This window comes from Triturus cristatus, chromosome 3_2 (assembly GCF_964204655.1).
Source record: "Triturus cristatus chromosome 3_2, aTriCri1.1, whole genome shotgun sequence".
NCBI classification, from domain to species: Eukaryota; Metazoa; Chordata; class Amphibia; order Caudata; family Salamandridae; genus Triturus; species Triturus cristatus.
Genome location: NC_140584.1, coordinates 1,041,585,618 through 1,042,561,499, shown reverse-complemented (window position 1 = coordinate 1,042,561,499; position 975,882 = coordinate 1,041,585,618). Strand labels below are relative to the sequence as shown.

Sequence of the window (975,882 nt, the reverse complement as noted above, 5' to 3'; positions counted from 1 at the left end):
GCACAACAATCTCAAGTTCTGAAAAACTCTAATCTAAAGCACACTTTGATCTCCTATTCTATTGCAACTTGATCCCAAAATATGGCAGCACTTAGTCTCCGCTTCTAACATGCAAACAAATGTAGAATGCATGGGTACCATGCATCAATCTCTGGCCAGGGCCGGCTTTAGGGCGGTGCGACCGGTGCCACTGCACCGGGTGCTGGCTTCCTGGGGGCGCCGTGTTTGAAAGTTAATTATGCTTTTGAAGCACCTGCTGCAGCGTTTCTTTCCCCCGGCAATTACCAGGCCTCACATAAATGTCAAAATAACTCGTGTGATTAATTATCTTCCTGGAGAGAGATCAGCATTTTTTATAGTTGAGGTTTTGACTTAGGTAAAGTTAGTGCAGAGGGTTAATATGCCTGCTGCAAAGAACGTGTTCTAGGTAGATTACAGTATGATGTAAACAGATCAGCAGGTTACTGCTTTCAGAAGAGACATCCTTTTGTAACTTGCAATTTAGAACTTAATGTCCTAATATAGAATAGTGAGCTATTAACTTTCATCCTAGCACTGCATACACACTGCAAAGTATACATTATTAGAACATTGATTAATGTTGCAAAAAGGGTTAATTTGGCTAGGAATCGTTTCTTATTATTAAAGAAAACTCTCAACTATGCTGTTTCTTTTTCGACTATGAGTGTGTGCTTCTCCACACCAAGCACTCTTAAACTATACTGCCTACCAGTATGGATGACATGTGACTCCTACACTTTCAGTCCTTTGGCTTATGTAACATTTCCTATACACTGATTTACACACGTATGATTGATTGTCTCTGTGTAATGTGTGTGTGATGCAAAGTTCTCGGACACCCTACACTGGCATGAGTGGCGCTATATAACTAATTCAATGCATCTGAGAGAGTGTGGTTATGGTGACTTGGTCACTGTTAAAGGGTGCTAGTGAGAGAATCTGTGGTGGATGTGGTCATTGGGGGAGCGCCAACAAACATTGTCGCACAGGGCGCCACCAGCACTAAAGCCGGCCCTGTCTCTGGCACTCCTTTATTTAAAAGTACACTAATTAAGGTCAGACCCTTCTTGATCTTTAGGTCTGACCCAACCTGATCTTAAGTTATAATCCATCTGATCTCATGGTTTGGCAAACTGGCGTTATGATGCACATCCCTCTCAAAACTGAACATGTCCCAATCTCAAATTATAAAACATCCTGTTAATCTCTTCCACAATGCAGTCTCAGGCAAACTGCACCCTCATATCTCAAAACGAGGAACTTTACATAGCAAGTTAAGAAATTAACTAACCTCAGCGCCTACCTTATTTTGACATAAAATTGACATCCCCTAAACTCGAGATCTGATACACTCTGCAGTCCAGTTTGGGGCCTCCTGATCTCAACTTCTGGTAACCCGAAGATAAAGTGCAACAACCCAGCAGATGTCAAGTTATGATGACACATCTTAATTTAAAATGCTGATACCAAGCGATCTGCAAGTATGGCACCTTCTAAATCTATGACTTCAGGGTCTGGGACCTCTAATCACACACTCTTAAAAAACACACGATGTAATGACACTCCATGCTCTGAAGTACTAAACAGTCTTCTCGGGTGCACTGGAATTTCTTTTTTTTCAGGGCCTTATACTATTAATCAGACCTATACTGATCCTTGTCTAGGACAATGAAAGACCCTACGAATAGCCTCTGCATCCCCGATTTCAATAACAACCCATATTTCCAAGCACTCTGCATTCGGATGACACTCCTCTTCACCCCGTGTTCTTGCAGGACTGCCGTACACTCGCTCACCTTGCGACACTTCTATTTCCTCTATATCTTCTTGTTACGGCCTCCTGGGTCCCTCCCACCGCTCGATAGAACCGTTACTGCGCATTCAGGAACCACCGTCGACGTTCAAATTCTAAACTCCAACCAATCGGTCTTCGAACATAGAAACGTGCATAAAACGGCAACGCCGCCGCGCGATAACAATTGGGCGGGGCTGCATGTCTGACAGGTAGCCCGCTCTCGCGCTGGAGGAAGCATGTAATGAATGCATTGCGTCTCTTCGGTTGTCACTGGGCTGAATGAAGAAGTGCAGCGTAGGGTGTGTTTCGTGCCCTCAGGCGGTTTGGTCCAAACTCGTGGATAGTGGGCAGAGGAAGACCCTTCAACCGTGGGAAACAGGTACGAAGCAGCGTGGGACGTGACCTGCATGCACAGAGGAGAGGTAGAGCGTTTAGACGCGTATTATTTCGCGTCTTGACCTCTTAACGCTCTCTGTGTTCTTGTCCTCCTTTTTGATAGAACCTAACAGTTTAGGTTTAATTAAGTTTACTGATACCTATTGGGTGTTGTGCGCATATGTGGCCTTCATTTGTCAGAAGAAGATCTGGGCCTACTTGGGACTGTAAATGACACCACTAGCGTCCAAAATAAATATCCCACACTGGTGCATGCCAGTATTTTGTAAAACATTGCGTGTTAGTACTTGAAGGCTCATATTGTGATACATTTCGCGTTATAAACATTTGAAGGTGAATAATATTGACAAAGACTAACACAATTTTTAGTCTTTATCCACGGTTGCGAAAGTCCATCGATTGGCATAGTTTTCACTCGCATGCTATTGCCTCTAATTAGTTGGCTTTCTTTGCCCATCTCGTGTTTGCCCCTCCTCTTTCTTGAACATTGACCTATAAGTTTGGATAATGCTTACACATGCTTAGTTTCCCTGGCTGATGAAGAGCTGATCCTTCGCATAAGCACCTTTTTAGGTCTCGCCTGACCCAGCACATGCGTTGGTCTGGCGAGACTTATTGAGAGGGCTCCAAAAAGTGCTACCAGGCCAGCCTAGAGCTACAGTGCATGTGCGTGGGCGCGTGCACCGCGCTTTACCGCGATTATTTTCACTTTAGCTGCCGCTTTGATGTTTGAGCGTGATCGCAATCACTTTCGCGGCCGCAGGGCCGCTTGGCATAGCCAATAGGTCTCGCTTTTGGGACCTTATAAGTATTTAGTTATGCACTTATAAGGTCCCAAAGGCGAGACCTATTGGCTATGCCAATGCTTGTTGAGAATTGCCACCAGAGCACGTAAGACTATGGCTGATCCCTGAGTTTTTACCCGATTGACTATCTCTGTGTAATTGCTAGCTGATATAATGTTTTATTAACAGCAAATTATTTATTCATTACCAATGAAGTTCTTTTTTAATTTGTCATAAAAACTTATCAAATGTTATAGTTATATTATTACAAAAGTTTGATTATTGTGTACTGTCATCCTCCATTTTGCTACTTATTTTTTGTTATGATTTTGTGCTTTTATGGGTATTAAGTTACCCGAATAAAGTTTATGAACTGAACATTGTCTCTTTACCATCCACTTAAATAGATTAATTGTCTTTCCACTGTTCACTTTAGTGAACTACTTTTGTTGGTTTGATTCAGTGCTTTAAATGGAAAAAAATAAGTCCCGGTACTCACCATATTGAGAAGTGGACTATGGGGGTGCATGGGGGCAGGGCTACGGGCAGTACTAAGGGACCCGGCCAGGGGCACACATTTAATTTGATTGAGATGTAATTGGTGTGCTGATGTGCATAATTATACTAAGCATTTCTGGTATATTTTGAGGATTCCTTTCCCCATATATGTACAAAAGGATACATTTAACATTAAATGGACTTCTCATGGTGCAACACCTAAATCACATATGACTTTCACAAGATATTTTCCTTAACATTTTTTGGAAATGTTTGACTATGGTTAACCCTCTTTGTCTCATTGCCACCTAGCAGACATCTCCCAGCCCCTCCTTGATGGCACAGCCTTGCCACAAAACTCCTGACCTGCTGTAAAGTCTGATCCCCTTTCTTGAGGTGGGTGAAAGCTTCCACCAGGATGCCTGGCTCAGTTCCAGGTCCTCTTGCACACTCAAGCCAAAAATGAACGGAACTTTGATGGTGCATCTGCCTGCCAACCAAACTCTAATCTCATGTGAAAAGAATAAAGACAAAATAGTTTCCTTTAGTGTAATACTGGAGAGAAAGAAAGATATAGCCTCCTAGAGGCTGAATTGCACAATGTGAAAACAGAAAATCTGGGATCAATCCCATCTTCCCCAGATGACCAAATTGTGTGATCGTAGATAAATATTTTATCTTACTAACCTCCTTTTTCTTCATTCGCACAAATTATAGCATATTCAAATTCACGAGTTCAGGATGTCTCTTGTACAATCACATCTTGTTATTGATTTAATACACTATAATGCTGCTCCATTCATGAAAAGAAAATTGTAATATATATATATATATATATATATATATATATATATATATATATATATATATATATATGTTCCCACAGCGATTCAAATAACATGCGCTCTCAGTAATCAGAAAACTCCAAATCCAATGTCAACAGGGATGTTTAATTCTCACAACGCGTTTCAGCTCGTTGCAAAGCCTAGAGCTTTGCAACGAGCTGAAACGCGTTGTGAGAATTTCCCTCTCCTTCGGCTTCCTTCAACTATCTTTTCAACTGTTGTTTTTCCCATTCCCTCTGTCTCCCTCTCATTCCACATGCCTCCTCTGTCTCATTTACTCTCCCTCGCTGCTGTCCTAAGTCTATAGAATAGATACAAGAAGAGAGTTTCCCAGGTTTTACCAAAAGGGACCGGGTACGTAAAGTATTCAAGATTAAAAAACTTCCCTTTTGGGTTTATTCAAAAAACTCCTATGATAAAATCATACACAATGTATACTGAACCAAAGATAAGAGGTCTAGAGAATATAGCACTCAAGAACCCCGGTAGACGAGACGCTACGCGTTCCAACAAGGAACTGGTTTCTGCTTGAATGAATAAAGGCAGTAGAATTTCCGGTATCGTGGGAAGTAACTAGAACGAACCGAACGTCTTTACAACAAATGAGAAGGTTAAGCACTAAATAAACACACATTTGTGTTTTTATGGGTCTATGAATTGTGTACCGTTCGTTATGAATGAATATGTACAACATTGATGAGAAATTTTGGAAGAAATAAGTGCAATACGAGGGATGAAGTGAATTGACATCCCATTCTGGTCATTAAAGGATAAGGACCACTAAATTCCATCCTGTTATTGATTGTACTTGATAGTGAGAGCTGTTTTTAAAGTGTTGGTCCTGAAGAAGGTGTTACGTATTACACATCACACCGAAACGCGTCGACAAGAGGACACAATTTTATTTGTAATTTTAATTTTATATTTTATTTTCATTTTTATTCAGTTCTTCTCATTTTCAATGTCTCATTTCATGTTTGATCTGAAGATATGCAATCATTGATAAGAACTGTTAATATGAATTATTGTGAGTAATTATAACGGTTGTGTTTTTATACGAATGCTGTTCATACAGATGTTTATTGCAATGTACAAAAAAGTTTTGGATACAATACTGTAAACAATTTGAGATATAGGTATTTTTAATAAAATAACAATATACCCTACCTTCGTGGTGCTATATTCTCTAAACCTCTTATCTTTGGTACAGTATAGATTGTGTATGATTTTATCTTGAGTTTTTTTAATAAACCCAAAAGGGAAGTTTTTTAATCTTGAATACTAAGTCTATATAATGCCTTTACTCTCCCCTCTCTTGTTCTCCATCTCTGTTTCCCTAATTTTCTCGTTTCATTTATTTATTGCGTTTGCCGCCTACTCTCCGTCTTCCATGTGGGCTCTTTTTTGCCAGCAAGTTAGCTCCCACTTACAGTTGCTGTGAATGAGTGTGGCAATTCCCGAGACCATAAGCTCTTTGCAGCCTGCGCCAGGGGAGAGTAGCACAGCCCCTTCAACGGCCCCCACCTCTGGTGGTCAACTTCACATTAGTACTTCCTATGACGTAATGTTCACATAGCCGTGAGAAGTTAATCATTTGGGGGGGATGGTGGGAGGGTGGATTGGGTTGCAGACTGCTTTGTGGGTGATTTTTTTCTGTATTACTTTCTTTTAATTCGGACATCAAATCTCTTTAAAAGGAATAGTTCTGAATCTTTCATGAGCTTTTTTGGTAATACTATATTTGTGTACCAGTCCCTCAGACCCGGCAGAGTAAGCATTGACTGCTTGCAACCCCTTTGAGGCAAGTGTACAAAGGAAGTAAATTTGTTATTCAAATAGTTCTTAGGCGTTGTGACACACATTTTTAAACAATTGTATCCATCAAGTATACTGCCCAGTAATCTCTAGGGTTGACAGGTTTTTCTTCTTTTACCTTTTTCATTTAAAAATCCGCGGTAAGCAGATGCAATTCTGCCCATTTCCGTTGTTTACACATCCACCTACCCCAGGCATTTGTGACAGTAACTGCAATTTAACAAGTATTGGCAAAGCCAGTTGATCTCACCCATGTGAGATGTATTGGATTCTTGTTCTTAGCCATGTTGCTACATGGCTGAAAGTAAAGAAGAAACGCTGTATGACACAGCTAGCATTGTTTTTACTTCCTGCCATGCTGCACTAAAGTCAGCGCTCCTGTACACTATGGCAAAAAATATATATTGACATAGCCAATAGATCTCACATAGGCTAGACCTATAGGCTTTGCCAATGCTTATTTTCATTGAGGGAGCACATCTACGCCATTGAACAGGCTACCAACACATAAAAGAATGGGATCTTATATATTCAGGCATTTGGTGAGATGTTTGCTGGGTGCTTTACTCAAAATAGTATTAGAGGTTGATCTCTGAATTGTTCTAATAAATCTTTTGAGTGTTACTGATTGTTTACATACTATAGAAAGGACCATATTTAAATGGTACGGATCGATGGGGTGATGCTAACATTCAGAATGCAAAGACATGTTCCACATAGATAAATAAAGGCACATACTTTACATTTTCCAGGAGATGTCTTTTAATCACTTTTAATCACAGCATACTGCTCACAACTCTTCAGGATTCCTTTTGGGGTTACTGCAAGTTTGCAAAACGTGCAATGAAGCGAACGTAGCTTGAACACTAACTGTCAAATTTTCCATACTGCTGTGGGAAAATTTACCTTAATTAGGCGTACAATGTACCAAAAAATCAATACTTTCCAATAGACATGGAGGTAGGTACTTTAGCAACAAGAGGAGAAGGGTAGGTTTAAGGAACAAGAACATCAAGAAAAACAAGCACTCGCCTCGGGAGACCGCTCTTCACATTTGTCTTCGATCTTAAATTTGCCCAGCAATTCCTGATGCCACTACATGCTGCTGTGGTGCAGTGCTCCATACTTTAGTGACAGTCAACAGGTGATTCTCTAAAGACATTCTGAATTTTACATTAGAGCTTGAAGGTCTTTGATCTGGAATGATGGAGACAGTGGCTCCCCGCCTCAGGTTTAGTTGACTGTACCTCAGGCTGGACCCTATCCATAGGTGAGGTGTCCTCAATAGTTGAACAAAGGAATGGTTTCTCTCACAGAGTATTGCATAATAACTGAAGTATGTGTTCCCTTGCTTGAAAAGTGTGGAGTATCCAGTATTCTTTGCTAAACACCTACGGCCCTGATGCACTACCACTTTTTGTATGCAAACTGCAAAGTGTTATGTGCAATGTACAAAGCCAGTTTTGTGTGTTGAAAAACCCTTTCCGACTCGCAAAATGGGCTCCACAATCCATTCTGAATTGCGATTAGGTGGGGGAGTAAACAGGAGGTGCTCCTCATTAGGACAGAGGAGTGTTGCCCCACTGCTAAAAATGCACCCCAGGAAAGCCCCTGAGATTAAAAATAAAATGGTAATCGGCATCCATAATAAATTCCTATGGAATGGTGGGGTGGTTCGGGTGGCACTACATACTTGTGCACAATCAGCATACTGCGGCGGCATCGCAGCTGCGGATGTATATGCATATTATGTGGCTTCCCACCTATTAATCATAAACGAATGGTGGTACAGTTCACTAACGGACCCGGCGTTCACACTTGAACACGCGGCAGTGGAAGGTGTCCCACTTCTTCAGCTTTTATACAGTGCACAAAGCCTGGACTTCCTACCCCATGCCAGTAAAACAGTGGTCCTGCTTTGGAGGTACAAGGTTAGACAAATGGGATAGCGTGGCCGCCTGTCCTAGGCGACTCCCTTGTGGCACGATACCCATCTGCGCCCGGGGGCGGCTCTAATGAGATTCCGCAAATGAGACCGAGTGGGCATATCCACCCATGGGGATGTCATGCAGGGCACTACTCTAATGTCCTTCCACCAGTTACAAGAGGAATTCTAACTACATAAGACGCAATTTTACAAATATCTCCAGCTGCGCCATGCACTCGACCCCACGATTCTCTCCTTGGACACCTTGCCGGAGTTCCATCCCCTTGAGGGCCGGCCTTCTAATAGGAGACCTGGGTGCGCACAAAATCCGTCAGATCAATCAGACTTTAACGACACACACCAGAACAACATTGCATAAGACTAGAAGGGTGTGGCAAGATGACATACCAGATCACCAGATCTAACCGATGATGACTGGGCTGAAGCCTTAGCAAGCCCCCAGGGTGCGGCAGTGTCCTCACGCTATCACCTCATCCAATATAAATACATACACTGAAGATACTATACGCGATCCCGTCTCTCGAAGTTGGGGATTATCCAATCCCCCCTATATCTGAGCTGCGAAAGGGAAGAGGGAACATTTATGCATACAGTCTGAAGCTTTACAGCACTACAACCCTTTTGGCGCAAGGTCTCAACCTATTTGGGCTTGGTATTATTCTGGGATCACCCATTCGACTCAAAGTTATTCCTACTTCATAGCACTGACGGGCTAGGAGGGAACCGGTACAAACAGCACCTACTCTTCCTAGCCCTCACTATTGATAAGCACAACATTGCCCAGTTGTTGAAGGGGGTATCCACCCGACATTAGCGGGGTGGAGAAAGGACCTAGACAGATGTATGGGTGCAGAGATTGCTGTGTTCCAGGCCTGAGGCTGCCCCCAGAAACACAGGAAAATATGGTCCTGATGGGCAACATATCGGAAACATAACATAAGGCTATATGAACAGGACCTCTGGAAAATCGCAAACAAAAAACTATACTTGGAACTGTTGATTATTTATAATGTGTTGCAAAATATGAGATCACCACAGCTAGTAATGGAATAATATTAGTACATTAAAAACACTTTCTTTTTGCTCAAATTGACTTGTTGAACTACATGCCTGTGAATTGCTATACAGATATCTATACAGACTGGCTACACTATTCAATGGTAGTGTTTTATAAATTTGAAGAGTGCCGAGGTAAATTGGTGTTATTTAGGCAAATCAAACCAACAACCTTCTTCAAAGACTATGGATTCTTCATATCTGTGCCTTAAACCTCTGTTCTTCCTATGTTCACAGATCGTCTCAACTTTTTTTTTTTTTTTAACAACAAATGTTATTAATGTTTTTAAGGTACCAAAATGGGCAAGGCCCGGCGAGCATCAAACCGTGTATAGTTACAGTATACAATTGCAAGGCACCTAATAATGTTTCCAATAAGGTCTGCAGAACATCAGACCCAACCCCACAACCCACACCCCCAACCCCGCACCATACACCTCATATACAATATTATACGAACATAGTGCAATTTTGCTATTTCACCTCTGCAGCACACCATGACCCTAAATCTGTGAGTCACTCCCCACCAGCCTATCAATTGGATCTCGAGAATCGGCCGGCCCCAGGAGAGACAGGTCAATGCCACGATATGTGGCCCAGCCTGCCCAGATCTTCTTATGTTTTTGCGGACACCCCTGTGCCTGAAATACAGCGACCTTGGCAGACAGGCACCTATCCATTGCTTTCTTACAGGCACCTATACTGGGTGGGAATGATGCCTTCCAGTGTTGTGCAATGTCTCGCTTAGCTAGTGCAAGTCCCAAAAACAATAGATGTCTTTTATATCTGTTCCCCCCCAATGTCCTCGGTACTGTGTGGTAGAATCAACCTAGGGTCTGCAGGGATGTGCCATGCTAACACCATTCCCAAACAGGACCTTATGCCCCACCAGAAGTGTTGCAGTGCCACACAACTACACACTGTATGAAAAAAACAACCCCTCCTCCGAATCGCAGCAGAGGCACAAGGGGGACTGAATTGCCCCCATCTTGTACAGGCGTAGGCGTGTATAGTATACCCTGTGGAGATAGTTAAACTGGATCAGTCGATATCGGGTAGAGACCGCCGAATACCGGGGGCTAGCCAGTGCCTCCGCCCAGTCATCATCTGTCAGGGTGGGCACATCTGCTTCCCACACCGCCCGGGTCCGGTGGATAGTGGTCGTGGAGTGTGTAGTTAGTGTTTGGTAGATTTTACGAATCTTGTGGGCACCAAGGTCCCCCATGAGCAACCAGCCCTCCAGTGGGTGGAACTCTGGGAGACTCGCGAGGTCCCTTATTAAAGGGGACACTGCATGTCTGAGCTGCAGATACCTGTGAAATTGTGTTTTATGGAGGTCGAAATCTTGCTGTAGCTGCTGAAAGGATTTGAGTGTGGACCCCTGTATTATGTCACCCAACATGGAGATCCCAATATTGTCCCACCTAAGGAATCCCACCAAGGTTGAGACTGGCCGAAGGTACGTGCCCCGCCAAAGAGGTGTAGCACTAGTCAACTTGCCCCACCATCCCATCTGTCGGACCACCTGCCTCCAAATCTGAATGACTGTTCTGCATGCCGGGTGGAGATCAGAGACGAGGAGCTATACAAGAAGTGGAGCAGCGGGGTTTCTGCCATGAAGAGTCGTTCGACCGCATAAGCTGGGTCAGCCATACCACCAGTCGTTTATCACTAGAAGATGTGATGCCCAATAATATGCCCGAACGTCCGCCGCCGCTATCCCACCACAGTAAGTAGATTGAATACAGGTCACCAGTGCCACTCGAACCGCACCTCCTCCCCAGAGAAACCTATTCAGTAATGCATTGATTTGACGAAACCACGACGGGGGGATTGGAAAAGGGTAGTTTTGCAGCCTATAAAGCGGGCAAGGCAAGGACACCATTTTGAAAATGGCTGATCTGCCATATAACAAGAGGGGGAGCTGAGACCACACCGTCGTCTCATCCCGCACTGTGGACAGCATATTCTGCGACCATGCTTCGGTTGGGCACCGCGCAATAAACACCCCGAGGTATCGGAATCCTGCCTCAGCCACTATCAACTGCGAGGCCCAAGCCTGAGACCGCTGATCCCCGCAAATTGGAAACAGAGTCCGGAGGTTTCCCCAAATACCTTCAGAATCTGCAACACCCGGGGTCCGGTCACCCAGGGATTGGGCATAAAAAACAGGGCATCGTCAGCGTAAAGCGTAGTCCTTTCTGAGCACTTCGGAAACCAGTCCAGACCCCGCAGGCCAGAGTCTAGGCGGACCCATGTGGCCAAGGGCTCAATGGCCAGTGCGAACAATAGTGGAGAGAGTGGACATCCCTGCCTAGTGCCCCTACGGATGGGAAAGGGGGACCAACAGTGGCCGGCCACCCGGAACGAAGCAGTGAGATCCGTATAAAGCAGTTTCACAAATGCCCTAAAGTGGGGACCCAAATTGACTGCCTCTAAGAGCTCAAAGAGATACGTCCAACTTAACGAATCAAAGGCCTTGTCAATATCGGCCAGCAGGACTGCTGCCGGGCGCTCCAAACGATGGGCCTCCGCCACAGCGTTGTGAGCTCATCTGATATTATTTCTGGTAGACCGCTTGGCATGAAGCCAGACTGATCCGGATGCACCAGATCCTGTATGCATGTGCGGAGGCGGTCCGCTAGAATCTTCCTGAGCAATTTGGGCTCAAAATTTAGTAATGAGATGGGGCGATAGAAGTCTGGGTCGTCTGGTGGGCGGCCGGGTTTGAGAAAAACTACAACCTCTGCGTGTCTCCAGTCGAGAGGGAGAATCTGCTTCTCCGAGGCATCACGTATCACCTTGAGCAAGTGAGGTCCCAGAATCTCCACATGTGGACGCAGGAAGTCACACGGGAACCTGTTCGGGCCTGGCACACGCCCTGGGTGAATGTTGGATAGTGCCAACCGCAACTCATCTAAAGTAATGGGCTCCCCCAGGGCAGCGCGTTGCTCGTCTGAGAGGCGACGGGGAGGGATATCTACAAAAAAGGCATCTATAAGGGGCTCAGTAATTACCTCCCGTTCTTCGTACAATGCTGCATAGAAATCAGCAAACGCCTGAACAACCGCCTCAGGGGAGGCGCAGGCATCTCCCGCGGGGCACCGCAAAAGTGGTACCTGTGTCGGGCCCGACAGAGCCTATGAAGCATTTGGCTAGACTTATCGCCCCATTGGTAGATCCTATGCTGGGTGGCCAGCCAGGCGTCTTTGGCACAGTCAGTATGCGCCTGATGGAGCAGTTGTTGCACATGCAGGAGGTTCCGGCGGGCAGTGGGGTCAGAACCTCTAACCACGAGGGTTTGGAGCTCTTCCTGCCTGATCTCTAGGTCTTGCACCTGGGCCAGACGGCGTCGATTTTCCCCGGTGCGGTAGCTTATATCTGCATCCCGAATGCAGCTTCCGACAGGTGTAAGGCACGCCACGTGTCAGCCCCACGCAGCCCAGTGTATGCGCAAGCACGTTTAATTTGGATGTGGTAGGGGGTGCATCAAGTTGTCGGGCTCGCCACCTATCTAATGGGCCCATAATGTTGTTCCAATCGCCCCCCAATATCATAAGACCACCCGGGAGATCTCCCGAAAGCTGTGGTATTTTATCTATAAACATCTGACCTAGCGGTGGAGGAGCGTAAATGCTACCAATTATGTGTTCGCTGGACAAAGTACCTGAGACCCATGTGTACCGACCCCCTGGATCTAGCCAATGTTGTGTGATTTGGAGCGGCACCCTATGGTGAATAAGTATGGCCGTACCCCGTGCCCCGCGTGTAAAGCCAGAGTGAAACACTGTGGTGTAGCCATATCGGGCTAGGCACGGGACCTTCGTGCCCAGGAGATGCGTCTCTTGGAGCAATAAGATATCTGTGGCGTAACTCTTTGCCTGGTGGAGCACGGCGCCTCGTTTGACTTTATTAAACAAGCCCCGCACATTCCAGGCATGAATGTTCAGCACCTCTGGTGGTGAGTTACCTGTCGTGTGGGCCATCTCTGGGTGTCCAAATAAATAATAACAGCGGGTACGTGCATGGTATAGCAGTGAGGTGTGTGTATTGTGCAGAAACATAGAACAAATGAGAAATCATCAATAACAACTTCCCCCAGACTCCCCCACCCCTAAGCCCAACCCCCATACTTCCTGGAACCCGGTCTATGTGTCGCGGTGGAATCCTACCCCAGGCCCCCAACAGGATGACCTAAGCGGTTCCTCTAATAGATCCCCCCACCCAACTTACTCAACATAACCCAAAACGTTCAGGACATGCCTAGTTCAGATCCCTCCAGGGCTAGTAGACAAGATACCCACCTTTATGGCCCAGACGAACTAGCCTGCGACCACTGCATGTAGTCATGACCCACCCTGCAAAGTGAACAGGAAGAAGGCAAGACAATGTGTCCCAGTTCAGCTCAGTCTCCGGTGCCCGTCGGCTCTTGGGATCGTCAATTGGAGCGGGATCGATTCCTTCTGGATGTCGCATCTCTGCCCTGTCGACCACTCCGATGCGAGCCCTGGGAGGAGTCGGAGTCTAACGGGGGCGGCGAGTGAGGTTTAAGAATACGTCTCTCATCAGTCCACACGAAGACTTCTTCTGGAGTATCAAAGAAAAATATTTTTGCATTATACATCACCTTCATTCGGGCCGGAAACAGTAAAGCGTAGGATAAATTTAGTTCACGTAGCCGTCTCTTGGCCGCCACAAAAGACTGACGCTGTTGCTGCACCATCTTAGTGTAGTCAGGGAAAGCCATGATGGGGTGTGAGTCAAAGAGAATTTTATCTTTAAGTAGCCGGGCATATTGGAGGACGGCATCACGGTTTGCGTAATTAAGGAGTCGGGCTATCACTGGCGGTTTCTTAGTCAGAGCACGATGGGCTCTCTCGACTACGAAGCAGGAGGACATTTCTCCTGGGGCAGCAGTGCCTTTAGCCAACCTGAGATTAATTTGTCCATGGAGGTCCCCTCGCAGCCCTCTGGAAAGCCCACCAGGCATAGATTATTGCGGCGGGCCCGCCCCTCTGCATCTTCGACCCGTGCCGCCATCTCTTGCGAGTACTTGGACAGTTTGTCCACTTTTTGCTGTAGTACTTTAACAGAGCCTTCGACAGTGGAGACCCTGGTCTCTGCTTCCGTGATGCGGTCGACCGCTTTCCGCAAATCTTGGCGGAGAAATGACACCTCCGAGTCCATGGCCCTGATCTGAGCCTCGAGGGCCGTCCGCGATTGATTAATCGCTGCTAACAACGTCGCCGCATCAGAAGACAAGGCCTCCGCAATCTCCCCCCTGGGAAGGCCGGTGGTGGTGGTGTAGCGGTCCATTGTATGTTGCTTGGGGGCCGCCGCTCCCTGCCTATCTTTGCCCATTGCGACCGGGGACAGACAGCCGGGTCCTCAGAGGTCACCACAGTGGGCTGCAGTGAGATACAACGACAAGGGGCAGCCCCCCCCCCCCCCGCCAAACACAATCTCAAGGCGTCTCTGCGACGTCTGCCACTGCACAAAGCACGTGTTGCCGGTGCTCTCACAGGGGCTCTCCAGTGACGGCACCAACGATATGTGGGGTTTGCCTCCGGGGCAGTCCAGGCGCTACAGGGTGATGTCTGGCGAGGAATGTAGGTTGACTCATTAGCACAGCTTAGTGTCCCCCGTAAGCACTAGGAATCATGCAGCACACAGGAGCTACAGCCATTCGGCAGAACTTCAGCCGTGAAAAGTTTCAGTCTGCAGGCATCACACCATCAAAAGCAAATGCGCGCCAGCCCCTTTACCGGTTCGTAGATGGGGCTTCCAGTGACCCCCGCTCGTCGTGGCAACACCTCCAGCCAGAACAGCACCAGGCCACTCTCAGCCGTGTCTCCTTGACAGCCGCACCACTAGACGAGAAGCCCTCAGCTCTCGGTCAGCACGCAGGCCCCCAGACCACTCGGCACAATCGCGCTCCGGTGTGAGGTCACAGGATCCAAATAGGGCTTCGCCAGGCCGCGATGGGGGAGGGGCGCCCCACAATGGCACCACAGTGGTACCTCCGTCTCCCCGTCTTCCCTCCGGTCGAAATGCGGGACCTCTCAGCAGCATCAAAGCCCCTCCGCACTAGGCTCTGATGCAGAACATAAGAGCCGCCGTCTCACCGCCACAGCCCCCTCGGCCGAGGGGACTCGCCGCGACCCCGAATGCTCCGCTCTCCGATGCAGGCCCGTCAGCTGCCGATCGGGAAGCCAGTCACGGCTAATCTGACCCTCCGTCGCCATCAGATCTCGCCTGCAGGGTCGCGGCGGGTAATCCAGCAGAGGACCCCTTAAACTAGCGCTTGGGGTCTAGGATATTGACGGATTTCGGCCTATGGAGAGAGCGAACTGCGGAGCTCTACAGAGACGCGTCGCCATGTTCGGCTCCCAGGCCACGCCCCGACCGTCTCAACTTTTAACCTATGTGCCACTGTTACTAAAGTTTGAAAAACCATTGTGCTAGTGCCTAAAAAAAAAAAATAACACTACAGCGAAACCTGTTGTATGCTGTATTGCCCCATTTCATTACTTCCTTATCCATGTAAGCTACTAGAGAAGCATATTAATACACACATTTTTGGATACATAGACGTCCACTCCTGTGTGAATCCATCCCAATCAGGCTTCCGGGAATATAACTAAGATAGCCCTTCTGACCAAAACTAACAATCTCGTCATAATCCTTGACAAGGGTGGTAATGTGGTCTTATCACTATTAGATATATCAGCCAGTTTGACATAATCTCACACCCAGTGCAGTTGCATCTTCTCAATCTCCGAATCATTGAAATTACCTGTACAGTTTTGAATTGGTTTTCCTCTTTCCTGGCAGACCATATTCAATGTGTCATTCTTTCTTCTTACCGATCATAGCCCAAGTTCTTTTCATAAGGGGTTCCACTTTGCATCTAAGTCCCTTTCTGGCCTGTCTAAGTAAATTTGTTGTTTTTCAACTAATATCATATGGTTTTGACACCCAGATCGTACTTCATCTCGAGAGTGACAATCATCACCTTAGCAACAGCATCTCTCCTCTCCCTTCCTCTTCCCTCCCATCCCCTACTCTCCTCTCCATGTATAGCAGCTGACTTAAATGTAGTTCTGGTAAGACCAGAGTCCTTTATTTGGCTGTTCACTTCCTACCTGATCTTCCAGTTGGTAGCCATCTGATCTGTACCTCACAACTTCACTCACTGACAAGGCCAGTCATATGGGGTCCATCCTTGACCCTTCCATTTCTTTTGCTCTCCACATCTCATACATTGTATATCCTTATTTCTATTAATTGCTCCTCCTAAAAAAAACCTCACCCTACTGCTCACCAGTCTAAGAAAGACTGTTGTCCAAGCCAGGATTTTTGTCTCACTTTGACTATGGCAACTCCCGCTATCCTGGACTTCCTCAGCATCAGATCTCTAAATTGCAAATGATCAAAAATGCTGCTGTAAGCCTTATCTTCAAAATTCTCTCTCTCTTCATCACTTCCCAGCTTTATACAGAATTTCACTGGTTGACAGTCGCCCAGCATATCATTTTTTAAACGGTTTGCCTATGCTATAGAGCATATAATGGCACAGGCACAAAATTCAGCCAGGATGAAATCCACAGGTACACTCCTCCCCTTTCTTTGTGCTTGCTCATCCAAAATTTGTCACCCCAGATTTTCAGGGCGTACCTTTTATTATCTAGTCTCTAAATGTAGAAATTCCATCCCTACACTCCTTTTCACACAAAGCAATTACCTGTTATAAAAAGCTTTAAAGACCTTTCTTTTTACATACTTTCTTCTTTTTGCCTGTTAGGCTACTGTTAGGACACTTCTAGAGATAATGGCTCTTTACAAAACCCTTAGCAGGTGTGTTCTACTCTTCAAGTTCCAAGGGAGTTTAAGGGGACTATGTATCAGTTTCTCATCCTCAGATTCTGTCAGGCTGTATTTGGAATGGCCCTCCCTGATCTCTTTCACATTCCTCACAGACTCCTGGTGTGCAGTATGGCTCCTAGGCCTGTGTCTGGTGTGAAAGAACTGACATATGTTTGCAAAGTAATTCTTTTGCAGAAGCAGTGCCCTTTGATGATGTATTTGTGTGGAGTGTTCCTACCACATTGGTCGGAAGCACCTGAGCCTTTGATTGTTAGGGGGAGCAGGCACACTTTCTGATGCATTTGACTGGATCCTTCTGTTCTTACGTTGCTTTGATTGAGGTAACTACCTCTTTCCTTTGCAATATCCTGTTCTAAATTCCAGTTATTTGATGAGCTTTTCAAAGGAACAGTAAGTGCGCTCTACCTTAAAAAAAAAGACCTGAACATTTCCAGCACCCTTCTCCGCACACAATAAATACATCTGTGTGTAGTAGATGCTAAGAATGTTAAACCCACTTGTCGGTCGGGATGCAGGGAGGGGGAGAACGGCAATCTCGGCAGGATAGCCACAGCATCAATGGCCTCAGGTATGTGCCGGGCTTTTGGGGGTGGCAGGCAGGAAGAGTACCCTACTCTTCTCCACTTAACTTTAGAGCCTTGGTGGTAGGTTGTGTATCTTTTTTTGGGGCCAGTCTCCAGTTGCTCAGTGTTTCAGTTGGCGCCTGCCTTTGAGAGCACCATGCCTCAGTGCTCCTGGGTTGCGGAGGTTGACATGGAGTCTTCCCTTACTGCCCCCCAAATCTTGGCGCTCCTCAGGAAACCAGGGTAAAATTATGGTATCTATGTTTAAGGTATGTGCTTTTGAAAATGATTTTTTCTTTGTTTTATTCCAGACCAGGAATTAGGTCCTGCCCTAAACCAGTACAAAATGGCTAACATACTTTCTACTGTTGTATCAGCCCAATCCAGTGTGGAAGGCAGTCATGTGATTGACTACTTCTTGTTTCCTGTTGGCCCTCTTTAAAAGGCTGGGACTATTCTCTGACCCTGTGCCGCAACACTGCTGAAGTTTTTTTGGCAGATTCATCACCACCTCAGCCCTATTTTTGGCCCATTTTTTCCTCAATGCGCATGAACAACTTTTTCAATTGTCTACAGCTCTGTCTGGTGCTAGTCTTCTGGAGGCTTTTTCATTCTTGTTTTTTTTTTATCCCACTTGCCTTTTCCTTCAGAGCTGTGACCCCTCTTGTAGACATCTGCTTTTCATATATGAATATTACAGTGTGAATGTGCTGTGGCTTCAGGAAGGCATGACCCTTACTTTGGGCAAGCAAAGAGCTGGCTCAAGAAGGTATCATTGCATCCCAACCTGCACAAAGCATCACATGTACCAGACCCATTTGGGTTATCCACCACTTTTAAACTTGATAAATAATTTTGGGAACATTAATTTGTACACCCTTTTTTCAGAAATCTTTGTGATAAGGGCCAGATACTGGATTAAAAGAAAGGGTCATAAATGTGTTACATTTTAAATGAAGGTGATATGACATTACTAACTAATTATCAATTAACCCGATTAGTGTGGCTATCAACCAGGGGCCGACGACCACAACTCCATGCACCAGAGGTTTCCTTTTCTAAAATCCAAAGGTAGGGTTGGAACGGAATCAGCCCCCTCCCATTTATGACATCAGCACGCTGTGAGGCGCAGTGACATTGCAAATTCCCATCAGACATTGCAGAAGACACAAGTAAGCACTCTCCTATGCAATCGGTGCTGATTTTGGGCCTTAGGACACCTCCCTGGAAAGGGAAAGTCCTTGGTGTCTAGGGTGAAATACCTGTGAGATCCACACTAGCCACACCGCCCTGGACACCTCCCAGTTGTCTAGTTTTAGAATTGTATGGGGCGGGGGTTTGGTAGGTTTCCCTATGTGGCAGCTGAGCTAGGGCCCAAAACCACAGCTACTACCCACATTGCGAAAACAGACTTGTTTTGTGTGAAAAAGTTTATGTCCATATTACGTTTTCTGCCCTTTCCCGTTGCAGGTGCTAGGTCCACCCACACAAATGAGATACCATTTTTTCCAGAGTGGTAGGAAATGTGTGGCTCCCTACATATTCTAGAACTTTTCCTCCTGTAAGTGAAATGTGTGGTTTTAGACCAAGTTTGAGGTTTCTAGGGCTTCTAGGTAGACAAACCGGGTGAGAGCCACACAAGTCATACTACCCTGGACTCAGAAATGTGCCGGTTTTGTAGACTTCACAAGGTGCCAACTGAGCTAGGGCTCAAAATCCACAGCTACCCATAATTGAAAAAAATGTGGTTTTCAGTGGGATAATTTAATGCCCCCTGTTGTATTTTCTGCCTTTTCCTCTTGAGGGTGCTAGGCCCACCAACACAAGTGAGGTACCTTTTTTCTGTCTCTCTGGGAGACTTTGGGAAACTCTTGGTGGTAGGAAATGTGACTCCCAGAAAATTCCAGAACTTTTCCTAACAGAAATGTGAGGAAAATATGTGTTTTTTTCCAGAGTTTGAGGTTTGCAAATGGTTCTGGGTAAGACAACGTTGTGAGAGCTAAGCAAGTCAAGCCACCCTAGATTCACTCAGGTATCTAACTCTCAGAGATGTGTAAGTTTAATAGGTTTCTCTGGGTGCCGGTTGAAGGAGGGCCCAAATTCCACAGTGACCTCAACAGTGCTTTTTTTGGATGGCAACATGTGAACTGGCCATGTTGCGTTTTGGGCCCTTTCCCGTTTTGGACGCAAGACTCACTCACATGTGAGGTACCATTTTTATTGAGAGACATTGGGGAATGCTAGGTGGTAGGCATTTTGTGGATCCCTGCAGATTCCAGAACGTTTCCTCACAGAAATGTGAGAAAAATGTGTGTTTTTCCTAAATGTTGATGTTTTCAAGCGATCTGGGGTAAGAAAACCTTGTTATAACAACACAGGTCACACTACCCTGAACCCGCATGTCTATGTTTTAAAAATGTTGAGGTATGGTACATTTTCCTTGGTGGCAGCTTAGCAAGGCCCTAATCCTCAGCTGCTGTATTAAAAAACAAAAAAACATGGATTCTGCTGGAAGAGTCTAAGGCACTTTAAGAGACTTAGATGTTTGTAATGCCAGCACAAATGTGCTAGTGCATGTATTAAACATTTTCCTACTATAACATATTTAAATCTTCCCTAAGTATATTTAAAGTAGACAAAGTGATAGTATAGATGAGTTTAGACAAGGTTTGAAAGCTTTTATGTATGACAGTATTAATGCTGAAACACTTCCTTGTCTCCTTAGTTTGCTCAGCAGTTTCTCTTGCTGATTGAGCTGACTTCATAAATAAGAAGAAGAACTGATCTTTTCTTTCTCCAAGGAGCTGGGCTTTAAATGAAAGACCTTTACATTTATGTATTTGAAATATCTACTTTTTTTAATAGAATTTAGTTCTCATTTTAACAGCCATCGCTGACATAATTTTCCTACACTGCAAGTGGTAACTGTAATAGAAGAATACTTAGAACATGGTATGGTCTGTTCGCTAAAGGACCTCTGATTTCAGGCAAGAATCTGCATATACGGATTACTATGTATTGGCAAAAGGCTACTCCAGTCAAAGCATGTGATGTCAAATTAACTATACCATTTATAAACAGTTTATTAATTTTTATCATTAGAAAATGCTGTTATCTCTATTAGTTTTTTTTAAAATTAAATCTTTTTATTAACATTTTGCATATTATTAATAAAACATATAGTCAGAGCAGCGCTCATGCATCAAGTAGAAGAAGAAAGAAAAGTGATTGCCAGTAGCACGATGCACAATACCCAGTAGCAACAGGAAAAACAGAGATATAAATTATGGCTTCAAACCATGAGTCAACATCCCAGTGAGGGCGGAGCAGTGCAGGTGAGTCATGGCACCGGGTAGCCTGTAAACTATTCAGGTATAGTGCAGGTCGAACCCAACTGGGGACATAGGGCACAACAAAATGAGGACAACATAAGTCAAGGAAGGGAAAAGGGAGTCGCTTAAGACCTGCTGCCGCATCTAGTGTAGGTGGGGGGGCCAAAACTGCCAGGACCTGGTGACAACGAGGCTCTGAGACAGAAGGGTGTTAGGGTTCCCTGTTAGCTCCCCGTTAGCTCCCACTGAAGTGTACGAGGAAACATAACATTGAGCATGTGCCACTCTCTCATTGGTTCCTTAGACAAGAGTATGTACTTTTGAGAGTATCCCTAGACCTGAAGGTGCATACTTTAGAGACGCTGAAGTCGCTTCCACAAATCAGTGCTTGGCTTACTGATCCGTCGTGTGAATGGTGACCACGCCCCCTACTTTCAGCTCATCTTTGTGTACTGCTTCGACTTCTGAACTTACTCTAGCCTCGTTCTTTCCTGTTCCTGCGATGTATGTTGTGCAAGAATGTTCCCCGATACGAGACTTCGGAAAGAGGCTTTCCCCCGCTCTTTCGCCAGAGTTGGTCACACTACAGAACCTCGCTGTGGCCAAAATTTGCATGTCATACCCGATTGGGAGAGTCCGCCCCTGCGTCTGACTAGTCCCGGCCGGAGCCGGCCAGAGAGGTGCACCCGCTTCTCAGGTAAGCGTGTTTGTTGTCTGCTCCGCTCGTATTTTAGTTTTGAGCCGGTCAGCGAATCGTGTTTTTTGAGAGGTGGGGAAACCTCGTCTGCTCCGCTCCCGTCCGGACAGTTTTGAGAAGGGTCAATGTTCGTGGTTGCTCCGCTCCTGTAGACGCTTGACAGGAGCCGGCCAACACGGCATTCAGTCAGGTTCCAGACATGTCTTGGCTGCTCCGCTCTTCTGTAGACTTTGATAGAGCCGGCCAGCAGGAATTGTCTGTGCACTCAGGGTGTAGTAGTATGAGAGAACCCTAAACCCTCTCAGCATTTGAGTCCCACTCTCCTTCTTACCCTCACATATCCCTGATAGTCTAAAACCGTTTTCTTGGGCTATACCATCCTTATTCCTACCGTAACCCTGGTGTGTATGAAGGTGAAAGTGTCCTCTTTTGGTGTCGCTCCCTTTTAAGACCTAACGACATCCGAGGGAAATTCAAAGCCTACTCATTGGTCTCCCTGGATTCAAGAGGCACTCCTGTTTTTATTGTATACTGAAGACTCACCAGAAGTAAGTGAGCCATATGAGTAGAGTGGACATGTATTAATGTGATTGTGGGCAGATCATCTAAATTCTCCTTGTATTCCTTTCCAGGTCTTCCCTGGTCAACTACCCTCATTACCTGACACACAAACAAAACTTAGGGGAAGAGTGGTGGTCACTCATGGGTTATTCCCCTCACTCTTAGCAAACAAGATCTCATGAGAGAGTGTTTCTGTCTCCCTCTGAGGATTGTCTTCTGAAAGTGTGGAGAGCAGCATCTTCGCTCCTGTGGAAAATCGGAACAGAAGGTTCCCCCTTCTTGGGACTAGCGCAACAAAGGGCTAAGTCAGCTTGGGCGTCAGTACTACTCTAGACTCCCGCCGGCGGGGAATGTACCCTGAGTAACGGCCCCAGGTAACGTATTTGGGTCCCCTGTGTCAGTGACCACTCCCTGGAGCTTAAAAACCATCGTGTCCCACTGACGTGCTAGGGGGAATGTACGAACGCCAAGCAGGTTCTCTCTACGTAGAGCCATACCCTTTGCTTTAGCCCAGTTAAGCAGGGATCAGCGCCAGGCAAGTGGGTGGGGGACATAGGGGATTTCCATTGCTTGTTGATCAAGCGTTTGGCCGTTATTAGACCCAGGTCTAGAAATTGTATGGCAGCCCTATATTTTTTGTTTCTGCTAAAGAGGTGCAGCACATGTGCCTCCCAATTAGGGGGAATGGTGCGGGAGGTGCAAGTCGTGAGGGTGACCGTCACATTGTTCCAATAGTTAAAACAAACAATATGACGGTGGGACCCTCAGAACTACAGCACCTGAACTGCTATTCCTGTGATTTTCTTGCCCCTCTATGTTTCTTGGAGTTTGTGTGCACACTGAAACGCACCCACCATCACAATGCAAATCCTCATGGGATCATAACAATGTAAAACACAAGCACAGGTGCACCACACAAGGTGCAAAATCTGAAAGCACAGAAGTATAATCTGTATACAATACAAGAATTATTCAAAATTTCTTTTTATTCCAATTTTCTTTTTTTTTAAACGTAGTCATAGGCATCAGTTTTTTAAAGTGATACAGCCACAGCCGACACGTTTCGTCCTACTTGAGGACTTCTTCAGGGCTGTTAATTTAAACAAACAGATGTATGAACATCAGTGAACACAAACCAAACAACACATATGACATACTATACATATATTTTAAAAGATTAATCCTTTTAGCCAAAAGGCTATATTGATAATCCTATATACAAAAAGCAAAAAGAGAGCACAAGCAGAATAAAGGCAGATCGACTTTGTAAATACAGGTTCAGATTGTGAGCAACATTTCTACACACTTACTCATTTTTACAATATGTCTATAAGAGAGCTATTTCAAAAGATATATTTCCAAAATGTTCGCTAGAGGCATCCAGCACGAAACTAGATATGTAGAGTTACTAAAAAGGAAACAGTAGAGAAAATAAAGAGGAGGGATTAGAAAACAAAAATGGATAGCAGAAAAAGAGAGAACGATAAGACCGTCATGCAAGAAGACAAGGTAAAAAGCCATACTTAAATTATTGTATAATTAAATTATTGTATAAACTGTTCTAGAATTTCTACAAGAAAAAGTCCACTTAGAAGGTACAAGTAGACGTAGCAAGGTACCCACCGCTGATAACTTAAAGGGGTCAATCACCATAAAAAGGAAAGTCAAAGGAATAACCAGAGAAACAGCCTATCTCTTGTTCCTCATCTAAGTAATGGTTATCCTGAAAGCCTACAAAGAAATAGATGAAGGTTTATACACCAAGATTAACAACTGAGTCACCGGTTACCGAAAACAGCAGGCCTGCACCGTTTAAAATCAACATACTTACTCCATATCAGATGTTTAAGCAATATTCCTCAAAGTTATTGATGTTGGAAGGATATACAAAGCAAGGGTGTTGAATGGAATGAATGAAGGGGCACCGTCGATTGCACAAGAAATAGTGCAAAAATTGTGGTGGGATTACACCTGGTTCGGTTGGAACTAAAGTCTGAAAAATTAAAATAAAATAAAATTACAAATAATAACACTCCACCAGTTAATGGAGACCAAATTATACAGTCAGAGTTCAAATATCTCTACTGAATCAGAGAAACTTGCTAAGTATCAATCAGTTTGCAGAATTAAAATAAAGTGTCAATAATGTGAATGAGATCCCAAAACCAAGGCATGCATCTAGGCTAAGATCTTGAAAGCCTACTAACGATTGCCCGGTTCAGTCACCTAAGAGAGCTGAGGCAACCATAATGTATTTTCTTAAAGTCCCTACTGAAATATAATTAATACTCAGGCAAAAATCGAGGTGCCCATTTTGAATAAAAGTAAACAAATACCGCACAGAAAAGTAATAATCTCCCCACTATAAAATGCAACTAAGTCCTGCATTTCTTCTCTATTCACGGCCTATATTCATTTAATTTCTAACCACGCAATATGGCTAGACCCATATACACATGATACCCTACTCATATGATACTAATTGGAGGCGACCATGACGTCACAATAAAGAGGCTCCAATACTTACATAGGCATCATATCACCAGCCCCAAAACCGTATGTGGCAGACCCAAGCTTTATCAGTTCCAATGCCAATTATATATGCAAGAACTGTTGTTGACAGTCTGTGGTACAAACAAGAGAAGTATGCAAATATCAATGTAAGTGGCCCAGGTTTCTGTTAGGTGTTGACATAATGTCAACACAAGATCGAGCAACAAGAGAAAGATATGTATAATGACCATCACATTAGCCATTCTTTATAAAGCCTAGAGTCTCGCCTCATAACTGTGACATTAAGGCGGTTTAACCGAATTGTTATATTACCCATCTCCCCCTCAGAGAGGCATGCACAGCATAGTTGTTTAACTAGAAAACAAACCGACCGAAAATTGAAAAATGACAAAATGCCAACCTGAGGCGGCAAACAAAGCTAGGCAGAACGATGTGTTCCTAAAGCCTGCTTGCCGATATTAGACTATCAGTAGGTCTAATTCTGATCTGATCCCTCTCCCCCTCAGAAAGGTATGCACAGCGTGATTACTCAGCTAAAAACATTACGACCGAGAGTAAGAGAGTAGTAAAGGAGTAAGAGCCCAGGGCACCAAACGAACGAGGCAGTGTATTCCCTGATGAGGCTTACCGATATCAGGCTGTCAACAAGTCTCCAACACACCAAACGTCACGGCAAAAAGGACGGAGGACCAATAACTTACTCGGGCCAGTTTAAATACTAGCGGCAGCCAGGATAGATTGCAATCAGCTGAATGTAATCGGAATTTATCTCTTACAGGAAGTCAAACTGAACTGCCCTTTATGGCGGCCATCTTGTAATGGCAGTAATATCATTAGAGCAAGTGTCCTCGAGAAAAAGAATTCCAAAACAGAGATCCAGTCCGAGCGTTCCAGAGCATACAAATTTAATATTTACACCCAAGAAAATAATGGGTTTATAATCGATACAGTATAAAAATATATACGTGCCTCAAACTAATATCTCCCCAAAATCAACGAAAGCTCAACACAATATAAGGATCTTAATTTATCAAGAACGGGGCATGTCCCCCGGGTTTATTTCAAGGTGATCAACCTGTTGGTTAGTCCTTTCATTGCAAACCTATCCAAAAAATCATGGCGGCCATCTTAAAGCGGGGTATGTGGATCGAGACATTAAAATGCCATGCAATGTTCAAATATGTGAATGAATTAGTACAAACGTAATCCTACATAGGATCGGGCCATAAATGATGCAAAAGTGTTATGAAGTGTTGTCACGGCGCTTAAATACTTGCCGTGTCCATAAAACCGAACATAACTATGGGGTAAAGAGAGAGTAGAGATGGCAACCCCATAGAAGCGAGCTCCACCCCATCCTAACCAAATATGCTAATCTTAATATGGGTCCTTGCTGTTTCCACAAAATCGAAAATGACTACCAAGTCTAGGAAAGCACAGGGATGACAACCCCATTAAAGCGGGCTCCGCCCTATCCCTACCAGATGTATTAATCTTGGCATAAGCCCCATATAAAAGGAAAGTCCAAAATTGTCATCAGTATTTAAAAGAAAAGAACTAATTTAAGGCAAGACAAAAGGTGAGACAGATCAAAAGTAATAAGTGAAACATAAGAAAAGAGAGCTATAAGAAAAGCAAAAAGGTAGATGGGAGAGAACCATATGCAATCCCCAAGGGGAAAGAAGAGAAATTGGTCGTGAGTAGTATGACCTATTTCTGAGCCAGAAGAAGCAGTCATCATTAAATATCCCCAATGGGTATAAATCCAACATGTAAAGGGATAGAAATACATTCAACATGAGTATGATCTCTAGTGACAAGTACAAACTATATAGACTTAACTAAGGAACGAGGAAAAATAGTGGTCTTCAGGGAAGGTAGCCTACGGCATCATAAGAGTGAATATCCAAAGAACCCTTCAGTAAAAGAATCTGATTTTACAAAACAGCCTGCAGTTCACATATATGCGAAGTGAACACATTTAGCTAACCTGTTGCACTTTTTCTTCTCGAAATAACTGGCTAGTGTTAGTTAATTGCATGTGATATCCAAACCAAGATCAGATAACATTCTAATCTGTGGGAATTTCTCTACAGAAAATAGTGCATTTCATCATCACTATTATGCTCCAATTCTACGCACCGAAGTCTACATATCCACCCAGCTTCATTTTTTCTCAGAGCAAGTTCTCTATCCCCTCCTCTACAGTGGACTGGGATATGGTCAATTCCCATAAACCAAAGATCCTCACTGCCTCCATGATTCTCCTGCATATGGTATGTGAGCGGGTATCTAAAGTCCTCATTGCGAAGAGCCCGGAGTTGTTCCTGAATTCTTCTTTTTAAGGCTCTTTTGGTGCTGCCCACATAGATCTTATTACATGGGCAGCCCAAAACATACGTCACATATTTTGTTTTGCAATTGATAAGGTCATTGATGTTATATGTCCGTTTGGTGTTAAAGCTAAAGGTTTTGGTCCTGTTCCTCCCCAATCCACACACACTACATTCGCTACATGTGTAGAAGGCAGTAGTAGATGACGAAAGCCAATTTTGGGGTTTGGGTGTGGTGACATAACTGGGACACAACATGTTCCGTAGGTTCTGTCCCCTTCTGTATGTCATTTTAGGTTTAGTGGCCAAAGTTCCATGGAGGCTTGGTATGTACGTCAACAAATGCCAATGTTTCTGCAGGACATTATATGCCCTGCTACTGCGAGTGTTTTACTGGGTGTTAAATGAGAGAGGTGCCTTTTTTTTTGGTCTTTTTTGCTGGATTTGTTGTTAAAGTGATTGCCCTAGGGACAGTCATAACTCTCCTATGTGCTTTATCAGAGTCTGACATGGATATCCCCTAGCCAAGAAACGTTGTTCAGTCTTCCTGATGTTCTGGACAAAGGATTCCTCCATGCTGCAATTGCTCCTCATCTGAATCATCTCCCCATAAGGGATATTATCAATCACGTGATGAGGATGTGCGCTTTGAAAATGCAATGTACTATTGCATGCGGTTCTTTTCCTGTGAGTGCGGCTCTGAATATAATTGTCCTGCACAAAAAAGGTGACATCCAGGAAATCAATTGATTCACTGCTATAGCTGATTGTAAATCTAACATTATATGGGTTCTCATTTAGGTATGCATGAAATTCCAGACATAGCAGGGCAGGCCCATCCCAGAGCATGATGACATTGATGTACCTGCCCCAGAAAATAACATGCTCCATCCACTCAGCAGCACGGCGACCCCAGGCATGCTCCCGCTCATACCAGCCCATAAAGAGCCCAGCATAAGCGGGAGCAAACCTGGAGCCCATTGCTGTGCCCTGGATCTGGTGAAACCATTGCGAATCCTTAAAAAAAAAGTTGTTTGATAGAATTATGTTCCAATAGTCAGTCAAGACCGGACAACACCAAAGCATATGGAGAATGTCGCCATCTAACTACTGGCAGCGGGGACAAGCTGCATGTGTGCGAAGGAAGTACATATTGATTTGAGCTGGAGTAAGTTAAGCCCTATGTAGTACAAAGAATTGAATTTGTTTGAATCGTTGGTTACGGCGGACGTAGGTCGCGCTGCCCCGGACGACCGCCCTCCCTCTATCTGTAAACGCCTTCCCAGGGCCCCCTCGAAGCCGAGTGAGGTCCACCTCCATGTGTTGCCGGGGAGAAGATGCGAACCAGCTCGTGAGGTGTCCTCCTGTCCCCATCACGTGAAGGTATTGCAAAGTGTGGTGCGTGGGAGGCTCCTGAGTGAGTCTACCCCAATTAGATGCTAACGAGGCTGTGGTTGTTCTATGCAGTAGAAACTGCCTAGGGTGCAGGTTCTCTTCCGCTATGAGTTCCTTGTACGGAATAAGAGTGGCGTCTTGAAAAAGGTCTCCCACGTCCTGTATCCCCTCCGAGTCCCAATGATGCAACTCAGTCATCGTTGTGTAGGTGTTCCCTCGTGGAGTTCCCAGCAGTGGGATAGCGGGTGCATACGGAATGGTGGTTCTAGTTAGAAAAAGAAACTTATGGAAGCACTTGTACTCTACATTGAGTAGAAGGGTATCGGGGGTCTGGACTTGGAGCAAGGATGGAAAATTTGTAAAAGGCTCCACTGCATCAGCGGAGGTTGTAAAGAAGCTGTGTCTGGCAAGTAACGGGAGGATATCCACCTGGCGATCCATTGCAGTTGGGAGGCCAGGTAGTAATGCTCGAAGTTGGGTACCGCTAGGCCACCAAGCTCGGTAGGCAGATAAAGCTTTCCCATGGACACTCTGTGGCGTGATGTCCCCCAAATGAAGTCCCGCACAACCTTTTCCCATTGTTTGACGAAAGGGGAAGAGATGATAAGGAGAAGAGTGGCGAAGTAAAAGAGAAGGCAGGGAAGAACCACCATTTTGACAAGGGCAATTCTCCCAGAGATTGCGAATGGGAGAGTCCTCCAGGAACCCATCTGCGACGGAATCACTGTGGCAGCCTGTAACATGTTCCCATCGAAAAGATCAACTTTGGTACGATAAACTCGGAACCCTAAATAGCGAAAAGGGTCGACGCACCAGGCCACAGGTGTCCCCCCAGTATGTAGCCTGGATCAGGAGCATCCGCCAAGAACGGAAATAGTATAGATTTAGCTGGATTAACTCACAGTCCTGAGGCACGTGCAAAATGGCTAAGGGCTCGATCAAGTGAGAGGGGATATTATGAAGGTCCAGAGCATATGACAGCAGGTCATCTGCATATAGCGAAATGGTGCGATTGCCATCTCCCAGCGCAATCCCCATGTCAAAATGAGTGCGGATATAGACTGCCAGCGGCTCCACTGCCAATGCAAACATAAGCGGGGACAACGGGCATCCCTGTCGAGTCCCACGCCGCACCCAAATCGGGTCCCACGCCGCACCCGAATCGGGTCTGAGACATAGGGACCCGTCCGAATCCGGACCGATGGATTACGATATAGCAGTTGCACCACACTAAGGAAACGGGGACCAACCCCAAAACGAGCCAGAACGGCAAAGAGGAAATTCCAAGCCAGCGAATCAATGGCCTTCTCAAGGTCCAACACCATGCAGCTTGAGCATGGCCAGCCGATCGGGGCATATTCCGCCACCGAACGTAGCGACGAATGTTCAAGGCAGTATTACGCTGAGGAACTAAGCCATTCTGGTCAGAATGGACTAGATCAGGGACTAGTGGGGCCAGTCGATTAGCTAGGACTTTTGCCAGGATCTTATCCGTGTTCAATATTGCAATCGGCCGATAGGAGCCGGAGGATGTGCGGTCTTTACCAGATTTCAACTAAGATACCACATTAGCGGTACATATGGTTGGGGGTAGAGTCCCATCTGAGATTGCCTCTGAGTACATTGAATGGAGATATGGCACTAAATATTCCCCATAGGTTTTGAAAAACTCGTCCGGAAGGCCATCCGGTCCCGGCGTTTTACTGGAGGACAAGGACCGCAATGCGTCTCGTATTTCGTCTTCTGCTACGGGGGAGTCGGGCTCCAGGGACTGGTCCACTGTAAGAGTGGGCAACTCCACAAAGTCCAACAAGGACCCCACGTCCTGGGGGTTGCCCTTCAGACGGGTCTCATATAGGCGAGTGTAGTGTTAAGTCATTAGTGTGTGAATGTCTCTCTGGGTGCTTCGCTCCCGGCCTAGATCGTCGAGTAGCAACTGTATGGGGCGCTGGGGTGCTCCTGCCTGATCAAATAAGCCAGGAAGTCTCTCGGCTTTGTCCGCCGCAGAGTGAGAACATGCCAAATGTGCCAAATTATTATGGCACCTCAGTCGGTCCAGAAGGGCCTCCTGTTCGATATGGGCTGGGTCCAGGCGCTGCTGCTGATCTGGGCTGTTGACGGCCTGCGTCTCGAGTGGGAGCAGCTGTTTCTCAGTGCGGGATAGTGAGGTGTCTAGCTGTCTGCCGATACTCCAAATCTTTCCCAGACAATGTCCCCTAATTACTACGTTAAAGGCCTCCCATTCGGTGAGAACCGTGTCCATGGAACCGGTATTGAGTGCAAAATAATTAGCTATCACTGATTCTAGTGAGCTACGGAAGAGGGGGTCCTCTAGAGCCACGGTCTGCAGGCGCCAGGCTGGAATCGGAGGAGGTTGCGCATCCCAGGCCAGGTGCATCACCATGGGATTATGATCGAAATGTGTACGACCGAAATAGTCAATCGTCTGTATCAGAGGAAGAAGGGCGATCAAGCCGCACATGCAATTTATGGACCGGGGAATAAAAGGAGTATACTCTGGAGTGTGGATGGCGTTCCCGCCAGATGTCTGAAAGAGCCCAATTGTCCATCCAGGATTTTAAAAGCTGTGCGTTGGAGGAGGCCGTAGTACTAGTGAGAGGGGGGAAGGAGCGGTCAAGAGAGACATCGAGTACCCCGTTAAAGTCGCCCCCTAGGAGTAACGGAATATCCCTCCACTGGAGCAATATCTCTGAAAGATCACTAAGAAAGGTACCCTGCGTGACATTTGGGGCACATAAGGAACCCAACAAGATCGGCTGGCCGGTCAGCCTGCCACTCACTAAGATGTAGAGCTCCATTGGGTCTGACAGGACCTCCCTCTCCTCCCATCGAACCCCCGCCTTAACCCATATCACCACCCCTCTAGCCATGGACGAATAGTTGGTACTGTATACCTGGCCCCAGTCGTCAGGTGTGTCTCCTACAAAAGCGCTACACTCGTCACGCGGCATTGCAAATAGGTGTAGATGGCATTTCGCTTGGAGGTTGTATGAATGCCCCTGACATTCCAGGTTATTATATTAGGATTGGTCATCTGGACAGCTGAGATCAGTATACCCCACCCATATACTATGGCACCCCCAGTGTGATGAACCCTCTCTGAAGGGAAGGGCGTAGAGGCAGCAGGTCTATAGGTATGGCGACTCGTGTAGGGTGAAGAAAATAATAATATAGAGCTGTAAAAAACCTTGAAACTGGAAAGGAGCGGGACCCGAACATGAGGAACTGCCCAAACAATCACACCATGTCATGGCTAATGAACTAGTGTTGTTGTATGACTTGGGGGTGGGGGGGAATAGACCAGTGAAAGGGAGGAGCCGATGTAAAGACAGTCCCCTTTAGTTACCCCTAGAGAGCAGGAGATAGAGCATCAAAGAATTACTAAGAATGGCATGGCCCGGAGTGACACTGCATTCTAATATAGACTAGGTACAAATAATGCCGTCCGCAGTTTGCGGGGTGATGCCCTGGAGCGGGGGAAATCTGCATCCAAGGACCATTCAGGTGTGGATTCGGAGGTGCCGGACTTTGACAGAGAGGCAGTGGAGTCAACTGGGGATAGATATCTGGTAGATTGGAGGGCTGCCATCGTCTGCATGGCCCCCTGGCGCTCCAGTCTGATTTGGTCGGGACTGGGGGCAGCTACCTTATGTCCCATGTCTTTGTTCTTTCCCCCCCACCCCGCGTCTGCCTCGGCGAGGGCGCTAGCGAAACCGGGACTCATCTGATGATTTGGGTGCCGCTGTCAGCCCCTGTTCCTCGAGCCATTCCCAAGCCTCCGCGGGGGAGTCAAAATATTTCATGTGGCCATCTCTAATAACTCGCAGGCGGGCCGGAAAGAGCAAGGAGTAGCGGATGTTCAGATCACAGAGTTGTTTCTTTACTACAGTGAAGGTGGCTTGTCTCCTTTTGTACTTGAGCCGAGTAATCTGGAAAGAGGGAGATGGTGACGTTTTGTACCTTAGGGCCTGGGTGTTTGCCAAGTTCACGTAGAATCACATCCCTGTCCCTGAAATTCATGACTCGAAACAGGAAGGGACGAGGACGAGCCCCAGGAGGCGGCCTGCGGGCAGGTATTCTGTGGGCCCGCTCCACCACGAATTGCGGGGAGAGCAATCCGGGGGGCATCAGTTCCCTCATCCAGGTTTCTGTAAAGATCTCCGGGTCTCGACCCTCCACCCACTCAGGGAGACCGACCACGCGGACATTGTTACGGCATGAGCGGCCTTCCGCATCATCCACCTTCTCCTCCAGGGTGCAAACCCGGTCCAGCAGATCTTGGAGTGCGGAGGAGCAAGTTCGAGATCGGAGTTGAAGATCTGCAAGTGCAGTCTCCGCATCGCGAATCCTGTCTGAGAGTTTGTGCTGGTCAGCTCGGACGAGTGCAAAGTCAGAGGTGATGGTGTCCATCCGACTCTCCAGGGAGGTGCGGGACAGGTCCAAGGCATTACCGATTCGCTCAACCGCCACCAGTACAGTGTCAAGTTTGGTAGCAATATCAGGCTGACTCCTGGATCCCTACCCTAGGTAGGGATCCAGGAGCCATGGACGGTGCCCCAGCTTGGCCTCCAGGGGGCATATCACGGTTGGGATTGTTACCTAAACGACCCATAACGATTTGCTGGGCGCTCCGCATAGGAAGCGAGACCAGGACGACAGATCTCCACGACCTCCCAACGTAGTGTTCGCGGCGGTGCTCGGGACCATGTCCTCCACAAGGTGGTACTGCTTCAGTCAGTGATGTGTCCCGCCGCGGCCCCAGCAACGACAGGTCCGCTCTGGACGTCAATTTTCCTCCCCTGAGGGCCACTGAAGATATCACAGACGAGGAGAGGAGGGAAGGGGCCAACCCGTCCCCGCAGAGATGTGGTACCACGGCTTGGAGTCCAGGCGTGAAGGGGACCCTCGAGGGTGTCCCAGAATATCTCTCACTGGGAAGCCCTGGTGGAAGCCTCACGCAGCGTGCACTCGCCCGCTGGGCAATGTCCTAGCCGATGGTCTGTAAGGGAATGTAAATGTGGAGCCCGAGGCCCGATCGACTCCAGTTGCTCCCAGCAACAGGACAGACTCCGCAGCCGACCCCCGCAGCCAGCCCCGCGTGGCCCCCCGCTGCAGCAGTTGCACCGCCAGAAGTGGGAACAGTCGCTTTGGATGGCGCATGCCTGGGCCCAGCTTCTCCGCAGAACACTGTTACTAGTGCGTCTCACCTACTGGGAGCGCTGCGGTCTGCGCTTGACGCTATGCCATGGATCCAGATCTCGGAAGGGGCCACAGCAGGCAGCACCGCAAGTAGACAACTCACCAGGGGGAAAGAGTGTATGAATGGCCTCAATGATGCTTCGGTACTGGCTCGACGGGAGCTAGGTTGCTTCACGACCTTCAGGTCCACATCAGGCGAGAGGCCCTAGGCCCGACCGAACCCCGTGGCCTCCCTCTGCACAGCCAATGTCGTGGCCCTTGCGTTGATGCAGGTCCCCAGTCAGCTAGAGAAACCCATGTGGGGACCCTGGGCCCAACTGACCCCTGAGGCCCCCCCACAGGAGAGACGACAGGGGCCTCTGCCCCACCGGCTGTGCCTCGGTGAGAGCACTAGGCCCGATCGACCTTCATGGGCGCCCACCGCAGGAGCAGAGCTCACAGCCTCCGCCCGGGAGCTCGCCCCTAGTAGCCCCGACCGAACCCCGTGGCCGCCCGCCGCAGAGCAGGTACCGCAATCTCACCACGTGGGCCTACCTCATCAGCCAAGGCCGCCCAGTCACTTCCATGGTATGTCCAGGCGAGGCCCCAGGCCTGATTGACCCCGTGGTCCCCTGCCACTGGGCAGGCACCGCAATCGGAACTCGTGGGCCTTCCTTGACAGTTAAGGCTTCACCGGGCGCCTTCAGGCGAATGGCGGCGGCGATCTCCGCAGCAGCGGCCCGGGTCTTTGCTTCAGGTGCCCTCTGCGATCAGCTCACAGGCAGCCCATGTCGTTCTGCAAGACATGCAGGGAGCTCTCTCCGCAGCTCCGTCGAGTCAGGAGGCAGCAGTGGTAGGAGGCTCCAGGGCCATCCCAGGGGCCGCCGTACAGATGCAGGCAGCGGGGCCAGCCCACAGCTAGGTCCAGGCTCCCCCAGCGCAACAGGCCGCATTGCTCAGGGCCACGGGAAATCGTCGCCTGGGGCCGGACGACCCTCCTCAGGTAGCGCAGCCCTTGGCAGGTATGGCAGACGTGCGCTGAGGCAGGAAAAACTGCTGTTGGAGAAGGATGCTCAGGATAAGTAGGGGATTAGGCGTGGAGTGTTAACAAGACGCGTCCGCCATCTTGGGCGTCAGGCCACGCCCCTATAATTATCTTTATTGTGAAGGGAGTTTTCAAATCTGTCAGGAAAGCAAAACCTAGACATTTAGTTTGAGTTTAATTAAGTATAAGCATTGGCAAAGCCAGTAGGTCTTGCTTAAAACTGAAATTGACTGTACTTATATCCAGGTGGTCACTCATCTAACCATGCATGCACTCAGTCACTCATCCTTGCACACACCCACTCATTGAATCTTTCTTACTTTCACACACTCGCCCATCCGCAATACCACACACCAGTTGATCATGAGCCATATTTAGGTATAAACCAGACATACTTGGAGGGACGTGGTCTGGTAGATGGACATGGAGGACGTGAGCCAAGCTCTCCTCGTTCTCAAATCTGCCAAATTTAATCACATCTGCTTGCACACACAATTTGTCAGAAGGAGGCAGGGTGGAATGATGTGGAGCGCAGATGCACTGGCCTTGGGCCAATCAAACACTATTCTAGTAACTGGACTGTGGCGTGGATGGTGAGGATCCCTCGAGCCGCACTGTCCGAGGTGAGGGTGGACTTGTGCAGGCCTACAACACCCCTATATCACTATTCCTTTCCCCAAGCCAGGACAATATCTTGGAGGACCCACATGGAAGAGGTGAGGGGGATGCTTCAAATTGCCAGGAGAGGCTCAGCGGATTGCAAAGCCAGGCAGATTTTAGGGCCAGTAACCAGAGCTCGTCTCCCTCCCCTGCAGTAATTGGCAGTCCTGACTTAGCGCAGAGGAGCTGTGGTCAGCAGGAGCGGGACCCAGGACATAGCGAGTTAAGAGGGCGTCAGGAATAACATTGGGCCACTGAAAAGGCCCTTGGCTCTGGAAACCCTTCGCGATGGTGCCTTGTGTTCCGAACATTCCTCACCACCTCCATCTGATGAGCTAGGCAGGGGTTGGCTGGTGGCCCTTTCAATACTGAACCCTATTGCTTTTGTAAGGTAGCCAATGCTCTGTACTCTGGGACTTCTTGGGACCTACCAAGGTGCCTCTGAGGATACCAGCTATGCTGCCTATGAGTGACGGCCGGCACGGGTGAGAGGCCTGGTATTGTGCGACGGACCTACATGGAGATTGTGAAACTTGGGGTTTGTCCTCTTCTTGGGTCCTGTTTCAGGGACTCTCTTCTTCTCGGTCCCTGGGGAGGGCTCTGCTCCTTTCTCCTTTGCAGGGTTCTATCGAGTGTGCGATCTATCAGACTGGATTAATGGTCGTAGGTATTGGGTACAGCTTGGTAGTGCGCAACCTCCTTTGGAATCTAATGGGGTGACCTGGCTTGCTCTAGCCTCCTGGGACCACACTGATTGGGACCTGAATCACCTCCTTGCCAGATCCTGACCGCTGCTGTTTGTATTGCCCTGCCAGGGGGATGGTACCTGCTGCAGCTGGTGGTGGCAAGAGAGCCCGGCTGCTCTCTTTCGGCTCCCCACCCCTCCTTTGTGCTGGCCTACACCAGGGACACACTAAGTCTCAAAACTTGCACAATATCTCCATCTATCACCTCCACAATAAACCCCAGCACTATCCTCCAGGTGGTCTTGAAAGCGCCTGGAGTCAAATTTGGATGCCGTGGTTCTCAACATAAAACTGCTGTGGGATGAGCACCAAAAACTTAGTGAAAGTGTCACCCAATCCGGAAAACACTGACCGTGCTGCAACCATGTAAGTCAGAGCTCCAATAACAACTTTGGAATTTGACAGAGAGGATCCCTTTTCTTACGGGCTTGGCGGAGGGTTGCTCTCACCACAGTAATATTCTAGGGCAGTGAGAGCCACAACATGGTGGACTATCTTGAGTCATGGCTCAAGGAGATTGTTGCCCCCCATGGCTTCATGCACTTCTTTTCCATAGAAAGGGCCTACTAGGTGCCTGCCCGGCGGAGCCCAGTGCAGGTCTCCTCTAATGCCATTTGTGGCCGAAATCCTCCATTTGAAGAACTGGGACACTAACCTTAAAAAGACTTGACAATCTGACCCATTCCTGAACAACATTCGCAGATTACTAATTTTTCAGGACTATACACTGAAGATCCAGTGCCAGAGAGTTTCTTTCTTGGGAGTTAAGAGGAAGTTACAAAAGATATGAGTTACATACGATCTTCTCTTCTCTTCCCCGCCAAGCCTAAATGTGTTATTGACTAGAAGGTGCACTTCTTTCTAGATGCTGCAAAGGCCAAGGAGTGATTGGAAGGAAGAGGCTCATCGTCACCAGCGTCAGCGGCTCAGAACTGGGGGGGGAGGGGACCTGAGAGCCTGTCCGCCAATGCAGCTGAAACAACCATGAGGGGCCAACCCCACTATCGATGACCCTGCCCAAAGAGCAAGTCTGCAGCAGTTGACGAGATCAGCCCTTGACACTGCAACTACTGTCCGAGTTCCTCCAAAAGACCTTGCCAGCATTTCTTCAGTGGACTCAGCCAACACTCATCTCTGTTATTGCAGAACATGAATGAATGAATAATTTACTGTTCAGTTAATTAAAACTCACAGTATAAAAGAAGAATTATCCGACATGTTAAAATCCACATAAAAACATTCATTCCTTCAATTTATACTGCAACTAATTAATATCAGAATTTACAATCTTTTTATTGAGCTTGCTGGTAATACGGAATAAGTGGGAGCTGCTCCCAGTTCTCAGTTCCGATGTCAATTTAGAGCTTTTAAAAGACTCTTCAGATTTAAAGTGCCTGTGCTTCAGGATGTAAACCTGGACTGCGCAATCCGGGCAACCAGTAGCATGGACGAGTTAAAGTATAAATTAAACGAGCATTGGCATAGCCAATAGGTCTCGCCTTTGGGACCTTATAAGTATTTAGGTATGCAGCACAATATCCTTACTGCAACAACATTAACTGTTGCATGGATAAACACTTATAAGGTCCCAAAGGCGAGACCTATTCGCTATGCCAATGTTTAGGAATCATACAAATGACACTGACTGCGTTGACAGGGATCAATTTTCTTCTGCTGACACATGAAGCTGCACAGTGGAAAATGTATGTGAAAACTTTGCACTACCATTCAGACTTTTCCCATCTGCCCAAACTACTTAGGAGCGCCAACCGTTTGAGCAAATTTCTTCTAAAATGAATGCCTTCTAAATAATCAAGCCATAATTTTTTCCAGTCTATCATCTGAAGCCCAAAAGAGAAAACATATTAGCCTGACACAATAAAAGAGATTGAGAAATGCCTGTTTTCCTCAGCGACTTGCCATTCACTTACCGTGGCGCAGATAGCCGTTTGACCACACGTTGATAATGTGGCATGCTAAAACCCAGCAATTTGTGTAATCCTGAATGTGATAATACTGCCTTCTCCACAAAGGGCCCCTGTAGTTTGGTGCTCTTTGTGACTATAAATAGCATTTGCATAAAAGCTGCATCCTTCGAAACTAAGAGCACTAAAAGCACTCCGGCTGTGCACAACAACCATATCTTTCAATGTGGTACCAGTACGACTCATGTCCCCTGCTAAATGTACTGCCTTGACTTTCTAAGCCACAGCATCCGGCCAGAAGAGGCACAGCCAATGACAAAAACCTTTCCCACAATATCCTATCAACACCTGAACTTGCACCCACTTCTCAGATGTGGGCAGACAAAAGGGGAATATATTGGCTATTGACTGAGATGCAACTGTTCTCTTTTGCACAGGCTGCATAAAGCATTGTTGCAGTGGACTGTACGCGGTGGACTGTGTAGCACACAAACCAAGAGCGGCACACTCAAGTCAGTGAGAAACACTGCAAACGTGTTCCGGAAACGCACTGTCTGAACCTATTCACACCAATGCAATCACTGTGTCCTTAAGAACTCTTCCCTGTGATCGCTTGGTGGAAGCAGCCCCAGAAGGAATCATGAGCTCTGCCACTGGTGTGCGTTCTTTAGGCACCGTGGAAAATACCAAAGTCATGTTGGGGGGCAATGATGTACCTCGATTGAGTAAGTGCGATGAAAAACAATCTATAATGTGTTTATAAGGACAGAAGTACATTGTCTCGTATTGCAGGCTTGACTACCTATGTAATATTAGGTAGGTTATAACAAGACAACATGATCACACTGAAAGTTGCAAAAAGTAAAGGATGCGAGCACAGGGTATTAATAGCGCTGTTTTCAAAGTCCAAATGTCAGACACCCGGTGGGAAACCCGAGGCTCGTCGAAGCCTTGTGGAGACCTCAGAAAGTGGTCCTTGAAAGCTGCTGGGACTGCGCGGCTTGCAAAAGTCATGCAAAATGCTGGCTGCATTCTCGTGCCCATTTGCATATGTTCTTCAGCGTGCAGAACCTCTCTCTATGTAATTGAATTGTTGTTTTTGCCTTAATTAATACTTATGCAAATAAGTCACTCCTGCAGCTGTGCGGTATTAATCATATGTGTGCTTCTGTCTGTGTGCCCTGCAGGCTCTGGATCGCAGGAGAGTGGGGATGGGAGGGGGCCACGCTAGTTCCCAACATACAAGAAAACTCACTCATGTGATCTAAGAAGGCCTGCTAGCGAACAGTGGGGCAGGACGGCAGAGAAGGCTCTTATAGTCGGCACAGACAGCACCGGCCCTCACTTCAGAAGCAATGCTGAACAATTGCGCGCGCCTCGCGCTAAAGGTGGGAGGGTTGAGGGGAGTGCGCCCGACAGCACACAAAGCGTTTCCCTTGCGGAAGCAAGCCAGAGGCACCATGTGTTTGTAAGTTAATTACAAACATATGGTGTCAAGCTCGCTCCCGAAAGAAAATCGCCAAACGTGCATGCGTTGCCATTGAAGGCAATGGAATGCGTGCACGTTTGTGGCTGAAAAGCCGAAGCGATTGCTAAAGGTCTTTTGCCTATGCAGCGCCTGCGCGCTGCATAGGTGAGACCTAAAAAGGGCCCAACTGATTTGCTATTCACTGTTCTCCTGTGATTCACATTTAAGTCTCTCTTCCACGGTGTCAAGGACCTTTGTAAGTCTCCAGTTTAGCTGTGTTTCTGCCGGATTAAAGCACAGCTTTACTGACTGCATGCAGGTCCAAATGCCACTTTGTCTGAATATTGGACGGAGTGAGGTGTGTCTTATGTCCTTTAGAGTAGGACAAATACAGATGACATGCACAAGGTCCTCGTTTACTTTTCCACAAAGGCGGCAGGTCTGCTCTCCTGGTCTCCTTTTCCAAAGTGCGGGAGGATTGGTAATATGCCAAAACGTAGCTTTATGAATTTTTCTTTTATCCTAATTTTAACTCCTGTTTTTAAATAAATTTGAAGTTTAAAAACTTTCTAGTCATTAAGCACTATTCAGCCGTGTGCCCTTTTAGCCAATGTTTCCTTATCTTCTGTAATAGATACCATTCTTGTTACTTTTGTTACAGTCTTTTTAAGAGCCCAAAGGTTGGTCAGTCCCAATCTTTTTAGAGACTCACTCAAGTACTCTCTGGTGGCTGACTTTCTGCGGCATGACAGCATGTTCCAAAGGTGTGAGTTTAGGAATACTGCCTCATCACCTCTGATCTTATGGCAACTTTTTATGTATGCACCCCTCAATTGCAACAGAATGTTTCTGTAACCCAAATTCTAAGCGTATTTTGGTGGGTGACACATGAAAGATTGCTCTGAAGGTGCTGGTGATTGTGTTATCCTGGACCATTGCTTCTCTCCTTTGCATTGATTCACTCCCGTATGTTAGCATTGGCTATAATTTTGCTCAAATCACCTGTAATAGGAGGTCAAGGGTTAGGTCTGGCAGCCACTTTCCTCAGAGGCTTCTTTGTTAGGTAACTTGTGGTGCTCTTCCTGCGCAGGGCCTCCAGTTAGAGTTTGAACGAGCCTCTGCTGTCCAATAGGACTCCGAGGTATTTGTAGTTAGATACCTGGTCTAGACAGTGCCTGTCCAAGTACCAATTAATCTTTTTCCTCTCATGATAATTTACTGTCATGATTTTTGTTTTCTTTATATTAAATTTCGCGCTGTGCCCATGACGAGTCCAGCTCGTCATGAGGCATACCCTAGGGAATCCCTATGGTGCGGGCACCAGAGGGATTCCCTTTCGTGCAAAATAGCCTCGGGAGCTGGGGAAGAGCTTCCCCAGCACCCGAGGCCCCCCCCGCCCCCCCTTTTACTGCAATGACGATCAGCGCGCACGTCGCGCCGACGTCATTACAGTGAAAGTGAAACTGAAATGAGCCAAGAGGCTCATTTCAGGTTTCACTTTGTACGTGCTCAGGGGGCTATCTCAGCCCCCTGAGCACGTACAAAGACGGGAGAGGTATCGTTGGAAAGGGGAGAATCTCCCCTTTCCAATGGTACCCCTCCCCAGTGGATCCCTGCTTGGGGATCGCCACAGGAGGGCGATCCCCAAGCAGGGATCCACCCACTAGACACCAGGGAGGGGGGAGCGGCCCCTTGGGCAAGGGCCTTTGCTCCCCCCTGTGTATTTTGGCCATTTTAGTCTTTTTGCCCCCCCCTGGGGGGCAGATGGGGGCATTAGCCCCCAATCTGCCCCCCCGGGGGGGGTAAAGAGCCCACGAGACACCAGGGAAGTTACATAAATAAATAAATAGGGGTGGGGGCTGACCAAAACGGGCAGGCCCATGCCCCCACTCCCTCCAATTACTACAGTCTTTCTGCCCCCCCCCCCCGGGGGCAGATGGGGCATTGGCCCCTAATCTGCCCCTCCGGGGGGGGGGGCAGAAAGCCCACTAAACACCCGGGATTAGTTTGTAGTTTTATTTTTAGGGTGGGGGCTGCCCGCAGCGGGCATGCCAATGCCCCCACCCTCCGACGTCATTACAGTGAAAGTGAAACTGAAATGAGCCAAGAGGCTCATTTCAGGTTTCACTTTGTACGTGCTCAGGGGGCTATCTCAGCCCCCTGAGCACGTACAAAGACAGGAGAGGTATCGTTGGAAAGGGGAGAATATCCCCTTTCCAATGGTACCCCTCCCCAGTGGATCCCTGCTTGGGGATCGCCACAGGAGGGCGATCCCCAAGCAGGTATCCACCCACTAGACACCAGGGAGGGGGGAGCGGCCCCTTGGGCAAGGGTCTTTGCTCCCCCCTGTGTATCTTGGCCATTTTAGTCTTTTGCCCCCCCTGGGGGGCAGATGGGGGCATCTGCCCCCCCCCCCCCCGGGGGGGGGGGTAAAAAGCCCACTAGACACCAGGGAATTGTAAAAAAATAAATAAATAGGGGTGGGGGCTGCCCAAAACGGGCAGGCCCATGCCCCCATCCCCCCATTAACTACAGTCTTTCTGCCCCCCCCGGGGGGCAGAAAGTCCACTAAACACCAGGGATTCGTTTTTAGTTTTATTTTTAGGGTGGGGGCTGCCCGCAACGGGCAAGCCAATGCCCCCACCCACCACCATTACAGCCTTTCTGCCCCCCCTGGGGGCAGATGGGTCATCGGCCCCCAATCTGCCCCCCCGGGGGGGCAAAAAGCCCACTAGACACCAGGGAATTGTTAGAACAAAAAATAAACCCCCCCATTTATTACAGTCTTTCTGCCCCCCCCCACCATGGGGGGTAGATGGGGCATTGGCCCCTTATCTGCCCCTTCGGGGGGGCAGAAAGCCCACTAAACACCAGGGATTTTTTTGGCGCAATTGTTGTTAGGGTGTGGGCTGCCCGAAACGGGCACGCCAATGCCCCCACTCTCCCCCCCCCCACAAAAATGTCAGTCTTTCTGCCCCCCAGGAGGCAGATGGGGAGCTGTAGCCCCCAATCTGGCCCCCCCTGGGGGCGCAGAATGCCGACTAGAAACCATGGATTTTTTTTGTTTTATTAGTGTAGGGGTAGGGGCTCCCCAAAATGGGCATGACAATACCCCACCCCACCCCCAGAGAAATTCCAGTCTTTCTGCCCCCCCGGGAGGGCAGATGGTGGCAGTGGCCCCTGATCTGCCCCCTGGGGGGGCAGAAAGCCCAGTAGGCGCCAGCGAGTATGCAGGCTTTTTTTATGTGTGGGGGTGGGGCTACCCAAAATGGTCATACCAATGCCCCCACCCCCACAAAAAATAGCCACAGTCTTTCTGCCCCTTTAGGGGCATATCAGGATGAAACCCCCTTCCCCAATTCCCCCCCAGGGCGGCAGAAAGCCCACTGGGCTCCGATTTTTTTTTTTTTTAGCAATGTGCATACCTGTGGATTTTATGCCCTAGCGCAGTTGGCACGTAGGCAAACCTAGCAAAACTGTACAGTCTTTAAAACTAGACACCGAGGGGAATCCTGGATGGGGTGACTTCACTGGCACTCACCAGGTTCTGTTACCCAGAATCCATTGCAAACCTAAAAATGTGTTCAAAATAACACTTTTTCCTCACATTTCTTTGTCGGAAAGTTCTGGAATCTGCGTGGGTCCACAAAATTCCACCCACCCTGCGTTCCCCAAAGTCTTCAGAGAAAAATGGTACCTCACTTGCGTGGGTAGGCATAGTGCCCGCGTCAGGCAAGGGCCCAAAACCTATTGAGGAGACATCAAAATTACCTATCACAAAACAACCTGGTTTTGCAAAGGGGGTCCTATGAGTTTTTGGCCCCGGGCTTGGCGGCCACCTAGGGAAACCTACCAAACCCACACATTTCTGAAAACTAGACACCCGGGGGATTCCAGGGAGGTATGGTTTGCGTGGATCCCCCAACGTTTCCTTACCCAGAATGCCCTGCAAACCTCAAATTTGGCTAAAAAAATCACCCTTTTCACACATTTTTGTGTGGGAAAGTTGTGGCATCACCGGGCTGACACAAATTTCCTACCACCCAGCGTTCCCCCGGGTCTCCCGATAAAAACGGTGCCTCACTCGTGTGGGAGGCCCAAGTACCCGTGACAGGCAAGGGCCCACAACGTAGTGAGGCGACATGAAAATTGCCTATCTCAAAACAACCTGGTTTTGCAAGGGGGGTCACTTGGGTTTTTGGCCCGGCCCGGTCCAAACCGTAGTGCGCCTCAACAGGCAAAGGTCCTAAACGTAGTGCGCCTCACTACGTTTTAGGCCCTTGCCTGTCGCGGGTACTTGGGCCTCCCACACGAGTGAGGCACCGTTTTTATCGGGAGACCCGGGGGAACACTGGGTGGTAGGAAATTTGTGTCAGCCCGGTGATGCCTCAACTTTCCCACACAAAAATGTGTGAAAAAGGAGATGTTTTCAGCTAAATTTGAGGTTTGCAGGGCATTCTGGGTAAGGAAACGTTGGGGGATCCACGCAAGCCATACCTCCCTGGAATCCCCCGGGTGTCTAGTTTTCAGAAATGTGTGGGTTTGGTAGGTTTCCCTAGGTGGCCGCTGAGCACCGGACCAAAAACCCAGGTGACCCCCCTTGCAAAACCAGGTCGTTTTGAGGTAGGCAATTTTCATGTCGCCTCAATACGTTTTGGGGCCTTGCCTGTCGCGGGTACTTGGGCCTCCCACACGAGTGAGGCACCGTTTTTATCGGGAGACCCGGGGGAACGCTGGGTGGTAGGAAATTTGTGTCAGCCCGGTGATGCCTCAACTTTCCCACACAAAAATGTGTGAAAAAGGTGATTTTTGTAGCTAAATTTGAGGTTTGCAGGGCATTCTGGGTAAGGAAACGTGGGGGGATCCACGCAAGCCATACCTCCCTGGAATCCCCCGGGTGTCTAGTTTTCAGAAATGTGTGGGTTTGGTAGATTCCCTGTTGGACTTGGCCCTTCTGGCAGGTTCACCCCTGAACTTTTTGCTTTTATTGGTGACCTGGTGGTAGTGATTTTTGGTTTCTGCACACTTTCCCTGTGTCCCAGAGTAAAGTGCGTGCGCCCTCTGAGTGCATGTGGTGAGATAGGCCTGCCCTCCCATAGGAATGCATGGGGAATGTATGTGTCCCTGGTAGTTCCTGATGCGTGGGGTGTGCAGGCTCGAGTTTGGTATGTGCGGACTCGTGTGATCGAATGCTTCGCAATGATATATAATGCGTGATTATGTCATGTGCGGAAGTGCCACTTCTAGGAGTTGGCATATTAGTGTAAAGTGTGTCTGGCGTGTGATTGGCTGGAGCTGGCTGGTGAGCCTGGCTCCAGGAGTCTGGTTGGGTCTGCCCCAGTGGTGAGTGTGAGATTAGCATGCTGATGGCTGGGGAGGAGTGCACCTTGGACCTGAATAGGGCAGGGCTTTCCCCACACAATGCTGGCTCGCCCCCTGTGGTGCGACTGATGACCCTAGCCCTGCCAGTGAATAGAGTGAGGGGCTGAGCACATCAAGGGTGCTCCCCAACCAGCTGCGACTGGTTTTCCCCCTCACCCTGAACCCAGAACAAAGGCGAAAGGTGTATAAAAATGGAGCTGCGTCCCCACAGAGTTGTTCTCTTCCAGGATCCTGCCTGAGGGGGCTGCTGCTGTTGCTGGGCCAGAGGACCGCCACTTGGACTACCTCCCTGCCTGGAGGCCCAGTGAGCTGGCTCTGGGCCCAGCCTTGCCCCCCTGCTTTGCTGCATAACCCAGGAGAACTTTGCCAGGACTTTTGGTTGCTGGACTTTGTGCTTTCTGGCATCCCTAATCGCCTGGAAGTGCTTTTATTTTCCTTTAGCGCTCAGGAGCGCTTTATTTCTCAAAGCCGGTGCCCACCCGGCGTTTGCCCCGTCCTTGCCGATTCCGAAGTCCCCTGGCAGGTGCCCACCCTGCCAGGGACATTGCTGTGGCTGTAAGCGGGTGCCCACCCCACGGGATATTGTTTTTATCATCTGGATGGAGCCCACCCCTCTTACGGCAGGAGAAATCACCGCTGCAGCCCGGTCCGGGCTCAAACAGGAAGTGAGGCAATTTCTCGTAGGACGGGGGCGGGGCCTCGGCCTGAAACGGAAGTCCAGGCGGGAGCCCACCCCGCACTGGACGGCACCCTGAAGGAGAGAGGAGGCTGCCGGGTAAGAGAGAGAGAGAGCCCCCGAGGAGCGGGAGCTCTCTAGTGCCGGCGGTCCTGACCCCGACTAGCCCTGCGAGCCTGGAGCCTCAGAGGCTCCACGAGAAGCACCGTCGCATCGAAACACAGGAGACCAGAAGAGCCGCCCGAGTTGGTAAGTGAGGGCTGGGTGGGAAACTCTGACCGGCAGCGACCTCCCCCAGGCAAGCCTGCCCCCCCCCCCGATGGTGTGGTAGTGGCCCTGCGGGCCCGGGGTGCCCAAGCTGACTGAGCGGCACCACACCTGGCAGCGGACCGCTCCACCGGTGCCCCAGATTGTTCCACGAGCCCCGTGAGGTTCCAACGACTTGGGCAACAATTGTCTTTAGAGCGCGAGGCGCTCCAACTTAGGACATTGCTCTCAATTACCAAGAGCGCGAGGTCGCTCCAACGGTTGGGGGGCATAGTGTGGAAGAGCCCAAGAGGCTCCAACGAAGGAGCGCATTATTGTTTAGAGCCTGCGAGGCTCAGGGGGCATTTCTTCCGTGGTAGAGCGGCCCCCGATGGCAGCGGGCCGCTCCCCCCTTGCCCCGCAAAGTTGTTTAGAGCCCTGACAGGCTCTAGGGGGCATTTCATTTGTTTAGAGCCCAGAGAGGCTCCAAGGGCGACAGATTGGTTTTAAAGGCACAGTGGTGCCCACGCTCATTTTTCCCAGCTGCCCAGCACTTAGTGGGCAGCTGCAACGTGTGGGTTGTGCCTTGTGCACCCTGGTTTGCGCAGCCTGCTCAGGCGCGCCCTGACTCTGCTGGACACAGGGCGTCCTAGCCCCCTACCAGGCCAGTTGGCCTAGGGACTGCCACAGGTGGTGGCTTATGTGAGTTCTTGCGCAATTGTGTTTCCCTGCACCTCTGAATGTGTTTTTATGCGTCATGTGCCTTGTTTTACACCGCTGAATGTTTTTTTGCATCATGTGTTTTCCTTCCCTACACCTCTGAATGTGATGCATCATGTGTAACGTTCTATTACCCCTACAGGTATTGTGATACTTAGGTGGTTGTTTGTTTTCTCCTAGTACAGGTGGTGCTAGTGAGGTCCTAGTTCCCTGCGTGACATTTTCCTACGGTGGTTAGGGTTGCGTAGGTGGTACTTACCTGTTACCAGTAGTCACTGGTTGTGTGCTACATTTGCTATTTTGTACTACAGTATTATTCCTACGTTCCAAGTGCTATTTCTACAAAGTGCTAATTCCTGACAGTGGTCCATGTGGCCCTGTCCCCTGTACATATAATCCCTTGTAAATTCTGCCCGTGCCTGTTGGCACATTGTAAAGTGTGTGTTTTTATCTAATGTGTTTTGGTAACACAAAGGCTATTTTTATATAATACCTTGTGTGGAGTTTCCTTTGTGGTGGGCCTTGGGGGTTGTTGCTGGGTGCGCGCGCAAACGCTTTACACATCGCCTCAGAGATAAGCCTGACTGCTCGTGCCAAGCTACCAAGGGGGTGAGCAGGGGTTATCTTTGGCGTGTAACTTCCTTGCCCAGACTAGAGTGGTGGTTTCTGCCTGACTTTGGCGCAAGCCTTAGCCAACCAGAAATCCCATTTCTAACATTCCCCTAGGTGGCCGCCGAGCACGGGGCCAAAAACCCAGGTGACCCCCCTTGCAAAACCAGGTCGTTTGAAGGTAGGCAATTTTCATGTCGCCTCAATACGTTTTGGGGCCTTGCCTGTCGCGGGTACTTGGGCCTCCCACACGAGTGAGGCACCGTTTTTATCGGGAGACCCGGGGGAACACTGGGTGGTAGGAAATTTGTGTCAGCCCGGTGATGCCACAACTTTCCCACACAAAAATGAGTGAAAAAGGTGATTTTTTCAGCTAAATTTGAGGTTTGCAGGGCATTCTGGGTAAGGAAACGTTGGGGGATCCACGCAAACCATACCTCCCTGGAATCCCCCGGATGTCTAGTTTTCAGAAATGTGCGGGTTTGGTAGGTTCCCCTAGGTGGCCGCTGAGCACCGGGCCAAAAACCCAGGTGACCCCCCTTGCAAAACCAGGTCGTTTTGAGGTAGGCAATTTTCATGTCGCCTCAATACGTTGTGGGCCCTTGCCTGTCGCGGGTACTTGGGCCTCCCACACGAGTGAGGCACCGTTTTTATCGGGAGACCCGGGGGAACGCTGGGTGGTAGGAAATTTGTGTCAGCCCTGTGATGCCTCAACTTTCCCACACAAAAATGTGTGAAAAATTTGATTTTTTCAGCTAAAATTGAGGTTTGCAGGGGATTCTGAGTAAGGAAACGTTGGGGGATCCACGCAAGCCATACCTCCCTGGAATCCCCCGGGTGTCTAGTTTTCAGAAATGTGTGGGTTTGGTAGGTTCCCCTATGTGGCCGCCGAGCACCGGGCCAAAAACCCAGGTGACACCCCTTGCAAAACCAGGTCGTTTTGAGGTAGGCAATTTTCATGTCGCCTCAATACGTTTTGGGCCCTTGCCTGTCGCGGGTACTTGGGCCTCCCACACGAGTGAGGCACCGTTTTTATCGGGAGACCCGGGGGGACGCTGGGTGGTAGGAAATTTGTGTCAGCCCGGTGATGCCTCAACTTTCCCACACAAAAATGTGTGAAAAAGGTGGTTTTCAGCTAAATTTGAGGTTTGCACGGCATTCTGGGTAAGGAAACGTTGGGAGATCCACGCAAGCCATACCTCCCTGGAATCCCCCGGGTGTCTAGTTTTCAGAAATGTGTGGGTTTGGTAGGTTCCCCTACGTGGCCGCCGAGCACCGGGCCAAAAACCCAGGTGACCCCCCTTGCGAAACCAGGTCGTTTTGAGGTAGGCAATTTTCATGTCGCCTCAATACGTTTTGGGGCCTTGCCAGTCGCAGGTACTTGGGCCTCCCACACGAGTGAGGCACCGTTTTTATCGGGAGACCCGGGGGAACGCTGGGTGGTAAGAAATTTGTGTCAGCCCGGTGATGCCTCAACTTTCCCACACAAAAATGTGTTAAAAAGGTGATGTTTTCAGCTAAATTTGAGGTTTGCAGGGCATTCTGGGTAAGGAAACGTGGGGGGATCCACGCAAGCCATACCTCCCTGGAATCCCCCGGGTGTCTAGTTTTCAGAAATGTGTGGGTTTGGTAGGTTCCCCTGGGTGGCCGCTGAGCACCGGGCCAAAAACCCAGGTGACCCCCCTTGCAAAACCAGGTCGTTTTGAGGTAGGCAATTTTCATGTCGCCTCAATACGTTTTGGGCCCTTGCCTGTCGCGGGTACTTGGGCCTCCCACACGAGTGAGGCACCGGTTTTATCGGGAGACCCGGGGGAACGCTGGGTGGTAGGAAATTTGTGTCAGCCCGGTGATGCCTCAACTTTCCCACACAAAATGTGTGAAAAAGGTGATGTTTTCAGCTAAATTTGAGGTTTGCAGGGCATTCTGGGTAAGGAAACGTTGGGGGATCCACGCAAGCCATACCTCCCTGGAATCCCCCGGGTGTCTAGTTTTCAGAAATGTGTGGGTTTGGTAGGTTCCCCTAGGTGGCCGCAGAGCTAGGGTTCAAAAACTACAGCTAGACATTTTGCCAAAAAAGGGTCATTTTTCACTGCGAAATTGAGGTGTGACCACGTTGCGTTTTGCGCCGTTTGCTGTCGCGGGCACTAGGCCGACCCACACAAGTGAGGTACCGTTTTTCTCGTAAGACTTTGGGGAACGCGGGGTGGGTGGAAATTTGTGGATCCACGCAGATTCCGGAACTTTCCACCACAGAAATGTGTGGAAAATGTGTTTTTTTTGTGAATGTTTTAGGTTTGCAAGGGATTCTGGGTAACAGACCCTGGTGGGAGGCAGTCAAGTCACCCCATTCTGGATTCCCCTGGGTGTCTAGTTTTCAAAAATGTATAGGTGTGCTAGGTTTCCCAAGGTGCCCGCAGAGCTAGGGTTCAAAAACTACAGCTAGACATTTTGCCAAAACGGGTCATTTTTCACTGCGAAATTGAGGTGTGACCACGTTGCGTTTTGCGCCGTTTCCTGTCACGGACACTAGGCCGACCCACACAAGTGAGGTACCGTTTTCCTCGTAAGACTTTGGGGAACGCGGGGTGGGTCGAAATTTGTGGATCCACGCAGATTCTGGAACTTTCCACCACAGAAATGTGGGGAAAATGTGTTTTTTTTGTTGTCAATTTTTTAGGTTTGCAAGGGATTCTGGGTAACAGACCCTGGTGGGAGGCCGTCAAGTCACCCCATCCTGGATTCCCCTGGGTGTCTAGTTTTCAAAAGTGTATAGGTTTGCTAGTTTCCCCAAGGTGCCCGTAGAGCTAGGGTTAAAAAAACTAGAGCTAGGCACTTTGCCAAAAAAGGGTACATTTTCACTGCGATATTGAGTTGACCACGTTGCGTTTTGCGCCGTTTCCTGTCGCGGGCACTAGGCCGACCCACACAAGTGAGTTACCGTTTTCCTCGTAAGACTTTGGGGAACGCGGGGTGGGTGGAAATTTGTGGATCCACGCAGATTCCGAAACTTTCCACCACAGAAATGTGTGGAAAATGTGGTTTTTTTTGTCAATTTTTTAGGTTTGCAAGAGATTCTGGGTAACAGACCCTGGTGGGAGGCAGTCAAGTCACCCCATCCTGGATTCCCCTGGGTGTCTAGTTTTCAAAAATGTATAGGTTTGCTAGGTTTCCTGTTAGAAATGAGGGGGCTCTGGTTGGCGCAGGTGTGTACCCACAACAAGCAGGGACCCTTTACTTCTTGTCAGGGTGAAGGATGACTCCCCAGAATAACCCCTGCTCACCCTCTAGGTGCGTGGCGCGAGCAGTCTAGGCTAAGTCTCAGACGTACACGGTTAAGCAAGTGCAATTACACATACAGTAAACCCCTTGCATGCACCACAAACGGACACCAATCAGGAAGTATATAAAAATAAGCTTTTATGTAGATTCAGCAGATTCAATACAAGGCCCAGTAACGTTAAACTGATGGGGCCACAACTCTTAGGAATACGGTAAAGTTCTCTTTGTTACGGAAAGTTCTTAGGCGGGCACAAGGTAACGGTGGGCCTCAGCGCACTTCGTGCTGAGGCGGCGACTGGGAAGCACACGGCAGATGACAGGGAAATCAGAACGTTGCGGACCCTGGATCCGATGCGAGCTTGCGGTCGAGTTCGTAAGTACAGTACCTTGTTTCATGACGCGAAGGCGGGTGCGGGATTTCAGCGGCTCTTCGACAGAAGGGCGAGGCGGCGTCCGGGGCTCCCACACTTCACGATGGGGGTCTGATCTTCAGGCTCACGACAAGAGCGGGTGTTGCAGGTGGCGAGTGAACAAAGCGGGGCAGCCGGGCACGCAGGTTACGTCCGGGCCGTCCGAGGCTTGGAGATGCTCAAAACGCCGATTCCGGCGGGAGGGTGCAGGTGCGCAGCGAGCCTCCGGCGAGCGAGGTGACAGGGGCAGACCAGCACAACGTAGGGGGAGCGGCTCAGATCGAGCGAGGCTCTTCCCAAGGCGGGGGCGGCTAAGCAGTCCTGGTCACGGCTCAAGGAGGGACTGGGGCACGAGGGTCACAGCTCCGGCGAGGGAAGGGACACCACAGTCCAGCGGCAGGCGAGTGAAGATCAGGTAGAGCCCAATGGTCCTGGGGCTCAGTTCAGGGGGCAAGCTCGTTTCATGCCCTTGGAGATCGTTTTGAAAAGCACAAGTCTTGAAAGTAAAAAATAAAGCAAAGTCTTCAGCAAAAGGTTCCTCTTCTCTCCTTTGGCAGCAAGGTCACCACTGCAGGCCAGTCCCCCAGGATAGGGACAGTCTTCCTCCTTACAGCTTTCCCGGTGCCTCCTCCTCAGGCAGAGATTCTTCTTGGACACAAGCGGATCTAGTTTCTTAGGAGCAGGGCTCCTACATTTATACAGCAAATCTTTTGTTCTCCCAGGCCAGGGGGGCCCTTGCCTAGTCCAGTCCGGTTTCTGAGCACTTTGTTTACGCGATGCAGGCTTCTTCTTTCAGAGTGCAGGGCAGAGTCATCAGACGCTCCACAGGGGGCGGAGCCGGCATTGTGGTGGCAGAGCACTGTCCTATTCAGAGCCTAGGTGTACTCCTCCCACCCATCTACCTGTCGATCGTCCTATTCACCACCAGGCTACCTAGCCCTGCCCATCTGGGTTCCCCCAGCCCTGTCACTCACACCAGCCAGACATCAGATACACATCACGCAGAGGCGGGCTGAAATGTTTAGGCAAGCAAAGGCCAGCTTTCTAAAAGCGGCATTTGCAAACGCGGAATATTAAAATAAACCTTGGGAAAAGATGTACCTCATTATTCCGAGTTCAGGCATACTAAACTCGATCTTCTACCATGTTCCCTGGGTCGGTTAGGATCATAGGATGTAACAATCCTAGCCGCCCATGCTGGCCTATGAGAACAGTGTAGCCTTACAGTAGTGAACAACAAGATGGCGGTAATTCACTACTAGGACATGCCACGCATCCAGGCTTGTCCTACCTTATGCTTACAACGCACCCTGCCCGTGGGCCTACCAGAGGGGTGACTATCATGAAGTTAAGGGAAGGTTTAGGGACCGGCAAGTGTGGGCACTTGCCAGTCAGCATGTCAGTACCAGACTGCACGCAGGTTCTGCGATGGCAGACCTTAGACATATCTTACCGGCCGCTTCTGGGGGTGGCACAACCAGTGCTGCAAGCCCACCAGCGGTGTTTGCATTTATATGCCCTGGCGCTCCTGGCACACTTTACTGGGGTCTGACAGTAAACCAAACAATCCAATCATGGAATCCAACCAACATATCCAATTTACATAGGGAGCACACGCACCGCGACACTGGTTGGCAGTGGCACAGCGCGCTGAGCGGCCAACACCATAAAAGCACATGAGGCACAGCGACAAAAAGAGGAAGGGAGACTCACGCCAAGGTGCCAGGTCTAACACGTGTCCTCTCCAGCTGAAAAGTGGGGAGAACTACCCTACCCCAGGGAGTTCCTCATCACTAAGGCGGAAAAATCTGGACAGACGGTCAGCATTGGCGTGATCTGTACCAGGGCGATGTTCCACCGTGAAATCCATACCCTGTAGGGAAATGGACCACCTCAACAGCTTTGGATTCTCACCCCTCATATGCATCAACCATCTGAGAGGCCTGTGGTCCGTCTGGACACAATAGTGAGACCCAAACAGGTAGGGTCTTAGCTTCTTCAGCGCCCAGACCACAGCAAATGCCTCACGCTCAATAGCACTCCACCTCTGTTCCCGTGGAAGTAACCTCCTGCTAAGAAAGGCTACGGGTTGATCTAGGCCCTCCTCATTAATCTGTGAAAGAACAGCCCCCACACCATGCTCTGAAGCGTCTGTCTGAACGATAAACTCTTTGGAGAAGTTGGGAGCCAAGAGCACGGGCGCCGTGCACATAGCAGTTTTCAGGGCCTCAAAAGCTTTCTGACAGGTGTCAGTCCAAATCACTTTCCTGGGCTGCTTCTTCGAAGTCAGCGCTGTCAAGGGGGCAACCATGTTGCCATACCCCTTGACAAACCTCCTGTAGTACCCGGTGAGACCTAGGAAGGCTCTCACCTCTGTCTGGGTTTTGGGCGACTCCCAATTCAGGATGGTTTCTATCTTGGGCTGAAGGGGTGCCACCTGGCCACTCCGAACTTGGTGCCCCAAGTACACCACGGAACCCTGCCCGATCTGGCACTTACTCGCCTTGATCGTGAGGCCTGCCTTGCGCAGCGCCATCAACACTTCCCAGAGGTGTCGCAGGTGTTCCTCCCAAGTGGAGCTGAACACCGCGATGTCATCCAGGTAGGCTGCACTGAACGAATCCAGCCCAGCCAACACCTGGTTGACCAATCTCTGAAAGGTGGCAGGGGCATTCTTCATCCCAAAGGGCATAACCCGGAACTGGTAACGCCCATCTGGGGTGGAAAATGCTGACCTCTCTTTGGCCCCCTCGGTCAAGGCGATCTGCCAATACCCAGACGTTAAATCAAACGTACTGAGGTAGTGGGCAGCCCCTAGCCGATCTATGAGCTCATCAACTCTGGGGATGGGATGTGCGTCAGTCCTAGTGACTGAATTGAGTCCTCTGTAGTCCACACAGAACCGAAGTTCGGGTGTGGCTCCCGGCGCTGCAGCCTTTGGGACCAAGACCACTGGGCTGGCCCAAGGACTGCTGGAGGACTCAATTACCCCGAGTGCAAACATCTTGGAGACCTCCTCCTTGATGCATGTCCTCACCCTGTCAGTCACCCTGTAGGCCTTGTGCCGCACAATGTACTACCCCCAGTGTCCACATCATGGACGCACCAATCAGTGACACCGGGAACCAGGGAAAACAGATCAGAAAATTGTCCCAGCAACTGGCGACAATCATTCTGTTGCTCAGGGGTCAGGGCGGAAGAGAGGATGACACCATCCACTGACCCATCTTGCTCCTTGGCTGACAGGAGGTCAGGAAGAGGTTCTGTCTCCTCTTCCATCCCAGCATCTGTTGCCAAGAGCATGCCCACTTGGGACCTCTCCAAGTGGGGCTTGAGGCGGTTGACATGTAGGACCCTTAAGGGGTTCCTAGGAGACTTCAGGTCCACCACGTAGGTAACAGGACTCTTGCGCTCCACAACCTCAAAGGGACCGGTCCACTTATCCTGGAGGGCACATTGCTCCACGGGGGCCAAGACCCATACCTTCTGTCCAGGTTGAAGCTCTACCAGAGTGGCATTCTGGTCGTACCACCACTTCATCTCCTCCTGGCTGGCTTCCAGATTTGCCTCAGCAAGTTGCCTGAATCGCCTAGTCTGATTCCTGAAGGCCAGCATATAACTATATACATTCTGGGGAGGTTTCCTGGGAGATTGCTCCCAGCCTTCCTTGACCAGACTTAGAGGTCCTCTGACTGGGTGACCATACAGAAGCTCAAAGGGACTGAACCCCAGAGACTTCTGTGGCACCTCACGGTAAGCGAAGAGAAGGCATGGTAAGAGGACGTCCCACTTACGCCTCATGGGTCCTTCTAGGCCCATTATCATGCCTTTGAGGGTTCGGTTGAATCTCTCAACCAACCAGTTTCCTTGGGGGTGGTAAGGTGTGGTGAACTTGTAGGTTACACCACACTCTTGCCAAAGAGATTTCATATATTTGGATATGAAATTGGTACCCCGGTCAGACACCACCTCTAGAGGGAATCCCACTCGGGAGAAAATTCCCATCAGCGCATGTCCCACCACGGGGGCCGTCACTGTCCTCAGAGGGATGGCTTCCGGGTACTGGGTGGCATGGTCCACCAGGACCAGGATGAACCTATTGCCCATCGCTGTCCTGGGGTCCAGTGGCCCTACAATGTCAATCCCCACTCGCTGGAATGGGGTACTGACCACAGGGAATGGCTGGAGTGGAGCCTTCTGCTTCCTTCCACTCTTTCCACTTGCCTGGCAAGTCTGGCATGTCCTGCAGTGAGTATCTGAACTCCTGCGCATTTGAGGCCAATAAAAGTGGGTGACAAGCCTTTCAAAGGTCTTGTCCTGCCCCAAATGCCCTGCCAATGGCACATCGTAAGCGAGCCCCAGTAGGAAGGCTCTGAAGTCTTGGGGTACCACCAGCGCACTGGCTGACCCAGGCTCAGCAACCTTAGGCTCTGTATATAGGAGGTCGTTCCCCCAGTAAACGAAATGTGATCCTGACTGATCACCTGCGGCCTGGTCTGCAGCCTGCTGCCGCATACCCACGAGGGAAGGGCATTCCTTTTGCGCCTTACAAATGTCCTCCCTGGTGGGACCTCCTTCCTGCTGCCAATGGGTCAGCTCCGGCAGGTCTCCCAGTTCAGCTATCTGTTCCCCTGTAGGCTCCAGGGCATACCCCTCAAGGTCTGCTTCCTCCTGGACCGTGGGAACTTCAGGGGCCGGCTTCCCGCGCCCCTTGCTCCTTCTCTCTGAGGCCGGTTCCTGGGCCTCCCTCTCAGGCTCCAGGACCTCTTGAGTACCTCTACTGGCTGCCATGGACCGTGTGGTGACACACGCCCAATCCGGCATACCCAACATCTCCAGGTGAGCACTCCGCTCCACCTTAGCCCAAGGTGAGCTCTCCAAATCGTTCCCTAACAAACAGTCTACAGGCATGGCGGGCCTCACAGCTACCTGAAGAGTACCAGAGACCCCCCCCCCCCACTCAAAGGGAACCTGAGCCACCTTGCAGTGCCTCTCTGTGTTGTCAGCGGCAACAACGGGATAGAATGCATTGGGGACCACCTGCTCTTGAGACACCAGGTGACACCTGACAGCTGTCACACTGGCTCCTGTATCTCTGAGAGCTTCCACTCTATGGCCATTTATGGTCACCCACTGCCTGTACTTCTTTGTGTTCTCAGGCAGCTGGGTTGGAGGGACCACTTCACGGTCTCCTAGCGAGACACGGGACATCTCTGCGGGACCCCACCCACCTTGGATACCCCTCTCCTCCCCCAAGGCTACACTAGTCACCTGCCGGGGTGGAGCACCAGTGGGTGCTGGTTTACCAAACAATGGACACTTTACATCAGAGGCAAAATGCCCCAAATTGTTACACCTGTAACATCTTACGGGCCCCTTCTGAACAGGAGGACCTGTCGGGGCCCCGGTCGGTTTCGGGGGTGGGGGAGGCTGAGAACCTTTCCCTTGGTTCCCTTGGGGATTACTTTGGGGCCTTTTTGGGAACTCCTTCTGTTTACCCCTGTCCCCCCCACTCTTCTGCTGGGGACCCTGCCCACCTTTGGCGGAATCTCCCACGTGACCCTTGTGGACCCTGGTACTGACCCAGCGGTCCGCCTCCTCAGCAAGCTTCCTAGGGTTAGTCAGCCTACTATCTATCAGGTGCTGGCGTAGCTCAGGAAAACAATTACTGGACAAGTGCTCCCATGCCATTAAATCAAGAAGCCCTTGATAATCATTTACCTTACTACCCTTTACCCAACCATCCAGCGCTCTGCAAAAGAAAGTCACATACTCCACATACGTACTATTGGGAATCTTAGTGCAATCCCTGAACCTCTTTCTATATAACTCAGGGGTCAACCCATACCTAGTCATCAAGGCTTCCTTTATATGGGCGTAAGAATTATGAACATCAGCAGGTAAATCTAACAGTGTGTCCCGCCCTTCACTCAGGAACCGTCCCCACAACCCCGCTCCCCAATCTCTCTCAGGGACCCGGTGGGAAGACATGGCTACCTCGTAGGCTCTGAACCACTGCCCGATGTCGTCATTCTTAAAGAACTCCTTAACTACATCCTTGGGAATATAAACTCTTGGTTCCGCCGGTACTGGCGGTGTGCTGCCACCGGAAGGATTAAGCTCCAAACTTTTTGCTTTCAGCTCCAGATCCCTCAGCTTCATTTCATGCTCTAATTGTAGTTTCTTTTCTTCCATGGCTAATCTTTGTTTTTCCATATCCATCTGCCCATTAAGTCTTGCCATCTCCACTTCATGTGCCCGGGTTGCTGCCCTGTCTGCCAACTCTTCTGGCGACAGGCCTCTGCCATACTCATGGACACTTTCTGGTGGAACCACTTCCACCTGATTCTCTGGTGCCTTTGACTCATACCAGGCCCTCAGCGCCTTCACGAGTTGGGCCTTGGTTTTCAATCCAGTTTGGGCAATTCGGAACTTGGAGCAAAAACCTTTCAATTCTTCATTGGTATGATTCTGAAGTGCGCCTTCTCCCCAATCTATGTCATCTAATCCAGAGATTATAGAGGCTGCCCTTCCGGCAGGAAGTGAACCAGGCATGGCTTTAACAACGGAGATTCTTGGCAAAACAAAGACAATTACTAGTCTTGTGGCTGTGTTACTGGTCTGCTCTCACTACCTGGTGATCAGTGGTTCACTACACGCAAACCACAAATGCAAATCCGTAAATCCCACCGCTGCCACCAATGTTAGAAATGAGGGGGCTCTGGTTGGCGCAGGTGTGTACCCACAACAAGCAGGGAGTCTTTACTTCTTGTCAGGGCGAAGGATGACTCCCCAGAATAACCCCTGCTCACCCTCTAGGTGCGTGGCGCGAGCAGTCTAGGCTAAGTCTCAGGCGTACACGGTTAAGCAAGTGCAATTACACATACAGTAAACCCCTTGCATGCACCACAAACGGACACCAATCAGGAAGTATATAAAAATAAGCTTTTATGTAGATTCAGCAGATTCAATACAAGACCCAGTAACGTTAAACTGATGGGGCCACAACTCTTAGGAATACGGTAAAGTTCTCTTTGTTACGGAAAGTTCTTAGGCGGGCACAAGGTAACGGTGGGCCTCAGCGCACTTCGTGCTGAGGCGGCGACCGGGAAGCACACGGCAGATGACAGGGAAATCAGAACGTTGCGGACCCTGGATCCAATGCGAGCTCGCGGTCGAGTTCGTAAGTACAGTACCTTGTTTCTTGACGCGAAGGCGGGTGCGGGATTTCAGCGGCTCTTCGACAGAAGGGCGAGGCGGCGTCCGGGGCTCCCACACTTCACGATGGGGGTCTGATCTTCAGGCTCACGACAAGAGCGGGGTGTTGCAGGTGGCGAGTGAACAAAGCGGGGCAGCCGGGCACGCAGGTTACATCCGGGCCATCCGAGGCTTGGAGATGCTCACAACGCCGATTCCGGCGGGAGGGTGCAGGTGCGCAGCGAGCCTCCGGCGAGCGAGGTGACAGGGGCAGCCCAGCACAACGTAGGGTGAGCGGCTCAGATCGAACGAGGCTCTTCCCAAGGCGGGGGCGGCTAAGCAGTCCTGGTCACGGCTCAAGGAGGGACTGGGGTACGAGGGTCACAGCTCCGGCGAGGGAAGGGACACCACAGTCCAGCGACAGGCGAGTGAAGATCAGGTAGAGCCCAATGGTCCTGGGGCTCAGTTCAGGGGGCAAGCTCGTTTCAGGCCCTTGGAGATCGTTTTGAAAAGCACAAGTCTTGAAAGTAAAAAATAAAGCAAAGTCTTCAGCAAAAGGTTCCTCTTCTCTCCTTTGGCAGCAAGGTCACCACTGCAGGCCAGTCCCCCAGGATAGGGACAGTCTTCCTCCTTACAGCTTTCCCGGTGCCTCCTCCTCAGGCAGAGATTCTTCTTGGTCACAAGCGGATCTAGTTTCTTAGGAGCAGGGCTCCTACATTTATACAGCAAATCTTTTGTTCTCCCAGGCCAGGGGGGCCCTTGCCTAGTCCAGTCCGGTTTCTGAGCACTTTGTTTACGCGATGCAGGCTTCTTCTTTCAGAGTGCAGGGCAGAGTCATCAGACGCTCCACAGGGGGCGGAGCCGGCATTGTGGTGGCAGAGCACTGTCCTATTCAGAGCCTAGGAGTACTCCTCCCACCTATCTACCTGTCGATCGTCCTATTCACCACCAGGCTACCTAGCCCTGCCCATCTGGGTTCCCCCAGCCCTGTCACTCACACCAGCCAGACATCAGATACACATCACGCAGAGGCGGGCTGAAATGTTTAGGCAAGCAAAGGCCAGCTTTCTAAAATAAACCTTGGCAAAAGATGTACCTCATTATTCCGAGTTCAGGCATACTAAACTCGATCTTCTACCATATTCCCTGGGTCGGTTAGGATCATAGGATGTAACAATCCTAGCCGCCCATGCTGGCCTATGAGAACAGTGTAGCCTTACAGTAGTGAACAACAAGATGGCGGTAATTCACTACTAGGACATGCCACGCATCCAGGCTTGTCCTACCTTATGCTTACAACGCATCCTGCCCGTGGGCCTACCAGAGGGGTGACTAACATGAAGTTAAGGGAAGGTTTAGGGACCGGCAAGTGTGGGCACTTGCCAGTCAGCATGTCAGTACCAGACTGCACGCAGGTTCTGCGATGGCAGACCTTAGACATATTTTACCGGCCGCTTCTGGGGGTGGCACAACCAGTGCTGCAAGCCCACCAGCGGTGTTTGCATTTACATGCCCTGGCGCTCCTGGCACACTTTACTGGGGTCTGACAGTAAACCAAACAATCCAATCATGGAATCCAACCAACATATCCAATTTACATAGGGAGCACTCGCACCGCGACACTGGTTGGCAGTGGCACAGCGCGCTGAGCGGCCAACACCATAAAAGCACATGAGGCACAGCGACAAAAAGAGGAAGGGAGACTCACGCCTAGGTGCCAGGTCTAACATTTCCCAAGGTGCCCGCAGAGCTAGGGTTCAAAAACTAGAGCTAGGCACTTTGCCAAAAAAGGGTAAATTTTCACTGCGATATTGAGTTGTGACCACATTGCGTTTTGCGCCGTTTCCTGTCGCGGGCACTATGCCTACCCACACAAGTGAGGTACCATTTTTATCGGGAGACTTAGGGTAATTCAGTTTTGTAAAGGAACTGTTATTATCTATTGACTTTTTTTGTTTTTCTTTTTTTTTTGTTTTAAACAGGGCACAACACATTTGAAATGAAATAATATACAAAGCAGTAAACAGGAAAAATATCGTTGCCATACACAATGTCTCTATAAAATACTCTTATTACTTCAAAGCTTCAATAGGGAGTCAGATAGGATCCTCTTTCCATTTCTTCATTGGATCCCAAATTTTTCTTCCTAATTTTCTCCCTCTTTTCCCCTTTCTAGCATATATAGTGTTCTCTAAATTATATATTGCCAATAATCGAGCAAACCATTGATGGTACGATGGGGGTATAGGATCTAGCCAGGCTGAAGTTATACATAGTCTTAATACTGCCATGGCAACAAATATAAAGTATCCCCCCTTCATGTGTATGTAATTTTGGTTAACCCCAAGGAGGATTATCGATGGAGACAAGATTATTTCTACAGCTAAAACTCTAGATAGAAATTCCTCGATATTCTTTTGAGTAGATTGCAAATGGATACATGTTGCAAGCATGTGAGTCAAATCAGCCTCTGAACTTCCGCATCTCGGACATCTAATTCCCGAGATTCCTCCCCACTGAGCAATTCTCGCAGGAGTGTAATAAAGATGGTAAATAGTTTTGTAGTGCTGCGCCTGTAAGGGTGCCGAACATAAAATACTCTGTCCCAACTCTAGTGACACATGAAAACACTCTTCTACTATATCCAACTTCCTCCCCCATTTCTGCGCCATTCTATCCTTATCGTCTTGTTTAGCCTTTATCATCTCTGAGTAAAACCTCCGAATCGTGCAGTCTGACCCAGCTTGTACTAAATCCATAATTGGAATCCTGCAAAACCCGGCTGGACCCCCCCGCTTTGTTTCGATATAACGTCTTATTTGCAAAAACTTGCCTGTAGCTCGGAGAATTGCAAGACCCCTTGTGTGGTCCTAATGTCTCCCAGCATCCTTATCCCCTTTCTTCCCCATTCTCCAAAAACCCAACCTGCAAAAATATCTACTGGGAAAGTAGGGTTCGCGCTCATTCTAGTGTATGCATTATATTTCCCTAAACCAAAACTTTTTGAGAATGCTTTCCATATATTATAAGCTGCTAAAACCATCTTAAATCGCGTCCTTTTAAAGTAACAAAAATCGGTTTGTTTTAAAAATAAGTTCTCAGCTTCTACCCCCATGACTAAGCCGTGAATTGCCAACGTGCCAAACTTATCCTGTCCTTCGACCTCTGCCCCTCCTATCAGGCCCAGCATATTTTGTAGGGCCGCTGCCCAATAGTATAGTTTTAGGTCCGGAAGGGACCAACCTCCCCTATCACGAGGCAGTGCCATGAACCTAAGAGCTCTCCTTGTCTTTCCCTTTGCCCAGATAAATCTATTAATCATATATTCACATTCCTTAAACCATTTTGTTTCAAATAATAATGGTATTGCCCTGAAGAGATATAAAAACTTAGGTAAAATCAACATCTTTATAATATTAGTGCGCCCCACAATGGAAAGATGAAGATTCTCGAGCCTATCTAGATCCTTTCTTGCCTTAAGAAAGACTGGTGTCGTATTTTTCTCTACCATCGTATATAAATCGGAAGAGATAGTTACCCCCAAATACACCGCATCCTGCACCACCCGATAGTCAAGGCAGTCTACATACTTGTTCTTAATTATCTGAGTCTTATTGGCATTCATTTTGTAGCCCGATATTTGTCCAAATCTGATGGCCTCAATTTCAACCTGCGCTATAGCTTCTGTGGGATTAGATGTAATCACTGCCACGTCATCGACATATGCGAGGACCTTGCTATATCCCATGGGCGTGCATACTGGGCAGATCATATCACAGCTCTCTAGTCTTCGAACCAGGGGTCAATATACATTGCAAATAAAAGCGGAGAGCAAGGGCAGCCCTGCCTGGTGCCTCCCTTAATTTGAAAAGATTTAGTTAAGCCTGAGTTAATCCGGATTACAGCGCTTGGAGCTCTGTATAGCGCTTGGATTGCCTTAATGTAACCATCTTTGAACCCTACTCTTCTCAAGATGTACCACAAATAGTTCCAGGAGACCCGATCGAATGCTTTTTCTGCATCTAATAACATTACGGCCATCGGGTCTCCTAAAACCTCCATGGCATCAAAAAGTGTAATGACCTTACGGGTATGGTGAGTCGTACCCCTCCCCGGAATAAATCCATGCTGGTTAATACTCACAAGGGAGCCAATTATTTGGGCAAACCTTGTAGCTAGTATTTTAGAAAAAAAATTTGCGTCAGTATTCATGAGCGTGATTGGCCTATATGATGTCGGCATAGTGGGAGGTTTTCCTTTCTTCAAAATTACCACTATTTCAGCGCCACCCCATGACTCTGGTACAGAGACCCCAGATTGTGCTTTCTGTATCATTATAGCGAGGTCTTGAGAAAGAGCATCCCAGAATATTTTATAAAATTCGATTGGTATTTGATCGGGGCCCGACGCTTTACCCGAGGGGAGATTCGCTATAGCATTTTTAATCTCTTGTAAGTCCAATGGATCTTCCAGCCCCTCTGCTTCTTCCTCTGCCATTCGCACCACCGGGATATCTTCCAAGTACATCCCCATCTCATCCAGATCGTAACCATTTTGCTCATCATAGAGCGAGGTATAACATTTCCTAAATACCTCTCTTATTTCATCTTGACTTGTACACAAATTACCTTCCGAATCTATGATTTCTCTTACCTCGCCTAAAGCGATCCTTTGTCTTGTGCGGATAGCTAATGTTCTCCCCACTGCTTCGCTAAATTCGTGGGCCCTTTCTTTATTGGTGAGGTATATCTTAGCTGCCTCATTTGCAATAACCTCTTCAACATCCATTTTTGCCTTTGTTACTTTTAAAAGGGCCTGGTCTAAGGGAGCCACCGCTAAGACGCAGTATTGTAATTCTTCCTCCGCCTCCAAGACTGCCCCAGTTAGCTCTCCTATTCTAGATTGCTCCTGTTTACGTTTAAAAGTATTGAAACTTAAGGTTTCCCCACGTATCCCCGCCTTGAAAGCATCCCAGACTATTCCTGTCTCTGCGCTATCTCTATTATTTTTAAAGAACTCCTTAATCCAACGAGTCATATGCTGAATATATTTTTGGTCTTGGAGAAGCCCACGCTCAAATGTCCATATTCTAGCTTTCCTAGATCGAATTGGGATATTTAGGCTCATAATCAAAGGGTTATGATCACTAAATATGCGGGGAAGTCTTTCTATCTTTACATAGGAGATCATTGAGTTCGAAGCAAAAAAATAATCTAATCTTACACAGACCTGGTGAGGGGCAGAATAGTACGTAAATCCACTATCTCCTTTTTTTAACTTCCCCCAAATATCTGACAACATATTGTTCCTCACAAGCTCTCCTAGTGCTCGATATACTCTTTTCTTTCTTCCCTGATACCTCCCGTATGATCCTGTCTCTACGCCTAAGCCATCTGCACCATTTATGTTAAAGTCTCCTCCTAGTATAATCTGAGGTGACCAGGAGGATAGTTCTGCATCTAAGAATTTAAAACTCTCTGGATCATCCTCCGTTGACCCATAGATGACCCCGAGGGTATACCACTCTCCCTCAATAAAGCATTCAATTAATGCCCACCTCCCCCATTGGTCTTCTAGTTTTCTTCTAATATTCAAATTTCTACTCTTTGATAATATTGCGACCCCTCTATGTTTAGAACCTTGCTTTGAATATGCTAATACTTGGAAGCCTAATTGGTCCAAAAGATATACCTGTGAGGCCATAATATGTGTTTCTTGAATGAATATAAAGTCGGCATTCATTTGTTTTAATGACACAGCGATTTTTTGTCTTTTCTGGCGGTCATTCAAACCACTGACGTTCCACGTCGCTATTCTAATCACCATTATATCTCAAGTAAAGCCAATATTCTCAAAAAAAAGCAGAAAAGAACAGAAATCATAGGGACTTTGCTTCAGAAATATCGCTACCTTACTACCAGTGTTATTTTCTGATTTCTGTGCAACTAGCTTTCCCTGTGTTCTTAAAATACAAAGCAATGCTAATCCTTCTCTTAATTGCTTATCTTCAATTGTGCGATTCTTAGTTTGTCGTGCCCTGTCCCCCTTCCCCCCACCTCCCCCCCACCCAGTCTCCCCCCCCCCCCTGCAAACCCACCCCCCTTACTGGCAAATAGGTCAAGCTTGACCTATATATGGCTACCTTAACCCTGGGATGTCCATCTCCTCCTCCCCCCACACGCCTACTGCCCTGTCTTTCCTACTTTTATCCCGTGTGCTACCACTATACTCCCTCAATACTATCTTTCTTGTACTTGTACTTGCCAAATAGATTAAATTGTGAACATTCCTATTATTCATCATATTCATCATATTGATCAAATTGTGTCTGAAGTAGTTACTTGACTCTTCTGACCCCTTTTATCCTTCAATTCCACCAGGTATTCCTGAGCAAGTATCTCAGAAGAGAACACCCTGTATTGCCCATTAGCTATTACTTTTAGACGGGACGGGAACATCAAATACGCTTCACAGCCTGCATTTTGAAAAGGAGTTATTAATTGTCTCATCTGCCATCTTCTTTCGACGGTAGTGTGACAAAAGTCTGGCCGAGCGAAGAAGTGTATGTCTTTATAAGATCTCTTGGTCGCTGGCTTTGCCTTACTCATAATCTCTTCTTTCGCCAGAAAATTACCAACGTAGACAAGGATCGCCCTTGGGTTGCCTTCTGTATCTCCTCTTCTCTGGTTTAGAGGGAAACGATGGGCCCGCTGAATTTCATTTTCCCAGCTCCATTTAGTAATTTCGGGAAATGCCCCTCTAAACAGGTCCACCACAAAGGCCCGGACGTCCTGACCCTCTTTGCCTTCCTCCACACCAAGAAGCCTTATATTGTTCCGCCTTTGTCTATTCTCAAACTCCTCAAGCTTCCAAAGAACATCTGTTGCTGTTGAAGTACTCCAATTTTTGAGACCCCAGAGGTGCTAGGGGTAGCACCCTATGACTTCGAGTACTTCCTGATGTGGTATTATAGAATTCTGCATATCTTGATAATATAACAAAGAACTTGGCAACAGAAGCTGAAATATGAAAAGACATCTTTATTAAACTCAAATGAGTGAGACTACGTCGCACAGAAGCCTTAGCAACTGAATGAGGCAGTCTGCAGAACAGAAACCAGTCTCCTCTTCTATGGAGGATGTTACGCTCTGGGCAACACCGCCCTTCTCTTGCAGTTGGTCATTCACATGTATACATTGCAAACGAAAAGGCAGAGTCATGATGACCATCCCACATTCCAGTTAAGCCAGCCCGTAATTATTTACCCAGCAAGGCTCAGATCCCACATCAGATATCGATAGGCCCCAATAAACATGAGCATCTCCTGTTTTTGGAAACAAGCCATAAAGCAGGAACAGTCAGGTGTGAAAGAGATTAGCCGGAGGCTTGTGTAGGATGAAAAGACTTTATGGTGTGTCAAGCCCTGATGCTAATCACAGGTGGCCAGAGTACGGGGAACTCGTGAGACCAGTTTGACCTGGGGTGGTGGAGCCAAGCTGCCCAGGTCACAGAAAAGTCAAAGAAAGGCACATGTGCTCTAAAAGGCCCGTTTTCGCTTCATGCTATATGGCCTATGTGAGGGCAACCATAAGATGGCCACCGCTATAAAATGGAACCCACGGAGTCAATGTATAATAACGTATACATAGTGCATTCATAGCTAAAACGTTACACAAAGCACTTGTACATACCGCATTGACCATTCGCGGTTCACTAATACCGGGATAGACAGGGGTAGGGCCCTGCCTCCTACGCGGTCCCAAATTTTAAAGTACGACACTGTTTTCTCCTGTAGACATTTATCTTCCTGAAGCTTGGCGACTAAATCCTCTAGCTTCCCAGTCCTTTCCTCTACCTCTGTGACTCTCTCAGCCATATCTGCATATAGTTTATTCACTTTGCGCAGGGATCCTTCTATTTTTTTATTAGCCTGTCTAGCTCTCCGTCCTTCTGCCCTTGCTTCGCTCTGCATTTGTTTTAATGTTCCAAGTAGCAAATCAAAATTAGAACTGGAATTCTGAGTCACTGATTGCTCCGGATAACCATGTTGAGAAGGTTGCTGGGGTTGAGGGTATACGGTTCCCTCTTGATAAATCTGCGATGTGGCTGAATAATCCCAGTCCAGCTTCTTAGCCACCTCCCGCTGCATAGGGCTCGCTAAATTCTGTGCTGGGTCATGTACTTTTCCATGCGACCTCGTTCTAACGCTCTCCGACCTAAGGCCTCTGAGGTCTCTACTCCCCATTGCTCTTTTTAATTCTACTTCTGAGGTCTCGATTTCAATCTCAGATTTTCTGTGCTGGTGTCCTGGAGACAATGAGGATGAGGATGACCCTGAAGCTGAATCTGAATCTGAATCCAAATATGAGTCAGATCTATCGCTTAATCCCGAGGCTGAGTCTATATTTAAGTCCATATGGGAAGAACCTTTGCCCTTACCCTTATTTTTGCCCGCCTGTTCCTCCTCCTCGTCGTCATCAACTGAATAGAAACAATCATCAGTTGGCGAGCCTGGAATAACTACCCCCTGCACTGTTTTTAAGGGTTGTAGTATTTGTTTGCCATTAGTAATAGCTTGAGCAGTTTCAGTTAAGGGTTCGGCTGAGCATTGCCTGTCACCTGGTTCTCCCATAGTAGTGGGCTGTATGTCTGATTTAGTCCCAGATTTGAGCTCAGGCTCAGGTTCTGCAATTTCACAAAGTAGGTCAGTATCATTTTCTACATTCTCAGCAGGTACCAAGTGTAAACTCTTATTCTTGCCCCCCCCCCCCATGACTGTGTCTGTACCTGGGTTTTCCTAGGAACGCTAAGGGGGTCAGTATCAGTATCGGTGTCCTTCTCGTGCCGCAGTGAATCTGGTGCTGCTGTGTTCACAGGGGCCACGTCTCCGGCTGTAATCCGCTTTGCGATGTTGCTCCGGGCTCCCTGCGCGCAGTCTGGCCCAGGCAGCTCACCGCTCGTCCTCTCACTCCGCATGCGTGAGGCTACGTTGCGACAAAAAGAGGAAGGGAGACTCACGCCTAGGTGCCAGGTCTAACATTTCCCAAGGTGCCCGCAGAGCTAGGGTTCAAAAACTAGAGCTAGGCACTTTGCCAAAAAAGGGTAAATTTTCACTGCGATATTGAGTTGTGACCACGTTGCGTTTTGCGCCGTTTCCTGTCGCGGGCACTATGCCTACCCACACAAGTGAGGTACCATTTTTATCGGGAGACTTAGGGTAATTCAGTTTTGTAAAGGAACTGTTATTATCTATTGACTTTTGATGCATTTCATGTCTTCCAAATGAAAGATATTGTGTAAAAAAGAAGTCATTCTAAAAAATGACTGATAATTCTCATGCTAGTATGAGTATCCCCAATTTCAGAAATGTGCAAATATCTACTGTTTCTAAACTCTATATTTTGTTCCCATTTCAGAAATACATAGGTGTCTTTCATACCGATTTTTCCATGTACACATTTTTACAGAATAATTACTATATACCCGGTACATAATAAAAAACCATTGCAAGTTGCTGCTCAGTTTTTGGCTCTGGGTTCGTCGGGTTCTTGGTGAACCTACAAGTCCTATATATCCCCACAACCAGTAATGTCCAGCGGATGTAATGGTATATTGCTTTCAAAGAGTTGTCATAATTAGAAGTTACAGGTGAAAACGTTGACACAAAAGGCTTTTTTTTCAACTAATTTTTAATTTATCCTATATTTAACTGTTAGTTTCTATAAAAAAACCTTGATGGATCTACACAAATGACCCCTTGCTGAATTCAGAATTTTGTCTTCTTCTCGAAAGGAGGTCAAAAGCACAAAAAATAGCAAAATTAGGCTATGTCCCAGAAAAATGCCAAAACTGTGTAAAAAATGTTGGGTTTCTGACAAAAGTCTGGTATCCCCGAAAAGCTGGGAAAATGGTGATTCCAACCCCACAAACCCTTTTTTGATAACATTTGCAGGGAAAAACTCAGATGCTTTCATTTGCAGCCCGTTTTTCCAATTTTTCCGAAAAAAAACAAAATTTTGCTGTATTTTGGCAAATTTCTGTGACCCCTCTGGGAGAATCCACAAACCCTGAGTACCTTTAGAATCCCCATGATGTTGGAAGAAACGGACGCAAATTTGGCGTGGATACCTTATGTGGTCAAAAAGTTACAGGGGTCTAAGCGCGCACTACCCCAAATAGCCAAAAAAGGGCGTGGCACAGGAGGGGAAAAGGCCTGGCAGCGAAGGGGTTAATATTTAGTGCATTATGTTGTTAGTAACAATTGGAGTTCAACTTTTCAGGACCGGGTCATCTGCATATAGGAGGTTGGACAGTGGCGTTTTCCCGAATCTTGGGGCATGCAATGTACTCTTGTCCAGATCCCAGGGGACGTCGGCTATGTTAACAAGCATTGGCATAGCCAATAGGTCTCGCCTTTGGGACCTTATCAGTATTTAATTATGCAGCACAATATCCTTGGTGCAACATCAACTGTTGCATGGCTAAACACTTAGGGCCCGATTCACAGAACTAACTTAAGACAAAATCCTAAACTTACTACCATTTTCGTATTCACAGAAGGCACTTACTCATTTTGGTATTCACAGAAGACACTTACTCATTTCGGTATTCACAGAAGTTAGTAGTCCTAACTTTAGGACTCCTAAATGCCTTCTGTGAATACCGAAAGTCTTAAAATTTGGATTTTTCTCAGTTTAGGAGTCCTAAAGTTAGGACTCCTAACTTTACTACTACTAAACTGAGAAAAATCCTAATTTTAAGGCTTTCGGTAGTCACAGAAGGCATTTAGGAGTCCTAAAGTTAGGAGTCCTAACTTTACTACCACTAAATTGAGAAGAATCCGAATTTTAAGACTTTCGGTATTCACAGAAGGCATTTAGGAGTCCTAAAGTTAGGAGTCCTAACTATACTACTACTAAACTGAGACAAATCCTAATTTTAAGGCTTTCGGTATTCACAGAAGGCATTTAGGAGTCCTAAAGTTAGGACTCCTAACTTCTGTGAATACCGAAATGAGTAAGTGTCTTCTGTGAATACCAAAATGAGTAAGTGCCTTCTGTGAATACGAAAATGGTAGTAAGTTTAGGATTTTGTCTTAAGTTAGTTCTGTGAATCGGGCCCTTATAATGTCCCAAAGGCGAGACCTATTGGCTATGCCAATGCTTGTTCTTTAAGCCGGCACTTGGAGTGGCTCCACTGGTGGGCCACAAGCTCTGAACATGCATTATCATCATCTTCAATCCAAACAGACTAAAGAACTACCGAGAACGAAATTTCAGTTCCATTAAGGACATGGAAGTAAGGATTATCCCGCCCAGCATTATATACGAGGTTCTGTTCTGCCCACCTTTATGGATTGTAATGCTTTGGAAGTAAAGAGTCAGCTTTGGTTTGATTATCTTGTGTGATGGTTTTAAGGCTACGCTTGATTTTGTCAACTTACATTTTTCTGTACAAGTTTGTTTATTTCAGGAGACATAGCTACATTTGATTCTGTCGACTCACATTTTTGTGTACACGAGACAGTTTCCTGTGGTTGTCTTATTTGTTCCTAGTAGGGTCTGCACAGAAGGAAGAATGAAACACACAAACTAATGGGATCTGGAATCTATTGTCGTGAGAAAAAGAGAACGTGGGAGCCACGTCATGTGTGTTATAGACTCCATTTGGTTTTGGTTCACTAATTGAATGTGTTCGTGGGAAAAGAAGTCTTGGGGATTTTTATGGTTGCTGAGTTAATAAATTAATAAAGTGATGATGCATAATCCAAAATGCTGTCTTTAATAGAAATGAAACGTTCCTTCTGGATTGCTAGAAAAAGATATAACGTCAAATATGCAGATGGAATTCACAGATTTAAAGATCCCCAATCAGCCAAAGTTTCTTTCGGGTTTTAGTTATACTTTGACTCCCTCTACGAACTGGGCCATAATTCCTTCCCGTCATATTTTATTATTGACATCAGTGATTTCCTTTTATATCAAAAAAAAGATTCGGAGGTCAGCAGATGCACACATTGTGTTACAGCCAGCAGGAAATGCATTTAAATGTGTCAGGGCAGTGCCTACAAGAGAAAGGAGAATTAAAGGTTCCCTCTGCATACTGGTGGAGTCCAGAAAAAACACCATGGGCCCGGCAGAGCGTTCTGTCCTTACCCACTGGTGGGGTGGTAGGGGGAGAGTGAAAGAGAGCAGCACAGCAAGAGCAGTGTCCGTTTTCAGTTTCGGCACCAACGATACTGTGAAGAGTTTGGGTTGTGAAAGAATGCAGGGGGCTGTATTATAAAACGGAGGCGACTGAGACTGACATTCTTGCTACTGTAGCTCTCCAGCTGCTCTAGGAAGCCCAGTGCGATTTCAAAGTGAATTACTTCAATTAAATTGAGTTCAAATCAGAAACAATTTTAACAAATCATGTAGAAATTAGGACGGTTCTCCAATTATACAGTCTGCAAAACAGGAAATACAGGACACCAAAATATAATGGGCAAAGGCACCAATTTATTAAAACCCCTACAAATCCAAGCAAATTGATTCCAGATGAATAAACACTCAGCTTCCCTATTGTTTACAGCTAATACATAAGTAACAAATAAATCAACATTCGAGGATAGAGCTATGCAGGAAGCTACATTTCATTTAAAGAGTTCTGGGACAGACAAAGAACTTAAAACAGAGGTTAGCAACAACTCGAGTTAAACGTGGCCTCTCCATTTTCAAGCTTAGGATAATCTGAAAAGGCAAAAATAACCACGGTGGACTTCATTGTAGAACAAGACAAGCCCGGCGGAGCGTGGCGCGCGCGCTTGGCGGGGGAGCGGACCCTTTGAAGTACGATGCCAAACGGATTGCATAGCGGCACGATGCACATGATTGTGCGAGTGCTCGCCATGCAATCCACTTTTGGGAGCACTTTTGGGAGCCCCTTACTAGAGTCTTGCATTGCGATTGCTACGCAATAGCTAGGCGAGACCTAAAAAGCAAGGGTGCTAGAACGCACCCTTGCTTTAGCACTTTAGAGTTGTTGATTCGCCTTGAGAGGTGCGTCCCAGCTCCCAATTTGGTCTTGACCCAGGTGTCCATGTATAGCAGGGATATTCAAATTGTGGGGCGCGACACCCAGGGGGCCGTGGAGTGATAGAAAGGGGGTCACGAATTCCCAGTCACACTTCTGCCCAGGCCCATAGGACTATAAGGACTTCGGCCCCCCTCCTCCCCTGTCGTTTGTCTCAGCCCGGGCTGCTGCAGTGCAGCTGGAGCTCCTAGGGCCTCGAATGGGCAGTGTCTGGAGTCTTATCTTCGGCGCGCCAAGTTTTTAACAGGTCTTTAAAGACCATTTGTATATTTACATACCTTTTGTAAACTGGTCAATCAATCAATCAATCACTGCATTTGTAAAGCGCGCTAAATACCCGAGAGGGTCTCAAGACGCTGGGGGGTGGGGGGGGCTACTGATCGAAGAGCCAGGTCTTGAGGAGTCTTCTGAAGGCCAGCAGGTCCTGGGTCTGTCTTAGGATGGTGGGGAGAGTGTTCCAGGTCTTGGCGGTGAGGTAGGAGAAGGATCTGCCGCCGGCGGTGGTTTTTCGGATGCGAGGGACTGTGGCGAGGGCGAGGTTGGCTGAGCGGAGGCTTCAGGTGGGGGTGTGGAAGCTGAGTCGGTTGTTGAGGTAGGTGGGTCCGGTGTTGTGCAGTGCTTTGTGTGCGTGGATCAGGAGCTTGAAGGTGATCCTTTTGTTGACGGGGAGCCAGTGCAGGCCTCTCAGGTGGAGTGTGATGTGGCTACGGTGGGGGGCGTCGAGGATGAGTCGGGCCGAGGAGTTCTGGATGCGTTGGAGTCGTCTCAGGAGCTTGTTTGTAGTTCCTGAGTAGAGGGCGTTCCCGTAGTCGAGTCTGTTGGTGATGAGGGCCTGGGTAACGGTTTTTCTCGTGTCGAGGGGGATCCATTTGAAGATCCTGTGGAACATACGGAGGGTGTTGAAGCAGGACGCGGAGACAGCGTTGACTTGCCTGGTCATGGAGAGAGTGGAGTCGAGGATGACCCCCAGGTTGCGTGCGTGGTTCGTGGGTTCCGGGGCTGTGCCTAGTGACGTGGGCCACCAAGAGTCGTCCCAGGCTGATGGGGTGGGTCTGAGAATGAGGACCTCCGTCTTGTCTGAGTTCAGCTTCAGTCTGCTGTCCTTCATCTAGTCGGCTACGGCCTTCATTCCTCTGTGGAGGTTAGCTTTGGCGGTGTGGGGATCTTCGGTGAGGGATATGATCAGCTGGGTGTCGTCGGCGTAGGAGATGATGTTGAGGTTGTGTTGTCGTGCGACGTGGGCGAGGGGGGCCATGTAGATATTGAACAGCGTCGGGCTGAGGGAGGATCCCTGTGGGACACCGCAGATGATCTTGGTGGTTTTGGAGCGGAAGGGTGGGAGGCGGACGCTCTGGGTTCTGCTGGAGAGGAAGGATGTGGTCCAGGCCAGGGCCTTCTCTTGGATACCGGCGTCATGGAGGCGTGCTGATAGGGTGCGGTGGCAGACCGTGTCAAAGGCTGCTGATAGGTCCAGGAGAATGAGGGCGGCTGTTTCTCCTTTGTCCATCAGGGTCCGAATGTCGTCAGTGGCGGCGATGAGGGCGGTCTTGGTGCTGTGGTTGCTCCGAAAACCGGATTGGGAAGGGTCCAGGATGCTGTTAACTTCGAGGTAGCGGGTCAGCTGTTTGTTGACAATCTTCTCGGTCACTTTTGCCGGGAAAGGGAGCAGGGAGATGGGCCGGAAGTTCTTGAGGTCCTTGGGGTCCGTCTTGGGCTTCTTCAGAAGGGCGTTGATCTCGGCGTGCTTCCAGCTTTCTGGGAAGGTTGCTGTCTCGAAGGAACAGTTGATTGTTTTCCGGAGGTGGGGCGCGATGGTTGCGCTGGCTTTGTTGAAGACGTGGTGAGGGCAGGGGTCAGATGGGGATCCAGAGTGGATGGAGTTCATGGTTTTGATGGTGTCTTCGTCGCTGACGCTGGACCAGACGGTCAGGTGACTGGTGTGAGTGGCAGTCGCAGGGGTGGTGCACTCAGTGGTGGGTGCGGGGGGGTCGGAGTTGAAGCTGTCGTGGATGTTGGTGATCTTGCGGTGGAAGAAGGTGGCCAGGGAGTCGCACAGGTCTTGAGATGGCGGGATGTCGTTGGTGTTGGAGCTGGGGTTGGAGAGTTCTTTCACAATGCTGAAGAGCTCTTTGGTGTTGTGTGAGTTGTTGTCTAGGCGGTCCTTGAAGGCGGTCTTCTTGGCGGTCCTGATGAGTTGGTGGTGTCTGCGGGTGGCGCTCTTGAGGGCTGTGTGGTTGTCTGGTGTTCGGTCGTGGAGCCATTTCTTCTCCAGCTTCTGACAGGTGTGCTTGGAGATCAGGAGGTCCTCGGTGAACCAGGCGGCTTTCTTGGTTGTGTGGTTGGTTGTAGAGGTCTTGAGAGGGGCGAGGATGTTGGCGCAGTCGTTGATCCACTGTGTAAGGTTGGTCGCGGCGGTGTCTGGGTCGGTGGGGTCGGTGGGTGGTCTCAGGGCGAGGGCGGTAGTCAGTTGGTCCTCGGTGACCTTGCCCCAGCGGCGGCGTGGTAGCTGTTGGGTGCGGTGGTGTGTGGTGGGTTTCCTGAAGGTGAAGTGGACGCATCTGTGGTCGGTCCAGTGTGGTTCGATAGTGTGGTTGAAGGAGATTTGGGGGCTTGCGGAGAAGATGGGGTCGAGCGTGTGTCCAGCGGCGTGGGTAGGTGTCGTTACGAGCTGTTTGAGTCCGAGGTTGGCGAGGTTGTCGATCAGGGCGGTAGAGTTGGCGTCGTTGTTGTTCTCGAGGTGGAAGTTCAGGTCCCCGAGGAGGATGTAGTCCGTGGAAGCGAGGGCGTGGGTGCTGATGAGGTCGGCGATGGTGTCACTGAACTGTGGGCGGGGTCCGGGAGGTCTGTAGATGAGAGTTCCTCTGAGGGTGGCGTTGGGGTCGGTGTGGATCTGGAAGTGCATGGGCTCGGCGGTGGTGAGGGTGTCATCGGTGTTCGTTGAGATTTTGATGGTTCGGTCTCTGCGGGAGATCTTGTAGCCCTGTGGGATGACTATGGCGATGTCTGGTGCTGAGGTGGCGTTCAGCCAGGTCTCCGTCAGGAAGGCGACGTCGGGGGCTGTGGAGTCTAGGAGGTCCCAGAGTTCGATGGCGTGCTTGCGAGCAGAGCGGGTGTTGAGGAGGATGCAGCGGAGGTGGTTGGGTTCTCTGGCTGGTGGTGTGGAGGGTTGGATGCTGGTGAATCTGTAGTTCTGGCAGGTGAAAGGCCCCTGGGTGCGTTTCGGGGTGGCCTGGTAGCAGGGGTGGTCTCGTCTGGAGTTGAGTGCGTGGAGGGTGCTTGCGTCGTAGTGCCGTCTGTCGTTGCGGGGACCAGGGGTTCTGGTGCTGGGTGCGGTCCAGGCGCGGACGGGCGCAGACCGGCTTGCCTTAGGCGCGCCAGCGGCGCGCCCGCTGCGCGCTTCCGCTTCGCGCGCGCTTTGCGGCCTCCATATGAGGGGAGAGGGAGGGAGGAGCAGCTGGGAGGTGGGAGCGGGGCGGCCAATGGGAGTGAAGGGGGCGGGGCCGCAGGGGCTCAGCGGCGGGTGAAAAACCCGGGGAAAAAACGGCGGGAGAGGGACAACAGAGCACAGGGGTACAGAATGCAAAACACAGGGGCACAGAATGAAAAAAACAAAGTGGCACAGAAAGCCAAGCGCAGGGGTACAGAATAAAAAAGGGAGCGAGCAGTCAGGTGGCAAAAGCGGCAACGGAGATTCAACCCACAGGGGGCTGCGTGGCGGATGCGGGGAGCGACCTGCCTGGTGACCGTGGCTTGTTTTTTTTCTAGTTCCAGTACCCCCTGGGCCCCCACTCTGCCTATTCCTTACATTTGTATTTTACATTTACTGGGGTAATGGGAGAATGCATTTCATGAGCCAAAAGAAAAATGCCATCCCTGTGTTTAAAGAACCCGCAAAGACCTCCTCTTGACACTAAATAGAGTTATAAATAAAGAAATATGTATTCATTTGTTATGTGACTTTTCTGTATTTGTTCCCTTTAATTATCAGTCATGGATCATTGATGCAGCCCTAGAACACAATTAAAAGTGCTTTCTATTTTTATTTGCTGTTCTAAGTATGCACAGATGAGTGCTGAAAACACAGCTTTAGGTGACTGCTTATTTTTGTACCGTCTGGGACATCAAAAATAATGAGCTGGCAACCCTAATCATAGGACTGGGTGAGGGACAGCAGTGATAGGGGATGAGAGGGAGTACTAGGGTGGGTGCTGAGCAGTGATTAATTTGTGATAAAATATGTGCCAGGGCCCTCACCAGTAGGCCACTGCAACTTTAACCAGCCACCAATTGCCTTGCCTGTGCGGCAAATGAGATAACCAATGTAACTACCAACCATAACACTTGTACAAGTGTGACTATTCAGACTATTTCAAGCCCCCAAAGCTATAAGAATGGCATGGGTGTCAGGAGTTTATCATTTTTAAAGTATATTGAATTAATAAACAGCTGTTCTGCTCACAGACAAAGCCACCATGTGGCAGACTGTCATAGTGCAAGTGTGCACTATTAGGTGCCAGTGCGAAGCACCAGAAACCACCTGTTCAAATTAAGCACTGGTGCTGAGGTAACAGGGGAGAGGGATGTTGGTTCAAGAAGGTGTGGAAGAACAAAGGGGAGATGTGAAAAATGAATGGGAGGACTGGACAGGTGTAAGATACTAATAGAAGTTATTTTGGATATATGCCAAACCGCACAGTTCCAGTAGCCACATTTACTCCGAGGCGGCATAGTTCACCTTGAGAATCTAAGTCACGGTAGAACATGATGTACACTACCGCTTCGTTTCACCTATGGGCCACCTATAGCACTTTTTAAGAGACACATGATCCAAAAGACGCGCACACGTCCGTTATATGTTTCATGCATCTGGCACCTGGGCACATAATGTGCACATGTGATTTCGATCCTATCTTATTGTACCATATTTAACTGATATGTTACTAGGCTCTCTTTTTCTTGTTTCCCCTTTCCTCCCCCCCCCTCTTTTTTGTCTCCCTTTTAGGCTGTGAAACAGGACTTCTGTATAATAACTTGTCCTAAGACAATAATTGTCAAACATACTTTATCTAGGATATATAAAGGAATACAGGGTGTCTTTTCCTAATTCCCGTTTTTTGCTTTCTATTTGGTCCTGATGAAGCGCTCTGGTATCCACTAGGGACCACATCATAGCGCGAAACATGTCGACCCCTTTCTAAAAACACTTCAGTTACACACCACATGGGTTGAGAGAAGTGGGAATCTATTTGGTCTTGTTTCCCCTCTCCAAGTGGCACCATTGTGCATCTCCATCCCCGTGGATTTTTATTCTGAACCAGGGGTCCTTTGAATAAAGTTATTAGGGCCTCCTGGCTCATTTTAAACTGCACTCACTATCACTTCCCACCCACATACCCTCAGTCACAAATGCGGCAACTCCTAAAAAGATCTCCGCCAGAGAGCCCCTCACAGGGCCCATGAGGGACTGCAGCGCCACCCCCACGAGGAGCAATTTTGCCCAATGATGATGCTATACATTTGTAAGGGTGTGTGAGGGCACCACGTACCATACAAAGGAGTTCTCTTTCTCCTCTCTGCACACTCACCTATCCTATGGAGACATCCCCTATTTTTTACAGCATATAACTGTTGGCTGTAAATCCCTCTTCTTGAAGGAACTGAAACCATACATTGTGATTTTGTACTGGTTTTAGGAGCATTGGTTCAGGACCTCTTTCTAATTAGCTCCTTGTCCCCCCCTCTGATTTTTGTTTGGTAAGATACTAATAGACAAATATTTGAATGGGGAGACTTGAAGTGAATGAGAAGTGCTTAGGGGCACGGGAGGTGGCGGGGCCGGAGAGGCCATGAGATAAATGCGAGCGACTGTTAGAGATGAGGGCAGTGAAAAGACAGAGGTGCACATGCATCAACATCCCGAAAAGCAAATCCTTATTAGCGAGAAATAAAGAATCGGTAATAAGGAATCGCTTTTCGGAATGCATGAACAGATTCGGCAATTATCAGCGATTCCTTAAAAATCGCTATTAATTATCGATTACACAATAGCGAGTACAGTAAATACCGAATAGCAATTAACGAGTTCGGTATTACCGAATTCGGTAATAGCGAATTCGGTAATAGCGAAATCGCAAAAAACGGGTCGCTCCAGGAGCGGGCTTATGACATCACTACCAGGAAGTCAAGCTGCCCCACCCTCATTCACTGGCCTGAGGAGCACACAGGAGGAGGCAGAGCACACAGGCTGATGCAAGAGAATCCCCTCTCTGAAACCATCCACCCTACCCTCGTACAGGATGGACAAGGATGCACCAGGCACTGCAGACACGCCCATGAAGAGGAAGAGAAAGTTCTCTGACAGGGAACTGGAGCACTTGATTGAGGGTGTGAGCAGCAAGCATGACAAGCTGTTTGGCAAGCTGTCCCTCAAGGTGCCCGAAGCAGAGAAGAGGAGAATTTGGCTTCGCATCAGGGAGAGGGTGAATGCCGTGGGAGTGACGCACCGCAGCATCGATGACCTAAAGAAGAGGTGGAATGACCTCAGGAAGAAGGCCAAGGAGAGAATTGCAGAAAGGGTCAAGGAGGCAGCTGGCACAGGAGGGGGGCACTCCACAGTACCAGCAAACACTGCCCTGGAGGAGCTCGTCGAGGGGACCATTGAGCCAGAGGCGGTTGTGGGAGTTGCGCAGATGGACACCTCCGGCGCAGCCACCACTGAACAAGGTAAGATGCATGCCTGCGCCCATACTCTACGTATCGCATACCCATCCCCATCCCCCCCAGCTCAATCACAGTGTGCAGGCAGAAGTGCATAACACATATGCCCTCACATCAGTATTGCATCATGGGAGTCGTAGTCATGTCAGCAAAGTGTGCATGAATAGTCATAATGGCAAAAAAAATAGATCAGCAGTACAGGCCCAACACAGAGTCAAATAATATAATTCATTGTAGGACATAAATGCAGAATGACCAACAGATGTAGTCACTAAAATAACTAACCATGCACTGTTTCATACACAGATGCATCTCCTGGGGATTCGGATGATAGTGAGCGCCTCATCATCTCCGAAACACCGGCTGATTCCGATGGCGACACTCCGCAGGAGGGTCAATCCCCACATCCACCAGCAACAATACCACCACCACCACCACCACCAACACCTGCGACAAAAACAAGACGCAGGGCACAAGTCCCCTCCATGCAGGTGATGGATGCATGCCCGAGTCCTGCAACCACAACTGGCCCAAGTCCTACAGGTGTCACACCACCACGTGGCAGAGTCACGCAGCGGCGCAGGTCCCAGCGCAGTACTGCTGAGGGAGCCGACCAGGCAAGGAACATTTATGGTGGAGTCGAGGCTCAGATGCTGCGTGTTCAGAGCCTGCAGGGGAGACACATGGGGACAATGAACCTCAGCATTTCACCTCTCGCAAAACACATGTGCACTCTGACGCAGTGCGGCACATGGCCACAGTTGTGGCAGAGGGCAATAAGGAAATTAGTGAAAACCTCCAGGAGCTCACCCGTGCCATCCGAGCAGGACAACACAGCGAGCGCCGGAGGCATAGACAGAACTTGCTCCGTTCCACAGCATCGACCAGGGCCATCACCAAGCTCTACAACAGCACTGCTGTGTTGTCCCGCCGCTCCGTGTCACTGCAGGTGGACCTCGGACATTACTGTCGTGACGTGGCGAAGGCCATAGGCCAGGTGACCACTGCAGTGGAACACTTGCAGTCAGGGACATTCAGTGGCAGCCACTTGGGAGGGGAGGATGGCAGTGAGGCTGCTTCAAGTGTAAGCAGCGTCTCGGTGATGGAGACCTGCACCAGGAGGCGCAATTCGCTCTGCTCCACAGCCACAGAGACACAGCGTGGTGAGGTGGAGGAGACACGCGATAGGAGGCTGGGCGTTCGTGGGAAGCGCCACTAGGCATTCTGTCCTGCATCCCTGACCATGGTGGGGTAACCATGGCCCACTTTGATTTTGCTTTTGCACTCCTGTGACTTCAACGGTCATGTTTTTGCCCACAATGTGTGGGGGATCTCAAATTTGCATTTCTGTGTGACATTACCTACATCAGTGCTCCTGTGAATTAAACAGTAGCACTACTAATGATATCATCATGGCTCATTCTTGCCTGGCTCAGAAATGATGTTGTGTGATGTATGTCCGCCTCCTTTGACCCTCAGCTGTGCTTGGAACGTGTGCCTGTCGGTGTTGTGCGGGTGGTTGGTCATCCCGGTAGTTGTCATTCCTGTCCACCTCTATGGGTATCCCCCTTCTGGTTGCAATGTTGTGCAGCATGGCACATACTGCTACAATCCTGCAGCAGGTGTCTGGTTTATATTGCAAGGCACCACCAGTCTTGTGTAAGATCTGGAAGCGACTCTTCAGAATCCCGAATGTCCTCTCAATCACATTTCTGGTGCTTATGTGGGCCGCGTTGTAGCGTTGCTCCTGTTGTGTTGATGTAGGGGGTGGGGATATAGTCCCGCAAGGCGTATGCACTGTCACCTACAGGATGGAAGCAAAGTCAGTCATGATGATACATGTGTGATGCTGATGTTATAAAGAGGTATGTGTACGTACCAAGCAGAAGTCCCTCTCCGAATTCTCCATTGAGCAGACGCCTGTGGATGCCACTGTGTCTGAATATGTAGGAGTCGTGTGTGCTCCCTGGAAATTGTACCACTATGTCCGTGATGATGTGCTTGGCATCGCACACGACCTGCACGTTGATGGAGTGATAGGACTTCCGGTTACGGAAGATGTACTCATTGGCTGAGGGTGGACAGATGGGGACATGCGTGCAGTCAATGCATACAATGACATGGGGGAATTGGGCCACCTGGTAGAATTCCTGTTTGGTGTGGTCCAACTGCTGGGGGGTTGTGGGGAAGCTGATATGGGTATGTATCATTGTCAGCATGGCATCAATGAATTTACAGAAGAAGCGTGATAGTGCGCTTTGTGATACGCCTCCCGCTACCGCTATGACCCACTGGAAACTGCCAGACGCCAGTAGGTGCAGGCTGCATAGGACCTAGACGTGCGCAGGAATGGCATTTGTCCGACGTGTCTGGTGCTGCAGTAGTGGTTCCGGGTCTGCAATTAGGCGCATTATCATTGCACGATTGAGACGGTACTTGTCGTATACCTCATCCTCATTTTGGCCAAGCAATTTGATGCGCACTCTGAACACTCTCTCCTGGATCCTTCTCCTGCGCTGTGCTGCTGCATTTATTCTCAGCCTCCTTGCAAGCACGTAGAGGGCTGCCATTTTGTGAAAGGAAACAGGGTTTCCTTGCCCAATTTCTATGGCTTTCTGATTGATTGCATCTGTGGATTTTTTTTTTTGCAACTTTACCTCCTGGTTCTGATTCCCCTTAATCTGCTCATGCAAAATAGTTATTTTTGGGATTTTCGGTATTTGCGACTTTTGATGCATTCATTAGCGAATCTTTATTTACGATTAGTTAATGCCAGACGCTATTAGTGATTTCGGTATTTCCGATTTTTTTATTTTGCGATTCTTTATTTTACCGGGCAATTATTTTGCGATTCTTTATTTTACCGGGCAATTATTTTGCGATTCTTTATTTTTTCGCTATTGATGTTGATGCATTGGGATTCGTTTTTTGCCACTCGCTAACGGCTGATTTTAGCGATTCGGTATTTTTGCGAGTTGATTTTTGCTTGATGCATGTGCCAGAGAATGGCAAAAGGTGATTAAAGGTGAAGTGAGAGGTTGAACGGGGAGAGTTCAGAAAGGGGGTGAAAGGAATGGCCTGCAAAGTGAGAGAGGGATCCGGGATTAGGAGAGGCGAGAGGGATGGAATGGAGGGGGTGAGAGGAAAGCGGCATAGGTAAACTGCTTAACTCTGCACAAGGTTTTAAGGGACCCCTGCTGCTCCCGGCCAGGGCCAGGTGAGCTACTAATGTGGCAGCACGTATTCCTGAGGAGTGGAAGGCCCATCACAAAGGTTAACTAGACATCTTTTTGATGTTAATTGCTGTATTTTGGTTATAAACTGGTACTGATGGGGTGAAATCTTTCCTCAGTGTTACTGTGTGTAAAAAATGTCAAAATAATGGAGCAATGCTATCCCAAAATACGCTACATCACATAACATTATTTACATTTTCTTCCCACACAATTTGGTCAAGCCTGTCTCATAATTCCAGTAGCCCTGCCTACAGGTTTAGAAATTTTCATCAGGAGGGGGTCCTTACGCATGAAAATGTTGACTGGGGTGGTCTTGGCATCCTAAAGTTTGAAGCCCTCTGGTGTATAGCAGTATCAACTGATTTAAGAGGGGTTTTGGTATCTCCCTCTTTTCCAATTTCTGCTATCGTTTAGCGCGGTCTACATGATCAAATGCTACAGTATAGTCTATTAAGTATTAGAATTGGTGGGTACTTTGCCAATTCGGTCGCATCCCTCAGCAGAACTTGCACTATAGTGGTTCCCTGCAAAACCCGGTCTGTTTTATGGGGGTGATGGATTTTGATGATGCCCAAGATGTTAGTTCTTCCAGGATTATTCCTGCAAAATACTTAGGTTCTGTATCCGTTAGGGCGACAAGTCGGTAATTGTTTGTACTACTCTTGTCCCCCTGCTTGTAAATAGGGCTAATCGTCGATCCTTTCCATGATTCCAGGATTGTGTGTGTATCCTGTATGTCCTTGAAAACTGGGACCAGTGCTTTGCTCCAAGATTCTGCATCATGCTTATACAGCATTGTAGGTATTCCGTTAGGGCCTTGGGATCCTTCTAGCTTCCCTTTAGCTATTTGTGTCATGATCTGTGATGCTGTTTTTTTCGTAGAAGTCTTCGTTGCTATTTAGTGGTTATTCTGAACCTGCTGCCACTTCAACTCCAGGCTGTTTTTGTCTGATCAGGGAGTCATCGTTGTACATGCCCTCGCTGGCCTTTTGTATAGTTTATTCTCTGGACGTGCCACCTCTGTCCCTTTGGATGGTCTAAGATTCCTCCTCAGCCAAATTCTCCTCTTGCACTTTGCAGAAACTTTGTTTCGCCTTTTGTATGCTTGAGAAGTGGGCCGACATTAAGGGACCAAGTCAGGTCCGGGAGAAGCGCCACCCAGATACCAAGGTATTTAAATGAAAACCGTTGTATGGGCATGGTTGTTTGCCGGTCAAAACATTCTTTAGAGGCATGGAGGGGCACCTCTGTGGATTTGGCTGGGTTAAGGCATAGGCCTGATGCTCTCTCAAAAGAGTAAAGGCTCTGCAGGCATCTCGGTCCGGATCGGCCAGGTCAGCCAGGTACAGGAGGACATCGTCTGCGCACAAGGCGATTTGGTCCTCATGAGAGTCCTGCACTCGGCCGTCCGTCCATATGCGGCAAGCCAAGAGCTCGATCGGAAGGGCGAAGAGGAGAGAGGAGAGCGGACATTCCTGGGGGGTTTCCCTCACGATCGGGAAGACCTCAGACAAAGCTCCATTTATAAGGACCCTGGCTGAGGGGTTAGAGTAAAGAACTCCTACCATCTTCTGATAATGGGGGTCAAAGCCTGCTCTCTGCAACAGGTTCCTCATATAGCGCCAGTCGACCGTATCAAAGGCCTCCTCGAAGTCAAGGAGAACTAAGGCCGGATATGGTGAAACGAGGCCATGGTGGACGAGGGCCACATGTAGGCGTCTAAGACAGTGGCTTGTGCTGCGGTGCGGCATGAAACCTCATTGGTCCGGGTTTATGAAGGTGTGGAGCACTCTTTTCTTACAGGTGGCAAGAATCGTAGCATATATTTTAATTTCGGTATTGATGAGCAAGATTGGGCGATACTGAGCACAAGAAAGCGGGGGAGGGTTTAGCTTTAGCTTGGGTATGACCATGGTGGTGGCTGTGTCTGTAACAAAGGAGAAGGAGCCGCTCTCTTTGGCTTCTTCAAATAGGGCATGAAGTTGTGGGATCGGCACTTTGGGGGAACGCTGCATAATACTCAGCAGGAAGCCCATCTGGGCCCGGGGTCTTGTGGGTGGCAAGTGCGGAGATTGCCTCACTAACTTCCTCAGCTGTGATGGGCTCAAGCATGGTTTTACATTCTATCTCTGAGAGCCCTGGGAGAGGGATATTTTGTAAGAAGGAGGAGCTGTCATACGGTGTGTGTGTGTGTGTGTGTGTGTGTGCGATCTAGGGAGTACAGTGCCTTTTAGTAATTCGTGAAGGTCTGTGCAATTGTTGCAGGCATACGGGAAATTTGTACCTTTGTGTTGCGAATTTCGGGGACTATTCGATTGGCCATGGGGTGGGTAGCTAGCCAGTGGAGCAGCTTGCCATTCTGGTCTCCCCAACCATAGACTCTGGCCAGATCTCCAGATCAGTTTAGCTGACTCGAAGGAGATAAGTTTGATTTCTTCACGTATTTATTGTGGCTGTCGGCGTTCTGCCTCCCCATCAGCCGTTGCTGCCGCCATTTCCAGATGGAGTGCCCTAGCTTTGAGTTGCGAGAGGTGGTTGCCTGCGTTTGAGGAATCCCTCGGCGTTTCCCCGGAGTGTGGCTTCCCCGCTTCCCAGAGTATATCCTGAGGTTGCACTGTGCCTTCATTAGTGCGAAAGTAGTTATCCAGTTCTTACCCAATGCTCTTTTTGTAGTTCTGGTCTTGAGGAACCAAGCATTTAACCACCATACGTGTCGTAAAGTATTTGTGGGGCCTCCCATTTCTAAAAGTAGCAGGAAGTGGTCTGACACTCTATGTGCCAGGATCTAGATGTTGGAGACACTCCGGCCGTCCAGAGAGGGCATAAACATGAGGTCTATTCATGAGTGAGTGTGGTGCGCTACAAAGGTGTGCGTGTACTGTCATGATTTAGGGTGCCAGGTGCCCCAGACATCGCAAAGACCCAGTGTGGAGGCCCAGTCCCCAAGACGCTTGGCCCCTAGTTTTCTGGAGAGGATGAGGGACCGTGGCATCTTCCGTGGGTTCAGGGACAACATTAAAATCGCCCCCAATTACAGTCTGGCCCTGAGGGTGAGTGGATGTTGTTTTTCATGCAACTTGAAGAGTGGGCTCCAAATTTGCCCTGAGGGGCATATATTGATACTAGGTTGATAGTGGAATCCCCTAGGGTACCAGAGAGGGCATGAAATGGCCCAGAAGATCGCCCATCACCTGTGTCATCGGGCAGGGAAGGGAGTGACGTAAGAGGATTGCCGTTCCCTGTGCTCCTCTGGAGAACCCGGAGTGCCATACTTTATCGAATCCCTGACGCGCCAGGAAGGACAGTGATTCCCCACTAGGTGTATCTCCTGTAAGAGCAAGACATCTGGGTTAGCCCTTCGGGCATATTTTAAAGCCTCTGTTCACTTCATTTATCTAAGAGGCCATTAACATACCATGAGAGGAATCTCATGGGTTAATCTCCACTGTATGGACCGGACGTTATAGCAGAGTGGTGGTGTTTTGGGCTGATGATTTGGAGATCCGCAGTGGATCAGGCAGTTGGGTCTTTGAGGAATCTTTGTGTATTCAGATTTGCTGTGTAGGCCGCCTGAAGGGGAGTCTTGAATGTGGTGCACAGTGTTACCAAAGAACAAAATAACATACCCAATGACTGGGAGAACATTCCCAATTAAAAAACCCAACCAACCCCCACCCCACACTTCCCCAAATGAAGCATCTGTCACCCAGTCAACAAAGGCTTAAGGTGTGAACAAGTTATTAATGGGTCGTGGTAAATGGCTGCATAGTGACCCCCTCTAATCTCAAGGATTCGCGTTCCTACGGTTCGACTCTCTGTAATGGCAATATTTGGATTCAAATGTGGGGGCTACGAGACAAGTCAGTGTCCTCTGGGCTGGGCCTGGTTGTCTGCGGTTTCTCTGACTCCTGGTAATCCAATTTTTCCCTGGGTGGAGCCAGCAGGCGATGCGGATGCTGCTCCCGGGTCCCCTGCACCCCACGGGACCCCACGTGTCTCCCATGGGAGACTGTGGAGTCTTTCCCATTGTGGCCCGTTTGAAGGGATCACCACCAGGGCGCTCTTCTTTGGGTGGATTGGGCATTCCTCGGTAGCCCAAGTCCAAGCTGCCTCTGGCGTATCAAAGAAGTAAGATTTGTTTTGGAACATCACTTTGAGGCGGGCCGGGAAAAGGAGCCTATAAGGCAGGTTGAGGGCCCGCAGCTTTTGTATAACCTGGATGTATGATCGTGTGTGAGCCTGCACCTCCTTAGCATAATCAGGAAAGATCATGATTTTAGATCCTTTATAGTGAAGTTCTGATTGAGATCCAGCCTCTTGCAAGATGGTGTCGCGATCCCTGGAGTTGAGGATCCTCACAATTATTGGTTGTGGGGGGCACAGGTGGAGGTCGAGGGGCGAGTGAACGGTAAGCCCGCTCCACAACAAACCAGGTAGACAGGTAGTCCGTGGGCATCCAAGATCTGAGCCAGTCTTCAACAAAGGTGTTGACTTGAGTGGGTTCTGTGCCCTCGGGCTGCCCACAAGGCAGAGATTATTTAGCAGGAGAGATTCTCGGTGTCTTCAGCTCGTTTGTGAAGATCCGATGTACGGGAAAACAGTTGCTTCACCTGTGTTGAGACATCATCTTTCACTTCGGACAGATGGAATTCCGCAGCTGTTACACGGGCCGTTGCATTGCGGAGTTCCTGGTGGATGAGAGCCATATACACCCGGAATTCTCCTTTTTGTGTTTCCATTGACTCCTGACATGTCTTTATGGCTTGCAGTATGGTAGCTAGGTCTTCTTCAGGACAGCCAGTCGTAGAGGGCACCGCTCCATCCCGAATGGGTCCATTAGGCGTATATTGTTCAATCCGAGTTTGAGTCGGCCAGGCCTTCGCGCTCTTGTCTTTCCCCATGATGGGACGTACTCCGAAGAGAGTTTTCAGCTCGACTGCATGACTCACGCACCCGTTCGGGTTGCCGGAGCACTAGTTGGTACAGTCTGGCGGGACGAAAAGTATTATCCTGTACCCCCTAGCGCAATCTCGGTGGTGAGGTTCCGGAGCTTGTATAAGCAGGCTAGTAGTTTGAGGATGGAAGGGGTGTAGGACGGGTGAAGGTAGCACTGGTTCCCGAACAGCGACTCCAGATACCAGCGTTCATGTATCTCACTGCCTTCTTTAACTGGGTGCCGGCCAGGCAGCAAGGCCCTGATTCTCGCCAGGCTTCTCATTGTAATTGGACCCGCTCTCAGGCAGATCCACGATCCTCCCCTCACCTCACGGATCAGTGCCCCCTCTCTTTTGCCCTCAGGCAACCAGTGATTTGCTGCGAGTAGTTCGCCAGATGCCCTCCACAATGCCAGAAACAAGCTCATGTGGGGTATCAGGCTCCGCCAGAGAGGAGAGGGCCCTCACTCCGTCGAGAGTGGATTACCTAGTGTTTGTCTCCTGCAGGGTGGCCGCTGTCGGCAAGGCTAGGTGTTTCCCACGGTGCGTTCAGTATTACCGGGTCTCTAGAGTTTACCCCACCGTTGATTACTGGTGCACAGGGATCCCATACCAGTGGGTAAGATCCATTAGAGCCTGTAAGACCTCTATTCGTTGATATTCACCCTCGGCGGCGGAAGGCTGCGTCGCTCAGGGCCGAAAAGAACTACCCTCGTGGTGTGGGGCCCAGGAGCCAGGACCCGCTCCCATGCAAGGCCCGGTGCCCCACATATAGGCCCTGGCTCCGCCGGGCCCCGGCAAGACGTCCTGCCGGTCACAGGTTGAGCGCCCACACCGATAGTCTCAAGCCAGTTTAATTTCACCCATCAAGGGTAATTCCCGCCATAAGAGACTGTGCGGCGGTCGCTGTTAATTGTGGCGCCCCCTCCTCACCTAAGTACCAGCGCAGCTCTGCCCGTCTCAGAATCCGCAAGGGTTGTAGGACAGTGGGCGAGTTCAGTGCTTCATACCTGGGGGCACAGGAACGGGTTATTGCACCTCTGGCAGCAATCAAGCCGCAGGGAACTCCAGGACTATCCCCATCATCACTCAGCCGGTCTCTCAAGCACAGGCCAGGCAGGCGCTGTTGTGTCATGGGCTGCAGTACTCCCATGTGCGGCTGTCGGCCAGAGCAGCTGGCCTCCACAAGGTGTTAATTACTCCCGGATCTCAGGCAGGAGGCTGCACCGCTTAAGGCCGGTAAGAATTGCCTTGATTTGGGGCCTAGGAGGCAGAGCCCTTCCACACGCCGGGTGAGCCCTGAGCTTTAAAGTCCACACGTTCTAGCACCAGACCGCCGCGGGTGTCCTACCGGCCGCAGGTCGAGCACCCTCTACGGCAGGCCACAGCCGGTCCCATCGCACTCATCAGCGTGCTGCCACGGCCACAGGAGTCAGCGAGGCAACCTTGCTGCTACGTGTAGCGCCCCCTTCTCACCTCAACAGTCTGCCTGGGCTGCCTCATTCGCCACAGGCATTTCAGGAGGCCCGGGAAAACGGATGGTTTTGGCGCCCCTCGCCCGCCGGCACTGGATCCGGGTACTGTTTAAATGTCCTCAGTCGGGTGGCCGGAAGCCCCAGGAACGCCTCCGCCTTCACTCAGTTGGTTTCCTGGGCCCAGGTCAGGGAGGTGCCATTTTGCGCGGGCTCAGGAATGTTGTGGGTGGTCTTCCGGCGTCTCAACCACTCCGCTGAGCCCCGGTTCGAAAGAATGTAGTGTCTTCTATATTTGATGCCTATCGGAGGTTCAGGATGTCGGCGGATTAAAGAGGGGTCTGGAGCACTCTCAGAGTACTACCGCCATCTTGGCTTGCCAAAGCCACGCCCCCATCAGACATTTTATCACTGATCTAGGCTGCAATTCAAAAGTCGATCAAACCACAGGGAACTTCTATTAATTGTTAATCTTCAAAACAAAGCAGAATAGGGAGCTCCCTTCAAGGGCTTATGTGTGGCCCCTGAGGGCACTCTGATAACCACCCTCAGGTTGAGTTGCCATGATAAGTTTTTCCATGTTAACAATGGATGCTCTTTGGTAGTTAGGCAAGCACAGTTATGTACCAGGTTGAGGGAAAGGAATGGACTGTGACAGATCTTCCAAAGCTTACCTGGAGGTAAGGCACATTGGACAACATTTAGATCCTGCCAGAATACGTTTAAATTTATTGTGGATGGCTGGTACTCTTCTCCCTAACAGATGCACACACAATGATCTCCATATGGTCCTTTTTAAAAGGAGTTATTAAATATTAAAGCCTTATGCTGGTGAAAAAGATAGGGAAAACTTTAATTGCTGATATAAAAAATATTATGGTGATTAACATGAAGGCACAGCATGTAAATCATTTGAAAATTGACAGCATAGTATACCACAGTCTGATGTCGTCACTTTTATAGTTTTGGCTAATGCCTACATTAATACAAAAATCTTGCCAAACGTAAGAGCTTCCAAGATGATTTATATAGAAAACAACTTATTCCTCTTATTTTTCCAGTCTCCAGCCTGCCTTCTTTCAGGCTGTCTCTTCTTTCTCCTATGTTGCTTTTCCTGAGAGAACAAGATAGTAGATGAGAAAGCACAACTTTGGCAGACTGTTTGTTATAATGCTCTTTCTGGAATGTCTAGAGTTCCTCCGTCCTCAAAATGTTTGCAAACACTTTGTAAATAATATTTTTCTAAACATTTACCTCGAGATATCAGATGAGAATAGAAGTATGTAAATTCACCCTCCAAATGTATCCAAATCCCCCATGTTTTTCTCAAAATGTCACACTTCATGAATGCATAACATACATGAGCTACTAGCAATAATTAAAGATAACTAGCAAATAATAATAAAGCATTGTTATCCTGTAAATAGATGTAAGTGTCATAGCACTTTTGAGTTATTAAATATGTGTAAAACTGTAGGCAGCGATTAGCCTCACAAATAAAGCAAATATACTTTGAGGGGTGCTCAGAGGCAGAAATAAGACAAACGATACAAGAGTGTCACCCAGAGTGGGATTAGCATAAGGGCCTAAAGCGGGTGTAGTGCCCTAAAGAAAGAATCACAACCAGGATCACTGTTTGGTATACTAAATTGGATGGTATAGTATTCAGTAATGCTGTGTAATAAAAAATACTTTATTTTCTTAAAGCACAATTACTGGGCTGAACATTGAGGCCATTGTGTCTATTGGTTGACTGTATGCCGGGCAAAATTTGTATTACACCGTCATAATTGCTATAATTTCGGTGTACTCTTGTTATGCGAAATTCACCAAATTGTGCTAAAATGCCAAATTACGTTAACTACCCACTATTTGTAGCAAAATTGACTCCAAAGATGTTTGCTGTAAAAGTTTACCTCAAATGCACAGAAACGATGCGAATGACACAGCCTGTTCACTGTGCTATGTTATTTGTTGTTTTTTTTAAGGGTGAAATGTATTCTCACATCTGACAAATGTTTTACTACAATATAGCAACAAATGCTCGTTTTACATTTTGTGTAGTTATGCATAATATTAAATTTCCTAATTTTTCTAACAAGGTTTCAATTCTATTAAGGACATGAAGGCAAGGATTATGCTTTCTTTCTTGGCTTAAATTTAACAGCAGCAATGTAAAATCATTAAACTTAAACTACATTTCCCATGAACACTTGGGATGGAAAAAGATCATCAGTTCAACAAATCAGAATACATAAGTCCCCTTTATAGTCCCGTGTCTCTGTGATCTCTTCCTCTTTCTTTGTGTGACATTAGCTGGAAGTTATTCTTTATTCCTGTTGGCCCAAATCCTTGCCTGCAAAAAAAGACCATGTTGATAAACCATTCTGAGTACTCTTAAACTAATGCTTAACAATCCAATTAGAACATGCATAATGTAAGTAATGCGTTGACAAAGTCATGACAAAATCGCATGAATTCATGAAATGATATTACTTACTGCCATTACTAATCCTCGTCTGAGACCGGGTAAGGGGTAATAGTCGATCCACAGCCTGGGTAGGATAATCTTTGCCTCCGTGTCCTTAATAGAATTGAAACTTTCTGTCACAAAAGCGAGGACATTTTATATTCTATGTCAGGACCGGAGGCAAGAATTATGCTAGTTCAAAGCTCATTTACCACAAGGGATGCCATGTTATGCTACAATTTAAAGTAAAACGTTCTTAAAGACAGAGACTGATGACCAGTCCACCGCATTCATATCTTCCAAGTGAGCGACCAGACAAAACACCTTAGCCCCTCTGGTAGAATGGAGTCTAAACATCTGTGTGTTTATGTCAGCTTCTTACATGGCCCACATGACCCATCTAGCGATGGTGGGGGAAGACACTGCTCTATTTGGTTTTCTGAGGGCAATAAGGAGATGCCATTCCCCTGGGGTGTGAAATTCCTTTGTCATGGATTCATATGACTTAATGCACTTCACCACACACAGCTTCGGGGATACTTGGAAAGCCGGGTAAGAGACTGTTTAAGAGTTATTCTTGAAATGTGGAAAGTGACACCTTCTGGGGTAAACACTCGTTCTGTGACATCTAACGTCCTGACATCGGACACTCGTCTGCAAGAGATTAGGCCCAAGAGAGAGGTCAGTTTAGCTGATGCTGTTTCCATGACTTCTTGCTCTGCCAAGAGAGGAATAGATTAAGTATGACGGGCCCGATTCACAGAACTAACTTAAGACAAAATCCTAAACTTACTACCATTTTGGTATTCACAGAATGCACTTACTGCTTTTGGTATTCACAGAATGCACTTACTGCTTTTGGTATTCACAGAATGGATTTACGACTACTAACTTTACGTCCGCACTCGGGCCGGAAATTCCGGCGCGGAGGCGGAGCTTCCGGCCCGGAGGTGGGGATTCCGGCCAGTGGCGGAGATTTAGCCACAAATGGTGGGGCCAACACTGGAGCCTCACCGGGCTCTGGGCATGTCTAATGCCCCCAAAGCGACGTAGGAACCATGGGGACTCTAAACCAATACTCTGCCCCTTCGTTGGAGCCTCGTGGGCTCAAGACAACAGGAAACGCCCCCTAGAGCCTCGTGGCTCAATAACAAAGGTGCCCCGTTAGAGCCTTCAGGCTCTGAAATACACATATGGGGGCCAACGTCGGAGCGGCCTGCTGCCTTCCGGGGCCGCTCTTCCTCATAAGATAAATGCTTCTCTATGCCGGAGCGCCCCTCGGGACTCGGTAAGCACTGCCCCCTCCTCCTTCGAGGGAGCGTCAGGCGCTCCGAAAACCACCAGGCTGCCCTACTCACCGGGACTCCGGCGGCGCTTCTCTGCTTGGCGCGGGGCTTCTCCGGGATGCAGGGCTCTTCCCCACTTGCGGGAGCCCTGCAGGGGCAGTCGCCGCACGTCCTCACTGGAGCGCGGGGTGGGCTCCCGTCCACTCCTCTTCCGGGCTCCGGCCCCGCCTCCACGAAGGCTGGACTTCCCTTTGTTTCCGGGTCGCCGCAGGCAGCGCGGCGGCCCCGAGCTCCTGGTGACGGCGGCGATACGGGGTGGGCTCCCGGTTACGATGCAAATAAAGTCGATCACGGGGTAGGCTCCCGATTCACCAACGACCATAAGAGCGCGGGGTGGCACCCGCTATCAGCAAATCACTCCAGTAGCGGGGTAGGCTCCCGCTTGGTTCTCCTAGCGCCGCTATGCAGGGTGGGCACCTGCTCGGTACTAGACAATAAATCGCGGTGGGCACTCGATACCAGAAATAAAGCGCTCCTAGCGCTAGGGACGAAAGTGAAAGCGCTCTCAGCGCCAAAGGCCAACAAAAGCTCCCAGGCGCTTTAGGGACACAAGCAAAGCGCTCCCAGTGCTTAGAGGCGAACAAGCACAAAGTCCAGCAAAGTCTCTAGGAAGGTAGGCAGGGGGCAAGGCTGGGCCAGGGGCCAGCTCACTGGGCCCTCCAGGGCAGGAAGGCAGTCCCAAGTGGCGGTTCCTCCTGGCCTCCAGCAGCAGCAGCAGCCCCCCTCAGCTAGGATCCTGGAAGAGAACAGTTTCTGTGGGGACACAGCCCCATTTTTATACACTAAAACCCTTTGTTCTTGGTTCAGGGTGAGGGGGAAAACCAGTCGCAGCTGGTTGGGGAGCACCCTTGATGTGCTCAGCCCCTCACTCTATTCACTGGCAGGGCTAGGGTCGTCAGTCGCACCACAGGGGGCGGAGCCAGCATTGTGTGGGGAAAGCCCTGCCGTATTCAGGTCCAAGGTGCACTCCTCCCCAGCCATCAGCATGCTAATCTCACACTCACCACTGGGGCAGACCCAACCAGACTCCTGGAGCCAGGCTCACCAGCCAGCTCCAGCCAATCACACGCCAGACACACTGCACACAGAAGTGCCCACTTCTAGAAGTGGCACTTCCACACTAGGTACATGCACGCCGCACACATCATCGCGCAGCATTCAATCACACGAGTCCGCACATACCAAACTCGGGCCTGCACACCCCACGCATCAGGAAGTACTAGGGACACATACATTCCCCATGCATTCCTATAGGAGGGCAGGCCTATCTCACCACATGCACTCAGAGTGCGCACGCACTTTACCCTGGGACACAGGGAAAGTGCGCAGAAACCAAAAATCACCACACCAAGTCACCAATAAAAAGCAAAAAGTTCAGGGGTGAACCTGCCAGAAGGGCCAAGTCCAACACAACCCCCTTCCAGCCAAAACGCAGGGCAGACCAATCACCACCGTGATGGACTTCCCTGCTTGGGGCGATAGAACACGGACGCGGGCCCGCAACTGCAGGGACACCCTCCGGTTCTACGCCACGGTGAACCCATGGAATTCTTTCTAACACCACTGTCTTGACCAACTGGGCTACCCCACTGGTACTCCAAAGCTGTCCGCGGCCAAGACCAGACCCTAGGCCACCCAGGTGCCACTGGTCTTTGCCTAACCATAGAGTGGGGGGTAGGAACCCCTGGCACATAGCGTCCATTCTCCACTCTTCCTGTCTGCAAGACAGGACTAGACTGCCACTGGTTCTCCGGCCTAGGGTCTGCACCCTCAGGCAGACCAGGAGTCTCAGGGAAGGCTCTCCTCCCCCTACCTCTTCTCCTAGGGTTCCTCCTCCTCCGGCGAGGGGTACACCTAGAACGCCATTCCAACCCAGGGTTTAACCCCTCAGGTTGTACCGGGCCAGAGGTGGGCTCTCCCACCCTCTGCACCCCCTTCCAGAGCCCTGCTCCCTACCAACTGGGGCGGTACCTCTGGAAGAAGAACCGGTCGGGACGCTGGTTACAGACGTCCCACCCTTCAGGTCAGGCTGATCCTGAACCTGGCCTCCCAACCTCCGGCCTAGAACCTTTGGTGGAATAATTGCCTGGCACTCCAGGACTTCTGAGGATTTACACTCCATCCCCCTGAGGCTACCAAATGACACATGTCGAGCGACTGTCTGTCTGGCGCTGATCTCCCGTCCCCTGTCCACCTGACAGTGCGCGGAGATCCCCCAGAACAGAAGTGGTGTCACCCTGGTCACTACACGGGATCCTAGCCCAACTGGGTAGTCCCTGACCCACCGGCTCTTCCACTGGGGAACTCATCCCCCAATCACTCCTCACGCTGGACTCCTGTACCCTCCCTACCGGAGCGGTACTGCCAGACTCCAGAACCACAGGAGCCCTGTTTACAGGCGCTCCAGGTCCTCTACTCACTAAGAGATCTTCCTCAAGTGGACTGACAGGACAGCCTAGGTCCCCAACTTGGTGTTCCCTCATGAAACCATCCAAGTCCTGAGGCAGGGTTTCGGGCGTCTGGGGACCCTCGGTCAGCCCCCTCACTCCTGCTCCACTGAGCCAGGCAGTGAGCCCCTACACCCTCCTCGCTATCCTGGGACCTATCTGGGCTACACTGAGCCTCCTCCACCACGCTGGGCTGGAGGATCTCTGACCCACTATTGTTGGAATCACTCACTAATGACTCTAGAGTACCTCTGGCCCTTTCCCAGCGGTCTGCTTCCTCTGCAAGTTCCCATGGACAAAAAGAGCCATACCTCAACAGGTGTTGGCGCAACCCTGGCGAACAACTACGGAGCATCTGCTCTTTCATAACCAGAGTATACAGTTTATCAAAATCATCTTCTGCGTTAACTCTTACCCAATCAAACAGTGCATCATCGCATTCCCCCAAAAACTCCTCCCAAGAATGGTGTGACAGCTTCCTACTGCCCCTGAACGTCAACCTATATTCCTCCTCTTGGGAAACAGGTACCAGACTGGGTGAACTGGGAATGGGACTCTCTGTACTGCACTCTATATCGCTGCCACCACTGGACTCCACCCTCACTGGGGAATCCAGAAAACTACCACTGTGCTCAGGGGACAGGGAAAGGGACGAGGCGCTATCTCCTACACTGGACCCAGCAAGGGACTCCCTACCTACGGGGTCCTCACTCTCTACTGGCGTCCAGGTACTGTCATTTTCTTCTGAATCTTCAGGGCTCCCCACAGACCCACCACCCTCCAGGTGTGAGGCCCGGGCCCTTTCTTCCTCCCTGCGCTCACGATCCCATTCACCTGCTTGCCATCCAATCATGTGGTTCCTCAGTTCGTACACAGTGTCTGACTCTCTCACCCCTATGTTTCTCTCTCTACAGAACCTTTCCAACTCCTGCATACTGTAATAAACTAGATCACTGGGATCAAAAGCAGGCTCCATTCTGGCAGACGTTCTAGAGAAAAGATCACACAGGGAACCTAGGGGTCTGAGCTTAACACAGGAGCACACAATTCACAAAAAGGATTCAGCAAGCTCTCTATCCCAGAGAACTCATACTCACTTGCCTAGTGCCACACACCATTCATCCACACACAACCCTCCCCTCGGACTGGTAAGGCAGTTTCTACCACCCCTGATTCCTCAACCTGACCACCACGTGATACAGGTACCAACTCTGGGCGCAGGGCGGGGGACAAATGTACTGGACACTATTATGCTGCCACCACTGGATCCCACCCTCTGGTGAATCCAGAAAACACAATGCACTTAGGGGGATGATCTACCCTCCCGAGCTAGGGACACCTAACTCACAGTGCACAAAAACACTTTTCCAAAGAAATGACAATTAAAAACAAACTTAGAACAATAATCCCTATACCATGTGATTTATCTAAATGCAGAGTTTTGTAGTGCGGCCAGTTGCCGCTGCAGTACAGCGCAAACGCAAGTCCAAATCCCACCGCTGATCACCAATGTTAGAAATGGCTATTTCTGGTTGGCTAAGGCTTGCGCCAAAGTCAGGCAGAAACCACCACTCTAGTCAGGGCAAGGAAGTTACACGCCAAAGATAACCCCTGCTCACCCCCTTGGTAGCTTGGCATGAGCAGTCAGGCTTAACCCGGAGGCGATGTGTAAAGCGTTTGCGCGCGCACCCAGCAACAACACCCAAGGCCCACCACAAAAGAAACTCCACACAAGGTATTATATAAAAATAACCTTTGTATTATACCACAGCACATTAGATAAAAACACACACTCTACAATGTGCCAACAGGCACGGGCAGAATTTACAAGGGATTATATGTACAGGGGACAGGGCCACATGGACCACTGTCAGGAATTAGCACTTGTGGAAATTAGCACTTAGAACATAGGAATAATACTTTAGCACATAGCGCATACAATCACTGTAGCGCTAAAATAGAACATGTAGCACACAACCAGTAACTACTGGTAACAGGTAAGTACCACCTACGCAACCCTAACCACCTTAGGAAAATATCGCGCAGGGAATCAGGACCTCACTAGCACCACCTGTACTAGGGAGAAAACAACCACCTAAGTATCACAATACCTGTAGGGGTAAACGCACATTACACATGACGCATAAAAACATTCAGAGGTGTAAACACAAGGCACATGACACATAAAAATACATTCAGGTGTGCAGGAAAGGAACAATAGCGCAAAACTCACATTCGCCACCACCTGTGGCAGTCCCTAGGCCAACTGGCCTTGTCGGGGCTCAAACACCCTGTGTCCAGCAAAGTCAGGGCGCGACTGCGCAGGCTGCGCATAACAGGGAGCGCGAGGCACAACCTACACGTTGCAGCTGCCCACTAAGTGCTGGGCAGCTGGAGAAAGTGAGCGTGGGCACCACTGCGCCTTCTAAAACAAATGTGGCACTCTAGACAAATGGTGGGCCAACACTGGAGCCTCACCGGGCTCTGGGCATGTCTAATGCCCCCAAAGCGACGTAGGAACCACGGGGACTCTAAACCAATACTCTGCCCCTTTGTTGGAGCCTCGTGGGCTCAAGACAACAGGAAACGCCCCCTAGAGCCTCGTGGCTCTATAACAAAGGTGCCCCGTTAGAGCCTTCAGGCTCTGAAATACACATATGGGGGCCAACGTCGGAGCGGCCCGCTGCCTTCCGGGGCCGCTCTTCCTCATAAGATAAATGCTCCTCTATGCCGGAGCGCCCCTTGGGACTCGGTAAGCACTGCCCCCTCCTCCTTCGAGGGAGCGTCAGGCGCTCCGAAAACCACCAGGCTGCCCTACTCACCGGGACTCCGGCGGCGCTTCTCTGCTTGGCGCGGAGCTTCTCCGGGATGCAGGGCTCTTCCCCACTTGCGGGAGCCCTGCAGGGGCAGTCGCCGCACGTCCTTACTGGAGCGCGGGGTGGGCTCCCGTCCGCTCCTCTTCCGGGCTCCGGCCCCGCCTCCACGAAGGCTGGACTTCCCTTTGTTTCCGGGTCGCCGCAGGCAGCGCGGCGGCCCCGAGCTCCTGGTGACGGCGGCGATACGGGGTGGGCTCCCGGTTACGATGCAAATAAAGTCGATCACGGGGTAGGCTCCCAATTCACCAACGACCATAAAAGCGCGGGGTGGCACCCGCTATCAGCAAATCACTCCAGTAGCGGGGTAGGCTCCCGCTTGGTTCTCCTAGCGCCGCGATGCAGGGTGGGCAACTGCTCGGTACTAGACAATAAATCGCGGTGGGCACTCGATACCAGAAATAAAGCGCTCCTAGCGCTAGGGACAAAAGTGAAAGCGCTCTCAGCGCCAAAGGCCAACAAAAGCTCCCAGGCGCTTTAGGGACACAAGCAAAGCGCTCCCAGTGCTTTGAGGCGAACAAGCACAAAGTCCAGCAAAGTCTCTAGGAAGGTAGGCAGGGGGCAAGGCTGGGCCAGGGGCCAGCTCACTGGGCCCTCCAGGGCAGGAAGGCAGTCCCAAGTGGCGGTTCCTCCTGGCCTCCAGCAGCAGCAGCAGCCCCCCTCAGCTAGGATCCTGGAAGAGAACAGTTTCTGTGGGGACACAGCCCCATTTTTATACACTAAAACCCTTTGTTCTTGGTTCAGGGTGAGGGGGAAAACCAGTCGCAGCTGGTTGGGGAGCACCCTTGATGTGCTCAGCCCCTCACTCTATTCACTGGCAGGGCTAGGGTCGTCAGTCGCACCACAGGGGGCGGAGCCAGCATTGTGTGGGGAAAGCCCTGCCGTATTCAGGTCCAAGGTGCACTCCTCCCCAGCCATCAGCATGCTAATCTCACACTCACCACTGGGGCAGACCCAACCAGACTCCTGGAGCCAGGCTCACCAGCCAGATCCAGCCAATCACACGCCAGACACACTGCACACAGAAGTGCCCACTTCTAGAAGTGGCACTTCCACACTAGGTACATGCACGCCGCACACATCATTGCGCAGCATTCAATCACACGAGTCCGCACATACCAAACTCGGGCCTGCACACCCCACGCATCAGGAACTACTAGGGACACATACATTCCCCATGCATTCCTATAGGAGGGCATACCTATCTCACCACATGCACTCAGAGTGCGCACGCACTTTACCCTCGGACACAGGGAAAGTGCGCAGAAACCAAAAATCACCACACCAAGTCACCAATAAAAAGCAAAAAGTTCAGGGGTGAACCTGCCAGAAGGGCCAAGTCCAACATGCACGCATGAAAATTTACAGAAAAACACCAAAGCACATAATACAAAATATCGGGCAAATACAAAACGGAAGAACTGATGTTGACAATTTTACGGACTAAGTTTTTACATCGACCCTTTGAACATCAGTTCTAACATTTTCTTATTATTCAAACCCAAAACATTTGTGTGTTTACTGTCTTCACTGGAGAATAACTTTTCATCTATCTGTATCAACATTAAAACTTCCTCCTGTTGAACCATGGCCGCATTTGTCTGGTGACTTGGTGCTGGGGAAGGGCGGCAAGCTGTTGCCAACATACCCAGCACATTGGCAAACACTGTACACAAAGGCAGAAAACTAGAATGCTTCCACCTATTATAGCGGCTGTCATCAATATTTTCCACTCCCACTGGATAAAAAGCGATGATGCATAAACCCAAACGCTACCAATACTTATTTCAGAGAAAGCATGTACTTGCTGTGCTATGTCGTGCATGTGTTCTATAGTTTGATAAATATTGTTTGAATTATCTAGAATGTAACTGCAGCATTCTATGTGCAAAACCCAGCACACTTCACCTCGTTTGGCCGATAACATGTTGAGGATCATGCGATTTTGTAAACCTATGGACCTCATGGCTGTCATTTCGAGTATGATGTTCCCCAGGGCTGATGTTTTTTCATTATGGGTAGTTTCCAATAACCTACCCAACCTGTTTATCCTTCGGGTATTCATAGCCACCCCCAATATTGGAAGAACGCTTAATCTAAAATCATAGGCCTCCTGACCAGAGGTATCTGTCCAAGAGACCGAAAGTATATTACATGTAACTCGCTTTGGATGTCCAAGAAATGTTTAGAGAACTCATGCTGTGGGGAAATGACACGACATATGAAAGTGCAAGCTCCAAATTAAAATACCCACCCCATTCCAGCAGCAACCAAGGGTAGGCCCTGGAACCACATACAAAATATTAACATTCACCTTATGGGAGGGCGCGATGAATGTGGGAGACATTGGTCATTGAAAAATTAACCTTACAAACACTATTACTTAGAAACAGGGAGCCATTCGATTGCAAGCATATCTCCCTGGGGGATTCAGTCACCTGGATAGGTGGTGGGGAGGAGAGTCTTGAATTAGTGCATGAAATAGTAGTATTCGTTCTAGTCAAGAATTCAGAGTATCGACAGGACATAGTGTTATGTTGCATAGGGTACCCCAAAATAGACTTGAATAGTTCCCTAACCCTTTACCTACATTTACTGTTCCATCACACTACATAAAGGGTTTTGGTACTGACCTTTTACCTAGTTAAGCACTGCATAAATGTTGTGTGGTTTTCCCCGAAAACTAGCCTCATTAATTATGCATGAGGATTCTCAGAATCACAGCAGGATTACCATCTTCTGCATAATAACTATGTATAAGGTTCATCCCTTCCGTCATCCTCGGCCGACATGACACAGTAAGGCAGAGTTCCCTGAGTGTACCTTTTGGGTCTATATACACCATACCTTTGCCAGGGCAGGCAGAGGAGAAAGACTTCCAGGCTGACACACTGCCGCAAGAATCTGAGGTTCCTGCACGCAGACACTCCAGCTCGCAGTAGTCTGACATCCCTTGCGGGGTTTCCATCTTGAGACCAATATGGGGTACCACATTCTCTCACTCCAGGTAATGGGGTTGGCTTCAGCCTAGCGGTATTCTTGGCTCTACACCTACATACATGCTAGGTACACTTAGGTATGTCTAGTTAGGGTTGCATCTTAGGAGTACGCATTGTTATTGTCCTGTATTTATTTGCTCGTGCTGCAGGGATTCTGCTCATGCACAGAACTATATGCAGAAACCAGGACCTCGGTGTATTGTTGTGTACCAAAAAAGCCACCTCAGGTCCCAGAACCCCAATCCGACTAGCATTAGTGTCTCACTCGTTCTCCGTACTACAGCGAAGCTACCAATGATTAGACATCCTAGAACATGCGACTTAGTAAACTCTCAGGAATAGTGGGAAACAAGAACACTCTTTCGTTCACACTCATACTTATCAACAACGTGAGTAATCAGAGGCACTGTATAGTTTAAAATGTTTATTTTTAATTAACATGCTCTAAGGTGCAGTACTCTAGCCAAAACGAGCAGCATAATGCATAAAAACAATATAATTAGCATTGTTACAATTCCATAAAGCACAAAAGAGGAAATCATATTATAATGACAGTGGAAACAGGACTATAGCTCCTTGTACCACCCTCCCCGTGCTCATGAGCTAGTTTAGAATAATTATAGAAGACCTCTGGGATTTGTCAGAGAGACCCCCTTACCTACGAGATCAGATGCAGTGATTTACATCTCAGGATCAGCACAGCTCTTCTATGTTGGAAAGGTTTTCTCCAAGTGCCTTCTCATGTATGTAATGCCATATTAAAAGCACTAGAGTTTCTGTTGGGTCGCTGTGCTTCATGTTATGTCTATGTGCGTGGGACTGACCAAAGTGAATCAACAGCATACATTGTTATTCAACCTTGAACAGGCTGTACAGACAGAGATCGCGGTGCCCCGCTGGATATGTGAAAAGTAGACAGTTCTCAGGTGAAGCAGCGCCAGCAAAGTATTTCACGAGAACAGAGCCATGTAGTGTTGTGTGCAAAAGCGGCAGAATGGCAGCCAAGCATATACTACTTATGCTAACTTAGCAATGTCTGTGGTTAACCCCATTTCCTCACTACACCCTCCCCTTGGTCAGGCCAACGGACAGTGGACTAAATAGAACACAGAGTTCAAGTCAGAGTGGGCAAGAATTAAGAGCAACAGTCATATTTGGACAAAGAGTCAAATGGGGCACTAATTTGCGTGTAAAAACTCAATTTTAGAGAAAAAAGTGAAAAAGAAAAACCATTACAAATAATACCCGGCAGATGATGGAAGTCATCCAGCTTAATCCATTAAGGTGTATGAGCAGTAAGTTGCAACAGCCTCCAAGAGGAAGTCATTAATATTATCAGCAAAGAGAGAAGCCATCTATTCCAGCAAAGAAAATGAACATACATGTTAATCAACAATGGGAGCTTCTAGCACCATCAGTGGACAACTTGCGTGTTCCTCAAGGAAACTTACATTGTAGGAAATCATGTGCAGCTGCACAGACATCCCATTTCGCTAGAACTCCAAGCGCAGCTGCGCAGGCCATAATCCCAACTGCAGAACATTCCAGCTCATGTGCACTAGAGGACTCATTAGCAGGTCATAATCCGGGGCAGAAGACACCATATTGGAGAGGCAAAGATCACAAGCCCATTCAAACGAACATTCCAGGCAGTGGAAGACTGGTTGCATGCAAGTGACATACCCAAAACGGAAGGACAATCCATAAGCTACGCTCAAAGTGGCCAGTGGCGAAGTACCGTAGCATTCAAGCATACGACTACGTAGCAGCAGAAACCGGTCCTGGCTGTTTGGTGCCACAGGAAGAGCAAATTCCTTTCGGAGCAACCAAATTAACAACATGAGTCCAGCAGCTAGTGCAAGTAACAGTGGCAAGCCACCGAAGACCCTGGAAAAAATAAAATGGATAAATGCTGGGATTACACCAAATATAGTTTTAAAAGAGGTCACAAGGCCAGAGCCCACAGCCTTGAACAAAATGGGCAATGCCTGTTGTGTTAGAAGCATTGAAGATAGTGTGAATTAACACCCCAAAATGTAGTGGGAGAACGGTATTAAGAAGCGCATGTACCTCTGTATGGGTGTTAGCCACGTGAAGGACGAAGGTCTCACAGGCAGATGTGACAGCAACTTCTTTTTGGGACAATAATGCTCTTATTCTGCTCAATTTGTTGAACTCTGCCTTCAAGGTCAGAATGAGAGGCCAAATTGAGATGTCGAGCCTCCCATGCAGGGGTGGAAAAAGCACATTTTTACAGCAAACCACACGCTGTGAGACCGTTACAATGTAAGAGATGCCAGCAAGCATGCCACATTATTTAAAAGCAAATGGTTACCCTTTGCTTGCAGGGTAAACGTAGGTGTGATAGCTGGTACTGGATGACCCTTCAAAATCCACGCCGTGCAATTGTATATTCTTACACACAAGAGAATGATCAGGTAAGGAATCACACGGCTCCCCAGTGAGGTACACCTCTTTGTCATCCCGTAAGCATCTGTATGTGAACGGTAGGGACCACAATTCATGTAGAAATGCACTACCTAAAGGTTCATAGCAGCCCAAGGGATAATTTTTCATACATGAACTAAATTTAAACAAGGAAAATGGCAAAGTTATTACCCCATGATGAGCCACACTGCAGAATTAGTTTCAGCAACTGAAAAAGGCAAAGGTTCTAATTTTTCAATATGTAACAGAGTGTATGTGGAATCCTTCATGGACATAAACTGTTGTCTATCTGTCAAGTTAAATGGCGTAAATAACTATGACGTCTTCATGTAATCCCATGGAACTTTCCCCATCTCCAAAATTTGCAATGTCCATGCAAACTGCATAATTGAACGCAATTGATTTTGACCATAATACAAACCAGATACTTTATCATGACCAATATCCACAACGGATGAAACAATATTGTCTAATGTGTAAATACAGGAAGAAAGAGTGTTAATACTATTATCAACAACACTAAGCACTTTTTCTATATTGGCATGGTCTATTTCCCTTAGACGTGAAGCAGCTTCAATTTGGGACACCTTCCAGATTTCATTGTAAGTGGCATGAATAAATCTTTTTGTTCTTGGACCAGAAGGCCCTTTTTATAAAATCTGTCAAGTCAACGTCACCTAACAATAACGACAAGTGGCTCTTAACTGACGTAAGGGTCAGGTGTTGCAATCAATTTTGACATAACTTTCCTACTGAATAGGTAGTCACTGAATGAGAGTCTGAAAAACGTGGATTAGGACTATCCAGAATGTATCCTGGGGCCTTGTCTAAAAAACGGCGTTGGCAAGAATCCGAATTTATATGCCAAACCAACCAACCTTGGGGGTCCGGGCTAGAAATATTATAAGTGTCATTCGTAAGCAACAACTGCAAATCGTCAATGATTATCCCAGTTATCATAAGGAGCCAGTGTAGGTAATTTAGGTGCATTCATTTGTTTTGCAGTTGCTAAACCTAAGCAGGTTGTTTGATAAATCAAACTATTCAAAAATAGGATTTATTTTGGGATAAGGCATACACGATGCAAAGCTTCAGATCCGTGCACCTGCCAGAATTTAGAACCCCAAACCGACTTAAGATCTACTGTATCCTTCCACAGCTCATAACCACCCACTGCCAGTTGATCAATAAAGAATTTGGAATACACTAATTTAGTGTGGGTTAGCATGACTTTGGAATTGTATGTAATATTCAATTTTTTACAAAATGAATCCGGATTGGATTCATTAAAATCTGTGAAATATACAAATTTTTGCAAAAGAGTTTTCGAACTGCCTTCCATGGGAGCTGAGCAATGTTCCCATTGTGTGTAATTAAAAACATTTCTAAATGTATTAGCTTTATGCAGGTAATGGTGGCCAAAATGCTGGTAACAAAATAAATCAGCATAATTTGCAGTGTTTAAATACAAATCCTCAGCATCAAATGCAGCATAATACTTTAAATCAGAAAACAAAGATTCAACAGCTTGTACGTCCCAATCATCAGAGCGTATATTCTGTTTCACTACATCCCCCATAGAAACACAAAGTACATTGGGAACATTAACCACTTCTGTGGGGCCATGAATTTGGAAGTTAACTGCATCCCAAACTATTCTATCCGCAATTGGTCAGGCAGACATGTTGACAAAAGTCTGGTCCTTTTTCATGATGTGTGATGAGGAGTGGGGTGCCAAAGTTCCATCAATTATTTTAACTGCAGAGCGTTCAGTGAGATAGTGACCATTTATTAAAAGGAAGAAAAATGTCACAAATCCAATCGACAAGAACAAAAAAAAGGGCAATGAGCACCAACCAAATGTATGTCCAGGAAGGGATCAAATCATTTTTTTTAAACCAGGTGACAAAAACAGAACATTTGGATGGGGGACTCGATGATGTGGAGTTAGAGTCAAAGGAAAAACGCGACTGGTTCAGTGTGTTGTTTTGCAAACCAGGCAATGACACTGTAGCAGGATACGTATATTCAGTTTCTTCATGAAGACTATAAGCCGGAGGGTTTAGCAAAGGATCAGTAACAGCGGTCATCTTTATGGCAGTGTCAGACCTGGTGTTGTTGGAACTGGCCAAGACTGTATTCTTGGATATTGATGGACAGGAAACAGCAGATGTCATACTATGTAGAATCGGCCTGGCATTGTAGTTTGACATTGTTCACTGAGATGTATGTGTTATCTTTGCGACCAGGAAGTGGTGGTAAAATGACTGTACGAGTACCCTTCCCACCAAGCACTGGGACAGGCGCACGATAAGAGGAGCCAAACTCTTTCTTGTTCTCCACCTTCACACAGACCAGGTCTCCGATCGTGGGTAGCCGGCCGACTACCGGAATCTGCAGCGCCGCTTCAGTGGCGGAGGGTAAATGTTCCTTTGCAAGACTGTCTCGAGCCTCTTGTAGATTCTGTAACACATAAGAATGATAATCTACGTAAAAGGACGCAGCTGTAGCTGCCATGCCTAGACCATCAAGGTCCGGAACAAACATTTTCATGCCGAAGAGCATTTCGTATGGGATCCGCCCACCCAAAGATCTTCTAGGGAGATTATTTAGTGCACGATGTACGCTATACAAATAAGAAAACCAGTGTCTGCCAGTACCTATAACTCTAGCTGTCAAGGGTTGCTTTAAGTCACAGATCATTCGCTCCACAACTGAGTTGCCCTCAGGCCTGTATGGAGACGAAAATTTGACTTGCACCCCCAAAGACCTCATGGCATCCTTGAACGCCTAGGAGGCGAACGCGGGACCCTGGTCAGAATGAAAGGTGCCACACGCAAAAATTCCCACAAAGACATGCAAATCCCTGATGACAGTTTGTGTGTCAGCACTGCGTTGTGACCAAACCCAAAGAAAGCCTGTGCACGAATCAACTGCTACCAAGATAAACCTATACGCAGTATCAGAAGAAAATGGACCACAGTGATCTAAATAAACACAATTGAATGGTTTATTAGTAATGAACAACTATGTTTGTGGCTGGCATGCTGTCGTTGAAGGTTTAATCTGCTGACAAATGTCACAAGAAAGCACATAATCACGGGTTTGCTTATATAACCCACGCCACCAGTAACGTTGCTGTAAGATAGAGACAGTCGCCGAGATGCCTGCATGAGCCGAGGCCATGCCTTCGGACGCGGCTGTTATCGAAGCTTGTCTGCGGTCCTAGTTGGGAATAAACCTGTCACCAACGTCATTAATTCTCACATAGGGAACTTTATCGGGACTTAAATGATAAGAGTATTTTGAAGGAAAGCCCTGTGGGTACTTACTTCCCTTCTCTGTAGCAGCAATTTCTGCCAAGATGTCATCATCAATCTTACACATAGATCTTGTAACTGCTGCTACTGAATAAGTGGCTACTGCAGTTTTAGCTGCTTCGTCAGCCAAACTGTTACCGACCGCGTGTACTCCTACGTGCTGGTGGCCAAGAGTATGAATTACTTGTGTGAGAGGCAGACGTTCTTTATGCTCTGTGACTCGAACCCAAAGCATTTTATGCTTAATTGCGCTGCCTTTAGAGTCACGATAGTCATTCTGAGACCAAAAGTATAAGTTGTCATTAAAAGACTGAACACGGTAATAAGAGTCCCTTACAATCAAGGTAGTCACATTAGGATCAGCAAACTCCAGTGCTAGTGCCAGAGCTCGTAGCTCAGCTAACTGGGCGGTACAGTCCCTAGCGCCTGCGTGTGCACGAAACTGGACTTGAACTCACCGTTCACCATGGTACCTGCCACTATAGCGCAAGCTGCCGAGGTAAGAATGTTTTGATCCGGTCGCTGGTTGTGCTGAACCATCGGTATAAATGATGCAATGGTAGTCCTCTAGCGGGCGCATAGACAGAGGAGCAGGATGAACAAATTCATACTGTAGGAACTCCTGAGTTTGCAATGAGGAGTCAAAGATATAGGTGACATCAGATGATGTCAACAAAGTAGCCCATTGTATCCAAAACGAATGTAAAGCTTTTGAGTTTGGTACACTGGCTCTCGTTACAGCTTCAAGAGCATGATATGGTGTTACAAGTATCATGTGTTTTCCTTGCGCCAGTTTACGTTCCTTTAGGATCGCCATCTGGACTGCAGTCAATACTTTTTCAACTGTCGTAAAATGCAGTTCAGCCAAAGTGTACAAATGTGACTTGTAAGCAATAGGTACTGTGTCACCTTCATTAAATGTCAAGTAGGTGAAACCCACTGCCCCTGGCACAATTCTTATCACCAGGTTTGTGTGGTTATCACGTGTTAACAAGTATTTAGATTCAATAAGATCAGACTGCAAGGATTGCAGAATAGCTGAATGTTCCGGGAGCCAGCAGGCTTTTGTAAAGGTAGGTTGTATCAAGGCATACAGCGGCTTGATATGCTGGGCATAATCCGGAATGTAAATTCGTCCAAAGTTTAAAAATCGCAGCAAGGATTGCAATTTTTTCAGAGTTGTAGGTGAGCGCAAATGTGCGAATTTCTCCAAGAAGTGAGGCGCCAGGCCTCTACCTTCATTATTGTGCTCGTAGCCCAGGAACAACACTGTGTACTCTGCAATGTGCGATTTTGCAAAGTTAAATTTGTAACCGTAGTCCACAAACAAAACTATGAAGCGGTCCACGCGACAAAGATGGGGCCATAATTCGTCGTCCGTGAGATAAATATCATCAATGTACGAGTACGCATCAGGGTCTATGTCGTCTAACAGAGAGACAACACGTGCGGCAAAAACGCCCGGGCTGTTTTTATAGCCCATAGCCAATCTTGTAAATTGTTTTTGTTCACCTCCTAGGGTGAAGGCTGTCCATTGACTATTTATAGAGGACAGATTTTGGCTAAAAAAGCCATTTGAAATGTCAAGTGTAGTTTTATATTTCTTACGCACAAGACTGTCTACAAGTCCTGAGCTATGGGTATTCTGAACCGCACAGTTAAGACCATGAGAGTTCAAATGTCAGTAATCTAAAACTAAGCGGTAAGACCCATCTGATTTGGTTACTGTAAAAAGAGGGTTATTCATCAGTGACACACATGTCTCAATCACTCCTTGATACTCTAATTGTTGAAGAATTTCTGAAACAGGAGCTTTTGCTTCCCCCCGTAGAGGATATTGTGGCTGTGGCATAGACCGCAATGGTATCTCATGAGGCGGAGAGGTTTTATCCCAGCCCACCTGAGTACGGTACAGAGCCGGTGCAAGCACCAAAGCCCACTCTTAGTAGTTATCCCCATTTTCTCACTACACTTGCATATATTCATTGTTTTAGCACTATGGTGGAAATCTACCATCCATTTACTCTGTTGGTGCTTAATATTGTTTATATCCCTATTCCAGCGGTGTCGCCATACTCGCAGCGCTTGTCTGTGGAAGCTCTGTGTTTTTAATGACCCGTTTTTGTCTTTTACTTTAGTTTGTGTTTGGACACTTATCCCCTGTTTTTAATCCTGGCCTCGCATACTTGCACTGCTGACATCTAACCTGCACTATAATTGCCTGAAAAAAACACCGCACTTTGCGGGTCCTTTGCCCCCGACTCGTGGTGGCCATATTGGGTGTGGGTGATCCTTCGCGCGCTCTAGTCCCCTTTCTATTTCGCTAGGCGTGCTTATAGGTAGCCATGCTGACGCGCAGCGGTCACGCGCAGCGGTCACGACGGAGTTACGCCAGAGTTCAGCCCGTCTGTGCCCGTCCGGGCCCAGACGGGCATAGGGCCGGTTCCCCTGCCCGACTCACGGATGCCATCTCCGGCTTTCATCAGGTACACGAGGGATGAGCTCATGCTTTGGCGGCCACCGAAACTCGCCGCATGTAGGTATGTTCACGAGGGAGGGCAACCGTTCCTGCCCTGCGGGGCCTGTAATACGGGTCTGGTAACGGCCAAAGACAATTGTTTGTTGTCAATGGCCCTGTTGAACTGTCGGTCCCTCCCTAGTCATGCGACAGAAATTAATTCCCTCATTCTCGACCACAAGTTGGACGTCTTGTTTTTAACAGAAACCTGGATCTCTTCCAGCTCCGGCCCGGATATGGTCAGAGCACTTCCACCAGGCTTTCTTATATCTCACCTAGATAGACCAGTAGGGCGGGGAGGTGGTATTGCCATCCTTTACAGGGATACGTTAACCTGTAAGGTCCAGGATGGAGGGATGAGCGACTGTGAGAGCTGTCCATTTTCTCTACGGTTGTCGCATACCGCTTCCTTGGCAGGCCTCCTTGTCTATCGCCCACCTGGGACCATGGGCAACTTCCTCAACTCTTTTCTTGAAACGGTCGCGCTTCTTGCCTCTTCCACAGTCAACTTTGTGGCACTAGGTGACTTTAACATCCATTTTGATGACCCCTCTGACTCTCTGGCAGTAGATCTTCAGGGTGATCTGAAAGCATTCGAGATTAACCTGTTCAATTCAGGTGCAACGCACGGGAAGGGACACTTGCTCGACCCCATTCTTTCGAACTCGGAACGCCTTAAAGTACTGCCCGCGCTGGTTCTGCCCTGGACAGATCATTTTATGGTTCCGGCCCTGTGGCAGTTTGATGTCCCAGTGGTACCTACACCTAGAGTATACACGGTGGAAAGAGCCTGGTCTAGGCTCCCAGTGGACACCTGGGCAGTACACTTGGAGGCGACACGTCCCCCCCGTGCCTGACCCGCTAGTCGCTGATGCGAACTTAAACACCTGGTTGACCAACTCGCTCGATGCTATCCTCCCTAAGAAAAGACTACACACCAGGGGTAAGAGAGTGGGCTCAGCTCCCTGGTACACGCCAGAGCTCAGAGCTTTGAGGAAGGGTTGCAAGAGGCAGGAGCGGATTTGGAGGAGGGACTGGGGCGAAGTGAGCCGGAGAGAATACCGGGATGCACTTAACATCTACAAATCCGCCATCCGGGCAGCGAAATCCAAGTTCTTTGAGGAGAGAATAGGACTCTCTTCTAATTCCTCGAAAGAGTCGTTTAAGGTCAACAGAGAACTTCTGCAAACCCCCGAACCTCCGGTCACTCATGACAACCCGCGTGAAAAATGCTCAGAATTAACCACGTTCTTTAAATCTAAGATAGAAAACATCTTGGCGTCCCTCCCACAGTTAGTGCAGGAGCAATCCTCCGAATGCAACCCTGGGTCTCAGCCTGGGATGAGGACAGCAGAGCTGGACTCCTTTGGTCCAGTCACTGTGGACGAGGCTCTTGGGGTCTTGGTGACCCTGAAGAGTGGGTCTCCGAGAGATCCGGTACCGATGAAATACCTGAAGCAGGTAGCTTCTACCATCGGCGGCCCAGTGACGGACCTTTTGAACCTATCCTTCACCCAAGGAGTTGTGCCTCCCAGCTGGAAAGGAGTGGTAGTTAAGGCCCTCCTGAAGAAGCCCAGCCTGGATCCCGCTGACCTTGCTAATTTTAGGCCTATCTCCCTGCTCCCCGGCCTTAGCAAGGTGGCGGAGAAACTTGTGAATAGGCGCCTTTTCTTGTTTTCTGGAATCCAACTCTCTCTTGGGTGACTCCCAAACGGGATTTCGCCCTGGCCAGGGGACGGACACTGCCCTGCTGGCAGTCGTGGAGAATGCCAGGAGCATTTTGGATTCAGGGGGATCGGTGGCAGTGATCCTCCTGGACCTTAGTGCGGGATTTGACACCGTAGACCATCAGGTGTTACTCCAGCGGCTGTCGGGGGTGGGGGTCTCCGGGTTGGCCCTGAAATGGCTCGCGTCCTTCTTAGAAGATCGGACGTTTGAGGTCTGGGAAGGCCACGAGAAGTCAACATCGGTTCCCCTCCAGTGTGGTGTGCCACAGGGCTCATCGCTGAGCCCCACACTATTTAATATCTATATGGCCCCACTGGAGAGTGTGGTACTGCCACTGGGTATCAAGATCATCAGCTATGCGGATGATACCCAGTTGGTGGTTGGGCTTCCCCAGCCGGCGAACCAACCCAACCTGCTGCACACATGTTTAGCCAGGGTCTTCACCTGGATGTGCAACTCAGCACTTAAACTTAACGGTTCAAAAACCGAACTGATGATGCTGGGGAACTCCCCTCCCTCCTTGTCCCCTAGTAGCTGGCCTAGCTGTCTGGGAGCGCCACCTACCCCAAAACAGGAGATTAAGAGCTTGGGGGTGTGGCTGGAGCAGGACCTATCCTTCAAGACACACGCAAAAAAGACCGCAGGCGTGTGTTTCTGCCTGCTCCGGTCAGCCCGGAAGATCCTAACCCTCCTCCCGAGGGCCACTAGGAGGTCACTAATCCAGGGTCTCATCATTTCACGGCTGGACTACAGCAATGCGCTGTTTCTGGGGGCTCCAGAATCAACTCTAAACAAATTGCAACAAGTGCAAAATGCTGCCGCCAGGCTTTTGACGGACCTTCCCAGGCGGCAGTCAGCCCGACCTGCGCTGAAGGCGCTCCACTTGCTCCCTGTGAGAGAGAGGGTGAAGTTTAAAGCAGTCTGCATGGCTCACAAAATCTTGCAGGGAAAAGGGCCCCCTATCCTGCGGAGTATGGTCCAACCTTATAAGGCCTCTCGCGCCCTCCGCTCAGACCACCAACATCTCTTGCAAGTCGCGAAAGTAAAAAAAGCCAGGACTGGCGGTAGAAGATTTTCCGTCAACGTGGCAGCATTATGGAACTCCCTTCCGCATGCCCTTCGCTCCGAAACTGGCACCTTGCGATTTCGCAAACTTTTAAAGACTCATCTGTTCCCTGCTTAGTGCTCTGCTGGTTTGGTGTTTACTCTGGACGAGCGCTGGGATGCCCAAGGGTAACCACGCGCTATACAAGACTCAATAATAATAATAATAATAATCCTGTTTCTGTCTTATGGTTGTTACAGCACACCTATTTTAAACTAGAATGACGTTGGTTCAATAAATGCTTATTGAGAACATCCCCACCGTTTATTCTGTGTATTTCTCTGAGACATAGTGAGCGCGAGTGACAGAACAAAAAGTACTGTACAGTTTACATGATCCCTGATGGGACAGCGTTGTCATGTTCAGTTGTTGCCAGGAACTCGCTGATTTAATATATGCTTATTGAAAACATCCCCAACGTTTATTCTGTGTATTTCTCTGAGACATAGTGACATAGTGAGCACGAGTGACAGAACGAAAGGTACTGTACTTTTTTATTCCAGAGACGTCTGGAGTGGGTGAGAAAAATCAGCTGCAGCTGAGTAGGCATATCCTATGTATTGGCTGTAGGTTTAGTCAAGCTTGAAGGACAAATAGTTTCTATTGTGCATAAAACCTTATCTCAGTTTCCTTGAAACCTTTTCAATAATGGCTGACGAAGACCTCGTTGCGCCAGTGGAGGAAGGAGAATAAGAAGGCGAAATAAACATTTCAGAAAATGTCAGCACTGCCCTTACTTTAAAATTAGCAGACTTTGGAGTCACAGTTAGGGATGGGACAGTAACATTCGCAATAGAGGCACACAAATCATATAGAACTGAGGTATTCTATTGATGGGTTTAAATTCCCACAAGCATATGCAAGCACAAATACATTTTATTATTACACTGAAGATGAACCACCAAAGGAATACTGTCTGTATGAGGACATTGAAGTTCCGCTCACCTACCAGGAGCACATAAACTGGTTTAAAGGTGCCCTCCCACACACAAAAGTTGAGACTCGGCCCGCTCTGTAGAGACAGAGCGACTCGGCTAGTCCAAGCCGCTTACACACTGCATCCAGACATTGACACAATGCCAGAAGCAGACTTACATCTACTACACAAAGAAATAATAAAACTTTACAGAAACTTGACACAGTTCATTATGAGAACACTCCCACTTCAGCCAACAGGGCTACACGAGCAGGACACATTCAGGAGTGTGCAACTAAAATAACTCCACAAATGCTAACCGCAGTTATGGGTAAAAATGCCCCCTAAGCGTGAGGAAATGCCATTCTGTATAACTCAGAAAATCACACCGAAGCAGTGTTTCCACACACAAGCCCTCAAGAAAAACACAGAATGCTAACAATCTGCTTGCCAATGGGGATAGCTTCCCAGATAGAGGATTGTACATCTTGGGGTACAGTTTTCACTGCCACATACACCAGAACTTGTGGTATCCTTTCAATAGCAGTGACACCAGATGTATTAATACATATACAGAATGAGTATGGAGCAGAACCTGCTCTGAACTTAGGGATAAAATTGTTAGGAAATTTTGCCCAGGTATTAACTATTATATTAGAAAACGTAAAAGGGGAGGCAGCAGCAGTGGCAATATGCCAATGCCTGAGGGACTTCACTCCTTTGCAACATGAGTATGAGTTACCCAAAATTATCGAAGACACATATGCCAAATTAGGTAGAGATAATTTGGGAGCTAGAGCAACTAACGAAACCTCAACTCATGGGTGGTCCTGAAAAGGACAACACCAAGCAAGCATCTGATTCTCCTAAGAAAAAATTGTGCAATAAAAAAACAAAAGAATGGAGAGAATAGATCACAATCCAGGGGTGGGTCCGAAAGGAGGTACAACCTTAGGAATCGTGATAAAAAAAAAACTGACAGGTTTCCGGATACTGATACACGTTCCTCACGTTCCTTTCAGGGTTCATCAAAAAAAAACTCCGAGAAGGTAGGGCGGTCAGAACACAGACAAAAAGAACGAACAAAGTGCAGAGATACACAGCATACTTCGGAGTATAATATCAAAAAAGTAGATAAACCAAAATCAAAACATCTATTTAAAAAAAAGGTAGCAGGTCTTAAATTTAGACATGCCCAGAATTCTGAGGACTCAACTTCTGAACGGGGAATGGGCTCTGACGATAATAGTCAGCGCAGCAGAAGTAACAATAGCTCGCCAGAAGCTGATGGAATTGCTGGTGACAGCGGCGTTGAATGAACATATCACAGTGGTACTAAGGTGAGTGTTTCACACCTGTTATATGAAATAAAGCTCCAAATAGAGGGGTACAAACCAATGAAAACTAAAGTTCTCTTTTGGGAGAACCTAACTTAAGGCTATGACATCCTTTTGGCTGAAAAAGATTGCCCGCCTGAGATAGTTATGGCGTGCCCAAAAGTGGAAACTGTAATTTTACAGATTTTTTCCGACCTCGTTCCTGTATACTTGAAACATACATATGTGCAGGAGTGGGCAGTAGCACTTGCTCCAGCATTATATCGCAACAATGTAGGGTAGGATGCAGAGTCATCTCACCATGTAATGCCAGTAAAAACTACTCCAACTCCACAGACATTACCCTATTAAACAAGAAGTGAAAAAAAAGGTCAGGGAGATTTTAGATCAGCTTGATTATCAAGGTGTAATAGAAACTTGCACCTCTTCAATGAATAATTCTTTGTTTCCTGTAATAAAACCCGATAATTCATATTGTCTAGTTTTAGACTACAGACATCTGCACACATGTGCAAAGACATTTGCAGTACAGAACGCACACTGTGCCACAGTGATGAATAACATTGTGCCAAAATATAGAGCCTGAAATAGATATTTGACAGTATTCTCAGCGCTCTGCTGTTAGTGTCAATTCTGTAGACTGCCCCAAGGGTATAGGAATAGCCCTGGGTTGTTCTCAGATGCGGTAACTGAGTTACTTCAAAATTTGGATGAGGAGGCATTGTCCTATGTAGATTAGTTTTATCTGACGGATGATTATTTAAAGGATCATTTGACCAGGGTGTGCAACATAATTTGGGGTTCGCCTCTGAGGGCTACAAATTTAACTTTAAAAAAAATCAAAAATAGCCCACCTCAATGTCCTATTCTTGGGGTATGAGTTATCAAGTGAAGGAAAAAGCCTAGCAGCTAACTTTTCAGGAAAGTGTGCAGTGCTCCAACACCCAAAAACTCTGAAAAACTTGCAATCTATTTTAGGATTCCTAAATTTTGGCAGAAAATACATTTTGGATTATGCGGAAAAAGTAAAACATTTCTACGACTTAGTCAGACCTGATTTTTCAATTAGACATTGGACACAGGAACACACGGATAGCCTATGTTCCTTACAAACTGACATGATAGCTTCAAGACACCTACACATGTGTAAACACCACAAATCTTGTGTTCCGTGTAATCGCGGATCAATCAGGATACACTAACCTAACCTTCAATGAAGGACAAACAGTGCCCATAGCATACAACTCACTTGTACACAAACGCTGAAATGCGTTTTGCTTCTACAGAAATACTTCTGATAGCAGTACCCTCTGCTGTAGTGAGAGAAAGAGCACTGGCTCAAGGGAAACAAATAATTGTCGCAACTCTGGTACCGGCCTTAGAGGATGTTGCATAGGCAAACGTTCCAGATGCTAAAGCTTTACATTCAAGATCGATACAATGGGCTAATTCTCTCACTGCAACAGATGAAGACTACAAATTTGATTCTACACTAAAAACACAGGCATTCCTGCAGTACGAACAAGAATATATAGACTATATTAATTACACTACCTATGGCAGGCTCCTCAGCCTGCCATAGGTAGTAAATAGCAATACTGTGCAGCTTGTGCGATTGTAAAAGGACGTATGCAGGACGGCAAGTTCCATCCTAGCAGTACGAAGACGCAGTCTCTAGGAGATTGTACGGCACAGCTGACAATTAAAAGCCCTATCACTGGCACTAATACAGACAGGTCAGGAATTCCCCACACTTATAATGTGCAATTTGTTTTAATGTGTCCAGTCTTACAATAAATATCTTCACTATTATGTTCAGAATGGGTTTAAAGTCTCAAAAGGTTGCACAATAAAGCACAAAATGCTTTGGGAACAAGTGGCAGAGTTGAAAAAAGACTTATCAAAAGCTCACATGATACACACGCTGAGTCATCAACGTGATGGCTTTCACTTTAAAAGGAATTCATTGGCTGATAAACCTGCAAAAGGGGTAGTACAAACCCTTGCCGTAGCTGCAATCACTTGTTCTAGTACGATAATAGAAGGACAGATAATTGCAGCTGTCATCGCGAAATAGCTCAGCTTTACCAAAAGACTTTGCACTCAAGTACTCCTACAAGTTGGATGCAAAAAATATTCTGTATGCTCAAATTCCAGGAGTGGGGGGGATAGAGTAATACAAAACATGGGTCGCAGGTTAGGTTTAATTCTAGCTGCACATTAGGGTCTGGGTTCTGCGAATGCTGGGGTTACTGCGACTGTTTCGTTGCTGAAACAACACTATTGGTGGCCAGGTCTAACCAAATAGAAGAAAACATTTGTACTTAAGTGCGACATCTGTCTGCATATGAAGGGTTCGACAGTAAAACGGTCACCACAAACATCATTACTAATATCAGACAGACATCTCGCCTGTGTCTATTTGGACCACTGCGGCGCCTTACAATCTGATGGGGCTCATAAGTACATCTTGGTGGCAGTGGATTCATGTTCTAGATTCCTGTTGGCTTGACCTCAGCGCTCAGCTGACGCTCAAACTGTCATAAAAGATTTGTGAGTCTTCATAGGGACATACGCAGTTGGCCCATTACATTCTGACCGTGCGTTTAGCTCTGGGGCTTACAAGAAAGCCATGGGAAGTTTGGGTGTTGTTTTGCGGTACTCCTCTCCATACCCTCCCAAAGGAAATTTGGTCATGGAGAGGAAAAAGCGGGACTAAATGCAATCTTTAACAGCAAGGGTATTAGGTTTGGGTGGTAGTTGGGTCAATCAACTATATGGGGTCCAGAGGGCACTAAATGTTATGCAAAGAAGTTCCTTAGGAGGTGCAACCCCTTATGAAGTACTATTTGGGACGAGAATGTGGGTACCTGATCTCGATAATGAAAGCACAGTGGGGGATGAGAAAGCTTTTAATATCGATAAACGTTTGGCTGTTTTACAGGATCTCAGTGAATTCTGGGCACTACAAAGCAACGAGCAAGTGAAATGCACCGCCACTGGGGATGTCAGGCATTTCACGGCCGGTAAACGCTGCCTGTCAGCGCCAGTGCAGATGAGAAAGCACCCGACCTTGACGCCCATCGGACCCGGATATTGGGGCAGTCAGGAAATGAGAAGGTGACAATTAACCTGGCGGATTTCTTGCAGGCTACTGTCTCGAGCGCCGGAGCGTGGTGGGGTAAGAGGGCTTTGGGCACTTCGTGGATCTGTTTTCCTCGCTTAATTTGTGCCCGTTATACTTGGCCGGGTTCTCTGGCATATAGCGCACTGTTCCTCTGTTGGCAGAGACCGCCACGTTCGTTGTCTCATGCAGAGAAACACTGGTTGTGTCTTCCCGAGGGGCTCTAATCTAGTACACTCTTCTGTTGGATGAGATTTGCGTTCCGCGGTCTCGTGCAGAGGAGTGCTCGGTTGCCCGATTCAGATAAACACCCCCTGCACGTGTACTCCCTGTTGGCGAGACCAACCTCCTTTGGGTTCTCATGCAGGGAGTTTTGGGGTTTTCTCTTAACAGCTGCTACGGTAGCTCTGGACTACCTTTTTTTAACTTTGTCAGTTGGTGTGGAGTACTGAACAGGGATGTCTCCCCACCTATAAAGTTCACCAAATGACCAGAGTAACACAGAAGGTTACTACAACTGAGGATTGGGATCTTCTGTGATGCTTGCCTATGTATATTGACAGATATGGAGTGTTAACATAGAGTTGTGTGCGTTCTTAACTATGTCGGCTCTGCAACAGCATTGTACAAGGAAAGGATTGTATTAGTGCCATCTTTAAGTTTTACGTTTGGTTGTCCGCCTTGTTTCTTTTCCTAGGAGAGACACTGAGGGGGAACAGGACAACCCTGCTTTGCATACACGGCCATACCGCATGTACCCTAGGGTAGGTAGGGGGAGAAAGTTTACACACTGGTGACCAATGTGCTTAAATGGTATGCTACTATAGACTTTCACCTCCATAATTGTTTGTCTTCTATCCGGTAGTTCATGCTGGAAGTTTGCAGCCACCCTGTTCTCTCTACTGGTATTGCTACATCCTTCGTTTTCTTTACATGTAGATCATTACTTCCAATACATATGATGATGTAGTGGTGTTTCATTTGTGTGTTTTATTAATAGCAGGAAAGTGACTGTGTCCTTTGTTGTGTCATCCACAGATCTCCCTCCTTGCTGTTCCTACCCTTTCCTTCCCTTACTTGAGTGTCTCACTAGTTTGCGTGTATTTTATATTCTGGACTTGGGACGGTCGAGAGGTGGACCCCTTTTGAGCATCAGTACAGTCTCGAGGAATCTGGAAGGTGGAACCTGACAGGGGAAGTGAAATAAGTAACGGCAAAACCTGCCTGGATCCCAAAAGTCGGGGATCTGGTCAGAGAAAAGATTGTGGATAAGAAACAATTTGGACCATCATACAGAAAACCTATACCTGTCCTGGCTGTCAAAGGAACAAGAACAGTACTTCTTCCACCTCTTACCGGCAAGAAAGAAAAGAGATTTGTCTCCATTGATCTGATCAAACCACACTATGTGGCCGATCCTGGATAGCAGGCCACGTGGGCACCTGGGTAGCCAGCGCTCTCCTTTCGCTACCATACTGGAAGTTCAGACAGAAAGACTTATAACCTTCAAAGAGTCTGCAGTTCGAAGTAGTGGAGTTACCAACAATGAAATGGAACTCGTTCCTATTGAAATTGAACATCAGAACTCAAATGAAACACAGATATCAATTCAGCCTACCACGGACATCTTCATCAATATGCCTCTACAGCAGACACCTGCTAGTTTAACAAAACCTGCTGAGCTACCAAAGATAGATTGAACTGCATCTGGCTACTTCATCGATTTCAACATATTTTCTCTGGATCCAAGTGAACCTGAGTCACAGCCAGCTCCAGTTTCCTGCAAAAAAAAACAAAAACAACTTCACGATTTCTAATTTTTTCTGAAAAAGACATACCTAGTCTCACCATGACTACAGCTCTGGATAATAACCAGAATACTTTTCCTACTTTTCTGGATAGATTTAGTGACTGTATATTCCTTGATCGTAAATGGACACTATCTCCCAGAACGCTCTGCAGTATCAAAAGTGAACTCGGTATTGAAACCTTATGTGTCATCTCATCGTGAATAAAGAGATCTGTCTTATGTGAACATTACAGCAGTTCCGGTTCCTGACGGAATAGTTTGGGATATGGTTTCATATGATGTATTTGGTCCCACTGTACTTTTAATAATACCACATGTATTTAAAATGTCTGTAAATGACCTCATCAAGAAATTCCTTGGTCTGTTAAGTATAAGCAAATATTCATAAATGCTCGCCTTGGAGTGTTCCCGGGCACATATCATTTAATGCCATGGTTGCGCACAGAGGCACCAACGACTTGTAACTTTATGCAAACTTGGTGAAGAGAACATGATGCACCTCCTCTGTATTTGTCCTGAACTAAAAGTTGAGAGAGTATCCATTCTTAAGAGACATTTTAATGTTCATAGAATAGGAGCTGCAGGCAAGCTCTGATAAGATGCCTTCATACTGATGACATCATTTTAACTTCAGCTTTTGTAAAGTTCTTAACGCAACTGAGAATTAAGTTGGAACATCAAAAACTAAAAGAAAGTAATGTAGGATGTACATAATATGTAAATAGTATAATGAACTTGATGCCCAAATGTTTTTATAATCAATTTTTATAATTGGATTTTAAATCAAGAATGACAGCATATATATTGTAAGGTTTTAATTAATCAAACAAACTTTCATTCATACCTCGGGTACATATTCTGACAATTGGGATTTTGAAACTGTAAATATTATGTTGTCTTATTTAGAACTGTCTGCAGCATTTTCGAAGAATGAAATGTTTGATGGCTCATCTGATTTTGATACCACATACTGTTACAAACATTATGGTCATCACTTTCTGCATAAAGCAAGTGCACCGCATAATGTTTTCACATACCACCAATGGGAAAATTGCCCAACACCGCCGAAAGGTAGTTCAAACAGGTTTGCACAAAAGTTTGCCTATTTTTCTGGGTTTAATACAGCAGATCTGCGCTCTTATTTTCAAAAGCTTGTACCTACATCTGCAAAAAAAAGTGTGTTCACTAACACGAAACAGATATACTCTGCATCCTTTATTGCCCAACTGTCTGAACAGGGTTTTGACTTATGGAAGGACACTATAGACATAAAAATTGGTCTGGGTTACTAAGGACTGGCAAGTTCAGGGAACAGAGGCACTATTTAGAGCCGGCCTCATACCGCAACTAATTATCTTCCTGAACGACACTGTGCAACAAACTTCCTGTCTTGGGTTAGCCAAGATTAAGAATTTGAACCCACCAAGTATTCCCTCACTTTGAAGATTGGCAAAATTACACACAAAATGGTGAGGGTACACTAGAGGACATCGTGCTGGGCATTTCATACTGTTCAATAGACCCCAATTGGAAGGGATGGTTAGTTTGTCCTATCGACACAAATAGGTGTCAATCAAGATTCAGGGGTACCACAAAGGGTTTAGTGTCCATAGGCCTCTCATTACACTATGTACAATGAGAACATCCAGGGGTGGTGACATCACACAGTGTTTGGAAGTTATGCCTAGATTGGCTAGTAACCTCTGCACTGTCACAGTTGAAGCAACACTTGTCCCTACTGTCAGATGACATGGATCTCAGGAAACTTTTACCTGGTCCCCGAAAGCCACGTCAGAAATGCTTCTGATAACCTGTATATAATGAAATTTGGAAAATCTCTCAACGGGAAAATGTGGAGAGATTGCGTGAAATTAACAGAATTGACTTGGAAAAGGCTTTGGCTGTGGTTGACAATGGCATGACCACGCTAACATCCAGGATTTATTCACTGGGCAACATTGTATCTGTCCATCTTACAACACAGACAATCACACTTATGTTCTATCATGTTATTAAGCTGGAAGCTACAATCACTGAGCTCTGGTTATGTGGCCTGGCAATATGTCAACAGTACGTCTCTCTTTTCTGCATATAATTTGACAGAAAGGCAGACGACAATGGCACAAAGGGATACGAAATATACAGTGCTGTGCATTGAAAAATTAGACCAATTACATTTCACCGTAGCAGAATCACCGTCCACAGAATGGTTAACTGATGGCCTTATAACATTGCCCGTAATGACTTTCCAGTTTCAGTGTTGCCTGGAACACCCGAAGGTAGGCAGGTATGAAGCAATGGGTAGGGAATTCATCCATGAATCTTGGGAAATAATCCATGAATCTTGGGAAATACCATATTGATTTTGATGCAGTAACGGGAACACTGAAGTGTTTCTTAGCGGTACAGACTGCAAGAATTCTTTGAGTGGATCTCTAATATGCCAGGATATCATGCTTCACGGGGCCTGTAATGTTCAGTAGCTAACTTATCTTGACATTTGAAAGGTTCCCTAGCAGCTGTGATTATTCTGGTGTTCAGGCTGCTCTCAAATGGGAGTTACTTAATGTTGAATGATCAATGTTGTTGTGGCATGCTTCCAGGTATCGCATATCGTGTCAGTGTAAGTTCCAGGGTTACATGTTGTATGCAGGTATTGTTTCCATCGACCCATACTGTCAGGGAGGCAGCGTCATGATTATCTGAGCTGAATAAAAGACATGCTTTTACACAAAGATGAGCCCTTAAACTCAGCCTAGAGACTTTAGATCTCCTGGTTGCACGGTCCTCTGCTGAGATAGAGGCATTGGTATGGACTAACTGCCCTTTCCAGTTTGGAGAAATGGTACAGCACATCTTTAACATGTCTGATATGAAGGGTATAGTACACCTATTTAAGACCACAGGTTCTGGAATGTTAAGCACCTTTCAGACATTCTTCGGGGTGGTTCCAGCTTTCATACACTCCGTATTCGAAAGTATTTGTGGAGGGCTTCTGCTAATCCTGCTACGAGTAGTGGGTATCCGGATTTTAATTTTTCGGCTACACAATGGACTTCACAGTCACCTAGGAAATGGAAAAAGCACTCTTGGAGCGTTGTTACCGTGATCGCATGGTACTCCATCTTGTCACACGTCAACTTCGAGAGCTAAGCGAGTTTTGGTTCCTATTGTTTCGACCAGTCTGGATTGACTGTGTTTTGCCTGTCCTCTTCTGCTTGTTCTGCAGATATGAATGAGTTTTGGACCTCGGCCTAACACTTCCATCGTTTGTGCTACTGGACGTGGATGCATTGCTGGACCCGTTAACACCCCATGTGTATTCCAGTGTTGATGTCGGCATTCTTGGAGCTACCATGGGACACTTCAGCTCCTGTTGGATTGGATACCGGCTCTACTACAGGCATGTAGGCTTTGGATATTACAAATGCTTCCCCAGCATTGGCAGTGGAAACTGAGGAAGATCATCTTTGCTCAATTGACCTGATCTGTGAGTGAGGTGTTACAGGGACCGTCATCTGCGAAGGAAAGCAGCAGTGATGTTACGTCTCCCACACAGGCCACATAAATATTTGGCTTTCCGTGTGCTGGGAAGAATTTGGCCTTTTTCCAAAACAACCGAAATTGGAATTCTAAACAAAAACTTTTTCTTTTTGTGGTATTACTGAGCTCCATGGCTTTCAGGCGTACTAAGTGGCTCAAACTAAATGTATATATATCTATCAAAGGGTGATTAGAGTACATAACTCAGAAATTGGCAACGTAAGAGGTTGCAACTCAATATTTAATAGATTGTGGAGGCAAATAATGTGATTTGATAGGGGTACATTACCGCAAATCATGAGTTACTCTTGTATAAATATTGGCTGCGAAATACCATTGCACATCATGTCATCGGGTTAAATTATGTAGTGCAGTTTCAACGATTTGGTTTCCATTTGAAAACTTTATTGAATCACGTAGGGTGGCATTCTGTTGGTCAGATCTGAATAACAATATATGGAGTATAAGAGACAGTTTAACATTGATAAATGAATGTCCATGCATAAAATTCATGTTTATTATAAGATCGAAATGCACTGTCCCTTGTCTCGTTTGAATCTCGAACTTTATCGAATGCCGTCAACGTTAAAAACAAACACTACAATTTCTGCATTACGAATGAATTTAAACTGTGATTTGCCTTTTAAGTATTATTTCATATGTATTGGTGTATATTTCTTGAATTTACATAGATTTATTTTCAATCATAAATCTTTTGGCTATGGTAAGGCAAAGTATGTTTTTTATGTTCATTAACACCGATTTCTATTTCTAAAGGAATTTGCTGTATAGGAAGTTACTCGGAAAAGGCTACACGCCGAAACGCGTCGTCATTGATCGCGGTGGACAATACAATATTATTGCAGTCTCCTGGTGTGCTGCTCCTTGTCTTCTGCATTTGGAGAATTGTTGAAGATGTCATGTATATATATGTGTATATATATATATATATATATATATATATACATACATATCTTTGTCATTTTATACAAGATGACCCGGTGATAGGAAGCAACATGCTTACCAATCCTTCCATCACTTAAAGAAAACAAAAAAGTTTGGGTAACAAATTAACAAACAACAGTCAGGATGTGAGTCGCAAGGATATGTGGCTCACTGCTAGAAAGGGTTTCTTCAAGTGTTCTACTTGTAAGGCCTGCAAATTCGGTAACAACGCAAAAACATACACTACAGCATTCTCACCCAAGATCCGGGAGATTAAGCAACACCTTACGTGTAAAACGGAATTTGCAGTGTATGTTTTGGAATGTAGTTGCCATCTGAAGTATATAGGGAGTACAAGATTAGCTGCACACAAGAGAATACTGCAGCATATACGAGCGATCATTAACAAAGAACAAAACTATCCAGTCGCAAGACACTTCCAAACCTTTCATGACAGTGATCCCAATCATTTAAAATACTTTGTCATAGAGGCTATCCCGGTCACCAAAAGGGGAGGGGACAGAGAAGCGAAGCTTAGGCGGCTAGAAACTCACTATATATTGGAATTTGACTGTAAGCATCCAAGAGGACTAAATGCAACCGAGGACCTCTACACTTATTTGTAATCTCTTACCGAACTTGTAAAATAGATTTTACCTGAAAAAATGAATTTATGAATTATTTACCATGTACTTTTGGCCTTGTCTATTCATAGGATGTCTTATTGCTTTTAGTATTTATATTGCTCTTATCTTAATATTTATTGTGTTTTAAACCTTTTAGACTTACATTTTAGACATATGGTTTTAATGTATTATATGTCTACTGTTTGCTCTGATGGTTTACAGATCAATGATATCATATGATATAGCAAATACCAGCTTAGTCATCCTGACTCCCCTATTAGCATCTCTATTGGCATGTATGTAAAAATATCAATTCCTCTTGTTTTATATCTATTTAAGTATATTTTTTATTGGTTCATTTGAACCAATTTGCACTTTCTGCACTTTTTCGTTTTTTTTAGTGCCTCTGATTTGTATTAATGAATTTACATTTTGTAAGTATGGGAATTTAATGCAATGATTATTTATCAATGCACCTCTCTATTGTATTCAATATTGAGGCCCTTAATACAGACATTTGTCTTCAAATTACATCCGAGGCAGCACTCACGAGGTAGTACATATGGATTAGCGGCAAGTAGATTCCAATCATTCATTTAAATTTATTTTTTTACACATTCACACATGTAAGCAGGCATAGAACGATATTTCCATGAAGGTTATTTACTCATCTGTATTTAAACAGTTATTTGTAAATACCAGAACGACTGAAAATAGTCCTATGAAGGTTATTTACCCCTCTGTATTTAAACAGTTAATTGTAAATGCCATCGATGTTCTTAATTGTAACAACTGCCTTCATGGGTGTTTATGATATGTACTAAGGAGGTATTTTACCAATATTGTCTCTTACTGTATTTTTACAAATAAGTCTCTAGTACATGAACTACATATGTGGATCCTTATTAACAGGATACAAGTTCAGTCTCTTTTCATTGTCTATTAACTTCAACAAGTGTGATAGGTTGGTTTTGTAAGCACGAGCACTTTAAATATCGAGAAAAAATCTCTGAACATTGTCATGTGATCAAGGCCGCTTTGACGGCCGAAACGCGTAATGGCAGACAAGGAGAAATATAAAACCTTTGAACCACACAACGAGGTCCACGTTCGTTCTTGTTTTTCTTGGAAGAAACGTGTGAGCGAAGCAAGCTCATATATACATATCTATAAAAAATTTTTTTAACAGACTTTTGGAGTTTATTTTTTGAAGACTTTATACCTTTTTAAAACGCCTTTTTACAATATATAATGCTTGATTAGAAGTACATTCCTTTTTTAGTACGTTGTCTGGTCAGGAGTGGGTGTTATGGTTCATAGGGTACCCCTATATAGACTTGAGTAGTCCCCTAGCCCTTCGTCTACATTTACCGTACCACCACATTACATAATGGGTTTTGGTACTGATCTTTTAAAAAGTTAAGCACTGCATAAATGTTGTGTGGTTTCCCCCGAAAACTAGCCTCATTAATTATGCATAAGGTTTCTCAGAATCACAGATAGATTGCCATCTTCTGCATAATAACTATGTAGGAGGGTCATCCCTTCTTTCATCCTCGGCCGACATGACACACCAAGGTAGAGTCCCCTGAGGGGCGCTTTTGGGTATATTTCCACCATATCTTTCCCAGGGCAGACAGAGGAGAAAGAGACCAAGACTCTACACCTACATACATGTTAGGTACACTAAAGTATGTCTAGTGAGAATTGCATCGTAGAAGTGCACATTATTATTGTCATGTATTTATATGCTTGCATATATTCATTGTTTTAGCACTGTGGTAGAAATCTACCATCCATTTACTCTGTTGGTGCTTAATATCGTTTATATCTGTTTCTGTCTTATGGTTGTTACAGCACACCTATTTTACACTAGAATGACGCTGGTTCAATAAATGCTATTGAGAACGTCCCCACCGTTTATTCTGTGTATTACTCTGAGACATAGTGAGCACGGGTGACTGAGCAAAAAGCACTGTACTGTTTCCACTATCCCTGATGTGACAGAGTTGTCATGTTCGATAGTTGCCAGGAACTATTCTCTCCTTGATAAGAGGAGTTTACAGTGGCACTGTGAGCTAGCTGATGTACAGGCGAACATACCCGGTCAGGGTGTCTGGAATCAGTCTAGACTCCAATCCCACAGTCTATGTTGTCTAAACGCGAAGATCCTATATAGGTTTATAGGAACTACACAACAATAGAAGAATCATTAAAAAAGTGCCTATAAGGGACATTACCCCCACCCCAATATTACAGGACACGGGCATCATAATATTATCCCTGAAATTATTCATAAAATCTATTCCATCTGCAGCATACCACTATACTACTGTTTGATAAAAAATAGAACAGGAATCATTATAATTTTAGGATAAGGACAGAAATGGAGTGCCTGTTGCAGTGTGGGTCGGAAGTTTCAAACATACCCACCATTTCAGTGAGATGTTCATTTGCTTGTGATAAATGTGAGCTATCTAAACAATTTGGTTATCATGACATTCAGAAAAATGATGTCCGGGATCATCATGCCCGGAAGATATTAGAAAGGGTGTTGTTTTAGGAATGATGGTATGAACTTGGCTGGGACTACTCAGCCACACAGTTATGACGCCCTAATAAATCTTGGAGAAGAAGAGGAAGAACTTCTGGGACTACTCTGCCACACAGTTTTAACCCCCATATGGCTCAAATGAGAAAGGGAGGACTTCTAGAGAACAACCGGTGGGCCCTATCTGATCATAATCCCCTAGTTTTAAATATAGAAATTGGAGCAACGAAACCCCAATGTAAAAATTTGGACCTTTGAAAGAGCATTGCTGCTAAACAAGGAATATTGTTGACATATGAGTAAATGGATACCAGGGTTTTTGAAGGATAATATGGGCAGCACTGCAATCAATGTGGTTTGGGACGCCTTGAAGGCAGGGATCAGAGGGGAAACGTTATGATTTTCACTAAATTATAATAAGGAGGCCAAACAAAAAATTGCGGCACTGCAGAGAAATTTGGGAGTAGCCAAGGAAGGACTGATAAGGGCTGTTCAGGAGGGATGGGAAATTGAAAGTGACTTAAGATGTGGTGCTAAAAATTCTATAATTGATACCTTAACAGAAAAAGCCATAGCCAAGGCAACAACACATAGAGAAATTACTTATGAATTAAGCGAGCAGGTTGGTCATCAACTGGCAGCACGTATTAGACAACAAACTACAGCCAATCTAATATGGGAAGTTAAAGATCCAGAGCATGGGCAAAAGAACGAATCTAAAGCAATAAGAGCAGCATTTCAACGGTATTATCAAAAATGATATGATGACACTGGTACGGAACAGGAAAAGATCGAGGAATATCTAGATCAAACTCCATCGTTAAGATTAGAGGTAGAGGACAGGACAGTTTGGATTATATACCACAATGGGAGGAAATTTTGCTCTCTATGAATAGCCAAGCCAAGGGGAAGGCGGCCGGTATGGATAGGATACCAACAGAGTTTTATGCTAAATTCTCTGTGCAGTTAAAGAGAATAATTTGTGATTTATTTACACATTTTTCAGGGTGGTCGACCCCTGGGATCATGGTCATTAGCCAAAATTGTGGGTTTTTAATAAAAAATCAAAGAGCCTACTGAACTTGGGTCTTATCGCCCCATCACCCTGATTAATGGCGACGCAAAAATGTATTCTAAATTATTAGCTAGTCGATTGGCACTGGTTATTCATGAAATTGTATCTGATCGCCAGCATGGGTTCATCCCAGGGAGGTCCACCACCGACCATGTCCAAAGAGGGATTACATTGTTTGATATTACTAATGTTGCAGGAGAACCTATGGCACCCATATTATTGGACGCTGAAAAAGTCTTTGATAGGGTCTCCTGGAAATATCTATGGACAGCTATGTCAAGAAGTGGCATTAGGGAGCATTTTATTAGGGCGGTCCAAATGCTATAGTGATGGTAAATGGGATGGTGGCAGAGAAGATAACCATTGCAAGAGGGACCAGACAGAGGTGTCCATGTTCTCCTCTTTTATTTTGCGGTGTTCCTTGACCCTTTCATCCGTAGAGTTGAGAATAACATGTTAATACCGCCAATATGGTCACGAAACTGGCTCACAAAAACATTGGTATATGCATATGATATCGCTCTAGTCACCTGCAATCCTGTCACCGCGATAAAAGCGATAGAAAAAGACTCCAGAAATTGAACCAAGATAAAACGCAGCTAATTCTCAATCATAAAATCAGGATGAGAGATGACCGAGTAGTGGAAAAAGCTACTTATCTGGGTGTTAGCATAACGGCAAAATTGAATAGTCTAGTTAATAACAATCTCGAACCATTAATACAACATACGAAAAAAGATTAAATAATTTGCATCTGTCAATTGGGGCAGGTGTAACGTGATCAAAATGCTTTTTTTACCCAAATTTCTAAATTTTTTCAGGACAATATGTTTGGAGTTTACTCCTCAATTGTTTAACTCCGCAAATTCCGCCGCAGTGCAGGAGTTCCGATGAGTGGGCGGGGCCACGTCGGCCAATGGACATGCGCTCTCACGACAGCCGTTGGCCAACGCGAGCAGGGAACTGGTTAAGTCAATAGAAAACATGTTTTCCCGGTTTATATGGGGCTACAAGAGACCACGTAGAGCATTAAGATTTATCACCTTGCCTAAAGACAGAGGTGGCTTAGCCCTTCCCAATTTTAAACTTTACTATTGGGCTACCACATTAAGATGCAGTATTGAACTATTGTCGACAAATACAGACAACAGGACAAATGTTAGTATTCCAACACCACAGGAACTTATATTGGGTGAAGAAACTAGAGGGTGCCTTTGGTGACATTTACATGATAGCCATTTTAAGAAAGTCTGTTTTAAAACCCTTTTTGGCATTCAAAGTTTGGAATAATGTACGTAAATTGTTGGGAATCGGGAGGCTATCTTTCTATACACCGTTACCTAAAAACCACAATCTACCAGAGATTTTTACGGATGCATGTATGGATAGATGGATACGGGCGGGGCTCACACAGTCACAATGTATATCCTGCAATAGCAACATGTCGACCTATTGAGAGTAGGGCATAGACATCTAGACACTTAGCTCCTAGATTTGCGCTGCTCCATATATATTTTTAATCGGGCAGTTTACCTTCCAGAATAAAGTTCAAGGACTAACTGACCCATTTAACTCACTTGCACGACATCTACACTACTAGGCCCGTCACCCCCACTACACCAAATGGCAGGAACAAAAGATCTCCGATAAAGAGCCCCATATTGGGTGCCCGTCGGGCATTGAAGCGCCGGCCCGACGAGCAAGCCCATATGATGAAGCATGACACCTAGCTGGCTGGGTGTGTGAGGGCTCTAATTCCGGAGAGAGGCTTCCCCCATCCCTCTCATCTTATATTGCAGGATATACATTGTGATCCTGCATACAGAACCTAGTATTCTGCTGACTCTATATATCTCCACGCCCTTAGGAACTACATACCTTTTCTTTGTACATTGCCTTGGGCACGTATGCTGGACCTGGAATAAAAGCCCTAATGTCCCTCCTCTTGTTTAAAAAGTTACTAGCACGGTGTTCCCGTGGGACCACTACTAAAGGTTACCAGAGGTACTACTTGTCCCTCGTGGGCCATATTTTCCATAAACTTTGGATAAGGTTTTATTTTCCCACCCACCTGTTGATTTGTCCCCCCCTAATATGGAACCTAATCAGGGACTGAGCTTCGATGATGAAGCAGTAGTTGAAATACTAAGGGCCCCTCCCCTCCTAGGGGCTGATGGCAGTTCAGCCTCTGGGAGCCAGTCTGAAGACTGGACATCCTTGACTTCTATGAAAAGGGAGTGGCTGAAAGTCACTCTGCATGGAGCTCTAATGAATGAATACTTACGGGCGAGCATTGCCCCTGATGGCCTTATTGTTAACAACTTTCCCAGGCTATTCTTGGAGGATGCCACCTTTAAAAAGGAATGGTCCCTAGTGGCATGGAAATGAAATAGGGACTTGCTCGTGCTGATCATTACCACAGCGAAAAGGATTGCAGATGCCCTTTTGGTAAGAATACAGATTGCCGAAGGAGCCCTGAAAACAACAATCCAGATAACAGCATATAAATCAAAATGGGCTGAGATTAACGCTGAGATAGCAGACAACAAAGACTACCTTATGAAGCAAGAAATATCTAAGCTTCAGAAAGACATAACTAAGTTTGACAAAGAAAGGGTTTATCCCTATCTAAAGGCAGATTATACTTCAGCAAAAACTAGTTACTCGAGCGATGAGAGTACAGATAACAACAGAAGGGGCTCCTCCAACAGTGACTCCAGCACTGGGAGTGGGGGTATTAACAACTCAAGGAGGATAAATCGACCCAACCAACATTACAACATACCAGCATTTCCAGCCCCTCCGCCCCCATACTGGCAATACCCAATGTACCATCAGGGACAACCCCAATTCTTGCATAACAGCAACCCCACTTTTTTAGACAGAGGCTGGGGCAGAGGAAGAGGGCGGAGAAGAGGAGGACAGAAACAAGTGCAATGGCAGGAACAACCTCCACGCAACATAGAGACAAGGAGCAAGACGAGGTCAGAGGAGTTGATAGTAAACCTTTCACCCAGATCACTCACTGAGACAGAACCAATGGTCCATAAAAAAGGCCTAGGCTTTGTTCCTACTCTAAAGACTGACAGATTCAGAGATCAGTGCGAACTACAAAATCTCTTCAGAAAAGTCCACCTTAAAGCCTTCTTTCAAGATAGACCCTCCAATGATCAAGAGGACACGGGGTTGCGGAACCCCTCTACGTTCACACCTGGCAACAGTATGATCCCTGTAGAGGTGTTGACTATTGAACAAGCCGTACTCAACGAATTGGCCTCACCCACTAATAACACCCATTATCACAATTTGTCCACTGCAAAACTGGCGGCTGCCAGATCTCTGGCAGATGACACCACAATTACCATCAAGCAGGTCGACAAGGGCGGCGCCACTGTTATTCAGTCAACCATTGATGATGATGCAGAGTGCCTCAGACAACTGCAACATTCAAAATACTATACCCCGATAACAGACAACCCCACCAACAGATTGACTACCAAAATCACCATCATAATCCATGAAGCAGAAACTAATGAATGGATCAGTAAAAAGGAGGTAGAATTCTTTTTTTTTATTAAACAATTTTTTATTGTCAAAAACATAATATCGGCATATTACATGAATCATCACTTTGAATTCAATTCCCACACAATATGACCAGCGCTCTACATTCCATACATTTCCTCCACATTGTCAAACTCTGTAGTCCCTCTGGCTCCTAGGCCACTGTGCATGGGGCACATTACTAGGGGAGGACGCCTGCACAGAAACAGCAAAAAAATTATTAGATTATGCAGGGTAAATTCCTACTCTGGAGTGGGTGAGGCCACAGCCTCAGAAACTAACTGGTCCAACCTCCTGAGCCGCTCACACCGCTGCTCCATCGTAGGGGAGATACAAATACCGCCTCGGTATCTGTTCCACTTCCCCCACCGGTGGTCCCACTTCCCAGGGCAGCCCCGCCCCTTGTATACCGTTTTTTCAGCGATCATGGCCGCGTCCATATCCTTTGCCCAATCTTGTACCAGCGGGGCCCCATCCACCCCCCACTTCTGTGCAATGTTGCGCTTTGCGATAGCAAAGCCCATTGCAGCCCAAGCCTGTTCAGCCAGGGAGAGGTCAGTTGCCGACCAGATGTTTAGCAGGCAGAGCCGGGGGGACTTTTGCAGCGAGTTATCGCACAATGTCGACATTTGACGGGTGGCTGCATCCCAATAGTGTTGTATGTGTGGGCATTCCCATATAATATGGAAAAAGGTGCCAACTACATTACAATGTCGCAGACAGAGCGTGTCAGGACGCCTACCCAGACGGTGCAAGAGCTTAGCGTCAAAATAGACTCTATGGAGGATCTTCAACTGGATTAGCCGGAGCCGCATGGGAACAGCTACTTCCCTAGGGGAGGCCAATGCGTCACGCCAATCCTCCTCTTCTAAAATGCCCAGGTCCGTTTCCCAACTCCCTTTCAGTTTCCGCATTGGATCAGGGCGGTTATGAATACGTTTTTTGTATGTGAATGAAATGGCCTTGTGGGCCATGGGGTCCAGTAGCAGCCTATCTTCCAAGGGGGACGAATCGGGAAGAAGGATTCCACTCGGTATAGCTGTCCAAATGGCATGCCTAATTTGGAGGTACCGAAATGCCTCAGAGGGTGCAAGTTGGAATTTAGTCAGAAGGTCACCAAAGGATGCCATCCTCCCCCCCCCCACATCCCCCACTGTGGAAATTCCTATTGTGTCCCATTTATCGAACCCAGGGCATTGACTGAGTCGACCCAGCTTTTCAGGCTCCCAAAGGGGTGTCGCCTTAGTCATGCGTAGGACCATCCCATTTGTCGTGTGGCTTTATGCCAGGTCTCCATCGTGCGTGCGGTGGGGCCAGTTAGCTGCAATTTACTGGGACTTGTGTGCAGCACCCTATTGTAACCACCCTTCCCCATGAGCCAGCGGTCAGTTCGGAAGTTAGGGTCATCATATCGGCCAAACACCCAGCAGTTAATGGCGACTAACTGGGCGGCCTGATAGTAGAGTCGTAGATCCGGCAACCCTATTCCCCCATCGTACCAACCCATCATGAGCTTGGATAACGAGATGCATGGGGCTCTGTCTTCCCATGAGAGGCCCCGGAGAACACCGTCGATTTGGGCAAAGTAGGACTCTGGAATAAGTGTCGGGGCATTTTGCAACGCATATAAAAAGTGTGGCAGGGCTAGCATCTTGAACAGGGACGCACGTCCCAGGAGTGTGAGGGGGAGCGATCTCCAATGAAGGGCGTCAGACTTAAGACGCTGAAGAGGCCCGATCAGGTTGTGTTCGTGGAAGAGATCCGCAACAGGGGTGACGAATATGCCCAGATAGCGGAAGCCACGTCCCGCGACTGGTAACTTGTAGCCCCTCGGACTGGCTGGAGGAACACCCCGCAACGCAAACATTTGGGACTTAGACCAGTTTATAATGTAGCCCGAATGAGACCCAAAAATATGAAAAATGTGCAGCACTCGTCGTATCGACCGCGCTGGGGATGCCAAACATAGCAGAATATCATCGGCGTATAAAGAAATGCGGTCCTCATGATCAGCCGTCCACTTGAGCCCACGGATCACCGTATCACCCCTGACCCAAACAGCCAATGGTTCCAAAGCCAGAGCGAAGAGCAGGGGAGACAGGGGGCACCCCTGTCTCGTGCCTCGGTGCAGTGCGAATGTGGCCGACCTATGGTTGTTCACCGTGACATGCGCGGTAGGTTGCATGTATAATAGTCTGATCCATTGTACCAATTTGGGACCGAACCCCATGCGCGCCAACACTGCGAACAGATATTCCCATTCAATAGTGTCAAACGCCATGCTGGCGTCCAAAGATAGGGGGATCGCGTCTTCTTCAATAGTAGTAATCCTACCAAGGACCCCATTCACCCTCCGTAAATTGCGGGCCGTATTTCTGCCCGGCATGAAGCCGGACTGGTCAGGGTGAATTAAGTCAGGAACATACGGCAGAAGTCGATTAGCCAGGAGTTTAGGCAAGATTTTAGCCTCGACTGTGAGCAGGGAAATAGGGCGATAGGATTTACAGTCATCTACTGGTTTGTTAGGTTTGTGGATGACCACGATGGCGGCGTCACGAATATCAGCCGGAAGAATTCCCGACTCGAAACACTCCTTATAGAGGTTAAGTAGATGTGGGGCCAACAGTGCGGACATGGGCTTAATAAGTTCAATGGGGAGCCCATTTGGACCCGTTGCTTTGCCAGAGCGGACTCCATGAATAGCCTTTTTTGATCTCAGTCTCAGTGAAATCCACCTCAAGCGCTTCCCTGTCCTGCTGGGAGATGCTAGTAATTCCCATGGTGGCCAGTAGGTCATTAGACAATGGCGCTTGAGAAGTCGGTGACGCGGTGTAGACCTCTTTAAAGTAAGACGCGAAAGTGTCAGCAATGAGTTGGGGATCTGTGAGACGCGTATCGTCCGGGGATACTATTACGCGGACCCACCGAGAGGCCTGCTCCTTACGCTCCAGCCATGCCAGGAGTTTGCCAGTGCGCTCCCCAAGTTCATACACCCTATGTCGTGAGGAAAGCGCGCACATTGTGGCCTCTTCCAAAAGCAACTGTTTATAGTCCTGCCTCTTGACTTTGAGGCTATGCTGCACCTTGTGGTCAGCGCCGACCGCAGCGGACGCCTTGAGCGTTAACAGTTCAGCCTCCATCTCACCCACTCTTTTAGACCTCTCAGTCCTGTACCCAACCACCAAGGAGAGGGCACTACCTTTTATTACGGCTCCAAACGCGCCCCATAAAGTCTAGGCCGAGTCAACTGTTCCCACATCCTCCACAAAATAGTTTTCCGCGTCCCTCCGTAATGCGTTCTTAATGTGGGGGACCCTCAACGTCCATGGCTGCACGGCGAGGGTGCCTGGGCTTCTGACCCGACGCAGTGTGAAAGATCTCAGGACAGGGGAATGGTCCGAGATCCCACGAGCAAGGCAGGAGGCTCCCACAAAGGAATGAATGTCTTGGGCATGTGTATATAAGTGATCAATACGGGATTGGCTACCATGTACCCCTGACTGAAACGTGAAGTGCGTGTGTAGAGGGTTGTGCCATCGCCAAATGTCCACCACCCCCAAGGCATTAGTGAATTCAAGTAGTTGTGAGCCCCGCGGGGGATCCTCCCGAGCCGGCAGTCGGTCACGAGACCCATCCATGGCCAAGTTGAAATCCCCACCCATCACCAACGTCCCCATGGGCAAATCCAAAAGCAAGGCACCCACTGCTCGTAGCGTCAGTCTCTGCAACCCTGGGGGGCCATAAAGGGAAACAATATTGACAACATTCCCCTCCCATGTACCAGTGACTGCCGCATATCTGCCCTGTGCGTCCGTCCAGGAGTCATGAACAATGTATGGACAGTGCCTACGGAGAAGAATTCCCACTCCCCTGGAGCCCGAGGTAAAGCCGGAGTGGACCAAAAGCAGATAACCTTTCCTGTTTAAGGCTCCACATGTGTTGCCAATGAGATGCGTCTCCTGCAGCATTACTACATCAAGCCCCTGCCGTTGGATATACTGCAGTACGATACCCCGCTCAATTTTATCCCCAAGACCATTGATATTCCAAGTTGCCATTTTAAGCATACCGGCCTTAGCCACCATATGGGTCGAGGGAGGATCAGGCGTAGCAGGATGTGGCTATAGTCGTAGGGCGTCCCCTGGGCACTACCCCCCCACTCCCCTCCCTTTCCCCCCCCTCAACCCCCCCCCCCAAGTCCCTTGTACCAGGACCAGAGACTACAGATATGGAGTTTATGAGCGCTAAACGTCTTGGGACCGTTTCGAGTGTGTGAGCGACGAACACAATCATGCACCGACATAGAACAAATGAAAACAAAAAACCCTAGCCATGCCAAACACCAAAACCCCTCCCGACCCAACTCCCACTCCCCTCCCTGCCTCCCTGCATAATGGACCTAAAACCGCCCGCCACCCCCAACTTGCAGAGTTCCTGTCGCCCACCCAAAACATTTCAAGGTACGTGATACAACCCCATTCCCTAGAGCATCAAGAAAGAAAACAGTGCCCGCCCCGACCCATCAGCCCTCATACAGTAAGGTATGTCGCGATCACAGAGCCGCCTATCACAGTCTGCCGGTAGGCCAATAGTTCTGCTGCAATAATCTGTTCCACCCATGGAGCCACCCCCCCCCCCCCCCACACACATCAAACCCGCAAAACAGCTGAATTGTCCCCCGTAGAAAAAGAAGAAAAAATATGGAACTCCTCAAGTACAGTCTTGGTGTATGAATAAAGGGTGAGAGGGAACCTCGGTCTCTCTAGATAGATAGTATACTTGAAGTTCCGAGTCCATCACCCCTCTGGGGCGCTGGTCGTCAAGTCGTCCTGTGTCAGCATCCCTGGCCTGCGGCCGCGTCCCTCGGGTCCCCCAGCGTCCCCCCTGGGCCTGCGGGGACACCTGCCAACAGTTCTCCAGCCATCAAGCCAGTCCCAGGCCTCCTCTGGACGGGTGGAGAACCAAAGTTTCCCTTCCGATTCGATGCAAAGCTTGCCGGGAAACACCATGGCGTATTTGATTTCTTGCTCCCTTAAGGCGCGCTTCACCTCCAGGAAACTGCGCCTCATCTTCTGGACCCGCACGGTGAAGTCAGGAAAAAAGGTGACCTTGCTATTATCGATAACCACCGGAGGGGCTGCCCTCGCTGTTTGTAAGATTACATCACGATCGCGGTAGTTGAACACCCTCGCCAGAATTGGCTGGGGTGGGGCCCCAGGCCGAGGTCGGCCACCCGGGACACGGTGGGCGCGCTCAATGGAAAAACATTTTGAGAGGCCCCTTGGCTGAAGCTGCTTGAGGATCAAGTCTTCCACATAGAGGTCGGTCGCCGGCCCCTCCGCCCGTTCCGGCACGCCTAAAATGCGAACATTATTGCGTCTCATCCGGCCTTCATAGTCATCGAGTTGCAGCGTTAGCACCTCTTGCGCTGTTTGGAGCTCAGTCACTCGGCGCTTGAGAAGCTCCGAATCAGCTTTAAGTTCGTTTGTGGTCACCTCAACGGTCCCTACTCGCTCTGACATTTTGTGCATGTCCGCCCTTATCAGGGACACCTTTGTCACCACAGACGCTATGCTGGCTTCAAGGGAGGTGCGCACAGTCGTAATTGCTGAGAGAATGTCCTGCAATGTGGGCTCCGGTCGACCTCCTGGGGCTTTGGGATTAGACTGTTCCCCCTCCTGACTCCCCTGCCATGCAAATTTATCGAGCTTGGCCTGGAACACGTTGCGACCACTGCGGCCCGTCGCCATCTCGGTGGTTGTGCGTCCCAGTCCGTAGCGTGCGAGGAAGAAAGAGCGAAGGGAGCCCCGTGGGCTACTCGCCGCCACCTGCCGCGGGCACCAACCCACACCGGCCTGTCGGTTTTTGACCGCCTGGCGCTCCCCCCAGCCACGACTTGCCCAAGGACGCAGCAGGAATCAACGACGGGCAAAGTGAGTGAATGGATGAAGCCCCGCTGACAATCGTACAAATTAAGGGGGACAAAACCTGCACACTGAGAGCCTGGAACAGGATCCGGAGTCGTTATCGGGCGCAGACCGCCACTTTCCCGTCTCAGGGTGCTGTGTTGCTACTATTAGGATAAGGGCCCAGCAGCAGGGACGGGCACGGCCATCCTCACCCCGTCAAGTCCGCCAGGGGCCCGCCCAAAGGGCACCACTCGTCGAGAGACACCCACTCACCCTATCACGGGTGTCAAGAAGACTGATGTGTGGCAGGACTTGATTGAGGCACCTCCGGGCACCAGATATAGGGGCAGCCCCAGCGGCTGGCAAGAAGGGACAAAAGGATCCAGCGCCGGCACCGCCCACGGCCCAGTCACCATGCCGCGACCCCGGCGTCGATTTAAATCCACTTACGGGCCCGGGCTGGAAGTCCCCCGGGCCCCTGATGCAATCCCGCCCTCAGTGACACCCGCACGAGTGTCACGGGACTCCGGGCCGCCCCGACGGCCCACACGGGACCCACCGCTCACAGTAGATCGCGGCACGAAGATCAGGCGTCCCGGCCTCTGTCCACACAAGCGGCAGTAAGTTCAGGGCCCTCCACACCTGGCAGATGAAGCGTTTCGGTCTGGCGTCCGCCGACGCGGCCCTCGCCCCACGCCGCCACCTCGGTGTCGATTTCTGTGCACGCCCGAGGAGGGGCCGGGTTCGCGCCGTGCCGCCAGCATCCCCTCCTGCACTTGAGGTCCGCTGCGCCTCACCGATGCCTCCGAGGAGCAGAGATTGGACCCGCTCCCCAGCCACGTGGTCGCTTGTTAAGGGGTAGTAGAATGGGCGATGTCGCCCGGGGCAGGCAGCAATAGTACGGATATTACGGGAATGGCGCACCGGAGCTCAGCTACAGTGCGGCCATTTCCCTCGGCAGTTGGCCACGCCCCCTGAGGCGGAATTCTTGACTGCCAAAGAACCTGGAATACCATTCTTTTATACACTCCCTAAAATGCACAAAGGCACTATACCGACCCCAGGACGTCCAATTGTCTCAAGCATTGGCTCATTACTTGAGCCTCTGTCAAAATTTTGTGATCACTTTCTTCAACCTCTAGTGAAGCAGACACCATCCTACGTACGAGACACCACTGACCTCCGCATCATAGAGGAGGTACCAAATGGCAATGACATAGATTACCTCCTGACCCTTGATGTGGAGGCTCTGTACTCGAATATCCCCCAACAGGCAACTCTAGCAGTCATAGAAACTGCATTGGGCAAGACCGAATGGACGTCCCCGACCCCTGTTAATTTCATAATGGAGTGTGCAACCTTGGCATTGACAGAAAACCTTTTTGAATGCAAGAACCAATTGTATTATCAATCTCAAGGTACTTCGATGGGGAGTACCTTCTCCCCTAGTGTAGCAAGCCTGTATGTAGCGGCTTTTGAGGAAGATGTCATTAGGAACCACAACAATCCATAAGTAAATAACCTGTTACTGTGGAAACGTTTTATTGATGACATCCTCATTTTTGGGAAAGGTGATCGATCTGCCTGTGAGGATTTTGTGCTGTGGGTCAACAACCAAAATGAATATCTGATTCACCCATACTGTCTCAGCTACCGACATACCTTTTCTGGATTTGAACATCAGATTAAGCGAAGGCTTATTGAATACCACCCTGTTAGACCTGTCAGCCCTTTGGGTGGTCCCTCCTCATCATTATTTATTTTGTCCCACTTTTGCCTCAAACCCTGTTAGTATTTTTCCTTTTTGGGAACCACCAGACTTTTTCGTATTGATGCAGATTCAGGGAGCCATTTTATCTACCCCTGGAACTTCTGTCTGAGGGCCTGGAGCACAAAATGGTGGCCACCTGTGACATCATCAGAACCCACTGGAACCTACTAGAACCTTCTGCAACATTCTGGAACCCTGTGACAGTTGGAGGCGGTTTGGAATGTTGGGAAGCTAAGCCAGAGTTGACAGTTGGAGCTGGCAGTTGGCACCTGACTGGTGAAGAGAGAGCAGCAGAAACCTGAAGGAGGAAGGAGTGAGGCAGCAGGGGTGGAAACTTGTGCCTGGAGTGGGGTCCATAAACCCACCCTTGATACTAGTCCCTACTGACTGAGCCCAGCCTGGAGCCCTGTGTGGGAAAAAGCAAGAAAAACCATCTTAAGGACCTGGACAGCAGGAACAGGCCTTAGAAGTAAAGAAAAGCAAGAATCTGACCTGTTTATTGGTTTCCCTGGAGTCCGACGTCGAGAAGCCTGAGACCTGGAGCCCGAGGTGGAGAAGCGGCGCTGACTGGAAAGCAGACGTCGTACCCGGAGCCGCCAGAGGTCGAGAGAGGGCGCCGACGGAGGTCGTGGAGAGTACCAGAGGTCGAGGAGGAAGTCACCCGAGGTCGAGTGAGCGGCGTCGACGGGGGAGTGAAGTCCGCCCTCCGGAGTCGCCGGAGACCGAGGTGAAGCGTGCCGGAGGTCGGGAGTGGAGATCGCACTCCGGAGTCGCCGGAACCTGAAGAGAATCGTGCCGGAGGTCGGGAGTGGAGATCGCACTCCGGAGTCGCCGGAACCTGAAGAGAATCGTGCCGGAGGTCGGGAGTGGAGGTCGCACTCCGGAGCCGACGGAAGTCGACATCGAGCCAAGACAACCAGACGTCATCGAACCGGAGGTCGACATCGAGCCGAGGCCGCCGACATCGAACCGGAGCTGCCCGAAGTCGACATCGAGCCAAGACAGCCCGACGTCATCGAATCGGAGATCGACATCGAGCCGAGGCCGCCGACATCGAACCGGAGCCGCCTATCGACGTCGTCAAGAACTGACATTGCGCCGAGGCCGCCGACATCGAACCGGAGCCGCCTCACGGCGTCGACACGACTCCAGCGGCGTCGGAGCTTCATAAAAAGGGCAGTAAGTGGAATAGAGGGCGCCTAAGGCCCTGTGGAGCCCTGAGAGACTACCCTAGGGTGCTGGAACCAGCTTGATTGTGCCAGGGGTGAGCTGAGACTAATACAGAGGGGTTGTGTAGTGTGGGAGAGCCAGATCTCTAGATTCCCCCTTTATCTACCTCAGTTTAGGCCTCAGCCTTGTCCAAGCCAGGGAGTATACCCCACCGGCCATCCAAATCTTTACAAGCTGGGATTGGGTCAAATCATCCCATAGTACCTCAGGAATGTGAACTGATTTACAAGTGTCACTGTTGGCTTTTATTATTTATTGAGAGCACTGTATTTATTGTATTCATCCTATTTATTGCCTCACAGTATTTATTGTTTCACAATATTTATTGTCGTACAGTATTTATTGCCTCATAATATTTAATTGCCTGTAATGTAATGCACTTATATTTATGCCTTGATTATTTATGATCTACCTTATTTATTGAATCGTTAAGACAGTATTTATTTGACGTACCATCCCACAGAAAAAGCCTTGTGTACTGTGATTGTCTTATTATTTATTTATTTAATCAGCAACTAAGAGAAAAGAAGATAAAGAGATATATTTTCAGTATAATTTTTAAGGTGTAGTGTCGTTTTTGGAACGGATGCACGCATGGTTATTGTGTGGGTATGTTGTAGGCTTAACACGGTGCCTGACCCCTGACCACTCGAGCCAAGCTACCACTGTGTATGTCTGGAAAGACCCCGTTACCACCACCCTTTCCGGTGTGGGAGTGGGGTTTTTCTAACATGATTGGTGTTCAGCGGCGGGATTGAGCTGTGCCTACGCATACTCGACAATAACTGTGGGTAGTCCATAGGCCTACACCTGGAGTTTTCTCAAAGCGGCCTTCCTAATTGTGAGTTTTTGTTTTTTCCAAATTTACTCTGGTGGTGGGAGGAGGTATTATTAAAGGTACCCCCCTGCATTGCTTCTGTAAAAACCTGTCTTCTGACCTGAGTGGGCAAAATGGAGTTTGTGCTAGAAGACCTGGAAACCTATACTGTGGCCCAACTCAGGGAGTTTTGTCAGCGGGAGGGGGTGTATTGTCCCCCAGGAGCAAAGAAGGGTGCACTCCAAACCAGCTTAAGGGCTTTGGGGGAGGCACGACGAGAAAGCAAGGCTGAGGAGGAGGACAGGGATAGAGAGCCCGACAGCGAGGGGGCTGGGTTGTACCAACCTGAGGTGGGGAACCTAGTAGCGGGGCCCAGAACCATTTCCAGGAAGGGCAGCAGTGCCTCTAGCGGTGGCTTGTCTGAAGTGGAGTTAACAGACCGGAGGGAGAAAAGACAGCTCACATGGGACTTAGCATGGCTGGAGAAAGAGAAGGAGGAACAGAGGATGGCTCATGAGTTAAGGCTGAAAGAGATAGATCTTCAGATCCTAAGAATCGGGGAACAAACTGTTCCTAATGGTGGCAGCAAAGACCAAGAAAGAGAGTTCACTAGGGAACCCAAACCCTACCTGCCAAAGGACATAGTAGCTAGCTATGGAGTGGGCGACGATATTGCCAAGTGGCTAGCGGCCTATGAGGTCTCGTTAAGGGCCCATGGGGTTCCAGAGAAGTACTGGGGAGCGGGATTGTACAAGTACATGCCTCCAGCTGGTAGGGATGCTTTACTGGCCCTAGAGGAGGATGAGCAGACCCACTACCCCACCATGAAGGTGGCGCTCATAAGAAAGTTTGGACTAACACCCGAAAAGTACAGACAGAAGTTCCGGGGTAGTCACAAACTGGGCACACAGAATTGGGTGGACTTCCTGGACTATGCAAGGAAGGCACTAGAGGGTTGGATTCAGGGCAGTGAAGTGAGGAACTACGAGGGGTTGTTTGATTTAGTACTGAAGGAACACCTGCTCGAAAAATGTTTCCCTGAACTGCGTCAACACCTGGTGGATAGCAAGCTGACCAATCCCCGGAGCTTGCTGAGGAGGCGGACATTTGGGCTAGTACCCGGGTGTCCACAAGGGGGACTGGAGGGGATACTCAAAAGGCCGGACAGGGCGCCCCCCAGAAGAAAGAGGGAGGGGAAAAGAAAAAGGAGTTCTCCAAAGGCCCCCAAAATAATTTCCAAGGTAAGGGAACAGGATTCACCCCTAGGGCTAACCCACCCAGAAACCCTAATCCTGGCCAGAGTCAGCAGCCAAGGGTTGTCCATTGCTTCGAGTGCGGTGGCGTTGGACACTATAAGGGAGATGCGAAGTGCCCAAAACGACCACCCCCTCCCATTGGAGGAAAGGCCCCCGGAGTAGCTAGTGTAGTGCTCGGGGAGGAGATGCCCTTAATTAAGGGAAGGGAGTGGGCGGGTGTCACTTTAGTGTCCCTGGGAGAACGGGAGATGGTTCCTAAGATCCAGGTGCCCGCAAATACCGTAAAGTATGGGCAGTGGGTCACCATCAACGGCCAAAGAGGGGAGGCTCTGAGAGACACAGGAGCCAGTATGACTATGGTACGTAGCCAACTGGTGTCTCCAGAGCAGGTAATTCCCGATGTACTCCACCCAGCCGCGATGGCTGACGGCAGAACAGGCCACTATCCGGTGGCCGAGGTTCCCTTTTAATGGGGGGGGGTTGCAGATTCACTTCGAGTTGCCGTAAGCCCTGCCGTGCCAGTCGATTGTCTACTGGGAAATGACATGGAGCACAATGCTTGGAAGGAGGTGGAATACCGGACTCATACTGAGATGCTGGGTACACCTGACTGGGCCTGTGTGAGCACAAGGTCCGCGACTACCCGGAGAGGGAGTTCGTTTCGGCTGGAGACTGGAACAAAGGCCCAGCCAGCTGCCAGTCAAGGGAAGAACCGAGGACAGGAGGAGCCTGCCTCGGCGTCCACACCCCGTAGGACGGATAGGCCACCGGTGGTGGTGGACCAGGAGTCTGCGGTGGGGGATGTCACCGAACTGGAGGACCTACCCATCCCAGTCGAGTGGCACGTGGAGGGAGGCCCGTCCAGAGAGGAATTCTGCCAGGGCCAGAGGGAGTGCCCTACCCTTGAGGGGCTGAGGCGTCAGGCCGCAGCCCAGGCAGCAGGGAACGTTGAAGGGAACTACAGTGTTTACTGGGAGGATGGCCTCCTCTACAGTGAACCCAAGTCACCTCTACATGGATCGTCACGAGCCTTGGTAGTCCCTCAACGTTATCGAGCCTTCCTTCTGGAGTTGGCTCACGAGATCCCCTTGGCAGGACACCTGGGGCAAGACAAGACCTTCGCCCGTCTTGTCCCACACTTTTATTGGCCTCAAATGAAAGTGTCGTCCGATACCTACTGCCGGACATGTGTGTCTTGCCAAGCCAGTGGGAAAACAGGGGTGAAGCTGAAAGCTCCCCTGGAACCACTTCCTGTCGTTAGCACCCCCTTTGAAAGGGTGGGCATCGACATTGTGGGTCCGTTAGATCCACCTACTACAGCTGGTCACAGGTTTATCCTGGTTTTGGTGGATCATGCCACACGGTACCCAGAGGCAATACCTCTGAGGACCATAACAGCACCTGTTGTGGCTAGGGCCCTGATGGGAATCTTTACCCGAGTGGGTTTTCCCAAGGAAGTTGTGTCCGACAGGGGGACCAACTTCATGTCAGCGTACATGCGGGCCATGTGGAAGGAGTGTGGAGTGACCTACCGGTTCACCACTCCTTACCACCCCCAGACCAATGGTCTGGTGGAGAGGTTTAACAAAACCTTGAAAGGCATGATCAGAAGTCTGCCTGAAAGCCTGCGGAGGAAATGGGACGTCCTCCTACCCTGTCTACTCTTTTCTTACAGGGAAGTGCCACAGAAGGGAGTGGGCTTCAGCCCCTTCGAGCTTCTGTATGGGCACCCTGTACGTGGACCTCTCAACCTGGTGAGAGACGGATGGGAAAGAACTCCCAGAAAGCTTCCCCAGGATGTGGTGAGCTACATGCTGGCCTTCCGGAGCCAAATGGCTAAGTTGTGGAAGCAAGCTTCTGACAACTTGGAAGCCAGCCAAGCAGTAATGAAGGCGTGGTATGACCACAATGCTCACCCGGTGGAGTTGGAGCCTGGCCAGAAGGTGTGGGTGATCGAACCGGGAGAGCTTAGCGCCCTCCAGGATCGCTGGTCAGGACCCTTTGAGGTGTTGGAGAAGAAGGGTAAGGCTACCTACTTGGTGGATCTTAAGACCCCTCGTCAGCCCCTACGGGTGCTGCATGCCAACCGCCTCAAACCCCACCACGAGAGGCCCGAAGTCATCTTGATGATGGTGACTGACGGAGCAGAGGACGCGGAAAGCGAGCCTCTCCCCGATTTGTTTGCGTCTCAAGAGAAGGATGGGTCGGTGGAGGGAGTGATTCTCTCCCCATCTCTAACTCCTGAACAGCAGGAGGACTGCCGCCAGGTCCTGGGGCAGTACTCTTCGTTGTTCTCCCTTGTCCCGGGTAGGACTCACCTGTGCGTCCATGACGTGGACACAGGAGACAGCCCACCTGTGAAGTCCAAGATCTACCGGATGTCAGACAAGGTGAAGGCCAGCATTAACAGTGAAGTCACTAAGATGCTGGAGCTAGGAGTGATCGAACCTTCTAGCAGCCCCTGGTCCAGTCCGGTGGTGTTAGTACCAAAAGCCGCACCACCGGGTGGGCCAACCGGAACTGAGGTTCTGTGTGGACTACCGGGGACTGAATTCAGTAACCAAAACTGATGCTCATCCGATCCCTCGGGCGGATGAATTGATTGACCGGCTGGGAGCTGCCCAATATCTAAGTACCTTTGACCTTACTTCTGGGTACTGGCAGATCTCTTTGACTGATGGAGCAAGGGAAAGGTCAGCCTTCTCCACGCCCAATGGCCACTACCAGTTCTGTGTGATGCCCTTTGGGCTCAAGAACGCACCTGCCACGTTTCAGCGCCTGGTAAACCAGATCCTCACCGGAATGGAGAGTTTCTCTGCTGCTTATCTGGATGACATAGCCGTCTTCAGTAACAGCTGGGAGGATCACTTGCGTCACCTGCAAGCTGTTCTCCAGGCCCTGAGACAAGCTGGATTGACGATTGTTAGACCTGTCAGCCCTTTGGGTGGTCCCTCCTCATCATTATTTATTTTGTCCCACTTTTGCCTCAAACCCTGTTTGAATTTTTCCTTTTTGGGAACCACCAGACTTTTTCGTGTTGCTGCAGATTCAGGGAGCCATTTTAGCTACCCCTGAAACTTCTGTCTGAGGGCCTGGAGCACAAAATGGTGGCCACCTGTGACATCACCAGCATCCACTGGAACCTACCAGCACCTTCCAGAACATTCCAGAACTCTGTGACAGTTGGAGGCGGTTTAGAATGTTGGGAGGTTAAGACAGAGTGTTGGCAGTTGGAGCTGGCAGTTGGCACCTGACTGGTGAAGAGAGAGGAGCACAACAGTGAAGGAGGAAGGAGTGAAGCAGCAGGGGTGGAAACTTGTGCCTGGAGTGGGGTCCATAAACCCACCCTTGATACTTGTCCCTACTGATGGATCCCAGCCTATAGCCCTGTGTGGGAAGAAGACAGAAGAAACTTATCCTAAGGACCTGGACAGCAGGAACAGGCCTTAGAACCAAGAAAACAGCAAGATTCTGACCTGAGAACTGGTTTCCCTGGAGTCCGGCGTCGAGTAGCCTGAAGACCTGGAGCCCGAGGTGGAGAAGCGGCGCTGACTGAAGTAGCAGACGTCGTACCCGGAGCCGCCTGAGGTCGTGAGAGGGCGCCGACGGAGGTCGTGAGGAATACCAGAGGTCGAGGAGGAAGTGAACCGAGGTCGAGCGAGCGGCGTCATCGGAGGAGTGAAGTCCGCCCTCCAGAGTCGTCGGAGACCGAGGTAGAGGAGCACCGGAGGTCGGGAGTGAGGATCGCACTCCGGAGTCGCCCGGAGCCTGTGAGGAGGAGCACCGGAGGTCGGGGGTGAGGATCGCACCCCGGAGTCGCCGGAAGTTGACATCGAGGCCAGGCCGGCCGACGTCATCGGAGCCGAGAGCGCCATCGGACCGGAGCCGCTCGAAGTCGACATCGAGTAAGAGACTGCCGACGCCGTCGAATCGGAGGTCGAGATCGAACCGAGGCCACCGACATCGGACCGGAACCGCCTACCGGCGTCGTCAAAGAACGGACATTGTGCCGAGGCCGCCGAGACCGAACCGGAACCGCCTCACGGCGTCGACACGACTCCAGCGGCGTCGGAACATCAGAAAAAGGGCAGTAAGTGGAGTAGAGGGCGCCTAAGGCCCTGTGGAGACCTGAGAGACTGCTCTAAGGGGCTAGGGAGGTGCTGAAACCAACCTGACTGTGCAAGGGGTGAACTGGGGCTAACCTAGAGAGGTTGTGTGGAGAGAGAAAGCCAGGGCACTGGTATTCCCCCCTTTGATCTACCTCAGCTTAGGCCTCAGCCTTGTCCCAGCCAGGGAGTAGCCCCCCTCAAGCCTTCCACAACCCTACAAGCTGTGCCTGGGCCAAATCTGCCCTTAAGAATTGAAGTGTCATCTGATTACATGAGTGTTGCTGTATACTTTTAATTATTTATTGGGGGTACTGTATTTATTGAATTTTTACCTATTTATTGCTGCACTATATTTATAGGTCCACAGGACTTGATGGTGTACAATATTTATTGGTACAGTATTTATTGCCTCAAAGTATTTAATTGTCTGTATATATTGCACTTGTATTTATGCCCTGTTATTTATGATCACCCCTATTTATTTCATCAAACAGCCAGTATTTATTTGACCTGCACTATTTAAATTTGTATATGGTGATTGTCTTATTTATTTTTCCAATCAGCAACTAAGAGAAAAAGATAAAGAAGAATATTTTCATAATTTTTACGGTGTAGAGTCGTTTTTGGAACGGATGCACGCATGGTTATTGTATGGGTATATTGTATGCTTAGCACTGTGCCTGTTTCCTGACCACTCGAGCCAAGCTACCACAGTGTGTTCGGGGAGTCCACAACCACCCCTTCTAGTGTGGGAGTGGTTTTCCAACATAAATTGGTGTTCAGTGGTGGGATAGAGCTGTGCCTACATATACTCAACAATAACTGTGGGTAGTCCATAGGCCTACACCGGGAGTTTTCTCAAGAGCGGCCTTCCTAATTGTGGGTTTTTGTTTTTTCCAAATTTACTCTGGTGGTGGGAGGAGGTATTATTAAAGGTACCCCCCTGCATAGTTACTGCACAAAAACCTGTCCTCTAACCTGAGTGGGCAAGATGGAGTTTGTACTAGAAGATTTAGAAACGTACACTGTGGCCCAACTCAGGGAGTTTTGCCAGCGGGAGGGGGTGTACTGTCCCCCAGGAGCAAAGAAGGGTGCACTCCAAACCAGCTTAAGGGCTTGGGGGGAGGCACGCCGAGAAAGCAAGGCTGAGGAGGAAGACAGGGATGGAGAGCCTGACCCCGAGGGGGCTGAGATGTACCAACCTGAGGTGGGGAACCTGTCAGCAGGGCCCAGGACACTTTCTAGGAAGGGCAGCACTGTCTCTAGCGGGGGCTTATCCAGCGTGGAGTTAGCAGATCGGAGAGAGAAAAGACAGCTCACATGGGACTTAGCAAAGCTGGAGAAGGAGGAACAGAGGATGGCTCATGAGACGGAGAAACAGAGGATGGCTCATGAGATAAGACTGAAAGAGATAGAGCTTCAGATCCTAAGAATTGGGGCACCAACTGTTCCTAATGGTGGCAGCCAAATCCAAGAGTCCACCAGGGAACCCAAACCTTACCTGCCAAAGGACATAGTAGCTAGCTATGGGGTGGGTGATGACATCGCCAAGTGGCTAGCAGCCTATGAGGTCTCGTTGAGGGCCCATGGGGTTCCAGTGAAGTACTGGGGAGGGGGATTGTATAAGTACATGCCTCCAGCTGGTAGGGATGCTTTATTGGCCCTCGAAGAGGATGAGCAGACCCACTACCCCGCCATGAAACTGGCGCTCCTCAGGAAGTTTGGACTAACACCTGAAAAGTACAGACATAAGTTCAGGGGTAGTCACAAACTGGGCACACAGAATTGGGTGGACTTCCTGGACTATGCAAAGAAGGCACTGGAAGGTTGGATTCAGGGCAGTGAAGTAAGGAACTACGAGGAGCTGTTTGACCTAGTACTGAAGGAACACCTACTCGAGAAATGTTTCCCTGAACTGCGGCAACACCTGGTGGATAGCAAGCTGACCAGCCCCCGGAAGCTTGCTGAGGAGGCGGACATTTGGGCCAGTACCCGGGTGTCCACAAGGGGGACTGGAGGGGATACTCAAAAGGCCGGACAGGGCGCCCCCCAGAAGAAAGAGGGAGGGGAAAAGAAAAAGGAGTTCTCCAAAGGCCCCCAAAATAACTTCCAAGGGAAGGGAACAGGATTCACCTCTAAGGCTAACCCACCCAGAAACCCTAATCCTGGCCAGAGTCAGCAGCCAAGGGTTGTCCATTGCTACGAGTGCGGTGGCGTTGGACACTATAAAGGAGACCCGAAGTGTCAGAAACGATCACCCCCTCCCACTGGAGGAAAGACCCCCGGAGTAGCTAGTGTAGTGCTCGGGGAGGAGATGCCCTTAACTAAGGGAAGGGAGTGGGCAGGTGTCACTTTAGTGTCCCTGGGAGAACGGGAGATGGTTCCCAAGATCCAGGTGCCCGCAAATACCGCAAAGTATGGGCAGTGGATCACCATCAACGGCCAAAGAGGGGAGGCTCTGAGAGACACAGGAGCCAGTATGACTATGGTGCGTAGCCAGCTGGTGTCTCCAGAGCAGGTAATTCCCGATGTACTCCACCCAGCCGCGATGGCTGACGGCAGAACAGGCCACTATCCCGTGGCCGAGGTTCCCTTTGAATGGGGGGGGGTTGCAGGTTCACTTCGAGTTGCCGTAAGCCCTGCCGTGCCAGTCGATTGTCTGCTGGGAAATGACATGGAGCACAACGCTTGGAAGGAGGTGGAATACCGGACTCACACCGAGATGCTGGGTACACCTGACTGGGCCTGTGTTAGCACAAGGTCCGCGACTACCCGAAGAGGGAGTTCATTCCGGCTGGAGCCTGGAACAAAGGCCCAGCCAGCTGCCAGTCAAGGGAAGAACCGAGGACAGGAGGAGCCTGCCTCGGCGTCTCCACCCCGTAGGACGGATAGGCCACCGGAGGTGGTGGACCAGGAGTCTGCGGAGGGGGACGTTACCAACCTGGAGGACCTACCCATCCCGGCCGAGTGGCACGTGGAGGGAGGCCCGTCCAGGGAGGAATTCTGCCAGGGCCAGAGGGAGTGCCCTACCCTTGAGGGGCTGAGGCGACAGGCCGAAGCCCAGGCAGCAGGGAACGTTGAAGGGAACTACAGTGTTTACTGGGAGGATGGCCTCCTCTACAGTGAACCCAAGGCACCCCTACATGGATCGTCACGAGCCTTGGTAGTTCCTCAACGTTATCGAGCCTTCCTTCTGGAGTTGGCTCACGAGATACCATTGGCAGGACACCTGGGGCAAGACAAGACCTTCGCCCGTCTTGTCCCACACTTTTATTGGCCTCAGATGAAAGTGTCGTCCGATACCTACTGCCGGACATGTGTGTCTTGCCAAGCCAGTGGGAAAACAGGGGTGAAGCTGAAAGCTCCCCTGGAACCACTTCCTGTCGTTAGCACCCCCTTTGAAAGGGTGGGCATCGACATTGTGGGTCCATTAGATCCACCAACTACAGCTGGTCACAGGTTTATCCTGGTTCTGGTGGATCATGCCACACGGTACCCAGAGGCAATACCTCTGAGGACCATAACAGCACCTGTTGTGGCTAGGGCCCTGATGGGAATCTTTACCCGAGTGGGTTTTCCCAAGGAAGTTGTGTCCGACAGGGGGACCAACTTCATGTCAGCATATATGCGGGCAATGTGGAAGGAGTGTGGAGTGACCTACCGGTTCACAACTCCTTACCACCCCCAGACCAATGGTCTAGTGGAAAGGTTTAACAAAACCTTAAAAGGCATGATCAGAAGTCTGCCTGAAAGCCTGCGGAGGAAATGGGACGTCCTCCTACCCTGTTTACTTTTTTCCTACAGGGAAGTGCCACAGAAGGGAGTGGGCTTCAGCCCCTTCGAGCTTCTGTATGGGCACCCTGTACGTGGACCTCTTAACCTGGTGAGAGACGGATGGGAAAGAACTCCCAGAAAGCTCCCCCAGGATGTGGTGAGCTACATGCTGGCCTTCCGGAGCCAAATGGCTAAGTTGTGGAAGCAAGCTTCTGACAACTTGGAAGCCAGCCAAGCAGTAATGAAGGCGTGGTATGACCACAACGCTCACCCGGTGGAGTTGGAGCCTGGCCAGAAGGTGTGGGTGATCGAACCAGGAGAGCTTAGTGCCCTCCAGGATCGCTGGTCAGGACCCTTTGAGGTGTTGGAGAAGAAGGGTAAGGCTACCTACTTGGTGGACCTGAAGACCCCTCGTCAGCCCCTGCGGGTGCTGCATGCCAACCGCCTCAAACCCCACCACGAGAGGCCCGAAGTCATCTTGATGATGGTGACTGACGGAGGAGAGGACGTGGAAAGCGAGCCTCTCCCTGATCTGTTTGCGTCTCAGGAAAAGGATGGGTCGGTGGAGGGAGTGATTCTCTCCCCATCTCTAACTCCTGAACAGCAGGAGGACTGTCGCCAGGCCCTGGGGCAGTACTCTGCGTTGTTCTCCCTTGTCCCGGGTAGGACTCACCTGTGCGTCCATGACGTGGACACAGGAGACAGCCCACCTGTGAAGTCCAAGATCTACCGGATGTCAGACAAGGTGAAGGCCAGCATTCATAGTGAAGTCACTAAGATGCTGGAGCTAGGAGTGATTGAACCTTCTAGCAGCCCCTGGTCCAGTCCGGTGGTGTTAGTACCGAAAGCTGCACCACCGGGTGCCCAACCAGAACTGAGGTTCTGTGTGGACTACCGGGGACTGAATTCAGTGACAAAGACTGATGCACATCCGATCCCTAGGGCGGATGAATTAATTGACCGGCTGGGAGCTGCCCAATATTTAAGTACCTTTGACCTTACTTCAGGGTACTGGCAGATCTCTTTGACTGATGGAGCAAGGGAAAGGTCAGCCTTCTCCACGCCCAATGGCCACTACCAGTTCTGTGTGATGCCCTTTGGGCTCAAGAACGCACCTGCCACGTTTCAGCGCCTGGTAAACCAGATCCTCACCGGAATGGAGAGTTTCTCTGCTGCTTATCTGGATGACATAGCCGTCTTCAGTAACAGCTGGGAGGATCACTTGCGTCACCTGCAAGCTGTTCTCCAGGCCCTGAGACAAGCTGGATTGACGATCAAGGCCAGCAAGTGCCAGATCGGGCAGGGGTCGGTAGTGTACCTTGGACACTTGGTAGGTAGGGGAGCGGTGCAACCCCTCCAGGCGAAGATCGAGGCCATCATGGCCTGGGAACCCCCCAAGACACAGACTGAGGTCCGAGCATTTTTGGGCCTCACGGGATACTACCGCCGCTTCGTGAAGGGGTACGGTACCATCGTAGCCCCCCTCACGAAGCTCACGTCCAAGAAACAACCTCGACGGGTAGTCTGGACGGAGGCTTGTCAGCAAGCCTTTGAGAAATTGAAGAAAGCCATGTGCGAGGCCCCGGTCTTAAGGGCCCCAGACTTTTCCAAGAAGTTCATTGTCCAGACAGATGCATCAGAACATGGCATTGGGGCAGTGTTATCGCAACTCAACGAAGAGGGTCTGGATCAACCCGTGGTCTTCCTATCCAGGAGACTACTTCCCAGGGAACAGAAGTGGAGTGCAATAGAGCGTGAAGCCTTTGCAGTGGTATGGGCTCTGAAGAAGTTGCGGCCATACCTGTTTGGCTCGCACTTCCTAGTTCAGACCGACCACAGACCCCTTCGTTGGCTGATGCAAATGAAGGGGGAGAATCCCAAGTTGTTGAGGTGGTCTATTTCCCTACAGGGGATGGACTTTCAGGTGGAACATCGGCCTGGAGTGGACCACGCCAATGCAGACGGTCTCTCAAGGTATTTCCGCCTTAGTGATGAGAACTCCCAAGGGGTTGGGTAGCTCTCCCCACTTTCAGCTGGGGGGGACGCGTGTTAGACCTGTCAGCCCTTTGGGTGGTCCCTCCTCATCATTATTTATTTTGTCCCACTTTTGCCTCAAACCCTGTTTGAATTTTTCCTTTTTGGGAACCACCAGACTTTTTCGTGTTGCTGCAGATTCAGGGAGCCATTTTAGCTACCCCTGAAACTTCTGTCTGAGGGCCTGGAGCACAAAATGGTGGCCACCTGTGACATCACCAGCATCCACTGGAACCTACCAGCACCTTCCAGAACATTCCAGAACTCTGTGACAGTTGGAGGCGGTTTAGAATGTTGGGAGGTTAAGACAGAGTGTTGGCAGTTGGAGCTGGCAGTTGGCACCTGACTGGTGAAGAGAGAGGAGCACAACAGTGAAGGAGGAAGGAGTGAAGCAGCAGGGGTGGAAACTTGTGCCTGGAGTGGGGTCCATAAACCCACCCTTGATACTTGTCCCTACTGATGGATCCCAGCCTATAGCCCTGTGTGGGAAGAAGACAGAAGAAACTTATCCTAAGGACCTGGACAGCAGGAACAGGCCTTAGAACCAAGAAAACAGCAAGATTCTGACCTGAGAACTGGTTTCCCTGGAGTCCGGCGTCGAGTAGCCTGAAGACCTGGAGCCCGAGGTGGAGAAGCGGCGCTGACTGAAGTAGCAGACGTCGTACCCGGAGCCGCCTGAGGTCGTGAGAGGGCGCCGACGGAGGTCGTGAGGAATACCAGAGGTCGAGGAGGAAGTGAACCGAGGTCGAGCGAGCGGCGTCATCGGAGGAGTGAAGTCCGCCCTCCAGAGTCGTCGGAGACCGAGGTAGAGGAGCACCGGAGGTCGGGAGTGAGGATCGCACTCCGGAGTCGCCCGGAGCCTGTGAGGAGGAGCACCGGAGGTCGGGGGTGAGGATCGCACCCCGGAGTCGCCGGAAGTTGACATCGAGGCCAGGCCGGCCGACGTCATCGGAGCCGAGAGCGCCATCGGACCGGAGCCGCTCGAAGTCGACATCGAGTAAGAGACTGCCGACGCCGTCGAATCGGAGGTCGAGATCGAACCGAGGCCACCGACATCGGACCGGAACCGCCTACCGGCGTCGTCAAAGAACGGACATTGTGCCGAGGCCGCCGAGACCGAACCGGAACCGCCTCACGGCGTCGACACGACTCCAGCGGCGTCGGAACATCAGAAAAAGGGCAGTAAGTGGAGTAGAGGGCGCCTAAGGCCCTGTGGAGACCTGAGAGACTGCTCTAAGGGGCTAGGGAGGTGCTGAAACCAACCTGACTGTGCAAGGGGTGAACTGGGGCTAACCTAGAGAGGTTGTGTGGAGAGAGAAAGCCAGGGCACTGGTATTCCCCCCTTTGATCTACCTCAGCTTAGGCCTCAGCCTTGTCCCAGCCAGGGAGTAGCCCCCCTCAAGCCTTCCACAACCCTACAAGCTGTGCCTGGGCCAAATCTGCCCTTAAGAATTGAAGTGTCATCTGATTACATGAGTGTTGCTGTATACTTTTAATTATTTATTGGGGGTACTGTATTTATTGAATTTTTACCTATTTATTGCTGCACTATATTTATAGGTCCACAGGACTTGATGGTGTACAATATTTATTGGTACAGTATTTATTGCCTCAAAGTATTTAATTGTCTGTATATATTGCACTTGTATTTATGCCCTGTTATTTATGATCACCCCTATTTATTTCATCAAACAGCCAGTATTTATTTGACCTGCACTATTTAAATTTGTATATGGGGATTGTCTTATTTATTTTTCCAATCAGCAACTAAGAGAAAAAGATAAAGAAGAATATTTTCATAATTTTTACGGTGTAGAGTCGTTTTTGGAACGGATGCACGCATGGTTATTGTATGGGTATATTGTATGCTTAGCACTGTGCCTGTTTCCTGACCACTCGAGCCAAGCTACCACAGTGTGTTCGGGGAGTCCACAACCACCCCTTCTAGTGTGGGAGTGGTTTTCCAACAACGATCAAGGCCAGCAAGTGCCAGATCGGGCAGGGGTCGGTAGTGTACCTTGGACACTTGGTGGGTAGGGGAGCGGTGCAACCCCTCCAGGCGAAGATCGAGGCCATCATGGCCTGGGAACCCCCCAAGACACAGACTGAGGTCCGAGCTTTTCTGGGCCTCACGGGATACTACCGCCGCTTCGTGAAGGGGTACGGAACCATCGTAGCCCCCCTCACGGAGCTCACGTCCAAGAAGCAACCTCGACGGGTAGTCTGGACGGAGGCTTGTCAGCAGGCCCTTGTGAAGCTGAAGCAAGCCATGTGCGAGGCCCCGGTCTTAAGGGCCCCAGACTTTTCCAAGAAGTTCATTGTCCAGACAGATGCATCAGAACATGGCATTGGGGCAGTGTTATCGCAACTCAATGAAGAGGGTCTGGATCAACCCGTGGTCTTCCTATCCCGGAGACTACTTCCCAGGGAACAGAAGTGGAGTGCAATAGAGCGTGAAGCCTTTGCAGTGGTATGGGCTCTGAAGAAGTTGCGGCCATACCTGTTTGGCTCGCACTTCCTAGTTCAGACCGACCACAGACCCCTTCGTTGGCTGATGCAGATGAAGGGGGAGAATCCCAAGTTGTTGAGGTGGTCTATTTCCCTACAGGGAATGGACTTTCAGGTGGAACATCGGCCTGGAGTGGACCACGCCAATGCAGACGGTCTCTCAAGGTATTTCCGCCTTAGTGATGAGAACTCCCAAGGGGTTGGGTAGCTCTCCCCACTTTCAGCTGGGGGGGGACGCGTGTTAGACCTGTCAGCCCTTTGGGTGGTCCCTCCTCATTAGTATTTATTTTGTCCCACTTTTGCCTCAAACCCTGTTAGTATTTTTCCTTTTTGGGAACCACCAGACTTTTTCGTATTGATGCAGATTCAGGGAGCCATTTTATCTACCCCTGGAACTTCTGTCTGAGGGCCTGGAGCACAAAATGGTGGCCACCTGTGACATCATCAGAACCCACTGGAACCTACTAGAACCTTCTGCAACATTCTGGAACCCTGTGACAGTTGGAGGCGGTTTGGAATGTTGGGAAGCTAAGCCAGAGTTGACAGTTGGAGCTGGCAGTTGGCACCTGACTGGTGAAGAGAGAGCAGCAGAAACCTGAAGGAGGAAGGAGTGAGGCAGCAGGGGTGGAAACTTGTGCCTGGAGTGGGGTCCATAAACCCACCCTTGATACTAGTCCCTACTGACTGAGCCCAGCCTGGAGCCCTGTGTGGGAAAAAGCAAGAAAAACCATCTTAAGGACCTGGACAGCAGGAACGGGCCTTAGAAGTAAAGAAAAGCAAGAATCTGACCTGTTTATTGGTTTCCCTGGAGTCCGACGTCGAGAAGCCTGAGACCTGGAGCCCGAGGTGGAGAAGCGGCGCTGACTGGAAAGCAGACGTCGTACCCGGAGCCGCCAGAGGTCGAGAGAGGGCGCCGACGGAGGTCGTGCAGAGTACCAGAGGTCGAGGAGGAAGTCACCCGAGGTCGAGTGAGCGGCGTCGACGGGGGAGTGAAGTCCGCCCTCCGGAGTCGCCGGAGACCGAGGTGAAGCGTGCCGGAGGTCGGGAGTGGAGATCGCACTCCGGAGTCGCCGGAACCTGAAGAGAATCGTGCCGGAGGTTGGGAGTGGAGATCGCACTCCGGAGTCGCCGGAACCTGAAGAGAATCGTGCCGGAGGTCGGGAGTGGAGGTCGCACTCCGGAGCCGACGGAAGTCGACATCGAGCCAAGACAACCCGACGTCATCGAACCGGAGGTCGACATCGAGCCGAGGCCGCCGACATCGAACCGGAGCTGCCCGAAGTCGACATCGAGCCAAGACAGCCCGACGTCATCGAATCGGAGATCGACATTGAGCCGAGGCCGCCGACATCGAACCGGAGCCGCCTATCGACGTCGTCAAGAACTGACATTGCGCCGAGGCCGCCGACATCGAACCGGAGCCGCCTCACGGCGTCGACACGACTCCAGCGGCGTCGGAGCTTCATAAAAAGGGCAGTAAGTGGAATAGAGGGCGCCTAAGGCCCTGTGGAGCCCTGAGAGACTACCCTAGGGTGCTGGAACCAGCTTGATTGTGCCAGGGGTGAGCTGAGACTAATACAGAGGGGTTGTGTAGTGTGGGAGAGCTAGATCTCTAGATTCCCCCTTTATCTACCTCAGTTTAGGCCTCAGCCTTGTCCAAGCCAGGGAGTATACCCCACCGGCCATCCAAATCTTTACAAGCTGGGATTGGGTCAAATCATCCCATAGTACCTCAGGAATGTGAACTGATTTACAAGTGTCACTGTTGGCTTTTATTATGTATTGAGAGCACTGTATTTATTGTATTTATCCTATTTATTGCCTCACAGTATTTATTGTTTCACAATATTTATTGTCGTACAGTATTTATTGCCTCATAATATTTAATTGCCTGTAATGTAATGCACTTATATTTATGCCTTGATTATTTATGATCTACCTTATTTATTGAATTGTTAAGACAGTATTTATTTGACGTACCATCCCACAGAAAAAGCCTTGTGTACTGTGATTGTCTTATTATTTATTTATTTAATCAGCAACTAAGAGAAAAGAAGATAAAGAGATATATTTTCAGTATAATTTTTAAGGTGTAGTGTCGTTTTTGGAACGGATGCACGCATGGTTATTGTGTGGGTATGTTGTAGGCTTAACACGGTGCCTGACCCCTGACCACTCGAGCCAAGCTACCACTGTGTATGTCTGGAAAGACCCCGTTACCACCACCCTTTCCGGTGTGGGAGTGGGGTTTTTCTAACACACCCTATATAAAAAACCTACAGACCAGAATAGCTTATTGTTATATAGCAGTTACCACCCTAAAGCACTCAGGGACAATGTAGGAGAGTAGGGTCTGCTTTCTATGTTCACCCCCACTTTTTGCTTTTGCTTTACTGGTTTTCGACTTAGATGTGGCAGTGGGCCTGCTAATCAGACCCACAGCCCTGCTGTTCTCTCTCTAAATTAATACTATGTACTTTAGGTGCATAACCCATTTGGATAGGATCACCTTATTGGCCCCTGTACAGTGTACCCTAGGTACCCAGGGCATAGGTGTACCCTAGGCCTACCAGGGGCTGCAGCATGTATTATGCCACCCCTGGCCTGGCCTTCCATTTTGACACAACTGGCTGATCACTCAGCTGGGGCAAGGTCGTGTAATCACCCCTTGCTTAGGTGTAGTATTCCTATTCCTAACTCACATATAGACACATGTGTACCTATCAGTCACTCCTATGGCAGGCCTTGACAATCCTGGAGGCAGAGTGCTTGGTAACATGTGAGATGGTGCTCTAGCATGAGCTGAGCCTGTCTGCAGCTTTCGGAACCTTGTCCTTATAGCTGTTCTATGATATAGCCTACCATATACTCTTAAAGTGCCTTATAATCTTAGACGGTTATGGTAACTATGGTTTGGCTTTATCGAAACATGTCGTGTAAGGTGTCTAACACTGTGGAATAATACCCCCATGCCATTTCTGGACATGAGAATATTATTCCCCCCTTCTAGAGGGAAAGACATGTTAAAATCATACTTCAACTGTTAGCCTCTGACCAAAGCCTCAGCATCACAAAATGGATGCTGCTGCCACGACACAAGTCTGACCTCCTGCAGCTGGGAGTGATCCCAGCCAGGGAGGCCTGGGCAATAGGTTTCCTGCTTGGGGAGGTGCTAGCACCTCCCCAGACAGCCTTTAGTGTATTGGGGCAGGGTGGGCTGAAAGGAATGAGACATGCCTGGGGCACACAAGGTGTTCCTTGCATAGTCCAGTTCAAACCGGCACTGGGGCACTCCAGCCCCAGCTCTGGCGCGAAACTGGACAAAGGGAAGTGGGTGTAACCACCCCCTCCCAGGTCCCACCCATAAGGCGTGACCTAGCAGGTATCCCAGCCCCCCAGATTAGTATAAGAGTGGGAGTTGGGCCTCAAGACTTTAGATTATCCTGAACCTGCAAAACTAAACAGAAACTCTGGACCTTCGACATTCGACAAAAGAAGAAGACTGAAGAATCTCCCTTGTAGCCAAGGAGTGGCTACCCTGTGCAAACAGGCACCATCAAGAGACTACCCTTTGCTTTGCCCACGTTCTACGAGGAACCGACTGCAGAGCCCGACCAGAGCCTTGACTTCCAGACTTCTCCGACCCTGATCCACATCGACAGCAAAGCTGAGATCCGTGGAGTCGCCGAGCGACGTGGGACCGGCTACCTGGAAAAAGTGGCTAGTAACTTAAAGCGCAGCTTCTGAGGCACCCTCGAAGTTGTGCACCGGGGATTGAGAAGCCCCAACCCCAAGCACCATCTGCACCGAAGATCAGCCCCCCACACTCCACGAGTCCTGCGTGGGGCCCTTCAGCATTTTCCTGCTTGCCGCGTCTGTCCGGTTGCTGGCCCGCTGGCTAGTGGCCTTTGTGACGACGCACCCTGAAATCTTCTGCGCTGGTTTGGCTCCTCCAGACTGGCTCCCGCTTCTCTGCAAAGAAGAAGCACCCCAGACCTTCCTGGTCTGCACCAGAAGCAAGTCCTTCGTTCTTCGTGGGTTCCGCTTGCCAAGGCTTGGTGAGTCCTAGTCCAACTTCGACGCCGCCGACAGCAAGAGCCTTCGTGGGACAGCTCGCCTCCTGGTCCTGGTCGTCCTCGACGCTTCCTGGTCCTCCTGGCTGCAGCGACAAGCTTCACCTTCACCTGCAATCTTCACGACATCGCCTGGTTCCTTCCTGGTTCCACGTGGTCACTGGCTAGTGACCTTGACTCTGTCCCTTCTGCTTGCAGGTTTCCTCTCTACTTGATCCCAGCCTTGGGATCCACCGGACACTCTTCACTGACTGTCTGTCAGCATCTTTCTTCAGGCATCCATAGGAGTCGACGACGAAAACGACGCATCTTCACCCCTATGCACCCGCAGCCTGTGGGCTAGGTAACTTGGGTACTCCGGTGCTCATCAGGATAGTGACTATCCTAGTGTCTAGTTTTCAAGTCTCAACTTCCTAGCTACTCCGGAAGTGTCCTAAATCTACCGTTTTCTAAACTGTACTATTGCTATTGACTTTTACGCATTACGCGTGAGTGTTTCCACTCTGCACACGAATCCCGTGGGCCTCCCACTTCCTAACTAACGCTAGTGTAGTGTAGCCCCAGCGATTCCCTAGGCCTAGGCCTATTCTATTTCCGTGACAGTGGTCCTTATACCACTTACTTAGTATATGGTTTGCGTGGCCCCTAGGGCCTAACTGTATTACTTACCTGTGTGACTTAATGTATGCTTAAATAAGACTGTGTTGTACTTACCTCTAATCTCATAAAGAGTGCTGAGGGTTTGACTAGAATAAATACACTTTATTTTATATATATATCTGTTGTGGTGTCCTTTCATTTGGTATTCAAGGGATTATATATGGTATCACAGCTGGCTTCACATGCCATTCAGAGTTTAGCCTAAGACTGCTCTTGTCCATGCTACCACTAGGATAGCTGGTCTATAAGGTTGACTTTACAACCAATCACCATAAGGGTATTTGGACTGATATAAGGTGTACACTAGAACTAGTGACATCATACATCAGGCCAACTTCTCACAGACAATCTACCCGTGGGCCAGTTCCTCAGTATTCGACGGAACTGTAGCTCGATTACAGATTACACATCAGAAGCACAGACCTTGGCCTCTAACTTGAGGGAGCGGGGCTATCCAGAACGTCAGATCAATACCTCCATGAAAAGAGCTAGGAACAACCCACGAGAAGCTCTTCTAGAGGTTAACATTAAACCTTCTGCTGACACCCTTACTTGCATGACATCATTTTCTCCTGAGTCAAACAGGGTAAAAAACATTGGAGCATTCTAGGCACTGGCAAACTACAGATCCCCACACCAAGGTTATACAACAAACACACTAGAAATCTCAGACATCTTGATCCACACCAGACCCAAACAAACCCACCCTAATGAACAATGGCAACTTTGGGATTTGCCTCCAGTCATTGGCCACTATCCTTGTGGCACATGTACTTTATGCCGTTTCACTTCTACTGTCAAAGAGGTGACCCTATCAGAAACCTTCAGGTGGAAATTGACCAAGCATACTAATTGTAATACCACCCATTGTATATACATGATCACCTGTCCTTGTGGCCTACAGTACATAGGCACGACACTACGCATGGCCAAAACCCGCATTACAGAACACAGGAGCAACATCCGCCGCCAGAGGGTCACCACGAAGATGTACACACACTTTAGAGACTCCAATCACTCCCCTGAGTCCATACAGTGGTTGATCCTAGAGGCACACTCACAGATTGCACAAAGGGCTCTGTTCAGGATTGAACAGAGATGGGTCCACAGACTGTCCACGGACAGTAAGGGACTCAATGACGAAATTCGTTGGGCCATACTAGCCAATACCTGCAGCACAGGAATCGCCCTTCTATTCAGTAGTTTAACTAACAGTAGAGTCTTTACTGTATCAATAATAATAAGAAATCAACTATTGTATTTCAACTTCAATGTGAGAGTTCATTTACAGATACAATCATGGGGTGGACACTGAGCAACATACTACATAATGACCGATTACTGCTTTTTATCCTTGTTTTTAAAGATACCTGTGCCTGGTTTTTTCACTGTATGCAGCACCTAGACACAGTAGCTGCGTGAAGTATCACCATGGAATGCACACCACTTTGAACACCCTTGTGTGCATCTTTCATAAGGCAATGAGATATACGATGATGATGTATATAATGTATATCATCTTTGTTACTTCATCTCAGTCTAGGTTCCTTGACGACGTTGGGACATTACCCTCTGCACTACGATGTGGGAGGTATGTTCCCTTCCAACTGTGTGTAGATAGCATTCTTGACTCTGGTCCTGAAGAATTGCCAACGATCCTCCTGACAACAAAGGCAAGAAACATGTCGACCTATTGAGAGTAGGGCGTAGACATCTAGACACTTAGCTTCTAGATTTGCGCTGCTCCGTATATATTTTTAATCAGGCAGTTTACCTTCCAGAATAAAGTCAGTTCAAGGACTAACTGACCTGTTTGAACTCACTCGCACGACATCTACACTACTAGGCCCCTCACCCCTACTGCACCAAACAGCAGGAACAAAAGATCTCCGATAAAGAGCCCCACATTGGGTGCCAGTCGGGCATTGCAGCGCCGGCCCGACGAGGAGCAAGCCCATTTGATGAAGCATGACACATAGCTGGCTGGGTGTGTGAGGGCTCTAGTTCCAAAGAGGGGCTTTCACCCCCCCCCTCTCATCTTCTATTGCAGGATATACATTGTGATCCTGCATACAGAACCTAGTATACTTCTGACTCTATATATCTCCACGCCCTTAGGAACTGCATACCCTTTCTTTGTACATTGCCTTGGGCACGTATGCTGGACCTGGAATAAAAGCCCTAACGCCCTTCCTCTTGTTGAAAAAGGAACGGTATGCCCATGTCGCGCTTTATGTAAGGACAGTATTGTGCATATATTTGCATTATGTAATGTACTACAGGAGTTAATCACCGATATATCGGGCTTTTTATCAGAGATTTTAAATGCAAGAATAGAAATTTCAGTGGAAGAAATAATTCTAGGTATAGCTGGAGTAAAGCGACCAAGAAACATGCAAGGATTGATCTTTGTGGCAATGTCTGTTCTAAGGATATGTATCGCTTCAACTTGACTGGATGCAATCCCGCCGGCATTTCAACAATGGCGAGCCCGATTATTGGCAACCTGTAGCTTAGAGGTAGCTATATATAAAAGAAAGGGGCGCAACAAATGTAAAAAAGGGTTGAAATTATGGGATCCTCTAATACAGTAGATGCAAAGCCATAGCGGGGCAGGATAGATCCCCGTCTGTTTATTGTATATAATGGTGAAACTCAAACATGAAATAACCAAGATCTGAAAGTATAGATTGTGATGGGTAATGTTGTACCAGATTAATTGTTTATGATAATATTTATGAAGTTTGTAATAATGTTATGGTTATTTGTAAATGTCTGAGAAGGGTGGGGTGGTATGGGAAGGGAGTGGTTTTCGTATATGTATAAAATCAATAAAGAATATTTTTTTTTAAAAGGAATGACAGTATGAACTGGCAAATTTGCATCTAGATACCAAGTTAATACAAAAACTAAATAATAAAACTGAAACAGCAATTAATTGCCTCTTCTTGTTTGGTAAATCGTTTTGCGCAGTCCCGAGTGTCTATTGTCTTTCCATATCAGTATCAGTGGTCGGTTGGCCAAAAGGATGCATCTCCAAATGGACCATGGTGTGGAGTGTCTTTATTTTACTAACCTCACTGCAGAAGTTAGTCCTTTAAAAATGGCACTCTTGAGTGTCTGCCAGTTGATGCTTGTTCCCTCCTAAGGACTTAATACTTCAATTTTTGTGGACTGAGATAGTATCGTAAAAAGTAGGTGTGTCGACTGTCCGTAGGGTAGGTGCTCCACAGCTGAGGCCCGAACCGTCTCCTTCCGAAGGCTGCTATGGCCAGAAGTGAGGTGCTGTCTTGACGTTGGACAGATAAATCCAGTTCTTGTGTTTGTGACACCAATTGTCGTTTGCATCACTAGCAATACTTGTATTGACCCCTTCCACCTGGGTTAAAAACTGTTCTTCCTTAAAAATGTCTTGGTCAGTGCCAGTCCCCGGGCTTTATGTCAGGCGCCTCTCCTTCCAAAGATGGGAACCAAGTGACTCTGACCTGTTGGCGGAGAGCAAATAAGCTATTAGTCAATTCTTTACAATAAAGCAGCATGCGATAAATCATGTAACTTATATGGAGATGCAAATCCATGTAGATTTTCCAGCCTTGCCATGACCACTTCTTATGGGAACAGCTTATTTTTGCAGTGACTGTTGTTCTCATAGAAAATAATGCTAAGGGCAGTGCATCCACCCAAATCAATTTACTGAAAGCTCATATTTTAGACAATTTATTCTTCAATACTGCATTACACCTTTCTACTAGATCTGCAGCTTTTGCATAATAAATCGAATGAAACGCCTGACGTATTCCATGCCCTTTACTAACTAAATCTATTATTTCGTTACAGAAGTGTACCCCATTGTCACTCCAAATGCTTCTAGGCAAGCAAAAGCTTGGGAAATATTCCTTCAACAGTACTTTTGCAGTGCTCAAGCGGTATTGTCTTTCAAGGGGAATGCTTCTAGTCAATTTCCGAAACTACATACCACAACTAATACATAATTCTTTCCATTACTTGGTGGCATTTGTATGAAATCCATTTGCAAACATTCAAAGGAATATTCGGGCTTTCGAAAATGGCCAGGCAGTACGACAATTCCTTTCCCTATATTATGTTGGTTAGTTATAGATACCTTACATTAGAATTATCCCCAGGCATCAGACTGGATCCGGAAAGTTTTTCGTCAGCTGTACCCCAGCGCGTCGGAAGGTGGCGTCGGTCGACTCCGTGTTAGTTGTTGTGGTCGTCGGGGTGACGTTGCGGCAGCTACTTAGATGCTGCCCTCGCGCGCCGACATCAGTTCTTTCTTTTTTAGCACCAGCAAGTGCAGATCCAGAGAGAGCAGTACCCCCAGTCATTTTTTGACTGAACTTTATCTCGACTTCTGTCGACTTCGTTGTGGTTGAGTCCTGGTGCACGAGGGATGCCTGGCTTTAAGGCTTGCGGCTCTTGTAACCGACTCATGTCGGTGACGGATCGGCACCGCGTGTGCTTCTACTGCCTGGAGCGCAACCACGACTCCAAGTCGTGCTCCGACTGCTGGACCATGGCCCCGAAGTTTTTGCGGGAGCTGTCCCGAAAACTACTCGAGGCCCGGCAGTCCGCTACATGTCGCTCGAGGTCCCGGTTGTGGAGGAGGTCGAGGGAACGATCGCAGAGCAAACAGCATTCTTCATCAAAGTCTTCGCACTCAGGGTCAGGTAAGTCGAAGCACAAAAAGAAGTCGGAAAAGCATCTTTGCTCTTCGACTTCTCCCCGTCCTATTGCTGACGTGTCGAGGGATGCGGGTGGTGCCCCTCCGCGTGCGGAGCCTTCTGGGTCGAATTCGGGTTTCCCTCCCTTTCCGGGACCCAGTGCAACCCCTGCCCAACTTCGGAGTTTCTACGAAGCGATGCATGCCATCTTTGGGCAGCCCAACTCCGCCGGCGCGCCTTCGGGCCACGCAGACCTGGTTGGGGGCCCTGGGCCTTCGGCTGTATCGGCCACGGTGCCGCAAGGTCCCCTTGGATCCAGGCGTGGATCCGGATCGGCGCCGGTTGATCTTGTTACGTCTCCCCCGGTGCCGATTCCACCGGCACTACGTTTACCACCGGCGTTGGCTGTGTCCCCAGCCGATGTCGACCCCGGCCTCAACCTTGAGGTAGACACAGAGTCGGACTGGCGTCAACCGACGCCAACGGGTACTTTTGTGCCCCTGTTCTACCCTGGCTCTTTGAGACCAGATTGGCAGCCAGAGGAGGGTGAGGAGGACTGGGAGGGGTCTGTGGACCCTTTAACAGACCAGTTTGTGTATGAGCAGGATTGGAGAGAGGAAATGGGAGAAGCCAGTGGTGTGGATACCTCACCAGACCTTGGCATGTTGTCTCCTCCTACCGTGGCTCTGGAGGAGGGAGCATCATACGCAGTGGTGTTGCGAAGGGCGGCTGAGACTCTCCACCTCGAGCTACCCACGGTGGCAGTCAGGACTAACCTCCTGACAGAGGTGCTTCAACCAGCAGCGAGCTCTTCGGAGCCACTGCTGCAGTTTAATGAATCCCTCACGGACATCCTTTTGGGCACCTGGTTCAGGCCCAACACGGGATCCTGTGGACAGGATGATTGCCCGATGCCACCGCCCAACCCTGGGCGACCCCACTTTCCTCTCGCAATACCCCATCCCTGAGAGCTTGGTAGTCCAAGCCTCCACGTCCAAGGGCCCATTCCCTACTGAGTCCAAAAAGCTGGATCATCTTGGGAAGAAGATGTTTTGTTCCTCCAGCTTGGGACTGAGGTCGGGAAAACACCACATGTCTATTGGGCCGTTACACCCACTCCGTGTGGGACACGGTTGCGCAATTGCTGCCTCAGTGCCCGGAGGAGGCCCGGGCCGTGCTCTCTCGAGCGGTTGCTGAAGAGAGAAATGCAGTGAAGTTTACCATCCGCTGTGGGCTGGATACCGCCAACGCACTTGGCAGGACAATTTCCATGTCGGTAGCCCTTCAATGCTACGCCTGGTTGCGTTCGACTGGTTTTTCCGGGGATGTCCAATCCAGACTTATGGACATGCCCTTTGATGGCCGTCACCTTTTCGGGACAAGGCAGACAACGCGCTAGAACGCTTAAAGGACTCTCGGGCTACGGCCAGGTCCTTGGGCCTCTCCACCACTCTCCCAACGCAGTCTGCCTTTTGCCCCTTTCATGGCTACGGAAGGGGTGCCTCGCTATGTCATGACCAGAGCCACTAGCCGGCGCATGCTGTTAAGCCCCACCGCGGCCGGGGACTTGGGAATCACCGCCGTGGTTCTGGGGGCCAGCAGGCAGGCCAGTTCTCCACAGCCCTCTGCAGCCTCCAAACCCTCCTAGTCCGACCTCTCAGGGCCACCAAACGCCAGTGGGCGGCAAGATCCGCCATCGCCTCCTCCACTGGCGCATCATCACGTCAGACAGGTAGGTTTTGCGAATAGTCCGAAGAGGCTACCCCTTCCCCTTCGAGACTACCCCTCCAACCATGCCACCTCAGTACCATCGCATGTCGGAGGATCACTTGGCCCTTCTCCAACAGGAAGTTTCGGCACTCTTTGCCAAGAGAGCCATCGAGTGCGAGCCCCGGAAGCAGGTCGTGGTTGCTAATCCCACTGTGTTCTGGTGCGCAAGAAGGACAAAGGCCTGTGTCCTATCTTGGATCTCAGGAACGTCAACCTCCGGAAGGAGAGGTTCAGAATGTTGACGCTCTCTCAGGTCTTGCCTGCCCTCGACCCTGGAGACTGTATGGTAGCGTTGGACTTGCAGGACGACTATTTCCACATCCCCGTCCTGCCTGTCTACAGGCATTACCTATGGTTCACGGTAGGCCACGAGCATTTTCAGATTACCGTGCTCCCTTTTGGCCTTACCAGCACCCCTCGGGTGTTCACGAAAGTGATGGCGGTGGTCGCAGCTCATCTGCTTCAGATCAGGGGTTCCAGTCTTTCCCTATCACAACTGCTTGCTGGCTGTTAAATGCGAGCTAGCCCCAGGCTGTCGTCTCGTACCTCCAGACTACGGCCGACCTCCTGCATTCGCTGCGGTTCTCCATCAACGTGCTGAAGTCATACCTGACCCCCTCTCAGAAGCTCCTCTTCATGGGAGCGGTTCTGGACACTATGCAGTTCGGGTTTATCCTCCCGAACAGCGAGTCGTGCATATTCGGGCTAAGATTCCGATCTTTCAGCCTCTACACCGGGTTTCAGTCAGGATGATCCTCAGGCTGCTGGGTCTGATGGCCTCCTGCATCCTGTCGGTGGATCATGCCAGATAGCAAATGCGGGCTCTGCAGTGGGACCTGAAGTTTCAGTGGGCCCAACATCAAGGGAATCTGGTCGATTGCGTCCAGATCTCGGACGGTACTGCACACCAATTGCAGTGGTGGCTTACAAACCAGGATTGGGTCGAAGGCAGATCCCTCTCAACCAGAGTTCACAGTGGTGACCGATGCATCACTTCTGGGATGGGGTGGCCAAATGGGGGAGGCGGAGATCAGAGGCCTCTGGTCTCCGATGAAGTCCGGGCTACACATCAACCTGCTGGAGCTTTGTGCAATTCGTCTTGCACTCAAGGCATGCCTTCCATCTGTCCGGGGAAGAGTAGTGCAGGTGTTCACAGACAACACCACCGCCCTGTTGTACTGCAACAGACAAGGTGGGGTGGGGTCATGGACCCTATGTCAGGAGGCCCTCTGCCTCTGGACATGGCTGGAACATCAGGGCATGTCCCTGGTGGTTCAACAGCTGGCAGGTTCTCTGAACACCAGAGCGGACAAACTCAGCCACAGGTGCATGATGGATCACGAATGGCGTCTTCACTCTGAGGTGGTGCAAGGTCTCTTTCAGCAGTGGGGAGAGCATTGGTTAGATCTATTTGCCACCGAGGAGGACGCGCAATGTCAGCAGTTCTACGCGTTGGAATTTCCAAAGCGGCACTCGCTAGGCAACGCTTTTCGTCGCGAGTTGCGGTCTTCTATACGCCTTTCCGCCTATACCTCTTCTGCCCAGAGTGCTGAAGAAGATCAAGCACGATCTTGTGGCTCTGGATTGGGCTCGAAGAGTCTGGTATCCCGAGCTGCTCAACATGGCCATTGATCCTCCGATCAGACTGCCTCTTTAGGAGGATCTTCTGTCGCAGCAGCAGGGGGCGGTCTTCCACCCGAAGCGGTCCATCCTCTGCCTCCTTGCATGGATATTGAGCGGCGGCAGTTGATGTCGTTTGACCTGCCTCCTGAAGTCTGCGATGTTATCTTGGCATCCAGGCGTCCCTCCACTAAGACAGTATACGCCTCCAGGTGGAACAAATTTGTGGAATGGTGCACAGCAAAGGCGGTGGATCCCCTTTCTGCCCCTCTTTCTAAGGTTCTCTTGTTCATCCTTTCTTTGGCCCAGCAGGGCTCTGATTCAGACACTTTAAAGGGCCACCTCTCGGCCATTTCAGCCTTGCTTAGGCTTCCTGATCAGCCTTCTCTATTCAAGTCCCCTGTTGTAAATAGATTCCATTACGGGCATTACTCATAGTTTTTCCTCCTGTTCCCTTCATAATGCCTCAGTGGGACTTGAACTTGGTTCTTACCTACCTCATGTGCGCTCCCTTTGAACCACTACATAACTGCCCTCTCAGATTTCTCACTTTGAAAACTGCCTTTCTGGTGGCCATCACCTCTGCGCTCAGGGTGAGTGAGCTACAAGCTCTTTCTTCCAAGCCTCCCTTTCTGGCTGTCTATCTGGACAAGGTCGTCCTGAGAACTAGACCTTCCTTTCTTCCCAAGGTGGTTACTTCTTTCCACATTGGCCAAACCATCACTTAGCCCACCTTCTTTCGGCTGCCGCATCCTTCAAAAGAGGAAAAGAGGCTCCACCATCTGGATCCAAAACATGCGCTTTCCTTCTATTTGGATCGCACCAAACAATTCCGGGTGGACAACCAGCTCTCTGTTTGTTACATGGGCGCTAAGAAAGGTCGGGCTGTGCACAAACTAACCATCTTCAGGTGGGTCGTTCTGTACATCAAAGCCTGCTACTCTTTGGCAAAGAAGGAGCCTCCAGTGGTGCTGCTCGCCCATTCCACCACGGCGACGGTAGCTACTACTGCTTTCTGCTTTGGGACGAGGAGTTCTCCTGAAAGACATCTGTCAGGCAGCTACATGGGCATCGCTGCACACGTTAACCAAACACTGCTGTCCAGACAGCCAAGTCCGGAGAGACGGCTTCTTTGGCCGTTCTATTCTACCGAATTTTCTGGTGTGAACTTGGTTCGCAGACCCACCTCCGGAGTTGGTATTGCTGGGGTATCTGTTCTAAGGTAAGGAATTTATAACGGTTTCTTTCAGATGAACAAGTTACGTAACTTCGGTAACAATATATCTGCAAGAAACATAGGTTAGTTATGGATTCCTTATCGCCCAACCAATCCTCCCTGTTCTGCTAACTGACTACTAGGGTTAAGGTCATCCTTGCCTTGCATGGCTCATTCTTCTGGCGTGGAAAGTCGTGTAGAGAACTGACGTTAGCGCGCGAGGGCAGCATATAAGTAGCTACCGCGACGTCATCCCGGCGACCACGATGCGGACGATGAACGTTGAGTCGACCAACGCCACCTTCCGACGCACAGGGGTACTGTTGACGAAAAACTTTCCGGATCCAGTCTGATGCCTGGGGGTAATTCTAAGGTAAGGAATCTATAACTAACCTATGTTTGCAGTCATTCATTTAGATGTTCATGATAGTGCATCAAAGCGATATCTGTAGTAAGACACCCACAATCCAGGGTATTTTGAGCTCTTGCTGCACATCAATCGAATAATTGGTGGTACAAAACGTTTATTGCATTTTCGTTAGTTGATTTTTCCTGGAGGTTCTGTTTGTAATGCAGTGTTATGCAGATATTTGTGTTCATGAGTCCCAACGCTTCAAATATGAAGCCATCCGATGAATCTGCATTTATGATCCCAGGATGTGGAACGCACTCCCTATTGACCTCAGATGCAACCCCTCCTTCTCTTGCTAGAAAAAGGACCTGAAACTCCTGCGCCTCAACTAATACTTAACCGACCAAGTGAACCAACCTAGGCATCAATAACCTAATGGACTCCCCTCTCACTGTGACCTTCAAGGATGGTGGTAATCTGACTGTTTCAACCACCTGTGTTTTTCTCCCCTTCACTGCATATATAAGTATTATGTCTTCGCTTATATCTTTATGCAGCCTCATGTCCTGCGATGTAATGCGATTTATTTTCTTTTCCTTTGTGTATGTAAAGCGCTCTGATACCCACGGGTCTAGCTAGTGCTACATAAAACTTTATAAACAAATAAATAAATGTTTCTTACAGATATATAGTTACCGAAGGTAAGTAACTCGTTCTTTTCAAATGTTGCTGTTCTCTCAGATCTTTGATATAGTATCTACTCTCCCACTTGTTCCAATATGTGCCGCACCATGTGCCATTTGGACTTTTGGTAAAACAAAGCTGTCAGGTAATATCCCTTTTTTATCTGGGTGGCCCTCCATCCATACCCCAAAATGTGTGTTAAAACCACCATCAATGCCCCAAAATGTGTTTAAAAACAACCATTTTCTTGCCATATCTCATCTGCGAGTTCTTGCACTTCTTTTATCTCGGCACATGCACCAAACTCCTTCCCATTCTCATCTGTCATTAATACCTCATATGTAGGTGACTGTTCTGCTAGAGCAGTGTCTTTCGCTGTCTGATCTGCTAAGGCATTTCCCTGTCCTATATTGTCTGTCACTTTCCTGTGTGCATTACATTTGACAATGGCTACCTTCTTTGGTAATGTAATAGCATTCAATAATCTGGTAGGACATGTCCATGTTGTATTTTCGCTCCACTAGAGGTGATGAACCCTCTTTTGGCCTGAGGCGGCCGTAATTATGAGCCACACCAGATACATTTTGGTTGTCTGTGTAAATATATGCACGACTAGTCCGTCCGACAACTCACATGCCCTAGTTAAAGCTACTAACTCAGCGGCCTGGGCTGATTGTTGTTTTATCCTACATGTTTCTATTACAATATTATTAGTGATGATTGCTTAGTCTGCAGAGGTAGTTCCATCCGGCTTTTTTAAGCAGGATATGTAAACAAATAAGGTGCCATCAACAATTTGCATTGGTACATCCACCAGAACCACTCCACCCTTTTGTTTCAGTTTCAGTAACAATCATGCAATCATGCTGCAACTCATCCTGTTCCAAAGAGAGAGGCATCAAAGTGGCTGGATTAATTGTATTACACCGTTCGAGAGTAACGTTAGCAGCCATTAATATTTTTTCATAATGGGCCAGTCTGACATTAGTCAGGTGTTGAGTTTTCGTTTTAGTCAATAGAATATCAACTGAATGAGGAACATCGACTGTAACCTTGTGTCCAAGAATAATATTTTGCCATTTTTAGTGCAGCAGCCGCTGCAGAAATGTTTCTTAGGCACTTTGGTAGGCTTCTTGCTACTGGGTCCAATGTTGAGGAAAAATAGGCATGCAGTCTATTCATCGCTCCATGTTTCTGGTGTCAATACAGCTAATGTGCAACCTTCCTTCTCCTGCACAATCAATACAAGGTGTTTAGTATAATCAGGTATACCCAAAGCATGTGTATTACAGAGAGTATTTTTTAAAGCCATAAAGCTCTGTTGGTGTGCTGCGTCCCAAGGAACTGGCTCTTCCACTTCCTTGTGGGTCAGAGCCAAAAATGGTTTTGCCAGTAAAAAGAAATTTGGTATCCATTGTCTGCAAAAAGAGAACATACCCAAAAATGCACAAACATCTTTTTGCATTTTAGGCTGTGATATATTTTGGAATGCCATTATTCTATCAGGTGATAACTACCTCCCCCCTTTCATTAAGAGATGACCTAAATAGGTAACCACCTGTTGACAGTATTGCAATTTTGTGATGGGAAACCTTGTGTACTTGCAAAGCCAAAAATGTCAGAACATCATGCACAGCCTTTTTGCAATTATCTTCAGAATCACCTTTTATTAATAAATCATCAACATATTGCAACAATGTTGTGCCCTGGGGAAATGTGCCATTATCTAATTGCCTTTTTTTAAAAAAAATAACTTTATTTATTGGTTTCAAGCAGGCAAATTGACATTCGAACAAGCTCAACATTGCCCATTTGTAGCCCAACAGACCCCATAGCTTGATGTAAGCGACTGATCCCTAGCGTACGTAACCAAAGTTGCCGACAACTGTCCATGCGAAAAGGGGAAGATGTCCAGCATGAGGCCCAGAAATTATAACATACTTTGAAAGGGCAATACCTAGTTACACCCTGGTTAAACCCGCCCATTACTTACCCCCTCCCTCCCTAGCCCAACTCCCCCCCTCCCTCCCCCGTACCGGTGTGCTGCCACTCCTCGTGAGCAAGAAGATGAAGTGTCCCCTAATCAGTATCCTTAGAGCTCGAGACTTCAGTAATTCGGAGTAAACTGAGGTATTTGGGGCATGTTACTTCATTAAATTCATGCGCCAGCAGTGCCAGGATAGGGCGCCAGATAGTACCGAAAGAGTCTGATGAGTGGGCCAGGTTAGCGTGTATGCGTTCCATCCTGATAATGTACCACAGTTTGTGTAACCACCCAGTGTGTGTCGGGCGAGTTTGCGTGCCCCATAGCGATAAGATATGATGTACTGCTGCGCCCATTGCGAGCCCCATCTGTTTCCCCCGAATGGATTTCAACGGGATAGTGAGTGCGTTAGGCAACCCTAGAAGAGTATAGACAGGGAAGCGGGGTATTTCCGTGTCAAAGTAAGTGTCTATATCGTCAAGGACTGTGGTCCAATTACCTGTCACTTCCCTACAGTCCCAAATGATATGCGTCAATGTGCCCTCTTCATCACAGCCCCTCTAACAGGTGGGGCTTCAATCTGGGTTGATTTTATTAAGGCGAGCCGGAGTCAGGTGGCAGTAAACGGCGACCTTAACCGCTGCTTCCTTGCTTGCCGTGTTCCTGGCAGTATGGTTCGCTCTGTAGTTGATCTGTTGCCACTCCTTTAATGAGAGGCTCCTACCTAACTCCGCCTCCCACCGTCGCTGGCCAGTCGAACGCTCTGCGGAGGCCGGGGGTCGCAACATAAGATTTACACCCTTATGCATCAAGCCAAAATCCAGTCGGTAAAATACCGATTCCTTATTAGCTCCCGGTATTAAGTAAAAAATACCCAATCCCAATGCATCAACCCAAAAGCAGAAATCGGTATTTAAGGAATCCTTAAATAGCGATTCTTTAAATAGGGATTCCTTAAATACCGATTCCTTAAATAGCGATTGCATTTAAGGAATCCCAAAGTGAGATTCCTTAAATGCAATGCATCAAAGTTAAAAAATTAGCGATTTCGCTAATAGGGGGAGCAAATTACCATGAAGATGAACTGCATGGTAATTTGCAAAAACTTTGAAAAATGCACTTTTGTGCATTTTTCAAAGTTTCATGTTGCGCACACACATGCCCTTAGAGCATGTGTGTGTGCAACATATGTGCACATATCATTTTCAGGGGTGCAACAGGGTGTCCTTTTGACACCCTGGCACCCTTGAAAGTGCTCCCGCTATTAGCGATTCGGTAATACCGAATCGCTAATACAGAATGGCTTTACATTCATTCCTATGGGCCTCCAAGCCCATAGGAATGAATGGGTAGGTATTCCTTATTACCGAATCGGTATTACCGATTCGGTAATAAGGAATGTTAAGGAATCGCTATTTGAATAGCGATTCCTACATGCATAGCCTTTTGCGATTCCTTATTTTTCGCTAATAAGGAATCGCAAATGCTAATGTTGATGCATATGCCCCATAGTTCAGTAATCAAATGGGGGTCATAGTTCTTCGATAAAAGCCACTTCTCATAGGTCGTAAGGTGTCTACTCACAAGCGGGCGCGTGTCAGGATGAAGTAACCAATGGTGAAGTTGGAAATATTGCAATTTTTTGGGGTGTTGAATGCCGTGCCAGTTAGTCAACTCAGCGTAGGGGAGAAACCCGTCAATATCAAAGAGGTGTCCTTCAGATTTACAGGCCGAGACTCGCCATTCCGGAAACGCCCTCGTGTCAAGTCCCGGAGGGAAGGCCGGATTGTCAAATAGAGGCGTCAGTGGCGAGGGGAAGGATGTAAGGTGCCGCTGGGTCGCCACCGCATCCCAAACCTGCACCACCGAGCGCGTGATGGGAGATCTATTAAGTTACTGTGGTCTATCTGCAGGCTTCAAGAATAGTATCTTCCACAAGGAGAGACCTGCCATCGCTCTGTCCTGAATCAGCCATCTCTTCTCTTACTCAGGTCTACTCCATTCCATAAGATAGCGAAGTAGCGACGCTCTATAGTAGGTCAGTAGGTGAGGAATCCCCAACCCCCCTTCATCCGGGGAACGGTAGGCAATGTCTCTACGGACCGTCGGACGCTTCCCTGCCCAGATAAAACGGAGTAGCTCTTGTTGCAGAGAATGGATGTGCCGCATGTGGGGTCCCACCGGCATAGTCTGAAATATGTAGAGTATTTTAGGCAAGATGGACATTTTAACCGCAGCCACGCGTCCGAGCAGCGATAGAGGGTGTGACTGCCATTTGCGAAGATCGCAAGTGATTTGGGAGTGGAGGATGGAATAATTTTGGGCAATTGTTTGGTCGGTGGATGGGGTTAGAGTTATCCCCAAGTAGGGGATTTCAGATTGAGGTCGCAATTCCCCAAATCCTACAACCGTACCATCAGAGGCAGCCGCATTGAGACCCAGCGGCAGCAGCATGGATTTCCCCACGTTGACTTTAAAGCCCGACACTTTGCCAAAGTCCGTCCGCTCCTGTAAGAACGCAGGGACAGAGCGGCTGGGAGTATCAAGAGTCGCCAAGATGTCGTCCGCATATAAATTAACAGTATGGCGTTACCCTCCAAAGGGAATTCCAGAGATGTCGGGATTGTCCCTAATTCATTGCGCTAGGGGTTCTATATATAGCGCAAAGAGCAGAGGTGAAAGAGGACACCCCTGTCTTGTGCCCCGCCAGATGTCAAACGGCCGGGAACTGACCCCATTGACCCGGATCGTCACTGTGGGTTGATCATAGCAGCTCGTGACCCAAGCTCGAAAACGAGTTCCTATGCCAAAGTGTGCCAGCATCTTGTCCAAAAAGCTCCTGTCCACCCTGTCAAACGCTTTCTCCGCGTCGACTGAAAGCAAGACCGCGTCTAGATCCATAAAGTGGGCCTTATCTATTAAGTGCATTAATCGTTTGGTGTTGTCACTACTTTGCCTGTTGGGTATAAAACCCGATTGGTCCGGTTCGATAATCCCCGGCAAGCGGGGGCCCAGTCTGACGGCCAAGACACCCGTAAAGAGCTTTAGGTCAAGATTAAGAAGGGAAATTGGACGGTATGCTGCGCACTGAATGGGGTCCTTCCCAGGCTTGGGAATGACCAGTATATCGGCTTCCAGCATATCCGCACGGTTAGAGCCCAGTCCCTCGAAGGAGTTGAACAGGCGGGTTAAAATCGGTGCAAGGGGCTGACAGAAGGCTTTGTAAAAACCCGCTGAGAACTCATCCGGCCCTGGGGATTTCAGAGGTTTGAGGCAAGAGATCGCGCCCACGACTTCCTCCACTCTAATTGGAGCATCCAACGCTGTAGCCCCAGACTCATTTAGAGCAGTAACCGCCACCTGGCTAAGATAGGCCTCCCCCGAGCCGTCAACCGTAGGGTTCCTACTATACAAAGTTGCGTAGAACTCACAAAGGGATTCTGCAATCCGCTCATCATCTTCGACCCGCTCACCGGCAGAAGTGCTGAGGTCCACAATTTTGGACCGTTGAGCCCTGGCTCGAAATTTGCTCGCCAGGAGCCTCCTCGTTTTATCGCCCCCGATATAGTAGACGTGTTTAAGTCGTAAGGCGGCGTACTCCGCCCTATCAAGGCCCAGGCTAGCCAACTGGGCCCTGGCTGATTTCAGCTGCCGCCACATTCTCGGGGCTCCAGTACAACTGTGAACTCTTTCGAGCTCCGCCACTTTGGCCGTCAGCTCCTCTCTCTTCTCCCTGCGAATTTTGTTATCTGCCGCGAAAATAGCTATTAGTTCCCCTCTCACTACTGCTTTAAGGGCCCCCCATAATGCAGTCAAGGATACGTCAGGGAAGTCATTAGTCGTCAAATAGTCAGTGATGCATTTATGCACCTGCTGTACAACGTCAGGACGTTGCAGTAAGGGTTCCCGGAGACTCCACCTCCCCTTTGGACGATGCAGAGGACGAAGTCAAGCGTGACAATCATGGCGTCGTGATCGGAAAGAGCCGCCGGGACAATTTCCACGGTCTGGACCAGTGCGTTGAGGTCGGACGACCCTATAAAGTGATCCAGCCGAGCATATGTTTGATGTACGTGGGAATAAAAGGAATATTGAGTGCTGTGGGGATGAGCCGCTTGCCAAAGATCTATCATCCCCCTACTCCGCAGCCAGTCCAGTGCTGCGGTCGAGATCGCCCCTGCACCCCCCTGGCGCTGACCCAATCGATCTTTACCAGAGTCCATGACTAGGTTGAGGTCGCCCCCAATTAAAATTTGCCGGTCATGGTGACAAAGGATTTCAGACAGAAATGGCTCTTGTCCAGCGTTGGGAGCGTAAAGGTCCCCCCCACTCAAAACCTGTAGGCCAGCAGCCTCTCCTTTACCTCCGCTACTTTGTCCCCAATGCCGCCATGAAAGTGTCGCGCCAACAGTATGGCCAACCCCCCCTTTCTTGTCCGGCATAGAAGAAAAGAACTAGTGAGGAAACGCTCAAACGCATTCTATGCCAGTCCTTGGGTAGTAAGTGTGTTTCCTGCAACAGGCAAATCGAGGCCCCAGAATGCTCTAGGTTACTCAGAATCATCCGTCTCTTGATGGGGCTATTTAACCCCTTCACATTAAGAGTGAGAACTTGGGTTGCCATGGGAGACACCGGAGTTTGTGGAGTGTGTGTCAGCTGGGTAATGACAAGTTGTACTTATGGGAAATCAACTCAGTGACGCCGCCACAATCGGGCTCAAAGTCCAGGACGCCCTCTGTGTGAGAAGTTGGCCTGATATATGATGTCACTAGTTCTAGTGTACACCTTGTATCAGTCCAAACAACCCTTATGGTGATTGGTTGTAAAGTCAACCTTATAGACCAGCTATCCTAGTGGTAGCATGGACAAGAGCAGTCTTTAGGCTAAACTCTATATGGCATGTGAAGCCAGCTGTTATACCATTATAATCCCTTGAATACCAAATGAAAGGACACCACACCAGATATATATAAAATTAGAATGTATTTATTCTAACATATACCCTCAGCACTCTTTATGAGTTCAGAGGTCTAAGCACAACAATTTCTTAAGTAGCATACGTTAAGTTACACAGGAAAAATACAGTTAGGCCCAGGGGCCTTTCAAACCATATACTAAAAGTGGTATAAGTACCACGTCACGAACAGGGAGTAGGCCTAGGGCATCGCTGGGGCTACACTACCCTACCAATAGTTAGGAAGTGGGAGGCCCACGGGAAGCGTGTGCAGTGTGGAAACACACACGCGGGTTACATTAAAGTCAATGAGAATGTAACAGTTAGAAATAGGAAAAATAAGGACACTTCCGAAGTAACTAGGAGGAAGCAACTAAAGACTTAGACACTTGGATAGTCAATATCCACTGGAGCACCGGAGTACTCGCGTTACCTCACTCACCAGAGACGGGTGCATAGGTGTGAAGATGTGTCGGGTGTCGTCGCTGGATCCTATGGATGCCTGAAGAACAGATGCTGGCAGGCGGCCAGGAGGAAGATGTCCGGTGGATCCAAGGGTGGATCTTGAAGGAAGAACACCTGCAAGCAGAGGGGACAAAGTCTGGGTCACTAGCCAGTGACCGTGTGGAACCAGGAAGGAACCAGGCGATGTCGTGCAGAACACAGGTGATGTCTTGAAGCTTGTCTCTGCAGCTACGTGGACCAGGAGGCGTCGAGGACAACCAGAACCAGGGTACGGGCTGTCCCACGAAGGATCTTGCTGCTGGCGGAGTTGACGTCCCGATTGGAGTCAACAAGCCTTGGCAAAGGCAACCCACGCGGAAAGGGAAGTTCGCTTCAGGTGCAGACCAGGAAGGTCTGAGGTGCTTCTCTTTCACAGGGAAGCAAGGGCCAGTCTGGAGGATCCAAACCAGCGGTAAAAAGTTAAGGGTTCGTCGTCACTGAGGCTACTAGCCAGCGGGCAAGCAACCGGACAGACGCGTCGAGCAGGAAAATGCAGAAGGGCCCCACGCAGAACTCGTGGAGTGTGGAGGGCTGATCTTCGGTGCAGATGGTGCTCGGGGGTTGGGGCTTCTCAATCCCCAGAGCACAACTTCGAGGATGCCTCAGAAGCGGCGCTGGAAGCTACTCACCAATTTTCCCAGGTAGCCGGTCCCACGTCTCTCGTCGCCTCCACGGATCTCAGCTTGGCTGTGGATGTGGATCAGGGTCAGAGAAGTCTGGAGGTCAAGGCGCTGGTCGGGCTCTGCAGTCGGTTCCTTGTAGAACTTAGGCAAAGCAAACGGCAGATCGCTTGTTGGTGCCTGTTTGCACAGGGTGGCCACTCCTTGGCCACAAGGAAGATTTCTTCAGTCTTCTTGTCGTCGAATGTCGAAGGTCCAGAGTTTCGTGTCTAGTTTCAGTTCAGGATAATCCAAAGTCCTAGGGACTCAGCTCCCACTCTTATACTAATCTGCGGGGCTGGGTTACCTGCTAGGTCCCTCCTATGGGTGGGACCAGGGAGGGGGGTGGTTACACCCCCTTCCCTTTGTCCAGTTTCGCGCCAGGACTGGGGCTGGAGTGCCCCAGCACCGGTTTGAACCGGACTATGCATGGGACACCTTGTGTGCCCCAGGCATTGTCTCGTTTCTTTCATCCCCCCCTGCCCCAATACACTAAGCCCTGTCTAGGGTGGTGCTAGCACCTCCCAAGGCAGAAAACCTATTGTCCAAGCCTCCCTCGCTGGAAGGACTTCCAGCAGCAGGAGGTCAGACTTGTGTCTGTGGCAGCAGCATCCATTTTGTGATGCTGGGGCCCTGGTTAACTTTAACCGGGTAGTAGGTCTTCAACATGTCTTCTCCCTCTAGAAGGGGGGAATACTATCCTCATCGCCAGAAATGGGGTGGGGGTAGTATTCCAAAGTGTTAGACACCTTACACGACATGTTTTGATAAAGCCAAACCATAGTTACCATTACCGCGAGGATTATAAGGCACATTAAGAGTATATGGTATGTGATATCATAGAACAGCTATAAGGACATGGTTCTGAAAGCTGCAGACAGGCTCAGCTCATGCTAGAGCACCATCTCACATGTTTCCAAGCACTCTGCCTTCAGGATTGTTAAGGCCTGCCATAGGAGTGGCTGAAAGGTTACCCATGTGGCTATATATAAGATAGGTATAGGGATCCTATACCTAAGCAAGGGGTGATTACACGACCTTGCCCCAGCTGAGTGATCAGCCAGTTGTGTCATGATGGGAGGCCAGCCATGGGTGGCATAATACATGCTGCAGCCCCTGGTAGGCCTAGGGTACACCCATGCCCTGGGTACCTAAGGTACACTGTAGAGGGCCCTATAAGGTGATCCTTACCAATCGGGTTATGTACCTAAAGTACATAGTATGAATTTAGAGAGAGAACAGCTGGGCTGTGGGTCTGATTAGCAGGCCCACAGCCACATCTAAGTCGAAAACCAGTGAAGCAAAAGCAAAAAGTGGGGATGACCATAGGAAGCAGACCCTACTCTCCTACACAACCCCCCCACCCCCAAACTTAGGGACATTAAACTAACCTTGACCAGTTGAGTCTTCATGTTCTAAGTGGAAATATCTGGAGAGTCCATCTGCATTGGCATGGTCAGTCCCAGGTCTATGTTCCACTGTGAAGTCCATCCCCTGTAGGGAAATGGACCACCTAAGAAGTTTGGGATTTTCACCCTTCATCTGATTTAGCCACAAGAGGGACTTATGGTCTGTCTGAATCTTGAAGTGAGTGCCAAACAGGTATGGCCTCAGCTTCTTCAGGGCCCAAACCACAGCAAAGGCCTCCCTCTCAATAGCTGACCAACGTTTCTCTCTAGGGGTCAGCCTTCTACTAATAAAAGCAATGGGCTGGCCTTGTTAACCTTCACTCACCTGAAAGGCAGGATGTTCAACTTGAGAGATGCGTGGATCGCTCTCGACTTCCCCCAAGAACTTCCCCTGGACTTAACTGAATATGTAACACAGTTCGCCCAAGTTAAATCCTTAAGGGAAGGGGGAATAGGGACAAAATAATAAACAAAAGACACTCCAATTTCAGCGCCCTTCTGTGTTCTCCTGTCTGTCTTCTTTTGAACACTGTTCTATTATAAAACAGAGAATAACACGACTTTAGAAATAAGAACATGAAATTTGCAAGACTTAGATCTTATGTGTATATATATAGATATACCTTTGTTTATCTCAGGTTTAAGCTACACCTGAACACAGCGTAGAACGCACATCTGTAATGATAAAGGATGCAACATCAACTGGCGTCATTTGGTTATCCTGACTGTGCAAAGAGTTTGTTGGATGATGACTTACGTTGCCTATAAATACTCACAGCTAAATAGTTCGAAGAATGTCAACAAAATTAATAATCCCACAATGTCTCTCTTGTCTTTTTCTTTGTGGTATTTAGCACCTTGAATGAGACGAATGCGCTGCGCCTGAGAAAGATCCCACCAGAATTGAGATAAGCAAAGTCTTTCTTTTTATATTTGCATTGTTCTATGCTTCTTTAAATTTGCATTGTCCTATGCTTCTTTAAACTTGCATTGTTCCATGTTTGCTGAAAAATTAGTAAGTCCAATACACTTGGCCAAGTATTACTTTAAGTAAAAATACAACAATGTTCAAGAAACTTACAGTTTGTTTCCTGTAGTAGCCAGCCGGTTACTCACTGTTTTACTGAATGATTTCTCTGTTTGTTTTCCTTTTCTCCGTAGGAATCCTGTTCGTGCAACTCCGGATATGAAGAAAAGAAGCTTGGGATGTCGCCGTGGCAACGAGGGAAGACCTTGGAGACCGGACCGGAAGCTTCACTAGGCCTTGGGAGCAGATGCAGGATCGTGGAAGGGTTTCTGCCTTCAGGTAAGTGTTGGGGAAAAACGAGCGTAAGCGCGTTTGTCAGGGTGCCTTGGGTTTAAATAGAATAACTGGAGGGTGGGGTTGGCATGTGGGGGAACCAGTGATTCACGTGTTGAGCTAATTCCAGTCCGCTTGCAGGGGACGTGATTAACAACGTGATCGCAACTGCCAAAAACTAAACATGTTCTGAAACGTGCATTTCCACAATGCTGCAGAGACAGGAATATGCAACGTGACCCACGTTTCAACAACACAAGTAGAATAAAGCCTCATGTATTTTATACATTAACATGTGAGGAGTTTCCCTTCATGAGGCTGTCTAAATAAGCAACAAGCATTGGCATGAGTTTAATCACATAAGTCTATTGCACATATTATCAACAAGCATTGGCAATGTTATCAACAAGCATTGGCAATGATTTTAAACATACAGAAGAAAACAATTAACCATCTTCCAGATGAGTTCGAGCATGATTGTTACAACAAACTGTAACAGGCCTTGACCATCTATATTCAGATGTGAAAGAACAGCTCCCACACCCAACTCAGAAGCATCTGTTTGGACAATAAATTCTTTGGAGTAATCTGGACTTTTCAGAATAGGTGCAGTGCACATGGCCTGCTTCAGGTCATCAAATGCCTTCTGACAGCTTACTGTCCACTGAACTTTCTTTGGCATTTTCTTGGAGGTTAAGTCATTAAGTGGTGTCACAATGGACCCATAGTTCTTAACAAACTTTCTGTAGTACCCAGACAGGCCCAAGAAAGCTCTGACCTGTGTCTGGGTAATTGGAGGAGTCCAGTCCTTTATGGTCTGGATCTTGCTCTCCAGTGGTTGAACCTGACCCCCACCTACTAGGTGGCCCAGGTACACAACCTTGCTCTGCCCTATCTGGCACTTGGTGGCCTTGATAGTGAGGCCTGCCTTTTGCAGGCCTCTAAAACATTCCTCAGGTGGACCAGGTGATCCTCCCAGGTGGAGCTAAAGACAGCAATATCATCAAGATAAGCTGCACAGTAGTCATCCAGGCCTGTAAGGACTTGATTCACCAACCTTTGGAAAGTGGCAGGTGCATTCTTCAAGCCATAGGGTATTACCACAAATAGATAATGTCCTCCTGGGGTTGAGAAAGCAGTTTTGGCCTTTGCACTCTCAGCTAGTCTGATCTGCCAGTAGCCTGCTGTCAGGTCAAATGTACTCAAAAACTTGGCAGCTGCCAATCTGTCAATGAGCTCATCTGCCCTAGGTATTGGGTGGGCATCTGTCCTAGTGACAGCATTGAGACCTCTGTAATCCACGCAAAACCTCATCTCTCTCTTACCATCTTGGGTGTGAGGTTTTGGCACAAGAACTACAGGACTAGCCCAAGGGCTCTCTGAAGGTTCAATGACTCCCAGCTCCAACATCTTTTGTACCTCAATCTTTATGCAGTCCCTGACATGGTCAGGTTGCCCGTAGATGTTACTCTTCACAGGCAGACTGTCACCAGTGTCCACCTCATGGGTGCACCAGTTTGTCTGACTTGGGGTCAGAGAGAACATATGTCTGTAGGCCTGTAGAACTTGTCTGCAGTCCTGTTGCTGATGGTTAGTGAGGCTGTCAGAAAAGACCACACCATCAACTGAACCATCATCAGGGTTCTGAGTCAGCAGGTCTGGGAGAGGGTCACTCTCTTCCTCATGCCCCTCATCTGTAGCCATGAGCAAGCCCATGTCTGCCCTGTCAACATATGCCTTTAACCTGTTGACATGAAGCACCCTGTGGGGGCTTCTGGGAGTCCCAAGGTCCACCAAGTAGGTGACTTCTCCCTTCTGTTCAACAATAATGTGGGGTCCAGACCATTTGTCCTGGAGTGCTGCTGAGGCCACTGGCTCCAACACCCACACTTTCTGTCCTGGCTGGTACACAGTCAGCACAGCCTTTTGGTCATGCCAAGCTTTTTAGAGTTCTTGGCTTGCCTCAAGGTTTTAAGAAGCCTTCTTCATGTACTCTGCCATCCTTGAGCGGAGGCTAAGCACATAATCCACTATATCAAGCTTGGGTTGTCTGAGAGGTCTCTCCCATCCTTCCCTTACTAGACATAGGGGTCCCCTCACAGGATGCCCAAACAAAAGTTCAAAAGGGCTGTAGCCAACACCCTTTTGTGGGACCTCTCTGTAAGCAAACAGAAGGCAGGGTAAAAGGATGTCCCAGCTTCGCCTAAGCTTGTCTGGTAAACCTTTTATCATCCCTTTTAGGGTCTTGTTGAACCTTTCCACAAGCCCATTGCACTGTGGGTGATAGGGGGTAGTGAATTTGTAGTTAACACCACACTCCTTCCACATTGCAGTTAAATATCCTGACATGAAGTTGGCACCTCTGTCAGAGACAACCTCCTTTGGAAACCCCACTCTGGAGAATACTCGAAGTAGGGCCCTTGCCACAACAGGAGCTGTTGTGGTCCTCAGGGGTATAGCTTCTGGGTACCTGGTGGCATGGTCCACTATCACCAGTATGAATCTGTGCCCAGATGCTGTTTGGGGGTCCATTGGTCCAAGAATGTCTATCCCCACTCTCTCAAAGGGAACCCCCACCACTGGTAGTGGTATCAGGGGGGCCTTTGTGGTGCCATCTGATTTGCCACTGGCTTGGCAGGTGACACAGGAGCGACAAAACTCCTTGGTACCTTCTGACATGCGAGGCCAGTGAAAGTGATGGACAAGCCTGTCCCAAGTCTTATTCTGGCCTAAGTGTCCTGCAAGGGGAATATCATGGGCCAAGGTAAGAAGGAAGCCTCTGAAACTCAATGGTATGACCAACCTCCTGGACGCACCAGGCTTGGGTTCTCTAGCCTCTGAGTACTGCAGCCCTTCATCCCAATACACTTTATGGGTACCTTGAGCATTCCCTGCAGCCTCAGCAGCAGCCTGCTGTCTGAGGGGTTCAAGAGAAGGACAGTCTAATTGTGCCTGCCTCAGATCTGCCCTTGAAGGTCCCCCTGTCCCAAGGAACTCAACCTGGTCTGGTTCCAGTTCTTCTAGGACAGTTCCTTCAGGGCTCTCAGAATCATCCTCCTGTGAGGGCTGATTCTCTACCTGAGGCAGGGGGGAAGGCACAGCCTTAACCCTACTGTTCTTTCTCTTGGGTTGTGTCTGGTCCATTGTCCCAGGATCCAGCACTTGTTCAGTGTTGCATTTTTTTGCCTGTGACCTAGTCACAGCAAGGACATGTGCATCTATTCCCAGCATTTCTGCATGGGTCCTATACTCCACTTCAGCCCAAACTGAAGTTTCAAGGTCATTTCCCAACAGACACTCTACAGGAAGGTCTGAACTTACCACAACTTTCTTGAGGCCAGTTACCCCTCCCCAGGAGAAGTTAACAATTGCCACACTATGGGAGGTAGTGGCATTGCTAGCGTTGGTCACTAGGTAATTCTCACCTAGCATGATCTGTCCAGGGTCCACAAAGGCAGGAGTCACCATTGTGACACTAGCACCTGTGTCCCTGTAGGCCTGAGCCATTCTATGGTTGAATAAAGGAGTCTGTCTGTACTTGCCCAGGTTACTGGGGCTCACAGTTGAGGACAAAGCTATGTCCCCATCACAGATCAGAACAGCCTGAGTTGGTATTCTGACTAGGACAGAATCCACTTCAGTTCCCATGGTTAACCCTATTACACCCTTTTGCTGGGAACCACCACTTACAGCTAGACTTGGCGGTACAGTTGCCTTAGGGGCAATGGTGGCTGGGGGCTTGTCCTTTTTGATGCATTCACTATACCAATGGGAATTGGACTTACAATAGTTACACCAAGGTTTCTTTTGGCCATCTTTCTTTTTATTCTTTTTGGGACCACCCTCCCGCTGAGCCTTTTGGGGGCCTGGTGAAGACTTCTGGTCTTTTCCTTTCTGCTCATTACCCTTCTGGTCTGCCTTTTTCTGATCACCGCCCTGGTTCTGGTTTTTCTGCTTAACTCTAGTCCTGACCCACCTATCTGCCTTCTTTCCCAATTCTTGGGGAGAAGTTAGGTCAGAGTCAATCAAGTGTTGATGCAGCAGCTGGTTTTGACAGTTGTTAAGTATTTGTTCTCCCATGATCAAATTATATAATCCTATATAGTCCTTAACCTTACTACCCAATAACCAACCTTCCAAAGCCTTAGTGGCACAATCTACAAAGTCAGTCGAGTCCTGAGTCTGTGTCTTCTGGGTTTCCCTGAACAACAACCTGTATTGTTCAGTGGTTAGGCCAAACCCATCAATCAGAGCACTCTTCAGGACAGTGTAATTGTCAGCATCCTCATCACTAACTGTGAGGAGCTTGTCTCTACCTTCCTCAGAGAAGGAGAGCCACAAGATAGCTGCCCACTGACTTTGGGGTACCTGCTGTACTTTGCAAGCCCTCTCCAAAGCAGTTATCCATTTGTGGATGTCTTCCCCACACTTGTAGGGAGGGACAATCTTGCTCAGGTTTCTATTGTCATAGGTCCTGTCTCTATCCTTAGGGATAGTGCTGCCACCAGTGGGTTCTAACTCACTTAACTTTTGCTCTCTGGCCAGAGCAAGTCTCTCTTTGGCAAGGGCAAGTTCTTCCCTTTCAATCCTCAGATTGACTTCCCTCATTCTGGCCTTATGCTCTTTTCTCTGTGGAGAAGTCATTCCCCTGTGAGAAGAGGCATTGGAGCCATTAGAGATATGGGAGTGGATAGATTCCCTGGAAGGGCATCTTCCTCTCCTATTTCTCTGGTTAAGTCCACTTGAGGGTCTGAATGGGGGGACCCCATTCTGACTCCCATGTAGGCTTAAGTTAGCCTGACTAAGTCTTCCGACTTGGACCTGGCTGTCTACCTCATCTCCTGAAGTCCCTTCTGACTCATCTTGATCAGTATTGTGAGGGAAGTCTTCTGTAGAGGGCAGGCCCTCATTTGTACCTAAGGTACCATCCTGGGAGGCTCTCTGAGCATCATACTCTTCTTAGATATCCACTAGATAAATGAGGGTAGGGTTGGAACCCTGTTTTAACTTTCTGGAGGTACACAATTGTCTCATCTCCTGAAAAGTTAGGGTATCATATCTAGAGGGTATCTTTCTAGGATATCCCCCTCATGAGAGAGAATCATCTTGATCTGCTCTCAGAGACATGATCTAGTGAGGGTGTGGTGTGTGCACCTACCTACACTAGTTGTATCTACTAAACCTCTCTAGTAGTTGTAGTCAGGGTGTGCTAGGCCCTTCAACCTACAACAACTAAGTTCAGTAGAACTTAAGTATTCTAAGATTTTGTTTTATATGTACCTTACAGTACCTAATGTGATCTTTCAATTTGATATCTCAAGATTATAATGGTATCACAACAGCAAGCTCAGATCCCACCCGCTGCTCACCAATGTGAGAAGTTGGCCTGATATATGATGTCACTAGTTCTAGTGTACACCTTGTATCAGTCCAAACAACCCTTATGGTGCTTGGTTGTAAAGTCCACCTTATAGACCAGCTATCCTAGTGGTAGCATGAACAAGAGCAGTCTTTAGGCTAAACTCTGTATGGCATGTGAAGCCAGCTGTTATACCATTATAATCCCTTGAATACCAAATGAAAGGACACCACACCAGATATATATAAAATTAGAATGTATTTATTCTAACATATACCCTCAGCACTCTTTATGAGTTCAGAGGTCTAAGCACAACAATTTCTTAAGTAGCATACGTTAAGTTACACAGGAAAAATACAGTTAGGCCCACGGGCCACGCAAACCATATACTAAGAAAGTGGTATAAGTACCACGTCACGAACAGGGAGTAGGCCTAGGGCATCGCTGGGGCTACACTACCCTACCAATAGTTAGGAAGTGGGGGGCCCACGGGAAGCGTGTGCAGTGTGGAAACACACACGCGGGTTACATTAAAGTCAATGAGAATGTAACAGTTAGAAATAGGAAGAATAAGGACACTTCCGAAGTAACTAGGAGGGAGCAACTAAAGACTTAGACACTTGGATAGACGGTGGGTGAGGGGCTGGGTTACCTGCTAGGTCCCTCCTATGGGTGGGACCAGGGAGGGGGATGGTTACACCCCCTTCCCTTTGTCCAGTTTCGCGCCAGGACTGGGGCTGGAGTGCCCCAGCACCGGTTTGAACCGGACTATGCATGGGACACCTTGTGTGCCCCAGGCAGTGTCTCGTTTCTTTCATCCCTCCCTGCCCCAATATACTAAGCCCTGTCTAGGGTGGTGCTAGCACCTCCCAAGGCAGGAAACCTATTGTCCAAAACTGCCTCGCTGGAAGGACTCCCAGCAGCAGGAGGTCAGACTTGTGTCTGTGGCAGCAGCATCCATTTTGTGATGCTGGGGCTCTGGTTAACTTTAACCGGGTAGTAGGTCTTCAACATGTCTTCTCCCTCTAGAAGGGGGGGAATACTATCCTCATCGCCAGAAATGGGGTGGGGGTAGTATTCCAAAGTGTTAGACACCTTACACGACATGTTTTGATAAAGCCAAACCATAGTTACCATAACCGCGAGGATTATAAGGCACTTTAAGAGTATATGGTAGGCGATATCATAGAACAGCTATAAGGACATGGTTCCGAAAGCTGCGGACAGGCTCAGCTCATGCTAGAGCACCATCTCACATGTTACCAAGCACTCTGCCTTCAGGATTGTTAAGGCCTGCCACATGCTGCAGCCCCTGGTAGGCCTAGGGTACACCCATGCCCTGGGTACCTAAGGTACACTGTACAGGGCCCTATAAGGTGATCCTTACCAATTGGGTTATGTACCTGAAGTACATAGTATGAATTTAGAGAGAGAACAGCTGGGCTGTGGGTCTGATTAGCAGGCCCACAGCCACATCTAAGTCGAAAACCAGTGAAGCAAAAGCAAACAGTGGGGGTGACCATAGGAAGCAGACCCTACTCTCCTACACTCTGCCTCTAGAGCCTCCCATGAGCCGCACACCGATACCCCCCCACCCCCTTCTCCGCAACTCCCACCCTACCCCCACCCCCTCCCTCCTCCCTAGCCCCCCACAAAACAGAACCAAAGGCCAAACATTGTCCAAAATCTTGGTAGAGAGCTATGGCCTGCCGCTGATACGCGAGTGGTTGTTTTAGGTGAGCTTCCTTTAAAATACGCTCCTTCAGGGGAAAGTCCGGTAAGAAAGCCAGGATGTCTGGTGGGGGGGGGGAGGGCGCCTTCCTCCCAAGACCCACCCTGTGGGCGCGATCAATGCTGGTCTCAAAGTCCTGGCCAGCCCCTAGAATGTCCCGAAAGAGGCCCTGCAGGTATTCAGTCAAGTTTGCCCGTACAGCTTTAAATGGGACACCCCTCACGCGGATGTTGTTGCGGCAGTATCTATTTTCAAGATCCTCCGCGTGAGCCTGCAAGTCGACCTGCTGATCCCGGAGTCGAAGGACTTCCTGTTGTAGCTGCTCGACTCCCTCAGATTTAGAGTGTTCGCCGTCCTCTATGGCTGCCACATGCTCTCCCAACTCATCCACATCACGGCGGATTTCTCGTACTGCCCCCGCCACCTCCTGTTTAAGTGCCTGGAAGTCTTCACGAAGGGTGTTAAACAGAGATTCCAGAAAGGCCCGGGTGATGGGCACCTCACCGTCATCCTGTGGAGTGGACTGCGTCGATGAGGGTGCGAAGAGATCCCTCTTTCTTCAGTTGCTGACCCTTTTGTGAGCATGTCTTTCAAGGAGCGATCCCCCTTTTTCTTCATGTTAGGCATGCTGGTGCCCCTAATGGGACGACTGAGTGGCTGCCCGTTTGTCGTATCTATGAGTCCGCCTGTGGGGTCCGTCTCCAGCCTCCCGGAAAGGTGATGTGTCCAAGGCCGCCGTCCCCAGGCCGCGGCCGATCCCCACAAAAGCTGACCTAGGCAGTGTCGGGAAGACAGAAGGGGGGCTCAAGTTGGGCCGACGCTAGGCCATGGTCCCAGGCCCAGTCGGCGAGGGAGGTGCGCTGCAGAGAGAGCCCCAACATGCAGCGCAACGAGGACCTCTCCGCAAGACTTTGTGTATCCCAGATGAATCTGTGGCTGTTCTGTATAGTCCGTTGGCCACCCCCTCCAAACCTGGAAGCAAACCCAGATCCCACCGACCTCAAGAGCTGTCAGACCCCAGGGTCCGAGTCCAGGAATAGCGCACCTGAGACCGCAGTAGCCACTATGGAGATGCAAGCGCCGAGGTTCTGTCCAGTTCGGAAGCGGCTGACCAGAGTCCCACAGAGGCCAAATCTAGAGGACGCCCATCGGGCCAGCCCCGTGCGCACCGTTAGGTCTGTCTCCGAGTGCAGAAAGTCAGGGGCAGGCTGGCCTCCGGTACCCCTCCTGGAGAAGGGCGGTGCGCCTCGCACTACCCTTACGGGGATCGCCCCTATGGTACCGGACCTGTTGGGCGCTGCTGCTGCCTCTCCCCCACTCCGCGCTCATCCCAACACTCCTGGGTCTAGGAAGCGGATCTGAGTCTTCAAGCTGTAATGGGCAGACCCCACACCACACCGGGCACGCCAGCTCCTGCAGCACAGAAGGCACCCACCAGTCGCAGCGGTCCCAGGAAGGCACACCGTAGTCCACCGCTTGCACAGCATCAAGGCGCCAATGCCATGGAGCGGCGCCGCAGGACTGCCGCAGGTAGGTAAAGGCGAGTGAAGGCCGCTCCCGGTCACCATGGTAGAAGGCTGGGGGAACACCCTCCGGGAGAGCTGCAGTAGTGGCGGCCCCCCCCAGGTACAGAAAAGCCAGGGTCACCTCAGTCACCGCGCAGCCCGGGGCAGAGTCACTGAGTAGTAAGTGTCTATCTATCTCTGCGATGGCCAGCACGGTGTCACGCCGCAGTCGCCAGGCACCTTCATTCCATTGCACTAGGCTGTCGCGCCCCCGAAGGGACACTGTGCCACAGCTAGGCCCGATGCCAGGGCCTCGATTTTGGCGCCGGCCGCCCAGCACGCCTCCAACCCAGCGCAGGCCAACACAGGGGATCGCGCTCACCTCTCTGCAGCACCGGGGCCGCTCACGGCATGTATCGCGCTCCGGTGCGCGAATCGCCCCACTGGAACCGCGCCTGGTGCAGGACCTGAGACCAAAGAGGGAGCCCGTCGCCTCCACTCGCAATCACCGCAGTCGGCGAGCGGTGCCATTTTGCTGTAGACCGCCGGGACCTCCACTGATGAATGCGCGGGATTCCGCCGCTCAGCAGGCCCAGCGGACCCCTCGTCGTAGGGTCGCTATGCCCCTGTATCGTGGTGAATAATTTGCTGCAGCAATTGGGGGACTGCAGGCGCGGATTTACCCGGGGCGAAGGGCTGTGGCGGGGAGCCTCAGAACTTCACGTCTCTTCAGGCCGCCATCTTGGCCACGCCCCCTCTAATTGCCTTTTAAGAGCCTGGCTAGAAATACTGAGGCTGTGTACCCTTGTGATGCTTGACAAAACACGTACCTTGGAAAATGAAACCAAAAAGATAGTGACTATCTTCGTGTATATGTATGTTAAAGAATGCATTTTTCAAATGTATCACTATGAACCATCTAGCTGAGGGTGGTATAGAGGAAAACATTGCAGTGATGTTAGGCACTACTGGATACTGAGGTTCAACTATTTTATCAGTGGCTCTCAAATCAACCACAATGCGATACTTACCCTATCCGGTTTCATCGCCACGTTTCACCACAGTCAAAATCGGACTGTTACACATGCTACCAGATACTTCACGTATTATATTTTTATTCAAAGGTCAGTTATTACTTCCTTTAGTCCTTGCTCTCCTTCCCTTGATATTTTAGATTGAGGTATATGTGGCAGTATGGCATTGGCTTTCAGTCTAATATGTACAGAGTTAGTGTTCATGCTGCCCGTGTCGTTTGGTCCTGTTGCCTATAAATTAGGGTCAGTATCTCACAACTTTGATGGTAGGGTGTTGTGAATGACGGAAAATTGTTTAGTGAAAGCATCCTTCCTATACATCAGATAAAAACCATCTGGTATACAATATATTTTGGCAAACATCATTTTAAGAGTTTCAGCCCTAACACATTCAAAGAGCATTTATCTGTCAATACAAATGACATAGTAAGTCATGATATGGTAAGTGGACCTGTAGTAAAATCTAATGAATCTGATATTGGGCTTCTTACAGTGTAATGATATCCCACCCCCTCATCTCCCTTTCTGAGAGAGAGACATGGGGGAGCGATCGGTGGGCTATAGACGTGTTGGTGGCACCAGTGTCTAAAAGAAACGTAGCTTCGTGTCTAGCAACATTCATTTTGATGTATGGACCCAAAGGATCCACCGGTATCGAAATTCGCTCCCCTTTCTCTCCCGGGCACCCCTATTGTATACATCTTGTAAAATCATCCTCCTCGGTTTAATCCTGGGTGTAGTAAGCAAAATAGTTTGTCTGACCCATTGAGGATGTACTACTTTCATTGACCTGTCCTCTACCCATACATACCCTTACCTCTTGTATTCTGTTTTCCAGTGCCCTGTCCTTGGTTCTGCAAGGATGGGTACTTATTCTTTCAATTTCCTTAATGGAAACAATAGGTGCAAGTATTGTAGCCTAACCCAACCCACTCTTTCACGTCTGCCACTCTTCATTAAGCTTCTGTGATCTACGTGGTTCTGGGAATGCTTGTTTCATAAGTGCCTTTGTCTTCAGTTCTTTTAACTTCTTATTACTCCTTCCCTTCTCTGTGTTTCTTTTGTTTTTGTAATAGCAGGCCATTGTCACTAGTTCTGTCTGTTTCGTTTTAAGCAGCCCAAGTTCTGTCATATGTTTGCATGACCTCGCCTAATTCTGGTATCAAATTGCTAACAAATTGATCTACAAAAATACGTTGTCCTGCCACTGTGCCGCTCACGGCATGTATCGCGCTCCGGTGCGCGAATCGCCCCACTGGAACCGCGCCTGGTGCAGGACCTGAGACCAAAGAGGGAGCCCGTCGCCTCCACTCGCAATCACCGCAGTCGGCGAGCGGTGCCATTTTGCTGTTGCCTTTGTTGCTAACAAATTGATCTACAAAAATACGTTGTCCTGCCACTGTGGTGATATCTTTTCCCTTATGTATTTTGAATACTTCCTCTAATCTAAAAAAAGTCTGTCACCTCTTTCTGTTTACATGCCGTCATCCCATACCAAATTACCTTTTCTCTCAGGAGTATTTCTTTAATCTCTCTAATCAAATTCTGTGGCAGTTGCGATATGTTTTGGTGTGGCATATCGCCTGCTGTCCTATTTTCGTCATCCTGCAGTGGTTGTTGCCAGTTTATATTAAAGGCAGGATAATCTTGATTCCTTAATTAAAATTTCTCTCTGTACCACATAACCAAACAGTTTATCTACATCTTTCGATGTCATTGGGCCAATATTTGTAGCCTGTTCAAGTTATAAAATCCCTTAGGATCTTTGGATGTTTCGGGCATTTCCTTCTTCAGTGGCATTAGTTCTGTCTTAGTCCAGGGGGTGTGGACAAACTTTGCTACAGGATTTCCTGCAACATGAGGTGCAGATTGTATGGGATGTATTTCCCTCATAGGCAGGACTTTGTCATGCCCGTCTATCTTGTTCTCACTGTCAGTATCAGAGGCATATGAAAGAAACTAGTGGTGAAAAGTGTTCATTCCTGATGTTCGTCTAAGCAATTCCAACACTCCCCGTTGCTACTCATAGCATTGATTAAACCAATCCCGGCACTCGCAGTCGGTCAGTATGGAGTTAGAAGATTGTCTCCAAAACTGTTCTAAAAGGCCTGGACAAGTATCCCTTCTCTGTGTCCGTTCCTCTACTCTCCCATACAGTTCATTTAGTCGGGAACCCATACTCATGAGGGTAACGTTTTTTGTTACTAAGGGAATATCTTTGAACTTGTGATAAGCGTTTTTCTTAGTTTGAGGCCCGTTGTGCATCCATGTGTATGCAATGTTCCTAATTATCTCTGTCTCATTCTTATTTAATTGAGCTCAGTTATTGATGAATCCATTTCCCATGACATCCTCTTGGTCTGGTATTTCCTCCCCTTTGAGTAATTCTTTTGGGGCCACTCGGTAGATGAGGACCACCTTCATGGAGGGTATGGTGAGGAGGTGGGTCCTCCTGTTGCACCGGGAAAAGTAGGATTTGGGGTACTAGATCCAGACTGTGATGCAAATGCTGTGTGGGTAGTGGGTAGTAGGTACATTCTGTAGGTACATTCTGCACTAGGGGAGTCAAATTGGTCAGTACGGGTAGTGGTACCTGAGGAGGTTGTTGTACAGGTATCAGTGCCAGGGGCGCATTAGGCATGGGTGGTGGCTGCTGCACAAAAATATACAGGAGTGGTTGGTTAAGCAACTTGTCCAAAAATGGGACTCCCTCCTCATATTCTCATTTGTCTTTTTGGGATACAAAACCTCTATCTGTTTCCACACGAAATTCTCTATCTAATTGTTACAAACCTTCTCCTGTGTGGTTTTATTCTGTTCTCTTACGCTTTCTTTCTTTTGCTTCATTGCTAAAGTGCGTGCATAGCTCTCCCACATTTTAAAGACCTCCATCATAGCAGTACGAACCTTTTTCTTCATCAAAAAGTTTTGTAAATATTGTAATTTAGCGAGGTCAAAAGTTCCATTTATATGGAATTGTAACTCTTCATTTTCTTCAGTATATTTAGTCCATATTCTGCTGTATAGGGAGCAGGGATTGCTTCACCTAATCTATTTCCTGAACTCATACAACAACAACATCTAGAGATGCATCTCTTCATCTTAGTAACCAAAGTCCCCATTTTCCAATACCAATATTCAAATATCAATAATACTAATCATAATATAACAGAACAGTCTCACCAGAATATCAACCTGAGATTGACGTCCGGCAAGACTCCTTCTCGCAATAGATCACTTCAGGGACTTCTGCCGGAGGAAATCCTGTTGTTGGGAGGCCTGTTTGGGACTTCAGATGACAGCTGCTGAGAAACGTATCTTTAGTGCAGGATGCCCCACAATCAGTCGGTCCTAGAACCCACCTCCACGACCACAGTCTGAAAGCTGCTAGATGTCCCTCGGAGAGGTCCCTTTGTTGGGTACCAGATGAGAAAATAAAAATTTTATCTTCCCGTTCTAATACAAGAAGGCGAGTAGTCAGAGGAAACTGAAAAGATACCAAAGTTTATTACACTGGAGCAGGTGCCCCAATTGTCAGCACAAGGATAGCCATAAAAAGAGCAAACGGTGTTCAGAGATCTTGAAAGTTATATATACATGTTGAACAGGTTGTGTACGTGCGCAAAAAGGAACATTACTTTTTAGGTTTGTTGGTGAAGGCAATAACATTTTGAAGAACTGAGAAGTGCAAAGATCAGAAGCGGATACTGATAAGCCTCAGTCGGACAAAAACCAAAAAGGCAGGATATGTGACAGCACCAGGTGGGCAAAGGTACAAACAAATAAGTCTCATTTAGGCACACATGGCAATATACAGAAAAACACCAAAGCTTATAATACAAAATATCGGCCAAATGGAAGAACTCCATCATCACCATTTATTCTTCACACCGTGAGTTTCAGCCAACCTTTCTGAACCAGATGGTGGGTATTCCCTGAGGGATCCAGAAGGAGAACTGGGAACAGGGATAGACGGATTGGAAAATTCCATGTACGTTCAATCAGAACCGAAAACCATACTTGAGACCTCCAGAGGGGAGTGATTACCACCACATTCGCCTGTTGTTGCTGAACTTGGGTGGATAGTCACATTATCACCGAGAACTGAGGTAACAGGTAACCCCTCTTCGTGTCCTAGTGTTGTTGGAAGGCATCTGTCACCTTGGCCAAGGGACACAGCTTACAGCTAAAGTATTTTGCCAGCTGATGGTCCAGCCTAGATGCGAACAGGTACACGGAGTTTTGACCCCCATCTGAATGTCAGTGCCCGGAACACAGAAGTATTTAGTTTCCAGAGAATGAGGTCCCAAAGATATTGGAATTGCTAGTCTGCCACTTGATTGGCCGAGCCCAGGAGATGTTTGCAGTGACTGAGGTCTGATTCTTTAAACAATACTCCCAAAAGCTCCTGGCCAGGTCCGATAGAGACTTGGATCTCTCCCCCCCCCCCCGAACTGGTTGATATACCTGACTGCCGCAACATTGTCCATTTTGAGGAAGACATTGCATTGGATCGGTTCCTTTCTCCAACATTTGACCTTAAAAGAGCGGACCAGGAGTTCCAGACAATTGATGTGAAGGGAGTTCTCGTTTTCTGACCATTTTTGTCTAGTGGAGAATACCCCACATTGTGTCCTCCAGCCCATGCTGCTGGCATCAGTTTCGATTACCAGGTCCGGTTGGAATCCGAAAATTATTTGGACGTTCCTCTCTTCCATGTGGGCTAACCTTCCGTAGATTTCTGCTTTCGTCCCCTCTGTTAGAGCGACACAGTGAGAGTACGTCAGGCCTATCCGAAGGTAAACATTCTTGAGCCGCTGAAGGGCCCTGTAGTGTAGGGGACTAGGAAAGATGGCTTGGTTGGAAGAGGAGAGAAGTCCCCCCACTTTGGCAGTCCGCGAGACAACTCGTGTCTGATCTTGGTCACTTGCCGGGAGGGGTGGCTCAGAGTGGCCGGGACAGAATCCACTACAAACCTGAGGAAGACAATGGATTGTATCGGGTATAGAACCAGTTTGTTCTCGTTGATGAGAAAACCCAGGGACTGCAGGCCTCAAAAAATCATAAACCTTTACTACACCTGCAGGTAAAGTGACATAAATAATCTGCTCAACCGGTTTGTAATGCTCTTGACCCATAAACTGCTTTCAAATGATATGACCGTGGGAAAATAATTTAATCGAGCTGCCATTTTCTTCATTATCACGTATGAAAACCCCGTCAAATGTGCGCTTTCAGCATGTCTGCTGTACACAAAACTCTTTTGTTTGATTTACTAGACTAAACTTTATTTCCAAATAAAATTCAAATTTAGCCTCATACAGAATAAAACATGACTCCTATTAGTTCATTAACAGCATTTTCTTCAGGGCGGAGGCAGGAATGTTGATCAAATGATGTTTAAAAACGTTTCATAAATACATAACTAAAGCATAAAATGGTAGCACACTATCATTTGTTATCAGCAGATTTTAAATTGAAATGGCCACAACCTTTCCCACTGACATGTAGCTTTAATGATTAAACTATATTGTGTACAAACAATGTTTGGAAATAAAGTTTCTGCAAATTTGTGTCACTTGCACATCACCAAGTAAAGTGTTCAGGTTTGTTTTGCTCTGATTTAAATCTGTTAGCATTACACTTCTCGATTACAAATAAATGTGCTTTTGTAATTCCTGCTCTATTTTGAAATATTTGTAATATTAATTTACAGGCTATTTATTTAAAAATGTTATGTGTTAGAGAAAAATAAATGTCATCTTTAGACAGCTCACTTAACAACAAAAAATCGACTTCTAGTAAGAGAGAAAAAATAAACCTAATTTTACTAGCAGCAATTAGTTAAAAAACAAATCTGACATTTGACCTCTTTCCTTGAACAGACAGCAAATGTGTCAAGATAAAACAAGATGTAATGGCATCTTTATTGCTCATTCACTTTCTGAATGAACAGAACATCTGTTCCTTTCCAGCCTAAGTGTATTTGCCCGATTGGACTAGTAGGTGCTAAAAATAGCTCGACCTGATCAAATTTTAATTGCAAAATTATTAGGTGGACGGTTCTGGTTCGGAGGTAATCAACCACTAGTCGAAGGATCTTGGTGAAACATCACAGGGCCTGTGACATTCCGAATGGGGGAGTAGTGAACTTGTATATGGCTTAGCACTACTGGAATTGGAGGAAACACCTGTGTAGTGGGAATATCGTTACCGAAAGGTAAGCGCCCTTTAGATCCAGACGCGCTAACCAGTCGGGAAGGAGAAGATCGCTGAGGAGATGGATACCCTCCATTTTGAAATGGCGGTAGACTAGCCATTCATTGAATGAAGTGCTTGAGATTGATGATTGGTCTTTTCCCACTGTCGCGTTTGTCTACCAAAAATAGGTTGATAAGAAACCCGTATGCATGTGGGTAGCTCTGGACTATGGCTTATTTGGCCAGGAGTTCCCGAATTTCAGTTTCGATCAAGGAAGATTCTTCTTTGGGAAGTTTAATGGGGTAGGGACTTTACAGGGGGCCGTAGAACTCTACGCAGAACTCCTGAAATGATCAGTAGGATCCATGCAACGGACGTCAGAGATTTACAATTATGTGCAAAGTCTGCCAACCTGAACCTAAGTCTTATACGAGAAAAAGGGATCACACTGACTGTGAGAGGTACTTTACTTTTGTCTGCCTATGGACCCTCTTCTGGTGCCACAATGTCGAGGGCATCCTCATGTGGGATAGAACCTACCAAATATGGTCTGGTCCTGATACTGGCTTCTTCTACAGGCTTGACCTTGGAAGGAGGCCTGTTGTCCCCGGCCGAGTACCCCCGCCCCCCAACAGCCGGCCCAATGAAAACCTGAGGAAAGTGCATTTAAGGCGATCAAAAGCATCTAAATCTACGCTTGTGTTGTTTCTACTAGAAGACTGGGGCGTCTTGGGTCTGCTCGTAGGCTGATGGGTGGATGACAGTAAGTTCTGCCCTCGGGTCGAGGGGTTGAAGGCACCACAATGCCAGATTAAGCAATGTTTGTTCCAGAGGTGTCATGGCTTTTGAGCCACGCGTTAAATGGAGACATACATTTCGCCACAGAAGTCATCATAGATGTGGAGGTAGGTGACCTCTTCCTCCTCCATGTAGGAGTCTGGAATCTCCAGCATATCAGGGTTACTATGGGCTTGTGAATTGTGTGCTCTTGGGTAATCACGTTTCTGAATTTATTGCCAGGGCCACTGGAATTATGGTTTGTTTGGCCGCAGCATTTTTTGCATAATGCATCATCTGCAGTATAATCTGGAGGTTTAAGAAAGAAAAATTTTGTTTCAAGCTCAAATGTTAAATAACTTTCTGATAACACAACGTGTTGCTGCACAGCTTTCTGTTAGTTATTGCTACAATTGAATGTTGAACTGGTACTAATGCAGTGCAACCAATGCCCAGGCAATGTTAACAAGTGCAAAAACGACAATATAGTGAAGTAATACTATCATTAAATGTGCCTAATTACACCACATATTATGCCTTTTCCTGGTGCATAATGTACTCATCCCTGCAGCATAATTTGCCCCTTCCAGCCACATAATTTCAGTGGCCCTGCTTATTGCTCTTCTGATCCCTTTTTAGCAAGATCAAGAGTATTTTGATTCAATGTAAAAACTGCTAGTCACTGTTATTTTTAGGTCTCGCTGAGTCAGCGCGCAACGCGCTGTCTGAGAGACAGCCTACTTTTGCCATCGCGCACGCGTTTGTCTTTATCTTTTATATCTCAAAACTCCAATTACATGTCTAGCGCGAACGTCTTGATATTTTGCCATCGCGCGCGCGCCACTCGTGCGGCGCGCGCGCTTGTCTTTATATTTTACATCTCAAAACTCCAATTACATGTATAGCGCGAAAGTCTTGATATAGCTGAAGGCTGCACGATATTTGTTGCAGAGGCACGCCCAGCTCATATTTGTAAATGTTCAAACACAAAAAGTTAATTTTCTAAACTTCCCTTTGCAGTATCTACAATCTGTATTGGCCACTGAAGACACTCACGTTAATGTCTTAAAAACAAGAGGGACGTTGTTAATGCGCCCTAAAAAAGACAATACAGGTATCGTTGCTATTTTGGCTGGATGATGTAGCCACTTCCTTGTAAAACTGTTCCAAGCAGGATCGTGAAAGTGTCATTGTTCACCTCACCCCGAAGTTTAGGTCTATAGATTTAGATCTATAACCCCCCCCCCCCCCCCCGTAAGGAGGGGGAAGGAAGCCTAGATTCAAACGGGGAACCATTATAAAATCTTCTTTCGTCTTACATGTGCGGGGTCTTCCTTAGGCACTAGAGCGTGTTTGAATTTCATTTGCACCGCTTTCCTGTTTATCAAATGTGTCGAGGGTCTGTTTACTAATTTTTCAACGAAAAGACTAATGTTAACATTCTGAATCTGGCTAACATGCCGGGAAACGCGCACAAAGATGGATAATTATCACGAGTGGCTCCGACAGAAAAGCCGGGTACACAGTGCAAAGTAATGTTAGTGCTTCCATTGATGTTTGACGGCCTTGCCAGAATAGAACGGCGCTATGCAACCTTTTAGCAAAGTGTAGTGCGTTGTGTGTAGAAAATAAATTACCAGTTTGATCTCTAACTGATATCCGTGCTCTACCCTCGTTAAAACCTGTTCAGTCGCATTTTGAGGTCAGATGACCAAAATCGGGGCCACAGATTATGATTCTATACGTGACCACAGTGATATGGCATTTGATCGTCAAGCCTAACACTTTACATATCTTTCTGTAGAATTATTTATTTTCGATAATAGCTGTTACTTTTGTTTTTTTTTGAAGAAATGGAAAAAAACAAATTTTGGCTATCGGAATTCGTTTTATTTGTAGTTTGGAGAAAACTAATGATTAAAATGTTCCTAATTGTTTAGGTTTATGTTTAAGAGAGCTATAATTGCCTGGTTGCTGTCAGTTGATATTTCTAGATACATAGTGTTCAGCAATAAAATATTTTTTGATAGTTATGAATCTGCATTCCTTCCATTGAAATTGACATTCTAGTTCAGTTGTCTGGCTCCTTTGCCTTGCATTTTGATATATTTTAACACTCGGTTTTCATGAAGACATTGTTAGTGCTTTTGAGTAGTTCACCACGTTCATATTCAGATGATTAAACAGGTAGGAGATGACACAAAGTGACTGCTGCTAATATTTGTATAGTAAGTGGCTGTACGAATACAAGTTGAAGATTTTGAACATAAATCTATCCTAATTTGTTTTTGTCATTTTAGGTGCGAGCCAATGCTCACATTCCTGCAAACTATCTTCTAAGAATCTGTGAGAAGATCGGTCCCCTTCTAGAGAAGGAGATCCCACAGAGCGTTCCCGGAGTGCAGATTTTACTGGGAGTTGGACGCCAGTCTTTATTGAGATCTACAAAAGGTAATTTGTGAAAATGGTGGAGAAAAGCAAATTCGAGAATACAAGGATGACTATTTGTGATGCAGATAGTATTGTTCAGTGTTATTAATAGTGCAAGGTGTCAGGCAGTTTGGTTGCGTTCATGACGTCTGTGCCGAGCACATTTGTCTTTTATGTGATCATCATCCTGTCAGTAGTGTATTTGGCCCATATATTTGCAAGTGAGGGGGTAAGAAGGCCTCTTAATTGCAGCATAGTGGCTGGGGTCACTGTGTATGCATGTGAGATTTTGTGCGTGCGTCTACTGTGGTGCCTCTCCTATCCATGGTGGCCAATTTACCCTAGCACATTATGCCACCCATGGTTCATGGTAATCCGTCCCCCTAAGATACAGAGGTCATCTCTGACTTGATAGGACCAACCCATGAAATAACGGTTTTCACTTGAAGCATTTTTCGAACACTCTTTACATGATAGTGTCCTCTCTCACTGGCATATTGCTTGTCCTAGAAAAATAATGGCCCTAATGATGACGATTTGTGGCATGTTAGGGATTTTTTGACATGATGGTGCAACTATCACTACTGAGCAATGGTGCTCTGAACCAAATTTCGACCAGGCTTACAAGAAAGAGAAAAAAAAGAATGTACATAGTGACGTTGCTAGCAAGATCTTGAATTCTTCAGAGGTGGCGAACAGATAAAATTCCGACCTTTCAACATTTTCATTCGAAGTTAAACAAGATTAAAGCATTAGAAAAACAAGCATTGGCACAGCCAATAGGTCTCGCTTTTAGGACCTTATAAGTATTTAGTTATGCAGCACAATATCCTTAGTACAACAACATCAACCGTTGCATGGCTAAACACTTATAAGGTCCCAAAGGCGAGACCTATTGGCTATGCCAATGCTTGTTTAACCGTGTCACAACAGTTCCAGAAATATCCTATATACTGCACAATTCCTTCACTCACTGATGACCTAAACACAGAAAAGAGTTACTCCTTTGGGGTGAGCTTCAACCCTACGAACACACCCTTGGTCAAAGCTTGGCTCAAAGGTGGGAAGTATATCATTTGGACTACAATAAAAGATCAATAATCAAAAAGCATTGGCAAAGTTAAAAGATCTGGCGCTGGTCACCAGCCTTCTGCCAAGTCTTGTTTTGTCATGGTTTTTGCAAAACTTTAATGTTTGGGAATATGCTGGACCCGGATCAATAAAAATTAAAAAAAAATTGCTGCTGGCAAAAAATATTTTTTGGTCTTAAATTAATGCGGGGTGAGTCTGCACCAGTGAATCTACACTGAAGGGAACTATTTTGCATGTGGATGTGTTCCTTGTGAAAGGGCTGCATGGCATAACTCGTAGTGAAGACAGCCAATGGCTGAAGTGAGCAGATACAATACCCCTTAATGAACGCTGCAAGAATAAGAATTGGCATAGTGAATAGGTCTCGCCTTTGGGACCTTATAAGTGTTTAGACATGCAACAGTTGATGTTGTTGCACCAAGGATATTGTGCTGCATAACTAAATACTTATAAGGTCCCAAAAGCGAGACCTATTTGCTATGCCAATGCTTGTTTTTAATGTTCTGAATGTTCCTGAGAGAAGAGAGGTTCCCAGTCATATGTATGCAGTGCAGTCCTAAATATACAGTCTTTGCACCAAGCAGCAGTGTACTGTAGTCCTGGGTCTACTAGTTTACAAACCGTTTGATCCTGGTCAAATAATCTGTCTGTGCCTCGTCCACTAATCTGACTATAAGGCAGCACTTTGAGAAATAGACATCAAGGGCACACTTCCTGGCTCTGACTCAGCTCTAGGACCAGTTTGAATCACAAGTCCATAAAGAGCCAGCTTTCATGTGGATTTTGCCTGCCACCCTCCATCTAACTAGGATGTGGCATTACAGCTAGAGCTGCGACTTCGTAACTGGGAAAACAGGATCCAGTCTTTGCAGCAGCTCAAGATGCTGTGAATCTGCCAAACCACTTAATCTCCCTGGGTCTAAAAAAAGAACGTGTCCTTGTGTAATGTATCTGGTGCTTATGTAAAGCTCTCTAATAATGTCGGGTAACATTTAATCTATACATAAGTGCAAAAAATGGTTTTCATTCGTCATTCAAGGATGTTTGCATCTAAGGTTACCACCTAGCTAGTATTCTGCCCCGTTCTGTTTCATGTCCTGGGCAGTACAAAAATAGGCAAACCAGCTAAAACCATTATTTTTTAGCCCTTATCTTTACATAATCAACACAGCCAATATAAACAGAAAACTTATTTAAAACACATTTAAACATGTTCTAGTGCAGCATTCTATCTGTGAGTAATGATTAAGGTAAACAAAGACATAGATGTCTTTCTGCAAATTAATACATACGATTCTTTTTAAAGTGCTATTTAGTATTGTGTCCTCTCCTTTACAGACTCCTAAAACATCAATAAATGGCCTGAATTTTTCTTCTGGAAAGGAGGCAACCCTAGTTGCATCCTAATAGTTGACGGTGATCATGAACCTGCATGGCGTAGGACCCCTCCTGTGCAGCAACACCTCCGTCCCAGACACTGACAAGCATCTTTTTCATAACTCCTCAAGTCCTGAAAGAGTGAGAGGTGCTTGTCTTTTGAAAGGCCCCTTCCCCTATTCCTGGCAGAACTATACATGCCTGTGAGGCCCAGAAGAGAAGAACAGAGACCTGTATCCAAAGGGAGCTGAAATACCTGGCTTATTAAACAGGCGCCAAGGACCCAGGTATGTAGGCCCTTAAGGAACGGACAATATCCAGGAAAAGGCAAGAGAAAAGAGCAAAGAAGGAAGGGTTGAATGCAAAAACGGTGCCAAAGCAGGCTCGAATTCCGCTGGCCAATGGGAAATCCGGGAGTGATTCAGAAATGTACCCTTGGGGCAGGTGAGCCTTCTGTAAAAATACATTTGGTGACCAATAGTTCAATTGGACCAATGGTCCCGCACAATTTCCTTTTCAGAGAAAGGAAAAATAATTAATAATAGGTTCCGTACATTTTCAATCGGCACTCTAGAGTATGTAATCTCTAATGGAAACAGTACAAGTATAAAGTAGAACAACCTCCAATGTTTTTGTGTGTAGTGCAATTAATTTATTCATTGCAGCATAACAACACTTTTTCTTCAGTCAATATATTATTATTTTTTTTTTTTTTTGTAATTTCCACGATCCATTGCTCACAAATAAGTGAAAAAGAAGGGTGCTCTACGGAGTGGGAGAAAGTAAAAACATGCAACTTGAAAAACATAACATTAAACTCCTAATAATGAATTTATATAATAAAAGCAGGAGTTAATATAGTTATAAAGTCAACGGCGTTTCAATCTCATACCTTTGAGATCATCTTCAGGACAGGTGTGTTAGCACCAAATATCAGGGAGGAACAATGCAGATGGCGACCTTTTGTAGTGTGTTATTTTACGCCGGATTAGATCTAGTCTTGTTATGGTTGTAGGACGGTTAATGAAACATCTAATCAGGTGAGAGCCCAGCCAGGGTAGCAGACTCCTTATGTAAGGTTTCCCAGGAAGGGTATCAAGTTGTGAGTCAGCAAAAGTCTTACTTGTGGCAGCGATCATGCGTGATAAGACAATGGAATGTATTTCCGAGCGTCGGGGGAAACCCAAAGGAAGCCAGCACACGAGATACTTATGGAGCAATTAATGAGAGCGTGAGGGAAAGACCCCAGGGAACCGGCACATGTAATAATTATGGAGCAATTAATGCATTGAGCAGGCATGCATTCCCACCGGGGCAACGCTCCAAGGCGAGAATGTGTCCCGTGACCCATTCTCGCCTCAACATAGATGAGATCATCAGGGCAGCGATAAAGGCAGCAGCCACACATAGTAATAAAAAGAATGGCTGTTGAAGCAGCTGAGAGAAGAGCAGGAGAAGTTAAGGACCCAGTGACAGCGGGGAGAGTGAAGAGCTTTGCGAAGACCTGTAATGTTGCGCCTGTGATGCAACAGGCGCAAACATTAGCGTAAGGGTCATGTGACCCTAAACGTGAATAGAGGTTGGTCGCGCGCGTGCGTATGCCACTAGGGCTACGTCCGCGAGACCAGTAACACATGCAAACACTGGCTCAGTCTTTTATTTAAGGCCTCGACCCTAGTCGCGCCTCCTGTGTAGTCCTGGGCCCCCCGCAGCATCGCGGTAGCCACAGGACATTACAAACTGACGACGAGGGTGGGCGTGCCCTCTCCGACCCGTGCGCTGGTGTGGCGGCCACGAGCGCTGTTCTCGGCTCGCGGCGCTCGTGCCCCAGTGCACGTCGGTCGTCACGAGCCCCATTGGTGTGCAGCGCGGAACACCCGCTGCCCTACGCGTGATTACTGCCGGTAATTTCTGCCCTCTGTGTGGCGGGAGACGCGCGGAGCACCGCCCCACCGCCCACGTGGTCCGGGCCTTGCTGCCTGCTGTGCAGCTTTCACCTTGGGCCCTGCTGTTCACCGCCACGTGTGGGCCCCTCGATCTCCCTCCAAGAGACGCCTCAAGACTGGAGCTGCACCCACGCTACCTGTGAGTACCTCTGCATTCCTAGCGGTGGAGAGAAATAAGGGGAAAAGCAGGCACACGTTCCTGAGTGCAGCAGCACCTAGCACCACTGAGAGGCCCAGTAACAGGGAGGCCCAGTAACAGGAGGGACAGGGGACACCACCCACGGCAAGAGTCCCAGCATAGGAGGGTGAGAAGTGTGAGCCCCAAGAAAAGGACAGCCCACGTGCACCTGAATTGCACGCACATGTCCAATCCAGAAAGGTCATAGAAGTCAGGAGGGACCTGGGTACCAAGGCCCGACAGGAAGATGGCCACCATTCCACCCAGTGAGCCATTCACAGTGGATGGGTCGCCATCGTCGTTAGTGGCCAAATGGAAGGACTGGGTGGACCGCCTGCGAATCTTCTTTGAGGCCACCAAGGTCTACAAGGACCAGAAGCGGGCAATGCTGATCCACTTGGGAGGCAAAGACATACACAACATCGTCAAAACGCTAGCCGAGGCCACCCCCAAGAGCCACCACACGCTGATAAATGCCCTCAACAAACATTTCGAACCAATGGCCAATCAGGACTATGAAAGGTTCATCTTCCGACAAGCGCGCCAGCTTCCGGAGGAATCATTAGACACGTACCACGCCAGACTAAAGAACCTAGCGGCCACGTGTGGGTTTCGCGATGAAACCGAAGAAATTAGGGGACAGATAATCCAGGGGTGCCCGTTGGCCAAGCTGCGAGAATGCATACTAGAAGAGTCCGGCAAGTCCCTAGCAGAAATACTAACCCTGGGGCAGACCAAAGAATTGTCAAAAGCGCGGGCGGCGCACATGGAGGCGGCTCTCCAAACACCAGTAAAGTCGGAACCAGTAAATGCAGTAACAACCAAACCCCCACAGAGGTGGGGCAGGAAAGGACCAGGGACGCCCACTCCGGGACAAGTCAAATCCTGCGGATACTGCGGAGGACCACCACACTCGGCGGCCGAGTGCCCCGCGAAAGGCAAAAGATACTCAGGATGTGGGCGATTTAACCACTTTGAAAAAGTGTGCCGGTCAATGAAGTATCGCATACCTCGCCAGGTAGCGAACACTCTCAAGGAAGATGTCACAGAGCCCAGTGACATGGACGATGATGAGGAGGAAGAGAGAGTGGTGCACAAGATCCACATGATCGGTACCACCATCCGAAAAGCAAGACGCCTACCCCAGTGCAGCATCCGGGTAGGATCACAGGAGGTTACCGCAGTGGTGGACACAGGGGCCACCATCAACATCATGGCGTCCACCCCACACAGCACCATGAATCCAAGACCAACTCTCCACCCCTCAACCATCACCGTATTTGCATATGGTCAAGATGCTCCCCATAGGATACGGGGACGGTTCCGGACGACCATAGCACACGGCTCACAGTCCATCACAACTCATGTCTACGTTACCGAAGACGGCCAGGGGATGCTTCTGGGGTGCCGAGCGGCTGAGGACCTGGGAGTCGTAACATTTGCCTTCGCAGTACACCAAGAATCCCTCCAGCACCTCCTTGCGGAATTCCCGGAAGTATTCCAGGGGATTGCGAAGTTCAAGGGGAAGGAAATCCACCTCCATATTGATCCAACGATCCAGCCTGTTGCACTACGACACCGGCGAATAGCGTTCCACTTGCGGCCCCTGGCAGAGGAGGAGCTCAAGAAGCTGGAGGCAGCCGGAATAATTGAGAAGGTGTCTGGTCCCACTCCGTGGGTGTCCCCGATCATCGTTGCTCGGAAGCCCAAACAGCCGGGCGCGGTGAGAATCTGCGTCGACATGAGAATGCCCAAAGTCGCGATCAAGCGGGAACGTCACATCACCCCCACGATAGACGACCTCATTGGAGAAATGGCGGGAGCCTGCTGGTTTTCAAAACTGGATCTGAGGTCCGGATACCATCAATTGGTGCTAGATGAGGCCTCTCGCAACATCACCACATTTTCAACGCACGTGGGGCTCCGGAGGTACACAAGGTTGAGTTTTGGAGTGTCCAGTGCCGCGGAAGTGTTCCAAAATGTCATACAGGAGTTAATCGTGGACATTCCCGGTGTCATCAATGTCAGCGATGACATCATGATACACGCAAAAACCATCCAAGAACACAATGAACGCCTTCTTCAAGTGCTACGCCGGTTGCAGGATGCAGGCCTCACTCTTCACCGAGAAAAATGTGAGTTCCTAGGCCTGAAGCTACAGTTTTTTGGCTACACATTCTCCACAGAAGGGGTCAACCCAGACCCAGAGAAAGTTTGGGACATTAAAGAGGCCGTCGCTCCCACCAACGTCACGGAAGTTCACAGCTTCCTCGGTATGGTAAACTACTGCGAGAGATTCATCCAAGACTTGGCTAACATGACACTACCGCTGAGGGAACTCACCAAAGAATCCACCACCTGGAGGTGGGGCCCTGAACAAGCCCAGGCCTTCGAGAAGATCAAGGAGGGTCTTTCAGAAGCTACCACACTGGCATTCTTTGATCCCAAGAAGCTGACATTAGTCGCAGTGGATGCTGGCCCTGTAGGATTAGGAGCAGTCCTCCTGCAAAGAAGGAACCCGCAGGAAGATTGGACCCCAGTGGCATTCACCAGCAGATCCCTCACTGAAACTGAACAAAGATATTCCCAAATCGAAAAGGAAGCCATCTCTATCCACTGGGGGTGCCACCACTTCCACCTGTACGTATACGGGAAGCCTTTCGTAGTAGCAACAGACCACAAGCCGCTGGTGGCACTCTTCTCAGGAACCTCGACTAAACCGCCTCCACGGATTGAGAAGTGGATGCTGCAGCTCCAGAACTATAACTGCAAAGTAGAGTATCAACCTGGGTCTAAACATCCGGCTGACTACCTGTCCCGCCATCCTCGGAAGGTCACGGCGCAGGAAATGGAAGATGCAGCTGATACCGAGGAATACGTCAGGTGTGTCACCGCTCGATCCTGCCCCATACCCTTTTCCATGGAGAGCCTACGGGAGGCGACGAGCCAAGACGAATGTCTACAGCGCGCCAAGGTAGCCCTCCGGAACAGCAGCTGGCACAGAGGCAAGGAGGAATGGAAAAGTCTAACAGCCATGGCACAATGGGTGATGGACAGTCTACACCACGTCAAGGTCTGGCGCTGGTCACCAGCCTTCTGCCAAGTCTTGTTTTGTCATGGTTTTTGCAAAACATTAATGTTTGGGAATATGCTGGACCCTGATCAATAAAAATAAAAATAAAAATGCTGCAGGCAAAAAAGATTTTTTGGTCTTAAAAAAATGCGGGGTGAGTCTGCACCAGTGAATCTACACTGAAGGGAACTACTTTGCATGTGGATGTGTTCCTTGTGAAAGGTCTGCATGGCATAACTCGTAGTGAAGACAGCCAATGGCTGAAGTGAGCAGATACAATACCCTTTAATGCACGCTGCAAGAATATGAATTGGCATAGTGAATAGGTCTCGCCTTTGGGACCTTATAAGTGTTTAGTAATGCAAGAGTTGATGTTGTTGCGCCAAGGATATTGTGCTGCATAACTAAATACTTTTAAGGTCCCAAAAGTGAGACCTATTGGATATGCCAATGCTTGTTTTTAATGTTCTGAATGTTCCTGAGAGGTTCCCAGTCATATGTATGCAGTGCAGTGGTAAATGTTATGTTATGTTATGTTATCCAGATTTGTAGAGCGCACAGCTGCCCCAGCAAAGGGGCGTCCTGGCGCTATAATGGACAAAAGAAACCGGACAACAAGCAGTATCAGGGAACACGGCCATAACAGCTCTTACAAGTCCAAAGGAAAGAGGAAGGTTTTGATGGCCTTCCTGAAGAATATCAGTTCATCAATGGCACGGATATGAACAGGTAGAGAGTTCCATAGCCTAGCAGCAAGTACTCTAAAAGAGCGGCCACCGGCCCTGGCCCTCTTAAAACGCGGAACAGTGACCAGGTGAAGCCCTGAAGATCTAAGAGGCCGTGGAGGTACATACGGTAAAATAAAATGATCCAATATCTGGGGAGAAGAATGCTTCAAGATTTTGAACGAAAGACAAAGAGATTTGAACTGAATCCTCTGAACAACGGGGAGCCAGTGAAGTTTATGGATAGTTTTTTTGGCCGAACAAAATCTCGGCAAACCAACCAGAGCCCTGGCGGCAGCGTTTTGAACACGTTGGAGTCTGGAAAGTTCGGCCACATTGGCTCCCAGCAAAAGAGAACTCGCATAATCCAACCTAGACAAGATAGTGGCTTGTACAATAAGCTGTCTGGTTGGAGCATCAAAAAATTTGAAAATAGGTCTAAGTCTACGAAGAATCCCAAAACACATGGCAGCGGTTTTCTTCGTGTGGGAGACAAAACTAAGTTTTGAATCCAGCCAAACCCCTAGATTTTTTACCTCGGTGACAGGAAGAGGAGTTGGACCAAGCTCAGACGGCCACCAATGATCGCCCCAGAGATGACTCTGCCTGCCAACAATGAGAACCTCAGTTTTTTTGGCATTCAATTGTAGGCAGTTATCAGTCATCCAACGGGCCACTGAGCTAATTCCCTCACGAAACTTAGGAGCCTCAAGGTCGGATGCCCCACTTATTGCAACCGCCAGCTGCGTGTCGTCAGCGTAGGACACCATAGTCAGGTTCCAACGCTTGGCGACAGCAGACAGCGGCTGCACATAGAGATTGAAAAGTGTGGGGCTGAGAGCCGACCCCTGCGGAACACCCTGTGCAATAGGATAGGGTTTAGATTGAAAAGGATGAGTAGCAACCCTAAAAGTATGACCAGATAGAAACGATCGAAACCATTCAAGAGCCATGTTGTCGACACCAGCCTCAACCAGACGATTTAATAAAATGGCATGGGAGACGTGTCGAACGCGGCGCTGAGATCCAAAAGCACCAAAGCCGCCGTTTGACCGGAGTCGACCAAAGTGAGAAGATGATCGACCATTGAAAGCAGCGCAGTCTCAGTACTATGGCCAGATCGAAAGCCATTCTGTGAAGGATCTAAAATATTAGCAGAGTGGAGATGAGTGGACAGGATAGCATTGACATGGGCCTCGGTCAACTTTGCCACCCACGGAAGAAGAGATATGGGACGGTAGTTCTCTAGCTTTAATGGATCCAGGGCAGGTTTTTTAAAAATAGGCATCACCTGGGCTTGTTTCCAGCTGCCAGGAACAGAACCTGAAGTCAGAGATAGATTAACGAGGTCACGTAGAGGAGGGAGACACAATGACGCAGATTCTCTAAATTGGGCAGGTCGAAGAGGGTCCATTGGTGCGCCTGATTTGACTTTCGCCGCAATTCTGTTAAACTCCTCCATTGATAGCTCTGGGAGAGAGCACAAAGACATAAAGGTCTTCGGGCTGGATTTCAGCTTCTCCTGAGGTACAGATGAGCCAGGCAAAGAGCGGTAAATAGCCTCCACCTTTTCTACAAAGAAGACGGCCAAGTCCTCACAATGCGAAACAGAGCAGATCTCAGCGACTGGGGCTCTACTGGCTGTAAGATCCTTAAGCACCTTAATTATTAATTTAGTGGGATTGGTGCTAATGTTAAATTCACGAGAGTAATAAGCGGCTCGAGCTTGACATACCGCTCTATGATACTTCTTGATCTTAACAAGATACAGCTTTTTCCTAGCAGGCAGATATGACTTACGCCAGGCTCTTTCAGCTTGTTTACATGATTTTTTTAGGAGCCGGAGTGAATCATCAAACCATGGGCTAGGTTCAGCACGACGACATTTACTCTCGGCAATTGGGATCAGACAGTCTAAGGCTCCAGTCAGCCAGCTACAAAAAAGATCATAACCCGACTCAACATCGGAAAAATGGCCAAGAGGATAGAGCCCAAGAAGCCGATGAAAATCTGCAAGCTTGAGTTTTTTCCATGGGCGTCGAAAGGACACAGGCGCAATTGCTCTATGGGGGAAATCCTCAATTGTGAGATGCAACTCTATAAGATAGTGATCAGTCCAGGCGATCGGCCTGGGAGATAGCACTTTAGCCGAGGTTAAGTTGGTAAAAATAGGGTCCAAAATATGTCCACCAACATGAGTGCAATGCTCAACCAGCTGAAATAGCTGGAGAGCCTCCAGATCGGCAATGGTGCTACTGACCGTAGAAGAAAGAGGAGCATCAAAATGAAGATTTAAATCGCCAATAATACTAAAATTGGCAGCCCCGAAGGCTAATGCGCTCACAACTTCAGGAAGAGCTGACCTGAAGGCAGCATCTGGGCCCGGAGGCCGGTAGATAAGTAGCCCCGAAAAAGTGAAATGAGGACTCATAGAAATACGAAAGTGAACACTTTCGCAACCTGCAATGTCTAAGGCCTTCCAGGTACATGAATAGCAGGATTTTACTGCAGCCGCAATTCCACCACCTCTCGAGTTGCGATTATGAGTAAAAATCGCATACTCAGAGGGGAGAGCCAAATTAACCGCTGCTAAAGCTTCCTCATGCAGCCATGTCTCTGACATAAAAAGAACATCAGGAGCTTCCTCCGTAAGTATATTATGGACGTCCAAATGATGTCTAACCAGCGACCTCACATTGAGGTGACAAATCTTAACATCATAAGGGACCTGAGAATTAGGCTGTGGAGGAACAACGCTATCAGAGCATCCCAAGGAGGCTGGTCTGTAAGCGGAAATAGGTGCGGGGAGAGGGAGTTTAAAAATACACTTAGGGCACTGAGAAGGGCCGGATAGAGGATGTAACGAAGTAGAGATGCAAGGCGTAGAATCGCGATAAGTAAGCAGTTCCAGTCTGGAATGCATTCGTAAAAACCGATCCCAAAGCAATACCGAGAGACCAAAGATCACTGCCCTGCCTTAGCCCTGACTCGGCGCGGACGAGCGCAGACGGGCAGGACTCTGGCACGACTCAGGCACAGAGAAGGCGTCTCCACTGCGCGTAACCGCTGCGCGCTTGAAGGACTGGTTTAAATAGGGTGTCCGCGTGTGTAGAAGACCGCTAGACCGCTCAAAATGGCGGCCCCACACGTCCCAAACACCACTCCAAAATGGCTGCCTAATCCCTCTACTAACTGCCACCACCAGGACCGGACCCGCTAAAACAGCGGTGAAACAACCAATTTAAATGCAGGTAAGAGGGAGGAGGGAGGATGCCCTATATTAACAACAAGGAAAAACAAATTAAATCAAAACGTAAATACTAAACTAGGTAGTTTAAAATACAAGCGCGAAGCGCCTTCGCTGCAGAGCACAAAGCGCGAGTCCTTAAAATGCTCAAGTGAGCCAGGTTACCTTGTCCAGGCTGACTCCCTTAAAGTACCGCCTTAAATAGGGTGTCCGCGTGTGTAGAAGACCGCTAGACCGCTCAAAATGGCGGCCCCACACGTCCCAAACACCACTCCAAAATGGCTGCCTAATCCCCCTACTAACTGCCACCACCAGGACCGGACCCGCTAAAACAGCGGTGAAACAACCAATTTAAATGCAGGTAAGAGGGAGGATGCCCTATATTAAGAACAAGGAAAAACAAATTAAATCAAAACGTAAATACTAAACTAGGTAGTTTAAAATACAAGCGCGAAGCGCCTTCGCTGCAGAGCACAAAGCGCGAGTCCTTAAAATGCTCAAGTGAGCCAGGTTACCTTGTCCAGTAAATATATAGTCTTTGCACCAAGCAGCAGTGTACTGTAGTCCTGGGTCTACTAGTTTACAAACCGTTTGATCCTGGTCAAATAATCTTCTGTCTGTGCCTCGTCCACTAATCTGACTATAAGGCAGCACTTTGAGAAATAGACATCAAGGGCACACTTCCTGGCTCTGACTCAGCTCTAGGACCAGTTTGAATCACAAGTCCATAAAGAGCCAGCTTTCATGTGGATTTTGCCTGCCACCCTCCATCTAACTAGGATGTGGCATTACAGCTAGAGCTGCGACTTCGTAACTGTGAAAACAGGATCCAGTCTTTGCAGCAGCTCAAGATCCTGTGAATCTGCCAAACCACTTAATCTCCCTGTGTCTAAAAAAAGAACGTGTCCTTGTGTAATGTATCTGGTGCTTATGTAAAGCTCTCTAATAATGTCGGGTAACATTTAATCTATACATAAGTGCAAAAGAATGGTTTTCATTCGTCATTCAAGGATGTTTGCATCTAAGGTTACCACCTAGCTAGTATTCTGCCCCGTTCTGTTTCATGTCCTGGGCAGTAAAAAAATAAGCAAACCAGCTAAAACCATTATTTTTTAGCCCTTATCTGTACATAATCAACACAGCCAATATAAACAGAAAACATATTTAAAACACATTTAAACATGTTCTAGTGCAGCATTCTATCTGTGAGTAATGATTAAGGTATACAAAGACATAGATGTCTTTCTGCAAATGAATACATACGATTCTTTTTAAAGTGCTATTTAGTATTATGTCCTCTCCTTTACAGACTCCTAAAACATCAATAAATGGCCTGGATTTTTCTTCTGGAAAGGAGGCAACCCTAGTTGCATCCTAATAGTTTAGGGTGATCATGAACCTGCATGGCGTAGGACCCCTCCTGTGCAGCAACACCTCCGTCCCAGACACTGACAAGCATCTTTTTCATAACTCCTCAAGTCCTGAAAGAGTGAGAGGTGCTTGTCTTTTGAAAGGGCCCCTTCCCCTATTCCTGGCAGAACAAGTGAGGCGCCATTTTTACCGGGAGACCTGGGGGAACGCTGGGTGGTGGTAAATTTGTGTGAGCCCGGGGATGCCACAACTTTCCCACCCCAAAATGTGTGAAAAAAGTGTTTTTTTCAGCTGAAATTGAGGTTTGCAGGGGATTCTGGGTAAGGAAACGTTGGGGGATCCACGCAAGCCATACCTCCCTGGAAGCCGCCGGGTGTCTAGTTTTCAGAAATGTGTGGGTTTGGTAGGTTTCCCTAGATGGCCGCCGAGCACCGGGTCAAAAACCAAAGTGACCCCCCTTGCAAAACCAGGTGGTTTTGCGATAGGCCATTTTGATGTCACCTCACTACGTTTTGGGCCCTTGCCTGCCGCGGGTACTTGGGCCTCCCACACAAGTGAGGCACCATTTTTACCGGGAGACCTGGGGGAACGCTGGGTGGTGGTAAATTTGTGTGAGCCCGGGGATGCCACAACTTTCCCACCCCAAAATGTGTGAAAAAAGTGTTTTTTTCAGCTGAAATTGAGGTTTGCAGGGGATTCTGGGTAAGGAAACGTTGGGGGATCCACGCAAGCCATACCTCCCTGGAAGCCGCCGGGTGTCTAGTTTTCAGAAATGTGTGGGTTTGGTAGGTTTCCCTAGATAGCCGCCGAGCACCGGGTCAAAAACCAAAGTGACCCCCCTTGCAAAACCAGGTGGTTTTGCGATAGGCCATTTTGATGTCACCTCACTACGTTTTGGGCCCTTGCCCGCCGCGGGTACTTGGGCCTCCCACACAAGTGAGGCACCATTTTTACCGGGAGACCTGGGGGAACGCTGGGTGGTGGTAAATTTGTGTGAGCCCGGTGATGCCACAACTTTCCCACCCCAAAATGTGTGAAAAAAGTGATTTTTTTCAGCTAAAATTGAGGTTTGCAGGGGATTCTGGGTAAGAAAACGTTGGGGGATCCACGCAAGCCATACCTCCCTGGAAGCCGCCGGGTGTCTAGTTTTCAGAAATGCGTGGGTTTGGTAGGTTTCCCTAGATGGCCGACGAGCACCGGGTCAAAAACCAAAGTGACCCCCCTTGCAAAACCAGGTGGTTTTGCGATAGGCCATTTTGATGTCACCTCACTACGTTTTGGGCCCTTGCCTGCCGCGGGTACTTGGGCCTCCCACACAAGTGAGGCACCATTTTTACCGGGAGACCTGGGGGAACGCTGGGTGGTGGTAAATTTATGTGAGCCCGGTGATGCCACAACTTTCTCACCCCAAAATGTGTGAAAAAAGTAATTTTTTCAGCTAAAATTGAGGTTTGCAGGGGATTCTGGGTAAGGAAACGTTGGGGGATCCACGCAAGCCATACCTCCCTGGAAGCCGCCGGGTGTCTTGTTTTCAGAAATGTGTGGGTTTGGTAAGTTTCCCTAGGTGCCGGCAGAGCTAGGGTTCAAAAACTGCAGCTCGTCACTTTGCCAAAAAAGGGTCATTTTTCACTGCAAAATTGAGGTGTGACCACGTTGCGTTTTGCGCCGTTTCCTGTCGCGGGCACTATGCCGACCCGCACAAGTGAGGTACCATTTTTCTCGCAGGACTTTGGGGAACGCGGGGTGGGTGGAAATTTGTGGATGCACGCAGATTCAAGAACTTTCCATTACAGAAATGTGGGGAAAATGTGTTTTTTTAATCAATTTTTTACGTTTGCAAGGGATTCTGGGTAACAGACCATGGTGGGAGGCACTCAAGTCACCCCATCCTGGATTCCCCTGGGTGTCTAGTTTTCAAAAATGTACAGGTTTGCTAGGTTTCCCTAGGTGCCGGCAGGGCTAGGGTTCAAAAACTACAGCTAGACTCTTCGCAACAAAAAGTATAAATTTTCAGTGTGAAAATGGGGTGTGTTCACCTTAGGTTTTGAGCCACTTCCTGTCGTGGGCACTATGCCTACCCACACAAGTGAGGTACCATTTTTATCGGGAGACTTAGGGTAGTTCAGATTTGTAAAGCAACTGTTATTACCTATTGATGCATTTCTCCCTTCCAAATGAAAGACATTGTGTAAAAAAAAAAGTCATTTTGGAAAATGACCAATAATTGTCATGCAAGTATGAGTATTCCCAATTTCGAAAATGTCCAAATATGCACTGTTTCTAAACTCTGTAATTTGTACCCATTTCAGAAATACATAGGTGTCTTTCATACCGATTTTTCCATGTATACATTTTCCCACAATAATTGCTATATACCCGGAACAAAAAAAAAAAAACCATTACAAAATGCTGCTCAGTTTTTTACTCTGAGTTCGTTGGGCTCTTGGTGAACCTAAAAGTCCTATATATCCCCACAACCAGGAAGGTCCACCGGATGTAACGGTACATTGCTTTCAAAGAGATGTCATAATTCGAAGAAGTTACAGGTGAAAACGTTGACTCAAAAGGCTGCTTTTTTCAACAAATTTTTAATTTTTCCTATATTTACCTGTTAGTTTCTATAAAGAAACCTTGATGGATCTACACAAATGACCTCTTGCTAAATTCAGAATTTTGTCTAATTTTCAAAAATGTATAGCTTTCCAGGATCCATTATTGCTTTTCTACCCATTTTTACCATTATCTGGAAGGAGGTTGAAAGCACAAAAAATAGCAAAAATAGGGTATGTCCCAGAAAAATGTCAAAACTGTGTAAAAAATGTTGGATTTCTGCCAAAAATCTGTCATTCCCTAAAAGCTGGAGAAATTGTGATTTCAGCCCCACAAACCCTTTTTTGATATCATTTGCAGAGAAAAACCCAGACGCTTTCATTTGCAGCCACTTTTCCCCATTTTTCACAAAAAACCCAAAATTTTGCTGTATTTTGGCTAATTTTTGGGAACCCTCTAAGAGAATACACAAACCCTGGGTACCTTTAGAATCCCCATGATGTTGGAAGAAAAGGACGCAAATTTGGCGTGGATACCTAATGTGGTCAAAAAGTTACAGGGGCCTAAGCGCGCACTACCCCAAATAGCCCAAAAAAGGCTTAGCACAGGAGGGGAAAAGGCCTAGCAGCGAAGGGGTTAAAAGAAATTGAGATTCCCGACAGAACCATTTGCTTGGCTTAATAGGCTCAGGCAAGAGCAATTGGCCATAGATAAGGAATCCTTAGAACTCCAAAAGGCTAGAAAGAAATTGGGACTAGAGTCCCATGGTGGCAGCAAGTGTCCCTAGGGTTAAGAAGTATACTTATGACCATAGGATCTGAGAAAGATAGTCCCTTCCTACCATGGTGGGGATGACATCCACAAATGGATAACTGCTTTAGAGAGGGCCTGTAAAGTACAGAGGGTCCCTCAAGAGCATTGGGCAGCTATCTTGCGGCTCTCCTTTGCTGACAAAGGTAGAGATAAGCTCCTCACTGTTAGAGAAGAGGATGCTGACAACTATTCAGTCTTGAAGAGTGCTCTCATTGATGGGTTTGGCTTAACCACTGAACAGTACAGGATTAAGTTCAGAGACACCCAGAAGACACAGACACAGGACTGGGTAGACTTTGTAGATTGTGCTACTAAGGCTCTGGAAGGCTGGTTAATTGGCAGCAAAGTTAATGATTTCAAGGGATTGTACAATTTGATTATGAGGGAGCCGATCTTTAATAATTGCCAAAATCAGTTGTTGCATCAATACCTGGTTGACTCTGATCTGACTTCTCCCCAAGAATTGGGAAAAAAGGCAGATAGATGGGTCAGAACCAGGATGAAGCAGAAACGCCAGACCCCAGGTGGTGACCAGAAGAAGCAAGATGCTAAACCTGCAGACAAGGGTGGGGAGAAGGGTAATGACCAGAAGTCTTCATCAGGGCCCCAAAAACCTGCAAGGGGGGGGCGGAGTCACAGTCTAAGAAAGGTATAGGCACAAAGAAACCTTGGTGCTTCCTGTGTAAAGAGAAAACCCATTGGACAGGGGATGCCAATTGTTCAAGGGCCAAGGATCCTCAGACCACCACCACCGCCGCCCCCAAGGCAACTGTTCCCCCTAGTTCAGCTCAAAGTGGTGGTACAGGGAACAAGGGTATAGTAGGGTTAACCCTGGGATCTGAGATGGGATCGGAGATGGGTCCTGGGCTAGTCAGAACTCCAGCTCTGGCTGTTCTGGTCTATGATGGAAGCATGGATATTGCCTCCCTATTTGTGAGCCCCAGCAATCTGGGCAAATGCAGACAACAGCCTTTGATCAATGGTAAGCAGGCCATGGCATATAGGGACACAGGAGCAAGTGTCACAATGGTGACAAAGGATCTTGTGGGCCCTAACCAGATCATACTTGGTGAGATGTACTAATTGACCAATGCTAGGAATGTCAGGACAGATCATTCATTGGCAGTTGTTAATTTCAGCTGGGGAGGGGTAACTGGCTCTAAGAAGGTTGTGGTTAGCTCAGACCTCCATGTGGAATGCTTATTGGGTAATGATTTGGAAACGTCAGCCTGGGCTGAAGTGGAACTCATGACACATGTAGCAATTTGGGCATCTCTGCAGATGTATTTGCTGTGACTAGGTCACAGGCCAAACTGTTTTCCACTGAACACTCCCTGGATCCTGGAAAAATGGACCAGGTGCCTTTCAAGAGCAGGAGCAGTAGGGGTAAGGCAGTGTCTTTCCCTCCGACTCAGAATGAGGATCAGTCTCCTGAGGAAGATGATCCCAGTCCCTGTGAAGGAACTGTCTCAGAGGAACTTGAACCTGATCAGGTTGAGTTCTTGGAGACAGGGGGCCCTTCCAGGGCAGATCTGAGTCAGGAGCCGCACAGCTGCCCCTTTCCTGAACCCCTCCGATAGCAAGCTGCTGCTGAGGCTGCTGGGCGTGCCAGTGGGTCCCACAGGATCTACTAGGATGAAGGACTACTTTACTCAGAGGGTAGAGACCCCAAGCCTGGTGCTACCAGGAGGTTGGTCAAACTTCTGAAGTTTAGGGACTTCCTACTGACATTGGCACATGATATACCTTAAGCAGGACACCTAGCGCAAAGTAAGACTTGGGACAGACTTGTCCCTCACTTTCACTGGCCTCACATGTCAGAGGACACAAAGGAGTTTTGTCGCTCCTGTACCACATGTCAAGCCAGTGGTAAGGCAGGTGGTACCACAAAGGTCCCCCTTGATACCACTACCTGTGGTGGGGGTTCCCTTTGAGAGGGTTGGGATTGACATAATTGGTCCCATGGATCCTCCAACAGCATCTGGGCACAGATATATTCTAGTGGTGGTGGGCCATGCCACTAGGTACCCAGAAGTCATACCCCTTAGAACCATCACAGCTCCTGTGGTGGCCAGGGCACTCCTGGGAATTTTTACCAGAGTGGGTTTCCCTAAGGAGGTCTTAACTGACAGAGGTGCAAACTTCATGCCTAGTTATATCACTGCTATGTGGAAGGAGTGTGGAGTAAATTACAAATTTACCACACCCTATCAGCCACAATTCAATGGGTTAGTTAAAAGGTTCAACAAAACCCTGAAGGGCATGATCATGGGCCTCCCAGAAAAGCTCAAGTGAAAATGGGATGTCCTGTTTCCCTGCCTTCTCTTTGCCTACAGAGAGGTTCCTCCGAAGGGGGTTGGCTACAGCCCTTTTGAACTTCTGTGTGGACATCCAGTTAGGATTCCCTTATGTTTAGTGAAAGAGGGATGGGAGTTACCTCTCAAACCACCTAAACAAGACATAGTGGACTATGTACTTGGTCTCCGCTCCAAGATGGCTGAGTAGATGAAGAAGGCAAGTCAAAACTTTGAGGCTAGCCAAAATTTATGGAAAGCTTGGCATGACCAAAAGGCTGTGCTGACTGTCTACCTGCCAGGACAGAAGGTATGGGTGTTGGAGCCTGTGGCCCCCCTCCTGGACAAATGAAGTGGACTTCATACCATTCTTGAGCAAAAGGGAGAGGTCACCTACCTGGTGGACCTTGGTACTCCCAGGAGCTGCAACAGGGTGCTCCATGTGAACAGTCTCAAGCCATATGTTGACAGGGCAGACATTAGCTTGCTCATGGCTACTGGTGAGGGACAGGAGGAAAAGAGTGACCCACTCCCTGACCTTCTCTCACAGAACCCTGATGATGGCTCAGTTGATGGTGTAGCCTTGGCAGGCAGCCTCACTGAGCAGCAGCAGACTGATTGCAGGAAGGTCCTCAATCAGTACAGAGAAATGTTTTCCCTGACTCCGAGTCAGACCACTTGGTGTATCCATGAAGTGGACACAGGTGAAAGTCTGCCTGTTAAAAATGAGATTACAGGTAACCTGACCATGTCAGGGACTGTATCGGGACTGAGGTGCAAAAGATGCTGGAATTAGGAGCCCTTAAACCCTCAGATAGCCCTTTGCCCAGTCCAGTAGTCCTGGTACCCAAGCCTCATACCCAGGGTGATAAAAGAGAAATTAGGTTTAGCGTAAACTACAGGGGACTCAATGCAGTCACTAGGACTGATGCTCACCCTATTCCTAGGGCAGATGAAGGTATTGATACCTTGGCCTCAGCCAAGTTCTTGAGTACATTTGACCTCACTGCTGGATATTGGCAAATCAGACTAGCTGAGGATGCCAAACCAAAAACATCATTTACAACCCCCAGTGGGCATTATCAATTTATTGTGATCCCCTTTGGCTTGAAGAACGCACCTGCCACATTTCAAAGGCTGGTGAATAAAGTTCTCACAGACCTGGAAGACTATAGTGCAGCTTATCTTGATGATATTGCTGTCTTTAGTTCCAACTGGGAGGATCACCTGGTCCACTTAATAAATGTTCTGGAGGCCCTGCAAAAAGCAGGCCTCACTATCAAGGCTACCAAGTGCCAGATAGGGCAGAGCAAAGTTGTATACCTGGGCCACCTTGTGGGTGGAGGCCAAGTTCAAGCATTGCAGAGCAAAATCCAGACCATCAGGGACTGGGTTGCTCCAACTACCCAGACTCAGGTCAGAGCTTTCATGGGCCTTACTGGGTACTACAGGAGGTTTGTCAAGTGATATGGATCTATAGTGAACCCCTTGAATGATCTGACCACTAAAAAGTTCTAAGAAAGTTCAGTGGATAGTTAGCTGTCAAGAGGCATTTGATGACCTAAAGCAGGCCATGTGCACTGCTCCCATTCTGACTATTCCAAACAATTCATTGTTCAAACTGATGCATCTGAGTTGGGGGTAGGGACTGTGTTATCACAACTGAATGAAGAGGGTCAGGATCAGGCAATAGATTTTATAAGCAGAAGGCTGACCCCCTGAGAGAAACATTGGTCAGCTATTGAGAGGGAAGCCTTTGCTGTGGTTTGGTCTCTGAAGAAGCTGAGGCCATACTTGTTTGGCTCTCACTTCATTGTTCAGACAGACCATAAGCCTCCCTTATGGCAAAAACAGATGAAGGGTGAAACCCCAAACTTTTGAGGTGGTCCATTTCCCTACAGGGGATGGACTATACAGTGCAACATAGACCTGGGAGTATACATGCCAATGCAGATGGACTCTCCAGATATTTCCACTTAGAGAATGAAGACTCAACTGGTAAAGATTAGTCTCATGTTGTATCGTTTGAGGGGGTTGTGTAGGAAAGTAGGATCTGCTTCTTGTGGTTACCCACACTTTTTAGGTCTCGCCTGGCGAACGCAGCGCGAAGCGCTGCTGTCGCCAGCGAGATCTATTGTTGCTGACTTGCCTCGGAAGGGGGACAGAAGATGTGCACGCGCAGGCTCTTGGCGGATTTGAATTGGTGTACGCGCTTACAGCCACGCGGCGTGCACATCTCCTGTCCCCCTTCCGACCACGTCAGCCCTGTTGGAGCGGCCCGCTGCAAGACGGGGCCGCTCAGAATGCCAAAAGGACGCTGTGCCTCGATCAGGCACCAACAATAGCCCACACGGAGCCCCCCAGCCCTTCTTCACTCACCGGGCTGCTCTTCTGGGGGGGCTCCTCCTCGCGGCTGCAGCACTTCTCTTGCGGGGCTTCCCTGCACTCCCGGGAGCCCCGCGCTGTCGTGGGCAGCCTCGGCCGCCGCAGTCTTCACCCGGGCCCCCTCCTGGGACCCGGGGCTTCGCTCCACTCCGGTCGCCACCGCGGGGCTCTCCTTTCAACATGGGAGCCCCGCGTTAGCATGGCACGCCGTTTCTCTTGCTGCCGGAGCAGGCCCCGCCCACGTCCCGGGCAAGGGCGCCTGACTTCCGGCTTGTTATTATGGCTGTTAACGTCTCCGTGGTCCGCGATGACTGGTGGTCTGTCGGGAATTTTAGAGAGGTGCTTGTTCTTGTTCCGATACAGAAAGCAAGTTTGCCTAGTCCTCACGGAGTTGCTATGTGAACAGGTCGAGTTATTGCCTGCTGTGATTCTCTGAAGAGCAGTATCATTCGTTTTCCATTCTTTACTTGTTTTAATGGTTTCCAGGTCCAGTGCTTGCAAACGGCATGCCTGATATTTGCAGCTGGTATGAATGTTTCGACAGCAAGGTGCATACTTTGAAGTCATGGGTTACTAGGCATTTTTGCACCCCCCTCCCCCCACTTGCACTCTTTTCTCCATGCATTTTCGCACCCCCCTCCCCCCACTTGCACTCTTTTCTCCATGCATTTTCGCACCCCGCTCCCCCTGCCCACACTCCGTTCTCCATGAATTTTCGCACCCCCTCCCCGCATCCACACTCCGTTCTCCGCGCATTTTCGCACACCCCTCCCCCCCGCCCGCACTCCTTTGTCCGTGCATTTTTGCACCCCCCCCCCACATCCGCACTCCGTTCTCCGTGCATTTTCGCTCCCCCCACCCCCATTCTGCGGGGACTTTACAGGGATAAAGTGAAGTGGCAGGCAGCAGGTGCCCCTCTGGGCTTAGAAGAAGCAGTCTGACACAGCGCTTCCTGCGGCACTTATGCAGTTTTACAGCGCTGCAACACCAGGCGACGTCATTGCTGTACTTGGTAGAATTTGCCGAACTCGGTAGGATGGATGGCTGGGTTGGCCTCACAGGCGCATACTTCCATCCCTGGGCCTGTGCCCCGTCTCTGAGGGTTGGTACCAGGTGTGGTCTGTTCTGCTGATGACTGGAGGCCATGCAGGGCTTAAGCTGCACGGTGGTGGCCACAGGTCACCTATTCACATGTGAAAGCAGCAGGGGCAGCAGCATCTGGCTGGTCATGATCGTCAAGCACGGTGCCATGATGTGTCCGCTTCACACGTCACCGATGCCATAGGGTGGATCAAAAGGTGGCTATAGACCCCCTGTAGAGAGGGATACAGCTCTACAGCCCGTGGCCATTACTAGTGTGAAAACACCCCAGGGCACCGGCGGCGGGCTCTCAAGTGTGATCGTGTGCTTTTTTTTTTTTATGGGGGCAGAAGTCTGCCCCACCCCTCTCGCTGCCAGCCTGGCACCCAGCATCTTACAGCCACAGGTTCGGGTGCCTGGGCAGTACACCCCTGTGGACGCACGGAGATGGAGGAGGGGAGGGCGGGCCAGGACATCTGTTCTGAGTGAAAGAGTAGGGTGGTGCCATAAGATGTTACTGCTGAGGGCAAGAAGGCTGAAGGCCATGTTCTGTTGCAGGGAGAGGGCACCTGGAGAGTGCAGAGGAGGGGACGGTGCGGGAGGCAGCCCTGCACAGAGCCCGCTGTGCCAGGCCCCGCTGCAGGAGGGCAGCTTGGAGCTGAACCGCTTGAGAGCCGAGGGAGGAGGACAGGGAAGGTACTGAGCCTTGGATCGGGTAGGAGTAGGTATCCATTCATGTTTACCAGAGTTTATGCCAGCGTGGGTGGACATAGGGCGGTAAGTCACCTCTGCCAGGCCACGAGATTGCACTAGTCTGGCAGGACATTCGCCATCGCTCCTGAGGGATAGGGGAGTCAGGTAGACAATTTATTTGTGCCAACGTGACTTTAGCAACACAACAAAATGGGTAGAAGATGGACTTTTTAGAACAAATGGTTCAACGTCTGGTCCGGGGCAGAAAGTGCTATATAAACTTTAATACGTTGCATTTTAATACAGACCGCACTGGCACAGCATCAGTTTTAGCTGGGTGGCATACCCCACGCTTGGAAATTGTCTCCGGGTGTTTTTGACTCTCATCCTCCTTGCGCCCAAATCTCCCAGTAAGTGTCAGTGAGACGGGACGAGGAGGCTCGCCGGGTGGTGGACTGAGTCCTTTAACCCGAATGGTTTAGAGAATTGAGCCCACAGTCGAAAAAGTCTGAGGACTCGAATCAGGACTGCTGAAAACAAGAACATGCACATTTGTTTACTGTATTGTTAACACGACCCTGCTCTTGAATAGCAATGTGTTCCCCCTTAAGCCTTGCCAAAAGTCCCCGCTCTGGAGCCCAGGTCCGCAAGTCTTTTGTTTAAAACTATAGATGACATTGTGCCGGTCATACTGTTTGCACACTAGGAACGTGTTTTCTTAAATGTGACATCGAAGAGGCAGACACCCTCCGACGCACACTTCCTAAGTCATAAAAGGCACCGCATAACTGGAGCATTTCAGGGGTCTTACCCAGGTTTGGGCTCAAGGAAAGTGGCCCCCTTGTTGTCAGACCGCAGTGCTCAGGTATTGTCAGCATTCTTAAATATATGCAAACTAAAAGTACACTCTGGTCTTGTATATTTGGGATGGTAATCCCTGAATGCCTCGCTTCGCCAATGCTTGTTTTCAGCATTGTGACCGTGTCTTTTTAGGTGGAGCCTCCCATGAGGACAGGCCCTTTTACTTCTGTTGTTACACAGTATGCCTTATTTCGTCTTTACACACTTCTTTCTTTAATGAGTTTCTCCTACTGCAGGCATCATATGCTTTCCTGCAACATTCAGAGCGCCATGCTCGCTTTCCCTTTCCGAGCAGCTGGGACAATGGAGGCTGCTTCTTTGAATAGGTCTCGCATTTATAAGAGTTTGAGCTATTGGCATTGTAAATGCCTTTCATTTAATGGTTAATTAGCAAAACAGATAAATAAAAGGCATTGTCGTTTACAATGCCAATAGCTTAAACTCTTGCAAATGCGAGACCTATTGCATTGCAAATGCTTGTTTGCTTAATGTTGCACTGTTTTTGACTAGTCTGACTGGGATCATGCTAATCAGGGCCTCAGTCTATCTGCTTTCTCTCTTAAATTGTCATGCATGTACTTGGGTACACCCCAGATTGGATACTGGGGTACCCTTATCAGTCCGTAGTATATGGCGTCCATGTACCCAGGGCATAGGTACCCCAGAGGCCTCCCATGGGCTGAAGCATATATTATGCCACCCATGAGAGGCCATCCAAAATGGAACTACAGGTCTGCTACTGCACCCTGTGTAACATGGTGCTTGTACCACTTACGTTAGCTATAGGTTCACTATATCTATAGGTCACTACACTTAAAACTTATAAGTCACCCCTATAGCAGGTGTTATCAATCCTGAAGGCAGGGTGCTGGGTTTTTAGTGAGACGGTGCCCCTGCATGAGCAGAACCCCTCTGCAGCCTTCGGAGTCCATTCTCCCGGGTTGTCGGTGACTCAGCCGTATATATAGGTAGCAGTGCATTATAACCTTGCGGTAAATGCTGTCTCGAAAACGGCTGTGTATAGAAACATATCGCGTTTGGTATCAAACACCTTGGAATCATACCTCCACACTGGTAACCGGTGTGGGGTGTATGATTCCACCCTTATTAAGCGAGCTTCGTGGGGCACTAGTCTATCCGGTGTCAGCTTTCTTGACCCCGACAGCACAAGGAGTCTCCTTGACCTTGCTGGTCCACACCATAACCTGCTTGACCTTCCTGCGTAGGTTGCTTTTGCCAAGGCTTGTTGGTGATCCAGCCAGACACCGACCTCTTATCACTCGACATCCTTCATAGGACAGCTCACCTCCCGCTCCTGGTCGTCCTCCACCCTGCCCCTCCCCCGCCCCACGCTACCAGCCGTAGTACTCCCTCGGCGAGCTACCACTGCGTTAGGAGATGGTGTACACGCGATCTCTCTTTATGCAGACCATCTCCTGTTGTATATTAAGGACTTGTATAACATACCAGATACTATAGCAGGAACATTACAACAATTTGAGGCAATGTCGGGACTAAAAGTAAACGCGACTAAATCATGTCTATACCCTTTAAGGAGGGAAACCCAAAACCCGGATCTTCAGACAAATAACTGGCCCCTCAATTGGCAACCAGTAACCTTCCAATACCTGGGCATATTCATATATTGCAGTCCTGCAGACATAATAGAAGGCAACTTGTCCAGAGCGATTTCCTCAAACATATGCCAAATGAAGTTCTGGAAATGCTGCCACTGGATGTGATGGGTAAAGTAACCTTGACCAAAATGGTAATCTTACCTAAGCTGTAGTATTATTTTGCACACCTACCTGTCTCCGTCCCAACTAAGGTATTTCGGGAACTAGAACAAAGGTTGCAGGACTTTACAGGGAATAAAGGTCACCATAGAATAGCTAGCGCTTTGGAAAATATATGCACCTTTGAAAGGGGGAGGGCTTGCAGTCCCGAACTTAGAGCTATATATTTAGCGCTGCAGCTACAATGGGTGGCCCAATGACTGGCGGGGCATAACACATCTGACACGGTCACAGGAAGACCAGTGTGGTCGTTATTTCAGAGATATATCACATATCTCATCAAATGGCGCGCCCCTCGATGCAGACGCCCACAGGCTGAGCCCTAGCTAACCGCTGTTACAAGCACAGTCTATATCTCGCTAAGAGCATAATACTCCACGCGCCAGCAGTGCCCCTAGTGGGCACCCCGAGAAACAAAAGAAGCACAAAGTATGGTATGCTAGGGCAATGGGAGGAGGCTGGGATACACACTCTTGGCGACCTGTTTGTGGAAGGTGCACTGATACCTTTTGACACATTGATCAGTGAATATGAGTTACCAGCAGGCCAATTCCTCTTATATAACTCAATTATACGGCCATTAACCGGCCTGGGGTGATATAGATACTGTGCCACAAATGCACCACTTGTGTAATATTTGCATGTGATGGGAAATTGTAGCCATATAGTGCACTGGCTGGCAGAAGCACTGTTGACACACACCATCCAGTTATTCGTGTCATTATGCACAAGAGGGGAAGAAGACAGGGGAAGACAGTGGATAGAAAAGGAATGGGAAAGTATCTTAGCCAGCCATACGCAAATCCCACGAAATGCTAAATTTCGTGCCATACAGACATATATTATACACAGAGCATACCTGTCGCCTGACAAGCTAAACAACTACTTCAATTTGATGACCGCGGCATGTCCCAGATGTAATCAGATAGGGGCGGACCTTCTACACATGCTATAATCCTGTAGGGTACTACAAACATATTGGCAAGAGATAACAGAAGCACTAGCTGCGTACACTGATCGACCTTCACTTCACAACTGGGAAGAATGCATACCGGGGATATTCCCTAGATCTAAGAAGCAGAGAGTCACCTCATGATTTATAGATCTAGCCCTAATAGCGGCCAAAAGACTACTCACTAAGCATTGGAAGGCCAAGCGTCCCCTGGCTTTTAAAGGCTGGAAAAACTCACTCGCGGTGTGTGCCCAGGCAGAACGTACTGCGCTGCACAGGGAAGAAATAGCTGGCCTGCGTAAATACCTCGTTGCGCAGTACTGGGACATGATTCTAGCTGATACTCGAGCTGAGACTCACTACGCAGAACGAGACAGTGTGCAGAGTAGGGAAGAGAACGGAGAAGAAGCAGCCAGTTGAATGGAATACACCCTGGAGCATATGCAAGTGTTGAGGGTGAGATATCAAGCGAGGCAAAGAAAAATATAAGGGACGCAAATCCACATGATGGGAAAAGTTAGACAAGACGCAATGGGGAGAGAGAACGGGGAGGGGCTGGATCATAAAATGATTAAGACATGGTAAAAATATGCAACGAACTGAATGTGTTGGTTTGTTTGTTATTATTAGATAGTTTATGCATTGATGAAAATGTGTTTGAATTTAGAGCAAAATGGGCTGTATATGTATGATGTAACCCACATTTGAACTATTAATACGCAAATGTTCCCCTCCATATGACATACCAAGACCCAGGCTAAAGTGCAGACAACAGGAACATACGTGTAAGTAGAAGCGAATATCACGAGAAGAGTTAGTAACAGCTAAAGGGTAAACTTAACTAGCAGAATAGAGAGGAAACATATATACCATTAGTAACTATTGTTGTAATCATAACTGTAAATGTGAGATGTAAACAATATGTAAAAACGCAAAAACCTGTGGAACAACAGTGAATTCACTGTACGTATTATAAAGGAAAAAGATAAAAGGCTAATAAAGAAATTTAAACAAAAAAAATGACTCAAGGTAGACTTCTGCAATCCACCAGTAACCACAGCGATTCCCCTCCTGAAACCTGATGTCACTGTCACGGCCTGATAAATTGTGTTTTTTGGGTCCGTGTGTTTGTCATGAATGTATGTGTATTTGTGTGCGCTCTGAATAGGTGTGTACATGTGACTAGTGGGTGTATGTGTGTAGACTTGTGAATGGATGGGTGTGATTTAGAGCATATGTAGATGAGTGTATGTGTGTGTGTGCGCGCGCGGGGCCCACTCAGGGACATTTCCTGCCGACACTGTTTAAACTCTTAAATCTTCAACATCCCCTATATTAAGCCTTGATTTCCGCACCACTCTACTCGATAGGAATATTTGACAACAACTATAGTGCCTAGAGCCCTGGACACGGGTGGTTTGCAACAGGTAACACATCAGAGAGCTGATAAGTGACTACTGACTGTCTCAGGACCTCGATCATGGGCCTGACATGTGCCTCTGTGTAAAGCACTGCTCACGCATATCATTGTCAAGATTATAAATAGCAGGTTCTGAATATGACGTAGAAACATATAGAGTAGCCTGTAAGAAGAGTTTTTATTACTCATGTTTACTTTACATATTCTAGCACATTTTACCCTTCTGTTTGTACAATACTGTGTTTGGATGCGTATTTAACATCAATGTATTTTAAGAGTTTCAAGGCTCATAATCCAAGCTGATCCCAACTCCCCACCCTCTCAACAGTGGTCTAAAGCTGCTTCTAGATTTTTTAACCATTTCCTGCCGCTGATCATCTGAAATAACATTGGAAAGAGACTTTTACTTAGTAATTTTGATTGACAGCATGGGAAGACAATGCTCATGTGGGCAAGCTGAGAATTTATCTCCCACAAGCTGGTTCTGTTATTCGGAGGTCTCCTAGATGAGAGCATTGCGAGTCGCAAGGTGTCTGGGTGATATGGAAATGGGAAAACAAAGGTGGCTTTGCCCCTGGATTCTTTTCTGCGACCACAAGCCAAGGTTTGAGTGAAAATGCAGCAACACTGAGCATGAGGGAGGGCATATCCTAATTTATGTAAGCTGCTTCACAATGCTCTGGTCACTAGCATTTTCAGGAAAGGACGTGGGATTCTCCATTTGTAATATAGATCGTCAAATTCCCCCTTGCATTTTGATCCTTTTCAATAGCTTCAAACAATGATTTGAAGTTTCCAGCACCAAAGCGCTATCAAAGAGAGAGACAGCAAATCATTAGCGTTTGACACTATGTGCATACTGTTGCAAAGAAAGATGTGCCTCAGATAAATAATCAAGCATAAAAATGATGAGCTATTAAAGAAAGGTAAATAACTTAAAATGTATCCCATGGGTCAAGAGCGGACTTTCAAAACTTTTTAAAAAGGTCATAAGTCAATGCTAAGTAGTACGTTGCTCTTACAAAATAGGTCAATGATTATCATCTGATACTGAATTTTAACAATAGGGGTGTCAGCCATTAACAGATTGCATCAGAATCAAGAGCTCAACAAATGCGGCGACCGGGTTTAGATATCAGGAATTGGTCAGCTGTCATCTGGTAGTAAAGGGAATCGGCAATAGAGAGTTCAGTCATTACCAGCTGACGCAGAGCTAAAGCGAGAGAGAGCGAGGCTGGTAATTAGCAGCGAGCAATACACTTGCAGAGAGTTTAATCAGTTAACTGGCAGACAAAGGTACATTTCCTGTTTGGATTAGTGTCTACATGGTGGCATTTGATTTAGCGTAAATTCAGTCATTGGAATGAATTCTCATTCCTAAAGTAAGGCACTCGAGGACCTAAACATTAGGAAACATGGCATTAGCCTCAAACTTCCTCTGCCACATACATATTTTCCAGTTTTACAGATTTTGTGTATTGGGACATTATCCTACGATTATTTTCAGGGGACTATCAACCTTCACAGTGGACTAATACCACGGGTGGTGTTTTAGTAACTGTGAAATCCTCCCAATTGTGCCATCACCTCAACCCACCACATGATCTTAGTTGGTGCTGGGCACCTGCTATTAGCACGTGCTTCTATTCTATCAGATGGAATATCTATAAATAATTCACAGAGGTCTGCTATACTGAAAGGTTAGCTGCTATTCCAGATACTTAAATACTAGGGGCCAGATGTAGGTAGAAATATAGCGATCACAAGCGCAAAAATTCGCAGAATTTCCACGTTTGCGATCGCTAAACAACCCATGTGAAATGTAGAAGCAGAAACACCGAATCGCTAAATAAAGAATCGCTAAAAATAAAGGAAAAAAAATAGCGATTCCTTAATTAGCGAATATGCCACACCGACTCACTATTTAGCGCTTCGCTAAATAGGAATCGCAAAATAGAGTCGCAAAACAATGTACATAAAATCGCTAATACCGATTTCATAAAAAATCACTAATTTAGTCGTCGCAAATTAACACTAACTCAAAGCAGGTGGTAACCAGGTGCACAGCATATAAACAGCCCCAGAATGCATCTGCGTGAACACAATGGCGGCCCTCTATTTCATTGCAAGGCGGGAACGGATGCAAGCTGCAGCACCAAGGATCTGGAGACGACAGGAACGCGTATACAGATTGCGCATCACACTATTCCAACTCACAGAGGCAGAAATCCATGAGAGGTACAGGCTTCACCCAACCACCATCCCAGACCTGATCCGTGACCTGCACCCAATCCTGGAGCACCAGACACCAAGGGCGCACGCAATACCTACACATGTACAGGTCCTTTGTTGCCTGCACCTACTGGCATCCGGCAGTTACCAGGGGGTAATAGCTGTGGCTGGTGGTGTCTCAGAGTTGCCTGTCACGCTTTTTCAACACATTTCTGGATGCCAAAACGCAAAACAATGCACCACTATATCCGGTTCCCCATCAGACAGGCGGAACTGCATAAGACAAAGATGGACTTTTATCAGAAGGCCCAGTTTTCACATGTAATAGGGTGCATTGACGGGACACATATACCAATCTGCCCCCCCCGCCCCCCTCTGCTACTGAGTACATCTACCGTAACCACAAATCAACACATTCAATCAATGTACAGGTCATATGTGATGCGTCCCACATCATTACCAACATCGTTGCTAATTTTCCTGGGAGCACGCATGATTCCTACATCTTCAGGAACAGTGGGATCTATACCAGTCTTGCTGGGGGTGAATTTGGAGAAGGATACCTGCTAGGTAAATCTATGTGACACACCCTGATGTATACCTTTGATGTATCAATAGCTGACTGTGAATAATCTTTCTGTCTTTAACACTTAGGTGATAGCGCATATGCGGTGCGTGCATTTATCCTGACTCCATACCCATACCTCAACCTATCTACCCCCAGTGAAAGGAGATTTAATATTGCCCATAAATCTACGCGGAATGTGGTGGAGCATACATTAGACTCCTGAAAAGCAGGTTCCACTGCATCCACAAAAGTGGAGGTGCACGGCAGTACCGGCCTCTGATCTGCTGCAAAAGAATAGCTACATGTGCCGTGCTGCATAACCTGGCCACAAAGAAGAGAACACCCGTGTTACTCACTGAATCACTGGATGAGGGTGAGGATTGTCCACAACCACGGCGCAGCAGGTGTTGCAGCAGCACCAGATGGGAGACACAGATGGGCTGAGATCATACACAACTATTTCTGAGTAAGTAATGAGACAAAGCGAGTAACTGCAATTGTGTTTCAGTGTTTTATTGACCTTCAGTCAGGCAATAGGACAGCACACCACCACACCATGATGGCCTCACAGTGCCTCAACAACCCCAGCATGGCATAGATACGCCCCATGCAATATTCCAAATCCCATCATTTTGTCAAATGGGTTACTTCACCCATCGACCAAAGTCAGGTGCTGCCTGATTTCATTTTCTTGCGCCCACGCGCAGCACTGCTGCGTTCACTAGGCACACTCTCCTCCCTAGAGGTCTGTCCTGCGGCTGATCCGTGCCTTCCACTGCGCCTCCTGGACTCTTATATTGGGGGAGCGATACAGCTGCGGCTTGTTGCCGCCTCACTTTCAGCCACATCCCCCGATCCTGTGGCAGCGATTTGTGTGGTCTGGAGCACTTCTAAGGCACTGGTGACTGTGACCAACCCCCTTGTGACGTCACGGCTGCAGTTGGCCATCTCAAACTGCATGACCACCGAGCGCCTGCTAAGGACATGGGTGGCATTGCATAGCCGGTTCACCGCCTTAGTGTACCCATCCATTCTCTGTCTGTCCCAGCGCCTTTCCCTACGTTTGTTTTCCATCTTGCTGCATAACAGTCTTACAGTCTTACAGCCTCTAACATGTCCCGCATGCCCTTGTTAAGGCAGTATATGCCCTCCTTCATGTCACTTATGTTTTTGTTGATGGCCCCCATCTGGCGTTGCTTTGCCCGTATTCTTTTGCCTTGCAGATGCTGCACCTTCAGCTTCTTCCCCTCCAGACCTGCAAAGACACTGGACTCCTCTACCTGTGCATCAGGACTATGTGCCCTTGGGCGTCGTCGTCGGGTACCTGTGTGGATAAGCTCCATGGGGGACTGTGTTCCTGCTGTGTGTACATCCTCTTCCTGCACGGTCTGTTGGGCTCCCATGCTCTCCTCCTCTGACCCCTCCATCTCCTGGAGGCTACCCACTGTATACCTCCTGGCTCTTGGTGGTGGTGGTGGTGGTGGTGGTGGTGGTGTGACCTCAGCAGGTGACAGGACCTCCTCATCCTGTGTGTTTCTCTCCCTGGGTGCCTCTTCTGTCTCCCCTTCTGCAGCCTGGCGCATGGCTCGCCTGTGGATACAGAATGTCCATTTACTCACTTGTCTAGCAGCATTAGCCTTTCAATAAATTTCATGACTGCCAATTAAACTAAGTTCCCCCGCTTGCTTATTTACTGATGTGTGTGACCTGCATTTTGGTTCAGTGGACTAACTGATATGCTATGTGTTATTTGGGACTACATCTCCCATGATGCATTGCTGTTTTTTTGTGTGCAAATCATGGACTGGAGTGGGATTCACACTGGGTCATTGGGTGATTGGGGTTAGGGAGGGGGCACATCATACTGTGCATGCATCTTACCTTGTATGTTGGCTCCTCAGGCTGAGCTGTCTGCATCTCCGATGCCAATCACGCTCTCCGACTGGAGGGTGGACTCCACCAATTCTTCCAAGGGTTGGTGCAGGCGCATTAGATGTCCCGCCACCTGTCTTTTTGGCTTGTTTGATCCGGTCAGCCATCCTCTCCTTTGCACGTTTGTGGAGGTCGTACCAGCGCTTCTTCAGCTCGTCTATCGAGCGCTGGGTGACACCAATGGAATTTATTTTTTCCTGGATCAGAAGCAAAATTTTTCTTTTATGCGATTCAGGAACGTGCAGGGATTTTATTCCGAAGAGCTGGTTGTGGTCCTTCACCACCTCCTCAATTAGTTCCTCCAACTGGGAAACAGCCATTTCAATGCAACTTTTACTACCCGTTGCTATTACTTTGCATGCATTACAACGCATGCGATGTAACAACACGTAGCGTTTACTACGCATACCATTACATCGCATGCGCTTTTTTAACGCATGCGATGTAATGGCTATCCAAGTAGTTGTGAGGAAACTGAGGCTGTTTCCTCACAACAACGTGCACTGCCCCTCGAAGCAGGAACCGGGAGTAGAGACGGCGATGCTGGAGGGGAACCACGAGGATAGAGAGGTAAGGGGGTTTGCGCTTGGGGTTACTTTTGTAGGGTTTAGGGTAGTGTTAAAGTAGTGTTGTAATGTTTGTGTTGTGTGGGGTTGTGTTTTACGTGTTAGGATATTTTTAGGGTGTTTGTGTAGTGTTTTAGGGTTTAGGGTAGTGTTGTAGTGTTTGTGTAGTGTAGTGAATTTAGGGTTTAGTGTAGTGTTGTAGTGTTTGTGTAGTGTATTAGGGTAGTGTCAGTGTTTTAGGGTTTAGTGTTGTGTAGTGTATTAGGGTAGTGTCAGGTTGTTAGGGTTTAGTGTAGTGTTGTAGTGTTTGTGTAGTGTTTTAGGGTAGTGTCAGTGTTTTAGGGTTTAGTGTAGTGTTTGTGTAGTGTAGTGTTTTAGGGTAGTTTTGTAGTGTTTGTGTAGTGTAGTGTTTTTGGGTTTAGGGTAGTGTTGTAGTGTTTGTGTAGTTTTTTAGGGTTTAGGGTAGTGTTGTAGTGTTTGTGTAATGTAGTGGTTTAGGGTACTGTTGTAGTGTTTGTGTAGTGTAGTGTTTTAGGGTTTAGGGTAGTGTTTGTGTAGTGTAGTGCATTAGGGTAGTGTTGTAGTGTAGTGTGGGTTTAGGGTAGTGTTGTAGTGTTTGTGTAGTGTAGTGGTTTAGGGTAGTGTTGTAGTGTGTGTAGTGTTTTAGGGTTTAGGGTAGAGTTGTAGTGTTTGTGTAGTGTTTTAGGGTTTAGAGTGGTGTTTGTGTAGTGTAGTGCATTAGGGTTTAGGGTAGTGTTGTAGTGTTTGTGTAGGGGTTTAGGGTAGTATTATAGTGTTTGTGTAGTGTAGTGTAGTGTTTTAGGGTTAAGGGTAGTGTTGTGTTTGTGTACTGTAGTGTTTTAGGGTTTAGGGTAGTGTTTGTGTAGTGTAGTGATTTAGGGTACTAGTGTAGTGTGTGTGTAGTGTAGTGCATTAGGGTTTAGGGTAGTGTTGTAGTGTGTGTGTATTGTAGTCTTTTAGGGTAGTGTCGGGGGTTGTGCAGGGTAGTGTAATTGTAGGGAGAGGATTGGGGGTCGGGGAGGGTTGTGTAGTGGTAGGGTAGTCACTTACCTTGCAAACTGTAACCACAAGTATAGTTTTACCACGCATGCCTTTGCGTTGTAATGGCATGCGTGGTAAAGGCATAGTCGTGGTAATAGTTTGCGATGTAATGGCGTGTCGTTATCATTGACATCGCGTAGTAATACCCGCGTTGTAATGGTATGCGTGGTATTAGTATGCGATGTAATGACATACTTTCCTCCAACTTCCTCTCACTAAATTTGTGCTTTCTCTTCCACTCTCCAGCCTCCGTTGCCTTCTCCTGTGTGTCCATGGTTGTTTTGGGGGTCTGCAAGGTGGTTGCTGAGCTGCTCCTGGCTCTTTGGTTCTGCTCCCTGCCTCTCCCACTGCTTCAGGCTCAGTGTAACAGGATGTGTCAGGCCACTTCCTGCTTGTGAGGTCATCAGGGTGCACCGAATTGGCTGATTCGCTAATTAGCGATTTCTTAAATTTGCGAATTCGTTAATACCGATTCGGTAATGCGGAATCGCTAATACAGATTCGGTAATGCGGATTCGGAAGTTATTTTAGCGATTAACGAATCGCTTTTTTTTGCGATTTATTTTCTACATCGCACTTTGAGAGTTCTTAATAGCGATTCGGTTAAAATCGCTATTAAGAACTCGCTATTTGGGTTTTACCTACATCTGGCCCAAAGTCTTTTGGCCAGACTTGCAGTGGTAACCCTTGTAATATGTAAAAGTATGAATACTCACAAAGTGGTTGTATCGCTGTATGACCTCCAGGAACAGAGTGGGTCTGTCCTGCATGGGTTTCGTGAAAATCTGAAGAAGGTATCCTTTGTCATCAAAATCAACAAGGATCTTTAATTCCTAGGAATGAGAAAACATTATTTATCTGCAACCCTTTGGGATTTAGCTGACAACTGTTTAGGCTAGTCATACATAGTCCTAATTTCATAGTAAAATACCCTCTCCGATCTAACTTGACAAAGGATATGTTATGTTATCAACTTTACCATCTCTTAACTCTACCAGTGACAGTGGTACCCACATGGTACCAACATGCTTTTTGCTTTCTTTTTACCATTAGAAGCGTCATTACCACCACAAATATAGCCTGTATTCTGTCACAGTAAAATGCATGGTTTCATTAGTATCTTGTAAAACGTCAGTTTTGTTCCAGTCATGTACTACTTCTACAGCTAATAATTTTGTATTTGTAATCCCAGGATGAAGTTTTTCAACAGAATGGCTGACACAAATTTCCTATTTATTCTTATTGTTAACCATAACCACAGATTGATAAACCTGCATTGTAATGTAATCTTGGATCTAATTCACCCACGAAAAGTCTCATCTGTATTTTGCTATTGAATCCTCAGCCTGATACGACTCATAACGGCTCAGATAGACATACTAGCCATGCTGCAGTATAGAATGAATACATCTTTGCAACTTAAAATGCGAATCAGAATCATGTGTCAAAAAATACAATATTAAAACAAATCCCAATTAATTGCAGTGCAAAGTTAAGATTTCTGCTCTATTGTGCGCAGTTATTTGCTAACAGGTAGTGTCTAAACTCCCTTGCACTGTTTTCATGAGGCAATCTGCTTACCTTATTATCATTCTAGCTGTCCTGATAGATGTGCAGGAGACCTGTACCACATGTTCCCTGACAAGCGGTCATTTTGATTTAAACATCTTGTTGAACAACAGAGCGTTTAACTCTGTTAATGTCCACCCAGAGTGGTACTCCTATAGACATGGGCGTCCTTGCTTCGATGGACAAGAAATGAACCCAGAAACCCATTGGGAAGGCTACCTACGAGTTTTGCTTGGTCAATCTATATAGTGTCATGGCTGGGCTCCCTCATTCCCCCAGATTACATGTAGTGTCCATGAGTGCTGGGTTCACACTTGGATGTATGTAGCCCTTACGTTTGCAGGGTACTTCATAAGATTTAGTGGTAGTCAGTGCTCATGTCTCCCTCCTCCTACATAGCTCTAATTCAGGAAATAGTTGAGTCAAATCTACTGAGCCGGAAATTGCAATATAAAGTATAAACAGCTTAAAATCATAGTAGTGACGTTTTCATGCTCACTTCATATAAAAATAATCACAGATTAAATCGAGCATTTACAAAGCCAATAGGTCTGGCTTTAATGTACTAACACATTTAAACTCAGGCATTCACAAATGCTGTTTAGCACATTAAAGGCAGATCTATTTGCTTGCCAGTGCCTAAAACAAAGTAGCAAAATAATATTTTCTTTTCAAAATTAGCATAACAGTTGAAGAATTGAATGTGACAAACAGTGTGATGATTAAGTTTACTTTTTAGCTGTTAAATAGTCCCCTATGCATTTCACTGGAAGACCTTAACGGGAGGCAGAATAATACACCAGACAACCAAAAGTATGAGTTGTTTTAGAAATATTCCTCTGTGCGGAATCAAAGCCCAATCTATGTATATTTAAAAAAAAAAAAATCTTGTAGACTGCTGCTGTGTCAAACCGTACCTAAAAATGTGGCTTATCAGACCAATGCACCGTATAATTCTGCTTTTTTGCATCAATTGGCAAAGCACTGTCCTGTACAGTGATAGATCCCTTTCACCTGCTGTTCTTTGTTTAGATAGAGACTGTTGCCCTTATTACCTGACCATAATCTCATCAACTGTACAAATGATTTTAACAGACATTCCACCTTTCATAGTGTAAAATGTGCAAAACGTACACAGACCTTTTTAAATGTAATGCAAACCAATAAAAACTGTAAAATAGAAGACTACATTTAAACCCCTAACACATAGTTTATGTAAACTCACCTGCAGTGTGGTTATGTCCTCATTGACCTTTATTTTTGCATTTTTTAGATTCGCTCTTAGCTGGTCATAGTAGGAATCAGGAGCACTAAGAAACTCTGTCCCGTGGGCTTTTAAATTCTTGATCTGTTGAAGAAAAAGTGAGACGTTCACTCAAAAACAAGCAGGAACTTTTGTGGGCTACCATGTGGAAGATTCTGTATTATCTGATAGGCGCAATCAAGACATCTTGGCTTAGTCGGCAGGATATGAGCATAAAATTAAAATGGGAAAATGCTGTCTGAAATGCCTGTTTTCAGTTGCAGAATCCCAGATTCCAACTGAGTTATGTGAAGAGGGGAAAAAAACGTAGTATTTCAGACAGAAACAGTGGTGTCATTTTGAATGCATTGTTTAGAATGTATCAAAAATTTGAACATTTAGAAAAAGAATGTAGTGAGCTGAGACGAGAGTTGGCTGATGCTCAGTTTGAAAACAAGTCTTTGAAAAAAGAGTTAAACATGTACCAAGCTCCGATGCCATTTGTTTTGCAAGGGTGTTTAGATAGTCAGGATGAGTCATATGTGAAAAATGTGAACCTAGAGAGTTTGCCAGTTAATCTGTCGGCCTCACAGAAGGTCTTAATTTATTCTTTTGAGGACATTCCTCAGCCAGAAATGAATTTGAACCGAGAAAATGTGAATGTGTAGGAAAATAAACAGACCAGTTTCTTAGAATTAGCGATCGCTGGTTGCAGGTATAAATTAGACATATCACTGAATGATGAATCTTGCTCTACATAGAAAAACGTTATTTTGAAAAAAGAAATGCAACAATGTGCTTTTGAATCTGCACAACAGGCTGTGCAGAATGTTTTTAAAATGTGGTCAATTCAGAAATGTGACAGTGTATCTTGTGTGCCAGTTCAGGTGCAGTGTGCTATTTTTAGTACTTGTGAAACACAGGGAAAGAAAAGTATGCTTTTAAAGTTGTGGACTGTAACATTTCTTAACGCTGGACAAATACAGATGCTTTTTGTGCTTTTGCGCATTGAAAGACACTGGGCAGAAGACAAAAATATATAATGTGATTCAAATGCAATGGGACGAAACAAATGTGATACAATGGCATATACAGACAGAAACTGCAGCTTTGCATGAACAGTTTGTGCAGGTCCCAATAGAAAGTCCAGGGGTGGAGTTTGACACACGGGATTCCACAGTGAAGTGGCAGATTGTACTGCAAAGCGCAGTTACTGTGCATGACAGAACTTTTAATTCCCTTACAGATGAAAAGGCTAAAATCTTGGAGACAGAGGTGGTGTCACACGATTCAGATTTGGTGTGCATGACTAAATATGAGCACCTAGGAGAGAAAGTCCATTCAAACAGGTGTGCAGAGAATGAAGGGATGCATATCCACCTAGATTTACTCAGAACTGTGATTCTTATGTGGCAGAATGCACAAGCCAGACAAATCCCACAGAAGGTGAGGGGCAAGCTGAAGAATGGAAAATTACCAGAGCAGATGGATTGCTTTGGGCTTCTGCCAATTGATAAAGAGAGCATGTATTCAGCAGTGAGTGGAAAAATAGTCAGGAAGGAGACTGCCCCAGCCCTTCTTACTGTGCAGGGGAAAATAATTTCATCCTAACACCAAGGATTCAGAGGCTATAGCGTGGGTAGAATTCTCAGATAATTCCCCAGAGCCAGCAGAGAATCGTGCGGACAGGAATGATAATATGTGGCTTCAAACTCAAAACAGAGAAAGGAAAACGTGTGGTTTTTGAAAAATGTTTTTTGCAAGAAGAGTGATGCTGGTTTCTTTTCCAGATCATCATACTGCAACGTGTTGGTGTGCCTGATGTCTCTGTCCGTGTCTGTGTGCCCTGTGTGGGTGGGACCCCCCGTCCCTCCCCAACCCTGGAGTGATCACCGGACGGTGCAAGCTGACATCCTGTGGCTGAACAAACCAGACAGACCTCCAAGACCGATGAACAGATATCATAAATATGAAGTTAAAACACAGTTATATTTTTAAATGCAAGAAGGCTGTGTGTCTTTCACACAGAAGGACTGTTTGTTTAAAAAGAAGAACGACAAAGATGTTGTGAAATTTCAATCAGAGAAGATGTTTTTTGGGTTAAAGACAAAAAGATGATGTTGCCTTTATTTTTTAGCACAATATATAAGTATGGCTGCTTCAACAGTAGAAGTTCCAGTATTAGCCATTTGAGACATTAGGAGCATTACTGAGTTCATATGCTTGATTCTATTTGCATCATTTATTTTGTGTATCCATCAAACATTTATTCTTGCTGAGTATCCAGATATGCATGAGCTATTTCTACATGCGTTGAAATGACTATCACATGCCTTTATGACTTCACTGTTTTAATGTGTTTCAATTATACTTGTGCTTTCAGTTCAGCACATGAGTTTATAATGTTACTGCTTCAACATGTGATTCAATCGTAGCTGTGCTTTCAGTTAAGAAATGCAGTTCTTCAATCATAGTTGTGTTTTCAGTTAAGAAGTTCAGTGTTTCAATCATAGTTGTGCTTTCAGATAAAGAGGTTCAGTTTTTTGATATATGTAGGTGATGATAGTCAAAGGTCATGGGGTGGAATGTAGTGCTAGAGGCACTCTTGTGGTTTGACACCCAGTGATGACCTTTGACTACCATTATTTTAACTGACTTTAGTGTGTTATTTTATCCTAGACTGGATGTACGACAGTCCTGCATATGCTTGCTTCTCTTAGTTTCTTTATTGTAATCTTGCTGTCTTTTAGTGGGAGTTGTCACGGAGTAGAACAGCCTTGCCAAGAGTAGAGCGTGTGAGATGTGCATTTGAAAGCATGAGTGGGAAAGGGGTGTGGAATGTACTTTTTGGTCTCGAAGTGCAGTGTTGTGGGCAGTGATGCACACATGTGCTCAGTGTTGTACATTGAGAGATGAAGTGTGTAAATCTACGAGCAGTTGTGCACAATTGTGCATTGTGTTGTACATCTGATAGAGACTACTAGCCGCAGATTCCTTAACGTAGAATTATCCCCAGGCGTTAGACTGGATCCAGAAAACTTTTGCCACAGCATCTCTGCGTACCGAGGGCGGTACAACGCGACCCTGCCCTGACGTCGTCCGCGGACGCGACGTCAGTGAGGTCACATAAGTCCCACCCTAGCGCACTGACGTCAGTTTCCTTCTTTCTGCGTGCAACGCGGATCCGGAGTGTGTTCCCTTGACCTGTTTTTCAGGCCTCTTTTACCGCCTTTGGGCTGGGAACAGTGTGCAATGCCTTTGGGCTTCAAGATGTGTGCTTCTTGTGCGCGTCAGATGTCAGCGGCGGACCATCACCCTATTTGTATGTGGTGTTTGGGCGAGAACCATGATTCTACGGACTGCGAAGCTTATCAGCATCTCCAAGTCCCAGCGGGAGCACCAGATGAAATTGCTTTCGGCCCGCTTGTCCAGATCGGTCTCGTTGCAGCGTCCATCTCCTACCTCGGAAGGGTCCAGAAGCCGCTGTTTCCAGGTGCGGCATCGTCCTTCATTAAGGCCCCACGGGCGTCATTCGCCCACCGGTAAGTCCTGCAGCTTGCCACCGAGGCCCTGTCCTCCTTCTGCTGAGGGCGCGGGTTCCTCTCGGGACGTGCGCCCTCGCCCGTCGCCACCCTATACGCCTGTTCCTGGCATTGGGGTGACAAGGGACCAGATGAAGGCCCACACTACGGCTCTGCAGGCTTCTTTGGGCCCCCCTCCTCTTCCTGCGGCGTCCGTGGATCCCCCGCCATGCGCAGGGCCTTCTGCGGACTTGCCGGCAGCTTCACCCACGGAACCGACGAGATCGGCTTCAGGGTTTGGAGGTGTGGTGTCGTCGAGGTGCAGCCCTAAGGGGTTTGCCTCTTCGGCCCACGGCGTCCCTGCCTCGCCGCAAAGCCCCGCGGGGTTCCCTGCGGTGTCGCAGGAGGTTGCCGGGACTCACGGCTCATCCCAGAGTCCCCCTCGGTACTCTGGGCAGGCGGCTGTCTTACCGGAGGTCGAGCCGAAGCCTGTCCCGCATCGACAGCTTTCCTCCCCGGCCTTGGCGGTGCTGCGGGTGGAGACCAGGATCCGGGGCGCCTCCCCGGGCCCCTCTCGGTCCTCGGCACCGGCGGCTGCCTCGTCGGAGGTCGAGCCGGCGCCTTTTCGCCGCCGTTCATTGGCCGCTTCAGCTCCGACCCTGCCCCCGTCCCTGATGAGGCACGTGGTGGTGGAGGTCGACTCAGCACCCCTGGTGAACACTTTAGCACGATTGAAGACTCACCGGCACCTGTGGTGGACTCCCCTGCGCCGTTACGACATCAGATCGTCGACTCTTCCTCTCCGGAGGATTGTCGTCTCCTTGTCTCCTCTTCACCGGAGACTGGATGCCGCGTCATTGCTTTTCCCCTGGCGGCTTCCAGGGTGGGTTCTACGCCGTCTCCATGTCCACAGCCCCCGGACCTGCTCTTCCGCTCCCTGCAGTTGTCTACTCCGCAGGCTTCTCCGCCTTCTCCGTAAACTCCTCAGGTCCCTCACTCGTCCATGGGTCTTCCAGCCTACCGGGGCTGGCCTTTTCTTCCTCCAGCAGGGCACAGGGACGGGTGACTTAGTTTGCAGCCTTCGCCCATGGAAGAGTTACTTTCCCCCCCCACGACGCCCTATGGAGGTGAGTGTGACCTTTGTCCGGGCCGTTTCTACGGCCACCGGCATTTTGCAAATGGGCAATCCGGTTGCTGCACTCCCAACGTACCACTTCTTAGAGGTTATCCACCAGGGCTCTGGTGGAGGGGAGCCGCTTCTCCCATTTGAAGCGTCGCTCCACAACTCTCTTCTGGGGGCCTGGGGGCGTCCTGCTATGGGGGATCCAGTGCCTCAGCCGCTCCTTCACTACCACCGTCCTGCCCCGCACGATCCAGTCTGCCTTTTTTCCCCACCCATCTGCCCAGGGCCCTGTCCTGCGGGCTGCTTTTCCCTCCTTGCCTTCGGTGCTGCTCCCGCCTTCACAGGAGGCCTGGTGGTTGGACTCCTGGGGGCGTAACATTTTTGCCTCCACTAGTGCTGCTCTGCGTGCCCTCAACACACTTTTTGTGTTGTCCAGGGGTACTTCCGACCTGTGGAATTCTGCGGAGTCCCTTCTGTCTCGCGCCTCCCAAGAGGGTGCCCGTGCTGATCTGCGGCACCCTGTGCGGGATGGTCGGGAGTTAGCTACATTTATTCTCCGTTCGGCCTTGGACGTCTCAGATTCTCTTGGCCGGGCTATGGCGAGTTCTTTGGCCCTCCGCTGCCATGCTTGGTTGCGGGATGGCGTCTTTCCAGAGAATGTTCGGGAGCATCTTGTTGACTTGCCTTTTGATGGGACTCTGTTTCACACCCATGTAGACTCCGCTATTCAGCGACTCCTTGTGGGGCTCTGTCCCCCCTCCCCAAGCTTCGGCTTGTCGGTGCTCCGGTGTCTTATGGGAGGCGTTTATCTCAACTTTCTCTTTGGGGCCTTGTGTTTCGGTTTGCCTGTCGGTGTGCGGCTTGGAATGCCTTCAGGGTCCTTCAGTTCTTTTGGCTATTGGTTCTGCCATTCAGCTTTGTGGTGAGTGATTTTGGCTGTTAGTGAAGCTGTATAGGTCCTCAGGTTGGACCCTCTGTGTATTTTTTGGCTAATTGGTAAGCCGTCTGTGGTGTTTCCCACAGGTCTTTTATGTTCTTGACCTCTGCTGTGGGTTTTCCCTAAGAGGTGTTTCCCTGTTTTGTTTTGGGACGAGTCATACCCTAGGTGGGATACTTGTTGGCTATTGTATAGCTTTGTCTTAACCCCTTCTGTGCCCATGACGAGGTGGACTCGTCATGGAGCACAGTCGCGCTGTGCCCATGCTGAGTCCAGCTCGTCATGGCACCCACCCACGGGGGAAGCGCTGGCGCTCCCCCCGTGAGTGGTCGATCTTTTTTTTTTTTTACTGGGAAGGCAGGGGAAGACCTTCCCCTGCCTCCCCCCGCCCGCCCTCCCCGCGTCATCAATGACGTCAGCGCGCGAGCCGCGCTGACGTCATTGGAGGTTTCCCGTTTGCTCTCCGTGGCGCAGGAAGCAAATGGCTTCCTGCGCGTCGGAGAGTAAAGGTGAGTTTTGTGGCTGAGGAGGTTTTTTTTTTTTTGCATCGGTGGGTTTGGGTTAGGGTGGGGGCACTTTGGTATGCCCAGGCATGCCACGAGGCTCGGCTTCGTTCCTGTGTGCCTGTTGTTGCTTCCCTGTGAAATGGATCCAAATTTGAAAAACGCTCGTCTTTATAGTTGCTTCCCTGTGAAATGGATCCAAAAATGCTGAGAAATGCCCTTCTTTGTAATTTTTCAAATCCAAAGTGCAGCAGCATGATTTTTGCATTGGTGGGTTTGGGTTGGGGTGGGGGCACTTTGGTATGCCCAGGCATGCCACGAGGCTCGGCTTCGTTCCTGTGTGCCTGTTGTTCCTTCCCTGTGAAATGGATCCAAATTTGAAAAACGCTCGTCTTTCTAGTTGCTTCCCTGTGAAATGGATCCAAAAATGCCGAGAAATGCCCTTCTTTTTTTCAAATCCAAAGTGCAGCAGCATGTAGAGAAATAGAATTTCTTATATGAGAATAATAGCAAGACAGAGGGGTTGCAAAGTGGCCAGATTGGTTTTTTTTACATCCAAATACACCAGCATCACTTTACAGAGTTTGCCAGTGAAGTGCTACTTTCATTTTCTCGTCTTCCTTTGAAGAGCATTGTTGTTTCCAGGTTGGGAGAGTGTACCAGTCCTGGAGGTACTGCAATACCTGGTTGATGGGTGGATTGGAAAACACAATGTATACCATGGCTCTGTGTTTATGGATGTGGTCTTTTTATATCATACTGCTTACGTTTTGTAAGGATGTAAGCAATGGACAGTGAAACGGTTCCCTTCAGGGCCCTCTAGTCATGTCCATAACTTTTCAGGTGAAACCACTCGCTGATTTCTGAATAGTTAGTGAGAGATCGTTTAGGTAACCATGTTGTTTCTGCTTACATTTCACATGCTTTGCATTCCCTATGAGTGGTTGCTTTTTTCTTTTTTTTTTAGGCAGCATATTACTCTTATCAAGTGCATAATTTGAATTGAGCCACATCCAAGTGTTTATAGCGGGCACAATTAGGTTACAGCTGAAGGCAGTGCGAGTTTCAGTGGGCAAGTATGGTGTTCAGTGGGGATGTGGCACTATGGCCAGAGCTGTGGAATTTGGAACTGGGGAACCGGGTTCCGCATTCATGACCAGTCCACCTCACCACTGTACAGGGAGCACATTCCCATGCTAGACCGTAGAAGGCCCCACTAGACCTTAGAAGGCTTGATGTCTTAGCACAAGCAGGTGTACCCTAGTGGTGTCAATTGTGGGTTAACCTTGAAGGCCTGTCCACCACAATCCATACTTAAGTCCATCTCAAATTTCCCACCTCCCAGCTTTCCCCTGGGTCTCCCGGTAAAAATGGTGCCTCACTTGTGTGAGAGGCCCAAGTACCCGCGACAGGCAAGAGCCCAAAACGTAGTGAGGTGACATCAAAATTGCCTATCTCAAAACCACCTGGTTTTGCAATGGGGGTCACCTGGGTTTTTGGCCTGGTGCTCGGCGGCCATCTAGGGAAACCTACCAAACCCATATATTTCTGAAAACTAGACACCCGGGGGCTTCCAGGGAGGTATGGCTTGCGTGGATCCCCCAACGTTTCCTTACCCAGAATCCCCTGCAAACCTCAATTGTAGCTGAAAAAAATCACTTTTTTCACACATTTTTGTGTGGGAAAGTTGTGGCATCACCGGGCTCACTCAAATTTCCCACCTCCCAGCGTTCCCCTGGGTCTCCCGGTAAAAATGGTGCCTCACTTGTGTGGGAGGCCCAAGTACCTGCGACAGGCAAAAAACCCAAGTGACCACCCTTGCAAAACCAGGTGGTTTTGAGATAGGCAATTTTGATGATACCTCACTACGTTTTGCGCCGTTTCCTGTCGCAGGCACTAGGCCGACCCACACAAGCGAGGTACCGTTTTTCTCGTAAGACTTTGGGGAACGCGGGGTAGGTGGAAATTTGTGGATCCACGCAGATTCCGGAACTTTCCACCACAGAAATGTGGGGAAAATGTGGTTTTTTGGACAATAATTTAGGTTTGCAAGGGATTCTGGGTAACAGACCCTGGTGGGAGGCAGTCAAGTCACCCCATCTTGGATTCCCCTGGGTGTCTAGTTTTCACAAATGTATAGGTTTGCTAGGTTTCCCAAGGTGCCTGCAGAGCTAGGGTTCAAAAACTACAGCTAGACATTTTGCCAAAAAAGGGTAAATTTTCACTGCGATATTGAGTTGTGACCACGTTGCGTTTTGCGCCGTTTCCTGTCGCGGGCACTATGCCTACCCACACAAGTGAGGTACCATTTTTATCGGGAGACTTAGGGTAATTCAGATGTGTAAAGGAACTGTTATTATCTATTGACTTTCGATGCATTTCTGCCTTCCAAATGAAAGACATTGTGTAAAATATAAGTCATTCTAAAAAATGACTGATAATTCTCATGCTAGTATGAGTATTCCCAATTTCAGAAATGTGCAAATATCTACTGTTTCTAAACTCTATATTTTGTTCCCATTTCAGAAATACATAGGTGTCTTTCATACCGATTTTTCCATGTACACATTTTTACAGAATAATTACTATATACCCGGTACATAATAAAAAACCATTGCAAGTTGCTGCTCAGTTTTTGGCTCTGGGCTCGTCGGGTTCTTGGTGAACCTACAAGTCCTATATATCCCCACAACCAGTAATGTCCAGCGGATGCAACAGTATATTGCTTTCAAAGAGCAGTCATAATTAGAAGAAGTTACAGGTGAAAACGTTGACACAAAAGGCTGTTTTTTTCAACTAATTTTCAATTTATCCTATATTTAACTGTTTGTTTCTATAAAAAAACCTTGATGGATCTACACAAATGACCCCTTGCTGAATTCAGAATTTTGTCTTCTTCTCGAAAATGTATAGCTTTCCAGGATCCATTATTGCTTTTGTACCCATTTCTGCCATTAACTGGAAGGAGGTCAAAAGCACAAAAAATAGCAAAAATAGGCTATGTCCCAGAAAAATGGCAAAACTGTGTAAAAAATGTTGGGTTTCTGACAAAAGTCTGGTATCCCCAAAAAGCTGGGAAAATGGTGTTTTCAACCCCACAAACCCTTTTTTGATAACATTTGAAGGGAAAAACCCAGATGCTTTCATTTGCAGCCTGTTTTTCCAAACAAAAACTAAATTTAGCTGTATTTTGGCTCATTTCTGTGACCCCTCCAGGGGAATCCACAAACCCTGAGTACCTTAGAATCCCCATGATGTTGGAAGAAAAGGACGCAAATTTGGCGTGGATACCTAATGTGGTCAAAAAGTTACAGGGGCCTAAGCGCGCACTACGCCAAATAGCCAAAAAAAGGCTTGGCACAGGAGGGGGAAAAGGCCTGGCAGCGAAGGGGTTAAGCTGGGCGGGTGTGGACACCTTCTCGTTTTCCTCGTGTTTTCCTGACATCACTGTATACCGCTTGGTGTGGTCTCTCTTTTCTTCCACCTTAGCGCAGCTTGCTCTGCTCCAGGTTCTGTCCCGCTCAGTATCCGATGGTGTTTCTATCCTTCTTCTACGGGGTTTGCCTGTCGTCCATTTTGCCTTCCCTCTTCAACCTCTGGATCGCCAGATCGACTTTTGTCATGCTGTTTACAGCGTCGTTTCTTGGCGTTTCCACCTTATTCCCCGCCGTTGCGGCCTGGGACCCTGCCTTGTTTTCCAGGGAGGCTAGGTTATTCCTGGTGCTCTCCGGTGTTCTGGTTGCCGGCTTTCGGTCTGTACTACATGTGTCTCTATCTTCTGGCCGGTCCCACTTCTCTTCGTAGGCGCCACGTGATGCTAATGGGACGGTCCTTCTCTAGGGCTTGTTCTGGAGTTCCCTTGCCTCTGTCTTTGTCTAGCGCTTGGCTTGTTCTGGGCACGCTGCTTCATAGTATTGCCCGGCTGTCTACTGCGCACGCCTGGTAGTTCTGGTCCACCTCCGAGGGCCTCGGCGTGTCAGCGTGTGCTCCTGTCCCTTGCTTTGCTGAAGCTTTGTGCGTCTGTGTCTTCCTTCTCACGTCTGCGCTTATCGGCTGTGGAACCGTTCCAGTCTTGTTCCCTGCCTCGGTACGGACACCCGTTCAGCTGTCCCCTCCGCTGTGTGTGTTCTCCTGGGGTGGGCTCTTCCTCCGTTCCTCCTCTTCTCCTTGGATTTGAGGGTGGTTCTTTCTTCCTTTGGTACTCGCTGGGTGATGTCTGTCCCTCCGGGTTTTCTGGCGGACGCCCTTTGCTCCTCGGGTAGGCAAGTGGTATATTGGCCTTCCCTTCTCCTTGTTTTTGCTTACTTCTGATTGGAGGGGGCTGGGCCGTCCTTCCTGTCCATGACACATCTCCTGTTGGGGCCCTGTGTTCTTCCAAGCTGGTGAGGTTCTCGCACCTCTCCTCCCCTCAGGGTATGGCTAGGGTATCTATTCTATGTTAAGGAATCTGCGGCTAGTAGTCTCTATCAGATGTACAAGTTACTTACCTTTGGTAATGATGTATCTGGTAGAGCCGATTCTAGCCACAGATTCCTTCACGGCCCGCTCTTCCTCCCCATTCTGCGAGGATCCTTCGGCTTGGGCTTCTGCACTCGCCTCCCTCCGGGTGGCATTTGTCTTCTGTTGGAGCTCTTTCTCTTCCTCCCTGGCGGGATGCTTCGTTCTCTTTATTTGTTCCACTCCTTCCTTTCTGGTACTTGGTCGGTAGGTTCATATGCACCCTGGTTCTTCCAGTGTGAGACCTACTCATACTCTTCTCCCTTTTTTCATTGCTTGGGGTTTCTGACTCCTCTGGGTTGGGGTCTCTTGGCTGTTCCTCAGCTTTTTACAGGGGATACGACACTCCTTGCTGGTGTTGTCTTGGGGTGATTTGTTGTTCCTCATCTGTTCTGGACTTGTCGCCCTTCACTGTTATAGATTGTGGTTGCTGAGTTGGTCGTCTGCCCCGACATTTTTCACATGTTTTTCTGTCTCCAGGGGGGGGGGAAATCGCCTTCGCTTTGCGGGGTTGCTTCTCAAAGCAGTGCTCTGCTCCTTCCTTTCCATGACTTTCAGTGACGCAGTGCTTGGCACTGTCCCTAAAGGTGCGGTTCCTTACCATTCGCCTCTGCGTTGTGGCGCGGAAAAGTTCTCAGAAGAAAACGGACATCAGCGTGCCGGGGTGGGACTTGTGCCCTCCATGACGTCACGTTAGCAGACGCCAGGGCGGGGTCGCCTGGTACCGCCCCAGGCACGCAGAGATGCTGTGGCAAAAGTTTTCCGGATCCAGTCTCACGCCTGGGGATAATTCTACGTTAAGGAATCTGCAGCTAGAATCGTCTCTACCAGATACATCGTTACCGAAGGTAAGTAACTTGTACATTAATGAGTATTATGGAGTGCTTACTATTGGCTTTTACATGGCCTCATTTCATCCTTTTTTCCTGACTTTGTCTTGCTTCAGCTTTTCATCGTGCACAGCAGCTCTTGCAAGTTGCTTGGGTTATTCACGTTCAAGGTCTTTCTATTTTTGTGAGGGATAGTTTATGTATTCTGAACGGCTTTGTGAGCTTCATCAAGATAAAGTCTGGAACATGTGAGATTTGGAGAAGGGGACGTGAGAACTCCTTCCTGCCTTGGGAATGCTTGCTTGGAACCTGTCCAGTTCTGGTAAGATTCCTCTGGCCCGGTGGGAGGTCTTTCTAGAAACTTCTAGTGTGTTTAAAGCTGAGGGTTGCTGATTTAGAAACCGGGAGTTTGGAATCTGAGTGGGGGCGGACGCGTCTACGTCGGAATGGAACCCTGGTTGCTGAGGCTCTCAAACCCCAGCTGTTTTAACTTCCCCAGTCAAGAGTGGGTGAGATGCAGTGTTTGCACCAGGTGATGTATTGAGTTTTGGTTAATGCCATTGTGATGTTTGGCCAGTGGCTTTGATCATTTGAGGTCTTTTCTTTGTGATGCAGGAGTGAGTTGAGGTGCACATCCAAAGTAATCATCCATAGGAAATCCGCAACATTCTATTTGGAATAACGTTGGTGCCGATTGACGAATCTTCACGAAATTTTCCAAACTTTTGGCCAGCTCCGGTCCGCTCCTATCCTGAAAATTTCACGGTGATTCGTCAAGCGGGGGCCGAGAAAAAAGGGGGGTTCCAAAACGTGTTTTCCCCATGCATTTTCCCATAGGACCTGTTGACGCAGCTACAGCCCCAACTGCTGAACGGAATTAAAGAACCGAGGCACAAGAAAAACGAAAAAAAGGCGCAAAACGTGACAAGGGGGCAGGGTAGAAACACCCTGACCCCCTAAGCGGCTCCCACCCTGCCATTGCAAACTACTTTGCTTCACTGAAGCGAGAGCAGGGAAACCTGCTCTCGCTTCAATGAAGCAAAGCAGATTGCTTTTCCACATGGGGAGCAGCATGTTAGCTGCTCCCCATGTGGAAAAGCAATGCCGGCTCCCGCAGGAAGCGGGGAGCCGGCGGGACCGTGGGGGTATTGGGACCCCCCCACGGTCCCCAACGAGATGGCCAGGCCCCGGGGGATGGGCCCCCCTCCTAAAAATGTAAAAAAAACCTTTTTTTTTCTTCAAAACGGCCCAGGGGATGGGGGCCAAAAGGGGCCACAGGAAGGGGGCAAGGCAGACCCCTTCCAAAATATATATATTTTTTTTAAAGGGCCATGCCCCGGGGGATGGGGTCCCCGGGGCAAAATATGGCCTCGGGAGGGCGCCCACGTGGCCCTTTCCCGATTTTTGGTTTTTTTATTTAAAAAAAAAACAAATTGGGGGCAGGCCCTGGGGGATGGGGTCCCTAGGGCCAATAAATTAGAAAAAGAAGGGGGGCTACACAGCCCCCCTTCTAAAAAAAAAAGACAGGGATCAGGCCAGAGGCCACGGCCCCTCCTTACACCACTCTGCAAACGTGCCCCCTGGGGCTCGTTTGCAGGAGGTTGGCCAGTGCTGGATCCAGGATCCACCACAGAGTAAGAAAAAGTAACGATAACACTACTTACCTGCTAAGTGAATTTTCTGCCCTAGGATAACATTGGTGATTCTATGTGAACAATTTTCTAAGTGTCAACTTTTAAAATACAATAATAGTCTGTAACCAAAACGCTTTTACTCAACTGTTTACAGGAGATGTCCAAGGACTGAATCTAGGATCCAGTCCTGTGGTTAGAAAAGTAATCCATGAAGTAACTAATTGCATTTAACACGAAATTCACATTGAGCTCAATGTTGCTTTGTATCAGAGAAATTTCGTTGGTTTTGTTCGAGTGAAATGTCCAGCTAACTATAACACCCCTAAAACCTATTGTTTTTTCAGTGAATTTCTAACGTTTTTTAAATGCTAATTCCTAAATATATCAAGCCTGAAATCTATGGTTTTCACAGTGAATATATATATATATCTTTCTGATCTCTTGCAAGGCATCCAGTGTAGTGGCTTGAGTCTTATTTCATATTATTTACTGCTTGTTTATTCATCAGTATTATTCATGCATTAGATTTACCAAGTGTGTTATTATTGCTTGCATATAAACATATATATAAATATATATATATAAATACATATATATATATATATATATATATATATATTCACTTAAAAAACCATAGGTTTCACACATGTTATAGTTAGGTGGATATTTCACTCGTAAAAAACCAATGAAATTCCCCCGTTATAGTTAGTTGAGATAACTATAACTCGCGCGCCCGCAATCCTCTGCTCATGACGTCACATATTACATCACTCATGACATGGTCAGTGGCATCACTCATGACATCAATGATGACATCATCCTTGTGATAGAGTGGCGGTCGCGCGAGTTATAGTTATCTCAACTAACAATAACGGGGGAATTTCATTGGTTTTTTACGAGTGAAATATCCACCTAACTATAACATGTGTGAAACCTATGGTTTTTTTAAGTGAATTTGCAAGGTTTTTTAAATGCTAAGTTATGTATGTATTATAATTTTTTTTATATATTTATTTTTCAATAAACTACGTTATAAAATTATTTTATTTATTATGGTTTTTCACAGTGCGCGCACCCCCGCGATTTAAAAAAAAAAAATGTAAATGTTTTTTTCTGCCTTCGGGGTCCTTCAGGGACCCCCTGACCAAGGCTAGGGGGTCGGGAACTCTCTACCCTGCCCCCTTTTCACGTTCGCCACCTTCCTTTTCCACTCTCGCACTGAAAACAAACAAAATGGCGGCCGACACTTCCTGATTTCGACCGATTCGAACGTTGACTGACACGTAACAACCAATCAGAATTACGCTCGCGCATGTTAGGGTGCGCGCACGGTGCGCGGCTATAGATATGTATGTGCTTTTAACTGCAATTTTCTCAGGAACTACTGAACAGATTGACTCTATATATGCAAAAGGCACATCCCTGACCTGAGGACTACCTCTCTGCCAAATTTCAAGTAATTCTGTTCAGCCGTTCAGGCTGTACCTTCGACTAAAGGTCCTATGGGAAAATGCATGGGGAAACGCGTTTTGGGACCCCCCTTTTTTCTCGGCCCCCGCTTGACGAATCCCCCCAAGACTTTCAGGGTAGGAGCTGAGCGGAGCGCCCCATTAGTTTTGAAAATTTCGCGAAGATTTGTCAACCGGCGCCAAAGTTATTCAAAATAGAATTTTGAGATTTCCTATGGAAACACGGTCCTAACTATAAATATCTACTGGCGACCGCCAGTAGATAATATATATATATTATATTATATATAATATCTTTGTGTATTTGAATCTTGTGCATTTGACATCTGGGAAAGCCTTTCTGATAGAGAGCATTGTGTAAAATAAAACCCCAAGCCTTATTCTAAAGAGAGAGAGTCCTTGCATTTTGTAAAATAAAACCCTTTTCTAAAGGTGTTGTGTTAAAGTCTTTGGCTGCGCCGGGTATTGGGCTATAGTGTGGAAGATTCTGTATTATCTGACCGGTGCAATCAAGACAGGCCCTTGAACCCCTGAGCTGCCGGATAATTGAGCTTACAGTCCAGCGCCGGGTGGTTTCCTCTACTAAGGGGGACTGGTCCAAGACCTCCCACCTCAAGGGAGCCATCTAAGGGTAAAGGCAAGGCCAAAGCCCCAGCTAAGGCTACCAAGGGTTCCACCTTGTCTGACGTCTTTGAGAGGTTGTGCCAGTCCTTCCTTAAGAGACGCCTGGATGGTCTAGAACGACTTGAGGATTCCCAACCGGAGGAGACCCCCGATGACTATTCCTGTCCCAACGCTGGGGCAGATGGAGATACCAGGGATGACACAGACGCCCCTAACGGGGAGTCAGACAAGGAACCGGGTCTGAGCTGACCCTGGTGCCCTGGAGTGGGTGTGAAGAAACCCCAGTTGGAGGTACCTCACACTCAGGACTCAGTGAATATCTGGATATCTCAGGTTTACTTAACCCGGAGGACATATATCTCCCCCGCTTTGCTTGCTGGATTCCGAAGCCAATGGATCAGTAAGTCCGGGGTCATCTAAAAGGGGAATGCTCCCGGCCTTCCCTGCTGAGTAAAGTGGCGTGAACTCCAGAAATTGACGTCAAACTAGCCACCTTCATTGGCAAGTTCATTAAGGACCCTAAAAAGGGTCTGGGCCGATCCTGGCATTCCTGCCAGGATAAGGCCTTGGCTATCCTGGGTCCGCTTACCAAGATCATGGAAATAGTGCGGAGGATGCCTTAGAGACCGGCCACATGAAATATCCTGAGATCCTCTCGGGCTGGACGCAGAGACCCCTATGTTTTCTTGGCAACGACAACTGTGCAATATAGACTGAGCGCATCAAAATTAAGCCGAGACTGGGCGAGCTGGCTTCTACCGAGGCCGGAGCCGTGGCCAATGGGGGTTTCTTCGGAGAGCCTTTTATTAAGGAGCTATCCCATTTTGTCAACACCTTTTCTTCGTTGGACAAAGCCCAACAGTCTATAAAGAAGGTGTTCAACCAGCAGATTTGTGGAGGGGCTGGAAGAGGTAGGGGGCGCTCCTCCGGCCATTCCTATAACAACAACCCCCATAAGTTCCAGACCAAACGCTTCATGCAGTGGCAAAATCAGAAGAAGTACAGGTGGTTTTATCCCTCAAGAGGACGCGGCAAAGGACGTGGGGGGAGAGGCAACCCCAGAGGAGCAAACAACACACCTGGTGGACCCACTGGTAAGGCCTATCCTTTTTTTCTACTAGAGGTGGAGGGAAGGTTGGTTTGGTTTCATCACAACTGCGCGGCAATCAAAGGGGGCAGTGGGGTGTTGCAAATGGTGGGGGGATTTCCACATCGAGTTTCATGGGGTTCCCCAGCAACTCTCTCGTCCCAGGCCACTAAGTTTTTCTCGCAAGGGTGCCCAGGTAGTAGACGCAGAGGTTCACAAACTCTTAAGCAAAAAGGCTATTGTACGAACTTCCCTACATCCCCAAGGGTTCTTGAGCAAGATCTTCCGTGTCGAAAAGAAGGACAAGGGGTTCAATCTCCAGGACTTCAATCAATGGGCGATGTACCGCCATTATAAGATGGAGGGCATCCATCTTCTCAGAGATGTGTTGTTCCCAGACTGGCTCGTACAGCTCGACCTAATAGACGCTTACCTTACCATACCTATTTTTCAGCCTCACAGACGATTTCTCCAATTCTAGTAGGGCAGCCTCATCTACGAGTTGAAGAACCGGGATTTAAACCCAGCGGCGCAGGGGACACGCCCGAAGTCTTCGGGTTCACCTGTCTTAGAGTACAGAGACACGGGATTCTTCTGTTGACATCAAAGATCAAATATATTAGCTGCAGCCAGTAACAGAGATCCTAGAAGTACAACACGGTGTATGTTCTCTGGAGACTGCTCAACCTAATAGAGCGGAGCATCGTCTTTTATGCCAAAAACCAAGTTCCTGGCTAGCATCAATTACTCACAAATTTGACCAATCAGAGGATGATATTTACAGAGGCATCACATAACGACAAACCCACTTTCAGTTATCCAACCCATCGCCAATGACAAGGCATAAATCCAGCATTCTTGCTCGATCAGGCCGGACGGGCCCATCATAAAAGGCCTCAACCCAAATCAATAATTAGGCCATAAAAGGAAGGAGCAGAAACAGATGAGAAGCAAGATAGAGGGGTTTGTGCGTGTGCCATAGAATCAATAATGTCCTGCTCTTTGATCTCTATCTGACCAGCTGCTTAACAAGGTACTGGCTCAACAAGTTTAGCCTCGGGCAACAGGGTCAGTTGACTCAGGTCAAACAGGAGTCAACACGAACTCAAGCTAAGGTGTATGCGTCCCTAGAGGCTCGCTTGGTCACAGTCATCCTGTAGTCATTAGCCTATGTGAGGGCAACCACAAAATGGCGGTTATGCACAAAATGGAACTCAAGGGTGCAGACTAGATTGTCAAATACACAGTGAATCCATCGGTGTAGCATGACGAAAACGCTTACGCATACCGCACTTGTCAGTCGCGGTTCGCTGATACCAAAACCATCACGATACGACAACCTTCATGGAATGGGTTCAGAATTCACGGAACCACAGAGTTTAAGTGTCTGCCGTTCAGGCTATCATCAGCTCCTTGGTGCTTTACCAAGGTACTGATACCGGCCATGGAATGCCTCAGAGCTCGAGGGATTTGTCTCATTGTGTACCTGGACAACATCCTTTTGATGCACCAGGTGAAACACACTTGCAACTCCGAATGGCTCAATCTTTTGCAGAGCCTGGGGTTTGTCTTGAACAATCAGAAATCGGTTTATGTTCCAGCCCAACAGATGTCTTTTTTGTACTTCGAGGTCGATACGGTCCGGCAGTGTCTCAGGTTACCCCCCCGGAAAATGCGTTTGATCCGCAGGGAATTAAGCTGGACCCTAGCGAGAGAGAAATTCTCGTTACGTCATCTAGCCCAGATTGTCGGCCTACTCTCGTCTTCGATACAAGCAATCTTTCCGAGCCCGTTGCACTATTGGGCACTACAAAGCTTGAAGACATAACACCTGCATCGCGGTCTCTTGTATTCACATGAGATCTCCCTCTGGTGGCTCGAACACATGCAGCCTCTTGAATTCAAGTACTTCAACTTGACCACTGTGCACTGTAACCAATATCAACTGTATTGTTCTTATAAACACAATTTTCTTCACAATAAACACAATTAGTCTTTTGGATCAACCTTATATTGAAAACTTTTTACACACGAGCATAATTTGTGAACAAAAAGAAATTACATTGATATTAACTTCATTTGTTTTTGTGTTGCTTAAAAAAACACATTGAATTTTCCACATATGAAACTCAACAAATCCATTCTTCTTTCATGCCCAATGCATTTCGTGCTAATTTTTGCCCCTTCTTCAGGGGAAAAATTACACATGCCGAATAGAATCGGATCTCTAGGTTACACAAAGTTGTTGATCGTGCCAAATGGCCTCCAGCTGCCCGTCTTCTAATTCTCTATTATAATGCTTGCACAAGAACGCTGGTGCTGCTTTCTCACACACGGCTGGACTGTCCCTCTTCACACCGACATTCTAATCGTAGTAGCTGGTGCCACTGATATCTGCGGTTCTTGGAGTTCAAACACACAAACTGCTGTACCTTTGCCGAGTCTTCGCAAACCACGTTTGTGCATTGGGCATGAAAGAAGAATGGATTTGTTGAGTTTCATATGTGGAGAATTCAATGTGTTTTTTTAAGCAACACAAAAACAAAGGATGTACCGGGCGGGAGGAAGTTAATAAATCTGCAGGAGGAAATGTCATGTCTTTTAGGATAGTCCCGTCATGTACACCCCATTTTTACAGACATTGCCCCATCCACACGACAATAACGATTATAAACAGGTGACCTTTTACCTAGTAGCTTTATCCTGTCTCTTCGACTCCAGGCTCCTAGTCTTCTATCATTATCCCTGTACCCGACGTCTATAAGCAGGTCCCCAGGCACGGCAGAATTATTCTGTATATGGATCACAACTTTTTTTCATCCTTGGCCAACAGCCAGCTGTGCATGATCACATTTGTTTAGAAAAGCACTGGTGAAACATTCATGATTGTTTTCAAAACATCCATGATTGTTTTCAAAACAAATCGATTCTAGAAAAAACCCTGGAGTAATCACTTTAGTATAAATAACCCTCGCTCCTCCCTACAAATTAGAGGAGGATTCCTTCCAAGCTGAGACCTAGTCCTCCAGGCTGAATCTTCGACACGCAGCGGTCTGACATCCATTACAGGCTGTCATCCTAGACGCAGAGATGGTGGCTGGCATTCTAAACCATCAGGTGAGGGGGCTAGTTTTTCCCTAGGGCTTTCTCGGCTATAGATACACATAGCTATATGCATATACACCTACACATCCAGGTTAGGCTAGGTACATTTAGTCAAATTACTTAGGGAACGCATTTTAGGAATATTCAAGTGCTACCGTTTTATCTGAACTGCTTATGTTCATCTTATTAGCACTATGGTAGAAATGTATCTACTATTTACTATATTGGTGCTAGCAATCTCTTATGTATGCTTCGGTCTCCTGATTGTCACAGCACACATGTTTTACACCAGGCTGTCAATGGACCCATAAATACTTATTAAAACGTCCTAATCGCCATCCTGTGTATTTTCTGAAAGAACGCAAGCACGAGTGTGAGCGAAATGTACTGTACAGTTTTCCACGTTCCCTGAGAAATCAGGGTTGTCATGTTCAGTGGTTGTCAGAAACGGCGTACACCAGTGTAAGATACAGGGGGGTGGTAGTGGCACTGTAGAGCTAGCTGGTCTAATTGCTGACATATCCTGTGGGGGTGTCCGGAAGCGGTTGGGACACCAAGCCCTCAGTTTAGGTCATCCAAAACGTGCAGGTCCTGGGGGACTCCTAGGAACTACACTACATGGTGCCGCCAATGTTAGTTTGGTTCTTATATTAACAGTAAAAATCTGAGTTGTTCAGTTGTGTTTTCTCAGAAAGCCCTACTCACTCTTTTCAGAGACGTCTGAAGTGGGAAGGGAAATCCGCCTCCGCTGAGCAGATATACTCTGTGTATTGGTTGAAGGTTTAGCAAGTTTGTAAGGATAAACAGTTCCCCACATTGTACAAAACCCTACCTCTTAACTAACTTTTTTCTTCAAAAATGACTGACCCCGCGAGTAGCTCGGGGAAGACGAATTGGCTAACGCTCTTAACATTGGAGAAAACTGTTGACATGCAGTTACTTTGAAATTGTTAGAACACAGCATACCTGCAACAGGTGGCTGTTACGTTCATGATTGAGGCACACTGGGTGTTCGGATCAGAGGTATTCTATTCTTGGGTTCAGTTCCCACCTGCAGATCCAGTGACTATTTTGTTCCACACATACATTGTAGTTGAACCACCAGATGAATACATTCCAAACAAAGACATTGAAGTCCTGTTAACGTACCAGCAACAGAAAAACTGGTTTAAAGGCGCCCTCCCACACACAACATCGTTCTTCCCCTGAGCATACAAGGAGTGACCTGGCTGGTCTTAGCGACATACACTCCACAACCCGAGATAGGTACACTACCAGTGGATGAAATACGTACAATATACAAAGACATAGTCAGGCTATACAGACCCATTGTCCAGTTTGTCATGCAAACATTGACAGTCCAACCTGCGAGAAATGCTCCAGCTGGTCCACATCAGACCACACCCACAATTAACCCACAGACACTGAAATCAGTAATAGGGACAATTCCTTCGAAACTGGAGCAAATTTCGTTAGGGATAGCACAAAAAATTTCACTGCTGGAAGCAGTATTACCCCATACGGGTCCTCAGGACAAACATAGAATGCTAACCATTTGCTTGCCAATGGGAATGGTTCCCTCGATTGAGGATTGTACCACTTGGGGAACACTCTTTGCTGCAGTTTACGTCAGAGTACAAGGTACCCCTTCCTTAGCAGTTATTCCTTATGTATTGAAACAGATACAGAACGAGTACGTGGCAGGACCTGCCCTGGAATGGGAATGAAACTGATGGGTAATTTTGCCCAAGTCTCTGCAATCATGCTGAGCAATATGAAGGGGGAGGCAGCAGCAGCAATGGCCATAGACAGCCGCCTAAGGGATATAGCACCTAGAAAATGGAGCGAGAATTATCAAAAATTATTGAAGAAACTGCATTAGGTAGAGATAATTTGGGAACCGAAGTCGGGAAGCCACAAATGGCGGGTAGTTCCGACAAAGACGACTCAAAGCAATGGGAAAACAAAAATTGTAAAAATAATAATTCTGAAAAGAATTCACAATCAAGGGGTTTGTATCCCCAACGTGAGTCCTCTGAAAAGAGGTACAACCTTAGGAATCGTGATAACATTAGGAAACCTGATAGGTATCAGGACACTGATACACGTTCCTTTTGTTCCTTTCAGGGTTCATAAAAAAACTCGGAAAGGGACGGTCGATGAGAACAAAAGCAAGATCGACCAAAGACAAAAGACATTGCACTTCAGTTTATATGATCAAACCGGACGAGCAACCTAAAGCAAGACCTCAATTCAAAAAGAAGAAAGTAGCTGGCTTAAAAATTAGACATGCCCAGGTTACTGAGGACTCCGCTTCTGAACAGGGAATGGGCTCAGACGATGCTAGATAGCACAGCAGAAGTAACAATAGCTCGCCGGAACCTGAAAGATTTTCTGGTGACAGCAGTAATGAATGAACATATCACAGTGGAAACACCAGATACTAGAGTTAGTGTCCCACATAGACTATACGAAATTACACTTCAAATAGAGGGGGAAATCTTAAGAAAGGTTAAAGGTCTCTTTTGGGAGCACTTAACATATGGTTATGACCTACTGCTAGCAGAAAGGGATTGGCCGTCTGAGTTTGTAATGGATTGCCCAAAAGGGCAAAGCGTCATTTTGCCTGCTTTCGCCAACCTCATTCCAGAACCTTTAAAACACTCATAAGCGCAGGAGTGGGCGCTAGCTCTGGCATTATACCATAACCATTTAGGGTGGGACGTGGAGTCTACCCACCACAAAATCCCATTAAAATCTACTCCAAATCCACAGAGACAGTATCCTATAAAAAAGATGCAAAAAGACAAGTCAAAGAGATCTTAGACCAACTCAAATACCAGGGTGTAATTGAGACTTGCACCTCCCCGATGAATAATCCTTTGTTTCCAGTAATGAAACCTGGCAATGCATATCGTCTAGTTTTAGATTATTGACATTTAAACACATGCACCCAAACATCTGCAGTTCAAAACACACAGTGCCACATTAATGAATAACATTGTGCGGAACAAATACAAAACGACATTCAATATCTGGAATGGATTCTTCTGTCAAAATATAGCTCCAGAAAGCAAATATCTGACAGCATTTTCTGCACTCGGCACTCAGCAAAATGTTTGTTGTTTGCCTTAAGGGTACAAGAACAATCCGGGACTATTCTTGGCAAGAGTGTAAGAAATATTACAAACATGCGATGACTAGGGTATGTCCTATGTAGATGACATCTATCTGACGGATGATGAATTACTTGAACACTTGAGCAGGGTGAACAACATAATTGTGGGATTCGACAATTTGGGCTACAAATTTTATTTAAAAAAATCAAAAATTGCCCAGCTCAATGTCCTGTTCTTGGGATATGAGCTATCAAGTGAAGGCAAGAGCCTGGCAGCAACGAAGTGCGCGCTGCTTCAACTTCCAAAGACTCTCTAAGGTTTGCAATCCATACTAGGATTTCAAGCTTTTGGCAGAACATACATTCTAGATTATGCAGAAAGACTAAAACCTTTCTAAGCTTTAAACAGACCAGATTTCGATGCAAATCAGTGGACACAGAAACATATAGATAATCTCCGTTCAGTTCAGGCTAACATGATAGCATCTAAACACTTGCACACGTGTAAATTCTACCAACTTGGTGATCCGGCTCGTCCCCGGTTTATCAGGCTATACTTACTTCACTTTCAATGAAGGTAAGACAGTTCCAATTGCATACAAATCACATTTACACACAAATGCTGAAATACGATTGCGGCAACTGAAAAAATATTGACCGCATTACAGACTGCTGTAGTGAGAGAAAGAGAGCTAGCACAGGGGAAACGCATAATTGTCGTAACTCCGGTACCAACTTTGGAAGCTGTTACCAAAGCAAGCATTCCAAATGGAGAAGCACTACATTCGCGATAGATACAATGGGCTAATCCTCTCACTGCAACAGATGTAGATTACAGATACAATTCTACATTAAAAACTCAAGTGTTTCTGCAGTACGAACATGAATACCCTCTCCCGAATAAAATCTTGCCTCTAGAGAAATATGAATACATCATTCATACTTATGGATCCGCTCAGCCTGCCATAGAAAGTAAACAACAGTATAGCGCAGCATGTGCTATAGGGAAAGGACGTATGCTGGATGCTAAGTTCCAACCTAGCAATACGACTACCCAATCTCTAGGAGATTGTAGAGCGCAGTTGGCAGAGCTGAAAGCCCTGATATTAGCACTACAATATACAGATTGGGAATTCCCCACACTGATAGCGTGTGATTTGTTCTACTGTGTGCAGTCTTACAATGAATATCTCCATTACTGGGGTCAGAATGGGTTTAGAGACTCCAAGGGTTGCACAATTTAACAAATTGTTATGAGAACAAGTGGCAAAGCTGAAAGCATGCCTGCCACGGGCTCAAGTTATTCACACTTAGAGTCACGAGCGTGTTGGCATACACATTAAAGGGAATTCATTGGCTGATGAAGCCCCCAAGGTGACAGTGCGAACTGCTGCCGTTGCTGCAATCACTCGTTCTAGCACAAAGATAGACGGAGACATACTGATAGCTGTCAACGCCTCAAAGAACAGCTCTGCTGTTCCAAAGGGCTTTCCACTCAAATATGTATAAATTAGTTGTGCAAAACACACCATATGCTCAAGTTCCAGGAGTGGGGGATTGAGTTATACCAAACACTGATTGCAGATTAGCTTTAATTCTAGCTGCACACAAGGGTCTGGGCTCTGCACACGCAGGAGTAACAGCTACAGTTTCATTACTGAAGTGGCAATTCTGGTGGCCAGGTTTGTCTAAACAAAGGCTTATGTCAAAGTGCGACATCTGTCAGCAGATGAAAGGTTCCACCGTAGCACGGCCGCCACAAACACTATTACTCATTTCAGACAGACCTCTTGCATGTCTTTCTGGATCACTGTGGCACCTTAAATTCAGACAGGGCTTACAAGTTCATCTTGGTGGCAGTAGATTCATGCTCTAGATTTCTATGGGTTTGGCCTCAGCGCTCGGCTGACGCTCTAACTTTTATGAAGAATTTGCAAGTCTTCATCGGGTCATACGCAATTGGCACGTCACATTCCGAACGTGGCCCTGCGTTTAGCTCTCGGGCTTACAAGGAAGCCATGGGAAGTATGGGCGTGGCCTTGCGGTACTCCTCCCCCTACCATCCTGAGAGAAATTCGGTGGTGGAGAGGAAAAACCAGGACCTAAAGCAATTCTTAACAGCAAGGATGTTAGGTGCAGGCGGTAGTTGGATCAATCACCTATAGGAGGTCCAGAGGGCACTGAATATTATGATAAGAAAATCCTTGGGAGGATGCACCCGCTATGAGATCCTGTTTGGGACAAGAACGAGGGTACCTGACCGAGATTGTGCCAGCACATTGGCGGATGTAAAACCATTTGAATTGAATGATCGTTTGGCTGTTTTACAGGAACTCAATGAATTCCGGGCATTACAAAGCAATGTCCAAGTCAAACGCACCCCCAGTGGGGAACTGACACTGGTTCCAGCTAGACCTGTCTGGATCCTAAAGGTTGGGGACCTAGTCAGTGAAAAGATAGTGGACAAGGAGAAGTTTGGGCCATCCTACCGAACACCTGTACCTGTCCTAGTGGTTCAAGGAACAAGAACAGTACTTCTTCCGCCTCTTGCCAGTAAAAAAGAAAAAAGATTTGTCTCCATTGATCTAATCAAACCACACTATGTGGCTGATTCTCAACAGCAGGCCACGTGGAATCCTGAGTAGCCACAGATCTCCTCTTGCTCCTATACAGGAAGTTCAGATGGCAAGACTAATAACGTTTTAAGACTTTTCTGTGCAAGATGCCGGAGTAGCCAACAACAGAGTACGAATGAAGCCTGTTGAATCAGAACAACATCCAAATGAAATTGAAAAGTTAATTGCAATTTGGCCCAATAATGAACTTTACATCAACATGCCTTCACAAGAAGCAACTGCCAGTTCTACAAACACTGCTGAGCTCCCAAAGATAGATCGAGCTGAGTCTGGCTACTTAATCAACTTCGATTACTTTTTCTTCAGATTCAAGTGAACCTGAGCAAACGCCCCCCATTTCCAACAAAGAAGAACTTTGACAATTCTATTTCTGGTTGAAAAAGACTTACTTTGTGTCCCCTTGGCTGCATCTTATGCTTGCATTAGGGATTCTGTTCCTGTTAATTTGGATTGGTATAGTGACTGTCTTTTTCCTATTACTGAATGGACATCATCTCCCACAACGCTCTATAGTACAACCGGTGAACTTGGTCCTGAAACCATGTCATCACACAGTGAACAGAGACCTGTCCCTAGTGAACATTTCAGCAATTCCAGTACCGGATGCTATAGTTTGGGATATGACGTCTTTGGTCCTACTGAACATTTGAACATTCCATGTGTTTAAAATATCAATGAATGATTTAATTACTCTGAGTTCACTCTGATGATTGGGACATTGAGACAGTAAATACTATACTCTCAGATTTAGATCAATCTGCTAAATTTTTTGTTTTACAGGGAATTGTACGAAGACACATCTGACTTCGATAGTATGTAGTTACCAGCACTATGGTCATCACTTTTTGCACAGAGCTAGTGTTCCATGCACTGTAAACACTTCCCATCAATGGGAACATTGCCCGACACCACTGAAAGGAAGTTCTGCCACATTTGCACAGACATTTGCATACTTTTTAGGGTTCAAAACATCAGACCCAATGTCACACTATTATAAGTTAGTACATACGAATGCAACTGCAAAGAAAATGATGCTGACAAACACAAAGCTCACTTATTCAGCACCTTTCATCTCCCAACTGTCTATACAAGTTTTTGATTATTGGAGGGACACGGTAGGCCCAAAATCAATTTGAGGAATGAAAGATTGGCAGGTTCAGGAAACGGAGGCTTTATTTAGAGCTTGCCTCATACCATTACAAATAATATTCCTGAACAGAACAGTGCAACAAACTACCTGCTACCGGTTTGCAAAATTAAAGACCTGAAAACACCACGCATCCCCTTACAAATACTTATGGAAGGTATATCAAATGACACTGATAAGTGAGGAAATGTTGGGTACAATGATACAAAATGGTACATACAATTCTTCAGCTCCCAATTGGAAGGGATGGTTGGTTTGGCCTGTCGACACAAATAGGTGTCAATCAAGATGCAGGGGTACCACTAGAGGGTTTAGTACACACAGACGACCCAGGGGTAGTGACTTCTTATAGTGTTGGGAAGTTGTGCTTAGAATGGCTAAAAACCTCAACACTACAAAAGGTGAAACACTTGTCCCTTCTAGCTGACACAATGGATCTAAGGGATTTCTTGTTAGGTCCCAAGAAACCGCATAAATAACGTTTCATATATTGCAATCTACAATGAACTGTGGAAAGTCTCCCAACAGTATTTTTCCACTGGGCAACATTGTGTCTATTCTACAACATGGGCAATCAAAGTTACGCTCCATTATGCTTTTGAGCTGGACGCTGCAATCATTGCGTTCTATGGCACGCAGAGAGGCAAGGTACACATTGCTGCTCATTGAAAAATGAGAGAAGTTACCTTTCACAATAGCTGAGTCACCATCTACCGCATGGTTAGTTCATGGCTATATCAAACTGTCAATCACAACATTTCAGTTCCAATAATGCCTTAGATACATACAAGCAGGCAGGTATAAAGCATTTGGTGAAGGGTACATACAGGAAACCTGGGAGTTACAGTATAGATATAGGTGCAGAAATAGGGACACTGAAGTTTAAGTGGTACAGACTGCGGGAGGGCTTTAAGTGGGTCTTTAGTGTGCAAAGTAGCATCGCTTCATGGAACGTGTAATTCGTCAAATGCAAACTTATCTAGATACTTGAAGGGCTACCCAGCTGCCGTGATTCATCCGTTTTTTAATTTACTTTTGAATGGAAGTTATTTAGTGCTGAATGATCAAGGCTGTTGTGGGATGGCGCCAGGCATCACATATCTAGTCACAATAAAGTTCAGGGTTGTTTGCTGTTAGCAACCATTGTTTCCCCCAGCTCGCACAGTTAGGGAAGCACCACTGTGGCCTTCATTGAACGTTCCCAGTATACATTTTGATTCGCTGAGCAGACTGAAAACCAGGTTGTTTCAACAAAATGTGACCTTAACTTCAGCCCGAGAGATTTTTGATCTCCAGGTTGTAAGATCTTCAGCAGAGATACAGGCCCTGGTCCGTACGAATTTCCTGATCCATTTAGGAGATATGGTTTATCATATCTTTAACATGTCTGATACAAGTGGGATTGTACACTTATTTAAGCGAATTGGATTAGGTCTCTTAACAACCTTGCAGACCATCTTTGGAGTAATTCCAGCCTTCAAACACTCCATACTTGGAAGTGTTTTGGAGGGCTTCCTTTGGTCCTGCTTTCGGTAGTGGGCATCCTGATTTTAATACTCTTCCTTTGCAATGGACGTCGCAATCCCTTAAGAAATGGAGTGAACACTGCTGGAACGACGCTGTCATGAGCGTATGGTGTTCTACTTGACTACGCCTCGGCTTCGACAGCTGAGTGAACATTGGTTCCTGTCTCTCAGACCGGTCTGGCTAGACTGTGTCCTGCCTGTGTTCCGTTGCCTCTTCTGTGGATTTGGCTGCGTGTTGGACCTGTGTCTGACACTTCCATTGGTTGCGCCGCGAGATAGAAGCGCTACTGGGGCCTCTGCAGGCCAACACGTGCAGTTTTCCTCAGCGTATTCCCATGTTGATGACGGCATTTGTAGAGCCTCCAAAGGATGCTTCCGCTCCTGTTGGAAGGGATATCGGCTCTGCCCCACCTGTACAGGCATCAGTATCAGGCGTGCATGTATCTAATTCTTTCCTGGCAGCTGCCATGGGAACCAGAGATGAACATGTGCTCACTCGACATGATACTGAAAGTTCTGGAGGGACTGCCATCGATGTTGAGCCTTCAGCGCAGCATTCTTAAAACAATCTGGCCTCTCCTGTGCTGGGAACTGTTTGGCAACTTTTGAAACATTTACCAAATTGAAGGTAGAGTGTGACTTTTTTATTTTCTTCTCAGCTCTAACTGAGCTTCATGGCTTTCAAAGTGCTCAGTGCAATAATCACAATATATGCAAGTTTAGAAAACCATTTGAACACTTTTCTTTTTAGGGGAAAATGAGTATTCTTTTATGGATATTTTTCAGGCTTTTAAAGTGCTTTTTAGTATGTTTTATTGTAAATGATTTGTATGCCTTTGTTTTAACAGCATTAGCTTTATCTTTACCTAGCTGACCTTGTTGACATTTTGATGAGGAGTGGGTGTCATATCTTTTAGGATAGTCCCATCATGCACACCCTTGCACAGATTTATACTATCGTTATACAATCATTAAACAACATCTATATGCACGCAGATGAAGCACAACCAATTCTAAATACATTTAGTGGACTAACGGGAAAGATTTAAAAAAATCTACAAGGCCGGGAAGAGTATGGTGCTAAGTAAAAACGAAGTAGAATGGTTTGATTAACACTGCGAGGCAGTAAGATTGGAGTTGATTAGCGCCATAAAAAATGGGCTGCTCGGGCACTGTGGCCTCTAAAAGGAAACAATTTTAAGCAGCCCAAATTGAGGCATAATGGAATTGGGTAGAGGGGAATGGAGAGACCCAACTACTGTGGCAAAAATTAAAGACAGTAAACACTTCTGGCACATACTAAGGGGTCTAGAAGTCAAATTATAGAAGACTTCCACATTCAACCCCAGACCTGGGTAAATCACCTTAGTTCACTGTATGCTAAACAGGCTGACACTGGGATGGGGGTTAGCGATTTAGCTTGTACAGACATGCATGGAGAGGCATGGAATGCAGACCTGATTACCTTTAGCCTTGAGGACACTAAGATAGCCCTCACCACTCGACAAAGGGATACTACGCCAGGTTTAGACAAAATCCCAGGTGATCTCTTCCTCTCAGAACCTGAAATATGGAGTGTCATTCTCAACCAAAGCTTAAAGGGCGCAGATGTACCGGATTCCTGGCTGCGTGCAGAGGTAATCACAGTACACAAGAAGGGAGATAAAAGTGAATCAGCAAATTATAGGTCCATCAGCCTAATCAATATTTTACATAAATTATTCTGTAGGCATTTGCTGGTGAGACTTCAAGACTGGATTAGAGAGGGACAGATTTTGTCACCTTTCCAGGCTGGGTTCAGAGAGAACACGAGCAGTATCCACCACCTATTCAGGTTCCTAACAATACTATGAAATATGTAGTCATCAAAAGAGCACACATATGTAGTGATTGTGGACTTACATGCTGCATTTGATCTCATTCCCAGAGAAAAGATGTTGGCAGCTCTCGAGCAATTAAGGGTTCTGAGCTACCTACTACTAATAATAATTAGGCTTCACTGGGACAATTATGCCCAGATAAGATGGGGGAGAAATGGCAAATTGACTGCGCGTCCTAGGGCAAACAGGGGGTGTGACAAGGTTGTGTGATGGCACAGACTGTTCACCCTATATATTATAGGGTGATTGAGACTCTAGTCAATTGTAATGGGGATCCCTCAAAGATTGCTGATGATGCAGTTGCGTCACTACTATTTGCAGATGAAACCCTACTTGCATACAAGACCCCAATGGAGCTTAAAAATCTATTGAACCAATTTTAGTATCTTACAGGATATCCCCCAAGACAAAACTCATGACGATCAACCTGCACAAGTGATTGGGAATTGGGAGACTCTTTTGGAGCAAGTAACACAATTTTAAATAATTGGGGGTAAGGGTCACAACCACATTATCAGTGGTCCCGCAAATATCTATGAGCCAGCTAACACTCCAACATGTCAGCTCCGCCTTAGTCAAGAAGTTGAAAATGTCAAAATACAGGCCAGCTGCGCCGGCCATTGAAATTGATCTGGCCAAGGTGCAGAGTTAATGGACTTGAATAATGTAGGGATTGTTGAAAAAACAGAGAATATCTTTGTCATCAGTTCTCAAACTACCCCGCAATGCGCTTTTAATCCCTATTTGGCGAGACCTTGGACACAACATAACGCATATGGAAACATGCAGACCTTCAGCTTATTGGATCAGAGTTTGGTCTAATAAATCACCACTCCCCTTGAGACAATCATTTCTTGATGTAACTGCACTTTATACTAAAGGTTGCATAAACTGGTTTACACATGTGAAGAAATAGCTGTTCAGACTGGGTATGAGCGAACTATGGTACAATACTGATTGCATACAGAATACTCCTATGCACCTTAAAACGATACTGGGACTAGATAAGTGGACTTTGGCTGAATCACACTACTGCTGGAGAGTTAACAGGGAGGCTTCTGGATTTTAAAGATAATAGGCACTTTGAGGAATTCTTGAATCGAATTGAACCCCCTCAAGCAAAATCCTTGTCCCTGGAATTTAGATACGACATTTTGCCATTAAATGGTTTTTGCAGTAACTGGAACGGCAGTACCACCTCTCCAAATTGTCCATCGTGCTTGGCTACACTGGATACAGAACACCACTTTCAATTCTTCTGTCCTAGGTACAATGATATCAGGAAAACCTGGTAATCTCGATCTGTAGCAGTTTATCCGCAAGACACTTCAGGGCTTCTATTAGAATTCTTAGAAGTGATAGTGCAGAATGGCTTAGCTTTGCAATCTCCAAATACCGGTTATATGCCTGGCGGCTGAGATGCAATAAATTGTAACTACTGGCTAGGCTATGGAACTTTTTTTTATGTTAATGAATTGTATCCCAATTTTTTTTAAATGTACCCGTTTATAGAGCAGTAATCTAGAGCACTGTATTTTAGACATTTTTTAAATCATGTTCTACTCAATTGATGTTCCTTCTCTGAGACCGTCCAGCTACAGACCGCGCTGTTATGAACTTTTACATAAGTATGGTTAGGAAATGTTATGCAGGAAACTCACTTTAGTTCCGTTTTAATGGACTGCTATAGGCATTTTTATCTGGAAAATTGTATTGCTTATTCTTTTACTTAATAGTTTAGGAGGGTGTTGCTAATCAAATGTGTGATTATTAAAAACTCTTGCTCACGCATCACAAAGAGTATACTGCATATGACATTTAATATTGGGAACTATTGCGGTCGTTAAAGCCTAAAATTAAGTGCTGATAAAAACTAAAAGGTTAGCACTATGAGAGCTACATTGCACATGCTCACTTTATAGTTGAATAATTTTAGAATATTTGTTTCTGAATTACAAACCCATGCCAAAGGCGCATTATTTAATATCAATTAAAAGAATGTATGGTCACGCAGGTGTATAACTTATCTGGTGTGGTTTTATTTACGTCTGTGCTTTTTTTCTCCCCAATACCAAATAAAGAATATTACTATTACAACTACAACACCCCTCAAACAGAGCTGCACCACAAGCTTGAGTTCCCAGCCAGGCATTGTTGAGCACAGCAAAATACGCAGAACACTTAGATCGTCAACCAAACCTGATATGGTGACCGTTTGAAAAAGTCGAGAGCCCACTGATTTTGAGAATGATTCTGGATATGCTTCAGGGGATTTCACAACTCAATCTACAGTCACCAACCACTGTAGTCTGCGTTGTGCTTACCAGTAGCTTTGTCACAGGTACCAGATTCCACTGTAGTTTTATGTTTGGATCACCATGGAAACATTTCTTTTTATCCTATTGCTAACAATGATCATCGTTCTACTGCTACTAAATAGTAATTTCGTCCTAAGAAGAACATTTGTATCCCTATTGTTCGTGAACTACAGTCACATTATTCCATCCACAGAAATCGCAGCGATCTTTAAGCTGCCAACATCACAGCTTATCTTGTGCCCAAAGGCATAGCTTGGGAGAAGGATCCGTATCAGATTATGGGGGCCACTGAGACATTGCAATTACCATATGTAATTAAAGTTTCAATGAATGACATTTTGATTCCTGGTTCTGTTGCAGATGAATGAGATACAGAGACTGTTAAATGTATGATGTCTGACTTGTAGGGATATTTTACTTTAAATGATGAAGATCCTTATCTGAATTCAGCTTATGAACTAGAAATAAATTGCTATCACCATTATGCGCAATATTACATACATAGGACTAGCTATGCTAGCGATGTACAACTACACACAATGGGGACATGGTGAGGCACCGCTTCCTGAGTCACTCTACCTTCTTACAGAACTGCCCCTGCTTTCAAAGTAAGTGTTCTTAACTCCAGATTGGTGTGACAAGATTTCTCTCTTTGACCATTTCCCTTGTGTTCGTAGGTGGTCAACATGATCACCACATCCTAGAAGTGAAGGGTCTGTCACTAGTTTGTCTAGGTATGTCGTTTTGAAAATAACCTCCTTTAAAAATGTAGGGTTCTTTGCACCACCAAGAGAATGACTGGGTAGCTTGTTCAGGTAATGGTATCTTGTTTTCCGAACATCTTAATGGCTGGCTCCACTGACCCGCCAGGCATTGCTGTAACAGTCTCATGGAGAGCCTGGCAATGAGTGTCAGAATGATGCATGATGCCATCGATCCCAGCAATGAGGAATCTTGTCACACTGTTGCATGTGGCGATTGCTTTAGACTGCCCTATTTGTGCTGAATAGATAGGAGTTTCTTCTCTGAAGGAAACACTTTTGCAAAAGTGGTGTCTAATGTTACTCCTGAATAATGAATCTTTAGTACCGGAATGATTGTTGATTACTGAAAATGTATTGTAGTCACCTAGTGAAGCAGAACCCTTGGGCAGGAGTGGGAGGTGCTATAGACTTTAATGGTCAAACAAAAGTGCGTCCAGAAGGGATAAAAAGGTAGGACAGGATAGAGGGTATGAGGAAAAACATAAGGTGGGAGGTTTCCTTTGGATACAGTTCAGTCACTGTGTCTGGAGGGTCCTTCTCAGCTGCTGGGATCTGGGGTGATGGTGCAGTCGTTTTCCTGGTGGTCTCAGCCAGGACCGCTGGAAGAAGGGAACTGGGGTTGTAAAGCCTTCAGAGAAAAGGAACAAACAACAAAGGTCAGTATTGCATCTGTGTGGCAGATTTACCATCACCTACACCCAGGGAAGTGCTAGTGCAGGGTTTCTTAGTAGCTAGGGGTGAAGGGTCTGAGTGCATAGTCCACATGCGGCGCAGCTAAAAATCACAATCTCCACCACCTCACAGTAAGATAGGAGATGAGAGCAACTTGCCTGGAGCCACAGCCCTTCTGGGTCGTGGGTGGGGAAGTCTCACTGCCCTCCCCTTCTCCGGGTCGGCTAGACTTTAGTACGTTGCCTCTAGGCGGTTCCAGCGGTCGCGTTGGATCTTCTCCTATGCAGGCTTCTTCTTGTTTCCCAGGAATCTATAGCAGTCTTCCTTGCTCCGGGTCCTCTTCTGAGATGACGAGCGCCTCCTCTCCCGCCTCGGCATTCTTTTCTGCCTCTCCTTGCTTCTCCTCCCTACGGCTGCATGTTGTGCTTGGCGCGGCGTCTAGAATGCTCACTTCGCGTTCCTGGCGGTTTGGCATGGGCTGGAATACCCGCTCGGGAACAGCGTGAGACTACATTGATTTATCATAGTTTCCGTAAGATGTTTGTAATCTTTGCTGTACATGTGGAATAGGCATCCTGCAAGTCTAAAGCACACATTCAACCTCCTTGTGGATAGGTTTGGTATAAAGCCTACATTTTTTTAATCAGTTTTTATTGAATTTCAATTAATAACAGACATGTACAATATAACGCACTGAATTTCTCCAGTATTGGGGGTAAGTCGCACATACTTGACACTGTGAGAGAGTTACAGAGGTAGAGAGAACAGGAGTATATTGCAGCTGGTTACGAGAAAGGATTACGTTGAAAGGCCCACTGGGTACACTTCGTTAATAAATTCAATAAGTGTTCACTGTGCAACAGTTTCTGAACAAGTGAAGCAGAGTACAACAATCTGGGACAAAGAAAATATAATGCAGGGTTAGCGTTTAAAACTGGAACACCATTGTTGTCCACCAAGCCTGCCCTCCCGTCCCACTTATGTTGGCATTGTAGATAGTAGTGATTCAGTAATTGGTCAGGGATATGCATAGTCAAAGATTAAGTGTACAAAACTGTTGGTGGCTTTGCATCGTAGTCCTACCAAGCCAAGCGTCAGTCTATTTATATATGCTCAGTGATCGACCCATCACCTAGGGTCACCCCACCCATTTCGGCACTGTGGATGCTTTGCAAATCCGCCAATATTGAGTCCCATCTATAGGCCATCGGGAGTCTGCGAAGTCCCAATGCGTCCTCTGTGTAGTGCACTGCTCTCTGCTTTGGCCCATATCAGTAAGGAGCGCCGCCAGGCTAAGCCATCGGTTGCTAGGCCTAGGTAGCGGGATATAACCTTATGTTTCTTATTCCGGCTATAAAGGTGTAGGATGTACGCCTCCCATTTAAAGGGAATGTTGCGTTCTGTGCATTGAGTGGGGACTTCAGCTACTATCGTGATCCAGTACCTGCTGAGGGAAGGGCAGTTCCACAGCATGTGTAAAAGATCCACGTTGACCAGTTGGCAACGAGGACAGGCTCATCTGAGCGTTGGAAGTATCTGTTAATTTTAGCTGGGGTAAGGTATGCTCCGTGTGTGATATAATATTGAATCTGGCGGAAGCGCTGGTTGCGAGGAACACATATAGGGCTCTCCAAGACTGCTGCCCATTCAGGGCCTATAAGTGGGCGTTCTAGGTCCTTCTCCCAGTGGAGTTTTAATGGTTCCAATGTAATTGCGGCGTGTTGTCGGAGGGAGGCAGCAAACCATAGTGCTAGGTGCCTAACACTCCCCAATACATATTAAGTATTGAACTGTCAAGTATGTGGGGGTTCAATGGTCATGTCGTCCCAAAGGGCCGCGAGGGCTACCAGGAGTGAGCGGGTGAGTAGGAAGCGGCCAGGGTGTAGTCCCTCCTCCTCGACTAGCGTGGCATATGGTATCAGGGTTCCATCCCGGTAGAGGTCTCCTACGCCTTAGATGTTTGCTTCATCCCAGTTGTGTAGTTCAGCTGCTGTAGTGACTCCAAGACCCCTAGGCGTTCCTTGGAGTGGTATGGCGGGAGCATATGGTGTAGTGTAGCGGGTAATGTATAAGCCTCTTCGATAGCACCTATACACCACTGAGTTGTAAAGATTCTATTGCAATGGTTTTCGAGCAAAGGTGGAATAAGTGGGAGGCAAGCGATAGCGGCGGGTATGATGTTGCAGTGTCGTTAAATTGGCAGGGGGCCAACCATTGGGCTACCCACTGCAGTTGTGCTCCATGTTAGGTGCCATGAGACCGCCACAGCCTGCAGGTAAGAAAAGTTGTTTTGGGCTACGCGGTGATGGGAGTCGCCCCAAATACAATCCCAAATCATTTTCTACAGTGTATGAAAGAAGGGAGGAGGGACATAGAGGGGCAGATTTGAGAAGTAGTATAGGAACAGTGGAAGGATTACCATTTTGGTCAGGGCATCCTACCGGAGACAAAGGAATTTTGCCCCAGAAGGAAATTTGGGCGCAGATAGCAGTCAACGCCCTACCTATGTTGCCGTTGAACAGGTCTACCGCCTGTTGCTAAATGCGAATGCCTAGATAGCAGAAGGTGTCACCATTCCACAGAACGCGGTCTCCATTGAGGATATACATAGGGTCCTGGCAGGAAAAAAAAGGGATATAGGCAGGATTACACCGTGTTAACACGTAGTCCCGATATATCAGCCAACACCCTTAGGGTGTGTACTAGTGAGGAAGGGATAGAGCAAATCTCTCACATGCATCAGGATATCATACACATGTAGCGGGATTGTGTGTTTCCCGTCTCCTACAGGAATTCATACATCTACCTGGGTACGGATCTCTTCCGCTAAAGACCACTCCTGCTGGCTATAAAATCCATATGGTGGATCGCCCAGTCGGCAGAGGTGGGGGCCTAGCCATTTTATATACAGAATGCTGGTCCCTACATAGTGAATCATCCACTATCTGGGGTGCATGTGAGGTCCTTGATTTCAGCTTACAACTCTGCCTATTTCACTCTTGGGGGTGGGGGAGAGGGAGGGGTGCCTCTGATATATTGTCTGCCGGGAACAGCCAGTGTATTTTTGGAATCGCGTGGGGACGCTCTGGCAGATAGAGCACTGCGTTTTTCAAACTATGTGCTCCTTGGAGATATTATTTATTTTTTTTCCGGTATATATACTGATACTTTATTATTTTGAAATTTTTACACATGCTAACAGTCTCTGCAAAGATTTTGCCTTATTAGTACCAGTGTAACATACAAATGCAACAGTGAGAAAGGCATCTTTCATCCTTTGCAAAAGGCTGTACTCTTCGCTGAAACACAAGTCACATTTTTATGTAACTTTTTTTTTTTTTAAAAAGAAACCTTTATTTGACTTCAAGGAGTTACAGACATGGGCCTACAACCCTTTGGGCCAGCCGCTAATTAGCATGAGACGTATCATTCACCGTTATACAGATTGGTCAATCCGGTGAGCCCGTCACTCCATCATCGCTCCCAGTGAAGACAGAAGCAATAGTTGAGAGACAATATTAAATACGGTTTCAGTTTTCAATTTAAAACTAAAAAACATTACACACAAGCAAAGCAATAGGCACTGTAAATGTCAGGACGCGCTCCCCGGGGTAGGGAATCAATGATCAGCGGCAGAGAAGGGAGGGGGGCACGGGAACAGAGGAAAAATCAAACTGTAACTCACTCGTAACCTAACAGACGAGGAATGCTCGGCTAGGGGGACAAAGAGGCATCCAATACAACAGCTAGAGGAGGAGCACAGATGTCTCCGCGATAAGCGTTCCACGGACCCCACACCCCAGTCCATTTCCTCGGCTTGCCTCTCGCTACATACACCGTCTTTTCTCTAAACATGCACCAATCCATATTCTCCTTCCACACCGAGACCGTGGGCGGCCTCTGGGAACCCCATAACTGGGCAATATTACGTTTAGCCACCATATTTCCCAAAGTCGCCCCACCGCGTCTGTGCCACATTATAATCGTTTGGCTCCCACACGTTCAGCAGGCATCTCCTAGCTTCTGGAAGCAGAGCAACGTGACTTCTTCCATTACCGCATGCACCCGACGCCAAAAGAGCGCCACCTCAGGGCATTCCCATATAACATGAAGAAAAGTACCCAGCGAACCACAGCCACGCTTACACATCCCACCCGCGGAGAAACCCATGCGCATCAGGCGGGGACCAGTGACATACACTCTATGGAGTATCTTTAGTTGTACGAACCGAAGGCGGGCCGGAATTGCCACCTCCCGCGGGGAGGCTATTGCCGAAACCCAGTTCTCATCACTCATCATCTAATTCCAAACCGTCTGCCACCCAGATCTCCCTCAAGCGGGTCAACAGATCCGCCCGATCGTTGATAAGCTTTTTATAGATCAAGGAGATTGTGCTGTCAGGCACGTAGCCATCGAGCACCCTATCCTCCAGCGGGAAATTTTCCGGGATAGCAGTAGCATCAGGGAAAACCGAGCACAACGCATGACGGACCTGAGCATACCGGAAATACTCCCTATCGTTTAGCTTATACTCCGCTTTCAGCATTTCAAACGTTTTAAACACCCCTTTCACCCAGAGGTCACTCACCTTACATATGCCAATCATATCCCATTTCTCAAACCCTTTAGTTTTCCACAAACAGCCCAGTCTTTCCGAAGCATACAGTGGAGTCGCTCGAGTCAGGCGGTCCTTACAACCCATCGCAGCATTAGCAGCATGCCACACACGTACCGCTATCTTTGTTGGGCCTGTCAACTGCACACCAAGAGACTTCGAATAGAGTGCTCTATTATAATCCCCCCCAGGCAATAGCATTTTATCCATCTCGAACGCCGGGTTCAGGGCCGGCCCGTACATCCCGTGGTTCACCGCCGCCAATTGGGACGCCCAATAATATCGCTTGATATCGGGGAGTGCAATACCTCCATCATACCAAGGGAGTGTCAATTTTGAGAGAGCGATTCGGGATCGCCCGTCCCAAAACAACCGCCTCTGCAAGCTCTCCACCTCATGGAAATAGCGGGCCGGTATGACGTCGAGTGTATTTTGCAGTGCATACAGGAATCGTGGCAGCGACATCATTTTAAACAACGCCGCGCGTCCGAGCGGCAAAAGCGGAAGCCGTCGCCACCTCGAGACGTCGGCCCTCAATCGTTGGAGTGGGGGGGGGAGTAGGTTCCGCTCATAACGGGCCACAGGGTCCAAAGTTATGAACACTCCCAGGTATTTAAACCCTGACTGCGAAATCTGGTTAGGGCAGCCACGCGGAAGGAGAGGAGCATCCCCAGAGAGAACATAGACGCATGACTTGGCCCAGTTAATGACCAAGCCGGAGTTGCGACCAAATGAGTTCAGCACATCGACCAGTACTATCAAAGACTGCCGGGGAGATGTGAGGTACAGGAGAATGTCGTCCGCATAAAGAGAGAAGCGGTCCTCAAATTCAGGCGTCCACCTAATGCCGCGCAATGAGGGCTCCCATCGTAACCAGGCAGCCAGAGGTTCCAAGGCAAGTGCAAAGAGGAGGGGCGACAGCGGACAACCCTGCCGCGTGCCTCTTCCCAACCCGAAGGGTGCCGACACTCTGCCATTCACAACAACCTGAGCCAACGGTTCCTCATGCAGCAACTTCACCCAACCGATAAACCCGGGGCCAAAACCAAATTTCGCGAGCGCCGCCCAGAGATACGGCCATTCTAGGGTATCGAACGCCATAGTGGCATCCAAGGACGCCAAAACGGCCGGTTCACATATGTACTCCGCTCTGGCGAGCACTCCATGAAGACGCCTCAGGTTCAGAGCCGTATTACGGTGAGGTATGAAACCGGACTGGTCCGGATGGATCAAGTCGCCAACGACCCTAACCAGACGATTAGCTAAAACCTTAGCAAGAATTTTAGGCTCAGCATTTAATAATGAGATGGGCCTATAAGAAATACACCGATCCCGCGGCTTCCCCTCCTTGTGAATCACGACTATGGTATCGAGACGCTGATCATAGGGGAGGGAGCCCACGTCATGTGCCTCAAGAAACATGTCGCAGAGATGAGGCGCCATCTTGTCCGGGCGCAGTTTATACAGTTCAATGGGAAGGCCATTGGGACCCATGGCCTTGCCAGAAGCGACCGAGCGAATAGCCAAAGCAATCTCATCAGGCGACAACGTCGCATCCATCAGTACCCTATCCGCCTCTGACAAAGACGGCAACTCTATATCTCTCAGCAACAGATGAGAGTCATCCTCAAGGCCATTTGAGACTGGAGAATATACGTCGCGGAAATAAGTCGCGAAGCATTCAACAATTGCCACAGGGTCAGTCACACGCACGCCATCCGCTCTCTCAATCACCGGCACCACTCGACTCGCTCTCTCCTTCTTGTCCAACCATGCAATCAATTTTTCAGCCTTGTCCCCCACATCGTATAAGCGCTCCTGTTGCTCTCTACTCATCACTTTGGCAGCGTCAGTAACCAACGCTCTATAGTCAAGCTGCTTAAGACTGAGAACATGCAACTTATCATTCGTAACACCCAGCTCCAGGTCCCCCTCCAACTTGGCTATGTCGTTTTCAAGGCGAACCACCTCTTCAGTCTTGCTTTTCTTGGAGTGGGAACTTAGAGAAAGAGCCTGCCCACGGAGCACTGTTTTGAAGGCTTCCCATAACGAGACAGCAGAGGACACTGACCCCACGTTTTCAGTGAAATAGCGCTCAATAGACTTGACCAGGTCCGCCCGGATTTTAGGATTACGCAAGTACCAGGGGTTAATCGGTGCCACCCTCCCCTCAGCCCCGGGGGTGACCTCAATGTGCAACAGTAGTGGGGAGTGATCGGAAATACCCCGGGCCAGATGTCTTACTTCCCTAATCATCACAGCTTGGGCCGCCGGCATAAGGACATAATCAAGTCTCGACAAACTCCCATGAGCCCCTGAGTGGAAAGTATATTGCGCCTGCCCCGGGTGCATTAGTCTCCAGCAGTCTATCAGTCCGAGGGTATCTATAAACTCACTCAGCCAGGCCTGTTCCCCCGGGAGATCCCTGGGAGGGTGACGATCCGCCCCGCCAGATACGACAGAGTTAAAATCGCCCCCCACCACCAGAACCCCCCCCGGGAGTCCCAAGACCATTCGCCCCAAATCAGCGAAAGTTACGGTCTGCAATCCTGGTGGGACGTAGACAGAAACGAGCGAGATGGTTCTGCCCTCCCATCGGCCTACAAGTGCAGCATACCGCCCTCTATCATCATGGATCACATCGTCCACCTCCAACGGGAGAGAGGCCCTAATCAAGATGCCCACCCCACGCGAGCCAGAAGTGAAACCAGAATGCACAACGAGACGATATCCCCGCCTATTCATAGCATGGCAAGAATTCCCAATTAGATGCGTTTCCTGCAGAAAGACAATATCTGGCGACAACCGTTTCAAAAACGGCAGCACTACTCCACGTTTGATCCTATCCCCCAAGCCATTCACATTCCACGAGAGTACTCTCAATCCCCTACCCCCCATCCCAACCGCGCGCACAACTCACCCCCCCCCCCAGAGAACACTATCCCGACCACCAGTCGTTTGGCGTGACGCTGCCTTGTAGAACATTCAAACATTCCCCAACTCCCCCCCTCCCCACCAACCTTCCCGTTACAACTCCCCCCACCCTGCACCCCTGCGTGAGCCCATGTAGCCCCCCCAACTTGCAGTGTGCCTGTCGCCCTAGCATTAACTACGCTACAAAAGAAAACCCAGAGGAGGAAAGAGCCTCACTGGGCACCCCACAACCCCCGGGCATTGAAGGATAAGGCACTGAATAGAAACACCAAACCAAAATATGGAAGTGTCATCACAATAGTCAGTCACCGGGAACCAAAAGTCTATTCCTGTCCAGCCAAGCCCACTCCGTTCCCCTCGGTCTGTCCCTCTCGACGTCGCTGCTGAGGCAGGGTATCAAGCCAATCTCCAACCTCCTCCGGCCGATCGAAGAAATGCGTCCGATCCTCAAACTCAACACGCAACCTGGCCGGAAAGAGCATCGCATATTTCAGGTCCATGTCTCTCAGTCGCCGTTTAACACCCATGAACTCCTGTCGCTGCTTTTGGACCAATTGTGTGAAGTCCGGGTAGAAACGTATATGAGTGTTCTCGAACTTCGTCGGCCCACTCACCCTCGAGGCCTGCAGTATAGCATCCCTGTCCCTGAAATGAAAAATTCTGGCAATGATGGGCCGTGGGGGAGCGCCCGGTTTAGGCTTACCACCCGGAACTCTATGGGCCCGCTCAACCGCAAAGAATGTACTCAGGCCTTTGGGTGCGAGATGGTTGATCACGAGGTCTTCCACGAAGAGGTCAGCCGCAGGGACCTCAGATTTCTCCGGCACCCCGATTATGCGTACATTATTCCGCCGAGCCCTACTTTCAAAATCCTCCAGTCGACGGACAGACAGAGCAGTGGACATCCGCAGATTACGGACCTCGGCTTGCAGGTCAGACACGTCCGTTACCAGACTCGACGTCGTCAGACCCAAGGATTTGACCTTTTCATTCGTTTGTGAAAGGTCCGCTCTGACTAGTTTAACGTCGATCAAAACCGTGTCCAATTTATGGGCCAATGTATCGAATTGCTGGCCGACCGCCGCTTTCATCTCATCGATGGCACCCATGACGTCCTGCAATGTTAACTCCGTACACGATCCCGGGCCTTCCTTGGGTCTCTCCGGTGACTTATGCAGGCCACTAGGGGATCCTTTCGACTGGGTATAGCGGTCCATGTTAGCTTGGGTATGAGCTCCCCGCCTAGTCGTCTTGGATTTGTGTTTATCTCCGTCCAATCTAGCCGCCATTGTCTGATGGTCGCCAAGGGTATCGGCCACCAACACGATGAGCGATCCCCGGAGAGCCAATCTAGGGAGCCTCGGCGATCACGAAAGGTAGTCCAGGCTAGTGTCCAAGAGCAGGCAGGATACCCAATCGTCCCACTATGAATGTGTGCTGACAATCCAGGGCCCCTCAGTCAGTTTCAGCGAGGAGACCTGAAACCGAAAGTGAAAGTATGGGGTGCGCACTGGCCCAAGTCCTGCATGCCGTTGTTCACTTTCTGCCCGGGCACCATGCCAACTCGAGTCCGGGGCAAGGTCCGGAGTAGGCCGCCAACTTGGAATCGGTGCTATTCCGGTTCCTGAAGTCCGATTTGAATTTGGACAACAGGTATCACCTCCACAGAGGTTCGCCCGTAGAAGCCCGTCAATAAAATCAGGATAAATTCAGGATAGACGTGGGAAGTTCTGGAGGCCCTCGGGAGCCCTGTGCCTACGCGGCCATCTTGGTTGTGCGCTAGGCTCCTCCTCTGCTCCTTGGGGATATTAATATCCATCTTGATCTGTCCGAAGTGGCAGACACTATTAATTTTGAAGTAAATCTTATGGTCAACAAGTCACTCCGCGAGGCCTGTGTTCCACTATCATGGAAGCAGGCGCAGATTCTCCCCCTCCTCAAGAAGCCATCACTTGACCCTCTGTTCCCTGAGAACTATCGTCCCATCTCGCTTTTGCCAAGTTTGGCCAAAGTATGCAAGAAGGTTGTTACGTCTCAGCTCACCAACTATGTAGAGGTGTCTGGCTTGCTTCATCCAGCAAAATCTGGTTTCCGTGCCTCTTACAGTATGGAGTGAGCACTGTTGGAGGTGACAGAGGCGAACCGGGAATGTTTGGATGCCGACGGGAGAGCAGCCTTGGTTATGCTTGATCTCTCTGCAGCATTCAACACGGTGCAGCACTCTTTGCTCCTAGATCGCCTAGTAGAAATTGGTATTTCTGGATCGGTGCTGTGCTGGATCAGGTCCTTCTTGGAAAATAGGTTGCAGCAGGTTTGGCTCCCACCTTGTGCCTCCATGCCTATGCAGCTGACAACTGGTGTACCGCAGGGGGTCATCACTTAGCCCTCTTCTTTTTAACATCTATGTGACTCCGCTGGTTTATCTTGCGGAGTCACTAGGGGCTAAAGTGATGGCCTACGCGAATGACACTCCGCTTTTGTTTTCCTGGAGGAAGGGCGACGTCTCTGTTGTGGCGGCGCAGCACTGTTTGTCCTCTGTTTCACTGGTTGGCGAGTGCACAGTTGAAGTGCAATGAAGGAAAATCTGAAGTGCTCTTGTATGGCTCGTTCCCAGTGGACTTTAGGGAAAGGTTGTGGCCTCCTGATTTTCCTCGACCCACCGTGGGTAAGGGCACTGCAAAAAACCTTGGTGTCTGGTTCGACGAAAACTTTAACTTCTCGACACAAGTGAAGAAACTGGTAGGGACCTGCTTTGCAACTTTGCAAATCCTGAGGAAGTTTCTCCCTCTTCTGCCCGACAGTGCCAAGGAAACTGTGGTCCGGGCTCTGATCTTGTCTCGATTGGACTATGCCAACGCTCTTTTGGCTGGTAGTCCAGGCTATCTGGCAAGGAAATTGCAAGTAGTCCAAAACTGAGCAGCCAGACTGCTACTGGGACTTTCATCAACACATAGTGTTCGGATCCACTTGCGCTGGCTCCTAGTTCAATCTCGGCTGAAATTCAAGATGCTGTCCATTGCACATGGGGCCCTTTATGGTCTAGGCCCTATTTATCTTCAGAAGAGGTGTGCTTTTTATATACCTAGCAGACAGCTTCGCTCGTCCGACTAGCTTCTGATACAGACCCCTAGGTTCAATCGATAAAGGCTTGGCGAGAGTTCTTTTGTCCTTAAAGCCGGCTTGGCCTGGAATATGCTACCGTTGGCACTTCGGGGCATTCAGGACCCACTGCTTTTTAAGCAAAAACTTAAAACGTTGCTTTTTTAGCTTCTGATTTGTGTGCAGTTTACTTTTTTGGAGCAAGCGCCGGGACACTTTAAGTAGCCGTGCGCTTTATAAATTAAACATAACATAAGTGCTCCATAGCTACGGAAAAAAGAAGTGGGGATAAGGGAAACCCTGTATTGTTCCCCGGCCCACTGAGATAGGTTTGGATACATATACGGACGCGTCTTCACTTGAATAGTCGGATGCTTGTGAATCAGTTTAATCATGCTGATTAATGCGTCCCCAAGGTCATATTTGGCCAACGTAGCGATCAGGTATTCCCACTCGAGGGAATAGCAGGCTTTCTCGAGGTCTAATATCAAGCATCCCAAATATGGCCAGCAGAGTGGCGTGGTGATTGAGGGAAGTGCTACGAGAGGGGCAAACCCATTCTGGTCTGAGAACTAGTGTATAGATGAGGGGCGCCAAGCGGTCAGCCAGTATTTTTGGCAGGACTTTTTAGTCCATATTCAGTATGGCTAAGGGTCTATAGGAGCTTAGGTTTGTAGGGTCTCTGTCAGGTTTCAATAAGGAGAACAAAACTGGCTGCACTCACTGATGCAGGAAAAGTCGATTCTTTTAATGCGGAGGCGTAAAGGTTGTGAAAGTACGGGATCAGCCTGGGGGCGTATGCTTTATAAAATTCTGCTGGGAACCCATCGGGCCCAGGTGTTTTAACTGTTGCCAATGTCACGAATGCGTTGTGTATTTCATCAGAGGTAATTGGGGATTCAAGCTCCATGTACTGAGCAGGGGTTCTCGTGGGGAGTTCCACCGAGTCTAAAAAAAACACTTAGTTGTCTGTGGTCACTGTGGCCAGAGGATTTGTAAAGCGCTGCGTAGTTTTGGGTCATAGCTGTGTGAATGTCGTGCTGTGTATAGTGCATGTGGCCCATGCTATTGCATATGGCATGAATGGGCTGATGAGGTTGCTCCTGGCGCAATAGCTGATGTAGCGTGTGTACGTGCCGAGTGTTCCAGGTAATTGTGACATCGCAGTCTGTCTAGCAATTAGACATGTTCGTTCCGCAATTACTCAATGTATCTGGTGGTCCAGTGTTGTGTGACGGAGTGTGTTGCGTGTCAAAGAAGCTTGCGTTCAATGGTGCTGAGTGAGTCGTTCAGTTGTTTGCGAATGTTCCATGCGAGTCCGAGACAGTGCCCTCTGATAGTTACCTTTAAAATTTCCCATGCTAGCAGGGCAAGGTATTCTGTAATCGCAGTCCCAAGGGATCCCCGGAAAGCCTGATTCTCCAATGCTGCTGGTTGGAGACGCCAGGTGGGGGACCGGCGGAGGCCCCACATCAAAGTTAAGCTTCAATAGTTCTGGATTATAGTCGGAATACATGCAAACCCAGGTATTCAATTTCTTTAATCAGAGGAAGCAGGGAGGGAGACCCTACCATGCAATCTAATCGCACATGAAGTCCATGTACTGGAGAGTAGAAGTAGTAAGTGCGTGTGTTGGGGTTGCGATCGCATCATACATCTATTAGGAACCAGTGGGTACGCCATGTGGCCAGAGCTTGTGTGTTGGATGCCGCAGAGGTGCGCGACAGGGGAGGAAAGGAACAGTCCAGCAATACATCAAGGATGGAGTTGAAGTCGACAGCTATTAGCCAGGGTATGCCGCTCCAGCGCGCAAGTACCCTAAACAATTTACAGAGAAAAGAGCTCTGTTCTACATAAGCAGCACAGACAGAGCTGATAAGAAGAGTCTGGACGTTTAGCTTACCCCCGATAAATACTTATCTGGTCTCTGTGCTGGTCTCTACTTCTACTTCACAAGGAACTCCTGCTTTCACCCACATTAAGTTACCTCTAGCTTGGGAGGAGCAGTTGGTGCTATATACATGCCCCATCCAGCGGCGGTGTAGACGGTCTGCCTCTAGACTGATTTGATGAGTTTTCTGGAGTAGGGCAATGTTAGTGGATCTGCGCTGTAAGTGTGAATAAATGGAATATCTACACGCAGGGGAGTGTATTCCCCTCTGTAAAGTCTACATCTTAACACTTTCCTTCTTTTTTTTGTTGATCTTCGAATCGTTCTGAACTCTTGTTTTGAGCCTTTTGTTTATACCATAAAGCAGCCAAAAGAAACCCTAGATGTAAATGAGAATATTTCTTCTGTGGCAAAGTAGGTGAAGGCGATTTGAACTTGGGAGAATATCTATTCTGAACAATACTCAAGAACCACTTGTCTTTTGTGTGTTTTACGACTCTTGGATATGGGTTAAAACACCCCCCCTGCCCTCCCTCTCCAGCTTATAGGAGGGAACAAGAAACTCGTTTTTGTTAACACTTTCCTGCCATGGCCAATGTTTCTTGGCCTCCTCTGCGTAAGGAGGACCTTCTGGTCTGATAGGGCTGCTTTTTATGTTGTTCTTGCTGTTGTAGGTGAGGCTGCCAATGAGGGGTTTGAACCCTCTGTGGACAGCATCTTCCATAAGGCTTGTAGCATGTTCTATATTCTTTCCTTTTCTCTAGACCTACAGCCTCCAATGTGTCTAGCTCTGATTTCATTCGGGCCATCTCATCATCTGCTTGAGAACCAAAGACAATTAGCTGAAAAGGGAAAATTTAATTTCCTTTGTTGTGCTTTTTAATCCTATTAATCTAAACCAGGAAATGCGCCGGAGGCATATTCCAATGCAATATGCATGGGCAGACCGGTCAAAAGCATCAGCTGCTGCCCATATAACTTGGTTTGAAACCATCATGCCCTATTGCAAGATTTCTTGAAAATCTGGTCTGTCTTCTCTTGGTAGCTTATCTACAAATCTCTAAAGGGAGTCCCAAAGAGATCTGTCATAACGACTCAGCAAAGCAGTGCACTTGCAGTTTCATTTCAGCTTCATATCTTTCTTCCTGTTGAGTCCAAACGTTTACTTTCCTTTTCGGGATGAACAGTGGACGAAGGAACAACCGATGTGCCTTTTCGCAGCTGAAAATCACAGAATCTGGGGGTGCATCCAATCTTAAATCTGAGGCCTTATATTTCTTGAGGAATCAGGAAGGGGCAGACTTGGCAGAACATGGTGTTAAGAATAACTGCATGACTGGTTCTAACAGACCTGAAACCAAGGGCAATTAAGGCCTTGAAGAAGCTCTGATCTTAGTGAAGGAGTAGCAGCTAAACTGACTACCGGCGTAACATCCATTGTGGGTGAATACATTCGAGCAGAGTCTGAAGACTATAGTACTGTTCTTCTAAGACAACAGAGCGAATCTGGTGTATGTCTCTATGATGATGAAGCACAGAATGGACGTTCTGACGTCTCTGGTTAGATGTCGATGCTGGTGGTTTCGACATCGATAGCGGTTGCATTGTTGTTGTTGACGGAGGTCTCTGCGATGACTTACAGTAATCTCTCAACATAGATGACGAAGTACCTTGCCTTAAAGGTGAGCAACTTGTTGCAGTACCTGTATTTTATGTCCTAGGTTTTGGCATTGATTGGGATTGACTTTTTTGACTGAATTTCTGTTCTCCTTGGAGCTACCTCGTAGATAGTCTGTAGAGAGTGGAGAGTGCACACAAGTAGATGGTATATGACCCATCTCTTCCGAAGGCTGAATCCTGATGCCCCTCTTGTATCCCAAGCAGTCCGATCCTCTGCCTGCCCCTCAGGGTTCTACTTTACATTTTTTGTAGTGTTCACAAACTTATGGACGATGATCTTCCGGAAGACAATACTATGAAGGTCTGTCTAAGCTTTTTTTTTCCACGACTAGGGCACTTCACAAACAGTGTTTCAGGAAAAAAAAAAAAACATTCCCGTCAGAAAATATTGAAAAATATCTCTAGTTCTAAAGTACATCGAGTGATGACATTTAAATCAGATTTAAAAGAAAAAAAGAGTTTTGGAAAATAAAGCCAAGACAACCGAGCTCAGTGCTCCAGGACCCTGATAAAAAAAAAGCTGGAAAAATCAACTGACTTGTCACCCCTAGTGCATGATGCGACACTGGAGCAAGGGTGAGGTATAAAAGGCACAGTGCAAGTTTAATGATCTAGCTGTATAGTATTAAAATTGACCTGCACTTCCTTTATTTTTCCATTTAAAACAAGAGGTGACATATTTCTAAACACTTTATCCCATCTGTATTTTTGAAATGAAACAATGAAACGCCCATTTTTTCTGTGTGTGTGTGTGTGTGTGTGTGTGTATATATGTATGTATATATATATATATATATATATATATATATATATATATATATATATATAAATATCTCAAAAAAGTAAGCAAAAAACTCTTGGTAGTTTTCCATCAACACTAGTTAGTTACCAAGTTTAGGTGGAAGGCAGCTCCTTTATTAGAGAACCCTACAACATCTCCGACCCTCTGGCTTTGTCAGTCTCTAGCTTGGTGTGGATGTCACAGTGCTTACTATGCTTAAAAAATATGCTGGAGAAAAACAGACATTTGAGGTGAGCAGATTAAGTGTTGGTGGTGTTGTAAGGTACTCCATATAAAGAAACTGCTCCCCAGCTAAACTTGGGAACTGCCTAGAGTTTTTAGTTTCCTTTTTTGCATATTTTAAGTGGCACTCGCACCCTGAGAGGGTACTGTTGTATATTACACACACCCAAATATCTCTCACTCTCCATCATATATATATATATATATATATATATATATATATATATATATATATTCACTGAAAAAACCATAGGTTTCACACACGTTATAGTTAGGAATTTTACTGATAAAAAACCAATGAAATTCCCACGTTATAGTTAGTGCAGGAAACTATAACTCACGCGACCGCAATCCTCTGCTGATGCTAATACTGTATTTAGACACTTATTTGCCCATGTCTTCTTCCATAAATTTTTAGCTATACATATATTACAAATATTTTTTTTTCATAAAGACACATATGTCATCAGCAGAAGATTGCGGTCGCGTGAGTTATAGTTTCCTGCACTAACTATAACGGGGGAATTTCATTGGTTTTTTATCAGTAAAATTCCTAACTATAACGTGTGTGAAACCTATGGTTTTTTCAGTGAATTTGTACGGTTTTTTAAATGCCAAGTTACTTTACGCCATTCGTGGCGTGCGCGCCCACTTAACGCAGTTCGTTCCGTGCGCGCACGGTGCGCTTCGCGCACCCACTTTACACAGTTAGTGCCGTGCACGCACGGTGGGCACGCGGTGCGCTACGCACACCGCGTGCCCACGTTACGCTAGATGTGCCATGTACGCACGATGCGCTTCGCGCACCGTGCGCACATGGAGGACATATTATGCGCTTCCTTGTGATAGGTAATCTGTTGAAATTTTTTGGGGAAATGCTGTGCTCTTATATGCCATGCACAAATGGTGGCCTTCGGCCACCATTTGCACACGGGGTGGAGAGAGTGGGTTTTTTTTTTTTTAATAATTATTTACCGTACGCGTACGGTAAGCGTACGGTAAGCGTAATCGGCGAAATTTTTGAAAAATAAAAAATTACCGTTTTTTGCCTTGGGGGATCTTTGAAGACTCAACTAACATGGTTATGTGCATGGGCGCTGTCTAAACAGCCCCTTTATATGTTTTTGGCATTTGTTTATCAGCTCCCCCCTCAGAGTGCGAGAGAGAAAATGGCGGCCGCCGCTTCCTGGTTTCGACCGATTCGAATGTTTACTAAGATCTAAGGGCCAATCAGAATCGCGCTCGCGCACGCCACCGTACGCGTACGGTAAGCGCACCGTAAGCTGGCTCAGATATATATATTGATTTAAAGGCTATTTTCTCAGAATCTACTGAACAGATTTACACCAAACCTACAAAAGGCACTTCCTTGACCTGAGGACTACCTCTCTGCCAAATTTCAAGTAATTCTGTTCAGCCGTTCGGGCTGTAGCTGTGTCTAAAGGTCCTATGGAAAAATGCATGGGAAAAACGCGTTTTGGGACCCCCCTTTTATCTCAGCCCCCGCTTGACGAATCCCCCCGAGACTTTCAGGGTAGGAGCGGAGCGTAGCGCCCCACCTATTTTGAAAAATTTGCGAGGATTCGTCAACCGGCGCCAAAGTTATTCAAAATAGAATGTTGCGGATTTCCTATGGAAACGTGGTCCTAACTATAACTACCTACTGGCGACCGCCAGTAGGTAATATATATATATATATTATCTACTGGCGGTCGCCAGTAGATAGTTATAGTTAGGACCGTGTTTCCATAGGAAATCTGAAAATTCTATTTTGAATAACTTTGGCGTCGGTTGACGAATCCTCACGAAATTTCAAAACTAATGGGGCGCTCCACTCAGTGGGGGCCGAGAAAAAAGGGGGGTCCCAAAACGCGTTTTCCCCATGCATTTTGCCATAGGACCTTTAGTTGAAGGTACAGCCCGAACGGCTGAACAGAATTACTTGAAATTTGGCAGCGAGGTAGTCCTCAGGTCAGGGAAGTGCCTTTTGCAGGTCTGGTGTCAATCTGTTCAGTAGTTCCTGAGAAAATAGCATTTAAAAGCATATAAATATCTATAAGCGCGTACCGTGCGCGCACCGTGCGAGCACCCTAACGTGCGCGAGCGTAATTCTGATTGGTGGTTACATGTTAGTCAACGTTCGAATCGGTCGAAATCAGGAAGTGTCGGCCGCCATTTTGTTTGTTTTCAGTGCGAGAGTGAAAAAGGAAGGTGGCGAACGTGAAAAGGGGACAGGGTAGAGAGTTCCTGACCCCCTAGCCTTTGTCAGGGGGTCCCTGAAGGACCCCGAAGGCAGAAAAAAAAAAATTAATACGTAGTTTATTGTAAAATAAATATATAAAAAAATAATAATACATACATAACTTAGCATTTAAAAAACCGTACAAATTCACTGAAAAAACCATAGGTTTCATACACGTTATAGTTAGGAATTAGCATTTAAAATACCTTGCAAATACACTTAAAAAAAACATATGTTTCACACGTTATAGTTAGGTGGATATTTCACTCGTAAAAAACCAATGAAATTCCACCGTTATAGTTAGTTCAGATAACTATAACTCGCACGACCGCCACTCTATCACAAGGATGATGTCATCAGTGATGTCATGAGTGATACCACTGACCATGTCATGAGTGATGTAATATGTGACGTCATCAGCAGTGCATTGTGGGCGCGCGAGTTATAGTTATCTGAACTAACTATAACGGGGGAATTTCATTGGTTTTTTATGAGTGAAATATCCACCTAACTATAACATGTGTGAAACCTATGGTTTTTTAAGTGAATATATATATATATATATATATATATATTACCTACTGGCGGTCGCCAGTAGGTAGTTATAGTTAGGACCCTGTTTCCATGGGAAAACCGCAACATTCTATTTGGAATAACTTTGGCGCCGGTCGACGAATCCTCGCGAAATTTTCAAAATAGGTGGGGCGCTACGCTCCGCTCCTACCCTGAAAGTCTCGGGGGGATTCGTCAAGCGGGGGCTGAGAAAAAAGGGGGGTCCCAAAACGCGTTTTTCCCATGCATTTTTCCATAGGACCTACAGCTACAGCCCGAACGGCTGAACAGAGTTACTTGAAATTTGGCAGAGAGGTAGTCCTCAGGTCAAGGAAGTGCCTTTTGTAGGTCTGGTGTAAATCTGTTCAGTAGTTCCTGAGAAAATAGCATTTAAATCAATATATATATCTGAGCCAGCTTACGGTGCGCTTACCGTGCGCTTACGGTAAGCTTACCGTACGCGTACGGTGCCGTGCGCGAGCGCGAATCTGATTGGCTGTTAGATCTTAGTAAACATTCGAATCGGTCGAAACCAGGAAGCGGCGGCCGCCATTTTCTCTCTCGCACTCTGAGGGGGGGTTGAAAAATAAAGGCCAAAAACATGTAAAGGTGCTGTTTAGACAGCTCCTAAGCACCTAGCCATGATGAAGGAGTCCCCAAAGATCCCCCAAGGCCAAAAAGGCAATTTTAATTTTTTTGAATATTTCGCCGATTACGCTTACCGTACGTGTACGGTAAACATTTTTTTACAAAAAAAAAAATTATCCATACTCTCCCCACCCCCGTGTGCAAATGGTGCCCGAAGGGCACCATTTGTGTAAGGCATAGCATAATACTGAAAAAGTAAAAGATTACCTTTTACAACGAAGCGCATAATATGTACTCCATGTGCGCACGGTGCGCGAAGCGCATCGTGCGTACATGGCCCATCTAGCGTAACGTGGGCACGCGGTGCGCTACGTGCCCACCGTGCGTGCACGGCACTAACTGCGTAAAGTGGGCGCGCGGAACGAACTGCGTTAAGCGGGCGCGCACGCCACGAATGGCGTAAAGTAACTTAGCATTTAAAAAACCGTACAAATTCACTGAAAAAACCATAGGTTTCACACACGTTATAGTTAGGAATTAGCATTTAAAAAACCTTGCAAATTCAGTGAAAAAACCATATGTTTCACACATGTTATAGTTAGCTGGACATTTTACTGATAAAAAACCATTGAAATTCCCCCGTTATAGTTAGTGCAGGCAACTATAACTCACGCGACCGCAATCCTCTGCTGATGACATATGTGTCTTTATGAAAAAAAAATATTTGTAATATATGTATAGCTAAAATTTAATGGAAGAAGACATGGGCAAATAAGTGTCTAAATACAGTATTAGCATCAGCAGAGGATTGCGGTCGCGTGAGTTATAGTTGCCTGCACTAACTATAACGGGGGAATTTCAATGGTTTTTTATCAGTAAAATGTCCAGCTAACTATAACATGTGTGAAACCGCAGCTCCGTTTTGGAAATCCATCTGCCGGACGCGTTTCAGAGCAACCATTGCTCTTTCTTCAGAGGCAATTTAAAAGCACATCTCGTTTTGATGCTCCCACAGTTCCCTGCGTGTTTAATTAATTAATAGGCCTCTGGTGTGCCCTTCTGAGTAGAATCAATTACACTGCACGCCGGAACCTGTAGTTTCAATACTTGCATGATTTTAATCCTCCAATGGATGTGTGCATATTCAAAACATTTCTGGATCGATAAAAGCCCTTCAGTGGGCCCCAGAGCTGGAAGCATGTTTCGTATTTATGGAGGATTCGCACCACCCTAATATTGAATATGGGACCGTAAGATTTGGAACTTTGCTGAATCTGAAGGCGGCACAGCTGGTTTAATAATTTTGTGAAACCGGACTTTCATACTGAGGCTCACTCGAGAGCTAAGCACTGTGTGTCCTTTAAAATGCAGAATTCACACAAAACCCACTGGAGGGAAATAATTGAACGCTAAAATGGTACCACAAGTTCCGGAATGCTTTGCAGGGAGACCTATAAGGAAGGCACATCGGAGGCCTAATTAATTTGAAAGCAGGAAGTTGGAACTGTGGCAGCGCGAATTGTTTGTGTGTTCTGGTGCCTTTGAGAAAGGAGCATGAAGCTTCGAAATGCATTAGGCAAAAGGATGGAAAAAGATCGGAATGAAATGCCTGTTTCCTTTTGAAATAAAGGATTGTGAAAATCACCGGCTGGGGGTGCGTCCTCAATGCAGGGCATTCTTTGGAAATATATATATATATACATCACCTCCACATATTCTTTGCTTGAAAGAATACAATTCCGGACACTCCACAGAGCTTAGATGCTATTTATTGCAGACAGGATAGCCTCCAACTGACCCGTTTCGCGTTTACGGCTTTGTCACGGTAAGGCAAGGCATGTTACACTTCCATTTTCATACAATAGTGATTCAACATAGAAAGAGGATCTGCAGGCTACAGACAGAAAACTCTTGGGTGCCATCTTATACTGGTTAAATCTCTGTTTTTAAAAGGCATAATGTAATTCATACTGTTGAGTGCAAGTGCTTATATTCACAACATTGTTCTAAGCTGCAAATATCAAACAATTTAAAAGCTTATATTTCGCTTACTATAACGCACTAAAGATGTCAATACCTGATATTTCTACAATTCTACAGTTGTTTAAAACCTGCACCTTCCTTGCAGTAAAAACAATGTTCTATTCTAAAGGCAAAGTGCATGTGCATTCACAGTTCTAGACATCTCAGAACGAGTCCGGATAATATAAATCAATCCGACTCCTGCTGCACATTTTCTGAATACGCTGAGTACTTATTACAAATCAAACCCATCAGTTGGCCCAACTGCCAACATCTCATCTCTCTTTGACTGAGGTGAGACAGCAGCTCCGATCCTACTCGACCCATCAGCAGCCTTCTACACCATATCCCATCTCACCCTCATGGAGGGAACTGCCTAAACTGATCCGGAGCGCTTCTTCCCGACCGCTTCGACTCCCCAGACCCGAGTTGTGTGGAAAGAATTCTGGACTCAATTCGGTCCCAATGCTTTCTGAACGAGATTGTAATCGGGCACACAGTTGTTAATTATTGTTAATAAATTAATTGATACTTATTTTAGGTAATAGTTTATTTTTGTGTGTGTTTTTTTTTTAAAGAAGTAAAGGTTGGGTATTAAATATATGTTACTTACTTTATAATTAGTTGTTTAATAGTAATAGTTTTTAATTTTAAACTAAGTTTTAATTGTGTAAATTATTATTTAGCAGTTTAATGTAGGTGTGTGTTGCTGGGATTATAGGGTTAAAGTGTGGGAAGTTAATTAATTTGTATTTGATTTTTTAAAATTGATAACATTTCTTTAATTGGTAATTAATTATGGAAGTATATTTATGTGTTTAGAAGCGTGTTGTGATTTGTGTGGTGTTACAGGGTAGAAATAAAATGTGTTTGCAAATGATTTCTAGTTAGAAATATTTATTTTCAAATATATTTTTCTATTTTATATAGTATTTGTAGGTATTTGTCATATGTAATTAATATTATAATATGTTTTTGTTTTTTATATTTTTATATTTAATATATTTGTGTTTTTAATTTGTAACATTTTTAAAAAAAGATATCTTGTATATTATTTTATTTTTGACAATTTTTTTTTGCTTATAATTTTTAACTGACTGGAGTGGGAATAGTAAATTTTAGCATTCCGCTATCCAACACTTTCCATACTGTTGCACTCACTGGAGTGGAACAGTAATTTTTACCCCTCCGCTGTCCAACAGTTTCCCTACTGTTGCACTCACTGAGGTGGGAATAGTAATTGTTACCCCTTTGCTATCCAACACTTTTCCCTACTGATGAACTCACTGGAGTGAGAATAGTAGTTTTCCCCCTCCGCTATCCAACACTTACCTTACTGTTGCACTTGATGGAGTGCGAACAGTAATTTGTACCCCTACGCTATCCAACACTGTCCCTACTGTTGCACTGACTGAAGAGGGAATAGTAATTTTTACCCCTTTGCTATCCAACACTTTCCCTACTGGAGTGGGAATAGTAAATTTTACCCTTTCTGTATCCATCACTTTCCCTACTTTTGAATTGGAGTGGAAATAATAATTTTTACATCTCCCCTATCCAACACTTTCCCTACTGTTGCACCTACTGTATAGGAAATGTAATTTTAAATATTTTTTAATAGTTTAATGTTTAAATTTATTATAGACTGTTTTTTTCTTATATTTTCAATTACTGATATATATCTTAATATTTTTATATAATTTTAAACATATAAAATACATTAACATTAATAGTTTATTGTTTAAAGTAACTATATATATATGTATAAATTAATGTTTCCGTTTAACTCTTTAAATTAAGTTTATTTGTTATATTTTGTTTAAATGTATATTACATTTATTTGATTTTGCTATGATTTTTTCTTATTATATATATATATATATATATATATATATATATATATATATATATATATATATATATATATATATATATATATATATATATATATATTCACTGAAAAAACCATAGGTTTCAGGGGTGTTATAGTTAGCTGGACATTTCCCTCGTACAAAACCCTAGAAATTCCCCTGTTATAGTTAGTTCAGCTAACTATAACTCGCGCCCCCGCAATGCACTGCTGATGACGTCACATATTACATCACTCATGACATGGTCAGTGACATCACTGATGACATCACTGATGACGTCATCCAGTGAGTATGTGTTTCTGTAAAGTTTTAATATGTTTTATATATTTATAGGGAAAGGCCTGTTGAAGAATGAGTGGGTGTACAAGTGTGTGAATGGATGATTTTATAGGTGTGTGACTGACTCTATAAGTGAGTCATTAAATGTATCTTACTGGAGACTAGTGACTAAACTCTGTGAATGTCTGTATATGTCTGCGTGTTGGTGTATAAGTGGCTACATGGTTTTGTGAATAGCTATATGAGTGTCTATATGGGTTATTGATTGGTTGTCTGAGTATCTGTATGTGTGCCTGAGTGTTTGTGTGGGTGGGGTGTGTGTGACTCTGTGTATAGATGTGCGAGTGGGTGATTCACTGTGTGCATAGTTTGAAGTGTGCATCTGTGATGGACTGTATGGGTGGGTGAGTGTGTGTATGGGTGTGTTAGTGAGTGAATGTATATCTCATTGGTACATGTGTGAGTAACTACATATATGAAAGGCAGTATATATGTGTGTTAGAGTATATAAATGGCTATAAGTGAGAGTTTGTGATTGTGAGAGTAGCTGCATGGATGAGTGTTTGCTTGTATTAGTGATTGTATAAAAACGTAAGAATGTGCTCGTATTTGTATGAGTAAGTGAGCTGATGTATGTATAACTGTATAGGTGAGTAAATGGTTGTGTGATTATTATTTGCATGACTGCCTAGGTGTGTGAGTACCTCTATGGATAAGTGGCGGTGTGTGAGTGTCTATGTAGGTGTATAAATGCATACGATAGTCCTGTACTGAGTGGCTGTAAGTATGAGTGACTGTACAGGTGAGTGAGTGGAGGTGTATGCAGACCTAAGAGTTAATGAGTGGGTATGTAGTTATTGGTATTGGAGTATCTATGGTTTTCAAAATGGCCATCTGAAATTTTGAGTCGGTGTATCAAAGTTTATATTAGGTTGTGAGAAGATGCACTAATTTATCACATGGATGACGTCATCAGTGATGTCATCAGTGATGTCATTTGAGATATCATCAGTGATGTCACTGACCATGTCATGAGTGATGTAATATGTGACGTCATCAGCAGTGCATTGCGGGGGCGCGAGTTATAGTCAGCTGAACTAACTATAACAGGGGAATTTCTAGGGTTTTATATGAGGGAAATGTCCAGCTAACTATAACACCCCTGAAACCTATGGTTTTTTCAGTGAATTTCTAAGGTTTTTTAAATGCCAATTCCTAACTATAACGCCCCTCAAACCTTTGGTTTTTTCAGTGAATATATATATATATATATATATATATATATATATATTCACTGAAAAAACCATAGGTTTCAGGGGCGTTATAGTTAGCTGGACTTTTAACTCGTACAAAACCATAGAAATTCCCCCGTTATAGTTAGTTCAGCTAACTATAACTCACGCGCCCGCAATGCACTGCTGATGTTATGTTATGGTGATTTTTAAAGCGCGCGATTACCCGATAGGTGTCCTGGCGCTGATGACGTCACATATTACATCACTCATGACATGGTTAGTGACATCACTGATGACATCTCAAATGACATCACTGATGACATCATCCAGTGAATGTGTGTTTTTCTGAAAATTACATATGTTTTATATATGTATATCTCAAGGTCGATGGAAGAATAAATGGGTATATAAGGGTCTAAATGGATGATTTGTTTTTGAAAAATTGGTTGTATAACTGACTGATCTTAGTGAATACATGGCTTAGTGAGTAATGTTTAAATATGTAAATATCTGTATCAGTCTCTCACTTTGTGTATAAGTGGCTGCATGGGTTGGTGAGTAGCTACATGAGTGTCTATATAGGTTATTAGTTGGTTTTTTGAGTATCAGTATAAGTGTCTGATGTCTGTATGGTTCGGTGGGGGGTATTACGTAGTGCATAGGTGCATGAATGAGTGACTCACTGTTTGTATGTGTTGAAGACAGCATGTGTGCAGGACTGTATGGGTGGATGAGTGTGTGTATGGGTGTGTTAGTGTAACGCCCTGAACGTCTCAGGATCGTTTAACAGACACGACAATGAGGACGCAACCACTTGTGAAGGGTTAGTTCTTTTAATGAAGGCAAATAAAATACAAAGAACAAACAAAAGTTATAGTCACTGGAATCCTCCAGGCTAAGTACGTTACCAGCCCACAGCACGGATGGTCCTAACCGTCCTCTGCATATACGCCGATCCCGGCGTATGCCAACAGAGGGCAGAAATGAAATGGCCGACAATGCCAATCGGTAGGCTGTGAGGGGCACGAAGAGTGTTGGGGAGAATCGAGGAGTCAGGGAAACACCCAGCCGGGGTCTCTACCTGAAGGGAGCAGCCGCTCAACCTCTTCCTCAGACTGCACCGGGACGCGGAGTCACCTCCTGGTGATGCGTCACCGATACCCCAATCACAAGCAAGAAGACTGAACCGAGAGCAGCCGCTCGATCGATCCTGTGGACTTCCGAGTCTGTAACGCGGCAAACACCTCCTGGTGTGCGTTACAGCTGGCAGTCCCTGTGTCTCTGGTCGGGCTGGGAGTTACGACTCCAACCAGCAAAAGCGCCACTGCGCTTGGACTCAGCCGAGTCAAAAAGCGGAGCTCAATGGTTGACCGGTAGAGCTTCCGGGTCCTTCACAGGTGACGATGGGGCAAGACACGGCCCAGGGAGTAACGACTCGACCTACCTCCGTTCTTGCCTTACTGGAGCACCACTCCGGAACACTGCTCTTCACGAAGCAGGTACGTCGGTGTAAACACAATATCCAACAGCCTTGTACCTCCCGGTTCCTCCCTTTATAGGGCGTGTTTTCCTTGAGTTATGTAACAGCTCTCCTGTTTACATAAGGGCGTGTTTCCCTTGAGTTATGTAACAGCTCTCCTGTTTACATAAGGGCGTGTTTCCCTTGAGTTATGTAACAGCTCTCCTGTTTACATAAGGGCGTGTTTCCCTTGAGTTATGTAACAGCTCTCCTGTTTACATAAGGGCGTGTTTCCCTTGAGTTATGTAACAGCTCTCCTGTTTACATAACCTCTCAACCGCTAAGCATCCTGGGAGATGTAGTCCGTTTTCGCTGGTTACCGTTTTCCTCCCCTCGTATGACAGGAATTCTTGACAGTACATCCTCCCTCTCAGCGGCTCCCCACGGGTCCAGCGCTGGCAGGAAAACGCCGATGGAACAAGGAGACCAAGCGAGGAGCGTGAACCCCTTCAGCCGGTTCCCATGAATGCTCCTCCGGGCCATAGCCTTTCCACGCAACCAGGTACCACAGCTTCCCCCTGCGCCATTTGGACGCCCGTATGCCCGACACTTCATACTCCACCTCCGACTCCACGCATACCGGCCTAGGTGTCCCAGACGGCTTGGAGGGTGCTGGTTTGAGCAATGATACATGAAAGACAGGGTGTATCCGCAATGACTGGGGCAAGCACACCTTTACGTTCACGGGACCCATACACTTGGTAATTCGATAGGGGCCCATGTACTTGGGATGGAACACACTGTTCTTTCGAAACCTCATGTTTCTTGTGGATATCCAGACGTAGTCTCCAGTGCGGTACAGTGGCCCGGGCCTTCTCTTCCTATCTGCCGCAGCCTTGTATCTTCTCTTGGCCTCTATTAGGACAGCCCTTGAGCGCATCAACGTGTCTTTTATGTGTGCCACCCTGTCCGCTGTGGCGGGAATCCTGTCCTCTCTGAACGGATGTAGAAATGGCAAGAACCTGGGATGTTGGCCATAGTTGCTATAGAACGGAGATGACTGTGTGGAGCTGTGAGTGGCGTTGTTATAGGCTATCTCTGCAACCCATAGCAAGTCGACCCATTCTTCCCTGCCCTGGTCCACAAAACATCGCAGATACTGTTTGAGCGTTTGGTTCAGGCGCTCGGTTTGGCCGTCCGTTTGAGGGTGGTAGCTGGTGGACAGGGCGGTCTTAACATGCAGCGCAGTGCACCAAGTCTTCCAGAATTGCGCAGTAAACTGCGACCCCCGGTCCGACACGATCACCCCAGGTAATCCATGCAGTCGTACCACATTCTTTAGGAGTAGTGACGCCAATTCCCCGGCCGTAGGGACTCTCTTGCAGGGGATGAAGTGCCCCATTTTCGTCAAGTAATCCACCACCACCAGTATTGCCGTCATCCCCTAGTCTACCGGTAGGCCCACCACGAAGTCCAGTGATATGCTATCCCATGGTCTATCCGGGGTCGGAAGTGGATGTAAGAGCCCTTGGGTTCGGCCATGGTCGGCCTTCATGGTAGCACACGTAGGACACTCCTGTCCCCACCTCCTGACATCCACTCTCATGGTTGGCCACCAGAAATGCCGTCCCATGCTAGCCACCGTTTTTTCAAAGCCCAAATGACCTGCGCATGGAGAGTCATGGCACCAGATGAATGCTTGTTTCCTTAGCCTAGGCGTGGGTATCAATAGGCACCTGCCCTTCAGGGGTATCCCGTCCTTCAGCTGCCATTCTCTGTGACTGAGGAGCCACCTCCGCCATGCGAATGACCTGATCCCTCTCTTTATTCCCCTCAGGAAAGTATCCGGTTGGATAACCCCCAATACCATCCTCGGGGAAATGATGGAACGCTCGGTTGCAGGCAATGGTTCCTTAACTGCAGATTGACGGGACAGGGCGTCCGCCTTCCGGTTTTCCGTCCCCGGCCGATATGTGATGCGGAAGTTGAACCCCGCAAAGAAGATCATCCACCGCAGCTGCCTGGGAGAAAGGTGTCTAGTGGCCGTCATGAACTGTAGGTTCCGATGATCCGTGTACACCGATACCACATGTCTTGCCTCCATCAACCAATGCCTCCATTCGGTGAAGGCGTCCTTGATTGCGAGAAGCTCCTTCACCGCAATATGGTAGTTGCGTTCGGCGTCGTTGAGTTTGCGGGACATGTACGCAACGGGATGAAGCACCCCTGTGTCGTGGTCGCGTTGGGACAAGATAGCCCCCAGCGCCACATCCGACGCGTCCGCTTCCACCACGTAGGGGAGATCCGGATCGGGGTGAGCCAACACCGGCGCCTTACCAAAGGCGCTTTTCAGGGCCTCAAAGGCTTTGTTCGCTTCAGGGGACCAGACAAACTCCTTGGACTTCCTCAGTAGCTGTGTGATTGGGGCCACCACTCCTGAAAATCCATCTATAAACCGCCTGTAAAAGTTGGCGAAGCCAATGAAACTTTGGACGTCCTTCACGCTTTGGGGCACCGGCCATTCTTTCACCGCCTTGATCTTTCGTTCTGCCATCTCCTGTCCCTCTGGACTCAGCATCACTCCGAGGAATTCCACGGATGTGACGTGGAAGTCACACTTGCTGAGTTTACAAAACAGCATGTTTTCCCTCAGCTTTTGGAGCACAGCTTTGACGTGGTGTACGTGCTCCTCCACACTGGACGAATAGATGAGGATGTCGTCGATATATACGACCACGTAGATATCCAACTCCTCTCTGAATACCTCATTCAAAAAGTACTGAAAGGCTGCCGGGGCGTTGCACAGACCGAACGGCATGACGAGGTACTCAAAAAGGCCGAACCTGGTCTTAAAGGCGGTCTTCCACTCGTCTCCGTCCCTCATGCGCACCAGATGGTATGCCCCTTTCAAATCCAACTTGGTGTAGATACGAGCTTTCTTGACCTGTTCCAGAAGTACACTGATGAGAGGCAAGGGGTACCGATTTTTTATGGTTATCGCATTCAATGCCCTAAAGTCCACACAGGCTCTCAGCTCCCCATTAGCCTTCGGGATGAAGAAGAGTGGCGAGGCGGCCGGAGACTTGGACGGGCGGATGAATCCTAGCTTGAGGAGTTTATCCAGGTACCCCCGGAGATGCACGTTTTCAGGCTCCGTCAGGGCATACAGCCTGCCGCTGGGAACGCTGGCCCCTGGCACCAGGTCGATCTGGCAGTCAAACTGTCTATGTGGTGGTAGCACTTCTGCCTTCACCTCATCAAATACATCCTCAAAACTGTGATAAGCCTGGGGGAGAGCCACATCTTTTTCTGCCGCTGTAGCCACCGTCTGACTCCCGCTCTCATCTGCGTCAAGGGATTCCGTTCTTATTCCACAATGCAGGATGCAATACGGTGACGTCATTTCGATGCGATGTGTTGGCCAATCCACAAAGGGGTTGTGTTTCTGTAGCCACGGCAATCCCAATATGACGCCATATTGGGGCGCTCGGATGATGTTAAAATCGATTTGTTCCAAATGGTTCCTCCCATATCTCATCGGAAGGACCCCCGTGTGCTGTCCGATGGGCCCCGTCACCAATCGCCTTCCGTCTACCGCATAGACGTCTTCGGGAACTGCTTTGGGAAGAAGCACTAGCCCTAGCCTGCATGCCTCGTTGTGGTCCATAAACATGCCAGTGGCCCCTGAATCCACCATGGCCACAACGGGTATCCACTGGTCATGCACTCCCACGTGCACCGTGATAAACAGGTGTCGTTGTCCCTTAGTGACCGAGTTGGAAAGTGAAGGGATGGATGAGTGACTCCGAGATGCCCCTTCTCTGGTCTTGGAGTCCTCTAGTTTTCCGCCGGTATGTCCACCACGGCTGTTACCGACCGGTTGGCCCGATAACGTGACGTCTTCGGTTTGGCAGGGCATTCACGTACGTAGTGGCCTTTTTTGCCACAATATAGACACAATCCTTGTTTACGGCGTGACTCTTTCTCCGTGGCTGTGAGGCTCGCTCGTATTGCGCTGATGTCCATGGGTTCTCCCTTGGATGCGGTGGAAGTTTCAGGACTTCCCACCGTCACATAGGATGGAAGGGATTTTCCTTTTCTCCCATGATCCCCCTTTCTTTCACTTAGCCTATGTTCCAGCCGTAATACCAGGTTGATAAGGCCCTCACATGTCTTGGGTTGAGGGTCAATATGAGCCACGGCGTCCTTGAGCTCATCGCACAGCCCTTGATGGAAGAGCGCCGTCTGTTTAGCAACAGGCCACTTGGTTTCCGCAACCAGCCTTCGGAACGCGTTGAGATACTGCACCAGGTCGTTGGATCCCTGTCTCAACTCAAGCATTTCACGGTCCGCCGTGTACGAGTCAGCCCTTCTGTCGAATACCTTCAGGAATTCCTCGCGAAAAGCACCCCAATCACATAAGAGGGGGTCGTCCCTGCTCACCAGAGGTACGGCCCATTGTGCCGCGTTTCCAGCCAAATAGGATATAAGGAAAGCCACACGAGCCTGACTCGTGGGGAACGCCTTTGGTTTGCACGATAAATGTAGCGCCACTTGTGTGAGGAATACCTGCACTGTGTTAGGATCCCCACTGTACCTCTCTGGTGTTGCCAAGGGGATGGCTACCGGCATTTCCACTACTACCGCAGGGGTCTGGTTCGTGAGGGAGGTGCTGGGTGTGAGCGGGTCCAATTGGATAGCATCCAGTCTGGCTTTTACATCGGCTGTTTCTTGCCTAGAGGCAGCCACTTCAACTTGCATGGCCGCTAAAGCAGCCAGCACATCATCAAGTGTTGCCATGTCTGTTATCGACCGGGAGACAGTTAGTGTTATTAAGGTCGGATATTTTGTAACGCCCTGAACGTCTCAGGATCGTTTAACAGACACGACAATGAGGACGCAACCACTTGTGAAGGGTTAGTTCTTTTAATGAAGGCAAATAAAATACAAAGAACAAACAAAAGTTATAGTCACTGGAATCCTCCAGGCTAAGTACGTTACCAGCCCACAGCACGGATGGTCCTAACCGTCCTCTGCATATACGCCGATCCCGGCGTATGCCAACAGAGGGCAGAAATGAAATGGCCGACAATGCCAATCGGTAGGCTGTGAGGGGCACGAAGAGTGTTGGGGAGAATCGAGGAGTCAGGGAAACACCCAGCCGGGGTCTCTACCTGAAGGGAGCAGCCGCTCAACCTCTTCCTCAGACTGCACCGGGACGCGGAGTCACCTCCTGGTGATGCGTCACCGATACCCCAATCACAAGCAAGAAGACTGAACCGAGAGCAGCCGCTCGATCGATCCTGTGGACTTCCGAGTCTGTAACGCGGCAAACACCTCCTGGTGTGCGTTACAGCTGGCAGTCCCTGTGTCTCTGGTCGGGCTGGGAGTTACGACTCCAACCAGCAAAAGCGCCACTGCGCTTGGACTCAGCCGAGTCAAAAAGCGAAGCTCAATGGTTGACCGGTAGAGCTTCCGGGTCCTTCACAGGTGACGATGGGGCAAGACACGGCCCAGGGAGTAACGACTCGACCTACCTCCGTTCTTGCCTTACTGGAGCACCACTCCGGAACACTGCTCTTCACGAAGCAGGTACGTCGGTGTAAACACAATATCCGACAGCCTTGTACCTCCCGGTTCCTCCCTTTATAGGGCGTGTTTTCCTTGAGTTATGTAACAGCTCTCCTGTTTACATAAGGGCGTGTTTCCCTTGAGTTATGTAACAGCTCTCCTGTTTACATAAGGGCGTGTTTCCCTTGAGTTATGTAACAGCTCTCCTGTTTACATAAGGGCCTGTTTCCCTTGAGTTATGTAACAGCTCTCCTGTTTACATAAGGGCGTGTTTCCCTTGAGTTATGTAACAGCTCTCCTGTTTACATAACCTCTCAACCGCTAAGCATCCTGGGAGATGTAGTCAGTTAGTGAGTGAATGACTGTCTCAATAGTGTCTCTATGAGTAACTACATATGTTTTAAACTAGTATATGTGACTATTGGTGTATATAAGTGAGTATATGTGAGAGTGAGAGATTGAAAGAGTTCCTGTATGAATAAGTATGTGTTTCTATAAGTGATTGTTTAAAAGACTAAGTATGTGTAAGTTTCTGTAGAAGTAAGTGTGGTGGTGTGTGTATAACTGAATATGCAGGTAAACGGATGTTTGATTCTTTATTAGCATGAGTGACTATGTGTGTGAGTAACTTTATGGATGAATGGCGTTGTGTAACAGGATGTATAGGTGTATGAGTACATATGATGAGTGAGTACATGTATGAGTGACTGTATAGGACTGTTGGTGAATGAGTGGATGTGGATCTTACAATTACTGAATAGGTTGTTGTAACTGGTATTGGTATGTCCATTGTTTTGAACATTTTAATTTCTATTTTTGAATGTGTGTGTCAAAGGTTATATTAGGGGGAGAGGAGGTCTGCCACTCTATCACAAGGATGAGGTCATCAGTGATGTCATGAGTGATGTAATGAGTGATGTCACTGACCATGTCATGAGTGATGTAATATGTGACATCATCAGCAGTGCATTGCGGGCGCGCGAGTTAGTTAGCTGAACTAACTATAACGGGGGAATTTCTATGGTTTTGTACGAGTGAAAAGTCCAGCTAACTATAACGCCCCTGAAACCTATGGTTTTTTCAGTGAATTTTTAAGGTTTTTTAAATGCTAATTCCTAGCTATAACGTGCCTGAAACCTATGTTTTTTTCTGTGAATATATATATATACACACACACATACATGTATATTTGTTTTTGCAAAGTGCTTTAGAAACCAGAGCGTGGGCAAGACAATTCAGTGCTTATGACGATTGATGGGGATTCCCCTGGAAAATAATGTAGGTTATCTGAAGTCACACTGTGAGCAGAACCTTGCAGCACTACTAGGTGTCTTTCTAATGGTGTCTTTCAGAAGACTTAATTCCAAGTTCAATTCCTTGTCGAGAATCTAGTCTTCATATACTGGCTTCTGCGAACTCTGGTGTGCAATTAGGAAGTTACCGGTGTCCTTCCTACACTGACATGTTGGTTCCTTGAATTAAAAAGGAATGCAAAAGCATTTAGATCTGGAAAATGCATTGATGGAAAATTATCCAGATTATCAATCAAACACCAAAGCATTTCAAAGGGCTTTCCAAGCATATAGCGTTATCCAAGTACATATTTCACACACTCCCTAAATAAATCCCACATAAAACCTTGTTTTTAGTCATAGATTTTATTTTTGTACTCTTATTTTTATCTCACAACAATATTGAACTGACTTCCATTTGTGTTACTGGCCAGCACATCTTGTCGGTCCCATTGCTGTCACCACTATTTGGATGTGCTTGCAGCTGTTCTAGTTACCACAAAAGATCAGCAATAGGGTCCTTCTAGCTTTTTTCAACCAAGCACAATGCACCTCACAACTTCCAGAATCTGGCAACACCCTTGCAAACACGTGCCTACAGATTGAGGATATAGGTTTGCATGTTGTATATACCGTTCTAATATTGAGATCCGAGGAATGTAGCGAGTGAGGGGTTAATTAACAATATGGGTAGAAGAAAGAATTTGCGGTTAAGTGAGGCAACATGGAGCAGAAAAATGAGGGGAAATGAGCAGAGACTAGATGGCTGAACTGAGAGAAGAAAAAGACCAAACTCTTGACATTGTGAAACTCAGAAATTATGCTTGGGCAAAAGTATTGTTATGACTGTGGTGAACATTTGAGGGAACTTGAGAATACAGGAGTTCAGTCAATTGGTGGAATGCCTTGTGCACATACAATCCAGAAAATAAGGAGCAGCAGGGGATAAAGTGACAGAAATGAGGCCTTACACAGACTGAACCTAAGGAAAAGAAAAAATATAGTACCATAAAGAGGGAACAGTGATGAGAGGGAGCAAGAGGGGGAGGGGGGGGTGGGAGGGAAGGAGATTATTTACAAATTGAAGGTATGTAAATTTGTGAAGGGAAACCGGTACAGAAAATAACTGGAAAGAATACTGAGCTTCTAGTAAAGTAAACAGGAAAACAAAAAATTCAAAGAATAGTACCCATGGAAAACTGCAAAAAGGGTTAGTAAAGAGTTTATAAAGCAGAGTGGGAAAGCAGCCCAATAGCAATTAACCAAAACATGTTGCGATCATTGGTGCTAGTGAAAAAATTTAATTACAGAGGACTCCTCAATTACGTTGGCATTTTGGTATCAATGCGTCATCCCTTTTCTTGGATTACACTGGTAAGTGCACGAAAATATATAGCAGCATTGTTTTCGAAGCCCCTTGAAACACCTACAGCCAAGACATTACACCCCAGGACAACACAACAAAAGCTCTTCAACCTTGGAAGTATCACATCTTAATGGTAGAGAGCTATATGAAAACCAAGGAATAGAATTGGGAATAGTTGTTGTATAGGTGGATAGTCGAGCAATGACGTAGCTCGTCTGATCTGTAGACCACTCAGGATCCCATTGTGAACCAGCATGGAGTGTCAGGCAGTTGAGAAGAGAACCAAAAAAAGCAAGTGATATACAGAAATTAATGTTGTAACTTTCACAGTGACTTAGCTCCGCCCTTTATTAGCTGCACTCAACTGACACCTCCACAAGTTTAGCCTTAAGCTTAAAAACCTAGTTGCCTTTCGTCAGCTCTGGTCACACCAGTCTAATGTGGTAAGTGAGCATGCACTGCAAAGTAAATTAGAAGATAAGGAACCGTCGGTTTATGGAATGGCACATCTGCAAAACGTAATCCCTGGTTGGGACAGAGCAAACACATAGCGGCACTCCACATAGCCTCGCCATCAGCTACAGGCATGGTCAACTGTCAGAATTTGGAAATATAAGGTCACGAGATGGACTACGCAAAAACAGTGTTACGATGTCCAGGGCCAAGAATGACAAAACCAACATATCCTCCTTTCATGTGCAACTTTCTGTGAAGGAGGGCACGGTAAGGCCCTTCATCCATTTTCCCTTCTGCAGCAAAATAGGCAATTATGCACATTATAAAACGAACAGTCTTTTAATTTCACCCCAAATCTTCGGATTAGATTTTCATAGTGCAGTCATACCACAACTGCAGAACTCTCTAGAGCAGGAAGATACTGACGTACGAGGTCATCTCCTCTCGATAACTCCAGGTTAGGGTACCACAACTTGCCACCAACCAACAGTGCATTTCATCTCACTGTGGAAGTGATGAGAGCCCAAGATCTTTCAACTATATCAGAGGTGGAACATCTGCTTCAAGCAACCTTTTTGTCTCACTGCAAGGGACAAGGATGGGCTTTGAGAGGTTAGGCCATGAACATCAAGCTCAGGTCACTACTTCTTGAATTTCAGCTCGATGCTGTAGCAATGGGCTTCTTTAGCTGTTGACTCATAAGTTCTCTAGCTCGCGACACCTGAATCTGATCATAGCAAGAATTGCAGACAAGAACAGGATCATACAGCTGCTGATCAGGGATTGAAAGCTTCAGATGGCAACAACTGGCACAGAATACATTTCCACAGTTCCTGTCACCAAAGAAAAGGAAAGGGAGATTAAAAGCAAGACAAGAAACGTGCACCAAAAATAATCAAGACATACAGTTTTCTAGCCCAAAAGCAAAACAAGGTATTTCATGGGTAAGAAATGCACATTGTTATTTTTTTACATTATATAACTGAATCATTTGCAGAATTTTTATTTCGGTTTAGCGCAGTGCTGATTTTCTCCTCCAAACAATTTACAAGGAGGCCTTGAACCCAATATCACACTAGTTATGTAAGTGGGAACCTATTATGTGTGGTACAATGATCATGAGAAAAAAGACCTCCTAATTTCCCAATAGTGAATGAAGTCACAAACAATTGCAAAAGGATGATCAGCACACACTTATTTCCAAGCATAAATAAATGTTCTGAGATTATTCTCATGAAGCAAAGTACAAGAAATTTCATGGAGATATATTCCAAATTGTTTTGATAATCCTATATTCTTTTTATTCTTCACAGTGCAACCAACGTGTTTCGTCCGTTCACGGAACTTCTTCAGGGCTCAGTCACGTAATGCTTTTAAACAGTGGCAAATAGTCTTCAAAAGTTTAAAAACATAACATTCTTGTTCTGCTTGGTTATTAACCCTTTCTGTGCCCATGACGAGCTGGACTCGTCATGGAGCACAGTCACGCTGTGCCCATGACGAGTCCAGCTCGTCATGGCACCCACCCACGGGGGAAGCGCTGGCGCTCCCCCCCCTGAGTGGTGGATCTTTTTTTTTTTTTTACTGGGAAGGCAGGGGAAGACTTTCCCCTGCCTCCCCCCGCCCCCCGCGTCATCAATGACGTCAGCGCGCAAGGCGCGCTGACGTCATTGGAGGTCTCCCCTTTGCTCTCCGAGGCGCAGGAAGCCATTTGCTTCCTGCGCGTCGGAGAGTAAAGGTGAGTTTTGGGGCTGGGGAGGGGGGATTATTGCGATCGGTGGGTTAGGTAGGGTGGGGGCACAATGTTGGGGGGGTAGAAATGTTTTATTTCAGGCTCCGCTTTGTTCGTGTGCATGGATCCTTCAATTGCAGTTACTTTGAAGGTGAAATGGATCCAAAAAATAAACGCACGCTCTCGAGAGATGCCTTTTTCCTCTCGTTTTCTCTGTGAGGGGTGCTTCTAGCGTGGGATGGGGGGCGAAATAAAGTAAGCCATAGGGGTTGCAAAGTGGCCAGATTGATTTCATTTACATCCAAATACACCAGCATCACAGAGTTTGCCAGTGAAGCGCTACTTTCGTTTTCTCTTCTTTCTTTGAACAACATTGTTGTTCCCATGGGGGGGCGAAATAAAGTAAGACAGAGGGGTTGCAAAGTGGCCACATTGTTGTTTCCAGGGTGGGAGTGTACCATTCCTGGAGGTACTGCAATACCTGGTTGATGGGTAAATTGGAAAACACAATGTGCACCATGGCTCTATGTTTATGGATGTGGTCTACCATACTGCTTATGTTTTGTAAGGATGTAAGCAATGGGCAGTGAAACGGTTCCCTCATGTTTTCAGGTGAAACCACTCGCTGATTTCTGAATAGTTAGTGAGAGATCGTTTAGGTAACCATGTTGTTTCTGCTTACATTTCACATGCTTTGCATTCCCTATGAGTGGTTGCTTTTTTTTTTTTTTTTAGGCAGCGTATTACTCTTATCAAGTGCATAATTTGAATTGAGCCACATCCAAGTGTTTATAGCGGGCACAATTAGGTTATAGCTGAAGGCAGTGCGAGTTTCTCTCAGTGGGCAAGTATGGCGTTCAGTGGGGATGTGGCACTATGGCCAGAGCTGTCGAATTTGGAACTGGGTAACCGGGTTCAGCATTCATGACCAGTCCACCACACCACTGTACTGAGGGAGCACATTCCCATGCTAGACCGTAGAAGGCCGTAGAAGGCCCCACTAGACCTTAGAAGGCTTGATGTCTTAGCACAAGCAGGTGTACTGTAGTGGTGTCAATTGTGGGTAATCCTTGAAGGCCTGTCCACCACAATCCATACTGAAGTTCATCTCCAGTGTTGCTCACAGGCCTACGAAGCAGCACACCCTAGAGCAACAGTGATCCAGTCGCTGTGACTGTCACTGAGGTCACATGAACCTTGAGCAGGTTAGGGCGATGCGAACGGTGTGACCTCACTGGGTACCTATTTCGGGTGGGTGTTTGCATTGTGCTGAGGGGATTACCAGGAAATTATTCACGCAGCTCTCTGATGGATGTCACATGAGGTAAAATACTGCAATAAATGGCAGACACTCTGAAAACAAGAGCAAACGTTATGTTACATGAGGCAATGGTGGTAATTGTGCATGTATCAAAAGCAAACAAAATACAAGAGGTAGCAAACAATACGTTACAAGAGGAAAAGTGACATGTATGCAACTTACAAAAGAGTACAAAGTGCAAGTAGAGGTATAAAAGTGCAATAAATGGCAGACACGCAAAACACAGGAACAAACTGGGAAGGCGCTTCTACGGGCATGGAGAATAGAATTTCCTATAATGTAAAGACTTCCTTCAGACAATAGAGAGGGTGTGAATTAAGTTTGGAAGTGTCTTTGCAGGAGGAGAACTTTGAGGTCAGTTTTGAAGGACTGGGAAGAGGGAGGGGGTGGTCCGGAGCTGAGGCTCAGTTCCAGATTCTCGCCGCGTTGCTTGTAAAGGATTGGGCCATCGATCTTTCCTTCTTGAAAGTGGGAGGTTCTAGTAATACATTTTGCGCAGTACGTGATGGTCTAGAGCATTATATGCATATGTGACAAAGTTTTTTTCTCCTTTTTATTCTAGTCTAAAGCTTTTCGACAGTGGTTGTTCTGCAGTTCTGTGTAGTTGCATTGTTTTGGTAAGAATTTTTTTTTTGTTGTATTTACTCCAAATGAGCAATATTATAATGTCTGAATGATTTTTTTTTTGTAAGTGATGTCATAATGGCGACATATTTAGTTAGTGGCTTGAGCATGAAATTCTTTACGATGTGTTTTGCATAGTCTTATGTGTAATTGCTTTTCTCTTTCTTTTTTAGTGGGATATTGTTGATCCATACTATGTCTGTACAGAGTAGGTGGTGGTGAGTAGTTTAGCTGCCTCTGGCAAGTGAGTGGTATTGTTTTGGAGTATATATGAGTTTTTGATAAAGGTGCTTTTGGTTTATTACTTATTTTATAAAGTGTTTGTTGTTGTTGACTTGTTTGACAAGTTTCCTTTATTAGTAAGCAATATGGCTAGCCGTAGAATGACTGCTCAACAGGTGGTCGGTATGCTTCTTGAATCTTCCTCGGAGCATGATTATGAGACTAACAGTGCGTCTGAGGGAGAGGAGGGAGGGGAAGATTTTGGCAGTGAGTTTTCACTCAACATGGAATCATCGGATGAAGGTACTCTCAGTGCAGATGAAGCAACTCGAAGTGCGGATGAAGTGCCTGTCTTAGAGGAGGAAGCTGCTGTGCCGATGGTGCAAGAGGCATCTGGATTGCAGTCTGAGGCTGCTAGGCTTCCTACTGGAAGTGCTGGACTTTGGGTTGATCCAAACATGGTGCAGCCGGTGTTGCCTGCCTTTAGCGGTGATGCAGGGTGTACAGTGCTTTGTGAAAATGTTTTGCCTATACAGTTTTTTCAGTTGTTTATGGATGATGTATTTTTGGGCGAGATTGTTGATTTTGGGCGAGATTGTTGAGCAGACGAATTTGTATGCTGAACAGTTTTTGAGGGACAACAGCGACAAACTTAGGCCCCAGTCTAGAGCTACCCGGTGGACTCCCACATATCTGGAAGAGATTAAGAACTTTTGGGGTTTGACTTTATTGATGAGTGTGGTAAGGAAGCCAACCTTGGCTTCATATTGGTCTACTAGCCCCTTGTTGGAAACTGCCATATTTCCTGCAGTTATGACTCGTAATCGGTATTTACTTTTGCTACGTATGCTGCATTTTGTTGATAATTCTATGGCGTTGCCACGAGATCACCCTGACTGTGACCGTCTTTTTAAGATTCGGCCCGTTCTTGATCACTTTGTAGATCGATTTTCTGAGATCTATACTCCAGGGAAAGAAATATCTATTGACGAGTCTTTGGTCTTGTTCAAGGGCCGTTTGGTTTTTAGGCAGTACATCCCTAGCAAGAGGGCACGCTATGGAATTAAGCTGTATATGTTGTCTGAGAGTAGGACAGGATATGTTTTTAATTTTCGTGTGTACACTGGTAGAGATTCTACTATTGACCCCCCAGGTTGTCCGTCCACTTTGAGTTTCAGAGAAAATTGTGTGGGATCTTGCTAGAAGACTGTTTAACAGAGGCCACCATTTGTACCTCGATAACTTCTATACTGCTGTGCAATTATTTAAGGAATTGCATAAAGTGGACACTTTTGCATGTGGCACAATCCGCTCTAACCGTAAAAGTTATCCGAAAGAGCTTGTTTGCAAAAAACTTCAGAGGGGGAAGTGCAGTTCCTTGCGTAGTGATTAACTACTAGCTGTAAAATTTGTGGACAGGAGGGATGTGTACATGCTGACTACCATCCATGATGAGAGTACCTCACCTGTGGCTGTTTGGGGTCAGGTTGCTGAAGTGCGCAAACCTGTGTGCATTCTAGACTACAATAAGCACATGGGTGGTGTTGACAGAGTAGATCAGAGGTTGGAACCTTACTCTGCTATTCGGAAGGCTTATGTTTGGTATAAGAAGTTGGCCATCCATTTCTTCGAATTAGCAATTTTCAATGCTTTTATTGTGTTCAAGGAGTGTTCTCCTGCGTCAAAGTTGACATTTCTTCGGTTTCAGCATTCTGTGATAGCTAGCCTTGTTGTTGTGGAACAGGCAAGTGTTCCTAGATTTGGAGTGGTGGAGGATGTGGTTCGATTGACAGATCGCCACTTTCCTGATGTCATCCCTCCCACACCGGCAAAAGATTTTCCCACTAGGAGATGCAGAGTCTGTTGGCGAAGACGTACGCGGAAGGAGATTCGTATGTACTGCCCCGACTGTCCATCTAAACCTGGGCTGTGTCCCTGCTTGTTTTAGAGCGTACCACACGCAAAATAATTTTTGGGAGCATTCATGAGTGGTAAAGTGAACTGCCTGGTCTGTATTCTTTTAAAAAAATGGATTCTGTTTCAAGGTTGGCGTTAGTGCAATGTGTTTAGTTTCTGATTTTGTGTTTGTAGATTTGTATCTATTTGCGATTTGTTGGTGTTTCTATTTTTGTCTAAAAAAAATCCTAAATGTGTTGGCGGTGTGTGTGGACTGGCACTTGGTTGGCGGTGTGCGTGGACTGGTACTTGGCTGGCGGTTTGCCTGGACAGGGGCTTGGCTAGCGGTGTGCGTGGACTGGTGTTTAGCTAGCGGTGTGCGTGGACTGGCGCTCGGCTAGCGGTGTGCGTGGACTGGCGCTTGGCTGGCTGTGTGTGAGTAGTGACTTGCTGCTGGTCACTACACACACTGCTAGCTGAGTGCCACTCCACGCAATCCATCAGCTTGTGTAGTTGCTGTGTCAGGAATGTGGGCGTGTGAAAGTGATGGGCCCTTGAATGGCGCTGTGTGCTGGTGTGAGTTTCGTTATGTGATGGGCCCGCGGCTGGCAGTGTGAATGGTTTTGTATGTCTCACATGTATGAAAGGTGTATGAATGGCCTGTAAAGAGGTTGGTGACTTGTCGTGGCTTTACAGCTCACGAGCTGTGAGTCAATGGTTCAGTTTCTCGCCCTTTCAATTATCATCAGTGCATTTCATTTTTGTGAAATCACTTGCTAATACAATTGTATATACTGAACCATCACTCACCCTCGTGCCAAATCCAACCAGTATGTGTGTGTGCTTGAGGATTAGATGGCTGTGCAGTAATATTTGCCTTTCTGAAGCAGGGTGTACCTTGTCCCTTTTGTGAATTTTGTAATGTGTTGTTTTTGTGCCTGGTGGTGTGAATGGTCTTGTGAGTATCACGTATGAAAGGTGTGTGAATGGCCTGTAAAGCGGTTGGTGCCTTGCCGTGGCTTTACAGCTCACGAGCTGTGAGTCATTGGTTCAGTTTTTTCTCCATTTAATTATTGACAGTGCATTTCATTTTTGTGAAATCTCTTGTTAATAAAATTTAATATACTGAACCATCACTAGCCCTCGTGCCAAATCCAACCAGTATGTGTGTGCGTTTGAGGAATAGATGGCTGTGCAGGAATCTTTGTCTTTTTAGTTTCTCTGCCAAGGTGTATGTTCCATGTAAGAATAACCCACCAACTGTAGATATTGTTGTAAACCCACGGGAGTTCATGGTGATGTCTCTCTTGTGAACTCCAAAAAGTTATTTTATCCACAATGTCCTGCAAACCTCAAAATGTCTGTCACATTTTCCATGCAATATTGTTCCGAAATTCTCACGCTGTAGAAACAATGTCAAAACAATCTGGTTTTGCAAGGGGGTCAACTGTCTTTTTGGCCCGTGCTCAGCGGCCATCTAGGGAAACCTACCAAACCCATACATTTCTGAAAACTAGACAACCGGGGGCTTCCAGGGAGGTATGGCTTGCGTGGATCCCCCAACGTTTCCTTACCCAGAATCCCCTGCAAACCTCAATTTTAGCTGAAAAAAATCATTTTTTCACACTTTTTTGTGTGGGAAAGTTGTGGCATCACCAGGCTCACTCAAATTTCCCACCTCCCAGCGTTCCCCTGGGTCTCCCGGTAAAAATGGTGCCTCACTTGTGTGGGAGGCCCAATTACCCGAGACAGGCAAGGGCCCAAAACGTAGTGATGCGACATTAACATTGCCTATCCAAACAAATGTTTGGACCCTTGCCTGTCGCGGGTACTTGGGCCTCCCACACAAGTGAGGAACCATTTTTACCGGGAGACCCAGGGGAACGCTGGGAGGTGGGAAATTTGAGTGAGCCCGGTGAAGCCACAACTTTCCCACACAAAAAAGTGTGAAAAAAGTGAATGTTTTCAGCTAAAATTGAGGTTTGCAGGGGATTCTGGGTAAGGAAACGTTGGGGGATCCACGCAAGCCATACGTCCCTGGAAGCCCCCGGGTGTCTAGTTTTCAGAAATGTATGGGTTTGGTAGGTTTCCCTAGATGGCCGCCGTGCACCGGGCCAAAAACCCAAGTGACCCCCCTTGCAAAACCAGGTGGTTTTGAGATAGGCAATTTTGATGTTACCTCACTACGTTTTGCGCCGTTTCCTCTCGCGGGCACTAGGCCAACACACACAAGTGAGGTACCATTTTTCTCTAAAGACTTTGGGGAACACGGGGTGGGTGGAAATTTGTGGATCCACGCAGATTCCGGAACTTTCCACCACAGAAATGTGGGGAAAATGTGTTTTTTTTGACAATTTTTTAGGTTTCTGGGTAACAGACCCTGGTGGGAGGCAGTCAAGTCACCCCATCCTGCATTCCCCTGGGTGTCTAGTTTTCAAACATGTATAGGTTTGCTAGGTTTCCCAAGGTGCCCGCAGAGCTAGGGTTCAAAAACTACAGCTAGTCATTTTGCCAAAAAAGGGTCATTTTTCACTGCGAAATTGAGGTGTGACCACGTTGGGTTTTGCTCCGTTTCCAGTCGCGGGCACTAGGCCGACCCACACAAGTGAGGTACCGTTTTTCTCGTAAGACTTTGGGGAACGCGGGGTGGGTGGAAATTTGTGGATCCACGCAGATTCCAGAACTTTCCACGACAGAAATGTGGGGAAAATGTGTTTTTTTTGTCAATTTTTTAGGTTTGCAAGGGATTCTGGGTAACAGACCCTGGTGGGAGGCAGTCAAGTCACCCCATCCTGGATTCCCCTGGGTGTCTAGTTTTCAAAAATATGTATAGGTTTGCTAGGTTTCCCAAGGTGCCCGCAGAGCTAGGGTTAAAAAACTACAGCTAGTCATTTTGCCAAAAAAGGGTCATTTTTCACTGCGAAATTGAGGTGTGACCATGTTGCGTTTTGCGCCGTTTCCTGTCGCGGGCACTAGGCCGACCCACACAAGTGAGGTACCGTTTTTCTCATAAGACTTTGGGGAACGCGGGGTGGGTGGAAATTTGTGGATCCACGCAGATTCCGGAACTTTCCACGACAGAAATGTGGGGAAAATGTGTTTTTTTGGACAATGTTTTAGGTTTGCAAGGGATTCTGGGTAACAGACCCTGGTGGGAGGCAGTCAAGTCACCCCATCCTGGATTCCCCTGGTTGTCTAGTTTTCAAAAATGTATAGGCTTGCTAGGTTTCCCAAGGTGCCCGCAGAGCTAGGGTTAAAAAACTAGAGCTAGGCACTTTGCCAAAAAAGGGTAAATTTCCACTGCGATATTGAGTTGTGAGAACGTTGCGTTTTGCGCCGTTTCCTGTCGTGGGCACTATGCCTACCCACACAAGTGAGGTACCATTTTTATCGGGAGACTTAGGGTAATTCAGTTTTGTAAAGGAACTGTTATTATCTATTGACTTTCGATGCATTTCTGCCTTCCAAATGAAAGATATTGTGTAAAAAAGTCATTCTAAAAAATGACTGATAATTCTCATGCTAGTATGAGTATTCCCAATTTCAGAAATGTGCAAATATCTACTGTTTCTAAACTCTATATTTTGTTCCCATTTCAGAAATACATAGGTGTCTTTCATACCGATTTTTCCATGTACACATTTTTACAGAATAATTACTATATACCCGGTACAAAATAAAAAACCATTGCAAGTTGCTGCTCAGTTTTTGGCTCTGGGTTCGTCGGGTTCTTAGTGAACCTACAAGTCCTATATATCCCCACAACCAGTAATGTCCAGCGGATGCAACGGTATATTGCTTTCAAAGAGCTGTCATAATTAGAAGAAGTTACAGGTGAAAACGTTGACACAAAAGGCTGTTTTTGCAACTAATTTTCAATTTATCCTATATTTAACTGTATGTTTCTATAAAAAAACCTTGATGGATCTACACAAATGACCCATTGCTGAATTCAGAATTTTGTCTTCTTCTCGAAAATGTATAGTTTTCCACGATCCATTATTGCTTTTGTACCCATTTCTGCCATTAACTGGAAGGAGGTCAAAAGCACAAAAAATAGCAAAAATCGGCTATGTCCCAAAAAAATGCCAAAACTGTGTAAAAAATGTTGGGTTTCTGACAAAAGTCTGGTATCCCCGAAAAGCTGCGAAAATGATGATTTCAACCCCACAAACCCTTTTTTTGATAACCTTTACAGGGAAAATCCAAGATGCTTTCATTTGCAGCCCGTTTTTCCCATTTTTCCGAAAAAACCCCCAAAATTTTGCTGTATTTTGGCTTATTTCTGTGACCCCTCTAGAAGAATCCACAAACCCTGAGTACCTTTAGAATCCCCATGATGTTGGAAGAAAAGGACGCAAATTTGGCGTGGATACCTTATGTGGTCAAAAAGTTACAGGGGCCTAAGCGCGCACTACCCCAAATAGCCAAAAAAACAGGCTTGGCACATGAGGGGGAAAAGGCCTGGCAGCGAAGGGGTTAAATGAATGGTCGAGTACAGAGCTTCTAAATCAAGCTATTTCTTTTATCAGTTATTCGGGCCAATGTCGGCCACCGCACCAAAGAAATACGGCCAGAGCAAGCGTCCGCCCCCCTCAGAGTGGTCTCTGGAAATGATTTTAAATATAATATATCTCCATGTAATTTCTTGTACTTGGCTTCATGAGAATAATAATCTCAGTAAATGTATTTATGCTTGGAAATAAGTGTGTGCTGATTATCCTTTTGAAACTGATTTTCTCTGCCATTCATTTGTTTTTGTGACGATAGGTTTAGAATTCCTGCTACAGAACAATGATCTAGCAGATCAGGATATGAAATTCAGAATTCCTGCTACAGAACAATGATGTAGCAGATCGGGATATGAAAATTGTTGTGGTCTACTCCGACTGGGACCTCTGCCATGTTCTATTCTACTGCAGTAAGGTTTCCTCCTTTTGGGACAGTATGTTTACTTTATCTACACTATCTGTGGGGTCTGCCTTAACAAGGAATTTCTATCACTAATTCAAGGATTTCTAGATCCTCAAATCCAAACACAGAATTATAGACTCCTAGTGGACATATCACGAACATCAGCTTGTAAGTTGATACTAGCCAACTGGAAAAACACAGCCGCCACCTCCTTTAAGGCCTGGCTCAACCGGATCTCTTTCTTAAGAGGTGTAGATGATATTGCTCTTCAGAATTCCCCTTGGAAACGTCAAAATAACAGGCTATGGCCATCTTTGGGCATTTCTTTATGACAAAATTTCCCTGAACACCCATAGATCATGGTCTACCCCATTCCTCATGCTGGTGTGGTGGTCTCCTGGTTTTGGACGTTGAATTAACTCTGCCCTCAAACTCCCATAATCTGGGTGCCAACTTTGTATGTTTGTATCTTTCTGTTCTGCAAAGATGGGCTAGTCAAGCGCCTACACAGGTTTGTCACCGGTAAATGTGTTATTCTCTGGTTGTAATCTCCCCAGACTTGACCGTTGGAAACTGTTCCTAATATTGGACGGCAAGAGGTCCTTCAGTGAACCACTTTATAATTTCCTTCTGGTTTCTTTTGTATATTTGCAGTACTTTGTATATTATATAGTGTTTTTGCTTTACATTCTGTTTGTTTCCTTCTCATGAGAGAATCTATAGAGTCATCGAACTCTGCACATGTTGTCTGAACATTAGGTTTCTTGCTACAATTCTGTATGGCAATTGTTTTTCCTTTTCTTTGTTTGGGCATGCTTTGTTTTAGAAAATCTAATAAAAACCTTTTGAACAAAAAAAAAAAGAAAAAAAAAACCTACTCTCTGCACAGACACTTTCAAAAAGCATGCTGGCCAACAGCATTCTTAAAAAGCAGCCATGCCAATGCACCTCTGACCAGACTTTATACTTTATCGGGCCTATAAAGTTCTGCTGCGTATATCAAGCATGACCAGCAACTCCTGTATCCAAAAGTATCTTTAAAACATTGTTTTCAGATAGCTGATTTTTCAGGTAGTTGAGGCAGTGAAAACTAATATTTAAACCTTCATATTCTGAGACCTGCAAATGATAAATCACTGTAGCTTGGGCGCCAGCAGCACTCAAGTTCTGCCACACAGTGACTGCATTTGGAAATACTTGAAACCAGTTTTGAAATGTTACAAAGCAAATTTACAACAGAACAATTGAAGATGAGTAAAGGTAAAGCACCAGTGGACCATAGTATTGCACCATACATAAATTATGCATGCAGTTATTACCTGCAATGGTGTCTACGTTTAGCCAACCAGAACTCACAATCGCAGTTAAAGCAATGTGAGGCCATGTGGTCGGGAACCCATCTTGTAACCTGTCGAAAAAAGGAAAAAAAAACAAACATCAAAATCCACAAAAGGGTGTTCGGTTAAAGCAGAAGGCATTAATACAAGGCAACTGCCCAGTTAGTAGACACAAGTCTTAAGTCTAAGTAACAGTTAACCTACTCAATACCTTTCGAACTCCCACTGAAGAACAGAATAAACTAACTGGTCTGCAAGTTAGGTTATCTTTTTCCAAACAAGTTACGTTTAAAATAAACATCCTTGAGTTAAGACTGATATGATAAGGTTAATGAAATTACATTTCGGATTTCAAAGGTATGTGTGCTTTGCCCTTGTCAAGTATCTTATGATGATGGACCTTGTGACAGGATTGGGTCCTTAACCTGCCACTCATGTTCTTGAGATGCAAAAGTGTGAATTCCCTTAAGGATCAATGGAGAGTTTTCATTTTAAGAAGAAAACAGTTATTGTAATAGTTCAGTTATAAATTTCAGTGGACGGTTAATCAATATTGTTTTTAAAATGTGCTCTGGCCAGTACCTGAAAACAACAGCTAGGTGGGCATTAATAAAGAAGACTCTTACTATGGAAATAGTTTTGCAGCCTTTATAATGTTCCATGGGCGAAACACGCAGTGGGTCACTGTATGACTATGCCAATACTAATTAAGAATAGAAGCACAAGAACAAGAAAAAGTATAATTGGAACCAACCCCAATATAAATTATGCAAATTAGTGCACGCGAATGACTAAAATTAAGTTTTGTATACTCTGGTCCAGTCAAGGCTAAAATGAACAAGCTACTTACTTTTGGTGACGCTCTTTCTGGTACAGACTATCTAGCTGCAGATTACTCACCTTCTGAATATTCCTCAGGCGTCGGACTGAATCTGGAAGATTTCTCAGCAGTACCTCTGTGGAAAAATAGGTGGCGCGGTGCGGCTCTACACAGACACCGTTCCGTTCCATTCCGGAAATTACATGCAGAGACTATGTAGGTGCCACACTAGTGCGCTGACGTCAGTTGCTTTCGAGGCTGGCCACACCCTTAGATGCAGAGCCTCAACAGCGATACTGATTGAAAGCAGTGTGCAGATTCCTAGACTTGGGATCTTATTAACATGTGTAGTCCAATGATAGAATGGGGAGGATGGGAGGGCCAGTGAGGAATCTGCGACTAGATAGAATCTCTACTAGAAAGTGTGTTACTGAAGATAAATAACTTGTTCTATTCGAGAGTGAAGCTGCAGATTCCTCACCTTCTGAATAAATATCAAAGCAGTACCTATTTGGAAGTGGGTCTGTGAGTGGACTCATACCAGAAAGTCCTGCAGAGCTGAGTGAGTAAAATGCCCTTCCTGGCGACCCTGTACGCACAGACAATAGTGCTTTGTGAACTTATGGAGAGAAATGCATGTCGCTGCCTGGCACACAAACCCGAGGCCTCTACATGCCAAGGCAACTCCTTCTGGAAGCTGCTTTTTGGCTAACGCTTTGCAGATCCTAATGCAGAGTACAATCCAGCGGAAGGATGTTCTCTTCTGCACTGCCTTGACTATTTTCGCTCCAGCGAACCCCACAAAGAGCTGATTGTCCACCCGGTGTTCTTTGGTACGATGAATGTAAAAAATGAGCACTCTTATCAAAGCGATTGAGCCTCTCCTTCTCCAAAGAGGGGTGAGGTGGAGCGTACAGTGGCTGCAGTGATGGTTTGTTTTGTTTTACCAGTACTCATGTTCCACAGGGAAGTCAGTGGAGCATAATGGGAGTTGCTGGACCCCAATTTCTTATTTTGTGTTTCCCTCATGTTTTTAGCTTTAATCGTGAAAAGGAGCACCTCAGATCATGCCCCATTTGCTCAGATGCTGGGCTATAAAGCCGGACTCTTAGCACAGCTATGCCAAAGGTGTGCAAAAAGAAAGCTTGTCGGCGCCCCTCCGCACACAGTGCCACCCACACTGCCAGTTCTAGGACAGAGGGGCCCACTCACCTGACCTACTCACAGAAGACCTTGCTAGACCTCAAAGGTAAGAATGAAGCCATCAAGTGTATCACTGTTCTTCCTCTCTTAGCCCTCATCAAACTTGGGGTGCCCTGGCTGCGGGCTTAGGCTAAGTAGTCACCCTTCGGAGTACTACTCAGACTAACATTAGGCAATAGCCCTTCACTAACAGTCCTCCAGTATCCTGTGCACTCCTCAACTCCCCGTCCCTTATCAAACACGAGGTTGAATTCTCTGTATTATGCAATTCGGAAAAACCCCGGAATTATCTTCATCAAAGAAACATGGGCGGGTCAGGCATTAGACCCAGATTTCCTCCATAGTATGTCTCCAGGTTATCTTTCCTTTCGCCTGGACCGGATAGGCTAACGGAGGGGGGTCCATCTTTATAAATCTGAATTTGCCGTCTTCTACAGTCCTATAAGTTCCCCGCTCTGTGAGGCAGTTCTCTTTACAGCCCAATCAATTTTTCAGGGGCATGCTCCTCTATTGTCCACCGGGTCCTCGCCCACCATTTGCACAGGGGTCAGGTACCCTCTTGGAAGATGAACTTGCCCGCCAAGATTTCACTGTTCTGGGGGATTTTAATTTTCATCTCAAGGCCAACGAGGACCCAGACACTGCAGAGCCCTACTACAAATTATGGTTACAACAAACGGGCAACCCTATTACCCGAACCAGGGGTCAATGAAAATTATACTACTAACAAAGGTTCAGGTATGTAATTATACAAAGCAATACAGTGGAAAATTAAATTCCATAATACAGAAAAAATCACATGTCACAAAAAACAGAGAGTCAGTCAGAGAGAGGAAAAACAATGAAACACATACAGAATATATATATACGCTTTTTACGAAGACCATAATACAAAGTACAATCATAAATTGGCAGTGCTCACATAATTACACAAAAAACTAAATCAGGAAACAATTAAAAGTATAAACAGAAAAAGCAATGGCAGCGGCAGATAAATTCACAAAAGAACAACACTGATTGGACAAAACACAAAAGCAGGAATGAATGGCAATTAATGCATCCTCTTGAATAATTGCCAAGGATGAGCTTCGACAGCGTTCCGACCAAATAAAATTGAACTGGTCATTAAGACAAACAACATATGACAGAGCATTTGAAATAAATATACATGTGGGTATCAAAGGGATGTTTTTAAAAATAAAAACAAAATCAGCAAGAGGTTAAAAATTCAGTCTTATGCAGATAGTTAAAAAAGTTTAGTTATAAAACTTCTAGGAAATGTGAAAAGAAGAAAAAATAAGGAAAGTTAAGGCTAGGTTAATCAAAAATGCAATCTTATATTCGCACCAGCTGTTAAGTGAATGTATTCACGATATCATGCATCAAGAAATAAGGAATGTAGAAACCCGGATAAATATTCACCCATGATGTCTACATGCGACTAAATTAGCAGCGAGCCCTTAAAGGATCATATAAAAATCATATAAAGAAAGGGAACTTTACATATCTGAGCTCACCCTCCAATATGAGGGCTACTCAATATATAGTCAGTTGACACGAGAAAACAAAGGCTCGAGATGAATCACGAGTCCTAAATGTTAAAAAAGGAAAAGTAATAAAGGAAATAGTAACAAAACCGATAAACTAAATCAAAAAAGGGGACATTTCAAACTATATCAAACTAATCAGTCTATAAAGTACTGGATCTAAAAGCAGGCAGGGACAGCGAAGAAATTCTAGATCCCCCAATCAGCAGCTGATGCAAACTCACTGTATGGGTAGAATTGTTTTTGCTCCCTCGGTTTTTTGAGACACGTGATTTTTTCTGTAATATGTAATTTAATTTTCCACTGTACTGTATTGCTTTGTATAATTAAATTTTTCGTTTTTGATTTCTTATTTCTGGGGCGTTGCTTAGGTGCCTTTTTAATCACCTTAGGAACTGTCTCAGTGACCAAATTAGTAGGATAGCTAACATCTTGCACTACCTGTGCGCGAGGGAGCTCAGCAAAGGAGGAAGCTAACAGTGAGTCAGGTGAATTACAAGTGGCTAAAGATATATTCCCAGACGGCAAAAAGGGGGGCATAGCTGGAGTAAGGGAAAGGCATCTTTCGGTATTCTCAATAGCCGATGCTACCACCCCTATTGTTTTTTGTAACATTTTTATCTATAGCAGTTAAACTCAGGACTAGGGGTATTAGGGCTGCTTTTTGTGGTGTGAGAGGGCGAGAGGTTGGAGGATTTGTTTTGCCCATGATGCAAAACGTACAGTGGTTGATAGTTTAGGAAAGTAGTATCCCAGTACTTCACAATTTGCAAAGGGTAGTGGTCTTTAAGGAGTTAACAATGACACCATTAAAAACGCTATAACAGTGAATCATATGAAATAATCACTTTAAAGCCCAACTTAGACTGAACAACATATTAAAGATTACCAGAAAACAGTCCAAGTCCGAATGCGGTATGTCCTGCTTAGAGGGATGGCCCGGCCTCCTTTGGCCCCTGACGGCCACAGACGGCCCGCCCTTTGCCCAGGCTTAGCCCATGCGTGTCCCGCGGGGCACCGGCTCTGCTTTAATGCAGCCCTGGCGCTGCCTAGGGACGCTGGTGTCAGGCGCCTGGGCTGGGGCTGCAAGGGAATGAAGTCTTCGTTGGCCGTTTCCCTCACGGCGGGCGAAAAACAGTTCATGGCGCGTCAATTGATTATTTTCCTTCCTTAATTCAGGTGAGCCAGGTGGTGGCAGTAGCTGGCACTTTTATTTGTTTGGCTTAGCTTTGTTAGAGGCACTAGTGGATTGGAAGGTGTTTTGTTGCAAGAGAGCCTCTTTCTCACAGGTGCGTGTTTAGCGCCAAAAGTTGAAGGTGAGACTACAGAAAAATTGTATTTGAATAGCACATTCAAGTAAATACCCCAAAAGGTTTGTTACAGTTTGTGTAGTGATCGTCAATTAATTAAAGGTACAGTTGCCCGAAGATCTAGAGAAGGCAGGAGAAACTCCACAACCGGGCCGGACTCCACAACCGAACGACCACCGCGGCCCCTGCCGAAAAGTTTTTGTCGCTGCTGGAGGGGTTTCGCTGCTCCTGCCGCTGCGGGGTCACTCTCGCGCCTCCTGCCACTGCAGGGTGACTCTCACGGCTCCTGCCGGCTCCTGACACTGTCAGGGGTTCCCGCGGCCCCTACCTTTGGGTGGTGACTTTCCGCAGCTCATGCCGCTGTCAGGCGGTTCTCGCGGTTCCTGCTGCTGAGGGTTGACTATTTGCGGCTACTACCGCTGTCAGGCGACTCCTGCCACTGAGGGGTGCCTTTTCGCCCTCACACCGCAGCAGCCCCCTCGAAGCGTCCGGCAGCCCCACACCTACACGGCAGCAAGGAACTGAGGTGTTGTCACTTCCGGGAACCAGTCTTACGTGCAGTAGTGCGACCGCATCACTTCCATGGAGATCTGCTAGAGCCCTCCTGCCCCCATCAACTTAGACTATAGTACGCCCATGAACTGATCCTCCAAATCAGCTCCAAACTCTACTAAGACACTGGTCTCTACAGTAAAGAAACGGTCTCTTCACCCTGGCCTACTGTTTGTAACCAAAACTTCTATAATTCAGTAGCCAAGGCTTTCCGCCTGAAAGTGGAGGAGGTTTATAACACTTTTTAATCTATTTTCAGCATGATAGGACAAAATAACATCGCCTTCAATCTTCCAACCCCCTTCTCGCATTGTGGTAATTAAGCTTCTTATAGCTGCCAAATCAGGTTCTCCTGATGACCCTTGTTCCCCGGGACCAGCCATCCTTGCAGCTGAAGTCATCGGTCCAAAGTAGGGTGAGATCTTTAACATGTTTAACATATACGTGATCCCGCTAGCTGAACTTATCAGATCATTTGGCTTTGATATTACATCTTATGCAGATGATACTCAAATTGTCATCTCACTTGCTTCTGGTAGCAGGGCAGTGGCTGAACAATTCTGTAGCTGCATTAGAGCAGTAGGCAACTGGATGGCTGTGACCAGTGACTTAAACAATGATGGCTGAATTGCCAATCGTAAGAAGGCCAAAAGAGAACCTGTAACTAAGCCCAGAGCCATACCTTGCTGGGCAAGAGAGGAAATAACAATGTCATAACTTGGCCCTTGAGGGGTTCAATCTGGTGGGTGCTGTACCAAGTCGCAAATTTGTCTCAACCACAAAAATATAGCTTTTTGTCAATGGACGCCTGGCTGCCAAGATGACAACCACCTTTGGAGGAAGGTCAATGGCGTTCAATCGGTTCAATAGCCACACAATCTCCACGTATGAAGGTGGTGATTGTGAAAGCTTAGGTGCAGAACCCCGCCCTTCTGCTGCAACAGCAGGTCCTCACGGAGGGGCAGCCTCAACGGAGGATATATGCTCAATCTGGAGCCACTAGGATGCCTTGGGCCTGGTCGGTCCTAATCTTCTTGAGAACATCGAGCAGGAATGACAGAAAGGCATACAGGAGTCTCAAATTCCCCTTGAGGTGACATAGGTGTCCAAGTGAGAGATGCCTTGGAAACTTCAAGACGCGGAAGTGCTGACATTGCGAGTTCCCATGGTGGTGAACAGATCAAGCCAAAGTTCTCCCTATTCGCAGAAGAGACCTTACGCCACCTCCGGGTGTAACTGCCATTCAGCTATGTGTCGACAGCATAGCTTGTCCGCCCTTGCATTAAAGGAACCTGAAAATCCAACTCACAATTGAGAGCCTCACTAAAGTATAACCCTCATCCACCAGGGTTACTCCTTGGTGGCATACTTCATCATTGGGTTCCTCCCGTTCCGTGGCGGAATGGGGCATGCTGCTACTTAGGAGTTAAATGGAGCACTGAATAGTATCAGACCACTAATATTTTTTAACACATAATTTTAATGACTTTTCATTGCAGTACATATTGTAGAAGAGTTATAGTACATTTGTGAATTTAGTAGTCATAAAACGTACATTCTTGAAAGCATGACATGTCTACTTTTCACATAGATTTTACTATAAACATTCGATGATATAAAGCCCATACCTGGGAATGCGAGAATCTATGAATGATATTGATTTTTAAAACAGAGAACAGTTCGGAGCAGTACGCTCAACTCGACCCCCCTCCCACCCATAAAAATCTTTCCCATTAAAACTTTGCTGGAAGATGCCGGTCTGAGCGGTCCATGCCGCTGCTTGTGAGGATTGGCTGCAATGGGCACAATATGCATCAGACCAATAATAATGGATGATAGGAGGTAGGAGTAGGGGTCATGGCCAAGATCAAGGAAGGAAGGTAGGCTAATTAAACCACAGCAAACTTCCGTCTTATCGTTCCCAAATTTCAAATCATATGGACTGTAGGATTTAATAAAACAAGATTACCGTCCAGCTAGTTATTTTTAACACAAAGAACCTATCCACTTCTTACCTTCCATCATCAGCGGTCTGATATTATTCAGTGCCCCCGTGTAACTGACCGGTAGCAGCACGCTCCGCTCGACAATGGAATGGGAGGTACCCAATGATGTTATTGTGTGAATCTGTTCCGAAAAGGGGATGTAGCGAGTTCCGATTACATTGCGGATGCTCAAGAGGTGAAGATCAAAGCGGGAGGTTGGGGGAGAGGGTGCCTCGGCTGGATTTGGGCGTGACTTTGAACTAGATCAGAGGTGCATCGCAAAGAACAATTGGATCAGCCTACTCTCTGGCGGCAAAGTCGGCATTAACGTGCCCAGGAACAGCATAGGTCTGAAGAGGAGCCGGAGGTACGATGGCTCGGAGTTCTTAGCTGACGCAGAAGGTGAACCCATTGGCGGTATCACAGGCTGAAGATCTGTCAGCTCCTTGGGGCACAAAGGCACACCAAAGGAAAGTGGCAGGGATCCAAAGTGCTGGAAATGGCTGGTTGGAACTCTTTGATCTGGTGAGGTGTGGCTGAGGGCCCCTGTAACTCAGGTTGTGTCAGAACCAGCTGCGAATTCAGTTCTAAAGTTGGCAGACTTTAGGAGCGAGATCGAGAGGGATGTGCCTGTTTGACTGAATGTGAATGGCACAAGAGAGAGGACTCCTGCTTTGACTTATGTTTTTTCATGCATACATGTAGCCTCGGAGCGAGATGAATATATACCTCTAGAGCAGTGCTGTGGACTCCAGGAACAAGATTGAGAATGCCCATTGGATGCAGAGAATGCTTTGGAAGAGTCCTGACAAGGGGTTTTCTTGTGCTTGGCGTGGTAGAGTTTTGGCACGCGTTCACTGATGGTCTTTGGGCTCGACATGCAGATAAGAGTAGCCACCAGAATATTGTTAACAAAGGTTAATAACTTGTTCTTCTGATTAATTCTACTAACTTCAGATTCCTCACCTTGTAAATAGCTATAATAGCAGTATATCCACAGACAATGAGTTTGTGAGCTAGTTCAGACTAAAATGTCCTGCTGGACGGATGGGTCAAAAGGCTCTTTTTGACTGACTTGGCTGTTCAGGCATTACGGCTTCCTGAGCATATATACAATATGTTGATGTTTAGACTGGAGGATCATGAGAGAATTCTTGCATTTCGGCATGGTTTCCATGGTTACGGTATGTCTTTCTGCCATGCACATGCATCTAACTATGCAACTTAATTTGATGTAATTCTTAAATCCTCCCATATGGATTATACACCTTTTCGAATTGGGAAAATGTAGAAGATTTTTTTTTTTTTTGGGTGTAAACTGATTATGAATACATCCATGCTAGGCGCGAGACAGACTACTTGTTGGTGACGGGTAGTCTGTTCTCCATTTTGAAGAGTGAGCAGTGCTATTTTACACACCGGGCAGGGCAGGGCATTGCTCTGGCGTTTCTAACTCAATGTAGCAGTATTCAGAGATGACTTCGTACTCAAATACGTCTTTAAATGATTTAACACTAATACATTCGAACAAGAGAGACCATTGTAGCTGACTGGATTCAATCTCTGTTTATTTTAAGGAAATTTTGCAAAAACGAATGAGGCCCATTGCCAAGTTGTGAGTAACAGAGAAGCCCCTCTTACATTTGAAATGGAGGGACTATCTTTCGATCCTTTTCCTTAGGAAATCTTTACAAAAACTGATGTGGCCTATTGCTGACTTCTTCAACAGTAGTTTGGCCATACATTGCAACACAGGAGTTGTTGCTCCCTGGTAAGATGACCATTGGGAGATTTAAGACATTAATTCAATGTAGTCTGTAGTGTACATAATTTCTGAATTCATGTTTCATTTTTGGAGGTATCTACCTTGATTTATTCATGTTGAAACGCGATTATCAGATATTGGATATCATTTTACTAAACGTGAAATTGTTCTTGTTAGAAGTGAGTTTTTTTATATTTGCACTTGTAAATTTTGGATGTAACGGAGATATGTGCATCTCCGGTTTAATCTGTTACACAATTACTTTTCTGTCACTTTAGGGTTTAGTTTGCCTACAGTATCCGTCGGTGTCTGTGTTTTACACTCAAACACAGGGTTGTTGACACTGATGTGTATGTTTTCCAATTTGTTGTTTTAGGCATATATAGCTTATGAGTTTTCATTTACTGTGACTGGTTGTCCTTTCAGTGCCAACCGACATACCAGCTAATATCTCTCTATGTGAATGACCTAGGAACCCTCATATATACAGATATACATTATAACTTTCATTTTCAGATTGTGTCCTTGGTTGCTCTAAAATTATTATGTGTCCTGATGATGACCTGTTAAATTTTAAAGGTCGAAACGCTGTCGACAATTCTCTGGCTAACCGGAATCAAGCATTGATTGCATTCTGTTCTCGTCATAACATGGACAATTCTCATTGTATTGTCTTTACCCTTTTTTGCCACTGTTTAGGTTCCGCCTAGTGTGGCAGCGCATGCGCTGCTCGCTCTGCGAGATTTATTGTTGAGAACCTTCAGAAGAGGGCTTGAACGCCGCCCCTCATTTCCAATGGCTGGCGTCACCGTTTATGCTAAACGGTGGCCTGCCATTGGAAATGAGGGTTTTTGGTTCACGTCCTTTCGCCTCCGATCCGGAGGCCTGCTTTGCTGCTGTCGCAAAGAACTTTCTTGTCTTTATGGGGCCATGTGTTCCTAATTAGAAACACATGGCCCCAGAAAGACAAGAGATCAATGCTTGTTTTCCACTGCAGTGGCGGGCACAAGCGCGCTTGCACCACTTCCGGGTTTGCTCTTTGTTGTCAGGTATGAGAGCAACTTTCAAAACACGAGTTGAGGCCAGGGAGTGCGCTGTACGGAATAATGGTTTTACACAAATCTGAGCGCGGGAGCATGTCCAGTACTTTTTTCACGTTTGACACCAGGGCCAGGAGCACGCAAGTGTTACGGTGGTGTGCGTTTATACTAGATCACGGGCAATTTTCCATCAGTATAACAGCATGTTTGCACGGACAAACTGGCCCCAAAATGTTACCTCTCTGATCAGTTTAAGTGTTGCAGCATTTACCTGACCTCAGTGTAACAGTGTGCAGTGCATCACTCCGCACGTGATCTGTTCAAGCCTACTGGACAGGTAACAACGGACACGTGAATGCATCACTATGTTCCGGTTGAGTGCGCGTGTGAATCGCTGTACTCGGACAGATAGCAGTGAACGGATGAGCGCATCTCTGTGTTGACAGGTAAAGATGCACGTCTGCGACGCCCCACCCCTCAAACAGATCCTTAATTCCTAATGGCTGCTCTATTTGTACTTCTAAGTACACCTCGGGATTGGGAGTAACCTGTGAACTCCGTGGCTGTCTGGTTGCAAACCCATCCAAGCTGTTTACGGCTGGCAGTTGCGATCTCACCGCAGCCCTGAGGCCCTGGTCGCGGTCCAGAGATGCAGGGTAGCGGTTCTTAGTGACTGCGCAGCACTGTACTTCCGAAGCCAGAGCAAGAAGTGCCACACGTCTTTAGCTCGGAGGCATCCATTAATCAATAAACACGTGGGCTCACGGAAGCAGCACTGGGCCTTCTCTAGAGCATCTGTGTGCACGAGATAGACCTCTACGTTCCGCAATGGGGGGCCCCCACCAGGCACCTCGGGCCGCTAACCTGCAGCTCGGGACGGCACCAGGCACCTCGGGCCACCAACCTGCGGGCAGCCCAGGGCTGCTACCAAGCACCTCGGGCCGCTAACCTGCAGCTCAGGCCGCCACCAGGCACCTCGGGCCGTTAACCTGCAGCTCGGGCTGCCACCAGTCACCCCGGGGTCGCCAACCTGCTGGCACCTCGGGGTCAAAGTGCGCGTGTGAATCACTGTACTCTGACAGATAGCAGTGCACGGATGTACGCATCGCCGGGTTCGGATGGGTTAAGATGGTTTGAGTTGTACTAGGGCACCCTGCCTCACTCTTTAAAAATGTTGTTCTCAATTTACTTCAATGGGATCACTCTCCTAAACATCTGGTATCGCTCTCGTTCCCGAGACACCTGGTTGACAAGAATGTATTCACCCCATGCTCTCCTGTCTTGAGGTGTCCTAACGCTGCATTCACCTCACAGTCCCCTGCTTTGAGGTGTCACAGCACCTCATTCACTTCGCACTCTCTTTCTGATGTGTTTTAATGCCTTATTCACCTCACAATATACTGTCTTGTGGTGTAACAGGACCTTATTCACCCCAGCCCCACATATCCCGAGTTGTCAGAAAGCCTCATTCACCTCACTCTCTCCCGAAGAGTGACACCACGTCACTCACTCCACCCTACGATGACTGTGGGAGAGGGACCCCAGGGGGCTCGCAGTCATAGATCGGCGTTGTGCTCTCTGACACTCCACCATTGCACGGAGTCACGGGGTGGGGTTTGAGGACTTCTCCATTCTGAACACACCCAGCTCTCACACTCAATGTGCGCAAACTTACTGGTTGAAATGAACAGTGACTGCAAGGGCCATAGCCCAGTGATGTACTGTACCAATAAGGACCACGATGAGGACAGCATAATGCGGGCGTCGGTCTAGAGGGGCGAAGTAGTGAGAAACTATAGACTGGATGTTCTGACTCAAGCAATCATGAGTGTATACAAACGGTGTTTGTTGTAGGGAATATAGTTCGTCAATTGCGGGCACATAAGCGCACTTTTCAGGTCACTGATCTGAATAATTGGTGCCAGGTTTAAATCCCTGTGCAAATGAATTTCTTTTAACGTACTGGCATTGATAAAATGAGTCTCGTTTAGATGGATCATAAAGGCACTTTTAAAACGCGTAAATACATCCAATTTGTTGGGCTTGTTCTACAAATAGGCTATCTGTCTGTCTATTCTGTTAATCTTTTTCTTTCTCTCCGTCTGTCCCTGCCCTTCAGCCTTCACGCACATCTATCTAATCATCCATCATTTTACCACTCTGATAACCTGTCTATTCATCTACCTATCAGTCTGCCCCTGGATCTGCCCGTCTTCGTCTCTGTCCACCCAACTAACCGATAAACCAACAACCCCTCCTTCCGTATACCTGTCTACCCATCCTTCCCCCGTCTGTGTATGAATCCTCCCAGGCCTCTTTCTCTCTCTCTCTCTCTCTCCAGTGCGGGGTATGCCAGTGGATTTCTTTGCCTCTGTCCCAGTGTACTAGACTATCACCACATGCCAAGACAGCTTAACGCCTTGCATACCCTTGGAATGGCAGAGTTTCACAGGAAAGGCAGCGCATTTATGTTTACACGGTTGGTTGCATTTATGCATTGCCCCTCTGAACAAGGGCACTGTGTATATCTGACCGCAGATCTCGAACAAGGTTTAAACTATTGGCTTAGGCGTACTCGCTGCAGGAATGAGCACTCAAAGACTGCATCTACCTAGAGGTGAAAGCGGTACCTCTTCAGGCCATGCTTGCCTAACGACGTGGGTGAAACCGGGTCAGAGCCATGGCAGATTTTTAGGCTAGACCCATAAGGTAAAATTCTTTATTGTAAGGAAATCAATTTAAAAAAGTCAAATGTATGTTACTTGACTTATTCAAACCAATAACAATAAAATGCCATGCTGTACTGTGCATCACCCCTTCCGAGCCGTACCCTCACTCCCTCCCCCAGGCGCACTGCTTTCTGCTGTCTAGACATTTTTCTCGTCACATTTGCGCAAAACACGGCTATGGGGGAGTGCGTGGCTCTAAGTTTTACAAACTTCTACTGATATTTGCGGGTAATTTAAAGAACCACGCGTTTTTATGAGCTGATCCCCAGTACACATGCTACCTGGGTGAAGAGCACCATATGATGAGGAGAAAAGGGACTTTTCTTCAGCTCGCAGGTTGTGAGAACTTCTAGCTATGTGCACAGAGGTGTCAGTTCATCGGCCTATTGCGTGTTGATCCTTTGGAGCACTAGATATGAAACTCTTCACTAGGCGCTGCAGTCTCATGAGGCCTACATAACGCTTTCAACTTTTCATGCATCAAAATACAACTCATCCTAATTTCAAGGTGGTGTCGGGGTCACAGTTGTAATCTTACTCTAATAGTAACTTATGGGCTTTGGGGTACATCAAAAAATAAATCTGCATTTCTCACAGGGCCTGCCTACAGTTACATAAGAACACACGCAGCCCTATGACACTTAAAGATGCAGCAACTGTTATTAGCGCTGCATTCACAGCATTTTGAACTATGACCTATAACTGTGCACAACAGAAAGTGGTATTTTAATAAAGACGTAACCCTTTCCACTCTGTCAAAAGTGCTCAACTTAATCCACATGTTCGAGTTTATACAGTAACAGCTCTTTTTTGCAATCAACACGTCCAAGTACAATCATTCCCGAGATCGAAAATGCCCCCTTTTTCGGAATACAGGATTAAAATTTGAGTGAAAGACGACTGGCACGCAACAAGGGCTCAGCCGGGCGCACAGAAAGCTTCTATTGCAATACTACTTTTCTAGAAAGATATGACAACAACGCAAAAGAGCTTCTCAACCTTCTATCATTACAGATGTCAGTCACACGTTTTATTTTGGTTTTATTTTGGTTGTATGAACCATAAAAGTGCACAATATAGAAATTAAAAACGATATACATACAAATAACAGTGCAAGTGTATAAATGAATTGCAATCATAAAACAACCATTAACAATAATGTGCGACAAAGGTGAGACAAAACCAGAGGAACAAAAAAAAACTAAAAATAGTCCATAAAAAAGGACTCATAAAGGGTCTATTATGTCACTCGGGATGTCTTAACAGCTTACTAATTTGCAGAGGAGGCTCCTCCACTCAGGCGGAAGATCATCACCTCCATGGGCGGGTGGGAGCCTGGAAGGAGGGGAGCTGGGGGCAAGATTGATGCACAAAGTGTCACTTAGTCTCATCCCACCACTCACAGCCATTTGTATATATTTTTTTATGGCAGTGTAGAGGAGGAAGGTGCTTTACAGTACATGACAAAGGAGAGGTGGCGTTGCTCTTGAAAGCAGACACTCTTCTCGTCACTGACTTGCTAACGATGATGATAAGCGCATGATACAAACGGTACTCCACTTGTGTGAGTGGGCCTATCGCCTGTAACAGAAAAGGACCAAAATACAATGTGAAAACAGCAAAACGTTTGTGAAGCAAATTGAAATGTTTTGGTGATGTGGGTAGTGGCGGTATTCGGACTCTGGTTCTGCTGCCAGTCAGGTCAACCTACCAAACCTAGACATCTAGACACCCAGGAAGAATAGAGGGTGGCGAGACTAGCAACCTGTGACAACTTCCTACCCAGAATGCCCTTCAAACCTCAGACTTTGGTTAAAAAATGAAAGGAAAATTAAATTTTAACCAAAGTCTGAGGTTTGAACATCGTAAGAGAAGCCTGGAGTGAAACCATGTATGTCACTGAAGGACCATGCTGGTTCCAAGTGCCCTACCCAGTCAGTGGGTTGTATCCAAACCAAAGCGAATACAGTGCTTTGCGGCATCCTGGCCATTCCAGTATAGGCATTGTGCGTTTGGTTGTATTTTATCAGGGACAGCTGGCTAGATAGCCAAAAACTACCACACAGAGCATGCGAGAACCTGCCCAAAAGACAATGAGTATTGATGGACCTGAGAGCATGGCTGGCAGAGAACAGACGTTTGGCGAAAGTGTCCATGTGCTTTGAATGTCACACTAACAAAGAAAATCCTTCTGTATTTTCTTTGTAAGTGTGAATGATGAACTGCTCATGCATGAATTGTTCATAAAGTGCACTAAAGAGCATAAATAAGATTGGCTGAGAAACAAGTAAGGGGAGTTTACAGACCAAGCAAGGGGGGGGGGGGGGGTCAAGGGTAAGGCGTTCGGGTTGAATTAGGGAAGTAAGTGCTGCTGGCTTGTTTCGCCTGGGTTGGGTACCTCAGTCAGGACATTTGTTTTTACCTCTGTTGTGGGCAGGTTAATGGCCAAAACTTCTGCCGCTCTCCTAATCACTTTGGCAAAGGAAGCAAACTGTTCTGTTGCCATAGCCAGGTTAGGGAAGGAAAGACCAATGTCTGGAGAGGTGTGTCCTTCCACTGGCATTTTCCAAGTCCAAAAGTATGTTCTCCTCATCATAATGGTCATCAACTTCGTCACTATTATCATCAAAATATGGTGTCACAGTAGGAGTAAAGAAATGCTCTGTGCAGCCTGGTTGGAGCGGGGGATATTCTGAGGGGAGGTAATGGGAGTTACTGAGTCTGATAAAACTAACAGCTCCAGTTCTGACGTCAGGCCAGCATTCAGACCTGGGGTTGCAGCCTCAGTTGTGGCACCAGATATTACACGGCAACAGGAGATAGTAGCACCAGGCTTGGAGACGGGGTCTGCTTCAAAGGGCGGGTGAGTGGCACAGTCTGTGTTGGGGACAGATCTGCTGGATGTAACAGATTGGAGGTCACCTAGGATCCTTAGGGTCCGAAGGCACTCCTGAGGGATCTGGCAGAGTATTAAATATTCAGTCTAGGACCATTTTAAATTTGTGGAGTTGAGGTGTCGACAATGGCCTGGGAAATCCTGGGAGCATTTGGACCAGTTGCAGAAACTGTTCCGAGTGAGGGGATTGACTCTATCCTAGAGGTACTTGGGGCATCAAGCGACTAAATGTTCGTAGTGGCGGAACAAAGGGGGCCCATGCTTCACCTTATTCTGCTTCTTGGATTTCCTTGACTTACCTAAACTCTGGGACCTCGAAGACTATCTGTCACAAGTGCTGCTCTGGGAGTGAGAGCGTGACCATGCCTTTGACTGGACCAAGTCTGCTTCGACTTCCTCCGAAGCTCTACTGATGGCGTTTTTGTTAATCTTTGCACAGCATTATCATGACGCAGAGATGTGCCTGGAGCCAGGGCAACAGAGACAGATATTATGGGTTTCTGTCAATGACATTGGTCAATTGCAGACCCTAAAAGGTTTAAACCATGTTTTTGGAGGGAACCCTTGTACACGAGAAAACTTTAGTAAATAAGGAAAACTTAGTTTGACAGGATGCAAAAGGAGATCAAGATCTGCCTCAGAATGTGCAGAAAAAAAGGATTTGATGTCAGGACGGAGAGATGGTGCAGATATAGTGGCCCTGACGTCACATCTGCGACGTGACAGATCGGACATGGAAACGCACAGCACAACCTACCACTGCACAGAGGAATTGCTATCAACATTCTTCAGACCCAGTCCTCAGTCTGCAGTAAAAATGAGACTTTAAGCATTTTGCTGCTGGAACATGCAAAAGTACCTGTTCCACTTCTTAGCATACAGCTCCCAGCCTTCGGGCCATTTGGACTACCGTAGGAGGTGACTTACATTAATGAATAAGGGAGTTTTGGGCTTTGTCATTACCATAGACGGAAAAGTCGAGTTAGTAGTTTCAACCTGCCATTTCTGTTTGCAGTGGCAAACTGGGAGCCACATTTTGCCTTGTGCTCGTGGAGACACAATTAGTGCTGCAGTCCATGAGAAACTTTAACTTACAGGCCCTGGTACAATATATTAAGGACTTACAAGTAAATTAGGCTATGCCAAATGGGGAAAAGCCAATCAAACACATGTTCACCACTACCATTGCTTGCCCTGAACAGCATCCGCAACCCCCACAGTCACTTCTGAGAGCCATTATGGTATCCAGACTGCAATTCAGTGATATTAGTAAGTTAGTGATAATTTTTGATAAGGTTAAAGGCATTATCATATCTAGTCATAAGCAAGCATGTGTGTCAGGCTGAGTGAGCCACTAAACTTTGCTTTGGTGTTTATCTCATTCACAACAGTTATCTTCATTACCCAACCAGATGTATCTGTTTCTGCTGGTAATGCATCCTCAACTTGACAACTATTTGGGCTTTGAAACAGTATTGTGTACATATGCTCCAGGAGTCCCGTCTGTTGGTGTGGCAGCTAGTTTCGTTGTAGAACATCAAGCTGCCAATGAATTAGCTATCTGACACATCATTGCTGCAACTCTTCCTCTCCAATCCACTTGCTCTCTATCTGGTGGTCGACATTTCCCTTTAAGTTGTGACAGTAACCTATAAAGAGCAGTACACACTACCAGTGAGTCCGATGCAAAATGGCCATAAACACTTAGTGGGTCCTATAAGCCTGTCATATTTCTTCTCATCTTGAGGAGCAATGACTTTGACTCTAAAAGAATCTTTGAAATTTATTGAAGTAGATTCAGCACCGCTTTAAGCACGCAAAGGTACTCCTTTGTACATTCTGTGTGAAGAAAATTCTCTACTAAGAAGTGTTCTACCTCCATCGGCATGGGTACTCCATGTTACAAAGTTGTCTTCTGAATGACTGCATGGTATGCCGATGTGTCAGCTGGTAATGGTGTGAAGGTGTACGTGTAAACCCTGACACCCAGGTTAACTTGTTAATTACATGAAGCATTATATTGTTCTACTCTTTGTTGCTGTGTTCTATCTTGGACATCATCTGAATCAGTGTTATTTGAAATGGTAGGTGTTGAGGGAGATTGAGAGATCTTGGGTTTGGCCATTTTAGAAATAGAAAGTTTCCTCAGAGAATGTCGCCTTTAAACACGAGCGTACTTTTTTATGCCAGTGGCTGACTTTTTGGTAGGCTCTGGGTGAATATGAATTCAACTTTGTCCAATACAAAGCTGCAATCCTTCCACGCCTGGATTGGAGTTTTTGCAGAAGCATCTTGTACATTTCATAGTGAGCCTATTTCGATGTCTTTGGGGTTGAGTTCGTTCTTTGATACTTCCGATCTAGTCTGAGTATCTGAATCAAGCTTGGGTGTTGAATCTGTTTGTTGGGGCTGTGTGCTTGTTTTGAAGCTTCAGAAAACTCATTACTTTGACTGCGATACTTTTTGAGGTTAGTCCCAGTCTTCAACCAGAGTATGGTTAGAAAACAGTTTTCATGGCCAGTATGATTTTATTGTGTCGATCTTTTTTTGGCAGTCAAACTTTACTTTGCTGCAGATCCTTGGTTTGATGCTCAACAGTCTGAATTTCGAACCTTTTGTCAGTCAGAAATGGAAGGGCCCTCAAACGCATTCTCAGTGTTTTGTGTCTCCTGTTTGAGACCTTCATATTGAGTCTTGCATGTGGGCTTGTTGGTAATTCTAGAGAGTTATGTATTAAAGGGGTAACCCGGTAGACCACTGGACTCGGGTATAACTAGGTACACAAAGAACTGTAAATGGACGCCTAGAATTACCAACACAGTGGAAACACATTTAGGAATGTAAAAGAACATACATCTGTTAGCAATACAAACAAATTTTGCGACAACACCTGTTACTTGCATGTATGCTCATCATTTAATTGATTGTCCAATTTTTCAGTCAAACAGAGGATCAGTAATTCAACACAGCGCCAAAAGCATCACAGTATCAACATTTTCAAATGTATATAGGTGTAAGGTACGTGATAGGTGCAGGATTTTGGGATTAGTGCAGGGCGTAGTGAGGGAGGGAGGTTGTGAAAAATTTAGGAACATCCACAATTCATTTAAGAACCTAACCTGCCAGTTAAATGGCCACAAAACTAAAATTAAATAACACAGACTAAGACAGCAGTTGTGCATTCACTGACAATCTCCTGTGTTGATTGAAGAAAGGAAAAAGTCGACGTTTCGACCCCTGTTAAAGCCAGCAAATTGGTTTGCTTGGGGTTGGGGTCTTCATCAGGACCAGGGAAAGGGCTTACACCAGCATCAGCAGCAGATATCAAGCTGGAAAAATTGGGAAGGGGCCAGTCAGTGCTCCCAAGGTGTAATATTCCAATGCTCGAAAAATGAGACAAGGGAGGGCTGAATGTATCAGCATAAACACTCATCCAATGGTGTCAAAAGCTAGATCTTTCGGCCGCACCTGTTCTCCTCGGCAGTCTCCTCAACCCTGTGAAGCATTCACAGGGTTGAGGAGACTGCCGAGGAGAACAGGTGCGGCCGAAAGATCTAGCTTTTGACACCATTGGATGAGTGTTTATGCTGATACATTCAGCCCTCCCTTGTCTCATTTTTCGAGCATTGGAATATTACACCTTGGGAGCACTGACTGGCCCCTTCCCAATTTTTCCAGCTTGATATCTGCTGCTGATGCTGGTGTAAGCCCTTTCCCTGGTCCTGATGAAGACCCCAACCCCAAGCAAACCAATTTGCTGGCTTTAACAGGGGTCGAAACGTCGACTTTTTCCTTTCTTCAATCAACACAGGAGATTGTCAGTGAATGCACAACTGCTGTCTTAGTCTGTGTTATTTAATTTTAGTTTTGTGGCCATTTAACTGGCAGGTTAGGTTCTTCAATGAATTGTGGATGTTCCTAAATTTTTCACAACCTCCCTCCCTCACTACGCCCTGCACTAATCCCAAAATCCTGCACCTATCACGTACCTTACACCTATATACATTTGAAAATGTTGATACTGTGATGCTTTTGGCGCTGTGTTGAATTACTGATCCTCTGTTTGACTGAAAAATTGGACAATCAATTAAATGATGAGCATACATGCAAGTAACAGGTGTTGTCGCAAAATTTGTTTGTATTGCTAACAGATGTATGTTCTTTTACATTCCTAAATGTGTTTCCACTGTGTTGGTAATTCTAGGCGTCCATTACTATCCTGAGTTCGAGCTGATTTTATATGGAGGTATTCTCTGCTTCACCTCCTCCAGGTCAACCATGTAGGAGGTGAGACTCAAGTTTGGTGCCTTACCAATTGTTCCAATAATGCCCAAGGAATATCGGGTGAGGCTTGTATTCAAATTTGCAAACACAAGGAGATGATAGACGGAGTGCTGAAACTTTTCAGACACTAACCCGTAGTCACAGATCTGGGTTTAATCCATCATCATTCTTTAGCTCACTTCGCCACCCCAGTTCAGACCCAGCCATATGCAAATCAGTCTGACCCTGTACCTTTTGGGAACAGTCTAGCCCGAACTGCCAAGCCAGGTCTTCCCTGGACTGGAAACAAGCATCCTGGGACCGGTTTCGGGTTAACACCCCTCATCAGCCAGGCTAGCTTGAATCCAGTGGCAAAGTGAGCAAGGGACCCATGTCTGGACATACCCTGACAACTTAATGTGAACAAGCAAACACAAGGATGTGATGGACGGAGTGCTGAAACATTTCAGACACTGGGTCTGAACTGGGGTGGCGAAGTGAGCTAAAGAACGATGATGGAGTCAACCCAGATCTGACACTGGGGGTGAGTGTCTGAAAAGTATCAGTGCTCAGTCCATCGTCTCTTGGTGTTTGCTTTGTACTGCTACGGGGAGTTCAAATTGGCCCAACTCCAAAGCAACCCTCTAGTGGGTAAGCTTACTGCAGTCTCTCTAGAAATGAAGAACAGGTTCTGCCTAGAACCGGCACTGAACGACATCAAGCCGGCAACCGCAAGAAAGCTTTTTTTGCAGTTTAGACACAGGGTTTTGCCACTCCGCTTTTTTACAAACACAAGGGGAGGGGCTCGCAAATTTTGGGGTGCCCGGCATGTGACTGTCCCACAGAATCAGAACTCCATGTGTTTTTTTTGCTGCCCCGGTTACCACAAAGCTGCTACAGATTTGTAGAGAGTTCTCTTCCAGGTGATCCTCAATAGTCATAAGCATTAGAATATTCGCGCCCATGTGCGGGACCCCGGAAACACTATATTATATGTGCCCCATATTATCTACTGGTGGTCGCCAGTAGATAGTTATAGTTAGGACCGTGTTTCCATAGGAAATCTCAAAATTCTATTTTGAATAACTTTGGCGCCGGTTGACGAATCTTCGCGAAATTTTCAAAACTAATGGGGTGCTCCACTCAGCTCCTACCCTGAAAGTCTCGGGGGGGATTCGTCAAGCGGGGGCCGAGAAAAAAGGGGGGTCCCAAAACGCGTTTTCCCCATGCATTTTCCCATAGGACATTTAGTCGAAGGTACAGCCCGAACAGCTGAACAGAATTACTTGAAATTTGGCAGAGAGGTAGTCCTCAGGTCAGGGAAGTGCCTTTTGCATATATGGAGTCAATCTGTTCAGTATTTCCAGAGAAAATTGCATTTAAAAGCACATACATATCTATAGCCGCGCACCCTAACGTGCGCGAGCGTAATTCTGAATGGTTGTTACATGTCAGTCAACGTTCGAATCGGTCGAAATCAGGAATGTCGGCCGCCATTTTGTTTGTTTTCAGTGCGAGAGTGGAAAAGTAAGGTGGCGAACGCGAAAAGGGGGCAGGGTAGAGAGTTCCTGACCCCCTAGCCTTTGTCAGGGGGTCCCTGAAGGACCCAGAAGGCAGAAAAAAACATTTAAATTTAGTTTTTTTTAAATCGCGGGGGTGCGCGCACGGTGAAAAACCATTAAAAAAAAAAAGAAATTTCAATACGTAGTTTATTCAAAAATATATAAAAAAAATAAAAATACATACAAAACTTAGCATTTAAAAAACCATACAAATTCACTGAAAAAACCATAGGTTTCACACACGTTATAGTTAGGAATTAGCATTTAAAAAACCTTGCAAATTCACTTAAAAAACCATAGGTTTCACACATGTTATAGTTAGGTGGATATTTCACTTGTAAAAAACCAATGAAATTCCCCTGTTATAGTTACTTCAGAAAACTATAACTCGCGCTCTTCGGATCCGATCTTCGTCAAGACGGACCCTCCTGCGGACTCAGTCATCGTGGCGGCAGCAAAGAAGACACATGCTGTAACGGCCACTTCTTCGGTTCCACCAGATAAAGAGAGCAGGTCTCAGGACTCGTGGGATCACAGAGCTTGCACTTCTGCGGCTGCATCCCTCAAGGTCTCCAGCGCGGCTGCGTTGCTAGGCCGTTATGACAGAGCTCTCTGGGACTCTTTGGAGCGGTTCAAAACCAAGCTCCCAAAGGAAGACCAAAAGGATTTTGACTGAAATAGTCATTGAGAGATCTTTTGTCGCAAATCAAGCGATTAGCACAGCGGCAGGGTAAACGAGATCCAAGTGCTGTGTACCAATGAGCCTTACACTGTTTTTCACCATAACAGAGTAGTTTTAAGGGCGAGTCCATCTTTTCTTCCTAAGGTGGTGTCTGATTTTCATATCAATCAGTCCATTTCCCTTCCATCTTTTTTCCCAAATCCAGCGACCCAGGCCGAGCGGTCGCTTTACTCCTTAGACCTCAAGAGGGTGCTTAAGTTCTACTTAGAAAGTACCAAGGGCATAAGGAAGACATATCAGTTATTTGTCAATTATGGCGCCATGAGAACAGGCTTCCCAGCCGCTAAGAGATCCATTTCCCGATGGATTGTATCCTGCATTACCTTAGCTCACCAGCTGGCGAAAAGACCTTTACCGTTGCCTCCTAAGGCGCATTCGACTAGGGGGAAAGCGGCCACAGTTGCTTTCTTACATGACGTCCCAATGTCAGAGATCTGCAAGCCTGCAACCTGGAAAACGGTTCATACCTTTACGAGGCACTACTGCCTAGAATCTGATTCCAGGGCTGATGCTCAAGTAGGCCAAGCCTCCTTGAGGAATCGGTTTGGATAGTTTTTGCTCTATCCAAGCTTGGTTTTTTAAGCTTACTGATCACATTTCTGTGTTCTCCTTTGCCCGCAAGGAGAAGTTCTGATAAACCGACCTGACACTTGTTAATATAGCTAGCACATGGACTTTCAAATGCCATCCTTGTTCCAATCTTTGATCAATTTATTGTCTCATATGTACCTATTTTTTTCTTTTGTGGAGCTGTCTGAATAGATCACACTAGGTGATTGCGCCAGGTCATACCTCTGTATGATTTATTTAACTATTTTTATTGTATGTATTTTAATTTTGTTGTATCTCTTTTTTTATCCATATCGATTTTAAAGTAAATGAATCGTATGCAATTTTAGATGCATTTTTAAGGTCAAACTGACCGAAATAAAGTTATTATTGACTGGACTTGCTTTGTATTCAAATTCGAGTTTAACATTCTTTTTGCACCAAAACGTATGACAGGAGAGAGAATTCTCCAATTCTGTGCATCTGGCAAATAAAGGTTACAAAAGCGAAGTATTTCTTTTACTTTGGAATAAAATAGACATTTTTAACAGCATACACAGTAGACAAAGCAAACAGTAAAAACACACTAGAATGCGGCCTACACTACATACCATGCTATTAGAAATTACCTCTGTATCTTTTTTGTCCACTGGTTCCCAGCTTGCCTCAGAAAGTCTGTCTTCACTATGATCAGAGAAGAAGTCCTCAGTGTCACTACCATCAGACTCTTTTAGACAAGTCTACAGAGTGGGGAAAAAGGTAGTTATGAATTTCAACACAATCCAAAGCATAAAACAATCTAGACGTAAAAATTTATGTGCCATAGGTTTATTTAAATGCCCTAAGACTAACAACTTTCCTATGCATGATCCAGAATATGGGTTCTGAAAGTTGTTTTTAGTTCACTGAAGCCTTTATGTAATTCAGTAATGAACTACTATCAGTGCTACAGCATCAGAGCGAAAAAGTTACTTACCTTCAGTAATGCTCTTTCTGGTGAATACTGTAGGAAACTGACTGTTTGATATATCAATAAATTGATATACCATGTAAAGAGTTCAAGGCTTCCCTTACGAGTGAACAGGCACTTGGTATGCAATCCCAGAGTGCTCTAATAGGGGGCAGTGTGATCGAGCAGCCTTAGGCTTAACACAGAGGAGTGCAAGACATTTGCAAAATACACACAATGATTAATAAACGACCACACAACTTAAGAAGGAGATCCACACCAATTTGCAAAAATCCCAAGTACCACTACCTTTATATAGGATTTAGCATCAGAGGAGGATTAGGTTACCTACCCTGTAAGCATCTGTTCTTGGCATGTAATGCTGTAGATTCACATGCTGTGCATAAATCTATAAGTCCGCCATATAGTGTTGGGCTCGGTGATTACAGGTTGTTTTTGTTCGAAGAATGTTTTTGCGCCATGAGGATGTCTAGCTCCTCCTCTAGGAGATACTGTGCATGGGCATCGTCTCCATTGTAAGATTGTTTTTTCGGAAGTAGGGTGAGAATGGAGTTAGAGTATGTAATGGTAATGTGATGTCCATGCAAGTGAAGTAAATAAAATTGACCTAAAATAGTAAACTGCGACCTACACAGGTGTCTGGGGAGGTGGGAGGGCGTATGTGAATCTACAGCACTACATGCCAAGAATAGATGATCACAGGGTAAGTAACAAACTGTTCAAGGCATGTGTGGCTGTAGATACACATGCTGTGCATAGACTCTAAAGCAGTCCCTTCACCCAAGCAGTGGCTAGCCAGTGGGGCGCGCAGTTGTTTGAAATAGGGTACGTAGTGAAGCTTGTCCAACAGTAGCTTGTTGACGTGCTGAAACATCCACACAATTATGTTTTGTTCAAGTGTGTGGTGTGAACCATGTTGCTGCTTTGCAGATGATAGCAATAGGTATGTTTCCTAAAACGTCATAGAAGCTCCTATTTTTGGAGTTGAGAGCCCTAGGGTGAACAGGTAAAAGTATTTTTGCTTTAGCATACAAAGTTTGAGTACACTTAACAATCCACCAGGAAATGTCATCCTTTGAAAATGCCTTTCCAAAATGTGGAGGTAAAAAAAGCAACAAATTGCTTAGTTTTTCCGAATGTTTTAGTTCTGTCGATATAATACATTAACGCTCTTTTGACATCTAAATTATGTAGAGCCTGTTTGCCACTGAATCAAGTCGTGGGAAGAAGACCGGTAATTCTATAGTTTGATTCATATTTGACTGTAATTGTATTGTAATTACATTTATATAGCGCTTACTACCTCTGACCAGGCATCAAAGCACTTTTGGGTTAGTAGCAGGCTACTCCGGAACCCAAAAAGGATTATTGGTGGATTGGTATAGTAAAATTTGAGTGGTGTACATGCAACTGTTAGTTGCATTGAAAATGATAATGGAGGGAAGGGGGGAATAGAAGAGGGAAGAGTCTAGAAACGTATTGGGCAGTCACAGTAGTAAGATGAGCTTTGGGATGGGTAGTAGGAGAGATGGAGGGAAGAATCTCTATAAATGGATTTGGGAGATCATAGTAGTAAAATACGTTTTGGGAAGAGACAAAGGAGGGATAGGTGAGGGAAGAATTTAGAAGGGTTGTTTGTGACATCATAGTACTAATACGAGGTTTGGGGCGATCCAAGGAGGGAAGAGTCTAGAAAGGGTTATTTTGGAGATCATAGTAGAAGAAAGAGGTTTGAGAGGAGTCATAGTGGAGGTATAGGATATATTGAGAGAGGTATAGGGTGAAACATAGCACAGTAACAACCCAAACAAACCAGCAAGATAGGAAGGAGTCCATCTAGCAAACCTTACTTTAAACCCCACTTCTCATATGAGGACCTCAATAAGGGAGTCAGGATAAGACAGAAGCAGCTACAAAAGCAAGTTGTGTCACCAAACACAGCCACATCCTTCAACCTCCTAAGGACATTTAAATTGAAGCAGCGATTTGGTGTCGGAAGTGCAGGAAATATAATTGTGTGCTCTATTCTGTATCGCAATGCGGTGGTGCAGGGGTCTTAAATGTTACCCTGACAAGCTACAAGTTCACTCTTTCAACCTCTCACTAATATGCAAGCATTCACAATGCTATTTCTCTCCTAAATACAGACATGTGAATTACTCAGCATAAGAGCCCAGAGCGAATGGAGCAAGGTCTAAGCAAGTACACTTAAATCTCCTCGTGTCCTACCACTCATAGCTGCTCTGTTTAGCTACAAACTATAGAAGAACATTATCACGGTGAACGCGAATGGCATACACAAAAAATGCCATAGGAGCTTAAGTCCAGCCGAAGTACACTTGCATCCACAATGAAGCAACCACCCTAAGGGCTACATCTGTAGACCAACACTGCCAACTGGCCTGATACTCAGGGCATTGCACTCAAGTGACCAACAACCAACCAATGAAGTGTGCCATATCCCATACAGCACATCCTTCTATGGAAACTGCCATGTGGACTAGAAACTGGCTGTGAAAGGACGTTTTTGGTAATGGTGAGAATGGACTGGCCCAAACTCCCTTCACTCACCAAAGCAGACATCATGTAGGACTTGAGATGGAAAGAGCAGACATAGTTTATGTATGCTAGTTGAAAGTAGAAAATATGCTCTATGGAACATTAGGTTATTTCTTGTAAACTATTACAGAACTGAGACATGATTCACCTAGAGTGAAGACTGGACCGAATTATTGCCTGTAAGAGCCATGACCAGCAACAGGGAGAACACTGCTGATCAGACCATCTTCACACTTGCGCAGTGCCAATCTGTCGGGCTCGTGTTCCGGAAATACTTGCGTGAAACGCTACAAAACAAAATATTAACATGCATGACGTCAATACAGCCACCAAATGACAGGAAATAGGGTCCTAGTCCTATTCTCTTGCCTGGCAGATTGTGCTCCTTTCTCTTCCCACAGGTCACGACACCTTCTCTGCTCAACAGATATGAACCACTCTCAACTGTTCTGATCTGCTGTGCTCGCAGAACTTCCAAAAATGTCCCTACCTTCCGATGAGCGTCACATTTAAATCTTGATATTTCTGTTCCTCTATATATTTTTTTAAATATTTTGTCTGAATACCACTGCTTTCGGCAGGCCGTGCTTTCTGCTGGTGAAGTAGTGCCGCTGACTGTACACCTGCATTTCTGAATAAAAATCCTGAGATTTTCAGTTTGGTAACATTGTCTGTCTTCAACTGCATCAGCACTGCACAATCCATTAAAACAGTCCAGCCCAGTTCCTTGGGTTCAGACTCTACTGCAAATCATTGAAGACATTCTATATTATTGCCTGGCCACGTCGGTGAATCGACAAGTGGCCAATACTATACTAAGGCCATCACACCATAAAGCCACTAGAAAACGAGGGATATTATAAGCCTGCAGAAGTGAATTCTAAAATAAAACCCCAGCCAAAGGGAAAGCCTCTTCAGGGGTGGCCTCAGAGGATAGGAATATGAGCAGGGAAAGCTTGGAAAGTAATAGTGGCAGCACATGAACGTATGAGGCATTTGGGGCTAAAATGTGGAAAGCAAGTTGAGCAAGATTATGACATTGGACCCTTTTCAGGAAATCTTTTTGCCTAGAGGTAGAGAATGAGGAACACACCGTTTGGGCCACCAGTTACCCAAAAAATATCTTAAGTTACAAGTCTATAAAGAGTTAGCATGAATCATCACTTGCATGTAGAAGGCACACATTTTGTTGTAGAAGCACAAAAACACAGGATGTGACAGTCCAAGTGAGGTTTCATTTATTGCCCTTGAGCCAAACTATGGGGCTTAACAGAAACACAACTCTTAAGTCAAGCCTACCAAACCACACAAGGCCACCTTTGTGGCCCCACGTGGCTTGATACATCCAGCAAGAGCGATGCAACTCTTAAGTTAAATTGATTAAACCACACATGACCACCTTGCGTGGCCCTGTGTGGCCTGACAAATCTAGAGCGAAGTAATGCAACACAAATCGCTGCGTTGCATTACTCTTCTCCAGGGAGGCATTCCATGGGTGGAGCGTGGGTGGGCCCCGTGCATCCACTCATGGATTCTGGCGCATTCCAAGATCAACCATCAGTGGTTGACCTGGGAATGCGCAAAAATGCTAAGCATCCCCAAGGGAGGCGTACGGAGGAGAAATCTTTATTTTTAGTGGTTTCCTCTTTCTATGTATGCCGCATTCTGCAGCACACACAGAAAAAGAAAAATGCCTCAGGGAATTGGGCTCTCTACCTTACTGTCTAGCAACCATATCAACTCCAGCCACAGCCCAAGCCCCAGACAGCCCCTCCCCCCATTGTGGACAAGATCAATACTTGTAGTGTGCTTTGGGTCTCCTCATTGATTACCATTGTATGTTTACCACCCTTTGATTTGATGACTTGTTGCATTCCAATGCGCTCCGCACCAGGAAACTACTTTTTTCAGTCCTCCATAGTAGCACATATATTTTCTTGCTTGCTGTCATCTCTGGGTGTAGGTTTCCCCTGACATTCCCACCCCCACACTCTCCATGTGTCCCGCCACTCCTCAATTGCTTCCCTGCCTTTTATTATAATTGTTCGCGCCCTGCAAAAAATCCAATATTGCTCCCCATCCCTCCCTGTTTCATACTGCTCCCACCACCGCCTTGAATTGCATCCTCACTCGCTCCTCCATTGCTCCACTGTCGCTCCTCCTCTATCACAATTGGAAGCCAGAAAAGGGATTTTATACACTCTGCCGCACTTAATAGAAGATACGCAAGAGGTAAACTTGGCATTGCATAGTATCTCTGCTACGGAGCCAAAACAGATACAACAGACAGCAGATTCTGTGTGCTTCGCGAAGCTAGAACAAAGGCATTAATAGTGTTAAGAGTATGAGAGATGAGCGTGGAGCCTCTACTCTCTCCATAGATCACCATGTGTTAAAAAGGTATTATAGGTACAACTGTGTGGGATAGGCTAAGGCAGACAGAATGATTGCTTTATAGATACTGACTGGCGAATCATCGACGAATGGGTGGGTAGATTCAGGACTAACTGCATAATGTATGATGTAAGTTGTGCATGTCACAGCATATAAGTGTAGAAACTAAAGATATAGAATTGTTGTAGCCACCTATCGGTAACTACAGAAACGTTTTAGACTTGGAGATGTAATATTCAAACTAATAATTGTATTCACTGAGTAACTATCGTGGTATTTCTTACATGGCGTGTAGAAGTAGTGTGTGTCTGTGTGTGTGTGTCTGTGTGTGTGTCTGTGTGTGTGTGTGTGTGTGTGTGTGTGTGTGTGTGTGTGTCTGGGTGTGTGTGTGTGTCTGTGTGTGTGTGTGTGTGTCTGTGTGTGTGTGTGTCTGTGTGTGTGTGTGTGTGTCTGTGTGTGTGTGTGTCTGTGTGTGTGTGTGTGTGTCTGTGTGTGTGTCTGTGTGTGTGTGTCTGTGTGTCTGTGTGTGTGTGTCTGTGTGTCTGTGTGTGTGTATGTGTGTGTCTGTGTGTGTGTGTGTCTGTGTGTGTGTCTGTGTGTGTGTCTGTGTGTGTGTCTGTGTGTGTGTCTGTGTGTGTGTCTGTGTGTGTGTCTGTGTGTGTGTCTGTGTGTGTGTCTGTGTGTGTGTCTGTGTGTGTGTCTGTGTGTGTGTCTGTGTGTGTCTGTGTGTGTGTCTGTGTGTGTCTGTGTGTCTTCTGGGGTTTGGGACAGGGCACCAAATAAATCACCTGCAAATAAAAGATACGACAAGTCTGCCTCATTCATAACACTCCTATACAACAATAAAAAAAACAGAAAACAATGAGAGGGGCAACAGACAGTGGGTTTAATTCTTTCTAAAAAGTCCAGTTTTCTCATGGGTCTATGAATTATACAGTGTGTGACTAAAAAAATTTAAAGAAAAATAGTACAAAAATATAGGTTAGGCCCTCACCACATGGCCTGAATGTTTATGCATGTAGGGGACAAGGAATCGATCAGTGGAAAGTAATCTAGAAGAAAAAAGGACCAACTCTCCCCTGAACCTTCCTTTCCTCTTCTTTGCCTTTTCCTTTAGCTTGTGATTACTTTCGTCACCATCCTCGGATATGGAAGGGAGAGATTACTTTTACGAGAAACTTTGGGTTAGTTCGGAGTACAACTTTGTCCCTATAAAGTTGGATGAATGGTTTTTCTAGGGCCAGTGCTTGGATCTCAGAGACATGTCTTAGTGAACTGATAGCTATTAAAAATGCTACTTTTCAAGATGAGTATTTCAGTTGGTATGAACGTTGCGGCTCAAATGGAGGGCCCATGAGCCTTGTTTGCACAATGTTTAAACTCCACGCTGGGACTGGTGGGAGTTTTACTCTGAAGTCCTTACATGAAAGCTTTAATGACTGATATTTTTAATAAAGACAAATGTTGTCTATTTTGTAGAAATGCTGCGCAATAGCAGCAAGGTGTAGACGTATTGCAGTGTATGCAAATTCTGAAGTTTGAAGATGCAAGAGATAGCTATTGTTTGTACGCTTGCATATAGGGCTAACTTCTTGCTTATGCCAATCAAACACAAATCTTTTCCATTTAGCGGAGTAACATTTTCTAGTTGTCGGTTTACAAGCTTCTTTAATAAAATCCAAACCATGTTGTGGACATCCAAATTCTATGACTTCAGTAGTCATATAGCAAGGTTCATCTCCTTGGGATTGGGATGTCTGATTTTGCCATGGTTCTGGAAATAAGGTCCGAGTTTGAGGGGGAAGTTTATCGTGATGAACTTGTGAGAATTTTAGTAGTGTAGAAAAACAATGGTTGCCGAGCCCAGATTAGAGCTATGAGAATTAGGGTGAGCGATGTCTGTGAGCTTTCTGACCACAAATGGAAATGGTGGGAAAGGGGGAAAAAGCATAGGCAACTATACCCGATTGGTTTGTCCATAGGGTATAGCCTTTGAATAATGGGTGTGGGAATCTGGAGGCGAAGCTTTGGCATTTTGTGTTTTCTAGTGTTTGTTTTTTCTTGCAAATAGGTCTATTTGTAGAAACCCATTTCTGGAAGTATGGTTGTAGTATTTGGGGGTGGAGTTTCCACTTGCGCACTTGTTGCTGCGTCCTGCTTAGGAGGTCTCCAACTTGATTGCTAGTCCCTGGTACATGTTCTGCAAGGAGATGAATGTTGTGATATATTGCTAAGTACAGACTGGGTCTAGAAATGGCTGCCCCATGGAAAGGTTTTTGAGTTCCACCATTGTAGAGAGAAATGTGTGCTGCTGTTTAAGAACGCTAGATTGTTCATTTGACCCTGTGCCGGATTCCAATGTTGTGAAGAACAAGTTACTTACCTTCGGTAACGCTTTTTCTGGTGGATACAGTATCTGCCTGTGGATTCCTCACCTTGTGAATATCCCCTGCGCCAGCAACATTCGGAAACTTTTGTAGCAGTCCACGCCGATGGGGTCGAAGACGACGTCACAGAGACACGGCTCCGCTCGCGACTCCGCTGACGTCACCGGCTCCATAAGAAGACCTCGTCAGCGGGATGACGTCAGTTCCGCCCCTTTTTTCCGTGCCTTCGAGGCACACGGACAGACTGACAGCAATATATACATGCACAGTATACACAGTACACAATATGCATATCAACACACTCAGTGTGGAAAATAAATAGTAAAGCACAAGAATTAACATAATGCTTTTGACAGTGATAAACACACTTGAAACCCATCAATAGAATTACAGGCATAGAAATACCGGTATAGAAGGATGGACAACGGGGAGGCGGGTGGGTCAGTGAGGAATCCACAGGCAGATACTGTATCCACCAGAAAAAGCGTTACCGAAGGTAAGTAACTTGTTCTTCTGATGGATACATCTGCCAGTGGATTCCTCACCTTGTGAATAGATTCCACAGCAGTCCCCACTCCCGGAGGAGGGTGTCCACCCTTCTATACCAGAAAATCCTGAAGGACGGTACGAGCAAAGTGTCCGTCCCTCCTCACCTCGGTGTCTAAGCAATAATGCTTTGCGAAGGTGTGGAGGGAGGCCCAAGTTGCCGCCCTACAAATATCCTCCACTGGAACACCTCCAGCTAAGGCAGATGTGGAAGACTTTGCTCTGGTAGAATGAGCCCTCAAACCCTCCGGAGGCTCCTTACCACCTAGGGAGTAGCAAATCTTGATGCACAAGACAATCCACCTGGAAAGGGTGCGCTTGTGCACCGCTCGACCTTTCCTGCAGCCAGCAAAGCCCACGAAGAGCTGGTCATCAACTCTGACGTCCTTTGTCCTGTCCAGGTAAAAGCTCACCGCCCTCTTAGGGTCCAAGCGGTGAAGTCTCTCCTCCTCCTTGGAAGGGTGAGGGGGAGGATAGAAAGAAGGAAGGGTAATGGACTGCCCCAGATGGAAGGGAGTTACCACCTTAGGCAAAAATGCAGCCCTGGTCCGGAGTACCATTCGTTCAGCATGTATGGTCAAGAATGGGGGTTTGGAACTTAGAGCTTGAAGCTCACTTACCCTCCTTGCCGAGGTGATTGCAACGAGGAAAACTGTCTTAAAGGACAACAGCCTCAAGGGACACTTGTGTAAGGGCTCGAATGGAGAACCCATAAGATAGGTTAGTACAAGATTTAAGTCCCATTGAGGCACAATAAAAGGAGTAGGAGGAAACTTGTTTGTAAGGCCCTTAATAAAACTAAGAACAATAGGTGATTTGAATAATGACGGCTGATCCGGCAAACAAAGGAAAGCCGATAGAGCCGATAAATATCCTTTCACAGTAGCCACAGCAAAGCCTTGCTGAGCAAGAGAAAGGGCAAACTGTAGAATATTAGACAGACGAGCCTTCAAGGGATCAATGGACCTCTCTCCGCACCAAAGCACAAATTTAGACCACCTATATGAGTATATAGATTTGGTGGAGTGTCGCCTGGCCGATAAAATAACATCCACCACATCTGGTGGGAGAGAGAAAGAACTCAGGTTGCCCCGTTCAATCTCCAGGCATGAAGGTGTAAGCTCTGGAGGTGGGGGTGTAGAACCTGCCCCTCCGACTGCGAGAGGAGGTCTGCCCTCAGCGGGAGACGGAGCGGAGGGCACGAGGAGAGGTGGAGAAGATCTGTGTACCACACCCTTCTTGGCCAATCCGGGGTGACCAATATGACTTGGGCCTGGTCTTGGCAAATCTTCCTCAGAACCCGAGGAATCAAGGGTATGGGAGGAAACGCGTAAAGGAGTCGTGAACCCCAACTCAACTGAAACGCGTCCCCCAACGCTCCCTGCATCGGATACTGGAGACTGCAGAAAGACGGGCAGTGAGCATTCTCTTAAGTGGCGAATAGGTCCACCCGAGGAGTCCCCCACGTCCGAAAGACGTGACGAACTACCTCTGGATGAAGCCTCCACTCGTGGTCGGCGGAGAACTGCCGACAGACTGTCCGCACGAACGTTCAGAACCCCGGCCAGATGATTTGCCATTGGACAAATCTGATGGACCTGAGCCCAGGACCATAGACGCAGGGCCTCTCTGCAGAGACAAAGAGACCCCACTCCTCCCTGTTTGTTTATATACCACATCGCGGTCGTATTGTCCGTCAGGACTTGAACAGACTGACCGCGAAGGGAAGGAAGGAAGGAAGGCCTTGAGTGCCAAACGTATCGCCCGCAATTCCAGAAGGTTGATGTGAAGCAACCTTTCTTCTGGAGACCAAAGACCCTTGATCTCCAGATCCCCCAGATGAGCACCCCACCCTAAGGTGGATGCATCCGTTATCACTGTTGTCACCGATGGAGGTAGATGGAAGGGCTTTCCTTGGGACAGATTGCCCTCCACGCTCCACCAAGATAGATCCGCTGCAGCTTCTCTGGAGACCCTCACAGACTCCCTGAGATTCCCTTTGTGCTGATACCACTGCTTGCGGAGGCACCATTGGAGCGCCCTCATGTGCCAGCGCGCATGGTTGACCAACAGGATACAGGAAGCGAACAGACCGAGCAGGCGAAGGACCTTCAGAACTGGAACGACCGCTCCGCTGTAGAATAAAGGAATCATTTCCTGTATGTCGAGAATCCTTTGAGGAGGAGGGAATGCTCGACACACAGTAGTGTCCAGTACCGCACCTATGAACAGGTTGCGCTGAGAGGGCACCAGGTGAGATTTGGGTACGTTTATTGAAAAACCCAATTTGTACAACAGCCGAGTTGTATCCTGCAGATGACGCAGCACCTTCTCTGGCGACTCCGCTTTTATCAGCCAGTCTTCCAAATAAGGGAAAACTGAAATCCCCGTCCTTCTGAGATGGGCTGCCACCACTGCCATCACCTTCGTGAAGACTCGAGGTGCTGAAGTAAGACCAAACGGTAGGACCGCAAACTGATAATGTTGCGACCCTACCGTGAAACGGAGATACTTTCTGTGCGACTTCAGGATGGGGATGTGAAAATACGCATCCTGCAAGTCGAGCGACACCATCCAGTCCTCCTGATTCAGCGCCTGAAGAACCTGCGCAAGGGTGAGCCTCTGGAACTTCTCCTGTTTCAGGTAAAAATTCAAAATTCTGAGGTCCAATATCAGACGAAACCTGCCGTCCTTTTTCGGAATCAGGAAATACCGGGAGTAGCATCCCTGACCCCTCTCCTGCTCTGGAACCACCTCTATCGCACCTTTCTGAAACAACTTCAGGACTTCCTCCTGCAGGAGAAGACGGTGGTCCTCCGAGCAAGCCCCTTGGCAAGAAGGGTAATTTGGAGGGAATTCCCGAAAGGGAAGGGCGTACCCATTTTCTACAAGATCTAGAACCCAGAGATCTGTAGTTACAGATTCCCAATCTTGCAGAAAATGGGTAAGCCGGCCCCCCACAGGACCAGCATGATCCGGAATGTCGAATCTAGGGCTGCTTTGCAGTGGTGGGAGGGGCTGAGGAGGAGGAAGAGGAGGAGGAGAGCTGACGTGAGCGACCCCCAAGTCTTCCCCTGTAACCTCTCGACGAGGAACCTTGCTTCTGCTGCTAGGACGGTCTACAGGAGCGAAAAGTCGCCTTTCCAAAGCTCCTATATCTTTTAAATGCACCTCTCGGCTGGGATTGAAGGCCCAACGACCTAGCCGTAGCCTTACTCTCCTTGAAGCGTTCGAGAGCAGCATCCGCCTTCTTCCCGAACAAGCCAGACCCCTCAAAACGCAAGTCCAATAAGGTCGACTGCACATCCGAAGAAAATTCAGAGGACTTTAGCCATGCACCCCTCCTGGTGGCAACAGAAGACCCCATGACTCTGGCAACTGAGTCTGCCGTGTCCAGTCCACTCTGAATGACTTGTTGAGCAGCCGCCTGGGCATCAGTCAGAACTTCATTGAAGCCAGCCCTATCCTCCTCCGACAGCTTTGGCGCAATCTTCTTTGCCGAATCCATTAGCGCATGGATATAGCGCCCCAATAAACACGTTGCATTCGTGGATTTGAGAGCCATGCTGGCTGATGAAAAGACCTTTTTGGCCGATTGGTCCACCTTTTTGGCCTCTCTGTCCCCTGGAACCTGAGGAAAGGCCCCCTTTGACCTTCACGAACAAGCCGCCTGGACCACCAAGCTCTCAGGCGAAGGGTGCGAAGTCAGAAATTCAGGATCCCCTGGAGCCACTCTATATCTCCTTGCGACTGCCCTGGAGACCGCAGGAGCTGAAAAAGGCTTGCGCCATACCTCCAGCACAGGCTCCATAATAGCCTCATGAAAGGGTAACAGAGGCTCCGAGACCGCTGTAGGTGAATGCAGCACCTCAGTAAGCAAATTAGGCCTGAACTCCGTGGACGGCAACTGTAGGTCCAACAACTCTGCAGCTTTTCTGATGACCGCATGATACGGCGCTGCATCTTTAGAGGGCTCATCCGGTGGTGGAGTGATTTCCCACTCTGGAGACAAATCCAGTCCACTTGCCTCCTTCAGTTCTTCAAACACCTCATCAGATTCGACTAACTCTCCCTCTTCAGCCTCTTCCAACAGAAAGCGTCTCTCATCCACCACTCTCTGTGCCTCCCTCCTGGAACGAATCCGCACGAGCGGCGACGGCGGCGCCGTGTTCGAATCCGACGGCGCCGGCAGCGGCGTCGAACGCGGATTTGCTGGAGCAGCCGGCATCGAACGAAGTAGAGTCGGCGCCGGTGAAGAGGGAAGCGGCGTCGCCGGAAAGAATGGCATGAACGGAGCTTGAGGGTAGACCTGCGGCACTCCCAAATTGAAAGCCATCGGACCCACAGGTGCACCAGAGGTATACATGGCCCTTAAAAACACCCCGTACATGGCATTAAGATAATGCGAGGGGTCTTGTCCTGGACCAGGAAATGCAGGATACTGGTCAGGCAGCACCGGACTCGGGCCTGGCGGCGCCGACGGTGAACAAGCGGTGTCACAGTCTCACCCGGAGCCTGAAGATCCTCACCCGGGGCTGGAGCCGGAGAATCAGCTGGAGCCGGAGATGGAACCGGCGTCGGGGATGATACCGGAGAAATCAGCCGGAGCCGGCGAAGAAGGAGCTGGAGGTGAAGCCGGGACCGGAGAAGGAGACACTGACTCTCTCAGACGTCGAGTAGGCGACTTAGACTTCGGAGCCGAACCCTTGTCGGAGTGATGATGTGAAGAATGCCTCCTCTTTTTCTTACTTTTCGAAGCATGCCCCGAAGTCGACTTGGACGCCGACCTCGACCTGGATCCAGACCTCCTCCTTCCTCTTTTTTCCTTCTTCTTCATCCGAGCGATGAAGAGCTTCGCTTCTCTCTCCTTGAGAGCCTTCGAGCTCATCTTGCGGCAGCTGGAACAACCACCCACATCGTGGTCGGATGAAAGGCACCAAACACAGTCCTCGTGTGGGTCGGTAATGGACATGTGCTTGCCACATTCTCGACAGGGCTTGAAACCCGACTTCCTTGTCGACATTTTCGAAGAAAGACAGAAAATTCTCAGAACAAACACAAAGTAACAGGTAAAGCTCCTACTAACGATTCCCGAAATCCGTCGGCGCGGAAAAAATTGAACTGACGTCATCACGCCGACGAGGTCTTCTTATGGAGCCGGTGACGTCAGCGGAGTCGTGAGCGGAGCCGTGTCTCTGTGACATCGTCTTCGACCCCATCGGCGTGGACTGCTACAAAAGTTTCCGAATGTTGCTGGCGCAGGGGATATTCACAAGGTGAGGAATCCACTGGCAGATGTATCCATCAGAAAGACATTCTTGCAGTGGTCTCATTTGAAGCCATGCATGTGGTACTATTGCAATGCAGGATCGCATCATGCCAAAAAGGTGCATTACTGCCCTGACTGAGTTGATTCCCAGTTTGAAACTGTTCGATTAGTGTTAGAATGTTTTGAATTCTGACAGTATTTGGGTATGCTAACCCTAATTGAATGTTTAGACTTGTTTCTAAGTACGGTTGTGTTTGCAATAGCTGAAGATGTTATTTTTGCACCTTGGTGGAAAACCCTAGACAATGTAGTAGATTGATTGTCTTTTGAGTATGCAGATTGCAAGTTTGAGCGTTGCTGGTTTTCGTGAACCAATCGTTCAAGTAAGGGAGTACATGAATGTTTTCTCTGCGAAGTACGGCAACTACGATAGGCATTTTGTGAATACCCGTGGCGCAGTGGTGACCCCGAATGGAAGCACTATGAACTGATAATGGTGTTTTTGAAAGACAAACCATTTGTATTTGCGACGGGCAGGATGAATTGGTATATGGAAGTAAGCGTCTTTGAGGTCTAACGCGGACATGAAGTCGCCTTCATGTAACAGGGGTATTACTTATTGCAGGATAACCATGTGGAAGTGTTCTGAAACAATGTAATGATTTAGGGGTCTGAGAGCTAAAATGGGTCTTCATGACCAGTTTTTCGGGAATGAGAAAGTATAGTAAATATACTCCTGCTCCTTGATACTGATGTTCTACTGGCTCTATGGTTCCTTTAAGTAGGAGCAGAATTTGGTGTTGCTTGGGAAGATTGTGTTTTTTGGGTGGAAAATTTGGACGGGTTATGACAAGCTCTAGCCAGTAGCCAAGTTGGATAATGTCCAACACCCATTTATCTGTTGTAATGGTTTCAATTTTTTGAAAAACTTTTGTAGACGACCCCTGACGGGTGTTAGATGATCTGAGGAATAGTAAGGAAGTCACTGTTTGAAAGAATTCTGTGCAGTACGGGTACTATTTCCCCCTATGTGACCTCTGAAAATTATTTCCCCTATAACTGCCTTTGTAGAAGGTTTTAGAGGATGTTGTCTGCCCTTGGATTTTAGAATGTGTGCCTGAAGTATCTGTTGATGCAGCTTTTCGGCATAGTTTAAAGTTGGGGAGACAAACAAACCCCACAAAATGAGGGTGTTTGAAGGGCACCCATAGATTTTGCGACATTGGTGTTCTTTTTCATTTTTTTGAAATGCTGCATCTACTTCTGGTCCAAAAGGTGTTTCTTTTCTAAAGGTAGATTAAGGACAGCTTGTTGTACCTTAGTTTTGAATACGGAGCCACACATGTCTGTGCAAGAGGATACTTGTGTTAACTCCTCTAGCTGCTGTATCGGCTGAGTCCAGAGCACATTTGATGGAATTATTTGCAATGAGTTTTCCCTCATTAGCTTGTTCATATCCTCTCTTTATGTTCCTCTGGGAGATGTTGGAGGAGCCCCTCCATCTCATCCCAGGGTGCTTTGTCATAACGTGCTAATAATGTCTGACTTAGCTATACACCATTGATTAGCTAATTGTGTGGCTACCAGTTTACCAGATGCATCAATTAACTTTCTTTGTCTCTGGGAGGTGCAACCCCAGTAGGCTGCGAGTTTGCCCCTTTCTTTGTATTAGCAACCACTGAGACAGGTGTTAAGTGACCTTTGATGTATATGGGGTCAGATGGTGCCGCCGTATACTTTTGTCTATCTTTGGAGTTATAATTCTTGCCCTTACAGGATCTTTAAAAACATTATCAGCATGGCGTACGACTCCTTTAAGCCTTGTTAACCGGTTTGTGCAGATGTGAGGGTCTCAAAAAGGAAGTCTTCTATACGTAAAGGCGCTTGGTGGTACGCTGCAGCACTAGCTATTAAATCTTGATAAGCTGTAGCATCATCTGGTGGGGGATGAAAGTGCTGGTTAGAAGTAAGGGTATGTATCCCATTGTGGGCCTATATCATATGCATCCCAAGGGTCTGTACGTTGGGTATCTTCTTCCATATCATCTTGGTTATCCCTAATGGGTGAATGTGTCTGTGGTGTAATGTTGCCCTCCTCTGAATGTTGTGATGATTGAGGTGGAGCGGTGTGAGATGGTGACCGATTAGGAGAGGTAGGGTTAGGCATATGTAGAGGGCTTGTGGGAATGTCCTTTTGGCTATTCTTCGGAGGCATAACTAGACACGAAATGGCTTCCTCAAAGGCTAGGTGCATTTTTGATAGAAGTGCAGTTGATTTAGGAAAATCTATTTTTGTTCCAGGCTGAATTTGTAAGTTTTTCTGTTCGGATCAATCTGTTCTTGCGTATTCTCGAAAATGGGCTCAGGTGGTTTGTGTCCCAAAGTAACCTTTTGGTGCCGATGCCTATTTAGATTTTGGTCCCGGAGTAGTCGGAGTCGAAGAGCTGTGGGCTTTGGCCTTAGAACTGGTTGGCATGGTTCTGTGTGAAGTCTCAGGTCCAGCTTTTAATGTGGAGGCCCCTGCTGTATGTCGATGTTTCGGTGCTGAGTCCGATGGCGGGCCTCCGAATCGATAGAGCGGTGCGCACCATGCATTTTCTGCAGTGGTGTACCATGAACAGTTTTTTCAGTCAGACGATTTATTGTGGCTTCGGATCAGGGGTTATTTACTGTACTCACGGTCTGATGATCTTAGGAAGGCTGCTTGTGAACTGGACCATTTTTGACCGCTTCCGAGGCCTCTTCTTCCTCTTCTGACTGGCTGAAGATATCTGGAGTGTAGTACCTGCACTGAATTTCTAGATGTCGCACACGTCAGTCCCGAAGTGTCTTTTTAGACCGAAATGACCTACAGGTCTCAAAGGTATCTCTTGATGGTCGGGCAAGAGGTACAAGTTACAGACAGAGTGTTGATCAGTACGGGGTATTTTAAGTGGCTGTCCGGACAGAATTGGGACGAGTGCGTTCCATTGGCAGTTCATTTTCAGGTACAGCTGAATGATATGAAAGCGGCCCAGTCAGGCGTGGCCCAAAGGCTGCTAAGGTGAATTGAGAAAATCAACTCAAGGTATTGTTTCCGAGCTCAAGATGGAAGAAAATCTACCCAATTGAGACAATACCGTCGGTTAGATGACTAACTCAGAACCAAAGGTAACCTGACATTATCTTGAACTGGAGCGCAAGAGAGTACATCTGAACCTGTCGGAGTTGATGCCCATACGCAGTATCACCAAGAGGACGAGCGGGACATCCTTGTGACTAGAAAACATTCTTCAAACAAAAACTTGTAATCATCTGAGCCAATTACGAGATGGCGGACTAATGGCCTTATGCACAGCTTGTGTATCCACAGCCAAACATGCCTCGAACAAATCGTTTAAAAAGTGCATTTCCTGAATTCTGCAATGTTATCCTATGGAAGGAAGAACAAGTTCTGCAAACAGGTACAGTACCTCGACTTACAGGACCAAACTCCAGGAGTTTAGGTGAGTGGTAGGCAAGTTCCACAGCAGCATCAGCAGTACACCAGTGGCACGATGGCGGCCAGGGGCAGGGTGCAAATCAGCATCAGGAGTCCAATGCATTTCAATGGGGGTCAGTTGTAAAAAGAGGCTGAAGACTGGCTGGGAAGCCATTCAGACTGAACCAGCAACTGGGCTCAGGCCTTGCGATCCTTATGGAAGGGAAGGCGGGGGTGGGAGAGACGGCACAGGGGAGAGACGACACCTTTGGTCCTCTTCTACAAGGACTTGGTGCAAAAGGTTCAGGAGTTGTCCTTGGGAGTTGAGCTTTTCCTTATTGGAGCAGTTGTGGTTGAGGGGACCTGCGTACAGAGGCTGCAGGCGATGTTGCGGAGTCCAGAAGAGGTGAAACCATGATGGATTCTAGCACTGGAGGGCAGGGTAACTTTGTTGGCACTGGTGGCAGACTTCAACTCGGGCTCGAGGCGACGGGTGTAGCGGTGGCGTTGAGGTCTCCTGAACTGCCAAAACACGACACTCTGAGTCTTTTCTTTTGGAGATTCTTTAGAACAGGTCCGCTGTTCACAGGAAGTTTTGAGTCTTTTTCAATAGCATGCTGTCCTCCCAAGTTTATGGACTTACAGCTGCAGGAAGAGTCAATTTTGGCGCTGTTTTCGACAAGGGTTATAGAAAGGCCGGCACGGTTGGTACCAAGTCAGCTGCTTCTTCTCTCTTCTTGACTTTTGCGTCTCTTCGCGTACTCTCTCTTCTTAGATAGTTAGGATCTATTTCTCTGGTGCTGGGGAATCCCTAAATACTGAATTTAGGGTTCTTAGGGTGTAGGATAGTAGCCAATGGGCTTCTGACCCTTGGGGTCACTACATCCCTATATGACCACTTCCTGTGGGAAGTGGGCATAACCCGGTCACAGAATTCCTAAGTATGCCAACATAAAGATGGTTACTTCTGAGAAATTGTGTACGGGGAGCTACCTCTCATTTGAAAGGAGCCAGATTTGCATTCCAAAGGCAGCAGCTTCTTTGAATCTCTGCAGCCCAGGGAGACTAATCAGTAGGTCATCCTGTGGGAGGGGGGTGTTACACAGGCTTTTGTTCTAGGTCTCCTGAGAGCAAAGTTCCCCAGGAGATTCAAACAGCGTCTCAGGTGACAGGCTAGCAGAAATCAGTCAGCAAGCACACCAGAGGCTGGTAGGTTTTTCAGGGGGCACCTTTAAGGTGCCTTCTGGCTACATGTACTGATCAATCCAACAGTGGCATCTGTGCGGGTTTACCAATACAAGATGTTTTATACCAAACATTCCTATTTTCAGTGAAGCTATCAGCTGGGGTAACCCATTTTCACCAGTGTTTAGCACATTTTAAAATGGCTCCCCTGTCCACCTGCACTGGCAGTAATTGGACTGAGCAGCAGAAGGGCACACCTGCTCATGCAGGTGTACCCTCACATGTAATATTAAGCACCCTACTTTAAGGCTATTAGACCTGCTGTAGGAGTGACTTGCAACTATGACATGCAGTGGGAGGGGAAATGGCACACAAGGATGTCATGTTGTCACTTTTGTTTGCATCAAAACACGCAGCCTGTAATGGCAGTCTTGCATGTCTTTGGTGAGGGGTCCCTTAGGGTGGCACAATTTGTTCTGCAGCCCTTAGGGGCCCTCTTTAGTACCTCAGGCCCTAGGCACCAGGGTGCCATTTATAAAGGACTTACAGAGGGTGCTAAATGTTTTGACAATTGGGGGAACAATTATTTAGTTTTGGAAAAAAGAGCTCTGGCACTGGGAACCTGGTTAGCAGGAACCCAGGACACTCGCAATCGAAATCACATTTAGCAGGCAAAAAGTGGGGGTGCCCATGTCAAAAAGGGGAACTTTCCTACAAATACTCTAACCATAGATTCCTCACCTTATAAATACCCCCCAAAGTCGCAAGAAATTCAGTTGCGCATCGATAGGTGCTGCATTGCAGCTCCGTGTCCAGTTGTTCACACCCTGGATGTGACGCCGGGGATCCTACATAACAGCCACCTCCAAGCACCAACATAATTTTTTATCATGTGACGCCCAGGATCCTACATAACAGCCACCTTCAAGCGCCAATGTTAATTTTTTATCTAATCTCTTATTGCACCATTGTACACTGAGCCCTTAGAAATCAGCTTCGGCCAGTGTCCAGCTCTCTATATTGTATCTTATTAGTATGGACTAGGTGAGTCTGTTCCCCAGAATGGGGAGGAGGGTGGGTCACCAGAGGAATCTCTGGTTAGAGAATGAGCATTACTGAAGGTAATTAACTTTTTCTTCTGATGGATACTTCTAACCGCAGATTCCTCTAAGTGGAAACATGCTATTGTGAAACCTTCTGAAAAAACCCTCAGATTAATTTCTTCCAGAAAATGTCGAGCCAATTTCGCTTCGCCCCCTTTTTTTTTTTCCAAAGATCGCGGAGAAACATTAACACTAAATTGATAAGTCTTATGCAATTAAATAGCATACTCCACGAATCACAATCTGGATTTCGTGCCCTGTACAGTACAGAATATGCCTTATTGTCTTGCTGGCCTCAATCTCTCAGAATCTGTGCTGATCAAGGTCAAACTGCAGCTCTAATTATGCTGGACCTTAGTGCAGCAATTTTTAGCGTATCCTATAGCCTCTTGTTAGAGCGCCATGGAATTTAGGGTATCAGGGTACTAGCCTTAACATGGCTGTCCTTCCTCCGGGACCATACGTTTCAAGTGGTGCAGACCCCTTTCACCTCCAAAGTGTTTACTCTATCTCTGGGAGTGCCTTAGGGCTCGTTATTGAGCACTACATTGTTCAATATTTATATGTGGCCCCTGGCCTATGTCATCAAGCGACACAATATTACTATAGTGTCCTATGCTGATAACACACAGCTAATTGCCACTATCTCAGGAGAAGGAGGGGGCTGCACCCCAAGTTAGGTCATATTTGAGGGATCTTGCAGAATGGATGAACACAAGTTGCCTTAAGCTGAATGCTAATAAAACGGAGGCACTTACTGTTGGGAAACAACCTTCTGTTTAGTCTTCGGCTTGGTGGCCTAAGGAACTTGGCCTTACTTTAGATCCTAAGTCCAAAGTGAAAAACTTGTTTTTTCTGTTCGATTCCAAATTTACTTTTGACAGCCAAGTAGCTTGTGTGGCTGGGAAATGCTTTGGCACTCATAAGACATTGGCCAAAATCATGGATCTTCTACCATTTTCTGCACGGAAAACAGTTGTTCAGGCTCTTGTTTTGTCAAAATTGGACTTCTGTAACATACTTTATTTACAATGTAACTACACAGGGCAGACGAACAAGTTACTTACCTTCGGTAACGATGTATCTGTAAGAAACATTAGTTAGTTAGATTCCTCACCTTAGAATATCCCCAGGCGTCAGACTGAATCCGGAAGATTTTTCGTCAGCAATACCCCTTGCGCGTCGCTAGGCGTCGTCTGCGGCTCCGCGTCCGTCGTCGGCGTTGTGCGCCGTAATGACGTCGGAGTACTTAGACGCCGCCCTCGCGCGCTGACGTCAGTTCTTGTACATAGCTTTCCGCGCCAGGAACGCAGAGCCATGCAAAGACCGACACTGGTGCCAAAAATAAAATCTAGGGGCCTGAAAAGGATAACCTTAACCCTAGATGTCAGTTCGCAGAACGGGGAGGATGGGTGGGTCGGTGAGGAATCTAACTAACTAATGTTTCTTACAGATACATCGTTACCGAAGGTAAGTAACTTGTTCATCTGAAAGATACACGTTAGTTAGATTCCTCACCTTAGAATAGATACCCAAGCAATACCATCCCCGGTGGTGGGTCTGCGAACCAAGATCACACCAGAAAGTCCTGGAGGACAGAACGGCCAAAGAAGCCATCCCTCCGGACTTGGCTGTCAAGGCAATAATGCCTGGCAAACGTGTGTAGCGAAGCCCACGTTGCCGCCTGACAGATGTCCTGCAAAGGGACACCCCGTCCCAAAGCAGTAGTAGCCGCCGTGGCCCGAGTAGAATGGGCGCGCAGCCCAACAGGAGGGTCCTTTTTTGCCAAGGAGTAACAAATTTTGATGCACAAAACGACCCACCGAGAGATGGTCCGTTTGTGCACAGCTTTCCTCTTCTTAGCACCCACGTATCCAACGAAAAGTTGGTCGTACACCCGGAACTGCTTTGTGCGGTCCAGATAAAAGGAGAGCGCACGTTTTGGGTCCAGACGGTGGAGCCTCTCTTCCTCTTTGGAAGGATGCGGAAAGAAGGTGGGCAAGGTGACAGACTGCCCAAGATGAAAGGGGGTCACCACTTTCGGAAGAAAGGAGGGACGAGGCCGAAGGACAACCTTGTCCGGATGAACAGAGAGAAAAGGAGGCTTTGATGATAAAGCCTGGAGCTCACTCACCCGTCTAGCCGAGGTGATGGCCACCAGAAAAGCAGTCTTAAGCGTCAGCAGACGAAGAGGACAATTATGAAGAGGCTCAAAGGGAGCGCACATTAGAAATGTGAGAACAAGATTCAAGTCCCACTGAGGCATTACAAAAGGGACAGGAGGGAACAAAAGGGACAGGAGGGAACGTGTGAGTAATGCCTTTTAGAAAGCGTGTAACTACAGGGGACTTGAAAAGAGAAGGCTGATCAGGAAGCCGCAAGAAGGCAGAGATGGCAGCAAGATAACCTTTCAAGGTGCCCAGGGCAGAGCCCTGCCGGGCCAAAGAAAGAAGAAAGAGGAGAACCTCAGAAAGAGGGGCGGAAAGGGGATCCACAGCCTTTGCTGTGCACCATGCCACAAATGTGTTCCACCGGCAGGCGTTTACCGTTTTTGTGGAGGGACGCCTGGCTGCCAGAATGATATCACAGACTTCAGGAGGCAAGTCAAATGGCATCAACTGCCGCCGCTCAATCTCCACGCATGGAGGTGGAGGCTGGACAGGTTCGGGTGTAGGACCGTCCCCTGCTGCTGCGACAGAAGATCCTCCCGAAGGGGCAGACGTATCGGAGGATCGGTCAACATACTGAGTAGCTCGGGATACCAGTACCTTCGTGCCCAATCCGGAGCCACCAAGATGACTTGGGCCCGGTCGTGCCTGATCTTCTTCAGCACTCTGGGCAGAAGTGGTATAGGCGGAAAGGCGTACAACAGACCGCAACTCCACTCGTGACGAAAAGCGTCGCCCAGCGAGTGCCGCCTTGGAAATTCCAACGCGCAGAACTGCTGACATTGCGCGTTCTCTTCGGTGGCGAATAGATCTAACCAAGGCTCTCCCCACTGCTGAAAGAGACCTTGCGCCACTTCGGAGTTCAGACGCCATTCGTGATCCATCATGCACCGGCGGCTGAGTTAGTCTGCTCTGGCGTTCAGAGAGCCCGCCAGATGTTGAACCACCAGGGTGACGCCCTGGTGTTCCAGCCATGTCCAGAGGCGCAGAGCCTCCTGACAAAGGGTCCACGACCCCACCCCGCCCTGTTTGTTGCAATACCACATGGTGGTGGTGTTGTCCGTAAACACCTGCACGACACTTCCCCTGACAGAGGGAAACAAGGCTTTCAGTGCAAGTCGGATCGCTCTCAACTCCAACAGGTTGATGTAGAGACGAGACTCCGCCGGAGACCAGAGGCCTCTGATCTCCGCCTCTCCCATATGGCCACCCCATCCTAGGAGGGACGCATCCGTCACTACGACATGCTCCGGTTGGGGAAGGGAGAGGCTCTTGCCCTTGACCCAATCGCGGTCCGTGAGCCACCACTGCAACTGCTGTGCAGTGTCCTCCGAGATCAAGACATGGTCGGACAGCATGCGCCGCCTGGCGTGATGCACTAGTAGGATGCAGGAGGCCATTAGCCCCAGAAGCCGCAACACTAGCCTGACCGAAACCCAGGATAGAGGCCGAAAGATGGGAATCAGGGCCTGAATATCCCGGACCCGCTGTTCCGGTGGATAGACCCGGAACTGCACCGAATCGAGAACCGCTCCGATGAAGAGGAGCTTCTGAGAGGGACTCAGGTGTGACTTCGGCACGTTGATGGAAAATCCCAGCAAATGCAGGAGATCCGCCGTAGTCTGGAGGTGGGAGACGACTGCCTGGGGTGAGCCCGCCTTCAACAACCAGTCGTCGAGATAGGGGAAGACTGGAACCCCTGATCTGCGCAGATGAGCTGCGACCACCGCCATCACTTTCGTGAACACCCGAGGGGCACTGGTGAGGCCGAAGGGGAGCACGGTAAACTGAAAGTGCTCTTGACCCACCGTGAACCGCAGGTAACGCCGGTGGGCCGGCAGGACGGGGATGTGGAAATATGCGTCCTGCAAGTCCAACGCTACCATCCAGTCTCCAGGGTCTAGGGCAGCTAGAACCTGAGCCAAAGTTAACATCTTGAACCTCTCCTTCCGGAGGAAGGCATTGACGTTCCGGAGGTCCAAGATAGGGCGTAGGCCCCCTTTGCCCTTCTTGGGAACCAGAAAGTAGTGGGAATAACAACCACGACCTACTTCTGGGCTCGGAACGCGCTCGACGGCCCCCTTGGCCAAGAGGGACGAAAATTCCTCGTGGAGAAGATTCAAATGATCCCCCGAGATACGGTGGTGCTGCGGTGGCATGGCTGGAGGGGTAGTCTCGAAGGGGAGGGAGTAGCCCCTTGGGACGATTTGCAGCACCCACCTGTCCGATGTGATGGACCGCCAGTGGAGCAGGTGATGGCGAACTCTGCCGCCCACTGGCGTGGAATGGGCCTAAAAGCTCGGACTAGGAAGGCTTTGAGGCGGATGCTGCCGGGGTGGATGTGGGCTGACCGCGTCGTCCTCCAGAACCGCCTCGGCGGAAACCACGTCCGCGCGCAGGTTGGTTCTGCGGCTGGTGGCTAGGCGTACGTGAGGAGGCACCCCTTCCTTGGCCACGAAAGGGGCGAAAGGCGGAAGTTTGCGACCGCGGGGCCGAGAGGCCCAAGGACTTGGCCGTAGCCCGGGAGTCCTTAAAGCGATTCAGCGCACTGTCCGCTTTCTCGCCAAAAAGGCGAGTGCCATCAAAGGGCATGTCCATGAGAGCGCTCTGGACATCGCCCGAAAAGGACGTGGACTGCAGCCAGGCGTGACGTCTAAGCGCCACTGTGGTAGAAATCGCCCTACCCAGCGAGTCCGTAGTGTCAAGCCCACATCGAATAGCATGTCGCGCTGCATCCCTCCCATCGGCCAGAGCCTGGGTAAGTCGTGTCAGGACCTCCTCCGGACACAGGGGCAGCACGTCCTCCACCGTATCCCACAGAGAGTGGGAATAACGGTCCAAGAGACAGGCGGTGTTCAAAGACCGCAGGCCCAAACTAAGGGAGGAGAACAGCTTTTTGCCAAACTGTTCCAGTCTCTTGGAATCCCGGTCCGGCGGAGCGGTCGGGAAGGAGGATTAGGAGGTAGAGGCCTGGATAACCAGGCTCTCGGGGGTAGGGTGTTGGGACAGAAAACTGGGGTCGCCCGGAGCAGGGCGGTGGCGCCTGGAGACGTTCCTGTCCACAGGAGGAACTGTGGAGGGCTTGGACCAGGTGCCCTGCAGAACGTCAATGAGGGCCTCATTGAATTGCAGCAGAGGCTCAGTGGAGCTTGCTGCAGACTGAAGCACCTCAGTGAGGACGTTAGTCCTCACAGCCACGGCAGGTAGCTCGAGCCCAAGGGCTGCGGCCGCCTTGCGCAGCACCACAGAGAAAGCAGCACCCTCCTCCGAAGCCACAGTCGGAGGAGAGATGAATCCAGTGTCTGGAGAGGTATCCAGACCTGGCCTCCCCCAGTTCATCTGCCCAGTCCTGTGACAGCTGAGCCTGAACGGCCATAGGATCCTCGGATCCCTCCCATTCGCCCCATCATCCGATTCCTGGTATGCAGGAGGAAGGAACGGAGCCGGGCGATAGACATAATGTGTCTCCAGCGGCGCCGAACGCGGCGTCCATCGACGCCGTAACGGCGCCGGGCCCGGAGCGGGGCTGAACTGGGGCTCGACGCCGAGCGGAGCCGGCGTCGGAGGTGGTACCGGTGTCGACGCCGGCGAAGGAGGCGTGACGAGGTCGATCGGCGTCGGCGGGGACTCGGGAACGGGTCCCTCGGGCACTTGCGGCGTCGAGGCCGGAGCCGTCGCCGGAGCCGCCGGCAGGCAAGGTTGCCCAGTCGGGTCCGCGGGGCCCAAAGGCGCGCCAGCGGGCGTCGACGGCGGAGCCAGGTTCCTCATGGCCGAGAGGAAGGCACTGACTTCCGCCGGCGTCGCGTCAGTCCCAGGGACTGGCGGGTATGGGGACTTGCGCGGCGCCTGCGGCTCCGCTGGAGCCGCGGGGGTGGAACCACCCTGACCCTCGGCTGAGTCGCGCGACCGGCGAGGGGAGTCCGAAGAGCGGTGTCGCCTCTTGGACTTCTTGGAGTGCTTCGACTTACCCGAAGACTTGGAGCCAGACGATCGATGATGACGTCGGCTGCGGCTCCGCGACCGATCCTTGGACCTCCTCCTGGACCGGGATCGAGAGGGGCGCGGAGCCGAGTGGCGAAGCTCGAGAAGCTTACGGGACCGCTCCCGTCTAGCCTTCGAGGTCAGGGCCTTGCAGTCCGAACACGACTCCACGTCATGGTCGAGGCCCAAGGAGTAAAGGCACCGGCGGTGATGGTCCGTAACAGACATCAAGCGGTTGCAGTCAGCACAGGCTTTAAAACCAGGCATCCTACCGGCACCGGAGTCGAGACAAGATCAAAAAGGATCGAAAAAAGTTAGTCAAAAAGTGACTAAAGGGGCAGCTCTCCCGGATCTGCGCTTACTGGCGCGGAAAAAAGAATAACTGACGTCAGCGCGCGAGGGCGGCGTCTAAGTACTCCGACGACGTCATTCCGGCGCACGACGCAGACGACGGACGCGGAGCCGCAGACGACGCCTAGCGACGCACAAGGGGTATTGCTGACGAAAAATCTTCCGGATCCAGTCTGACGCCTGGGGATATTCTAAGGTGAGGAATCTAACTAACGTGTTTCTTTCAGATTAAAGGAACTTCAGAGAGTGCAGAATGCGGCGCTACGTCTTCTGCTGAAAGTTCCAAGGCAGGCACATGCGGGTCCTGCCTTTGAAGATCTTCGCTGGCTACCTTTGAGGAAAAGAATTTCTTTTAAAGCTATGTGATTTTGCAACAGGACTTTTAATGGCAGGGGCCCAACCTTTTCTTTTTCCATTCATTAAATCATACCAACCCAGTAGAAGACTTGGCTCATCAGACGCTGCACTAGCAACAGTGCTCGTCATAAAGAGCTTGCTTGAGTGGTTCTTCCTTTGGCTTTCTGGCCTCAAAGCTGTGGAACACTCTGCCTCTCTACCGGAGACAAGAACCAATTGAGAAAATCTTTAGGAAGAAACTCAAAACATGGCGGTTTAGGCTAGCCTAACTTCTGGCTTTTCTGTTTATTCCGTATCTGCCTTTCCTTTCTGTTCAGGATTCTCGCTAATTAATATCCCCTATCACTTCTGCACCCTGATAGGACAGTCCCAGATCGGGGACGCTCCGTTAGAAGCAACCATTTCCGCATTAAAACATCTTAACATAACAGCAGTAGGTGGCAAGCCTGTGGAATGGCTCAGACAAGGAAATCCTGCAGGACAGACCAGGCAGAGTGCTCTTCACGCCAGACTTGGCTATCCAGCCAGCAACACTTCATGAATGTATAGACTAACAACCACAAAAGCAGCCTGGCACATGTCCAAAACTGGTCCAGAGTGGTACAAGCCATCGTCGTGATGGAATGAGCAGGTAGGCCTATCTTGAGCAGTTTCATGACCAGCCTATAACAGCTCTTGATACACAAAACAATTGTCTGAAGTTGATCCTTTTCTGTACCGCTGTCCCATGTTTCACCCCAGAGAAACCAGCAAAGAGCTGATCATCCACCCAATGTTCCCTGGTGTGATCAATGTAGAAGCTTAAAGCCCTCTTGGGGTCAAAACGATGGAACGCTACTTCCTCCTTAGATGGTTGAGGAGGGGCGAAGAAGTCTGGCAACGTGATAGACTGCCCTGCATGGAAGGGTGTGACAACTGTCAGAAGAAAGGCAGCTTTTTTTCTTAAAACCCATGTGCCTGGGAAAAATGGCTGCTGAACATACAGGGCTTATAGTTAGCTCATGTGATGAGATTAAATAATCACAATGGGGAATGTTTTTTTTGTGCCAGGAGCCATATGGAACAACTGTGTACGAGTTCAAACTGGGCACACATGACAAAGGTGAGAAACAAGTAAAGGCTCCACTGTGGAATCACAAATGGTTTCGGCGGGAACATGAGTCAGTCCATTCAAGAAACACATCACAACCGGTGATTTAAAAAGATGGCTGATCAAGCGATTGCTTCACTTTATGGGAAAGGGTATCTTGTCTTCCTAACTGGCCGAATATTGGCTCCACTGGTCTTCCAGCTACTCTTGTAGCAGACTCATGTGAAGGCAGGTGTTCAGAATCAGAAAGATGCAGGATGCCATTGAGCCCAGTGGAGATGACACTTGTCTTGCTATTAAGTGGGAGGCTTTCATTACAAACTGACATTTCAAACGCTATGGATAATGGTCTCTTCTTGACGATTACACTTTTGCTTTTATGGTACAGAGACTCAATTCTAGATAAGGAAGAAACTGCACAGGAGATGTTGATATTTTGTGGTTGACATGCCGTCCTAAGCAATTGAGAGTAGAGGCAGTTATTTTATCATGTTGACAAACGTGTGTTGAAGCTCTGATGAGCCAGTCATCTAGATACGGACAGACTAAGATATTGAGTTTCCTGACCATAGCCATGCACTTTGAAAAGATTCTCAGCATGGATTTGAGCCTGAAAGGAAGCACTTGTACCGGTGGTGGGTGTTTTAGACCATGTGCTTTCTGACTTTTGAAAGCAAGCATCCTGAAGATTTATGGAGCATAGTCAGTCCCCCCAATAGATCTGAGGGCAAGTTTGGTGTAACACTAGCATTGTGCATTTCTCCCTCCGTATCCGGTTGTGACTTTCAGATCTAGGATGTGTCCTAAAAGGATCTTATGAATAAATAAATGTCCACTCCTTTTTGGTAAACAGGTACAGGCTCCACTGCTTGCTCTTGGAGAAGAAAATACACTTCTTGCATAATTATTTCTAGATGATGATTTGATGTTTTTGATGGTTGCGTGGGTAACGATAGAAGGGGAAGTAGAGGATTATGGTTTTGTTTCTGCAGGAGGTATTCCTGCCTGAGCTAATTGGTGACCATCTCTCCCTCTAGGTTGTTGTCTTTCTTGTAGTTGGTAAAGACTTTGCTGATCCCATTGGTGACCTTGACGCAAATGAGGAGATTGAAAGCTATAAGGATAACCGCATTTACAAAGTCATTAAAACATTTCTTTCTGCTCCTTACGTTTCTCCAGACCAACAGGTTTTAGGGTCTCCATCTGTGTCTTTATCAAAGTCATCTCATTGTATGACTTCCAAATAAAATTGAACCTGAGTAAAGGTAGAATGATAATCCTCCGCTGTACTCCTGTTTAGGAGTAGTTAATCAAATTCAAGAATTACTTCTTAAGGCTTATCCATGGCAATAACCATGTACTGCATATAAAGATGATTCGGAAGCAGCACAGATCACTGGGTTAGACACCATCATTTCAATAAAATCCTGTCTGCGATCTCTTAGCAGATCATTCACAAACTGCTTGGGGGTGTGGGATAATAATCTCAAAGACTGGTCATACCGGCCAAGGAGGGTAGGTGCTCTTGCAGATTTCATATTTGTAGCTAATGGAACACATAGTTTAAGCCCCATAGAGTCATGTTTACTACTCTCCTTGTCTGGTTGGACTTTAGACGAAGGATTAGTAGTGTACACTTTTTCCAGCCAAGACCACCACAGAATCAGGAAGAAGATATGAATGTAGGACTAACCAGTCTTGTTCAGGAGAACTGGATTTTTTATGTAGCCGCGATGGCACCACTTTAACTGAATCCAGAATAAGAAATAGTGCTGTAACCAGTTCTAATAGGCCTGGAACAAGCGGTAGGAGAGGTCTTGATTAAAAGGTTAGTGAAGAGTTTTTAAAAAATCAGACATCGTTGAAGTGGAAGCTGATAAAGGAATGTTCAAAATTGTAGCTCCGTGTAAGAGTACTTCTTGAAATGTGTTTGTCATTGATTGAAGAGACTGTTGTTGGAGGGCAGACAGTCAAAGGAGGTTATTAGTGACGTCTTGAACCTGTTCTTGATCTGCAATGAGATCTGGATCTTGGTGGTTGAGATTTAGAACCGTTTGTTGTTACAGGTGAGCTTGCTGGAGTGTGAGTTTCCTAAAGGCACCACAGTCCGAGGAGGAGAAAGCAGAGGTGAGGGAAGTTAAGTTGTTGTTGGAGGAACTGGAGGTTATGACGGAGAAGGCTGTTGTGAATTATAGCCCTCTGGAGAATCTAGAATGACTACTGGTGATGATCGGGATTATTCTCGAATACTCAATCTGAAGTTTTAAGATTTTTCATGCCATCATTTTTCAGATTTAGGAATGGAAAATGCAGATCCTGTGTCTCTAGATGTCCCATTATCTCTTGACGACAGTTTCTTTCGCTGTTGACAGCGAGTTTCAACATCGAATCACAGTTTCTCTTTGGCATCAATCCAGTCCTGGAAAGTGAGCAGGTTGCCACTGCACCTGGCCTCGATGTCGAACAGGAACAGTCTTTTTTCTAGTCTTGCTATTATTTTGAGGGTGGAGGCAGAACCCTGGGAGAGGACTGACCCTCTCCTCACTCATGTAACGTCCCACCTCAGCTAGCACCTAATGCTATCTGCGCAGTTTCTCGTCCATGAAGGTGAATCTTCTCCCTCTACTTCCGGGTATGCCTGGAAACTGTCTTATACTAGTCTGGGATGTGACTAGAAAGACAAAGCATACACAGAGCATGGAGATCCGATTCTGCCACAGGTAGGACACTTGACAAAGAAAAGGCATTTTATTAGCTTATAACCAAATTTTTCTGTCAGAAAATGGCCAGAGAAACACTCTAGGCATCCAAAGACGTAGCGTGAATCTGTTTAGATGCCAATCTGTAAAGAGTTTGGGTGGTAAACCCCAAAAAAGGCTGAGCTCCGTGCTCCAAAATCACGTCACCAGGAGCAGGGAAAAAAGAACTGAGACAACTGCCATCTGCTGGGCATGATGGGATACTAGAGTGCTTTGAACCCTTAAAGGTGCTTTTACTTTACTTTACTTTTATACTAGTATAGCTGCAGCCTGTACCTACATTGCTCTATTTCTACTTCCCTATTTCCTTTGAAAAAGGTTTGTGAATGAGATTCATCAGGAAAGATTGTCTAGTTTATAGTGATTTTTCCTATTTTGAATAATCAATTTGGCTTTTTATTTTTATTTAAAGAAAATTATTGCCCAATATAGCCTATGCAATAGGCTGCAAAAAAGAAGAATTAATTTTTTTAAGTGCTTGGCATTCCTGAAGTAGGGCAAAGATGAACACTTGAGAAGATATATTTTTAAGAAGTACTCCAGGATCCCAGATGTGGGTGAGATTATTCAGTGCCTATGATTTCAATGGAGAATCTATGCTTGTTTTTTTGTTTTTATAAGGCTTGCAAAACAGGTTTGCTAGTGTTTTGTTTGTGGCACTTGCATGGGATTTGAACCTATTCTCGCTGTTCCTATGGGGCACCCGTCCAAGTGTCTTCATTGCTGTCATGCTAAGTTCATCACTTAATACTGCGTTTTGGGGCGTGGACATGCTAGTGACCAATATTACTGTGTAGTGCTGAAGCTCCGGGCAACAGTGGAAACCTTAGCACAGGAGGACTGGTTGCCTCCCACTTAAACTATGCCGGATGACCAGTAGAAATGCTGCTGGGACATGTGAACCATGTGGGGGGCTGATTGCACCCACCCCCGTAGGGTTGTGGTGCATGCTGCTGGGACATGTGAACCATGTGGGGGGCTGATTGCACCCACCCCCGTAGGGTTGTGGTGCTGCCAGTCGCAGCCTCCATCCAGTGGTGTAACCAAACGTGAGGACCCCCCCCTGCAAAGTACATGAAGGTAGCCCCCAATGCTCTGGACCCAGTCAGTAGCTCAGTGCACTGGCCTGTCGCCCTTGCAAAATGCCAGAGGGGGCACCCTGGAGGTCGGCCCCCCCGCCCCCCGCACCGCACTGCCCCTATCAGAGGAGCAGACCTCGAACACCCCACAGCGACTGTGGGTGAGCCTGAGGAAGCCCTCTTTGGCTGCCTACCGAGTCAGGCAGGCCTTAGGCCACCCTCATTGGCAGCGACCTCCCTTCAGAAGCTGCTGGCTGCTCCCTCTGAAGTGGCAGATGGGCCTGGCCAGTGATGGGCACCTGTGCTGCAGTCCGGGGGCCTGCCTGAGGAGACACGGTAAGACCGGCCTGCCCCCTTCTCCAACTCTTTTAGGAGCCAAGAGACAATGCTGGGCCCTGTGAGACAAATGAAGGGAGTGCAAAGTGCCCGAGCTGATGGCTGCATTTCTGCCAGCCGCAGGCCAATGGGAGGAGTGGGTCTCAGAGGACGGGCAGCAACCAGGGCAGCGGGTAAACCTGAGGCTGCACTCCCTGCCTGACAAGACCGATGGGCCTGCAGCAACCTCCCTCCTTTCCAGACGTTGCTGGCTGCTCCCTCCAGAGCAAGTACACAGATTGGGCCAGTGCCTGGCTCCTTTATCACCTTGCCCATGAACTTTGTCACGCCCCATGGTGTGTAACACCTATACCACGTTGACTGTTCTGTGGATTTGGGAATTAGGACCAGATTTTGGGGTACACTGGCGTGGATCGGGGATTATATGTTTGTTTGGTTACATCACAGAGAACGTTTTCTGCTTACAAGCTCGGCTAGTTGCTGTGTGCATCTGTTTCCGGTCACTCACAGTCATCCTTTATCCATACGGGTGAACGTGCACAAAACCAGCTATGGATTAGCTAGAATGTGTGAGTACTCAACAATCGCCATAACATTAGCAGGGTGCTGGCCTACCTGGATCGCCATGGGGTGGATATTGATTTTTTGCAGGAGACACCTTACTACTCCACGCTTGACCTCAATTGCTTCAGATGGTTACAACAGTGTTATTACTCCTCCTTACAGCACCTATTCGAGGGGCGTGTGTATAATTATGTGTCCTCCGATCCCCTTTCAGTTGCACCCACAACATACCAACCTTGCAAGACAATATCTCATCCTAGAAGGCACATTCAATAATGCCCCTTAGTTCTGATTAACACTTACACCCTGAGTGTAGACGACCCCCAGTACTTTCATACTGCTGCCAAACTGAGGGATCCACACTCACCTGCTGTTACTTGGGGGGCAATATGAAACTCACTTTAGATGATACCCTAGACACCTCGGGGGCACAAAGGACTCAGCATACCCTGCGACAAGGACCCTCCATTAGCTCATTGAACTCCATGGATTAACTGACCTATGTCGAAATGTCTTTCCGCATACTCTGGAGTTCAATTTCTAGTATGTACCACGTACCTCCTCCTCTAGGTTGGACTACTGATTAGTGACCAAAACACTCACCCCCTCTGTGAGTGAGGTGCAGCATCTGCCACCTATGCTCTCTGACCACTCTCCGGTGGTGTTTAGACTCGCTATGCAGACATCGCAATATTACAAATAACACTGGCGGTTCTGACCTTCCTTCTAGTTACACCCCGGTTTTAAAAATGAAAGCCGAATGCCAATACTAGAACATTTTTAATTCAATACCGGGATTGTCACTAAATAGGCCACCCTGTGGGAGGCATTTGAGGTATATATCTGGGGTCAGGTCCTACATAAACATGCGGGGGTACTAAAGATAATTCGCCACCTTGCTCGGCTGGAGGGGAACCTGCGGGCCCCTTGAGACCCGCTCTGTCTCCAGGTCACCCGGTGCCCAGCTATGAGAGCAGAGCCAGCTCCTTCAGCAATTTTGGGATCTGACCGATAGGCAGGAGTATCTCCTCGGGAAACATGCATTGGCCAGACAGTAGGAGGAGCAGGAAAGGCCTGGCAGAACTCTGGCCTGGCTCTTACATCGCATTGAAACTGTGCAAGGTTTTCGTTGTGCTTAACCAGCTCGATCCAGAGATTAAGGCAGCAGCCGCGCGCCTTGTTACAGAACAGGCGTTTTGATTCGCTTGAGTGGCCTTATCTCCAGGGAGTGCTATGACAATATGGCATACTTGATATCCTTGGCCTGATCTGCTCGTTATTTGCATCGCTGACTGCCTGCATCATGGTTAACTGCTTTCTCAGTTGAGCGAGGGACCGACAGGACTGCCAGCAGGCTCCGCTGTTATTTATACTAGATATGGATCCCTTGGCCCGACAGCTCCTAGATATGCATATCCAGAGAGGCCTCGCCTTTTGGGGCAGGCGCTTGTTACTATCAATGTATGCTGATGACATGCTGATATTTGTGAGGGACCCCGAGGAGAACCCGGTCTCAGTAGTCTTGAGATTGTCTGATTTGACACTCTGGAGTTTCTTTAACTGGTCCACATCGGATATTTGCCCACTATCTGATAGTACGGTCTTGGTCACTCTGGGCACACCGTCCGCTGGGTGATGGACAGTCAAATATCTGGGTATAGAATGCTGGAGCATGTGGTCAGGCTCAACAGCAGGCTCGTCCTGGATAGCTTGGCTGGTCGGTGGATCTGTGACTTCGGCTTCCCCTCTCGTTGGCTGGTAGATTGGCCTTGATTAAGATGGTAGTCCTCCCTAAACGGCTCTATTATTCACAAATATTCAAAACCTCCCAATAAACTGTTCTTTGCCACGCTTCGTGCACTGTTGATAAGACTACTCTGGGTGAATAAACCAGCGAGGATTGCCTGGGACATGCTGGTTTTACCGTTAGATTGTGGGGCGTTCAAGATCCAAGATCCTGGGATCTACTATCTAGCGGCGCAATGCCAATTCTCTACCTTCTGGCACAACTAAGATGTTCGCATTCCCTATTTGATCCCTGAGCGGAGCAGACTAGCAGAATTCCACTTGCCTCGCTACTACCCAGAGGCCTACCTAGGACGCATAGGGAGATACACACGTGGTAGCCACTACTTGCTGGGTTTCGAAAATGTTGTGTCGTAAGGTTGGCTTGACTTATCTTTACTCCCCGGCCATTAAACTACATTTGAATCCTAATCAACCACTTACGCTTGAGCGTACACTGCAAAATACGTTAACAAATATGGGTCTGGAGGACCGGGGTCAAATGTACATCACTGGCAACTTTCTCGCCCTAGAACAAATCCTCTCCCGAGGTGATGCAATGACTCTAGACTTTTTCAATTCATAAATGCCCGATTAAGAGAACCAGTATAAGCTATGTGGCTGGGGTTTTACGTGGGAGCCTACTAAATTCCCACCCGTAAGGGTTCCTCACATTCATAGACAGCTGAATGGTTTAGTTTAACAACTCAAGCCAGGTAAAACTGATGTTGCTAGGACGGCCTGGGAGTTTGGTAGGCCCCTAACCACCGAACGATGTAAGTATTGCTCTAAACAGACAAGTACAGTGTCTATGAATTATAGACACAAATTGCTACATACACCTTACACAACCCACCAAAAACAACCCAGGATTTATTTTGATTTGAAATTTGTAAAACGCAGCAATCACCCTAAGGCATCAAGGTGATGAAGACCAGCCGTCCGAAAGGAAATTGACAATAAACCCACCCTAGATTGAAAGCTAGACAGAAAAAAGCCACGTCTTAAGAGCCTTTCTGAATGATAGAATAAGGGGATGGCCCTTAAGGCATGGGGAAGGGAGTTCCAGAGTTTGCTTGCGGCCACAGAGAATGCTCTGTCCCCCATTTCCTCTTTCTGGTTCTCTGTACCACCAGCTGCAGTTGGAACGATGATCGGAGGTGGTCTGCTGGGGGAGTGCCAACTGAACATAGTTTTTAATCTTGAAGGATAAGGGAGATAAAGTGACTTGTGTACCATGCAGAGTGACTTAAAGCTAATGTGTTTCTTGATGGGGAGCCAGTGCAGGGATTCTAATCCCTTCCCGGCAGATTTTCTTTTGGGAAAGTCCAGAACAAGTCTCGCCAATGCATTCTGCATCACCTGGAGTTTATACTACATATTCTTATTGACGCCCAGGTACAGCAAGTTGCAGTTGTTGAGTATGGACATTACTAAGGCAAGAGCTACCAGTATACGTGCTGGCCGTTGGATGAAGTAAAAGATTTTGAGCATCCTTATAATCCAGGTACATGTGGAGATGGTGTGATTCGTTTGGACATTAACATTAAGTACAGTGTTCATCAGAATTCCAAGATCCTTAGCCGTCTTGCCCAGGACAGGACAGCATCCTAAGGACTGGGGCCAGCACTTGCTGTTCCACTTTGATGTCCCTGATCCGAATATCATAACTTCTGACTTACCCCCATTAAGTGTCATGATATCCACTCTGCCACTTTAGTCACGCAACCGAGATTATTTTCTGATGTTGAACATGAGCCCTTGGGGGTTGACACCATGATCTGCGTGTCGTCTGAGTACGACGCTACCTCCAATCCAAAGGAGGGAATCACGGTCGCTGGAGTTGCCACATAAAGATTGAAAAGTGGGGGGCTCAGTGATGAGCCTTGCACCACTTCACAGGGTAGAATAAAGGAATCAGAGTGAAAGTGCTGTAATTTCACTCTTTGATATCTTCCTGTCAAAAATGAGGACAGGAGGGCTAGTGCTTGATGAGAGATGCCAAGACTCTGGAGTCTGTCCAGCAGCAGTATAGGTGAGATGGTGCCAAATGCTGCTGACAGATCCAGGAGCATCAGCACCACCACCTGTCCTTCATCCACAGTACGCCTGATGTAATCAGTGGCAGATATTAGGTCAGTTTCCGTCCCATGGTGTTTCCTGAATCTGAACTGGGAGTCATTAAGCCACAATTGCTGTTCTGCAGTTTCCATCAGCTGGTTGTTGAGATGCAACTCCAAGATCTTTGCGGGGACTGGAAGCATAGATATGGGACGATAGTTCTTACAGTCCCCTGGGTCTAAATTCGTTTTTTTTATTGTTTTTTTAAAAAGAGGCTTAATAATGGCTTGCTTCCAGTTACGAGGATAGGATCCGGACAGGATCACATTATTTATGAGTTTACAGAGAGGCTCTGCTATAGTGTTAGCTGCCATATGGAGAACTGCTGGTGGGCAAGCATCCAGGGGTGATTCTGCATGGGTTCTCAAAAGATATTGTGCAACCAGTACGGGCTAGAGATTAGAAAATTTTGAGAAAACTCCGGTCTCGATGCTGGAACCAGATGGCACCCCGTGGGTATGCCCGCTGGACGAGCCTGCTGTTGAGCCTGGCCACATGCTCCAGCATTCTATACCCAGATATTTGACTGTCCATCACCCAGCAGACTGGGTAGCCCACAGTGACCAAGACCATACTATCAGAAAGTGGGCAAATATCCGATGTAGACCAGTTAAAGAAACTCCAGAGTGTCAAATCAGACAATCTCAAGACTACTGAGACCGGGTTCTCCTCGGGGTCCCTCACAAATATCAGCATGTCATCAGCATACATTGATAGTAACAAGCGCCTGCCCCAAAAGGCGAGGCCTCTCTGGATATGCATATCTAGGAGCTGTCGGGCCAAGGGATCCATATCTAGTATAAATAACAGAGGAGCCTGCTGGCAGTCCTGTCGGTCCCTCGCTCAACTGAGAAAGCAGTTAAACATGATGCAGGCAGTCAGCGATGCAAATAACGAGCACATCAGGCCAAGGATATCAAGTATGCCATATTTTCATAGCACTCCCTTGAGATAAGGCTTCTCAAGCGAGTGAATGGACAGCCTGGAGTTAGGATCAAAACCTGTGTAGATATCCATGATTTTAGAATGAAAAAAAGTTGCTAACTGATCACAGAAAACTTGTGAAGTCTCTGGTTCCGCTCTGGGGTGAGAAGTTGAGAGCTGTTGTACTAACAAATAGATCTTTTGTGGAAGATGAATTTTCAATTTTATGCGTACAGTAGATGGGAGTTTTTGAATTGACCCTACATTTCCACACAATTGCCGGCCCTCTAGACAGAATAATGCCAACTTTCTACTTTACGCATGGGAGTGTCCCTCCATCCTAAGTTACTAGTGTGAAGTCCTCTGGGTGCTATCAGACATAACAGCATACACTACAGATTGACCAACTGATGGCTCTGCAGGGGGTGGGGGGAGGCTCATGGCAATAGCCCTATTGTTAGCTAAGCGCAGGGAGGCAGTGACTTGGGCTCGTATTGAAACACCTACTGTGGCTCAATGGCTAAGAGACATGGCGGTCTTTAACAACAGGACAGAAACGTATGCGCTGCTGCTGCCTCCCACGTCTCGTCCTCGTGATATATGGGGAGCATATCGCACATATATGCCGTTCCGAGTGGGCGAGAATGGTGCTCTTAATGTCGGTGGTGTGTTTCTCCCCAGGCAGAACCACGCCGGTAATCTTTTCCAACACCTGGCGCCATAGCATCGAAACAACCGTGTACCCAGTACTTCACACACATATATATATATATATAAATGGCGGCATAGCGCACAAACAAAAAATAAACGAATTGGGTACAATCTAAGTGGAGTCCGTCCCCTTCTTGATCCATGGCAAAGAGGATCGCTTGAAGAAAGGTTTACTGATATATATATACATATATATATATATATATATATATACAGCCTACAATAAAGTTAAAAATGGCCAGATTACATTTAGTTTTTATTTTAAAAGTTACCCAAACCAGTGTCTACAAAAAAGGAAAATGGGGCATTGTTAACCAACAAGCTGTCATTTAAAGAACACCAACAACTGGCAGAGTGCCTTTAACCCCTTCAGCGCTGCGCGGATTCCCCCGCGGTGCTGAAGGGTTCGAGCGCGGGCGGGGCCATGACGGAACGGTTCCGTCATGAGCACAGCTCAACCGATGCTCATGACGGAATCGTTCCGTCATGAGCATGGAAGGGGTTAAGAACTTCACAGTACCCCCTGTATCTCATCAGGTCTCACAGATGGGAGTTAGGTCAGGTCATTGCTGCAATAGTTATCGTCCAGGGAGGTGGATGGATTGGTTATAATTTTGATGAGGATTCCCCTGGAAGAGAACTAGGATTTCTAGGATTATAGGTAGGCAATTTTTCCTTCTCTTCTAAGGGATTCTCAGCAATAGTAATAAGCATTGACTAGAATAGCAAGCCCATCCCACAAAGCACAGACTTGCAAACAAGAACATCTCCAACAATTAACCAAAAAGATTCCTCAAAGCAGCATGTCCTAGTTGAATATCTGCTGTAGCATCTGAATCCAGGCAATAATGCCTAGCAAAGTTATGAGCACATTTCAATGTACTGGCTTTCAAATTTTGAAAACAGGTACATTCTATAATAGAGCTGCAATTGCAGCCTTTTCCCTTGTGGAGTGTGCACTAGGTCTAGCAGGTAAGGATTTTTTAGCCAGCTGATAAGAAATGAGTATACCTGAAACTATCCATCTAGAAATTATTTGTTTAGAAGATGCCAAACATGTTCTCACTGGGCTATAGTTAACTCAAAGTTGGTTTAATTTCCTTATAGCTTTGGTTTTATCCAAGTAGCATTTTAGCACTCTCAATATCAAGAGAGTATAACAACCTTTTAGCTGAATTGGAGGGGTTAAGGAAGAAAGTAGTTAGGGAAAGGTTCTGGTAGTCTGAAACTACCTTTGGAAGAAAACTGCGATGAGTTCTCATCACCACTCTATTGGAATGAAAAACTGCGTATGGTCACTAGAAAAGCCGCTTTCCATGTGAGTTGCAAAGAGGCTTTACGTATTGGTTCAAATTGGCGACCCATCAGTTCTGAAAGGACAATATTAAGTTCCCACGGAGGAGAGGGCAACTTAATTGGAGGGAAAACCTTTTTAAGCCCCCTCTAAAAAATCTTTGACCACTGGCATTTCAAAGAAAGAGGTCCGTGAAGAGGATTTACTATAAGCTGTAATGGCCACAAAATGTACCTGAATGGAAACAAACTGCATGCTAGATTTTGCTAAGTGGAGAAGAAAAGGTAAAACTAAATCTTCTGGGCCTAAATTTGGATTGAGACCGTTTTGCTTACACCATGAATCAAATCTTTTCCATTCGAAAGCATATGATTTCAAGTGGAATGTCCTTTAGCCTCTATTAAAATGCCCATGAATTCTTTAGAAATGCCAAAATGTCCATATTGGAGGAATTCAGGAGCCATGCTGTCAAGTTCAGAGACTGAAGGCTGGGATGTAGAATCTGTCCTCCGAACCTGTACAGGAGATCCTGCTTACACAGCAACCTCTTGTGTGGTCTGTCTGACCGATGTAGAAGGCCGGTGAAAAACAACAAGCGAGGCTATTCTGGTGCTATTAGTATAATTCTGGTCTTGGATCTGTATAGTTTGACAATCACTGTTGGATTGAGATAAGTTGGTTGAAATGAGTGGAGAACCTTCCCTGGCCAACTTATCAAAAGGGCATGCCCAGTAGAGACTGGTTGTGCGAACCTGGACTCTTAGAGAAGGCATTTTTTGCTGTTTGCATCTGTGAACAGCTCTATTTAAAGGGTACCACCTTTTGTGAAAAATGTATTGCAGGATCTCATTGTTTAGAGTCCAATTGTGATTTTCATGTGAGTGCCGACAGAGAGAATCTGCTTGGATATTTTGAGTCTTTAAAAGATGAATGTCTGTTATTGTTAAGTTCCTGGCTATTAACTACTTTGAAATTGCTGAAACCTCGAGAGATAGAGGACAAAGAGTGGGTCCCTCCCTGTTTGTTCAGGTTTTTGTCATGTTGTCTATTTGAAAAAGGAGAGAGCTTGTTGCTATCATTAGAAAGAAAGATTTTAGAGCAAGGAGCACTGCTCTAAGCTCCAGCATATTGATGTGATAAGTCTTTCTCTTGTCCGACCAAACTCCCGGAGTCTGAAGAGAACCCATGTGAGCACACCATCCCTGAAGAGAAGCATCTGTGATCAGTGTCTGAGTCTTTATGAGTAGGTACTCCCACCAACAGATTCTTCCGCTGAGATCCCCATGGGAGAGAGTAACTTTCAGCATGCAATAGGGTCAGCCTGTGTTCCCAGCAGTTGGAAAGTTGATTCTACTGTTCATCCAAGCATTGCTGCAGAGGTCTCGTGTAATCGTGCATGAGGAACTATAAAGATGTAAGAGGCCATCACCCCAGTAGAGAAGCAATCTTCCTCGCAGATGAATGGCGAGTCTGTAGGAGACTGCTAAAGTTCAGAGTGATTGATGATAAGTCTCTCCTCTGAAAGACATACTTTTGCGGATTGTGTTTCCAGTGTAGCTCCCAGGTAGTGCATTCTTTGTACTGGGCATTTTGTAGACCTTTTGAAGTTGACACGGAGGCCTAGATTGGTTAGTGTCTTGACACGAATCTGATAATGTTCCTTTGTCTCAGATGGTGAGGAACTCTTTATCAGTCAATCGTCTAGGTAAGGATAAATAGAGTGTTATCTGCGGCTAGATCACGTCTCGATCAGATAAGATGTTACAAAAGGTAAGTAACTTGTCCATCTGCTGCAGACATCTAGCTGCAGATTCCTTACCTTTGAACAGATACCCAAGCAATATCATCCCAGGAGGAGGGACTGCGAAAAGGTTTAGACCAGAAAATCCTGCAAAATAGAGCGACCGAACAGGCTTTCTCCAAGAACCTGGGAATCCAGGCAGTAGTGTCTAGCGAACGTGTGCAGCGATGCCCAAGTGGCTGCTTGGGAAATATCTAATGGGACACCATGCTGGAGAGCCATGGTGGCTGCTTTTGCCCTGGTGGAATAGGCCCTAACCCCTTCAGGGGGATCTTTCTTTGCTAAGGCATTGCAAATTGTGATTCAGAGGATAACCCAGCAGGGTATAGTCCTCTTTTGGACAGCACACCCTTTCTTTGAACTCACATACCCTATAAAGAGTTGGTCATCCACCTTAAACACTTTGGTTCGATCGAGATAGAACGATAACGCTCTTTTTGGATTCAGACGGAGACGCTCCTCTTCCTTGGAAGGGTGCAGTGGTGCATAGAAGGTGGGATGAGTAACTCACTGTCCCATGTGAAAGGGTGTTACCACCATATGGAGAAAGGATGCCTTTGTGCAGAGCACCACTTTTCCCGGGAAGACCGTCGGGTAAGGAGGCTGTGAAGACAGTGCCTGCAGTTCGCTCACCCTCCTAGCAGATGTTATTGCGGTTTTGATGGTGAGCAGCCGTAGAGGGCAGTTGTGTAGCGGCTCAAACGGTGCGCACATCAGAAAAGTGAGAACCAAATCAAAATCCCACTGTGGCATAATAAAGGGAGAAACCAGTGCATTAACCCCTTCAAGAATCTCAGCACCAGAGGTAATTTGAAAAGAGAAGGCTGATCAGGCAGCCGAAGAAAAGACGAAAGGGCTCAAAGATTGCCCTTCAAGGAGCCTAGATCCCTGCCAGGCCACGGAAAGTATAAACAGGAGGACATCACATAAAGAGGCAGATAGAAGACCGGTCTGTACAATATTTACAAAATGTGGTCCATCGGTCGGCGTCTACCGATTTTTGTGGAGCGATGCCTGGCTTCCAAAATAACCTCACAGACTGCGGGAGGAAGGTCGAAAGCGGTCAGCTGTCCCCGCTCAATCTCCACGTAAGGAGGCGGAGAGTGGACAAGTTCGGGTGGAGGACCCTTTCATGGTGCTGTGACAGAAGATCCTCCATAAGGGGCAACCTGACTGGAGGACAGATGCTCATGTCTAGCAGCTCGGGATATTAAACTCTACGTGCCCATTATGGAGCTAAAAGAATAATGTGTGCTAGGTTGCTCCTGATCTTCTTGAGCACTCTGGGCAGGAGTGGTATGGGCGGAAAGGCGTATAGGAGGAATCTCTAACACGCAAAACTGCTGACATTGCACGTTCTCTTTGGGGGCGAACAGATCTAACTAAGGCTCTCTTCACCGCTGAAAGAGACCTTGTGCCACCTCCGAATGGAGACGCCTCTTGTGATCCGCAAGGCACCTTTGGCTGAGCTTGTCCGCCCTGGCATTCAGAGAACCAGCCAGGTTTTGAACCCAGGGAAATGCCCTGTTGTTCCAGCCAAGTCCGGAGACGCAGGGTCTCTTGACAAGGAGTTCATGACCCCACTCCACCCGGTTTGTTGCAGTACCACATGGCAGTAGTGTTGTCCGTGAACACCTGTACAAGCCTTACCTTTATGGATGGCAAAAAGGATTTCAGTGCCAGTTGGATCGCCCGAAGCAACAAGAGATTGATATGGAGATGGGCCTCTGCCGCAGACCAGAGTCCTCTGATCTCCCTCTCCCTCACCCCATCCCAGAAGGGACGCATCTGTCACTACTGTGAAATCTGGGTGGGGAAGGGAGAGGGTTCTGCCCTTGAACCAATCGTGTTCCGTTAGCTACCACTGCAGGTTTCTCGCAGTGCCCTCTGAAACCTGAACCAGGTCGGTGAGATTTCCTCAATGCTATGCCCACTGAACTTCAGGTCCCTCAGCAGAGCCCGCATGTGCCACCATGCATGGGTCACTAGCAGGATGCAGGAGGCCATGAGGCCCACCAGCCTCAGACTCATTCTCACCCAAATCAAGGCTAGAGGCTGAAACACCGGTAACATAACCTGAATATCCTGGACTTGCCGTTTAGGAGGAGAGGCCCGAAACTGCACCGTGTCCAGAACCCCTTCTTGAGACCTGCCCTGACTCTCCTGTTTGTGGTGAGTCACCTGGACCTTGCTGGTCCAGACACTGTACCTTCTTCACTTTCCACATTGGTTGCAGTCGCAAAGGCTTGTTGGTGCTTCCGGACAACGACCTCTTAACTCTCTACATCTGATGTGGGACAGCTCGTGGTCTTCCACAAAGTCGCCTGGTCCGCACAGCTGCAGTTTCAAGGTCACCGTCAACTCTCCTGCAACACTCTACTTCAGTGGGCATTCATCTTCCGGGCCTCCTAGTCACTTCAAAGTGGCATAGATTCTGTCCCCTCTGCTTGAAGGTACTTCTCATCCTGAATCCACCTTTGGGTTCCACCGGACACATTCACCTTCTCCAGCAGTAGCATCTTCCTCAAGTCCTCCATTAAGTTAGACAGCGGTTTCCAACACCACTTCACACCTATGCACCCGGATTCCCTTGTGTAGGTATCCTGGTTCCTAGGGTATCCACGGGTGGGGTGGCTCTCCAACCTTATATCTTCCACATGGTTTCTTCAGGGTCCACTGGGAAAGGTTCTTCTTTAAAACTGCTACCGTGACTTAACCACAGACTTGTATTGAGTCTGCAGTCGTGTTCCCACTCTGCACATGACCTCCGTGGGGTTCCTGGTTACTTACCTTGGGTGGTTCCTTGGGGCGCCTGGCACTTCTACGTCTTCTGGGTATAGTCTTGACTTGAGTCGTGGTTCGCATACCATTATTTTAGTTTATGGTTTGGTCTCCCCCTATTGACCACTGTGTATTTGTGCTACTTAGCTTACTGTGTGCATTGCGTATATCTCCGTCTAGGTGATATCTTTATCTGTTAGTGTTTTATAATAAATTCATATTTGTATAAATACACTGTGTGGTTCTTTTTCACTTAATCTATACCATTAAGATTATGCTCTGGTAAAACAAGCTGCTTTACACTCCTTCTGGACTAAGCTTAAAGGCTGTTCTCCACAGCTACCACACAGAGAGCTTTCCAAGGCTGTCTAAGACAACTAAAATCACTATAAGGGTTGTCTGGATTGTCAGCTTCTTACAACGGGGATATGAAAATAGGTATCCTGCAAGTCCAACGCTACCATCCAGTCTCTAGGGTCAAGGGCAGACAGGACCTGAGCTAACGTGAACATCCTGAACTCTCTTTTTTGAGTTAGTAGTTAGTGAGTTAGTAGTTGAGGTCTCTGAAGTCTAGGGTAGGAGGAAGGTCTTCATCTTCAGTGGGGGTTTTCTGGGCGAGAGAAGGGCTCTTTGGAGTAAGACTGATGCTCTCGAAGGCATCTTGATGACCCAACTATTCCTCTGAGTCCATGAAGCCTGATCTTCTACTGTCCTTTAGAGTGTGCCTGGACAGTTTATGACAATGACAGGAGTCAGGATAAGACTCTGGCAGACAAACAATACAGACTGAGTGAGGATCAGTTTGTGCTGCCTTCTTCCCACAGGATTGGCACTTCACGAAAAGTTAAGGCATCTTTGACAAAAACAAAAATTGTCAGAAAAAATGGCCTCTGTATTCTAGATACAGAGACTGATAAAATGATGTTATTTTGAAAAGGTTTATAAAGGTTTTTCTGACAATTCTGTCGAACATAGACTGGATCCAAGATCCTGGCAGAAAGAGCCGGAAAAATGAACTGACCGGTCACCTGTCAGGCACACAGGGGGGGGGGGGGGGGGGGGGGGGGGAACTGTGAAGTTCTTAAATTCACAGGGCCAGTTTTCTGTGTTATTCTTTGAATGGCAGCCTATTGGTTAACAATATCTCATATCATATCACACACACACACACACAACCCCCCCCCCCCCCTCTATTTAGTGCTTAGGACTATTGATGAGGACCCCCTGGAAGAGAAAACTCTTTCCCTGCATTTGTATGCTCATGAAGTGTTGACTTGCCTACGGCTGCTTGATAATGGAAAAAGTAAAAAAAATAACATTTTTTTGAACAGTTTCTTTGCACTAACTTCTACTAGGAGTGTGAGTTGCCTGAAAGCTTTAATGTCTGCGATTGATTTTTCTAAAACATCCACTTTTCCAACTAAAAGGGGTGATAATTTTTTCAACTGTCTTACATTTTCCCAATCTTCATTTTGCACTCATTTGTAGAAAGATGCAAAATGTAGCAAGGAAGAATGGTTATATGAAATCAATACTACCAGAATTGCTCCCTATAGACCAAGGATTTTAGGAAGAATAATCTTATCCTATATTACAAGGGTGCTGTCAAAAGGAAAACCCTTACAAATTGGATCTTCTTGGTGGGTAAAATGTGTTATAAACTTGTGGTAAAAACAAAAAAAATTGGTTTTAGAGCTCTCTAAGCCAGGAGGTAAAACTACTCCTTGAACCAGATTATGAGATGTTTATTCTTGATAAGCTGCTCCCAGGCTGACCTTACTCTTTTTTTAAAATTTTTTTGAGACACTGTTCACTCAAGAGTGGATATGCTATTTAGTATGACTGTGCTCAACCTTCTGAATTTGTACTGAATGGGAGGAGGTTGAGAGTATTTAATATCAAATGCATTGCTCACAAGATGGCTATATTGTTCCATTGCGGGAAGTTACATCTATGCATTTATCTGTTGTACTGAGATACTTTAATTCTTTGAAACCAATATATAATTAGCGGACAAATGTTTTATTAAAACGCTAGCTGGAGAATTTCTCAAATTCCGCAGACCACATAAAAGAATAAAGACGTACGCTACTCAGAGAGGCGTTTCCTAAGAGATTCATAACTTAAAAGAGAATCACAATATACATGTATAAAGCAGATGGGTGTCGGTGTTTAAACAGAAGCAGTAAGCAACTAAAATCCTTAGAACTAGAGGTCTCAGTATAAGAAAGGGAAAGGAAGTTGTAGGTGGAATGTTAGATTAGTGGATGTAAAATCAAAGCCTTCTCAAATGCATGGAACCAGAACCGAAACCAATAGTAAGAACAAAACACTAACAACCATGTTGTAGTGTGCCAATAGCAGGCAGAAAAACTGGGAGAATGGATGAACCTTGCAGTCATTACCCACAGTAAAGTGCTATGCAACATTTCTTTAAGACTCATACCCTAACGGCATAAAGCAAAAACAGACTCATCAGTGAATCAGTTTACATGAAGGAGGGAAGGACTGCATCCATGTGCAGCCCTAGAATGAACACTGGCTTCCTTGGAGCATATCACAGAAAGTGCCCAGGGGTCAAAATGGGCATGTGCTCCCGCTTCGAAGGCCCCAGAGGCACTACTGAATTACAAAAAGGGCCAAAGACACTTGTACGGCCACTTTTGTAATACTGATAGCACTAGCGCACATGTAGTACTAGCGTTACCGTGAGAGGGTGTTCCCTCAGTTGCATGGGGGCATGACCCCATGCAAATAAGGAAATCACTTTGCATCTGTGACGTTCTCCAGATGTAGGTGCAGAGGAAACATGCTCTTAAGAGGTGCATTGAAAGTGTGCCACAAATGTGGCGCACTGTCAGTGCGCCCCCTAGGCGCAGCCCTTTTAAGGAGCCCTTGGCCCCACGCCAACCAACCCACCCCCCCTCAAACCCCAGATATCCCCCTGCAGGCAGATGCAGTCAAAATGCTGGCGGGGAAGCTTTGATGTAGTTGAACGCACTGTCCCTTCACCCCCGAGCAGCACGAGTTCTTTGCTGCCAGCACATTTTTCATAATAGGGAGCACTTTCCTGGTTTGCGCCCAGAAAACCTGTTTAAAAGTGTCCTGAGTCGCAAACAAGCAAAGTACGCCCTTTTTATAATACAGGCTTTGATCAGGCAAAATTTGAAAGATAACTACTTAATACGAGGAAATGCATTAAGTATTGGATTCTTTCAACATGTATGCAATCCATTTCAATAACTCACTGTTAGAAGAATTGCAACATAACCAAGATGAAAATTACTTACAAAGTCATCCTCATAGTCCACCTCGGGCTCTGATGGAGGTGCACAGCAGTGTCGAACTTCTAGCCTCAGCTGTAGCTCCCTCACCTGTCGGCGCAGCAGCTCTACTTCCTGTTTGTAACCAGCTTCAATCTGTCTCAATCTCTGCTGCACCACATCTGCTGGGAAAGGAAGGCCATCATCATCCAGGTGTGGAGGAGGCACTGGAGATGGACAGGCCAGTGCAATAAGCTTGCTCGTCTGCAGCTGCTTAGAGTGCCCAGATGTCCAATACTTACAGTTCTTCAAATGAGTTCCTGAACAAGGAGGACTCGATGGAACATAGTAGGAGGTCTTCGCACCATCTCTGTGGAACCAATGTCCACCAACACAGGAGCCAGCCAGGCGAAGAGGTTTGCTATTCAGCCTCTTGTTGCAGCAGCCATGCATGAGGAGTCTCCTGTGTCCTGCCTCTCCATTTGGAATGGACTTCATCATGCCTTGCAAGCTCTCCCAGTTGGATCCCAAAAGTGAAAACTCGCTCATCTGACTCTGCGAACTCTGGCGATGATAAACACGGGGGAAGTCAAATGGTAATTTTGTAGTCTGGCTGCTTTCCACACACATGATATCCCTACTGGCTCCTCCTTTGCCAAATACTTGTTTACCGCATGGCCCACATGTAGGATCTATGTCACTTGATGAGCTGCATTTAGGGCTTTCTGCTGCCAGTGCTGTCCTACTCTCTTTTAGTATGCAGCTGCTTGATTGCATTTTAGCAATTAAAGTGCCATTGTGCCATTTTAATCCAAGACTCCCACCTGCATTCAAATCCTTAGCCTCATCAGTTTCAAAATTCTTTTGGCAAACACCATTAGCCTCTTCTACTTCATTCATTACAACCTCCTTGAGAAGCCCAGTTTCCCCAGTACTGACTCCAACATGTCCCTTTATGACATGTTTCTTTGAGACCATGGTCTCTTCGGCATCATTAATCCTCCCTCCTCCCTTCATTCCTCTGGTCTCTTTTGCGTCATCATCTTCAAATTTCTGTTCAATAGTAGCTTCAGGACATTTGTGAGGCTCACTGCTGCTACAGTCTTGCAGATGTTCAGCACCACCCAAACTCTGAATATTTATGTCATCTTCTGTATTCCCATACACAGCCAAATTCTTAGAGATGCCACAGTCAGATAGATTTTCATCACCACTACGCCCTGGAATAGTCCCAGAGTCAAAGGGTTTTGGCAGATTCTCTGCATTTCCAACTTTTTGTAGAAGGTCAGCATCACCAAGTCCTTGCAGACTTGCAGCATCACTATATCTTTGAGGATTCTTGACCACATAATTTCTTTGAAGTGTATCAACATTACCAACTCCTTCTCGGGTGTCATCACTAGGTCCTTTCAGCTCTTCAGTACGATTAACTACTAGAAAATTATCAGTAGCAAAACCAGGTGGAGATGTTGAATTGATACTAGTGTTATCAAAATCATATTCCATATTTGCACAGGGACTTCCAGCTTTGATTCCAACTGATTTTATAAATTTACATTTTATTCCCACAACTTCTGAGGGCTCTGCGTATAGCGGCTGCAGTTGCGCGGAGGCTTCCGATTCATTTTCATTGACCATGCAGTTTCTAGGCTCAAGGTCAATCCTGATCTCCTGACAGTGGTTATTGAGGTTTGGATCACTGGAGGTACGTGTCAGGGGGGCACCACCATCGCAAGCAGAGATCAAGTCGTCCATTGAGCGGGTTTTTGTTAGTCTAAGGAAATAAAAAAAGAAACATTCATCATGGCTAATAGGTTCCTATGCTAATCATTCATCCCTAGAATGGCAATGCACCTGCATTTCATAACAGTATTCTATGGGTTTCTATCAAGGGTAACGGAATATTGGGTACCCTTGGAAGCAGTTCGAAGCACAATTAGGCTGGACACAACAAATAACAAACCTTCAATAAATGAACATCACTTATCCTGCACTCATTCTGCTCTATCGTGGATGACAGTGCCCAGCTCAAACAGTGCCCTCAATAAGCATGCAAGTAAGACTATGGAATTACTCAACTGGAAACGGATGCCCACAGTGTTCAGGGTACTGCAGTTTTTGTGTACAGCCTTCTGTTTCTCTTACCTGTCTAGAGATCGAGCACCGAAGTCCTGACTTTGGGAAACAGGAGGTAGGAAAAGTTCCACACTGTCCTTTGAAAGGGAAGAAGGAGAGGATGTTGGCATGTACACAGCTGTCCATAGCTGCAAAGCCCGTACGTGACACACAGGGTGTAGAACCTATTGGGCCAAAAAACAAATGATAAACAATGCCTAAAACATACGCCCTGAAAATGCCAGACCTGAGACTCAAAAGTTGGCTGTGACATGCTACATATATTTTTGGCAATGATCCTAGTTAAGCAAGAATTTAGATTGAGTACAGAAATATTCACATTTTCTACTAAATGTTGCACTTAAAATTGTAATGATTGAATGTTTAACACTCTAATAGTAGCTACTAGAAAATCTCACTCAGTTGTGCACATGCATATTAATCATGGTTGCCCGGAAAACACTAATGGTCGCCCACTTTTATTTTTCTAACATGAGGTCAGTCTAATGAAAAGTGTTCTGGATAACAACTCGCATTATTTTGAGTGGGCTATGATAAGTAGGTGGTCATTGTAAACATTTTCACCATACCATTCCAAGCCAAACCATAAGTTTGCAGAATTATTGTCGTATGTGCGTCTTTACAAAGGGCAGTGCTATAAATATACGGTGACAGAGGAAAGTACTATAACCATTAGAATATTCTCAATGGGTCACACGCCTTGAAAGACAAATTAAAATGGATCTGATGCCATTTAAACCACAGAACATAGTGACCAGGAAGCACACACAAAGATCTAAACTCTAGCATGTTGTAGCCATATCATTTACCCTTCATAGATATGAAGGTTTTCACCGTTTACAAAACTAAAAATGTTTTTCTTGCAATTCTTCCGCTGAGATTTTTTTGCAGCTTTTTTCACTGAGGGAATTTCTGTGGTGGTGAGATTTGGAAGAATGGAGAAAACACTGAAAACGTATTCCATTAAAGTGGGCATAGTGGCCAAGGCGCCATCACAGCCGCTCATTGCCAATGCACCATCACAGTAGCTCTCACACCTCAACATAACCTAGCTCATCAGTTCATCTTATTTTTCAGACAATGTTTTAAGAGAACAGCTGGATGTTGTGTGTAAAATAGCAGCTTTTTAGATCACAAGAAGAAAGATGTCTATCTCAATTAATTAGTGGTTTCCTTTATTTGGTATTATGAGAATACATTTTCAATAACTTATCTTCCACACCTGTGTCAGATTTAGGGTCAGTGTCATACTAGGCTTAGTGAATGTGTCTGCGGTAAACAAAAATGCCTCTTCCGTAATGTAAATTAGCAGACCTCAACTGAATGGCAGTGGTTGCAACTTGCACTTTACTGCGCTGACCAACTAGATTGATTTAGATGGCGCAATTACATAGTGAAATACATTCTTCTCAACTACACGTTGTCTAGCTTGACATCCAGTAACGTAATGCACTGCAGCAAACGTGCGGGTGAATGCTATTAATTTAGCACTCACCAAATAGCAGTAAAGACCACTCTATGGTATTAAGAGAGTAAAGCAGATTATGTCAGTCAGGATGACAAGATAAAATTATGGATGTATTCGGAGTAATAACTTATAGTGCAAACAAATTCATGGTTCAAGCATGCATAGCCATTCAAATTTGCGAGTAAATCTTCAAGGAGCAGTGGCAATCAGGAAGATTGCTGTCTGTGAAATAAAGTTCATGTCACACTGGTTTAAAAGGCTTATGATAAGGTGGGATAGAACATTATTGAGGACCCATGTCATGGAATTTATTTTAACAGGGTTAGCAGTGACGGCTTGGGTGAAGTTGTAATAGGCAGTCACATGGCTTTTGATAATCTTGCTGTAAGTGGAAAAAGATTTTTCCCAAGTAGGCACAGATGGATGCCAAATGGGTCTTGCAGATATGTACTGGAATTTCTGATTCTATTTGGTGCCTTGTAAAGGAATAACACTGCACATGGAGAACATTTTCTCCAGGATGCATTTGGGACTAGCACCGATGGTCAGAGATGACCGATTTATAGAGATTAGCTATTGAGAACAACCAAAAGGACCAAGGAGTTTGTGCATTTGGATATTCCCATTTTGTAGTACCAGAAAACTTTTTAAGTCTCGCGCCTGCGTTGCAGTGCGGAGCTCTGCTCGCGCAGCGAGAGATCTCTTGTACGGGGTTTGAAAATTGACCTAGGAATCGCACACGTACGTGCGTGTGCTTTTCCTTTTGGCCCACGCTATTGGCCTTTTCGTGCGTCTTTTTATGAAAGACAGCACGCAATTGGCCAAAGGTGGATGCATTGCTCCGCCCATGGCCTGTTGGTGTCTATTACGCGCACCGGCCGTCATGTGGTTTCAATTATCGTGCCCAGACACGGGCGCAATAATTGAAACATGTCTCGCTGTGGCGCGCGCACCACTCGCGGGATTGTTCTTTTTTGGATCCATTTCACAGGGAAGCAACTAAATGAAAGAAGGAAAGAGGTGGGCATATATATTTTTAATTTCTAGTTCATATTATGTGACGGGACAATTTGATATTCGTCAACGCGCACTCAACTCTACTGTATTAAAAACAGGCTGTATATGTTCTTCGTTAAAAATGTCTGTTTTGTGGCAAACAACGTTTTTTGTTGTTTTTTTGGGTATGATCTCGTTAGTAGGCGCTTGGAGAACGCCGCATTCCGCCGCTTGTGAGCACATATAAACACTATCGCTAGTGCACATACGACATATGCATATATCTTACATGGAGCCTGGCAGCCCCAGGCTGCTTCCAGGGATCGCTGAAGGATGGCGCTGTGCTGTCTCCGGCTGCCCTGGCACGGGCTGGAGCGGCTGTGCTGCAACGGGCTGCCCTGGCATTGGCTGGCGCAGTGCTGCCCCGGCACGGGCTGGTGATGTGCTGCCCCGGGCTGCCCTGGCACAGGCTGGTGCTGTGCTACACCAGGCTGTGGCAGCTCCAGAGGGCCCTTTGAAATCTCGCAGGACGAGTTCCTTGGAGTGCGGGTGCGTTCTTTGGCGGTGTTTGAAAGGGAGGTTTTTGGCGTGTACTGGGGGCCCCTGCTGGGGCGGGCAACGCCCACAGGAAGTAACACCGAAATCTCATGGACTTGGCTTCAGTGAAGGGGGCATTCTTGCGCGAGGGCTGTGGTGCCAACCAAGGTCAGTGATTGGCTATGTGTCTGTGTGCGCAGTGGTGCCAGACGAGACCACCCCTGCCTGTGCTTGGACACACACTGCGGGGCCCCATGCTGTGGTGCCAGCAGAGATCACCCGTGCCCGGACACACACTGCTTGGCCCCATGCTGTGATGCCAGCTTAGACCCTCTAACCCTGCCCATACTTGGGCACACACTGAGGTACCTCAGTCTGTGGTGCCAGCCGAGACCACTAACCCTGCCCGTGCCTGGCACACACTGAGGGATCTCAGACAGTCTGTGGTGCCAGCAGGGCTCACTCACTGACACTGTGCCCCTGCTCAGGCACCGACTGCGGGACCTCAGTCTGTGGCATCTGTAGAAACAGCTAAAAATGTGCGACAAAACTCAAACTTTCCCAGGCTGTGGCACCAACAGGGGAGGCAGATCCTCACCATGTTTTCGCACAAGCTTCGTGCCCTCGTGCTGTGGTGCCAGTAGAGAGCCCCGTGCCCCTGTGTCAGGGCACACAGGGGAAGAGCTGTTTTTTCTCATAGTGCGGGCATGAGCAAAAGGACAGTAACTATCCCTGGCCCCCATCATGCTGTGGTGTCACCAGGGGTAGATTAAATTCTGTTTGGGTATATGCAGCAGCTGGTCATGCGGAGGGACAGTACTCTCAGCATGGATACAGGCTGCAGCTCCTCATGCTGTGTTACCAGTGGATGGACAGTACTCTCTCAGCATGGGCACAGACTGCAGCTCCTCGTGCTGTGGTGCCACCAGGGGGACAACAAACTCTCAGCATGGGCACAGACTGCAGCTCCTCATGCTGTTGTGCCAGGAGAGGTAGAGTAATCTCTCCTCTTTGGCACAGAGTAAGGCTTCTCATGCTGTAGTATCAGTGCTTTAAGTGTAAATATAGATGAGGCATTCACTATCCACAGTGCCTGTTTGCTCTTTAGAAGTGCCAGTACTCTCCAGTTAAATGTATTGCACCAGGGCTGAGAAGTGCAGGTACTCTCTCCTTCAAGTCAAAAAATTAAGTTTGTTGCCGCTTATGCATGTATTTGGCATGCTAATGACATTTACTGTGACGTCTATATTTCAAATATATCTAATATTTCTTAAGGAGCGCCCAAAAGTATCTTAACGGGTGAAACACGCAGTGTTGTGGGGTGATCGTGCAAGATTGTGTTACATTGTATAGCATTACTACCAAGGAACAGGCATTCAAGCGCTTCCTCGCTGGCAACATATTTAGTAGCTTAAACAATGCGCGCTGGCTTTCAATCTTCTCCCTTCCCTTCCATCTAACATACTATTTACATCTCTAGCGCTCAGAAGCGGTCAGTCCATGGAGTATTAGCGCTATACTGATAATACATGTGAATGCAGCCTTCAGGTCTCGAGACCGAATCATGGAAGTGTCACTTCAGGGTTCTTTTTTTCTGAGATCGTTAACGAAAGGGCGACTGAGTTGGTGCGGTGTGCTATAACACATTTTTAATAGTCCTTTAAATAAAATGATGTATCTATGCATTCGATTATTATGTAAAGCGCCATCATCCCTTCCTTCCAGACACTTGCAAGCGCTTGAACGTCCTCTATCAATAATTACCTAAACTCAGTCCTGAAAGTTAGTCGGTTAGACACTCTGCGACCTCGCAGCCTCTAAAGAGGCTACATAATTTTTTTAAATTTGTTCTATTGTTTGAATATATTTTTATCGCAGTTGTGACGTACGAGGTAAAACGGGACAATTTGATATTCTCTTCCAGGGGATCCTCATCAATAGTCATAAGCACTGAATATTCCCGCCCATGTGCGGGGACCCCGGAAATAATAAAATTATATATGTAAAAAGCATACATATATACAGCTCTGTATATGTATAAACATATATCATTTTTTCCAAGCAAATGCAGCTCCCATAAAAGGCTAGGCAATGTAAATATACACATTCAATAACACACATATATATATATATATATATATATAAGGTATAACAATACACCTAAATCTCTTTTTTTTTTTTTTTTTTTTTAATGAGGTAAACACTCATGAGAAAGCAAAAAATAAAGAGAACAAACTGTGGAAAAACACAGATGTACAACACATTGCCAGCCTGCAGGCTGCATTGCAATATAATACCATAGAGACTAAAAAGCCCTGTACAGGTAAAAACTGGCACCGTGCCTTTAAGGCAGCCCTGACTTCCATATCCCATCATGCCTCAGGGGTGACAGTTAGGTCAGTTGTTCTTTCCGGCTCCTTCAGTCAGGACCCTGGAATTCAGCTCTCTTCTTTTTTGACTCTTTAGTCAAGAATTATTACTACTTTAAGATTTATTGGACTTCTTCTTAGAACCTCTTTGAGGAAGTCTGTATCCTGTGTTTTTCTGACTGACTTTTTTGCTATTTTGTCAGAAAAATGCCTTCTTTATTTGTTCCATGTCCATCTTGTGGAAAAAAGAAGGCGGCTTCAAACACACATGAGGTGTGTATTATCTGTCTGCCGGACTCTCACTCTCCAGCAACTTGCCATCATTGTGAAGACCTTTCCAAAAGGACTTTGAAGGAGAGGGAGAGGATTAGGCTGTATGGCCTAGCAGAACGGTCGACGTCGAAGCAGTTGGTCCCTGTTTGCTCCCCATCGACGTCGGGCTCGGCGTCGAAGACTCCAGCGGCGGGATCGTCGCTGAGAGGTGAGGAGTCAAGGGGAAGTCATGCTGCAAAGAGAAAATCGTCGTCGACTTTAGATTCAGCGTCGAAGCGTGCGTTCGACGTCGACGGCGTCTAAGAGCTCGGCGTCGAGGACTCGGCGCCATAGTTAAACGTCGAAAAAGCATCTGTCGACGTCAAGAGAAGATCGATCGACGTCTGCACAGAGATATCGTTCGTCGTCGAAAGAAAGACATCGTTCGACGTCGAGGTCGGCGAGACATCATTCGACGTCGCAAGAAGTACGTAGACGATCTCCACAGTCGACGTCGAGACCAAGATCGCCGTCAAGATCAAGATCGCCGACACTCTCGGAGACGCCACCCTCTCGGGTATCTCCGGTAGATGATATTTCTACGTTTCAAGAAGTGTTGTGTAGAGGAGCTACAAAATTAAATATCCCTATGCCGGTTCAGGAGACCACGTCATCCATAATTTTTGAAACTCTTCATGAACGCACAGTGTCACGCCCTTTATTGCCGTTAGTCCCCGGTTTGCTACAGCCGGTAATGGATATCTTTCTCACACCAGCAACCACCAAAACGGCGCCGGCGAGAATTCTAAAAAAGTACCGTCCAGCTCCGGAGGATCTTCTATTCCTTAAATCGGATCCTCCACCGGACTCTGTCATCACCGCCGCTGCCAGGAAGACGCATGCAGTAGCGGGATCTTCAACGGTCATCTCCTACACATTTCGATCCGCCCCCACAAGCGGCTGCCGTGCAGGCCGGACTTGTTATCCAAGATGCAGGGGAAGATTTACCATCCCAGCCTTCCCTCGCTGAGCTTAACAGCATGGCTCCTGAAGTCCTCCAGTATGGCCATCTGAACCTCCCTCAAGAGTGTATGTCCATACTGAAGGAAGCCAGGAGGCCTTCGACAAGACACTCCTACTTCTGTAAGTGGAAAAGATTTTATATATGGTGTGCTCAGCATCATTATGATCCCACTAAATGCCAGGAGGATGTAATTTTGCCCTATCTTCTACATTTAGCAAGGGCAGGGTTGAAATTTTCATCCATAAAGGTTCACTTAGCAGCCATAACAGCATACAGGCGTTCGCCTTCACAGCAGTCATTTTTTAAAGTGCAGGTAGTGAAGGATTTCTTGCAAGGACTCAAGAAAGTCTATCCCCCTGTTAGACCTCCCTCTCCTTCCTGGGAGCTAAACTTGGTTCTGTCAAAGCTCATGGGTTCGCCTTTTGAACCTATTCATAAGGCTACCCTACAGCACCTCACATGGAAGACAGCATTTTTAATAGCCATCACTTCAGCACGGAGGGTCAGTGAGATACAGGCCCTTTGTTCTAAAGAACCCTACACAATTTTTCATCTAAATAGGGTGGTGATGAGAACTCATCCTTCGTTCCTACCCAAGGTGGTATCGGAGTTTCATGTAAACCAAGCCATCTCCTTACCAACCTTTTTTCCCAACCCCTCCTCTCCGGCAGAGAGGGCGTTGCATTCTCTAGATGTCAAAAGGGTCCTAAAATTCTACCTAGATAGGACTAAGAATGTCAGGAAATCTGATCAATTGTTTGTGAACTATGGGGTTGTCCGTATGGGCTTTGCTGCATCCAAACGTTCCATTGCTAGGTGGATTGTTTCAAGTATTACATTGGCCTACCAACTGGCTCAGAAACCATTGGGGGCGCGCCCTAAAGCGCATTCGACAAGAGGAAAAGCGGCTACCGCGGCTTTTCTCAATAATGTCCCACTCTCCGAGATCTGCAAGGCAGCTACTTGGAGATCTGTCCACACTTTTACCAGGCATTATTGTCTGGATTCGGACACCAGAGCAGACACTCAAGTAGGACAAGCCTCCTTGAGGAATCTGTTCCATGCATAATCATTTTCATGATTCTCTTTCTCCATGGGTGATACAACCTTAGTTTCATTTGCCTGCAGGTGGAAGGGGAGCTTGCTACTCTATTCAGTGCTTATGACTATTGATGAGGATCCCCTGGAAGAGAAGGGTAAGTTACTTACCTGTAATCCTAGTTCTCTTCCAGGGGTATCCTCATCAAAGTCATAAGCAACCCACCCACCTCCCCAGGCAAATGAGAAGAAGTGTATTATTCATTATGGAAAGGATATATCTTTGTGTTTAGGACTACGGTCCCGCAAAGAACAACTGACCTAACTGTCACCCCTGAGGCATGATGGGATATGGAAGTCAGGGCTGCCTTAAAGGCACGGTGCCAGTTTTTACCTGTACAGGGCTTTTTAGTCTCTATGGTATTATATTGCAATGCAGCCTGCAGGCTGGCAATGTGTTGTACATCTGTGTTTTTCCACAGTTTGTTCTCTTTATTTTTTGCTTTCTCATGAGTGTTTACCTCATTAAAAAAAAAAAAAAAAAGAGATTTAGGTGTATTGTTATACCTTTATATATATATATATATATATATATATGTGTTATTGGATGTGTATATTTACATTGCCTAGCCTTTTATGGGAGCTGCATTTGCTTGGAAAAAATGATATATGTTTATACATATACAGAGCTGTATATATGTATGCTTTTTACATATATAATTTTATTATTTCCGGGGTCCCCGCACATGGGCGGGAATATTCATCCACAGCCTTCACAGCAGTCATTTTTTAAAGTGCAGGTAGTGAAGGATTTCTTGCAAGGACTCAAGAAAGTCTATCCCCCTGTTAGACCTCCCTCTCCTTCCTGGGAGCTAAACTTGGTTCTGTCAAAGCTCATGGGTTCGCCTTTTGAACCTATTCATAAGGCTACCCTACAGCACCTCACATGGAAGACAGCATTTTTAATAGCCATCACTTCAGCACGGAGGGTCAGTGAGATACAGGCCCTTTGTTCTAAAGAACCCTACACAATTTTTCATCTAAATAGGGTGGTGATGAGAACTCATCCTTCGTTCCTACCCAAGGTGGTATCGGAGTTTCATGTAAACCAAGCCATCTCCTTACCAACCTTTTTTCCCAACCCCTCCTCTCCGGCAGAGAGGGCGTTGCATTCTCTAGATGTCAAAAGGGTCCTAAAATTCTACCTAGATAGGACTAAGAATGTCAGGAAATCTGATCAATTGTTTGTGAACTATGGGGTTGTCCGTATGGGCTTTGCTGCATCCAAACGTTCCATTGCTAGGTGGATTGTTTCAAGTATTACATTGGCCTACCAACTGGCTCAGAAACCATTGGGGGCGCGCCCTAAAGCGCATTCGACAAGAGGAAAAGCGGCTACCGCGGCTTTTCTCAATAATGTCCCACTCTCCGAGATCTGCAAGGCAGCTACTTGGAGATCTGTCCACACTTTTACCAGGCATTATTGTCTGGATTCGGACACCAGAGCAGACACTCAAGTAGGACAAGCCTCCTTGAGGAATCTGTTCCATGCATAATCATTTTCATGATTCTCTTTCTCCATGGGTGATACAACCTTAGTTTCATTTGCCTGCAGGTGGAAGGGGAGCTTGCTACTCTATTCAGTGCTTATGACTATTGATGAGGATCCCCTGGAAGAGAAGCGTAAGTTACTTACCTGTAATCCTAGTTCTCTTCCAGGGGTATCCTCATCAAAGTCATAAGCAACCCACCCACCTCCCCAGGCAAATGAGAAGAAGTGTATTATTCATTATGGAAAGGATATATCTTTGTGTTTAGGACTACGGTCCCGCAAAGAACAACTGACCTAACTGTCACCCCTGAGGCATGATGGGATATGGAAGTCAGGGCTGCCTTAAAGGCACGGTGCCAGTTTTTACCTGTACAGGGCTTTTTAGTCTCTATGGTATTATATTGCAATGCAGCCTGCAGGCTGGCAATGTGTTGTACATCTGTGTTTTTCCACAGTTTGTTCTCTTTATTTTTTGCTTTCTCATGAGTGTTTACCTCATTAAAAAAAAAAAAAAAAGAGATTTAGGTGTATTGTTATACCTTTATATATATATATATATATATATATATATGTGTTATTGGATGTGTATATTTACATTGCCTAGCCTTTTATGGGAGCTGCATTTGCTTGGAAAAAATGATATATGTTTATACATATACAGAGCTGTATATATGTATGCTTTTTACATATATAATTTTATTATTTCCGGGGTCCCCGCACATGGGCGGGAATATTCTGTAGCTTGGTCACCACCTTGGGAATTAGTGGGAGAGGCGGAAAAGCGTACACAAATGTCATTGACCAATTGATCAAAAGGGCATTCCCTAGGGATCCTGGTCGATGGTATCTTGAGGCGAAGCCTCGGCATTTTGTGTTTTGCTCGTCCGCGAAGAGGTCCACTTGCGGGCGCCCCCATTCCTCGAAGATGTCTTCATGGGCGTTCTCTAGATGTCAAAAGGGTCCTAAAATTCTACCTAGATAGGACTAAGAATGTCAGGAAATCTGATCAATTGTTTGTGAACTATGGGGTTGTCCGTATGGGCTTTGCTGCATCCAAACGTTCCATTGCTAGGTGGATTGTTTCAAGTATTACATTGGCCTACCAACTGGCTCAGAAACCATTGGGGGCGCGCCCTAAAGCGCATTCGACAAGAGGAAAAGCGGCTACCGCGGCTTTTCTCAATAATGTCCCACTCTCCGAGATCTGCAAGGCAGCTACTTGGAGATCTGTCCACACTTTTACCAGGCATTATTGTCTGGATTCGGACACCAGAGCAGACACTCAAGTAGGACAAGCCTCCTTGAGGAATCTGTTCCATGCATAATCATTTTCATGATTCTCTTTCTCCATGGGTGATACAACCTTAGTTTCATTTGCCTGCAGGTGGAAGGGGAGCTTGCTACCTCATCAAAGTCATAAGCAACCCACCCACCTCCCCAGGCAAATGAGAAGAAGTGTATTATTCATTATGGAAAGGATATATCTTTGTGTTTAGGACTACGGTCCCGCAAAGAACAACTGACCTAACTGTCACCCCTGAGGCATGATGGGATATGGAAGTCAGGGCTGCCTTAAAGGCACGGTGCCAGTTTTTACCTGTACAGGGCTTTTTAGTCTCTATGGTATTATATTGCAATGCAGCCTGCAGGCTGGCAATGTGTTGTACATCTGTGTTTTTCCACAGTTTGTTCTCTTTATTTTTTGCTTTCTCATGAGTGTTTACCTCATTAAAAAAAAAAAAAAAAGAGATTTAGGTGTATTGTTATACCTTTATATATATATATATATATATATATATGTGTTATTGGATGTGTATATTTACATTGCCTAGCCTTTTATGGGAGCTGCATTTGCTTGGAAAAAATGATATATGTTTATACATATACAGAGCTGTATATATGTATGCTTTTTACATATATAATTTTATTATTTCCGGGGTCCCCGCACATGGGCGGGAATATTCATCCACAGCCTTCACAGCAGTCATTTTTTAAAGTGCAGGTAGTGAAGGATTTCTTGCAAGGACTCAAGAAAGTCTATCCCCCTGTTAGACCTCCCTCTCCTTCCTGGGAGCTAAACTTGGTTCTGTCAAAGCTCATGGGTTCGCCTTTTGAACCTATTCATAAGGCTACCCTACAGCACCTCACATGGAAGACAGCATTTTTAATAGCCATCACTTCAGCACGGAGGGTCAGTGAGATACAGGCCCTTTGTTCTAAAGAACCCTACACAATTTTTCATCTAAATAGGGTGGTGATGAGAACTCATCCTTCGTTCCTACCCAAGGTGGTATCGGAGTTTCATGTAAACCAAGCCATCTCCTTACCAACCTTTTTTCCCAACCCCTCCTCTCCGGCAGAGAGGGCGTTGCATTCTCTAGATGTCAAAAGGGTCCTAAAATTCTACCTAGATAGGACTAAGAATGTCAGGAAATCTGATCAATTGTTTGTGAACTATGGGGTTGTCCGTATGGGCTTTGCTGCATCCAAACGTTCCATTGCTAGGTGGATTGTTTCAAGTATTACATTGGCCTACCAACTGGCTCAGAAACCATTGGGGGCGCGCCCTAAAGCGCATTCGACAAGAGGAAAAGCGGCTACCGCGGCTTTTCTCAATAATGTCCCACTCTCCGAGATCTGCAAGGCAGCTACTTGGAGATCTGTCCACACTTTTACCAGGCATTATTGTCTGGATTCGGACACCAGAGCAGACACTCAAGTAGGACAAGCCTCCTTGAGGAATCTGTTCCATGCATAATCATTTTCATGATTCTCTTTCTCCATGGGTGATACAACCTTAGTTTCATTTGCCTGCAGGTGGAAGGGGAGCTTGCTACTCTATTCAGTGCTTATGACTATTGATGAGGATCCCCTGGAAGAGAAGGGTAAGTTACTTACCTGTAATCCTAGTTCTCTTCCAGGGGTATCCTCATCAAAGTCATAAGCAACCCACCCACCTCCCCAGGCAAATGAGAAGAAGTGTATTATTCATTATGGAAAGGATATATCTTTGTGTTTAGGACTACGGTCCCGCAAAGAACAACTGACCTAACTGTCACCCCTGAGGCATGATGGGATATGGAAGTCAGGGCTGCCTTAAAGGCACGGTGCCAGTTTTTACCTGTACAGGGCTTTTTAGTCTCTATGGTATTATATTGCAATGCAGCCTGCAGGCTGGCAATGTGTTGTACATCTGTGTTTTTCCACAGTTTGTTCTCTTTATTTTTTGCTTTCTCATGAGTGTTTACCTCATTAAAAAAAAAAAAAAAGAGATTTAGGTGTATTGTTATACCTTTATATATATATATATATATATATATATATATATATATATGTGTTATTGGATGTGTATATTTACATTGCCTAGCCTTTTATGGGAGCTGCATTTGCTTGGAAAAAATGATATATGTTTATACATATACAGAGCTGTATATATGTATGCTTTTTACATATATAATTTTATTATTTCCGGGGTCCCCGCACATGGGCGGGAATATTCTGTAGCTTGGTCACCACCTTGGGAATTAGTGGGAGAGGCGGAAAAGCGTACACAAATGTCATTGACCAATTGATCAAAAGGGCATTCCCTAGGGATCCTGGTCGATGGTATCTTGAGGCGAAGCCTCGGCATTTTGTGTTTTGCTCGTCCGCGAAGAGGTCCACTTGCGGGCGCCCCCATTCCTCGAAGATGTCTTCATGGGCGTTCTCTAGATGTCAAAAGGGTCCTAAAATTCTACCTAGATAGGACTAAGAATGTCAGGAAATCTGATCAATTGTTTGTGAACTATGGGGTTGTCCGTATGGGCTTTGCTGCATCCAAACGTTCCATTGCTAGGTGGATTGTTTCAAGTATTACATTGGCCTACCAACTGGCTCAGAAACCATTGGGGGCGCGCCCTAAAGCGCATTCGACAAGAGGAAAAGCGGCTACCGCGGCTTTTCTCAATAATGTCCCACTCTCCGAGATCTGCAAGGCAGCTACTTGGAGATCTGTCCACACTTTTACCAGGCATTATTGTCTGGATTCGGACACCAGAGCAGACACTCAAGTAGGACAAGCCTCCTTGAGGAATCTGTTCCATGCATAATCATTTTCATGATTCTCTTTCTCCATGGGTGATACAACCTTAGTTTCATTTGCCTGCAGGTGGAAGGGGAGCTTGCTACTCTATTCAGTGCTTATGACTATTGATGAGGATCCCCTGGAAGAGAAGGGTAAGTTACTTACCTGTAATCCTAGTTCTCTTCCAGGGGTATCCTCATCAAAGTCATAAGCAACCCACCCACCTCCCCAGGCAAATGAGAAGAAGTGTATTATTCATTATGGAAAGGATATATCTTTGTGTTTAGGACTACGGTCCCGCAAAGAACAACTGACCTAACTGTCACCCCTGAGGCATGATGGGATATGGAAGTCAGGGCTGCCTTAAAGGCACGGTGCCAGTTTTTACCTGTACAGGGCTTTTTAGTCTCTATGGTATTATATTGCAATGCAGCCTGCAGGCTGGCAATGTGTTGTACATCTGTGTTTTTCCACAGTTTGTTCTCTTTATTTTTTGCTTTCTCATGAGTGTTTACCTCATTAAAAAAAAAAAAAAAAGAGATTTAGGTGTATTGTTATACCTTTATATATATATATATATATATATGTGTGTTATTGGATGTGTATATTTACATTGCCTAGCCTTTTATGGGAGCTGCATTTGCTTGGAAAAAATGATATATGTTTATACATATACAGAGCTGTATATATGTATGCTTTTTACATATATAATTTTATTATTTCCGGGGTCCCCGCACATGGGCGGGAATATTCATCCACAGCCTTCACAGCAGTCATTTTTTAAAGTGCAGGTAGTGAAGGATTTCTTGCAAGGACTCAAGAAAGTCTATCCCCCTGTTAGACCTCCCTCTCCTTCCTGGGAGCTAAACTTGGTTCTGTCAAAGCTCATGGGTTCGCCTTTTGAACCTATTCATAAGGCTACCCTACAGCACCTCACATGGAAGACAGCATTTTTAATAGCCATCACTTCAGCACGGAGGGTCAGTGAGATACAGGCCCTTTGTTCTAAAGAACCCTACACAATTTTTCATCTAAATAGGGTGGTGATGAGAACTCATCCTTCGTTCCTACCCAAGGTGGTATCGGAGTTTCAAGTAAACCAAGCCATCTCCTTACCAACCTTTTTTCCCAACCCCTCCTCTCCGGCAGAGAGGGCGTTGCATTCTCTAGATGTCAAAAGGGTCCTAAAATTCTACCTAGATAGGACTAAGAATGTCAGGAAATCTGATCAATTGTTTGTGAACTATGGGGTTGTCCGTATGGGCTTTGCTGCATCCAAACGTTCCATTGCTAGGTGGATTGTTTCAAGTATTACATTGGCCTACCAACTGGCTCAGAAACCATTGGGGGCGCGCCCTAAAGCGCATTCGACAAGAGGAAAAGCGGCTACCGCGGCTTTTCTCAATAATGTCCCACTCTCCGAGATCTGCAAGGCAGCTACTTGGAGATCTGTCCACACTTTTACCAGGCATTATTGTCTGGATTCGGACACCAGAGCAGACACTCAAGTAGGACAAGCCTCCTTGAGGAATCTGTTCCATGCATAATCATTTTCATGATTCTCTTTCTCCATGGGTGATACAACCTTAGTTTCATTTGCCTGCAGGTGGAAGGGGAGCTTGCTACTCTATTCAGTGCTTATGACTATTGATGAGGATCCCCTGGAAGAGAAGGGTAAGTTACTTACCTGTAATCCTAGTTCTCTTCCAGGGGTATCCTCATCAAAGTCATAAGCAACCCACCCACCTCCCCAGGCAAATGAGAAGAAGTGTATTATTCATTATGGAAAGGATATATCTTTGTGTTTAGGACTACGGTCCCGCAAAGAACAACTGACCTAACTGTCACCCCTGAGGCATGATGGGATATGGAAGTCAGGGCTGCCTTAAAGGCACGGTGCCAGTTTTTACCTGTACAGGGCTTTTTAGTCTCTATGGTATTATATTGCAATGCAGCCTGCAGGCTGGCAATGTGTTGTACATCTGTGTTTTTCCACAGTTTGTTCTCTTTATTTTTTGCTTTCTCATGAGTGTTTACCTCATTAAAAAAAAAAAAAAAGAGATTTAGGTGTATTGTTATACCTTTATATATATATATATATATATATATATATATATATATATATGTGTTATTGGATGTGTATATTTACATTGCCTAGCCTTTTATGGGAGCTGCATTTGCTTGGAAAAAATGATATATGTTTATACATATACAGAGCTGTATATATGTATGCTTTTTACATATATAATTTTATTATTTCCGGGGTCCCCGCACATGGGCGGGAATATTCTGTAGCTTGGTCACCACCTTGGGAATTAGTGGGAGAGGCGGAAAAACGTACACAAATGTCATTGACCAATTGATCAAAAGGGCATTCCCTAGGGATCCTGGTCGATGGTATCTTGAGGCGAAGCCTCGGCATTTTGTGTTTTGCTCGTCCGCGAAGAGGTCCACTTGCGGGCGCCCCCATTCCTCGAAGATGTCTTCATGGGCGTTCTCTAGATGTCAAAAGGGTCCTAAAATTCTACCTAGATAGGACTAAGAATGTCAGGAAATCTGATCAATTGTTTGTGAACTATGGGGTTGTCCGTATGGGCTTTGCTGCATCCAAACGTTCCATTGCTAGGTGGATTGTTTCAAGTATTACATTGGCCTACCAACTGGCTCAGAAACCATTGGGGGCGCGCCCTAAAGCGCATTCGACAAGAGGAAAAGCGGCTACCGCGGCTTTTCTCAATAATGTCCCACTCTCCGAGATCTGCAAGGCAGCTACTTGGAGATCTGTCCACACTTTTACCAGGCATTATTGTCTGGATTCGGACACCAGAGCAGACACTCAAGTAGGACAAGCCTCCTTGAGGAATCTGTTCCATGCATAATCATTTTCATGATTCTCTTTCTCCATGGGTGATACAACCTTAGTTTCATTTGCCTGCAGGTGGAAGGGGAGCTTGCTACCTCATCAAAGTCATAAGCAACCCACCCACCTCCCCAGGCAAATGAGAAGAAGTGTATTATTCATTATGGAAAGGATATATCTTTGTGTTTAGGACTACGGTCCCGCAAAGAACAACTGACCTAACTGTCACCCCTGAGGCATGATGGGATATGGAAGTCAGGGCTGCCTTAAAGGCACGGTGCCAGTTTTTACCTGTACAGGGCTTTTTAGTCTCTATGGTATTATATTGCAATGCAGCGGTGGACAGCATCGAAGGAAGCGGCTTCTCATTGCTTCCCCGGAGCTTTGTTTCCAGCATTAGACTGCCTGTTGTTACCTCGTCCCCTGGATGGCTTGCGGGACTGGTATTGTTGTCTCTTTTGACCTTGCTGGTCCTGGTTCTTTTGCCAATGAGGGGTTTGAACCCTCTGTTGGTAACTGCGCCTGTCATTTCCCTTGCGGCGTCGAAACTCTTTTCTCTTTTCAAGCCCGACAGCTTTCATGGTCTCCAGCTCTGCTTTCATACGGGCCATTTCTTCGTCTGCATGGGACCCAAGATGGACATGGAACAAATAAAGAAGGCATTTTTCTGACAAAATAGCAAAAAAGTCAGTCAGAAAAACACAGGATACAGACTTCCTCAAAGAGGTTCTAAGAAGAAGTCCAACGCGCACTCAACACTACAGTATTAAAAACAGGCTGTATATGTTCTTTGTTAAAAAGGTGTCTGTTTTGTGGCAAACAACGTTTTTTGTTGTTGTTTTTTTGGTTATGATCTTGTTAGTAGGCAATATATAAAAGATTTTAGTTCTATAGTACTAAAAATGGTCCAAACACCCGTACTGAGAGCGCTGATACTATTATGAGAGCGCTGATACTATTATGATCGGGTTTTTTATGTTTCGTTAAGACTTACATCGGGTCTGCTTCGTGTAAAGTGCAAGTGTTTTTAATAAGTTAAAGTGAGCTTAATATATCACGTAAGATGGGGGAGGGTCACAAAACGGGTTCAGGGGTCCTTCGACCTCAGACACACTGCTCTGTTAGACTTCGGGAGGGGTATCTGACAGGGGGGCTGGGGTGTACGGGTGAGAGGTCGGGCCCCATATTTACCATCTCGCAGACGTGCTTGGTTAGTACAGCCTCAGAGGTTTTCTGACCATCTGCTCGCACATCAGGCGGGGTAATGTACACAGCTTGGAAATTATGTGTAATCAGGACGCGCGCTTAGACTCAGACTTTCATCCTCCTGGGGTCGATGCAAGTGACTAGCATTTGAGGCGGATGAGACTTACGCGCCTGTTTTAAATGCAGGCAGGTCGTTTCCTATCGAACTGGGAAAAACTGTATATTGACTATGTTTGCAAGTTCAGAATTCTTCACCTGAGGAAATAAAAGCGTATGTACGTACGCAGATGTGCGTGTAAGAAGAATCTCTAATATACGGACAAACACATAACTATCTCCAAACCTTATGTACTGGTACTGGATGTATAGTTAGTTTACTAACTGTCAGTTGTGGCTCCAATACAAGCGAACAATGATCCCGGCTAACCCACTTGACCAAACTGTGTGATCCTTGAAAATCGCGGTCGCAGTTGCTTGCAATTGTAATAAAATAACTCTGCGACTTGCTTCGAGTAAGACAATTCATTGTAAGAGCCACAGAGCTCAGTGGTTCGCATTTAATTGCGTTTTAGTAGGACAGAAGTCTAGCACACAGAATGAAAGAAACAACAGTATGCAAGCTGTGTGTGTTTTTTAAATGAACTCAGCAAAACATCCGAATACGCAAAGTGTATGTTTCTTTACAGCAAGCTGACTCGCTGTAACATTGGCGCGCATTTACATACACTCATGCTAGTAGCTCGGCCTGAAACAAATATAGCGCATTCGTTATTAATTGAAGATGTGGCATAAGGCTTGCTGACTTTGGCAATGGTGGGAGCAGGTTCGAGTCTGACATTGGCTCAACATCCCGTGATTCTGGGCAAATCACTTAATCTCCCCATGCCTACCAAAAATGAACGTGTCCTTGTGTAACGTTACTGGTGCTCATGTGAAGCCAGGGCTTTACGTGGGGCGGGTCTGGCCGGTGCTCAGCACCGGCTGTTCTAAAAAGTAGGTGCTGAGAGGGGTCCCTATCGGGCTGTCAATTTTTGCCCTGACCCTCCATGAACAGATACATCTTAACTCTGCGGCAGTGCCACTGCTCACTGCCTTTAAGATAACTTCTAAGAGACTGGTTATAGTTCTTTCACAGTCTCATAATTTGAAAATGGAAGCATTTTCAATATTCTGTATGCAACGAAGCCATAAATGCTGCTTATTTATCTCATGCAGCTAACAACCATTGGCAAAGCCAATAGTCCTGGCTTCTTGAGGGTGTAATGTTACTTGCTGTAGTATATATCTGTATGCAAGGATAGAAATAGCAAAATGCCCGACGGGCGGCACACTATGATAAGCACAGATGTTTTGCGTGGGTATGTTTAAGCCACGCTCTTAATTACATCGGCCACGCCCCAGAGACCCTACACAGTTTTTTCATCCCACTTAAAGCACTGTGTAAAGCTCTCCAATACTTTCGGGTCGAGTTCCCGCTATATAAAACTGCAAAAAAAAAAAAGAAAATTGTGCATATACACTGCTTGCTGACAACGCATGGCTTCTAAGTGCTGTAGAAGCAGATGCCGCATCTGAGATGCGGCTATTTACACAAATCATTTGGACGGTGGAAGTGAAAGGTTGAGCCAGCCGCGGCAGAGCCTGAGGCCTGTACTATAAGAGCACAGCACTGCAGCATGTGCACAAACCCTCTGAAGGTCCTTACTCCATGTCAGTATGTTAGTATGGGGGCTAAAAAAAAAAAGCATTTGCAATGCAATAGGTCTTGCATTACTGAATGTTTGAGCTATTGGTGTTGCATTATTATTAGCAATGCCAAAGGCTCAAGCTTTAATAATGCGAGACCTATTGCATTGCAAATGCTTGTTCAATTGGGAGTTAACCTTATTTTTCCCACCAAAGGGAAACCAGGGACTATTCTGGTCCTTCTGTTTTAATTCAAAATCTTATTAGCGGCGCAAAGAAAGTAAGTGATTTCTTAAGTCATATCGCAAGTTCATACAAAAATATTCCAATGACTCATGTACTAAAATTCTTTATTGATGGTTTCTGTATCACATGTGTAATATAGGATAGTCGGTAGACACACAGGGTAAATAGCACCAATCACTGTATTGCTATCTTCTTCTGCTTTAAACCTGGAACCTTTAGCCATGCAGCAGTGTCAATGAGGTCCCTGAGCATCAGTATTTGTTCCCCTGCCTCCTAGCAAAGATTGGTATACGCTAATATTACTCTTGGGCATAAGTAGGGAAGTGTGGCAATCAAATTCTGAGACAACAGTTAAACAAGAATGCACTGGAATTAACTTGACCACTTGATTTGAATAGTTTCTTCCAGTATCTTTCGACATTAGGCCTCCTTGTCTATACACAGAGATAAAGCCCTCCAAGGATGCTGAAATCATCACAATGCCCTTGGTGTGACAGATAATAAAGACAATTATAGATTTTTCCGGAGCCCTATTTGTTCACCAACTCTGGGATGGAGCCAGGATTTTAAGCTCATTGGCCTGAACCAAAAAATATCTTACAGCAGGATAAATGTCCTCAGTTCCAAGATAATTTGAGTCCCAGTGCATATCCGGAATAGCCAAGTTTGGTTTCTTGTGACGAGGAATGTGGATTGGCTAGCCTAACTGACCCACAAACACAATAACATCTTTGTGTACCAAGAACAAGAACGTGTGTGATGTCAGAGCTGGGCTAATATGCTAATATTTCACTAGCAGCAGATAGTTTCAGATGATATGCAGTGTGCAGACTATGCGCAAACCAAGATGAATAAGTTACTTACCTTCTGTAACGCCTTTTCTGGTAGACTTATCGCAGATTTCTTACCTTAGAACATACTGCCTGGCCTACATTAGCTTGTTTTCGTGCTAATACATATACACAATAGTGTTTTGTGAATGTGTGAGGTGTAGACCATGTTGCAGCTTACAGATGTCAGCTATGGGAATGTTTCCTAAGAAAGCCATAGAAGCCCCTAGTTTGCGAGTGGAATGCGCTCTAGGGGGAATTGTCAAAGTCCTTTCTGCTTTTGCATAGCATGTCTGAATACATTCGACTATCCACCGTGCAATACCCGATTTAGAAATGGGATTGCCTTTGTGAGGTAGAGCAAAAGCAACAAAGTTGTTTAATTTGACGAAAAGGCTTTGTTCTTTCTATGTAATAGAGTAATGCTCGTTTAACATCTTAGGTGTGTAGAACACGTTCTGCCACAGAATGTAGTTGAGGGAAGAACACAGGCAGCTCAACAGACTGGTTGATGTGGAAGGCAGAAATTACTTTGGATAGGAATTTAGGGTTAGTATGAAGAACCACTTTGTTTTGGTGTACTTGTAAAAATGGTTCTTCTATGGTTAGTGCCTGAAGCTCACCCACTCTCCTCGGTGATGTGATAGCAATGAGGAAAGCAACTTTCCAAGTGAGAAATTGCAGTTCACATTTATGTAATGGCTCAAAGGGTGGACCTATTAGTCTGGTAACAACAATATTAAGATTCCAAACTGGGGCAGGTGGAAGTCTTGGGGGGGATAACTCTTTAGAGTCTCCCCATAAAGGCATAATAACAAGCACTCTGAAAAGACAGATGTTGTCTATTCTGAAGGTACGCTGCTACTGCAGCGAGATGTAAGCGTATGAGATGTATGCTCTAAATTGGACCATTGTAAACGCAGTAAATAGCAAATGATAATTTGAACTGAAGCATCAAGAGGGTTGATATGGTTGTTATTGCAAGAAAGAACAAACCGCTTCCACTTTGCTGCATAGCAAGCTCTTGTAGTAGGTCGTCTAGCTTCCTTAATAATGTGCATTCAGTCTGGCGGAAGATTGAAATAGCTAAACTCTGACTTCAAGTGCCAGATTGCTAGGTTGAGATGTCTAGGATCTGGGTGTCTTATCTCTCCACGGCTCTGCGTGAGTATATTGGATGAGAGATGTATTTTTTGATGAGGAACTACTGAGAGCTCCAACAGGGTGGTGAACCAAGGTTGACGGGCCCATGTGTTAGCTACTAGGATTAGTGTGATGGATGTTTGCCTGAGCTTCCGAACCACTAGTGGAATAAGTGGGAGAGGCGGAAAAGCATAGGCAAATATCCCTGACCACCTTATCCATAGTGCATTGCCTTTGGACAATGGGTGTGGATACCTGGAGGCAAAGCTTGGGCATTGTGGTGTGTGGCGAACAGATCTATGTCTGGAAAGCCTCACGTCTGAAAGAACGGGAGGAAAACTTGAGGATGGAGTTCCCACTCGTGAATCTGTTGTCTCTGCCTGCTGAGCAGATCTGCGATCTGACGGTCTACTCCTGGAAGGAGTTCTGCTAGGAGATAGATTTTGTGACGTATGGCCAACCTCCAAATGGCCTGTGAAGTTGGAGAGTGTGTGTCCCTCCCTGTTTCTGTATAGAAAACATGGCTGTCATGTTGTCTGTGCGTATCCGGACAGCTTTGCCTACAAGGTGAGTTTGAAAGTCTTTGAGCGCTAGAAATACTGCTGGGAGCTCTAGATGATTTATGTGCATTTGCATCTGAAAGAAACACGTTCGTTAGTTTACTCACCTTAGAATATCCACAGGCGTCAGGCTGGATCCGGAAAGATTTTTCGTCGGCAACACCCTTGCGCGTCACTAGGCGTCCTCTGCGGCTCTGCGTCCATTGTCGTGATCGCCGGGATGACGTTGGAGTACTTAGACGCCGCCCTCGCACGCTGACGTCAGTTCTTTTTTCCGCGCCAGTAAGTGCCGATCTGGGAAGAGCATACCCTTTTAGTCACTTTTTGAACTCTTTTGGTTCCAATTCCAGTCGACCTCGACTCTGGTGCTGGTAGGGATGCCTGGATTCAAACCATGCGACGCCTGTCACAGCCTGATGTCGGTCACGGATCACCACCGCCGGTGTCTCTACTGCCTTGGGGCCGAACATGATGCAGAGTCGTGCCTCGACTGCCGGGCCTTGACCTCGAAGGCTAGGCGGGAGCGGTCCCGCAAGCTGCTCGAGATCCGGCAGTCGGCTCCGCGCCGCTCACGGTCCCAGTCGAGGAGGAGGTCGAGGGACCGGTCGCGGAGCCGCAGGCATCACCGCTCGTCAGGGTCGAAGTCCTCGCATTCCGGTAAGTCGAGGCACAGTAAAAAGAAGTCGAAGAGGCGACATCGCTCTTCTGACTCCCCTAGCCGGTCGCGCGACTCAGCTGAGGGTTCGGGTGCCACCACCCGTGCGGCTCCGTTGGACCCGCAGGAGTAGTGTCCGACCCCATACCCTCCGGTCCCTGGGTCTGTTGCGACTCCGGCGGAGATCAGAGACTTCCTTGTGGCCATGAGGAGTCTGGCTCCGCCGTCAACGCCTGCCGGCTCGCCTTCGGGCCCCGCAGGCTCGACTGGGAGGCCTAGCGAGCCGGCGGCTCCAGCCCCGGCGCCGTTGTCGACTTCGATCCCGAAGCCGCAGGCCCCCGTGGGATCCAGGCCTGGATCCCGGTCAACGCCGGTCGACCTTACGACCCCTCCGCCAGCGTCGACCCCTTCGGAGTCGCCACTGGCACCGTCTTTGGACGACGTCGTCCCCAGGTTTAGTCCCGGTCCGGGCCCGGCGTCGGAGCGGCGCCGCCCGGCGCCGATGGATGACAGGTTCATCTTCCGCCCGGCTCCGACCCTTCCACCAGTCTACCAGGAGTCGGATGACGGGGACGACTGGGAGGGGTCTGAGGACCCTCTGGCACAGCAGTGGCAGTTATCTCAGGACTGGGCAGAAGATAGAAGATCTGGGGGATGCCAGTGGTCTTGACACCTCCACTAACACTGGCTTCATCTCTCCTCCCTCCGTGGCTACGGAGAAGGGTGTTACATATTCTATGGTGCTGCGCAAGGCGGCCTAAGCCCTCGGGCTGGAGCTCCCTGCTGTGGCCGTGAGGACTAATCTCCTCACTGAAGTGCTTCAACTGCCGGTAAGCTCCTCTGAGCCTCTGCTGCTGGTCAATGAAGCCCTGACCGACGTTCTATTGGGCACCTGGTCCAAGCCCTCCACAGTCCCTCCTGTGGACCGGAACGTGGCCCGGCGTCACCGCCCTGCACAGGGCGGCCCCAGCTTTGTCGGTGCACGCCACGCCCGAGAGCCTGGTTATCCAGGCCTCTACCTCCCAGACCGCCTTCCCGTCCACTCCCCCGGATCGGGAATCCAAAAGGTTGAACAGTTTGGGAAGAAACTGTTCTCCTCCCTTAGTTTGGGATTGCGGTCTATCAACACCGCGTGCCTTTTGGACCGTTACACCCACTCCTTGTGGGATACGGTGGCGGACGTGCTGCCCCAGTGTCCGGAGGAGGCCCCGACACGGCTCTCCCAGGCTCAGGCTGAGGGGCGGGATGCGGCACGGTATTCAATCCGATGTGGGCTGGACACAACGGACTCGCTAGGCAGGGCAATTGCGACCACGGTGGCGATTCGTCGCCACGCCTGGCTGAGATCCACGAATTTCTCCGGGGATGTCCAGAGCACCCTCATGGTTATGCCCTTCGATGGCCGTCACCTTTTTGGCGACAAAGCGGATAGTGCGCTGGAGCGCTTTAAGGACTCCAGGGCTACAGCCAAGTCCTTGGGCCTCTCGGCCCCACGCCCGCAAACTTCCGCTTTTCGCCCCTTTCGTGGCCAAGGAAGGGTCACCCCTCACGTCCGTCTAGCCACAGGCCGCAGAACCAGCCTCAACGCGGTCGCGGACATGGATTCCGCTGAGGCGGAGCAGGGGGACAAAGAGCCGGTCCGTCCACATCTGCCCCAGCAGCATCCGCCTCAAAGACCTCCTAGTCCGATCTTTCAGGCCCATTCCACGCCAGTGGGAGGCAGAGTACGCCATCACCTGCTCCACTGGCGTACCATTACATCGGTCAGGTGGGTGCTGCAAATCGTTCGAAGGGGCTACTCCCTCCCCTTCGAGGCGACTCCTCCAGCCATGCCACCGCAGTACCACCGCATGTCGGGGATCACTTGCAACTTCTGCAGGAGGAAGTTACGGCCCTCTTGGCCAAGGGGACCATTGAGCGAGTTCCTGGCCCAGAAGTGGGTCGGGGTTGTTACTCCCACTACTTTCTGGTTCCCAAGAAGGGCAAAGGGGGCCTACGTCCTATCTTGGACCTCAGGAGCGTCAACGCCTTCCTCCGGAAGGAGAAGTTCAAGATGCTCACTCTAGCTCAGGTTCTGGCTGCCCTATACCCTAAAGACTGGTTGGTAGCGTTATTTCCACATCCCCGTTCTGCCGGTCCACTGGCATTATCTGCGGTTCATGGTAGGCCACGAGCACTTTCAGTTTACCGTGCTCCCCTTCGGCCTCACTAGTGCCCCTCGGGTGTTCACGAAAGTGATGGCGGTGGTCGCAGCTCATCTGTGCAGATTAGGGGTTCCAGTCTTCCCCTACCTCGACAACTGGTTGTTGAAGGCGGGCTCGCCCCAGGCAGTCGTCTCCCACCTCCAGACTACGGCCGACCTCCTGCATTTGCTGGGGTTTTCCATCAATGTGCCAAAGTCGCATCTGAGTCCCTCCCAGAAGCTCCTCTTCATCGGAGTGGTTTTGGACTCGGCGCAGTTCCGGGTCTATCCTCCGGAACAGCGGGTTCGGGATATTCAGGCTCTGAGTCCGATCTTTCGGCCTTTATCCTGGGTTTCGGTCAGGTTGGTGTTGCGGCTTCTGGGTCTGATGGCCTCCTGCATCCTGCTGGTACATCATGCCAGGTGGCGGATGCGGGCTCTGCAGTGGGACCTGAAGTTTCAGTGGGCCCAGCATCAGGGCAACCTGTCCGACCATGTCTTGATCTCAGAGGGCACTGAAAGACAGTTGCAGTGGTGGCTCACGGACCGCGATTGGGTCAGTGGCAGATCCCTCTCCCTACCCCAACCAGAGCACGTAGTGGTGAAGGATGCGTCCCTCCTGGGATGGCGGGGCCACATGGGAGAGGCGGAGATCAGGCGCCTCTGGTCTCCGGCGGAGTCCCGGATCCATATCAACCTATTGGAGCTGCGGGCGATCCGTCTTGCACTGAAGGTATTCCTTCCCTCTGTTCGGGGGAGTGTAGTGCAGGTGTTCACGGACAACACCACCGCCATGTGGTATTGCAACAAACAGGGCGGGGTGGGGTCGTGGACCCTTTGTCAGGAGGCTCTGCGCCTCTGGACATGGCTAGAACATCAGGGCATCACCCTGGTGGTTCAACACCTGGCAGGCTCTCTGAATGCCAGAGCGGACAAACTCAGCCGCCGGTGCATGAGGGATCACGAATGGCGTCTGCACTCGGATGTGGTGCAAGGACTCTTTCTGCAGTGGGGGAGAGCCTTGGTTAGATCTATTCTCCACCGAAGAGCACGCAATGTCATCAGTTCTGCGCGTTAGAATTTCCAAGGCGGCACTCGCTCTGAGACGCTTTTAGTCGTGAGTGGAGTTGCGGTATGTTGTACGCCTTTCCGCCTATACCACTTCTGCCCAGAGTGCTGAAGAAGATCAGGTGCGACCAGGCCCAAGTCATCCTTGTGGCTCCGGATTGGGAACGAAGATACTGGTATCCCGAGCCACTCAGTCTATCGATCGATCCCCCAATCCAACTGCCTCTTCAGGAGGACCTTCTATCGCAGCAGCAGGGAACGGTCCTCCACCCGAACCTGTCCAGCCTCCACCTCCATGCGTGGAGATTGAGCAGCAGCAGTTGATGCCATTTGACTTGCCTCCTGAAGTCTGTAAGGTCATTCTGGCAGCCAGGCGTCCCTCCACAAAAATCGGTATATACGCCTGCAGGTGGAACAAATTTGTGGCATGGTGCACAGCAAAGGCTGTGGATCCCCTTTCCGTCCCTCTTTCTGAGGTTCTCCTCTTTCTTCTTTCCCTGGCCCAGCAGGGCTCTGCTCTGGGCACCCTCAAGGGATACCTTTCGGCTATTTCTGCTTTCTTACGGTTTCCTGATCAGCCTTCTCTTTTCAAATCCCCTGTTTCTCGCTTCTTTAAGGGCATTACTCACATGTTTCCTCCTGTCCCTTTCGTAATGCCTCAGTGGGATTTGAACCTAGTGTTGACCTATCTGATGTGCGCTCCCTTTGAGCCACTTCATAATTGTCCCCTTTGTCTTCTGACTCTTAAGACTGCCTTCCTGGTTGCAATCACCTCTGCTAGACGGGTGAGTGAGCTCCAGGCTCTGTCTTCTAAGCCTCCTTTCCTTTCTGTCCAACCGGACAAGATTGTTCTCAGGACTCGTCCTTCCTTTCTCCCTAAGGTGGTAACTGCCTTTCACATCGGCCAGTCTGTTACACTGCCCACCTTCCTTCCGCCTCCGCATCCCTCGAAAGAGGAAGAGAGGCTCCACCGTCTGGACCCAAAACGGCCGCTGTCCTACCTGGACCGCAAGAAACCGTTCCGGGTGGACGACCAACTCTTTTTTGGCCACGTGGGCGCTAAGAAGGGGCGGGCGGTGCACAAGCGAACCATCTCTCGGTGGGTCGTATTGTGTATCAAGGCCTGTTATTCCTTAGGTAAAAAGGAACCTCCTATGGGGCTGAGGGCCCATTACACTCGGGCCACAGCAGTGACCACTGCCCTGGGCCGGGGAGTCCCCTTGCAGGACATTTGTCAGGCAGCAAAGTGGGCCTCGCTACACACGTTTGCCAAACATTATTGCCTGGACAGCCAAGTCTGGAGAGACGGCTTCTTTGGCCGTTCCGTTCTCCAGGACTTCCTGGTGTGATCTTGGTTCGCAGACCCACCACCGGGGTTGGTATTGCTGGGGTATCTATTCTAAGGTGAGGAATCTAACGTGTTTCTTTCAGATGAACAAGTTACTTACCTTTGGTAACAATATTTCTGTAAGAAACATTAGTTAGATTCCTCACTGCCCCACATATCCTCCCCGTTCTGCGAACTGATATCTAGGGTTAAGGTCATCCCTTTCAGGGCCCTAGATTCTTTGCACCAGTGTCAGTCTCTTGCAAGGCTCTGCGTTCCTGGCGCGGAAACCTATGTACAAGAACTGACGTCAGCACGCGAGGGCGGCGTCAAAGTACTCCGACGACATCATCCCGGCGATCACGATGCCGGACGCGGAGCCGCAGACGAAGCCTAGCGACACGCAAGGGTATTGCTGACGAAAAATCTTTCCGGATCCAGCCGGACGCCTGGGGATATTCTAAGGTGAGGAATCTAACTAATGTTTCTTACAGATATAGTGTTACCGAAGGTAAGTAACTTGTTCTTTTGCTGCTGACTCCACATGCCCTGAATTGTGCGAGTTTGGAGATGAGCTCCCTAACCAGCGAGCAATGAGTCTGCTGTTAGCACTGTCTGTGGAACTGGGTCGATGGAGGGCCGCCCTTTGGAAAGGTTTTGTGGATTCCACCACTGCAGAGAGCGATGAGTGCGGCTGTCCACCAAAACTAGATCTGATAATTGACCTGGAGACTGATTCCACTGACATGCTAAACATTCCTGAAGGGTACGCATTTGAAATCTTGCATAGGGAACTATTAAGATGCAAGATGCCATCATTCCCACTAACTGCATGAATACCCGAGCTGGTATTGAGTGTTGCGGCTGGAACTGGGAACTTAGAGCCTGAATGTTGCGGATTCCGGCTGGATTGGGACAGGCTACAGCTTTTTGTGTACCAAGAATGGCTCCCAAGTACGTTTGCGTGTTGGAGATAAGACTTGGACAGATTAACTGTGAATCCGAGATCGTGGAGCAGCTGTACTGTTTTGCGAGTGTGTTGTAGACATTTTGCTTGTGAACTGGCTTTGATGAGCCAGTCGTCTAATATGGGAAGACGTGAATATGTGGTCTTCGCAGATGAGCTGAGACTTCTGCCACACATTTGGTGAATACTCTAGGAGCAAGTGTGACTCCGAATGGAAGCACTTTGAACTGGTAATGTTGTCCTGCTACCACAAACCTGTGATATTTGCGATGAGCAGGATGTATTGGAATATGGAAGTAAGCGTCCTTTAAGTCTAAAGTAGACAGAAAGTCGCCTTGCTGAAGGAGTGGGAGCACTTATTGGAGTGTTACCATGTGAAAATGGTCTGTATATATAGATTTAGGTCTCTGAGCTCTAGTATAGACCTGTGAGCCGTCCTTTTTGGTTATGAGAAAGAATAGAGGGTATACGCCGGCCCCTTTATATTGTAATGGGACTGGCTCTATAGCTCCTTTCTGCAATAGAGAGAACTTCTTAAAAGAACGCTAATGTTAGCTGTGCGAGCTGCAGTATCAGCCGCATCTAAGGCGCACCTGACAGATTTATTAGAAATGAGCTTTCCTTCCTGAATTAAATAATTCGCTCGATTTTTACGTTTGTCTGGCAGGAATTGGAGTGAATATGCTACTTACCAGTATGCATCTGTTCTTGGCATGTAGGGCTGCTGACATTCATATCTGTGCATAGATCGCCGCCTAGTGTTGGGTCCGGATGTTTGCACGTTGTTGTCCTGGAAGAGTCTTCGAAGTATCCTGAGATAGGTGACTCCTCCCCTGGACCACAGTGCGCATGGGCATCCTCTCCATCCTCAGATTGTTTTTCGCCATTGTGGCAGTGATGGAGTAGATACAGAAAGTGATGACCATGCTATACAGTAATTCTGAGAGCTGCAGCTGCTACAGGCGCCGGGGAGGAGGGTGGGCGATATGAATGTCAGCAGCCCTACATGCCAAGAACAGATGCATACTGGTAAGTAGCATATTCAGTTCGAGGCATGTGGGCTGCTGAATTCATATCTGTGCATAGAATACATAGCAGTACCTCCTATTAGCGGCGGCCACCAGTGCCAGCTGCAGCGGTCTGAAAAAGAGTTTTGAGAACAGCCTGTCCTACAGCTGCCTGCTGTTTTGAGTGTACATCTACACAATAGTGTTTGGTAAATGTGTGTATAGTGGACCATGTGGCTGCTCTACATATATCCTATAAAGGAATGTTTCCAAGGAAAGCCATGGATGCCCCTAACGTACGTGTTGAGTGGGCTCGTGGGGGAATCGTTAATATGCGTTTAGCCTTTTGATAGCAAATTTGAATACATTTAACGATCCATCTGGCTATACCTGCTTTGGAGATGGCGTTGCCTTTGTGTTGGGGAGAAAAGGCAACAAAAATTTGTTTTGTCTTCCTGAAGTCTTTAGTTCTGTCTATATAGTACATGAGGGCTCTTTTGACATCTAGTGTGTGGAGCATTCTTTCAGCGACATTTTGTGGATTCTGAAAGAAAACAGGCAGTTCAATAGTTTGATTCATGTGGAACTGCGATATAACTTTAGGCATGAATTTGGGGTTGGTACGTAGTACGACCCTGTTTGCGTGAACCTGTATGAATGGCTCTTGAATGGTTAGTGCCTGGAGTTCACTAACTCTTCTTAACGAAGTGATTGCCACTAGGAAAGCTACCTTCCAGGTGAGGAATTGAATCTCACATGAGTGGAGAGGTTCGAAGGGTGGACCCATCAGTCGGGTGAGGACCAAGTTGAGGTTCCACACCGGTGCTGGTGGGTGTGTTGGGGGAATTACTCGTTTAAGTCCCTCCAAGAAAGCTTTGATGGCAGGCACTCTGAATAAAGAGGAGGTGCTGCCTGTTCTGGAGATAGGCTGCTATTGCTGTCAAATGGATGCGTATTGAGGTGTATGCCAGATTGCATCGGTATAGGTGTAAGAGGTAACAGATTATATTTTGAATGGATGCGTCTAGCGGGTTAATGTCATTGTTGTTGCAGTAAATGATAAACCTCTTCCATTTAGCTGCATAGCAAGCCCTGGTAGTGGGTCGCCTGGCTTCCTTAATGATCTCCATACAGTCAGGTGGCAGGTTTAGGTAGCCAAACTCTAAGACTTCAGGAGCCAGATTGCCAGGTTCAGCTGTTGCGGATCTGGGTGCTGAATTTCGCCATGGTTCTGCGTTAAGAGTGCAGGTTTGATCCGCAGCCTTTGATGCGGCACCACGGAAAGTTCTAGAAAGGTGGTGTACCATGGCTGGCGCGCCCATGTGGGAGCAACTAGGATGTGTGTCAGTGAGTGCTGTCGCAGTTTGCATGCCACCAGCGGTATTAATGGCGCTGGGGGAAAAGCGTACGCAAATCTGCCGGACCAGTTCATCCATATCGCATTGCCCTGCGACTGTGGATGTAGGAACCTGGCGGCAAAGCTTTGGCATTTTGCGTTTTCGTTTGTGGCGAATAGGTCTATCTCTGGATGACCCCACTGTTGGAAGTACGGTTGGAGTACTGACGGATGTAGCTCCCACTCGTGCATCTGGTGGCTGTGTCTGCTGAGCAGATCCGCCATCTGGTTGTCCTTGCCTGGGAGGTGTTCCGCCATGAGGAAGATGTTCCTCTGAATGGCCCACTTCCACATGCTCAGCCAGATGACAACTGTGGAGAGTGTGTTCCTCCCTGCTTCTGTATGTAGTACATGGCAGTCATGTTGTCCGTCCGGATCAACACGACTTTGTTGCACAAGTGTACCTTGAATGCTTTCATTGCCAGGAAGATCGCCATCAGTTCTAGAAGGTTGATGTGCATCTTCTTTTGTTGTATTGTCCATAGACCCTGCACTGTGTAATTGAGTACATGAGCTCCCCATCCCTGGAGAGACGCGTCCGTTGTCAGTATTATTTGTGGAACAGGCTCTTGGAACGGTCGGCCCTTGCAAAGGTTTTGTGGATTCCACCAATGCAGAGTTGTATGCCCGACCGCTCACCAACACTAGGTCTTTTAATTGCCCGTGAGCCTGATCCCATTGACGTGTCAAGCACTCCTGAAGCGGGCGCATATGTAGTCTCGCGTGCGGGACTATGAAAATGCAGGAGGCCATCATGCCTATCAACTACATGAACACTCGGGCAGGCAGGGAGTGTTGAGGTTTGAACTTTGAGATCAGCATTTGCATGCTGGTGATCCTCACTAAATTTGGCTGAGCTGTGGCTGCCAGAGTGTTTATGGTCGCACCTAGGTACTGTTGTACGTGTGCGGGTTGGAGATGTGATTTTGGGTAATTTAGTGAGAATCCCAGACTGTGAAGAAGGTGAATGGTGAGGGACATGTGGCTGGCACATTGTTGGGCTGACCTTGCCTGAACAAGCCAGTCGTCCAGGTAAGGGTAGACGTGGATGTGTTGTCTCCGTAGATGTGCAGCTACTGTAGCTAGGCACTTGGTGAAAACTCTGGGTGCTGTTGTTGAAGGGGAGGACTTTGAATTGGTAGTGCTGCCCCTGAATAGTGAACCTGAGATATTTTCGGTGTGATGGGTGTATGGGTATGTGGAAGTACGCATCTTTGAGGTCTAGTGTGGCTAGGAAGTCTCCCTGCCTGAGCAGCGGGAGAACCTGCTGTAGGGTGAGCATATGGAAGTGCTCTGTGAGAATGTAGTGGTTGAGGGGTCTCAGGTCTAGTATAGGTCTGAGGGACCCATCCTTCTTTGGTATTAAGAAGTACAGAGAGTACACCCCTATCCCTTGCTGGTGGACGGGCACGACCTCTATTGCGCCTTTTTGCAGCATGCTTAGCACTTCCTGCTGTAATAATGCTAAGTGCTCTGAGGACATAGGACGGTGCTTTGGCGGTATTGTGGGTGGAGTGGAGGTTAATTCGAGACAGTAACCGTGTTGGATAACATCCCTGACCCACCTGTCCGTGGTGATGGTATTCCACGTGGACAGGAACCGCTGGAGTCTCCCCCCGACAGGTTTTATGTGGTCGGGGGGAAGGGAGAGGGCGTCACTGTTTGTTCTTGGGGGAGGACCTGGTGTTGCCGTAACCGCGTCCTCTGCCCTTGGTGCTGGAGCCACGATATCCACCTCCGGTGTTTTTATCGTAGGTACTCTGTGTGCCCCCCTTATTGTAGGTTTGCTGTGACCCCTGTCCTCTAGCCGCTCCTCTATTTCCGGGGCGACGAAAGGAGCCACTACGAAATGTTTGCGTTTGCAGAGCCCCCATTGACTTTGCAGTGTCTGTGTCTTTTTTGATCTTTTCTAGGGTGGTGTCAACCTCTGGTCCGAATAAGTAGTCGGGGTTGACTGGCTGGTTGAGGATGTTATTTTGAACCTCAGGTTTGAATCCGGAGATTCTTAACCAAGCGTGTCGTCGTAGCATGACGCTGGTGTTTATTGCCCTTGCAGCTGTGTCAGCGGCATCCAGTGCACACTTAATGGATGCGTTTGTGAGAAGTTGTCCCTCTGACGAGGAGCTCAGCTGCCTCTTTGTACTCGTCTGGTAGATGTTGGAGTAGGGACTCCAACGTGTCATAGTGTGAGCGATCGTAGCGAGCCAGGAGTGCCTGTGTATTGGCAATGCGCCAGATGTTTGCTGCTTGGGCTGCAATCCTTTTGCCGGAGGTCTCCAGCACCTTGGACTCCCTGTCCGGGGGAGGAGCATCACCAGTTGTCTGTGAGTGCGCTCGTTTGCGAGCGTTAGCAACCACGATGGAGTCTAGAGGTAACTGACCTCTAATGTACATAGGGTCCCCGGGCACAGGCTTGTATTTTTTCTCGATCCTGGGGTTTATTACCCGTGCCCTGGTTGTTTCCTTGAAAATGTCCTTTGCTGGCTTGAGGACACCTTTTAACATGGGCTGAGTCTTTACGGTCCTCTCTGAGGAGGCGAAAGTGTCCACCAAGAAATCGTCCTCAATTGTGTCCGAGTGGAGTTGCACTCCATGATTGGCTGCGGCACGTTCAATGAGGGCGTTGAAAGCAGCAGTGTCCTCTGTGGGAGATGTTTTTGCGCCATAAAGCTGCGTGTCCTGGGTATCTGTAGCGGCACCCGGGTCTGCAGGGTCATCCCAAGCTTGATCTGGGTCCTGCTGCTCCTCAGGGTCTATATCCCTGGGGTAGGTGGTGTTATCACCCATGTAATCCTCAATTGCGTCCGTGTCGGAGTGCGTTGGAGAGAAGGACTGGGGATCCGGATAGGAGGTGTGGAGGCGTTCATATAGAACTGGTTCCGATTCTGCTGGCAGTTTTTGCTTTAGAGGGATTCTGTAAGAGTCCAAAGCCTGGTCGGAAGTGACCTTCCTCTTTCGGAGCATGAGCCTGCCGGTGTCGGCGTCGATGAATTGGGACGGTGAAGGCCCAGTAGATGGGGACCTTGTCTGGGTGACACGTGTTCGGATCTCGAATAGTTTTGGCGCTGTGGACGGCGGCAGACCAAAAGTGATGTTGGCTGGTGCCGAAGGTGCCTTTGGAGCCTTTTTCGGCTCGGAGCCCGACGTGGCCTGGAGGGCTGCCTGGTCTCTGATACGTTGCAAGGACGCTGCAACTTGTCGCACCGAGAACGCCGAAGGTTCTTTGGTGCTGAGGGGTTCTGTAGAGGTAGGTGTGGACTTCTTCGGAGCCACAGGGTCATCGAGTCGAGGAGAGGTAGTAGCCGGTGACGGCGTCGATGACTGGACCGCAGTCGCTGCCTTCGAAGTGGATTCCGATGGAGCGGCCATGTTAACCTTGGTGGTCGGTGCAGATTGCTTCGGTGCCGGGGCGCTTTGGTGGTACCGATGGCCTTCCTCTTTGGATCGGTTCCGACATCCGCCGCCGCGAGTTCGGCGCCGAAATCCCTTTTGGTGCGGTCGGGGCCGATGGTTTTGGCTGGCGTCGAAGGAGTGGAGGTCTTCGAGCCTACCAGTGCCAGTTTCACTTTCGGTTTCTGTTGAACCGGTGCGACGATTGGTTTCGGTTTCGTGGAAGGGAAACCAGTCTTTTTCGGTAAGAATGGCTCTCGCTGGATGTTCGAGGCCGGGCCAGAGGGCGGGGCCGAAGAACTGCGGGATTGATCTCGGGTAAGGCCGGAAGGCGATCCCTCGACCGGAGCCGTAGACTGACTCACTTTAATATCCTCCGTTTGGACGGGTAGGCCCTGCTCTTCACCAGAGCTATCTTCTTCGGCCCCGAAGGCCTCATCGTAGTCCCCTACCTCATCGTCGGCTTCTTCCCTGTGAAAAAGCTCTTCATCTGCGTCTTCCGATCGGGAATCGTGTTCGGAAGCGGGGCTGGAGTTTGTTTTACACGCTTTCAACATCTTCGTCCTCGGTGCTGAAGATGTTGGTTGGGGCCGGTGCCGATTGCTGCGCTTCTAATCTCGCAGCTCGTCGATTCCGGAGAGTCTTCTTGGATCTGAATCGGGCACAGGCCATACATTTCGATTCGTCGTGATCCGGAGAGAGGCATTTGTTGCAAACCGGGTTGACGTCGATATGTGGATATTTTGCGTGGCATACAGGACACCGTTTGAATGGGGTCCTCGATTCCATTGTCGATGTAAGGTCGATGGTCGTTAAAGTTGGTAAACTAGTAAGTAAGCTGTCGATACCGATCGGGAACAGTACCGACGAAAACTAAAGGCCTTTTGGCCTGAAACTAAATTTTCTTTACTTGAGTCAAGATAAGCACATCCGAACCCAATGGCGGAAAAAAACAATCTGAGGATGGAGAGGATGCCCATGCGCACTGTGGTCCAGGGGAGGAGTCACCTATCTCAGGATACTTCGAAGACTCTTCCAGGACAACAACGTGCAAACATCCGGACCCAACACTAGGCGGCGATCTATGCACAGATATGAATTCAGCAGCCCACATGCCTCGAACCAATTTTTTCAGCTCGTTGTAATGAGGCCTGTCTTAACGTGCTAAAAGAGCCTGGGTGTAGGCAATATGCCAGTGATTGGCTGCCTGTGCAGTTACCCTCTTGCCAGAGGCATCTATAAGTTTGGATTCTTTATCAGCTTTGAGAATATGCTCTTTTACAAGCGTTGGAGACCACTAGGGAGTTTAAGGGAACTTGACCCTTGATGTAGATTGTGTCTGTAGGTGCTGGCTAACATTTCTGGTCTACTCTGGGTATAACAATCTTTGCACGCACAGGGCCCTGAAAAATGTTGTCTGCACGTTTGAGCATACCCTTGAGCATGGGCAATGTGTGTGTTGCTCTCTGAGAAGATCTTCAGGTTTCAAAGAGAAAATCCTCCTCAAAGGTCTCTTTGTGAAATTGGACCCCATGGTATTCAGCAGCCCTATTGAGTAACTATGTACACTACATTGTCGTCTGGTGGAGAAAGGACATTTGACTACAATACAGATCCTAATACATTGTCTGTATTAGGATCTGTATTGTAGTCAAATGTCCCTTGGTACCTCCCCATCTTCGTTACCTTGGTGGTCAGGTGACTGTGGTAGTGGTGAATTTATAGGAGCAATTACAAAATTTGGGTCAAGTGGGGAAGGAGGTGTAAGAGGAAGAGGAAGAGGAGGAGGAAGAAGAGGAGGAGGAGGAAGAAGAGGAGGAGGAGGAGGAAGAGGAGAAGGAGGAGGAGGAGGAGGAGGAGGAGGAGAAGGATTAGTACCAACATTTTTCTTTCAAAGTGAAATGTGGTAAGCTTCCTCCATCTCTGGCTTCCGTTTAACTGGCATTTTTACGTGAATATGTCCAGTTTTTGGATTACTCACTATTTCTTTCTGTTTCGGGACGTATTGGAAGGCGGGACGTCGAAATGAGGCTCATTGGATGGGGAGGAGCTGTTTTGTCTTTGGGTGCCAGAATTCGTCGGGGCTGAAGGTTTCGGCTCCGAGGCTTTCGGATCCTAAGATTTAGGTTTCGGTGCCGAAGGGATGGTCACGATGACGTGCTTGGATTTCTGTGCCAAAGATTTCGGGTAGGTGCCCGAATGAGGCAGACTCGATCCTGAGCCGGAAGGCTTCGATGTGTGTTTCGGTGCCGAGCCTGAAGTCAGGGCGTTTTGAAACCTGATCTCGGTGTCAACTTTGGCCCGAAGGCACAGGAGGACCCAGTGCCTTTTTCCTCGGCATATTTTGGGGCAGTGGAGTATCAGTACTCACTGTACGCTGACCCAGCGGAATGTCTTCCATGTTGGAGTTATCTTTGGACACAAATGTATTCCTCCTCTTCCTCTGCTCCTTGTGCGTTGAAGACTTCATGGTCGGAATCTTCTCTGAAGATATCAGGAGCAAAGCCGCTTTGTTGGTGCATCTCGTGATGTTGAGCCAGACGATCAGGGAGCGTCTTCTTGGATCGAAAAGATCAGCACGCGTCGCACTCCTGTTCGTTGTGTTCAGGGATAAACACAAGTTGCACACTTCGTGCAAGTCGGTGTGCGGAAACTTAGTGCGACACTATGGCCAGAATTTGAATGGAGTCCGTTACATCTACTGCGAGCTGACCTAACGCGGTTAGGCCCAACGGCCCTCCATGAATTTTCCGATTGAAGACTTTGAACCGATAATATATGCAAAGAATAGGAACGCGATTGAGAAGAATACCGTTGAGGGTAGTGGATTGCGCACCGAGGGGAACTTGACAAATGGTGTCGACCGGAGCGCAGCAATTCACGTCTGAACCCGATGGCGGAAAAAAAAAAAAAAACAATCTAACAATGGAGTCGATGCACATGTGCACCATCACCGAAAGGAGGAGTCACCTACCTCGTGACTGGAAAGACTTCTTCGAAGAAAAACAAAGTCCAAACATCCGGACCCAACACTAGATGACAGAATTATGCAAAGCTTGTGATCTAAGCTCACATGCCTCGAACATAACTTTCATAGATTCACATGCTTAAATCAGAGTACAGTGCAGTGTGTAAACTTTATGACATGCGGTCTCATTACCCATGCCGATGATGGGATTAACATTATGAGCAGAAACAGAACAACAATAATAATTATAAAACAAATGTTGTAATGAATTAAAATATACATAATGTGTAAATAGAGACAATATATCAAGTAGTAGAGCATTCAAAATGACAGAGGCTCATCTCGCTGAAATAGATGCCGTAAGCACTGCCTGTAAACAAAAGTGATAAGTGAAAGTGTAGACTTTTCCACATTGCAGCACGGCAGATCTTCTACAAAGAAACGCCTGCGAACAAGGTGGTTGATGTGGAGACTTCTTGTAGAGTGGGCCGTCATCTTGGAGGAGAGCAGTTTGCCCGCTTTGAAGTGGCAAAAATAAAAAGTTGCAGAGATCTATCTTGCAATGGTTGCTTTAATAACAGGCATGCTCTGTTGAGCTTCACCAAATGCAACGGAGAGTTGCAATGTTTTACGCAACTGTTTGGGTCGATGCATGTAGAACTTCAGACATCTTTTTATGTCCAGAGTGTGCAGAGACTGCTCTGCTGGGGTAGTCGGATTGGGAACAAAGGTTCGTTAAATGACTGGTTCATTAAGGTGAAACTGTGAGGGCATTTTAGGAATACATTTTGGGTTAGTCTGAAGAATAACAGTGTTATGAGTGTACCGGAGAAAAGGCTCTTGAGTTGTAAACGCCTGAATCTCAATCACACTTCTTGCGGATGCTAGCACAAGAAGAATGGCTAACTTTCATTAAAGGAATTTAAGAACAGACTTCTAAATCTGTTCAAACGGTGGGTTTGATGAGTTGGGAAAGAACAATGTTAAGATGCCACTCCAGTGGAGGTAGTACCGGAGGGAAAACTCAGAAGACTCCTTTCATCAATTGCTTAATTATTCTCGTGGAACATAACAAAGGAGCTTGACAAGAACGCCTAAATCTGGATATTTCTGCAAGATGTACTTTAACAGATGCATGCACTAGACCTGAATGAGCCAAAGAGAAGATAAGGTAATATTACCTACGGTGGTGCTTCCAGCGGGTGTAAATCGTTCTGTTAAACCATAAGCAGAATCTTTTCCACTTCAGTTTGTAGGATCTACTGGTTGATTCTACCCTTGCTAGAATATCCCTGCATACCTGGGGAATGTTCACATTCTGGAATTCATGGAGTTCAGGAGCCATGCATACGATTGGAGTTTGCACGGATTCAGGTGCAGAATCTGGCCCTGGTTCATAGTCAGTAATGTTGGTTTGATGCACACAGGAATCGGCTTGGTCTCTGAAATTAGGAGGAGCTTGGTGAACCAGTACTGTCTGAGCCACCGAAAAGTGTTGAGGATCATGTGACATCTCTCAACCTTCATCTTGTGGAGAACCCTCAGGATCATTGGGATGGGGGAAAAGCGTATGCATATATCCCAGACCATCTTATAAAAAAGGCATTCCCCATGATCCCGGGAGTGGGTGCCGACTGGCGTAAACGCGGTATCAGCAGTTGTCGCTCGTGACTCTAGCGGTGGTATGCCCCAAAGATGAAAAAAACAAATCTAACTCGCCTTGGTTCAATTCATATTTGTGGCAACCTCCTAGGGATCGGCTGAGTGTGTCCACTAGAGCATTGCTCGTTCCTGCAACATGCTCTACCTTGAAGGTGATGTTGTGAACTGTTAGGCAGTGCCATAGGTCCTGAGCAACCTTGTTCCTCCTTGCAGGTTTACTAGTGGATGCTGTTCGTGTTGTCGGTTTGTACCAGAACTGATGATCCCTGTATGCGAGGTAAGAAAGCTTGCAGAGTGAGGAAAATGGCCTTGAGCTCTAGGCGATTTATATGCATGGGTCATTAGGAGGCAGATCATTTGCCCAGGATATGGAGATCCTGAAGATGTCTGACCCAACCTTCCAGGGAGGCATCCATTGTTATGATGAAGTCTGGTTTTAATGGGAGAAATGTGAGGCCCTTCGAAAGGTGTGATATGTGGGTCCCCCAGGTCAGAGCTTGGACAATTGCTGGAGTTATTTTGATGAGCCTGTCGAAAGACCCATCTGTCTGTATCCATTGGAGTTGTAGCTCATCTTGCAAAGGTCTCATCTCAGGCGTGCTAAGGGTACGAGATTTATTGCAGATTACATCATCCCTAGCAATGATTTGTTCAGATGCACTGAAGCAGTCTTTTTCAGGAAATTCTTACAGCTATTGTACCAGTCTCTGCTACCTCTCTATTGAAAGAAGGGCTTTGTCTTGTGTGGTATCTAGGATGGAGCATAGAAACCTTATTTGTTGATGGGGGACTAGAGATGACTTTCAAAGGTTCAGTGTAAGGCCTAATTCCTGAAAGAGTGTGATGAAGTTTTGAGTGGCTTTGGAGACTTGAATAGATGTTTGTGCTTTTAGCAGCCAGTCGTAGAGGTAGGGGGATACTTGATGACCATGTTTTCTGAGGATGGCTGCAACTGCTGCCAGGCAGTTGATGAAAAATTGTGGGGCGGTTATGAGGCCGAATGGTAGGACCTTAATGCTTGGGGTGAATGGGAATGTGTAAATATGCATCCTGTAAATCAAGAGTTGCCGTGCAATCCCCATGGTTTAAAAGAATCAGTACGTCTGATAAAGTGACCATACTGAATGTTTGCTTCCTTAGGAATTTGTTAAACTTTCTTAGATATAGAATGGGTCTCCACTATCCTAATTTCTTTTTGACGAGGAAAATAAAAAAAAATAAAAAAGAGTAGAAACCAGTGATCCTCTGGTTGAAGAGCATTTGCTCAATTGCGCCCATGGCAAGAATAATGAGGGCCTCCATCCGTGAAAGATGACGAGGGCAGGGGGTGGGGATGTGGGGGGTCCGAGTGCGCATCCCTAGGAGGGTTTGGTTGGAGGTGTTCGTATGAATTTGAGGGTATGACCATAGGTCACCAGTTCTAATACCTACTCGTCTGTTGTAATTTTCCTCCATTGGTGAAGATGGTTCAAGATGTACGCACCCATGGGGTGAGGTAAGAAGGGGATGGTAGCTGGCACCTGGTTGAGGTCACTGTTTGCGTGCAAGGTCTCTGGACTGGGTGGGCCGCTCAGGCCGGGGTGTCTGCCTTGTATAGGCTGTCATAGGTGGTGGGCGGTATGTTATTGAGATGGAGGTCTAAACAGACAAATAGGGTTGATATTGGTGGTAACATTGGTTAAGTTCCTCTGTAGGAAGAAAAACCTCTGCCGTGAGCTTCCTGAAAGGTAATTTTATGGAACTGTAATGTGCCCAACTATTTTGTCATATCCGTGTCAGTTTTGATGGCAAGCAAAGCCTCAATGTGTTTTCCGAATAGTGAGTCACCATCATATGCCATATCGAGTATTTTTGATTGGATTTCTGGCCTAAATGATGTTGATTTTAGCCAGCCTTATCTCCTCAATGCAGCACTCACCAGCTGTCAGAAACCAGTGGAAGCAATATCCACTGCATAATAGATTATCTCCCCTCTTGTAATACATTGCGAGCTTCCAACACCACAGAGTTCCCTATGAGGGAAACAGTTGAGTCCTCAGGTGCCTTGTATTTCTGATCGACACAGCCGCCACGGATGCCGGAGTTCATCAGTTTGATGTTCTCTTCCCAAATATGATCTATTACTGGGATATCTCGAACAGACTTGTATACTTGGTCTTTGAAGTTATATACATGAAGCAATCGGATTGCTTCACAGATATAGGCAAGATAAACGGTGCTGCAGCCCTTTCCATAAAATTGTGGAAACCCCCAATATCTTCAGGTGGAGAATCTGAAGAATGCGGTGCTAGTGACGACGGAGCAGGGATTACATAGTCATCCCAGTTATCATGAGGTGGATGGTTGTCATGAATCTCACACTCTTCCCTATCATCGTAAGACGTTGATGATGGATCATTTCTCGGAGGTGCAGCGATATTAAAGGGAGGTGTCAATCTTGGTGTTACTGGCGCTGGTATAGGCATTAGAATAGATGGTACAGGTGACAGAGGAACTGTTTGTGGCTCCTGTGCAGGGTTCGGGAGCCTTTTGTGGTAGTCGTGCATCATAGCCTGCAGATCTTGAGTGAGAGAGGCACTTGCACTCCACTTGGATCATTTCGAGGTTCTGGATGAACATAGTAATACGCATATTGGTGTTTGGCGTGTGGATTATAATAACTCCCATAAGATTGGTCTTAGTCATCCTTATCCTGATATTTGACTTATAATTCAGACAAACTATGTGCGTCTCCATATGGTCCCTCTTTTAAATTATCCAAATCCTCAAGCAATTGTCTGGGAGGATATGGTGAAACTTTACTGGGGAAGTGTCTTGAGGCCTTAAAAAAGTTTGTGTCACTTGTATTGTCGTCGACAGATCCGTCGACGAGGGAATAGAAGATTATAGTCCAGTGGACAGTGGTGACGTAGACGTTGACTTGGTTGACAGTGATGTCTGTGCCGACGGCAGGATCGTCCACGGTGAAGTAAGCATAGGAATTGTTGTCGACGAGGTGTTAGTTGACAGCATAGGCACATTGATGGCCTGGGTTGCTTTCGTCAGCGTTGTTGACGGTGCAGCCGAGACAGATAATAGTCACTGTAGTGGTCGTTGACGGGGAAGATTTCATTGACTATGCCTTGACATGGATCTTCCATCTCGTTGTCAACAGTTGTGTGGAGGTATGTGGTCGACTGGAAGACCTGGTGTTTGCAGTAGTAGGGTCTGAGGAAGCACTTTTTGAAGAGAATTTGGGTGTTTTCTCTTTTTGCTGAATGCCTTTGAAAGATCCATGACAGGAAGTTTTTTGTGCTTTTCTGTTCTCCTCGGAGGTCCCCTGGTTGTAGGACCTTTCTCTTTCATGAGGCTTAGCAGAAGTGCCACTCTCCTCACCTGAAGAGCATTTCTTTCTGGAGACGTAATAAAAGCCTCGACTCCATGTCTTGCAGTGTTTTAGATTAAAAAGTGAGACATACCTTGCAATCATTTACTTAATGTTGAGGATGAAGGCAATAGAGGCATTCTTTATTTGGGTCGTCCACATGTAATCTCTTCTTCCCGCAAGATCTGCAGGACCTAAAGTCTTTTTTTGAAGAATAGGACATTTCAATGTTTTCCAAATAAATTAGATGAAGAAAACTGAGCAGAGCTCAGGAAAACTCCAAAGACATGCGGTATAAAATTTGAGGGAAACAGCCTCTGCTGGGAGTGTTCTAGAGGGTGCTGTCGCCTGATTGGTTATAGTTTAAGTTTGGTTCTTTAAAAAAATAAATAAATACATAGACTATTCAAATAACTTTACATTGCCACTATACCCTTTGATACCAATACATATTGCTCTACTATGGTACCGTGAAACTCCCACTTCCATGACTGGGAATGATTCAAGCATGCGAATCTATGAAAGATCCAATATTGGAGAACTTGAGAGGTCCCTCTGAGCATCAGTAGGTGGTGCTAACAGCTCCAAGTTGACCGTGCCATGTGACATGCGCAGTGCCCATATAGATGCCACATGCTGACATCAGTTTCTTTTGTGACCGTAGAGCTTCGTAAACATACAGTGCGATGCCCATGTAGCCGCTTGACAGATGTCGAACACAGACACCCCGCATGCTAATGCAGTAGTGGCAGCCCTAGGTCTGGTGAAGTCAGCCCTCAAGACGTCTGGAGACTGCTTCTTCGACAATGCGTAGAATTCAGTGTACAATCTATTGTGAGATAGTCCTCTTCTGCACTGCCTCACCCTCATTGCTCCAGTGAATCCAATGGAAAGATGGTCACACATTCGATGTCCCTGGTAAGATCGATATAAAAACTCTTTGGATCTAAACAATGGAGCCTCTCTTCCTTTTTAGAAGGGTGAGGGGGAGCAAAGAACGTCTGAAGGGCGATTGTCTGACTGATATGAAATGGAGTCACCACCTTAGGTAGAAAGGAGGCATGCATTCAGAGAACCAGTTTGTCCCGAATGTAGTATACGTGGATGAACTGAGAGGGCCTGAAGCTCATGCACATTCCGGGCTGATGTAATGGCCACCAAAAAGTCTTATTTTAAGATTCAAAAGCCTAAGAAGATAATTATCTATCGGTTTAAAGGGAGAGCACAGACAGGTCAAAAACAAATTTAAATCCCAGTAGGGCATAGGGAATGGAGAAGGAAGAAAAGTGTTGCAAACTTTTCAAGAAATGAGTCGCAACAGATGGATTAAACAGGCAAGGCTGAACCGGCAACCGCATAAACGCCGGCTACTTTTCAAGAAATGAGTCGCAACAGATGGATTAAACAGGCAAGGCTGAACCGGCAACCGCATAAACGCCGATATAGCCGACAAATATCGCTTAACAGTGCCCAAAGCAAGGTCTTGCTGGTCAATGATAACGTAAACAATAACACCTCAGACACTTTGGTATAAAGTGGCTCAACGTGCTGTTCTGAACACCAAGCCATAGACTTGTCCCAACGGCTTTGGTTGGATTTTGTTGAGGGATGCCTGGCTGCCAGAATAACAGAACAGGAAAATCAAAAAAACTCAACTGTTGCCATTCAATCTCCATACATGGAGATGGACTGTGCGCAGGTTGGGATGCAAGACCTGCCACTGCTACAGCAAAGCTGATCCTCCCAAAAGAGCAGCCTGATCGTAGAACAGATGCTCACACCCAAGAGTTTGGGGTACCATACTCTTCATGCTCAATCCAGGGGCACTAGGGTGACTTGAGCCTGGTTGGTCCTCATCTTTTTGAGGACTCTTGGTAGGAGTGATATCAATCAATCAGGGAATTGTAAGTGCGCTACTCACCCGTGAGGTTCTCAAGGCACGGGAGGGGGGTTTGGGGGACCCTCAGTTCCGTTCAACTGGTGCCCATCTGATGTCGATCGGGAGCTCATTCCAGGTCTTGGCTGCAATGTGGGAGAAGGATCTTCCCCCTGCTTTGGCTCTGTGGACGCGTGGGGTTTCGGCGATGACGAGGTGGGCGGATCGGAGGTTCCTATTGGGTGCGTGGGGGATGACTGTCGTTGAGGTCTTGGGATCCGGTGTTGTGTAGGCATTTGTAGGCGTGGGTGAGTATTTTAATGGTGACTCTTCTTGACGGGGAGCCAATGGAGCTTTCGTAAGTGTTCGCTGCTGTGCTCGTGTTGAGGGATACAGAGGACCAGTCTGGCAGCGGTGTTTTGAATCGTCTGGAGCTTGCGGAATAGAGGCTTGTTTATGCCGGTGTAGAGGGCGTTTCCGTAGTCCAGCCTACTGGTGATGAGTACGTGGGTGACTGTCTTTCTGGACTTCAGGGAAATCCACTTGAAGGTCTTGGAGGATGCAGGGGGTGCTGAAGCAGCTGGCGGCGATGGCATTGACCTGATGGTTCATGGAGTGGGAGGAGTCGAGTATGAGGCCGAGGTTTCTAGCGTGGTGCATGGAGGTAGGAGGGGTGCAGAGGGCGGTGTTGTTCCGTGCCGATGGGGTGGTTCCGAGGATGAGGACTTCTGTCTTCCTTGAGTTGAGCTTTAGGCATCTGTTACTCATCCAGGCTGCAACGTCCTGCATTCCTGCCTGGAAGTTGAGTCTAGTGGTGGTAGGGTCCTTGGTGAGGAGTATGAGCTGGGTGTGGTCCGCGTAGGATACAATGTTGAGTCCGTGCTGACGGGCAATGGCGGCGAGGGGCGCCATGTAGATGTTGAAGAGGGTTGGGCTGAGCGAACATACTTGTGGGACTCCGCAGTTGATTTCCGTGGATTCTGAGAGGAAGGGTGGCAGTCTGATCCTTTGGCTTCTGCCAGTGAGGAGCAACCGGATCCAGTCGAGGACGGCTTCTTGCATTCCGGTGTTGTGTAGTCTGGCTGTGAGAGTGCAGTGGGAGACTGTGTCAAATGTAGCTGACAGGTAGAGGAGAATCAGGGCTGCGGTGTGTCCTGGAGGGTGCTAATGTCGTCTGTGGCAGCGAGTAGGGTGGTCTCGGTGCAGTGGTTGCTGCTGAATCCGGACTGGCAAGGTTTGAGGATGGCATTGTCTTAGATGAACTTTGTTAGTTCTGCATTGACGGTCTTCTACACGACTTTCGCCGCAAAGGGGAGGAATGAAATGGGCTGGTAGTTCTTCAGGTCCGTCGGGTCTGCTGAGGGCTTCTTGAGCGGGGGGCCAGACTTCTGCCCGTTTCCAGTCAGGAATGGTGCCGGTCGCATAGGTGGTGTTGATGGAGCGTTGTGGCTAGAGTGCGATGGTGGTGGCAGTTCTGTGGTAGATGTGTGGTGGGCAGGGGTCTCTGGGGGCCCGAGTGGATGCCTTTCATATTTGAGGTGGTTTCTTTGGCCGTGATCGGTGTCTAGGAGGATTGGCTGGTGTTGCTGGCGGTCGGGTAGGCTGTGGAGTCGGGCCTATGGGTGTTGAAATTGTCGTAGGTATCAGTGGAAGGGAGTACAGGAGTTCCAAATTCCACTCCAAGAAGAACGCTCTCCCACCGAGAGTCGCTTTGGACACTTGTGCGTAAAAATATTAACAATGCCCGTTTTCTGCAGTGACGAATAGATCGAACCAAGGTTCCTCCTGTTTGCAGAAGAGACCTTGCACCACCTCCGGGTGGAGATGCCATTTGTCGTACACAAAGTATTGATGGCTGAGTTTGTCTGCCCTCACTTGCAGAGATCCTGGCAGGCATTGTACAACCAGGAAGATGTCCCAATACCCTGCTTGTTGCAGTACCACATGGCGGTGGTGTTATCCGTGAACACCTCAACCAGCCTCTCTTTGATGGACTGCAGGAAGGCTTTCAACACCAAGTGGATGGCCTGCAATTCCAAAACACTTAAGTGTGCCGGCTCTCCGCAGGATGCCAGAGTCCTCTAATCTCCACCTCTCCCAGGTGGGTCGGCCAATCCTAGAAGTGAGGCATTAGTAACCTCGGTCAGCTTCAGGAGTCAGAGGGGTCTGCCACAGACACGATTGCAGTAACCACCATAGCAGATGTTGTGCAGTCTCCACCGAAGATTGGAAACGATTGGAGAGATTGCCCTGGTGATGTGCCCACTAGGACTTCAGATCTCACTGCAGAGCCTGCATGTGCCACTGTAGTGAAGGCAGCGATTTAGATACATGCATTGCTAGGTTAGCATAAGCGTGTTAGATGTTAGAAAAGCCATCTTGCCACTTTTGCTGCTTTTGCACACGACACTGCAGATACATGTTATTATTTGAAAACTGCTTGCTTGCCTTTTCTTCATATGAGAACGGTCTGTTGTTCACATCCCTAGACGTGCACGACGACCTTGGTCTGAACATTGTGTGCAGAAACAGTCTGAGCTGTCAGACAATGCAGGTTTTTGAGTTCAGGTTGATCGGCCCACTCTCTAGCCATAACATGCACACAGCTGCAGATACCTGAAAGTCGAGAGCCTTTAATATTGCAATTTGCATGCATTAGACACACATTCTGGAGAAGAGCTTTTCCAGGCACAGAGCAAAGCTGATCCTGTGATGTGATTCGCCTAAGCTGATCTTTACGGTATGGGGTTCCCCATTCAAACCTAGAGTCCTTCTATTAGTCTAATAATACTAGCTTACTAGTGAAGGGAAGGTGGCTGTATTCCACTGTCATTTATAATATGATTTCTCCCTTCATTTTCTATGGTATTGTAACAATGCGGATGGTTTTAATTTTAATCATTTGTCTGCTTATGTTAGCCAAAGTACTGCATCTGAGGACACGTAGTTTATAAAATAAACATTTTAAACTTTACAGTGAATCTGATTACTCTTGTTGTGGACTGATATGAGTATAATAACGAACAGGTATTTCTGATTCCCACGATTCCTGAGAGTACTCTAACTGGCATATGCATCAACAAAGACTTTTGCGATTCCTTAATTGCGATTTTTAAGGAATCGCAATTAAGGAATTGCAAAAGCCTATGCATGTAGGAATCGCTATAAAAATAGCGATTCCTATAAATTCCTTAATTGCGACTCGCAAATTGCGACTCGCAATTAAGGAATGCCGTCTCATTCATTCCTATGGGCCTCCAGGCCCATAGGAATGAATTGGAGATTGCATGAGCAATTTGCGAGTACCAGTAGGTACTCGCAAATTGCTCATGCAATTTCAAGGGTGCAAGGGTGTCAAAATGACACCCTATTGCACCCCTGAAATTGATCTGTGCACATATTTTGCACACACATGCTCTAAGGGCATGTGTGTGCGCAACATGAAACTTTGAAAAATGCATAAAGTGCTTTTTTCAAAGTTTTAGCAAATTACTATGAAGTTCAACTTCATGGTAATTTGCTCCCCCTATAAGCGAAATCGCTAATTTTTTCAGTTTCATGCATTGCATTTAAGGAATCTCAATTTGGGATTCCTTAAATGCAATTTAAGGAATCGCAATTTAGAGATTCCTTAAATTGCGATTTTTGCATTTGGGATGATGCATCCCAAATGCAAAAATACCGGTCGCAAAGGGGCAGATTCTGAGAATCTGCCCGTTTGCGACCGGTTTTTACATTGATGCATGTGCCTGCAAGTCGCTTGTTCTGGGTTGTCTATACATTGGGATCTCCGAGAAGATACGGATAACGAATGGGACACTGATGCTAGTCAGATTGGGGTTCTGGGTACGGAGGTGAGTGCTTGGTACACCGCAATTCACTGAGGTCCTGGTTTCCTGCGCATAGTTCTGTGCATGAGCAGAATCCCTGCAACACCACCTGGTCTCAGAGTCAGTCTTACCGAGATCCAAGCCAGAGAACAAAACATCGGGATCATAACCCAAATGTCCTGGACCCTCTGTGCCAGAGTGACGGCGCTAAATTCACTGCGTGCAGAAAGGCTCAGATGAAAGTGAGCATTGGCAGGTTGATAGTGAACCCTAACAAATGTTGGAGGTGGGTAATGACTGGCGGGGTGAGCTCACCTTCATAGCCAGTCGTTGAGGTAGGGGGAAGACTAGGACCTCTGAGAATGGCAGCAACTATTTGCCTTCATAGCTAGTCGTTGAGATAGGGGGAAGACTAGGACCTGCGAGGATGGCAGCAACTATTTACCATCACTTTTATGAATACCTGGGATGCACTAGTGAGGCCAAAGGGGTGCACAGCAAATTGTAAACGCCCAGAGCCCACTGTCGACATCAGGTAACATATGTGGGCTCACAAGACGGGATGTGAATGTAAGAGTCTTACAGGTTCAACTCTACCATCCAATCTCCAGGCCTTGAGAGGTCAAAGATCGAGAATAGAGTAGAAGGCGGGGGCCTCCATCCAGTTTTGGCACCAGAAAATAGCAGCAGTAGGAACCACGATCCACTTCTGGTGTTGCCACCTTCTCAATGGCTCCTTTGCCTAAAAGAGCCTGCACTTCCTGGCATAACAAGAATAGATGGTCCTCCAACAGCAGTTGTACGAATCGTGGCATGGGTAGGATAAATGGGTGGGCGTACTATGTGGAATGAACTGCAACACCTACCTGTCCGAGGTGACATTCTGACTCTCCAGTAAGAAACGCTGGATCATGCCTCCAACCAGATGGGAGTGCACCGAAGAGGATGCATAAAGAGGTTTGGGATGAAACTGTGGGGTGAGGGGATTGGGATAATAGGGTTCAATTGCGGACGAGGTCTGTGGGAACACAGCCTCAAAGAGGATGGGAAGACTGTTGGCCCTATGGGTATGGGTGATATTGGCAGGAATTAAGCCCTCTACCGTATCCACAGAATGGGCGAAAGGAGAAATGTTGACATGGAGCAGCAGACAATATGAGGGAGTGAGCCGTGACTCTACGATCCTTAAAGTGAAACAGAGCTGCATCCGCCCTGTCGCCGAGGAGAGGCATTGAAGGGCAAGTCTCATGAGGCTCGTCTAGACATGCCCCAAAAAGCCTATTGACCGCAACCAAACATGGAGCCTAAAGGCCACTGTGGAGTCCATCGCTCTGCCAAGGGAGTCCATGGTGTCCAATCCACACCTGATGGTGAATTTTGCAGTGTCCTGGATATTAAACAGGACTTGTGCAAGAATCGCCTGCGCTTCCTCCAGGGCATTGGGCAGCACAAGTGCAACCCAGTTCCACAGAGCATGGGGATATCTGCCCTAAAATCAATTGGTATTTGATTTGATTTGAGCTTGTATTTATAGAGCGCACTATCACTCCGCGAGGAGTATCTTGGCGCTAGCCTCATACGGCAGTGAAGACACAGAATATAAACTTACTGAGAGTGATTAGATCAGAGCAAAACAACAGTCGTCCGAAATACCATAGATCCAAGTTTTGAGGTCTTTCCTGAATGAAAGTTCAGTATTACAGAGTTTGATCTGGGTTGGCAACTTATTCCATGCTCTGGCACCCAAAAAGGCTAGTGTTCTTGCGCCTTTTAGTTTACATCTGTAGTTGGGTAGTTTTAGAAGGTTTGCCGAAGAGGATCTGAGTGGCCTAGTAGTAGTGTAGGGGGTGACACGCCACACCTGATGGTGAATTTTGCAGTGTCCTGGATATTAAACAGGACTTGTGCAAGAATCGCCTGCGCTTCCTCCAGGGCATTGGGCAGCACAAGTGCAACCCAGTTCCACAGAGCATGGGGATATCTGCCCTAAAGTCAATTGGTATTGACCAACTATAATGCCAAGCTGGTGGAGTAGAAGATAGTCTTTCCAAATGTCGCCAGCCTTTTGGGTTACCTATATGGAGTAGTAGAAGGGAAGGCGCTTGGGTTGACTCTGGCTGTCGAAGCTTGCACCACCAAACTCTCAGGGGTAGGGTGATGCATAAGGAATTTAGGATCCCCTGGTGCAAGATGGTGATGACATGTAACCTGAAGGTTGATTGGGACCCTGGAATAGGACTTGGACCAGGATCATAGGAGGACACCTGTGAGGGCATCATTAAAAGGAAGCATGGCTCTACATTAGAGTGCCCTGGCTGAAGCACCTCAGTTAAGACATTAGTCTTAACCTCCACTGATCAGAGCTGGAGATAAAGGACCTTAGCTGCTCTGCTCAAGATCACTTTCTCCAGTGGCTGGGCGAGATAGGGAGACTACATCAGAGTCTGGTGAGTTATCGAGCATGATTGCATCACCCAGCTCCTCATATCAGTTCTCCTATGGGAAGGATTGGGCGATATCAGTGGGGTCAAAGGCCCAGTATACAGCGTCCTCCTCAAACACACAAAAGGACAGAGAAACCATCTCGGAGCACGAAGGCAGTCTTGGCTCGAGTAGTGCCAGTCTCTACCTCGGACAGGGTTTACTCTGCGCCGTCTCAGAATTGGAAAGGATAATATGTTCAACCTCATTGTAAAGCATCTGAGACATCCGTAACGACATCGAGCAACTGAGACCAGGTGAAGGCAGTGAAGCTGGAATGGGGCTTGGGACTGGAGTCTGTCCAGATCTGGGGACGGATCCAGAGAGCCCAGTCTGCATCATGGGAGGATCTGCTGCCAGTAATCAAGACGGGTCACTTCTCGGCTCCTTGGGGCTAGAAGGCTCTCCAGGGTGATTCAGTTGCCCAGATATGAGTGACAGCTTCATAAAGTTACTAAAGCTGGGCAGGAGTTGCTCTAAAGAACTCTTGGAGGTGCTGAGATGGAGTTGGTGCGGGCTATGTGGATGGTGTGTGCGTGCAGGTTCTCGATGCATGGGGATGGTCCAATGCTCGTTCCAAGAACTTGGAAGGACGGGGTTAAGTCAAGCAACGATTAGACTTCTTTTTCGACTTACTGGGTGACGAACGGTTGAGGGAATGGCTATAGGAGTGGGCTACATAGATCATCAGCGGGATTGAGACTGTCCCAGAGAGCGGGAACACAGGTTTTAGGCTGCCGCGCAGCAAGGATCTTCAGAGATCTCTCCTAAATTGCCTTTAGGTGCATCGAAAGACAGTCCGGACATAACTTAGCCGTTGCCTGACCCAAAGCACCATGAAGCAAACAAAGTCAGGATCAGTCCAGACATCGGTTAGTGACATTCCCTGCAAGGATTAATGCCCATAGGTTTCTGAGTGCAACATCCCTAGCAAACCGGAAACAATTGTGGGAAAATGACTAGACAAAAAGTTGAGAAAAAGCGGGGCAAAAAGTGACTGAGGTAGCTCTCTGGATGCACAAATGTTAGCACGGAAAGAAAGGAACTGATGTCAACGCATTGGGGGTGGCATCTATATAGGCACTGAGCACACCACATCTGGCAAAGACTGTCAAAGAGGACCGGTCTGCACCACCGCTCGGCACGCAGAGATACTGCTCAAGAATTCCCAGATCCTGTCTGATCCCTGGAGAGTATTCTAAGGTAAGTAATCTGTGTTTGGAAGTCTCTTCCAGAAAGACAGCATTACAGTAATCCACTGATTAGGATACAAATGCATTCCCAATTATCATGTTGTGCGTGAAGGATATGGAGGAGCCTCTTGCAAGTCAGAGATGGAAAAAACACAATTAGAAGAAAGCCTTATATGTGAGACCTTGGAGTCTGTTTAGACCACCAGACTGTTACCTATATTGAAAGTTAACAAAGAAAACCATACTAGCCCAAAAAAGTATTGCAATGAACAGGTGCATGCTACACTAAATAATAATAATGCTTGTTGTGACGTCCTTACAATCCAAGGGTATGTATGCAATGGCAATTTCTAAATTTTTGAGCAGGTCTTATACAGCAGCTGGAGGATGTCCATTTATGCACACAAACAGTGTGCTATTTTATTACCATTCAACGTATTGTTGCTTAATATTAAATTACATTTGTTTCACCATCTATACAATGTGTGTAATAAAAGTCACTTACCATCTCATTTCCAGGCAGGTAAAGTAGGTTATGAAACTTTTTGTTGCCGGTTCGAAGTAGAGACCAGACGGAGCAGGTCCGTTTATAGATATTACGTATTTCACGCTCACAAGAGTTGTTTGCGAGGAACGTCCCATATAAACAGGAGTAAGTGTGCTGAACCAATTTCACCTGAAACCATAAAAGCAAATACCCGTTTCACTTTTAGTACTCGTGACCCCAAAGGCACCACATTTTACAGGTCACTCTGCAAAATGCCACCCTGCTCCAACAGTCTCCTGAACACTATACAATTAAATCAGTCTTCCTTTAGAACAAAAACAGCCAGGAGTAGAATACACTCTTACCAAAAAGGCCTGGTTAAATTCAAACAGGCAAGGAAACTGCAGAAGAAGTTGATGCACACAATCCAGCCACTGCAGAAAGACTGGGCATTGCTCATTATGATCCTCAACGTTGTCTTGGTGGCCACAGCGGTCTCCAAATTTATGCCCATAGTCCAGCCAATCTGTCTCTACCAGAACTTGAAAACCCTGCAGAGAAATTATTAGGAAAGCTTTTATAACACATAATTAAAAATTATACACAACAGGCTCTATAATAGTAGCTGGCATTTAAAAAAAGAAAAACACAGGAACTTTTGAGAGGCTTATCGATCAGTTATGTTTTATCTAGCTCGGCTTTTTCTATAATACATGGGCTCTTAGCAAATTTTTTGACTTGTCTACAGCTATGGAGTTTTTCCTTTGGGGGTGGTGTTTTGGGAGGACCATGTGAGGGAGAGCAGTCAGAGTAAAGCAAACACAAGGAGATGATGGACGGAGTGCTGAAACTTTTTAAACACTCACCCCCAGTCACAGATCTGGGTTGAATTCATCATCATTCTTTAGCTCACTTGGCACCCCAGGTCAGACACAGCTATATGCAAATGAGTCTTGACCCTGTGCCTCATGGGACCAGTCCAGCCCAAACTGCCAAGCCATGTCTTCCCTGGACCGGAAACAAGCATTCTGGGACCGGTTTCAGGCTAACAGCCCTCTTCAGCCAGGCTAGCTTGAATCCAGTGGCAAAGTGAGCAAGGGACCCACGTCTGGGCATACCCTGCCAACTTAGGGCGAACAAAGCAAACACAAGGAGATGATGAACGGAGTGCTGAAACGTTTCAAACACTCACCCCCAGTCACAGATCTGGGTTGAATCCATCATCATTCTTTAGCTCACTCTGCCACCCCAGTTCAAACACAGCTATATGCAAATCAGTCTTGACTCTGTGCCTCATGGGAACAGTCCAGCCCGAACTGCAAAAGCCAGGTCTTCAATGGACCGGAAACTAGTACACTTTGCCACTGGATTCAAGCTAGCCTGGCTGAAGAGGGATGTTAGCCTGAAACCGGTCCCAGGATGCTTGTTTCCGGTCCAGGGAAGACATGGCTTGGCAGTTCGTGCTGGACTGTTCCCAGGAGGCACAGGGTCAAGACTGATTTGCATATAGCTGTGTCTGAACTGGGGTGACAAAGTGAGCTAAAGAATGATGGATTAAACCAAGATCTGTGACTGGGGGTGAGTGTTAGAACATTTTCGGCCCTCTGTCCATCAGCTCCTTGTGTTTTTTTTTTTTTTTGTTTAAAAGAGTAGTCATAGTACCCTTGCTAGATTGGAGTTTGGGTTTAAAGGTGAGCCTTCTCCCTCACAGTGATGTCAGGTTATGGCTTATGGGACACTGAATTGTGTGATCTAGGAATAAGATGTCTTTGCCAGGTACTTCAGTGTGCATTTGAGGGTTTAACTCATGTCAGCTGCCTGTTGATGCTAGTTATCAGACTTCACCTGAGCAACTGTGCTAAATCCCTTTAGTATGATCTGAGTAGGGGATTCTTAAAGTAGTCCCAGTGTCAAGTTTGTACTTTAGTTACTCCAATGTGGCATCTTCCAGACTGGAGATGGGTAGGATACGTTATCACCAAACTTCTTGGACATTGGACTGTTTTGGTGTATTTATCAAGACTTGGTGGCCTCAAGGGGGTGTGTCATTTCTGTGTCAGGTGATTCTAATCTGGTCTGATGGTTTCAGCTCAAGATTGTCCACCATACCTCGAGTAATTGTCAGCCTCGGGAGGCTGTGTCCTAAAGTTTTTTTTTGCTTCTCTTAATCATACATGTCCTGGACCCTCTGCTGGTGAGAGATATCACTTGGCATTGTTGTTGCAAATCTTGATTAAAGTACAGTCAAGTATGTGTCCTGTGTGTGAAATCATGGAATCTGAATGTCCTCCACGTCAGCTGCGCCAATGTCCATCCATTCGTTCATATTTTGTCAAACATGAGTACAACCAGATACATACAAGCTGAACCGTAGTCTTACAAAATGAACTGTAGTCTTAAGTGCCATTGTCAAGAAAATAGGGCTGTGTGTACATATGTAGGGACGCCACGTAGCTGCCAGGCAACTGTCCAGAACGGCACCAGCCCAAGATGTTTCTCTTCTGCATTGCTCTGCCCTTTTTGGCTCCAGATAAACTGATATATATATTCACTTAAAAAACCATAGGTTTCACACATGTTATAGTTAGGTGGATATTTCACTCGTAAAAAACCAATGAAATTCCCCCGTTATAGTTAGTTCAGATAACTATAACTCGCGCGCCCGCAATCCACTGCTCATGACGTCATATATTACATCACTCATGACATGGTCAGTGGCATCACTCATGACATCACTGATGACATCATCCTTGTGATAGAGTGGCGGTCGCGCGAGTTATAGTTATCTGATCTAACTATAACGGGGGAATTTCATTGATTTTTACGAGTGAAATATCCACCTAACTATAACATGTGTGAAACCTATGGTTTTTTGAGTGAATTTGCAAGGTTTTTTAAATGCTAATTCCTAACTATAACGCGTGTGAAACCTATGGTTTTTTCAGTGAATTTGTACGGTTTTTTAAATGCTAATTTATTTATGTATTATTTTTTTTATATATTTATTTTACAATAAACTACGTATTAAATTTTTTTATTTTTTTTTGGTTTTCACCGTGCGCGCACGGTGCGCACACCCCGCGAATTAAAAAAAAAAAAATATATATATATTTTTTTATTTGGGGGTTTTCACCGCGCACCCCCGCGATTTAATAAAAAATATATTTTTTTGCCTTCGGGGTCCTTCAGGGACCCCCTGACAAAGGCTACGGGGTCAGGAACTCTCTACCCTGCCCCCTTTTCACGTTCACCACCTTCCTTTTTCACTCTCGCACTGAAAACAAACAAAATGGCGGCCGACACTTCCTGATTTCGACCGATTCGAACGTTGACTAACATGTAACCACCAATCAGAATTACGCTCGCGCACGTTAGGGTGCTCGCACGGTGCGCGCACCCTGCGCGCGTATAGATATTGATATGCTTTTAAATGCTATTTTCTCAGGAAATACTGAACAGATTTACACCAGACCTGCAAAAGGCACTTCCTTGACCTTATGGCTACCTCTCTGCCAAATTTCAAGTAATTCTGTTCAGCCGTTCGGGCTGTAGCTGCGTCTAAAGGTCCTATGGAAAAATGCATGGGGAAAACGCGTTTTGGGACCCCCTTTTTTCTCGGCCCCTGCTTGACGAATCACCCCGAGACTTTCAGGGTAGGAGCTGAACGGAGCGCCCCATTAGTTTTGAAAATTTCGCGAGGATTCGTCAACCGGCGCCAAAGTTATTCAAAATAGAATTGAGATTTCCTATGGAAACACGGTCCTAACTATAACTATCTACTGGCGACCACCAGTAGATTATATATATATATATATATCCAGCTCGCTTTCCGTCTCGCCCCTTCACTCGCGGTCGGGTGCTCTCAGCGCGGTGACGGATACCGCGCACAGTCAAAGCTCCGGGTACAAAGGCACCAGCACTCACGGGAAAAGTGTCCAAGTTTATTCACAGGACTAGCTTACAGCAAAACGCGTTTCGGCTATCGCCTTCGTCAATTGCCAGAGGCGTCGGCTTTCAACGGATATAAGTACTTCATTTGTAACATAAACATCAACATAGGACTTACTTCAGTCCGAATTGGCAACCATTATTAAACGTGCAAACGTTATGCTTATTTACAATGCAATTCTTGCCCTGAATGGGCCTTCATACTAATTAACATTATACCCTGAATGGGTTTTAACCTGCCATATGTTAAAAAACAATTTAAGTAATACATTATAACAGAGAGCATATACCAATGCATATACATTTCAACTATAGGTGGACAGCCAACTCTTCCCCACTGTTCAGGCCAAGTGGCATTTTGGTCTGAATGTCAATGATGTATCTGGATTCGAGTCTTCTTAGTTGTAACTGTCTGTCACCCCCTCTAACATTTAGTGGTACATGGTCCAAACAAAAGAAGCTCAACAGATCCCTGTTGCTCTGATGAAAAGATTCAAAGTGTCTCGCCACTGGATACGACACATCTTTATTATTAATGGCCCTCATGTGTTCTAAAATGCGTACCTTAGTTGGGTGAATAGTGCTCCCTATGTAGCGTAAGCCACAGGGGCAAACCAGACAGTAAACTGTGAAACTAGTGTTGCAATTCATTAGCTTATTAATCTTTTTGGGATGTTGTAGACCTGGAACTTTGTAGTGAGTGGTCTTCCTGCTATTTCTACAGGCCCTGCATTTTAAACACGGATAAAATCCTGGTATTTTTCCAAAAGGTGGTGTTATCCTCTCTTTACTACAGTGGCTCTGTACTAGGTCATCACGTAACGTTCTCGCTCTCCTGAATGTCAACAATGGTGCTTTAGGCATATCTCTGCCTATAACTGGATCAGGTTCCAGAATGTGCCAATTCCTTCTAAATATCTTTCTGATGACCTGGGCATCTTCAGAATAATCAATAATTATCCTGAATTTGTTGTCATTCTCTTTCACTGGTCTAGTGATGTGATCCTCATCTTTGATCAAGTCAGATCTGGACTTGACTTCTGCTTTTTTGATTGCTTCACTAAGGATGTCTTGATGATAACCTCTCAACCTGAACCTGTTCATGCTTTCTCTTGCCGCCACTTGATAATCATTATCTAAAGAACAATTTCGCTTGATCCTAAGGAGTTCATCGTAAGGGATGCTACTTATAGTCTTTTCAAAATGGCAACTTCGGGCATGTAATACGGAATTTCCCGCGGTCGGTTTTCTATGCAGACGAGTGCACAGTCTACCTTCCATGGGGAACACCTCTAGATCCAAGTATTTCACACATTTTTTGCTAATATCTCCTGTGAATTTGAGGTTTAAATCATTGTTGTTAAGTGTTCCGACAAAATCATTCGCCATTTGTTCGGTACCCTTAAAAACAATGAACAAGTCATCAATGTATCTTGTCCAACTAATGACTTTGAGTCCAATATACGTTGGTCCCCGCCCAGGCCACCTGCTCCTCCCACCAGCCCACGAACAAGTTCGCGTAGCTGGGGGCGAAGCAGGTTCCCATCGCGGTACCGCGTATCTGTTTAAACAAGACATCCTGAAACAGAAAAATATTATTACACAAGCAAAATCTCACGAACTCAATCATCATCATATTGTGTTCTACCAGATTGATTGATCGGTTGTTCAGAAAATACTGGACAGCCTGAATTCCTTGATCATGGTTAATGCTAGTGTACAGACTAGATATGTCGAGGGTCATCACATAGTGAGGTATAAATCCCTAGGCAAATCAAGTTAAGCTATCTGTAGTTTGTTGGTAAATATATGCCCAATTAGTGCATTTGATTTTTTTGAAATATTGGAGTGCAATTCATATAAGGCGACTAACACTAACTAAATTTAAAAACATTCATTTAATGGCATATTAAAAACAATTCATCATACAACATAAAATGCAATTTTTAAAATAATTAAAATGTTACACTTTTTATCTCATCACGTAATAATTACACAATACACATTATTTAGTGGCTGGCGAGTAGGTTCTTTCTCGACGCGCGTTTCGACGCAAACTGCGTCTTCATCAGGAGAAGCCACACGTTAACCTATAACATAATGTAATAGTTACACTCCAATATATGATACTTCACAAGTCAATTTATTTTTCGACCTTCACCGACACCTCTGTGACATAGTAGGTATATTTTTAACTTTCTAATTTGTGCTTTTCATTCTTTTCATCAACAGGCGAAATTGCATTAATCGTCGTATCGTTTAGCTACCTTATTACTTTTTAATCTAGGCAAATTATTCGCCATCCTCTTTTTAAGTGATTAATTCAGAAGTGATGCATGCTTACGTTGTTTGTATTATAGATACGTTTCTCACACTCTGGTAGCTATGCTTCCTTTACTTCGTTACTGGTTTTAGGTACTGGAAGGCAATGATATTTATTTAAGTCAAATATAAACCTTCACCTATGGTTTGTAGGAATAAATTCTTTTAATGACAACTTACAGTGGTTTGTTCTCTGAATACGATAATCTCTTCTTTCTTTTAAAATTGTACGGTAACCGATAGAATTCTAGGTATACTGAAAACGAAGAGACAAATAATTTGTACATATCCATATTTTTCTGGGTCAAATATACTCATTTCCTGTTGTTAGGTCTCAATAATTTACCTATTTGGGCGTTTTAACGTCGTAAATGATGGCAACGATGGTTTATTTTTGATAAAAAGGCGAATGTCGTCATCAAGGTAAAGCTAAAAAAATAATAAATAAAATGTATAGTGATTTCCAACAGATTTTGTTATGTTTATCTAAATTTGCGAGACATAGTGATTTTATTTTGCATCCAAGTAGGGTTTCTTAGGGGATGTGTCTGACTCTCTTTAAAATCTACGTTATATATTATGGATTATTCTTATTGACAGTTCATTAACGTCAAAGGCATTCTCTTATTCTAAGTTTATCGATATTGTTCTAATCGTGACTTGTTATCTACTCCGGACTGCTTTCACTCTTAAGTGTCGGACAACTCCTCTCGTGTTTAGTGAATGCGTATAGCTAGTAAGACACCTATTTAGTTGAAAATAACAAGAGGATCGCAGTCATGGATTTCTTACCTTAAAATGGTTTTAACAATCAAGGAACCGGCGGCGTCTCGGCGTCCTACTCGGTCTGTTGTCATGTGTTCTATGTTCTCCTTTTCCTCCGTAATATTTAAACGTATTCGAGCGCGAGTTATCCGACATTTCATTGGTGGATACTATGTCTAAAGGCCTAAATCTCTATCGGGATTTCCGGTTGGGTAACAAGTAGGATGCTATTATCCTATTGGTTACTAGGATCCAATCTCATTCTCTTGGTGGATACTTATGTCAATAGTCCTTAATCTCTATCTGGATTTCCGGTTGGGTAACAAGTAGGACGCTGTGATCCTATTGGTTACTTTGATCCAATCATATTCTTTTACATAGACTTGTAACGGTTGGCCTCATGGATCGGTGGAGATTGTCGCTCTAATTTCTATAGAGTGATTTAATTGGGTATCGAGGGTACTAAGATAAATTTAATTCAGGGAATTGATTTCTTATTGGCTACTTGAGTGTAGATTCTTTATGTTTTCTTCCCACATTAGCCAATAGGAGTTACAGTGGGACAAGAGTCTGCCATGTTTTTTCTTTTATCAAAAGAAAAAACTTTATTGACAAATTATATAAAATCGAAATAAGGAAAGGTAATCACTGTCCAAAGGTAAATAATTACATGTACAGGTATATTTATTAGTTATACAGGATGTTCTACTGTTTTGAATTTATTAATTTTATACTATCTATTTAATTAAATTGCATTTTCCCAGGGTAGCTCATTATTAAGCCCATTTGTTGCTGTGTTCAAGGAAAAAATCCAAAAGACTTCTCTCAACTTTCTTATTCTGTTATTTTCATTTTCTGTTACACATTTAATTTTTTCTAGTATTCTCCATTGCATTTCTTCCGGTTTATGCTGTAAGTCAATGTAGTGTTTTACTAGAGGGGCAGAGAGTTTAGCATTTCTAATGGCTGAACGGTGTTCAGTGAGCCTTGTCTGGATTGCTCTAGAGGTCTCACCTACATAACCTAGTTTACACGGGCATATGATAAGGTAAACCACATTTTGTGTCTTACAATTCCACATCTCTGATGCATGAATTGTATAGTTGTTAAAGGTCAGATTTTCTCCTTCAAGGACAGAGTCACAAGATTTGCAAGAAAAACATTTGTGGGTTCCCTTCACAGGGTGATCTCCATCAATTGTTTTCTGTATGAAAGTGTTGGCTTTCGTGAATCTTGAATGTACTACCATATCTTTAATATTCTTATTGCGTTTATAAGCAAATAAGGGTTTCGGTATGGTGTACTCTTGTGCAGGGTCACTGTTTAAAATATGCCAGTTGGAGTTTATGATTTGTTTTACCTTAGCATTGAGTGTCGAATGTTTAGTGACACATACAAGTTGTGTAGTTCTTTTTTTAGAGGTTCCTTTTAAAAGGTGATCTCTGTCGTAGTACCTAGCTCTTTTATATGATTCCCTCACCAATCGGTGTGGGTATCCTCTAGCTATGAATTTTTGTTTCATAGAGACAGCCTGATTGTCAAAGTCTGTTAGTCTTGTGCAGTTCCGTCTAACTCTTAAAAACTGCGAAAATGGTATACTCTGTTTTTGTGTTCTTGGATGGTAGCTGTCGAAGTGGAGAAGTGTATTTCTCGAAGTAGGTTTGACAAATAAGTCTACTTCTAAGGTGCCATTGTTATGTTTTATGAAGATGTCCAGAAATTCTACTTTTTGTGTACTTGAATGTGCCGTGAATTTCAGATTTGGATCAGTGAGGTTTAACCATGCCAAAAAGTCGTCTAGTTCATGCTCATCATCGGTCCATATAAAGAAGATGTCGTCTATATATCTAGACCAATGAGTGATCGACTCAAAATAGGGGGCAATTTCATTAAATATGTTCTTAGTTTCAAACAACGCCATATAGATGTTGGCTACAGAAGGCGCTACCGAGGCTCCCATACTTACGCCTTTCGTTTGTTTATAAAGGCTATTTCCAAATTCGAAGTTGTTTTCATTTAAAACGATGTCAAGACAATCAAGTATGAATTTTGTAGGGCCTTGGATTTCATACTGGTTTATAAACCACTTGACGGCATCTAGAGCTTCCTTTTGTGGAATATTAGAGTATAATGATTCTATGTCAAGGGTCACTAATATACTCCTATTTGGATTGAATTCAAGACCTTCTACTTTGTTGATTATATCTCCAGTATCTTTAATGTAAGATTGTATCTTAGGAATATAAGGTCTCAGTTTACAATCAACGTATTTCGACAAGGGTTCCGTTACTGAACCAATAGTGGAGACTAAAGGGCGATAAGGAGGGTCTAGTTCATTTTTATGTACTTGGGGGATTCCGTATATACATGGCATTTTCTCAAGTGAACTGTTGAGATATTCATGTTCCTTATTGCTAATTTCTCCTTTGTTATAGGCATTATCTGTCAAATTTTTAATTTTGTTGATAATTTTTTTAGTAGGATTGGATTTAATTTTTGAATAAAATCTTTGATCATTAAGCATGGTGGTCATTTTCTGTTCATATGCTACAGTATCAATCACTGCAATGCCTCCACCTTTATCACAGTTTTTTATAGTCAATGTAGAGTTATCTCGTAACTCTTTCAGGGTGAGATATTCTTCTCTACTCAAGTTGTATATGGGTTTGGGGATGAACTTACATATTTGATTTAGACGTTTTAACACCGTGTGTTCAAACACGCCTACTTCTGGACCAATTTGTTCAAGTGAAGGTGTGAAGTGAGATTTCACATGTAATTCATTGTGATCATAGGTTTCTATGCAATTATCATTATCTCCGAAGAATTTTTTAAGTCTAATCTTACGAAAAAATGAGATGATATCTCTGTGTAATTCGAATTTGTTAGTCACTGTGTGGGGAACATAGGATAAACCTTTAGATAGTAAAGATAGGCTACTTGTATTAAGTGATTCTGTGGAAAGGTTAAAGATTGGTATTTCCTTCCTTATCTCCAATATTGTCTCTTGCGTGTCTCTAAGACATGGGATGTTTCTGGTTGGTATTGGTGATTCTGATACTCTTCCCTTGCTGGTAGTTGGAAGCTCACTCTTTGTCTCCCTCGTCGTCCCCCTCGCTGGGCTAAAAAAGGACGACGTCCTTGTTGATTAGATTGGTATGGTCTTTGCAAATTTTGGGGTTCATAATAATTAGAATTATCTTCACCCTCCGAGTCTGTAGTGTCTGAGAAAGTTTTAACTTTCTGCTGTCTAGGGATGTTATCGTTCACATATTGATTTTGTTTATAAAAATTCTCTCCTAAATAGGGGTACGTTCTTTCTAGGGAGTGATAACGTTTGTCTTTACTTAACTTCTCTGTTTTCCGTTTTGTTAAATAGTCTGAGAAGGATGAAAGTTCTCTCTCAGAGTTTTCTAGTTTCTTTTTTGCTTCCTCAAACTCATTGGATTTCCTAATTTTTTCTTCTAGTTCTGTTATCTCTAATTTCAATTTGTTAACTAATTCTTTTGCAGTTTCTATGATTAAAATCATGAAATCTCTGGAGCATCTGTTGGCAATCATGCTCCATTTCTCTAGGAATTGTCTATATTCGACAAAAAGCCCCGGAATATTACGAATGCGTAGTCCTTGTGGTATTATTCCAACTTTAAGATATTCGAGCATAAAGGCTCCATGGGCTTCCATGCGTTTCACTTTTTTCTTTAAATCTATTAATTCGTTAATATCTTCATTATTACGAATGTTGGTGTTCGAAATATTACTAAAGGAATTGCTAGTTCCTACTAAAGTAGCAAAGTCTTCATCCGTAAAGCCGAATGTTTTCAATTGTTCCATATTGGAAAGATGATTAACTAAATAATAGAGGTGGGCTTTACGTCAGAATATAGACAGAACCTAATGATTCCTGTAACAGTATAGAGGGGTACAATATACTTGTCGAATCAACAGTAGAAACGTAGAATAATAGTAGCTTTGATATAAATCACAGATAATTGTTCAATACAACTGATAATCACACAAATTCTTAATACACACAAGGTATATGTCACTAGGCTTTGGTGTACATTCTTCAAGGTCAACAAATGATATTTGAACAGCTAGTAAGAAACAATGAAGCCCCAAACAGACAGGCTGTGGGTAATGATCAAGAAAATAAACAAGGGCCCCCTGTACAATAGTTATGTAATTCCTAGGGCAGGGTACTTTCAAGTGAGGTATAAATCCCTAGGCAAATCAAGTTAAGCTATCTGTAGTTTGTTGGTAAATATATGCCCAATTAGTGCATTTGATTTTTTTGAAATATTGGAGTGCAATTCATATAAGGCGACTAACACTAACTAAATTTAAAAACATTCATTTAATGGCATATTAAAAACAATTCATCATACAACATAAAATGCAATTTTTAAAATAATTAAAATGTTACACTTTTTATCTCATCACGTAATAATTACACAATACACATTATTTAGTGGCTGGCGAGTAGGTTCTTTCTCGACGCGCGTTTCGACGCAAACTGCGTCTTCATCAGGAGAAGCCACACGTTAACCTATAACATAATGTAATAGTTACACTCCAATATATGATACTTCACAAGTCAATTTATTTTTCGACCTTCACCGACACCTCTGTGACATAGTAGGTATATTTTTAACTTTCTAATTTGTGCTTTTCATTCTTTTCATCAACAGGCGAAATTGCATTAATCGTCGTATCGTTTAGCTACCTTATTACTTTTTAATCTAGGCAAATTATTCGCCATCCTCTTTTTAAGTGATTAATTCAGAAGTGATGCATGCTTACGTTGTTTGTATTATAGATACGTTTCTCACACTCTGGTAGCTATGCTTCCTTTACTTCGTTACTGGTTTTAGGTACTGGAAGGCAATGATATTTATTTAAGTCAAATATAAACCTTCACCTATGGTTTGTAGGAATAAATTCTTTTAATGACAACTTACAGTGGTTTGTTCTCTGAATACGATAATCTCTTCTTTCTTTTAAAATTGTACGGTAACCGATAGAATTCTAGGTATACTGAAAACGAAGAGACAAATAATTTGTACATATCCATATTTTTCTGGGTCAAATATACTCATTTCCTGTTGTTAGGTCTCAATAATTTACCTATTTGGGCGTTTTAACGTCGTAAATGATGGCAACGATGGTTTATTTTTGATAAAAAGGCGAATGTCGTCATCAAGGTAAAGCTAAAAAAATAATAAATAAAATGTATAGTGATTTCCAACAGATTTTGTTATGTTTATCTAAATTTGCGAGACATAGTGATTTTATTTTGCATCCAAGTAGGGTTTCTTAGGGGATGTGTCTGACTCTCTTTAAAATCTACGTTATATATTATGGATTATTCTTATTGACAGTTCATTAACGTCAAAGGCATTCTCTTATTCTAAGTTTATCGATATTGTTCTAATCGTGACTTGTTATCTACTCCGGACTGCTTTCACTCTTAAGTGTCGGACAACTCCTCTCGTGTTTAGTGAATGCGTATAGCTAGTAAGACACCTATTTAGTTGAAAATAACAAGAGGATCGCAGTCATGGATTTCTTACCTTAAAATGGTTTTAACAATCAAGGAACCGGCGGCGTCTCGGCGTCCTACTCGGTCTGTTGTCATGTGTTCTATGTTCTCCTTTTCCTCCGTAATATTTAAACGTATTCGAGCGCGAGTTATCCGACATTTCATTGGTGGATACTATGTCTAAAGGCCTAAATCTCTATCGGGATTTCCGGTTGGGTAACAAGTAGGATGCTATTATCCTATTGGTTACTAGGATCCAATCTCATTCTCTTGGTGGATACTTATGTCAATAGTCCTTAATCTCTATCTGGATTTCCGGTTGGGTAACAAGTAGGACGCTGTGATCCTATTGGTTACTTTGATCCAATCATATTCTTTTACATAGACTTGTAACGGTTGGCCTCATGGATCGGTGGAGATTGTCGCTCTAATTTCTATAGAGTGATTTAATTGGGTATCGAGGGTACTAAGATAAATTTAATTCAGGGAATTGATTTCTTATTGGCTACTTGAGTGTAGATTCTTTATGTTTTCTTCCCACATTAGCCAATAGGAGTTACAGTGGGACAAGAGTCTGCCATGTTTTTTCTTTTATCAAAAGAAAAAACTTTATTGACAAATTATATAAAATCGAAATATATATAGACGACATCTTCTTTATATGGACCGATGATGAGCATGAACTAGACGACTTTTTGGCATGGTTAAACCTCACTGATCCAAATCTGAAATTCACGGCACATTCAAGTACACAAAAAGTAGAATTTCTGGACATCTTCATAAAACATAACAATGGCACCTTAGAAGTAGACTTATTTGTCAAACCTACTTCGAGAAATACACTTCTCCACTTCGACAGCTACCATCCAAGAACACAAAAACAGAGTATACCATTTTCGCAGTTTTTAAGAGTTAGACGGAACTGCACAAGACTAACAGACTTTGACAATCAGGCTGTCTCTATGAAACAAAAATTCATAGCTAGAGGATACCCACACCGATTGGTGAGGGAATCATATAAAAGAGCTAGGTACTACGACAGAGATCACCTTTTAAAAGGAACCTCTAAAAAAAGAACTACACAACTTGTATGTGTCACTAAACATTCGACACTCAATGCTAAGGTAAAACAAATCATAAACTCCAACTGGCATATTTTAAACAGTGACCCTGCACAAGAGTACACCATACCGAAACCCTTATTTGCTTATAAACGCAATAAGAATATTAAAGATATGGTAGTACATTCAAGATTCACGAAAGCCAACACTTTCATACAGAAAACAATTGATGGAGATCACCCTGTGAAGGGAACCCACAAATGTTTTTCTTGCAAATCTTGTGACTCTGTCCTTGAAGGAGAAAATCTGACCTTTAACAACTATACAATTCATGCATCAGAGATGTGGAATTGTAAGACACAAAATGTGGTTTACCTTATCATATGCCCGTGTAAACTAGGTTATGTAGGTGAGACCTCTAGAGCAATCCAGACAAGGCTCACTGAACACCGTTCAGCCATTAGAAATGCTAAACTCTCTGCCCCTCTAGTAAAACACTACATTGACTTACAGCATAAACCGGAAGAAATGCAATGGAGAATACTAGAAAAAATTAAATGTGTAACAGAAAATGAAAATAACAGAATAAGAAAGTTGAGAGAAGTCTTTTGGATTTTTTCCTTGAACACAGCAACAAATGGGCTTAATAATGAGCTACCCTGGGAAAATGCAATTTAATTAAATAGATAGTATAAAATTAATAAATTCAAAACAGTAGAACATCCTGTATAACTAATAAATATACCTGTACATGTAATTATTTACCTTTGGACAGTGATTACCTTTCCTTATTTCGATTTTATATAATTTGTCAATAAAGTTTTTTCTTTTGATAAAAGAAAAAACATGGCAGACTCTTGTCCCACTGTAACTCCTATTGGCTAATGTGGGAAGAAAACATAAAGAATCTACACTCAAGTAGCCAATAAGAAATCAATTCCCTGAATTAAATTTATCTTAGTACCCTCGATACCCAATTAAATCACTCTATAGAAATTAGAGCGACAATCTCCACCGATCCATGAGGCCAACCGTTACAAGTCTATGTAAAAGAATATGATTGGATCAAAGTAACCAATAGGATCACAGCGTCCTACTTGTTACCCAACCGGAAATCCAGATAGAGATTAAGGACTATTGACATAAGTATCCACCAAGAGAATGAGATTGGATCCTAGTAACCAATAGGATAATAGCATCCTACTTGTTACCCAACCGGAAATCCCGATAGAGATTTAGGCCTTTAGACATAGTATCCACCAATGAAATGTCGGATAACTCGCGCTCGAATACGTTTAAATATTACGGAGGAAAAGGAGAACATAGAACACATGACAACAGACCGAGTAGGACGCCGAGACGCCGCCGGTTCCTTGATTGTTAAAACCATTTTAAGGTAAGAAATCCATGACTGCGATCCTCTTGTTATTTTCAACTAAATAGGTGTCTTACTAGCTATACGCATTCACTAAACACGAGAGGAGTTGTCCGACACTTAAGAGTGAAAGCAGTCCGGAGTAGATAACAAGTCACGATTAGAACAATATCGATAAACTTAGAATAAGAGAATGCCTTTGACGTTAATGAACTGTCAATAAGAATAATCCATAATATATAACGTAGATTTTAAAGAGAGTCAGACACATCCCCTAAGAAACCCTACTTGGATGCAAAATAAAATCACTATGTCTCGCAAATTTAGATAAACATAACAAAATCTGTTGGAAATCACTATACATTTTATTTATTATTTTTTTAGCTTTACCTTGATGACGACATTCGCCTTTTTATCAAAAATAAACCATCGTTGCCATCATTTACGACGTTAAAACGCCCAAATAGGTAAATTATTGAGACCTAACAACAGGAAATGAGTATATTTGACCCAGAAAAATATGGATATGTACAAATTATTTGTCTCTTCGTTTTCAGTATACCTAGAATTCTATCGGTTACCGTACAATTTTAAAAGAAAGAAGAGATTATCGTATTCAGAGAACAAACCACTGTAAGTTGTCATTAAAAGAATTTATTCCTACAAACCATAGGTGAAGGTTTATATTTGACTTAAATAAATATCATTGCCTTCCAGTACCTAAAACCAGTAACGAAGTAAAGGAAGCATAGCTACCAGAGTGTGAGAAACGTATCTATAATACAAACAACGTAAGCATGCATCACTTCTGAATTAATCACTTAAAAAGAGGATGGCGAATAATTTGCCTAGATTAAAAAGTAATAAGGTAGCTAAACGATACGACGATTAATGCAATTTCGCCTGTTGATGAAAAGAATGAAAAGCACAAATTAGAAAGTTAAAAATATACCTACTATGTCACAGAGGTGTCGGTGAAGGTCGAAAAATAAATTGACTTGTGAAGTATCATATATTGGAGTGTAACTATTACATTATGTTATAGGTTAACGTGTGGCTTCTCCTGATGAAGACGCAGTTTGCGTCGAAACGCGCGTCGAGAAAGAACCTACTCGCCAGCCACTAAATAATGTGTATTGTGTAATTATTACGTGATGAGATAAAAAGTGTAACATTTTAATTATTTTAAAAATTGCATTTTATGTTGTATGATGAATTGTTTTTAATATGCCATTAAATGAATGTTTTTAAATTTAGTTAGTGTTAGTCGCCTTATATGAATTGCACTCCAATATTTCAAAAAAATCAAATGCACTAATTGGGCATATATTTACCAACAAACTACAGATAGCTTAACTTGATTTGCCTAGGGATTTATACCTCACTTGAAAGTACCCTGCCCTAGGAATTACATAACTATTGTACAGGGGGCCCTTGTTTATTTTCTTGATCATTACCCACAGCCTGTCTGTTTGGGGCTTCATTGTTTCTTACTAGCTGTTCAAATATCATTTGTTGACCTTGAAGAATGTACACCAAAGCCTAGTGACATATACCTTGTGTGTATTAAGAATTTGTGTGATTATCAGTTGTATTGAACAATTATCTGTGATTTATATCAAAGCTACTATTATTCTACGTTTCTACTGTTGATTCGACAAGTATATTGTACCCCTCTATACTGTTACAGGAATCATTAGGTTCTGTCTATATTCTGACGTAAAGCCCACCTCTATTATTTAGTTAATCATCTTTCCAATATGGAACAATTGAAAACATTCGGCTTTACGGATGAAGACTTTGCTACTTTAGTAGGAACTAGCAATTCCTTTAGTAATATTTCGAACACCAACATTCGTAATAATGAAGATATTAACGAATTAATAGATTTAAAGAAAAAAGTGAAACGCATGGAAGCCCATGGAGCCTTTATGCTCGAATATCTTAAAGTTGGAATAATACCACAAGGACTACGCATTCGTAATATTCCGGGGCTTTTTGTCGAATATAGACAATTCCTAGAGAAATGGAGCATGATTGCCAACAGATGCTCCAGAGATTTCATGATTTTAATCATAGAAACTGCAAAAGAATTAGTTAACAAATTGAAATTAGAGATAACAGAACTAGAAGAAAAAATTAGGAAATCCAATGAGTTTGAGGAAGCAAAAAAGAAACTAGAAAACTCTGAGAGAGAACTTTCATCCTTCTCAGACTATTTAACAAAACGGAAAACAGAGAAGTTAAGTAAAGACAAACGTTATCACTCCCTAGAAAGAACGTACCCCTATTTAGGAGAGAATTTTTATAAACAAAATCAATATGTGAACGATAACATCCCTAGACAGCAGAAAGTTAAAACTTTCTCAGACACTACAGACTCGGAGGGTGAAGATAATTCTAATTATTATGAACCCCAAAATTTGCAAAGACCATACCAATCTAATCAACAAGGACGTCGTCCTTTTTTAGCCCAGCGAGGGGGACGACGAGGGAGACAAAGAGTGAGCTTCCAACTACCAGCAAGGGAAGAGTATCAGAATCACCAATACCAACCAGAAACATCCCATGTCTTAGAGACACGCAAGAGACAATATTGGAGATAAGGAAGGAAATACCAATCTTTAACCTTTCCACAGAATCACTTAATACAAGTAGCCTATCTTTACTATCTAAAGGTTTATCCTATGTTCCCCACACAGTGACTAACAAATTCGAATTACACAGAGATATCATCTCATTTTTTCGTAAGATTAGACTTAAAAAATTCTTCGGAGATAATGATAATTGCATAGAAACCTATGATCACAATGAATTACATGTGAAATCTCACTTCACACCTTCACTTGAACAAATTGGTCCAGAAGTAGGCGTGTTTGAACACACGGTGTTAAAACGTCTAAATCAAATATGTAAGTTCATCCCCAAACCCATATACAACTTGAGTAGAGAAGAATATCTCACCCTGAAAGAGTTACGAGATAACTCTACATTGACTATAAAAAACTGTGATAAAGGTGGAGGCATTGCAGTGATTGATACTGTAGCATATGAACAGAAAATGACCACCATGCTTAATGATCAAAGATTTTATTCAAAAATTAAATCCAATCCTACTAAAAAAATTATCAACAAAATTAAAAATTTGACAGATAATGCCTATAACAAAGGAGAAATTAGCAATAAGGAACATGAATATCTCAACAGTTCACTTGAGAAAATGCCATGTATATACGGAATCCCCAAAGTACATAAAAATGAACTAGACCCTCCTTATCGCCCTATAGTCTCCACTATTGGTTCAGTAACGGAACCCTTGTCGAAATACGTTGATTGTAAACTGAGACCTTATATTCCTAAGATACAATCTTACATTAAAGATACTGGAGATATAATCAACAAAGTAGAAGGTCTTGAATTCAATCCAAATAGGAGTACATTAGTGACCCTTGACATAGAATCATTATACTCTAATATTCCACAAAAGGAAGCTCTAGATGCCGTCAAGTGGTTTATAAACCAGTATGAAATCCAAGGCCCTACAAAATTCATACTTGATTGTCTTGACATCGTTTTAAATGAAAACAACTTCGAATTTGGAAATAGCCTTTATAAACAAACGAAAGGCGTAAGTATGGGAGCCTCGGTAGCGCCTTCTGTAGCCAACATCTATATGGCGTTGTTTGAAACTAAGAACATATTTAATGAAATTGCCCCCTATTTTGAGTCGATCACTCATTGGTCTAGATATATAGACGACATCTTCTTTATATGGACCGATGATGAGCATGAACTAGACGACTTTTTGGCATGGTTAAACCTCACTGATCCAAATCTGAAATTCACGGCACATTCAAGTACACAAAAAGTAGAATTTCTGGACATCTTCATAAAACATAACAATGGCACCTTAGAAGTAGACTTATTTGTCAAACCTACTTCGAGAAATACACTTCTCCACTTCGACAGCTACCATCCAAGAACACAAAAACAGAGTATACCATTTTCGCAGTTTTTAAGAGTTAGACGGAACTGCACAAGACTAACAGACTTTGACAATCAGGCTGTCTCTATGAAACAAAAATTCATAGCTAGAGGATACCCACACCGATTGGTGAGGGAATCATATAAAAGAGCTAGGTACTACGACAGAGATCACCTTTTAAAAGGAACCTCTAAAAAAAGAACTACACAACTTGTATGTGTCACTAAACATTCGACACTCAATGCTAAGGTAAAACAAATCATAAACTCCAACTGGCATATTTTAAACAGTGACCCTGCACAAGAGTACACCATACCGAAACCCTTATTTGCTTATAAACGCAATAAGAATATTAAAGATATGGTAGTACATTCAAGATTCACGAAAGCCAACACTTTCATACAGAAAACAATTGATGGAGATCACCCTGTGAAGGGAACCCACAAATGTTTTTCTTGCAAATCTTGTGACTCTGTCCTTGAAGGAGAAAATCTGACCTTTAACAACTATACAATTCATGCATCAGAGATGTGGAATTGTAAGACACAAAATGTGGTTTACCTTATCATATGCCCGTGTAAACTAGGTTATGTAGGTGAGACCTCTAGAGCAATCCAGACAAGGCTCACTGAACACCGTTCAGCCATTAGAAATGCTAAACTCTCTGCCCCTCTAGTAAAACACTACATTGACTTACAGCATAAACCGGAAGAAATGCAATGGAGAATACTAGAAAAAATTAAATGTGTAACAGAAAATGAAAATAACAGAATAAGAAAGTTGAGAGAAGTCTTTTGGATTTTTTCCTTGAACACAGCAACAAATGGGCTTAATAATGAGCTACCCTGGGAAAATGCAATTTAATTAAATAGATAGTATAAAATTAATAAATTCAAAACAGTAGAACATCCTGTATAACTAATAAATATACCTGTACATGTAATTATTTACCTTTGGACAGTGATTACCTTTCCTTATTTCGATTTTATATAATTTGTCAATAAAGTTTTTTCTTTTGATAAAAGAAAAAACATGGCAGACTCTTGTCCCACTGTAACTCCTATTGGCTAATGTGGGAAGAAAACATAAAGAATCTACACTCAAGTAGCCAATAAGAAATCAATTCCCTGAATTAAATTTATCTTAGTACCCTCGATACCCAATTAAATCACTCTATAGAAATTAGAGCGACAATCTCCACCGATCCATGAGGCCAACCGTTACAAGTCTATGTAAAAGAATATGATTGGATCAAAGTAACCAATAGGATCACAGCGTCCTACTTGTTACCCAACCGGAAATCCAGATAGAGATTAAGGACTATTGACATAAGTATCCACCAAGAGAATGAGATTGGATCCTAGTAACCAATAGGATAATAGCATCCTACTTGTTACCCAACCGGAAATCCCGATAGAGATTTAGGCCTTTAGACATAGTATCCACCAATGAAATGTCGGATAACTCGCGCTCGAATACGTTTAAATATTACGGAGGAAAAGGAGAACATAGAACACATGACAACAGACCGAGTAGGACGCCGAGACGCCGCCGGTTCCTTGATTGTTAAAACCATTTTAAGGTAAGAAATCCATGACTGCGATCCTCTTGTTATTTTCAACTAAATAGGTGTCTTACTAGCTATACGCATTCACTAAACACGAGAGGAGTTGTCCGACACTTAAGAGTGAAAGCAGTCCGGAGTAGATAACAAGTCACGATTAGAACAATATCGATAAACTTAGAATAAGAGAATGCCTTTGACGTTAATGAACTGTCAATAAGAATAATCCATAATATATAACGTAGATTTTAAAGAGAGTCAGACACATCCCCTAAGAAACCCTACTTGGATGCAAAATAAAATCACTATGTCTCGCAAATTTAGATAAACATAACAAAATCTGTTGGAAATCACTATACATTTTATTTATTATTTTTTTAGCTTTACCTTGATGACGACATTCGCCTTTTTATCAAAAATAAACCATCGTTGCCATCATTTACGACGTTAAAACGCCCAAATAGGTAAATTATTGAGACCTAACAACAGGAAATGAGTATATTTGACCCAGAAAAATATGGATATGTACAAATTATTTGTCTCTTCGTTTTCAGTATACCTAGAATTCTATCGGTTACCGTACAATTTTAAAAGAAAGAAGAGATTATCGTATTCAGAGAACAAACCACTGTAAGTTGTCATTAAAAGAATTTATTCCTACAAACCATAGGTGAAGGTTTATATTTGACTTAAATAAATATCATTGCCTTCCAGTACCTAAAACCAGTAACGAAGTAAAGGAAGCATAGCTACCAGAGTGTGAGAAACGTATCTATAATACAAACAACGTAAGCATGCATCACTTCTGAATTAATCACTTAAAAAGAGGATGGCGAATAATTTGCCTAGATTAAAAAGTAATAAGGTAGCTAAACGATACGACGATTAATGCAATTTCGCCTGTTGATGAAAAGAATGAAAAGCACAAATTAGAAAGTTAAAAATATACCTACTATGTCACAGAGGTGTCGGTGAAGGTCGAAAAATAAATTGACTTGTGAAGTATCATATATTGGAGTGTAACTATTACATTATGTTATAGGTTAACGTGTGGCTTCTCCTGATGAAGACGCAGTTTGCGTCGAAACGCGCGTCGAGAAAGAACCTACTCGCCAGCCACTAAATAATGTGTATTGTGTAATTATTACGTGATGAGATAAAAAGTGTAACATTTTAATTATTTTAAAAATTGCATTTTATGTTGTATGATGAATTGTTTTTAATATGCCATTAAATGAATGTTTTTAAATTTAGTTAGTGTTAGTCGCCTTATATGAATTGCACTCCAATATTTCAAAAAAATCAAATGCACTAATTGGGCATATATTTACCAACAAACTACAGATAGCTTAACTTGATTTGCCTAGGGATTTATACCTCACTTGAAAGTACCCTGCCCTAGGAATTACATAACTATTGTACAGGGGGCCCTTGTTTATTTTCTTGAGGGTCATCACATAGTCATCTTCCCAATGTACATTCTGCACTCGTTTCAAAAAATCCTTAGTATCCTTAATGTAGGAAGTGAGCTTGGTGACAGGTTCAGACAAAAAGAAATCTACAAACTTAGACATGTGTTCAGTTAAACTCCCTAATGAGGAAACAATTGGGCGACCAGGGGGGTTAACGGGATCTTTATGCAGTTTAGGAAGGTGGTAAAATGTAGGTATTTTCGGATGCTTGCATTCTAAAAAAAACGTATTCTTCTTTGGATAGCATCCCTTTATGATACCACTTGTTCAAAAGGTTCCTATAAGATGTTATACTGCTCTCAAAATCTTTACGTGTTATCTTCATGTAACTAGATGTATCATTAAGTTGATTCAATGCTTCCCTTTGGTAATATTCAAATGTCATCAGAACAACGTTGCCCCCCTTATCAGAGGGTTTACAGATAATGGATTTATCATTCTGTAAATCCTTGATCGCCTGTTTTTGCTTCTCGGTAATATTACCCATCCTTCTATTGTTGGTATTTCTTCCTCTTAGTTTAACCAAATCCTTCGTCACTGCTTCTGTGAACACATCAATGGAATCAGCTGGCATCATCGGCACTAATTTAGACGTTGGTTTGAATGGGCTACCAGGCTTAATTTGTATTATCTCTGATTGATCCATCCCTTTCTTTAGGATCAATTGTCTGGGGTCATATAGTACTCTATGCTCAGGCGGCGGAGCCATTCTTCGTCCTTAGAGACAGGAGGTAGAGCGCAGAATATTGGCAAGATGATGGATTGCCCTATGTGTAAGGGTGTGACTACCTTCAGCAGAAATGTCATTTTGTCCTAACCGGGTAGAAAGTATACAGTTGTTGTACAGGCAAGGACTGAAGTTTGCTCACTTGTCTGGCGGATGTTATGGCATGGGGAAAGTTGTACTGATGGTGAGCAGAGGGAACAGCTGTGAATCGATTCAAAGGGAGTGCACATCAGATGGGTAAAGACCAGTTTAAGCTGCCTCTGTGACATCACAAGAGGAGTTGGTGGGAGCATGTGAATTAGTCCCTTTAAGAAACTCATCACAATAGGCAATTTAAAAGGGATAACTGATCTGGCAAATGTAAAACAGTCGAAAGACAACCCTAATAAGTTGCAACAGCAAGGCTTTGTTGAGCTCAAAATAGACCAAATAAGAGATCGTCAGACAAATGTGCTTCCAAGGGTTGGATGTTACGGGAGGAAGACCAGACAAACCTTTCGTAAATGTTCTATGTAAACAGTTTTAATGAATGGATGCCTCGCTGCTAAGATAACTCCTACCACTTAGAGAGGAGGGTTGAAGGCCAAAAATTGTCGTCGCTCAATATCCTCGCATGTAGGTGTAGGTTGTGCAGGCTACGGTGCTGGGCCCAGCCCTGCTGTTGTAAAAAGAGGTCCTTCGGAAGGAGCACCCTGATCAACAGACAAATGTTCATGGCTAGAAGTTCCAGGTGCCAAGCACTCCTCGTTAGTTTGGGGCCTCTAGGATAACTTGGACCTGGTCTTTCTTGATCTTTTTCAGCAATCTGGGCAGGACAGGTAGGAGATATCCCGAGCCCCGAGATTAAATGAAAGGAGTCACCAAGGGAGTAAAGCCTTGGGAACTACAACATGCAAAATTCTGGACTCTGTGGTGGCCAATGGAAGGATCCAGGGTTCTCCCCAGAGCTGGAAGATACCCTGTACTGTCAACAGAGTGTACCTGCTGGAGGAGAGTAGGGTCTGCAATCCTATGATCACCCAGATTTTTTGCTTTTGCTTCATTGGTTTACGACTTTCTCCGGCTGTGGGCCTGCCAATCAGACCCACAGCCTAGCTGTTCTCTCTCGAAATTAACACACATGTACGTTAGGTGCATCCACTAATTGGAACTGGGCCACCTTGTCAGTCCCTGTCTCAGCATACCACAGGTATCCAGGGCATCGGTGTACCCAGGGCCTACCAGGGGCTGAAGCATGTATTATGCCACCCCTGGAATGGCCGCCCAAATCTGACACAACTGGCTGCACGACAGCTGGGGCCACGTGGTGTAATCACCCGTTGCTGTAGGTGTAGTATTCCTACACCTAAACCCTAAAATGGACACATGGATTCCTATCAGTCACTCCTATAGCAGGCCTTATCAATCCTGAAGGCAGAGTGCAGGGAATCATGTGGGACGGTGCTCTGGCGCGAGCTGAGCCCGTCGACGGCTTGCGGAACCAAGTCCTAATGGCCGTTCCATGGTGACGCGGGCCAACTACTTTTAATGCATTATAATCCTTGCGGTTATTTGCTAACTTTGGCATCGCATCACCTATACATGTCGAGTAAGGTGTCATACGAATGGGAATACGAACCCCTCGCCAGTCCTGGTGACGGGGTTAGCATTCCCCCCTTTTAGAGGGACACGACATGGAAGTAACCTTGAACCCCGGTTAAAGTTGACTCAAGCCTCAGCATCACAAAATGGATGCTGCCACCAGACACAAGTCTGACCTCCTGCTGCTGGGGGACCTTCCAGCAAGGGGAGCTTGGACAAAGGGTTTCCTGTCGAGGGCGGTGTTAGCACCGTCCCAGACAGGGTTTGTGTATCCCAGGTAGGCAGGGCTGAAAGGAAGGTGATTGCCAGTGGCACCCCGGTGCTCACTGTGCATAGCCCGGCTCAAACCAGTTTCGGGGGCACACCAGCCCCTGAGCTGGCGCGAAGCCGGACAAAGGATAGGGGTGTAACCACCCCCCCTCCTGGCTCCACCCATAGGTAGAACCTAGTCACGGGCCAGCCCCTTTTCTTAGAATAAAGGTAGGAGCGAGTCCCCTTCCCAAATTGGATAATCAGATAATCGGATAACTCCGACTCACGAACTACTTTCCACGAAAGGAACTCTTGACTATTTCTGAAGACTCTCCCTTGTGGCTAAGGAGTAGCCACCCTGCACCAGCAGGCACCATCTAAGCGCTTGCGGTTTGCTGTAAGTCTCTCCTACGGATCAAGACTGCCCAGCTCGACGAGACCCGAGTACCCTGCCATCTCTGACCTTTTACCTACCTCATCAGCCCAGCTGAGAGTCGTAGGTGTGACGAGACCTGCGGGACCGGCTATCTTCAGAACCTGCACGACGCTTATCTAGCACGCCCACCGAGGGACCCTCGAGTGAGTGCACCTAGGGTTTGAGAAGCCCTAAGCCCTGAGCAGCTCCAGCATCGAAGTCTGTCTCCCCAGCATCCACGAGATCTGCGTGGGGGCCCTTCCGCTCCTTGTTGTTCACCGCGTTGTTCGACCACTTGCCGACCGGCTTGTGGCCCTCTTCACGACGCACCACGATTGTTTCATCACTAGTCTGGTTGCTCCAGACTGGCTCTTGCTCCCCTTCAACAGAGGAGTACCACGGACCCTCCTGGTCCACTCCCGACGCCATCTTGACTCCCCCGCTTGGGTTGCCACTGCCAAGATCCGCTGCCCCTGCCTGGGCCCAGCATCATCGACAGTAGACACCTTCGTGGGACAGCTCGCCCTCCATCCGGGTCGCCGCCGCGCCTCCTGGTCCGAGGAACAGCCGAGTCCGACGTCACCCACTCACCTGGTCGAGGTGACTTCAGCCGGTACCCTCCTGGTACCCACACGATCGCTGGCTAGCGGTTGAGAACTGAGTCCCCTCTGCTTTCAGGTTTCCTTCATCACCGATCCAGGCTTGGATCGCTCCGAACATCGTCACTGGTCGCCTGCCAGCAACTTCTTCTTTCAGGCTCCTGAGACTACACGAGGACTCCCGACATCTTGCCGAACTTCACGCAGCCGCAGCCTCCGGGCTAGGTAACTCGAGCATCTCGGTGCTCCATCGCAGGTTCGCTCTACAAGTGTCCAGTTCCTTTTTCGTTTAGTCCCACTGATCGGATCACTCCGGAATCAGTACCTCCAGACTCTAAACCATTCGCATTTCACTGTTAGTGTAGATGGTTTCTCGTGCCCCTCGGGCATTTGTGTAAATTGTGCAACTGAAGTATTTTCCTAAGAGTTTTGTAGTGTGCTTAGCTCCCTGACTCATAAAGAGCCAGGGTAGTCTTGTTATAAATAAATATCCTTTTATTTTCATAACAACTTGTGTGGTGTCCTTTCACTTGGTGTTCAAGGGGTATATGTGATGGTAAACAGCTGGCTTAACACGCCCTCTAGAGTTTAGCCTAAAGACTGCTCGTATCCACGCTACTAGGATAGCTGGTCTAAAAGGTTGACTTACAACCAATCATCAATAAGGGTCGTTTGGAATGATACACAGTGATCACTAGAATAGTGAGCACTACATATCAGGCCAACTTCTCACACCTGCCATTTGTGACCTACAAGGCACCAGTGGCAGAATTAGTCAGCTCTGGTTTTTAAAGACCCTGCCATGTGCTGGGTAATCAAGAAAATGCCCTTAGTGTACAGCCTCTTCCAGAGACGTACAACCTCCTGGCACAGGACTCACAACTCCACTGTGCCCTGTTAGTTGCAATACTAATTGGCAGTAGTGTTGCCAATGAGAACCTGCACCCATTTACCCTTGATGGTCAGGAAGAACGGCTTCAGTGGCAAGCGAATCCCTTGCAATTGCAGCAGTTTAATGTGGAGGTGAGTTTCAGCCAAAAGCCAGAGTCCTCTGATCACCACCTCTTCAACCATGCAACGAGGCATCTGTCATGATCGCTAGCTCTGGGAGGGAGAGGTGAATGCCACTGGTCCAGCTGTGGTCAGGCAACCACCAATGCAGGTCTTTCACAGTCCCCTCCGACACCTGAATGGACTCAGATAGGTCCCCTTGGTTCTGAATCCACTGAGACTTTACACTATGCACGCATGTGCCACTTGCCGTGGTCCACTAGTAGGATACAGGAGACCATGAGGCCGAGGACCATCCCTCACTGAGACCAGGGCAAGATTTGAAACATCAAGATCATACCTCAAATGTCCAGCATTTGAGGTGGAGGTAGAGCTCTGAAATACACTGTGTCCAGAAATGCTCTAATGAAAGGGAGCTGCTGTGGAGGAGTCCGGTGTGACTGTCATGTTGATGGGAAAGCCAAATGATGTCAACAGGTCAGCCGTCATGAGGCGGTTGCGAATGACTGTTTGAAGAGAGACCGCCTTCAGGAGCCAGTCAGAGGTGTTCTCAGTTTCCGTGGATGTGCTGCGCCCACCACCATTGTGAACATCTGAGGTGCACTGATAAGGCCAAAGGGGAGCACAGAGAATTGAAAACGCTCCTGGCCTGCCTGTCACCACAGATAACGCCTGTAAGATTGCAGAATGGAGGAGGACGAGGATGACTAATAGGGCTAGAAGCAGTGTCCAGTGACCACCTTTTGTGGCAAAGGAGTGTCCAAATACTCATCACAAGTGAATTGACTCTTTGGTGGAGAAGAGGGCACTAGTCTTCCAGTTCCTTGTTGAATCTTGATTTTTCTTTGACAAATATCCATAGTTTCTAGGATGGGTTCAACAGGAGACATAGAAACTGTGAAATGTGCCCAAACGTTAGTCTGATGATTTCGGAATAGAAATGTGCTTGGAGGATTTAGGTTCAGCTGGTTTCGGAACTGAAGATTTCGAAGCAGAAAGAGGTTTCTTGGCCAGCACTGTGGCAGAAGCAGTCTGAGGCCGGGTCGATTCCGAAGATTGGGAGGACATCGACCTATGTGCCCAATCCGAAGTTGATACAAAGGATTTAACCTTGGTAGATAGTTTTGGTGCCAGACCGGAGGGTGCGGCAGCCGAATTGTCTTTTCAGATCAGACCATGGCCAGATGGCAGTGGCGGTCCGGCGAACTCTAGTAATGGAAAGGGTGAAGATTTGGAAGTCTTTTTAGGTGAAGTGACTGGAGTACAACCTGCCACTCTGGCAGCATGTGAGTACCATTGACCCAATTTGTCCTCCATATCGGAGCCGGAAGTCCCTTCGATAGACAAATGCTGGTCTTCTTCCTCCGCAGCATGCTCTTCCTGGGCATGCTCTTCTCTGTCGTCTTCGGAGTGACGAGACATTTCCAGCCGACGCTTAATCCGATCCCGGTTAGTCTTTTGAGAAGAAAGACTTGCAGGCGTCACAATCTGCTTCATGATGATCAGGCGAAAGGCAGAGATTGCACACAAGATGTTGGTCCGTGTGCAGGGACTTGGCGTGACACTGGGGGCAAAATCGAAAAGGTGCCCATTCTATCAGGAACACAATTTTAGTGCGGACAGTGCACGTGGAGAGTAAATCCGGGAAGGGCAGCACCCAAGGGGCGATCGGTCAGTAATCGAACTGTTGAATTTAACGCGGCACAGAAATAGAAAAGCGTGATCCAAATAACTATACCGTTGAAGACAAGATAGGACTAAAAAGTCATACCGAACGGTAGTCTAACATGGAGGAGAGGCACACATGTTCGAACCTGATGGCAGTGAGAAAACAATGTAACAAAGGAGTTGATGCCAGTATCACCGACAGGAGGAGTCTCTACCTTGTGACAACTCTTCGAAGAAAAACAAAAAGTCCGAACACAACACGAGATGACAAGTATGCAGAGCATGTGTATCTACAGTCATACGTCGAACAAATTGTTACAGGTAAGAAACCGTTTTCTGTTTTTAGCATGTGCAGCTGTAGATCACGTTATGTATAGATTTTAAAACCCTGTCCTTCCCCCTAAATGTAGTGGGTTGCAGGGAAGTGTGTTAAGACTTTTGAATTTATGTTTATGTGTTTAGTACTCATTGCCTCACTAATGCCTTGTTGGGCTTGAGTATATACACAGTAGTGTTTAGTGAATGTGTGCAGAAGTCTATCTGTAGCCTTAGAATTATCAACGAATGGAATATTGCCTAGGAATGCATAGCAGCAACCTATTTGCGAGTGAAAATGGGCAGTTGGTCAGGTAAATATAAAGTATGTATTACTTTGACATAACATATTTGCGTAAATAGGACTATCCGCGTTGACAAGCCGGACTAAGATGAAAATCACTTTGTGAAAGGTGAAAAAGTATTTAAAAAAAACATAATGGAACAATTATGATCAATATAATACATAATGGCCTTCTGGACATCTAACATATGCATTGCTTTATTTGCTCGCAGATGAGGGGAAAAAAAGTGATTCTCTAGATTGACTGATTAATAAGAAAGTGGTATAACTTTTAGGAGGAAAATGGTGTGTGTGCAGTGAGACAGTCTATGTGAATCTATTTGAATGGATGAACTGATAAGGGCTGCAGTTCAATGCTGCAAGTTAGAGTGTCTTACACACAATGAGCCTCTGATGTGTATCTGAGAGCATCCTGTTTGTCATGGGTGTTCAAGGAGCATGCAGAATTTTCTCCGAGAATGTTGGGAGTGCCTCCCAGAACGGAACTGTCGCTACAACAGTGGCTGGTGTAGACTGTTGAGGTTTTTTCCCCCCCGAGGTGGCTAGTCTGGTAAGGCAATGCGCTCTTGGGCCATTACTTAACATGGACCAAAGGTTGATCCCTAGAGGAAAGATACTCTGTATGCAACTATAGGGGTTTCTTCTGGGACTAAGGGTGTTATGGTTGGCCTCTGAGTCAGGGCCTGAGGTCCTCCGTCTGTGTCCACTGGGAGCCCTTCGATGGGGACAGCGGAACTTTCATCTTTGGAGTCATCAGAAGACAAAGCATTAGTACTCTTCTCTCACTGGACCACCGCTCTACCGCATGGTGCCTTCGTCTCAATCAATCTGTCAACTTTATTTGATCTTTAATAAGTAAGATCATAAAAGTACAGTAATTCATAAAATGCAAACTTAGTAGAATTATACATTACCATCATATTTGAGTAGGATACAAAAAAAGCAGATAGGAACCATATTAAAAAACTTTAGGTAAGCCTCTCGGATCATTCCCCGGTGTCCCTTGAGCTCTTTATAGGCAGGGGGAAACAACGTTTCGGTGGCGTCTCTCAGTGTGGCATTTACAGACTGAAGATTATGGGACGCATATGAGCGAAGCAATTGCCCAGTATCGGTGGGCTAATGAGGGGTCCGTTCCTAGCGTCGCGACTCTCCCGGGGGTAGACATATCCTGGTGTGCGGCGGCAGGAAGCATAGGAAGGAACTGACTCATGCAGAAGCGGACGTAGAGGCACTTGAGCGCCAGTTGGGAGGCAGGGGGGAGGCCCAGTGCGTGTGACAACTGCTCCTTGCTCAACAGACCTGTGCTGCCCTACTGATTGACGAAGCACGCCAAGTCTGACTGGTGACGCGCAGCAGGATATACCAATGGGAGTACAAGTCCAGCAAGATGCTGCATCATCTTTGTCAGGGCACCTTCCATCCCCAGGCCCTCCCGGTAATTGTGGACTTGGCAGAAACGCCGATTACAGACCCCACCCCCCCCCTGCCATAGCGGAGAGTTTTGCTACATACTACGTAGATCTTTATGCCCCCCAGGAATGTTTGTCAGCGTCCACCATTGATAAGTTCATAACAGACATACCACCCAAAACGGTGTCGGACGAGGTGCAAGATCAGTTGGAGGTCCCCATGACAGATGAGGAGCTAGGCGCGGCCCTGAGAGAGCTTAATCTCGGGAAGGCACCTGGACCCAATGGGTTTACAAATGAATTCTTCCGACGCTACAATGTACAACTGGCCCATTATTATCGGGCGGTGGTGGAGGAGGCCCGGGAAAAGGGATTGCTCCCCCCTGATTGGAGGCATGCCGAGGTGGTGGTGTTCCATAAGCCCGGACGACCCCCAGAGCAACATGCCTCATATCGCCCCATCTCTCTCAAACGTGAAGGCCAAAATTCTGACAAAGTTACTGGCCAATCGACTCCTGACCCACATCTCTGCTCTTGTACACCCTGATCAGGCGGGGTTTATGCCTCAGAGGGCGACCAGACACAACATTAGGAGGGCACACGAGGCGGTAGCGGCCATTCGACAGACGGGGGAACCGGCGGCACTTCTCTTGGCGGATATGGATAGGGCGTTCGATTCCCTGAGCTGGGTTTACCTATTTGCATTGCTGCGCAGACTCAATCTACGCCCATGCTTCCTTTCTTATATAATGCTCCTCTACATGGATGACAGCATCGGCACGGGTGGCAGACGCGACCTCCTCCACCTTCTCTATTGGACGGGGCACAAGGCAGGGATGTCCTCTGTCTCCATATTTATTCGCCCTAGCCATGGAGCCATTGGCGGCGTGGGTGCGCATCGATCCGCAGGTCCGGGGATTCGAGTGGGCCTCGGGTCTGTCCGACAGGATCGCGCTATACGCGGATGATGTCCTTTTTTCTTATGGCAGTGGACAGGACGGGGCCACGGCTTTTGCGCGTCGTGCAGATCTTTGGAGAGACGTCGGGTTTATATATGAATCCCCGCAAATCCACATTATTGGCTCTGGGGGATCGGACGAGAGTGGGCACGTGGGCGTCCTCGATCCAGTTGGCGGTGGGGGGCTTGAAATATCTGGGGGTGTTTCTTTCGGATGTACCGGCAATCTCCTGGGAGCGTAACTTGGCTCCAGTGTGGGAGCGGGTTCGTGCAGACCTTAAGTCCTGGTCCCGTATGCCCCTGACATTGTTTGGCAGATCTATAATATTCAAGATGGTGGCGCTTCCCCGGCTCCTCTACCAGCTACAGAATCACCCGTATCCGATCCCGTCCAGATGGTTCGGGCTGGTGAATTCTGTGCTTGGGCAATTTTTGTGGGAGGGGGGAAAGGTGCACGTAGCACTGCATACATACTTCCTGTCCACCTATTGTGGAGGTCTTGCGTCCTCAGACATTCTCTCGTACTACCAGGCCTAGCACCTACTGGTCCTTAATGAGTGGTGGTATGGTGATCGGGAAGACCCGATGCATTGGAACAACAACTCATGGGGCGCCACTCATTACACACACTTTTGTACTCAGCGTCGTTGCGGGGTGCGATGCCATCGGTCACGCGGGTGGTGTTGCTGAGTTGGAGGCAGACGCTGGGGCATATGGGTTGGTGGAATACCCTGACTCGGGAGAGCCCTCTGTGGAATAATGGGTGCGTGCCCCAATTGGCGGTCCTGAAAGCTTTCCGGGGATGAGACGACATCGGTATTTCAAACCTGGGTCATGTCCTGAGGGGCAGGACACTCAAGCCCTTCCAGGACCTTCAGAGGGAATTCCATATGCCACAGTCACAATTTTACCGGTACCTCCAATTTCGCCATGCCCTGTCCCCTAGCCTGGAAGGTCTGGAGTCTCTCCCTGAAATTAGTCCGCTAGAAGCTAAAGTCTTCATGGGAGCCTTACAGGAAAATAAGATTTCCCTGATCTATCAATCCCTGGTTACGCACTGCTCCCCACACTTCAGTAGCTATGGAGAGGGGGTCTGGGAGGAAGACGTGGGCAATCTGGAGGAAGAGGACTGGACGGAGGCCTTGGCAGCTCCGCGGGGTGCGGTCATAGCGATGAGACTCCGTCTGGTCCAGCTAAAGTATCTCCACAGGGTCTATTTTAAGAGGGTCCGATTGAGGCGGGGGGGCTGATCACTTCCCCAGAGTGTCTTCGCTGTGGTCAGGAGGAGGGCACTTTCATACATACTGTCTGGCGGTGCACATCCTTGGATCGTTTTTGGAGGGTGGGTCTTTGCATGCTTTTCAGAGGTCCTGGGGTGGGGGCTCCCTCGTACACCGCAGTTGGCACTGCTTCATGTCATGGAGGGGATAGGGGGCAACGTCTACAAACGACACCTCATCCTATTAGGCTTCACACTGGCGAAGCAAGACATTGCTAAAGCATGGAAGGCGACGCGGGCCCCCTCGGTAGCTGCATTGAAGGATGGATTGGATTTTTGCATGGGGTTGGAGCAACCTATATTTGTGGCCAGGGGATACCCACGCAAGCACTATAAAATTTGGAAACGATGGGCGGACTATCAGGATCTATGGTTGGAGCCGCCAGCGGTAGCGGAGATTCATTCATTGGGGTAGTTTCTTGTTCTGTATAGGCGCAGGGAGGGGGATCTGGGGGGTTGCATTCTAAGATTCTTTGATTATATGTCTAGGCTGTGGACAGGACTACGCGGACTTAGTGCGATTTCAAGGGGGTGGGGTGAGGGAGGGAGTTTCTATATTATTTAGAATGTCCTTGTTATGCATTTTTTGATTTTGCTCACAAAAGTCGATTGCTTTCATGGTTACACATGGTCTGATTCGGCAGATGTCTCTGGTGTGCAGAGCCCTGCGATGTATATTCAAATTGGCGAATAAAAATATGTTTTAAAAAAAATTAAAACTTTAGGTAAAAGAAAAGAGCACTGTATTAAAACATAACAAATGTATTCAATATGTAGTAAAATGTGCAAGACAGTATTAAAACAAGTTGAGTATATAAGCAGAAAAACAATCCATCTGCAAACTAGTGAGCCAGCTAAATAGGAATAAAACCAGACCAAAAAAAAACTCAGGGTGAGAAGAGATCTATTAGAACACAACCTTGAATCGTACTATAAATAATATAAAGTGCAAAGTAGTGCCGCAATTAGTTGAAGTTCAAATCATGAGCTAATCAGTCTCCTTTTTGATAAAACCAGGCATAAAAAAGATGTAAGAGAGAAATTTACATAAGGATTGGCGAGCATTTGGAGAAAGCACAGAGCAGGACGACATTGTGCAAAATTATATTTCAAGAACAGTGGGCGTATGGAAAGGAAAATGCTACCTACCAGTATGCATCTGTTCTTGGCACGTAGAGCTGCAGATTCCACACTGCATAGATCGCCATCTGGTGTTGGGCCCGGATGCTTGCACTTTGTTGTTGTATTGGAATAAGTCTTTGGAAGTCATGAGATAGGGGACCCCTGTTTGGACAATAGTGCGCATGGACATCGACTCCATCTTCAGATTGTTTTTTTGCCAAGAAGGGAAATGATGGAGTTTTGTGAGAAATAGAGATAGATGTCCATGTATGTTGTATCTAATTAAGATAATACTGGAACAGATAAAGGTAGCCTGGGAGGTTGGTGGGCGTGTGTGAATCTGCAGCTCTACATGCCAAGAACCGATGCATACTGGTAAGTAGCATTTTCCATTCGAGGCATTTGAGCTGCAGATCACACATAGCATAGCTTGTGTAGCTTGCATAGCAGTACTCCTCTGTAGCGTGCCACCACCAGTATCTGTTGCAGTAGTTTGAAATAGTGTTTTGAGTACACTAGCTTGTTGCTTTGCCTGAACATCTACACAATAGTGTTTTGTGAATGTGTGAATATGTGGGAATATTCCCTAAAAATGCCATTGAAGCCCCTATTTTGCAGGTAGAGTGGGCTTTAGGGGGAATAGACAGTGTACGTTTTGCTTTGTGATAGCAAATTTGTATACATTTGACAATCCACCTTGCAATCCCAGACTTTGATTTGGGATTGCCTTTATGTGGTGGTGAGAAGGATACAAAAAGTTGTTTTGCGAAAAGGTTTTGTTCAGTCAACATAGTAAAGGTGTGCTTTTTTTACGTCTAGTGTATGAAGAGCTCTTTCTGCTACTGTTTTTGGTTGTGAGAAGAACACTGGCAACTCAACAGATTGGTTGAGATGGAAGAGAGAGAACCTTAGGATGGAATTTGTCCTGAGAAGTAGTTTCTTACCTGTAACTCCAGTTCTGTAGTAGGGGTATCTCTATTATAGTCATAATCATGTGAATAGTCCCGCCCATGTGCGTGGACCCCATAGCAATCTAAATAGTCTCTTAAGTTGTCCTCTTCTGCAATCCTGCATAGACACTTAAGAGAAAATAAAGACAAATAATGCAGCCTGAAATAAACAAGACTACTCTGGCCAGTACTTCATCCTGAAGTGAAAAAGGATAGCCAGATAACACTGAAATGTAAGCATTTTGCTAAGTTTCACACATAGAGAAACTCCCCTTCACAAAAATCCTTTGTCATGATAGAGAGGAAGGGTTGGACAGACAAGCCCCCATAGGCTGCCATTATGTGTCTGTAAAAAGGATACCGTGCCTTTAAGGAACCCTCCAGAGACCCTCGGTATCCCATGATGCACAGCCAAAGGCTAGTTACTTTCAGTTCTTTTTGAAGGTGTATAAAGCCAGGCCTGTAGCATTCAGGATATTATCGTTTCATCCACCGGGGAGGAGGGTGGGTTGCTAATGATTATAACTAAGATACCCCTTATATAGAACTGGAGTTACAGGTAAGAAACTACTCCTTCTGTAGTAGGGGATCTCTGTGTATAATCATGTGAATAGAATGGCAAGCCCATCCCCCCCACAAACCAAACCCAGCGGTGGAAGAAACAGACAGCACCACTACCGTGCAAATACATTTCTCAGCGAAGCCTGCCCAACCTGAGCATCTGTCCTGGCATCAGAGTCCAGGCAGTAGTGTTTAGCAAAAGTATGGACTGACTTCCAAGTGGCAGCCCTACAGATGTCTGCAATGGGGACATTGCGAAGCAAAGCCGCTGTAGCAGCTTTACCTCTAGTAGAGTGAGCCTTAGGCTTACCCCTAGAGTCTTGTTAGCTTTCTGGTAATACAGTTGAATACAGTACACAATCCACCTAGAGATGGACTGTTTAGAGGTAGCAAGACCAGTCCTGACCGATCCATAATTAACAAATAATTGATCCGATCTACGAATCTCCTTAGTCTTATCTAAGTAGAATTTCAACACCCTTCTTACATCGAGGGAATGAAGGGACCTCTCTGCCGGAGAGGAAGGATGGTGAAAAAACATGGGCAACGTGATCGTTTGATTCACATGGAAATCGGACACCACCTTAGGAAGAAACTTTGGGCGAGTTCTCATGACCACTTTAGATGCATGAAACACAGTATAGGGCTCTTGGCAACAAAGAGCTTGGATCTCACTCACCTTGCGAGCCGATGTTATAGCTACAAGGAAAGCTGCCTTCCAGGATAGATTCTGTAGAGAAGCCTCATGAATAGGCTCAAAAGGCTCTTTCATTAGTCTAGACAGCACCACATTAAGCTCCCATGGAGGCGAAGGGCGCCTAATGGGAGGAAACACCTTCTTCAAACCTTCCAGAAAATCTCTGATGACTGGGATTTGGAAAAAAGAAGTTTGTGAAGGGCATTTCCTATACGCAGTTAAAGCTGCTAGGTGAACCTTAATGGAATGAAAGTTAAGGCCAGATTGAGCCAAATGCAGTAAGTATGGGAGGATGACATCCTCCTTGAAGGATGTAGGGTCTGCACACTTAGACGTGCACCAAATGCAGAATCTCTTCCATTTGTATGCATAGGAAGTCCTTGTAGATGGTCTTTTTGCCTCTTTTAATATCTCCATGCAGTTCTGAGGCAGATTTAAATGTCCATACTGCACTAGCTCAGGGGCCATGCTGCCAAACTCCACGTCGAGAGGTTGGGATGCACCATCTGCCCTCCGAACTTCGTGAGAAGGTCCGGCCGACACGGAAGTCGAAGATGCGGCAGGAGAGATCGGTGTAGGAGGTCGGTGAACCACCACTGCCGAGGCCATTCCGGAGCAATGAGTATCATCCTGGCCCTGGACTGGGACAGTTTGATCAACACTGTCGGGATCAGGGGAATGGGAGGAAAAGCGTAGAGAAAGCTGTTCGACCAGTTGATCCACAGTGCATTTCCTAGCGTCCCTGGTTGGTAAAACCTGGAGGCGAAGTCTTGGCATTTGCTGTTTTCTGCGGTGGCAAACAGATCGATGTCTGGAGTGCCCCACCGTGCGAAAATGTCCCTTAATACCTCGTCGTTTAAGACCCATTCGTAATTTTCTTGAACGAGCCTGCTGAGCGCGTCTGCCTGAGCATTCTGCACACCTGGCAGATGAGTCACCGTGATCGTCAGGCCCCTGGCCAGCAGCCAGTTCCAGATCGTCTGCGCCTCCCGAGACCCCCTGCGCGATTTTGTGCACCCCTGCTTGCTGAGGTAATACATTGTTGTTGTGTCGTCCGTCTGTACAAGCAAGGAACTGGTGTGGAACGATGGCTGGAAGGCTTTCAGCACCAAGTGAACTGCTAGGAGTTCCAGAAAGTTGATGTGATATGTGGACTCCGTCTGGGACCACGTCCCTTGTATTTGAAGGTGTTCCGAATGCGCTCCTCAGCCATGGAGAGACGCATCTGTCACAATGGATTGAGTCTGTATCTCTTTGTGGAACGGAATCCCTCTGAGGAGATTGTGAGGTGAACACCACCACTTCAGGGACTGGGCAGCATGTTGCCACAGTTGGATCATGTCCTCCCAGTTCCCTTGTTTTTAGTCCCACTGATCCTCTGCACATTCCTTCAGAGGCCGCATGTGGAGGCGTGAATGTGGAGTGAGAAAGATGCAAGAGGCCATCGAACCCAGGAGCAAGGACACCGTCCTCACCGTCGCAGAAGGAACGGACATGAGAGTCTGAGCCTTCCGAAGGATCTATAAGCGTCGCTCCTCCGTAGGACACACGCTTGCCTGGAGTGTATCGATGGAGGCTCCCAGGTACTGCAGACACTGAACAGGAGTCGAGACAGACTTTGACATGTTGATGTGAAGTCCCAATTGGTTCAACAGAACAGCCGTCCTGTTGAAATGTAGCTGCGCTTCCTGAAACGTGGAGGCTTTGATAAGCCAGTCATCCGGGTATGGATAGGCGAACACCTTGTTCTTCCTCAGGTGCGCTGCAACCACCGCCATGCACTTTGAAAAAGTCCTGGGCGCAGACTTCAGGCCGAATGGAAGCACTGTATATTGGTAGTGATTGGTGCAGACTAGGAACCGCAGGAACTTCCGATGCTTCCTTGCAATGGGTACATGGAAGTACGTGTCTTGCAGATCTATGGCGCATAGCCAGTCCCCTTGATGCAGCTGAGGGTAAATCTGGTGCAGGGACAGCACCTGGAACTTTTCTCTGCGAATTAATTTGTTTGCTTGCCGCAAATCGAGAATGGGCCTGAATTCGTTTTTGTCCTTTTTGCGCACCAGAAAGAACCTGGAGTATAGACCTTTTACCCTTTGAGGAGGAGGAACCAGTTCTATCGCCCTTTTTCTTAACAGGGTATCCGCCTCCACTTGAAGTTCGCGCAACAGGTATTGTGAACGAACTGGTGGAATAGATGAAGGAGGACTGATGAAACGTAGACAGTAACCACTGCGACCAATATTCAGCACCCAATTGTCCGGAGTTATTTTTCTCCCCTCTGCCAGGTAATTTTGGATGCTTCCCCCCCACCGGAGTGGGTAACAGAAGAGGGGGGAAGTAATCCCTCAGGGCTTTGAACCAGCTGGGCCCTTGTTCCCCGATGTGGACTGCTGGTTGCCCCTGCCTCTCTGACGTCTCTGAAAAGGCTGCCGCTGAAACTGCTGCTGTCCAACCTGACGTCCCTGTCCGCGTTGGAACTGTTGGGAAGAGTATCGCCGTTGGTAGGGGCGGAAACTCTTACGCTGTTCCTTCGGCTTCTCCAAGCCAACAGCCTTGAGGGTCTCAACCTAAGCCTTCATACAAGCCATTTCCTCGTACGCATGGGGACCAAAGAGGGTGGAACCCGAGACTGGCAGGTTAGCGATACGTTGCTGTGCCTCCGGTTTCAGGGAGGTGTGACGCAACCATGAATGGCGCCGCAGAGTCACACCATGACAATGTCCATGAGCTGCCAGGAGAGAGGTGTCCGCAGCCGCACTGATGATCTGATTGGAGACAATCAGACCCTCATTGAGAACCTCCTGAAAGTCCTCGCGTTTGTCTCTAGGCAGGAGTTGCACGAACTGTTAAAGAGACTCCCACAAGGAGCGGTCATACCAACCCAAGAGAGCCGGCGAGCTCGCTGCCTTCATTGAAGTGGCCACAGTGCTGCAGACTTTTCTCCCCGCAGAATCAAGTCTATGGCTTTCCTTGTCTGGTGGAACTGTGGTCGAAGGGTCCGTAGCGTGCTGCTTCTTCGCTGCCACCACTAGAACTGAATCTGGAAGGGGATCCACCCGCAGGAATGCAGGGTCCGAGTCCGGGTGCCTGTATCTCTTTTTAAGTCCCGAGGGAGCCAACTTCACTGAGGCAGGCGTCAGGAACAACTCCATCGACGGTTACTCCAAACCGGGTACCAGAGGAAGCAGAGGACGAGAGATTTGCTTCCGCAGCAGCGTCTCAAAGATCACAGACGTGGACGGGGTAGGCACGGACAGTGCAATGCCCAGTTTCGCCGCTCCCCTTACCAGAACCTCCTGAAACGTGGTAATGTCATCGACTGGTGACACCCTCGGAGGTGGGGTATCCGACAGAGTCGGCGAATATCTTCCTGCACTAGAGTACTCCGTGCCCCTAGTATACCTGGAACGTGACCGCTCGTGACGATGAAGACGGCGTTATCTGGTTGAAGACCGGTGCCGGCTACGAGAGCGATGTCTCAGCCGGGATTGAGATCTTGGCCTTCTTGGCACCGCCGGGACCACTGGCACAGGTGGAGCCGCCGCCGGCTGAGGCGGAGGCGTCGGCAGGCGTGGAGGAGGAGTAGGCGTCCTAGGTCACAGCAGCGACTGACGAGGAGCCACAGGCTGAGCTGACTCCGGTGACCTGGTCAGAGAATAGGTCCTGGAGTACTCCGAGTCCGAAGTATGAAGTATGAATGACTCTCCTCCAGACGTGGAGATACTGACCACAGAGGGTGACAGGCTTCTCGACGACAAGCTCCGATGGCCTCTCAGACGTCGACTTTCCTCTCGGCGATGATGTGTTGACGTCGTCTCTGAAGTCCTAGACGTCGACCTCGTCCGAGGTCTCGAAGTCCTTTCCCTCGATGTTGATCTTCGACGTCGTTTAGACCCAGAGCCCTGGGTCGACAGGGAGCATATGGTAGTCATACCAGGCCTCGACGTCGTCATCGTCGCCTTCGACGTCGACCGGGACCTGCATCATTTCTGAGCCCCCCAGAAGCAGACGCATGGGTTGTGGAAGAGGAAAGGCTCTCTCCGTGCCCAGATGTCCCACCTGCAGCCTGTTGTCTTCTCTGCTCCAGGCCTTGAAGACGAATCTGCTCCCTGTCACGCACGTTCCTCCTGGAGAATGACTTGCAGATGAACATGAGATGAAGGAAGACAGAGTATACAAACCCTGTGAGAGTCCGACTTGGCCTTCCTCCTGCCACAATCTGGGCACTTGTCAAATAAAGATGCCCCAAAAAGACAGCAAAAGGAAGGTAAAGGCCTCAGACGTCAAGTGAAACACTCAAATATCAAAAAAGCTCAAATATTTGAAGATATACCACTAAAGGTAGAGCTCAATGCTCCAGGGTCCTGCTAGCAGGAGCCGGAAAAAATAAGTAACTAGCCTTTGGCTGTGCATCATGGGATACAGAGGATCTCTGGAGGGTTCCTTAAAGGCACGGTATCCTTTTTACAGACACATAATGGCAGCCTATGGGGGCTTGTCTGTCCAACCCTTCCTATCATGACAAAGGATTTGTGTGAAGGGGAGTTTCTCTATGTGTGAAACTTAGCAAAATGCTTAAATTTCAGTGTTATCTGGCTATCCTTTTTCACTTCAGGATGAAGTACTGGCCAGAGTAGCCGTGTTTATTTCAGGCAGCATTATTTGTCTTTATTTTCTCTTAACTGTATATGCAGGATTGCAGAGGAGGACAATGATTTACATGATTATGACTATACACAGAGATCCCCTACTACAGAACCACTGTTATGATGGAGTAGTAAAAATGAATCTTGAATAGTTAAGAGCCTGTAGCTCACTGACTCTTCTGAGAGATGTAATGGCCACAAGGAAAGCGACTTTCCATATAAGAAATTGTAGCTCGCATTTATGTAGAGGTTCGAATGGAGAACCCATTAATCTAGTGAGGACGATGTTTAGATTCCACACTGGCCAGGGTGGTACCCTGGGAGAAATTATTCTCTTGAGGCCTTCCATAAATGCTTTAATGGCAGGTACCTTGAACAATGACAAATGTTGTCTATTTAGTAGGTAAGCTGCTATGGCAGCAAGATGTAATCTAATTGATGTGTATGCTAGATTACATCTTTGAAGATGCAGCAGGAAACATATGTGTTGAGTGGAGGCATCTAGAGGATTGATGGTGTTGTTGTTACAGTATATAACAAATCTTTTCCACTTGGCTGCATAGCAGGCCCTAGTGGTGGGGCGCCTAGCCTCTTTGATAAAGTTAATACAATCAGGTGGAAGATTGAGGTAACCAAATTCTAGGACTTCAGGAGACAGATCGCCAGGTTGAGCTGTGCTGGATCTGGATGTCTGATCTCTCCATGTTTCTGTGTTAAGAGCTGTGGGGAGAGGAGTAGTTTTTGGTGCGATACTACTGATAGTTCCAGCAATCTTGTGTACCATGATTGTCTGGTCCATGTTGGAGCAACTAGGATCAGTGTTAGTGACTGTTGTTGCAGCTTACGCAAATCTGCCTGACCAATTCATCCATTTTGCATTGCCTTTGGACAATGGGTGTGGATATCTGGCGGCGAAGCTTGGGCATTTTGTGTTGTAATGTGTGTCGAAGAGATCTATCTCGGGCTGCCCCCACATTTGGAATAACAGTTGAAGAACTTGTGGATGAAGTTCCCACTCGTGAATCTGTTGTGTCTGACGACTTAACAGATCTGCCATGTGATTTTGAATTCCTGGAAGATGTTGGGCTAAAAGGAATACGTTTTGAGGAATAGCCCACCTCCATAGGCTCTGTGCTAGTTGAGAGAGCTGCAAAGAGCGCCCCCCCCCCTCCCCCCCCTGTTTTTGTAAATAGTACATTGCTGTCATATTAAGACAGCTTTGCCTGATATCGGTCTCTGGAAAGATTTTAATGCCAGAAAGATTTCTAATAACTCCAGATGATTGATGTGGAGTAGCTTTTGCTGAGGTTTCCATGTGCCCTGTATGTTGTGATGTAGTAGATGAGCTCCCCAGCTGGTGAGCGATGCTAGCACAATCTGTGGAATCGGCTCTAGGAACGGTCGCCCTTTGGAAAGGTTTTGGGTATTCCACCACTGCAGAGAGTGATGTGTGCGGCCGTCCACCAACACCAGATCTGTTAACTGACCTTGAGCTTGGTTCCACTGACATACTAAGCATTCCTGTAAGGGGCGCATCTGGAGTCTTGCATGAGGTACTATGAATATACAAGAGGCAATCATCCCTATTAGCTGCATGAACACTCGAGCTGGAAGTGAGTGTTGCGGCTGGAATTTTGTTATAAGGGCTTGCATGCTTGCTATCCTAGCTGGACTGGGATATGCAAAGGCTTTTGAGGTGTTTATTGTGGCACCTAGATATTGTTGGATGTGGGACGGTTGGAAGGGAGACTTTGTGAGGTTTATGGTAAACCCTATGTCGTGAAGTAGTTCGATTGTGGTGCGTGTGTGATTTACACACTGGGTATGCGACTTGGCTTTTATGCGCCAGTCGTCCAAATATGGGAAGACGTGAATTTGTTGCCTTCTTAAGTGGGCTGCTACCACTGCCAGACATTTTGTGAAGACTCTGGGTGCTGTGGTGACTCCGAATGGAAGAACCTTGAACTGGTAATGCTGACCGTCCACTACAAATCGAAGATATTTCCTGTGAGCAGGGTGAATGGGAATGTGGAAGTAGGCGTTCTTGAGATCGAAGGTGGCAAGGAAATCACCTTGTTTGAGTAGAGGAAGGACCTGTTGAAGAGTGATCATATGAAAATGGTCTGATTGTATGTAGAGGTTTAATGGTCTGAGGTCTAAGATGGGTCTCAGGGTTCCGTCGTTCTTTGGAATGAGAAAGTACAGGGAGTAAACCCCTGTGTTTTGGTGATGCAGGGGAACTGGTTCTATTGCATGTTTTTGTAGGAGGGAAAGCACCTCTCGTTTTAGAAGCGGCAAATGCTCTGTTGACATTGGACTCTGTTTGGGTGGTATGTTTGGGAGAGTTGAAGTGAGTTCTAGGCAATAACCGGATTGGATGATTTGTCTCACTTACCTGTCCGTGGTAATGGTGTTCCAGACAGGTAGGAACTGTAGCAATCTTCCCTCGACCGGAGTAGAGTGGTCCGGGGGGAGAAGAGGGAAGTCATTGTTTGGGGGTGGAGGCGGTGCAAGCATTGGTAGTTTTGCCTCTACTCTTGTTGTTGTTGCCCCTGAAGCCTCCTCTGTAATAGCCTCTAGTAGATGAGGTCTAGGTAGGACTTTTGACGGAAGTGGAGGGGTTATCAGTGGTAAAACCTCTAGAGGCGCCCCTATAAGTTGAGCGACAAAAGGAACTTCTGGGAGCTTGCGATTGCAAAGCTCCCATTGATTTGGTAGTATCAGTATCTTTTTACAACTTCTCCAAAGATGAATCTACACTAGGCCCAAATACGTCTTCCTGGTCAAACGGCTGGTTTAGTATGGTAGTTGGAACCTCGGGTTTGAACCCTGAAATGCGTAGCCACACATGTCTGCGTAAAAGGACACTGGTATTAATAGCTCGGAGCCTGTGTCTGCAGCATCCAGAGCACAACAAATGGAGGTATTGGTTATGAGTTTGCCTTCCTGGATGAGACCATTGGCCCTTGTTTTATATTGATCTGGAAGGAGTTGTAGTAGGGTCTCTAGCTCGTCATAGTGTGCCCTATCGTACCTAGCCAGCGAAGCCTGTGTGTTGGCAATTCTCCATATTTTGGCTGCTTGGGACACTGTTCTTTTACCAGATGCGTCCAACAGTTTTGACTCCTTATCAGGAGGTGGAGCATCGCCTGTGGTTTGGGAGTTAGCCCTTTTCCTGGCGTTGGAGACTACCAAAGAATCCAAGGGAAGTTGTCCTTTAGTGTAAACAGGGTCAGCTGGGGCAGACGTGTATTTCTTTTTTACCCTGGGGTTAATGCCTCTAGCCCTTACAGGATCCTTAAAAACTTCAGAAGCGTGTTTGATTACCCCTTTTAACATTGGGAGAATGGATGTGGACCTTTGAGATGGTGCAAAAGTGTCCATGAGGAAATCTTCTACAGGGTCTGTGTGCAAATTCACACCGTGGTATTCTGCAGCTCTGTGTATGAGCAGAGTGAATCCTATAGTGTCCTCTTGAGGGGATGGTCTAGATGGATAGATATCATCTTGTGGTGTATTAGGAACATCTGGTGTGCCATAATCGTCGCCTGGGACATCTGGGGTATTGGGATGACTAGGTTCCCCAAAAGGTTCATCATTCCCTTCCTCCCCAAAGGTGTCGTCATCCTGAGGTGGAGGAGATTGTGAGGGTACTGGAGATGGGATAGGGGAGGTGTGGTGTGGAGGAGGAGAAGGAATTCTTAAAGGAGAAGAGGCAATGTCTCTTTTCTTTAAAGAGTGTGGAGCTGGTACAGGATTGTCCATTTTTCTTTTCCTGGAAGGACTAAGTGTAAGTTGGCCTGTCTTTGGGTTGATCAGGCCGAAAAAGCTCCTCCTCTGGAGTGTGTTTCGGTGCCGATTTTTTCAGGTACGCTTGTTTGATTGGCACAGGTTTTGGCGTCGTTTTATGCTCCTTAGGTTTGGAATCAGGAGTTTTCCTGTGTTGCATTGGGGTCTTCGGAGCCGGTTGTTTCTTTGGTTCCGATGATTTTTTCAGATCCGAAGCTTGAGTGCCAGTGGTCTTCGGAACCGGTTGTTTGTTTGGTTCCGATGATTTTTTAAGATCCGAATAGTGAGCGTCAATGGTCTTTGGAACCGGTTGTTTGCTCGGTTCCGATGATTTTTTCGGAGCGAGACGTCAGTACCAGTGGATTTCGGTGCCGGATGTGCCGATGTGGAACCAGGCGTCCGTGCGGACTAAGACAATGGTTTCTTCTTTGGTGCCGGGGATGGGGTTTCGGCACAGACGGTAGGCTCGCTTGATTCAGAGTGGCCTGAAGGCTTATGTATTGACTTCTATGCCGAGCCCGAAGGCGGGGCGTGGGAAGTTGTGTCCCGGTGTGCACCTAGGCCCGAAGGTGAAGGTGTTACCGAAGCCTTTTTGAGAATGGGTGGGAAGGGAGGGGTTGATGTCAGTAATTACGAAGACTGTCCTGGAGTGATGACTCTTTGATGTCGGAGTCGTCGGCGTTGCTAATGTTGCCCTCTTCGATCTGCTCCTGCTCCGGTACATTGATGCCTTCTTGGAAGTTCTTGTCCGTTATCGATGTTGATGATCGAGCCATGCTTCTTCGAGCTAGACGATCCTGTATTGTTTTCTTGGAGCGGAAAGAGGCACAAGCTGGACAGTCTTTGGCATCGTGCTCGGGAGAAAGGCAGAGGTTACACACCTCGTGAAGATCGGCGTGTGGAAACTTGGATCCACATTGAGGACACTTTTTGAAAGGAGTCCTTTCCATGAGCCGAAGGCCTAATGGCGCAGCTAGGCCCGAAGGCCTGCGTAGACGACCGGAATCGAAGAATTGAAGTTTGTAGAGATGCGCGTTGAATGGGAAACGCGATCGAAACAATACCGAAGAATGGGTGAAGGATTGTGCGTCGAAAGTTAGAACGGCAACACCGAACTGGAGCACAACGAACACATCCAAGCCCGATGGCGGAAAAAACAATCTGAAGATGGTCGATGCACATGCGCACTATTGTCCTAAGGAGGAGTCACCTATCTCATGACTTCCAAAGACTTATTCCAATACAACAACAAAGTGCAAACATCCGGGCCCAACACCAGAAGGTGATCTATGCACAGTGTGTGATCTGCAGCTCATATGCCTCGAACATACTTTTTCCGTGCACAGGTATAAAACTTACAGAAAAATATAAAATGAAGGTTTGATTGAAGGGAGAGACACATGGGCAAACTGGGAGTTCCATGAATGAATACATTCCTGATGGGAAAGCCAGCAAGCAAGGGATAAGATTTAATCTGAATCTCAGCAAGACATATCGGTGGCGAATATTTGTTACAGAGATCAAATATGAGTTCACTTCCCCTGGAGCAGGAGGAAGGTCCAGATATAGTGCCACTGTAGTTTTGTTACAATTTAATGCATGCTTTTCATTCTCCCTATAATCTTTCGAGTGAGATTTAATTTCGGCTTTTGCGGTGTTCAAACAACAAAGTGGGTCATGAAAAAGAAGCTCTAGGCCCAATGCTAACAGGGAGTCTTTTACATATCGCAGCCAAGCAACCTGGTATGCCTGCTCAAGGGATAGACGGTCTCTAATGATGTTTTGAGTCAGTCGCACCGTTTCCCTGGTACAGATTGAATGCCAATGTAGGACCGAGGCTATGAATATTACGTCGGAAATATAAGGGACCTTCACCTCTTGGTGCATGATGTAATTAGAGCAACCTTTCAGGGGAGAGAACAATTTTTTAAAGAAACCATCTTCTTTCTGTTGTAATAAATCAGCTTTTGTTATTCCCCAGATCCCTGCTCCATATACAGCTGATGCAATAGCATTAGCTGAATACATTTTTTTAATTGGTTCCAAAGGCTTTGTCGACAGCTTTTTCATGAATGAGCAGATAGCCATGATGCTTTTCTCTAATGCAATACATCTGTTTTCCACCATCCTTGTCCAGGACCCTGAATTATTAAAAAGTACGCCCAAGTATAAAAAAGTCTTGGTTACTTCAATTCTCTGGGTATCAATAGTGAACGACGGTAGTCTTTTAGGCTGCTTCCCCAGGACGCAAGATTTTGATTTTTTAACCTTAAGATCTAGAGCCGCCATATAGGACACAATTATATATTTGTGCTTGCAAAGCTAAGCCAGTTCTAGCTAACAACAGCGTCGTCCGCATATAACAGGATGGGGATCCGTTTTTTGTTTACCATGGGTACGTCAGTAAGCTCATGGCTCACAGCTGATTCCACATAGAATGTATAGAGTGAAAACAAAAAGGAAGCTAAAAGGAATCCAAGTCTGACACCCCGGAGAATGGGGAAAGATCTAGTACACTCGCCCTTGCTGCCATACCTAACACATGCAAAAGACTGAGTATAGTTGGCGAATGAAGAGGATTATATTTACATCCACACCCAGGTCTTTCAAAGTATTCCATAATTTACTATGTGAAACAGAATAAAAAGCGGCTGAGAGATCCATAAATGCCATAAAAACACTTCTGCCTTTGATATTGGAATACTTTGCTGCAATTAGATTTAGGTTTAAGCACGGATCCAGTGTCCCATCCCTTTTTTGAAACCATATTGCACCGGAATTAAAATATTTTTTCCTGAAGCCCATTCCTCAAGTCTGTTTAACAACAAATGGCCCATTAACCCTTTCACCGCGGCGGGAATTCCGCCGCGGTGCTGGGGAATGCGGGGGGGCAGCGCGGTTGCGCTGTGCTCATGACGGAGCCGCTCCGTCATGAGCCACGGTTGGGCTGTGCTCATGACGGAACGGTTCCGTCATGACTCCGCCCATTTGCGTTGTCCCCCCGCACAGGCGGGGAAACAGCGCCGCGCAGGCGGAGCGGCCGCCAACGGGCGTGTCATGACGGAACCGTTCCGTCATGAGCACACGGCAACCGTGGCTCATGACGGAACGGTTCCGTCATGAGCAGGGAAGGGGTTAATTTAACTGTTCCATATAGAAGTGAAATTGGTCTATAGTTTTTGGGCAAAGCTTTATCCCCTTTCTTATGTATAGGCACAATAACTGTTCTCCATGAAGGAGGGGGCCTACGATAGCAAATGCGTTGAAAACATACGTCAAGAACGGGGTCTAGAGATTTGGGTAAAAAAGAAGCCAATCGGGGCCCCGTCTGGACCTGGAGCCTTAGAGCTTCTGCATTGCATAAGGCCAGTTTTCACTTCTGTCAATGCAAAGATATGGGGAGTGCCCATACGACAGTTTAGTTGAGCTTCAGTCAAAGGTTCCATCTCTGATACAAGCCCAAATATGGTTGTATAATGGGACACCCAAGAGTACTCTCCCCCAATGGCACTTAGCGAGGGTTCTGTCTCTTGTTTCAGGAATGGGGAGTGGACTATGGCCCAAAATTCTTTAGAGCTTTTTGAGTCTGAGGCTAGTTGTAATTTATCCCAAGCGTCCGCCTTCAGGGCTATAAGTCTATCCCGCCTGCATTGCTTATATTGCAGTCGGAGGGAGGTAACCAGGGCATTATTCCTCGGCCATTCCTTTAAAGCTTTATGTAGACTCTTGAGTGCCTTGGTGAAAGCAGTATTGAACCAGCGCGGGGTCTTGGTTAGATGGAGTCCCTTCCTCGATTGTAGGTTGCTTTTCACCACACTCAGCAATGAGACAAAGGCCTGCACTATATTTTGAGGATTACTAAGGGAATCGAGACAGGTTGAAATTTCTTTCTGGGTGCACCCGATTATAGTAGGCAACAATATATCCTTATTTACTTTAGCCCATTTTAGCACTATTCCATTCCTTCTTGCTATTACTGGGTCTTGGATTTTCATAACCAGATTATTAAAACACTCCTTCCAATGGATTTGGAAAATCAGTGCAGCATGATCACTAAAAACTGAAGCTAAGGTTCCCATCTGGTTAAAATATGTCTTGAGAAGTAGCGCGATCACGAAGTAATCTAGAGTGGAGCCATGTATAATATCCCCAAACGTTTTTGTCAGGTTGCCCGTATGCTCATCGGTGGGATTGAGTATTTCTTGTGACCAATAGCCTATTTAATTCGTCCCCGTATTGAGTATGTAAGAAATGGTATGGGACGTCACCTTCTTCATCTACCAACCCACAGAGCAGAGTTGTTACTTTTGAGCAACTATGAGCATTAAAATGTCCCAACCAAACTATGTGTAGGGGGTTACAATGGGTCATTAATGCTCTGTCAATTCCTTGTTTGATTATCTGAGCCATGTTGTTCCCAAAATTGTTATTATACAAATTAATTAGGAGCATATCCTCTGCTCCGGGACCACTACATATAATAAGAGGATAGTAAGGGGACTGGACATCTGTCTCAAATATATTCACACAAAAGGTGTTTCTAATCCAGGTTATTAAACCTCCTCTGGGTCTACCAGAGTGTGAGGGAATAGCATGAGTTTGTATTACGCGAAACCCATCAATGAAGACCGCATCGACTTCACATGTTTTTTGAAGGCACACTAGGTCATAACATTCAATTCGCCTAGACGAGTCTTCGTTAGACTTCTTAGCTCTAAGCCCAGCTTTATTCCAAGTTATTACATTTATCATATCTCTTTTCTGGACCAGGGGCTCACAAATTGCGAAACTTCCTACTGTTCACTCGAAGTGTCAGGTCACGCTACTATCCTTCAGTCAATCACAAGATTTTAAGCCCTAAGTGCCTTAGTCTTGCCGGAGTCAAAGCCTATGATGTTCTCGGCTACAGCAGATGGGCGCTCACTAAAATCATTCAAGCATTTTTGCTTAGTGCACCCACCTACTATTGGGTCATGCCTACCAGGCTTTTTGGCCTAGAAAATATTACACACCAGGCAAGCATTTTCATTGTGATCCTTGGGTAGATGTAGATTTCTGAATTTGCTGTGGTGCAACCACAGAAAACTGCTTCTGGGAGAATGGCAGAGCTTAAACAGATTTCTCCTTGCCCACCCTAAAAAAAAGGGTCATTCTTATAAAACCGCCAGAGGATCTTCCAATGAATTGGTGGTGGGTCGGTTGCATGTATTTAATGTTTTCCTACACAGTTTGTTTTCCTGGTGTTCTTTCTACGCACAGCTATAACAGATCTCTCAAAGACCCATCCAAGGTCAGATGGGGGGGGGGGGAAGGGGGGGGAGGGGAACTATCTAAGGTGGAGTCTGTCTTGGTGCACTGTGGGTTTCATGAGACGTACCACAAGTCATCTAGAAATCCCAAAAAGTATTTCTTTTATGAATAAAGTTCTGAGCCCAAGTATGTGATCTACAGCTACACATGCTACAAATATGAACCTCAGTCTTGTTCAAAACTGGACGTCAAGCCCCTACCCAAAGCAAAATGTGACCAAAAAACGAATTCCTCTCATTACAAACACCAAACAAACACAGATCTAAGATTTACTGCGCATAAAGAAAATTAGACACACACCTTTCTTCACAATGAACACCAAATAGTTTGGAATCATCCTCTGTACAGACTTCTCCATTAAGGCACACTGCCCAGAAAAACCCAACAGCATGATATTGAATGTAGTAGACACTAAAGCTCTATCAAATGGGACATCAGAATGCCCATTCACGTCCTAGTCGTTTTTACAAGGATGAGATAATGCCTTTCCTGATCACATCAATGACTCCATACATCTTGCCAAAACACAAACTAGGACTGAAAAAATATGACCACATTACTAACATTGAGAATAACATTAATTAGTTGCATGCCACAGCTAAAAACTTCAAAATATAATGCATTAATTACAAAGTAAACACACCAGTATATGTGGCCAAAAAAGAAGAAAAAAACACTGGCGGGGAAAGAATTATAAGGAAACAAAATATCACCAGGCTCAAAACCAAGAAATAATAAATTCACGAGTGTAGCATGAGTTGACTGTCTTTATTTAACTCCAACAGTTCTTGGACATTGATCAATTTCCCACCCAGACCCACTCCTACCTGAACTCAACTTTAAATCATTCCTATTCCTGGTGTAGATCTTATGTCATCATATCTGCTATGCTCAGTGTACTCCTTGGATTGCCAGTTGGCTTTGAAGTCCAAAAATACCAATAACTAAGGATAGCCCCATTTCAGATACAATTACTCTACTTGACAGACCATTTCAAAAGAGAGAAAACCTTTCAGATGCACAATGGGTGAGGCCCCATTTATTTATAGGAAGCAGGAGATAGCTCATCCAGTGGACCTATGTCTCATTTATAGCTGCTAGTTGTAGGGTTTCCTCCTTTTCTGAAGGGAGACAGAGAACCAGGAAAGGCACAGTACCTCCAGCGTTCGATAATAGGGATCCACAAGAAGCTTTGCCAGAGAGACAATCTGAGGTGTTCTGTCCCAGCCATCTGAGCAGTGAACCAAAACAGGACGCCCCTCACGATCCACAGCATTAGACACCAGGGTTGCAGCTTTTAACATGATGGAGAGGTGTTGCAACCACTTTGTACTTTCCAGTGCTGAAAGCCAACTAGGGAAAGTAGAGAAAAATATAGAATGAGGAGCATGAAAAAAATGAGCATCATAGTAAGCAGGCTATAAATACCTAAATCACATGCACTAATACTTGAAGGTCCGGCAAAAAAGGATGCATACCTGGACATTAATTTGTAAAGAAAAATGCATACTAGGCAAACTTGGAAGAAAGAGAGAGACAGGCAACTGAGCAAATGACAATGAGGCAAACGTGTTTGGGATAATGAATGCAGTCTGGTACAGAAGTGCATGTGAAGTGGGAGGTGCTAAGTAGATTGATGCATAGGCAACATGGTAATAAAAGAAGGTTGTATAAAGAAACAACGTTCTTAGAAGAAGTGTGAAGTGTAAGACAAGTGTTACTGGGGAATGAAACAGACTAAGGTCTTATGATATTGAATTAGGCCTTAATGTCGCTTAAGGAAGAAAGAAGGCAAACTTTAATACTTTAAGTAAAGCACCTACAAGGCAAGCCGCACAGGCACAGAAGTGTCAAAATGTGGAGAGTAAAGTGAGTGCCTGAATGAAGGAAGGCTGGACTATAGGGAGCAGGTAAGGATGAAAACGGAAGTAAAGAAACAAGGACAGATGTAAAGCACAAGGACACAGATTGTTGGGAAATCTAACCGCCAACCTGCTGTCCACCACATCATTTCTAGTGGTCATGATGAACGGCTGAAGTGGCAGAGATTTACAATTAAAAAAAGATAGTGTCTTAAAAATCAGATTGACCCCATTTAGAAAAATAATATCTGGGAAAGATCGTAAAATACTATTGGTAATGTTTAGATCACGGATAGAACACTTACTTTCCAGGATCAGGCATCTGGTTGCAGACAGCACGAAGGTATTGAAAGCTGTTTCTGATGGAGTGTATGTTGGCCATTCCCATGAAAACCACTTCACAGTTTGGATAGTATTCTGGAGAAAATCATAATAGTCAAAGTTCAGCCATTACACGTTCTTGACCAATCAAGCTTTGTGATTAGTGATTTCATGTTATTGCTTTTTATGTACTGTGCAGCTGCCTCACAATTACGTCAAAAACGACATCCTCACAAGCAAGATTAACAATGTGAAGCTTTTTATCTGTCTGTGACAATCATTAGTTGCAGGTGACTACCGTATTGATTTTTTTTTGTGGGGGGGGGGGGGAGGGGGGGGAAAGGAGGGAGAGAATTCTTGAAATCTACCATTGGTGACACAGGACTTCAAATACTACTGCAACCTTCATGGATATATAAAACAAAAAAAGTGTACTAGCTCCTTTGGAGGCTAGGGTGCCTTCCCACCCCAAACAGTTTTGTGGGGCCTCAACAAAAAGGTGTTACAATTCAAATATCATGGTGGTCTAGGGACAGTATTAATCCAGTGGGTTGCTTCTTATAAAGGATTCTCTGAAATCTACTATGGCTTTCTGTGCATCCGCAGTCAACAAGAATGACTAGATAAGTCTGCCCTTTTACTTAGTTCCTCAGAGGACTTTGTGAAAGGACAGAAATCTGAGAAGCTTTAAGTCCAAAATAGCTATTAATCTGCAATGATATGTCCCCAAACAGAAACATGTTTTAAACATTAAGCACTGGAGTTACATGAAAACACACACCACACTCCCCCTCCCCCACTGATATCCTGTTCCAATACCCAACCTCATGAAACCTTGGTGTGCTCTTAGGTTCCAGCATTCAGCTAGAATCCTTCATATTACTGCAATGATCACAGTGATTAAGTACTCAATATGCCACCAAACTTCACATTAACAACTTTGTCATGTGCAATACTGATTATAGCATTCATCAATAAAAGCAACAAAGACACCAGAGCTCTCGAACAATAATCTGTCCTAAGTATTTAGGCAAGTCGTAAAAAAGCAGTCAAAAAGCATTCCTATTTAGATGCCAAAAACAAGATTAACCAGTTGTGTGCACACCTGGATGGTTCTACAAACTTATGGCAAATTGAAACAGGCCTCATACTTAAAAGTGACATTCTTGGCACACAAAGAGAAATCGAATGGCAATCTGCTTTGGCACATTACCATCCCTGACCAGCCTTTCTGGAAATATAGTGGTCCTATATCTTATTGACTATGTGGCTTCGCAAAGGAGGATTTTATTAATTTAATCTGTATATGCCTGTTTAAATAGCCAAAAATTAAAAAGCATGTGTATTATTGTTAAAAAAGAGTTTTAACGTCAGGGGCATTCAATCCTGCAGGTCGGCAATAATAAAAGGACTCGATCCAGCAGAACCTCAGCTCAACTGTAGAATAATGAAATATTTGAGTTTACATGAAAAAGCAATTCTGTTCGCATCCAAATGACCAGTAGGTAACTGCTGCAAGGTGACAGTGAACAAAAACATAGGGGGGGATCTCAGAATGAAGGTAGCAATTGACTTACTATTGTTCACTGGTGATCGGAATTATGCTGATGATTTGCACTTCTAGAACGAAGATCGCAATAGACTTAAAGTTCCACATTGGCGAAATCAATTATGTTAATGATTTTACTTATTAATTATTTAAGTACTAATATCACTGCACCACTTTATTGATGACTACTTACCAACAAGTGATGGAAGTTTTATAGTTGTTAATTATTTGTTATATCTTGATGGTATAAGTTTTTAAATTATATATGCTTTAATATCATTATGGCACTTTATTGATGACTACCTACCGAAAAGTGATGGTGATTTTATAGTTGTTAATTACTTGGGAAATCTTGATGGTTTCTTGTTAATCTCCAGTGTTTTTAACCATGTATTATAATTTTATATTGTTTTTATTTATGGAAGGATTAGATTACTTACCCTGTAACCATCTGTTCTTGGCATGTAGTGCTGTAGATTCACATTCTGTGCATAAGTCCGCCAACTAGTGTTGGGCTCGGATGATTACAAGTTCCCCCCCCCCCCCCCCCCCAGACGTTTTCTTTGAGTCACAAGGCTTTGTGATTCCTTCTCTTGGTAATACTGCGCATGGTCATATACTTTATTGTCAGATTGTTTTGCCATAGATAGGTGAGAATGGAATTGTAGAATGGGTCGTCAGTAATGAGACGTCAATGCGAGTAATGTGATGTAATGTATATAAAAACTGCAACCAACACAGGGTTTTGGGGAGGAGGAAGGGTGCATGTGAATCTACAGCACTACGTACCAAGAATAGATGCTTACAGGGTAAGAAATCTGTTCGAGACGTGTGCTTTATAGACAGTAAAACAATCCCTCTCCCTAGGCAGTGGTTAATCCATGGGGGTTACAGTTGTTTGAAAAAGATTTTATAGTACAGCTTGCCCAACATTGGCTTGTTGAAGTGTATAAAACATTCACACAATAATGTTTTGTGAATGTTAGTGCAGTGGACCATGCTGCTGCTTATATCAGTAATTGGAATATTCCTTAGAAAATTCATAGAAGATCCTATTTTGCGGGTAGAATGTGCTTTAGGGAACAGGTAGAAGCATTTTAGCTTTGACAAGTTTGGATGCATTTAACTATCCAGCTTGAAATTCCAGATTTAGAAATTGCATTTTCCATGTGGGGTTGTAAAAGCAATAAATAGTTGTTTAGTCTTTCTTATTGTTTTAGCCCTGGCAATATAATACATTAAAGCTCTTTTAACATCTATAGTATGTAAAGCTCTCAGCAACTGAATCAGGTTGTGGAAAGATTACAGGTAATTCTACTGATTGATTATTATGAAAATTGGATACGACCTTTGGAAGGAATTTTGGGTTTGTTCTGAGCACTACCTTGTCTCTATGAAGCTGGTAGAATGGCTCTTCAAAGGTTAATGCCTGAATCTCACTGTCCCTTCTAAGTGAAGTAATCGCGATTAAAAAGGCAACTTTTTAAGACAAGTATTGTAATTGGCAAGAATGCAGTGGCTCAAATGGAGGTCCCATAAGTCTTGTTAGTACAATGCTTAAGTTCCATGCTGGTGCAAGTTTTGGAGGAAAATAATTTCTTAAGCCCTCCCATAAAAGCTTTAATAACAGGAATTTTAAATAACGACAAGTACCGTCTACTTTGCAAATAGGCTGTACTAGCCGCCACTGAGGTTTAACGAAACCCTGTGGTTTGTAAATGCAAGTAAGCACTGTCTGTACTTGTGCATTCAGGGTGTTAACATTTTGTCGCTGGCAGTATATAACAAATCTTTTCCATTTAGCTAAATAACATTGTCCTGTAGGTGGTTTGTGAGCGTCTTTAGGAGTATCCATACATTGTTGTAGTAAGTTTAAGTACCCAGATTCTAAGACTTCAGGAGCCTTATCGCAAGATTAATTTCCTTGGAATTGGGGTGTCTTAGTGTACCCATGTTCTGTGTGAGAAGGTCCGGGTGTAGGTGAAGCTTCTCGTGTGGTACTAGGGAGAGCTCCAATAGTGTTGAGAACCATGGTTGGCAAGCCCATGTTGACGCTAGGAGTATCATTGTGAGGGATGTTTGTCTGAGCTTTCTGACCTCTAATGTAAGTAGTGGAAGAGGAGTAAAAGCGTAGGCAAATATCCCTGACCAGTTCATCCGTAAAGCAGTGCCCTCCATCTCGTCCCATTGAGCTCTATCATAGCGATCTGATTGTGCCTGGCTGTTGGCTATACGCCAATGATTAGCTGATTGTGCAGCTACCCGTTTCCCAGAGGCATCCATCAATTTGGGCTCCTTTTCTACGGGCGGTGCATCCCCTGTTTGGGATTTGCCCTTTCCCTTGCATTAGATACAACTAGGGAGTCAGGAGTTTACGGACCTTCAATGTATATAGGATCAGGGGGTGCAGATTTAAACTTTGTCGACGTGTGCTGTTAGCCTAGCTTTGACAGAGCTCTTAAAAATATCCTTTGAATGACATGCGATACCTTTAAGGAGTAGTAGATATTGTGCTCCCTTTGAGCATTAGAAAGGGTTTCAAAAAGGAAATCTTCCTCTATTGTGTCCTATATATACAAGTACTTGATGGAAAGCTGCTGCTCTTGCTATTAAATCTTGATATGCAGAAGCATCGTCAGGTGGTGATGTGTGTGTGGGATAGAGATTGGGGTCTGTATCCCCCTGTGGTTCAATATCATAATCAATCCCAGCATTGCCAGGGTGTATATCTAGTAGCATGCCATCATCATCTTCTATGAGGGAACATGTTACCTGACTCAGATAGTTGTGGTGAGAACGGTGGAGGAGTCGATGCTGGGGGTGGTGTTGGAGGTTAGGTGGAAGTGGAATACGAATGTGTACAGGGCTAGTGGCAATCTTTTTTCTTCTTTGAAGGTTGTAGAGGAACGTCTAAAGTCTCTTGAAAAGACAACTGTTTTTTTTTTGTTTTTTTTTTTAAAAGAGGGAGGCATTGCTGGTTGATTAATTATCTTATTTGTTCCAGGCTGAATTTGGAGAGTTTTTTTGCCTCGGATCAAGCCATTCCTACATTACATTGCGGATCGCTTCAGATCGAGATTTCGAAATAAAAGTGAAACTTTCGGAGCTGGAGGATGTTTTGGTTTTGTGCCAGAATGCCCGGTTCTGAAGTAGAATGCTTTTCTTTCGGTGCCGAAACTGATGATCGAGGGGTTATTGACCCAGATTTGGAGGAGGTAGAGGCCCATGCTGTAGGCTAAACCTTTGGAGCCGAGCCCGCGGGAGGAGCTTCCGAGTCAGTTTTTCGCTGCGCGCCCTGCTTTTTTGCAGTGGCGGACCATAGGCAGTCTTTTTGGACTGAGCCGACGTTTTGGACTTTGGATCAGGGGTAAGAGTACTCACTGTTTGATGCCTCTGTGCCAGCTGGAGGGTGTCAAAGTCTTGTTCTAAGTCAGACTCTGAATTATAGTGATTCCTCTTGTGCTGCCAACGCTTCCTCCTCTTGTTTCTGTTGTCGACTGAAAATATCTGGTACATCGTCCTCTTGTTTACGCAGCTTCTCTTGGTGTCGAGCATGACTATCTTGAAGAGCTTTCTTTGATTGAAATTATTTGCAAGCTTCACAGCTTTCCTCTCGAGCAGGTGAGAGACAAATTACAGATGGAGTGTTGGTTGGTTTGAGGATATTTAGATTTACACTTCAGACAGAAAAAGAACTGAGTGTGTTCCATGAGCAGGGCAGTCTCCGATAAAGTCATCGAGGAGCGTAGGCTGAGGAGGAGAGTCAAAAACCCTCAAGCCGAGGGGTAATCGCTCGGAACGCAAATACAACTATGCGATTGAGAGAATACAGTTGAGTGAAGATCTACTAACAAACCAAAGGGAGCCAGAAGTATATCGAACTGGAGTGCAAGAGATAACATCTGAACCTATTGGCGGAAATAAACAATCTGGCAATGGAACGATGACCATGCACAATATTACCAAGAGGAGTTGTCACACAGCCTCGGGACTCAAGTAAAACGTCTTGGAACAAAAACAACTTGTGATCATCCAAGCCCAACACTAGATGGGGGACTTATACACAGCATGTGTATCTACAGCAAACATGCTTCTAATGTATGGTTATGGTTTTTATTGACAGAGATTTTTTTATTTCATCTGATTACTGATTGTTGCAACAGCTTTAGTCGGTCAGCCTCAATACTCACTTGCCCCCTGTAAATAAAGTTATAAGCATTGCCACACAAACCACCTCAAGCTGGCTCCCTCTGCCACTTACTGCTACCCAGATAGCAGGGTGTCCATCAAGTGCAGAGACCTCAACAAAGTCTAACTTTGTACTTGAAGCAATCTTATTCAATGCTACAGTTTACTGTTAGACACTAATGATATACACTCCCTTTCAAAATCTGCCATCAGCCACACTCCAGCGTTAAATATTCAGTTAGGAAATGAACCTTACTGCTATCCTAAAACCTGTGTGTTGTTCTGTCAACCTGCTTGGACCCAGTCACTTGTACACCTTTGCAACTTACTTGCGAGTCATCACATCAATTGCTCAAACAGATATATATTGCAAGTTTGTCAGTTGAATGTCTGATTGACTACCAGAAACCTTGTACCTCAGCGTTTATGGAAAATGCAACCTACATATGCTGCCTTGCTGGTCATATCTTGCTCACTTACCTGCATATGAAATCACTCAAATAGCCTTTGATATTATATATGTATAATTCAATTTACTAATTACATTAGCTTGAAATCTACCAAATGATGAATTTAAGGTGATAATGACCTTGTCAAGCAGTGTACAGTTGAAACGACAACTAGACTGTAGCAGTCAGTGATGAGCATGTGGAAAGAGGTACAGGGCCAGAGAAGTGAGACAGGCAGTTCAAAGTTGGAGCAGTAACTACACCAAATAATATTTGCAATAAAAGTAACAGGGGAAAATACTGATGCTAGCGTCTGTAATAGCACCCACAGTGGGTCTTTGCAGCACCAAACGTTGGGGACCTATTTAATGAATGTCTGCTTGCAGTCAAACGTTTCAGACAGCAGGGGAACCCACAGGGTCTAGGCCCCATCTAGCTCCCAACAATAGCATGGAAACTGGGGTTTAGCTCCAAGGTTCAGTCAAACCTTTACACTGAAACAGCTAGGGAAACCTAAGAGTTAGATGGTTCAAATAATTCAGTAATTGCGGCGATCATTCACATCTAATGGGAAAATGCCCTGAGATCCATATCAAATGAGAAATCTCCTGAAGTCAGGGACATAGCTTCCTATCATGTCAAATGATACAGGGCAGGTCAGCACAATACAGCCGCTTGCAGGTCCACTACTGCCTATTTGCAACCTCTTTTGAAAGGCTCTAGCCAAATGGGCTTCAAGGTCCTTGAGGCTCCTTTTTCCTGTCACTTCCTTAAGGCTACTTCCATTTAAGCCTCAATCACTAGGCCCTTCTTATCTGTTTCTCTCTCAAAGCAAGTTACAGCACCAAAGCTCTCTCCAGAGCACAGAATTGTTCTTAAGCTTGAAAACTTGAAAAAAAAGTATTCAGTCATTCCTCGTCAGATGCCACTCTGTTCACTGAAGCAGAGCTACCGTCTCCAAAGGTCCAACAACCTCTTAGCACAATTTTTACCAAAAATAAAGCTGGAGATACTGGTGGGAAGTCACAGAAAGGAAAATGTTACATAACCTGAAAGCATCTGTTTATGGCATGTAGTGCTGTAGATTCACATGATGTGCATACTCCTGCCATCTAGTGTTGGACCGGGATGTGTACAAGTTATTTATCTTCGAAGAAATCTTTCAAGTCACGAGGTACTGCGACTTCTCCTCTTGGTGATAACGTGCATGTTTATCAACTCCATGTTAGATTGTTTATCCACACAGCGGGTGAGGATGGAATGTGAAGCGAAGCAATATATGTATTGTAGAGAGATGTCCATGCATACGAGCAAAGAAAGATAGTGAAAAAAACTGGAACAAGCGTCCTGGGCGGAGGGTGAGCACACGTGAATCTACAGCACTAAATGCTAAAAATAAAGGCTTACAGGCTAATGAACATTTTCCACTCAAGGCATATGTGGCTCTAGATACACATGCTGTGCATAGACTGTTTAGCAGTCCTCCCAAAAAGCGTTGGCTAGCCTGTGGGTATTGCCGTAGTCAGAAAGTGCATGGAGAACTGCCTGACCAACATTAGCTTGTTAGCGGGCTAGTACATCAACACAGTAATGCTTAGTGTAAGTGTGTGGTGTGGACCAAGTAGCTGCTTTGCATATATCAACTATTGGGATTTTCCCTAGGAAGGCAATAGGCTCCCTTTTTCCGAGTGGAGTGCACCAGGAGCAGGCAGAGTTCTTTCAGCTTTAGCATAACATGTCTGGATGCATTTAACTATCCATCTTGGCAATGCCGGACTTGGCTATAGCCTTCACTTTGTGGAGTTTGGAGAAAGCAACACAAAGTTGTTGTGTCATTTTAAATGGCTTAGTTCTGTCAACGTAGTAGACGAGGGCTTGTTTAACATCCAAAGTATGGAAAGCCCTTTCCACAACAGAATTGGGTTGCAGGAAAAAAACAGGTAGCTCAATAGACTGATTAAGGTGAAAGTGAGACTACCTTAGGGAGGAATTTGGGGTTGGTATGAGGACAACCCTATCCCTATGTATTTGGAAGAAAGGTTCTTCCAGGGTAAATGCCTCTACCTCACTGACACCTGAGTGAGTTGATCACAACCAGATGTGCCACCTTCCAAGATAGGAACTGAAGGGGTAGGAGTGAGGGTACACAAAGGGAGTACCCAAGAGCTGCGCAAGTGCATTAGATTTCATGAGAGTGCTGGTGGTACCCAAGGAGAAATAATCCTTTTAAGCCACTCCATGAAAGCTTCTTTAATGACCGATATCCTGAAGAGAGAGATACGTTGTCTTTTCTGAAGGTAGACGTTCACTGCAGCCAGGTGCAATCAGTTAGAGGAAAAACCTAGACCAGAAACCTGCAACTGGAGTAAGTAGCAGACAATGTCCTGCACTGTAGCATTAAAAGGGTCAATATCTTGAGTGACAGTAGCAGACAAATCTTTTCCACATGGCTACATAGCAGGCACAGGTGGTAGGTCTGCGTGCTTCCTTTAGAATGCTCATGCATTCAGATGGAAGATTAAGGTAACAAATTCTATGACCTCAGGAGCCAGATTGCAAGGTTCTGAGATCTGGGTGCTGGATTTCTCCATGGTTCTGCCGGAGAAGGTCCGGCTTGTCGGGGAGTCCCTTGTGGGGAACCAGAGAGAGAGAGTTCAAGCAGAGTCCTGAATTAGGGCTTGCACACCCATTTGAATGCCACCAGGATGACAGACATCTGCCAAAGCCTCCAGACCACAAATGGAAGAATGGGGGGAGGGTGGGGGGGGGGGGGGAATGTAGGCCGAAAAGCATAGGCAAATATCCCTGACCAGTTCATCCATAGTGCATTGCAGCTGGAATGTGGAAATATGGAGGTGAAGTTTGGGCATTTGGCTTTTTATGCGGTCGCGAACAAGACTCTCTCAGAAAAACCCTACCTGTGAAAGTATTGAAGGAGGACTTGCAGATGGAGTTCCCACTCATTGACTTGTTGTCACATCCATATGAGGGGGTCGGCTGGATCATTGTTCATCCCTGGAAAGTACTTTGCAACAAATAGATTCTCTGGCAGAGTGTCCAACGCCAAATGCTCTGGGAAAGCTTAGACAGCTGTAGAGAGCGTGTCCCTCCCAGTTTCTGAAGGTAGTACATGGTTGTCATGTTGGCCGGCCAGACAAGAACAACCTTGCCCCTCAGGTGAAGTAGGAAAGCCTTCAGTGTTAGTGCACAGCTAGAAGCTCCAGGTAGTTGAGGTGGAGGCCCTGATAAGTTGGTTCCAATTGACTCTGAACAGTCAGATCTTGTATATGTGCGCCCTAAACCGTAATGGAGGTGTCTGTTGAAACAATATTCTGTGGAGCTGGGTCAAGAAGAGACCGCCCCTTTAACAGGTTGTTGATGTTCCACAACTGAAGAGAGCGACAAAGTGTGGTGGCCAATCAATACTAGATCGTTCCAATGACCCTGTGCTTGAGACCACTGTTCAGCCAACCATTCTTGCAACGGATGCATATGTAGCCTGGAATGTGGAACTATGACAATGCAGGAGGCATTAATGCAAAGGAGGCACTACACTATTCTGATCATGAGTGGTGGATTTGGTTGGAACAGAGGGATCACTGCCTTAAAAGATTGAATCCCGGCATGGTCTGGATAGGCTATGCCTACTTCCAAATTGAGAATAGCCCCTAGGTAAGGTTGGATCTGAAGGGGTTGGTGGTGGGATTGTGTGGACTTAATAGTAAACCCAATAGGATGGTCTATTGTGCCCTTTGTGTGTTCACGACATTGTTGGTGGGTAGCACTTTTGATCTGCCAGACGTCCAGGTAAGGGAATATGTGGACATCCTGTCTATGCAGGTGTGCGGCCACCACTGCAAAGCACTTGGTAAACAACTGAGCTGCATTAGTGACCCCAAAAGGGAGCACTTTGAATTGGGAATGCCTTCCGCTGACCACAACGCTGAGATATCGGCGGTGAGCCGGATGTATTGGTATATGGAAGTAGGCATCCTTGAGGTCAAGGGCGGCCAGAGCCTGAGGTGTAAAATAATCCAGAGGGACACGTCTTTCTTGGGTGTTAAAAAGTACAGTGAGTGCACTCCTGTGCCTTGCTGATGACTGGGGAATATTTTCGATAGCCCTTTTTCCTCCTTCTTCAGTAGCCTTTGGTGTTCTGGTGAGAGTGTGTTTGAGAGGTGTCCTCGTGAGAGGCACGGAAGTGAGCTCCAGGGAATAACCATACTAGATAACATCCAACACCCACTGGTCTGTGGGGACGGTTTGCCAAGTGGGGAAGAAGCCTTGTAGGTGCCCCCCATCCGGTGTTGAGGGAAGTCAGGATCTGGTGGCGCTTGTAGCTCCTTTTGGAGACTTACCCTTGCATCTGCCTCTAGAATTGCTGTCCCTGTAGAACCCTCTAAAATAGCCCCTGGAGAAGGATTGCTGGCCCTGGGTATGTTGGCACATCGTGGAGGCTTCAGGGGAGGTGGTTTTAGAGCCTCCACGGTATGATGTGCGGCAAAAGGAGCCACGGGGGATGGTTTTTTAAATGCCCACATCACCTTGTTTGTTTCTGTATCTTTTTTGATCTTCTCTGAGGCCTGGTCAACTTGTGGACAAAGAGATGCTAACTATCAAAGGACATGTTTAGCAAGATCTGCTGAACTTTCAGATTTAAGCTGGAGATATGGAGCCAGGTGTGTCTGCGTAGCGTTACACTGGGATTTATCCCCCTTGCAGGGGTGTCTGGTCCATGTAGGGCAGATCGAATAGAGGTATTAGAGTGTGACCTGAGAAACTCTTTACCTCCTTTCCTGTGCTCCTCTGGGCGGTATTGAAGGAGCTCCTCCAATGCGTCCCAGCGGGCATGATCATATCTTGCTAAAAGGCCAATAGAATTAGCTATACGCCATTGATTGGCTGATTGCGAAGCCACCCTTTTTACCAGCTGCCTCAATGCATTTGTTTTCCTTCTCTGGTGGTGGCGTCCCCGCTGGCCTGAGAGTTGGCTCGCTTACGGTCACCGCTTCACACAATATTTGCACACACGCCCTTAACCTACTGTACGATTTGTACTGACTCTTTACTCTGGTCATAATGTGTACTCTTCTTATGAAATTTGTTTTCTATTCACATTTTTGTTTACTGAAGTACCGGTCACCGTTTCAGAATGCCTGTCTCTTATTCTTTCTTTATTTTTCTTTCAGCCTCGTAACAATGAACATTGAACCACTGCTCCACGGTTCTGCATGCATTCTCTTTTCATTCTGTCATCTTCATGCCCAGACTCGCCACACCGGTTTGTGTTTTTATGAATTCTCTTTTTGTTGTGCAGTGACAACGGACATTTTCTGACTTTAATTTCCCACATTTTAGTCACATAATCTGTGCCTCAGGACATCAATCAATAATTTGTAAAGCGCACTCACATACCCGCGAGGGTTTCAAGGCCCTGGGGGGGCGGGGGGTTGCTGCTGCTATTGGTCGAAGAGCCAGGTCTTGAGTTGTCTCCTGAAGATCAGCAGGTCTTCGGTTTGTCGCAGGTAGAGGGGGAGGGTGTTCCAGGTCCTGGCGGCTCGATGGGAGGAGGATCTGCCTCCGGAAGTAGTTCTCCGGATGCGTGGGACCGTGGCCAGGGCGTGGTCAGCGGAGCGGAGTTTCCTGTTGGGTACGTAGAAGCATAGTCGACTGTTGAGATAGGCTGGGCCGGTTTTGTGGAGTGCCTTGTGTGCGTGGATCAGGAGCTTGAAGGAGATTCTTTTGTAGACGGGGAGCCAGTGCAGGTTCCTCAGGTGGGGGGTGATGTGGTCGCGGCGTGGGACGTCGAGGATCAGGCGTGCCGAGGCGTTCTGGATTCTCTGTAGTCTGTTGATGAGCTTGGACGAGGCTCCAGCGTAGAGAACGTTTCCGTAGTCGAGTCTGCTGCTGACTAGGGCCTGGGTGACTGTTTTCCTCGTGTTTGTCGGGATCCATCTGTAGATCTTGCGGAGCATGCGGAGGGTGTTGAAACAGGTGGAGAAGACTGCGTTGACTTGTTTGGTCATGGAGTTTCAAGTCGAGGATGACTCCCAGGTTGCGTGCGTGGTCGGTGGGGGCCGGGGACCCCAGTGACGTGGGCCACCAGGAGTCGTCCCATGCTGAGGGGTTGGACCCGAGGATGAGGATTTCCGTCTTGTCTGTATTCAGTCTGAGGCAGCTGTCCTCCACCAGTCTGCGACGGCCTTCTTCCCTGGTGGAGGTTGAATTTGGCGGTGAGGGGGTCCTTGGTGAGGGAGAGGATCAGCTGAGTGTCATCGGCGTAGGAGATTATGTTGAGGTCGTGCTGTCGGGCGATGCATGCTAGTGGTGCCATGTAGATGTTGAACAGCGTCGGGCTGAGGGAAGATCCTTGAGGGACGCCGCAGATGATCTCAAAGGCATCGGATCAGAACGGGGGGAGGCGGACGAGTTCTGCCGAAGAGGAAGGAGGTGGTCCAGTCCAGGGCCTTGTCTCGGATCCCTGCGTCATGGAGGCGCGAGCGTAGTGTGCGGTGGCAGACTGTGTCGAAGGCGGCGGAGAGGTCCAGGAGGATGAGGGCCGCCGGCTCACCGTTGTCTAGCAGGATCCTGATGTCGTCTGTGGTGGCAATGAGGGCGGTCTCGGTGCTGTGGTTGCTGCGGAATCCTGATTGGGACGAGTCCAGGATGTTGTTGTCTTCGAGGTGACTGGTGAGCTGGGTGTTTACTATCTTCTCGATGACCTTTGCTGGGAACGGAAGCAGGGAGATGGGTCGGAAGTTCTTGAGGTCGCTCGGACCCGCCTTGGGTTTCTTCAGTAGGGCGTTGATCTCTGCGTGCTTCCAGTTCTCAGGGAAGGTGGCGGTCTTGAAGGAGAGGTTGATGATTTTGTGCAGGTGGGGTGCGACTCGTTTTTGAATCAGCTTGCGTTCATTCGCAACATTTATACATTTTTAATATTTTTTTGGATATCAGTTTTCCTGTTTTGATCTCTCCCGTGTAGACACTGTCACTCCCTATTAAATATTTGGGGTATTCACTTTCAGTGACTTTTGGACTGTGCACTTTTGATCATCCCGCAGTTATTCTACATCAGATCTTGTCAAAGGTTTTTATGTAAGTACTGATAATATGTTTCCCATGGGATACTAATATGTATTTAATAGTTATGCTTTCCAATAATAATTTCTGTATGGCATTTTCTATCAGTACTTTCAGATGTCATATGGAACCAAGAATTCTATTTCTCAAATACAGTTTTCAAGAGATCATTCTCATTTGCACATACTGCAAATACTGCATCAGTACGACAATCTGTTACTATATTGTGCACTTTTTGGGTTACAATCTCACTACTGGTTCCTGTTTTACTGTATTCCTTTGGTGATTGCTAAACTTCTACATTTTGGTTTCCTCCGGTTTGTTCTCTTCAGTAAATAGTTCACGTTACGCTTTACATTCACATAATTATTTTCTTATTTTTCCCCCCTTTTCCAATTTTTTTCTCTTCAAGCATATACGGGGTGTTCATAAATACATTTTGCTCTATCTTTGTTAATTAAAAAAGTTTTCATCTTAAAAATCTTTTCAATTTTTGTTCTCTCTTCTTTACTCCCTTCTCTAACATTTTGTATCTCTGAAATAATGTGTTAATTCTCTGATAATGTTTCAAGAGTAATTAATAATCAATGTATTTTTTTTTCTTACTTCCTTAAATTTGTTACACAAGCTCTTTTCTTTCTTTGTTCTTTTTCTGTCACTAAAGCAATTATTGTATATTGTGTTCAGTTATATTATATTGGCCCTAATGAAACAATGAGTGCAGTGAAACACATGCTGGCCCCATGGTGTTCATTTCACTTTGAAAAATAAAGCAAATTAGAAGTTTTTCAACTGCATGTGAATACTCATTGAATCAAGAGATCACAAAATCCAGTTGTGACCACCAGAGAGTCGGGCGGGAGCTGACTGCGAATATATATGAGGTCAGACGGGGAGGACTTATATTTTTTATCCACCCCAGGTGTTCTAACCCTTGCCAGGACAGGGTCTTTAAAAATGTCAGGAGTGTGACGAAGCATGCCCTTGAGGATGGAGGGGGAGGAGGGGTGCTGAGTGGAGCAGTTAGAGGAGGAGAGGGTTTCGAAGACGAAGTCCTCCTCCAGGGGATCAGTGTGTTGCTTCACCTTATGAAAAGAGGCTGCCCTGCCAATGAGTTCCTTATGAAACGTGGAAACATCTGGAGGAGCGGGCGCAGTATAGGTCGGGATCTGGTGGATCTACATCGTAGGACTCCCATGACTCACTCTGTGGATTGTGTCAAGTGAGTCATCCCCCCCCTCCACCTTCAGAGTGTGAAGACCCCAGACGCGTGATGTCCAGACGGTCCCCTGGAGAAGCAGGCGGGGAGTGTGAGGGTTGAGGCTGTGGAACCAGATGAGGGGATGGTTGTGTACAGGGTAAGGGGCTGGTAGCTTAATCCATATTCTTGTGTTGTTTTGCCAGGGCTGGAATGTCCAAGGCCTCCTTGAATGACCGTTGCCGTTTAGATGGTGGAGCAACGGGCCCAGAGGGCAGGCAAGGATGCTGCCAGTGTGAAGGTGGATGAGGATTAGTTACTTACCTGTAATCCTAGTTCTCATCAGGGGTATATTCATCCAAGTCATAATCTATGAATAACCCCCGCCCATGTGCGGGATCCCGGAGCATATAGAAAATACAAATATATACATATATATATGCATATGTGAAACATATACATGCAGCCTAAAATGTTAACAACATGGCATAAATGCTGAAATTACATAGATTTGCATTGTAGTACCCCTACCTTCCTAACCCATAAGGAAAAAAGGAAGCATTAAACAATTGTCATACAATAATGCTGTATTGCCATAAAGCAAACTTGCAATTGCAGGCATTTGCCTGTAGGCTGCAGCAGAATACTAAGAAACAAAGAAAACTGTAGGGGTACCGTGCCTTTAAGACCTGCAGGAGACCCCTTGCTCCTATGATGCTCCACAGGTGGCAGTTAGGTCAGTTCTTTTTGACGGTGCATATGCACCTGAGTAGATCTGCAATCAATAAACAATAACTTGAAGAGAATGCTCGTCCGGGGAGGTGGGTGGGTCGCTTACAACTTTGATGAGTATACCCCTGGATGAGAACTAGGATTACAGGTAAGTAACTAATCCTTCTCCTCCAGGGGATACTCATCAATAGTCATAATCTATGAATAGAGTAGCAAGCCCATACCCAAAGTCTCGCGGACGAGCAACAGAGCATATAGAACATGAAGTAACATCACAATCAATCAGCAGTTATGCAAACAAATTCCCCAAAGGAGCCTGCCCCACCTGGGCATCAGCCTGTGCATCTGAATCTAGGCAGTAATGGCGTGTAAAGGTATGTATCGAGCGCCATGTAGCCGCCTTGCAAATCTTAGATATAGGAAGGTTGCGAAGGAGAGCTGTAGTAGAAGCTTTCCCTCTGGTAGAGTGTGCTCGTGGTCTGCGCTGCAGAACCTGGTTGGCTAGTTGGTATGACAAGGCTATAAAGGAGACGATCCATCTAGAAATAGATCTTTAGGAAGCAGCCAGCCCGGTATTTGTTGAACCATAATTGACAAAGAGCAGGTCAGACTTCCTAAGTGGAAGGGTTTTATCAAGGTAAAACTTCAATACCCTCCGGAGGTCTATAGAATGTGAAGCTCTCTCCGGGGGAGTGGTTGGCTGAGGAAAGAAAGTGGGCAACGTGATAATCTGATTAATGTGGAAATCCGAGACCACCTTGGGCAGGAAACTCGGATGAGTCCGCAGCACCACTCTATTGGCGTGGAAAACAGTGTAAGGCTCCTTGCAGCACAGGGCCTGAATCTCACTTACCCTGCGGGCTGAAGTGATGGCTACTAATAAAGCAGCCTTCCAGGTCAAATGCTGCAAAGATGCCTTATGAATAGGCTCGAAAGGAGCACCAATCAATTTGGTGAGGACAATGTTAAGCTCCCAGGGAGGCGAAGGGGACTTCACTGGTGGAATCACTTTCTTAAGCCCCTCTAGGAAATCTTTGACCACAGGCAGATGAAAGAATGAGGTCTGGGTAGGAGACATTCTATAAGCTGGGATCGCAGCTAAGTGGACCCTGAATGGAGGGGTACTTCAGGCCTGACCTTGCCAATTGCAGTAAGTATGGAAGAATCACTTGCTCTTGACCTTGAGTCAGATCAAGAGCGTTGTTCCTACACCAAAGGTAAAATCTCTTCCACTTGAAATTATAAGACTTTCTGGTGGAGGGCCTCTTTGCTTCTCTAAGAATGTCCATACAGTCAGCCAAAAGGTCTAGATGTCCGTACTTGATGACTTCAGGAGCTATGCAGTCAACCGGAGGGAGGGGAGGTTGGGATGAAACACTCTCCCCTCGTTCTTGGTCAGTAAGTCCGGGCGGCAGGGCAGCCTCTGGTGTGGAACCTCTGACAGTTTGAGGAGATCCAGGTACCACCACTGGCGTGGCCACTCCGGCGCTATCAGGATCATTCTGGTGTTGGTTCTGTAGAACTTCTGTATGACCGCCGGGATTAGAGGGAGCGGAGGAAAAGCGTACAGCAATGTCTGCGACCAGCTGATCAAAAGTACATTCCCCCGTGATCCCTGCTGGGGGAATCTGGACGCGAAGACGGGGCATTTCGTGTTTGCAGAGTCTGCAAACAGATCAATGTCCGGCACTCCCCATTGCCGAAAGACTTCCTGAGCGACGTCTTCGTTGAGCACCCAGTCTTGCGCTTCTACGAAGTCTCTGCTGAGGCCGTCTGCCTGCACGTTCAGGGTTCCTGGAAGGTGGACTGCGACGATTAAGAGACCTCTCACCAGCAGCCACTGCCAAATGGATTGGGCTTCCAGAGACAGGACTCATGAACTGGTGCCACTTTGCTTGTTCAGATTGAACATTAGTTGTTGTGTTGTCTGTCTGAATCTGAATGTGGCTGGATTGAAGAGACGGATACAGGGATTTGAGCACCAGATAGACCGCCCGTAGCTCCAAGAAGTTGATGTGATAACTTCTGTCTCGGACCAGAGAACTTGTACCTGAAGCTGGCCCATATGAGCTCCCCAGCCTTGCACTGAGGCATCTGTGGCCACTGTCTGGTTGGAGGCGTCTGATGAAAAGGGAGCCCTTGCAGCAGGTGAGAACGTTTCATCCACCATCTGATGGAGTCCCTGGCAGCTTGGTGGAGAGAGACACTATCTTCCCAGCGACCTGACCTCTGAGACCATTGATCTTCGAGTGCCTGTTGTAGAGGCCGCATGTGAAGGCGTGCATTGGGCACAATGTAGATGCACAAGGCCATCGATCCCAGTAGTGAAGTCACTTGCCTGGCTGTGGGAAGTAGCAGTGTCAAGAAGAGTGTGGCACTTGAGAAGCATTGATGACAACCTCTCCTCTGAAGGACACACGCGTGCCTCTGCGGAGTCCAGGGAGGCGCCCAGATAGTGTATCCGTTGAGTGGGGTTGAGGACCGACTTCTTGTCTTGTTGACTTGCAACCCCAAGGAATGCAGCAGGTTGAGGCAGTATGAGAGATGGCTCTGGAGTAGCACAGGTGTGGAGCTTTTCAGGAGCCAGTCGTCTAGGTATGGATAGACAAAGATGTTCCGCCTGAGGAGGAAGGCAGCCACCACCGCCATGCACTTGGAGAATGTCCGTGGGGCGGATTTGAGGCCGAACGGAAGCACTCAATACTTGTAGTGGTGACGAGAGACCTGAAACCTGAGAAATTTGCGATGTTTCACTGAGACAGGAATGTGAAAGTAGACTTCCTGCAGGTCGATGGCACAGTCTTCCTGGTGAAGGTGCGGAAAGATTTGATGCAGGGCTAGCATTCGGAATTTTTTCTTTCTGATAAACCTGTTCAGCAGGTGCAGGTCGAGGATAGGTCTGTACTCTTTGGCTACTCCTCGCTTTTGGACTAGAAAGTAGCGGGAGTATACCCCCTGGTTTCTTTGGAGAGGTGGGACCTCCTCTATGGCCCTCTTGGAGACGAGGATAGATACTTCCGTCCTGTAAAAGCCGACTTTGAAGTTGAGGAAGGCGCTTCAATTGCGGGGGCACTTGCGGAGGGGGAGACTTGAACCTTAGCAAGTAACCATGCTGCACAATATTCAGCACCCATTTGTCTCTTGTTATGGTTTTCCACTCTTCCAGGTGAAAAACGATACTCCCTCCTACCGGAGTGGAGAACGGGTGCAGAGGAAGCCACGCCTCACTGTTTGGGAAGCTGCTTAGTGGTGGACTGTTGCTACTTGTTGTTCCCACTTCCTCTGCTACGACCCCTCTGCTGGAATTGGGGCCTCTGCTGGTTCTGGGAGGACCATTGAGGGGTTTGAACCCTCTGCTGGAAGGAACGTTTGTCGCCCTGATGAAAGCGCTTCCGGTATTCTTTGTGCTTCTCAAGACCTACAGCCTTGACAGTATCCAGCTCTGTCTTAATTTTAATCATCTCCTCATTGGTGTGAGCCCCGAACAAGGAGGAGCCGTTAAATGGAAGATTCAGAATCTTTTTCTGTGCATCAGGCTTGAGGCCTGTGAGGCGCAGCCAGGCTGAGCGCCGTGAACAGACGCCGTGGGAGTAACCATGAGCGGCGAGATCTGAAGCATCCGCTGCCGCACTTTTAACTTGATTGGCTACTAGCCCACCTTCTAGCAGAATTTCGCTGAAGTCCTGCCGGTCTTCTTTGGGGAGCTTTTCGGTGAACCTTGACAGCGAGTCCCAAAGAGACCTGTCATATCGCCTGAGAAGGGCTGAGGCACTTGCAATCTTCATGGAAGAAGCCGACGTATGACACATTTTCCTGCCATAGGAGTCCATCTGCTTACTGTCCTTCTCTGGGGGGACAGAAGATGACCGACGACGAATGAGACCTCATGGCTGCCGCCAAAATGACAGAGTCCGCTGGTGGATCAGCTCTGAGAAATAAGGGATCCTAGGCTGGGGCCTTATACTTTTTGGCAATCCAGGATGGTACGGAGCCCACCGTAGCAGGGGTGAGGAATGTGACCATACCTGCTTCCAAGAGTCCTGGCACAAAAAGGAAGCAGCGGTCTAGGAGCTGTGCGATGGTGTAAGGTGTCGAAGATGATAGATGTGGGAACTACAGGGGTATGCAAAGTGATGTTTAGTTTCTTCGCACCCCTACCCAGGACATCTGAGAAGGTTGCGATGTCATCGATGGGAGACACCCGCGATGGAGGAGTCGAGGAGAAGGTCGGAGAATAGTCCCAGACCGAGGACCTCGTGGAGGAAGACTATGTGGGCGATCTCGTGAGTCTTCTCATGTGGGACAGTTGTGATAAGAGCTGCATCGACCCCTGGACCGTGATCGGTGCATGAACGTGATCTTGGTCTTCTGAGGGGAGACTTGCTTCTCTGAGGAGAGATCCTAGAAGGCGAGTAAGTGTGAGAGTAGTCAGAGCCCAGACTTCTGCAGTCACCTTTCCCGACACCTTCCAGCCAGCAAGGCGACAGACCGTACTTCTCTCCAGCTTTGGGAGATTTCTCTGGTGAAATTTGCACAATATGCAGTCCTGGGGATGACTGGTCCCCAGATAACATCTCCTCTGTGGCCGCTGCACTTTTTTTCTCGACGTCGAGACCACCGTCGAGAGCTGGACGGCGGTCTCGACGTCGATCGCCTACGGCGATGTGGAAACCTCGACGTCGACTTTCGCCGTCGGCTTGTTGATCTCGGCATTGATCACCCATGGCGCTGAGTTGGCGTCGATCTTCTTGACGTCAAGTGATTGGACTTCGACGAAGTTAGACGTCGACAAGCCCACTTGCGGCGAGATGTTCGCCGCCGTAACTCTCGACGCTGACCCCCTTGAGGGTGGCGGAGAGCGTCGACGGAGACTTTTCAGGTCTCTCAGGACCCACAGCCTTCGAGCCCGAAGTGCTGTGCCTCAACACCAACTTACTTGCATGCGGCGGAGAATCTCGACGTCGAGATGGTGATTCGTCCCTCGACGCTGAAGAGTGTCTGGGTCTCTTCGACGGAGTCTTCGACAGCGAATCTCCTATTACCTTCTTCTTTCAGGACTCCGGAGAGGTGGTATGTTGCCGTTTTCGGTGTCGTTTGCATAAAGAAGGTGGTTTGAAGACTCTATGGTCACCTCCATGATGGCTTCTGTCCTTCTCCAGCTGGACATGGAGTTTTATGCGTTCTCTGTCACGAAGAGTCTGTCTGGAAAATTTCTGGCAGTGGGGACACTGGTCAGGATTGTGTGAGGATGGAAGGCACACAATACACACAGAGTGTGGATCTGCCAGTGACATCTTATTGCCACAGGAAGGGCATTTCCCGAATGAGGCAGGCATTCTGACTGGAAAACAATTTATGGTAAGACCAAAAAAACAGTAGAATAAGCCTTTAGGAGTCAGAAAATGTCGAGTTTTCTGAGAAAATATCAATTATATCACTTTCAGTCAAAAAACTGAAGAGCTCAAGCTCCAGGATCCTCATAGAAGGAGCCGGAAAAAAGAACTGACCTAACTGCCACCTGTGGTGCATCATGGGAGCAAGGGGTCTCTTGCAGGTCTTAAAGGCATGGTACCCCTACTATAATGCCTTAAAGGCAAGATGTCAGTTGGCTCTGTTTCTTAGTGCTCTGCTGCAGCCTACAGGCAAATGCCTGCAATTACAAGTTTGCTTTATGGCAATAAAGCATTATTGTATGACAATTGTTTAGTGCTTCCTTTTTTCCTTATGGGTTAGGAAGATAGGGGTACATGTTGGAAACATTTTAGGCTGCATGTATATGTTTTCACATATGCATATATATATATATGTATTTTCTATCTGCTCCGGGATCCCGCACATGGGCGGGGATTATCCATAGATTATGACTTTGATGAGTATTCCCCTGGATGAGAACCAAATGTTTCTGCCTTGAGTCGAGCTTCTCCTGTAGCTTATGGAGAAACAGCTCGCTGGTGTTGGACATGCTGGTAAACCCGGAGGGCTTCTGCTCCTAGGGCACCTTCCGTTTTGGTGCAGAGGTTCTGGTTGGCGCGGAGGCGGATGTGCTCAGTGCCAAGGTTCGGCTCTGTGCTGTCGATGGAGAAGTCGAAGCAGTTGGTCTCGAAAGCTTCTTTAGCGCCGAACCGGAGCAGGGCTAGGCTACTGTAGGTGTTTGTGTGTTGGTGCCAAAGGCAGTGGTGGTTCGAAAGTCTATGGTGCTCCAGAAAGGCGGAGTGCTTTTTGCCAGAAGGTTGCTCGGGTTGAGGATGGTGTCGAGAGGGAGGGGGTGTCGATCCCATGGGCTGGTGGGAGGTCCTCAATCTCCAGGTCAGAGCAAACTTTCTTCAGGGGAGAGAGAAAGCCTCTTCATCTGCAGCAGACCGCTGTTGATGATGCTCCCTCTCCATGTTCTCGGGACAGAAAAGTTTTGGAGTGTCGCCTCTGCCCCTATGCGACATCCCATGTCGACATGTCAGGCGGTCACGAAGAGTCTTCTTGGAACAGTAGGAAGGACAGGCATCGCAGGCACCCTCAGTGTGTTCAGGCGACAGACACAGACTGCAGACCTGATGGAGATTGGTCCTAGGGTATTTCGCATGGCAGCGATGACAATACCGGAAATGAGTCAGCTCCATCACTGTCGAGGCATTTGGAGAGACACAAAGGAGAAACGGAAGTAGGCCCCCAAAGGGCGAGACCCAGGAGAGGCTGCGGTCAACACGGACCCCTCTCGAGCAAAGCACTAAAATGTCATCCCAAGACGTAAAAGAAGGGAGATGCAATCTAAGTACAGTGATGACGGAGGGAGGGAACTGTGTGAACCGAAAAGAGAACCGCAATGACCTGGAACACACATCCTAACCCAACAGCGGAAGGAAAACAATTTAACAGAGTTGATGATCATGCGCATCATCATCAAGAGGACGAGTCACAATACCTCGTGACTCTAAAGACTTCTTCGAATAAAAACAACTTGCTCACTTTCGGGTCCAACACTAGATGGCAGGAGTAGTCACAGCATATGTATATACAGACACATGCCTCAAACTAGGTTCAAGGAAACAACACAGTTTCCAATGGACGGTCTTATTTCCAGACAGACCTTGTGAGAAATACAAAGGTTAGGCCATAGATGACTTCAGTAAGTGGATTGGCTCACACAAGTAAGGAGCAGCATTTGATAAGCGATTAAAGAAGGTTAGGTCATTCATCTATTCAAGCAGGGATCTGGACGAATGTGTTTTGCACCCAAAAAACACAGAAGTTTAAAACATTGGCTGAGTTTCTGAGGCATAGTATTATTGGCGGGAAACTGCCTTAACAACACAGGCTGAGTCACGCATGTAGTATCCCCGCAAGCCGTATCACGATTGCCTTGACCACACATGTGCCTTAACGCATATGCGTGCTTAAGGCGATGCGCCATCTAGTTGCCAAGCAGAGCAACAGGAAGGGGAAGACAGGAAGGACTATCGGGAATTGGGAGAGGAGACAGTGAGGTAAGTGAGACTGGGGCTTAGACTTGGGGTTTGGAGGGGGTCGTTTTTCAGGGTGGGGGTAGGTTTTAGGACTCAGGAGCAGGTCGGTAGTTTTTACGGTGGGGGACAGTTTTTAGGGCTAAGGGTGGGGGAAAAAGGGACAGTTTACAGGGCAGGGTCGGGATAGTTTAGGGATGTAGGGGATAGTTTTTAGGGCTCAGGGGAAGAGGGCTGGGGTCTGTGTGGTTTCTGGGGCGTGGGCTTAATTTTTAGGGCGCAGGGGAAGAAGCGACAATTTACAGGGCAGGGTCGGGGTAGTTTAAGGATGTAGGGGATAGTTTAGGGCTCAGGGCGGGGGGGAGGGTCGGGGTAGGTTTTGGGGTGTGGGTTTAATTTTTAGGTGGTAGGGCAGAGGGAAAAGGGACAGTTTACAGGGCAGGGGTATAATCTTTAGCCCGCATGCCCCTTTACCCATCATGTCTTTACAACAAAATTGCAAGGTAAAGGCTTGCGTGATAAGTCATGCCTGCTAAAGACGCAATCATGGTAGAGACTGTGTGGTACAGGCATGCGTTGTTCAGGCATGCACTGTATCATCATACAACCATTATTGGCACTCTCTCAAATCTGCCTGTAAAACTTTTGCTCTCCAATTAGCACGTTCCTCGTCAGAAGTGCAGTCCCTTTTAAGAACTCAATTAACACAGCATTTCGGTGAGCTTGTGCACAGTATTTTTAATGCATCGAACACCGCTGGGCTGGTACACTTTAAGATGATTGGGTCTGGACTGGTTACTACTTTCCAGACTGTACTTGGAATCATTCTGTCCTTTTAACACTCCTTATTTTAAAGCATTTTTGAAAGCATTCCAATGTCGTTATTGCACCTTGCTGGTGTATTGGTTCTGTTTTTGTTGCTCCAAAATGGATGCCCCACAACATGGCCAACTGAACATAGAACTACCAGATGTAGTCCCGTGCGTGTCATGAACGGATGAGGACAGTATTTTGGACAATCAGTGCTACTGGAACTGGAAGAAAGTTGGTTGCTGTCCTTCTGGCCAGTATGGTTCCACAGTGTGCAGCCTGTGTTTCGCTTAGGTGCCCATTCAACTGTGGACTCGACTTATGCCTTGCTACGCAATAGTCTCAGTCTCATGATACAGATCAGATTGGACGCCTTTTGCGGTTGCATCAGCTGTGTTGTCAAATGATGCTACTTCCTCTGCAGGAAGAGGCTTATTATAAGTCACCAATGCCAGATGCTGCTTTGACTTCAGGCTTCCTGGCATCTATGTACTCTCCTGAAGCTGCACTCCTGGCACAGTCACCTTCACATCTGCTGAATGGGCTGGTGGGGACGATCTTCGTTACTTGGATATTGGTCTTCAAGCCTCTTACGATATCATGTCAGTGGATGCAGGTTCCCGCATGGTGCCATGCAGCCACTCTGCACGTGGCTGTTGTGGACACTTCAGAGATGCCATTCTCCACTTCGAATGCTTCTTAGACTCACAAATTGGCAATTTGGGGAATTTGTCTCTTCCTTTTTTCGTAGTACTTGTGTTTTTTAGTTGGCATTTTTTATGAGTTTTGAGTTTGATTATGCTGTTAAACTGTTATATGAAATGCAAGCGATTTTACACAAACTAAATGCGATTGCTATTTTTTTTTTTACAGCCCCATCCTTCCTACCACAGGGGATGTTAAATGGATTACGTTTTGTCTCCATTTTTGTTTTCCCTTCCAACTTAGCATCTTTTTGGGATGGTGGTTTGAACATGTTTTTCACCAACACGATAAAATGCCTCGCGCACATTAATCATGGTTGGGCATTGTTTTTCTAAAGTTTGCACTGTTAGTTTCAGGGATACATACTAGAACAAGATGTCCTGGCTTTGTTTTGTGCTCGTAGGAGACCACTCTTTTCCCCAGACTAAGTAAGGATTATATTACTTACCCTGTAAGCATCTGTTCTTGGCATGTAGTTTTGTAGACACTCATGCTTTGCATACTCCTGCCATCTAGTGTTTGGTCCGGATGTTTGTTAGTTGTTTTTCCTAAAAGTCTTTCGAGTCACGAGGTAGGGTAACTCCTCCTCTTGGTAATAGTACGCATGGGCATCAACTCTATTGTTTTCCCCTAAGAGGGTGAGAATGAAGTAGAAGTAGGAGTAAAGAGATGTCCATGTAAATGAAAATATAGATTAGAACTGTAGCGCCCATAGGTGTCCAGGGAGGAGGGTGGGCACATGTGAACCTACAGCATTACATGCCACAAACTCATGCTTACAGGGTACGTAACAATCCGTTTGAGGCATGTGTGGCTGTAGATACACATGCTTTGCATATACTGTATAGCAGTGCCCTCCCAAAAAAGTGGTGGCTAACCAGTGGACATTGCAGCGGTTTGAAAAAGTTTACGCAGCACCGCCTGTCCTACATTAGCTTGTTGGCGTGCTATAATATCCACTATATAGTGCTTGGTAAATGCTTGTGGTATAGTACATGTAACTCTTTTACCAATTTCAGCTATGGGAATGTTGCCTAAGAAAGCCATAGATACCCCTGTTTTACTGGTAGTGTGTACTATAGGGGATATAGACAAAGTCCTTTTGGCTTAAAAATAGCATGTTTGGATGCATTTAACAATCCATCTAGAAATGCTCGATTTTGAAATGATTTTCTTTTTATGAGGGGGAGAAATCCTTTGCACAGTCAATATAATACATGAATGCTCTTTTAACATCCAGTGTACAAAGAGCCCTTTTTGCAACAGAATCTGGTTGAGGAAAGAAAAACAGATAGCTCAACCGATTTTGTTAATGTGGAAGGGAGATACCACTTTTGGAAGGAATTTTGGATTAGTACGAAGAACCACCCTATTACTATGAAGCTGGGAGAATGGTTCTTCTAAAGTTAATGCCTAAAGCTAACCAACACGCCATAGTGAGGCGATAGTAATTAAGAAAGCAACCTTCCAAGAAAGAAATTGGAGGGGGCAATTGTGTAATGGTTCAAAGGGTGGACCCATAAGTCTTGCTAGAACAATATTGAAAGTTCCACTCAGATGCAGGTGGGCCCCTTGTTGATATACCTCTACAGCCTTCCATGAAAGCCTTAATAACTGGGACTCTGAACAGAGATAAGTGTTTCCTATTTTGAAGATGGGCAGCCACTGCTGCAAGTTATCGATGCATGGAAGTTTAAGCAAGGCCTGAGCGTTGTAAAAGCAAGAGGTAACAAATAATGTTGAAGATGCTTTGAGTGGATTTTTACAATAAATAACTCTTTTCCATTAAGCTGCATAGCAAGCTGTAGTGGTAGATTGACATGCTTTCATAAGAATGGTCAAGCCTTCAGCCTTCAGCTGTCAGATCTAGATATCCAAATTCTAGGACTTCAGGAGCCAAACCGCAAGGTTTAGTTCCTTTGGGCTTGAGTGCCTCATTTCGCCTTGTTTGTAAGTGAGAAGGTTTGGGTTGAGGTGAAGCTTCCTGTGTGGCATTGAAAGTTCAAGTAGTGTGGTGAACCACAGTTTACGAGCCCATGTGGGAGCTACCAGAAGGTTGAAAGACCTCTGTCTGAGCTTCCGAACCAGAAATGGAAGTAGAGGACGTGGTGGAAAAGCATAGACAAATATTCCTGACCAATTCATAGATAGCAAAAACAGATGATGGACAGAATGCAGAACAATGTCATAAATTCACCCCAGTAGAGAGATCTGGACTTAAATCCATCGTTTTTTTGCTCACCATGCCATTCCAGTTTGAACCCAGCCATATGCAAATCAGTCTTGATCCTGTGCCTGGGGGTGAGTGTTCGAAAAGTTTCAGCACTCCGTCCATTATGTCCATGTGTTCACTTTGTTCGCCCTAAGTTGGCAGGGTATGCCCAGACGTGGGTCCCTTGCTCACTTTGCCACTGGATTCAAGCTAGCCTGGCTGATGAGGGCTGTTAGCCCGAAACTGGTCCCAGGATGCTCGTTTCCGGTCCAGGGAAGACATGGCTAGACAGTTCGGGCTGGACTGTTCCCATGAGGCACAGGGTCAAGACTGATTTGCATATAGCTGTGCATGAACTGGGGTGACAAAGTGAGCTAAAGAATGATGATGGATTCAACCCACATCTGTGACTGGAAGGGAGTGTTTGAAAAGTTTCAGCACTCCGTCCATCATCTCCTTGTGTTTGCGCAATTCATCCATAAGGCATTGTCTTTGGATAGAGGGTATGGGAACCTGCAGGCGAAATTTGGGCATTTTGTTTTCTCTGCTGTCACAAAGAGGTCTATTTTTGGAACCCCCACTTGTGGAAGTATGGGAGGAGCACTTGGGGGTGGAGTTCCCACTTGTGAACTTAATGCTGCATCATGCTGAGGATGTCCGCAAAATCATTGAAAAGGAGGTGTTCGGTCAAGAGATGGATTTTGTGATGCACTGCCTAATGCCAAATGGTCTGAGGCAGGCATGACAGTTGTAGAGCTCCCCCACCCCCAGTTTTTAGACATAGTAAAAGGCTGTCATATTGTCCGTCTAAACTAGGACAACCTTGCTTATGAGGTGAAGTGTGTAGGAAGCTGGCTCTGTATATACTATACCAAAGTAAGGTATAGTGTGCACAGAGTCCAGTGGATCCCCAAAGGTAGGCAGAGACTAAAGCAGATAATACCTTACTCTCTATATGAGGTAGTGTGGGCGAGCAGTAAGGCTTTATCAGAGGATAGTGTTAAGCATGTATTGTACATGCTCAGGCAAGAAATTATGTCACACACTCAAAGACTGAACTCAGACCAATTTTGTTTGTATAAAAGGGAAATGCTACTTACCAGTATGCATCTGTTCTTGGCATGTAGAGCTGTAGATCCACACACTAGCATAGTAGATCGCCATGTGGTGTTGGCCTTGGATACTTGCACCTTGTTGTTGTCTTGGAAGAAGTCTTTGTAGCCACAAGATAGGTGACTCCTCCCTTGGACGATAGTGCGCATGGGCATCAACTCTATCCTTAGATTGTTTTTCGCCATTATGGGAAATGATGGAGTTAGTAGAAGAAAAAGAGATGTCCATGTGTGTATATATAAGATAGAACTGGAACAGAAACAGGTCCCGGGGAGATGGGTTGGCGTGTGTGGATCTACAGCTCTACATGCCAAGAACAGATGCATACTGGTAAGTAGCATTTCCCGTTCGAGGCATATGAGCTGCAGATCACACACTAGCATAGACTATAGAGCAGTATCTCCCCTAGCGGTGGTCACCTGTATCGGTTGCAGTAGTTTGAAATAAAATCTTAAGGACAGCTTGGACCACAGAAGCTTGTTGCTTTGCTTGTACGTCAACACAATAGTGTTTAGTGAAGGTGTGTGTTGTAGACCATGTGGCTGCCTTACAAATGTCTTCTAAGGGAATGTTCCCTAAGAATGCCATGGAAGCCCCTAGTTTGCGTGTGGAATGCGTACTAGGGGGAACTGTTAATGTGTGTTTAGCTTTTTGGTGGCATATTTGGACACATTTAACTATCCACCTTGCAATCCCAGATTTGGAGATTGGGTTACGCTTATGTGGTGGAGAGAAACCTACAAACAATTGTTTTGCGGAAAGATTTAGCTCTGTCAATGTAATAAAGAAGGGATCTTTTAACATCTAAGGTGTGAAGAGCTCTCTCTGCTACAGAGTCTGGGTTTGGAAAGAACACTGGTAACTCCACTGACTGGTTAAGATGAAAAGGAGATATGACTTTTGGAAGGAATTTTGGATTTGTCCTAAGAACCACTTTTTTACGATGTAATTGCAAGAATGGTTCTTGTATGGTTAAAGCCTGGATCTCACTCACTCTTCTGAGAGATGTGATTGCAATAAGGAAAGCTACTTTCCATGTAAGGAACTGCAGTTCGCATTTATGTAGAGGTTCAAATGGGGGTCCCAGGAGCCTAGTAAGAACAATGTTTAGATTCCACACCGGAGAGGGTGGCAATCTGGGAGGAATAATTCTTTTAAGTCCTTCCATGAAGGCTTCGATTGCAGGGACTCTGAAAATTGACAAGTGTTGTCGATTTTGTAAGTAAGCTGCGAGTGCTGCTAGATGCAGACGTATGGATGAGTATGCTAAGTTACATATTTGCAAATGTAGTAGGTAGCAAATGATGTTCTGGATGGAGGCATCTAGTGGGTGTATATTATGGTTAGTGCAGTAAATGGCAAATCTTTTCCATTTTGCAGCACAGCAAGCTCTAGTAGTAGGTCTTCTGGCTTCTTTGATAATGTTCATGCAGTCCGGTGGGAGGTTAAGGTAACCGAACTCTAGGACTTCAGGAGCCAGATCGCCAGATTCAGTTGATTGGATCTGCATGTCTGATCTCTCCATGGTTCTGGGTTATTAAGGACGGGGAGAGACGTAGTTTTTGGTGTGGAACTAGTGAGAGTTCTAGTAGTGTTGTGAACCACGGTTGGCGTGCCCATGTGGGAGCTACTAGTATCAGTTTGAGAGATTGTTGCCTTAGCTTGCGTACCACTAGTGGAATGAGTGGGAGAGGCGGAAAAGCGTACACAAATCTGCCTGACCAGTTCATCCATATCGTATTGCCTTTTGACTCCGGGTGTGGAAACCTGGCGGCGAAGGTTTGGCATTTTGCGTTTTCGTGTGTGGCGAACATATCTATGTCTGGTTGGCACCATATTTGAAAAAAAGGTAATAGAATTTGGGGATGTAGTTCACACTCGTGAATCTGTTGTGTCTGTCGACTTAACAGATCCGCAATCTGATTGTGAACTCCTAGAAGGTGTTCTGCATGTAGGTATATGTTCGGAGGAATGGCCCATCTCCAAATGTTCTGTGCGAGCTAGGACAGCTGCAGAGAATGTGTGTCTTAATTGTTTTTGTATGTAATACATGGCTGTCATGTTGTCCGTCCGGATGAGGACAGCCTTGTTTTGTACGTGTAGTTGGAAGGATTTTAGTGCTAGGAATACTGCCAGCAGTTCTAGGTAATTGATATGGAGCACTTTTTGTTGAGTGTTCCATTTGCCGTGAGTTGTGTGTCCGAGGAGATGGGCTCCCCATCCTGTGAGTAATGCGTCTGTCGTCAGCACTGTCTGTGGAAGAGGCTCGAGGAACGGCCGCCCTTTGGACAAGTTTGTTATGTTCCACCACTGTAGACAGTGATGTGTGCAGCTGTCCACCAAACACCAGTTCTGCAAGTTGTCCTTGAGCCTGGTTCCACTGACGCGCTAGACATTCCTGTAAGGGACGCATTTGAAGTCTTGCATAAGGCACAATGAAGATGCTAGATGCCATCATGCCTAGGAGTTGCATGAACACTGGCTGGAAGAGAGTGTCGGTTCTGAAATTTTCTGATTAGAGTTTGTATACTGGCTATCCTGGCTGGACTGGGATATGCTAGCGCTGTGGAGGTGTTTATTGTGGCTCCTAGATATTGGTGTATATGAGAAGGCTGGAGATGCGACTTGGTGTAGTTGATCGTGAACCCCAAGTTGTGTAACATTTGGATGGTTTGGTGAGTGTGTAGAACACATTGGTCGAATGATTTGGCTTTTATTAGCCAGTCGTCTAGATATGGGAAGACATGAATGTGTTGTCTTCTGAGATGTACTGCTACTACCGCAAGATATTTCGTGAATACTTTGGGTGCGGTGGTCACTCCGAATGGAAGGTCTCTGAACTGGTAGTGTTGTCCATCCACTTCAAACCTTAGGTACTTCCTGTGAGCAGGATGTATGGGAATGTGGAAGTAGGCATCCTTGAGATCTAGTGTGGCAAGGAAATCGCCTTGTTGCAGCAGCGGCAGGAGCACTTGTTGAAGAGTGATCATATGGAAATGATCTGAGTGTATATACAGATTTAGGGGTCTGAGGTCGAGTATTGGTCTCAGAGTCCCGTCCTTTTAGGGTATTAGGAAGTACAGTGAGTAGACCCCTGTTCCTTAATGCTCTAAGGGAACTGGCTCTATTGCGTGCTTTTGAAGCAGTGAGAGAACCTCTTGTTTGAGGAGCGTAAGATGGTCTGCAGACATTGGACGATGTTTGGGTGGTATGTGTGTGGGGGGAGGGATGGGGGGGGGTGTGGGGGATAGCTGTAAGTTCCAAGCAGTAACCGTACTGGATAAATTGTCTTACCCACCTGTCTGTTGTGATGGAATTCCAGACAGTTAGGAACTGTGTTAATCTGGCCCCGACCGGAGTGGAATGGTCTGGGGGGAGCGGAGGAAAGTCACTGTTTTGTGGCGGGAAGGTGCGAGTGTTATTACCTCGACCTCTTCCTTTATTGTTGTTTCCTCTGTATCCGCCTCTAAAATATCCTCTACTGGGGGATGTTTGTGTAGTGTATTTAAATGAAGAGGTGTCCGCACCCATGTTTTTGGAGGCTCCTCTATAGAAGGAGCGTCATAAGGAGCCACACGTTTGTGGAGACTAACGCTCCCATGGACTTAGCAGCCTCGGAGTCCTTTTTCATTTTTTCAAGTGCAGTATCCACAGCCGGGCCAAAAAGCTGTCCTTGGTTGAACGGCTGACTGAGTATGGTAGTCCGGACCTCTTGCTTAAAGCCTGAAATGCGTAGCCAGGGATGTCGTCTAAGGAGTACACTGGTGTTGATTGATCTAGAGGCAGTGTCTGCTGCGTGAAGTGCACATTTAATTGACGCATTTGAAATTAGCTTGCCCTCTTGGATAAGGTCATTTGCCTGGGTTTTATACTGGTCAGGCAGATGCTTCAAAAGGTTTTCCAGCTGGTCATAATGTGCCCTGTAATATCGTGCTTGTGTGTTGGCAATACACTAGTGATTGGCTGCCTGTGCCGCTACCCTTTTGCCAGAAGCTTCCAGCAATTTGGATTCTTTATCAGGGGGTGGCACAATCCCAGAGGTCTGGGAGTTGGCACGCTTTCTAGCATTGGAAACGACTAGAGAATCCAAAGGCAATTGTCCTTTGATGTAAGTAGGATCTTCAGGGGCAGGCCTATATTTCTTATCTATTCTAGGGTTAGGAATCCTGGCACGTACGGAATCTTTAAATACTTCAGGGGCATGCTTAAGGACTCCTTTGATCATTGGTAATATTTGCACTGACTTTTGGGATTGTTCAAATGTATCTAAGAGGAAGTCTTCTCTGGTGCGTCTGAGTGCATTGTGACACCATGATAAACTGCAGCCCTATTTAATAATTGTCCAAACCCAAGGTGATCATCTGGGGAAGATGGTTTTGAGGGATATGGCTGTGGGTCTGGTAGATCTGCTGGGATAGGGTATGCTCGATCATCTTGTGGTGAGGTATCTGGATCCATGAACGGGTTATTCAGATCATTCCCCCCCCACCTAGGTTATCATCATCATCATCTGGAGGTGGTGTATGTGGTGGGGAAGTTAGAGGTAAGGGTGATTTGGGCAGAAGAAGTGGGTTAGAAGGAAGTATAGGAGAAGGAGGCATAGGTGATGTGGCAGTGTCCTTCTGTACAAGAACTGAAGCAGGTGGTGTGTCCAGTTTCCTCTTTTTACATGGCACAGCCTTGACATGTCCTGTTTTTGGGTTTATATAAATCTTTTTCTGCCATGGATCGATAGGATCAGGGTGAAAAAGTTCTTGTTCCTCGGGAACCGCTTTCGGTGCCGATTTTTTCGGTTCCGAGCGAGGATGCAGTTGATCCTTATGGTCTTTGGCCTTAGGAGGCGTATTAGAGTCCTTAGGCTTCTGTTTCGGTGCCGAGGATGTTGGTTTCGGAGCCGAAGCCGGATCTTTAGGCTTGGAAACGTTCGAAGCCGGCTTATCCACCGGCCTCGGGGTTGTCGGGGCCGTTCGAGGTGGAAGGCGTCAGAGCCGATTTCGGAGCAGAGTGTTCCTTTGGCTTTGGCGCCGGCGGGACAATTACATGAGGTTTGCTCGGTCCAGAGCTACCGGAAGGCTTGTCCCTTTTCTTAGGAGCCGATCCCGGAGGCGGGGCTTCTGAATTATGTTTTCGGTCTCAACTGGGGCCAACAGGCGAAGTCTTGACCACTGCCTTCGGTTTTGGAGGGGTTGGGGTAGGGGCAGTAGTACTCACTCGTTGCCCAGGAGTGATGGGGTCGTCTGAGTCTTATGCCTCTGACACATTTTTGAGAGCCTTGGAATCTTCTTTCGGGACATCGGGGCCTTCATCAAAGATGTCCTCTGGTTCCAGAGCTGGTCTCTGCGCCATGATGCGTCATCGAGCTCTTCGATCCCGAATAGTCTTCTTCGATCGAAAGGATGCGCAGGCTGGACAGCTGGACTCGTCGTGTTCAGGTGATAGGCACAGATTGCAGACCTTGTGATGGTCACTGTGCGGGAACTTTGCTCCACCCTGGGGACATTTCGTAAATGGCGTCCTTTCCATGAGCCATAGGCCTTACGGCGTGGATAGGCCCAGCGGCCCGTGTCGACGACCGGAATGGAGCCTATTAAGTTGGGTCGAAGATGAAAGTGAATCCGATGATTTTTTGGAAGTTATGGGCTTCGAAAATGTTTGAAATTGAGATTTCAAACCGGAGCGGAAAAGTTGCATCCGAACCCAATGGCGGAAAAAAACAATTTAACGATGGAGTTGAGGCCCATGCACACTATCGTCCAAGGGAGGAGTCACCTATCTCGTGCCTACAAAGACTTCTTCCAAGACAACAACAAGGTGCAAGCATCCAAGGCCAACACCAGATGGCGATCTACTATGCGAGTGTGTGATCTGCAGCTCATATGCCTCGAACATATTATTTAGTTTTTTTATTTTTAGACTCAAGCTAGGCCAGGTACAGGTAAGTGAATAATACTTTGCAAAATTTATGCAGTTAAACACGGTTGAATGCAGGTTAAAATGCAGTTGGTTTGCTTACAGGTTAGTCAAAATTACTTTTGAGATTACTTTGCACGTTACTTTTCAGATTCCATTTTAAGTAAATATTTCTACTCACACTGGGACATTCCCTAGAGAAAAGGTAAGTAATTCAGTTTTTGTACATTTGCAGTTTCTTAGGGTTTCATACAAACCCAACACCACACTTGGAAGATTATTCACAGAAAAGCAGTCAATTCAGTCCTACGAGAGAAAAAGGTGTTATCGGTAAGTACTTAGGTTTTGGAATTAGTATTCTGGGGTTAGAACCAGTGTCGTCGTCCACCTCCCCCCAGGGGTCAAGGATGCACCCTCAGCTGCCATAGGGCGGCCGGGTGCAGAGTGCGGAGGCTCAGTGTTATATGGGATGGGGGGCCTCCGGTTGGTGGCTGCTCATGAGCAGTCCCCAAGGTTGTGGGACCAAAGCTCCTGGACTTAAGCTCAGGGCAAAGGGGGATCCAGTTTAGCACACAAGGAGCACCCTCACCCCCCCGGCACAGGGGGGTGGCTGCAGGGTGCTGTTTTAGCGTTGGGTGCCCTGTTTTCAATGGGAGTTGCCTGTTTCAGAGCTTGGCTGCAGGCTCGGTCCAGGAAGACTTCTGGGAGGAACCAACACCTGGGCGGGAAAGTTGGAGGGTTCGGGGGACATAGGTGCACCTCTGGTTCTCTTCTCCAGGGTGCAGGGCGGATGGACGCAGGGGTGTCTTTTCAGGTAGGATTTCACCTTACCGGGCCACTTGCGGTTGGGGGGGAGGGGGGGTCTCCTTGCAGAGGCTGCAGGCGACGTCGGGGAGTCCTGGAGGGGTCAACCCACAGTGTACTCTGATTCAGTGTGGGTTTATTAGGCTGAGAAGTTTAATATCAACCTTACCAGAATTAAGTAAAGTCATTATGGTACTGTGGAGTTCGTAAGTTTTGGAATTAAAAGGTACGAGTAGACCCCGACACTTGATGTTGTATTGGTACTGGCTCTATCACTCCTTTGAGTAATAGATCTTGCACTTTGTTTGAGCAGTTGTTGATGTCCCAGAGACAGTCTATGGGTGCCAGGTGGAATATTGGGAGGATTGCTGATGAGCACCAGGCAATAACCATGTTGGATAATGTTGAACATCCACCTGCCTGATATTATTGACTGCCAGGTGGGAATATAATGCTGTAGTCGGCCCCCAACAGGTGTAGAATGATCGGAGGGAGTGATGAAAGTCAATGCTTGTTGCCGGATGGGGGGGAGGTACGTGTTGGTGTACCTCTGACCCGTCCTATAGAGTTGTTACCCCTGTAATTGCTCCTGAAGTAACCGCTTGATGGAGAGGACTGATTTTGTGGCCTGTATGAAGATGTAGAAGCATCTGTGGAAGATCAAAAAGGACGTTAAATAAAGTCTGCTGAACTTATAGCTTAAAAACAGAAATAGTCAGCCAGGCATGCCTCCGTAGAAGGGCACTAGTATTGATACCTCTGGCGGCAGTATCATCAGTGTCTGGTGCTCATCTGATGGAGGAGGTGGAAATTAAATTCCCTGCCTGCACTAAATCCTGCTCCATTTTCTTATGTTCTTCTGGGAGGTACAGGAGTAGTTCCTCCATCTCATACCATGGTGCTTGTCATACCTGTCCAATAGTCCTTGTGTATTTGCGATCAGCCAATGATTGGTAGATTGTGCAGCTACTCATTTGCCTGAGGCATCTAGGAGTTTTGACTGCTTGTCTGGAGGTGATGCGTCTGTTTGTGAATTTGTCCTTTTACAGGCATTTGACTCAACTAGTGAGTCTGGTGGAAGCGGACCTCTATTAAAAACTGGGTCAGACGGTGCAGGTTTATCTACCCTAGGTGTAATGATACGTGCCCGTGCAGGGTCTTTAAAAATATCCTCTACATGACGCATCATGCCTTTAAACATTCGAAGGGACTGAAATGTTGTGTGGCACCTAGTGTTTCTAATAAAAAATATTCTGCTGCCCTAGCTATTAGCTCCTTATAGGAGGAAAAATCATCAGAGAGTGACGGTTAAGCAGGATATAGGTCTGGGTCTGTGCCCCCTGGAGTGTCTATTGTAATCCTGCCATGGTGATGCTCCATAATTGTCATCATCCCCCACCTCTGCATCTGGGTCCGTATGCGGAGAACCCGGATGTGTGATGTTTAAAAGATTGTGTAGTGAATGAGGTACTGAAAGTACATATGATGGATATGTAGGTATATGAGCTGGAGGAGGATCAGGGTGCAAAACTTTTAGCTGTGTCCTTTTTCTCCTTCTTTAAAGGTATTGCAAAGTGTTATACATTATGGGAAGAGATTTTTCTTTTAGTAGAAGGTTTTAAGGCAGATTCTGAGACAATGTGGCCCGTCTCTGGGTGTACATGAATCCTTTTCTGTTTGGGATAGAGTTTTTCTTGCATGGTCTCTAAATACTGTTCCTAGAGTTTTGCGTGAGTCGGTTTTTGTGTCAGTGCCGAAGGTTTTCGAGCTGAAGTTTGTTTCACTTTCTGGACCGATGTGGTGGAAGGTGAAGATGTGTTATCTCTGCTCGATGCAGAGCTGGAAGGCTTTGTGTATGTGCTTTCGCTGCGGAGCTGAAGGGTAGGGCAGTGGAACAGTTTCTCAGTGCCAACCATGGCCAGATAGCAGTGGTGGCCCAGAAGCCTTTTGTTTTTGAGGAATTTAAGATTTTGGTGTGTGAAGGTGATGCCTTTGGGTACTCACGGCACCTTGACCAGGCGGAAGATCCTGCGACTCCAGGTCGATGTCGGAATTTTGAACCGAAAAGGCCCCTTCTTCGGCAGCCAAAGCTTCCAGGTCTTCTTCCTGTTCAATATCTTGTCGGCTGAAGATATCGGGCGTGATTTCGATGTTCCGTTTTGCGTCGAGCCTAATGGTCCTGAAAGGTCTTCTTAAATGGAAATGATCAACAGGCCTCACAATTTCCTTCTTTGAGCTCGGGGGAGAAGCATAGGTTGAAGACTTATGCAGGTCCGTGCGTGGGTAATTGGAATGGCACCGAGGGTAGAATTGAAACGGGGTCCTTTACATTAGCAGATTTGTAAACTAGCCCAAACAGGCTAGGCCCAAAGGCCGCTGATGGAGTCTTTCGACTCGATTAAAGAAAGTCTTCCGAATTCTGATATGCGGGAAAGGGAACCGCATTTGAAACAATACAGAGGGTAGAGTGGATTACACACCGAAAGGATCCCGAAAACAGTCTTTAACTGGAGCGCTGTAATACACGTTCGAAACCAATGGCAGGAAGAAAACGCGTTCGAAACCAATGGCAGGAAGAAAACAATCTAACAATGGAGCCGATGTCCATGCGCACTACTACCAAGAGGAGCAATCAACTTACATTGTGGCTCAAAAGACTTCTTCGAACAAAAACAACTTCCAAACAGCTGGATCAAACACTAGATGGCAGGAGTATGCAACTCCTACAGCCACACATGCCTTGAACAGCTTTCTTGTGTCTCTCGGGCAGAATAAAATAAGGCCGGTATTTTATTATTTAAACATCTGTTTTGAATTCAGTGACAGGGACTTCACACCGGAGTTATCATGAAAGCTGCTGAGAACTGAATGAGAAACAGCTCTGCAGGCCTGAACATTCATTCTAAGAAGGAAGATCACTGCGCAGGCAGATGTGTGTAGGCTTGTACGCTCAGACAGAGCTCATTCGTTAATGCATAGAGGCCAACTTCCTTAGACATTACACCAAGGTATGGGGTTAGATCATTCCAACTGGGTCTGGCATAAGCTTACTCTCACCATGGTCTCGCAAGTGTAGAGGTATTAGTTGTAGATAGGAGAAATATTAGGAACAATTACCATGGTTGAATTGTTTTTGTTTTTCACCATTCTATTAATTCTTGTAACAATGTGTTCTGTCTAATAATTGCATTTCATGTTCTACTTACAAGGATTAGATCTTTTCAATAAACATTTCAAAATGCATTTTAGTGTCTTCTCTTTGTGAAACCACAGGCATGCGAAAGTGATCAACGAAAAAGTTAGATCTGGTGCTACGAATTCCTTGGGAATAAGAGTGGCATTTTTGAGGCTGCCAACAGCATCTATAACTCTAGCGTTTTGAGAGTTTAGATGCAGTACATAAGCTCGCCAAACCAACATTTACCGATATTATAAGACAACTCAGTCCCTATATCACAAAGTTTTGCTGATCCAATGCACAGTCCTACTAAATTTGCAAGAACTGTGTAACATGACATTAAACCACCTCCCAGTGGCCAAATCAACGCAAGACATCGGCTGGGGTGTAGTGGTATTAGGGCCCATTGCAAGTGAGGAGGACTAAAAAACGGCCCTCACGGAGGGTCCTCAAGATGGCTCCAGCAAGCCATACCCCTCTGCTCGGCACTATTTGACACCTACCTAGTGGGTGTCAACTATGATGGTCCATAAGCAGCGATAGTTCCCTAGCCGGATTGTTAAACTGGGTTCTTTTGTGCTCCATGCTCAGACTCCCTGGCACAAAGAACAATTGCCTCAACCAAAGAACATGACTTGCACTCGAAGACAACAGACACATGCACCATAGCTTCCACAAGAACTAAATGATGCCAAAATTAAAAACTTATTTCAAGTAAGCTCCAACAAAAAAAAGCAGAAGGAACCTCCAAGCAACCCAAACAGACAGGAGGAGACTATAAACAGATGTCTACTGTGTCTTGGGAGGTAGACTAGAAACTCATTAACAGCTTTATAATAAAATATACAAGGAAAATGCTACTTACCCAGTATGCATCTGTTCTTGGCATGTAGAGTTGTAGATTCACATGCTTCGCATAAGTCTGCCATCTGGTGTTGGGTCCTATTGTTTGCACTTTTTGTTCGAAGAAGTCTTTTCCAGTCATGAGGTAGGGGATTCCTCCTTTTGGTGATAGTGCACATGAGCATCAACTCTTAGATTGTTTTCCCACAGAGGGTGAGAATGGAGTTAGTAAGAGTTGAATAGAGCCATCCATGTGTGTGTATCTAAGTAAGATATCACTGGAACAGGTACAGGTACCCGGGGAGGTGGGAGGGTGCAAGTGAATCTACAGCTCTACATATCAAGAACAAATGCATACTGGGTAAGTAGCATTTTCCGTTCGAGGCATGTGAGCTGTAGATCACATGCTTTGCATAGATTATACAGAAGTAATCTCGCAAAGCGGAGGCTAACCTGTATCTGTTGCAGTGGTTTGAAACAGTGTACGTAGAACTGCATGGCCTACATTAGCTTGCTGTCTATCTAACACATCTAAACAGTAGTCTTTTGTAAATGTGTGTGGTGTTGACCATGTTGCAGCTTTAAAGCTTGGTTAAATTCTCTTTGCTTTTGCATAGCAAGTTTGAATGCATTTAACTATCCATCCTGCGAGACCCGATTTAGAAATGGGATTGCCTTTGTGTGGTGGAGCAAAAGTGACAAAGAGCTGGTTAGTTTTACAAAAAGGTTTTGTCCTTTCTATACAATAGAGCAATGCTCTTAACATCCAAGGTGAGTAGAGCACGTTCTGCTACCAAATCCGGTAGAGGAGAGAACACAGACAACTCAACAGATTGGTTGATGTGGAAGGAAGAAACCATGTTAGGTAGAAATTTAGGGTTAGTGCGAAGAACCACTTTGTTTTGGTGTACTTGTAAAAATGGTTCTTCTATGGTCAATGCCCGAAGCTCACCCACTCTCCTCAGTGATGTGATAGCAATGAGGAAAGCAACTTTCCAAATGAGAAATTGCAGTTCACATTTATGCAATGGCTCAAAGGGTGGACCCATTAGTCTTGTGAGAACAATATTTAGATTCCACAGCGGCGCAGGTTGGAAGTCTTGGTGGAATAACTCGTCTTTCCATAAAGGCCTTGATAACAGCCACTCTGAAAAGAGACAGTTGTCTATTCTGAAGGTATGTGGCTACTGCGGCGAGATGTAAGCGCATAGATGTGTACACTAAATTTGAGTGTTGTAAATGTAGTAAATGATATTTTGAACGGAAGCATCAAGCGGGTTGATATGGTTATCACAATAAATAACAAACAGCTTCCATTTTGCTGCATAGCAAGCTCTTGTAGGTGGTCTTCTGGCCTCTAATGATATTGATACAGTCTGGTGGAAGATAAAGATAACCAATCTCTATGACTTCAAGTGCCAGATCGCAAGATTTCGGGCTCTGGATGCCTTATTTTTTCCATGGCTCTGCGTGAGGAGACTGGATGTGAGATGTAATTTTTGATGAGGAACTATTGAGAGTTCCAACAGGGTAGTGAACCAGGGCTGACAGGCCCAAGTAGGAGCTACCAGGATTAGTGTGAGGGATGTTTGTCTGAGCTTCTGAACTACCGGTTGAATGAGTGGGAGAGGCGGACAAGCGTAGGCAAATATCCCTGACCAATTCATCCATAGATCATTGCCTTTGGATAATGGGTGTGGATACCTGGAGGCAAAGTTTGGGCATTTTGCGTTTTGGTGTGTGGCACACAGATCTATGTCTGAGATGCCCTACATCTGAAAGAATGGGAGGAGAACTTGAGGGTGAAGATCCCACTCGCGGATTTGTTGCCTCTGTCTGCTGAGCAGATCTGCAATGTGCTTACTCCTGGGAGGTGTTCCGCAAGGAGATACATTTTTGGATGAGTGGCCCATCTCCAAATGACTAGTGCAAGGTGCGACAGTTGGAGAGTGTGTGCCCCCACCCCCTGTTTCTGTATGTAATACATGGCTGTCATGTTGTCTGTGTGTATTAGGACAGCTTTGCCGTCAAGGTGAGTTTGGAAGGCTTTGAGCACTAGAAAGACGAGAAAGACTGCAAGCAGCTCTAGATTTATGTGGAGCTGTTTTTCCTTTTGACTCCACAACCCTTGAATTGTGTGAGTTTGGTGATGAACTTCCCAAACATTGTTGTGATGTGTCTGTTAGCTCTGTCTGTGGAACTGGGTCGATGAAAGGCCACCCTTTGGAAATGTTCTGTGGATTCCACCACTGCAGAGAGCGATGAGTGCGGCCGTCCACCAACACTAGATCTGTCAATCGACACAAAGACTGATTCCACTGACGTGCTAAACATTCCTGAAGGGGACGCATTTGAAGTCTTGCATACGGAACTCTCATGATGCAAGATGCCATCATTCCTAGTAGCTGCAGAAATACCCAAGCTGGTAATGAGTGGTTGAGTTGAAATTTGCATTATCAATTAAGGGGACTGATGGGCTTTTAAGAGGTCCAGTATACGTGCCCTTGCAATTATCCAAAAATTAAGAGTATGCAGTTCCTCAGGGTAGAGAGAGAGTGTATGTGTGAAAGAGACCGTGTATAAGAGGAGAGGAGTCACTCTAGTCGGAACTAGGGTCCCCACACACCAAGTAAGCTAGGTGTCATGCTTCATCATATGGACCTGCTCCTCGTCGGGTCGGCGCTGCAATACCCGACGGGCACCCATGAAGGGGCTCTTTAGCGGAGATATTTTGTTCCTGGACGTATGGTGCAGTGCGTGTGAGGGGTCTAATGGTGTAGATGTAAGTGAGTGTGAGTGATTACAAGTTGGATAGTCCAAAATAAGACTTTATTGGGGATGACTATCCACTTGGTTAAAAACAAAAACCAGAGTGGCAGCTTGCTGACGTGAGGGTTCAGCTTAGCTATGCTCATCTGTTCTGGTCAACATGTTTCATGCCTCGCGGTCCTAGTGATCCTTGGCAATTCTTCAGGACCTATTGAAATGTCAACTATCTACACAATATGGTGGGTGCACTTGTTACCTACCACGTATATTACTATGGGAAACGATCTCTCCATGTGTCAATGGTAACCTAAGAGAAGAATAAGGCAACCAAGACACGGGTCAGCGTAGAGAACAGGGTACTCTCCCGCACATTTCTAACAAACAAAATCTCAAGGTGTGTATTTAAAACATGCTAACTGTATCGGAGTCTCCATGCAGCATTAGTGACATGTAATCAGAGAATAAAGTATAGGATTGACTATACGTGAAAGTGAAATTAAAAACAAGAACCCAATTAAAAACAGAAGACTGGCTGTATGGTTGTAACTGCAGTAAAAGGACTAGTATTAAATCCACAGAGGTACACTCAGGGGAACTCACCTATTAAAGTGTAAACCCCTGCTTCTGTCCGTGTTCGCTGCGCTACCGGAACACCAAGATTCTGGTGTCCTAATGATGAAGAAAATAAATAGTGTAAAGACGATCAAAACACGGGGTGGCAAGCCCAACACGTGGTCAAAGGCAGGTAAAGGGACGCCGCCCTCAATTCTGTCATGCCATGTACTCAGGGGTAGCAAGTGAGTCATCCGTAGAGGGTCAAGTGTGGCGTGCGGATGGTGCGACTCGCCCCCAGCTTATACAACCCGTTGCCAATAAAATGTCATGCAGTCGTCGCTAGAGTGTACGACCCGCTGCGCATATTCAACCGCTCATGGGCATAGTCACAGAGTCAATCGGTAATCAACCAAAGCACCCGGGTGTCACGGGTGCTCACACATACCACCATAAACTACCACTGCATGAAGAAAGAGACACTCATTCATTGTTGTCATACCCACATGTTAGGTAATACCGGGGTGGACCGTTAACCTACCCAAGCGCCGCTCGAACCGGGGAGGACAGCAACGCTGGGGACCCATGCTGAAATACTGGCCGGTGTGGGCGGGGCTGGGCCGATTTCCGGGTGGTGTGGTACACGTCAATGCGTGATGGGTGAATCAGAAGCACGTCGATGGTCCGTCAAAGACGGCAAACATCATGTAATGTAGCTGTTACAACAGTGATCCGGTCTAAAGCCGGTAATCAGTTACGGTGTTCCATGAATCACAGGAACAGGCGTAACGATCAGGGTATACAAGATGTTATTGAGTACGGATAACCAAAGTATGAGGTAGAATTAGGACGTATTGGCGGTCCGTTGGTAAACGGCGGCCATCTTTGTGGTGTTCATGGTGTTACGATATTTTCTGTGCGGAATGCCCTGACTAGAGCTGGAATGTGCCACTGTGATGTCTAATGTGGCAAATCAAAGTATTCCTCCTTAGTTTCAAAATAGGTAGTCTGAAGTCCTATTGAACAGTGTGGCGCAGGAGCACTTGCAACTAGCTCAGCAAGAAGGGAAAGAAACATCTGTGTGTAGATGTATAGCAAAAAACGGTGTGCCCACGAGTTGTGGACTATCTGTCAATGAGTGCCGCCTATGGGATTTGCGTTACAACAAACAAATGATGGACGGAATGCTGACAATGCAGACATTCTCCCCCAGTCAAGAGATCTGGGTTAAATCCATCGTTCTTTTGCCCACTACACCACCCCAGTTCAGACATGGCCATATGCAAATCAGTCTTGACCCTGTGCCTCATGGGAACAGTCCAGCCCGAACTGCCAAGCCATGTCTTCCCTGGACCGGAATCAAGCATCCTAGGACCGGTTTCTGGCTATCAGCCGTCATCAGCCAGGATAGCTTGACTCCCGTGGCGTAGTGAGCACGGGACCCACGTCTGGGCATACCCATCCCACTTAGGGCGATTTGGTCATTCAGACCTTCCTGATCTGCCCTCAGACGATGTACCCATCTCTGTTCTATCTTGAACAATGCTTTTTGCGCAATCCTGGGATGATTCTCAAGCACTAGCCATCTTAAGGAGTCCGGATTGTGATTGTTCTCTTTGCAGTGAGAGTAAAGTTTAGTGGTGACCCTTTGGCATCTTACATTACTTTTATGTTCTGTTATGCGTGTCTTGACTGGTCGTAGGGTCATCCCCACGTATCTCTTATCACACGGGCAGGTGATTAGGTAGATACAATGAGTTGTGTTACAATTAGTGTGTCTCAGGATCCTCCAAGTGAAGGTGTCTGAAAAGCTCAGTTCTTTGGTCACTTCAGTTTGGTGGCACACTGCACATGAGCCACATGGGTAGTGGCCTACCACCGGGGGGGAGACCCCATAATGTTCTTAGCTCTTGTGGTAGATGTTCCTAGGTCTAGTGTTGATGAGGATATACTTCAGGTTTTTTGTTCGCTTAAAGGCAAAACGTGTGTGTGTGTGTGTGGGGGGGGGGGGTGGGGGTAAATAGTGAGATCACCAGTGGTTAAGATTCCCCAATGTTTCTTTATTATGCCTTTTATACGTGTGGAATTAGGAGTGAAAGATGGGACACAAGTCAGGGTGTCTGTTTGTTCCCTATTGCTAGGTAGTAGTAGGGCCTCACGTGGGTTGTAACGTGCCCTCTTGAGTGAGTTTCTGACCTGTCGTTCAGAGTAACCTCAAAGTCTAAGGTCAGAACTAAGGTGGTGAGCTTCAGTCAAGTTGAAATTTGGAAATGAGAACGTGAATATTGTGGATTCTGGCTGGATTGGGACATGCTATAGCTTTTTGAGCATCTTTAGTGCCCAACCACCCCCACCCCCCAAGTACATTTGCGTTTTGGAAGGTTGAAGATGAGTCTTCAACAGATTTACTGTGAATCCAAGGTCGTGCAGCAAATGTAGTGTTCTTTGGGTGTGCTGTAGGCATTTTGGGAGAGTGCTGGCTTTGATTAGCCAGTCGTCTAGATATGGGAAGAAGTGAACATATCTTCGCAGATGTGCAACGACCACTGCCAGGCATTTGGTAAATACTCTGGTAGCAGCGGCGACTCCGAATGGGAGACCTTTGAATTGGTAATGTTGTCAAACTACCATAACCTGAAGTATTTGCGATGAGCGGGATGTATTGGAATATGGAAGTACGCATCCTTTAAGTCCAGAGTGGACATGATCGCCTTGTTGTAACAGAGGAAGCACCTGTTGGAGAGTGACCATATGGAAGTGATCTGAATGAATATATACGTTTAATTCTCTGAGGTCTAATACAGGTCTGAGAGAACCATCCTTTTTGGGAATCAGAAAGTAAACGTATTACACACCTGTCCCTTGATATTGTAATGGGACAGGTTCTATAGCACCTTTTTCCAGAAGAGTTTGGACCTCTTGTTTGAGTAGGTGTATATGTTCTGGAGATAGTTTGAGTTTTCGTGGTGTAATGTTTGGAGGGTTGTTGGTAAGCCCTAGGCAATAACCAGATTGGATAATTTGTAAAACTTGATGTGATAGTATTCCAGACTGGGAGAAATTGAGTGAGATGTCCCCCGATAGGTGTTGAATGATTGGGGGAAGGGGAGGAAAGTCACTGTTTATTTGCGGCTAGGGAAGTACAGGGTGTATTACCTCTCCCTCTTCCTTTGCAATTGTTTCCACGAAATACACCTAAAAATAACCTCTGGTAGACCAGGATTGCCTCTATAGGAGGTATAGGATTTGTCAGTAGGTATGGTCTTTGAGCTTCCCCTGTAAAAGGAGCGGCAAAAGGAACAACGGTTTGATGGTGTCTGCAGTGCTCCCATTGATTTGGCTACCTTGGTGTCTTTCTTCATTTTTTCTGATGGAGTGTCAACTGTAGTGCCAAATAAATGTTCCTTGTTAAATGGTGAATTTAAAGTGGAAGCTTGAACCTCCAGTTTAAATCCGGATACCCTTAGCCATGTGTGATGTCTAAGTAGGACGCTGGTGTTATAGCGCGTGAAGCAGTGTCTCCTGCGTCTAGAGCACACCTGGTTGAAGTGTTTGAAATAAGATTCCCTTCCTGGATGAGGTCATGAGCTTTAGCTTTATGTTCATCAGGCAGATGCTGGATTAGCTGCTCTAGCTCATCATAATGAGCTGTGTGATACCTTGCTAAGAGTGTTTGTGTATTAGCTATGTGCCAATAATTGCCTGCTTGCGCTGCTACTCTTTTGCCTGAGGCATCTACTAATTTAGATTCATTATCAGGAAGCAGGGCGTCTCCTGTTTGAGAATTAGCTCGTTTACGAACATTTGATACCACTAAAGAATCTAATGGAACCTGACCCCTGATGTAAATTGGGTCTGTAGGTGCAGCTTTATATTTTTTGTCAGCTCTAGGTGTGAGGACCCTAGCTCGCACTGGATCTTTGAATACCTCATCTACATGTTTTAACATACCTTTAACCATAGGTAGTGTATGTGTAATCTTTTGCAATGCACTTAGTGTCTCAAATAAAGAGATCTTCCTCAACAGGCTCCTTATGGAGCTGTACTCCATGGTACTGTGCGGCTCTGTTAAGCAGTTCAATGAACCCCACATTGTCATCTGGAGGAGAAGGCTTGGATGGGTATAGGTCTGGGTCGTTTTTATTGGGATCAGTGTTATAGTCAGCCCATGGGTCTGGAGCATTATCTTGTGCCACATCCCCATGTGTGTCCCCATCCCCCATCATCTTGATAACGTGGAGATTGTGGCGGAGGGGAATTTGTGGGTGTTATGAGCAAATTAGGATCAATAGGTAAAGAATGTGAAGAAGGTGAAAGAGGTGGTGGAGAAGTGTTAGTACCTATACTCTTTCTCTTTAGAGAGATAGGATAGGATAGGATAGGAGTCCTCAAATTCTGGTTTCTTTTTGCTGCCAAGTTTGCATAAAGGTGTCCGGTTTTACGGTTAATAACAAGTTCCTTTTGTTTGGGGTCCGTGTTAGCATGTGGAACATCCAAACAAGGCTCTTTAGATGGTGGAGGAGCTGCTTTTTCTCTTGGGGACAGAATTTTCGGTATGGAAGATTTTGGTGCCAAGGATTTTGGAGCCAAGGATTTTGAATCCGAAGTCTGTTTCGGTACCGAAGTGTTTGAGGGATCAGTGGATTTGGTTTTCGGTGCTGAAGTTTTGGGTTCAGTCCCCGGAGGGCGACTCAGTCCAGAGCCGGAAGGCTTTGATACATGTTTCGGTGCCGGGCATGAAGGTGGAGCGTCAAAACTTTATCTCGGTGCTGACCTTGGCCCGAAGGCAGAGGGACCAAAGCCTTTTTAGAGTGTACCTTTTGGGGGAGAGGAGTATCTTTACTCCCGGTACGCTGACTGGGCGTGAGGTCTTCCTCGATGTCGGAGTCTTCCTCGGACACGTAGATGTGTTCTTCCTCCTCTGCCTCGGCTACATGTGCTTCAAAGAACTCCTGGTTGACATTTTCTCCGAAAATATCTGGAGCGGAGTCTCTGTGTTGCCGATACCTTTCGTCGCCTTGATCCCGACGGTTACGGAGCGTCTTCTTCGATCGGAACGATCAGCAGGCTTCGCAGTTGTCTTCATTGTGTTCAGGTGATAAACACAAATTTCACACGTCGTGTAGATCAGTGCTGGGGTACTTAGAATGGCACCCGGGGCAGAATTGAAATGGGGTCTGTTCCATCTACTGTGAATTCAGTCGACGTCGCTAGGCCTTGCACGAGTCTTTCTGACCTGAGTTTTAGAAATCGATACGATACGTGAAGGCAGAATTACGTGATCGAGAAACAATACCGTCGAGGGAAGTGGATTGCGCACGGAGGGGAACCCGAGAACAGTGTCGAACTGGAGCGCAGCAATTCAAGTCCGAACACGATGGCAGAAATAAACAATCTAACAATGGAGTCGATACCCATAGACTTCTTCGAACAAGAACAAAGTGCAAACATCCAGACCCAACACTAGATGGCAGACTTATGTAAAGTGTGTGATCTACAGCTCACATGCCTCAAACATACATACATATATATATATATGGAATATGTTACTTACCAGTATGCGTCTGTTCTTGGCATGTAGAGCTGCAGATCTACACACTGTGCATAGATCACCATCTGGTGTTGGGCCCGGATGTTGCAGCTGTTTTTCTCTTGGAACGTCTTTGGATGTCACGAGGTATGCGACTCCTCCTTTGGATCATATTGCGCATGGGCTTCGGCTCCATCCTCAGATTTTTCGCCAGCGGGGAAATGATGGAGCTTTGTAAGAGACAGGAAAGATGCCAATGTGTGTTGTATCTAAATAAGATAAAACTGGAATAGAGAAAGGTAGCCGGGGAGGCGTGTGTAGATCTGCAGCTCTACATGCCAAGAACAGATGCATACTGGTAAGTAGCATATTCCGTTCGAGGCATATGAGCTGCAGATTACACACTGTGCATAGATTATATAGCCGTACTCGTCTCTAGCGGCGACCAGCAGTATCTTTTGCAGTTGTTTGAAACAGTGTTTTGAGGACAGCCTGGCCCACACTAGCTTGTTGCTTAGTTTGCACATCTACACTATAGTGTTTAGTGAAAGTGTGCGGTGTAGACCATGTAGCTGCTTTGCAGATATCATCTAAGGGGATGTTCCCTAAAAATGCCATGTAAGCCCCTATCTTACGTGTAGAGTGGGCTTTGGGGGAACAGATAGCGTTCGTTTTGCTTTGTGGTAGCAAATCTGTATGCATTTAACAATCCACCTAGCTATCCCAGATTTGGAGATGGGGTTGCCTTTGTGTGGTGGTGAGAAAGACACGAACAGTTGTTTGGTCTTACGAAAAGGTTGTGTTATCTCAATGTAGTAGAGTAAAGCTCTTTTGACATCTAGGGTGTGTACAGCTCTTCCTGCAATGGTTTGTGGCTGCGAGAAGAATACGGGCAGTTCCACAGATTGAGATGAAAGGGAGAAATGACTTTAGGAAGGAATTTTGGATTAGTGCGGAGAACAACCTTATTATGATGCATTTGCAGAAAGGGTTCTTGAATGGTGAGTGCTTGTATCTCACTGACCCTTCTAAGCGAAGTAATGGCTACAAGGAAAGCAGTTTTCCATGTTAAAAATTTAAGCTCACATTTATGTAGCGGTTTAAATGGAGGTCCCATTAGTCTTGTGAGCACAATGTTTAGGTTCCACACAGGTGAGGGTGGCACTCTGGGGGGAATTATTCTCTTAAGGCCTTCCATGAAGGCTTTTATGGCAGGTACTCTGAAGAGTGATAGATGTTGTCTATTTTGTAGATACGCTGCTATGGCAGCAAGGTGTAGTCTAATAGACGTGTAGGCTAGATTGCATCTTTGTAGGTGTAGTAAGTAGCCTATGATGTGTTGGATGGACACATCTAAGGGATTGATGTTATTGGTGTGACAATAAATCAAGAAACATTTTCACTTGGCTGCGTAGCATGCTCTAGCGGTAGGTCGCCTAGCTTCTTTAATGACGTTCATACAGTCAGGGGGAAGATGAAGGTAACCAAATTCTAGGATTTCAGGAGCCAGATCGCAAGGTTGAGCTGAGCTGGATTTGGGTGTCTGATCTCTCCATGGTTCTGGGTTAAGAGGAGAGAGGAGTAACTATTGGTGCGGAACTACGGAGAGTTCCAGCAATGTGGTGTACCATGGTTGTCTGGCCCAAGTCGGAGCAACTAGGATGAGTTAGGGAATGTTGCTGTAGTTTGCGCACCACTAATGGAATGAGTGGGAGAGGCGGAAAAGTGTACGCAAATCTGCCTGACCAGTTCATCCATATCGCATTGCCTTTGGACAATGGGTGTGGATATCTGGCGACGAAGCTTGGGCATTTGGCGTTTTCGTGGATGGCAAAGAGGTCTATCTGTCGTTGCCCCCACCTTTGAAAAAATGGTTGAAGAACTTGTGGATGAAGTTCCCACTCGTGGATCTGTTGTGTTTGACGGCTCAGCAGATCTGCAATGGTGTTTTGGACTCCTGGGACATGTTGGGCTAGGAGAAAAATGTTTTGAGGTATGGCCCACCTCCATAAGCTCTGTGCTAGCTGAGAGAGCTGCAGAGAGTGTGTGCCGCCCTGTTTTTGGATGTAATACATGGCTGTCGTGTTGTCTGTGTGGACTAAGACCGCCTTGCCTGAGACGTGTGTCTGAAAGGCTTTTAGGGCTAGGAATATGGCTAGTAACTCCAGATGGTTGATGTGGAGTAACTTTTGTTGCGGTGTCCACCTGCCCTGCATGGTGTGATGTAGTAGGTGAGCTCCCCAGCCGGAGAGCGATGCGTCTGCAGTTAGAACTATTTGAGGAACTGGCTCTAGGAACGGTCACCCTTTGGAAAAGTTTTTGGTGGTCCGCCACTGCAGAGAGCGATGGGCACGGCCGTCTACCAACAGCAGATCTGATAATTGACCCTGAGCCTGGTTTCATTGGCGTGCTAAGCACTCCTGGAGAGGACGCATCTGGAGTCGTGCATGAGGTACTATGAATATGCAAGAGGCCATCATCCCTATAAGTTGCATAAACACTCGGGCTGGAAGAGTGTGTTGTGGTTGAAATGTGGCACGAAGAGCCTGTACGCTTGCTATCCTGGCGGGACTGGGGTAGGCTAGTGCTTTGGAGGCGTCTATGGTGGCACCGAGATATTGTTGTATGTGGGACGGATGCAGATGGGACTTGGTGTAGTTTACTGTGAAACCCAGGTCGTGAAGTAGTTGCATAGTGGCGTGAGTGTGTTGTACACACTGGTTGTATGAGCTGGCTTTTATGAGCCAGTCGTCTAGGTATGGAAAGATGTGGATGTGTTGTCTTCTGAGGTGTGCTGCCACTACCGCTAGGCACTTGGTAAATACTCGTGGTGTTCTGGTGACACTGAATGGGAGTACTTTGAATTGGTAGTGCTGACCGTCCACTACGAATCTGAGGTCTATTGTGGCAAGGATATAGTTCTGGGAGAGCAGAGGAAGTACCTGCTGGAGTGTGACCATGTGAAAGTGGTCTGAAAGTATGTATTGGTTTAGGGGTCTGAGGTCCAGGATGGGTCTTAGAGAGCCGTCCTTTTTTGGTATGAGAAAATATAGACTCCCTTGTTTTGTTGGTGGGTAGGAACTGGTTCTATTGCATTTTTTTGTAGGAGGGAGATGACCTCCTGCTTTAGAAGTAACACATGTTCCTGTGACATTGGGCGCTGTTTGGGTGGAATGTTTAGGGGGGTAGATGTTAGTTCTAGACAGTATCATGATTGAATTATCTGTTGCAACCATTTGTCTGAGGTGATGGTAGCCCAGACAGGAAGGAAATTGTGGAGTCTGCCCCCGACTGGAGTGGAATAGTCTGGGGGGAGTGGAGGGAAGTCACTGGAGGGGGGTGGAGGCAGAGCGGGAGTTGTTAGTTTTGCCTCTGCCTTTGTTGTTGTTACCCCTCTAACTGCCTCTTTGGTAACCCCTAGTGAAGGTGGATTGGGTAGGGGCCTTGTAGAAATGGAGGCGCTGTCGGAGGAGTAGCCTCTGGTGGTGCTTCTAAAGGATGAACGGCGAAAGGAGCGCCTGGGAGCTTGCGACTGCAAGGCTCCCATGGATTTTGCCGAGTCTGTGTCCTTTTTCATTATTCGAGGGCTACGTCGACATTAAGGCCAAACAGGTGTTTCTCATCAAAGGGGTGGTTGAGGATGAAACTCTGGACCTCAGGTTTGAACCCTGAAATGCGTAGCCAGGCATGCCTACGCAGAAGGACGCTAGTATTTATTGCCCTGGAGGCGGAATCAACGGATGGAGGTATTAGTGATAATTTTACCCTCCTGAATTAGTTCGTTGGCCCTATGTTTATATTTGTCAGGGAGGTGTTGCATTATTGATGTGCCCTGTCATATCTGGCTGGGAGCGCTTGTGTGTTCACAATGCACCATATGTTGGCCGCTTGGGACACTGTCCGCTTGCCAGGGGCGTCCAGGGGTTTAGACTCTTTATATGGCGGTGGAGCCTCGCCTGATGCCTGGGAATTGGCACGTTTTCTGGCATTGGAGACTACCAGGGAGACTAGTGGTGCAGGGCCTCTAATGTAGGTTGGAACTGTTGCTGCAGCCTTATATTTTTTCTCGATGCGAGGGTTGATGACCCTGGCCCTAACCAGGTCTTTAAGGACCTCTGGTGCATGCTTAATAACCCCCTTAAGCATGGGCAGAATTGACGTGGACCTCTGTGCAGTATCTAAGAGCAAATCCTCCTCTACGGGGCTGTGTGGAGTTCAAACCTGTGGTAGTGGGCAGCCCTCTGGAGTAGCTGGTTAAAGCCCATCTTGTCCTCTTTGGGAGGGGGGGGGGGGGGGGGGGGGACGGTCTGGAAGGGTAAAGAACATCCTGCAGGACGTTAGGGACGTCTGGAATGTTGTAGTCGTCCCATGGGTCTGGGGAGCCTGTAGGAGTAGGGTCCCCTGTTGGTTGGTTGTCCGCCCCGTCCCCTGTGTCGTAGATAAGGTCATCATTATCCTCATCTGGAGATGGTGTGGGAGAATGATGGGGTGGGGGAGGCAAAGGAGGAGGAGGAGGTGGTAGAGGAGGTGAAGGAATCCTCATAGGGGAGGTGGCAATGTCTCTCCTTTTTGGTGGTGGAGCTGGTGCAGGCATGTCCAGTGATCTTTTTCTGGTGCTAAGCGTTAAGTGCCCAGTCTTTGGATCCTTTACAAGGGTTTTTTGGTAAGGATCAGATCGAAACAATTCCTCTGTAAGTGGCAGATCCTTCGGTGCCGAAGCTGTGGGTTTTTTAGGTGTTGATTCGGCACTGGTTCTTGGTTTGGAACTGTGGGGTTTAGGAGTGTCTTTTGGCTTCCTCGGTTCCGAGGTGGGTTTCGGTTTCGAGGTTTGGGAGTCGAGGCTTTTAGGTTTCTTGCTGGGCTCCGAAGGATGGTATCGGTGCAGAGGAGCCGGAGCCAGTTTTCGGCGCCGAAAGCTTCGGTGTTGAGCTCGGCGTGGAGGAGGAAAGGGGTGTTTTCTTTTTCGGTGCCGGTGTCGGTTTTGATGGGGGTTTTTCGGCATCGAGGGTAGGCTGGCTCGAGCCCGAGCTGCCTGAAGGCTTGATGGGCTTCTTAACCGGGCCCGAAAGTGAGGTATGGGAAGCAGTCTCGGTGTAAACCTAGGCCCGAAGGCGTGACCGAAGTCTTTTTTACTGGCATGGAGGGGGGTTTGGGGTCGGGGTCGACGTCTGTACTCACGCCCCTCTGTGCCGGAGTGATGTCCTCGACGTCGGAGTCATCAGCTTCGGAGGCGCTGATGAGGCCTTCTTCGGTGTGCTGTGGTTCCGGAACATCGACGCCTTCTTTGAAGATGTCGTCGGGGATCGAAGTCGACGAGCGAGCCATAGTTCTTCTTGCTCGTCGGTCCCGGATCGTCTTCTTCGATCGGAAGGAGGCGCAAGCTGGACAGTTACTTGCCTCGTGTTCCGGTGAGAAGCAGAGGTTGCACACTTCATGCAAATCTGTGTTGGGAAACTTCAACCCGCATCGAGGACACGTTTTATATGGCGCCCTTTTCATCAGCCAGGACAGGAGCCCCAGGTAGGCCCAAAGGCCTTCGTCGACGACCGAAATCGAAGACGTTGAGAATCGCGTCGAGTGTGGAGAACACGATCAAGACAATACCGTCGAAGGGGGAAGGATTGCGCGCCGAACAGGAAAAACTGGAACGGTTCCTAACTGGAGCCCGAAGAACACATCCGAGCCCGATGGCGGAAAAAATTGAAAAAAACAATCTGAGGATGGAGCCGAAGCCCATGCGCAATATGATCCAAAGGAGGAGTCACATACCTCGTGACTTCCAAAGACTTTCCAAGAGAAAAACAACTGCAACAGCCGGGCCCAACACCGGGTGGCGATCTATGCACAGTGTGTAATCTGCAGCTCATATGCCTCGAATATATATATATATATATATATATATATATATATATATATATATATATATATATATATATACACACACAGAAAAAACCATAGGTTTCAGGCACGTTATAGTTAGGAATTAGCATTTAAAAAACCTCAGAAATTCACTGAAAAAACCATAGGTTTCACACATGTTATAGTTAGCTGGACATTTCACTTGTAAAAAACCAAAGAAATTCCCCCGTTATAGTTAGTTCAGCTAACTATAACTCGCGCGCCCGCAATGCACTGCTGATGACGTCACATATTACATCACTCATGACATGGTCAGTGACATCACTCATGACATCACTGATGACATCTCAAATGACATCACTCATGACATCACTGATGACATCATCCTTGTGATAGAGTGGCAGACCTCCTCTCACCCTAATATAACCTTTGATACACACATTCAAAAATAGAGAATAAAATTTTCAAAACAATGGACATACCAATACCAGTTACAACAACCTCTTCAGGAATTCTAAGATCCACATACACATCCACTCATTCACCAACAGTCCTATACAGTCACTCATACATGTACTCACTCATCATATGTACTCATACACCTATACATCCTGTTACACAATGCCACTCATCCATAGAGTTACTCACACACATAGTCACTCATGCTAATAAAGAATCAAACATAAATTTACTTGCATATACAGTTATACACACACCACCACACTTACTTCTACGGAAACTTACACATACTTAGTCTTTTAAACAATCACTTATAGAAACACATACTTATTCATACAGGAACTCTTTCAATCTCTCACTCTCACATATACTCACTTATATACACCAATAGTCACATATACTAGTTTAAAACATATGTAGTTACTCATAAAGACACTATTGAGACAGTCATTCACTCACTAACACACCCATACACACACTCATCCACCCATACAGTCCTGAACACATGCTGTCTTCAACACATACAAACAGTGAGTCACTCATTCATACACCTATGCACTATGTAATACCCCCCACCGAACCATGCAGACACTCAGACTGATACTCAAAAAACCAACTAATAACCTATATAGACACCCATGTAGCTACTCACCAACCCATGCAGCCACTTATACGCAAAGTGAGAGACTGATACAGATAATTACATATTTAAACATTACTCACTAAGCCATGTATTCACTATGATACACTTAATCAGTCAGTTACACAATCAATTTTTCAAAAACAAATCATCCATTTAGACACTTATATACCCATTTATTCTTCCATCGACCTTGAGATATACATATATAAAACATATTTAATTTTCAGAAAAACACATTCACTGGATGATGTCATCAGTGATGTCATCAGTGATGTCATTTGAGATGTCATCAGTGATGTCATGAGTGATGTCACTGACCATGTCATGAGTGATGTAATATGTGACGTCATCAGCAGTGCATTGCGGGCGCGCAAGTTATAGTTAGCTGAACTAACTATAACGGGGGAATTTCAATGGTTTTGTACAAGTGAAAAGTCCAGCTAACTATAACACCCCTGAAACCTATGGTTTTTTCAGTGAATTTCTGAGGTTTTTTAAATGCTAATTCCTAACTATAACGTGCCTGAAACCTATGGTTTTTTCTGTGAATTTCAAAGGTTTTTTAAATGCTAATTTCTAACTAAGCCTACAGAGATAGGACATGTGAAGAAAGAAGAAAAAATGCACAGAAAGAAACAAAAGAAGTGCAGAAAGAAGCAACAGAAGTCCTCAAATACGAAGATAAGTGCAGGAAGAAGGATAACGTGCAGAAAGAACAAAAAGAAGAGCAGAAAGAAGCCTTGTTGCAAAATCATCCTGTACCCTCAACTTTTTCAGACGGATACTGGTGGTAACTGAGTCTGACTAACCAGTCCTAGAGCCAGTGCTATGTTAAAAGACACTTAGAATACAGTGAAAACACCTACATACACTAGGGAACATTATGCGTTGGGGTCCCCCTGTGATTAGCATGACCTCCTCTGTAAGCCCCTAGTGTATAATAGGGCATGGGGATTAAAACTACCTCTTAAAACAGGCCACAGGGCGTTTTTGCACACATTAACTCAGGCCCCGTCCCCTCCCTTCACCACTGTGTAAACACGCCCTGTGTCCATTTTTAGTTGGGAGATTAAGTTCATTTGAATCCTTAGGGTCCCTTGCGTCCAACTAGCCCACTAGGTACCTCCAGTAAGTGCCACAGAGCTGCGTTGCAGAGAGGTGTAAAAAGTGGCACGGCCTGGACCACCTCTCTGCAATGCAGCTCAGTGGCGCTTACTGGAAGCACTTGGTGGGCTAGTTAGCCCCCAGGGGCCCTCAGTATTGAAGGGAAATTATATCCCCAATTTAAAACGTGCCATAGTGCGTGTTTGCACACGTCACCTCAGGCCCCGTCCCCTCCCTTCACCACTGTGTAAACGCGCCCTGTGGCTGTTCTAAGTTGAGAGATTAAGTCCCCCTGAATCCTAAGGGTCCCTAGGGTCAAACTAGACCACTAGGTACCTCCAGTAAGCGCCACAGAGCTGCGTTGCAGAGAGGTGTAAAAAGGGGCTTGGCCTCAGAACACCTGGCTGCAGCGCAGCTCCCTGGCGCATACTGGAGATGCCTGTTGGGGGCGTGTTTGCAGAGTGCTGCACGGAGGGGGCATGGCCTCCGGCATGATGCCAGTCTTTTATTTATTTTAGTTTTTTAAGAAGGGGGGCTGTTTGGTTCCCCTTCTTATTCTAATTTATTGGCCCTGATGACCCCATCCCCCAGGGCCAGTCTCCTAATTATATTTTTTTGACCCCAATCCCCAGGGCCGGCCACTGTTTTTTATTATTTTTAAAAAATATATATTTATAGACACACCTAGGACATGCTGGACAAACCGTACGTACCTATCACCATGACGATTTGCGTGATATTCATTAAAAGGCGACTATGCATGCAATGAATCCACGTGGAATGTATTTACACCACTAGTGAAGCTCTGACATGTCTGATGCCCTACCGTGCCTAATCCTGGTAGACACCCTTGTCGTTTATTTATACAAACATGGGTAGCTATTGACGGGCACATTTAATACACATGCACACCAAGCCATTCAAAGGGGATTCGACAAAAATTCGACCAAAACTATGCAAGAAACCCCCCTCACGGTTAATAAAACACACATCCACTGCCGGATGTGTAATACTTTTTATTTTACTCTCTGGAAAGGGGACGAACATCACTTGAGAGTCACAGCGTGCTCCTGACAGAGCCCAATGCTGTGTTACACCCACCATTGCCTGCCGAGTGCCACACACCTCTGTGTTGTATTCCACTAGCTAGTGCATATGCTATGACACTCTCTAGCCCATGTGCACTGTAACACCACCCCGTGAATATGTCATGCCACACTTGTCTTCGCACGGGTTATATTGCCCCATCTAACGTGCCTTTCTCGATGCCTATGTTATAACGCACAGTGCTATGCCATACATATTACAATCTGGGATCCATATCTTTGTCACAGTGCATATGCAACGTTACACTCCCCAGCACATATTTTATATTACAACTTTTGAGACTAGTTAGGTTACACAACACTGCCCTGTGCATATTACACTCCAAGGCGCATATCGCATAGCACGCGCTAGTGCCTGTGCTATCTCGCGCTCTCCAATGAATCTGTCATTGCGCACAATGTATTGCATATTATTTTTCACGCCCGGTTCATCTTATATCACACTTTTTGGTGCATAGTTTATACCATACACTATATCTAGTTTTCATTTTCAATCGTGCTCTCAGGACTATGTTCTATATAACACTGTGTTCACCTACCCTTTTCACGGGCATTACATTTTGCGATAGGGGGTGGAGGGTCAGGGGGTGTTTCTGCCAAGTGAGCCCGGAGTAACAGTCACAAACGTCCTCTTCTTCCTGAATAAAAGTGAGATTATGCTGCATACTTGTTCATAATTTAAGTAGTTCGCACAGACACAATGTTTTAAAAACAATAAAGTTCCTAATACCCGCCTTCTCTGAACAGTTAGCTTGCTGCCCCATCCCCTTCCTCCCTATCCTCTGTTGTGTGAATCCATGGACTAGCCTCCTCCCTCCTGCCATGCATGGTCTGATGTGCTGCCACTGCCCTCAATTTAGTATGATGTACCAGTCCACTCCTCCTGCCCTCCATTGCCCAATTCTATGCCCCATCATTGACCTCCTGCTTAAACTCTGTGCTTAGCTTGCTGCCCCTATTCTCCTTCCCCCTGCCCTCCGATGTCTTTGTGCATGCCCCTGCTCCATCCTTTTTGCCCACCATGTCCCATGGACCTGCCACTCCTATCTACTCTGAGTGTTCTGTTGAGCTGCCACTCCCCTCCCACCTGCCTAGCATTGTCAGATGACTGTAACCTGTCCCTGCCACCTCCACCCTGCCTGTCCACATGCCATGCCCCTATCCTCTTCCTCCTGTCCTACATGGTCCATTGTACTGCCACACCCTTCTGCCCTCCCTGGTCTGTTGTGCTGCAACTGCTCCTCCTGCATGCCCCGTGTGGTCTGTTGTGAGGTCCCTTCCCCTGAACTTTCTTGTCTGTGCACAGGTCCTGACCCTTCCTTCTATCCTCCATCGTCCTTTGTGCATGCCCCTCCACCCTCCTTCTTGCCCATCATAGCCATTGTGCTGCCACTAACCCTCCCACTTGCCATGCATGGTCTTCTGTGCTGCCATGGCCCCTCCCACCTTCCCTGTGTGGTCAGTTAGCTGCCCCTGACCCCCTCCCACCTTCCCTCCATGGTCTGTGTGTATGCCATCACAGTCTCACTGTTGCTCTTCATGGTGTGTCTTGCTTCTAGTGCCCCTCCTGCCTGACCTCCATGGCTATCTTGCTGCTCCTGCCCTGCCCCCTTGCCCCCAGCCCTACTCCCTCCCTCCTGGCTTGTCTGTTCCATTGTAATGCCCCTGATCCGTCCCTCCTGCCCTTTATGGTCTGTTATACTGCAGCTTTCTCTCCTGTCTGTCCATTATGGTCAGCTAGCTACCATTGCCTCTTGCCCCTCTGTTCTCTGTTGTCCATGTGCATGGTCCTGTCCCCTCCCTCTTGCTTTCTATGGATTGTTGTGCTGCACTCCCGTCCTGCATGCCCTGTGTGGTGTATTGTGCTGCTGCAAACCCTGATGCCTGCCCTGCAGGGTCAGTTTGGTGCACCTCTCCATGTCCCTCCTGTCCTCTGTTATCCAAGTCCATGACCCTATCCCATTTCCTTCCATGATCCAATGTACCATACTTGCGAACATTTTGAACTTGGTAAGAGGGAGATTTTGAAAAAAAACTGGGGTATTGATTTTCCCCTTTGAGTTACATTGAAAAAGAGGATATTGTAGACAGGAGACAGATCAAATAAAGCCCATTTGAGCTTAAAAACATTGGACGTTTCCTGGCTGAATCGGGTCTGTTGGCATGTATGGTTGTACTACCATTGCCTCTTCCTTCTGCCCACAATGGTCTATTACATTGCCACAGCCTTGAAGGAGGGTAGATTTTGTATCACAGGGGCCCCCTGGCCCGTTCTGTCCACACCTGAAGTATGAGACCCTTGTCCTTGCCCTGCCAGCTGCATTTGTAGGCCGTATTAAATTGACCAGCGGGTCCTGTGTTGCTATATAATTATCCTGAGACATCCTTACCACTCAGCCAGCATAAAACCCCTGTGTAGGCCCTTCTGTTCAATATGTAGGCCTCTTTGTTAAATTGACCATAGCTCTGCAATTTTAGTGTATAGCAGTCTGAAGGCAGGTCTGCGAGGCCTTCTGATCCAAACTAGTAGCCCCCACCCTACCCGAGTGCTCCGTGCTCGGTATCAAAGTTCAACATCCCCCTGAAGCTGTCGACATACAGTAGGCTGCATCCTGGACTGGTACTTGCTTCCTGGGCAGGTTTCCCGCTTTTAAGGAAGTGGCAACCGCAGAGCGTCAAGTTAGGAGAACTGAGGAGATTTTATACATGAATATATTGAATTCCCGTACAATACCCATTATTTTCAGCTTGCTCTATGGAACTTACGATAAGCGATTGGCCTGAGAGACTGACCTTTTCACCCAGTCCATTGTCAGCATTAAGTGGGTAAATGACGAAGTGTCTGGTAAAATCTGCAGACGAAGCTTTTGGGTAGCATACGTAGGTAGATGTAGCGTGCAAAGGAGCCCACAAAATGATATAAAAAGGGAGCACCCACAGATATCGACGGACTACCTCGCCGTCTGTATGTAGGTTAACAGGCAGTGCAGGTTTTCCCCAAGAGCTGGGAGCTCTTGTCTTCCTTTGCTTAAAATGTCTTGCTCTGCTTTGCTTGAAGTATCTTATTCTATTTTACCTATGTGAAATGTCATGTTATGTTTAACCATTGTTCTCTTTACTTTTGCATTTAAAAGATTTTGTATTGTAATTGCAGGAATGCTTGCTCTAAGAGTAAACGTGAGTGTTCCTAGGTAACATTTTCCTTGGTGTAACTTGTTTCTCATGATGCATTTATAGATGTGTTTTCTCTCTCTCTCTGTCAGTACATTAATTGAGATACAGAGAATATTATGACAGCTGTATGATTATCTGGATTCTGTATTTTGTACTTTATGTCTCTATTCTGCGGTTTCTTTGAAGTTGCATCTTCTCATTAAACTGCCATTGTATTCTGCCTCCAATTCCATGTCTCATATGTCTGTTTTCTTCATTTTTGGAGCAAGCGTTCCTAGGCACCCCGGCTCAAATTAAGGTGCCCCTTTTGTCCCTGACTCACTCTCCTGCTCAGTTCTGTGGTGGCTCCCGGGGATCTGGGGACCGCCCCTAGCTTCCTTGACCCGTAATAGATCTTCCCTCCAACAGCCTCTCTTGCAAGTCCTGTATTGTTGGTTTGTTGCCCCTGCCCCCCTTTCCACTGCCCTCCATAGTCTGTTGTGCTTCCACGGCCCTTCCTGCCTGCTCAGTGTGGTTAAATTGTTGCCTTTGCACCCTCCTACCTGCCTTCAATTTTCAGAGTCCGTGCCCCTGGCCTCTGCCTCTCAACAGTATCCTAATGAACAACTAGATTGCTAACATTCTATATTTATTACAAAAGTGTGGAACGCCTGACATCATCTTGATGTAATCAAAACTGTAATACCTAGAGCATTTCCTTTAAAAATTACATATATGAGAGGGTCTTATTGGCATCAAAATTATGGTTAGTGCTCTAAAAGACTAAAATAAGGACATATTTTCTGAGTTTTCAAATAGCGACAAAGCACTTTTAAATTATTTGTTATCTTTATGTTTTTTTATCCAGTTGACCACTTGATTAAATGTTGCACTTAGGGGAGAGGATGTGGTGTTACTTCCAGAACTGCAGACTTTGCAACTGGGGAACCAGGTTGAAGTTTCTGCTTCAGCTCGACATTCTGTGATTCTGGTCAAATCACTTAGTCTCCCCCTTGTCTACAACCAAAATGAATTTGTTCTTGTGTGATGTAACCAATGCTCATGTAAAGCACTCCAATACCTGACAAGTCTGCACTATATAACACTGCAAAAACACAAAATAATAAGTGTTTTGCACACTTCTGTCATTGGGCTATATTTGGGCTACATCTGGGTGATTTTGGGCTACATTTGGGCTCTTTTGTCTCCGGTGGCCATCTTGGGAGATTTATTTGTTATGAAGTTTCCTAATGTCCTCATGTACTGCAGTCTCCTCAGTAGGAAATGCTTTCAGTTTTTTACTTTGATTCCATCATGAAGGTATTCAGATATGTCACACATTTGCCATAAATTCTGAATGTTAGCACTCTAGTTGCTCATTAGATCACTGTAGTAAAACTACTGCACCATGGAAGTCTGCTCCTGGTATTAAAAGTGCATGTTTCAGTCTGCATGTCAGAATTTTTTAATGAAATAGAAGAGGATTTGAGAAGTCACTCAAAATGTGCCCTCATTTTCTTTCTTCAGCATTAATCACAATTTCTATGGCAAAATGAACCTCCTCATTGTGTTCCTTTTTAAATTAAATGTTTTAAGTGTTACCAGTTTATTCCAATCAAGATGGCTTCAGGTGTGCCTTACTTTTGTCATAATGAAGACAGTAAGCGCTCTAGTTGTTTTTAAGAACATTCTGGGACATTCTGTCATTGGGCTATACTTGGGCTACATCTGGGTGATATTTGGGCTACATTTGGGCTCTTTTGTCTCTGGTGGCCATCTTGGGAGACTTATTTGTTATGAAGTTTCCTAATTTCCTCATTTACTGCAGTCTCCTCAGTAGGAAATACTTTCAGTTTTTTACTTTGATTCCATCAAGAAGGCATTCAGATGTGTCACACATTTGCCATAAATTCAGAATGTTAGCACTCTTTTTGCTCATTAGATCACTGTAGTAAAGCTACTGCTCACCAGGGAAAACTGCTGCTGGTATTGAAAGTGCATGTTTCAGTCTGCATGTCAGAATTTTTTAATGAAATAGAAGAGGATTTGAGAAGTCACTCAAAATGTGCCCTAATTTTTCTTTCTGCAGCACTAATCATACTTTCTATGGAAAAATGAACCCCCTCATTTTGTTCCTTTTTAAATTAAATGTTTTAAGAGTTACCACTTTAATCCAAGCAAGATGGCTTCAGGTGTGCCATACGTTTATCATAAGTAGGACTGTTAGCGCTCTAGTAGTTCTTTGGAACACTCTGGGAAGCTGCAGTAGAACACAAAGGAATCAACTGACAGTCTCTGCCCTTGTTGGATGTACATGTTTTACTGAGAATGTCAGACTTCATTCTCACATGACTGAGAAAGATAATGTGAATTTACAGAAAATAAGCTCTCAGTTTAGCCTATAGATCACCTTCCAAACCTCTGTGGTAAAAGCATGAGAAAATATTTTTCTCTCAATCATGATATCCCAGCAGAAGGCTTTTTCACATGGTGAAATCACCTTAGAACATACCACAATTCCTAAAATGAGTATGGTACCATCAACAAATGATTTATAATGTAACTAAAGTCTAAAAACCTTCTATTAACTGCAATGCTTTTTAATGAGGTGCTATCATGTATATTGGTCCCAAGATGGCTGCCAACACTTCTTGGATGAAGTGCTGACAGCCAATCAGATCTCAGGATGAGATGTGTGGTTAGGCTCCGCCCACATATATATATGCTTTTAAATGCTATTTTCTCAGGAAATACTGAACAGATTTACACCAGACCTGCAAAAGGCACTTCCTTGACCTTATGGCTACCTCTCTGCCAAATTTCAAGTAATTCTGTTCAGCCGTTCGGGCTGTAGCTGTGTCTAAAGGTCCTATGGAAAAATGCATGGGGAAAACGCTTTTTGGGACCCCCCTTTTTTCTCGGCCCCTGCTTGACGAATCCCCCCGAGACTTTCAGGGTAGGAGCGGAGCGTAGCGCCCCACCTATTTTGAAAATTTCGCGAGGATTCGTCGACCGGCGCCAAAGTTATTCCAAATAGAATGTTGCGGATTTCCTATGGAAACAGGGTCCTAACTATAACTACCTACTGGCGACCGCCAGTAGGTGATATATATATATATATATCTCCAAAGTTGCCCGCAGGCAAGGCCGCACTCCCCAGCAGCTTGTTACGAGCACATTTCTCGAAGCAAGCTGCTGGGGAGTGCGGCCTTGCCTGCGGGCAACTTTGGAGCTTGATGTTTGTGCGGCGGCCCGGCCGTAAAGGATCGCACCACCCCATATCCAAGGGGGCCATGAAGGACCAGCAGCAGGGGATCAATGTTTTCACCCGTTCCTTCGGGTCCATCCAGGGCATCACAACAGTCAAATCATTGTAGGGGACACGAACTACCTTTCCCATAAGACATTGCAAGGATTCACCTAATGCAAAGCTCACCTGAGGGCGGTTAATCACAAAGGTGTGGGCGTGTCTACTGCAACAATCTCATGTCGAGCCTCTGAAGAGGGCGGAAGCCCAGAAACGCGTCAGGCTCTACTATCGTTGACACGAGAGCTGTAATCACAGAAGGACGGAGTGTTGACTTTACCCTGAAAATTGCTTCGAGAAATGTGCTCGTAACAAGCTGCTGGGGAGTGCGGCCTTGCCTGCGGGCAACTTTGGAGCTTGATGTTTGTGCGGCGGCCCGGCCGTAAAGGATCGCACCACCCCATATCCAAGGGGGCCATGAAGGACCAGCAGCAGGGGATCAATGTTTTCACCCGTTCCTTCGGGTCCATCCAGGGCATCACAACAGTCAAATCATTGTAGGGGACACGAACTACCTTTCCCATAAGACATTGCAAGGATTCACCTAATGCAAAGCTCACCTGAGGGCGGTTAATCACAAAGGTGTGGGCGTGTCTACTGCAACAATCTCATGTCGAGCCTCTGAAGAGGGCGGAAGCCCAGAAACGCGTCAGGCTCTACTATCGTTGACACGAGAGCTGTAATCACAGAAGGACGGAGTGTTGACTTTACCCTGAAAATTGCTTCGAGAAATGTGCTCGTAACAAGCTGCTGGGGAGTGCGGCCTTGCCTGCGGGCAACTTTGGAGCTTGATGTTTGTGCGGCGGCCCGGCCGTAAAGGATCGCACCACCCCATATCCAAGGGGGCCATGAAGGACCAGCAGCAGGGGATCAATGTTTTCACCCGTTCCTTCGGGTCCATCCAGGGCATCACAACAGTCAAATCATTGTAGGGGACACGAACTACCTTTCCCATAAGACATTGCAAGGATTCACCTAATGCAAAGCTCACCTGAGGGCGGTTAATCACAAAGGTGTGGGCGTGTCTACTGCAACAATCTCATGTCGAGCCTCTGAAGAGGGCGGAAGCCCAGAAACGCGTCAGGCTCTACTATCGTTGACACGAGAGCTGTAATCACAGAAGGACGGAGTGTTGACTTTACCCTGAAAATTGCTTCGAGAAATGTGCTCGTAACAAGCTGCTGGGGAGTGCGGCCTTGCCTGCGGGCAACTTTGGAGCTTGATGTTTGTGCGGCGGCCCGGCCGTAAAGGATCGCACCACCCCATATCCAAGGGGGCCATGAAGGACCAGCAGCAGGGGATCAATGTTTTCACCCGTTCCTTCGGGTCCATCCAGGGCATCACAACAGTCAAATCATTGTAGGGGACACGAACTACCTTTCCCATAAGACATTGCAAGGATTCACCTAATGCAAAGCTCACCTGAGGGCGGTTAATCACAAAGGTGTGGGCGTGTCTACTGCAACAATCTCATGTCGAGCCTCTGAAGAGGGCGGAAGCCCAGAAACGCGTCAGGCTCTACTATCGTTGACACGAGAGCTGTAATCACAGAAGGACGGAGTGTTGACTTTACCCTGAAAATTGCTTCGAGAAATGTGCTCGTAACAAGCTGCTGGGGAGTGCGGCCTTGCCTGCGGGCAACTTTGGAGCTTGATGTTTGTGCGGCGGCCCGGCCGTAAAGGATCGCACCACCCCATATCCAAGGGGGCCATGAAGGACCAGCAGCAGGGGATCAATGTTTTCACCCGTTCCTTCGGGTCCATCCAGGGCATCACAACAGTCAAATCATTGTAGGGGACACGAACTACCTTTCCCATAAGACATTGCAAGGATTCACCTAATGCAAAGCTCACCTGAGGGCGGTTAATCACAAAGGTGTGGGCGTGTCTACTGCAACAATCTCATGTCGAGCCTCTGAAGAGGGCGGAAGCCCAGAAACGCGTCAGGCTCTACTATCGTTGACACGAGAGCTGTAATCACAGAAGGACGGAGTGTTGACTTTACCCTGAAAATTGCTTCGAGAAATGTGCTCGTAACAAGCTGCTGGGGAGTGCGGCCTTGCCTGCGGGCAACTTTGGAGCTTGATGTTTGTGCGGCGGCCCGGCCGTAAAGGATCGCACCACCCCATACCCAAGGGGGCCATGAAGGACCAGCAGCAGGGGATCAATGTTTTCACCCGTTCCTTCGGGTCCATCCAGGGCATCACAACAGTCAAATCATTGTAGGGGACACGAACTACCTTTCCCATAAGACATTGCAAGGATTCACCTAATGCAAAGCTCACCTGAGGGCGGTTAATCACAAAGGTGTGGGCGTGTCTACTGCAACAATCTCATGTCGAGCCTCTGAAGAGGGCGGAAGCCCAGAAACGCGTCAGGCTCTACTATCGTTGACACGAGAGCTGTAATCACAGAAGGACGGAGTGTTGACTTTACCCTGAAAATTGCTTCGAGAAATGTGCTCGTAACAAGCTGCTGGGGAGTGCGGCCTTGCCTGCGGGCAACTTTGGAGCTTGATGTTTGTGCGGCGGCCCGGCCGTAAAGGATCGCACCACCCCATATCCAAGGGGGCCATGAAGGACCAGCAGCAGGGGATCAATGTTTTCACCCGTTCCTTCGGGTCCATCCAGGGCATCACAACAGTCAAATCATTGTAGGGGACACGAACTACCTTTCCCATAAGACATTGCAAGGATTCACCTAATGCAAAGCTCACCTGAGGGCGGTTAATCACAAAGGTGTGGGCGTGTCTACTGCAACAATCTCATGTCGAGCCTCTGAAGAGGGCGGAAGCCCAGAAACGCGTCAGGCTCTACTATCGTTGACACGAGAGCTGTAATCACAGAAGGACGGAGTGTTGACTTTACCCTGAAAATTGCTTCGAGAAATGTGCTCGTAACAAGCTGCTGGGGAGTGCGGCCTTGCCTGCGGGCAACTTTGGAGCTTGATGTTTGTGCGGCGGCCCGGCCGTAAAGGATCGCACCACCCCATATCCAAGGGGGCCATGAAGGACCAGCAGCAGGGGATCAATGTTTTCACCCGTTCCTTCGGGTCCATCCAGGGCATCACAACAGTCAAATCATTGTAGGGGACACGAACTACCTTTCCCATAAGACATTGCAAGGATTCACCTAATGCAAAGCTCACCTGAGGGCGGTTAATCACAAAGGTGTGGGCGTGTCTACTGCAACAATCTCATGTCGAGCCTCTGAAGAGGGCGGAAGCCCAGAAACGCGTCAGGCTCTACTATCGTTGACACGAGAGCTGTAATCACAGAAGGACGGAGTGTTGACTTTACCCTGAAAATTGCTTCGAGAAATGTGCTCGTAACAAGCTGCTGGGGAGTGCGGCCTTGCCTGCGGGCAACTTTGGAGCTTGATGTTTGTGCGGCGGCCCGGCCGTAAAGGATCGCACCACCCCATATCCAAGGGGGCCATGAAGGACCAGCAGCAGGGGATCAATGTTTTCACCCGTTCCTTCGGGTCCATCCAGGGCATCACAACAGTCAAATCATTGTAGGGGACACGAACTACCTTTCCCATAAGACATTGCAAGGATTCACCTAATGCAAAGCTCACCTGAGGGCGGTTAATCACAAAGGTGTGGGCGTGTCTACTGCAACAATCTCATGTCGAGCCTCTGAAGAGGGCGGAAGCCCAGAAACGCGTCAGGCTCTACTATCGTTGACACGAGAGCTGTAATCACAGAAGGACGGAGTGTTGACTTTACCCTGAAAATTGCTTCGAGAAATGTGCTCGTAACAAGCTGCTGGGGAGTGCGGCCTTGCCTGCGGGCAACTTTGGAGCTTGATGTTTGTGCGGCGGCCCGGCCGTAAAGGATCGCACCACCCCATATCCAAGGGGGCCATGAAGGACCAGCAGCAGGGGATCAATGTTTTCACCCGTTCCTTCGGGTCCATCCAGGGCATCACAACAGTCAAATCATTGTAGGGGACACGAACTACCTTTCCCATAAGACATTGCAAGGATTCACCTAATGCAAAGCTCACCTGAGGGCGGTTAATCACAAAGGTGTGGGCGTGTCTACTGCAACAATCTCATGTCGAGCCTCTGAAGAGGGCGGAAGCCCAGAAACGCGTCAGGCTCTACTATCGTTGACACGAGAGCTGTAATCACAGAAGGACGGAGTGTTGACTTTACCCTGAAAATTGCTTCGAGAAATGTGCTCGTAACAAGCTGCTGGGGAGTGCGGCCTTGCCTGCGGGCAACTTTGGAGCTTGATGTTTGTGCGGCGGCCCGGCCGTAAAGGATCGCACCACCCCATATCCAAGGGGGCCATGAAGGACCAGCAGCAGGGGATCAATGTTTTCACCCGTTCCTTCGGGTCCATCCAGGGCATCACAACAGTCAAATCATTGTAGGGGACACGAACTACCTTTCCCATAAGACATTGCAAGGATTCACCTAATGCAAAGCTCACCTGAGGGCGGTTAATCACAAAGGTGTGGGCGTGTCTACTGCAACAATCTCATGTCGAGCCTCTGAAGAGGGCGGAAGCCCAGAAACGCGTCAGGCTCTACTATCGTTGACACGAGAGCTGTAATCACAGAAGGACGGAGTGTTGACTTTACCCTGAAAATTGCTTCGAGAAATGTGCTCGTAACAAGCTGCTGGGGAGTGCGGCCTTGCCTGCGGGCAACTTTGGAGCTTGATGTTTGTGCGGCGGCCCGGCCGTAAAGGATCGCACCACCCCATATCCAAGGGGGCCATGAAGGACCAGCAGCAGGGGATCAATGTTTTCACCCGTTCCTTCGGGTCCATCCAGGGCATCACAACAGTCAAATCATTGTAGGGGACACGAACTACCTTTCCCATAAGACATTGCAAGGATTCACCTAATGCAAAGCTCACCTGAGGGCGGTTAATCACAAAGGTGTGGGCGTGTCTACTGCAACAATCTCATGTCGAGCCTCTGAAGAGGGCGGAAGCCCAGAAATGCGTCAGGCTCTACTATCGTTGACACGAGAGCTGTAATCACAGAAGGACGGAGTGTTGACTTTACCCTGAAAATTGCTTCGAGAAATGTGCTCGTAACAAGCTGCTGGGGAGTGCGGCCTTGCCTGCGGGCAACTTTGGAGCTTGATGTTTGTGCGGCGGCCCGGCCGTAAAGGATCGCACCACCCCATATCCAAGGGGGCCATGAAGGACCAGCAGCAGGGGATCAATGTTTTCACCCGTTCCTTCGGGTCCATCCAGGGCATCACAACAGTCAAATCATTGTAGGGGACACGAACTACCTTTCCCATAAGACATTGCAAGGATTCACCTAATGCAAAGCTCACCTGAGGGCGGTTAATCACAAAGGTGTGGGCGTGTCTACTGCAACAATCTCATGTCGAGCCTCTGAAGAGGGCGGAAGCCCAGAAACGCGTCAGGCTCTACTATCGTTGACACGAGAGCTGTAATCACAGAAGGACGGAGTGTTGACTTTACCCTGAAAATTGCTTCGAGAAATGTGCTCGTAACAAGCTGCTGGGGAGTGCGGCCTTGCCTGCGGGCAACTTTGGAGCTTGATGTTTGTGCGGCGGCCCGGCCGTAAAGGATCGCACCACCCCATATCCAAGGGGGCCATGAAGGACCAGCAGCAGGGGATCAATGTTTTCACCCGTTCCTTCGGGTCCATCCAGGGCATCACAACAGTCAAATCATTGTAGGGGACACGAACTACCTTTCCCATAAGACATTGCAAGGATTCACCTAATGCAAAGCTCACCTGAGGGCGGTTAATCACAAAGGTGTGGGCGTGTCTACTGCAACAATCTCATGTCGAGCCTCTGAAGAGGGCGGAAGCCCAGAAACGCGTCAGGCTCTACTATCGTTGACACGAGAGCTGTAATCACAGAAGGACGGAGTGTTGACTTTACCCTGAAAATTGCTTCGAGAAATGTGCTCGTAACAAGCTGCTGGGGAGTGCGGCCTTGCCTGCGGGCAACTTTGGAGCTTGATGTTTGTGCGGCGGCCCGGCCGTAAAGGATCGCACCACCCCATATCCAAGGGGGCCATGAAGGACCAGCAGCAGGGGATCAATGTTTTCACCCGTTCCTTCGGGTCCATCCAGGGCATCACAACAGTCAAATCATTGTAGGGGACACGAACTACCTTTCCCATAAGACATTGCAAGGATTCACCTAATGCAAAGCTCACCTGAGGGCGGTTAATCACAAAGGTGTGGGCGTGTCTACTGCAACAATCTCATGTCGAGCCTCTGAAGAGGGCGGAAGCCCAGAAACGCGTCAGGCTCTACTATCGTTGACACGAGAGCTGTAATCACAGAAGGACGGAGTGTTGACTTTACCCTGAAAATTGCTTCGAGAAATGTGCTCGTAACAAGCTGCTGGGGAGTGCGGCCTTGCCTGCGGGCAACTTTGGAGCTTGATGTTTGTGCGGCGGCCCGGCCGTAAAGGATCGCACCACCCCATATCCAAGGGGGCCATGAAGGACCAGCAGCAGGGGATCAATGTTTTCACCCGTTCCTTCGGGTCCATCCAGGGCATCACAACAGTCAAATCATTGTAGGGGACACGAACTACCTTTCCCATAAGACATTGCAAGGATTCACCTAATGCAAAGCTCACCTGAGGGCGGTTAATCACAAAGGTGTGGGCGTGTCTACTGCAACAATCTCATGTCGAGCCTCTGAAGAGGGCGGAAGCCCAGAAACGCGTCAGGCTCTACTATCGTTGACACGAGAGCTGTAATCACAGAAGGACGGAGTGTTGACTTTACCCTGAAAATTGCTTCGAGAAATGTGCTCGTAACAAGCTGCTGGGGAGTGCGGCCTTGCCTGCGGGCAACTTTGGAGCTTGATGTTTGTGCGGCGGCCCGGCCGTAAAGGATCGCACCACCCCATATCCAAGGGGGCCATGAAGGACCAGCAGCAGGGGATCAATGTTTTCACCCGTTCCTTCTGGTCCATCCAGGGCATCACAACAGTCAAATCATTGTAGGGGACACGAACTACCTTTCCCATAAGACATTGCAAGGATTCACCTAATGCAAAGCTCACCTGAGGGCGGTTAATCACAAAGGTGTGGGCGTGTCTACTGCAACAATCTCATGTCGAGCCTCTGAAGAGGGCGGAAGCCCAGAAACGCGTCAGGCTCTACTATCGTTGACACGAGAGCTGTAATCACAGAAGGACGGAGTGTTGACTTTACCCTGAAAATTGCTTCGAGAAATGTGCTCGTAACAAGCTGCTGGGGAGTGCGGCCTTGCCTGCGGGCAACTTTGGAGCTTGATGTTTGTGCGGCGGCCCGGCCGTAAAGGATCGCACCACCCCATATCCAAGGGGGCCATGAAGGACCAGCAGCAGGGGATCAATGTTTTCACCCGTTCCTTCGGGTCCATCCAGGGCATCACAACAGTCAAATCATTGTAGGGGACACGAACTACCTTTCCCATAAGACATTGCAAGGATTCACCTAATGCAAAGCTCACCTGAGGGCGGTTAATCACAAAGGTGTGGGCGTGTCTACTGCAACAATCTCATGTCGAGCCTCTGAAGAGGGCGGAAGCCCAGAAACGCGTCAGGCTCTACTATCGTTGACACGAGAGCTGTAATCACAGAAGGACGGAGTGTTGACTTTACCCTGAAAATTGCTTCGAGAAATGTGCTCGTAACAAGCTGCTGGGGAGTGCGGCCTTGCCTGCGGGCAACTTTGGAGCTTGATGTTTGTGCGGCGGCCCGGCCGTAAAGGATCGCACCACCCCATATCCAAGGGGGCCATGAAGGACCAGCAGCAGGGGATCAATGTTTTCACCCGTTCCTTCGGGTCCATCCAGGGCATCACAACAGTCAAATCATTGTAGGGGACACGAACTACCTTTCCCATAAGACATTGCAAGGATTCACCTAATGCAAAGCTCACCTGAGGGCGGTTAATCACAAAGGTGTGGGCGTGTCTACTGCAACAATCTCATGTCGAGCCTCTGAAGAGGGCGGAAGCCCAGAAACGCGTCAGGCTCTACTATCGTTGACACGAGAGCTGTAATCACAGAAGGACGGAGTGTTGACTTTACCCTGAAAATTGCTTCGAGAAATGTGCTCGTAACAAGCTGCTGGGGAGTGCGGCCTTGCCTGCGGGCAACTTTGGAGCTTGATGTTTGTGCGGCGGCCCGGCCGTAAAGGATCGCACCACCCCATATCCAAGGGGGCCATGAAGGACCAGCAGCAGGGGATCAATGTTTTCACCCGTTCCTTCGGGTCCATCCAGGGCATCACAACAGTCAAATCATTGTAGGGGACACGAACTACCTTTCCCATAAGACATTGCAAGGATTCACCTAATGCAAAGCTCACCTGAGGGCGGTTAATCACAAAGGTGTGGGCGTGTCTACTGCAACAATCTCATGTCGAGCCTCTGAAGAGGGCGGAAGCCCAGAAACGCGTCAGGCTCTACTATCGTTGACACGAGAGCTGTAATCACAGAAGGACGGAGTGTTGACTTTACCCTGAAAATTGCTTCGAGAAATGTGCTCGTAACAAGCTGCTGGGGAGTGCGGCCTTGCCTGCGGGCAACTTTGGAGCTTGATGTTTGTGCGGCGGCCCGGCCGTAAAGGATCGCACCACCCCATATCCAAGGGGGCCATGAAGGACCAGCAGCAGGGGATCAATGTTTTCACCCGTTCCTTCGGGTCCATCCAGGGCATCACAACAGTCAAATCATTGTAGGGGACACGAACTACCTTTCCCATAAGACATTGCAAGGATTCACCTAATGCAAAGCTCACCTGAGGGCGGTTAATCACAAAGGTGTGGGCGTGTCTACTGCAACAATCTCATGTCGAGCCTCTGAAGAGGGCGGAAGCCCAGAAACGCGTCAGGCTCTACTATCGTTGACACGAGAGCTGTAATCACAGAAGGACGGAGTGTTGACTTTACCCTGAAAATTGCTTCGAGAAATGTGCTCGTAACAAGCTGCTGGGGAGTGCGGCCTTGCCTGCGGGCAACTTTGGAGCTTGATGTTTGTGCGGCGGCCCGGCCGTAAAGGATCGCACCACCCCATATCCAAGGGGGCCATGAAGGACCAGCAGCAGGGGATCAATGTTTTCACCCGTTCCTTCGGGTCCATCCAGGGCATCACAACAGTCAAATCATTGTAGGGGACACGAACTACCTTTCCCATAAGACATTGCAAGGATTCACCTAATGCAAAGCTCACCTGAGGGCGGTTAATCACAAAGGTGTGGGCGTGTCTACTGCAACAATCTCATGTCGAGCCTCTGAAGAGGGCGGAAGCCCAGAAACGCGTCAGGCTCTACTATCGTTGACACGAGAGCTGTAATCACAGAAGGACGGAGTGTTGACTTTACCCTGAAAATTGCTTCGAGAAATGTGCTCGTAACAAGCTGCTGGGGAGTGCGGCCTTGCCTGCGGGCAACTTTGGAGCTTGATGTTTGTGCGGCGGCCCGGCCGTAAAGGATCGCACCACCCCATATCCAAGGGGGCCATGAAGGACCAGCAGCAGGGGATCAATGTTTTCACCCGTTCCTTCGGGTCCATCCAGGGCATCACAACAGTCAAATCATTGTAGGGGACACGAACTACCTTTCCCATAAGACATTGCAAGGATTCACCTAATGCAAAGCTCACCTGAGGGCGGTTAATCACAAAGGTGTGGGCGTGTCTACTGCAACAATCTCATGTCGAGCCTCTGAAGAGGGCGGAAGCCCAGAAACGCGTCAGGCTCTACTATCGTTGACACGAGAGCTGTAATCACAGAAGGACGGAGTGTTGACTTTACCCTGAAAATTGCTTCGAGAAATGTGCTCGTAACAAGCTGCTGGGGAGTGCGGCCTTGCCTGCGGGCAACTTTGGAGCTTGATGTTTGTGCGGCGGCCCGGCCGTAAAGGATCGCACCACCCCATATCCAAGGGGGCCATGAAGGACCAGCAGCAGGGGATCAATGTTTTCACCCGTTCCTTCGGGTCCATCCAGGGCATCACAACAGTCAAATCATTGTAGGGGACACGAACTACCTTTCCCATAAGACATTGCAAGGATTCACCGAATGCAAAGCTCACCTGAGGGCGGTTAATCACAAAGGTGTGGGCGTGTCTACTGCAACAATCTCATGTCGAGCCTCTGAAGAGGGCGGAAGCCCAGAAACGCGTCAGGCTCTACTATCGTTGACACGAGAGCTGTAATCACAGAAGGACGGAGTGTTGACTTTACCCTGAAAATTGCTTCGAGAAATGTGCTCGTAACAAGCTGCTGGGGAGTGCGGCCTTGCCTGCGGGCAACTTTGGAGCTTGATGTTTGTGCGGCGGCCCGGCCGTAAAGGATCGCACCACCCCATATCCAAGGGGGCCATGAAGGACCAGCAGCAGGGGATCAATGTTTTCACCCGTTCCTTCGGGTCCATCCAGGGCATCACAACAGTCAAATCATTGTAGGGGACACGAACTACCTTTCCCATAAGACATTGCAAGGATTCACCTAATGCAAAGCTCACCTGAGGGCGGTTAATCACAAAGGTGTGGGCGTGTCTACTGCAACAATCTCATGTCGAGCCTCTGAAGAGGGCGGAAGCCCAGAAACGCGTCAGGCTCTACTATCGTTGACACGAGAGCTGTAATCACAGAAGGACGGAGTGTTGACTTTACCCTGAAAATTGCTTCGAGAAATGTGCTCGTAACAAGCTGCTGGGGAGTGCGGCCTTGCCTGCGGGCACCTTTGGAGCTTGATGTTTGTGCGGCGGCCCGGCCGTAAAGGATCGCACCACCCCATATCCAAGGGGGCCATGAAGGACCAGCAGCAGGGGATCAATGTTTTCACCCGTTCCTTCGGGTCCATCCAGGGCATCACAACAGTCAAATCATTGTAGGGGACACGAACTACCTTTCCCATAAGACATTGCAAGGATTCACCTAATGCAAAGCTCACCTGAGGGCGGTTAATCACAAAGGTGTGGGCGTGTCTACTGCAACAATCTCATGTCGAGCCTCTGAAGAGGGCGGAAGCCCAGAAACGCGTCAGGCTCTACTATCGTTGACACGAGAGCTGTAATCACAGAAGGACGGAGTGTTGACTTTACCCTGAAAATTGCTTCGAGAAATGTGCTCGTAACAAGCTGCTGGGGAGTGCGGCCTTGCCTGCGGGCAACTTTGGAGCTTGATGTTTGTGCGGCGGCCCGGCCGTAAAGGATCGCACCGCCCCATATCCAAGGGGGCCATGAAGGACCAGCAGCAGGGGATCAATGTTTTCACCCGTTCCTTCGGGTCCATCCAGGGCATCACAACAGTCAAATCATTGTAGGGGACACGAACTACCTTTCCCATAAGACATTGCAAGGATTCACCTAATGCAAAGCTCACCTGAGGGCGGTTAATCACAAAGGTGTGGGCGTGTCTACTGCAACAATCTCATGTCGAGCCTCTGAAGAGGGCGGAAGCCCAGAAACGCGTCAGGCTCTACTATCGTTGACACGAGAGCTGTAATCACAGAAGGACGGAGTGTTGACTTTACCCTGAAAATTGCTTCGAGAAATGTGCTCGTAACAAGCTGCTGGGGAGTGCGGCCTTGCCTGCGGGCAACTTTGGAGCTTGATGTTTGTGCGGCGGCCCGGCCGTAAAGGATCGCACCACCCCATATCCAAGGGGGCCATGAAGGACCAGCAGCAGGGGATCAATGTTTTCACCCGTTCCTTCGGGTCCATCCAGGGCATCACAACAGTCAAATCATTGTAGGGGACACGAACTACCTTTCCCATAAGACATTGCAAGGATTCACCTAATGCAAAGCTCACCTGAGGGCGGTTAATCACAAAGGTGTGGGCGTGTCTACTGCAACAATCTCATGTCGAGCCTCTGAAGAGGGCGGAAGCCCAGAAACGCGTCAGGCTCTACTATCGTTGACACGAGAGCTGTAATCACAGAAGGACGGAGTGTTGACTTTACCCTGAAAATTGCTTCGAGAAATGTGCTCGTAACAAGCTGCTGGGGAGTGCGGCCTTGCCTGCGGGCAACTTTGGAGCTTGATGTTTGTGCGGCGGCCCGGCCGTAAAGGATCGCACCACCCCATATCCAAGGGGGCCATGAAGGACCAGCAGCAGGGGATCAATGTTTTCACCCGTTCCTTCGGGTCCATCCAGGGCATCACAACAGTCAAATCATTGTAGGGGACACGAACTACCTTTCCCATAAGACATTGCAAGGATTCACCTAATGCAAAGCTCACCTGAGGGCGGTTAATCACAAAGGTGTGGGCGTGTCTACTGCAACAATCTCATGTCGAGCCTCTGAAGAGGGCGGAAGCCCAGAAACGAGTCAGGCTCTACTATCGTTGACACGAGAGCTGTAATCACAGAAGGACGGAGTGTTGACTTTACCCTGAAAATTGCTTCGAGAAATGTGCTCGTAACAAGCTGCTGGGGAGTGCGGCCTTGCCTGCGGGCAACTTTGGAGCTTGATGTTTGTGCGGCGGCCCGGCCGTAAAGGATCGCACCACCCCATATCCAAGGGGGCCATGAAGGACCAGCAGCAGGGGATCAATGTTTTCACCCGTTCCTTCGGGTCCATCCAGGGCATCACAACAGTCAAATCATTGTAGGGGACACGAACTACCTTTCCCATAAGACATTGCAAGGATTCACCTAATGCAAAGCTCACCTGAGGGCGGTTAATCACAAAGGTGTGGGCGTGTCTACTGCAACAATCTCATGTCGAGCCTCTGAAGAGGGCGGAAGCCCAGAAACGCGTCAGGCTCTACTATCGTTGACACGAGAGCTGTAATCACAGAAGGACGGAGTGTTGACTTTACCCTGAAAATTGCTTCGAGAAATGTGCTCGTAACAAGCTGCTGGGGAGTGCGGCCTTGCCTGCGGGCAACTTTGGAGCTTGATGTTTGTGCGGCGGCCCGGCCGTAAAGGATCGCACCACCCCATATCCAAGGGGGCCATGAAGGACCAGCAGCAGGGGATCAATGTTTTCACCCGTTCCTTCGGGTCCATCCAGGGCATCACAACAGTCAAATCATTGTAGGGGACACGAACTACCTTTCCCATAAGACATTGCAAGGATTCACCTAATGCAAAGCTCACCTGAGGGCGGTTAATCACAAAGGTGTGGGCGTGTCTACTGCAACAATCTCATGTCGAGCCTCTGAAGAGGGCGGAAGCCCAGAAACGCGTCAGGCTCTACTATCGTTGACACGAGAGCTGTAATCACAGAAGGACGGAGTGTTGACTTTACCCTGAAAATTGCTTCGAGAAATGTGCTCGTAACAAGCTGCTGGGGAGTGCGGCCTTGCCTGCGGGCAACTTTGGAGCTTGATGTTTGTGCGGCGGCCCGGCCGTAAAGGATCGCACCACCCCATATCCAAGGGGGCCATGAAGGACCAGCAGCAGGGGATCAATGTTTTCACCCGTTCCTTCGGGTCCATCCAGGGCATCACAACAGTCAAATCATTGTAGGGGACACGAACTACCTTTCCCATAAGACATTGCAAGGATTCACCTAATGCAAAGCTCACCTGAGGGCGGTTAATCACAAAGGTGTGGGCGTGTCTACTGCAACAATCTCATGTCGAGCCTCTGAAGAGGGCGGAAGCCCAGAAATGCGTCAGGCTCTACTATCGTTGACACGAGAGCTGTAATCACAGAAGGACGGAGTGTTGACTTTACCCTGAAAATTGCTTCGAGAAATGTGCTCGTAACAAGCTGCTGGGGAGTGCGGCCTTGCCTGCGGGCAACTTTGGAGCTTGATGTTTGTGCGGCGGCCCGGCCGTAAAGGATCGCACCACCCCATATCCAAGGGGGCCATGAAGGACCAGCAGCAGGGGATCAATGTTTTCACCCGTTCCTTCGGGTCCATCCAGGGCATCACAACAGTCAAATCATTGTAGGGGACACGAACTACCTTTCCCATAAGACATTGCAAGGATTCACCTAATGCAAAGCTCACCTGAGGGCGGTTAATCACAAAGGTGTGGGCGTGTCTACTGCAACAATCTCATGTCGAGCCTCTGAAGAGGGCGGAAGCCCAGAAACGCGTCAGGCTCTACTATCGTTGACACGAGAGCTGTAATCACAGAAGGACGGAGTGTTGACTTTACCCTGAAAATTGCTTCGAGAAATGTGCTCGTAACAAGCTGCTGGGGAGTGCGGCCTTGCCTGCGGGCAACTTTGGAGCTTGATGTTTGTGCGGCGGCCCGGCCGTAAAGGATCGCACCACCCCATATCCAAGGGGGCCATGAAGGACCAGCAGCAGGGGATCAATGTTTTCACCCGTTCCTTCGGGTCCATCCAGGGCATCACAACAGTCAAATCATTGTAGGGGACACGAACTACCTTTCCCATAAGACATTGCAAGGATTCACCTAATGCAAAGCTCACCTGAGGGCGGTTAATCACAAAGGTGTGGGCGTGTCTACTGCAACAATCTCATGTCGAGCCTCTGAAGAGGGCGGAAGCCCAGAAACGCGTCAGGCTCTACTATCGTTGACACGAGAGCTGTAATCACAGAAGGACGGAGTGTTGACTTTACCCTGAAAATTGCTTCGAGAAATGTGCTCGTAACAAGCTGCTGGGGAGTGCGGCCTTGCCTGCGGGCAACTTTGGAGCTTGATGTTTGTGCGGCGGCCCGGCCGTAAAGGATCGCACCACCCCATATCCAAGGGGGCCATGAAGGACCAGCAGCAGGGGATCAATGTTTTCACCCGTTCCTTCGGGTCCATCCAGGGCATCACAACAGTCAAATCATTGTAGGGGACACGAACTACCTTTCCCATAAGACATTGCAAGGATTCACCTAATGCAAAGCTCACCTGAGGGCGGTTAATCACAAAGGTGTGGGCGTGTCTACTGCAACAATCTCATGTCGAGCCTCTGAAGAGGGCGGAAGCCCAGAAACGCGTCAGGCTCTACTATCGTTGACACGAGAGCTGTAATCACAGAAGGACGGAGTGTTGACTTTACCCTGAAAATTGCTTCGAGAAATGTGCTCGTAACAAGCTGCTGGGGAGTGCGGCCTTGCCTGCGGGCAACTTTGGAGCTTGATGTTTGTGCGGCGGCCCGGCCGTAAAGGATCGCACCACCCCATATCCAAGGGGGCCATGAAGGACCAGCAGCAGGGGATCAATGTTTTCACCCGTTCCTTCGGGTCCATCCAGGGCATCACAACAGTCAAATCATTGTAGGGGACACGAACTACCTTTCCCATAAGACATTGCAAGGATTCACCTAATGCAAAGCTCACCTGAGGGCGGTTAATCACAAAGGTGTGGGCGTGTCTACTGCAACAATCTCATGTCGAGCCTCTGAAGAGGGCGGAAGCCCAGAAACGCGTCAGGCTCTACTATCGTTGACACGAGAGCTGTAATCACAGAAGGACGGAGTGTTGACTTTACCCTGAAAATTGCTTCGAGAAATGTGCTCGTAACAAGCTGCTGGGGAGTGCGGCCTTGCCTGCGGGCAACTTTGGAGCTTGATGTTTGTGCGGCGGCCCGGCCGTAAAGGATCGCACCACCCCATATCCAAGGGGGCCATGAAGGACCAGCAGCAGGGGATCAATGTTTTCACCCGTTCCTTCGGGTCCATCCAGGGCATCACAACAGTCAAATCATTGTAGGGGACACGAACTACCTTTCCCATAAGACATTGCAAGGATTCACCTAATGCAAAGCTCACCTGAGGGCGGTTAATCACAAAGGTGTGGGCGTGTCTACTGCAACAATCTCATGTCGAGCCTCTGAAGAGGGCGGAAGCCCAGAAACGCGTCAGGCTCTACTATCGTTGACACGAGAGCTGTAATCACAGAAGGACGGAGTGTTGACTTTACCCTGAAAATTGCTTCGAGAAATGTGCTCGTAACAAGCTGCTGGGGAGTGCGGCCTTGCCTGCGGGCAACTTTGGAGCTTGATGTTTGTGCGGCGGCCCGGCCGTAAAGGATCGCACCACCCCATATCCAAGGGGGCCATGAAGGACCAGCAGCAGGGGATCAATGTTTTCACCCGTTCCTTCGGGTCCATCCAGGGCATCACAACAGTCAAATCATTGTAGGGGACACGAACTACCTTTCCCATAAGACATTGCAAGGATTCACCTAATGCAAAGCTCACCTGAGGGCGGTTAATCACAAAGGTGTGGGCGTGTCTACTGCAACAATCTCATGTCGAGCCTCTGAAGAGGGCGGAAGCCCAGAAACGCGTCAGGCTCTACTATCGTTGACACGAGAGCTGTAATCACAGAAGGACGGAGTGTTGACTTTACCCTGAAAATTGCTTCGAGAAATGTGCTCGTAACAAGCTGCTGGGGAGTGCGGCCTTGCCTGCGGGCAACTTTGGAGCTTGATGTTTGTGCGGCGGCCCGGCCGTAAAGGATCGCACCACCCCATATCCAAGGGGGCCATGAAGGACCAGCAGCAGGGGATCAATGTTTTCACCCGTTCCTTCGGGTCCATCCAGGGCATCACAACAGTCAAATCATTGTAGGGGACACGAACTACCTTTCCCATAAGACATTGCAAGGATTCACCTAATGCAAAGCTCACCTGAGGGCGGTTAATCACAAAGGTGTGGGCGTGTCTACTGCAACAATCTCATGTCGAGCCTCTGAAGAGGGCGGAAGCCCAGAAACGCGTCAGGCTCTACTATCGTTGACACGAGAGCTGTAATCACAGAAGGACGGAGTGTTGACTTTACCCTGAAAATTGCTTCGAGAAATGTGCTCGTAACAAGCTGCTGGGGAGTGCGGCCTTGCCTGCGGGCAACTTTGGAGCTTGATGTTTGTGCGGCGGCCCGGCCGTAAAGGATCGCACCACCCCATATCCAAGGGGGCCATGAAGGACCAGCAGCAGGGGATCAATGTTTTCACCCGTTCCTTCGGGTCCATCCAGGGCATCACAACAGTCAAATCATTGTAGGGGACACAAACTACCTTTCCCATAAGACATTGCAAGGATTCACCTAATGCAAAGCTCACCTGAGGGCGGTTAATCACAAAGGTGTGGGCGTGTCTACTGCAACAATCTCATGTCGAGCCTCTGAAGAGGGCGGAAGCCCAGAAACGCGTCAGGCTCTACTATCGTTGACACGAGAGCTGTAATCACAGAAGGACGGAGTGTTGACTTTACCCTGAAAATTGCTTCGAGAAATGTGCTCGTAACAAGCTGCTGGGGAGTGCGGCCTTGCCTGCGGGCAACTTTGGAGCTTGATGTTTGTGCGGCGGCCCGGCCGTAAAGGATCGCACCACCCCATATCCAAGGGGGCCATGAAGGACCAGCAGCAGGGGATCAATGTTTTCACCCGTTCCTTCGGGTCCATCCAGGGCATCACAACAGTCAAATCATTGTAGGGGACACGAACTACCTTTCCCATAAGACATTGCAAGGATTCACCTAATGCAAAGCTCACCTGAGGGCGGTTAATCACAAAGGTGTGGGCGTGTCTACTGCAACAATCTCATGTCGAGCCTCTGAAGAGGGCGGAAGCCCAGAAACGCGTCAGGCTCTACTATCGTTGACACGAGAGCTGTAATCACAGAAGGACGGAGTGTTGACTTTACCCTGAAAATTGCTTCGAGAAATGTGCTCGTAACAAGCTGCTGGGGAGTGCGGCCTTGCCTGCGGGCAACTTTGGAGCTTGATGTTTGTGCGGCGGCCCGGCCGTAAAGGATCGCACCACCCCATATCCAAGGGGGCCATGAAGGACCAGCAGCAGGGGATCAATGTTTTCACCCGTTCCTTCGGGTCCATCCAGGGCATCACAACAGTCAAATCATTGTAGGGGACACGAACTACCTTTCCCATAAGACATTGCAAGGATTCACCTAATGCAAAGCTCACCTGAGGGCGGTTAATCACAAAGGTGTGGGCGTGTCTACTGCAACAATCTCATGTCGAGCCTCTGAAGAGGGCGGAAGCCTAGAAACGCGTCAGGCTCTACTACTGTGACACGAGAGCTGTAATCACAGAAGGACGGAGTGTTGACTTTACCCTGAAAATTGCTTCGAGAAATGTGCTCGTAACAAGCTGCTGGGGAGTGCGGCCTTGCCTGCGGGCAACTTTGGAGCTTGATGTTTGTGCGGCGGCCCGGCCGTAAAGGATCGCACCACCCCATATCCAAGGGGGCCATGAAGGACCAGCAGCAGGGGATCAATGTTTTCACCCGTTCCTTCGGGTCCATCCAGGGCATCACAACAGTCAAATCATTGTAGGGGACACGAACTACCTTTCCCATAAGACATTGCAAGGATTCACCTAATGCAAAGCTCACCTGAGGGCGGTTAATCACAAAGGTGTGGGCGTGTCTACTGCAACAATCTCATGTCGAGCCTCTGAAGAGGGCGGAAGCCCAGAAACGCGTCAGGCTCTACTATCGTTGACACGAGAGCTGTAATCACAGAAGGACGGAGTGTTGACTTTACCCTGAAAATTGCTTCGAGAAATGTGCTCGTAACAAGCTGCTGGGGAGTGCGGCCTTGCCTGCGGGCAACTTTGGAGCTTGATGTTTGTGCGGCGGCCCGGCCGTAAAGGATCGCACCACCCCATATCCAAGGGGGCCATGAAGGACCAGCAGCAGGGGATCAATGTTTTCACCCGTTCCTTCGGGTCCATCCAGGGCATCACAACAGTCAAATCATTGTAGGGGACACGAACTACCTTTCCCATAAGACATTGCAAGGATTCACCTAATGCAAAGCTCACCTGAGGGCGGTTAATCACAAAGGTGTGGGCGTGTCTACTGCAACAATCTCATGTCGAGCCTCTGAAGAGGGCGGAAGCCCAGAAACGCGTCAGGCTCTACTATCGTTGACACGAGAGCTGTAATCACAGAAGGACGGAGTGTTGACTTTACCCTGAAAATTGCTTCGAGAAATGTGCTCGTAACAAGCTGCTGGGGAGTGCGGCCTTGCCTGCGGGCAACTTTGGAGCTTGATGTTTGTGCGGCGGCCCGGCCGTAAAGGATCGCACCACCCCATATCCAAGGGGGCCATGAAGGACCAGCAGCAGGGGATCAATGTTTTCACCCGTTCCTTCGGGTCCATCCAGGGCATCACAACAGTCAAATCATTGTAGGGGACACGAACTACCTTTCCCATAAGACATTGCAAGGATTCACCTAATGCAACGCTCACCTGAGGGCGGTTAATCACAAAGGTGTGGGCGTGTCTACTGCAACAATCTCATGTCGAGCCTCTGAAGAGGGCGGAAGCCCAGAAACGCGTCAGGCTCTACTATCGTTGACACGAGAGCTGTAATCACAGAAGGACGGAGTGTTGACTTTACCCTGAAAATTGCTTCGAGAAATGTGCTCGTAACAAGCTGCTGGGGAGTGCGGCCTTGCCTGCGGGCAACTTTGGAGCTTGATGTTTGTGCGGCGGCCCGGCCGTAAAGGATCGCACCACCCCATATCCAAGGGGGCCATGAAGGACCAGCAGCAGGGGATCAATGTTTTCACCCGTTCCTTCGGGTCCATCCAGGGCATCACAACAGTCAAATCATTGTAGGGGACACGAACTACCTTTCCCATAAGACATTGCAAGGATTCACCTAATGCAAAGCTCACCTGAGGGCGGTTAATCACAAAGGTGTGGGCGTGTCTACTGCAACAATCTCATGTCGAGCCTCTGAAGAGGGCGGAAGCCCAGAAACGCGTCAGGCTCTACTATCGTTGACACGAGAGCTGTAATCACAGAAGGACGGAGTGTTGACTTTACCCTGAAAATTGCTTCGAGAAATGTGCTCGTAACAAGCTGCTGGGGAGTGCGGCCTTGCCTGCGGGCAACTTTGGAGCTTGATGTTTGTGCGGCGGCCCGGCCGTAAAGGATCGCACCACCCCATATCCAAGGGGGCCATGAAGGACCAGCAGCAGGGGATCAATGTTTTCACCCGTTCCTTCGGGTCCATCCAGGGCATCACAACAGTCAAATCATTGTAGGGGACACGAACTACCTTTCCCATAAGACATTGCAAGGATTCACCTAATGCAAAGCTCACCTGAGGGCGGTTAATCACAAAGGTGTGGGCGTGTCTACTGCAACAATCTCATGTCGAGCCTCTGAAGAGGGCGGAAGCCCAGAAACGCGTCAGGCTCTACTATCGTTGACACGAGAGCTGTAATCACAGAAGGACGGAGTGTTGACTTTACCCTGAAAATTGCTTCGAGAAATGTGCTCGTAACAAGCTGCTGGGGAGTGCGGCCTTGCCTGCGGGCAACTTTGGAGCTTGATGTTTGTGCGGCGGCCCGGCCGTAAAGGATCGCACCACCCCATATCCAAGGGGGCCATGAAGGACCAGCAGCAGGGGATCAATGTTTTCACCCGTTCCTTCGGGTCCATCCAGGGCATCACAACAGTCAAATCATTGTAGGGGACACGAACTACCTTTCCCATAAGACATTGCAAGGATTCACCTAATGCAAAGCTCACCTGAGGGCGGTTAATCACAAAGGTGTGGGCGTGTCTACTGCAACAATCTCATGTCGAGCCTCTGAAGAGGGCGGAAGCCCAGAAACGCGTCAGGCTCTACTATCGTTGACACGAGAGCTGTAATCACAGAAGGACGGAGTGTTGACTTTACCCTGAAAATTGCTTCGAGAAATGTGCTCGTAACAAGCTGCTGGGGAGTGCGGCCTTGCCTGCGGGCAACTTTGGAGCTTGATGTTTGTGCGGCGGCCCGGCCGTAAAGGATCGCACCACCCCATATCCAAGGGGGCCATGAAGGACCAGCAGCAGGGGATCAATGTTTTCACCCGTTCCTTCGGGTCCATCCAGGGCATCACAACAGTCAAATCATTGTAGGGGACACGAACTACCTTTCCCATAAGACATTGCAAGGATTCACCTAATGCAAAGCTCACCTGAGGGCGGTTAATCACAAAGGTGTGGGCGTGTCTACTGCAACAATCTCATGTCGAGCCTCTGAAGAGGGCGGAAGCCCAGAAACGCGTCAGGCTCTACTATCGTTGACACGAGAGCTGTAATCACAGAAGGACGGAGTGTTGACTTTACCCTGAAAATTGCTTCGAGAAATGTGCTCGTAACAAGCTGCTGGGGAGTGCGGCCTTGCCTGCGGGCAACTTTGGAGCTTGATGTTTGTGCGGCGGCCCGGCCGTAAAGGATCGCACCACCCCATATCCAAGGGGGCCATGAAGGACCAGCAGCAGGGGATCAATGTTTTCACCCGTTCCTTCGGGTCCATCCAGGGCATCACAACAGTCAAATCATTGTAGGGGACACGAACTACCTTTCCCATAAGACATTGCAAGGATTCACCTAATGCAAAGCTCACCTGAGGGCGGTTAATCACAAAGGTGTGGGCGTGTCTACTGCAACAATCTCATGTCGAGCCTCTGAAGAGGGCGGAAGCCCAGAAACGCGTCAGGCTCTACTATCGTTGACACGAGAGCTGTAATCACAGAAGGACGGAGTGTTGACTTTACCCTGAAAATTGCTTCGAGAAATGTGCTCGTAACAAGCTGCTGGGGAGTGCGGCCTTGCCTGCGGGCAACTTTGGAGCTTGATGTTTGTGCGGCGGCCCGGCCGTAAAGGATCGCACCACCCCATATCCAAGGGGGCCATGAAGGACCAGCAGCAGGGGATCAATGTTTTCACCCGTTCCTTCGGGTCCATCCAGGGCATCACAACAGTCAAATCATTGTAGGGGACACGAACTACCTTTCCCATAAGACATTGCAAGGATTCACCTAATGCAAAGCTCACCTGAGGGCGGTTAATCACAAAGGTGTGGGCGTGTCTACTGCAACAATCTCATGTCGAGCCTCTGAAGAGGGCGGAAGCCCAGAAACGCGTCAGGCTCTACTATCGTTGACACGAGAGCTGTAATCACAGAAGGACGGAGTGTTGACTTTACCCTGAAAATTGCTTCGAGAAATGTGCTCGTAACAAGCTGCTGGGGAGTGCGGCCTTGCCTGCGGGCAACTTTGGAGCTTGATGTTTGTGCGGCGGCCCGGCCGTAAAGGATCGCACCACCCCATATCCAAGGGGGCCATGAAGGACCAGCAGCAGGGGATCAATGTTTTCACCCGTTCCTTCGGGTCCATCCAGGGCATCACAACAGTCAAATCATTGTAGGGGACACGAACTACCTTTCCCATAAGACATTGCAAGGATTCACCTAATGCAAAGCTCACCTGAGGGCGGTTAATCACAAAGGTGTGGGCGTGTCTACTGCAACAATCTCATGTCGAGCCTCTGAAGAGGGCGGAAGCCCAGAAACGCGTCAGGCTCTACTATCGTTGACACGAGAGCTGTAATCACAGAAGGACGGAGTGTTGACTTTACCCTGAAAATTGCTTCGAGAAATGTGCTCGTAACAAGCTGCTGGGGAGTGCGGCCTTGCCTGCGGGCAACTTTGGAGCTTGATGTTTGTGCGGCGGCCCGGCCGTAAAGGATCGCACCACCCCATATCCAAGGGGGCCATGAAGGACCAGCAGCAGGGGATCAATGTTTTCACCCGTTCCTTCGGGTCCATCCAGGGCATCACAACAGTCAAATCATTGTAGGGGACACGAACTACCTTTCCCATAAGACATTGCAAGGATTCACCTAATGCAAAGCTCACCTGAGGGCGGTTAATCACAAAGGTGTGGGCGTGTCTACTGCAACAATCTCATGTCGAGCCTCTGAAGAGGGCGGAAGCCCAGAAACGCGTCAGGCTCTACTATCGTTGACACGAGAGCTGTAATCACAGAAGGACGGAGTGTTGACTTTACCCTGAAAATTGCTTCGAGAAATGTGCTCGTAACAAGCTGCTGGGGAGTGCGGCCTTGCCTGCGGGCAACTTTGGAGCTTGATGTTTGTGCGGCGGCCCGGCCGTAAAGGATCGCACCACCCCATATCCAAGGGGGCCATGAAGGACCAGCAGCAGGGGATCAATGTTTTCACCCGTTCCTTCGGGTCCATCCAGGGCATCACAACAGTCAAATCATTGTAGGGGACACGAACTACCTTTCCCATAAGACATTGCAAGGATTCACCTAATGCAAAGCTCACCTGAGGGCGGTTAATCACAAAGGTGTGGGCGTGTCTACTGCAACAATCTCATGTCGAGCCTCTGAAGAGGGCGGAAGCCCAGAAACGCGTCAGGCTCTACTATCGTTGACACGAGAGCTGTAATCACAGAAGGACGGAGTGTTGACTTTACCCTGAAAATTGCTTCGAGAAATGTGCTCGTAACAAGCTGCTGGGGAGTGCGGCCTTGCCTGCGGGCAACTTTGGAGCTTGATGTTTGTGCGGCGGCCCGGCCGTAAAGGATCGCACCACCCCATATCCAAGGGGGCCATGAAGGACCAGCAGCAGGGGATCAATGTTTTCACCCGTTCCTTCGGGTCCATCCAGGGCATCACAACAGTCAAATCATTGTAGGGGACACGAACTACCTTTCCCATAAGACATTGCAAGGATTCACCTAATGCAAAGCTCACCTGAGGGCGGTTAATCACAAAGGTGTGGGCGTGTCTACTGCAACAATCTCATGTCGAGCCTCTGAAGAGGGCGGAAGCCCAGAAACGCGTCAGGCTCTACTATCGTTGACACGAGAGCTGTAATCACAGAAGGACGGAGTGTTGACTTTACCCTGAAAATTGCTTCGAGAAATGTGCTCGTAACAAGCTGCTGGGGAGTGCGGCCTTGCCTGCGGGCAACTTTGGAGCTTGATGTTTGTGCGGCGGCCCGGCCGTAAAGGATCGCACCACCCCATATCCAAGGGGGCCATGAAGGACCAGCAGCAGGGGATCAATGTTTTCACCCGTTCCTTCGGGTCCATCCAGGGCATCACAACAGTCAAATCATTGTAGGGGACACGAACTACCTTTCCCATAAGACATTGCAAGGATTCACCTAATGCAAAGCTCACCTGAGGGCGGTTAATCACAAAGGTGTGGGCGTGTCTACTGCAACAATCTCATGTCGAGCCTCTGAAGAGGGCGGAAGCCCAGAAACGCGTCAGGCTCTACTATCGTTGACACGAGAGCTGTAATCACAGAAGGACGGAGTGTTGACTTTACCCTGAAAATTGCTTCGAGAAATGTGCTCGTAACAAGCTGCTGGGGAGTGCGGCCTTGCCTGCGGGCAACTTTGGAGCTTGATGTTTGTGCGGCGGCCCGGCCGTAAAGGATCGCACCACCCCATATCCAAGGGGGCCATGAAGGACCAGCAGCAGGGGATCAATGTTTTCACCCGTTCCTTCGGGTCCATCCAGGGCATCACAACAGTCAAATCATTGTAGGGGACACGAACTACCTTTCCCATAAGACATTGCAAGGATTCACCTAATGCAAAGCTCACCTGAGGGCGGTTAATCACAAAGGTGTGGGCGTGTCTACTGCAACAATCTCATGTCGAGCCTCTGAATAGGGCGGAAGCCCAGAAACGCGTCAGGCTCTACTATCGTCGACACGAGAGCTGTAATCACAGAAGGACGGAGTGTTGACTTTACCCTGAAAATTGCTTCGAGAAATGTGCTCGTAACAAGCTGCTGGGGAGTGCGGCCTTGCCTGCGGGCAACTTTGGAGCTTGATGTTTGTGCGGCGGCCCGGCCGTAAAGGATCGCACCACCCCATATCCAAGGGGGCCATGAAGGACCAGCAGCAGGGGATCAATGTTTTCACCCGTTCCTTCGGGTCCATCCAGGGCATCACAACAGTCAAATCATTGTAGGGGACACGAACTACCTTTCCCATAAGACATTGCAAGGATTCACCTAATGCAAAGCTCACCTGAGGGCGGTTAATCACAAAGGTGTGGGCGTGTCTACTGCAACAATCTCATGTCGAGCCTCTGAAGAGGGCGGAAGCCCAGAAACGCGTCAGGCTCTACTATCGTTGACACGAGAGCTGTAATCACAGAAGGACGGAGTGTTGACTTTACCCTGAAAATTGCTTCGAGAAATGTGCTCGTAACAAGCTGCTGGGGAGTGCGGCCTTGCCTGCGGGCAACTTTGGAGCTTGATGTTTGTGCGGCGGCCCGGCCGTAAAGGATCGCACCACCCCATATCCAAGGGGGCCATGAAGGACCAGCAGCAGGGGATCAATGTTTTCACCCGTTCCTTCGGGTCCATCCAGGGCATCACAACAGTCAAATCATTGTAGGGAACACGAACTACCTTTCCCATAAGACATTGCAAGGATTCACCTAATGCAAAGCTCACCTGAGGGCGGTTAATCACAAAGGTGTGGGCGTGTCTACTGCAACAATCTCATGTCGAGCCTCTGAAGAGGGCGGAAGCCCAGAAACGCGTCAGGCTCTACTATCGTTGACACGAGAGCTGTAATCACAGAAGGACGGAGTGTTGACTTTACCCTGAAAATTGCTTCGAGAAATGTGCTCGTAACAAGCTGCTGGGGAGTGCGGCCTTGCCTGCGGGCAACTTTGGAGCTTGATGTTTGTGCGGCGGCCCGGCCGTAAAGGATCGCACCACCCCATATCCAAGGGGGCCATGAAGGACCAGCAGCAGGGGATCAATGTTTTCACCCGTTCCTTCGGGTCCATCCAGGGCATCACAACAGTCAAATCATTGTAGGGGACACGAACTACCTTTCCCATAAGACATTGCAAGGATTCACCTAATGCAAAGCTCACCTGAGGGCGGTTAATCACAAAGGTGTGGGCGTGTCTACTGCAACAATCTCATGTCGAGCCTCTGAAGAGGGCGGAAGCCCAGAAACGCGTCAGGCTCTACTATCGTTGACACGAGAGCTGTAATCACAGAAGGACGGAGTGTTGACTTTACCCTGAAAATTGCTTCGAGAAATGTGCTCGTAACAAGCTGCTGGGGAGTGCGGCCTTGCCTGCGGGCAACTTTGGAGCTTGATGTTTGTGCGGCGGCCCGGCCGTAAAGGATCGCACCACCCCATATCCAAGGGGGCCATGAAGGACCAGCAGCAGGGGATCAATGTTTTCACCCGTTCCTTCGGGTCCATCCAGGGCATCACAACAGTCAAATCATTGTAGGGGACACGAACTACCTTTCCCATAAGACATTGCAAGGATTCACCTAATGCAAAGCTCACCTGAGGGCGGTTAATCACAAAGGTGTGGGCGTGTCTACTGCAACAATCTCATGTCGAGCCTCTGAAGAGGGCGGAAGCCCAGAAACGCGTCAGGCTCTACTATCGTTGACACGAGAGCTGTAATCACAGAAGGACGGAGTGTTGACTTTACCCTGAAAATTGCTTCGAGAAATGTGCTCGTAACAAGCTGCTGGGGAGTGCGGCCTTGCCTGCGGGCAACTTTGGAGCTTGATGTTTGTGCGGCGGCCCGGCCGTAAAGGATCGCACCACCCCATATCCAAGGGGGCCATGAAGGACCAGCAGCAGGGGATCAATGTTTTCACCCGTTCCTTCGGGTCCATCCAGGGCATCACAACAGTCAAATCATTGTAGGGGACACGAACTACCTTTCCCATAAGACATTGCAAGGATTCACCTAATGCAAAGCTCACCTGAGGGCGGTTAATCACAAAGGTGTGGGCGTGTCTACTGCAACAATCTCATGTCGAGCCTCTGAAGAGGGCGGAAGCCCAGAAACGCGTCAGGCTCTACTATCGTTGACACGAGAGCTGTAATCACAGAAGGACGGAGTGTTGACTTTACCCTGAAAATTGCTTCGAGAAATGTGCTCGTAACAAGCTGCTGGGGAGTGCGGCCTTGCCTGCGGGCAACTTTGGAGCTTGATGTTTGTGCGGCGGCCCGGCCGTAAAGGATCGCACCACCCCATATCCAAGGGGGCCATGAAGGACCAGCAGCAGGGGATCAATGTTTTCACCCGTTCCTTCGGGTCCATCCAGGGCATCACAACAGTCAAATCATTGTAGGGGACACGAACTACCTTTCCCATAAGACATTGCAAGGATTCACCTAATGCAAAGCTCACCTGAGGGCGGTTAATCACAAAGGTGTGGGCGTGTCTACTGCAACAATCTCATGTCGAGCCTCTGAAGAGGGCGGAAGCCCAGAAACGCGTCAGGCTCTACTATCGTTGACACGAGAGCTGTAATCACAGAAGGACGGAGTGTTGACTTTACCCTGAAAATTGCTTCGAGAAATGTGCTCGTAACAAGCTGCTGGGGAGTGCGGCCTTGCCTGCGGGCAACTTTGGAGCTTGATGTTTGTGCGGCGGCCCGGCCGTAAAGGATCGCACCACCCCATATCCAAGGGGGCCATGAAGGACCAGCAGCAGGGGATCAATGTTTTCACCCGTTCCTTCGGGTCCATCCAGGGCATCACAACAGTCAAATCATTGTAGGGGACACGAACTACCTTTCCCATAAGACATTGCAAGGATTCACCTAATGCAAAGCTCACCTGAGGGCGGTTAATCACAAAGGTGTGGGCGTGTCTACTGCAACAATCTCATGTCGAGCCTCTGAAGAGGGCGGAAGCCCAGAAACGCGTCAGGCTCTACTATCGTTGACACGAGAGCTGTAATCACAGAAGGACGGAGTGTTGACTTTACCCTGAAAATTGCTTCGAGAAATGTGCTCGTAACAAGCTGCTGGGGAGTGCGGCCTTGCCTGCGGGCAACTTTGGAGCTTGATGTTTGTGCGGCGGCCCGGCCGTAAAGGATCGCACCACCCCATATCCAAGGGGGCCATGAAGGACCAGCAGCAGGGGATCAATGTTTTCACCCGTTCCTTCGGGTCCATCCAGGGCATCACAACAGTCAAATCATTGTAGGGGACACGAACTACCTTTCCCATAAGACATTGCAAGGATTCACCTAATGCAAAGCTCACCTGAGGGCGGTTAATCACAAAGGTGTGGGCGTGTCTACTGCAACAATCTCATGTCGAGCCTCTGAAGAGGGCGGAAGCCCAGAAACGCGTCAGGCTCTACTATCGTTGACACGAGAGCTGTAATCACAGAAGGACGGAGTGTTGACTTTACCCTGAAAATTGCTTCGAGAAATGTGCTCGTAACAAGCTGCTGGGGAGTGCGGCCTTGCCTGCGGGCAACTTTGGAGCTTGATGTTTGTGCGGCGGCCCGGCCGTAAAGGATCGCACCACCCCATATCCAAGGGGGCCATGAAGGACCAGCAGCAGGGGATCAATGTTTTCACCCGTTCCTTCGGGTCCATCCAGGGCATCACAACAGTCAAATCATTGTAGGGGACACGAACTACCTTTCCCATAAGACATTGCAAGGATTCACCTAATGCAAAGCTCACCTGAGGGCGGTTAATCACAAAGGTGTGGGCGTGTCTACTGCAACAATCTCATGTCGAGCCTCTGAAGAGGGCGGAAGCCCAGAAACGCGTCAGGCTCTACTATCGTTGACACGAGAGCTGTAATCACAGAAGGACGGAGTGTTGACTTTACCCTGAAAATTGCTTCGAGAAATGTGCTCGTAACAAGCTGCTGGGGAGTGCGGCCTTGCCTGCGGGCAACTTTGGAGCTTGATGTTTGTGCGGCGGCCCGGCCGTAAAGGATCGCACCACCCCATATCCAAGGGGGCCATGAAGGACCAGCAGCAGGGGATCAATGTTTTCACCCGTTCCTTCGGGTCCATCCAGGGCATCACAACAGTCAAATCATTGTAGGGGACACGAACTACCTTTCCCATAAGACATTGCAAGGATTCACCTAATGCAAAGCTCACCTGAGGGCGGTTAATCACAAAGGTGTGGGCGTGTCTACTGCAACAATCTCATGTCGAGCCTCTGAAGAGGGCGGAAGCCCAGAAACGCGTCAGGCTCTACTATCGTTGACACGAGAGCTGTAATCACAGAAGGACGGAGTGTTGACTTTACCCTGAAAATTGCTTCGAGAAATGTGCTCGTAACAAGCTGCTGGGGAGTGCGGCCTTGCCTGCGGGCAACTTTGGAGCTTGATGTTTGTGCGGCGGCCCGGCCGTAAAGGATCGCACCACCCCATATCCAAGGGGGCCATGAAGGACCAGCAGCAGGGGATCAATGTTTTCACCCGTTCCTTCGGGTCCATCCAGGGCATCACAACAGTCAAATCATTGTAGGGGACACGAACTACCTTTCCCATAAGACATTGCAAGGATTCACCTAATGCAAAGCTCACCTGAGGGCGGTTAATCACAAAGGTGTGGGCGTGTCTACTGCAACAATCTCATGTCGAGCCTCTGAAGAGGGCGGAAGCCCAGAAACGCGTCAGGCTCTACTATCGTTGACACGAGAGCTGTAATCACAGAAGGACGGAGTGTTGACTTTACCCTGAAAATTGCTTCGAGAAATGTGCTCGTAACAAGCTGCTGGGGAGTGCGGCCTTGCCTGCGGGCAACTTTGGAGCTTGATGTTTGTGCGGCGGCCCGGCCGTAAAGGATCGCACCACCCCATATCCAAGGGGGCCATGAAGGACCAGCAGCAGGGGATCAATGTTTTCACCCGTTCCTTCGGGTCCATCCAGGGCATCACAACAGTCAAATCATTGTAGGGGACACGAACTACCTTTCCCATAAGACATTGCAAGGATTCACCTAATGCAAAGCTCACCTGAGGGCGGTTAATCACAAAGGTGTGGGCGTGTCTACTGCAACAATCTCATGTCGAGCCTCTGAAGAGGGCGGAAGCCCAGAAACGCGTCAGGCTCTACTATCGTTGACACGAGAGCTGTAATCACAGAAGGACGGAGTGTTGACTTTACCCTGAAAATTGCTTCGAGAAATGTGCTCGTAACAAGCTGCTGGGGAGTGCGGCCTTGCCTGCGGGCAACTTTGGAGCTTGATGTTTGTGCGGCGGCCCGGCCGTAAAGGATCGCACCACCCCATATCCAAGGGGGCCATGAAGGACCAGCAGCAGGGGATCAATGTTTTCACCCGTTCCTTCGGGTCCATCCAGGGCATCACAACAGTCAAATCATTGTAGGGGACACGAACTACCTTTCCCATAAGACATTGCAAGGATTCACCTAATGCAAAGCTCACCTGAGGGCGGTTAATCACAAAGGTGTGGGCGTGTCTACTGCAACAATCTCATGTCGAGCCTCTGAAGAGGGCGGAAGCCCAGAAACGCGTCAGGCTCTACTATCGTTGACACGAGAGCTGTAATCACAGAAGGACGGAGTGTTGACTTTACCCTGAAAATTGCTTCGAGAAATGTGCTCGTAACAAGCTGCTGGGGAGTGCGGCCTTGCCTGCGGGCAACTTTGGAGCTTGATGTTTGTGCGGCGGCCCGGCCGTAAAGGATCGCACCACCCCATATCCAAGGGGGCCATGAAGGACCAGCAGCAGGGGATCAATGTTTTCACCCGTTCCTTCGGGTCCATCCAGGGCATCACAACAGTCAAATCATTGTAGGGGACACGAACTACCTTTCCCATAAGACATTGCAAGGATTCACCTAATGCAAAGCTCACCTGAGGGCGGTTAATCACAAAGGTGTGGGCGTGTCTACTGCAACAATCTCATGTCGAGCCTCTGAAGAGGGCGGAAGCCCAGAAACGCGTCAGGCTCTACTATCGTTGACACGAGAGCTGTAATCACAGAAGGACGGAGTGTTGACTTTACCCTGAAAATTGCTTCGAGAAATGTGCTCGTAACAAGCTGCTGGGGAGTGCGGCCTTGCCTGCGGGCAACTTTGGAGCTTGATGTTTGTGCGGCGGCCCGGCCGTAAAGGATCGCACCACCCCATATCCAAGGGGGCCATGAAGGACCAGCAGCAGGGGATCAATGTTTTCACCCGTTCCTTCGGGTCCATCCAGGGCATCACAACAGTCAAATCATTGTAGGGGACACGAACTACCTTTCCCATAAGACATTGCAAGGATTCACCTAATGCAAAGCTCACCTGAGGGCGGTTAATCACAAAGGTGTGGGCGTGTCTACTGCAACAATCTCATGTCGAGCCTCTGAAGAGGGCGGAAGCCCAGAAACGCGTCAGGCTCTACTATCGTTGACACGAGAGCTGTAATCACAGAAGGACGGAGTGTTGACTTTACCCTGAAAATTGCTTCGAGAAATGTGCTCGTAACAAGCTGCTGGGGAGTGCGGCCTTGCCTGCGGGCAACTTTGGAGCTTGATGTTTGTGCGGCGGCCCGGCCGTAAAGGATCGCACCACCCCATATCCAAGGGGGCCATGAAGGACCAGCAGCAGGGGATCAATGTTTTCACCCGTTCCTTCGGGTCCATCCAGGGCATCACAACAGTCAAATCATTGTAGGGGACACGAACTACCTTTCCCATAAGACATTGCAAGGATTCACCTAATGCAAAGCTCACCTGAGGGCGGTTAATCACAAAGGTGTGGGCGTGTCTACTGCAACAATCTCATGTCGAGCCTCTGAAGAGGGCGGAAGCCCAGAAACGCGTCAGGCTCTACTATCGTTGACACGAGAGCTGTAATCACAGAAGGACGGAGTGTTGACTTTACCCTGAAAATTGCTTCGAGAAATGTGCTCGTAACAAGCTGCTGGGGAGTGCGGCCTTGCCTGCGGGCAACTTTGGAGCTTGATGTTTGTGCGGCGGCCCGGCCGTAAAGGATCGCACCACCCCATATCCAAGGGGGCCATGAAGGACCAGCAGCAGGGGATCAATGTTTTCACCCGTTCCTTCGGGTCCATCCAGGGCATCACAACAGTCAAATCATTGTAGGGGACACGAACTACCTTTCCCATAAGACATTGCAAGGATTCACCTAATGCAAAGCTCACCTGAGGGCGGTTAATCACAAAGGTGTGGGCGTGTCTACTGCAACAATCTCATGTCGAGCCTCTGAAGAGGGCGGAAGCCCAGAAACGCGTCAGGCTCTACTATCGTTGACACGAGAGCTGTAATCACAGAAGGACGGAGTGTTGACTTTACCCTGAAAATTGCTTCGAGAAATGTGCTCGTAACAAGCTGCTGGGGAGTGCGGCCTTGCCTGCGGGCAACTTTGGAGCTTGATGTTTGTGCGGCGGCCCGGCCGTAAAGGATCGCACCACCCCATATCCAAGGGGGCCATGAAGGACCAGCAGCAGGGGATCAATGTTTTCACCCGTTCCTTCGGGTCCATCCAGGGCATCACAACAGTCAAATCATTGTAGGGGACACGAACTACCTTTCCCATAAGACATTGCAAGGATTCACCTAATGCAAAGCTCACCTGAGGGCGGTTAATCACAAAGGTGTGGGCGTGTCTACTGCAACAATCTCATGTCGAGCCTCTGAAGAGGGCGGAAGCCCAGAAACGCGTCAGGCTCTACTATCGTTGACACGAGAGCTGTAATCACAGAAGGACGGAGTGTTGACTTTACCCTGAAAATTGCTTCGAGAAATGTGCTCGTAACAAGCTGCTGGGGAGTGCGGCCTTGCCTGCGGGCAACTTTGGAGCTTGATGTTTGTGCGGCGGCCCGGCCGTAAAGGATCGCACCACCCCATATCCAAGGGGGCCATGAAGGACCAGCAGCAGGGGATCAATGTTTTCACCCGTTCCTTCGGGTCCATCCAGGGCATCACAACAGTCAAATCATTGTAGGGGACACGAACTACCTTTCCCATAAGACATTGCAAGGATTCACCTAATGCAAAGCTCACCTGAGGGCGGTTAATCACAAAGGTGTGGGCGTGTCTACTGCAACAATCTCATGTCGAGCCTCTGAAGAGGGCGGAAGCCCAGAAACGCGTCAGGCTCTACTATCGTTGACACGAGAGCTGTAATCACAGAAGGACGGAGTGTTGACTTTACCCTGAAAATTGCTTCGAGAAATGTGCTCGTAACAAGCTGCTGGGGAGTGCGGCCTTGCCTGCGGGCAACTTTGGAGCTTGATGTTTGTGCGGCGGCCCGGCCGTAAAGGATCGCACCACCCCATATCCAAGGGGGCCATGAAGGACCAGCAGCAGGGGATCAATGTTTTCACCCGTTCCTTCGGGTCCATCCAGGGCATCACAACAGTCAAATCATTGTAGGGGACACGAACTACCTTTCCCATAAGACATTGCAAGGATTCACCTAATGCAAAGCTCACCTGAGGGCGGTTAATCACAAAGGTGTGGGCGTGTCTACTGCAACAATCTCATGTCGAGCCTCTGAAGAGGGCGGAAGCCCAGAAACGCGTCAGGCTCTACTATCGTTGACACGAGAGCTGTAATCACAGAAGGACGGAGTGTTGACTTTACCCTGAAAATTGCTTCGAGAAATGTGCTCGTAACAAGCTGCTGGGGAGTGCGGCCTTGCCTGCGGGCAACTTTGGAGCTTGATGTTTGTGCGGCGGCCCGGCCGTAAAGGATCGCACCACCCCATATCCAAGGGGGCCATGAAGGACCAGCAGCAGGGGATCAATGTTTTCACCCGTTCCTTCGGGTCCATCCAGGGCATCACAACAGTCAAATCATTGTAGGGGACACGAACTACCTTTCCCATAAGACATTGCAAGGATTCACCTAATGCAAAGCTCACCTGAGGGCGGTTAATCACAAAGGTGTGGGCGTGTCTACTGCAACAATCTCATGTCGAGCCTCTGAAGAGGGCGGAAGCCCAGAAACGCGTCAGGCTCTACTATCGTTGACACGAGAGCTGTAATCACAGAAGGACGGAGTGTTGACTTTACCCTGAAAATTGCTTCGAGAAATGTGCTCGTAACAAGCTGCTGGGGAGTGCGGCCTTGCCTGCGGGCAACTTTGGAGCTTGATGTTTGTGCGGCGGCCCGGCCGTAAAGGATCGCACCACCCCATATCCAAGGGGGCCATGAAGGACCAGCAGCAGGGGATCAATGTTTTCACCCGTTCCTTCGGGTCCATCCAGGGCATCACAACAGTCAAATCATTGTAGGGGACACGAACTACCTTTCCCATAAGACATTGCAAGGATTCACCTAATGCAAAGCTCACCTGAGGGCGGTTAATCACAAAGGTGTGGGCGTGTCTACTGCAACAATCTCATGTCGAGCCTCTGAAGAGGGCGGAAGCCCAGAAACGCGTCAGGCTCTACTATCGTCGACACGAGAGCTGTAATCACAGAAGGACGGAGTGTTGACTTTACCCTGAAAATTGCTTCGAGAAATGTGCTCGTAACAAGCTGCTGGGGAGTGCGGCCTTGCCTGCGGGCAACTTTGGAGCTTGATGTTTGTGCGGCGGCCCGGCCGTAAAGGATCGCACCACCCCATATCCAAGGGGGCCATGAAGGACCAGCAGCAGGGGATCAATGTTTTCACCCGTTCCTTCGGGTCCATCCAGGGCATCACAACAGTCAAATCATTGTAGGGGACACGAACTACCTTTCCCATAAGACATTGCAAGGATTCACCTAATGCAAAGCTCACCTGAGGGCGGTTAATCACAAAGGTGTGGGCGTGTCTACTGCAACAATCTCATGTCGAGCCTCTGAAGAGGGCGGAAGCCCAGAAACGCGTCAGGCTCTACTATCGTTGACACGAGAGCTGTAATCACAGAAGGACGGAGTGTTGACTTTACCCTGAAAATTGCTTCGAGAAATGTGCTCGTAACAAGCTGCTGGGGAGTGCGGCCTTGCCTGCGGGCAACTTTGGAGCTTGATGTTTGTGCGGCGGCCCGGCCGTAAAGGATCGCACCACCCCATATCCAAGGGGGCCATGAAGGACCAGCAGCAGGGGATCAATGTTTTCACCCGTTCCTTCGGGTCCATCCAGGGCATCACAACAGTCAAATCATTGTAGGGAACACGAACTACCTTTCCCATAAGACATTGCAAGGATTCACCTAATGCAAAGCTCACCTGAGGGCGGTTAATCACAAAGGTGTGGGCGTGTCTACTGCAACAATCTCATGTCGAGCCTCTGAAGAGGGCGGAAGCCCAGAAACGCGTCAGGCTCTACTATCGTTGACACGAGAGCTGTAATCACAGAAGGACGGAGTGTTGACTTTACCCTGAAAATTGCTTCGAGAAATGTGCTCGTAACAAGCTGCTGGGGAGTGCGGCCTTGCCTGCGGGCAACTTTGGAGCTTGATGTTTGTGCGGCGGCCCGGCCGTAAAGGATCGCACCACCCCATATCCAAGGGGGCCATGAAGGACCAGCAGCAGGGGATCAATGTTTTCACCCGTTCCTTCGGGTCCATCCAGGGCATCACAACAGTCAAATCATTGTAGGGGACACGAACTACCTTTCCCATAAGACATTGCAAGGATTCACCTAATGCAAAGCTCACCTGAGGGCGGTTAATCACAAAGGTGTGGGCGTGTCTACTGCAACAATCTCATGTCGAGCCTCTGAAGAGGGCGGAAGCCCAGAAACGCGTCAGGCTCTACTATCGTTGACACGAGAGCTGTAATCACAGAAGGACGGAGTGTTGACTTTACCCTGAAAATTGCTTCGAGAAATGTGCTCGTAACAAGCTGCTGGGGAGTGCGGCCTTGCCTGCGGGCAACTTTGGAGCTTGATGTTTGTGCGGCGGCCCGGCCGTAAAGGATCGCACCACCCCATATCCAAGGGGGCCATGAAGGACCAGCAGCAGGGGATCAATGTTTTCACCCGTTCCTTCGGGTCCATCCAGGGCATCACAACAGTCAAATCATTGTAGGGGACACGAACTACCTTTCCCATAAGACATTGCAAGGATTCACCTAATGCAAAGCTCACCTGAGGGCGGTTAATCACAAAGGTGTGGGCGTGTCTACTGCAACAATCTCATGTCGAGCCTCTGAAGAGGGCGGAAGCCCAGAAACGCGTCAGGCTCTACTATCGTTGACACGAGAGCTGTAATCACAGAAGGACGGAGTGTTGACTTTACCCTGAAAATTGCTTCGAGAAATGTGCTCGTAACAAGCTGCTGGGGAGTGCGGCCTTGCCTGCGGGCAACTTTGGAGCTTGATGTTTGTGCGGCGGCCCGGCCGTAAAGGATCGCACCACCCCATATCCAAGGGGGCCATGAAGGACCAGCAGCAGGGGATCAATGTTTTCACCCGTTCCTTCGGGTCCATCCAGGGCATCACAACAGTCAAATCATTGTAGGGGACACGAACTACCTTTCCCATAAGACATTGCAAGGATTCACCTAATGCAAAGCTCACCTGAGGGCGGTTAATCACAAAGGTGTGGGCGTGTCTACTGCAACAATCTCATGTCGAGCCTCTGAAGAGGGCGGAAGCCCAGAAACGCGTCAGGCTCTACTATCGTTGACACGAGAGCTGTAATCACAGAAGGACGGAGTGTTGACTTTACCCTGAAAATTGCTTCGAGAAATGTGCTCGTAACAAGCTGCTGGGGAGTGCGGCCTTGCCTGCGGGCAACTTTGGAGCTTGATGTTTGTGCGGCGGCCCGGCCGTAAAGGATCGCACCACCCCATATCCAAGGGGGCCATGAAGGACCAGCAGCAGGGGATCAATGTTTTCACCCGTTCCTTCGGGTCCATCCAGGGCATCACAACAGTCAAATCATTGTAGGGGACACGAACTACCTTTCCCATAAGACATTGCAAGGATTCACCTAATGCAAAGCTCACCTGAGGGCGGTTAATCACAAAGGTGTGGGCGTGTCTACTGCAACAATCTCATGTCGAGCCTCTGAAGAGGGCGGAAGCCCAGAAACGCGTCAGGCTCTACTATCGTTGACACGAGAGCTGTAATCACAGAAGGACGGAGTGTTGACTTTACCCTGAAAATTGCTTCGAGAAATGTGCTCGTAACAAGCTGCTGGGGAGTGCGGCCTTGCCTGCGGGCAACTTTGGAGCTTGATGTTTGTGCGGCGGCCCGGCCGTAAAGGATCGCACCACCCCATATCCAAGGGGGCCATGAAGGACCAGCAGCAGGGGATCAATGTTTTCACCCGTTCCTTCGGGTCCATCCAGGGCATCACAACAGTCAAATCATTGTAGGGGACACGAACTACCTTTCCCATAAGACATTGCAAGGATTCACCTAATGCAAAGCTCACCTGAGGGCGGTTAATCACAAAGGTGTGGGCGTGTCTACTGCAACAATCTCATGTCGAGCCTCTGAAGAGGGCGGAAGCCCAGAAACGCGTCAGGCTCTACTATCGTTGACACGAGAGCTGTAATCACAGAAGGACGGAGTGTTGACTTTACCCTGAAAATTGCTTCGAGAAATGTGCTCGTAACAAGCTGCTGGGGAGTGCGGCCTTGCCTGCGGGCAACTTTGGAGCTTGATGTTTGTGCGGCGGCCCGGCCGTAAAGGATCGCACCACCCCATATCCAAGGGGGCCATGAAGGACCAGCAGCAGGGGATCAATGTTTTCACCCGTTCCTTCGGGTCCATCCAGGGCATCACAACAGTCAAATCATTGTAGGGGACACGAACTACCTTTCCCATAAGACATTGCAAGGATTCACCTAATGCAAAGCTCACCTGAGGGCGGTTAATCACAAAGGTGTGGGCGTGTCTACTGCAACAATCTCATGTCGAGCCTCTGAAGAGGGCGGAAGCCCAGAAACGCGTCAGGCTCTACTATCGTTGACACGAGAGCTGTAATCACAGAAGGACGGAGTGTTGACTTTACCCTGAAAATTGCTTCGAGAAATGTGCTCGTAACAAGCTGCTGGGGAGTGCGGCCTTGCCTGCGGGCAACTTTGGAGCTTGATGTTTGTGCGGCGGCCCGGCCGTAAAGGATCGCACCACCCCATATCCAAGGGGGCCATGAAGGACCAGCAGCAGGGGATCAATGTTTTCACCCGTTCCTTCGGGTCCATCCAGGGCATCACAACAGTCAAATCATTGTAGGGGACACGAACTACCTTTCCCATAAGACATTGCAAGGATTCACCTAATGCAAAGCTCACCTGAGGGCGGTTAATCACAAAGGTGTGGGCGTGTCTACTGCAACAATCTCATGTCGAGCCTCTGAAGAGGGCGGAAGCCCAGAAACGCGTCAGGCTCTACTATCGTTGACACGAGAGCTGTAATCACAGAAGGACGGAGTGTTGACTTTACCCTGAAAATTGCTTCGAGAAATGTGCTCGTAACAAGCTGCTGGGGAGTGCGGCCTTGCCTGCGGGCAACTTTGGAGCTTGATGTTTGTGCGGCGGCCCGGCCGTAAAGGATCGCACCACCCCATATCCAAGGGGGCCATGAAGGACCAGCAGCAGGGGATCAATGTTTTCACCCGTTCCTTCGGGTCCATCCAGGGCATCACAACAGTCAAATCATTGTAGGGGACACGAACTACCTTTCCCATAAGACATTGCAAGGATTCACCTAATGCAAAGCTCACCTGAGGGCGGTTAATCACAAAGGTGTGGGCGTGTCTACTGCAACAATCTCATGTCGAGCCTCTGAAGAGGGCGGAAGCCCAGAAACGCGTCAGGCTCTACTATCGTCGACACGAGAGCTGTAATCACAGAAGGACGGAGTGTTGACTTTACCCTGAAAATTGCTTCGAGAAATGTGCTCGTAACAAGCTGCTGGGGAGTGCGGCCTTGCCTGCGGGCAACTTTGGAGCTTGATGTTTGTGCGGCGGCCCGGCCGTAAAGGATCGCACCACCCCATATCCAAGGGGGCCATGAAGGACCAGCAGCAGGGGATCAATGTTTTCACCCGTTCCTTCGGGTCCATCCAGGGCATCACAACAGTCAAATCATTGTAGGGGACACGAACTACCTTTCCCATAAGACATTGCAAGGATTCACCTAATGCAAAGCTCACCTGAGGGCGGTTAATCACAAAGGTGTGGGCGTGTCTACTGCAACAATCTCATGTCGAGCCTCTGAAGAGGGCGGAAGCCCAGAAACGCGTCAGGCTCTACTATCGTTGACACGAGAGCTGTAATCACAGAAGGACGGAGTGTTGACTTTACCCTGAAAATTGCTTCGAGAAATGTGCTCGTAACAAGCTGCTGGGGAGTGCGGCCTTGCCTGCGGGCAACTTTGGAGCTTGATGTTTGTGCGGCGGCCCGGCCGTAAAGGATCGCACCACCCCATATCCAAGGGGGCCATGAAGGACCAGCAGCAGGGGATCAATGTTTTCACCCGTTCCTTCGGGTCCATCCAGGGCATCACAACAGTCAAATCATTGTAGGGAACACGAACTACCTTTCCCATAAGACATTGCAAGGATTCACCTAATGCAAAGCTCACCTGAGGGCGGTTAATCACAAAGGTGTGGGCGTGTCTACTGCAACAATCTCATGTCGAGCCTCTGAAGAGGGCGGAAGCCCAGAAACGCGTCAGGCTCTACTATCGTTGACACGAGAGCTGTAATCACAGAAGGACGGAGTGTTGACTTTACCCTGAAAATTGCTTCGAGAAATGTGCTCGTAACAAGCTGCTGGGGAGTGCGGCCTTGCCTGCGGGCAACTTTGGAGCTTGATGTTTGTGCGGCGGCCCGGCCGTAAAGGATCGCACCACCCCATATCCAAGGGGGCCATGAAGGACCAGCAGCAGGGGATCAATGTTTTCACCCGTTCCTTCGGGTCCATCCAGGGCATCACAACAGTCAAATCATTGTAGGGGACACGAACTACCTTTCCCATAAGACATTGCAAGGATTCACCTAATGCAAAGCTCACCTGAGGGCGGTTAATCACAAAGGTGTGGGCGTGTCTACTGCAACAATCTCATGTCGAGCCTCTGAAGAGGGCGGAAGCCCAGAAACGCGTCAGGCTCTACTATCGTTGACACGAGAGCTGTAATCACAGAAGGACGGAGTGTTGACTTTACCCTGAAAATTGCTTCGAGAAATGTGCTCGTAACAAGCTGCTGGGGAGTGCGGCCTTGCCTGCGGGCAACTTTGGAGCTTGATGTTTGTGCGGCGGCCCGGCCGTAAAGGATCGCACCACCCCATATCCAAGGGGGCCATGAAGGACCAGCAGCAGGGGATCAATGTTTTCACCCGTTCCTTCGGGTCCATCCAGGGCATCACAACAGTCAAATCATTGTAGGGGACACGAACTACCTTTCCCATAAGACATTGCAAGGATTCACCTAATGCAAAGCTCACCTGAGGGCGGTTAATCACAAAGGTGTGGGCGTGTCTACTGCAACAATCTCATGTCGAGCCTCTGAAGAGGGCGGAAGCCCAGAAACGCGTCAGGCTCTACTATCGTTGACACGAGAGCTGTAATCACAGAAGGACGGAGTGTTGACTTTACCCTGAAAATTGCTTCGAGAAATGTGCTCGTAACAAGCTGCTGGGGAGTGCGGCCTTGCCTGCGGGCAACTTTGGAGCTTGATGTTTGTGCGGCGGCCCGGCCGTAAAGGATCGCACCACCCCATATCCAAGGGGGCCATGAAGGACCAGCAGCAGGGGATCAATGTTTTCACCCGTTCCTTCGGGTCCATCCAGGGCATCACAACAGTCAAATCATTGTAGGGGACACGAACTACCTTTCCCATAAGACATTGCAAGGATTCACCTAATGCAAAGCTCACCTGAGGGCGGTTAATCACAAAGGTGTGGGCGTGTCTACTGCAACAATCTCATGTCGAGCCTCTGAAGAGGGCGGAAGCCCAGAAACGCGTCAGGCTCTACTATCGTTGACACGAGAGCTGTAATCACAGAAGGACGGAGTGTTGACTTTACCCTGAAAATTGCTTCGAGAAATGTGCTCGTAACAAGCTGCTGGGGAGTGCGGCCTTGCCTGCGGGCAACTTTGGAGCTTGATGTTTGTGCGGCGGCCCGGCCGTAAAGGATCGCACCACCCCATATCCAAGGGGGCCATGAAGGACCAGCAGCAGGGGATCAATGTTTTCACCCGTTCCTTCGGGTCCATCCAGGGCATCACAACAGTCAAATCATTGTAGGGGACACGAACTACCTTTCCCATAAGACATTGCAAGGATTCACCTAATGCAAAGCTCACCTGAGGGCGGTTAATCACAAAGGTGTGGGCGTGTCTACTGCAACAATCTCATGTCGAGCCTCTGAAGAGGGCGGAAGCCCAGAAACGCGTCAGGCTCTACTATCGTTGACACGAGAGCTGTAATCACAGAAGGACGGAGTGTTGACTTTACCCTGAAAATTGCTTCGAGAAATGTGCTCGTAACAAGCTGCTGGGGAGTGCGGCCTTGCCTGCGGGCAACTTTGGAGCTTGATGTTTGTGCGGCGGCCCGGCCGTAAAGGATCGCACCACCCCATATCCAAGGGGGCCATGAAGGACCAGCAGCAGGGGATCAATGTTTTCACCCGTTCCTTCGGGTCCATCCAGGGCATCACAACAGTCAAATCATTGTAGGGGACACGAACTACCTTTCCCATAAGACATTGCAAGGATTCACCTAATGCAAAGCTCACCTGAGGGCGGTTAATCACAAAGGTGTGGGCGTGTCTACTGCAACAATCTCATGTCGAGCCTCTGAAGAGGGCGGAAGCCCAGAAACGCGTCAGGCTCTACTATCGTTGACACGAGAGCTGTAATCACAGAAGGACGGAGTGTTGACTTTACCCTGAAAATTGCTTCGAGAAATGTGCTCGTAACAAGCTGCTGGGGAGTGCGGCCTTGCCTGCGGGCAACTTTGGAGCTTGATGTTTGTGCGGCGGCCCGGCCGTAAAGGATCGCACCACCCCATATCCAAGGGGGCCATGAAGGACCAGCAGCAGGGGATCAATGTTTTCACCCGTTCCTTCGGGTCCATCCAGGGCATCACAACAGTCAAATCATTGTAGGGGACACGAACTACCTTTCCCATAAGACATTGCAAGGATTCACCTAATGCAAAGCTCACCTGAGGGCGGTTAATCACAAAGGTGTGGGCGTGTCTACTGCAACAATCTCATGTCGAGCCTCTGAAGAGGGCGGAAGCCCAGAAACGCGTCAGGCTCTACTATCGTTGACACGAGAGCTGTAATCACAGAAGGACGGAGTGTTGACTTTACCCTGAAAATTGCTTCGAGAAATGTGCTCGTAACAAGCTGCTGGGGAGTGCGGCCTTGCCTGCGGGCAACTTTGGAGCTTGATGTTTGTGCGGCGGCCCGGCCGTAAAGGATCGCACCACCCCATATCCAAGGGGGCCATGAAGGACCAGCAGCAGGGGATCAATGTTTTCACCCGTTCCTTCGGGTCCATCCAGGGCATCACAACAGTCAAATCATTGTAGGGGACACGAACTACCTTTCCCATAAGACATTGCAAGGATTCACCTAATGCAAAGCTCACCTGAGGGCGGTTAATCACAAAGGTGTGGGCGTGTCTACTGCAACAATCTCATGTCGAGCCTCTGAAGAGGGCGGAAGCCCAGAAACGCGTCAGGCTCTACTATCGTTGACACGAGAGCTGTAATCACAGAAGGACGGAGTGTTGACTTTACCCTGAAAATTGCTTCGAGAAATGTGCTCGTAACAAGCTGCTGGGGAGTGCGGCCTTGCCTGCGGGCAACTTTGGAGCTTGATGTTTGTGCGGCGGCCCGGCCGTAAAGGATCGCACCACCCCATATCCAAGGGGGCCATGAAGGACCAGCAGCAGGGGATCAATGTTTTCACCCGTTCCTTCGGGTCCATCCAGGGCATCACAACAGTCAAATCATTGTAGGGGACACGAACTACCTTTCCCATAAGACATTGCAAGGATTCACCTAATGCAAAGCTCACCTGAGGGCGGTTAATCACAAAGGTGTGGGCGTGTCTACTGCAACAATCTCATGTCGAGCCTCTGAAGAGGGCGGAAGCCCAGAAACGCGTCAGGCTCTACTATCGTTGACACGAGAGCTGTAATCACAGAAGGACGGAGTGTTGACTTTACCCTGAAAATTGCTTCGAGAAATGTGCTCGTAACAAGCTGCTGGGGAGTGCGGCCTTGCCTGCGGGCAACTTTGGAGCTTGATGTTTGTGCGGCGGCCCGGCCGTAAAGGATCGCACCACCCCATATCCAAGGGGGCCATGAAGGACCAGCAGCAGGGGATCAATGTTTTCACCCGTTCCTTCGGGTCCATCCAGGGCATCACAACAGTCAAATCATTGTAGGGGACACGAACTACCTTTCCCATAAGACATTGCAAGGATTCACCTAATGCAAAGCTCACCTGAGGGCGGTTAATCACAAAGGTGTGGGCGTGTCTACTGCAACAATCTCATGTCGAGCCTCTGAAGAGGGCGGAAGCCCAGAAACGCGTCAGGCTCTACTATCGTTGACACGAGAGCTGTAATCACAGAAGGACGGAGTGTTGACTTTACCCTGAAAATTGCTTCGAGAAATGTGCTCGTAACAAGCTGCTGGGGAGTGCGGCCTTGCCTGCGGGCAACTTTGGAGCTTGATGTTTGTGCGGCGGCCCGGCCGTAAAGGATCGCACCACCCCATATCCAAGGGGGCCATGAAGGACCAGCAGCAGGGGATCAATGTTTTCACCCGTTCCTTCGGGTCCATCCAGGGCATCACAACAGTCAAATCATTGTAGGGGACACGAACTACCTTTCCCATAAGACATTGCAAGGATTCACCTAATGCAAAGCTCACCTGAGGGCGGTTAATCACAAAGGTGTGGGCGTGTCTACTGCAACAATCTCATGTCGAGCCTCTGAAGAGGGCGGAAGCCCAGAAACGCGTCAGGCTCTACTATCGTTGACACGAGAGCTGTAATCACAGAAGGACGGAGTGTTGACTTTACCCTGAAAATTGCTTCGAGAAATGTGCTCGTAACAAGCTGCTGGGGAGTGCGGCCTTGCCTGCGGGCAACTTTGGAGCTTGATGTTTGTGCGGCGGCCCGGCCGTAAAGGATCGCACCACCCCATATCCAAGGGGGCCATGAAGGACCAGCAGCAGGGGATCAATGTTTTCACCCGTTCCTTCGGGTCCATCCAGGGCATCACAACAGTCAAATCATTGTAGGGGACACGAACTACCTTTCCCATAAGACATTGCAAGGATTCACCTAATGCAAAGCTCACCTGAGGGCGGTTAATCACAAAGGTGTGGGCGTGTCTACTGCAACAATCTCATGTCGAGCCTCTGAAGAGGGCGGAAGCCCAGAAACGCGTCAGGCTCTACTATCGTTGACACGAGAGCTGTAATCACAGAAGGACGGAGTGTTGACTTTACCCTGAAAATTGCTTCGAGAAATGTGCTCGTAACAAGCTGCTGGGGAGTGCGGCCTTGCCTGCGGGCAACTTTGGAGCTTGATGTTTGTGCGGCGGCCCGGCCGTAAAGGATCGCACCACCCCATATCCAAGGGGGCCATGAAGGACCAGCAGCAGGGGATCAATGTTTTCACCCGTTCCTTCGGGTCCATCCAGGGCATCACAACAGTCAAATCATTGTAGGGGACACGAACTACCTTTCCCATAAGACATTGCAAGGATTCACCTAATGCAAAGCTCACCTGAGGGCGGTTAATCACAAAGGTGTGGGCGTGTCTACTGCAACAATCTCATGTCGAGCCTCTGAAGAGGGCGGAAGCCCAGAAACGCGTCAGGCTCTACTATCGTTGACACGAGAGCTGTAATCACAGAAGGACGGAGTGTTGACTTTACCCTGAAAATTGCTTCGAGAAATGTGCTCGTAACAAGCTGCTGGGGAGTGCGGCCTTGCCTGCGGGCAACTTTGGAGCTTGATGTTTGTGCGGCGGCCCGGCCGTAAAGGATCGCACCACCCCATATCCAAGGGGGCCATGAAGGACCAGCAGCAGGGGATCAATGTTTTCACCCGTTCCTTCGGGTCCATCCAGGGCATCACAACAGTCAAATCATTGTAGGGGACACGAACTACCTTTCCCATAAGACATTGCAAGGATTCACCTAATGCAAAGCTCACCTGAGGGCGGTTAATCACAAAGGTGTGGGCGTGTCTACTGCAACAATCTCATGTCGAGCCTCTGAAGAGGGCGGAAGCCCAGAAACGCGTCAGGCTCTACTATCGTTGACACGAGAGCTGTAATCACAGAAGGACGGAGTGTTGACTTTACCCTGAAAATTGCTTCGAGAAATGTGCTCGTAACAAGCTGCTGGGGAGTGCGGCCTTGCCTGCGGGCAACTTTGGAGCTTGATGTTTGTGCGGCGGCCCGGCCGTAAAGGATCGCACCACCCCATATCCAAGGGGGCCATGAAGGACCAGCAGCAGGGGATCAATGTTTTCACCCGTTCCTTCGGGTCCATCCAGGGCATCACAACAGTCAAATCATTGTAGGGGACACGAACTACCTTTCCCATAAGACATTGCAAGGATTCACCTAATGCAAAGCTCACCTGAGGGCGGTTAATCACAAAGGTGTGGGCGTGTCTACTGCAACAATCTCATGTCGAGCCTCTGAAGAGGGCGGAAGCCCAGAAACGCGTCAGGCTCTACTATCGTTGACACGAGAGCTGTAATCACAGAAGGACGGAGTGTTGACTTTACCCTGAAAATTGCTTCGAGAAATGTGCTCGTAACAAGCTGCTGGGGAGTGCGGCCTTGCCTGCGGGCAACTTTGGAGCTTGATGTTTGTGCGGCGGCCCGGCCGTAAAGGATCGCACCACCCCATATCCAAGGGGGCCATGAAGGACCAGCAGCAGGGGATCAATGTTTTCACCCGTTCCTTCGGGTCCATCCAGGGCATCACAACAGTCAAATCATTGTAGGGGACACGAACTACCTTTCCCATAAGACATTGCAAGGATTCACCTAATGCAAAGCTCACCTGAGGGCGGTTAATCACAAAGGTGTGGGCGTGTCTACTGCAACAATCTCATGTCGAGCCTCTGAAGAGGGCGGAAGCCCAGAAACGCGTCAGGCTCTACTATCGTTGACACGAGAGCTGTAATCACAGAAGGACGGAGTGTTGACTTTACCCTGAAAATTGCTTCGAGAAATGTGCTCGTAACAAGCTGCTGGGGAGTGCGGCCTTGCCTGCGGGCAACTTTGGAGCTTGATGTTTGTGCGGCGGCCCGGCCGTAAAGGATCGCACCACCCCATATCCAAGGGGGCCATGAAGGACCAGCAGCAGGGGATCAATGTTTTCACCCGTTCCTTCGGGTCCATCCAGGGCATCACAACAGTCAAATCATTGTAGGGGACACGAACTACCTTTCCCATAAGACATTGCAAGGATTCACCTAATGCAAAGCTCACCTGAGGGCGGTTAATCACAAAGGTGTGGGCGTGTCTACTGCAACAATCTCATGTCGAGCCTCTGAAGAGGGCGGAAGCCCAGAAACGCGTCAGGCTCTACTATCGTTGACACGAGAGCTGTAATCACAGAAGGACGGAGTGTTGACTTTACCCTGAAAATTGCTTCGAGAAATGTGCTCGTAACAAGCTGCTGGGGAGTGCGGCCTTGCCTGCGGGCAACTTTGGAGCTTGATGTTTGTGCGGCGGCCCGGCCGTAAAGGATCGCACCACCCCATATCCAAGGGGGCCATGAAGGACCAGCAGCAGGGGATCAATGTTTTCACCCGTTCCTTCGGGTCCATCCAGGGCATCACAACAGTCAAATCATTGTAGGGAACACGAACTACCTTTCCCATAAGACATTGCAAGGATTCACCTAATGCAAAGCTCACCTGAGGGCGGTTAATCACAAAGGTGTGGGCGTGTCTACTGCAACAATCTCATGTCGAGCCTCTGAAGAGGGCGGAAGCCCAGAAACGCGTCAGGCTCTACTATCGTTGACACGAGAGCTGTAATCACAGAAGGACGGAGTGTTGACTTTACCCTGAAAATTGCTTCGAGAAATGTGCTCGTAACAAGCTGCTGGGGAGTGCGGCCTTGCCTGCGGGCAACTTTGGAGCTTGATGTTTGTGCGGCGGCCCGGCCGTAAAGGATCGCACCACCCCATATCCAAGGGGGCCATGAAGGACCAGCAGCAGGGGATCAATGTTTTCACCCGTTCCTTCGGGTCCATCCAGGGCATCACAACAGTCAAATCATTGTAGGGGACACGAACTACCTTTCCCATAAGACATTGCAAGGATTCACCTAATGCAAAGCTCACCTGAGGGCGGTTAATCACAAAGGTGTGGGCGTGTCTACTGCAACAATCTCATGTCGAGCCTCTGAAGAGGGCGGAAGCCCAGAAACGCGTCAGGCTCTACTATCGTTGACACGAGAGCTGTAATCACAGAAGGACGGAGTGTTGACTTTACCCTGAAAATTGCTTCGAGAAATGTGCTCGTAACAAGCTGCTGGGGAGTGCGGCCTTGCCTGCGGGCAACTTTGGAGCTTGATGTTTGTGCGGCGGCCCGGCCGTAAAGGATCGCACCACCCCATATCCAAGGGGGCCATGAAGGACCAGCAGCAGGGGATCAATGTTTTCACCCGTTCCTTCGGGTCCATCCAGGGCATCACAACAGTCAAATCATTGTAGGGGACACGAACTACCTTTCCCATAAGACATTGCAAGGATTCACCTAATGCAAAGCTCACCTGAGGGCGGTTAATCACAAAGGTGTGGGCGTGTCTACTGCAACAATCTCATGTCGAGCCTCTGAAGAGGGCGGAAGCCCAGAAACGCGTCAGGCTCTACTATCGTTGACACGAGAGCTGTAATCACAGAAGGACGGAGTGTTGACTTTACCCTGAAAATTGCTTCGAGAAATGTGCTCGTAACAAGCTGCTGGGGAGTGCGGCCTTGCCTGCGGGCAACTTTGGAGCTTGATGTTTGTGCGGCGGCCCGGCCGTAAAGGATCGCACCACCCCATATCCAAGGGGGCCATGAAGGACCAGCAGCAGGGGATCAATGTTTTCACCCGTTCCTTCGGGTCCATCCAGGGCATCACAACAGTCAAATCATTGTAGGGGACACGAACTACCTTTCCCATAAGACATTGCAAGGATTCACCTAATGCAAAGCTCACCTGAGGGCGGTTAATCACAAAGGTGTGGGCGTGTCTACTGCAACAATCTCATGTCGAGCCTCTGAAGAGGGCGGAAGCCCAGAAACGCGTCAGGCTCTACTATCGTTGACACGAGAGCTGTAATCACAGAAGGACGGAGTGTTGACTTTACCCTGAAAATTGCTTCGAGAAATGTGCTCGTAACAAGCTGCTGGGGAGTGCGGCCTTGCCTGCGGGCAACTTTGGAGCTTGATGTTTGTGCGGCGGCCCGGCCGTAAAGGATCGCACCACCCCATATCCAAGGGGGCCATGAAGGACCAGCAGCAGGGGATCAATGTTTTCACCCGTTCCTTCGGGTCCATCCAGGGCATCACAACAGTCAAATCATTGTAGGGGACACGAACTACCTTTCCCATAAGACATTGCAAGGATTCACCTAATGCAAAGCTCACCTGAGGGCGGTTAATCACAAAGGTGTGGGCGTGTCTACTGCAACAATCTCATGTCGAGCCTCTGAAGAGGGCGGAAGCCCAGAAACGCGTCAGGCTCTACTATCGTTGACCCGAGAGCTGTAATCACAGAAGGACGGAGTGTTGACTTTACCCTGAAAATTGCTTCGAGAAATGTGCTCGTAACAAGCTGCTGGGGAGTGCGGCCTTGCCTGCGGGCAACTTTGGAGCTTGATGTTTGTGCGGCGGCCCGGCCGTAAAGGATCGCACCACCCCATATCCAAGGGGGCCATGAAGGACCAGCAGCAGGGGATCAATGTTTTCACCCGTTCCTTCGGGTCCATCCAGGGCATCACAACAGTCAAATCATTGTAGGGGACACGAACTACCTTTCCCATAAGACATTGCAAGGATTCACCTAATGCAAAGCTCACCTGAGGGCGGTTAATCACAAAGGTGTGGGCGTGTCTACTGCAACAATCTCATGTCGAGCCTCTGAAGAGGGCGGAAGCCCAGAAACGCGTCAGGCTCTACTATCGTTGACACGAGAGCTGTAATCACAGAAGGACGGAGTGTTGACTTTACCCTGAAAATTGCTTCGAGAAATGTGCTCGTAACAAGCTGCTGGGGAGTGCGGCCTTGCCTGCGGGCAACTTTGGAGCTTGATGTTTGTGCGGCGGCCCGGCCGTAAAGGATCGCACCACCCCATATCCAAGGGGGCCATGAAGGACCAGCAGCAGGGGATCAATGTTTTCACCCGTTCCTTCGGGTCCATCCAGGGCATCACAACAGTCAAATCATTGTAGGGGACACGAACTACCTTTCCCATAAGACATTGCAAGGATTCACCTAATGCAAAGCTCACCTGAGGGCGGTTAATCACAAAGGTGTGGGCGTGTCTACTGCAACAATCTCATGTCGAGCCTCTGAAGAGGGCGGAAGCCCAGAAACGCGTCAGGCTCTACTATCGTTGACACGAGAGCTGTAATCACAGAAGGACGGAGTGTTGACTTTACCCTGAAAATTGCTTCGAGAAATGTGCTCGTAACAAGCTGCTGGGGAGTGCGGCCTTGCCTGCGGGCAACTTTGGAGCTTGATATATATATATATATATATATATATTTTCCATAGGGACCTTTAGTCCAAGGTACAGCCCGAACGGCTGAACAGAATTACTTGAAATTTGGCAGAGGTAGTCCTCAGGTCAGGGATGTGCCTTTTGCAGGTCTGGTGTCAATCTGTTCAGTAGTTCCTGAGAAAATCAAAAGTAAAATCATATATATATCTGGGCGGAGCCTAACCACACATCTCATCCTGAGATCTGATTGGCTGTCAGCACTTCATCCAAGAAGTGTTGGCAGCCATCTTGGGACCAATATACATGATAGCACCTCATTAAAAAGCATTGCAGTTAATAGAAGGTTTTGTACTTTTCAATATAAATTTGTCTGTCTCTCCTTGTACTATAATTGCATTAGTTTATTTTGAAATTCTTTTTAGAAGTTGCCCTAAGAATTTACTACATAACAGTGGCCCAGCATACCTCAACGATTGAATCATCTTTCACAACACTTCCAGACACCTTTGCTCATCTTGTACAACTCCTACGTATATGGAAAATCTGATCAGCAGCTCAGCCTTCTCCCTAAAGTGTGGAATGACCAGCCACTACATATAGGAGCCTCCTCCTCGCACCTCTGGAGCACAAATTGAAACTTGTTATTGAGTCCTTCTGCTCTCACTCCTTCTTGTGCTTCTTTTTCTTGTCATTTGATGCCTTGGAGGAGGGAGACTAGCATGATTTTGACTGTGCTCTGGAACGCATAGAGCGCAGCTCCTCAATGGACATAAAGTGCAAGAGGCTGCACTGCTCACACAGCTAGGAGCTGTGCTTGGGCACCAACCACCACAAGCAAACCTTGACTGCAGTGATAGGACTTGAGCCCTGACGTTTTAAGAGGTGACATACTTCCTAGTACTGAAAAGACGTTGAAAATCTAGATTTTTTTTTTTTAAATGTTTCACAGAGCTGCTCTTGGTTTGTGTTGAAGGGACCAGATAAAAGGTAACTGACGGATTGCGTGGGTGACTACTTGCCTCCAGTGTCATCACGCCCATGGTGGAACAAGACTGAGATGGAGCTGAACGGCACCTATCGTAAAGGATAGCTATAGCAAAATTTTAAGATCCAGTATGCCACATAGTGATACTCAAAAGGTAAGGAATCTGCATGTAGGAGTATCCATCAGAAAAACAATTTACTTATCTTCGGTAATGCTCTTTCTGACAGATACGTAACTACAGATTACTCACCTCTTGAGCACCCCCAGGCCCCAGACTGGATCTCGAGATTTTTCTCAGCATTGATCCCACGGACCAACAGGTGACGTCATGCAGCTCCACCAAAGAAGCGACATAGAAGCCTCATATAAGGGCCAGTCAGTTTCTTTCTCGACTGTCTGCGCTGTTAGACGTCAAAGCCGATATCTGAATAGATGTGACAGTGTGCCGATCTCTAGAGTTGAAACTTTTTATAGACTAAAAAAGAAACAGTTGCACCGAACGGGGCGGTGAGGATTCTGCAGTTACATAAGAGTATCCAACAGAAAGAACATTTCCAAAGGTAAGTAACGTGTTCTTATGATTGATACTTGTAACCACAGATTCCACACCTTGTGAATAAATAGCAAAGCAGTACCTCCCAATCCAAAAAATTCTTGTGAGACCTAATGAGCAAAGTGTCCCTTCTGACCGCCCTGGCTATCAAGACAGTAGTGTTTAGTTAACATGCCTGATCGGATATCCTAAATAGGGACTCCGCATGCCAACGCAGTGTTAGAAGCCTTGGCTCTGGTCGTATGAGCCCTCAGTCACCAACACAGGCAAGTGCTGGGAGAGAATTACAAGTTACTGAAAGCTACCGAACCTTCTGTAGGAAAGGATAGGGAATTAACAACTTTACTAACACTTTAAACTGCACATCACTAACCAGATAACTGACTACCACCAGTTCTAGACAAGGGTGATGCCAGAAGCCACATCCTTTTGCTACCTCATTAGCTGTGCCACAAGGGACGGGAGTGGCACTCCATGCTGTCAATATGTGGGCTACGCTGATAGAGAAATCAAAATGTTTCTACTTACCTTCACATTCACAGCCTCCTCCCTTTGCCCTGTTTGCAACAGCAGCAGTGTAAGAACGAGCATCCAAAATGAGAAGTTTCTGTGGAGCTCCTCCATTCTCCAAACTGGCACCAGCAGTTAGCGAAGAGTCTGCAACAAGATAACAGAGTTGATGATCCCATTCTCTACCAAGTACTCTACATATTTAAGTACAGCTATCATTTCTCCTCATCCCCCCAAAACGTACGTTATGTAAACACATGTATTGAATAGAAACTGAAATTGCATTTACATAGTGCTTACTACACCATAGGAGGTGTTGAAGAACTTTACAGTGAACAGCATGCTGCCCTGGAGTCCAAAGTTAGTGGCCAGTCCAATGCTTATTGGTATTTGTCTGCACCCTGGGGGGGGGGGGGGAATCCAGCAAACATTGCCAACAATTACAATGACGCGTATTGGTCCAATTTTAGTTCATTAATTACATAATAAATTCCAATCTATTGAGGAAATATGAATTTTGTGATCAGTTATGTCCCCTATCGTAGACCCCAACGGCTCCATGTACATGCTATAAGTACATGTATGTTCCCTCCTGTTCCAGTTTTGAAGACGCAAATATATGTGCGTCCACCGTCAACATGTCCTCTTTCAGATCCGCCATGAATGGGTCAGATATTCCATTCCTAAGTATGAAAGGCCACCGACTTTATGTGGTTCACTTTCCACATTTTACAGATTCAGGCGAGTAGGCCCCGAATTCTGTCATCAAGCCTTTTCCTGCCTTCTGCTTCTGAAAGCTCCAGTCTGAGCCTGCATCTGTATCCATGAACTTTGTCCTAATCCCTGCGCGGCTAACGGTGCCTGATCCAGCATATTGCTTGCCAAAGACTGTATTTCACCTTCAAGATTATCTCCTCCCTCCTCGTCCGATGCATTCCTGTCTAGTAGTTTAGGTAAACATTCCTCCAGCTACCGTGCAAAGGGGCCAGGCCTCGCTGTCCTCATGCAAGTAATTCATAGCCCCGTTACCATGGAATATTCCTACCCCCTCGCATCTCATGTAGACACTTAGACGCTTGTACACGCACTAACAGTCAGTATAGAATAGATTCTATCCTAGAGACCTTTCCTTTTGGATAACACAGTTCTTTAAACATAGGATATTAGATATGATTTGGAATTAGGTTGACATAACCCCAGACTTCTGTCTCCACATGTAGAGCTAAATGTCAAGTCCCCTTCACTCTCTAGTTGCACGTCAATCACACGTCATGCGGCTGCGCGCGCATCTCTGCCAAATATTTCTGCTGACATTGCAGGATTCTTCTATGGATCCACCCACTTGTGACATCATGTTTAATGACGTATTTTAGTTACACCCATGTTTACGCCTCTATTAGTTACGTATGTACAGTTTATCTGAATTATCAGCTGCCACGCCTCTTGCATCTGTTTCACTGTAATGTATTTTCTATAAAACTGCCTATCTGTCAATAATATATGCCCCCTTCCTTCCTGAACTTTCGTGGTGATGGAATAGAAGGCCCACAATTCGAATTGTCTTCCTTTGTATAGGAATAAAGCCTTTTAAAACCTCTAATACCACGGATTCTGCCTCTTATTTTTACTGAGTTATTCTTACTAAGACTTTACCGCATAAAAATAGTACCGGTAACGAAATATTTACCACACTATACAAAATATAAACATGCCCCTATGGGTCTTAAGTCATTGAGTACCTGTGCACGAAAATCTTCCTTAACACGTTCATCACTCTATACACAAGGTGGACCATGTGTAATACTAGTCCTACTTTAAAAAAAAAAATATATATATATATATATATATATATATACACACACACATATATACACACACTAGATATGAACATGCCCACTCTCATGCAGTACATAAACAGTGACTGACTGTTCTAAACATTGATAATATTTGAGCATAATATAATAATTGGATAGGTTTATAAAATCGTTGCCGATCTCCAGCCACATTACTATGTTCATATTGACTTTTCTATTTTTGTGGCACTCACACAATGCAGTGTTGGTCAAATGAAGGTCGATAAAGCCTAAATGAGTCACTGTGGGTGTAGATCGATGCATTTCATGCTGCGCAATATGAAATAAACAAATTTTGCAGGAATTATTGATTCTGGAGCACTTAGCAACGGAAACCACAACTGCAGTTTTGTGAAATATTTTCCCTTCAGGCCCTAGAGGATTTCTTACAAGCGCTGACTCACGGAGCAGTTTGGATTGAAATAGACACACATATATATATATATATATATATACACACACACACACAAATATATGTATAGGGGATTCTGGACAAATACAGAACTATGCACAAGAATATGGGACCTTGGTGTATAGGGAAGAGTCCACCTTCGTACCCACGAGACCAGGACCGACTAGCTATAGTGTCTCACTTGCTCTCCAACTCACTCACAGAGAAACAAATGATTAGACACACATCCCAGAACACAACACTCCCAGATGTCTCAGGAATCGCTGTAACAAGACACACCCTTTTGCTCTCACTCTTGTACTTGTCCACAATAAGACAGAGACACAAAACAGTTTAACATATTTATTTTAACTAACATGCCCTAACATGCAGTATACGTGCCACATCAAGCAAGAAAAGGCATTGTACAAATACAGTCAGCATAGCAGCTAGCCCATAAATCATGAAGGGAGATGTCATCATAGAAAGATCATAGAGCCTAACCTCCCTCCCCTTGCTAAGAAGCAGTATTATTCTATTTTAGAAGATCTCAGACCTTTGTCAGCAGAACACATACCTTAGCCTATAGTTGGGAGATCTACATCATAGGTACCGTCTCGCTCTTCTCTCTGTAAAGGTCCCTCTCCAAGTGTGTGTTACCTATTTGTGTGTCCCACTAAAAACCAAAGTATGTTGAACAAACAGCTGCATCGGTATGTTTTGTCTATGGGCCAAGGCCTGGCCAGAACAAAATAACAAGGGGCATTGTTGTCCGACCTTGCACATAATGTTCAGTCAAAATCCCAGGAACATGCAGAGAGTGAACCCAGTGATGAGTTCTCATGTGAAAGCAGTCATTGAAATTATTGCAAAAAACATAAAGATGCGTAGTAACGTGCGCAAAAGCAGCAGGCAAGGTGCGACGTGCTCATGCCAACTTAGTGAAATATGACAATGTCCCTATGGGCCACGAGATAGATAGATAGATAGATAGATAGATAGATAGATAGATAGATAGATAGACAGACAGACAGATCTCTAATTTTCTCCGGAACTACTGAACGGATTTACACCATTTAAGCAAAAGGCACGAGTCTGAACTGAGGACTACCTCTTTGCCAAATATTGAGTAATTCCGTTCAGCAGTTCAGGCTGTAGCTGCGTCAACAGGTCCTATGGGAAAATGCATGGGGAAAACGCGTTTTGGGACTCCCCTTTTTTCTCTGCCCCGGCAGGATGTTGGGTGTCAAAGACTGGCAGCAGGGTGCTTGGGCCAACGGTGCATGCGAGGGGAAGAGGAGCGCCACCCACATGGGATAAAAGGTACTTACCCGAGACGCCCACCCTTGGGTCTCTGCCAATCGTAGCCAATGGCAACACTGGTTGTTCATTAGCATCTGAAGAAGTCACTTCGACGAAACGCATCATGCTTGTCTAATAAAGCTGTCAGTCTGTCCACGCCTGTGTGTGCTTGGATCCTTTCTTCGAGGAAGGTCTTTGGTTTTTCGGTGCTTGGCCACACAGCACCTTGAGCGAGATCCAAATCACCACAGTGAAAAGAGGACTACACCATGTCTTGCTGAAATATCAAAATTTAAAGTGCGCTAGCTTCTTCCCTTTGTTTTTAACCATTTTTTCATTTTCATATCAGTATGCTTTTGCATGGTATGAGCATTTTATATATATATTAAAAAAAAAATTCACATAGGGTGGAACTCACTAGAAGCTAATGTTAATAGTGCTTATAAAGCGCGAACAATCATCTTGAGTAGGATATCACGGCACTATAGTGTCAGTAGTGAGTGGTAGGCAGATAACAGGGTCCTTATTTTAGTCAGGCTTGGGGAAGAGAAATGTTTTAAATTTCTTCCTGAAGGACAAGTGGCTGTCCGTTAATCTAAGATTCACAGGCAGCTCGTTCCAGCTGGTCGCTGCCAGGTGGGAGAAGGCCCGTCCGCCCATCCTTGCTGTTTTCACACAGGTAGTTCTTGCTCTTGCTGTTTGGGAGCGTACATTCCTGGATGGGGCGTAGAATTTGATTTTGTTTTTTAAAATACGTGGGCCAGTATTGTGCAGTGCTCTATGCGTTATGCACAGTAGCTTAAAGGTAGTTCTTTGCCTCATTGGCAGCCAGTGCAGCTCTCTCATGCAGCTCTTGGCTGGGTCGTATTTTCTTTTATTGCAGATTGCCTTTGCCGCAGCGTTCTGTACGACCTGTAATTTGGAAAAGAGATAGTCAGCCATTCCCACGAACAGGGAGTTTCCATAGTCCAGTCTGCTCATTAGTAGACTGGACCAGGATCTTTTTGCACTCAGTAGGAATCCATGGAAAGACTCTTCTGAGCATTTTCAGTAATGCAAAGCCTTTACCACAGATTATTGATACAAGGGTTTTCATACTCAGAGTGTTGTCTAGTGTCACACCTAGATTCTTAGCCGTCATTGTCGGGCGGGGGGGGGGGGGGGCGGGTGCCCAAGGTTGTGGGCCACCAGCTGCTGTCCCATAGCTGTGTATGTCTGCCGAGCAACAGTAGTTCGGACTTATCTGTATTTAGCTTAAGACAGTGGCTATTCATCCAATTGGCTAGTTCCGTGAGGCAATTTAGTAACCTGTCCTTTGGGTCATCCTCCTCATCCAATGTGATCATCAGTTGGGTGTCGTCTGCATAGGAATAGATATCGACACCCCACTTTCTTCCTGTTTCAGCCAACGAGGAGACAAACACATTGAACAAAGTCGGACTCAGTGAGGCCCCTTGTGGGACCCCATACTTGATGTTCCGGGGAGGGGATGAAAAGTCACCCATCCGTACTGATTGTGTCCTATCTTGCATAAAAGACTGTAGCCACCCTAAAGCATTTTCCCGGATGTCTTTTGCTGCAAGAATTTCCAGCAACCGATTGTGTGGTACGGTATCAAATGCCGCCGAGAGGTCCAACAATATCAGGGCGACCGTTTTCCCCCGATCTACCTGGGTTCTGATGTTATCCATCACTGCCAGGAGTGTTGTCTCGGTGCTGTTATTGGTCCGGAACCCTGTTTGAGAGATATCTAGTAGATCATTGGCTTCCAGGAAATTGGACAACTGCCTGTTGACTAGTTTTTCTAATACTTTAGATAAATAGGGTAATTGTGATATAGGCCGATAGTTTGCCGGATTATTAACATCAGTACCTGCTTTTTTTTAATAAAGGGGTGACTGTGGCGTTTTTCCAGATTTTTGGAAATTCAGCAGAGTTTAGAGAAAGGTTAAATGCTTTTGTTACGGCCGGGCAGATTATCGGAGTTAGTTGCAAGAAGATATGATGTGGACATGGGTCCAATGGAGAGCCTGATTTTACTTCTAACATAACTTTGCCCACCTCCTCCTCTGAGAAGGGACCGAACCTGGGACAGCTAGCCTGAATTATGAATGGTACATGAGGTTCTGTATGTTCCAGTTCGATATTGGAGAAAGAGGCATAAATTGTGTCTATTTTCTCGCAAAAGTATTCATTTATTTTGTTGCAGCCTTCTTGCGAAGGAGTGAAATCTAATGAGAGACTCGCAGGGCTACATAGTTCTTTGACTATTTTAAATAGTTCTTTCGATGAGTTTTTATTTTCTGTTATTCTACTTGCCAAATATTCTTTCTTCGCTTTCCTAATAGCTTCGTTATAAAGTGTAAGTTCTCATTTGTATGTGGCTCTAGTTTCTTGGGTTTTATTGAGTCTCCATTTATGTTCACATAATGTGCATTTCCTTTTCAATGACTTTAGTTCTGATCCGTACCATTTCTCTGATATTGTGGATCTACGTTTGTATTTGGAGTGTGGTGTTGAACAATGTTCCAGTGCACTCCTAATGTTGTTCTGAAGTAGTTCTATTTCGTCGTTAGTGTTAGTAATTCCTGTGTTTACATGTGTGAAATGTTGCTGGAATTTATCTACAGAAAAGTTTTTCCAGCTCCTTGTTTTTACTGCTGCCGAAGCCGGTAGTTTGGAGTGTTTAGTAAATAGGTTAATGGAAAACACAATCATAAAATGATCTGTCCATATCATTGGTTTTATCTCGTTGATGTCAATGGCTCCTATGTTAGAGAACATCAGATCTAATATGTGTCCTGCCATGTGTGTAGGCTGATCAATTCTCTGAGTCAGCTGTAGTATTTCCATGTCCTCCAGTAGCTGTTTAGTTAGGGGGTGTATTGAATATGCTACTTACCAGTATGCATCTGTTCTTGGCATGTAGGGCTGCTGACATTCATATCTGTGCATAGATCGCCGCCTAGTGTTGGGTACGGATGTTTGCACGTTGTTGTCCTGGAAGAGTCTTCGAAGTATCACGAGATAGGTGACTCTTCCCCTGGACCACAGTGCGCATGGGCATCCTCTCCATCCTTAGATTGTTTTTCGCCATTGTGGCAGTGATGGAGTAGATACAGTAAGTGATGACCATGCTATACAGTAATTCTGAGAGCTGCAGCTGCTAGAGGCGCCGGGGAGGAGGGTGGGCGATATGAATGTCAGCAGCCCTACATGCCAAGAACAGATGCATACTGGTAAGTAGCATATTCAGTTCGAGGCATGTGGGCTGCTGAATTCATATCTGTGCATAGAATACATAGCAGTACCTCCTATTAGCGGCGGCTACCTGTGCCAGCTGCAGCAGTCTGAAAAAGAGTTTTGAGAATAGCCTGTACTACAGCTGCCTGCTGTTTTGAGTGTACATCTACACAGTAGTGTTTGGTAAATGTATGGATAGTGGACCATGTGGCTGCTCTACATATTTCCTGTAAAGGAATGTTTCCCAGGAAAGCCATGGATGCCCCTAACTTCCGTGTTGAGTGGGCTCGTGGGGGAATCGTTAATGTGCGTTTAGCTTTTAGGTAGCAAATCTGAATACATTTAACGATCCATCTGGCTATACCTGCTTTGGAAATAGCGTTGCCCTTGTGTTGTGGAGAAAAGGCAACGAAAAGTTGTTTTGTGTTTCTAAAGTCCTTAGTTCTGTCTATATAGTACATGAGGGCCCTCTTTACATCTAGTGTATGGAGCATTCTCTCTGCGACATTCTGTGGATTTTGAAAGAAAACAGGCAGTTCAATAGTTTGATTCATGTGGAACTGCGATATCACTTTAGGCATGAATTTGGGGTTGGTACGTAGTACAACCCTGTTTGCGTGAACCTGTATGAATGGCTCTTGAATGGTTAGTGCCTGGTGTTCACTAACTCGTCTTAACAAAGTGATTGCCACTAGGAAAGCTACTTTCCAGGTGAGGAATTGAATCTCACATGAATGGAGAGGTTCGAAGGGTGGACCCATCAGTCTGGTGAGGACCAAATTGAGGTTCCACACCGGTGCTGGTGGGTGTCTTGGGGGAATTACTCGTTTGAGTCCCTCCAAGAAGGCTTTGATGGCAGGCACTCTGAATAAAGAGAGGTGCTGCCTGTTTTGGAGATAGGCTGCTATTGCGGTTAAATGAATACGTATTGAGGTGTATGCCAGATTGCATCGGTATAGGTGTAAGAGGTAACAGATGATGTTTTGAATGGATGCGTCCAGCGGGTTAATGTAATTGTTGTTGCAATAAATGACAAACCTCTTCCATTTAGCCGCATAGCAAGCTCTGGTAGTGGGTCTCCTGGCCTCCTTGATGATATCCATACAGTCAGGTGGCAGGTTTAGGTAGCCAAACTCTAAGACTTCAGGAGCCAGATTGCCAGGTTCAGCTGTTGCGGATCTGGGTGCTGAATTTCGCCATGGTTCTGCGTTAAAAGTGCGGGTTTGATCCGCAGCCTCTGATGCGGCACCACGGAAAGTTCTAGAAAGGTGGTGTACCATGGTTGGCGCGCCCATGTGGGAGCAACTAGGATGAGTGTCAGAGAGTGTTGTCGCAGTTTGCGTGCCACCAGCGGTATTAATGGCGCTGGGGGAAAAGCGTAAGCAAATCTGCTGGACCAGTTCATCCATATCGCATTGCCCTGTGACTGTGGATGTGGGAACCTGGCGGCAAAGCTTTGGCATTTTGCGTTTTCGTTTGTGGCGAATAGGTCTAGCTCTGGATGACCCCACTGTTGGAAGTACGGTTGGAGTACTGATGGGTGTAGCTCCCACTAGTGCATCTGGTGGCTGTGTCTGCTGAGCAGATCCGCCATCTGGTTGTCCTTGCCGGGGAGGTGTTCCGCCATGAGGAATATGTTCCTCTGAATGGCCCACTTCCACATGCTCTGAGCCAGATGAGACAACTGTGGAGAGTGTGTTCCTCCCTGCTTTTCTATGTAGTACATGGCAGTCATGTTGTCCGTCCGGATCAGCACGACTTTGTTGCACAAGTGTACTTTGAATGCCTTCATGGCTAGGAAGATTGCCATCAGTTCCAGAACGTTGATGTGCATCTTCTTTTGTTGTGTTGACCATAGTCCCTGCACTGTGAAAGTGAGTACATGAGCTCCCCAACCCTGGAGAGAGGTGTCCGCTGTCAGTATTTGTGGAACAGGCTCCTGGAACGGTCGGCCCTTGCAAAGGTTTTGTGGATTCCACCAATGCAGAGAGTTGTATGCCCGACCGCTCACCAACACTAGGTCTTTTAATTGCCCGTGAGCCTGATTCCATTGACGTGCCAAGCACTCCTGAAGCGGGCGCATATGTAGTCTCGCGTGCGGGACTATGAAAATGCAGGAGGCCATCATGCCTATTAACTGCATGAACACTCGCGCAGGAAGGGAGTGTTGAGGTTTGAACTTTGAGATCAGCAGTTGCATGCTGTTGATCCTCACTAAATTCGGCTGAGCTGTGGCTGCCAGAGTGTTTATGGTCGCGCCCAGGTACTGTTGTACGTGTGCGGGTTGGAGATGTGATTTTGGGTAATTTAGTGAGAATCCCAGACTGTGAAGAAGGTGAATGGTGAGGGACATGTGGCTGGCACATTGCTGGGCTGACTTTGCCTGAACAAGCCAGTCGTCCAGGTAAGGGTAGACGTGAATGTGTTGTCTCCGTAGATGTGCAGCCACGGTAGCTAGGCACTTGGTGAAAACCCTGGGTGCTGTTGTCACTCCGAAGGGGAGAACTTTGAATTGATAGTGATGGCCTTGAATAGTGAACCTGAGATATTTCCTGTGTGATGGGTGTATGGGTATGTGGAAATACGCATCTTTGAGGTCTAGTGTGGCTAGGAAGTCTCCCTGACTGAGCAGCGGGAGAACTTGCTGTAGGGTGAGCATATGGAAATGCTCTGGGAGAATGTATTGGTTGAGGGGTCTGAGGTCTAGTATAGGTCTGAGCGACCCGTCCTTTTTTGGGATTAAGAAGTACAGAGAGTACACTCCTGTCCCCTGCTGGTCGATGGGCACGACCTCTATTGCACCTTTTTGCAGCATACTTAGCACTTCCTGCTGCAATAATGCCAAGTGCTCTACGGACATAGGACGGTGCTTTGGCGGTATGTTGGGTGGAGTGGATGTTAATTCGAGACAGTAACCGTGCTGGATAATGGCCCTGACCCACCTGTCTGTGGTGATGGTTTTCCACGTGGACAGGAACCGCTGGGTCTCCCCCCGACAGGTGTTATGTGGTCGGGGGTGGAGGGAGAGGGCGTCACTGTTTGTTTTTGGGTGAGGACCTGGTGTTGCCGTAACCACGTCCTCTGCCCTTGGTGCTGGAGCCACGATATCCACCTCTGCTGGTTTTATCGTAGGTACTCTGTGTGCCCCCTTTGGTGTATTGCTGCTGTGACCCCTGACCTCTAGCTGCTCCTCTATTCCCGGGGCGACGAAAGGAGCCACTGTGAAACTGCTGCGTCTGCAGAGCCCCCATTTATTTCGCAGTGTCAGTGTCTTTCTTAATTTTCTCGAGGGTAGTGTCAACTTCAGGGCCGAATAAGTAGTCGGGGTTGACTGGCTGATTTAAGATGTTGTTTTGAATCTCCGGCTTGAAGCCTGAGATTCTCAACCATGCGTGTCGTCTCAACATGACGCTTGTGTTGATTGCCCTCGCCGCTGTGTCTGCAGCATCCAGGGCGCACTTTATGGATGCATTGGTAAGGAGTTGTCCCTCTCTGATGAGGAGCTCCGCTGCCTCTTTATATTCATCCGGCAAATGTTGGAGTAGTGATTCTAATGTGTCGTAGTGGGAACGATCATAACGGGCGAGGAGTGCCTGTGTGTTGGCAATGCGCCAGATGTTTGCTGCTTGCCCTGCAATCCGTTTGCCTGATGTCTCCAGCACTTTGGACTCCTTGTCTGGGGGAGGAGCATCAACTGTCATCTGCGAATGGGCTCGTTTGCAAGCGTTAGCAACTACCATGGAGTCCAAAGGTAACTGACCCCTAATGTACATAGGGTCTCCGGGTGCACGCTTGTATTTGTTTTCAATCCTGGGGTTTAGCACCCGTGCCCTGGTTGTTTCCTTAAAAATGTCTTTTGCAGGTTTGAGAACTCCTTTCAACATGGGCAGAGTTTTGACTGTTCTTTCGGAAGAGGCGAAAGTGTCCACTAAGAAGTCTTCTTCGACAGTGTCAGAATGGAGTTCTACTCCATGATTGGAAGCAGCCCGTTCTATGAGGGCATTGAAGGCAGCAGTGTCCTCTGTGGGAGATGTCTTTGTGCAGTAAAGCTGCGTGTCATGGGTATCTGGTGCGGTACCATGGTCTGTAGGGTCATCCCATGTCTGATCTGGGTCTTGCAGATGCTCATCAGGATCGACATCCCCAGGGTCGGTGGTATTATCCCCCATATAGTCCTCTACTGCGTCTGTCTCTGAAGGCGTAGGAGAAAAGGACTGGGGATCCTGATGGGAGGGTTGTAAGCATTCGTGAAGCACTGGCTCCGACCCTGCTGGCAATTTGTGCTTGAGAGGGATTCTGTAGGAGTCCAATCCCCTCTCTGGCGTGATTTTCCGCTTGCAGAGCATCAGTCTACCAGTGTTGGCGTCGATGAATTGTGGCTGAGAAGGCTCAAAATCTGTGTGTCCAGTAGACGGGAACTGTGTCTGGCGGACACGTGTCCGGATCTCGAACATCTTCGGCGCCGTGGACGGCGGCAAGCCAAACGTGATGTTGGTCGGCGCCGAGGGTGCTTTCGGAGCCTTGTGCGTGTCGGGGCCCGACGTGGATCGGAGGGCTGCCCGTTCCCCGATGTGTTGCAACGATGCAGAGACCTGTTGCACGGAGAACGCAGAAGGCTCTTTGAAACCGGTCGGCACCTTGGAGGTAGGCGTCGACTGCTTTGGAGCCATGGGGTCATCGATCCGAAGAGAGGTATCGACGGTCGTTGGAGTCGACGACTTTGTGGGCGCCGCTGTCTTCGACGTCGACGCAGATGGGGCGGCCACTTTGACGTTGGTGGTCGGGGCCGACGGCTTCGGTGCCAGAGGCCGAGGCGCCTTGTGGGGACCGAGGGCCTTTTTCTTCGGGTCGGCCCCGATATCCGCTGCAGTGAGCTCGGCGCCGAAATCCCTTTTACTGCGTTCGGGGCCGATGGCCGTTGCTGGCGTCGAAGGAGTGGAGGGCTTCGAGGCCTTCGAGCCGATTACAGCCAGTTTCACTTTTGGTTTCGGTGTTACTGGTGCGACGATTGGTTTCGGTTTCGCTGAAGGGAATCCAGTAGTTTTCGTTAATAATGGCTCGTGCGGAATGTTCGAGGCCGGGCCTAAAGGCGGGGCCGAAGAACTTTGATATTGATCTCGGGTAAGGCCCGGAGGCGATCCCTCGACCTGAGCCTTATGAGGACGCATTTTGTCGGCCTCCGTATCGACGGGTGGGCCTAGCTCCTCGCTAGAGCTATCTTCTTCGGCCCCAAAGGCGTCATCGTAGTCTCCTACCTCGTCGATGACTTCTTCCCTTTGAAAAAGCACCTCATCGTCGTCTTCCGATCGGGAATCGTGTTCGGAAGCGGGGCTGGAGTCTACTTCTTCCACGCTCTCGGCGTCCTCGTCTTCGGTGCTGAAGATGTTGGCCGGGGCAGGCGCCGATTGCTGCGCTTCTAATCTCGCCGCCCGTCGATTCCGGAGAGTCTTCTTCGATCGGAATTGGGCACAGGCCATACATTTCGACTCATCGTGATCCGGTGAGAGACATTTGTTGCATACCGGGTGGACGTCGATGTGTGGGTATTTTGCGTGGCATAAAGGACACCGTTTGAATGGAGTCCTCGATTCCATCGTCGATGGAAGTTCGATGTTCGGACCAAACGGATCCGAAAAGCTGGAAGAAGGTTCTAAAGTAGTAAAGAAACTAGTCGATACCGAACTGGAACAGTACCGACAATAACTAAAGGCCTTTTGGCCTTAAACTGAATTTCCCTAACTTGAGCTAAGATAAGCACATTCGAACCCAATGGCGGAAAAAAAACAATCTAAGGATGGAGAGGATGCCCATGCGCACTGTGGTCCAGGGGAGGAGTCACCTATCTCGTGATACTTCGAAGACTCTTCCAGGACAACAACGTGCAAACATCCGGACCCAACACTAGGCGGCGATCTATGCACAGATATGAATTCAGCAGCCCACATGCCTCGAACATATATTTTTCATCTGGCCCGCTGTATGTGTTGCTGTCGATGCGAGGCTGACAAACTCCTGCAATCCTTGGATTACATGGTGAAAACTATATATTCTACTGGCGGTCGCCAGTAGATAGTTAGGACCGTGTTTCCATAGGAAATCTCAAAATTCAATTTTGATGACGAATCTTCGCGAAATTTTCAAAACTAATGGGGCGCTCCGCTCAGCTCCTACCCTGAAAGTCTCGGGGGGATTCGTCAAGCGGGGGCCGAGAAAAAAGCGGGGGCCTAGAAAAAAGGGGGGTCCCAAAACGCGTTTTCCCATAGGACCTTTAGTCGAAGGTACAGCCCGAACGGCTGAACAGAATTACTGGAAATTTGGCAGAGAGGTAGTCCTCAGGTCAGGGATGTGCCTTTTGCATATATGGAGTCAATCTGTTCAGTAGTTCCTGAAAAAATTGCAGTTAAAGCACAAATATCGATAGCCGCGCACAGTGCGCGCACCCTAACGTGCGCAAGCGTAATTCTGATTGGTGGTTACATGTCCGTCAACGTTCGAATCGGTCGAAATCAGGAAGTGTCGGCCGCCATTTTGTTTGTTTTCAGTGCGAGAGTGAAAAAGGAAGGTGGCGAACGTGAAAAGGGGGCAGGGTAGAGAGTTCCTGACCCCCTAGCCTTTGTCAGAGGGTCCCTGAAGGACCCCGAAGGCAGAAAAAACCATTTAATTTTTTTTTTTTTTTTTTTTTTTTTAATCGCGGGGGTGCGCGCACCGTGAAAAACCATAAAAAATAAAAAAAAAATGTTAATACGTAGTTTATTGAAAAATAAATATATAAAAAAAATAATAATGTATACATAACTTAGCATTTAAAAAAACGTACAAATTCACTGAAAAAACCATAGGTTTCACACACGTTATAGTTAGGAATTAGCATTTAAAAAACCTTGCAAATTCACTTAAAAACATAGGTTTCACACATGTTATATTTAGGTGGATATTTCACTCGTAAAAAACCAATGAAATTCCCCCGTTATAGTTAGTTCAGATAACTATAACTCGCACGCCCGCAATCCTGCTCATGACGTCACATATTACATCACTCATGACATGGTCAGTGGCATCACTCATGACATCACTGATGACATCATCCTTGTGATAGAGTGGCGGTCGCGAAAGTTATAGTATATATATATATATATATATATATATATATATATATATATATATATATATATATATATATATATATATATATATATATATATATATATCCAACTCAACTGCCCCTTCGGTTTAAGAACGCACTCGGACATAGACTGTCCTTCATCATTTAATGGCAAACTCACGTTGCGTATACAGATATTGCAGCTTCAAAGTCAATTCCGCCTGACGCGTTTCAAAGCCTGTCGCTTCTTTTTCAAAGGCTTGACATCCGAGTGCAAAATGGGACACACCTGTTCAAATACGATACCACGCCCACCATAGGCAAAGGATTCTGGTTCCCGTAGTGTGTCACAAAAAATATTCCCTGGATGGGTTCCCTGAATGGGTGCACTCGTTTCCGCTGCTCAAGTTCAAAGCCCATGGATGGGCCTCCGCATACGGACGTGAGATAAATCCATAGTCCGTGTCCCATGAGAGAGGCTAGGTTGCATACCGAGCCCCATGGCCCCCAATGCTGGTGGGGTGGTGCGTCCTTCGCGGCAAGGGCTGCCGCGTGCATACATCCAACTCAACTGCCCCTTCGGTTTAAGAACGCACTCGGACATAGACTGTCCTTCATCATTTAATGGCAAACTCACGTTGCGTATACAGATATTGCAGCTTCAAAGTCAATTCCGCCTGACGCGTTTCAAAGCCTGTCGCTTCTTTTTCAAAGGCTTGACATCCGAGTGCAAAATGGGACACACCTGTTCAAATACGATACCACGCCCACCATAGGCAAAGGATTCTGGTTCCCGTAGTGTGTCACAAAAAATATTCCCTGGATGGGTTCCCTGAATGGGTGCACTCGTTTCCGCTGCTCAAGTTCAAAGCCCATGGATGGGCCTCCGCATACGGACGTGAGATAAATCCATAGTCCGTGTCCCATGAGAGAGGCTAGGTTGCATACCGAGCCCCATGGCCCCCAATGCTGGTGGGGTGGTGCGTCCTTCACGGCAAGGGCTGCCGCGTGCATACATCCAACTCAACTGCCCCTTCGGTTTAAGAACGCACTCGGACATAGACTGTCCTTCATCATTTAATGGCAAACTCACGTTGCGTATACAGATATTGCAGCTTCAAAGTCAATTCCGCCTGACGCGTTTCAAAGCCTGTCGCTTCTTTTTCAAAGGCTTGACATCCGAGTGCAAAATGGGACACACCTGTTGAAATACGATACCACGCCCACCATAGGCAAAGGATTCTGGTTCCCGTAGTGTGTCACAAAAAATATTCCCTGGATGGGTTCCCTGAATGGGTGCACTCGTTTCCGCTGCTCAAGTTCAAAGCCCATGGATGGGCCTCCGCATACGGACGTGAGATAAATCCATAGTCCGTGTCCCATGAGAGAGGCTAGGTTGCATACCGAGCCCCATGGCCCCCAATGCTGGTGGGGTGGTGCGTCCTTCGCGGCAAGGGCTGCCGCGTGCATACATCCAACTCAACTGCCCCTTCGGTTTAAGAACGCACTCGGACATAGACTGTCCTTCATCATTTAATGGCAAACTCACGTTGCGTATACAGATATTGCAGCTTCAAAGTCAATTCCGCCTGACGCGTTTCAAAGCCTGTCGCTTCTTTTTCAAAGGCTTGACATCCGAGTGCAAAATGGGACACACCTGTTCAAATACGATACCACGCCCACCATAGGCAAAGGATTCTGGTTTCCGTAGTGTGTCACAAAAAATATTCCCTGGATGGGTTCCCTGAATGGGTGCACTCGTTTCCGCTGCTCAAGTTCAAAGCCCATGGATGGGCCTCCGCATACGGACGTGAGATAAATCCATAGTCCGTGTCCCATGAGAGAGGCTAGGTTGCATACCGAGCCCCATGGCCCCCAATGCTGGTGGGGTGGTGCGTCCTTCGCGGCAAGGGCTGCCGCGTGCATACATCCAACTCAACTGCCCCTTCGGTTTAAGAACGCACTCGGACATAGACTGTCCTTCATCATTTAATGGCAAACTCACGTTGCGTATACAGATATTGCAGCTTCAAAGTCAATTCCGCCTGACGCGTTTCAAAGCCTGTCGCTTCTTTTTCAAAGGCTTGACATCCGAGTGCAAAATGGGACACACCTGTTCAAATACGATACCACGCCCACCATAGGCAAAGGATTCTGGTTCCCGTAGTGTGTCACAAAAAATATTCCCTGGATGGGTTCCCTGAATGGGTGCACTCGTTTCCGCTGCTCAAGTTCACAGCCCTTGCCGCGAAGGACGCACCACCCCACCAGCATTGGGGGCCATGGGGCTCGGTATGCAACCTAGCCTCTCTCATGGGACACGGACTATGGATTTATCTCACGTCCGTATGCGGAGGCCCATCCATGGGCTTTGAACTTGAGCAGCGGAAACGAGTGCACCCATTCAGGGAACCCATCCAGGGAATATTTTTTGTGTAACGCCCGAAACGCGTCTGGCATTGATTTGTGTGCTTGAGCCAGGCTGATGTAATCCTCGGAATAAATGGATTTTAAACACGCTGGGAAGTGGCTTCATCATTTGGAGGCAACTCGTTGGACAGATCTATATATAGATATATATAGATAGAAATACACACACACACATTTATACATATACAAACAAATATAAACACATATATACACACACTCAACCGTATGTGTGTATATTATATATATATATATATATACATACACACACATACATATATTTTATATACAGATTTTATGTGTATATATCTATATATGTACATACAACTGGTCACAAAATATTGGTCGCAAAACGCGACCAGTATTTTTGCGACCAGTGTGGTAATTTGCAAAGCGACCTACGCATTATTAGTAGTTGGTCACAGTTTCACCCACCTCATGATTATTAATCAGATAGGTCGCAAATTGTGACCCACTAGGACTCACAGCCATCACAGGGATCGTGACTCACTGAGGTTTCATGAAAGGAAAACGGGATGTGTTGAAACAAAAGTATTATTTTAAAAAAATGTTAAGCATGGCAGTGGTCAATTGCATTAAAAACATTTTTTTCAACATTCACGAAAAAGAACAGTTGCGAACAGGTTAGCACCTTCTTTGTGCTGTTGGTAAACTATTAATATTTCGTGCCCGGATTTCACACCACCATGTTTCGGTATTTGTGCAAGGGACATGCTCATTCTAAATCTGTAGGAGGTTACAAAGTCACATTATGATTTTGTAATGTGTTACCAAAAGCGCAAGTTGTGTTTGATACACTAGAAAAGGCCTTTTTGTAAGCCCAAATGGTCCCCAATTCTATGAATCGGGCAGTTTGCATTTGCAAAAAAGCTTAGTACACCTGGCCCATAGTTCGTGTTGAAACGAGCTTAAAACTACACTTAAAAAACAAAAAGCCTCTTAAATTAGGAAGTTATAGTTCATTGAGCCAACTGTAACTTTCACCTCCTACCATGAAATACTTATGACCCTCTGCTGGTGGCTAACCCATCGCAGCCGGCCCCTCGTGGTCAGCTTGCTGTCCCATCCCCTCTACCCCTCCAGCTTCCATCTGTTGTCAATATGCAAACACCTTTCTTTTCTCCCGACCTCCACGCTGCATTGTGCTTCCACTGCTCCATGCTTCCCCCCAGTGTTCTAATTAACAACTACAGGGCTAAGATTGTCATAAAGACAAAGTGTGGCACACTTGATGTCATCTTCATGGAATTAAAATTGTAAAACCTAAAACATTTCCTTTAGAAATTAACACAAAAAGGTGGTTAGTCATAGAAATATGGTTAGTGCTCTAAAATAAGGGCACATTTTCTGAGTTCTCAATTAGTGACAAAGGACTTTGAAACCAGATGCTATTTTTATGTTTTTTTATCCAACTGATTATTTGTTGCACAAGTTACTTTAGAGTTTTGCACACTATTATTGGGCAACTTATAGGTGATATGTGGACTCTTTTCCAGGAAGGCCATCTTGGGAGACTTTGTTATCAACCTATGTCATTTCTTCATTTACTGCACTATCCTTTAAAACTTTACAGCTTTGATTTCATCAAGCTGGCGTTCAGGAATGCCACAATTTTGTCATGAATACAAAAAGGAAGCACTATAGTTGCTCGTTAGAGCACTGTGGTAAAGCTGCAGTTCATCACGAGGCAGGTAACAGGCAGGCTGATGAAATACATGTTTCAGTCTGAATGCCAGAATGCTTTATTGGAATAGAGGAAAAGTATATTTGAGAACTCCAAAACTAGATCTAACTTTGCTTGCTGCAGCACAGACCATAATTTCTATTCCAAAACTACCCCTTTCATTTTGCTAATTTCTAAAGGAAATATTTTAAGTTTTGCAGCTATGATTCAACCAAGATAGCTTTAGGAGTGCCACACTTTTGTCACAAATAAGAATGTTAGCGCATTAGTTGTCCATTAGAACACAATGGGAAGCTGCAGTAGAGAACTGGGGAATCAAGTATGCTCTGATTTTAGCTTCTGGAGCTCCTTTCAAAACATCTATGGAAAAATCATGAGAGAAAATAGTTCTCTTTAACATGGTTTATCAAATCCCAGCAGAGGATCAGCATTTTACACAGGGTAAAATCACCATAGATTGTACAATTCCTAAAATTGGTAAGCTACCAAAAAAGGACTTGTATTGTGACTAAAATCTGTTATCCACTTTTATAGGTGCTCCTTTTGTGACCCTCAAAAATAGGCTCTCTCTACAATGCATTTCAATGGGCAAGATGTACAACATCTTGTGGCTAGCCAGTCAAATTGTGGTGGGGGGGAAGGGATTCGGTATATACACACATATATACACATATACACACACACACACACACACACAACCACTTACGACTTCCTTATCAAACACCGACACTGGAGTTTTGGTTTATTAGACTTCGCTCTATATATATATATATATACACTCGAACTCCCATCTCTAACACTAAACAGGCACAGACACCGTCCAGGGTTGTAAGTTTAAACTCCAACATTTATTTTATCCAAAATTTGGCTGTGATGGTAAGACGCGTTTCAAACGATCGATCGGGCTGAGTAATCCCCTTAAAGGTGACCCATCAGAGCATATCTTAATATGACCCATTGAGATTTCTATTTCTTTAAACGTAATTTCTCCAAAATGGCTAAATAGATTTACCCCAAACCAAAAAAAAAGACCTCACTATGGAAACTGCATGGGGAAATTAGGACCCTCTGAACGTCATTTCACCCCCCCCCCCCCTCACCCGCACCCCCCTCCTGCCCACAATTTAAGGATTAGCCCAAAACCTTTAGGTAAGAATGAAATTCGTTACGTGCATGCCACTTCAATTCTCCAACATTGGTATCTTTTATATATTCACATGATTGAATTGTTCCCCGTTGTCAGGCTGGGAAACCCCAGTAAATTAGAATAGCAGTATACAGTGAAACTACACAACATGCAGTATATAAAGTAAAATGGTCTAAGGCCTGAAGTATAGTACTTTCAGTAACACATCCACCTCATTTGAAAGCACCCAAATTTCAGCCATTGAGGTGGAATCTTAAGCCCCACTAAACCCCCCCCCCCCCCCTCCCCAAGAGGCCACAATAGCTCAGATTTCAAAGCACAAGTGTGAGAATAGAATACGATGAGCCTCTCACCGGGGAGGAGGGAGGGTCGCATGTGAATATATAAAAGAAACCAATGTTGGAGAAGGAAAATGCTACTTACCAGTATGCATCTGTTCTTGGCATGTAGAGCTGCAGAGATTCACACTTTGTGCACAGATCGCCATCTGCTGTTGGGCTGGGATGCTTGCACCTTTTTGTTGGTTTGGAAGAAGTCTTTTGTAGTCAGGAGATAGGTGACTCCTCCCTTGGACGAGAGTGCGCATAGGCATCTACTCCATCCTCAGATTGTTTTTCGCCATGATGGGAAATGATGGAGTTTGTAAGAAACAGAAAATATGTCCAAGTGAATGTATGTACGTAAGATAATACTGGAACAGATACAGGTTCTGGGGAGGTGGGTGGGCGTGTGAATCTCTGCAGCTCTACATGCCAAGAACAGATGCATACTGGTAAGTAGCATTTTCCGTTCGAGCATATGAGCGGCAGAATTCACAGTTTGTGCATAGACTGTACACAACAGTTTCTCCCCTAGCGGTAGTCGCCTGTATCGGTTACAGTAGTTTGAAAAAGTGTCTTAAGAACATCCTGGCCTACAGAAGCTTGTTGCTTCGCTTGCACATCTACACAATAGTGTTCGGTGAAGGTGTGTGTAGTAGATCATGTTGCTGCCTTACAAATGTCTTCTAGGGGAATGTTCCCTAAGAATGCCATGGATGCCCCTAGTTTGCGAGTTGAATGCATCCTAGGGGGAATTATTAAAGTACATTTTGCTTTTTGGAAGCATATAGCATATTTGAATGCATTTGACTATTCCACCTTGCAATTCCAGCTTTGGAGATGGGGTTGCCCTTATGAGGTGGAGAGAAAGCTACAAACAGTTGTTTCGTTTTTCTAACGGCTTTAGTCCTGTCTATGTAGTAAAGCAAAGCTCTTTTGACATCAAGCGTGTGAAGAGCTCTTTTCGCTACCGAATTAGGGTTTTGGAAAAATACTGGTAACTCTACTGATTGATTAAAATGAAAAGCAGAGATTACTTTGGGAAGGAATTTTGAATGTGTCCGAAGAACCACCTTGTTACAATGTATTTGTTAGAAGGGCCCTTGTATGGTTAAAGCCTGGAACTCACTTACTCTCCTGAGAGAGGTGATTGCAACAAGGAAAGCTACTTTCCATGTAAGGAATTGTAATTTGCATTTCTAATGGCTCAAATGGGGGACCCATGAGTCTAGTAAGAACAATATTTAGGTTCCACACTGGAGAGGGTGGCAGTCTTGGTGGAATTATCCTTTTAAGGCCTTCCATAAAGGCTTTGATAGCAGGTACTCTAAACAATAACAAATATTGTCTGTTTTGTAGGTAGGCGGCAAGGTCGGCCAGATGTAGTCTTATAGAGGAGTATGCCAGATTGCATCTTTGTGAATGCAGCAAATAGCAAACGATGTTTTGAATTGAAGCATCTAGCGGGTCAATTGTGTTATTGCAGTAAATGACAAATCTTTTCCATTTAGCTGCATAGCAAGCTCTTGTAGTGGAGCGTCTGGCTTCTTTAATAATATTCATACAGTCGGATGGAAGGTTGAGGTAACCGAACTCTAGGATTTCAGGAGCCAGATTCACTTGTGCTGGATCGGGGTGCCTTATCTCTCCATGGTTCTGCATGAGCAGCGTTGGAGAGAGACGTAGTTTTCGGTGTGGAACTACTGAGAGTTAGAGTAGTGTTGTGAACCATGGTTGCCGTGCCCATGTAGGAGCAACCAGGATCATCTTGAGAAACTGCTGTTTGAGCTTGCGTACTACTAGCGGAATGAGTGGGAGTGGTGGAAAAGCGTACGCAAATCTGCCTGACCAGTTCATCCAGATTGCATTGCCTTTGGACAACGGGTGTGGGTACCTGGCGGCGAAGGTTGGGCATTTTGTGTTTGTGTGTGTGGCGAACAGATATATGTCTGGGTGGCCTCACATGTAGAAAAAGGGTTGCAGAACTTGGGGATGAAGTTCCCATTCGTGTATCTGCGGAGTCTGACGACTCAACAGATCTGCAATCGGATTGTTCACTCCTGGAAGATGTTCCGCCAGAAGATATAGGTTTTGTGGAATGGCCCATCTCCATATGCTTTGCGCCGGTTGAGACAGCTGCAACGAGTGTTTTCCTCCTTGTTTTTGTATGTAATACATTGCTGTCATATTGTCGGTGCAGACTAGGACAGTTTTTTGGAGGAGATGTACTTGGAATGACTTTAGTACTAGAAATATTGCTAGTAAATCTAGGTGGTTGATGTGGAGCTGTTTTTGTTGAGTGGTCCACTTGCCCTGAATTGTGTGGTTTAGGAGATGGGCTCCCCAGCCAGTATGTGATGCGCCCGCTGTTAGCACTATCTGTGGAACTGGCTCTAGGAACGGCCGCCATTTGGAAAGGTTTTGTGTGTTCCACCACTGCAGAGAGCAATGTGTGCGGCTGTCCACCAACACCAGATCTGAAGGTTGACCTTGAGCCTGGGTCCACTGACATGCTAAGCATTCCTATAAAGGGCGCATTTGAAGTCTTGCGTGAGGTACAATGAAGATGCAAGAGGCCATCATTCCTATGAGTTGCATAAACACTCAGGCCGGAAGAGAGTGTTGGGGCTGAAATTTGGTGATGAGGGTTTGCATACTGGCTATCCTGGCTGGATTGGGGTATGCTATAGCTTTGGAAGAGTCTATTGTGGTTCCTAGGTACTGAAGTAGGTAGGAGAGTTGAAGGTGTGACGTGGTATAATTCACTGTGAACTCCAAGCTGTGTAGTAGCTGAATAGTTTGAAAAGTGTGGTGAACACATTGGTTGTATGACTTGGCTTTTATCAGCCAGTCGCCGAGGTATGGAAATACATGGATTTGCTGCCTTAGCAAATGCGCTGCTACTACCGCAAGGCATTTTGTGAACACTCTGGGTGCCGTGGTCACCCCGAATGGCATAACTTTGAACTGATAGTGTTGGCCGTCCACTGTGAACCTTAGATATTTCCTGTGAGCAGGGTGTATGGGAATATGGAAGTAGGCATCCTTGAGGTCCAGTGTGGCAAGGAAGTCGCCTTGTTGAAGCAGTGGAAGGACTTGTTGAAGAGTGATCATCTGAAAATTATCTGACTGTATGTAAAGATTGAGAGGTCTGTGGTCCAGTATTGGTCTTAGAGTACCGTCTTTTTTGGGGGATGAGGAAATACTCCTGTTCCCTGATGCTGTAAGGGAACTAGTTATATTGCATGCTTTAGGAGCAGTGAGAGAACTTCCTGTTTTAGGAGCATCAAATGTTCCATGGACATGGGATGTTGTTTGGGCGGTATGTTGGGGGGAGTTGCAGTAAGTTCCAGGCAGTAACCATACTGGATAATTTGTCTTACCCACGTGTCTGTAGTGATGGAATTCCAGAAAGGTAGGAACTGTGAGAGTCTCCCTCCGACCGGGGTGGAATGGTCTGAAGGGAAGTTACGGTTTATTAGTGGAAGAGGCGCAGATGTTGTTGTTACCTCGGCCTCTACCCTTGTTGTTATTTCCCCTGTACCCACCTCTATAATATCCCTTGTTGGGGGATGTTTGTGTGGAGCTTTTATAGGAGGAAGAAGCAGTGTCTGTACTGATGTTTTTGGATGCTCCTCTATAAAAAGAGCAGTGAAAGGAGCCGCGTGTAGATGGAGACTAATGCTCCCATGGATTTAGCAATCTCCGTGTCCTTTTTCATTTTATCTAAAGCTGTATCCACAGCTGGGACAAAAAGTTATTTGTGGTTGAATGGATGATTGAGGACAGTAGTCTGCACTTCTTGTTTGAACTCAGAAATGCGCAGCCAGGCATGTCTCCTTAGTAACATACTAGTGTTGATGGCTCTAGATGCGGTGTCTGCTGCATCAAGGGCACACTTAATTGATGCATTTCTTATTAATTTGCCCTCTTGGAGCAAATCATTAGCTTTGGCTTTATATTGGTCAGGCAAATGCTGCATTAGGGCTTCGAGCTCGTCTTAATGAGCCCTATCGTGCCTGGCAAGTAATGCCTGCACATTTTCTATCCTCCAGTGATTAGCTGCCTGGGCAGCAAGTCGTTTGCCCGAAGCGCCCAGTAATTTAGTCTCTTTGTCTGGAGGTGGAGCATCACCAGAGGTCTGAGAGTTGGCACGCTTTCCAGCATTGGTGACTACCATGGAGTCTAAGGGAAGTGGTAGGTGGGATCATTAGGGGTGGGTTTATATTTTTTATCAATCCGAGGATTGAGAATTCTAGCCCTTACAGGCTCTTTAAATATCTCTGGGGCATGTTTAATGACTCCTTTTAACCCCTTCAGCGCGGCGCGGATTTCCGCGCCACGCTGAAGGTTCTGAGCGCGGGCGGGGCCATGACGGAACGGTACCGTCATAAGCACAGCCCAACCGACGTGCATGACGGAACCGTTCCGTCAAGCGCGTCGAAGGGGTTAACATGGGTAAAGTGTTTACTCTCCTTTGTGACTATTAGAAAGTCTTCCTCTGTGGGGTCCGAATGCATTTGTAAACCATGGTACTGGGCAGCCCTATCAATGAGCGGACTAAAGCCAATATGGTCATCTGGGGGAAGATGGCTTTGTTGGGTATGTATCAGGAAGGTCTGGAGGATCTACTGGTTCATCATAGTCATCCCATGGGTCAGGGTCAGTAAAAGGGTCATTGTTGCCTCCCCCACCCCCTAAATCCTCATCATCCTGTGACAACGCTGACAATATGGCCTGTCTTAGGGTCCACTTGGAAGTTTTTTGTGTCGGATCGATGGGATCCGGCAGAAAAAGTTCTTCCTCTTTGATAGTCGCTTTCGGCGCCGATTTTTTCGGTTCCAAGCGATTTAGATTTCTGCTCTAGAGCCTTTGAAGGGGTTTTTGGATCCTTCGGCGTCGACTCGGAAATCTTTTTCGGTTTTGAGTGTTTTGTTTTCGGATCCGAGGCCTTTTGTTCTTTCGGTGCCGAGGTATTCGGTGCCGAGGCCCTTTTGGAGACTGCGGGAGAAGGATGTGCCCCCGACTTCGGTGCAGATGGTGTTTGCGGGACAGTGACATGCGGCTTGCTTGGTCCCGAGCCGGCGGAAGTTTTTTCCTTTGTCTTCAGGGCCGGGCCCAGGGATGGGGCTTCTAAAGCTTTGTTTCGGTCGCGACTGGGGCCTGCAGGTGAAGTCTTGACCGGAACCTTCTTTTTTTCGGATGGGGTCGGGGCAGGGGCAGTTGTACTCGTTGACCTGGAGTGATGTGGTAGTCAGAGTCGTCTGCCTCGGAAATGATGTCTAGATCCTCCGAATCCTCTGCCTCCGGAACATCTGGGACTTCATCAAAGATGTCTTCTGGCACTGGTGCAGCGTGTTGCGCCATAACGTGTCGTCGGGCCCGGCGATCCCGAATAGTCTTCTTGGTCCGGAAGGAGGTGCAGGCTTGGCAAGTTTTCTCCTCGTGCTTGGGGGAGAGACAGAGGTTGCAGACCTTGTGTTGGTCGCTGTGTGGGAATTTAGCTCCACACTGGAGGCATTTTTTGAATGGAGTCCTTGCCAATAGCCATAGGCCCGAAAGGCGTCAATAGGCCCAGCGGCCCGCATCGACGACCAGAATCGAGTATTTGAGTTAGAGCGTCGAAAGTCACGCGAACGTAAATACCGCCGAGTTTGCGGGTCGAAAAGGTTGGGGTAGCACGGTACCAAACAGAAGCACTAAAGTTACATCCGAAGGCGAAAAAAACAATCTAAGGAAGGAGTCGATGCCCATGCGCACTATCGTCCAAGGGAGGAGTCACCTATCTCGTGACTACAAAGACTTCTTCCAAGACAACAACAAGGTGCAAGCATCCGAGCCCAACACCAGATGGCGAACTATGCACAAAGTGTGAATTCTGCAGCTCATATGCCTCGAACCCAGAGTTACAGTAACTAATTTCTTCTCCAACATTGGTTCTTTCATATATTCACATGCATGAATCAGAATAGCAAGCAGTACACATTACAGAATAGAAAAAAGCGGGACACAGGTTCCACTTTAATTAAACAGGTTTCTCAGGACTGCCTGTCCCACTGCTCTCTTAGCTTTTACTGTCACGTCTAGGCAGTAATGCTTCATGAACCTATTTGTGCTCCAGCAGGTGGAGCTCGACAGATGTGTTTCAAGGGCACCCCAGCATAGATTGCTGCAGTTTAAACCATGCCCCTGGTGGAATGCGCTCTCACTCTTCCCTGGAGAGGACGCTCAGCTTTGGCATGACAGAAAGCAATACCGGCTGAGAGCCATAGAGCTATCCCCTGTTTGAACAGGGCTTGACCTTTTCGTGGTTGAGCAACTGATATAATTAGGTGGTCTGATGTGCGCATGTCCACATTTACACAAGTCCAAAGAATGTAATGATCTTTCTGCTGGTGAGGATTAATTGGGGAGAATGACAGGCTCATTCAAATGGACTTCAGAAGGCACCTTAGGATAGAATTTAGTGTTTGTTCCGATTATTACTTTGTCCTTGGTGAATCGGAGAAAAGATTCTCAGATGGTGAATACCTGAATCTATCCCACACTCCTAAAATATGTGAGAGCTAGGAGTAGTGCTGTCTTCCATGAAACAAACTTTAATTCAGCTCTATGTATTGGCTCAAAATGAGGTAACATTAGTTGACTGAGGACTGTATTAAGCTCCCAAGAAATTGGAGGATTTTGAAGAGGTGGAAAAGCCCTTAGGAAACGTTTGATAAACGGTTTAATGATCCTTTCGGAAAACAGAGTAGACGTTGAACTGTCAGTTCTTTTAAACCTCTAGACTTGCTGTCAGATTGACCTAGACTTATGAATATTTGAGACCACTTTTGCCCAAACTTAACAAATAATGTAGAATATGAGAAGGCTTTATATGAAGCGGATGATGACCATTATTCATGCATCAGACACAAACGCTTTCACTTGGTACTGTAAGTTTTATTGGTTACTGGAGCACGAGCCTGCGCCAGAATCTGTTTATACTCTTGTGTGAGATCCAGATAGCCAAATTCTAGGTGGTCTTTTACCTTTTTGTCAAGTTCAGCTACTTGGGATTGTGGTGGAAAATCTATCCAAGATGTCTGGTGTTGGACGTCTGTGGCTCCGCGTCCGTCGTCGGCGTCGTGTGCCGGAATGACGGAGTACTTAGACGCCGCCCTCGCGTGCTGACGTCAGTTCTTATGCGAACCAAGATCACACCAGAAAGTCCTGGAGAACAGAACGGCCAAAGTGGCCATCTCTCCGGACTTGGCTGTCCAGACAATAGTGCTTGGCGAACTTGTGCAGTGAAGCCCACGTCGCCGCCTGACAGATGTCCTGCAAAGGGACTCCCCATGCCAGGGCAGGTGTCGACGCTGTGGCCCGGGTGGAATGGGCTCTCAGCCCAACAGGAGGGACCTTTTTGCCAAGGAATAGCAGAGTTTAATACACAACACGACCCATCGCGAGATGGTCCGCTTGTGCACAGCTTAACCCTTCTTCGCACCTACATATCCAACAAAAAGTTGGGTCGTCCACCCGGAACGGTTTTGTGCGGTCCAAATAAAAGGACAGCGCACGTTTTGGGTCCAGACGGTGGAGCCTATCTTCATCTTTTGAAGGATGCGGAAAGAAGGTGGGCAGCGTGACAGATTGCCTGATGTGAAAGGGAGTCACGACTTTAGGAAAAAAAAGATGGACGTGTCTGGAGGACAACCTTATCCGGATGAACCGAAAGGAAGGGAGGCTTAGCTGACAGAGCCTGGAGCTCACTCACACGCCTAGTGGAGGTGATAGCCACCAGGAAGGCAGTTTTCAGAGTCAGTAGACGAATGGGACAGTTGTGAAGGGGCTCAAAGGGAGCGCACAACAGAAAAGTGAGAACAAGGTTCAAGTCCCACTGAGGCATTACGAAGGGAACAGGAGGGAACGTATGAGAAATGCCCTTGAGAAAACGTGAGACAACAGGGGACTTGAAAAGAGAAGGCTGATCAGGAAGCCTTAAGAAAGCAGAGATTGCAGCAAGATAACCCTTCAAGGTGCCCAGAGCAGAGCCCTGCTGGGCCAAAGAAAGAAGAAAGAGTAGAACCTCAGAAAGAGGGGCAGAAAGGGGATCCGCAGCCTTTGCTGTGCACCATGCCACAAATTAGTTCCACCGGCAGGCGTATACCGTCTTTGTGGAGGGACACCTGCCTGCCAGAATGACATCACACGACTTCAGGAGGCAAGTCAAATGGCATCAACTGCCGCCGCTCAATCTCCACACATGGAGGTGGAGGCAGGACAGGTTCGGGTGGAGGACCGTCCCCTGCTGCTGCGACAGAAGGTCCTCCTGAAGAGGCAGTCGTATCGGGGGATCGATGGACATACTGAGTAGCTCGGGATACCAGAACCTTCGTGCCCAATCCGGAGCCACTAAGATAACTTGGGCCCGGTCGCGCCTGATCTTCTTCAGCACTCTGGGCAGAAGTGGTATAGGCGGAAAGGCGTACAATAGACCGCAACTCCACTCGCGACGAAAAGCGTCTCCGAGCGAGTGCCGCCTTGGAAATTCCAACGCGCAGAACTGCTGACATTGCGCGTTCTCTTAGGTGGCGAATGGATCTAACCAAGGGTCTCCCCACTGCAGAAAGACACCTTGCGCCACGTCCGAGTTCAGACGCCATTCGTGATCCATCATGCACCGGCGGCTGAGTTTGTCCGCTCTGGCGTTCAGAGAGCCCGCCAGATGGTGAACCACCAGGGTGATGCCCTGATGTTCCAGCCATGTCCAGAGGCGCAGAGCCCCCGACAAAGGGTCCACGACCCCACCCCGCCCTGTGTGTTGCAATACCACATGGCGGTGGTGTTGTCCGTGCACACCTGCACGACACTTCCCCGGACAGAGGGAAGGAAGGCTTTTAGTGCAAGTCGGATCGCCCTCAGCTCCAATAGGTTGATATGGAGCCGAGTCTCCGCCGGAGACCAGAGTCCTCTGATCTCCGCCTCTCCCATATGGCCCCCCCATCCCAGGAGGGATGCATCTGTCACTACGACATGCTCCGGTTGGGGTAGGGAGAGGGATCTGCCGCTGACCCAATCGCGATTCGTGAGCCACCACTACAGCTGGTTCGCAGTGCCCTCCGAGATCAAGACGTGGTCGGACAGGTTGCCTCGATGCTGGGCCCACTGAAACTTCAGGTCCCACTGCAGAGCCCGCATCTGCCACCTGGCGTGAGGTACCAACAGGATGCAGGAGGCCATCAGCCCCAGCACCAACCTGACCGAAACCCAAGACAGAGCCCGGAAGATGGAAATCAGGGCCTGAATGTCCCGGACCCGCTGTTCCGGCGGATAGACCCGGAACTGCGCCGAATCGAGAACCACCCCAATGAAAAGGAGCTTCTGGGAGGGACTCGGGTGCGAATTCGGCACATTGATGGAGAACCCCAGCGAGTGCAGGAGGTCGGCCGTAGTCTGGAGGTGGGAGACGACTTGCTGGGGCGAGCCCGCCTTCAACAGCCAGTCGTCGAGATAGGGGAAGACCGGAACCCCTGATCGGCGCAGATGAGCTGCGACCACCGGCATCACTTTCGTGAGCACCCGAGGGGCACTGGTGAGGCCGAAGGGGAGCACGGTGAACTGAAAGTGCTCCTGACCCACTGTGAACCGCAGGTAACGCCGGTGGGCCGGCAGGACGCGGATGTGGAAATAAGCGTCCTGCAAGTCGAACACTACCATCCAGTGTCCAGGGTCTAGGGCAGCCAGAACCTGAGCTAAAGTGAGCATCTTGAACTGGTCCTTCCGGAGGAAGGCGTTGACGCTCCTGAGGTCCAAGATCGGGCGTAGGCCCCCTTTGCCCTTCTTGGGAACCAGAAAGTAGTGGGAATAACAACCACGACCTACTTCTGAACCAGGAACGCGCTCGACGGCCTCTTTGGCCAAGAGGGCCGAAACTTCCTCTCGTATATGATGCAAATGATCCCCCGACATACGGTGGTTCAGCGGCGGCATGGCTGGAGGGGTCGCCTCGAAGGGGAGGGAGTAGCCCCTTCGGACGATTTGCAGCACCCACCTGTCCGACGTGAAGGAGCGCCAGTGGAACAGGTGATGGCGAACCCTGCCGCCCACTGGCGTCGAATGGGCCTGAAAGCTCGGACTAGGAAGGCTTTGAGGCGGATGTTGCCGGGGTGGATGTGGACTGACCGGCACGTTGACCTCCAGTACCGCCTCGGCGGAATCCACGTCCGCGACCGCGTGCAGGTTGGGTCTTCGGCAGGTGGCTGGGCGGACGTGAGGAGGCGCCCCTTCCTTGGCCACGAAAGGGACGAAAGGCGGAAGTTTGCGGCCGCGGGCCGAAAGACCCAAGGACTTGGCCGTGGCCCGGGAGTCCTTGAACCGAGCCAGCGCACTGTCCGCCTTCTCACCAAAAAGGCGAGTGCCATCAAAGGGCATGTCCATGAGGGAACTCTGGACATCCCCCGAAAATGACGTGGACCTCAGCCAGGCGTGACGCCGAAGCTCCACCGTGGTGGAAATCACCCGACCCAGCGAGTCCGTGGTGTCAAGTCCACACCGTATGGCGTGCCGTGCTGCATCTCGACCGTCAGCAAGTGCTTCAGTGAGTCGTGTCCGGGCCTCCACCGGGCACGAGGGCAGCACGTCCTCCACCGTATCCCACAGAGAGTGGGAATAACGGTCCAAAATGCAAGCGGTATTTAAAGACCGCAGCCCCAAACTCAGGGACGAGAACAGTTTCTTGCCAAAACTGTTCCAACCTCTTGGATTCCCGATCCGGAGGAGCGGACGGGAAGGAAGATTGGGAGGTTGAGGCCTGGATAACCAGACTCTCGGGGGTGGGGTGTTGGGAGAGGAAACTGGGGGTCGCCCGGAGCAGGGCGGTGGCGCCGGGCAACGTTCCGGTCCACAGGAGGGACTGTGGAGGGCTTGGACCAAGTGCCCTGCAGAACGTCAATGAGGGCCTCATTAAACTGCAGCAGAGGCTCAGTGGAGCTTGCTGTCGGTTGAAGGACCTCTGTGAGGACGTTAGTCCTCACGGCCACAGCAGGCAACTCCAGCCCTAGGGCTTCGGCCGCCTTGCGCAGCACCACTGAAAAGGCTGCACCCTCCTCCGAGGCCACAGTCGGAGGAGAGATGAAACCAGCGTCCGGGGAGGTATCCAGACCGCTGGCATCCCCCAATTCCTCTGCCCAGTCCTGAGAAAGTTGGCCATGAGCGGCCATAGGGTCTTCAGACCCCTCCCAGTCGCCCTCGTCATCCGATTCCCGATAAACAGGAGGAATGATTGGAGCCGGGCAGTAGATGAAGCATTCACCAATCGGCGCCGGTAGCCGCGCCGGACAGCGCCGCGCCGGTGTCGGGCCCGGACCGGGGCTAAACTGGGGAACGACATCGTCCGGGGACGGCGTCGGAACTGGTGTTGGCGCCGGCGGAGGAGGCGTCGTGAGGTCGACCGGCACCAACCGAGATCCAGGCCTGGATCCCTCGGGGACCTGCGGCGTCGGGGCCGGAGCAGTCGACGGCGCCGGGGCTGGAGCCGCCGGCACGCGAGGTCGCCCAGTCGAACCTGCGGGGCCCGAAGGCGCGCATACAGACGTCGACGGCGGAGCCAGGCCCCTCATGGCCGAGAGGAAGGCACTGACCTCCGCCGGAGTCGCGTCAGTCCCAGGGACCGGCGGGTATGGGGACGGACACAGCTCCGACGGAGCCGCGGGGGTGGGACCACCCTGACCCTCAGCCGAGTCGCGCGAGGGGAGTCCTGAGAGCGATGTGGTCTCTTGGACTTCTTGGGAGTGCTTCAACTTACCCGAAGACCCCGACGAGCGATGACGATGGCTGCAGCTCCGCGATCGGTCCTTGGACCTCCTCCTGGACCGGGACCGAGAGCGGCACGGAGTCGAGTGCCGAGCTCGAGAAGCTTACGGGACCGCTCCCGCCTAGCTTTCGACGTCAAGGCCTGTCAATCGAGGCACGACTCCGCGTCATGGTCGGCCCCCAGGCAATAAAGGCACCGGCGATGGTGATCCGTCACCGACATCAGGCGATGACAGGTGTCACAGGCTTTGAAACCAGGTATCCTACCGGCACCCGAGTCAAGTCGATAGACCAAAAGAAGTCAAAAAAAGGTAGTAAAAAAATTACTAGGGGTAAGCTCTTCCCGGATCGGCGCTTACTGGCGTGGAAAAAAGAAGAAGAACTGACGTCAGCGCGCAAGGGCGGCGTCTAAGTACTCCGACAACATCATTCCGACGCCGACGACTGACGCGGAGCCGCAGACGACGCCTAGCGACGCGCAAGGGGTATTGCTACAAAAATCTTTCCGGATCCGGCCTGACGCCTGGGGATATTCTAAGGTGAGGAATCTAACTAACGTGTTTCTTTCAGATACACTTTTCGCTTTAAGGAGTGAACACCTATGGGAGAAAAAGAAGAATGTGGTCTTGTAGGTAAGTTGGACATGGTTTTCAGGATGAAGAATGAGCACCAGGCAAGGTGCAGGTGAGTAGCAGATCTGCGGAATTTGGTGCCAATGTTATCCAGTGGAAAAGGGGGTAATTAAAGATGTGCTGCTCACGGGCGAGTAAAACGGTTTTAGTAACAGTCTCTGGTAGTTAAAGTAAGCAAAAGGGGGGCCACAAGGCAGCACCAATCTTATACCCTCAGTTGCACAGGGGCAGCCGGGTGCAGAGTGCCAACAAAGCGTCAGGCACCCAATACAAATCAATGGGGCACCCAATACAAATCAATGGGGGAGATCGGTTTTTAAGAAAGGCTGCAGGCTCAGGCCATGAAGTCGGACGAAGAAAACCCCACAGCTGCCCAGGTACATAGTGATGCTAGGGGACATAGGAACACCATTGGTCAGGCTCCCCAAGGACTAGTGCTTTGGGTGTAGGGGTGTCCTTTGGCATCGAGGAACGGCTTACCGGGCAGGTCAAGGTCTGGGGGAAGTCTTCGGATTGAGGCTGCAGGCATCGAGGTAGAGTCCGGCAGGGGTTAGCCCATGGTGCACTCTGGCTCAGAATCGTTGGGGAACCTTCGCAAGACCGGTGGGCCATTTGGACTCGGGCCATAGGGCATCGGGTGCAGAGGTGGGTCCAGAGGCAGTTTCGCAGTTTCTCAGGGCAGTGTTCTTTTTATTTTAAAGTTGTTTTTTTCTTGAACAGGTCCACTGTTCTTGGGAGACCAATTGGTGCCTTACCTGGGGTCTCTAAACCCTCTATTATTCCACCCTCCTGTGGGAGGGGGGCATAGCCCTAGCCCTGACTGCATAAGTCTCACCATCTTCAAGATGGTGGGCACTGAGAAGTATGCTTCACTTCGCCTCCAGCACCCGAGGGGTGGATTTGGTGAAGAGGGTGGAGGGGCTGGCACATCACCTATTCTCACCAAGATTTGCCGCTGGTTCTCCTGGCAAAAGTGGGGGTTTGAACTGGAGGGCTGGCGGCGGTCGCATTACAAAGGCAGCAAGGCCTTTAAAAATTCCCACTCAAGCACTGTGCTTATGCTGGGGAAGGAGGTGTGACACCTGTGCCCAGGATGGGCTTAGTTTCTGGCATCAGAGAGCAGGGGCTCTCTACCCAGGGGGCCAGAAACATGTCTGGTGGTGGCATGCTTCCTGAAGTCAGAGACCACAACAGGGTTGGTAGGTTTTCAGGGGCCGCCTCTGAGGTGCTGTCTTAGTACATGTTTTAATAAATCCAACACTCGCATCAGTGTGATTTTATTAAGAGGGGTCATTTGGTACCAAACACTCCTAGGTTCAGTGAAGCCATTATTGTCCAATTGTCATGTTTCCAGCCCATTGACTTTCCATGGCTTCCCTGGCACTTAAAATATTAAGAATAGACTTAAATACTGTAGGGGCAAATCTGCTCAAGCAGATATACTCACATCCGAGATACAGTGCACCCTGCCTTAGGGCTTGTAAGGCATGCTAGAGGGGTGACTTACCCATACCTTAGTCAGTGCTGCTTGACATGGCACAGAGGTAGTGTGCCATGTCGACTTTTTCCATTTTTCTCTGTGCCAAGGCATGCAGACCCTCTTCAGTCCCAATACACTAGGTACCAAGGGTATCATTAACTAGGGACTTTTAAGGGGGTCTGAAGTTGTGCCAAATGTGGTATGGGTTTAGGGAAAGAACACTGGTACTGGGAACCTGATTAGCAGGACCCAATACTCTGAAGTCAAACAGTCATCAAAAGCTGGACATAATGTGGGTGTGTGTGGGGAGGGGAGGGGTGGGGGGGGGGAGGAGTGGAGGGGGTGTTACCGCAACAGAACCCCACTTTCCGACATATGGACAATATCCTGGGATGCACCTTCTAGGGAATGGCGGGATGTGCTGTCAACTGCAGCAGCTCAGTGTACCAGTACCGACGAGGCCGCAGTGGAGCAATGAGGATAAGAGTACCATGGTCTAACTTCGCCTTCAACCACTTGGGGATCAGGGTAAAAAGAGAAAAAGGTGTAGGCAAATATCTTGGGCCAAATGATCAACATAGCATTGCCTATCGTCCTCAGATGCCAAAGGCTGCTAGCGAAGCATATGCATTTTTTTTGATGCTCCGAGTGGCCAACAGATCGAATGTGGGGTGACCCCACTGAATAAAAATGTAATCCACCAGTTTGTTATAGTTCACACTTGTGGCAATAAGTCATTTGCTGGCTGAGCACACCTGCCCGATTGCTCTGGCAGATGTGCCACAGCAATGTCTATCATGTAAGAAATGGCCCAGCTACACAGCAGCTGACCTTTTGAAAGGATCTTGGGCCGTGTACCTCCTTGCTTAACTATGTAGAACATGGATGTTGTGTTGTCAGTTCTAATTAGGACCAGCTGACTTGCCAATCTAGGAAGTAACACTTGTAAACCTAGGCTTATGGAACAGAGTTCCAGCACATTGATATGGAGCCTCTTCTCTGCATCTGACCAAAGGCCTCTGGTGGAAAACGGTTGCAGTTGGGCTCGCCATCTGTCCATAGATGCATTCGTGGCGAGTGATAACCTTACTTTTACTGGCAGAAAATAAAGACCTGCATTTAGGTTTTCTGAAATTCCCCACCAGATCTGAGCTTATTTCAAGCGCCTTGTGACACGGACCCAATCTTCCCAATAGCCTTCTGCCTATTTCCATTGGAAATCCAGCCCTTGCTGGACTGTTCTCATACAAAGCTCGCAAAAAGTAATTAGACCTATACATGATGCTATCATGCCAAACAGGGACTTGTATTGCCCCACTTTGATTGCTTTCCAGTAATCGTATTTCACATTATCTGTAACTTTTTCATGCTTTCTTCCCAAGGAAAGGCTTTTCCCAACTGAGTGAGGAGCACCGTTCCCAGAAATTGGATCTTTATTTGGGGTACCAATGATTTTTCCCTGTTCACAGTGAGACTGAATCTACGGAAGAGGATGATGCAAACATTCATGAAAGCTCTTTCTCTGGATGGAGACTTGACTAACCAGTCAAGCATCCGGAATGACTTTAGGAAACTTGTTCAGCTCTTTGAGATCTAATATCAGCCTCCACTGACCTGTCTACTTATTTATTAGGAAGAACCTGGAATAGAAGCATTGATTCCTTTGTGATTTGGGGACAATTTCTACGGCTCCTTTGTAAAAAAGCATATGAGTTTCCATTTACAGCTCTTTGATATGAAGATGATGTTCCTTTCTTGGTAGACAAACTAGGGGTCTCTGATGAACTTTACCGTATGGCCTTAGTGGAGAATTGGTAACAACAACTTGTCAGATTGAATATGCTACTTACCAGTATGCATCTGTTCTTGGCATGTAGGGCTGCTGACATTGATATCTGTGCATAGATCGCCGCCTAGTGTTGGGTCCGGATGTTTGCACGTTGTTGTCCTGGAAGAGACTTCGAAGTATCCTGAGATAGGTGACTCCTCCCCTGGACTACAGTGCGCATGGGCATCCTCTCCATCCTCAGATTGTTTTTCGCCATTGTGGCAGTGATGGAGTAGATACAGAAAGTGATGACCATGCTATACAGTAATTCTGAGAGCTGCAGCTGCTACAGGCGCCGGGGAGGAGGGTGGGCGATATAAATGTCAGCAGCCCTACATGCCAAGAACAGATGCATACTGGTAAGTAGCATATTCAGTTCGAGGCATGTGGGCTGCTGAATTCATATCTGTGCATAGAATATATAGCAGTACCTCCTATTAGCGGCGGCTACCAGTGCCAGCTGCAGCGGTCTGAAAAAGAGTTTTGAGAACAGCCTGTCCTACAGCTGCCTGCTGTTTTGAGTGTACATCTACACAGTAGTGTTTGGTAAATGTATGTATAGTGGACCATGTGGCTGCTCTACATATTTCCTGTAAAGGAATGTTTCCCAGGAAAGCCATGGACGCCCCTAACTTACGTTAGTGGGGGAACCGTTAATGTGCGTTTAGCCTTTTGATAGCAAATTTGAATACATTTAACGATCCATCTGGCTATACCTGCTTTGGAAATGGCGTTGCCCTTGTGCTGTGGAGAAAAGGCAACGAAAAGTTGTTTTGTCTTCCTGAAGACCTTAGTTCTGTCTATATAGTACATGAGGGCCCTCTTTACATCTAGTGTATGGAGCATTCTCTCTGCGACATTCTGTGGATTTTGAAAGAAGACAGGCAGTTCAATAGTTTGATTCATGTGGAACTGCGATATTACTTTAGGCATGAATTTGGGGTTGGTACGTAGTACGACCCTGTTTGCGTGAACCTGTATGAATGGCTCTTGAATGGTTAGTGCCTGGAGTTCACTAACTCTTCTTAACGAAGTGATTGCCACTAGGAAAGCTACTTTCCAGGTGAGGAATTGAATCTCACATGAGTGGAGAGGTTCGAAGGGTGGACCCATCAGTCGGGTGAGGACCAAGTTGAGGTTCCACACCGGTGCTGGTGGGTGTCTTGGGGGAATTACTCGTTTGAGTCCCTCCAAGAAAGCTTTGATGGCAGGCACTCTGAATAAGGAGAGGTGCTGCCTGTTCTGGAGATAGGCTGCTATTGCGGTCAAATGGATACGTATTGAGGTGTATGCCAGATTGCATCGGTATAGGTGTAAGAGGTAACAGATTATATTTTGAATGGATGCGTCTAGCGGGTTAATGTCATTGTTGTTGCAATAAATGACAAACCTCTTCCATTTAGCTGCATAGCAAGCTCTGGTAGTGGGTCTCCTGGCCTCCTTAATGAGCTCCATACAGTCAGGTGGCAGGTTTAGGTAGCCAAACTCTAGGACTTCAGGAGCCAGATTGCCAGGTTCAGCTGTTGCGGATCTGGGTGCTGAATTTCTCCCTGGTTCTGCGTCAAAAGCGCGGGTTTGATCCGCAGCCTTCGATGCGGCACCACGGAAAGTTCCAGAAAGGTTGTGTACCATGGCTGGCGTGCCCATGTTGGAGCAACCAGGATGAGTGTCATTGAGTGCTGTCGCAGTTTGCGTGCCACCAGCGGTATCAATGGAGCTGGGGGAAAAGCGTACGCAAATCTGCCGGACCAGTTCATCCATATCGCATTGCCCTGCGACTGTGGATGTGGGAACCTGGCGGCAAAGCTTTGTCATTTTGCGTTTTCGCTTGTCGCGAATAGGTCTATCTCTGGATGACCCCACTGCTGGAAGTACGGTTGGAGTACTGATGGGTGTAACTCCCACTCGTGCATCTGGTGGCTGTGTCTGCTGAGCAGATCCGCCATCTGGTTGTCCTTGCCTGGGAGGTGTTCCGCCATGAGGAATATGTTCCTCTGAATGGCCCACTTCCACATGCTCTGAGCCAGATGAGACAACTGTGGAGAGTGTGTTCCTCCCTGTTTCTGTATGTAGTACATGGCAGTCATGTTGTCCGTCCGGATCAACAGGACCTTGTTGCACAGATGTACTTTGAATGCCTTCATGGCCAGGAAGATTGCCAACAGTTCCAGAAGGTTGATGTGCATCTTCTTTTGTTGTGTTGTCCATAGTCCCTGCACTGTGTAATTGAGTACATGAGCTCCCCATCCCTGGAGAGACGCGTCCGCTGTCAGTATTATTTGTGGAACAGGCTCTTGGAACGGTCGGCCTTTGCAAAGGTTTTGTGGATTCCACCAATGCAGAGTTGTATGCCCGACCGCTCACCAACACTAGGTCTTTTAATTGCCCGTGAGCCTGATGCAATTGACGTGCTAAGCACTCCTGAAGCGGGCGCATATGTAGTCTCGCGTGTGGGACTATGAAAATGCAGGAGGCCATCATGCCTATCAACTGCATGAACACTTGCGCAGGAAGGGAGTGTTGGGGTTTGAATTTGGAAATCAGCATTTGCATGCTGTTGATCCTCACTAAATTTGGCTGAGCTGTGGCTGCCAGAGTGTCTATGGTCGCACCTAGGTACTGTTGTACGTGTGCGGGTTGGAGATGTGATTTTGGGTAATTTAGTGAGAATCCCAGACTGTGAAGAAGCTGAATGGTGCGGGACATGTGGCTGGCACATTGCTGGGCTGACTTTGCCTGAACAAGCCAGTCGTCCAGGTAAGGGTAGACGTGAACGTGTTGCCTCCGTAGATGTGCAGCCACGGTAGCTAGGCACTTTGTGAAAACTCTGGGTGCTGTTGTCACTCCGAAGGGTAGGACTTTGAATTGATAGTGCTGACCCTGAATGGTGAACCGGAGATATTTTCTGTGTGATGGGTGTATGGGTATGTGGAAATACGCATCTTTGAGGTCTAGCGTGGCTAGGAAATCTCCCTGTCTGAGGAGCGGGAGAACCTGCTGCAGGGTGAGCATGTGAAAATGCTCTGAGAGAATGTATTAGTTGAGGGGTCTCAGGTCTAGGATAGGTCTGAGTGACCCGTCCTTTTTTGGTATTAAGAAGTACAGAGAGTACACCCCTGTTCCCTGCTGGTGTACGGGCACGACCTCTATTGCGCCTTTTTGCAGCATACTTAGCGCTTCCTGCTGTAATAACGCTAAGTGCTCTGAGGACATAGGACGGTGCCTTGGCGGTATGGTGGGTGGAGTGGAGGTTAATTCGAGACAGTAACCGTGTTGGATAACATCTTTGACCCACCTGTCTGTGGTGATGGAATTCCACGTGGACAGGAACCGCTGAAGTCTCCCCCCGACAGGTGTTATGTGGTCGGGGGGAAGGGAGAGGGCGTCACTGTTTGTTCTTAGGGGAGGACCTGGTATTGCCGTAACCGCGTCCTCTGCCCTTGGTGCTGGAGCCACGATATCCACCTCGGGTGTTTTTTTTGTAGGAACTCTGTGTGCCCCCTTTATTGTAGGTTTGCTGTGCCCCTTGTCCTCTACCTGCACCTCTATTTCCGGGGCGACGAAAGGAGCCACTACGAAATGTCTGCGTTTGCAGAGCCCCCATTGACTTCGCAGTGTCCGTGTCTTTTTTTATCTTTTCTAAGGTGGCGTCAACCTCCGGTCCAAATAAGTAGTCGGGGTTGACCGGTTGATTGAGGATGTTATTTTGGACCTCAGGTTTGAATCTGGAGATTCGTAACCAGGCGTGTCGTCGTAGCATGACGCTGGTGTTTATTGCCCTTGCAGCAGTGTCTGCAGCATCTAGTGCACACTTGATGAATGCGTTTGTGAGCAGTTGTCCCTCCCTGATGAGGAGCTCCGCTGCCTCTTTGTACTCGTCTGGTAGGTGTTGGAGTAGGGACTCTAGCGTGTCATAGTGTGAGCGGTCGTAGCGAGCTAGGAGGGCCTGTGTATTGGCGATGCGCCATATGTTTGCTGCCTGGGCTGCAATCCGTTTGCCGGAGGTCTCTAGAACCTTGGACTGTTTGTCCGGGGGAGGAGCATCACCAGTTGTCTGCGAGTGTGCCCGTTTGCGAGCATTGGCAACCACAATGGAGTCCAGAGGCAATTGGCTCCTAATGTACGTGGGGTCCCCAGGTGCGGGTTTGTATTTTTTCTCGATCCTGGGGTTTATTACCCGTGCCCTGGTGGTCTCTTTGAAAATGTCCTTTGCTGGCTTGAGGACACCTTTTAACATGGGCAGAGTTTTTACAGTCCTCTCGGAGGATGCGAAAGTGTCCACCAAGAAATCATCCTCGATTGTGTTGAGTGGAGTTGCACTCCATGATTGGCTGCGGCCCGTTCAATGAGGGCGTTGAATGCAGCAGTGTCCTCTGTGGGGGTAGTTTTTGCGCCATAAAGTTGTGTGTCCTGTGTATCCAGAGCGGCACCTGGCTCTACGGGGTCATCCCAGACCTGATCAGGGTCTTGCTGGCCCTCAGGGTCCATGTCTTCGGGGTATGTGGCGTCGTCACCCATGTAGTCCTCCACTGCATCCGTGTCGGAGTGCGTTGGAGAGAATGATGGATCTGTGTAAGAGGTGTGGATGCGTTCATAAAGAACTGGTTCCGATTCCGCCGGCATTTTTTGTTTTAGCGGGATCCTATAAGAGTCCAAAGCGTGCCCTGAAGTGATCTTCCGCTTTCGGAGCATAAGCCTGCCGGTGTCGGCGTCGATGAAGTGGGACGGCCATGTCCCAGTAGTCGAGTGTTCGGTAGATGGGGACCTTGTCTGGGTAACGCGGGTTCTGATTTCGAACATCTTCGGCGCCGTGGATGGCGGCAAACCAAAGGTGATGTTGGCCGGTGCCGAAGGTGCCTTCTGTGCCCGTTTTGGTTCGGAGCCCGACGAGGTCTGGAGGGCTGCCTTTTCCCTGATGCGTTGCAAGGACGCTGCCACTTGTTGCACCTGGAACGCCGACGGTTCTTTGGCGCCGAGAGGTTCCGTCGAGGCAGGTGTGGACTTCTTCGAAGTCACCGGGTCATCGAGCCGAGGAGGGGTAGTAGCAGTCGATGGCGTCGATGAATGTACCTTAGTAGGTGCCTTCGAGGTGGATAGCGATGCAGTGGCCATTTTCACCTTGATGGCTGGTGCCGATTGCTTCGGTGCCGGGGGCCTTGGCGCTTTGACGGTACCGATGGATTTTCTTTTTGGGTCGGCGCCGACATCGGCTGCAGCGAGTTCGGCACCGAAGTCCCTTTTGGTGCAGTCGGAGCCGACGGGTTTGGCTGGCGTCGAAGGTGTGGTGGTCCTCGAGCCGACCAGTGTCAGTTTCACTTTCGGTTTCTGTTGAACCGGTGCGATGATTGGTTTCGGTTTCGTGGTAGGGAAACCAGTCTTTTTAGGTAACAATGGCTCTCGCTGAACGTCCGTGGCCGGGCCAGAGGGCGGGGCCGAGGAACTGCGGGATTGGTCTTGGGTAAGGCCCGAAGGCGATCCCTCGACCGGAGCCGTCGACGGACTCACTGGGATATCCTCCATTTGGACGGGTAGGCCTTGCTCCTCACCGGCGCTACCTTCTTCGGCCTCTAAGGCCTCGTCGTAGTCTCCTACCTCATCGTCGGCTTCTTCCCTGTGAAAAAGCTCTTCATCGACATCTTCCGATCGGGAACCGTGTTCGGAAGTGGGGCTGGAGGGTGTATTTTCCACGCTTTCGACATCTTCGTCCTCGGTGCTGAAGATGTTGGTCGGGGCCGGTGCCGCTTGCTGCGCTTCCAGTCGCGCGGCTCGTCGATTCCGTAGAGTCTTCTTGGATCGGAATCGGGCACAGGCCATGCATTTCGATTCGTCATGATCCGGTGAGAGACATTTGTTACACACCGGGTGGACGTCGATATGGGGGTATTTGGCGTGGCAAACAGGACACCGCTTGAATGGGGTCCTCGATTCCATCGTCGAAGTTCGGTCGATGGTCGGATTTAATGGATCCGAAAAGTTGTTAAATTCGCTAAACAAGCCTGTAAACTGTCGATACCGATCGGGAACAGTACCGTCGAAAACTAAAGGCCTTTTGGCCTAAAACTAGATTTTCCTAACTTGAGTCAAGATAAGCACATCCGAACCCAATGGCGGAAAAAAACAATCTTAGGATGGAGAGGATGCCCATGAGCACTGTAGTCCAGGGGAGGAGTCACCTATCTCAGGATACTTCGAAGACTCTTCCAGGACAAGAACGTGCAAACATCCGGACCCAACACTAGGCGGCGATCTATGCACAGATATGAATTCAGCAGCCCACATGCCTCGAACCTATTATTCCTTGCGAGAGCAAAAAGGGGACACCCCCCCCCCCCCTCCTAGTTTGAGGACCATATGGAATGGGGGAACGAGCTGGGAGTCAGGCTCTCTTCTGATTACCATGGCTTCGTACTTGGTAGGAACCTCTCTTTCTTCCTGAAGACGTCCAGTAAGTTTTCCTCCGATTTCGAATAAAGGATTATCCCTGATCATACCAAGACTGTCTTTGAGGATAATAAAGGCATCCTTGAACTACATACAGGTCAAATCCGGTGAAATTTTGTGATCTGTGTGAGCTATGAAAAGTAGATGTCCCAAATCTGAGATACTGCAACAGCCCTAATGCCTTTGATGCATCAGTGTACGTTTTAAGGCCTTGCAAAGCATCAACATGTGTACCAAAAAAAAGTTATTCCATCAAAAGGTTTGTCTAAGATTCTTGATTGGACATCAGTATGGAAGGCTGTGGATTTTAACCAGCCTTGCCTCATCAGCACAGTCCCTCCTGCCCACTGGTGAAAATCTGTATTTGAAGCATCCATCGCCACGTCAATAATGAAAGAAGAGGTTAGTTCTCCTTTCTTTAAAATAGCTCTTGTCATTTCCCCTCTTATCTTCAGGAATAAGATCCAGTAATGGAGCTATGTCATGTCACATCTGGCTATCATAAGGACCTAGAATCGCCAGGGCATTGGCAGTCTTAATTGAATTTGCTGCCATAGGGGCAATACTCAGTCCCAGATTGTCAATTCTTTTGCTAACGTTGTCTGGAGGACTGGATGACGATGTATTGGAGTCTTGGTTCATCTCTGAGCCGCTAAAGCAATTACTGAATCTGGTCTAGAATGACCAGTGAGGAAAGCCGGAGGAGAATCCAGACTTTGTATTTCATTCATTTTAGACAGAATAAAGAATAGATCTAGATTTAAAGTATTTCCGAGGTTCCGCCTTAAAGACGTAAAGAAAACATGGTTGATCTACGGAGGTAATCGGTAGGTTACATTTCTTGGCAGCTCTTTCAATCAAGGTATGAAATTGAGAGATCATCCGTAGCATTTTTTAAATTGGCCCATTACCACTTGGGACCATAAAATCTCAGCCATTATCATCCCCTCCATCACTGTCTGGTGGTAGTCAACCTTCCTCTCCTATATTAGAATAGGAAGAACAATTAGGGTAAACCTCTACGTCTATGATCCCCTTGGTGTTGGAGGTGATGTTAGCGGTGATGACTGCCTAGGAGTTGAAACAGGTAAAGGAGCAGGTTGAGGAGGTGGGAGGGTGAGAGCAATAAGCAAGCCCATTTTAGTACTATTAGATGGTTGCTGCAGTAATAACTTAGAGCCTGGTTTAAGATCTTGGCAGATGGGTTACTCGGTCATAATGGCCTTTGTGGCAAAGAAACCTGTACGCCAAGATCTAAATCAGGCCCTCAGTAAAAGTATCCATCATTTGTTGCAACGTTGATAAGAAGGCCATTGGCACTTGGACCACATGTGGTTCTTTATATCTAGGTAGTTTTGCATTAAACCCATTTGAATGCTTCCAAACTTGAACTCCTGCTGACACATTCACTGTAGAATTCCTTATTGTCCACTGCGTCCTCTTCTCTAACAATGGATCTTTTATATATTCACATGCTTGAATCTTTACTCATCATCAGGATGGGAATCCAGGTTTACCAGCCTGACACAGAATGAGTCAAAAGTGAATGTATAAAAGATACCAACTTTGAAGAACTGGTGTTACAGGTAAGTAACTAATTTCTTCAATATCGGAGACATAGCTCACATCCAATTGCTTTGGGCTCTAAGCTGTCAACGTAGGCATAATCACTAGCCACTTCCTTCTGGTCTGGCCGTAAAAATTGTACTGAAGCCACATCCGTGACCCTCAAAGGTGAAGAAACATTTCCTCCTATGTTTTTTATTGACTGCGTGGCTCCCAATGATGATTTAGTCCACAGTATGGTAGTCGTCAGTATGGTCAACGTCGACGGCATGCTTGATGCCGATAGTGTTGTTGACGGCATGCTTGACGCCAACTGTGTCGTCGACAGTATCTTCATCATACGCGATGGAGTTATAATCTTTGACGCCAACGGTCTAGTCGTTGACAAGGCTATCTTTGAAGACTTATGTTTTTTGTCTTGTCTTTCAAACGAATACTTTACACTAACATGATTTTCGAAGTTGTATCCCTCAATTACACAGTACACCAAACAGTATGTATAGCCTTCTCAGTAGTGCTGGATGTTAAGCCCTCCTCCTCGGTCAGGTTGGATTCCAATCCGTTCCAAACTTCCATTTCAGATTTGATGCATCCAAACAGCTAATAAGTATGATTGGATGCCACTTACCACCTCTCCCATCAGCAGTGCTCTATTTCGAACACCTGCAGGCTACTGCAGACATCCTCTACCCCCTTCCCAATTTTCCAGCATCCCATTCACAAACCCCATGCAACAGAGCGGATTCCCACAGTCTCACACTCCTGGACTACAGCCTCATTAGAAAAGCAGATTCCATAGTGCTTTCCCTTCTTCAGGAGGGCTGCGAAAAACACCATCACTACTCACTGAACAAGAGCCAATCATACACCTGCCTCCCACAGATTTCACCCTATGACGGACATGGCTGCATCACACCTTCTTGGGAGGGTTGAATCACATTTCCTTACTGAACAGTCCTCAAAGGACTTGATAGACAAATCCCTTTAACACCAACCTTTATGAAAATGTGTTCCTACAAGATCTGCCTTATGTTAGACAGGGCTGTGTACTTCGCCATTCCGGTCTCAGAAATTCCCCTCTTCGCCTCCAGCTTGTAAAGTTTGCACCTTGCAAAGCTTGCACCTTATCCTCAACTGTCTCTCAGACTGGATTCAAAACTCTCCCATCCACCCCTTAGCAAGGCGTGCGCACAAAGTCCCTACTTGCCTCTCATCACAACCCCTTTCTGCAGATTTGTACTCCCCTCTTTTCTCTAATGAAACAAATCCAAACTCATCTCCTTAATGGTAGATCATTTCTAAAAACCTGGCACCTTTCTCACTCCAAAGCAGGATTTACTATATTTCCCTTTAAGGCTGGATCCACCCCTTTAGCTTTCCAATTTTGATCTGATAAGTTCACTCTACAGGACAACACCTCAACTGCCCTTAATGCAGAGGTGCAGCATAAATATCCACCCAGTACATTTGCCTCAGCCCATTCTCACTAATAGGTGTATCCTCAGCCATAGCTCCTGCTCTAATTCTGTTACATCAACAGATCAGTATTAAATACAGATCAGACCAGCACGTGTCTAAGAAAAGCTCTTTCTAGACTAAGAAGGGAATAGCTAAGGTAGTGCTGATAGCCAGGGGGTTAAAATACAACAACGAGTGGACAAGAGAAAAAAGCATTGACCTCTGGTGTTTTAAGTCTGTAATACTTCAAAAGCTGAACATATCAAATCAAGGCATTGTCTGACATATGTGAGTCAGCTGGCTCTTACCAAAGTCTGTATCCACAGCGTCTGTTCCTTCACCTCCACTCTTTATACCGTTTACCTCACTGACAGTTTTAGAAATGCTCCCACTATTGTACTTTCCTCCTGGATTAAGAGCGCAGGCTTTGGCGATGGAAGTGACCAAGTACTCATCATCTGCATTACGCCAGCCCCACCAGCTAATCTCCGGTTGGCTGCACCGGGCAATCACAGCCCCATTCTTCTGATGTCTATTAGGGGAGAGGTGAAAAGATAGCAACAAATAATACAAAAAACTCTAGTCATATTTAACACCGCTACTAAAAACACATTAATCAAAATGTTCTACTAACATGTTTAAGGAAGTTGATGTAGTAGGAGCTCCCCAACATTTCCAATATATTTAACATCGAAGGGCAGATTAGAACCTACATTTAAAACTTGAATGTGCCACTCTGTAAACACCTGTCAAGATCTTCAGTTTACCAGCTGTAATTTTCCAAAAGGTTCACATGCAATAGACATTAAATATTTTATTCTAGACAAAGGAACAATAAGTAATACATATGTGCTGGAAGCCCTTTCTTCTTAAGGTACAAAACGTATACAACTTCAAGAGTATCAAAGCTGCACATAAATAAAAATGCCAATGGTTGGGTTTGAGGAAAGTGGTGTATTATATGGTGTGGTTGTGCGACCTCACTGTGTAAAACACTCACAATACTGTCTTGGGACCAGTCAGGGTCATTTGGTAAACTGTATTTCAACCTTGGGTAGCTGTGGCTTCGAGCCGTCAGGCTTAAACAAAGGATCAACTGCAAAGCATTTAAAAGTACCAAAACAACTGAATAAGAAGTCACATAACAAAAATATTCAACACTAATTTATAACACATTGGCAAAGCCAATAGGTCTCGCCTATGAGAGCTACTAGATATGGCAATGTTTTGTAGCCATGCTGTACAGCAGCACAGATGCTTTGCAGTGTGGCTAAAACAAATTTAAAAAAGTACTATGATGCAGCCAAGGCTAATGCACTCTTTTTTATTATTATTTTTAGCCATGCTGCACAGCAACTCAACTGCTATACAGCATGGCTACAAATCATTGCCAGGGTGGGTAATGCCCATGCTGTACAGCATAAACAAAAAGGCAATGGCAGAGCCAATAGTATCAAAGGTAACACCTATTGGCTTTGCCAAAGCTTATTAGTTACACTCCACATGCGTGAAAAAGAAAATAATTAGGACATACGGCGAAAAAAATCCTATGGCAAAGAAAGCAATTGCATCAATTGAGTGGTCCTAATGCAAGGGATACATGATGATGGAGATGCTGAGGATGTTTTGCAGTGAACGGGGGAGGGGGGTGAGAGGGGCGGGTACTCCTCAGTCCATGGCCTTGCTAGGGTAACTTTGGACATGTTGGGGGGCAGGGGGCGATATCCCTCAAATTTATGGTGGATCTAGCACAAGTCCATGTACTACTGGTCTCCATTCACAACAAGACTAGTGATTTCCTTTAGTGGAGGTGGGTGTCTTTGGACGACCAAACTGCACTCAGACGACTCTCGCAGGTCAAAAAGAATCGGGTGCAACTTTTGAGCATCAGGACTCAGCTTCCCAGGCTGCACGTCAGCAGTCAAGTGATTGTGGCTACTAACCAGCCAAGACGGGCTTCTTCAGCTTTTGTGACCTGGTTGCAGGAAGTCAGCCAACTGACTCTTGGAGTTCACCTCTTCTGTCTGGGGCTCAGGGATGACTTTCTCAAGCAGAGCACCAAAGGTACAGTCCTCTCTTTGCTAGCCCAGGTGCAGCAGATGGAGTCAAGTCTTTGGTTCAGCCTCTCTTTGCCAGGTCCAGGGAACAGCAGGGTAGTCCTTCGGTTCTCTCTCCAATGCAGATGTGATTATGCCCAGAAAGTGCCCTTTGGGAATGCGGCGGTTACTAGTCAAAGGGCTACTAGGCCCCTTCCCACCTGGTGACTTCATGTGGTGTGGTATCTAACAATCCCAGAATGCAATATTCTGCCACTCCCAAGAAGGCAGAACCCCTCTATCGGTGTGTGGAGCCTGGGAACCCGCCCTAGAGATGTTGCTACCTGAGGGTTACACACCCACAGGAAAATTGCTTTGTCAACTGTTTTCCCCTCTCTGTCCCCATGTCAACCTGCCTTTCAGAACAAAAGAGCAGCCCCTATTGTGTCTACCAGTTGCCCCTCAAAGTTAGATTTGCCTTTGAAATGCACCTTTTGGGCTATCACCCAGTTTGGCTTTCCAGGTAGAAACAGATTCACACCTCTTCCCGTGGCAGGTCTTCGTTGTTCCATCCTGGGAGTCGTTCACACACTTCTCACCATGAGGGCAGAAAGCAGTCTTGTGGCTAATAACTGTAAATGACCACCGGAAACTTGGGCAACAGGGTGGCAACTTTCTAAAGTTACCTTTTACTTTAAAGTTTTGACTTAAGCATTAGGTCAGTTTAATGGCTTGATTCTTTTGATGCCTTAAGTACCCTTTTTAGTAGTCTCATACAGAATTTAGCATGGCTGAGTTGTTAGCGGGTAACCCTGCAAGCCCCAATGGGGCTACTAGCCTTACTCACAGTAACAGTGGCAATTTAGGGTTTTTACTGTCAGAACATGAAAATAACATGGTCTGCTTCTTAATATACTGCACTCTGCCTTAGAACTTGATTGGCCTACTTGAGAGGTGGCATATAATAAAAAGGGAGGCTTTGGGCTTTAGGCTTTAAAATTAATTTGAATGGCAAAGTCGCGTTAGCAACGTAAAACTGCTCTACCAGTGAGCTATAGCAGCCTGGGAGTCATGCTTTTGCTTTGTCACACTTGGGATTGCATAACTAGGGACTGCATTCCACAAGAGAATTATTTTTTTTTATTAAACTTTTCATTATATTTGCATTTAAGGCACAAACAAGTTAGGTACATTATCCATATATTGCTAGACATTACATTTTTCATGTTGGATGTTGTGTCACTTGGTGCTCTAGCTTCACAGATGCCCCGACAACAGACAACCCTCCCCCATTACAATTCCAGTTCCTCCTCGTTTTCAGTATCTGATTCCCCCTCCGCTCTTATGTCTGGTGGTTCACAAATGTATCCCCTGTATTTATTCCAGGGGCCCCATATCTTGTTCCATTTCCTCGGGCAGCCACGGTTGACAAACACTGTTTTTTCGGCCACCATGACAACATCCAGATCTCCTCACCAGGCGGCAAGCGACGGTGTCTCTCTCGCACCCCATTTTTGCGCAATGTTGCGCTTCGCCACCATTATCCCCATTGTTGCCCATTCCTGTGCTGGGCGTGTAAGATCATTCGGCTCCCATATATTTAGTATACATCTCCTGGGTTCGGGAGTCAACGACACCTCCACCGTCTGTGATATGGTCCTCATCACTTGCACCCAAAAGTCCGTTATTTTGGGACATTCCCACAGAGTATGAAAAAAGGTACCTTCCTCCCCACAGTGCCTCAGGCTGTACGGGTGTGGTGCCGACCCTATTGTGTGAAGGAGATATCTGGTGTAGTAAGTTCTATGCAAAATTTTAGGTTGCACCAATTTAAGTCTTGAAGGTATCCCCACCTCCCGCGGTGAAGCCAGTGCCTCCCGCCATTCAAAGTCGTCGAATTCACCGACATCGTGGGACCATTTTCCCCTGAGTGCCACGTGGGGGCTGGTAAATTGTTCATTAACTTTCGGTATGTAAAAGAGGTGGCCCGCCTATACATGCAGTCTGTCAACAGCCTATCCTCTAGGGGGGGGGTGGGGGGGGTTACGGACGCCTCAGGGACCTCGGTACCGGGTGGTAGGGCCGCATGCAGCGCATGTCTGATCTGCAAGTATCTGCAGTTTTCAGAGGGCGTCAGGTCATATTGCGCCCGGAGGTGCTCAAACGTGGCGATTCCTCCTTTGTGCCACATATCACCCACCGTCGACATCCCAATTACGCCCCACTTGTCAAAGCCCTTGCAGCGTCCCAGGCCACCTAGCCGCTGTGTTACCCACAGAGGGGTAAGCTGGGTTATCTTTCCAGTCCATCCCATTTTAGCATGCGCTTCATGCCATATGCAGACCGTCTGCCCCGTTGGTCCGAGTAATGCCAGCGTGCGTTTCTTATTATAGAGCGCGGACATCATACCTCCCTCTCCGAGCCCGTGTCTATCTGCCATATAAGCGGTATTCGTCTGAAGCATGAACCCATTGATTGATGACTTTCAAATGCGCCGCCCAGTCATACAATTGTATGTCCGGCAGTGCGATGCCCCCATCGTACAACCCCTTGGTGAGTTTGCGCTGTGCAATGCGCGCAGGCTTGTTCACCCACAGTAGCCCCGAGACCTGAGCCGCGATGTGTTTAAAATAGGCGGCTGGCACGGAGTATGGTGTATTTTCGAGTGCATATAGAAACCGAGGCAGCGCCATCATCTTAAAAAGCGCTGTCTTCCCCAATAGTGTTAGGGGGAGCGTCCTCCAGTGGGCGGCATCACTTTTTAACGTTCCAGGGGAGGCTTGAGATTTCTTTGAAAGAATTTGTCCGGGTCCGCCGTAATGTAAATGCCCAAATAACGGAACGCGTCCACCGAAATCCGCAGTGGACAGTCCTTTGGAAGCAGCGGCGGTGGACCCCGGAGCAGAAAGAGGACGAATTTGGACCAATTGATATTGTAGCCCGCACAAGAGAATTTTTTTATTACATTTTTATTCAGTTTTTATTTTTCATAGAGGTAACCACAAAATAAAACACCATATCTCTGATAGGATTTGTAAAATCTTTGACACAGACTTCCAATTGTCACTAGGATGCTTCTATTGCCATAGAGGTGGCAGAACTGCGAGACGTGGACTCTCGCAAGAGACACTTTAACTAACAAGCCCTAGTTACCCCAGGTACCATTTACTACGGACTTAAAATTAAATCAAGTTATGCCAATTAGAACTAAGCCAATGAAACATGTACTTTTTAAGGGTCACAGCACATGCACGGAGTCCTGCTACAATGAACATCATTCCTTAAGTCCAAACAAATATTTAGTGAAGGAGAATCCATAAGCTAACGGCACAGCTTTACATATTTGAGCAAAATATATGGCAGCGTGGCTGTAATGAGCACAGCCTTCTGCTTGGATGCCAGTAGTATGCTGTTTTTTCCCCCTAGGATGGTTACATTTTATAAATTGAGTAACAGTGAAAATACCTTTTTAAAATAATTCTTGGTATGTGAAAAATAAAACATGAAATAACCACACAATGCAAGATATGGTTTGGGGGTATAAAAGCAGATGGAAAATACTGATTCACTTCAGAATTCTGCATTAATTATCACCATTTAGGTAGGGACAACCCCGCCCCCACCTCCCCAAATTAAAACTCTTATTCTGTGAAGGACACAATCAAATAGGCCATTTTGGATTACGGTCCATCACCAATTATCCCCCTGTCAGCAGCAGGTAAAACACAGCATGCATGCTTGTAAAGATAAAAACTAAGGATTACATGGATTATGACAACACTAGTATCCTGGGAGGGGGAGGGGGCAATACCTAAAAAGGAACATGAAATGTTACTTTACAAGCATGGAGGCGAATTGTGATAAGATGTAATACACAGATGCACTCTTCCCTTTGCAACAAACACCTGTAGTTCACGGTATTGTCTTTCTATGATAATTAAAGAACCTCAGTCTAGCAGAATGAAAAATAAATTGTCCGTTTCATCAAGTATGTGCTTTTTAGAAACTGCAATTTGGCAAAGTATAAAATATAAAAAGTCAAAACTGTGCAACGTACCTGTATACAACAACTGGAATCCTCTTCCAGGACCTGAAGGAAGCAACATTCTCCAGCTCTTTGTCTGTGATCCACACAGGAACCAAGAGTTTCTGAGGGTAACTTGCACACAACCTATAAACATCAATCCCAAACACTTAATGAGACTAAGCATGGACCATACGCAAAATAAATGGACTAAGAATAAATCAAACCATAGAACATGGATCACACAAAATCTTGCAAGCCCACAGGATGGACCACATTTATCACACTGGAGCAGAATGCACTGCTCACACCTATAAACGGGAGCTAGCAATCCCCACCTGCCCCCCACCCCCCAAAAACAGAAACATACTGTCATATTACAGTTTTACTGCTTGAGACCATTTTAGAGTTACATATGTGCCTTTGGGCCATTGAAAAACTTGCAAATAATGCACCAACTGTGTGATTGTTATCTATAGACTTCTTGTTCATCGGCTGATACGAGTTTACCAGATGAAGGTTTTGTTTGTTATTACTTATAGACCATTTGTGTTGATCAGGGTGAAGAAGAGCATTGTATGAATCTTCAAACAGTCTAGCACTGCAAAAGGAATAGTCACTTATCGGCAATTCTAATTCTGCTGGAGGGGACTCTCCAATGAAATCATAAGCATTTAACTATCCTGGAGCAATTGTAAAAAGATTTTCTCACTTGTGTTAGAAAATTGTCTGTGTTAAAATGGCCACACGGCTCAACAGCGTTAGTTTAGTAGCACATCCACCTCATTTGAATCAACCTGAACATCAGCCAGTGAGGTGGAAGTAATGAGCTTTCTTCTGCCCTTACAAACCACCATAGATAAAATGTAGCAGCACAAGTATAAAGAGTGCAAATCATAGCAGTGAGCCTCTGACATACGAGGAGGGAGGGAGGCATATGAATGTATGAAATAAACCAACGCTGAAGAACTGGTGCAGGTAAGTAATTTCTTATCTGGTTCTGGATCTTTCATATATTCGCATACTTGAATCAGAAGCAGTGCACAACATTTGAGCAGAGCGGGAAGTAGGTTCACCTTACCAGAACAGGTTGTGTAGAACTGCTTGTCCAACTGCTGCATTCCCTTTCAGGCAGTAATGCCTGAGGAACGCATGCCTGCTTTTCTACATGGCTGCAGAGCCAATGTCCTGTGAAAACACTCCAGCCTACAGTGCAGGTCTAATGCTTCTGGCAAGGTTTGCCCTTAATGCTTTGGAGCAAACGCCTTGCCTTGTTGTGGCAGAAGGTGATGCAACCAGACAGTAAACATGCAGTACCTTGTTTGGAAAATGGGTGGCCCCTTCCTGGATGGCCAAATAAGACAAATAATTGATCTGAAAAACTTGGCCTTTTACTCCAGTATGTTTAAGAGGACTTCATTCTCTGCTGCTGATCAGAGATCTTTCATGGGCAGTTCCAGCATTTGTTGTCATAATTCTACTGTTTGCTCAAGGTTGAAACGGAAGACCTGCTTTGAGGTTTGATGGGAGCCTCCACCACAGCAGAGCTTGCTTGATGCACCTGGTGACGGACTGGGTCATTCCATGAACCGTTCACCAGCTTCCTCTAGTTATCTACCTCTAGCTCAATGGGCCTCATATGGAGCCTGCAGAAAAGAAGCAAGCCAATGAAAAACAAGAGACCTGAAAGGAATTTGTATATCTGGAAATGCATTTGCCAAGACCAGAAGCTTTACAACCTTTAATTCAAAGTTTCTAGAGTTGAGAGTCCAAAATTGCCCCTAGGAATTTCAATCTTGATACAGGACAGAAGGAGGATTTCTAGGAGTCTTAGTCCTAATTCTTGGAATACGCTGATGCAGGCAGTTATAGAGGCCCTAGCCTTTTCCTTTATTGGATAATAGATGACCCAGTGGTGCAAGTATGGGTGTAGTTACTGATCTTGGATTCGAAAGAAATAAGCTACCCGTGACAGGCACTTAGTAAAGATCAAGGGCATAGACTTGAGACCAAATGGAAGCGCCCTGAATTGATCGTGCCACCCAGTCACAGAAAATCGTAGGTATTGCCTGTTAATTCAATGTTTAAGGATGTGAAAATATGCATCCTGAAGCATAAAAAAGACTTCTTGGAAGGATACCACTCGGAAGGACTGCTTATTTTGAGGAATTTGATCACATCTCAAAGGCCCAGTATGGACAGGAGTAGAATCACTTATTCCGCTCATTCTTTGGTACCTTTTCTATGCTTCCTTTTAGGAAGAGGTGCATATCTGGCAGTAACTCTTTTTGGGCAGGTTTCTGTATAAAGTCCAGAGTGTGATCAGGCTGCACTATTTGAAGCATTCACCAATCTATAGTTATCGCTTCCCAAACAGGAGCAAAAGCAGAGATTCTTCCACTGACTGTTTTGTACGGTAGGCGACGAAGCTATCAAACTAGATTAAACAATTACGTCCTGGGACACATGGGTGCTGTTTATTATATATACACAGAACCACTTCCTTATTTAGAGGAGAGGAGCACTCAGCTGACACTGCAAGGCCACTGCATGCCGGAATACCAGCTCAGCTAATTCCAGTTTACCGACACAAGGAATGTCGAGCTCTACACCAAGACGGACAACCTGATGACACTTGCCCCCAGGTAATGGGGAAGTTAGACCACCAGTCACGGATATGGCGGATCACCGACCCTAGACAAAACTAGGTTAGGGAGCGCTAGGAAAGAGTACACTAAACACAGTATTTATATGCCAGCATATATTCAGTGCTTTGGAATTGTTAATCTTTTTCCTTATTCTCATAATGCCAATTACGCTACTCTGTTTCATACTACTGATCGCAGCACACTTTTTACAAGAATCACAATATTTTATTAAATATTGAAACACCTTGCTGAGTACATCGTGTGTATTTCTTTGGGTACGCATGAGAGTCCAATCGAAAAGGTTCTAGATCTGTTACCATGATTTCCTTAGGGGATCAGGATTGTCATCTTCTGAGGTTGTACAAACATTTGTTACCCTGTAAGGTTAGGGGTGCAGATGGTGCACTGTGGCTAGCAGGACTATAGGCCAGCATATCCAGAGGGTATGCACAGAATCAGTCTGGCACAATCCTAACGTTTATGTTGTCCAAACACACAGTTTTACTGGAGAAGTACAAGCCATACAACAGAATCACACTGGTAGTAAGGATGGCAAGCTGGTAAAAGCCAAACTATCCCTTTTTCATGTTCTGAAGTAGCCTTGGCACCGATCTCTGCCTGCAGAGTAGCCATGATCGTACCCAGATTGTCTTGAAGAGTAGTAGGGTTTTCCTTGGATTCAGTATTGGGAGAAGCCACCTTAACAGGCTTGAGATCTTCTTGAGCCAATTAAAGGCATGGAAGCAGGAAGTCCTTCTTGATGTTCTGGAAGGCGTCATCTACATGTTTTCACCCAAAAAGCTGAGCAATCAAAAACAAAGCCCAAAATGTCTTCCTGGAATTCTGGAAGGAAGGAAGCTGACCATAGTCATCCCTGAAACAACATGACTGCTGACCCTGCAGGCCGACTGAGGCCTGTGCTGGAAGCATCCATCATTGCATTGATGATGGTGGCTGTCTTCCTTGATGATAGTCGTAGCTTCTTCCCTTCTATCATCTGGGATGAGACTGATAAGGGTTGGAATGTCATGCCTCATCTAGCAAGTCAAGAATGCTGGCACAGATTCTGAATCATGAACTTCTCCAGGCACAGTATGACTGCCTAAACTCTGATCAGAGTATGCATTAGCTTGCAACTCTTCAACTAGACAAAATCCAGGATCGGGATACATTTTTGTAGCTATTTAGTTACCTTTGGTAATGTCTTATCTGGTAGAGACTATCTAGCTGCAGATTCCTTACCTAAGAATATACCCAAGGAGTCAGACTGAATCCGGATTTTTTTTTTTTAGCATTCCCCTTGCATGCCGGTAGAAGTTATCATTTGGCTCAGTGTGGCGTCATCAGCGCCGTGCCTATATAAGCGCCACCCCAGTGCACTGACCTCAATTCTTGACCCTTTGTCTGCACCAGAAGCACAGAGCAAAACTGAGAAAAAATTACTTGAATGCCAGGATGAGGTCCAGAAGGATCACTTGAATGTTAGATACACAGTTTGCAGAACAGGGAGGATGTGATGGTCGGTAAGGAATTTGCAGCTAAACAGAGACTCTACCAGATAAGGCTTTACTGATAGTAAGTTACATATTTGTCTGATCAACAAGTTACTTACCTTCGGTAACGATGTATCTGTAAGAAACATTAGTTAGTTAGATTCCTCACCTTAGAATATCCCCAGGCGTCAGGCTGGATTCGGAAAGTTTTTCGTCAGCAATACCCCTGCACGTCGCTAGGCGTCGTCTGCGGCTCCGCGTCCGTCGTCGGCGTCGTGCGCCGGGATGACGGAGTACTTAGACGCCGCCCTCGTGCGCTGAAGTCAGTTCTTGTACATACATGCAAGAGACCGACACTGGTGCCAAAAAATGCTAGGGCCCTGAAAGGGATATCCTTAACCCTAGATATCGGTTCGCAGAACGGGGAGGATGGGTGGGTCGGTGAGGAATCTAACTAACTAATGTTTCTTACAGATACATCATTACCGAAGGTAATTAACTTGTTCATCTGAAAGAAACACGTTAGTTAGATTTCTCACCTTAGAATAGATACCCCAGTAATACCAACCCCGGTGGTGGGTCTGCGAACCAAGATCATGCCTGAAAGTCCTGGAGAACAGAACGGCCAAAGAAGCCGTCTCTCCGGACTTGGCTGTCCAGACAAAAATGATTAGCAACCGTGTGCAGCGATGCCCACGTTGCCGCCTGACAAATGTCTTGCAAGGGGACTCCCCGTCCCAGTGCAGTGGAAGCCGTGGTGGCCCGAGTAGAATGCGCTCTCAGCCCTACAGGAGGTTCCTTTTTAGCTAAGAAGTAAGATGCCTTGATACACAAACCGACCCACCGAGAGATGGTCCGTTTGTGCACCGCTTGTCCCTTCTTAGCGCCCACGTAACCTCCAAAGAGTTGGTCGTCCACCCGGAACCGCTTGGTGCGATCCAAATAGAAGGACAGTGCCCGTTTTGCGTCCAGGCGGTGGAGCCTCTCTTCCTCTTTCGAGGGATGCGGAAAGAAGGTGGGCAACGTTACAGACTGCCCAATGTGAAAGGCAGTCACTACCTTAGGAAGGAAAGAAGGACGAGTCCTGAGAACAACTTTGTCCGGATGGACAGAAAGGAAAGGAGGCTTAGAAGAGAGAGCCTGGAGCTCACTCACCCGTCTAGCAGAGGTGATGGCAACCAGGAAAGCAGTTTTAAGAGTGAGAAGACAAAGGGAACAATTATGAAGAGGGAGCGCACATCAGATATGTCAAAACCAGGTTAAATTCCTACTGAGGCATTACGAAAGGGACAGGAGGAAACATGTGAGTAATGCCCTTGAAGAAGCGAGAAACAGGGGATTTGAAAAGAGAAGGCTGATCAGGAAGCCGTAAGAAAGCAGAGATAGCAGAAAGATAACCTTTAAGAGTGCCCAGAGCAGAGCCCTGCTGGGCCATGGAAAGAAGGAAGAGGAGAACCTCAGAAAGAGGGGCGGAAAGGGGATCCACAGCCTTTGCTGTGCACCATGCCACAAATTTGTTCCACCTGCAGGCGTATACCGATTTTGTGATGGGATGCCTGGCTGCCAGAATCACATCATAGACTTCAGGAGGCACGTCAAATGGCATCAACTATCGCCGCTCAATCTCCAGGCATGGAGGTGGAGACTGGACAGGTTTGGGTGGAGGACCATCCCCTGCTGCTGCGACAGAAGGTCCTCCTGAAGAGGCAGTCGTATCGGGGGATCGATCGACAGACTGAGTAGCTCGGGATGCCAGTACCTTCTTGCCCAATCCGGAGCCACAAGGATGACTTGGGCCCGGTCGCGCCTGATCTTCTTCAGCACTCTGGGCAGAAGTGGTATAGGCGGATAGGCGCACAACAGACCACAAATCCACTCGCGACGAAAGGCGTCCCCGAGCGAGTGCCGCCTTGGAAACTCCAACGCGCAAAACTGCGGACATTGCGCGTTCTCTTCGGTGGCGAATAGATCTAACCAAGGCTCTCCCCACAGCCGAGAGAGGCTTTACGCCACGTCGGAGTTTAGACGCCATTCGTGATCCATCATGCACCGGCGGCTGAGTTAGTCTGCTCTGGCGTTCAGAGAGCCCGCTAGATGTTGAACCACCAGGGTGATGCCCTGATGTTCCAGCCATGTCCAGAGGCGCAGAGCCTCCTTGACAAAGGGTCCACGACCCCACCCTGCCCTGTTTGTTGCAATACCACATGGCGGTGGTGTTGTCCGTGAACACCTGCACTACACTTCCCCGGACAACAGGAAGGAATGCCTTCAGTGCAAGTCGGATCGCTCTCCGCTCCAAAAGGTTGATATGGAGCCGAGACTCCGCCGGAGACCAGAGTCCTCTGATCTCCGCCTCTCCCATGTGGCCCCCCCATCCCAGGAGGGACGCATCGGTCACTACTACGTGCTCCGGTTGGGGTAGGGAGAGGGATCTGCCACTGACCCAATCGCGGTCTGTGAGCCACCACTGCAACTGTCACGCAGTGCCCTCCGAGATCAAGACATGGCTGGACAGGTTGCCCCGATGCTGGGCCCACTGAAACTTCAGGTCCCACTGCAGAGCCCGCATCCGCCACCTGGCGTGATGTACCAGAAGGATGCAGGAGGCCATCAGACCCAGAAGCTGCAGCACCAACCTGACCGAAACCCGGGATAGAGGCAGAATGATGGGAATGAGGGCCTGATTATCCCGGACCCGCTGTTCCGGAGGATTGACCCGGAACTGCGCGGAGTCCAGAACCGCTCCGATGAAGAGGAGCTTCTGGGAGGAACTCAGATGCGACTTCGGCACATTGATGGAGAACCCCAGCAAATGCAGGAGGTCGGCCGTAGTCTAGAGGTGGGAGAGGACTTGCTGGGGCGAGCCCGTCTTCAACAACCAGTAGTCGAGATAGGGGAAGACTGGAACCCCCGATCTGCGCAGATGAGCTGCGACCACCGCCATCACTTTCGTGGACACCAGAGGGGCACTGGCAGGGCCGGCTTTAGAGATTGTGGCGCCCTGTGTGACAATCTTTGTTTGCGCCACCCTCCCCCCAAGCAAACATTTTTTGTGTTGAGTTGTATGGTTTCTCAACCGCATATTAAATATATACAGGATACATTTTAGAGTATATACATTTAATTTCTTCAGTTCCAACTCCAACTTCCACGAACCTCGTAGCATTTTACGATAGTGCATTCCAGTGGCAAGGTCACCCGGGCGGCATTCATATTTTTCATTTAACACTAACAGGACAATTTTTGCTTAATAAAAAAAGTTGACCTAACTCACCTTTATTCTGCAGAGAGCGGAGCTGCCCTAGGCTCTCTGTGCCAAAAATCCAGTGGAGAGCGCGCGCCACTAATGTTAGCCGTCGGAAGTACATCTGTTGACTTTTCCAGGGCCCGCCCGCCTCGCGATGTAGTACAGGTCAGCTAATCAAAACACTTACAGCAACGCATGGGCGGGCAAAATCGTGCCTCCTGATTTGTTAAACACGGTTTTCTCTCTTCCATTTCTACGAAGATTAACATCATAGAAAAGAAAGAGGGACAACCGTTTAGGTTGCATGTAGTACATAAAACTTGGCAGGGGTTGGTAGCAGGCTACCAGTGTCTGGAAAGGGGGCTTCGATACAGCACTGCCTTAGAACCAAGTACACACTCATTCAGCTGTTTTGAAGCGCCTTGATTCGCGGCGCACTGCTGCACGGGCTGCCTCCAGCGCCGTTTGGACACATTTCTCTTGTAGCGCTGAGAGGCGTGTGTAGCTCTTGTCGTGATATAGCGCTGCTGCTATTCTTGGGAACAGAACGGGTTGTCCCAGCACCACAGGCGTGTGACTGACTCTACACCACACTTCCCTGGTCCACCCACTGCCCCTGCAGACGGACCGGCCTGTGACAGCAGGCCTCTCGGTGCCCACGGAGGCCAAACCCGGCGGTCCCTGAGGACATCAGAAGGGACCGGGGACCGATGCAGCCAACAATGCGTCCGATACAGCACCTGGAAGTCGGCCAGGGCATTGGAATCACAGAGGAGCACTTCCTGGCTATTTAGGATAGCCAGGTCCTCCCCGAGGGATCGGATGTGATCATGTGAGAGAAGGAGAGGCCCTCATCTGCTGGTCTGGAAGGGGTGGATGCAGCCGTCCAGACGGGAGAGCCCAGCGCGAGGAACCAATTTAAATTCACAGTTAAATATTACGGACCAGTCCCAAAAAGGGGCCCGTGAGAGGAAATTAAACACCATCATAAGGGATATGGAAACTTACTGAATTACCGCAATGTGCCATTTCTATAGCGCTTTCTACCTCTTGACAGGCCTCAGGGAGTGTTCCACCTTGCAGAGTAAGCAGGTTCGGCTTGGGTGGTACATGGATGAGAGGTGGGTGCTAGCTGGGGTTTGGGAGTGTGCTTTTCCTCCTGTGGAGGTGCATTTCACAGTGTGTGCACTGAGGCACCTGTCCTCCCCCCGCTCCCCCTCCCCACCTGTGAAAGTGCAAGCCATGCCATGAGCAGGAAGGGGGGCACTGAGAACCGAGGGCAGAATCGTTGGTGAAATTAAAGGTTCGGAGACGCGGATCATGGTCAACATTAGGGTGAATGTTAGGTTTCCCTAACAACTCCTACGCACCGCCCCCCCCCCCCCCCCCTAAAAAAGAACATGTAGCACACTATGGTCCAGAGTCAGGATGTTTGCTTTCCACTAACCCGAATAACCCTGTGCAGTTTCACTGTTTGTTGGTGACCTTACGTGCTGCTCTGCCAATGAAGAAAGAAAACCGCAAACTACTCTGGGTAGGTGTCAACCTGTGTCACTGCTGGTGCCGGAAAAGAGAGTCAATCCTGGCGTCACCACGGTCAAACGATGTTATCCTGCGCACCTGACACCGCCGGGAAATACTCGGGGATTCTGTTGCCCGACTACAGTAACCTGCCGCGAATTCAGCCATACGGGAAAGCGAAGCAGATATCGGATGTAAGCGTCTCAGCTCGAGAGTCGGCCTGCCCTATGCACTTTAGCATAAGAATCCTAGTGACAGGAAAGGTGCTTGCTCTCTATTGTGACCAGTGCAGGCTTTTGGACGATGTGACTGCCACTGCTGGTGCCGATTTAAGACACCGGTATGGTGACCCCCCTTGACCTTCGCACCTGGTGCGGTGGCACCGCCCAAAAGCCGGCCATGGGCACTGGTGAGGCCGAAGGGGAGCACGGTAAACTGAAAATGCTCCTGACCCACCGTGAACCGCAGGTAACGCCGGTGGGCCGGCAGGACGGGGATGTGAAAGTAAGCGTCCTGCAAGTCCAACGCTACCATCCAGTCTCCAGGGTCCAGGGCAGCCAGAACCTGAGCTAAGGTAAGCATCTTGAACCTTTCCTTCCGGAGGAAGGCATTGACACTCCTGAGGTCCAAGATAGGGCGTAGGCCCTCTATGCCCTTCTTGGGAACCAGAAAGTAGTGGGAATAATAACCACATCCTATTTCTGGACCAGGAACGCGCTCGACGGCCCCTTTGGCCAAGAGGGCCGCAACTTCCTCCTGTAGAAGATTCAAGTGATCCCCCGACATGCGGTGGAACTGCGGTGGCATGGCTGGAGGGGTCGTCTCGAAGGGGAGGGAGTTGCCCCTTCGGACGATTTGCAGCACCCACCTGTCCGAAGTTATGGAACGCCAGTGGAGCAGGTGATGGCGAACTCTGCCTCCCACTGGCGTGGAATGGGCCTGAAAGCACGGACTAGGAAGGCTTTGAGGCGGATGCTGCTGGGGTGGATGTGGCTGGACCGGCAAGTTGTCCCCCTGTGGCGCCTCGGCGGAATCCACGTCCGCGACGAGGTTGGTTCTGCGGCCTGTGGCTAGGCGGACATGAGGGGGCGCCCCTTCCTTGGCCACGAAAGGGGCGAAAAGCAGAAGTTTGCAGGCGCGGGTCGAGAGACCCAAGGACTTGGCCGTAGCCCTGGAGTCCTTAAAGCGCTCCAGCGCACTATCCGCTTTGTCGCCAAAGAGGCGACCGCCATCAATGGGCACGTCCTTAAGGGTGCTCTGGACATCCCCAGAAAAAGTTGTGGACCGCAGCCAGGCGTGACGCCGAAGCGCCACTGTGGACGACATTGCCTAGCGAGTCCGTCGTGTCCAAACCACATCGGATGGCATACCGCGCTGCGTCCCGCCCCTCGGACAGAGCCTGGGCGACCGTGTCTGGGCCTCCTCCGGACACAGGGGCAGCACGTCCTCCACCGTATCCCACAGAGAGTGGGAGTAACGGTCCAAGAGACAAGCGGTGTTAATAGACCGCAGCCCTAAACTAAGGGAGGAGAACAGCTTCTTACCAAACTGTTCCAGTATCTTGGATTCCCGATCCGGGGGAGCGGACGGGAAGGAGGTCTGGGAAGTAGAGGCCTGGATAACCAGGCTCTCAGGCGTGGGTTGTTGGGACAGAAAACTGGGGTTGCCCGGTGCAGGGCGGTGGCGCCGGGCCACGTTCCGGTCCACAGGAGGCACTGTGGAGGGCTTGGACCAGGTGCCCTTCAGGACGTCCAGCAGTGCTTCGCTAAACGGCAGCAGTCGCTCCGAGGAGCTTGCTGACGGTTGGAGCACTTCAGTGAGGAGGTTAGTCCTCACGGCCACAGTAGGTAGCTCCAGCCCCAGGGCTTCGGTCGCCTTACGCAACGCCATAGAAAAGGTAGCACCTTCCTCCAAAGCCACGGTCGGAGGAGAGATGAAGCCAGTGTCAGGGGAGGGGTCAAGGCCACTGGCATCCCCCAGCTCATCTTCCCAGTCCTGTGATAACTGACCCTGGCGGGTCAGAGGGTCATCAGACCCCTCCCAGTCACCACCGTCATCCGATTCCTGAAAAACAGGGGGCATGATCGGACCCGGGCGGAAGATGAAATGGTCACCCATCGGCGTCAAATGAGGCGCCGGACGGTGCCGCACCGGCCCCGGACCGGGGCTGAACTGGGAAACTGCGTCGTCCGAAAACGGCGCCGGGGGTGGGACCGGTGCCGACGCCGGCGGAGGAGGCGTGGTGCGGTCGACCGTCATCGACCGAGATCCAGGCCTGGATCTCTCGGGGATCTGCGGCGTCGGAACAGAAGTAGACGACGGCGCCGGAGCCGCCGGCTCGCTAGACCTCAAAGTCGAGCCCGCGGGGCCCAAAGGCGCGCCGGCAGGCGTCGACGGCGGAGCCAGGCCCCTCATGGCCGAGAGGAAGGCACTGATCTCCGCCGGAGTCACGTCAGTCCCAGGGACCGGCGGGTATGGGGACGGACGCAGGTTCCTGCGGAGCCGCGGGGGTGGTACCACCCGGACCCACGACCGGCGAGGGGAGTCCTAAGAGCGATGTCGTCTCTTGGACTTCTTACTATGCTTCGACTTACCCGAAGACTTGGAACCCGAGGAGTGATGGTGGCTGCGGCTCCTCCTCGACCGGGAGCCGAGTGCCAGAGCTCGAGAAGCTTGCGGGACCGCTCCCGCCTAGCCTTCGAGGTCAAGGCCCGGCAGTCGAGGCACGACTCTGCATCGTGGTCGGCCCCAAGACAGTACAGGCACCGGCGGCGGTGGACCGTTACCGACATCAGTCAGTGACAGGAGTCACAGGCTTTGAAACCAGGCATCCTACCGGCACCAGTTCGAGTCGACGTGAATAGACAAAAGAGTCCAAAAAGTTTAGTCAAAAAGTGACTAAAGGGGTAAGCTCTTGCCGGATTGGCGCTGTCTGGCGTGGAAAAAAGAAGAACTGACGTCAGCGCACGAGGGCGGCGTCTAAGTACTCCGACGACGTAATCCCGGCGCACAACACCGACGGACGCAGAGCCGCAGACGATGCCTAGCAACGCGCAGGGGTATTGCTGACGAAAAACTTTCTGGATCCAGCCTGACGCCTGGGGATATTCTAAGGTGAGGAATCTAACTAACGTGTTTCTTTCAGATAAAGACATTTAGCTGCAGATACCTCACGTTAGAATAGATACCAAAGTAATTTCTCGCCAGAGGTGGGTCTGTGGACTAAAAAGCCCTGGAGGACAAAATGGGTAAAATGCCCATTTTGCCATAACTGACTGAGCCGTAATGCTTCCAAATGTGTGCAGTGACGTCCACGTAGCTGCTTGACTGATGTCCAGAACTGGGATTCTTCTCTCCAACGCAGTGGTCCCAGCCTTCGCTCTTGTTGAATGAGCCCGCAAGGCCCCTAGGGGTAGTCTTTTTGGGAACTGCATAGGAGATTTTAACACAGAAGATGATCCATCTAGAGATGGTACGTTTCTGAACAGCCTTGCCATTCTTCTCACCCGCCAAACCAACAAAGAGTTGATAGTCCAACCAATGTCCTCTGTACGATCGATGTAAAATTACAGCACCCTTTTTAGGTCCAGCCAGAGAAGCCTCTCCTCTTACTTGGTAGGATTGGAGTGGGGGGTGGAGTTTGAATGCAAAAAGAGTAGGAGCAATGTGATGGTCTGGCCAACATAAAAAGGTGCGACTACTTTTGAAAAACGTGTGCCCAGTCATTCTTTATCTTCTTGAGAATTCTAGACAGGAGTGCTATCAGGGGGAAGGTGTTTAGGAGTTCTGAGCTCCACACGAGATGAAATAGGTCTCTGAGCAAAAGCCATCTTGAAAACTCCAGCGCGCAGAAGTGCTGCCATTGTGAGTAATCGGTGGTAGCAAAACAATCTAACCAAGGTTCTCTCCAATTTGTGATGGACCGTGCACTACCTCCTGATGAAGATGCCGTTCATGATAAGGGAGGCATCAACGCCTGAGTTGGTCTGCTCTGGCGTTCAGCGCATGCACCAGATGTTGAACCACCAGGAATATATCTTGATTTTCCAGCCACGTCCAGAGATGCAGAACCTCTTGACAGTTCACAACCCAACTCCGCTCTGCTCGTTGCAACACCACATGGCGGTGGTGTTACTTGTGAACACCTGAACCAGCCTTCCCTTGATGGAAGTAAGAAAGGCTTTCAATGCTGGGTGAATTGCGCTCCGTTCCAATAGGTTAATGTGGAGCTCAGACTTCACCAGAGACCTTCGATATCCCACCTAGAAGTGAGGCATCCGTCACTACTGTGAGCTCTGGATGAGGAAGAGAGAGGGGTCTGTTAAACTGACCCAATCACAGTCCGTGAGCCACCACTGCAGATCTTTCGCAGATGCCTCCGATATATGGACCAGGTCAGTGAGATTCCCTTGATGTTGTGCATACTGGGACTTAAAAAACCCACTGCTGAGCCTACATATGCATAGGGCAAGTTTAACCAGCAGTATGCAGGAGGCCAGAAGACTCAGCAGACTCCGAGTCAATCTCACTGCAATCCAAGATAGAGGCTGAAACATCAAAATCATGGCCCAAATATCCTGGACTTTCTTTTCTAGAGGGTAAGCCAGAAACTGCACTATATCCAGAACAGTGCCAATGAAAAGAAGCATCTGAGAGGGAGTCAGGCGTGACTGCGGCATGTTGATAATAAACCTCTGCGAACGCAGTAGTTCAGCCACAGTCTAGAGGTGGGAGTGGACTGCCTGGGCCAAGACCGCTTACACCAGGCAGCGGAAGACAGACCCTGACATCCACAGATAAGCTGCAATCACCGCCTTCACATTTGTGAACACCTGAGGGGCATTGGTAAGGCCAAAAGAGAGCACAGAGTACTAATAGTGCTCTTGACCTACCGTGAACCACAGAGAACACGTGTGGGCAGTCAGGACGGGTACATGGAAGTAGGGATCCTGCAAGTCCGTTACCATCCAGGGTCGAGAGTAGGCAACATGAGCATCTTAAATTTTTCCTTTTTCAGGAAGCAGTTAAGAGGGCGTAAATCTAGGGTACAGTGGAGTCCTTCATCCTTCTTTCGCACCATGAAGTAGAGGGAATAACAACCACAACCTACACTGATTCTGGCCCTCTCTGAATGCCTTCTTTGGCCACAAGAGCGAGCACTTTCTGTCTCAAGAGTTAGGGTGATCCTCCGTCAGCTGATCGGTGGACAGTGTGGCGGAGCATGTTGAAATGGTAGGTCACAGCCCCTTTTGACGATTTGAAGCACCCACTTCTCTGAGGAGATTTACCTGGGACAGATGGTGCTGGATCCTGCCACCAACAGGGCGCACAAATGTTGTTAAGAGGGAAAACTGAAGAGGCTTTGAAGTTCTGGATGCAGACGGGTTTCGTGGACAGTGGGACAGATTGTGTTGACCTTTGGCTCTTGTTTCCACAAGGCTTGCGGGAGCTGCATCCGTCGCCACAAAAGTACTGAATGCCTGTTGGCCTTGGTGACTAGGATGAAAGGGTAACAGCTGATAGCCACCACCATAGCCAAAGATGGAGTGGAGGGCGGATTGCCACTATCACGGGGTCATGATGAGTTCCAACAACCTAGCAAGTTGCCCTACTGTCCTTGCACATCCACAGAAAAGCCAGTTGTCCTCAGCCAGGCATGACATTGAAGAGCCACCATGGATGTAATGGCTCTACCCAGTGAGTTGAGTTGGGGTCACTCAGTCTCTGGGAAACTCGCAGAATCACGGAGTGGTCTAGTATGAGATACCGGCTCCACAGAAACAAACCTGTGAGAGGGGCCTAGATCTGTAGCATTGTTACTCACATCTTCCGAAGAACGGGAGCAAACTTCTTGGGGACTTATCTGAAGAAGTCCAGGATCGTGATGAAGATCAACACAAAACACTCTAGGAGCAGTCCCGAGACCTTCCTTGCAGAAAGGACCTGCAACGAGACAGTCACATGGCGAGCAGCCAAAAGCTTCATTGCTTGCACATGGATGGCTTTTGGGTTCATGACAGTGCTTTCAGCACAGGCCGCTGAGATGTAATCCCGCTCCAGGCACCACAGACAGGAAGATGGGGACATCCACCAGTGACGGGAACCAAAATGCTTGAACTCAGTAAGTTTTGTTTGGGGACATAGTAAAAAATAAAAAGTTATAGAAAACAAGTACACTAGTCGACTTCGACAAAATGTCAAAAAAAGCCAGTCAAAAAAGGACTGAAGAAAGCTAGTCTGGATCTACACCACAGAAACTGACGTTAGCTTGCAGGGGTGGCACCTATATAGGCATCGCACAAGTCACTTCTGGCGTGGACGATGCCAATGACGCCATACAGAACGGAACACAACCGGCGCGCAAAGGAACAGCTCAAAAATTATGGGATCCAGTCTGATGCCTGAGAAATTTTTAGTAGTAAGGAATCTATGGCTAGAAGTTTCAGATGTAATGTAAAACAATATTGATAACATCAATACTTCCTTCCCAACCTTCAACACCCTCTACTACAAAAAGTTTGCCTTCTTCAATATCTGACTATGTCAGATGTGCTCTGGTCTCCCACGTCAGTAGATGTCGGCATGAAATTCGAACTGGTGCCACTGGAGCAGGCGGAGGAATCTTTGGATGTGGAGGAAGTAGGGCGTTGGCAACGGACGGAGTAGAGGTGGCACAGGCTGAGAATGCTGTGTAAGCAACATCTGGAATGTGTCCATCTGTTGTAACGCGGTCATAAATAGCAAAGGAACTTGCATCACCAGTGGGCCCCTGTAGGAACACTGTGGGAGAGCAGTTATGAACTGCCTTACCAACTAAGGTCTGAGGATGATATTCATACTGCTGCTGATATTCCTCCCAATACAGATTATAAGAAATTGGATTATTATTACCTCAAGGAATAATCACAATCCTTGCCAGGGTGAACCCTCAAAGTCACTAAATTAACCAGAGCAAAAGCCCCAGGTAGCTATAGGACACAGCAGACAAGCTTAACTTAGGGCAATATGTTTATGTACTACCAAAACAGTAACGCAAAACAATAACATTCTTAACTCGTTTTTAGACAAAAAGAGTGAAATTTCAAGAACAGAATGACAAAAAGAAACAAAGATCCAATAAGGGGAACCGGAGATGTACGTTTTTAAAGTTTTAAGTAGAAATAGCTCAAAAAAGCACAAAGCCCCAATGTTAGTCATGGTCACAGTAGACCAAGACCTAGGCGCAATTTGAGGCTGACCACAATAGAGCACTGGTCGGATACAACAAGCAAGCTTCGCCCTGGTCAAAGGTTTTACCTTCTGCCTTCGACCTTTAAGTCCCAATCCGCAACAGGAGTACACCCCCAATCCTCCCAGGACCTTAGTGGAGGCACTTATAGAGACTCACAGGGCACCAGGCAAAGCAAACAGCAGGGGCCAGTACAGGACCTAATTGCCACTGGTCAGCTGAGTACTTCCAGGAAAAGGCCTCCTGCGGCTTACTGAAGCCCTGTAGCATGAACAGGAGGTCCAGCCTTATGTCCAGTGAAGTCCACTTCTTTACCCTGGGTACACAAGGGAGCAGATACAGTCCTGAAGGGTTCCTCTCTGGTCACAGACAGCAGGTCCAGAGTTCTTCTGTTCTTTCTCAAGTTCAGAAAGTGTTCTCCAGTGGGTTCCCAGAGGGAACTCATTTCTGGCTGGCGCTAGCTATGTGGTGGGAATAACTCCTGGGCACTTCCTAACTAATGAGGGAAAAGTAAAATGAATCACTGTCTTAGCAACATAATCCAACGTTTTCAAAGTCAGGTATGGAGGTCTGGATAAAAACAGGCAACTGAACGGCTTGAGCTCTTTGTAAACGTGAAATAAATAACCATGAGTTTTTGACGAGTTGATCCGGATGTGACCAGAAAATAATGCATTGCATGCCACGGACACATCCATGCCAGACAAAGAATTCTTTAAAGCAGAGTATCAGAAAATATATCGGTGGTCATATTTCTTCATAATAACAAGAGGATGCAGACAAAGTATCCAAAGCAATAGCGACAGCCATCATTTACAAGCATCTGTAGAACACTAACATGTTTGTGGGGAAAGTGCACCCTCATTTATTCTTTTCGATCTCCTGAGACTCAAGAAGCCCACCATACTTGGCTGGGATTAGGGACAAAACTAGTCACTGGCTCTTAAACTACTCCTATTGCTCCTTTTTAAAGATCCTACATAGGCAAAAGCAGTGTTTCATGGAAAAACAAGGGCTGGTTAGGCTACCGAGTATGGCAGTGAGTAGAACCCACTGAAATAATATTTCTTATTTAGGAAGGGTGGGCTCACATAAGCAAACTATAGAAATATTCACTATCAATTTGGCATGGTCCAACCAACCATAAGCAACAAGATCTGTCACCAACTGCTAGAATCCAAAAGGATAGTGTTGCTAGGATTCAATATTGCGCTGTGGTTACTCTATGTGCTGTATCAAGCACCCTACTTACTCAGGAGATTTAAATAAATACATGTGGAATCTTTTGCGACAAAAATGCTCTTCTGCACACAATGCTGGAAAAAAGGCCATACTTGAAATTTTGGCAATATAAAAGGGAGTGTACTCGACTGAGCTGGTCAGTAAGAGAAGGCAAAGGAGATTGTGATGAGTGGAATGCTTGAATTAATGTCACCTAATGGAAATTTGGGCCACATCTCAGTCCGTTGTGTACCACAGACATCAGTCTGCTGTATGTAAATCTGTCTTGGCCCTGCTCAAAAGAGAGCAGTCCAGCCTTAACTTCCGGACCAGACTGCCTCGGTACAGAACACAAGCAACCTATACACGTTTGTACCTCGTCAGGTGGTATAGCTTGAGTTCTGTGTCCGAGTGAGCATGCGACCCACATTAGAACAAACTGTTGCTCTTTGAGTGAAGCATGGAGGAAAACAAAAAATTGATGAGAAGGAAGCCTGAATAAATCTCAGTACGTTATTTACTTGGGCTGTATCCCAGTCTATCTTTTTTTGCCCACCAGTAACCATCCATATGCAAAACAGTCTTTGTCCTGCTCCAACAGGAACAATCCAGCCTGTACTGCCAGACCCCCTCTAAATGGTAACACAGCAACCTCAGACCGCTTTCAGCCTGGTTAGGATTCTTCAGTGAGGTATAGCTTGAGTCCTGTGGCACAGTGAGTACAATACCCATGTCGTAGCATACCAGACAGTGAAGAAAACATAATTGATTTGTGGGGAGTGGCCGTCAAGTATTCAAGTATTCCTTACGTAAACTTAGTATTAGTTGCATATATGTATGTATATAGCATTTCTATACCGCAACATTAGCCAAAAGGCTGCGCAGCACTGCACAAGATAGGTACTATCCATACAGTTTGCCCCATGACTTGATATTACCAGCATAGCAGTACTTACAGTGGGAAAGCAGGTAAGTAGTAAAGCTGAACAGCTCGGAATGAGGGGCAAATAAAAGTCCCACATTAAACTTGCTTACTGAAAAGTCCATGAGTCAAAAAGAGGTCTTTGATAATTTCACTGTCAAAAAGTCACCATCACATATCTCTGAAGAGAATTCTACCTATTCTCCCGTGATGGAACATTTGGTATTGATGCTACTACAGTTGTCAATGAAACTGTCTACTGCAAGGCTTAAATCTGCTAAAAAATATTATAGCGTCCACTGCAAGAAAACAAAGCCTAATATAATGAAAAATCCTGCATCAGTATATGGGTGGCTTTGATCCATCTTCAGTTTCATTTTCTGTAAACATTTTCTGGTTTCTTCAATCACTTCCTACACCCCTGCAAAATAATTGTACATGAAAAAAGGTCATAATCTGATTCTGAACCCATACACAAGTAGCTAGGACCTCCATCGTTGAGACATGCCATGGCCTATATAGCCCAGGTTGCATTACCAGCCAAATCAATGCTTAGAATTCAGTATCCAGGAAAATATGGTATCTATATGGAACAACAGTGGACTGTGTGAGTTTTAGATTGAACATTTAAGACTGTATATTTACTTGCACAATAAATCTATTGTTTATTCTCTCAGGAGGAACAGCTGTCGAAGAACTTTGAAAAATAGGATACAATGCAACTGCAAACGAAGGACCATATTCAGAGATTTTATTTGGTTTTATTTCATTGAGGCCTAGACGGACATGGTCTAGAAAAGACAGCACATAGCCAGATCAACTATACATAACATTTGAAGTAAGGAGAGTGAGAAAATCCTTCCCATGCAAGTCAGAAACATACCATGTGTTGAGGCTAAGCATCCTTTACTTCCAAAATGAGGGTCAAATGTCAAAGTAGTGCAGAGCGTGGCTAGCTCACTGGCATTTTACAGAAACATTTAATAGAGTAAAAGGGTTTAGCAGACCCTGTAGAGCACCATGGCTAAGATGGATGTTTTCATGCAATATTTGAGGGATGTTGACAGAAGCAGTGATGACATTGCTGAGTGCAGGCACAATCAGGTAATCAGAGTAGAATGATTGACACGCTAAACAGAGGCATTCTCTCTTTAGTGTGCCATTGTTTGTAGGCTAGGGCATGCTTCGACTACCATTTATTCAATGTACCTGATAAACTAATAAGATTGCATCTGAGTTTACAAACTCTGATTAGTCAAAAACGCCTGTCACATGGCAAATTATATTCGCTAGTCTGATTGCAAGTGGCCTCAGTCTTAGATATTATACTGTCTAACACTGAAAATGAAGGGGGCATGGTTTGAGAGGCCAACATTGGAGACTCTCTGTAACAGAGCTCCGCATTGAAACTCCGTCTATCCTGCATTTACCATCTATGCTCCTGACCGAAAGCCGCAATTCTGAAATCCCTGACCCTGCGATGATGGAGGGGGATTTGCCCCTGAGCGGAAGTCTCAAGACCACCAAGGTGACCCATGGTCGGGTTGCAGGCCACGTGAACCGCAGAAACACTGCTCAGAAATTGCAGCTTCTCCCCTGTGGAACTCCAGAGGTGCCCAGAGCAGGTGCTGTGTGTGGCAGACCAATTCTACACACCCCTCCCCCACCTGCCCCGGCCTTCAGCGATCACGATCCCGCTGGAGTGGGGCAGGGCTGTCTCCGCTGCTGTGAAGTGCGTGAGCATCAGAATGCAGGCTTTGTGCTGGGGCAGAGTGGGGCTGGTTGCGCTGGCCTTCCCTTTGGCTGCAGCATTGCCATGGTCTTGACTGGGCTGGAGGGGGAAGAGATACACAGCTGTGGTGCCCTGAGGCAGCGGCGCTGCAGATTCTCTGCGTCGACCGCCAGCAGCCTGGAGGAGGCTGCCGTCCTGGTCCATGAGCTGAGATGTCCCACTGAGCACAAGGCGATAGTACTGGCAGGGCTGCCTACATCGGTGGAGTTCCAGTGGATAGTGCATACTGGAAGGCCCCCCCCATCCCCCTGTCATATTGGTCATCCATTTCCGGTCCCATGAGCCTAGGCTCCCTCTCACGAGTGATCCACTGGCCCTGAAGGGCCACACTTGGATCCAGACTAATGACATGGCTACAGAAAGGTGGGAAGCACTACTGTGCGCAGTTCTGGACAGCTCTTAGCAGCTAAGGCTCCGGGCGGGGCCCTGCTTCCCTGCATTCTCTTTGACTGTGTCTACCACATGTTTACAAGCCACATCCACAACTTACCATACATTATAGACGGGAAGGCTTAACGTCCTCTAGACTTCCCACTGGGGGCTGATTGTGCTGCACTACATGCTGGGAGTCTTTTGGGAATGCAGGGGGGCCCCTTTGCCTTGCGGTTGGAGAGCTGGTGCAGTCCTATATACCTGGCTTCAGACTGTGCATTCATCATACTCTGCGATTCTCACATAAGTCCTTGGTTCCTGGCTAAACCCCAACATCCTTCAAACTTTGACACGCTGGTGCCACCATAGTGGTCTCACTCAAACAATTGTATGGTCCACCGTGGGGTTTCCCAGATTTATGTGGTGGGTGTTGGCGTTCAGGAATCCTGGTCTCTGGTTGGTGGGGGCTGTTGGGGGCGGAGCAGGACAGTCAGCATCCCAGCGTTTGCAGCGGCATAAACCGCATGCCTTCCTCATCACGCAGCGGGCGTGCCAAAGGCAATCCCATCTGCGCCCTTCCGCAGCCGACCAGGGCCGGGAGCCATACATCATGCCCGTTTTCCCACTTACTCGTCCGCAGACCTGAGGCGGCTGTAGGGGAATTGGACCTTAGATTTTGAGACCCGAGCCATTCTCGACAAGGCAGGGATCCTGACACTTAGGGACACCCACTTAGAAGTCCGTGACACACTTAGCAGTGGAGAATCGCCAGTCGATGACAAGGCCCCGCCAGTTATATCTATCCCTGAGCAACAGGATGCGATGGGAATTACAATCAGTTACCTTAACACCCGCTCAATGGTAAAACATCAGCTCGACATTTTCCAGCTTATCGACTCAGATAAGCCGGATATCCTCCTCCTCTCTGAAACGTGGCTGACTACTGAGTCTGTCCCCGATGTCCTGGCAGCAATACCTGATAAATATTATATTCTTCAGGTCAATAGGTCTTCGGGTAAAGCCGGGGGCGGGGTTGCGGCAATTATTCACCAGAATCTCCAGTTCACTTCATTGGGGATTACAGGTATTCCCTCAGTTGACAGCCTTATACTGAAATTCGAATCTCCCCAATCTTCTTTTATTTGTGCCCTATTTTACAGACCCCCCTCATTACATGCCCACATTCCCTCAACTACTAGGCGAAATGATTTCCCATCTAGTTATAAACCATGCCAGAATCCTAATAATCGGTGATTTCAATTATTGGCCTAACGATGCTCGGGAAAGTGCTGACTCTACAGAATTTACCGATCTCCTTACTGGAATGAATTGCACCCAGCATGTGAAGGCAGACACTCATATAAAGGGGCATATCCTAGACCAAGTATGGACAACTAATTTGGAAATCTCTAAGTTTGTAATCTCCCCATGTACTTGGTCGGATCACCATCTAATCACATTTGAAATATCCAGCATCTCCCCCACAAAAAACGCACAAACAAAAAACAACCTGGCTAGAAATTGGAACAGTGTTGATATTGGTGATTTATGCTCATTATTAACTAACTATCACAGCCCCCACTGCACAGGATTCTCTCCACATCCAGACAAAGGATATTAAAGCTTGGCTTGAATCCGCAAGTGATCGCATTGCTCCCTATAAAAAATTAAGACTATGCGACCTCACGATGCCCAACGATGGTTCTCCAACGATCTAAAATTAAAGAAATTAGCATTAAGGCAAGCCGAACGCAGGTGGAGACACGACTACTCCTCGGATAAAATAACCTATGTAACACTGCTCAAAGAATATAAAAATGCTATCCTCCAGACTGAGGCAGATTATTTCTCTCCAAAAATTGTAAATTCGGCTAATAAGTCCAAAGAAATATTTTCCATAGTCTACAAACTCACTAACCCAGACAGGGTCATGGCGAAACCTGTTCCCTCGCAATCCTTAAGCGACTCCCTAAACTCCTATTTCATCGAGAAAATTGCTATGATCAAGGATAGTATTCCTCCTCCCATCTCCTCCACGCCCCCCCAGCCCCCTATAAAAACTCATTTGTACTGAATCAAATTTCCCCAATTTCAAAGAAAAACTTTTTTGTTCTACTAAAAAAAAGTCAGTTCTAGTTTCCCCACTGATTGTTGCCCACCTCATATCTTACGCGAAGCGTTCCTCACTTGTCCGGATCCTCCCCTATTATTTCTCAACAATTCTCTTAAACTTGGTACTGTCCCCAATACTTTCAAAAGAGCAGAAATTATCCCAATTCTGAAGAAACCCAAAGTTGATCCCCTGGTGCTCAGCAATTATCGTCCCATCTCGTTGCTGCCTTACCTGGGGAAAATCCTAGAAGCTCATGTGGCAAATTGCCTGAGTTTCTACATCGAACAATCTCATTTCCTTGACTCTCGTCAGGCAGGATTTAGACCGGCACATTCAACAGTCAGTTATCCTTGCAGTTATGGATGAGCTCAGAGGGGGTGCCGACAAGGGCCTCACCCAGGCCCTCGTTCTCCTGGATTTGACAGCTGCTTTTGACACGGTCGATCATGGTCTTCTGATCAACCGTGTCTGCAATGCCGGGATCCAGGGCCTGGCGTTGAAGTGGAGTACTTCCTTCCTCAGCAATCGATTCCAAGCTGTTCGCCTTGCTAATTTCTCATCTCAAAAAAATGAAGCTAGCATGAGGGGTTCCCCAGGGATCTTCCCTTTCGCCCCTTTTGTTCAACTTGTACCTACTACCTTTGGTCAGGTCTCTACGAGAAACAAAGGTCGAAACTTAACTATGCTGACGACCTGCAGCTGGTGCTCAACATCAACTCTTTCACCTCAGTGCTCAATTTCCAATCTACCATCAGCTTTATCAGTGACTGGATGAATGATAACCAACTGAAATTAAATCCAGAAAAAAACACTGAGCTCATTCTCACAGGTGGACCAGCAAACCTGTGGAACTCTAATTTTTGGCCTCCTATGCTGGGTAGCCCCCCACTACCAGCAAGCTCTGTCAAGAGTTTAGGGATCGTGATTAGTAATGATCTATCCAGGAGGGCTCAGATAGGCTCAGTGGTTTCCGCGTGATTTTTTCACCTTCGCAGAATCCGGAAGATCAGCAGATTCTTAACCACTGAGGCCTTAACCTTGGTCGTCCTAGCCTTGGTAATCTCGCTTATCGATTACGCCAACTCACTAAATGCTGGCATTCCCACATATTAAGTACATTGTTTGCACTTGGTGCAAAACCATGCAGCCAGTTTCATTGCCCGCCAGCCTAGACGATATCATGTTAAACCTCTGATGAAGAGACTACATTGGCTTCCTGTGGCTAAACCCTGTGCCTTCAAGCGGGATGCACCATCTTCAAAGCCCTAGCTGGGGATGGCCAAGCCTTTATCTCCTCAAGAATTCAGCGTTCTACTCCTTCGCGAGAACTGGGCTCTTCCAATCTAAATCAACACCCCCTCATTTAAATGAGAAAAACACAGGGGGCTCAGATTAGTGGTCTTGGCCGCACAGCTTTGGAACTCGCTCCCTGCTGAAGTGAGGTTGACAACCCCTTATGAACAGCTCAGGAAAATGCTCAAAACTCATCTCTTTTCCCAGGCATATAAGTAAGCCAACAGTCCCGTTGATGCAGCTCCCCCCTTGCTCTTAGCGCCATGAAACCGCTTGCTGTACGTGCGTTGTACAAGTACTTTAAACATAACATAACCACTGGGTTGCTCGCGGGAAGACCTGCGCCATCAGGGTTGTGCAGGTGGTCGCTAGGATTGCTACTGGACTTGAACGTTTCTCCTGGTCCACACCGAGCGACATTTTCAGCACAAGCCACCATGCCTAAAGAGAAAGATCCTAAGCCTCTAAGACCAGGCAAACTGGACTGCTACACTAATGCAGTGACCCCTTGGTGGAAATGGAATTAAATACTCCGACCATACCGGACAATGCAGCTCTGCCATTAGCAATTAGATCATCACAGGAGGCCACTGAGGGACACATCAGTGAGGTTCAGTCTGAGGTGTCTCTTGCGCCCCTTTCCTATGAAACGTGTCGGAGAGGCTTACATTGACCGAGGCAAGAATCTCAGAAGTTGAGGACACAACAAATGGTCTGCAGAAGGAAGTCTCGGAACATGGGGCTTTGGGGGGGAGGACCTCAATTGGAGAGTGGCAATGTGGAAAACAGTGCTAGAAAGAACAACCTGCGTTTCGTGGGCTTTATGGAGGGGGTTCAGGTTCCCAACGTGGGAGCCTTCCTGTCGGATAGGCTGGGTGCCTTGCTCCTGTTGGAACAGTTCTCCTCAGGTTTAGTCATTGAAGGAGCCCACAGGGCCTGCGCAGTGAAAGAACGCTTTTTAAATTTTTTGGATAGAGACATGATTCTAAGAGGTCTGTCGTCTGGGAGAGATACGATACGAAAGTACCAACGAGCCTTGAGATTCCTGCTGACACCCTGAACTTCCTGCTTACTTGCCGTGAGGGGAACGGCCTTTCTAACAGGGCAATTTCGTTCACATTTCCGAACTGTGCCGCCGTGAGGGGAACGGCTACTGTGAACTACCTCCCCCAGCATTCCTTGCACTCGGCGCTGTGGGTGACGACACCTGGGCGCGCCGGAACACTCCTTAAGCCGCCAGGTGCCCCCGCAGCGCGGGACGCGCGCGGGCAGAGCCCGGGCGAAGCCCGGGCCAAGGGCGGGCCCGTCCCTGACAGGGCTGGGCCACCCCTCCAACGTTGCTGCTGAGCTCATGTGCACAAGGTAGAAGTGTGCCTCCTAGTTTATTGGGCTGTTGTTAAGTGTTCATTGTATGTGCTGCTGAGCCCCTAGGGCCATTCATTTGTATTAATATCGAAGACTATTACTCAGCTTTATGTGCACCTGTGCTTCCCCGAATTGTTGACACTGTTTTGGAGTCCACATTGCTATTGGTGTGTTTCCAGCACATGATGATGGGTAAAGGGAAGCGTACTGGTGGGGGTGGGTCAGTGCCTGGTACTCTTGACCAATTTATCATCAGAGCGGTATCAGTACTAGAACATGAATTAGCTATTACTGAGCGGCGTCTATCTTCAGAACTAATCCATGCCAGACGCTCATCTATGGGAACACTTGCATTAGCGAAATCCCCTAATAGTCTAGCTGGGCAGGATACAGGTGACTTAGCCCAGCGGGGGGAATACCGGGGATAGCCCCATTACTTTATTGGCTAGTGGTGACACCATTGAGGTCCCGGGCGGAGCTGCCCCTACAACAGCTAGTACCCCTAACCCCGTTATAGCTTATCCCCAGACAAGGGCCAGCAGAAAAGTTGCAATACCTTCTAATCTCAAGAGGAAAAGAGATGGGGCGACTCAGGGAGGGAGACAGGCGAAGCTTCCCAATGTTACGAAAAATTCATCAACTGTGATGGGTGTGGCACAGGCTGATGACCATTTACTTTTGGGCGAGACTACTAATAGGCCCCCCGACCAGCCACAAATCAGTGACCTGATCCCCCAGATCGAGCAGATGGTGCGTTCTCTATTACTCCCCCTCTTAGAAAGGGTAAAAGTGGTCAATGAAAGGGTTGAACGTCTTGAACAAACTATTTTAGATAACTTCTGTTCATTGAAAAACGTTATTAAACTAGTTACCAAAGATAGTGACAAGCCCACCGGGGCTAATTCTACTTCTTCTGTTTTGTCACTCCCCCCTCTTGACCTTGATGTGTCAACTAAGGCCAATTCCAAGGTTGCCCCCTCTAAGGGCCTGGCCAAAGATAATCTCATCAACCAAGGTGTTGGCCAAGAAAGGACTAACTTGTAACTCCAGCACTAATACTGCAAGTAAGGGTGTGAGCAAAGGAGTAACCGGGGAGTCTAACGATAAAACCACCAAATCTCCTAGGGCTCATATTTATCTTCCTCCGGACTCCATACCTTATGTTGCTGTACTGACTGGTGTCCCTGAATTAAAAGATGGCATATTGGAATCCTACCAACAACTTAAAAACAAAGTAACATTCTGGCTAAACAAGAACAGACCGATTCCGAATTACATGGATGGGAAGATCCTCTTTGCCAGAAGGGTTAGTTGGGTGGGACGAAGACCAAAAGATGTCCCAGGGGATTCCATTATCATTAATTTTGAAGATAGACGCATAGTGCGTTTCATTTGCGATCACCCTTCTGTATGTGACTGGTCGGAAATCGGGGTACACGATTTGAGGCATTTTTATAACTTTGACCCTAATACAGTTGCAGGATCTAGTCAAGACTGGGCAAGACGGGGATCCAACCTAGGGCCTACCACTCATTCACCCGACTATACCAATGATCGGTGTCAACCTGTAGCTTCGGCCTGACCGGCGATAGAGGGGCCGCTTCCCATCATGTCTCCCATGTTAAACATCTTTAGAGGTGGGTCTAAGGGTGGAGTAGAGGTAGCCCACTCCACATCTCACGGGGTGTCTAAAGCAATAGGAGCATTAACCCCAAAACAGGATGGTGAAAACGAAAGGGGTCCTGAACAGACCTATGATAGCCCAAACCAAGCACCAGGGTACGGATCGGGGAGGGGCTCAATGATTTCCTCGAATGTTGCTGGATTGAAGTCAAAAATGGATTCTCCAGAATGGTTAGCATTCATTGGTGGCTTTGATGTTTGCCTCTACCAGGAGACCTGGTCCTGCGAGCCCCAGTTTATGCAGGGCTTTTTGAACTTTTGTGTCCCAGCAATCCAGGGACCCAAGGGGCGTCCGATGGGAGGCTTGGTAACCTGGGTTCGACAAGATTTATTCCCAGGAGCATATGAAGAGCCAACCAAGTCCGATGATATCCAACTAGTCAGGTTACCACTGGGCCCCCTGGGTGATTTGGACATCTACAATCTGTATACAAGAGGGACCAAGGGGCCGGGATCACAGGTTTTGGCTCATCTGGCTTCCCTTATTGACCAGCACTCAGGTGAGAGGGGAGTGCTTATCGCTGGGGACCTGAACGTCACTTTCGAACCACTCCTGGATCCAGAGCTCGCTTGGGGTGTTGATCCTGAGGAAGATCAGCTCTGGGGAATACCTGAGCTTGACCTCAATCCTATAAACAGGTGGACTGAGACTATTGTTCAGGTCAATGCTTTTTGTTATGAGTATGGTCTGAGGGCATTGAATGGCAGGACGCCAGGCGACAAACTAGGGGCCAACACATTTGACAATGGTCGGCACTCTAGTAGGATTGATTACGTTCTTTGTTGCCTGAAGCTATGGTGATCTGTATTAGATATGGTGGTCGAGGTTAGAGCCGAGAGTGATCATAACCCTATCTGTGTAACCCACCAATGGTGGAAGAGTAGTTATCTAGCAGCTGAGGACATGGAACCTAGGCCGCCTAAGTCGTTCCCACAAACGACATGCGCAGACTTAAGTGGCGCGAGCTCAAGATCAATGACAAGGCTATTACTGATATAGATAACAAACTAGCCGGTACTACACTGGTGCTTGAGGGCATGCTGGCCTATGAGCCAGGTAGCGTAGCAGCCACTGAACTTCACGACACGATGTTTGACGGTATTAGTTCACATTTTATGAAGCCTTTGAGGAAATCTAATAAAGGTCCCATTAAAGCGACTTAGATGGTACGATGATGACTGTAGACGATCCAGGGCCAATTTGGCTATAGCCCTTTCTAGTGGACACAAGGATAGTGTTCGCACAGCCAGACTATTGTACAAAAAAGCTGTAAGACTGGCCAAAAGGAATTGGGATGAACAACATTGGCTTGATTTAAAAGGAGCATGCCACACCAGAGATACCCGGCTATTTTGGAACATCATTAAGTGGGATAGAGGAGGGCGACCTGATAGCCCTTCTAACTATGTTTCCCAGGAGGAGTGGTTAAAATATTTCAAACCACAATACGCTTGTAATCCCTCATTCAATTTCGCCTGGGTTCCAACTCATGCTCTCTACTCCCAAGGTCCCTTCTGTACTCAAGATGCTCTGATGGCCCTGGGTTCTGTCGCTAGCGGTCGTGCTCCTGGACCAGATGGGGTCCCTCCTGATGTCTTTCTTCACAAAAAAGCCAGTTGGAGTAAGTACATCACTCTACTGGCAAATGTTGTGGCTGTAGGTGCACCCGTTCCTAAGTCATGGGGGGGGGGGAAGGGCAGTTATAATCCCTGCACTTAAGAAGGGAGACAAGACGCTCCCAGGCAACTATAGGCCAATTAGCCTTATAGATTCCATCCAGAAGGTGATCGGGAGGATGGTCCTGAACCAGATACTGGAGTGGATTGATGATAATAACATCCTGTCCCCCTTCCAAGCAGGCTTCCGCAAGCTAACTAGCACAGTGGACCAGGTTTTTCGTTTCGTCCAGCTCCACTGGAGGGTGGTGACGCTGGGCAAGGGCAGCCTCTATGCCGCTTTTGTGGACTTGAGAGCTGCCTTTGACCTGGTGCCTCGTCTTCTGTTGTGGGCAGTATTGGAAAACCTTGGTCTCCCTAAAGAAACTTTGACACTGGTTATGCGACTGCACGAGTCCAACTATGCTAGGATTCAGTGGGGTGGGCCAGGTGAGGTTACTCCAGAGTTCCAGGTTGAACCTGGTGTGCGCCAAGGTTGTACCATGGCACCCACGCTCTTCTCATTATACATTAACGGGATAGTTGATCTCATGCTTTGTGTAAACACTGATGCCCCCAGGTTGGCTGGAGTTACCATCCCAATATTGATGTTTGCAGACGATACGCTTATTGTATCCAAAACTTCGAGTGGTTTGCAAAGAGCCCTGCGCGTGTTCGATGATTTCTGTCTCGACCACGGTCTGGAGGTCAATGTGGCTAAAACAAAATTGATGGCCTTCAACCCCCATCCTAGCTTTCGAGGGAAAAAGGTATTCATGAATGGCCAACCACTAGAGATGGTTAACAACTTCACGTACCTTGGCAGGCACCTAGCAAATGATAACAAATGGCGCAAACACATTGAAATGGCCACCCTGCGATTTAAACAATGATCTGGTGCCTTAAGCAGGGAATTCAACAAATCTTTTACAAAACCAATAAACCCTGTATTACAAGTTTATGAAGCCAAGGCCTTAAGCTCTGTGCTTTATGGGGCAGAGCTATGGGGTTTTGACCAGTTAGCATCTTTATTCAGCGTTGAACATACATTTTTTCGACGTATAACTGGCCTTCCCCAGAGCACTCCTCTGATTCCTCTTAGATATGAATTAGGTAGGAGGTCTATTCTGGACATTGCAAAACTTCGACCGGTTCTATACTGGCGGAGACACTGGACTACTCCTGAGCTCTCCCATTATGCTAACGGTCTTATGGACATTATAAAAACAGATGTTTTCCATAAAATCAGATGGCTGAAGAACCTTCATGTGACACTGAAAGACATGGGTATGGAGGGGTTATGGTGTGACCCGGTGGCCGCTCTGTTTCCATCTAAGAGATCCCTCAAAATGGCATACTGGGAAAGAGTTGAATTCCAGGCATGGAGTAGAGCTTCTGGGATGTCCGGCAGCTATTTAGAGGCTAAAATTACTCCTGCACTAGAATTATACTGGGATTTGGTCACTAATGTCGGTGACAGGAAACTTTATTTCCAATTCAGAGCTGGTTCTCTGCCTCTTCGGTCTTTGACTGGAAGGTGGGCTAGGGCACAGGAGGAATCATGCCCCGCTTGTGGGGCACAAACAGAAACAACTGCCCACTTTTTGTTTGTCTGTCCGGCATTTACTATCCCAAGGCGCGTTTGGCTCTCTCCCATGTGTAAGAACCTGGGTACCAGGAGCAGCGCTGTGGAATTACGAATCCTGCGCACTAGCTCCCTAACAACTATTTTTGTGGCCTTAGCTAAATACCTGGGATGGGAGTGGTCTCTACGGAGAAAAGAGATCAAGCACACCCTAGAAGTCCCTTAATTAAATTGGGGCTTGGGTCTATTCTGTGCCTCAAGACTTGTTTCATAATCTAGTGATTAAGACTTCACAGTAGTTTGTGAGTCTTTTTAACCATGTACATCCTTTCGTCAGTATTTTTGACTTGTTTAATGTTTTTTTAACATACTTTTTAACGTATTTATTGATGTCTTGTATTTTTGTGGGCACAAAATATTGTGCTCTTTGTTTTATGTTTGTGTCTTTTATGATTCATTTCAAATCGAATAAAGACTGATGATGATGATGAAAGTACCAAAATCATAGTGTCCCCCGAATAGTCGAGAGGTGAAGAGACAGCGACATACTTTAGACTCCGTTAATATTACACTGAGTTTTCCGCAATGCTTAAGGTTATATTTGAGGGTAAAACCTTTTTCTTCCACTCCCAGAAAAGGCCTGGACCTGGCTGGAAGTGCGACCAACTCGAAAAAACACAGAAGACGGATGAAACGGGGGAAAGTAATTTGCACCTGGCGGGAGCGATGGCCAAGACAACTAAATATGGGAGGAGGAGGTCGGGTCTCTCTGTGTGACCTTGCATAGTGGGACTCCACTGATGGTTAATTGACAGGAGCAGAGGCAGGGTTTGTCCTCCGACACTGAGGGAGATACACCCTTGCTACGCCAAAAATCAAAATAGGATACAGCAGTCAGACACCTCATGCCTCAGATAGAGATCGGTCCTCACAAAGATGACCCACATACACTAGCTAAACAAACTGACCTACTGGAACACAGACGGTACAGAGGAGAGCAGGGCTCCAAAAACATAAAACGTTTACTAGACCTGCAGGTCTAGTAACTTCAATAATCTACTCTACCTAACTGTAATGTACTTGACCCAAACTGGTCTCAAATTGTGTGATCCTAGGCAAATATTTGGTCTTATGAAGTAGTCTTTTTTTTTTATCATCACATAAGAGAGCACCTTAAAATATGCAAGTTAACTATTTCTGATGTAGAAAATGTATTTACTAGACTAAAGGTTTGCTCCGTGTATAACAAGAATCGAGTCCATATATAGGGTACACATGATCCCAGGCTTGCCTCTTAGTTCACTAATAGCATTGCCATCTGGGCAGGAGCAGTAATAATTGCCCGTTCATGTTTAAAAACTCACTTTTCATACATATATTACGAAAGCATGATGTGGTAGTACACGGTTATTTACAGATAGCATATTTTACATTGAAATACCCACTAAAACATAGTTTTACCGATAATAGCGCATAAACAATGTTTGGAAATTGTGTTTCAAGAAAAATATTTAACATTTGCACATCACCAAGTAAAGTGCTCTAATTTGTTTTGATCCGATAAAACTTTTTTTTCACCACAGAATTACACAAATGGGTCTTTATAACTGGTGAAATATATTTGAAATAATTGAACAGTTCACTTAGCTATTTCAGTGTTGTTAGAAAAAAAGCCTGACATCTTAGAGCCTTTCATTTAACATGCTTTGCACAGTTAAATTGTCACACAGTTCACCTTACAAAATCCTCTAACTTAAGTCACTGAACGAAAAATAAATGTAGAATGACAAACTGACTTTTGACCTTCGTTTCTGAAAGCCTGCAAATGTGATAAAACAACAAGATTTAAAGGCACTGTTATTGCTCTTTCACTTCGTGAGCAATAAAGATGCCTTTAAATCTTGTTATCTTGTCACATTTGCTCTGCTTTCAGAGACCGAGGTCAAAAGTCAGTTTGACTTCCTACATTTATTTTTTGCTCTGTGACTGAAGTTAGAGGACTTTCAACTCCCCAGAAACGGCAAGTAGTCCGTAAAATAGCTCGTCCTGATTAAATCTTGCTCGACAATGCGAGTGGATTTTCAAGCCCTGGAAAGTCCCCCGTAACCAATGCCACAATGGATGCGAACGATCCCAGTAACTGAAAAGGTGACAGACTTAATGGTGTGATTCTTGAGGGTTTCGGAAGCCTTCTACCTCGCCATTGCAAACTCTAAGTTGCTCCTCAGCGAGGAGGCTGTCTGAATTAGTGTGATGATTGTTAGTGTTATTGGGGATTGAATTGTTGGGTGGGGGAGGGGTCTCAGACCTCTCAAATCCCTGCTGAGTGAGTCATTGTCAAGTTATGTGGTTCTATACTCGCAGGGGGCCTTGGGGTGTAGGAAGGGGGGAGGATTGGACTCATGCTCACTGGGATTCCAAGACTAGAGTTCAGGGATTGACAGACATACACCACTGCGATAGGGAATTGCTGCCCACTGCCATTTGTCTTTTACATTGTCTTAAGTTCTGATGGGTACGAAACTGTTTGACACCAGGACTTTCTCCATCCTTTCTTGGAATGTTAATGGCCTTGGGGACCAAATCAAGAGAGACCTAGCGGCTCAATATATCAAACGCATACATCCAGATGTGATACTCCTACAGTAGACTCATCTTAAGGGGACACAATGTAAATTCTTAGGAGAGGCGCTGTTAGACCTGACATCCTTGGCGTGGGTTTTTCCCCTATCTTTTGCCTCTGCTACCTGGATTTTTGATGCTGTGCTGGATTTCGTTTTTGCTGGTTTAGATGCTTTGGACACTCTGCCACTGCTAATCAGTGCCAGAGTGTAAGTGCTCCCTGTGTAAAATATCATATTGATTGATATACCTTATTGGCATATTTGTATCACCCTGAAGTCCCTAGTAAAGTGCACTGTGTGTGCCAGGGCTGGTGATGACAGATGCTACTAGTGGGCCGGCAGCGCTGATTGCGCCACCCACATGAGTAGCCCTAAAATTGTGTCTCAGGCCTGCCATCGCAGGCCTGCCTGCAGTCCCCGGACTGCCAAGTCCTCCTGGCCAGTGTCCACACTGACCGGGCCTAACCCTTCCCTTTTTATACACGTCAGTCATCCCTATGGAAGGCCCAAGGTACCCCCCTGGGCAGGGTGCAGTGTATGTAAAAGGTAGAGCATGTACTAGTGCAGGTAACATGTTCTGGTAGTGAACAACGGCCATTTTGTGTGTTCACTGCTGCAAGGTTATCTTGCTCCATAGGCTAACATGGGGGAGGCTGGTGCCAATGGCTATCCGCCTATCTTCTCATAGGAACAAGATAAGACATGAGTGTTTGATATCCCTGAGCTCAGCATTTAATAACACATCTTTTAGGAGAGGTTGTTTTTAAATCCTGAGTTGGAGAATAGTACTTTTTAGAGAGTAGCTGTTCTCTTGTCTGACCCTTCTGTGTGCCTGGGCATGCTTGTGGATTGACTGTCTGGCTTGAGAGTGACAGGGGCTGGGGATCCCCCAGTAGGTTGGCTGAGTCAGCCCTTTGCTGAATGGCGACATTTGCAAGTAGAGTGGAGGGAGGAGATAGCACCTGGGAGTGAATAGGGCTGTGCCTGCCTGCCCCACTGCTGGCTCCACCTCCTGCTGGGCGGCTGACGACTCTGCCCCTCACTCTGAAAAGAAAGCAGAAGCCAGGAAAAACAAAGTGCTCCAGCAACACCCAGAACTGGATCAGACCGGGCTCAGGACCCACTTGCACAAAGACTTCAAAGACTTTTAGGGGTATAAGTACAAGACCCCTGAAAACAGATTTTCAGATTCTACCATCAAGAGGAACCTCTGCAGAAAGACGGACCGCTGAAGAACTAAAGGAAGATTGCCTTGCTGTGTGCTCTAAGGACTGACCTGTTCTGCTGTACAACTGAAGCTGAGGAGGAGAAGGGGTCTTGGTGTGTGCTGACTCTACCCACTTGACCAAACATGACTTTGCTGTGTGCTGTGTCTTAAACCGAATCTCCAAGGGCCTGAGAAGAGCTGGCCTCCTGTTTCGCAACCCAGGGATAGAAAGGTTGCCCCGAACCCAAGACTCTGCTGTGTCCCCCCTGCGCTGCTGTGTGCTGCAGGACCGTGGACTGTTCTACCAAGCTTCTCAACATCTGCCGGTGAAGTGGGCGGGCTGCTCTCTGCCTTGTTGGAGAGTGCCTCGCTGATCCGGGCCTGACACCGGTTGCCACATCAAGAAGACCGACGTGCTCATCGGCACGTGCCTTGCCGCGACCCGGAGACCTGAAGCAGATCGAGAGTCGTACTTCCCTACTCTACGAAGCCGCGCTGTGAGTGGCTGACTCTGGTGACGTCGACATCGTCACTGGGGGCTCGTCGAGGGAGTTGTGGAAACCTTACAGCGAACAGCCAGAGGAGCGCTTTTACAACGAGTGCAGCGACACCGCCGGAGCAGCATAGCTGCCTAAACATCAAGAGCCTACAAACTGATTCATTCTCAGTGAGTATCGAATCACACAAGAGACTAGAGACTACCGTCTTACGATCCCGACCAACCAAGAAAGCGAATATTGTGTAAACCTGTGATGCTTGATTTCAACTGCGGAAGCAAGATAAAGATATATTATTTTTGATATAACTCACCTGTGTGGTCTAAGTTTGTGGTGTACGGAAGGGGGATCATTGTGGTGTCTACGTGCAAATACCTTACACATTGCCTTGGGGATAAGCCTGTCTGCTCGAGCCAAGCTACCTAGAGGGTGAGCAGGGGTTATCTACCGTGTGTGTCCCTGTACACTGTCTAGAAGCAAGGGTCCCTATTTGGTCTAAGGTGTATACCTCTGCCAACTAGAGACCCCCAGATCTAACATTGGTGGTCAGCGGTGCGGATTAGAACCAGTATTTGCACTTGACCTGCAGTGATTCTTTGTACATCACTAATCTAGTAAGCAGTTGCATTGCACGAAGTTTTTGCGAAGACTATTCTTGGAGGATCGACGAAGCATCATGTCTCTGAATGGAGTAGGTGAGGAGTCGGAATTGCAATTCGAAGTGAAAAAGTTGCTCGAATATAAGAAGGAGCAACTAAAGCAATTCTGCAAGCAGCTTGGATGCCCAGTGAAGGGCGGCGCCAACAAGACGGAGCTACAGAAAGCTCTAAGGGCCTGGTGGGAGGCCAAGAATGGCGCAACCGAGGAAGCTACTGGAGGGGATGGCACACCGGAGCACGGATTTGGATCCGATGATCTGCCAGTGAATAGGCCAGCGTCTAGGGCTGGCAGCACCCATTCCAGTAGGAGCCTTTCTCCAGAGGAGCTGGAGGAAAATCAGAGGGTTAGGGCCCATGAGATTGAACTTTTTAAGCTCAAAGCTCAAGCAGAAGAAAGGAAACTGCGCCTTGACAGTAAGAAAGAGGCGGAGGAGAGGAGGAATGCTCTCGCTTTGGAAGAGAGAAAACTCCAGTTGGCTCATGAGTTGAGCATGAGGGAGCTGGACATTAAAGCCAAACAAGTGGAGTCCAGTCCGAATGGTGGCAGCGCACAGCCAGTACAGGCGGGTAAAGTATACATACCGAAAGATTTGGTGCAGAATTATCAGAGGGGTGAGGATATCTATGCATGGTTTAGATCCTATGAGCTTGCCTTGAAGATGAATGAAGTGCCTGAGAAGAGTTGGGGAGCAGGTTTGTGGAAGCATTTTGAGGCCTCTGGGAGGGATGTCTTAGCACCCTTAGAAACCGCAGGGACCTTAACCTACCCCACTATGAAGGAGGCCTTATGCCTCAGGTATGGGCTTACACCAGAACAGTACCGCCAGAAGTTCACGAACTTCAAGAAACTTGATTCGAGTACTTGGGTGGAGTGAGTATGTACACGCGTGCACTGGAAGTTTGGATAAAGGGCAGCAAAGTTACTGATTATGTGGGGTTGTGTCACTTGATTAGTTGGGAGCACTTGAGTAGTCTATGTGTTCCAGAGCTGCGCCAGCATCTTTTAGACAGCAAGTTAACTGATCCCAGTGAGCTTGCTAAAGAGGCAGACCGCTGGACTAGCACCAGGGTCAACAAAGGGGTGGTAAGTATGCCAGCCAAGGGTGGACAGGGTCCCCAGCAGAAAGGTGGGGAGGACAAGGGTAACAGTAAGGAGTTCTCTAAAGGGCCCCAAAACAGTTCCCAGGAGAAGGAGTCCCAAGCCCCCAAGCCTAAGAGGTCTTGGCCCCCTAAGGGCAACAGACCACCGCCTACTTGCTATGCTTGTAGGGAAGTGGGCCACATAGCCCCTAACTGTCCCAAGAAACCCCCAGCACCAGCTGCTGCTCCCGTCCCAGGGTTAGCTAGTGTAGCTTTGGGAGGGGATTTGATTTCCAGTGGGGAGGAGGGATTAGCTATGATGACCCATGTCTCTTTAGGAGACCAAGAGATGGTCCAGGATACCTTGATACCCGCTAACACTAAGAAATACGGGCAAAAGGTGACCATCAATGGGAGGGAGATAGAGGCTCTGAGGGACACCGGGGCTAGTGTGACATCTGTCAGGTGTCAGTGGGTGTCTGAAGAGCAAGTCATTCCCAATGTGCTCCACCCAGTAGTGGCAGCTGACACTTCAGTGCGCCTCTGCAAGATGGCGCGTGTTCCCTTTACATGGGGGGGGGGGGGGGGGGGGGGGGGGGGGAGTCTCTGGTACCTTGGAAGTCTGTGTCAGTGATGCCTTGCCAGTAGATTGTCTGTTGGGTAACGACCTGGAGAGTTCTCCATGGAAGGACGTAGAGCACAGAACTCACTTAGAGATGTTAGGACTGCCAGCGTGGATCTGTGTATCCACACGTGCCATGACAGCCAGTAAGGGTGGATTAGTAGAACCGGAGCCTGGAACAATGGCCCAGGGACCTGTCAAGAGAGGAAGGGGCAGAGGGCGCGGGAAACCGGCCCCCACTGTTCCCACGGTCCAGGAGGAAGCAGAACCTGAGGGGGATGCCCTGGAACCTACAGGGGAACAGGTGGCCGAACTGGGGGAATTGCCTGAGCTGACCCATTGGCAGCAAGAGGGTGGTCCCTCCAGGGAGGAATTCTGCCAGGCTCAGAAGGAGTGCCCTTCTCTCCTTGGTGTGCGGCAGCAGGCTGCAGACCAGGCAGCAGGCCTAGGGTCCAAGGAACATTTGATTTACTGGGAGGATGACTTACTTTATAGTGAGCCTAAGTTTGCTGAGCCTGGTGCAGCCCGTGTGCTGGTGGTACCCGAGCGCTTCAGGAACTTCTTACTGGGTCTGGCTCATGACGTGCCTCTTGCAGGACATCTGGGGCAAGACAAGACCTATCACAGGCTTGTCACCCACTTCTACTGGCCCCAGATGAAGAAGTACGTCGGTACCTTTTGTAAGTCTTGCCAAACATGTCAAGCCAGTGGTAAGAGCGGAGGGAAGTGTGTGGCGCCCCTCCAGCAGTTTCCTGTAGTGAGCACCCCTTTCGAGCGGGTGGGCATTGATATCGTAGGGCCCCTGGATCCCAAGACCGCCTTAGGCAACAGGTTTATCCTGGTCTTGGTGGATCACGCCACTCGGTACCCGGAAGCAGTCCCTCTCAGGACAATCACAGCACCCGTGGTGGGCCGTGCATTGATGGGGATCTTTTCCCGTGTGGGGTTCCCCCGAGAGGTGGTCTCCAACCGGGGTACCAACTTCATCTCTAGGTATATGAAGTCTCTGTGGGAGGAGTGTGGGGTAACTTATAAGTTCACCACTCCTTACCACCCTCAAGGAAATGGGTTGGTTGAAAGGTTCAACCGCACCCTGAAAGGTAGGATTATGGGCCTAGCGGAGCCCATGAGACGGAAGTGGGACGTCTTGTTACCATGCCTGTTGTTTGCCTACAGGGAGGTGCCTCAGAAGTCCTTAGGGTTCAGCCCCTTTGAACTGCTGTATGGCCACCCTGTTAGAGGACCTCTCACGCTGGTGAAGGAGGGGTGGGAAAAGTCCCGTGGGAAAACCCCCCAGGATGTGCTCAGCTATGTGCTGGCCATCCGCAACCAAACGCAGCGCTTCAGGAAGCTCGCTCAAGAGAACCTGGAAGCCAGCCAGGAAGAAATGAAAAGATGGTACGACCAGAATACCACTCTGGTTGAATTTCATCCTGGGCAAAAAGTGTGGGTGATGGCACCGGTGGAGCCCTGCGCGCTCCGTGACAAGTGGACCGGGCCATATGAGGTGGTAGAGCGCAAGAGTGAGGTGACCTACCTGGTCAACATGAAGGCTCCTAGGCAGCCCCTTAGAGTCTTGCATGTGAACCGCCTCAAACCCCAGTTCGAGAGGTCTGAAGTGACGATGCTCATGGCTACAGATGACGGTGGGGAGGAGGATAGTGATCCTCTCCCTGACCTCCTGGCAACCAAGGAGCAAGACGGGTCAGTGGATGGTGTGGTCCTCTCGCCCACCCTGACCCCAGAACAGCAGAGAGACTGTCGCCAGGTGTTGGGTCAGTTCGCCTCCCTGTTCTCCCTGACCCCAGGTGTCACCAATTGGTGCGTCCATGATGTGGACACTGGAGATAGTCTGCCTGTGAAACAGAAGTTTTACAGAGTAGCTGACAAGGTCAGGGCCAGCATCAAGGAAGAAGTTTCCAAGATGTTGGCGTTAGGGGTAATTGAGCCCTCTAGCAGTCCCTGGGCTAGCCCAGTGGTCCTCGTTCCCAAGAAATCTGCTAAACCCGGTGGCCCGTCGCCCGTCAGAACTTCGGTTTTGCGTGGACTACCGTGGGCTCAATGCGGTCACCAAGACTGACGCGCACCCCATCCCCAGAGCTGATGAGCTCGTGGATCGGTTGGGAGCTGCCAGGTATCTCAGCACCTTTGATTTGACTTCGGGGTACTGGCAGATTGCCTTGACTGAAGGGGCAAAGGAGAGGTCGGCATTTTCCACACCAGAGGGGCACTTCCAGTTTCGCGTCATGCCCTTTGGATTGAAAAATGCCCCTGCCACCTTCCAGAGACTGGTCAACCGGGTACTGACCGGGCTGGAGCAATTCAGCGCCGCATACTTGGATGACATTGCTGTGTTCAGCTCCACTTGGGAGGAACACTTGCAACACCTCTGTGAAGTGTTGAGGGCTCTGCAAGAGGCAGGCCTCACTATCAAGGCCAGTAAGTGCCAGATAGGGCAGGGATCAGTGGTGTATTTGGGACACCAGGTGGGGAGCAGCCAGGTGGCGCCCCTACAGGCGAAGATTGATACCATTCTGGCTTGGGAACCCCCCAAGACGCAGACCGAGGTGAGAGCCTTTTTAGGACTCACCGGGTATTACCGACGGTTCATCAAGGGATACGGCACCATCGTTGCCCCCTTGACAGAACTAACCTCTAGAAATCAGCCCAGGAAAGTGAATTGGACCAAGGCCTGTCAAACTGCTTTTGATGCCCTGAAAACTGCAATGTGCACAGCGCCAGTGCTGAAGGCACCTGACTTTGAGTGAGTTCATTGTGCAAACAGACGCTTCAGAGCAAGGTGTTGGAGCAGTACTCTCACAGATGGACGACGAGGGCGGGGACCAACCCGTAGCTTTCATTAGTAGGAGGCTACTCCCCAATGAACAGAGGTGGAGCGCTATTGAAAGGGAAGCATTTGCTGTGGTCTGGGCCCTGAAGAAGCTGAGGCCCTACCTGTTTGGGACTCACTTCCGTGTTCAGACCGACCACAGGCCCCTCAGATGGTTAATGCAGATGAGGGGCGAGAATCCAAAACTGTTGAGGTGGTCCATCTCCCTACAGGGAATGGACTTTACGGTGGAACACCGTCCCGGTACAGAGCACGCCAATGCTGATGGTCTGTCCAGGTTTTTCCGCCTTAGTGATGAGAACTCCCAAGAGGGTGGGTAGTTCTCCCCACTTTCAGCTGGAGGGGACACGTGTTAGACCTGACATCCTTGGCGTGGGTTTTTCCCCTATCTTTTGCCTCTGCTACCTGGATTTTTGATGCTGTGCTGGATTTCGTTTTTGCTGGTTTAGATGCTTTGGACACTCTGCCACTGCTAATCAGTGCCAGAGTGTAAGTGCTCCCTGTGTAAAATTTCATATTGATTGGATATACCTGATTGGCATATTTGTATCACCCTGAAGTCCCTAGTAAAGTGCACTGTGTGTGCCAGGGCTGGTGATGACAGATGCTACTAGTGGGCCGGCAGCGCTGATTGCGCCACCCACATGAGTAGCCCTAAAATGGTGTCTCAGGCCTGCCATCGCAGGCCTGCCTGCAGTCCCCGGACTGCCATGTCCTCCTGGCCAGTGTCCACACTGACCGGGCCCAACCCTTCCCTTTTTATACACGTCAGTCATCCCTATGGAAGGCCCAAGGTACCCCCCTGGGCAGGGTGCAGTGTATGTAAAAGGTAGAGCATGTACTAGTGCAGGTAACATGTTCTGGTAGTGAACAACGGCCATTTTGTGTGTTCACTGCTGCAAGGTTATCTTGCTCCATAGGCTAACATGGGGGAGGCTGGTGCCAATGGCTATCCGCCTATCTTCTCATAGGAACAAGATAAGACATGAGTGTTTGATATCCATGAGCTCAGCATTTAAGAACACATCTTTTAGGAGAGGTTGTTTTTAAATCCTGAGTTGGAGAATAGTACTTTTTAGAGAGTAGCTGTTCTCTTGTCTGACCCTTCTGTGTGCCTGGGCATGCTTGTGGATTGACGGTCTGGCTTGAGAGTGACAGGGGCTGGGGATCCCCCAGGAGGTTGGCTGAGTCAGCCCTTTGCTGAATGGCGACATTTGCAAGTAGAGTGGAGGGAGGAGATAGCACCTGGGAGTGAATAGGGCTGTGCCTGCCTGCCCCACTGCTGGCTCCACCTCCTGCTGGGCGGCTGACGACTCTGCCCCTCACTCTGAAAAGAAAGCAGAAGCCAGGAAAAACAAAGTGCTCCAGCAACACCCAGAACTGGATCAGACCGGGCTCAGGACCCACTTGCACAAAGACTTCAAAGACTTTTAGGGGTATAAGTACAAGACCCCTGACAACAGATTTTCAGATTCTACCATCAAGAGGAACCTCTGCTGAAAGACCGACCGCTGAAGAACTAAAGGAAGATTGCCTTGCTGTGCGCTCTAAGGGCTGACCTGTTCTGCTGTACAACTGAAGCTGAGGAGGAGAAGGGGTCTTGCTGTGTGCTGACTCTACCCACTTGACCAAACAAGACTTTGCTGTGTGCTGTGTCTTAAACCGAATCTCCAAGGGCCTGAGAAGAGCTGGCCTCCTGTTTCGCAACCCAGGGATAGAAAGGTTGCCCCGAACCCAAGACTCTGCTGTGTCCCCCCTGCGCCGCTGTGTGCTGCAGGACCGTGGACTGTTCTACCAAGCTTCTCAACATCTGCCGGTGAAGTGGGCGGGCTGCTCTCTGCCTTGTTGGAGAGTGCCGCGCTGATCCGGGCCTGACACCGGTTGCCACATCAAGAAGACCGACGTGCTCATCGGCACGTGCCTTGCCGCGACCCGGAGGCCTGAAGCAGATCGAGAGTCGTACTTCCCTACTCTACGAAGCCGCGCTGTGAGTGGCTGACTCCGGTGACGTCGACATCGTCACTGGGGGCTCGTCGAGGGAGTTGTGGAAACCTTGCACCGAACAGCCAGAGGAGCGCTTTTACAACGAGTGCAGCGACACCGCCGGAGCAGCATAGCTGCCTAAACATCAAGAGCCTACAAACTGATTCATTCTCAGTGAGTATCGAATCACACAAGAGACTAGAGACTACCGTCTTACGATCCCGACCAACCAAGAAAGCGAATATTGTGTAAACCTGTGATGCTTGATTTCAACTGCGGAAGCTAGATAAAGATATATTATTTTTGATATAACTCACCTGTGTGGTCTAAGTTTGTGGTGTACGGAAGGGGGATCATTGTGGTGTCTACGTGCAAATACCTTACACATTGCCTTGGGGATAAGCCTGTCTGCTCGAGCCAAGCTACCTAGAGGGTGAGCAGGGGTTATCTACCGTGTGTGTCCCTGTACCCTGACTAGAAGCAAGGGTCCCTATTTGGTCTAAGGTGTATACCTCTGCCAACTAGAGACCCCCAGATCTAACAGGCGCTTACATTACACTTGCCCATGCAGGATACACTTCTGTGTCAAGAGGAGTAGCTATCCTGATTAAGAAGGACCCTCCCTTACATAGGTCTAAAATATGGATGGACCCAATTGGGAGGTACGAGGGAGTAAGAGGACTTTGGGGCATAACAGATGTCACTTTCATCAGTGTTTACACACCTCCTCGCCTACAGGCCCCCACATTAGAGAAATTAACATAGGTATTATTGGAGATAGATTCTCCACTCAACATCATGGGGGATGGACTTTAATGATTTTATGACAACCGAAATGGATAGGATGAGCCCTCGGAGTTTGTCCATCCACGCCACTCCCCTATCCCTCTTTGCAACTTGTTTGGGTCTTTCCGACTTCTAGCAGCATGCAAATCCTAATAAGCAGAAACATTCATATCATTTTGGAAGTCATAAGGTCTTCTCCTATCTGGACTATGTTTTTGCTCTGGCGGGGGAGATCGGAAATGTAAATCAAGCGCAATATCTAGCTCGGGCACGTCTGACCACTCCCCTCTGCTGGGTCACAGGGGAGGATCTAGTTCGAAACTTAACGTGTGGGACTGGAAGGATCGGGACGGGGCAACAGGCCAAAAAGTAGACTCTGAATTTGATTTTCAGGAAAATGAAAAAAAATCACTACCATCTATAATAGTCCTCTGGGAAGCGTGGCTGGATAGGTGGGAACCGGAAGTCAGATGGGTACACCGAATAGTGGGCCCTGAGGGAGATTGTGTTGAGGCAGACAAGGCTATAACTGCAGCTTTTGCTCGCTATCACGAGAGCTTTTACAAAGCCCGATCATTACAGACAATATCTCATATCGAACAATATCTGGACTCCATAAATCCCCCGGTTCTGGATGCCGAGACCTGTGAGGCTCGACGCGGACATTACATTAGCAGAGGTCCAAGCCGCCATAGCCGAACTTAAACCCAATGAAACTCCCGGACTAAATGGAATTCCACAGAATTCTACAAATGATACTCTAGGTTACTGGGACCTCATCTACTGAACTTATTTGTAGAAGAAGATAATCAGGGTATCCTTTCCCCCAGACCTTTGGTGGGCAATAACTGTGGTAATCCCCAAAGAAGGTAAGACAAAAGAGCGTTGATTCTTAGCGCCCGATATCTCTACTCAACATGAAGTCAGACTTCTGGCTACTATATAGGCCTCCAGACTCCTACAGATCCTTACATCTTTAATACATAGGGATCAATAGGGCTTCATGCCCTGGAGATCGACCAGATACAATATTCATAGAACACACAACTGGTTGAATTAAATAAAAGATTGTTTAGATCCCCTTGTCTTTCACGCACTTGATGCTGAAAAACTGTTTGATGAGGTACACTGGCGTTTTCTTAATGGTACACTTCCTATGGATAATGTTACTTACCCAGTAAGCATCTGTTCTTGGCATGTGAATCTTTAGATTCACATGCTTTGCATACTCCTGCCATATGAGGGTTGAGTCCGGATGTTTGCAAGTTGTTTTTGTTCGAAGAAGTCTTTCTAGTCATGAGGTAGGTGACTCCTCCTTTCAGTAATAGTGCGCATGGGCATCGACTCCATTCTTAGATTGTTTTCCCGCAGAGGGTGAGAATGGTTTTAGTATGTGTAGAATCGAGATGTCCATGCGTATGAATGAGAATTTAGAACTACAACAACTACAGGAGACCGGGGAGGTGGGTAGGCGCATGTGAATCTAAAGCTCTAAATGCCAACAACAGATGCTTACTGGGTAAGTAACATTATCCGTTCGAGGCATGTGAGCTGTAGATCACATGCTTTGCATACACTATATAGCAGTAAACTCCCAAAGCAGTGGCTAACCTGTAGTAGTTGTTCGAAATAGAGTTTTAAGTACTGCTTGGCCTACATTTGCCTGTTGTCTTGCTAACACATCTACACAATAGTGTTTGGTGAATGTGTGCGATGTAGACCATGTTGCTGCCTTACAAATATCAGCTAGGGGAACATTTCTCAAGAAAGCAATAGTAGCCCCCATTTTGCTAGCAGAATGCGCTCTAGGGGATACTAACAAAGTTCTTTGCTTTAACATAACATGTTTGGTTATACTTTATAATCCATCTTGCAATACCGGACTTGGATATAGGATTGCCCTTGTGAGGTGGAGAAAAAGCAACAGTTGCTTTGTTTCCTAAATTCTTTGGTCTTTCTATGTAGTAAGGTATAGCACGTCTAACATCAAATGTGTGTAGAGCTCGCTCTGCTACAGAATCAGGTTGAGGAAAGAACACAGGTAACTCAACTGATTGATTTATATGAAAAGCAGAAACTATCTTACAGAGTAATTTAAGATTGGTAAGAAGAACCACTATCTTTGTGAAGTTGAAATAAAGGCTCTTGTATAGTTGATGCCTGAAGTTCACTAACTCTCCTTAGTGAGGTTGTCGCTATGAGGAAAGCCACTTTCCATGACAGAAAGTGTAACTGAAATTTTTGCATTGGTTCAAAAGGTGGACCCATTAGCCTTGTAAGGACTATGTTTAAGTTCCACTCTGGTGCAGGGGGAATTCTTGGTGGTATCACCCTTTTTAATCCTTCCATGAAGGCTTTAATCACTGGTACTTCGAACAGAGATAAGTGTTGTCTATTTTGCAAGTATGCAGCCACTGCTGCTAGATGTAAACAAATGGATGTGTAAGCTAGTCCACATTGCTGTAAATGCAACAGATAAATAATGTTCTGCACAGAAGCATCAAGTGAAATGATATTGTTGTTACAATAGACATCACGCAGTTTCCATTTTGCTGCATAACATGCTCTAGTAGTAGGCTTTCTAGCCTCTTTAAGAATATTCACACAGTCTGGGGGCAGTTGTAAATAACCAAACTTTAGGACTTCAGGAGCCAAATCGCTCGGTTGAGTTCTCTGGGATTTGGATGACTGATTTCTCCATGGCTCTGAGTGAGGAGACAGGGTTTGAGATGTAGCTTTTGATGTGGATCCACTGAGAGTTCTAACAGGGTGGTGTACCAAGGTTGACAAGCCTAGTTGGGGGCTACTAACATCAGTGTGAGGGACATTTGTCTGAGCTTCCGAACCAATAACGGAATTAGTGGGATAGGCGGAAAAGCGTAAGCAAATGTCCCTGACCAATTCATCCATAGAGCATTGCCTTTTGGATGCTGGGTGTTGAAATATGGATGCGAAGTTTGGGCATGTTGCGTTGTGTACAGTGGCAAACAGATCTATCTGTGGAAAACCCCATTTTTGAAAGTAGGGAAGAAAAACTTGGGGGGGGGTGAATTTCCCACTTGTGTACTTGATGCCTGTGTCTACTAAGCAGGTCTGCAATGTTATTGTCTACTCCTGGAAGGTGTCCTGCTAGGAGATAGATTTTGTGGTGAATCGCTCAATTTCAAATGATTTGTGCAAGGCGCGACAGTTGGAGAGAGTGAGTCCCTCCCGGTTTCTGTAGGGAGTACATTGCTGTCATGTTGTCTGTGCGAACTAAGACAGTCTTGTCTACATGTTGGGTGAGAAAAGCTTTTGAGTGCTAGGAACCCTGCTAGAAGTTCCAGGTAGTTGATGTGGAGACGTTTGTGATTATCTGAACACAGTCCCTGTACTCTGTAATGTTGAAGATGGGCACCCCAGCCTGTTAACGATGCGCCTGTTGTCAGTATAGTCTGTGGAATCGGGTCTATGAAAGGCCGCCCTTTTGCTAAATTTTGTGGGTTCCACCACTGCAGAGAGCGACGAGTGCAGCTATCTACCAACACTAGATCTGTTAATAAACCCTTTGACTGATTCCACTGACGTGCTAGACATTCTTGCAGAGGACGCATGTGAAGCCTTGCATGAGGTACGATTGCAATGAAGGATGCCATAATTCCCAGCAGTTGAATGAAGACTCTGGCTGGTAATGAATGGCTGGGTTGGAATTGTAATGGTGTGACCTGAATATTGTGAATTCTGGCTACATTGGGAGTGGCTAGATCTTTGAGAGTGTTGAGGGAAGCTCCAGATTGCACTCGTGCCGGACACAGGTGAGACTTTGGTGCATTTATTGTAAAAACCTAACTGGTGAAGTAGGTCCACTGTTGTTTGAGTGTGTAGTATACAGTTCTGTTAAGTGCCCGCTTTGATAAGCCTGTCGTCCAGGTAAGGGAAGACATGTATACATTGTCGTTGAGATGATCAGCTACTACTGCAAGACATTTGGTGAACACTCTGGCGGTTGTGGTGACGCCAAATGGAAGTACCTTGAACTGGTAATGTTTGCCTGCTATCACAAACCTGAGGTATTTGCGATGAGCGGGATGAATTGGAATATGAAAGTAGGCGTCCTTTAGATCTAGAGTAGACAAAGTCGCCCTGCTGCAAGAGAGGAAGTACTTGTTGAAGAGTTACCATTTTAAAGTGCTCTGACAATATGTATTTGTTTAACTCTCGGAGATCTAGAATAGGTCTCAAGGAGCTGTCCTTTTTGGGGAATGAGAAAGTAAAGGGAATAAACCCCTGACCCTTGGTACAGAAGAGGGACAAGTTCTATAGCCCCTTTGAGTAATAAAGATTGCACTTCTTGTTGAAGCAAGTGCTGGTGGTCTGGTGATATTTTGTGAGATCGAGGAGGAATGTTTGGAGGATTGTTGATAAGCTCCAGGCAATAACCATGTTGGATAATTCCAAGCACCCATTTGTCTGTTATTGATTTCCAAATGGTGAGATTGAAGCGCTTCCATAGATTTTTCTACATCGGTGTCCTTTTTCATTTTTTCAAGCGCTAGATCGACTTCAGGACCAAAAAGATTTTTTTTTAATCAAAGGTTAAATAGCAGGATGGGTTGTTGGACTTCAAATTAGAACCCCGAGATCCGCAACCATGCTGTCGTCATAGTAAGATGCTAGTATTTACTTCTCTAGCTGTGGTGTCAGCTGCATCTAGAGCGCATCCGATAGAGGCATTAGAAATTAGTTTGCCTTACTGGACTAAATCCTGAGCCTTTGCCTTATGCTCCTCTGGGAGAAACTGAAGTAATTGTTTAATTTCGTCCCAGTGGGCTCTTTCGTATCTTGCTAATAAGCCCTGCGTATAAGCCATTGATTAGCTGCTTGCGCAGCCACACGTTTACCTGAAGCATCGATACGCTTTGATTCTTTATCTGGTGGAGGGGCATCCCCAGATGCTTGAGAGCTAGCCCTCTTTCTAGCATTTGACACCACTGAAGAGTCAAGTGGTAATTGACCTTTCATAATAATAGGACCTGTGGGGGTACATTTATATTTTTTTATCTACTCTAAGAGTAAGGATTCTGGCATGGTCAGGATCTTTAAAAATATCGTCTGTGTGTCTTAGCATACCCTGGAGCCTAGGCAGTGTCTGACAGGACTTATGGGATCCTAGAGTGTCAAAGAGAAACTTTTCCTCTAAAGACTCTTTATGTAGCTCCATCCCATGGTATTCTGCTGCTCTAGCAATAAGCTGTTGGTAAAACAGATTGTCATCAGGTGGAGATGGCCTAGCAGGATAAAGATCTGAGTCTGTGTCCTGTTGAGGTTCAGTAGTGTACTCCATCAAAGGATTTGGTAATTGTGTATCTTCATCGTCAGTGTCACCTGTGTTAAAATGAGGTAGAGGAGACTGACTCTGTGTAATCTGTAATGGATGCTGTGGTGGAGAGGGAGGAGAAGATGGGAGTGTATTGAAAGGACTAGTGCCTACACTTTCTTCAGAGGAATTTTGCATGGGCTATCATCCTCAGAAAGCTGGTGCTTAGATGATGTTTTAGTATAGATATGCCCTGTGTCAGGGGGAATATACAGCTTTTTCTGTTTTAGATCCAGTTTAGGAGGTATAGTGTCTATGTTTGGATCGGGTTGTGTTGTAGGCAAGACTTTGCTTTTTGGTCGAGCCGGAATGTCCTTTTGGTGCCGAGGGTTTCGACTCAGAGGGATGTTTTTTGATTTTCGGTGTAGACGGTTTCGGTTCCTAGGGTTTCAGTTCGGAACCCATCTTGGATTTTGAGCTGGAAGATTTCGGCTTGCAAGTGTGCTTTTGCTGACTATGTCCCGAGCCAAAAGGCTTTTCAGAGAGTTTCGGGGCGGAGCGTTGGAAACCTCTTCTCGGTGCTGAAGCCTTAGATTGCTTAGGGACGTTGGGAGGTGGGGGAAAAGGTGTCTTCAGTGCACACTTCCCCTTGTCCCTGCGGCACATCATCGTTCTAGAGGTCAATCGAAGTCTGATCCGGTGTCAGACGCAGCAGAAGCCATCTCCTCCTCTGCCGCTGATACCTGTTCTTATTCGGAGTCTTTGCCGAAGAGGTCCGGTGTGACATTCAACCGCTGCATCTCTCGACGTGGAGCCAGACGATCACAGAGAGTTTCTGTGATCTGAAAGATCAGCACGTGTCTCAGTCTTGCTCTTTGTGCTCGGGGGATAAGCACAAATTACACACTGGATGAGAGTCCATAAGCGAATATTTCGCGTGGCAAAGGGGACAGAATTCAAATGGAGTCTATTCCATCAAAGAGGAGCAGTACCAACGCTGATGGGCCGGAAGACCACCCGCAGATCTTCCAGTCAAAATGTCAAAGTTTCTTGAAATTGGAATCGAATTTCACAAAGAGAAAACATGTTCGAAAACAATACCGTCGAGGTAGAGAGAGTACGCATCGAGAGGGAACCTGAGGATCGATTCCAAAGCGGAGCACAGCAATACCCCTCCAAACCCGAATGCGGAAAAAACGGTCTAATAATGGAGTCAATGCCCATTCGCACTATCATCGAAAGGAAGAGACACCTACCTCGTGACTAGAAAGACTTCTTCAAACAAAAACAACTTGCAAATATCCAGACTCAACACTAGATGGCAGGAGTATGCAAAGCATGTGATCTACAGCTCACATGCCTCGAATATTTGGTTTTGGTCCCTGCTCCCGGAGGTGGACCAAGCTATTATATCACGACCCAATGGAGATTGTACGAGTTGACAGGGTGTTGTCAGCAGAGTTCCCTATAGGTTGAGGCATCAGGCAGAGATGCCCTCTGTCGACTCTTCTTTTCGCTCTCACTATAGAGTCCCTAGCCTGTGCTGTGCATAGCCACCTTAGAATCAGAGGTTTTAAAATTGAGAGAAAATCCAGGATTGAAGAAAAGATCGTGCTCTATGTGGATGATACCCTGCTTTATCCAACTGACCCTCCATTGTTCCTCCCCTACACCTTCCAACTTTTTGAGGAATATGGGAGTGATTCCGGCTACAGCATCAATTGGGATAAGTCAGTCCTTTTCCTCCCGCAGCGTGGGCTGGAGATACCCCCACTCCAGCGCCGCTTGACTCTCTCTACCCTTGGAGTCAAATACCTGGGCATATTCATGAAATCAGAAAGGGAATCTTGCTATGCGCATAACTGCATTCTTTTCAAGAGGACATGGAAAGATTGAGATGGTTGCCCCTTACACTGATGGGAAGGGCAGCCATGTTTAAAATGATCTCTCTGACCAAACTTCTTTATGTCCTGTAGAACACCTATTATAAGATCCCACCCAAGACCTTCCAGCTGGTTGACAATCATATGAGAACCTTCCTGTGGGATGGTAAACACCCCGGAATTTCCATAAAAACTTGACATGATTTGGGCTTGAATTCAGGATTCTTGGGAGAATAATATAGGGAAACTAGGCAGAGTACTCATGGCCGAACAACCATTGGACCCTAATTTTCTCATCCTGGTAATCCCTAATGATATTAAATTACCACGAGCTCAGCTGTTGCTTTGTGGCCTAGGCTTTATAGTAGCCAAAAAGGATACTGCCCGACATGGGGGAGTTAGAGAATGCCCGACAATAGAAGAATGAAAACAGGATATGGATATGTATATGACGGCTGTAAAAAAGTACAAATGGCTGACGGGGATGACCTAAACCATTTTGCAAGGTGTGGGGTAAATGGCTGCACTAATACTCCCTGGAGCTTATGGAGTATAGTAGGTGAGAAAGAATGGATATGCCCTGGATTGAAGGGATATATTGTCACATGCCACACAGCTGAACAAACTGGGATGCGTGGATATGTAAAGAACTGGATTCAGACTGTTTAGTGTCTTGGGAGGGGGTGGGGAGGATACATAGTTCATGGTTTACACTCTTCCATACAATCAATGGAATTGGGTTTCCAACTTTGTTGTATTAAATATGCAATATCTCCTTCTGCTTTGTTTTCGAAACAAAATAAAAATATATTTAACAAAAAACAAACTGAATATTAATATCCTCTCTAGTAGTTAGGAACAGTACTTCCAAATTAAAAAATTACCTGTAATGTGAATACTCAATACTTACTTGTACTGGTTGTTTATTTCAGACACTCTCCAGGCATTCTGCAAGTCGAAACCCATTCGTGTCACTTCCATGTGAAAGCGGAATTTAACGTGATCGCCTAAAATAATCACACCTGTATCATTAAAATCACCAGAACATTATTTTGACTTGCCATCAATTATAAAAGGAGAACTGACTAGCATTCTTTCTGCTAAAAGACCTAACACGAGAAAATAATACTTACTTGTAATCCCAACTCTCCACAAAGGGTACTTGAACTGAATTCAAGCGCTCTGAATATGTCCACCCATGTCTGTGATCATTGAACAATTGTATAATACATGAAATACCTTTTTTCCCTACCACGCTTCAATTACTCTTTTTTTAAAAATAGCAATTACATTTAAAAAGCACCATTTAAAAACAAGAAGGAAAACAAAAAGGGGTGAAAACTGGATGTGTAGAAGCAGGTAGGTAAACAAAAAGAGACTTGCACTTTAAATTAGTCAGAAACCCCCCTCTAATAAACTACAGTGATATTAAGCTTATTTTTAGCATACTTCCAAAGAATAGTTCCTGGATTTCAAAAAAATCAATTACTACCTCCAAGTTGGAGGGGACTACTGTTACAAGTGAGCAACATGTTCCTACCCATCATGGGTTTTTCTTGGATATTCATGAACAGTTAAGAGAATAAAAAGCTTGTTACCAGGAAAAGAGGTGGGCAAATCATGGAACTCAAAACGGAAATCCGAAAGAGAACACACATGGACAACTGAGGAATAGAATATTGAATCCCCCAAACATCCTCCACCGCCCCAAAGACCAGACAAAAAAATTTCTTGCAAGAAGCAAATCTCGATAATGGTAATGTTTAAGAATAACAGCAGTAGTTGCTTTCCGTTTGGTTAAATGAACCCAATGTCCAATGTTTAAAGGGGGGGGGGAGGAGGGAGGTAGCAATATGCTTTCTTACAGCAAATAGAAAAAACATCTTCCTATACCTTGCAACTCTTCACAGTGCGGCTTAAGGCAAAGGAGGACAGCAGTAAGACATGGCGAGTATGTCCAGATGTGAGGGTTCACTTGGCCTTAGAAGAGCGTATAAGGTGCTGCTTTTGTGGCATCCTCCACCTATTAGCACTCCAAGGACAGAAAAGGAGAATCTTGGAGGAAAGCGGTGGTCACAGCCATAGAGCAGGAGCCATGCCTTTGCAGGGGTGGGAGGAATAAAACCAAAGAGTAGATTAATACAGCTGCCTCTAACTCTAGTTGCAGGATTCATCACAAATATGGTAGTAGCCAGGTTGGGAGGGGTAGATCGGTAAGTGTTCTTTCAATTAAAATTGGTGACAGGGTGCAAGACAACTTTAAGATGGCAAATGACCTTGGAGTCCTGACTGGCTTAAAATTCCTTTCTCATCCTTGTAATACTGTGGCTTCTCCTGTCGGACTTATCCTTTGCAGGCTCCCTCTGCCTATGATAAGAAGAGGGCGGGTTATTTCCACGATGTGAGACTGGCTGGGGCAACGACTCCCAGGCACAGGAGAATTAAAGAGCAACAAATTAGAACGGTCATATTCCTTAGCCCCTTCCCCCTACACAATCTCACAGAATATTCAGTCTTAGTGAAGGACACATCTATGTCTCTCCTATGAAACCATTAAGATCCCCTTTCAGATAACACCACCCACTCCCAAACAATGAGAGCAATAGTAAATTCCAGATCTATTAGCGTGTAAGTCTGCCCAGAGGCTAATTATCCCTTATATGCTATTACATCAACTCCCCAGTTGTGGAAGACAGTATCCTACAGGAGGTAGTCTCCACTATAAAGGAAATTCCATTCACTTTTCTCAGTTTCTCTTCAAGAAATTTCTGAGCAGAATGAGCAACTGGTTACAGTAAACCTTATGCAAAAAAAGGCAAGATATGCCTAATGGACAGGCAGCACTAACTATTCTAGTGGCACAACTCACTAGAAAAGGATACCACCTTATGGTATCCTGGCCTCTTTTCTAGCCCGTTGTATCTTCTTTTGTAGCTTGGTGTGGAATGATGAGTTGGGTGGAAACTACAATGTCATTCAAGCAAGTGTTCTATCCCGGTCATTCGGAGTTGGTCTACAGCTGGGGGCTGAGCTGGTTACATCTTAGATACTGGTGAGCTCCCTTACTTGTAATTTGTTCCTTAATAAGGTACCTGCTCCTGTTCCTACCCGCCATCTGGATCTTTCTACCAGTGTGCATTCTCGAAATGCAACACGTCTCAAACAGAATAAATCGGTGCAACAAATCGAAGATGTGGTTCTGATCCCCATTTAAAAACTCCTGAGATGTGCATAATTTTAGACAACATAGACAAGGCTGCGCTAAGTGGCTTTGCATGGCCTTGTAAGTATGGGCCAGCAAACAAAGCCACCAGAGCGTCAAAAAATATGACGCTCGGTGGCGCTATAGGCTTGTAAATATGCTCCTAACTCTCCCCAAGAATTATTCTTGAAAGACTGCTGTCATGTTTCACCTTGCCTCATGCCATAACACAGAAGTATGAGAAGTACTCTTGCATGATCAATGGTTTAAATGCCATCAATGAAGGAATATAAAACCCAGGTCCCCGGAAAACAGACTGATTTTAGATGCTCCCATGTCTGCAAGGCAAAATCCTTGATTAAACCAGGCTCTATCATTACTAAATAACTACATTTGGACTAGGAACTATGTGGGCTCAAGGTCTGAAGAATGTAAAAGGAACTCCTATAAGAAAAGAGGACTTCATGAATCACCGTATTGGATATGGTTGCTGAAAAAGTAACCTGTACAAAACCCTCTAGATTCTCTGCTTGGACAAAGCCATTCAAAGAAAAACGTGTAACTTACTTTAGCCTATCATTTAACTGTGGAGAGGCTAGGCAATGGAAGAAAAGATTAAACACAAAAACGTCACTACTTCGACTTGCCTAAAGACATTCTCAACTCTAATTCACATTAAGATAACGCTGGCCAACTAGTTTTCTTTGTGCGGTTTATACTGGGGTCTTGGAAAAATCTACCAACAATTTTAATTTAACCTGTTGAAACTTATGAGGGAAGTTTCCAGTCAGCTGGTTAAATACAATCCCTGATTTTACAACTTGCTTTTTGGAATAGATGCTTTATTAACCTGCTCCTTTTTAATTGTGTTTTTCTTAAATGTTTCTTCCACTCTTGCACCAGTTTATGTGTAAATATTGATCTATTTGATTCATGTGTGTACTACGTTATTAGGTCTTACTACAGACAGTTTAGATGCCCGAAACCTCATGTTACGGACACTTTAAGAGACAGAGCGACATCAAGGCCATAGTATTTCAAAGATGGTTCCATTGTTTAATTTCTATTCTCACTTGGTTTTGGCGATGGACTAAAGTAGTCCTTTTCTTATACTGCAGAAGCAGCAAGAGGTGTAGCTTGTAAATGAGTCAGTATGTCCCCGTTGGAGTATTTATTAACATTATGCATTTTAAATGCTGTTTTAGGGATTTTTGTTTAGGAAATATCTTTACAACAGAGTAGGGCTAATCACTACTGCACATTATTTTATTTTTTGTTTGCTGGTATAACAAGGTGGGTCACAGCTTTTTGGTTTATAAAGTAAAAAGGTACGCGCACAAAGGCCTTCTTGTAGATGCTTAACATGTTGGCCCATTGTCAAAAGTATCAACTACACATCATTATGTCCTCATACTTCCAGGTTGACTGCTTAAAAAGTAAACATTTTCCGACTCAATTTTAAAACACTCTTCTTTGAGGGTGTAGCTTACCTCTGCTAATGCAATCCATTCAACAAAGTAGCCCTTCTGCCAGCTTCCGAACTGCTTAGAGGTTGTTTAATAAGTGCATTTTCTTTCTAGAACAGCTAGCTGGGAGCAATGGACAGAGCTTCCCCACTATTGCCAAACATTTCACCAATCAAAAAGCAAAATCAAACCTGTATCTTTAAAGGGAACATTGAAAAGGAACAATAACAAGGAAAATGCTACCTACCCAGTATGCATCTGTTCTTGGCATATAGAGCTGTAGAGTTATACGCTTTAGCATAGATCGCCATCCTGTGTTGGTTCCGGATGTTTGCACTTTACTTTTATTCGAAGAAGTCGTATAGTCACGAGGTAGGTGCCTCCTCCTTTCGGTGATTGTGCGCATGGGCATCGACTCCATCCTTACATTGTTTTGCAATAAAGGGCGATGATGGAGTTGGTAAAGTAATAAAAGAGATGTCCATGTAAATTGTATCGAAGTAAGATATCACTGCAACAGGTAAAGGTACCCGGGGAGGCGGGTGGGTGCATATGACTCTACAGCTCTATATACCAAGAACAGATGCATACTGGGTAAGTAGCATTTTTCGTTTGAGGCATATGAGCTGTAGATCATATGCTTTAGCATGGACTATAAAGCAGTTATTTTGAAGCAGTGGCTAACCTGTAGCTGTTGCAGTGGTTTGAAATAGTGTTCATAAAACTGCCTGGCCCACACTAGCCTATTTTGCGAACACATCCACACAATAGTGTTTTGTGAATGTGTGTGGTGTAGACCATGTTGCAGCTTAGCAGATGTCATCTATGGGTATGTTTCCTAAGAATGCCATAGAAGCCCCTAGTTTGAGTGTAGAATGCACCTTAGGAGGAATTGTTAGTGTGCGTTTAGCTTTGATGTAGCATATTTGAATGCACTTAACTATCCACCTTGCCTGATTTTGAAATGGGATTGCATTTATGTGGTAGAGTAAAAGCAACAAAGAGTTGTTTAGTTTTCCTAAAGGACATTGTTCTTTCTATGTAGTAAAGCAGTGCTCTCTTGACATCTAATGTGTGAAGGTCACATTCTGTCACTGAATCTGGTTGAGGGAAGAACACAGGCAACTCAACAGATTGGTTGGATGAAAGGCAGAGATGACTTTAGGTAAGAATTTGGGGTTTGTTCTAAGGACCACTTAGCTTTGGTGTATTTGAAAAAATGGTTCCTCTATGGCTAGGGCCTGAAGCTCACCGACTCTCCTCAGAGAAGTGATGGCTATAAGGAAGGCTACTTTCCAGGTGAGAAATTGTATTTCACATTTGTGCAACGGCTCGAATGGTGGACCCATGAGTCTTGTAAGGACTATGTTAAGGTTCCACACTGGAGAAGGTGGAAGTCTGGGAGGAATGAGTCTTTTGAGTCCTTCCATAAAAGCCTTAAAATAGCGGGCACTCTAAAAAGAGACAAGTACTGTCTATTTTGCAGATATGCAGCAATTGCAGCCTGATGTATGCGTACGGATGTGTACGCTAAGTTGCAGGTGTAATAAATAACAAATTATGTTTTGTATTAAAGCATCTAGTGGATTGATCTTATTGTTGTTACAATAAACAAAAAAAATGTCTTCCACTCTGCTGCGTAGCATGCTCTTGTGGTAGGGCGTCTAGCCTCTCTGATAACACTTATACAGTCTGGCAGAAGATTAAGGTAGCCAAACTCTAGGATTTCAGGTGCCAACTCGCAAGGTTGTGCTGATTGGGATCTGGATGTCTCATCTCTCCATGGTTCCGAGTAAGGAACTTGGGGGAGAGGTGTGGTTTTTGGTGGGAAACTACTGATCGTTCCACCAGAGTTGTGAACCAGTGTTGTTGGGCCCATGTGGGAGCAACTAGGATAAGTGTCAGGGAGTGTTGTTTGAGTTTCCGAACCACTAATGGAATGAGTGGGAGAGGTGGAAAAGCGTAAGCAAACATCCCTGATCAATTCATCCATGGTGCATCGACTTTGGATGTGGATGTTTGGATGAGAAGTTTGGGCATTTTGCATTTAGGTGGGTGGCGAACAGATCTATCCCTGGGAAGCCCCACATTTGGAAGAGCGGGAGGAGAACTTGAGGGTGAAGTTCCCATTCATGCATCTGCTGTGGTTGACGACTGAGCAGATCCACAACTTGGTTATGTACTCCTGGAAGATGGAGATATATCTTTTGAGGTATGGCCCATCTCCAGATGTTCTGTGCTAGCTGTCACAGCTGTAGAGAGTGCGCCCACCCCCACTGTTTTTGTGTGTAATAGATGGCTGTCATGGTGTCTGTGCGAACCAGGACAACTTTGCCTACTAGATAAAGTTGAAAAGCGTTTAATGCTAGAAAACTTACTAGCAGTTCTAAATGGTTTATGTGGAGTTGTTTTTGTCGCAGAGTCCACATGCCCTGGATGGTAAGTCTTCCCATATGTGCTCCCCAACAGTGAGGGATGTGTTTGCTGTTAGAACTATCTGTGGAACCGGAATGATACAAAACCTTTCCAAGGGGCGGCCATGTATGTTCCACCACTGCAGAGAGCGATGAGTACGGCCATCTATCAACACCAGATCTGATAACTGACCTTAAGCCTGGTTCCAATGATGTGCTCAGCATTCCTGTAGGGGACGCATTTGAAGTCTGGCATATGGAGCGATTAAAATGCAAGAAGCCATCATTTCAATTAGCTGCATGAACACTCTGGCTGGTAGTGAGTGTTGAGGCAGAAACTGTGAAATTAGAGCCTGCATGTTGCGAATCCAAACTGGGTTGGGGTAAGCTAAGGCATTGCGAGTGTCTATTGTGGCTGCTAGATACACTTGCGTGTTGGATGGTTGGAGGTGAAACTTGGTGAGATTTACGGTGAAACCCAAGTTGTGAAGCAGTTGGACTGTCTTTAGAGTTTGATGTATGCAGCTTTGTTGTGATCAGCCAGTCGTAAGGAAATATATGAACGTGCTGCGACTACTGCTAGGCACTTGGAGAAAACCCTGGGTGCCGTAGTTACTCCGAATGGGAGGACTTTGAATTGGTAATGTTGTCCGTCTACCACAAACCTGATATATTTTCAGTGAGCAGGGTGAATGGGAATATGGAAGTAGGCGTCCTTTAGGTCTAGAGGGGATAGAAAGTCACCTTGCTGAAGTAGTGGGAGCACCGGTTGGAGTGTGACCATGAGGAAGTGGTCCGACTGCATGTTGAGGTTCAACTGTCTGATGTCTAGTATAGGCCTGAGACAGTTGTCCTTTTTGGGAATTAAGAAATACAGGGAGTATACCCTGTCATTTGATATATTAACGGAACAGGTTCTATAGCGTGTTTTTGTAACCGAGATAGAACTTTGCGCTTTAAGAGAGTGAGATGTTCCAGTGACATTGCATGTGCTCTTGGAGGAATATTTGGTTGGAGGAATATTTGGTGGAGTCTGTAATCTCCAGGCAGTAACCATGTTGGATAATTTGTAGTACCCACTTGTCTGAGGGGATTGAATTCCAGACAGGTAAGGACTGGGAGAGATGTCCCCCAACAGGAGTGGGATGATCGGGGGTAGTGGAGGGAAGTCATGGTTTGTTTGCGGGGGAAGACGGTGTGGAATTACCTCTTCCTCTATTATTGTTCCCTCTATAACTTCCTCTAGAATATCCTCTAGGCGAGGGGGATTAATTGTTGTTCTTGTAAGAGGAGGAGGCATGGTCAGTGGACATAGTTTTTGAGCCACCCCTGTAAAATGAGCGGCGAAAGGAACCTCTACTGGTGGGTAACTGTAAAGCCCCCTGGACTTTGAGACTTCAGTGTCCTATTTCATCTTTTCCAGCATGGTATCAACAGCTGAGCCGGAAAGATGCTCTTTATCAAATGGCTGGTTAAGGATGGAGATTTACACCTCTGGCTTAAATCCAGAGATCCTGAGCCAAGCGTGCCTGCGTAATAATACACTTGTGTTGATTTCACGAGATGCTGTGTCTGATGTTTTTTAGTAAATTTAGTTTTTCATCAACCACCGTTCCAAACAATTGCTCGCCATTGAATGGAGAATTGATGATGTTGCTCTGCACTTCTGGCTTGAACCCTGAGATTCTGAGCCAAGCGTTTCTCCTTTCCCTTATGCCAATCATCATTTGCCTGCTAGATGTAAGGGCTACTTTTAAACATGTGTTTGCAATGTTTTTGCCTTCTTCCACCATGTGGCTTGCTCTTTTCTGGAAATGTTCCAGTAGGTTTTGCAACAGTTCCCCTACCTCTTCCCAGTGCTGGTACGCATTCCTGTTGAGCAATGCATTTGAACTGTGCAATGCGCCACTGGTTTGCTGCGCTTCTTTCCACCTTTCTTCCTACTTGGTCCATCCTCTTACTTTCCTGGTCAGGAGGTGGTCCCACTGTGGTAAGCACATTTGCCCTCTTCCTAGCTGTTGAGACAATTATAGACTCAGCGGGCACTGATCCAGTGATGTATAAAGGGTCTTTAGAGGAGTGTTTATATTTTTCTCTGATCTTGGTGTTATAGCCTTGCAAACAACAGGCTCCTTGAATGCCTCTTCCCCTGGTCTAAGAAACTAGGTAGCATTGGTAGGAATTGGTTCCTAGATTGTGTAGGCATCAAAGTCTCCAATAAAAAACAGGATTGAGGTTTTTCTTCCTCTAGCTAAACGCATAAGTTTCTGCAGCCTTATTTATCAACTGGTTATACATGCCAATGTCATCTGGGGGTGATATGATTCTACAGATTCTTCGGGCGATTCTGGCCATTGGAACTCTTGAGTCTCCGAATTTGACGATTCCGTGTATGCTTGTTCGCCCTGTTCGAAATCTTCCCCGAAGAAGTAAGAACCTTCCTCTTCTTCTTCGATTATTTCTGGGGTTCTTGGAGGTAATTTTTCTTCGGCAACCCCTTGGGTTTCGGTTTCCTTCGTTTTCAGCGGTATCTTGAATTGCTTCAAGCTTTTGTCCAAGTCTTTTTTGCGCTGAAGGATATTCGCCATTTCGGCTTTGAGCCTTCTTCTCTTTTTCTCAATCTCGGCCTTGTGTGTTCCTGCTCAGAGATTGTCGGCTTTTCGTCTGACGACGCCGAAGCAGTCGTCGATGTTTGCTTTGGTCTCTTTTTTTTTTTAAATGCAGAGGCGTCCTTTTCCAGACTGTCCTTCGACGTCTTGGTTTTTTCAAGGACCTTTGCCGCGCCGGAGCACTTATCCAAGGATCCTAAGGTCTGTTTTTGTTTGGATGTAGCTACGGTCGCCAAATGCTTCGATGCAGAGGATGCTTTTTGTGGTTTTAGTCTGATTTTCGAGGTCGATGACTCTCTTACCTCATTTGAAGTCTTCCTCTCGACTTCCACGACCAAAACTTCTGTTTCCTTGTCGCCTTCTGGTCCTTCGGCGACGTTTTCTTCCTCCTCACTGGAGAGGCCCAGGTCTCTCAGCAATGGCAGTGGTCCTTGGCCCTGCATGTTGTAATTGGCTCGTCGCTGCCTTTCTCTTACCCTCAACGTCTTAGGGGTGAAGACAGAGCAGGCGTTAGTCGTCGCTTCGATGATCCAGCAGCAGGCACAGGTTACAGACTGATTGCTGATCCTTTTGAGCATATTTATGGTGGCAGTTCTTACAAAACTTGAATGGCATTTTTGTCCATTAACGCGCCCAGGGAGCCCCCTGCATGCGCATTATCCAGTAGTCGACGAAGTTCTAGATTTCTTCTTTTTGTCAAACTGCGGTCGTTGCAGATTTACAGATGAAAATGGAAGACTCCGCTCTACCAGTTTTTCCAACGATTTTTCTCTGTTTTTCCACGATTCTTCTCTGCAATCTCAGGAGCTTCTCCGTTTCGTCAACGCCCACCAACAGCAAAAACAAATACTACAATTCTGGACCCAACCACTAGATGGCGGAATAATGCACAGCATAGTGAATCCAGAAAAGATTCACGCTGCAAAATGTTGTACTTCACATGGGCCTCAAAATTGACTTTGCATATTAAATACAGCCAGTACGCCTGATTTAGGGGTTTTAGACCAGTAGTGCATGGTATGGCCCCCATTGCCCCTATGATCACGAGGTCAGACAATATCACAATTTTTTTTATCAATCTGCTTTTTATACTATAGTGTCTAATGCGGTTTACGGTTTATTTCATCTTAATATAGTATACTATTCAAACTCTGCACTCTACGTGGGTTCAAATAGTAGAGCACGCCCCAGCGGTAAACAGATCTACAACCCTTGAAGCCAGATAAAACTAGCTCCAAAGAAGGCTATCGACTTTCTTATAATTTGCTGATAAAATTATGTATTTTAGGCATATGGCACTTTGTCCGGGCATCAGCATCGGAACTCATGATGGAGGTAAACAGAGTAAGCTTGGTCGGGGAGGCCAGATAATATTGTCTCCAAGGCATGCCTTTCAAATCATCATGCTGCTAAAAATATTGCACTGTAAATACATAGCATATTAATTAGCCGCTAGCCCTGGAACCTACAGCAGAGCCAAATGTAGCATCTTAGTTATTGGAAATACCTTATATAAATGGCACCCAATTGTGGAGGCCACCCTACAGGTAAACAGATCTACACCCCTTGAGCCCAGGTAAAACGAGCTCCAAGGTAGGCCATCCACTTTCTTATAAATTGCAGCTAAAATAATGCCCTTTAGACACATGGCACTTTATCTGGGCCTCAGCATTGGAACTCATGATAGAGGTAAACGGAGATTGCTTGGTCTGGGAAGCCAGATAATATGGTCTCCCAGGATAAACCCTTCAAATTCTCATGCTGCTAAAAAATATTGCACTTTAAATATATGCTCTTGAATTAGCCACTAGCCATGGAATCTATAGCAGAGGTAAATTTAGCTGCTTAGTCATTGGAAATATCTTATATAAAAACGGCACTTTAGACTGGCTTTACATCGGTACTCACACCTGAGCAAATGTGTGTGTTCCCCAGGCATTGGACACATAGAGGCTTCTCTTTTTATTTGTTGTTTATAATCATTACCTGAAGGGTGGTATTTTAGCATTTGTCTGTAAGCCCATAAATCTACATTGCACATCGTGAACAATCTGGATTCCCATTGTAATGATTTTAACTAATTGTTTTGGACTGTCTTTGTAATGATTTTAATTAATTGTTCAATAAAGATTTATTTCTATCTAACGGCAACCCCCTGTCTGTGTCATAAGGCTGTAAATAGCTGATGAGGTCTTCCTATGCTTTATTTGACACTGAAACTGACTTGTTGGCAGCTTCATTGCACAAGGCCTCGCTACTTGGCCATGTGCAGTGGAGCTGGTCACAGGGCCACCACCTATTCCCAGGAAGGCCAAAGGCTGTGCACTATTAGGCTTACCAATGCTATGCACAGCTGTGGGTTGTGCATAGCATGCATATTCCTCCTGCCACAGAGACTGGGGTATAGTGCCAAGGCCATGCGCCACTGGAGGGGTCTGCCAGCCAAGTGTTGTGTGCAGGGCCTGGCCAGAGGCCAAGACAGTGCGCAGCGGGGGTTGCCAAAGCATGGAGGGTGTGAAGCAAAGCCAGGGAAAAGGCCAAGCCAGGCCCTCAACCATACTCAGTGGGGGTTGACTGTCAGAGGTAGTTTGGGAGTTGGGTTGGGCCGGACAAACGCAGATGGAGGGAGGGTACATGGCGTCTTGTCAAAGGTCATGCTCTGCAGCCAACCTCTGGTTCACATGACTAAAAGCTATGTGCCGTATAGGTAAGCTGCCCACAACAGGTTGTGCAGAGGGCCTGTAGTCAGTCCCTACTATGCACAGTCAGTCTGTGTGCAGTGACAGTTAGACATAAACAGAGGTTGAGGTCTGAACAACAGGTCCACGTGGGATATGAGAAAAAAACAAAATCAATGGTTAAAGTCAAATTTAGGGTTACGCCCTTATCACACGATAACTTACGTTTAAAAGAACCTCTGAAATTACTTTCATTTTTGGTTACAAATCAAAACTTAAAAACCACAGAAACTTGCAACTTATGGATTAAAAAGCTAATCGTAACTAGCATTCCTGTGACGCACAGCTCACGCCCTCATATAACATCAATCATGACAGGATAAATAACATCACAGATCTCATATGACATCATTGAAGTTGAACACTTCCATTTCTGCCTCAATAGCAACAAATCAGTGGATGGGAGATGAGAAAGGCTATTTATCTGTAACTACAATAAAGTTCTCTAGCTTTGTTACCTTTCATAGATTCAAACGTCTGAGTATTCAGTGTATAGGTTTGGACTCACTGGCAATGAATGATTTGCATCGGTGGTAATACACACCAATTAAACATTGCATCAGCCTAACAAACTTGTATATATGTGGTTTATGTCATTATGATTACCTAATTCTGGCTAATTAAATAAATTATTATGAAGTATCTTGGGACTTTGATTGTACTCAGTCCAAGTTTCTGGAAGGAGGGGAGGAACAAGATTCAGTACAGGCTAATTCGCCATCTAAAGCCAGGTAACCTTTATTTGGGGCCAACTCTACATGTGGGGCAAGAAAAATAAGTGTGTATGCTCCACATGTATACCCCATTCAACGCCTAGAGTTTAGTCACCACCTTCAAACCTGGGACGTCTACAAAATGTTCAGGGAGCAGCAGCTTGGTTCATCTACAAAACTGCCTCCTCAGCCATAGAATCAATGAAGGAAGAGTACTCATCCTCTACAATCTTTTACTTCATTGTAACAGAAAATATGAGCTAGTAAGCAATCTTCTGAAAGTGGCTAAATCATAGGCAATTCTGCCACATTTGGCTTTGGAATCCTCTGTTCTCCCATTATGAGAAGATTTCAACCCTTTACGCTCTTGTAACATCTCTGATAATAGAGAGGGGCAGGTTGTGAACAAGTTTGGTCTTTGTCTTACTAGAACTACTTCAGCTGCGAATGGGCCTACTTCTCGAGCAAGGCTGGCTTATCATTTTCCGAAGCTCAATGGCATACAGCTTAGTTCCACTATCAACTTTGGGTTAATGAGGGCACATTCTTCACCGACTTGCCCAGAGCCCAAACACCAAAGGCACACCTGGTGTGACTGTCACCGACCACGTTTTTTTTGTTTTACATTCGCAGCATGGTTTGAACCCTATAGTTTTCAATGTGGACATTTTTTCCCTTCACAATGGATTTCAATTTATTGTGAGAAAACGTTTGCCAGTCTGACTAAGGGAGGATCGGATCTCCGAATCCACATACGAAGGCACAGAAAGAAAGGAACTGACCAATGCATGCACACCGGTGATGCTTATATGTGGTACTAAAGTCGGCACTGGAACACTTCTGAAAACCTCAGGATCCAGTCTGGCGATTAGAGGTATTTTAAAAGGTGAGAAATCTGAGGTTAGAAGCATCCATCAGAAAGTTTGAATTCACCAAAGAAACAGCAAAAAAACAGTAGACAATCTTAGCTCGAGAGCTCTCCTATAGCAAGGTGCATAATAATGTAGGTAAAAAGGTCAAGAATTACTTGAATGTTGAGCTATACATTCAAAGGAATAAATTAAATCTCTACAATGGTCTCAAAGTATGAGGGCGCACACACACCCTAGATCTGTGGTTCCGGTTCCCAGTACCGCAGCTCCAAAAAGGCTTCAGAAGTAAAAAAAAATTGAAAACAGTTGAGCATTTTAAATTTCACTTTGGTAACCCATAGACTCAAACAATAAAAACCGGTTCCATTTTATATAAAGCAACTTAAAAAAAGAAAATTCAGGGCTCGTGGCTCCGGTTTCATATTTGAGTCCGTGAGAAAGCAGTCCCGCCTTCGCAATCTCGCAAGACAGCCTTAGCACCCTAGCATTCTTTCCAAAGGAGTCACGGACGATCTACAAACCCAAAAAGGAAAATACAATTCAACAGACTGGTTAAACAATGAGCACCATCTCAAAAAACAAGTCCATCGCCTCTAGAAAGGAGGAGCCCATTTTTCCGAAAACACAATTTTCTTTGTTCTGAGAGCTACAGAAGAACGATTCACGTGACAGCAGTATGGTATGCCAATCAGACTGGAAAAAGCCCGAAGGCTGTTCATATTTTAGCAGGTTTTAGGATTGCTTAAGAAATCCCTGTCGCAGAGTCCAAAAATGTAAGAATCTGATTCATACTGCATCTTAGTATGCTGGGTTTTTTTTTGTTTAAATTTATTTATTGGGATTTTAGATCTCTTATTGCTTGTTGACATTTTACATTATTACGATGCATTAATACACAATTACAGTTGGGTGTGGAGTACTTTTAAATAATAAGCATACATGGTTACTAATTCACACTATTATAACCATTTAGTCCGTAGAAAGACATTTAGGGAGGAGCCCGCCTGTTGATTTAACTTTTCAGCGATACTGTCTCGTGCTCGGATTGAATTTGCCACCACTGGGCATGTATTAATATTCCGCTTTTGTGTATTCTTCCCAATGTTATCGTATCTGGTCTTGCCTGAATGTGTTCCCATCAAACTGTCATCTGAGTCATATCTGCCAATGCGAACTTGCAAACTGTCAACAATAGGGTTAAACTGTGGGGAATATTGGGGAGCTATCAGACTATGAGTCAACAGGATCAATGGTGTCGGTGGTATTGTTTCCTTTTTACGGCGTAGAGGTGTGGTAGTACATATGTGGGGGAGGTAAGAGTGTGGAACCTCTTTCGCGGGGTACTCTAGCGCAGTCTAAGGGGGGAATTCCAGGCGTGGCGTCCGCCCAGAATTGGATCTAGACAGGTGGGTCCTACTGTGGAACTTCTGTGTTGGATCTTGCAGGAGATAACGGTGGGATCTGGGGTTGGGAGTTGGCATGTGTCTCCGTCGGATTGGTTTCATGTGTGAATGTGTGTAATAATTGTGCCCATTCCAAAGAGATAGGATGCTTACAGATTCCCTTTACCTCCTCTTCTCTGAGCACCCCTTCCTCCCCTCTCCCCCATTTTTTCATAGCTCCTATCCAGGCTGCTTCCGGGGGTCCTGTTGGGGCCCGCCAGTGCATGGCTATTCCCCTTTTCGCTAAGAGGATGGCGAGATACAAAGCGGTACTGTACTTTTTTAGTCTTCCGCCTGCGGAAGATCCCGAGAGCGCATGCTATCTATGTCCTAATATTAGTCGTTGCCCTGAGCGTCTGGTGAACTCTGTCCCAGTAGTTTTGAATGGTGGGACAATCCCAGAACATGTCCACCTCGGGGGTTTGACATCGGGGTCATGCGAAATGTGTGTCTGGGTAGAAACGATGAAGACTGTGTGGCGTGAGGTAAGCTGTATGGAGGACATTGAACTGTATGTCCTGAAACCGTGCGTTCCCGGAGACCTTTTTGGAGTATTCTAAGGCTGAGTTCCTGTAGGCGGCTCGATGGCCCGACGGGTGTAAGGGAATACGGGACACACACACAGTATGAGGTTTTCAAGGTCTTTCTTTTATTATAGGGACGTCGTTTGTAGGTGTTTCGTTTTAACAATCCCATAGACCGAACGGAGTCTTCCAAAACAACAAGAAAATGGACTTGGTCAAACAAAATAAACACAATGGCTAAAGAATAGCTGGGGATCGTCTTCTTTCTCTGGGCCATCCTCAAGGCTCTTGCTCAGAAGTTCCGTGGGTCTTGCTTCATCCCGGGTGCTCTGAATGAAGGGAAAAGAAAGAATAAATACCGGGATTAGCTCACAGCCTCCTGCTCTGGGCTTCCGTGCTACCACCACCAAGTGTTGTGCAGGGGAAAGGAAACGGGAAAATACCGGGGAAAGGTATCGTGATGAGAAATTGCGTGAAGAACCACAGGTGTTCTAGCTCCCCGTGCCACCCCACCAGAACGACCCATTCAATGCTACTTGCCTAGGGCCATGACCCGTGATCAGGGCCCTGGCGTTGGGACCCGGGGCGTCCTCTCCAGTCTCTGGGCCGCCGGGCTTGTCCGCGGAGTAAGCTGCTCCAGGGGTCTCCGGACTTCTGGCGTCAACTCTGCTGGGCTGCTCTCCTGACTCGTCACGCTCTTCTCTCTTCCGTTTCTCCTCTCCTTCTCCTCCGTCGATCCTGAATCTCACGCCACCATCTACAGGGTTTGGGTCTCCGCCCTTATCCTCGTCCGCCTCTGATGACGTCCTGACGTCGCATCTCCCCAGCGCCACTAGACCGCTGCGTTCTTCCGGTGGTTTTCCAGCGTCCAAGCCCGTAATGCTCCACTTCCGGTCCGGTGAGCCTTCGACATCCTCACAGTTCCATTCTTTGCCATTGAACACCCTCTCAATTTCTGTTTCCTATTTTTGACATAAAGGCTGTAGGGAGGGGAGAATTAGTTCCCAGACGGCTTTATAAAGCCACGTAGCCAGGTGTCGTCCTGCTCCCATGTGCAAAATGGTATGTATTACTGGGTGTGTCGGGGGTTCTCCTTCGTTTGGGTTCCAGTAACGGCGACTGCTGTCTATGAGTTGTCTGTGAGTTAAAAATTGTCCTGGCGGGAGGTCATATTGTTCAGTCATCTGGGTGTACGTTCTAAGTTGACCTCCCTAGAACAGGGATTCTACTTCCGTGACTGCAGGGTCGGTCCAGACTTGAAGGGTGCCTGCGGTGTAGCATTTCTCTTCTCTGGGGAAACCTACCAGCGAGAGTAGAGGGGAGTACGGAGGTCTACCCTTGGACATGCAATGTATTCTCATCATACATGTGCTGGCAATGGACATCTGTAGTGGTCGGGTACACATGGGCTTGGTGCCCGGTAATAGCAACCTATGGATTGCCGGCAGTTGTATGCGGCCCTCTTCAGTGGTGGCCTCCCCTGTATGGCGATCCGCTGTTCAATATGACAACCACTGCAGTTGGGCCGCCAGGAAGTATGCCACAAATAATGGCGCTCCCAGTCCCCCTCCAGTCATGGGTAGGTATAGTGTTGACAGTGCCACCCTGTGTCGACTCCCTCCCCAGATCAACTCGGGGAGTAGGGTATCTAATTCCTTGAAGAATGTTCGTGGTGGTATAACTGGGAGATTGGTGAAGTTTTAGAGTAGCCGGGGGACCATTATCATTTTTGCCAGTGCCACTCGTCCTATAGGGGCTAGGGGCAACGTTTTCCAGAACCCCACTGCCGAACGAATCACTGCCAACGCCCTAAGGTGATTCCTCTCGTACAGGTCCTCGGGGAAGTGGTATAACCTCACACCCAGATATCTGGGCACCTCGGCGTTCCATGCTAGTGACTGAGTTCCGACCTGTATTTCAAATGGGGCCATGTGAGGGCTCAGTGGGTATATAGTGGACTTCTCCCAGTTCACTCTGAGGCCTGAGGCCTCCGCGAAGTCTCTTAGTGTCCCCCAGATAGATGTTAGGTCTTGGGTAGCATCGCGGACATAAATTAAAAGGTCTTCTGCGTACAAGAACACGCAATGTACCGTGTCTGCCAGTGAAATACCCCATGCCTCACCCTCCTGTCGCAGACGTATCGCCAGGGGCTCCTCCGCTAGGGCGAACAGGAGGGGAGATAGCGGGCATCCCTGCCTGGTTCCCCTTTCTACTGCAAACGCTGGAGAGATCTATTTACCTATTCTGACTCGTGAGGTGAGGTTTGTGTAGAGGAGCTTTTTGTATGCCATCAGTATAGGTCCTATGTTGATTTTGCAGAGGACCTCAAATAAGTATGGCCATAATAGTGTGTCAAGGGCCTTTTCAAGGTCTAGTATTGAGAACGCCACATTGGGGAACTGTGCTCTCGTCCTGTCTTGTATGTGAAATAGTCTACGTAGATTTTGCGATGTGTTACGCCAAGGGATAAACCCGCATTGGACTGGGTGGATCAATGGTGTCAGGATTTTGATGAACCGTTCTGCTAGTATTTTGCCCAATATCTTGCAGTCTGCGCTGAGGAGGGTAATTGATCTGTATGAAGAGGGGAGTGTTGTATCTCTATGTGGTTGTAGGAATGGAACTATGATAGATTCCCTAAGGGAGCCTGGAAGTTCACCTGTATCTAATGCGTCATTATACATGGTGACCATGTGTGGGGTCAATTGGGCTGAGCAAGTACTATAATATTCGAGTGGGAAGCCATCCATTCCTGGTGCTTTGTTCCGTGCTAGCGCCCTAATCGCTTGGGTAAAGTCCGCGGACTTAATCCTCCCCATCAACGTTTTTTTATCTGCAGGCGGGATTTGGGGCAGGGGTAATGGGTGCCGATATCTAGTGGTTGCTTGAGTCACACTGTCCTGGGGCTTGGTAAATGATAGAATAATAGTTATGAAAGATACGCAGAATGTCTGGCTGTGAATGTCAGAGTATACCCCACTTGTCCCTTATTTCGGTGATTGGTTTTACCTCCGAGTCCTGCTTGGCGATCCTGGCTAGGAATGTCCGCATCTTAGTATGCTGTTAAACACACAAACTAATAAGGCCTAATCAGCTTGCATTAAAGCTGCTTCATCCTCCAACAGTGACCCATCATACATATTATTAACTCCGGCTTCAACAAACATTACTTTGCCTCTCAAGGAAACAGTCAAGTCAGTGTCAACAAGACCTCAACCAAGACTTCCTTTATAAATGAGGTCATAGTTGGCACCTCACGCGTCAACCAAGCAAATATCATTTTAGGTCGCTCAAAGGGATCTTTCATTGGGGCCTCAGAAAAGGCCATTAAGACGTCCATAGGAGAGAAATCCATCATTTACCTTTTACAAGACTGGGGAGCCTGAAAACACATTAAAAAAAAAAAAAAAACGAAGGTGTCTCACACAAAAACACAAAATTTGACCAATTATTCGCCTTCCCACAAAAAAAAGAAAACAATTTAAACAGTCAAAGCACATTTAATAATGCAAACAAATATAATCTGCATTGATTTTTTGTAGCAATTAAAGTATTCGGAGCAATGACAATATCACCTTTGGGCATTTTCTCCGACAAAGCAAGCACAAGGAGGACAGTAATGGCAGAACCACACAATTAAATATTATAATGAACGGTAAGGGGGAGAACAAAAGAATTAAGAAGAGGAAAGGAAAATAGAAGAGCAGTATATCATTTAACACATGAAGAAAGCTATAGTTAGGGAAGAAAAGGTGCAGAAAGCTATCTGGGCCTCAACAACAAATACAATATGGCAGACTCACCAGGTTGGCAAAGATGAGTGTGAGGATCTTCCTCATCAGCACAAACACCCATACACCAAGCATGATAGGCAAAGGCAAACAGGTCTTCAGGTTTGGCTGGGTGAGTTGTCGTTCTGCTTAACCGCTTCAGCCACTCCTGGCACTGCTTGAAAGTGGAAAAATGACATCTAGAAACAAGAACAAATATTGAAAAATTTAATGTTACTGTAATCCTAGTTCTCTTTCAGGAGAATCCTAAACAGTAATAACAACGTAACTCTCCTGCCAATGAGCGGGATCTAGGAGCACTTAAATACCATACAAATAGGTAGATACAACTTAGCAGATAGTAATATAACATACGTTTGCAGCCTATAAAAAAAGCTTTAAAAAAAACTCATTTTTTAAAGTATTTTTTTTTTTTTTTAAAGTAGCCAATTAGATAAAATTAGTCCCAGACTAGGAAACATTCAAACATTTGTTTTTTTTTAAGGAAAAATCTTTGGGAAGTATATCCAAAACCTGTTTTTTATGTTGTACTTGATGTTTTGACACATGGAGTGTATTTGCAACTTTTCTTTTTCAGGAAAAGATATTTTCCTATCAAAATGCCATCATGTTTTTTGCCCCTTCTTTTGTAAAATGGCAGCTCAAACAGACCCTCACAGTGCCTGCATTTATCTGCCTTCCAGAAGATAATTTTCCAGAATCCTGCATCCACTGTTTTCCTGAAGGACACGGAGTAGAAGAGGATGCATGGACTCCAGGAAAGAACACAGCAAAAATGGATGCTGTGTCATCAAGAAGCCATGCGGAACGTCATTCTTCCACAGGAGTACCCTCCACCTGCTTGAAGGACTGCTCCAAGACACCACTCGACATTGAGCAACATTTGTCATTGTAAGATCACCAACAGTCATCAGCAAAACATCCGAAGTCACCGTCCGTGCCAAGCCAACTCACTGATGTCGTAAATTCTGTCTAAGCCTCGTTCAAGGTCGAGAACAATATCTCCATCACCATAGTTTGAGATTTCACCACGGTAGCTTGAAGCGCTGCAGAAGAAATGAGTGTTTGTCACTCCATACTCCGAGTATTCCCACATGTATTCATCTTCTCTGGTTACTCATGAAAACCTATCTAATACTTGTCACTGATGAGATCATATATCACCCAGTTTTTGCTCGCCCCATCCAATACGGCTCTCTTCTCTCATACGCTCCCTCCTAGGTCATCTGTGTCACAACTTCCTTTAGCTCCACTAAGATCTCAGAAGTAGGAGCCCATGTTTACCAACTTCACCCTCACAATGGTCTAGAAGTCGAAGGACACACCGTTGTTCATGCTCCAGATCAAAAACTAGATCTCTGAAAACATCTTGAGAGAGGTGGTGTTCTCACAGCAGAAGGTCTAGTAGGAAACGTAGAAGGTCGTCACTCTCTCGCAGTGGAAGGTGTACCCCATCCTGGACAACCTGATCCCATACATTTATTAGAGACTATTCTACTACTCCGACAGACACATCTCTAGCAAGAGTCTCACCACTTGACAACCTTAAATGACATATTAGCAAGAGAAGCACCAAACTTTAATATTGCAATGCCCACTTCTATTTTACAAAGTTGTAGATACACAAATATCTGTTTTTAAAGTGCTCCAGGATACCTGCCTTTGTGGTGGACTATTATGTGCTTATGACTATTGATGAGGATCCCCTAGAAGAGAAGCAGCCGATACAAAATTGGCAAATAATATGTTGGCCTAACCAATAAAGCTCAAACATTACATGGCTCAGCTTAACATTCTCACACTTAAAGAAACCCATTAAAACAAGCAAAAGGAATAACCATCTTATCCCTGGATGGACTTTGGAGGTGGGTTGTGGGGGGTTACCTCCCCCCACAAGGACATGTTATTTGGTGAATGAGAGCACGATTCTCAGTGTCAGAACAAAATCAAAGCAGCATAGTCAGAAAGTGGTGCAAAGCAGGAATGACAACTCGAAAATAGACCAGGGAGGGAAAACAAATGGACAAAGCTCCCAACAGTCAAAGTAGAGGGAGCTAAATTACCTCTCTGAGAAGGGTGTGTGTGGAGGTAGGGGAATATGGCTACAGTGGGGTGAGGGAGCAGGGGTTAGGGAGAAGAGCAGGCATTCTGGTTTTGGGGGGAGATAGGAAGAGTGGGCACCAGAAAGGGGGTAGAGGAGTGGTGGGGGAAGAGCAGGGGGAGGGGGAGAATGGGCTGAGAGGAGAAACTACCCACCATAACCAAAGCAGAACACGGAAAGGTGGTCAAGAGAGCAGGACAGAAGGATTAATCCACAAAACTGGGGGAGATAGGAGTACCATGCAAGGAGGCAATACAAAAGATCCCTCGCAAAAGAGAACAAAATGGGCCCTACCAAGTTAACACAAGAAACAAAGCAGGGGCATTTAACAGAGAAAAACAGAAGACGACATCAATGCATGACAAAGCAGCACGATTCTCACAAAAAGCAGACAAATTCTGAAGGTCATACAATTGTCAAACAAGAAGAAAAAAACATTTTGAGGTGAAGTGGGATGGGGTGAGAAAGCAAAACAAATTAATTGAAAGAATGTGGGAAGGAGGACGACACAGAGGGCAGCCTAAAGCAAATGGTAAACAGGACACTGGATCTAAGTACAAAAATAGACGTTAATACCGGACAACTTTTGAGTCCTTGCAGATTATCTGAAGTTGGAACATGTCACGGCTCTCCACTGCTTCAATCATCCTCAAAGGCACCTGCAAAGAGAAAAGTAATAAAGCTTTTCTAAACATTTAACTTCTCACTTCCCAGGCACCTTTGAAAGCACTAGAGGAACAAAAGAAAAATGGGGGGTTGACAAATCAATTGCGCGTAACAGTGTTTTCAAAGATGCTCATTAATACTTATCCATGAATATATGAGGGATCCTAGAATACTTTTTATACAGTGAAATATCAATTTTGCAGGGGAAAAAACATTTTTCTTTTTAAAACCAAAGTTAAAAACTGAGTTGTATCTTATTTTTCAAGTTAAATTGGGCAAAAAAAGAAAATGACAGCAAAGAGGCAGACCGCTCTAAAATACAGAATCTTTGTCACTTTTTAGCAGGCAGGGTGCTTCAGATTTCTGTTAATATTCGTCCTCTTATTTTTTTTTCCTCATAAGAGCAATCATTCCACCAGACTGTGATTTGCCCTTTCAACAAATAAGCCTGGGAAATAGTTATTCCTGTAATTGATGCCTTTCCTCTTTTGTCTTTTCCTTCTATTCTTGCTTATTCTTGCCCAAGGACAGTCTAATCATGTGTTGTGGTGGGTGGGGGGGGGCAGCACAGGGCAGCATGTGGGCTTTCCCGTGCCTCCCTTCAGGGCCAGCCCAGCGTGACTATGAAGTTCCCTTTGCAGCCCTTTATCCGGCCGATCTCAATCTGAACAGGGGGCCGTCCGATCATGCTTAATGGCTTTTCCCCCCTGCTCCAGCTTCTCCGCCTCACCATCTCTGTTGGGAGCCATCCGCTCCAGGCACCGCTTCTTTAAGTCGCTTCTTTAAGTCTCCCTGGTCTCTTCCGACCGGTAAGCGACCTCGTCTCAGCAGGCGCAGCTCCTGTGTCGGCCGCTTCTCGGCTGTAAGTAGCCCCAATCGACGCCAGGCCATGCTCGTCCTCAGTCGGCTCTGCTGCCATTCACCTGGGACAGACCTTGCACGCCCACACAGGATTTTCAAGGAGGGGGCCTCTCCTGCAGTGCTTACTGAGCTCTGTCTCACCGTGCCCAGAAAGGCGGACCCGGGCCATCCCCTTCACTCCATTGCCGAGAGGGCCACCCATCTATGTGAGGGTGCGGCGTTTCAGGTCGTGCGGCAGGCCAGAAGGAGCTACAGGCCTGGATTCTTTGTCTGGCTACAAGTCCTCTCTGGCAGCTCACCGGAATGCTTTTGAGTCGGTCTCAGCTGCCGTGTCCAGTGGGGGTCAGGATCACAGTGTGGGGCAGGATTCGTAGGAATTGGGGGATCCAGTCTGGAGAGAGCTCAGTAGCTCACGTCTTCTTGGCCATGTTACCAGGCCACATCAACCTAGAAGTGATTTTTAACCTTTTGACTTCTGAAGACTCCCACTTAATCAGTACTGGAATCCGGGGACCCCCATTGAGTCATTATTGAAATCCAAGGACTCCGGCCAAAGCAATTTCAATGATTGAACCACAAAACAATGCACAAAAATACAGAAACAAGCATCCATCAAACAAATACACTGAGTGAAATGGTCCAGTTATTTTATTTGACAAATATATGTATAAAAAAAAAAGAAATCAAAAATTATATTCAATAGGAATGTTGAAGCTTATCTAAATTCAGATGTCTATAATATATTCTGTTTGATGCACTTGCACTGCTCTCATGGATCAGTCTGACAGTACGACAATTTACAGAACATTTTAAAATTAAAACTTTGCAATTTTGCTTCTTTATTTATGTGTGTGCATCTGTTAACATTATTTAATTGTATAAGCAGTCTGGGGACCCCCGGAGTAGGCACTGCGGATCCCAATGGGTCTCCTCAGACCACAGGTTAAGAACCACTGACCTAGAAGGCTAGAGGGTACAGATATGGGTTTTTGATTAAGCAACAAATTACAAGTAAGGGAATCCCCCAGGAGGAAGGATGTAACCAGTTCAGCCCCCAGCTGTAGATAAATTCCAAGCCAGTGATCGAGCACTCACACTAATGATATATTCCACATGTCTCGCAACATTCCACACCAGGTTAGCAGAGAAGCTAGGAACCATGCAAATTCCCCTCACAAAGAAAAGCACCACAATAAAGTAAAAAAAATCTGAAAACAAAAAAACAGAACACACAATGGCCCAACTAAAAGAACACAACTTATTTGACTCATAATGCACAAGTAACACTGAAACAATGAAAGTATAAACCAAGCACACACACTACATGAAATAAGCTGAAACCTAAACATCACCATGCACAACTTCATACAGGGCAAATGGCAATAGACAAGCTCACGTACTCCTAATATCGGGAATTTAACTACAAACCCACACAGGGCACAGACAATCAACAATAACCACAACATCAGTATTCTGCATGGGCATCACATCCAGTGGAGTATGTACTATTTACGCAGACAGCACACAGAAGTCATCTGTGGGGGGATGGGAAACTGTCAAGAAAAAACATGCCCATCTTCTGTGCACAGTCTGTCTTTAGAATTGTAACAAGATGGATAAATGGCCAGTTAGTTCATCAACTTCATACAGGAGGACAATGGACAGTGAGTGAGCGCACTTGCAGACCAAGGTAGATGTTCTTAGAAAGCCTTCACTCCAGGTCTCACTGATAAAGTAGAAAGGCTGAACATCTGCAGACCTTGAACTGTGCCTTGACGTTACTGAAAACATCAGAGCATCATCTTTTCCATTACTGACATGGTGCTCTACGCCTGTGCAATTATTGTTTGTCAAATTCATCACGGAGGGCTGTCATACCAAGAGACACACAGGCAGGAAACTAACTGAGGCTATACAATGCACAACATCAAAGGTACTGTTACAGGATGCAATATGGTGAGATGAACTCAAGAAAAGTAGCTCAAGCGTCTGGTCGTGATCTAGGAGGACCATTAACGGTTCTAGTTTTCTTATGCAATAATTTACAAAACTAGGACTAACACCATAAATACATTTAAGAAGGAAAACGTATTTAGAAAGGCAAAGCTTAGTGCTACATTCCAAAAACAAAACAGGTTTATTTAGGCAATCCAGGACTATGAGAGATTGGTCTTCCTCAAGAAGGCCCCACAGAAGAAGTTCCTTCTTACGCTTGCTATTTAATTGAGTTCTAACCTCTAGATGATTTAAGCTTCTGAGCCTATGATGCCTTTGAATAACATGATTTGTTTGGTATTTGACTTATGACCTTGCTGGGACGGGAAGTCTTCTGCATGACTCTGGAGAGAGTGCCTTCCTGCCTTATGCTAATCTCCAGGCAAGTCACTCAAAAGCTACTGTATGGTTTCAAGATCCCTACCTCAGTGAGCGTGACAATCATACATGTCCTTTGAGGGTCTCCCGGTTTACCTGGATTGAGACCCTACAGCTTGGCTCTGCGGTCAAGGGGGCATGCCTAGTGCATCCCTATTTTTCAGAGAGTGGCTACTGCCCTCGCTACCCAGGCTGTCGTAGACTGACAGTGGTAGCAGCAATCCATCTATAGTCAGGAGGTTTTGAGTCACTAGCCACCCTCCTGATCAATTCTGTGCAGTCTATCCCTTGCATGGGGTCCTATTGCCTATGTCTACCTGACATGTGTTTGAGAGCCAGTGGGTGTACTGGGGAAGAATGGGGGTTGAGCTATTGTGTGGAATGCAAGCTGTTCAGCTGGACATCCCAGCTCCCCCCGGCCCCTCCTCATTTCCTTGGAAAGGCCTGGTGGGCTGGGGTAGACACTTAGTTCTTATCTGGGTTTGCTGCACTAACTCTGCCTCCTGGTCTGGAGTTAATTAAAATTCCTCTTTAGGGAATAGCACAGGCTGGTACCAGGAAAGACAGTATGTCATCTGTGCATGCTTTGGTCAGGCATTGAATACGCATGAATGGCTTGTGATTGGTAGTGTTATCAAGATGCAAAAGTAGCAGACCCTCTGATTGGATCAGCCTATCAATCAGAGCTGATGAAAGTCTGGCCTGAGTGGTCAGCTGTTCAAGACTGGTCTGTGACTGAAGAGGCAGCGACACAAGGTCCGTCCAAAGGAAGCCAGCCGCGACCCGCAGTGTGAAGGCACGATAAGGACACTAGCGCACTGCGTCTGGAATTTGAGGACGTTTTCTCTATGACAGATGGATTCTGCTGCCTGGAGTTCGATGAAGATCCAGGGCATCAGCAGCATGGGAGAAGACCAGCTGTTTCTGTGAGACTTGGTGAGTGGGCGCTTTCAACAAGGAAATTGCAGACATATGCACAAGAAGAAAAGGAAGCTTGTAGCACGTCCAGGGAGCCAAAGAAGGGGAAGCTTGAGTCTAATCCTTCAAGGTGAGATCAAATTCCCTCTAACTCCTCCTCTGCACTGAGGGAGCCTGTACAAGCACGATCTGGGGAATAGAAGCCAGTGAAACAGGCCCACACCTCTCTTTTTGTGATCTCTGAGGGTATGTGGGTGAACTGGCACTCTGTTCAGCCACTACCCTACTACAGCTAGCCAGTGGCTACAGGGCTAGTGGGTCTACAGTAAATTATGCCAAGACACCAGGCACCTGTGATCAGATCCCTGATGCCACTAGAGCAGTGTCCTCACTCAGGACGGGAGGGCACTTCTGTTGCTTGGGGTGGGAGATTTGGGGCTGATCAAGAACCTTTGACTTCATATGATGAAACTATATCCTTTCAATCCAAAGATTGGTATCAAAGCTCTAGCGAATGAGAGCAACCCTGTGCAACATGGTCTGTTACATGCAATGCTAATTGTGTGTTTTCATGTTAACTGTGTTTTGATAGTGCTTGGTGTCTAGGCGCTATAACACTGTTTGGATTCAGAACTCTGGCCCAGAGGGTTGTAGAGACACCTGGTTTTCACTGATTATCCTAGTTGTATGTGTAGCATGATTCTCGTGTGTATTAAAGTACTTTTCTTTAATAAAAATGAAAGCACTGACTGGACATTGATTTTATCAGCTGGTAGTACAGTGTGCACTATATTCTGAATGTCTAACCCCACCTCACCTCCTTGAGTAAGTCTTAGACTGCTCTGTCTCGCTACCCCCAGAGAGTTAAGTTCCTGAGAGGAATACTTGGTTATCCAGTTTTGGGTCCACTAGTACTGAGGCCCCAGGACACCAGTGGGGAACACTACAGGTGATGCGATTGGAGCGCAGAAACCCTTGAGTGCCCCGGTGCCCAGGAAACCGATCTAACAAACCTACAGCAGGTTTTTTAAAATATCTTTATTGTCGATCTCTTTTAGAGAGTATAACACACTGACATTTTCAATGTTCTTTCAAAAACATTAAACAGTCAAGTCTCCTGGTTATTTTAATCTGCTGCTGTGAAACAGATAGTCCACAGTTTTACATTGCAAAGCAGACTATGTGGTGCATGGTGGAGGGTGCATGAACACAACAAGGTTGCATGCGTGTGCGTGTGTGTTTGGTCCTTAAATCAAACACTGGGGCTGTCACGGCAACTCAGAACCCAGCATGCACCTTCATTTTCGAGACATGGATGGCACATCTCAGTAAGATTGCAGCACAAATCCTCTAAGGGTAACTGAACAGAACATAGGGGGTTAAACGTTAACCTATCAAGACTGTTGTCTGATCTGTGCAACTGTGGCTTGTATTTTCTCCTTTACTTTGCTTTCACAGGTTACACCTACATCTAGCAGAGTTTATTGAGCAGAAAATTTATTCATCAAGATACCACATCCAAAAGGAAATACTAGGATATCGGTCATGCATCAAACACAAAGCACATACACCACAGTTTTGTACCACTATGCTCACAACAGGCTTCCTCTCTAAGCAACACCACAAACACTTACCAAAACACATCAGTCGGTGTTCTGCACACCCAAGCAACACCCATCACATATTCAATTAGGTTCAGTATCAACTTCACATTGCCAACAAAAATAAATTAAAATCATCAACACAGCACATTAGTCGCAGTAACATAAACTTCGAACAAAGACACCATACATTTGGATCACGCGGAGCTCAAAACAGCAAGCCACTCTTCATAAAATATACTACTCATGAGACTAAACCATCATCCATCCAATTGCCACCACTAGTAAACTTGAAAGAAATACTGTGAACCTGACCAAGAAAGCATGCTTTGAAGTACTTCATAAAGACAAATGAATATGGTTTATCCGCATACTACTTCTCCTAGATGACATGTACCAGAGTTGGTAACAACCTTAGTCTGAACATTACTACAATACACTTGCATCCAAATATACATTAAAGCAGTATATTAACCATAACCACTCAAACTCAGTCAGAAAAGAGACTGTCACGATGCATGAACTCCGAAAGTGCTGAGACGATACTAATGGCCATACAGCTCTATACAAATCTATACAAATCTAACACAACATTTGTCAAAAAGACCCAGAACAGACTAAGGCAGAGCTTAATGGCAAGCCTTATGGCCACTCTTTCCCTGAGCTTCATACTCCACTCCTGTTGAGAACTGGCTGTTGACCAGTTCCCACTATGAGAGGAGTCAATGAAGGCACAGCTACTATCTTCTAAATGAAGTTAGCAGCCACTCCTGCACAGGGAAGAGAGACATCCCTGGCCCTAGATCCAGAGGCCAAAAGCGAGGGTGCCCACGGAGGGCGTGTGGCACCATTTGCCATCCAGGTGTAGCAACACTACCACAGTCTTTGAAGTTTCAGGCAGAAACCAGCTTTACTAGGTTTAAAGTTGTACACAGGAACCTGGGTGGATCTGGCAGTTCAGAGAGGGCAAGATCTAAGAAGGGATTGTGGCAGCATATACTGGCAGGATTTTAGCAGGTTCTCAGCTGGGGCTACACATGGATGTGGAGTGGTGCAGTATCTTGTTCAAGATGGCAAACAAAAAATGGAAATATAATTGCACATAAACACGAAGGAAGACACCAGTGGTGACAAAAGAAGTGGTACAGTGACCAGTGGTCTAGCAAAATAATAAAGAGACAGGATGGCAACTTTAGAGGCAATAGTAAGAAAACTGTGCAAAGTGGAAAATCATTTGCACTGGCAGAGCTCCAACTGGAGAGGACAGAGGTGGGGATCGAAACAGTGATGAAAGTAGACTCTAAGGACTAGCAACTTCTGGTTCACTCCAACTGAAGGAAGGGGGTTTCCAGTACCACCAAGCATTTCAGGCTCTATGTTAGATGCAGTGTTGGTGCCAGAATCAAAGATGGATGTTTTGGGGAAACAAAAAAGAAGAGGGCTTCCAATGTCAGTCTGTAGGAATTTCTGACTGTGGCAATGCAATTTGTTCTTGGACGCATGGCACGGTGCAGAAGGCCCATTTGGTTACCCTGAATGTCCTCCATCTCATTTCAGGCAACAGCCAAGTGTAACTGTGATCCTGACTTTCATGCCACAATCTTGTGTAAGGTGAATGGGAGGCAACCAGATTCTGCTCTCCCTGGACTATAGGTCTCAGACTCAATATAGGAAGTAAAAACTCTAGAAGCAAGGCATGTATTTGGATGAGGGTGTAACAGTTTCATTGTTTAACCTAGGAATTCTATAAGTGAATCACAAGGATGATCTCTAGATCTTTTCACATGATGAGGCAGCACAGACCTTCCTAGACAGTCTATCAGTATATGACCATTGCAGAGAGTTCTGTAAGGCTGATCGTGTGGTTGCCTAGAACTGCACCACCAGAAACTAATGAGTCTTTTGGTATGAGAGCTTATAATAGTACATTTGTTTGCACCCAACCCATTTCGTTTCCTGCGTAACTCCAACTCAATGTATCCATCTGCCCCCTCCCCCATTAACCACCTCAAACCCCTTGAATTTGTGGGCATTTCTACTTGAAGCATGTTGGCAGGTGACTCTTTCAAAGCACTGTTCATTAGGGTTAGTATGTAGGAAATCACTGAATATTGGCTGCTCTATGTATTGTAATCTGACAAAAAGGATTTAAAATTAAAAGGTAAGAGACCAAACGATAAAGAGAACGCAAAAACTACCAAAAAGTCCAACCTGGAGCATAAATAAAGTGAAAATGGTAGTAGCTGAAAGTTAAAGGATCCTAGCTTCAAACAGCAGAAAATACCTAAGGACAAGTATTGTTACTTACCCAGTAAGCATCTGTTCTTGGCATGTTGAGCTGTAGATTCAAATGCTTTGCATACTCCTGCCATCCAGTGGTGAGTCTGGATGTTTGCAAGTTGTTTTTCTTCGAAAAAGTCTTTCCAGTCACAAGGTAAGGTGACTCCTCCTTTCGGTGATAGTGCATATGGGCATCAACTCCATTGTTAGATTTTTCTGCAATAGGGTGAGAATGGAGTGAGTGAGTGAAGTTAAGAGATGTCCATGTGTAAATAATGTAAATCTTGAGAACTGCAACAACTACAGGTGTCCGGGGAGGTGGGAGGGCGCATGTGAATCTACAGCTCTACACGCCAAGAACAGATGCTTACTGAGTAAGTAACATCATCCGTGCGAGGCCTATGTGCTGTAGATACACATGCTTTGCATAGATTATATAGTAGTACTCTCCCAAAGCGGTGGCTAACCAGTAGATGTTACAGTTGTCTGAAAGAGTACCTTTAGCATTGCTTGGCCTACATTTGTCTGTTGGCGTGCCAATACATCCACACAAAAGTGTTTGGTAAATGTGTGTGGTGTGGACCACGTAGCTGCTTTACAGATTTCAGCTATAGGGATGTTACATAAAAAGGCCATTGATGTCCCTATTTTGCAAATGGAATGCGCTCTAGGCGGTATAAAGTTATTTTAGCTTTTACGTAGCAAGTTTGAATGCACTTAACAATCCATCTTGAAATGCCAGATTTAGAAATAGGATTGCCTTTGTGAGGTGGTGTTAATGAAACAGTCGATTTGTTTTACGAAAGTATTTTGTTCTTTCGATCGAATACAATAGAGCTCTTCTGAGGTCAAGTGTGTGAAGGACCTGTTCTGCTACTGAATCAGGTTGAGGAAAGAATACAGGTAACTCAACTGATTGGTTAATATGGAAAGCAGAAACCACTTTGGGAAGGAATTTGGAATTGGTGCGAAGAACGACCCTATCTTCATAGAGTTGGAAGAAGGGTTCTTCTAAGGTTAATGTGTGTAGCTCACCAACTCTCCTTAATGAAGTTATTGTGATGAGGAATGCAACCCTCCATGAGAGAAACTGTAAAGGAGACTTGGGAAGTAGTTCAAAGGGTGGGCCCATATGTCTTATAAGTACAACATTAAGATTCCACACTGGTGCCGGGGAATTCTTGGTGGTATAACTCGGTTTAAACCTTCCATAAAAGTTTAATGACAGGAACTTTGAACAAAGACGAATGCGGTCTGCTTTGCAAATACGCAGCTACTGCTGCTAGATGCAACCGAATTGATGTGTAAGCTAGACCACATTGCTGTAGGTGCAGAAGGTAACAATGTTCTGAACGGAAGCATCTAGAGGTAGAATTTTGTTATTACAGTAAACAAATAGTTTCCATTTTGCTGCATAGCAAGGTCTGGTAGTAGGTTTTCTACTTCATTCAGAATAGTCAAAGTGTGGGGACACATTTAAATATCCAAACTCTGACATCAGGAGCCAAATCGCTATGGTGAGCTCCTTGGGGTTTGGATGCTTGATTTCTCAATGGTTCAGAGTGAGGAGACTCGAGGTGAGATGCAGCTTTTGATGTGGAACTACTGAGAGCTCTAACAGGGTGGTGTACCACGGTTGATGGGCCCATGTGGGAGCTACTAGATTTAGTGTGGGTGATGTTTGCCTGGGCTTCTGAACCAGAAATACAAGGAGAGGGAGAGGAAGAAAAGAGTATGCAAATATCCCTAACCAATTCATCCATAGGGCATTGCCTTTGGATAGAGGGTGTGGAAACGTAGAGGCGAAAATTGGGCATTGTGGTCGTCTGCTGTGGCGAACAGATCTATTTGAGGATATCCCCATTGTGGAACGTAAGGAAGGAGAATTTGGGGATGAAGTTCCCACTCGTGTATTTGTTAGTCTCCTTCTGCTGAGAAGATGTTAGCACGATTTGTGGAACAGGGTCGAAGAAAGGCCGCCATTTGATAAATTTTGTGGATTCCACCACTGCAGAGAGCGATGGGCACAGCTGTCTACCAACACTAGATCTGTTAACTGACCCTGTGACTCATTCCACTGACGTGCTAAGCATTCTTGTAGAGGGCGCATGTGTAGTCTTGCATGAGGCACTATTGCAATGCATGACGCCATCATTCCTAGTAGCCGCATGAAATTTCTGTCTGGCAAGGTTTGGAACTTCAGCAATACAGTTTGGATATTGGGAATTCTGGCTGCATTGGGGGAGGTTAGATCTGTGTGAGTGTTGAGTGGCTCCTAGATCAGGTTGTATCTGGGAAAACTGTAGGTGAGACTTTTGAATGTTGACCATGAAGCCCAATTGATGGAGTAGGTGTAGCGTGACCTGAGTGTTTTGTAGACACTGTTGGTGTGTTCTAGGTTTGATGAGCCAGTCGTCTAGGTAGGGAAAGACATGAATTTGTTGTCTTCTGAGATGAGCTGCTACAAATGCTAGGCATTTTGTAAATACCCTGGGAGCAGTAGTCACTCCACATGGAAGTACTTTGAACTGATAGTGTTTGTTATCACAAATCGGAGATGTTTGTGATGAGCTGGATGAATGGGAATGTGAAAATATGAGCCTTTTGAATCCAGTGTAGAGATAAAATGGCCTTGCTGTAGAAGTAGAAGCACCTGTTGAAGCGTTACCATACGGAATAGTTCTGATAGTATGTACTGGTTTAACTCTCCGAGATCCAAAATTGATCTTAATAATCAGTCCATTTTGGGGATCAGAAAATAAAGAGAGTAAACCCCTGAACCTCGATATTGTAAAGGAACTGGTTCTATGGCTCCCTTTTGTAAGAGACATTGCACTTCTTGTTTGAGTAACTGTAAGTGGTCTGACGACAGTTTGTGAACACGAGGTGGAATTTTTGGTGATGAGCGCCAGGCAATAACCATGTTGGATAAGGTCGACCACCCATTGGTTTGTAATAGATTGCCAAATGGGGAGAAACTGCTAAAGTATTCCCCCGACAGGTTTTGAGTGATTGCCGGGGGCAGTGTGAGCAAGTCACTGTTTGTTGGGGTAAGGGGTGTTACGAGGTGTGGAGCATTAACCTTACCTCTGGAATGGTTTCCTCTATACCCTCCTCTATGGAAACCTCTAGAGGGAGAGGATTGATCGTTGCCTTTATAAGAGGGAGCAGTTGGGTCTGATGAAGTTGTTTTGGACCCTGCTCTGTAAAGCGGCAACAGGAGCCTCTATTAGATGGGGACTGGAGCGCTCCCATTGATATTGCTACTTCTGTGTCCTTCATTTTCTCTAAGGACCGGTCGACTACAGGACCAAACAGGTGTTCCTTGTCAAAGGGGATGTTCAAAATAGACTGTTGAATTTCCGGCTTAAGCCCCGAGATTCTAAGCCATGCATGCCTCCTAAGGAGAATGCTAATATTGATCTCGCTAGCTGCTGTGTCAGCTACATCTAAAGCACATCTGATTAATGAGATAGAGGTGAGCTTCCCTTCTTCAACTAACTGCTGTGCTTTAGTCTTAGGTTCATCTCAGATATATTGGAGCAGTTGTTACATCTCATCCCAGTGTGCCCTGTTGTATCTAGCTAGTAGGTCCAGTGTGTTTGCAACTTGCCTGTGGTTAGCAGCTTGAACAGCTACTCGTTTTCCTGAGGCATCTATAGGTTTATCTATAGGTTTAGATTCCTTATCTGCATCCCCAGAAGTTTGTGAATTCTCTTTTACGAGCTGTGTACAGTACTAGGGAGACGAGGGGTAATTGTCCATTAATAAATACAGGATCTTATGGTGGGGGGGGGGTTATATTTTTTATCTACTCTTGGAGTTAGAACATGTGCTCAGACAGGGTCTTTAAAGATATTATCTGCATGTCTCATCAATCCTTTAAGGAACATTCCTTTAACAAGTGTTTGACTAGACCAGTGTGTGGACTCGAGTGTTTCTTCTAATGTCTCTTTATGTAACATCACCCGTGATACTCTGCTGCTCTAGCAAGGAGATGTTGGTACGCCATACTATCGTCTGGTAGTGATGGCTTTGCAGGGTAGAGATCTGGGTCACTGTCAACTGGAAGGTCAATGGTGTAATCATTCCATGGGTCATCAGGCAAATGAGTATCATCATCATCATCATGATCTCTATCTGGATCTGTATGTGGCGATCCAGTAGGTGTTACATGTAGGGGATCTTCAATTAATTGTGGAGAAGATGGAGGAGGAGAGGGTTGTGGGGCAGGATAAACAGGGCTAGCAGTCATGTCCTTCTTTAGAGGGATTTTGGAAGCGCCCTCCTAAAGTAAGCTTGTGTTTTGCTGGTATCTTAGCAGAAATATGTCCAGTATCAGGATCGATATAAATCTTTTTCTGCTTAGAATCCAATTTGGCCTTAAGAACATCTAAAGTTGGTTCCGGAGGCTCTGAGACACAGTCTTTCGATTTCGGTGTTGAAACGGACTTGTCTTTAGGTTTCAGCTCTGAAGCTTTTTTTTGTTTCGGATCGGAGGATTTCAGCTCCAAAACATTTTTGTTTGAGAACGGGGAATTTCAGCTCCAAACTGGATTTGTCCTTGGAGCCTGATGGTTTCGGTCCTGAAGGAAGTTTCGGTCAACTATGTCCCAAGCCAGAAGGTTTGACGATTTGTTTTGGTGCTGAGCCGAGAGGTGGGCGTCAGAAACATTGTCTCGGTGCCGACCTTGGCCAGAAAGCAGAGGTGGTGCCGTAGCCTTATGTGTTGTGGAAGATGATTTACGGGGCAAGGGGTCTTTGGTACTCACAACACCTTGTCCCGGAGGCAGATCTCCTGACTCAAGATCGATCTCTAGCTCGGAATCGGACTCTGGAACGGATAAGGCCTCTTCTTCCTCTGCAGCAGACCCTTCGATCTCCTCTTGCTTGGATTCTTCCCCGAAGATATCCAGAGTGTGTTAAGTGCTTTGACATTGCATCTCTCGTCGTCGAACCAGACTATCGCGTAGAGTCTTCTTGGATCAAAACGATTTACAAGCGTCGCAGTCTTCCTCCTTGTGCTCCAGCGAGAGGCACAAGTTACAAACTTGATGTAGGTCGATGCGAGGGTACTTGGCGTGGCACTCAGGAAAGAAGTGGAATGGAGTCCGTTCCATTGGCAGAAGTCTGGCCCGACGCGCTATGGCCCAACGGCCGCACATGAGGTTTTCGATCAAAAATTGGAGAATTTGTCGAGCAATTTAATACGCGGAGAACAAGGAAACACGTACGGAAACAATACCATTGAGGGTAGAGTGATTGCGCACCGAGGCGGAACCCGAAGAATGGTTTCGAACCGGAGCGCAGCACTACACATCCAAACCGGATGGCGGAAAAAAACAATCTAACAATGGAGTTCATGCCCATGCGCACTATCACCAAAAGGAGGAGTCACCTTACCTCGTAACTGGAAAAACTTCTTCGAAGAAAAACACCTTGCAAGCATTCCGGACGAAACTCTAGATGGCAGGAATATGCAAAGAATGTGTATCTACAGCACACATGCCTCGAACATTATATTACAGTTCACAGGAGGACTTTGAAGTAGTTTAGCCACCATGAATGAGTCAAATCAGCTGTCATAGAAGATTCTCCCTTTACATTTTCCTATTTAAACGACTGAATTATTAATGAGCAAATTGCAGAGAGCCTGTGTATTTAACTCTACGTTTTCCTGTTAAAAAAAAGCAAAGGTTTCAAATAGGCAAGATTTGTAAATATTTTTGGAAAGCAATACTTCTCACAAAAATTAGGAATACAAGACTGACTGAGAAATTTCAGCGTTTATGAACTTTGGTGAAAAACCTTGTAATGACTTTGAAAAAACTACCATCTCTAAGGGAAGGTAACAGATACTTAAGTCCCTAGAATCAGTATGAAGAGACTGGAAACTACCAGACTTAAAAAAAGACAATTGGCAGAAAATGTTTTCCATGTTCCCTAAGACTTGGATAGCTGGTAGTCACTGAGGTATAGGAAAGCTTCCCTGTTGGAGATTTCTGGTTTGGGATAATGAACAAAACGTCGAAGCAGCTATCCGAATCCTCCACAGCACCTCAAACTCCATATTTAGCAAATAGATTGGGTAAGCAAGGGAAAACAGTGACTCAACAGGATGCAGCTTCGTCTGTCTTATTGAAGAGATCTTAATGCATAACTTGGCGTTAGGGAGCTGTGGGTCAAGGAGGGCCAGAATTTCCATTATTAATTGAGTGTAGAGGAAATGGTATTTTAGTGTAAAATGAAGTTCTAACAAGTTCTACGGTGTAACCAACAACTATCCGACTGACTGTGTGGCGGATCTAATCTATGATCAAAGTTCATACAAATAACATTTAATGAGAATTCCAAGGATCAATTTTATTAATGGAAAGTTCTTTTGATCTTGCTATATCCCATGCAGCCATAAGCTCAGGTGTACAATGTAGTTATTATTATGCCATTACATATCACTCACCCAAATATGATGGAGTAAATTTTAATAACTTACGTTAATCACAGAGTCCTTAAACTTGATATGAAGCCTATAGTTAGAGACTGCAATGATTGCATCATCAGCTCGTCCAAGATATTCAACACCCTCTCCCTGCAGCACCGGAAATGGGACCTTTTGGGAATAAAAATGCATGAGATTAGTAAGGAAAAGTATAGCCCACACCAAATTACAGACTTCAAAGCAAACAATACTTCTGTATCTATCTTCACGGTCAGAACGAATAGAAGATTGTCTAGGAAACTTTATGGATAAATTGTTCAACATTTTTGTTTTTTGAAAACTGAGAAGTAGCACATTTGTACAGACTCTCAGTGTTAAAACTGGTCACTTGAGACCTTGTCCATTCACCATACGTCTGTCATAAACGGGTTCCGACCATTAAGTGCCCCCATGATTTTTTGCTTACCCGATTCTTGAACCATTATTGTGGTGGGTCTCAATGCCAGAGTCACACTTAAGGTGTTTCCATGGTAGACTGTGGGTGTTTACTGACCGTGTCCAACTTTTAAGATAAGGCTGCTGTGACCCAGCAAAGGGTAAGGAGCAGTTGGCTGGCTACACATGAACATCACCGTGGCAGTTTTAAACGGCAAATCCGACTGGAAAAAACAACTCAACAGCCCTAAACCTTCCATTCAAATATTAAGTCACCCATATGTAGGTCTTTGTCAGAAGCCGTTCAGAGGGCCATGGGGCAAGCAGGGGTTATTGGGCACAGCTATGCTGGCTGAGACCTTTTACTCCTAATGCCCCCGTCCCAGCTTACCATGGATCCAGAGCAACCCTGTTCCAGTCTGATATCCGCACTTGACTCTTAGTAATAGTGTGGTTCGAGCAGTCCTAGTTTTCTGGGGGGGGAGAGGGGTTGATAAGATGTTGGCAAATTCCATAGTCCCCTGGATGTCAGAGCTCTAGTGTTTTTTTTTTATTTTATGTGATTTCCACTCCCTTCACATTCACGAGAGTGGTTATTCCCCATTCACTACTGGCGAAATTCAGGTGAAGCCCCACTAGCATTCAGAAGACTTCCTGCGCTGCAGTACTATTTGGCAAGCAACTCTCCCTGGGTGCCAACTGGCCCAAAATAAGTCTTACCCTCACATGCAGGATCCGAGTGACCAGAGTCCCTCAGTAAGCACCTTCTACGGGTGCTAGAGATGAGGCAGCTGCTATCTTTGGTAAGTTCTCGGCACACAGCCCAGGCGGTTGCGCTCAACTGCCCTCTTGGCCCTTCATCATGGTGAGTTGTGGGTGGGAGGGGAGTGGCAGGATTGAGATTAGTGGGAAAATCCCGACACTGGTCCTCAATCACGATGCAGGTCACCCGCCCCCGCCATCCTCTCTCCTCCAGTGATTATTCTGACCAGATCACACTCTTCCTTGGTCCCAGTGGCCTCCTCTGACATACGGGGTCATCGTCTCTCCACTGCACCTGGGCCCCAAACCAATCAGCACAGCTGATTTTCTCATGACGGTCCCTCCTGGCACACAGAGTAACTGGCTCACCACCGCACATGGGCTATAGCCCACTCAGCATGGCAGTCTCTCCACCATGACCACTCCTGACAATCGGGGTTTGGCAGCTTTCCACCACACATATGATACTGCTCTCTTAGTACGGCAATCTCTTCACTTTATGCATCTCCTAGCATACGGGGTCACCTAATCCTCATTGCACACGGGTGATGATCCGTACAACAAAGGAATGATTGCTGCTCATACAGCTGGGAGACTAGCAAATCTTGGTCTCCAGCCCTGGCCACAGGCAGAAGTCTTGCAGAGCTTCTCTTCCTTGCACAGTCAGACTGGCTGCTTGACAGTTGACGATTTTATGGGTCTCAAGCTCCCTTTCTTATAGTCCATTTCTAAACACTAATTATGATTTAGAGTCTGAGTCTCTGAAGTTTATGTTGGCAGACTGCTTTCCGATGAAGTGCCCACTCCTCTGCCCTCTTCCTTCAGACAGCTGCACAACACAGGCCATGGGAGTGACTAAGAGTTCACACATGGATATCAGTCACAGTGAAATGTGTATCAAAAGGTTAGACCGATTCTCGCCCATACCATTTAGGATTCTCTCATGAGCTCCATCGCCTCCCTGAGATGTGCCCAGGTCCCTCTGCTCTCTCCCATATCCCGCCACCCAGCTTACAGGAATGCAACAATACACACATCTGTCTAGGGGGATTCCTCTACCTCTACTCCTTATGTTCTTCAGAATTCAGGGGCAGAAGTGGCATCAGGTGAAAGGCAAACAGGAGACCAGGGTCCCATTCGAGCCTAAATGAGTCTCCAAGCATGTGCCCCCTTGAAAACATCAAAGTGCAGAAGTGCTGACATTGCTCTTTTATGGCGGTGGAGAATAGATCTAACCAAAGTTCTCAACAATCGCAGAAGAGACCTTGCACCACCTGGATGGAGAAGGCATTCATGATTACAAAGCATCGACGGTTGAGTTTGTCCACCCTGACATGCAGAGACAGCCAGTCGCCGAGGCAGGGTAAGAGTGGAAGCCCTAACCTCTTCAGATGGGCTGCAAACAACCACCATCACTTCTGTGTAGGAAGCTGGCTCTGCATATACTATACCAAAGTGACGCATAGTGTGCACAGAGTCCAGTGGAACCCCAAAGATAGGCAGAGGTAAAAGTAGATAGCACCTTACTCTCTATTAGTGGTAGTGTGGTGAAGCTTTATCAGAGGGTAATGTTAAGCATTTGTCGTAAACACTCAATCAGCATATTATATCACACACTCAACGACTAAACTTCAGACCAATTGGTTTTGTATACAAATATTTTTTTAGTTATTTTATTTTCTAGAACCAAGCAAGCCTAGCACAGATAAGCAATAAATACTTTACAGCAGTAATGCAGTTTGTAAACAGTTTGAATTGTAATTATATTTGCACTTTGATTTGATTACTGTAGAGCTACTAGGAACGCAATGCTTTTGAAATACTGTACATATACTTTGTATTGGCTTTTTAGTAGAAGGTCAAGTAGATTACTTTACAGATTACTTTTCTTACACAGTGCAGTATATCTGGATAATGCACTGGGACATTTCCTGTAAACAGGTAAGTATAGGCATTTTTGTTATTTAGTTACAGTTTTAAAGGGTTTCATAGATTTTCCAATTCCATACTTTAAAACGTTCACAGAAAAACAGTCAATGTTATCCCATGGAGAAAAATAGGGGCATTGGTTCAAAGGTAAGTATTCGGTTGTGGGAGTTGGTATTCTGGGGTTAGACTCAGGGGTCCCCCAGGGTCAAGAATGCACTCTTGTTACTTCCTCAGCGGCACTAGGGCAGCCGGGTGCAGAGCGCTGAGGCCTAATGTTATCCAATGGGGGGGTAGGAGGCCTCCGGTTGGTGGCTGCTGACGAGCAGGCCACAGGGATGTGGGCGCAAAGCTCCTGGCCTTAAGCTCAGGGCAAATGGGGGTTCAAGCTAGCACAAAAGCTGCACCTTCAGTGGCACTGGGGCGCCCTGTAGCTTTCAATGAGGTTTCTCCGGTTCGCAAACACATTGCAGGCTCGGGAGCTAAGGTCTTCTGGGTGCAACCACCACTTGGAGAGGTAAGTTGGGATGCTGGAGGTTGATTAGGCACCATCGGTTGGACCACCCAAGGCCGTGGGGTGTCTGGCGCAGGGGTGCATTTTAGGGTCAGATCTTCCTACCAGCTCCTGGTGGCAGTCCTCCTCTTGTTAGCTTCGGCACGGCTGTTCGGTCCTGCTTATCTTGTAGTCAGTTCTTGTCCGAGGAGGCAAGGTTCGGGGTGTCCCCTAAATACTAGATTAAGAGGCGTTACAGGCAAGTAAAGTTTGGGACCAATGGGTCTCTTCCTTGGGGTGGGTACACTCCTTGTTATGCCACCCTCCAGTGGAAGGGGGGTATATGCCTCACTCTGGTTGGCTGGGTCCCCCCATCTGCAATATGGCGGGGACTGGGAGTTGTGCTTCACCTCGCCTCTCCCACATGAGGGGTTGAGTTGGCAGAGATGGGCACACATCTCTTTCTCACTTGTTTCCCCCGCCAGTTCTCTAGCCCAAAGTGGGGGTCAGAACCAGTGGGGACCAGTTGCTGAAAGCAGCAAATGGCTTGGGGAAGGTCACAAAGGAAGCAAGCCTTTGAAGCTTCCCTTTCAAGGACCCTGCCCATCCTGGGGGAGGAGGCTTAGCATCTAGTACCAAGATGTACATTGTTTCAGGCCCCCGAGAGCAACAGGCTCTCGACCCAGGGGTCCAGAAACATGTCTGGTGGTGGCAGCTGAAAGCAGCCACTCAGCCTGGACACTAGTGGTGGGTCGTTTTTCAGGGGGCATCTCCAAGATGCCCTCTGTGTGCATTTTTCATTAAATCCCACACTGGCAACAGTGTGGGTTTAATGCGCTGAGAAGTTTGATACCAAACTGCTCATTTTTAAGTGTAGCCGTTATGGTGCTGTGGAGTTCGTAATGACAAACTCCCGGCACCATATACTCTTAATGGCAGCACTGCACTTACAATGTCTAAGAATGGACTTAGACACTGTAGGGGTACAGGGCTCATGCACCTGTACCCTCACCACTGGTATAGTGCACCCAGCTAGAGAGGTGACTGGTCTATGCCAGGGCAATGGGTTGTAGGCATGGCACACAGGGATGTTCACCTGGTCGACTTCACTTTATTCTGCACCAAGACACGCAGCCTGCAAAGGCAGTGTGCGAGTGTAAAGGTACAGGACCTCTAAGGGTGGAACAATAAGTGCTGCAGCCCTTAGAGGCCTTCCCTAGTCACAGTGCCCTGGGTACCTGTGGTACCATTTACCAGGAGCTGACATGTGGCCAGAGATGCCAATTTGGTTTTGGTTTCAATGCAGTTTTATGGAAAGAACATAGGCCCTAGGTATCTGATTGGCAGGAGCCCAGGGAACTCTTAGTCAAAGAATGCCAATGCTCTGTATGCTGGCATCCCTGTCTTTTTGTTTAAGCTTCAGGTGGTCCAAAATGTGGCAGCCAGACTTCTTCTTGATATCCCTATTAGAATTAGTGTGAGACAACATCTGCGCTCATTTCACTGGCTTCCTGTGGCAGAACAGGTCAAGTTCAAATTCCTAGTTATCGCCCGCCGCGCGCTCCATGGCCAGGGCCCTCCCTACCTGCAGAAGCAGTTCTTTTATGCCCCTGTGAGATAACTGCGCTCTACGTCTCAACTTTCAGCCCAGGTTCCCCGCTTCAAAAGCCATAGGTTGGGTGGCTGTTCTCTCGCCCTGAAAGCTCCCTTGGCATGTAACGCCCTCCCATTTGCTCTACTGAACATTCAAGACCTCCTGGATTTTAAGACAAATCTGTAAACATCTCTCTTTGTGTAGTGTTAGCTTTTTTTACCCCTCTTGGTTCGTGCCGGGACACAGTCTGGAGTGCTCACTTCAAAATAAAACATAACATAATATCAGCAGTTTAGCAAAAAGTGGGGGCAACCATGTAGAAAGAGGGCACTTTCTCACATTTTGTGAACAGAGGGGCGCTGCCTTGGCCAAAGGGAAGCACAGCGATCTGAAAGTGCTTGCAGCACACCATGAACCGCAGGTAAGTCTGTGGGCTGGCAGAACGGGGATGTGAAAATATGTGTCCTGCATGTCCAAAGTTACCTTCCAGTCTCCAGGGTGCAAGGCAGACAGGACCGAAGCCAACATAAGCATTTTGGACATCTTTTCCAGAAGTAGTTGAGGGGGTGCCTATCTAGTATAGGACGGAAGCCTTGGTCCTTTTTTGGCACTAGGAAGTAGCAGGAATACCAACCACAACCTACTTCTGATGTTGGCATGCTCTCAATAGCTCCTTTGGCCAAAAGAGTGTAGTTTCTGACGCAGCAGGAAGAAATGGATATTCATCAGCCAATCTAAGAAGGGTGGCACGGACGGCGGGGTTTCTGTGAATGGTAGGGCTTAACTCCGCTAAACAATTTGGAGCACACACTTGGAAGAGGTTTTGTCTTGCCATTGGGGCAGGTGGTGCCTCATCTTGGCGCCAACAGGCCGCCTGTGATGCTGCAAGGGCACATCAAAGAGGTTTGGAAGCTTCAACTGTTGGGGTGTGAGGGATGTGGGTGGTCACATAGTGGGCAGATCACTGGCCTTGGGTCCCACGAAGCTTGTAGGAACCAAGTCATCGGCCACAAAAGGTCTAGGGAATCTGCTGGCCATGGTGACTGGGTGGAAATGGATGCAGCTGGGTATCAGTGAAGGCTTAATTGAAGGGGAGGAAGGGTTCTGTTTGGGATACTCTGCATTAGTAAAAGCACCACCATCAAGATATTGATCTTGACTTTTACTGAGGACAGCGTAAGTACGAGGACCTCAGCTGCCCTCCCCCTCCACACCACCATCGCAAGGAAGCCCCTTTCCTCCGCAGCCACACTAGGATGAGAGACCAGGCCAGTGTCTAGCTAGGACCGGTTACCCTCAATGCCAATCCCAATGCGGTCAGCATAACTATAAGGTCTTGGTCCAGTCGTCGCTGGTATCTACGTCGGGCGATGCCAGACCGGCTCCATATCGGATTAGCAAAAAAACTAATGGGTGGCCGGGGGGCATCACCGGGGGCCAATGCCACTGGGTCGAACTTCAGTGAAGGTCGTGGATTTAAGGCCATGGTCAGCTCGCATCTGGCGTCAAGGGCGAACCTCTGGCATAAGCCCAGTTGGAGCACCTTATGAACCCACAAGGCCCAAAGGTGCTACCGAGGGGTTGGCCTGCCCCAAGAGGAGATGCATAGCCTCATAAAAATACTTCAATTGGGTGGGGGGTCCCTCCAGCAAATACGGAGAAGCACGGAGCGGATCCAGGCTCAGGCTCCGCAGGAGGCGCGTGGGAGCAGGGCCTAGACATGTGGTGGTGTTCCTACACCTCGTCTGATGATTTGAATGGTATGGTGAAGTCTAAGAACGCTTCAACATCTTTCTCTTCTTCTTGTGCGACTTACCAGACGGCCATTTGGATGTCTACGATGATTAGCAGGAACAACTCAAAGCAGGCTGGAAACTGGAGCGGCACAGAGTTTTATGGCGTTGAGCAACTATGATCTTCAGCTCTTCTTCCCGGACCGCTTTGGGATTCAAATGCACTGTAGTCGGGGCAGGGCTTGCGTCTGGCTCCAGGCACCACAAACAAACCAAGTAAGGGTCTGTCACAGACATTTGCCTGGGGCAGACTCCACAGGGTTTAAAACACACAGGTTTGTTAGGTGAATCACTACGCCACACTAGGAGCAAAAGCTCAAAAAGCCCAGAAAAGCAGTCAAAAAGTGACAAAGGCTGCACTTCCAGGTTTGTACTGATGGCACAGAAAGAAAAGAACTGAGGTCAGTGTGCCAGGGTGTGGCCTATATTGGCACTGCGCACGTCACATAGGGCCGACTGGTGTCACCTACCGGTGCACAGAGGTACTGCAAGATTTTCCTGGATCCAGTCTGACACCTGGGAAATATTCTAAGGCGAGGAATTTGCAGCTAGAAGTCAAATACATTTATTAAAAGCTAAATTACGATTGATAGCAGCTAGATAACTACCTTTCCACTAATTTTAATTGCAATTAAAAATCCTCTTCAATGGAAAAACCGGATTTCATTTTATACTGGAGATGCCAAATGACATTTCCCTGCCTTAAGTTTCTGGGAGCTTGTGGCCAGTGGCCAGCTGTCTGGACTAGTGGTGGCACCCCCACTGAGAAACGTTTACTGAGGCCTTACAGATGACAAAGGAGCCGGAGTATCGTCTGGAGTGAGTCTTCTTAATAGGAAGCAGTGATCTGCCCTACTTACACTTCAAAGGGCTCTGCCCCAGCACACAAAAAAGAACCTGACACCAGGTTTGCGATACCTTTGCTTCACTTGCCATGCTGGAGCCAAACACAGGGGAAAGGGAGAACTGACGTCAAACAGTCTTAGGGTTTTACAAATGGGAGGTTCCCCCACTCAGTCTTGCACTGGACCTAAATGTGGCATCCCCAGGCCTAAAGGGAGAGAATGACCTGAACAAAAACGGCAGCAACCCCATGGACAGCTAGTAGGACAAGCCACCTGTTGGACTAAGTACCCTGTCTGTAGCTGACCATAGGACTTGATGAGTCTATCCAGGGCCAGTGGCGCCGGCTCCCTTACACCTCATGAGGACCAGTTGGAGAAGACCTGGACTTTGGTGCCCCAGGAGGAGAGGAGCACCAGGAGCAAGCTAAAGGAGAAAGCTGGCTACTGGAGTGTAGTGAATTAAGGAAGATCAAGGTCCGAGTAGTTGCTTGTAGAAGTAATTTATTTAAGTATATAGTACAGGAATTGAGAAGTAGAGCAGATATTGAGCTCAGTAAGTCAGTCAGTAATGAACCCCACCAGGAGCAGGACCATCTCCGCTCAGCCCTAAGTCTCAACTGATCCCAAAGCTGAGGCAGCATTCTATTACATCATAACATGGTAACATTCTAATAAGCAAAGCAGGAGACATTGTAATGAAGAAAGATGCAGAAGTCACTACACAGACCCAGCTCCCCGCAGAGGACGCCCTTGTTGAAGCCAGGAGGCCCGAGGAAAATGTTCCTGGTGGTTAATGCTCCCCACCAGGAGTAAAATGGGCCAGAGAGCATTGAAATCGGCCAATGGGTCAGAGTGATGCAACATTTCGAGATTTTGATCTTTTGCTGAGAAACAGCATGTGGCGCTCCACTACAAATTTTAGAATTACCCCTGGGGTGGGCTAGTGCCCATGGTCCGTCCAACTTTAATTACTTTGGGCGGGGAGAAGGCGTGTGTGGCCTCTCCCCATAGGCTCATCTGGCCCCAGGGAACCCCTCACCTGAGGCCCGCTGAAGGAACAAGGTGTCCTGGGGACCCCATCACTTAGGGCAGAAGGGAGAAACAGCAGCAGCAGCAACAGCTCCCAGCACTCCATTTCTGGGTCCCAGCACAAACACCGGAACAGGATTTAGGCCGACGACCACCTCGCGCATCAGGACCGTGACAGGAAGGGGCATGGGGTAAAGCAAAAACACAAGCATTACTCTGGTGGTTGGTCCCATTGCTGCATTTTATGTGGCCTAAGTGTATAGAAGAAAGACTCAGACACGTTATTTTGATTTCCAAAGCTTTATTTAAAGTATATTGCGGGGTGGGGGGGAGGGGGGGGGGGGGGGGGGGAGTGTCCAAGATGGCGGCGCGGTGGGACGTGGATTCTTTTCCCTCCGACCTCTACACTACATAGCTTTGCTACTGCGCCATCCCCGATCCCTAAACCAACTATGGGGGACCGGAAGTGACAGGCGCTTTCTCAGGTGCCAGTGTGGAATTGATTGGTCGTGGTAGCGGCGCTTTCTGCCTCAGTTCCTGCTCGGCCTGCAAGGGCCCTGACGTGGCAAGGGAGGCGGTGGCTGCCGTGCTTCCAGATCTGCCCGCGATGGAGCCGCTGACGCGGGCACCCGTGCCACTGCACAGCAGGTGAGTGGTCCGGAAGCGCGAGGGGGCCCATAGCTGGTGTACCCACCCGGTGTGTGGGCACAGCGCTCTTCTGGCTGGACTCACATGGGGCACTCATCAATTTGTCCGCTTCTTGGTCCCGGTCGCGCTCCGGAGAGCGCCAGGCCTGGGAATTGTTATCGCCTCCCCCCCCACCGTGACCTGGATATCTGAAACAGTATATGAGCTGCGGGAGGGTGTTCCTTTGCTTTTACTATTGCCAGGGAAGGAGAGCCCGTCAGCCATCTTCAAATCTGCCCGGGGCAGAGGGCCCAATTGCCTCACGGCTTCATCACTCATCTGGCATTGTCCGTGGGGGACAACTCAGCGGGTCATAGAGAGCCCTCTCCCGGGCCTCTAGCATCGGCCGGTGGGCACTGTAATAAAGATGAAAGCGATGAATATGAAGCAAGCACTTTATTAGCAACCTCGTACAGGCACAGAGATGTACACACGTCCACAGCTACACTGCAACTGTTCAGCCCGTGTTCCACCCACCACCACGAGAACATAGAACCCAGAACACTCATGCCTCATAACTCTATTAAAGAGACATCACTACACATCCCCTTTCTTTATCTATGCAAAACCCTTATCCTCTCTTACTAAATAATGGAAAGAAAACCAAAAACAAAACACAAAAAAAAAAAAACTATACATAAGTAATACAAACTTAATCATTAAGTTTCACAGGTTTGAAAATTTTCCTCCCAAAACTGCTAGTTTTTTCTGCGCAATTTTGGCTATTTGAATTTAAATTACTACACTCAAGAGTATGACAAAGCTCATTGTCCGTGAAACAAGTATCTTCCACTTGAACATTTTCGTTGGCTGTATTACTAATATTGATCCACCAATACTTGTCATAACTTGAACCAGAACTGGTAGGACAATTATCATTAACGCCATCATAATTATTAGCTAATGCTAGTTTGCTCATGTGGTAGATAGATCCATCTTCTAGTTGAACAGTATTTCTATTAACTTTAACAATTTTTCTAGGTTCACTAAATCTATTATCACCTTTGACAATCTTCCTACTGGATTTCACCCTTACCCATTGTCCCACATGAATATTGACATCCTTAACACCATGTTTGTTATCAAAATATAACTTATTCTTTTGTTGAGTCTCACACATAGAACTTCTAATTACGTCAATGTCCCAATTTGCCTTCCCACCTTTGTTCATCCAACCAGGATTAACTTTGGAGTGTGGAATCCTGCCTCTCATAATAGCAAAAGGACTATTGCCAATTGATTCATGAATAGTAGTTCTATGGCTCCATAACATTTTCATAATTTCTGTATTCAGATCTTTCTTATTCTTCTTGGAAAGCTGTACTATTCCTTTAATGACTCTGTTCATCCTTTCAACTACAGCATTACCCCTTGGGTGGTACAAAGCAGTGAACTTTTGTTCAATACCCGCATACTCCATAAATCTTTTCATTTCTAAGGACTTGAACTGAACACCATTGTCCGTAAGTAGAGATTTAGGGAAACCTTCTTTTAGAAAAATATTTTCCAGAAATTTGATAACAGAGTTAGTGTCAATCTTTGTAACAATCTCCAACTCAACCCATTTAGAAAACATATCCATCAAAACAATGATATACCTTTGTGAACCATCATTCCATATTAAAGGTCCCATGAAATCCAAAGCTAAATCCTCCCATGGTAAATTTGGACAAACTAAGGGACTTGATGGAGGATTCAAAGTCTTTTGGGTTTTGTCAGCTGAAACGCATTCAACACACGACCTCACAAAACGTTCTGTTTCAATGTCAATTTTAGGCCACCAATACAAAGATTTCACCTTTCGTTTGGTAAGTGCAATACCAGGATGTCTCTCATGGCATAAAGTAAGAATTTTATTTCCGATACTGGAAGGTGGAATTATTTTTTCCCCCCTTACTAAAAATATTCCCTCAATGCCAAGTTTGTTTCTAACTTCCCAGAACGCTTTGAGTTCACCCAGGCAATCATGTTTGTTGCACTCTAACCAACCTTGTTCTACATAATGTTTTACTTTTTTCACAATGACATCATTCATCTGTGCTTCAACCCATTCTTTTTCTTGTAAGCCATGGGATTTCTCATCCGTGAAAATCCCAGCAACGCAAACATCATTCCATGAACTGGAATCAATTTCAGTGAGAGGTAAAGATAATCTGCTTAAGAAATCAGCTGTAACGTTCATTTTGCCAGGGACATATTGCACCTTATAAATAAAATCTTGTAAACGCATGGAAAACCTTGCGATCCTGGCTGAAGCCCTGGATAATCCTTCAGTTGTCAATACCTTAGTTAAAGGTTTATGATCTGTTCTAATAGTGAATTCCCTTCCCCAAATAAACTTTCTGAAATGCTCTAAAGCCCATACACACGCCAAAGTTTCTCTCTCTATGACGGAATACTTTTCCTCCGTGGGCGATAGAGACCTTGAAGCAAAGGCTATAACATTCTCACCCCCACTGTCATTGCTTTGGGAGAGAACTGCGCCTAACCCTTTGCCACTGGCATCAGTGGTTACGAAGGTCGGAGCAGAAGGATTAAATCCTTTTAATGTGGGTGCTTTAACAATTGCAGCCTTGATGTTCAAAAAGGACAACTGACAATTGTCAGACCACTCAAACTTACTCTTATTTTTAAGTATGGCACGCATGTCATGTGTTTTTTCTGCAAATTTTTCCACAAATTTTGAATAGTATTCAGCTAGACCTAAAAATGAACGGAGTTCATCTTTGTTAGACGGTGGTGGAGCTTTAGATATGGCTTCGACAAGTTTAGTTTTGGGTTTAATGCCCTCACGACATATAACATGGCCTAAATAAGTCACGCTAGATTCCGCGAATTTACACTTACTCATCTCACCTGTTAAACCCCTATCTTGAAGTACCTGGAGGACACACCTCAAGGTTTCATCATGATGTTTTTTTGACTTCCCTATAATCAGTATGTCATCTTGAAAGAAAACTACATTTTGAATGTGACCTAACAGCTGTGTCATGAGTCTCTGAAAAACAGCTGCTGCAGACGCTAAACCAAACGGCATACGGCGGAATTGGAAGCATCCAAAAGGGGTACAAAAAGCTGTCAAATGTTTGCACTTAGGATCTAACTTGATTTGATGGTACGCTGATGACAAATCTAATGTGGAAAACCATTTGGCATCCCTGGTTAAAGATAACATTTCATCTATGCGGGGTAAAGGAAACTGATCCACAACAATGTTGTTGTTTAAACCTCTTAAGTCTACACATAGTCGAACCTTACCATTGGCTCGTCTTGCGACAACCAATGGAGAAATCCATTCTGAGGATTCTATAGGTTCAATGATACGAGCACTCAATAACTTATCTAACTCCTGTTTAACCTCATCCCGCACAATGAACGGAATGTTTCTTGTTTTATGAATTTTGGGAACGGCATCCTTTTTTAGTTTTATGTGATGTGAAAATCCTTTCAACTTCCCTATTTTATTGCTAAAAACAGGTTGAAATTCTTCGAGTACCCACTTTTGTGTATCTACCGAATCACAAGCCACTAAGACTTGCTCCGGACTGTTAGGATTTAAAATTATATTTAACTTACGTTGATCCTTCCATCCTAAAACAGAAGGTCCTTCTTTAGCTACATACAATTTACACAAAGCAGATCTGGTTTTAAATCTGAAAACTAACTCTCTAAAACCAATGATGTCAATCTTCTCACCAGTGTAACTTTCTGGGTTAATATCAGGTGATTCTAAATGACTACCAATGATTGAACAAAAATGATGTGACCATATGTTCTCCGCTATGATGGTGTAAGGAGAACCAGAATCTGCTGCTACTTGTAAGGATACACCGCCAAAAGACACCCAGCATAAAGGTTTACTATCTCCAGTTTCTCCTATTATTTTTAGTATTTTCTTCTTGTTCTCACATTTACGTTTGATATCATTGTCGCTATCGTCTGAAGAAGATTCTTCTGTATCACTCTCCTTTACACAAGCAACTTTCTTATTACTTTTGTACATTTTACGCCTACAAGCTTTAGCAAAATGGCCTATTAATCCGCATTCTAAACATTTTGCAGTACGTGCTGGACACTTGTAGTACTGTGCTGAATGTGAGGTACTACCACAACGATAGCAAAAATATTGCTGTTGCTTATACCTATTCGAGTTTTCATTTTTTTTAACCTCATTCTTATCCACTTTTTTTTTTCTGTGTCTGAGGAACTTTGTTCCGACTGTCAGAGATTTTGTTAACAGTCTCGCTACTCTCCTTCTTTTCAGAAGCAAGAGTGACTTTAGCACAACGCTCTGACAGCTCTGCTTTCTTAACAATAGTAACAATTTCTTTTAAACTAGCATCACCTTCCACCCATAATCTATCTTGTATAGCCTTGTTTTGTGCATACATAACAATTTGATCTCTAATAAGGTCTTCATTGAGATTACCAAATTTACATGTAATAGACAGTTTGCGTAAGGCAGATACATAATCTTCGACGGGCTCATGCTTTTCTTGTTTCCTCTGGAAAAAAGCGTGACGCATAACCGCAACACACACAATTGGTGAGTAGTGTTCATCTAAATCCAACAAAGCAGCTTTAAATACATCAATATCTCCAGCTCTTTCTTTTTGTTGTATTTCTCCATAAACACGTAGACCTTCTGGACCCAAGCAGTACATCAAAAGTCTTTTTTTCCTTTCAGGAGAATAAGTTCCGCTACAATCCTCAAGATTAGCAATGTAATTTAAGAAATATTCTTTCCACTCACTCCACTTGACTGTGGGTTCCCCTGGAGAAGATAAAAATTCTTTTGGTGTTGACAAATGTAAAGCGGACTCGCTGTGATGGGATATTTCTCTCTGAGAAGATGCTGTTGGGGTGGTCATTATTGATGTTGTAGAAAATTAAAGCAAGCACAAGAAGGATTGTTTCTTATATATATACTTTTTTTTTTAAGTTAACACCATCACAAAACGTGAAAGAAAAAAAAAAAATTGTTACTTTCCTTTACTTTTTTTTTTAAAACAGTTCCACTTTTCTTTGAATAAATGGAAAATATAAAAAAAACGCTTTCAAAGTTGCACTTTACCTCAGGACAGGCTCTTTGTGCAATACGGTGAGATTCTTCTCACCTAGAAGTGCAGGGAAACAACGCTCTCGATCCGGCGAAATTCCTCGTTGCCGTGGTTGCAAGAACACTGACGAAATAAAATCCAAGATGGCGTCACGTCAGGGTCATGACCAGCGCGGTGACGTTGACGCGCTGGAGCGCATACCCCAATGACGCGAGGAACTTCGGTGAGATGGGAGCGAGAACAGCTCGAGGCTCCGCAAAGTTGAACAACAACAATGCACGAGCGCTTTGAACTGCCGTGAGTTAGGCGTTCGACGATGAGGCTTCACAGGTACCCTTTTTTCTGTTTAAATTTCCAAAAACGTACCTTTCAGCATACAATCGTCCCCTCTAAAGTTTGTAAGACGTAGGTAACTCCAGAAAGACGATACTTGAACACCCAAGTAGTCCTCGGCCTGTATTCATGAATAAAAAAGGTTCTCTCACGAAGACACCTAATTGCGTGGATTCTTCCGAGGTTGCCAGGATCGTCGCCAAATTGTAATAAAGATGAAAGCGATGAATATGAAGCAAGCACTTTATTAGCAACCTCGTACAGGCACAGAGATGTACACACGTCCACAGCTACACTCCAACTGTTCAGCCCGTGTTCCACCCACCACCACGAGAACATAGAACCCAGAACACTCATGCCTCATAACTCTATTAAAGAGACATCACTACAGGCACCCTTTGTGACTCCGCTCCCTTGGACGAGGGGAGAGCTGCCCTATTGCTGCAAGCCACTCTCCGCCTGCAACACCACTGGACCCTCACTAGCTTACCGGCCGGAAGGATCCTGGGCTCTTCTCCATACCGCTCTGCCATGTGGGTGCTGGGATCAGGTGCATCGCCCTGGAAATACGTGGCCTGTCTGAAGACTGGTGAGCTTAGGTACATTCTCTTTGCGTGTCCAGATCTACAGCGACGGTTTGACAGCCCGGTGGTCCCCTGGCGCGAACTCCGGCCTGAGACACAAGATTGTCGCGCTCCCGGGTCTGGAGGTTGCTGGACGCCACCCTGGCGGCATCTTTGTACTCACTTCAGCGGATACGGAGCTGCACCATGGCATCAGTCCTCGTGAAGAGGGAGAATACAATCAAGGACTTGAAACTAAAGCAGACAAAGGGCTCTGACACAGCGACCGCGCCACCCTGGGATTCGGGGCAACCGGAGCCCTTGGATGGAGCTGACGGACCGGCCACGAAAGCCTGCGCGATGCTGGGATTTGGGACGCCTGGCGCTGCTTGCACCCCGACGAGCGGGACTTTTTTGTATTACTCAGCAGCCCACTAGACCTATGCCCGGCTTGACCACTTCCTGGTTACCTCAGCTGCTTGGGCTTGTATCACGGACTCCACCATTGAGGCCCGCGCACTGTCTGATCACGTCTCCCCCACTTCACACTGGCGCTTGTGAGACTCACTGCTTCGATCCCCGGCTGAGGTGGACGACATTAGGCGTGGCCTGACCAACTTTTTAGCAATTAACGACGTGGGCGCTACGCCACTATCCTCGGTGCGGGAGGCAATTAAATTGGTTGCGAGGGGGGGGCGCTCATTGCCAAGGCAGCCTACAAGAACAAGACCGGACAGACTAAGCGCGTGGAATTGGGGGCTAGGGTTAGGGAACTGGAGGCTATCCACAAACACACTGGCGCTATTCGAATTAGGCGGCAACTAGAAAAGGAGCGCCTTCAGCGTCTTGACCTGGATCGAGCGGAGTACGCTGTGGTCAGACTGAAGCACAAATACTACGTGGGCTCTAATAAAGGGGGCCGTGTTGTTGGATCATTGCCTGCGCAGTCAGCGCGTGGCGCAGGCTATCACAGCAATATGGGGAGGGAGCGGGTCGACGATCATGGACGATGCCGAAATACTAGAGGCCTTCCGCTCTTTTTACAAAACCCTCTATACTGCGGACCCTTCTCTACTGGCTGAGCCCACAGAGTTCCGTCGGGACGCAGCGGTCACTCCTCTCCCGCCGGGCAATGCAGAGGCCCTGGAGGCCCCTATCCGTATCACAGAGGTGATCTCTGCTATCGCCCGGTTGAAGGCCATGAAGGCCCCAGGCCCTGATGGCTTCAGCGTTCTCTTTTATAAAACGCTTTCTGTGTTTAACTTGCCCCGCTGCTCACCAGTTTGTTCAACTCCTTCGCCGACACAGGGTCTCTTACAACCTTAATGTTACAGGCGTTTATCTCGGTACCCAAAGCCGGGGAAAGACCTGGAGCTTTGTAACGCCCATCACCCGATCTCGCTACTGAATCTTGACGCAAAACTATTCTCTAGCATCCTGGCCTACAGGTTGAACTCTCGAATGCCGGTTTTGGTCAACCCAGACCAATCGGGCTTCATCCCGGGCCGGCAATGTGGGGACAACACCAAACGACTGCCACTTAATTGACAAGGTACATCGGTCCAAAGAAGAAGCCTTGCTGCTAGCCATATTCGCGGAGATGGCCTACGACCTTGAGCATTGGCCTTATTTATTTGCTTCTCTTGAGCGTTTCGGGCTGGGGCCCAGGTTCAGGCAGTGGATTGCGAGCATCTATAGTGCTCCCACAGCGGATGTTCGGATCAACTGCTTGCTTTCAGACGGCTTTGAGGTGGAGAGGGGGGGAACTCGTCAGGGGTGCTCCCTCTCCCCTTTGCTCTTTGTCCCGTATATGGAGCCCTTTGCTCAACAGCTTCGGGGCAACCCCCTGGCGCAGGGTATTCCGTTCGGGCTGGACCATCATCTCATTAACCTGATGACGTCATCTTCTCAGTGGCTCATCCACTGATATCACTGCCTGCTATTGTGGATGACTTACGGACCTTCAGCCAGTTATCTGGCTTTAAAATATTATGCAGAAATCTCAAGTTCGAAACCTCACCGCGGCACAGCCAACGGTTGATGCCTTACGGGCCAGCTTCCCCTTTGACTGGGTGTCAGACGGGCTTACATATCTTGGTATAGTCCTCCAAAAAAGTCTCGCAAAAACGGCGGACGTGAATTATGCAACACTGCTATTGCGCATCCGTGCAGACTTGGCCCACTGACGGCGCCTGCCTCTCACATGGTTTGGAAGGCTGTCTGCTGTTAAAATGAACATATTACCGCGGGCCCTGTATCCGTTTCAAACGCTCCCCTTGGAGCCTCCGCCACAATCGCTTCACCATATTCAGACAGCGATCGAGCATTATGTGTGGGGCCCGGTTTCCCCACGTCTGCATAAGTCTGTCCTAAGAAAGAGGGTGGTCTCGCCTTCCCTAGCATTCTCCGCTACTTCCAAGCTTCACTCCTACGGTTCCTGGTGGAGTGGAATTGTCCTTTGACAGAGAAATACTGGGTCTTCATGGACCAGACAGTGGCAGGCCATCACCTCTGGCTTGATGCCTGGCTTCCGAAATCTGCCTCAAACCCTGCCTTCCCACCTGGGATGGTTGGAGGGTAGTTGCAAGCGTCTTGGGCATCTCTTCAACATCCAGGGCCTCCTCACACCCTTTAAGGATTTGCAGGAGGACTATGGCCTCCTCAGCTCTGATCTCTTCCTACATTCTCAAATGACACACTGGATCTCGGGTGCCGCCAAGAGCCCCTTGGCTCACCGACCAATGAAGCCGTTCAAGAAATGGCTCACTAGTAAAAAGGACGATCATGGGCTTATTTCTGAGATATACTCCTTCCTCACACAGGGCACTCGTAAAGTCCACACAGCAGGGCAGAGACGATGGAAGGCGGAACTGGGGCGCACCGTGTCTGATAAGGAGTGGGAGGATATTTTCTATAGGTCTCATCACACGGCACACTCCATGGGTCATGCTGGAACTGCCTTTTATGATTGCGTCCTACTGGTACTACTATACCCCAGCTCGCCTAGCTAAGTGGCATTCTCGCTGCGATGGCCTTGCGGTAGCCGGGTACCCTCCTACACCTGTTGTGGCACTGCCCAAAGCTCACGCAAAACTGGGAGAGAATATTGGATGACATAGATAAGGCCTTGCACACCACCATCCCCAGATTTCCGGCTTACACCCTCCTGGGACTGACCTTTCCCCTGCGCTCTATTAGGGGGCGACAGATAGCGCTTGCATTGAACGTCGCTCACCGGGTGAGTCTGGCTGGGTGGAAATCAGATAGGACCCCAGATCACACGCAATGGTTGCATCAACTCTGGTATATTTTAGGTATGGAGCGGCTCTCAATGGCTGCTTTGGGGAACTGCACAAAATACGCCAAGATTTGGGCTCCCTTCATTGCCATCCTCTCCACTGAATTCCGAGAACTGACCCGTCCCAATTATCTCTGGATCCTGAAAATGATCCCTGAGGACTCTGCAGTTGCCTGATAGGGTAACTCTCCGCTGGACTTCCAAACTTTTAGGACCAACAGAGTCCCGCGTCCAACAGCACCCACTGGCAGGACCCTTCCCTTTTCTGTTTGGTTTCTTGCTCACTGGGGAGGGTGGGAGGAAATGGGAAGGGGGGTTGCTTTTGCTCTTCTGTTCTCTGTCCTTTGTTAAAAGCAGAACCACTATTTAGCTGTGATCTGTTTCAAGCTTTTGGCCACTGCGGCTCCCGAGCCTGGCAGCTCACTGGCCCTTGTAGCTTTCCATTCGTAGCGCAGTGGATTGCCGACTCTCCCCCTCTTTTCTTTCCAGAAGTACACGGCCGGCCCTCTCTGGGTTGTAGGCGACATGCTGTGTTCATTAGTCTGAATGCTTCCATTCATTGTCTCATTGCCATGCTCAGACATTGTCCTGTTTTGCCTTGCCTTGTGGTCTGCCAATAAAAATTGATTTAATACTAAAAGTATATTGCAGATAAAGACTTGGTAAACATTGCAATGACTTTATTAACAGTAATGATTGTGTTTAAACATGGTTACAGATTCCAGTGATACAGAGCCAATAAGCGTACCCTGTATTTTGATTTTGTTACCCCTTGACAAAGCCAAAAGGTATGCGTTATATTTTGATGTGGTAATCCCTTGACAAAGACAATATGTGTGTGTTATATTTTTATTGGGTGAACCCCAGACAGAGCTAATAGGCCTGTTAAATTTCAAGTGCCACCCCCCATACTGTAATGTTTTACTTTTCTACTTGTTACAGGTTGTGGGGGGCTAATATACATATGGCGGTCATGACCCAGTAGAAGTCAAATGTGAATTTAGACTGTCAAAGGTATTTTCACCTGTCTGATGTATATATTATATATAAATGAGTAATATTTAGTAGTGTTTTGTGTGTAATAAATTTACTTTTCTTGTTTTTTTTAAAAGCATGCCAGTGGATGCTGATAACTAGTCCAAACCACCTCCCCAGAGAAGCACTTGGACACCTCTGCTTCGCTACCCTGAGAATGTCAGGTGCTACAATGGGGCACTTGGATCCCAGTATGGAAGCAATGGTGGACCTATTACATGCACAATTAATAACCCAAATTCTTACAGTCTCAGTACTGAATTTGTCAAAATAGTAGCATTAATACTGTGCTACTGAAAACCAGGTTATATATACCATTTAGAACAGACTCTTCGATATTCTCAGCCACATTTTCTTGAAATACATTTTTATATCGTTACAAAATTGCCGTGCCCCTTCTGCATTTAGAGACCGTGTGCTACACTTTACATGTATACAAATGCCCCACATCCTGTTTTGAGCAAAATAGTAGAAAGCAAACATTTCCACAGCACAATCTAGCTTTTACCACAGGGTTTAGGAGTACAATCTAGCTAGAGATGACTGGCCCAATGACACCTGCTGTGGAGATACTGCTTGTAGAGACAAGATATACACTTACTTTTAGATTTTACACCCATTGAAAAGGTGAGAAACCCTGACAGAGTCCTGTTTCAGTAGACCCCATACTGCTTCCCTGAAAGAAAAAGATTACTTTGTGTACTGTACTAACGACAAACATGGAGGAAAATGCATAAGGCAGCACCTACATATTTTCTTGATGAATGTAGGGTATCTGGGATCACCCAGAGTAACTGTTGCAAAACAGTAAAAATTGAGGAAAAAGCATATGCCGGTCTTTTTTACAATATGATGCAATTGGAAAACAATGAGGAGTGGCTTAAGTTGCAAACCTATAAATGTCCGATACGCTGCCTACACTTTTCTACAATGAACACAAAATCTTAGGAAGCCCAACTTTTTTTTGGATTTCAAGAATCCTATAGTGCAGATCTACTCCAATATGCAACGCAATATTTCCATCGCAGTAGCAGCATTTTAAACAGGAGATTGTTAACTAAAAAGAACGTCTTCAAGTTCACAAATCAATTTTACAGGAAGCCAGAGGTTTAAATGATTGTGCAGAACAAACTAGGACCAAGTCAAGATTATATTGAGTAGTTGGGTTTTGGATTAGGGGTGAATGTAGATTAATCTATGCTCATTTAAAGACCTGTTCAGTATGACCCATTTAAATAGGCAACACCAGCTATACTTTTTTATTTTTTTAGTGTTATATATACGCAAACTAGATCTGAGAAATCGGGTATCAGAGCGCTTTACATGAGCACCAGTTTCATTACAAAAGAACACATTCATTTTTGGTAGGCAGGGGGAGATTAGGTGCTTTGCCCAGAATCACAGGATGGTATAGCTTCGTTGCAGAGACTCGAACCCGGTTCCCCAGCTTCAAGGTCGACCGCTCTAGCCGTAAGGCTACATCCACGCACGAGTCCTTGTAGATTGTGGTTTACCACTGTTAACTTTGTACACCGAGTACATTGTGAGCTCAAAAGGACTGGCCAAACAGACTCGCTCAGGACAGAGGGCGCAGCAGTGAAAATGAGCACTGGGAGGGGGATTAGAAAGACAGAAGCAGTGAAAGACAACAATAACAGGCAATATCTGGGTCTTTTTTAACTTTCTAAAAGAAAAGAACTACTTCGCTCACTGGCATCTTAATTTTCTACAGTTCTAACACTTAAAGTTATCGCCAACCAGAATGCTCAGCACCTTCTGGGGCAGGGAGCTAACCCCAAACAAATTTATCATAGGATCGTTACTGATGGTCATAAATGTTAGACTCGAGTAGCCAGCCATCGTAGTGACATTCAGCCACAAAGATAAAGAGTCAGAAAAAAAACAGCTGCCAACAGAGTTCAACTATCCTCAGGCGAAAGGATTCGCAAGTATGGCTTGACCTAAACTTTAATCTTCTTGTAAAAGAATCAAGACAATAGTGTTTTGTAAATGTATGAATGATTCTAAGTGGCTGCCCTACAAATTTCTGCTAACAAAATACTTTGCAACCAGGCAGAAGTCATTGCTTTTTTAGGTCTTGCAAGAACTAGCGCATTCGCTGGTTCTTGCGAGACATTTAGTAAGCGGGTTTTTAAAATGCTACCGAAGGCGGTCACCAGCTTGCTGTTACGTAGCCAAGCACGCGGGCCTCGCTCCGCCTCTCCAATGTTCTGTTGCTGATCTTTTTCACTTTTGCGCGCGCGCACACAACTCCCATTCGCGCCCGCATGTTTTGTTTGCACAAACATTACCGGCTTGTTTAACTTGAAGCGCGAGGCGCGCCCCCTTTTTTTTTTTTTTTTTTTTACTTTTGGCCATTGCACTCTTAGAGTGCATAGCACTGTACGGTCTCCCCCAATCCCTGCTGTCTGTTCCCCTAATTCCACCGCCCGGCCACCTGTCTGTTTTGACCCCATCCTCCTTCCTTGTATTGCTCAATACCCAGCTGCTATGCAACAGGTCTTAAAATAATGATAAACACTATGACCGCGTCAACGCTGGCAGCGTCATGGCGCTACTCATAATTAACTCCTTTTAAACATGCGTTTTTTGTCAAAAGCCCTCTAATTTGAAACTGGCCCTTCTACCAAGTGGCTTAATGTCGCGTGACAAACTGTCAACTACTTGTTAGTTGTCAGAAGCACTTTGCTTCATTGGATGAGTTGTTCTTCATTTCATCTCGGCCCCAAATTCCGGAAAACTGTTGGTTAAAAAGCCAGTGAGTCTCTTGCACGGAACATCATCGGGTCACCGGTCAACCATGTCCTGTGGACGCCAGCAGATTAACATTTGTGGCCTCATGGGTGACCCCCATGATTAAGCCATAGCCACATCGCGCCCCCATGCGCAGCTGTAGGCACGGCCGTGTTATGATGTGTGGTAAAAGAATACTGCACGGACATTGCGGATGCTGCAGTTCGGGATCGAGGTGCATTGGTTGTGCTCAGCACCTTTGATCTTGGTAATGGAATAATGAAGTTCTGCTTGTCCTGGTTCTAGGAGCTGCAACAAGAGGAGGTGCCACAGAGCACAGTGGGGATGCATTAATGGAAGGAGACCCTTGGCGGGCACTTGCCTTTTCTTCATTCTTGCTGCAACAGATGTCCCCTTCTCTTGCTTACTAGGGTTGGGTAGCTAATTCAGCTTGTGCCCGTGAACACTAATCTGTGGCATGTGTTCTCCCTCACTCAACACTATATGCATCCAAATAAAGGTTCTCTGCGATCCAGTCCGTTTTGATTACATTTTTCTCACTTTGGTCACACTTGCCTTTTAGGCCCCCTTCTCTCCTTCATTAAGCTATTCCAATTTTAAACACGTTTGAGTAGATTAGTTCATAGCAAATTGAATTGGAGATTAAGGGAAGCTAAGAGGCAATCCTTGCATGTGGTTGGGGATGCCCTACATAGCTTTAACTATAGATACAGTAGGCTCTATGTGGAGGACACTTTTGGCCCTTCATGCTAATAAACCCTGGCTGGAGATAGGACTGAAGCTTTGTCAGGCTATGGCATGACACGTGTATTGACCCTTCGGCAGCAATTCCTAGAGAGCGAAGGAAGGCACATTAGGTTACTGTCTTTATAGAGAATGTGTTGGGAAGAAAGAACTTTGGTTTGAGGGCCCTCTCCGATGTTGCCCACTTTTTTGGAAGGTGCAGATCTGAATAAGGGGTGCTAGCTTTATCCCATTTGCTACATGCTTAGGACAGGATAGCAAGAATGAGACCTGCAGGTGAACATGGTACTAAGCATAATACAACATCGCCATTTGATAATTTTTCTATTGCAGTATTTGTCAGTTTCGTCAATTTGTCTAGGGGTGTGCACAATTTCCTAATTTGTGCTATTACACAAGATTTCAGAAAAATTATGCCTTATCATGCAAAATGAAAGCCTGGTATTTGGCACAATTTTATCGTAAAAGCATCGGCATAGCCAATAGGTCTCGCTTTTGGGACCTTATAAGTATTTAGTAATGCAGCACAATATCCTTGGTGCAACTACATCAACTGTTGCCTGGCTAAGCACTTATAAGGTCCCAAAGGAGAGACCTATTGGCTATGCCAATGCTTGTTTTTCCTGTCCAAGGCTTATTTCCCAAGTGGTATCAAAGAGATGCAAGTAATAACCCACCAGGAAATAATTATTTTGAGGTAGCACAATCGAACTAGACCAAAGTTAACAAAAAGCTAATGCAACTTCCTAATGGATTTGGTCTTCTCTCCATAGAAGTAGAAATATGGAACTAGGTTGGAAAGTATTTGACTGAGTGGAAGCTTTGCTAAAAATACTGGAAGAAAAGCATTTGATATGGATTCTGAAATCACCTCGGTTAAAATCAATGGGGGAGTTCCCAACACTAACGTATTAAAATGAAAAACTGTATAGAGTTTAACAGCATAGAGATCCTTTAAATTAACTGGGCAGGGACAAGTGATTCCTATCAAAAACACCGACTTCCGGGTTTGATGCTGCAATGGAGCCTTGTGGATGGGTTCAATGGGATGACTCAATTTGAATAACACTTAACTGAGCTCAAATGGTGGGGAAGGCGCCATCACTGAAGGATAACCTTTCTTTAAATCTTCAGGAAAGTCCTAGTGGAAGGCTGATTCAGGCCTTCTCTGCATGCTGTCTTAGGCACCATATAGAGTTTAATGGCATAAAAAACAGAGCTTAAACATACTCAAATGTAGCAAGTACTGCAGAATCACTTTTTGATATCAGATCGAATCAAAGACATTTGGTTGATACCATAAAGCCAAAACATTTCCCATTTGAAAGCATAAGCAGATCTAGTTGCTCCCTGGGGCAATTTTCATTGCTCCACCCCACTGTCTAGGTTTCTTAGCTTCAAAATGTCCATGGAAGATTAAGGCAGTTTAAAGTGTCTCTATTGTTTGATTTCAGGATTTAGGCCTGGAAACCATAATGGTTGGGGCCACTTGGAGGTGATCAAAATAAGTGTTGTGTTGCCTGGCAGGTTCACATTTTTGAAAACTACTGATGGAACCAAAGGAAAGGGTGTAAAATGTAAAGTAATTTCCATCACAAGTTGGTCAAAAGAGCATTGTCCAGTAAGCCACAAATCCATTTCCTAGAGACCGGAAACTTCAGGGTTTGCATTTAGCATTTTGTGCCACTGCAAAGACGCCCAGATCTGTAAAGCTCCATTAAGCGAAGCCATAGTGAAGCACTTTGCTGTACAATACTCATTCATGCTTTTTCTCTCAGAATCCGCTGCGAAAATCCTCTAAAAGAATAATTTATTTTATCAACAGGGTTCTAGCAGAGGGCTGTGACCGAATTATCTAGGCTTTCCATCACAGCAGTATGGATATGGTTACACACATTTTGGTCTGGTAGTGCACTGTGGTAGTGGTGTTTGCAACAGAATTAGATTTGATGTCCAATATGGTAGGATGCCAGGTGAACCCACTTGGAGCTCCAGGAAGTTGATGTTATAAGAGCTCTCCTTCAGTTAGCACAAACCTTGGACAAATAGATTGCCTAGGTGCACTATCACTATCCCTACCAGAGAGGCATCTGAGAAGGCAGGCTTTGTTGAAGGGGAACGCACTGCAGAATATTGCTTCTTTTCCACCACCATGAAACTGAGCTGCTATTTTAGTATGTCGAAGCGCCACTTTCTGCGAACATTAGTCTTTCAAACACTGCTTCAGTAATCTTGCATTTGGGACAATATATACTCAGGAGGCTATAATTCCTAGATGAAATCTGGTGCACTGTTGGATTTGTGGTTTTCATGAAATTCTGACATTTCATAAACATCTGTTATTCAGTGCCAAGATACCCTGGGGTGAACGTGCACTTTACAAATACTTATGTAAAGTTGATGACCTGCAGTTCTCCAAAGGAAAGATTTTTCCTTTACTGTGTTGAAGAGGGAGCGGGAGAGACCTGTTCTGTTGGCCGAGCTCGAGAGAAGGCGGTGGAGCGGTGCAGCCCTCCCGGAGGTGCGGACGGCAAGGAGGTGAGGGCCCAGAAAGGACGGAGGACCCCAGCGGGGAGTGACCTTCTCTATAGAGAGCCTGACCCAGCCTGTACTGGGGCTCAGAGGAGGCCGTGCCAGCCCCGGGGGAGAGTAAGACCTGCTGGGCTGACGCCAACTCACCATAGACCGAAAACAACTGAAATCCCTAGATATAAACACGGTGGCGTATGCCCTGCTGCACACTAAACAAACATATTATGCAGGGGGGGGGGGGGGGCGGAAGAGGGGGGGGGGCAACAAAGCTAGGGGACTTTTGGCCCGCAGGCTGCGTGCACAGATTCATGCTCATCAAATACCTGTTACAGATGACCAGGCCCCAACAATCCCTGAGGCATGACGCGGACATCGCAGCAGAATTTGGTCAGTTCTACCTCACACTGTATGGTGCTGAGCCATTACTCCCTGCGGACTGCTCTGCATATTTGGAACAGGCTTTCATAACAAAGTTGCCAGAACCCACAGTAGCGCTCCTAGACAAAGACATCACAGTGCAGGAGGTCCTTGAGGGGATTGGGAGGCTCAAGCTAGATAAGGCTCCTGGCCAGGACTGGTTCACAGCTGCATTCTACAAAAGCTTTGCCATGCGGCTGTCCCCCGAGCTAGATCGATTCCCTTAGCTCCCTGGGTGCTCTCACGACACTATGAGGTCGGCTATTCTAACGGTTCTGCCCAAACCAGGGAAGGGCCCCTGCGTATTGCACCTTCTATTGCCCCATATCGCTACTGAAAGTAGATGCGAGGTATATTCACTGGGATCCTAGTCCATAGATTGGGCCAGAATATGCCTGGGTTAATAGACCCTAATCAATCGGGTTTTATCCCCAGACGCAGCTGCAGAGATAATACTAAGTGCTAATTCCACCTACTCGTTAAGACCACACGCTTTCAAACCCCCACGCTGTTTCTCTCGATTGATGCTGAAAGAGCATTCGATCAGGTGCACTGAACCTTTCTGCGACTGGTTTTAGAGGCTGTGTGCTTGGGGCCCAGCTTCAGTCAATGGATCTAGGCTAGTTGCTCGGATGTGGTGGCATTTGTCTGCGTAAATGGCTTATTATCCCATGCCCTTTCCTATTTCTAGGGGAAAACGCCGAGGTGTCCTCTCTCTTCACTCCTGTTCGCGCTATATATGGAGCCTCTGGCGGAGCGAGTCTGCAGCCATCTACTTATGCGAGTTAAGATGGGAGGTCAGCTCTATAAGAAAACGCAGTACGCAGAAGAGGTGCATTTGGCAATTACCAGGCCTCGACAATCGTTACCCCCCTTTTAGAGGAACTTGAGCTCTTTGGGAGGGCATCAGGCTTAAGGTGAATGCCACCAAATCCCAGGCCCTCAATCTTACCATTCCACGAGACGAGCAGGCCTGTCTAGCCGCTGCCTTTCCATTTTCATGGGTGACGCAAGGAATGTCTTACTCCGCAGTCAGTTATTCTCCACCAAAGAGAAATCGGTGACACACAACTACACATCCCAGCTGGCTAGAGCACGTTCCCTGATTCAGTCCTGGCATGGGGGCCCCTTATCTTGGTTAGGTCATATAGCCGCTATAAAAATGTCCCTACTCCATAAGATCTTATAACTTATGCAGACGCTGCAGCTTCAACTGCCTCCTTCTGTGTTGAAGAAACTACAACACTCATTATAGACCTTTATCTGGGGGTGGCAGGGGTGAGGGGAGGGAGCACGCTAGAATGGCTGGGGAGCATGTACAACTCCAGATGGCCATGGGCGGACTAGGCACACCCCATCTATTGCACTACTAGTAGGCAGCCCAGCTGTGATCCCTGGTGGAATGGCAATGCCCATTCAAGGAAAAGTATGAGGTTTTTTTTTTAGATCAGGCATTGGCAAGTATCCATATATAGAAGATCCAGTGACTCCCGTGGCAAAATCGCCCACCAGGAATGTATTTATCCCCGGTGGTTAAAGCAACGCTTGGGGCATGGGATAAACACTATGTTCGTAAACATCTCTCCACTTTCATTTTGCCACCCCCTGGCACTGCAGGGAAGGGCATATTCAGAATGGCAGGATGCAAAGTGCAAACGTGTAGGAGATCTATTCGACATACAGGGCCTGCTAGAATTTTCCAGGGTCCAACAGGACTTTAGGTTGCTGGATACAGAGTGCAGGCACTATGTTCCCATCGGTCACTAGGTGACTCATCCGTCGATACGACCACATGAAAGCAGGCCACGCACCTCATTTGAACAACGATGGCTTCTGTCATGGCGGGACAACCGACGCTTGCGGTCGTACATCTACGCCTTTTTTAACACTTCCGCAAAACCCCTAGCCTCACCAGCCAGAACGCAATGGAGTGCGAGCGCAAATTCTCAGATAAAATAAAATGGGTTGATATTCTACAGTGCACCCGCACCTCGGAATGTAGAGCTTCTTGAAGGGAAACTTTCCTCAAGGGGGTTTACTATTGGTATTATACACCCTACCGTTTTGTTAAGCGGATGAGGGGGCATGATGACAAATGTTGCTGCCACTGAAATCACTCTGGCACACTATCCCACTTATTGTGGCACCATCCTAAATTACATCACTATTGGCTGGACGTTCTCGCACACATCAAACATATGTTCAACACTAAACTGCCCCACTTCCCAAGCTACGTTCATTTGAGACTCCACAACGCTTTAACATACCCATTGCACACCTGTAGGGGGAGGTCCATAACTGTGACACTGTGTGCCATGAAACAGGTTTTGCTGTCAAAATGGGGGACAGATATCATACAAACACATGCAGATTGAACATAGACGCTCTGGGACCTACTCAGTATGGAAACATGGACTGGGATTGTGGACCATACATTCCAGAGGTTTGAGAAAATGTGCACCCCTTGTTTAAAATACCAGTCTACTACATTTCGAGAGCTCTCTTGTCCAATATATTTGCGGGTCCTTCGCCTAACGGCAGGAACGCCGACTGCTACTTTATACTTTTGCATGGTGGGACAGGGACGGAGGAAACTTGTGTAACATCATAAGCGTTAAACCAAACAAGGCTTAGCGCTGGAAGGAGATATAATTTGTATTTTTATTTTTTAAATAGGACCTACACAGCTCATAGAAATAGTTATTTCTCTTCAGCTACTGGTATTGCATCCAGATAGATGTAGTCCTAGTCCCCTCTAATTTCAAAATCAACCAAAATAACAGCCCACCGTTATCCAACACCTCCACAGATAAAAGTAAAGAATACTGAAGAAAAAATGAAGGTGAAAGTGAGAGGGCACCTCACGTACGCAACACCAGGGAGGCTACCAGCCGGTTCTCGCCAGTATGCCCACGTTTTCTCATCATCGGTTGCCCACTCACAAGAGTCAAGAAATTAGAATCCAGTGAAGAAAAAGAGGAAACAGATCAAGAAATTTTTACTGTTCCCATCAGAGAAAGGAAAGGAAACCCGTGTATTGCGAAGAACCAGATGTCCCAAGCAATATTTAAAATTGAGTTAGAAACTCACTTGCAATAACCCTCTTTATTCAGACCGGTGAGTCTACTCAAACTAAAACATCATAAGCGAACATGGCATGCTGTTTATTTTCTACTGACTGTATGTTTTCCATCTTCTCTCTTACCTTTTCTTTTCCCAGGCCAGTCGATGCAGGTGAAAACTACGCTGTATTTATTTTCTAAAAATAAAAATTGATACAATCCTAAAGGGGATTTCCGCACACACCACTTGGTGAGGCGAGGAGCATTTAATATGGGCAAGGTTGCATTTTCTTAAGACTCGGCACAGGTACTGTCAGATGTTTATAGGCTTTTACAGATGATTATATTATTCTTTTAGCAACTGCTTCTTTATATTGATCTATGTGGCTCACATTGTGGGAACCTATGACTACGTTTCACTAAGTGGGTTTGTGCCGATTTTTAGGAGGTACTGGTGCATTCCCCTTTTCTATTGTGGACCCTGTGCTATTAATTATTTGGGGGCCTGACTTACACATTTAAATGTATAATGCTCCCAAGACAAAGATTACTTTTTAGACGTTGTTGGTCCCCATTGGGAATTGTATCCTGTGGGTTTCCTGCCATTTGTACGTAGACTCATTTTACAGTTGTGATAGAGATGTGGTTATATTTCCACTTATGTTTTTAAAGCTATTAATAGGATCTGTATTTATCTATAGGCGGGCCGTATATCAATTACTAGTGGTTGACCAGTCTTCAGTGAATGCTGGATGAAGTTCTTTGTGGCCTTTAGGTTCGTTTTAGAAGGCCTAATATGCTTTGGAGGTTCCGATCTAGAAGGTAATAACCGTAATGCACATATTTTGCTGCTACAAAAAGCATAACATCTATACGCTTCGGTAAATAGTTTGAATTAAAGTTATAGCTTTCATGATGCGCCTATGTTGTCTAGAATGAATGTCAATATCTATATTGAACCCCTTTAAAGATGTGGCATTGACATGAGAGCAATGTGGTGGTTATATACATGAATGGCTCTGGACTTCAGCGTTCTTTAGGTCTATTCTTGCTCTCCTAAGGCCTTACCATGGAATCTGTGAACTATTTTCTGGCTCATGTGTCCATGCAAAAACAACGTAAGGTATGTCATGTTTCATTTGATAATTATGTGTATAATCCAAGTTGTATAGTTCTGTTTTTAGGCAGCTCTATAAATCTACATGTCGTAGGAATTAAATATTTAACTTTTTAAATGTCCGGAAAAAGGTGGTCACTATACATTACAGCCAGCAAAACGAAACGCGTTGATAAGTACAATTGGCACATTTCCTGCTACATTTGATTCTTGAAATCTTAAAAATGCATATGGATTCAATATTTGATGTGTGATAAAGTGCTGCAAATATATGTATTTCATTTTACCTTGATGTAGGTAATGGAATTTGTTTTTATTGTATTGCGGTCTTTTATGTATAATGAATTATATGCGAGTGTAGCCAATAAATATTATATTTTTGTATATTAGTCTGTTTTTAAAAATCGTTCGCTACGGCGATCTCCTCCCCCAAAACTGTTGCGATTCCGGCACGGCTTCGCCTTGTGCAACTAAAGATCCTGCACAGGATTTATATAACGGGTCCCCAACTGGTGCACATGGGTGGGCTGACAGACGGGTCTTGTACACGAGGGTGCACTCAGATGGGCACATTCATGCACATTATTTGGCACTGTGAACCAATCCAGGAATACTGGCGTAAAATCCACACAGTCATGAGCGAAACATAGAAGGTCGAAGTGAAGCCAGAAGCACCCAGGTGCCTCCTCAACATCTGGGAACCGACTGACCTTAACACACACACACCACACAATGGGTCACACTCGGCTGCATGATCGCCAAGAGGAACATAGCGCAGCTTTGGGGGCCTCACATGCACCCACAATTACTGATTGGGAAAAAGACCTTGATTGGTGTATGCTAAGAGAAAAGACTGTATGTGGCCCGGGGATGCCCCCGGAAATGGTCTAAGATATGGGCTCCCTGGAATACTTACTGTGGTGACATCTGTACTCCTCCCCGTGACCTGGACAGCGATGAACCCCCTCCCCGTGATTTCCAATGAACTATCCTATTGTATTTATATGCATATTTGAACCCACTGTACCCTCTGTATTGACCTTTGTGGCACTGTACCTGATGTAGAGCTTTCGCCACAGTCTTCACTTTATTCAGTCTTTATTCTTGCTTAGAGCAATTTCCTGTTGTTGTTCTGTCTTTGTGACCCTGTCCCTTGGTTCTTTCTCTACGGGGTCTCTCCCTTTTTTCTCTGATCCGTCGACCATATCCAGTCACCTTTAGTGAGTCGAGTGAATATTTTATAAATGCTAGTATCGGGAAAGTTTCCCTTTATAGAAGCACTAAGATGGGTCTGAAGTCAGCCATTATTTCTATTTGGTTAAGAGAAAGTAACTTGAATAGATTATGCCTTTTCCTTCTTTGGTCAACAGTTCCATTGCTCCTTTTTAACATAAGCATTTGCAATGCAATAGGTCTCGCATTTGTGAGAGTTTGAGCTATTGGCATTGCAAATGACAATGCCTTTTATTTATGTGTTTTGATAACCTGCAAGCGTAAGTTAGGAATTTAAGTACAAACTGCATGTTTACACACTGCTTGCAGGTTTTCAAAACACATAAATAAAAGCCATTATCATTTACAATGCCAATAACTCAAACTATTGAAAATGCAAGCCAGAGCTATTGGCTTTGCCAATGTGTGTAAGCTAGGTTCTACGGCAGGGTAAGCATTACAACTGACTAATTTGGGAGTTGAGTGGTGGTTAAACTCTGATAATTTACAGTTGCAAAGAAAATAAATCACTGACGTAGTTAAAATAATTTCTAGTGATTTAGCTTACTTGAAGCATTTCATCCTTTACTTTTCGTCTTGCCTAATCATGAGTGACACCAAATAAAATACTTATGGTATCAACAATCACTGAAATTCACAGTCTAACTAAAAGACACTAAATCCACCAATACAACAGGCTCAGTTCAATTGTCTCAGTGGCAAAAAAATAAATAAATCGAAGTTGTTCAAATAATTTCTTGTGATTTACAGTTTTGGTGTGCTAGTATGCTGCAGGTACTTTTAACGTGACGTAATAGGAATCGAGAACATTGAGCTGTACCTGTTTTCACACCACTTTGCCAATAATAATGAATATGCTACTTACCAGTATGCATCTGTTCTTGGCATGTAGGGCTGCTGACATTCATATCTGTGCATAGATCGCCGCCTAGTGTTGGGTCCGGATGTTTGCACGTTGTTGTCCTGGAAGAGTCTTCGAAGTATCCTGAGATAGGTGACTCCTCCCCTGGACCACAGTGCGCATGGGCATCCTCTCCATCCTCAGATTGTTTTTCGCCATTGTGGCAGTGATGGAGTAGATACAGAAAGTGATGACCATGCTTACAGTAATTCTGAGAGCTGCAGCTGCTACAGGCGCCGGGGAGGAGGGTGGGCGATATGAATGTCAGCAGCCCTACATGCCAAGAACAGATGCATACTGGTAAGTAGCATATTCAGTTCGAGGCATGTGGGCTGCTGAATTCATATCTGTGCATAGAATATATAGCAGTACCCTCTATTAGCGGCGGCTACCAGTGCCAGCTGCAGCGGTCTGAAAAAGAGTTTTGAGAACAGCCTGTCCTACAGCTGCCTGCTGTTTCGATTGCACATCTACACAATAGTGTTTGGTAAATGTGTGTGTAGTGGACCAGGTGGCTGCTCTACATATATCATGCAAAGGAATGTTTCCCAGGAAAGCCATGGAGGCCCCTAACTTACGTGTTGAGTGGGCTCGTGGGGGAATCGTTAATGTGTGTTTAGCTTTTTGATAGCAAATTTGAATACATTTAACGATCCATCTGGCTATACCTGCTTTGGAGATGGCGTTACCTTTGTGGTGTGGGGCAAAGGCAACGAAAAGTTGTTTTGTTTTCCTAAAGACTTTAGTCCGGTCTATATGGTACATGAGGGCTCTCTTTACATCCAGTGTATGGAGTGCTCTTTCTGCGACAGTTTGTGGGTTTTGAAAGAAAACAGGCAGTTCAATAGTTTGATTCACGTGGAACTGCGATATCACCTTGGGCATGAATTTGGGGTTGGTACGTAGTACGACCCTGTTGGCGTGAACCTGTATGAATGGCTCTTGAACGGTTAGTGCCTGGAGTTCACTAACTCTCCTCAAAGAAGTGATCGCTACTAGGAAAGCTACTTTCCAGGTTAGGAATTGAATTTCGCATGAGTGTAGAGGTTCGAAGGGTGGACCCATCAGGCGTGTGAGGACCAAGTTGAGGTTCCACATTGGAGCTGGTGGGTGGCTTGGAGGAATTACTCGTTTGAGTCCTTCCAAGAATGCTTTGATGGCAGGCACTCTGAATAAAGAGAGGTGCTGCCTGTTCTGGAGATAGGCTGATATTGCGGTCAAATGGACACGTATTGAGGTGTATGCCAGATTGCATCGGTATAGGTGTAAGAGGTAACAAATTATGTTTTGGATGGATGCGTCTAGCGGGTTAATGTCATTGTTATTGCAATAAATTACGAACCTTTTCCATTTGGCTGCATAGCAAGCTCTGGTAGTGGGTCTTCTAGCTTCCTTAATGATGTCCATACAGTCAGGTGGCAGGTTTAGGTAGCCAAACTCTAGGACTTCAGGAGCCAGATTGCCAGGTTCAGCTGTTGCGGATCTGGGTGCTGAATCTCTCCATGGTTCTGCGTCAAATGCGCGGGTTTGATCCGCAGCCTTTGATGCGGCACCACGGAAAGTTCGAGAAAGGTGGTGTACCATGGTTGGCGTGCCCATGTTGGAGCAACCAGGACGAGTGTCAGTGAGTGTTGTCTGAGTTTGCGTGCCACCAGCGGTATCAATGGTGCTGGGGGAAAAGCGTACGCAAATCTGCCGGACCAGTTCATCCATATCGCATTGCCCTGCGACTGCGGATGTGGGAACCTGGCGGCAAAGCTTTGGCATTTTGCGTTTTCGCTTGTGGCGAATAGGTCTATCTCTGGATGACCCCACTGCTGGAAGTACGGTTGGAGTACTGATGGGTGTAACTCCCACTCGTGCATCTGGTGGCTGTGTCTGCTGAGCAGATCCGCCATCTGGTTGTCCTTGCCGGGGAGGTGTTCCGCCATGAGGAACATGTTCCTCTGAATGGCCCACTTCCACATGCTCTGAGCCAGATGAGACAACTGTGGAGAGTGTGTTCCTCCCTGCTTCTGTATGTAGTACATGGCAGTCATGTTGTCCGTCCGGATCAACACGACTTTGTTGCACAAGTGTACTTTGAATGCTTTCATTGCCAGGAAGATTGCCATCAGTTCTAGAAGGTTGATGTGCATCTTCTTTTGTTGTATTGTCCATAGTCCCTGCACTGTGTAGTCGAGTACATGAGCTCCCCATCCCTGGAGAGACGCGTCCGCTGTCAGTATTATTTGTGGAACAGGCTCTTGGAACGGTCGGCCCTTGCAAAGGTTTTGTGGATTCCACCAATGCAGAGAGTTGTATGCCCGACCGCTCACCAACACTAGGTCTTTTAGTTGCCCGTGAGCCTGATTCCATTGACGTGCTAAGCACTCCTGAAGCGGGCGCATATGTAGTCTCGCGTGTGGGACTATGAAAATGCAGGAGGCCATCATGCCTATCAACTGCATGAACACTCGCGCAGGAAGGGAGTGTTGGGGTTTGAACTTGGAAATCAGCATTTGCATGCTGTTGATCCTCACTAAATTTGGCTGAGCTGTGGCTGCCAGAGTGTCTATGGTCGCACCTAGGTACTGTTGTACGTGTGCGGGTTGGAGATGTGATTTTGGGAAATTTAGTGAGAACCCCAGACTGTGAAGAAGGTGAATGGTGCGGGACATGTGGCTGGCACATTGCTGGGCTGACTTTGCCTGAACAAGCCAGTCGTCCAGGTAAGGGTAGACGTGAATGTGTTGCCTCCGTAGATGTGCAGCCACAGTAGCTAGGCACTTTGTGAAAACTCTGGGTGCTGTTGTCACGCCGAAGGGAAGAACCTTGAATTGGTAGTGCTGCCCTTGAATAGTGAACCTGAGATATTTTCTGTGTGAGGGGTGAATGGGTATGTGGAAATACGCATCTTTGAGGTCTAGCGTGGCCAGGAAGTCTCCCTGTTTGAGCAGCGGGAGGACTTGTTGTAGGGTGAGCATGTGGAAATGCTCTGAGAGAATGTAGCGGTTGAGGGGTCTCAGGTCTAGTATAGGTCTGAGTGACCCGTCCTTTTTTGGTATTAAGAAGTACAAGGAGTACACCCCCGTACCTTGCTCGTGTGCGGGTACGACCTCTATTGCGCCTTTTTCCAGCATACTTAGCACTTCCTGCTGTAATAGCGCTAAGTGCTCTGAGGACATAGGACGGTGTTTTGGCGGTATTGTGGGTGGAGTGGAGGTTAATTCTAGTCAGTAACCGTGTTTGATAATATCTTTGACCCACCTGTCTGTGGTGATGGTGTTCCACGTGGACAGGAACCTTTGTAGCCTCCCCCTGACAGGTGTTATGTGGTCGGGAGGAAGGGAGAGGGCGTCACTGTTTGTTCTTGGGGGAGGACCTGGTATTGCCGTATCCGCGTCCTCTGCCCTTTGTGCTGGAGCCACGATAACCACCCCGGGTGTTTTTATCGTAGGTACTTTGTGTGTTGCCCTTGTTGTAGGTTTGCTGTGACCCCTGTCCTCTACCTGCTCCTCTATTTCCGGGGCGACGAAAGGAGCCACTCCGAAAGGTCTGCGTTTGGAGAGCCCCCATGGACTTTGCAGTGTCTGTGTCCTTTTTTATTTTTTCTAGGGTGGTGTCAACCTCTGGTCCGAATAAGTAGTCGGGGTTGACCGGCTGATTGAGGATGATATTTTGAACCTCAGGTTTGAATCCGGAGATTCGTAACCAGGCGTGTCGTCGTAGCATGACGCTGGTGTTTATTGCTCTGGCAGCTGTATCTGCGGCATCCAGTGCACACTTAATGGATGCGTTCGTGAGGAGTTGTCCCTCCCTGATGAGGATCTCTGCTCCCTCTTTGTATTGGTCAGGGAGATGTTGGAGTAGGGTTTCTAATGTGTCATAGTGTGCGCGATCGTAGCGAGCTAGGAGCGCCTGGGTATTAGCAATACGCCATATGTTAGCTGCCTGGGCTGCAACCCGTTTGCCGGAGGTCTCTAGCACCTTGGACTCTTTGTCCGGGGGAGGAGCATCCCCAGTTGTCTGCGAGTGCGCCCGTTTGCGAGCATTAGTGACTACGATGGAATCCAGAGGCAACTGGGCTCTAATGTACGTAGGGTCCCCAGGCGCCGACCTATATTTCTTGTCGATCCTGGGGTTTATTACTCTTGCCCTGGTGGGTTCTTTGAAAATGTCCTTTGCTGGTTTGAGGACACCTTTCAACATGGGTAGAGTTTTGATATTCCTTTCTGAGGATGCGAAAGTATCCATTAGAAAATCGTCCTCAATTGTGTCAGAGTGGAGTTGCACACCATGATTGGCCGCAGCACGTTCAATGAGGGCGTTGAATGCGGCAGTGTCCTCTGTGGGAGACGTTTTCGCGCCATATAGCTGTGTGTCCTGTGTATCCATAGGTGCACCCGGGTCTACAGGGTCATCCCAAGCCTGGTCAGGATCCTGTTGGCCTTCAGGGTCCATCTCCCTAGGGTAGGGGACGTCGTCACCCATGTAGTCCTCCAAAACGTCGGTTTCGGAGGGTGTCGGAGAGAAGGGCTGTGGATCTAGGTAAGAGGTATGGAGACGTTCGTAAAGAACTGGTTCCAAATCCGCTGGCAGCTTTTTCTTTAGCGGAATCCGGTAGGAGTCCAAAGCTCGCTCGGAAGATATTCTCCGCTTGTGGAGCATAATTCTGCCGGTGTCGGCATCGATGATGTGGGATGGTGACGTCTCCGTGGGAGAGCGTTCGGCAGGTGTGATCCTAGTTTGGGTGATACGTGTTCTGATTTCAAACATTTTGGGCGCCGTGGATGGCGGCAGGCCAAAAGTGATGTCGGGTGTTGCTGGCGAAGCTTTTTGAGCCTTTTTCGGCTCGGAGTCCGCGTGTCCTTTTCTTTGATGCGTTGCAAGGACGCTGCAACTTGACGCACCTGGAACGCCGACGGTTCTTTGGCGCCGAGCGGTTCTGTAGAGGCAGGCGTGGACTTCTTCGGGGCCACGGGGTCATCGAGTCGAGGAGAGGTAGTAGCTGTCGACGGCGTCGATGATTGGGCCTTAGGTGCTGCTTTCGAAGTGGTGTGCGACGCAGCGGCCATTTTGACCTTCGTGGCCGGAGCAGATTGTTTCGGTGCCGGGTGCCGAGGCGGTTTGGCGGTTCCGATGGCCTTTTTCCGTGTGTCGGCGCCGACGTCGGCTGCTGCGAGTTCGGCACCGAAGTCCCGTTTGGTGCGGTCGGTGCCGACAGGTTTGGCTGGCGTCAAAGGTGTAGTGGGCTTCGATCCGACCAGTGTCAATTTCAGTTTCGGTTTCTGCGGAACCGATACGACTATTGGTTTCGGTTTCGAGGAAGGAAAACCAGTCGTTTTGGGCACTAATGGCTTTCGCTGAATGTCCGAGGCCGGGCCAGAGGGCGGGGCCGAAGAACTGCGGGATAGGTCTTGGGTAAGGCCCGAAGGCGATCCCTCGACCGGAGCCATAGACTGACGCACTGGGATATCCTCCGTCTGTACGGGTAGGCCTTGCTCGTCACCGGAGCCACTTTCTTCGGCCCCTAAGGCCTCATCGTAGTCTCCTACCTCGGTGTCGGCTTCTTCCCTGTGAAAGAGTTGGTCTTTGATGTCTTCCGATCCGGAATCGTGTTCGGAAGCGGGGCTGGAGGGTAGGTTCTCCATGCCTTCCACATCTTCGTCCTCGGCGCTGAAGATGTTGGTCGGGGCCGGTGCAGCTTGCTGCGCTTCGAGTCTCGCTGCTCGTCGATTCCGGAGAGTCTTTTTGGATCGGAATCGGGCACAGGCCATACATGTGGATTCGTCATGATCCGGTGAAAGGCATTTGTTGCACACCGGGTGGACGTCGACATGGGGATATTTTGCATTGCAAACAGGACACCGCTTCAATGGTGTCCTCGATTCCATCGTCGATGTTGGGGTCGATGGTCGGATATGATGCGAAAAAGTTGTTCTTGAAGTCAGTAAACTAACAAGTAACTGTCGATACCGATCGGGAACAGTGCCGACGCGAACTAAAGGCCTTTTGGCCTGAAAAAAAGTTTTCCCTAACTTGAGTCAAGATAAGCACATCCGAACCCAATGGCGGAAAAAAACAATCTGAGGATGGAGAGGATGCCCATGCGCACTGTGGTCCAGGGGAGGAGTCACCTATCTCAGGATACTTCGAAGACTCTTCCAGGACAACAACGTGCAAACATCCGGACCCAACACTAGGCGGCGATCTATGCACAGATATGAATTCAGCAGCCCACATGCCTCGAACCATAACGATTTCCGTTTCCTCTAAATTGAGACTAAGTGACATCTTAATCCTCTAGTCTAGACTGTCTTTCCAGTGCGTGTCGCTTCCTATCTTGTTAGCCTGGTCCTAATTGTATGTTCTTATAATGTCATTGTCCAAGAATTGTACCTCAGAATGAAAACAAATATGCGCGTCAGACACAATCCCGTCCCTTGACAATTCAGCACTTTGTAACTTGCCGCACTTTCATTTATTGGCGGCTAAATGTTGATTGTGGTGCCACTTTTCATCTAACATCTCTATATTATATTTTAGTTCTGATGTCCAACGCACTGATATCCGGCTATGTCTCCTTGGAAACCATCGCTAATCTTGACTAGTTCAGCACGTGGGGCCCTGGCCTCACACACTCTCTGCCCGCCAGCCCTGCTCTCCCCTCAGATATGCAGCTTTTCCTCACCATCGCTTTTTGCTATAAAACTTTTTCCACACAAAGTCTTTAGAAATCAATATTTCCCACTCTGCAATGGGAAAACGCCAAGAACATTCTGGAGCAGCCTCTTACACTGTGTGTAACGCAAGTTTAAAACGTGTATTTGTAAAGCGCACGTTCACCGAATAGGGCATCTTGGCGCTGAATAAGAGGTCAGTTATCCAACTCAATGGTACTCATTAATAAATGGCTTACATGTTCAGTGCTTTCTAAAACAGACAGCCCATGTAACACTAAACACACACAAGTCACGAGTCTCCACTGAATCAACCAGGATTTGGTGCAATGCATTAACTATTTGATGTTAAAATTAATTTAAGCTGCGTGTTTTATATGTAGCTATCGAAAAAAGTTAAAATATTTTGCTTATTCATGCCCATTTATTCCGCCTCTACCCGACCCCCTTGCACGCAGCATCGCAGTTCCCATACTTCTTTGTGCTCTGTCACCACTGTTTGCGGGAGACATTTACTTCAACGCGAATAATAACAGGCGTTCGGAAAAACACAGCGCCAGCATCAGCCACCAAGAGCAATATGCGAAAACTGCCCTTCAATCAAAGGCTTTTCAAGTCCAAGTTAAACTAGAGAGGAGACGCTGAAAGATGTCTCCGCTTCTGTGTGCGAAAGATCATAAAGACCACAAAGCTTCCCTTACGTTTCGATATTATGCACGCATTCAGCCTTAAACGTTACAGATGAAAGGCAAGCGTTCGGAAAAACACAGCACCCTCCCCCCCCCACACCCCACCCCACAGCGCCCCCGGCCAGAAGGAATGCCAGCGTCAGCCACCAAGAGCAAGGTGCAAAAGTCCAAGTTAAACTAGAGAGGAGATGCCAGAGAGGAGGCGCCATGCGCGTGCCCATCGCCTGTCTGGGCGCGCACATAGTTTGTCTCCCTTCACGCCCCAAAGCGACGACAATAAAGACTCGCCAAGGCGCAGCAGCGCATGCACTGCGTTCGCTGGGCGGGACCTAAAAAGAAGGATGTCTCCATGTGGATGTGGGCTATGCTGCATTTTGACGTCAAAGTTGGAGGAACTGAAGGCAGTGGAGCTTCGAAACAAAATGTAGTCATTGAGAAGAATAGCTGGCATTCACCTGTTGCTAGTAATATTTTGCCACTAGTACACATAAGGAGTACTTTACAACATCTCCCCCACCGGATTAGAGCAAGGATAAAAAAAGAGCAAGACAGACAGTATCTTGAAATGGATAGTGGTCGTCTAGATTAATAGGCCATGTGAAGTTCACTGGCCAATATTGATTTAGGTGTACCTTTGTTGATGCTGCTATTGTTGGTGAGACTGGTAGGACCAGAGGGGACTGAAACCTCTGCTGAAACAGCAGCAGTCCGTAGGACTTCAGGATGTTCTGAAGACTTTTCTGCAATCATGTAGTCCCACCACTTTGAGAGTCTGCCTCTATTTTCGCAAGGAGCATCTTTCTTCATGTGCTGCTAAATCATTGATGTTTGAGAATGACAAAATTAATATTTTTACTTGGCATTAAGCTTCAGAAATGAGGAACCCACGATCTTCTGAGCACTGCTGATTTTAATGTTTCCCTTCCATCCACATTCCTCATATGGTGTACTGAGCTATCTGTGCGGATAAATTCTTCTGATACCCACATAATGATGGTAAGCGCAATACAAATGCTTCAATAGCTTACTTATTATTTAGTTGGAAAGTAGCAAAGGTTCTTGCACAGACCTTGTTTTCTGTTCTTGAGTAGTTCATCAGCAAATTGCAGTATTGTTTCCCCTAGCAAATAATCATACTTCCCTAAAAGGCCTTTAGCACCTGCAGTCTTCAGTGCTGTGGAGCCATTATCTCAAATCTTCTTTCCAGCAGCATCAATCCACTTGCTTTCTCTGTTTGGAGGCGCGAAGGTCTTTGGCGCTGACAAATGCTGCTTTCAAACACTGACACAATAACTAAATATGGTTTTGGTTAAAGGTGTAGGAAGGCTGGATCTTGCTACGAAAACTTATTTTTTTAAGCAGATGAGTGGCTGCTTTAGTTATGGCTAGGAGGAGGATGTTTTCTTCCATCATTTCATGATTTCCACCAACCCTGGCAGAAAAGGAGTAAGAGGCATGTGTTCCTCTAAACTGACAACAGGTTCCCTCATATATTGTGTCTCCCGAAGAGATAGCGAGTTTGGATGCACCTTTTGCCAAGACATCTTTAAAAGTAGTTGTAGGAGAGTAGGATCTGCACTTATGTTGCCTCCACTTTTTTTCTGATGTTAACACTGGTTTCTGGCTATAGTCTGGCTGGGTCACTGCTAATCAGAGCCCCAGTCTCTCTGTTCTCTCTAAACAACTTGGAGTGCACACTAGATGCACTAGTGATTGGATACTGTGGTACCTTATGAGCCCCTAGTATATGGTACCTTAGGTACCTAGGGCATAGGTACATCACAGGCCTACCAGGGGCTGAAGCATGTATTATGCCACCCCTGGGAAGCAGACTAAATCTGACACCACAAGCCTGCTACTGCAGCCTGGGTGAGGTAGTGTTAGCACTCCTCACTGGGGTATAGGTTCCTATATCTCACCATACACACACATATAAACCTATCAGTCACCCCTAAGGCAGGCCCTATCAATCCTGAGGGCAGGGTGCATGGTTTACAATGTGAGGGGGTGCCTCTGCATGAGCAGGACCCCTCTGCAGCTGGCAGAGTCTATTCTCTGTGGCTGTTTGTAGATGCGGTTAAACCATATACTCTTAAGTGCATTATAACTTACCGGTAAATGCTAACTTTGGAATTACTGCATCAAAACATGTCGTGTTTGGTGTCAAGCAACTTGGAATCATACCCCCACACCAGTAACTGGTGTGGGAGTATGATCCCACCCTTCTAGAGGGGACGACATGTACCTATTGTGGTAACACGGTAGAAATCTGAAAGAGACCTGGCATCACAAAATGGATGCCACCAGCACAGACACTGGGCTGCCCTCCTGCTGCTGACTGAAACTCGCAGTGGAGGAGGCCCAACAATAGGCATCCTGTCACAGGGAGATGTCGCCACCTTCCAGACAGGATTTAGTGTATTGGGGCTCGGTGGGTGCACTCCTAGAGTGCTTTGGAGTCCTGCACTGGGGGAGCAGTAGGCTCCTCTGTGCATATGCCAGCTCAAACCGGTTCAGGGGCTACCTGTCCCTGCTCTGGCGCAAAACTGGACAAAGGGAAGTGGGTGTAACCACCTCCTACCCTGACCCTCCCAGAGGAGTGATCATAGTGCTAGTCCCTCCCCTACCTTCAGTATAAGATAGGGAAACCTTACCATTGCAAGTCAGATATCCCTGGACGACGCTCTACAAGAAGAATCCTGGCCCTTCGAAGTTCCACTACCTTTAGAAGACAGAAGAATCTCCCTTTGAGTCAAGGAGTGACTCCCCCTGCTTGGCAGGCACCAGAAACTCTAATCAACGCAGTCGCAAACTTTCCCGCTCCCGCCGGAGTTTAAAGTCCCTGCAGCCCCGGAAGTGGATTTCCTGACCTCGACGGCCATTGTGAGTCCCCAGCAGAGCTGAGGCGAGTGGACCCCACGAGTGACGAGGAACAGCAATACCCGGGTACCGTGTACTATTGTCGAGTGCAACCCCTTCACGACGTTCTACGAAGTTGTGCATTGGACCATTTGTGGCCCAAGCCTAAAGCAGGTTTTGCAGCGAAAATCAGAGGCCTACACCGTCCTGAGTGACCGTGGGTTCCTGTGAAGCATTTCCGCATGAGGCGTCTTCGCGATCCCTTGCCCGTTGGCTTGTGGGTCCCCCGAAGACTTTTTCTTAGAACCAAAGGGCTCCCCTGGTTGCTCCAGGCCTGCCCTCACTCACCCTCGCTGAGTGAATCCCTCAGACCTTGCTGGTCTGCACCGCTGACTTTATTCACTTTCCACGAGACTTGCTGTTGCTAAGGCTTGTTGGCTCCAATCCGGTTGCCGACACCTCAGTAAGCTGCAGACGTCTTGGGACACTCCGAATCCAGCTGCTGGTCATCGTCAATGCCTTCTGTTCCTCGTGAGCGAAGAGTCAAAACACCCTTGATCACCTGATATCACCCAACTTCCGTGGGCATCCATCTTCCTGGCCCCGGGTCACTGGCAAGTGACTGTGAACACTGTCCCTTCTGCTTTCAGGTCATCTTCATCCTGAATCCAGCCTTGGATTCCACCGGACACTTCTTCAGTCTTCGCAAGCAGCAAATCTTCTTTGGTCTCCATAGAAAACAGCGACGCGACCCGACACCAAAAGACACCTATGCACCCGGCTTCCCTGGGTGAGGTAACTCGTGCACTCCGGTGCCCTAGTGTGTGTTGGCCCTCGAATTACTTACTCCCGTGCGTCTTTTACTTACCTGCTTCTGCTGCTTTAGTGATGCCCCAGCGATTCTACAGGCCCTAGGCTCTGTCCCCTTGCAAGTCGACTTTCCTAAACCTCTTTTTTAGTATATGGTCTGGTACGCCACTAGGGCCCCAGTCATATTGGTGCTTAACTTATTGTGAAACATTGATATTTGAATGTGTTCCTGGCTTCTAATCTCATAAAGAGATTAGTAGAGTGTCTAGAAATAAATACATATATATTTGATATATATACCTGTGTGGTGTCCTTTAATTTGGTAATTCAAGAGATTATAAGGTAAAACAAGCTGCTTTACATTCCTCAGAGACTTAGCCTGAAGGCTGCTCTCCACAGCTACCACTAGGATAGCTTACTTTAAAAGGTGGTCTTAAACCTATCTACCATAAGAGTCTAATTGGACTGGTGCAAGGTGGCCACTATAACTAGTGACCAGCATATGCCAGGCCAACCTCACATTAGTAATATTTACCAATAAGATATGTAACAGGGGGGTAAACAGGAGGAAGGAAAGGATCTGACATGTGATGGAGGAGTCCTCTTACGACTAGGCTTCTGTGGTGGCTGATAACCTTTAGGATAGTGGCAATAGAAGGGCAGGCTGGCTTCCTCTAATGGCCTACATTCTCATGGAGCTAATAACGGAGGATTTTACTTCTAGGAGAGACTAACATCTGCATGAAAATTATTACTTTTGGTGAAGGTAGAAGAGGGAGGTTAGTCTAATAGGTGGCAGAAATGTATGCTTTGCAGGAATTGTGAAGAAAAGGGTATGGAAAGACGCTCAAGGAAAAGGTGAGTGCTACAAACTCTTTTTGACGTTATTTGCTCCACAGAAGAATGTGTCAACATTTTTGCTCTGGAATAGAAGGACGGGATAGGATAGCCCTCCCCACCTCCTCCCCAGAAGACTGCCGACGGGGAAAATTCCATTCCCAGACTTGCAACTCTACGATTGAGATTGCACTCTCAGACTCGCAACTCTACTATTGGGCAACCCAGCAACTGATAGTTAATAACTGGGGTTTGCAGACCAAAGAGGGCCATCCCTGATGGCAGACAGACCTGTTAATGTACTCATGGGAATATGTGACGCTTATGTGGTAAATGGAAGCCTTTAGATCTCCAACCCTCTCAGCAATGGTGATTAAGACTTGGAGAAAAGCCATTAATCCATAAACTGGGATTGAGGCAAGCTGAACAAATTACTGGTAAGGGTCTGCAGACGCTATGAATCCTGCAGTAGAGGAGGGTTCAGTTGAACAGCCAGGTCTTGAGTCTATTAGTCAATTCCAGCAAAGAGGGTGAGCTTCAGAGGTGCAGGTGAGGTCGTTCCAGGACTTGGCATTAAGGCAGGAGAAGGAGTGTCCTCCGCTGTTGCTCCGGTGATTGTAGAGGGTGGGGGATTGGTGAGCAAGGGAGAGGGAAGCAAAGCACAGGTATCTGGTGGGTTGGTTGAAGTTCAGGTGGTGGGTAATGTATGCTGGTCCTTGGTTATGCAGGGCTTTGTAGGTCAGGATCAGGATCTTGAATTTGCATGTCTTCGTAATGGGCAGCTAGTGTAGCTTACTCAGGTGGGGGGGTGAAGTAGGATTGTCTGGGGAGTTCGAGGATTAGTCTGGCCACAGACTTCTGTTTGATCTGCAGTCTTTTCAGGAGGTGAGCGGTGATTTCTACGTAGAGTGAGTTGCCGTAGTCCAGCCGGATGATGACCGCTTTGAGTGGCGGCTCGTCTTGTTTTGACAGGGAGCTATTTGAAGATCTTACATAGCAAGTGGAGGGTGAGGAAGCAGGCGGAGGAGACTGCATTGATCTGGGTTTTCATGGTGAGCTTGCTGTATAGAATGATAGCATGGTCTGTCGGAGTTGGTGAGGGCCATAACTCGGAAGGCCACCAGGAGTCGTTCCACGAGGAGACACTGTTCCCGAATAACAGCACTTCCGTTTGGTCTGTGCTCAGTTTTAGGCAGTTATCTTTCATCCTGTTGGCGACGCTTATCATGCATCAGCGTAAGTTGGCCATAGTTTAAGTTATCTAATTTGTTCCATTTTGTTGTTGTACTCATACTTGCGCCACTTTGTACAGCGCTCTGATACACGTATGGGTCATGTTAGCACTTTAAAAAACTTTTCAAATAAAATAAATTAATAATTAGTGGTGGAGGGGTCTTCTGATAGCGGGAGGAACAGCTGGGTGTGAAGCGAGTAGGATAGGATGTTCAGCTTGTGGGTTCTGAAGATGTTGGCCAAGGGGGTCATGTAGGCGTTAAACAGTGTACGGTTCAGGGACACTGCAGATGATATTCTTGGGTTCTGAGGTGAAAGGAGGTAGGCAGACTCTGCTCTTCCGGTGAGGAAGTAGGTGATCCATTTGAGGGTGTTTACTTAGATTCTTATGGGATGGAGTATCTTGATGAGGGAGCGGTAGAATACGGTGTTGAACACAGCCGAGAGGTCAAGGAGGATCAGGACTGCCATTTTCTCCCCGGTCAAGCAGGGTTCTTTTTTTTTTTTAACTTTATTTTCTTTATTTGAAAAGCAAAACAAGTTGTGGCTAACAACATTCCATAGATATACAAGGCAAACAACAGAAACAAAATTCATGAAAATAAAGCGAAAAGTATACAAAGGATTAAATCGAGTGCAGAATCAATTATGAGTCTTAGTGGGGAGAAACAGAGTAAAAAGCTCTGCAAACAAACAGTACATAGAGGACATAAAAATAAATGGCATGAAAAACTTCTCCATAGACAGAATAAGCGCTTGGACCATTCCTCTAGAGGGGCCCAAATCTTAGAGGCCAACTCCCGCCTCCTTCTCCCCCTTAGTAGAAACACTGAAGATTCCAAGTTGTACAATGCCAACATCCTAGCTCTCCAATTCAAAAAGGTAGAGGCTTCTGAACTTAGCCATTGAGATGTAATACAAAGCCGAATCATACCCATCGCTACAAACAAGAAAGCGAGAACATGTCTAGATCTTCCGGTCCTCCCAGTGTCCTCACACGCCATTATGACCATCTCTGGGGAAATAACTACCAGGATATTAAGCACCGTATTTATAAAGATCTACACTTCTCGAAGGAATTCCCCCAGATTTGGACACAAATAAAACATGTGTATAGCATCGGCAGCTTGAAGCCCACACCTAGCGCAGCAATCGCCCCACTTTGCAATCTTTGCCGGTGTATAATACAAATCGAACATTGCCATATAGCTATGAGTCCGCAGGCTACCGGAGACTAGGACATGGCTTGCTAATTCCAGTGCAGGCCTTATAACAACCCCAATCTTGCCCAACTTCCCCTCCCACTTAATATTCTGTACGTCAAGATCATCCGGAAAGCCAGATAATAGATGTTAATAGACAGTACCAATTCTAGCCCTCCTTTGAACTAATTCAATGACAGTGCTCTTATCAAACATTGTGAGGGTGTCATGATGGCATTTATCAATCAAGCTTATAATTTGAAGATATTTGAAAAAATCATGGGTATTTTTCATGGAATTTTTCCCTTAAAGAAGAAAAAGAAGCCATTTGCCCACCTGAACATAGGTCGCCTTTATCATTCAACCCCAATAGCTGCCATCTAAAGATGACCTGATCCTGGAAAATAGGGGGCAAAACACCCACAGCGTTGAAGGGCGTGTAGATATTAACCTTCGAGATAGCCCCTTTGTAACGCAGTTTCCACCAGACTGAAAACAGAGCCCCAATAACTTTGAATCTTGTTTATTTAAAGTAACTGGGTTCCAATAGCCTCATTAAAATACCCTTAGCCCCCTCGTCCAAACCTATCTCATATATTGAAGGTCTAATGGACAGTGGGACACCTGCCCTGTCTCCAACCAGCATTGGCCCAAAGTGTTGCAGCATGGCTGACCAATAATATAATAAAAAATTGGGGACCGCCCAGCCCCCTCGGTCCTTAGGAAGGCACATCCACTTGGCCGCCCTGCGTGACCGGCGATATCCTCAAAGAAACCTATAGCAGACCCTCTCAGCCCTGACCAAGCTCGCCTGTGGGAGCTCCAAAGGAATAGTTCTAAACAGGTACAAGAGCTTTGGGAGAACCATCATTTTAAGTACATTACAACGACCATGTAATGACAAATGCAAATGGTCAAATCTTTCCAGCTTAAAATTAACGGACTCAACCACTGGAAGAATTTTCAGATCAGTAATATTAGTTACTGCGGCAGTAATTTTGACGCCCAAATAGACTGCTTCTGTGACAGCAGGGACGTCAGAGGGAGACATGATAGCTGATTGACTAACCTGTGTTTTGGAGACATTTAACTTATACCCTGATAGTAAGCCAAATTGTTAAGCAAGGATCTTTAAAGCTGTGAGGGCAGGCCCAACTTCGCCGGTTAGAACGACGATATCGTCGGCATAAGCCTGCGTCTTATACTCTGTACCGCTAACCCTAACTGGCAGAATATTTAAGTTCCCTTCGATATTACTGAGAAATGGTTCAATGTACAGAGCAAAGAGCAAGGGTGAGCAGGGGCACCCTTGTCTGGTGCCCCTTCTGATGTTAAAGGGCCCTGACTCCTGCCCTGAAATTCAAATTGTTGCGGCTGGAGAGATATAGAATGACTGAATGGCCTGGACAAATTCGGTGTTAAAGCCCTTCCAGCGGAGCACTGCCCATAAAAACCCCTAGGAGACCCTGTCGAACGCCTTCTTGGCGTCCAACAGATCACTCCGAGGGGAGACCCCGTGTCCTGAGCACAATCCAGTAGGGCAATGACCCGCCGAACATGGTCGGCCGTATCCCTGCCCGGGATAAAACCATGCTGGCGCAAAGACACTAGCGGGGTGATAACCTCCGCAAGTCTAGAAGATAAAATTTTGGAACATATTTTGCTATCAGTATTAATAAGTGAGATCGGTCGATAAGATGACGGGTTTAGCTCGGATTTGTCTTTTTTCTTAAACAACACGATTGTAGTTTGTTGCCAGGAATCCGGTATGAGACCCCCCCTGCGCTGCCCTAAAAACTGATAGCATGTCCTGGCGGATCTCTGAAGAGAACGCCTTATAGAATTCTAAGGGAATGGCATCTGGGCCAGCAGCCTTCCCACTGGCCAGAGATTTTATTGCCACCTCGACCTCCTTCCACGTAATTGGAGCAGAGAGAACCTCATTCTGCCCTATTGTAACTTTAGGAGTGTCGATATTCTGGAGATAGCCATCAGCCAGATACTCCCTTTGGAGTCGAGCACTCTCTTCCTCATAAAGCATAGAATAGAACTTCTTAAAAAAGTCCAGGACCCCATCCTGCGTGTCCTGAATAACACCCTGCTGAACCTGTACTCTTACAATTCGATTTGACAGGTTTTTCTGTTGCACTCTCTTGGCAAGAATTCTGCCTGAATTTTCCCCAAACTCGTACATCATCGTACGATGTTGCACATACTTTGCGGCCAGATCTTGACCAAAGAATTCCAATAATTTAGCCTTAGCTATGGCCACCACTTGTTGACTCTGATCTATATTGAGGCCATCCTTAATGTAATTTCTGCCACCCGCAACTCCTCCACACGCCACTTAGTCTGTTCCTGTATAATCTTCCATCGATAGGCTGCAAAGCTTTTCGTCTCGCCGCGGAGTGCAGCCTTAAATGTATCCCAGACTGTACAATCGGAGGCGGTTTTCCTATTAATATTTAAGAATTCAGTTATCCACTTTATCATGTGGTCCCGATAAGATTGGTCCAAGAGTAGCTTTCTTTCACATGTCCATGGTCTAGGAACTCTAACCTGCCGACCCCAAGGACACTCGGCTATCAATGGATTATGGTCCGATAAGATTCTTGAGGATACTACAATAGAAGCTGCCTGTAATATGGTATCTACACTTACCAGGAACACAGGCGCGGACCAGGACGCCGCTCTCCCCAACGCGACGGTTGGCGGACTAGTCGTCGACCGACGACTACCGGTGACGTCAGACGCCAACAAGAAGGAGGCAGTGAAGACGGACTCGGCGTTCGCGGAAAGGCGCTGCTCGGAGGAGACAAAAGGGGACACAGAACACAGGATAGTGGTGGTGACGGGCAGCGCAGAAGGAGTAGACCACGGGGAAAGCACAGCAGCTGAGCGGAAAGACACCATAGTATCCGGACGTCCCAGAGTGGAAGAGGACGCCCCGATACCCACCGCTAGGGTCCAGGAGGGCCGTAGCTCCAGGCAAGTGCACTGGACAGAAGTGTGGGTAAGACTTATAGGGCGGGGTGGTAGGAAGAGGACTGAATAAACCTGAAGCAAGGAAAAGAGGGGGAGAGGGGGTGAAGTGGAGGAGGACACCGACTGGTCGATCACCCCCACACTTTGCCCTCACCCTGGTGACGCTATCATTTCTTTTGTTGGCGACGGTAGCACTCTCAATGTCTGACAAGTAATCAGACTGACTTTGTGTCCTGTATTTTCTGTTTTTTTTCTTTCCCGAGACAACGGTGCCAGTCCCACCCGAGAGAGATAAAGGAAGAGGAGAAATCGCAAGAAGAGGCTACAAAAACGGACAGAAGCAAGAGAGCGAGACATAACCTTCACTAGGACTATCGCCTAGCTGCTTCTTGTCCACATTTTTTTTGTTGTTTCTGCAGTTTGTTTTGGGACACTGTTCCTTTCCTAGCCTTCTCCTTATTGTTTGAACCAATAAACCGTTCTTGAGGCGTGAACAACCTCAGAATAAATAAATCACCGGCTGCTGGACGTCCTTTAACCCCTTCGCTGCCAGGCCTTTTCCCCTCCTGTGCCACGCCCTTTTTTGGCTATTTGGGATAGTGCGCGCTGAGGCCCCTGTAACTTTTTGACCACATAAGGTATCCACGCCAAATTTGCGTCCTTTTCTTCCAACATCATGGGGATTCTAAAGGTACTCAGGGTTTGTGGATTCTCCTAGAGGGGTCACAGAAATGAGCCAAAATACAGCAAAATGTTGGGTTTTTTCGGAAAAATTGGAAAAACGGGCTGCAAATGAAAGCATCTGGGTTTTTCCCTGCAAATGTTATCAAAAAAGGGTTTAAGGGGTTGAAATCACCATTTTCCCAGCTTTTCGGGGATACCAGACTTTTGTCAGAAACCCAACATTTTTTACACAGTTTTGACATTTTTCTGGGACACAGTCTAATTTTGCTATTTTTTGTGCTTTTGACCTCCTTCCAGTTAATGGCAGAAATGGGTACAAAAGCAATAATGGATCCTGGAAAGCTATACATTTTCGAGAAGAAGACAAAATTCTGAATTCAGCAAGGGGTCAGTTGTGTAGATCCATCAAGGTTTTTTTATAGAAACTAACAGTTAAATATAGGATAAATTGAAAATTAGTTGGAAAAAAAAAAGCCTTTCGTGTCAATGTTTTCACCTGTAACTTCTTCTAATTATGACAGCTCTTTGAAAGCAATATACCATTACATCCGCTGGACATTACTGGTTGTGGGGATATATAGGACTTGTAGGTTCACCAAGAACCCGACGAACCCAGAGCCAAAAACTGAGCAGCAACTTGCAATTGTTTTTTATTATGTACCGGGTATATAGTAATTATTCTGTAAAAATGTGTACATGGAAAAATAGGTATGAAAGACACCTATGTATTTCTGAAATGGGAACAAAATATAGAGTTTAGAAACAGTAGATATTTGCACATTTCTGAAATTGGGAATACTCATACTAGCATGAGAATTATCAGTCATTTTTTAGAATGACTTCTTTTTTACACAATATCTCATTTGGAAGGCAGAAATGCATCGAAAGTCAATAGATAACAGTTCCTTTACAAAACTGAATTACACTAAGTCTCCCGATAAAAATGATACCTCACTTGTGTGGGTCGGCCTAGTGCCCGCGACAGATAACGGCGCAAAACGCAACGTGGTCACAACTCCATATCGCAGTGAAAATTTACCCTTTTTTGGCAAAGTGCCTAGCTCTAGTTTTTGAACCCTAGCTCTACGGGCACCTTGGGAAACCTAGCAAACCTATACATTTTTGAAAACTAGACACCCAGGGGAATCCAGGATGGGGTGACTTGACTGCCTTCCACCAGGGTCTGTTACCCAGAATCCCTTGCAACCTAAAAAATTGAAGAAAAAAAAAAACACATTTTCCCCACATTTCTGTGGTGGAAAGTTCCGGAATCTGCGTGGATCCACAAATTTCCACCCACCCCGCGTTCCCCAAAGTCTTACGAGAAAAACGGTACCTCACTTGTGTGGGTCGGCCTAGTGCCCGCGACAGGAAACGGCGCAAAACGCAACGTGGTCACACCTCAATTTCGCAGTGAGAAATTACCCTTTTTTGGCAAAATGTCTAGCTGTAGTTTTTGAACCCTAGCTCTGCGGGCACCTTGGGAAACCTAGCAAACCTACATTTTTGAAAACTAGACACCCGTGTGCTTCCAGGGAGGCATGGCTTGCGTGGATCCCCCAACATTTCCTTACCCAGAATCCCCTGCAAACCTCAATTTTAGCTGGAAAAAAAAAATCACATTTTTCACACATTTTTGTGTGGGAAAGTTGAGGCATCACCGGGCTGACACAAATTTCCTACCACCCAGCGTTCCTCCGTGTCTCCCAATAAAAACGGTGCCTCGCTCGTGTGGGAGGCCCAAGTACCCGCGACAGGCAAGGGCCCAAAACGTATTGAGGCGACATGAAAATTGCCTACCTCAAAACGACCTGGTTTTGCAAGGGGTGTCACCTGGGTTTTTGGCCCGGTGCTCAGCAGCCACCTAGGGGAACCTACCAAACCCACACATTTCTGAAAACTAGACACCCGGGGGGATTCCAGGGAGGTATGGCTTGCGTGGATCCCCCAACGTTTCCTTACCCAGAATGCCCTGCAAACCTCAAATTTAGCTGAAAACATCACCTTTTTCACACATTTTTGTGTGGGAAAGTTGAGGCATCACCGGGCTGACACAAATTTCCTACCACCCAGCGTTCCCCCGGGTCTCCCAATAAAAACGGTGCCTCACTCGTGTGGGAGGCCCAAGTACCCGCGACAGGCAAGGGCCGATGCCCCATCTGCCCCCCAGGGGGGGCAGAAAGGCTGTAATGGTGGCGGGTGGGTGGGGGCATTGGCGTGCCCGTTGCGGGCAGCCCCCACCCTAAAAATAAAACTAAATACTAATCCCTGGTGTTTAGTGGGCTTTCTGCCCCCCGAAGGGGCAGATTAGGGGCCAATGCCCCATCTGCCCCCCGGGGGGGGGGGCAGAAAGACTGTAGTAATTGGGGGGGGGGGGCATGGGCCTGCCCGTTTTGGGCAGCCCCCACCCCTATTTATTTTTTTTACAATTCCCTGGTGTCTAGTGGGCTTTTTACCCCCCCCGGGGGGGCAAAAAAACAAAAATTCCCAAAAATACACAGGGGGGAGCAAAGGCCCTTGCCCAAGGGGCCGCTCCCCCCTCCCTGGTGTCTAGTGGGTGGATCCCTGCTTGGGGATCGCCCTCCTGTGGCGATCCCCAAGCAGGGATACACTGGGGAGGGGTACCATTAGAAAGGGGAGATTCTCCTCTTTCCAACGATACCTCTCCCATCTTTCTACGTGCTCAGGGGGCTGAGATAGCCCCCTGAGCACGTACAAAGTGAAACCTGAAATGAGCCTCTTGGCTCATTTCAGTTTCACTGTAATGACGTCGGTGCGACGTGCGCGCCGATCGTCATTACAGTGAGGTGGGGGGGGGGGGGGGGGGAGGGGCCTCGGGTGCTGGGGAAGCTCTTCCCCAGCTCCCGAGGCTATTTTTGCAGAAAGGGAATTCCCTAGGGTATGGCTCATGACGAGCTGGACTCGTCACGGGCACAGCGCGACTGTGCTCCATGACAAGTCCAGCTCGTCATGGGCATACAAGGGGTTAAACCCTCCTAGGCAAAGCCCCAATACAATAAGTGGTGTCAGAAGTGGGATACTGTCATCTGAAGCTGGAAGATGACCCGACCTATCACCCTCCAGGATATGATGAGTCAGCTGGCCGAAGGACAAAGACACTTGCAGCTGGTCCTTGAACAACAGAGCCAGAATGCCCAAAAAGAAAGGGAGGCGTTTCAAATAGCTCTAAAAGAACAGGCAATACTTCTCACTAATAATCAACAAGTACAGGATACGGCTATACTACGCCTCACTGATGCCATTTCCAGTGCCAGGGTCCACCCCACTGTCCCAGGTAGTGTGCTACAAAAGTTCCAAGAAGTGGACGACCCTGACTATTTTTTTTACCAATTTTGAGAGGGTAGCCACTACTGCCACGTGGCCCCAAGAAAGGTGGGGGCCAGTATATTGCCCCATTATTATCTGGGGAGCTAAGAGGAGCATACCAGGCCGCCAATCCAGCTGGGGCTACTCCATATCCCGAAATAAAGAAGGCGATTCTCGAGAGGTTAGGTTATGACCGTGACTACTATCGAACCCGTTTCCGCAAAGAAAAGTGGGCATCAGGAGACAACCCCAGGGCTCTCTTATTATAGAATTCGCGACCTAGGAACACGTTGGTTACAACCCCAAACTTCCACTATGGAAGAGGTCACAGAAATGATCTTTCTGGAACAATCCTAGAAGCATTGCCTCTAAACACCAAAGCCTGGGTAAAGCAACACCCAAACCTAACAGCTCACACGGCAGTAGAGTTGGCTTGCGCTTAGCATCGCGCACCTGACTTTAAACCCTACACAGGAAAAGGACCTGCTGTTCCTCCCAGACCTACTCCCCGTACCGTTAGCGAGGGCGGAGACAGGCGTCCTCCATCCCCAAGTAGAACCATATCTAAACCCCCTCATAAAAACCCCCAACTACCCGTAGGACCCCAATATTTTAAATGCGCTGAATGGGGCCACATAGCGCGCAATTGCCCAACACAACCTGACTCCGTAGAGCCCATGGAGGTAGGAGTATCCCGAAGCCGAATCCTTAGCACAGGAATAGGGAGAGAACGCTATAAGAAATACATACGAGTAAACGGACGACCCCTGGAAGCTTTACTCGACACAGGTTGTCACCATACAGTGATCTCTCAAGACTTGGTTCCCCTTGTAAAAATATCTGGAGATGAAAAAGTATTAGTGTCATGTATTCATGGAGACTTCAAAGCATATCCCCTGGTTGAAGTTTTATTGGACATAGATGGCTGCCCCTAAGTGAGGAAGGTAGGAGTAGTTCTTCAGCTTCCTGAAAAGGCATTTTTAGGTACCGACCTACCACACTTTCATGAGTATTTAGCAACAGTAACAAACTCGTCCCCTGAAAGTAACTGGTTACAAGAAGCCCCTTTTTCTGAGGAACAGATACAGGGTCCCCGAACCAGGGACAAGAAAACCCGGAATGAGAAAAGGAAGGACAAAGAAGCATACAACCAAGCTCGTCTTTTTTATTCCCCATGTCTGTTTTCTTCCCCAGATGATGGGAACAAACCCTCCCGGAGTTTTCGAACAGCACAGAAGGAAGACAGCACCTTAGGGAACGCTTGGAGTCAAGTACAAGAGTTGGACCCCCTTAAGGTAGGCCCTTACTTTTTTATAAAAAAGGGTCTCCTATATAGAGCCACAATAGATAATGGGAAACTCCATAAACAGTTGGTAGTACCAATAGCGTTTAGGGAACAAGCTCTACATTTAGCTCATCAGCAAGTAGGGGGGGGGGACACTACGGACAAGAACTGACCCTGAGGTATTTGTTGGACCAGTTTTATTGGCCGGGGGTTTATAAAGAGACTGCTAGATTTTGTGCTTCCTGTCCAAAATGTCAATTGATTAACCCTTCCCAAGATAGGAAGGGACCTTTACAGCCCTTGCCCTTAATTGACATACCGTTTCTGAGAGTAGGTATGGACTTAGTTGGTCAACTGATCCCCTCTGCAAGAGGTCATCAATATATATTAGTCCTGGTAGACTATGCCACTCGATACCCCGAAGCTATACCACTCACGAGTATGACTACCCTGGCAGTAGCACAGGCTATGATATCTTTCTTCTCCACAGTAGGGTTTCCCCGGGAAATATTAACCGACCAAGGGACTCCCTTCATGGCGAAACTAATGAAAGACATCTGTAAGGTGTTGGGGGTACAGCATATTAGAACAGCAGTCTACCATCCCCAAACTGATGGCCTAGTAGAGAGGTATAACCGAACAATAAAAACCATACTTCGAAAATTAATTAGTGACTCGGGGAAAGATTGGGACCGTAAACTCCCTCTTGTTCTTTTTGCCATCCGAACTCATGAACAAAAATCAACAGGCTTTAGCCCCTTTGAGCTCCTTTTTGGCAGAAAACCCCGAACTCTACTTGAGATGGCAGCGGAACAATGGACGGAAGAGGAAGACAACAGTAAGCCCCTCCTAGGATATATGAAAACTCTGAAAGAAACATTAGCTTCCTTGTGGGATACTGTCCATCAGAATATGGACAAAGCACAAAAAACCCAAAAGAAATACTATGACCGACAGAGTAAGATGAGGTCTCTAGAGATAGGAGATAAGGTCTTGATTCTACTACCCTCCTCTGACAAGAAATTACTGGCTACATGGCAAGGACCATATGTAATCACAAAAAAAGGTTACCCCTGTTTCCTATAGAGTTGCCGTGCCCCATACGGGGAGGAATGGGCAAACGTATCACATAAATCTCTTAAAAAAATGGGAGGAACCTCCTGACCCTCCCTCAAGGGAACCAGTCGCCTCCATACAACAGGTGACTCTCTCTAAACCCCTAGACATACACGTAGGCAGCGACAATGACACAGGGAACGAGACACCCAATATGGGTCCAGATCTATCGCCCGAACAAAAGAACCAAATAGCACAACTACTCAGGGGGTTCCCGGGATTAAGTTCTAGCAGACCAGGACGAACTTCACTAATAGAACACAATATCATTACGCCAAGAGAAAAGATCATCAACCTAAAACCCTACCGCATACCCGAAGCAAGACGGATAGCGGTAGAGCAAGAAGTAGAGACCATGCTTAAAGCAGACATCATTGAGCCCTCTCAGAGTGCTTGGCGTTCTCCCATTGTTTTGGTACCCAAACCTGATGGTAGCATCTGTTTTTGTATAGACTTTCGTCAATTAAACTCCCACTCAAAATTCGACAACTACCCAATGCCACAGGTAGATGAATTGGTAGAGACACTAGGGGAGGCCCGAGTTATGTCCACTATCGACCTAACCAAAGGATATTGGCAAATTCCCTTAACCCAAGCCGCAAGAGAAAAGACGGCCTTTTCCACCCCGTCAGGCCTCTAATCATTTTAAAGTAATGCCCTTTGGGCTACACTGAGCACCTGCAACTTTTCAGCGACTAATGGATATAATACTCAAAGCCCACCATCCCTATGCTGTAGCTTATTTAGACGATATTATTGTCTATAGCCCGAACTGAGAGACCCACCTACACCATCTACAAAGAGTATTCAACACCCTAGTCCAAGCAGGGCTGACATTCAATCCCCGCAAAACCACACTAGGTACACATCAGATTGAGTACTTGGTGTATACCATCAGTAAGGGGGAAATTAAACCACAACATAAAGTAGAGGCCATACAAAACATCCCGCCACCTAAAAAACGGAAAGAGGTAAGGGCCTTTCTCGGCCTGGTCGGATATTACAGGAGGTTCATACCACAATTCTCAGAGATAGCCAGCCCTCTCACTGACCTCCTGAAACATGCCAACACCCGACATAAGTTGGAATGGGGGATGGCCCAGGAACACAGTTTCAAAGCCCTAATACAGCTGATATGCAACGCCCCTGTCCTCACGTGCCCCGACTTCCAAAAACCCTTTGTACTGCAGACAGATGCCCCAGATCACGGTCTTGGGGCCATCCTATCACAACCTGATTCCCAAGGACTTTTACACCCTGTCTTATACCTTAGTAGAAAACTGTTCCCAAGAGAGAGACGGTATGCCACTATAGAAAAGGAGTACTTGGCCGTAAAATTGGCCATGGAGTCCCTGCAATATTACCTGTTGGTTGTTCCTTCTTTTTGTTAACTGATCACGCTCCTTTGAACTGGCTAGCCACACACAAAGATTTGAATGCCAAAGTGTTGCGCTGGTTCTTAGCTCTACAGCCCTTCTCGTTTCAGACCCTACATCACCCTGGGAAACTACAAGGGAATGTGGACTATCTATCTCGCTTTCCTGTCACTGAATGGCCCGAACGTCCATCCCAGGAGGAAGGCAGTGTAATATGGTATCTACACTTACCAGGAACACAGGCGCGGCCCAGGACGCGCCTCTCCCCAACGCGACGGTTGGCGGACTAGTCGTCGACCGACTACTACCGGTGACGTCAGACGCCAACGAGAAGGAGGCAGTGAAGACGGACTCGGCGTTCGCAGAAAGGCGCTGCTCGGAGGAGACGAAAGGGGACACAGAACACAGGATAGCGGAGGCGGCGGGCAGCGCGGAAGGAGAAGACCACGGGGAAGCACAGCAGCTGAGTGGAAAGATGCCATAGTATCTGGACGTCCCAGAGTGGAAGAGGACGCCCCGATACCCACCGCTACGGTCCAGGAGGGCCGTAGCTCCAGGCAAGTGCACTGGACGGAAGTGTGGGGACAACTTATAGGGCGGGGTGGTAGGAAGAGGACCGAATAAACCTGAAGCAAGGAAAAGAGGGGGGGGAGGGAGGAGGAGGACACCGACTGTCGATCACCCCCACACCTTGCCCTCACCCTGGTGACGCTTTAATTTCTTTTGTTGGTGACGGTAGCACTCTCAACGTCTGACAAGTAATCAGACTGACTTTGTGTCCTGTATTTTCAGTTTTTTTCTTTCCCGAGACAACGGTGCCAGTCCCACCCGAGAGAGATAAAGAAAGATGAGAAATCGCAAGAAGAGGCTACAAAAACGGACAGAAGCAAGAGAGCGAGACATAACCTTCACTAGGAAAATCGCCTAGCTGCTTCTTGTCCACATTTTTTTTTTGTTTCTGCAGTTTGTTTTGGGACACTGTTCCTTTCCTAGCCTTCTCCTTCTTGTTTGAACCAATAAACCGTTCTTGAGGCGTGAACAACCTCAGAATAAATAAATCACCGGCTGCTGGACGTCCTTTAAACCCTCCTAGGCAAAGCCCCAATACAATACTGCCCCTACCAACTGATCAGAAATAAAAAAAATAGTCCAACCGAACCATTTTATTGTGGGGGGCAGAATAAAATGTATACCCATCATCGTCTTTGTTATGTCTTTGCCATACATCGACCAATCCATGCTCTAACACTAAAGTCTGAAGGGCCTTGAAAACCCTGGGTTTCCTACCAACATACTTTCGGTGACTTATTAAAATTACTTGCCAAATTAATATTCAAATCTCCACATAAAAACATTGGGTGCGGCCATGCTGCTAATTCTAAGTTTAAACATTTTAGGACTTCATGGTCATCCAAGTTTGACCCATATATCGTACAGACAGATAAAGATCTACCATTAATAACCAATTCCGCTACAGCCCACCTGCCTTCAATATCCTCTCTAACTTTTTTACAAGACCCAACACCTTGTTTTAGCAGAATGGCCAGACCTCTAATCATGGATGTCTGTCGAGAACAGGCTACAAGATCATAGCCCGGAACCTTCAAGCATTCCCGCTTTCCCCAGGGTATATGTGTCTCTTGCAGACACAAGATCTCCACTTGCATAGTTTGCACGATTTTAGAGAACAAGGCCCGTTTCTTCCCGTCATTCAGGCCACAGATGTTCCAAGAGCTTAAACGCAATCTACCCTGCCCCATTTAGACACAACATGAGACCTAATCTCCGCTCAAAGCAGATATGCCTTTTAATTACAAACTCTAACATAAAACAAAAACTGCTGTTGACAATGCCACGACTATAGTTTAAACCTTAATCACCCCCTCCATCCATGAACCCTACCTACCCCTACCCATAACCCTTCCAAACCATTCACCCCCTTATGAGGCAACAGGACCAGTGTCCTTATGATGGAATAGGCTGGTTCCCCGCACTCTACCCTGAATCCTTCCTCCCACTTATCCAGTATCCGAGGATCTGAGCTGATCATAACCAAAAAAATGAACACCAAGAAGAACAGAAACCCCTAGGAATCAGCTCAGCCCCCGTCATAATACCTCAGAGCCCCTGCAATGGTGAACCAAAGAAACGGACATCTTTAACTAGATAGAATGCAAAAGCTCCTTCGCCTGCACTTCAGATACAAAAAACCTAGTCTGGCCCTGGTAGATTATTTTCAACTTCGAGGGATAAAGCTGGGAAGCTTTGGCTCCCTTTGCTTGGAATGGAGCTATTAGCTAGCGTAGCTGCCACCTCCGCTCAACAGACGCTGGATAAAAATCTGGTCTGACGAAAAATTCACAGTCTTTCCCTATCCTCTTCCTATCTGGCCTAGCTAGGTCATAAATCTTGTCCCTGGCCAAGAAGTTATTTAAACAGATTAGTATTGCCCGAGGCTTGTCGCCAACCGAGCCAGAGTTCTGATTTTGTTTAAAGGGGAAGCGATGTGCACGTTGAACTCCCAGTCGCCAATCCCACTGCGTGACGTCCGAGAAAGCTTCAGAAAACAGCTCCACCACAAACTGCCTAGTGTCCGATCCCTCTCAGCCTTTCGTGATTCCCAGGATCCTTAAACTATTTCTCCTGGCCCTATTTTTTAAATCAGTCAACTTCCAGAGCATATCATCCCTTTGCACTTTAATCAAATCTGTAAGACCTTTCTGTGTTGTCAACTCATCCTTCAAAGTGGAAATCCTTTCCTCGGCCTCTACGATTCTGACAGCAATGTCCGAGCATGTTTTTGCCACTTTTCGGATTGAGTTTTGCATCCTACGGCATGTTCCATTTTGTTGTTGTACTCATACTTACGCCACTTTGTACAGCGCTCTGATACCCATATGGGTCATGTTCGCACATTATAAAACTTTTCAAATAAAATAAATAAATAAATAGTGGTGATGGGGTCTTCTGATAGCGGGAGGATCAGCTGGGTGTGAAGCGAGTAGGGTAGGATGTTCAGCTTGTGGGTTCTGACGATGTTGGCCAAGGGGGTCATGTAGGCGTTAAACAGTGTACGGTTCAGGGACACTGCAGATGATATTCTTGGGTTCCGAGGTGAAAGGAGGTAGGCGGACTCTGTTCTTCCGGTGAGGAAGGAGGTGATCCGTTTGAGGGTGTTTCCTTAGATTCCTATGTGATGGAGTATCTTCATGAGGGAGCGGTAGGATACAGTGTTGAACACAGCTGAGAGGTCAGGGAGGATCAGGACCGCCATTTTCTCCCCGGTCAAGCAGGGTTCTGATGTCATTGACTGAAGCAATAAGGGGGTTTCGATGGTTGGCGAAGAATTCAAATTGAGAGGTGTCCATAAGATGGTTGTTCTCCAGATGTTTGTGAGTTGACAGTTGATGGCTTTTTCAAGGGCTTTGGCTGGAAAGGGGAGCAGAGAGATGGGACGGTAATTCTAAAGATTTCTAGGGTCGGCGGTTGGTTTCGTGAGAAGGGGTTTGACTTCTGCGCCTTTTTTATTTTTCGGGGAAGGTGGCTGGTATAATGGATATGTTGAAGATGGCGGTGAGTCCTTTACAAAATATCTTGCTCCAAAGGTTGAAAATGTGGTGGGTGCAGGAGTCAGAGGCTGCTCCAGAGTGTATGGAGTTCATGATGGAGGTGGTGTTTGAGTGGTGAGCTGGTCTCAGGCGGGGAGCAGGCGTCGGGCTGAGGGTGTTGGAGACAGTGGGTTGGGGTTTGAAGTTTTTGTAGATGGTGGCGATCTTCTCGTGGAAATAGCCAGGGTGTCGCAGAGTTCCTGGGAAGGGGTGATGATGTTTTCGTTGGCTGAGGGGTTGGAGAACTCTCCGATGATGATGATGAAGAGTTCTATGGTGAGGGATTGAGCTAGTTTCGATCCTGTAGGTGGGGGCGCTGCTTTTCATTTTTTTTTTTTTTTTTTTTTAGGAGTCGGTGGCATTGGTTGAGGGATGTATTGAACGTGGCTTGGTCATGGGCTCCTTGCTGGTGCGCCATCTCTTCTCAAGTTGCTCGCATTCACGTTGAAAGGTCCTCAGTTATGCAGAGTAACAGTTGGCTTGTTTGGAAGGTTTATTGAGGTAGGTGGGCTTTACTGGTGCGACTGTCAGTCCAGTCAGTGATCCAGCTGGAGATGTTCTGAGTGGTTTGCTCTACGTTGGTTGAGGCGTCAGGTTGGGAGGTGTTGAGAGCGTCGGTCCATTAGGTCACAGATACTTTATTCCAGCTGCATTGATGGGTGCTGGGCAGCTTGTTGGCAGAGCTGGGAGACTATGAAGTTGGCATGGGCGATGGGGTGGTCTGTCGAGGTGATATCACTGCTAATGGCTGTACCAGACCTTGTCTCTGGCTGTTAAGATGGGGTTGACTGTGTGCCCTGCAAGGTGTGTGGGGTTGGTGACTATCTGGGTGAGGTGGATGTTATTCATGCTTTTGAGGAGGTTTGAGGTACTGGTGTCGTTGAGGTGAAAGTTAAGGTTTCCAACGAAGATGTAGTACTTGGAGTCAATGGCGAGGGGGCGATGAATTCTACGATGGTGTCGCAGAAGCTGCGGCGAGGTCCTAGTGGTCTGTAGGCGAGGGTGCCTCTGATGGGTGGTTTTGCCATCCGTTTGTAGTTGGAGGTGTTCCATGATAGGGCTGGCATCTTCTAGGGTGGTGGTGCAGAGGATGGTTTCTTTGTGGATGATGGCGATTCCATCTCCCTATTTGTTGATGCTGCCTCGGTGTGCAATCCTGTAACCTCCTGGTGCTACTAAGGCGATGTCTGGCGCACATGCAGGGTTGAGCCAGATCTCGGTGAGAAAGAGGAGATAGGGGGTGAGGAAGGTGATGGTATCCCAGATCTCTATGGCATGCTTGGAGAGTGATCGAGTACCGAGCAGGTGGCAATGGAGGGGATTTGGCGCAGGTGCGTTGGTGGTCGCCATGCGTGCGGGTGCTTCGTGTTGCAGATAAAGAGACAGTGCCAGCAGGAGAAACTTCCTACTGTGCTTTGAGGTGAGGTGCAGCAGCAGTTCTTACGGAGTCCAGAGTCCAGATTTCGGAGCTCGGTTGCAGGGAGAGCAGGGTTCCCAGAGCTTAGCTGCAGACTCAATCAAGTAGGATGGGATGAAGGATAGGTGGTGGGCTGCGCAGCGGCAGGGAAACAAATGGCGGGAAATTGGCATAATGCAAAAATCAGGCAAACAGGCACATTTCTACAGAGATAAGAGTGATACAATGCTACAGAGTGAACAGTGATACGATGTGGCTAATAGAGATTTATAGATGCTCTAGGATACAGCAGCTCTAATAGACTTGCGATAGACAGAAGATTATAGGATATGGGTCCTGTTCGGTATATCCAAACTGGGGGACATATGGACTGCGGAGGCGGGGATGCAGAATAATGTCCTTTGCAGAAATAAAGCTGACCGCTCTCCCAACCAGAGCTTTTCGCGATTTTGTGTACTGCAATTTAATCATAAAATTTGATGAGGCATGAGATACCCGCTATATTTCACTCATCTGCCGCAATAAAACACGTTTGTTTTATCACCGTAGCTGACCTCCTGCCCTGGGATAAATCACAGTCTCAGAGCCTGACAGCCAGCAGCAGAGGGGGAACCTTCCCACGACTCCTCCCTGCTGAAAGAACTGAGAGCGAGGATTCCAGTGTATCTCAGAGATATAGCTAGGAATCCGAGCCTCATATCTGTGAAGCAGAACTCGATATTCGTACTAAGTATGTATGTGTGCATGTGCATGTATGTGTGTATATAGTGGCTGAATTGCACAAATGAAATTGAAAACCTGGGATCAATCCTTGCTTTCCAGCATGACAACATAGTGGGATCTTAGGCAAGCCCCCTTTTTCTTTAAATCGCCACATATGACATCACCTTGAAATACATGAGTTCAGTATGGGCACTGTGCAAAAACCTCTTTTTTTTTTTTACTAAGCTATAATGTTGTTCTAGGTTTTGAAAATAATCTAGGCCTCATACAGGGTATACGTGACAATCAACTTGCCTCCTAGTTCACTAGTGGCAATGTCATATTTAAAAACTTTCACTGTAAATAAATGCCCCTCAATTTGATGCATTATGGTGAATTATGAAAATAATCTTTTTACATGATGTTTTCTGCATGATCTACATGTCAAACATGTTGGTGGCTCAGTCTATGCACAGGCACTGAATTTGTTGGCTCTCCGTCCTCTAAAAACAAAAAGCGGTGGAATCCTGTAGGATCAAGGTATAATGTTTATAGCAAGAAGGGCTAGTAGTCAATGTCCAAGGCAAAAAGGTTATCATCAGTCTGGTTCCTTGGGGTGTGAAGAAATGTGTGCTCTCATGAATACTAATTGACTTTTTTTTTTTAAAACCTCCACGTGGCTGTCAATAGGGATTTTAGAAGATTGGCTTCTAAGGATTTGTTCACATTTTTGTTTCAGAGATAGGCCTTCTCCCTGGTGATATGAATGCATACAATTATAGTTGTCCTCCATTGTTGAAGGAATATATAATATAATCGCCACCATGTAGTTATAGTTAGGTCTGCTTTTCTATAGAAATAGCGTTTTTTGGTATGCCAATAACTTTGGCCCCATCTGACAAATCTTCACAAACCTTTCCAAAAGAAAAGTTAATTCACCTCAGCTTCTTCCTGGAAAGCTTTGGAATGATTCATCAAGAAGGGGCGAGAACAAAAAAAATAAAAAAAATCGGGGGCTCCCAAAATGCAAAATCCCCATGCATTTCCTCTAGATTTCTTTAGACAAGGCCAAAGCAAATACTGAACAGAATTACACCAAACTTGACAGGAAGCTAGATCTTGGTCCGCAGATTGTGCTTTATTTGGTGTAAATCAGTTCAGTAGTTTCAGAAATTAAGGGACAAAAGTAATTGTACCTCTGGATAGTTGGGTCGGAGAGAGTCCAATTTCCACAGGAGCGAGTACTCAGATAGGCTGCCAGTAACATGAGAAAAGTTTGCTGGCACCCATTAGAGGACGCGGTGACTTAGTCAACTGCCCTAAACTAAAATACAAAAAGAAAAATAAGGGGGCAGGGTAGAGTTAACCTGCCCCCCCCCCCCCGCCCAAGGGGGGGGGGGGGGCGAGGGCATTGGACCTTGTGGGACCCATCCTCTCCCCCAGGCAAAAAAAACTAAATAAAAGATTGTGAAAAATGCTGCAATCCCACAAGACTCCCGAGAGATCGAATAATGGCAGCCAGGCCATATTTAATAACCTTATGCCCAGGTGAGCCACACCCCTGGGGCACTGTGGGCTGCTCTCTCCCCAAGCCTGCAGAGGTCACAGGGAGCACACTCCCAGGGTCGAAAATACCTTATTGGGGAGGGCGCGGCCCCACTCGTCAGGTGGCCCAACCCTGGGAGATTACATTTAACAAAAAGAGGAAGGGGGGCATCTGTTCTCCCACCCTCAGCCTCAAAAGGCACAGGGGAGCCTACCCCGGGGTCAGTTACTTGAAGGGAGTTAGCCGCATGGTCCGTCGTCCTAAGCCATGAATGGCCCCAGGGACCCTAATTTAATTTTTTCATAGTTACTACTCACAAGGTTTTGATCTTATTGATCTTAAAGAACAAGTTACTTACCTTTGATAATGCTTTATCTGGCAGAGACTATCTAGCGGCAGACTCCTTACCCTATAATATTCCCCATGCGTCAGATTAGAGTCAGAAGATCTTGAGCAGTACCTCTGCATGTCGGTAGGTGGTGCTGATCGGCTCTTCATTTGAATCGTAGACATTGTCCACGCCGCAAGTGACATGCAGGGTGCCGAACATATAATAAGCACAGTCACATCAGAAGGCTGACACCAGTGTGCAGATTCTGTGCAGATTCTAGGGGCCTACAAGTACCTTTTTAGGTGGTAAAGGCCAGTTTGCAGAAGGTGTGATAAGAAGGGGGGGGGGGTTTATAAGGAATCTGCAGATACCAGATAAGGTGATACCAGAGGTAAGTAGCTTGCTCATCTAATAGAGACGTCCAGCTGCAGATTGCTTACCTTCGAATACATACTAATGCAATACCTCCCCAAACATGGGTCTGCCAGTTGCCTCAGACCAAAGAGACCTAGAGGACCAAACGTGCAAACTTCAGTTACAACAGACATTGCTGTCAAGGAAGCAGTGGTTGTTGGGGGGGGGAGGGGGGGGAGGCAACACAGTCACAACACATTTTCCAATGGTTGGTCGGATACTCTAATAACGCTTCGTCAAGGAGCCTACCAGCATATACACTGAGTCTTGATCCTGACTTTTAAACTGCCATATTTTCACAATGGTTGTACATTATGTTCCAATAGTTAAAATGAACAATAAGCAGGGGAATTTGCAATTCGAAAGACAGGTCACTGTCAACACTGCTATAGTAGGACAAGGCGCAGCTCTTGCTTCAGAATCACTGATCACCATTCTTCTGGCACATCCCTCTGCCCAGTCATCCCACAAAGCATCTGCAGTCCTAACTGCAGCCCGATTCAGCCATGGCATGTATGTTGGAAATTTGCTCTTTCTGCTATGTCATCCAAAAAAATGTTTTGGTGTGAACCATATTTTTGCTGGCTATACACCTTTAGCACTTTACCTCTGCTAACCAGTGGTTAAGTGTTTGGACTTCTCCTTTCAACATGAGGACATTGGGCATATCAGTCCTAATTGGCATATTTAACTTGGCTACAAGTTCCTTGTATACAATTCTTTAAGTGTAAACAGGGCCTGTAATGCAAATGGCACCAGTGAGCTGCAGCACTCATTGTGATGCACTCAGCAGTGATAATGCAAACATGACTGCAGGCCTGTCACCACTAGCCTGGGTGTCCAGGTTTAAACTGCAAACTCAACCTTTCAAAAGAACCCTTTAACAGGCCTAAAACCCTGCTTTTAAATATGTATACGGCACCCCTGATTAAGCTTTATTGTCGATTAAGGCAGGATGTATGGTATTTGGAACTAGGACATGTAAGGGTTAACGCTGAATATATCCTCACTGTACCAGGGTTGGTTGTACTATAGATAGCAGTGGGATACAATATTAAGTTTAATAAATGTGATATCCGCCTAGGAAACAGCACCAAATATACATTTGCATATATTTATTACAATCCCAATTCACTGGGGAAGTCGAATTTGTGATAAATATTTTCGAAAGATGACTTTTAGAATGTCACCTTTGCCCTGCATGAAGTGCCTGGAAGCTAAATCTGCATTTTGCTCTCCACCTTCTGCCAGCCAGTAATTATCATTTCAATGGGCGTGAATGAGGTGTGAATTTACTCCCAGCACAGGGACAAGGCCTCGGTGTGTGGAGGTGGTTGTATACTCTTGACAAAATGGCCTGTGGGCCCAAGGAACTGATTACCTTGAAACAGGCCTACTCTGTTACAAGCAGATGTAGCCAACGCCCAGGCCTGCACCCTTCTTTTGACCATTCAGCCAGACCGCCTCCCAACACAGTGGGCCTCTTGTTGACATCACAATGTCAGATACTGTTGAAATGTCAAGACCTGCTTGACAAGTCTACTGGGGTTTTTCATAGGACAGTGGGAGAGCACTTCAAAGGAGGGTGATGCAACACCGGAACAATATGTGTGTTTTCTACTGTCTGATTGCTGGCAGCTCAGCTTTGTCCTTTCAGACTTCGGTTTCCAAGTTTGGGGGGGGTACAGGGACTGCCTAGAACTGGATTTTAGTATTAGATGCGGGAGGACACTAGGATTACCATAGTACACTCCCATCCATACCCCCAGCACGTCTGGCCCAATTTTAATGTTGCTGAAGACTTCAGACAGTTTGAAAATGCCCAAAGTGGGCAGGGTTAGCCCTGTGAACATTTAACCCATTGGTTAAGGCATCCCTAGGGGTCATTCCCACCCACTAGCTCATTCCAGGAATACATTTGGAGTCAAGGCTCAGATAGCTGCCCTCCCGGTAAGGGTAGAGGGACACAACAAGTTACAAGATGCCTTTTCCAGCAACTGCTCAGCTCAATAGTAGCAACTGGACCTGAACTTACCACTCCTGTTGGCCTCTGCCTGTTTTTGCATTTCAATGCCATTACCAATTTGGTACTGCATAAATACTTTACACATAGTCTTTGAGCTAAATCTATTATGTCTGCTCCATACCTACCAACGAATGCTCAGGTTTATTTAGCGAATTTAGCTGTTCACCCTGACAAGGATTGATATTATTGCTGGAGGTGGGTACCTTACCCCCTCGACTAATAATCTAATTTCTTACACTATACAACTACTGAACATCTCTGATGGACCCAGAGATCTCCCAATAATTCTCTGGTGCTTAACTTACGGCAATGTTTAAAGAACTTCTGCAGCACCAAAACCGTAATAAAATTAAAAAGGCGAAACAATAAAAATCACAAATCGAATTAGAAAAACAGAGCAAAATGTAATAAACCAAATGTAGGAAAGTGGATTATTATGTGGCGTGGTTGTTGACCTCACCATGTAATAATATAAAAATCTCTACCAGGCTCAGGGTTCGGTTTCTTTAATAAAAGTCTTAGCTTAGTCCTGTGTAGCTATGGCACCAAGCAGTTAATCAAAGTAACAAGTGTTAATAAGTAAGAACTATGACACTATAAAAATTTTACACCAAGTTATAAAACCATAACAATAAAAATCTATTTAGGGACTCCGTAAAGATGATTTTTCAAAGGTATTTAAATTCTGTTGAGTAGAGTAAACCATTGTAATCTGTTTAGCGGGTTATAAGCCAAAGGGCCAAAACAACTACCAATCTTCTCTTTGACGGGCCACAATGGGTTGAGAGCCAGTCACAGTGACCGATTAGGTTCCTTGGAGACAGTTGCCTGTCTGGGAGAGCAGTCTGAGTCCTCAGTGAACTCTTTCCGTGGTTCCGTTATGAAGTGGCCCTGATGCTGGCGATACAAGATGCGGAGGGGAAGCGGTGAGTGTTTTGGGGCCACAGTGGTTTCCACAAGTGTCAATGCTCATCTCCGGCTTCAGGACTTGATCTCCCATGATGCAGCAGTGGAGGTCAGTGCAGGTGCAGTCGCCATTCATTATGTCGTAGATTTCTTTCAAGTTACCATGGCTTGCTGCTTCCTGGGCTTCTGTGGCATGACCATTGGTGAATCTTTTCTTGTCTGCTCTTAAGATTCTCTTTGCTTCCTTGTTGGTTTCGGTGTACTCGCCATAAGCTTTACCTTATTATACTATTGTTCGGCTGGTGTTGACTGTATGAGTGGGCAGAATATTCCGTTCTGTCTGCGGAATTCTGGCAAATTCATTACTCATGTAACGCAGAGTTCCGTGTGGCGATATTTTCTCTTGCATGCGGCTCCAAAACGGTAAATTGGCGAGTGCGAGCGGGATTTTCACACCCCTAGTGAGATTACAGGTTGGCAGAATGATATGCGGCTAGATTTTTCTACCACAGGTGGTCACAACTATTTGCAGTCAGAAGGCTTCCGCCTGAATAGAGAATCTATTTGTGCTGCAGCCAAATCAATTCGAGCAGCTGTGTTTGTAGAAAGCACTACCGGTGCAAAATAACAGCGCAACATGCCTGTTTTTACCCGTTGGCCTAACTCCGCAGAATCTCGCAGCTTTTAAATGCAACTCTGAAATTCTGGAGTCAAATTCCCAGAGTTCCGCCCTCCCCTAGTTAACTTCAGTTTTTTCCTTTCTCTCGTGGATTTTATGGAGAGTCTTGGGGGAGATCCATTCTTTATGCTGATGTTTTTGGGACACAGTACCTAGTAGGCTGAAATCACTTTTTCTTGGATCTTCTCCCACTGACTTTCTACTGGCTCTCTGTCATCTTCTAGTTCTTGCAAGACTTGAAACTTGGTGCTGAGAGTGAGTGAGTATTCATTTTCTGTGCATCTTTGAGGAAGGTGGTGTTACATTGCTGACGTCTGTTTGTCAGTTCCAGCCATGCTTTCTTCAGCTTTAGCTTCAACCTGGCCACAGGGCGATGATCTGACGCAATGTCCGCTTCTCTCATCACTAACATCCTGCAGGGACATTCGTAACTTCTTGATAATGCAGACATGGTCCATCTGATTCTCTGTTGAATGGTCTGGTGGCACCCACAATGCCTTGTATATCTTATGCGTGGGAATACACTGTTGCTTATCCCCAGACTGTTCAAGGCACAGAGATCTGGGAGTCTTTCACCATTCTTGTGTTCAAGTCGCCAAGTCCATGGTTGCCCAGGACTTCTTCATACCCGCTGTTGCCTACATTTGAGGTCATCCATCAGTATAGTAATGTCTCTCTCTCTGGGCATTTCTCCAGGATGGACTGAAGTCCACTGTAAAACGGATTTTGTATCTCTTCTTCGCTGTCATTTGTAGGTGCATAGCACTGGATAATAATCATATTGAGCCTCTTCTTTTGTGTGCAGAAGGTCGCTGTTATGATTCTGGGACCGTGGGCTTCCCATCCAATCAGAGCTCTGCTGGCAATAGTATCAGTGCTACTCCCAGAGTATGTTTGGAATTCTCTTCCTCATTTCATAATCATCAGCATGCCTCCTGGGGCCAGCCTTTTCTGTCTGGACTGTGTCCATCTGGTCTTACTGATGCCAAGTAGGGCAAGGTTGCAGTTTTTCATCTTCACTGCCACTTGGGCTTTTCGCCTGTCTTGTGCATGGTCCTCATGCACCATGTTCCAATGGTGGTAGTCTTGGTCGAAATCAGGTAGATTAGCTTTGAGGCTTCCTGGTATCTCAGGCTTTTACCACAAAGGATCATGGATTGCCATGAAAGATTCCTCCCTCCCCATAGCCTGGAAGTCTTTTGGTTGATGTCCATGTAGCTAGGATTTGTTTTACATGGTGGGATAGCTGGCCCCATGCATAACCCTCCTCCTTTCGCAGCTGGACTTGTTACATAACGAGGAAATTCTCCAGCAGATACAGCAAGCCAGAAGGCATGTTAAAGAAAAAGCTGGGAAGATGTGTGGAGCACTTTGAAGAACTGTTGAACCAGCGGGTGTCGCAGTCTCCACCAGAATTACAGCCAGCCAACAAGAACTTGCCAATAGACTGGAGCAGGCCAACCAAGGAACAAATACGGCAAGTCAAACATCTGAGAAATGAGAAGGCAGCAGGACTAGACATTCCTGCAGAGGTACTGAAGGCAGACACAAACATCAGTAGACCTGCTTTACCCATGTTTAAAAGGAGCTGGAGGAAAAGGTGCCATCAGAATGGAAAAAGGGATATCTCATCAAGAAAGGCAACCTGAGTAACTGTGCAAACTACAGAGGAATAACTATCAACCCCTGGCAAAGTGTTCAACAGAGACATCCAGAACAGAATGAAGGAACAGGTCAATGCTCAGCTGCGAGATCAGCAAGCTGGCTTTCGCAAAGATATACTACACAGACCAGACTGTAACACTGTGCTTTATCAATGAGCAGTCGACTGAATGGAATTCTTCCCCCTTACCCCCTCTATGCCAATATCTTAAGTTATGAGAAGGAATTTGACAGCGTGAACAGAGACACTCTTTACAGAGGCCCACAGGAGGGTCCAAGCCATGTCTACTTGCCACTGGTCAGCTGGGTACTTCCAGGAAAAGACCTCTTTCCGTGTCCTGTAGCTTGAAAAGGTTGTCAGCCTTATGACCTTTGGAGTCCAATGAATGCTTTGTCCTGTATACAAAAGGGAGCATGTCCAGTCCTGCATAGCTCCTCTCAGATCACAGACAACGGATCCAGTTCTCTTCTGAACTTCCACAGGCCCAGAAAGTGTTCTGAAGTGGGTGTCTGGTGATGCCACATTTATGCGTGCCACGAGCTAGTGGGTGGGGTGAGTCTTGGTCACTCACTAATCAATGGGGGTAAAAGTTCCCAGGACCTGCGTAACTTCTGTTATAGTTCCTGTTTGCCTTACTGCAAACGAGGCCCAAAATTAAACCTGTCCAGGGAAATCCAAGTTGGCAAAAGTCTCTGTCCACACTCAATTTGGGCTCTCAGTGCGAGTGGGAGAGTGTACTGTGTTAATACTAGAATCTTCCCATATCCAACACTAAAATCTAGTTTAAGGCAGGAACTGTACCCACCACAAACCCAGCAACAGAAGTTTGGTAAGAAAAAAAGCTAGGTCCTGCCTCAGACAGTGGATACACAAGATTTGTCTTGGCATGTTCTCTCCCTTTCAAGTGTGCCCAGAGTGTCTCATATGGCTCAAAAAATCCATCAAGCAGGTGCTATAATGCAGAACCAAAAAGGAGGCCCCAGAGCCCTCACACTATATTTTCTGGAGAGTCAGATGAGTAATCTCTGCCCATTCAGATCAAGCTACTGTTTGCTCCTAAGACACATTTCACTAATTTCTCCCACCTATTGAAGGCTAATCGCTGACTGGGAGGATCTGGAGAGCCAATGCAAATTAGCCTCTAGGTGCTTCAGGCAGGGAAAATGTAACCTTCTAAAAGCTACCTTTCCTTAATATTTATTAAAAATCTGACTCCACCATTGAATTGGACTTTTAATAATTACAAATAGCAGTTTAATTATTTCTCTAGCTAGAACCAGTCCAGGGATACTATACTACTATTTAACGCCACATCCCAATGCTTCTCCATAGTCAAGTCAACCTTTCTACACTCAACATAGCTTTTTGATGCCAGTCACTGCAAGGACTGATTAACATTACATTTCTACATGCCCCACTTTTAAATACGTTGCACCCTGCCTTGTGGGCACCAAGGCCTACACTTTTTTAGTTTTTTGGATGGCTTATCAATATTCAAAAGGGAGGGACAGACTTGCTAAAACGGTTTATTTTGGCAGACTAAATTGCAGTTTTTACTCTGCTACAGTTAGGCTACAATGGTATACTTGAAGCCATGTTTGCACTATAGTGGATGACACAATAGGTGCTGCAGTCCACCAGTGACATTTAACTTACAGGTCATGGGTACACTTTCTACCACAAACTAAAGACTTATCATTAAGTTAAATATGCCAATTAGGAGTCTGCCAATTCAACCATGTTTAAAGGGAAAGCACAGACACTTTGCTACTGGTTATCAGGGGTAAGTGCACACAGTTCTAAAGTCAGCAAAAGGCAAATTAATTGAGTGATTATGTAGAAAATGCGGAATTCTTACAGACCAATATGATCATAAATAATTGAATTCCAGTATAGTATTTTCCCTTTGGTATGCCTTAACTGGCTGAAAAAATGTAAGATATGGACGCTGTGTAGGGCTTTCAAGTTTTTTTGGGACATAACTTTCTCTAAAAGGATTTCTAGCCATTCATTTTACTTGTTAGGTGGGATGAATTCAAACCGGTCCATTGCAAGGCTCCAATAGCAAGCTGGATATATTCTTCTATTATTCATTGATACTAGTTTCATAGCTTTACCTCTCCATATAAGTGGATCTGTGCACACTAGAGTAAGGCCAACACTGGACTGTTCTGCAAGCGGTCAGAAGAAACTGAAATGAACAACCTTGGATTGCTTTCCTCCAATTTGATACAGGCGGGCCCTAAACAAGAATGTCAACCTCCTAGTTGCAGCCATGACAGCTGAAAAGGGGGACTTGAAGCAGTATATGTAAAACTTTCTGGCAAATGAAACTACTAGAAGCAAAAGTGTAACGAAAAGAAAGGTAGATTCAGCTGCCCTGAAGCTTACTTTAAATTTCCATTTAAACTGTCCAGAATCCAGTTGCTTTCAAATACATCAATGCAGTTGTAATTCCTTATACAAAGAGATCATTGAAGGAGAAAATTAAACCTCATGGTAAACTCAACTGCTTCCCACATATCAAGAGACAATTACTTGGACAAATATTGAAGTTCTAGCAGCCAATGTCTTAGGTTTCCTCTGCAGACAACAAACTATATGAAATCCCACCACATTATGTCCCTTTCCTCTCCCTTACTTGCAATTCCTCTTCCTCCTTCACAAGCTCCTTTTGAGGAAACAGATCCTTGGCTTGAATGTACTCCAGACTGGGAGGCCCCTCATCACCCTGGAAGAACAACGAAACACAGGTTTTCAATGTTAAACTAATAGTGAAAATAATTTACAATCCTCCAAATGAATACCATCCCTCCAAATGAATACCATCCCTACACCCCATATCATTGTTGTTGTACTATCTTGCTCCAGATTTATTACCCATCCATTGTCTCCCTTCGTTTGCAACCCTATCTCCCACTTCTCAATTTCCACCAAAAGAGCCTCTTTGGCAATCGATGAAAAACACTTCTTTTAACAGTTGTGTTCATCTTCAATGACTTTCTTGTTAATAAACAGCACCCATGGTGCTGCTGGGTGGTTACTAACACCATAATACAGGGGTGGGGGCGGGAGGAAACAAGTTGCTTGCATATAACACTGACTTCATCATGGGTATTTCTTTAAGAAAAAACTGTGGTGTGGAATCATTTCATGCAAAGATACTAGAACGCTTCTAGTCTCACTTTTGGAGGTCAGCTCAAGGAATAACCACTTTAAATTCTGGGCAGAGGATACATACCCTTCTGTAATTCATTGTATGTAGGCACCCTCACAGACTAGCTTTACTAGAAAAAACAGAGGAAGCCACATAGAACCTCTAAGATGGGGGAATAATGAAGGCCTTGTGTAGTGTATCATGGGTACTTATTTAGTTTTAGGTCATGCAGAACAGATTAAGAAAAATCAAAGCACAAGAAGCATGGATGGATGACGCTGTAGCCATCTCATTCTACCAGGGCTATGGGAATAATCTTCGACAGGAAGGGCACGTACCTCAAACAAAAGGCAGCTATCAAAGGTAGAGGGACCTCATTGGCAGTTGCACTAAAAAACATCCTGCACAAAATAACCGGCCACAATCTTATCCCTCTATTAGAAGTGCTTCGAGCTAGGCTTCTACCTACAATCACTTATGGTAGTGAATCGAGGAGAGGGAGAGAGGTGATCACTTTGGATAAGGTGATCTCCAAGGCTGTGAGAATAATATTCAATATCCCACAAGACACTTCGCCAGCACAAATAAGGCTAGAGTTCGGCCTCCAAAAGCAGCAAATAACACGGAAAGGTGCCTGTGTCTAATGCTGGCACAAAATGAAGGGAGCCGAGCCCAGCACATTGAACTCATACTTATGGAAGGAGATGAGAAGAAAAAAAGGACAGTCTTGCAATGGCCTACCTTCAGTCAGCAATTAGGCTTCTTGCTTTACAGGACATATGGGAAACCAGTATACACCACAAAAGCTTCAAGGATCTTGTAAATAAATCTGTAAAGATTGTATCCCTTGAAGAAGACAAAGCAGCACTAAGCAGGAGGGCTCACGGATGGTTTGTAATCCAGAGTTATTCGAGGTGCAAGCCACAAACATACCTAGGAACAGGCTTCTCGAGACTCATGAAGGAAAGTTTTCTGCTTCTGCGGTTGGGAATCTTACCTCCCTCCATGGAAACGCACAGACACAACTAATCATTGTAGACTATGTGGCGACACCAAAGAGGATGTCTTACACCTACTGTGAATCTGCAAGGGCTTAGACGAGGAACGAAGACAGCTATTAAAGCCGCACCTGACCGAAAGTCAGATACGAACATGTAGACAGGCGGTGAAAGCCCGCTTCGAGGGAGGGGACATGCGGTTGGCCTGCAGCTTCATCTGCTTTATGAGTGCAGTAAAAACAAAGCTAGCTCCGGCAGTACTCTAATAAATCGGTCCTCAACCCAAGCCCATCGATCTCGGAGTTACTCGCTGGAATCTTTCTTAAAAGAGATCTACTGTGGTTTCTACTGTTTACAACTACTATTCCTTGGGATTTTAAATAGTGTTTTATCTGGGGATCATTAATTGTGTCATAAAAACCGCTGATTGTAACTGGCAAACATGCACTTTGGATCTGCATCTCTAGACTTCCATGCTAGTTCAGTCATGACTCTTAAAGCCAATTTTGTAAAAATATGGACTGCCCTAGCAACTCTTTAGGAGAATGGTCCCTAAATCTGACACGTTGCACTTTTTCATGACACCTATCACACCTTATTGCTCGTACTGTTTGCCAGTTTTTATATTCTCCTTGTGATTTTATGGATATATTGTAATTTCTAAATTAATTTTAACTAACTTTTCTATTACAAAAAAGGTTGTTTTACGTACTTTGCATACATGTTTTACTATGTAGTTGATTGCAAAGGTTTTTTTTAATCATGCAATAAAGAGATTACTTACTTACTTACCAGGGCTATGAGAGTAATTAAGAGACCTTATCGTTAGTAAACTGGTGCATGACTAACAGCCTAATTGATTTAATGTTAAAAAATGACGCACAGCAGAAGGGTAGAGGAACAGAAAGAAGAGATCAATGACAAAGGATGTGGCTTCTTTCATTGGCCACTGCACCAATTTCCCCTTCCAGTGTGGAAAAATTCATGCAAAACTGAGGTACTGAAGGACACCTGAAGAAAAAGGTGAGAAGTCAAAAATTACTCCGTTGCACTGTGGTCAAGAGGGTAATTTTGTTCCCTGATGCTACCAAAGTCCAGGAAACAGGGTGGATGGTTTCTACAGGACGTTGAAATATAACATCTGTTCATCCTACATCCGGGAAGACAGGGCTCTTTTTCAAATAACTTATTATCAGAACTCTGTCTAGCCCGCTGACCATCGTAAGTGCCCTCCATAATTGTAGGGGCTTTTGAAGTAAGAGTTGGTGTGGAAGGCCACAGAAGTTGGGTTACAGTTACTTGACAAGTGAATGATCCACTTTGTTGTACACTGTGTCATGGGTGAACGTTGCTGGCAGGTGCAGGGACATGGGGGTGTGGAGAGGCAATACAAGGGAACCCTCCAGCATCTAAGTTAGTGGATGGGTCTCCATAATACGAAGTTGAACCCATGTTGGACTTAAGAATCCACTGGCAGTTATACTATCCCTTCTAAGCTATCAGATATTACATCTAACCACTCTTGGAAGGCTGCTTCTCTTACCCATTTCACCTCCTTCCAGATGAGTTAGTACTTTTGTGCTCAGTATCCAGATAAACAGATTTAACAACTGATCTCGGAAGGGAACTTGTCAGGAGAAAGTTGAGTCAAGGGGGTTACTGTCAATCAGGGTATGACGAAGGCAGTGCGAGAGAAAAAGCATTCTATCCCCCCTACCCTCCATGTCCTTTACTAAGCAGGAGTAGGAGTTGAAAACCTCAGAACTGGGTAGTGGAGGATAGTTAGGAAAGTCTAGACCACTAAGGGGCTAGGATTCACACATTTCTAAGTTGAGCATTACCTTTGTATTGACAATTGCAGTTCAGGTATTTAAACTCTCCAGCCCTATACCTAAATGCCTCATAACAAAACATGTAGTTGTGTGGCTTCTCCAACTTGTGATTAGATTATCACCCGGCTCGCCCTTCTTCACTTTTGTTATCTTGTCTCACTTCGGCTCCCTCATGTTTCCATGCTAGATATTCAGTGCCTAGCACTGTATAAGTGTAATAGAAAATACTTTTATTTGATTTTTTTTTTAAATCATAAAAGAGTGGAACAAACCACCAAAATACATACGACATCAAAGCCATTGATCGAGTTAAAAAGCATTAGGGTTCACGTGTATCGAAGAGAACAAACTTCAAGATAATAGATTAAAACTACATGGACTAGCTTGCTCCTCCAGGATATAATGATCAGCAAGTGCTAAAAGAATACGAGCAACGATTAAAAATGAATAAGCAAGAAAATCTGTGTTGTCAAGTTCAGTTCAGCAGTCCTTATCTAGTTCTTTTGCTGCTATGTTCCAAAGTTTTATTGCCTTGCAAGACAGTTGAACTGAAGAGCCTCCGAGACATTTTATAACAGCCCCTCTGCAGGTCCTCATTTGTTCTCTCCTCAGTGTTTCCTGAAGGAGAGTTTTCCGGGTGTCTTGTAGCACAGGACAAATACATAGAAGGTGTAGTAGTGACTCATCTTCTTGTCCGCAGAGACGGCATTCCTTTGTTGTCCACGTCCCTTTCAATTTTGAAGTGAGATCTTTCGAGGGGAATGATTCCAGCCATAGTAAGGTCAAGTTCCGCTGTTTTTGGTATGAGAAATGTTCTGACAAATACGGTTGGGGTTTCAACGTTTTGTAGTAAGATTGCATCACGGCCCAGGCATGAGGTTTGTAGGCCAGGGCGGCTTTGTCTATTAGCAATGAATGTTGCTTGATGGCTTGGTTTGCTGCATTTTTTAACCCAGAGTAGGTCATTCCTGTGAGCCAAGCCGCGTCTAACTTTAATGCAGAAAGCGATTCCTTTAAGACTGGGAATAATGGATTTGCTTAGCCTGGATTGTTTTTCAATCGCCTACCAGCAATAATGGGCAATGGTGTGGTCTTCTGCTGCCCTCATCCTCCAATAGTATTTTACCAAGACTCCTTGTCTTGCATGTATCTGGTCTTTTAGACCATATTCTAGTCTTATCTGTGCTTGTGAGATGTGACGTGAAATTGAGAACAATTTCTTAAATAAACTGGATTAAGCGAGGTTTAAAACGGTCAAATCCTTCGCATTTATCATTTCCAATCCGTGGGATATGGATGATAGAAATTTTTCCACAATGACCTTCAGCAAATGGTTTGCAGAACTGCTGCTGAGTTCTTTTATGCAAGACTTTGAATGTAAATAGCCGTTGTTTTGCCTTTATTTGTCCTTGGTCCAGGTGTTGCTTAAAGTTGAGGTGGCGATCTAGACGGAACCCCAGATACTTGTATGTGTCCACCTGGGTCAAGGGTTTGTCATTTAACGTCCAGATGAATTTGGGGTGTTTTTGTGGCAATTGGAAAAGCACACAACCTTCGATTTTTAATGGTTAATTAATAATTGAGCAGAGGTGATATATGCGGCTAGTTGGAAACTCAGCTGCTGCAAACCTTGGGGCGTTTGAGATAAGAGGACGATGTCGTCCGCGTATTGGATGTTAAATAGACAGGGGGCCAACAAGCACCCCTGTTTTAGGCCGTTGCTAGTTGGAATTTTATTAGTTAGGCTGCGCCTGTATCCTTTTTTTATTTGAACCCATGTTTGGAAACAAAGGTGGAGGATTGCCTCTAGTAGTTTGGTTGGGGCTACCCAGGTTTTCATTTTCGCCCATAGCTTAATTCTCAAGACATTGTCAAAGGCTGCTTTGAGGTCTACCAAACACATGTACAGGATGTTTGATTTTGCAATGGCTTGATTGGCTAGAAAGATGACTGCGGATATTTTTATTAAAGTGTCCATCCCTGCCTGAAATCCTGTTTGTGTATTTGGGATGAGATTTATGTGGCTGACCCAATCCTCCAGGTCTGCAAGCAAGTTTGAAGTGTAGAATTTTGCCTCTACGTCAACAAGCGCTATCAGTCTGTAGTTGTCTGTAGTTGGATGGATCGGAGCATGCCCCCGATTTATATATTGGTTGTAGAATGCTTCCTCGCCAGGAGTCTGGAATCGTGCTGGACTCTAGAATACATGAGAACAGTGGAGTAAGATGGCCAGACCAGAAGTATGGATCTTGTCTGAATACTGCATTTGGCAGGCCATTTGTCCCTGGTACTCCATCTGATCTCAATTTTTTTATGGTTTTCAATACCTGCTCTTGAGTGATCAGTGGGTGGAATTCCAATGTTTTTGTCCTAGCTATCTCCCGGGCTTCTGGTTGGGAGTGGTCTTTGTAATTATTCTGACTGTGAAATGGATTTTTAAGTTGTGTGCCATTTTTGGTCTCTATTTTCACGGTGGGTATTAGTTTTTGTGCCGCGTGAGTTGTCACCCTGGTGTCCGTCCCCATCGATTTTGCCGATTTAGGGGTGTTTGACTCGCCCAGGAGTGAGATCGTGTTGTATGTGGCTTCAATGTGGGCTCTCCACGTATCTTCCATTATATCAGAGTTGAAGTGTTGGTTTTTGCCTTTCAATAAAAGGTTGATGTTTTCCCAAAAGCCTTTGGAATCTCTTTGCATGCTGGCGTGGAGAAGTTTCATCCAGAAATGTTCTTTGTATACTTGCTTAGCCACTGTCTTTTTTTATTCTTGCTATTGACATTAAAGTCTGCTGTGATGGTTCTGTGCCCTGGGATTGCAATGATCTTAATTGTTAGTTCAGGTTTTTTTTTTTTGTCCTCAGATTGTTTGTGTACCAATCTGCCCTGGTTTGTCTTTGGGCATTATGCCCATTAGCTGGTTTGGAGAATTTTTTGTTTAGATCAATGATGAACGACTCCCAGGCCTTTATGCACAGGGGTTCCGCTTCTGATAACGCCAATACCGTAAGACATGTCCCCAAGATGATATCTATTTTGTTCTTATTCCAGATAAGGCATTTTAAGTTGTAGGCTTCGATTGATAATGACATGGCCTTTGCTTGTCCTGACCTTATTAGAGTTGAGGTCAGTGTAAAGGTTTGAGGATGGTGGTCGCTTTCCGCTCTCTCCTTTCTTTGAAAATCAGCGATAAGAGGAAGGAAGCCTGGGTCAGTCAGGGTATAATCGATGGTTGAGCTTGTTTTATTTGTCACTCTGGTGAATGTTGGGGAGCTATCCAACTTCCCTCGTCCATTTAACGTATACAGCGAAAGATTGTCCAGGCGAGCCGCGCATCTCTTGCCCTTTGTATACCATCTGCTTGTGTTGCATTGTCTTGCCTGTGTGAGACCTAATACATTTTTTCCCGGTCATGCAGTATGTTCATGTTAAAGTCCCTAGACAATATTATTTTGGCTTGTGGGTGGGTAAGTTTTAATGTTTCAAGTGTGGCGATCAATAGCTCGATTCTTTGCCTTTTTTTCTTGGCGGCAGGGTGGATGTAGATGTTCAGGATCAACAAGCTGGTTAAGAGCGAGACGTGGAAGTGTTTGTCTGTGCTAGCTATGCACCAGGCTATGGTCTAAAGAGAAGTCCGTTTACGACTTCTAAGTCGAGAAAGAGCTCAGGAACGAAGAATCAGGATTCAATGTTGATAGGTTGTCTAGGTCTTTCGTAAATGAAAGCTAAAGGGTGCCTGAAAACATCCTGATAAACCACATATGTGCACACTGGGGATGCAATCTTATTGAGTGCTTCTGGGCTAAAATGAAAGAAGATCTCCTATGTCCGGTTAGGGTGCTTACTGGTAGCAAATGAGTGGTTAGAAAAACAGGGACCTATATCCTAGCATGCGAAACAAGGATTCATAAAAGCAAAAGAAAATCAGTGCTAGGTCTATAACCAGAGGGTGGTAAGAATGCTGCCCTAGTCATATAGATGCAAGGCAGACTTATTGTATACACCCCTGGAGACTACAGCCAATATGCAGACCCCCTGGGGTTTCAATCCTAGGCTGTCAGCATGATATTTTGGAAATGCACTGCTAACGTCATCACCGCACAGAACTGCAGGGGCAAACTCACACAATTTAACATGTGGAAGAAAGCACAGGCAACTATGACAGAAAGGTAAATGACTGGTGAGGAGTTTGCATTGAGAGCACATTTTTCTCAACCCACACCAGAAAATGGGTTCTGTTAAAAAAAACACTTGCAGAAAGAGGCACTGAAATGGCAAACAATGTACTAACAAATATAAAGGATTAGAGCAGAGGTCTTTAAACATTTGTGCTCTGAGCTACCTAAGCAAAATCTTTTGAAACCAAGCCACCTCCAAATGTTCATGGCAAGTATTGGGGGCGCTAAAGGGTTGAGCGCAGAGGGCAGGGCTAATGAGATCATTTCAGCTGTACTTTTTCTGAACTCATAATACTTACTAAATGTGAGACTAATTGAAGAACATATATTTTTTTAAAAACACCAAATAGATTTAAAAAAAAAAACACATTACTCCCCATAGTGGAGGTATAATAAAACCAGTAAAACTCCTGGGCTCAAATGCAACCATAACCTGCTGCACTAATTAGATCTGCTGTTCCTCCATGCCCTTTTGTAAATTAAGAATCTTAATTGTGATGCAGTGTGCCCTTCACACTACTGGGCTCAAGTGCAACTAAGCCTGATTCGCAAATGGTGAACAAGCATTGGCAAAGCCAATAGATCTTGCCTTTGGGTCCTTTTGATTTTAGCCATGCTATACAAAAGCTACGCTGCTGCTTGCAGCATGGCTAAAAATATTTTTTTTAAAGTAAAACGCTATGACGCTGGCCACTCATTATGCTTTTTTATGGCAAAACTTTATGGCATTAGTTATCCACCTTGTTATGATCTAATTCGAGAGTGGTACCACCTTGTAAGAGCACTGCATGCTACTATTAACTGATTAGATTTGTGGAAGTGTTTCGTTTTGTCAAGATAAAATTGTAGACAGCTCTTGACATCCAAGGAATGTAATGTCCTTTCTCCTGCAGTATTTGGATCACGGAAAAAGTCTTTCGAATTATCAGTTTATTTAAGTGGGAGTCTGATGGAACTTTTGGAATGAATTTCGGATTGATTCACAGAGTCACTCCCTCGTTTCTAAATTTGAGGAAAGGTTCATGAATGATGAAAGCCTGTAGCTCACCAACCTGTCTTGCTGATGTTAGTGCCAAGAGAAGAGCCACTGTCCAAGATAGAAATGCAATGTGTTCCTTTGTGAATGAACCTGTCATTAGTTGGTAAAGCAGTTTTAGTTGCCTTGGGGGGGGGGGGGGGGGCCGCCTCACTGGCAGGAACAACCTAAATAGACCTTTGACAAATTGCTTGAGGAGTCTGCTAGACCACAACAATGGTGATGCTGCTGATCTTCTGAAGAAGGATATGACCACCAGGTATTAATGCAAGCATGAGCGAGACCAGATTGTGCTAGATGTAGTATGTAGTGAATAAGTAAGGATTTCCTCCGGTGTAGATGATACTGGATGCCTGCTGGACCGCTAACAGATGCAAAACCGCTTCCATTTAACACTAAGTCTTGTTTGTACAAAGAAGAGGGTATGCAGTTCTTAAGGGCGTGGAGATACACGGAATCAGCTGTACACTAGGTTTTGTGGACAGGGTTAAGATGTGTACCCTGCAATAGGTGGCGAGAGGAGGAAGCCCCTCTTCGGAACTAGGTCCCTCACACACCCAGCCAAGTAGGTGTCATGCGTCATCATATGGGCCTGCTCCTAGTCGGGCCGGCGCTGCAATGCCCAACGGGCACCCAATATGGGGCTCTTTATCGGAGATCTTTTGTTCCTGTCGTTTGGTGCAGTGGGGGTGAGGGGCCACCCGGTTCCAGCGAGGGTAGGTCACTCAGCAAGCATTCACGGGAGTGCCGGACACTGTTGGTGTCCTTTTAACACGCCGGACACTGATGCGGCAAAGTTACTTAGGCTCTTAGTTTCCTTGAAGACTGTGGGCAATTACCCACTGTACTACGACGTGGGAGGTAGGTGTCACGCCCCACTATGTGTAGATAGTATTTTTCTCTGGTTCTGAAGAATTGCCAATGATCCTCATGATCAAAAAGGCAAGAAACACGTCAACCTATTGAGAGTAGGACATAGACATCTAGACACATAGTTCCTAGATTTCTACCGCTCCCTATTTTTAAATCAGGCAGTTTACCTTCCAGAATAAAGTCAGTTCTAGGACTAACTGACCTGTTTTAACCACCCTTTTTTCTTTACTTACACAACAACTACACCAACTAGGCCCCTCACCTCCACTGCACCAAACGGCAGGAACTAAAGATCTCCGAGCCCTTATGATGAAGCATGACACCTAGCTGGCTGGGTGTGGGAGGGCTCTAGTTCCGAAGAGGGGCTTCCGCCTCTCGCCTCCTATTGCAGGGTACACATCTTGACCCTGTCCACAAAACCTAGTGTACAGCCGATTCAGTGTATCTCCACGCCCTTAGGAACTGCATACCCTCTTCTTTGTACATTGCCTTGGGCACGTATGCTGGACCTGGAATAAAAGCCCTACCGTCCCGCCTCTTGTCAAATAAGTCTTGTTTGTACCATCTGCAAGAACTCTGGCTGTAATATCCCTGTATTCTCTTGGGATGTTCAGATGCGCAAATTCATCGAACTCAAGAGCCAGGCTTGTAGGAAAGTGCCCTTTTTTGTCATGATCACCCCCACTTTCTGCCACTGGTACTAATATTTTCGACTGATGTGCACTGGGTCCCTGCTAACCAGGCCCCAGTGTCCTTTCCCTAAAGAAAAGGTAAAATGGTCTAATTGTGTTACAACTGGCACACACTTTAGCACCCCTGTAGGTCCCTTGTAAATGGTACTCCTGATAACTCAGGCATTGGTCCAAAGAGGATCCATCCCTAAGGGCGGCAGCATGTACCCACATACAAATTGCATGCAGGTTGGCAGTGCAGGCTGCGTGACATGATGCCAACCATGTGTGAAAGCACGACATAGCACACTCACTGTGTGCCATGCCAAAGACACTGCATGTAATATATCTAAGTCACCCCTACAGCAGGCCTTGTAGCCCTAAGACAGGGTGCATTATATTACATGTGAGGGCATATCTGCCTGAGCAGGTATGCCCCTGTGCTGTGAAGTTCAATCATTAGATGGCACAAGTGAACAGGGAAGCCAACTTTAGTATACGTACTGGGCACTGGTCATTACAAGTTCCCCAGCTACAAAGAATGTTTTACTGAAGCCTATGGTGTTTGGTATCAAACACCTTGACTTAATAAATCTGTGCAGTTACCAGTATTAGTATTATTATGACATGCATCCAGATGGCGCTGCTGGTACTGCGGACGAAACTGCTGCGAGCCAGCTGGGTACAATGGTTACCTGTCTTGTTCAAAGCCTCCTCTGTAGAATTACCCTCTACTTTGTGCGCCATGAAAAAGTATGATACTGCAGGGTACCCAATGACGTGGCTGTATCGGTGTTTGTTTTTACTGATTGAAGGGCATCGTCAATGTGATTTCGAAAGAGGGCTTACCCATCATATGGAACTTCCAGGATCTTACTTTGCCCCTCTGGTCTGAAGGAGGTGGCCTTTAACTAGCCTTGCATCCGTAGGACTGCTGAGACTGCCAGTTGTCAAAAACCTGTGGACACAATGTCCATGGTGCAGTCGAGGATGCTGTGGAGGCGTGCTCTCCCTCATGTAAGATCTGTTTTACTTCTGCTTTTACATCATCAGGGGGATGGTCAAGATATGGTGCCATGTCTGACCACATTTAGCGGTCATATTTTCCGAGCACTGCTAAAGAGTTCCCTGCTCCCACCGTGAGTGTTGACAATGTGTTTGGCAATGTTGTCGAGGCACCTACCTTCCTTATCGGACACGGAGACTGGCGCAGATGGATTTTTGGAACGGCGTTGGGCAGCTTGTGTCATCACAGAGTCGGGTTTTGGATGTCTGATGAGGCAGACAGGAGAATCTTCAGGGGCTTTATATTTTTTGCCCAAGCGTGCCAATACTGCAGCCACTGAGGCTGGGTTTTTCATGGTCTTTATCCCCTCTTCCTAGATGTAGACCACGATGTGTAAGGCCCGGACGCTCTTCCTGAAAGGTTCCTTGAAGTCATATGAAGCAATCAGTTTGTTTTGTCGTCAGGGGGAAGATCAAACCTCTTTGCCACTCTGTCCAGGAGATTATAGAAACCTATATCTTCAGGGGGTGAATCTGTGGGTGGTGGTGTTGGGGATGATGGTGCTGGAATGAGGTAATCATTCTACTCCGTGTGGACATCATGAAGTTCCCTCTCTTCCTTGAGGCCATCTGAAGACTAGGAATAATGCACAGGTATCGTTGTAAACTGTGGTGTATGCCTTGCAGAGGAGGCTGCTGGTAAATTTCCCAAGGTTTTCCGGTTGGAGATTTGCACTGGAGGAGTCTTCAGAGGCAGGAATTCCCTGCCTGGGTGAAGACGTAGGCGGAAAACATTCATGCAGCCCACCAGCATCAGTTGCAAGTCTGTAACCAATGCCTGTGGTACACATAAAGAGTCCTCCCGATTCTGTTGTTGAGGAGGCTGAAACTGTTCCTGGTAATGTAAACCCTCTGGTTGAGGGGAATAATATTTTTTGCCATAGTAGCCTTCGTCCTGCTGGTATTTTACATGCACTTCTGACGGACTGCATGCAACCCAAAAAGGACTATCATCCTCTGAATCATACTCCTCCAGGAAATGAATGGGTGGTAGGGGTGAGACTTTGATGGGGTATGTATGTTCTGGCATTAGACATGTCGTTTTCCCTCATCTCTTTTGGTATCTCCTGAAATGTTTCGCTAGTTGCGATGTCGTCAAAGACTGTTTTACCAGCACTGCCACCAGTATCGATTTCACCGTCAATCGTGTCATTCTCTATGGAGCAGAGACTAGTTTGACCGTTGATAGGATGTGTGCCGTAAACTGTATCATCGATGATGTGGTCGTCATATACGGTGATCCTATCACAATCACCGTTGTCAGTCACTGTGGTCGTACACACTGCCATAGTTGTTTTAGTCGTTGACAGCATAGTAGACTATTTCTACATTGATCAGGTCGTCAATGATCTTTCCGTCGACAGTGCAGACAGTTTTTTTTAATTTGTGGGAAACTAGGGTGAAGGTATAGGAGGCTCAAACCTTTCTGAAGAGAAAATATGTCCTTTATGAGTTTTAGAATGTTTTTCTGAGGGACTACGTTCCTTATAAAAAATTTCTGAGGGACTTCGCTCCTTGTGAGACCCATGGTAGATTTTTTCTTTTTATTTTTTTTTAAAGAAGATTTTCTGGGAGGCTCTTGAGGAGAATGAACGTCTAATCTCTCCCTTTTATGAACTTTCCTGAATCCTCACTGTCATCCTCTGAAAGAGGGTCCATCTTAGCCTTAAGCTTTTGGAGCCCAGCAGTAACTTCCCCTCTCTGTCCTTTAGGGTTTTAGAAGAAAAAGTAAGCCATACCTTACAATACTGCACTCTGTGGGATTGGTAGAGGCAGTAAATGCAATCTTGGTGCTGATCTTCTGAATTAAATATTTTCTTGCCACAGATACCACATGGTCCAAAAAGACCTTGCTTTGCTTGCGCTGACATTGTAGTCTCAGATCTGAAGCAGCAGGTAATTAGTAGCATAAAGTAGATAGAAATAACTCTAGATACTGGAAATAGGTAAACTGAGCAGAGCTCAGTGGGGACTCCGGCACACGATGTGAGGTAGAAAACCTAAGAGACGGAAGCTTCTGAAAGGAGTGTTCTAGAGGGTGCTACAAATTGAATGGTTGAAGCTTATAAGTTTAGTCTCTTTTCTTTAAAATGATAAAGATGTGTTACTAAATTCAACGGTTTTATGGCCTTTCCAGACTATGTATAAAATTGCACTTCTTTCTAATGGTACTGTGGGACTCCCACTTCGACGACTGGGAATAATTCAAGCATGTGAATCTATGAAAGATCCAATATTGGGAGTATACATGGATCTTGTTCCTTTCTTCTTTCTCCTGGGCCATTACTCTGAGGCTCAAGGGGTCCAGACGATCAGAGTGCTCCATATGAAAGCCACCTTGCTAGACTCCTCTCTGCCGCCCCCTTGACTCACCTGAAAGAGCATGGAACAGTGGTTGAAGTGGATGGGTTCAATGGGAACTGACATTTATACCAGTTCCTGTACTTTGTTAAAACACACTCAGCACCCTCTCTTAATTGTCAACACCGCACTTAGGTCAGACTGCCACATGGTGGTGCTGCTAATCTAATTCAGAGATGAGCAGAACAAAGGTTGTTTAGGAATACAACATACATAAAAAAGTGCTAACACCTGCTCCCAAGCCATTCCTTTAGCCTTGGGGACCTGGAATAATATGAACAGTTGCACTTGCAGGCGAGAGAGCTGGTTAGTACGCCTTGCCACTTGTTTTCACCGCCGTTTGCCTGCTTGTCACTCTGCTGGGCTGTGCAGGGATTCAGTCTCCCAGCGTTCACTGCTCTACCAAGGGGGCGGGGGGCGGGGGGGGGCAGAAGGGGAGGGGGGGCCCTCCTCCACCTGAAAGGTGCGGACAGTTTCCCACAGCGCGCGACGCCTTGCCACTTCTTTTCACCGCTGTTTGCCTGCTTGTCACTCTACTGGGGTGTGCTGGGGTGGGACTCAGTCCCCCAGCGGTCACTGCTCTACCGACAAGGGAGGAGCCTCCTCCCCCTGAAAGGCGCGGACAGTCTCCCACAGTGCGGGACCTGCACGACCAGGCCACGCCCGGGTGAAGCCTGGGACAAGGGCTGCGCCCATACGTGGCTGGATGTGGCTGTGCTGGACCCCCACCCTCTTTCGAGTCGGGCTTTGTATATGGAAGATCAACGGCCTCTGGTTCCTGAACGAGAGGAGAGACGGCAGACACGAGCATCGGACAGGTTTGTCTTTCTCACCCTTCTTTTAATCTAAAAAATATATTAATTAGGAATTCTAACGAGATACAGGAATGGGCAAACCTAAATCAGTCCAGACAATTGGGAAGGGGCCTTTAAAACAAGTGGCCTCTACCAAAGCCATTACAAGTTATCTAACCAACGCAATGGGCTTATTAAACAATGAAATTACTAATGCAGAGGAAAGACTGGCCGTGGATAAAGCCACTCAGGGAGATATTTCAATAGAGCTAACGATTAGCAAAAATAAGAAAATATCTTCTGCACCCTGTGTTTTTAATGACTCACTTCAGATCAGTGAGGATCTCCCTACAGGTGAGCTATCCTCTCCCCTGCCAAGAAATCATGCCTTTTGACAGAAGCATTAACTACTAACTTAAATAAGGGAAAAGCAACCATAGGAGGAAGTGGAAAAATTGCAACTATAAAAACACATAGGGCCACAAAGAGAAGGGAAAGGAAAAAATTGAAAACCTACTAAAGAAACAGAATGGTCTTAAAGGAAACTAAAAATTAGACTGATGACATTGGAGGACTCACTTCAGAAAGAGTTGGAGGCTATAAACACCAGGATTTCCAAACTTGAGTCAGCAGTTAAAGAAATAGCAGTCCAAGTAAAGACACTAAATGAGAACACCACTATAAGGGAAGGCCCCAATTAGACACACAGGCAAATAGGATACCACACATTACCCCTATATACCAACCTAGGACAGTGGGTGCAAAAAATACTACCTCCATTTATCAAGAATGACATCTACACACGACTTTGCATCTTCCTCTAGAAGCAATCATATTGAGAAGTGTGCCAAAACTATGACTAAATGTGCCAGAAACCTGGGAGGAGCTTACAAAAAAAGGTGATACATTGGCTGGCAAAACAATTCAGGAGTATAAAAGTTCTTGCTCAAGAAATAATGGTCAGAAGAGTTGAATGGATAGGCCCTTCAAAAAAAAAAAAAAAACAGCGAGGGCGATTTTGTGGTTATTAACTTTCGCTCCCCCCAGCTGGTTAAAACTTTACTCTGTGGACTGGGACGCAGTCGTAATCTTGAGATCACAAAAGGGAATATATTAGCTGAACCGCTGGGCTTTTTCTATAGGCCACGAATGTTTTTAGAAAAGGTCAATACTCCTGCACAATCAGAGTTACTGGTCAAGCATAATTTTACCCAACACCAACCTATACCAATTATCAAACCATGGATAACAATCCTGACTACAAATAGGTTCCTCCCACTCTCGAACATTTATGGACAGGATTGGCAATCAGGAGGGGAAGGAAGGAAGGAAGGATATAAACCCCACTGATGCACACCATGTAGGCTGTGAAATTCTGAATTTAAATCGGGGTGACTCGACCCGTACAAAGATAGGCACTACAAACCTACTAATCAAGACTTGGAATGTTGCGGGAGTAAAAAAACAAACCAGTAAGTACAGATTGGTTGAAGGCAATTAGTCAATTATTTTCACTTTATATAAATGGGGTGGATGAATGTTTACAAAAAGTAAAGGTGGATGCTCCTATGGCTGGATCTCACCCTGTGTCAATTTTATTATATTCAGATGATGCTGTCCTCCTATACAGAACATCAAATGGTCTTCAGCGCATGATTGATAAATTTGTCACCTTTATGGAAAATAAACATATGAAAGTAATAAAGAAAACTGTTACTATTGTGTGTGGAAAGGGAAGAGCTAAAAAGAAGACATCATATGAAGGGAGAGAGATTAGTTTAGACTCAAGTATTCTGTATTTGGGAATACAAATTACTGCATCAGGGAGCTGGGAAAGTCAAGTACATTTCTCCAAAATGAAATTTCTCAGATCGTTGGAATCCATTTTTAGATCTGCGAGCAAATTAGGACAGAAAACAATCAGGGAGACGTTGACTCTCTAGAAAAGTAAATACCTCTCAAGTGCTGGATATGGTGCTGCTTTGTGGGGGTGTATTAATTGTGCCCGCTGCAAACCCTTGAAAATATATGTTCCTGGCACTTTTGTTGGCTGTCCCAAAAACGAGCTCAGTATATATCACCCATAAGGAAGTGGCAATCTCCTTTTCTGAGGATGATTTATAGATCAGTCCCATCCCCATGTGGTATAATATATGGAGCAAAGTAGGGAGTGAGTTTACTAAGGTGGTAATATTAGACTGTCTAATGGTAGATGCTTGAAAGGAAATAAAATAGTTGGCATATATAGACAGTCAACTAAAAAAGGTGGATAATAGCATTGGAGTCAAGGATACAGATGAAGTCCTCGAAAACACCAAAACAGATATTAAATTTCTACTTAAGGGAAAGAGAGACTTGGAACAAGACACACATTAAAGGAAAAAATCTATGGTGTATAGATATCTCTCAGGCCCGGTACAGGCAGGACTGCAAAATTATTTGACAACTGTAACGAACAGTCAACATAATCTTTATCTTACAAGACTTCGTACAGGAACACTGCATTTAAGGGTTGCCTTCCCAAAAATTGGGACACGGAATAATATCTTACCAAACAGCCCATGTGATGGTAGAACTAGCAAAAGCACAATGCACTTTATCCTATTTTGCAGTTTTTACAGGGATTTTAGGAAGCGGTTTTTAACACCAATTTTTAAAACTAGCAGCTATATTTATTATCAGGGTGCTTTTTTCTTATTTAAGTCTTCTTTAAAATGGAGATATTTGCTCATGTGTTATAGCTTTCATCATATTTGCCCTGGGTAGAAGGAAAAATCTTCGACACTTGGAAGCTTTTACCTACGAGCCTATTTTGTGATCCTGACTCCCACAAATGGTCTTTTATGATAAATGACACTTGTGGATTTGATTAATTTGTAAGAGTAGTGGGAGACCCTTGCGATTGATTTTATTATTATAACTGGTTTGTTATATAGGATTTTGGTCTGCTCTTAAGGGGATGGTTTTCATGATGTACTATTATAAATGTCCTTACTGGGACCAGTATGCCACGAGACAACAGATTCATCTGAATAGTTACGGGGGCTTATTTCAGCCCTGAGTTGACAAACAATATTTATAAAAGGATGTATCACTGCCCTTCAGTTGAACATTGAGTCTACCTCTACTTTTTTAATCACGCAAAAGGCATACAACTTATTTTGACAACAACCTTGCACAGATTAGGAATGGAGGACTACCTATTTAGAGAATAGACTCACAAATTGTGATGAGCTCATTCCCATATCCTACACTGTCTCGGGCTAGCGCTTTAATGCTCTAGACCACCTGAACTGCTGAAATACTTTCTCCTTGTGGCTCTTTCACGTCGTTTGAAAGACGTGAACAGATTTCAAACAGCACATATAAGGACTTATTTCTTGGTTAGTCTTTTCCGTTATAAAGACGACACAACATTGGTGGATTCTCTATGAACATTTGAGGATCGCCCCTCCTTACGTAGCTAAACCTTGAAGAAGTTACGAATGTAACTAAACCAGTGTCGGCTGTCATGTCTCCATTTCACCGTGCTATTCTGTTCTTCCAGCAACAAGAACTGGACCTTGAAAATAAAACTCTATAAACATGAAATGTTTTTGAAAAAATATTTTTCCTTGTATGAGTATATGTACAGTATGTATTGACAATTTACGCCGATTACTACATTTGAGAGAATCCCAGTACAAATCCAAATATTGTTATATCCTGTGATTCGAACAATCGATAGAGTACATAGATCTTGCGTTTCAATATTAAAAAATCAATGTTGTAGTAATATTGTTGAGTGCCGGGGTACATCTGTCTGTCTAAAGCTTTACACGGCAAACTTTTCGGAGAACCTTGTATCAACAACCAAGGTAGTGGTGTGTTTCTGTTACGCTGATTGCCACCTAAACTAATTATTTTTCATACTTTTTTGCCAATTTGCCAACACGCTGCCCACCTTTACACTTTTGTTCTTTTGATGTGCGACTGTCTGTGCCACCACTACCCCCTGTCTATGTTATAAATGTCATAGGCTTCGGACTATGGAAGCGGGCATTCATATAGGAGTCTCTGCGATTTTAAGCTATTTATGAACTCTGATATGTTTTAATGTTTTTGTGTACTTTTATGGTTTTATTTCTATCAACCGAATAAAGTGATTTGATTTGAGATGGTTAGTAGTTGTTTTGGCAGCGATGACAGGGGCGATGGGTGATGCAAGCTGCAGTGGCCTCCTGGTCAGGGCCCTGCCACTTATTTTATAACTTAAGCACTGAGGCAGGGGCTTCATCTGTGCTTTGAAGTCTAAGGAGGGACAAAAAAAAGAAATGGAACAGGCTGCCTGCTGCCTGAACAAAAGTTATATGTGTGCAACTGGCTAGCCACCAATGCAAAGGCTGCTTGAGAACCAGTATAGGAATCATGGAGTCACTTGAAGCTTCATGGAGTGACTTGATGCTTCTTAATGACAAATATGTATTCTTTGGGGCAGGTAATGTAAGAGTGTTATCAGCTAATTTAATGGACACTTGTAAAAAAAAGTTTACGTTTGGTACGGTTGGAATGTCTGCTGCGCCACGCAGGATTCAGTTCAATGACCCTCTAATCTCACACACAGACATCTGAAGTGATCACATTAACCAACTGGGGTTTCAGAACGTAAAAGCCTTTTTCACTGATAAGTATAAATTGCATTTATTTTAAATTTAAGGAGTGTGTGTCAGTTTTGTATGCATGTCTGAATGCAAAAAAAAAAAAAAAAAAAAAAAAAAAAAAAAAAGATGAGAATACTCTTACAGAATATTTTGTTCTTTTTAGCCACGTCTTTGGCCACCACTGCAGCATTCGGGATCACGATTCCCATACGTTATGCACTTCAACTGCTGCATGCTAATCAGCACAGCCTTGAAAGGTAGCAAATAAACAAAGTCGCACTTCTAGGCTATCTTCATTCACCAGTACTTTTTGAGGCATTTGGGCCCCCCTTGGAATACAGCCACGGTTTAAAGGCCCCTTGATTAGAGAGTTTCTCAGTTATATGTGCTTGCCTAAAAGTGGGACCACGGTACAGCTTCTGGGGCAGCAAAAAAATAGAACAGAAGTGTTAAGCGCAGTAGGAAAATACTGGACACAGGGTAGGACAGTGCATGCATCTAAGACTAATTTACATAACTGTCAAACTCACAGAGCTGTACCCACACAATGGAAATAGCAGTGGTTAGATGCTTAAAAGTATACAGAAATACAGTGGAGCTATTCCAATGCCCCCACTTCCCAAATCACTTTTGAGACAGACTATACAAACGTCAGCCTTTCTCCTTATTCTGAAATATGGTCTCATCTAGAGGCCCTCAACCATTGTCCATCAGCTGCAGGCTGCCCAACAGTTTTCATTGGATCATCCAGACTTGGGGGTCCAGCAGTTACCTAAAGGGCAACCCAACAGACAGAATGCCTGCTATTTGCCAAGAAAAACAAACAAGAAATAGTACAAACATGGTTCAATTACATGAATCTTGTTGGCTTTGAATCTAAATTTCCACAGAATGCCAAGACGAGTACCAGCTCTCTCTTCTTAGCATTGCTTCTCGGCACAGCCAAGACACCATAGGACTCCAGACTAAGAAGTGTAAAAAAGAAAAATCAAGAAAGTAGGCCTTTTCCATCTATGCACCCAAGAAGTGGAATATCTCTGCATCCATTAGGACTGCGCCAACATTACTCAAATTTAGAAAACAAATGAAGACTTGCTTCTCCAAACACTACACCACAAACCAGCTACCGCTTCCATCAGTTGTTCAGGTTATGCTGGCCTTTGATATGTTGCCTTTTGGCTAGCTTTGCCATAAAGAAATACCACATATATAAATTTCGAATCTGCTAATGTGAATGTGTAATTACCTCGCCATTTAGCAAAGTAGGTTCTGAACAAATTAACGTTACCTCTAGTCTACTAAAAGGCAGCTGACTTGCTTGAACAATATCAATATTTCTCAGTCGACCAAATGCCACAAGCTCTAGGTTACTAAAGCTTACCTGCCCTACAATACGGTATTGAAACTTTTAGATTTTCTTTTTTTCAAGCAACCTGTTAAACGAGTCTACTTTCATGAAAGACAACAGCCATGCTGCATATATTACAATTAGTGGAGTTCTCAGTTCATGGCGGATTCAAAACATTTAATACCTCTGTTAATATTCTGCAGAATGAGAATTACAGAGAAAGTATTACTATATTCAATGGAATTGCCATATTATATACCACGGAACTTCATCACAGACTGACTGAGACCAACCCTGAATAAAAATGTACTCATGTTTGAGGACAGTCTTATCAGTTTGGGGTCACTTTGTGAGTGGGCACGGATGTATTCAACCTTTGCTCTTAGTTTGGGGGAACTCAACAACTGAAAGTACTAAAAAAATAAAACTAGTTTAGAACCCATAGCCCTTAGTCAAAACAATAGGTCGATTATATTTTCATGATTTGGTCTGGACGGAGGCCAATTTATTTGATCCATAAGAGAACTCTGAAAATGCTTTGCTAGATCACTAACTAGGAGCTATATGAAGATGACTAGGGAAATAAATAGGCTGAGAAGTAGCGACAGGTTGGGTGCAGCAACACCAGGTAATGGATAAAATAACACGGAAGCACCCATGAAATGGCTTTAAAGAGGATGTGGTCTGGACACAGAGGAGACCCGCCAAACCTAGGGCACATTTTCACATTATGCGATTTCAAAAAAGGGATGAATCATTAACATTGAATCATGAACATTCAATAATGTTATCCTAAGACAAATCCAATGTCTGGTCGTTGCCATTTTTTTTTTTTACTGTCAAACCATCAACCCGTTGCAGGTCAGCAGTATTAAAACACTCTTTTACTGCTTAAGCACAAGTTTTGATTCCTGATCAATGAAAAGCTGGAACTAGTAAAGATCTTCTTTCACGAAGAAGACTAACAAGATAGGGCATGAGCCAAGCTTCAGTAACAAGATCTGCATACACCCTTTCTTCTTGGTTCTTTCCAAGTTAAATGCATCTCCCTCATATCTAATAGAGCAAAACAGGGTCTGTCATATTCGTTTTAGGCAGTAGAAGGAGGGCGCTTCGTCAATTTTAAAATGGGGATAAAGGATTCCACGGCAAAATTACCCATAAAATGCCATTAATTACACTTTTCAGACGTCAATGCTCATTTCGACCATAAGAACCACATAAAAGATTTTCCCTTTACCTAAGGAAAGGTGCTTTGATGTGAATTCCTGAAGCGACTCGTGTCATATAGCAAATCAATGAGCGGATGAAGATACTTTAGCATAACAGATCTGGATTTAGCCAACATGGGGAGGAGAGTAATGCTGAGTCATTGTAGCACATTCTCTCGTTACAGGGCAATGCCTCCTCTCATATACGGAAACAGAAATACTGGAAGGCAGCTAAGACCTTCCCAGCACATACTACGAATAAGGCTGGCCGTTTACACAGTATGTCGTCTTTTCTGTTTAAAAAAACACAGTATCGTCCAATAGTCATTCGATATAATAGTGCTCATTGTATTAAATTGGAAAAGATGAAAATCTTAAAAGCTCTGCTTGGACTCCATCATTTTCCTACGGATGACGTATTTTGGTCGAGGGTGGACCCAAGGCATCCCCTCTGAATAAGAGTGTCACAAAGTAACCCAATTTTACCAGGCAGAAAGGTCACGGGGCAAATCTCTCGTCTTTAAAATATCACTGTAGTAAGCCTCCGGTCGTCACACTGCGCACCCCTCCAATCATCATGCCAAATCATAATATGCAGCCTTTAAAACAGAAGGCAGCCGTGGAGGGGCTCACTCCGCCTCAGAAATAGGACCACAAATGCAACATGTACATTATTAGTCAGAGCATCTCCGCTGGGCAATTTTGGTACCAGGCAAGCTCTTATCAGAGGAAGTGCAGCAAAACAAACGGCGCACGTGAGGTTACAAGCCGGGCCTAGAGCACGACGTAGAAAAGCAACTGCTACCTCCACAGAGTATTACACAGAGCCTCCCTGCCAAAAGCACGAGGGAAGGAGGAGGAATTCTACCAAGATCGTGCTTCACAACGGGCTGAAAGGAGCATGGATGGATCAGATATGAAAGGGTCCGCTTAGAAGACCGCTTGAGAACCAGGAGTTTGACAACCATACTCTCCGCCAACATAGCGCCTCGTTGACAGCTTCTCTCCACCTGCGAATGGCAAAGGACAGGGGCTGGAAAAACAATCTGAACAAGCCAGTCAGCAGGACGAGAGATGCTGCTAATGCGGCGCGCCTACAAAAACAAAAGGCGGAAAGAGTAACACTCAATCACATCTTTGCAAAAACTAGGGCACACTGCACCCACCCCGCCTGCCACACCTCGGAAAGCAGTAAAAGACTCACAAAGCAGCTGAGCATGGAGCAGGAGACGCGGGAGGAGAGAGTCATGGTGAGATGCAGAGAGGCGCGGCCGCGGGGAGGGGCAGCGGGAGCGGCGCTGCAGCGACCTTCATGGTTCCCCTCTCAGCGGGGCCTGGTGCCGCGGCCGCAGCAGCCGCTGCCCGCACCGGAGCCTGCACAGTGCCAGCGCCCCGTCCACAGAGGAGCGACGAGAGCTGGCCATCTGCAAGCGGCCCCAGCAGGTGCACCGGCTGCTACAGCCACGCACAATGGAGGAGGCAGGAAAGGAAGAGAAGCAGGCGGGGGCGTGGGCAGCAAAGGGAGTGTGGGCTCCACCCACAAGCAGAAGAGGAACCCTCGGCTGCAGACTGTCTGTCGTCACTCATGGACCCATCCACACACACACACACCCTCTGCCGTCACCGAGGATGGGACCGCATGACATCTGCTAAAACCGAGCGAGATCTACACACTCTGTCGTCACTCATGAGATCTATCCAGGTACACACCCTGCCGTCACAATACCCATACTGCTGCTAACGATGGGATCTGTATTCACGTTGTACAATAACCGATTGTAGTCCATCCGATTTAATACAGCGCTTTGCCGCTTTCTATACACGTGCAGGCCTAAAGCGCCTTCAGAGTTGGCAAGTTTTTATTCAATTTGTCACGCAAGGCTGTTTGTTGACTGTAAACTCCCATCACAAGGGACGAATACGCACAAACCTACAAGACCGAAACAACGTGCATGCAACTAGAACATACAGTAATTTATTTCCCAGATTTCATGATGGAGGAATTCCTAAATTAATCTCTTTTATGTCGCACTAAACCATACACAAGTAATTTCTAAATGTAAAAATAACCGACGTTGTTAATATCAATTTTGGTACTTAATTAACACACTTCAAAGGATGGCAGGCTGAGTCGGTCTAAACAAAAAGTGAATAAAGGAGTGATCGGATTAAAGAGAGCACTTTCTATGGATAACGCGGTTTAACTCCCTTGATCTTCATGGATGCACAGATACGGAAAGATGCTTGAATTGTGTCTTCTGCAAGAAACTACGAGTAATTTGTAGGACACTGGTATGATTTAAAGCAAGAGCATATCTGCATTTTACCCTTCTGAGACCTATCAAATGTATAGGACTGAATGTACTAACAGAAACATTTGCCATTCAGTGTTACAACCCGGCAAGATATGCTGAAACGGGTGGCAGGTAAACACAAATTACGATATCGGAATTTAATGATAAAAGATTCGATGGAAATTAGTTACAACAGCTACACTACATAAGAATACAAGACCCAAAGCTACTGTGTCATCAGTTAAGACACTTTTCAAAAGAAATCTGAATAAGGCAGGCTGTCTTGGAATATTAACGATCACTTTTTTTTTTTTTTTAAAGCATATCAGATTTTTTATTTCACTACCTTTGATAAATATTTTACAAGGGTTCAAGTCTCCTAACACTGTACCCTTTACTCCTCTTGAAAAGTCTACATTTAGTGAATGACAGTGATTAAGCAGAGCGATATAGCAAACTAGTATGGTAACCAGTTGTCCAGTCTAAATATTTGTAAGGAAAAGCCTCTTTGCATGATTATCCCCAGAGTTCTGGAATGATTCTGATGGTTTTTCTACTCAGAATCTACCTTGCAATTGTACTGAAAGCCACGAATAATTTAGCATGGCTTGAGGTTTGCCAGTTACTAAATCAACTTGGATCCCTTCAATACCCTCATTTTGATTCTTATTCCCATTTCAGCCTGAACAATTGATGGTTGCTCTTTAATTGTCTTTGTCCAGATGATGACCTGCTACATTAATAAGGTCAAAACATCGTCAACGCCTTCCTGGCGTTAAGAACACTTGCTGCTACTTCTTACTATCTTGAATTTAAGAATGAAATAATTCATGATCAACTAATAGAAAATCCAGGAAGGACCTAACAGAAGATCTTGATGTCGAGTCAGCTTTGACTTTAGCTAAACTCATTGAACACTGAGCAGTGAATGAGGGAGATTAATTTGACCTCAAGGTCAAATGAGATAAAGTGGATTACCAAACAACCATAAATATGTTTTGTAAAAGCTAGTAGTGACAAAAGCAAAAATGAGACCTCTACTAGTAAGAGCATGCAGAAGAGAAATTAGTTAGCATGCTTTCATTGTGGCAGCAAATCTCATTTGAGATGGTCCATTTCTGCACAGCCTTTCCTTTCTTTGCCCAAACATACCCTACAAAGAGTGGATTGTCCACCTGGAACTCTTTTGTGCGGTCAAGGTAGAATGACAACGCCGCTTCTTTAGAAGGATGAGGCAGAGCATAAAAGGTAGGCAGAGTGACTGACGGACCTATGCGAAAAGGAGTTTTTCTTTGATAGAAAGGGTGCTCTATAAGGCCCAGCTTGTCTAGGTAGATGGTGAGGTACGGAGAATGTGCCTGTAACTCACTGACCCTCCGGCAGATGTTATCGCCACTAGGAAAGTGTTTTTTATTGTAAGAAGTCTAAGTAGACAGGTATCTAGTGGCTTATAGGGAGCACATCAAAAATTTAAGAACTAGGTAGAGGTCCCACAACGGCATAATGAAAGGTGCTGGTAGTAACATATGTTGAAGACCTTTCAGAAACCTATGTACAACAGAGGACTTGGAAAGGGTTGGCTGATCTGGTAACCGCAGAAATGCCAAAATGGCAGAAAGATAACCTTTTAATGTGCCTAAAGCGGAGCCCTGCTGAACTAAGAAAAAAATAAACAAAAGTACCTGGGAAAGGGGAGCAGATAGAGGGTCAACTTTTTTTATCTATGCCCCACGCCATAAACTTGCTCAGACGGCAGGCCTACGCCGTCTTGGCAGAGAGATGTCTGGCTGCCAAGAGAACTTTGCACACTTCAGGCAGAAGGTCAAAACCGGTTAACTGTTGCCGCTCAATCTCCATTCACGAAGGAAAAGAGTTTTCAGGTTCGAGTGCAGAACCGTGCCCTGATTTTGCAACAAGATCTTCCTGAAGAGGCAGCCTGATCAAAGGACCCGTGCTCATGCTCAACAGCTTGGGATACCAGCCTCACTATGCCCAATGGGGAGCCACAAGAATGACTTTGGCCCCGTCATTCCTGATCTTCTTGAGAACTCTGGGCAGAAGTGGTATTAGCAGAATGGCGTACAGTAGGTAGGAGGTCGGAGCTCTACTTCAGACAAAGATCTAACCAAGGCTCTCCCAACTCTTGGAAGAGACCTTTCTCCACCTCCAAACAGGCGCCGTTCATGCACTCGGCATCAACAACCAAGTTTATCCGCTCTGGCGTTCAATGAGCCCGCCAGGTTTTAAACCACTAGGGATATGCCCTGATGTTTCAGCCAAGTCCAGGGGCGCAAAATCTGTCGACATAGGGTCCACAACCCCACCACACCCGGTTTGTTCCAATACCGCATAATGGTGGTGGTATCCGTGAACACCTGTACCAGGCTTCCCTTGATTGAAGGAAGAAAGACTTTCAACGCCACTCGACTCACCCAAAGCTCCAACACTTTGATGTGCAGCTCAGATTCCACCGGAGACCATAGTACTCTGATCTCTATCTTTCCCAGATGGCCGTCCCATTGTAGGAGTCATGCATCGGTCATTACCATCAGCTCTGGATGGGGACGGGAGAGGGATCTGCCACAGACACAATGAAGGTTCATTAGCCACCACTGAAGGTTGTTTGCTGTTCCCTCCAAGATCTGGACCATGCAGGAGTGATTCCTGTGATGCTGGGCCCACTGGAACTCCAGGTCACAATACAGAGCTCTCGTATACCAATAGGCATTTGTTACTAGAAGGAGGTCATGAGGCCTAACAGCCTCAGAGTCAGAGTCAGTCTCACCGAAGTCTAGTACAGAGGCTGAAACATCTGTATCAAAGCCTGAATATCCTGGACTCGTCGCTCGGGAGGATAAGCCCGAAACTGGACTGTGTCCAGAAGAGCTCGAATGAAAGCGATCGTCTGAGCAGGAGTCAGTTGAGACTTCGGCTCGTTGATAGTGAACCATAGCGAATGCAGAAGGTTTGCAGCAGTCTGGAGGTGGTAGACTCCTGCCAGTGGCGAACCTGGTTTCAACAGTCTTTCGTCAAAGTAGGGAAGTCTGGAATCCCTGACCTCCAGATGTGAGCTGAGACCACTCCATCACTTTCGTGAACACCAGAGTGGCGCTGGTAAGGCAAAAGGAGAGTACAGCAATAAAAGTGCTCTTGGCCAACCCTGAACGGCAGAGGACACCTGTGGGCAGGAAGGATATGTGTCCTGCAAGCTCAATACCATCTAGTCTACTGAGTCCAGGGCAGACAGGACTTGCACAAGTGTGAGCATCTTGAATTTCTCCTTTGGGAAGAGATTGATAAGGTGCAGGTCGAAGATAGGACGAAGGGTTCTGTCGTTCTTGAGCATCAGAAAGTAGCAGGAATAGACACCATGACCTACTTCTGATGCACCTTCTCTATAGCACCCTTGGCCAAGACAGCGAACACTTCCTGATGGAAAAAGGAGAGATTGTCATCCGTCTGCTTGTAAGTAGGTGGCATGGGAGGGGGGGGGGGTCACAAAGGGGAGAAACTAGCCCCTTTTGACGAGCTGCAAAACCCAACAGTCAGATGTGATTGCCCTCAAGTGGTGCAGTTGATGGGAGGATGCTGCCCCCCACTGGACGTCCATGATGGTCAGAGGGAAAACTAAAGGGATTTGGAGACTGTGGTTGCCAGGGTGGTGGAGGACTGGCTCAATTTCTGGTAAACTGTCCCACATGGCCTGTGGGAACAGCGTTTTCGGCCACAAAATGCGTGATTTTGTAGCCGCGGTGGCTGGTAGTTTAAAGACACAATTGGGTGGCCCTGAAAGGGGCGGTAGACAGACAGGGGTTGGCGAGGGGCCTGGAAATGCCCAATTACCTGGCCATAGCCATGCTGACCTTAAAGCACTCCATCGATGAGCCTGCCTTCTCTCCGAACAAACAGGAGCCATCAAAGGGCATGTCTATATGCAAAACCAGAGGTTCTCAACCAGGTGCAGTGCCTAAGGGCCACCCTCAGAGGCACCCTCGTCTACCGACCGCCCGGACCCCGCCCCCAGTTCAGCGACTCCATCGCCAACTTCATCAGCACGCACGCCCTGACCTCCACCAACTACATCGTCCTCTGAGACCTGAACTTTCACCTTGAGAACAACGACAAACACTCCACAACCCTGATCGATAACCTCGCCAACCTCGGACTGAAGCAACTCGTCACAACGCCCACCCACTCCACCGGCCACATGCTCGACTCCATCTTCTCCTCAAGCCCGCACGTCTCCGTCAGCCAAACCACCGAACTCCTCTGGACCGACCACCGCTGCATCCACTTCACCTTCCAGAAAGCCACCACACACCACTTCACCCAACTGATCCCCCGCCACTGCTGGAGCAAAATCACCGAAGACCAACTACAAGCAAACCTCGCTCTCAGCCCACCCACCGAACCCTCCAACACAGACGACGCTGCCCACAGCCTCAGACGCTGGATTAAGGACTGCGCCAATACCCTCGCCCCGCTGAAGACCCCCCCGCCCCCCCCCCCGCCCCCAGAGACACCAGCAAGAGGGCCAGCTGCTTCACCCCAGAACTCCTAGCCTCCAAACAAGCCTGCTGGAAACTAGAGAAGAAATGGCACAGCGAACAAACTCCGGACAATGGCGCAGCACACAAGGACGCCATCCGCAACCACCACCACCTCATCAGGGCTGGCAAGAGAACCTCGTTCAAAGAACGCCTCGACAACAATGCACACAATAGCAAGGAGCTCTTCAACATCGTGAAGGAACTCTCCAACCCCAGCTCCAACACCGACATCCCGCCGTCGCAATCCCTGTGCGACTCCCTCACCACCTTCTTCCACCGCAAGATAGCAGACATCCACGACAGCTTCAACACCCAGACAGCCCCAACAGAGAGCAACACAACCGACCCTCCGCACACCATCGACCACAATCCCCTGCTAGCATGGGCCAGCGTGAGCATCGATGACACCATCAAGACCATGAGCACAATCCACTCCGGCTCTCCATCAGACCCATTCCCACACCACGTCTTCAACAAAGCTAGCAGCTCCATTGCACCCCACCTGCGCAACGTCATCAATCTCTCCCTCGAGACCGCGACCTTCCCAGAGAGCTGGAAACACGCAGAGATCAACGCCCTAATAAAAAAACCCAAGGCAGACCCAAGAGACCTCAAGAACTTCCGGCCTATCTCTCTGCTCCCCTTCCCGGCCAAAGTAATCGAGAAAATCGTCAGACAGCTAATCCGATACCTCGAAGAAAACAGAATCCTAGACCCTTCCCAGTCAGGCTTCCGCAGCAACCACAGCACCGAGACTGCCCTCATCGCTGCCACCGACGACATCAGGAACCTGCTGGACAACGGTGAGACCGCAGCACTCATCCTCCTAGACCTCTCCGCCGCCTTCGACACCGTCTACCACCACACACTACACGCACGCCTTCATGCCGCAGGTATCAAAGACAAGGCTCTGGAATGGACCAACTCCTTCCTCTCCGGCACAACCCAGAGCGTCCGCCTCCCCCATTCCGGTCCAAAGCCTCCGAGATCATCTGCGGCGTACCCCAGGGATCCTCCCTCAGCCCGACACTGTTCAACATTTACATGGCCCCGCTCGCACACGTTGCCCGACAGCACGACCTCAACAATCTCCTACGCCGACGATACTCAACTGATCCTCTCCCTCACCAAGGACCCCATTACCGCCAAAGCCAACCTCCATGAATAATGAAGGCCGTCGCCGACTGGATGAAGACCAGCCATCTGAAGCTGAACTCGGACAAGACGGAGGTCCTCATCCTCGGCTCCAACCCTTCAGCCTGGAACGACTCCTGGTGGCCGTCGGCACTGGGAACACCGACACCCACCGACCACACACGCAACCTGGGAATCATCCTCGACTCAACGCTCTCAATAACCAAGCAGGTCAACGCCGTCTCCTCCTCCTGCTTCAACACCCTCCGCATGCCCCGCAAGATCTACAGATGGATCCCGACAGATACAAGAAAGACAGTCACCCAGGCACTCGTCAGCAGCAGACTCGACTACGGAAACGCTCTGTACGCGTGAGCCCCGACCAAGCTCATCAAACGACTACAACGCATCCAAAACGCTTCGGCACGACTGATCCGTGACGTGCCACGGCCACATCACCCCCCACCTGAGGGACCTGCACCGGCTCCCCGTCAGCAAGAGGATATCCTTCAAGCTCCTCATCCACGCACACAAGACACTCCAAGACCGTCCCAGCCTACCTCAACAGACGGCTCTCCTTCTACATCCCCAACTGCCAGCTGCACTCCACTGACCTCTCTCTCGCCACCGTCCCGCTCATCCGAAGAACAACCACCGGCGGGAGATCCTTCTCCCACCTCGCCGCCAAGACATGAAACACCCTCCCACTGAGCCTACGACAGACCCAAGACCTGCTGACCTTCAGGAGGATGCTCAAGACCTGGCTGTTTGATCAGTAGCGGCCCCCCCCAGCGCCTTGAGACCCTCGCGGGAATGTAGTGCGCTTTACAAATGACTGATTGATTGATTGACTGAGGACATCCATCTGCCCAGCAAGTCTGTCGTGTCTAGCCCACATTTTATGTTGAAATTGGCTGTATATCTCCGTCAGCAAATGCTTGAGAGAGTATGGCTCGGGCCTCCTCCAAGACCATGGGTAGTACTTGCACAACCGTTTCCCAGTTCTTATGGGAGAATATGCCCAAGAAGTACAGAGTGTACAGCGACCACAGTGCCAGTCATGCCAAAAAGAACATCCCATTCCCAAAGGCCAGCATTTTGTATTCCCAATCCAGTGGAGTGGTAGACAATGTGCCACAGTTAACTTTGGAGGTGGAGGCCTGGACAACCAAGCTCTCTGGGTGGGGTGCTGGGTGAGGAAACTGGGGTCCTTTGGGGGTAAAGGGGGGAGTGGGGCAGGTAATTGCCCCTTGCACAGGACCCCTTATGCAGGGATTTGACCAGGCCCCATGTAGGATGTCAGTAAGGGTTTCATTAAATGGGAGTAATGGTTCAGTGGGGGCAATTACCGGCTGAAGCACCTCCGTCAAGACATTTGTCTTGACTGACATGGAGGGTAGCAAAAGGTCCAGGAACTTAGCCACCTTACTAATCACCATTGTGAATGAGGCACCCTCCTCTGAAGCCACGGTAGAGACCAAGCCAATGTTACAGGAGGTACCCAGTCCACTGGCATCTACCAGATCCTCATACCAGTTGTCCTCGGAGTCAGGAATGATGGGGGCAGCGCCACCACTGGGTGATGGTAACGCTGGGGGCGTCGGAACTCTAGCAGATGTCGGGGAAAGGCCAAGGTCACTCACCAATGCCACTCCAGATCCATCAATGGAGTTTTGGGTCCCAACTGGCACTAAGAGCATACCCGCCGGCAGAAGACCAGTAGGGGCTAGTCCAAGACTTGGGGGCACTCCAGAGGGGTTGGCTGCCCAAAAAAGTAGGCGCATGGCCTTGTAAAATTCCTCAAGTTGGGTGGCGGTTGCTCCGTCAAATTCAGGGAAGCACGCAGACAGCCCGTGCACAGGATCCACCACAGAGCTAGTCCTTGAATGCAGACTGCCTACGAATCGCCTGAAGACTTGCACAGTGAAGTCGAAAACTTCGGACTTTTTTTTTTGTGGGACACACCCAACTTCCTGAAGATTTGAAGTGAGAAGACGATCGCCGGGTATGACTTCACGAATTATCTTGGGACCTTCCTTACGGAGACCTGGAACGTTGCAAAATCAATTTACGTCAGGCAGCAAGAAGCTCGAGGGAGCACTTCCTCAGTGCCTTGGGGTTGAATGGCATGGAGGTTCTCGCATGTCTTTGCGTCGTGGTCTCACTCAAGACACCAGAGACAAACCAAATTTGGGTCTGTCACCGACACCTGCCAATGACAGGCATCACATTAAAGTCTAAAAAGATCTTCAACAAAGGGCTGAAAAAAGGTCAGGCACAAAAGTGACTGTTAGTAGCCCTTCTCCGGATCTACACAGACCGGTTCGGAAACAACATGTCAGTACACACGTATATAGAAACCTCACTTCCGGCGCACACGACGCAAGCTGGAGTCGATTGACGCCACTTATCGACACGCATGGGTACTGCTCACCCAAATATTTCCAGATCCAGTCTGACACCTGGGGAATAGTCTAAGCTAAGGAAACTGCAGCTAGAAGTCTCCAACAGGCGGATGCCTGCAATTTGAAGAAGTGTGACCTCTCCTTAGCAGGAAGACAAACCGGGTGTAAAGCCAAAAGGCAAGCTTTGAAGGGGAAGCCATCTTTGGAGGGCAAACGGTGACACAAAAGAGAGGCGGCTCTTTTGTTTTTATAGACATGCTTGCATCTGGGACAGAGAAGGTGAAACAGTTGCCAAGCCAGTTTTCCTGTGGGCGTGTAGCCCTCAGGTAGCCACACCTCTGGGGGGGGGGACAACCAAGCTCCATACACTGAGAGAAGGGTGCTGCCATCTTAGGAGTGGGCAGAATATTGCACTCTTGGATGGCTAGATGCAACACACTGAAGGAAGTCATCAGATGGGAAGGGAACTGGTAGGCCACTGCATCCATCGATGGCAAGTTTTGTGTTTAACAGCGGCACCCAGACCTCAGACCACATCTGCACTGGAGAGAGGATTAAAGTAGTGCCCTGCAGTTCCCTGGACCTGGAAAAGAGAGGCTACGCCAAAGACTGGACTGCACCTTCTGACTCTGGGCTAGCAAAGAGATAATGGTGCCTGTATGTCCTGCTTGAGGAAAGTTGCCCCAGACTGAAGAGATCAACTATAAGAGTCAGTTGCCTGACTGCCTGTTACTGTTGCAGGGCCACAAAAGGATAAGGATCCTACCTCTGCAAGTTGGTAGCCACAATCGCTTATCGCCACTGACCGCTGAAGCACAGCCAAAGTGCTCAAAAGTTGCACCAGAGTGTGCTATACCCGGTAGAGTCGGAGTGCAGTTTGGTCGCCCACGATGGACACTAGTCTCAGTTAAAGAAAACTGCTGGTTTTGCTGTGACTGGAGACCAGTAGTCCAATGGCAACATGTTTTTGGCGGGACATCACCTGATCTTCGCGGGACATAGACATCTGTGGCCAAAGTTGCCCCACCATGTTCATGGACCGAGGGGTGGCCCCAGGAAAACCCCAGTCGACCAACATCCACCATCCTTCAGCTTTCTGTATCCAATGCATCAGGAACACTCCACTAATGTCTAAGGTGGTTGTTTGACCATAGAGACTGGACTGGAGACTGCTTTGACTGAAAGGTAACAGTCCTGGAAAGCCTCACTGGCCCCTCGGACTTGCTCTCTGGCGGATTTGGTCACCCACAGTGGTACGGAGTACCCAAACATCACTTCATAAAAGTTTTCAAAGTAACCACCAACTGTGGCAGTTGCCAATGATTGTTTGCATTTTGAGTGAAAAGCAGTGATTTACGATTTGCTTAAAAATGTATCTTGGGAACCCTGCAGTGGATTTTGTTAATTGTGGTGTTTAAAAATTCCAAAAAATAAGATCTATTTTTATAAATTGGTGTTGGATTTCCTTTCTGTCGTGTTTCTTCTTATTCAAATGATTTTGTACTTCTAAATCCTTTGTGAAAGCCAGGCCGCTTCAAGCTACAGCTACCCATGGTTAGGCTAAGGAACGGGTACTCGCCAACATTTTCCCAGGGGCCAAAAAGTTCATCTGTGGTGTTACAGAGGGACACATTGATGCCAACATGGTGGCAGCAAGGGTATCGGAGGTGTAAGTTGGTTATAGGGGTAGCGACATGTACATCTAGTGGTTGAATCGCACCTGGGATCAGTCCCAACTTCCACACTTTTCCAAACTGTGTGATAGTAAGCAACTGTTTAATTCCACTTTGTCTATTGGCATCGTCGTTGGAGGAGGCATGAATGTTTCTAAATTCATGCTTGAAAATTGTCACAAATAAATAAATATCGCATTGCACTTTTAAAGTCTGATGTACTAAGGTGAAACGCTTCTGCAGGTTAATGAAATACACTTTTGAACTTTGAGGGGACTTTACCTTAATTTTATACTTTTGTTGCAAGATAACTTTAAGAACACTTTAATTTTTAAAGACAAGTGGCGCAGGACAGCTTCTGTGCTTCTTTTATTTTACTTCAGTTCAACTGTAAATAAATGCTTCCCAGGTATTTTATATATTTGAAAGTATTAGTGCTTTGTAAAGTAAACAGCAGTCTAGTGCTGCTGTTCAACCAGGGGCTACATGTAAAGGTCAGGAAGGTCACATGCGCCCCTCGGGCTGTACTTTGAGTATCACATGGTCTAAGGTTTTTCAAACAACCCTGACTGGACCCAAGACGGATTATTGACTTTAATGCGAGGTGAGTCCTCACAGCCACACCATATAATAAACCACTTACCTCAACGTATTTTTACATGTCTGTTTAGTAGATGGCACAGCATGTGCATTACCACGTTCCTAATTAATTAAGTTTTCTTGTAGTGAAAGTTTACTTGATACATGTTAAGCTGAATCCTATTAAATGCAAGGTTGTGCATGCACCATACCAATGAACATTTGTTTTTGCGAATGTACACAATACTAAACGTACATTCTCTGGTGTGATTGCACAGTTGCAGTTTTAAAATTCAGATATACTCTTGGTTTAATTGTACATTTGTTACAGTGAATCTACACTTGCCTCACAAAATTTATATTCATTGCATTTTTACAATTGTACATTTGATAAGGCTCAGTTTCATGTGTTCCAAATCACTAGAGAAATTAACTTTATACCAGCTTTTTCAAGGAATGCCCATATAATTTAGACCAAATAGTAAACGAATTATGAAGAAATCGCACTAGTAGAGGGACTCAAATTCAAGTTTTTGTTTGCTTAAATAGAAGAGGCAGTTTTTACTATTTATTAAGGTAGACGTGGTTCAAATAGATTATAAATATGGATGTCAGATTGGAAGCAACTTTGAGAAATTTGTGATTTAAGATGATCTATGAATTAATTTAATTCATTTAAATTTACTGAGCGCACCGCTACTATTGGTATTATGGCGCTGGGGCTCTCAGTCGGACAGCGAAGACCAAATTACAAAGACATAGGTTTTAAATTCCTTGGAAAATTTGACCACATCTTGATTTTGGCACCAAGACAGTGAGAGGGTCCTCCACAAAACTGTGCCTTCGTAAGATTAGGAACAGCCACCTAAACAGGAGTGTCTGGAAAGCAGAACTTTGGGATATGACTGCCCAAGGTCCTAGGAGACTATTGTAGAAAGGAGAAAATGCATTCTTGAAAAAAAATGGTCCAGTTTCATGGCTGGCTAAGTGAATCATAAAAAGGGCTCTGAAAGAGGGACTTTTGGCTGCTAAGAGTCAATGCGTCTTTGCCAGATGAGAGGAGATCGATTCAGTTTTTCTCAGACCCAATATTAGTTAAGCATATTTGAAGTCTAGTCCTCTGTGATCTGGGCAAGCCCAGGTATTGGGCATTTTCAGAATCTTAACCAGCTGAAATAGTCACTTGAACAAGAAGTCTGACTATTCATGTAGAAAAATGTGAGTATTTTCCGCAATATTCTCAGCGTCCTACCAACTAAGTGACATCTCATTAGTGTTAAGTGAACAGTGCCGCGACTTGCTGCGCTGTTCACTCAACACTATTGGATGGTCTGTCACTCACTCTCTCTTGCCACTCCCTATAATTTTCAAGGCCTGGAGCAGAGAGAACCTCTGTGCATGTTGGGGATGTGGCTAGATCACCCCTAACTCGCTGGTACAGGAGCACAGAAAGCATACAGGGTAGGGACTAAAATGTTAAATTCTGATTAATGTGCAGGACTTCAGCCCAGTAAGAAGGAGGGGACCTGCCTGCCCTCATCCAACTACCTTTGTCACAGGCTAGGATGGGTCAAGAAGTGAGCTGACCTCACCCTAGCCTATGACAAGGTAGCAAAGGTGAAGTTAGAGTCAGATTCTTCAGCTCCACCCTCCCCGACCCAAGATAGTGTCTGACAGATCTCCAGGGTGTGGATGTTTCCTTTAAAATATAGGCCAACAGACCCAAGTCTATCACTAAGCCCCATGCTGTCCCTAGCCTTTCTGCCTCTCTTAATGTAGGTTATGAGATGCTTCAGGTGACAGAAAGCTACAAACCACTCTATCTCCAAAGGCGTGGGGAGGTCTAACACCACAAGTTCTTTGCTAGCTTCCCCTGTTCCCAGTTGCATAATGATAAAAGTGTAAGAAAAAGCTAGATTCACTGCTGTCACCCAAAAGTAAATAATGGGGTTGAGGGTGTACACGATGTATGGGGGAGAGAGAAAGTGCTGTTGACCATCTCGCACATGGACTGGAGAAACTTGAGAATCTTGCTTCCACTTTCCCCTTCAGAAATTGCTACTGCCTTCAGTGAAAGACAAGGTAAAAGAGAATAAGTCAGTGCCACCAAGGTCAGCAACGAGTCGTGCCCCAAGTACCGGTCACTCACTATCTGCTCCCCTACACCTTCTGTCCTCTTGGGGGCACTGTATCTAAAATACTTACTTCTAGAGATTTAACACGATTCTTCTCTGGCAAGAATCAGAAAACAAACTTGCATGCGTTTGAACTCTACGGTGCATATTTGCCATATTTGCTATAATGTCAAGCGGGTGGGGACTGTACTTCGGGGTGAGTGATGCTGCTTTTATGCTGTCCATCTATTTATCTGATGCGGATTTTAATCAAATTTTATGCTGCCTGTCAATTTATCTATGATATGGCTAATTCTGAATAATTTAGTTCCACCTGACTGTGCATTGAGCAGGTGTTGGGTCTGGGTTCTAGAGAGTAGAATGCACATGTGAAGAAGCTGGAATTCTCCCATGTTCGTGTAACGACAGTTGCTGCCTGGATATGGAGACTGACGTTTTTGATAGAATAAACTCATGTACTTACCAGATCCTGTGTGTTCCTTTCAGCAGCGATGATTACAGCCGGTTCCTGGTCATCCGTGTCGGTGTGGCGTGCAGTCTCCGAGCCTCCCTGGTCTGTTCCGTCTTCGTCCATGCTCTGTCTGCCTGTCTTGTGCCTGTGATTCTCAGCGTCTCCGCCGCAGTCTCGATGACCGGTGGATGTGGGGTTGATTGCCTTTAGTCGTGCAGGTCGGTTTGGCTCCTGCTTTAGTTCCGTGGAGTGATAATTAGCGGCCATTCCCAACATTCTGTTGGAAGAAGGGAGAAGAGCAGTTTTCTAAATGAAATAATATCGGAAACAATGGTCTCTTAAGGAGGAAGTGTAAACCTCAACTTCCTCGGAAAATAGTAACCTTCAATTGATGTGTCTTACTGGAAACAAGAAAAAGAAAAACTCATTAGGCTTTCCTATTTAAGGCATATAAGGAGGAAGTGGTGCTCCCAAACAACGCAACCGTACAATGAAAGTGAGGTGAGTAAGCATAAGGTGCGATAGCGCTATACAGTATATGAACATGAATAGTGACTGATTAAGGATGCAGTGGTGTTTGATACACACTCTGAAAAGCTCCAAAGTCAGATAAAAATAGTACACTATTGCGTCAACGTCTCAACCCTATAGGATTAATTTCTACAGGGTCATCATCAGGACGAACATGGGAAAGCACTGATGAAGGAGAAACCACGTCAGTTGGTTTACGTCCTTATCTATAATGAATATTGTGATGGGATTCAGAGTGTGTATCAAACACCAGTGCATCCTTAATCAGACACGTTATGTATATATACTAGACAGCACTATCGTACTTTATACTCCCCTCACATTCACTTCGCCATTGCATCGTTTGGGAGCACCATTTCATCCTTATATGCATTGAATTACAAGGCCTAATGAGTTTTTCTCTTGACGTCGGGTCTGGTGGCTCAGTGGACTAATGCATCTAACTGCAGGGGCCTGTGTTCGACCTCATGGTCACAGGATCAAATCCCGGCGGGTCCACTTAGCCTTTCATTCATCTGAGGTCGATAAAATGAGTACCACTGAGTTGGGTAACAACAAACATCTGTTATTCAGCACCAAGATACCCGTAGTGGTGAACATGCGCTTTACAAATACACGTTATGTGAGCTTAATGTTGAACAACTGATTAAAACGGTGCTGTTTCCAGTAAGATCAATCAGTTGATGGTTATTTAATGTTTTCTGAGGAAGTTGAGGTTTACACTCCCCCCCTCCCCCCCCCCCCCCTTAAGGGACGACTATTTTCTTTATTTCTGTATTACCCAGGTCCTTGGGATAATGGGTCGCCCCTTGATCTTTTAACACTATTTCCCATTGAAGCCATGCAGCATCAGCCTTTTTGTTTTTGTACTTTGGTTGGAAGAAGTGGAACAAGCTCCATTTGCCATCGAAAGCATGTTGCTTGCTATGTCATCGGCAACTATTTCGGTACTTTGGGGGGGGGGGGGGGGGGGAGGTTGAATTGGAAGTTGAGAACAAACAGTGTTTCATTGAGCGTACACAATTTTCCATCGAAAGCACTACAGTGCAACATTGCTGGCAGCCATTTTGGCACTTCGGGCCAGAATCTCATTGAAATCTAAAGGGATAACATACTTCATCGGCACAAGTGTGGAATGCGTTACTTACCTGTAACTGCAGTTATCCAGTATTGGTATCTTTCATTGATTCACATGCCTGAATCATTCCCCGTCGTTGGGATGGGAGTCCCCGGTACATAAATAAAGTAATGTCCTATTAGACATATATAGTAATAGGCCAAGGGTCTCACATTAGTAACATCTCCATCTCCTTTTGTAAAAAGGACTAAACTCTAGAAAAGAGCCAATCAGCTATCACCACCCTCTGGAACACTCCTGGGAGGAGCTCTAGTCCCTCAGATTTTCGTAAGCACAGTGCTAAGAAGGTGCATCACTCAGAGAACTAGGTGAGCCCTTCCAGGGGAGGCGGGTGGGTTGCATGTGGATCTATGAAAGATACCAATACTGGATAACTGCAGTTACAGGTAAGTAACGCATTCCTTATCCAGAATTAGGGTATCTTTCATACATTCACATGCCTGAATCAGAGTAGACAGCAATGATAAGCACATTTTGGATGATACAGCATATAAAAATTCACCACATGATAACATATCAATGTGAAACATAGGAAGTACCAAAGGTCAATCAAAGAAACCATTATGGAATACAATAGAGAAATGTGCGTATAAAAGAAAGGATGGTGGGATGAAAAAAGGGCTCACCTCTATCGAAAAAGATGACCAACACCGCCTGTCCCACTGCAGCATCCTTCATGAGTTCTGTGGCCAAGCAGTAATGCTTGGTAAATGTATGCGGTGTCTTCCATGTTGCCGCTCTGCAAATGTCTGTGATGGGGATACCTGCAAAGAGTGCCATGGAAGTAGACATCGCCCTAGTGTAATGGGCTCGAACCGTGGAACGCAAGGGTTGGCCCGCTTGCTGGTGACGGAAAGTAATAGCTCCAGAGATCCAACAAGAGATACTTCGTTTAGTAAGTGGAAGACCTTTCCTAGGACGACTAAGCTACAAAGAGTTGGTTGGATTTGCGGAACGATTTTGTCCTGTCAAGGTAGAATTTAAGGCAGCATTTAAGGTCTAGAGAGTGTAGAGCTCTTTCTGCCGCCGTTTGAGGATTTGGAAAAAAGGTTTGTAAGACTATAGGTTCATTGAGGTGAAAGTCTGACAGGACTTTGGGCACAAACTTAGGATTAGTCCGCAGTATGACCCTGTCATGTTTGAACTGAAACAAAGGGTCTGAGAATGCATGGAGCTCACTCCCTCGCCTGGCAGAGGTAAGGGCTAGAAGGAGTGCCATCTTCCAAGAAAGATATTTAAGATCAGCTCTGTGTATCGGCTCAAAAGGGTGTTTCATAAGCTGAGCAAGAACAGTGTTGAGCTGCCAAGTGAGAGGCAGAGACTTCACTGGAGGCAAAGTCCTGAATAGGCCTTTGAGAAATTGTTTAATCAACCTACTAGACAGGGGTACTCACAAACTTTCTCTTGGGGGCCAAATTTACAGTGTGGTTTGTGGCCGAGGGCCGCACCGGTGGGGGCAGGGTCAGTGGGGGAGGGGGCGGAGCAAGAGCAACAAAAACAAACTGTGACCATGAGGTTGAACACAGGCCCCTGCAGCAGACGCCTTCGTTCAACAGCTTTGGGAGAGGTGATGGTTGAAGGACCCTCGCTCACAGTGGCACTAATGTTACACAGAAGCTGTCTTTGTTCTGGATTTTTGCATGAACTCTGACACGAAGATTATTCTTTCCACATTTCTGCTCATGTGGCCACATCTATGTTTAGTACAGCACCCCTGCTTAGCCTCCAGGGCTGCGACCTGTCACAGGCATATGTGGGTGACAATGTATAATGGAGGTATCGCGCCATGAAATAGCGTAGGGGTATTTGGCACTATAATAAATATAGAAGTGGCTCCCTGCGGCAGCATACACCCACGGGCCCATGTCTGGGGCATCCACTCTTGCAGTGTTGTGTGTGCATATCACGGAGGCAGAGCCTGAGCAGCGCACAATGCACGTGTGACGTGCACCAGGCCTCCCGCAGTGTCCCTGTGGCCCCTTGGGTACAGTCTTTAGCTGTGCCCAGTTTGCACATAGAGGTGTTTAATGGGGTGTGATGGGCCAGAGACTCTCTGAGCATACAATGTGTACATCTCGTGTAGAGATCCTACAGAAGTGTCTGGTGTGCATATCATGTTAAAGGGCAACTAGCAGCGTCCAATGTGCCTACAAGACGGGCAAGGCCTCTAGTAGTAGTTCATGTGCATTTTGAAGGCATCAAGTCTACAGCAGTGTCTACTACACACGTCATGTGTACAGAGTATTTAGAAATACCCACCATGCATTTCACGCTCATTGAACCCTCCTCAGTTTCCAATGCACCTATCGTGTGTGCAGATTATAGCAGAATCCATTAGGCATCCATCACAATGTCTCACCTACATTTCATACACTCTGGCCATTGTCACCCTCCAATGTGCATCCGCTTGTTAGAGGCTGCGATGCACCCTTTCACGGGGCAGGTTGTAGGTAAGCATGTGACGTCATGTGTATGCTGCAAATATTCCGTCACCGCAATTAGGTGCTGCGTTTTCTTTTCACTGCTTATCATACACCAGAAACTGTCACATTGTGACACGTGGGAACCCCTGGACTCCATCCCGGGTCTGCTGCAGGTGATCGAGTCACAGCTGGCGCCATATTTGCACGCAGCGCCAAGGAGGCCAGAGTGCACTTTTCTGAGGAGGGCAGGTGACCCAGGCTTGTAGGGGCTGATCTGCCATTGTGGGCATCCACAGAACAGACATGAGCGGTCGGAGGTGGAGGGGGCGGGGGGCGGGGGGCTGGGACACCCAGGAGGCAGGAGATATTCACATTCAGCTGTCAGTCTATTTTGTTAGGAGGGTGGAAGGCCAAACCCACATGAAAGCTGCGGAGGGTGATCCGCCGAGATAGGCGCCCGCAGAACAGGCACCAGCAGGCGGGGGGCTGGCACTATTTACCTCAGCCCAGCAGGTGGGAGACTTTCATATGCAGCTGACAGGAGACGGAGATTCCCTCCCCCTGGTGAAGAGGCCTGCGGAGAAATCAATGGCAGCAACAAGGGTTCCAGGGGTTCCAACGTGCGCCGTGAAAACGGTCTTCAGATCTAGTTTGGTAGTAAAAAGCAGACACATTTGGGTGCAGTGGCCCCCTCACAACCCTGGAACCCGGTGGGACTGCACCTGCTGCACTCTGGCTAGCTACACCCCTGGAAGAATTTCGGAGAGTTGAATGACTCTTCCTTGCACCAGCAGCCTCTTAAGAAATCTCTCAATTTAGTGCTTTGTCCAATCCACTCCCATAGAGGAGGTCAAAGAGTGCAGGGAGTTATCTACAAGTTAATATATGGCAAATATACATTATTTACCCCTTGGCTAGTGTGAAATTCAATGAATACCAGTCATTAACAAAGAACAGGATGACAGTGCAGGTTTCAGCCTTTTCTTGTAGTATTAACAAACAAAAAAGCGTCAATAATACATTCTGCGCCTCTCTAAAAAGTTTGTTTACTTGCCCTTATAAACATTGTCAGAAACTGCTGGCGCTGCATCTGGGCGGAGCCTATTCCGTGACGTGCCTAATCTCACTCCCTGGAACGCACACAGCCGCCGCACCCAAGTACTTCACGGGTCTTTTAAAGACCATTCACTTGTTAATGAGGCTTTGTTGTATTTCATCTCTTCTTAGCGCCCCTGCATCTCCCCTCATTCAGAGAGGAGATGCAGGGGCGCTAAGAAGAGGTGAAATACAACAAAGCCGTATTAACAAGTGAATGGCTTTTAAAAGAATCACCCGGCCCGGCCCCCATAGCTCCACGCTGCTGCAACCGGCGGTGCTTGCACAGGTACGATGTCTGCAAGGTCCGCGGGCCGCCAAGGAAGGCTTGCCGGGCCGCTGGCGACCCGCGGGCCGTACTATGAGTATCCCTGTACTAGACCAAACAGAAGGGCCTGCAGAAGATCTTCTGAAACAGGATATTGCTGCTAGATGAACTTTAATAGAGGCGTGAGCAAGACCTGAAGTTGCCAGATGGACAAGGTAAGGCAGTATTTGTTCTGGGGAAGACGAAAGAGGATGTATTTCTGCTGACTTACACCAGATGCAGAACCTCTTCCATTTTAAGGAATAGGTCTTGTTAGTACTGTCGGCTCGAGCCAGAACCGCGCTGCAGTCTGGAAGAATGTCTAGGCCATGAAGCTCTCGGAACTCAGGAGCCAAGCCGATAACTTGAGAGATGCTGGATCCGGATGCAGGACTTGTTCCCGGTTCATTGTGAGGAGAGAGGGAAATGGTTTCAAAGAGATCGGCGGTTCCAGAGAGAGAAGATGGAGCTCCGTGAACCAATGCTGACGCGGCCGCGCTGGACCTATTAGGATTAGCGTGTAGGGTTCTGTCTTCATTTTCCTGAAGACCCTGGGAATCAGGGGAATCAGGGGAATCGGTGGAAAAGCGTATGCAAAGACGTTGAACCATGCGATCGAAAATGCATTCCCTTGAGATCCCCGTTGGGGATGCCAGCTTGCGAAGTTTTGGCATTTGGCGTTCTGCTTGGTAGCAAAGAGGTCCAGGAGAGGAGTGCCCCATTGGGAGAATATGCGGTCGAGAGTGCACTGGTTCAACTCCCATTCGCGGCATGTTGTTTGTTGCCTGCTTAAGAGATCGGCCAGTACATTGTCTGTTCCTGGAACATATTCCGCTCGAAGGGAAATGTGATGAAGTAACCAGGTCCAGATTTTTTGAGACTCGTGAGATAGTGTCAGGGAACGAGTCCCTCCCTGCTTTTTCAGGTAGTGCATCGTCATAGTATTGTCCGTCCGGACAAGCACTAGAGAACCTTTGATCCTGGGAAGGAACGCCAGGAGAGCCAGATAGACAACTCGTAGCTTGAGGAGGTTTATGTGAAGCTTTCGTTCGGCAGGAGACCACTTCCCGCTGATTCGGAGTTCTTGGAGGAAAGCGCCCCAACCCTCCAGGGACGCATCTGTTGTGATGACCTGTGGAGAAGCTTGGAGCAAGAAAGGCAGGCCTTGAGAAAGATTCCGTGGACGAGTCCACCACTGCAGAGCAGTGACCATCTGAGGGGGTCACTTGAATGACATCGAAGGATCCTTCGGATTGAATTCATTGAGCCGACAGTGCTTCTTGGAGAGGGCGCATGTGGAGGCGACAGTAAGTAACAAGCAGAATACAGGATGACATCATTCCGAGAAGGGATTTGAAGAGGCGTACTGAGAGAGACTTCTTGGATTTTATGTGATTTGCAAAATGAAGAAGTTTGTTCTATCGCTCTTGTGATGGGAAAGCCTTTTTCTAGGTTGTGTCGAGAGTAGCACCCAGAAAGGTTATCCACTGAGAAGGCTGGAGGACGGACTTGTCCTGATTCAGAGTGAGTCCCAGGCGACTGAAAAGCTGTAGACAGGCGTCGGAAGACCTGGTCGCGTCGGAAGACCTGGTCGCGCCGTCCAGAGAAGGTGCCTTGACGAGCCAGTCGTCGAGATAGGGCAAAACCGTATTGTGTTGCTGCCTGAGATATTCAGCCACTGGAGAAAGGCATTTCGTAAAAACGCGTGGAGCCGACTTGAGTCCGAAGGGCAGGACTCGGAATTGGTAATGTCTCCCTGCCACGGTGAACCTCAGGAATTTCTTGTGGTTTCTGTGGATAGGGATATGGAAATAGGCATCTTGAAGATCCAAAGACACCATGTAGTCGTTTGCGTTGAGAAGTTTCTTTAAAAATTTGTTGAGACTTCTCAAGTCCAGGATTGGTCTCCATTTCTTCTCCTTTTTGCGCACCAGGAAAAAACGGAAGTAAAACCCTTTCCCCCCGTTGAACCTTCTGGAGTATGAATGAAACTTCCAGGAGTAACCGGCGCAGATATTTGTGAAGCATAGGTCGAGGAGGGGTCTGGGGAGGTTTGTGAGTGAACTCCAGCGAATATCCTAACTGTATCATTTGAAGAATCCAACGGTCCGTTGTTATTTGTTTCCAATTGGGTAAGAAGTGGGAAATTCTTCCTCCAACTTTGAAGGGTGGAGAGGAGATGGAGACCGGCAGTAGAGAAAAGTCATTGCCGCAGAGCAGCGTCCTTCTGTCGTCCTCCTTTTCCTCGAAAGGAAGTTTTAGTGTAAGAGGATTTCTGGATGTTGACGTTGTTGGTACTGTGGCCAATATTGTTGGTTGGAGGAGGAATAGGAAGACCGAAAGTGTTGGTAGCCTCCTCTGGTGGAAGATTGACCTCTACCCCTTGAGCCAAGAATTTTTTTTTTTTTTTTTTTAAATTGAAGTGTACCCAAAGCCCTAGCCGTGTCGGTATCCTTTTCTATACCCTGAAGAGTCTCATCAATATGCGTGCCAAAGAGAAGCTGACCATCGTTGGGCATGTCCAGAATTTAGGTCTGGACTTCCGGACGGAATGAAGTTGCCTTCAGCCAACCTTGGCGTCGTAGTACAGCAGCGCCAGCTAGTTGACGGAAACCAGTAGAGGCGATATCTATCGCACAATAGATGATCTCGGAAGCCGAACTTTCGCCTTTCACCAAGATCATCTTCACTTCTTCCCTCAAGTCGTCCAGCAAGGCTCCCAAGTATGGAGCAATGTCCGCCCACATCGGCCCGTTATCGCATCCTAATAACGCTAAGGAATTTGACGCACGCACTGTCAATGCAGACATGGAAGAAAATCGTTTGCCAATATTGTCAAGTCGTCTGCTTTCTTTGTCAGGAGGAGCGGACAGCGGGGCAGAAGGGTTTCTTGATTTCCTCTGAGCAGCCTGAGTGATGACGGAATCAGGCTTTGGATGTCCGGTAAGGCAGGCTGGAGCAGTGTCCGGAGCTCTGTATTTTTTGTCTAGCCGAGGTAACACTGGGGGAATCGAAGATGGATTGTGCATTATTTTTACACCCTGATCCCAGATGTAGTCTATAATAGGTACTGATCTTACAGACTTTTTGAAAGATTCTTTAAAGCCATAAAGGAAACAATCCTGTTGGTGAGAAGGCATAGGGATCTGGAAACGCTGTGCGGCTCTTTCCAAGACATTATGAAAACCCCCGATATCTTCAGGAGGCGAATCAGCTTGAGTAGGCACCGGGGACGCTGGACAAGGGATAACAATCATCCCACTCATCATGAGTGGATTGAGAATCATGGAGTTCTCCCTCCTCTTGTTGCTCGTCATCCGCATCATCTGCGGAAGTGGGAGGCGGTAGCGTAACAGGCACAGACTGTGGAGGAAGAGGTGGAGGCCATAGCCTTGTCGGTGGAGAGACAACCGGAGCAGGAGACGTAGCAGAAGTAGGAAATCTCTGCTTGTAGTCAGTAATCAGAAATTGGAGGTCAGAAACCAAAGACGCGGGTAGACAAACCATGGGAGGTTAGGGAAGATGGCTGTCAGGATAATATGGCTGGTCTTCTGGTTCGTCATAGTCCGAACTCTCTTGGTATTTGACATCGAGTTCCGAAGGACTTGTTGCAGTTCCGAACATACTGCCATCGTCTGAATCTTCCTCCTCTTACAAAATATGAGTCGGAGGTAACGGCTGGACCCTGCTAGGAGAAGTCAGGGCAGGTGTCCACGTGCGTTTTGTTATTTTGAGATGGACATACGCACTCTCCACTTTGGACTCTGGTGTCGTCGACAAGCCCGTCTGTGTAGTCGCCAACGGTGAAGCACCGACTGGCAAAATTGAAGGAAACGTCGACAAAGCTCCCGTCGACTGTGTCGTCTTCGCCGTCGACGGAGCCCTCGTCGACGGTGTCGTCTTCGCCGTCGACGGGGTAGACGTCAACAGAACACTTCGTCAAAACAGGCGTTGATGCGCTAGTCAGTGATCGTAGCGTCGACGCTGGCTTGGACGTTGACGATGATTTTAAAATTTTAATCGTCGATTTGCAGCCGTCGACGAGGAAGTAGACGTGGACGAGGCAGAAGATGCCAAAGAGGTGGAGACGGTCGCCGTCGATGAAGTTACCCCCACAGCGGTAGATGGGGATTTTCTCACCGTCGACGAACCAGTCATCAACGAGGTGGAACCAGGCTTTTTAAGAATGAATCATGTTTATTATGTGGGCACAAAAACAGATACACAGCTATACTGCCTACATCTATGTGCCATCTATGTGCCATATATAAATCAAAAGATGGGAGAAAGAAGGGGTTGCGACCCACTCAGCATCTATGTGCCGGCAGAGCGAAAACTGTAGCGATAGACACAGTGAATAGGTCTACATCCCCGAGGCCGACCTTGCAATGTAAGTAAGTCAGAGTGAGCCAGGTAGGCGCAAATGGAAGCACCACTTTTATCTAACAAAAACAGGAATAAAGAAACCCCCCCCCCCGACCCATAACCTCCCCCCCCACCCACCCTCCGCATCAGTTCAGATCAGACAAGGCAGTCATTCATGTCTCCACCTAGGGGTCGCCAAACCAGTTAGTCACTGCCCACTGCGCCTGGAGGTTCAAGAGGTACAAGGTGCAAGATTTGCAAATATTTCAGACACATAACTTCCCTCATTTCTTTAGTGAGGATCTGCAAAAAGGGAGCCCACAGCTTTGGAAAGTCGGTGCCTTTCCCCTCCACACTTAGGGACATCCGCTCCATCGCTAAGAGTTGCCAAAGTTTCTGGATCCAGTCTCGAGGATCTGGGATCGTCAACGATCCCCAGTGCGCTAAGACCACCTGTCGCGATGCCAGCAAAGCCATCGCTATTTGTTTACCTCTTAGCGACTTCAGCGGGAAAAACTTGGGATGGGGAAGACCTAGCAAGGAGTACTCGGGCGCACGTGGCAAAAGGATCTGGAAAGCTGCATCGATATCATAAATTATTGCATTCCAATATCGCACTACTTTGGGGCAGCGCCAAAGCAAATGCACCAGAGTGCCCACAGAACCACACCCACGCCAGCAGAGATCTGACTTGGAATGGTCCCACCTTTTGATGCGCGCTGGGGTATAATACCAGTGAGTAACCACCTTATAGGTAGATTCGGCCCCTGCTGTATTGGAAGCAGTATGATGTGCCCTATAAAAAATGCGGTCCCACTCTTTGTGCGACAAGGGCCTCCCCAGGTCAGTTTCCCACCGAACCTGCGCTTTAGTGCGGCGCCTCTGCGCTCGAGAGGTGATGAGGGCATAGAGTTCAGAGATGAGTTAACGATCATGTCGTCTTACACCCCAGCCATTTTTCGAAGGATGTCAGGGGACGGAACATTAGCGCGAAATTCTCCGGCCGCGTAACCCAGTGCACAACTTGCGCGTAGGGAAAGGCATCGGCCTCTAGCAACACATGATCCCTGCGCAACTGAGGAAAGGGAATCACAACCCCGCGATGGAACAGGGCACCCACCCGCTTACAACCCTCATCCCTCCATCGCTGGAAGATCTGGGATGCGCAACCTGGCAGAAAGTTGGGGTTATCAACTATAGGGGACAAGGGAGAGGGAAACGTCGTCCACCCCTTCAGGCCCGCAAGTCGATCCCACGCTTTAAGAGTCGGGGACGTAATCGGAGAAGAGTACAGCCCTCATGCTCTGTGCCGACGTGGGAGCCATAGCTCCCGCCATATGTTCCGGCCAGCCACGTCTGTTCCACTCCGCTATGAAGTGAAGACATGTTGCCTGGTAGTAGGCGCTTACAATCGGGAAGCCAAGCCCTCCCTGCGCTTTCGAGGAGGTCACATGAGCAAGCGCAAGGTGTGGTTTCTTATTGCCCCACAGGAATCTATTAAGCAGCCCCTGGAGTTTGCGAAGGGTACCCGGCGGCGGGCTCAAAGGGAGCATTTGAAAGATATAGAGGTTGCGCGGCAGAACCGTCATCTTCACCGCCGCCAGCCTGCCAACTTGAGACGAGACCAGGCCCCCAGGGCCTTGGTTGTCTGTTCCAGCAACAGAGAATAGTTAAGAGCGGCTGTTTTAGCAATAGAAGGGGTCAAACGAATGCAGAGATAGGTAATGTCTGTGGATACCCACTGAAAGCGAAAGTCCTGTTGGAGGTCCTGAACTTCTGTCTCCGGGATTAGTGATGTTAAGAATTTGAGACTTGAAGTTCACCTTAAGCCCCGCCAACCTTCCAAAGGTAGAAAGCTCAGTCGTCCGGTACCGCAGAGTCGTTCGTGGCTGCGTAAGAGAGAGGATGACGTCATCAGCATACATACTAATTTTATGGGTGTCCGCTCCGAACTTCAAACCCACCACATCAGGATTGGAACAAATGTGCTGAGCAAATGGCTCCATATAGAGCGCAAACAGGAGGGGGGCTAAGGGACAGCCCTGACGCGTTCCCCGGCCAATAGGGAACATGGCAAATTTGCAGCCATTAACCCGAACCGCCGTTCTGGGGGAGGCGTATAGGCAGCGCACCCATCGAATGAAGTTGTCCCCAAAGCCAAATGCACCGCAAATAAGTAACCCCAGTCCACCCGATCAAAGGCCTTCTCCGCGTCGATGGACAGCAGGAAGGCCGGGGTATGCGATCTATGGACAAAATCGATGAGGTGCAATAACCTCTTGGTGTTATTCCCGCCTTGTCTTGAGGGTATAAAGCCGGCTTGGTCCGGGTCTATGATTGCATCCATGAGGGGATTAAGACGGGAAACTAACACACCCGCGAACAATTTCGCGTCAATATTAAGGAGCGAGATCGGTCTGTACGAGCCGCACACCTTGGGGTCCTTCCCAGGTTTGAGAAGCACAGAGATGGCCGCCTCAGACATGGAGGGAGTCACCTCCCTGGTATCGAGGAAGGAATTAAAAAGCTTTGTTCGAAGAGGAGCCAGTTCCACACAGAACTGCTTATAGAATAAGGCCGAAAAGCCATCCGGGCCGGGCGATTTAGCCACTTTGAGCCGCGCAATCGCGGAGATCACCTCCTCGCGACGGATAGGCGAGTCTAGATAATCAGCTGAGGACTTAAGTAAGGGAGTGATATCACTGGAAGATAGATAGTCGCTTGGATCAGGCAAAGGAGTGTCGTCCGTCGAGTAAAGGTGCTGGTAAAATTGACAGAATGTGTCAGCAGTCAGTGCATCCGTGGTATGCTCCACCGCATTCGGACCCCGGATGGCAGACATTTGCGCCTGTGCTCGTAATCTATGCGCCAGCATCCTCCCACCCTTATCTACACCGAGGTAGAATTTGTGCCGCAGCAGTGCATTTTCAGCCCGGTCCAAATCCAAGTGCTTCAGCATACGGTGCTGAGTTTCCAGCTCCCTCCACACCCTCGGCGCCCCAGTGCGCTTGTGAAGAGCTTCTAATTCCCCAACCACCGCCTCAAGCTCCCCGCGCTTCTGCTTGCGGAGTCGCGAAAAGGACGCAGCAACCGCAATAAATTTCCCACGAACTACGAGTTTTAGGGCTTCCCAGACCGACGCAAGGGATGCACCCTTGTGCGCATTCTCAGAGATAAAGTGCTTAATAACGGTTCGGATCTTTTGAATAACGTCATCAGAATGAAGCAGGGAATCACGAAGGCGCTAGCCCGGAGGGGTAGAACACGCGCAACATGCCAATAATTGGAACGAGAGGAGGGCATGATCTGAGAGGAATCGGGGAGCAATAGTCGCAGCGCGCAAATGAGGGAGAAGAGATAGAGGCCAGAAAGTGATCAAGACGCGGGTATGTTTAGTGTGCCGCAGAAAAGTAGGTATAGTCGCGGTTTCTCGGGTGCTGAATTAGCCACACATCACCTAGACCGCAGTCAGAAAGCCACTGTTTCCCAGCATTTGACAACGCCCCCGTTTGGTTAGTCCGCAGTCCCGACTTATCGACCTCCGGGTCCATTAGCAGATTTAAGTCGCCCCCAATCAGAAGCGCTGAATCCGAGGAAGCAAGAGCCTCAGACAGGGCGGAGCGCAAGAAGGGCTCCGGACGTTCATTCGGGGCATACAAAGAGACAACTGTAAAATGCATGACCCCCCCCCCCCCCACTGCACCCTGACTGCCAGGAACCGCCCCTTCATCTCTGCTATCGTAGAGACCACCCTGCATTGCGACCGCGCACTAAAAAGGATCCCCACCCCACTGTGTTTGGACTGGCCCGAGAACCAAAGCTGCTGTGGGATGCGCATGGTATCTTTAGGCAGAAGGTGGGTTTCTTGCAGTAAACAGATATCCTCCCCAGCATTCTTTAAGAGGACAGTATGGCTAACCGCTTGACCGGATTATTCAGCCCTCGCACATTCAAACTAACAATAGTCAGGTCCCTACTCATCGATACGAAGAAGAAGGAAGCGTCTATATACCAGCCCCAACTCCCTAGGATCAACCCTAATGGAAATCAGCCTCACCATTAGGACTATCAGCCAAGCACAGCCCTGAACTGATGCGGAGCCCCAAAAAGACACCCTACCACAACCCCAATCAATGACACAGAAAATCCTGAGCAGGACAGGACATAAAAACAAGGTAAGAAAAATACAGAACAATGAGCACCCAAGGGAACAGGATGGAAGGTCGTCCCCGAGTAAACCCCCGCCCTCCAAGAGGAAAAATCCCTAAGGCAAAAGGCAAAAACAGGTACTCAAAGGAAAGGACAGCAGTTTGTCGCAGTGAGCAAATGTTCAAGGGGCCGCAGCTCATCCTTAATCCGAACCACAGAGTACCGAACAAATCCAGAGCACGTCAGGTATCAGATAAAGTGTGTGCCGCCAGACAACTCTTCCCCTCCAGCGCCAGCAACTGAGCCCAAAAAGATGCCAAGGTACATGTATCAGGGGACATCAGTGCCGTCGATCACCTGCGATACTGACGAAAGGACCGCCTCTCGCTCCAGCCGCCTGAGAGATGCATCCGGTATAGAGCTAGACCATGGGCCCCCAACCTGCTGCCAATCGGAGGAGCCCCTGCACCGCCGCGAGCGTGAGCAGGTTTAGGAGGAGTAGAAGGTCGGTCCAAGCCCAGCGCGGAGCAGACATCCTCAAGGGAGCGCAGTTGCAGGAGTTTGCCACTGAGCTTAAAAGATGAGGCGGAATGGATGCCCCCAGGAGTAAGGTATACCCCGTTCTCCGAGATGAGTGGTAACCGGCTTAAACGCTCTGCGCTTAGCCAGCGCGGAAGCCGCCAGGTCCTGAAAGAGAGCAGGCTGATGACCCCTGAACTGCACCGGATGTAAGTCTCTGGCTTTGCGGAGGATTAGTTCCTTAATTTGGAAATCGTGCACACAAACAAGGATATCCGGAGGGGGGGCCCTAGCACCGCGAGGGAGTCCCACCCGATGGACACGATCCAACTGGACCGCCCGACCCTCCTCATCACCCAAGATCTGCTGAAATAGGGCACTTATGTAAGCACGGAGGTCGTCCTCCTCTTCCTTCCACAGTACCACCCGAATGCGGATATTATGATGTCTGGAGCGGTACTCCAAATCCTCCGCGTGTGCCTGTAAATCCAGATTCTGGTCCTTGAGTCAGAGCATCTCCTGTTGAAGTTGGTGCAAGTCATCCTTCCTACCCAGGTCATGCTCTTCCAGCGTCGCAACCCGCTCCCCTATGGCGTCGACATCCCGCCTGACATCCCTAAGATCCGAGGAAGGCTGGGAGCGCAACTCTTGAGTGTCCTCTTTCATGGAGGAGAACAGCTCAACCATAAAGGCTTTGGTCGCTAGGGCATCCGCATCATCCAACTCAGGAGGCCAGTCGACGGGCCGTGTGGCTGGCGGACCAGGGGCAGTCTGAAATGGACCCTTCAGGGCCTTGACCCTTTTGCCTTAATTGGACGACATGGTGCAGGAAAGCGGGGACGAACTGTCGCAGGGGAGCCCAGACTCAAGCAAGGGGAAGAAGCCGTATCCACCCCCAACAGGGCCCCCCCTCCAGTCAGGCCGCCGGGAAGCAAGTGATGAAGGAGCAAGGCCGCCCACAGCTAAGAGGACCGCGCCGGCAAAGAAGCAGACACTCCAGCCCCGCAGCGCCCGGGATCAAGCCAGAGCAGTCCCAAGGGGGGAGCACCCCTGGAGAGTGAACTGCGACTTGGCGATAGCCAGACCCAAGCACCAAAGTCCCACCAGTGGGGTCCCAGCCACCTGCGCACAGAAAAGAACGCACTGCTGTCGGATGCCTCTGCCTGGCGAACCACGGGCCAACCACAGTCACACAGGAGCGGGGCAGATCATGAACTCCCAGCCGCAGGAGGAATCTGGATATACAAGAGGCCGCGCGCCACACTCCAGCTGACGCTTCTAGTACACGGCCTAGCCGCAACCAACCTCCCAGGCAAGTAGGGGGGGCGGGGGGCCCCAGGAGCCGACACAGCCCCCGCTCCACCCCCACTATCAGCAAAAACGCCGTCTGCCGAAATGCGGACCAAGCCCCACCACCGGCGGCACCCCGCTCCTCTCACCTCCACCGGATGCACAGCACACCTGCAGATGTGGGGGCCCTCTGTGTAGTCAGGGCCACCGGTCAGGCACTGCTCCCTGCACCTAGCGTAGATGGACCATTGGCCCCCTCTGTTCCACCGCCTCCAACGCAGGCGCTGTCCGCCGATCGGTGGACAGATCGCGCCCACTACCCCACTGTTCCTCACCTCAGCCGCTCCGATGTACCGCCAATAGCAGCGGCGGGCCCCTTCTTCACTCGGCGCTCATGTAGGCCCGAAGGCCTGCCGCCATCACCGCGCCGACGCGCAACAGAGGAAAGAAAATGGCGGGCGCACCGTCTCCGTCGCAGCAGAGCGCACCGGGGAGCGTCACCGGGCTGCGCTTTACCTCCAGAGCAGTGCAAGGAGGCCTCAGGCAATCAGCGTCTTCGCTTATGCCCCCCATGCGAAGCGGCAGCCTGCCTCAGCGCCGCCGCGTCCACCCCAGGGTCCGCCGGGCCGCAGCAAGACCGGGCGGACCGACTCCCGGGGAGAGACACTGGGGCAGCAAACAAGGAGCCCGCCGCCCACGACAGGGGGGCAGCAAGCAACGGTCGACCAGCCGGTGAGCACAGATGGGCACTTTGAGGGCGATATACAAAGCAAATGTCGGGCGGCGCCGAAGGGATAGGAGAACGCGTCCTATCTCGCCGCCATCTTGGCCACGCACCCCCAGAACCAGGCTTTTTTACAAGGTGTGTTGAACCTCCTGTGGAGAAACCTTTGTTGGTAAAGCCTTAAGGGGAGCTTCTGAAGACTTTTTGTGCGTCTTCTTTAGAGGGGGCTGCGACGAAGGTCCTGGAGAAGCAACTCTGGGCCTTTTTTGTGGGGATTTTGAAGATGTAGAGCAGCCTTCACTCTCCCCAGAAGACATACCTTACAGTCCTTTGAGGAGTGGTCCGGGTAAAGACAATAGAGGCAGTCTTTGTGTTGGTCATCAACATGAAGCCTCTTTTTACCTCAGGAAGCACAGGGCCTAAAAAGGCCGTTCAAAGGAGTATCTGCCATGAAGATATTGAGAACTTCACACAGAAGAAGGAATCCTGAAGAAAAAAAGAAAAAAAGAAATCACTGGAAATCCAGAAAACAAGGAAAACTGAGCAGAGCTCAGGAGAGACTCCCTTAGCACGACGTGCAGTAGAACATCCGAGGGACTAGAGCTCCTCCCAGGAGGGTTCCAGAGGGTGATGATAGCTGATTGGCTCTTTTCTAGAGTTTAGTCCTTTTTACAAAAAAACATGGGTATGTTACTAATGTGAGGGACTTGGCCTATTACTATATATGTCTAATGGGACATTACTATATTTATGTACCGGGGACTCCCATCCCAACGACGGGGAATGATTCAGGCATGTGAATCTATGAAAGATACCCTAATACTGGATAAGTATGTGTACATAGTGTTACAAACATCTCTCCAGTCTTGAATGGAACCTGGAATTACGCGCAGTCCTTGCAACAGCAGTGACAGGCATACCCAATTCTAATGAATATTTGTGCGTTCACTGTTTGCAACATCGGGGACAGGCAAAACTTAACAAAAACTCTGAGCACATGCAGTCTTTAGTCCAAATGAAGGTACTCCAGTAGTCTTCAAGTCCATCAAATCTTCTCTTTAATAGCAAATTTCACACCAGCCTCGCACGCACTAAGAGCATGCAGAAGAGAAATTAGTTAGCATGCTTTCGTTGTGGCAGCACGTCTCATTTGAGTAATGAGAAATTAGGTGCTGCTTTTAAACAATTGTGTTTCCAGTGTAGGAAACACACAGGTTTGCAAGGGTCCAGTGGCTCAGAAGACACTTGTTTCTTCTTCTATCAAGACTCTTAAGGATAGAATTTTAGATGAAGACGAGAACGTTGTGCTCATGTAAATGTGAATGTAAATGTTGTAGCCTTGTAAAGCGCACAGCTGCCCCAGCAACGGGGCGTCCCGGCGCTGTAGACCGCTGGGGAACCCGTCCTGGCTATCCCTGTGAGATGGTCCCTTTCTGGGTATCTCCAAGGAGAAACCAGGCATCCCCGGTGTCTGTGGGGGGCCGTTGTAGAGATGAGGCAAGCTTAATGCCCAGAGTTGCCGAGTGCGTTCCTGGTTAGAGTAGGTACCGAGGCGAGAATTATCGAGTCCGTTTTGACCCTGGTCCACGACCCTGCCGCGTCGGGAATTGAACCCTGGTCCCTGGCCGATTCTCTGCTTACGGGCTTGCCGCCTCTAACCAGTGAGCCACACCTCTCCACTACATGTTATTCTCTACTGACTGTAGGGAGGATGGAGTATTTGAAATAGACATGGATGTCAAAAGAAAGAAAAGAAAGCCCCTGTATGGTGTCATTTCCATGAACAATAACTTTGTCAGTATTACCGTGGACTCTGGATCTATGTTCACACTAATTAGTGAATGTGAACTTCCTGGTTGCGATGGTGTACATCTTCCTGACTTGCCAAAAATTGTTTTACATATGGTGGGAAGAGAGTAGAGGTGTTGCGAAAAATAGATGCAATCTGAAAGTTTGAGAAGTGTGTTACTTCTACACAAGTATATGCTGTAAAAAAATGGTACAAACGTTTTGGGGTGGAACTATGAAAGGGAACTTGAAATAATCTTAGACCCCAATCATTCCGAAATGGTTGTGTTAAGATGGAGGTTCATCAATTCAACTTTTGGTGACGTTAATCGGGTGAAGGAGTACAAGTGAGTAGATGAGTTTTTGAAGGTATTTACAAGGAGTTGGGGGAAATTTAAAGGGTTCTAGCTCTGCAACATCTTGAAAGAGGGGGCCAACCGTGCGCAAAGTCCCAATAAGGTTCAAAATGAACTGAAGCTGGAACTGGAAAGTTGGGAATTATCAAGCCACGTGAGGGTTCAGAGTGGCTTGCTCTTGTAGTCTTGGCTAGCAAATCTGACAAGTCCTTAAGATGTGTTGATTTACATGACACACTCAAATATATTGGTTTATCGTCAGCCTCTACCCAATATTAAGGAAATGTTAGCCACGCTTAAGGGGGCAGCATTATTCACATCTCTTGATGTATCTGGCACTGATCTTCAAATGGAAGTCTGTGAAGAGTCTGAGCAGCTTGATCGCTTGTGATGCCAAAGGGAGTTTACAGTTATGTCCGTATACCTATCGATTTAGGGTCCGATTCCTCTGTGTTCCAAAGACTGATGAATAATTTGTTTAAAGACATGGATGGAGTGGTCTATTTTTAAGAAAACATTTCGATTTATGGCAAAGACAAATACAAAAATAATGCAAGAGTAAGAAAAGTCCTCGAAATTATAAGTGCTTGTGGTCCTACGCTTAGAATAAGTTTCTCCAACAAAGAGTGAATTATTTTGGTTATTTTGTGTCAGGGAAACGTAGAGAGCCCAAAGTAAAAATATTAGATGCACCTGAAAATGCATTCATGCTGGTGAACAAGGGCCAACTGAGATGGTATTTGGGCCTCAGGGTACTCTGCCAAATGTGTTCGTAACTTCGCCAGTAAAACCTCATGTTTACGTGAATTGATGTGTGTGAAGTATAAATGGGATGAAGCATGCGAAAACATAGTTGAATCAATTAAACGTGAACTAGTATCTGCCAAACTCCTTCAACCATTTAACACCATTGATGTGAGCATCATTAATGCAGATGCCAGCAACCAGAGTTTAGGTGCAGTACTAATGCAAAAAAGGGGCAATGGTTGTAAAGAAATTGTGGCTTTCGCATCTAGAATATTGTGTGATGCAGAATTCACATATTCCACAATGTAAAAAGAAGCTCCTGCCCTATGCTGGAGTACTCCATATTTTAAAACCTTTTGTCTGGGAGAAGCAGTTGATTCTTAGAACGGATAACAAGCCTTTAGTTGATTTAGTTAGCGCTCCTGTGGGGGGTAGTGCTATTGCTCAGTTTGCTAAATGTCAGTATAGACTGCAAGAATTCCAATATATACATTAGAATATGTCGCTGGTGCAAACACCTTTGCAGCAAATTGTTTATCCAGATTAATCATGTGGATAAGGTTTACCAGGCGAGTCATTGGATGATCTTGGGATAGTGTGTGCAATTAGCTCTGTGGGTGTGGTCATGGCAGGTATTTGGATGAGGAAGAATGGATGCAGGCTCTACTTGACAATGGTAATTTACAAGCAGTTATGTAGTACTTGTCTCAGGGGCGGCCTGACATGATTGTTGCGGGAAAATGTCATTCCTTGCAAAAAAGTGGCTGATGAACTATCAATTGTGGATGTGTTCTACGCACGGTTGGCTTATTGGGGATTCCTAAGAGGCTCCAAAAGAAAGTTCTGAATATCGTGCATACGCAAGGCAAGATGCTTACTAAAATTAAAAATGATTGTTATTGGGCGTGGATCGGGTTATCCAAGCTTGCAAGAGAATGGGACACTTTAAAGATAAAGTTCAGAGAAAGCAGGCAGGGATGGCACCTTAAAGGAAACAAGGCAAGTAGTTAACTTTTGCAACGGTGAATATATCACTAATACTTCAGACATAGTCTTTTGAAAAGCAGCCAGTTTGCAGAACTAAAAGTGTGTGCCCACTTAACAAGCTCGAGTGAGCAGAATGAAAGAGAAAGAGAAAGTCAGCACCGTTGGCGTTGTGCGATTTCCCATACACCTTCACCTAGACAAAGTAGATTAAAATACCATGCTGGATGCAATCTTTTTAACACAGGGAAAGATGGGTATGGAGGAGACACAGGCATGGAGGGGATCAATAAATGAATTGCCCGAACCCAAACCTGGATAGGTCGAAAATAGTCTCGCCTTCACAACATCCAGCTTTGGAAAACAGAAGAACAATTAAGATACAGTCCACGAGGACAGATGCAGCCCTGCATGTCTCTAGGGACAGGAACATGAACTCACTCTCTGTGGCAGGTGTGCTAGAGGCAGCATGTCCGAGAGTTACGGTAACCTGGGGAGCTGTGCAAAGCGGCAACCTCTTTCTGGTAGCTGTGCCGAAGAGTCCTAGATTTACATCCCCCTGTCCACCTTCTCAAGCACAGGCACAGTCACCGGGGACAACAGCACGGAGGGGAGCCAGGAACTGACATGGTAGAGAGAGGGCAGTGTTTGGTGGGCAGCATGAGAACACCACTGCCAGCAACCCTTGCAGCTCTGGAGCACATGCCCTGAGGCAGGAGATGAGCGCAGGAGCCCTTGCTAACCCAACCTGAGAAGATAAAAGGACGTCAGCCTACCCGGAATAGCAGCTTGGTTTACTTTGCCTGCAGAGAGAAACAAAAGTAACTGTAACAGGGTCTTCCTCTAAAGTTAAGAGTTCGCAACTTATTAATAAAAACATAGGGAAACTTTGAGGTTCGAAATAAAAACATTTGAGAATATGAACAGTTGTCTTTTAACAGATAAAAAAATTGTTCCACAAAAGTGGATGGAAACAGTACCTGGTCGCCGGGAAACTGATAATAGAAGCACACAAGGAAAACGCAAGGAACAAAAGGAAACCGTATTCTACAGCCAATAGAAACGGAGTAAAAGTAAACGGCAAACCAAGGAACCGATGATAAGCAACAGGGCGGAATGCAAGACCCATTTAAGTTTTATAATAAATAGAATAGATTTCACAAACACAGCGCAAGCGCTTTGCAGGCGAAACCTAAAAATACCCAAATAAGACCAAAACAACAAAAATCCAACTTTACATAAGCAAAATTATCACTTCTAAAGGTCTAAGCAAGTTTGTCCATTGAACTCTATGAATACATTGCTTTTAGCACAAAGTACTTTTGATGTGTTAAAATCCAGAACAAAAAACAGCCGCAAAGAGGGGAAGTGTAGGAAAACACAAGCAATGCATCGATTTTCGAGTCCCAGGGGAATGGAGACATCAGTTCTGCTGCATGCTGGATAAGTGTTGTATGGTTCTTTACTGCGAGAAGCACTGCGATTTTCAGGTGCGGCTCCTACTGCGGGGCAATGCGGTGTAAACTTGGCGCACAGATGTGTTGAGTGAGAAAATGCAGGCACTGCAGGTCGATGCGGTGGCGAAACAGGCGCCTCGTCGATTTCCACAACCGCAGGCTTATGATTAGCCGATTCCTTCAGCTGCAGAGCAGGGCCTGCATCGAAGTGGGAGCGGGAGTCTTGTTCATCGGAGACTTGGTGCTCTGGACTCAGGCTGCAGTGTACTTCCAGCCGCGAACAGGCGCTGTGGCAATTTTTCAGTCGCACCACGGCGATGCATTGGTTTTTTCAACCATACGGTAAGCTTGTGGCAGGAAAAACTGCGCTAGAAGGGGGATGCATTGGTTTTCGGTTTGTGAAGCACCAAACCACCTCCAAGGGTGCACAACTGGAATTGCCACCACTTAACAGGTCAGAACTCCCAGCAGAGGAGGGCTGCAGATGAAGTCTTTGATGGTCCTGAGACTTCCAACAGAAGGCAAGACCACACAAGCCCTTGGAGAACCTTGGAAAAGCAGGATTCAGAAAGAAAAGTCCAGTTCTTTCACTGCCCACATACAGAAGCAGCAACTGCTGGCCAACCCAGCAAATCAAACACAGCAAAGGGGCAGCACTCCTCCTGACAGCTATTCAGCTATTCTTCTTGGCAGAGTCCTCAGTTCAGAAGTGTTTATAAAAAGTGGGGTTACAGGTCCAATACCTATACCCCTTTTGGTCTTTGAAGATTGCATACTTCAAAAGTAAAGTCTTTGTTGTCCACAAGATCCTGCCTTGCCCTGTTTTGGCTGCAGGCACACAGAAGGGGGTGGAGACAGCATTTTGAAGGGACAGACACAGCCCTATTCGGGTGTCAGTGACAACTCATTCCACCACTCTAGCTCAGGAAGGCCCCTCAGCCTGGTGATGGGCCATCAGGATATGCAGGGCACACCTCAGCTACCCTTTGTGTGACTGTATAGAGTAAATGCACAAACAGCCCCCGTCAGTCTAAAATCAGTCTTTGATTCCACAGGCAGAGACACTGCATGGTAAAGCAATAAAGTGCCCACTTTCTAAAAGTAAAAGACACAGAGATGATGGACAGAATGCAGAGCAAATCAAACATTCACCCCAGTCAACAGATGTGTTAAATTCATCATTCTTTTGCTCGCCATGCCACCCCAGTTTAGACCCAGCCATATGCAAATTAGTCTTGACCCTGTGCCTCATTTTTTTTTTTAAACTTGTTCTTATTGGCATTTGTTAGTACAGTTGTTACATATCAATATTGGATCGTAGTGTCATTAAGAACAGGTTTCCAGTCAGGTGATATCCATCTTGACAGTTATAATCACTTTTACTTCAGTTATATGCAATGTAACAGGCGTTTGCCATATCAAGAACAAACCAGGGGGGGGGAAATCAAACTAGGGGTTGTCATGGACTATCAAAGGGACCAGCCGGACCATATCACATGCGGTTCGTCAGGTAACTGGTGAAACATCACAGTGGGAACCCCTTGCTGAGGGTATGATTATACAGAAACGGGGCAGCGGGGATAGGAACCCAACCGCTCCCGGGTAGGTGTAAAGTGTTAAGGGGGAGCGTCATCAGAGTGGGTTTGTATCGCGCGTGACTGCGTAGCGTTAGGGGTGGTCGCATTCGCGCCCTGATCAGCTAGGGGCTGGGACTGTTTAAGTTGATGTAGCAGAAGCGCCCCCTCCAAGGAAAATCGGGGTTTTACGTATGCCCTTCGCTTCCTCCTCTCGCAGGGCATCCTCCTCAGCTGCGGCCCACTTGAGCACCGCCCCCCTCCATGCCGCCAGCGGGGGGCCCGTAGGGGAACGCCTATGCATAGCTATGCAATGCTTAGCCAGAAGGTGTGCCAAGGAGACAAATCGTATGGGCACTTTGTGACGTTTCCTCCGGCCCATTATTCCCAGCGCACAGCATTCCCATGTGTCTAGATGGGGCAGCCCGGTAAGATCTCTGAGGGTCACGTGGATAGCTGACCAGTAGGTCTGGATATCCGGGCACGCCCAAAACATATGGAGGAAATCTGCGTCTTGCGCTTGACAGCGGGGACAGAGGAAAGTTGTATTGGGATAAAAACGCTGCAGGCGTGCTGGGGTCAGGTAGGCCCTGTGTATAATGTAAAATTGTATGTTTTTGAAACGGGCATTCCTAGACACTTTTTTGGGGAATTCGAGTGCCCTTTCCCACTCATTATCATGAAACGCCCGTCCCACCTCCTCCTCCCAAAGGGTCCGAAGGGGTTTAAGTGATGGAGGTGTCAACTCCCGGATGGATTTATACAGCCAGGTGGTGAGGTGACGGCCCCGTCCCATTCGCAGGATCGTGTGGAGGACTGGATGCGTGGGGGGCTCCCCTAATGTGAGATCATAGTATGGTCGATAATGGCTGAGGAGCTGACTATGCCGCAAGAACTGCCCTGGGGGGAGATCATAATCATCAATGAGTTGCTGGAATGGCCGAAGATGTCCCTCTTCGAATAGTATTTCCGCTTCGGTGACATCCCTATATGTCAACTCCCGGAGCATGACAGGGGTAAAGAATTGGGTGTTTTTGGGCCAGCCCGCCAGTGGAAGCAACGGTGAATACGGGGGTCTGTCTGGTGTGAGGCGGTGTATGCGCTGGATGCACCTCCGGGCCACCTCCACCTGGAGGGGGTAGGTCCCCGCTGGGCGGGATCCCGGCACGAGCAATCGGCATAGTTCCGGCGTCGTTATCCGGCCTGCGGTCGTGTATGTTTCGGACGTGTGCCTGTCAGCTGTCCAATAGGAGAGCCATTGAAACTGCGCCGCTAGGAAATAGGCCTCGAATGAAGGGGCTCGAAAGGCCTCCCTGTGCCGTGGGTAATTTCAATTTTGACAGTGCGATTCTGTGTCGTCCCTTGCCCCATATCAGGGATCCAAGGAGGGTGTCCAAATCTTTGAAGAAAGAGCGAGGCGGTATGACTGGAAGATTAGTGAAATAATAGAGTAGTCGCGGGAACAGAACCATTTTCGCGAGGGCCACTCGGCCAATCGGGGCCAGCGGAAGATTCCGCCAAAACCCGATGGAGGATCGTGTAGAGGAGAGTGCCCTACGGTGGTTACCCTCGAAGATGTCAGTGGGTGAGTGATATAGGCGAATCCCCAGATATCGGGGGGCCTCCGCAGTCCAGCTGAGTCTCTGACCACCAATCCAGACCTGCCGAGGGGCAGAATCGGGGTGTAGGGGGTACACCACAGATTTCTCCCAGTTCACCCTCAAGCCCGAAGCTTCGGCAAACTCAGTCAAGGTGATCCCGAGTGGGGCGAGATCCGCTGTGATGTCCCGTATATAGAGGAGGAGATCGTCGGCGTATAGTGAGACACAGTGCGTGGTGTCCGCAAGTGGTATGCCCCAGCCCTGTCCCTCCCTTCGGAGACAGATAGCCAGAGGCTCTACAGCCAGCGCGAATTACAGGGGCGAGAGGGGGCAGCCCTGTCTGGTACCCCTGTGTATCGTGAATTCCGAAGAAACACGGCGCCCAATGGGGATTCGGGAAGTGAGTTTAGCGTATAGAAGGCGGGTGTAGGCTATAAGCTTGGGACCAAGGCCAGCACGCCGAAGAACCGGGAACAGGTACTGCCATGTTAGGGTGTCGAAGGCCTTCTCGAGGTCCAAGATCAGGCACGCCGCTCTGGGGAAGCGGTCACCAATCTGATCCTGGATGTGGAACAGACGTCGTATGTTCTGGGAGGTATTCCTGCCTGGAACAAATCCGCATTGGTCAGCGTGCACCAGCGGACGCACAACCCGGGAGTATCTTTCTGCCAATATTTTCCCTAAAATTTTACAGTCGGCTGTAAGGAGCGTTATAGGTCGATAAGAGGCTAACAGCTGTGGGTCACGGTTGGGCTTCGGAAAAGTAACAATCACCGATTCTCTCATGGATCTGGGTAATTCGCCCACGCGCAGTGCTGTATCCAGTACCGTCAATAGACGGGGGGTCAGCAGAGAAGCGAAAGTGACATAGTACTCTAGCGGGAACCCATCCAGCCCGGGGCCTTGTTTCGGGCCAATGTATGTATGGCGTGCGTGATCTCCGAAGTATGTATCGTCGTGTCTAGGTCAGTTTTCTCTGCGGCTGATATCTGAGGGAGAGGGTCGAGGAAGCGATCGATCAACCCTTGACTCCATGCCCGAGGACCGCTATAGACCTCCGAGTAATATTGACGGAATTCCTGGAGAATCTCGTCCTGGGATTGTACCAAGGCACCTTGTTGCGTAATTATGGACGTGATGGGCCGCATCTCCGTGTCTTGTTTAGCTAGCCACGCCAGCAGTGAGCCCGTCTTGTCGCGGTCTTTGTGCATACGAGTCGCATATGCCCGGAAGCTGTACCGCCGCAAGTCCGCGCACGCTCCCTGATACTCCGATTTAGCATGGGCAAGCTGTGTTGCCGCTGCCGCCGATTGGTCAGTGAGTTTTGTGGCGCTAGCAAGCCGTTTTTCGGCTTTATCAAGGGCCTGTTCCAGGGTGCGTTTCACCCCGACGCGCTGTTGAATGCAGTCTCCCCTGGCCACCACCTTAAAGCTATCCCATTCGACCAGGGATGAGGATGCAGTGCCCGCATTTCGGGCAAAGTATTCTCGGATACTGCACTCTTGTTCATGCGTGAAGACCGGATCCGTCAGGCAATCGCGTGATAGGCACCATGTGGGGACCGGGGGATGCGGGGGCCTCCATTGAAGACTTAGCAAATGCGCATCATGATCGGATATGACTCTACCCAGGTAATCTGTGTGACGGACCTGTGGGAGTACCACTGCCGTGCACAAGAACGGATCTAGCCTGACTCGGAGATTGTGAGGAACGGAGTAGAAGGAGTACATGCGTGTATGAGGGTGATGTAGTCTCCATGCATCTGTGAGGGACCAGTGCGCTACCCATGCCTTAAATCTATCGATTTGTCTGTGAGTAGGGGAACGCGGAAGTGAGGGGTAGGAGCGGTCTAATCCGGGATCCAAGATACAATTGTAATCTCCCCCGAGTATCCAAGGTACATGTGTGAATTGGGCTAGGATTTTCGTGAGTCTGTCCCAGAATTTATCTTGGTCAACATTCGGAGCATATATGCTTCCCAGTAGGACGGCTTGCCCGTCCAGCAGTCCCTCCAACAGGACAAACCTGCCCTCCCCGTCCACCACCCGCCGAAGCTCCCGGAACAGAGTTACCCAGGTCAGCGCGCCGCGGGCAAATGATGAGTAGGTTGTAGCGCATACAAGGCCCCGCCACTTCGCATGTACCCTGCTCACTTCCGCTACATTAAGGTGGGTTTCTTGTAAGAGGAGAATGGATGCTGTCTGGCGCTTCGCGTAGGCATAGATCGCATAGCGCTTGCGTGGGGTGTGAAGACCGCGTGCATTTAGCGTGAGTATGTTAACGTCTGTAACACTCGTCCTCTGTGCCATGTGTAGTGTGTGTTGTGTGCGGGTCGGGGGAGATGCCGATCGGAGTGGTCGGTGTATGGGGTCCTAGGGGTTCGCTGCGCTGTTGATGGATAACGAACCAGTGATCACGGCCGCTGGGGCGTTTGGTCCTGCGGGTGTAGGGTTCCATGACAAATGGGATGTATAGGAACTGGGAAATAAACAGTACGCTGGGGTACGGGAAACAGTCCCAATGCAAAGGACTCATCGTCCAAGAGACGGTGTGTCCAAACTTCTCCCTGTAACTCCGGGGGAAAAAACCTGTTCTATATGTTGAGGGGTGGCGACATGAGGCTGCGCGTCCATGCGTCTAACAGGCATGTAAAAGGATTATTACGCGTCACTAGGAATATGCTAAGCTCGACATCCTCAGTAGTGGGTACATATTGAATATTACTCATAAGGATACAAATTAGGTAGTCTATTGTTCTCAGGTGCGTCATGATGAGGAAGGAAATGCCTGTCCATCCAGCAGTCCTTCTGCCGTTTGTGGAGTGACCTTGGGGGGGCGCCACGGAGCCCACTCCCGATGCGGTGTCATCACAGTCATTTTCACCCTCTGATGAAAAGATGTGTGGAGGGCGATCAATGGAGTCGGTATGTTGGGTGGAGCGGAGATCTATGACCGCCTGCAGCGCTTCTCGCCTCTCCTTCATAATCTGTTCCAGATCCAGCGAGTCGTGGGTGCCAGAAGCTACTTTCATCTCCGCGTGACGGGGCTTCATGGGGTGCTTTTTGGCCCGGAAAGTGTCGTAGGGCGAGCCGTTTCTAGGGCGGGCATCGGGCGTCCGTGTGCAGTGCTGATCCGCCCAGTCATGCGCCGCCTCGGCAGTCGTGAAAAAGATGGAGGAGCCCTTGTAGAGAATCTTCAGGCGAGCTGGATACAGTAAAGCATACTGCATGTTATTATCCCGCAGTCTCCGCTTAATGTCCAGAAAAGAGGATCGCTGTTGTACCGCTCGGGCATAGTCCGGGAAGATCATTATCGGTTTGTCCTCTATGCGAAGCGGCGCCGCCTGCCGTGCCGCTCGTAGCACCGCGTCTCGATCCCGGAAGTGAAGGAATTTAGCGAGCAGCGGTCGGGGGGCCGCTCCAGGAATGGGTTTCCGGGCCGGCACCCTATGGGCTCGTTCAATCGAGAAAAACGCTGTTCGGTCCGCAGCTGGGGTAAAGGATTTGAGCCAAGTGTCCAGATAGTCTATGGGGTTTGCCCCTTCAATCCCCTCCGGCAGCCCCACCACCCGAATATTGCAGCGTCTCGAGCGGCCTTCCAAGTCCTGTGCCCGTTCCTCCACTGCAGTCAAGCGGGTGAGGATTCCCTGGAGTGTCTTCTGATGTTCTTTCAGCGTAGGCTGTATTTCCTCCAATGTCCATTCCTCCGTCCGCACCCGATCTGCCAGCTTGCGGTGATCATCCCGGAGCAAATTAACTTCTGTCGTCAAAGTGCCGAGCCGCTCCTCCATCGAGATCCGGGAGAGTTCAATAGCTGCAAGGACTTTATCTAGTTTGTCCGAAATGGAGAGGTCCGATGAAGGCGCGGTGTTGGGGGACCAAGTAGAAGTTTTTGGCATCTTTTCCGGGGCCGTCTCCGGCACCGCACTCTGCTGCGTGGACCTTTGGTTTCCCAATCCCTGGTTGGCGTGAGGAGGCGGGCCGCCTCCCCCGGCCGAGATCCACAGGACCCCGGGCCACAGCGCCGCAGCGGGCGGTCCAGGTATGGGGCAGTACAAGCTGGTCTAGGCGTAGGAAGCGCCCCCTTTAGAGGGGGGGCCACCAGCGGAGCGTCCCGGCCCCCGGATCACCCCTCCACCACAACGTCCCCAAGCCAGACACACGGCAACGGCTCACTGATGATGCCCCAGTGGACTGACGGTGCGCCCTCGGCACAAATGGAAATTACAGCCGCCGCCCTTTAGATCATGGGCCACTGTGGAGGGAGCGCGGTGGAGCCACAACGCACGAGCCGCCCCGTCTAGGTCAGACAAGGGGGTGCGCCCGGCTGGTAATGAAGTCTGGGGTCACGACGTCTCCATCCCCGGTCACAGTCTCCTCCGTTCCCTCGTCACGCACCTTTCACCCTGGGTACCTGCAATTTGTAGGGGTACTCTGCAGTGTCCTCCACCGGGGGGCTCTCACCGCCACGACACTCCCGAAGGCAGGAACTCCCGCTGCAGGCCGCCGAGGTGCTCAGGCAGCCATGCGGAGGCCAGGCAACACCTCACGCACCCGCCCGAGCAGGCCCAGAGCCCCCGCCGATGAGCAGCACTGCCCCGCTGCCCCCTCGGTCCCAGACACAGCGGGCCCTCCGGCTGTCCAGCAGGGGGGGGGGGGGGGGGGGGAGTGGGAGGCGGCCAGGTCCGCTCCGGGTTTCCGTAGGGCGTCCAACTTCACGAGGGGGGGCCGGCTCGTCTCCGCACCTCGGCCGAGTCTTCAGTGGCTCGAGGGGTCCGAGCCCCGCCGCAGGCAGACGCGGCTCCTCCACGCCCTCAGCTTTGCCTCCGTGCCGCCGTCGAGCTGTTCACGGAGCCGCCAGCGCCATCTTGGGGATCGCGGCGCAGGAGGCTCCCCGCCTCGCAGCTCCATCCGAAAGTCACCCTCTCCGGTATCCGTGAGCCTCCACTGTCACCTCACCCCCAGCTGTGCAGGTTCCGCCGGATCTGTGGCCGGCTAGCGATCCTAGTGACGCCCTCCAAGCATCGTCAAAGACGCCCGAGACGGGAGCCTCAGTAATCCATGTCCGCCATCGTGGCTGTCGAAGCCACGCCCCGACACTGTGCCTCATGGGAACAGTCCAGACCGAACTGCCAAGCCAGGTCCTCCCTAGACCAGAAACAATCTTGGGACTGGTTTCGGCGCATCACCCCTCAACAGCCAAGCTAGCTTGAATCCAGTGGTACGGTGAGCCCAGGACCCACGACTGGGCATACCCGGCACACTTCGGACAAGAAAGCAAAAGACACAGAGGTGATGGACGGAATGCACAGCAAATCAAACATTCACCCCCAGTCAATAGATCTGGGTTAAATCCATCGTTCTTTTGCTCACCATGCCACCCCAGTTTAGACCCAGCAAAAGAGACCGAGATGATGGAAGCTATCCTGGCTGATGAAGGGTGAAACCCCTAAACTTGTCCAAGGATGCTGGTTTTCAGTCCAGGGAGGACGTGACCTGGCCTGTCAGTTCGAGCTGGACTGTTCCCATTGGGCGTAGGGTCAAGACTGCGTTCAAACTGGAATGGCATGGGGAGCAAACAAACGATGGTTTTAGGCCCAGATCTCTGTACTGGAGTGACTGCACGACAATGTTCAGCATTGTGTCCATCAATTGTTCTTTTTGCATTTGTCACCCCGAGTAGGATGGGTATGCCCAGACGTGGGCCCGTGCACTCCATGTCACTGGAGTCAAGCTATCCTGGCTGATGAGGGGTGAAACCCCAAAACTTGGTCCTAGGATTCTTGTTTCCAGTCCAGGGAGGACCTGGCCTGGCACTTCAGACTGGACTGTTCCCATTGAGCGCAGGGTCAAGACTGATTTGCATATGGCTGGGTTCAAACTGGAATGGCATGGGGGGCAAAAAAATGATTGATTTAGGCCCTGATCTCTGTACTTGGGTAAATGCATGACATTGTTCTGCACTCTGTCCATCAATTGTTCTTTTTACTTTCGAAAAGTGGAATTTTCAAACAACAATTTAAAAACCACCTCCACCAAGAGAAGTATTTTTAAATTCCAAGCTTAGGGAGCCCAAACTCTAAATCTCCATCTCTTCCCAATTGAAAGTTACACTTGTAAGAGGTTACAAGTTACTACCTCAGGGGTGCCTTACAAGTATAAAACAGGAAGGTTTGGGCGTGGTAAGTGGCTAAACTTGCCAGGTTGACATGGCAGTTTAAAACTGCCTTTGCAGACACTGCAGTGACAAACCCAAGACATGTTTACAGGGCTACTAACGAGTGTGGCACAATCAGTGCTGCAGGCCCAGTAGTATCATTTGATTTACAGGCCCTTGGCGCGCACACAGTGCACTTTACTAGGGACTTACCAGTAAATCAAATATGCCAATCATAGATAACCAATAATAAATCACAATTTATACAGGGAACAATTGCACTTTAGAACTGTTCATCAGTGGTAAAGTGCCCAGAGTACACAAACCATCAAAAGAAAAGTCAGCACACATTACAAAAATACAGGAGTAGAAGCATTAAGACTGGGGAAACCACGCCAAGAATGCCAGGTCTAACAGATCCCAAAGCCAGACTCCATTTTGAGCATGTTAAGTTAGCCCATATGCCACATTTCATTAACCTTTCGCAGAACTTGCAAAAGTGTCAATTCATCCAAACAATGATTGACAACTAAAGCGACACAGGTCTGTTACAAGTTTCCCGGTATCTACATTTCAAGGTTTGACAATGAATTTGTAAAATAAACATGTAGTTTGAATTGACATTTCTTTGTAATGCTAGGTCATACCGGTTTTGTCTCGGACTAAGTGGAAAGTCCCACAATGTAGGGTAAAAGTCAGTAATAAACACTAAACAAAACACCTGAATTGACCACTGAAGTGGAGAGGTCTGTAACCCAGGTTATTGCAAGAAGTCCTGCCAAACTACCATAGCATCTAGTCCTATGCTGAGATCCGAAACAGGGAGGAAAGTTGCAGAGCCCCACTGATGTGCATTTTCAGTGTTGTGTTAGAAAAAAGCCTGACATCTTACAGCCTTTCATTCAACATGCTTCGCACAGTTCAGTTGTCACACAGTTCACTTTACAAACTCCTCTAACTTAAGTCAAATGTGACAAAATAAGATTTAATGGCATTTTTATTGCTCCTACACTTTGTGAGCAATAAAGAGGACTTTAAATTTTGTTTTCTGGTCACATTTGCTCTGCTTTCAAAAACAGAGGTCAAATCAGTTTGTCTTCCTTGAAGTTAGAGGATTTTCAACTCGCCAGGAAGGGCGGGTAGTCCCGAAAAATAGCCTGTACTGAATAAATCTTGCTCGATAATGCGAGTGGATTTTTCAAGCCTTGCGGTTAGTACTTGTGTACTAAGCAACAGGATTGGACTGTTGAAATAAACACTTATTTATACAGTATCTTATATTAGTGCAGAATTTGTGTGTGCCATTCGAGAAAGAAATTGGGTTTTAACTACCACCACTCCGTTCCGGACCCCTTTACAGGACTGTTAGTAACTCGGAAAGCACAAACTACACACCAATAAGTAAGTCAAGGGGAGCTGTGTGGGGCTACAATAAGCTCGACTTTCATGCTCAAGCGTAGTGCACTGAACTAAGTTCACGCATCTGTTAGCAGTATAGACAAACCCTGCTGAACTAGATCAGAGCCGTAGTTTACTCAAAGGTCTAAAATAAATCTGAATGCCTCACTTTGGGCACCATGTTGCGTAGTCTTTGAATATGCACAAAAATGAGAACCACTACCATTTCAAATACACGGTGATAGCCGTAGTAATCATGGTTGCCTCCTCCAGAGAATAAGGAAGCAGCTATTACTGTAGGTTTGTCCCCATCTGTGGTTTCTTACGTTTTGAATCTCCAGTTTTATTGAATCTGTTCAAAATGGCAGCCTCTCCAGTTGCGAAAGAAGTAAATTGAGAGGCAGTTACACATCTCAAGAATAGAGGTGCCCCCAATGTGGGGGGAGGGACAAGTAGAGGGCAGTTACATTTCAAATAGCTGCACATCCAGAGTGTGCCTTTAAAATATATCACTCATGGGAGGAGTCTGACTCCAAAAGAAGGACAAAAAAGAGCGGAAGAAAGCAAGAGCAGAGGACTAGCTGTGGACTTTGGCACCAAACCCTGCATGCCTGCTTCTGTCCTGACAATCGCCCAGACACAACACGTCCTGCAGCTGTACATCTTCCAAAATTCTTGGAAGGCGGCCAGCACTTCGTCAACCAGCCAGCATCTCCATTGAAGTGGAGGAGCCACTTCCCTGCAGCCACAGACCATAACATCCAGTACCCTGATCTGCTGACCACCGGGTCCACCTATGTTCAGCCCTACCACCACCACTTCCAAAACCGACCTGCACATCCAGAGACTTCACCCAAGGCCAGCTCCATGCCAGAAGTCGTCTTGATGTGTTTCTTCTCCCTCTGCTGCAGGTTCACCAAGAACCATGGGAGCCTCAAACCCGCTGGACAAAACACTTATGCACCAGAGTCCACCCCAGCCCAAGTCCACTGAAACCGACAGTGTATATGTGGCCCAAGACCCTCCCAGAGTTGACCCCTCCCCCTTCCCGGATTCTGCCAAACTAGTCCCCACAGTACCCGCTTACAGCCTCTTTCTTAAAGGTAGTATCTCTCACTGACTACAGAGTGTAGCGTCCGAGGCTACCACCGCTGACACGACCACGGCACCCAGACACCCCAGGGTAGGTAAAACTAGGTGCTTTTTTGGACCACAGCACCCTACTCATCTTAAGGCCAGGAGAACAGTCCTGTAAATCGTTTGCAAGTGACCCTATGGAAGAAAGTTTCTCCCATAGGATAACATTTACGCATCCAAGGCTCATGCCTGAAATCTAACACCTGGCATTTTCTAAAAAAATGATAACATCTAAAATACTTACCCAATTACAAACCTCTTGGTAAAAAAATTAAATAAAAACGTGTCATTTTTCTAAATTGGTCTCAAGTTTCTTCTTGAGTGCGTCTCTCATTTATGGACTCTGTGTACACATCAAATGCTTAACGCTATCCTCTGATAAGCCTAAACTGCACGCCCATACTACCACAAAAGAGAGCATTTGAGATTGTGAATTTAAGCCCTGTAAGCCAACAAGGGTCGGACTTTCTACATAGTGTACCTCATTTTGGTACACTGCATAAAAAGCCAGCTTTCTCCACCCCTTCGCTGTGGAGAATGTCAATGTCTCCCTTAATCTGAATTACACCATGCAGGTTCAGACCCGAAGGGTCTCCTTCGCTGGCCTGGGGAAGACGCTTCAGGAGTTGGGGTTTCCCTACGCCCGGATGTTCCAGGTATGCCTGTGGGTGCAGGCAGAGGGCAAGATTCATGTATTTATGGACCCTGTGGTGAAGTGGGACTAGTTTGAACTCTTTGATGTGGCAACCAAGCGGCCGACCTCCCTGAGCAACCCGGGTCACAGCAGCCAAGGAGTCAGCGATCCCGCAGGAGTCTTTGGGATCCAGAAAGAGCTTGCCACACCCTGGTTCACGGTCACACAGCGGATCATCCTCGAGCTCAGCGAACTCTGCGATACCGGGTTTAGAGAACACTTTGCTGGGAGTAACTACAAGCACAGCAGACAAAACTCATTGGACTCTCTCCTGAACAGCCGGTTCGCATTTCGTGACCTGGAGCATTAATGTGGGATCGTATACATGGAACTGTTCATCTTAGTAATAGTTTGTTCTCCTTCTTGTGGGGGAGGGGACGAGCCGGGTGTGGGGCCTGCACTGTATTGGGACTTCTGTTGGGACACTCCTCTGGTGGACATTGTTTAACTGGAGAGACTCCCAGGCAAACTCTTCTGTTAAGGAACTTGATATTGGGACTGCATGTGTTAGTTTATTACTTTGTGTTTCTTAATTTGTATTTTATGTTTTGTGCTAGGAACGAGCACTAAACTTTGATATATGGAGGAAAAATATTGTTAGTCCTGAAGAAGGTGGTGTTCAATGCATACCACCGAAACGCGTCGACGCACATTGATCGGGTTTAATTTGTTCTGGGAGAAGAACCATAAAGACTAGGGTGATCTATTCCTAGCTTCCTCTTGTCCACAGTGTACACGAATTAACATTGTCAAGACATAATTGTTGTGTCAGTTGTCATTTTTTCTTCCATATGATGTTCCATTGCCATTTATGTATGAAATTTAAAATTTTATGTTTTGTTTAAAGATGTATTTGTCTGGTGTACACTGACAAGTGTTAATAAACTTGATGTAAGAATTTTAACATTTGTTAATATATTTTTTTAAGGTAGACTTTCCACATCCCATCTGGAGCGAGTGGTCACATACTCTAGTTGGGTGTGTCTGAATGTGACTGATTGGTGTTAGTAGTTGATTGATTGATACTTTATATATTTGTCTAGTCCAAAGGGAAAAATCTTTTTCACTATACAGCCTGAAGCAGAACAGAAACACCTGCCGGTACCAGAGAACTAGCACCTGGAGGAATATCCATATAGTGAGGAAACTGCTTGAAGATGTATCCATTAAAAGTGCACTTTGTAATCAATGACAATGTTGGCATATCATACAGCAGCGGTCGTTAACAGCCCTCTGTGGACCAGTACCGTATATGCTGGCAACCAGCAACAGCCAATGCAGCAAAATGTCCATTCACTTCAAGGCATGCAGATACCGTTCACAAGGGAGGGATGTATACCATCATCTTTAAATGTCAACCTCACAATTAAATGCTCATGATTAACACCATCAGCTTCCTAAATTATCAGAAACATGTTTGATTAAAAAATCAAGTATATAAAAGCTTGGTAGCCTCAAACGTACAAATAGGACTTACCATTGTTCTGCTCTGTCACTGCTGGAGCGTGGGGTCGGTCTAATCCCTCACTTGCCTGTAAAAGAGCATCACATCAGTTAAGAGAATCTTGTTCAGCTGAATTATTACCATGACTCAATACAAATTATAGTATGTCTAAACAAATTGTATCAGTAAAGTTAAGGTACTGGATCCCTGTCCATTAAAGTCTTCTTACGACTAATTCTAACAAGTACTGGCAAAGCCATTAGGCAAGGTAAGCTGGTGCAATGTTTTATTTTATTGGTATTGGCAAACATTTGCTGAAAAAGAAGGAAATAAAGTTGCTGCCTAAAAGAGGGAGCCATACGCTTGAGAGAAGTTTGATTTAAACTGAATTAATCATTAGATACAGTATTAATAAAAACGTGCAGATGCTTCCAGGTAGTTAGATGTACTCTGAAAAGTTACTGAAACCCTTTTTAGTTTTGATTCATATCACAGATAATAGGATACTTACTGGTGCAAATGAAATATACCAGTGACTTTGAATTACTGTAAATTGAAGGCAAACACATGGATGGCTAAAAAATAAAAAGGTTCAAACAGTATAAAGAATAGAAAGGAAATAAAGGAGTTTGCAAATTAAAGTAACAGCATAAATCTTGGCCCTGAAGTCCACTTGTTACGTGGTTACACACTCGTGAGCAAACATGATGCCATCACTCTATCCAAGAAAGCCAATGGATGAAGAGGGCCTACCCCAAACCCTCTACGTACGTATGTATATATGCAGTATTAATTACATGAGGCTAGTGAGACAGCTAAAGCCTACAGCTACATATAGTCTAGACATAAAAATGAAGGCTAGCAGTGTATAACCAAAACTACAATATAGCTTTTACAAACAAGGGACTTCATGCACAGCCATTCCACATGGGCCTGACTACACTGCTCTAGATCGCCATCAGTTGTCAATCGGTCTTAAAGATAGCCTTACACACATAAGTGGAGAATGGAACTATTTTCATTTTGGTTACTTTCTCTGCAGCAGTGCATGCAAACTCCCAGGACTCAAAAGAAACAACTAAATGTGAGGATCAAGTAATTGGGACACCTCAGTCATCAATCGTCTTTGACGTGCCTCCAAATCTGCAGCGATTTGATGTCCAAAAACCCCATAATATCCAAACCAGCTGGCCTCTAAACGAGTGAAAAACATGATTCTAATTCTACACCTCCCTTGTAATTAAGTAAATACTTTACTGATTGATTAATTAAAATCATTTCAATTTTAAACAAGCATTGAAAATGCAATAGATCTCGCCTTTGATTAAGTTAAAGCCATTTGCTTTGCTAATGGTATTGTATAGCAAAGTAAATGGCTTTAACTTAATGAAAGGCGAGACCTATTGCATTTGTAATGCTTGTTTGGGCATTGGTAGGCACTCTTTTTGGGGCACTGGTACGTAGTGTTGCCCACCAGATTTTGATCTAACACAAGAGAGAGACAAACACAAAAGAGAGCAACAGAAAGATGGAAAACCAGTGACAAACAGAAGAAAAACCTGCAAGAGTAGATACAGCGTCAGGGAGTGTCTTGCAGGGGCATTAACGAGGCACAAGGTGGAATCGCTATCATCGGTGGCGCTGCCTGTGGGCACTGGCACTTCTTGTTTTACAAAGGGGAGAGGAGTTGGCCTAACGGCTAGGGCGGCCGACCTCGAACCGGGTTCAAGTCTTAGCAATGACGCTGAAAATCTGTGATTCTGGGCAAATCACTTAATCTCCCTGTGCCTAACAAAAATGAATGTGTCCTCATGTAACGCAACTGGTGCTATGTAAAGCGCTCTGATACCAGATACCGGGTCAATTTTGCACTATATAAAACTCCTTAAAAACATTTTCAAAAAATATGCACTGCCTGCCCTGAGCCAGGGAATAGAACCATGCGCCTATTGAATGCAACTCTGGTATCGGCAGGGCTTTAAGTGGGCTGGGTCCCACCGGTGCTGAGCGCCAGCAGTTTTTTTTTAAGGAGGCCTCAAAACGGGTCTCTATTGGGCTTTGTTTTGTGCCCTGGCACAGGCGCTCCATTTTCTTCTGGACTGCAGTGACAGCGGCACATTGATGTCCTTTGCTCACATCGCGCACTTCTCACTAGTGGAGAAGTTACGGCATGAAGTCTTGTCAGAGTGAGCATTTTAGGGGAAGGGAAAACCTTTAAAGAGAGAGTCATTTTCTCTCTCTGGATTTCCCTTCTATTTTTGAAAGTCAGGAGCAGCAACATTGTCGTGGTGTCACCAGGGCTTTAAGTGGAAGCTTTTTCAATATTATATACAAGCCATAGTTGCTGCTTATTTATCTTTTCTAACAGCCATTGACAAAGCCAATAGTCCTGACTTGTTGTAGGTATGATGTTACTTGTATCATATACCTGGATGCAATGACAGAAACAGCAAAATACAAGTCAGGTGGGACACTGTGCTAAGCACAGATTTGTAGGTTACTTGTTTTTAGGCCACGCCCTTACTTACACTGACCACGCCCCTTTGAGAGAACCCTCCCCAGTTTTTTCATCCCACTTAAAGCCCTGGGTATAGGCACAGGTCGCTGAAGACCATCTCAGGGGGACATCCAGTAGTTTATTAGCTACTTGAAGAGTATCCGTGGGACGAGGGAAGCACAGGGCAGGGTGGGTGTCGAGACCCCGACCGTACCATTCACGGTTTATCGCAGGTACAGGTGTCCGGATGTGATTTATGGCGCCGGCCGTAGCGCCTCGCTGCTGGCTCTGCTAGCCCCCGCCCCCATCCCCCACCTCTGTGCTCAATACCAAATAAATAAACACCAATAATAGAATTCAGCATAATCACTCATAAGTAATTTAAACTCATTCTTATGCGCTGCACAAAGACTGCCTCTGTCAAGGAAATGAGTTTTCCTACATAATCAGCTCCATTAAAGCCAGCCGAGTTTGGTTCGTTCTGCGTGACATTGTGGGTGGTGGAGTCTCGTGCGTCCGTGTGAAAAATGACCCACATTTGTCGGCTTTCTGGGAATCTTCCACACAGGGTTTGGCATTAGTGACTTATAGATGGCAGGGGTTTGATGGCCAAGCCGCCCGGGCTATCAGTCAGCACGAGTGAGAGTCACTGATGCCGTAGTGAAATGGATGCTGCACCCTGGGCGATTTACCACAAACTGAAGCAAATCATGTAATCCTGTGATCTACTAGCGGTTTTATGTAGCGCCATCCCGGTGCCAAAGTGCTTTACATAGACGTGTTACACCTTCGGTAATACATAAATTAAAACCATGATCGAGCGTGCATAAGTGAACAACTAAAAAGACCTGAGGGCTCAATCTGACAAAAAACAAGCGCTCAACATGACGTTTTTTCCCCCCCTTTTTCTGCAGTCCCAGGCCTCGCCTGCTAAAAGGTTTCTTATCTTTATGGGGCCATGTGTTTGGCCCCATAAAGATAAGAAACCTTTTACGCCAGCAGTAAGTCAGGGCAGTCAGTCCAAGTGGGACGGCAGAAAGAGAGAAAAGAGTACGTCACACAGAGCTCTTTTCCAATGGCTGGCCACCGTTTAGCATAAACGGTGACGCCAGCCAATGGAAAAGAGGGGTGGGGCTTAATGCCCTTTACAAAAAAATCCCCATATCATTAAATCTCGCCAGCGAGACTGCGCATGCGCGCAGCCTACGCCAGGCGAGACCTAAAAAAATCTGAAACACATAATTTAATTAACAGTGACCAGCTATCAAATTGTATGAGTCTAAGTGCATTGTATAAATTAAATTACAAGTCGAATATTACATTTAAGACTGCACTGACATTTGTCTCATATCATTAAGCATTATAACTACATAACTGATTTCCTGATGAAATTAGTTGTAGTGCTAAAGTACTCGGACAAACTCTAACAGGATTTAACGTATAGATTTTAAAGCTGCATCTTGTGACCCTAATTGCAGGTGATTGCCGAGAATTTTTTGCTCCTGGCACATACATGTATTCTCCTAATACGCCAGGGCGATAGAGTCCCTGCTCAGCCAACAAATTACAGCTTGCCTGCAGGTGGACACCTCCCTTGTAGTTCCGCTGTTTTAACTATCCAAGCTCCCCCATCTGTTCATTCCTCCAGCAAGTGCCTGCATTCTAATGCTTCCCCTTGAAACTTTTAGAACATAACTACCCCAAAAAGATAATTTACTATTCCACCTCCAATCCTCGATTTGTGGAAAGAGTTTTTGTGGGCCTGGTTAGTCAGTTGCTATGCTAGTACTGCTCTTCCTATTTTATAAAAAAAAAAAAAAAAAAAAAAAAATTAAAAAGACACATACAGTGGTTTATTACTTTAGAAACTGTCTTTGGGTCCCCAAAAAGTATTAGCTAATCAAATAAGTTTCGTTTGGTAACACCTTTTCTGGTAAACGCTACCCAACCACGGATACCTCACCTTAAAATATTCCCCAGACATTTAGAGTAGATCTTAAAAATTCAAAGTAGTACCCCTGTGAGCCTGCAGGTGGCGCCAGTGGCTTCGCACCAGAAGTGATGTGTGCAGATGCACTGACATCAGTCAATTCTGGACTCATGTGCCTGCACACACACAGCCAAAATCAGAATGGTTGTGCCCTTTCTGCGGATTACTAAATTAGGATCTTTTTGGGTGAAAAAGAGTCCAGTTCACAGAATGGCAAACAAAAGGTGTTCGTGGTGGTAAATAATGTGTTCCTCCGATAAAGACTTCTAGCGAGAGATTTCTCAGAATAGAAATAAAGGCAAAAACTCCCAGTAGGTCGGTCTGTGAACTGGCTTAAACCAAACAGTTCTGAGGGGGGGTGGCCAACCGCCAATCATGGCAGGCTCTAGCTAGTGGAGCTCTGAGTCGCGCCCTGACACTACGGCAATAATCCTGAGAATCACTGGCCATCTGCGTTTCGCAAGCAGCGCATCGCACGACGGGGGTATCGGGGTGTGCGACTACCATGGAAAGTTGAGTTTCTGAGCCCGGCTTCACCTTGAAGGAGCCGACGCTGCCCTGAGCTGTGTAGCGATTGGAGCTGGGGAGGCCTGGTGACACCGAAGTGTGTCACCTCTCACGAACAACTGGCGGTACAGCGATAATCACTGCAGAGCCCCAACGCACCTGATTAATCCAGATACTAGCGCCCGGAGAATCGGCGCTGCTCCATGCGTAAAAGAAGACGTTTAGCAGGTATGGGTAGATCAGCGATCTACAAAATGGCGGGCGGAGCGGCCTGTGAGACACGAGGGATGTGCCGGCCGGCAAGGGACATTTGAGCAGAGCCAAGGCCCCCCCCCTCCCTAGTAATACTTTATGGGGATTGCTGGAGCAGAGTTTTCTTTTAGAAAATTCTAGGGCTTTTGAAGCTCTGGCATGTCTATGCGTTTTATTAATTTATTAATAATTAACAATTAACTATTTGTCTTTGTGCAAGTGTGTTTTATTAATCAACCCGTTTGTCTTAACATAAGAGAAAGTTACACGAGGGTTAGCTTATTTGTGCTGTTTCTGTCCTAATAATAACGTGCAAGTTTTCATGTTTAAACGTTGCTGTGTGCTATTTATTTTGAGCACAAAACGCTGTCTGAATTAATGCTTTTTATGTCGCAAAGCTAGATAAATACATACACATAAGGGTATTAGTGGGGTTAACACTGTTTAATCATTATGCTGTAGTAACGTTTATTTTGTCTCTTTAATTAAGATGGTCTATTGTGGCCTATGAAGGCCTTAGCCGAGCTGACAGTATTTCGAAGCCTGGCTGTGGCATATTCTGTGATGTGGCAAGAGAGACCCCTGCTGGAAAAATGTCGAAGACAACTGACCGTGGTCCTTGTTGTATTTTTCCATGAGGACATCAGCAGTTTGGAGGATCTCCAAAAGAAATGGAACGTCCTTGGCAAACAAAGGAGCTTCAGAAATGAACAATGGACTGTGGCCTGGCTGCCGAGGGAAGTTGTACAAGTTGGATACTTTGATAGTTTCTTGGTTCCTGTTCCGTAGTTCACGTCTTGTGACTTTTCCTGAGCGAAGATTTTCAGATGTAGCAATGTTACATCCCTTCCTTCTCGCTCTGCTCAGTGATACAGTTTATTTTGCCAACTTTATGTGTGTTTCCATTGTATTTTTCATTATAAAAACTGTTAGCTTAGGGAGGGATCTTGCCACCCTTTTGCCACTTGCCATTTTACCTTTGCCGCGTGAACTTGCGTTGCTGAGGATCGATGCTGAGGACTTTGTCTTGAGAGACTTTACCGAGAGAGACTGGTCCTGACCCGTTCTGACACTTAGTTAGAATAGGTAACTATGAGAAATGATTTATTCTGATTTTACTTTGACTAATTTTAGATAAAGCAATATAATTTTAAACATGGTGTTGAATATTCTTTCTTGTCAATTATTGTGTACATTTTGATCATTGTTGTATAGATTGTATAGAGTATGTTTAAGGATAACCACTATAATCAGGTCCTATCGTCCTAGATATAGATGTAGGGTTTTCTTCCCACAGGTCTTATGCTGGTAGAGTATTTGAGCGTATGTTAGTGAAATGGGCCCTAGCGTATGATGAATGTATGTGCGTGTAACTGTGAAATTACTCTATCCGTGGAAGTGGGTTTATTTTAGGTACCCTGATCTCTATCAATTTCTCTGGTAGCAGAGGATGGTTATAGATGGTTGTCTTGATCTTGATAAGATTGCTTGTATATTAGCTTATTGATTATTGACTTATTTTTGATGATATTGGTATATGTACTAATACTATATGTTGGAGTCGTCATGTTGAGTTATATGTAGTGCTTCTGGAATTTGGAAGCTGTTGTAGCAGTTCCGTAGTAGGGCAGAGGGAAGTATATGCTGCTCTCGGGAAAGACGGGATTGTAAGGAATTACGTGTGACAATTGAAGTTGCGCATTCACATTGTCTGGGTTCGGAATCAGTGACATCGTCGTATGTTACTATTAAACATTTCTGGTATATAAGGAGTGTGTATCGTAGTGAAGGTTATCTGTGAAACTCTGGTCTTAAGTCCCAGGGATCCGTAAGGATTGCCGTTAAAGCTTATTGCGGGAGGAGTAATAGGTATTCTCTGAGCTTGTTTGAGGAACTGGGCAGAGGTAAGCTGCTTAGTTGTTGTGAGTTATAATTCTGTAATAGGACAGATTGTGCGCTGTTCTCGGGAAGCAGGATTCTGTGTGCATGTACTATATTTTTCTGGTATGAATGTGCGTGAATGCATATACATTTATTGATTGTAAGACTCTTTGGATACGTCCTAGAGGAAACAGTTATGAGATGTATGTAAGTTTGTTGATTCTTGAGAAATAGACTCTCTTTTTACTATCCTGTGGTTAGCGAAGCAGACAATGGAGATGTTTTTATGTTGTAACTAATAGATTTTGTAGAAATTTTGACACGAAGTCTACTGAGAGTTTTTTGTAAAGGAGGGGTAGACGAGTGACAGAGACAGGAGACAGAGACTGCAGCGACTGTTGACGTCAGAAGGTCCGCGCTCTGATTGGATAGTGGATCAGAATAGGGTTCGCGCTAGGATTGGTGCGTTAGTGTGAGTCGCGCAGGGATTGGAAGAGCTGTTTAGTGACGTAAACGCTCCAGGATTGGTGCGTTAGTGTGAGTCGCGCTGCTATTGGTTGAGAAGCTCGTATTGTATATTTATAATACGGAGAGAGTAGAGTTTTAGTAAGCGCTAAAATGTATTATCAAGAGGAGGAAAAGAAAAAAACGTTCTATGGGAAAGTTAAAAAGTGGTTTACCAAGGATAAAGAGGTTAAAACGAGAGGGTGAGTTGCTACCTCCAGCGAAAACACCTGCATCCTTCATGGTTGCGAAATATGGATTACATACCTGTATATGGTTGCAGAATTGGGTTAGGTATACTAAAGAAGATGGTGTTTTAGCATTTCCAGAACATGGTTCATTTAATTTGGCCGTGTTGAGAAATTTACGGGAAAAGATGTTATGCTTAGACCCGAAGCCAAGACCTACACAGTTCGAGGCTTTAGTGGAATGGGAAGAGGAAGTTCATGACCGAGAAAAGCAAAGATCTGGAGGGTATTACAGATACATGTTTGGGAGGAGACATGATCGTGAAACACATCATGATCGGATGAAAAGATGGCGAGATGCTAGTATGACAGAGGGATTATATCCAATGAGAACAGTTGAAGTTTCTGCTCCCTCTGTAGAAAGGATTCCTGAGTCAGATATGAGAAGATATGGAGAGTATGAAGATGAGGTCTTAAATGACATGATTTATAAGAGACCACCTCCATATAGACCAGAACCAGATGAGAGTACACCAGTTGTTTCTCCGATAAGAGATACAGTTGAGAAAGAAAAAATGACACCTGAATCAAGAAGTAGTAGTTCTTTCAGGGAAAGAGAAAATCGAAGTAGTGAGGAAAATGCTAGAAAATTTGCAAAAACGACAACAGAACTGACTGAGAAAATTAGGGAGTTAACGAAGAATCTGGAAGCTGTTACGGTGCCTGTAACAATATGCCTGTGTTTGACAAACAGAGAGCAGGTGAGAATGGACTAGTGATTCCATATGTTGGGAATAATCTGACAAATTCAGTTGGTCCTTCAGGAGATTCAAATAAAAGAGCAGAAAGAAGTGACCTGAGACAAACAAGACATGACACATGTAGTGAACTATTGGATGTTAGTGAACCTAGTTGTTCAGGGATGCCAATTTTAGAACCGCAGAAAAAGGTGGTTCCAGTGAGAAAAACTGCTGAAATAACAGTTGATGATTTGAATGATTGGATGAAGGTTCTTCAGAAAAAGGATAAGGATTCACAAGTTATTGATGTGGTTAAGTTACGTATAGAATTAGAAGAGCTTGTGACAGGAACAGTTCCAACAGAAATTCTGAAGAGTCATCATGATGGTGAATTAATGTTTATGTGCAAAAGCATAAAAAAATGGAGAGCAAGAAATACTCATGATAGACTAAGAGCGATAGCAAATGAGCAAGGAGTTGACATTGATAAAGTAAAGGTTTTGCAGAAAACTTACAGGATGGATTTCACAGAGAAAGACATTGAAAATTTGAATACTTCTGGTAGAACAGGACAGATTAAAGAAATGGTGGCATTATTGCGAAGATGGGGTGATGTAGAAAAGTGGAAGGATAGGTGGTATAAGAAAAGAGAGGAATCTGAAGATAGAACAACTTATTCGGCATTTCCAGTGAGAGAAAAGGAGAAACCAGTGGAGAATTATCCCATGAGAGAAATACCTGGAGGAGGATATGTACATGTTCCATGGACCAGACAGGATATTTTATCATTTACGAATGATTTCCCTCGATTGAGAGAAAAGCCCGTCGAGTGGTATAGGCAGGTAGATAGGTTTGTGAAATTGTCAAAAGTGCTGTGGGTTTACCTGAATAGTCTGTCTGATATAATTGTTCCAGCAGACTTGTGGACTGAGTGTAAAATAGTTGTGAGTTAGCCTACTGAGGAATATCCAAGCGATCCAAGAACAGGGGCACCAGATCCAGAAGTGATGAGGAAGTATGATCAGGTGATGGTATACCTGAAGAGTAAAGTTCCTCCAAAAGAGACAGACTGGGTTAAGATAGATCGAACACAACAGGAAGCAAAAGAATCAGTTCATGCTTTTTACGAAAGGTTGATACTGGCTTTTAAACAATTCAGTGGAGATGAACACCTGGGTGACAAGGATTTGAGTCATTTTGTATACAGATTTGTATATGGCCTAAGACCTGAAATTGGTGAGAGAATTCGTGAGCACACGGTGGATTGGCAGAGTAAAAAAGTAGATGAGATTCTGAGACATGCAAAATACTTCAGTGATGAAATTGAAGCAAAACAAAGAAAGCTGAAAGAGAAGGCAATGTGGGCACAGGTGAAAGTTGCAGAAAGACAGGAAGCACAGTTAGTGGAACAGGCGAATAATCCAGGAAATAATGCAGGAAATAGACCCAGATATGCAGGAAAGGGGAAAGGAAGTCTTGAGGAAGCGAAAAAAAAGTTCCCGTGTCACAACTGTGGCCAGCTGGGACATTGGAGATCTGAATGTCCTAATCCACCATTAGTGAATAATGAGGGTAAATCCTTAAATCAACAGGTGCAGAATGAAGGGAATAACCAGCAGCAACAGCAACAGAAAGTTGTGAGACAACAGAGTCAGGAGCCAAAACCGCCCTTGCCGCAGAATAGAGGGGTACAAAAGTACAATCAGGACTCGGGATTCTTCAATGATGAGCAGGTAAACAAACCAAGACGTTCTAACAAAGTACAGCAGTACTTGTTAAAGAGTGAAGGGAGTGAGTCTGAGGGTGATTATTGACGGTGCCGAAGAGAGGAGGAAGAGTGCATACTTGGTGCAACTCTAGAAATAGACCAGGCAGGACCATTTGTGGATGGGAAAATAAATGAGGAGAGTGTTACTTTTTTGGTAGACACAGGTGCGACAAGATCAACTGTCAGGTCAACAGATGTTAGAAATCTTCCTCTCTCGGATGAAGCAATCCAAGTAGTTGGTGTAGCTAATACACAAATCAGAACACGTCTTACTGAACCAGTAAGAGTACAGATAGGGAAATTTTCAGACATGCACAGATTTATTGTCTGTGACACGAGTCCAGTGAACCTGTTAGGTAGGGACTTATTGTGTAAAATGAATTGCACAATTTTTTGTACACCAGATGGAATAGCTTTTGAAACACCAGATGATGATGTTTTGTACCGAATGACTCTAGAAAATAGAGAAAATGAGTTAATTGGTGCATTTGCTGTGTTTAATCCGGAGGATTTGCCTCAAGAGCTGAGAGACACAGTGAAAAGAGCAGTTTGGGATTTTACAGGAGAGGATGTGGGATTGATGAATAATGTAGATCCAGTGAAAATTGCAGTGAAAGAGGGAATTACATATCCTAACATTCCTCAGTACAAAATGACACCAGAAATAATTGAAGGGATAACTCCTATAATTGAGAAAATGATTCAGCAAGGAGTTCTGAGAGAACTACTGAGTAGTCCGTGTAATTCACCGATAATGGGACTGAAAAAGCCCAATGGCAAATTTAGGATTGTACAGGATCTGAGAAAAGTTAATCAAATTGTGGTGGCATGTTGTCCTATTGTGCCAAATCCATCAGTGATTCTGTATCAAATTCCACATGATGCTGAGTGGTATACAGTGATTGATTTGTGTCATGCGTTCTTTTCAATTCCATTGCATCATGATAGCCAGCCGATTTTTGCATTTAGGTTTGGCCAGCGTATCTTAGCATGGTGTCGAATCCCACAGGGGTATACAGAGAGTCCTTCGATATTCAATCAGTTATTGAAGAAATCATTGGAGAGTTTGATTATGCCCGAAAACTCAGTGTTAGTGCAGTACATTGATGACCTACTGGTGGCATCAAAAACACGTGAAGCTTGTGAAGTGGATACCATAGCTTTACTGAATCATCTGGCAGATGGAGGGTTAAAGGTATCTCCAGCTAAATTGCAGTTTTGCAAGAAAGAGGTTCATTATCTTGGACACAATATTGAAAAAGGTCTGAGAAAAGTGACTACTGACAGGATCAGAATAATAAGAGAAATGAAAGCTCCAAAAACCCAGAGAGAAGTGAGAATGTTCCTGGGTATGGTGGGTTATTGTCGTCAGTGGATAATTAATTTTTCCCTGATAGCAAAGCCACTGATTAAATTGACAAAAAGTGAAATGACAGATCCATTGAATCTGGATGCAGAACAATTGGCAGCATTTGAAGAGCTCAAAAGTAAAATGTGTGAGGCTCCAGCTTTGGGTATGCCTGACTATGAGAAAGAGTTTGAGTTGTACTGCAGTGAGAGAAATGGATGTGCACTTTCAGTGTTAATCCAGAAACATGGACAATTGAGAAGGCCTATTGCATACTTCTCATCGACACTTGACCCTGTAGCTGTGGGTTTACCAGGTTGTCTAAAATCTGTGGCTGCAACATGCAGAAGCTTGGAACAGAGTGAGGGGATCATAATGGGATATCCTGTAAGGGTATTCGTACCTCACAATGTGGCAATTCTTTTGACAAGAAGCAGAACTCAGCATATGTCACATAGTCGGCTGACTAAGTACGAAAAAGTGATTCTGGGAGCTTCAAATGTGACTCTTGAGAGATGTGTGAATGTGAATCCAGCAACACTCTTGCCGGATATTGAAAATGTGGGTATAAAGATGGAAGATGATCATGATTGTTTGGATGTGCTTGAGTACTGTACAAAACCGAGACCAGACATAAGGGATATTCCCTTACCTGAGAATGACCATGTGTTGTTTGTGGATGGATCATGCCTGAGGAATGATGATGGTGTGCTATGTGCAGCATATGCGGTGTGCAAAGTTTCAGAGGTCATGGAAGCATCACCATTGAAAGGAGTGAAATCTGCGCAAGTTGCTGAATTAGTGGCATTGACAAAAGCTTGTGAGATTGGGAAAGATTTGAGAACAACCGTGTTGACTGATAGTCAGTATGGATTTGGAGTGGTGCATGACTTTGGCCAGTTGTGGCTGCAAAGAGGTTTCTTGACATCGGGTGGAACTCCGATAAAGAATGCTGAATTGATTGGAAAATTGCTTGAGGCGATACAGCTGCCTGAGGAGTTAGCTGTTGTAAAATGTGCTGCCCATGGTCCAGGGGATGATTTTATCACGGTTGGAAACCGTTACGCCAACGATGTGGCGCAGTATTGTGCTAAAACAAATCAGTCAATTAATCGGAACAGAATGGAGGAAATGTCTTTTCTTTCTGTGATGTTTACTAATGTCCTAGAAACGTGGGATGAAGTAAAGCAGTTACAAGATGAGGCAGGAGAAGAAGAGAAACAAGATTGGGTTAAAGCAGGATGTGCTCCAAGAGAGACAGACCATGTTTGGGTCTACAGAGATGGCAGACCAGTGATGCCTAACTCTATCTTGTCGTCAATGGCAAGGATGTATCATGGCCAGGGACATCTGGGGAGGGATGCGATGGTAAGGTCGTTCAAGCAGACCTGGTACAATGCAAAGTTCAGGACAATTGCAGAGAGCATCTGTCAAAGGTGTTTAATTTGTCAGCAATTTAACACTGGGAAAAAGACAGTGGTGAGTCTGGGAACAATAGGCAGAGAAGGAGGTCCTTTTACAAGAATGCAGATTGATTTCATTGAGATGCCCCAAGTGAACAGACTGAGGTATGTTCTAGTGGTAGTCTGTTTGTTTTCAAGGTGGGTGGAAGCTTACCCGACTAGAAGAAATGATGGATTAACAGTGGCGAAGTTACTGTTAAGGGAGTTGATTCCTAGGTACGGGTTTCCAGTTACAGTTGAGTCTGATAGAGGTAGACACTTTCAGAATGAGCTCATAGGTTTGATTTGTGAAGCATTGAAAATACAGCAGAAGCTACATTGTGCATACCGACCAGAGGCTTCTGGTGTGCTTGAGCAGATCAATGGCACAATCAAGAATAGAATCGGAAAGATGTGTTTAGCCACTGGCATGAAATGGCCAGATGTGTTACCTCTAGTTCTGATGACTATGAGATCTACTCCAGATAGAACTACTGGTTTGAGCCCGCATGAAATAATCATGGGACGTGCTATGCGCCATGCATTCGTGCCTGTCAATAAGTTGGTGTCAATAACTGATGACATGATTTTGGATTACTGTAAAGGCCTGGCTGACGCAGTTCATTCTGTGTTTCACCAGGTTGGAGAAGAAGCTACCACACTTGAGAAGAAGCAAGCCCATGATCTGAGTCCAGGAGATTGGGTGAGGATAAAAGTTCACAGGAGAAGAAATTGCTTGATTCCAAGGTGGGGAAGGCCGAGACAAGTTATTCTGACTACGACGACTGCAGTAAAGTGTGCTGGAGTGAAGCACTGGGTACATGCAAGTCATACTCTGAGAGTTCCAAACCCAAAAGAAGGGACTGGTAAAGAGGATTTTGAAGAGTCAGATTCCAGTGATGGTGAAGATCCTGAAGATACGGAATCAGTGAGAAGAGAAGCAGAGAGAGCTTCAAGAGAATCACTGCGAGTATCAGAGAGAAGATCAGATTCTGTTAAAGAGCCTGAAGTTTCAAGTAGCAGTGGAGGGAAAAGAAAAGAAAAAAGAAATCACACAGAGATTACTCCTGAATCAGAAGAGGAGGAGATTGAAGAACCACTTGAGATTATTCTTGAAGAAACAGGGTCAGAAGAAGATAGAGAGGGACAGATTGCGGAAGACCCCCGAGGAGGTGTAGGGAACATTGATGAGGAGTTAGGTGAAGGGACAAGTAGACAGCAAGAAGCTTGCGTGTCGGAGACTCGAGGAGGGACAGAAGTAGGGAAGTCTCAAACAGTGGTGAAGAAATCTGTGGAGAAGAAAAAAACTGCTGGGAAACGGAAACAAGAGGCACTTGAAACAGATGATGAGGAACAAACAGAGGGTCGAGTTCTGAGAAAAAGAACTTCGATTGGAGAAAAGAGTGTTAAAGAATTAAGGCCGAAAAAGGTTGTGAAAGGAGATCGTTGGCCTAACAACCGAGTTAAAAGAGTGAGATACAGAGTAATAAGAGCAAATTCATCGAAAGCTGAACAAGTAAATGAAATATCAAGTCAAACTTCAAAGGCTGAAGAAGAAGAATCAAAGAAATCAAAAGAACCAGTAGAAATAAGAAGAGTTAAAAGACCCAACCAAAAGTACAGATCACCGGAATGGTCTTATGTGACACTGTCTGAAGAAGGAAAAGAAGAAACAGTGACTCGAGATAATCCGGAAGTGGTCTTGAGAAAAGTGGTTGAGGAAGATACTGGTGAAATTCTGAAGGTACTCTTGACTGACATTGGAGAAGAGTCGAGTACTGAGGATTCCGACGTTGGAGATCTGATACAATTTGATGTTGAAGAAATTGAAGTGAAGAATGACAAATATCCAAACTGAATGAAAGAAGGATTCACTTGGATCAAGTGAACGAGGAGATCATTTGGATAAACTGAAAGCTGAAGAATTGTTGGAGAATTGAAGAAGTTCAAATAGTAGTGGAGTAGTAGAGGCTAAACTAAAATGGCTAACATAGAGGATAATAGAAATAGATGTGCCTTCTTTAAGAAGTGGTGTAGAATGTGCTGCTGTTGTACTGGATTATTAATGCTTCTATGGGGTGTTTTAGTTTTATTAGTTACTTTTAGAGTAGAATTTGGAATGAATATAGAGAATGTGACAAATGTAGAGAAGAATTTACAAAAAGAAATTCCAATTAGAAGTAGTAGTTACATACACAAAGATAGGTCAATTAATAATTTTTCTAGTAATGTTTTTTCTAAACTGTTATATGAATATGTGAAGACAATGGAAGTAAGGGATTGCTACGTCTGTATGCAATTACCTGCATCTGTTTCAGGGGGTGTTACTTATCATCATTTACCAGCTACATATGGTATTTCCTGTAGTATTTTAAGTAGTGTTTTTTATTTGTTAGGGAAAATAGATTATAAAATGTCTAACAGAGATAGTATTTTTGGGCACTTGCCAATGAACAAAGAGCTGAATCCAGCTAAAGAAGCTAACACTTTTGGTGAGATTTTTATTGAAGAAAAAGGATTAACATTAGATTATATTTTTAAGAATAATTTAACTTGCAGTTTGAAAGAAGAGGAGAGAGCTTTCCTGGATATGGTAGAAGAAAGGAGAGTGAGCATGCATGAGAAAGGGGGAAAATATGAAGAGAGTGAAACAATTTGGGACATTGAGATGGGAGAAAAATTGAAGAATGGGGCTAGTTCAACTTTAGCTCTAGATGCGCCGCAGAAGGGTAAACTTTGCATTACCAGAAGGAAATCCCAATATGATACATATTTTGTGGGAACTAGTGAGTGCCATGATACATACTTCATTGCGACAGGTTGGGGTTTCAGAGGTGGAGAAGATACGATTTTTCCAGGAGTGTACTATGTTTGTGGGAACAAGGCTTATTACAAGTTGCCTGACCATTGGTATGGCACGTGTTATGTGGGCCTGGTTTTTCCTAAGATTTTTCATACAGATAAAATAAGAGATGTAGAAGATATTAACTTATTAACACGTTTTAAGAGAGAAACTTGGTCTGAAATTGTGGGTGATATTTTTGGGGTTTTGATTCCAGCAGTGGGAATTTCTTTAAATGCTTATGGAATCCGGAAACTGTCCACAGTGGTTGATCGCTTATCGACAAATACCGCAGGAGGGTTTCTTTTGGTGAATACGGAATTAAGTACCGTACGTGCCATGTCTATGCAAAATCGACTTGCCCTTGATATTCTATTGGCCAAGGAGGGTGGAGTTTGTGGAATTTTGAAAGTTCAACATTGTTGCACTTACATTCCTGACGAAAGTAAAGACCTGAAGGTCTATATCAAAAATATTACTGATTTACATGAAGAATTAGTACCACTTGAAGCTGGGAGTTTGTGGACTAAAATAGCTAATAAAATGATAGTTGTTAAAGATTTTATTGCAAAAATAGGTAGTACTATTATAGGTAGAATATTGTTTCCCTTGTCTTGTATAATTGTGGCTTTGTTAATAATAAGATTGGTGTGTGTGTGTTGTAAAAACAGGGGAGGGAGAAAGAAATTGAATAAGGAAAAGAAAAATAAGAAGTTGAAAAGAGAACCTCAAGAAATTGAACTAGAAGAATTGAGGGAGAGTGTTTATTTAGAGACAAAGAGAGATGATGAAAGAGTGACTGGTGTTTAATGTTGTGTAAAGGGAAAAGACATTTCTGATTTTTCCTAAAATGGGACTAAATTTTCACTAATTTTTTTTTGGGGGTTTATTTGGTGATAAAATCACCAAAGGGGGGATTGCTGGAGCAGAGTTTTCTTTTAGAAAATTCTAGGGCTTTTGAAGCTCTGGCATGTCTATGCGTTTTATTAATTTATTAATAATTAACAATTAACTATTTGTCTTTGTGCGAGTGTGTTTTATTAATCAACCCGTTTGTCTTAACATAAGAGAAAGTTACACGAGGGTTAGCTTATTTGTGCTGTTTCTGTCCTAATAATAACGTGCAAGTTTTCATGTTTAAACGTTGCTGTGTGCTATTTATTTTGAGCACAAAACGCTGTCTGAATTAATGCTTTTTATGTCGCAAAGCTAGATAAATACATACAAATAAGGGTATTAGTGGGGTTAACACTGTTTAATCATTATGCTGTAGTAACGTTTATTTTGTCTCTTTAATTAAGATGGTCTATTGTGGCCTATGAAGGCCTTAGCCGAGCTGACAGTATTTCGATGCCTGGCTGTGGCATATTCTGTGATGTGGCAAGAGAGACCCCTGCTGGAAAAAGGTCGAAGACAACTGACCGTGGTCCTTGTTGTATTTTTCCATGAGGACATCAGCAGTTTGGAGGATCTCCAAAAGAAATGGAACGTCCTTGGCAAACAAAGGAGCTTCAGAAATGAACAATGGACTGTGGCCTGGCTGCCGAGGGAAGTTGTACAAGTTGGATACTTTGATAGTTTCTTGGTTCCTGTTCCGTAGTTCACGTCTTGTGACTTTTCCTGAGCGAAGATTTTCAGATGTAGCAATGTTACATCCCTTCCTTCTCGCTCTGCTCAGTGATACAGTTTATTTTGCCAACTTTATGTGTGTTTCCATTGTATTTTTCATTATAAAAACTGTTAGCTTAGGGAGGGATCTTGCCACCCTTTTGCCACTTGCCATTTTACCTTTGCCGCGTGAACTTGCGTTGCTGAGGATCGATGCTGAGGACTTTGTCTTGAGAGACTTTACCGAGAGAGACTGGTCCTGACCCGTTCTGACACTTAGTTAGAATAGGTAACTATGAGAAATGATTTATTCTGATTTTACTTTGACTAATTTTAGATAAAGCAATATAATTTTAAACATGGTGTTGAATATTCTTTCTTGTCAATTATTGTGTACATTTTGATCATTGTTGTATAGATTGTATAGAGTATGTTTAAGGATAACCACTATAATCAGGTCCTATCGTCCTAGATATAGATGTAGGGTTTTCTTCCCACAGGTCTTATGCTGGTAGAGTATTTGAGCGTATGTTAGTGAAATGGGCCCTAGCGTATGATGAATGTATGTGCGTGTAACTGTGAAATTACTCTATCCGTGGAAGTGGGTTTATTTTAGGTACCCTGATCTCTATCAGGATCTAGGAGCGCCTAGATTGTCGGGCGCGCAGTGAAAGGGTGCTGGGCACCTCTGATGGAATTGATGCCTGCGCCACAAGCCTCCATTAGTGAAACAGACTGCGGAAGGGAGGGCTGGGGGAGCACTCCACCTGACACTGTTTGGAGGGCACGCTCCCGTTAATGGACTGTAAGGGGGATTGCAGCAGCAGTGTGGAAAAGCAACAGCTATGTGATATTATACACCCTACAGACCTCTAAATCAGAACGAGGGTATATACCAATCGCAAAAGGGTGAGCGAACAGAAACTAAGACCTGAGGCAACCACGCATGTCCTTATTAACGGACTGCTGTGTGTATATAAGAGACGAACAGGGGTGGGTGTTATTTTTTGCAATGTTGTGTGCAGTGTGCAGCGCGGAGTGACTTACCAGCCTCACTGGGCCGAAAACACGAGGGCCTAACGCCGCGGACTCGGCGAAGAGGCACGAGGGGCCGTAGATGCTCGACGTGGGAGGAGGTCTGGAAAAAGCCCAGACTAAACACGGAATTAAGGGCCCTGTCTGGTGGAGCAGACGCTGTGGCTACTGGGTTTGAGGTGGCTGACCTATAAGGAGCGGGTTGAGACGCTGCCCGCAGGGGTGCCCAGATAGCGACGCAGTTACCAGTTGATATTGCAGGACGTCATAAATACATGGTGGAGAGAATAGTTTGGAAAGAGTATTAGACACTGGGCTTTTGTTCATAGGCATTGCCTGGACTTGTAAGGCTGTGGCGAGTTGCATTAACTGGAGTGAGGGAAACTCAGCTACACTTTGGATTGAAGGAGTTGGCACTGGCATAGGTCCTTCTAGGGCGATATACATGTGACGCCTGTTGTGTCCTGTGAGCGGTGCACTGTATGTAACAGGACGGGACGATTGGAGATACGTGCGGCTTGGGAAGCGACACAGTGAGTCAAAGCATATATCCTTGCTCATACCAATCATGAGCAAGGCGGTTCGCATAGAATGACAAAGTTGGTCAAAAGGAGACCTTGGGGGGCGTGGCTTGGTAAGCCAGCATGGAGGACGTGTGCTGAGTGAGCTCTGTCCAGCCCTAATCTTTATGCTTCATTAATCCTGTTCCTCCGGCCGCAATACCCTTCTTCCAGCTGTTCCTGAGGTGTAGCAAACTGGCACTGCACACCGGACCGGCGCCGTATCCTGAGGCGGCAAGGCGGCGACGACGATCACCACTGGGGCCTGGAGACAGCGTGGAAGCCGCGATCTTGCGTGCGGCTCTGTCGGCGTTCCCCGGTGGGGTGGGGGGGCGGAGCTGCGTCGGCTGGTCTGACCTACCAAGGGGTGCTGTGCTGGATCCTCGCATACCTGCCAGTGCCTGTCCTTCGCCTCACACCTCGCAAACCACAGGCAGATCCTCCTCGTCCGGCAGTCAGATCGGACCGCGAGGGAAGTGCGTAGGAGGCCAGAGAAACGCTCTGGTGAGTCGCCGCCATTTCTGTGGCACCCGGGGCCGCGGAGCGATTGGCCTCCCTTCAGCTTGGCAGACTCTCTTCTCTGGTGGCCTGGTGCCCTGCGAGTGGCGCCAGGAGCCCTTGGGTGCCTGTGACATACTGCGGACTAGTGCTGTGTGGGTCTCCTCACCCCTCCCCCCCCCCCCCCCCACAGGCCTGTACAGGGGCTCAGCGGCATTTTCAGGCCGCGTGGGGGCGTGAACCGGTGACCCCCGTGGGATCGGTATTCTGCTTCTCCCGGTAGCCTTGGGGGTGCTTCCTTGTGGGCCTGCAAACACGGGCGGACCCTCCATGTGTCCCCCGTTTGGCCTGCAGTCAGCAGCCCATGGGTGTCGGGGCCTAGCGTTTCTGCCTCGTACCCTGCTCTTTGGACGTCCCAGCCTCCCCTTCGCCCTGGTTGGCTACGGGGGCTCGCCTGCCTTGGGGACGCTGCCTGGGTGTGCGGAGCGGCGACGCTGGACATTTTGGGGTCCGAATGGGCGTGCCCACCTGCGTGTCTTGTCGCTTGCGGGTGGGGGCCAGTGGGGCTCTCCCTCCCCTCTATCGGACGCCAGTCAGGCCGCGGGGGTTCCCTCCTTGGTGCGGGCGGTGCTGCTTGGGTCCGGAGTGGGTGTCCTGCAGTTCTCATCGGTGGTCGTTTCAGCGGTCGGCTCGGGCTCGTGGGCCGCAGCCTAGCACAGTCGTTACATCTGCAGCTTCTGTACTGACCCCACCTTCAGAGAGCGGGCTCGCTGGTGTCCAACCGATCGTCATCTGAGTTGCAAGAGAACATTTGGCCAGCCAGGACGAGGGATAGGACCGGAGGGGGCTCGACCAAACAGAGCACGCTGGTTACGTTCGTCGACCCTGGGGTCTCCGCTGCGGCATCGGGGGGACCCCGGGAGATGTGCCTGACAATGCCGCCCTCCTGGCGGCCATTACAAAGTCCAGAGATGCCCTGGATGCCAAGATCGGGGCGGTAGGTTCTGAAGTTATGCTACTGCGCCAAGACCTGCGGAATTCGGTGGCACGCATCACTGAGACCGAAACAAGAATCTCGGGGTGGAGGATGTGGTTACCACCCTGCAACAGCGAGTGAGCTCCATGGAGAGCGCCCAGTGGGGCCTGGCGGCAAGGGTGGGGAATGCTGAGGGATGGGCGAGACGCAATAACCTCCATTTTGTTGGCTTTCCAGAGGGATGAGAGTCTGGCGATATGGAGCGGTTCCTTACCCAGTGGCTGGAGAGTTGGCTACCCCTGGAATCCCTCTCCAAATGCTTTGTTGAAAGTGCCCACAGGGCCCTGATGCAGAAACCCCCGGCGGGGGCTCACCCGAGGCCCGTGATTGCAAAATTACTCAACTATCATGACCGGGACGCTATCCTGAAACAGGCTAGGGCCAAAGAACCTCTGCTGTATGACAATGCCCGCATTCTGATCTTCCCTGACTATATCAAATTGGTTCAACAGCAGTGGCAATCATTTTGAGCGGCTACGGTCCGCCTTCGAGAGCTCAAGCTTCCATATGCATGGCTTTACCCGGCCCAGTTGCGGGTTGTCTATCGCTCTCGTACCCACTTTTTTGATTCCCCAGAGGAGGAGTTCCAGTGGACGAATGAGACGGTGCGGCTGCGCCCGATTCGCCACCCGGGAGAGACTCCGATTCCTCCTCGAGTGGGGTGGCTCGGAACCTGCATAAGGTCATGGGGAAGGGTTCCAGACGCTCCAGGTCTAGGCAGTGATCCATGTCCAGCGATGCCCTGTCACGTGCGGGATCTGCCTTGCGACAGGCTGCACCAGGCGATTAATTAACACTCGTGTCCAATGCTTAAAGACCTCAGGTTCTTTGAATTGGCCAGAGGAGACTGAAGACGGCCAGTATCTCTGCTGTACATTCACGGACAAGGATAGGGTCAGTGGTCGATGGGCTGTAAGTTGGGGATCCATTGGCGGGTGACGGGTGGTACATCCTGTTGGGGGTCAGCCTGCTCTGCCTGCCACGACAGATACTTCACTGTTTGTGAGGTATAGGGCACGGTGGGTGGCGAGACTGATATTGGGAAGTGTATATGCCCCACTGCCATTGTCTTGGGGGCTGGTGGAGAAACTTGTGACCTTATGGGCGGACGTTCCAGAGGGCTTGGCGGTGGTGGGTAGGGATTGGAATGATGTGGTAGATGTAGTCCAAGACCGGTGGAGGCCTGACGGGGCGCCTGAAGCTCATCCCCCCACCAAGCTCCATTCCCTGGTGATGGGCCTAGACTGGGTTGACACCTGGCGCAGGCTGCATGGTACAACTCAGGGCTACACATATCTCTCTGCAGGTCACAACTCCTTTGCCCGCATGGACTGCATCTTTGTATCTCAGGGGGTCGCCAGAAGGGTGGTGGCGGCAGATATTCTCCCCAGTGGGCTCTCGGATCACTCGCCGGTCGCTATTACCCTGCACGCCGGATTGGCACGCAGGCCATTTCGGTGGTGCCTCTCGACCTGGAACCTCCAAAAAGAAGACTACATGGAACGGATGGAGGAGGCCATTGATCAATATCGATCATGTAATGTTGGGTCGGTGTGTGCAGCAGAATCTCTTTGGGAGGCAATTAAGCCCACCCTCCGCGGGGTGGACATCTCCTTCTGCGCTGTGGCCCGCAGGGTGCATAGGGAGTCTCTCATTCGGGCTGAAGCTACAATTCTGGATCTGGAAGGGCTTAGCAGGGAGAGGGGGGGGGGGGGGGGGGGAGGCGGCTGGTATGCCGCCAACTGCTGCTCGCACAACAGGGCTACTCATCCCTTTTACTAGATGAAGTCCGCCAGGCTTGGTTGGCAACCCGGAGCAGGATTTACCAGTGGGGAGACAAGTCAAGCAAGCTACTGCACAGATTGTGTCAGGGGTTCGTCAGGCTCCCTAGTTTTCCCGGGCATTATGAGACCGGATGGGTCACCTATATTGGACCCTTCAGCCATTGCAGAGAGTTTTGCAGCATATTATGCGGACCTGTTCCTGCCCCTAAGGAATGCCAAAGGGCAGATGTGATAGGCCGGTTCCTGGACGACCTCCCGCCTAGGGCCCTTTTGGACGATGTCAGTGCAGAGCTAGACCGCCCACTTACGGAGGACGAGCTGGGTGCCGCCCTTGGGGAATCACATCCCGGGAGGGCCCCAGGGTCCCAATGGTTTCCCAAACAAATGTTTTAAACGATATTTCCTACAGCTCGGTGATCATACACTACATACGATCCTATACTCCACGCCTCTGCGGCGCTCTTTACTGGCTGCTACACAGCTTGTCTTTCAGATCTGGAGGCAGGCGTTGCGGAGGATGGGTTGGTGGAACCGCTTGAACCGGGAGACCCCTCTGTGGCAAAATGGACACCTGCCACAGCTGGCGGCCTTGCCTGGATTTCGCGACTGGGACGTAATCGGCATCTCTACCTTGGGGGATGTTATGCAGGGGCCCGTCTTGAAATCATTTCAGGACTTGCAAAAAGATTTCAAATGCCACATACCCAATTTTTAAAATATCTGCAATTTCGGCATGCTATTTCCCCCAGCTTAGTGGGACTGGAGGCGCTGGCTGAAATCAGTCCAGTGGAAGCGAAAGTGTTCATGAGACATTTGCAGGATCACAAGATCTCCAAAATATATCTATCCCCGGTCATACATAGTTACCCATCCTTGCAGCATCTCCGAGAGGCTTGGGAGGGTGATGTGGGCTCGCTGGAGGAGGAACATTGGACAGAAGCCCTAGCCTCCCCACGTGGGGCAGCCATTGCAATGAGCCTTTGGCTCATCCAGTTTAAATACCGCCACAGGGTGTATTTTACTGGACTCCGGCTGTACAGGGCAGGTTTGGTGGCTTCCTCTGTGTGTCTTCGCTGCATGCATGGAGAGGGCACCCTGCTTCATACCATATGCGGTTCTGGCGGGGAGTAATGGCCTGCCTGTCGGAGGTTCTGTGTTGGGATCCCCCCCGTTCACCTAAGCTGGTTCTCCTGCACATCATGGACGATATCGGGGACAATGTTTACAAACGTCATCTTATGCTCTTGGGTTTTACCTTGGCCAAACGGGACATTGCTAGGGCCTGGAAGGAGACAGTAGCGCCCTCCGTTTCTGTTTGGAAGAAAGGCCTAGACTTTTGTATGGGCTTAGAGGCTCCCATCTTTGTTGCGAGGGGGTGCCCTCGTAAACACTACAAAATATGGAAGCGCTGGGCGGACTATCGGGCCTGGAATTGGAGCCTGTTCCAGCCCAGAGCCCAGACCGGCTATAGTTTCTCTCCTTTTCCCCGAGGTGTCCTGTGTATACACTTGGTGGGATAGACGCTTCATGGAAGTTAACCGTAGTGAGCGTAGGATTGTGGTTTTGACTGTACATATTGATCTTGCATGGTTGACAGTGCGATGGAGGGAGGGTGGTGGGAGGAGGGGTTTTGTATGTTTTTCCTTTTTTTATTTATTTAACTGCAATTCCTTTCAACATTCTTTTATGTTTACAAGAAAAGTGTCAAAGTCATAATGTATATTGATGCAAGTCTCTGGGTCACAGAGCTCAGTTTTCTACGTGCCTTTGACAAATAAAATATGTTTTTTTTAAAAAGGAGACCTTGGTCTCCAACCATTTAAATGCCTTTATTTGACCGTTTGGGTTTCATTTATCCACAGGAGCTGAACCAGTGCATTAGCTACAGTGTATTTATATGTTCCCAGTAGGTACTATCGTTTTTGTCATGTCGCCGATTGTGGGTGGAACTTTTTTTTTTTTTTTTTTTTTTTTACACACAGGTAATATTACAGTGAGGACCAGCTACAAGAAGCCATAAGTATATACAACTTAAACTTGAATTGTAAAACTGCATAGACCGATTAGCCATAAGACCGCAGTTACTGCAAATAAATACCATTCATTTACTGCTATAAATAAAAATAATACGATTTAAAATTAGGAAGAAAAGGAGCAAGCAAACGCAGCGACACTTGGCATTATAAATTCTAAAAGCACAGTTTTTACCTTCAGAGTGCACTAAAGTACAAACGATGCTCTGCAGTAATGTTCAGAGGTTAGCAAAGATGTGATTGAGTAGTTTGTAATACGGTATGGAAAGCTTTTGCGGTTATGTATTGCACCGGTCAGTGAGGTAAATGGAAGGAGGTAAACTACGTTCAGTGGTGTTTCTTACCAATTGTAAAAAACTGTTTGATGGGAAACACTCCATATGAAGTTAGACTTGACGTTTTAAGTAGTAGAAAGTGAGGGCACTGTAAGCAGTGGTTGCAGTTATGGTAGGTTAAGCCCCATGGGGAAATAAGTCACATAAGGAGAATTATGTAAGTAGTGAATAGTACAGTCATCGGACTGTTTCCGAGTGATTATGTGGCATAGGATCCAGTCCTAGGCAGATCCTCAAGCTATTCAGTATGGTGGGTGCACCCTCGCAGTTTGGTGCTTAAGGAGTCTGAAATGTTCAGAAGGATCTCTGTGCCGTCATCAGCTATGGGTTTTAGACTGGCCCATATAGCAGCTAGTGTTGGATTGTTTCGGCTCACTCGTCTGATTCCCACATGAACACTGTAAAACTATGTGAAGGACAAATTGATTGAAAACAAGATGCTCAAATATTTTAGCCTGCTAAGGAATGTTGGTATATTTTTTTTTAAACTGCTTAAGAGGATGTGGAGATCTAGCTTGTGTGCTAGTTATTAGACTAAGAAGAAAAGGAAGAAGCATCTCTGGGTGCAAGCACCTGAATTATTGCTGTTGCAGAGACTGGTTCAGCCATGCACTGCAAAGCTCCTGGGAAGTGCTTTCCAATGCCTTTTGACTGCACTGCAAAAGACACAGATGATGGACGGAATGCAGAGCAAATCAAACATTCACACCAGTCAATAGATTTGGGTTAAATAAATTGTTCTTTTGCTCACCAGGAAGAGGTGTGGCGCCGCGGCCAGGGTGACTGCCTCCGGAATCTGGGGATCACGGTTAATTGTTCGCGCTTTACAAATGTGGATTATTATTATTATTACCATGCTACCCCCGTTTAGATCCAGCCATTTACAAATCAGTCTTGACCCTGTGTCTCATGGGAACAGTCCAACCCAGACTGCACAAGTCATTGGTATGCTTTAAGAGTTGCATCTGGCCCTGTGAAGGTGTTGTGTATTTTCTTTGAATTAAGTGTGTGCGAGTTGTCTTCGGAAAGTCGGCGTTTCCAATGTGGAATAGAACAATGCCATTTCTGCTCAAGGAGGTGTATGGCACATTAAGCTTTGAGAACTCTTTGAAGCATCTGGTAGAGTGGTGAAATTTCTTAACCAGGCACATTGTTCAGTTGATTTCATAAAGGGCACTGACAATGCGAATAGGACTAAGGCTCGAGAGGTTTAGGGTTGGAGTTACTGATGAGGGTGGAAGCACGAGTTGCACTTTTTATTTTGCTTAAGTTTTATCCACATGCAAATTTTAGGTGTGCATTCATATACACACTGCAAATGAAATGCATGAGGGGGGTCAACCCAGGGTAGTAGTAAGGGTGGTGCTACTGCAAGAAGACTGTGCTATAACTTCTTCTAGGGTGAAAAACGCTGGCCCCTGTAGCAGTGACCACCAACCCGCCATTTGTTCATTGACAAAATTAAAACTTCTGTTGAAATTCCCAGAATGGTGTTGTAGGGTAGATGCTGTATTCAGGATAAGGGAATGAAGCCCAAGCCACTTTCCGCCCATCTTTTTAATTGGCTCCTGTCCCTGTACTTTGTAAATGGTTGCTTTTCATTGGTCAGTAGGTTTAGTAGTCCCTTTTGTTTTCTTGTAACCTCCCATGAGGACACCCTGTTACATGTGTTACTCGATATGCTTTAATCTGAGTACCATTTTCTTCAACAGCTTTGTCCTGCCCGACACGATCTCCCTAAATCCTTTTTTCCCCCTTTATTTCATAGAGCACGGTACGCCTCAGCAGGAATAATGGCGGGAGGGCTTTTCTTTTCGTATTTGCTGGCTACGTTACTTTTTTTCCTGTTTAATACCGTTTTTGTTTCTTTTAACATGGTGACACCTGTGCTTTAGCATTTTGAGTTAAACCACATGTGCCGCGATTGTTTTAAAAGTAAAATATTTTTAAAAACATTTTTTTAATGCACTGGTATTTTTTTCTATTTACTTTTGAAGCAATGGCAGCAACCACGCTTTAGCTTGCAATTTTGAAGGCTAAAGCGAGGATGCCACATAGGTCTTGAACTAGTGTTTACGCACCCCTTGCAGGTTTTGTAAACACATATATAAAAGGCATTGTCATTTACAATGCCAATAGATTAAACTCTCGCAAATGCGAAACCTATTGCATAGCAAATGCTTGTTTGTGTCATGCTCCTTCAGCCTCCCTCCCCTTTCCTCTAGACAGACTTCTGGGTGGTGGTTCACAGATTGGGCATTAATTTCATGGTGTCCCTTTCAAGCAAATTACATTCTCTGAGTAACTAAATGATACTACCTACTGCTCAGCGGGCTGCACACTAAGGCAGCACTAGGGCAGGCAGCTGCTCTGCTCCTACAGTCTAGTCCCAAGCCCAGTCACAGCGCCAAACATCACTATGAGCCTCGTGGGGGGCCTGCACCGGTCACGCTTTCTAGCTTTCTTCAACAAGCTCAGTGCCAGCCAGTCCAGGTACCATTCTTAACACGCAGGCAATGTGGGAGACCTTAGTGCGCTCAATCTAGCCCACCACACCCTCAGTCTGTTTTAATAGCTATTAGTACATTAGCTCACTAAGGGCCTTATGTAGGTAGCCTAACATTTACCACTTCATAAATATCGAATTTTACCGATTCGGTATTTATGAAGTGGTAAATGCTATGTAGGTAATGAGTCGGTAAAAATTACCGATTCGGAATTGGTCGGTAATTAAGAATCGGTATTTACCGATTCGGTAATGGTAACTGGCTTCCCATTGATTCCTATGGGCCAGGAGGCCCATAGGAATCAATGGGAAGCCAGTTACCATTACCGAATCGGTAAATACCGATTCGGTAATGGGGGGAGCACAATCAAGGGTGGCAGGGTGTCACAGTGACACCCTGTTGCACCCCTGATTCCTGCATGTGTGCACATGTGGCACACATACATGCCCTAATGTATGTCTGCCACATTGCACACTTCTAAGGGCCAAAAAATGCTTTTACTAAGACATTCGTCATTTACCACCAACTTTTAGTTGGTGGTAAATAACGAATCCACACAACACCCACACACTCCCCCTACATCTCATTTCAGGATTCGGTATTTACCGAATCGGTAAAATTACCGATTCGGTAATTTTACCGATTCGGTAAATTACCGAATCCTGAAATGTCCCCCCTACATCCCAAAAGCCTGAATACCGGTCGGTAACGGCATTTTTACCGAAAATCGTCCGTTACCGACCGGTATTAGGCTACCTACATATGGCCCTAAGTAATTTTAGTAAATCGTCATCCCTGCAGGTTCCTAGGGTGAAGAGGAATCAATGGACATTTGTAAGATGGATCTTTTTGTGGAACGCCTCCTGACTGACCTTTCTGGCCGTGAGAGTCTCACTTCAACTTTTGTAGCAGGGTGCGCTCACCGCTCGCTGGACCTGCGAACGCCGCTCGGCATCTCACCTTGCTCCATCATTGCCAGTCTCTTAAATTTTAGGGATCGTGACACTGCTCTTCCATAAGCGCGCGAGGCTGGGACGGTGTAGTACCTTCCATCCTGACTTTACATTATTTGGTGCAAGTTCACAGACACCAAATCCATGCTCAGGAAAATAGGCCTGAAGTATGGCATGCTCTACCCGGCCCGATTACGGGTCATGGTTAACAGTCGGGCGCAGTTCTTCGACACCCCCGCAGATGCCCAGGCTTTTTGCAATTACGCCCAAAGACCACCATTCGCTGCAACACGCAGGACCTGCAAGCCACCAACAGCGCCGATCTATTCACACCCCCTCACTCCACCCCAATGGACCAGTCGCAGGGAGCCGCAGCATCGACCTGATACCGGAACCGACACGCTGAACTAGGCCTTCATAAAGGCTCTTTTGAACTTTCAGCCCTTTCTCCTTCTCTCATTCCCAGTCTCAGACAGCTGTCTCTTCCTACTTTTCAATGACTCTTGGCCTTCATTTGCTTACTAACAATTCAATCCCCGGTCATGGTAGGGGTCCAGTTGCCGCAGTGTAACCTACCACTCCTGTTGTAAACCGCGGTGCCATTTGACAGTTATTTGTTGTAGTGTTGATATTTTGCATTATCGGTATTTGCTGCGCAGGTCTGGTGTAGGTGGGATCCCCGATCATGGTAGGGGTCCAGTTGCCGCAGTGTAACCTACCACTCCTGTTGTAAACCGCGGTGCCATTTGACAGTTATTTCTTGTAGTGTTGATATTTTGCATTATCGGTATTCGCTGCGCAGGTCTGGTGTAGGTGGGGTGTGGGTAAGCTTTATTTGTTGGTTTTGTCAGTTTATTTGACCTCTAATTGGAAGTCCTGTACCACTACGTCGCATGCTTTATTAAAGGTCCGATTAGGAGTTAGGTGGTCTGACCACCGGATCGCCATTGTGGCAGTCAGGATTATACCGCCAAGCCGGCGGCACATCGACCGCCGCATTTCGAGTTAATTGGCGGTGGTGCAACAGCGGCAGCATACTTTGGCTCAGAGAGCCTGCAGTACATGTCACAGCCATGTCTGTGCACCATACGCCATGTCGTGCAGGGCACACAGTGCATGCATGACTGACAGTGCAAAAGGAGAGCATGACATGTGCCCCAATGCACACCCCCCCCCCCATGGGCTACAACACCCTGGGGGCCTATAGGGGCCCCTTCCTGGTCTTCCTGCTGACCTCCTCATAGGGGGGGGGGTCACCGCCATGAAAAGGTCGGCGGTAAGACAGGTTGTAAAATGCAAGGTGGTTCCAGCATAGACACTGCTGCCAGAAACTGCTGCTTCCCCACTGTCGCTCGTCGGGATCCAGGCTGTGGCGGCGGTCTTGCATTAGGCTTGCAGTAATCTTACGTCGGGCTTGTGGCGGTCCGACCACCAACCTCAAATCAGCAGTCAGACCGGCGGCGGCAGTCAGACCGCCACCGAGGGTATGGCGGTCTTGGGACTGCCGTACTCTTAATCATGCCCTTACTGTACTCCCACTGAAACAGGGATCGAACTACCTTTCCAATCCTGAAACATCAGGGGGCATCATCAACCCTCCTAATGGTAAGCTGGTTTTGCAATACAATAGCTTTTTTACAGGAGACTCATCTCCCCACTAGCATATCACACACATTCACATGTTAATGGGACCACATAGGTTTTTTTCCACCTTTAGTACATTGTCACACGGAGTCTGCATTTTAATACACCACTCGGTCTTCTTTACCCCTAGAGCTCATTTTGCCGGCGGCCGCTACATGGCTGGACTGTTGGCAGGGCACAGTGTACTGTTTCTAAATGTCCATGCACCCAACGTCGACACCCCAGAATTCTCTCATCATCTGCACTACTACTGGGGTGAGTCGATGCCGACCAGTTCATACTATTGGGTGACCTTAATATGTGCCTGGACCCTATGCTGGCTTCCACGGCTGCAACACCCAGCGGTAAACCAAAATCCTTCAAAGTCCTCGGTGAGATCTGCAACACTTACCCCGCGATGCATGGCACTCAACATACTGCGCTCCCGGGAAGCACAATTTACTCGGTGCGCCATATCACATGGTCCCACATTGATTATTTGCTGCTATCCTCAACGGTGCTTCCCTCGCTGGGAGATATTTACCATCTTTCACGCACACTATCGGACCACTCCCTAGTTTGCATTGTACTTGTTGGGCCATTTGGCGGTGGCAGAGAAAGCAGTCGATGTTTTCCTAGCAATGCTCTCCATGATGATGTTTTCCAAGAGGAATTGCGTGCCGCCATAGTTGATTATTTTACACTGAATGTGGGATCAGTTGCGAAGCACACTACCCTTTGGAAGGCAGTCAAGGCCTACATACAAGGGATTTGTTTCTCAAAACACGTGTCTACTGCGCGATATCCCAGGTGCCTTGTCCCAAGTCAAGGCTGCCCTGCGTTATTTAGATGATGCAGCGGTGCAGAGCCCTGATGATCCGCAGTTACTCCGCTGTGCGTCCCTCATGGATAACTTTCAGGAGTTGGCTGATCGTGAGGTGGCGCACCAGGGAAGCATGCTAGGGGCAGGCATTATGGGGAAGGCAAACTCCCAGGGCGGACTCTAGCTTGACTGGTTCGCCCACAGAGGGGCAGGGGATTCATTTCTAAAATGCTGCTTGAAGATGGATAACAGCGCAGTGCTTGCAGAGCTCCTACGAGATTACCCCCATTTGTACATCTGACAATATGCGGGTGATGGGAGAGGTCCCTGAATTCCTATCAGAGATCACTACAGTCTGGCTCCCGAACGGACAACAGCAGTTACTCAGCGAATCCATCTCTACGGAGAAAATCATATCCGCCATTAAATCTCTAGACAGCGCCAAGGCCCCCAGTCTGGAGAGCCTCATGTGAGTTTTCTATAAAGCCTATAAGCACCTCCTAGCACCACACCTACTTGCCAGGGATGCTGAATCGCTGGATGTCGGGGTCCCGCCTCCTATCATGCAAGAAGCTGGAATTACGCTTCTTTTGAAGCCTGGAAAAGACCCCCTTAACTGTACCTCCTATCAACCACTGTCCCTCCTAAATTTTGAGAAAAAATAAATAAGAACTGGCAAAATTATCGTGACCAGATTGCCACTTTTACTTGAGTCAATTATCTCGCCCTTACAATCAGGCTGTGTTCTCCCCGCTGCACCTCCCTCAACTTGCACGCCCTATTTCGGGGTTGAATAGAATCTCACCGGACGTTCCGGTGGCAGTGGCACTTCTTGATGCCGAAAGGGCCTTCGACTCCCTAAAGTGACCTTTTTTGCGTGCTACACTACAAATGTTGGGGTTGCCACAGGGATTTACCTCCCTAATTAAACTCCTCTACTCCAGACCATTGGACCGCATACTTGCCAACAGCTCCCTTATCGGCCCATCGCCATTTATAATTGCTATGGATCCACTGGGTCAGCATCTTCAAGCAAAACATCTCCACTGTAGCCTGCATCAGATCTGGTCCATTGCTCCAGTCACTGTACACCGGCTATGTCTAACTTTTTCTTCGCCACCCAGCGGATAATTTAGCTCTCACTGTGCAAAACAGTCTACTCTCTAGCCTCCAAATCAATTGGGAGAAATCCAAACTATTCCCACTGACGTAAGCGATGATGCTGGTGATGTGTGAATTTCCACGGAGGTGGTGTGTCGATTCCGTCAAATACTTGGGCATCCACGTCCATCAGAATAAGAAGCAAGTTCTCCAACTAAACTATGGCCCAGCAGTGGACAGATTGACGACATAGATTGAAGTGTGGATACACCACCTGCTATCACTGGTGGCACGTGTCGCCATTATGAAAATGGTGGTTCTCTCCCAATTTTTGTATCTTTTTCTTAAAATACTTATTCCTCTCACTAATGCCTTCTTTGCCATGCTGTGGAGTTTGCTCGTACGATTGATCTGGGCAGGCTGTAGGCCCAGAGTGGGGTGGGACCCTTTGGTGCTCTCTGTGAGCGAGGAGGGTTCAGCGTGCCACATCTGCAGCTGTACTACTTTGAGGCGCAGTGCCAGTATGCCCATCACTGGTACCAGAGTGATGCCCGTCTAACTTATGATCGTCCTGAATGTGACCAAGAAGAAAGGGCACCGCTACGCGCCATCCTCCCTCGTGGGATCCCTCTAGACCCCCTTTCCACCACTCTCTGGGTGTGGAATAAGCTCTTCAGAGTCCTAGGTGGAGACCCTTTATATTCTCCCTCCTTAGCCATAGCAGATACCCCATGGTTGCCTCCTGCATCAGAGACACTTGTAAAAAAAAAAAAATGTTTTTTTAAAAAAACACCTGGTGCCGTTGCGCTGCGCACTTTCGGGGGATCTCTTTCTAGATAGTCGCATCATTTCCCATGCCGATGATATGCCTTTTTTAGTGGCCACTAGTATGGAGCATTTTGCTTTGTGACAAGTGCACATTGTGTTACTTGCTCAGATCCCCTCTTATCCACTTGCCCCTGCGGAATTTGCCCCACTGACTGCAGTCATCAATGACTCTGATGGAGGGCACCTAGTTTCCAAACTATCACACCAGTCTAGCCCTCCTCCCTAACCGGGACAGGTGTCTTCGGGAACATGACTTGCAGCAGCCCCTACCAGATCAAATTAGGTATTATTGCCGTTAGCAAACAAAACTTATTTCTCCAAATCACAGACACAAGCGAACACGTTAAATGCCTTAAGTCGCGCTTACACCACAGCTGTCTCCATGGCTACAATTTACCCTACAAGGTCTTCTTGCTGCTCTAAATGCCATATGGTTGATGCCGATTTTGCTCAGCTTGCTTGGACATGCACCCACCTAGGAAGGTTCTGGACAGAGGTTTTTACATAGCTCTTATTAATGAGAGGCCCCACTCTAACTCCCCACCTGCTCCTGGCACTGTGAGGATATATCTGGGATGTGCCCAAGGGGGTTCTCGATTTATCGCATTGGCACTATTAACAAAACGAGAAATTGTTATGCATTGGGGCAGCGGATGATGTCCGACAGTTAAAGGCTGAATAAACAGCCTTTCCTTCAGTGACAACGCCACCAAAATCAATTCTTCGCTACAGCCACCCTCCAGCAGGCCCAAAAATAGAAGGCAACCACTACCTGCAACGAGATCAGCTAGACCCAGAGGGCAAACCTACTGTACAATAACAGATATTCTGAGGACTGCATGGTGCTTGCGAGCTCTGGATACCAACATGCCTAGTGTGACACATTCGCTAGTTCAGGTTTTCCATTTTCTATAGGTCTTTCTACTGTGACTCAAATGCTGTGTAGCGAGTGGTACTTTTGGTAAATGCATAACCATCCGGAATAGGTGGTTCTCCCAATGATGTTGCTTTCAATATCGTACATGACTATTGCCCCAGTTTATGGGCTGTTGTATGTCAAATTTTGTGTATAATTTAAAATTATAAATACAAAAAAATAAAAAAATAATTTTTTTAAAGAAACGGACAGGCTCTGGGGATGTATCCAAGAAGAGCTGTTCTCGGACCAATTTGTGTGATTTTCACATGTGAAGCATGCGACCTAGTCGCGCCGCAGTGCACATGCAACGTTACCTTCCCAACTGTCCTTCCACCCACCTTCAATCCAGAAATTAATTTCGAAGGTTGCAGCATGCAAGCTGTGAGGAGCTAATCCGAAGCCATCCAGCTACAAAGCGCCTTAGTCCTCCGATTGCCAGGTATGCAGCCAGCAGTAATGTACATAAGCTGTTCTAGAGTTTCTTTAGTGCTTTTCTTCTGCTATAAAACATTTTTGAACAGAAGGGCCAAGCAGGCATAGGGGGCGTGGTTTGCAGAGCAATATGGTGGGCGCCATCTCATAGGCTCCTGCACCCACATTGGCCCATTATCTGTTGGGGCCTGCAGAGGGGCGAGAAGGCCCAGAAGTGGCAGGTAGGCTTGCAGTTGGGTCCCGGCAGTGAAGCATCTCAAGTTAAATGGCCAGACATAGGCCCAAAGCTGCCAGGGTGAGAAGCAGCGGGGAGAAGGCCTAATGAGCGAACGCCGGGGGAAAGGAGGCAGCTGGTGAGCCGTTCCTGCAAATGAATTTGGGTCACCTCCCTCTCACCTTGATGTTCTTCATAGCTTGGGGGGAGAAGGGGGGGCGGTCAGGGTCCTGTCCCTTGTGTGGAACCCCCCCCCTTTTGTTTCCAGCTTCCTGGATGGACTTCAGGGGGTGACTAGGGGGACTTCAGAGGAGACTCTCTCCAACCTACCCCCCCCAACAGAAAGTGGACCCAACCAGGTCAGAAGAGGAGCTGCAGCCGGAGACCCCCCCCCCACCAAAGATGCGGTGTGGTCAAGTGAGGGGAGCAACAGGGGTGTGACGAGAGCCCCTTCACGGGTCCCCCAAGTGGATGGGGCCCCCCGGATCCTTGGCTGCTTATGCTGCCCACCTGGAAGCTGGCTTGGGAGCTGGTGGGCCGTTTGCCTCTGTCAAACTCCATGTGGGGGCGCTACTTGCTGCCATGGTGAAGGATACACGACAGGGCAAATTAGATACTTTCGCAAAAGTGCTTCCAGGGGCCCAACCTGCTGGAGACGGCGACCCCGGAAGGGGTGGGTGGGGGGGGGGGGGGGGGGGGGGAGCTACTGCCCTGGAACTGAGGCCAGCCTGAAGGCCACTGCCCTAGAGACCAAAATTAGGGAGGTGGGGGCAGATGTTGCTCTGCTCTGACAGGAACTCAAGAAAACAAAGGAGCAGGTGTTGGAGGAGAGATATAGATATAGATCTTGCAATACTGGTGGGTACAGTAAAGGACCTTATCCAGGTGCTCCAAAAAATTAGAACTCTCTGGAGTTGGCAGTCGGGTCGAGGATGCCATAGGGTGCTTGCGACGCAATAACATGCGCTTCCTGGGGTTCCCCGAGGGCACGGATGGCACCAGACCAGAACAGTTTCTAGACCCGTGGCTGGAATCCTTTCTTCCTTCTGACCAGCTTTACCAAATGCTTCCTTGTTGAGCGTGCACATCGGGCCATGTTGAGGGAATCACCCCCGGAGCTGACCAGAGGCCCATGTTTGCTCACGACCTCAGAGAAAGATCTGGTATTTTGTACAGTCCGGGGTAGGGGGCGGGTGGGGGGGGGGGGGGGGGGGGGGGGGAATACGAATCCACAAAAATTATCATCTTTCCGAACTTCACTAAAATATTTCAGCAACAGCGGGAGAACTGGTGAGGCTAGGGCTGCAGGTCTGAACCTTTGATATATGACTGTACCCAGCCAGGCTGAAGGTACTCTTTCATGGCAAGGATTTTCTGTTCGACCATCCAGGTAGGGCCTTGGAGTGGTTGGAGAAGCGCCCACCGCGGCAGGTGGTCTGGGTGTCCTCCTTCTACTATGGCGTCTATAACACCACCTATCACTGAGGATCTGACAGTCCTGTTGACGAATGTGAATGGGCTGGGCTGTGAGATAAAGTGTGGGGTGATCACACACTACATTCACCGACAAGCTTCGGACCTGGTACTACTGCAGGTGACGCACGTGCTGGGGAACACCTGAAGGTGTCTAAGGAGAGGCAAGTTATGCGCTGCTGGCACATGCAGGTCATATAAGTGGCTCTTGTGGAGTTGCAATCTTGGCTAGGAATAACCTCTCCCCACTCCATTTCAGATGCTGAGAACTTGGGCCAAACCAGAGGGCTGCTATTTGGCAGTGAGGGGCAGATAGTATAGGAAAACGGTTTTGACTGTCAACATACTCCCCCCCCCCCCCCCCTTAGCCTACTGAGACAGACCCTAGATAGCTTAGGTCCTGTCCCCCTGGATTCGTTCTGAGAGTTACATATTGTGGGAGGACACTTTAACGAATTGCTAGACCATGGAGTGGATAGGCTAGCCCATTGAGCTTTCCTGCTCTGTGCATGCTAAGGGGTCAGTGATGCTTGGCGCAGCCAACACCCAAGTGAGAGACAGTACTTGCTTTACTCAAAGGCCCATAAGTCAATGTTGAGGCTGAACTACATGTTCTTGCCCACGGCTCAAATCCCCTGGGTTTAGGGATGCTCAGTACCAGGCCCATGGAATTTCTGATCACTTCGCCTGGATGCTCAAGCTGGGTGCATGACGGCCCCAAAAACAGGCCTCGTGGAGGCTGGACACCTGGGCCTTGCAGGACTCGGATGTGGAGGTGACACTTCAAAAAGATACCCAGTTATATTTTATGGTTTAAATTGTTTATTAGTTTTAAGAGTGCAAAGATTAACAATAGCCACCACAACAACATCCATTGGCCAGTGCGGAACAATATAAGAATACTTAACTTCGTGCATCGGGTGAGGAAAAATAGAATATAGAAAAATAGAGGAGACAGGATTCAGGTATCTAGAGATGGTCTATATCCCAGTAGCATTAGCATCTGTCCACAGGGGAGTATTCTATCCGGCGTGGGTGTGGACCTCCGTGGAGGGATTTGAATTATGGAATCGGAGGTCCCAAAGATATCTCCGGCACGTGAGCTCCATAAATTCAGAAGAAAGGAAATCAATGGTAGTGCCCCATGTTTTATCAAATTTGGGTAATGTGCGGGTAAGGCCTGCCTCGAAAACACCGGCCCACATGGGACAGTCTTCCCCAGAAGTCAAGACTACTCACTCAGAAGGGGAGTCTACACACGCAGCGACTAGGTCAGATAAACTGGATAAGGTTCTTGCGGCCTTTGAACATTCTAGAATAACTATGGAGGACAGATTCGGAGCTTGAGCTACGGACTTCAATCTACTTAGAGATGACCACAGCAAATTAGCGGACAAAGTGAAGCATGGGGGAAAAAACACTCCAAACAATCGAGCCCCAAGTGCAGTCACAACAAGAAACCTTTAAAGACCTACAATCAAGAGTGAAGATCCTGGAAAACAAGACAGACTACTTGGAGGGGTGCTACTGTTGCAGCAATATAAGAATCCTGAATTTACCGGAACATCAGACCCCATAGGGTGTATCAAAACGTGTATCAAAACGTGTATCAAAACGTTCACCCAGGCGACGGACCTTACCCCTTTCTTCTCAGTCGAAAGGCACACCGGGTCCCTGCACGCAGATCACCTCCTGGGATCCCCAGCCAGGCTGTTCCTACTGAGACTGTAAAACTACCGAGACAGAAATGCTGTACTCCGAGCTGCAAGACAACAGGAGCCGCTCCTGGTCGCAGACAAACAAGTCATGTTTCCGGATTACTCCCGGGCGGTCCAAAGACAACGGGCAACTTTCCTGGAAATCAAGCGTAATCTGCGACAAAGGAACATACAATACGCTCTCTTATTCCCTGCCCGTCTTAAAATTACACATGAAGGCACTACAAGCTTCTTAATGGACCCTAAAGAGGCATATAACTGGGTAGAACTGAGATTACCAGGACTAGACAACCGCGGCACGACACCGACACATCGGTCCTCCAGAAATCAACATCAGTAATACAAAAGAGTCACCCTAAAACAGTTGAGCCCGCAACCTGGAACCACTACAAGAAACTTCCCAGATCTACAGCAAGTAATAGCACAACACAGGAAGGCACTACAAGCAGCAGCAGAGTTGGGCCCGACAATGGAGAGTTCGGATGGAGAAAAGGGGCCACACATCTTCAGGTCAGAAGAGGACATTAGTGACACGAACACTTACCGAGATGGCTCAATCGCCACTCCAATGGTAACTCCACAAACTGGGGATACGATGTTATATAACAGGGCAGAGGCGCTACGGTGCATCCGACATAGCCCAAGTGCCTAGCAAAAGGACATCGTCACGGTAGTGAGGAACGGCACGGCTTATCTAGCTGAGAACTGCTGGACTGTAACCCTGAAACAGGTAAAACATGCGGGGGGGGGGGATCCCTGCCGGCATCACATATGTATCTCCGTACACTGCGGTGGCCGTGAGGACCGCAGCTAGCAGAGGAGAAAGACAGACACCCCTCAACCAATGCACTGGTGAGCGTGCATAATGTCTACTTTGGACGTATCGCCCCGAGCGATAGGTCCTTTTGGTTGGGAGTACTTCCCGTTACTCAGTTAAACCCCCTTCCCCACACCATGCACCCAAATAATCCCTAGCACAGTATATCGGCGGGAAGGTGCATCACACACAGACTGTTGATGTAGAAAAAGGGGGACACAGGAAATAGATCCGACACTACAGCAAGGAGGACTAAACTCTAAAGACAAGATAGTCTGACCAACAAGATTCCCAATACCGACATTACAGTCCTTACACTAAATGTCAGGGGAATGCATACAGCGAGTAAACGATACGCTGTATATTCATATGTCATGAGGCAGCAGTCAGAGATAACTCTCTTACAGGAGACACACTTAACGGCAGTAAAGGCAGATCGCCTGCGTAGGAAATGGCGGGGAACTATATGCGCCACAACATACTTCGCATTTGCCTGAGGTACCCTGATCTGGATCCAACTGGGGACTCCCTTTCGAGAACTTAAGCAAACGGTGGACAGGGAGGGTCGATACACCCTAATGGAGGGACTCTTAGAGGGTCACTCGGTATTACTAGGAAGTAGATATACTCTCAATGTAGAGCAAGACAATTTCTGAGGACATAGCCCAATACACATCAATACCATGGCTTCTAGGGGGCGATTACAATTGTGTATTAGACCTCCGCCTAGACAGATCCCACCTCCCACCTGTACAATCCCCGTGCACAGACAGAACACTATCGCACAAGGGTAACACATTGGGCGCTAGTGGACACATGGCGGGCCCAGAACCCAGATACTAGACTATATTCTTTTCACTCTATTCCCCGTAACCTGCAAGGGAGGCTCGACAGATTTCTCTGCTCTAAGTCATTACTCTTTAAAGTCCAACACACAGACTATTTGGGCAGAGTCCTATCGGACCATGATGCACATATACTAACCCTTAGATGGTAACCTCCCCACCCCCCAGTACCCACTTGGAAACTGGGAAGTGAATGCCTCACAGATAAGGAGTTCTATCACGACCACGGGAAGAGCATCTGAGATTACTTTGCAATAAATGCCGACACTGCAGTGTCCAGGCTGATAGAATGGGATGCATTTAAAGTGGCCCCTAGGGGGCATTGCATACAGCAAAGAGTGGGAGTCCGAAAACACTCGAACAGGCGCTACTGCGCGCAGACACTGCATTGGCGGCACTAACCAAAGAGGCTGATGCGAATGTAGCTACCCCAGGCCAATTGGCGATAGCTAAGATGACACACGCAGCAGCAATAAGAGACCTACGTAAATATAATTTCATATAAACGCAACCAAAACACACAGAGAAGGTAATAGGGATGGGACGCTCTTAGCCTAGTTAGCTAAACAAGACAGAGAAATTAAGCTGGTCACAGAGATAGTGGATAAGACCGCCCCACCACGCCCCGATACTAGCAGTTCGATATATTACAGGCCTTCCACGACTATTACTTGGGTATTTACCAAAACCCGACACCGAGTGATCAACAAGCCATAGCCCACTTTCTCCACCCGTTACCCATACCACGCATCCAGACATCAAACGAAAAAGCCTTAGAACCAAAGATTGTGACCACAGACGTCCCCCAGGCAATCAGCTTTCTGTTAGAATATTATAGCACCTTTTCGGCCCAATTGACTCCCCGCATACTGGCAATGTACGAGGATACATTGGAAAGAGGAGAGCTCCCGGGATCACTCCAGGAATCTATCTTGGTGACTTTCCCAAAACCGCACAGGGACCCAAAGCTCCCGGCATCATACAAGCCCATAACACTGCTTAACGCAGACTGTAAAATCATGGGCAAGATACTGGCGAATCGATATACCCAAATCCTCCCACCACCGATTCACCCAGACCAATGGGGTTTTCTGCCAGGACAAAATACGTCCCAGAACTTGTGCAGGCTGTTCCATGTACAAGACAGAGCAAGCTCCCAGTTCCCCAGAGCAGCGTGTATGATTCTAGACTTAGAAAATGCCTTAGAAACCCTTACGTGGCCGTATCTATTTGCAGTCCTCCGCAGAGTTAACTTGGACCCTACCTTGCTAGCGTATACACGTTTATTATATACGTGCCTAAATTAAAGGGTGAGAATGGGTAAATACATCTCTGCCCGAATCCCGATAGAGAGGGGCACGAGACAGGGTGTCCCCTCTCCCCACCAGTGTTTGCCCTAGCAGTGGAACCACTGGCAATACGTTTGCTGTGGGAAGACAAGGCATGGGGTATCCAGATAGCAGGTACGGTTCACTGTGTGTCATTGTTTACAGATGACCTCCTGCTGCATGTACGCAATATCACTAGTGACCTTACCCCAATCTGGACAACGCTAAGGGAATTCGCAGAGGTCTCAGGCCTTAAAGCAGACTGGGACAAATCCACAATCTACCCGCTGAGCCGACATTTGGCCCCCCCTCAACATAGCAATAGGAGATCAGAAAGTAACCTGGAGCGATGCATCTCCTAGATACCTAGGGGTAAGGCTGTACCACTCTCCCAGGGATCTGTACGAAAGAAAACACCGCAAAGCGCTGGCGAAAATAAGAACGGCGGTGGGCTTCTGGAAGATATTGCCACAAGCCCCAATTGGACGAATGGCCTTAGCCAAAATGATAATAGTCCCCAGACTACTATATCACTTTGCTAACCTTCCGGTTATACCCCCGTGGTTATTTTTCCGGGAGCTAGACACACTGCTCACCTCCCTAATCTGGGTAGTAGGTCGATATAGGGTAGCCCTGTCTACACTATACCTGCCAACAAATCAAAGGGGACTGAAAGAACTATCCTTTGAAGCGTACTTTCTAGCAGCGCAGCTACATTGGCTGTCGTACTGGACAGCAGAGCGCCACATAGAGAAACATCTGACAAAGGAAATATATCCCTCCCGGCAATCTGACGCATGTTAATGCCCAGTACCAGACCAATGCGCACGTATCCCATACAGGTATCAATAACCAGCGTGTGCATGCTGAAGATAGACCGCATGTTAAGGGGGAGACCCCTATTTTCCCCGCTACTTCCACTGGTAGGGTTCCCTCGAAATTACAAATTCTATACTGCCCGAGCACTACAGGTATGGACTAAGCACTCATTAACCGAGATGGAATCCCTATTTGGAGACGGACAACTGCAGTCATATAATCAACTAGTGGAAGAATAGGACCTCCCCCCAGGTCAATTACTACTACATAGACAAATCTTGGACAGCAGTCGTCCATTGTGGGACTTGACCGAAGGAGAACCACCAACGCATCCGGTAATACACATGATCCTGAATATGGCAGCAGGCAGGCACCTAATTACAAGACTCTATAAAGCCATCAGGAAAAGGATTCTTAAGCCACTGCACTGGCTGAGGCAGACATGGGAGGATGAAGTGGGGAGGTGGTTCAATGACAAGGAATGGGGAAAAAGCCTTAGAATATCCTAAAAAAGTGTCCAGAAACGCACGATCTAAAAATATACAATTCAACATTCTACACAGGGCATATCTCACGCCACGCCGCCTTCAACGTTTCTACCCAGACACACATTTCGCATGACCCGGTGTCATGCCATCGAGGCGGGATTTAAGCATATGTTCTGGAATTGCCCCACAATACAGCAGTACTGGGATAACATACACAAGACAATCTGAGTAACGACAAATATTCCGGATATATACACATGAGAAGCATGTGCACTGGGGGTATTCAGAAGAAGAAAGCCTGATAAAGTGCAGAGCCGCTTTGCGTCCCTCGCTATCCTCCTGGCTAAGAGAGGTCGGGCTAAGTATTGGCAGGCCCCGAAGGGACCCCCAGAGGAGGCCTGGGTGGGTGCAGTGAAGAAATGGGGCGCAGCTGAAGAAGAGGTACTAAGAGATGAAGAGGTAAGGGGAATACGCAAACACCCCATATCTATGGAATGAGCACAGCTATTACACCAATTCAAACAGACCACACGTGCAGAACCACCCGAAACATCCCAGCCCCAGACGCCACATCTGTCCCCGACTGGATCGTTAGAAAAACACGAGTCATGCCGGGTACATCAAGGAGGGCATAATGCAGTAATCCCAACCGTCAGCACCCCACTATAATCTAGGAGCAAAACGATATGGTCCCCCCACACATACGTAACCATAATCTGTTGCCACAATACGAGCAATCACAAGGAAGACCCCCGCCGGCATATATCCCCGCCGACCCCTAATAACTATCCCAGTTTAATCCCAAAGTTAGCAGTTAGCGATGTAAAGCCAGTAGTTCTGAAGCCGGCATTCGCTGAAAGGGAACGCACCGGCTACACGAAGCATTGCACTGTACCCACAAACGTGTGGACAAACATAACTCCATAACCAAGGGAATGCTAGCCCAGCCATGTTACTGAAAACATACTTACAAAGGAAATGGAATTAACAAGTATGTAGCAACCGAAATGTAATAACGACAATAGCTGATCATGTACTGTATGAAATGCTATTGCAAATCTGAAAACCTACATTTGTTAACAAATACACTCGTACTCTGTATCAGAAATTTGTCAAACTGTATGTGAAATGTTAAAAACCAATAAACAATTTTTTTTTTTTTAAATAGAGTTTTGTATAGCGCAAACTAGATCCAAATCGGGTATCAGAGCGCTTTACATAGCACCAGTTGCGTTACATTAGGACACATACATTTTTGTTAGGCACGGGAAGATTAAGTGATTTTCCCAGAATTACAGGATGTTCGGCGTCATTGCCAAGACTCGCACCCAGTTCCCAAGGTTCGAGGTTGACCTCCCTAGCCGTTAGGCCAATTCCTCTCCCCAAAGAACAAAAAAAATGTGCGGGTATGGCCTACCGTGATCTTCTCCATGCCCACTACCTCCCAAACCTTATGCAATAAGTCCAGTTTAGTTGGGACCTCCTCCGTTCCCCATCTAGACAACAGAACTTGCTTAGCGGAGCACAGCGCTAAAGTGATCGCTCATCCCTGGCAAGACTTGAGGGGATAAGTAAGAGAGTTGGGGAGTCCTCATAGAATAGAACTGGGAAATTTGGGTATTTCTGCGTGGTCAATGTCTTGCAAGACTGAGTCCCAGTAGGCCTGAATCATCGGGCACTGCCAGACAATATGTGTGAGGGTGCCAAGTTGTCCACGTCTGCGCCAGCAAAGGTAATCCCCCCCAGGTTTCCATCATGCAATTCTAGCAGGAGTATAATACCAATAATGCGTTATTTTTAGGAACATTTCTTTTCCAGCAGTGCTACAGGAGAAGGCCTTGGCCCTATGAATAATGTCATGCACCTCTCTAGGAGAGAACTTGCACTCCAATTCAGATTCCCATCTCTGCTACGCGGGGGATTTAGTATTGTTTTAGGCTTATTCAAGAAGGCGTAGATATCGGACAGCAGGCGCTTGTCTGAATTATGTTTTATGTACCACAGCCCGAATTTAATGAGGGGGAAACTTGCGTGGGGGTGTACCTGTGCTTGGGTCACCCAAAGACATAGCTCCAGGTATTGTCAGAGTCAGACACAAGTTGGGGAAAATCCAAGACTCCCTTCTCATCGAAAAGGGGGGGGGGGGGGGGGGCTGGGTTGCCTATAAAAGGGGTCAGAGGCAACATGAAAGTTGAGTCGCCAAGGTTCCTGCACTCTGTCCCACACCCCAAGGGTAGCCCTCAGAATCGGAGAGATATAAACCCCAATCAGTCGGTGCTGTTTAGGGAGCAAGGGTGCCTTCCAAATGAGCATGCCTGCGATCGCACGATCAATAAAGCACCAGTGTTTCTCTGACTCCAATTTTTACCATTCTATCATGTAACGCAATTGCGCTGCCTGAAAGGATCGCTCTAGGTGTGGGACCCCCAAGTCCCCCATCTTCCTGCCTCAGGTGCATCTGGTGTTGTGCCATTGGTGCTCTCTTCCCTGCCCATATAAAGCCCCCAATGAGGTGCTGCAGTTGGGGCACCAGCCGGGGCGGGGGGTACAGCGGGAGCATCTGCATCACATACAAGATGTAGGGCAAAAGAGTCAATTTAATGGCAGCTAGCCTATCCAGCCATGACATTGTATGCTTCTTCCAATTAAGAAGCTCTCCCCGGATCCCTCCGGGTCTCAGCTACGAGCATCGAATAATTCACCTGGGTCATCTTCGATCATGGGGAATATCCACAGGCCCAGGTGAAGGATGCCCCCAGGGGCCCACGCAAATGGGAACTGCTTCACTAGCTGCTGTTGGTCAGCCTTGGGGAGGATGAAGCTGAGGGCCTGTCTTTTCTCTGTGTTAATTTTGAAGCCCGAGACCTGGCTAAAGTCTTTGTTTTCTTCTGAAAGGGAGAGGGAGGGGGAGGGAGGGGGGAGAGTGATGGTTGCATGAGGAAGAGCAACACATCATCATCAGCATAAAGCAAGACTTTGTGCTCTCTGTCTCCCATTCGAATCCCAGTGATGGTGGGGAGGTGTCTGATTCTTTCTGCAAATGGCTCTATAGAGCACGAAGAGTAGGGGTGAGAGCGGGCACCCCTGACGGGTACCCCTCCCAATCTGAACAGGCCGGGAAGCCAACCCATTCACCCTGATCCTTGCCTTCAGGCCAGTTTTATATACACACACAATTCACCCAGCACAAGTATTGTTAGCCGATACCGAATCTATGTAGGACCAGTCTCAAATACAGGCAGTGTCCCCAGTCAAATGCCTTCGCGGCATCTCCTGACAAGAGCACAGCAGGCTGCTGAGTACGCTGGATTTATCCAGGAGATGGCACAGTCGCCGGGTCCCGTCGCTGCAGCTGCGCTCTGGGATACAGCCTGACGGGCCCAACAGCCCCTGCCATGTAGGGGGCCAGACAAGCTGCTAGTATACTGGTAAAAAAAATTAATCAACATTTAATAGGGATATAGGCCAATACGAGGCACAGGGCATTGGGTTCTTTCCCGGTTTAGGTATTACGAGCACCTACAGACATCGTAGTGGCCAGGGTTCCGGTTTCGCTAAATGTATTGAAAAGACAGACTAGCAGCGGGATGAGAGCGGGAGCAAAGGCTTTATAAAAAAAAAAAAGAAAAACATCCTCTCCTGGAGCTTTCTCCAGAGTAAGTCCCTAGATGGCCGAAGGACCTACTCTGGGTGGATATCCACTTTCATTTTGATTGCATCTGAGGGGGAGGCGGGGGGGGGGGGAGGGGAGGCCACAGGCGAGCGTAGGCTTCAGTCATCGCCAAGTTCTAGGTGGTCCGCCATGTAGAGATCAGTATAGAAGGATTTCAAATTCGGCTGCGATCTCTCCTTGAGGGTTCTTGATCCCTGCAATGCGACGAGCATTTGTCTGGAAGCGAAGCAAGTGTGCTAAGAGTTTCCCGGCGTGGTTTCCTCACCCCCCATAGTAGTGCTGCTTAGTGCGCAAAAGAGCATATTAAGCTCGGCCGCAGTCCAGAGCCCTCAGTTGCTTCCACGCGGTATGGAGTTGTTGTCTTGCCTGGACCGCGCCTGGATGTCGAGGCACCCCCTCCAGTTTTCTGATCTGCAATTCCAGGTGCTCCCGTTTGCCTACAGCAATGGGCAGGAACCGCCACCTTATAACTGCCTTCAATGCGTCCCGCACCAGGGGAGCAGCGACAGAGCCGTCATCATTGGTTGCCAAAGAAGTTTGTATAGCTACCCGTATTTCAGTAAAGTTGGATTCGTATTTGAGTAGTTTATGGTTTAGTCGCCTTATTCTCTGGCGTTGGGATCCCCAGATAGCTGCAATACAAGGGAAATTGGGAAATGATCTGAGAGAGCTGCCATCCCTATCATGACATTCCTAGTGTCCCTCGCAACCCGTGGGGATGTCCAAAACAAATCAATGTGCGCATAGGTTTGGTGTGCGCACAAAAGAAGGTGTATTCCCGAAAGGTGAGATGGCTGTGTCTCCAAGCGTCTGTCAGTCCAACCTCCCCCAACTTCTGTAACATCGAGTCCAAGAGTGCCCCAGAGTGTCCTATATGTTGCACAGACCTATCCATTTGGGGGTCGGGTCCTAGGTTAAAATTCCCCCCTCTCCCACTAATAAATCCTCATCTGGGGATTCAAGGATGGTATTCAGTGTTTCCCGGAGAAAGGTTTCTTGATTCTCATTAGGGCTGTAAATAGAGGCTATTGTGTATGTGTAGGGCCCCAATGATATCTGCAACACCAGCATCCTACGTGGAGTTTCTGCATGCACGAAGCAAACACAATGATGGACGGAGTGCTGAAACTTTTCAAACACTCACCACCAGCCACAGATCTGGGTTGACTCCACCATCATTCTTTAGCTCACTCTGCCACCCCAGTTCAGACACAGCTATTTGCAACTCAGTCTTGACCCTGTGCCTCAAGGGAACAGTCCAGCCCGAACTGCCAAGCCAGGTCTTCCCTGGACCGGAAACAAGCATCCTGGGACCGGTTTTGGGCTAACAGCCCTCATCAGCCAGGGGAGGGCAAAAGAAGGGAGGCCACCCTATCAGTGTTCCTTTTATAGGCAGATCACCCTGTTAAATATGGACCGCAAAATCTTGACCCAGCAGTCTCAGTCCCCACGGATATGCCAGTATTCATTGTCTTTTAGACATACTAGGGGTTCCTCATCTACTGGGACAAATCGGTGTTTCTCCAAGTAATGTGTTGGGATGATTGAAAGGCATGGCGAGTAGATCCTTTCGTCTGACCAGACAGGTTTAAATATGTGGGCGTCCATATCACCAGGGACCGAGACAGGTTCTTAGAGCTCAAACTTGACAGGGTGCTAAACGAGGGCTACAATGGACCCATACTCCTGTAGTACCCAGTCAAGCCAAGGAATGCCCTGACTTGGGTCTGAGTGGTTGGAGCTTCCGAATCCCGAATGGTCTGGATTTTGGGCTGTAGTGGCTGAACTTGGCATCCACCCACAAGGTGGCCCAAGTATACTGCCTTGCCCTGCCATATCTGGTATTTGCTTAACTTGATAGTGAGGCCTGCCCTCTGCAGAGCCTCAAGGACCTTTTTGGTGGTGATCAGGTGATCCTGCCAGGTGACAGCAATATCAATATAGGCTGCACTATAGGCTTCCAATCCAGCAAAGACTTTATTCACCAACCTCTGAAAGGTAACAGGGGTACTATTCAAACCAAAGGGCATCACAGTGAACTAGAACAGCCCATCGGGAGTAGAAAATACAGCTAGGGTAGCTACATCCACCCCGCCCTCTGAGACTAGAGTTGCCTCAGTGAGCCCTTTGACCTGGTCAGGGCTCACCTGTGATCCCATCTGAATCCTCTCAACTGCATTTGCTACAAGTGGAATGGCTGCATTGTTTTTGTTTTTACAGCTAGGGTCTACAGTTCAGTGTCCAGTTGCCTTACAATCAAAACACCAAACCTTCCTGGGATTCCAGTTCTTACCATGGTACCTACCGTGGACAGTGATGAGATTTGGGGCCCACCCTCCCGAGCAGGTTTTTGGGGGTCTGTAAAAACCTTGTTTTTGTTTTATCTTTTTGGTCACCATCTTTCCCTAGGGAGGTCTTTTGGCATCTTTCTTTTGGTCTCCCCTACCATTGGTAGTTTTAGTTATTTTTCAATTGAAATTTCATAAAACATCAAGTACAGGAACATCAGGAGCACATGCATGACACAAGTGAGCCTCATATGTTGACAGATTTACAGTACATCTCAATCACACAGTTGAAATCAGCATAACCCTACACTTGTCATCAGTGGTGATGGTACATTGTCCACATTATAAGGTATTCTGCAATAAAAAATAAGCTTTATGTCCATTACATCCAAATTAAATATCTTTTCTCTTACATCTTTGGGCATCACATTACATTTTTTATAGTTACTGGCAAGAGAGGTTCTGGTCATAGCTCACTGCTCTATCTCTCCTTAATCTCAGGTATCATTCCTAGTTTGATTCCTCATAGCCTCAAGTGAATCATTTGCCAAGTAAGTTCATAAGGTTTCCCAGATATTGTTCGGTCTGGACGCAATTGGCAATAGCTCCGCATACATCAGTGACTGCTCTTGCCAGAATAATAGATCTTGTATCCATGCCTTAAACTTCGGTGCTTGTCCTCTGCCCCATCTACACACCACCCTGCACTTGGCAGGAATAACGCCAATTCTGTGCATTTCCTAAATTTCACCATTATGCCTTCTGCATATCTGAGTAGGGCCATTATCTGGTCTGCCTGCATGGGAAGCTCTATCATTTTTGACGATGCACTAAAGACATGCTGCCAGTATTGGGGGACTACACCACAGTCCCATGTCAAGTGCAGAAAGTCAGATGATGCACTACCACAACGAGCACAGTTATAATTGTCTCGCATCTGGAACCGATGCATTTTGGCTGGAGTATAATAAAGTCGGTATAACAATTTAAAATGTATTATACGTAGTTTTAGTTACCCTTGTTTGACCAATGGTCTGCCTTCTTCTCCAACTCCAGAGGAGAAAGTAAACCTAGGTCTACCAGATGCTGATGTAACTTCTCATTGTAACAATTACTCAAAGGATGCTCCTTCATAATTAAATTCTAAAGACCTTCAAAGTCATTCACATTGATAACTGTTAACCAACCACCTAGTGTTTTCACTGAAAAGTCGAATTCCACCCAGGACTGACAGGGTTTTTTTTAAGAGTCTCCCTGAATCTTATACTATACTCTTCAGTGGAGAGTCCAAAGCCCTCAATCAGCGTACCCTCATCAGCATCTTTTTCAGGCAATGTCAGGAGTCTATCCCTGCATTTTCCTGAGAATAGTTCCCACAAGAGAGGAGTCCAATTTTTTCTGGCTACTTTTCTTCCTATACAGGCTCTCTCAAAAGCAGAGAACCATTCCATTACGTCATCACCATCACAATATTTAGGGACAATCCCTTTGGGGAGCTTTGAATAATAGAAACCTTCACCCTACCAATTTATTTGTATGTTGACACCAGAGTACGCTCCTAGGCTGATCTCTTTGTCTATCAATTTCGAGGAGTTGAGCTTCACAGTTCAGTCACTTGGTCAACCTTTCTAGCACGAGGTCCTCATCTGAGGGGGCCTCTACTGTGTTTGAGGGGGATTGACTCTTGTCCACCCTCTACATTATCTTCATTGGTATTTTCCTCATCCTCAGACTGGGCCAAATGTTCTGGGCGATCCCTCTCAAAATGAGCTATCAGTTTTGTAGGTTTTCCCTTTTGGGACATTTGCCTGGTTTGATACCATAGCCCTTACAGAGACCCCTACATCAAGAATGGCTCAAGTCCATGTTAGGGGTCAGGTCAAGCTCCTGATCCTGGCTATTGGTTTCAAGCATTATTTTTACTAAAGCTGGGATCTTTTTAAGAAGTTAAAAATAACTACACACCAAATACTGTGTCCTAACTAAATTACAGACTTAAATTTCCAAACAGTTAGTTTCAGGGATTTAACCAACTCAAGCAGTTAACTTTAAGAAAAAAATAGACGAATCAAAAAGTTGACCAGCTAAAGACAATTTTTGGGATTTACTCATGTGGTCATTTATTGACAAAAAGTGGTTTGAGCAAGTACAAAATGTTCTATCCCACCGCTGAACCACCAAATGTAGTAAGCTAGCTCTCTATATAGTGTAGTAAAGAGAAGTACACTGTGCAGAGAGTCCAGTGAATCTCCAAATGGTATAGAGATAAAAGCAGATAATTCTAATGCTCTTTTTGTGGTAGTGTGGGCGAGCAGTTAAGACATATCAGAGGGCAGTGCTAAGTATTTGTTGTACTTTGCAGAGGCAGTAAATGAGACACACGAAAAAAATCTGAGACCAATTTATGAAAATACTATCGATTTGTATGTAATTTTAAAGACCAAAAGCACAGTTCAAAGATAAGCATGTTGATTGTTATAATTTTTCAAAGGTCAGAAAATATATCACTTTTGTACGCAATTGCGCACCATAGGAATCAATGGGGAAAAAGTAGAAAAATTAAAATGAAAATCAAGCAATGCTTTTACGTAGTACACCTTTCCGTTTTAGCCCGATGTGGGACCAGGTCCAAAATTCCAGCAGGAGATGTTCGGGAGCGCTCCAGTTTGGCTGGAAGCAGAGTGTTGAAAGTCTCAGAAGATGGTGCAAAAAGACGGAGGGGGTCACTTGAAAACACACTGCACAGGAGGACTTACAGGTAAGTCTGGTGGGTCTACTTGGAGCGGGGAGGTCACAAGGCCTGGGGGACCACGGGAGCCCAGCAGGTTAGCCGATGCCAGGGCCGGTGAGGCAAGATGCAGAGCGAACAGGTCAGCCGAGCTATGTACATTTTGAAATCCTCGTGCAGGAGCCGGCAGCTTGGAGAGGCGATCTCAGGTCAGCTGGGACACTCAGGAAGCCGGTTTCTGGTGTCTCGACGTCCCTCGATGGGTGCTTGCTTCCGGAGTCCAGAGTGGGCTCTTCTTGGTATTTGCCATTGGGGGCCCGGTACCCCGGGTACTGGTATGACCCGGTTTCAGCAGGTCCTGGTGTCTCCAAACTTGGTGAGGACCCTCCGGAGCTGTTGTACCTCACCTTGATTCGGTGCAGCGAAGTTGTCGGAGAGCAGCGAGTTAACAAACCAGACTTTACGGGATCGGTGCCTTCGGGGTGCAGGGGAGTGATACCGGCGATTTCTCGAAGGTTATAGGTGCTCTGGGGTTCTTGGAGTCCTTGCAGGTTCAGAACGAGACAGCATGCAGAGACAGTAGAGTCCTTTGAGCGTATGGCAGGATTTGGCACCTTTTCCTTCTGCAGCAGGGCTACAGTTCTCGTGCAGCCGATCTGCTTTGTCCTAGTCTCCTTTGGCCCAATGAATCTGATATTAAAGTCCTGGGGTGCCACCTAAATACTGAATTTAGGGGTGTTACAAGGGGAGACCGGTATTAGCCAATGGGCTACTTACGTTTAGGGTGTCCACATCCTAAAGTGACACTTTTTAGTGGGAAGGGGCACTACCCTAGCCCTGATTGGAGGTTTCTCCGCCATTCCAAGATGGTGGAAGTTCAGGAGAGGGGTTTACATCGCCTGCTCTGCGCCCTAGGGGTCGTGTAGGCTGAGTTATTAAGACAAGATGTTGAATACCAAACATCTTAGAAATCAGTTGACAAGTATCCAGCCCATGTACTCTCTATGGCTTCCCTGTTCACTCACAACATCCCAGAACGGACTGGACATTATAGGGTCATATCTGCTCATGCGGATATGCCCTCACCTTGCCTTAGAGTTAAAGGCCTCCGGTAGGGGTGACTTACCCATTTCTTATGCAGTATAAGGGTTTCATGGCACACAGGGCTGTCTGCCATGTTGACTCTTCGGTTTTCTCTGCACTAAAACACGCAGCGGTAGAGAGCATAGCCTTGGTGAGGGGTCCCTGGGGTGACACAACCAGTACTGTAGCCCCAGAAGACCCCCCTTCAGTACCCATACCGTAGGTACAATAAAGTAGGGATTTACAGGGGTAGTTGAAGTTGTGCCAATCGAGGTACAGTATTTGGGAAATAGATTTCGCACTGGGAACCTGGCTAACAGAGACCCAGTGCACTAACAGTTCGAAGTCACACCAGGCAATACGTGGGGGCTAACCATGCAAAAAGATGCCCTTTCCTACAGACCATCTCTGACAAGATACCCCAAATTGTTCAGGAGCATATCCCATGCGAGACGGCATATAAACTGATGAAGCGGTGGAATTCTACTCCAGCACGCTTACGCGCTATATACCCATCCACCACTCCACTATGCTGGAGATGCAACTGGTGATTTCCTTCACATCTGGTGGTCCTGCCCCCTCATAGCAACCTACTGGAAAGAAATCCAGAGCCACATCAAAGGGGTAGTGAGCTACCCACTCCCCAAATCATTCAACACAGAGATCCCAGGTATTCACCCTCTGACTCTACATGCCATGACACACGCCGACTGGCGACTCACCCATATGCTGAATGCTGCTAGGCAACTAATTTTTCTCCACTGGAAAAACGCCTTAGCCCAGTTGATTGCCCACTGGTTCCAATGCTTTTGGCCCGTAGTGGCCATGGAATTCTGTACCATAGGGTGTCCCACTCCAACAAGAAATTCATATACATATGGCAGCCACTGATAACTTACTTCACCCGCACACTCTTGTTTTACACAGTTTAGGCTCAAAGCCCTCAACCTATTTAACTAGTTCCCTCAATCAAGGAGACTCCCACTAGAATGCAAAGAGGCCGGGCCGCCCCATCTGAATTGCATCATCCCATCCATGCCCACAATTTCCCCAGTACCTTGGCCTGAGAAGCTCCTGCACACTAACTTCCCTGAAAAGGAATCGCCACACATACCTTACAATGACCCTTCCTATGCTTTGATTTATGTTCTGATCTTACCTTGTTCTTAGGATTGGACATTTCTTCCTCTATTATTCTGTGATGTAAGCGCTTGCCATGCTTTCTTGCAACCTTTGCCCTGATGAGGTGAAACTACCATAGCCCAGTCTCAAGAGATCAAGGTCCTCTGTGATTTGTTTTAAGTGCTAGTCTGGGGTGTTTGACTCCTTTTAGAAATATAAATTGGTGTGGAGCGCATTTTGTGGTGCTGAAGACAAAGATTTGGCAGAGTCCACAAGGTTTTGAGAGGTATTGCAGTTCGGGGGTGAGATGAGGAATTCTATTTTTTAATGGTTTCAAGTGATGGGCAGTAGTACAAAATTGGATCTTAATCACGCTTTTTGATAGATTTCTTAAATTTTCCAGAGAGGAGATATTTATGGGAACTTATAAGCATTCCACTCAACTACATAGCAGTATGAGGCTGACAACTAAATGCAGTCCTCCAACTTATTGAGTTGTCTATGAAATACCAGGAGGCGGAAGGGGCCAATGAGCACTTCCTTCCTACTTAATGTGATTACATATGTATGTACAATAGCACCACAATGGCACAGTTTTGTTGAAAATAAAGCTTCCATCTACACTTTCACCATCCCTCCTATCACCTAATAATGCAGTGGTGGACTTTGTAAAGTTTAACACTCTTTTAGGAAAGCAACAGAACTAACTCTCCAGTAGGGGAACCATCTGGAACAACGATTTCGGAACAACGAGATCCAGAGTCACGCAAGCCAAACTACGACTTGCCTGAACGACAACCTAGCCATAACCACGCACATGCGTGGTTAAGGCAAAGTCAGTCTAGTGTTCGGAATGGGAGGGGAGAGAGGAGCGTCAGACAGAAACAGGACAGGTAAGAGGGGTTCGGGTTAGCTTTTAGGTGTTGGGAGGGGTATGGAATTTGTTTTTAGGGGCTGGGAAGGGTGTGTATAGTTTTAAGGGGTTCTGGTTAGTGTTTAAGGGGTGGGAGTATAGGGTAGTTTTTAGGGGAGAGGGGGGGTTCTGGTTAGTTTTTAGGGGGTGGGAGGGATTCAGGTTAGTTTTTAAGAGGTTGGGGGTGTATTTAGGGCTCAGGAGGAGAGGGAGGGGCCGTTTACCATGCATGCCTTTACCATGAAAAATCGTGGTAAAAACAAAAAATTGTGGTTAAGACGCAGTCGTTGTAGAGATCGCATTGTTATGGTACTCGTTGTTGAGGAACTGTTTGTTCCAACATACAACCCTCCAGCACTGCCACTAACACAACTAATATCTGCCACTTAACTTTCAAGAAACAGGACATACAAAAAAAAAAAGTTATGCAATCTTACTCTATGTTCCAAGGTCATAAAAAAAAATAAAAAAAAACACTTTTCTTGATGCACTCTAACAATCCTCAGTGTCTGTAAAGTGTATTAGTCTTACACACTTATTTAAGACTGCTAGTCAAAGAGTTAAAATATCCATTCATGCTCCCAGCACTGTTTAATGGGCGAGTAATTGCTTCCAGAGGGGAAATTCCCATTTTGAGCAGACCGGTCAAGTCGATTTCTTAGGCAATATCATGGCATTATAATAACTTGTTACTCAATAATATTACAAATTGCAATAATTTTGAACCTGATATTCCTACCTTTGTCGGGTGAATTATAACTATGGTGTAATATATTATGCTCTCAGCTAATTTAGTCCATCTTGTCATCCATCAAGGGCAGTATGTATTCAATTTAGCACCCATAATCCCTTGTGTCTGGCCCTTGATTGTAGTCAGTTGATGTATGTGAAGACTAAAAATGGTTACAAGGGGAGGTACCTTAAGCCAATAGATATGGGGCACAGACTGAAGTGGTCCAAGGTGGTCCCACAGAATCTGCTGGATAATTTACATCTGACTTGTCGACAGGATATATACACCTGCCAAGGGGCCACTTCTTTAGCTGTTTTATATGGTCTGCTTTCCTTAGGATATGCGAGTTAATCAGGAAGACACAATCTAAAGAGCAAATCTGTAGTACATGAATCTAAGTGGTTTGACCATACCTGCACCAAAGCCCATCAAAATCTGCTTATAGCCTTAAAAAAAAAATTCACGTAACAGAAAGTAAGTGGCACTATGCAGAAAAGCTTTACACGGCTGCAGTGGCCACTGGGAAAAGAACCACCTGTGAGGAGGCATGGGATCAACTTCTTCAGGTAAACGTCGTTAAGAATAGTCCAAAGTTTTGGGAGGTAGTAAAGTACCCTTTCTTCACAGGGGACGTTAATGGCAGGTTTGAGTGCTATAATTCCCCTGAAGCCTGGGTGGTGCATTTTCAGGGGGTTTATAGGTATGATTTTGCTGAAGTAGAGCCCAACAGGATGGCAGTGGTGAGTAAATCCATAAAAATTACGTTTGAAGGGGGACTTAAGGTGGCTATCGATGGCATGTCGAAAAATAAAGCCCCCAGGCCCGAATGGGGATCCAGACGATCTTTTTAAAACCGATCCAATGAAAGGGGCCAAAATGTGGACAAAAGTTCTGAATGCTGCAATGACAGAAGACTCCTAATTCATGGTTCAGGTCTATTATCCTACCTATTTTTAACAAGCATTGAAAATGCAAAAGCTCTTGCCTTTGATTAAATGCCATTTGCTTTGCTAATGGTATTGTATAGCAGAGCAAATGGCTTAAACTTAAATGCGAGACCTACTACATTTTCAATGCTTGTTCTGAACTGGAATTCCACTTATGAAAATGCGAAATAGTCTCCAGTTGAATTCCTTTTCTGGTTGATTGAGTGAAAGTGAGGTGCTTTGCAGCAGCTACTATATCTTGAGGCCAGAGCAATCTGTTTTGCTTATAAGCATAAACAAGTCGGAGTATGTACATCTACACTCCATTTGTGATTTGCAGGTTTGGAAAGGAAAGACCTCCAAGCCAATACACATGTTTGAGTTCCTGAGCAACTGGGTAGGGCTGAAGACGACTGGTGCAGGATCTGTCTGGTTAGTGGGGACTGCCCAATTGGAATGTGATAACGTCATTGTGACTGAAGCTCAGAAACTGGGTCCCATGGCAGCCTACCCCTGCGTACAGAGGATTAAAGATGGCATCTACCAAACTGCAGAATGATCTGATGCTTTATATGCTGTGCAGTCATAAAACAAGCATGTTGCTGTTTTATTTCCCGGAATCGCAGAGCCTGATTTAGGGGGCACCATTGATGCAGAGTGCGAGTCACATTACAAGTATCCAAATATCTCAGCCCGTATATGATCGACTTCCAGTTCAGTGTGCAATAAATGTATATATAACATTTACATGTGTTCATAAAGCGCGGAGGAGGCATCCATGGCATTTGAAGGCTATACAGAAAAAGGTCCATACAAATAATGAAGGATAAAATATGTCTGGGTATATATATTTATACACACATTCATTCATTACTAAGGTACAAACGACGAATTCGGGCTCATCACCGCAGTACAGCAAAAGTGACACCAGAAAGACCGTGTTTTGCGGCCTCTCCACTACCATAGTTGAGGGAGGGTAGGGGGGCATCTCTTGAGTCATGACCCCTCCCCATATTTGACAAGATAACAAATAACATTAGACTGTGCATAGACGTGTGCCTGTACCTGTGTGTCTGTAAGTGTGTGTATGTGTCTGTAGGTAAATGTGTGTGTATGTGTGTGTATGCATGTCTGCGTCTGTGTCTGTGTATGTGTGTGTATATATGTGTGCATGCATGTGTCTGTAAGTGTCTACAGAGAGAGTGACGGCGAGACAGAGAGAAACATGTAAACACAGAAGTGGTGAGTGTGTCCGCGCGCCTGCGCAAATATCAAAAGGTTTAGATTACAGTCTGATAACACATCGGGCTGTTCTGAAGCCCAGGGTACTTGTAAACGATTGCAGATCCTCTCAAAGGCAAGATGAAGCCAAAACAAGTCAGCCATTATGCACCTTGCGTGTGACTTATCTAGTTGTTGTGTTATGCTATTCTAGTAATGCTGTGTCAGTGAGCTGGTAATTTTCATATCACAGATAGTAGGGCAGCAGATATAACAAGATCCCTGACTGCTGGAACTCTGGGAGTAAGACCCTGCTTGACAGGGCATGCGGTCCCAGGCCCACGGTGTGGATGGAGCTGTCGCAAAATATAACATGGTGTGTGGGGGATGGGGAGAGTTATAACATGGGGGCTGTAAGGAGTTTATTCATTAACTCCTATATCTGCGAAACACTAAAAACAGAAATATACACCTTTCGTACCACATTTTTTACTAACGTACAACAAGATTCTGAGTTTGAGGCAAACAGGGCGTCTTTCTCACACTCCGGCACTTCACAAACACCATTTACTACACAGACATGCACATAAAATCAAACAGGCCGGCTGAAACCGGCACAGGAACCCAGTGAGACACATGTGCCCACACAGCACACATCTTTATTTCACAAGGGCACGCACACTGATGCGTACATTCAGGCTGGTCTGGCCTCGTTTCTACACACACTACGCACTCGAGTTCCGTCTAGTTCGCACTATGTGCGGTATAAACACACATACACAAGAGCGCCTGGGCACTCACAGGTTCACACTCAGACAATCGCTGCCTTATTGGTAAGACCAACACAAGGTGGTCACCGTGTACAATGTACTACACTAAGGGACTCGCCCATACATCAGTCTGGCCTCTCACACAGCGCGGTTGTACCTGTACCACACATGGGCACAAACCTACGAGTCCAGAATGCCTCCCTCTAGCCATACAAAAGCTGGACACATAACAGAGGTGAATGGGGGCGCGCGGACGTGAGGGCAACACACCTCTCTCACATACACCAGAGTATACCTGTGTGTGTCTCTCCCACACACACGCCTTCCCGTAAGTCCCACCACTCCAACCCATTTCCTTAATTGAACTGTTGTAGCCGATCATAACCGTTGAAAATCACAATTTCATGCTTCACTTCTTGGCGTTTTAAATAAATGGTTAACGGATGATTGGGGCTTGCGAGGATAGCTGGGAAACACATGGGCGTATAAGTCATACAATGAGGAAACGAGAGCAACAGGCAGAGGCGAATGTCAGAGCCCCGCACTGGAATGAACTGTAGTAAGTGGAGCCAGCAGCTCTGCGCACACGTGGCGTCTGGGTAGCGCTGGGACTAAAGCGCCTAAAGTGTGACCGGGCGAGTTTTTGGGCGCTATTTACCATAGAGGATACGAGTTTTAAAACCTTTTGGAGAGAGATATTGTTTACAAACAGAGCAAATCACTAAACTGTACAGATCTGCATTTTAATATTCAGTATTTTTATTTTAACTGCTCTTTATAAAGTTATCCTAACGGATAGCATGCCGAATTAACTAAATCTAAAAAAAAAAAAATTTTTTAAAGTACGCGGAAGAAGGTTTGACATGCAGAACCCAAACGAAGAACACTGTTCAGACGACGAAACTTAAGTTTTCAGTCCACGAGCTTTATAGGCACAAAAGTGCCTTTAAGAATTACTTAATAATAATTATACTGTAGTTCGTAACAAATTGTAAATTTGAGACGTGGGTTGTGTTTCAAGGAGGGGATTCGGGTGAAACTAAGGCCCTGTGAAGGGTACATGGTAGTATTTTACGTAACCCGTCAAATATGAAACAAGCAGGATTGCAGCGTGCCCTAAACATATGTCCAAGCTATTAAACCCATGGATTGACATTTTGATCCGGCACATCAGTGCACATGTTCATTCTATATCACAACAAGCGCTTCGAAAGCGAAAGAGGTTCGCGCTGGAGCTTGTCTTTATGGGGCCATGTATTTGAAACACATGGCCCCATAAAGATAAGAAACTTTTTGCGACGCACGGAAATCAGGCGCGCCCGTCCAAGTGGGCAGTCTGAAAAATCCAAAAGTACACGTCATAAAAAGCTATTTTCTAATGGCTGGCCACCTTTTAGCATAAACGGTGACGCTTGCCAATGGAAAAAAGGGGCGGGGCTTAAAGCCCTTTACCAAAACTCCTCAAAATCATTAAATCTCGCCGAGCGAGCTGCGCATGTACGCAGCAACGCTAGCCAAGACCTAAAAAGGGGGAAAGCAGCAACTCTCGTTGCTATAGATTTATTTCTTTAATAGATTCTGTGGTTAAAATCATGGGGCGGGCCATCCTCGCTAGGATGGCTGCTTGGTTGGACGAAAGAGCCCCAAGTGATCTGCAATACGTACGGTTTTAGAGCAGAAAGAAGCACTCTGGACCAAGGTTTAAATCTTTAGTTGATCATAGCAAAATTCACTATTGCGAAGAAGGGCCAATTACACTTGGCGTTTATGGACCTCAAGTCAGCCGTCAACAGATGCAATCTCTGGTCTATACTGTTAAATATGGGTCTGGACAAAGATATTGTGTATTTCCTGTATGATTTGCATAAGAACCTGGGGTAGTTATAAGATTTAATCATGATGGAAATACCTCTGTACCTTTTTAAGTTCTCTATGGTGTCAGAAAGGGTTGTATACTGGCCCAACTTTTATTTACCCTTTATATAAATGACTTGGGGAAGACACTACGATCAGCAAGTTTAGATATGCCACACAGTGGTTTATTCAGTATCTCCCCTCTACTGTATACGGACGACACGTTCCTATTATCTAAGACTGCGGTCGGACTCCAATGAATGCTTAACACATGTCAGTTTTATGACTAAGCTGAATTTCTGTACCAATTTTAGCAAATACCATACCATGGTGGTGGGAGAGATGGAGAGACAATTCTCTGTTGGGGGCGAAATCTGTAGGGTTCTTGGGCACCTCTCCTTAGGCCAAAAGACAACAATGGCCAGGTCAGTGGCTTCAGTGTTTGATTTGGCTAGTCAGCAGAGGGCTAAACCCATCAAAGCAATGATTCAGATTTACCAGTCGAAATGCATTGCTCTGGCCTCATCGGACAGTGAATTTTGGGGTTATAAAGTGGCCCCTGATATCTAGGTAATCGAGAACAAGTTCCTGAGACGCCTACATGCAGTGCTCCAATCTGTAGCCTTTTTGCTTCATGAGGAATTAGGCCTGGGTTATATTTCAGATTTGTAAAATAAAAAAATAAAAATAAAAAAAAAGTTGAAATGTCTTTGAATTGGTTGTCGCCTACTACAAATGATTAATGAACAGCAGGTATGTGAAATTGATCTATGAACCGTTGAGGATGATAAAATATATACAATTTACTGCTGGTTACACAAACAAATGATGTTACAACTGTGGACCGCGTGACCTTTTATAGTATTTTTAGAAGGATCGCATAACTGCAGCTCACAAAAAAATTGTAAGATTGCAGTAAATTAACATGCAGTATGCACTGGATATATAAAAAGGTCAGTTTGCTCAACAGGTGTTTGGATGTAGCTTCTTTATAAACTCATCACAAGTAATCTTAACTGCTTGAATTAAGTGAAAACAGTGAAAATGTAAACATTTAGAGAGTTGTGTGAAATTATAAGCATCCCAACAGTGGTAAGGATTAAACCCTATAATGAATTTGGGTGAGGAACCACCTCCCTCTCAGAACAAGAGCCACCACAGCAAGTGCTGAACTAGGAAGGTGTCTTTGTCAATGAAAACCAGGAAACCTTCAGTAAAACGTTGCAGGTTTCTCCATTTCCAAAAACAAAGACGTTTACCAGAGGTACAGCATGAGAAAGAGCACACAAAACATTTTGTTAAGTGAGCTATAGGTTCCATATGTTTTGTGTTTGGGAGAGGAGCACAAGAAAAAAGATTGTGTCAATTATGAAAGACCAAATGAATGCTTCAATGACAACCATACCACAATGGAAGATGACAGAGGGAAGGCAAAATCCAATAGTTGCAGGCAGCAAACCCAGAGTAAAACGCAGCCAAGTAGATATAAAAATTGATTCAGCAGATATTATCTACAAGCACCAGATGACCTGCAGTTACCAGAAGATAAGTGCAACATGAGACATACAATAAAGTCAGGTGCACGGGTAAAAACAACCCATTATCTCACTGCAGAGGGAAACTAAAAGTCTAAAACAATGACGGTGCTGTCCAGGGGCAGATGAAGGTACAAAGGTATTCAATACAATATTTATTTTTAAAAAATCACAAGCCCAATAGCGCACTTAGATCATAAAACACTTTACATCTACCACACAGCCTTATCATAGGAAAAAATGTAATAAACATATGAACAACAGTTTGCCTTCAGAGAAGCTGCAGCAAGAGAGTTGAAGAAAGCCATGGCTGACTGCAGAATAAAATACACAAAAAGGAATCCTTTTTAATGTTCTTTTGCTCCCTGATTGTTACAAGATACGTTTGTAAGCTCTTGGGAGATTTTGGGCCTCTTTTTAAAGCTAACTGACCATATTTGGATTTCAAACCTAACAGTATCTGATGCTACAGAAGGACTACCACATTGAGAATCTGCAGTAAGTACCAGGTCAAAATGTGGAGGAATACTAAGATTAACAATAAAACTGATGCATTGCAGTTAGACAAGGGAAATAAATGATTTTCAAAGTCAGCCGCCATGTTAGCCCACCAGTCCCTGACCGGGATGTGGAATTTAATAAAAGATCTACTTGTCCACGGGGCAGGTTGCTTTGTAAATCTACTTGTCCTGTAACAAACTCCACTTGCCCCTTTGGTGCCGTTAGTGCAGCGACCAATTATGGAAGCAATTTCATTATATAAGAGCTCAGATATAGCCTTTTTGATTATGCCAGGGCTCATATCATAGTAGTGTTTGAATACTTGCAATCCCCTTGTGTTGCCATGTTTCTGCAGAACTACGTACTGGGGCTGAAGGTAGTGGTAAGCAATAGTTCCAGGGTTAGAATGCCCTTTTGAGTCTGTGCAAACCTACTAACTTGCATGTTTTAAGGGTGTTCAACAACTCTTCTCTAATCTTTTCCATATTGTAAAATGTTGGAAATTTACTCCTGACAATAGCAGACATAAACCTTCTTCTAGAGTTGGGGAAAAAAGTGGTTGGAGGGAAAGTGAACTTGCAAACAATCAGTTTTTCGCATGGGCAAATCTACACATGCTTATTTGCTCATGCTAAATTTCAGTTCACAAATATTTTCAAGGAGTACCAATTCTTGTTCTACTTCTGTAAATTCTTGGGAATTCACAAAAGCTGTATAGCTGCACTTAATGGAAACCAAAGGAAATGATGAACGGAGTGTTGAACATTGCAAGCACTCACCCCCAGTCAACTGATCTGGGTTTAATCCATCACCGTTCTTTAGCCCACTCTGCCACCCCAGTTCAGGCATGGCCATATGCAAATCAGTCTGACCCTGTGCCTCATGGGAACAGTCCAGCCCGAACTGCCAAGCCATGTCTTCCCTGGACCGGAAACAAGCTTCCTAGGACCGGTTTCTGGCATTTCAGCAGTCTTCAGCCAGGCTTGCTTGAATCCAGTGGCAAAGTGAGCAAGGGACTCACGTCTGAGCATTCCCTGCCAACTTATGGCGAACAAAGCAGAAACCAAAGGAAATGATGAACGGAGTGTTGAACATTGCAAGCACTCACCCCCAGTCAACTGATCTGGGTTTAATCCATCACCGTTCTTTAGCCCACTCTGCCACCCCAGTTCAGGCATGGCCATATGCAAATCAGTCTGACCCTGTGCCTCATGGGAACAGTCCAGCCCGAACTGCCAAGCCATGTCTTCCCTGGACCGGAAACAAGCTTCCTAGGACCGGTTTCTGGCATTTCAGCCGTCTTCAGCCAGGCTTGCTTGAATCCAGTGGCAAAGTGAGCAAGGGACTCACGTCTGAGCATACCCTGCCAACTTATGGCGAACAAAGCAGAAACCAAAGGAAATGATGAACGGAGTGTTGAACATTGCAAGCACTCACCCCCAGTCAACTGATCTGGGTTTAATCCATCACCGTTCTTTAGCCCACTCTGCCACCCCAGTTTAGGCATGGCCATATGCAAATCAGTCTGACCCTGTGCCTCATGGGAACAGTCCAGCCCGAACTGCCAAGCCATGTCTTCCCTGGACCGGAAACAAGCTTCCTAGGACCGGTTTCTGGCATTTCAGCAGTCTTCAGCCAGGCTTGCTTGAATCCAGTGGCAAAGTGAGCAAGGGACTCACGTCTGAGCATACCCTGCCAACTTATGGCGAACAAAGCAGAAACCAAAGGAAATGAAGAACGGAGTGTTGAACATTGCAAGCACTCACCCCCAGTCAACTGATCTGGGTTTAATCCATCACCGTTCTTTAGCCCACTCTGCCACCCCAGTTCAGGCATGGCCATATGCAAATCAGTCTGACCCTGTGCCTCATGGGAACAGTCCAGCCCGAACTGCCAAGCCAGGTCTTCCCTGGACCGGAAACAAGCTTCCTAGGACCGGTTTCTGGCATTTCAGCCGTCTTCAGCCAGGCTTGCTTGAATCCAGTGGCAAAGTGAGCAAGGGACTGGCTTGGCAGTTCCGGCTGGACTGTTCCCATGAGGCACAGGGTCAGACTGATTTGCATATGGCCATGTCTGAACTGGGGTGGCAGAGTGGGCTAAAGAACGGTGATGGATTAAACCCAGATCAGTTGACTGGGGGTGAGTGCTTGCAATGTTCAACACTCCGTCCATCATTTCCTTTGGTTTTAGCTGCACTTAATGCAAGGACATATACCATGGGTGCACTTTTGAGACTTTCTTTAATAATTGGGCCCCTAATTTGGTCTGGCATAGACCATGACCTTTTGTATTTATTAGGTTGTGTGTTTGAATATAAAATGTAAGTAATTACAGTAGCCACTTTAGAAAACTGTGTAGTGGAAGGGAAAGCTACCCAAAGAGCATATTGTAAAAATATGTATTTGTGGATACTCCCCACAACATGGAAATATATATAAATACTGTACACCTTGTCTGTCCAACATTATAAAGGTGCAAAAATTGTGCAAGCGCAAACATTTACCTAAAGTGCAATATCTACTTACAGTGCTGAAAATAAGCAGCTTTAAATTTCATTGCAAAAATGCACTGTGTTGTTTACAGAGATCGGAATTTACTAACTAGATAGTTTGTAGATGGATTTATATACTAGAGAAAATTGTATAGTTCTTCCCCATTATTCAATCCATTTGGGGGCTCTAGTATATATTTTGATTCAAGTCTTCTCAGGAGCTTTTCCCTGTTGCCACCTCTTTTTATTCTTTCACAAGGAGCATATCGGAGCACAAAGTAGCTTTGTTCGGTGTCAGTAACTACTGTAGCAGTGTGTGCTTTTTGAGGCCAAAAAACTATTTTTGCTTTTGCCAATGTTTACGATAGTGAGGGCCTGGCAGCTCCCACACCAATAAGGTTTTACAAAAACCATGCCAAAACATTGTTTTTTGTGTTTGTTTTTTTTTTACTTTCTTAAAAAAAGGAATTAGAGGAGAATCTCACCAGCATTTTGGCATTGCATCCGTTAGGACGAATACTAACAAACAGCAGCGCAGCAACTAGGGCTTGAAGTAGCAAATTTCGTAGAGCATCTATGCCCAATGCTGCAAAGAGCTATCTGACCTACTTACACTTATAATTTGGGAATACTTTACAAGGTTGGTTTTTCAATTTATCTTAACGTCTTAATCGGAGTGCAGAAAACAGAAGTACCGTTACTTAACGAACCAATTTAATCCAACCACAGTAGAAATGATAAGCATGTGTCAGTATATGATTGATTATCACATCAGTTGCTATAGATTTCAAGAATGACATCTTTAGCACCCATTACTTTAAGCAGCAGCATTCTATAGATGCAATACTGAAGCGTATATGTGCTTTTATCATGTTCATATGGTACAACAACTCCTACCACTGACACTATCCCGTGTTCTTTTACCACCACGAACAGGCTAACGCCATCTGCCACACCTACCACTGCCAGTTTGCACTCTTTTTTTTAAGGCAACACAGGACTAGTCGCGCGCACCCCTCTCTTTAGGCCACACGCCCACTTACGCACGCACACCTATCTAAAAGGCCGCACACTCCACACCTTAGCACCCCCTCATGTCACAACTGGCTTCCTACATGCAACGACTGGCCCGTGGCACCCCGGAGACCTCCCTTTAACCAACGCGCGTCCTACTACCCAAAAGGTACACTTACCAGCGGCCGCCTCCCTCAGACGGTGACTCAGGGCCCTTCACCCGCCGCCGTTTCCGCGTGCAGAGACCCTACCTCAGCCAATCCCCTCCTTACCCACAAAGGAATGCACGCACAACCACCAATGATAATCAAGGAGTACAATCACCAGCCAATGGCTGTCCCGCCAGCTGTGAAAGGTCAACCAATCGGAGACTGTAGAATTCACCCCGCCTTTCTACTACAACCTCTGTAAAGCGTAGCGCGTGAGCGCGCGAGATGGTGGGTGTGGCACGAGAGCGTTTAACAACAGATCGAGCTGCGCAACTTGTGCAGTTTAGGGCGCGCAACCTCTTGATGCGTAGAAGAAGCGTACTACAGAACAGACCAATCAGAAATCACAGCGCGTCCCCGAGGAGCCAATCAATTTGCTGAAAGAGGCGCAAAGGGTGTGTTCGGCCCACATGATAGAAGAAACAGAAAAAGGCTCAAGGCAGCGATATTACGAAGCGCCAGACATTTTCAGACGGGAGGATTCCTTCTGAGATCACCGTGTCTGAGGACTGATTTGACTTGGTCGTATCCTTATCTAAGATGGCGACCACGCGATTTCTTGTTTGACAGACAAGTGACGCTTTCAACACACTGTATTAACTAAAAGTGCCGACTTTGGAACTGGGGAATAAGGTTCGAGTCTTGGAGTTGGCTTAACATCGCGTGGTTCTGGACAAATCACTTAATTTCCCGTGCCTAAAAAATGAGTGTGACCTTGTGTAATGTAGCTGGTGTTCATTTAAACCGCTCTATGTAAAACGGTGGAAAATGCCACACTTCAAAGTCTCATCAGGGATAGTAAGAACTACATAAACGCAATACAAATTAACTAGGCTTAACAATTGCTTAAGTTTTCTTGAAGCACCACTGCATTCTGCTTTGGGAGTGCAAAGTGTTGCTACTGATTGAAAATAGTGAACAATTCAAGCTATGAACTCGAAACAGCACAGCTCGTTAGCCAAACTGCCATCAAACCCTCAAACTGCATTTTTTTAATTTTTTTTTTGCATATTTATATAGCGGAAACTCAACCCGAAGGTATTGGAGCGCTTTACATAGCACCGTATTTTCATTACACATTCAGGCACAGGGAGATTATGTGATTTGCCCAGAATCACAGGATGTGGACGCGACCTCGAGGCTTGAACCCTGGTTTCCTACACCAGAGGCGGCAGCGCAGCCGACGGACCACATCCTCTCCTCTTATGAGTAAAGCAACATTAGGAGGATACCAGTATGACGAAGAATGCTTACTTGACAACTCCCCACTACCGTGAACCAATATCATAGCATCCTCAATTGAGGCGTACTGCATAGCTGTATTTTCCTGTGCAATAAAATCACTTATTGACGCTACCTCTAGCCAAGATTAGTGACGGTGTCAGCGTGCAACCTCATGTTAAATAATCATGTCAGTGTAAATTCGACAAGATTTGGGGAACCTGGATACAATACAGGGAGACACAAGGAAGGTGTCGGGAGATACTAGAGGGAAGGTAAAGTGTTGCTCCTTATCAAATGCATTAGTGGGAATGTCACATGTTACATACTATGCATGCTAGCTGAAGCCAACCATAGTTACGATGGAAAATGTAAAAGCATCGTGCGAGTGGCCTACTGTGCTTCTTTTTCATTCGAACAAAACTGCTGTGAATCTGATCAACTGCTTAATAAAAAGATTTATTTTTTTAAAAATCATGTCAGTAGCACTCCAAATGGTAGGACAGGGAGCTTTGAAGTCCCAATACAGACTTTGGTGCTTCCCAATTGGATAAGCTTCTAGCGCATTTAGAACAAGTTTAATATTCAGGACTGAAAGATTCTCAATAATAATGACTCACACAAGTTAAAGTTTTGTAAATTTATAAGAGAAATTAATTGACAGTATACAGTAAATATGCCCTCAAAGGGTTTACCAGCAAAGAAATACAATTCATAAGTACAAGAACGCAGTAAAGTTCTGTATGAAACCCGGCATAGATTCGCCTTCTAAAGGTTGGGAATAGGAGTTCTGGGGTACAGTGGAACATGCGTCCTTTTATAGGACTACGGACAATGACTTTCATACAGTTCTACACAGAGGCACTGTTCTCTGAGTGTGCAACAATGAGGAACAAGCAAGGAGGAACATTTTACTACATTTGAGAATTCTCTCACAGTGGTATTGAATTGGGTTTTGTTGTTCTCACTGTTTCTTTAAGCACGCTAGTGGATACATTGTACAGCGATAGCATGGGACAGTTGGTATGTCCCTGATTAGAAACAGTCTGGGGAAGTATCAGCGAACATTCTCACTTTATTAGTGTAAAGCGTGCAATTCTTTATTTAGAGCAGAGAAACAAAAGTAGTTGTCATGTAGTGTGTTACGATGGTAGCTGGAAAATGGAAAGACAGTGTAAACACAGCGTATTAGCATAAGGTTAGTTTCTAGTGCATTAAAAAACAAGCATTTGCAATGCAATAGGTCTCGCACTACTGAAAGTTTGAGCTATTGGCATTGCATCATTATTTGCAACGCCAGTAGCTCAAACTTTAACTACTGCGAGACCTATTGCATTGCAAATGCTTGTTGTTATATTTTGGTCGTATTCTGAGTGCCCCGCTATTAACAGAATTATTTTATCCTAATTCCACTACCTCACTGAGTACTCTAAAATGTTCATGTCAATTGATCTTGATCCACTTGCAGACCGAGTAGGGACTGCAAGTAGTGTGCAAACTTTGTACTATTTTCAGCCAGGTACACCTCGAAAATGTGCTCTAAGGAAACCATAAAAAATCGGCAGAGCTCTAAAACCAACCCTTTAGATCAACATGTGGAAGTTACACAATATTCGATTTGGTTTCTGAAAACGCATTCGAAGATTTTTGCTGATAACATTTTTTTTTTAATTGGAGACAGTGTTCTTGGTTCACTCAAAGCATGAATATACTGCATTATTCCGCTGACTTTGGCATTTGCTCCAATTGACAGATTCCGCATAACTGTTTTTAGTCTGCTCTAACAGTGGATGTAGAATATGCAGCTCAAAGGCTTTTTCAATGTGTGGGGTGATACCCTTAACAGTGAGCTGCTGGGAGTGAGCCTGCATCTTTGGTTTGTTATAGTGATATGCCAATGTGTAAGCATGGCAAAGCATACACTTAAGATGTGCGCCGGATCAGATGGACGCAGCCTGCAGGTAAGAAGAGGCAAGAGCAGTGGGTCTCTAGAGAGAGGTCAGATGAGGCCCATGTCACAGCTTCATTTAGTCTGCCCTCGGGACCCCATAACCAAGGGACTGAATGTGACCTAAAGAAAAACACAACTTGCCACACTATTATATCCAACAACCTTTCTCTCTGAAAAAAACAACTTTTTTAGGAAGCACACAATATTACATATTTACTTAAAATGTTGAAATACGACTATGTACATGTGCATAAAAATCAATCACCTCTAGAAACGCCACTGGGCTAGAGGTACCAGGGGACGACCAAGTACTGAGGGGGGTGGTGTCGCACAAATCTCAAGTTTTACAGACATTTTAGCTAGTAGCCTATATTCCAGTGGTTGGCTGACCAAAGAGCAGCACCCTGCCCTTGCCCTTTTTAGAAACAGTAATTTGGAATAAAAAAATACATACGTCCGCCATTTTGTTGTTGTGGTCTGATTTGCTGAATCACACCACCCTGAAAGGAGAATCGCTGTAAAAATTCTGTTTCCCCTATAATCAATAACGCAATGTACTCATTTTGGTTGACTAAACAGTATATCATGAAGAACATCTTCTGTAAACCCAGGATTGGCTTTTTTAAGTTCTGCAAGGCACTTCCCAAGACACATGACCTGGCTTACTGTCAGGCAGACATGTATCTGTGTGCTATTTGTGGTCATTTGGACTTGAATGACAAACCAACCTTCCAAACTAATAATTTTCCCTGTTTATGCATGGAAACTGACAGATGGTGTCCCACAGACACACTGCCCGCCATTTCCCAGAAAGGACTGGGGACAGTGACAAAATGGTAGCTATACATAGGGACGGAAAAACCAGTAATCAGCTTCTTGTCCCAAAGACCATTTCTTATGTAAGGTTCTGCTGGGGAGATGTCAGGAGCGTGCACATTTCTGCTGCACGAGGAATGGGCAGCTGGGAGCTCACCTCCAAAGGTGCCTTCAAAGGGATTCTACATACTTTTATTTTCTTCTGTGCACCGCAAAAGACATTTTCCAAGCACAAAAATGAAAAATGGATCCCTAACATCATTAAACAGCAACTGCAATTTTACATGGCTGCGTGGGCCACGTTACGATCCTAGGAAACAGCATATGCTTTTGAGGTGGGTTCCCCTGATAGAGTTCCCAGCCGTTCATTTTTGGTCTCTTCTGCTGAGGTCAGATGGGTGTCTAAAAGGGCTAGTGTTGGGTTACGGCTCTGAAGAAATGGCCACAGAATGGAGGGGTCAAGTCTTGTCTGAGCTGAGTGTGGGATTCCCATCTGCGCCGCTCCCACTGGTTGAGTTTCTACTAGCACGCATGATTAATACTTTTTCGATTTCAAAATGTTTCAAGGCTATTATGCTATTTTGCAATTTTAACACATTACTAGTGTATGTGCAAAGCTTTCCTCTCATTACCAATGATGTGGCAGAGGATCCTGTCACAGACCTGCATAATGTATGTGTCCCTCAATATAGTCCCCTGCAGCCACAGGGGGGGTGGGGGGGTGGGGGGGTGGGGGGAAGGTCGGGGGGAATGAGAAGGGCATGTGCACCATCCAGTGGGGCCTAGAAGATTTAATATCTTCCAAGTTGACTGACTGAGCACTCAATAGGTTCAATTGGGTGAGACACCTCAACACCCCCGAAAAATTTTGTAGCAGGTGTACAGCATAACCTTGCATTATATTTCTAGTGCTATGGTAGACAGAAGAGTAACCATGCAGAGGTAAGGAAGGTCTCCTTGGGTCACAGTCTCCTTGGGTCACAGCCGAAAGAGAACATACCTTTTGTGTTCAGTTTGATGGTGAAATGCAGAGCAATATGACAAGAAATAAACTGGAAAGCCAGAGTCTGGCAAAACTGGTACATGCGAGGAACTTCAGCACTGGCACAGGTCAGCATTTCTTGTGAGAGGTACACGGACTTCTAGACAAGACCTGAGCCCTCAACTGGGCACACAGATCTCTTGATGCACACGGGCAATCTGTTCCAAGGCTGTTGTTGAAGAATGTTTGTGTTGCAGAATACAGATGAAAACAAGCATTGGCCGCGCGGCATTAAAAGTAACGCCGCGCGGCCCTAAAAGCGAAAGTGATCGCGATCACTCTGAAAGCGAAAGTGATCGCGATGACGCGCTAAAGCATGCTAGGGATGCGAGCGCAGCAGCGGGGGAGGGGCAAAGGCAGGGAGCAAGCAAGAGGAAAGAATGGCGCTGAAGGCTGGCGGATCACGCGTGCACGCTCGCGTGAACGCAAGCTTGTCGCCAGCCAGCAGCACTTTGAAAACTCACCTACTAAAGTCTCTCCGAGCAGCGCATCCGCGCTGACTCGGCGAGACCTAAAAAAACAGCTCTCACAATGGTGATTCAGCCTGTTCTAGCTTTCTTCCTTTTTCAGCACTGCCCCAAAGGAGGTATTAAATCGGGCAGTGGCATGAAAGATAAGGACCAGCCACCTTCCCCTCCTCCTTCCTCAGCTTGCCTTGCACAACATAAAATAAATCTTGTTGATCTTAAATTATTTGCCAATCTCTGAACTATAGGTCCCTGATATCCCAATCTAAATCTAGCCAGCCTGGAACATTCTTCCCACATTAACAAGGATAGGCCCTTTCTCTTCGCTGTCTGCCATTGTCCATATGTAAAAGACACACAATTGATGACGGAATGCAGAACAAATCAAACATTCTCCCCCAGTCAAGAGATCTGGATTAAATCCATCATTATTTTGCTCACCATGCCACCCCAGTTTAGACCTGGCCATATGCAAATCAGTCTTGACCCTGTGCCTCATGGGAACAGTCCAGCCTGAACTACCAAGCCAGGTCCTCCCTGGACCGGAAACAAGCATCCTAGGACCAGTTTCGGGGTTTCACCCCTCTTCAGCCAGGATAGCTTGATTCCAGTGGCACAGTGAGCCCGGGACCTACGTCTAGGCATACCCGGCGCACTTAGGGCGAGAAAGCAAAAGAAACACAATTGATGGACGGAATGCAGAACAAATCAAACATTCTCCCCCAGTCAAGAGATCTGGGTTAAATCCATCATTCGTTTGCTCACCATGACACCCCAGTTTAGACCTGGCCATATGCAAATCAGTCTTGACCCTGTACCTCATGGGAACAGTCCAGCCCGAACTGCCAAGCCAGGTCCTCCCTGGACCGGAAACAAGTATCCTAGGACCGGTTTCGGGGTATCACCCTCTTCAGCCAGGATAGCTTGATTCCAGTGGCACAGTGAGCCCGGGAGCTACATCTAGGCATACCCGGCGCACTTAGGGCGAGAAAGCAAAAGACACACACTTGATGGACGGAATGCAGAACAAATCAAACATTCTCCCCCAGTCAAGAGATCTGGGTTAAATCCATCATTGTTTTGCTCACCATGCCACCCCAGTTTAGAGCAATATGACAAGAAATAAACTGGAAAGCCAGAGTCTGGCAAAACTGGTACATGCGAGGAACTCCAGCACTGGCACAGGTCAGCATTTCCTGTGAGGGGTACACAGACCTCTAGACAAGACCTGAGCCCTCAACTGGGCACACAGGTCTCTTGATGCACATGGGCAATCTGTTCCAAGGCTGTTGTTGAATAATGTTTCAGTGTTGCAGAATACAGATGAAAACAAGCATTGGCCACGCGGCAGTAAAAGTAACGCCACACGGCCCTAAAAGCGAAAGTGATCACGATCACTCTGAAAGCGAAAGTGATCGCGATGATGCGCTAAAGCACGCTAGGGATACGCGCGCAGCAGCGGGGGGAGGGGCAGAGGCAGGGAGCAAGCAAGAGGAAAGACATGGCGCAGATGGCTGGCGGATCACGCGTGCACGCTCGCGTGAACGCAAGCTTGTCGCCAGCCAGCAGCACTTTGAAAACTCACCTACTAAAGTCTCTGCAAGCAGCGCATGCGCGCTGACTCAGCGAGACCTAAAAAACGGCTCTCACAATGGTGATTCAGCCTGTTCTAGCTTTCTTCCTTTTTCAGCACTGCCTCAAAGGAGGTATTCAATCGGGCAGTGGCATGAAAGATAAGGACCAGCCACCTTCCCCTCCTCCTTCCTCAGCTTGCCTTGCACAACATAAAATAAATCTTGTTGATCTTAAATTATTTGCCAGTCTCTAAACTATAGGTCCCTGATAACTCAATCTAAATCTAGTCCAGTCTCAATTTAGGTCATGGATCGTATTCCACTTTCTTAGTATATACTTTGGTCTCCCACTGGAGACCACTGTGTATTTGTGCTACTTACATGTTCTATTACTGAAGTATTGCTTTTATTGTGATTATATCTCCGGGTAGAGATATTGCAATGTGTTAGTGAGTGTTTATAATAAATACTTATTTGTATAACTACCCTGTGTGGGTCTTTTTCACTTATCCTACACTACATGATTAGTACTGGTAAAACAAGCAGCTTCACACTCTTTTTGGATTAAGCCTGAAGGCTGCTCTCCACAGCTACCAAGCTTTCTAAGGTTGTCTAAGACCCCTGAAATCACCATGAGGGTTGTCTGGATTAGTGCAGGGTGCTCCACTTGTGTACGTGAGCACCATATACTAAGCCAGCCTCCTACATAACTCTATACAGATTGAAGGCTACTTCTTCAGCAAGGAGGTGCTGTTTATATTCTGAATGTAATATTGTTTTCCGTGTAAGCCATATTGCAGTGTATCCATTAGAATTGGGGCAAATGTCAATACTACCACGTGATTTGTTTTTTGTTTACCTTTTGGTTCTAATATGTAGTTTTCTCTGTCATACCAAACTTACTGCACAGTTAATCTGTGTAAAAAGGTAGAACAACCCATAATTTGGGGACAAGTCAGATTTCCTGCCCGATTCTCTTAGAGGCGGACTTCACCTAAAAGTCCTTATCACTCTAAATGTAGAATAATTTCCAGATTCTTTTCTGCTTTCTGAGCTACCCTTCAGACGAATTCTCCTTGATTCTTATTTGCCTTGTGCAAGACCATATTCAGTGCTGGCTATTAATCAGATAAGGCAGGTTCCACTGGCAACGATATTTGCATTAATTTACATTTTGTTATAATTTTACTAACTAATGGCTTTTTTCCTTCTGTATTGATTCTTAATTTTAAAATAAATCTTGATGGTTTATACTTTGAATTCAGTCTCATGTGGGTCTTTCTGAGTGCATTTTCTTTGTCCTTTTGTATTATATTGTACCTGTAGTTCTCTGTCAGCCTCACCCAATGGTTTGTCTGTGACAACACTAAGCTTCACCTATAATTCTTTGTCATATTGCAATCAAGCAACCCCCACAAAGTCCACATGAGCCTCCCTTATTACGTACATATACATAAACAGAGCAGCAGGTATGTACGAATGCTTCTCACAATAGATACATTAAAAAAAAGTTGATGTCTAAATCTCAATGTTTACCGGTACCCTGAGTCATCTTGCTAACTCCAAATCCTCCTCTTTAGTGAATTCTTTGGCCTGTATTTTCCCTGCCCCCAGCATATGAGGTAGGTGCGCTGTAAGAACGTAAAAGGCACTACCGGATGAGGATGAAAGGGTTTAATAGGATGGCCCTCATGTCAGAAGAAGCGCAGCATTGGTCAAGCGGTTTTCTCACAGATAGCGTTTAGCGCTGCACTGCAGTGCGGCCGGGGAGACAGAAACGGTAAAGGCTACGGGTCTTTCGTGGCCCAGGGCCAGTAGGTGGGAGTCTGTACGACACTCAGCGTCTGCCTTGGGTAGGCCTAAATTAAAGGAGATAGCACTAAGCTTGTCATCATGGAAGGGGGGAAGCTTGAGTGATCCGGTGATGAGCTTGGGCCACCAGATGTCACCTAGCATGTCAGCTATGACGCAGAAGGCTGAGAGAGTTTGAGACACGGACAGCAGGATGACAGGCATAGAAATAAAATCTGTCCAGACGCCAGTTAAAAGGAAAATAATGCAAAGTATATAATTGGCCAATGTGATGCTACGAAAAAGAGCGATGGCTGAGGATTTTTTGGGCAGGAGTGGGGAAGATGGTGGTGTTTACAGATAGCAACCAAGTTTCAGTGGGAGCAGGGTAGACAGTGTCACAGAGGCTACTGAAGAGGAGGGCAGCAATTTGAGAGGTATGCAGTGCATATAAGAGGGGAGGAAGGGGGCCAGGCATGTGATAAGTTGACAGAGTAGCAGGATGGAAGTCGATGGTCAGGTGAGCAGAAGGGTTGTTTGGTGTCCATACCTGGAGGGCGTGATAGTGGAGAGGGCTTATGGAAGCTTGCAGCGGCTTGAGGGGCCTTCTAGAGTGAAGACTTGCTAAGCATGAGCAACCTGGAGGGATGGCATGAAGAGATCCCCGTAATGGCCAGATAAGTCATCCAAACACTGGTGGAGCTTTGTGAGACTTCAGGGCACCAGTCTGAAGTGAGGAGGAGGTCCAGTACAGCCTTTCCGATGGCATGGGACCATGAAAATGTCCCAGAAAAATGTCTACATTGTAAAGCTGCAACTTGGCAATGGAATGATGGTGGTGTGGGAGGCAACGTGTTGCCTTGTACAAGCAGGTGGGCAAGGAGCACCAGATGCAAATGTATCCATATCTGACTTGGATTATTATCAGGATGAAGGTTTGAAGAAGGTGAGATGGGGCAGGGAAGGACGAGGTGGGAACGTTACCTGAGGAGGAGCATGCAACGGCAGATTTGTGTAATATATAAGAGTGGGCACTGGAACAGATCAGTAGGGGTAGGTGACACATTGGAAAGTGAAGTAAGGTTTATGAAAATACAAATAGGAAGTAAGTTAGAGAAGGCTACAGGTGCGGATGAGGTGGAAATAATAAGGGATATGGAGGCTGATGTTCACACAAGGAGTAAAACAGTCGATGATAGTGCCAAGGAAGATAACTCTCGCAAGACCAGCTTTTCCTGACTGAAACATGGCACATCCCATCATTGGCTCTCGACATCATCCCCGGATACAAGATTGTAAGAGAGGGCCAAGTCTGCAGACTCAGAGGATGACTAGCCATCATCTTCAAATAAAACATACAGGGCTCCATTAGGCCCAAAAAACAAAATCACTAGCATGAAACACTTAGCATTTAAACATCACAGACAGCTGCACGTGGGAAGGAGGGTCGCTGTCATCTGCCATGCCCCCCCACCCCCGGGCCTCGAGCCAACTTTGGCAACAGCATTGTAGACTTCATCGCCCAACCTGTTCTCAACTCCAGCTCCTTCATCGGTATCAGTGTCCATAACTACTACCTGGAGGACCTCTCAGGCCTGAACACCAACAACCTCCTGGAGGACCTAACCACACTTTGACTCACCCAGTGAGTGGAATGTCTCTCCCACGCTGCCAGACACCTCCTGAACCCCCTCTTCATGAACTTTAAAAACAACATAGTGGACAAACCCACCCTCCTCACCTGGACTGATCATGCCCTTGGCCACTTCGACCTGCTCGTTTCCCACTGGCACGTAACAGCTCTGATGAAACTGGAACAGGATCATGCAAGAAACATGGACCTCAGAACTCCATGCCCGTCAACCCTCAACAAGCCCCAATGATTCATCACCAACTTTGATTTCTGCATCACCTCTTGCGCCAATGCCCTGGACCCACTCAAGACCACCATCCCCATGAAAAGGTAGCAAGCAAGTTACACCACCTGGCCCACCATCACAACCTCGGAAACCGCAATGACCATTTGCTCCATCCACTCAGGAACACCATCAGACCCTTGCCCACATCACATCTTCACCAAGGGACTAGACCCCTTCAGCACAGCTCTGACCCCAATACTCAACAACTACATCAACATGGCAATTCCAAAGATGCCTGAAAACAAGCCACAATACTACCCCTTCTGAAGAAGGCACCAGAGGACCCGAAGATGCTACTCAACTCCTGACCGATCTTTCTGTCCTGCCCTGCTAAAGTTATGGAAAGAATCATCAACAGGTGACTTGCCGACTGCCTAAACAACAACCACCACTGTGACCTTGCCTAACCCAGACTCAAGCCCAACCACAGCACTATAACTGCCCTAATTGCTGCCACAGACGACATCCGACTGATCATGGACAGATGAGACTTAACTTATTCACCACTTTCGAAATTTTCTCCTACCCCTATCCTCATTCAACACCTCCTCGAAGTCAGCATTCAAGGACCCCATCTCAGATGCATCTGCTCCTTCCTTACCCGGCGCACCCAATTGGTCATCCTAGCCTCCCATACCTCAACCACCACCATTGTCATCTGCAGAGTACTCCACTAATCTTCCCTCAGCCCCACACTGGTCAACGCCTACATGGCAGCTCTCTCTAACATCACCCAGATCCAAAGAAGCAACATCATCTCCTATGCCAATGAAACTTAGCTCATTCTTTCTCTCTCTGATAAAACATCCAGCATCCGATCCACCTTCACTGTCTGCATGTCTGCAGTTACCAGCTAAATGAAGGCCATCTGTCTGAAACTCAACATAGACACAACTTAAGCGGTACTCTTCAGCAAGGGCACCACAATATGGAACTCGACCTGGTGGTCAGCAGATCTCTGACCCACACCTTGCCCAACCAGCCAAGAACCTAGTAAAAGTGCTGGTCAACCAAACTGGAATATCCTGCCAAGTCAACTCAGTCACATCCTACTGTTTCTACACCCTTAGGATCCTCAGAAAAATCTTTAAGTGGTCCTGCTCAAAACATGCAGAACTTCACCCAGGCCCACATCTCCAACAGGTTGAACTACGGCAATGCACTCTTTGTCAGCACCACCGGCAACTGACTAGAAGACTCCAGACCATATAAAAAGTGGCAGCCAGACGCACACTCATACTCCTCCCTCCTCCCTCCTCCCCCACACACCAATATCAGCTCACAACTCAGAGACCTCCATTGGCTCTCTGTTCATAAACACACACTCGAACTCCTCACACACAACAAAGCCTTGGACAGCCTAGGCACCTGCTACCTCAGAAGCTACATCAAATTCCACACACAAACCAGAAATGTCAGCTCGGCCAGCCTCCTGCTTGCACATGGAAAGCCAGAGGTGGAGGTAGCTCTTTCACCTAAGTCTCTCCAAAAGTCTGTAAAGAAAATCCCCCGACACATCTGGGCCGTCTCCTCAAGCCATTACTACCACAAGAAACTGAAGACATGGCTCTTTACCTAGGCCCCAGGCACGGCCAGGAAGCCCCCATCTTCTTAGTGCCAGGATACCCTCCCGGGAGAATCATGCACTCTGCAAGTAAACATAACGTAACCTTGGTGCACTCTGGGAGTTGTAGTCGTAGCTCACTTTCGATTAATTTATTTGAACTTGACTGCATTTTCATATATTAGTGGTTTGTAGAAGAAAAGACTGGACTGGGATCACGTGGCCACGATGAAAGGAAGTTATCCTGTAACTTTATTTATGAAGAACCTGGTCCTGATTAAAGGGAGAGTCAGAAACCACTCTTAATGGAATTGAACATTTACAGGATTTGGTGAATTCTTAAAGTTCTAATTTGAATTAAAAGTCCTGCTTCTCTAGGCAGTTCTGAAGTTCTCGCTTGTATGTTCTTTGAAGCACTAGGGGTATCAAAACATGACAACATATCACGTGCCCCTGCCCAGGAGACAGTCAACAGTAGACATCCCAGACAGGACGTGACAGATGCTGAGCCGGTGTAGGTCAGAGGCCTCAGTGTCATCTGTCCGCGTGACCAGCGGTCAGAGGTAGATCAAAGGTCAGATTGTGGACGTGCTCAATGGAGGCGCTCGCTATAGATCGGAGTAAAGGCTACAGACCTCAGCAACATTTCACTCAAATGTTTGGCAATAGATTGGCACTCTCAGAATCCAAAAATATAAAACATTGAAACAGAATAGTCGCATAATATGAACACTATTACACAGGGAAAAAGTGGAAAGTATGTGTACGCTGCAGTATCCGAGCTCTCGAGGGCGTCACAAGCTGGGAGCAGCATATTACATTACTCCGTGGCCACACTCGAGAATGCAGGCTCTGTTCTAATCGTCTGAATGCCTGTACTGCCTGGAGTAGGCTTCCCGCCAAACGCTGAGAGGAGGCACAGAAATAGAACCAACTATTGGAGGAGAGCACGATTTACTGTTCCAACTTAAGTGTTCAAGCAATCGTGAATGGCCAAATTGTGGAGAATTAAAGCGGTTTGTGCGGCTGGGTGCCTGGATGGGGCATATAGAAACAAGGGGGTGCACGGCTGATGACGCAGCAGTCTCTCTCTTTGGGAAGGGTGGTATAATTTTGGGATACTAGATTTGTTGCAACAGCGCTTGAGGACCAAGGGGGGATATTGTGTGTCGTTGCAGCGACGGGCACAAAGGACGATTAGGTTTTTTGCACAGAATATGACGTTACATGTATTACAATTCCTTTCTTGAGGAACAGTATGTTACCACTTCATAACCCGCCACTAATCCCAGAGGCCTGGCTCACGGGCAGCCCGTGAAGCGTGAGGTAAGCAGAACAAACAGATCCAGAGTTTACAAATCGGCTGCAGGCACGCGAAACCTTGGCGGTGGTGCTAGGGTTGCCAGTGGGCTTGGCGCCTGCTGCAGCTGTCGCTGTGTAACGTTCTAGGGTCGAACCCTGACTCCGTCTCTGGCGAGTCTGATTAATGGAGGACGGGTGAGATGGGAAAACACTGCACTTATCATGTAAGCACCCAGTGGGGTAGCAGAGGTACTCTGGGTTCTTGTATAAGCGTGGGAATGGAAGAGCGCGTGTCTCCAGAGTACGGTGGGGTCACAGATTCCTCGTAACATGAGCATGTATGTTGCCTCCCAGGCCGGAGCCCCCTCGCTGCCCACCTCTGTGCCCCCAGAGAAGCAGCAGATGGACACCTCCTCCGTCCTTTCGGTCTGAGCTGACTGAGTGCCTTCACGAGATGAGCCGCGTTGAATGTCTTTGCTGAATCACAGCGCTGCAAAGGCACTGGCACACAGTATTGTAGCCAGTGTATCATGGGCATAAAAACCGAGCCCTCTTTTAATAACTGCCAGTGCTCAGCACCGACAGGACCTAGCCCACTTAAGGCCATGGTTGCAAGGACTGTCACACTTAGGAAGACAAACACGCATTGGCTAAACCGAGGGGTTTGGCTTCAATGAGCTAATGCAAGCAAACTCAGGCATGCACAAATGGTGTTTTGTCAAAATTAGCACATTAACACCAGAACTATTGGCTTTGCCAATGATTGCTTAGGTAATCTGTTCACACGATCCAAACGTATTCACAGGCATTACACTGATTTCACAACTGTGGTAATGACATTCAAGACGCATTCAAGAAGCTTCCTACCTCAAAGCGCTTTAGAGTTGCATTTACAGAGCGCCTAACTCGGATCTATAGCTGGATGGATCCTTCAAGGAGAGAATTCACCCTCTCACCCTCCACTCTGAGACTGGCCAGAAGATCTATGGCCGCAAGGAGTGTCTGACAATCCAAAGGCAGATCAAGTGGTTAAAAGGAGGAGTCATTCTGACTCTGAACCATCAGTCAATCCTCAGATTGCAACACTGTTAAAGAAGAGCTTTTATCAGCTTGAATCCCTCTTTTGAGTTTTTGACATTCACCCACACGGTCCAACCAACTATGACCTCTCTTATTATTGCGCCAATATCACATAGTCTAAATCACTATAACAAGAATAGACTACAGAAACTGAAAAAGGCAGCTGTCCTGTAGGACCTGAGATTGAGCGTGTCTCGCTTGAACACTTGCACAAATCATAGTATTTATGGTGCTGTACAATAACTATACGAATTACTTTCAGTGGCTTAATTATGGGGAAATGGCGCAGGGCAACGCCGCACGTCTTCTTGCTACGCTGCCCTACGCCAATGTGAAAGGGCAGGAAAGCACCATATTTATCCAATACGGTGCATTTCTGTCCTTTTCTCCGGCGCTGCGCACAATTGGCTGCCTAGCTCCCGCCCCGGCTCATTGCACCATGGTGCAAGGGTGTCTGCATTGCATGCAGGATTGCTTTTGCGCAGGAAGGGGCACCTTCCTGCACAAAACAATCCCAAGAGGCAAATTCCTCTTTCTATGTGTGCACACATAGAAAGAGGAATAAACAAGAAGAAATACAAATATTTCTTCACGTCGTTGTCCCAGGTTTATGTGATTTAGTAAATCTGGGCAGCATCAAAACCCATGGGTGTTCCGCGGGAAAACCCACTGCAATGCCCATGGAACGCCTCCCTGGCGCAGAGTAAGGCAAGGCAGCGACTAGCTCTGTTTTACCTTACTCTATATGTATGAGGCCATTCAAAGTCACGCAAAGTGGTCTGCGCTGCCGGAGCGTCAGAAAAAGTGACGCTTCGGCAGTGCAAGCCTCTCATGAATATGCCCTAAATGTCTATTCTTAACAACAGTCCCCTGTTTGTTATTGGTGTGTCTGATTGTATCCTTTGTGAATTTTGAACATTCATTGGAATTCAGACACTATTAAAATGCAAGCAGCAAAGAATGAAAATCATAAAGAATCTGTTTGAATTTAATGAATACAATTAGAATGCCATTAGAATTCAATGCAAATAAAACGATTTATTTAACGTGCAATGTGACGTTCAAGAGTTGTTCACCACCCTCTTGTAAAATAGTGCGTCCTGTCATCAACCACTGGTGTCCCAGGTCTTCGGGTGCTATTACATCTCAACGGCAGTGACTAAACCACGCCCTTTGTACACTGAGCTCGCCAAAGTCTCGAGACAGGACAGTGCAGGCTTACTCCAGGGGGGAGTAGAGGTTTTGAACTCAAGATAGTGTAGGATGCAATGTCCAGTGAGCTAGCTATATCAATTACTAACAACAGATCTCCCGGTTCCACATTGGAAAGTATGGTAGTCAAAATAAATCACACTGCAGAAAAACAGAAGGTACTAGCCAGCCAGCCAATCAACTTTATTCCGATAAATACAGTGAAAGTTACATAAAAAGCATAACATTTCAGATCAGAAAACAGTCAGCTTATACTTACAAAGACAATTAGACCAATACTAATAGCACAGACAAAATATTTCGAATCGGGTCATATTGCATACCAAATTCAGTGTTATCCAGGTAAATAAAATAGACATGCAAATATTAATCATGCCACTAATTTATACGTTTTCCTCACTGCTGTAACTGTGCATATAAGATTGAATTCTGTGCATCTTATTTCATGTGTTTCAAGACATTGTAAATATATCATGCCTTCCCTATAACATCTAATAGTGGATGCCAGCAGAATTGGGACTAAAAATTGTTTCCGTAAAGTACTATATAAAATGCAAATAATGTAAGGTGAGTAGTACTTTGCGGAGACAAGTTGTCTCATGCACATTTTGTCAGGCATGCATATCAGCCTCCCTGATAGAGGAAGGCTACCAAAAACGTGAAAGTGCTAAGCCAAAAGCAAGTCAAATAAAAATTACAGTGTGAACTAATTAAAGTAGCCAAGTAGGGTTCAATACTATGGGAACTTATGAGGGAACTATAGGAGGCAACGCTCTGGATGTATTGAGATTGCTCTGCCCTCTTCTGGAACAAACTTCTAATCCTTAATTTGCTATTTTTATCAATTGACTCAGGATTGGAGAAAAATTCTGGGACACCAAGGTCTGACATAGACTGTTTGATATAAGCGAGCCTAGGACTTTTTAGTGAATTATTCAGCTCTAAGCAATCTTAATACTAGTCTTGAAAATGTCACCTCTGATGAGAGCCAAACTTTAATCCAAAGTAATAGAGGGGCTAATCATATTGTATCTGATATATAATTTACCCCTAATTCAGTGTGACAAATGTGGGTAGCAGTACTCGTGGGTACCAAAAGGAGTCTTAGAAAAAAAATCTGCTATTTGGAGAGCATCAGAATTAATGTGACCCCATATACCCGCCCGTATATAGCTACTGGAATGCATTTACTACTCTCCAACTGTAGCATCACCCTTGGTGGTGTGTGTCGGAGCTTATAGGCAAAGTGAAAAATTGCCTCGGTCTCCCTTGCACATTGCTGCGATCTGGTATTTTTCAAATGCCCCCACTGCAATATTTCAAACATAATTCCCAAATACTTGAATGTAGGGACTTTACTGACCTCCGCCCCTCCTAATAAAATGCAACTTAGATTTCGTATTTCTCGGTCCACTCGTCATAATAAAAGATTTGCTAAAATTTACCTTTAAATCAAGATTACTCATAAAAGTCGTAAAAAACATTGAATAAAATCTGGAGGGCGTTTGCAGTTCTGGCTGAAAGTACTGCATTGTCAGACTATAGCAAAGTAGGTTTCAGACATTTCCCAGCCTGGGGAACATCGGTACCATATTGAACAAGAAAAGATTCCAGACCATTAATGTACAATAAAAACAAGAATGGGGATAGGATACAACCCTAGTGTATGCCATGCTCGGAGCTCAGTGACAAAGTACATTTGGGCCATGTCTAATTATGCCTACAGTATCCGTTTATCATTTCTTCAATAGGATAAACAGGGCCTCTTCTACTCCCATGGTTTCTAACATAACCCATAGTTTGGAGGGATTTACATTGTCAAAGGCACAAGAGAAGTCCATAACAGCTAATTGTAGTGAACCACTCTTTGTTTTGACATAATGTCCTATTATTAAGAAGAGATTTAGGGACTGTTCAACTGTACAGATACCTAACCGAAAGCTGTATTGGACCTCTGATAAATCAAAGTTTCTATTAGCCCAATCCTCCAGTCTTGTATGTCAAACTCGTCCCAAATCCTAAAGGTTGAATCAAGGAGGGAGATCAATCGATAACAATTAGGGCTATTTATATCCCCTTATTTAAAATGGGGACTATGACTGCGTCCCTCCGTGATGCTATTGAGGCACCTTAAATTACCGCATGCAGGACATTGGTGATAATTAGGGGCCAAAGGGTGATGTCACATTAAAAAATATCCACTGACACACAATCAGGGCCTGACACTTTCCCTGAAGAAGATATCTTAATTGCACGGGCTACTTTATCAACTTCAGGGGGGCATGGCCAGCAGCATGGCCGAGTAAGACGTGCTTTCGCCGAGCTCCGGCCGAAAGCTTCATCCGCCATTGATTCCGGTGACCTGCAGATCCGGAGACCACTGCTTGTACCCGAAGATATTCCCAGCTGCTGCCCGAAGTTGAAATCGCGGGGCATAAGCCTCTAGATGAGCCCTGAGGACTGAAATCCTGGTTCGCTCGGGCGTGCTGGGAGAACCCAAGATGGCGCCGCAGAGAAGCTGAAGGGAGGAGGTTCTGACTCGAGTGCCTAGACCTGGGACTGCGAGGCCGCGGGGAGCCGGGGCTGACACGGTGAGGTGGGCCCCATCTGAGCACCAGCCGGAGCGGCCAGGGCGGGTCGATACCCCTGGGGATGCGGCGGAGGCTGACGGGATGCAACAGACCCAAATAAGGTGCCCCTCCCCCACCGAGACTGAGGGCCGTGGCAGTGGCCGGGAGCGGCGTTGCGGAGAAGGGCCTGCATACGGAGGTGCTCTGGAAGCCCTTGATCAGCGGGAGGGCCTCCGTACGGTGCGGGTAGGTCTGCTCTCCAGCAGTACTGAAGGAAACGACTCGGAGCGGCTGTCAGGAGACCGGGTGCGAGCGGAGAGACCCCCAGGGGTGCAGGATTGCGCAGAAGAGGATCTGGCCTGAGACGACGGGAGGCAGTGCCTTTACACCGAGTCACCGATCTACTGAGGTGCATCCTGGCGGTGGGATGCCACACTGGATGGGCCCTTCCCATCCCCCTGCGTCCCTGAATTTTCCCCGGGACCGGTGAAGGAGCTTCAAGATAGCGCCACGAAGGAGCCAAGGTGTGGAGAGGACGCGGCTGCCTGGACTGGAGGGGGAGGAGTTGTGGGGAAAGACGCTGACAAGGTGAGCGCCCCCCCCTTGAGCATTATGAGGCGTGGCCTGTGTGAGAAGTTGTCACTGAGGGGGCCGCTGAGATGGATAGGGGGCCGGGGGCCTGGGACCGTACTCCTCGTGTCCCCCCCGCCCCCATTTCAGAGACACCACTACTGCTATGGCGAGGACACTGGGACAGGCCTGGTGATGGAGGCAGAACGGGGGCCCTCAGCGAGTGGAACAGCCTGCGTGTGCTGAGGAGGGGGATACCATGAGCATACCGCCTGGAGGTGGATGAGAAGAACTCGTGCAAGCCGCTCCGGCCGAGCCTTTGAGCTGCTGCGGTGAGGCCTGGTGGTTGACTGGAGCGCCGGGCTGGCCCTCCTCCCCCCCCGTCTCCTCATACCTGCTTGAAACTGACTGCCTCCCCACCACGACGCAACATCCTTGTGAGACTGCCCGTCCACAGGCATGAGAGGCGGGCCTCACACGTACCGCAGACCGAGAGTGACCTCGACCGCAAGACACGAGGAAGTCGCGGCTGACCCAAACTTGGGCGACCTTAACATGGGAAAGGACAGGGAACCGAAACAGCCTCGACAGGGCAAAATGGACCAGTATGTGAAGGTCACCACCCCCCCCCCCACCCAGGAGGAGCGCCCAGACGCCCACTTGGATACGGATACCCTCCTCCAGGCAATCCAAGCAATCCAGGCATCCAGGACGGCGCTAGAAGTTCAGATTGGCTCAGTGGGAACAGAGGTGGCACTCCTACGCCAGGACCTCAGGAACCTAGCTGAAAGGGTCACCGAAATGGAGACACGACTGGGCGAGACGGAAGACTCAGTAAAAGACCTTCACAAAGGTATGAAGGAACTCCAATCCTCTCATAAAGACTTGCTGTGGAGGGTGGACGATGCGGAAAACAGAGCAAGATGCAACAATCTCCACTTCGTGGGTTTTAGAGAGGGAATTGAAAGGACAAACATGCCGGAATTCCTACACACTTGGCTACGGAGCACCTTCCCGACAGACAAGTTCTCCTCTTGTTTCGTCATAGAAAGAGCTCACCAGGCGACCACCCGTGGGGGCACAGCCTAGGCCTGTGATAGCGCGCTTTCTGAACTTCCTGGATACTGACATGATACTTAGGGACGCCCAGAAGCTAGTGGAAATACGACATGAAAACTCCCGCATAATGATTTTCCCAGACTACAGTAGGGAAGTACAAAAACAAAGACGCACTATTGACTCCGTAAAAGCCAAATTGAGAGAACGCAAGATACAATATATGCTGCTTTTCCCCCGCAAAACTGAAGGTCCTGTTTTTGGGCAGATCACACTTCTTCCAGACACCGGAGGAGGCCTGGCAGTGACTGGAGGAGCGCCCCCCCCTGGGGCGCCTGGAAACACAGACACGCGGCACGGCCCCTTCGGGTGGAGCAGGCAACCGTCCCTTGGACTCGCAATGCTCGCTTAGACCCTGGCAGCTGCGAAGGGGTCCCACCATAGAGACCACCCCGTATGCCCCGAAGGGCACAGGCAGACGTAGACGACGCACCGGCGGATCACTTGACTTCCGGCTCCCAGCGAGCACCCACACGCTTCCTCTCTCTTGACACTGAAAAAGCGTTCGATGCTGGCACTGGCCCTTTCTGGAGACGGCTCTGATCAAGTTCGGCGCTGGCCCTAACTTTAGGAAATGGGTGGGACTTCTGTATGCAGACCCCAGAGCCCGGGTTAAGGTGAACGGGATCCTATCTGAAGACTTTCCTATTAGGAGGGGGACCCGGCAGGGATGCCCCCTGTCTCCACTGCTATTTGCCCTCACTATTGAAATAGTGGCCTGTGAGGTCCGGCAGGCTGAGGAGATACGGGGATTTCAGATATCGCAGACCGACACCCAGGAAGAAAAAATCTCGCTATTCGCGGATGATATTCTGTTATATGTAGCTCAACCGGCCACTACAGTCCCCGCACTGTTCAGGCTCCTGGGTAGGTATGGCTCCTTCTCGGGGTACACGATAACCTGGCATAAATCGATCCTGTATAGCCCACGATAGGAGGAGGAGTGGCCCACTCTGCCTGGCGCCCTCCAGGTCACCCAGACGGGGTTCACGTACCTGGGGATCTACCTGACTACAGACAGACACCTGTCCTATCAAAAAAACATCCAATGAGTTTTTGTGAATGTTGCGGACGATGCCCTTAGATGGAAGACCCTTCTCCTCACGATATTAGTCCGAGCCGCAATGTTTAAGATGATTACATTGCCTCGTTTTCTATATGCCCTACAGAATGAATACTTCTCCCTCCCCAGACAGAAGTTTAAGGTGATAAATGCGGAAATGTGCTCTCTGCTGTGTTTGGGGAAACAACCGAGAATAGCCCTGGACACGCTCCAGAGAAATCAGTATAATGGGGGGATCTCCTTGCCAGATATGGAGCCATATTATTGGGCTGAACACCTAGCACCGATAAACGAATGGCTCCACACGTTAGCGGATCAACCGACGTATAGGCTGGAAAGGGACACCATGGCACGCTGCACCAGTTTACACTATTTGTATGGGGGAGCCGGAAAGAGGCAGTTACTCCCGGCCACGCAGATAACCATAGAGGTCTGGGAAAGGGCAACGAAGATGATGGGGTGGACACATAAACCAACAAAACAGACACCGATATGGACTTGCCCATGGCTGAAGGAGCTCCACAAACTCAAGGGTTTTAGAGAATGGGATGATATCGGGAACTCAACATTGGGGGATCTGGTGGGAAAAGGGGAGCTTAAACCCTATGGGACCCTGGCGGCAGAGTATGGACTACGTCCCGCTCAGTTCTTCAAATATGTGCAACTGCGCCATGCCTGGAGGTCTGAGGCGATGCTCTCCTCTCCCTTGCCAGAATATGCCCCATTGGAGGGTCGCCTGTAAGCTAGTATCCCTGACATATAAACCCCTGAATAATAACACACCGGATAGATTGGGGAAACTGAGAGCAACTTGGGAGCAGGAATTGGGCGAGATGGACACAATAGACTGGGAAGCAGCCCTGATGCATCACAGAGAAGTCGCGATTAAATCCCGACTACGACTCATTCAATATAAGATACTACACAGGGTATACTATGATAGGGTTAGGCTACACCGCATGGGTCGAGCCAGTGACTCCTGTTGTCTCCGATGTGGACACACGCAGGGGGCCTTCTATCATATTATCTGGGACTGCCCCATTATTCACACCTACTCTTGACTAATCGATTCATAGCTATTTACTGTTAGGCTAGGGCCAGCTTCCAGTGTGATATTCACAAAGAATGAACTCTACCTATTTCATTTAAATATATGCTGTACGTCATATATTAAGTGTGACACTCTGGCTGGACCATTAACATGAATATAGAAACCTTTAAGAGGGTATACTCAAAATTTGATTCATTGTTTTATTATTCATTTTTTTGTTTATATGCTTTGAGTACAAAAATATCAGTGTATTAGTGAATAAATATTCTGACTGCAAACATTCTTATTTGGACAAATCAGATCCCATTGCACAACATCCATTCAAACCACTCAACCAACTACATACTCAAACCATACTCACACGGAAACA

The 975,882-nt window shown here is 47.1% G+C and overlaps 1 protein-coding gene and 1 long non-coding RNA gene across 4 annotated transcripts; one reads left to right on the top strand and one right to left on the bottom strand.

Moving 5' to 3' along the window:
* The first annotated feature begins 179,399 nt into the window (after positions 1–179,399).
* Positions 179,400–237,649, top strand: LOC146859072 (uncharacterized). The gene is made up of 3 exons (XR_014979735.1): positions 179,400–179,465; positions 198,368–198,518; positions 237,313–237,649. It is a non-coding gene; the product is annotated as an uncharacterized LOC146859072 (long non-coding RNA).
* Positions 237,650–301,617: 63,968 nt separating this feature from the next.
* On the bottom strand, positions 301,618–953,263 carry MTMR4 (myotubularin related protein 4). 3 transcript variants are annotated; one of them, XM_085649730.1, is made up of 20 exons: positions 953,174–953,263; positions 888,440–888,494; positions 852,542–852,806; positions 815,791–815,880; positions 742,213–742,329; positions 727,597–727,679; positions 724,932–725,098; positions 706,059–706,155; positions 655,555–655,668; positions 649,770–649,993; positions 604,789–604,917; positions 490,956–491,067; positions 489,946–490,141; positions 439,521–439,706; positions 439,174–439,344; positions 387,482–387,636; positions 385,364–387,110; positions 338,728–338,838; positions 315,118–315,206; positions 301,618–303,922 (listed from the first exon to the last, which is right to left on the bottom strand). In XM_085649730.1, the coding sequence occupies exons 3-20, from the start codon at positions 852,803–852,805 to the stop codon at positions 303,745–303,747; spliced, it is 4,230 nt and encodes a 1,409-aa protein (XP_085505856.1). In that variant the 5' UTR covers position 852,806; positions 888,440–888,494; positions 953,174–953,263; the 3' UTR covers positions 301,618–303,744. The 3 variants fall into 3 exon arrangements, with proteins under 3 accessions (XP_085505856.1, XP_085505857.1, XP_085505858.1); XM_085649731.1 differs by lacking the exon at positions 953,174–953,263 and adding an exon at positions 888,918–888,982; XM_085649732.1 differs by lacking the exons at positions 852,542–852,806; positions 888,440–888,494; positions 953,174–953,263 and adding an exon at positions 838,513–838,806.
* Positions 953,264–975,882: the final 22,619 nt, after the last annotated feature.

Coding starts and splice junctions, on each gene's coding strand:
- MTMR4 (XM_085649730.1), bottom strand. CDS start 852,805: ATGTTGGGAATGGCCGCTAATTATCACTCCACGGAACTAAAGCAGGAG. Junction 439,707..489,945: donor CCTATTATCGAACGCTGGAG/GTACTGTGCCTT, acceptor ATTTCTCTGCAG/GGTTTTCAAGTTCTGGTAGA. Junction 303,923..315,117: donor AAACGTAGACACCATTGCAG/GTAATAACTGCA, acceptor CTTTGGTGACAG/GAACTGTGGAAATGTATTCT.